Genomic DNA, 1,145,451 nt, shown 5'->3' with positions numbered 1-1,145,451 from the left:
ACCCAAAAGGGTGCTGAACACACAGAAACCTTGCTGACCTCTGCTGAATCACTGAATACCAGCAGTTTAACTTGGTATGTATGAAGCGGTTAAGAAAATTGAAGGTGATGTGCTCTGTCAGTCATATATGGTATCATCATAATAAATTCATGATTTCTGAAACTAAATCTGTCATGTTTGACTCTGACTGTATGTTTCTATTATAGTTTCAGTACTCACATTGACTCTTACAGCTTCATCCAGGACTCTATTTATCAGACTGTGAACAATAATTATAATATTATTAACTAGATTTTTCTTCTTTTTTTACTACTGGAATTTAACTGCAACTGCAATGTACAATTTCATTGATAATTGACTACTCTGCAAATATGATTCAATGTCAGCATTCACAACTGTTCAGTCTTTCACAGTTTGTTCAGTCTTTGTTGATTATTTTAAAGCAGACATAATTATTGTGGGAAACAAGTCATATGGAAGCTTGCTAGCTTGTTGCCGATGGTAAAACATCTGTAAAATGACTGAGGAGGAACGGAGCAAAACAGTAAAAACTCCTGACCCTTCAGGTTTACAAAAGGTGAAACATCAAGAATGTAAAACGGATGTTTGAGATGTACATAGTCATATATAGATATAACACAATATGCAGATACTATTTGTGGGAAGTCAAAATGTCTCAGTATGTGCCATGTCCACTGTGTTTTAATCACACTTCACACTGGCTGGTTTTAGAATTTAGACTTGACATCATTCCAGATTTTTTTTTTTTATCCTCTCAAAGTGTCTGGTAATGTTTTAATCAAGTTGTGCTGTTGTTCTTCTCAAAAGGGAAGTATTTAGGACTCTCATACACTGTTTAAAAAAAACAAGTAAAAATACGGTCAAAAATCTGGCAGCATGAGTTGCTAAACATTTACTGTAAATTCAAAAAAAGAATGCAAAAAACCATAACCTGAAATATGGTCAAAAGTTTGTAAGAAAAGGTTGACAAACATGAATCATAAATTTCAAGGAATTTAAAAAAAAAACATGAACTGGATTACAGTTGAAAGAATATCAAAACAAGTTTCCAGAAATTGACACTAATTTTGTGGCATTTAACTGCTGCTTTCCTCTAATAGAAAAAAAACATGATATCTGCCTTTTATTTTTGGTTAAAAAAATGTTGGTAATCTGCTGTTTCTCAATTTATTACAAGATGCTACTTTGGCAATTGTTAGCACAGCTTCAGGTGAACAACCGTATTATCTAAATGATGTGAATGTGAAGAATTAAGGTTCAGAAATAGAAGCAATACTTAATGTATGACTGTCACTTAAAGGTCTTTTCAGCCATCTTTACGTAGTTTTATCATCAAAACAAAAACACAAAATTCGACGAAAATTCTAGTTTTCACGCTATGTAATAATTATATGGATGCATTCATTTATCAGTTTTATTTAATCATAGATAGATACCCTTATGTAAGGAGTACCAGTGGATTTGTGTTTAAAGGTGTAAAGACAGCCAGCACACACACACTCATATAACATAGTCAGTTAGTCATGAATGTAAAGGCTGCATAGTGAGCAGAAGTGAACAGTGAATTGTCAGTGACATTCATTACATCTTGGTAATATGATACTGCTTCGTCAGTCAAGATGTATATTTGTCTTGAGAGACAAAGACTAAGTGATTAAAAATTAAATGGTTATTGGGAAAATCGGTGTTGTGAAATAAAAGCAGATTTTGGGGAAAAGGACATTTTGAAATAAAAACTACTGGAATTAAATAAAAAATGAACTGCAATGAATTCTGTTAAGCAAAGCAAGATGAAATAACATTTCATAACAATGAGCCAAATTGAAAAATCATTTGATTATTACCCAAAGTCATGGTGCTGTATTTTGTCTTTATTTATTTATATGATTATTTATTAATTTCATATTGAAGATTGTGTCTCACTACAATCCTTTTCCTAACAAACATGAAGAACAAAAGTCAGTCTGGAAGCTGAGATATTGTCATTGGATTTGATGATGTGCATGACAGCAGCTTTACTGAGGTTTTAAAATAGTACTAGACTGAATCAGTTATTATGGAATTCAAATAAATTCAAGTCTAATTTTAACAATTCCTCACACTTTATTAAGACGTTAAAAAGTAATGTAAGCAACAGTAATTATTTATGTTCACTTAGCTGCTTACTGGATGATACAATAAAATATAATAAAATAAAATATAAAATATTATTTTCAAACCCCAGGTTTGAAGTGTTTCCCCTACATGTTTTTAACAATTCATTTCCTCCAGCAGCTCATCATCACCATGATCCATTAAACCCCAAAATATTGCACAAAGGTATCCACAAATCTAATCAGTAATAACCTTCCTCTCAGTTTGCTTTTAAACCCGGCTGGTATTATTCCAGCCAGCAGGAATCAATGTGCCATTTGAAATGCTAATGCGCCTCGGTCACACACACATGCACCTGTCTGAATTTCCTCAGAGTGGTGTTAAATCAATGCAGCATCTGGTGCTTTGATATATGATTAATCAACATTATCCTCACTTATCACCACTAGGTAACTGCAGGCTGTAATTTATCCAGCATCAAGTAATTTACAAGAGAGACAAAAACCCTGAAATGTGCTGGATGGAATCATCTGGTATTTTAAAGGGTGTTACAAAATGTCCACTCATGCTGTGGGAGGCTAAACCTGCTAACATCATTAAAATGGACTGGATATTTAAACCACAGAACTGCCCTCAGCCTGTCCTCAGAGTGACTGTGCAAGATTCCAATCTATAACATTGATCCACTTACAAGAAATGACCTCTCCCTGAGTCATGCCCCTCATGACCCTTGAGCCCCTCCCTGCAGCTCCTCTCTGCTGTCACACCATCACTCAGAGGAATTCCCTAACACTCGTCCTCCCCCAACTCCCTCCTGTGTCCTCTCAAACCACAAGAACAATCCCATACTTTGATTTTATCAACTGGCTGCAACTGCTCATTTTTTTAAGCAATCAAAAAGATCTGATACCAATAATAATAATAATAATAATCATTATTATTATTAATATTATTATTATTATTGTTGTTGTTGTTGTTGTTGTTGTTGTTGTTGTTGTTATTATTATTATTAAAGGATGATGATGGTAATATTCTATATTTTTTTATTGTCAGTAGTTTCTATGGAAAAACTCAAACCAACATTGAACTGATCTTCTAACAAGTATTGTGTGTGTATCAAAGCTTGATATATTTTATGATATATCTTATTCCTCTGTGCCGTAGAGCTCCATTGTTGTCCAAAAACTATTGAAGACACATTAATGAGTCACACTGTTGCACTGGCTGACATGTTCTTTCATTACCATGAACACACACAATGTAGTTTATTTTGACTCAGTCACACACACACCGTCCTGCTGCCAGAAATACCTGAGCACCAAATGTGGATTAATCAGCTGCTAAAAATAGTCCCCAAAAAATGCATTATTTCACCCTAAAAACTACAATGTTTTAAACACACACACACACACACACACACACACACACACACACACACACACACATATAAATATATATATATATATATATACTTTTAAATCAATATTTGAAAAAAATGAACTATATAAACCTATATAAACTATAACTACTATTTCGGAAATCATTCACTATCGACTATATCCACCATCTGGCTGGTGTCTTGATTTCCCTTGTATTACTCTGGATGTGCAATGTGTGATAGTAGTGAGTTTTCCATTAGTGACCAGCAATTCATAGAGTATAGAGTATAATAATTCACACTTGACATATGGACAGTACTACAAAATGGCTATCACACTATACAGTATAGTGAATAGTGAATTATTTCAGACATAGCCTTGTTTTTTCATGGGATTTGTTCACAATAAGATAAATATAGAATAACACCATGCAGCCATATCATTCAATAATTATTCATAGAATTAAATTAAAGTATTGGTTGAATCTTTTTGTCCACTTGGGGTCAGCAAAAGAATATATAAAGACAAAATAGACATATTATCACTGTACAGTATAGATTGTCATGGTAAACGTGTTAGCCCATTCTGCAGATACAAAAGTGAACCAAAACATCTTCATTTCCCCCTGGTGGCTGGCTGCAGTATAGGTCATAAGTCCTGCCCCCTCCATGTCCATGAACCAAACTAAAATATCTAAAATATCAAAGTACATGTCAAATACATTTTTCCCAAAGATGGTTTCCATCATTTTAGGTAGTTGCTATCACACTGATGTATGTTCAAATTAGATATTTTGGCTTCACTTTTGCATCATGGTAGGAAGTGGAGACGCGTCATCCATATTTATATACAGTCAATGGTCTGAAGCAAGTGGCAACTACCACAGCTTGAGACTGAAGCCAATGTGGAAGTACCTTAAAGTGCCACCAACGGCCACTAGATGCTGGCTCCAACTGACTCCCGTTCAAAAAGTATCAACTTCACTCTAGAATTACTAAGTCAATCATTTTTTTCAACAAGTCATTATGGCCTCAATCTCTAAATGTATACCCTCTAATAAGTGTGCTGTTGGTCATTTTGGAAATTATTGCTCTGTTAATAAGATTTGAAGACTTATAGTACCCTTGATGTCTGTCGTGTGGGTGTTGATTGACAGCAGTGATTGACAGATGGCTCACCTGCTGCTCTCTCCAGCTCCAGGAGTGGAAGTGAGTCAGACTATTGTTGCACTATTTCACTAAGTTTAATGTTACTTTATTACAATACCCGCACTGTTAGCACAATTTAGCTAAAGTAACTAATGTTCACCCAGGTGTGCAGCACTCTGTGTTCCCAGTAAACTAGCGTTAGCTTCAGTCCCAAGCCCCCAGTAACAGTGCGGGGCTCTGAAGCCAATATGACATAGTGGCCAAACTGTGTAATTACAACTTCAAGGAAGTTAGCTGGCTCAGCTAGTGGAAGTCTCTAGTGAGCATGCTCAATGGGCCCAAAAATCAGGGAGCGTGAGCAATATCTGGGTTTCTTTACAGCGGGAAGACGACTTTTTTGGCCTAATGCGACACTGAGGAGCTTTCATAGTAATGAATGGGGCGCCATCTTTGAGTCCGGTATCCAGTTCTTGTTGATACATCCATGTTTGGTCCGAGGTAGCAGGGCGTGTTTCCAGAGTCCTTATTTGGAAGATCTGGGCTCCAAACTGGCACCGGTCATAAGCTGCAACTCTGGGCTTCAAACCGACTCCAGTGCAAACCAATGAGTGATGTCATACCTCGCCATGTCCATCTTTATATACATTTTTTTTTTTATCATTTCCTGTTACCGAAGAGTTTTAAGGCAAACTGATTCAGTCATTCACTCATGACTACAGTACATATACCACACAGTTGTGTACTGTGGCCAAATTTTCACCTAGATACAGAGGTGCTGTCTAATGGAATACAACCCATTTTAAAACAGTAATCTAGATGCATTTTACACCTGTTAAATTTGTCCACATCAGAATCATTTATCTGTATCTGGTTATAGCCCTTGTGTGGCTGTTTTCTCACTGCTTCACCCTACCCACTTCTTCCCTTGCCAGCAACAAAGTGTGCACACACACACGCACACACACACACACACACACACACACACACACAGTCACACTGGCTGCCCATTGTTCATGTAGACTTGTGCACTGCACCATTCAGGGCACAGACACACGCCCAGCCCATCCTCTCCCTCCCCCTCTCTCCGTCTTCCTCTTCTTCCCGTCTCTCTCTCTGACTCCTTCACATTCTCTCTTCTCCTCCATCCAGCAGCATCCTCCGGCTCTCTCCTCCACTGTCAGCAACAATGACCAGCACAGTATCAGGTAAGACGACATGTTACACCACCAGCTCGTCGGTTAGTTGAAATGGTGTGGATGTGTGTGTGTGTGGCAGGGGGAGGGGAGGAGGGTTGCATTGTTTTAAGTAGAATATCTAATATTGCCATGGGTGGAGAGGGTTTCTGTGTATCTGTGTAATTGTCATGGCAACTGGGATTTTCTTCTCTCATTTTGCTGGTGCTTTGATGTAGATATGGAGACCCTCCCACAGTCCCATCCGACATGTAAACGCAGTCAGATTCATCTAGAAAAGCAGGTGATTGATCATTCATGTGCAGTAATATGTGATATCCTTTGATTCAATGGCAGGTTGCCGCTGCAGATCTAAAACACAAAAAACTAAACACACTGACTCACGCTGAGAATGGCAGTGCTGCAGAAATTGTCATTCACTGCCATATGCTGGGGACTTTTTACTGCAGGTAGGGGAGGATAAAATAGACAAGATTAATACTGCAGGGATTATCACAGCTCAGTACTGATATGCTCTGATATTTGGCAAACTACAAAATATTACATGGTAAAAAGTTAAACTCATTGTATATATCTACTGTATGTTCTGTAAGTAGTATAATCATCATTCTAAAGTAAAACATATAATCTTAAATAAACCTGTGTGTCTACATTGTGTTCATCTCATGTGCGAACCCGTTAAACCCTGATGTTTGCTAACGAAGTACCACAAGGCAAACAAAAATGGAGATACATTTTCTCCCTCCGGTACTCCAGAATTACACACAAAATGCTTAGACACCTTACAACAACTTTAACAGGATTTTGCAGTTAAAATATGATTTAGTACATTTCCTTTCAAATCTGAGGCAATTACTGATGTGTAACCAGGTCAAAAGCCTTTTTTTAATAATCACACAAAGCCTTTTCCTCCTATGACGGTGCAAATCAGAGAGTGAATTCACAAAAATGGTTGAATATTATAAATCTTTCTGAATCTCTATCTTCCGAGCATTCTAGTTCTTCATGCATACTTTATTGTATCAGTGAAGAGCTAACTATACAACTAAGAAGAGGATGTCATGTCTGAGTCAAGCACTTTTATACAATGGTTTGATTAATCATATATGCAGCCTACCCCAGTCTGTTGGACTGTACCAGTAGTCAACACAAGTGATTCTACAGCAATACTGTGAGCTAAATGCTAATGGAAACACAGCATTCTGATGTTTAAAACGCACCACACATCTCCTGTCCAGTGAACTATAATTTATTCACCAAACACTTCTGCTATCTTGTTTTCACCACCACCTGGTATGGAGAAGAAGAGTTATGCCACATATTTTTTTTTCTTTTTTGATGGACTCACACTGATCTGCAACTTGCTGTGTGTTTGTTCTCAAAGTTAGAACACGATGATGTTTAGCAGGCATAATTTTTACCTTGATCACCATCTTAGTTTAGCATGTTAGATTTTGATAATTAGCTCTGAACACAAAGTACAACTGAGGCTGATTGGAATGTGGTCATAAACCAAAGAAATCTGTCCAATAGTTGTGAAGATATTTCATTCGAGACCTCAAATATCAACCTCATAATGGTGTGGGAGGAAAAGTCAGACGATCACCAAAGTCAGTGAGATTTATCCTCTTTGGACCACAAGTACAGTGGTGCACTGACCGAGCCCTGCTGCTAGCTTGCATATGTAAAGGACATATATATATATATATATATATGCATTTATTACATTATCTACATATGTTTTTGTTTTTTAGTCTCTTATCTGTATTTCTGCAACAGTATCAATTGACAATTTAGTGAATGGTTGATATCCTGTGGATCAAGTGTCTTTAAAATCTTCCACAAATGTTTTAACAGCAGTCTTTTCAAACTTTTCACTAATGACCATCTTTCAATTTTGATAAATATTTTTTTGCCATTAGATTTCTTAAAATCACATTGAGCATTTTGCTATAGGCCATAATATGGCCTGGAGTGTTACCGTATAGAGTGCTTATGATTTGTTGAAAACCTCTGTGTGCATTATTACATTCAGTTCCCTGTTGTTGATAGCTGAGGTCAGTGAGGATTCATGCCTGGCCAGCAAAGCCAGCAAAAATACAGTTTCCATCCCTTTGTCCACACACCATCCTACATTTGTCATCAGTTTATCTCATGAATGAATCATCCTCTTGATTTCACAACCAGCTGATTTTACACCTGAGTGAGCTGAAATCCTAATCAATGTAGATCTTTGTCTGTCTCTCAGCATTTCTCAAATGTGTTTTTATTTCTCATGAACTGGACTGTGGTTTCATCTCAAAAATTTATGATGGGGAACATATTCCTCAGTTCAGCCAGTGAATCAAAGTGGATCTGAGCCTGAAGACGTTGTGGGCCCTATTTTAACAATCCAAAGCGCACGGTCTGAAGCACATGGTGCAAGTGCATTTAGGGTGTGTCCAAGTCCGCTTTTGCTAGTTTAACAGCAGAAAAAATGGTTGCAGCATCATGCACATGGTTCAGAAGGGTTATCCTTAGTCTCTTAATTAATCATGGGTGTGTTTTGGGCGTAACATGCAATGAACCAATCATAGTGTCATCTCCCATTCCCTTTAAAAGCCAGGTATGCTTGCACCAGGGCTTATAATGGTTCATTTGCCAAGTAGTAAGACGGAACGCTTGTACGTAGCCGACCAATCAGGATGCTCCTACCCATTACGTGTGTCCCACACAGTATATAAGGCAGTATCTCGCTGCTGCTCGCATCCTTCTCACTTCAGTGATGGCGAATCTACTCACTGACCTTTCCTCTCCACGGATGAAGTCGCCACTCCAGCAAGCTGGTTCCTGTTCATCGTGCCCCAGCTTCGTCGCCACCACCGCCGGACATCTCTTCTGCTTCACCTTGGTCGGGACCACACAGAGAGTGGCATGATGCAGCCACCGCCCTACATTTACTGCCAAGGACTTCCTCCGTTTCAACACCAGCAACAGTGGGACCACTTTCAGCTGTGTAACATCTTGCTCTGACAATGTCTCTGCTGTGACAAGATAGATCTCCACATCCAAATGCCTATGACTGTCCCAGCAATTTTGCAGATAGACGGTGACATCATCCTCTTGTCTGTGTCTGCAACATCGCTGACCTTTGGATATCCACCTCCAACTTCAGTTCGCCATGATTTCCCGAAGATTTTGGCCATGGCGGCGGAGCGTGAAGGGCTCACACTGCCCCACACTAGCGAGGCACATAAAGGCTTTTACAACCCGTCTCATCTGGCTCAACCAGCCTTTGTTTCACCTTCTCTCGTGGACATTTGGCAGTGTGTCGAAGTGTCCAGGAAGGAGCTGCTGAAAACGAAGTCACCAGTCACAGGACAGATTTCCTTCCTGAGAGTGCAGACTTTTAATTTTAGAAAATTAAAGTATTACAATAAGTGTTCATGAATAAACTACCTGACGAAGGAGGTCCCCACACTGGGACGACTCTGCTGACTACTGAGCTAAAATGTTTTTCATTGCCTCACTGCAGACAGACCTCTACCTATTTATACACCCATAACACAGAGACAGCACACTGTGTAGCATGCAGGGAAGAACTTTAAAGGTGGTTCTTGCTTTGCACTCTTCATTTATTGCCTATTTTTTATGACCTAACTTTGTCGAAAGGAGTAGAGGACCAACAGGTTATGGAGAGTCCCTTGGGAGCATTTTGGGAGCCAAATAATGTATTTGTATTAATGGAGAGGTGTAGCTGATAAAACCCTATCCAAGAGGGGCCTAGCTAGTTGGCTTTGAGCTAGTTGGCTTTGTAAGTGCATCTCCCAAGCCTACAAGCATGATCCATGATGACTTGGGGATGAGGTGTGCAGGGTGTCTGTTGTATGATTTATGACCCTTGTGAGGTTAGGTCATGGTTACACTCAGTTTCATGTTCATGTAAGCTGGGCTGGGTTGAGCCCCCTACTGCTCTGCTGAAGCGGCTGTGGCAACTAACCTATAGCCGGGTGGGCTCAGTGAGGCAGTCTGATGACATGTTGCGGCAGTGCAAACATTCATCGGGCTCTGCCTACTGTACACATAGAATCCAGTAGAGGGTGGAACCTGTATGAGATAGAACGAAGGTTATGATATTGTAACCCTAATTCTATAATAACAGGCGGAGGCCTCTACCTATGGATACTGCCACTCCTATGGTATCTGCTGAAATGGTTTCTGGATGTGAGTAACGGCGTGACTCTGCTATATATACTATGTGGTACACACGTAATCAGTAGGCGTGTCCCAACTGGCCGGCTACGTACATGCAAATTTCAGTGAGCAATTGTGCGCGTGTGATCGGAGGAGAGTATTACCCATAGAGTCCACCTTTGCTTATAGAGGTAGGGTTACAATATCGTAACATTCATTTCTCACTGTATGCACTGTGGTAGCGCAGCAGATATTTGTAAATGATATAAAAGATTATAATTGCTGCTCAGAATTACTTAGCATGTTTATCACCCCAAAGAATTACCCAACAAAAGTATGAGAAATTCTCTCTTTACAGTTTCAATTTACTGTTTGAGCAAAACTGCTGGTATCCTCAGCAGGTTTAGAAATAAATGCAGTGATCCACAGTGACATCATGTAACCCACATTCTTGCTATGACAGCACTAAACACGACCATATTGCTGGCTTTATTGAAGTTACAGTAGTTTAGAGATGTCTAAATGATCAGTAATCTGCAGTTCTCAGGTGAACCAGGCCCAGCGTTGTTTTCATCAGTATTTAGAGTTCTTCCTTTTGCACCAAACTCTTGAATAATGTATCAAAAGCTGCATGCTCTCAGCCTAGCGAGTGAATCTCCGCCCTGTGCCTTGTCTCGCAGATGTCGCCTTTTGTGTACACACTTTGTGTTCCTCTCTTCTGCACGCACACAGCTCCTTACCCGCTGCTGTTTAGCCTCCACAGACAAAGCATAGCAGAAAGCTAGTTGTGTGGAAGGAGAAAAGAGAAGAGACAGAAATTCACAGCTGACACATCGTTATGCTGGCAGCTCACAGTGTGGAGTCTGAACATAAATAATGAACACATTTGCCTTTCCTCCTCTGAAATGAGATTTGATTGGATCCATAATACTACCTCCTGGTGCACAAGTCAGCCATTTTGAGGACTCTGTAGAGTAACCAAGGTGACTGTGCTAGTATCTCTCCCATGGAGCCTATCTAACAGTTACCTTGCCCTACTTTAGATAGACACTGATGAAATGTTGTACAATGATAGATCCAAACACTCCTGTGAGCTGCCTACCCACAATGTGACTCACTCTGCAGAGGGGGAGTATGAATGTTAACCATTAGCCATACATTCAATAGCTGAGTTTAATATATTCCACCAAAAAGAACAGTAAGAAGAAGGAGATGCATTAATGGATGCATTATGTTTGTTTCTCCAGGGCTGAAAACATGAGCATGAAAACATGAGATCTGTAGCGACACAATAGCCAAGTTTCCATCCAAATGTAACGCCACATTTTCAGAAAATAGTGCCATTACAGAAGAAGAGGGCGCAAATGATGTAATTAAAAGGGAGCCTGTCAAACCTCAAATAATGGAAAACCATCTAGATTCATATTTTCATCCAGTTTTCTAGAATCTAGAAAACTTTCTGTTTGTATTCATTTGAGGAACGTTACAGTCTCCTCATCGCTCCACACAGATCTGATGTTTTTGTCTCTTCAGTGGAAGCTTGAGTGAAGTTTAAGTCTGTTTCCATTTTCTTTTAAATAAAATAAATAAATAAGAATTATTATTATTTTATTAGTGTTACTGTTGTTTGTACTGCTGCTGCTGCTGGTGGTATTCTTATAAGTGAGAAAGTAATTTAACATCATGGTTAACAGTGTCTTTCAGTAACATAGTTGATAGGGACCGTTTTCCCTCTTCACCTTCTTTCTTTGTAGATAAATGAACAAGATGAAGTCTGTTCTTTATGGGTGATTAACTCTGCACTCACATCTTCAGATGAAGATCATTGCTTACCACTGCAGGCCAGCTGCATGGTTCTTGTGCTGGTCTTCTTAGTCTCACGTGTGCACCATGCAAACCTCTCCAAATATGTAATTGGGTACATGAATCCAGTGAGATACCTGCTGCCTATGTCACATGACACTGTGTGAGGGCTGAATTAAATTTAATTTAGCAAGCTAAATCCATGAAATAATTCATGATGAAAATGCAGTGGCTAAATTGATACACAGTATGTAAGTATACTAAGGTTATATCATATTCATATTCAACAAATATGATAAATGTTTAATACTCTTTAGTACTACATTACAGCCTATACCAACTGTGTAATGGAATATTTAATTCCACAAATGGAACATACATATATTGTATCATCTACATGTGTGCATCACATGTGAACGATGACAGTGCATCCAGACAAGATCCAATATCAAAGACGTTTCACCTACTAGGTCTTTTCCTCAAAAGTAAACTTTGCAATATGCAGAACAACAATGAAGTGCAATTAAAACTAGCACCCTCCCTTAAAGCTTCTTATTGTGCCCTGCGTATATACTGATGTATAATATAGATTTATCAGCTTGGGCTCATTAAACCTTATCACTCTTCCCTCCTCTGTTTGCTCATCTTCTTTTAATTAGCAATAAAAAACTAAGTAGCCTATAAGTAGCAGTTCCTCTGACTTCAGCTGGGTTTTAACGGAGCAGATGAGCCATTACTGTATATGGCCTGTACAAAATGATAATATAACACAGTATTTAGTGGTCTTCTATGGCTGCTTCACTTCTTATTCTGTGGGCAGAAATAAATAGGCTGCAGGAGATTTGCATTGTATTATTTGATTTGGAAGCATTTCAGTGAAGAAGAAAGTCTTCCTCTCTTTCATGATGCAGTGAGACTGGGACAGAGAGATTGCATAAGGAAACACGTGGTTTGGTTGCTGAGTGGGACTAATGCGTCCATCCTGATGAGCATCTCAATAATAAATGACCTTGTGGTGAATGCACAGATCCCACTTTTTCTGTCATGTCAGAAAGACCCAGGACATTGAACTAACGTTATATTTTTAGGAGGAAAGACCTTCACAACATCACATCATAACCTGTCTCTTTAGAGACAGCTTTCTAAATCTGTCCTGCAACTACACAACTCAAGGTTCTCTCAACGAAAACATCTCTCAGTGGAAAAACGTCCATCTTAGCGAATGAGTTCAGGTCATATCTTATTCAGCCTGCAGGACTTGGTTGCATAACGAAATACTCATAGAACGTTGTTTCAAACCAACCAAACTTCTTCTGCTATCATAGATATAGAGTATGTAGCACAATATATGTTTGATAGTTAAATTTTTTGTTTAAACCAGTTGTCGTCTGCCTTTTTGAACAGCAGAGGGCGTGTTTCAACATCAAATGTGGTGTAAATAAACCTGGAATCTGGGTCGATGTGTAATATATACTATAATGGATAATGCAGAAAGTGTTCATGGCTCGTTACCTCTAAACATATTGCATACTTCAGCCACACAGATTGCTCTCTGGGAAAATGTTTGGTGCAGAACTATCCTACAACTGTCCTAAAGCCGTTTCATTTTCTTCATTTTCTCATGGAGCTAATTTCCCATTAGAGTGAAATTATACTCATTCTTTACCAGGTATGGAATCATCCACATGGTCTCCAGGGTTGAACCTGCATTGAGAAACACTGAATCATTGTATTTAACTGCAGGTGTTTTGCTTGCGGTAGCCTATTCACTTATACAGCTGCCATAATGTCACCTTGGCAACAACTCCCATTTGGGGCAATGACTGGCTTTTATTTCAGGCTTATCAACAAGCACACACACACACACACACACACACACACAGGAGGAAACCTTCATGTGGGACTGGTTTGTTTTGCAGCCTTGATGCAGAGAGGGAAGGGTCACAAGCATCACTAAAAAAATACTTTACAGTGCATTTCAATGTCCTCATCTAACATCCAGTTTTGGTTTTGGTCTTAAAAACATATTTTCTCAATCAGCTTCTTAGAACAGTTTGGTTATTTCACTTAAAATAAAAATAATAATACATTTAATTTGTAACACACTCTTCATTCATAGTGAGCACTAGTGAAGGCAATAGTGAAACTCAAAGTGCTAAAGCATTAAAAGTATACAACACACAACTTAAAGAAAATAATAAGAGTTAAGATGAAAAAGCCTTTCTAAATAGAAAGGTTTTTAGGCCTTTTTTAAGAGACTAGGGTCTGTCAGATGGTTAAGAAGGCTGTTCCACATGCGTGATGCAGCAGAGCAGAAGGCTCGATCCGCCATGTATACACGATAGATCTCTTTATCTAGCTGTCTCTCTGTGCTCTTCTCTCTAGTTTGAAGTGGGCAGTACTCAAAAAGGTGATGTCTCAGGTTTTAGCAAATCAAAATGTAATGACAGTAGGTGGGTTGATCGGTCACTGTCAATCAAATATCAAACCACACCCACACAGTCCTGATGGAGCAGGTTAGATGAGTTTTTGACTGTTAAACTATTAATAGTAAGACCTAAATATTTTTTTATTTTTTTTTTACTGTGATTGTTCATTACTTAGTCTTATTTATTAGCCTTATTTATACATATGTATTGTGATATGTTTGATGTTATATAGAAATGATTAAGATTTAAAGCCAGGTTTTTAAGGGCTTTAATGATCTATGATCTCTGAGTGATTAATACCACCCACATGTCACCTTAAAGGTGCACTGTGGAGTTTTCATTGTTTCTCACCAAAGCACATTGTGGGTATCCTTGAGGTCTAACAAACATTTTAAATGCATTTCCTTTCTCATAAAACATTTTGTAACATTTTTTGAAGTTTTTAAACCCTGCATTCTTTGCATCCATGTTTGCTTGCTAGCAGTCTTAACACAATAGGGTGTAATGTCAGTTGCCCAAAAACGACATATAGTTACGTTTAAATAACAGTTGCCATCTAGTGGTCATAGTAATTATGACGCAGAGCTGTGGTGCAGATCAGATGATGTATATATAACAAATTTCCTCATTCACAGGTGGTGGGTTGGGTGTATAGCTTAGCCCAAACTTGCAAACAGTGGACTTTGCCACTTTCCCATTTCCAGCTGTGAGTGTCACATTTCCAGCTGCGAGTCAGGACAGTTTTAAACACTTTTTTAAAAGTTATTGTTGCCATGGCGACAAAGGTTTCCTTACTTTAAGGAAGTAACTTTAACCCATACCAAATGTTTCTCTAACCTTAACAAAGTGATAATTTTCCACCCAAACCATGATCTTTCCCTAAACCTAACCAAGTGGTTATTGTGCCTAAACCTAAGCAGACCGTGTTGTCACAAAAACATAATTATTTTTTAACAGTGATTTGTAATGTTTTTGGAAAGACACAGTTAACGTGTTTGGTCGTTTAATTTGGAGGACTTACTGTCTTCTTCCCTGCCTTTTGCTGGCACATTGTTCCTTAGGGTTAGGGTTATATTTGAAGTTAATTACGACACAATTGATATTCAAATTCATAGTCTCTCAAAATACACTGTCAATAATGAAATGTAATATATTCATTATATAGTCTAATTCAATATACCGTACAATATATAGTATATAATAGTTACAGTACAGTACATTGATGTTACTGAACTTTAAATGACGGAAATAAGATGTTTGAAGAGTTAACTGTCTCAGGTTAAACTTGAATAACTCCCCTGTGAACAGCTATGATATAAATGTGAGCACACAACAGATGGTTGGTGGTGTACACAGAAACCTTTCAATGCTGTTCTTCTGTATTTGTAATCAAAGAGTAAACAGGCTGGACCTGATATCATACTTGTGAGCTTTACCTCTTGTGTTATCTTAATTCTGTCAAATGACAGTGAGATATTTTTAAAATGCCACAGCCCTGTTGCTCACATGAACATGTTGTACTTTCTGACAATTAATGCACCAAATTCCTCAAGATGACTGAGCATGCTTTAAGTTATTGTGTTAACTGGGTGTACAGTTGACACCTGCAGAACTTAATTAAACCTTTTGTCTTTGAATATCTTAGATGTATTATCAGTCATAACACACTTGGCCTGTTCTTCTAATCTCAGAATATCTTGACACTGTTTGAATAGACCTGCTGTTGCTTTGTGATACAATAGAAGTATTTGTCTACATATTGTCTTCACACTTCTATTATGTTTACATTCCTTGAATCATTACAATAAATGTCCATACATATAGGTGACAAATGAGAGAAAAAACCAAGTGTCTCAATAAGATGTTGGCCCCTTGTGGGCCTCCAGCAAAAGCTTCAGTGCTCTTTAGCAGCAATGTGAACATTGGGGTATAAATGTGTGTGTGGGCCCCTTTTAACCCTCTATCTGTGCACTGTGCATGTACCCTGTCTTTAAATACCCTTCAAGCAGAGCATACAGCAGCACAAATACACATGGTGGCTTCATTATATTTTTTCTAGAACCCCTAAAACCTGCTTGGCCACTTGTCATGCTCCTTGTCATAGACTTTCCAAGTGTGTGGAACTCCACTGGATGGATGAACAGCATAAATCCTAATATAGATAGTTTTGCAAAATAGACATATACATATAGAGATGGTAGCTTGACATTATACCCCTACATTGACCCATGAGGGCAAGTCATGACACAACAATAAATATTCCAGATGGCAACAAAATGTTTGATTTAAATGGTAAGAAACCACAAATCTTGACATTTGGCAATGCTTTCATAGTAAACAGTTGGGTATACTTCTCTCTCTAGCTCTTAACTGTCAGTCATTGTTGTCAGATTTTCTTTCTTGTTGACAGATATTAAATGTGCCTTGGTGTGTTTGCTTCATATTTGTATTTGTGTGTGCTCAATCAGCTCACTACTATTTATTCCATCTCACTACAAGTTCATAGATCATGTTAGGGCAAACTCTGGGACACTGACTTGGTGCCCTTTTACACTACTTACATCGCCTAGGAGGAGGCACTGGCTTAAAGACTGAAGTCAGGGATCTAAAGTCCCTGTTGGCAGTTATCATCACAGATGTAAATAAAATGCAAAGCAGCCCAACCTGCGTAGCCAGTAACACTGAGTCCAAACAACAGGGGAGCCGCCTCATCCTCACAACTCTCATTATTGACTTTGAAGACTCTGGGTTGCATCCAAATCCATTTGGGAGGATTAGCTACTGCAAAGAGCAAAGTCACTCACTCAGAGGCACATACACACATCCACAGACAGCAGCAAGCACCACACAAATATCCCAGAAGGCTGTGAGGCCAGAAAGTGACTTTGAAGTACATGTTAATAATTCAGAATTTTTCTAAAAATAACAACTTTTCCTGAAATGTACTGTGCTGCACTTTAGTTTCAGTCACGCAATAAAAGCTTCCAGACAACATTATGGACATCAAAACTGATGGTCGCACTACTTTGTACTTGGCACTGTTACTTTGCAAGTGGCCTCAAATGACTTTGAAAAGTAGATGCTATCATCTTGGCTACAGACTAGCCCTCAGCATTATGAAACTTTGTTATGGCTGTGTTTAGACACTGGCAGCACTTGGTTTAGGTTAGGGAAAGATCATGGTCTTGGGTTGATACAAAAAAAGTCTGTAGTGACTTGAAACATGAGCACCGTGTTCATTAAGATTGAACTGAAACCATGATCTTTAACTAACCTTAACCAAGCACTTTGTTGTCTAAAACTAAACACACACAGGACTCAGGATGTGAACCTTGGTCTCCAATGTCAGAGTCCAGCGTGTTGAACGTCCACTTCCATCCAACTTCAGACCAGAATATAAATGTAGCGCTTCATTCATTTGAAAGAACATTGCTTTGTGTTTACAGTTGTCAGTGCAATTTTATTGGAAAAACAATTTAGTAGTACAGTATATAACCATCATTGCTAGAAGACAGAGTTGTTCATGGTATTCAGAAATGACACCTAGATGTTGCAAATGTGAAAAATTTCTGCTTGCACATTTATCTGTCTACAATGACATCAATGTTTTGATGTGATGTTATGAATATGATGTTTAAAGCAATAATGATGGATTTTCTTGGCTGCTCAGGGGCAACAAAATTAGCTTTAAATATAACGTTGACATTTTATCACCTTATAAAGTTGTTTTGGCTAACGTGTTAGCAGTTTTATTTACACATCCAGGTGACATAGAGCAACATTAGCATTCATTTGGAGTCGTGCCTCTGGCCATCCAAGTCTACTATGCTGGGCAGGTAGTGGACAGTGGATTTATCAGAGCTTTTTTGGAGGATTTAGATGTTGATGAGAGCAGTGAGACTGTGAGGCTGTAAAACCACAACAACTTAAAGATGCTAAAAAGCTCTGTAGAGCTGAGGAGAACTGCAGGGTTGGATGCAAATTTTCTGTGGATTACAGAAGGCCGTTTGCAAGTGCAGCCTGACATGTACTTATTAACTATTGTACTTATTAACTGATTTTATGTTGACACCTCTGGAATGCAGCTTCAGTGTCTTGTAAGGTGAGGGTAGGGAACAGGTTCAGCCATGAGATCGTTAGGATGACACATTGACGCTTTAAGAGGCAACTGATGGTGAAGATAAACAAGTACAATAAAAGAGTAGAGATTGGATTCAAGGTTCAAACCCAGGACTGTGTGGTTAACTTAGTACATACTGTACTGTAAATTTGAATTCATCACTACTTGTGGGTGAAGTACACATTTCATGTGGTGAAATAGTATGAATCTGCAGCATCTCCATTAATGAGGAGGAGACACTCTTCATTCACTTTTGGATGTGATCTGATAATGATTCACTATCAAAAACATTTGTTTTAGTCCAAATAAATGTGTATTTTATCATCTATTGCAGGAGTATGTGCCAGGATATGAGATAAGGTGGTAGCCTTGGATGGGTAACGAACCTCATTATTTTGAATTAGAGTTCACCCTGACTCAGAGATGCTCACATTTCTCCCCTCACAGGTGGCGTGATCTAAGCTACCCTATAAGAAATGACTGTTATACTGTATGTGTTTTGGTGTGACTATATCTATGTATACATTGTACCAAGGCTTCTCCGATAACAGATACCAGTGTTGTAATAAACCTCATATATTCAAGTAAGAATCAATTGGACGCTGTGGAGTTTTTTCATCTTTGTTAGACAGTTTGAAGCCACTATATGTAGGATTGAAAGTGTCAGACTTTGATGCCCTACAATGATAGCGTCATGATTATTATATTATTATATATTATTATAAAATACATACTTCTGCTTTATTTTGCTCTCAAGCTTGTATATCTGACAAGTGCTTCCCATTTTTAAAGCCTACTCTTCCACTCAGACTGCACTGCATGCTCTGTCAATGGAGAAGTACTGTATTTACCGAAGTACTGCACTGGTTTGGTTTACCAAGTGTCAAGGCTGAATTATTGACAAGGCACAATGGGCAACTGTGACCAAAGTACAAAGTGGTTTGGCAATGTACATGACTAAGTCAATTGCAATAATAACGCCCTGAAGGCAGTGATTACACTCTTATGGCCTTGTCTTGCAAAGGGACCATGTATCAAAATATAGCAGCTTACACACACAGAGAGAGGAAGGAGTTACGGTGTAGTTTTCCACTGTGTTATTTTTTCTTTCCCTTCCAATGTTTAGAAAACAAGGAAACTGAAGTACGTGAAAAGAGCAGTAAGCACAAGACCCAAACCCGCTACAATCCTGACAAGACAGACCTGTTACTCTGGTTCCATTACATTGCTGAGGTCATGCTGACATGTGATAAGAGTCTTTTCCTCATCATTTAGAATGGTGTCTTACATTTTTGGATCAGGTATTGCAAGTTGAGAGTTGTCTTTAGGCACTTGCTACTTTTTGCACCATTTGGTTAGGTGCTCAACTGCATTTTGTTGTAGTGGTAATTATTTTGTGTAATTAGCCCAAGAAAGGTTTTTGTTTTTTGGTATTCCATGTTGTTATGGCATCTCCCCAAGTCTCATTAGACAGACTGCAATAACTAATAACTAAAGGGTTTATTGACAATGGCAGCAAAGAAAAATATGGAGTTGGGAATAACTTCAGGGTGGGCAAGTCCAACATGACAAATGGAACAAATCAAACTAAAGGGGTTAAAAAAAAGGAGTTATAACATATAGAATATAACACAATTAAAGAAACCAAATTAAAATAAGTATTACTTAAATAAACAAACAGTACAAAGCAAGATCAATAAGTGGCAGCACTACAAGCTCCAAATACATATTTCCATCAGAATGGAAAAGTGAAGATCAGACAGATGAAAGCATAAACCATGCCAAGCATAGCTCATTGGGAGGAGAGGGAGACGCAGATTTGGCACCATCACCTATGGGTGCCCTGAAGACCAATCACTTCCTTTTGATTGCCACCTATTTGCTTACATTCCTACTCGCACGTGTCCATGTACACGTGTACATGGGTACACACACACACACGCATGCACACACACACACACACACATATTTGGAACAGAACAGAGAACAACCAGCCAGAATGTTTCCTGCAGTTTTTTGATAAAGTCTTAGCTGCAGCCAATTTAACAGAAACTGCCTGAACCCATACATTTATTTCACAATTGCAAACAAATTTGCTACACATATCAGCTCCAAACAATCCTGCAAATCTTCATTACATTTCACTATAGACTCAGAAATATTCTCAGTTTAAATGGCATTAGCTTGAACTCTTGCATAATTCTTCTTTGTACAAGCCCTAATGTTCCTAGACAGGATGGGTGTATTCTCCAAAAATTCTCCACCATTAGCCAAAAAACACAATTTGAGTACGTTCTACCTTGTTGCTTGTTGTTTTCTTTACCAAAAAATAGTGACCGCTGCTCTTCTCTATTTAGCTTATTTAGCATTGATGATGGCTCACATTATGAAGTCTGCTTTTTATGCCCATTTGCACTTTTTGAGCATTTCACACTTTAATATTATATGTAATCTAATATTTTTGATAAAATGTATGTCTTATAAAAACATTCTCTTGTCTTGTTGTTTTTATGACATTTATTGTCAACAAAAACAAGCCCGTTTTTTGTCATTTCTAAAAAGGTAACCATTTTTGTCGTTTTGGAGTCATGTGAGTTTCTACTTCAATAGAATGAGCATTGTTCAGATAGGATCAAGGACACAAGTGCAACATGTTATCTGGGAGGAGAGAAACTATAACATATTTTCAGGTTCCTCCACAGAGCTGATAAGCAGAGTCTGTGGAGGAACCTGTAGGGAAATCTGACTAAATGTGACACAGCCAGAGGCACTGACACACTACATACTCAGTCATGACATACTGTGACAAAACTTTTCCATAAAGCATGTAAGAATTTCTGATTCTGGTCAACAGTTTAACCACAACACTAAACAAGTGTGCAAGGTGTAATAAACTAATTGCAACAGTACTTCTGCTTTGTGCTAATGTTGAATATGACAGTGGATGTCTCTTTTTTCCTGTATTAAGTGGCCATGATTATGCATGGTGATACATTCCAGTAATATGGAGACATAAATGTGTGCAACCACTCATATTCCTCATATTTGTTGCATACATATTGTGTTATTTTAATCATTTTTCTGTGTAATTACAGTACTATTATTAGCAAAACCAGATTCCCCACAGAGGTTATTTGAGTTGTAACCTGGCCTATAAATCACGATTTCAGGTGTTTCTTGCCGATGTAACAATTTTTCTTTTGTCTCTCTACAACAGCCTACACAGACAAGATCAAGGAGATGTCCATGCTGTCTCTGCTCTGCTCCTGCTTCCACACACAGCCACATCCCAACAGCCTCTATCAGTATGGAGGTCAGTATGTCTGCCTGCCTGCCATTCAGACTGTGTCTCATGTCCCATGTGTTGATCCTCTCAGTTTGAGGCCTTATACTGCATGGCACGGACAGGGCAAGAATAGAAATATAATTTGACCGAATGTCCCTTCTGCCCTTCTTAATTTCCTTGTGTCCTTTTCCTTAATATTCAGTTTATAAACTTTCATACGCTCTGCTGGAAATAATTCACTTTGCTGCTTTATCTTTGTATCTTTGTCTATCTTCTCTGTTATGAATTGTTGTGAAAAATCCGTTTCAGGAAGCATAAACACCTTTTTCAGGACCTAAACAATTTCTGATTTGCATCACAGATCAACTACTGACTATAATTTACATTGCTGAAAGGCATAAACAGCAAACATCACACTTGTATTTTGCTCATCTGGGACAGAATTTTATTTATAAGCTTTTCTTAAAAATGTTAAATGTCAAGTAATGCAGTTTTATAAAAGGACTATTATTAAAAAGGTTAAATCACCACCAAGGCAACAGACAAACCATCCACCAAATATTACTATGTTTGTTCAGAGGACACACTATAGGATAGTTTTTATAGGAAGTTTTTTGAATGAGTCTGCAGACAGCTGCTTATTGAAACTAGCTAATGCTAACATACAGAACACTGTAAGAAAGGCATGACCTGTAAATTAGGCCATGTCTACACCGATCAGCCAAAATATTAAAAATACTGACAGGTGAAGTGAATAACATTGATTATCTCATTCGCACCTGTCAAGGGGTGGGGTATATTAAGCAGCAAGTGAACAGTCAGTTCTTGAAGTTGATGTGTTGAAAGCAGGAAAAGGATTATCGTTACAATTTACCTAAGTATCTGAGCAACTTTGACAGGGGCCAAATTTTGATGACTAGATGACTGGGTCAGAGCATCTCCAAGAGGTCTTGTGGGGTCTTCCCAGTATGCAGTGGTCAGTATCTACCAAAAGTGGTGCAAGGAAGGACGACCGGTGAACCAGCGACAGGATCATGTGGGAAATGAAGGTTAGCCCATCTGGTCTGATCCCTCAGAAGAGCTATTGTAGCACAAATTGCTGAAAGAGTTAATGCTGGCTATGATAGACAGGTGGAACAATGGATCACATTGTCCTTTACATCATGTGGATGGCTGGGTGCGTTTGCATCGTTTACCTGGGGAAAAGATGGCACCAGGATGCACTATGGGAAGAAGTTATGGTTATTTAATGTTATGGCTGATCAGTGTATAAATTGCAGTGAGTGAGTAAGACTATTCAATCCTACAGCTGGAATAAAGTATTCTGTGGGTTTTTCTGCACTCTTACAATCAGTTTTACAATACTATGAATATTCATATATAATATTTATCCACTGTCTCAGATTGTGGATCATCTGTAGATCAGATTGTCAATTATTTTTGACAGTATGACTGGATTTAGATGATGCAGTTGTTTGAGAGTTGAGAAATATCTGTATGAACTCTAAATTCTCAAACAACTGCATCATCTAAATCCAGTCAGATTTCAAAAAAATAATTGTGAACTTGAGACTTGTGTGTATATAGTGTATGTGTTTTGTTAGCATTTATAGATATAGGGAGAGAAAAAAGAAAAACATCATATATACAAATGCTCACACAAGGTTAATGAATGAGTAAGAGACCACACACAAAAAGAGCCTTTGTTGTCCTTGAACTTGTCTTTGCTCTTGTTCTGCACATTGTACAGAGTGTGTGGTCTATGTGGCTGTGTCACACTCTTATCAATTAGATACATATCTCACAAATTGTCAGTCTTTGTGTGACATAGTTTTACACCCTTTACCCCATCAACACAGCTCTGGATGTCTGGAGCACACGCTTATAGTAAGAGCTTTATTATCAAAAGCTCTTGCAGCTCTTTCCTTGTGACAAATTCTGTAAATTCTTTAAGGTTTTTTTTTTTGGAGGGCCATTTTTATGCCTTTATTTAATGGTTGAAAGTAGAGATGACAGGAAATGAGTGGAGAAAGAGTTGGGGAATGACAGCAAAGGCTGCAGCCTAGGCCAACTGATGGAAATATTATTAGTATTAGATGAGTAGGTATGATCATATGTATGTATATATTTGGCGGTAGGGCCTTGAGGGAAACAATATGATAGTCATATGGACATCATGGTTATCATGTGGAAGAGTGAGCTCAGTAAAGCTTTGTCTAGGTCTGTTAGAAGGAATCTATAAACAACCAAAGGGCCTCCCAAGGCCGTCAATATACCAGTGACTTTCCTTTGTTTCTTCAGAATTCTCCACGGAGACTCTGCAGACTCTCTGTGTCTGTAACATATGTTCTGTTTGAATTGAAGAGACGCTTGACTTCAACAAACCTCAGCCTATTGATAATTCTATCTATCACCAACAGGGCTCCTAAGAGTACTGTCTTTTTGGACACAATTATGAGACACAGTCATGAGCTGTATCCTTGTGATATGTGAGAAAGAAAACAGCAAGAAAAAAGAAAGAATGAATGAATGCACGAACTTGCACTTTATAGGCAGCTCGCTAACTTGTACTTTACCATTGGTGTGAACTGGCTTCTGGCTGTGTCAGACCTGGAGGTGAAGGGCTTCAACAAGCGAGCATCGGGCCAGGCCTTTGAGCTGATCCTGAAGGATCCCGATCAGTTCAGGGACAAACCCCAGACTCAGCCCCTGCCCTCACCCCCGAAGAAGGAGGTGTCCCTGGAAGAGCTCCAGAAGAGGCTGGAGGCCGCTGAGGAGAGGAGGAAGGTAAGCAGACCCTGTAGGTCATCGCATCATGGTCTCATGTTGGAGTATCACTGACCACTGATTGTAACTTTCTGTATATTGTTTTCCTACCCTACTGATTTAACTAAATGAAACTCTTAATTTTATATTCACACATTACACACAACTTATCACTTCTAAGAAGAAGCAATCAAAATCAGTCAGATTTCATTTTCTTTATTGCTAAGTCCCATGTGATGATCAAGTTGGAAACTGAAAAGTTGGTAAACTGAAGAATATCTCTTTAATAAACTCAAGCATACAGGCAGAGTAAAACAGAACAAAACTGAACAAGACAGAACAAACAGAACAGAAGATCCAACAAGACTGAACTGAAAACCAGGACTTAAATACAAATAATACTGATGAGGAGATGAGATGCAAGTGGAACAGGAAAGGAGTTGATTGGGTGAGGCAGACACAGGGAGTTAATGAGGACGATGCAGGGCAGGCGTTGAGGGAAAGCAGAACAGAGACACTGAACACATAATGAAGTTACCAAGTGTTCTGTACTACATGAATAGTTCGACATTTTAGGAATTATGCTTGTTGAGTATTAGGTGACACTGTAGCTTAGCTAAGGTCTTATTCAGACCAAATCAGGTGGTACGGTACACCGCCGCAGGGTTGAGCGGAGGTGTGTGGGGGCGTGGGCCTGTTCTGCTCTGGAGTGTAACTGCTGTGAAACAACCAGAAAATAAGATTTTAATGATCTGATTCACCAGCTTTCTTGCTACCAGCGTTCCCTCTCTTCATTCACTCTCTAGCTCACCCTACCACAGCTGTTCTCTCTCTCGCTCACTGATGCTCTCAGCTCTCTCCCTGTTTCTCTCGTCTTTTTTAAAATGAGTCGGGAAGTTATCAGCAAAATCTAACTTTATTTTTAACGTAATCAAATGAAGAGAAATGACCTCCCCTCCTCCTCGTTTGTACTTTGTACTTTGTACTCCCTCATGGCAGAGTTTTACAGCTCTGATCAGTCTGATTGCTGACTATGATTGGCCACTGCAGCGTGTCATCAGGTTGCAGGCTGCGGCGCCACTGTGGCCAAAACCCCCACTCGCCGTCTGATTTGGTCTGGATATGGCATGAAGACTGGGCCAAGAAGTTGTCAGGGAACATAAACCCCATAAAACTTATCTCTTTTACACATTTTTGTACAGATTAAACAAACAAATTATATACGTTAATTAGTGAGCTTTAGATATGTTGGTAGGAATGTTTTTTGACTTGGGACAGAGCCAGGCGAGTTATTTCCCCTTTTTCAGTCTTTATGCTAAGCTAGGCTAAGCACTTCCAGAGTCCAGCTCTATATGTGAAGTATTTTCCCAAATTCTCCGTTACTCCTTTAACTGTCAATGTTCAGTCACTTTGTCCTGCATTTGGAACCAAATAAAAATATTTACCAGATGTTGAACTATTCCTTTAAATTAACTGGCTAGTCTGTTGTACTGCAGTGCTGTAGAAAACACTGGATACAGTCGGTGAGTCTAAACATCTTCAACAGAGTTCACACACATGTGTTTTGCTTGCAGCAGCCTTCAGAACATAACATGCAGTCGTGTAACCTTGACAATGTCTGTCCCAGCCAAAACATCACTAATACCAAACTTCACAACTTCTTCTCCGAGCATTTCTAATTCCTTTGGTTGTTTTGGATACGTATGTTATATGACCCTTTATATTACCCTTTGTGATATTTCGACACTCAGATTGTACAATTACACAGGATGAAACTTGAGTCTTCCCAAACGATGTGTTAGGAAATAGCTTAAATAATGACTTGCCTTTCTCAATCCACAATAAGCCAGTTGTAAAGCAGCCCTGCACTTGTAGTACAGCCCTGCAGGTATGAAAGCACAAGTTGTGGCAGGCAATGACGCTAAACAGCTTTGCTGAACATACAGTAGTTGGATGAGTTACTGGACAATGATGTATAGTTCCACACACTGTAAAGACGTTTAAATGAGTGCCAGCAAAACTGCCACCTCCCCACCTCAAAGCACAAGGTAACCTCAAGATATATTTATGAAACAACTCAAAGCCTGCTGTAAAGAAATGAACGCTGAGGTACTTTGTGTATTTAGCTTTCCACAGAAATATCTGCCAAGATTGAGCGTCAACATAAAGCAAGATTGGAGACTTTCCAGCAGCCAGTACAACAAGAAATAAGCAAAAGACAGTTTAAACGCAACACAGCCTAGCTTACAACACCGGCACAAGGAAGTATTATGTAGAAATGATCTTGAAAATGAAAGGTGGGACACAAGTATTAGATGACAGTTATACAACAGAGAAACAAAGATCTAAATAAATAATAAAATCTATGATATTGTATTGTACTTATTAAAACCTCACCAAGTGAATAACAAATTGAAATGAACAAATTGTGCTGTTGTGCAAGCAGCACAACTAAAACCTGTTTGTTTGGGGTTTTTTTCGAAGTGACTTTCGAAATGTTTAAGTCATCAAGTCAGCCCCTGCATATATATCATGGCTATATATTTATGCTGTGCAGCAGCAAATATCTTACAGATGATACATTTAAAACTGTGAGAATATGGGATGATTATCACGCCATGTTTTGAAACTGAAAAAAAAGCTTTGAAAGGTTGAAACTCGGTGTTTGAAAGCCTAAAATCTAAAAAAGCAAAGGGCGAATCTTTATTTTGAAACACACAACAAGACCACAGACTGACTTACTTAAATGACTGCGCATCAGTCATTGGTGGAGCAGTCACTCCCACCTAACCCTGTAAATACCACTGCAACTGCCCCACCCGTTAGGAGACTAGGCAGGTCCTGAGTCTATTCAATCCAATGGGAAGTGTACATGAGGACAGATTATTACTGATTCTTTCTTCCCATACACACCGTAGTAAATACTGGACCCATTTTTCACAAGCCACATATCTTCTGAAAATGGCATTGAAATGGCGTTTTTCAGAAAATGAACTTTGTTCGAGACCTGTTTCTGTCTCAGCAACACACTCTCTCTATCAGGGCAACCTTCATTTAATTCACATGAAAAATAAAACTGAATGCCACAGTAATCCATGCAACTCTGTGTTTGTGTGGTTTGTGTGTTTTGTTTATCATTTTGTTGTCATGAACTTCTGTTTTACCCATTTCTCTTCAGGTGCTAATGCAACGTTAGATTAGCAGTGTATCTGCCTGCTTTAATCCCATCTCATATAATCAATATAATGAAATTTAAAGATTTAAAGATTAAACACATCAAGGTCGATTATGCTGTGAATGTGCTTGTTTTAAATAACTAAACTCCACCATGGCTGTGGTTGTAGCCTGGGTGCTTGCAGGTTGAGTTAGTTGGGCTGAAAAGGTGAAGCTAGCCCGTTAGCATGAGTCATGTCTAGATGGGATTAGGGGATGGGGGGGGAAGCGACTGTGCCCACGTAAAACACAGGATTGGTGCAGCTTGTAATACGTCATCTTTTTTCATACAGCATTGTCATGGAAAAACTCTTAAGATGGGCCTATGAAACTTCAGGTATCCCACAACATATTTGTTCCAAAAATCAAGATGGTTCAGCATTATATTTGTAAAGAGGAAGATGTAGAAATTAAAATTCGTTGGAGACAGGGTGAGACATGTCATCTGGGGGTCAGTTGGGCAGGATGGCTCCTGGACAGGAGAACTGAAAACAGACATCATGTTATCTATAAGTCTGTATTTGATAGATTAAGAAAAGAACCGTAACACCCACTTAAGGTGTATAAAACCCTGTTATAAGCGCTCCATTAGGAGCCCTGTATGTTGCATTGTGAAACGCGCCTTCTTGTACAAGAAAATAAATTCTGTTAAATTTTGATACTTCGGCTCCGGTCTCTATTGTTTTAAAAGTTATCACAGAAATTCATTTAACAGAGTTCAATGCAATAAGATTTACTGTGTATCAAATGCAATAAAAGTTAACCGAGGCTTTGTCCATGGAGCAATAACCTGAATGTAAGTCAAAAAGCACTGTCATATACTCTATTTAGCTCTTCCTATTGTGGAGCCTATCTTATGTGATTTTTTAGGGCTCCTCCTCATTTTATAAAATCCCAGAATTTCCCACCATTATTTTCAAGACTTCCTTTTAAGGCTCCTCCCTAAATGACATCATTAATGACCTTGACCTGTTGACAATTATCCAAATATGATTCTTTTTTTGAAACAATGATGTCTAAAACGTCCCTAAAACTAAAAATAAAAAGAGGGCTTGTGGCCTTTAATAATCAAATGTCATGAGCATTAATCTTTCCATTAATGCTTAATGATTAATTAATTAATGATTTAATGATATTACATTACATACATTAATGATTAACTACCCTGTATACTGTCCCTGAGATGATAGTCATGACTATTTATACAAGAAAATTATTCCACCACAGCATATTTGACTGTATGACTGTTTGTTTTCAGACCATCTGTTACATATGCGCACCAGTTTTCAAATCACCATTTACAAGGTTTTAAACCTGGAAAATAAACTAATACACCAGGAGAACAGTGACAAATTTGAAACTCTGAAAATGTGTTGGAGAAACCACTAAAAATAGTGTTGCAGTTGTGAAGAAGGAAAACTCAAATACAAAATGTTTGCAGAGATTTGATTTTTTTTTCAGCCTACAAAACATTATGCAAGCCTTCAAAACTTAGTTTCAATCTTGCAAAACCTTTTTTAATTAGATTTCAAGCTTTCAAATACTGAGTTTCAGTTTTGAAACATTGTGTGATATTCATCTCATATGAGAAAACTCAGCTAGTCTTGAGAAAAAAAATGGATGTTCATTCTTTTGTTTCTGTTTGATGAACTTGGTTTTTGGTTTTCATGAATCCCTGCCAACCTCCAACTGCCATCATCATGCTGACTCCACCCTCTTTGTCTGCTGTGCCCCATATGTCCTCCCCCCATCCTGCTGTAGTCCCAGGAGGCTCTGGTGCTGAAGCAGCTGGCAGAGAGGAGGGAGCATGAGCAGGAGGTTCTCTACAAGGTGCGTGAGGAGAACAACAACTTTAGCAAGAAGACGGAGGAGAAGCTCATCCAAAAGATGGAGGTCATCAAGGAGAACCGGGAGGCCCACCTCAATGCACTCAAACAGCGGCTGCGTGAGAAAGCAAGTCTTTGCATTATGTCATAATTTGTGAATTAATATTATTATTTTATCAATGCAAGGAGAGAACCATACTCTTTTGCAGCACTGTCCTGATTCAGTAAGTCACACAACCAACACAAACCAACACAAGCTTATATAACTTGTAAAATGGTGAAAATCTTACTCAAAACTTCAAATGTGGGTATAAAAAATATGTGACAGCAATATTTCCCCCCAAAATTAGAATGTTGTGACACCAGCACAAATTGGACACAATCCCCTTTTTAACATATAAATGATTATATATATAAAGTACATATAAAGTATTCACACTAATAATATATGGGAATATTATTTCAGTTGTGATGGTATGGCTGACTATTTTGGTTACATTCAGATCAAGGAGTGTACCTCAATGGCTAAACTTGGGCAACTAAAACTGCATAGGTTAAAGTTTGAATCCTTAAAGGAAAAGTTGGGCATTTTGAGATAAATGCTTATTTACTTTCTTGCTGAGCATTAGATGAGAAAATACCACTCACATGTCTGTATGCTAAATATGAAGCTACAGTGCTGTCAGCAGCTAGCTAACTTTTAACTTAACTAAATAAAGTTTAACTTAACTAGTACAGTGCCCATTCAAAACGTGCACGTTCGGAATGGGCCGAGAACCGCATATGTATGTATCAACTAACAAACATATCAATTTAAACGAGAAGGAATTAATAAATTAAATGGTTTTAATCCAGACAGAAACTTCACCAGTGAGACTAAACTGAGGTTGAACCACAGGAGCAACCACATATATATATATATATATATATATATATATATATATATATATATATATATATATATATATATATATCAATTGATAAAAGATCAATTAAAACAATAAAGAATTAATAAATTAAATGGTTTTAAATCCAGAGGTTTTAGTGATTTGATCATTGCCATCTTGGATTTGAATGTCACTATGTTTGATTTTTGGAGCCAAAAGTGACCATATTTGGACGAAAGGGTGGAGCTGACCATAGCGCTAGCTGCTAGCTTGGTTAGCACAGTGCATTTACAATCATGGTTAACGGTGATAATTCTAATGCTAATGCTAATTTCCGCTAGAGAAAAACAGGCCTAAAACCATTAAAATAAAATTTACTCTACACTATTTTCCTCTGCATTCCGTGAAATGTGCACATGACACAGCATTTGTTTTCCCAGTCACTTGCAGTACATGCATATATGTATGAATCCCTTGAGTCACATGTTGAATCCAGCACAGAAAAGGCTGCCTCCATCAGTAAAAGTAAAAACTATTATATAGAGAGGCAATTGCTTAATGTAACAGAATGAGTTGGCTATTGATTAAAATGCCTGCCATAATGAGCAACAAAAAGGGGTATGATATAATGAAAACCTTAAGGAATGAATGTAACTTTTAGGATTTTATGTAAAATCCAACGATACAGTACAAATTTACTGTCTGCTTACACTGAAATTCATTTTGTGTCCTTAGGCTTTGACACACAGATTAAACATACATTCACACATCTAACACCTCAAACAGTCATAACAATAACATATCACATCATATCCTCTAGATTCTGATCTCTATTAGCAAAAAAATGTTGAATAAGACAGTAAGAGTTAGATAAGACAGTTTTAGCAGAGGTTAGTGTAATGTTTTAGTCAACCAAATCCCCCCACACATGATCCTTTACTATGAAGAAGTATTTGATGTCAAAATGAGGTTACTTCCAGTTTCTGTTACACTAACTTGGACCCCGATTTCTTTCACTTTTCATGAAATGCAACAGACATTTTATTTTGAGACATTGCACTCATATCACAAAATTTCAGGAAGGCACGGTACACCGCCCTTTACTCTGGGCTTTGCAGCTGTAGCCAAGTCTTCCTCTGTTATCTACTTCTCTTGAACTTCAAACTTCAGCTAAACAGTAGTTGTTGAGGGAGGGAACTATAATCATCAGTGGCACCGACTATATTTGTCAGGCGATGGAGGGATTCACACTGACAATCTCCATGACTGCTCAGCTAGTTTTTTTTTCTTTTTCGGTTTCAAATGACAGTGCATGAAGTGTCATTTCATTCGAATGTAAAATATTTGCAACGTCCTTTTTTCAAAATCCCCAATTTTCACTCATTTCCAAATTAATTCTTTTATTCAAAAGTTCTTTTTCTTCATTCACTTTTTAGAGGGACACCATGATGATACGTTGTGATGGTAGTGAATGATCGGTCGTTCACACTGACTTTCTATGCAGACAACTAAACCAACAGTCAATTGCTTTGGCAGCACATAAAATGGGGCCAAAATGGACTTGATAAATTAAAAATCAGATTTGAATAAAAAGACATTTAAAATGACAGAACATCATATGAATTGGAAATATAGTTTTAAATGCATTTAAATATACAAATATATAAGTCAATGGCAATTTTTTTTTTAAACTTGCCATAAATGTAAGTTGCCATAGATGTCATTGTTACCAGACACAGGACCAAAAGACTAAAAACTAAACTGTGGTGGCCACAGAGAAGCAGAACAGCAACAGCAACAACAACAACAACAACAACAACAACAGACACATGTCTAGCAGCAACAAACAGCAACAGCTGCAGAAGGACAGAAGAAGGATGCCAACACATCAGCATGATCTATGCAGTTTCCTGCGCATGAGAAAGCACGGAGAACTATATGGAGTGTATTGGCTGAAAAACCTGTTGAAAAGAGCATCAAGGTTTCCTGTTTTCGTCTTGAATGTCTCTCAGGTTAAACAGTCTGTGTTTCTTAGGAAATACATGATGTGCTTCTAAGTTTCATGTTCCACAGAAGCCCCACCTCCCATCATTAAGTCTTTGAGTGTATCTAACAGTTTATTACTTTTGTACAGGAAATCCACGCTGCTGAGGTACGCAGGAACAAGGAGCTCAAGGCTGACCTCTCTGGCTGAGGATGTTTTCTACACTTAGGCAGCGGATGCTACTTTTGAAAATCTTGTGTGTCAAAGTTCTCCTGTTGTTCTGTATTCACCAATATCACCAGTGCACTTTTCAGGACTCAAACTAGTAGTTAATCAGCACCAAATAATGCTACTCATCTGTTTCATTTTTGGTAAATCACACACATTTGGAACTGCAGGTACATATTCTGATAGCAGAGGCAAGTACAGCTGAAATAAAGTCCAATTCTGAGCCAAACAAGGTCTTTGTTGCGTTTATCTTGTGGGTGAAAAGGGGTTTTGCTGAGCAATAATATTCTATGAACACAAAACAACTGTTTTAGAAAAAAGGTACACCTGAAAATTATTATTCTGATAAAGCTGATTTCTTTCCACATGTGTTTACTGTGAGTGAGCCAGGATTTCTCTGCCTTTTCTTACCTGTAGTGCATAGCAGCAGTTTGTCATGACCACATTGCTAGGGCTGTCCTAAGTGTTTTTGGGACCCTAGGTGGGATTTTGTTTTGAAGATCATCTTCTACTATGTATAGATATATAAAGATATAGCTAAATATATATATCAAATTCATTTATTTATTCCGTCAAGTTCAGTAGAACAGGTTTTTCTTAGCTTTTCTGGTTAAATGCTCACTAATAATTGCAGTGACAGTCTCCTGATTGTGCGCATTAAATGAAATTTCCTGTACTGTATGATGAAGTTTATTCTGGATCTGCTTGTTCTAACACTTCATTGAAGTTAAATGAGGCTTACAGAGTAAAATATTCAAAACAAAATATGTCAGACTAACACAGGTCACTACCATAATATCAACAGTGGTGAAAGAAGTATTCAAATCTTTTAATTAAGTAATAGTAGCAATACCACAGTGTAGAAATACTCTGTTACTAAAAGGAAAAGTATGTAAGTACCAGCAACTTAAGTAGCCTACCAAAAGTAAAAGTACTTATTTCAGATTGATATATATTTTATCACTGGATTATAATTATTGATGCACAAGCATCACTAGTGTCGCAGCTGGTAGTGGTAGAGCTAATTTGAACTACTTTATATACTGCCAGGTGGATTAATCCATAAAAAAAGGCTACATCAGAATTGATTATATTGTTTTACTAATCTGCTAAGTATAGTAAATAAAGTTGTCAGATACAAGTAGTGGAGTAAAAAGTACAATGTTTGCCTCCAAAATGTAGTGGAGTAGAAGTGTAAAGTAGCATAAAATGGAAATATTCAAGTGAAGTAGCCTATAGACACCTCAAATTGTACTTAAGTACAGTACTTGAGTAAATGCATTCCACCACAATCTTGCAATCTTGGTCTTAAAGGACAGGTTCACAGTCTTTCAAGTCTGTCTTAAAACAACGGTCAGGAGCCCAAATGAACACTGAAATTGTTTTTCCTTGCTGTAATCATTCCTCCTGTCCATGCTGACCATTAGAAGATCCCTTCATAATGCACTTACAATGTAAGTCCACTTGATATGACTGACTCAGGCTGCTGAAGCCTCATATAAGCTTCACATCAACTTTTAAATATTTTTGCACATAATGACTGCGACTGAACACCAACTTACACCTCAGCACAGTCGCTTTAAGTGGTTTTTTTAGCTACTGTTGTTGACGTGTTTTATGTGTTTACTTATGCTTTTAGGTGTTTATGTGTTTATGAACAGGAGGAATGATTGCAAAGAAGAGAACCTCTTTCAGTGTTCGTATGCCAGCTACAGGAAAAGGTTTTTAGTGGAGGGACTGTTTTGGCTGTGCAGGAGCATGCAGCATCACAATGAAGCTATTGTTAAAAAGAGGAAGTCCTATCATTCTTACCATGGATGTGTGTAAGACACAAGGGGGTGGGGGGGGGGGGGGGGGGGGGGGGGGGGGGGGGGGGGTAGGTGGAGAGCGCATGCCTATCACTTTAATCCGATGCTGACGCGAAATATGAGAAACGAAACTTAGGTTAAACCAGCTCTTCTGGTAATCATACGAGGGCGCGACTCATCATAAAGGTTCGTGATAGCCGAGAGACTCCAGCTGTGCTCCGGTGCAGGGAGGGGTTCTGTCTGCCTTCACTCCGAAACCTCAGAGCCGTGAGTCCACATGATGCTGCACGTTCACACTGTTGTTGATCAGCCAAATCTCACGTTAGCAGGACCTCAGTTATCCGCGATATTAAAGCCTCTGTAAACATCCGCATATCTGAATGTTTTGGAGCTACTGCTGAGCCGCTCAAACACTTTGACGGTAATTATTATTAAATTATTTATAAGTATTAATGCAATAATAATAATCATATTAATAATATCAAATGTATTGTTATCATTAGTAGTTGTTGTGGTATAAGTAGTAGATACTGGTACATGTACTTGCCCTAATAGGTCTACTAAACTTGATGGACAGTTATGGACATGGGTGTAGATTTTTTTTTTTAACAAGCAACAATCAGTTGTTTAATTTTTTTTATTGTTGTCTTGATTGTTGCTGAATTGTAGGGCGTGTATTTTACAATAGTAAAAACTAGTTTAAAACCTTGCTCTAATATCACACCCTGGTATTTTGAGCCATTTGTTCCACTGACTTCATTCTGAGTGTCTGTCCTGCAACCTGCTATTGTATTTAAAAAATGCACAACTGCGCCATCTAATGGACTTAAGATGCAAGCTCCAGGGAGCAGACAGTCCCGATTTGCTTCAAATATATTCTGTAGTCATTTAGGATTTCTAGGATTAACTCTGATGTGGCATTTTATGATTGTTCATATCATCGGACTTACTTTAAAATAACAACATTTTGTGACCTTGGAATTCAAGGTTCTATTTGACTTCTCTGTGAAAACTGAGTGAGTCACATAATCAAAAACACTTGATTGGGGCCCAGTGTGGAGTTCTTTTAATCTGTAGTTACTAAAAACAAAAGGCTTCCTCTCTATTAACCTCAATGGACATGAAAAACATCTAAAAGTAAACATGTCTAGGTAATTTTCAAAGCAAAAACAATTGTAACAGAGTATCTGGAGGTCTTGAAAAGTCTTTAAAAGCATTGTATTAACTGTGTAACAGTGGGATTGATTCGACAGTGGATTGTGCTGCAGGAGGCTGTTTTAAGTGGCTTTTCACTCAGCACCACCAGACCTGCAGCAAACACTGTCATTAGGAAGCTCATCAAGGGTCAGTTTTACTGCCTGAAAGTACTGAAATTGTGATACAATCATGAATAATTTTAGGTCATATTGTCCTTGCTGGTTTTCCATCATACCTTCATACATTGACCGGTATGATCGTGAAAGTTGCATTTTATGTGGTATTAAATAGGTCCTAAAAGTCTTAAATTCTTGGTCAACCCTGCAGGAACCCTGTGCAAGGTCACATGTCTGAAGTACCATATGACCTTAGCAACAAGTACACTTTGTGTCATTCCTGGCGGTCTATACCCTGAATGGTGATGTCATACTGCTTTTCTGCAGATAAATAATTATTTACCTAAAAAATGACCCTCTGTGATTTTCTGAATTAAATAACATTTTTGAGCACAATTCTTATTATACTTTTTTCTCTGCTGTTTTCTCTTTTAGACACATTCTGGACATTTCTCAGATTTTGGCCTTCAGTTTTTCATAGATAATGACAAGTTAATCCAAATTAGCATTGTCAGAGATTCCTTTGTTTATGCTTCATCTGAGTCTATGTTTGACTGTAACCAGAAAACATACCAAAAACTACTGAAGTTTTGAGCCTATATTGCTACTATCTGCAGGACCATACGTTTTCCTGCATTCAAGTGCTGACTTTAGCATTATGCATGTATCACAATGTCAGCCAGTGGGTCCAAACTGGCTCTTCTTTTATCAACACATGACCTCAAACTTGTATGCGCTAAATGCTCTGTCAGGGAGAAAGAAATTACATATTCCTTAAAATCAGTCCAGCACCAGTGTGCACGCAATATCCTGCTCTGCAGGGCAAAAGGTGGCAGCAAATGGAGGCCTGTTTCTAGACGGCCCGCATTTCCAAACCCTAGTCAGTATATGGGATGTTGGTTCTATGTGGAGGGCTCTGGTTGCACACAGCACAAAAACCGCTGCACCTTTGCCAGAAGTGATGAGGAAGCAGCAGTGTGGAACTTTGAAAAGCGTCAGGGATTAGACCACACTCTTCTCTGTAATCTTTTAGCTCAGTCTGAGAGAGGATATGATCAGTGTAACACATCTGAACCTCTGGGTGACATTTTGGATTTAGATTTGAAGGCTGTGTGTGATCTGTGCTCTTTTAAGGAGAATGAAATAACATACACAGTTAAGTCAGTTAGTCACAAGTGCAGTAGAAATCAGCTTTTAGTCAAAGCCAAAGCCTCTAACCAATGGAGGCCTGTCTCTCAGCGGCCTACATGTGGAAACTTTGGTCTAAATGTCCTTTACAAAGTGTGTAACTTCTATGTTGAGGGTTCTGGATGTACACAACACGGAGAAAAATGCACTTTTGCCAGAAGCTGTGAAGAGGCCACTGTATGGAACTATATTAGAGAAAAAAAAATAGATAAAGATGAGTTAATCAGACTTGTAACTGAGTCTGAGCATATTTTGGAAACACCAGAAAGTGCAGCTGAAAGCATACTCCAAGAGTTTTCAGGGGAATTCATTGAGCTCTGTAAAGACTGCTTTCATGATCGTCCACAAAAATTAACAACCAAAAGGTGGAACGCCACTTGCTCAGCAGATGAAGCACACACCTGGAACCCAGTCTTAGTTTATCACCTATCAGAGAATAGCAGAAAGCACATCTACAATCAGGTACGCCCACTTCCCAAAAACTGTCAGTTTAAGTACTGCAGTCATGTCAGGGAAGGCAAGCCCTGCTGGCATCAGGCCGGCCACTGTTCATCTGCCCAGAGCGAGGTGGAGATGGCTGTGTGGAAAGCGGAACAGAGCGGACTCACCGTCCGGCCTCATCTCCTTCAGTTGAGCCAGCGGGAGCAGACACAGCCCAGACAGGTCACCATGTACTGCAAAGTCTGCCTCTTGGCCCTGTCCTCCCCAGAGAGCTTCTTCAAGCACTGCTCCTCTTTGGAGCATGCCCAGTTACTCTCTGATGACACCACCACCAAGTGGAAAGGACGACAGCCTCCACACAACCGCCGAGCTGAGTTTTGGCTGTGTGACAGGTAAACAACACTAGTCACCCTTACATGTTTTACTGCCATACTGTAGATTCATGCAGGTTTTTTATAATGGCTATGGACATTTTGTCCTATTATGGGGCGTAATCCTAAAAAACCAAGAGCTTTATCCAGTTGCTTTACTAAAAATACCTTCCATTATCAAAATTGCATATACTTTTATGGGGCTCTCCCTCTTTCTCTGTTTTATCCTGTTTTAAGGAGGCTGGTGATATTCTATATTTTTGTTATTGTTAACAAATCCCATGAAAAGGCCAACAATAATAATGCGTTAGCTCATCTAACATTACTTTTTGACCTTTCCAGTCTGCCTGTGCTCCAAGCCCAACTTCCTATTCAAGACATATTTTTCTATGTTCAGTGGCAGATTCATACACATTTGGTGCTCTAGGGAGTAATTCTGGCAGAGGAAGCTTTATGGCACAGAGAAATAAGATATCAGACTTTGGATACACACAGAATATTTGTTAATGGGATCATTGCTTTGGTCTTTTTGTGTGATTTGCTGTTAAAAAAATAAACCTTTGTCAGACTTATCCTTTAAAGAGCAATGTTGTGTCCCACTTTCACACTACATAGTAATTTTACCTAAGTTTTGTGTATGTGGTTTAGGAGTATGTGGAGACCTTCAGGAACACCTCCAAAAATAGCAAAAAATTAGTAGTGTAATTCTAAATGAGTATAAATCTTCAGAATAGCATTTTGATGTCTTTTAAGTGTTTTTATTGTTCCAATGTTTGTTTTGTACTGAAATTGCCATTTCATCTTAGACCACAAACATGTGAGTATGGCAACAATTGTCCAAAAGCTCATTCTGTGGAAGAACTGCAGGAGTGGATGATGCGTGCTAAAGAAGAAGAGGAGATCAGACATAACATTGAAGCCCAAGGTTACATGAGCTATAATGAAAGACTTTTGGAAGAATACAAAAACAGCAGCAATGAAGTGTACATTGTGAGTACGAGGCTCAAATCTTTTGTTTTTTCATTTTCTAATTCTGTTGAATATTGTTTATTTGGCAGGCTTTCAGGGTGGTTCAATCAAATGAGGGGCACACCATGTTCTCAAAGAGTCTTTGAATCCAGGCTTCATCGCATACACATCCTCTCAGTCTTTCTAAAGGTCATAGCAAACTTAATCATCCACTTAAAGAGGTGTTGTCAGCCCTGAAACGACACACAGAAACAGGACCGTGCATACATCCTGTAGTACATTCGCATATCAGACAAAACACAATAGATAAAATGGAAAAATAACAAGAGCAGCTGTTTAAAATAATTATTACCTACTTTATAACCTCTATCATGTAACAAAGACAGTTGGTTAGTTGACCAAATACAATGTTATTTAAAGGATTACTATTACTAATATAATTATTGACAGTTTGATTAATTTACTCTTCAGTTCCTAACATAGACTGAATAAAAATAATGGACATAGCCACTGTGACGTCACCTATTGGTTTGTGGACTTGCGTTTTGAAGCCTCTAGTGGCATTTTGACCATCGCCATCTTGGATTTTTGGAGCCTGAAGTAATGAGAAGTGACCATATTTGGATGAGAGGGTGGAGCTGACCCTAACGATAGCTGCTGGCTTGGTGAACACATTATATTTACAGTCTATGGTTAACTGTGATCATGTAAATGCTAATTCTCGCTAGCGAAAAATGGGTGTAAAACCATTAAAACAAAATGAAAATTTCAGAAAAATTGAACGTATGACTCCTGAGATGGTCTCTTAGTACAACCAAATGCTGAACAAGACTATTTTAGGTGACCAAAATGTTTTTATGAACTGAAAACACACTGAAATAGTTATGTCTACAGCTATGTCTATACTCTGTGAATCTGGGGTTATCTGAGCTATGTTTACATTACCTAATGAGCATCTTGTCAATCACAACGTCGCCATGCCCTGACGCCTGGGACAGACAGCCTGTGTGAACCTCCGCAGTGCATGTGCTTTGCTGAACTGCTGCGTCTCACACGTTCGCAGCATCCACACAGACAGCGTTGCTGCTGATAATGGCCATCAATAATAGCATGTTTCATATCATTTAATTGTAAATTTTATTTATATTAAGTTTAGTCAGAAAACGATTGAGAAGCATTTGCTCAATTGTTAAAAATAAATAAACAATATGTGAGGTAAAAGCGGCTTTCTTTCTGATGGGCATGTCGGGGTTTGTATGGGGCTACTTCTGTCTGCCACATACACTCCTGAAAAGGGACATGTTTCTTTTTTTATTAATTATATTAATCATTTCACCAGTTAAACCCTGCTGTCACCACTCCAAATGAAGAAAATCCCTCCAGACGACACCAAGTTCCCCAAACTAGACAAAAACACTCCTACAAACAAACCTCCAAACTATAAGGAGGGAAACTGACAACAAATAAGGAAAATAACAACACCAAATCTCCACCTGGAAGCAGGTGAAACAACAGGCAGAAGCCCCGGTTTAAACTAATATCACAGAAAGAGATAGGAGTCGAGAAAAGAAGCTCTGTGTGTCACCAACTCTCCGTACTGGAGTTCCACACGAGAGAGGCTCCCTGCCCCGCCGTGCACCGCACAGGCAGACCTGCAGTGGTGACACTTCATGTCTGTGACATATTCTGCAGTTATAGAGATTGAAACTATAGTGAAAGGTGTGATGTTGCTGGTATGTTGTCATATGACTGTCAACAGATCGTTTTCCCTGTCTCTTTCTGCTGAGAACTGCACGCATCATGCAGAGAAAATAGACGAGACCTCGAATCTCTAGATGATGCGATGCAACAGCCTTGTGTGAGACACGCATCTCAGACAGCTGTGTTGCTGCTCTAACCTGTTAACATAGGCAGCGAAATGAAAAGCAAGAGGTTCCGCGACGCACACACGCTGCTCACGCAGGCTGTGTGTCCCAGGTGTAAAGCATACCCTGATTTATTTGCAAATTTAAATCAAATGGGACCATAATTTACAAAATGAACATGCTGCATTGAAGAAGACTTGGAACTAGACATTGAGACCATAAACTCATTAGGAAACTGTTTACCGAGGTAATAAATCAAGTGAGAAGTAGGGCCATTTTCTCATAGACGTCATACTTCTTTTTGGAAACAGTGGAGTCGCACCCTGCTGGCAATTAGAAAGAATGCAGGTTTAAGGCACTTCCGCATTGGCTTCACTTTTCAGACCTGGAAATACCCACTTGGTTCCTAACCATTCAAAGTATTTTAATTCACTATTTCATATTTTTAACAGATGTCAGAACACGTGGATGATGTCAGCATCTCTTGTGATAAAGATTTAACTGTGGAGTGTGAACAGATCAATGCAACATTGCAATGGAACTTCCAAGTTGAAACAGAGGTAAGATTTTTAAATTGTATTGTTGTAATAAGGCATGGACATTAGTTATGTCAAATGCCAGACAGTAAAAATGTGTGAAATGTCATAAACTGTTATGGCGTGTTCTATGTCATACAGTATAGTCAGCCAGATTCTAGCTGTGTGATCTAACGGGGATGCCAGTCACAGGATCTTTTAGAGAAGACCTGTGCCCCTGTAAAAGAAGCTAACCCTCAACACAAAGCAAAGAAGGAGTCTGCTGAATATCTAACTTCATACAGACACTACAGTGCTACCTGTGTTCTTGTACATGTGCCATTCCACACACATTTTCAGTAAATAAGTGATAATTGAGCCACTTGTCCCCAGAATTGTGTGACAGCAAACAAAAATCTGTCCCCCTGACACTTACCACTTGGGTTTTATTTCTGTTGCTCCAGTCATCAGTTCTATCAGTTAGAATAACACTGTACTCACCAAAGTAATGCTCAGAACATGGCGACATCCCTGAAAATAAATCCAAAATAAGGGAAAGAAACATGAGCAGTAATATGATTATACCAGCCAGAATGTATAGCTAGCTAATGTAAGCAGAGAACTAGCAGATGGAGGTGCAAGTTAACTAAAGCTTTTTGGCTGCACCAGAGAGGAGTTAGGAGGCTCCAAAGAAGTGGTATACACCTCAGAGGCACTGGAAGACACAAAGTAGGAATTGGAAGGCGCTTGGCTGACAGGAATAACCTGCCCAAGAGGCACCGAACACAGAGCTGACTTGGACAAAATGTTTGGCAGTCCTGTGAGCAATTTAGCAAGCCAGGATTTGGACGATACTAACCAAATTGCTTTCTGAGTCTAAAGACACAGCTGGTATGTTTAAAGGCAGTTGACTGAGTACGGAATAAACAGGTTTACAGTCATCAGCAGGCAGGCAATAAGAACAGCAAACTGATCCAAATGATCTGAGGCAGGATGGCAAGCAAGACACATAATATACCAAGGTAACAGGTATCAGCCAAGTAATGAGTAAACAGATAATACAGTTATATACAGTTTGACTGGGGTAGAAAGGCAAAGAGCATTACAGATACCAACCATAGACTGTATATAAAGTTGGATGTAGCGCGGTGTAACATCACCCATTGGTTTGCATTGGAGCTGGTATGAAATAACCTGACGTGCTAGATGGTTTGTTACACAGAACCATCTGAGAAGTCATCCTTGGAAACTGTTCTCCTCGAGGAGGAAAGGGCAGGCACTTTCAAAAAAAAACTTGGCAGGTGATTAAATGAACCATCTGTCTATCACTGTCTTACCTTACGAGGCTGCTGGATTTGCAAGACCACGCGAGAATCCTCTTAGGATGCGGATTTTTCCGTACCACCAGTGGTTCGGACACAAGCACATAACTTGAAGCCTGACAGGATGGATTCTCACATGAAATCATGTTCTTGCCAATCCAGCTGACTCGCAAGCAAAGGTTTGAAACCCAGAGTTGCTGCTCATGGTCAGCACCGTCTTTTCCGTTTGGAGCCAGGACCTTCCAAATAAGGAGTGCGGCGTTGGAACACTGAGTGTTGCACGCTTGGACTAACATTAGCTAACTAACAAGGCAGGTATTGTTATTAAGTAACATTAAACTTAGTGAAATATTGCGACCATAGTCTGACTCAGTACAAGTCCTGGAGCCGGGGAGAGCAGCAGATGAGCCAACTGCCAATCACAGCTGTCAATCAACGCCTACAAGACAGACATCAAAGCTGCTATAAGTCTTCAAATCTTCTTAACAATTTTCTGGGGCCAGCATCTAGTGACCATGAGTGGTACTGAATTTTAAGGTCCTTCTGCATTGCCTTCAATTTCAAGCTGGGGTTGTTGCCACTTGATACCAACAGCATTATATGTCGAACAGTTGACCTGCAATGGGCTGGCAGGAGTTAAATGCCACCTTTAAGCCTTAGCGTAGCTACTGTGCTTTGTTACTCTTCTGTGTCAGCTTGATGTTCACATAATCTTCAATCTTCAAATAATTTTATCATTAATGTCCTTGTCATTGTATGCTTAATTACCTCTTTTGTGTATGTACAGAGACAGCTTGTGCACGTGGCGCTGTTGAAGCAAGAACCAGGAGCATCATTTACACTTGATGACATCAGTTTAGCGCCCTGCAGCCACTCCCCGGGTGAACACTTTTTGAATGAAGACATGACCTATGACATAACTGTGTCTTTCACATGTATCAATCCAGGCCTGTATGAACAGTGGTTAGTGCTAGATTTTAACATGAGACCAGTGCTCTTGAAAAAACTCAGAGTAAGAGTGGGCCAGCCATCATTGGATGACACCGAACAGCCTTCTATGAACCCTAGAGCTGTCTTTCAAAGTGTTGAGCGTTGGCATCGCGGGAACAGGGTTATCATCCCATGTTCTACCAGGACAGAAGAACAGGAGGAGCTGTGTAAGGAGTACAAGCCTCCTCAGATTAACTTTCTGTTTAAATCCTCCTATAACAGCCAAACACCTCTGAATCATGAGAACTACAAAGAAAGTATGCACCACTTCCTTTACCAAGAGGAACGGGCAGAGGACCAGGTTGTTTCAAGGTAATATACTGTTCTGTATCTGTGTCCCTTTCCTTTTATGATGTTTGGAATTTGCACATATTTGCAAAACAATGACTATGTTTTTTTCTTATTTACTTTAGACTAAATGTTTGTGGAGAAATTAAAACATCGGATAAGCTGGACAGTACACAGTGTGGCATGATAAGTGCTCCTCGAGGAGAACTGTTCTGTTCCATCTCGATTCCCTGTAATCTCACACCGGACACCCCTGAGGGACGGGTACTGAAACGAAGCATCAAGTCTGGCCTGATAGCCCCTTTATCTTCAAGTGGTCGAAATTCCAAGGTCTATGAAGCCAACATCCTGCAAGACAAAACAAGTGAGAACAAAATGTATTTGCAACTGTCTAAAAAATGTTGCTCTGATCTTATGCTCAAAAGCAATGAATCGTATCAAATGGAAGTGCAGTTTCAGCTGGACCGCTACAGCTTCTGCACCATGCACAAGGCTGTAGACCTCCTTCATGATACAAAAAGAGTGCTACCAGACCTTAAAAACTGTGGTGTTCCTGTGAATGACATCCACCATGAGAAGTTGAATGTAAAACAACAGTCAGCAGTTGACTTTATCACTGGGAATTCCAGTGTCCAAAACTGTGTGGCACCACTCCTCATTTATGGACCATTTGGAACTGGGAAAACATTCACCCTTGCTACAGCAGCCAGACAACTTTGTAAGCAGCCTCACAACAAAGTGCTAATTTGCACCCACACCAACAGGTAATACATACTATTGAAGATGAATTGAAATATTGATTGATTGATTTATGTGGGCATATAATCCCCAAGTAAATTTTTAAATTCATGTGTTAATTTGAAATTGCTAATCTATGTTCAACTCTCTTAATACGCTCTAAACTGTTCTGTTGTAAAGAAGTTTTAATATAGCGACATGACTGTAGTTTTGTCTTTGTTATTTTTGTTCCCTTTCAGTTCTGCAGATCTGTATGTCAGAGATCACTTCCATCCATTCATTGACAAGAAAAATGATGGGATGAGGCCAATTCGAATAAAGGCAAACCAAAAAAGTGCTTTGTTTGCCACAGATGAGATCACTTTGAAATACTGCTTTCTTTCGGAAGACAGACAGTTTCTACCACCGACAAAAGCTATTCTAGATTGCCACAAAATAGTCATAACCACCACAACAATGGCAAGACATTTTCATGACCTGAAACTCCCAGAGGGCTACTTCACCCACATTCTAATCGATGAAGCCTCTCAGATGCTAGAATGTGAAGCCTTGATTCCCCTTGGTCTGGCTGGGCCAAACACGAGAGTTGTTTTAGCAGGAGATCATATGCAAATGGGGCCAAAGCTTTTCTCAGTGGATGATCATCACCGTTCAAACTACACACTCCTTAATCGCTTGTTCCACTACTATCAAGACCAAAAGTGTGATGCTGCCCAAAAAAGTAGAATCATTTTCAGTGAAAACTACCGCTCAACCAAAGAAATTGTGGAGTTTGTATCCACCCATTTCTACGTTGGTAAAAATGATGTTATCAAAGCTGCTGGAAATATTCCAGCTCCTGCCCATGGCCATGCCCTAAAGTTCCACCATGTTCGGGGAGAGTGTCTCTTGGACACTGTGTCTATGTCTTGGTATAACAAAGAAGAGGTTGCCACAGTGGTTGAAGTGGTAAAAGAGATTCTCGAACACTGGCCATCCACATGGGGAACCAACCAAAGCTCAATCTGTGTTCTATCAGAGGGATGTCAGGTAAATTAAAACAAATAAATTACATCAGTGATACAGGGAAAATTTCTACATGTATGTGTTGGCACACACTGTCAGATATGGTCAGAGTTGTAGGCTAATAGTTTAATTATCTTAATTGTTTATATGGTTCATAGGTTCGACGAATTCGGACAGCGCTTGCGAGAAAAAGCCCTGTGAAAGTCCATGTCGAGAATCTTTCAAATGTGCAAGGTAATTTTAATTTAGCTTTAAGAATACCAGTGTGATTATTCCATTATGTTATACATAAAGGATACCTGTCTGCATACATTGATATCACCTTTCATGTATCTTATTGTCATTTTATGTAATAACACTTCTCTTCGTGTGTCAACAGGCAGACAGTTCAGGGCAGTCATAATGACAGCTGTGCAAACACGTGACAGCCTAAGAACTTCTCACCTGCCTGGCCTGGAGCTGTTCAATGATGCCCGTGTGTTAAACACTGCAATGACTAGGGCTCAGTCCCAGGTGGTTGTGATTGGAGATGCTGCTGCCCTCTGTTGCTTTGGGAAATGCTCAGGAATCTGGAAGAGCTACATAGAACATTGCATCAACAGCAGCAGTGTTGCACCACAGCATTTCACCAAAGATTTCTTTGAAAAAGATGTTATGGAAACTGCAAGGTTTCAAAAGTCTGAACATGTGGATGAGAGCAGCACTCTCAGTGATTCAATTCTTCAAGAATTAAAAGATGAATATGAACAGCTGAGAACAGAATATAGTTCAGACGAAGACTGCTGTGAATTTCAAGACTTCAATCACCACAAGTCAAGCTCATCATACAACATCACTGCTGATGATGACACAGATGTTTTGGAGTTATGTAAAAAACATCCAGAGATGTACCAGCAAGGAAAGTTGGTCAGGGAGTCATATAACAGAGGTTATGTCATACCATATAATAGCCCCACTAGAAATGTAAGCCTAAAGGGAAGGAGAAACCTAGGCAAGGCCTTCTCTGGAGATGAGGTGGTTTTACAAACAGCAAGAGTGGTCAACATCACCAAGAAAGCTGAATCAGCCCGTGTACTAGTGTGCCTGCTTGAGGATGAAGATTACAGCAAACCAAGACAGAATTCTGACACATCTATAAAAAGATTGATGATGCCCATTACAAAAACTGCACCAAAAGTGTGCATACTGATCAGCAAGAAAAAACGTAACTTCATTCCAATATGGGAGCAAATTGATGGACAGTGGACGATTGCAGCATATGAACGTCTCAATGAAAAACTCAAACAGAACAATGTGTTTATGGTGCAGGTGATTGGCTGGAAAGAAAATTGTTTATTTCCATTGGGGAACGTGACAGATATTCTTCCAATTGGAAGATCTTTGGTTGATGGACTAAGGGTACTGAATGAAGAATTCAAAGTTGCACCCACTCCATGTGACTCAGACAAGAATTTCTCCTTGGCAGAAAAAGACAGGACACACAGACAGGACATACGTGAGGTAATCACTTTCACTGTGGATCCAGAAGAAGCAACAGACTTGGATGATGCCATTAGTGTCAGGGATATTGGAGACCAGTATGAGTTGGGAGTCCATATTGCAGATGTGGCAAGCTTTGTGAGTCCAGGAGATAAATTAGATGAGGATGCAAAACAACGGGGTGCTACATATTACCGCAGTCGGGAAGAACCCATTCATATGTTCCCCAAAGACTTAAGCACTGGACGCTTTAGTCTTCTGGCAGGTCAAGAACGCAGGGTGGTTTCATTAATGTTCAAAGTAAACAAGCAAACACATGAAGTCATTGGAAAGCCTGAATTCCAGCTGTCACTGATCAAGTCTGATAAGCAGATGTCTTATGAAGAGGCAGAGGGCATTATCTCTGAAAGATATGGACAGAGACCTAAATTTGATACAGTAGAGGATTGTGTCTCTGTGGCTTATTGTTTGGCAAAAGCTCAAAGGAAGTGTAGACTTGTGGACTGGGCTTATGCTCAACCTGATGATCATCGATTGCCGGGGAAGCGCAAAGCCCATCTGATGATTGAAGAGCTGAGTGTGTTATTCAACAAACATGCATCTGAGACTTTGATGAGTTCAGAAAAAACAATGAATTACACACCCCTTCGCTGTCAGGCAAAACCAGATCCCGAAAGAGTTAAAGATTTCAAGCAGAAATGTGGAGAATTCATACCACTGTCTCTACATATTCGGCACCAAGTTCCCCATGATGAACAAGTCCCAAACTGTGGAAACTTCCGTGTACTCTCAGAAGTGTGGAAAGATATCCAGTCAGCTGCCAGAACAGATGATATAGACCAAATGGTGGATCTCGTTGCAGCAGATGACATCCACCCACTGCTCCAGCCAGTCATAAATCAGTTCAGAAAGTGCCTTAGTAAAGCTTCCTGGAGCGTCATCCATTCCAACTCCTCCCCCGAGGCAGAAGTTGGGCACTATTCTCTTAATGTTAAGTATTACACACAAGCATCCTCACCGATACGGCGGTACATGGACATTGTCTTGCAAAGACTTTTGCACTCCATCATATGTAACACGGATGTCCAGTACACTCGAACAGAGATTATGTCTCTGTGCAATCAATCTGAGCACAACGTCAAGAATGCCAAGGAGTATGAACAGAAGGCTGAGAAAATCTCCTACGCAGTGAGCATGATAAAACAAAGTGCTACAAAGCTAGCATTTGTTGTTAGTGCAGATCCTAACAGAGAGGGTTTTGCAGTGTCATTTCCTTTCAACAAGAACATATTTGCAGAGAGTTTATCAGTTATGTACAAAGATTTACAGTTGGATGACCAACCATCTTTCGATGAAGCAAATCACTGCATCACTCTTAAATGGAAAAGGCGGATCTATGCAGCTGACACCATGCAAATCCACCATGAGTTGAAAATGCTACCAGACTGTACCCCCTGTGTTGAGCTTCCACTGACAATATGGAAAGCCCTGGTTGATGCAATTGCTGATGAAAAATGGGATCATGCAAAGTCATTCATAAACAACGCTAATACAAAGCAACTGGAAAAAGAGAAGACTCAGCCAGAATCTTCTCAGGTGCCTCAAGCCAAAACTCACACATATACCTCTGAGGAAGATCACTATGTTGACTTTGAGCTTCAGTTGCAGCTGGGGGACACCCTTCAGATCCAAATGACATCAGAGGTTAAAAGAGGTTATCCCATGCCTGCTGTTCAGTTGGTGCACATTAAGCCCAAGTTTGAAGTTTGTGTGGAACATGTCCACAGCCCTATCACATGCTTCTCCAGATGTGCAGATGATCCATCAAGGACTCATTATAGTGACACCAAGGAGTATGTCCGGATCTGGAAACCATTGTGTGAGATGGAATCTGCTGCCACTGCAGTAGACGAAAGTGACAGCATAATTATTGAGAACCTGGTGGTAAACTTCATCCAGGAGCAGGAAGGCACACTAACAGGAAGCTTCTTCTTACCCCTTGCATGGATCAATGAATGGGCGATTGAATGCAACCTTTCAAAGTGCTTACTGTGCATTCGGAAAAGAGGTTTGGAGTTGACTTCAACTCTGGAACATTCTGCGCTAGTGGACCCAAGAGAGTTCACATGGGTGGCGCATGCTGTCACGAACAAAATAGAACAATCTAAAAACTTCAGATCTCCTTCTTCTTCTTCTTCTTCAAATGATGGAACTACAGTGAAGTTCTATGTCAGTCACCTACCGATGGAGACCATTCCTGACTGTGTGTTTCAGAAAGACAAACGTTTCACAGTTGAAATAATCCCAAAGCTCCTCCCTGACATGTAGGTTCCAGTGTAGCTCACCTTTACCTAATCAATGTAACACTGCTTACAGTTTGATTTCATTAAATTATTAATTATTAAGTATTTTATTAAGTCTGACAGCATAGAACATGTATTTTTCATTTTTGAATTAAACTGTTTCATTAAAGTTTCATTATTTTTTGCAGACGGAAAGAAAATGCTGTGGTCAGCATTCTGTCTGCATGTGATCTTGTCAAGAGTATTGCACTTGGACAACACATTCCAAAAGAAGGTATGTCCATTAGTCGGCAAATAGTTGCCTAGATTTTAACTATTTGTATCCATCTGTCTCACTTACAATACAAAACACAGACAATACATTGCACTTTTTTTTAAATTTATTTTGTTTGCAGCAAAATAAATTATAAATTATATTATAAATTGTCAAGTCACTCAAAACCTCTCTCATTTTGTCTTTGCAGTAAAGACAAACTTCTACAACACAAGGAAGGAGCTACCATTCGGACTGCCAAATCTCAACCAGAGTCAGCATAAGGCTGTGGACAAAGCTCTACATGATACATTCACAGTTATACAGGGACCACCTGGTAAGAGCTACAAATGGTATTCACCTTGATGCTTCATGTTTTCTGCAATGGCTTAAGCCTTTTTCCCCACTTGTCTCTTAGGAACTGGGAAGACAGTAGTAGGTATACACATAGTGTACCATTTCTTTGAGCTGAACTCTAAGAAACAAAGGAATTTTGATGACCCAAAGGAGGAGAACAAGAAACAAGTTATTCTCTACTGTGGACCATCTAACAAGTCTGTTGATGTTGTTGCAGGCAAGTTACTTTGTGTCTTTGATGAATGTTGTTGTTGTTGTTGTGTGTGTGTGTGTGTGTGTGTGTGTGTGTGTGTGTGTGCGTGTGTGAGTAAGAATGTATGCAAATAAGTGGCAATAAAAAGGAAGTGATTGGTCCTCATGGCACCCATAGATAATTGGCTCCTGGTATACGTGTGTGTCTTTTGCTGTTGTAACACAGAGTACCTGTTGAGGTTTGGGGACAGCCTGAGGCCCCTCAGAGTCTACAGCCAACAAGTGGAGATGCTTGATTACCCTTATCCGGACTACATCCTTCAGTTTTCCTGTAGGACATCCCGCCAAGAACGCGCCAAACCAGAGCTTCGGTATTGTAATCACACCAGTTAATGACACTCAGTTTTTAAATGTGCTTTATTATTCATTTACACTGGCATATTTTACATGGTTTTTAGGAGTATCACTCTTCATCACCTCATGCGACAGAAACAAAACCCTCATTCAGGTCAAATAAGAGATTTTGACAGGCGCATTCAACTTGCCCTTGAGAAAAAAGGAGAACAGCTGACTTCTGAAGAGGTGAAAGAGTAAGTTCAAATGCACACATTATTGGAAATAATCAAAAGTTGTTGGTGAGTTTTTTGGTGAGTGTTACTCTGTGTGTATCCTTGAGGTCTAACAAACATGTCGAATGCATTTCCTTTCTCATGAAACTTTGCAAAGCTAATTTTAAAAACACTATAAATTCTGCATTGTTTGCAAGGGGGACGCAAAAATTCTGTCATTTAAATCTTTTAGTAGTACCTTTCTTATCCCCTTCAAAGTACTCCCCTTGAGAGGCAATATACTTGTCCCAGCACTTCTCCCATTACTGGAAATATTTCCTTTTGTCATCTTTTGTCACCATGTCAGGAGCCTCCTGCATTTCTTCTTGGATTTCTTCCACAGTGGCAAATCTTCTCCCTTTCAGTCCAAATTCATAGGCCTAGGCTACCTAGTGGGAAATCTGACACCCTACTCTTGTGCTTCCGTGGCTTCCAGGAATTTTTTGGTCCCCCCTCATACATCCCTGTTTACTATAAGCAATGATCTACAGCCACCTGTAGATCATTGGAATAGTGTTAAAAAACTCCACATGGTAACTTTAAAGTTTGGCCCAAACTGTATGAAGCTTCTTTCCTATCTAACCATTTGACCTGTGCATGGATCCATCCTTTTCTTCATTTTGTGGTGGAGGGTTTTTTTCTCTTCTCTAATAGAAAAATAAGTTATTGACAGTCCTCATTTTATGACATGCTCTTCATCATCACGCTTTGTCAAAGATCTAATGTCAGTCTATTTTATCTATGCAATGTTTAAAACCTTCTTCTTGTCAAGGGTTGTTGGAAAATGTCAAAATCTATTTGTTGGATTAGCTTTACTGTGTAATGAGTCAAGCTTTCATTAGCTGACCTTGCTGCATTGTCATCATTTACTCTGGCTGGTTCACAATAAAGGCCTACCACCGCCTTCACACTAAAACATGTTAATTGTGAAAGATAATCAGGAAGTGTTTTGTTAGTATCAACCGCAGCAATAAGCATTACCATTTGTTAATGGCAGCAAAGACCTGGGACAATTAAATAAGGCAATATTATGCACAGGGCATCAACATATAAATTAATGTAAGTAAACTATGGAAACGTATACAAGCATTCATACCCACACTCACAAGTCAGGTAGCTGATGAAACCCGTAGAAAAGTAAAATGAATACTGTATGTTGTAACTTATTGCTCTCTCACATCAGCAAAAAATCCCTCTCACACCTCCAGCTCATCCAAAACTCTGCTGCTAGGATTTTAACTCAGTCTAGGAAACTTGATCACATTTCACCAATCCTGGGTTCCCTTCACTGGCTACCTGTTGCTTTTAGAATAGATTTTAAGATTTTATTGATTACTTACAAAACCCTGAGAAGCCTCACCCCAAACTATTTATCAGATCTCCTTCCTGCTCCCTGAAATCATGGGATGCATTGCTTCTGGAAGCTTTGCGTCAGGGCTCCTAGACTTCGGAATGACATTCTGTTTTAATTGTAAAGAACTTTGTTACTGTGTTTTGAAAAGTGCTATATAAATAAAGTTATTATTATTATTAATCTACATTTTAAATTAATTAATCTTTTTTAGCTATGCAAATCTTTTGATCATTACAGCTTAGCTAAGATTTTAAAAGGGACCTATTATGCTTTTCTTTATTTTCAGTGATATGTATAATGTAACAATGTCGGATGTTCACACTAAAGTTGCTTAAGTGTCAAATAATGAGGTAAATGTATGTAGAAGTAATCCCAAGCCACTTTTACACAGCCTGTTCAAGGTGGGAATGCTGCACCTTTATTCCGCCCCACTATTCTGTATAAAAGGTATGGACACAGAGTGGGGGGTTGGCAGAGTTGCTCCACCAATAAGCTGGCTACAGAGGTAGTCACAGAGCCAGATTAACGTCTATGTAAAAGGGACAGCCGGCATGGCCGGACAGGAAGCTGATGCTGTTTAAATTTCATGCCTCTGAATCTCGAACACTGGTATGCTATGTAAAAGCACACATGGGTGCGGCATTATGCCGGCTTTGTTTGATTCAGTGTAAAAAAGCAAATGTGGCTAATGATGGATCTTCTTTACAGCTAGTAATGCAGGATCTCTGTACAAAAGAGCCTCTCGTGAGCAAAAAGCAGCGGCTTCACACTGCTCTGAACACTCAGTTTCCAATGTTTTTTCTTTTTTCAGTGCACCAGTTCACTGCTCCACTCTGCTAACATTATGACATTTTCCCATTTTTTGGGGGGTAGTCATGCTGAGCTATGACTTGAGTCGAGCTGGCACGCTGTGAGTGTTTTTCCATTACAGAGCAGGCAAAGTAAAATAAGTAGTTTACCTGTTGGAGGTGTGCTGGTTGCCTGTAGCTCTTCATCAAACATCATCATCACTGTGGTTGTTTCTGCTTGTACTATTACTCCCTGCATTATTTCTAACTGATCGCTCAACAAAGAGCTCCAAATATCTTCATATGTTATTGTGTCAACTGGTTTTTAGCACCGCTAACAAAGCTCTGCTAATTCAGTTTTCATTTCCTGTTAATTCTTCACAATAAAATCCTTAATCTGGAAAGCATCAACTCCAATGTGGCTTCAGAAATACACCTGATTTCATTTATGAAAAGTGTAAGACTTTGTTGTAAGAACTGAAATCTCAGACTAAATGTTAAAAATCTCAGGGCACTTTTAGTCAAAGTGAATGTATGAGTTTTTTCTAATGTCCTTTTGATCATTATTCTATGACAGAATAAGGATCCAGGTTCTAAAAGGGTTCTAAGAATGAGCTTGTCCATGTTAATCTACCATTACAAGACATGTTTTCGTATGTTTCATACCAAACATCCCATGAATAAAAATAATAGAAGAAAGGAAAAAGTAAGAATAGAAAAAAATAAGAAGGCAAAAAGACCAGACCAGATCAGTTTGAATTTAAGAAATTTATTTGCAACCCTAACTGTATGGATTGTTTTTCCTCCTAGATACAAAAAACTTCTCAGAGATGCTCGGACATATGAACTTGAGCGGCATGACATCATACTGTGCACATGTACACAGTCTTCCACTCCAAGCTTGACTAAGACAGTCAGTGCACGTCAGATCCTCATTGATGAATGTGCAATGGCCACTGAACCCCAGGCCCTGATTCCATTAGTCTGCAACAATCCAGAAAAGGTGTGTTTTTCATTTAATGATCAGTATCATGCTCCTGCTCTCTAGGAACACTTTTTTAATGTGTCTGTATGCTAATGATGCAAAATATTGCTTTCTCTGAGCCCTGATTCGTAAAAATACTGCCTGAAGTCTGAAATTACATTTTTAAAGCACAATGAGTCCATTTCTGCAGAATGAGTTAAAATTTGCAGAATCCCGTAAGACTGGTGTAAAAATATGGTAGTTGTGACAATATATATATAAATGAACAATGTTTTTTTAGTAAATGCATTTGTTGTAATCATCACCAGAATACAGTTCCATTAGAAGTATTTCATCCTGCATCCTTCTGCATTTTTTGCTAAGATGAAGAGGATGCTTTTTTGTTATAATTATATGCAGATTATTAGCTTTCATTGTTGTGTTTGTATATTCCTGTACAATGCATATAGATCACACTTAATTTCACTCAGATGTCTTACAATATCATTTTCAGATTGTTTTGATTGGTGACCACAAACAGTTACGACCTATTGTGAAGAATAAGCGTGTAAGGAAGCTGGGGATGGCCAAGTCTCTGTTTGAACGCTACTATACAATCCACAAGAAGAGGGCGGTGATGCTGGACACACAGTACAGAATGGTGAGAACATGAAATATACACTATGTTAACACATATAGCGTATAGTGTGTATCTCATACAGCGTATTCTATATATTAATGTGTATATGTACTGTGGCAATATTTTATGACTATATGTCTTTGTTTAGTGTTTTAAATTGTAATTATAAATGATGTGCCTTCATAGCATAAGGACATATGCGAGTTCCCATCAAATGAATATTACAATGGAGAGCTGAAAACTGGTGTGGAGCAGCCAAACAGTGTCCTGCGTGTTGACAACAGAACGATGCCAATCGTTTTTGGGCACATCCAAGGAGAGACCATCAGTCTGGTTGTGAACACAGCCAAGGGCAACGAGAACTCTAAAGCAAACCCGAAAGAGAGAGACAAAGTGGTACAGTATTAGGCACCCTTGCTTTTCTTTATTGATTTTAAACAGTAATAATAAAATATAGGGGTAAAAGTTACCATAGAGTCATTAAGCTAATAGTAATGATTTGGTTCTTTTGCAGATTGAGATAGCTGAAATGCTGGTGAAGAAAGCCAAAATCGAACAGAAAAGTATTGTGATCCTGTCGCCCTATAATGCCCAAGTATCAGAAATCAGAGATGAGCTGAAGAAGAAGAAAATGGATCAAATCACAATTACCACAATCACAAAAAGCCAAGGTGACAGTGTACCTTTCTTCTACCTCTGAACAACAGATCCTTTACTGAAAGTAAATACGATGGAAAAGTATCCAGAGTAAAACTACTCATTATGAAGAATTGTTCCTTTCAAATGATTAAATATGTTAACATGTAACCAGTATTTTCATGTTTGTACCAGTGGTGCTGAGTCTAACTACTCCCTGCACTGCTGCATAGTTGAAATTAGCAGTGTTTCATATTTTATAACCAGATCTCACATTTTGATTATAAAATTATAAAATAAAAATGTAATTAAATAAAAAGTACAATATTTCACTTCAAAATGTAGTTGAGTAAGTCTGACAAAATGGCAACACTTGAGAAAATGTGCCCGCCTGTTGCCCCTGCTGATGTAGTCATATTTTTTCATGACATATAAATGACAATCCCATGATTCATCTGGGATTTCAGTGCAGCACAGAAGAAACCAGAGAAAACCCTTGTATAGTGATGGCTCATCAAGAGCGTTTTGTCTTCTAGGAAGTGAATGGCGTTACGTCATCTTATCGACTGTGTGCTCTGTGCCAAGTGAAAAGATTGAGAGTGAACCAGACGGAGCCTGGCTGTCCAAAAATCTGGGATTTGTGGGCGATCCTAACCAGATCAATGTTGGAATCACCAGAGCCAAGGAGGGACTGTGCATCATTGGTGAGATACTGCAGCTAATCTCTTTTTTTCTGCCTATGCTCAAGGCTTGAGTGATCAAATGACTTGAAGAGATCAAATAATGCATTTACTTATCTGACCTCTGCTGTCACTTTGGCTTGGGTATTTTTTGCTATTTCATATCATGTTAGTAGGCTGAGGGATCTGGGGAACAGATATCTCCATACATAAAACTTACTATGTAGTTATAATAATACATAAAATGTACATCAAGTAGTATTTAAGAGTTACTGTATTCTGATTGCTGTTCCTGTGTAGCTTCATAACTCAAACGTGTCTGTCCTCTCAAAGGGAACCAAGAGTTGCTCAACTGCAGTGGAGCTTGGAAAAAGCTCCTGAAACACTACAGGCTTTGCAACGCAGTGACAGATGCAGACAAGATTTCAGTGCAAGATGCCAGATAGCTGATCTCCTTTATCCATGTTAAGAGACTTGATCTCTACAAGCCATAGATCAGAACTTTTACACTGACTCAACAGCATAACTTCATGATATATATATATTTCATGCTTTTTCTATGATGTCGCAATAACTTTGCAGATTTGGGGGTTTTGATATTGTATTTGACCATAGACTGTATATATAGACTGTACAGTTGTTTTTGTTCTGATTTATACACCCCTTTCTCTTTTTAAAAATATGTATGAATCTGTAAATAGGGAATCAATAGGGAACAACTACTATATCAACTGTATCTATATTTTTTGTTGGACATTTTAAATTCTAAACCTTCATGTTAAAAAGACTGAATAGTCTGTTCTTTCTTTTGTATTTTTCATTTTTGTTACTGTAAGTATAAATATTTCATTAAAGAATTTAAGAGTTTTATCACACAGTGCTGATATTAACTGTGGAGAACAGTTGATGAAAGACAAGAGTTCAGCTCTTATTGTTTGATTCTTTTAATTCATTTTTAGTTTTAGTTGAAATGTAGAGAATTACCAGTGTATGAAGTCACCTTCAGTGGGCCATCATTCCTGTATACTGATGAGTGAGCCAGCATTTATTTCCAGTGCAGGACAGCTGGTCTTAACTTTTCAGCTGCCTCACCACTCAGTGAGCTGAGTCTGCAGTTTTTTATGTTTAACCTTCTATAATATTGTTATTGATACATTTTAATGTCATATATTCAGGGAGTAGCTTTGGCTACAGAAATGTTTATAAAAACGTTTTGCATTGTGTTAAATTTTAATTGTTGAGCCATTTCTGCATCCAGTGAATTTTAATAAATGTGTGTAATTGTACAAAAACATTTAATTGTCTTGTGTTGGTTCTGTGTGAATGGAATTTATGGGATTTTCACGCATTTAGTTTCAGTAATTTAGTGTAGGTATGTGATTGGAGCCATAGATAGTAGATAGTCTATTGTCTTGTCTTTAGTTTTAATAAATGAAATGTCGAGCTGGGAACCTTATGACCAAACCACACATGCCCCTCCCTCCTGCTGGAGCCATGATCAGACTAAACACAAACTGAATTTTTGCCTTTATTAGCAACACTGACCACTTTGTTCTCCCCAAACTATGATGAAGTCAAGCCACTGGTGGAGAAAAAAAAGCTGAAATATTTAAAGAAAAAAAGTCCTGATGTTGTGAGACTAAAGTTGTAATTTTGAGGGAAAAAGATGAAAATGTAGTCTTCTATCAGTACTGTTAATGGAACCAGTCGCATGATTTCTGTGAGGGGTAACTGAATCACAGTGAGGACTGGTTTCCTCTGGACAGCTGTTGCCAAGAAAAGAAGAAGAAAAGAATCAAAACCCAACAGACCATTTTTCAAAATTAATTTCATTTTGACATGTCATAGCAGGTTAAGTACAGGTGTGTATTAATTAGCGATTCCATTGCATTTAGGTGAGCCAGTAAAGATGTCTGCAGCGAAAAAACGGTCTGTTGGGCATGAATGAAATTTTTTCATGCATGTTTTGTTCATATATTTTTCAAAATATAACCTTTTTCTCAAAAATGTCATCTTTATTCTCATCGTATATTTAAGAATGAGCTATCATTAATGGTATTAGTTACACCTGTGCTGCTGTGAAAAAGGTGGACAAATCACATGACACCTTCACCACTTCTAGCTCATCACTCTGGCCATGTGAACGCTTGTAAGCTAGCCAGTAGCTTGCTTGTTAGCAAACATTGTGTAACTAAGCAACCTACATCATTCTGCAGTAATTTACCAGATATTTTGTCAGGCAGCTCTTTGTTTTTGTTTGCATCTGTAATCTTGAAAGTAAGGGACATACAAAATCTAATTTCAAAAACTACAACAATGAATGAACTTCTCAGTTTACCACTGTAATAATTCTTCTTTGGAATACTTGTGTAATATGTTTTCAAAAATTCTCAGGTATTTCTAAATAGATTATATAAAATAAAACATTTCAAATGATAAAAAATGAAATCATTTTTAAAGAAATCATTTTCGTTTTTTAATTTTATCCCTTTTTTTTGCCTTTTAAACATCTCATATTAATAATGTGTCTTCCACGACTCTGTGTGCATATGAAGCGACTCCACAAGGGGTCCCAAACCCCAAAGATGAGAAACTTCTTCCCTCTGAAATAAATAGAATTCAGTGTAATCCCTGCACAATTTATGTAGTTCTGCTAATGAGCACAAGGGGGCATGTAGCACCTGTGAGAGAAACGTGTGGTTTTAGGTGTTGGACACAAACCATTATTGCAATTTGCTGTTTAACTATACCAAGTACCGTCTGGATCCTCATAGAATTTAAAAAATAAGCCCTGGAAAATATCAGGATAAAGAAGGAACTTAAAAAAATGCTGTACAAGACACCAAAAGCTTTTAGTGCTTCTGAGGACATGAAATTCATCTGGGAATGAAGTAATAAACATTACATCCCAGACATTCTTTCAACACGGACACAGCAGACAGATGAAGTCATTTGTGGACATCAAATATTTTGTTTCATAAGGAGTGATGTCAGCAGAGGAAATACAAAAGACTGCATTGTGTCACTACAGGAGACACAACGAAAGACTGGTCACTTGAACTCCAGCTGACTGGCAGCTACAATCCTATAAGAGGAAGGTTTTGGACTTGACTTAACTCAATATAACTGACAGACAAAGTGCAAGATTTTTCCACTCTCACAGCACAGAACTAATCAGTGATTACTTCCCACATGCTGGGATTTCTGGCTTTCCTGGCATTAGGCTGTGCTAAAGAGCTGTCCTCTGTTGATGAACTAAAGCAGTCCAGTTTAGAGCACTACAGTTTGTGTAGGGTTTTAATAAAACACTTAAATCAAAGATGGAGGTTGAGACAAGCTTGAGGCAGCATCAGGTTTAGTCTCTGTGGATAAAATAAAACATTAAACGCCATAAAACGTGGAGCTTTTATGCGCCCTAATGACAGGAACAGGATTAATACACTTGTTAAAGAGGTTGGGTCTATAATTGGTTTGACTCCTGATTCATTAGAAATGCTTTTGGAGGAAAGAACCAGGAGTTTGGTGTTTTTAGTTGTCTAAAAACTGAAGAATGACTTTTGTCCCACAGCTGTGAAACTTTTGAATGACGTGATACTTGCTTGATTCTCAAAATATTGTTGTTTAACTAATATTTATTAATTGATTAATTGTATCATATATTATCTATCTAATACAGTACATTGAACTATTGAGTTCATTTCCCAACTGTGTGTGGATCCACACCATCACAGTATATTTCCCTACAAATATTTTCTCATTGAATCACATATTTGTTCTCACCATACCTTATACCATATCTTCAGTTGTTGTGAATCATGACAAAATTGTAATCTCTTGTGATTTTAACATTCATGTCGACTTCTCATCAAATGTCAGAGCTACTGAATTACTGGGCATTATGGACTCTTTAACTATACAACTTTATACAGTTTGTCTCTGGCCCAACCCATAACCATGGTCACACTTTAGATTTAGTTTCTACACTTGGTCTGACCATTCCCTCACTGGCTGTGGAGGACTTGGGGATCTCGGATCATCTGTGCACCTGGTTTTCCATCATGTTCCATACTGTTCCCAAACCTCAATTACCTGCCTCTTATGCCCGCACAATCAACCCTTCTACTGCTAGAAAATTCTCCAACGCCTATATAGCCTCTTCCCTGTCCTGTGACTTCGAGACCTGTTCTTCCTCTACGAGTACGGAGGAGCTAATCATCCAGCTCAACTCTACTTGTACAGAGATGTCTGTACAAGTAGAGTTGCCCCTTTCAATATTAGAAAACCTAAAACTAAATCTCAACCATGGCTTAACGACAATACCCGTGCCCTTAGGCAATTATGCAGAAAAGCAGAAAGAAAATGGAAAAAAGACAGATTTCAAGTTTCATATGAAATGATGAGAAGCTCTCTTGCTACCTATCAACAATTTGCAATATACTTTGCAGACATCATCTCCAGAAATTCCTACTTTTTCATAAGTAAAATCAGTAACATCCGTTTCGCTATTTCACCTCCTGCCTACAACGCCTGTCTTCCCTCATTGTTCTGCTGTCCTTAGCAAGTTTGAGCCTGTGTCCCTTACTCATATCATAGACAAAGTCAAACACACTTGATTTGATTTTATGATTTGATACACAGAGAGCCATAGAGTACTTTATTAATCCCAAAGGGAATATAAAGTGTTACAGCCGCTACTTGACATGAATCAAAATACAAGAACAATGAGGTAGGTAAAAAAAAAAACATAATTAAAGGCTAAATTATATAAATAACTAAATAGACTAACTCAAATATAAAAATAAATAGAATCAATACACACAATGTATATACATATGGTATGTACAGTATATAGTGACAGTATAGTATATTAGCATCTCCACTGTTCAGTGCTTACCAGATCCAAGGTTTTTTTCTGGAACTGAGCCTAATTTTTGAATTTCCTCGCTTGCCAGGAGAGAATATTATTACTAAGTTAAGTAAGTTAAGTATTAGTTATAAACTGTGCGGAATGATGTATGTGCAGTTTGTTTCCAGATTCATCTGCAATTCTGGAATTTTTAATGAGGTTGAAGGTGTAGATGTAAATTTAAGGATTTTAAGATTTTTAAAAAATGTGGAAAAATCATATCAGACACAAATTATTATTCAAAGTAAGCTACAGTATTTTATATATACATCTTAAACAAAAAAAAAAATAAAATAAAAAATCCTCTCAAGATGTTTTAAGTTCTATATGAGTGAATATTGTAAACCGAGTCCTTTAATGCAAGTTCAGCCATAAACACAAGTGATATATAACTAGATAAGTAAAGAATGAATGTATTCACAGGTACACAAAATAAAATCTTATAGCTTTTTTTAATCAACAATGCACTTCAAAAACATTTTTTGTTATTTTTTTTTTGTCAACTCGGCGCGTTTGTGATTAAAGTCATGATTAAATGTGCCTTAAATGTGTAACGTCATCTTTCCCTGCCTCCGCGTGCTCCAACACGTGTTCTCATGGGGTAAGGACGCGCGCACGTGAAGTACCATGCTAAACAAGAGATGGAGGGAAGAAACCATCCATGTAAATCCGGTGGGGGAGCAAATGTAAACATACTACTGTAAAAGAGTTAAAATCGACGAATACATTTCTAATGACAATGAAGTGAGTGATAACCACATTACACCAAAATATTTAAACGGCCACTGTCCTTTGTTTAACGTCTAATTCAATCAGGTCTGTGGGACACTAACAGTACAGCGTAACGTGGACGAAATGAAATACATTTCTGTTATTTCTACAAACTGTTGTAAGTTACATTCATTTGTTGAAGATGAATGTTACAATCTATCGCATATTCACCGGTACACAACCAACAGCTTTTGTTTTTTTCCCCAAATGTATTTCGGTACCCCGTGTTCTTTGGAGATGGTACAACTGAACTCTGCAACCCCAGTTCCCGCAGCTGCGTCAAGCTGCACACAGAGCGGGAAAACAGCCGGAAAAGTCCATTATTTTTACATCCAAAAATAAAAGTACTACATTTGAATGAATAAAGAAATACGTCTTTATGTTTACAGGACAATACAATCATATTAAAAAATATGGTACAATAAGGAAAACGGGATTAGTAAAATTATGTTGTTAACTAAAAAGTCTGACTTTCGTGTTTGTCAGTTGACTTTAATTAAATGAATGAATGAAAATGAATTACATTTTTTAAAAATCCTGTCAAGTTACTCAGCCTGTCAACTAACCTTGAACAGCACCAGAAAAGCTGAATAATTTTGGAATAAATGTTGTGTAATGTAAGTCTTTGTATTATTAAATGTGTCACTGTTTTGAATTTTGCTGGTGAGGTGATACTTTTGTGTTTATTTCAATCAAGGACTGAGCCTTATCAGGCACCAATGTGGCTTTGAGTATTTCCATGGCTTATAGCATAAGCTTAAATATTAGAGTGTCAATGATTGATCCATTAATTGGGATAATCACATCAATTGGTAATCAACCCATCATCTGTGTCAAATTAAAACACATCAACCCAGCCAAAATAACAAACCAAAAATCAAATTCCAAGAGAATTTCCAACAAATTGTGTCAAAACTAAATAATAGCAGTTAAACTTAGCTTGTAAGGAAATACCTCAAGTCTAGCTCTTCATTCAGTCCATGTGGTGATAGTGTGTTTAATGTATGTATCCAAAATGCTTCATGCATCAAAAGCAAATAGATCCAGATTGCCACCTCGCTCATTGCAATGCTTTTACAATCATACCAACAATTCAACATTGCGGTTTTTATTTTGAGGGTCCTAGCCGGAAATAAGCTTGTATATTGTAGTGAGTTCTTGCTCTTGCTTTAGGTTCCCCTCCTCCCTCCCTGCTGAGCGGAGCGGTTTTCTTTCCTGGTTTTGTACATTCAAGAGCGTGAAGAACCGCAAGGACAACATGTGGACATATTTTTATATAGTGTTTTACTCGTGAAGGGTTCACGATGGATACAGGTGGTGGCGACAGCTGTCGGAGACGCACGAGGAACACGCGAGCCTGCAGCAGACAACAGACTAGGGCGCGAGCTGACGAGTCCAGTGTGCTGCGGTGTCTGAGCGTGGGAAACACGGGAGAGGACCATGACATGGAGGAGGACATTGGCCTCTTCAAGCAGGACAACCTGGAGCGGAGGGTCATGGCCCCCCGCTACAGCCTGCTGCGGGAGGTGGGAAGGGGCACCTACGGCGTGGTGTACGAGGCGGTGGCCCGGAGGTCCGGTGCTAAAGTTGCCGTGAAGAAACTAAGATGCGACGCGCCGGAAAACGTGGAACTCGCACTGCAGGAGTTCTGGGCGCTGGCGAGTCTGGAGAAGCGGCACCAAAATGTGGTCCAGCTGGAGGAATGTGTGCTGCAGAGGAACGGTATGGCCCAGAAGATGAGCCATGGGAACAAGAGGTCCAAACAGTACCTGCGTCTGGTGGAGACGTCACTAAAAGGTGAGGCTCGTTCAGGTCTCAAACCTTAGCTGTTTGAGCTGAGTCACTTTGAGATAAGAGTGAAGTAAGTGCTGCCTTTTTGTTAAAGCCGAATTAAAAATCAACTCTTAACACGTCTTAAACAGTTTTGTTGGAGCAAGGAGTTACTTATTCACCCCATATAATCAGTCTAACGTTAAATTGCAAGGTTGATGAATGCAGTTTTGAGTTCGTGTACAAATCAACAGCAGTCAGCAGTTTTGAGTTGTGGTTCCTCACATTTAGACGCTGATTTACTGTATGTGGTCACGCAGAGACCCCGTTTCAAATATTTGGCCATTAGAGCCGATCAGTTCAGTTTCGATGAGTCAACACTGATTATTTGAGTTGAATAACCCAGATGAGATGGTTCAATCTAGCTGGTTTAGCTTTTCTGTCTTGACAATGTCGTGTTGACCTGCAGCTAGGTTTCAGTGGCCTAAAAGAAATATGAATGCGTGTAATGTTTAGTTTGTAGTGTTAGCTTTAACCTTATGAAATGTCCTTTCTAGTAGAGTTGTTGTGGTCGCCATGACACAGACTCACTGGGGGATGGGTAGATTTTGTAAGGGAGCTCCCGAGGCTCAGACTCTCTAAAATGGAGTCTGCTGTGTTGGCTGTATTTACAGAGGAATTTGGCACATTCCAATGACAATTGTTACACTTTTTTCCAAATTGACCACATCAGCAGTTTTTGCTTTTGTCTTCATGTGCTGTGCTGGTTTCCAGGTGCTAATCTACTGCAGATTTTGTGGTCTCTATGCTAAAACACATTATTGTCATATTGTGAAAGGCAGAATGATATATTTCAACTATCACACCAAACCATCAATGATTTCTTACCACTAATCAGTGTTCAGATGTGTGTAGTTATACCTCACTGGCAGCAGGGATATTTGGTCATGTTAAAGTTATTTGAAATGTACATTTCTGTCAATGATTTGTATGGAGTTAACAGTATAAATGGACATTCTATAATGGATAGGTCTCTCAATTTTTCATTTACTTTTTGCTTACAGTAGTTAATTGATGATGTATTTTTAACTCTACTGGTCATTCTGACACATTGTTCTTGCTGGATATCAATAGTACATGCCAAAGCATGTTAGAGATGCTTTGAACTGGTTTCACCAAGGCTCAGCTCTTGTGCAATTTAGGTAAATACCACCCACATGCAGCCTTTTTAAGAAACGCCCTGATAGGCAAAGGTAGTATGCATCCAATGAGATTGGAGTAGAAACATCAACAGCACATTCACTGGGTTGTGATTTTGAAATTTTAATCAGTATAGCCTCACATACATATAGATTGCATGAAATGGCCATAAAACTACATCTAATAAACCAGCTGGTGTCCTAATGTCTTTTCTCAGTGACATGTTCAAAATCATTAATAAGATGTATTTTGGTCCTGGTGAAAAGTATATTTTCATATTTCCCTATGCTCCTTCTTGAAGTATTGTGTATTATTACATCACTGTGTGAATGACTGGTGTGGGTCTGTTGCAGGTGAGAGAGTGCTCAGTCCTCCAGAGGAGCCTTGTTACCTCTGGTTCGTCATGGAGTTCTGTGAAGGCGGTGACCTCAACCAGTTCATCCTGTCTCGGCGGCCCGACCCGCAAACGAACAACAGCTTTATGCTCCAGCTGACCAGCGCCGTTGCTTTCCTGCACGAAAACAACATTGTCCACAGGGACCTCAAACCTGACAACATTCTCATCTCAGAGAAGTCGGGGGCTCCTGTCCTCAAGGTGGCAGACTTTGGCCTGAGTAAAGTTTGCGCTGGTTTAGGAAACACCAGCGAGGGCAAAGAAGGCGAGGACAAGAACAAAAATGTCAACGTCAACAAGTTTTGGTTGTCGTCGGCGTGTGGCTCAGATTTCTTCATGGCTCCCGAGGTGTGGGAGGGTCACTACACAGCTAAGGCTGACATATTTGCCCTTGGGATCATCATTTGGGCCATGTTGGAGAGAATTACTTTCATTGACGCTGAGTCTAAGCGCGAGCTGCTGGGAACATATGTGAGACAAGGGACGGACATTGTGCCGGTGGGTGAGGCACTGCTAGAGAATCCAAAGATGGTTCTGAACATCCCACAGAAACGCAGGTCATGCATGTCTGACGGAGTGAGGAAGCTGCTGCAGGACATGCTCGCCGTCAACCCTCAGGACCGGCCCGACGCTTTTGAGCTGCAGGCCAGAATGGACCAGGTCATGTGTGCTGCATGACCCTCAACCAGGTTGTTATACAGGTAGTTATGACTTTATCTTCATATAATCACCCCATGACTGCTGTCATCTTTTTAATGTGCTGTCTGTCATGTTTATGAAACACAGTAGCTCCAGTTCTATCTGCCAGCACTGTATGTGAATATAGGGTGCTGTTCACACTGCAGCTGACAGTAGGGCTGAGCGATTAATCAAATTTTATTTTCAATTATTATTTTGGCTTCCAGTGATTATGGAAACAAGATAATGGAGATAAAGTGATAATTGTGCCGCATTCCGTTTCACAGTGATGCTCTGGTTTTGTCTTGTGTTATAAATCCAGCACATTGTGTGTCAGAGCAGCCAGACAGCACAGTGACAGACAGGAAGAGCAGAGCTCTTCCTCACAGCATGAATGTGTCTGAATTTAACAGTCAAATGCTGAGTGCTGGAAACAGACTTATTTAGACATCTACAGACTTTGTTTTGCTGATAAGCTGATTAGAAACCTGGTTACACTTACACATGGCAGAGAAATGGGTGTTCTCCAGGTAGTAAATCTACCTGTGGAAACCTGGTTTCTCTAATCCCAAACTTCCATCACAGAAAGCAGCTTTCTCCTTCATATGACAGTTAAGAAATCAACTTTCTGGAGAAAACTGACTGTATCCTGCTTACTCAGGTGCATGTAAACACACTGCAGGATAATACAAAGTACCATGATGAATGATCATTTTATTATTGATCACTCTCCGCACAACATGCATCTTAACAATCACTACAATAATATGATCTCAATTATTGTGGCTTCATTTATTTTAATTTATTATTTTTATAGATTGAATATATGTTTAGTAGTGTTTAGTAGGTTGTAGAAGTGCACTACAACGTTTTTATGTATTATTATATTATATTTTTCCTAAAGGAGCTACACTCCTCTTGTAACAGTAGCTTTCATGTAGATGTCCTTTGAAGAATGAAGGGAGGATTCTGAGATTTGATGCACTAGTCAATGACTCAAAACAACTCTACGATAACGTAGGCTGTTATTAAAATCATTAGCAGCTCACTGATATTAATGGTCGTGGGAAATTTTAGCAGCGGCGCTCATAATACTGAATGAACAAAGGGGAATTTTTAAAAAAGTTCAGTAAATGCAAGATGTTTCCAAAGTCAATGAGTAATCGTGTTAACTAATCACAATCTCAATATTGACCAAAACAATCATGATTATAATTTTTGCCATAATGGAGCAGCTCTAGCTGACCGTGTCCATCTCCTATGTGACATAAATGCTGTCTCATCAAAAAGCAAAGCTACTTGGAGTCACTTTCAAATGATGTGAAACACATGTAGTCATTGTCCACCATTGGAATCTGAAGCCTGCGACTTAGAGTGAATATAGAATGTACTAGAGTAGGAGTGCTTTGAAGAACGTAAATTAGATGAATTCAAAGTCAGCCCTCATCTTTTACTTCCTGTAGAAATTCAATACCAAGAAGAATATAACTGAGACAACAAAACCTCTTTACTTCAGTAACATGTATATTAGTAAGACTAGCTTCATTCTCCTGAGACATTTTCAATCATTTGGGAGCCACAACAACTCAGATTAGCTAGTGTAACTAAAATACTAATAGTGAGGAATTTGTACTCCTGCACCATCGAGAGCGTCCTCACAGGGAACATCCCTGCCTGGTACGGAAACAGCACTGAACACGACCATAAGACCCTGGAAAACATGGTTTGTTTGACTGAACATACAATAGGTGGTGCCTAAGGGATATTTACACCAGGCGCTGCAAGAATAAGGCTGAGAGAATCATTAAAGATCCCAAACGCCTGAATAACGGCCTTTTCTCTGTGCTGCGGTTGGGAAGAAGGTACCAGATACACCAGACTCATGAAGAGCTTCTACCCTCAGGCCACAAGGATCCTAAATGAGGTTACTGCTTAAGACTCTGAAGATCTGAATCTGTTTTTTGATTCAGGTCATGTTAATATTGCTATGTCATCACCTCTGGAACTCCAGATAAACTGTCAAAATACATGAGAATACATATGTGAGTAAACTGGCAGGTTAGCATCCTACTGTTTCAAGTCCACAACATCCACTGCAGTGAGTGAGTCCCTTAACATTATATAGGTGATATGTGCAATGTAAAACTTGTCCAACTCCGCCACTCTGGCCAGTGAAATAGAAGATGTATAAATAGCTGCAGTAATGTGGGTAAAACCTGCATATGTGGTTGACCTGGACACATAAACACACCGACATCCGACCTTTCTCTGTGACCCTCCTCCCCACTTTGGTTGAACACTGGTCAGACACTGAATGTAACTGACATAAAAGCGTCATGCGTGAACAGAACTGGCCTAACAATAAAAAAAAACTGGAGAGAGAGAGTAGAAGAGGATGAACAAAGTGGCGGAACCTCTTGCTTTTCGTTCCGGTGCCCGTGTTAACGGGTTAGAGCAACCACGCAGCGCATCATCCAGAGATTCAGCGACTCCCCTATTTTTTCTCATTTGAGGAACTTGGTGTCTCTTGGAGTGGTGACAGCAGGGTTCAAAGTGATGGAATAATCAATATAATCAATTTTTAAAAAAAAGCCGTCCTTTGTGAGGAGTGTATGTGGCTGACACTGAAGTAGCCCCCAGCCAGACCCCACCATGACTGTCACCTCACATATTATTCATTTTGCACAATTGAGCACATGCTTCTCAACTTTTTTTCTGTCTGAACTAAAAAATAAATGAAATGAATAATGAAATGATATGAAACATTCTATTATTGATGGCCATTATGCTCGGGTAGAGGTAGGCTGTGTGGCCCAGGCGTAAGGAATCATCTTTGTATGATGGCTTGAGTGACAGTCTGTTCAGGCCAATACTCTGATGGCTGTCAGTCAGGTGCAGTAAACGACACATGCAGTGTGAGGTGTTGTGACATGTTCCAGTTCCACGGGGGTGAATAGTAAATATGAAAGAGCAAGGGTAGGTGAGCTGTGTGTGTCCGGCCCAGGGCACATATTTAGAAACTGCTGTGGCCGTGCTGTCTTAAGTTTGTGCTGGAGCTAACCAGGACACCTCTTATGCAACTAAAGCCCCAGCCACCCCTGGCCCCTAGGGCACAGATCCATCAACACACAGATGCCTGTGTTTCAAAGAGGCTGAGTGAGCATTTACTGGCTCCGCCTGTTGTTTTGCACATAGATAGTTCACGTTAGCGCATATGAACTGCTTGTCGATTAACTAAACTTACCATTTTTTCATTGTTCTTTTCTGTATGAAAGACATTGTGCCATACATCTTTGCCTTTGTTTGTTCTTCCGTCATGTGCCTTGCTGTAGGGGGATGGGGAGGAGTGCATATTATGTGAGCAGGGCGGGGTTAGGAGAGAAGAAAGCCACTGGCAGCAAACATCCCAGCTGACCTTCCCTCTCCTGCTCTGCTTTCTGCCTGTCAGTCTGCTGCACCCCCCCCACCACCCCCCCATTCATCTTTTTCTCCATCCCCCAGTCAGCTCCCTGCACGTTCACCAAACACTCAAACTACATATTTGTCTGGTAATGCTAATAAAAGAGGTAGTCACACTTTCACCAAAAAATGAAACACGTCACATGGCAAAAGTGTCATAGAACAAGGGGTGACACCATAATTGTTTCAATGTGAGATAATGATGCATATTTTCAGACATTCATGGCAGAAAAAGTTAGTAAAGAATGACAAAAAAAAGAAGTGGAGAGTGAAGTTGAAACCCTGCTTACTTTCTCACCTATGCACAGCTGGCCTATCACAGCATGAAGTGGGTGTGGATGTTGGTCGGGTCGTCTGTTTCTGAAAGTCACAGAAATTGTTGGACAAAGTCCCCCAATTCTGACAATGGCAAGGTGTGGGTGGGAGGGGATTTCCGAAGCTATTGGACCACTCAACAAACAGCACTGATTGAGTGTACTGACGCCTTGAGTGAAGTTTTTTTTATGGTTCAGTGCTAAAGACTGCCTTATTTAACATTTTCTATCTGTTTTGTTGCCTTTACTGGACAGTTGATAGTATACGTTTAACCCACTCATCTACCAGCACGCCCCTCCTTCTTTACATTATAAAGAGCAGTGTATTAAACATTCAGATTATGTCACCAGGCTTCCAATTTTTTTTTGCCAATGTGTCAGTTACATGCGGTTGTGAGTAACAAATGGCTGAAATGAAACTATTAGCTGTTGTCTGGTTAGTGTGCTCTCTGCAGACTGTGCCACAGATTGTTCTTTTTTAGAGTAAGAAGCATTCTTAAAACAAAACCTGCCAAATATTCATTGATTTCAGCTTCTCCAACCAAAAAAATGTTGTGCTTTATTCTATTTTTATCATTGTTAGCTGAATCTCTTTGGGTCCTGGATTGTTGGTCAGACAAAACAAGACATTTGAAGATGTCGCCTTGGACTCTGGAGGAAAAACTGTGATGGACATGTTTCATTATTTTCTGATATTTTATAGACTAAGCAATCAATCAAAGAATTGAACCTATAATCGACAAATGAATGAAAAGAATCACTAGTTGCAGCCCTAAAAGGATGGAACGTACTCTTCTAAAGAACAAGATTCTAATGCGCTGAGTTATAGCACAAGTTCTCCATTGTATTGGACTGGTGACAGAAGTCTCATCAACAGACATGTCAGAACTCTAAGCACATACAACTGAAATTAAATCGCGTGTGTAAATACCTAAGTGGAAAATGTGTTTGTGATTTGCATGAGTTAAAGCTGTAAATATTAGTTTTATTAGATTATTAGATTTTTTTTAGTACTTCAAGCATTACTGTCAAAAGGAAAAAAAGAGAGAAATCCTCCTTCCAAAACATGACTGAATATTGAAGCTGTGTATCATAATGCAGCATCAGTAGTCCAGAGCATGTTGACGTGATTCGAACCCAATAGCCTTGTCGCCATCAACAGTGTTCTCCTCCAGACACACGAATCTGTCAGTTAAATTCCAGTGCTATAAAAGTGACAAGTCAGCACTGTCCATTAAAACATGTTGTCTTTGTGCTGCAGTATTAAGCTCCAAATCCCCGCTTGAAGCTCTTTTTAAATCCGTTATGTAACAGAGTACGTGAGGAAAATCTATGACAGCATAGCCAGAGCACAAACTGTATCTGTGACTGGCAAACCAAGCGACTGCACATCTCAAAAACAAACCAAGCCTCTTCACATGGTAGTGCAGGTTCTGTCAGAATGAACAAAGGACTGTCTGTGCTGCAGGATGCACCGGAGGCTGCAGCTCCTCTCTGCTGAACAATGGCTGAGGATAATCCTCAACACAACGCTTTACCAAATGACATGTAGTCAGACATATAAACAAGCTCTGGACCTCCCAGTCTATTTGAAAGTGTCTGTGGCCCCGGAGTCAGCTGCCCTGTCAGGGTGATTGACAGCAGGCCTGTGACCTCAGTAAAAAAACCTCCTGATGCTCTGTCCCCCCCCACAGCTCAGGCTTCAGTTACACCATGCTGCACGAGTGAATGACGGCACTGCTTTTTATCATTTCGGCTTTCCTCACTGTAGCGTCTGTTTACAGGATCTGTATTCAGCTGTTCTTTTCTCTATCCTCTAACATGCAACAAAATCAGAAAGGTGTCTGTGCTGCTCTGTTGATCCCGTGTCTCCCTGCATGCAGTTAACTGTGACCGCCTGTTAGCTTGTGTGTGTGTGTGTGTGAGCAGCAGGGAGGGCACACTGCAGTGGGCACTGCTGTAAAAGAGTCAGACATCATTTGCTGCAGCAGCGTGGCATTGCTGCACTGACTCAGCACATCTCTGCGTTTTAAAGGCTGCTGCAAATTTCACATCCCGACTGCTGTGCAGTAAGATTCAGTGGTTCAAATAAGGCTGGTAGAATGTTATTGAAGTCTCTGCATCTGTTTATTATGCCACACACAAACGGTTTTCAGGCTGTGTAAAGCAGATGGCTGTTAGGTGAAATCCTCCAGGGCTCCTTTAGTGTCTTCTCAAGGAAAACACAGTTTGTTTGTTATAGAGCTGCTGACAGATGTTCCGCTAGAAAATAAAGATCTATCAGGGGAGCAGCACTGTAGTATTTGAGCTTAAAGTCCCCTTCCACTCCAACATGTGGTGTTCTTCTGGTCCCTTCAGTTGGATGTTGTTCTCTGTGCAGAATGATGTATGTGCAGAGTTTGTCTTGCAGAAAGTGGAACGTTTCTCTGTGCTCACCTTAAATCTCAGTTTAAGACGTGTTTCTACAAGCGTGATTTGTGACATCACGACTAGTTTGGATCCAATCGTGGTCCAGTATTCACGTTACACAAGTGTGATGTGGAAACTTGAAGCCTCCAGTGTACAAACACTGAGAATGGACTTTACAGTGAAGTAGGAGACATGTTGTGTCCAGCAGGACAACTTGAAATGAAGAATATTTACATATTTATTGATTCTGGATTTTTCACTGAGAGAGAAGGAGAAGTTATTTTCAGGATTTTAATGAGGTAATTGAACTTTTTTTTTGTGGCAAAATAAAATAAGACACAAATTGTTATGTCTTATAACATGTCTGGAGTGGATCTTTTAAATGATTGATCATCCAAATAGTTGCTGATTAATTTTGTCAGAAGGCTACTCGATTGTATAACTCATAGTTTGATTTCTAAAGTATTAATTATATTTTCATTGCAATCTTTACATCAGATTTCACATGGACATTTTGGGCTGAAGTTAGTGTTTGAGGAAGCTCTGCCCAGTACGACCAGCTTGTCTTATTGACACAAGCTGTTTGCAGACGACAGACAGTATGTTTACAGGCACACAAGAAAGGTTATGTTCAGTAGTTGCTGTTGATCTGTGTATACTGTACATGTAGCGCCTCACTAATCCGATTTCTGTCATTCTTATTGTAACTACATTAGTGACGCAAGGTGCTGAAACCCTCCAGCCCCGAGCTTCCTCCTCTTGAGGGTTCCTACATGTGTAGTCAAACTTTAGTAATATCAGTTTGTGCCTGCTGCTGTCACTTGTAATGACTGTTGAATCTCCTCTGTTTCCCTGTAGATACGTGTGGTTCCCTGGTGCTGCTACATCAGAGAGAGTCTCCCTGTTTTTAATCTGAAGACTGTGAAGATAAAGGAGAAGCACGGAAAGCAGTTACTCCTGCAGTTTGGATGCTGAAATGGGATTTTAGTTTTTTTTTTTTGAACTTGTTTACAGTGAGGTCACCTGCCAATGGTGACAGAGAATGTTTGTCTTGCCCTGATTATTGTAACAAAGCGAGAAACCTTACATCTGCTGCTGTTAGCGGGGAAGCTTGATTAAAACTGACGTAGCCACACCTCCATCAAAGAATAGAGGTCTGGAGAAATTCCTATCAGAAAACACAAAGACACCACGCGGAACGAGGGACAGCGTTGTTGATTGGCTCCAAATTGGAATCTGTCTTCTTGTCGTGAGCTTATCTGTAGCTCTAGTTTGTTTTGTGTGTGTTCACAATTCCACGTGTCCTGCACTTTGATAATATTTAATGAAACACTGTGACATCAGATACACACTCCTACTGGAGTCATCTCGCTTCATGTGATTTGAGTTTCTGCTATTTTGTCCAAAATCTCAGTGAAGTCTGGTCCTTTTTAGATGTTTTCCTGTGCTGACAGTTGGGCTTGCATCCCACATGCTTACCTGTCCTGTGTTGGTGTATCTCCTGTCCATAGTGTGTTTCAGCAGAGCTCCAGTGAGCATCAGTGCCATGTGTTACCCCCAGTGAGTCTTGACCAGTCAGACAGAAATCAGCGTCACTGCCCCTTTTTCTGTCGTTGGGTTTACATTTCTCCAGACATCTGTTAGTTTACACTGAGGTACGCTACATAACAGTCATGGTTAGTCATCAGGAGTGGGTGATGTGTAAAAAAAAATCCTCCGTCATGGCATATGTAATGTCATACTGTCATATCAGTATATATGGTGATACAGTGCATTAGCCAAAAAACAGTTTCAACTGAATTTCTGGAATTTCTGTGTCACCATATATATTGATATCACAATCCTATATATTCAATATTGTTGTGAAGTAGTCCTGCTCATTGATTCACAGCATCACCCACAACATGCTGACACAACCAGATCTTTTAAAGGGACAATTACCTCGGTATGAACGGTAGAGCAGAATCATCTCACAGTAAAAAAACGGTCGTCTTCGCCTGTTAGTCACTGGATATTTCTAGATATTTTTAGCCTGGGTTTTGTTCCCCTGTTTTTACTGTCATACTGTGATCATTTTTTTTCATCAGTCTGTCAGCCTGCAGGCAGCGCTGCTCTTCAGTCCATAGGGATCAATGGAAACTCAGTCGCACCGCAAATCAATCCAGACCTCCCCTTTCCACACTGTGGCACCTTTTTTTTTTTTTATTTCCACATTTCCAAGGTTTACATCAGTGTTGCAAGCAGTTTGTCCGGATCACCGTAACACAGTCAGCAGAGCAGGTTTCACTGAACATGTAGTGGCTGAGTGATTTCAGTTCATCGTTGGACCTGCTCATGGATCTGTTGGATGTCATTTTTATTTGTTGGCATGAATGCAAAAGCTGGGACAGCAAAGCCCACCCTCCCTCCCCAACAGTCTTTACAAACAGAAATGTGAAATGTGAAAACAGCTCTGTTCATTAATACTGATTGGAAAAGCGAAGATGTGTTTAAAAAAAAAGCATAAACATGTCCCAAATTAGACACTCATCATAGAGTGAATGTTTTGATATGGATTATATCTGGAGACATAGAAGCTTTTAAACTGAAGTTTTTTGGCATGCCCTACGTTATTTTGCCCTACGTCCTTGCCTTTGACTAGAAACTGTGTGTTGAAAGCAGATTTATTTGATTATCTGTCATTTAAACTAGACTTCATGGTCAGTGTGCACCTTTCATTTCCACTCTAGTCTAATTCTTTATACCTTTGGTGCCTTGAAATCGCTAGTCAGATAAGATTTGGCTCAAGATTAGCTGGTGTATTTTTCTTTGATTTGGCACTCCCAATATGTTGTTCAGGGTGTATGGTCTTGATGATTTAGTGTCTTCAGTATTTAAAATGTAATTATGGATTTAATTTGCCCCCCAAGACGAAAATGTTTTCCAAAATTCCCACATGGTAATTTGAAATAATTTACATTATTTTACTGTTTTATTTTGTTTTACATATTTAAAGGGAACTGCGGATCTCCTGTTTGAACAGACGCCATTCATGTTCAAGGAGCGATTCTGTGATTATTCCATAATGTTTAGGACGCATTAGAGGTTATAAACTGTTAATCAGATTTATTTCTTCTTGGGGAATGATCGCCCTAAATGTAAGTGTTGTTTAAATTAATGGCAGGCCTTTGAGAGTTGTTATTGTGCCTGTGATCAAAATCAGAATGTGGAAGTGAAGAAGCATTTTTGAACATTTGTAGAATGAATGAAAAGCAGCTGAATATTTTGACCCAGTTGATATTTTTGCCCCGGAACCAAAGATTGGAAGACTGCAGAATCTGAATGAGAGGTTGTGCTGGAGTCTGTCACATGTTTTGCTGAAGTGAAACCCTGAATAACTCAGAAGAATCCTTTTTTCTTTTTTGATTGTACTACCTCGTGTTTCTGCACATTTTCTTTACTGAGCCATTGTTTAGGTTTTTTTTCCAACAAACACATTCCTCAGTTAGAGACAAAACCTGGCAGATTTCAAAGCTTTTAATTTCAAGTCATCACAGTATTTGTTGGGTGTGTACAGGTTTCCTTTTTGTGATAATGTGTTTAAAAAGTGTTGGATTGTAAATGCATCGCAGGGGTTCAGATTAAGTGACATTGCTCTTGACTTCTGTCAGTCACTTAATAGTTTCTGTTTTACAGATGCATTGTGAGATATGCGTTTACAACGATACAGATGTTTACACACCTTTAGCTCCACACAGGTCATGATGTACTTGGTTAATTTCTTCAACTTCTGTGAATAATGTACCTCAATTCCCAACTTTTGTTTCACTAATGTATGAATATTTTATTGCGCAGGGTAGAAATGATAATCTTGAGCTGGAGATGAGCTAATGGTGGAGTAGAGCTTGAGATGAACAGCTTACACAGATTTTTATTCTTAAGATTTTATTCTGATTTCTGAGGAATTGTTATTTTACTTTAATGTAGAGGAATGTATGTCATCAATATCAAAAGAGATTGAAGCAAACCCTTAAAATGTTTCCCTCCATGTCCATGTAGCTGCCTCTGGATAGTTTCCTTTGGTGTTGGGGACACTGGTATCCACCTGTTTGGGGATGTTTGTTCATAATGTAGCTGTTAATGTGTGCAGGAACACCATGTTTGACTAAACGCTATTTTACATGCAACACTCTTCTATGCAACTTTGCCTCCCTCATCCTGACAGGAGCTGTACTCGTTGGACTGGATGTTGTTGCGTTCAGGTGGATGTATGACCCTTTATTTCAATATATTTTCAGTCCTTGGTTGTACATGTTACTAAAGCCATTTGCTTGAATGAAAACATGTTTTTTTTATTGCTGACTTTGTACATATCAGAGCTCTGTTTCAATAAAGGTTGGAAATACCTCAAATCTGTGTGTTGTTGAGTTTGAATTCTTGAAGGATAAGTTCACAGTTTTTCAAGTGTGTGTTAAACCAACAGTCAGGTGTCCATATGAACAGTGAAAGAGGTTTTCCTCGCTGTAATCATTCCTCCTGTTCATACTGGATATTAAAAGATCCTTCAAATGTGCTTTCAATGTAAGTGATGGAGACCAAAATCCACAGTGTATCCACACAGTCATTTAAAAGTTGATGTGAAGCTTATATGAGGCTTCATCAGTATGAGTTAGTCATATCAAGTGAATATCTGCCACGTTTACAGTCTTTAGCATCAAATTCCCTCTTTGTGTTTCCTCAGACAGTGTTTCCCTGTTGAGCTGCAGTGGAAGTATAGTAACAAAAAGAGGAACTTTGGCACTAAAAAGACTAACGTTGAAAATTATCTACTTGATTTGATTCATTTGGATGGCTGGACCCATTTCAATGTTCATTTGGGCTCCTGACTGTTGTTTTAAGACACACTTGAAAAATTGTGAACCTATCCTTTAAAATTTTTCACCATGCTAACAGGGATGGCAATGATGGTTTATCAGTCCACCATTTAGATCCAGATTGAAATATCTTGACAACTAAATGGATTGTGATGAAATTTTGTACAGAATTTGGTGGTCCTTAGATACTGTAATCTCACCACGGCACTTTTCTCCAGCACCACCACAAGACCAACATTTTAGTTCTTAATAGAAAGGTCTCAACAACTATTGGATGAATTTTTTGTGAAATTTGGTTCACACACTCATGGTCCCCAGAGGATGAACTGTAATTACTTGGATCTCCTGACTTTTCATCTAGCTCCATCATCTGGTTAAAATTTCTTTTTGGCAATTATGACCATAATACCTTGCTAATTATGTTAGCATGCTAAACCAACATGATGAACATTCCTGCTAAACATCAGCATGGTAGCATTATCACTGTGAGCATGTGAGCCTGCTGATATTAGCATTTAGCTCACAGCCTCACAGAGCTGCTAGCATGACTGTAGACTTTTAGTCTTGTTATGACAGTGACTGAAGTGTGTAGGAGGCAAAGAAAGGAATTCAATACAGAAGTGAAGACATGAACATTTTTCCATGGCGGTTGGCAGGGTGTGCCTCCTTCACCCTTCCTTGTGCCCACAGGATAGGGGCAAGCTGATTCCTCACACTTGACATGTTTACTGATGCATGTAAATAATGATTTCACTGCTGCCTTACTGCTAAGAGCTGAAATGTGAAATCAAGGTGTCTGTTTGAAAACCTCTAAGATATATCTAAAATACAAAAAAATACAAGGATTTTAAGGAAAACTGTCCTAAGACACAAATCTATAAAAACAGCTCACAAGTATATATTTTCATTTTTTTTAAATGTTCAGTAAATTCATGAGCAGCTGGGCACTGCAGTTTGTTTTTTTTTAGCAAACATTACTCAAAGAGGAGGAAATAGTGCTACTATTGAATCACAATATATGGGGCAACATGAAGAGAAAAATTCAAGAATTTGAAATACTTTGAAATATTTTGACGGCATAGTTCTAAAGTTAATGCTTTCTAATGAAGATACATGGCAAATTTACATTGGTTCCTTTACAAATGGGTAACATACCTTGGTGTTATACTGACTGCTAATGGAAGTCGCCTGATCATCTTTTTAGCTGAAGAAAAAGAGGAAAGAAAATGGAAGTGTCTGAGTTGCCATCTCGTGAGACTTCACTGAAAATCCTCACCCTTTACAGCCTGCAGTATCCCACAATTCACTCTGTTCTGGTGGCATGTTTAGGTTTTGAGACTGGTGGCAGGAACTCATGATGATAATGATTATATGAACACAAACATAAAGTTGGACTCCTGACGTTTAAGTGTGCCTGCCTGACTGACAGAAACACAACACACAGGCTGAGTGTAGTGAATTCAAGGCTGAAAGCATGGACCAACCTGACAAGGAGGGTGACTAATCCCAGAGCCTTTGACGCCCTTGTGAAACCTTAAAGGCCCCAGGTTCACCAGGGGAGGCACTGCGTCATCACCTGATAGTGAAGCCCTTTATTGTGGAGGGGCCCTGTGTAGAAATCTAGTTTTAAAGGCTAAATTATTTCAGTTGATATTACACTGAAATGATCCATATTAATGAATAACGTTTCATGTTTTAAATCGTATTACCACAAACTAACTTTTGGTAAAGACAATTGAGTCACCCGTTGCTCAGGTAGGCCTCAGATTTCACAGAGTGGAAGGCGGAGAGAAGACACACACACAAAAATGACTGATGTAAGACTTGATGTAAATGTACTTTGACAGAAGATCATGTTTCTCCTTGTGAAACCAGTCAGTTGAGTTCAGTGCAAGTGATACACACTTCAGTACAAATAACACTCCTGACTAACAGACAAGCACAGCATGGTCCATTAAATCTGTCTTAAGTGTTTGTTTCATTAAACAGGTGATTTAAAGTGATGTGTAGAGACAAAGTGATCGTCTTGTTGATATCATACATGACCCCTGACCTCTGATATCTCTGTTCCACTTCAATGAGTCACACAATGGACTGTAAATAAATTAAATTGTCAGTCCATGAGATCAGTGGTGGATGCTGTGTATGGAGTCTGGAATGTGCCACAAAAATAATCCTAAACCTTTTCATTGTTGAATTATAATCAATTAATACATTTCTAAAAGCTGTTATCAATTGATGATATCAATCTGCAGTTATCATTTCATGATCCCTGTAGTTACAAGACATGTGTAAGCAACACAGAGAGCAGCAGGAGCTCTGATTGGCCAGCTGTAAATTGAGACAGATTAATGTGATATGTAATATGAGTGGAATAACAATTAAATGTAAAGATATATTTTCAAAGTTGAAGTTGAATTATTAATTCATAATTTATAAACAGAGTACAGAAGTAGAATAATTACCAAATTGAATTTTTTTTCTTATATTTTTTTATTATTTTAATTATTTTGAGTTTTTAAATGAATAAATTAAATTCAATGTAATTAATCTATTTGTATTTGGTTTATTAATTGATCACAGTTAAACACTGAAAAAGTCTATAATTATTCTGGTGGCACACCCCAGACTCCATACAGGTCTACACTACACTAAACACACTGTGCCCTCTACAGTATGTTACATTTAGTACATAATATTTACCACAATCTTGTAATTATGGAGTTAATTATTTGTTGAGTTTTTTGTTTCTGCAGGTATCGGAGCATCATACTGTCTGCAGATTGAGTGTGACCTCTGACTGGGCTCTGCTTTTCAGCTGAACAGAATCTGAAGTTGATGAGCCTTGATGTGTGTAATTAACCACCAACAATAGCACACCCATTCCCCCTTCAGAGTTTCTCAACACTGGAAGGATGCACAGTTGGAATGTGACAGTTTCAACATTGTCAGGCAGTCAGCGTGCAAAAGCTGGATCCCTCTGTTAGTGAATGTGCAGTGCAGATGTCATGTTATTGATATGTAGCACTACGTGCAGTGCATCCCCTGGGGCTGTAAAACCAGGAAGCAACGAATGAACCTACATCCTGAACAATTGTCCTTAGTCTGCTTCAGTTAGACCGACTTCTTTCTGCAGCCACTCAAAACAGGTCAGCCTAAATGTCACTGACCTGTTTAACCACTGAACAGAACAGAGTGTGTATTGTAAGTGAGAAAAAGATCATTTCCTTTGGCAATATTCTAAAACCCAAGTGCTATGACTGTTTGTTACATATTTGAATTCACACCAAGTAACATTCATCCTACCATAGCTTCCACTGGAGGACACAGTTTCCATTGGTGCAACTGAGTTAAATACTCCCTCTACCTAGTCATCTATCAAGTCTTGAGTTAATCAAGTGGTATAGTATCAGTTTGAGTGGATTATCTTAATTTCACCAAATAGTATTCAACTTGCTAAAATGAGATCACATTGAACACAGCTGGCTGTCTAAAAAACTCATAAACAATCAATCAACCACTGACTGAACTAGCCAATCAGTCATCATTGATAAGAAAAGCTGAGTCATTGTCTCAGTTTGTGAATGTGACTTCAAATCAGCTTTGATGAATTCCATACATAACGACACAAAAATATTATGATAACAAAAACATGAGAGGAAAATGCCTTGTGTAATAATAGTTAATATTATCATCGAATTCCTCATTTTAAAAAAAGTGAATGATACAATATCATTAAAAGATAAGGTTGGCAATATTCTATATATTTCTTATAGTCATCAAATCTCATGTGCAGAGTAAAACCAACAATGAACTGATCTACTAACATGTATTGTGTGTGTATCCAAAGCCTGATATATCTCATTTCTCTATTTCTCACATGTCAGCGAGCCACACTGCTGCACTGGATGACATTTCCTTTGCCACAAAGAGTTCAATCACAATAGTTTGTTTAAAAACGACTCCAAAGACTATTGTTCTTGTTTTTTGGAAAGTCCTAAACCAACAACACTAACTTTCTGTGTGACGTACTTATCCCCAAAACCACTGGTTCCTATTGAATTATAAGTCTTTTAAAAAAAAAACAGATCACAAATACAGTGTATAGTTTCATTTCCTTTCTTAGAAGGCTAATTTCATAAAACAGCTGGTCACAGCTGTGTTTTTTTGTAGCAAACCTCACTCAAACAGAAGGAAATTGTGTATTGTGTATTTTTACCTTATGCTTTAATCATTTCTACTGATTCAAAGGTTGTGTATTGACCAGCTGATTTTAGCCCACAATGTCCTACATTAGTTTGTGTTTATTTGGAGCTTGTGTCATGTATAAAAATCATGTCACCTGAGTTCAGGAGGGATTTTGGAGATTTATATAAAAGTGATGTCAGTTTAAAATCCTGGTCACTGAAGTGACTGAGTGTAGTGCAGTGCTGGTAAACAGAGACGGGCTAAGACAGGTTAACACAGAAATAGAGTGTCCAACACAGTTCCCTGAGAGTTCATCACTAAGGCTTGAAATACCAACAGGACAAAATGAAATGACCATTACACTACCCCACCCACACACACACACACACACACACACACACACACACACACATACACAACACAACACAAGACTCCAAAATCCAAATGATTCTTCAGTTGAATTTTGTTAAAGATGAAATGTGGTGACAGCTGCATTCACAATTTATGAAAAAAACAAGACTTTCAGAAGTAATGAAATGTTAGTATGTAAACATGTATAAAATATTTCTGAAGAGGTGATTTACAAGTTGATAGAGATGTAACAGCTTGATGATTTCTTGATTTATATTTCCCTGAAACTGATAAAAACATTCAGTGAGGAGAGATCCAGTCAATCAACCTTCTATTTACAGACATTTTCCTTTAAAGGTGAACAGTGTGGATTTTCTCAAACTCAAGTTTGACATTTATGAGAGGCAGGCCTTTCCTTATTGTCGACAGAAAATTGCTGGAATTAAATTCATCTCACAGTAAAAATGTCCTTTTCATTTCTTTAACTTCTTCCTGAATGGTTAAAGACAGAGGGCAGCCTGCTGTTGGTGTTGGAAAACAAAACATTCAACACTGCCCTCAAGTGGTGGAATATCAACACTACAGTACATTACTTTACGGTGGTCCAGTTTAGTTTATGCTTATCTTTGGTTTTGTTGACTGGATCCAAATAGGGAGTAATTTTGTCTTGAACAAGCTACAGTCATTTTTGAAGTGTTTGACAGCTTTGATGAGATCCAGCATTGGACCACACACACATCCTGATACTGTTTCCCACACTCCTTGCCTATAAAAGTATGTACACTTTGTAACTGACATCAGACTGCAATTACACTCTTTTGTGACTGTATGCTGATCCCTTGCAAGGTTTTTCATTAAAGACAGAAAGACAACTTGGTATTTGTCGGCTTTTTGTTTTCAGATTTCCACCACATCTGTATACACACAGACAAACACAGCACAAACATACAGGACAAAATAGAAAAAAGATGCCAATTTTGAATTAAATTAAATAACCAATAATGACATGTGCCAACAATAAAATAAATACATATGTATCGCATATGACACACATACTATACAACTGATAGACAATATACTAGGAGAACGAAAGAATTCCACAACATTAAATATAGTAGTTTGGCTCATCAAATAAGCCATACGCCTAAATTTAAAGTTGATCAGAGAGGAAGATTGTGCTGCAATATGTTGGCACTTATTGTTGCCATCAGGGACTTTGGAACGACCTGCCTGAGGAGATGAGGCTCGCAGAATCAGTAACTTCTTTTAAATCACTTCTTAAAACCCATTTCTACAGACCTGCTTTAATATAATGTTGTCTTTCGATCATCTTTCTATTGTCTTTTAATCTTTTCATCATCTCTTTATTGTTTTTCTTTGTCTTTCTTTGTCAGACCTGTTATTGTTTTCTGTGTCATGTCTTTGCTTTGCATTGTACTGCTTTTGCTTTGTCTGTCAAAGCACTTTGTAAACTCTGTTTTTAAAGGTGCTACATGAATAAAGATATTATTATTATTCCACAGCTGAGCTCCCCACAGCCTGTATCTGATAGAGAATTGACAGAGAGCTGTTGAGTTGAGCTCATAGGACTTGGTTTTACAATCCCATATTATAATCAGCAATCATTCCTTGAGTGGGGTTAGGGGTAAACGCCTAACTGGGGTCATCAGGTGGGCACCCTCATTTTTAGGTGTTTCGTTGATGGGCCCATAACACTTCCAGAGGGCTCAACAGTGACACCTGGCGTCCCAGGTGCACCCCCCTCTGCTTTTACCCCGCCTGCCTGCTGATGGTCATCTTGCTGTCCAGTTCTTGTCTTATAATTATTATATATGTAATATTAGTGAATATTATCATCAAATTCCTAAATATTTATTGGATTTTTAAATCAATGATACAATATCATTAAAAGATAAGGTTGGTGATATTCTATATGTTTCTTATTGTCAACAAATCTCATGTGCAGAGCAAAAGAAATAATCATTCTCATCCTACTAACAAGTATTATATGTGTATCAAAGCCTGATATATCTTATTCCTCTGTGCCGTAGAACTCCGTTGTCCAAAACTATTAAGAACACGTCAGTGACTGGTGATTTGAACTCCCTCTGTTCAAACTCTCCTATCTTTGTTGCAGCAAAACCCTTTGACATTTTAGCATATCATAGCAGGAAAAGCACAAGTGTAGTTAATAATCTGAATCATGGCTACATTCCATTTAGGTGTGCAGGCTTTATTCCCTCATATTGTAATGCTGGTTCACTGGCTTGACTTAATGGGACACCTAAATGGAACAGGGTCATCATTAATATTATTAGTTACACTTGTACTTTTCATGCTTTGACAAGTCACATGTCTGCTGTGGAAAAGGTCTATCAGAGGACTATAGGGCTTCCATTACTTAAAGGTATAATATGTAATTATTCCACATTAAAATGTCTAAAAACAACTAGACCTATGTTATATATTTTGCTGAGTTGTGTACTTATAATATCCCAAATGTTTCCAACAATTTTCAAACCTAGAGAAATCTGTAATTTAACCAAAGTAACAGACCGTTTCATTTGGTCGCATGTCAATGGCGTCATACCTCCTCTACCAAAGAGTAAACACGCACAAGATGCGTCAGCGCTGTGTTTGTCCACTACAATGGCGTCTACCAAAGAGTAACTTACACACATACAAGATAATACATCGGCGTTGTGGTTGTTTCACATAAACTGTTATAAATTGACTTTTATTCAGTTTTAGGCCACATTTTGATGATAAATTTAGGTCACTTTTAATTATATGTTTTAGACGGAAGAAGGATTTTAGTCACTGGACGTCTGGATCTTAAGTTATCAGAGAAATAAACTGGGCAAACGTTAGCAGCAGCTCGGCTAACAGCCCCTCCAGGAAGTCCGGTGGTCGCCGAACATCGTCAGAGAAATATTGATTTTTTGGGGGGTGAAACAGCTTTAATTAGTATTTTTAACGATTTTAATCTGCATGTACGTTTGTTTTTGGAGAGAAGGAGACCTCTGCGGATAATTTGATTCCCGGGAGAAACTGGCCGAACGTCTGGATCTTACATTATAAGAGAAATAAACTGAACAAGTGTTAGCAACAGCTCGGCTAACAGCCCGTACCGGACGTCCGGTGGTCACCGTACATCGTTGGAGAAACACTGATTTTTTTAGGTGAAACTGCTTTATTCAGTGTTTTTACCTGTAATCGCCGGGTCCGTTTATTCTGGAGAGGAGAAGACGTCTGCGGGTAATTCGGCTCCCGGTAAAAACATCTCGAATGATTAACACTTGAGTAATCTTATCCCGGTGAAGCTGGTTATTAAACAATGAAGACAACAACTCCCATGATCCCTTGGTACTTCACACCGTCATCACACTCCGTCTTTTGTTATTGTTTTGATTGAGACCCCTAGCGGCTGAAATTACATATTATGCGTTTAACAGTTCATTTGATGAGGATGTAAACTTCTACAAATTGATGCTGAGCGTCAGAATTTAACCTCACTGAAATACAGAGACAACAATATGTATAACACAAAATTAACTCATATTTCCTTGTTTAACTGTATGTTCTGACCACATTTTGCATTGTTAATACAGTGAGGATTCCAAAGTGAGCACAGGCCACTCAAACAGTAAAGCGTTTGCATTAACCTTTGGATTTAATGTGTCTTGTGCTATCATTTACGGTTAAACTCACATTAAAGTACAATATGTTACTCAGTAATGGAAAGAGTGCTTGTGTAAAGAATACAGTGCATTACCACAAGTGAATTTTAGAAAGTTGCTCACCAGGGTACCACTAGGTGGAGACAAATACCCATCCTGGTTTCTGCCAGTTTTGCTGTAGGTATGAACTTCACTCACATTATGTCATGTATTTGACCTTACAGGTAGACACACACATGCAAACATACACATACAGGGACATCTGTCTACTAGCAGTCAAGCAGCTTCTTCATTGGACCTGAATGAAATCTGCTGTAAATATTGTTGATATTAACACTGAATGAAATCATGTGGTTATATATAAGAGGTTACTCTGCTGTCCTGAGCTTTTTGTTTTCTTTAAAAGTGTGTTGTATATTTTGTAGCAGGCAGCAGAACAAGCTGTAAACACAACTTGGACATGTTATCACCTTGCATTTACACATCCAGCAGACACAGTGAAAAACTGGTATTCATTTTGAGTCGTGTTACTAGCCACCTGATAAGTCCAATATTCACTAAATGCTCACTAGCCAGACACTAACTTTATCTGCCAGCTGAGGGTTGAAGGTTGAAGGTTGATGAGAGCAGTGAGAGTCAACCAAAACAATAAAGTTGCGAGTCGTAAAATGAAAACAATGAGCTGAAAAAAAGGCTAGTCATAAAACTATTGATTGGTGCAGCTTTACTCTCATTGTCTCAGAGCTGATGAACTAACATGTTGACTATAAGACATGTATAAGCCCTGATATGTGGTGAGTGTGTATCTGTCAACTTCTTTTAATGTTTTTCTGCCCTCTAGTGTTCAAAAGTCATTTATCGCAGCTTTAAGCCATTTAGGCCTATTAGGTCCAACTGGAGATTTTGACAGAGAGAGATTATGTTAAACAAAGAAAAGCAAGAAAAAGAAAAAAGAAGTTAAAGAAATAAAGGCACAAAGATGTTGTGAATCAACAGAGGAAATATCAAACAGGTTCTTCATTTGTTCAACCACCCCAAATTACAACGTGCCCACAACTGTCGGCTAACTAAGCATATTGCAGGTAAAAAGTGTCCAGGGCACTATGTGGCAGTGGAAAAGATTCTCTGCAGGAATGTGGAGATAGGCCTGGGAGTTTTCATTCTTCTCCTGTAACTATTTACTTTGCAGTCCACTGCCTGTGACATCAGAACCCAGACTATATAAATGAATGGAGGTAGACAGCTTTAATAAATACATCTACACTCTCCTCTAGAGGAGGAGAAAAAGAAGAAGAGAAGGAGACTAGAAGAAAAAAAGAGCAAAGAGGACAGAGGTGATGAAGATGGACAGAAGAGACGTCCAGCTGGTTTGCTCTGTGCTGCTGTGTATCATCACCCAGGTGAGACAAAATGAATCTGTAAAATTATTTATGTTAATATTAAGAATAGTTATTCTGTCAGTTGCATCAGTAAGATATTATCATTGAATCTTTAAAGTGATGTGATGAACTGTGGTGAACGTGATATGTGCCTGCTTTTTGTATTTGTCTTGATGATGGCTGGGTTGGGTCATATATGATATTAAGATTATTGGAGGCAGCAATACAAAGACTTTAATCATCACACCATGAGGGAAATCACAAGTAATAATCTATTAGAGAGGATAGGATTTCTAGCCTAGTTGTCCTAAACTATGCATATTCTTATAGATACCAAGGCATCTATGTTGATGAATCATACACATCATCAATCGTGAATATGTGAATCAGTGCTAAACAGTGCTGTTAGAGATTTTCTAGTTGTGCACAAATAGGCACCAAAGTTAGCTTTACTGGGAACCATGTGAGGTTATAGCTTATGGAACCAGCTTCTTAATATGGAAGACAGCTGCCTGCTGCTGCTGAACAGGTTTTTTATTTGGGAGAAATAAATCAAGCAGCCCTGGTCAAAAGAAGCGAGCACTTTGTTTTACAATTATTGGTTCTGTGAATTTTGGGTTGTTGGGTTTACAATTAAAAGATTAACATTCGTCGGGCAAGAGAAGCTGTGTTTTCTGTTAACTGAGACTGTACATTTAGGATATAAAAACATTAAAATGATACAGAGAATCATGTTGTGTGTAATTGATATTAGAAGCATAGATCTTTATGTGCCCAGTTGAGATCTCAGTGTGGAAACTGGACAGTTTGTCAGTCTGGAAGAAGAAAAAGCAGATTTCTACAACGTGCCATTTTAATAATACAGAATAAGTGTTTAATTTTGTTTTCCATTGTCTTTTTTACCGGGGAACTGTATTTTGTTTATTTTATTTTTTTAATGACTTTGAAATGTTGCAAGTATATATAATGTTATAGTTGATGTTTTTCTTTTGCATTTTTGATTTGTAACTTCATGCTTGACATACAGCATAACATCGTCTTGTAATCTCACACGCGTTAGGCACTGTTGTTGCTGTGCAGGTAAATCCAGTCAGACAGAATAATCCCCTAAAGTACATTCCACAAAGCATATTTGTGAACGTGTCAGAGATGTGAATCATCTTTTCTCTGTAATGAGTGATGAATAAAAGCTCACTTCCCATACAAAGAACAATAGAAGTTCATCAGATCATATCCAAACCTTTGTGGTTGGAAATTTGAAATACTGGAAGTGTGATGAGGGGCAGCCCCTTGAAAACATTATGAGACCTGCCTCTCACTTATGTTATAATGTGATACTAGTAGCAGACTTCTTTTTTAAATTTTTCTCTGTTTTTGCGTGTGTTTGCTTGTTTTGTCGTGTTGCTTGTTTGACTACAGCTCTCAAATGCTGCAGCACAGTTTATGAAAGGGAAAAACTTGAAAGTATACAGTATAGTAGACTTTGCTCTATTACTATTAACACAGTATTAGTCAAAACACTAATACATGTGAGTGAATATGACACCATTTCTGCCTTATATTTGGTCATTTTTTAGTTATTTTATGATTTTACAAACTCTCAAATTCTCTTTCTTTTTTGGAATCATGTGACAACAACCGACACTACTGTCAAATGTATAAAAAATTGTGATTGTGATCGTGAAAAAGTAGTGTACCACGTCTTCACTGCATGTGTGAAACAGCTTTACCTGTAGTCAAGACAACAGGGCCTCTTCCTGTGGGTTCCATTTGTGTTGAAGAGTGCAAAGAGCGGATAGCAGGCAGTTTCAACAGTACAAAAATATCTTACCGTAATACTTGAGGTAGAGATAAGAAAAACAAAAACAAGTTGACTTACACTGACATCTGCCATCCGGTGTAAAAAAAAGCCCTGGAACATGCAGAGCATTGGAGATGTATAGTATTTCAGTTGTTTCTTGTGTTTGCCGCATTTAAAGGGCCAGTTCACCCTAATCACAATGAAACAATACTGTCACAAGTAGTTTGGCCAAGCAGACAGTCTCAGTGTTACATGCTGAGGTTTTAAGAATATCAAACTCTTAAAGCTTCCCCTGTACAATGGATGTGAGTTGAAAAGTGTGTGTGCTGCTCAAAGCATTTAAAAAAAAAGTCAACAGCATCATGTTTTCCAGAAACAATTACATGGTTAGTCAATGTAATTCACAGACCTTGTTGTGAACAGTTTTCTTCAGTAGAGAGTAGTTCCAGTGAAGATTGTTCACACTGAGGAGTGTGGATTATTTTTACATAATATCTCCTAGTGCCAAATCCACTCTAACTTACAACCTTGTTATAATACCAGAGGAGCTAGATAATTAGCTAATCAAACCGAAAGCACAACTATGTAACAGTATAAACAGCTGCAGTTATTTTGTAACTTTTACTTTAGGTGTGGTGTCAACTGTGTGCTGGACCATGTCAGTGTGCACACACCGTGCCACGCTGCCCTGCCGGGGTTCCTCTGACATTAGACAGCTGTGGGTGCTGCCGTGTGTGTGCCAGACAAGAGGGCGATGCCTGCACCGACCGGCTGCCCTGTGACACCCAACGAGGGCTGCAGTGTGACTACAGCGCCAGCTACCCTGGAGGGCCGGGACAGTGTGTCGGTGCGAACAGAATACAATTCTGTTTTTCAAATCCAAAACAGATTAGTTTGGATTAGAGCTGCAAATACTTGGGGAGTATTTTATATCTTTAGTTTTTCAGAAATTGGGGCAAATGAAAAATTTCAGGAAAATGTCAATGCAAGGCATTTATTTAAACACTGAAATCATGTGAATACTGATACAGTTGCCACTGTTAATTTTGCATCTGCTATACTACCTTTTGTGAAGTTTTTAGGCACATCTCACACTCTTTATCCAAGTATGGAGCTTGTTCTGTTTCATCACGTGATCTAAGTATGGAAGTTTCATAGAATAAATGCTGTGGTCCAAATTCTTTCATACCACTGCCGACTAAACACTGTCTATCTTTGGCTTGTAAAGATACAGTTAACAGTTTGCAGAAATAACTGCAAACTGGCAGCAGCTAACATTGAGGTTTGTGGTAGATCTGTTTGGCAAACATCCCATTTTGAGGCTCATTGCACAGAATGATGGTTACGTTGTGTGAAAGAGGATGAGTTTGTCAAGGTGTTGCATACACTGGATATGAAGTGTGGAGGTTACAGGGGTGACAAGGGTGAAAGTAAAGTTGAATAGCTAAATGCTATTATAATCCTAAATCTCCACGGCAACTGCGCAAAACTCATCCATTGATGAAGACCACAAAAAGAGCTTGAAAGTGAACGTTGAGTCGCTGAGTCAAATTTTATACAATTCCAGCAAGGAGATGTATCAAATCCCATAACCATCTTTGTTGGGACTATGAAATTGAATCTCAACGTGGTAAACTGATTAAGATTTTTTTTTTGTTGATGTGCTGCAGATGGAAAAAAGATTCAAATATATTCTGTCTGAAATCCTTTTACATCAATCTTCTAGATTTTTGTAGGGAGTAATTTTTCAGAAAAACATATTCTTAGCGCTGTGACTGAAATGTAATGATGAAATATGAAAGCCACAACCCATTGCTCCTACTACTATTAATACTACAACCACTGCTCATCACGACTACTGTATATTATTATGCTGCAAATACTATGACGGCTGCCTCAGCTACTACCATCATGCTACTGTGCTACCAGTCCACCACTGATACAAGTAGTGATGCTGCCTACTTATATGCAACTACTACAGCTACCACTGCTATCACAATTTTATTGCTACTGCCACTACCACTGTTACTAATATTGATATTGTCATTCACCATGATGAGAATAAGAAGCATGTCTTCTCTACGTAATACCTTCAGGCACACACACATAATCAGTCCCACTGTATCCTGTTCACCATTTCAGAAGTGAACATTACTGAGCAGCAGTTTTTTTGCTAAAATCCTAGTGCTGGCTGATAAAGACATCTCAGATTTCAGTGTTTTGATAAAACAGAACAATGACTACATTCACAACTTTACAGTACATTGGAATTTCTTGCTGGTGCTTCTCATTTTTCCGGGAAGTTATTTGTTCCCACATGTTTCATATGACTCACCTCATAATTGGCAGAGCAGTGTTATAGTGAGCCTATGATTTTTACCCTCTTTAACACTCCCTCCTCTCCCCCTTTTCCTCTCTATGCTACAATCAGATCGGAACGAGCTGGGCTGTGAGCTGAATGGCAGGCGTCTAGAGGAGGGGCAGGTATTTCAACCTTCCTGTGCCCAACTGTGCTACTGCCTGGGAGGAGGGGTGACCTGCGTGCCTCTGTGCAGTGATGACCTGCAGAGGCCTGCTGATAAGTGCCCCAACCCTCAGCTGGTCCGACTGCCGGGGCGCTGCTGCAAAGAGTGGGTGTGTGACGGCCTGGACAACAGTATTTCCTCAAATCCATCAGCAGGTAATGGGGTTGATGAACTGAAAGACCAAACAAAAATGGCTGGAAACACATTTCAACACATTAGTCTGTGGTTAAAGTATCTGAGTAATAAGTGCAACAAGTCAGGTCAAAAGAAAGAGTAGAAGGATCAAATATTGCTACTTTGAAGGAAGCAGAGGCACTTTTGTCTACACTACGCATTTGGATGATGTTAAGCTACTCCCGGTATGGCATTAAAAGCTGCTGTTAACCCTCCTGTTGTCTTCCCATCGACCATGCAACTTTTGTCCTCCCGGGTCAATTTTGACTCCAGAGGACAAAAGTCCACAGATGCTATAAATTTTAATAAAACATCTAAAATTCAATGAAAGTAATGTTACTTTTACATGCAAAGTGTGTGGTATGGAATCATCCATGTGATTTTCAGGCAATTAGATGAAAGAAATCCATATTTGTAATATAAAAACATTTGGAAATGGGTCAAATTTGACCCGAGGACAACAGGAGGGTTAAAGTCAGGTCAGCAGTCAACAACCAGAATGGTCTAAGTCGCTTTTGGCTTGTGAGGAGTAAACAGATTTCAAAGCAGAAGGGGTGTCAGGGGGATAAGACATCTGCGTTAAACATCTGTGAGTTCTATTCTTAGCAAATTGACCTCTCCCAGGCAGCCGTTTACAACATCTCAGACTGCATATGTGCTACTTGTTCTGCCTCATCAGCTCTCATCAAAGCCACCCACTTCAAACAACTCTCAGCCTTATGCATGCAGAAAATATTTTCCTCTCTGGTATTCCTTTCCAGCAGAGCAGGCACGTCAGGACTACGGGGGTGGGCTCTCTGTCCCGTCGCTTGGCCCCATCCCAAACTGCATCGAGTGGAGCACAGACTGGAGCCCCTGCTCCCACAGCTGTGGCCCAGGTGTCTCCTCCCGCAGCTCAAACAGGAACTGGGCTTGTCGGATGCAGACTGAGACCAGGCTGTGCCAGGTCAGGCCATGCCAGAATCTGCTGCCGGGGCTCCGAAGACTGCAGCCGGTCAGTGCACAGATGAGTCTGTCAATCAATATGCATTTATCAGTTCCAGTCACAGTCTCATTGATCCAACATATAAAAATATGAATACCACTTTTCGTACAAAATTATCGTACATATACGATAATTATCATACATTGCTGAATGCATACTTTTCTCTTGTGTTGTCCATGCCAGCATTTGGTTTTATTACGTGCAGCTAAAGCTACGCCACCTTCAGATCTTATGCATATGATACAAAAGTTCAAAAACATGTTTTTCAATATTATTTAACTCTCTCCTGCTCAGGACAAGAGGGTAATATACCGTAACTTTGAAAGGTGCTAAAGGAAGTAAACTATCTTGCAAACCTGAGGTCCCCAAGCATGAGGTCCGCAGTTAAACCTGCATGTTGATTGGCTTAAGAGTGAGGAAGGGTGAGACTTGGTACAGCGTCACAAAAAGTGACATAATGAAATATAGAGTTCTTACCGAAACATAATATTTATTTTTGCAAATGTAGTGCCATAATTCATGATAAGAATGGACCCATTTCAGATGATAAAAAATATACCAACCCACAAATGGTGACTACAGAGGCAACAAAAGTAAATACTTCATAACAATACATAATAATTTACCTGTCAATGTATATTTCAGGGGTCTGGGATGTGTGAGAGCAGCTACAGTTCACCTCTGTCCATTCAGCTTGAACACCAGGGCTGCTGGAGCACCAGGGCCTACCGTCCCAAGTTTTGTGCCTCAACCTGTCCGGAGGGACGCTGCTGCAGCCCCTCCCACACCAGGACGATGTGGATGGTTTTCCGCTGCCCCCAGGGCAAGATCACCCAGCAGAAGGTGATGATGATCGAGTCCTGCTCCTGCAGCATCTCCAACTGCCACCAGTACCCAGCCACAGCAGCCCGGAGCCCCCTGCCCTGGCTGTGAGGTGTGACCCCACTTGTGAGATAGATGGGCAGGTCCCATCTGTGAGGAAAACGGAGGATGAAAATTACCACATGTACACACACAAGAATGTGTCAGTGTAGAAAGTTGAGCCAGTGTTTCAAAATTATGGAAATACTATAATCAGGATGTGAAACTTGACTTTCGACCAAAGCTCTTGAGATTTGAGATTGTGTATTGTGTATAAATTTGCACTCATATTTGAAAATATGTACTAAGAGTTGTGCAGTAATCTGTATCCAGATTTTAAAACAACAACTTATTCACATTTCATATTAATATTTCAATGTTCCTACAAATTCTAATGTCACCATATCCAACCATAGGAATCCTGTCCACCTTTTGACAAACTCAGATTTATATGGAGATTTTAAAGGGGGCGTATCATGCACATTTCCAGCTCTCTTTTTATTCCAGGGCTTTACTTAAATGTCTTTGTGTGATTTACAGTTAAAAGAAATCCTATATATCTTATACTGTCCCCCTTACACAGCTCCTCAGTTCAGCCTCTGTCTGAAATGCGCCGTTTTAGCTCCTGTCTCTGTAAGGCCCCCCGCTTCCTTCTGGCAGTTCCAGAGGCAATGTAAACAAACAATAGTAGTAGAATTTCACTCCTGTCTCTCATTCATTCTCAAATTGGAACCTTCTCAAATACATTTGTATAAGTTCGAGCCCAAATGCTGGACAATGTGGACAACACATGAAACAACCTTAGCAACAACCTTAGCAACAAAGGTTATGGAACGGATGGCTGTTTGTGGGCATGCGCAAAACAATCTGATGTCATCACTAGGAGGAAGCAGGGGTAACATTGCAAATGAGGCATTCAGAGCAGGCTGAAGCCCTGGGTTTTGACTTGCACAAAACAATTTTACATACGTTTACCCCCAATTTTGGAACTTGGATTTGGATTATGTTTAACATAGACATCCAACATCATAACACTATAAAAATAACATAAAATCACATAAAGCATGATATATCCTCTTTAAAATATGGCTGGTGTCCACCCCTGGACTGGGGGGACACCAATAGTGCCAGTCATAGAAAAATATGGCCTCAGTGACTATGACAATACCCATAGGTTCCTGAATAAACGTTCTGGAGTCTGGAAGTAAATATGTTTGCCTGTCAATCCAGGCAAAAATACATATTTACCTCTCTTTAAAGCTGCGCTAATAAATATTTTCTTACTAACAATGGATCAAATATTTGTGTAGTGTGGAACGGGTCGCTTGTAGTGACAATCACAGAGAATCGTCACTAAATCTGAAGTTCCCAGAAGCTCTACAGAGAGTTTTAGTGTCTTCCAGCTCATTGCTTTGCTTTCATGGTCGCAAATTTACACTTTTGGTTCTGTCTCACCACTCCCATCAACCTTGTTTCCAGCAGCAGCAAGCAGCTGTTTTCAGTCAAAAGGCTTTGATAAATCCACTGTACACCACCTGCCCAGCACAAAACAACAGACAGAAGTCAGCAACTAGCTGATGAACATAGTGGAGCATTTAGCAGCTAGAGAGACAGATATTTTTATCAGGAGTTGGTGGAGACCAAAAGAGAGGTACTGTAAAAGGACAGTGAATATTGGACTTACATTCATCCACCTGAAGCATGACTCCAAATTAATGCTAATATTGCTGTGTCTGCTGAATGCGTAAATAACTGTTTACTATCATGTTAGCCACATCAACCTGTATAAGATGATAACTCAATGGTGTTAAATTAAAGTCCAACTGATATTAAATTGCATGTTTTGTTCTGCTACAGCATGCATGTTCTTTGTAAATTAGAGTGGAGAAATGTATATTTTATCATTTTTGGTTTTGTGACAGCAACGCTCAGTCTGTGCAATAAACAGATAGAATGCTGGTGTTTTCCTGTCTACATATACTGAAAAATAGTTTTCATATAGCAAATCAAAACATTTCATTTTACTTGCATAAAGCAGTAAAGTGTCAAAAAGAGCCCCCACCTACCTTATGTCTCCTTATCTACAAGTATAGTAACAAAAAGAGGGACTTTGGCACTAAAAAGACCGTAATGTTGAAAGATATCTACCTGATTTGACTCATTTGGACGCTGAGGCCTCATATTAGTTTCAGATAACCTTTTTAAAACATTTTTGCACAGAAGGAGGACTGTGGATTTTGTCCTCCATCACTTACACTGTAAGTGCATTATGAAGGGATCTTCTAATGGTCAGTATGAACAGGAGGAATGATTACAGCAAGAAAAACCTGTTCATTTGGGCTCCTGACTGTTGTTTTAAGACAGACTTGAAAAAATGTGAACCTGTCCTTTAACTTAACTGTAGCTTTCAGCTGTGGTGGTTGCTGCTGGGTGTCACTGTGCTCCCTGCAAATGCTTGGATAGTGGAGAGCATCCATGCGAAACCACAACCACTACTTTCCAAGAGAAAAGTCTCAACTGGTAGCGTATAGACTCACAGCGCCACATCCCAGATTCCAGTGCGAGTTGGAGTTTGCCAAAGACTAGACAAAATCTTTTAAACATCTGAACACTGCTTTGAGAGACATTGAAACGGAGTCATATGGAACTTATCACACAATTTATACAAAAAATATGACTTTTTCTATTATACAAATTCAAAAATCTTTGTGCACTTTTTCAAATATCTGTGTGAATTAGCCTTCTCAGTATTCCTTTACAAATATTTAGCATGCATGGTAACATGCATTTTTTACTCATCATCAGATGCAAACATTTAAATGTTGTAGGACCCAATGCTCTTAAGGTCAAATTTACAAACTATAGGGTGAAACATTTTCTTATCATCATATTTGTAATCATTAAGTAATGATTTGCAAATGAGTATTGCAACATGACCTTAATTGAGTGGGCGTAAGTAAGTAAGTCAGTAAGTAATGATGGTCTTATGTGTGAAGAAATGATTAATTCATGATGAACACTTTGTGTGTCTTACTTACAGTCAGTTTACTGGATCCTTTTGTTAAAGATCCCTTCCAGACATGTTTTAAATACTCTGCTATGAATAATCATTTGTGTCTAATATGGTTTTCATATGAACAAAAGTGACTTTGTTAAGATGTTCAAAATGACATCCCTCATGAAAAAATCCACAATCTATGTATATGCAAATATTTTTCATTTCAAAGGTTTAACTGCTGAACATGAAATGTTTCCTACTTCACTATAAAGTTCATCCACAGTGTATGTGCTGGCTTCAAGTTTCCGCATCACGCATGTGTACGTTGCATACTGGACCACGATTGGCTCCAAACTAGTTGTGATGTCACAAATCACTATGAGCCTTAAACTCAGATATAAGTTGAGCACAGAGAAACTTTTCGGGGGATTTGAATGCGAAAAAAAACTCTGCATAGAGAAGAGAACAACATCCAAATCAAGCAAGCAAAACACATTTTTTAGTGATAAGGAACTTCTTACATATCTGTGCATTCTCCTCTGATCTGTCTACTACACACTGAGCTCCTCTCTCCTCTTCCCCATCTGTATGAATTCTTTAACCATTAATGCATGTTACTAACTTGACTTCTTCCCCGGAGTTCTTTGTGCTTTCTCATCCGCAGGAGACCATGCTGACTTGTTGACGTCCCTCCTCTGCCCTTCACCAGCTATTCCTGCTGTGGTTGCTGTTTGTTGCTGCTAGTCATGTATGTTGTTGTTGTTGTTGTTGTTGTTGTTGTTGTTGTTGTTGTTGTTGTTGTTGTTGCTGCTGCTGCTGCTGCTGTTGCTGTTCTGCTTCTCTGTGCCCCACTCTCTTCTCTCTCTCTCAACCCAACGTGTCAGGGCAGATGGCCGTCCACCTAGAGTCGGGTTCTGCTTGAGGTTTCTTCCCGTTAAAGGGGAGTTTTTCCTTACCGCTGTCGCCAAATACTTGCTCATGGGGGAATAGTTGGGTTTCTCTCTCTGTAAATTGAAGAGTACAGTCTAGACCTGCTCTATCTGAAAAGTGCCTTGAGATGACTTCTGTTGTGATTTGGCGTTATATAAATAAAATTGAATTGAATTGAATTGAACCAAACACTCGCCAGATGTTTTTGGTTTTGGTGCACAGTTCTCTTACTACTTCTTTCAACAACACCTAATATGGCAAAATGATAATATGAATAATATGCATGGCATTTGGTTATCAGCATTTTGTTTAAATGTAACACAATCCACCCTGTTGAAAGAAGTTATTACATAACTCAATGTGACAGGGAGTGTGTGACTGTTTTAACATGCACGGCCAAATCCCGTCCTTTTATTGTCTTCATTTAAATAGCTTGCTATACCAGCTTTCAGTTTTAAAGTAGTTTGTACAGCGGTTTGCTGTGCGCGCAACGTGTCTCGTCAGGTAGGAATGGCGTAGCCAAGTATTTCACAGGAATAAATCCGTTGATTTGTAAATGTCTGGTGGCTGTTGATTTATTATTCATGCTTTCGATGTTCAAGCTTGTCTGCATAGCTCTTCACATGAACCACATCAACCTCAAAGGCTGGGAAGTGGGCGGGCATTTTCTTGGTTTCAAATTCACTTCAGCATTACTTTCACGACGCACAAGTGTTTCCCAGAGGAGATGTTTGGTCTGAGCGAGCGGGCCACTGGCTGCTGTTTTATTTTCCAGGAAAAAAATCAATCTGAACGAAAAAATAGTTTTAAACACAAGGGAACCCTAAGAGATGTCTGGAAATATCACACACGGAGCCAACGACACCGACTGCGGCACCATCAACCTGAATTTTACGCACGCCTTTCTGCCGCCTGTGTTCATCACTGTGTTCGTGGTCGGGATGATATCCAACATCTGTGGGCTTAGAAGCGTGTGCACCAGCTGGAAAAACATCGGGAGCATCAACATCTTCATGCTCAACCTCGGGGTGGCGGACTTACTGTACCTGTTCACCTTGCCGTTCCTCGTGTACTATTACTCGAGCAACAGCCACTGGCAGTTCGGCCAGCCTTTCTGCAAGGTGACCCGCTTCTGCTTCAACCTCAACCTTTACGGCAGCATCGGCTTCCTCACCTGCATCAGCATCTACAGGTACCTAGGCATCGTGCACCCCATGAGAGTAATGGGAAAAATCACCAGCCGCCACTCCCTGGCCATAAGCATCCTGGTCTGGCTTTTGGTCATTATTCAGATCATCCCTGACATGTTCTTTGAAAAGAATGATCTAAATTTACCATACTCGTGTTTTGACACAACCTCCAACGACCGGATCAGAGATTACTTGCCTTACAGCATTGGCTGGAGCGTCACAGGGTTTGCCATACCATTGGTTATCATTCTGCTCTGTTATGGACATGTTATTTTTGTTCTTGCCACAAAAGCCAACATTAACCCAGTGCTGAAGCAGCGATGTTTGAAACTGGTCGTGATTCTGGTGATACTGTTCTCCATCTGTTTCATCCCCTACCATGTGTTTAGAAATCTCAATTTGAAAACCAGGATTTCGAAACAAGACGGGATTTGCCACGCTGGCTTCCGCAATATCTATATTGCGCATCAGGTTGGCAGATGCCTCGCGTGTCTGAACAGCGCAATAAACCCGCTGATTTATATCGTTGGAAATGACGATTTCCTCATGAAGCTTCATGATCTCAGTAAGCGTACCCGCAAGTCTCTGGCCGGCCTGACAGGCACAGTACTTTATCGCAAACCAATTGAAGTGCATTCACCGACAGACACTTGCGTCAACTCCGATCTGATTAAATACTAATGTAAGGAGTACAACCTGTTCACCCGAAATACACTTCCGTGAGACCGGGTCCCTGCATATCATGCACTACCAGAACTTCCACATTTCCGGAAATAAAGTACTGTAATGACCGGTGACCGCTAAGTGTGTCCGGTGGTGTCATAAGTTATCAGATCACCCAGGTGTCAGCGCAGAGAGCTCTGATCGCATGTACTGTACTGCTGAGGATTTTCTCTGAATCTCTGCTGAACATTCATACAAAAGTCAACAAAGACTGACATGACTGAAGATATATCATTTCATCTGCTGCACTGATTCATGGCTTCAGGTAATTTGTACCAAGCTGCTGTTAATATTTTGCACTTTCTGTGTATTGTTGTAGTTGTGTGCTTCAAAGCTGATGCTTTAGCAATGCTTGTTGTTATGATTTGTGATATACTGCACTACCTTTGCACTGTTACAGGCGAAGTATTTGACATACTTGGTGAATGGTTTGTATTTTCCATGAAGTATGTCGGCCTAGCTCACAATAAATCTTCCAATTATTTGGAACAGTGGCATTTATCTTAACTTATCTGTTAGGCCATATACGTGTTGTTGCCATTCCACAACCCTTATATTTCAAGTGTGTTTAGAGAAAATACATATGGATTAATAAGTGGATACTGGAATATGTAGTCTGAAGTGGTGGTGGAAGAATTCAAAACTACACTGATAAAATACTTCAAGTAAAAGACCTTGATCAAAACTTTTACTGTAATAAAAGAAGTATTGATGGCAAAATGTACTTACGTATAACAAATGAATGTGCTCATTATGCAGAATACTTTCTTTCAGTGTATACGCTCTTTCAGTGTATATACACTACGTATTGTGTATTTTGATTTCAAACACTGTATCATAACCCTTACTGTCGCATGCAGGCCACAGCTACTTGCATTTATGTGACTCAAAGTATGTTATTGGTTTCAAATATGGATGCATTGCACTCTTTTTTTTTTAAATGAAGGCATATTTTATGTGAATAATTGCACTCAAGCTTTTTGAATATATATATATAAACATATATATGTACATGTGTCTCTGGAAAATGTCTCTTACAAAATGCATTTATTAGAATTCTGAATGTGACTGTCACTGCCAGCAACTATGGGTTTACAACCAATAGTTATAACCAATAAATAACAAAAAAAAGTACAACAACAATCACTTAAAGTAGCCTTTTTACTGGAGTCAAACCATAACACTTACCTTTCTGAATTCAAAGGGGTCAAAGGTCAAAATCTAGACTATTAATAGTTTACAAAGGCATCATAAGACAGGCGAGTGTTCAGTTAATTCTTTACAGTCTCTTCCACCATTAAGGAGAATGAGGCACCACCACACTTTGATGCTCACATGTCAGTTGGACCACTTTAACAACACATAAGGAAGGGTTACAACCAAGCATGTTCACACATTTTGCTCATACGGACCAGAACTATTGACTGCCAAAAAACCTATCTTAAACAGTGAGGATCATACATTTTGTGTATAAAGTCTTAATCTGCAAAGTAACTACAACTCATTTACATATAATGGAGGAAAAAGCACAACATTTTTCTCTGAAATGTAGTGAAGTAGAAGTGTAAAGTAGCGTGAAATGAAAATACTCAAGTAAAGTACAAGTACCTCATAGTTGTACACGAGTGCAGTGCTGGAGTAAATATGTTAGACCTACTGTCCACCACTGGTGTAAAAACAATGAATATGGAGAACTACACTCATAAACAAACACATAAATCCAAGCAGAGCATTACAGATGTAATCTGTGATCTGTCTGATGTAGAAAAAATGGTAAAAACATCCCACACTGCTGTTTCTACTGTATGACTGTCCCTTGTGGTATTAAAACAATGTAACCAGTAGGTATGACAACATCTATCCCACTGCAAAACAAAACCATTTGTCATTTATGAAATACTGATCACTATCATATATGTGATGACTAATTTCTAAAGGAAAGTACCGTAACTGAGCATTGGGAAAATCTCTTATGAATAAATGATCTGAAGTTCAGTTGCACTTGTGGTCCAGTGATTTGCAGTTTTGATTTCAATATATGCTCTGATACTTTCGTGTTTACGTCACAGATAACTGCAAGAATTCCAGGAAGCTGAAGCTTTCCTTTTGTACCCGTCTTCATGAACAATCTCTGTACTTCTGGTTTCATTTTGGCACTGATTCCATGTTCAAAGATGCGATGATATTCTGCCGTTTTAGTGAGAAGTTCAGATACGTGTCATACGCATGGCCTCCGGAAGGGTGTGCTTACCACAAACACGCTGACAGAGATCTACAGTTAAACCACCTCATTTCTCTGTAACTGTAACAGGCCAATACCTTCAGAATGGTATTTTAGAACAACCATCAAAACCTTACAACTTGCAAGGAAAATCATCTGTTATAACCAAATGAAAAATAATCCAGACAATGATATGGAGGCAGTCCTGTGCCCCACTGTGAATGAAAGTTGAAATGAGGACTGTTTTGATATGCTGTGTCATTACCGCAAATGACCCGAGCTATCGTCCACTGTAATGATTCTTTGGAACTGTGACAATGAAGACAAGCATCCTGTCCTCCCAACTTCAAAGTAAGCAGCACAATGAAGCAGGAAGTTCATGGATTTTGCTAGAATCTTAGGGAGCATTCAACTAAATAACTAATTAAATCTTTGACCCGCTCTGTCCCGGCAGCAAATCTGTGATTTCCAGGTTTGTTAGGAGTAATGTGTCATGTCACTTGCAACACGGCTTCCTCTGGCCTGCAAATAAGACAAGGATCATGCTATAAACAGGAACATACAACACAATAAGGACACACTTTCTGAGACCAACATTCCTGTGGCCCATTGATATAAACAAAAGCTAGAAGTTGTTGTAGTTGGACCGACGGCAAAGGGGTAATGAATCATGAACTATATCTTGATTCTGCACAGAGAAATGACATGTATAGTCCTGTTCCCACCGGAGCAAACTATTGTGTAAACAGTACTAGTCTGTAGTGAGTGATGTAATGATGTCAGGCAAAATGTCAGCAATTTTGTTGTTGTAGATTGCAGAAGTCTGAGTAATTGGTTGAAAAAAGTTCTCACTCCCTCATACTGCATCATTAAAACTTAACATTCCAGTCTTATACAACAGGAGCCGGTTGCAGCACCTAAGTTCAAACGTAGCCCAGTTATAACCTAAGTGTTTACAGAGTGCAGATTTACGCATCACTAAATTAAAACCACACAAACTAATCCTCCAGATTAAACTCCAAATAGGTGGTTTGACCATGTGACTCCAGGACGAGTCAACATAGGAGTGCGCCCCTATCGGCAGTAATCAGCAGGACAACATCATTTGTCTGTGCTTTCCAAAACCGTTACACATCACTCGTAAAAAATAATGATGTTTTATGACGTGACAATGTTGTGGTTAAGGTCTGGTTAAGTTTAAGCACAAATACCACTTGGTTAGGTTTAGGGAAAGATGATGGTTTGGGTTAAAATGGTCACTTTGTTAAGGTTAGAGAAACATGTGGTGTGAGTTAAAAGTTACTGCTTCCTTAAATTTAGGCCACCTAAGTCGTCATGGCAACAATAATAACCACCCCGTAATCATAAGAGAGATCACTCCATCTGTGTCCTTTGGTGTCTCAGCAGGATTTCAACACAAACAAAGGTTGTCTGTGCAGATAAATATTAACATCTCACTGATTTTCTTCCCCACTCTTTCTCTGATTCTCTAAACACAGTTTGGCAAGAAACAAAAACTAAAAGTTTGATGAATGAGTACAAGCACTTAGGAAGGAAATACCAGCACTGGGTTGCACCAGCTATGTGTAAGTTCTCTCCTAAGTTAAGGTGTAAAGTCGACACAAGTTTTTTAGTTTGTAACTAAATCAGCTACAAATATTGGGTGCACCATGATTATTTGGGGAATAACCTAACTTGTTTGGACATCATAGCTAAGGCAAGTGGCCAATCCGTGATCAAAGATTGAGTTCCATCGTCATGGTTACCATGGATTAGCTTGGCATGAGCCACTTGGCATCGTAGCCCATGGTAGTAAGCTATATCAATATTGAAATATCACATCAATAAATTAGGTCTCTACTGGATTACTGTGTTGCAAAATGACATGCAATTAAAGAAAAAATGATGCTGTGTGGCAGAAAAACTGCTGTTTCATCATAAGTGAGTATAATTCTGTGACATCACACTTACCCTAGGGGCATGTATGTAAATATTTAGTTCTTACTCAGAGTTATGTTGTAACTTATCCACACAACACACCACAACTTAGTAATAATTTATGTTATAACTAGGCTAAGTTTGAACCACACACAGCTGGTGCAACAGGCTGCAGGACCAGCAGCAGCCAGGAACCATGCAGTTATCCCAGTCTGTCAAGGAAAACAGAAGATCGGAGACATGTGTACTTTGAACCCCATTCACTGCACACTTCAAATTATCAGAACATTCTTGCCACAACAACATTTAAGGGCTGAATTGCCCCTAATCAGAAAAGAGTGATGTATCCATCCTACCTGAGTCATTTTAAGTTAACCAAGCTGCGTTAGTGATTGCTAGAAACAGTTTAGTTTCACAATGGTCAAAATAATATATCAATTTAAGAGTTATTTCAGTGAATTCACAACTTGTAAAGTACAGCTGCATCAATCTCATCCACATTTGTTGCCATTTTCAATTTATGCAACTAGGTAGCTAGCTAGCAACATATCAAGATGATGTGCCCATCTAGGGTTAGAGTTAGGGTTAGGATGGATATTATGAGTCATTTTGTTGATTTGAATTGTTTAGTTCAGTCCAGTTCAAAGACTCATATAGTCACTAACGCCCCCTCCACTCAAAAATATGTTTTTCATCTTGTTCCAATAGTTGGATGTTTGAGCTTCACTGTGAAAAAATATGTGTGAGCAGAGTTTGACACTAGAAGATCGTTTTAACATTCATCAGCTGAAAGTGGAAAGTTTCTCTGTGCTCATTGAAATTCCAATTTTAAAGAGCAACTTGCAGGTTGGCAACCCCAGCGAACTAATGTGTGGCGAAATGATATAGAACGGAATTTTCAAAAAAAAAAAAAAAAATGTAGAAATAAATGTAGAAATAAAAGGCTCAGTTATCAAAGAAATGTGCAGGTTAATTTGAAAATAAATAAATATGCATAGAAATATTAAAATAAATATATAATATTTATTTATTTTTGTATTCACTTATTTTCATAATTAGTTATTTCCTAACTTATTCTTTTCTGTTTATATTTATTTCCCTATTTATTTATTCCTGTATTTATTTATTCCTGTATTTGTTTATTCCTGTATTTGTTTATTCCTGTATTTGTTTATTCCTGTATTTCTTCACCCATATGATAATGAAGGGTGTGTGTCTTGACTATTCAGGCATTAGCCATCAAACCCACACATCACAGTACAGTACAGTCATGTGTGACTTCAATAAAAATAAAGCTTGTCCGTTGCATTCGATTTTTTTTTTTTTTACATTGTTGTCCTTAACACATACAGAACTTACTAAATTTATGAAAATCACGTCTGATTATGGCATGAAAAAACTATGCAGTTGACTGTCACATGAAAAGTCTTCAAACATAAGTGTAAGAAATAGGCCCGTAACTACATAAGAATAGAAAATGCAACAGACAGAATATGAGGACTGTGATGTCCACCCACACACAATCACACACAATCAGCTGATAGAATGCACCTATTTGCCATAGCTGCATTTCATCAGCTGATTATGTTTCTTTTTACATCACTATATAAGCTTCACAATACCTGTGCCTGAGTATTTGCCTGAGGAACACCTTCTCAGAGTTTGCAACATTGCAAATAAATGATACCTTCTAAGGGGCTTCAAAACTATTCAGTGTGCAGGTAATTATTTGTATTTATCCAGCACCTGACCCACTGCTTTGTTTGGATGTGTCACATTCTTCTGTTTTTAAACTAGACTTCTATCAGAGCAGCAAACAAAAGGCACTCTCCAAACCCTTCTCAGGCTCTGCTGCTGGGTGTAAGGCTCCTTAGTTATCTTCAAGTAGAAAATGAAAATACTCCTGCATACACAGGAATGGACTAAGCATAATTCTTTTTCAACGTTTCAGGCTGCTGACCTTTCTCAAGACATTGTCTTAAAATGTCTTGAGAAAGGTCAGAAGTATGAAATATTGTGTGGGAGTATTTTTATTTTCTCCTATAAAATGAAACTAGACTTCTATCTTTTGGCAAAAGAGTTGAGCATTAATGCTTAATGTTTTATCTGTATTGTATGATTTGAATGTAAAATCTAACATTTTCAGTCAATATTAAAGACAAAAGGAGTGCAAATATAAATAAAATTTATTGAAATGCAAACTAGAAGTTATCACTCTCAAATACATTTTTAAATAAAAGGGAATAAAACAAAAAATGTGGACAATATTTAAAACAAAAAAATAAACCCAACATTAGCGATGACAGTCAGGGCTATGTTTAGCGCTAACATAATGTGAAATGAACTCTAATGTGAGGGACATCTGGTTGCTTCCCATAGTCTCTGCATCTCTCAGGGAACCACACCAGACATAGCTGTCACCAATGATCCACACTGTGAATATGAGAGGGAAATAAAAGAATGTAATAAACGCTTCAGGTAATGAAAAATATGAAGTTAACTATAAAGGGTGGCTCAGTTTTTTATGTTGACGATACTATTACGTCATATCTGGATAAAATGGAACACAGGTGCAACATTTCAAAATACAGATGACAGTCTTTAAAAACACTTTTTTGTACTTCGAAGGCAGACAGTGTAATATCAGCTGTCTAAAGTCAAGTAGCCAAGACAGGCATTCACAGTTGATGCTGTGTGTAGCATGCGTGATGGAGGCATCACTGGTGGCCATGACCTCAACAAGGACCTATGTACTGAAAGAAATAAACATCTTGAAAGGAATATAAAAGAGCCTTTCTTTCTCAACAGTCATATTCAAGATAATAATTTTGCACAGTCCCCTGCAGACTTCTATCAGTCTCAAAACCATAAATATGCGTCCTGTTTGCAATAGCGGTGTGGGGAACTATAATCTTTAATGTAAGCCATTATGCACACTGAGAATCAAACTGCAGATTTTCACATTTCTTGTTTTGGTATAATTCCTTAATAGGCTAAAAAAAAAAAAAAAGCGGGAATAATAATATCAATAAAATATTTATTGTAAGGATATTAAATGACTACCATCACATGCAACTGAGCTTATTAACATTAACTTATTAAAAGTATAATCAAGAGACATCCAAATAAACTATCCGTAACTAAAGTAATGAGGAAATCTAAGTTAAGGTTAATTAATTTGCTTCAAATTGTTTATTAGATATGTATTAAATAAACATTACGCTGATTCACAGTAGCTAGCATTGCAAATTACCACAATTATATATTTAAGAAATGATGAAGCATTTTAATCTTGTGTGGTATAATCTCAATAACATAAATCATCAAGTTTTGTTGTATAGTCTCAGGTTAATTTACCTCAACTAGCGTAAGCTGCAACGGTACCAAGCAGGAGCAGGAAGACCACAAGGTTAGTCACATAACCTAGCTTGTTAGCCTCACTTGTTAGCCTTAGCTAGTTTGGCAGGTTCGAGCTAGGTGGGCATGTTTCAGGAACCAGGCTTCATTCGGCCTGCCTCATCTCCACCTCCTTGCCCATTTTGGATTAGTCAGGAGTTAGCATAGATGTATTATAAGACTTCTTATAATACATCTATGGGAATTAGACAGAGTCAGGCATTGCCAAGATGGCAACAACCAGAGCTACCCAACTTCAAAACCCCTCTTCAAGTACAATCGATCTGTGAACTCTCATATGGATTGACCAATGGCTTATAAATGACACCATCAAGGTACACCCTCTCATCAACTTATGGGTGAAGAAATACAGGAATAAATAAATACAGAAGGAAAGAAACAGGAAAATAAATAAATAGGAAAATAAATAAAAACAAATAAATGTAAACAGAAAAGAATAAATTAGGAAATAATTAATTATGAAAATAAATAAATACAAAAATAAGTAATTTGTCAAATAAAGAAAGAAATTTTATTTATTTATTGTTATTTTTCTGTGCACATTTATTTATTTTCAAATTAACCTGCACGTTTATTTGACAATTGAGCCTTTTATTTCTACATTTCTTTCTTTATTATTTCATTTATTTATTTAATGAGTCATTTATTTATTTCTTTATTTATCTTTGATTTTGGCAATTTCAGTCCCCCACAGTTGGGACACACAAAACATTTCTGAGGAAATAAACCATTCAGACCTGTCTATTCAGTTTGTTTTGGAATGTGAAGGGTTAAATGAAAGACGCCCCTTTTGTCAGCCTATCAGAATGTTGCGCCTCCACAGTCACTGGAAGGAAAATGCTGCTTTCAGTTCTGTGATTGGTGGTCAAGCAGAGGGCTAAGTAATTCAAATGACAGTAAAATTGACCAATCATAACCATATCTTCCTTCTAAATGGGCGGCTTTGTTAATGCTACTTCATGAGAAGTTCAGCCCACTGTGCACTGTGAATGGGTCTGCACCGAGTAGGCAGAGTCTGCACGCCATTTTACAGTTATTCTATATGGAAAGCCAAAGGTATCTCAGGATTTAAAAGCGCCACCAGGCATTTAATAAACTCCACCAGGCGTCACACATGTTTTAAATGCATGGTGGCTATCAGAATGGCGTTTAACAAACGCCTGGTGGCATATTAAATGCCAGGGAAATTGAGACGAAATATGATAACTTTGGCTCTCCATAATTGTAGCCTGCAGATACGCCAGATTCACTGCCAAATATCAGCAGCTATAGCAGCGTTTATGTTACCATGACCACATAGCCCATACAAACACAAACAAGTCAAAGGAGATTGATAAAACAGAGAACTGATTAGTATCATTCAGGCTTGCATAACATATTGTGAACATTACTGTCCATGATGGCAATTATTTGTCAGCTAGGAAAGCTATCATGGGTTTTGCCCCGTAGGTCGACATTGTTGTTTATTTTCTCAGCTGACAATTATGTGGTTGCTGCTGCTGTTTGACAGATTACACAGATTACAGGCAGAATACACTCCATTTAAACTCATAGTTTAAACAGTTTTCCCGGCCTTTGCTCTTATGTGTTGAGGGGTGCACTGGCGCACTGAAATGGAGCAGACCCAATCACAAACTAGTGGGAAAAAAACAGATAAACAAGCCAGGAGTAACCATGGCTAGTGAGGATTATCCATACCTTTTCAAGATGAACTTTTAATGAAAAATTGGAGTTAATCTGCAAAGGAAGAGTTTCACCAGAGCTAATTTGGTGCAGAAAACCAAGGCTTTTTTCAGCTTCAGGATTTTGTTTTCAAGTAACTTTCGTTAATGCGATCATCAAAGGGTAAGGTAATAAGGAAACAAATCTAAGGGAGAGCAGTCAAGCTAGGTCCAGTTTAACAACAAGAAATCTGGATCTCAGCACTAGTTTTGACACAGCTGAGGTTGAAAATATTCATATGAGCATGACTCATATGAGTATGACAAACTACAAACGCATATTTTTTTATCCTGCATAGTGTCCAAAGGATCAGAAACAAGTTAGGTCAGTTTTATGTTGCAGTTTCCAATTAAACTCCTCATTACATTTATGGTGCTACCACACAGCAGAGAGAGATATACACATATCTCTCTATATATAAAGAGATAAAGAGAGAGATATGTTTTTAATCTAAGTTTTTAATAGAGCAACAGAGGACATTACAAAGGGTTTCAGTGGCCTCATTTAGGTGACAATTAACAAAAGTTATCAAAGTATTTAGATGTATTAAAATGTTTTATGCAGTTAAGAACAGCTTCATAATTATCAATTAGATGCTGCATTACTGGCCTGCAGCTAATACTAATAAAAACCTATATAAATCAAAACTATTAGTGCTAATATTCTCCAACTGCATTAAGTAAACTAAAGCACATTATGTAATACAGATATAAACAACGTTTATTCCCACCATTAAAAATCAAAACACTTAGAAGTTACTCTCACCATCAAACTGATCAATAAGTGTTTTAACACATAGAGTAGCAGCATGTAACCACTAACCTATAAAACACTGGTATGAAATATACTATTTTATATATATCTATTTATGACTAGAATCGGGTAAAACATACATACAAACATACTGAATGTAAGTTTTTAAATGATGTATCTCAAACATATGTGGTCAAAAGAAAAATACCAATTTACCCTTTAAAACAACTAGAAAGCACAGAGTGGATACAACAAAGCTGCACAATGCTTAATGAGTTATTTCAAAATGTTTCAATCTGCGTCTGACTCTACATCAAAAAACACACACAGATAGACAATCATGGGACAGGTTTTTTTTTTTTAATTTAATAGCCATGAGTAAATAGGCAAAATGTTCAAAACTACCCCATCACTCAATCATTGGCCTATGATCTATTTTTTTCCCCAAATTTTATATAAATCTTTTACCGGATTTCAAATATAAATAGATAAACATAAAATAGTTGAGTCAGTCTGAAACTAATATGTAACCTCATGGTAAATATGAGTATGAACTGTAGAATTCATCTGACTTGTAACAATGTCAAACTGCAAACGCATAGCCACGACATCCGTGCTGAGTTTCAATTATGCTTTTTTGTGGAAAAATCATATCAGACACACATTATTGTTCCAAGTAGAGTATTTTTATATTCTAAAAATACTCTGAATACATGTCTGGAGGGGATCTTTAAACTAAGCAATTGCATCACCATTCAAATGCACTCCAGACAAAAAAAAAACAAAAAAGAAGACACATCTTTATCCCACATATAAAACAAACAGTTCATCCTCAATATCTTATCTGATCAACTTAAATCAAGTACGTAAAATGTAAATGCACATAAACATACATCATACATATGACTTTGACTACAATTTATCTCTAGCAGGTGCACTCATCTTTTATCCTTCACCAACTGAAACCTAAACAATGCCATCTGGGCCTTTAGATTCTGGTCACTTTATCATCATGTCCCAGGTGTCATTATGATCCACCTAGTCTACATCCTAAAACAAAACAACACAAAACAAAACTCAAACTAGGTTTAAATTTAACTTCCAACATTTTTTTATGTACTCATTGCTTGGAATACCTCTCCCCATGTGATTTCAAACTGAGTTCATTTCTTCTTTTCAATCACTATTGTCTTTTCCATTTTTGAATAATAAGACATTTCTTTTTCCAGAATATTAGTGTAGGAGGATATGTGTATGTCCAGTGTTTGAGTATACGTTTCTTGAATACAACTGATGAAAACAGAATGATCCAACTCTGTGGAAACCTAACTGTAATAACTATAATACAATTTTTTGTCTTGTTTTGCTTTGCTGTTAGAATTGTAGGTTTCTGTTTTGTTGATGAGGGAGGTGTAGATTGTATATATTTGGGAATTCTAAATAAAATCTTTTTTAAAAAAAAACATAAAAACTGAATGCACTTCAGAACCTACTGTACAACAGTAAGTGAATGCATCACTGTTCATTCCACTGTGATGTTTTGCCCTGATTCTGTCCTCAGTTCAGTACATTGCTACAATGCATTTTCTCACCTGGTTGCATCTGACACTGTAATATTACCTGCTATAATTACTTTTCCCTGCTGTTTCCATACCACATAACAATGGTAAAAATAAACCATTTCCAAGGTGTGTTTACTAATGCCTAAATAATTTAACTTTCCAAGCAGATACAATGTCTGCTTGGCTTTCTTATTTATTTAGTCATTTGTTTGTTTGCCCTTTAATGTTTTTTTTAATAAAAGGCTTGATAATATGATATGCACACAAAGATATTCACATACACTACCGGTCAAAAGTTTTAGAACACCCCCATCTTTCCAGTTTCTATTGAAATTTAAGCAGTTCAAGTCTAGTGAATTATCTTAAATGGTACAAAGGTAAGTGATAGAGGTTGAAAAAAAATGATGTAAACTTCAGTTATAAAAAAAAGCTTTTTTTCAGGGATCAAGTGGGTTAACAACTCACAGCTTCTCTGTAGCAATGGCAGTAATTTAAGTCTTGAAAGTTGATGCAAACAATTCCTACAGCTGTCCCAGCTTTAGCTGATTACTTCCAAACCCTCTGTCTGTATAAAAGCATGGAGGAGGAAGCATGATGGTTTGGGGCTCTTTTGCTGGATCCAGACTTTGTGACTTGTACAGAGTGACTGGCACTAGGGACCAAAAGGGCCACCACAGCATTCTGTAGTGCTGTGCAGTCCCTTCTGGTCTACACCTAGCTGGTCAGAGGTTTATAGTGTTGAGAAGAAATTTCCAAATAATATATGATTTCCATTGTAGAAAAAATGCAACAAGTGTGTTTGCCTGTTATATCTGCAAAAAGTGGCTATTTTGATGAGTCAAAAACTTTTAAATTTTGTAAAAAAAAATATTCTATGATATCTTTTTTAATCTCCAGCTGTTTATGTATTACCTGAATCCAGACCTTGAATCCTCCCCCTCCACCAAGATTTTTCAATTTTCAATATTTTATGTTTCTAGCTTCTAGCTGTGAGATTTTTTTCTTTCTTTTCATTGTCTAATTTTAAATTGAATATTTTGGGTTTTGTTGTGTTCGTAGGACAAACAAGGCATCTGATGACACCGTATCATCAAACTATTATTCCAAAAAAAAAAATCGTCAGCTTTATCGAAAACAGTCATTAGTTGCCCACCTAAAGTTTATTCACTCTTCATCCTTATTTGGGCAGCTCAGAAAGTAAGAAAGTAAACAATGTACCCGCCGTTCACTGTCGTCTTTGTGCACGCGGCACTGAGAGAGAGAGCGTGTATGTTTGCGCTCAAAACTGGCGTAACGGACAAACTGCACCTGCTGCACTGCAGTGTTTGATTTTCAAACTCAGGACACAGATATGGTTTTGTCTTCATCACAAGGTAACTTTGTTCCGTTATTTTATTACTGTTTGCATAAGTTATTGTTTGTCTTGCTGTTTGAATTATAGAAGTGCATTGTTAGCTTAACGTTAATTTTATTGAGTTGTGCAAACATTGGCCATAAGTTAGCTTACAAGAAGGCCAATTCATGCTTTAGTGGTTCAGAAATAAAAGTTTCATAATGTTAAGTTACATGATAGTCGCGGTCACTTGATAGCTGATGCTGAGTAACATTAGTTTGATAAAGTTCTATGTTAAAAGTGTAACTATTAGCTTGCTAGCTAATATGCCCACTAGGCTAGTGTACTTTTTTTCGAATTCATCATTGTAGGAATTCCTGATCTGGATAAAGAGCTTAGTATTGAGTAGTTTAATATGGTATGTCTGTTTGTCTGAAAATGTTTGAAAAATCCAGTTTTACTATCTCTCATTGCTTTTTTTTTCCATGCAACTCTACAGTCAATGTCACAGGATCACTACCATTAATCACAATCTACCATTCTTCTTCTTCGCTGAACTTGACAAATATACACCTCAACTGCTCTACAAAAAGAGGAAGACTGGAAGTTTTGGTAAGGGGAAGTTTTGACGGCATATGAGGAACAGATAAAAATATTTTTAATGCATTACGTCATTGTTGAATGTGAACAATGGACCCTAACATCCCTGAATGGATACCTTGTCTTTGTTTGTGCAACAAGACAAGAACATCAGTGCAGCTAGAACAGCAGTCTTGGCCGCCCTACCGCTGTAGGATTTATCAGAGGTCTCCAAAACTTGCAAGGCATGTTTGTGTTCTCCTTTTCCCATATCCATAGCTCAATACCTCACTGATGAGGTACATTCTACTGTGTACCCTGTTGACTGCCTTTAGAGCACTTCTGTACGTTACTTAATTTTTGCTGTGTAGTGGGTGTCACATTATCTGGCCTTGAAAATGTTGTATTCTCCCTTGTTTAACTGAATGTTGACTGTTAAATGTTGTAATATTGTTTTATTAATTGCAAGACTGGTGTGGAGAAGGTGCTTGTCTTTATTCAATAAGGCTGAGATGGGACAAAGGAAGGAATGAAATAGTTTGAGGTTTATATTGTGATGTAGCCCTCTAGTTGTATTGAGGGTAGTGTTAGTTCTTTTTCTTTAAGGCTGGTCGCTATTGTTCATCAAAACTATGTAATTTACAGTCAGGCAGAGATACACTCCTTCTATTTACTTTTCATTGTTGTATCAAATGTTACCAAGATATAAAACTACATTACAAATGAAGAGATACTCATTGAATAAATTACATTAAATTATATGTAAGAGCAAGTTACACCAAAATTAATGAAGAATTCTACCAAACAAAGAACAACTACAGTGATACTCAAGGACAACCACATCAGTACTTCTTGAGAGCACAACAGGAACAATATCAGTATGTCTTATAATATCTAGTTGTTCATCATCATTAAGTCTGATCATATGTTTTTATCCTCCTGTTACATGCTATCTTTTGATATCTAAAGGATATTAAAGACTAGTGCCTGTGGTGGGGAAAAAATAATTCCATTGCAACATAGATATTCATTAACTAAGAAATGAAGAAATCTCTGTTAATATGTAACAATATTTTCTCAGGTACTCAAAATGCCATGTAAAAATGTTTTACAAGAGACAATAATTTTCAAAAAAATGTCAGGTATTTCATTGTAGGCTGTATAAATCCATTACAGTACAATTTATTGTTCAGTCACCGACTTGCATGTTTTCAAGTCTATCTTACTGCATTTACTCACATATCCATATGTCCTAAGAAAGAGTTGTTGGTGTCTGTAATCATTCTTCATGGCAGTCACTTGTAGCTTTGTCATCAGTGTTTTGTCCAGACAATAAACCTATATGTGACTAGAAGGACAAGAAATTTTGTATTAAAAAGACAAACTTTGGAAGATATCCAGTTGATTAGTGTAATTCAGACTGCTGAAGCCTCAGATTTACTTTGGCTGAACTTTAGAAATCAATTTCACACAGAACGAGGACTGGATTTAGTTCTAGTTGTGTTATAAAGGGATCTCTTCACAGCCAGTATGAACAGAATGATCATACATAGGGATGCACAATATTGGATTTTTTGCCGATATCCGATATGCCGATATTTCCAACTCATTGTGGCCAATTGCTGATGCCAATACCGATATATGCACATATTTTTTTCCAGCTGGCTGAGGAGACTATTATGCATGCAAGCATAGCTTGTACTATGTATGATCAAGAAAGACAATATATGGAATATTTTGGAAGACTGGATTCAGGAGCTCAGAATTAAAACTTTAATGAACTTGCCAAGTGGGAGGAGCAGTAGAGTTTTCTTTGAGTTTATTAGGCAGACAGGATTAATGTGTAGGATTGAATCTTTCGTCCACACTCCGGAGCAGAAGGTGGCGATAATGCACCCAATACACTGGTTGCCAACCGCTGTTATAAACCAAAAAGAAGAGGATGAAGTTTTTTTATTTTTCAAACAGAGTGGTACATCCTGTCAGCCGAGGGATTTCTTATCTGTGCAGCTGAATACCACCGCACCTCGATGGACTGTTTCACCCTGACGGTCCCAGTGCTTCCTCCGCAGGCTCCACTTCACTCAGCTGCCCGACAGGCCTGCTGCTTCTCCCCACTTTAACCTGAATAACAAATCGGGGGTTGGTGGTCCAGTTTGATCCACATGGAGAGCCGGGGCTAACGTTAGCTGGGAGGCTAGCGGAGCGTTAGCGACCGGAGGAGCCAGCTAGGCTTCGCTAGCCTCCCAGCTAACGTTAACCCCTGCTCTCTATGTGGAGCACCGAGCCCCGGTTTGTTATTCGGGTTAAAGTGGGAAGAAGCAGCGGGTCTGACGGGCAGCTTGAGTGAAGTGGAGCCTGCAGAGGAAGCACCGGGACCATCAGGGTGACACAGTCCATCAAGGGAAGCGCAGTCAGACGGCGGAGGAGATGGTGACTTATCAGCCTCTCATAATCGGCAGAAATCGCCAATGCCGATATTTAATTTTATTGGCCAATACCAATGACTTGCCAATAATATCGTGCATCCCTTATTATACACACCAAAAATATTTACATGGACATATGGCCAGTGAGTCTTGTATCAGGGTTGGTTAAGATTTTTTCAAGGCTATCCTTTAAGCTTACACATTGCTTTGACTTGCATGTGAAAATCTGGAGGCAATGGCATTATGATGTTTTCTTTTTCATCACTAGCCTTTTTATAAACTTGATCATTTGTACAATAACAGTCACATACACTGAACATGTATTCCCTTTTCAGGATGAGTTGGTCTACTGAACTTTTAAGTTTCAACTTTAAAAGGGTGTTTTTTCTGAAAACTTTGTTAATAGGTTCAAGAAAAACAAAAGTAAGTGGAGAGGAGTAAACTACGTTTCGAGAGCTGTGAACACTGAAATGTTATGTGTTTAGTCATGAGTGTTCGGCATTCAGCTAAAGAAATTGTTTAAGTTGTGTCAGACATGTGTGTTTATATTGTGCTATTCCAACTAAAAAGGTTTAAGGCAATCGGTTTCCTCAAGTGAACTGAGTAGCTACAAAGTTGTCACAACTAGAATATAATAATTTGCTTTAGTGGAAGAAAACTGAGTAAAGGAAACTTAAGTGATAACATTTGTGTAAAGAAGATTCATTTAAGTTAGTCTTACTTAATTCAATTAAATTCTACTAAAAGTAGACTTCTACTAAAGTCTAAAATACTTCTTAGTTTTAATTCAATCAACTCAATGAAATTGGTACTATTAACTTTATTTACCAAAATTACCTTAACAATAAATACTTTAGTTACTTGTATGCAAATGATATCATTTTTCATGCTTAAATTGTTTGAGTTCATAAACTTAAATGGTTCAAGGCCATTGATTTCCTCAAACAGTTTGAGTTGAACCAAGTCATCAGGTTTTACAGTACTGACATTTCAACTGGAGATTGGTGATTGTCAAAGGCTGAAGTTTATTGAGAGTGTCTTGTTTGTTGCTGAATTAAATAAACTCTTAAGTTTCGCCTACGTTTATGTGAAGCACACTCACCTCACAGCATCACTCAGGAGAAACTAAACTAAATACAGTCTCTTTCAGTTTCCACCTCACACACAAGGCCAACAAGTACCAACAAGTACCATATCATCATGAGCTAATCTGCATCGTCGGGACTATGTTAGCCATGGTTGGTGTAAGATTTGAGATTGAGTGAAGTTGTAAGCAAACAACCCAGCAACTTTATAACAAACAAATATATAAAACTATATAGGAATATATATATAAACCAACATTATTCTAACTTTGGTTGCAATAATAATAAGAGAAAAGAATCTTACCCTAAAGTTCCATTTAGTAGCTGTTCTGGAGCTTACCATCATATCACATGATCTTCATCAGCAGATAGAGTTTGTAGTGTCATGGAGTTGTAGATGTTCCAATTTCCTGAGAATTTGAAGGACTTTGTCTATTATCATGCATTTTAATGTAGCTGATCATCCCTGCAACCTGTATTTATGTTTATTTTGTCAGACAAACTTTGTGCTGTAGATTAAATGGTTATTTGTTCATAGATGTGTTGGTACTATAAACTTAAGAGGGTAAAAGGTGCTGCTGGCCTCAGGTATGTACTGTATGGTTGAGTATAGTACTGCTAAATATACTTGTGCTACTTTTTTTCTTTTTGGTTGTATATTCATTGTATTTTGAAAGGAACAGCAGTACAGAGTCCAAGACAAATTTCCTCACAGGGACACTAAAGTATATTCTATTCTATCTTCAAATTGTGATTTCATAATCATCTCAGTGCAACAGTACAGTTACTGTTCTCCTGCTTAACAGATAGTATTTATGACCCGCAATCAAATCACTATTTTATCTATGTTTAATTGTATCCCTGTTCCTTGTTCAGAGAAACTGAAAAATATGAAAATATAAAATATATTTAATTTATTTCTATTTATATTTCATAAATTCATAACTAAATCATGAGTTTAGCTCTATCAAAACACAGTATAGGTGATCACAGAGAGCAGGAGCAGATGGAACAGGTTCTGTTGTTTGCTAACCAAAATAAGACAAAGAACAAGAGATGTAGCAGGACCTTTTCATCATTTCCTTGGTTAGCCGTGTTTGACTTGAGTAAAGGATGCCTGAATGCATCAGGTCATATCTGAAACGAATTAGACAATTTATCTGATCTAATCCAATCAGTAGTGCTTCTGTCTGACCTGATTAAGCTGGTAATTTAGAGGAAGGAAGTTAAACGTCTCCCAAGTAACAAAAAAATGAGATGGAAATGAAACACAAGATGATGATCAAGAACAAAATCCTCAAAGGATTCAAAATTTCAATCAAAAAAGTTTCTCTTGTGGTAGCCTAGATTGAAATCCCAGTATCCAGTGGATGTTGGACCTTACTAATGTATTTGTATAGATGATTTCTGCCTATAGGTTCCATAAAAGGTGACTGTGCAGTGTACAAACAATTCTTCATTTCTCAACTTCATTGTCCTCCAGTAAATGTTTTTTTTTTCCTAAAAGCACCTTTATTGAGAATAAAACAGGTCAAATATATTCCCCATAGTAAATATACACAGGCTGGGAATTCTCTTCATATTCAAAAAGCTCTCATTTGAAAACACTCACGGTCTTCAGGATGATAGTGTCAGTCCACAGTCCATAGACCAAGTTGACAGTATCAACTCTCTTGACAGAGAACTGATAGTACCTGTCAGGGGTAAGGTTGTTGAAGTGTATACTGTATGACTGACATGTAGATTTAATAAACTGGTCCTGGTCAGCAGTTGGGTGAAGGCTCTTCATGTGGATCTCAAACTCTTGGCAGGGCTCCTTAGACTGCTGACTGGCGACTCCCCAACACAGGTGTGCAGCGTTGGATGTCACACGCGACTCACACCGGTCAAACATCACCGGCATCTTGATGGCCAGAGACGCGCTGAGCTGCGGCATCGGGTACTGACCTGTGTTCAGGATGAGCTGGTTCTGCAGGTCCAGCGGGCCGAGATTTCGAGTCAACCTGCTCTCAAAGTCGTTCAGGTACTGGTGGGTTCGCTGGAGCTTCTCCTGCGTGGAAGCTGCCATGTCACTGTCCACCAAACCCTGGTCGTACTTAATGATGAAGACCTCAAGTTCCCGACAGCCACTGATAATCTCCTCGTAGAGCATTCCCAGCAGAGTGAGTAGGAGCTTCACCTGGGTGTTAGCCAGGGTCATGGCACGCCTCAGCTTCCGCTGGTCAATAAGAGACAACACTGTACTGTCAGACAAATTTAAAGTCTGCTGCTGCTGGTCTGCAGTTGGGAGCGAATCATCATGCTGGATTTCCAAGTAGTAAGAGCTTCTTTGCATGAGTTGCAGCTTTTCCTGTATCACCTTGGAAACACATCACATGAACTTATGAATCTACAGGCGCTGTCCTCATAAATACATGCCTTAGACACAGAGGTGGAAAGTAACAAAGTACATTTACCTAATTAATGTACCTATGTACAATTCTTAGGTACTTTTGCCACATGATACTTCCATTCCACTACATTTCAGAGGGAAATACAGTACTTCCTACTCCACTGCATTTATTTTACAGCTTTAGTTACTTGTTACTTTTGAGATTAAGACCTCTTACAAAAAAGCAGTGTCTGGTTGTGTCTCCTTGTCATAAATCAGATGTCTATGAGTTGTTACTTCTCAGATGGTTCCATTTAAATAACTGTTTGAGGCCCAGAGAATCCTATTTTGTGTATCAAACTGTTGCTTTTTTCTTCTTATACCTGAATAAACAACCCCTAGGTTGAGAAACTAGCTAACTGTATATAATGTAGTTCAAACTAGCTTGATCTCCAGCATCATCAACTGTAACATGCTGCTTACACACTGATGATTATCACTGTGATAACTTCAGTAGAGCTTAAACAATTAGTTGATTAATCAACTAATAGTTAAGCATCTATTTTGATAATCAATTAACTGTTTAAAGCAAAAATGCCAGACATTAGCTAGGTTCAGTTTCTTAAATGTGAGAAATTGCTACTTTTCTTTGTCTTGTGTGATAGTAAACTGAAATAACAGGGTTTTGGACTACTGATTGGACAAAACAATTTGAAGATATTATCTTAGACTCTGATCATCTGATATAATTGGTTATGAAAATAATCATTAGTTGCAGCCCTTTATGTCAGAGTTGTAAAAGCTTGTGTCATAGTATTATAAACCACAGTGCAGTGTTTTGGCATCTAATAAGCCCTCAAACTTTATCTTAGTTTATTGATCAAACTAGTCTATCTGTGGCAGCGTGTCCACAGTAGTTCCCAACCTTTAGCCCCTTGCGTTTTTGAATGCAGTGCCATTTTCAGTCAACATTTTAGTGATGGCCTTGAATGTACACATTCTGTATTCTAATCACTTGGACAAATGAGCAGAAATGGCACTGCAGAACAATGACAGACTGCCTCATATTTAAAAAAAACGTAGCTTCCATGCCTGTCATCTTCTCTTTGTTCACTCAGATGTAATTACAATGTTATACAAGCCTAATAACATATGATAACAAATAAATGGTATTGCATTATTACATAGCTTTACACAGCTTTACATTATGGTATACTGACCATGATGGAGTTCTCACTAAGTCTGGTGCAGAACAGATGTGCGATCTGGTTGTGGAGGTCGAGCAGGGTGTCTTTTTGACTGCTGGCCTCCTGGGCACCACACTCATTTGAGCTTGTACAGGCCAACTTGACTTCGTCCATGGTAACTGTAACATACATTCACAGCTGTAAGCATGATCATGTGCAGTATGTGGCTTATAGGTCACATGCAGACTATTTTGTGTCTATGTTAGCTTTGCATTACATCTGCAAATGTATTCTGTGGACATTTTCGAAGCTTATTGTGAATGACAAACAACTAATTGACTAGGGATTTATAATCAGGCCTCCATATACCAATACTCTCATAAGCATAAATAACTAATGGATAATTGGTACAAAACTCTAAAGAACCAAGGTTGTTTGCTCATAGCAGCATAACATTTGCTCATATTTTGGCGTCTTTATGAGTAAGACAAAACAAAATGCTGCGGGTGTTTATGTCTAAAAAGTTAGTTTATGTTTTCAAGTATGAGCAAGCAAGCAACATGGATCACTGGCTTTTCAAATTCCAAAAGTATTTCAGAAAAGTCTGCGACATGCCACATACCACATGAAGTGAAACTGACTGAAAATTAGCACACTAACTTTGCACTATTGCACGGTGTGACATGAAATATTATAAATGTTATATATTTCTATTTCACATTATACAGTAAATTAACAATAAAGGCAATGCATGATTAATTTTCTAGTATTGCACAATGCATATCAAAATCCCACTTCTTATTTCCTTGAATGGTGCATCATGAATGTTGACCAGCTGTGACAAATACCAACCAATAAAATCATCACAGATTGTCGGTGTGTCTAGAGTCCAGCTGCTATCCTGACCACAACCACTCCAAAGTCCAAACACATTCCTGAACCCAATCACCCAATCAGATCAGTAATCTGTCAGCACACCTGCCCTTGCAACTACGGCACTTTGAAGAGATCCATCCTTGCATTTTGTCTCTCCACGTTTTCTTACAGGAGGAAATACAACAAGCTCAACCAGACTGAACTGTCTGCAATTGTAGGTTACTGACAGTCAAATCTTGCTCTGCTGTGAAAATTTGATAAACATCTTACACATCCTAAGTTCTTTATTTGTCTTCTGTGGGAGTTTCAAAGGTACTTGTCTATTTAAAATCTCTTAAAACATTAAAAGCCAAAAGCTGCTTGCTCTGTATGAGCCTGCATAGGACTATTATGTATTACATGTATGTTTTAGTTGTTTCATACCATTTAATTCATTTTGGGAAAAGTTTGCATTGAGAAATTAACCATAGAAAGGTCATTGTAAATACACCAGAATTAGTTACACACTCTTGAGAGAGTCTGTAAATAACTGTATCTTACTGGAAACTTATTTTATTCACTCTAAAGAAGCACTTGTAGGCTACAAGTGTGCTATGCTAACAAACACATAATCCATCAAACATGGCTTGGCAAATGTTTTATGAAGAACATAAAACATTTGCATAAAACATCAGCAAAGCAAATTTTAGCTAGCTTGCTAACATTTAAATGGTTCTTAGTCATTAATCAGGGCAATGTAAATGGCATTAATAGAATTATGATCAATAAAATACTCAATTGACCTAGTTAGCAAGCTAGCTAGCATTTAAATGTTAGCAAGTTAGCTAGCTTGCTAACATTTAAATGGTTCTTAGTCATTAATCAGGGCAATGTAGATAGTATTAATAGAATTATGATCAATAAAACACTCACTTGACCTTATAAACATTGTGCTGTATGTTATGAGTCAAAGGATATTGTTACATGAATTCCTGAAGTGAACGCCTCAGGGTAAGTTTGATAGCTAGCTAACACTGGATGTTACCCATAAAATTGCCTATTAACCAAACACAAATCAGAAATAAGCAGGAACAAGCAGAATACTCAGCATTTAACTTATACACCTATAGCCTACCTATTTTCTTTTGTTTTTAGGTCCTGTTGTGTAGTTTTATGGCAACTCCTGTTTATAGTTCAATGGGTTTGTCTGCATGGTTACAGTTTAACTTCCATGGTTACAGAATGACAGAAGCAGCCTGCACTAACTTCAGGTTCCACTGTCAATATCACAGATAGTTATTTTTTGTTTGTTTGTTTGTTTTTTTCCTTTTTTTTATTGGTGCAAAGTGTATAAACACAGAACATAGGTAGAGACATCACACAATCTCACAAGTGAGAAAATATAGACGATAATCAACAAAACCTAACCTAACCTAAAATAAAAACAAACAAAAATATTTTTATTTATACTGTTGTTTTTTGTGAATATGAGAAGAGCCAGGGTATTAATGGTGAAGTTTCAGAATAGCTGTCCTTCACTGTAAAGTTTATCAACCACCAGAGATGTCCGTTTGGCCTTCTGTCTACTGTGCTTGAGGATGGATATAGTAGCTACTTTCCACTGTTAATTTATCTATCTGGGGAACTGGTCATTGATGCCGACTGTTGTTCCTTTCAGTTCATGTCCTTTGTTCTTAACAAGTTCTTTCTGCTGGAAATGTTTGAAATGTTTGGCTTGTTTTCCATGCAGCGTCCGAGTCAGTGCATGCAGTGGAATGTTATTTTGTTGGCGGTTTCTGACAGGAGTTTCAGAGCAGTGTGCAAGTTTTTGACCATGGTTTCTGGACAGTCAGTTGTGCTTTCAGGGATTCCAGAAAAAATTTGATTGTTGCATATTAATGTGCAGCATTTTTAAAGGAGTTTCCATCCTCAGATGGAACAGAGTCTTTAAAGCACAGAGTAACATTGACAAGTTTTCTGTTTCATTCACATCACATTCCATTTTAAACAGTGTTGTGCAACAGCCATCAATTTAGAATTAATGATGAAACTCACAAAATACTTTTCATCATAGACTGTATTGGATCTACACTTTTCACCTACTTTTCAATAGTCTAATCTGTTTGAATATACCTGTGATTCATGTGTTCAAAAGGAATTCATTGTGCTTTTAAGCCCTTAAACATAAATGTTATAAAATCTATAACAGCAGACATGTGGTGTCTGGTGAGTTTGCTTGAATGTGTTCATCATGTCACTCTGCCTATGAAAATCTCTAAATAATACACCTTCTGTTCTGAGACTACATGGTTGTTTCTTAAGGTAAACAATTCTTTTATGTCTTCACCATAGCACAGAGCTATTCATCTGATAACAGTGCAATCAAATTTCAAGAGAAACCAAAAGCTGAGCTCAGGAAGAAAAAGTGAAAGATGGTGCATGTACCTCTGCACGTATTAGCCCTTTCTTAGAAATCAGAACAATTATTACAGATGCATCTCACAGCGGATATGACAGGCTTATCAGCCACCATCAAATAAGTGTTCTGCATATTGCTTTGTGTGTGTGTGTGTGTGTGTACCAGGTATTTGTCATGTTATGGAGACTTACATTGGTTAACATAGTCACATGTGGGGACAATAAAAAGTCCCTATAATGTAAATCATTAATTTTAGGGTGAAGACTTGGTTTAAAGTTGAGGTAAGGTTAGGTTAAGGTTAGCTTTTCAAATTGCATTCATAGTTGTCATTATTTTTATGTCTTTTATTTTGAAGTGCCTGAGGACATGCTGGGTCAACCTTTACACTCACTTTTTGCCCATTCAACTTGGCAGCATAGTATCTATGGAGCTTTTTGTTATTGTGCAATAACAGAAAAGTGCCATGGTGAGGATATAAGCTGACAACCTATCACTATAATTGCAGTTCTATGTTGTTCTTGGCTTTACAAACTGTCTTGGGTGTATTCTGTTTTCCCTGCGGCTAGAGACTGTACATGACTGCTGCAACATTGTTTTTTTCACATCTCAATTGCAAGTTGAAAAGACAGAAAACTATCCTGCAGACTATGAGTTATTTTTATTACTTCCCTGACTACCATCTCTGGCACTGCTGTCTTAGTCACAGCTGCTCCATAGCTGTTGTAATGAATCGTAAAATAATAAATGGCACTATTACCAAAGGGTGATATGCATCTATGAACCTCGCTGTCCTTCAAGCATTCACCTGTGGCCTCTGTTTATTTGTGAGTCATCGTTAATTGCATTTAGTCTATTATTGCTGACTCTAAGTCTGCATAATATAACATGGCTTCCTGTCTGACTGTTAGACAGTGCTGTCAGTTTGTCTGATGTTTGTTTAGTAGTTCTGTGGATGATAGCATCATTCAGACACATCCTGAACTCTCCTCTTATTGAATATGAATCAGAGCCATAACACAAAAATAAAACCTGCATTTATTCCAGTAGAGTATAATTTTCCAATAAAGTTTCCATATGCAACACATTGCATAATGTGAATGAACAAGTATTCCAAAACACAGAGTAATACTAGACAACAATTAAATCCAGGTTCATGACATCTGATAGAGTAAAATGTTTGTTGGCAAAAACTTTGATGGTGATTTGTCTCCACCTAGAGGTTGAATCGGATTTACTAGACAGTCTAGTGACTAACTGCTCCACTTTCACTTGATGTACTTTGTCTGCACAAGTGCTTTCACACTTGATTCAAATTGAACTAATCCAGTCTGATTTAGACATGTACAACTATGTCTGGCTTAACAGCAAACAATAACAAAGGCTAAGTCCAAACCAAAGGTCTCATGCAGGGCAGGGGAGAACTGAATTACTTGAGACTTTAGACTTGAAAGCAAAAGTTTGGTCAGTTTTGTTCTGGTAAGATCCTAGAATTGTAGAAAATAGATAAGGAGGTGAGGCACTTGGTACTACTTAAAACATTTTTTGATGTGAGCCCTCTTCATCATCTCTGTATGAACAAAGGTGATTAAATCAGTGTTTGAGTATCAGGCATAGTGTGTAAACAGATAACAAGACTATTCCAAAGATCAGTGAAATAGTGTGATAGTGTGCGTACTTGTGCACTCGCATGACAACAAGCAAAACATGGACCCAAACATAAAAACATTGCTCCATAGCGCCACTAGTGGTCAAAAACATCACAAGGTACCTTTAAGTTGCATTAAAATGGACTGAAGATACTAAGGCCTTTAAGTCTATTTATCAAACTACCTAAAGTGAAGTTTTGGGCATAGATAAGATTAACTCTACTCACAAATTTAGGAATAAAAGTTATTTATTACATTTCTTTTGACCTAAAAGTACTCCAGAAGTCTCTTAAGTTAGTTAATAATAAATCCTACATCACACACAACTTCTGAGACATGCTTTGATATGATTGTACAAATAGCAATAATTCAGAAAAGAGTAGTTTAGATTCACTCTTTGCATTTGATTTGAACTTTTGATAGGATGTTAAACCTATTTTCCTTTTCTTTTCTTTTTGTATTTATCAGGAGTGAAAACAACAAGAACACTGGCTTTTTTTTTTTTTGCTATCACTTTCCATACATCTTCATTGTCTGCGCTTGTCAATGTAGTATTATTTTTCCCTTATTATATGATTTCTCTGATTTGTTTGTTTCCATTTCAGCCAATTTGTTATTACTTCATGTCTATTTATTGATCCCTATTTATGTATAATAAATACATTAGATTATTGTTAATGTCACATGTTAATTGATATTGGGGATACTAAGGATTTCACTGAATTTTTTTAAAGATTTAAATCACATATGTTTTCTATCCTTGTCTCTGATTGGCTGTTCCTGCTCAGGGCATATTGCATTATATGACCAGTAACTCCCCAGCCTTTTACTGTAAAGTTAGTTGGTAAATGTGTCTTATTCTTCTCTTTCAGTGAAAAACTTGTTTTGCCCTAAGTTAAGTCTCTTTGAGTATTATTCTGAAGTGTAATTCTTTATCATTACTGGCCCTGGTCTCGGCTACATATAACATAGGAGGGAAAATCTTCCACGGGACTCACTGTAATGGGTGAATGCAAACAATATTATTGAGGTTCTGGCCACTGCAACATTCATGCTGCATTCTCTCAATGAAAACAGCTTCTAATTATGACAAGACTGTTCTTTCAGTGACAGACTCTGTTAAGTTGGTTTATGATTGGTACCATTTTTTATTCTGAAGAGAAATTGTATAGTTTATTTGGTGCCTTTCAAGGTGGCTGCTTAATATAATATAATACTCTCAGATTCAACGATAAGTTAGATCAAACTGTACCTCAGGTCCTGTGTTCATACATTGACATGACAGCTAACATTCAATTTAACTGTATGTTCACCGTTATGCTGTGGAATAAAGTGTAGATAGGTAGAAAGCAGCCCATCACTGTCACTTTTCAGTTTAACAAAGTCGACTTCTGCACATCTGTCCACCAAAGACAGACCACCAGTGTTTTCACCTGGCTCTGAAAATAGCTGTTGCAGTGACTTAGCAAGAAGTGTGTAGACGTAAATGACTCATTTTGTCTAAAATACACTCAAACATCTGCTGATACAATAACAACAGCTCACTGGGCGAGACGGTAACCATGAGCTCCCTCTTTCTCACCACAGGTCACTTCAAATGAGATATCTCTCATGCTGGCTTTTTCACACACGCACCAAACCTGTGAAACCTGGCAGAATGTTTATACTTGTCTATATTTTGATTTAAAATTCTGCCTTCAGCTTGCCACAGCATGTTTATATGAATTTATAGATCAAGCATTGAAAATTTAAAATCTTTAAGAGGCTCATGGGAAAGGACATGCAGTAAGGTACTGTAGCCATCTGGCTGCCTACAGAGAGGGCCCATATTTGTAATTTCAGCCTCCTTCTCAGACAAACACACAACTTCACATTTATTATGATGAAGCTGTGTTTGTTTGGTTTCATTTTTATTTGTTTTAGGTATGTCAGAATTCAGACATTAGAGTCAATAATAATAATAATAATAAATGATTAGACTCTTCATTAGACTCTTCTGTCTGGCCAAAGACTGATTTTCTTCTATTTCAAACTGTTACAGCAGAATGACATTCAATACTGCCATGAACAAGACAAAGTGTCCCAAACACCCCAGGTTCAATTTGTGTCAATTGGTTGTGCTTTGTACCTTGTATTTTATTAATTGTAAATGTAATTAAGTTTAGAACTAAAGTACAATGTCAGCTAGGACAGGTTCTATATTATTACACAAAGGCTCTGGCTTGTCAAAATCTAGTTATATAGGACGGGTTGACAATTTTTCAAGTTTTTCTTAAAGCAGCAGTCAGGAGACCAAATGAACATTGAAACAGGTTTTTCTTGCTGTAATCATTCCTCCTGTTCATACTGACCATTAGAAGATCCCTTCATAATGCACTTACAATGTAAGTGACAGGGGGCAAAATCCACAATCCTCCTTCTGTGCAAAAATGTATTTAAAAGTTTATTTGAAGCTAATATGAAGCTTCAGCATCCAAATGAGTCCAATCAAGTAGATATCTTTCAACATTACAGTCTTTTTAGTGCCTCTTTTTGTTACTATACTTCCACCACAGCTCAACAGAGAAACACAAAGAGGGAATTTGATGCTAAAAAGACTGTAAATGTGTCAGATATCCACTTGATATGACTAACTCAGACTGCTGAGTGACTCCATCACTTACATTGAAAACAGAGAGGAATGATTACAGCAAGGATAACCTCTTTCAGTGTTACATATTCTTGGGCAGCTTTTTATTAAAACATACGTTTTATGCAATTTGAAATTGAGTTTTTTGTCTGCATGTTCACAGATTTTTGATATATGTATATGTTTGGATAGAGGAGAGTGTGAGTGTTTTGGGTATATAAGAACCAAGTCGGTAGCTATCAGTATCAGTGCTGTCAAAAACTGCACTGATACTGATAGCTAATATTAATGGATTTTGTCACTCCTAACATGCTCTAAGTTTTGGTACTGCAGTCTCCATCGTGTATGGGATAATGCATATAGGAGGTATAATGTTACCATAAAGTCAGTGAGTTAGCTGTGTGATCCACCTAAGCCCAGTTTTTTTTGTTAACCTGTGTTCTTTTCTATTTTGTTGAATCTGCTCTTAAAAGACCTAGTGCTTTAGCTACTAGTAGTTCCTGCTTGTACTATAACTGTGGATGTGCAGACAATGGATGAAGAACTGTCTAAACATAATGTCATAACATCTGAGGTTACAAGGAGCATGAAGAGAACAGTAGATCTGAGTGCCTGAGCAAATCATAAATCTGCTATGTGTAGTCTGCTGTGTGTACAGGACTTGAAAGAGACAGTATAGATAGAATGCACAGTGTGTGCAAGCTGATGCTGCTGCTGCTGCTGGTGATGAGGTCAACAACAAGTCTTTGCCCAGGTGCACACTAACAGGTTAATCATGGTCATACATCCCCATTACAAGAAAAGTTATTGTCAACTGCATGTCATAATTTCAGCTAATGTCATGGGGTCATATTGTTTGGCGTTATGTTGAATGTCTTGTGCTTCTTTATGTTTCTTTTAACATCTTGGAACCATGTTGGAAATAAGAGTTTTCATTTTAATATGTCATCCATTGGATTTTGATTTGTGTCTGTAATCCATAAATAAATCATATATCAGTATATTACAAATGCACTGTATATCAACTAGTCAACAATGTATGGATGTTCTCCTGCCTGTTTTATGACTTTACCATCATCAACCATGTTAGTGAGATCACTGAATATATATAATCTACATTTCTGTTCAGTCAGCCTATCATTTTCTTTGTGCATTGGCATAAACTACAACCTGAAGACTTTACTGTCAGGCAGAGAGGAGATCTGTGTCAGATCTCAGTGAGTTGATGCTCCTTATGAAACTCCTCCATCTGCTGACAGAAAGCAAGAATGACTGCAGGGAAACAATTAGATCTCAAGTTCAATTTTTTCTGTTAGTGTGTTAGTGATTATCTTTTTGGTTAAACAATGATCCAGTTAGTGTGGTTTACCACTAACATGACAGATAAGATGCAATTTGATCGATGCCATAATTTACTGTAAACTTTATAACAACTACTACCAAAATCACCATATGCAATTTACACAAATATACACATTCTTATTTACACTGCTTATATCGCTACTGAAAACAACATAATAACAAACAAAAATTCAATCTGTCAGTAATTCCATGAGGATAACATACCACCAAAATGGTCATGCGGTATAACACAAATTCACAGATTTACATATTTGTATTTACTTACAAAGTTAATATTAAAACAAAATAACAAATGAAACATTGATTGTCTATCTGTAAATCATGATATGGGGATAATTACAAGAAACACCAAAGATTATGTTATGGCATTTACACAAGCATACAAATTAACACATTCATACTCACACAGTTTACATTTGATCATAATAAAACACTGAATAGCCTACCTGAATAGGCTTCTTGTCTGCAAATCATTCTATGAGGATTCTACACATTCTTACATAGTTTATGACTCTACTCAAAACAACAAAATGATCATTGAAACTCATAAGATAAGAATAATTTCCACTAATTCTAGAACTTGATTGAGAAATTAAGCAATCTTACCACATGGTAAGCTTTCATTGGTCGATGTTGGTATTGTATCGCTTTACCCTGATCATTTTATTAAATTTAAAGTCCCCCTCCACTCAAAAATATCTTTTTCTTCTTGTTACTACAGTTGGATGTTTGATCTTCATGTGCAGAGTTAGCTTGTGTTTACTGAGAGGTAGGTCCCTGGTCGGAGTTTTACTAACACCAAGAGGCCACATGAGAGTGCTGTTCTCCAGATCACTGATGAGTGGATGAATATTCCCATCATGCTCCGCTCTCCCATTCAGTTTCAGGAGCATTTTGTTTTCTTTGGTCCAAAGGTAACCAACCTACATGCACTGAGGTGTTTCTTTGATTTAGCAACTGCTGTATACATGTTTACTCAGGTCCTTGCATGACCAATGACTGTATATAAATACATATAATAATCTTTATATATAGTCAGTGTGAGTGACAGACATAAGCTGGCAAGTGAGCTATTTCTTATCTGATAAAGCCAAATTAAAAGCATGAACATCAGGAAAGTAATTCTTTAAAAAATACTTCAGTTCTGATATACTAACCCATTCTCCACATAGCTCAGTACAGTCACACTGCACTAAGCTTGATATGAAAGCATATCATTTTCCCTCTAAAATCCTACATAAAAGTCAGCATACTTAGACTTGGGCAAAGGAACATATTCACTGACAGTGACATTGTGGCAAATGCAGTATTCACCACACTGACACTGGACACTGACATAGCCCATCATCAAACAATCATAACAGAAAAACAATTCAAAATCAATTAAAAAATACATTTTAAAAAACAAAGAAAAGAATATGTAACTGATTAGACAGACACAAGAGGAACATAAAAAGCTAAGAGAACAGGAAAAATAATCTACATGGATTTTTTGAATGGGATTTTCACCATTTCATGACATTTTGACATTTTAAAGACTAAAATGATTCATCATAAAAATAATTGACAATAATCAATAATGCCGGCCTAATTTATTAAGGCTAGCCTACATGCAGTGGTGGAAAGTAACTAAGTACATTTACTCAACTATTTTACTGTACAGTTTATGTACTTGTACTTTACTTCAGTATTTCCATTTATGCTACTTTATACTTCCACTCCACTACATTTCAGATGGAAACATTGTACTTTCTACTCCACTACATTTATTTGACAGTTTTAGTTTAGAAGATTTGACACAATGGATAATATAACAAGTTTTTAAAAGACAACACATTGTTAAGGATGAAACCAGTGGTTTCCAACCTTTTGGGCTTTTGACGTCTTACAAAAAGCAGTGTGTAGTCGGGGTCACATTTCACATGTCTATGAGCTCCACCAAATAGTGATTTTTCCCTCTAAACTTCTCACATGCTTTCATTTCAATAAATGTTGAAATGATCTAATATTTCACCAAAAATCAAAGATTAGAGAAAAAGTCCAAAAACTGAAAACAGATTTGTGTATCAGAACTTAGTTTTTCTTCTTTCCTCTCCGATGTATCATCTCACCGCCCCTAAGATTGATCTGATGACCCTTTGGAGGGGCCCGACCCCTAGGTCACTGGACTAAACTAGCTGGCTGTATATAAAGTAGTTGAAACTAGCTCCACCTCCAGCAGCTAGAATCAGAAACAGGGTTAAATACTAAATAGGTTTAAACATACAAGGAATTTGGTGCTGTGGTGCATAACAATTCAAGAAGAGAAAACACAAGAACCTAAATGTAAAATTACAAATAATTACATTACTGTAACGCATCATTGTTCAATGTAACAACAGTAACATGCCGCTTACACACTGATGCTACACTATTAATAATCTAATCATGTCATAGCCCATATAATAATATATCAGTCAGCGGGATGAAACAAGTAGCCTACTTTTACCTTGATACTTTAAGTACATTTTGCTGATGATACTTATGTGCTTAAGTAGGATTTTTCAAGCAGGACTTTTACTTGTAACTCAGTATTACATTGCTATCTTGGTACTTTTACTGAAGTAAAGGATCTGAATATTTCTTCCGCCACTGCCTACATGTACATACATATTATAGTGTATTTATTGTTAAATGTTATTAATAAGTACTCTGATTATTTAATGAGAAAGGTCAGTCTTGGCTTTATTGTCATGGCGCATATTTGGGTCAATGCACAGTTCATAAGTAGTCAACGCCGTAATGACGTAATTCAGCATGACATGACGCGCGCACAGACGCACTGAACGGAAAAAACATAACTGTACCACACAAGCCAACCAGAGAGCATTTGTAGTATTAAGGCTTCACATTGCACATTGAGCTGTGTTAACTGTTCCTGTTCCGTCCTGCCTACAGCTGCCTGACAATTAAACACTTAAGTTTCCTGGTTTAGTGTTTGAAATCCGCCCTGGAGGGTCAGAGGACAGGGAGCGGGAGGAAGAACACGGATTTACCGACTGTCCGCTCCTGGACTCAAACTTGACAGACATGGGAGCTGTTCTGGGGGCCTTTTCCTTCGCAAGCTGGGTAAGTTTTGATATTGCCAATATGAACTGTCTTATTTACAGCCACCTTGTTTTAAATTGATGTAAGATAGGGTGACGTCATGAAGGGTAATAAGCAACAGGTAATGTCTTTACAATACAGTATACTGCTCCCCTGTATAGAGACCGAAACGCCAAACTCCATCCAAATATCTGCTGCTTGTCCTCCTGTTCTCGCTTTTGGGCCGAGATATAACATAGAGTAACTTAGTGGCTTTATTGGTAAAAGCAGCACTCATTTTGGTTAAATTTCTGCCATCTGCAGTCGTTTCATTCTGTTCTCATCCGTCTTGTGTTTTTGTGGGATGAACTGAGAACCAAATCACCTTTTATTTAAATCGCGCTTTGCTCTTTTCCCAAGCTTTTTCATTGAAACGTTCAAACGTTGTTTACTTCCGACCACCAATAACAACAACGTAACTTACGGTGATAGAAAGTCATATCAGCCGAACCTCTCGTAATGGTTAAAATATTATTGAATAAGATGCGTAGGAGATATGTCGAAGTCTCTGTTGACACCTCACAAAGACATTTCAGATAAATGCCAACAAGCACATGGGCTAATTAAAATGCGCTTATTTCCATGAAGAGAACTGACATGTTATTCGTGGTGTCTTCCGGACTGAGTCACAGTAATATATTACAGTGTTACCTATAGTTAACCTGCTCAATGTTAGTGAAGATGATAAAATACTGCTAACACGAGGGACTATAGACAGAACTAGCAAAGGGTTAATCATAACAGTTGGTCATCTGCTTACACGTGATTAATTGGATTAACTCTGCTTTGTTGCCTTGTTGTAAGAGCACAACAAGCTTAATTTTCACAAATGCTGCCAACATAGGCTAATGGATGCAGATGGTGGCAACAGCGTGTATTTATGTGACATAAGAGCAAAGAACAGCATGTAATAACAGGCAGGGACAGGATTTCAGATAAATGATCAGGATTAGGACAAATACTACAAGAACATCTTGTATAAGGATGAAAGGCTTAAGGTGCCAGGTAACACAAATATTTAATAATTATTTTATCTATTTATCTATTAATTTTATTCTTTCACTATTTCAAAATGTCAAAAAAAAAAGACAAACATTTATCACAATTTGTCCAATTATCAAATAACACAGGTGTTGACTTTACAGTGATTTTGAAAGAGAGAAGCACCAAATTCTCACATTCCTCAGCAAATATTTGGGATACATACTTGATTATAGATTAAACGATTAGTAAATTATAAAAATTGTCATCAATTTGACAAATATATGAATCAACTAATCATTTCGGCAGTAAGTTTCTCTTGTCTGTCAAAGCTCCTGTGAAGTTCAAGCAGAATAAAGACCTTGCTTCTGGCAATTCTACGCTTATAAACAAATTTCCAGGGTGTATTTTGGTTCTGGTCAGGACAGAGCGTGGCTTGCTTGGTCATGTGCTAGCTGTGTGTTATCTGGCACACACTTGCATGGCCTAGTCTGTGGCTGTGGTAAGCTGACCTTGTCTGGCCGCAGGGGTATTAACTTGTTGACAATCTTCCGGGCCTCCATATCTGGACTCCTCTCAGTGGTTAGTATAGGAGATAGACAGACATTTAAAGCAGTGTAATCAGTGGTTGATTGTAAATGAATACACAGATGTTAATGTAGGTCAATGAGCCTGTTATTCATGAAGTGAAACTTACTGAATGTAGGCCACTAATAGCCTCAGATATAGCCCTTACTTTTACTGTTCATGTGTTATGTAGTTTAAAGGCCTGTTCCACAATCAGAATCAGTAGTTGTTGCACTTAAAAGGAAAATTCAATTTCTTTCCATTTGTGTCAGTTTTGGCCAACCCCCACTATAGAAACAGGGAACACAATCACAGTGGTGTAAGCAGCTTTACAACAGGGTCCAAAGAAACAGAGGAAATACAAGCCTCAAACAGCCTTTGAAGGACATAACAAGGACATAATATTTTTGTTATCGACCTTTTATAAGTCCAAAACCAACATTGATCCCACTAACAAGCATTGTGTGTGTATCTGAAGCCTGATATATCTTATTCCTGTGTGCCGTAGAGCTCCATTGTTGTCCAAAACATATTAAAAACACATTAATGAGTCACACTGTTGCACTGGGTGACATGTTTCCTCATTACCATGAACACACACACTGTAGTTTATTTTAACTCAATCCCACACACACCACCCTGCTGCTAGAAAAAAGAAGAAAAAAATAATGTATCATGCCTCATATTGCACTCTAATTTAACAATTTAGTTTTGAATATTTTAAATATTTTAAGATTTTATTTGAACATTGGACATCTTAAATGTTGTTTTCATTTAAGACCATGGGCAAAAGTTCCCCTGTTTAAGTGTTTTACATAATAAGTGGAAAGCAAAGTTTTATTTGCCCCCCCCCCCCTTTTTTTTTTTTTGCTGATCCAAAAAATGATCCAATCTGTGACTCAAAACCATGTTATGATCCGTTGCACCCCTATGGACGATGGTTTTGTTTCAGCAACTAAGAAAATGGTTCATTATTTATTTATTATGAATGTAAATATTCCACACATGGATGCCGGTGTAATTAGACGATAAAGTTGTTACATTGACATTACAAATAACCGTAACTGTAATCGGTGTCTCAATGTCTGTCTCTAGACTGATTTATACAACACGTTCTCCACCATAGCTTCATAATGGGAAGAATTTAATGCAATTTATTGCCATTGTTGGGCACTATAACAAAATATGTATCTTTAATTTCCACCTTCCCTTTTTAGGGTTTTGACAAATTATTATTTTCATCATCTATTAATCATTTGGTCTAAAAAATGTTGGAAAACTATGAAAAATATTGTCTTCACATTGTTTTTTCCAACCAACAATCTAGAACTCAAACACATTCACTTTACTGTCATAAAAGACAAAGAATAGCAGCAAATATTCACATTTGAGGAGCTGAAATCAGTGAATTTTGGCCATTTTTGCTTACAAAGTGACATAAATGTATGCTTTCACATTTAGTTTATATTGCCAAAACATATGTGTAAATGCTGTTTCTATTTCGTTATTATTATTTTTTTAACAGTGTTTCCATCATTTATTTGTTGTAACCCAGATGACTGGAAAAAATGCTTATTGGACTATGCATGGAAATAAGTTATTTATGTTAGGCGTAGTTCTTTTAAAATAAAAATAAATACTATAATAGTTTCGTTTTTTCACAGCGTATTTCTGTCAATTTACACTCCACTAAAGATTGGACAAGCAGTTTCAAGATTTATCACAAGTGAAAGACAAAACTGGCAGAACAATTTGTCCTCAGGTAGTACATGTTGTCCTACCCATCCACAGTCCTCTGAACATTTCATTCTCTGACCATGACTCCTACAGCTCACATGCAAGGTCAGTCTTCACTGAGATACTCCTTTCTGTGAGAGTCTCCCCCCCTACTACTGGAAAAATTATCCTTGCATTCCATTGTCAAGGTCTGCAAACTGACAATACACTGTTGGTAGATAAGTTCAGGAGTTGAACGGGGGCCTTTAGTTCAGCCAAAGGCCAGTGATCAGGTCAGTGATCATCAGATGATACTGTCTTGGCAGATGACTTTCAGATGATGCTTTAACAATGTCCTTTCTCTTGTGTCCAATCTGATATACCATTATTAACAGTCTGTGAAAAGCCATTGACTTTAGCCTCCTGCTAACCAAAAATACAACATGTTTTTTTATGCTCTGATATCTCTCTCACTGTTCAACCAACAAAGAATCTTTCCGACCTTCTCCTCCTTTCAGATGCTGAATGTCTGCTTTTGTTTGTCCCCAGGTGCCATGCCTGTGCAGCGGTGCTACATGTCTGATGTGCAGCTGCTGTCCGAACAGCAGGAACTCCACGGTGACTAGGATCATCTACGCCTCCATCTTGCTGCTGGGGACCATTGTTGCCTGCATCATGCTGTCGCCGGGTGTGGATCAGCAGCTTAAAAGGGTATGACAGGATCCTGGAAATACAGCAAATGAATAGAGAGAACGAACAGCTCTGTTCACTCTGGATGAAGTAACGCTCAGGATGAAGAAGCCATATGTGTGATGAATGACACTGATACACAGATGTTAAAGTAGCTAATGTCAGCTAATATATACACAGCTTTAATACTGCTGTAGCTGCTATATTGCTGCTTATTGTTCTCACTTAACAGCCAGTGCAAATAAATGAGCCAGAGAGAGGGCAGATGTGTTAGATGTAGCTTTCAAAAATATCCATCACAACAGGATCTGAGGCAGATAATGATGTCATTACTTTAGAGTTTCAAAAATCTGATGACATATTGTACATAAACACATAACATTCGTAAACATTTTTTGATAACAATCCCTTAAATTTGTTTTTTGTGGACATACTAGTGGCATGACCACTTTGGTCCAGACTATAAATCTCTCGACAGTTGTTCGATGGATTGCTATGACAAGACATTGATGATCCCCAGAGGATGAATCCTAATGACTATGGTGATCCTCTGTCTTTTCGTCTAGCACCACCATGAAGTTGACATATGTGGTTCAGAGTGAAATATCCCGATACCTATCAGATGGATAGCCATGAAATTTACAATAGATATTCAAAGTCCATAGAGGATAAATTCCTACCACTGTGGTGATCCTCTGACTCTTCCTCTTCCGCCACCTGAACCAGACGATGTATTCTAATTACTTTGGTCATCCTCTGACTGAGATTGAATTTATAGTTCTATTGAAATATCGTTACAGCTCTTCGATTGATTGCTTTGAAATTTGGTTCACACAGTCATGGTCTCCAGAGGATGAATTGACATCATCAGGTCAAAATTTGTCCAATACAAACCAGTGCACACCTTCAAGACTCATGACATTCCCATCAGCCTCAGCTGTACTTTGCGTTTAGTGAACATGGTAAACATTATATGTACAAAGCATTAAAATGCTAGCATTTTCATGGTGAGCATGTGTACATGGTGATTTGAGCATTTAGCTTAAGTACAGCCTCACAGAGCTGCTACTCTGTCTTGTGTTTTATGTACTGAGAAGGACATTTTACAGTGTAAAAATCAACTTGTCACTGCTCTTCTGGACAAACTACACAGTGGCCACACTGTCTCTAAATGATGTCTAACACATCTATAGCATTTCTGTCCTGCAATTTCTTGTTACTTATCTGCCAACATAAATCCTGATAGTCAATTATTTGTAATAGGTCTAGCTGAAAACAGTGTGCTCCAGCAGAGTAGCTGGCTGTGAACAGGATAAGATACGTATCTTGCCATTTCATCTCTGAGTTAAATCATAAAATGCTGCAGAGGATGTTAGCTAAGAGTGTTATATATTATTAGGTCACATTAGAATCTCACGTATCATCTCATGGGTAAAAGAATCAACCTGCACAAATACAAAATTGATTTAAACCCATCAGTGGTTCTACTCTAAAGACAATTAGTTGTGATCCATATCATGAGTAATTGTCAGTTCTCCCTCTATTCAATAAATGAAAATAAATCTTTTCAATATACCTGTGCATTAGATTCTCCCAGTAGACTTCACAGCGGACCTCTTCTTAACACTTTTTACTGAATAGTAAACAGAAAATCATGGATTATGTTACTGAGTAACATATATTTAACATACTCAGTAGGTAAGAAAGTATTCAGAATTTGTTTACTAAAAACGGAAATTGGGGCTCCAACTAACAATCACTTTCATTATTGCTTAATCTCTGTATTATTTTCTTGATTTGTGGATTTATCATTTAGAAAAAAGAACATTGTGAAAAATGCCCGTTACAAGTTCACCTTTTTTTGCCCAACAAACTGACCAAAGCTGAAAGATATTCATTGTACCATCATAAAGGACTAAGAAAACCAGAAAAAAAGCATTTGCATTTGCTGGGATCAGTGAATTTCTGCTACTTTTGCTTGAAGGGATTGTAAATGAGACGTTTTAGAGCAATTACTGACGTTAACCCGCTGCTTCATCTAACAGTGTCCATATCAAGTATACTTTTATGTCATTATGTTCTTATGCTCTCATCATGTTGTGTGACACAGTTGTGCAGGTGTTTGAACATGTTGTTTATGTTTCCTCGCAATGCCACAGCTATTTTCTGACAGCATTTACTTTTGGCTTTGTTCTGTTCTGTAACATTTTTACTGACACAAAAATGTGCCCACATGACCACATGCATCTTTTTTCTGTGTCAGATTAAGTTTCATTACCAGTTACTTTTGGTTAGATGTGACTTTTTATTTTAACTGAGTACAGACTGGACTTAAATTGGGTCAGTTAGAGATCTATAATGTTGAGTTCATAGATGTTTTGTAAAGTTCAAATGTGATTTGCTGTGATTTGCTGTAGATTCCAGGCTTCTGTGAAGACGGGGCAGACTCTTCTATCCCCGACTTTCAGGCTGATGTCAACTGTGAAATGTTTGTGGGCTACAAGGCAGTGTACCGTGTCTGCTTTGGCATGAGTATGTGGTTCCTGGGCTTTTCCATTCTTACGATTAACATCAAGAACAGCAGAGACCCCCGTGCCGCCATCCATAATGGGTAAGTAACACCAGCAATGCACACTGAATTACTTTCTTTCTTTGAAAACTATCAGCCTCCAGATTCACATTTTTGAAGTTTCAAGTAAGGAAAGTACAGAGACAAAAAGCAACCATACATCAATTGCATTTAAAGCAGCTTTTTAAGTGTTAATGAGCTGAAACAGAGGACAAAACACCCTTTAGAGCCCTGACTGACTCCTTTATTCTGACCTGACACAGTCAATCCTCACCGAAACAAAAAGAATTCTCCACTTGTGCGCTGTGACACTAGGTCAGAGGTGTTATGATAAGTTATATAATATGTTGTTCAGCAGGTGGCCTTTGTCCTGCACTTACCTTTGAAGTCTCGAGATTCTTTAGTGCGATTGCAACATTTATTTTCAGTATCAATCTACCGTACATCACTAGTCCATTGATTCTTTTATTATTTGATTACTCATTTAGTTCATGTAGTTATAAAAAATATAACAAATACCCATCACATTACCAGAGCTCAAAGTGAGGTTCTTTAGTTTCTCACTTGGTGACCAGCAGCCACAAAGGTATTTACATTACGATAATGTAAAACTATGATACAAGTAAACAGATCCTGAGTCAGCAAAAGTTTGGTGTTTTTGCTTGATAAGATTCAGATGCAGATTTTTTTATTTGCACACATATTCAACAAAAAATAGAAATAAAACATGTGACAGGAGAGGTCAAGAAGCCACAGGCTTTAACAACAGACCTCCTCTCAATTTAAGAAAAAACAGGAAAAAAACTAATAAATGGAACATGATTTAGCAAAATACAAAGAAAATAAATGACAATAAGAAACACATAAAATGAACAAGAGTTCACCAATCAGCAGACAGTAATCATATCAAAGGAAAAGAAATAAAATAAAATAAAGAATTAGAAATCATGATTTAAATGTGATGACAATTTAGTTTTTACATTTTTCAAAAGAATAGCAAGTTTTTGATAATGTGTGCTTTGGCATTTTATATCTGTGCAGCAGGATATTTGGCCATGCATCGATTTGTAAAAAGGAAGATGAAGATCAACCTCTCTGCTATTATGAGAGTTAATTTGAGAATTACATTTGAAGAAGTTGCTAAAAGAACAAGAGCAAGAACATACAGTATATTCTTAAATAAACCCATATATGTGATGAATATTCATGACATATACTGAAAGAATGTTTAGTTTTCTGAACAGGGGGACAGAGACCTACTTAGAGTTTGAGAAAATCATCAATCTTAAAAAAAATCTTTTCTGCAGCAGATGAAGGTCATGGAGATTAAAGGAGCATGTATTAGCCCAAACAATATTATCTATATCAATCCAATAAGGACAAATCATGGAATAATATAAAGTTAATAAACAAGACACACTGTTGTGAGGTACAAGCTAAATGATTAGCCAGTTATCAAGACTGTAATTATTTTAGTTTCAACACCTGATCAACTGATATTTCTTTTTTTTTTTTTACAAAAAGTCTCAGACCTGTTCCTTAAATAATACAACAGTAATGAACAATTCCAGCGTGATTTAAATGTTTATTCTTCATTGTTGCTTTTTTTTTGTTTGTTTGTTTTTTACATTTTCAATCCTTTTATGTTCATTATTTCAATACCCTTGATGACGTATCTTTAATGTTGATTTCTATGTGCATACACCATGACTGAATCATTTTAGTTTAGTGAGTTTTAGTACCAGTGAACATACAGGCCTTTATAGAAACTCTCCTTCTTTATAAGTGTAGTGCAGTGTGCAGGTGCTAGAGCGTCAAAACTGATAAATGATATTATTTAATGACATTAAACATCCCATTTAATTCCAAAGACAACATGTCTACTAATTCAGCTGGACCATCAGTGTGAATCAGAAGCCATCAGACACATCTTGCAAAGCTGCACCAGAATGCAGAATGAACCATCATTTCAGCGATCTGTAGAACAGTGAGACCAGACCAGACACAAAGCAGCGCTTCATATAAAGTTTGATCAGGATCATGTTTTTCTCTCCAATAAAACCTTCAACAGCAAAGATTCTGTGCAGTTATATTAAGACCTGTCTTCTGTTAGTCAGACTCCATCCAAGTCAACAGACAAACCACAAGAAGATGTTTCCTCAACAAAAGTGAAATGAAACAGAAATGAAAAGCAGATTTTACACAGATTGCTTTACTGCTGTGTTCTTGTCTGGGATTCTGTGTTTGGTTTACATCCTTCCTCTGCTGCCCACTGCTCTAACAGTTTGTCACACTTTAAACCTTGCAGTGTGTGATTCTGTTGTTTTTACTATATGACAGTCAAATTACCTTCTGAGTGTTACACTTAGAAGAAATGTTTTGACTATGAGGGTCACTGATTAAATATGCTCTTGTTACAACACTAAAAATAGAAAATATGTTATAATTGTGTGATTGAAGCTGTTTTTTATGACATGTTTGTTTATGTGTGTTCTACTGTGTAATCAGCCAGTAACTATTTGTTTCCAGATTTTGGTTCTTTAAGTTTGCTGCCTTGGTGGCAATTACAGTCGGTGCCTTTTACATTCCAGATGGGCCTTTTACCTACAGTAAGAACTCAGATCATGATATCCAACATACACAGAGTTTTGATAATATAGAGTATGATAGTGAGATGAGTCGTTTAATGACCCGTGTGCCTCTGTTGTTGCAGCGTGGTTTATCGTGGGCTGCGGTGGAGCTTTCTTTTTCATTCTGATCCAGCTGGTGCTGCTGGTGGACTTTGCCCACTCCTGGAACGAGTCCTGGGTGGACAGAATGGAGACCGGCAACTCCAGGGGCTGGTATGCAGGTCAGTGACTCAAGCTGTGGCCCAGTTACATGCTGTATACAACTTCTAACTCTAACTTTTAAATAACAAAATGAAATGCATTTAAAATGACGACATGCACACTAAAATAGCTTGATTTTTGAATGTAGTTTACAGTGTCATGATTGAAAAAAGAGGAACGACTGACAGCTGAAATAAGTGTAAAACAAACATTTCAAATCTGTGGAAACAGGGTGAACACTTAAGATTTGAAATATATAGATTTCTTTTATGCCTATTGATAATTTTTTGTGTATTTTTGTATCAGATATTTACCTTTTCCACCTTTTGCTTTCAGCTTTGCTGGGGGTCACAATCCTCAGCTACATGCTGTCATTTACTGCCGTGGTGCTGTTCTTCGTCTTCTACACTAAGCCTGATGGATGCTTCATTAACAAGTTCTTCATCAGCTTCAACATGTTGTTCTGCATCGTGGCCTCTGTTGTCTCTGTGCTGCCTAAAGTACAGGTACAGGACAGAGAGCAGTGCTTTAGTGCCGAACATTCAGTGAAGGATAAGCAGTCATTTGATGCAGCAATGCAGAAACATGAGATATAGGAGGTGGACGCATTATGTGGAACACCTGTAAAGTTTTATTTAGTAGGGAACACAATACAGTATAATAGTAATATGGTACATACGCTCTCAAAAATGAGTCACCTCTCTGACACAGTGTTAAAGCATCACAGGGGTTCACAAAGGAAGGATATGGTGCATGGTGATTGTCCAAGTGTTCGTGTTATTACATCCACCCTCCCACTATATCACTCAGGCTCCATTTATTCTCTTTACTTTGACTTTTATTCCTACCATTACTGTTTTTATGTGTGCTTTACCTGTGTGTTTGACTTACAGGCATCTTATTTTCGTTTTTATGTTAATCACTTTAACCCTCCCAATGTGTTAGAAAAAGGTTTACATCTTTAGTGTTCATGGGTCAAATTTGACCCATCTTTGAATTCATTAACAAGTGCTGAAAAAAACACTAATTATCATCCAGTAAAATATTTTACCTGCTAAGTGACTTATTATTCATCAATAACCATAATTTATATATACTTACTTTGGTATTTTCTGTACCTTAGACCACATTTAAACTTCCAATATACAAATCGTTTTTAGTTTAGAATAGGCACAATTTATCTGTTTTATTGCTTATGATGAACAGAACAGGCAAATAAGACCATGAGATGATCTGATAAACAAAATAATTCCCAAAATAACTTGTTTATATTTTCTTGCACGTTAAAAATGTGCATGCTGTGCCAGGTGTGCAGTGAGATGTGAGAAAAAAAAGCCCCAGCCCATATACTGCTATACAGCTGGGGAACAGGAGATGTGTGTCTGTGTCTGTGTGTGCGTGCATGTGTGTGTGTCTGTCTTAGGCTTCTTTTGGGGACAAATTTCAGACTAAAGACCAGTTAACTGCTGTATCCCCAAATGGGGGAAAAGCTGATTTTTGGGTCAGTGTTTAAGGTTATGGTTAGGGTTAGGGTAAGTCTCCAGAAAATGAATGTAAGTCTCTAGAAAAATGATCAAAATTTGTTTTATTGTATTCATTGTAGAGGATGTAATGAAGGCTTGTTTTAAAAATTAAATTTCACACATCTAAACTTGAAAATGGGTCAAATTTGACCCTTACACAATAGGAGGGTTAAATCCCAAAATATATTGCAATTATCATTTCAATGTTACATTGTTGGAATATCTTCTTTTGGACCAAAGATCTTCTCAAATGACCGTCTGCATTTCTGAACTTCACTCATGAGCTCACACTCACTCATTTTCAAATAGAGTGTTTGAAAAGGAAAATAAAGTAAACTAACAGCATATGGACACTGTTGGTTATCTCAAGCCATCAGAGTAAAGTTGAGAAACTTTAGAGGATCAAAAATTCAAAAATTAAACAATAAATTAAACATAATAACCTTCACTCAAGGTCCACTTACTGGCTTTTTCCCTACTGTCAACCACATCTTGCAATCTTCATCTGTGGAGATTGTTCAGTTGCCATGGAGTATTTCTATTTCCAAAATCTTTAATCATTGTTTTTCATGCTTCTTTTTGAGATAATACATATACATGACACCAGTTTAACATGCATGCACAAGTGTAGAGTGTTATTATAATGAATTTATAGATTTATGACTATCTTATCTGTGTGTGTGTGTCCCAGGAGTCTCAGCCACGTTCAGGTCTTCTGCAGTCCTCTATCATCACCCTGTACACCATGTTTCTGACCTGGTCTGCCATGAGCAATGAGCCTGGTGAGAATGTTTGTTGTTTGCTTAAAATGTTCCAGTAATGATAATAATGATGCAGTGATGGGCTCCAGAAATAACTGCAGCTATTACCCTCAGACAAGAAACAGGAAGATGTCTCAGTCTCTAGCATTTGTTTTTGTGCAATGTTGCTCTCATTTTAAAGAAATTGCAGCCTTTTTTATGTCATTTTACTGTGATTTATCGCTTTAGCTAGTTATGCTTTTGGTTGTTCTGTTCAAAATGCATGGTGCATGTTACGCTTTCAGCAGCATAACATGCTGTAGTTAATTGATTTCTTTGCAAAAGTATCTACACAAAGACTATAGCTATTGATTTGTAATGGTTTAAGTGTAATTTTCATGTAAGTTTCATGGATCTCATGTCCTATGCTTGCAATCATTTTTCCCAAGAACAACTATGAAGGCATGTGAAAGTCAGGAACATGCCTGCACATGAGATATATTTTCTATCAGGATGAATCACTGTACATCGAAAATATTTTCCTGTATTTTTCAGACCGAGAATGTAACCCCAGCCTGCTGAGTATCTTCCAGCAGATCGCGGCCCCCACACCGGCCCCTTTGGAGATGGAGAACCAGACAGCTGTGGTGATCATCACGACAAAGGAACCCGTCCTGACGTCCCCGTACCTGCAGTGGTGGGACGCCCAGAGCATTGTGGGGCTTGTTATATTTGTCCTGTGCATCCTCTACTCCAGGTAGGATTACTCCCCCTGGGTAAGATAGGAAACATTGGTATTCATGTTCAAAACTTCCTGTCAACTGCAAAGTTTTCACATGAAAATAATTTCAGGGAATGGTCCTGGTTCAGTTGTGGTTTTGCAATGTGCACGCATTGATAGGTGGAAACAGAGAATTTTTAACTGATTATTGATGGGCCTCTCACAGCTAACAGCCTTGTTGTTGCTCAGTCAGTGTGTTTCTCACTGAGCGAAGAAAGACATATTTCCTGATATACTTTGTAGAAAAATATGAACACAGTCCTTTCAATTCAGATCATAAAATCAGTATGGGCTCTCTAAAGGAAAAATGTTTTTGAACTCATGGGAGTCACAGGACCTGCACTTCACAGCTCAGCTCAGCACTGTTCCTGGAGGCTCAATTACATCACATGCAAGCCCTCTTCACTGTAATAACACATAAAATATATTATGTAATGACCGTTGTTAGTATTTACTGTAAGTAAAACAGAAGTAAATTCAGTGTCCATTTAGTATCAGTTTGATTTCATTATTGATAAATCTGACAATTATTTTCTCAATTAGTCATTTGGTCCATAAAATGTCAGAAAATGGTGAAGAATGTTGATCAATTTTTCCCAAAGTCCAAGATGAAGTCCTCAAATGTCTTCCTTTGTCCACAACCCAAAGATATTCAGTTTAATGGTTTATTGTCAAAGAGGACTAAAGAAACAAGAAAATACTCACATTTGAGAAGCTGGAATCAGAGAATTTGGACATTGCTTTCTTAAAAAATTAGTGAAAATAATTAATTGATTATCAAAATAGTTGCCAGTTAATTTAATAGTTGGCAAGTAAACAATTAATCGACTAATCATCTTCACCTGTCCACTGCTGTTTCCAAGTTCAAAAATGAACTTTGAAACTCAACTTTTAAGCCAACAACATGGACAAGAAGTCCTTAAAGTCCTCAGAAAAAAAATAAAATTTGAATATCTTCTAATCCATTGAACTGGATCATCTGCTAACAAAGATGATGTGATATGATCAAAAGTTCCAGAACAGCAACTAAATGGACCTTAAGGTGGAATTGTTTTGTCAGCCATACAAGTACAGTTCAGTTTATTAGAAGTAAAACAATTGCACCTTAGCCTACTCCTGTAGGTATGTGAAAGTGGTAGCATCCAATCAGAGCTAAGAATGAGATACGTGGATTTCAGTATGAGATGTGTAGATGCCTTTTCTGTTTGGTCAGTTTGTTTGTTTCACAGCATCCGTTTATCTGTGTTCTGCCCTCAGCATTAGTACGTCCAGCACCAGCCAGGTGAACAAGCTCACCATGGCCTCCAAAGACTCAGCCATCCTGGCTGAGGACAGCAGCAGCCCTGACCTATCAGAGGAGGTGACTGGACCCAGGCGGGTGCAGGACAATGAGCGGGACATGGTCCAGTACAGCTACTCCTTCTTCCACTTCATGCTCTTCCTGGCCTCACTCTACATCATGATGACCCTCACCAACTGGTACAGGTCAGTACCCCCCCCCCAACACAGTATGTCCTGTACATTTCCATCCAGCTGAATAAAACCCACCAGAATCTGGTGTTTGCATCGATTGGGTTGAAGAAAATATGTGTGATGCCTAAAAAGAAGGAAACAGTAAACAGCACAACACTGCAACAGAAAATGTACTATTGTATGTAATGTTGCACTGCATATCATCCACATGACATGCTGCTGCACCTAGCATCACATACAGCACTCACTGCAGACTGCTCTGTTATTTTGCCAGCTTTCAATCAGAAAACTCTTTTAAATGACACCATTGATTATCACAACCCTTGATAACATTTGTACATTGTATTGTGTATTGTATTTGTACATGTACAATTTTTTTTGGTTTTGCTTTGCAGGGTGGTCATGGCAGATGTTATTTTACAGATGTGTAACCTCATTTAACATTTCATGTCTACAGCAAGCTTTTAAAGAATTAAGCTGGTGTTATTCTTTATTTTGCTTACTGTTAAAAAGTCCCATGAAAAGACCAAAACCAACAATGTGTTAGTCCATCTCTCAATATTTCTGAATTCTCAAACCTGTCTGTGACTCTCAGCCCCAAGCATATTGGTTCGTACTGAGATATTGACATAATTTCCTAAGACAGCCACTGTAGTTTTTAGCAAACAACACTCAAACAGAAGGAAACTGCATTTTTCATTTGTTATTTGTTGGTCATGCTTGATACACAACTCAAAACAACATATCGAGACAAGCAAAGCTTTGCAAATCATTTTCAGTTTTACATAAATAATTTCAGCACTTGTCCCTGAGTCCAGCCGAAAGTAAATAGAAAAGTAGCCGTCTGGATTAGCCATTGCTGCTTACAGCTCAGGGATCTATTTAAAGGACAATCAGCCAGCTGAATGACCAAAATTATGAGAATGACCCAGGCTGAAAATTACCAGAATTTCACTTTAATGATTTGTCTTGCTCATTATACACCATCAAGTGTACAAAGAGAATGTTTGTACTGTCTGGCACCATATTTTAATGTAGATTAAATATGTTTTTTCCACCTTTAAATGTGACAAGTGAAGGATGATGACTGAAAGACCTTTTGTTTGCGTTGTCCTCCTGACAGCCCTGATGCAGACTACACCATAACCAGCAAGTGGCCGGCAGTGTGGGTGAAGATCACCTCCAGCTGGGTGTGTTTGGCCATGTACATCTGGACCCTGGTGGCCCCCATGATCCTCACCAACCGAGACTTCAGCTGATCAGCATCTCCATCTCTGACTCCATTTTGTCCTCCACAAACCTCCTTGTTTTTTGTGTAAACTCCAACCATATTGCCTACTTGTCTTACTGTCAAACTTAAAGTAGACTCACATTTTGTACATTTAGCTGGAGTTTCATTTCATTATTTCGTTGTATTTTCTTTCTATTAATGAACTGATTCAGAGGTGCCATAACAGCTGCTTCAGTTACAGGTATTAACTGTAGTGATTTCATACCAGTCAGTAGCAGTTGCTTGGGCATTCAAAGACAATCACACATTTTCTATTGAAGCACAATAACACTCTAAGATGAAAAGCATTCCATTTGATGTTTTTGTGAATAGTGAATCAACTACAAGGTCCAAAATCAAACAGTCTTGCATTTTGAGATGATGTGCTTGAAACTAGCTATTTTCTGCTGTTTTAACAACAAATATCTTTCAGATTAAACCAAACAATTCCTTCTTAATTCTTTGTATTACTTAAAAAATATGAATGTTTTAGAAATGTCAGTATTACAATCACCCCCATTGCAGCACTGAGGGCTGGTTTGTGACCTGCATACAGCAGTTAGTAGTAAGCTGATATAGTATGCTGCTATCTATGCCTTTTTATGCCTTATATGTTATAAGATATTTGAATATAGTATATATAGAATATTGTTGTAAACTGCTCATAAACATGACACATTACTGCAATATGACTTAAAGTCAATTTAAGTTTCTGCCAAATATTTATGGACCAGGTTATTCAATATAAAGGTGTCTTTGAGATGTGATAGTTTCAGGTTGTAAAATAAAATTCACAGAAGTGACATGATGACACAGATACAATCAAAATATTTGTTTAAAGCTGAACTGGGTGATGATTTTATTTTCTGTGCATCACTTTGACTCCATATAGTAGCTTTAATATTTAATATGATTTTACTTGTAAAGAATGTTGTCTTTTTTTAATCCTCAATACATTTATGTTTTGTAAGAAATGTCAGCATTATTTGAATGGCAAAATATGTTTAAGAATCAAACCAGATTTATGTGAGATACCAACACTGACCAAATGCCTTTACTGTAGTTACTATGTGGCATACTATGTGTGTGTGACTATAAGCAGACTGTGAGTTCTTGTAGTGCTTCCACGGTTTCTGTTTAAGTGTTCGGACTGATTCATAGTCTTTATGTTTGCTTTTGTCACAGCAGAGATGAATGTACAGAACAAACTGGACTCACTTTGAGCTCAGAAGTTCATACAGCTTACAAAATAAAAGTAATACATTATTTTTACCAGTGCATCACCATTCTCATTTAAATGTTTATTTTTTCCTTATTGTTTCCTCATGTTGAAAAATTGTTTTGAAAAAGATTTGAAACTTACACCAGTAAGTATTAATATGTAACATGACAGTTTGTATGAGCTGATTTGGTGATCTGTAGTGATAAGCACTTCCACATATGCTGATATGAAGAAACTGTGTTCTGAAAACTGGGCAGGGGATTTAGGGGTTTTGCACTTTTTTAATGTGGTCCCTGATGCGTTAAATATTCAAATTTATCAAAGTAGTCTGGCTCTTCACAGCAAATTCGGTGTTGTGAGTTAAAGCAACAGTGAAATTCTGGGAGAGAATAAAGGCGAGTTTGACACCAATTTTTGTCATGATTCCATCCTGTTTTTATACAGTAGAGACTTTAGTTGTTTCTGAGACAGACTTGAAAAATTGTGAACACTTTAACTAGGTAATAATTATAATTAACACCTGAAAAGTCAATAATTAATCCAGTAGCACAGTCCACATGATTTGGCCCACCGTGCCTGTATGCAGACCAGCAGAACACTTATAGGTCTTGTTACATGACAAGCAACATCTGTTGGCATCTGTCCAGTAAAACTTGTGCTCTTTAGAGGTGCACATAAACTCCTTATTTAAAGTCAATAAATACCAACTCCTGCTATTTAAGTTTACCAACATCAGCTAAATATCAGATAGATAAACTCTCAGCACACCTGGTTTAGTTGGTGGGACACTGAAACTAACCTAATTCGACCTAATTACAGTCTAAGAAATAGTAGAAACATTTGATGATACATACTAAAGTCTTCCTATAAAGAAGTGTATTGAAAAATCTGTAATCAGACAAACACAGCAGTGTTCACACTGAATCTCACAGCTTCCCAATAGCCAGTGCTAGGAGTAACAGGTGATTTACTCACATTGTGTAGTTTAAAAAATAGTTAAATGTTGAAATGATGTATCACAAAGGACTTGAGAACTCATGAGAACACACACTGAGCAGAGATGGTTTGAAAATGTTCAATATCTGCGCAAATAAAAGGTTCAGGAACGACACCAAAATGAGACTTTTTCAAAGCTCACTTTGCGCAAGATTAAGACATTTTTCTACAATTTTTTTTGATCTAAGAAAATAAAGCACAAAAACATAAAAACTGGAAACACTTTATTTTATGGGTCCAGAATTTGTTTTGTAATTTTTCTAATAAGAAAACAAAAGAATGACAACTACCTCTAGCAGATTTTATCAACAGTAACTAGCTAGTTAAGTTAATGTTAGTTCCATGAGTTAGGTAAAAACTCTGGCTGACTTTTTAATATTTCCAGCTGACTTGTTTTAAAATGACAATCTTGTAAAGAGGTCTTACATAGGCACTTGATGGCTATGTAATGCCAAACGACATGGAAATTAAGAAACAAGGCTTTCTTTTTTTTATTGTTTGTTAGGCTTTATTGTTGTTGCAAAGCTGTTCTGTCATTGTTTGTTTTTGCTTTGTTGAACCATAAATTGCTCTGATTTTATTGCTGCCCATGTCTGTGTTCTGTTACTGTAATTGACATGCCTTACATCAAAATTATTGTTCACACCTCATTCACACCTGGCCAGTACAGATGAAAACTAGCCTCTTGGCTAATGCTGACATATTTACAGTAACGATTATTCATATGCACTGTCCCTGAGAAATAAACAGAATAAATAAAAGTAAAAAGTATTACCAATATAATCCGATTTGACATAGCCTTATATTTGCTGTTTAGCTTACATATTGAAATTATGCTTTATTGTTTGTATTTAAACAGTATGTTTAATGTTACAAAGGAAAAGGCTTTTAAGATGAGGATTAATGTGTTTGATAAACCTATGTCAGTAAAGAGTTTGGCTGAGTTGCTGGAGTGTAAACCTCCCCAAATCTAATAAAGAGCAGACAGAACTGCTAACGTTAGCATACAGCTTGATACAGTAGCCTTTGGGTCCTCTACACAGTGGATGTGCTATCATTCACAGCGTTTTTTAATATCACCTGTAATCCCACTAAATGTAGTTTGCTAACAATATTCTTCTTGACCTTGGATGAAATCTTCAGTTACTACTGTAAGCTAATTAGCTGGGCGTGTTTTGTGTCTAGCTCACGCTACACCAGACACACACACTTTTTTACACTTTTGCTTTTGGTTTTCGAAAGGCAAAGTAAAAAAACACCATCCTCCAAACACCTCAGATGCCGACTATCTCTCTCACTAAAGTGCTATGGCATTTTTGGGAATCACGTCCCGGTCAAGTGTTTTTGGGCCTGTGTGACCTTTTGTTTTTTGGGGTCCCATGTAGTTAAAATTCCCTGAGGTGGCATAGTTGCTCTTGAGGTGGCTCTTGCCACATTAACATGCAAAAACATGAAATTTGTCTCCAAGTTTTCATAATAAATGAATAATGGATGAATGTTCACTGAGGTTTAAATGGAGTAGCTTTTAAATGAAATTCCTATTTTTTCCTATAATTAGTACCAAATGACATAGTTATTTCCAGAAAACTTCCAAGGAGGCTATTTGGACATTGGGAGGAAATTGTGGATCCATTAAGTAAGACAGTACCCAAAAAGTTTCTCTGAATAAAATACAAGTTTTACAAAATGATGATTTAAATCTGTAAATATATGATCAAAAAGAAGGTTTTTTTTTACAGTTTTTGATACTTGGTGCTACGGAAGCAATTAGTTTAAAACTATTGCGGATCCATACAGAGAAAAAAGAGTCACTCATCATGTCCATCATATCAGAGCTGGACAGCAATGACTGGACCAGATATGATTTTACTGAAAGGGCCCATCATCATCAGTCCCGTTTTAACGCCACTGATCTGCATTTCAACTTTCACCAGTCAAACTGTTGTAGATTTACATCAGCAGCTGTCTGTCAGGTGCAGGTTTGGCAGCATGAAGACTCTCTCCTCAGGCTCCCTCTGAGCACTGTGGACCACCCGGCACTTGAACTTGGAGTCTCGGTTGTCCATGTTGGGAGTAAGTTTGAGAAAACTGAACATGGAGTAGAGGCCATTGATGTTGAGGCTGGGGGGAGTGTTGAAGATGCCAGAGAGAACTGTCTCTCCATCTTTAGTCCAAGTCACTGTCACGTCTTCAGGACAGAAGTCTTTGATGCACAGGTGCAGCGTACACTCTTCATTCAACAGAGGGCAAAACGGTTCACAGTCGATGAACATCACATTGGGAGGAGTTCCTGTTTCAACAAATATCAGATACATATTTATGTGGAAGGTAAAAAAATCTCTTTCAGCGTGTTTATTCTCTTCAGAGAGTGGAATGGGATGAAGCTTATGGGAAATGTGGTTTTTATTTTGATCTCACTCCGATTCTAAACACTTCCATTAAATTACATATCATCTCTGAAAATGATGTTGAAGATGTCATTATTTCTAAGAACACCCCTGCAATGTTCTTAGAAATCCTAACATGTGGGCTGTAACAACATGAGTAAATGTTTTTTCATAAAACACTTTGATACAGAAGAAGAGCCCTGCAAAAGTAGTGTTTAAATCATACAAGAATGTCCTGTTGGAGAGTGTTATAAATGTTTTAAAATGTTAGTGTTAAAGTTCATTCTTGACTTTGGAAAGAGTAGTTTGACAAAAACAAATTAGCTCAATGTCAATTTACCAGCTTTTTCCTGAGCTTTCAACCTCATCTCAACATCCTCCTCAGAACATGGAGTTGCCCTGGAGATAGTGCAGTTGTCACTGTTATCATGTGACCAAAGTTTCATACTTGATGACAACTGAGCTATCTCAATGACAACTTGAGCATTTGCCGAAGACAACTGTGAGACGTGGTTGAAAATTCTGGGAAAAAGTAGTAAGTAAACCTTGGGATAAGATTTTCTTTTTCTTTTTTTTTTCATCAAACTAATGTTTTAAATGTTATAAGAATGTTCAAATGTTCAGTAGTTACATCAGCCACATTTTAGTTTTTAATGTCTTTTCTCTCTTTTTGATGTTATTATTATTATTATTATTATTATTATTATTATTCATTCAGTTTATTCAGTCATTTTCTTTATCTTCCCCTGGTTGAACTACTCCTCTGCAAGTATGCAAATTAATTCTAAAAATTACTTACTAAAAAACTTCAGCTAAGTTTCAGGATATTCTATGTTGTTGTGCTGTTACATCTTTTCATATTGTTTAATATGTACCCTATTATGGGGCCCCAGTGCCAAAAAATTGCTGTTGGGCCCCTATTTAGTTAGTTTGTAGTAATTTAATTTAACATAACTTTGTTAAGGAATATGCACCATGTGAGCACAATGTAAATTAAAATAATTCAGGTATCAAAACTACATTTTGTCACAGGTCCCTTCTACAAGACAGGGCCACAGTATGCATTATGTAATCATGCAGGACCCACTTCAGTTGATACTGAACTTGTTTTTGGATCCAAAATTTGCTCGTTTTGGAGAAACACTACCACAAACAGTGATGTTTGTTTCGAGGCTACAACGTGTTTTTACAATGGTCTCATGACATTTGGGAAACATCTATCTATCTAGTTACTTGTAGGAATCATTTCAGACTGCTACCTTGAGTGTTGATGTGGTACAGGATGTCTTTGTAGCCCGGAGAAGGGAAGCTGGAGTGATAAACACGGCAGGTGTAGACCATCTTCTCATCCTCTCTGGCCATGACCAGCTGGATCTCACTCCACACGCTGTAAAGGCGGTTGTGGTCGGAGAAAGGTCCAAAGTGTGTGACATTGTGGACCTGCTCTCCGTCATTCCTGGACCACTCCAGGTGGATGTCCTGTGGGTAAAAGTTCTCCACCCGACAGCAGAGAACCAGCAGGCTCTCCACCTTGGGGATCTGAGGGATGCTGGAGATCTGAAGGAAGGACGGCTCCACTGGATGTATGTGAGTGTGTGTTGAGAGGAGAGAGCAGTGGTGTTAAGTAATGTAAGAGTAGTTCACAGGAGATAATAATAATACAGAATACTGTTATTGAATTATTTGAGGTTGAAGTCTTCCCAGTCATAATTAGTGTAATGTTGGTCTATTGACTATTAAAGCCATAGAAAATGCAACTGATCTTAATATTCATAGAGTTTTGCCAGAATGTGGAGCTAAAACTGTAATGTTTGTTCTATGGGTTGTGTCAAATGGTCACTAAAAAACATGAGGATTCATCCTCTGAGGATCATGAATATCCACAGTAAATTTAATGGAAATCTGGACAAAGTCTTGAGACACCTTAAGACTGTGCATCAACAACGATGATGTAAGTTTATTGCATGTCACACTTTGCAAGACGGGTCTAATAAAATCTCGGTTGCAATCTGTGTCAGACTGTACGATATCAGTTTGAGGTCAGATTGTGAGATGAATGTGTGGTGAATGTGGTGTGAATAGAAAAAAGTGTATGAGAGCAGATGCACATCATCAGTTCTTATCATCCATCTGCAAATGCAGCAAAGCAAAGAAGGTTTTCTCCTTTGCCAGAGTCACACAAACTTGGTCATATTCTGATTGGTTGGTTTGTAGATGTTGTAGCGGCAGACACATTGTGAGAATTTGGTCTTACGTTTCTGACTCAGAGTATTGCCACAGACTATCTTTGGTTGCCAAAGCTTCAAATCGGCTGTTTGTGGACGTCTCACAGTGAGATCTTGGAGCACCATTTGACTTAACAACCAAAGATTTCACCACGCATCTCTCATGATTGTCAACATATTTCTCAGAGAGAATCGTACAGTGTAAAGGGGCCTATAGTTCAAAGGGAAATGTTGACCTGATGGTGACAATAGATGAAAGATCATGGTCATCTTCTGGGGACCATGAATATCCATAACACATTTAACATCAATCTGGCCTGCAGTTGTCAAATATCAGCTGCCAACGGACAGACTAACATCAAGTGATCTCTTTTAATCTAGAACACTCACCTTTGACCCTGACTGTGGTCTCTCTGCTGAAGGTCTTGCCTCTACACAGTACAACACAATGGTATTTGGTCTGGTCTTCAGTAACATTCAAACACACAGTCAGGACAGATGTATGGTGTCTGCCATTTGATGAGAAACAAGCCTTTTCGCTCAGATCCTCACTGAGCAACGGAGAAACAGACTCTGACTTGACCAGACTATCTGAGTCCGCACCACTTCTCAGTTTAAACCATTTCACTTTGAGCTCTCGCTGTCTAGCTCCTTGGATGGTACATATTAGATCGGTCGGCACCTCAGCATATATGATGTTGGGTTTGATGATTTCAGAAACACTTGGTGGAACTGCAGAGAGGGATAGGAATGGATGTTGTTTCACAGTTAAGACAGTAACAATTAAGCATTTTCTCTTCATTCTGATCATGAGTCAAATTTAAATGATACATTACAAAGATGAGAAATTCAAGACAAACTTAAATGAGTGGGAAAACATCAAGAATGCTTCCATACTGAGGGCCCCCAAAATGCTTTAAAGGGTAGGAAAATGATGTGAATTGTATGCTATGGTCTTCACAGTCACCAGATCTCAACTGTGCTCAGTATATTTTCTATATTTTTCTTACTGTCAACAAATCTCATGTGCAGAGCCAAACCGGCAATGAACTCATCCTACTACCAACTATTGTGTGTGTATCAAAGTCTGATATATCTTACTCATCTGTGTTGTAGACCTCTGTTGTTGTCCAAAAACTATTAAAAACACGTCAGTGAGCCAGACCACTGCACTGGGTGACATGTTCCTTTGTCCCCGAAGACAGTGGTTACTTTACTTTGTTTAGAAATGGCTCCAAAGAGTAATAACATGATTTGGAAGTACCTTAAACTGCCACCAACAACCACTAGATGCTCCAATTGACTCCCATTCAATACTAAGTCAATCATTTTTGTTTCAATGAGTCATCACGGTCTCCATCGCTAAATTCAGGCCCTCTAATAAGTGCACTGGTGGTCATTTTGGAAATTATTGCTCTGTTGATAAGATTTGAAGACTTATAGTAGCTTTGATGTCTGTCATGTGGGTGTTGATTGACAGCTGTGATTGACAGTTGGCTCACCTGCTGCTCTCCCCGGCTCCAGGACTCGCACTGAGTCAGACTATTGTCACAATATTTCACTAAGTGTTCATTTAATGTTACTTGATTATATCTGCCTTGTTAACACAGTTTAGCTAAAGTAGCTAATGTTAGCCCAAGTGTGTGAAATGTTAGCCCAAGTGAAAAGCGACACCCTGCATTCCTTATTTGGAAGCTCCTGTCTCCAAACAGAAAAGACGGTGTCAACCCTAAGCTGCAATTTATGCAAAAACGTGAAATTATTATTCAAAGTGGATTATTTTATATACATCGTAGAACATGTCTGGAGGGGATCTTTAAATAAAACATGCACTTTGATCAAGGTGAGACGTACCTTTGCAGAAATACCTGTAGAGAAGCAAAGTTCCTCCAATAACAGAGGTGACCAGCAGCAAACTGATGACACTGGTGACAGCTATCAGTGTGACAGCACTGTAAGGGGGTTGTGATGGAGCTAAAGAGACCCATATTACAGTAAGTCTATTATTCAGCATCGGTAATTATTTAAATATTTAAGAGTGAAAGAAAGAAATCCCACCTTGAACAGTCACTGTAACAGATCTGTTGTATGGCCGACTATTGGTCTGGTGCTCCACCTGGCAGATGATGTGTATCTCTCCACCTGTCACTGCTGAGGAGTGCAGTGTGATGCCACTGCGAATACTGTAGGTGCCGTCTGGATTGTGAACGGCCATTTCAGTGCAGACACGGAAAAGATGGTTTTCACCTGCATGGACCATGTGGGAGCCATTTTTGATGTGCCATGTCACGGACAGTTTCTCTGGGTAGAAACCTGTGATGTCGCACTGTATGGTTTTCTCTTCCCCTTCTGTCACTGCTGCTTTTTCTGGTAGTGACACCGAAGGCCGAGCTAGGGGGGAGAGGCCAAACACAAGATATGTTTTTTGGGTAGGGTGATACTCCCTGATGAATTCTGCAGCATGGCTGAACACACAAATCTCAGTTGAAAACTGCCTTAGATGTGACAAACTCAAAATTTCAAACCTAAGAACATCTTTTATAAATGTCTGCAGTTGAGCTCCTTGGCCTTGTGTCTTTCAGTCACTTGTAATTGAGTTGACTTGCTTTCAGTGGGCTGGGCTTAGAATAAAGAATAAAATACATTGTGTCTATCACTAGAGTATGGAGTCTAAAATGTGCCAATGGAATAATATTCTATGTATCATTTTATAGTGTATTTTTGTTTCATTAGAATCAATTAATAAATGTATACAAAAAAAAGCAAGTATAAATTGAGTGAATTGATTAAATTGGCATTTTAATTATCCATTAGAAGTTAATAAATCAATTTTAAAATTGACTCACAAAATAAATATTAAATAAAATAATAAATAAAATATTAAAAACATTTACTAATGTGTTTGCCCATCATTCCTCATCTCACAATTTCCATCTTGCTTTATCATTTAGTTTGTATTTTGTGATCATTTTCAGTGACAGACGGCTCTCTTTAAAGCTGCACTAATCAATATATTTATGTTAACGATGCATCAAATGACAATGTGTAAGGTGAGAGGAGTCACTCTTTCAGTGACGAACCCAGAGTTATCACCCAACTCTGGAGTTCTCCTCAGTTCTATAGTGTTTAGTGTCTTTAAAGCTCATTGTTTTGGTTTTCTGGCCCACACCTTTACTGTTTTGGTTCAATCTCATCACCTTCATTTCCAGGCAGCTGTTTTCAATGAAAAAGCTCAGATAAATTCACTGTTTGCTACCTGCCCAGCACCAAACAGCTTACAGACAAAATTAGCAACTAGCTAACCTTGGTGAACATAATAGAGCTTCCATCAGTTCAAGAACCAGACATTCATAAAAAGGAAAGTGAATATTGGACTTACATTCATGAGCTGTGAAGTTAATTTAAAGATATGAAAGCAGTGTGCAAATTAAAATTAAATTAAATTAAATATACCGTTGGCGCATTTCAGCCCCCATATCAGAAATCTGACATGCATCTAAAATGACTGAGTACAAAGGGAAAAACAACAATCAAATAAATCCAGACTGATGTTACACAGATTCCAGTAGAAACAAACGAGTCAATACCTTGTACTTCCAGGGAGGTGGACTGTGTGTAGACTACAGGTGTTATGATTCTGCAGGTGTAGAGCCCTTCATCTCCCACAGTCACATTACGAAGCTGCAGAGATGCATCGCTCTGTAGCAGCCCCATTCTATTCACCACAAACTTTCTTCTGCTCACATGAGCTCTCCCATCCTCAAAAGTGTACACAATGCTCTTCCCTGCATGTTTATCCACCATGTTCCACTCAACGGTGAGAGTGCTCCACTCTACCAGCCTGGACAGTTTGTCGAACAGGCAGCTGAGAGTCACATCCGTACCAACCAAGACACTGAGCTTTTTTGCAGTGTCAGCCGAGGAACCTGAAAACACAAGACAGGATCATCTGACAATAAACAGCGCAATCGACAAACACAAAGCTTTCCTTTAAAACTCAATACTAAAATAATGGAAATCAAAGATTGACAATTACCTCTACAGTGAAAAACAATGACCATAACATAAATCATCATTTTCATATTCCATCGGTGCTCCATTGGGATTCAGGCGTCACGTTGTCAGTACTTGCTAAAGTGATTATGAAAGAAACTTGTGACGCACCAGTTTTGAGTTTGTTCGCACAGTTCAAACAGATTCCTTGGACTGAAGGTCAAGTGGTGGTTGTGTCACTGAATACCTAAAGCAGGGATTGGCTGGTAAACATTCACCTGGCTGTTCACTGTTAATCATGTTGTATGTTGTATGCCAACTGCACTCTTGGATTTTGACCTGTAGCTGCAACCTCCTGCATGCCACCTTGCAGAAAGATGTGGTATATAGGTCAGGGGCATTACTAGAGATGTATGGTTAGGGCGGCTGAGCCTTTACCAAGGAGGACTGGGGGGAGAAATTTTTATGTTTTTTAAATGGCCCCAAAATGTCTGTTTGTCATGAATTTTTAGAGTAACAATAGGTGTAAAATCAACACAATAGATCTGTCTCTTCATAGTTTGTATTAGGCACAGATCAAATATGACTTAATGCTTTCCATCCACTTACAACAGGCACAGATCAAACAAAGGTATTGAAGTCAAGGAATGTTATCTCCACTCTCTTAGATAAGTTGCAGCTTAAACAACTCCCACTCGCTTTCTTTTTGATTACTAACCTCCATCAGACCTGCTCCTTCATCCCTGTCAGTCTCCTCCATCTTCCTCCTCTCCCTCTCCTCGCCTGTTTTCAGTAACATGTTATTTTATTAAACTCAGATTTACAAGAACTCAAGGCTTAATGAGTGATCAACCAGTTTAAATTTGTATTTGTCTGAACTGGCAAAATCCTCTCACCCGACTGGCCTTCAGCGGAGCTGCTGCCTTTTAGAAGAAATGTTGTATATACATCTACAGGTTGAGGAAATTATGATCAACACAATGTGACCTTTTCACTGACATTAACTAATTATAAAGAATAATCTATAACTACTTATATGATTGTTTCGAAATACTTAAGAGGCATATAAGAGCAAAGTATGTAAAGAGATGTCAATAACATTATTTGTATCTCATTCACTCGTTCACACTTTGGCTGGCTGGCCCGTCAGCTAGTTAGTACAGTGGAAACCACTTATAGTGCATATACGCCTGTCTGGGTCAAATTAATCACTATAAGCGGATAATTATTATAACCGATTTTTTTCTTTTTCTTTAAGTCTCATGCAGATAACCATATAATTGACATTTGTATATTTATTACATGATTTAAAAAGTAATGAAATGGCCAGCTTCGCTATATACTGTAGCTGTTTCAAAATACAGTACAGCTGTTTTAAAGACTTGTTCCCCTCCTGACTCATTTTAAGATGAGAGAGAGAGAAGCTGTGGTCAAGCGAGCTAGAGAGTGGATGAGGAGAGCGAGCAGCGGTAGCGTGAAAGCCAGTGAATGGGAGGAAGAAAACGTTATTTTCTGATTGTTTCACGTTGGTTACAAATAAACACCTCCGCACCCTTGATAATGGTGCCGCAGCCGCTAATTACTATCATATGTGTATCATGGGAGTAAGGTAAAAAATAAAGATAGTTACCGTAATTTTATTTTCCCCTCATGTTTTCATGTATGAAAAGACCCAAAATGAACACTGTAAGCGGACTATTGATTACTATAAGCAAATTATTTAAACAGCATTTGTATAGGACTGATTCTGTACTGAGCTTTTTGATCCATATAAGCGGTTTCCACTGTATAATGTTAGTGTTATATAGCCTATCCTCTGGTCTTTTCCTCACTTATACCTAGAGTTAGCTAACATTAAGCAGGTAAAAAAAAAACGAGTAACAGCTTGATAGCTCGCTACATTGACCATCATTTGCCAGTACTGTGGGCTCTGAGTGGGCAGCACAGCCAATGGAAACACTGGATTAGAACAGCAGCAGCCTCTCCCAGGTCCTAGTGCCCGGCATTTTAGGTACATTGTGAATTTGGAGACGCCATGGCACAGTTCGATCAACTTTAATGAAAAATGAATGAGAAAAAACTATTGATGATTTAAACTAATAATGTACATTTATTTTGGGGGGCTAAAGAAGATTTTAGGGGGGCTAAAGCCTAAACTGACAGTATAGGTCGTAAATTCAGTCACCAAAAACGACTTACAGTTACGTTTGAGCGACAGACGCCATCTAGCGGTCGTAGTAATTATGCTCCGCAGAAGTGACTCAGTTCAGATGACGACTGTATACGGTGACAAATTTCCATATTCGGAGGTGCACCTTCAATATTTCATCTTGGTACCATAACTGTACCACTAAACACAAAATCAAACTCTCCCACATCATCAATCAGGTCAGTAAAATAATTGGATCAACTCAAACACTGAGCTTTACACCTGCAGTGCAGCGTCTGGGGACCGACACTGCCTTGGTCATGGGTACTAACAGGAGTATTAACCTAACATACATGTCTTTGATCTATAAAATAAATCACACTAGGCACATACAGATACTGTATATTCAGACCTGAATTGTCTTTAACAGTATTGATGTTAGCATTCATGACTTATTTTACTGTTTTACTTTGATTTTACTGTATTACTGTTTCTACTTCATTATTGTTACATTTGTCTACCTTTGTCATTGATTGAGCTGTGTCAAAGAGGAATTTCTGTCACTATATGACACACAATTAAGTTTCTTGAATTGAATAAACTGATCCAGAATAAACTACAATGTTACAATAATTCCAAGTGCATCTCTCAGTCAAAGTTGATACTTTGAACAAAGTTAATGCATCCAATTACTGTTTTTAAGATGATTGTGTTCTTTACTGCAATTTAGAGGATATCAAAACATATTTAAATATGTCTTATAACTGACTGGCATTGAACAACATTGTGTCCAAAAGACGAAGCCTATTTTTATTATTATTATTCTTATTATTAAAATATCTGTCCATTAGAGCAAAAAAAGACATCTGTTTTATTACAAAATGTTTTATTATTTTTTGATGTTACTTTGCATTCAACAGTCTTTTCTGCATAATAACAGCTTTATAATTTTAACATGTTTTCAGAAACATTTCCACAGAAGCTTGTCCCAGTACACAGCAGTTTGTCTCATCCCACCATGGACCTCTTCCTCCCTCTCAACCGAACCTCGTCAAGCTTTTTAATGACAGCTGATGACTTCTTGGATGCTGCTGCATAGCTCTTCAACAGCTTCTCAAACAGCGCCTCTGTGTTGGGGTGTGTACTGAGGAAAGCCTTCTCCAGCACATATAAGTCTACTCCCTTATCCTCCGGCAGAGCCGAGATGTAACTCAGGCCAAAGTCGATGAGAATGAGGTCAGACTCTCCATCCTCTGGGCTGCGCCTCAGCAGCATGTTGGAGGTGGTCAGATCTCCGTGGATGACGTCCTCGTCATGCATTTTGGCCAGGATCTGACCCACCCTCTGAGCCAGGCGCTCCAGCTCCAGCTCAGGACAGGAATCAGACTTCTGGGTGGAAATGATGTGGTCACGCACAGTCAAGGAACCCATGATTTCCTCCAGGAAAATGCAATGGGAGGTGTAGTCTACAAAGTAGACTACAGGGGCAGATATGCCTGAGAGGAAGAGAGGTGGAAGGAGAGTCTGATTTGACAAACTGTATGGCTGTGATGCTGTGTAACTCATTAATGCTATAAATATGTGTTTCATCAGGTCTCAGTTTACAGGATAAGGCTGGAATTATTCTGAGTTTTCCTTATTGTCAATATATCCCATGAAAAGACCGTATGTTAATTCATTCCTCAATACTTTATGACTTCTCTATTCGGTCTGTGGCTCTCAGCTCCGAGTTCATTCCTAGTGAAAACGTAAAACTTTAAAAACAGCTCAAAAATATATAGTTTGGTTTAAAAATAAGCACAGTAATTTCCTAAAACAGCTGGTCATTGTAGTTTTTAGCAAACATTACTGACAGGAAGAAATTGTGCATTTGTTGGGGACAATTTGAAGCAGCGAATGAAAACACATTTGATGCTTTAGTGAGCAGCAGGACGCTGTGTGTGACAGATAAACTACTGTGTGTGTGTGTTCTTGGTAATGAAGGAACATGTCACTCAGTGCAACAGTGTGACTCAGTGATGTATTTTTAATAGTTTTTGGACGATGGAGTTCTGTGGCACAGAGGAACTAGATATATCAGGCTTTGATGCACACACAATACTTGTTAGTAGGTCAGTTAATTGTTGGTGTTGGTCTTTTCATGTGATATGTACTTATTCTCTAAAGATAAAGAGATACAGAAGGTGGAGGGTGTGCAGTTTTCTGGGCAAGTCAATGAGGGTGTGTATGTAGGAGTAACCCAATACCAAAACACAGTGTTAGGGTGTCCTGCCCTCTAGTGGCCTTACACATGCACAACACTTATTAGGAACAAAACTCCAAACTCAGAAAAACATTCATTTACAGGCCCCTAATTCTTTAGAAAAAACATTCAAACATCTAACACTGTATTCTGTGACCTGATTTAGAATTTCATTTTCCCACTTATTACCAAGTTTTCACCATTGTGACACTGCATTTCATGAGCTGTTACTCATACAGTGGGTGACTACCTGGTACAAAGAGTATTAAGCCACATTCTGATAGCTGTGATAGCAGGAACAGTGTGTTGTCACACTTTTATGAATTAAATATAAACAATCTAAAATGATTTACCTTATTTGTATGTTGACTACTGCTGAAACGATTAATCGATGTATGAAAATGGATTCATCAATTAGTTGATTAATTGCCAACAATTTTTGACATTTCCAGCTTCTCAGATGTGGGTTTGCTGCTTCTCTCTGTCTTCTATCATTGTAAACTGAATATCTCTGGTTTTAAGACTGCTCATCTGACAAAATAAGCAATATGAAGACGTCATCGTGGTCTCTGGGACTTTTTGTTGGGCGTTTTTTCACTATTTTCTCACATCTAATAATCGAAACGATGAATCACTCGTTAACTATCGACAGAATAATCAATACTGAAAATAATGTAGCTAAGTTGCAACCCTAGTGGCGATAGCTGGGCTGAGGTGAACATATGTAACCTAATGCATAGGAGAAATGTTTGTTTTTCTAACTAGAGCCACACTGCCATGCGGGTGTTTTTTTTTTATATTCTACAGTAGAGCAACACCACCGCACCTGCTCAACCAATCAGCCTCTAATGTCACAGAATGTCACAGGTCACAGATTTGGTTGTAACACCGGTCCGCAGCGTTACATTCTCGGGTTCAGGCTGGGTAGAGAGCTAAGTCCACGTAGCTACCTTCATTTAACCGTATTAATTTGTTATATCTAGCAGTTGCTTCCACTCATTGCTCTAAAGAAGGATATAAGGAGCTCCAGCCCGGGCTGTTAACTTGCCTGCTCTCCGGCAGCGCAGAATGGAGCGGACCTCCTGCACCGTCCTGCGATGTGTCAGCTTTTCGTCCAACACCGGATGTCTGTAGTGTTTCTGGAACCTTTCTTTCACAATAGTCGGCTTACCCAGAAACTCTGCCCGGTATACCCGGGCTTCTGCTCCTTGCTTTAATAACTCTGCTTTACCGAGGAACTCCGGGAGCGCCATGCTGCTCGCTTTGGCCATGTTTACTTCCGGTCCCTTGTACAGTCTGATCTACTGCTGCTTCCTCTGCTGTTTCCACATGCTGCCACCCAGCGGCCACCACAATAACTACACAGAGAAATATCACCGACATGGCCACAAGAATTTAAGTTTTACTAGTTATAAAATAAATCTTTAGCTTTTCACCTACAGTCCATTATTGGTAACTAAATAGGCTAAACATTTCAACTATCCCTAAATCAACTTATACACACATTTATATGGACTAAGGCTCCCATAAATTGCTTAATTTTACGCCTTAAAGATCCCCTCCAGACATGTATGAGGACATATAAAAAATACTCTGCTTGGAACTTTATGTGTGCCTGATATGGTTTTTCCAAGAAAAATCAATTAGTTAGTAATTCTTAAAATTATATGTAAATATATTTCATTTCAGAGGTTTAACTGCTGGACACAAGATGTCTCCTACTTCACTGTAAAGTCCATTCTCAGTGTTTCGAGATTCCACATCACACTTGTGTAAGATGAATATTGGACCAGGATTGGCTTCAAACTAGTTGTGATGTCACAAATCATGCTCGTAGGTGCAAACTTTAAACTCAGATTTTCGGTGAGCACAGAGAAACTTTCCTCTATAGTAGATACATGTGAAAACAGATTTCTATTGTCAAACCCTGCACAGACATCATTCTAGACAATGATGCTCAAACATCAACATAACATAAGTAAGCTCAACATAAGTGAAACACATTTTTGAGTGGAGATAGGCTTTAAACAATACTGAGAGGTTTGGGTGCAAAATGTAGAAAGTGAAAGAGGCTTACCTAAAACAAGCCCATATTTTCAACTTGAAACACACACTGTTACCTTTTCTGTAACTGAAACTCTTCAGTCACATGTGATTATAATCATGTGGTGGAAAAATAATCTAGTTAACTGATCCTTTAAGGGCGCTCATGCTGAGCTGTACGCGGCGAGTTAGGAATTTCCTTCCCGCGAAAGTTGGACGATTGTCGGCCTCTGGCGTCAAAACTCCGCCAAGAAGTTTCTCCTCTTGAAACTTGACACGGCTGCCACGTAGCTCAAACTTCCTGAAGAGCCAGCAGTTTTCCAGGAGCATCTCTGTATCATCCCCTCTCCTGCTTATGGTGAGTGCATTTTTCTTCCCTGGAAGTGTCCCATGTAAAGAGTTTCATTGTTAAAGTGGCTTCAGAGTTCACAACAGAGTCACACACAGCTGCATCTGTCTGTTTAATAACAGCTTCCGACATTCCAGGACGGAAAACTGATAACGGGTCTGTGCTTGTGCTCAACAGGAACTGTTTTTGCAGCTACAGACAGAGCTGTATAGAAGACTGTTACTGGTCAGCCCGAGAGTTTGCTCTTCTATTAAACTAAAGAAGAAAACTGGTGAGATAAAACCAGTGGTGGAATGAAACTGAAGACACGAGAAACGTGTACTTTACGTGACGCTATTTCTATTTTATTCTTATTATTCCACTGCAGTTCGGAGGGAAATATACGTTTGCTTCTCGCAATGTATCTGATTCTATTCGCAGATTGAGATTTTACATACAAAACCAGCGATGATCTTATAAATTATGATGCATACCTATAGATTAAACAACCCGTCAGTATATAAAGTAGTTCAGTAGCTCGCCCTTGACCTACCTTAATGCATCAATTATAATGATCCGACGATATAATGCATCAAAAATAAGATGAATCAGGCGTTGGATACACACAGTACTTGTAAGTAGATCAAGTCATTGGTGGTTTGGCTCCAAACATGAGATTTGTTGACAATAAGAAAAATATAGAAAATCGTTGGAGTGTTATATATCAATATAACTAGGCACAAGGTCCAGCAGAGCTTTAAAGTGATCACTTAAATTGTTAATGTAATCAGATGCCACTGTAGGGATGCAGCGATTAGTAAAATCTAATTATGTTTCTGTGTTCAGGGTAAAATTCTAGTAGCTGAATTTTGGACTATGAAGCTGAAATATTCCAAAGTTGTTTGGTTCTCAGTTATTTAAAGCCACTGCAGGTCAAGCGTGAAGGAGACACTTATAGTCCTTTTTGAATCTTTAAAGCCTCATAAATCAGTGACTAGAACAGAGGATGGTTTTGTTTAATGCACACACACTCTGCACAAAACCTGCAATTCAAGTGGACCAAAGAACCATGCTACGCACAGAACATGAACTACACTGAATGCCCCTCTAAGGTGATGCATTCTGATTGGACAGAAAAAACAGAAAACATAAAGAGCCATTTACATAAAATTATGCTTAAACTGCTGACAAATATTGATACATATGGAAATACTCTGCTTGGGACAATAATGTGTGTCTGATATGTTTTTTCAACAAAAAAGTATAATTATCACTTTAATATCCTTAAAATTACATCTACTCCTCCTTCATTAAAATTCCGGAATCAATGAAAATGCAGGTATTGTTCATTTCTAAAGTTTAACTGTTGGACACAAGATGTCTCTTACTTCACTGTAAAGTCCATTCTCAGTGTTTGTGCACTGGAGGCTTCAAGTTTTCACACTTGTGTAAGTTGAATATTGAACCAGGATTGGCTCCAAACTAGTTGTGATGTGACAAATCCTGCTCATAGGCCCGCAACTTAAAATCATTTTCAGTGAGCTCAGAGAAACTTTCTGCTTTCAGCAGATGAATGTGAAAACAAACTCTGCACATACATCATTCTGCACAGTGAAGCTCAAACATCCAACTGAAGGAACAAGAAGAAACACTTATTTTTGAGTGGAGTGGGACATTAAGTTCTTAAAGGGGCATGCTCATAATTTCCTAAGGGTGTTTTTTTAACAGAAAGCTCAGAAGAATCCTTTACATTGTGTCCATATAGGCTATTGTATTGAATTTTAAATACCAAAAATCCACTGTGATCTCCAGTCATTCCCAAAACAGAGAATATTGAATAAACGAGGAATGTCCTCTGTAATTTCCCAGCATGCTTCAAGTATTCACAGTTAATTTCTGTAGAGCAACGATTCTGTTGAAATCAGAGCTATGGAGGTGCTTTTTATCACAGTGGTGTAGATTCATCTTATTATTTCAGAGGCACACACCAAATTCCCCACCGCTCTGACACTGGCAGCTGATGGGATCTTCTGTTTTACTATAAGACTAAACAAGCTAACTGATTTTTACACAGCCGTGCATTTTGTTGAGCCCATCTCAAGTGGACTCCCTAATGAAATCATGGCAATCAACAAGAGGGTTGTCATGGCGACAGGGCTGCAACAGGCTCTTGTGGGTTCCCTTGTCTTTTCCATGAGCAGGACACAGGACTGCCTGTGGGTGCCAGACCAGAAGAGCGCTGCAGGAACTGGAAATTGTCCTTGTGTGTGTGTTTTTTTAATGTTTTGTTCATGTTTCACAGAGGATGTCCTCTAAGAAACGAATCTGGACCTGCACGACATGACTGAACTGTTCATATAACAGGACAGAAACAATGGGTAAGTTATTTGTATTTGTAAATTTGCTGTTTAGTTAGGAATGTTACTTTGCAATGTTTTTTTGTTTTTTTTTGCTTTTTTATACAATACATTTGTGTTCACCTGTTAAAAATCAATGCAGATCACAGTACTTTTGTGTTAAAGCTACATATAGCCAGCATTGTGTGCTAGAGCGACACTGAATGAATAAGAACATGTTAGTTTAATTTTGCCACATAAAAAGGGAGAAGACGTTATCATTAATAAGCACTGAGTTTCATTAGGCTTCATTTGGATTTCAGTTTGTTGAATTTGCATTGCTTTCAATAGATTGTGCACATCAAAGAGTCACAGGTTGATGTGAGGAGCAGCTGCAGAGCAGTCACAGTGACGAATGTGTGTCATTCATTTATAAACCTACAAAAAATATTATAGAAAACCATCAATAAACTGAGAAAAAAACCTTTGAGATGGGAGATAATACACAAAAATTGATTTATCATGTCAGTGTGAACTTTGACAAGACATTAAAATACAAAAGAAATCTAAAGACAATAAATTAGACAATAGTTTATAGACAATAATTTGCAAAGGCCTGTGTACAATATCGAACACAAATGCTGCCGTTTTATGCTCTGTGCTACTTTACATTTTCACCTCAGGACTAAATTGATTAACCTTGTGTTGTATATATGAATAAAATGTTCTTGCTTCTGACAGATGGAGATAGCATAAATTTTCTTTCAACATTATCTTAGTAGACTAAGTCTTTAATGTTTTGTCACTTCTTCAACATGCTGGCTACTTACAAGGAATGTCCCAGCCGAGTGAACTCAGCTGTGCGCGAGAAGCTACGACTTCCTTAAACCAAGCAAAAAGCTCTGAAATATGCTTCTCTTTAAGCCATGATGAAACTTTTTTTTTTAATATCACCAAGTAAAATCTGCTATTTAGATCATAATGTCTTGAAAAATATGAGTGATTGATTTTTTATCTTAATAGAGCAGTTGGCGTTTTCTGAATACAACTCAATGGAGATGCAGATTTTTTTGACATCAGCATCTTGTGGTCATGAATGGTACTGCATCTTAATGCAGTTCTGCCCTGGCTGAAGCCCTGACATAAAAATTCATAAATTCACCACCTACATGATTGCAGTATGTAAACTTTTGTCTTTTGGTAAGAGTGCACTTCCTCTAAAGGTAAATGTTTCCTTCCTCCTAGGTTGCTCCATCCTCCTGTTGGCCAGTGTGGTGTCCACTCTGGGCGGTCTGGTCTTTGGTTATGAGCTGGGCATCATCTCAGGTGCCTTGTTGCAGCTCAAGGCTGAGTTCAGGCTCTCGTGCATGCAGCAGGAGGCTCTGGTCAGCTCTTTGTTGATTGGAGCCCTGCTGGCCTCTGTGGTGGGAGGCAGCTTCATCGACCGTCATGGCCGCCGAAATTCCATCCTCCTCAGTAATGTCCTGATCCTGATTGGCAGCCTGGTCCTGCTCATCAGCTCCTACCCAGCACTAGTGGTTGGCAGGATCACAGTGGGCTTCGCAATGTGTTTATCCTCCATGTCCTGCTGCATCTTTGTCTCTGAGATGGTCACCCCCGACCGCAGGGGCTTCCTGGTAACACTGTATGAAGCTGGGATCACTGTGGGCATCCTGACAGCCTATGCCATGAACTATATCCTGTCTGACTCCAAGAGAGGGTGGAGGCAGATGTTTGGATTAGCTGTAGTACCAACACTGATTCAGCTTTCCTCTATATGGTTTCTTCCATCCAGCACTGAGGACTCTGTAAGCCATGACTGCTCTCAGGCCGAAAGAGACCTCATGTGCACCATTGAAAACCAAGAAGCAAATGACTCAAAAGTCAGCTCCAGCAAGGAACACAAGAAGGTGCAATACAACAGCATGTACCTTTTCCAGCATAAAGACAACATGAGGACTCGGACTGTCATTGGTCTGGGACTGGTGCTCTTTCAGCAGTTCACAGGCCAGCCGAGTCTTCTCTTCTACGCCTCCACCATCTTTCACTCAGTGGGGTTTCAGAGCAACGCCTCGGCAGTGCTGGCGTCTGTGGGCTTAGGGTTGGTCAAAGTGATCGCTACTTTGACCTCCATGGTGTTTTCAGACAGAGTGGGTAGGAGGCCTTTGCTAATCAGCGGATGCTCCGTCATGGCACTGTGTCTGATAACCATTGGACTTCTCAGTGGACATTCGTTGATGAATGCTAAGAGGCCTTGTAATTCTGAGGATGTTGTCACTAACAGAACAGCTCTCCCTCATTTAAATGTTGCTAATCTGTCAGTTTTTGATGCACCTCTTGTTGAGAACCACAGACTCTTCATTAACAGCACACAAGAGGGAGGTGAAGTTCTTGATATAGTTAGACAGAAGCCACTGGAACCTGCTCTAGGATCATCTCCAAACGACCATGCAACATTTGTGAACTGGATCATTCTCATGTGTATGATGGCTGTTGTGAGCGCATACTCCGTTGGATTTGGACCAAGTTTGTATATTCACTCAAAATGTGTCATTTTAGAGTTTAGAAAGCTAAAACTCTTATTCAGAGTTCAGACTAGGCAAGATTTTGAAAATACAACCATATTATCATCTTAAATTAACAAGCATTTTGAAGCTGCTACTACTCCATAATATGCAATAAAATATCATTATCCAACCCATAACCTCACCTTTTCTTGTAGGTTACTAAAGCTTGGAAATGAAGCTCTTTTTTCTTTGTTTTACCAGTGACCTGGCTTCTCCTCAGTGAGATATTTCCAGCTGCTGTCAGGGGAAGGGCATTCGCCTTCACCAACTGCTTCAACTGGGCTGCCAACCTTTTGGTCACATTCACTTTCTTGAATGTTATCGGTAAGGTCCCATACAACACATACAACATGCAACCTTTTCATGGTGGACCTTTTGACTGGTCACAGAAAGAAAAGCGCAGGTGTAACTGATGACATTAATGATGGTTCTGTTCCATTTACATTTCCCAGTAAGCAATGCCAGTGAGTCACTAATAATAATAATACGGGGGCCGTGGAAGCATAAAGCCTAATGGAGCACAGCCAAAGTAAATAATTACGCCTGTGCTTTTCATTGTCTGACAACTCAAAATGTCTGCTGTTTAAAAGGCCTATTGAACCTGTCTGATTACCTACTTCAACAGTTATGTTAGTCTTGTCTTTCAGATCAAAATATTCTGATCAATTGCCCAGGAAAAAGACAGAACTCTGAACAAGTCAAATGGCAGCCAGCAAAGAGTGAACCGTGTTTTTCATCAACAGATGCAATTGGTCTGTCAGGGACATTTCTTTTGTATGGGATGGCTGCCGTGGCAGCTGGAGTTTTCTTCTACTTCATGCTGCCAGAGACCAAAGGCAAGACTCTGGAGGAGATTGACAGAGAGCTGCGTTTAAACAGGTATGAAATATTTTTCTAATTTTTCCTCTGATGACATAAACATCATCACATCAGACACCACACTGAAACACTGATGTGTGTGTCTTCGGGTCTTGTTTTGTAGGTTTTACCACAGTGTGGAGTGCTGTGGTGTCATCAGCCGGAGAAACACTTCCCCTCAGTACCAGAGAGTGCACTGTCAGGTTAGCACCTCAGGGTGATCACTGTAATTATACCACACTGACCGAGGAAGAAACTGACTGACTTGAAAATGATGATAGCCTGACTTAAGGTAGACTTTATTGATGCACTTGATATTTAAATGTGTGGTATCTGTGTGAAACATGTTAATAAAGTGTGTTTTGTATATTTTGTGATGTGTTGTGATCATAGCAGCAAAGTGACACTCCTTTTGGCATTGAAACATTTTTTACAACATGGGTTTTAATTTCATAGTCATGGCCAATACTTGTTACATTTATTTGGCAACATTGCTCAACACAGCTTTATACTGCAAGTCCAGGGCCGTCCTAATGAGCCTACATGCTCTGGCTTCTTGTCACTCTCATGTGTCAACAATCACATACATAAATAACAGAAAAATAATCCTAAAAAATTATTACTAAAATGAGGTAAATGTGCATATATGTGATTTCGCAGACCTCACTGTTACAACTTTACTTTTTTAGGGTATCTGCAGGTCTTGAAAGGTCATTATCAGTTTCCTCAAAAAAGACCTTAAAAAGTTTTAAATTTAGTTTGCATACATCTAAAATATTTCCTCTTTCCTGCCAAAGTCAATAATTTCAGTTATAAAATGTTTTGCATGTGATCGCGGGCTTCCAGTAGACATTATACACCTATATACTAGAAGTAGGAGTGGTGCAACAGTCGATTGTGTGTCCTACGAGGCTGTTCAATCCTTCTTAGTGGAGTTGCAGTCAGCACCATCAGACCTGCAGCAAACAATGTCACTACTGCAGCTACAGTAGCTCAGACGCTCATCCACTCACAATGAGTAACTTGCAGATTTAGAAAAAAAGACAATTAATTCATATTTTTTAATTGTGCTATCTATCCATCTTATACCGCTTATCTGGCCCATGTTGCATTGATTAATTATATCATTATGTAGTGTATAGTATGATATATATGGTATTAAATTGCATTCTATGTGGTATTATAAAGGTCTTAAATAGTCTTGAATTAAACTTGGTGAACCTGCAGAACCACAGTAGTTACTGTAGTTTGACAGTTACATTCATTTCCCTTTCAAATCATTTAGTTAATATATAACAGTTTATGTGTGTATTTGTTTAGTCTTATCATTTGAGCACTCATGATGCTTGACAACTAAATGATCTGAGGGCATCATATTACAGGTCATGGTCACAAGGAGTACTGCTGTGAAAACAGTTGTATGAAGTAAAAGCTGATGATATCTCAGTTTGAGCTTGGAGGCAGCAAATTTATAACAGCCAGCCTGTGTTACAAACTGTGACGTGTGCATTTAGCAGGCAGGGAGGGTATGATGAAAAGATACTGGGAGGACAAAGTGTTTAATCCAGTGTTTCTGGAATACACCAGTAACAAGAGTCAAGATGTCTCTGCCTCTGCTGATACACTTTTTTTCTTGTGAATCCCAACTTTTTCAAAGAGCAATAATTAATTGCTGGAGTACTGAGTAATCCAATGTTGCTTCTTCACAAGACTGAGATGTGGTTGAAACGTTTTCATCAAACTATATAAAAGTTTTGTACATCTAGCTATAAAAATGTTCACTCTACTAAAAATAACTAATATTTTTGTCATAGCAAGAATAATACGTGCATGTACATCTTTTGGTTTTCAAATAGCAATGTAACTTCACTTTAGAAAAGCCATAATTTGCACATTGCAAGGTGTTGATGCAAGATAAGCAAGTGTGAGAAGAAGAGTGGTCTGTATGAAGATGACATAAAGCAGTCAGATGTACCTGATAAATAAAACACGTGTTTATTTACACAAATATTTTCAAATACTAGTCTTCTACATAAGGACATAAAAATATATACAGTGATGTAGGGACTCAAACTGCTCCGTTCTCAGGTCAATGTATACATGTTCTGATTTATTTGCATTTTCAGGTTTTGAAATGAAAAAAAAAAAAAAAAAAAAAAAAGATGCATATGTACAGCAGGGTCTAAAACTTACACTTTCAAACTCTGGCACTAAAACACTGGGGAATATTCTACCCTTCAAGTGCTATTCAACATTATAACTTCAAAACTTCCCTCAACATGTTGGTGAAAGCCAATAATCTGGATTACTCGTCACAAAGCTTACCCATGTCACTACACTTCACGGAACTGAACTTTCCTCCAAAACTAACAGCACTTCAGTCACCTGCAGAGAATTATTATATCACGTGATCGTATTCACTAGAACCCACATTGTCAACCTGCGTTACAGCAGCTCCATGAGTAACTCCCGTTAAAACAAAACTCGGTTTGGTCAGTCTCTTCTTCCAACCGACTGAGTAAACTTTGGTTATGTCTTGAAGTAATTCAAGAAAAGCCACTTGAAGTAATTCAAGGAACTGGAAAGCAGCACGTTTGAGAAACCATGTCTTTGAGAACCTGAATGAACCTTACCTGGCTTCTTAAGAGATTATAGTACAACACTAGAGTCGATCAAACCACTTGATGGTGAATGAACCTTATCCAGCAGTCCAGAACATTTCAGTACAAAACAAATAAATGGTAGGTGACGTGACGGGGGGGGGTCGCATATCAAAAGAAGACTGGTGATCTGGTTTGGTAAGAAAGGCAAGACAAAACTACTCAGGCAGAGAAAGTGTTGAAGTGTCATTGTGTTCACATACACCTGGAGCACAGAACAGCACCAAACACTTCCAAAATGCTGTGATCTGGAGGGTGTTTAGACTCAATCTGAGGGAAACTGATTTGTTTTTGACAATGCTGCAGTAGTAAACTATACAGGATCTGCTCCTTTTGGTCCTGATGGCCAACAGCTCTTTCTTTTGTCTTCTGCTGATGTACTTATTGACCAGTGCCTTCACAATCCAAACTAAAACACTAATTAGCCGTGCACACTCGCTCTCAGACTCGCCACACACAAACACGCACCCCTTTTGTATTCACTACGGCTTTTGTGGGAGAACGATAGGGAATACCTGTATATTTCAATTACACAGAACATTCATTTCAGATGTCAGGTTAACACGTTCATTCGAGGAGGAAAAGGAAAGAATGGAAAGAACAGAAAGAACATCTTTCTTTTCTTAGACAACGGCATCCTCCAGCCAGGAGGGTGGTGAGGCGCGGTCACACTGAGTTAGGTTGGATGTGGAGAGGGCTGGCAGAGTGGCACCTGTCTAGTTTCTCCCCCCCAGTGGTTGTGGTTGTGGGAGAGATTGGGGAGAGAGGGGGGCTGAGAGTGGATTTGGGTGGGGGTGGGGGTTGGGGGGGTGTCACTGCGGGGCACCAGCAGCAGCGGGCACCGGGGTGCTCAGGACATTGGTGGCAGCAGACAGGACTGGCGAGCCAGTGAGCGGGCCCAGGGCAGTGGAGGCTGGCAAGGCAGAGATACCTGGAGGAGTGGAGCCACACACGCTGTTAGACAACTAACACAAACCACATGTGCAAAGAGGAGGCAGTGAGCTTCATTATTCTCTAAAAGGAACATTTCATTTGAATTTTACAGCATGTTTTTGCATGACTGCTGAGCTCTGAGAATGAGGCTGAACTGTTTGTGAACCATGACAAACCAAGCTGTCAGAATTTGTCCACTGCATTGTGTAGGGGTGAAGTTCAATCAAGAGGCAGCACTGATACACATTTACAACAGACAATTTGGATTGCATCTCAATGCTGGCCTTTGTTCTCACTTCCAAACCAGTGGCTCAGATAATGTGGTTGAACTGTAGAGATACCTAAAACCTGTCTGATCACTCGTGCGTGTACTGTTTTACAGCTCTGCTCCAAGATCTCAGAAAGCTGCTGAGAAAATGATGTCATAGGTAGTAGTAATAACAATAGTGATAAAATCCTTTGTGCACCATTTGCAGCAACAGAGACATACTGGATTAAAAGTGATCTTGCCATAAATGTTTTATTTAGAACGTGGGTCAGTAGAATGACTTTATGGTATGACTGTGAATGCGTGCGTGCATGTTCTCACCAGTGATCATGCTGGCTGTGCTAACAGCTGTGTTCCCACTGGGCAGGTTAGCTGAACCGGCCACACGAGACTGATCCTTCACGATGGGAACTGTAGGAGCAACAAAAATACATACACTAAATTCTCATGTAAAAGCTGACATTCACATAGTGGAAGTCTCAAATAATAGCTGGGGGCAGGGCCAGTATGAGTAAAGACATGCTGGGTTAAAAAAAAATCCAACTAAGGGGCTGGAATCACCTTCTGCAACAGCTCACATGGTAAAAACATATAAAAACACTAGTTCCATCAGTACACCAACAGTCATGTTATACTCACTCTGCTCTCTCACTTCCCCTTCTTAAAACACTTGTTTCATCCACCTATTCATTACAGTTTTTCCACATTTCCATTTTTCCCCAATCGATGTTCCATCAATAAAACAGAATACTTCCTGTAGATTTTCCACATTAAAAACCTACCGGTAACGGGCAGGATGGAAGACTTTTAATGTGAAAGATCTGCTAGAAGTGAGTTGCCTTCACAGCAGCTTTACATCAGTCAGGAAAAAACAGAAAAGTGAAAGGAATGGAATTAACGGGTGAATGAAAACCATATTTCTATTAGAGAAGAGAAAGTGAGAACAGCAGAGTAACTGTTTCATTAATGGAATTAAGTGCTGTGGAACAACAACAGGGCAACATGGAGGTTGTGACTTTACATTAAATGGTGAACAGGGGAAATGAGTAATAAAAGCCTGTCTCTAGCATAAGCCTGTTCCAAATAAAGGCCCGGCTCTCTTCTGATTTTATTCTGTCTGTGAGGGCTTACAGAAGTAAGGGTGATCCATGGCCTCGCGGGCAGTCAGCCGGGCCTGGTGATCATAGCGCAGCAGCTTGTCCAGGAAATCCAGAGCCTCGGGGCTGACCAGGTGCTGGTTCTCACTGTGGACGAAGCGCTCCCACCTCTTACGAGAATGCCTGCAGGAAAATAACACAACGCTCAGCTCTGACATCGACTGACACTACTGTGATGATCACAACTAGAGCTGCATCAATTAGTCAATCCACAGAAAATCAAACAACTATTTTGATAATTAATGAATCGTTTCAATAATCTTTCAAGTAAAAATGCTAAACGTTTGATGGTTCCAGGTTTTCAAATGTAAGAATTTGCTGCTTTTCTTTCATAAGAGTAAACTGAATATCTTTTTTGTCTGACTGTTGGGTCAGACAAAAAGACATTTCAAGAGGTAACCTTGGGCTTTGAGAAATTGTGATGTTTTCCTGCTTCATAGAGAAAACAATTAATTGAGAAAATGATAATTAGTTGCAGCCCTAATCATGACCACAGAGCAGCATGTGATAAACATAATGATGCTCTGACCTACTAGTGCAGCGCCTATTGCTTGGCCTCTAGGTGCTGCTTCAACGCATAGAAAAATGAGTACTGTTGGTGTGAGGTGTGAATGAGTGTACACACCAATGACATGAAAGAAACACAGATGTTAGAAATAATAAGTACTCTAATAGTAAATAAATGTATGAGGGCTGCATTTAAAAATAAAATACATAACAGAGCTTTTGATAAAAATGTGCATCCTAAAATAAAGTGGATCGATCATATTGGATTGTATTGTTTATTTTCTGTGCCGCCTTCAGTTCAGATTTGAGTTTGTATGTTTGCTCAAAAGATTTGTGCTTTGCATGTAAAACATTATGATGTTGCTGTTTCTGTATAGAAACAATTGAGATCTGTTAAATGACTTCTTTTAATATCTTAAACATTTCTCATCCAAACAAATTCACAGTCGACACTGCACGTCCTTGGGTCCCCAGCAATACACCCACCGAGTGTAAAGTACATTGGATGATTCGTTCTCGAGATATGCAAAGGACATATATACTGACAGAGAGTCCTTACTTTATAGTTAGAGTTTAGATTCAGTGTTAATAGTGGTTAGTTCTTCTTTTCAAACGTAAGTGCTAAAGAAACCACAAAAGCGTAAGACAGCAGCCGATTTCGGTAGCAGCTCTCACCTTCCCAGAATGTCGTTGAAGCGAGGTTCCAGCTCAATGTTGTATTTGTCGATGTAGTCATAGAGGTCTTCTGTCCCCAAAACCTTGGCTATTCTCACCAACTACAGGAGAAAAAAACCAGGAACAGTTTGTCAGCTGTGTTGTGTGCAGTTTAAACAATATGGACTCAAGAGTCATGGGATAAAAATGGCCTTGAAGGAAAACAAGTCATAGCTTTTTGTTAATGTAGATGCTTGTCACAGTCACAGCCTTCCAACGAAGAGACGTGTGTGTGTAGCTGTGACTGTAAAGCTGCTGACGAAAGTCCATCCGTCAGCTATCAGCTGTTTGAACAGTGGCCACTAGGGAAATGTTATCCTGCCAACCCTGCTTTGTTTACCTGGTCATAGTTGTCATGGCCATGGAAGAAGGGCTCCTTCCTGAAGATCATGCTTGCCAGCATACAGCCCAAGCTCCACATGTCAAGACTGTAGTCATACATCTGAAACACACAGTCAAAGTCTCAAAGGGAGCACAGACAGGATGGGAGCATAATAATCTCATTATGAAATCTTAAAATCAAATCATAAAGCTTAGTAGGGTTGCCGTGGTGGTCGATGTTACACGGTGTTGGGAGCTACACCGATTACATTACTTGTCCACCGCCAATACCATAGTTTTACTTTTTTTCTATAGAAAAACCCATTTATTTCATTTTCGCGTATCAGCGCCCATGTTCATCAAATAAAAAAAAACTCCAATTTGTAAAGTATCAAGCGTTTTATCAATACTTAGTTGGACGACACTACACTTATAACCTGACAGAGTCTGCTCCGGGAGCGTCTGCAGCAGCAGCAGCAGCAGAGTCACAGCAAAAAGTAGCAGTGAGTGAGACGTCTGTTCTCCGTCCTGCTGCTGTAAACGCTAGCTGTTAGCGAGGAGCTGCCTTCAGGTCTCCCCGGGTGTCAGTGCTTGTTTTCAGCAGCAACTCTCCTGCTCTCTGGCTGCTTAGCCTGCTCTCGGTGCATCTTTCCGGATGGCAAGCGAGTTGCTCCGGTTCTGGTTCTAAGCGGCGGGCGTCCTCTGGCTCACCCCCGCGTCTGTGTGCACCACAGCCTGGCTGTACACCGAGGACGACCCGCTGGCAGCAGCCTGAAGCCTGCCGTCACTAACTCTTAAATAAGGAGAACATCTAAACCACAAATCTAACGTTGAAGATCAATGTAAGCGCTCTACAGATGAGCGTCATTGACGAATGTCTTTTTTTTTTTTTTAAATGTCCGGCGTAACCAGTAATACCAGTGTTGTCACGGTGGGAAAATTTCCTCACCATGGCAACCCTAAAGCTTAAGTCATATGGAGAACCAGGGGGACTGTTAAAAGTATAGTTAAAATAATTCAATGTTTTGAGATGTACCGACTGCATCACCCTACTCCCCTCTGAAACACTGAATCTGATAGGAGGGTCTGAGATTTGTGTATGATGGATAAATCAAGAGGAATGAAAAGCAAAGGGCTTTCCAGAAAGACTCTATTCACAAACTAGCAGCACTTCAAACATGCCAAATCCATCAAAAGCATAGCAGTCGTACCTGATAGTCCACCAGCAGCTCTGGTCCTTTAAAGTAGCGGGAGGCCACTCTGACGTTGTACTCCTGTCCTGGGTGGTAAAACTCTGCCAGACCCCAGTCAATAAGGCGTAACTACAGACAGAGACATTAAGCTGTTAGCAACCACAAATAGACCATGCATGTATTATTTCTGATTATATAATAAAATATATATAGACATTTACTTATTTGTCATGTTATTGTACGAATACGAGTCCAAGCATACAATGACGTAATAACAGCAATAATGATCCAACTTGAACTTTGAACTAGTTACATTTCATAATTCTAATATCTCCGGGTTAGGGTCAAGGTTGTGGATATGGTGATTGTGTTCTTCACTCACCTTGCGGTGTTCATGATCAATCATCACGTTATGAGGCTTCACATCTCTATGCATGATTCCCATGCTGTGGCAGTAGTCTAGAGCCTAAAAAAAAAAAAAGACAAGTGACCTTGTGATCCAATCCTCAAACTTTTTTCCACAATAATCCAAAACAGCAACAGATTACAAAAAGATTCTGCCTATCAGACAGCACACACAAACATGTTGATGGCCAAAACAGAGGCCTGTACCCAAGCATCTACACAAACCAAGAAACACAAGGACTTCTTTCAGAGGCATAAACCGTTGTGTTTAAGGACTAAATGCTCCAGCACCCTCAGGACGAGTAGAGGTTATAGGTTATGAGCTGAGAGGCATGTGTGAGACAGATGAACTCACCTTGAGGATCTCGTACATGTAGAATCGGATGTCATAGTCTGTCAGGGTCTGGTACAGTTGCTGGAGACCAAAACAAAGTCATTAATATGTTAATGTCCTACATTAAACAGACAGCACACGTTCATGGAGCAGTCACACATCAACCAGAGGGGATGTGCCAGTGATTGAGGATAGAACCAGAAGACGGTTGACTTTCTGGCACCGAAGACATAGCACTGGACTTTCATATTCCTCCATCACATACACACACGTGTACGGGAAAACAGCGAGTATGCCAAGAAAGGAGGTTTTCATAATCTGACATGACATTTTATAGAGTAAATAAAAAGTTCCGTTCATACCTTGAAGTCTGTGTTGTTAACATGTTCAAAGACCAAGGCGGGTGTCCGAGACTGAAAAAGACAAAAGTTTTGTATTTATTTTGCTGCTGTATCAACCTACAATACTAAGACCCAGTCAAACAGCAACACTGGCATAAGCTATGTCACTAATGCAAAGTCCATACTAACTAACCAGGCAGCCACACTGTGAGCAACACTTAAGGCAAAGTCCCCACATGTCCATTCATTTCCTGTAGAGATGAGTGAGCGTGGAAACTCTGCCTTGATCTGTGGACGGTCAACGAGCCACAGCTGTCAACAGCCACTCAAATTTCAACAATTCCACTTTCTCTTCTCTTCATCTCAAGCCTGCCAGCTTCACCACTGATGTGGTAGCATTCAGAGCTTCTATACTTGCTGCAGGGCTACAACTAATGATCATTTTTTTATTATCGATTAATCTGCTGATTAATCATTTGGTTTATAAAATGCCAGAAAACAGTGAAAAATTACAGTCACAGTTTCCTAAAGCCCATGGTGATGTCACCAAATTGCCTGTTTTGTTCAACCAACAGTCCAGTATCAAAACATGTTGAATTTACCATCACATTAGACTAAGACTGGTAGTAAATCTTTAAAAAAAAAAAATCACAGGCTGCAGATGGGGAATGTTTGGCTTTTTTTTCTCCTTCCTTTTCTTAAAAAAAAAAAAAAAAAAAAAAAAAAACATAACATTTTGTAAAAACAATTATTTTTCTGTATATTGACTAAATGATTAATTGATTAAGCTCTTACTAAAAAGGAATGGTTGCATCTATTGTTGGGTTGGTGTAAACATTAAGTCAATTTTTGTTTTTTCCCCTGCCATTAATTTCCATTTAATGCTCTATGATTAACACTGTCTAGCTAGCTACTTTATTTGAAACTTGTAAATAATAATCAACCCTTGAAAAATACTTGAATAGTCTGTTGAAAACTTCATTGCCGTCAATGATTCATGAGTCATGATCACTTGTTGCTTACAGTGTGAACCAAGGATGCAACTAATGATAATGTTCACTAATGATTAATCAATCGATTATATTTTAAGTTACTAGAGCCAAAATCATGTCTTAAAATTGCTTTGTTTCACTAAACATTAGAGACACTAGAAACAGAAGCTGTTTCTTAATTTTTTATTTTAGAAATAACTTAATTCATTTCTCAATTATCAGCTTGGTAAGCAATTAATTTGATATCAACATGATTGACTCATCATTTTTATCACTAATTTAAACTCCTGATAAGGGATGCTTACTAACACAACAGGGCTCTCCCCCGGATTGGGATGCACCGATTCCGAGAGTGATATTAAATATGGGCCCAATACTGACTCAAATAGTTCAATCAGGTATTGTAAAAATGGGGCCGATCTATTCAATTCAAGTCTATGTTTATGTCTATGTGTGTGCACTACATCACGCATCAGCAGCGCGCTGGTAGACCTGGCCATTTTGCTTGAAGGAAAAAGGAGGGAGCTAACAAAAATCGTGTTTTACAAAGTTAGGAGTTAGGAAAGCATTGTTTAAGTCAAGCCTGATGTTACCTTACATCCTGTCCTAACAGCAAGCGAGCATCCGACTATCGTGTCTCATCACGTAACATCGGATGCTCTCTGTCCACACTGATCCCATTAAATATGCACTACTACGTCCAAGTGGGTAGTTCCAGGTCTGAAAAGTGAAGCCAATGTGGAAGTGCCTAAAACCTGCCTTAGCCATCGCTAAGGCTAAGCCTTAGCTCACAAACTGGGGCTCAGTGCTCCGGTTGGATCCTCATGGAGAGCTGGGACTAACGTTAGCTGAGTGGCTAAAGTTAAGTCAGGTTAAAATGGGAAGAAGCAGCGGGTCTGACAAAACAGTCCGTCGAGGGAAGCGGCGGCGGAGAGGGAAAAATATCGGCCTCTCATAATCGGCAGAATTCGCTGATACCAATGTTTCATTTTAGAGCTTTTATCGGCCAATACCGATGACATGCCGATAATATCATGCATCCCTACCTGGAATGATTGAAAAACAATTTTTGTCCAGCAAATCTGTAATGCTACCCAGCCTGGTAACTCAGGAGCTGCTGCTGGTTCAGAGGACAGTGATGCTGTTGATGAGGTCGGAGTCAGTGTGGACTGAATGTGTGGACGCATCACTCTTGTTTATGGTGTGGATTCCTGGTAATTGTCATTATGAACAATGAAGGAAAAACGCCACACTGAATGTGTGAATGGATTTCTGCATTGTTTTTGTTTTTCAATGATTATGATGGCACTGCCATGTTATTATAATGGCACAGCACTGTTGTTCCATTCTTTAGAGAGAGCCCTGACACAAAATAGGAATACAAGACTGTATAGCTTTCTAGAAGCATCTATTTAACTTAAAGCCATAGCTGGCTGAGTACTTACAGACACATATTTCCCAAGCCCAAGAGAAACCGATAAGCTTACGCAGGTGGTGGGCTCACCACGCTAATGATACAGTAATGAGATTTCAGAACCCCAACGCACACTTGTGTGAAATGTAAATCATGTCAGCATGAAAACACAATTTCTACACAATCTATAATTTAAACATGGTCTCTGTTGTACTCACAAAGACTCAAGTACTCTTGCACATCAATATACTATACTTACTACAGGGTCTTTCACAATATCGATGAGGGAGATGATGTTAGGACCTCCACGTAGATTCTCCAAAATCTTGATCTCACGCTTGATTTTCTTTTTCTTCACGGGCTGATGGGAAAGGGATGAGATCAGAGTTAGTCAGATGGGACTGAAGCTAGAATGACATAAAGTAGGCCTGTGCCACTGTGAAGATTTACCTTCAGTATCTTCACCACCACCTTCTCATTATTGGTGATGTTGATAGCCTCAAAGACTTCACTGTACTTGCCACGGCCCAGCTTCCGCACCAACTGAAAATCATCCTGGTTTCTGTGAAGGCAAAGTGACAACCAAACATCAGCTGGGTTGCAGAGCTAAAAAAGCAACATGCTGCAAATGTTGTACGAGGGTCAACAAGGTATTTACCCCCATTCCACCACGTGGGACTCATAGTCCCAGTACTCCCTTGGCCGGTGAGTGTTGACCTCGGTGTACACTCGGGCCCGGCTCGGCACGGGTCCTGACATGTCCGACAGCTTGGCAGAGATGGTGGGGAGACCTTACTGCAGCAGAGGGCGGTTGGAATATGGGGAGGATGGGTGGGAAGGAGGGAGGAAGAGGAGGGAAGGTAGGGGGTGAGGGAGTTGATCCCAACAGGGCAAGGGGTTTGGGGGGGGGGGACTTAATCTGAGGATGGGGGGAGGGGCCACCAGGGGCACGGTGGGATAGCTAAAAAAAAAAAAAAAGAAAGAAAGAAAAACTGGTGTGAGAGAAGGTGAAAGATTACACAAATCTGATCCCTGGTTTATACATGTTGCAGTGGCTACATAACAGGTGGAGGTGGAGGGCTATACTGCAGCTTACAATATTTATATTGTGTGACATCTTAAGGCTTCAATTTATAATATGAAATGAAGAACAGCCACAAATCCTCACACTTGAGAAACTGAGCCAGCAAAATGTCCCTTGAAAAATGATAAAATAATCCAATCATATTTTCTGCTGATTAATTGTTTAATAGCCTTGTAGTTTCCGCACTGATCTACTCCACAATTTCTGCTGGTAAAGACAATACTGAGCGGGCTGTTGAAAGGCTAGCTAAAGCTAACAAACTCTCTAATTGCAACTATTTTTAGCTTATACAGTCAAACAATGTTAGCATGAATGCTTTAAATATAGCATGAGTGACCCTGAGACACTAAAGTATCTTAAGTTCTTGTTTATAGGGGAGGGTAAGAAGAGATCAGTAGGTGGATTGCTGGACAATCCACAGCTCTGTGGCACTGTACCAAACTGCCACGTTGAAGGGGGAGCTGCACCTGTGGGTAAGGCTCACAATCTGCGCTCAGACCGAAAACAGCCCTGCGTTAAAAAAACGCAAGAGGCTGTGTTGCTTCAGTTACCAGTGAGACATGAAATATGATCCAAACAGAATTTTACAACTCTGGAAAATTATCACAGTGGCAGTCATTTTATTTACAAAGTTAGAGCTATCCACTAGGAATGTGCGCTTACATGTATTTGACTGACCAGTGCGACGCCTTGCTGGACAACATTGCGTTGCAGTCTATCAAAGGTGGAGCCAGGTTCAACTCTTTTGTGTGACACAAATGAGGCCACTCCATTGACACAGTGGGGGTCCTGATGCGACGACTCAAAAAAAAAAAAAAAACGCAGGGTCGCCTGGCAAAAAGTTTAACCTGGCTCAATGTTTGCAGGACTGAAAACTGACGTCACCCAGCAACACACTGCGTAGACCAAATACTTGCAAGTCATATTTTTGGTAGATTGCTTTCTAATGAGAATAGCATATTTGTACTGTTTACCTGCAATTGTTGAAATGAAAGATAAAAAAACGGCAGCTGTGATACTTTCATAGAATATTAAGTTCTTGTCTTTGTGCCTTTGTGTTTGGGCTATTATGGACCCAAATAAATATAATAAATAGATGGAATTAATTAGTACATGACAATGCCATTTAATACCAAGACAGGTACCAGTGCAGAGCTTACATCAAACTATAACAAAATCTCAGTGCAGACCCATAAATCAAAACAAATTAACTATTCCACATTAAATGATCCACAATTTACATTTGGGCTTGGGTTGAGCATAAAGCTTCAATTGATGATTATTTTTACTGATTAACCTTGATTACTTATTGATTAATTATGTCTACAGACGTCCTTGTTTTGTAAATTAGCAAAACTGTGCGTAATTCATTTTCTATCGAATGACTGGATCAAGAAGAGTGTTCATTTTACACAGTTTTAAACATCACCGTTGACTCTCAAACGTATTGATAGCCTGTTGAATTACTAGGGCAGGGAGGGATTACTGGTCTCATTCAAATAGCTAAATCCATTCTTTAACTGTCACACTGCTGACAGAACCATCAGAGCAACTTAACACTTTAAACCCTTCCCAACCAGGTCAAGTATCATGCAGTATCTGGTCTGCCTTATGACAAATACAAACTATACCATATTTACCCTGCATTACTAGGGATAACAAATTAATCAATTGTTATTGTCCTGACTGTCCCGGTATGTGAGGCAAGTTTCAGTGTGAAGTACTGCTGCTTGACAAATACAGGAATTTACGCTATAATGTTGGCAATATAGATCTTCAGTAGAATGCTGCTTCCTTTCATTTGTCTTATACACTGAATTATTTCACAAGCAGTTACATTAGCTTAAACAATAATCTGCAGCTTGGCTAACACGACTGAAATTTCACAAGACAATGCAGCACCACACTGAAGTTAGCTTCCAATTCAGGGTTAAGGGGAAAGCTGAGGAGAAAGTTAAAGGTGCAGTGTGTAGAATTTAGTAGCATCTAGCAAAACGGACTTCGCAGAAATGGAATATAACATTTTTAAGTATGCTTTAATTAGTGTATAATCACTTGAAAATAAGAATCGTTGTGTTTTCTTTAGCTTAGAATGAGCCCTTTATATGTAAATAGGGAGCAGGTCCCCTTCCACAGAACCCGCCATGTTGCATCGCCATGTTTCTACAGTAGCCCAGAATGGACAAACCAAACACTCGCTCTAGAGACAGCCTTTTGCATTTTTTGCAGCCATCGTAGGTTCTCCTACATGCTTGGAAGGGGAGGGGTATTCAGTTGGTTGCAATCTGCAACCTCACCACTAGATGTCACTAAATCTTACACACTGGTCCTTTAAGGGAAATATAAATAATGATATTTGGTGGCTTATTCTCCATTTTTTACCACTTACACTTATGAAAAAGAGTGTTAGACATAGTAGCAAAAGCCTTAACACTGTTTAAACCCACTTTCAGATTTGCGAAACCTTTATTTTGCTAACGAAAACTGGAAAAAAAGGGTGACTGATGTTTATCCATATTGATTCTGCCAATTGATTGCACTTCTTCTCGATTCCCAGTTTTGATTCCAATACGGTAAAAAAAAAAAGTGGTCAAATATTAAGATAACAAAAATATCTTTATTCTTTTAAGCATTTACTCTGACTTTTGTTTCATTAAAAAAAGCACATTCAAAGTCTTTAACTGAACATTCTGCTTTTGTTTTGAATAATTTCTGTCTCATCTTTCCCTCAATAACAGCGTGCTGTCACTGAAAAGGCCAATTCATGGACATGCACGCAGTTCCATTCACCCTTTTTTCTGAGGTCTGTGGACACAGACATGTCACATGTACGCAAAGGGAAACAGGGTTACAGCATGATAACTGTCTCACAAGCACTTTACACAGCATATAAACACAGCCTCTTGTATTGTTTTACACAGTGCTGTTTTCAGTCTGAACGCAGCTGAGGAGTTCCTTTATTGAGCTTTACAACAAGAAAAAGTTGGAAAAGAAAGCAACACCTTAATGACGACAGGAAGCAGTAACTAACATACATACACAGTGTGTCACTGCTTGGTAGCCCTGACTCTACTAGAGGTGCTAGCGAGGTGCTTTCACAGGCTGATGACACGCTCGGGCTAGGAGACCGACGCCGTGCTGCCTTAAATGTTTGATCAGATTTGATGTGTAACCTGATTTATGGCTAATTAGCTTCTCACATGCCTTGCACTTTGCCTTGTCGTTTTCTTTAATAAAGTGACGCCACATTTTAGAGCGTTTTACTGCGGTCAATCTTTCTCTCAGCACTGTCGTGATGTTAGCGACGCATGCTCGTATGTAAACAAACTGACACGCCGTTGCATTGATGCATGACGGAGACAGGTCCTGGAGTTTACAGTGAAACTCTATCAGGTTTAACCAATACATAAACACATTGTCATCTCACCCTACCCGAAGATAGATCATAGTGAGAAAATACCCTGACATCTGTGCCAATCACATCTATGTCAGTAGAAAATGGATGCCACAATGATAGCAACCAGTTACTCATTTAAAGTATTTATGGTGAATACTAAATAATATGCCATACGTATGCCTAGTTAATGTTCCATGACGTGGAGTTTTATATGATGAAATGTTACAATCTGCTAATAACTTAAACATGCCAAAAATAATGTAAGTACTATTTGGTTGGTTGGCTCTAAATTTCTGTTATTGATTAGTCAGACTGGCTATGGTCGATAGCCATGTTAGCTAAGGATAGCTCCAATTTTAGCTTTGGGTGCATTGTCAGGGATATATGAAATTACTGTTATTTCAAAAGAATCGCACATATCCAACAGAATGGACGGGAGAAACTTATACATTCCTTTATTTTCAGCGCTACGTTGTGCTATACTGTCAATAAAGACAGAAAAATATATAATTTTTACACATCAGGGGGTGGTACTCGTGTGACAGTTTGACAGTGACCTGCCATTAGGAAACAGTATGTGCCAGTAAAACACGAGCAGCATACCATTCTAGGGATTGGCATATGCAGGTGTTCTGTCAAAATGTGCTACCTATCGAGATGTGCTACTTCTGCGCATTTACATGACCCACAATGTTGGGCTCTGTTTCTGCTCCCATTAATCTATGCAACCTTGCTGTCAGGCATGCTATCCAGACATCAGCTGATGGTGAGCAATAAATACAGATATTTTAATAGAGTATTTCAACATGATCTCCATGTTCTCACAGTATACATGGAGTGAGTAGTGGTGTAATATGAAATGATTCCGTAGTGGGAGCATTACTTTATAGAGGATATCGGTCTGTCAAAATACGCTATGCGTGGAATCTTAAATCATGATATTATGATAGAATATCAAAATATGCTCCCCATATCATATACTTACAGTACACTTACCCCTGTTTGTAATCAAAATACAAATAAAGAGGTCATAATATTGTGACAGTTATACTTTTATGTGATATACACAACTGGAAACGTAAAACACATAAGGTAGCATTTTTCGATAGGTATCGATTCGCGCAACGGTAGCATAAATCGTCAGAACAACGGCATATGCAGCTGAACCACTAGTGGCAGACCATCAGCCACTTCTCGATCTCGGCGTCAAGTAGCAAGATTCGCCAGTTAAGTTACAACTCCATGTGGCTCTATGACTGTGTCATATAATGAAAAATTCGCTATATGCTAACTAGAGTTATACAGCCAGGTTAGCAGCTTCATAGCCATCTTGTATAATTTAACGTGAAGCTCCGCGCTACGTGCGCATTGTTTGCAGGTCATTGGGTCGCTTGCGCAGTCGCTGTTAACAGCTGACTCACACTGTAGCTAATTTAATTGATTCAATATAATTAGCTATAATAAGTCCTTCACACAACCGGGGATAATAGCAGAGCAGTTTGCTACTTAACATTATAGAGTGAAATCTTTGGCTAGCCAACGTTGGCTAACGTGATAACATGATGCCGTAAATAAGCGTAATTCAGCGGATCATACAGAGTGCTTCGTTGTCTTTCTCTTCCTTTTCTTTCTCTTCCGAAACGTCAGGGCGAAGTTATTCACAAGTCTCCGTTAACATTAATAACTCGATGATTTATTGCTTTTAATCCGCAGACACACCGTCATAAAACAACCTTTTCCGGATCGACCGGATTCATCCAGGTTGGCTAACAGCTAACTTAGCGAGACCATTCAGCACTAAATAAGATCAGATTATAACTTATACAAAACGCTCCAACAGTAATCTGTCACTGAGAAGCTCAGTGATGGGTGTATAAATTTAGTGGACCAGTGTGAGTGTAACGTTAAAACTTACTAAGTTAGTAAATTAGGTACAATTTATAGCTGTTTCCGTTATCAGATATTCCGTCGACAATTCGCTTAATAACTGAAGATTTACAAGGTGTTGACAAATAATTTTCAGGCAGTGGTTAACTATTTTAGCTGTAATTTAATGTAACGAAAGCCCCAGCGTCAATTAGCTGGAGCACCTGGCTGGAAGGCTGTCGGTGAGCAGGTGTTGCTAACTTCTCGGCCTGCTAAGCTAAGCTAACGTGGCTAACAGAAGCACCACAGAGACGATGAGTCGGTTTTATCAACAATAGCAACACGTTGGGTTACATATTTACCCCCTTTGATCAATTCGACGACCGAAATGCTTTCCAATACGCTCAGTTTGGTCAACCCAGCGGTCCTCGCCTCCCTCCGTCGCCGGTGTGTGATTTCTGCTGTATCAGAGACAATATGGCTGACCGCCGCCACCTCCTCCGTCCCCGAGTACTGCAACGGAGCCCGCGGAGGGACACGCTTCTGCAAGGTCGCGGACCAACCAAAAAAAGTGAGAACAAACTTGTCACTGTCACGTTTGTTTTGACTCTGTACTCACTTACTTTAGTACACTGAATGTCTTTTGTGGCCAAACAGCGACATATTCTTAACTGGCCAAGTCAAGCTCTAAAGCCTGAAGAGCAGTCTGAAGGCGAGAGGCCCCAAAACTCGCAACAAGTGAAGATAATACATTTTAATGATAATAACGTTACGTTTAATTAGTACCGCACTTTTCTTTCATAGTGAAACTCAAAGTACTACAGTATTAATAACATAGAACGTACAGCATAAAGAAAATAAGCATAATAGGAGTTAAGATGAAGAAGCCTACCTGAATACAAAGGTCTTTAAGCCTTTTTTTTTTTTTTTTTTTAAAAAAAGAGAAAAAAAAGAGACTAGGATCTATGCTGCCCAGATGGTTAGGAAGGCTGTTACAAGTGTGGACTGTATATAAAGTGTATGAGATGCCTGCAGACCTCCAAGTGACTACAGAGGAAACATATCCAGTTACTTTACTTTGTTCTAAAATTGGGATACTATTAAAAAAAAATCCTGCAGTGATCAGCTGAGAATCACTTCTTTCATCTCAAAGTCACTGTTTCAATTAAAATACAACATGCTGGAGTGCAGAAACGATCACAGAAATGTGTCACTGTCCTAATGCTTTATGACTGCACTGTACCACAAAACAAGCAGCAACCACCACTATTGAACACTGAAGCCAGTGTTGGAGGGGAATTGAAGTGAACAGGAAAATTTGCAACCTCTCTCTGGGAATATAATGTCAATAGTTGTTCCATAGAATATTCGGCTCTCAGTAGCTCTTTTCATTTCTACATTTCTCCCCTCACAGTCAATATTACTAATTAATAAGTGAACATTTGAAAAACAGAAACCTTCACTTAAAAACTGAACTGACAGAGGTATACCAGGGGTGTGTTCCTCTTGATTGACAGGTATGTCAGGCTATCTCTCTCAGCTGTGGTGGTTACCACTTGTTCTTCTGGAAAGTTAAGGATGACATCACATCATAGACATCACACTGTATGTGCCTAGTTTTTACAGTCGATTGTGTAGGATGTTCTTCATGTCAAAACAGTAACTGGAGCCTTGGTAGGAGGGTCAGGACCCAGGTAAGTTGCCATAAGGTAATGTATGTAACACACCGTTAGGCAGGTTTTGGTCCATAGTTCAGAAAACACAGATTCAAAAAAATCAAAATCAAAAGACCCTTTAAATAAATGGTTTTATGTTGAGCAAACTCAGGGAAATGATACACTTTGTTACTGACTGGCACAAGGGATGGCTACATCATTCATAGGTGAGTGCATATTTACTGTTATAATAGTTTAACAAATCAAAATTGAGAATCAATATTTAGCTTTTTTTTTTTTTTTTTTTTTTAAAAAAAGAAATGTAAGTAATAAATCGGATGGAATCCCGGCTATGTCCAAAAGGGGGCGACTCTAACATTCAAAAACCATGCACACTGTACTACTCATGTCTGCTCATCTTTCACACTGTACTAGAACACATCATCTTACAACACTGCAACAAAAAGGGAGAATATTTGTAAGAGGTGATCAGGCTTTGCCATCAGGTTTCTAAGACTTGTTAGACCTGCTTTAGGAGTTCAGTGTTCATGATCTTACTTAATTTATAGACTTACTTTGACATCATGATGTTTTATTGTCATTTACTTCCCTTGTACATTTCCATAGATTTTCATTGTCTCATCTGACTTGCTCTTGTTCATCAGTTTCATGTTTTTTCTCTTTTAAGAAGTACCTTGTAATCGTATTTTTAAAAATTCTAAACAAATACCATGACTTCTGTACTACGACTGTTATGAGATGTTTTTGTAGTTTTTGTCATCATTATTATTATTAAATATGCACATACATAGATAACTATGCACATGCAGTATATGACCACATGTAGCCAAAATAAGGCTTTTTCTTTGAATAAAAAAGTATTTCCTCTTGCAGTATAAAACACCAGGGTGTATTCAAGGCTGGATTAATAACTGAGAAATGTGAGCAACTGCCTTAGAGCACCAGACCCCCAGGGGCTCAAAAAGCCCCACATTACATTTTTTGTCAGTTGGTTTATATAAATTAATTAACTGCTAATTAGTTTAAAAAAAAACATAAAAGTACAGTATGAACTAAGGTCCGGCATTAGTACATAATCTTGTGGCACTGTTTTGTAGAGGGGCCCTGTGTCAAATCTAGTTTTAAGATTTGAATTGTTGCAACTTTTATTGTGCTCACATGGTCCTTATTCCTAAATGATGTTATTTTATTTTTTACATTGCCCTTCCCCCTAGGAAGCGACAGGGTATTCCCACAGTGCACAGGGGGAGCGAGGGGGTCAAAAGGGGCCCATCAACAAATTTTTGCCCTTGGCTATCCCTACAGGTTAATCCGGCCATTGGTGTATAAATGTTTATAAAAACAGTAATTCCTCTCCCTTTTGTGCCAGTAACCATTAAGCCATAATCAGATGAGTGGCATGTAGGAAATGGCACGAGTCTCATTTTGGCATTGCTCAACGAGAAACAAAGTTCAGATGTCACTGTGGTGTTGTGTTTAGAGCGAGAGCCGTCACACTCATTCTTCTTCACCACGCAGCAGGCAGGTCGAAGAGGTTGTTGGGGGCAGCAGGTTTCTGTCAGCGAGACTATTCATTGTGCTCTTTGGGGCCTTGATTGAGGATATCCTCTAAACAATTGCTCTGGGTGCTGAAACTGGTTCAAAGTTTTCAGGCGTATATTCTTCCTCCCATCCATCTCCTAGTTACAGAAGGCTCCCAGCAGTGAACAATTGCATTTATTGGCCCCAAGATCATTTTTCATGTCTTGTTAAAATTCAGATCCACAAACTTCCTTACTCAAGGGAGTTTTTCCAATGCAGTGTCACAACTAAATTAATATATGTTGCTTTGTGTGGGGGGTTTTTGACAGAGGGGACAGCTATCGCCTAAAAATCTCTGCCAGATACAGGCTACCTGATTACTTGCAGTAAAGTCTAGGGTTGAAGGGAAGTGCACAGAGCAGTTTAATTATATGTTGGGGAAAAACACTGGATGTGGAATGTATTTGCCCTTTTCAGAACCAGCTTTATTGTTTGTAAAAGGGATTCAATTTGGTAGGTTGCTCATACAGCATGTGTGGAATGATATTAAAAGAATGTCAAAATAGGGAGCAGGTTTCGTTCAAAAGTAAAGTATGTCACTATGGCAAAGAAAAAATGGAGTTTCACACCCAAGAAAGCTTGGGATGATGGACATCGGCATGCTGCGGAAGTCTGCCTCTTTCCTCCTTCAGAGCAGTCTGTGCACACATAGTGTTGTATTATTTTAACAGGGGGAGAAATCGGGCCTCAGATTAGTCACCTTTCACCTCTTCATTAAGGACCACCGCCCTAAGACCGAGGCAGAGCGCAGGAGCAGGAGCCAAGGAGAGAGCAATCAGAGCCCTGCCCTGGTGGACTGATATTGTCTGTACTAATGTCTCAGGTCATTCCACCACTTCCTCCCACTGCATGTTGGGAGGGAAACAATAGTCCCGAGAGTGTCCGCTGCAGAGAGGAGAGTGTGTCAACACCATCGCCCATACAGAACACACGCCCACACACACTCATCTGCACTGTTAGACCGATATGTCTGTGTGGCGATACTGGCCTTTGATTTGAGTGTATCAGCAGGAAGGGTCCTTCACTTATGATATATGATAATGGACATTCCTCACTGACTGCAACTCGTAATGAAATGTTGCTTATTTTCCATATTATAAAGGTATTTTGTTGCTTTCAACTGCATCTGGACAAGTGTCAGCACATGATCTAAACGTTTTTAAATTTCACTGTGACTATAGGCTCATCTGAACTTGAACCCTTGTTCAACTATGACCTTGTTAAACTATGACTACGATGACATCTGCAGTTGCACCTGGAATTTTGCATAACACACTTTGGGCCCAGGGTGCGATCACCATAGTTCGATGCTGAGTTCAATGCTGAAGGTTCAAATCTGTCTTAAAACAGGTCTGGTGACCATGTGAACATTGAAAAGCGTGTTTTTTGCTTACTGTACTCATTCTTCCTGTTTGTATTGGCTGTGAAGAAATCAATTCCTAATGCGCTCCCAATGTCAGAGATGAGGGTCAAAATCCACAGTCGTCATTTGCTGCAAAAATATATTCCAAAGTTTGTCCAAAGTTAATATGAGGCTTCAGTAGAGTTATTTTGTATTACTACCCCTCCTCTGCAGCTCAACAGAGAAACATTGTCAGGGGAAACACTTGAACTAACAAGACTCTAACATTCGAAGATACTCACTTCATTTGCTGAAGCCTCATATTAACTTCAGATTATGTTTTTCATGGAACAAGGCAAGGCAAGTTTATTTGTATAGCACATTTCAACAACAAGGCAATTCAAAGTTCTTTACATAAAATATAAAAGGCAGACAGAATGTAAAAGCAACAAAAGGCAACATAAAAATACATTTAAATACAATTACAAAGTGTTAAATTGGAAATAAAAATAAACTAAAATAGAAAAAGACAGATAAAACGGGGGAGTAAAAGTTACAGTGCAGTGTAAGATATTAATGAAAAGCCTCAAGTCTGATGTAATAAAAGGCAGCAGCAAACAGAAAAGTCTTCAGCTATGCTTTAAAAGAACTGAGAGTTGCAGCAGACCTGCAGTTTTCTGGGAGTTTGTCCCAGATATGTGGAGCATAAAAACTGAATGCTGCTTATCCATATTTAGTTTTTACTCTGGGGACAGAAAGCAGACCTGTCCCAGACAACCTGAGAGGTCTAGATGGTCCATAATGTAGCAGAGATGTATTTTGGTCCTAAACCATTCAGTGCTTTATAAACCAACAGTAGTATTTTAAAATCAGTTCTTTGACAGACAGGAAGCCAGCATAAAGATCTGAGAACTGGAGTGTTATGATCCACTTCCTTGGTCTTAGTGAGGACTCAAGTAGCAGCGTTCTGAATCAGCTGCAGCTGTCTGATCGATTTTTAAGGGAGACATGTGAAGACAGCATTACAGTAGTCAAGTCTACTGAGGATAAATGCATGGACAAGTTTTTCCAAATTCTGCTAAGACATAAGTCCTTTAATTCTTGATATATTCTTAAGATGATAGGAAGCTGACTTAGGACTGGAGATTTTGACCACAATCACTTACATTAGAGCCATGTTAGGAAGGGATCTTGAAATGGCCAGTATGGACAGGAGGAATAATTACTAATGACTCTTTCAGTGACTCTTGTTTAAAGACAGACTTTAAAACATTGGAACGTTTCCTACTGCTGCAGCTCTGCATCCACATTCGTCATAGGTTGTTGGTGTTTTGGATTTCAATTTTGAAATGGCCTCTAACAGAGTTTTGTTCTACGGTGCATCCATTTTTACAAACTTCTTTTAAAGAAATTCCCATAGCTATGTGTTAGTATCAGCCTTCAAATATTAATATCAGTCAAACCCAAAGACTCATTCACAAGTACACACAGACACACACACACTACTGTGTCTGGCCCAGTTAGTGCCTGTTTGGCTGCTGTAGAGGATTAGGTTGCTCCCTGCTCTCCCACTCCACCCATCAATGGAAAACAATCATAAAAATCGGAAGCAGCCTATCCAAGGCCGCTGTCCCATGAAAGGGCCCGCAGTGCGTGTCCGATGGCGATTATCTCCTCTGACAGGCCGGCTGGCCTGGGGAACTATGGGGTTGAACAAGAGGCAGTGAGTGGGCGGAAGGTGTCTGCCCTGTCAAGCAGTTGAGCTACAGCACCATAAGGGTCTGTTTAGGGCTAAGTGTGGTGGAGGGGAACTGTATCGCAATCTTAGCCCTTCCTATTTGCCCCATGGTATCCTCTACTAATGCTTACCATATGGAGCTGAAGATCGGGAAAGCGCCGCTGAGGACTTTGACAGAATAATTTATGTTCAGATGGAACTTTATTCTGTCCTGTGCGGGGATATCTGTAACTTTAATGAGAAACCACAGCAGTCATAGGTGGTTGCTCAAACTTTTCTACATACTGCTTGTGTATATAAAGAATTCCAATAATATAGAGAAGATATGAACTTTTCTTCCTCTGTCTCACCACATGCGTTTTACTATCCTAATTTGATTACTTTTTTGTCTTTTTTTTTGTCAAAGGCACTTTTCTGCAGGTAGCACTCAGACCTTTTATCACATAGTCACTTATGTTAGTACTTATGCCTATTTATGCAGTGATTTAGCAGTTTATGCAGTTTCTTTTTCCACTCCATGGTGTCACAATTTTTGACATCCACACATTGTAATCAGTGAAATTATATATGTTATTTCTCATATTTTACTATACATATTTATTTACACTTACTTGTTACATGATAAAGAGATGTATTCCTTACATTTTCAATTGTTTTAGATTTTAATTTGAATGTTATCTTTAATGTAACCCACACACGCACATTCCCATTCAGTGAATTCTTTGTAAAACTGTTCAGTGACTCAGACTGAGAGTTTTGTTCAGCCATGTTTTCCCACCCAGGAATTAAAATAAGCATCAGCTGAGCACGGTGGGCCATCTGGGTCCCGATTGATGTCAAAGCTGGCACTGACCCAGGGCCCTGGGCCCCAGAGGGAGGGCCTCAACAGGGTCGAGCACTCAGGCCTTTTCCTTCCTGTTCCTCTATGACATCTTCCTGCCTGGGGGGGCCTCTGGGAGCCATTGAGCGGTGCTCCACCAGGCCCTCAGAGCTGCAGGATAAGCTCACACAGCAGCTTCTAATTAGGCTTTAGCACTGACAGGTGGAGAGAAACTGAAGGGTTGGGATGCTTTATGCAAGCGTGCAGTTATTTGTGCTGCCCCGGAGGACTGCGAGTGCAATAACTTTCTTCCAGAGGGTGTACCTCCAAACATCACTTCAGGGCTGATTTAAAGGATTCAGTTTAGTCATAACCGTGTTGTCAAATGTTTAAAATGTGCTATAAATCTCATGGTTGGTTGTGATTAGGGTGTTGCACTGCACAGTAATGAGTAACTTTTGAGTGCTTATGACAGACATACATAGGCCCAAGGTATCGTAAAGTTTTGCAGTGTACACAGATATGCTATTCTCAACATAAACACATACACACACAGACGTATCACATGCACCAATGATGGATTTCTATGAAAGCACAGCTTCTATAGAAACATATGAACACTTCAGGTATAGTGAAAAAAAATGGATTGATAGGAATGAATAATGCAGGAGTTCTAAGCAGATCAACCATTACAGCTTCTACTTTGAACAAAACCCCTCTATGATTCAGTCCCTGACATACTGTAGATATTACACTATATTACATTATTAATGATCATATAGATTTTGCACTTTTTGTCCATTTGAAATAGCTCATAGATCATTTTTGGTAATGCACTTATTAACTTTCTTAATAAAAGTTAGATGAGAAGATCGATAATGACTCATATTTGTATGATAAATATGAAGCTGCAGCTAGCAGCCAGTTAGTTTAGCTTAGCACAAAGACTGGAAACAGGGAGCCTTGAAAAAGTCCAGCACATAAACCAAAACTTGTCATTTTTATGTTTTGGCTTTTGTATGGATTAAACAAACAAGATGTAACGTGTTAATCAGTGAGTTTTAGAGGAGCTAGTAGGTGGATTTTGTTATCTTTGGACAGAGCCAGGCTAGCTGTTTCTACCTGTTCTCAGTCTTTGTGCTAAGCTAAGCTAACCAGCTGTTGGCTCTAGCTCCATATTTACCGTACAGACTTTAGAATGGTATTGAACTACTGATCTAACAAGAAAGCGTATTTCCATAAAAGTTGAACAATTCCTTCTACATTTTTCAGTTCATTTCACTCTGAAATCAACTTGCAGAGACTTCAGACTTGCTTGAGTGAGGTAATCTATCACAGTGGACATCTTGTCTACTTTTATTTTAACCACATTATTTGATTGTTGCAAGGTAATTGGGTGCAGATTTTTCATATCAATCTGCTGGCATTCGAGTTTTAAGTACCTCTTTAAATCCTCTGAGCACTTTTTGTTGCTTTTAGCACATCTAATTAAAAAGTTGGATTTCTATCTATCTCTGCGTGTACACGGATTCTCACACATCCCACAGTGCTGCTCTCCTGGTGTGATCTATAACATTAATTCATCAGCAGCTGTGTTTGTCTGGACACAGGGTGTTAGGTGATATTAGCTGTGACTGATCAACACCACATGTGGATCCCAACCCGGGAGATTTACTACCAGAGCACAGTCATGCCAAAGATCAGCCCTCAGATTTCTGTATTTTCCTAGATACTGGCTCCAAATATCCAAAATGAATGGAGAATTAGCTACCCCAGTTTCAGTTGGATTCAGGAGAACTAGGAAGTGCTTTTTCTGTTCCAAACATGAGAATGCACAGATTTATGAACTTACAAATATGTTTTGAAACACCAAGCTTTACACTCTGCTTCTTCCTTTCTGTGGTTGATCTTGTTGGCATGTGTCCAGCAATGTGCTACAGTCCCTGATGGTCCCCATGAGTAATCATCAGTCACCACAATAGATCCAACAAGAGTAATTTGTGTCTTTCCTGTTTTGCCTTTACCTTTTCCCAGAGTTGACTCTGATTCATGCCTTCCTAGCTGGCACTCTGCACCTACTACCACCCTGACAAGGCTCTGTACAGTCAGATACTGCTGGGATACAACAATTTTAGAGAGAACCCGCTGAGGAAAAGAATGATTACTTCCTCAGTTGAGATTCCGTGGCATTACTCAGACAGGGAAGGTAAACCTCTATTGGAATTCCCCGTAGGTTTCCTCTTCTGAACAGCTACAAGCAGAAGATTCCAACAACAGAAATAATATGAGGTGCGTATGGTTGCACAGATTGCTTTTTTCATCTTCACTTATCTACAAACTACAATCTACAAACTGTTTTACTAGTTTGTATGTAGCCAAGCAGTTAGATTCAGTTTGATTTGCTCAGGTTTGAGATTTCTGCCTCCACCTAAATACAATCTATCACAAAACACATTGTCAGGAGTTTTCATAGGGGCTCTTACTTTGTTAGGAAGTATTCCAGTGAAATTACACCTTCTCTGGGAAATGATGGTAATTTGTTGTTGTTGTTGTTGTTTTTTCAATGTAATTTTTCAATGCTGTGAGCAGCACAGACGAATCTTCCTCCCAAAACTCTCAGAGATGGATATCTAAAAACCCAGATGAATAAAACTATCTGCATGGTTAGATACCATGGCTCACAAAGCTTTATCCATTCAAACTAAAAAAGCACATCAACCTTTGAACAGCTTCAACACACAATACTTTTAGGAATATATTGACAACAAAATACTTGAAAACCATATGTATGTAAAAATAAATTTAATTTTAAAGTAGATTACAACATGTAATGAAAAATCAAAGTAGTGTCCCTTAAGCGGATGGAGCAGTCTTTTCCTCTCATATATTATTCCTGAAACTGCTCAGCTGTAGGAGTCTGTTTGTGAGCCAAGCTTCTCCAAAACATATTGGTTTAATCTTAAAGAACAACCCAAACATATGTGGCAGTTTGTTTCATCAGTATCTCGCCCAATACAGTATGTAATGAGGGGATAGGCACAAAAAGCATCTCTGTATCTCTAGTAGAGCCATCTGTCCTGTAGTCATGCTAATGTCTTAGCATGCAGTATTAGTAAGGTCCATTATTAGGCAATATAAATTAGCCTACTTGTAATTTCACATCACCTGTTAACTTGTTCCATATTAAAAAAAAAAAGTTTCAATCAATCTCAAAGTGATCATTGCTTCAACTTCTGTGTGTTGAATTTGGATCACAGATTGTGCCTTTAAGTAATCATAGGTGATAAGCCTGATCCAAAGTGCTGTATGATTATGAACCTTTTAGCAATCCAGACTTCATATTGTTTTATGTTCAATGGCTTATAGATTTTGTACTGCTGTCAACAATTTTTTTAGCATTCATCAATAGGTAAGTGCATATAAACAATGCAAAGACATGTCTGACGTTACTTACTTCCTGTGTAAACAAGAACATTAGGCTAGGAGAGTTGGGGGGGGGGGGTGTTCAGCTGCTAAAAGTTCATCCTTTGTGTAGAATGTGACTGTATATTTAAAATGTCTGTCAGGTTTGTCATTCCAATGAAAAGAACATCCAACCCTGTGGGTGCTTCAATCGCTACTTACTTGCTTTACAGTATCTCCTGATGATATTATAAAATAAAGCATTAGAATGCACTGTATCTGTATCTGCTGGTGAGACACGGCCTGTTTTGCTGCCATCATGTCTCATCTTGGGTGAAGTGACCAATGAGGCAAACTACCGAAAAACCTGAGTAGTCCTCTAAGACTGTTGCTGTGCAGAGATGTCTCTAGAGTCTATGGCTGCTGGAGGTTTCCCCCAAGCTCTGCTCTGAAGAGAAGTTCCAATCCTGCTCCAAGTCAGACAGTTTCATCTGCGACTTATTTGTCTCGCACCACCTCCGTGCATTTTCACACAATCTCGTCTGTCCTTCACCTGTGAACAAAGAAGGAAAATACTCTGTCAGTTCAAAGGCCACTTACCTATAGGAAATATCTTAGACCTTAACACAATTTCTAAGTTCCGATGTTTTGATGTACTTTCTTAAGAGCATATAAATAGGTTCTATGCAATTACATAGCTGCCTTGAATGATTAAAAACACTGTTTGTCCTTTAAAGGATATCTCCATGCACTGAATGATATGACACCTATAAATAAACTAAATCCCAACAGAGATATGTGAACACCAAGATGGATCACGTCCATTTCACTGAGATGCATGCAGCTCATTCGAACTCCATAATGTCACATGACCTCCCTCTAAACTGCAATTCATTCAAACAGTTGATGTACAGATAAACTGATGAAAAAGTCCAGTCAAGCTATTACTGGGTTACATTTTTTAAACAGTATATCTGTAAAATATAAGACAATTTTCGTATGAAATTCATAGCTGTCATGTCTAAATTCTGAAATACAATAGCATACAAATATGACAGCAGATGTCACACCAGAATTTCTGTCTTCTGCTGTCTTACAGTTCAGGTAGCCTGCACTACTTGAAACTAATGTTAATTAATATTTACATTTGTTTCCTAGTCTTCCTTTATTTTATATAACTGGTGATTTGAACACACTGACCAGACCTCATCCTTACACGAAGACAACAATTATAAATTTGCCACTTAAATGCTTCCTTGGTTATCAGGGCAGAAACACTGTAAAATATTCATGAACATGTATGGACTTCGACATGCTGAACCTCCATCGAATAGGTTTTGTCAAAATAATCCCACCGTCAATTTTGGAATTGGCAGCAGATTGATATGGAGCCTTAGTTGTGTATTGTGCAGGAGGGTGGTGCAGGAATAAGAGGTGAACTGTAGCCTTAAAAGTTGAAGCTGTGCTGTAATCATACCTACAACATTAAACGCTGAAAATTTAGAAAAAACTCTCAAATGTTGTATGTTTAATTTGAACGTTTGCCGATAAGAAATAAAGTTTTAAAATGTGTAATTTTGAGTGGGAGGTTTGTGTAAAATATGAGACAAGTGCCAGTGTGTTGTGCTGTGGGCGTTTAGGGGCCCGTGTACTTAATATTTTACCCCTTTCCGTTGGTTGCTGAGGCAAAATGTGCAGATAGTCCGAGGCTGTTTGCCGTCTCCACTGCCCTTCACCTCCTTGTACACGGCACTCAGGCACGGCTGACCGTCCTTCCTCCCGTCCCCGACCACCAGCACGTTGGCCAAGTGCGAAATATAGCTGGACGCCAGGCGCAGCGTTTCGATCTTGGAGAGTTTTCTGTCCACCGGTTCCGTTGGGATCAGTGTCCGCAGCGCCGTGAAGGCCGTGTTGACGTTCTGGGTCCGGTGTCTCTCCCTAGCGTTGGCGGCGTTCCGTTGCCGGACCACCACACCGCCGGACTCCCGCGGGTAACTCTCCACCGGATTACCGCAGCAGCCGTAGCCCTGGTCGGTGCTGCCGTCGCTCTCGCTGCGGTTCCCCTCCTCGTCGTCCGACACCAAGGTCAGGTCAGCGGGGTAAGAGAAGGGATGTGTCGACACCGGCCTCAGCATAGTGAAAGCCATCATGGGTAAGCAAGTGTTGCACAGGGGAAGACCAATCCCTTATTTTCAAGTAGATAACAGCTGCATGTAGGCTAGATAAGAGCCGTGCGTAAAAGTAACTCCAAGGTTTAACCAGCCCTGCAGAAGTCCCCAGTTTGTTTTGACACTTCCCCATAGGATGGTCTAGTGTGATAGTCATCACGACAGGGAGGGTTCTTATAGCAGCAACAGTCACCCCTCAGCTGTAAGGGGGAGGGGTCGAGCACATGTAGGGGCTCCCATCCTCCCAAATGTTTTGGTCCTAAAATCACAGACATGTGGGTATGACAAGGTGTAGACGCTTAGGCTATATCTTAACCCAAATGAGCCCTAATGTTAACCATTAGTTTTTATGAGTGGAGAGAAAAAAAACATGCACTGTAGACATTTATTGCATTTTTTGAAACAGAGACAAACATTCACTTTAAGCTGATTGTCCAGTGAAGAAACATAACAAATGCAGATGCTTCCATACAGATCTAAAATGTTTATTATATGATTTGAAATATGAGTATGAAAAATGCTGTGAACAGTGGTGGAATGTAACCAAGTACATGTAGCCTACTCAAGTAGCCTAGTCATTTTTAGCAGGCTATTTGTACAGTATTTCCATTTCATTCTCCTTTACTCTTATAATATTGTCCTTCATACTACTGTTGCTGTAATTTGCAGATAAAGATTTTACAGACAAAAAAAAATACACTCAGTTGCCATTTTTTATAGGGCTCTGGCTAAGACTAATGCACAAAGGTGTTTCATATTAATGAGGCTAACTAAATATAAGAAGTATTTCCCTGTATAAAGCAATACAACTCAATTGTGGCACAAATTAAACTTCAGCCTCCAACATGACCGTAAAGTTGAATCAACGCCTCTCTAGAACAGTTTAACAAAAACTATAACCTTCATGAAGGCAGGATTTCTTACAGGGCTGTTGCATTAGGGACTGAAAATTACTACGGTGGGGTCGGGGCTGAACCTTAAGGTGCACTTTGTAAAAAGGTCCTCCCTAGGAATATTAATATTTTCTTTGTATCCTTCCCTTGACTGAGAAGAAAATTGCATATAGAGTGGATCCTGTGTGCAGCATGTGCACTTATAATACTGCTAAATTCTGTTTTTGTGTGCAGCCAATTTAGTTTAACACACCACATAACATTTCTAATATCTGGCTGACTGAGGAAGAACAGCCGTTGAAGTGTTTGTTCAGATTACTTTGGCCTGAAGAACTCCTGCTGCATTAATGGACTGATTAAGGTTCTGAACTGTAAATAGCCATAGTCAACGTGTGTCATGTAAATTCACCCATTTGTAGAACAAATTGGCAAAGTGTGATGCTAAACTGTCATTACAAGTTAGTTTTATACACATTTAAATTTACTGTTATGTCTGCTGCAGATATATTGAAGATGGGAGCTTTCTGCACTTTCTGGAGAGGAACTGTTCAATCACTAGTAACTACAAATAAATATTCATGTCTGTTCTTTTTCTCAAAACTGAACCTATTAGCTTGAGGTTGACCATGTTGAAGAAAATAAAACCCTTATTAAAAGACAAGATTGTTGTCTTTCACATTATGGTAAAATGCACCTTTATTACTTTTGGCCCACACAAAAGCTATTTCTTTGATGTAACAAGTTTTTAAACTTATTTATTTCTTTCTACAATAAATCTCACAAGAAAAGAATGATATAGATTATAAATCTGTGATGAGAAAAAGTTAAAAGAGCCTCCAACTACCCGACCTTTAACAAAAAGAAAAAATGCACAACCTTCCTCCTTTTCATGCTCTTACTTGCTCATTTTTGCTTTGAACTGGCAACTGACTGTATGATCAGCATATAAATATATGATCCATTTTCTATATTACGTTTTTGTTTTGTTTTCTAGATTAAGCTGATAGTGTATAAAAGTTGAAATAGTGTTAATGAAACAGTAATAATAATCCACTATCATAATATAACACTGACAGGGGTCATTCTGCCTGCATAAATGAGCACTTTAGCTCACAATATTTCTGTATGTCCACATAAGTAAAATTTTGAAGGGAGGACTTTTACTTGTACCAGAGTATTTCTACACTGTAGTATTGCTAGTTTTACTCGAGTAAAGGATCTGAATACCGGCTGTGAGCAACATGTTTGATAGCACTCTCCACCACCATTGTCAAAACACCAACAGAGAGAATACATTTTGGAACAATGATGTCCATCCCTCCACTGTTTGGAGGGTTCCTGAAATTGTCTGTAATATACATGTATATGGTACTGGATGTACTGGATGGCTTTAGTGACTTGTGGTCATGTAACTTGCAAACACTTCATGCAGGTCAGCACTTTGGAATTTCCTCTCAAATTTTGAACTTCCTTCGGAAATCTGTTTCAATTATGTTTCTCCACCGTCTCTGGTCACTTTTTAGGTCCCAAAAATGAGGACACAGTAATTAGAGAGCTGACAAGTTGTGAATGTGAATTTGAATATTGTAGTTTGTTCTCAAGAACATAGAGGGAGCTCCAAATTATAAAATATTTCATGTACTAATTAAATGTATATCAATGAAATATCAATACATCAGTCTCAATCTGCATATTAACTGACCCAACATGTGGATTTTGTGCAGTACAAGCATGATGTTATCTTGGAAATCACAGATTAAAGCACACATTAAAATGCTAACCGCCCTTTCACCATTTGTATTTCTAGATTATGGAAACACACTCAGCCCCTGCATTGGCTCCTGTCCTCAGATGGCCAATATGATCAGTGGCTCTGCAGTTGCCCTGTGTCAGTTTGTCTAATGGGTTAAGTGCTGTGGGTAAATAAACACTCAGCAGATGCTGGAGGTGATCAAGCCTGAACTCTCTCTGTGGAAACCGAGCAAATGGCTTCCAGATTGACTGGTGCTGTTGGAGGGAGGGTGGGGCCGACTGCTGGAGAGCAGAGAGAGTGTCATCAAAGGGCCTGTTTTTACAAACACAACCCTTCGACACATCAAACCGGGGCACCAGTGCCCCTGGCCTCTGGCTCAGCTGCACCAACAACAGCGACCTGTGCGGAACCTGGTTCCACTCATAAAGCAGGACACCATGGTGTTTTACCACGCTCTGCCAGCCAGCAACACGACCCTACTGCACTCTCTCTTCCCCAGCACCACCACTGCTTCACAGTTTGGAACCGTAAATACTTAACCCGCCGCCCCCCACACACCCCCAATCCCTCAGCCCTCTGCATCAACTTAGAGGAATGCCATTAAAAGCCTGTTGAGGTGATTAAAGTACTAATGAAGTGTGTGGTGGGTGGGATGTGTGTGTCAGGGAAGATGTGAGAATGGCAGTCAATAAAAATGTCTTATTATAAGGTTTGACTAAATGTAGGTTTTTGAAGCTGATACCAATATCATGAAGATGAAGCTGCAAACACATCTCTAATGGCCTAACTATATGGGACACCAGGTCCTTAAGGGGGCAGGTCATCACTTGTTAATTGTTCAGTGTGTTCAGTGGATGACTCTTTTCTAAAGCATAGACCTGGAGAACTAAACCTTCAGTCAGTTTTGGCACCGGGATGTAGTCAAGTCAAGTCCATTTTTATTTTCATATCCCAATATCACAAATCACAAATTTTCCTAATGTAAAATCTATGAATAATAAATGGCAGTCCTATGAGGTTAAAAGCTGTACTGGTCAATATTGTTTACATTAAAGATCCCCTCCAGACATGTTTTAAGATATACAGTATAAAAATATTTTGCTTTGTGAATGTAATAATTTGTGAAAGTTCAGTTACCTTATTAAAACTCATTAAAGAAAGAGCAAAATCTGATATACCCATGTATAATATTAACTCTTGAAATATAGGTATTTGTTTGCTAACATATTAGCCAACTTTATATGGTTCTAATTTCCGGGCTGTGAGTTTTTGTACAGTTCTTCTGCTTCCAGGAGGCCAAAAAATCTATTAATACCACTTTAAATAGGCACTCATTTTTGTGATCATGTAATCATATCATGCATTTTTCTTTCTTGTCAAAAAAACCTGGTGCTTACATTACCCACAATGCAACTCAACCGCTGACAGCTGGATCAGATTCCAGTGTGTTCTGCTAGTAGCCTCGGGCTACAAGCCTCAAGCAGACTTAAGTGACATCACTTGAGGCAATTTATCAGATTTCACACAGCTCCCTCTGGAGACACAAAAGGCTTTACACTCCTTTTTACACAAATGCAGTAGTCCTCCCCAACACCTAGGAACAGGCCTGAACACTGAAGTTCACCTTCAAAACTGTCAAAATAAAGATAGTGCAGATTTTCACATCGGACATTATACCCCCTTCTGCTCCTCCTAACTGCCATACCCCCCACTGCACAGTCTGGAGTAACAAGATGATGAGCGTATGGCCCGACAGCGTTAATGCTGCGTTGTCTCCTGTGAGGGAAGCTGCTGGGAAAGACTGCGGTCAGATAACTTGACTCATCGGAAACAGCTGCACTGGAGAGAAAAGAGACTCCTCCTAACAGCCAGCTGCAGTCTGCTGCAAAGGGCCTTTTATGATTTATCTTTCTGTGTTTGTGTGTTGCTGCTTCATTAGATGGAGCATAGCAGGGATTGACAGTAGTGACAGGAGAGAGGGGGTGGGTGGGGAAGATATGTAGTGGCAGTTTGAATAGTTTAAACTTCAGCATTAAAATCAGCTTCTACCGATATCTTTCTAAAGAACTACTGTAACTGGAATAACACCAAAACAATAAAAATGTTTAGTCTTCGGTGTTGTGATGTTGCTGCACTGAACTTCCCTGCACTTTGCCTGAAATCATCTGCCAAACGGGGCTGTGATATCCTCATCTTTAGCTTTTCTGTGCTTTGAGTTTCTGTAGTCTCTGTCGCTGTCTCTTCAATCATAGTGGATATCACCACTCATCCTACTGTATACATATATATCAATATATATGTATACAGTAGTATAAAAAGTAAGGAAATTTGTGTTTGGTAGATTATTTCTTTGTTGTAACAATGCTTCTTGGCAATAAATCTTATACCGTTGGAAAGCCTGTTTATTTCCCTTAGAAATGGTGCCACATTTATAAGGAACGTGCATTTATGGGATGAGCAGCAGAGCTGAGTATGTCGGTTGCGCTCATGAAAAATTTGCCAAATCTTCTCTGCCAATGCCAAACAGCTTATTCTGCCATTTACTCTTGTGTGGTGTTTGGTGGATTGGATGATTGAAGTTTGAAGAGACAAGACATATTGGCAATTTAACAATTTATTCGTTTAACTAACAGGAGCCTCAGTAGCGTGTGGAAGAACCAAACACAGCCACAACAGCCTGGCACCTCCTCCTCATTCTGGTCACCAGCCTGGTCACACACTGCTGTGGGATGGCATCCCATTCTCCAACCAGCATTTGTCGCAAGTCAACCAACATGGTTGTGTTGGTCACTGGCACGAACAGCACACCCAAGCTGATCCCACAAGTGTTCAATGGGGTTGAGGTGAGGACTGCTGGCAGGCCATTCTATCCTCTCCACTCCCAAATTCTAGAGGTAGTCTCTGATAAACCCCGCTCTGTGAGGGCGAGCGTTGTCATCTTGGAGGATAGTTTGGTCCCAGACTGTGGAGATGTGGGATTGCCACTGGTTGCAGAATCTCAACTCAATATCTCTCTGCATTGAGATTGCCTCCAATGATGAAAAGCCTCGTTTTTCCAGTGAGGGAGATGCCGCCCCACACCATCACACTGCCTCCACCAAAAGATGTTACTCTATCAGTGCAGTAATCAGCATTGCGTTCTCTGCATCTTCTCCACACTTTGACCCTATGATCCAACTGCCGTAAGCAGAATCTGGAGTCATCGCTGAACATAACGTTCCTCCACATGTTCAGGTTCCAGTGCATGTGGGTGTTATGGGTGTTGTGACACCCGCACAAGCATAATTCCACCCCCCCCCCCCACCCCCCCCACCCCCCACCCCCACCCCCCCCCCCCCACTTTTTCCTGAGGTAGTCATTGATGAAACGAAACTGAGTTTCCCATACATGAAAAATCTATTGGTCAAGTTAGATTAATTGAATAGCCAGCTGTGGCAGTTAGCCTGTGAGAGCCAGTTGCTCACTCTCTGCACACACTAGCCTCAAATCAAATCACCTGCATGTAATATTCTCCTGTTAGCTTTGCGGTGGACTTCAGATGAAGAGGGACCGTTTCTTCCCTGTGGCTGTTGGAGAGGAACTGACAGCTGTTGATACAGAACCTCCTGGACAACTTAAGGTATTTAATTTCCCAATTAAAGACAATTAAAGGTCCCCTTTGGATTCCTACTAAAAGAGACACTTTTTTAAAAAAAAATTGAAGACAGTTTATATTGTACCAGTCCATGGACTCAGAAATGACTCTTTACATTTTAAGGGCAGCATAATACAGTTTCAGGTTGAACCTGTAATTGTTAATGTTATTAAGCCAATTATTTGAAGATACTGATTTGTTACCAGGGTTCAATTTGTTATGCATCTATAACTATCCATTTCATTTTAATGGAAGTGTAAGTTTCCTTTAATTTCATGTCTATAAGGTATGTAAGGAAGTAGGATAAAGATACTCTGTGATTATCTTATGTATAATAAGGATAGCTATGCTCCAGTATAGCAATTCATACAAATAACTGGATGAAAGTAGTAAACTGCTACCAGACCCTAAATAAATTCTGCTGAGTTGTTACACTCATATGGTCAGCTGTGGTTACAACTACAGTAGTAGAAAAAATTGTTTAAATGCATGGCATTCATTTTGATTTGGCATGTTGAAATTGGAACAGGGCTTGAAGGCGAGGGGTTGCCGTGCTCATTAAAATTGCTGCTCCACCCCTGCCAGTAACACTCTGTTACTTGGACAGTTTGGGGGTTGACTTTGCCATCTTACCGGTAGTTTGATGGAGGGTTGATATCTGTTTGGTGTCCTTGTGTTCAGTGGACAGACTGGTTCACTACGTGCCAGCTTGGTGCAGGAGCTGGAGGTGAGAAGATGCGGTTAGCGGCCACCAAAAGAGGAGAAATGTGGGAAACGGCTACATCGCTACAAGAAGTCTGATGGGACAAGAAACCATGAGCAGACAGCAGCTAAATCTATTTCTTGATGAACATTTTGTCAGTCCCCATAGTATTGTTTCCCCCTACTTCTAGGCTTTATGCTAAGCTAAGCTAATTGCAGCTAGCTTGATATTTAGGGTACAGATATGAGAGTGGTATCCATCTTCTTGTCTAATTCTAGGAAAGAAAGCAAAAAACTGTATTCCCTGTGATGTTAACTATTAATGAAGCAAAGGAACTGTTGTATTTCAAATATTTTGCTGTCTTCATAAAGACCCCTAGTTATTTAGACCCCCAGTTCACCCAGAAGATGACTAAATGATGTATTCATCAGTGCAGACGTCTCCTGTGATAAATTAGTCACTGCATTTCATGCAGAGCAAAGCTACTATAAACCCCAGTATGGAAGCAACAGTATTATCTTTCATTTGACCCTACATGTGACCGCAAGATAAGACTCAGCCCTCATCTGCTCTTCCTCCTCCCATCCTGCCAGCCTCCTCCACCTTCACCCCCGAGTTTTCCCCTCTTTTTCCTCCTGATGACGCTGATCGTCTTTCACAGCCCCTGACAGTTTGAGCAACCAAGACAGGTGGGGCGTTGTGTCAGTAAAAGTTCAGCAAATGGCCAAGGCCCCATCCGCCATCATTTTGAAGACGATATAAAACTCAACTTGACACACACTTCATTTGAAGATGCCAAGTTGTCTTTTCATTTGAAATGACATCACTGTCAGAGATTGGTCCCGAGTTCCATATTTGAAAATCCTGGTTTTATGGGTGAATTTTTCTTGTGTGACACTTAAGGTAACACCAGAGGTAAAATAAACACCCTGAAGCTACTTTATGGGGCTAATATCTAAAAGAGGCAGGTGTTTCTTGATCCTGGGGCTGATGAACAAGAGTGTCATAATCTCCCATGGGAACCCCAAAGGCCCCCCAAACAGGCAGAACATCAAGTCAACCCCCTGCGATACAGGAAGTTGACTCACACGCGATGATTCTTTTGGAGAAGCCCACCTTGGCCTTTAATGTCCACCGGGCCGGGGTCGACGCTCTTCCAGCCCACGTCTGTCGGCTTCCTCCAGAGTCACCTGGGACCTCTGAGCCAAGGCCTTCACGGGTCAACAAAGTTTATCGTACCAGAGAAATCTACAAGTTGGCTATAAAACTTTGTCTGACATGATGTAATAGACATGACTTGAGGTCTGATAAAGGAGGCTATAAAAAGACTCATCCGTTTTGGCCTTAAGGTCATTCTGCCTGTTCTAGACACGGCAGTCATATCCTCTGTGTTGATTGGCAAGCGGTGACCTGCAGTGGTGGTGCTCTGCTCCTTTGTTTGTGGTGGAAGTTTTATGTTTGCCGACATGTACAGTAGAGCATGATTGCTTGTTTTTATGACTGTATTCTTTTCAGGGTCTGGGAATAGGGCACAAAGGTTTCAAGCGAGCCACATTTTTCATTTTGTCATGTTGTCCTACTATGGAAAGATGGAAGGATCTGTATTTATTTTAAAGCTGCTTATTTTTCTATTGTTGATTTAACTGTTGAATGATTTTTTTTATATTAAATAATTCAATGTTTAGTCTATAAAATGTCAGAAAATTTTAAAAAAGCCAGTCTCAACTTCTGAGAATCCAAGGTGATTCAAATTGCTTGTTTTGTCTGGCCAGCAGTCCAAAGATGTTCAAGTCGCAATGACATAAAACAGAGAAAAATTTTGTGGATTAAATTTCTTTAGGCTGTCAACTAATCCATGAATTGACTAATTGTTTCAGCAATACATTGTATTAAGCATTCATTTTTAACACCTGCATCAATTGATTTTTTAATATTTGCACGTGTTTAAAAACCAAATACAGGGCCTGTGGGTGTGGAGCCTTTGGAGGTGTTTAAAAGGAACCTTTGAATAAGCTGAGCTGAGTAACAGAGTAATGTCATGAGTAATGTAACTAATTACTTTTTCTGATATATAATTAATAAAGTCATGTAAATACCTGTTCAGTGAATTTTGATGATTGATTATATTTTCAAGTAACTTGTCCAACATTTCTGCAAACTGAGTAAAATAAAAATGAGTTCAAGTTGAAGTTAAAAATGTTAAAGTCGGGGCCATAAAACCTAAACAATGAGCTGATAGATGCAAAAAAGTAGAGGGAAAAATGCAGTAACTAAAAGCGACTCCTTTCATTTACACATGGTCATTTGATCGATTGTTATTATGCAAATATTGTCTAGACTTGACTTGCAGCTTTACCTGATACCTGAATTTGGTTAAAAGTATACTTTTTTATTCCCATCTGGCCAAACTGATCCTGTTATCCCCTATAGAAGTGTATGTGTACGTGCACATGCGTACAAATATTAATATTTGTTTTCAGTGGTGGCCATTGTGTCTGAAAATAGCCATCTCCAGTCTGTGGTCTATTGAGACACATACTTGCATTTCCCATGAGGGGTCAGTGGCTGGGGGCCACCATGGGCTCAGTCCTGTCTGGTCTGGACCAGCAGCCCAGTTCTCATGACACCTGACCCAGAGTACATCCTGTGGTCAGGCTGTAGTACTGTGCAGTAGAGGGCCTGGATCTGCTCCTAAGGAATCTCCAAACATGGCCGGGTGGGAGGAGAGGTCTGACGCTGGGTACCACTGACACAACCTGCTGTGGATTTTCAGTTTTCTTTCTAATGTGTGGCAGTTTTGACTGTCCTGATGTCTGTAATCCTGACTATGCCATTACTATGGAAGTCAGCCCTTTAGCCACATTAGTGTTTATGTTTGCCCCCTCTGCTGTTCAGGAGAAGCACTGCAGTTGATGGTAGTGCTGAAAAGTTCTTTTTCTTTCCACACATGCTATGTTTCAATTCAGGGGCTGGGTCTTCTCTGGGACATGGCCCACAAAAGCCAGACTGAGCCATCCCATATGAGATGTCCTAACCCAGAGGCTCTCAACCTGGGGGTCAAGACCACCCAGAGGGGTCACAAGATGATCAGTGGGATATGGAAGAAGAAAAAAACACATTTGTGCCACACAAAATTTGGCTTACTTTTTCTGACTTTTCTCAGATTTTTGCTTTTTCATGAAATATTGGATAGTTGTACAGCTTGAGAGTACTAATCTAAAAGAACTAAAAGAGCACTAATCATACAAAAGAAACCACCTGAGAAGGTAAAATCACTCTCTGGTTAAACTGCCCGCAACTGATAGACTTATGCAATCTGTGAAAAGTGGTTGCAAGCTGACGTTGCTTTGTTTTATGAGGTTTTAAGCCAAAAAGGTTGCAAACCACTAGTCTAACATCATTTACATAAATACATCCCAGGTTCATCACCAGAAGTTGCCCTAAAATGGTCAAGAAAGTTCCACAAAACACTAAATTTACAGTCCAATCTGTGATGGACAACGAGCAAACCAGGTTCATGTTAAATATATGATTTTTTTACTGTGTGCAACATATCTTTACCAGTGACCAATGATCAGCTGCATTACACTTAATTTCTTTTCGAAATGGCAGGCTGAGGTCTGAAAAAGTCACCTTACCCACCAAAATATTTTATACCATACATCTGAAGCTCTCTGCAAAAAGAATGGTAGTGGTTATATTCACCCTGATGATCAGGTAGCAGTAGAGAGCTAAAACAAGAAGAAGAGTTGTGTGAAAACATTTGTTGCCCATTAGGGTCCCCACTTTTTATTCACATTTTGGACTACCATTTGAACATGGGATGAAAATAAATATTGAATTTGTAATGATTTGTTCAACTTCAATATTCACCATATATAAGCGCATCAGGCTGTTTGTCTGACCCATTGTAGCCCTATTTCCCTGTAAGTAGATTTGGCTATTGTTCTCTTTACTAACGAAAAATGGAAAATGAACTGGTGAGCCATCCTGGACAGATAATCATTAAACTAAATCATCTGTGAGGTAATGTGTGGAGGCATTTTGGATTTGACAGCATAGTTGGAAAAATTGCTAATAAAGGTAAGGCTGTTTAGGGACTTTCAAAATAACGTTAGCTTATTACTCATGTGAGGCAGTGGCAAGCAGATGAACAGAACAATGTTGATTCTACAAAGAAGTATAATTTTTAGTATAGCAAGTATAATTTTTGCATAGATTCACAGGCATGAGTAATGGGGAATTTCAGTAAGTATTCATTTTCATCATTTTTATTGTCATCACCAAATTGATCAGACAGAGAAATATAGCGCATCAGAATATATTTTGGCTTTTGTTCTCAACAAATCCAATTCATGGCTTTAATGAATCCATGTTAAATACATCAACCAATAATAAATAAATAATCTTTAAAATTGGCAAATAAATAGTTAAATAAATTAATAAATACACAAATACATTATTTATCGAATAAGAAAGGTTTGAGGTAAATTAAGAGCTAGTTGGCATATAAAATAATACTGACTACTAAATTATTGCAATTCAATTTATAAAAAACAATATAAAATATTTTCCATTTGTGATCAACACAGAGATTTTTTTTTTTGTGACGTTATCTTCATACAGAATTCCTGAATAATTTAAAGTGAGATTATTGCTTATATCAAAAGGCAGGATTAAGAGGATGCATGCATGTGATAAGCCTCAGAAGTGGCAAGCTGTTCTCTGGCTTTGTTGTCTTTGTTGTATGAATTATTACAAATTGTATAAATAGAAATGACAAAGATGAAGATTTTCCAATCAGTCCTCTGAGCTGCAGTCGTCCTCTGCTTGGTGCCCTTTGAAGCAGGCGGACTCGTAGTGCTTGTTCAGGTAGGACTTGAGTGCGAAGCTTTTGTGGCAGCGTTTGCAGGAGTAGTGCTTGAAGGCTGAATGTGTCTGCATGTGAGCACGCAGGTTGGAGCGGTCGGCGAAGGCTTTGCCGCAGTGGGCGCAGGCGAAGGGTTTCTCCCCAGTGTGGGACCTCATGTGGCCCTGCAGGAGCCAGGGCCGACTAAAGGCTTTACCACACACCGTGCACTCATGCTTCAGGTCATGGGTCAGCATGTGCATGGCCAGCGCCGGCATGGACACATACACCTTGTGGCAGGTGGGACACTTCCTGGCCTGCTGGCTGTCCAGGCTGCGATGAGTCTGCCTGTGTCTGCTCAGATTGGAGGACGTGGCGTAAGACTTGCCGCACTCTCCACACATATAGCGCCCTTTGGATTTCCCTTTGACCGGGCTGCAGTCTGCCGAGCCGATGCCCTCGCTGCTGTCCGATTGGCTGCCTCCCTTGCGGGGACACCTCTGGTTGGGCCTCCGGCGAGAGCGGCCGTCAGAGATGAGGAAGGCGTTGATAGTGCCCTCCTCCAACTCGGGGCCGCTACTGTCTGATTCAACTGTGGAGCTGGAAACCGGGCTGTCCGGATGCTCCATATCATGGTCGGAGAACTCCTCCCCACCGCTGCCACCTACACATCCTGGGGAGTACAGGGGCCCTGAGGAGAGCCCGGTCTGCTCACGACCTGGCTCCTTTGTGCTCTGCAATACTGAAGGGATGGTGTAATCATGGATGTAGCCTGGGAAAAGAAAAATACATTTAATAAAGAGAGGGAAAGACTTTTTTCTCTCTTTTTTCGTTTTCTTTTTACTTAATAATAAATGAATGGAGCATCTTCACAATCTCAGTAATCTCTGATGAAAAGTGCCCTCTTACCCAAATCTCTAATCAATATGAAACCTATACAGGAAGCTATTTGTAAGTGCCAGATTCAGCAAGCTTGGAGAATGAAACATTAATGAGTCTTTTGTGGACAGTTCTGCCTTGATCAATAGGCTCCCTCCTCTGGCTCCAACAAGTGCTATCATAAAAAAAAAAAAAATTCGAAAGGCCTTTGTGGGTGAATATAAGTCAAACACAATGTGCTGACATTGACAAAACAGTCACAGTGCAATAGTTTGACTCTCGATCGATCCACCTGTCGCCGCCTCCCAGCAGCAGCAGCAGCAGCGTCTAAATCTGTGACGGAAGGCAGAGGGCGGGGGTGTGTGATCAAAACAGAGCGTCTCAGCAGTGAAATCCCCTCAATCACTAAATCATTTTAATCAGATCATTCCCCATCTGTGGCGTTTTTGAGAGTGTTCATGAGTATGGTAATGGGGAGATTGAGTGACAGGTGGGGGCTGCGATTTGGCAAAGAGGGAAGGGGAGGGTGTGTGTGTGTGTGTGTGTGTCTGGGAGGGGGGTCTGATCTTGACAGCAGTCCATGGTACACTGAGCCCACTCGCCCCCCCCCCTCCAAACACACACACACACACTGCAACACAAAGGGAACCAGACAGCTGGCATCCTAAATCTGGAGGACAAATGATTCAACTCGAACACAAGATCTGTGATGCTGGTGGTAGAGAGTGATGGGGGGGGGGTCTGCTCAAAGCACACATTTCTTTGGATGTTTCTGAAAGCCAAACACACACACACACCCCATATTGTTTGTATCGCACGGTTGTTCTCACATCCAGCCTCAGTAGAAATCCCATGAATGTAAACCTACTGTCTGCCAGTGTACTGCTCATGTTGCACTTTATTGAATTACCTGCAGCACTCTCTATTTTCCAGTCAATACCCATCCTCTAAAAACCCTGTTCCATCACCTCTCGCTGCTCCACATATGGATTGTGTTGCTGCAATCCTACTCCCTGTGGCTATCTAACATCCTGCAGGATCAGATGGAGAGAGATGGAGAGATGAAGTGGGGGGTGGAAGGGGGAGGAGGGTGATAAGAGGAGAGACTCAAGGGCAACTGCACCATCTAAGGACAACACAGTCCCATGTGGCTATCTGCTTTCTCCTGAGTTTTTTTTTCCTTCTTTCTAGTTGGACCTGACAAAGGCTTGCATCAGATTTTGTGCCTAATGCCCACGTACACATATATCTCATCATTCATGTACACAATAGTATTAAAGCCAAAAGCTGCTGTGTGATCTGGTTTGAGTATTAAGCTGATTGAGCCAGCGTGACCTGAATACTATTTAGCATCCGCCGAGTTAGAAAACAAAAGTCCTGAGCTGTACGGAAGGGGGGCGAGCAATGCCTGTGGGGGGTTTTGGGGGTTTCCAAGAGCGATTAGACAGCGAAAACAACATCTCCTCTGTCTCTTTGGATGAATCCATTGTTTTAGATCTTTCTCTTCTTTCAATTTTAGAGCCAAACCACGTGGATCATCTCTCCGAATGAAGAAATCTACAGCTACTACAGCAGAAATAAACATATTTTTAAAAATGGAAAACACAATTCAGAGAGATGTGAACTCACCATTTTCACTCAAACGGACCGCCAAGTTAGTGGCCGACTCTGTGATGGCATGTGTCACAGCGTAAGAGTCGTCCCAGTGCTGCTGGTGTTGATGGTAGTAGTTGGAAGACGAGAAATCGTGAACCTTCGGCTGCTTCACCAAAAAGGAGCGTGGCATTTTTTTTTCCTTGATGAAAAACTGATGCTAGAGCCTCATAGAAAAGTGTGGAAAGACTGGTGATTTTTTTTTTAAAAAAAAGAAGAAAAGAGCAGAAATGCACTAAGATTCCAGGCGGCCTTCTTGAGCAGGCCAAACAAACCACAGCGGAGGATTGAAAAAATATCTGTCCTGAATGAGGTTTGATGCCAGAGGGGAAAGAAAAAAAGAAAATGTAGTGAAAGCAGCAGAGAGAGAGAGAGAGAGAGAAGGCAGAGGACAGGGAGGATGGAGAGGAAGACAGAAAGTGGCGAGGGAGAGACAGAGGCAGAGAAAGAAGAGAGAGAGAGAGAGAGAGAGAGAGAGAGAGAGATGGCTGGACTAGCTGAGCTCAGCACTACTGCAGCCTTTTATATGTGGGGCACGAGCCCCAAAGATCAGGTGGTGCTTTGGAAGAGGGAGCTGCTTAGCATTAATCCATCAAACATCCCCGGGGACACACATCAAATTACCACGAGCCGTCTGTGCTTCTCCCCGCACACACACACGCACACACACACACACAGCAGTCAACTAACCCCACCACCACCATCTCCTCCTCCTCCTCCCACATCCTCCTCCTTTCACCCCTCCGTCTCTCCTCTCCTAGGGAAGGCAAGCAGACAATAGTGGTGCAGGAGCACGTGGGTGACACTACACACAACATCTTGTCCTCCATTGTCTTTCAATGAAGTAGCTAACACAATTTATGCTGACCCAAACACACACCGCCTTCCTGCCAACCACCACCACCACCTCTGATATTTCATCATCATCATCATCATCTGCAGATCATTGTTGGAATCTTAAACTGCAGGAACACAGCCTCGGTATGTAAATCAGAAAGTGGATTTGGTTGTATGAATTTCAATCAAATTTAGGTCAGATCACTGTGAACTTACATGTGATGCATCTGCATTTAGATTCCTTCATATGTCCTAATCAGGGATGTGAACAGAGCCTCAGTACTTGTACAATAGCAGCCAGGAGTGTGTCAACAGCAGTCAGGATCAAAAACTGTCAAGTACTGAAAGCTGAGACCAAATGAATGCAACAAATTCATATTCATAACCTTGTTCTCTTCTTTTTTGATCAGATATTCCCTAATTTGAATAATACTTCTGTGCATTTTATACTGTATTTATTTAGTTCAAATCGTTATTTCACAATTTATTTATTACTGATTTGTTTAAAAATCTTCAATGTCTTACAATTTTATGTTTTTCAAATTTTATAGATAAGATACAGTTCAGTCTTCCAGGTTATTTCACACACTTTTCCTCAACCATACAGTCATCTAATCTTCATCCTCCTAAATATCACACCAGCAGTCAGTTTATAATAAGATATATGTCCCATCATTTTAGAAGTCTTTTCCCATTTCTCATTTTTCATCACCATGCACATTATTTTGCATCATGTATTGTTTTTAACTGTGACGACTTCATTAATGTCATCTATACAATCTAATGCATCCATTACAACAGCTCAGCCATAAATTCTACAGTTTAAGAAGCTTATGATGTTCAGTTTCAACCATACGTCTATTATTGGAGTCACACTTAGTAGTAGTGTTGTACTGGACTGTATGATATTGAAAGGTGTTTCTTCTGGAATTCTCATGTATGCACCTATATGTGTGGACAAAACATTAAAAATACCTATTGTCCAGTACAACAACACCACTAACTATGACCTCAATAATAAACATTAAGTGTTGAATTAACAGCTCTCTGACAGTGTCAACAGAAACTGGACAATATAAGTTTCATAAAGGTAGAATTTATGGCCGAGCTGTTTTATTGGATTGCAACAGTAGCCAGCAGTTCTTGTAAGGCTGTTTGTGTTTGTGTTTGGCAGAAATGCATTTTATTTTACAAAAAAATTACAACCAAGGTTTTATAAAAATATAATACAAATATAGAAATATAAAATATATTAATGTTATATGAAAACATGGAACATAAACATAAATAAATACATAAAAGAATAAAAATACTACTACAAGGAAAAGTCCTGTACTGAAAATGTCATTCATGTATTATTGTCAAAGTGTATTTAAAGTATCACAAATGAAAGTACTCATAATGCAGAAAAAATACCTCTGAGAGTGAAATATTTTTTTATTTTATTTCATGTTTCAAGTATATAACATGAACCACTGGCACATACTGCAGCATTTACAGTCTAATAGTTATAGATTGTATTATTAGATTCTCACTGATGCATTGTCTATGTAGTTCGTAATTGCTTGAGCTAATTGTGCCTATTTTATATACTATTGAGTGGTTTAATCAACAACAGTGCATCATATTTTATAAGATCATCATTTTGTATGTAAATTGTTAAATTGTGAAGCAACCAACAACTGTAACGACAAATAAATGTAGTGAGGTAAAAAGTACAATATTTCCCTCTGAATTGTAAAAATTGTAAAATAAATAAAATGATATGGAAATACGTGAGTGAAGTACAAATACCTCACATTTGTACTAAACTACAGTATTTGAATACATATAAGTGCAGACAGTGTTAAACTGGTACACTTGCTATTTAGTACGTGCACAGCGGTGTCAGTGGAACATGCAAAATGTTCCAATTTGTTTACAAGTAAGCTCACGATTCAACAAATATGTCTGAAAATAAATGAATATTTACTCGGATTTTAATAGATCTTATTTTAGTCACTAAGATTTTAACAGTTCTGTCAAGGAAATTCTTCTAGAAATCAACAACTGCTTATAGACTCATCTCAACTAAACTTAAATAACTTTCTCAGAACATTGTCTATACTTTTTTTTAATTGATACCAAATTGCATTGTTCCTTTCAAGAAACATAGGAAATTGCTAGGAAATAAGTGAAGTAAACTAAAGTTTTACTGTGAAAAGGTATAATTTTGCAATCAAAATCTGAGTTTTGGTACTGAAACCAAATTATACCTTTCCCATGATACCTAGCACAGTTTTTAATTGTGGTATTGCATTGACTATTACATGTCCTTCTCTTGTGTTGTTTGTTGACTTTCTGAAAATCTGATTATATAAATTATGTGAATTGATATAGATAATTTACACATTTAATTGTTAGATTCCCTACATTTCTGTGATGTCAGCATGCAGGTTTACCACATCTATTTGTCTCTTCAATCCTCTGTATGCTCCTAGAACTTTTATGTCTCTCTGAAGACCCCTCAACCCCCCATACAACCATATAACCCTCATCTGGATAATAAGGCCCCCACACTGACTTCCGGTCAGTCAGCCGTGACAGGCTGACCTCTGGGTTCCTGCAGGGTCACAGGGTCAAATTCTGGTTGGAGAGAGGGCAGTAGTTTATACACAGCCTGGACAGCTTACTCACAGATGGCTCTGCAAGGTACAGTTTAGCATGACTGGATAATAAAAAAATATTTAATCTTACAGACAGATGTCAATGGAGGATTTTCCTCTAGTACCTCATACAGTGACATGTTTACAGAGGAGATGATGGTGGAAAAGTATCTCTAAATGTGAGGCAATATTATTTATTTGTCTTATTGTCAACAAATTCCATGAAAAGACCAAAACCAATGATGAATTAATCTACGAACAAGTATGGTGTGTTTATACAAAGCCTGATATATCTTATTCCTCTGTCATAGAACTGTTGCACTGGGTAACATGTTCCTTCATTACAATGAACACACACACTGTAGTTTATTTTGACTCGGTCTCAGAAGCACTGTTCTGCTGCAAAAAATACTCAGTGCCAAATGTGTATTAATCCGCTGCTGAAAATAGTCCCCAAGAAATACACTATTTCCTCCTGTTTGAGTAATGTTTGCTAAAAACTACAGTACCCAGCTGTTTTAGGAAATTACTGAGCTTTTTAAGAGAAAAACTCAGTCAAAGTTGAAGTCCGTAAACAGTGATAAATGTTTAAAAGTTTGGGTAATAATTTTTGTTTGCCTTTGTTTTTTTCCAAATACTTTTAGCTAAGCTGAGGGTTTGTTTAAAACCCGTATGACTATCTGAATGATCTTGTTTCTTTTCCCACTCTAGCAATGATGGTGCATTCAGAAATATCAGCACTAACTTTGGTGAATACAGTGTTATCATAACTGATAGAGCCGATGGCCTGAGCTAAAAGCACAACATCCAAGTTGTTTTTAACTGTAGTCTTCCTTTAGAAATTAATTTCATATTTGTGGGTTGGTTTTGGTCTTTGGTCTTTAAAGAAAAAGAATCTAAAATAACACCAGCCTTTTTGCCTTGAGTTTGCCTTGAATTGTGTAATTTGTGTTTGCAATTGAGTCCTAAAAATGTTATTTTCTTAAATTGAGTGGAGAAAACCTGCCAGTGAAGTGAAGAAGCTTTATTCTCTTTCCACTGTTGTGTGTTTCAATCCTACATACAAAGGTGGATTTAGGCCCAAACCTTGTAATACAGCAATGATATCATCAATGAGCAGAGAGATTTCCCAGAGGATTGGTATGATCTCATCAAGCGCAGACACACTGAGTAACATGGAAAACAAAATAAAGTATATTTTGATACTAATTTTTGCAATAATGTCTGCTTTAATGAGAAATTACAGTCAGAAATTGAATATTTTAGCTAGAGAAATCTGGTCATTGCAGCCTTGTACAGAGTGTTGAGACTGATTAAATGCAGAGTGAGTAGATTTGCAGAGAATGCACCCAAAGACTGTCTATCCAAGCCTGTTGAGCAGTGATAACTGAGATAATTTGTGTTAATCACATCCAGTCATTAGAGAGCCATCTGAAAAACAAACGCAGGTCCTTTTCATTGAGGCGTCTTTTCAGCACTACCACAGAAATCTCCCACTCCGCCATCTGACAATGAGGCAGCTGCACGCCAGTGAATGAAAGTGATTGTCTCTTTTCTTTTAATCAGCACTTAGTGAATGAGAAAAAGGAGAATTTCCCCTCTTCACTTTGCATGTTTTTTCAAGGGTTGATTGTGGTTAGCTGTGGAGAGCGACTTGTGATTTATGTTCTAACACATTTCATACTTTTTCTCTTTTTTTCCAAGTAGCTTTGTGCAAATGGTGTTAAGAACGCTCCGCTGAGATTTGTCTCGCACACTTCTCTGCAGAGGCAAATAACAAAACACCTCAGTCAATTTGGAAGTGGCTGGTTAAAGTCTCGCACAATCGGCCACGTCCGCACCATGTCACCTCAAGTGGGGAGGTGGGATGAGAGGTCAGTGGAGGAGATGAGGAAAAAACTCCCAGCCGTCAGGTGAGGTGACTGACAGGGGATGGAGTGGGGATGCTGAGGAGGCCAACAGGGACGCCAAAAAGGGGGGAGGAGGCGTTGTACAACTGCATTTTAATCTAGTCAGACCTCAATCCTGATAAAAGGAATCTGTCCATCTCTCTCCTTTCCATTCTGGGGGTCATCAATCACACGTGTCACTGCCCTCTGCTCTGGTGGATGACAGAGTCTCAGGGGAGCAGCGGGCCGAGAGCTACAGATGCTGTCCGAAATGGAAAAACCAAAGCGATGAAGGGGAAATATGGTGGCTAGAGACAATGATGACGTGCCTGATGGCAGATGAAGCTATGGGATAGATAGTGAAACAACAAGTGTATTACATTCACTACACACATTTTATTTTTCAAAATAGTCAAGTTAATATGCTCGAAAGTTATCCTTAAAGGAAAAGCTCAATATTTTAAAAAAATCTTTTATTTGCTTCATAAGTACAATAGATAGTGATAAAAAAGAATGATATCAATCTCATGCCTGTGTGTCATGTATGGAGCTGGAGTCAGGACTTGGTTAGCCTAGCTTAGCAAGAAAGACTGGAAACGAGGAAATAGCCAGTCAGCTAGTCAAACACAAAGTGTTTGACATGTACATGAATTGAATTGAATTGAATTGAATAAACTTTATTTTGAACATTTAAAAAAAACAATAAAATATATAAGTAGAAATAAAACAAAAGTAACCAATAAAATTAACAATGAACATATACAGACTTTCAATAAGCAATATGAATAAACATTTCATGTCTGAAAAGGAGTAGGAAGAAGCAACACGCTTGTATAGTCCTACCCTTATTCTATACTAGTCTGTCCACTTAAAGATTCACATAGTCCAACTGTCTGCCCCAGTGTCCATCATACACAACTAAACCTCTATGTTCATCCTCCTCATATATAATCAACACTAACAAATCAAGACTGTGGAAAACCAGAAAACCAAAAACAACGTCACCAATAGCGAGCGTTTCTTTCAACTTCCTCGTTTCTGTGGGTTTTTTGTCATCTTTTTAAACTATGTGATATTTTTACTCTGTTACCCCACAAATTAAACTACACACACTTTTAAGATTGGTACAAACACAATGCTGTTTCAAATTAAATCATCTTCTTAAATCATGTCCCCCCTCTCTGTCTAAGAACATTTTTTTGTATGTTGCCAGGAAGTAAATTATTTCTTGCTTTGTACATTGTTTGTGCAGTCTTAAATGAATATAAATAGAAAAAACGGTTTGTGGTTTTAGAGGGAGTTTTGTGTTATGACTGTGTCTTGGCAAACAACAGCTGCATGCAGTGACTGTGTGCAGCTGAAGTCCTGATGTCGTTCAATAGCCTATACAGACACCTAAACCAAAATCTGAGCTTACAGACCATATCTGGCCACCTGTGAGGAAACGTTTCTATCACATACATGCCTTCCCTAAAATTACAAAGTGTCATTTTTACATCTCTGTTTAATTAAACAAACGAGATATCATGCATTAATTAGTTAGAGTTAGAGGTGTAGGGAGGCGTATTATTTAATTCCACCTGCCTCCAATCTTTATGCAAATCTAAGCTAACCACATCTTGACTCCAGCTCCATACTTGACGCAGACATAAGAGTTAAAGGAAAAACTTCTTTTACACTGTTTAATGTCAACAGTCTGTGATGCTTCCTGCATTTCACTGAGTTATTTTGTTATGAAAATGATTTTTTACATTGAAGTCAAGTCAATTTTATTTATATAGCACATTTCATACCTTCACACACACAAAATATGAACAAAATAAAATAAATCATGAGTACATATTTAAATAAATAAATAAATAAATAAATAAATATATATATATATATATATATATATATATATATATATATATATATATATATATATATATATAAACATAAACTCATAAAAATAATTCATACCTTGCCCACCCACCTACACAAACAAACCCACTCACACTGCTTTTAACAAGTGGCACATCTTATATCATCAGGCAGTTTCAGAGATTGGGCCCATAATGACTGAATGCACCCTCACCAGATGTACTTCTGATCATGGGTGCAGTTGGGAGACCAGTGTCTGATGATATGAGGGTTCTGGAGGGTTTGTAAGCAGTGAGCAGGTTAGAGATGTATTTAGGAGCTCAACCATTAAGTGAATGGTAAACAGTGAGCCGTAATTTGGAAATCAATTCTGTATTTTATTGGAAGCCAGTGAAGTGATCTAAGTATAGGAGTAATATGTTCACTTTTTCTTGTCCCAGTGAGTACTCTGGCTGCAGCATTTTGGATGGGCTGGAGCTGTCCCACAGCCTTTTTGGGAAGTCTGGCAAAAAGGGCATTAGAGTAGTCTAGCCTAGAGAAGAGGAATGCATGAACCAGTTTTTCAAGGTCTTACTGAGACAAGATGGATTTAACTTTGGAAATATTTTTTAGGTGGTAAAATGCTGTCCTAGTTATACTAGTACTGTGGCTTGTGAAGTTGAGTTACTAATTCAAGGTAACACCTAGATTTCTAACCTGCTCACTGAGTTTCAGAGACAGCAAGATCAGTTTGGAGTGGATCTCCTATCTCTGACCTCTAGTGCCTACCACAAAGATCTCAGTCTTGTTTTTGTTTAACTGCAGAACGTTTTGGGTCATCCAGTGTTTAATGTCACTGATACAGTTGAAAAGTTCATTTATAGGTCTGAGGTTATCATGGGAAAGTGAAATATACAATTGTGTATCATCAGCGTATGAATGGTAAGATACATTTTGCCTCTGTATGATGAAACCAAGTGGCAGCATATATAGATTAAAAAGTAATAGACCTCGAACAAAGTGACACACTCAACACAAAGACAACGGGAGGCTCCTTGCTTGCAAGAAATGAAAATGGAATGCCTCCATGTTAACAAATGTGCTTATAGAGCAAAAAGATGAATATCAAAGGGGCTAAAGCAATACATGCAGATAGGATTACAATGGGTTCCAAACTCATCGTGAAAATTGCATATCACCAAATAACAAAAAGGAGAAATTTAAAGTACACCAGCAATCATGGTATTTATAAGATGCCAGTTGTCACATCAAAGGGTTGGTTTACTCAAATTACAAAAACATATTCTCACTTTGGTGGTCTCTAGCCATGCAGACTTTTGGTCCGGGTTTTCAGATATCCATCTCAAATAAGATGCACTGTGTCTCCAAAGGTACTGATGGAGCACTCTGCATGTCAAATGCAATTGAATTTTGGCATTGGCATACACACTGCACATCACTCAAAAGTATAAAACTGTGTCATGTGTACGCCTTGGGATACAGAGTGAGTAGCCGTCTCTTAGATTGCTGTCTTCATCCCAATAAAATAGAGATGAATGGCATTTCATTTGTGAGAGTCAACAGTTTTCACTGTAGCAATTTCTTCAGTAAAAACTAGTTCTAATGAAAACTTTATATTGTGTGTTCTGTGGATTTTCCAGAGTAAAGGGGACAATGTTTCTGGATAGACATGTTTCTGTTGAAAATGTGAACATTGTCTGAATTTTTAAATCTTTTGAGCACTTTAAACGGGGCGGCTGTGGCTCAGGAGGTAGAGCGGGTTGTCCACTAACCAGAAGATCAGCGGTTTGATTCCCGGCTCCTCCAGTCCACATGCCGATATGTATGAATGTGTGTGAATGTGATTTGTAGTGTAAAAGCGCTTTGAGTGGTCGGAAGACTAAAAAGGTGCCATATAAGTACAGACCATTTAAATCAATACTATTCACCCTCACTGTACTTAACAACTGGACACATAAGTAGCTAGATACCAAGTGAGACATAGGTTTTGGTTCATGTGGTAAACCAATCATTTTTCTGTCATGTTTTTTCAGCTCAATCTGTGCAGAGGACCTTGTATTGGGATGTTGAGAACATTTCTGGAGAAAGTGTCTGTCCTCTGCTGCAGCCTGTAAAAAATGATCATGCAGCACACATTAGTGAAAAAGCCAGTTTATCACCTCACAGTCCCTGTCCTAGTGTCCTTGGCACCTGGTATTGACAGAGACCTCCACAGAGCTCATGTGAATTCACTTTTCCCCAGGACACTCGCCTTGGACTTCGCCCTGCCAATAGTGCTGCATATTTCTGGCCTGGGGCCTACATCACTCCTCCATTTCTGTTCAATACACAATCAACTGATGGTGTCAGTGGGGGTGACATTGTCTCTACAAGTGTCATTCGCCAGGCTGGAGAGCACTTACACTAAATGGCTCTTTGCCAAATAGCCCTTCAGCGCTGGCCAGTTCAATTGCACTGTCAAAAGGAGAATTACCTGCTGCGGGGCCCCAAATGGGAGCTCTCAGCTGATAAAGGACACCAGGAATCATTTAGGCTAATGTCTCCGCATTAAAGGAGCTCATTTTGCAACGAGTGAAAAATCAAGGCATAATCGCCACATCTGCATGAACAAGGGATGGTGAAGGCATTGTTAATTTCTCTTAAATGAGAGACACGTGGCAAGAAATTGTGTGTGTGTGTTGGTGGTGAGGGGGGGGTGAGAAAGAAGTTTGAGTGGGCTCCAGCTGTAATGTTACAGCAACAGACTGCCTGCTTCTTGCTGGACAAGGGGGGTTTGGGGGGGGGGGGCTCAATAGGAAAAGTGAGGTGTGGAGGGAGTGTTGGGGGAGGTGGGGGCCTCTCACCCTCACACATCCTTTGTCTCCTGGCCATCTGCTGGGGTTTCATAATGGCTGTGAGGGTGAGTGTGTGTGTGTGAGCAGGGGAGGGGGGGTCAGTGTAGGGTTGTAGGGCTAGATAAGGGGGGGTACATTCCGTCACCTTGCAACCATCCACACTGCAGAGCCATGTTGGGCCAGGCCAAGCCAGGCCAGGCCACAGGAGGCTGCAGACGCTCTGTCACACTGAGAGAGAAATTTACAGCCCCAGTGACCCCACTCAGATGACTCTCCATTTACCAAACAGTCACTCTGGTTTATTGCTCATTTTGTTAAGGAGTGGAGAGCTATGTCAGTTTATTAGTGTCAAAACTACAGAGTTAGCACAAAGCAAATTTAAAATCAACCTACAAGATTTCAAGGTGTGGAGGGACAGATTTTAAATTACAAGAGCGCAAAATCCTGACGTTGCACTCCGCGTGAAATGTGCTTTCTCCAGCAAATTCTGAATATGATAGCACACATGCTAACAGTTTTTGGCTAGCAGCCTTCAACAGGCAACCTTGTCTCCTACAAATTATGTTTATGGATGACTAAATGGTCTTGTCGATATGTTTTGGAGGAAATGTAATTGCTGGCTGGATTATGTTCACTTCAGTCTTGCCTGCCCAGCAACTGCTAGGTTCTTGTGCCACACAGATAGATAGATGGTAGTTGTACAACACACAGGGCTATGTATGCTTAGGTTAAGGCTACTAAAACACGTTCTTTCTACCTCAATGATGACTTTTTTATATTTGACCTAGGCTACTATCTTGAACTATGTGTTTCGTGTTGCCTAAACAGAACAATAAAAACTTAAATCACACTTTAGTTGCCATGAATGGACAATATAGGAAAACAAATGTTGACAGTGAACATATTGCAGATACATTCAGTATGAACATTTTCCAACTTTGCTGATATTGTCATTAAAATCATTTCCCCATTATGTTGATAACAAACGTAATCCTGGCTGCATTGCTTTTCTTTTCTAAATGTATTTGCTGTTGCAAATTAGCAGTATATAAACATAATTTTTATAAGACAGGACATGTAAATACCTGTTAGAGTCAATTTAAAGCTGGAATCTGTAGCTTTCTGCATGCTGTTATCCTCAGCAGCAGTGACGTGTAACTGATATAATGTTTCAAATAGTTTTTTGATCATTTGTTATTTGCTAAGGTGATGAAATTTCATACTAAAGTAGCATGAGATGTAAAAAAAAAGGTAATTTTGCAGTTTTTACATGTCTTGTGGAAGATTATGTTGAAGAATGCTGTTTATCTCAAAAGTGAAAATACATGCCAGCCACCAGTGTATTATTGCTACTGGTATTATATGATATGAATTACAAACACAGTGTACATCACACCAATTATTGAGTGACAACACTGGATTGAACAGTCTTTATTGACATTGGTGTACCAGAGAGTATAGTGAGCTGCTACAGAGAACAATAACACTGAATTAATATGTAATTCTGATAACACTCGACCTACACATGACATAAAATTATAATATTTCAGTCAAATAACTTTACAGATTTTAGCTCTCATTCAAGTGACACAATTCATCTTATGGGCAAATAACATCAATAAAAACAATAACATTCAGGACTGGCTCTCTTTCATGATTATGCTGTTATAAATCTAACCCTGCCTGCTGCCATATCTGGACTTGTGATAAAAGCACAGAGTTGTTTTGCACTCGCTCAACTGTTTTGTTGTTATGATCTTCAACAGCAGGGAGGAAATAGTTAAATCTTGATGAAACTGAAAGCAGCATCCAGCGTCACCAGCTTAGCTGGTCAGACTGGGTGAGCAGGCTGTCACAGTGCTGTCACACTTTTAGATCTATAGTTAAACTGGAGTTACTGGAGCATTTGTGAGGAAGCACACCTACACCAGTGTTTAGTTACTGAACTTAAAAAGTAAGCTACACTTGTTACTGTAGTAACTGTACAGCTTCTGTTCAGCTACAAACTGTCTTACTTATGATATAAAATTAATATGGACTTCAATAGAAATATATACCATATTATGTATATTACAACCAATAATAAAAGAGTAAATAAAAAATATAATTCTCTGTGGGCTACAGTGAATGAATCTCTATAAAGAAATTGTTTTTTGCTTAATTTATAACCAACATTTTTCATTTCATCCCATTAATGTGAGTATTAAAACCATGTGCTCACCATAAAAAATGCAAATCTACACAGAGCAAAAATCTGTCTCATTTAGCTAATTGGCACGCTCGGCATGAGTCTGTGTGTGTGTGTGTGTGTGTGTGTGTGTGTGTGTGTGTGTGTGTGTGTGTGTGTGTGTGTGAAAAGAGAAAGTGGTATTGACCCTGTGAGCAGATGGGCTCCTCCACACTGTGCTGCTAAGGCCTGAACACACCAGGTCGTGCAGGAGAATGGATGTGGGAGTGTGTGTGTCAGCAACCATCTGACACATCCCACAACTGGTCCTCACTCCCCCCGGTGCTTTACATGTGAATGTAACAAATGGAGTGCAATCAGACCAATGGAGTTAATTATCACGATGGTGTGTGAATGCAGATTTTCAAATGATAATCAGGAATGTGGTCTAACTGCGTGAATGAAATCTCAGCAAGTTGAAGGCAAAAGTTGGGCAAAGTAAAACATACAGGTAGTGTTAGTTTTATGTTTAAGGCATTCTTCTGATGGTCTTATATTGTGCGCAGCACTGAGTTCTGACCATTTGCTTGTCACCAAAAAAATCCTCCTTCGGATGTCTCAGTTTGTGAGGAAGCCCTACCAGAATGGCTGGAAAGGTGATAGGAGGCAGACTCAGAGACTTGTTAAAGAACTAAAAAAAAGTGATTTATTCTGTCCAGTGTAACAAAAAACAAATGTCTCAAAAAAGAAATGAATACAAACAAATCAAACTTAACTGGTTTAACTCAGGATAACTCAAACTTAAGCATGCTCATGTGCACACAGCTACATAGGCATCCTCTCATTTCTGTTCTGTTCCCTCTCTCAAACCAACAACTCTCCCCTTAAATTGGCCCTCCAATCTATATAGGCAGAATCATATTTCTTGCAGGCGTGTTTCAGTCTCCCACCTATAACAGGTACACATCAATGCCACTTGTATCAGTTACCATTGTTAACACAAAACATATCATCCACGGCATAATCCTCATCACAAGCCAAAATAAGTACAAATCATATGGATTCTAACTACTACTACTTAATCCTCTTCGTCCCTGGTGGGACATAATTCTTTTACGATCTGCCTCCATTGAGACCTGTCTTGTGCTGCATGCTGTGCCTCGCCCCATGTTAGGTCCATTTCCTTTAACTCAGCTGTCACAGTTCGCCACCAAGTTGTTTTGGGTTGGCCTTGCTTTTTTTCCCCTCATAGAATCCATCTTAGTGCAACCTTATGGATTTGATCCTGGGCCATTCTGAAGACATGACCTAGCCTTCAAATTCAGCAGTGTTTGATCTCTAGCACCACACTGTTGCACTTAGTTATCTTGTATAGCTGTTCATTTGAGATCTTCTCAGGCAAGAAAATGTAGCAGATTTTTCTGAGGCATCCATTATGGAAAGTGTCGATCTTTTTCATGTAACGTGTTGTCACTCACCAGCACTCTGAACCATATCACAGCACTGATTTTACATTGCTGTTGTACAGTTGAACCTTTGTTCTTAGGCTTTACTGCTTTGACTTCCAGATAGGCTGGAGCTTAGCAAAAGCATTGTGAGCCTTCCCACGCCATACTCTGATTCTTTAGTACTGCATTGTCCTTACTGACAAGACTTCCAAGGTAGGTAAACTCCTTGACATAGTCCAGAGTGTCCCAGTTCACTGTGATTGGTGCATCTGGAGTGGCATTAATGCGCATCCCTTGGGTTTTAGAGGTATTGATGTTCAGGCCTGTCTATTTGGCAAACTTGTTCAGTCTGTCAGTTTTCCCCTGCAGATGGATACGCTTTGAGGAGAGAACAGCAAGGTCATCAACAAAGTCTAGATCTTCAAGTTGGGTACTGCTGGCAGCTACTGCCTGCTGTTGTTACAGCAGGCAGACTTTTAAACAGTGGCGGATAAGGCCAAGATGGGCACTGGATGATCTTTTATGTAAGGGATGTTAATGAAAAGGGAATTTTCTGTTTTTTATTGTGTTTGTTTTCTTTGTTTGTCTAGGTACTTTTAGAACCATGTTGTGTTATTTATTTATGTTATTTATTAGCCCCTTTGTATATTTTCTGTATGTGAATTGTGGTTTTAGAACTTTGTTTGTTATTTATTAACTCATCTGTATTTTTTCTGTATATGAAATGTTGTCTTTTTATGGCTGCAGCATGGGTGAAGAGGCCAAGACAATTTTCCTGCTCTGTGGGACAATAAAGTTAACCTTGAATCTTGAATCTTGAGTCTCAAAATTTCATGATCGTGGGTGACATCAATGCCAAGGTTGAAGCTGATAATACTGACTGCAAGAGCACTATTAGAAGGCATGGATGTGGTGTGATGAACAACAATGGTGAACATCTTGTTGACTTTTGCTTGAACAACAACTGTGTCATTGGTAGCACTATCTTTCCACATAGAATATTCCATAAGCTAACATGGAAGTCACCTTATGTTTCCACTATCAATCAGATCAACCACATCTTGATCAATGGAAAGTGGCACAGGTCTCTTCAAGATGTTTGAGTTTGCTGTGGAGCTGATGTCAAAAGTAACTACCCTCTAACAGCCATCATCAAGTTGAAACTAAGAAAGTGGCGAAGCTGAGTCATCACAGGAAACTTCTCAAAGTAGCTAAGCTGAAATGCTTAAAGACCAACAACGAGTTTTGCTTGGAACTGAGGAACCGCCTCAGTGCTCTGGTTGACCCTACAGATGAAGACTGTAAAATGAATCCCCCCATACTTGGTGTAACCCATGACATCACCTATGATGTCAGTGAGAGCTTAAAAGCAGGAAGCCACTGGTTGACTCCCCCTTTGTCTCCTGGAAAGTATGGTATGTTTGGTAAGAAACACAAGCTAATCTTACACCAGAAATGCAGATGTAAATGAATGTAACAAAACAATGCTAAACACAAACAAAAGCTGGGATAGTATGTGAAAGCAATGCTTTACAATTGTCTAAATAAAACAAATGGCAAGTATAGAAAGAAATATTAAGTGTAATGGGGACAAATGGAGTGGTCTCACCCACTTTGTCACACAGTTTCACTTAACTTTTCTTGTGTACTTCTGCTTCACTTAGTTGATTCCATAAATTATCCTCTATTCTTCTATGGAAGGTATGTGAACCTGTTGTTCACAATCACAGTTGAGGATAGGGGCAGAGGGAAAAAAATAATAATGAAACCTGTCTTGTGGTTGCACTGCATTCTGGTTTAATGGAAAAACTGGTATATCTGCCTCTTGTATGATGGGCCTCACTCTGACTCATGGCTGAACTGTTGTACCCCAGGGCAAAACGGCGTCTTAGAAAAGCTTGTGATTCATTCATTCATTCATGGTCTGTATTAGTCTGTCTATCCATGAAAATAGGAAAATACATCACCAGTACACTTTTAAGGAGCTACCAAAGTCCCAAAACATGGTATTTATTATTGCTATCTCATGGGAACAAGCTCAATTAGACCTGTTGATTCTGATGACCTGTCTAGGGTGCTCCCCGCCTCTCATCTGAATGCATGAAGTATGAATGTATGTACATGTATAAACATTTATATGTGTAACAGATTGTTATGCTGAGTGAACAAGATATTATATTTTGGGAACAAGATCTATATACATGCATATGTGTTAACAGGTTGTTATCCGCAGGGAACAAGATAATATTTTGCTGGAACAAGATCCCTATACACAAATATGTGTAACTGTTTGCTATCCTCAGGGAATATTATATTGTGGGAGTAAGATCTATACATATACAGTATATGGTATATGTAAACAGACTCTAGGATTCTATTTGTGTAAACTGGCATTATAATTTTAATGTAGATTCATCATTGAATCTTCCTGAATAATCCTGAATATGTAATTTAACTTTAAAAAAAGTATAAGTGGTGTGTCCAAGGGAGGAATTGACCCACTGGTTGCTTAGCCTTTGTAAATCAACTTGTTAGTTAGACTGTGTCAGATGGGCCCAAGCATGAATGCCAGTTATTATACTGATTGAGTAGCACACCATGGTGTCTTCTCTTTCACTCTTTGATACAGTTGGGCTAATGGAGAGCTTGTCCATCACAACAGATAAGATTAGAGTGATTGAGGGCTTGTCCATGTTTTTTTTTTGACCAAGCTGTCTGACTGACATTAGGGCTGTTAGAAGGATTTCATGATGGCACTCTGACAGGGTTTACTTTAGAGAAGGTTCCAATCTGACAAAAATGGAAAAAAAGATTTCATATAAGGTTTTTGAGTGTCTGTCCTTGTGTAGCTCCATAATTTCATTAAACCTGATTTTAAAAGCTAATAGGGCCCGTCTAACTCTATCAAGCATTTATCTGTTGATCTTGAGTCAAATCCACATATCTAACTCATTTTAATAAGACACAATTCAATGTCAGATGAATTATTTTTCTTCTATGTGCATTCAGGCATAACGTTGTGTTACGTTGTACTGTACACAGCACAGCATCTAGCTGATTATTTCTCCCTGATTGGCCCTAAGAGCTTCTGTGTATGGTATATAAGAGAGTGAAGGGCACCCAGCTGTATCACCCACTGTGATTGATTCACCAGTCTTTCCTCCCCCAGGCTCAGGTCACGTGCCACTCTTTGTACTGTTTCCCTGCAGCACACAAGAGGCAAATAGAGGCAACAACAGCTGTTGAACGGGGATTCTGCATCTGGTTACCCTTGGAGAAGCATCTTGCTGTCAGCCGGGTAAGACGGACGAGAAGCGCTCTATGCTGGGTACACTGTCTTCTAGCTCAGCTCCACAGCTTACTCTTACCTCTCCAAGTGTGATGGATGGGACTGTATCATTCTGCAGGGTGTTCTGTTTTTCTCACCTAGGCTTGTAACATGAATGACTTTGCCAAATGCAATTCAGAAATATGTGCAGTGCATGAAGACTCAATATAGAAACCTTTCTGACATGATAGGGTTGTTACTGGATGTGTACTGAATGTGAAATAAACACTGACCAAAAACATCACTGCACAGCCCAGAGTTTAAGAAATGTGTCCTTGGGCAAGACACTTAACCCCAAATTGCTCCTGATGGCTGTGCCATCAGTGTATGAATGTGTGTGAATGGTTAGCTTCCTCTGATGGGTTTGGACCTTGCATGGTAGCCCCTGTATCCATTCAGCATATGAACGTGTGTGAATGGGTGAATGTGATTCGTAGTGTAAAAAGCGCTTTGAGTGGTTGGAAGACTAGAAAGGCGCTATACAAGTACAGTCCATTTACCATTTACCATTGTGGCCAAGGTTTGTCGACCACAGAAGGAACATACCAAGCACCTGTATGGACAGCAAACTAGTGAATTGTGATCCAGGAGTGGACTGAAACATTTCTGTGCCTTGATACTTTCTTTTTGCCGTGAAAGCCTGTCACAATTGCAATGCATTGTTACCAGTATGGCTTCAAAGTAGGCATAGCCACTGTTTTCTATCAAGAAAAAAAAACAGCCACTCTTAAGTCTACAGGGGGGGATATTTGAAACTGAAAATAGAGATTCTGGGTGGAAAAAAAAACTTTAAAATTACTTACTTTGTCTGACCAACAGCAAAATGCAGAAAATCTTCACTTTTGAGAAGCTGTCACTGGCAAATGTTTGATGTTTTTACTTGATAAATGACATGAATGATTATTGTATTGTAAAAAGTAAAGACTTAATACAAGTTAATAAACTGAACTTTTCAGCAGAATATTTGGAATCATTACACTGTTGAAGTTTGTCCTGGAGAATCATGACACAAACATGTGCAAAAGTAATAACGTTTAATTAAAATAAAACCATGCAACAGGTCACCATCACCCTGATTAGATACAACCCCTGTTATAAAATAAACATCCAAAGTCGTACATTGCGTTCAGTGGGCATTCACTGGATGAGAGAAGAGACGACTCCATGGAGTATACACAGGTCAGCCCAGAGACTAAAGAAACCAAAACAAGAACCCAAAAACAGCAACACAAAAAAAATAAAAAATAAAATCACAGCTCCTCCTGCTCCGCACAGGCCACAGTACAGTGGTGATCCTGAAAAGGTGCCAAGCACACAAACTCCATGTGCTCTGAAGAGAGAAAACACAAGGACCTGTAGTCGCCCCCCCAATCCTCCTCCCTCCCCACTCCCCCCTCCCCCCCAGCTGCTAATAATCAATCACTATCACAAAGCGCTATGAACCATATGGCACACAGAAGACAAGTCTGAGAACATGAGTGATGAGCCAGCAGTGCCCTGTTGATACATACGTCACTGAATGTCTAGTAGCAGTTTATTCCCATGTACCGGACATGTACTTGTTTAAAGATGCCCCGGCAAATTCACATCGTTGGGATCGCAGAAAACTGGGGAATTCATTTGAGACTAATGTGGCCCGGGAGACCAAGCAAAGCATTGTTTGGGGTACATTTTGTCTTAGTGAGAGGGATATGTGTCAGTATACTGCAAGATCGGGAGGTTTGTTGTTTAAAAAAAATTTAAACAACTCAGAATGAGCCGAACATTTAACATCCATATTTCAGTCGGGGTTACAGATGTTTCTTTTGCTAAATAGCAAGTTGGTTCAAATCCCTCAACGCAATACCCATATATAGCAGGGACTAACTGTCCAGCACACACACATAATTGGTACACTCAATCAGGTCATTTGTTATTTTACAATCTGGATGTAGAACACAAAGAGAATAAAAAAAACAAAACATCAGTAAGATGTACAGTATTTTGTAATGTTTGGTCTGCACCGTGAACTTTAATGGATGACTGGGCACTGGGTGAAGTCAGGTTCACCTGTGCATTCCTCTCTCTGTCCAATGGGAAGATCCGAGTCGAGTCTTGGAGATAACACAATGGTTGTGTAGTTTGAAAGTGGTAGAGTCAGTGTTAAAGCATTAAGAATGCTATGTATGTGTGTTTGTGTGTATATGTGTGTGTGTGTGTGTGTGTGTGTGTATAGCAGCAGGAGCCTCAGTTGTACACCTGGCCTTCAGGTGGCTGGGAAAGCCTGTTGTTCTCTTTTGTCGTCATGTGCTGTCTGAGCTCCTGCAGCACCGTCCGGATGTTGTAGGAGTTTTTCCACCTGCACAGTGATGTCACCGCCTTTATGTCCACCTGAAGGGAGAGGAGGTGGAGAGGGAGGGGGAGGTCTATTTATTATGGTCCCAATAAGAAACTTAATGTGCAGCCTGATCTTAAAGTTACAGTTGTAGAGTTCAATTAACTAAATGTCTACACATAGGATGTGTTCAGGGACAGTGCTGCTGTGTAGGTCAGTGCTCAGAGCCCAATACACAATGATAGTGTTTCAGTGTGTAAAACTAAAGACAAGTGTAAAAATATGCTTTAGTTTGCAGCTACGCAATTTGAAACATGACCTGTTGCACAGCATGTGTAGACAGTATGGAGACGGATGACTAAAAAACACTAGTTAAACACCTCTTGTCCAGACAAGCTTTTGAAGTTACATAAGAAATGTAAGACACAAGTAGGGATCATTCTGTTGGTTTTCTGTTTTCAGAGGACATTATCTGAAAGCAAGCAACTTCAGATCTTGAAAATACTTTAACTGCAGTTGGCCCCAAAAGTGTTATTTGAGTGATATTTGTCACATTTTGGCTTATTACTTTATGAGCACTCTCAGTGAACAGTACAGGTAAACATGCCAATGCCAGCTGGTGCACTTCTGTTGTGGTGATACATGAGAATGTATCATGATGATGTATGATCATGTTATCATAAGCGTGACCAAACAGAAAGAAAAAGTATAGAAACCAAAAACTGAGATGCATCAAGATGCACTGACAATCGTTTTGCAGAACAGAATCTTAAATTTATGATTAATTTAATGATGCTCTGAGGGGGAGCTGTCCAAAGATTGAGAAAATAACCCAGTTTATCTCAGTGTGAGCTTGAAACTTTCGATTTCTAACAGAAAGCCTGCATTAGGAGCAGGAGGTGTGGAGTTTGAAAGAAGCAGGCAGTGAGGAGGCAGGGAGGAGAGCTGCTCTCAGCCTCTGCTGCTTCACTCTAACGTTTTTAATCTGTCTGTTCTAAGTCCTCTAACTCTATGTAAATATAATAATAAAACACTAGAGAAGCCTTTAATTGAATTGTGATACAGCTTGAGGTTCCCATCACTAGTACTATCTATCCCTCTAACATTGGCTTGTATTAGACCATTGCGGGCAATCTTGCAAATCAATAAGCAGGAGTGCTTTATGGCGTATTTGATTTACAGAAGAGCTACTTCAATGTGATGAAGTCATTTGATTTCTTCTGTATTTAATCCAGCCTATTACAGATATTACCATCAGTTTCTTAACTGAATTTCCTGGTGATGTACTATATTATAATATTTCTAACACTAATTACTTACACTGACCCAAAGGTCTGTGAAGGAGTTCTAATCCTGTGTCCCTGCATTCATTATTTGCTCTTAATATGAAACCGCACTTGACTGTTAGCTTGTGAGTTGCTAGCACAGCAATATCTTAGTAGGAGGTGCATATTGAAAGCTACAACTGAGACTGAAGCACAAGTCAGCTTCTACATCCCACTGGCGGGAGGACACTGGGTTCAGGGAGTTAGATGTATACCGCAGTCCTCAACTTACCAATAACACTTGAGATCAATGATTCAACCAGGAGTGCGTGGAGAAATATGGATACTTACCACACCATTTGAATTGTGTACGCCGCTCAGGTTGATCTTGTTCACAAAGCGGACCAGAGGGGGATACTCTGGGTATCTGGATCCACATTCTATTTTCAGACTGTATATCCTGCCTTCATAGACAGTCTACGATTCAAAAAAGGGGCGACAGGTTAGCTCAAAGAGTGAGTGACCAGGAAATTCTGATAGCATGTGAGGTCCATTCATTTATAGACATTAATTAACTATATTTGTTGATTGAGCAGCTGACAAACCAAATGAAAATGATTAATGTGATTAATACATTTCATGACATGTTTAACAAAGCTGAAAGAGAAGCTCAGGAAGCTAGAACTAATGTTACATCTTATTAAATATGGTGAACTCTTAGCAACTGGAGTTTAAATAACGGCAGTGAGCTACTTGGTTTAGCAAATTGGTTTGAGTTTGCGAGAACTAAGATCCATGTAGAGGTGAAGAGATGCACAAACATGCCATGAAGCTGAGTGAAGCTGAAGGTGGTGATGTGTCTGTTGTTATGACGTTACAGCTTTGTAATTACGCAATTTCAGAAGCCTCAACAATACAATTAAAATGAGCCTCCAGACATGTTTAAGGACATACAAAAATCCTCTGCCGTTTGGAGGCATCAGCACAGAAGAGGTGAACATGTGACTGGTCCTTAAAAACAGCCACATATGCTCTTGACATCTAGGGAACATGCAACCGAACTTACACTACTTTCAACCAGCAACATGCATATGATGCAGGTCTACTCAACGTGGGTTCAACTCTTACTAGACCCATTCATGAGACAGCTGTCATTCTGCTTCTCACTGTTAGCAGAGACTGCAGTCAAGTTCAGAAACTTCACTGATGAACCTGAGAATTACATCCAGTAACTGCAAGATAAAAGTTAGCTTTCAGTTTTGCCTCCTCTGTCTGGTCCATATGCATGCTCCCTCTCTCTTCATCACCCACGCTTTCTATTTCTCGCTCTCTCTCCCTCACCTTTTCTTGGCGAGTCGGTCCGATAACATTTAAAAATCACTATCACTGAATTTATTTCTATTCCTGGTGGGAAGCTGAGCAGCCTCTGACCCATACAGATAGACCCCTGCAGTGGGTTTAAGCTGCACCACTGGGTCAGTGTGCAACCAGTCTACCACCATCCTTACATGCTGTCTATTTTGTTCCAGTACCACAGTGGTAAAGGAGCAAGGTCGCCACATGCAATATTGCAAAAATGCAAACTAACTAGTGCATGTATGCACTTCTCTTTACTTCTAAACCACACAAGGAAGTAGTACATCATCATAGCTCTCTAGAGGGTAGGCTGAACCATGTAAGTGCCACTAAAGGGAGCACACCCACCCACAATGTTCCCTCTTATTGAAACAAACAAAAAATCATGCATCTTTCACCTCAAAGCTTCTAGTGCACTGCATTGGAATCTACGCAAATTCAAACACATCCAGCTCCTCGGAGTACTTTCACACTATGTAAGCATCCTATTGGCTGCAGTAAGGACACACTCTTGTATGTGTGGGTGTTATGCAAAAAAAAAAAAAAAAGTTAAATGATACCACAGGCCCAACTAAGTCATAAACAAAACCATCACATCATATTGCTCCTCCTCATGTAAATCAACTTATGGCATGTTGCTGAAGAGTATTTACATTTATTAAAAATGTGTATCAGTCATTAAGCAGGAATTCAGAGCTTTGTCTTCATAGTTAAGTGACAGAGCTTTGGTTGCAAAATACCAAGAGATACCTGCACCATTCAAAACTGACTTCACCCAAACTGTAAAAAGCACCTGTCACCTGCTCCTCTTTTACTATTTTTCTCATGTGATATAAAAAAACATCCACTGACAAAAAAATGCAAAAATATTTATCTTGATGTTTTGAATTGATTAGTGAATTAGAACAGTTTCTAGGTACAATAAACTGAATTGCAGCTGCATAAGTTGTATACTCAGTGTCAAAGAACATTTATTAAAACGCTGCCCTTCCTGATATTTCCCTGTTTCTAGTTCACCTTATTAAAGCTGATCCTCAACAAAAGGTGTGTCATTAGCTGATAAAGATTCAGCGTCATACTTTCAGCCTCATGTAACACGTGCATTTAAAGGTTTCCCTGCCCTTGCTTCTCTGTTAGTGCAGCACACCCAATCAGCCAAATACAGCGCAGCCTCTGTTCACCATGTTTGCATTTTCTTTGCTTAATTAAACAGCTGTTGATTCAGGTCAGCACAAGCACTGTGTGCCCTTCATCTACTAGGTTTAAATGGAATGGGAGCTCTGCTCATTAAGCATAAACCTACACCACACCCATTCAGCTTTGAAGTACACTGAACATCTTCTATTATTCAATACTTGACTATCCTGTTTAGACTGTCCCTTCGTCTTACAGAGAGATTCGATCAAAAACGCATGTCAGTCCAGTGTGATGCTGGTAGTGTGTTGGTGGAGAGAAAAGCAGCATGACGTAGTAAAGCATTGCAGGCGCAGCTCACCTTGGCGGGGCCGATGATCATGCCATTCCAGTGAGTTAACGTCATGTCGTCATCATTTTCAAGGCCCCAGCTCACTGTACCATCTCCACCTCCCTTCTGACCTTCCTCCAGTTCCTCCAGCAGCCGAAAGCTGCGGGGAACCACGATGCCTTCACACACACACACACACACAATATGGATAATTCAATTAGCTTTGAATTAATCACACATTAGGAGAACATACACTCATATTATCCTGAATGACTTGTCTGAATGCTAGGCTAACCTAAAGGAAGGGATCAGTAAAGTCAGACATGTCTCTAGTATCACTGACCATTTTTACAACTGATAATATCAAATTATTTTCATATTCACAGGTAAACAATATCTGGCAGTGATTCCTGCTCAGACATAGAATCATCTATCAACCTCCTAACTGAGCCAAAGTGACACAGTTTGGTATAGTTGCAAATAATGATCATTTTCATTATTGATAAATCTGACGATTATTTTCTGATTGATCATTTTCTGATTGATTAATAGTTTTTCATTCTTTAACAGTGAAAATCATTGTCTTTACTGCTGGCAGAAAATGTACACAACAGCAAAAGTTAGGAGGTTAAGGGGATTTTCAGAGGTTTGTGAGACAACACTCAATTTATTTTAATGCAGCATCATCCCTGTTATCATTGTAGAACAATAAATTTGAACAGACTTTCTATTACAGCTGTGCAAAGCCAGAGATTCACTAAACATGTAAAACCAACCATCTAAAACTCAGATGCCACCATGTCTCTAGACAAATACATTATCAAGGGGGGGGGCGTCGGCTGTTACCTACACTGTGAGGTGACTTATGGATAGCTGTGACACCTCAACGGCCAAACACACATGCTGTGACACCCTGAAGAAGTTTGAACTGATCACATTTGATTTCAGGTTTAACAACTGGGACTACTGAATTGGGTTTACACTCTTATTTTATCAAATTGTTGTGAAAGCCTCAATAGGCTTAGCTATATAATGAGCCTTAATGCATGACAGCAGGGTTCCTCAGATAAACACCATTTTTCACAGTTTGACCACTGTGAGATGTTAAAGATCCTCTCTAGACCTGTTTTAAAATGTATATAAAATACTCTGCTTTGAAAAAGACATTGTTTGATATGATTTTTTCCACAAAAACAGTTAAATTATCTTGTTAAAATCCTTAAAAATTACATCTACTCCTTCTCTCTCATCAAAAATTCCAGAATCTATGAAAATGCAAATATTTTTCGTTTCAGAAGTTGAACAGCTGGACACAAGATGTCTCCTACTTCACTGTAAAGTCCATTTTTAGTGTACGGGCACTAGAGCTTCAAGTTTCCACATCACACTTGTGTGAGTTGAATACCAGACCAGGACTGGCTTCAAAACTAGTTATGATGCCACAAATCAAGATACACATCTTGAAATCAGATGTTAATGAGTACAGAGAAACTTTCCACTTTGAGCAGATGTATGTGAAAACAAACTGCACATGAAGCTCAAACTTCCAAACGTAGGAGCAAGAAGAAAAAGATGTTTTTGAGTGGAGGGGGACTTTAAATTTCTATCTATTAGAGGAGTTGCCTACTGAACTATTTAAAGTAAAAACATGTCGCTAAGGACAGGTTTCTACTTAAATAAGAAAAGACTGTGTTTTCAAATTGTCAAACATTGTGTTGAGTTAAATATCTTGGGTTTGGTTGTTATTGACGAGCCACTGTTGGATGCCTTGTCTCTCCAGTTGATGAACGGAGCTGTGCTGCCAGCTAATGTTATCTCAGGAAACTATTCATCTACCCAGCAGGCTGGTCCCGGCCGTCACCGCGGAGCTGACAGGAGGATACCGCTCACAAATGTGAACTGAGATAATAATGTCCTCTCTTCTCTGACCGGCAAGCTCCATAATGGCACATACAGATTGCTGCAGATGTGCGAGTGCTGCTCACACACTGGGCCAGCACTGCTAGCCACGGAGCTAGCGAGCAACGTTACGGCAGTATTTCTTAACATAGAGTGATGTTGCAGTCGAAACTGCACTACAGCTGATCTGCTGGAGTTTGTAAAACGAATATGTAGCTAACGCGCTATGTTTGAAATTGTGCCTCTTGAGCAAAATAAATGAAAAGATACAGTCTGAACTGTTGGTGAAGTCGGCTTACCTGATCCGGCGGCGGCCGCCATCTTTGTCACTGCTTTACGGAAGCGCGCACGCAATGCGCGTGCAAGCCAAAACACCCAGTTTATTTCATGTGACGTGCTTCGTGTTATTGGTATAGTTATACATTTAAGACTAGTTAGTTCATAATGTACTGTCCTCTCCATGTCTACTGTCACTTCAAACTTTATCACGACAAAGTGTTCCTGGATTTCTGAATGAGTATCAGCTGTGGTCAAGAAAGTTGGACCGCAGAAACTGAAATTATAATTAATATGGTCTCAGTAGCCTCTTACAATTCCTCAAAGTATGAACCAGCTCGGAGCGCCCGCTGATGGAGATGGATAATGCTGGATCGCCATCTACTGGACAAAAATGTTCTGGACTATGGACAGTGTTTAAAGGACAGGTTCACAATTTTTCAAGTTTGTCTTAAAACAACAGTCAGGAGCCCAAATGAACATTTCAACATGTTTTTCTTGCCATAATCATTCCTCCTGTTCATACTGACCATTAGAAGATCCCTTCATAATGCACTTACAATGGAAGTGATGGGGGGCAAAATCCACAGTCCTCCTTCTGTGCAAAAATGTATTTAAAAGTTTATCTGAAGCTAATATGAAGCTTCAGCGTCCAAATGAGTCAAATCAAGTAGATATCTTTCAATATCACAGTCTTTTTAGTGCCAAAGTTCCTCTTTTTGTTACTATACTTCCACCGCAGCTCAACAGGGAAACACTGTCCGAGGAAACACAAAGAAGGAATTTGTTGCTAAAAAGACTGTAAATGTGGCAGATATTCACTTGATATGACTAACTCAGACTGCTGAAGACTCATATAAGCTTCACATCAACTTATAAATGCATTTTTGCACAAAATGACTGTGTGGATTTTGGCCATCACTCACATTGAAAAAACATTTGAAAGGGATCTTTTAATAGCCAGTATGAACAGGAGGAATGATTACAGCGAGGATAACCTCTTTCACTGATCATATGTACACTTGACTTTTGTTTTAAGGCAGATTTTAAAAAGTGTGAACCTATCCTTTAAAACAACACTCAGGTGTCCATATGAACTTTGAAACAGGTTTTGCTTGCTGTAAAGTTCTCTGTTAATACTGACCATTCAGAGATTGATTGCACCTCAGCTTTAATGTGGAATAAAATCCACAGTCTATGTCTGAGTAAAAACATATTTCAGTTTAGCATTTAACTTAGAGTAACATGAGGCTTCAGCAGTCTTAATCAAATCAGTAACAAATTCTCTCTTTGTATTGCTATCCCTCCACTGCAACTCAGCAAGGAAACACTGTCATGCACTTTCAAACTAAAATGACTAACTTTGGAGGATACCCACTTGATTTAACTTAGACTGCTGAAGTTACATTTTTACACAGAAGAAGTACTGTATATTCTGTTCCCCATCACTCCCATTGGAAGCATCTGAAGAAGGGATGTTTTCATGGCCAGTATGAACAGGGGGAATGATTACAACAAGTAAAAACTGTCCAATGTACATACAGTATGTACTGTACATGGTCTATATGTTAAAACTCAAATACAAATACTATTTTAAAACACATAGAGGTGTATGACATTATTTTAAGACAACTTATTATCGCATGTGTCAGACACATTTTAAAAATGGATGGCTTACTTGTATTTACTGTCATGTGGGCTAATAAGTAAACACATTCTGCTTTATTAATGACTTGCAACATTTTCACATATTTCTACTTCTTTTTTATTGAAGAAATTAATATATTTGTTGAGATTCAAGATTAATTTTTGACCTTGGGATTTGACGACAAAACATGATCTTCATTGTTTCTTATTAATTGCTTTTCATTTTATTCATTTCAAAAATTAATTTTTAAATCAACATGGACAAATGTCCTTAAAGTGCTCTGAAAAAATGGAAAGTTGAACATCAATAATTCAATGACAACTGGAAAATTCCATCTGCTGATAAGCTGAAATTGTTTTGTCAATGAAATATTTTTTTTTTATCTTTTATTGACATATCACTGACTGTCACTACTGGTCATCATTTAGTTCGTGAACCATACTTGGGCTCATCACCTTCCCATGGAGCTCTCTCTCTCTCTCCCATCACAGCACGGCTGTTTTGTGATTACTGATTACTGACTTCCCCGTTTTATTTTTTGTAAATAAATATTCTTACTCACACTTGTAAATTAGTCTGGTCTCCCATTTTGTCGCAGTCTAGGAGCCGGGCTGTGACATGGACATGTTCATTCTTGTGGCCTACATTTTCTCCAAAAGCATATTAAAGCTGAGTTTTAAAATCATTGGTTGACATCAAGACAGGCAATTAGTGCACATGTGTGATCTACATGAAGAAATAATCATCCTCTGAGTAACCAAAGGAAATCATTTCTCCTATTTATAGAGAGCACTCAGGGGCTGCATATCTCTGCCAATCATAACCCTCTATACTTTTAATGGTAGAAAGTAGCCAGGATTTCAAGAGACTGTCTAAATTCTTTACTGAGCCCTATGGACCTTTTTCACAGCAGACATTTTGACTTGTCGTAGCCGGAAAGGCACAGGTGGAACTGATGGTTAATGGTTAATAATAAAAGTTCCATTCAAGCATCCCAGGAAGCCATACTGGTGAACCATCATGCACTATACCAGGGTCATGAATTTGGAAAAACTAAATGAGATTCAGTGGTCATTAATGTTATTAATTGCACCTGTGTTTTTCCTACTATGACAAGTCAAAACATCTGCTGTGAATACTAGACATTATGACTTGTCATACTGGGAAAAGAACAGGTGTAACTAAATCATTCACAATGTCTCTGTTCCATTTAGTTGTTCCAAAGCATCACAGTGTGCACAATAGCAGAACACCAGAACTGGGACACCCATCTGTAATGAAGTCTGTGCTACAGCAATTCTTTGAGTATGACAAGTTAAAATGTCTGCAGCAATAAAGGTATGTTCCAAAAAGCAGGTTTACTGGTTCATCTGGATGTCTTTGTTGAATAAAACCCTGATATATAAAAAGAAATGTGGGTTTTACTAAGTAAAGTTAGGACTAAGTAGACCTTGGAAGAAGCCAGGGAATATGAGGGCTTCATAAATGAATCATAGTCCATTTAATTGTGTTTGCACTGTTTTAACTGTGCAAAATTTCAAATGAGTCGCACTAAACTGATGATAGGCTATTGCACTGCATCATCTTGTTGTATGTCAAATAGGACATGCTTATAATAATTAGGCAACCAGTAGGCAACCAGGATATCAAAGACAAATGAGAAACCTTATGATGGGCCTGTTAATGTGCTTTGTCTCTAATTTGGTGAATATTGGATGAAAACTGAATGATGAAAATCTTTAAGGTCTTTTAGGAAATCTCTTGATTGTATAATTGGCTACATATATCTGTCTCAAATTAAAACAGGATTTAAGATTCAAAAATGTTTTGAATCCTGGATCAGACTTCCCTGTTCAAGAGTTTGTTTCATGTAAATCCACATGGTGGCACAGCTGGATCTGGATCCACAGCAAAAACTAACAAAGCCCAACTTCCACCAAACTTTTTTTTAAATTTTAGGAGATATGCAAAAGACTGTAAGAAATAGACAGAAATGGGACAGAGTTTCAAACAGGATATCTTTAACTTGTAAGTAGTATCCAATGAAAGATCTTTGTAAGGGAGGGCATTTTTGAACATTTTCTCAGGAACCACTGCACCTATTTTAATAATACAAAATATAATAGCATGATTATCCATCACTACATGAGTTTTAATGTGGACGTCAATACAAAGGAGATCAAACATTTCTAACCACTCGAAATAATGATCAATATAAGTAATTTAGAGCATTCTGTGCATCCAAATGTATGATGCCTTGAATGTTCTCCAGTTCAAGAGCATTCAGGACCATCTACTCATATTTTGAATATAAGACTATCATATATATGCATATGTGCTGTGCATGCTATGTGTTTCTCTTTAGGGTATTGTGACCATATCAAACACACAATTAAAAAATGAATAAATGGATACTGTCGACTGTTTAGTTGGCACTAGATTCAGTTTATCCTCCATTGTCAGGAGTCATGCAGACAGTTTTGTAAATCTGTAGCATTTTTCTTCTCAGGGGTGCTGCAATGAATTTTTTTTTTTCTTTCTGACTAAAACAGCCTTGGCATGATAAATATCTATACACCCTGCCATATATCAAGAACTCCTTGAATCAGTCATCCTCTCTCCGTAGAGACTAACCCTACATCTAATCCTAATGTCAGCCTTGGATGCCAAACTTGGATCATAAATGCATACCAGGCATTTTTTCTCCAAAATATCTCTCATGAACTGTCAGTGAATGAGGAAAAGTGAAAGCAAAACTTTTAAAAAGATATACAGCTGTGGCATCTTCTGAATTTATTCTCTTAAGTTAAATCACGAGAGCAAAATAATGAACATACTGGGATGGGGGAGGTTGCCCTCTGACCCACCTCGTCCAACACCTCCCCCAGCCACCCATCGCCAACCAGCCTGCTTCCCCACCCTCCATCCCCCATCCCAGCCAGCCTGCCCGCCCAGCTCCTCTATCCACTCTACAGACAAGTTGGTTTTCAGAGTTACCGCGAGTTGTGTGTGTGTGTGTGTGTGTGTGAACTTTGGGGATGAATGGCTCAGTGTTTTTCCTGGAGACATGAATGCAGTGTGTTGCTCCTGAGAGACAGGCATGCTCATTCACACTCTGCTTTTCCACTTTTCCAACTCACTTCTCTTTCACCCTGCCATGAATACAGGCCTGTGCTGAGAAACACACACACACAAATCCACACAAACAGCCACACAGATTGAGGGTACCCCTAAAATTCCTGGGTATGACGGTACAATCAGCTTCAAAAAAAGTGTATTGCCCACATATTTTTATATTTATTGTACATGTTATTATGCTTGTTATTGCTGCTGGTGAACACAGTTCTTTTCCTGAAGCTAATCTGTCAGGCAAACAGTGAATGAGTACATGCAGTCTGAGTTAGTCATATCAAGTGGATTTTGGCCTTTCTTTTATTGGATCCACTTATGTTCACTATCCAGCTTTTAGGTCAATTTTAAACAAACTGGAAGATGTTTCCAATGAAGGAACAACCAGACAGCAAGACAGAATAGAAAATATAATTGATGGTGTACTTGCTACACTTTGAGTCACTATTAGGCTAATAATCGGTGATTGGGAATAGCAGAACAGTTGCATGCAGTATATGAAAATCTCTTGGATTATTACTTTTATTGCATCATCTCTGCTCTGTTCGTAGATCATGGAGTCTTTACATGAACACCAATTATCCAGAAATATCTGGAATCTAGACTATTATATGAAATATTTCCATACCTGAGTTAACACTTGCCTTATTGGTAATATAGTTCAGATACATCAAATGTTTCATAAACAAGTGCCTGAATATATGAAGGTATACTGTATGATCTTATTATAGTGATGGTTCATTGACCTTATTACTTATATATACTCACACAATTCTGTTGCAATCTTAAGGACAAAAAAAGTTTCATATTTTGATTGCAATATCTTACTGATAAAACCTAATATATGAATATCTGAGCTGTGGTAGTACAGTGTATTGTAAGACTGGAGCAGACCCCAGTGTTGCTGTCTTGTCTTTGAACCCGGGGGGTTGGTTTTAAGAGGGGGGGCATGGTGGGTGGGGCTGAGTGATCTTTGAAGTGAGTGTGGCTTATCTAGCTTCAGTCCTCATTACAGGAGAATTAAGAGGGGGGAGATAAAAGGCTTCTTTTCACAAGAGGGGACAAGGATACAGAGGGAGAGAGAGCGGGAGAGAGACCCTCCTTAAAGATGACAAGTATGTGCAGCGGGTTTTGTGATCTCTGTGTGGTCTCTATTGATATGCATCGGATGTCTCAGAGCCTGACATGTCTGCTGTAAATGGATGAGCAGATGGGGATTGAACCCTGAACAATATCACCCAAAATGGAAAATATTTAGAGCTTCAGTTCCAGTTATATCATGCTTAGTTAATGCTTTTTGCATGGATAATTATAGTTGAAAACTGCTGCGGCTGCCTGTTCTTCCTTGTATGAACTGCTTATGCTATAGTACTTATTAAAGTAACTTAATAGCTGCCATTAAAGTGTGGTCCATGCATCTCCGGGCGTCAGAATTTAAACTTAAATGCATGTATTTTTATCACAGCATTCAACCAATCAACAAGACTTTGTTTCTCTGAATAGATGTTATTGTAGTTTAGGAGAAAACTGTATGTCTGTTTATCTATACTGGGGTCTGTAAAGTGACAAAGTTTAGGGATCAAACCATGACATTTTTTGGGGGATGCATATCCCCAGTTGGCCAGGAGGGGTCTGCCACTCACCAGTCTTTTCACTAGCAGCTAATGCTACCTTCACAAACAGTAGGGAATATTTGATTTACAAATGCAGCGAGCATAAACAACATAACGGTGGGAGCTTAGATATGCTGAAATGTGACTTCAGTAAAATTTAATGTTTATAAACCCTAAACAGACTGTGATCCTACACCAAATTATAGACTATCAAAGCAACATGAGAGTGAAAACAGCGATGATTGCAGCTCTCTGTAAAATGTTCACTTGCTGCTGTTCAGGATAAAGTTCATTTCTATCTCCTCTCTCCCTGCATTGTCTATATTCAACACTAGGAATATGCTCAATGTGAGAAAGATTTAAAGTGGTACAACAATAATGTCCCCTTTAAAGTGTGAAAATACAACTCAATAGTGGTGTTTAGAAACACTGGCAAAATGTGTTGGTTTTAAAGCTCTTTCCTCTGCATATTTAACATAATTTATAACCTTCGCCTAGTTGGTCTGTTGTGAAAAGTAGCTCTTGGTCTGTCAATTTTACAATTGAAACTGGGCACCACAAATGAAGAAAAAAAATCACATTGAAAGCATGTAGAGTATGCCTTCTACGTCACTTGCGCACTTGGTTTTGAAATAACTAGGAACCATTGAACGCAGCATGAAATATCCCCCTTTGCCAAACCCCTTTTCACTCCTGTGGAGATCTGTGCGCTGTGCGCAGCACCAAACTGTTCCCACCACCGTTTACCGGCTACATGTGGGGGGAGAAACCTGCAGAGTGAAACCAAGCTGAGCGTTACTTTCAGCTGCATGGAATACCTACACTGATTTTCCCACCGAGCCGTCAGGTGTGTAAACTAGTGAAAGTTGGATGACTGAGAGGAAAATTGCAAGTGTGGACTGAACGACAATGGAATTTGTGATCTCGTAACCTCGAGGAATAACGTTATCTGTGTCGGCTGATATGTCTGTATACAAGCAGCGGTTGTGGACGATGTGGATACTCTGAATGAAACCAGTGAAAACTTATTTCCTTCGCTGTAACGAGGAGTAAACCAGCATTTGGAGCAGCAAGTGACTGAGGAGAGTTTTACACGGGACAAGGTGAGTCTGTTTGGTCTACTGAACACAATCCACTTTTACTCGCAGTTAAAATCACAACTGCGTGTGTTTTCCATACTCGTTCCCGTTAGGTTAAATAACTCAGTCTCTGTCACTCACCTCGCAACGTTATTGGAACAACTTTTCACTGTGTTTGTGTGCGTAAGTTTGAATCTTAACCACTTTCTTTTCTTTCACTGTTTTCATTCACACCATTGCTTTGTTTATTAGAAATCGCTCAAAAGTTGAAACAGCAGGTTAATATTAGCAACGTTAGCTAACGCCAAGTTAGCCCACTGGAGCGCAGTAACTGGTCCACAGTGTGGTTCACTGCAGTTAGCTGACTTATCCCGTCACAGCCCCTACGTGTCGTCGCTTCAAGGCACCAGCCACTAAATTTCACCATTTGTTCTAAAAAAAAAAAGTGACCGCCATGCAATAATATTCAACACTGGCATGGACTGCAAAAGTCTGAAAATTGGGAGTCTGAGTCAGAGCTAATGTTAACTCACTCTGATAGACTGTGGGATGTATTTCAACACATTGTCTCCCGACCAAAGCAGGTTACATTTGACAATGTAGGTGAATGAACATTCTTCATTTAACAACAGGTCAACCAGGTCTAATTTTTTTTATTAACGTATGACCTTATTTTGTATAATAACATGTGTGCTGAATTCAAGGAAAAAGTCTCACATATTGTTGCATGTATTGTGTTTTTCTTGTCGATATAACAAAAACTTGCTGGTACTTTTGAATGGTCATTCCGTCCATATAGAGGGAAACACATGTATGTTCAGAAAAAAGCATCAGAAAAGCAAGGCTGAGGACCCTTATTACATTTTAAATATTTTTCATCCAGAAAGAGCTATCATACTGAATACTGTATTGCAATCAAACATAATTATCCTTCCAGTAAGAGATTAATTTATCAGTACAAACTGTAAATGAATGCAGTTAAAGTTAGTAGAAGCAAATCAGACATCCCCAGGTGAGATTCTTGTTGTGGCTGATAATGGTACTCTACAAGGTCAAAGGTCAGATCCAGGGCTTCATGTTTTAGTTACTTTTAACACAGTAACTTGTTAAGCATTTTATTGGGTTTATCAATATTTACTTGGTTACAAGTGTCGCGGATGACACTCCAACAGAGGGGCTGCTGAGAGTGTGACCTTTGTGTTTTTATGTCCCATGGGTGATGATCTCCTCTTACAGTGTAGTGCCTTCTTTAACTACAGCCATCTGCTCCTGTTGCCTCATAACTGGACTGATGGCTTAGTATAAGCCAGGAAATGAGATGGAATATCCCCTCCCGGTGATGATGATGATAATGATGATGATTGCTCATTTATTTGGGATCGTCAGTAGCATTGTGAAAATTAGGATGTGCCCAGATATTGTGCGTGCTAGCTCTTGTGTGCGTGCTCACATGAATGTGTGCTCATTTTAAAAGGAAAGTCATTTCCAAGTCATTGTAGATTTAGTTTCCAGTAAATAAAACACAACAATTAACACCATTTATCTAAAAAAACATATTTTTAATGGTTAATTCCAACATATTTCTGGGCTGAAGTTGTTTTTGTCAGCTGTATGGCCAGTGTAGCTGCACTAAAATAGAGGCAATGGAATATTGTAACATGGCTAATTGTGTGTTGGACCCAAATCAAATTAAATCTAGTTTTCAACTAAAGGAAAGATAGGCTGGAGCTACTGAAAATTGGTCAAGTTTGACAAGTATAAATAAGGCTTCCCATAGCTTCCTTGAGTTAAAGTTGTGGTTCATGTTAGTTTTAGAGTGTTTGCAATTAGAAAGGATGTTTAAGTGGAATCTCTGAGACTGAAGTGGAGCACATGTTTTCATTGGCCCTGAAGTGAATGGCTGTTTATTAGCAAAACTAGTAGCCAGCACGTTCTTGTACTTGTACCTGGATAAAGTCAGACACCAGAACCCCAGAGCTGTCTGGACTTGTAAAGTGACCTTTGGTCCTGTGTATAAATGCCGTCATTATGGTGTGCACATGTGACCTTTAAAGGCTTGACCCGGTCTGACCTGAGATGGAAAAAAATGGAATTTTAAAAGGGTCTCAGATCAATGAAGAAGACTTTTTCCTGTTTCCATCATTTTCAGTTTAAGAAACCTGCTGTAAAACTGCTTTTCAAGGAAAATGATGAAGTAGTGAAAAATCAGGGCCAGCTGATTCCTCAGTTGTTGTAGTATCAGTGGAATAAACTAGTAGTAATAAACAAATATTATTTATCTCTCAGTATGAAACTGCACAGGTTTATTGCAAGATGAAATACGTAATTTCCCCTAACCAATAATTAGAAACTGACTCTCTAGATGTCAGCCTTAACTGACAGGATTTGTGACAGCAGAGGTGGCAAAGTGCTCCTCCAATAAACAAGATTCACCTCACAAATTCTGTCACAGTGGAGGTGCCAAAGGTCAAAAGGTGAAAGGGGGGTTGGGTGTCAACAGCCCTTGTTTTCTGTGTCTGGCAGCTGGAGGGACTGCAGGGAGCATGTGGTGTCAAAACCTTTCATCATTACCCCTCTTCCAACCAAACAAATGTCCTTTTAACTGTTGTCTCATGCAGAAGTAAGTGTACAAGGATAAAGGAATACTCTGATGTTGTCTCTTTAGGACTGTTGCGGTGAAGGAATTTCCCCTGCGGTGAGTTAGGGTGGCTCAACAATATGGTATGCAGTCATATGCAGTATTAGCGCCTTTCTTTTTTTTTTTTTTTTTAGTGAAAATCAAGGTATGTTAGTCTGATTATGTGTCAGCTGAATGGAGCAGCAGTACCTGACAAACACAGAAAACACTTTAAATCCTGGCAGGAAACACAGCTGATTCCCTGTAAACCTGGGATATATGAATGGTGTCTGGCTGGACGCACCTTTGGATTGTATTATTTGGTGATTGATTTGAAAACTACTTTACCTTGCAGGTTAAATGGCAGCCTGCTTGGCCACACAGTGACCTGGGAGAGTTTAAACATATAACCGAGACAAAATATTCATATAGGTGTGTTTTTAACTACCAAGCATCAGCACTGACCCCCGGTCAGCTCACCCTGAGCCCAGCTCTGTCATGAGGGCTGGGCACCAGGTTAGCTTGTTAGCCTTGATGCTAGCTGCAGGAGCATCCGTGGAGCCCCATGAGCAAGAACTAGACACTGCGTGAGGCGGTCAGGACCCTCCGGAGTTGCCAGACCAGACCATTGAAGTGTAAAACAAGAAGGACCTAGCCTCATGAAAAAAAGAAAAAACGTGAACATAGCGTAGTTGTAGAAGTTGCTTGCCATCCACCACGGTTGGCTTGTCTATAGCGCGGTATTACACACTTGATGACAGCCCTGTTTGTCTCGCTTTGCATCAGCTGTGATATTTATGCTGTTGGTCTGGTGATGAACAGGTGGGGACACATCAAGGATGAACTGACTGATTGATAAACTGCGACTGGCCGGCAAGGACACTATATCATCAGCTCGGGTGTTGATGAAGTGTCTGTGAAGAGGGGTTGGGTACCATTTACATCGAACCCCTACCAGTACCTGGAATTCAGTACCGATACCCAATGGTACTTTATTCTCTCTGTAATAAAACAAAATGTAATGTTAGTTGTAAAAAATACATCCAAACTTCTCAGTTTCAACATCGTTATGTATTTAGAACATTTTGTTATTCAAGGTAAAATGCACTAAAAGCCTGTTGTCTGCAGCTCTTCATCAAACATCTCACTGTGGCTGTTTCTGCTTCTCCTCTTCCTCTCTGCAGTGTTTCTAACTGATCCGCTGAACAAAGAGCTCCAAATAACTCAAGATCTTGTTGTGTCAACTTGTTTTTGTTGAAGAATAGCACTGCTAACGAAGCTCCGCTAAAACAGAGATAAATGTATCTAATTTCCTACAAGTTCATCACAATAAAAGCCTTTCGTTAGTTGTTTTCAGCAGCAGTAACTTAAAGGACAACTCCATCTGTGTTTTTTCCGGGTTGTTCACATGGAAATGCCCTCTCAGTTGTTAGCAAAAAGCAGTGACGTGGGTTAGAGCACTAAGGACAAATAACACTTGCGAGTCACACTGGATTCTGCTCTGATCTGGAGCTCTTTGCTGGCGGGAGGAGAGCTCAGAGTTTATTTTTTAAACTCTGAGCAGCAGCAACAATGAGTGCTCTGTCTGTGTGTGTGTGTGTGTTAGCATGTTTAGCAGAGCAGTAGCAATAGTGAATCAGTGCCAGATTGCTGGATTTGGGCTGAATGCAGCCTTATAGGGTCTTGGGCCTTTCATAAAGAGCCAAAGTGAAACTAGAACTTCTGAGTTCTGTTCCAGACGTTAGAAAACCTCATTCAGAACACTGACATTTGTAACTAGGCTAATCGCTAAAAATCCAGCCTTGGGGGAGAACCTCCCTCAACAGAACATCGTATGGCTTGCTTCATATGCTTAGACAATGACTGTAGTTTTTTGAAAATCTAACATCCATATAATATTGTTGTTTATTAAATATTTATGTATTATAGCAGCTTTAAATGAACACCCCATGTGTTCTAGATGTTCAAGGGCTAAACATCTCCGCTCAACAGAAGAGGCGAGTCCATGAGCGAGTTGAGTGGTCGCAGCTAGCTCAGTCGTTAAAAGACGACTTGAGAAGAAGGTGTTGGAGTTTAATGGATATGGATGAATCCAAGTTACTGCACTGCTGCGGTTGTAGTCTTTTCATGGGACCTGTAGTTTTTTTCTGCACTCACAAAGTAATTGTTGTTTAACTTTAACTCCAGGAACATGATCATTTTTTCAGGAAGACAGATGAAAGAAATGCTGAATGAGAGATTGCAGAAGCTAGTGGAACAGAGGCTAGACTGTGACATCATGATTTATGCTCTCTATTGACAACTAGCTTTTCCCCAGCCTTTAAGTATGGATTTTTGTAACATCTATAGATACATTTGCCTGTAGAGATGGTCGGAGGGCACTTCATGTGAACTACCACCAGCCTTTACCCCTTAGTAGCTTTAGAATTCTGTATGCATCATTTTTCTGAATGGATTAATATGGACCAGAAACCATGAGATGAAGTCAGCCAACAGGAAATCTATGTGGCGGATATTATCTGCAACTGTCTTTTATCTTGCCCGTCGGAGAGGACAATCAACTCAAAGGGGATCAAAGTACAAGTAATTTGGAAGGACAACAGAGGTTCGACATGTGAACGCCGGCTTGCCCAGCAGGGGTCTGGGTCTCCTCTACTCCCATGGCCAGATTAAATACTCAATTTAATTATGTCACTGAGCATTAAGTCAGTAACCTTATCAGAAGGGTCTGGCTGTTTAATGGGGCTTTGTGAACCAACAGATGCACCAAGATTAGTGACAATATGCTGGTGGTGCAAACCCTGAGCAGAGGGATAAAAGACAGGCACGGAATCTGATACGATGTGCCCCTCCTGCTAGATACCACCACCACGCTGTAGGAGACCTCAAGATAGCAGACATTAAATATAGCCTCATCTGAGAACAGTACACTATATCTCTAAGTGCCTGGACACCGACAGGGCAGTGGGAAAATGATTTCAAGATCTTTTTAATGAATCATTAAGTAAAATCCTTTGACATACTGTACATGTGTTCTTTGCTGCATGACATATTCATGCACTGATGATGATGCAAATTTGTACATGAAAACTCAGAGTGGGTGTAGAATTTCAAGCTAATTAAAGAAATCCCCCGAAGTCATATCACCATGAATATCTGATGGTTTACCGTCTTTCCTGGCTTCTGTGTCGGCCCGTATGAGGAGTGCTGCTGTGCCCGGAGCCCGGACTTGACTGTTTGTCCTCTCCAGTAACTGCTAGTCACATTTGGATCCTCACAGATTTCCCTGCATATTGCTTACAGTGAACTTTATGACTCTAAGCCTTAAGCTGGACAGCTCCTGTCTTTCCGTGTCCATTATCTGAATCAGCAAAGCCTTAATTTTTTTTTTTTTTTGCAGCGGAGGATTTTCTTTGATAACAAGAATAGTGATAACACTCCCCAGGATTCTCCGAGGATTTAATTAGACAGGATAGCCTGTTAATTATTCAGATATGTAAATGGAGACCCAGATACATTCAGTGCCGTGGAATGTAAAATAGATTTGAGTGTTGAAATCTCTTTGAAGCAGCAAGCGAAGTGCTCTGTAAGAGTGTGAATTATTAACCCCTACAAGGTACGCTGCATGCTTCTACCGCATGCAGCTCATGGTGTGTGTGTGTGCGCTCACAATTGTTCCCTCATGAATGAAGCTGGTGTGTTTGCCTAAGGTCAGTGTTGAAGCACGAGTACACGTGATGTGTTTAGACAAGCAGTGCGCCACCTGGGCTTGGCAGCTCAAGCTCAGGTGGCTGAGAACTATTAAAAAAAAACCTCTTAATCATTAATATTAATTCAAGGTTTGGTGTATACTTTGGTTTTTGGGTCACAGTTCGATATGTTTTCAGTACAGGAGGAAAAAAACATTTTGGTCTTTTATTTTGAAAAATGTAAACATCCAACAATGTCTCATTACTGACACAGTTATTGTGTCACAGTTTAGTTGTGCTGCAGTGGAAACTATAACAGTTGTGCTAAAGTGGAAAAAGAAAACAAGCCCATAATAAGAGAACTTTAAAGAGTGCAATGGCAAATTGACAACTCCTTTGTAAGGTTTTCAAAATCAATATTTGAAATAAAAGTGCAAGAACTGTGTAGAGAAATAAATATCTAGATGAGTGGCTGTTTGAGTCAGGAGGGCAGTGGCGCGGCTCCCTCCAGCCACAACCACAGGCTCTGCTGTGGCCTGATGAAAATGCACCTTACCAGGCATGCCACCGATTCACGGGTGGGACACACTCTGTTTGCCTGCTATGAGTATCTGGATGAAACCGTTTGTGTGTCCCTGTGTGAGCTGGGACTGTGTTGTCTGGTGCGGTTCACTCTCAAAGTGGAAGTGCTTTCTAACGGTCGCTGTTGGACAGCTAGCTGGCCGGCTAATGTGTCAGCTAGCTGGTCAGTCACTCAGCCAGTGGATGCGCTGTAAACTGTCTCCATATTTAAAAGAAAAGTTGTCAATGTGTCAGGTTGACAGGTATTTCTGTTGTTGTTAGCTGTCCAGGTCCAGTCTGAATAGGTAGCTATTTAAATATTCCATGGTTAGCCTCCTGCTAGCGTCAGGTTCATAATACTTTAAGGACAATACTTCAAGCTAGGTAGCCACCTAGCATGAAGCTGTCATAGCTGAAGGCTGAATGAGCACCTCTACATAAAGGACATCAATTCTTCTTTCTCTGTGTTTTACTTTGTTAGTATGTGAAAAAACTACCAGGAATCACTGCTGTTTAGCAACTTTATACTGTTAACTCTACACCAGTGGTGGAAAGTAACTAAGTACATGTATTTAACATTGGACTATGGAATCTGGATCGGTACATGGATCGGTAACGTCAGTCTGATTATCTGATGAGTGAATTACGTCAGTATCAGCACCCGATACTGATATTGAATCGGATCAGTCCTAACTCTAGAGCCCTGTGATTTCCACGATGCGGAAAACAGAGACAGAATCGCAGAATTTGATAATAAAAGTGAAATCAACCGTAAAATGTGGAATATGCTTAAATTTGGATGCAATCTATAAAAATCAGGGTTTTCCCTACCCTTATAGGTGTTTATTCACAGCGCCTAAGCCAAATGAACAGAAAAAACTATTCAGAGATACAGTGTTTTGGTGTCATTTATGGGCACGCTGCTGCAGTTTCTGACCTCTGTCTGTGTGTCTGTGTTTCACACAGTTTCACACAGACACACAGTCATGTTGAACAGACCCTCTGAGACGGTTAAGTAAACCAAAAAACTGAGGAATTCAACACTAACAGCTAAATTTAGAGCAGAGCAATATCCAAACAACTACTATGAGTCAGGAGAACAACTATTCTGTAAGTTTTGCCAACATACGAATGTGAAGCTCAGATGTGAAACACTTAAAAGGAAAGAATGTTTTGTTTTATAACTGTATTGAAGCTCATTCTTTCATAAAAAATAGTGCAATGTTGTGTTCCATCAAATTCATTGATATTCATTAAATTTAGAATATTTTCTTATTGAATAGTTGAAATGTTATTCATCCACCACATGATTAGACTCTTTCTCATGACAAAATGTGCTTAAATTGTAAAACACAGAATTCCAAACAATTTTAATGGAAAACACGGAATCTGGAAATTCTTTAGGGTAATCGGCATTTAGAGCCACGTGCCTGAAAAAAAACATGATTTCTCAAAAAACAAAGTTGAAATCTTTAGTACTGATGGCCATAACAGAAGCCTATAGCATAGTGAAATTATACAGGAGACTCCTCGATGATATCATTAAAGGAAAACTTTGAAATTACAGTTGGGAAAAAATACTTCCAGAATCAGCTGATCCTTCCATGTTATTACTGTATCCTACCACAAGGCATTTATCATGATCTGATCTGTTTTCCAGCATATATTATCTCTCTCTCTCTCTCTCTCTCTCTCTCACTCACATCCCTCTACGCCCTCTATGCATCACTCTCTCTGGCAAACACCAAGCCATTTCATCCTTTCCTTTCCTTTGCACAATTCATCTTTTCTAACTCAACACTTGACACCTTCCGCAGCTCTCATTTTCTCAGTATTCCCTTGCGTCTGCATTCATGCCTAACCACGCTCCTGTATCATTTCCCATCTGTCTGTGGAGTTGAAGCAGCCGTTTGTAGAAGGCCCTCAGAGAAAGAGGCCCAGCTAGTGAGATAGGGTGACATGGATGAGAAGGGCTTTGTCACTGAGCTTGCAATGAGAAGATGAGACCTGAGGGTGGAGGGAGTACGGAACACACACACAAACATGCACACATCCTTGTTATCCTGTCCTTATGAGGTCCTTCACATGAAAACAGGAATTCCTTTACTCATAACCTGAGCTTTAATCCTCTCTACTGTCTTAAATCACAGCCTAATCTAAATCAAATCCAAATAGAGTCTAATTATAAACCTGGATGAATGTGGACGTGGAAATTTCTTAACAGGAAACTCTGTCTGGGAAGGGTTGGTAAATGATTTTGATATCTGTGCTGAACGACAACGGACTTTCTCCACATTATGGCAAAATGTATATGAAAAACAAGACAGGACACATCTGGTCAGAATAAATAAACAAGACCAAGACTCTATTGACACAGGTTGCTACTCATGAAAGGGGTTTTGATACTCAGTCTCATTGCTGTCCTGTTGTCAGTGTCACACTGCTGATATACTGTAGCTATCAACTTCACTATCTCCTACGTGTGTCCAGATAAAAACAACAGCTCCTCTGCAGCAGACTGCATCTTTGTTCTGACTCATAACTAAGCAAACTAACAGTGGGGAATATCCAGACACTAATAACAATTATTTCTGCAATTATACAAGAGAGATTGCTGGAGAAATGAATGCTACAATCTCATCAGGAGCAGAAACAGGACCGCAGCACACATAGTCGGCTACATCAGTATGAAACTGTATTGCAAAGGCACAGTTCACCATGGAAACGTTTGCAATTACTGAAAGAAGCAACTCTAATCTGTTAAGTAAATTGTTAAAGAAAAAACCTCATGCATCAACAGGGGTGGATTTAGTGATTTGGGGAAGTAAAGAAACAACGTTTTGATTTTGGGATGGTTTACATTCACTTCAGGATGGTCAAAATCGTTTTTTGGGACGGTGGTGAAAAAAGTTAGTGTGGTGCCCTGGGACCTGGACATCTTCATCTGTCCAACAAGTGTTCTCCGTTTTATAAAATAGTCCTTCTTGGTATGTCGTGACAACATATTACTGCTAGCAGCCCCTGAAGGTACCTGGAACTTGCATTTAGTATCACCTCCCAAGCAAGGATTGAAATTTAGTTCCAGGAACTCGTCCCTCAAAGCTGGTGGTGAGCAGAGGAAACAAAAGCAGAATCTGTGACAATGGTTTTATGTTACGTTATATTGCTTTAAGTTCCTGAAGTGGAAAAGGCCTGTTTGACAGCATGGCACAGCGCTGCACATGGGTCCATGTGAAAAGCTGCCAATAGAACCCCACCCCACAAAAACATCCTCCCTCCCAAGGTCTAAAACTCCCAACTAGTTCTCGCATATAGTCCATGAACACACCTCACACATGCACGCACACACACACATTTTCCATCCACTTTGGGGTGTACTGCGCATGTTCTAGCTTTCTGAAAACCAATCCAGAATGTGTAAACAACTTGGCAGTAGACAAAATAAACTGGGTTTTGTTGGTTGTTTGTTGGTGTTTTGCATTTTCTGTTACTGTCTGCACCTGCACATTCCTGTGCACGCTCCACAGAGATGCATGGAAATGCTAGAATGCTTTTTGCATGCAGTTTGCATTTTTTTTTTTGCATGTGTTGTTATAAGAATTTTGCTTGCAGACACTTTTTGGTCTTCTTGGGCTTTACAGCTTTGAAAAGGGTGGTCTGCAGGTCTTATACCCCCCTCCTCCTGCTCTCTGCATGGGGGAAAGAGGGAAAGTGGCCCTGCCTCCTTTGTTTCTTTTGTTGAAAAGGAGGCTGAAAAGACCAGCCAACCAGAGAGGGGCATTATGAGGAAAAAGTGGGGGTTAGAGAGGTGAAGGCGTACCTCCAGAAGAGAGGACAGAGGAGGAAAGGGGGAGGAGAAGGAGAGGAGGAGGAGGAGGTGTGTCTTCTCCCCTGTCTGTCAGTTAGAAAACAGCTGGTGTTGACTGTAGACTCCTTCTCTGTCTCCTTAGAGGAAGGACAGGTGAGTGGGTGTGGCTGAAGAGGGAGTGTCCACCATCTGGAGGATAACCTCAAGCGTCCAGGCTGTGGCATCCAAACAACTCTTCTGAAAATAAACTTTGTGAAGTTACCTTGACAGTCAATCAAGCATTTGTGGAAGCATGTAAATTGTGAAACTTGAAGATTTAAGGACTGGTAATCAGTGTGAAATCTCTTTTTTGTTCTTGCTGAATTGTTCTTTGCATCGCATGGCTGCAGTAAGACAGGTGGCCATTCATTCTGGCTTATGATTTGAAAAGAATGGACTTACAAGCGCGCTTGAAATTGAATATCAGCTACATGACGTCAGACGGCTAGCTTTGGCTTTTGACTCCAGAGGCAACAATACAAGAAGCATCTGCTGTGGTGACACTTGCCGGCTTTTCTTTCTCACTTCATGCGAGTGTGTGCGTGTGTGTGTGTGGCTTTTCGTAGCACACAGACAAGCGTGAAAAGCCGCATTTTCAAATACCGACAGCCGACTGTTGCCAAGTGGCAACCATGAAAGCTCTTGGAGAACAGTGAGTGCTCAGTTTCCCAAGAAACGCCCTTTTTGTCAAGACAGCTCCTCCTAAATCGACCCCCCCCCCCCCTCCGCCTTAACTCCCTTTAAACGCTCTGGGGGGAGGGACCCTCTGTCCTGGGAAAAGGGGGGTTGCTATGGAAAGCTAAAGGCAAATGTTGGATAGGCGTGTTAAAAGTTCAGGACCTTGGCCAACTGCTGGAGGACTCAAGTACAGAACAATGTTCCTGGGATGTCTGAAGCTACCTTACCTACTTGTAGGTATGCAAGTAGAATATCACTACTCCTGGCTGAAAAGAAGCCTTACCCTTTCAAATGATATAGTGGGCTTTAAAATGGTCTCATAAGCAGTGATCATAAATTTTTCTCAGCCCATAGTCAGCCATGTGAAGTTAAAAAAAAACAACATCAAAATTGTTAGTCAAGAAGATGTGAATACCCTCAATTTGGCATTACAACAGCATTTTTACATGCATCAGGTTTATTTAACTTTGTAATAATTTAAGTATCAGTCAATCTGTTGAATTGTGAGATGTGGCTAAAAGCTGCAGAAGAAGCTAGTAAGTAGACCTTGAGTTAAGATTATTTAGTCAAACTAAAGGTATTCAGTTTGCAGAGATATGAAACGGAGAAAAGCAGCAAGTCTTTACATGTTAGAAGCTGCAACCAGTAAATGTTTGGTATTCTCAACTTTGACAAATGGGTTAAAGAAGGATCAAAATCTGATCAACTAACAGACTAATAAGTTTACTATGTAATTGAATCATTGCTATTGTTATCATAAGTCTACTGGAGATACCGGTCACCTCCTTTTATTGCATTTCAATGTCACTCGTCATTTACAGAGCATTATTTTTACAACCTGCCTATCATGTGTCTTCTTACCGTGACACTTCCTGTTGGTTCACACTCCCACAGAGGTCAGGGGTCACGGGGCTCTGTTATCCTTGCACTGACACCATACTCCCTCAGTAGGGCTTTTTTTTTTTTTTTTTTCCTTCCCACTGAAGCTTTAAACAGCACTGAGGTACTCTTGAGTTGTGTTGAGATGTTTATATGAATATGTGACTGCGTCTGAACGCCCTGCCAGCCCGCTGCGTTCCCTGGCAACCTTTGCCACTCGCTGCTAAGCTGAGCTGTGGCACTCAGTGTGGCAGTATACAGGGTGCACTGTTGCCCTCACTGGGTTGGATTTACAAGGCTTTGATTTGGACATTCCTTAAGCTGATCTGAAATTTTGGTTCCTTTCCTCACTTACTATACTGTAATCCTGGTGAATAAAATGAGAAGCGCGCTGCGTGACTAATTCACAGTCCAGAACATGTGCCGTGTTGTCTGCACATGGAAAGCACTGGGCTGGTGGTTGTGTAAAAGTTGTAATCGTTTGGCTTACAACATACTAGACTTCTGTGTGTATACCGATGAGTCTCGAGGCAGCTTTCATAAATAACACTCTCTTCATGTTATTAATGGAGAGCTTAAGGGTTTTTTTTTCTTGCTTACCAGGAATAATCTTTTCCACCCGCTCCACCTCAGTCGCTTTAATCTGGCTGCAAATGAACTAGGCCTCTGTTTCCAGGGTTATGGAGCACTTTGAGAGGGGGGCGGGTGTGAGTGTGTGTGTGTTGTTTGCCCCACATCCTAGTTTCATGTAACTCAAACAGCAGTTCACTACTGACATTTGTAGTTGTTCCATGAGCGCAGATATGCAAGAAAATCTAGTTGCTGCATGTCCAGTCTGTCCATACCAAACTGTTTTAAAGGTCTCGTTGCTCCAAAAGACATGACGGCAACTGAGCTTTAAATAAAAGCTTTATAACACATCAGACACTGATAAGAGTGTAGTTTGGATCAAACAAAGACTAACTGATATGGCCGTCCTTATCTTTACCACCTGTTCTGCCTTCTTTAGTAAGCTCTTCCTCTCTATGCTATTTGGTTTCTGCCGTGTCTTTGTGTGTGGGACGTAGCTGAATTATTAGCATAGAGTAACATAGTCCGGAGTCATAAAAGTTGGGATATTTTCTACCGTTTAAATAATCTTTTTCACTTAAATTCTCTCTAATGTCTAATTCACTATATTTTGCTTTGTTGCTGCTGTTGCACCAAATGTCCCTAAAGACATGTGTTCCATCTCATGTCATGTTAGCATGCAGGATATGAATGTGCAGAGATCAAACCTATAAAGCCGAAATCCATTTCAGTTTCATTGGGATTTTCTGTCGTTTGATGTGCAACATTTGATGGAACTAGTGTAGTCGGGTTCAGTTTGAAATTTCAAATGTATGAACTTTAGTTTGAACATGGCGTCAGTCCAACCATCCAGACCAGTCACCCACCTAAGCATTTTTTCCAGTCTAGCTAATGGAAACAGTTCATCTTAAATGCGTTACTTTTATTTGTATTTATTTGTTTTGTTTAAAGTTGTTTTCTTCCTTTTCTTAATCGTTTCTGTCTTCCCGTGTTGTCCTGTTGGCAGATAGTCAGTATCACTCCGTCAGCCATTAACATTCCTTCTACTGAAACCTCAACACAAACCAAGTCCTCACACCTGTAGGTATCCTGCCCATAAAGCTGGAACCTCTAGGGCAGGTACAGATGCCCAGTGGACTGATATATTATAAAAACGTTATTTTATTGTCATTTATCTTAGACATAACAAGCTATTCTTATTTGAATGTGAAAGGTTTTCTGTTTTGAATGAATAATTTGTCTGTGCAGGTCAAAATACTTTAATGCATATAACGTAGAAAAGCAGCAGCATTTACAAAAACTTGTTTAAACCTGAGTCAACGCTTAACTCAACTTGCGCCTTGTTTCCACGGGGGAATGGCTGCGTCGTGTTCCATCTGTGACATGGTTTGGTTCCATCTTCCAGACCACTTCATACCCCACTGGGAGTGTTTCAGAAGCAGATCGTTTAGGTCCGACAGCAGCAGAGAGACTAGAGCCACCCTTCTCCCTTCTACCTGGAGAGGAAGCCAGGGAGCAAGGCAGTCATGGCAGCAGTGGTGTCATAAAATCTTGGGATTTTCCACTTCCAAGATGAACCTCTCGTTGTCCATGGTGAGAAATCAACTCTGACCGGTTGACTTCTGGCCTGGTGCCACTAGTTTTAATGTAATGTTGATGTAGCGATGTGATATACGATCAGGAATCTGCACAGGGTGTTTTATTTGGAAAACTGACCAGATGCTCTATGCCGTTCCTGTGTCTGACTGGATCTGCTCTGTGCAGATGCGTGATGCAGCTTCCATCAAAAATAGACTGGGCGCATATGTCGGAGCGTCTTCTGGGATGCTCCTAAAACACGCCGTAACGTGTCTGGTGGGATCACAAGCATTGACTAGAGTGGCTGTGATCAGCTCGTTGGCCGCATTGCAGCCGGGAATGCAGTGCAGACGTGCCCCAGTGGAATCAAGCTGTTACAGTAAAGATTTCAAGGACTGGCTGATGGGGGGAAAAAAAAAGCAAAAGTGAAAATGTTCAGCCAAAATATAACGGAATTTGATGGTATTTGTCTGAATTTCCTGGTTAGTGTTGCACAAATCCACAGAGGTAATAAAACAGTGTCTGCAGGCTAACAGGCACACACCAACAGCTGAGAACTAAACACATGCTACTGCAATAAAATAAAAAAAAAAATCATTACTGTTGGCTGAAATAAACTCTGTTTTGCATCCCTACAATCATTTAGTCTCTGAGTGTAGCAGGACTTTAAGTGTTGGTGGTTTCCCTCATGCTTTACTCAGCAGGAGCGATGATCAGCGAAGGGAGCCGTAAAAGTTTTGTAGCACAAACTGCCCCTCCTGTTCAAATATTACTGCTGTGTTTTACACAAACACATTAGACATTGTTTCCACAGGAGTAGCTCACACTGATTGTTCATGATGTGCTTTAACTTCTCACTTTTTTTTGTGAATGAGCTGTTGTTACAGTCACCGGCACATTGTCTACCATCGTTACCATGGTTTCATACAGGTCTGTTGTGTTTTGTCTTGGGGTGAGCAGTAGTAGAGGGTGGTCTTCTCTAATTTTGTAGCGTGTACTTATCTATCTATTTCTTACACTTTTTTACACATAGACCTTGTCTTTAAGGAAATGAGTGTAATGGGTCACCAAACATAGAACATAGTAGAACAGTAGAACATACCAGAACAGGTATGTAAGCTGTAAACTGCCCTTCTCACAAATTATAGCTTCTCCAACACCCCTAAAAACCCAGAATTGCATTGTTGCTCCTGTTAATCAAAACCTCCCTGACCGATTCATCCAAAACTCTTTTTACATTAAACAGGTCTTGTGATGTAATGCAACATGTTACTGAGAATGTAGTCGCACAAAAGCAGCACTCAAACCTCTCTGCTTCTTTTCTCTAAAATTCATTTAATGTCATGTTTTGGTTTTTTTTGACCCATGTGTTATCTAAATCACACACACGAGCCCTGGACAACACACTGCATTAGCACTCTTAAGTGTATTTGTTCAGCACAGATGTCCCGATGGGATCCAGCTGGAGTGGATTTTCGGTAGCAGAAACACAATGTCAGGAGCTTTTTTATATGCAACAACTCCCTCATATCAAAAACACACATGCTCCTACCATGTAGACACACAGTATGATGGTTTTTGCAGAGCTCATTCCCCCGCATTAGGGGTTAAACCGAAATATGTTAAGCCGTGAACCGAAAACAGAATGACACGTCATGCTGGGAGAGAGCATGACAGATGGACTGTAATGTGACTGAAATGTTTGTAAATCACTCCCATTCATATCATTTCATGTTTCATTTGAACATTATCATGATGATGAAATCAGACAGTATAAAACCAGTCGGGCCGGTGAAGGTGAAATCATGTGGAAAGTTCTACATCTTCATAATACTAATCCCTTGTTTTTGGCACGAGCCACAGTTTGTGTCAAAACTTGTGCTCTCGAGTGATAACTCAATCAAATCCGAACACACAGACATGACGCAAATATTTTGAGACTGAGTGCAACTTACAGCTCACGAGGATACCATCCTCTCTGATGTGCACTGCAAATAAATCTGCTTAGTGATGATAAGAAAAAAGATATTTCTCTGTACATCCATGAGTACCTTGCAAACAGGAACTATTAATAGTAATTTCACATATTTTTTAGTGCAGCCAATTTGACAAACTGTAAATAAATATTGACTAAAAAGAAGCAGAGCTCAAGTTGTGGCCCACAGCTAACTCACTGTATCCATGGCAACCTTATACTTCCTGTTTACATCACCTTATTGCATTATAGGAACTTAAGTTCCAAAACTGAGAGCATGTTTACCCCTGAAATCAAAGTAAGACAGGAAGAACAAAATCCATTAATATGAACTTTTCATGTTGTACTAATATTTTTATGGCATCACTATTGCTCAGAATCTTATATTCCTGGAACACTTTCCTCTGTGCATTCATACACATATATTTGCCCTGTGTTATAAATCAGTGAACACACAGACAAACAAACAGTAGATGGGAAGTGTTGGGGGATACAGTTGTAGGCCTGTATCGATTACACATGTTCAGTCTGCTGCTTATTGATCATAGACAACAAACTGATTACTATAATGACCTCATGACCTGCTGTCCTGCTTAGTAGAAGGCAATCAAAAGGCGATGGCCTCATTTAGATCTCATACTCTTTTAGTGTCACAGCTGCATTGTACAGACACTAATCTCTGGTACTTTTCATCCACAATTTTTTTTGCTTTTCAAATCTTTGAATAGAACTTGATGCAGAGATCCAGAGCTTCAAGAAGTCTTCAAGTCACTTTTGTCCAAATGCATTACTTTAAACCCAAATCATTTTCACAGTGAGAGAGGCAGCATTAGCAGCTCATGAAGCAATCACTTCCTGAGTGGATTTTATTTGACGGGAAAAGCTGATTACAGGTATGGACGGCTAAAGATGTGAGCAATCCTCTCAGGAAGTGGAGCGTAATCTCACCACGAGTCTGCTCATCCTGTTGGTGTTTTTGCATTAAGTGATCAAGTCTAGAACATCCTTTTACTCTGTAACTAAACTTTGTATTCTGCTCAAAATGAGCAAACATGCAGACACTTACAGATCAATTGCTACTTGGATGGTATTTGATAACACTGAAGGGGTGGGACATGATTTTTTTTTTTTGTTATGTCATTTGTTACATTTTATAAAAGAAAATGACACAATTACAAAAATATAAAGAAAAACTGGTTGTTAACTGTAGTTCTAAATAGTTAAAGGTTGAGGCTGGATTTATGTTATCATTCTCTTATTGTCAAAAACATCTCATCAAAACCAATCAGAGCTGCAAAAATGAGTTCATTAATCAATAAGTTGCCAACTATTAATTTAAACTATTTAGATAATTGATTAACCCATCTTAAAAAACAAGTCCCATAATGTCTTAAAAAGCGCAGTAGTTTCCTAAAACAACTGGGCACTGTAGTTGTCAGTAAATGTTACTCAAGCAGGAGGAAACGGTGAATTTGTCGGGAACTATTTTCAGCGGCGGATTAATACACATTTGCTGCTCTAGTGAGCATTCCTGGCAGCAGAACAGTGTGTGTCGAATTGTGTCAAAATAAACTACAAGTCTGTGGTTTCTGTGTCCACTGAAAAACCTGGCAGTGCTTTGGCTCCTAAACAATCTAGTATTTTTACCACTACGGACAGTGTGGAGCCGAACTTTAACACTGAATCCGAGTGGCTCTCTGTGTGACTGACATTTCATCAGAATTGGAGATGTTGAAATCCAACAGGAGTGTTGGTGGCTGTCTTGCAGTGGTTGCCTCTCCTGATTGAAAGTAGTGGAAACACTGCATGTACATGATGTGATTTTCTTCCCATAATTTGAAAGAAATGGAAATTAAACAACCATGCCCCGCAGTAAATTAGGCGTCCAGCCCAGCTTCATGTTTCCAAATCAGACAGATTAAGATGCAAGTCATCTATGGGTGAATTTACAGAACAGGAACAATTTTATATTTCCAGTTTAAAACACCTTATTGTTATGTGGTGATGGAGAATAGAAGAAATTTGAACCTTTGATCCTTTTGCAAGTGTTTTAAATTATAAAAATTATTGACAATGTTGCTCCGTGGAACTGATTTGTCCCAGTTTTGTGGAAAGGGTCTGGCCTGTGTTGAACAGCTGGTCTAAATACTGTAGGCTTCATTGGTTTGGCACAGTGGCAGAGGGGGGATATCCTCATTGATTGCCCTGGGCCTCTGCCGCTGTTGCTGCACATCCGATTTATCATCGAGCGCCATCTGATAGCAAAAGAACAAGTTCACACTTAATCGGCGCTCAATGTTGTGTGAAATTCAAGAAGAATTCCTGCAACACGGCTTCTGATGCTACAGGTGAAGATTCGTCTGGCTGCTTTTGACAATTTAAGCATGACATCATCATCATCAACAAATTGACTGTCAGTGGTTGCAGGCTACATGCCGACACAAACCTGCTGTCTGCCGCCTCTAAATCAGACTGACTCAGAGTACTGTTGTGGTCTTTGGCTTTCTGTGAGCTCCACAGATGTGTGTGGAAGTGCCTGACAGGCGTGGCAGGGACACACCAGACTATGAAGCCTGGGGAGAGAGGGAGAGAGAGAGAGTGAAAACATGAGCAGTGAGATGGAAGCAGAGGTTGTAGCCAGAGGGAGTGTGACTCTTTTCACTGATACAACCTTCATACAGGAGATAGGTGTCCAACATTTGAGTCATTCGTACACAGACTGAACCGTAACGACAAGAGGATTCACCTATGACAGCAGAGACTTCAGTCTGCAGCTGCAGTTATGCTGAAACATGCAATTAAATGAAATTAAATCATGTAATTAGTAAATGCAGTTAAGTTCGCCTCAGTTCTTGTCTCTGTGACCCGCACAAACGTCTCTTAAAAATCCCTTCACTGTCTTCCTGTTCCTTTTTAAACGTGTCAGGAAGTTTTTAAACCTCAGCAACAGTAATTCCCTTTTTATAATAGTAAAGCCTGACACGAGGATGGCCTGCTGTCCAGTGGGAGCAGGAGGAAGGGTCACAATGTCAGATGATGTGCATCGACCCATTCAGTTCAACCACCGGTGTGAGATTAACCTGTATCTCCGAGTCATTCTGACAGGACTATCAGAGCTACTGAGAAACACAACCCATGTATTTTACACATTATAAAATCTTAACCAATTAAGAAAGAAATGTCTGGAAAAGGGGACTTCAAAGCTTAATTCAATTCATAATTTATTACAACTTGGGTCATATTTTTGGAAGTTTAGGTCATCATTTCCATCAGTAATGATAACATTGCACAAAAGAGGTCCAAAGGGGCAAAGGCAGCTCTTGCTATGCAGCTTATTAGAGAGAATTTTTATGTCTATCCAAACAGTAGAAGTGCTCGAGCTGTGAGTCACTCGCCATTGTTTATGCAGAAAATGGATGAGACTTCTGGAACCATGAGCAGCCCAATAGCTTCACGTTTACTTTCAATTTGAACTCCAAATCAAGTGGTTTAGATATTCTATCTTACCCTGTCTGACTTCATTACAGTGATATCTCTGTGTTCCCACATCTGAAAAATTGGTTTTGTCAGTACAATATTATTATAACGGAGATAAATGATGGCAAAACCCCACAAAAAAATAAGATCCAAGTTGTAATAAAAGAATTATCCTTTAAAGTGGGAAACAAATTAAACCTCTATATTCCACTTGTACCCTCTGCCTGTTTTCATAGACGTTAATGATTCAAAGAATGAGTGAATTTAAGTTTTATTGAAGGAAACAGTGTTCTTGCAAAATGAAATGTGATTGAGGCATTAAATAAGAAGAAGTTTACTGTATATTATGGTATTAGAATGTATGTATAGAATATAAATAAGAGATAATTAACATATTTGAAGCTTTTTGTCTATGAGGAATGTTTGTCGCAAAGTAGTAAACTCATTTCTGGAGCGAGGCAGTGAGGATGAAAGGGGGGATTTCACTGAGAGTTAAAAAAGCGTTGGTAATTAAAGTAGGCAGATGAGGCGTAGCTGATGACCCTTGTGTGTGTGTTTTCCCCCCACTGACTTAAAAAAAAAATCAATCACAGCTAATACGAGTCTGGGGAACTGGCACACATGCCGTGTGTTGTTGTCAGATTACCATGATGAGTTTTATCCTTTTTTTTTTGCATGCCATTAGGAAACATGGTAGTGTAAATGAATGAATCGGTCGTAGAGACGGCGCGCTGCTCGTCATGTTCTGTGTGAGAATACAATTAGACTTAATGACCGAGCCGTCGCTGGAAAGTGCTCGTCCTCTATCTCATTAAGGCTTAGTGGGCGTTCAGACCGAAGTCAGACCTGCTTTAAAACAACACAAGTGGCTGCTGCATTGGTGGGAATGTGTTGCTTAGGTACTGGTGAGACAATGAAATACAATCCAGAAAGTCCAGTAACAGATCAATGTGTTTAAAGGTGTATCAGGCGCCAAAACACTGCAGATGGTTTATAATAGGCTACTCCCAGACAGGATCCTGCAATTCTGGAAAGTTATCACTGCAATACAGTGTTCATGTTACAAAGTAATCTTCCAGGAATGCGTTTTTTTTTTTTTTTTTGGTGGGGTAAAACTGATTTTGGAGTTGGCTGAATTTCTGCCAGATTGCTGGTCGTGTGATTGATGTGTGATTAATTGTCTGAATAATCAACAGTCTGGCTGTGGGACGATCGGTTGGATTGTTAGAAATGTTAGAAATTCTGATTGACTGTTTGCAGCTGTTCCACAATCTCATTCCCCATATACACTCTGTCAAAAGATGTGTTTTAAACTCCGCCGAGCTTGTTTTAATATTTAAGAGTGAATTTTACGTGTTGGGGTTAAAACTGTAGTCTGATTGAGGCTGTTGTGATAGATCATATTGTCTGCATCTTCCAGCCATCTGAGGTTCCATATTTTTCTTTTTCTTCTTACTTTTTGATCATAGTAGACATAGGCCATCTTCTTTGAATAACCTTTATTGGAAATATCACTGGACAAAACTGACCTGGGGTTGTATGCTTACACTCAGAGTGAGTAAAGTTTGAGTTAACACAACATACAAGACTAATAAATATGTACAGTGTCTGTCCAGCTTTAGAGGTATCAGTCGTCATTTGGATACATCTTCCCATTCCCTTGAATGAGAAAGTGTGTCTAAACCTTTGACTGGTACTGTAGATGCCTTTCATCAGTTCACTGTTAAGATTAATCCCTGTGCTTACACTTCCAATGAAAATTTCTGCTGTTTGGATCCAATGACACATTTATCCCTGGGTCTCAGGAATTCAACCATACTGTTTTTCAGTTTTGACACTGCTTTTTTTGTGGTGAGCTTTGTTGGCTTAACCTTTGTCCATTCTGAGGTGGAATGAGCAGATGTGGATTGAGGAATGAAGTAGGATGGCATCAGCTCTGTGCCAGCTAGCCTGAGAGGGCAGGGCAGGAGTTGTATTTAGACCCTGTATATATTTTCCAAGGAACAGTGAGGGGAAAAAAGCAGAAATCTCTGGTATTTAATTACAGAGCAGCTGTGGCCAAAGGCCCTGTGTCAATGGTAGTTTTAAGACCGACAGCTTAACAACCTCTGGAATGGGGGCACTGTTGGTTTTGGTGACGCTGTGTCATTTCCCTCTGTGAAAGTTTTTGATGTGTTTGGGGTATGTACATATCCCAGTTTCACTGAACAGTCAAAACTAAATGGTCAAAATAAAAAAAAATAAAAAAAAATGTGGTGCCATCATGTGAACCAGAATTCAGCACCATTGCCCAGTGGAGGGTGAAAGCTCTCACTAATTTTAGGACTTTATAATGCCTGGAAATGGCCTCTTTTTGAAGTCTGTTTTCTCACGAGAATCCCTTTTGTGAAAGTTTTAGTTGCTTTGAAGGACTCATCTGCTGTGCCTCCCTGCCTCCAGCTGTGGCACTGATATGTTTCTTTCCCAGGTTAATCTGGGCTGCTTTGGGTTGAGTCAGTCCCCTCTCTGTGCTGTCAAAAAGTTCTTGTGAATTTGGACCAGTGTACACATTTGAGAGGACTCCTGGGTGCCATGTCCCTCCCTGTAGAGTTTGTGAGGGGGTGGGTGGGGAGGGGGGGGGGGGGGGGGGGGGGGGGGATATTTGCCCGCCTTTTTTGGCGACTGACTCACTGGTTTTGGCAAGGTTGAACGAACACGCCATGTCACCAGTTGAGTCACTGTACATTTCCTAACAATGAGAAGCCTGGCTGAAATTGGCACAGTCCCATTTCATGGTCACAAAGGGAGCCATTAAGGCTTAAATGCATCCGGATTCAAGTCTCCCCCTTAACGTGAGAGAGTGCGCCTGGCTGTTGTTGTGTGAGTGCTCTTACATAAGGTTTCTTCATTTGGCCTGGCGTCAAAAGAGCCATTGGCAGAAGGACACAGCTTCACTGCCTACACTCTCCGAAAGCTGAACGTAACGACTATGTTCTCAGAGTAGATGGACTCCAGGCTCCTTGATAACTCATCTGCAGCCTGTTTGCTCAACCTGATCAACCATTGTGTCATACAGGTCAAGCTTTTATCCTTGAATAGGAAACTCACCGAGGGGAACAAACATCAGAGCAAAGACTTCAATCCTTCCTGTTCCTGTCACTTCAATCCCATCAGTCCATCAGTCTCACCCACAATTCCACCACACTGCTCTCTGCACCTTTCAACTTCAACTTGTCTTCATGCAGCTCAGCTCCAGGCCTCACCCTTTACAGTCAGGGTCAAAGATAAATGGGAACAATAAATGAGTTACTTAGTGCCAGCTTCTCACCTGAGGGAAAAGCCACAAAACAAGACGCAGCACATCCCGGCCGCAGGGCACAGGTAGGAGCTCCTGGATCAGTTGGCAGAGGGCTGTAGAGTTTAAAACCACTTGTTTTGTTTTTTTTTTACGACCTTGAGGGCGGATTGGAAAATCTCCAGGTTTGACCGAGCTTCGTCCAAGTTAGGGCGGCATTCCTAGACAATGACTGTCATTTGGATCTCCTGTGGGAAGGGAAGGATACTGCCTTTACAGCTTCAGGACACCTGTGGTGAAGGACAGGCATAAAATGAGAATTTAGCAGGGTTGCAAAGCCTGAGAAGGATTCGGGTTTCATTTCATTTCATCTCTTTCCCAAAATCAGGTCATGCAGCTTTGTAATATAGTTTAGTAAAATTCTGTCTCAGAGTGTCTGGCTGTACTATGATTAAAGCATTTAGATGATTAAATTTAAGTCTTTTTGTTCAGTTGTCCTAACTTTGAAATATTCATAAAGATAGTGGGGCGTGTATTCGTCTCTTATGTTGAATACACAGTCCAGGGCAAGAATGATTCATTTCAGCTGTAAATTAACATTTAGCCCAGATTTGATAATATTTCTACTTGTTCATGAATGGAAGTCTTTTGGGTTTTACGTCACTAAATTTATAAAAGCAAAACATTTCCTCAGTTTTAAGTTCAAGTTATCATCCATTTACATTGGTAGCCTGTTAACAATGCTATATAGATGCATGTCCTTGTATGTAAGAACACTTTGGGCTTCAGTAATTGGCTTCAACTGAGAGGAGTTAGGAACCAGGCTGCTTCGGAATAGAGATGCACTGATTGATCAGCCACCGATCAAAACCAGGGTTTTCAGCTGCTCGGCTGTAACCAGTGACTGATTGATCTATGTCACTCAGTAGCACAGACAGTACAGCCACACACACACACACACACACACACACACACACACACACACAGCATGTCATTGGTGTGGAAGTTCTTCAGCGAGAGTGAAGAAGACGTGAAGCTCACAATTGGTAATACCCGCAATAAGCTGTGGAGGAACAACCTTGAAAACCTTTGGAACAACTAATTTAATCAGACACTTAAACCATCACCCTGGTATACTTTTTATTTAGAGATTTGTTTGAGTGAGAGTGAGAGAAGGTCCTGTAACCTGGTGCTCTTTTTTATTTTGTTTATTTTGTTTTGGAGAAAATGTAAGTTATTTAAATAGTTCATGTTTTATATAAACATACAGTTGAATTTTCCATTAAAGAAGATTACAAAAATGTTTGTGTATGCTGTCAGTTATAGTTCTTAGAAAGAAAGAAAATATGTAAAGAAAGAAAAAAATCTTTCTTATTAAGTTCTTATAAAGACAAAAAATCAGAATCGGCCAAGAAAATTGCAATTGGTACATCTCTAGCTGCTAATGCTAGTGCTACCTGCCTGTGTTTCAATGCTACTGTTGCTAACTTCAACTGTTAGCGCCCACATCACCTTCTTAAATGAGTTGTGAGCATGTTATGATGACTCTGAATGCAGTGTAAAGATTTCAGGCATTTATTTCAGTGGATATCTGGGAGTTGGTAGTAAATTAGGTTAGCTAACATAGCCATCTAGCTGGAGAGGGGTGGTGTGAATGGGTGGCTGTGAATTTAACCATACCCTTGACTTCTGTATTGGGTTTCAAGTAGACATTAGTTCATTTTTGCATTCCTTTTCAGAACTTTCATTTCTTTTTAAATTCTGATGGTCTCCTAACATCCCTGGTTGTGGCTTTGAATATGTGTGGTGAAAGGGGTCATGTTTCATGTTATGCCAGGCTCTCTTCCTTGTGGCAGCCCTTTGTCAGGCTTTTAAAAGGTGACTTTTGTGGCTGCTCTTGTCTCGCCATGTTCAGCAAGGTCTTTGTTGTTTCACTGAACAAAAGCTGCCTTGTCTGTAGAACGCAGGCCCTCACCTGCGTAGCATGAATTAAGAAGTCATGGCAGGCTTTGCAAATGGTTTAAGCTCATTTTGTTGAGGAGAATTTTTCAGCCACTGGCTCCCGCTCTCATCATTTATTTCCACATTATGATTCCTCAAAGACCATTGATGTTGTACTTTGTCATTTATGCTTTTGGCTTTTAGGAGAGAAAGTTGTAAAAATGCACTTTGTGGCTTTTCTAACTGAATGTCCTCCTTCAGATTTCGACAAATCCTCGTGGGAGACATGGAGACATTGGAAATGGCAGGAAATAAGCAGTAGACTTCTACCGGTAAGTTGTCTCTATTTGTGCCAATGCTTGTACAAAAATGATTGTCATGTTCAATCATTATAAAGTGGATTTTCTTTTTTAAATATATTTTTTGGAGCATTTTATGCCTTTGTCATAGGGACAGTGGAGGGATGATAGGAGGCAAAGGGAGAGAGAGAGATGGGGGGGGTGACATGCAACAAAGGTCCGCTGCTGGATTCGAACCGCGGACGTTGCGGCCATATGAAGTGACATTGGGATCAAAAAACGGCCCTGACATTTGCAACAGACTGGCCCTATTATCAAAGCCAACACCAACCCCGCTCAAATGTTAACAGAAAAAGCTTGAGATAAAACCATACAGACTGACTAGAATGCAGAAATTTGCAACACACACTCAAACAACACACACTATAATTGCTACAGTCACTAACGTATGCCAACAGCCATTGAACACAGTCAGAGAGTGGCAGAGCGCCACAGCCACAGTATAACGTTATAATAAATATGTCTCGCCTTCATGTAGTTAACAAGCTAACTTACGAAGGAGTTTGCTTTTCTCTGCAACCTCGTCAATGACATCGTCATTCTCTGTCCGTCAGCTTGAAACTTGAAAAACAATTCCAGGTGTTTGAATTTTGGGCGCCTGAAAAAAGTCATATTGAGCAATTTCTGCCACAAGTCCAGTGTCCAAGTCTATTCTCTCTTGTTTGTTTCCCTCATTGTCTTGCTTGTCTCCTTGGTCTGGGTCTGCCACAAGTTCAATGTCTTGACTTTTCCATTGGCTACATGGAGGGGATCATGGGAGAATGTGTTTATTAAAAGGCACATTTAGGACGATCTAAAATGTTTTGAGCTGCATGTGTAAAATAACGTTTTGAATCAAAATCATCAAAGACTTATTTATTTATTTATTTCACTGCAATGACCCATTCTTAGCAGCCCATATTCAGGCGGCCCTTTTGGCATTTGCCCAATTTCCAGATGGCCAATCCGTCACCGGCCATATGGCGTGTGTCCCAGCCAGTAGGCTACCACGGCACGCCATGAAGTCGATGTTTTGGCCATTGCTTGATATTTTACACCAAAATAGCTAGAACTGTTTAGGGGGCAATCACTCAAGCTTTTATAATTATTTCCTTCAGTTCATCTGAATTACACAATGGCTCATAGGATTTGAGTTTCCTCCTCCTGCGGTGTCAAGTCCACTTCCCCCCAAACCGCATCCCACCACACTCTGCAGCTATTTAAAGTGTCAGCGGCTGCTCCCAATTACTCCTCCCCACGCCAAACCAGAAGCTCTGGCCATGCAAACGGACACCTCCCCACTGTGACTTTTATCTGTTTGTTTTCATATTTTCCTTCCCTCAGTCCGCCCTCCTCCCTTGTGCTCTTACTGTTTTTGCCTTCGCCAAGGATTATTGTGTTTTTTCTCCAGCTGACCTTGGTTACATAAACTAACGCCTGATCCCCCCCTTCCTTGATTCTCCTCCCTGTCCAAGTCCTCTTCCTCCTCTCTGTCCCACCGATCTGCCAGGATCTTAACCTTTTTTGCGCTCCCACAAAGCCCAGTGTTTTGATTACATTGTGAAATTGGAGCCAGGACTATTTATTCCCAGGCTGGAGTTGTGTGGAGGACCTGGTTGGAGGATAAGCCAGAGAGGGGGAAGCCAGGAAGCTGTTGTGGTTGAATCAGGCGGCTGGTGTCGGTGGGTGAACTGTTTGTCTTCTCATAACTTCTTTTCGTTGGACGAACATCCAGCCAGCTGTTTCAAATAAGCTGAACGCCCAGGGTCGCATCCCACTGTCAGCAGTTTCTACACATAACCCAAAACCCATCATTCAGCTCCGGCCGTTGCAGGGTGGCAGATTAGCCGCGTGGTTTGAGACGCCATCCAACTCTCAGCTGGAGGAAGGAGGCTCAGGCTCTGTTTTGGGAAGCATACACCCTGTTAAAGTGTCATTGAGACTGACACAATATCCTCTATTTCTGAGCTTTACAGCAGGAATACTGTGCAGTGGACTGTTCACCAAAATAAGTCTCGTTGAACTTTTCAACACACCCAAATACCCAGACAAATTGTATATATACACAGACAATTTGTCTTGACATTTGAACTCTGTGGAACAATACACAACAGGCCACCTTTTTAAAAATGAAGGTGTATATATTTGTGACTGCAATTTTCTCTAATCATCCAATTAAACCATCCAATTAAATGTTTACAGCCTCTTCAGGTATATTTCTGACCAGACTGGAGAGTGTGATTGGTGCTGAAACTGACTAACTCTGAGTCACATGTAGAAAACTGACCTCCAGTTCTCTTGTTGTCAGGCTGCTTTAACTTGCTCTCTTGTGTTGTTACCAGCATTTCTGTAAATGGACACGGACATATTTAGTCTCTCCACTACTCAGAGGTTATCATCGAGCCACCTCAAGCCCACATTAACTCTCCCTGTTTTCAACACTGAGCTGAGGCTGTGATTGAAGTGCAAACACTGGCTCAGTCTACAAGACTCCGGGGCACACGTTTCACTTATGGGCTGCTTCGGAGCAGGGTTAAGACTGTGTTTATTCAGTTTGTCAGCATACACACACACCCCTCTTCTCTTCCAGTAGCTCAACACTGTGTCACCTCTCTGTCTGTAACCAGCTGATCACACACACACACACACACACACACACACACACACACACACAGACACACACAAACACACACACACACACACACACAGTGTTCTCTAAACATTAACAGACCTCATTTGCTTCCTCAGGTCATACACTTCACCTTGTGTTAACTGCAAAACATTCGAATACACATCGCCTACACACACACACACACACACACACACACACACACTTACATTCACACGCATACCTCCATACTTGTGATTTTGAGTCAGGTTAGTTTTGACTTTTGTCCTCTCTAGTGAATCACTGGTTCACTATTGTTCTCATGGTCTGAAAATATAATTGTGACACATGCATGCATAGACACACACACACACACACATATATCTAAGGCCAAATGGAGATGAGCAGCCAAGCATTAGATTATAGGGAAATGATCAGCCAGGGTAGACAGGAAACACTGCAGCACAATGAAGTATGTGTTTGCACAAGTGTGTAGTGTGTGTGTGTGTGTGTGTTTGTGATCCTTTACCATAGACAAGTCTCATAGCAATAACAAGCAGACCGTGTGATGGTGTCATTTTAAAATCCATGTTTAGGTTTCACAGAACACAAAGTATGTCATTAACAATTTAGCTGCTTTCGCACACAGACAGAAGGATAGATTACAGCTTTAAAGACACGATGGAGGTGAAGATAAGGCTGCGTTCACAATCCCTGAAACCACACTGATCTGATTTAAGAGATGGATACACGAAGCAGAGGAGGACTTGCAGACGGATCTTCCGTTCGGCTTCATCCAGGCATGATTTTATTTTGGTTTGATTTGCAGTTTGGTTGCAGGCCAGCGTCCATTATCACAACTGTGCTGTTTGTGTCAGGCCTCTCACAGAGAATGCCTCTCATTCAAAGTAAGTTTCAGTACTTGTAGGCAACTTTTTTGCTGAACATGAACGCATTTTTATATAACAAAATCAGCTAAATTATTCTCAAATGCATCAGTTTCAATTGTTGTCTTAACAACAGTACAAATAAAATAAAATAATGCTGAAATAAAAACTGTTAAAATTGAAAAAATGTGTTTATCAGGAGATATCTGATGAAAATAAGTAACAGTTTGAACTAGAATTTGGTATTTGACAAAGTGGAATAATTGAAACATCTTTTAGTGATTTTATAGGAAATTCTAAAATAGCAAAGCAATCATTAGAAGTATGCGGAAACATCGATTCACTTAACAATTGCTTTTCTTATCTACAATTCTGAATGGATTCATAAATGCCCAGAGTTGATTTCTGTAATAACGTTAGTTAATAACATTATTTGGATGGAATGAAAAAAGTGGGATTCAACCATGAGGACAGTGCAGCATATGGACACACACACACACACACCAGGCTCCGTCTGCTACACTAAATGATTTGAGTCCTGATTGAAAAGTTCTGTCCAACATTCCCATACATGCTGTGTGAGTGCAATAAATACATGATGTAACAGCTGTTGCTAAGATAAATCTGGTTCGTGTGTGGTATGCTATGGCTGAAGAATGAGAATGCATTAAAACCACCCACCTCACATAGGCCAGTGCTGGGAGGGATAGATGGTGGTGGGGGGGGGGCTGCAGATTAGTGTGCCTTTAAGCGTATCAGACATCTTAATTCACATTAGGGGGTTTGGTAAAGAATCTGGAGTGATACCAAATAAACCTGCTTAAACAAGCCCATACTGTGTCCACGGATAAACTGAAGATTTGTCTCTTCTCCTTCATTCTGGCAGGTGGAGTACTCTGTGATTTGTTAGTTGGGTCACTCGCTGGTGTGTGTACGTACTCTTACCGTGTGTAGTCAGTGCTTGTCTACACAGAAGAAGGTAGGGTCTAGAAGTAAGATCAGCAACAGGCAGCTATTGGCTGTTCCATGAGGTGTGTCTGTGACTGTCTGGCTGCCGCTGCTCGAAATGAAACAAACAACAAAGTGAAAATGTTTTCTCAGACTGATGTTGAACAGCGCTGCCAGCAAATGTCAATGTACCGAGTGTGACTCAAGGAAGGGTGAGACTCGCTAATGACGACAGAGATGATGAAACCCCCCCACTCCCCCGTCTCATACGAGTGCAAGAGATGCTTGTAGTTAAAAGCAGCTTTTCCCCAAAAACTCATTTTTTCCCTGTTGTAAAAAAAGGTGTTGGTTCATGAGGCATGAGCTTTCTCCTTTTCTGAGGAGGATAAGCAAGACAGAGGTGATTATTTCTCATCTATCAATTGATCAGCCTTCCACTCCTTCTACATCTACTGTTGTCAGACTGAAGGCTTCATTAGAAATGACATTTGAATTGTGTATATAGTGAAATTCTGCGTTAAGAACCACGTTTACATCATTTAAGCCAAATTATAACAACCCATGTGTAAGACTGTGTATCTGGCCGTTAACATCAGTGGTCCTCTCAGTTGTTTGTGGATTAATGAATGCTGCTTTTCAGGCTTCCTGTGGAAATGTCTGCAGTTTCAGTTGTGAACATGACAGGATGTGGTGGCTACAGAATACGAACTGTTCTGTAGCCACATGAGCTGCTGACCCTGTCAAGTGATGGTTGAATGTGGTCATGTCAAGAAAAAAGACCATCCTTCGCCTTGTTTGAGTGTGAAGAGAAGAGGACTTGGCACTGTTTTTACAAACTGACACAATGTCACAAATGAGAAGCACCGGAGCTTGTAGAGCTGCAACCATCAGTCCATTAATCGATTCCTTTCAGTAATTGTTTGAACTTTATTATCTTAACTTTATCTGGTTACAGCATCTCAAATATGAGGATTTGCTGTTTTTCTTTCTCATACATGACAGTAAATTGTCATCTCTGTGAGGTCTAAACAAATGTGAATGGTATTTTCTAGACTAGAGAAGATAGTCAGCAGATGAATCAGTACTGAAAATAATCTTTAGGTGCAGCTTTAATTACTTAAAGGAGCGTCTGTTCAGCCCTTCAGGGAACTGAAAGCTCAAACATCAAATAGCAGTATTTTCCTCAAGAGGTGACCATGAGGGATGTAATGATGTTTGTAATCAGTGCTTTAATGACTTTAAGTCTGTCAGCAGTGAATCCATTATCACTTGGTGTGTGTGTGTGTGTGTGTGTGTGTGTATGCCAGGAGGATGTGGTCATCTCAGAAAGTGGCTGCTAATCATAAATCTATTCTCCTGGGGACTGTAAAACACTGGCAGACCATTTGTTCCTTGGGACCTAATGCTGCTGATGACAAAGATGCTACTTTTTATAAGAGCAGTGTGGAGCTGCAGCCTGTCAGCCCCACGCTGCTACAGCAGGTATCTCTACGCTTATCATTTTTCAGATTAAAAAAAAAACTCAACAGTTGTGCTGAGTCTCTTCACGATCCTGTGTGGCTGATCAGTAATACTGATTCAATCCTGTATGGACATAGTTTCTTATGAATTAAGCTTTGTGTGTAAACACAGCAGTCCAGTATATCATTTGGTGGTGTATTTTAGGGAAACAGCAGAATTTTCATACATGTTAATATAATGAATATAGATGAGTCAGTGTCAGTGATTATAATAAATTGTTGATTAATTGCTGTTAATAATTTATTCGATTAAAAATATATTAACCGATAATGCAGAAGATGAAGGAAGTCAGAAAATGTTCTGTAGTAGGGATGCACGACGTTGGATTTTTTGCCGATATCTGATATGCTGATATTTTCCATCTCATTTGTGCTGAGGTGATACCAATATATGTGCACATTTTTTTCTTCTTCTTCTTCTTCTTCTTCTTATTCTTCTTATTCTTCTTATTCTTCTTCTTCTTATTCTTCTTATTCTTATTCTTATTCTTCTTCTTATTCTTCTTCTTATTCTTATTCTTATTCTTATTCTTATTCTTATTCTTATTCTTATTCTTATTCTTATTCTTATTCTTATTCTTTAGAAAGACGATATATGAAGGAAGAACTTAGGAAGACTGGAGTTCAGGAGCTCAGCATTAAAACTTAAATGAAGCTGCCAAGTGGGTGGAGCAGTAGAGTTTTCTTTGAGTTTATCAGGCAGACAGGATTAATGTGTAGGATTTAATCTCTGGTCCACATGCTGAAGCAGAAGGTGGCGGTAATGCACCTAGGTTGCCAACCGCTGTTATAATCCAAAAAGAAGAAGTTTTTTTCCAACAGAGTGGTACATCCTGTCAGCTGAGGCGTTTCCTGTTATCTGTGCACACTTCACTCAGCTGCCTGACAGACCCTCTGTCCATCATGTAGTATGTAATATGCATTATATTTAATATAAAGTGAGGAGACTGGGGTAACCTGTTCTATTTATTTGATAACATTATAGTTTATTTACTGTTAAAGGCTGCAGCACCTTGGATTAATTGTTAGATAGAACACATAGTCTGATCTAATTAATGTCATTGAATAAAGCAGGAAGTTGTGCAGCTGTTTGCAGTTTAATGCTTTGGATTTGGTTGGAACAGGGACAGATGGGAGTGGCAGCTCCACAGTTTTAATGAAGTCATTATTTTGTCTTATTTAATTTATAATTCAAGTAACTGGCTGTTTACTTGATCTGTTCTTTACATCCCTAATATACTCTGATCTTGTTGTTGAACATAGTGGTTACAATGCTTTTATTATGAAAAAACCTCCAGCGTATTTCATAAATTATTAATGATTAACCGATTATTGATTGTTAACATGGGTGACTGTTGATTTAAGGACATTGTTTAAAATTTGCATTCCCATATGAATATAATAAATGTTATTTTTTTGTTGTTTATGCTAACGTTACTCGTGTTCAGGGGGGAGGGAGGAGCTGCTGGTCGATTGTTTGGGACACAGTAAAGCTAACGTCTGTGTTAGCGTTATTACTGCTCCTAGTTGCCATTTCCCACTGGAATATGTTTCATATGTTGGCTAGTCAGAGCTAACAGGTCTATCAACGGTGTTGTGTGGTTAAAAAAAGTTTTGAAAATGGAAGGATGAGTGTCACATACAGTCATTTTACTAGTTTCCAGCAAGTTGCTTTCTTTCTAAATACACAAAATGTCCATATTTAAGTTGTCATTTTTTCTCTTTCTGCTGCACAAGCATCCTCGTTTGCTTATAAATGGGAAACCCATCTATTGAGTGTTTTTAAATCATTTTCTGTGTTTATCTGTCTGTTTGACAGTACATGAAAGCATTAAACAAACAAATGATGTAATGCCGAGTGCAATCGACCCCGCTTATCTCTGCACCCTTAGCGGGACAAGGTGACTTTCCTGCAGCGAGGCGGCTCGCAGCAAGCAGAACAAAATAATCAAATCATGTCATTTAGTCGTCGTCTCGTCTTCTTTTCCTGACTCCATTTTCGTCTCAGGAGCCACATGAACTACGCCTGAACTTCATATGACTTCCACCATCGAGACAGAAGAATGAAGAGTAGAGGCCACTCACTCATTTCACTGATTGTGCCCTCTTTTTTTTTTTTTTTTTTTAATTTAAAGTCACCTACATTCGTCTTGTGCTTCCCGGATGAGCAGAGCAGGGTGCAGAATCTCAATCACTGCTTGACCATTTCCATGACATTCACTCACTGCCTTAAGCCTTTCAGGTACCTGCAGCTTTTTTTTTCCATTTACTTCCATATCCTCCTCTCTAATGCCCTCCTCTTCAAAGATGCTCCAGACCTGAAGGATATTAGACTCAGGCAGGGTTGAGTGCTTTTAGCAGGTGGTGTGTCGCTTAATGTTTGAATCCTGTGCTGTCAGAAGTAGAGGGAGGGGGTGGTGCTGTGAAAAGGTGAATAAAAGTGGGTCACTCATGGGTTTCCCTTCCATACCGTGATTTAGCTTTGAAAGCAAAATGCTGAAACAAGGTTTTTGTCTCTGTTAACATCTTCAACATGCTTCCATGATACAATATAACCCCCAAACTACAAAGAGCTTTTACTTTAATCTTTGTAATCCACATTTCAAATTTGTGGATGCAAATGTATCCAAACCCCTGAGAAAAAGGACAACAAAAACAACAGCAAACACTTCTGCAAGAAATGTGGTTGTGCATTTTAGATACAGTCCTAATTAGGTATTCTCAGTTGAACCGTGGCCTGCATCGCATTCTGCTTTTTTGCTATTCAGATGTATTGAAATGAGAGGATGTGCCATTTGCCGCTCTGCTGTGGTTTTGTTGTTTGGTTTTGATTATTTGCTTGTTGGTGGCTGAGGTTTTGGCGTAGCAGCTGTGTGGACTTGCTTCCCAATCTGTTCCAAGATTTTTTAAAAAAATGTTATGTAAAATGTAAAGGGTATATTAATTCAAAAGGTGCGCTGTGTCTTTTTCTAGTTGAGATAGCTTGATTGGATTTCCACAGGATGTGATGAAGTCATTCCAGACAATTCTTAACCAGGACAGGCATTTCTTATTTTTCTCTCAATCTCAATAATTCCCATCCTCCACGGTATCCCCATACCCTCACCTCTCTCATTTAACCAGCCGTTCTCTACCTCTGTTCTCCCTCCCCCTTTCCATTCATCCAAGACAGACTAAATTAATAGACAGACTGAGAAAGACCAAAGACTCAGAGAGACAGAAAGCTAAATTAGATGGCGAGAGAGACAAAAAAGAGGCAATACATGGGAGGGCGATGGGGAAATGGATGGAGCAGAGGCTGGTGGGGTAGAGTGATGAGATGAAGAAAACGAATAGATTGAAAGAGACAATGGACAGATTAGGGATAGAGGCCAGATGATACCCAGAGGTACAGTTAAACACACATGAGGCCGATCAATAAGGTATGCTCGACCTGAGGGAGGGGGCCTTACCCACTGACACACACACACACATACACACACACACATCTCAGGGGATGAAAGGACAATACACACCCAATTTTGCACCCATCCCATCCCCTCCCCTCCTCCACCACACTACACACACATTTACACACAGACACTATCACTGGTCTCTGGGGGTTTGAGCAGTTGACAAATTGGAGCTCACTCCTTGCTTTAAACCACCGACCAATTAAGCTTTGAACAGAGAAACCCAAGCATGGAAAAGCTGCAGTGTGGTCAAAATGACCACACACTCTGTACAGTATAGAACCTGACTGCTGAGATGAATCATGGCAGAGGTCCATCTAACTAAAATAGAAGGAGTCTCTGTTTGTATGTATGTATGTCCTTCGATTTCCTCAACAACCATTCATCTGATTGACTTCATACCTGGCAGGTGTATTGCCCAGGACCCAAGGAAGTGCAGTGTTGAGTGTGAAGTTGTTTGGATTAGCGGTTCTCGAGAAAGCTCCAAGCAGTAAAATTTTCAGCAAAGTTAGTAATTAACATTGAATCGCTGCTGCTGTCTCTTCACTTCCCGTGGCGTCAATGAGCGGAAACACAACCAGCGCCACTCTGCCATTGCAACCCACACTGTGTCTGGAGGGAGGATTACACCCATAATGATAAGAACTACCATCTAAAATGGAAGGAGTCTCTGTCTGTCTGTATGTATTCCTCAACTTCCAACCCCTAGTTTAAGAACCATTTATCTAAAATATTTGTAGTTGCTTCAAGTTAAGAGTTTTCATCACTGCTAAAAAGTTTCCTCAAGTTACAGATCATTTTGCATCGAGCAAAGCAAAGCTGCAGTGAATTAAAATATTAATTCATGTCAGTTGTTATCATATCGCCACCTTTAGCTGAAAATGTGGGTGAAGTGTTGCTTCATGTACTGGTGAGATGATAAACTACGCCCCAGGAAGTCCAGTTGGAGTAACAGAACATGAGTTTGAAGGCTTATCAGACAACAAAAGACTAAACATAGTTTTATGATTATATGAGGAAGGATTTTTACTGCTCTGGAAAGTAATCACAGAGGGAGTCTTATCTTTTATCACAACAATCAATACATGAGTAGAAATAAAGCTTTGATGTTGAGATGCACCGATCAATCGACCAGTGACCCAATCAGTGTCATATGTCTGATTTTGTACTGGTCAAATTTACACGTGCCGTACCATCGTTCAAGTTGTGCACACAGAAGCACAGACAGTAAACATAAACAGTAAGACAAAGGTCAGGACACACCGCCTACCTTTACCTGTGTGTGACGGCTGACTCACTGAACTGCTACTGCCAGCCCTGTCTTTCTATTTGCGTTTGCGGTGCACATATGAGGAGGAACAACCATGTAAACATTTGGAACAAACTTAATCTTAATCAGACGCTTAAAACACCAACCACCCAAGACAAGTTCCTGTGTCTTGCTTGCCATCTGCTGATTAAAGTGAAGGGGGTTAGCCCGGAAGTTATCGACAATGGGTTAGCCTATCCTGATGGACCAGGCTCACTTAAGCTGGACTGACCTTTGGACCAGCTATTCTCATTTTAGTGACAATTTCAGCCACTCCTAAGGAATGAACGGAGAAATGTTTGGCTGCTGAGTCTTGGGGGTTCATGCATTTATATTGAGATTTTAAGAAAACCAAATGTACCATGATATTTACTGTTACTGTCCATGCTTCAAATTATACTGTGATATAAAATTTTAGGCCATACCGCCCAGCACTAGTTCATACAATTGAATTTTCCATTTCAGAAAAGTCACAAAAATGTTTATGTATGCTGTCAATTATAGTTCTTAGAAAGAAAGAAAATCAGAATGGTCCAAAATCAGAATCGGCCAAGAAAATTGCAATCGGCGCGTCTCTACTATGATGTAACAGAATAAATGACCAGGAATGTAATTCCTTTCACATTTGATTCACCACTGCATTGTCTGGTCTGATAATATTAGTTAATGTGGGCTTGTAAAAGGTTCAACTGTTTGTCGGATGAGTCTGTGTTTTTTTACGGGAGCCAACTGCATGGCACCCCCACTGAGACCATGTCCTCAATAAACCATGGCCCCCGCTGCGTTTTTCTCCTCCAAAAACAAAGCTTTTCCAAAATGACTTTTAGAGTGTGTAAATGTGAAAATGCCAGCTTGGCATTGTAGTGTTTAAGGGGAAAATGGAGCTTTGAAGAAACATTGTCATATTGAAAACAAAACAGATGGTGGCAGTAGTGAGGCATTTCATTGGAAGAGGAAGACCAAACACAACGACAATAACAACGATGGTGGACGGCTTCATGCGAGCGTTGTTCTCTTCATTGTCTACTTTGACAGCTTGGTTAGAGTTAAATGTAGCTAGCCACCTTTCTCTGCTGAAACTGTTGTAATCTGCTCGCAATAAACAAAATGTCAGGAAGCCGCAGCGGAAATGGAAATAGTATACTGTTTCTTATTTGCTGGTTTTCTGTAGCTGACTTGCTCATCAGTCCTCCTCACATGCCCAGTAGGAGGACAATTACCCATTTTGGTGTTTTAATGTGGAGGTATTTGCAGAAACCAGTTGAAACGCCTGCTGTGGACGCATGTCGATTTTGCTTGAAAACAGCATTCTAGAATTTAGCCGGTTTAATGTAGATCTAGTCTGAATGTTGTCTAAATGGGGCCTTCAACTGCCAGGATGCATGTGTTGGGGACCTTTCTTATGTCAGATTACTGCATGGTAATTTCTGTATTGATGATGGCTAGAGTGGCTCGTTGGACCGCTCACAGTACAAGACTTTCAAGGAAACTATCAAACATGTTTTATAACAAATGGGACGTCCCAGACAAGGTTTGGAGCATGAAGGGGCAATTAAAAAGGGGTGTGTTGACCCTCACACAGCAGGGGTGTGCTGAGGCTCCATAACAGCCCTGCCAACATACTGATTGTGGAAGATCACAAGAGAATGAAACAGGAGATCGAACCGTGTGAGCACATGGCCTGAAGGAAGCTGATTAGCAAAGCAGATTGGTTGTAGAGTGACTCTTCTTTAGTTGTAGTTGTACAGAGTGCAGGGAGAGAACAGGCCCAACCAGAGAGGACTCACTGCTGGGAGGAAGAATTAATGAAGACATTTGGGAATTAGAAGCAGCACCGCAGTGTGACTGTACGTTTGTGCTAACATGCTGATTAGATGTTTGTGTGTGTGTGCGTGTCTGTGAATGTGTGTGTGTGTGTGTGTGTGTGTAAGAGTGTTTAATTACTGGTCTCTAGTTTACTGCCAGCTTGTGCATCTGTTACCTGACTCCTTCAAAGCCCACAGATCCAAAGGAGCGGTGAGCAGCAGCCTGTGAAACCGAATACACTTTGTATCCTCATCTGCTGTTTACTAGCTGTGCAGACACAAGGCGGAATGACGAGACACCGAAGCTGCAGCTCCACTACAGCTGTCAACTGCTGGAAATAGCCTCATTGTACAAAAAAAAGTATTGGAAGAAGTAGAATGGAGTTTAAACTCTCCATGAATTTACTGTGTAATGTGTAATTACATGTGTAGTGCTACACTGGTGTCAACATTTGTGTAACATCAGTCATGGTGATACACAGAGCTTCTGTGGCTCTATCTGAGCTGGCCAGCAGGGAGGACAGAGTAATGACTGGTATTTAGGCTGCTGTCAGGCCACTGTGCTGATAACAGTGTGTGGGAGAGACTGTGGAAATAGACTGTCAATCCTTCAATATGACTCCCATAACCACCACAGCACCCTGGACACATACACACACACTTGGAGCAGAGGAGGTATGATAAAGCACAGGGGAGTTGTGTTGGAGCTTTATACAAGCAATCCAAATATTTTCTACCCCTTGTGCGTTCCAGACAAAGAAGAAATAAACACTGTCTTTTAGTGGTGCAACGGATCATAGTTGATCCGTGATCTGTACAGATCGCCCCCCACAGTTCGGCACACATGTGAACCGTGGATTAATTGCAAAATTTAATGTCTCATTTAAGACAAAGTAAACAAACTGCTGTAAGTACAAGCTGCAGGACAAGATGTATGTTCATGTTTGTAAGTTATGAAGTTTTAATGATGTGGACACAGACTGTTGTTTCATGCACTACCATGTCTTAAGAGGAAGGTATAATACTTCATATTGCAATTTAATTTAACAATTGAACTTTGAATATTTTATATATTTTAAGATTTTATTTAAACATTGGACATCTTGAATGTTATTTTCATTTAAGATCATGGGCAAAGGTTCCATGCTGTAAGTGTTTTACAGAATATACGGAAAACAAAGTTTTATAAGTCTCTTTTTTTTTTCTTTTTTTTTTGCTGATCCGAAAAACGATCCGAGTTTTGTGATCTGTTGCACCCCTACTGTTTTTCTCTATGGTGCAGGACTGGACCACATCAACACAATGAAGTCCCACTGTCAGAAGCCAGGGAACCTCATTTTAATTAGGTCTTGCAGATTTGGATGCTGAGTTCTCCAGACCCAGTTGGGTATAGCAGTAGCACTTGTAAGTCTAAAGCCTTGACTAAAGTGGACAGTATATATATTCTATTATTACATAATATTACATTAGTGTTAGCATGGAGTAGGACTGGATAAGTCATTGAAAAGTAACCAAAACCAACATTACAACTCCCTTACCGACCTAATTTTAGTCACACTGATATGCTTTGGTTGGTAGGCTGTCTTCATACATGTAGGTTGTCCCTTGAAAGGGTCAGGTCCTAATAATCAGGATTTAAGCTTGCACCAGAGTCACGCTGGGTCCAAATTATATTCAGTCTAATCAAGTAGGGTAGGGTTCCCTTTTACTGCTGCTGGTTTTGGGTCTCTGTAAACATGTCTAATATGGATCTGAGTGGACTCTATCAGCTCTGACCAAGCGCTGTGTCATCATCATCGTCACAGGACAAAAATGTGTTTTTGACGCATAACAAGGTCCAAAATGTTGGTCCCATGTAGACCACGAATGCAGAGGAGATTACAGCAGAGCAGCTGGACCAACATAAACTAACAGAGAGGAATGAAACATATCCGTAGCAGATTATCTAACATGCTTATTTGAAAGAGTTCAACTTCCTGCTTCAACCTTTCTTACTGTTGTTGTACAGAAACACAGTTTTACTGCACAATAGACAATTCTTCCATACATTTGGGTTGTTTTCAATTTAATTTTCATTTCCATATAAGTGATTAAGATAACTGAATCAGGGGTTTGTCAGTCTGTCTGATAGTGGATGCTGTTTTGAAACTCAGTTTTTTAGTGTCGCCATGTCCCCAAATAAGAGAAATGAGATCATTAAAACGGATTATGAAATATCAACCAAACTACAAAAAAAACAGCTGAATTAAAGCTTTTCAGCATATGTATTATTGTGGTATATATAGGTAAATCCTATCCCAGGTCATGGAAGTCTAGTACCTGGTAGTGGAACTTTGCCTGAAAAAAATACAGTAAAGATGCAAAATTAAAAGCTACATTTTCCTTTAACTCAGACACTAACAAGGCTGAAATCTGATGGTTTATCAGTGTCAGTGTGTCATGAACTGTAACTTTAAGAGAGCAGACAGATTCTCCCCCTGCCACTGTAGACAAGAGCAAACAGAGATGTGTTTGTTGATAGTCCATGGCAGAGTCAGGGTGCGGTTGCGTTCGGCAGCTGGAGGTCTATTGTTGTCTGATTGTGTATTTGTAGGCCAGACACACCCGTACACACATAAATCTGCCTTGTGATTATCCTGCTGAAACCTGGAGGAGTGGGGGTGTCCGCTCTATGGGTAGAAGGTGTTCAGTGTAAGATGATGCTACAGCGAGGGCGTAGGTTTGGTTTTAACTTTGACTTTTTTTTGACGGACAGCCAAAATAATAGTGTATATGTACTTGTTCTCTATCACTCACAGATCAGTTGGACAGGCTAAGGCTAATTTAGCTAATAAATAATATTCATGTCTTGAAGACACATATGGAATAATAACTCTGCTCTTGATCCACTCATGGGAAAGGGGAGAGATGGCATTAAATAGTAAACATTTCACCCACTCATTTCATAGATTAATGTTTGGATTGATCACAGAACATTCTTATTAACTAAGCACTTTGGGCCTTCTTTAAAAAAGGACCTGATGTCTTAATTTGCTTTTGGGAGGAATTTTCACCAACAGTAATAAAGTTGTTTAATTTAACAGCATGTCTGATCAACCGTTGCTACCGTCCATACCCAAATCTACACCCATGTGCTACAGTGTGGGGAAGGGAGTGAGTTGGTGCGTGTCAGTCACTCTTCTTTATCGATCTTCTAACTAGGACCTCATCTGTGACACCACTGGGGACTACAGTAGCAGTGACACTACTGCTCATATTGATCACGTGTGTGTCAAAATTGTCCGAGGCACAGAGAGCTAAAAACCAGTCAGTCTCAAATCTGCTTTTTTTTTTTTTTTCCTCCACCTCAGATTCTGAGCCCTGGAGCAAGTGAAAACGTGGTCAACTTTTTTCAACTTCACCAGGACAGACCCATATCTACCTTTTAGCAGAGAAGGCAGAAAAGATTTGGCAAATTTTTCATGGGCGCAACCCATATCCTCAACACTGCTGCTCATCCCACAAATGCATGTTCCTTACAAATGTGGCACCATTTAAAAGGGAAATAAACAGGCTTTCCAACTGTATAAGATTTATTGCCAAGAAGCATTGTTACAAGAAAGAAATAATCTACCAAACACAAATTTCCTTACTTTTTGTGCTATGTTTAGATGCATCAGGACAACAGTATTTTTCAGATAGAAAGAAATCAATCATTGAAACAACACATATTAAACATTCACTTTTAAGAGAGTGGGATTTCTAAGAGAAACTATTTTAATGGCAGTAAATCCAGTCATTTATTAGCTTTAAAGCTTAGACAGAATGAGACATTTTGTACTTCCACCATTCAGTCCAAGCATGACCTCTTGACAGATCCCAGGGAAATCAGCTCAGAGTTGAGCAAATATTATACTAACCTTTTATTCTGTTGAGATTTCGCCTGACCCAGTTAGCTGTAACATGTTTTTTTGATAATATACAGCTTCCATCTTCACACAGGAGGCTTTACCACAGGAAGAGTCCAGTAAGTTAGAGGTTCCTTTCTCATCATCAGAACATCTAGAAGAAATTAAGAAAATAATAAAAGATAAATGACCGGTTGGGATGGTATCCCACGTGAGTATTATTAGAAATTCTGAGTTGAACTGGGGCAGCCTATTTAAGATATGATATTGTTTTCTGTGGAGAAAGGCTGTGTTGATAAAGGTGCTTTTCAAACTGTTGCACCCAAGTTATGGAATGCTCTCCCCTTATCGCTGCAATCCCTCGACTCTTGTGACATCTTTATGAAGCAGCTGAAAACATTTTTATTCAGACAGGCTCTCGGTTAGCCTGTCTGAATAGTGGCTCCACTTTGTTTTTTAGTATGGTTTATTTCCTCATCTGTGTTTTGGAACTTTTGTACTTGTTTTTGTGTCTCTGTCGTCATTTGTTTGTTGTTGCTGTGGTTTTAACTTGTCAGCCCTGCCCTGTTTGTTGTCATTGCTATTTTGAATAGAGTGTTGTCATCAATGTAAAACACTTTTTGATTTTGTATCTGTGAAAGGTGCTTTACAAATACTTACTTCCTTACTTGCTAATGTTGGAGTCCTTTAAGTCCTTCCTAAGCCGAGGTGGTAAGGGAATGTGGTGTTTGATGTGGGCTCACACAATATACTGTGCATGTTGATACATGTACGTGGATTTACCAAATTTTCTTGGTGCACCTGGGTTGGGCGTTCAACCGACGCCCAACCCCGGTTGTGGTAAAAGGGTTATCAAGCCATGATGAGTGATGAGTGTTGAGCCATTTAGATCATCAACCACAAACATGAGAAGCTATCCAGCTGCTCTCAGTTGGAGTTTCCATGTAAGAGTTAAAGACTGCCAAACCTGAGCAGCTTTAAAGACAGAAAACATAGGAAGCCCTCCTTCTTGCTTAAATCCTCAGACATATTTCCTCTTTAAAGTTATTTAGTGACAACATTTCTGAGTGAGTGCATGACAAATCTGAGTTCTGTTAGAGGACACTGAAGAAAAGAGTGTGCATCTCTGTGTTTGTGCATATCTTCCATCTTTACTGGATGTTCCCATTAGTCTTTGACATTTTTTCGGCGTCCACACAAACACATTACTAACAGCAAGCAGCAGGAGAGTGATGGGGGCTGGGAGGGTGCCTATTGTTTTCTAAATGTCGCCCTCCATCTCTTGTATTGGAACAGAAGGGGTGAGAGCTGCTCACCAACTAGCAACCAACCCCCATCACAAACACGCACACACACACACACACACACAAACACACATATAAATACACACACACTCTTGTTTTTCCCAGCCTCCCACTTCCTGCCACAGAGGGAGGAGGACATGGATGCAGAATGGGACCACTGGTGCGTTTTGATTGCTCCACAACAGTGGGGATGAGTCATAAATCAAACCCATGACCTGTCCCAGCTCCTAATCATCCCCCACATGCACTCTCCCACCTCCCCTCATTTTCCAAAAAATGCATCTTCTCATCTTTACCCAGGCTTGGTTTGGACTGGTCGCACTGGGAATTGATCGGGACCATCATTACATGCAGATGGAGGGGTGAGGTGCAGCAGTAGCTCCTCTATCTCTGTGAGATAAACACGTTATGGATTTTTCTCCCAGAGTGGAGAGAGAGAGAGCTGTAGGTTTTACCTCCTGTGGTTGGGAGGACGCTGCCTGTCATAACACTGAATGGGAAGTGTGTGTGTGTGTGTGTGTGTGTGTGTGTGTGTGTGTGTGTGTGTTGGAGGTGGTGACACACACACTCACCCCTCACCCAGCTTATCAGTGCCCGGGCAGCTGTGTACCTGATGCTGTGTAATCTCATTGATCCCATTACCAACATGATGAACCAGTGCTCAGGCTCCAGAGTCCTGTTCTGGTGTGAGAGGGGCAGCTGGATGCGATGCTGCATGTTGGACTGATCGCTTTTCACTTCAAAATGTAGACGTTTTAAAGGAACACCACAACATTTTGTCAAACATTTAGCTATGTATGTTGTTAAACCCATGAAGGACTTCTATTAGAGTTGTGTGTTGAGTAAGGGGAAACTTTGGGTCTGGGAACATGTTAGCCTAGCTTAGGGAAGAAAGCTGCTAGCCTAATTCCATCAAATGTGAAAACAAAAGTCTATTACCAAGTAGCAATAGAGAAGTTCAATATCAGCATGCTTACAATGACAATCTTAATAGGAAATTTCAATATTTTTCAGCCTGGCTTGCTCTGAGTAATGGGTTATGTGAATGTTGCATGCACCACCTCCATTGTAGAGAGCTGGCAGCTAATGTTAGCCAGCAACCATAAATAGACTCAAAAAAAAAAAAAAAAAAAGACTCAGACAAGCGTTTGGAATGTAAAACAGAAGTTAAATATGAAAAGCTTTTGGTGGATTGTGCTGTTTGCCCTGATATATGCTGTTCTGCTGAAGGAACATTTCCAGAATCTCTACAAAGGAGGTGGGAAGTGGAAGTTAACATGTGTTGTACTGTATGTATTAATATCCCATATATGATGCACCATCATCTACCCTCCTCCTTGAGTACTAGTTGTTGATTGGTTGCCGTGTAAATATCTGATCACCTTGCAAGATGCTAATTACCTTAAATGTTTTCACCTGTGTCTGTGCTATTTGACTGACATCTGTACTTAGCACACTTGAGGAAAATGTTTTGTCTTCCTGTCTTCTTTGTAGAAAGTGACCACTGAGTGTGACCCTCTCCTGTCATCACAAGTCAAACCTGGCAACCCCACTTCCAGGGACTATACACCCTCCTTTCACATGTGGACCACTGTGGAACAGGTCAGATTTTTAATAACTGGACAATATCTTTTCCATACATGAATCTACCTCTTTTTACAGATATACTCTATCATTGATTTCCTACTGTGATTGTTACGAAGACCAGAGGCAGCTGAAAATGTTGAGCTTTGATAAAAAGAATTTTCTGATGTATTGGGGTTGATATCAGTGGAATAGTTGTAGCAGAAGTCCTGGCTGCTCCTCCTGGCTGTGTGCTTTTGTGTACCTACCTGTATTTCTGCCTCCTGGCCAGATGAAAGCAGAGTGCTGGTTGCTGCCTGCCTTCCAAGGTCAGGTCACTCAGACCTTGTTTAGATGTGAATGATGCTATGGGTGAATTCAGAGCAGAGGCGGTGAGTGCTGTTATCCCCTGCCTTCCTGTATAATAAGGTGTGTGTGTGTGTGTGTGTGTGTGTTTAGAGAGTGGAAGGTTTGTGACCCTTGTGCTGTCTGGAGCACAATGATGAATGAGACTGTTAAGAGTGGAAGTGTGAGACTAGACTGTGGATTTCTTTACCATCAGACATGCATACACACACACACACACACACACACACACACACACTTTATACTACTCTCCTGCATGAATCCTTACATGCAGATATTGCTTTTCTTCTCCTCCTTGCAGCATCATCTACAGCTAATATATTATTTCTCTTCTTCCATTTATTCTTCATTGTGTCTGGGACTGTGTATCGCTTGAAAATGCTTCAATACCGATGCCTGTATGATACACGAGTTTCTTTATCAATGCTTAAAAAAACGCTTTTTCAATGTCTCTCTCTGTGAATAAACAACAAAAGCAAATGTTAGCATACTAACAGGCTAATCTAAGATGGTGAACATGGTAAACATTATCTTTGCTAAACATTAGCATGTTGTCATTGTCACTGCGAGCATGTTAGCGTACTGGCGTTAGCATTTAGCTCAAAGCACCACTGTGCCTAAGTGCATCCTCACACAGCTGCTAGCATGTTCTTGTTATGTTCATGTTTTAAAACATACAGCTTTATAAGTTATAGTTTAAAAGTGACAAAATGTGATTTTAGATTAGGGAAAATCTGATTGAAGAATAAGTAGACAAGATAAAACAACTATTGCAGTGCCAACTAAAAGAGGTCAACTAAACAGGTTTAGTAGGTATCAAACCTTGAAGTTACAGTGAAACAGTGTGTTAAGCCTCTGTGATGTCACGAACTTCCAAGGAAAGTAAATATGTGGGTGGTGTACAGTTACAAGAATAACAATCAAATCTTTCAGATTTAACTTCCTCCAACGGTGTTGTTCTGCTAGTTGCTACGACCCACAAACAGCCATCAAACATGAGCATGAAAAGTTCAAGGAAAGAAGGAAAAAAAAGGAGATATTGATTATAAAAATACTCAAAAATGATTGTTTTGACATACTGTATATTTGGAATATAACAGGAAGACAGGGACACAGGATTAGAATTTGGAATTTTTAAAAAAAAATTTTGCTGTGTTTTAAAGTTTGCCAATTTTATATCTATTTTATTTTTAGGTAATGTTTAGGCTGCTTGTGTTCAGGTATCATATTGTCACTAGTATTTCCGGAAACAGATCTGTGAACATTTCAAACACTAACCAGCTCTTAGTTTTCACTCTTCGGTGTTCCAGGTACAATTTGATCAGTACTCAAAAAACATTTGGGTTCCATATATCAGCCATACACAGCTCGGTTAGTAAGCCTGTCAACGTCACCAGCTGCTCTAGAAAGAGTGTGAAAGCCCCTTTCAAATGAAAGCCTTTCTGTTCCTGAAAGCTGTCATTTGATGAATACACAGGGAGCATGTCTTTTAGCAGCCATCACACAGCCCAAAATACTCCCTAAAATATGACTACATCTACCCAGCAACACTGCAAGAACCACCAAAATCCAAACAATATCACCATGCAACAAGCAGCAGCACACACACACTGACGTTATTGTGCATATATTCAACCGCAGCTAAAACAGCCTCCTCCTCCTCCTCCTCTGTGTGCTGCCCAGAAGGGGGGAAAAGCCATGCTCTTTTCAAACATAGATAAATTTGCAAGACCTTTTTAAATTTTTTACATTCCCCATTGTCTCGTGTAACGGAAATAATTTAAAGCCCTGTTCCTTCTGGTTCACCTTTTAAAAGCATGCTGTGCTGTGCAGACTTTTACTGTATATTCCTAGCAGGAGGTGAGGATGGAGCTGAGAGGGAAACATTCCCTGTGTGAGCATTTAACTCAGAATGCCAAGAGCTGCTGCCGAGATGCTGCACTATTTATGGTGAAGGAGTGAAGAAAGAGCATGGGGGTCGGATGGGTGAGGTATTTCTGCATCTTTACTGCCAGGTGTCCAGACTTGAATAAGGAGCAGAGTAAAAATGGGGCTTAGAGAGGTGAGTGAACATCCTGATTCCAGCCCCATTAGTCATTTGTTTGTTTTTCCTTGGTATTGGTAGATATTGTTAAGATGTACTCATATGCATGATTCATAAAATTGTGCAAGTTAGATTGTGTAATTATTTACAAGTAAATACAGTGGAAGCAGTGAATCAAGGTGTGGACATAGAACGAAAGTAAGGAGAGAGGTTAGTTACAGGAAAAAGTAAACCAGCGGTTCCCAAACATTTTTAGTCATGTCCTGCTCTGGAAGCTGTAAAAATGTCCGGAATTCATGTGAATTTAGTGTGTTATTATCAACCCCCAATAAAACTTGGGAAACTAATGACACTGGAGCAAAGTAGAATTTTATTATTACAACAACAACAATCTTTGTGAATGAAGACAGCAGCCGCAGAGAGCACATCAACCAGAGAACAACTAACTTTTCAATTTAGCTGTTATGAAATTAACGTTAATGAGCAACAGTTGATCTAATCTGCTACAGATGATGATGGTGATGTCTGTTATTGTAACCAGTGACAGTGCTGGTCTGTTTAAAAGTACGCCAGCTACCTATTTGTTTTCCATTCTGCTTTGCTAATGAAAGAGTGAGGAGAGATATACGGTTAGATAAGAGATTTGTTTGCATTGGAACTGAACAAATCCAGGTATTTTATCTGAACTCTTCCCTACTACTGAGTAGTAAATAGAGATTTGGGATCATCACTGACAGATGTGGTGTCGATCAGTGATAATTTCACATGTATAAAAGTGACGCATTGCATCGTGGGATTGTTAGCAGATAGAAATGAACATTATCATGGACACTGGTGTTACTGTTTTGGGCATCTTTGAGGGCACTATGCAGAGCGTAAATGTATCACTTAGAATTCAGACATTGAAAAAGGGTGGAGGGTAATGATAGAGCACTGCACAGTAAATAGGGAGTGGTTTTGGATACAATCAGGTCCAAAAGGTTGATTGTCCTCCTGGTTATGTCGCACCCTCCCCTGCATTGGCTCTGCCCCCTAGTTTGGGAACCATTGCTGTAAACTGATAGACAGACCAAGGTCTCTTTCACACCAGTATACATTGTTGCCTGACAGGTAACTCAAGTCATTCCTCATTATCAGGCTACATGGACCCATGTGGGGAATTTAATTCCACTGACTGACACCAGAAACATGATGGAAACGAAGCATCTTTTGCCATCATATTATGAGAGCAGGTAGTTACTGTGTGGTCGCTATGTTTCACTCACTTCTTAATGACTGATGACTAAAATACAAACTGTTTCTGATGTATCAGAGTAAATCCCAGCAAAGTGTTACCATGGTTACTAAATGATTGTGGATAAATGTAAACACCACTTATAGAAATCACTTTTAGGAGATTGCTTTCTTGACAATCAGCAGATGAATTTAATAGATGATAATATATACTAAAGTCACATATCCACTGTCATAAAGTCCTGTGGTTGGTTTACTTTACTTTCACACAAACTTAACTGCACCAGATTTCACTTTGAACCAGGACCTTTTTTCCCTGTCTGATTGTTTGTCTGCATCAGAGTTCAGTTGACTGTTTCACACCAGTCTAAACAAACTGAACCAAACCAGCTAAGAGGTGAAGTGTGAGGACACCAGGAGTAGAGTATAAATGATCACAAGTGTTCAGGTTGTGGAGAAAAACATGAGTAAAAAAAATCAGTGACAAGAGCACAGGGAAGCCAGATATTATATCTTTCTGACAGTGTGAGGCAGGATGAGGGACATGTGTTTTGAAGGGTGAGTGATAAGAAGAGGAGGCGTAGCCCCTCCCTCCATCTCTCCACACCTCCACACCTCTACCGCCTAATAACCAAACTGACGCTAGTGTCCCTCAACACCCTGTTGTAAACCCCTGGCTTGTAAAACATGCACAGGTGAGGCAGTCACAGGGACGATATCTCTCTCTGTCACTTACACACACACACACACACACACACACAAACACTGGACTGTCAGGGGGGAAGCAAACAACATCTATGTGATGTTGATTCAGACAGGAATGTGCAGAGTTCTTAACATTTTTTTCTTTTAAATGTGTATTTCCTTTCCATGATGTCCCTCTGTGTGTCAGTTCTGACGGACCAGCATGCTTTGCTGCAGCCAGAAGCAGCTTCATACGGGCATGCTCACCAAGGGTGGCCAAAACCACGATGGCAAATCCACCTTCAGGGTGGTCCACTGTGGCAGAGTAGATTTGTTGTAAGAGATTACTCATAGTTTCAGACAGTGTCATGCTTCTTAGGCTGTATTACACGGTGAGGTAACCCGCTGTAGTTGTCAGGGTGTTACATTAGATTATGTGACACATTATGGCCTAGACACACACACTCACGTGCACACACACACACATATCAGATCATGGTCACATTCGAGGACATTACATAGACTTACATTCATTTCCTGGAGACTTTTCCTAACCATCACCACTACTTGCCTAACCCCAACCTTAACCTAACCCTAACCTTAACCACTGAACCAAAAATCAGCTTTTTCCCAATTGGGGACATGGCTTTTGTCCAATTGGACAAGCTGTCCCTAATTAACTGCTCCTGAGTCTGAAATTTGTCTCCAAAATTAGCCTATGATAGACCACACACACCTCTACACAGCCAAACTACCCCCTTAGGCATTTTGTAACACTGTGAACTTGCACAGATACTTAGAAATGCATCCACTGAGACACACAAACAATCTTTCCCCTCCTCTCACACATACATACTCACTGTCTACCCTCCCCCATGACATACTCAGAAATATTGACTACATTTGCATTGTGAGCAGCTCATAAAATCCCCCTCCAGAGCTCCATAAGAGGCTGTTGGGCTGTGGTTTGTTCTTGCAGCCTGGAACACTAAAGCTGGGGTAAAGCAGCACCAGGTCCAGCACAGCGACGCTCACTTCCAAGAGGAATCCCTGGCATTTAACAGAGCCTGGTGAAGAGAGGTGGAAACAGCAATGTGATAGGACAAGCTTCATTCCCCAAGTGTTGTCTGTGAACGCTTGGTGGACTTGTACAGTGTAGTCCAGTCTGTGTGTAGGAATAAAAAGGAAACTTTTGAATGATTGTAATCAGTGTGTTGGTTATTTAGCAGGAAATGCAGAAGTATTACTCTGAGAACAAAGTCACATCAGTTCAGAAACAAGGAAGCACACAGATCTGATCATTACATGTGTAATCACTGCTAGATCTTACTGTCTGTTTCCACTTTCTAGAAAACAGACTTGCAGTTGTTTTTAGCCATGCTAACAACATGTTCTCTAGGGGTGAGTTCACCACTTTTGTCCTGACTGAAATATCTCAGTAACTTTTAGATGGGTTGCTATTAAATTTTGCACAGACATTCATGGTACCCAGAGGATGAATCCTAATGACTTTGATGATCTTCTGTCTTTTTATCTAGTGCCATCATTATCTAGTGTCAACATTTCAACTGTCCAGACACTTTGGTTTGTAACCAAATACCTGTAGAACTATTGACATTCCCATCAGCATCAGCTGCACTTTGTGTTTTGTGCTAATTAGCGAATGTTAGCATACTAACATGCTAAACTAAGATGGTGAACATGGTCCTCATTACCTGCGAACTATCAGCATTTTACTTGATAGGTTGCATAACTGTGTTGGCATTTCTGGTACAGCTTTAAACTGATAACTAATAGATATTTTAATGTTTGTATCAATAATCACGTGTCCTCCTCAGCTCCCCTGCTGTGTGGAGTCCCTCAGGGGTCGGTTCTTCGACCAGTCCTCTTCTCTTTATACATGCTCCCTCTGGGTCATTTGTTCAGCTGCTTTCAAGACGCGTCATATCACTGCTATACCGATGATACACAGATCTATTTCTCTGCCAAACCCAATAGCCTGACTCAACTGTCCTCCCTCCATGATTAGCTAGGCTGCCACCAAAGATAGGTTGTCTCTTAATTTCCTCCACCTAAACCCTGACAAAACAGAAGTTATTTTAATTGGACTTGATAACTTTGCCACTGCAGTAGATCAGTTCATTGGTCCTTTTCATTCAAATATCAGTTCTACAGCTAAGAATCTTGGTATCATCTTTGACTGGTATATGACTTTTGATCATCATGTTACTAAGCTCGTCCAGTCCTGTTTTCTTCAGCTAAGAAATATCGCAAAAATCAGATGTATCTTGTCTTCTGTGGATCTCAAACTATTAATTCACCCTTCATTTACTCCCGTCTAGATTATTGTAATTCCCCCCTACACGTGCCTCAGTCAAGCTGCCCCCATTCACATCTCTGATCTCCTCATTCCACTTCTTGACCAGTTCGTTCCTCAAATCTTGACCTTTTATCCACCCCCCCCCCTCCAACAGCAAGGCAAAAGGTGACCACACCTTTGCAGTTTTACTCTGGAATCATCATGGGGAATCATCTTCCCCATTCCGTCAGATTTGTTGAATCTTTGGACTGTTTTAAGCGGCTTCTGAAAACCCATCTTTATAGGCAAGCCTTTTTATAGATCTCCATCCATACCATATGTTTGAGCTTGTTTTAGTTTGGTCTGTTTCTATTTGTGCTGTGTCGTATGTTTTTGTTCGTTCTATTTTGTTCTGTTTCTCATCGTGCTGTGTTTTATATTGTAATACATATTGCTTTATTTATTTATTTGCTTATATTTTTCATTTTATATATATTTTTTTGTGTATGAAGCACTTTGTAACAGTGTGTTTTAAAAGTTTTAAAGTGCTATATAAATAAAGCTTCAATGACTGCCTGCAGCCTCACAGAGCTGCTAGCATGGCTGGAGACTCTAAAGGCACCGGTATGCTCTGTCCGAACTGCTTGTCAGTGATCAAATATCTTCAAAAATCCCCCTCCAAAGTCGTTATTAGGGGGCTGTGTCCAACTGAAACACCAACCCAACATTCACACTCACATCATGCTATGATTGGCCAGCTGTGTGGAGGTGAGAAAGGAGCCATGTTTTGAACTCGTTTCATTCTCAACACAACTATTTCTGTCACTTTTCTTGTGAACAACTGAGTGCAACACTATGACTGCATTCCAGGAGAGACTGTGTTATCCCCGCATTTAAACAATATCACATTTCCTTTGTCTCTATGACAACTGGCTTTTCACCCCTCCTTTGAGTGTGTTTTTTCAGACAGCCATAAACACTTTTGTCTTCCGACATGGTCAGACAGCACGTTGTATGAACCAGTTCTTTTCTAGCCCTCAGTCTTGTTTGATTGTGTTGCTTGTAGTAGCAAGAGCCGGCGGTTATTTTTTGCTGAACAGATTTGTTGACAAATGATTAGTTATATTTGGTCGAGCCCTCCGGCGACTCCAACTGTGTGAGAGCTTGATTCCATGTTTGTCCTGGATATAACCTGTGTATCATCCCATTATCTGACTCACAGCCATGGGAATGCCCAAGGCTCTTTATGGTTTTATGGCTTGTCAAAACTGTGGAGTGGCTGGCAGCACTGCTTCCCGACTTCAATAGGATAATGATTTTTTTATACCGATGCTGTGTGTGTGAAGCTCATTTACTTTTTACTGCACTCAAGACTCTCTTGCAGCCTGGCAAAAAGAGCTCCAGCAGTGGTCGTCATACTGTTTTACTGCTCATTCTCACCTCTGTATGTTATGCAACAAGCTTGCTACCCTGGCTCCATAAGCAACACACACCCTAATGTTTTATGAAGGCAACACTATGGAAAAACAGCATTAGCCGCATGGGACCACAAAGAGGCTCTTTGTGTAGCGGTGTGTTTTACACACACACACACACACACACACACACACACAGCATTCAGAGAGGAGCAGACAACACAGCAGTCACACTAACATTTACCCTTCACTCTCTCTGCACTGCCCTTGTTATTGCCCAGACAGGCACAGAAAGGAGTCTTTATATATGTGTGAGTGTGTGTGTGTGTGTTTTTGTGCAGGTTTGGCCGACCCCTTCATGAGCACATGCTATCCATGGTTTGCAGAATCACCTCTACCGCCCTTCCTTCAAGAGCACTGCCCTCAATATTGTCCTCAGGTTGCAACGGCTCCATCTTTAACTACTTCTCCGAAAAAGAGTAGTGTTCTGAGAAAAAGAGGATTATGGTACTGGTTTGTAGAGAGAGAGAGAGAGAGAGAGGGTGTATTGTGTGTGAGTGCTTGGAGGGGAGTACCATGTCAGTCGGAAATGAATTTTCAGAACAGTTGTTCAATGTTTCAGAAGGCTGTTGGGGGGCTAAGCCTTCACCAAGCTGTGCTTCATAGCAGTGCTGCTCATCTCGTTTCCATGTCCATATCACTTTTTCTTCATCGTGTCGAGCAAAAGAATCACGTCTGTGCACAAATTGATTTTTCCCGATTTCAAATGTACACTTACAGTCTAATTTATTGGTGCCTGATGTGGAGAAAGAAGTGATAACCTAGAAGTCTCATGTTATTTCACTACAATGATGGTCGTGTTTTGAGTGTAAGCACGAAGGCATTAGAAAAAACAGACCCCCTCTTCCCTCTAAATGAAGAATGTTTGTGCCTTATTGCTTTCTGTCTTCAGGTGTAATTAGTTCCCCAACTTGTGCATGCACGTGCACGAGATGAGTTCAGTATTAGGTGTTTCATGTTTTATTTCTTTCTCTTTTAACCCTTTTGATGAAATGCTTCCTCAGTGTCTTGGAGGTCCATAGTTTCTACACCTGAGCGGTAATGATGTCTGGAAATGTCTGTTAAACTTTAAGCTTTTAACTAAACGCTGTTAAAGTTTGTCAAGCACGGAGAAAAAGGGTTCCTAGTCCCAATGAAATCTTTAAGGAGATTGGTTTGCTGGTTTTACTTACTGAACGGCAAGAACAAACACTAAAATCATTCAACTGTCCCTCATATCCTGGCTCCAGTGCTTCATGATCAGAGCATACACTGTGTTGAGTGATTGTTTCTTATGTTTTTGGAGCGTAAGTACAGTGATTGGTTGTTGACCAGGTGATCTATGCACAATAATACTGTGCAGGTAGGTAAGTGTAAGTGGTTATGGGACAGAACTGTTGCTGATATTTGATTATTTTCATCATCAATTAATCTGCCAATTATTTTCTCCATTAATCAATTAATAATTTTGTCTATAAAATGTCTGAAAATAGTGCAAATGCTTGTTATGATTTCCAAGGTTATGTCTTTAAATGTCTTGTTTTGTCCAAGCAACAGTCCAAAACCCAGAGATACTCAGTTTACTAACATCCATGACCAATGAAGAGAATACAATCATCACATTTGAGAGGTTAAAAGCATACATGCTTAAAAAATGACTCAAATGATTATTTGATTATCTAAATAGTCGCCAATGAACTTTCTACTGATCAACTAATTGATTAATTGATACAGTTACGTAAACATGAGATACAGGATCAGATTTTGTCAAGCGCTGTCTTACTTCTCTTTGGTTGTCCTGCAAATACAGATGTTAGTAGTAAAATGGTGAATACTTGTTGTTGTTTTTTTGTTCTTCTCATGCTGACGTGATGACACATTTACTTGACCAATCACAATCAACAGCACTGCCAGCAAGCCCTCAAAGGACCTGAAGCTTCCAATTAGTATCACCCCCAGAGCAGAAATGTGGTTCCAGGAACTCATCCCCAAAGCGGGCAGAGAGCAGTGGAAACAAAAGCAGAGCCTGTGAAACTAGCCACGTGCTACATTACATTTCAGTGAGTTCCTGCAGTGGAAATGGGCTGTTTGACACTATTTATATTATTTGCATGTGGAGGAGAATCGGAGCTCATGATCTACCAGCGACAAATAAATGGTTTTTCGTATCAGCTGATCATCAGTACAGCCTCCTCCAAGCTCCTCGAACCACACGCTCGCAGCGTTGAGTGAAAAGTTAAGGAAATCAATAACAGATAAAAAGGTTCTCATGTTAATGTGTTTATGTTTTCTGGTCCATTGTGGGAAGTTCTTCCATATTGTCTTTGTTCAGCTTGCCCAAAATTTCCACATCTCCCTTGGGAGAGCCAGACCCCTTCCTCCCTCCATCTCTCATCCATCTGTCGGTCCGAGGCTGCCTGGCTGCTGTCCCTCTACTAATTCTAATAATAGCTTGTTTTTGTGCTCTGATGCTGCCAGTAATGATGTTTCTGCTCCAGGAGAGTCAAAATATTTGTATGCCCCCCCCCCGCCCCCCCTCCACCCTCCGACCCCACTTAGTTGACTCCAGTTTGAAGCTTAAACAGCTGGCTCGCTGCTTTCTCTATCTCTGCCATCAGTCTGTTCTCTCTGCCTCTCCCTTCAGTCACTTCTATGTTTTGTTTGTTTTAGCTCCTTTCTTCTCTCACTAATAGGCTTCATCCTCTGCATGTGTCAGGTAACAGTCTTGATGTGTGTGAAGGTCCTGTTCTCTGTTAGAGATCTGGACCAATATGTTTGAGAATAAAGCCGTTACATCAGTGCAGTGCTCACACACTGAAACAAGTTAGTGTGATCATTTATCACAAGTCATATTAAAAGCTGGAGGTCACCAAACCATTCCACATTTGAGTGGACTTTGGTTGTGAATGGTTTGAAAGCTTTCCTGATTAAACTTCTTTTTTAAAGGAAAGATTTGCAGTGTTCCCAGTGTAGCCAGATTTTGCTGCATCCGGGTGTTTGATTAAATGATTAATTTTATTCTAAGGCTATGGCATAAAAAATGATGATTTACTGATAATTTAGTCTAGAGGATGTTAGAAATGAGGACTTCCTATCACATATTACCAGAGCCGAAAAGGATGTCCTCAGATTGAATTTCTTTTTAGTAAAATCAGAAAAAAAACCCAAAAACCAAGCAGTGTTTCCCCTAGGATTTTTTTCAGCAGCGGTGCTGTAGTTTACAAGAATTTGTCAAATTTTAAGATGCTAAACAGTTAGGCTACATACAGACAGCTTTTGTTTTAGCTTGTTCATAACACTTCACTATTAGCCTAACCAGCAAACTATGGTTGTGTAAAACATGCCAGCGGTGGATGGAGACTGTGGGCAAAGCAGGTGGAAATATCACTTTTCTACATATTTATGGTTGTTGAACAGGTGGTTTGATAAAGTACTTATTGGCCTTTCACTCACAAAGGTTTTACTGCACTCACTGGAAGTAGAACGTTATCTTTCACTTCCCCTGCTTCACTGTGTCCACTGCGGCCTCTCTGCTGCTGTCTGCTCTGTGTGTGTGTGTGTGTGTGTGTGTGTGGAGGAGCTGAGCCCCGCCCTTGATCAAACACCGACACAGGGAGCAGAGGAGAGGCTGCAGCAATGACACCAATTCCCATTCTCTCCACAGTAGCTCCAGTCAGCTGCGTAAAGTGAAGAAAGTGCTTGTGGTTTGTGTTTGTTTTAATTATTATGCACAGTGTGAAGTTTCAGCAGTGGCGTTCATCATTTAGCAGCACTGCTGTTGAATGCAAATAGGGGAAACACTGCCCCAGAGCTAGCTGGCCAGTTTCTAATGACATGAAACAGTTTGAGATGCTAAAATCAGTAAATGTTTGTCATTCAAGACTGGATTGATCATCATCTGCAATTACTATCCTGTTGATTGAAGAATTGATTAGTAATCATTTTAACACTAGACCCTTGAACTGATGAGATGGTGAAGGGTCTCCATGCATCTTTCTGCTGACAGCATATTGTGTCTTGCACCTTAAATATTAATGCCACAGTGTATGCCGAATGATAAAAGGAGATTCTGAGGTGTCTGGAGATCAATGTCAGTGTTTCTGCCTGAAACAGACTTTAAAAAAAGAGGAACTGTTTTTTTTTATATATTTATGCTTTTTCAAGCAAATGAAAGACATGCCCAAATATGTAGTCATGACAATTAAGCCAACCTCTAGTAGCAGACAGTGGACAATCCCAGATAATTGACAGACTGAAATCTTCTTACTGTGGTGCAGCATTAAAATAACCATGATAATTAAACCACAGAATAAGTTAGTTTCAATGGGCCAGACCCCAATAATGCAGCCAGAAAAGATAATCCCAGACACACAGCCTTTTCTCTCTTTGACCTCACTCTCTCACATTCATCCATTTCGCTGCATTTGGACATATCTGTGATGTTAAGCTTTTCTTGTTACTGTAGAGAACAGAGTGATGTCTTGTTGGAAAATCCTAGAATTGTCATTTGGGAAGAAGACTAGACTGTGCATGTAAAGTTGTTATCCTAGAAAACAAAGAGGAAATGCAGTGATGATTCATTATGAAGCCCACTTTGCTTCACTTCCACATTATTCCTTAAGCTTCAGTGACATGTAAAACAATATAACTGGAAGCAGTACTTGGCAGAGTCTGAGCAAGCAGCATGGGAACTGGGATCAACTGTAGTGCCACATAATGGCCAAGTCTCAACATGTTTGGCAGTGATTAGTAGCAAACAAATAGATAAAAACCTCTATCATGGTTGTTTTTTGAAATCTACAAATGAAGGTTTTGCAGTGTATTTTTACATAGACTGCAATCTAAAGTCCCTTTCACACATGCACTGCAACCTGTAGTGGAGCGAGTGGGTGGGCAGAGGGGGCGGCTGCCCCGGGCCAACGGTTCTCTCCAGTTACGAAGGGGCCCACCTTGAGCCCGATCTGCCTGACCTAACAGGCATTTTTCTTGTTTAGTTGAATATTTTTTATAAAGTTTGTTTGTGTGTCTTGATTGCGTCAAGAAATAAAAAGTCAAAAATCATACTCAGACCACGTCTGTGCGTATGCAACTTTTTGCAGAGCAGAAACAAACCCCCACCACTGCCAAGGGGGTTGTCGTCTTATCGCCAGCGGAGGCACTGTGTCCTGTTTGTATTGCCGTTGATTCGTCCCTCTTAATATCCCTTTAATCAGGCCCCTGTCACTCTGAGTTGATTTGGCTGCTGGGACCGGGGACCGGGAGTTTTAATAGCTAATAAAAAAGAAAAAAGCTCATGTCTGCTGTATTTCTGTTTCCCTTGCTGTTTTTCGTAACAATAAGTGTAAAAAAAAAAACAAAAAAAGTCCAGATCAGAGAAATCAGTTTAAAATGTTGATGTGACATCATCATTACTGATGTCAAGCTCTCTCTCTCTCTCTGTGCATGTGTGTGTATGTGCATCATCTGACTTTGAAGTGCTGAGGAAGTGTGTAAGCTAGCTAACAGTATTCTGTCTGTGTTGACTAAAATGGGGGGAAAATACAAGTCTGGCGCACTAAAGTGTAAGGAACAAGAGCAGAGGAAGAATCTTGTGGCCTCATGTGTTCCACTCACAAACTTCTTCTCACTCTCAACAACTCAACCTTCCATGTCTGGCAAGTGTCCTGCTACTAGCTTCACTACTAGCCAAGCAAGTGAAAATGTTAGTGGAGCTAGCTCCATGCAGGTAGCTGTGGTCAATATGCAGGAAAGCAACCGTGATAATGATGATGATGGTGGTGAGGACCAGATAAATGAAGACACTGAGGACCAGGTAAATGAAGACACAGCTGTAGTTAGTGATGGAAGTGGAAATGATGATTTTGTTGATGATGATCATGATAATAATGGTAGGCCTATGAAAACTACTGCTGCTGAGCTGACGGCACAAGCACGCCCCCTCTCCTCCAATTACTCCCCTGAATCTCATCAATTTCCCTCAGTCTCAAGTAGTGCTACAGATGTGCACCCAACCTCTGTTTTTTTCTAACTTAATACTGAAGAACAGTACCTAACGGATCCCTTCTTTTTCCAAAAGAAACCTCTCACACCCGAACAGATCAGAGCACTGATAGAGCATGGCCCATGCCAGCCAGGGCTGAAAGACAGATATGAAGCATTTCCATATGATGAAGATAAAAGATTCTTCAGTCCTGTGTGGTTTAAGCGCACTATAGGTCAGTCATGCACAGTGGACAGACAATGGTTGGTGTATTCTCCAAAATGCAAGCCCCTCTATTGCTTTTGTTGCTGGATGTTTGGTACAGAACAGAATGAAAGGGAGGGCGGCAGTGGGTGGACCCTACACTCGGCGTCTCAAAATTTAAAAAGGGGATAGAAAAAATCAAGCAGCACGAGAAGTCTGCTGCGCAAAGAGAGGCAGAGAAAATGTTTTTGATGACCAAGTTTTGCATCTGCCAGGACAGCTCAGTGGTTGCAGAGCTAATCAGAGTCGAGACGGAGCAGATTGAGAGAAAGAGGAAGATTTTACCTAGGCTGAGTGACAGCACCCTGTTTTTAGCATGACAGGGCTTGGCATTTTGGGGACACAGGGAATTTGCTGGGTTGGGTGCCACATCCTCAAACGAGGGAAACTTCTTGGAGCCATAGAAGCTGTTGGCCCAGTATGATGCTCTCCTAGAAGAACACACAAGAAACCCAGCGGATGTGTGACCTAACTGAGCCATCAGTCTCAAAATGAGTTAATTTCAGCCCTTGCCAGCGAGACACTGAGTAACATCATAACAGAAGTTAAAGCAGCAAAGTTTTATTCTGTCATTGTCGACTCCACCATGGACATTACCAGGATAGATCAGTTCTCTCTGTCCCTCAGGTGAAACTGGCAACAGTATTGAGCGCTTTATTCAATTTGAAGAACTTCCAAGTAGCAATGCAGATACATTCTATAATGTACTTGTAAATGCACTCGAAACATTAGTCTGGATGTTAACCTTATCCGGGGCCAGGCATATGATGGGGCAAGAACAACGTCTGGTCATTTATCAGGGCTGCAGGCAAGGGTCAAACAACAGTGCTCCCAGAAGGCATTTTACGTGCACTGCTGTGCACACAATCTAAACCTCATCCTCCTGGATGCAAAAATATTTTTTGGTACACTGGAATTGCTCTACTGTTTTCCTCACTTCCAGCCTTCCATGATTTAAGATCCTAGAGGAGGAACAGGCCAACATGCAGCTGGAGGGAACTATACTAACATTGAAAAATCTGTGGGATACCAGGTGGGCATCCAGGAAGCAGGCCACCGAAGCCGTGATGCAAAGTCTACCTGCTGTGCTTGCGGCTTTGGAGAGGATAAAAGAACACAACCTCAGTTCACCAAAGACAGCCTCTGAAGCAGATGGTCTACTTCACAAGATAAGCACATTTGAATTCAAATGTATGCTGTGCTTTTGGAATGCCATACTGCAGAAGACATATTATCCAACTACCTCCAAAAAGAATGGCTAGATGTCAGCACGGCTGTCCAGCTTGTTGACACCTGTATGGCACAGCTCAAGGAAATGCGCACAGATGTGTCATTTGAAGAAATGATCGAAACAGGGTAAGACATTGCTAGGAGGTGCAACTCTTCCACCGAGTTTACGGGGGGGGAGGCCGGAGACGAAAACGCTTCCATGATGAGGTGGCAGAAGATGATGTAACCCAGGATCCCAAAACGCGTTTCAAAGTGGAATTTTTTTTCCATATCTCAGACATTCTTGTGCAACAGTTTGATACACGCTTTACAGATTTTTGCCAAATGGCAAAACTTTTCTCCATTCTGAACCTGAAAAACTTTTCCACAGATGATGCAACCAACAGGATCCAGGATCTAGCCAACTTCTATGCTGGAGACGTGTCCGCAGCTGAGCAGGTGTTGGATGAATTTCTTTCTTACTGTACTATGTGTAGCGAATTCATTATCTGCAAGGATATGGAAAGGGCATTACCCAACATCAGTGTTTTGTATCATATTTATAAAACACTACCAGTCACCAGTGCAAATGCGGAATGCAGTTTCAGCCGCCTCAAGTTAATTCAAAACTATCTCCAGGCATGCATGAAGGAGGCCAGACTCTCAAACCTCACCTTACTATCCATAGAGAGGGATATTGTCATTGATAAGAACAAGGTGGCTGAAATGAAAGCTGCTGGATGAAAACATCTTTGGTAAATTGTTTCACATTCATTATTTGTGATGACATAGGCTTGTCATAGATGCTGGCTATCAAGCCTTTTTCAAAAATAGTGTTGTTTGTTGCTGCTTTGGTTGTAGACCGCTGTGTCTGCTTGGTTATTGTATTAACAACAGGCCACACATTGCTTGCACACTTGTAGTTACTTATCGTGTGTGGGTTAATACTGTGTGGCTTGATTGTGTAGACTATATGGTTGTGTGGATGTATGGACATCAAACATCACTGAATGTCAAACTGTGTGTTCATTTGCCGGGTTTGAGCAAATTATTGGTAAAATCCATGGTGCCGACCATGACTCTGAAATAGCTTATCAGCAGTTGTGCTATTTAAATATCAGCAGTTCACTGTTTAATGATCGATCTATGGTTCTGTCCATGGTGCTGAAATAGCATACCTCGTTGTAATGTGCATTTCTCTCCGTTGCGCCTTCTATCTCCGCAACTTTCCCCTTGTCCTGTAGGCTGTATAAGGGCCCACTACAGGTCCTCGCCCTTTTGAATAGGTCGTGTATAGTGTTGTACACCACCGTGTGTATTTTATGTTTATTTTATTCTCGTGTAAGAAAGACATGTTACTGAGACAGTGCACCTGGCCTGTCTGCGTTCAATCGATGTATGTAGGGCACCACGTGCTGTCCTCGGTGCAGAAACATTTGAACGTGACTGGTAACCTGTTTCTTTTTATACTTCAGAACAAACTTGTCTAACAAAGTGGCTTCACTGTATGTTTTCTTAGACATAGGCTTGCTTGGTTCAATAAGTGAAGATTTGTGTTGTTGGATAGGATATAACAGCTATTTTACAGTTGTGAATTTTAAAATGACATGTCCCTCTGATGAGGTTCAGAAGGGCCCATTGAGAATGCTCCGCCCTTCCTGTGCTGAGGGTCTAGCTCCGCCCCTGACTGCACCCCTGAACTGAATCTAGACATTACCCGGAGGAGCTTTATGTGAGAACACACATGTCTGAATCAGTCACATTTAGAGAGGATTTCACCTTTGCTGGATTTTGTCACATAAATGCCTATTTGGTCTGTAGTGGTCAAGCAAGCCGCCATATTTGATATCTTGTAGAGAATCAGAATCCACAGAGGTTTTGTGCCAAATTTGCAAATAATTGGCTCAGTGGTCTTGGAGGAGTTCACAAAATAGTTTTTTTGCAAAATTGTGAAACAGCCAGGAATGTAACTTGATTGAGTAGCTGTTTGAGTGAGACTATAACACTGGGTGAGGGATGATCATTGAACATAAGGTGAGAGAGTTTGGCTTGCTGTTTGGGGTGTCTGCTGACTGGCTGACAGTTTGGCTCCTGAGATGCGCGCACACACACAGGAAGAGACAGGAAAGTGACGTTTTAATGCTGCTGTTACTGTCTTCCTCTCTGTTACTAGGAAACTTCGGCCAATCACACTTCATTTCACTGCTGCACTATTGTTTCGATTCTCAGAGTCAGCATTGTGCTGCCAGAATAAAATCCTGTACTGCAAGGCCAAGTAGCATTAACAAGCTGTCAAGGCCTGAGGGGTGTGTGTGTGTGTGTGTGTGTGTGTGTGTGTGTGTTTGTGTGTCTGGTCCCCTCTCCTGTGTCTTGAGTCATGAATATGGAGCAGCTTCTACTTTGTTCAGTCACTCACACACAGCATCAAACAAAAGATAAGACTGTGAGGGTGAGAGTCTGCCTTCAGAGCAGGATAAACCAGCTGAATTACACCCCCTGAACCAGCACTGCATCTGGTGAGGTGCAGAGAAGCATAGGTCGAGGTGAACTAGGGCTGGCTGGAGGACTGGTGAGATCAGGGTTTGGGTTTGAGGACAAACATTAGATCAGATTTATGTCACAGAAAAATGGCGGTTTTATTTTCATAGTTTCATTCCTTTCAGTTACAACATTTCACTACATTTTTCACCAAGTTATCTGCTGAGATCTTAGAACACAACATTGCTAGACATAGCGTGTTGACATGCACTTAAGAAACCAAGTCACCATCAGCTTTCAGCAACCCGATTTGTTAAACAAGACACATAGTTTACAGAATCGGGGTAAGGGATTAAGAAACCCAGTGTTAACAGCATTTTTCCAAGAGCCATTGTAAACATACTGAGTGACACGAAGTTCTACAAGGAGTCCAGCAGGGCAAGCAACATGACCAAATGATTAGACAGGTTGACAGTTGTACCATATTACTCAGACCACTTTTATGGTAGTAAAAGCACAAGTAATCATAAAAAATGTACCTTAACTGTCCGTCGTGCATTAGATTTCGTAGAGCTGATTCCTGTTTGTTTGTTCAATTACTAGACATTTTGTTTACAGTCACTAAGAGCTGGGTTTAGATAGAAGATCAGCATCTGTCTGCTAAAGGAAGGACTCTCTGTCTGTCTGTATGTCTTTCGTATATCTCTTGAACCATTCACCTGATCAACTCCACACTTGGCGGGTGTATGGCTGGGGACCCAAGGGAGTGTAGTGTAGAATTTGGTGCAATTCAGACATGTGATACATTTAATATTAATAAACTTTGAATAAACCAGCAATCAGTGAGCCGCTCCACTCTGTGCAGGGGCAGGGCGCAGGTACAGGTATAAACACTTGTGCTTTTAGAAGAGGTCAGGCGACACACCGCACCAACTAGTTTGTTTGACGCATACTGAGGCCTTTATACACTCTGTTGGAAAGCTGTAGCTGCCAATGTTGCTGCATCTACACATCAGCAATGAAGTGCTTCTCATTGAGGGCCTGATTCTGACTTTCTTCAATATGACTTCTGACATGAGTTCAGTTTCACTTTTGACACAGTGGAAGTGGTTTTGTTTGTGGCTATTTAGAAATACAGTTCTAGTGCGTAAAAATAGAAATGTGCATCAGGGAATCAGTAACTGAAATGACTTATTGAATAATCAAACGTTCTCATGCTTCAATTAAACATCAAAATTTTGGATTTCTTGTATCTGCTGTATTTCCAACAGTATGTTGAGGCAGCAGTAGGTCCCTGATGCAGCTGCCTGTAGGCCCATTACTGCTGTGCTGCCTAACTTGCTGATGAAAATGAGTGGACAGGAAAAAATAGCTCTTGTCCTTCCTACTTTTCCTCTCTGTCAGAGGAGTTTCTGCATTCCTTCTGATAATGTGTGCATAGTTCTCCCTGCCATAATCAGCATGTAAAAACACAAGCTATAATTTGCCTGTGAAGACATTGCCTCATGAAAACACAAATGTGCACCAACACGCGCACACACACACACACACACACACACACACACACTTTTTCCCCCCTTCCCAGCATATTAGTGCTAGACAGTGACTTCGTACTGTTTATATGAGCATGATTACAGCTGATATCACAGTCCAGTGGAGCAGAGACACACAGGCTGTAGCTTCTGTTTGCTTCTAAGAGCCATAAAGTCAAAACGATAATTTATTTTATCTTTTCACTGTGTTTGCTAACTGGCCACTGTGGGCTAAGATGTGTGTTGTTCCCCTGAATGGCCATGCACAGAGGGTAATATGTCAGGGATTGATTTTATATACAGTATGTGGCTGAAATGAACCTTATAATATCTGTAAGGCCTGTTGTTGTAGTTTTTTCCAAAAAAATACCCAGAGGAGTAAATCATTTTAACCAATTTTCACCAGGAATTTATATTGTTTCAGTGAATCAAATGTTTTATCAAGATCAGGCTTGGGGTCCTCTAGTGGTGAGGACATCTTACAATATATACAGTACATAATTCCACTGATAGACAATGAACAGAAGAATGGAAACAAAAACAACACAGAGCTGCTGAGCTGAGAGTGCACCAACCAACTAGTACTCAGTGTCCACTCTAAACACACAGCCTGTGGGCACAAGATGGCTGAAAGGCTGGAAACCCACCGGGCCCAACGAGGCCTGTAGCCACATGCTTGTGTCCATAACTGGCTGTGGATGTGCAGTGGGCAGGGCCAGAGCTCGTGGGACAGAGCACACCAGTGTCAAAGGTTGTGTTTTGGTAATTTGCCTCAGGATAACTGCTGCCCTGCCTGCTGGAGCTCCTGGTGGAACAGCGGAGCTATTCACTATAATGACTTCACTGCTTTTTATTCCATGACTGAGTCCTGAAAGCTGGTAACATGCTCAGTGCCTCCTGCTGGAGGTTTATTTCACTGGTATTGATGCGATGCATGTGTGTCCCCATCTCTATTACCTAATCATTCTACTCTTCCTCTTCTGACTTTTATGGTTCACTCACGAAAGCAAAGCCACACCTTGAGCCTAATAACCCCCTCTCTGTCGACCTGGTCAAGGGTCTCTTCCTGCGTCTGGTGGAGTGATGGTTGGTCTGTCCCGTTGAATCACTCAGACCGTTAAGCAGCTAAGTACAGTTAAAGGGTGTGTCTCAGTGTGTTAAGTTGGTAATGATAATGTGTGTGTATAGGTCTCTCTCTCTGTGTCCACACCCTTCTATTGCCTGTCAGTGTGAGGGTCCCATTGGCCATCCACAGTGACTGCCTTAAACAATGCAATTATACACTGGGACTCAGCTTGCTCTCTCTCTCTCTCTCTCTCTCTCTGTCTCTCACACACACACACAACTCTATACTTAACCTAACACACTGTGGTACCCACACGTGTACGACATGCACCTGCTGCTATGACCAGCACTCACAACACTGAACACATAGAAACACATCCAAACATATTAGTCTTATGTATATATGTATAATATTAACCTTAGAGCTGAAACGATCAGGCAATTAATCAACTATTAAATTAATCGTCAACTATTTTGATAATTAATTGTTTTGAGTCAATTTTTTAAGGAAATAAAGGTCAAATTCTCCAATTCCAGCTTGTCAAATGTGATTATTATCTTCTATTACAGTAAACAGAATATCTTTGGGTTGTGGACTGTTGTGGACAAAACAAGACATTTGAAGACCTCACCTTGGCCTTTGGGAAACAGTGATGGACATGTTTCACCATTTTCTGACATTTTGTGGACCAGACAACTAAGAAACCGAATGAAAGCCTCATTTAAAAAAAAAAAAAAAAAAAAGGAATAAAGGGATGTTTTTAATCAGATTTTATGGCTTGAGACAATAAAATGTTGTTTTTTTTCCCAGCAAAGTTCAGTGTTAAACTGGGTCTTGTTGTGGCAAGAACACATAAGTAGCTTTCAGCCATAAAAACTGAAGAGAAAAAGGAGACAACAATACTTAAAAGCTGCTCAACCAGATTTCCACCAAGTCATTTCAATCAATCAATCAGACTTTATTCAATAAAGGGCTCAATAATAACAGCGCTCTATAAAAACTGAGGAATTGGGGAAATGCTATCATAAATCTCATCAATTTGCTATGAGGAAACACCAGAGACAGGATTAAAAACCACCCAGTCTAGTGTCTCCCTGACCTGTTTTGATATTTCTGGGTTCTATAGGGGTATACAGTATATGAAGGCACCACAAATACTTTCTCTCAAAACCAAATAATACCAGAGTGGAAGACATGAGATACAACTTACCCTGAAGCATTATAACTTCTCCGCTTGAGTGCATTCAGAAGTTATTGCATGTGCCAGTGTAGATGCTTTATGATGTGTGTGCTGCCAGCCGCACCTGTCTGCATCTGAGTTACGATCCAGATAAACTCTAAAGACTTTTATAGCTTCCTGTCTGGCAGCTGTGGCTGTTTGTTTATGATAGCCCTGATGACTCGCTACTTGCTCTCATTTATGCCCCTTAACATCTAATTCCTCCACAGACATGCCCCTTCATCACGCTGACATTACTCAAAGGCCTACAGCAGCTTGATTTGAGTCGTTGCTCATTTCCTATCCGTCTGATTTATTTCTACTTCCTTGTTTTCCAAATGAGTATTTTGACACTGCTACCTATAAAACAGAAGGCACTAGTTTAAACTGTAATTGGTTGTAGTTGTTGTAGTTAAATTTTGAAGAGGAAGATGAAAAAAACCAACTATATTTACTGACTGAATTAAAAGTCTCCAGTCTTATCTTTTGTGCCGTTTTGAATGAAACTGTGTGACCCTGAGACCTTAGTCAGTCAGTGTCTTTCATAATGCCAAAATAATAAAAAAAAGAACTGTCACAGTCAACATGAAAAGAATGAAACGTTTAAAGAAAATCTCACATCATGCAGGAATTGTCCTCATGGTTGACCTCAGCTCACTGAATAGCAGCCTTTACATACAGAGCTACATTGATTCGTGGGGAGGAAGTAGGAAACGCATGCACACGTTCGGTCAAAGCCATTGAGCTCCACCCAAACGTAGAGGTGATCCCAGAGACCCGGATATCCGCCCTCTCTTATATCCAGCCTCATCCTCTGTCACCCCAGGGTGATTTCTCCAGGGCCATAAAGTTTAACAACCATGGGAACTTCCTTTACCCACCCAGCTCCTCTGCAGCGACAAGTGGCTCTCCTCTGACCACTGAAACATGTCCAGAAAAGCCTGCTGTCATGCCACTGAGGGACAGGACTTCATCCCTTAAAAGGGCTTGATCATGGAAACTTTTATGTCTTAATTTCTGGAAAGAGTTTTTCCGGAAGAGAGCACAGGGCGATGATTCCACTCCTCCTCCTCCTCCTTGTCCTCGTCCTCTCTCCCTGTGAAGTTCATCAGCCGAGGAGGAATGTGTTCTTTTAGATGGGCGGCAATTGTTGGGGGTTTCTCTATAAATAACTTTTTGTCAGCCAGCCAGCCGGGCTGTCCAGCTCCAGCGCCAGCGGGCAGACTAATGCAGCGACTGAGAGGGAATGCACCAACTGAAGTTTTGACACAGTATAGTTACCACTGCTACTCCTGCGCATTCATATTAAGAGAGTGAAAAACAGTCAGTATTTTAAAAGTAAAGACGGAAAATCTGTCCCATAAAACACAACAGTTTTGTGATTTACTGTCCGTGTGCATACGTGCCAGCAGTCTGGTTTCATTTTCACACTTGGATTTAGTGTTAATACCATATAAGAAATGGAAATATCCCACTCAACATAAACATAAACAGCTGCCCAGGTCCAGTGTGTAGCTAGAACATCTTCGGAAGCAATGTTGATGATATGCAGAAAGCCAAGCGATGCGGCCAGCCTTGATGTTATGGTTGAGTCTGTTATTAATAGTTCTTATAAAGAGCTACCAGCTGGGTGGGAGAAACGGTAGCAGACGACAGACAGCGCTACACCACTCACTGTCTGCCATGTCTGAGAAGAAGAAGATTGATTGCTATGGTCTTCAAGTAATGTGTTACTAATGTGTTACAAATCAGAATGAAATGGTGAGACTGAAATGTTACAAGTGTCACTGATAAACCGAAGAGTCCGGTTAAATTGTGGCACCGTGGTGCGTTTGAATGACATCCAGTAACATGAGAGAGTCCTATTTAAACCGTATATGTGAATATGCTGAGTGTCATTGTTTTCTATCTGGTTTCACTTGTTAACAATCAGCTAGAAATATGTAATACAATTTCTATGATGTGACTGTAAGACTAGCAAAGAGGGTAAGCAGCTGGCAGTAATGCTTGAATGCTTCCAATTTGAAATAACAGGAGGTTTTTCCCATTCAACCAGCATTGCCTGAATGCAGCATAAAGATTCTGCTTTGAATAAAACTAATAAAACTTTCAGCAGATTAAGTTAGTGCATTCAGATTCTGGGTACATTTTTGATGAATTGTTTTGTTCACAGTTCCAGCTTTGAAACATTGTGAATTTTCTACATTTTGATTGGTCCTGTCTGTAAGCTGTCCCACTAGCTTATGTAACTCAGTGCAGTCTCTCTTATTTGCATTACTGCAAATGTCAGTGGCTTTCCTACTTCTGGAACAAAACCCGGAAGTTCTGTCTTCATTCGATGAAACCGGATTCAATGATGGCTGAAGCTCATGGGAATAGTAGTATTTAGGGTCATCCGCCTATAGTGTTACATCATCCTGAAGAGACCCCTGTGTTAGAATGAACGTGTTCTCAACTTGTAAAACCTGATGTTCGGTATGATCAATCATTTGATGAAAGATCTGCTCTAAACTCTCATCAGGTATTGGTACATTCAGCTGGTCTTTTTTTCTTCTTCTGTGGTCTGTTTCATCCTGCCTCTGGATTCAAAGACAGTAAGTCCCTCTAAGTGTTACAAGGTAGCGCTGGTGGTTTACACAGCTCGTATATCACAGCAGTAGCAGTTGTGCTGTGGAGAAGCAGGAGGAGGAAAATGTTGACGGCTAGTGTTTGTGTAATTGAGCGCCGTGGGCTCTCGCAGACACTGAAGCATCCTTTGTAAACACTGTTTGTTGATGTAAAGGCTATGACTGATTGCAGATGGCTGCCCTCACTCAAGGCCTCGCTGAGTCCTCTATGTGTGTGTGTGTATGTGTGTGCGTGTGTGTGTGTGGGCATTTTGGAGTTTATTTGTTTTAAGTGTACAGAGGAGGACTTCTCATTATAGGCGTGTGTGTGTGTGCGCTCATGCACATTTGTGTGTTTACGCTCACAATCATGTCACTAATTAGAAACTTGCTTTAGTTCCCCTCCCCCTCATTCTGTGAATGAGTGGGTGTTGAATGGGGCATTATGGGTAGGCACTGTAATTAATGGCCACCTCATCCTCTCTCTCTCTCTCTCTCTCTTTCTCTCTCTCTGTCTGTCTCTCTCTCTCTCTCTCTCTCTCTCTCTCTCTCTCTCTCTCTCTCTCTCTCTCTCTCTCTCTCTCTCTCTCTCTCTCTGTCTCTCTCTCTCTCTCTCTCTCTTATTATCATTAGTCACATTCCATCAGTTCTCAGTGAGCACTGAGGCTTGCGAGCACTTGTTTCTGGCGATTTCCCTCGCTGTTTCCCCTCCTCTCTGGCTCTCCCCCCGTCTTCTCCTTTCACCATTGTCTTCCTGTAACCCCATTTCTGTCTGCTTATGTCACTCTGTAAGCTTTTTCGCTTCAAATATGCTCTGTCCCCCCCCTCCCCGCTGTTGTCCCTCTCTGTCTCCTCCAGAATGTAGGATAGCTGAATATCAAATGAATGAAAGGCTGGACTCAATGAAGCGGATGATGGCTCAATTGAATGTGCCTCTCAGGAATGCTCCGTTTTGTTGTGGAGTCTTTTGGCCCCAGCTCAGGCTCCAGTCTAGTCCATGTTATGGTGGGTAGACTTTGGTTTGTCCTGTGAGGATTCTACCCTGCTGGTCCTGTCTGTCTTCTACAGGCTCCACTGCTACATGTCATCTTAACAAGACGTTAGTACAAGTTAGTTAATCTCTCCTTTGTTAATAAAGTCGCCCATAATTCCACTGGAGCACCATCAACATCACCCAGACACATGATGAAAACAGTGTAATTTAGCCATGGCAGCTTAACGTATCACAACTAGAGCCTGACCAATGCATGGGCAATATATAGAGCTGAGGTGCTGATGTTACTTCTATAGCTGCTGGTCCTCTAGTTCTGTAACTCAATGCCATCTCTCATTGAGGATTTTTTATTTTAATTATTTGGCCACTTGGGGGCAGCGAAAACAAATAGTGAGCACAACATTGTCACATCACTTTTTAAGTTTATATATTGAACTTGTTAGCAAACAGTTGCTTATTTCCACATCCAGCAGTTACAGAGCAACATTATCTTTCATGTGGAGTCGTGTTTCTGTCCACCTGGTGAATGTAAGTCCAATATTCACTCTCTTTTAGCTCTGTTTTTGCTCTCCACCAACTCTTTAGCTGCTAAATGCTCCACTATGTTCACCAGCTAGTCTAAAGCTAACTGTGTCTGTTTGCTGTTTGATGCTGAGCAGGTAGTGATCAGTGGCTTTTTAGGGATTTCTTTGAAAACAGCTGCCTCCTGTAGCCGAAAACAACACTATGAGAGCTCTGAGAGTTAACCAAAACAGTAAAGTTGTAGCCGGACAGCTAAACAATGAGCTGAAAGTCGATATAAAGCTTTGTAAAGCTGAGCTGCAGAGTCACTGATGATTCTCTGTAGATTCATCACTATGAGTCACGACATCAGCTCTTTATTGTCTGCTGATTTTAGCTCATCAAAGAATATAGGCTGGGAAATTTCTCTCAGATTTATTTATTTATAATTTTTACATAGCCATGTCAGTAATGGCCTCAATAATCCTGGTAATCCTAGTTCACTTTCAAAGCTCAGTTGAAGCCATGCTACCATGATCCATCAGTTTGCCCTGGCCCTGCCTCCTTCAAGGTAAATTGGTGAGTCATTTGAATGACTGAGAGGGTTGTTAGCTGTCAGCTGAACTCTATCAAACACCTGGACTATTACTGATGTATGTATTCACCTTCTTTTTGACATCAGGTCCTCTGTGAGAATGTCCAGATGATTCAGCGCCGCCCCACCCATCACCAAAACAGTTCCAACACCACAACCCAACACCCAACCAGCCACAACACACACACACACACACACATGCACAGCTTTAGACCCAGCTAACAGAGGCTTTTCTTGCTATCTAGTAATTTACCACATGTTTTATCAGTCCTGTGTATTTTATAGGAGTACCTACTGTATATTCTATCATATGAACTGTGTTAAGTTACTGATTCTGCAGACAGCGCTGGAACAAGATTTAGTCCATTACCTAAAAGTAAGGGAACATTTAGATAAAGCAATTACTGCTACACATTTCCTCCTCTCCTCTCTCATCAAATTGATACCTTTTGGCTCGCTGAAGTCGCCAAAAAAAAAAAGAAGAGACTTCCACTCTGAGGCGAAATGTGATTTTTAACGTGAGAGAATTGAATCAGGAGTCCATTCTCCTGTTCTCATGTGTCTCAAACTCTGAATGAAGTTGAGTCTGATTGGATTATTCACTGCAGGAAAGGGAAACCTCTTCCAAATGAGATGGGCCTGGAGTGATGGCAGCCCAGTTTACTATAGTTTTTGGCTGTTTGATGTGCAGCTTTCAGCAAAAAGTGAATTAAGATAGATGAGGACCCAACTGGCCTGTTACTCTTGGATAAGTAACGACATCCTGCAAATGTTGAATTATTGGAGAAGACCACCCTGTGCTCAAATTTTATATAGCAACCCATGATGGAGTGTTATATATCCTGCTTGCAGAAACTGTCTGCTAGAGGAGGAAACAGGAGAAGCGCTGTATTTGTTGAACTAGCGCTTCTATGAGTTAACATGCCAGTCATTCCTGTCTTTGCCCCTTTAGGCTCTGAACCGGTGCTTTCTCAGGATTATATGCACAGGGCTGTAAAGCTTCTTCCACTGGGGAGACGTGACACGCTGACTACAAAGTTCACTTCCAGTCACAGAGCTGTAGCTTTTGACCAAGTAATGAAAACATGTTTCCCCCACCTCCAGGGGTCAAAGGAGAAAGTCATTTGCTTTAGATCGGATGATTTTGGGTTCGGTCACTGAGACATCAATCAGTCTGCTTGACCTCTGTGCCTCTGCTTGTACTGGAACTGTAGGTATGAGCATGCCTTCTAGTGGAAACACAAACATCTGCAAGGAAGGGTCTCATGAGGAGTTTTAGATTTAATTCAGATTGGGTTGTAATTGTATAGATAACAATGATAATAATGATTGTGCTCTAGTAAATAGATTCTTTTCGTTGCCTTTCTTTCCATCTTTGGCCTCTTGCCAGGCCTTTACCCTCATTCCCACATACAGGAGCTTGCCACCAACAAAGCAAGCTTTCTAATGCTCCTAGTGTGGCAGGGAAAGAGGTGTGTGTGTGTCTGTGTGTGTGTACACTGGGTGAGGATTGGTCTGTTCAGCGGGCTGAATAGTGTCTTTTTCAGCCTGTCTCTGTCTTTTTCCCAACCTCCCCTTTGGATAAGCTCACTGGAGATCCGCCTGAACTTGTAAGAGATAATCCTGCTTGTGTTCCAGTGATGGAGTGTTGGGAGGCGATGGAGGAGGAGAGGATAGAAAGAAGAGGGAGATAATGAGCAGGAGAGAGGAGAGTGTACTGTATATAGAGTGAAATAGGAGGATTAGGTGTAATTTAGCAATCATAACTGGAGGAGACATTACAGTATTTCACAAAGAAAGTGTCAAACCACAGACTTGGGTGCCCAAACAGGGGAACTCTACCCCTCTTAAGGTTCTCATGCCATCCTCTTTTACTTCACAGCAGCTTGTTTTTTCTGGCAGGGACTCTCAAACCAAAGGGTTTTGTACCTTGTATCCTAGCAATGAGGGAGGATTGTATACTGGGACAGAGTGTGTGTGGCACTCAAAGCCCTCTTGGACTGACACTACTTGACTTGGCCTCTGCTGAGGGCTTTTTACACACGAAAACGGATGTAGCCGGTCAGACATAGGTCTGACAGGAATTTCAATGGGAATGAGCTTCCCACGGCTTATAGTGGACTGCAGTGATGCCAAAAACACAAGGTGCTCCAACTTCAGAGTCTGTGTTTGTAGCAAACAAGCAGGCTTGTGGTTGGCCCACAGTCCTTTGGGGGGAGTTTTGTCATCTATGCTTTTGCTGTCCTACTAACTCACACTGGGTGTCTTAGTATCAGTAGAGTATACTGATGTGTCCTCTCTTTCCTCTGTGTTTCAGGTCGTGTCCAGAAGGATGTGTTTTTAAACCTGAGCTGCTGGGAGGTCAAGAGGTGACATGCCTCTGTAAAACACCACGGGAAACAAATGGTGAGGAGCCAATGTCTCAAAAACATTTTGTAGATTGACACTAAAATGAGAATTGCTGGTTCACCTTAAGTCAGCCCACCTTAAGTTAGCCTGGTCAGGTCACTACACACACACACACACACACACAAAAGTATCCATGTGGGTGTCTGAGACTAAATGTGTGATTATATGGTGATTAATGAAGTAATTTGTCTGTTTGGAGGTTTGTAGTATTCTTTCTAACAACCTGTCCTGTCGTCCTTCCCTCAGCTCTGCTGCCATGCCTCCGGGGATGGTACGTCGTCTTTCAGTGTCAGCAGTCCAAACACTGCTGTCTCTCCTGCTGCTAGCCATCGGCTGGCCTTTTGCCTCATTACCCAGTGGTGTTGTCCAAGGAAAAGACTCCTCCCCCTCCAGCCTTTACCCCACCTTTATCCGGAATGACACTCTATTTGAGCACATGGCCCTGCACCCGGACCCCAGCGTGGGTCGGGTCTACGTCGGGGCCAGAGATCACCTGTTCCAGTTGGATCAGTTCCTCCAACCTGAACTCCAGGACGACACCGGACCTGTCACAGACAGCCGGGAGTGCTTGCCTCCTGTAACCGAGAGCAACTGCCCTCAGGCAAGGGTAACCAGTAATCACAACAAGCTCTTGCTGGTCGACCCTTACTCCATGGAACTTATTACCTGTGGGAGTGTCAACCAAGGAATCTGCCAGAAACGTAGCCTGGACTCTGTGGATACAGTACTTTTCTCCACCGAGAGGCCAGTGGATACCCAATATGTAGCAGCCAACCACCCTAATGTTAGTACCGTTGGGCTTGTAGTTCGGTCTCATCCTGACAGGCAGCCAGTGCTGTTCGTTGGGCGAGGCTACACTAGCAGCCACCCACCCATCTCCACAAGAAACCTCGCCCAGGAACCTGTCTTTTCTTATGAGGAAACTGCTAAGTTGGCCGTGGCTGGCCGTCTGTCTGAGTATGACCATCATTTTGTAGCCTCATTTGCCCACCGTCAGCATGTATACTTCCTCTTCTACAGGCGGGACCTAAAGTCACAATCACGCGAGTACCGCACCTACATCTCCCGTGTATGTTTGGATGACCAAGCCTATTACTCGTACGTGGAAGTGCCCTTGACATGTCGTTCCAGGACAGGAAAAATTTACAACCTCCTGCAAGCTGTCCAGCTCGGACTCTCCAAGGATGGAGTAGTGAGTCAAGGTTCAGAGATTCTTCTTGGTGTCTTTTCCACTCGTTTGGCTTCATCAACTCGTCCCAGTGAGGACTCGGCCCTCTGCATGTTTAACCTGGAAGATGTGGACCGTAGGATTAACTCCACCAGAGACCTGTGCTACACACAGATGGGTAAAGAGACAGGAGTGGAGGCAGCCTACATCGAATATGAAGTAAAATCCAACTGTGCCAACCTGCCAGAGGTGAGTTCAACAGATCGAATCCCCTTGTTTCTTATTAGGGCTGTCACTAAACAAGTGCAAACGAATGAGCACTAACACTTAATTCATTCAAATGAATTTGAACACAACACATGTAGCAGAATCCTAAACTATGATGTAGAATTAACTTGAATGGAATTATAAAATCCAAAATGCTTCCACACATTAGTTCTCAGATACTTTGTTGTCATGGCTACAGAGTTTCTCTCAGATGTTTTGCAGAGGTGATAAGGCACAGAGATCTGGACATATCTTGGCTCATTTAATATATGGCAATTGCTGTGTAAAATCATAACGTTGCTCTTTACTCTGAAGGTTAAGACTTTATTTTGTAAAGTCATATGATGTAAGTGGAGGTGGTCTTTGTTTCAGGTTGTGTGGCCCACCTTCACTACAATTTCAGAGTGAAATATAAACAAATCCTCTTCCCTCTCTCAACAACTACCACTGAGGTACACATTAGTCAGGGAATTACCCAGCACTTTCTCCAGTGAAACCGCTGTGGCCAACATTCTGAACCAGTTAGCAGTTACACAACTCCCTCCCATGTGCCAGTGTGTGTAATTGTATGTTTTAGTCACAGGGTGTTACTGAAAAGCACACATGTCACAAACAATGTCTTGGAAGAATATGAATGGCCTTATATTGTATAAGAATGACATTTGCACACATATATTTCATTCTTCCCCCCTGTGCTGTTTTATATTAAGGTATTTTTTCTTATTCTGAGGGGAAAAGTTTACTTAGGCTGAGAGGCAGAGAGGAACACGGTGAACCAGTCACTATTAACGCAATAAACTTGACATTCTCCTCCTTGTTTTCATTGTTGTGTGTACAGAAGAACAGGCTGTCCAATTCTTTTTTTTATTTTTATTTTTAGAGAAGTGATTTATTTTTTCTTTGATGACTATACTGAATAAAAGCTTTCATCTGCCAAAGCTGGTGCCATGCATCTGAAACTGACCAGGGCCGTCCTCTTCCATCAAAGTGACCTCTGTATCAAGAGAGGATGAAATTTAATTTGACATTTTCGTAACAGACAAATGTAATCCTGTGGAGGAGGGATTGAATTAGATCAGCCCTCTCATAACACCGACTCTGGAAATCCTGACTTTATGTGGTGTGTTTGTGTGTGTGTGTATCTATAAGCATTGCATTTGGATAGACATTGTGGCCTAATTTGACATCCTCCTCTATTATCACATCCTCATGTGTTGAGGATGGAGAACAGGCTGACCCCTCAACCTGTGCAGCCGCACACAACAGATTAGCTGGAGGGGGAAAGGTAGCGTGGGCAGTGTAATTGAATAGAATTGCTGGTCAGAGAGGGATCGATCGGTGGCATTAGGCGTACTTAGAGGGGTGGGGTTGAGGGTAATGTTTTAACAAGGCCTGACAAGGACAGATGAAGACACACCAGGCAGAGACCAGGCTCTGAAGGAGAAAGAGAATAAGAGACTCAGGGATACAGATGCAGGAAATTGGAAGCAAAAAGTGTCCGTCCCAGTTCCACCCTGTTCAGGACTGAGCAGCAAGGCACAGGATGCAGGTGTTTTGTTTCAACTCAGCAGAACTGATCTCAACAAAGACAAAACTGACCTTACTAATGACCGGTCAAACCATCTAACAGACACGAGGGGTGGACAAATCACAATAACTAAATTAACTACAAATAAACACTTCACGGCTTCTGACTTAATATTAACTATGCAGAATATAAACAAAATAACTATGAATTAAACATAACTGAAAAAAAAGGCAAAACCAAAATGAAAGTGATGGTGAATGGAAACACTCACCATTCCTGGATAGGAAGTATAAGAAAAAAGAAAGCTGAAAGCAAGAGCGGGACAGTGTTGAGGGAGCTGGTGTAATTAAGATGTCAAATCTCAATCAGCCTTCATCCCTGTTCAGTCTTTTCGGCTGTGGCTTGTGGGTGGCTGTGGCTCAGAGGTAGAGCGGGTCATCTACTTATGAGAAGATTGGCGGTTCGATCCCTGGCTCCTCCAGTCCGCATGTCAAAGTGTCCTTGGGCAAGATGCTGAACCCCAAATTGCTCCTGAAAGCTGTGCCATCGGTGTGTCAGTGTGTGTGTGTGTGAATGAGCAGTAGAAACTCCTTCTAATCAGCAGGTTGGCACTTTACATGGCAGCCTCTGCCATCAGTGTATGAATGTGTGTGTGAATGGGTGAATGTTGGCATGAAGTATGGAGCACTATGTCAGAAGACTAGAAAGGCGCTATATAAATGCAGTTCATGTACCATTTACCATTTGCCAGGACAGTCCATCTGTAGCAGCAGACAAGGATGGAGTCTCAAGTGAAGTCTAAGCTGTCAGGGACACACTTTGTTATTGATGATCAAGATGCAGGACTCCTACCAAACATTAGTGGTCAAAATGCAACTTTAGCAATCTTTTCTTGTTATCCCCCCCCTTCATGGTTATTACTGGCCTCAGTATTTATGGCTAAATGTCCAGATGATTGCAGTTTGTACTGCGCTCGTCAGCATGTGTCATTACAGTGTAATCACAGGCTCACATCAGCCAGGGCTGTTAGCGACATGCCAGCCTTTAAGCTTCCAGGCCATGTTCCTAGACTGGACGTCATAACTTCATAACTATTTCAGAAGTCTTAATGTAGTTTGGGGCTATTCTTAGCATTCAGTCATCCCTGCTTGTTTTCCTCTAATGGTTGGGTTCCCATGATGTGGACAAAACAGGCTGTCTAAACTGTCCTTCACTCCCCATGGTTAACTTAATCAATACTCAGTGAGGCCTATATATAGTTGTTTGGACACAGTTTAGCTATGTTATTACAACTAAGTTTCAAGTTTGGTACAGTGGTGAAATCAGGGATATATTTAGGTCATACTGCAGTTGAGTTGTGTCTTTGTGATGAAAAAAAAAACCTCTCTATTTCTTAAGCGCTGGCCAAATAAGGAGTCCATTCATAACAACAAACCAGCCAATTGCATGCAATCCATCAAGACAAGTAGCCTTCAACAGGCAGAGCTCTCAGGTTCATTGCCTCCATTTCCTATTGTTCGGATTACCAATGATGAAGCAGTGACCCTGCTTTCAAATGTTCTCTTGGAAAAATAAATTGCCCGGAACAAAAAACAACAACCCTGCCGCCAGAGCAAAGACTTTCCACTGCCAAACTGTGGAAGCAAAAACAAACCTCCTGTAAGCTTTAACGCACAGAGCGTACAAGTCACTGGATTCCTGCAATGGTTTGTCCCAAAAACTCAACCCCTCTACGATAAATCCTGCTGGGATTTTACTAAGCACTATGGCAACACTGCTGTTGTATTTTTGATAACTTGCTGAGAAATGATCATAAATCATGCGAAGAGTTTATTTTTGCACAAAACAAGCAGTATAGTTTACATTTCATGAGCATTATAATGTGTGTTATTTATTATGTGTACCTAATCTTCATGTGAATTGAACATGACATGTTGCAGTCACCATACACTGATTTTCCTCTCTCCTCTATCCCCTTTGGTAGAACACTCTGGACGCCTACCCCTGTGGCTCTGACCACACTCCCAGCCCCATGGCCAGCCGGGTCGCCGTGGAAGCAGAGACGATATTGGACAGCCCGTCCGCCCGTCTCACTGCTGTGTCTGTCAGCATGAGGGCAGGACATACCATCGCCTTCCTGGGAGACTCCAAAGGCAACCTGCACAAGGTAACACACCGTCACAGATGTTAGGGCATGCACAGACAGGTTGTCAGTTTGCATTCTGGTGGGTTTGTCACACAGATGCACATGCACAGAAAAGCACTAACAAGGTGGGCTTTGTGTTTGCTGCTTGTGATATTATGCAGACATTGTGTTACTGCTGGAAATCTGATGTAATAGTCTGGCATACTCAACGACTTGTGTCATTACTTTGAGTTCAGACCCTATTTGGGTAACATGTGCTGGGTTTTTCTCACTGAACTGTAATATCTGTCCCTGCACAGGCGTGGTAGTCAATCCAGCAAACATTCAGTTCAACACTTTTTTCCATTCACCTCAAAACGCCGACTGCTCTCTATTCTCTTGCCAACTAGTGGAGGTTTAAAATAGTCTCACTCAGTGTGCGGAGGCAGGCAGGCTCAATTGAGCGCTCCAGAAATAATCTCAGGAGCAGAGAGTCCTTCCTCCTGCATCTGGAGTTGTTTCCATCTTGTTGTTAAAGGAATGCACTTGCATATGCAAGATTTTGATTGTCCCAGTATACTAACTTCACTTACCCAGTAAATGACGAGCACATACACAGCTGATAACATCAGTGTATCCCTGGAAAACCAGTGCCTCTGGTGCTCTGAGACCACTCAGCCATTGATATTAAAAAGATTTGAAAACAAGCATATATGGCACAAGTTTTAAAATCTGGTGTCATTAAGTCAGTGTAGCTAGTTACCCACTTTGCTTGGTTGGTAATCCAGTCTCAGCTGCTACTGATTTTTGCTTTCTCACATTTGAATTAATGCTCACGATAAACCAGATTTTAGTATGGACTTGATTTAACTGCAAGGAATTTACTGCAGAAACTGACCAGGGATCAGATTATCTGTCAAGCTGCTCAGAGTTACTGGAATCACAAAATGTCACGATGAGTAGCTCAAAAAGACTAAGCATGCTGTGTTAATACTGATTCTCTTTAAAATTATAGCATATAACATGAAAGGCCAGAGGACTGTAGTTTGATATAATTGTTGGTTATATTTTTCTTTTTCTTCTCATTCCTACACGTTTAAAAGATATTGAATGGTGTCTGCCCTCTATGTTTTATTCAAAGTGTTCCTTATCTTTTTCCAGAAATAGTGATGGAAAAGGGGAGGTCTTACAAGTGGTCTTACAATCAGGGTTGTCTTATAGTATATTCAGGTTAATATGGTAATTAATATGGTGATTAAGGAAATATACCTAGTTACATGCATCTCCCATCTGTCTTGGCATCTGAAAGCTGATATTACTGATATTACACATAATACTCTACATAGGCCAAAGTATCTGGACAAGCAAACATTACATCCATGTATTATAGTTGAACATATCATTCCAAAACCATGGGCATTAATCACCAGATGTTGGAACCTGGCTGCAGGGATTCGCTGCCACTCTACATTAGTGAGGTCCAACACTGATTTTTGGTTGATAAGATCTGGCTCACAGTCTGTGTTCCAGTTCATCCTGAAGGTGTTGGATGGAGTTGAGGTCAGGGCTCTGTACAAGCCAGTCAAGCTCATTCACACCAAATTAGCGAAACCATTTCTGTACGGGGTTGGCACACAGACTATTGTCTAAAATATAATTGTATGCTGTAGCATGAATACCTCCCTTCATTGTGCCTAAGGGGCCTAGTCCAAACCGGGAAAAACAGCTTCAGACGAAGAGGGGTGTCCACATAATTTTGGCCATATGGTGTTTATTCAGCTACATGGCTGCCAATAGTCAAGTCAATTTTATTTATATAGCGCCAAATCACAAAAGACGTTATCTCTGGGCACTTTTCACATAGAGCAGGTCAAGACTGTACTCTTGACTTTACAGAGACCCAACATTCCCCCGTGAGCAAGGAAAAACTCCCCTTTAACGGGAAGAAACCTTGAGCAGAACCAGATTCTAGGTGGGAGGCCATCTGCCTTGAGCGGTTGGGTTGAGAGAGAAAGACAGAGGAGGAGAGGGGAGAGAGAGGGACACAGAGAAGCACAGCAACAACAACAACAATAATAACAATAACAACAATAATAGAAATATGACTAATAATGATAGTGGTGTGCATCAAGCTGATCAGCAGTCGGTCCACAGCTGGACGAGAAAGCACAAAACTGTGGGGAAGATGCTAAGTTAGTAACGTGCATTAATGGTAAATGGACTGCATTTATATAGTGTCTTTCTAGTCTTCCACCCATTCAAAGCACTTTACACTACATTATACTACATTCACCCATTCACACACACATTCATATGCTGATGGAAGGGCTGCCATACAAAGTGCCTGCTCATCAGGAGGTATTTTTAATCATTCACACACACACACACACACACACACACACACACACACACACACACACACACACCGATAGCACAGCCTCCGGGAGCAATTTGGGGTTCAGTATCTTGCCCAAGGACACTTCTTCCACCCTCTCAAAGCGCTTTACACTACATTATACTACATTCACCCATTCACACACACATTCATATGCTGATGGCAGGGCTGCCATGCAAGGTGCCTGCTCATCAGGAGGAATATTTAATCATTCACACACACACATACACACACACACCCCCGATGGATCGAACCGCTGATCTTCCGAATAGTGGACAACACACTCTACCTCCTGAGCCACAGCTGCCACTAATGGTACATGAATGTGTACAGATGGAGAGGAGGAGGAGGAGGAGAGAGGAGCTCAATGCATCATGGGAAGTCCCCCGGCAGTCTAGGCCTATAGCAGCAGAACTAGGGGCTGGTCCAAGGCGAGCTTAGGCCGGCCCTGACTATAAGCTTTATCAAAAAGGAAAGTTTTAAGCCTACTCTTAAACATAGAGAGGGTGTCTGCACCCCAGACCCAAACTAGAAGATGGTTCCACAGGAGAGGAGCCTGATAGCTGAAGGCTCTGTCTCCCATTCTACTTTCGGAGACTCAAGGAACCACCAGTAAGCCTGCATTCTGGGAGCGCAGTGTTCTAGTGGGGTAATAGGGTACTATGAGCTCTTTAAGATATGATGGTGCCTGACCATTAAGGGCTTTGTAGGTGAGGAGAAGGATTTTAAATTCTATTCTGGATTTTACAGGAAGCCAGTGCAGAGAAGCTAAATTAGGAGAAATATGATATATTTTCCTAGCTTTTGTCAGTACACGTGCAGCTGCATTCAGGACCATTGGAGAGTCTTTAGAGACTTGTTAGGGCAGCCTGATAATAAGGAATTGCAATAATCCAGCCAAGAAGTAACAAATGCATGAACTAGTTTTTCTGCATCTTTTTGAGACAAGATGTGCCTGATTTTTGCAATATTACGTAGGTGAAAAGGGCAGTCCCTGAAACTTGTTTTATGTGGGAGTTAAAGGACATATCCTGATCAAAGATAACCAGATTCCTTACAGTTGTGCTGGAGGCCAGGGTAATACCATCCAGAGTAGCTATATCATTAGATAATGTGTTTCTAAGGTGTTTAGGGCCAAGCACAATAACTTCAGTTTTGTCTGAGTTAAGTTGCAGAAAATTGCAGGTCATCCAGGTCTTTATGTCCTTAAGGCATGCTTGGAGTTTAGTTAATGGATTGGTTTCATCTGGCTTCATTGATAAATATAGTTGAGTATCATCTGCACAACAATGAAAATTTATGGAGTGATCCTAATAATATTACCTAAAGGAAGCATATATAAGGTGAATAGTTTCGGTCCAAGCACAGAACCTTGTGGAGCACCATGTCTAACTTTTGCGTGCATGGAGGAACATTAACATGTACAACCTGAAATCGATCTGATAAATAGGATTTAGGCTCCTTTAATGCCAATTAAATGTTCCAGTTTCTGTAATAGAATGTGATGGTAAAAGGTGTCAAATGCAGCACTAAGATCTAACAAGACAAGTACAGAGAAAAGTCGTTTTTCCAATGCAGTTAGGAGATCATTTGTAACTTTCACCAGTGCTGTCTCTGTGCTATGATGAGCTCTAAATCCTGACTGAAAATCCTCAAATAAACTATTGTTATGTAGAAAGTCACATAACTGATTAGAGACAGCTTTCTCAAGGATCTTAGAGAGAAAGGGAAGATTAGATATAGAACTATAGTTGGCTAAAACACCTGAATCAAGAGTAGGCTTCTTAAGAAGAGGTTTAATTACAGCTACTTTAAAGGACCGTGGTACATAGCCTGTTACTAAAGACAGATTGATCATATCTAGTAAAGAAGTGCTAACTAAGGGCAAGGCTTCCTTAGGCAGCCTAGTTATGATGGGGTATAAGAGACAGGTTGTTGGTTTGGATGAAGAATCTGTTGAAGTTAGTTAGGGAAGGTCGATTGGAGAAAACGGTCTAAATATATATCAGGTTTTACAGCTGTGTCAGGGGTTCCTGTGTTTGGGGATAAATCGGTGCCTGTTGAGGGCAGGAGGTGATGAGTTTTGTCTCTAATAGTTAGAATTTCTTTGTCATGTTGGCCAAAGTGCTGAAAAGGAACCTGGGACTGATTTTATTCTCTTCTAGTAATAGGCGGCTCTGGCATTACAGAGGGCCTTCTTTTATGTTTCTTGTCAGACTAAGCGAGATTCTTCTAGTTTGTTGGAACACCAAATCCTTGCACGATGTTTGCTTTAATTTGCGGGTTTGGGAGTTATACCATGGAGATAACCTCTTACGTTTTATTATCTTCCTTTTTAAAGGGACGATGGAGTCGAGTGTCATTCGCAGTGACCCTGCGGCACTATCAACAAGATGATCAGCTTGGGAGGGACTAAAATTAGCATAAGAGTCCTCTGTGGTATTAAGACATGGCGTTGAATTAAATGCTGATAGAATCGCTTCCTTAAATTTAGCTTCAGCACTATCAAATAGAAATCTAGTGAATACATTTTGCCTAATGCCATGTAGTCCAGTAATAGGAATTCAAAAGTTATTAAGTAATGGTCTGATAAAATAGAATTTTGTGGAAAAACTATTAAATGTTCAATTTTGATGCCATATATCAGAACAAGATTGAGGGTGTGTTTAAGACAGTGAGTGGGTTTATTTACACTCTGAGAGAAGCCAGTTGAGTCAAATAATGAGATAAACACAGTGCTAAGGCTATCATTATCGATGCCCACATGAATATTAAAGTCACCTACTATAATTACTGTATCTGTACTAAGGACTAAGTTTGATTAAAACTCTGAGAATTCAGATAAAAATTCAGAGTCAGGACCAGTCAGGCCAGGAGGGTTGTTTTCAGGTTGGGTGTGAAAGACTAAGAACAAGGCTTTTGAATGAGTTATAATGAAGTTTAGATCTAGGGTTGATTATTAGGCTTGACTTGAGGCTTGAGTGGCTGCAACTCTTGAGGAATGTGACCCTGCGACATTGTTATTGCAAATTGTGGGAGAGATAGGCTTATGATGATGTTATTTTAATCCAATACCAAAGACCCACAAAATACTCTACATTTTTATGAAGCTTATCATATTCAATTTTTGTTGACACAGTGTTGATTCATTTTTTTGTCTCGGAGTCTGTAGTTTGTGGTGGTGTTGAATTAAATTGCTGTTATATATCCTTTTGTCAGTGCCAGGGTAGAGGATAGGAAGTAGTGAAATATAACGTCTTGTATAACAGAGACTCAGTCTGCTATGTATAAAGGAGATGTCCCTCCCTGCTGTCGGTGGGTGCCACTCAACAGAAGTGTTGGTCTCATTCAGCCACAGTAAACAGTAAGAAGTGCTGGGCCGGACAGCCGGATCATGTGAAACTCCTCTGAAATGACGTTACGCTCAGCAGGCTGTCAGTTTGATTAAGAAGGTGTAGTGCTTAAATGCAGGGATCCCAGTTGAGTCACGGTGGGGTCAAGTATGGAAGCGTTTCTGTTGGTTCAAATGGAGGTCAGGGTGAAGCTCGGTCAGACACAAGAAGACTCAAGGAATGGCCTGTTGTGGATAGAAAATGGGAGAAAAGGGACGGGGATAACAGGCATATGCGATTAGTAGGACATGTCAGTGGTTTATGTGTTGGGAAGTATGAAAGCAGTTTTTTTCATGCTGTTCGTCTTGTTAATCACAAAGCATAGTTTATGTGTTACATATATCTATTTAGGTTATTAATAACATGTAATACTGGACTAAGGACCAGTATCAGATAGAGGATCATTGGAGCACTGAGTTGTAAGGAGGCCCCTTGATATCAGGAGTTTACAGATCGTGAGCTCGCCTGCACACAGTTGGCTCTTTGTGTCATTTTTTTTCTCAATGGCTTGCGGTTGAGGCCCCCTGCACAAGCAGAATTAGCACAATGGCAGCCATTAACGTATTTTTACAAGGTTACGTCACACAGTGCCAGCTAAACCTCGAGCCATACATCACTGTGACCAGCTAACGGAGCTCCATAATTTATTTGTGCACAGTCATCTCTGACTGGTAGACACGTGCACTTCCTAACAGAGAGTCTCATTCAGAATGATGTGGAGTTATTGCTCAAAACAGCAGACAGTGTCAATGTCAGTGTCGTTAATGGACACATTGTCAGTCTATGTCCTCCTGACTGCAGCTACCAACGATGAACATTTCAATTCATGTTGGTAGCAGCCTTAATGATTTGGCTAATATACTGTACATACAGTATAACTGTGATTTAAATGCTACCAGCTTCATTCATTCTTCATTGTGTCCTGGTGGAGAAAGATCTTCCCAAACAAACTTCTCAAGAAACAAGAACACTTTTTTAAAATAACGTTTCTGAGATACAAGTAAGCCCATAAATCCTGTCAGTTCCTCTCTGAGGATAAGATATCAGCAGAGCACAGTTGTTCATTCATTCATTCTGTCACTCAATCATTCACTCACTCAAAGTTAAGCCATGCCCTCTAGTGGCTGTTATCATTACCGCCTGAACAATAAGAAGTATTTTTTTTAGCAAATTGATCAATTGGGACAAACAAATTCGATCATAGTCTTATTTTGAAATATACATGTTTCGCTGATCAATATTCAAACGCATCTGTGTTCACGTCAAGTAGTTTTCATGAATGAAAGAAAGTGACAAAGCACACACACAAAAACCTCAAAGAGGTTTATCTTAAGATGAACAATTTACTCACCACTCGAGGTGAAATCATCAATTGATTCATAGATCAACAAGTGAAAATACCGACTCTAGTTCCAGTCTCTCAAATGTGAGAAATGTTTGCTGCTTTTCTCTTTCTCATTGTAAAGTGAATTATCTTTTATATTTTATTCATAATGAAGGTAATTGCCTTTAACACCACAATGCAAAAGCATTATCTAAACAAGCTTTATTTTTCACTCTGGAGGATTCATGCTGATCATAGAAATGAATGTAACTGCTGTAAATGTGATTTTAATGGAGACATACAGTACTTGAATGTTTGGATATATGAATGGCATCTAGAACATCCACTCATTCATGAACAAACAGAGTAATTAAAAGCATTTATTTCCCTGCATTATGTGTAATTACTGACGATGGATGAGCAGTTCTAGCTGTGAGGCAGGACGGCGTCTATTAGAATCATTTATTTCCAGAACTGTGTTGATGCTTTACATCGTGTAACACACTGGCCTCTATACTTGTTGTTGTTCAGTCACTTCAGACACTCAGCAGTTCATTTCCCAGCTGATTAAACCAGCTCTGCGCTCAGAGTTTAGCTGTGATGTCTTGTTCTCATAATAAATCATGGAGCTTCCTGTCTGTTTTTCTCTGTCCGGTCAGCAACCGTTATTTCCTTTAGTGGGAAGTAAACTTACTTCTTTATCTTTAGCTTTATCTTCCATCCAAACTTTGGATAACAATCAGCCAACTGTCCTTTTTTTTTCACCTAACATCCCTTAGATGTTTTGTTGTTGTTACTGTGTCTAAGATACATACTGAGTGGGACATTTTACAGATGAAAAACCATCAGGAATGTACCAGCTGCTTGTTTTTACAGGTGAAAAATAAAGTTGTCACTACTCTCTGGTGGACAAACTATAAAATGGTGACATATTTTTGGCATTTCTTTACTTCAGTTTCTTGTTATTTATATGCTGACATACATGCTGATACTGACACCAGCTGACATACCAGCCTGGTGGGCTCTGATAGGTATGTGATGATGTTTTAGTCACTTTGGCATCACTGGGTTCATATCATGCTCCCTGACGTTTAATTGACCTTGTTGTGTGTATAGGTTTAGACAGGAGAATGTAATGTTATGTTTAGATAGCGACATATTGTTCCCCCCCTCCACTTCCTAGTGATGATGACCTCAGCCCCTTGGCAGATGAACATGGTGTGCAGTGATTGGTTAATTGTAGCTTCTGGGAAAAACAAGAGAGCTAAATGAAATTACACTTGCATCAAGACACAGGAGCCAGTGTGATTCCTGAAACCTCACCAGTCTTATAAAGATGTGCTGCTTAAAGACATGCTGCTGACCAGTTAAGATTCCATCTCTAAATGTTTGTTTTGTTGAGGTCAGCGCAGTGCGTAACATTAGAAGAAAGCAGTTTTGTGCAGCAGAAAGCATGCAATGGTTGTTAAGCACCGTTCAGTTGAACTTTCTGACATTTCCAACTCCTCCTGTCACATGTTTGTTATATTTTATTCAATGTTTTTGTGTAATTGTGTTCACTGAAAGAAGAAGCTTTGGGTGTGGATCTCCATCTCCTCTTGCTTTACTTCTTTGAAGAGAGGTATGTCATTTACTCTGTTGCTCCTTGTGTTGTGTAGCCTCATTAATGAAGTGAAGGCTGGATGGACAGTTGTTAAAGCTGGAACAGTCAGTCTTTGAGGAACTGTGGGATCAAAGAGTGTTGGATTGCATAGCTGAACTCAAATCCTCCACATACCTGGAGGATCGGATTATCCCGGCATCAGGGAGACATCCTGGCCTGTATCACTGTATCATATTCATCAGATCTTCCAGTGTCTACTACTACAACTACTACTACTACTACTACTACTACTACCACTACTACTACTACTACTACTACTACTACTACTACTACTACTACTACTACTACTATACACACACACACACTGGTATGAATTCACAGGGCAGATCAGAGAATCCACACTTCTCCTCCTGACCTGTGCTGGATTTTCCCATTAGCATGATTGCTGTCTTTGTTACTCTTGCAGTGAAACATCTCACTAATGATATTAGATGGAATGAAGCTGATTTTCATGCTCCTGTAAATAACATCCAAAGGCTGATGTGGAGCAGTCGGTCAGGCTGCCCTCTTATATTAACCCACACTACAGCAGCTCTGGACTTTTAACAGCCAGCCAGCAGAGTGCACAGCAAGGCCTCGTAATGTTGTCTAGCTATTTATTTTAATAGCTCCGACTATCCAGCTTGGATTTTTTTTGATGCTGTCAGACATCTCTTTGTCTCACCATCTGTGCTGCAGATTTTCTAATCTGGATATATTTCTTTATTTTATCACTTTATTCTTGTGTTGTTGTTTTTTTTGTGGTTGTGTGCATAAACACAGCATCTTTTAACAGCTGTTTGGTTGTACACATGCAGTATACAGCAACATGTTATAATCCTATAAGGTAACAGGATAACATTTCAATTATTCACATTGTTTGTTAGAGTTTCCTAGAACTACTTCCCTTTTTTTTCAAATACGAGTTCATCCGTAGCATTTTTAGGACATCTCAGTCTTGTTTGCTTAAAAGTTAAAGGTACCTTGTGGAGATTTTTTGACCACTAGTAGCACTATGGAGCAATGTTTTTATAGTGTGCTCCCACAGATGTAAACAATGCAGGTTTCAATCATTTTAAGTGTTTTATGAGGAAGGAAATGCTTTCAACATGTTTTTTAGACCTCAAGGATGCACACAGTGTGCTTCGGTGAGTGACACTGAATGTAAACAGAATTTATTTATTTATTTATTTATTTATTACAGGAAAACACGACAGGGTACCTTTAAGCATCAAAGTTTTTGATTTTGGACATAATAGCTACAATCCCTACACAAGGTTCTCTTACTAGATTATTCTAGAGCTGTCAATTGTATAACTAGTCAAATGAAATTCTTATTATAGCATGTGTGGGTAAATCCTTTTAAAATATGCCATAATGGTGTTATGTAATATGCAGGAAAGAAAAATAATGAATGGTCTATTTTTTACGTTGTGAATTAAAATGAAGGCTTAACAGAAGGACATTTTTAAAACATTTACATTTTCAGTTGTAGCACAGTGCGTATTTATTTTCAGCAGTCTGTTGATGTCTGTTGAATTGATACATAATAATACCATTTGTCTTTGTGTGTGTGTGTGTGTGTGTGTGTGTGTTGGTTTCCACAGGTGTTCCTGGGGCCAAATGGCGAGGTGGAGGAGTACTCCATCATCACCATACAGCAGAACACAGCCATCAGCTCAGACCTCATCCTGGACCAGAAAGAAGAGCATCTCTTCATCATGACGCCTAACATGGTATACACACATACACGCACACACATCAGACAGCAAGTACTCACTTTCAGCTTCTTTTCATGCTTTTTTCCCTCAACACCGCCTTCCTGTGTTGTAGAAATAAAGCAAAAGAGAAATTTTTTAGACACTCTTGTTCCTGTCCTCAATTCTCTGCCTTCCACTGAGGCAGTCTGTAGTTGGGATTATTCTAATGACCATATTTTCATTTTGCATTGTTCCACTTGGAAAAGTGGGCCATCTATTCTTTTTAATCAGATTTCTAGGAGCTTAGTGTGGATGGTTTGCACGACTGAACATTATTGTGTTGTCTGATTCCAGCTGCAGAAGAGGCCAGTGGCTGAATGCCAGCAACACCCAGACTGCCACTCCTGCCTGCTGGCCCACGACCCTTACTGTGGCTGGTGTGTCCTGGAGGGAAGGTGAGATACACACCAGCAGGAAACTCCAGTCTTAGAAATGCACTCATCTATTGTAGCAGGGGGATTACTTAGTCCATGAATCAAGTAGTTGATCAGCAAATGAATCTGTGACAATTCTCATAATTGAGTGTGATTGATAATTGATAAATGATCATTTATCAAGACCAAAATATGAAACATTGGCTGGTTACAGCAGTCATCTCAGTGTAATTTGAATATGTTTAGGTTCATTTGACAAAATGAACAATTTGAAGACATGACTTTTGGTACAGCTAAGCTCTCCTTCAGTTGAAACAAATGAAAAGTATCATTTCTGAGAGACACACTATCATGAATAAAGCTGCTAATACTGATAATAGTGAAATATTATTAAATTCCATTGTTACTGTTAACTGAGTACCTCGCAGAGGTTAGCATGGCACTCCCATAACATTACGATACAATATGATACAGAATACTTTATTAATCCTCCAGGAGGGAAACTGAGTAACATTGTCAGATTCTCAACTTTAAAAAAACTGTCCATGCATTCTTCCAAACCTGGCACCTATTGCCCACAATGCACCTTGACTGCAGACAGTTCAGTCAGGCATTTGGGTTTGTTATGCTAGTAGCGGCTAATGTAGCCTGGAGCTGCTAACCTCACTTCTTTCTAACTCCACACCCTCAGATTTGTTTCATTTTCAAACTTCAGCCCCAATTTACACTGACAATTGATCAGATTTCACACAGCTCCCTCTAGACACACAAAAGGCTTTGTACCACTTTTTATACATATGCAGTAGTCCTCCCCAACACCTGGAAACACACGCTGATGTGTAAAGTCTGTGGCGTTCCCCTTCAAGTGACAGATGCATTATGCCTGTATACTGAACACCACAGTGCAACACTTCATGTTAAAAGTGAGCCTGTTAAACCTCTGCTGAAGAGCAGCCGCTGTGGCCTCAAGTGACACTTACTGGATAATGGAAAATGCTAAAATGTACTGTAGCACAAGTAGAGTTGTAAAGTCAAAAAACTAAGTTTGTACATAGCAGTGTCTATAAGTTTTGCTACATGTAACATATTCTCATACTAAGTTTTACATGATGAGCTTTATTAAAACCAGTACTGACTGCTTCTTGTTCTGTTCTGCTCTGTTTATAAGAATTTTAAAGTACAAACCACCATAAATTTTACAAAAATGTTCAGTGCTGACATGTTGTGAAGTGTCAGTGGACGAGAAAGCTGCTGACACACTTGTTAGTTTTTTAAGTGTTTTTGCCAAGTCATGTTTGCTCTGGTGGGGTTGTGTTTGAGTGTGATGAAAGAAATCTACCCCTGCATCCCATCTGTGTCTCCTCCCCTCTCCTCTCTCCTCTACCTCACCACCTGGCCTCCCACCTCCCTCTCACCTGGATCTTTCCCCTCCTCTCTTTCCTTGTTTACTCCTCTGTTCATTTTCCTCCTGCTTACATTTCCTTGTCTCCTTGTTGCTTGTCTTTCTAAGTCCTGTTTTATTTTTTTGTTGAACTTCTGTTTCACACATTCCTTACATTAGGTTGTGTTGTTTTTAGTCCAACTGGAGTGGAAAGCAGACAAGTTAACAGTCCAGGAAGGAGTTGCTGTGCAGTTTTACAATCTCAGTATGATTTATGGACCAGCAGGATATCCTGAAAGTCATTTTCATAGTTTAATTTGATAGTAAACGTTATGTAGAGTGAGAGAGACAGAGATGGAGAGCCCGACTTCAGCTCATATTAAATACACTTTACATGATGTAACAGTGCAGCCTGGATGTTTCCCCTGCAGATGTGTGTTGCAGTCAGAGTGTGCTCGTGGGAAGCAACCCGGTCAGTGGCTGTGGAGCTTTGACATGGAGCAGCAGTGTCTGGTCATCCAAGACCTCAATCCCTCCAACGTCAGCAGGGAGGAGAGCAGGACGGTGAGTCTGCAGGACACTTACAGTATATACACTCTGTTCAAGGCCATGACATGTTTAGTTAACACATTTACACATTTGGTTATTGAGCAGCAGAGGAGTTTGACTTGAACAAAACAAAACTATCACACACACGTCTATGCACGTCTTGAAAGAGGATTTAAGGAAGATTGTCTTTGTAAACAGAATTTGTTGACAGAAAGACATCTAGTTTCTGTTGACTTCAGATTAAGATAACCATCCATCTAACCAGCTACAAGCTTTAAGCTTAAGAGTATCTTTCAAGTCATCGCTATGGGTACAGTATGTCCATGGTCATATTCTGTCTGTACATGTCCCCCCCCTATAATAACATTCTCCTCACATACCAAAAGCCATAAAGCTCAGGATCACTTCGCCATAACTCATCCCAGAATCCTTTATCAGCTGAGGTGGGAGATTTACTGTAACTTGGCTGTGTGTGTGTGTGTGTGTGTGCACGTGCATGTGTTGGATATGTGAGTTCAGGGTGTCAAGAGAAGATAGCGATCAGGGCCCAGTCCTGTCATGTACTGGTGCAGTATCAGTCGTCTGTGTGGAAGATGGTGCCTGTGGATAGCAGCAGAGACACAAAATATATACAGTTCACACACTTTGTTACATCATGCTGTTGGAGAGGACGACTCGAGAACGTATTGTCTTGTAATTCTAGGTGTATATAGTTGGGGTATGTTGTCATGGATCTAGTATTGAGGATCACCACATTGGTGATCAGAAAAACATGCTTTCATCTGTGCCACCGCCATAGGAATGCATTACTAATGTATGCTGAGGTAGCTAGTTTCTGGTCAGATTGTCTTACCCAAAAAAGTAGTACTTGCTCAGGGTTCAATTGAATCATTTATTTTGAAATGAGGGAAAGATTTGTGGACAACAGCATTTAAAAGGGCTGTGCTGGTGAATAAAACTGCAGAAGTTAAGATGCACACTATATTAATACAACATCTGTGGTTTGATTCCTATTAATTAAGGCAAAAATACTAAAAAAAAAAAAATTACTCTTGAAAATGGCTTACTATGCAGGATTTTCCTAAAAAACAATATATAGACTTGTACAAAAATAATCCCTCTCAATCATCATTTATGACCCACTAGAAGTGTGTGGCTGTGTATTTATCTGCAGAGACTCTGCCTATATTTCCTTATTATTTTGCTGTGTTCTGGATGCCTTTGGGCAGTGGGTGTGTAGCCGCCAGCCAATAACAGTGTGCAGGGTGTGAGGTCTGGACTTGTAGCGTAGCGACCAGGTTACATGGCTGTCTCTTCTCTGCTCTGCTTTGCTCTCTGTCTCATGGATGTATAAAGAGCTGCAGGTGTGTGTGTCTGCTTGACCGAGGGCAGGACTGAGCTACACACATGCAGAGCAGAGAGGCCACAGCGGACAGGATGAAGCTGCATTCACACAAAATCCAGCAAAGCGGCACCTTCCTGCAGGGTTTTGCGGAGGTGTGGGTGTGTTTTTTGTGTGCTTTAGAATGTAATCGCTGTGAAACAATCAGAAAATAACATTTTATTTATCGGATTAACGGCTTTGTTCTCGCCAGCGCCACTCACTCTCTAGCTCGCTCAACCATCGCTGCTCTCTCTCTCGCTCTCTGTCGCTCTGGTGTTGCTGAGGAAGAGGAGCCAACTTTGAATGCTGTGTTTGCAAACACCAACTGACAAATCCTGCATAGTATGCCTTCAACGCTGGAAGCCAAAGGAGTTCATAAGACCTTGCAGTGATCCATTTTTATAAAGAACGGCTTTTATATTTGAGAAGTTAACTCAAGATACAAAACATTTGGATTTATTGAAGGTGTAGTACAATGAGTTGTGAAACATAAGCTACTGATGAAGTTACTGATTGAATTAAGCACAATCAAAGACATCACAAAGACATCAGATCACTGAAAGACATCACTTTATTGGTCAGACATGATATCTTAGAATTGCAATACATAAACATCACATGAATGAGGAAAACAGGTGGAGCCAAAATAAAAAATGACAAAGAGTATAATCTTCAAAGAGTTTGATCAGTATGATTCATGATCCTGCAGCAGGGAAATCCAATTTCAAATCTAATTATTCCACATTGACATTTACAAGTGAGCAGATTAGATTTATGTTTTCCGACAGTTTAATCACTTACTGTCATTATGACCTTCACTGTCCTCTGCAGCAGCACAGGTGTGGACTTACTAATGCCGGGTTCTCAGTCTAACAAGCAGCAGCAGCAACAGCAGCAGTCTGGTGAAACGGGAGTTGGGAGTCACATGTGAAATCAAATTGTGTGGACGGAATGACAGAAAGAACTCCAGATATCAGAGTTACATTGTGTCATCAAGTGATTTCAATGTGTCTTAGAACTATGTTTTTGAAGTCTGTCACATTAAAAATGTTTTGAGATGATGTACCAGCAGTTTGATGACTTTTCCTCTGGTCTTCCCTCAGGTGTCTCTGTCAGTCCCAGGACTTCCAGTGTTAGAAAAAGGCGAATCCTACTCCTGCTTCTTCCAGGACAGCCACAGCCCTGCCACTGTCACCGAAACCGGGGTCACCTGCCACTCCCCCGACACCAGCCGGGTACCCATGGTGCCTCCAGGACAGGGTGAGTGCTTTTTAACCCTGGACTTGTGCGTTTGTTGTTTTGGAAGCCTGACTTTAATTACTGGTTTGAACTTTTCAACTTTATGATTGAAGGATTTGGTTGCATCCTGTAATGTGATGTATCTTTGCATGTGTGTTTCTGTATATATATATATATATATATGTGTGTATGTGTATATGTAACACACACACACACATACAGTTCAGTCCATGTTTCCATGAATCTAGGCTAACCCAATCCATTTTTTTCTAAACCAGCTTACACAGCAGGGAGTAATCTGTATTTTAAAGCATAAATCTGTAGGTTTGATATGTACTTTGGTTTATTTGGTTGGTTGATAGTTTATGAAGGAAGATTAAAGGGGCTTGTAAATAAAAAATTGAAGCGTCTACAGAGGTCACACTCACCCAAACATTCACATGATTTATGTCTCTCTGTGTGTCTCAAACACACACACACATATACTGGTTCCCATGCCTGCATTCCTGCTTAGAGAGAATCAGCCTGGGGGGGGGTTACTGAGAAATGGACACACAGGCTGTATTTAGGGATCTAGCTGTGGCTTACCTTTACTTAAAGAGGTTTAGTGCTAGCGTTCACTTAATGAAAGATGCAGCTGAAGGCCAGTAAATGCAGCTGTTTAAAGTCGGAGATCAGACTCTCACCTGACTGTCGAACAAAAGCCTCTTCAGTGCATGAACGAACAAAACTTTAACACTTAAATCCTCCAACTGAAAGTAGATTTTCACACTGAGGTGAAATCAGCATTGTCAGCTCAGCAGTGATTTATAGTACCTTTACTCAGTGGTTAAAAGCTTTCTGAAAGACCACAAAAGCCACAGAAACAATCATGATGTCATCACTTTGTGGCAGATAGATGGTTGCTAAGCTATTAACTTTATAAATCATGCTTATAGAGGCCTTGTTTGTACTAAACTGATGTGAAACTGAATGTCCCAGATTAAACTGAAGACACAGAGGCAGCAAAGTAACATCACTGTCAGATGGGACAGAAGATCCCCTTTAAATATGTTTTCAATGTAATTGATGAAGGCCAAAAAAGTGGATATCTGCCACATTTACAGTCTTTTTAGCATCAAATTCCCTCTTTGTGTTTCCTCGGACAGTGTTTCCCTGTTGAGCTGTGGTGGAAGTATAGTAACAAAAAGAGGGACTTTGGCACTAAAAAGACTGTAATGTTGAAAGATATCTACTTGATTTGACTCAAATGGACGCTGAAGCTTCATATTAGCTTCCATTTTTGCACAGAAGTGGATTTTATCCCCCATCACTTCCATTGTAAGTGCATTACTGTATGAAGGGATCTTCTAATGGTCAGTATGAATAGGAGGAATGATTATGGCAAAAAGTCTATTTCAATGTTCAGTTGGGCACCTGACTGTTGTTTTAAGACAGATTTGAAAAATTGTGAATGTGTCCTTTAAAGGTGTTGCAGACTGGCTGGGTAGTCGACATGAGTGTGCTGTACAGCTTCATACAACTTTGGTTTTATTTCTGTAGTTTTGTCCATCATTTCTATCGGTTAATTACTGAGATCTGGGAGCTCGGTGACATCACTAAAAACAAGTTTGACAAGGCAAGAAACATGAGCAGTCACATGACCAGACAGGTTGTAAACAGACACCAAAGTGAGATTAGTTTAATATGAAGAGAAACAAAATAAATTAGCAAAATGATTACCCCACCTGTCCTTAAACATCACATTTTATTATGACTGATTTTTTCATATCAAGCGTCACTGTGCATTGAAGCTCCATGCAGCTTGAAAACAGGGTAACATACTGTAGAGAGAAGTGCTGTTATACGTGTAGAGCATGTGTTTAAAAGGCCTTGAGCCCTGCTGTGTTTATGTCTGCTCTCACTGGGCTGAGGATGGAGGGCTGCACATGGGTTTTATTAGCCTCTGTGTTTTGGCTGTCTGGACCAAACCTTCTCCCACGTTCTCTCACTGTGTTTCTGAGGAACATCATACTCATCCCAGACTTTCTGAATCAGAGACGATAAGCCTAGCCAAATATTTTCAGAGCCCTGCTTGCTCCACTCTGTGCTGAGTATTGTTCTCAGCTCTTCCTCATGCTGTGTCCCCTCTTTGTCTGTGTCAATGTTCTCCTCAGACTTCGTCACAGTCACCTTGTCTCTCCGTTTTGGCGACGTCACCGTCACAGCGAGGGATTTCACCTTCTACGACTGCACGGCTGTTAAGCAGCTGTCTGGCAGCATGCCGTGAGTTACCGCTGATGAATTATCATCTCTGCTCTCCTGTCCGCTCTGCTTGACTCACTGTATAACTGCAGATATTATAATCAAGTCTTATTCTCTATCTGAGACTTTGACTCTCCATCAATTCACCCTACACTTGTCTCTAATGTCTTTTCTTCTCGCTCTCTTGCTTTAATTGTTCTCTCCAAACCTGTGAGCCTTGTACTTTAAATACTCTTATACTCCAGCTCTTTCATGTCCATATATCCCAACTTATATATCAACAACACATGTCTGTGAAGGCTGCAGGCACCTGACTCCTGCCCTTCACTCTCTCTCAGTAGTCTTTCCACCTCTGCATATGCTCATCACATGACTCAGCTGTGCTCCTGGTTTTAACCTGCCCCATAATCATACTGACTGGCTGTGGTCTGAAAAGATCTCCATCATATGAGTGAAGGAAAACATTCAATATTTGATGGGTGTCTTTTGTTTAAATAATTGTAATGTTGCTAAAAATGTCCAAAAATAATGTGTTCAGTGGGCTCAAAAGCAAGTGATGATAGGAATCTGTGACATGACATTCACAGAGCACTCAGTCACATATCATGTTTTTACTTCTGCTTTGAGGTTGAAAATATAAAAACACAATCACTTTATCACTAAGCCAAAGTGTTGCTCATGCCATTGAAGCTGAAGATCCAGGATCCATTTATACTTTAGTTGGCTGACTATACATTCATCACGCTATTACCAGTTCTCCTGCTCTGCAGTGCACAAAACTTTCTTTCTGATTTTAAGGTTTTTTCAGTACCTAATCTTTTCAGTTTTTTTTTTACCTCTGCTAATTAAAGACACTCAATTTGAGGCTTTTGTGCTCTCTGCAATTTTCATTATGAACCAATCTGTGTGCTGAAATATGAAGAAAAGGCTGAAACACTACAAACTGCTCTGCTCACTCAATCAGAAAACAACAAAACAAGGGCAAATCACACTCAGCTGTAAACTTCATGGGTTTGTTTGCGCCGTCATATCATTCATTAGCACAATATCTTTTGTGAATCGGACCTTAAGACGGGGCAGATAGCGGTTGCAAATGATGTGCAATTCATGGTGCCAGCAGTGGGTGCAATCCATTTGTGAATCCACCACTCAGTGTCAACAGTAAAACACATGAAAGTCAAAACTCAACGCTTAAAATGTATTATTTTGTTCATGAAGTCAACCATCTCCTATTAGGAAAAGGAAACACAGTGACTGTGTGTTATGTAACAGTGAGTAAATCATTATCCATTACATGCAGTATCTATGACATCTGTCTGTCTGATGATGATGTCAGATCCTTCTCCGTGGCTGCCTGCAGCTACACCAAACAAAACTTGTCTTTAGTTTAACTTTCAGGACAAACAGGACAGGATTCGGGATTTGGGACAACTGCTTGTAATTCGGAGCTGTCCCGAATTTTCAGGATGTCTGGTTTAAACCCATGTTCAACAGGATATTATGTTTCCGCTCCACTAAAAGTAGCAGTGTGCTACTGTCAGAGGACAGTTTACAATGATGTAAACTTATGATGAGGACAAATCATTGTATGATTCTAATGACAGAAATTAAAGATAAAAAAATCTGCTGATTATGCTGCAGATTTCTTTTGAACATAAAAAAATAATACTGAGCCCAGATGAAATTGGATGATTCACTGTCGGACGCATGTTCACTCTATCAGCCTCCCTCTCTGTCCTCTGCCCACTACAGATAAGAAACTGTGGTTCAATTCAATTAGACCACTGACCTTTCTTACCACTGGGGGCAGATTGGCAGCAATTGGATTATTCTGTGTGGTAGAAGCAACAGTAGCTGCATCGTGCTTCCTCTATACCATCCTGTTCTCTTTCTGTCTCCTACTTCTAGATAAAAAGCCCATACTACTACTATCAGACCTCTCTCCACTTTCCTCCTCACAGCTCCAATTCCTGACTCACTGTTTCCCTTCTGCTTGTTTCAAGTCCTTCCACACAGGCTATTATTTACTGTCTCTAATGTGTACATTCTGTTATATCTGCCTGCAGTTGCCGTGGTTGTGTTTTGAGCCGATGGGGCTGTAACTGGTGTGTTCACCAGCACTCGTGTACCCATAAGCCCACCTGTGAGGAGGGGGTCGTCATCTACAACCAACATGTAAGTGACAACATGACACCAAACAGCAGAGAGGTGTGAAATACCTAAAGTTGCATCCTTGAGTTTCACACAATCACCACTTTTCCAAACTTGAGCCAAAGAAGTACATTTACTGCTCATAAGAACATTGTTCATAGTGATACCTAAGAAGCTGGTAAGTAAATATGAACTATCAAATGTTTCCTCAAAAGAAATGCATTGTTACATACATTCATGAATGCCCATGAATGTTTTATTTGACCTCATATGTCAGTACAAGCATACATAACTTGGTCTTATAAAACATCATTGCTGTGCATGTGTCATAAGCAACAGTAACACAATAACAGCAGGTTATGTGTTCAACATCACATTTAGGTTCAGTCTGTGAGTCCGGTTATTTCCATTTTTCTTTTGGCCATTAGTTTTTTATTTTTATCTGTCTCACCCTCTCCTCATGTCCTCCCCTCCTCCTCCTCCTCCCCCCAGTTCAAACTCCCCACCTCAGCTCCTCCCACAACCAAAACTATCAAAGTCATCACTCCGCCCTCTACCACAACTGCTGCCCCGACAACCACCACCGTGACAACCACCACGACAACTCCCACAACGACAACTGTCGCCACGGCAGCAACAACCATAGCTCTCGTCACTGTAGCAACCACTCAGGAGCCAACCACCCCTCCCGCACCCACTACCCCACCCACAACCACAACCAGCCCTGAGCCGACGACCCCACCCACCACCCTGCCCCCTCAGCCTGCCAGCACCCTGGTTCCCACCACAGCAGCACCCAACACGCCTGCACCCCCCAAGGTCACCACCTGGAAGGAAGAGGAGACAGAGCTGGTCATCGTCACTCAAAGTGACACTGAAGGCACCGCAGTCACTCCCAGTGTCGTCATGGTGGCTGCAGAGCTGGTGCCTGTCACCACGGCTGATGGTCTGAGCGAGGATCTGGACCCTGTGGTGCCTCTCATGATCCCACCCCCTGACCCGGACTACTCCCCCCTAGAGGTGGTGACGGAGTTGCCCCCCAGCAACACCCAGGAAGCTGAGGGCACACTGAGTCCGGCAGAGCCTCCCACCCTAACTTCATCTGGCTTTCCTCTGCCCACGCCCTTCCCCATGGGTGAACCGGCTGACTCTGAGCCCTCCCTCTACCTGGACCTGCCCCCGACACCCACCTCACTGCCCCCGCGAGACTCCCACACTGAGGCAGGGAGCCAAGGTGCAGATCCTGAGGTGCTGCTCTTGCCAAAGGAGGAAGTGGACGACCACGCTGAGAGCGCTGTCCACACAGAAAATGACACAGCCACTTTCTCAGCTGCCACCGTGCTGTCAGGTGACGGTGAGGTCGACCACGCCCCCCCCGCCTACCCCCACCTCCTGGATACTGACTCAGAGCTGGATTACCAGTATGATCCAGCTGATGCCTTCCTCCCGGTGAGTTCCGCCGCCTCTGTACTACTTCTTCTACTTCTTCTTCTTCTCAAAGCTTCAGCAGCCTCCCAGCGCTCGCAGCTCCTGACTGGACTCTAAACGACTAAAGGAACAAAGCTCAAATCAGCTTCCCAGTCTTTCCTGTTTCCCTGCTCTTCCTTTACCATCTGACACCTGCGCTCTTTTTGTTCTTTTGCTTTATGGACTGATACCAAGAAAAATGGCTGCTGCAGCAGTTGTTTTTTTTGTGTGTAAATGCTTTCATGTTTGCTGATTTCCGCATTTACTGCACAGCTCAGTGTTACTTTTAAAAAAAACACTTTGAAAGTTAGTTTTTCTTTGAGAATTCTACGTATGTGTTTGTGTGTGAATGAAAGCGAGATGGTGGTTATTTCTCACACTGGGTCATATATCTGTCAGGATCATAAGGCTGAATGAATGAACTATGAATGAAACTACAGTGGTCTACATGGTATTTAATGGGGTATTATGTTGATCTTGTTTCTACATGAATAGAATCAGATCAAATAATGTAGCTGCTTGTTGTTTAGGACCTTTCAACCAGTCAGATACAGAACAGTCAGCTTCTAAGTAAACCTGCTTAGTGTTCAATAGACAAACTATAAAAACTTATTAGTGGTAACCTTGACATTACTCACTAATATTGAAATAATGGAGTTATATATATTGATAACAGCTGCAAAGCTGGCCAGTAATGGTAATGATGACAAGCTGCTGATAGTGAAGTAATACCTCTATTTACTGACACTGGATTATTGAGGCCAATACTGATATTTATATTTGAGAACTTAAAAAATCTAATAACAATATATTGGTTAAGGCAGGTCCATTTATCGGTCAAGCACTAATTTGTATAGCACATTTTATGACAATTGTAACAAGTGCTGTATGGTCATAAGTTAGAGTGTAAAAAAGGCATAAAATAACAAAATTATATATTTTTAAAAAGTATATATTGCAATTAAAGCACAAGAGCTGTTGTCAAGAATTAACCAACATAAAACACAGGTTTAAAAAGATCTTATTAAAGGGTAAAGTAAACATACCTAATGTGCCAGCTTTCAAAGCTTGGGAACAATAAAAAATGAGGTCACATGTAGGAAACAGCTTATGTATCCTCTGATAGTGGCGTAATAAGAGTATGACCTATAACCAATGGTATATCCTATAACACCGTCAGACTCATGATGGATAGTTTGTAGTAGAAACCAGAGATATTATTTTTTAAATTCCATTTCAAAACCAGGCAGCTACATTACCCACAATTCCACTTGATTCAATTCACTCAACTGTACAGATTTGGGTGTGTTATGCTAGTAGCGGCTAATGTAGCCTGGAGCTGCTAGCCTCCAGCAGAGATGAGGAGCTACAGAGGTCTGCTAACCTCACTTCTTTTTAACTCCACACCCTCAGATTTGTTTCATTTTCAAACTTGTAGTCTTCAGCTGCAACCAACACTGACCTCAGTCGAGTGACATCACTTGATGTAATTTATCAGATTTCACACAGCTCCCTCTGGAGACACAAAAAGCTTTATACTACTTTTTGTCACATATGCAGTAGTACTCCCCAACAGCTGGAAACACATACTGATAAAATGTGAAATTGCTGGAGTTCCCCTTTAAAGTAACCATCTCCAGCTTAGTGGTGTTAAACACCTGTTTATAATTTAAAGTTTCCAACTTCGTCGCCTCCAGTGGTAGTATCTAAAAAGACAGTGTGGCAGACAGCTGTGCACACCAGGATTGTCTTATTTTTCTACAAGTAAACTCATACCATCAAAATAATTATAAAGATGCTTTAATATTTACATAAAATCCCTTAAAAATGTGCACAAAGTGGTATTAATGTAAACTGCAAATGGTTAGTTTGATTGGCCATCCCACAGGATCATAAGGAAATGTTGTGTGTATGTGGATGTAGAAATTAACACAGAGTAAGAAAGAGAGAACTTGTGTGTTAATACTTGTGAATGTGTGTGTGTGTGTCTTTGTGTATTGGGCAACAGGGGGACGAGGGCTCCTATGTGAGCTGGGGATCCTCAGCTTGTCCCTGTGTGGAGAAGGTTCAGGGTTCATCACTGCTGCCTGTCAGAGTGGAGAGGAAGATCACTTTACTAGCCCGCAACCTGCACCTCTATCAGGTACAACACACACACACACACACACACACTCTTAGCCTCAACACATGACAAGGATGATTCTGTTTTCCTGGCTGGTGAACTGTTCACCAAAGACAGCCTTCTGTGTGTGTGTGTGTACAGGACACAGAGCTGGACTATGAGTGTGTGTTGGTCATTGAGGGGCAGACGGTGGTCGTGGACGCCTACGTAGAGACGGATGACATGAATCCATCGAACTTTGACATCACCTGTCAGCTACATCAGGTCTGATATTGTGCGCTCACTGATTACTTCATGTCACAGAATCATTGGATTTTGTTCAGACAGGAATTAACAGAATTTAACCATGAGGTCACTGTACAGAACATAGATCCTAACCTTGTAGGAATACTGATGTGTACATATTATTCCTCAGTTGAGAAATCCTATTAAAGCTGTTGGAGAGGAAAAACACAAACAAGCCAAATTCTAAAGAAGAAATGCGGAAAATTCCCACACACTTTAAACTTCTTAGTCATAGATTGTAAATCCTAAATGAAAGCTTGTTGTTTGTCCAGTACACATACTCTGCACCAGTGGAGGAATACAATGCCATGGTGTATGTGAAGAGGAGGGACACCTTCCATGTGGACAGCTCTCCTGATCTGTATGGTGAGGTCAAAGTACACTTCTGCTTTATTTTCAGTGGTACTGTATTAACTTTCATTATTCTCCTTTTCAAGGAATATATGCTTTTTTGCATTCAGTATTGAATAACATCCATATAGTCAACCACACATTAAGATGTCAACACTCGATAGCAAAACACTTGTCTGATGCTCTCGTGTGTCTGTCCTGCCCTCAGTGACGCTGTACAACTGCTCGGTGGGCCGGTCTGACTGTAGCCGCTGCCATACAGCCGACCATAAGTATGGTTGTGTGTGGTGTGGTGGTGCTCAGGCCAGATGTCTGTATTCAGACTCCTGCAGTGAACCCGTACAGCAGACATGCCCCGCGCCAGTCATCCACTCTGTGAGTACTGACCTTTGACCTCTTTGACACACGGTATGATTCATGATTTATCTTCATTAGCTTAGATCACAGCGAGTAACTTCTTTTTTTCTCTTTCCTCACCAAGACCATTGATTTTTTTTTCAGAGTTGAAAGAGAAAAAAAATGATTGATGTGAAAGATAACATTTCTATGATAAAGAAAGATTTCATAACTCCTCTCAGATTGAGCCACTCTCGGGACTGTTGGAAGGCGGCACCACAGTGACCATCTCAGGCTCCAACCTGGGTCAGAAGGCTGAAGACATCCTCCACTCTGTGTCTGTGGCCGGGGTGCCCTGCACTGTCATCCCCAGCCTCTATGAGGTCTCCTCCAGGTACGGACCAGCTGCTGCAGGGGCAAAGATGAGGGAGGGTTTTTTCTTTTTGTCTGTTTTCATGTTTTTAAAGGAATTTGAATCCTTGCCATGGTGGATTTAGTGAATCATCCCAGTGTGTCAGTTCCAGGGTACATGCTTGTCCTCACCGGTTTATAAAGAAACACCATGGTAAGTGTGATAAATGTCTTCCAGGATTGTGTGCAGGACCAAAGCCAGCGGAGGAGAGAAGGTGGGCCACGTGTCTGTTAAAGTGAGCGGAGGAGAGTTTGGCCTGTCCAGCCAGACATTCAGCTACCAGGTAATCCGTTTATATTAGATTAGATTACAGTAGATTAGATTAAACCTCTGTGTAAATCTGTGGTGTTGTTGCAGCAGCCAATAGTGAGGGAGTACAGTAAGAAGATACAATGAAAACAAAAAAAACATCAAAATATCTTTCATGTCCAGTAAAACAAATAAAAACTTCACTTGAGATTTGTGACTTTAACTCAATATTCAACAACATGGAACAAGGGGCGCAACTAATGATTATTTTATTTATCAATTAAGTTTTTATTGTTTCTCTTATTTCTTTATTATAGCCTTTAAAATGACAGAAAATAATAAAGAATTCCCATCACAGTTTCCTTCAAGTGTCTTATACTGTCTGACCAACAGTCCCAAACCCAAAGATACAGTACAGCTTATCTTGATAAATAACTTTTAACTGATTATGACAATTGCTGACAATCAAGTTTATGTGGATTACCTGCTTGATTACTCAGATAATCTTTTTTGTTCTTCATGGAACGTTATATCATTAGCAAATTGTTGCAAAGCCTATTTTACATCACTCACAGGTTGTTACATTTCAGCCATTAAGATAAGGGGACATACAGTATGTCCATATCCAGACATATTTACAGTAACTTCAGCAGTACAATGACCTGAAATTTGTAGATTGATAATATCACAAGCAGTCTTACAAATGTGTTTTAACATCTCGTTCCAGGAAGTAGAGGAAAATAAATTCATGGAATATGAACTGCACAGCCGTCCTTACAGCTGGTTAATGATCAGTTCCTCTGTAGGTTTGTGAGATTGATGCAAGTTCTAACCGCCTTCTTCCTCCATCGTCTCCACCCTCTCAGGACCCATTTGTGATGGGGGTATCACCTGAAAGGGGGCCCAAAGCTGGAGGAACATCTCTGACCATCACTGGCCGAAACCTGCTGACAGGTCGTTCTTCTGACCTCACCGTCACTGTGGGAGGGGTGCCCTGTAACATGTGAGACACACACACACACACACACACACACACACGCACGCACAAGGAAGTGGATATGTTTAATTTGTTGAATGATGACCAGTCTGTGGGTTCAAAGCCAGATTTACTATAGATGCTGCTGTCACCTAATTTCTTTCCTCTGACCTCCTTTTGTCAGAGGGCGGAGAGAGAAAAGATGGTTTCATTCTGGGGTCAATGACGTATCACGTTATTTATTTATCTGTCCTGTGTGCCTCCTCTTCCTCTTCAGTGTGTCGGAGGTGCAGAGCTCCAGTGTTCAGTGTGTGACAGGCGGCAGTAACAAGACAGGGGATCACCGGGTCACCCTGCATTACGGCAGCAGCCAGCGCCACCTCCACACTTCAGCTTACCGCTACACTCACAACCCCAACATCACCCACGCCACTCCAGCCAAGAGCTTTCTGGCGTAAGTGTGGGAATCTGACCTTCATCACTCAACCCTTACCTCTTCTTCTTCCATACTTAGAAAACTCTTAAGTACCGTAAATTTAATTTTGACACTTTCTCCGTTTAGTGGTGGTCGACTGATCTATGTGTCGGGCCACAACCTGGACGTGGTGCAGGAGCCCCGGATGGTGGTGACCGTCTCTCCCAAGGAGTCCACCAGCCAGAACAAGAAGAAGAAGAAGCGGAGGAGGAAGAGGAGGAGTGGAGAGCAGAGGGAGGACAGAGAGAGGACCATGGGAAGGCCACCTAGGATGGTTCCTGACCCTGTGTGTCCTGGAGACCCACTCTGCTCCGACAAACAGGTGTGTGTGTGTGTGTGTGTGTGTGTGTGTGTGTTTGTGTGAACATCAGTAACACATCAGTTTGCACTCCCTTTACCTAACTTACCGTATTCTACCTGTTTCATCAGTTCATGGAACGTTGCGAGGTGAACTCCTCCTCCCTGATCCTGTGCCGCTCTCCTATGGTTAACTCCTCTGTCAAGGGGTCAAAGGTCACAGTGGAGTTTCTGCTGGACAACCTGCGCTTTGACTTCCACAGTCTGAACTCCGAGCCCTTCAGCTACGAGCCCAACCCCATCCTGCGCCCCCTGAACCAGCAGGACCCTGTGAAGGCCTACCGCTACAACCCGGGCAGCTTCATCCAGCTAGAGGTCAGGCAGCTCTGGAAGCAGTAGTAATATTAAATAAAAACATAACCAGGCTTATCTATAACACATGTCAGTTATTAATTCTATCTGGCACTGTGGGCATCCAGGCAGCTATTTGTAGCAAAGGAAGCCAAAACCAAAAAGCAGCTTTGTTTGGTGTCATCAATCATCCGCTGACACACCAAAAAAAAGAAGCTGTTTTGGAGCAGCAGCAGCGTCCAGGCAGTTTGATATGTAATGATGCTTTTGGCCATTTAAAAACATGTGACAGTCACCTCCCATTTCAGAGTTTCACTTATCTTTGGACATACAAGGAAAAGAATTACTATTTTAAAATATGTAAAACGTTTTTGTAAATCTGTTCCAAAACATTTATAGTGCCACTGACATAGCTTAACTAATAATAGCCTAAAAATGACTTTTGAGGTGCCTAGCCAAGACATGGAGTGACAGTGGCATAAGCCTGTAAATAAAAGGATTGAAAGGAGTTGTTGTTGCATCTGCATCATATGCTACTACATAAGGGAGCTGCACAATGTGTAAGTAGTTTTATTAATGGCAATCTGCCACCATCAGTAGGAACTACCGCCAACTGTACACTCTCTGTCAAAGTGATAACTATCAAACAACTTTGCTGCCAGGTTATTATCTCTCCTACACTGTGACGGATTAACAACTAGATGATGTTAACATGCTGCTTTTCATGTGACATTAAGCGTTTTTGCATGTTATCATGCTAATATAAGCATTAATCTCAAAGTTCAAAGAGGCTAAAGAAAATTCAGTTTTGGAAATATTTCGTCATGAACTGAAATGTCAGGCAAGGGCAATTTCTGACCTGTCGCTGGTGTTTAGATGAAAAGTCAGAAGATTACCAAAGGGATTGGGTTCATCCTTTGGTGATTATGAATATCTGTGCCAGTTAATAGACGTCCTGATATTTCACCATGGACTGAAGTGTTGAAGTGTGAGATATCAGACTGACTAAAATTGCCAAAAATGGCCTTTGCATAGAAAAACAAAAACCGTTTAAAGGCCTTACACCAATGCAAATTTAATTAATTATTTTTTTAATTAACATATTTTTTGTCATTTCATACAAAGAAATAACTAGTTGAAGGGAAATTAGATACAAGATAAATTAGAATCTGTTCTGTCCTCATGTTTCTCGCAGGGGGAAAACCTGGACCTGGCCATCACTAAAGACGAGGTGGTGGTGTTGGTCGGGGACGGTGTGTGCGCTGTCAAGACCCTGACAAGAAACCATCTGTACTGCGAACCGCCACCTCAGCAGCCTGCATCGGGACTTAATGGCAAGAAGCGTGAGGGCTCTGACAATCTGCCTGAATTCACAGTGAGTCTACCACGCTTTGTTTGGACCTTTAAAACCACTGAAAAATGAAAATGTCTCTTGTAGCATACGACTGGACAAGCAGGGTGCGGATTATGTGAGCACCAGGCAGGGATATTTACTGCTGTTAGAAGCCTTTAACTGTTACTTAAGGATGTGTGTTTGTGTGTTTCAGGTCCAAATGGGAAACCTGAACCTCTCCCTGGGTAAAGTTCAGTACGACAACCTGAGCCTGTCCACCTTCCCCCTTGAGGCTCAGATTGGAGTCGGGGTTGGAGCATCCATTGTGGCCCTCATCGTCCTCATCATCGTGCTCATCTACAGGTTAGGGGGTGAACTTTGTGTCTGTGTGTGTTTAAATGTGCACTTAAGTATAGAAAAGAACAAGTGACAATTTTGGATCAATGAATAAGTAAGTTAAAAGTACTTATACATAAAAAAAAATTAAATTAAGGGCGCTATGGAGCAATTATTTTTACTATGAATTACAGTGTTAATATAGGAAACAGGCACAATACAAGAATGACACATGGAATCAGTTAAGTAATTTGCAATTTGGCACACGTCATCCCTGAACATAAACAGGGATGACAGACGTGATGAGCAGGCCTGAATTATTTGTATTCCAAGCACACATTCAAAGGATGCACGCTTACAAACACACAAGTGAAATACATTCCTGCCAGTGGTTTTATTCTATTCCACCAATGGACAGTTGGTGGCAGTAATGTACCAAGTCATGTAGCAATGTGTCAGTAAATGGCAGGAAAAAGCTAGTTTTCGCAATTGCCATTGCAGCCCTGTGGCCTGAAATAACAGTTGCTGGATAACTGTAAATGCTACAGTGTAGCATAACAGTAACACAAGAATAGAAGAGTCATAACTGACTCAGTAATGTCAGCAACACACCAGTGTCTATCTTAAGTTAGCTAACATTAGCCAACATAAGCTATTGGTCATACCAGACCAAGTAATGCAGTAGCAGAAAAACTGCATATGAATTGGGCATGGGCATGTTTTATTGCTCATGATTTCAAGTAATTTCTTCAAGTTATTATTTGTAAATGGAAGAATGTATTTTGTTTTACTCAGTTGAGTGTTACAGAACCTTTAGGCAACCAACAATATCAAACTGGGAGGGAAGAACATTGTTAGCTCATGTAGGCTCGTTGATGTTACACCCATGAAGGTTTAAAATCAAAGGACCACAGTGTGACCTGCAGGATCAGGATAGTCACCCTAGGGTGTTACCAAATCAAGCAGTGTTTCTACTCTGACCCAGCTCGACCCCTCTATTAACACTGATCCTTACTGGTGGGGGATTGTGGGGTCAAATTACTTGAGTCAACTGTTTCACAATTTCATTGGATTTCCACTAATCCAGCGTGAAACTATTACTTGTCCTCTCTCCTCTATCCTTGTGTGAACCTCTGCTCCTGTTCCTGACTGTGTCTGACAGGAGGAAGAGCAAGCAGGCTCTGAGGGACTACAAGAAGGTCCAGATCCAACTGGAGAACCTGGAAACCAGCGTCAGGGACCGCTGCAAGAAGGAGTTCACAGGTAAAAGAGCAAAGTTACATGAGAGAGGAGAAAGCAGGAAAGAGAGGACGGCAGTTGGGAGAGGAGATGGAAAAACAGGAAAGTTTGTTTTACTTTGAGGAGGCCAACAGATCCACTTTGTTTTTAGACCGGGCTCATGAAATGATCTATTACATCACACGTCCTGGATGAAATGTTCTTCACATCCCACATGTCTGCTGCTGAGGAATGAGTTTAATTTTAGTCTGCCATCACTGTCCAGTGTCAATATTTACCAGCTCTTGCCTCCCAAATTAGTTCCCAGCATGCACTTTGAATGTAATATATAGTGGAATCTGGAGATAAAAGAGCTTTTAGCTACACCTCCTGACCTTTCACCCCTCCTTCTTCACTCTGACCCAGACCTGATGACAGAGATGATGGACATGTCCAGTGACCTGGTTGGTTCCGGCATCCCTTTCCTCGACTACCGGATGTATGCAGAGCGCATTTTCTTCCCCGGCCACCGGGAGTCGCCGCTGAGGCGAGACCTGGACGTTCAGGAGTGTCGCAGGCAGACAGTGGAGCAGGGCCTGGTGCAGCTGTCCAACCTGCTCAACAGTAAACTCTTCCTCACCAAGGTACAGCTACATCATCACAATCTGTGACTTGAGCACAGTGAGGCTCATATTTTGAACAGAAGGATAATTAGCTTCTTTTCTTCCCCTCAGTTCATTCACACTCTGGAGAGCCAGCGGACTTTCTCACCCAGAGACCGAGCATACGTGGCCTCCCTGCTGACGGTAGCCCTGCACGGCAAACTGGAGTATTTCACCGACATCCTCAAAACCCTGCTGAATGACCTGGTGGAGCAGTACGTTGCCAAGAATCCCAAACTGATGCTGCGGCGGTAAGAAGAGGAAGGAGAATGAGAGTGTGGTTGTACATTCAAGCTGTTTTACAGATGTTTTTGCAGTGGCTCAGACTCTGTGTGGTCTCTCTGCAGAACAGAGACGGTGGTGGAGAAGCTGCTGACCAACTGGATGTCCATTTGCCTCTACGCTTTCCTCAGGGTCAGTCAACACATAACGCATGATCTGACACACAAGAAAATGTTATTCCAGTCATAAATGTTAGGACCTCCAAAAGTGACACTTGGGTTATAAATAAGCATCATTCTAGAGGATTTGATTTGTGCTTGATGAGAAGGTCACCAGCCTGAGCAGTAGTGGTAATGTGTGTATGGAAAGTCAATTAGAAAGACTTGTTAGTTCCCCAAATGTAATGATAGATGCCCACAAGAAAACACTTACTCCAGTGTTTTACACAGATTCTTTTTATGACCAACTTTTTATCAGATTAAATTTTTCACCATTCAGACAGAGTAGCAGTGGTAAGTGTATGTTCATACAGTGAACGGACACATAAGTGCACAATAGGCAAAATAAGTAAAAGTTCTTTTCCAACATCCCATTCATCACCCACACCCCAACCGCTGCTCTGGCCTCTGCAAATTCATATATACATATCAAATCTTACTTGACTATCTGTTCACAAACAGTAAGGTTACTCCACCTGTGTACATGTTAGTGTGAAATTAGATGGAACAGGTGACTTATTTGTATATTTCAGCTCTTGGAAAGTCATACTTAATATCATACAGTCATACATAATATCTGAAAGTTAATGTTTCCCTTGAGTAACATTTTAGGGTAACTTTAGTTTAACTTTTAAATAGCAGAGGAATGTACAGTCGGAAGGTAATGACATCTGTCAACTTGCAGAGGGAAGGGCCTCTGCAAGTTGACCTTACTCAACCAAGCTTACGTAAATAGTTAAAGAACTGTTGTTAAGTCCAGCTTTAAAGTCTGACTTTTCCTGAACAAACTACACTGCTTTGGTACAGTATGAATTTGAGAAGAATGACAAGTCTGTAAACTTTTTTGCCTCTTTGGCACAAAGTTGCAAGCCACTGATTTAAAAGACACAAAAGAACGTCCTTGTCATTTGAGCCTTTCACTCTCTGTGTGTGGTAGAGCGTTACTAATTGACTTCACTGAGTGTGTGTGTGTGTATCCAGGACTCAGCAGGGGAGTCTCTCTACATGCTGTTCAGAGCCATAAAGCACCAGGTAGATAAAGGACCGGTGGACGCTGTGACCGGCAAGGCCAAGTACACCCTCAATGACAACCGCCTGCTGCGAGAGGACGTGGAGTACAAGACCCTGGTGAGAACAACTCTAACTCTAAACCAAACCATCTAATTAAGTTTCCCAGACGTCCACCGCGACCTTCAGGAAGTTGGTGTTTTTCCAGCACTCCATCTACCGTTCTCTTACTCCTCTTTTCTCCTTCTTCTTCTGCAGACTCTGAATGTGTTGGTGCAGGGTGGAGGAGTGAACGAGTCCCAGCCGCTGCCCTCCAAAGTGCTGGACTGTGACACCATCACACAGGTGAAAGAGAAGCTGCTGGATCAGGTGTATAAGGGCACCTCCTTCTCCCACCGCCCGCACGCCGACTCACTGGACCTGGGTGAGAGTCCATACACACCTACCTCTATACATACCATATATATTATACACCATGGAAAGATATTATGAATTGTTACGCTTCACACTCTACATTTGTTGAGCTGTGGTGCCCCCTACAGCAAGACAAAGGTAATTACAGGAAAAGTCCATTGATTACTCAGTCTTTCACCCAAGTTATCATTGCATTAAGATGATTAATACCTATATAAAAAGAACCATGAATGACCAAAACACCACACACACTTTAAGGGTTCACAGACTGATTGTCTGGCTGTCATGGTGTGTGTGTTTTGCTCAGAGTGGAGGTCTGGTGTCGCCGGTCATCTCATCCTGTCAGACGAGGACTTGACATCTGTGGTGCAGGGCAACTGGAAACGCCTCAACACCCTGCAGCACTACAAGGTCAGAGTTCACGTTTCAACTAACACACTTCATCCTCAAAGAAAATACAGTATTTTTTAGTCAATAAAAGTAAGAATGTGGCTTGTGGTTATATAGAGCTAACTGTATATTTTGTTTTGTTCATCAAGGTCCCAGACGGTGCGACAGTAGCGCTGGTCCCTCGCCACAGCAAGCACATTCACCATGACAACCACGACTATGTAGCAGGAGAGAGTGAGTTCCTTTACAGTGATAACTCTGAAATAGTTTCTCCTCATTGTGACCTGAAATGAATCTGAACCAACCACCTACTTGCAGACCTTTCTATGTGTACAGCTGCAGCAGTCATGTCTGGTTTTGTCATATTAATCTCCCTTTATATATACAAAGTGAACGCAGGCAGCAGAAGTGATTGAGTGATTGAGCATGTGCTGCACACTGGAAAATGGGCATTTGGGTTGTATTGGACAGCTTCCAGTTGTTAATGTGTATAACAAAGCTTCATTGTTACTGGTCTATACCTGGGTTTTATATTCCCAGGCTTTAAGAAGTTGTACTGTTAGAGGACACACTCCATACTTATTAAAATAAACAAGGTCTTGTGGGGGTCACGTCCCAGAATATGCTTCTGGTTGTAGAAGGTTTCGTTTTTACATTTAAAAAGTGTTTTTTTGTAAATGTATTTGCACAAATAACAAAACACAAAAAACATAATGTATTAAAGGAGTAATTATGATTGTGCTGGTGAGATTTAACAAACCCAAAAGAGCTTCTAAAGACATCTCACTAAAAAAGGAAAAAAATGTTTTTAAAGAAGAAAAAAATACATTAGTACAACCTACAGAAGAAAACAGAAAAAGGTCAAAAATACATTAATGAAACTATGTGTTTATGCTGCAAATCATATTCTCAAAGTCTCATTTTCAGTCAGATTTTGACTTGGTTATCTGAAACTGATGAGCTCTCTGTATAGCTGAGGGTTACGCAGGTCTTTATCGGTCAGGTAGTGTATCAGACAGAACTAAGGGTTAAAACTGTTGAACTGTGCAGAGACGCCGATGCTGGAGGATGCAGATGAAGGAGGAGTGAGGCTGTGGCATCTGGTGAAGGCCAGCGAGGAGCCTGAGCTGCCCAAACACCGCAGAGGCAGCCTGAGGGAGAGAGAGAGGGCCAAGGCCATACCTGAGATCTACCTGACCCGCCTGCTGTCCATGAAGGTACACACACACAGGTTTCCACATAGATGTTAAGGTCATTTAAAATATTTTTTGAATAACTTTTGAATCTCTCCCTCCATGTTCTTCAGGGGACGCTGCAGAAGTTTGTAGACGACCTGTTCACAGTTATCCTCAGCACCAGTCGTCCTGTCCCGCTGGCCGTCAAATACTTCTTTGACCTGCTGGATGACCAGGCGGGACAACACGGTATCTCCGACCCAGAGACAATACACATTTGGAAGACAAACAGGTACAGTATAGACCCAGAGCCTGAAAGATATTAGATCTGTTTTATCCAATAACCAAACACTGTTTTATCACAATTGTGTTTAATGTTTAAAATAATGCATTCAAACCACTAAAAAGACTGATTGTGTGATTAATGCCTTCTGTTTCTCCAGTCTGCCTCTGCGTTTCTGGATCAACATTGTGAAGAACCCTCAGTTTATCTTTGATGTCCAAGCCTCGGACCACGTGGACGCAGTTCTGTCCGTCATTGCCCAGACTTTCATGGACTCCTGCACCATCGCTGAGCACAAACTGGGAAGGGTGAGCACAGGCAGCATGTAGAAGCTTCTTCCACATTAGAGTTTGTTTTTTTTAACATATAAATTTAAAATAGTTTTTGTGGTTTTCAATTGTAATTGAGATTTTAGATAAGCAAATGACGGAAAAGATGCTTAAAAACAAGGAAAAGCTGAGATTGTAAGTGCTGTTTCAGTTGCTGGCAAACAGTATTTGTTTTAGATCACATGGATTCACAGCAGTCACAAATGGAGTAGACATTCAGACAAGCCCTGAAGCAGCTTCTGTCCCTCCTCTCGCTTTAGTTCTCATTCCTTCTCTTTTAAAACAGGACTCTCCCATCAACAAGCTGCTGTATGCCAGAGACATCCCCCGCTACAAGCAGATGGTAGAACGGTGGGTTCAGATTGAATTAAAGCTGCTTAAAACTTCTTCTAAAACAGCTGCTTGGACAACATGACACCAGATATAATGTATGCATTTTGGAATAAAAATATCAAACATTCATTGGTTTGTAATATAAAAACAAATATGTAATGATTCCAGCAAAAACGCTGTTTGGTTAGAGGTTAATTTTCTTGACATTTATGAAAGCTCTCAGTTTTAAGTGTGAAAGCTGCTTTCATGATCTTGTTGAAGCAGCTGTTAGTCTGTGTTTTGCATGTGAAGCTGATCATACTTGCCGTTATTACAGGTACTATGCTGACATCCGGCAGACCATCTCAGCCAGTGACCAGGAGATGAACTCTGCTCTGGCTGAACTGTCCAGGGTGAGTGCAGACAGATGTGCTGCTGTTCACTCAGTGGAAACAGACACAGAGAGCACTGACATTTAACATGAATGCTTTGTGTTTCAGAACTACTCAGGAGAGCTGAACTACCTGGTCGCACTGCACGAGCTGTACAAGTACATCAACAAATACTACGACCAGGTGTGTTTAGTGCGCAGCCTGACACGGTGTTTGGGTGTATTATTAACAGAGGTGTAATAGTATATATTAGAAGAGTGTTTTGTCATACAGATATGTGATTATGTGCATTATGTTGAGAATATATCGAGTAAAAAGCAAAGAGTACTCAGTTTTGTGTGCACTAAATGCTGGAGGTCGATATTAAATGTCAAAGGCCACAACTTAAAACGTAGATTCCTGAATATGTAGATAAGGATCTGCATGTAAAACGAAAAGATTCTTCTGCAGTCATTTTCTTTTCTGACTTTGGCATCCCCTGGTGTTAGTATTATTTACTAGTGCTGCCAGTAGTTCAGTAACAGATTTAACACAAGATTCAAGAGACTTAATTGTCATTTGCACAGGCACAAGGTACATGTACATTGCAATTCTTGTGTGGTTCACGCAGTCAGGTTTAAAAAAAGATATATATATATATATATATATAGATATTTAAAAATATGAGTACTGTATATACAATTTGGGAGGACAGTGGACAGAGAAAATGAGGAAAACTGGTGGGAAAACAGGGAGAGTTAACAAGTAAACATGTTGGATGATATGAATGTTTATTCCCACCCTTCATTTACAGTAAATCTGACATGGAAAGTAGAATTAAAGCTTCAACTGATGGAGCAGTAAATAAATGGATGAATACACTGAAATGAATGATAGTTAGGTAATATGCAATACTGGCAAATTTATGCTTTATTCCTCAGAAGCTCTCATTATGTATAGGAGAAACTGATATGACTGATGTATACTACCACTCTCACTCTCACTCTCTCTCTTCATCCACCCCTGTGCCGTCCTCTTCTTCCCATCAGATCATTACAGCGCTGGAGGAGGACACCACAGCCCAGAAGATGCAGCTCGGCTACAGACTGCAGCAGATTGCTGCTGCTGTGGAGAATAAAGTCACAGACTTGTGACAGAAGAAACGCCCACCAGTTCTTGAACAAACAGAGTGGGGTGGGAGGCAGAGAAGAGACTTGCACCCTGTAGGTTGAACTGAAAGGCAGGAGAGCAACAGCTGGACTAATGGGAAGAGACACAGTCTCTTCTTTTCCAGGAGGAAGGTTGGCAATGAACCGTCACTTTTTTTCAGTGCGAAGGAGATGGAGGTTCAGGGTGACATTCAAGTTCACATCCCAGCACCTATTTGTCTTTTTTATTTTTTATTTTTGGTGTTCGCGAAGGATGCATCTGTGACTTTGGTGCGAACTCTGAGGCTCTGAGCCCTCTGAAGAAGCACATGGAGTCAGAGAGATGACACCTAGCAAAATGTGAACAAAGAAAGACGGGATGTGCCAAGGACACGATTGAGGCCTGCTGTTAAGCCGTTAACTTAATTAGCTTGTCGCTGCTGTATGGTCAAAAGTGATTTCTTGTGTTTGTATGGTGATTTGTGTGTGTGAACAGTTATTCATATTGCCCTGGTTGTCAATCTACATCTTGTACTCCCACATTTCTGATTTCTAGTGCAAAGTATTGGAGTAACTGATTATACTTTGGATGTTATAGTAAGAACTATTCTGAAAACAGTGAACTTTTTCTCTGAAATTCAAACATTTTACAACAAAATCTTGGTCACAGTGTTGTTCAGAGTCCCCTTTACCTACAGCAAATAACAGAGTTTCATAAGTTACTGCCGCTGTCTACCTCAGCCTACTGTGCTGCATCAAATGCTTTTTTTCCTGTGATGTTGCGCCACCAACACTACTGTGTACATTTCAACCGGCAACAACTACAAGTACAGCAGCACAGCACAGATCTGTCCTCGGTAACATCTGTAGACATTCTAATTTGCAGCGACACACACACACACACACACACTCACACACACATCAATACTCCAAGTCGATTCAACATTTCTACTTCCTTATTTTCTTTACTTTGTGAGAGATTTGAAAGTCAGAACCTGCTCATCAGGGCATTTTAAGGTACTTAAAACACGACTGAGTGACAGTTTACTCTGTTTTCGTTTCTTGCTTTTATACTTATTCATGTTGGTGTTTCTGTAGTGTACAAGTCACTGGAAAGATGTTAGAGGAAAAACAAAAATCCTTCCATAAAGAAACTCATATTAATGAAGTGGTGCGCACCACTAGCGTGCACCGCAGTGTTTTATCGTGTAATTCGTTCATATTTCTATTTTGTACATTTTTTAACATTCCTTTTAGGTTTTGAACAAGGAGCAATGTATTAAATCACATCACGGTTCACCTTGTTCTACTCCAAGCCGAGGCAGTGGTACGAGTTGAATTTTTTATGGGTATTGACATCATGATTGGCATGCAGTTCTTGTATTGGACACAAGGTGGCACTGCTGCATGTTCTGAAAGACTACCTGGCATTTTTCTGTCAAGTTGATACAGCTTACGTGTTGATTATACTACTACAGGTTCATTAGGTATAGTTTATCTTGTCACACTTTTCTGCTGTCATTTGGAGCACAGAGACATTTCATACACGAACAAATGTTTGCTGGTATTTTCTTATTTAAGTGACAAAGGCTTACTTGGTGGTTAATAGGGCTGGGTATGCTTGGACATTTGTCGGTGCTTGTCTTGTGTCAAACTCTGTTTCCCTTTCAAATAGTGTTCCCTCCATGGTTGAGTTAAGGGTTTAATTTAGGTAAAATTTCAGTTAAGGGAAGGTATCTCAGAGATAACAGGGTTCAGATTAAGGTGGAATTCAAGTAAAGGTAAGAGGGAACCCATATTGATGGAGGAAACAGACTTTGACACAACACGGATGACAATATGGTACCAGAATGAAAATGACATTTTTTGATACCTTACTTTGCAGAATATAAACATGTCGTTCAACAAAAAACCTTATAATGCACCGGTGTTTAATGTTGTCTTAACACAAACAGTGTCAATACTCAAGTCAATGCTATAGACACAGTTTAGTCACTCAAATGTAATGAGGTTTGATACCCAGCCCTTGTCAGACCAAACAGATGACCATAAAAAAAGGAGTCTTTTTTTTCAAAACTGTCTCATTTCTGTCCATGCTCCCTCTTAAAGAGTGCTGATGTGTGTCAGTGGAGCCTAAAGTGTGTCATTTCCACGCCCAGGCTCAGCATGTCGGAATGTAGCCCATAGGGTTATTACTACATTACTTAACACACACAAGTGACTAATGACTCCTATGAGCGGATGGTTTGTTGTGTCACACAGTCAGTTCACATGGGGGATGGGGGCTCAGTGATGATCAAGACAAGCCGTCTGAGGGAAAACTATAACTGTTGTTAGGCTGTATAAATTTGGCAATGTAGAGCAGGCTCTGCAAGGAGCAGTTTTAAGGATGTTTCTTATTTTGTGTGTTAATATCATTGTACATACTGATTTCAAATGTAACTGTAGTGATTTAACCTGTTTTAATAAGAGAATGTGCAAATTCTCACAGATGCTGATGTAATAAAGTATTCTTAAAATTGTTTGTTGTGTTTTTCTTTCAAATACATAACATTAATGTTGAATCCCTCAAGATGTTCATTTGTAAGCGGTGCATCAGGGCCTGGAAGCTGACAGATGTGTTGCCAATTGTAATTACGGACAGGGTGCTGTTGTGTAGATTGTCTGGTGCTACGCGCGTTCATGAGGCAGATGTTACCATGGAGATCAGGACGCTGAGATTTAGTCAACTGAGTCAATAACATCTGTTAATAAATATACCACATATCTATTTTATCTTGCTAATTAACTACCGACATTTACATATAATGTATCGTTCTAAGCTGCAACAGGATAACACGGGATATGAAAATAAAGTACATCATCAAATACTGGTTAAAAATATTTGAAGTGTTTAACATCGTTGTTTTGAGTCAACAGACGACATGATGAGATGACGTTTTTCTTAACATTTACGACAACGATGAGTAGCACGCGCATACCATCCCCTCATAATTCATGTCACCAGAAAATCCGTTACACCATCCTGGAGAAGAGGCAGCATCCCGTGCCAACATACACGAGGGTCCAAAATGGAGTAACGCCGAAGACAGTATAAGACGGGCATCCCACTGAATGTAATTCCAAATTCAAACTGACATTTTTCCGTCGCAGTTAAAAATTCTGAGTTCCAGAAGCCGCGGGGAAGTGGCAATCGTTGTTCCTGCTGTTGAGCTAGCTGCACAGAACAGGAAACTACAGGCAAGTATCTGGAAGGAGGGTAGCCCAGTTAGCAACAGTGACTGATGCTAACGTTAGCTAGCATTGTTATAATGTGGTTGAACCAGAAAAGTTAACTTAATTAACTGTCAAGCAGACATTTACGTGAAGCATTTACGTGCTATTTGTTGGAGATGAATATTATTACTGAAGTAGTTGGCGTTAAGTAGAGCAAAAGACACCCAACTGTGCTAACGTCTGCTGCATTTTTTTCCAAGCTGATTTGAATGGTGTGTATTAGGTGAGCTAACGTTAGCTAGCACTGTCACTGCGCAGAGTTAGCTTAACGTAGTCCTCCGACACATAACCTAGCGGTTCATTTATGGCTTGTCTTGTTGCACTTTGTGGCTATCTGCAAAGGTAACGTTATTTTTAGATTTAATATCCCATACGCTCATATGAAGAGAACGTCAAACCACTCTTCATTCATTTTTATTACGGCCCTGCTTGGAATAGTCAGATTGTAAAAGGGAATAGAACGAGTACGAATTATATAGTTTGGTTTACCGACCACTACAGTTGATTAAAGCTGTATTTCTACATAAATTAACTTTAATTTATGTAGAAATACAGCTTTAATTTGTGTAATTTTATACTTAAGGCGTATTTCAGTTTTTTTCTATTTGTTTGTCATGTTAGATGTTCATTTTGATTTGCTTTGTGCAAAGAAGCTATCCACCCATATATGCAGATTATCATACATGTGATCAAATATATTGTTTCTGTCTGTGTTCCATTCAGAGGCATGCAGAACACTGGGGTCTGTTTTACAAGACACGGGTCTGTTTTAAGAAAAAAACGGCACACAGCCAATCTTATTTCTCATTGTGGACCAGGTCATCTTTAATCTAATGTGGTAGATTTTGGTGTCGTATTTCATGGGCTGGTGCTGTGCAGGGTGTTCATTGTTTCTGTTTTCCTCATTGCAGTAAAGAATGGAGCCATCAGAGCAGTTGGGCCCAGACTCAGGTTCTCAGGATGTCAACCCTGTGTTTCTGCAGCAGCTCAGGGAGCTGGACATCCCTGAGGAGGCAGCCAAACAGGTGGGACAGTACACTCACTGATATGCTGTACATGTAAAGACCGTATGCTTAATATATTCAAAAAAGTATTCAACAATTTAGTCCAGTTTTAAAATATTAAAGTAATTTCAGCTGCTCCATAATAATGCTCACTGGGTAAGTTCAGCATTCAGGGATATTCATATAATCTCCAGTGTGATATGATAACTATGATAGGAATTTTCCTGCAGCGCAACTAATTATACTATGACTAATATGAGATGATTAATTGATCAGTGTCTTAAATGTCTTGTTTTTTCATTTAACCAAAGATTACCACAGTAATGTGCAATGTACAGGAGATCAGCTCTGATGACCTGACAAGTTGCCTTACTAATGTGCACAGTGTTATTAAAAAGAATGGCTTTCCTCTGAGTTGAGGGTGAGTCCATGGAGTGTAATATCTGAATGTAAGGGAGAGATCACTGTTCAAAGAAATGAGTGATTGCACTTAACGTCAGTAAAGACACAGCAATATGATATCTGACCGGGATTTTGATCTCTTTCTCTCCTGACGTAAATTTCCACAAATTGTCTGCTTCAGTATCAACTTGTGAAAACGAGCAGGTTAAGCTCATAGAAATGAAAAAATAGCACAGTAACAGACCCAAAATGAAAGTCATCTTGTTTTCTGAAACGATGGTGGTATTTCTGACTTGGTGGTAAATAATTCTCAAGTGTTTGAGAAACACAAAAACAAGGATTTCTCATGTCAGCTGAACTCCTTCAATGATGGTAGTTGAATCCTATCATATGCAGCATCGCTCCACCCACATCACCAATACTGCACTGTATTAATAAAGCATCTCTTATAACAGTTGCTCCATGCTAGATGACTGGTCATTCAGTGTGCTAATAGACCTTTTTTCCAGCAGATATTTTGACCGCAAAAGCACAGATGGAACTAATAACATTAATGACTCCATTCTAGCAACTACTGTAATGCAAGATAACAATTATGTAATGTTATCGGTTACATTTGTGTTTGTACAGCTCACAATGTCTGCTGTGATAAAGGCCTATTGTAAATGTAATGAGTAACATTGTGGATGCTTATATCACGGACCTTCAATGATCCATACTCTTATAATGTGAACACTGCATTACCAGACAGCTTTCATGCTAAAAACTCCAGTTCAGGATATTACCTCATTAGATCTCTCTCCAGTTAACTTTAATAGCAGAATATTAAGATGATTTTAAGCTTTATCAAACTCAGCCAGCACAGTGATAACTGGTGGTTTGTACAATTTCTAATACCCCTGCACTACAGCACCTCACTGATGAAATAGTTTATATCTCATGTCTGTGCAATAAAGGTCTAAGAAGCCTGCATGTTATTTGTGAAGTACTGCAATAAATGTACATATTATCAAATGTGCCTCAGTAAAATAAGTAATAAATGAACTGTCCGAAAAGCCTACAAATAAAATATTATTGTTGACAGGAAATATTAATGTACGTTATTGGTGAGATGGAGGTCCAGTGTTCACTGTGGGCTCATGTGTTTTTACCTTCATGGTCAATATTTATGTGACATTTTATGAGTTGCCATATAATGTGATGAGAGATTGAGATTTATTAAAATATTACCTTTATCAGCTTATTACTTTGTATTACAGGCGGAAATGTTCCGATGCTAGAGTATACTGCCATATTCATCATACCCCTCTCTTCATATACCACCGATGTGTGTATCATCTAAATGTTAACTGTGTCACACAAGTGTCACTTTCTGAAGCACCAGCACATTTAAAACTTGAACGTCATCAGTCACGTGCTATTGTTCATTTGACACAAACTCAAACACAACGTATTGAAACATTGTGCTTCACCGGAATGAAACAAGCTTCAGTATCATCCGCCTATCACTCTTTTCTAGCTCTCTACATGCTTATATCTTGTGTTTAGGAATGTGCAGCATTTAAATACCCAAAATAAGAATGCAGTTTTAATGGAGAAGTTTGAACGACTGTAAAAGCTGAAGTTTAATTGAACAAATGTCTTGCTTGCTTGTATCATTTGTCAGCCAAAATGATGGCAGGCATGGCCACACTATAATTCACTTCTTTGTTCTCTGACCTTTTTCCATTGTTTCTCTCGAACTCCAGGCACTCCTGCATACTCGGAACGTGTCTGCCGAGGAGGCGGCCATGTACTACTTCAACAAGCTGGAGAATGAGGTGCCCATAAGCTAGCCTTAGTCTCCACAGGTACACCTTGGTACATTAGACCTCCTGGAGTTTGTCCAAAGCCAAATCTCAGTGTCTCTTCTTGTCTGTTGTGATCCTCAGGAGGAGGGAGATGATGATCTCATGTTCAAGATGGTGTTTGTGGTGAACATGGACCTTGCCATGGGTGTTGGAAAGGTAAAAACGAGTGGGGCTGCTGTGGACTGTGTGGGTTATGTGCTGTCTTCCAAGTGCTTCTCTTAATATGTAATGATAGTTCAGTTATGGTTTGTCATAACATGAAAAAGCTCTCTCCTGAGTTTAGAGAAAAGAAAGCTAGGATTTCCTGCAAGACAAGTCTTGGAGCTACTGCACAGACAAAAATAGAGGAGGAACTTTTTATCTAAGCTAACTTTTGAAGCTCTTGCCCACACTGTAAATTGAATCACTCCTGTCTCTGGCTTTACAGTCACATGAAACCATAGGAGCTTTGAATTTGCCTGGAATTTTCCAGGTTCTTCCAATTATTGACTAACAGGTTCAGTGCTCTTTTGCTCTGAGTGGGAGTAGTTAATTCTCACATCAGTTGCACTGAAACAGTGGTTGTAGTTATTTCATGCAAATTTTGTTGAGTGCTGAGTTTGCATTCTAACAGTAAAAATGCAAAGTGCAAATTTATTTTTTCAAGTTCAATGTGAACCTTTTTATTCGAACTCGGTCAGAAAGAGCACATGGAGACCATCTATAGTATGTCTGAAAATGTGACAGATTGTCATGTCAGTGTGACCTCGGTGCTGTGTGTTTGTGTAGGTGGCAGCCCAGGTTGGGCATGCTGCTGTGGGTTTGTACCAGGCTCTGCAGGAGAAGAACAGCTGGAGGGAGATGGCCTGGAAGTGGGACCACAGTGGGTAAGACCTGAACAATATGTTGTTAGAGAGGAGATGCACGTGTTACGTATCAAAGTTAGTGTCCATATTTAAAGCTCTGCTACCTTCAACATCACAGTTTTTACTTCAGGAGGAGCAAGCTCGTTCTACTGCTGCTGTTTTACAGAAACCCAAAATGTTACCCCATTAATGCTCCACTTCCAGAAATGTTCCGCACTTTGTTGTACTTGAATTTATTTTAGAAGGTTTGCTTTGCCACTTGTCCTCCTTAGTCTCTTTATTTTTTTTTGAACATGTAATCCTGCAACTGTGTCAGATAGCTGTGCTACTTTTGCTTTTTTTTTTTTCTCCAATCATTGCTCACCATCTGTGTCTGTGTTCTAACATCGTTCTGGACTCTCCACACTTGGCTGTCATTATTTTATTAGAATAGCTGTATCAATTAGATGATTAGTTACTGACATTGTTGACTACCGAAATATCTTTAAATACCTCTTTTGCCAGAATGTATAATATTGTTGAATAATCAAGTCAATCCGTATTATATTATTGATGAAAAAGTTCATGTGCATGGTGTTGATACAGAGCTAAGAAGGTGGTGGTCCAGGGCACCAACGTGGCTCATCTACTGGAGCTGCAGGCCCTGGCCATGAGCCTCAGCCTGCCCACCTACCTGGTCCAGGATGCAGGGCTTACCCAGGTGAGGGAAACATGCCATTTTCAAAATTGGCTTTTGCGTCAGTGTTTTTTGGATGTCATTTCATTCACTTCACATCTCTTTATTAGTACTAATACATTTGGTCAAACATTAATTGATTTTGTCAGTGTCGGCTAGACATTCAAGTCTCAGCGCTAAACCGACCCCTCTTTGTCTTTGGCAGGTGGAGGCCGGGTCCCGCACCGTCCTGGCCATCATGGGTGAGGAGGAGATGGTGAACAATGTCACTGGGAGTCTGAAGCTGCTCTGAGGGGATCAAACCTACAGTGGGGAGGCATGGCTCTGTGGTGCCAAAGTGCAACCAGCAGAGGGCAGCATTTCCCAGCAGCAAGGAGAGTCTTGGCATGCAAGAGAGTAACAACCTTTAAAAAAAAAGACCTAAAGAAAGAGGGAAAACAAGACATGTCCCAACACCAGAAAACCAACACTCTTGGCCATTTGTTTCCCTTTCATTCTTTGTCTAAGCCGCTTAGTCGGCCGTTGCGAGCAGGAGGGGAGAGAGACAGGTTCCTCACAGGGGAACAAGTCCAGGGCAGTTGTGTGTTTTGTTTTTTTGTTTTGTTTTTTTTTTTTCTGGGAAACTTTTCTCTTTTTTAAACAGGCCACCAACTTAGCAGAGAGTCTTATTAGAATTTGAATCAATTTTCAAACACATTTAGTCTGTTATCCAGTTTCAGATATGGCTAAATGAAGTATTTTTGGTGGTTGACCAATATTGTAGTCATGCTTATTCCAGGGGTGGTGTACTGTAGACTAATGCATTATGTAATTATAATTATACCCATACGCATAGATGTAGTATTTCCCAGTTGAATTCACTACTCCCAAGTGAAGGGTAACTTAACTGATGATATGTGAACACTCATTTTTTGACGTTTAAATGATTTTGTCTGTATGCAACTACTCTCCCAAAGATCCCTATCCTATAGACTCAATAACATTACTTATTATTGATGAATGGCTCTATTTTATATTCATATGTCTCTTATGGCCATATACTGTATTAACTGTGGTGTGCCACCCTAAACAGTATGCACAGTTACTGGACTTTGTTGTATTGTTATTTCTTTATGCAGAAGGAAAGATTCTCTTAGGTTACAGGTTTTGGATTTATTGTCAGAATTTGATGGTGGCGGAGAAGTTCTATGGAAAAAATATTATGTTATGTCCGTTAAAGGCCTACGCTGGGCCTAACTTTATGCACTCTGACTGCCTGTTGGTGGATAGTTAAAATAGTGAATTTGATCAACTTGCAACTCGAGAGGTCACAGATGATCGTGTGTATGACATTTGTTAAGGACTCTATGAATAGTCTTGCACACTACTAATAATCTTAATATACAAAGAATTATTTGCAAGCTGTTGTTTGTCTATGTTCTCTCTAACAAATATTTGTGGGCATGAACTGCCACTCCCTTAATTCTTAAGTGTAATGTCAATGATTTTATTTGTGACAGAAATCTTGTCAAAACGGCAGTGTCATGCATGCAATATGAGCTGTATATATGAACAGACCATGGGAATCCCAAAGTCATGTCAATTTTAGTAACATGTCCACACTTTGATACCTCCTGTGTTATACCGTCATTTGTGTGAGTGTTTCAGACTATGGAGACAATTAAAATGCCTCCAAATGAAGTAACAAACCGCCTGAATCGTGTTTTTACCTAACACAGAGCCGACCATACAGACTATGCAGATAAAAGAGATTTGCTAGAGCTGTGGCAGTGAAAGCAGTGTGGGGGAGGGTTGAACACAGCCATGTTGCAGTGCGCGGTTTGGGCTGGCCATATGACATTGCTTTTTCACCGCAGTAACAATGGCAGCATTGTGAAATATGACCGTCGCTTACCACGGCAGTCCGGCTGGGAAATTTATAATCTGTCCTTCAGTTATTAACCTCATGACGTGTTCTCGGAAATTATTCTGGTGGTTGTGTTTATAAAGGGCAACAGCCAGACGAAGGACGGGAAGGCGGACAGTTACTTTCCAAAGGCCAACACATGTAGATATTTGTGAAATTAAAAGTAACATCAGATATAAAGATAACAGCCCACTCTTGCTCGTGTGTGTCGGCTGTTGTGGGGCGTGGGTGTTAGCTTATTTTATATAATTCACCGACTATTAAAGGGATGCATTTTGTTCTTGGTTTAGCTAAATTGTGTTGACACCTTTTTATTTTGATTTCATAGCAAAATTGTATGTGAGTGGACTGTTTCAGTATACCATATTAGTGTGTTGGTGAATACCGACATTAGTTTCCATGACATACTAGGGTTCAGCTAGTTTGTCAGCATATTAAATGTTAATTTGATGTCAAGCGTAGCCTGCAGCTGTGCTACTAATCGGAAATAAGTGACAATAGGAAGTGTCTACATTTATATCACTGCTTTGTTCGGCCTCTGCCTTCATTTAATTAAATGAATCCAATACTTAAGACAACATCATAATGTCTCCTGAATATCTGCTTTATGGAAGTCGGGGTCATAATCAATTTTATTGTGGAAGCCACTCAGCCGCAATGTAATAATTGTATTATTCTGCTGTCTAATCTTGTAGCTCGTCAGACCTCTGCAACAAATGACGTTGGCATTTATCTGCACAGCCAATCCGAAGTCGCCCCCAAGTCTCATGACATGACATGAAACCAATCGCGTCATTGTTACTATTTGTTTATAAATATCGCAGTCCCGACGCCAAAACTTGTATTATTTACTTGTACCTGTTGAAAATAACGTCTCCGTTTTACGCTTTGTTTGTAAATCCAGTGTGTGTGTGTGCGTGTGTCAGGCTAGGGCAATATACAATTCAAACACTAACATCACAGCAAAAATTATGCTGATTTTGTCCGCTCTAACCCTTCCTCTGCTGCAAATCCCACGAATACTTTGCTCTGTTGAGCCGCTGGTGAAAGGGATGTTTTTCGTTGTGTCGGGTATTTTTTCTGTGCAAGTGTGTGGAGAGACTGATTTCGGCAGCGGGAACTGAAGTAGGAGGGACCAGTGAATAAGTAGATGCAACCCAGGAGTACTGGTCAATTTCCCTGTCCAACCCCCTGACCAGATGCTACCGGAGCGCGACACCTCACTCTCTGCTCATCTGACAGGCTGGTAGGTGGGGCTGACCCAGTGGGCTGACCCTGGAACTGGGCCCCAGAGACCCCGTGTAGCTAACGCCTGCTACTATCTATTGGTATGAAAGCTCCTTCCACAGTAGATAGATGAATGTACCCCTCAGATAATGAAAAAACAATAATCCCACTAACGAATTAAAATTAAATCCACGGCATTTGAATTTAATAACAAGAATTCCCCAAAACTTTTGAAGATACAGATCCTTTGAAGGGTGTCAAATTGTCTTCCGACTCCAGCCACTCTCTATAGCTCTCCTTCTTGTACGCCACCAAGCACACATACACATATCATGAAGGGACTGAATTTTCGCACCCCTCCTCAAAGCAGTGCCCGCCCCGTTTTGCGTAGTTGACGGAAAAAAACAACCAACGCTCTCGTTCGCATCCAATCACATACATTTATGTCTGTTTGTAAGCATGACTGACACGATGATATCCAATCATTGGCAAGAGGCGGGATATCGCAGCCCATGGAGAGAGCCCCTGCACGGTCGCCAGGGAAACCCCGTGGCGTGGTTGTGTGTCAGTTTCGCTGGGACCCGCGGTCGGTGCCGGTGAGGAGGGGGATGGGCGCCTCTGCGACTGTAAGGATCCGAGACAGAGTCAGAGCCCCGTATCACATACAGCAGCATATACCCCATTATAAATAGCGACTGTAAATATTCAATACACTCAAATAAATGGATTTATCCACCGGGGATCTATCGTAGACACTCAATGGATGCACTGCACCTGAACAGGACAGGGAGTTTAACTTTCCTTCTATGTGTGGGAGACACTGAGAAGTTTGTTTCCTACCCCTGGAGAGGGAGCTACTTTTAAGGGCAAAGGATACAGGAGACTCCGAGGCCGACGTCAGGCCTACTGGTCTGGCTGGATTTGATGTTGGGATACTCTAAGGACTTCCTTCTGTACATGAATTTGCCTCGCTTGTACAAGTTTGGAATGCCTCTTTAGGTAAGTGTTTTAAATCTGTGTTAGTTGATAATATTAACCTTTATAAATGAAGACAGTAACATAAATACAACAGACACTAACCATGTTTTCAGTCAACCCAACATAGCTATGAAGCTAACCAACTTAGCTAGCTAACTAAACGTCCACTTAAGTTTATTAGAACAAGTTGGGTTGCCTCCACTATCTTTCCACTTTCAAGTGGCTTGCTTGGCTGGCCAGAAAGCTTCCCATATTGATGGTCTGCCTTGCAGGGCTGCTCTTGGCTGTGTCTGGACTGATCTTCCATGTTTTTTTTTATTAGCTCCTCGTGTTGTTTTTGATAGCTAGCTTGTTAGTTTGGGAATCCACCACATTACAAGTTTTATAATAGCCAGTGATATAACAGTAATTCAAACAACCGTGTCCACATAGCTCTCAACACCATCATGCAAGTTTTGATGAGTTTGACTCGTGTAACGTTGAGTCCATTAGGGGTACATCTAGTTCAGTTTTTACTGTTTTCATGTCGTTGATAAATCACACTTTGCTGTCGTTACAGCGTTAACTTACTAATTAGAGGGTTTATTTTTGCCTCAAGAGCATTAAACTAAATAAAAAACAGAAATCTTGGTCTGTTGAGCAACTTGTGTAATGTGTTGGCTAACATGACCTAACGTTACACTATATCAGCAGCACATTATACGGACTTTATTTGTGTTTATATTGTGTTTCTTTGCATATATATTGGTAGGTTATATTGAGAGATCTACTGGGGCAGTGAGTTCAGAATCAGATCGCATAAGGTAACAGGCAAACTTGTTTTGTTAGAACCAAAAACCAATTTGTTGCATTGCTCTTATGACAGCAATGTGTTAATTGTTGTTCTGGGACCACGAAACTGTCGAATTTTTTGAAAGTTAGCCATGATACTGCTTGCAATTTGATCATTATTGGCGGCTCGTGTTAGCTAAGCAACCAGCTGCTGTGTTGGTTAGCGTTAGCAGACACAGCCATAGGCAACAAATGCTATACTAGCCTTTTTAGCTAACTTTTTGGATGTTTTCCAGTTGATTGTGTCCTTGTTTTGAACCAGTACTTCACAGCACAGCCGCTCCAAGCCTTACGCTATGTATACACCTGAGGACTAACTCATTATTGCTGTGGATTTTTGGAAAATATGGTGTCTGCATCATGGTGGTGTTTGGCTACATCATGTTAGTGCATTTCTCTTTGGCAACAGTCCTAACTTCTCTCAGGCGTGTGAATCAAGCTGAAAGCTCGGCTGTGTCTTCTTTATTTGTGCTTGATATGTTTTTTCCCTACGTGTGGGATCCAGCAATCAGAAACCCAGATCTGTTGTTAGTGACTTGCTGTTCTTCACCTCCCCCCACCTACCAACCCCCAGCCTCGGTGGCGGTTAAGAGAAATGGGTGGTATTTTAGAGGGGAGCTCTTGTTTCCTTTTTTAGCCTCCATTTTTTATTTCAACGTGTGAGTAAGTGCGAGTGGCATCGCTGAGCCGGAATGTAGCAATCACAAGTTTTAATCAAGTTGGAGACCTCGTAGTTGTTCTGTTATTAAACACCATCGCGTTGTTTCATAATTATTACATTTTCTTGATTCTGAGAAAATGCTTTATTTTTATCTCCACCCTATTAGACTGGTTTCAGGGATCAAAGTCTGGTCACAGTATAAAGATATGCCTTGTCATTTTCACAGTATAGTTGATCATCATTTTTAGGTAAAATGCAACGCACCATGAGAACTATGCTCGCGGCAACCACAGCTGACAAGTGATACTGGGAAATGTATTAATGTTTAAATAGCGCCTTTCCTCTTTTGCAGTGTTTTTTGTGAGGTTTTAGTTTATTGGGACCCCGTGTTTTCCGAGCACAAATGGCTGCCCTAACCGTCGCCTGAGTGGCTTTGCTCCGCTCAGCTGCACCACGTAGACTCGCATTGTGCGGCGGCCGGAGTCCGGAGCAGTGGACACAGCAGGCGCAGAGAAAGGACATCTTATATTGCTCTATCGGACATGGTTAGGTCAATTAATGTGTCACCGGATGTGTGACTCTCCCTGCAGTGATATTTGTGTCTGACGTGTCGCAAATTCAACTGGTCATACTTCAGCCATATTACTCTTTCTACACAGCCCAAAAAAATCTCTTATTGAAACGATTAGATTGGATGCTTTAATATCAACAGAGGACATATTTGTCAGTGAGAATCCTTATCAGTCATATGTTTCTTGGTTGCTCTGTATTTGCACTTTAAGTACTGTGCTCATTAATATTTCATCCAAGCTCAGTAAGAAAATCCACCACACACAAACTGCTTTGAGATTGGAAAACGTATGTGAGAGGCCTTTTTTTTCCTGAGCAGTTGTCGACCTTGCTCCATGAGTACAAAGATTACACCCGTGCCCTGCTGGGGGTGTTCAGCCCTCGCCAAGTATTTGGATTGATCTTGATGCCTGTTGGAAGCCAGATTGCAGTGTGCTGAGCCTTGTTTTCATTGGTTGCGACTGACATTCTCTGAATATGTTTCACATCTTTTAATAGACTGTGTGGGCTGCAACATGCAAACCTGGCCACTCAGAACCATTGGAAACATGAGCCCCTCCAGCATTCCCCCTGACCTGATCCTCCTTGTTATCTTGAACAAACACCGCTCTCACTAACAGAGACAAAGACATGTACACAGCCGAGTAAGAAATGCAAGGAGAATATGGGACACAAGCAAGCACACAATGCCATGGCTTCTTAACTCAACCTGCCACCCTGGGAAAGCTAAGAATGTACAGCCTGGCTGCTTGTTGCTGCTCTGCCGCCATGTTGGTTTTCCAGGCCTCTCAAGCAGGTCCAGATTATGTTTTACAGTGAGATACACCTACTGTACTACGGGTGTTGAGTTACAACAATTGCTGATTGAGGGCTAACACGGAGAGCAGCACTGTACTTTTGTGTGTGTGTGTGTGTGTGTGTGGATCTGTCTGCAGGATGTGGACCCTTCTTTCCCAATATGGGCCTCTGAAACTTTGGAGATCTAAGGAATGTGCAGACATGCAAGGTTAGCCTGGCCCAGTTTTCTGTTTACTAAGGAAATGTAGTCTGTCTCCCTTTCACATTCAGAGCGGTTACAAGAAATGTAACTGTTGGGTGACATGCCCTTGAAATCACTGAAGCCCCTTGTTGTAATGGGTGAGTGCTGTGTTCTGGATGAGTCTGAATTTAAACCCTGGTTTGTGTGTATGTGTGTGTGCTTGTACAAGAGGGAGTGAAGCAGGATGTTGGCCCATTTCCAAAAGAAGAAGACAGGATTCTGTCTCGGTGCAGACGGTTGGAGACGGGAGAGAGAGGGAGCAGGGGGTGTTGCTGTGAGGAATAGGAAGAGGGGGGAAAAAACCCTGTCTTTTTTAGCTTGCCATTTGCATGCTGATGACACTCTGTATCATTACACGGAGGGCAGGTGTAGCTATTGATATGTTAATAAGGTTTCATGTGTGTTGTGTCTATGTGACCAAGTCAACTAACCCAGTGTTGTGGATCTACACCTGTATGGAAACAGAAAGGTTGCATTCACGTAAGTGGGAAGCAGACGTGTGCATTTTGTCTCTGAAGTGTAGTTTCACTGCACTGCATTTCATGAGTGTTTAGCAAATAGTACTGACTCTTCTCTTGTTTCTTGAGACACGTCCATTCTTGAGTGTTATATAGATAATGAAAAATATTAAGATGGTTACTCACACCTATACATATATCTTTTTATTTCTTAGCATGTAAAAAGTATTTATTTTTTTTACAATCATAACTTAACTATATTATGTAGATTGTTTTCCTGATTTCCTCGGTTGTAAGAGAGACTAACTTTAGATACCTTCTGCCCTTGCTTTTAATTTTAGCTACAGATATAGAACCAGTCCATCCACCTTCCTCTCTGTGTAGCTTCTCCTCTGCAGCTGCTGTGTGCTCTGTGGCTTGCCGTCTTGCACAACAGGGTTAAAAACAAGTCGCTCTGACGCCTGCCTCATCGGTGCATTCCTATTGGCGCAGGAGCTCTGGAGCTGCTCCAATGGGGCGCAGCATTTCCTCGGCACTGGGGGAGCAATGTTGCAGAGGGCTGTGCTGGTTAATTCTGTTTTGTGCCGAGAAGCAATGCTTCTTGGGAGAATAATGGAGAAGGAGGAGGAGGAGGCTGGGGGGAAAAAAAACAAGGCTGAAAGGGGGTGAGGCAGGCAATCTACGTAATCATCTCTCTCTCTCTCTCTCTCTCTCTCTCTCTCTCTCTGCTCTCTCTCTGCTCTCTCGCTCGCTCTCCTGTTCTTGTTTTATTGCACCCTTACGTTTTGTCTTTCATTTCCTTTTCTTTCTCTCACTGTCACGCTGCCTGTCTCGCTCTCTTGTGATACTTGGCTGAGCATACAGCAGGAACAAAACTCACCAATATTCCGAGTTTCTGTCTCTCCACCTTTTGAACTGCAGGCAGCCATTTTTGGCTCCACCACATTAATCCTCCTCTTTCTTTCCTTTTTCCACCCTTTCCCCTCGTCCTGTCGCTCTTTTTTTCTTTCATGTAACTAAGCGGGACAATAAAGGAGACCAAATAACAGTCGATTTAAAATGCCCAAATGCTTTTGTGTGTGGTGAAAGCAAGATTGCTAAATCTACAAGCACATTTCCAAGTGTGTTTGCTCAGAAGGTGTTGTCAGGCGGGAGAGAGAGAGCAAATAAGGAGCAGCACAGAAGAAAAGCAGCCAGGAGAGCTTTTGCACCAAAGTCAAGCCACTTGACACCAACCTGCTCGCAGCTGCCCTGTTTTGTAATGCACAGCAGCAGTGCTAAAAACAAAAGGGGAAACGAATGGCTGGTGCCAGGTTTTTCCTGTTCACAAGCGCCTTGCTCTGTCACCTTGAGCAAATGGTTCCTGTTGGGAAGAGTGAGGTGGGAGTTTTTGTCGTCTTTTCTGTAAACAGGCTTTATCCCCGGCTATTGACTCATGCTTTTAGAACAGGTTTGGACTTAAAATAGAGCACTGCCTCTGAACTCTTTGAACCCTAGATTTGTTCCTCGTGGAAGTGTGGCAGTTGTTTTATTCAAATACATCTCCTCACACACACTTTTCCCAGAATTTCGATGTCTTTCCTCAAGACATTTTAGGTTTGTTGTGTTCACTTCATGAACTCTGAACAGAATGGGACAGTTGAAGCCCTACAGCAATTCAAAATGGCTGCCAAGCCTCAGTGTTTTTTTTTTTTTTTCTTTGAGTGACACATTGTAATCTAGCATTGGCGAGTCTCACATATGTGTTGTGCTGTGAGTGTTGTTGCGAGGTGGAGCCAGGGCAAGCCCTCGTGTCACTCTGGATAAGACCGTCGGCCAAAAGAGGAAATGGAAATGTCATGTAAATGTGTTTGTCATGCAGTGAGATCACGTGGTGAGAGACAGAGGGTGTCTCTGGTTTATGTTATGCCAGAGCATGAGCTTATCTAACAAGATGGCTTTTTTGGGCTCCACGCCTCTACTAGACTACTACTTGGAAAACATCCTTCCCCACGTTCGGGAGTAGACATGCTTACAGGGAATACTGCCATTGTGAGGAGTGAGTGTCCTTCTCTCTAAAGCTCTGTAAATCTGTTGTAAAAATGTTACCTTTCCTTTGAAATTGGTTAGGTATTAATGATAAGAATGAATTGATTCCATAGAAGCAGCCTGCTTTTTTCCAGGAGGAAAAAGAAAACAGAAGCATATCAGAAAGAGGTAGTCAAGCCTAAACAGGCAGCAGTATTTTGCTTAGTCCTTTCTGTTTTTCCTCATTTAGGTTAGTGATCCTCAAACGGACAGTGGCTGGCTTGTTTGCCCTGAAACAGATGATTGATTTTGTGTCATGCTGGCCCTGCTGTCGACCGTTCTCTCCCCCACCCCTCTTATAGCACCCACTTGGCCTTTGTTCTCCATTGTGTGTCTCTCATCCCTGGTCTGGTCCCGGTCCATTCAGGCAGCTGGACATTGTTGTGTTAATGGCGGGCCACACTGCGCTCTCAGGACGCTCGACCGCTCAGCATGACAACAGCCACAACGCCGCTAGGGTTGGAAGTATATCCAGTGACGATATAACCCAGCCACAGGCCCTTTGAAATATAGTATCCACTTCTTTCTGTGGTGCCAGATGTTTGCATCATTTCTCCATATGTCATTCCTTTACCCCCACATCTCCAGCATGTTTATATTTGTATGCAGTTGCCTGAACAGTCAGCCAACTCCTCAGTCTGATCGCAATTTGCTCCAGGAGTGTTTTCAGCTGGCTGTGCAGCAGCCATATCTGTTTCAGGCAGCCCTTGTGCTTTGTAATTATGGTTGAGGCCTATGATTGTGCTGCTGTAGTGAGAAATGGTTTGTCCCAAGTAGCTGAATGCTGCATCCCATAATTGTTTTATTTAGCCTGGTTCAGAGAGTTTAAGGAAGACAACACCACAATTTGGATAAGATAGTGATGGAAATGCTGTGGTAATAGCACTATATTTTTGCTGTGTGAGTGCTTGTACTTCTTGTTATTTTGGCTCTCCTTGGTTGTGCTCAAACTGTCACCATGACAATGGAGACCATTGTGAATCATATTAGAATGTACACATTAATAATATAGATATATAAATACCTGGGCTAAAGACCACTTTTCTTCATTAAGGCACTACAAACTTGTTGGTGTGCTGTATGTTTTACATTTGTGACATATGACTACAGCCGTGACTGTATGGATTTTTTTCTTGCCACAGTGAAAAAGCAAAAAGATTTAATTTTAAAATTTCAAATTTTAATAGATAAAAGGGTCCACATTTGACTGCTAGAACCTCTGCTCATGCTGAGCAGTGTGCAGTGGGGCTGGATATCAGTACTCTATTACATTAAGGTATTTACCAGAATTAGTCAGTACCAAGTAGTACAGAAACTTCTCCAGTCAAATGATACCTGCATTCGATCCTCTTTGTACCCATATCTAGAAAAAAATGACTATTTGTATGGTTTTGCTCATAGCCAATCACCACAAGTGTTCTTTGATTTAATGCAACGTGTGATTGGCCCACTACTGCAGCAGCTACAACCTATATGGTCGATGGTGATAATACTTCATTGTACAGTTCTTTAATAAACATTTTAATAATTTGAACACTTTTGAAATGTATTCATGTAAAAATCATTTGGATGGGGAGGAGTGGTGGCATTTTATGAAGCAATCCTGTTTGAGCGGAGAGCAGTTAGCCTGGCTAGCTGGATAGTGGAGTCAGAGGCTGTCTTCATAACTGCCTACTAATGTATTATTTATACTTAGTATGACGTTAAGTATGTAGTGCGTTCCAACTGCATAGTATGTGGATTTTGTGTATGCGAGAAATGCTCGGATGTATACTAGATTAGCAAGAATTTCTGAGTATGTGGCATGAGCTTACTGGACATACTCAACTGCCCCACAATGCATTGCGTCTCTTCAGACTGGAGGAGATGAGCCAGACTAAACACCGTTGTAATTTTCATTTCTCGGCATGTTAGGAGCTGCCTATGGCAGCCGTTGGCTGAGACAAGCCAGTCATCTAAGCTGCTAGCAGCCCGATTCATGAGATGATCGACGGGTTAATGTCTGTCTTCATCCCGGGGAGAACAGGATCTGATGAAATGATCTGTACAGCTCTTTGGTAGTGCTGTCAATCTTCCTCTAAAATCCAATCAAATTTCATTCCTTATTGTTTTGAATATTCAAATTATAGTGGAATTTTTAATGCTTAAATTTGTCGTATTAATATTTACTATGTACTCATACACTGTATACACAGGCTTACGCATTGCTAATGACACTGTCAGCATGTGCTTGTTATACATTCTGTCCACTAGAGGGCGTTCCAACATTACTAATGAACAGGTGATAGCTTTTTTTGCTAAGTAATAATTATGCTTAGGCACAAAATTAATAACTAAAATATAAATATTAAATAAGCTTTCATCATACAGGATCATAGTAATTAAACTACGCACTTAATTGGAACATAAATACATCCACATCAGTATGCGCTTGTTTACATCAATATGTGACGTGTTATTTGGGTCGGGATGCACTGTGAGCCCAAATGATAGCGTGAGTTCTGTGTCCAAACCTCACACTGCAGCTGCAGCACTGATCACTCCGTCTTGTACTTTGGGCCTGCTTTCTTTTAAATGTTTCTGTTTGTTGACGGAAATCCAAATACTTTCCACATATAGCTTCTTAAATGGTCAGGAGTGGTGATCTCTGTGGGTGCATCACTTGTTACCATTACTGATATTGTAACGTTAGAGGTTAGAGTTAGCACATCGAATGTGAGAATGTGATTTAGTCAGACTCAGAAAACATTATTGTTCATCAGACTTGACAAAAACATTTCGTTTTCACATGTGAGTAGGCCAAGGCGAGATTCACTAACGTCACTAACGCCAACACATTTATGAAAAATACAAATACCCACTTTCAAATAGTTATTTCATCATTCGATTAGTATCTTTTTTTTTTATCATTCGAATCTCAAAATTCATTCCAACAGCCCTACGCTTTGGTAGGGATGGGTATCCAGAACCGATATTGAATTGGTAACTGGTCAGTACTGAAATATTGATAAGCTCCTTGACAAACAGTGCTGCTATCAGTATTTATGTAACATTAATTAATTCTAACATAACTAGCATAGGTGGCGGTAATGAACCTTAACACAGGTTGCCACCCATGCTGGTTTTTACTGGACAGAACAACAGCACTGCCTCTGGGGCTCTATATGCACAGATATTACCACATTTCAATTAATATTAATGTATTAAAGTGAACCGATCAGTCCGTATTAAATTTCATTTTATTTTATTGAGTGTCCTCCCATCCTCAGACATTTGCACTCCCAAGTCCTCAACACACCCACTTGAATGTACTGGGACAAAATAATCTCAACTCAGAGTTCCATTAACTTTTTTTTTTCTCAGGATAAAATAACCTCATTGACAGAGATGCAGTAAATGATGTTATTCAGTCTGTAATGTAGCTATAATAAAAATCTGAACAGTTATGTAGCTTAATAAAATAAAACAAAACTTAGTACAGACTGATGTGTTCATTTGAATACATTTATATTTATGTAAATGTGGTGATATCTGTATATATAGAGCCCCAGAGGCAGCACTGTTGTTCTGTCCAGTAAAAACATGAAGCTTCACTTTACATTCAGACAAACTAATGTGACAGTTACAATTGTCAGATTTCATCTGTGAGACCAACAATTATCTTTCAAAAGGAATAATATCATATATCAAAATGCTGTGGAGACATTAGAGTCAGCGGTAAATTACCAAAGAGCTGCAGATCAGTTCATCAGATCATGTTCTCCCAGGGATGACAGTGGACGTTGAGCGACGATCATCTCAGGACTCGGGCTGCTGCTGCTGCGAGACGATTGGCTGGTCACCCGGCCAACGGCTCCTCACCTGTCCGAAAACGTTGGAGCAGATTTAGAAACAGGTGTTATTTGGATAAATTGAGCACATTTTAGGAATCTACATGGTTACTGTCTCACCTGGAAAAAATAGTAAAACTTAATAAAGTGACATATTTAACAGTCCTACAGTGAAAATTACAACAGCGTTTTGCCTGCTTTAAAATCTCTATCGCTGGCGGTTGGTATGAGATGCATTCTGGGATACCTGGCTGTATACTTCAGTGTGAACAGTCTGCTGGTAATGGCATACTTAACTTTTCATTTAGTAGACAGTATGCAGTACATACTCATTGACTATGTAGCTGGCAGTACGTTAGGCAGTTCCGAACACAGACAGAGATACTCTCATGCAGTCACCTCTCAGCGAAGATGAGGGCACAGCAGTTTTAGTTAGTTTATTGTCAATGGAGCGGACGTTGGCGAGGAAGATTGATGGGAGAACTGGTCAACTGGGGTTAGCCTTTAGCTTAGCTTTGCTTTCGGCGTCCCTCTGGACGGTCATTCTCGTGGGGCAATGCCAAGGTCTTGCGGCCTGGTGCCTGGAGCAAGCCCAGGCAACGCAGGGCCTCTAACATATTTTCCATCTGGTTGTGTTTGGCATTTAAAATTTTTTTTTTGATTTTTGCGGTGATGACCCAACCCTGCAGAAGGCATCATATGACCACAGTATTGCGGTAATGCTGTTATCATCACAACCCTACATATGACAAGGCTTGTAGTGAGCGGCCAAAGGTTTATATATATATATCTGTTTGTCCGTTATTTGGTATGAAATCCATGATAGAATTCCTGACATTGTGCGTGTGTTTTTACCTCTTTGTGATATTGCAAATGTGTTTGGGTGAGTGTGAAATAAGATCTACAATGAGCCATGCTTTCTCCCTGGCCACATATCCCGTTTGTCTTAAAGCCAAGCCCTATTGATTTGCCTGTTCTTCATCTTCAATTTCCTCCTGCTGGAGCTTAGAGAGTGCAGCTCGACCTGCACTGTGCTGGGGAACGGCAGATATATTCATATCCTGCCTTGTACAGCAAGCATGTGTGCGGGGGCAGACTGAGGGGGCTGGTGTAATCTCACTCAACTGGATGTGTTGTGGAGGTTTCATGAGGCACAGGTGGACACTGTGCAAGTATGGACATGCTGTTCACACTATGTGTGTATGTCAATGGATGTATATGGATATATGACCCTCCTTGTGGTTTCCTTGAAGCCATATGTGGGAAAAGTCATTGTAAATAAATGATGAATGATTGACACCCTCCCATCAACCAATCATATTGGCCAACAGCCAGTCTATTCAATACATTGGTCAGTTTTGCAATGGCTGCTTACATGTATAATGCTGATATTTAGGTGAATATTTTTGTATAAATATTTATCCTATCTCTGTTTGATGCACGATGGCTTTTATTCTGTGTAATATACAAGGTTAAATAACCCGCAATAAGCTATACTCATTACTACAATGAGGAAGACAATACTGCCATGAGCATGAAGAAGCATGAAGGAAATAAATTGCTTACAGAGTTATTTACTCTACTAATCTAAATAGAGTTGAGTTCATACTCAAAATAACACTATAACATGCATATTAGTTACAGTGTCTCTTTTGGTCAGCAGATGCTGCTTACATGCTGTGTTCAACAGACAGTTCTTTCTCTTAAAACAAACCATTACATGGAGTTTTAGATTAGTTTATGGTTTTATAGCGAACAAAACGAAAGGATAAAGTCATGGAAATTCCCAAATGTATCAACTGAAAGTGAAATCAGTCTATTGTAGTCATTGATCCCTGATGTATTTTTGCAGTACCCAACCCAAACATGTCATTATTGTTTTAGCGTGTGAGTATTAGTGTTCTGTTCTCACATGTAGTAATGGAAAATCTTGAGCAGTATTTTTACCACGCCATGCTTAGGCCAGCAGTATACAGTAAACAAAATACCAGTATACATGCTGCACCGTCTGGTCAGCTAGTTTCATCACATCCATGCCAGGTGAAGAAGTTTCCAAGTTGCTGTTGAAGTGGAAATGCTTCTAAAACATGGATAGTTCGTGGCATTTTAACCACTGTCTGAGATATGTATCTGTCAGCTTTTATTGATGTCTTTCTGCCTCTTAATGGTAACGATTGCTTAATGTTGCTGTTAAGATGAATGTAGGAGCTAGATGCCCAGCAAGGTCATTGAGCCATTGATGGAAATCACTGAATGACAAGCTGCCTGAGGTGTTTTTCCCATCGATGAGTGTCTTTCCTTACTTTGAGGTTCTCAGTGTAGACAGAAGTGCCCTGTGAGTTTACAGTGAAAGGGTGTACTCTTGCATTCTCCCAAGAGAAGGTTTAGCTAAATTGCTGGCGTAAGTGTAAGCAAAGGGGTTGTTTGTGTGTGTGTGTGTGTGTGTGTGTGTGTGTGTGTGTGTGTGTGTGTCTTTTGCTATCATTTGACAACTTTGAAAGTCTTAATTGGGCCGATGTCTAGACATTGCCACTCCAGAACTTCAACATTGTTTGTTGTGAAGCCTTTCCTGTGTAGCTTTGGTGATGTTTTTGGGGTGTTTTCTCTTGGCCTGCCAGGGCCTGCTGCAGAGAAATATCCCCATAGCATGATGCTGCCATAGCCAGGCTTTATGATGGAGACGGTGTGTTTCTGCTGATGTGCAGAGTTTGTAGTTATCTAGTTCTAGTAATAATGACAAACTGCTCAGGTAAGTCATGTATGTGACTTGTAAAACTGATGTAAAAAGGCAGTAACTGACTGACAACCGAACTGGACAAGCTATCTCACACCCTCAAATCTCTGACTTTCCTCTTTAGAGTTATCAAGCATATAACCATGATGTTAATCTTAAAAGTTGAACTGGAAGATTATGTCTGGCTGGTCACATGTTGCCATGGTTACTAACTATTCATCTGAAAATGACACGACATGACTTACAGATTATTAATATTATTAAACAGCAAAACCAGACTCTACTTTTGCTTTTCAAAAATAAAATTAGTGATGTCTCTTTCTTGAGGGCGCCATCCCAGACACCAGACACCAGAGAGCAACTCACAGACATTAGCTATTTCTAAATGAGCCTGTTGCAGGTATCGTTTCATCAATAAGCTGTGGTGAATTCAAATTTCAGCTCTTGCAATTTTGAAAATCACTCGTTTTGAAATTCAAATATTAAGATCAAAATAAAAAACCCCATAAAAACTCCATAGGTAGTCTGAAGAGAGTTGTGAATTGAATTTTGTCACACTTATGAATCATTATCATCATTTTGTCTCATCACAGACATTGTTGTATAGCTGTTATTTTCACACCTGTCATCTCAGGAGCAAAGTATTGCATTGTGGTGTTTCTAGCCATAGTAGTTTACACTGTATTTTAACACATATACTTTAGACACTTGAGTAACCTGTGAGAAATGGTTAAGAAGTGATTTTAACACAGGTCAGATGTGTTGTGAGTTTTACAAAGGTAACAGTACAGTGCAATCAGCTATTTTTATATTTGTACTTAAATTGCATGAATTTGTAGAGATGTGTTTTCACCTAATTACATCCACTATGATTATTCAGTGTTGTAAATCATTAAATCTCTAACAAGTTCCTATAGGCTGCGCGTGTGTCTATTTTTGTTCCCTCAGTATGTTTAAAGCTTACAAAACTCCCTGTGCTGAGCTCTGTTCAGACGAGGTGTGGCGTTTTGTATGTTCATGTCTTTGAACTGCTGTGCATATGCTCTCATGTTTGGATTTGGAGAATGAGAATCGAATAGCATATTGTAGGACAGCACAATGCATGTCTACTAGTGCCTAAAGATGTCGGAACACTAGTGTGTTTAAAAAAAGAAGAGGACAGGGCAGAAAGAGTATGTAAGAGATAAGAGAGAGGAAGAGAGGGGTCTCCTGAGCTGTTCATTTTGTGTGTATGTCCCTCCCCCTTGGACTTGTCTCCAAAATGGCCTCTGTTCTAGTGGAAGTGAAAAGACTTTGTTGAGCCTGCTGGTAATTTGAGCCCGGTATTCATGGGCAGAGGAACGAACAAGGAAGGGGAGGGAGGTGGTGGTGAGGGAGGAGGAGGAGGAGGGAGTGAGGTAAAGAAAGGCTTTCCTTCTTCGTATGGAATTTACCTCCCCAGTTCACCGTCTGGTTCTTTTGGAAGAGGCCCAAATAGTGACTCCCTTTGTGAGTTAGGTAGGAGAGAGGTGGCTATTTTTGTGAGGCAGCCGTCATCCACGGCATAATAAACAGCCAGCGGTTTTCAAAAAAAAAGCTCTGGATGGGATACCATGGGATCCACTCCATGCCATCGTGTCTAAATATGTTATAAACTAGTGGTAACCCTTTGTGCACCCTTTTATATCATTCTACTCTTACTCAGGGCTCTCCACAAGGATATGGAGTAGCCAGCTAGGGGGGTTCAGGGGCATGCCCCACCAGAGAACATTTGGCACATTCTAATGCCACTTTTCCATCATACATACTGATCTTAATTATGTTTTAATGAGTTTGCCTTCCTGATTGTAAACATGTAGTGAATTATTGAAGGAGAATTAGGCTTCTTGTGCATTTTAGCTCTCACAGTCTGTAAATAGCTGTTAATATTAAAACCCACACCTACTCCTGACTGATCAGAGCTCATTTGTATTTATTTATCGACACCTTCACTGTAAGGTTTATCAAGACATGCCACAATGATGGTTAATGTATTGTTTTACTAGAAACATAAATGCACTGTTATTCAATGAAAATAAACAAGGTTATTTTAAGGGGGGACATGTTTTTAGTCCCATGTCTTATCTAGCCTCTGTATTTAAATTAAATTATTTATAAAATAAACCTATGCCAAAAATAACTCTAAAATAACAAAACATGTGAATCACTTGACTCACATCATGTGAATCTACTGAATCAACGCAACTTCTAGTCATCTTTGTCTTCATTTTCATCTTCACTATCATCCTGAGTGTCTACATTTTCCTCATATGACACAGGCCTGTTACTTTGACAACATTGCCTGTTATAGTGTGTGTTTATAATGCATCTGAGAGATGGCTCTGCTGTAAAAAGTGCAATGTAAATAAAGCTAATTCGTTCATTGATGAAGCCCATAAACTTCTGTGTGGCATATATGGAAAACGCAGCACTTTTGGACTTTGAATTACTTTGACTTACTGCACAATCGTCAAGTTGCTGCCACCGGTGTTTTCTGAAGTCTTGATGAAGTCTGAATTCTTAATGTGTTTTGTCATCAGTTATTTTGTCAAACACTGAAGACAACTCTCTGCTCTCTACACGGCAGGACTCAACCTCTCAGCTGACAGCGCTTGCATATGCCCCTAAAAGTAGATATAGGCGAATTGGAAAAATAATTTACAAGCACGATGTGAAAGTAAAGATTATAACCTACTGTAGTCTTTAGTTACAAACCATATCGGCCAAATACAAGACAACTGTGATTCTTAAACGTGAGCAGAATGTGAAGCGGTAATGTTACCTCAAGCCAGTGGTTGCAGACACACTGACCACCGCTCCACTAACAGAATAGCCCAAAATATCCGGTTGTTTAAAACTACTTATTTTTACTCACATGCAAACACATAACACTTCCTGTGGTTGCTTCACAATAAAAGCCTCCCGCTGGTTCACTGATGGAAAGCTTGAACTATGAATCTTCAGCCTTTGCGTCTAGTAGTCATGGGCCAATGAGTGATTTTGGTGGTATGTGCTATTGCATAGATGTGTGTCCCTTAGTACGCACAAACACAAACACACACACACACACATGCACAAAAACTGCAGGACCAATACATCTGTTAAAATGCAGTCAATATTTTAGATATTTTAGAAAGCTCTTGCAATGTTTGATTTTAAAAAGCTGTTTCAACATTTCAGTGTTTTTTAAAAAGTTGTGTCAATGTTTTAAAAGCTGTTTTCAATGCGTCAGATTTTCAAAAAATCAGTTTCAGTGTTTTAAAAAGCTTTGTCAATATTTTAATGCCCATGCCTTGTGTCTGGTAGACACCAGGGTCTCCCATTTCTATAGTCCTCTATTGGTTTTCACATCATAATTGCACACAAGAAGAAGATGCAAGCATGCACACATACGTAGTATTAATATGGATTTAATAAATTGTTAATAAATTCTGTGTTACTTGAACAATTTTCACTGTGCTCCTAAATTTCTTTGTGTGCACCTACATTTTTTCATTTAGGAGCACATGTACTCTTTTGGGGGAGGGGGGGGGGTTAGTGTGGAGCCGTGCTCAGACTGAGTGCACGCACACATTCATAAAGAGCATGTGGGGGTGAGACTGATACAGACAGATAGGCACGTTTCTCTATCATCATGCTCGCATTGGTTTGCAGCAGAGGTTAGTGGTCGGAAATGTTCACACACAGCGAATCGCAACTTGTTATTCAAAATTTTTTAATAAGAATAATTATAAGAAATGAATATATAAAGTAGCCATCTGGACTTCAATGAGTAGTCAGCTGTTTGGCTGGCAGACGGCACTTATAGAAAACTGTTACTAAGTATGTAATGAGTCATGACAAACAAAATAGTTCTTGATAAAACAAAATTGACATTATTTACTCTAGCCAAAATCTACCATCCAGTATTTGTCTGTATGTCTCTGTGCTAACTCGTTTGAGTTGTAGCAGAATGTGCTGCTTTTGTAACCAAACGCTAGCTGACATTTTTTCTTGCTACCTACCAGTGTGTGTCCAGCTGGATGGGGCTGACATTCTCTGACATTATTGGAAGTCCCCAGCCTTTCTGTAGTTGCCGTGGTGCTGGAGAGTGAGGGTAGCAGTCACTGTAGCCAGGGGAGCAGTACAGAAATGTCATGCATCCTGTTGCTGTAAATTCAGATGGCTCATTACTAGTAAACCAGTCCAGTGTTTGAATGTTACAGTTTTTGTTGTGTACGGGAGTTTTTTTTGTTTGTTTGTGTTTTTTTTGGAGCTTGTAGTGTGATCAGTCTGGTGTTTGTGAGGTAACGTATCTGCATGTGTTTGCCCGGCGGATGACCTTGCTGTAAGCCAAATCCTTTCCTCAGCGTGTGAACAGAGCACAGGGCCTGTTCCTCTTTCTGCAGCCGTGGCTGCCGCCGCTAGCTCTGCGTCTGCTCGGGCGGCTGAGATCGCCAGGCGGGGAGGACATGGAGAAGAGAGAGAGAGAGAGAGAGAGAGGGAGAGAGAGAGAGAGAGAGAGAGAGAGAGCAGAGCAGTGTGGGTCAGTGTTTCAGCAGAGTGTGGTCACATGACAGGAGGGCCGGGCTTCATGTTGGATGACTCACCCCTCCAGGCGTCTGGGAAGAAGGCGCCCCCCACTGGTCGTCTTTGTTAGTGCATCCTAACAGGGGGCTCGGTGTAAGCAGAGCTGTAAAGCCCCTGGTTGTTTTCTGCTCTTTGAATAGCCTCCCTCCCTCTCCTCCATGCTGGAAGCCTCTGCATGGATAAGAGACAGGCCTATCGCACCATGTCCATATCGAGTTATCATTTTCAACGTAGGCAGATGAAAGCTCTCCCCTGCTTCTCCCATAAAAAGCCACCTTTGTCAACATGAGTCAGCAAATTTGGTTCTTCATTTGGCGTGTAGGGATGGTTTCCCTGTGTATAGTGTTCTGACTTATGGGGTTATGTGGACAATCCTCTGTCAATGTTCAAGGGGGGCAGCTGTTGTGGCCTCTGATAAAGGAGCCCTGATTAGAAAGCTCCTGTTCTCATCAGTAACTGCATTGTGTCTCACTACTGACTTTCTGATGGGCAAAATAATGAAGTATTTGGAATTAATTAAATAATGGTCATAAATCATGACTGTTTGGAAGCTGTTAAAAAAATGGCCTGCTGTTTGACTTTCCTATTGTACCTGTCCTTAAGGTGGCCTGCTATTGTTGAATCTGCCTGCTGATTATGCCGCTTACACATTTCCATAGCAGTAATTTATGCCAACACATTATGCAGCCAAAGTAAGTAATTGTCACAATGAAAGTAGGATTAGTCTGGTTTGCCGGTGTAACAGACAGATATTCTGCTTTTTAGTATACATAAGAGGCAGACGTTTTGACGTGTCATAGCAGGAAAAGCACAGGTATAATTCATAACAGAACTAACAACTGCATTCCATGTAGGTGTTTCATTTCCAAGTCCTGTGTATTATGCATGCTCGCTCGTCTGAAAGGTTTACTGATGCAATGTGGTGAGGATCCCTCCCATACTGAGGCTACAAAGCAGGCTGTAGAACATAAAATGAAATGCTATCATATTAGTTCATGTATTTCATTGATATTTTTAAATTAAACAAAAACTGTTGCTGCATTGAAAGGCAGTATACCCTGTTCCCTCATTGGGTTATTGGTAGGAGAAGACAAGCTGCCTTAAAGCTCTCCTAACACTTTCATATGGATCCAATTGTTTTATGTGGTTGCTCATGCTTTGTCATGGTATATGTAATGGTTCATTTGTTTTTTTTCTAATGGTTGCCTTCTTCAAAATGTTAATTTAATCAGCTATTCACTAAATTCAATATGTAATGTAAGGAAAGATGACAGAATATCAGCTGTCAGAGGCATCAATCTATAATTAATCAATCACACCCTTAAAGACACAGTGGCCAGTGAAGTGCAGGTTTTTTCCATGATATCACATGACATGCTGACTCATGTAGCAGGCTTTTTTTTTTTTTTACTGTATCCATGCTCTGTGTGTGTTTGTTTAACCGACGGTCTCTCTGTCTGTTGCCCTCTCTCTCTTCAGGTCCCCCATGACCGTGAGCCGTGGGCTACGGCTCGGCGGCGCCCCACCTCTGGAGCGGTCTGTTGCTGTAGTTGGGACCCTGTGATTTCCCTCCCCATCTCTCCTCCTCCCCCCCGTCCCATCCTGTCCCTCCCCTCCCCCTCCCCCTCCTCCCCCCTCTTCCCCCACTCCCACGCGTCGCTGTGCTGGACGTCATGAGCATAGTAATCGCGCTGGGAGTCACCACACCTGAAACGTCTTACTCAGATATGGCTGCTGGATCAGAGTAAGTACTCTACCAGCGGGTCGGTACTCACAGTAGTTAAGCTTTCACCTTAAAGGAAAAGTCTGCTTTTTTTTTTTTTTTTTTTACTACCGGGGTCTTGTTTTTGTTGCTGATATCTGTGGACGCAGTAACATTGTTCAAATAGAGCATGTCACAGGTTGTAAACAAACTCGGCGGCGTTGATGATCAGGTTAAACAGGAAGTTTGTTTACAACCTATGACATGTTGGCAGATCCAAATAAATAAACAGAGAAACCTGACCTTCTAATGACCGTGCACACATAGTTTTTAAATGCAATGGGCCTTCATAATGAATGTCAGGTGTGTTCACTCATGTCCAAATAAGTGCTGGAGATAATTGGGTTAAACTGGAGGTTTGTACGTGACTAATGTTACTCATTCTGGTGATGTTGCCACATCCCCAGATCTCAGTAATTAGGTTAATGAAAAAAAATGTTATCGTCATCAACAGCCAAAAAAACCTCAATGGGCAGAGCTATGGAAATAAGTGGTAGGAATTTCCTTTCCTATTCCATCTCAGGTTTGGTGTCAGTAACCTCCAGGGGTTTTTGAGTGGGATCCAGGGATTCTTTTTTAGCAGTTTTTTCCCTTTTAGAAAATGTACAAGAATTATTATAGTGATAATAGGTTTCAACCCATTTTTACATTGTGAATACAGCGGTACAACTCTTTCGCCCAAAGCAACACGATATGTTCATGCAACGTTGCAGAACTCTCCCCTTTTTTGTTCACATTTCTCTACAACTGTAGCACCTTGGGTTGTGATAAATATGTTTCCTTCCAATATCCTGTCAGCAGTTTCTGTCCTCTCCACAAAGTATGCTGGAGAGACCCGAAGAGATGGGAAGTGCAGTCTACCAAAGACTAAACTTAACCAGACAAAAGTAAAGGAAATACAGTACGTAATGCTTCAGTCAAAACTGTCTAAAAGATGAAGCAATGTAACACTAACCACTATATAGGAGTAGAAGATGAACAAAAAATACCATTAGTGGCATTTTGTCACCAAAGCCACTTTGAAAATTCAGAAAGTTCTAAATGACATGTTCCACCCACTCAACATGGAGAGCAGAGCATCATTTACCAGAAGGCTGTAGTAACTTTATTTGAATTATCACTATCTGTTACATTGGAATAATCACACTGGGTGCATTGTGTAACTGGCCTGCACCAACTCCATATTATATTAATCATTTGCACATTTCTGTCAGGACAAACCACCCTCAGCAGCCTATTTATCATCTCTGTAATTGCTTTTTATTATGATTTTTTGTGATCAGTGTTTCCTCTGTATCGTCCAGCCCTCCCTCTGTGTAAGCGAGATAGATTTGTATCATATCTCCACATCAGACCGTAGCTGTGTTGAGTAGTGTCTGAGGACATGTCCACACAGACGGCCTCAGTAAGAACAGTTGCCATTTCTCTGTAGGTAAGCCTGCTTAAGTGACTGAGGTGATGTGGAATGCAGTTGGCCTCCCTCCCATCTACCCCTATTCACGGCCCCCTTTGGCTTCCTCCAAACCTCAGTCAGGGAGATTGATTCTGACACACAAGCAAATATACTGTTTCTGCAGAGAAATACAAAAATCCAGAGCTTTTAAATATAATATTTTATCATTTTGATTCTATTACATTTAAGTTTGGTCCACATTTTGAGGACCAGGGGGGGATAAGGCAAGGTTATTCACTGTCTGGCCAGACCTCAGCTAAAGGGCAAAAGGAGTTGCATAACATAATGGCGGCACACATTCCATTTCCTAAATTGCTGTTCTTCCAGGCTGGAGAGCAACTTCAGGGTCTCAGTGCCACCTAGTGACTGATTGATGCTCTTACTCAAACAGTTGTTTACATAACGGTTCTGGAAATGCATAGTGGAAACATGTGCTGTTTGAATTCTTGTTTTATTTTTTATTATTTAAAATAATCATTTAAAAAAAAATTTTCCAGCCCGGAGTCAGTTGAAGCAAGCCCTGCCGTGAATGAGAAAAACTACAACAACCACAGCTGTGGGAGCGCACAGAGTCATGGGTATCGGGGACTACCATATGCTGTGAGTTTAAACAGCTCTTTTCTAATCATCAATTCTAATCATAGCATGTCTTATCGTATAAAAACAGTTTTACTCTCTATTAATCACAGATAAGTTGGCTACGATTATGAACATTTTACAAGCTAAAATAATAACTCAGTTTAATCTATCCAATCTTTTCTTTTTTCTAATCTTTTCAAGTCCCTCGTTCTATTAAAATAGAACAGTAAGAGTAAGACTAAGGATTGGTGGTGCTTCTAGTTTGATTCAAAACATAAATGTCTATCCTACTATTGATCTTCTGTAACCACAAACTACTTCCGTTATTAACAGCTGTACTGTTTCACATACCTGTTTTTTTGCCCTCATTTTCATTCGTCTCCATTTTCCGTTTCCCTTTTTTTGCCTGAACACCCGTTGTTTGAAGATGCAACAGTCTTCCGTTGTGTGTTGTCAGGATCACAACTATGGCGCGCCCCCTCCCCCCACCCCACCCGCCTCCCCGCTCTCCCAAACCATCATTCCCCGCATGGATCTCAACGGCGTGGTACGCAGCTCCCGCTATCACGAAACCACAGAGGACAACTCAGCCGACAGCGACAGCTCCTCAGAGGAGGATGGGGCCGTGGCCAGCTGGTGTCACTGCAGCCTGACGCCGGACGGCCTGCTCATCAAATGTGACAATTGCAGGTGAGAAACCTGTCCGGTCTGGATGCTGGAGCATGAGTACTTTGTCACCAGACTGCCACAAGTTTCCCTGCTTTGGTGTCAGTTTGTCATGATAACGTTAATATTTAACAAATGTAAATTCAGCTTAATGATTGTATTGTTGACAAAATCTTCCTGCACTTTTTGCAGACTTTCCAATGCTTAATATACAAAAGATATGTTTCAATGAAGAAGGGCAACAGCTAACTTGATATAGTTACAAATAAACATGCAAACATTCCTTAAGTCATGACAACAGGGCTTTAATAGCCAAGACACCTTTCAAATGATACTCATGTTAAATTCTGGTAGAATCTGTTGCCGTTTTAGTATTTGACTGATGTGTTTTGTCATTTTGGTCGTAGGGGACTTGACAGGAGGAAAGGAGCAGAGGGCCAACACAGGAAAACAGAAAATGTCTCAGGTACATTCATTTGTTCTTTTACTAACCTGTGTAGGTAAATGTAATGGTTTTTAAAGATGTTACCCCCCCATGATATCCAGTGAATATACCTTTTTTTTTCTGGCAGCTGGAGAGAGCAGTGCCACAGAGAGTGGTGATGAGGAGGTATCGCCCTCCACCATCTCCTACACCGCCACCCAGCATACGCCCACCAGCATCAAACTCACTGTCAACCGGGTCAAAAGGAGCAAATCCAAAAAGAGGAAAAAGAGCACGGAGAAGGCCCGTGGAACGCCGAAGGGCAAGAAAGTCAAGGTGCGCAAAGTTTTGTACTGTATCAAATTTTATATTTGATTGTAGAATATTGACTACTTGACATGTACATGTATTGATATGGGTTGATTTTTCCTTCTTTCAGGCTTTCAGAGAGGGTTCTAGGAAGTCTATGAGGATGAAGGTAAGACTGGAGTTATCCTGACGTTTGGTTAAAGTTATGCTTCACTCACTGCTGTCAGCTTCATGCTTCTCTTCTGTAAAGACAAACCCCGCTCACAACTTGCTCCGTCTTTCCTTCCGTCTAGAACTCAACAACGGAGGCCAACGTGCTGGACGAGAACACAGCAGAGGGATGGGAGAGCAGGATCCGCCAGTGGACAGACCAGTATGAGGAGGCTTTAGCCAACCAATACAGCGCTGACGTCCAAACGCTGCTCCAGCTTCACCGTGCTGCCAGCACCACTGTCTCAAAGACAGAGAGCGACACCACAACACCTCCCGCCACCACACAGATCCACGCCTCAGTCGACGCCATGGACACCATCAACCGCACTGAGCTGGCCTGTAACAACACAGTGCTGGGCTCACAAATGCAGGTCCGCCCGAGTCCTGATCCAAACTCACTGTTGCACTTTTGGATCAAACCACGTATTGATTCAGCTTATATGTCAGTAGCAGTGTAATTAGCTAAACAAGGCTCATTAACATAATGTATAACACATTTTACTGGCTGATAGAAAATAGGAGCAAGTTATTTTTTCATGCCTAATGTTAAAGACAAACAATCTCATAAATAACTTAATTTAGCCTTAATAAAAATAAGCAACTGTGAAACCATGCCCTAATATAACGTGTTTAATATGTTCCTGCAGTTGCAAATAAATAACTTGTGATTTGTTTGTAGCTGCAGTTGGGGCGGGTCACACGGGTGCAGAAACACAGAAAGATCCTCCGAGCTGCCAAGAACCTAGAACCAGACACTCTCATCATTGAATATCGGGGAAAGGTCATGCTCAAACAACAGTTTGAGGTCAACGGACACTTCTTCAAAAAGTAAGAGTCACAATATATGAGTGATGGGTCACTACACTATATACATATAGTATTTGGGTTCAAAGACAGTTGGTTACATAACCTGTGTACTGCTTCTGACACCTTTGCCATTATTGTTTTCCAGACCCTACCCTTTTGTGCTGTTCTACTCAAAGTTTAACGATGTAGAGATGTGTGTCGATGCAAGGACCTTTGGAAATGATGCCCGCTTCATCAGGAGGTCCTGTACACCAAATGCTGAGGTCAGTCATTAAGCGTTTTTTGTTTTGGATTGGGTTTTTTTGTTTTGTTTTTTTTTGGTAACTAAGATAAATCATCCATCTGTTCCCTCCCACAGGTCCGGCATATGATTGCTGAGGGCATGATCCATCTGTGTATCTACGCTGTCAGTCAAATCACAAAGGACGCTGAGGTCACCATTGGATTTGACTACGAGTTCAATAGCTGGTAAGTTCTGTCTCCTCACCTCACACCTCTCTTAGAACCACTAACAAGTACCCATCCATAACAAGCAAAACAGCTCAAATCCATCCATCCATTGACGTCAAATATATATGAGTGATAATGATCCAGGTGTGAAGCGGGCATTGGTTATCTTTCGGTTTACATGATATTTTCTCCAGTGTTAACTTCTCCTCTCTCATAACAAACCACCAGTAATTACAAAGTGGACTGTGCCTGCCATAAGGGCAACCAGAACTGCCCGGTGCAGAAACACAACCTGAGCCCCAGGGAGAGCTTGCTGAGTCCCCCGTCCCTGCCGCCTCCCTCCCCTCTGGTTGGTGCTGAGACTCGACGGAGGAAGGCCCGTAGGAGAGAGCTGGAGGGCTGCCTGACCGGGGACGGCAGCCAGACCCTCGACCAGCACCAGGAGGCCAAAGATCTGCAGGGGACCAGTGATGCAGAGGTGTGTGTGAAGCTAAGATTGAAGGGATTTTCTAAATAAATTTGGTATTCTAAGGTTAAAGATATCAGTCCGATGATAGACTCCATCAAATATTAATGAGACCACAAAGAGACAATAAAGTTTTCTTAAAACTGGGCTTGTAATTAGCCAATCCTTGCTTTTACTTCCTGCTGGGTCAGATGTTTTCCTCATGTGCTGTCTGTCTGTGTAATTAGGAGAGACTGCTGGATGAGATGAAGGTGGAAGAGGGAGAGGAAGGAGAGGTGGATGAAAATGGGGTTGCCATCTCCAGTAAAAGAGTATGTCATTTAAACTATTTTCCAGTACAGCTATAATCTATCATATTCTTCCTATATATGCTAATGATGGATTGCAGTTCCAGTAACACATCAGTAATTCAAAAGACAAAATGTTTCAGTGAACTAAAGTGTCTTATGTCTCTGCCTGTTCATGTAGACATTTAACAGTCTGGAAAGGAGGCGGAGGAGAGTAGGAGGAGCAGATGTAAAGGAGGAGGGTGTGGAAACTGAGGACGGGGCAGGAAACCCCGCAGGGAACACACCCATACCCCACAACACAGGAGTGGGGGTCAGCACACGGCGCACCACCTATGTCATGGTCAGTGAGAGAAAACGAGTTGTTTCATCTGTATTTGTTTATCTTCTCTTGTATTTTTGTTTTTGTTGTTTAGGTAGTGCATCTATTTTAATCTATTCTACTGATACACTCTCTCACAGGAGGCGCCATCCATTGAAGATAAGACCTCATTACCCAACCTGCCCGCCCCAGTTGCTCCACCTAAACCTGCACGACCTACCAAGCCTCGGCCCAAAAGTCGAATCTCTCGCTACCGGTCCAGCTCATCCCAGCGTGCCCGGCGGCAGCGTCAAGCCCTCGCCCAACAGGCGGCGGCGGCTGCGGCCGCTGCAGCGGTCGCAGCGACACCATCGTCATCCGAGCAAGGTGCTGCTCTGGATGAGGAGGGATCTCAGGGCCCATACGGTGCTGAACTGGGCCACGGGGAGGGCGGTCTGGGGGCCAGTCATCTCCTAGAGGGGGATGGCCAGGGACTAAGCTGCATAAACAGAGGCAACTTGCGCTACCCCAAGACCAAGAAGGTTAGAGGAGATTAAACGTACAAATATGGGAGAGTTTGTCAGATTTTGGCTATTCTCTGGCTGAGTCACGTTTTCCTAATCAAATATATCATTGCAAATGTGGAGTTGATCATGAATGTTTCTCTGTGGTCCCAGTACCTGGTGACAGAGTGGTTAAACGACAAGGTTCCTGGAGGGGAGAAGGTCCACCAAGAGTTGCCCGTTGAGCGGCCGCTGCGGATAACCACTGACCCCACGGTGCTGGCCACCACCCTCAACATGTTGCCAGGCCTCTCACACTCATCGCTCATCTGCACCACACCCAGACACTACGTCCGCTTCGGCTCCCCCTTCAACCCCGAGAGACGCCGACCCCGCCCGCTCCAAATGGACGGCACTTATGGCTGCTTCAAAAAGGTAAAGAAGGCGGATGCACACTAGATGCTAGTATATATACAAAGTTTAACACTATAACAGATCTGAAATACAGTTAGATATAGCTTTTATTTGGTCTTGATTCACATTTTAAGCCTTTAAGTGTTGCAGTATTCAAATATGCTGTTTATGTACCTGTTTATTATACCTTAAATTTGTCATATGATTTAGTCTATCTGCCTAATGTGAAACCTGAACACATGAGACCTTCAACACCCCATATTATAAAAACTTGAACCCCTATAAAAGTAAATAAATGCCAGTGTTTGTTTTTGAACCAGACATGACTGTTGTTGTGTTTTAATGCAGAGATGGATCAAGCAAGTGGAGGATGAGAGTTATTCAGCCAGTGTGGAGGACGGCACTGAGTCCACCTCCTCCCAGCAAAGTACCAGCAGCAGATCCACCCCCAACCCACTGTCTAGCGGTACGTACATATCCACCTCCATTTGGATGACTCATTCACTGCTGCAACATCTTTCACTGCAATCACCAAAAGCTGGAAGAAAATCATTTAGCTGTTTTGCTTAGATTGAATTTAACCTCTAATGAGCTGCATACGGATGCTTTTTCTATTCCAGAAGAGTGTAAAACAAAGAACAAAGTATAGATCAGAGCTAAGCAGCTGAGTGTTATCCATACTAGAAGTAAATGAATAGAAAATGTATGTGAAATATTAATATGAAAGTTTTTTTTTCCAAACTTCATGTTTTAAAATCATAGAACTGAATGCACCGTTCAAGAAGCGCCGCGCCAAGTATATGACAGAGACAACACCAGCACCTTCAGACCACCTGCTACGCCCTCTGTCACCCATCACACCGCCCCTCCCAGAGGACCCCCTCCACCCGCTGCTCCACACCCCATGTGGCTCCCTGCTGCCCAACGGCCTGGCATACTCACCCATGCCCTCACTGCCTGCCAGCCGCTGCAACACGCCGCTGCAATTTGAAGTAAGAGCACAACCACATACACACCTAGATCCACAAATACAGTTCTTGTCAGCTTCAACCTCCCCTTCTGTATATTAAGTATGTTAATTATTCCAAATTATATCTGGGGAACATTGTTAATCAACTAGGATGAGCTACTGTTTGTAAGTAAATTAACCTCTGGTGCTTGATATAATTCAATCTTTGTTTTGGATTAAAAATAATGACAAGAACTGCTAGACTTCAACACCAACACAACAATAGAAGTTAATTTACTGTTAATGTACTTGGGTAGATCATCCAAATCTAATTAATATTTGAAACACATCATGCGTGTTTGACACTGAAGTTTCTAATAGCCTTTGCTTTTATCTCTAGAACATATCATCCCCTGAGGCATCTCCTGTTCACCGGCCAGAGTCCATCTCTCCTGAGGTACATTAGCATCTCTCTGCCGCTAACTCCTAATTGCTAATGCAAACAACATGCTACTAAGTGATGACTAATTACTCAAATGTGTCTAATTAATTTTCTCCCCTCTCTTTCCTTTTTCCACCTTCAGCCATGTCTTCAGACAGACTTTGACGTCCCTCGGCCCCAGTTCCCAGACCTGTCACTTCCCTCCAGCTTGGAGAGCCCCGTGGCCGTAACCTCAGATGACTTTTCCCTTCCTGGAGGTCCTTCAGGCCACGATTCCCAGGGCCCATCATCTGTAGGCACCAGTTCCCTAAACCCAGTGTCCTGTCCCACCTCAGACCTAACCCCCCAAAACAGGGAGCAGGCCTTCAGGACAGAGTTCAACCTCATATACACCTGCTCACCTCTCAACGCAAACCTGGGGAACCCCGTGGCCACTGACCGGCGCCTCTCCCAGTCGGAAGGAGGTTTCTCCCCAGCAGAGTCCTTCCATAGTTCCATAAGCGGCCAGGGTCTGCTGGGGGATGTAGGCCCTGGCTCAATGTCACCCTACGGTGAGCCTCATTATGGGGGAGGCTACCCAGATAGTGGCACACCTCCTCACACCAGCAACCCACCGCAAAAGAAGAAGGCAAGTTCTCCACATTTTAACGTCTTGAAAACATGTGCTTTTGACATTTTCGGTCACAGATAGTTTTTCAGGTAAATCTTAAGGAATTTCATCTGTTCTCCTCAAGCACGAATGACTTTGAGTGTGATATGTGCAAACTGAAAAACCAAACCTCATGATGTGCTTTTCCCCTTGCTCTGTGTTTGCCCGTTGACTTTGTCTTAAATAGATCAATTAGTCCCTTGTGTCAGGTGGTCAAATCCACAAACAACAGGCATTTAAAAACTTATTTGACCATTTTCTGTGTATATCTGCAATGATTACGACTCTGTAGCTTTGACCCTTCCTCCCCCTTCCCCTCCCCCCTCCTCTCCCTCAGTCCCCTCCCTCCCCCCTCGCTGCTCCTTGACACTTTTTGCCAAGTCTCTCTTCCACTTTTCTTCCAAGGCAGAGGGCCAACCAGCATACCATTAGTCTGCTGACAGGGAAGCCAGATTACCAGGCTATAGCTGTAAGAAGTGAATACAAGCCAGTACAAAATATGGTGAATATTCTCCCTACAACTACATCTTTAGAAGTGTGCATGTAAATATTGTTTTTTTGCATCTGCATACAACACCCACCCCATGCTCCGACAGCTCCGCCCCCTCCCCTCCTCCAAACCTACATTGAATTCTGACTCTAAAGCCATGAGCAGGAGTTTTGATTTATTATGCCATTTCAAGTCAAACTCATCGAAGCGTGTTAAAGGTTCATCCATCGCCTTTTCCCTCAACACAAGAGGCCGACGGTTCATGAATTGTCATGATGGTGTCGAGATGAAGCCCATGTGTCTTTGCTCCATCTCATCCATGGCTCTTTCCAAACTGTGAGCAGTGCTTCACTCCCCTCTGTACTGCAAGCAAGGCGGAATCTGTCAGTGTGGTTTACAGAAAAAAAAAAAAAAAACCAACATGCATTATCACAAGGCACCATGGGAAAGTCCTGGGGCTCAGGGTGAATTAAGGGTGAGACAAAGGGATGCCTCTTGGAGTTTTTTTTAGTTTTTGGTTCTCCCAGTAACATGACTCATCAGTCCTGACGCAACAAATGTAATGTTAAGCTGAACATTTCTGTGCGGTTGCTTGCAACAGTGTGTGTACAGTGTCCAGTAAAGACTGAGAGAAGAGATTGTACTTGAACATCACTGAAGTGATTTCTCAGGCCACATATTGAGAAAGAATACATTTAAAACATTTAAACAATAAGTCTTTCAGATCCTGCTCTCCTACAGACGATACCAATACCAGTCCTCCTAACAGTATTAAGATCCTCACCTGCCAAGATTTTAAGTAAACATAAATTACTGGCCCAGATTAATGTTCACCAGCCAAAATAATAGCTGTTATTTTCATAGCACCAGCCATTAGTCCTATCAGTTATGATAACATTGTATTTTAACCGTAGTAACAGCTGAGATCTCAAGACTAGAAACACAAGCAGTCACATGATCATGCAAGTTGTAAACAAGCCCACAGATAAACCAGATTAGCTTAACAACTTTATTTTGTGGTAAAACTCAAAGCGAGAACACATGAAATGTTGCACACAACACTGTGTACACAGCTACAGCAAGTACAGTAGGTCAAAGTTGAAGCAGAAAGTTCACCTTTGTTTTCACAAATCTGAATTTAAATAAATAAAATGTAATCAACCATAGTTCTACTTTAAAATGTTTTTTATGGGACTGGAAGAGGCGACCAATCACAGACCTTTTTGATACAAAACTATGGCTTTGGTTTTCACAGTCAAATATATAGATGTATATCTCTATGAAACCTGTGTTAATGTGCACACTGAAGAAAACATTGATATTGGTGCTTGGTGGTAATTTCAGACCCTGAATCCCAGTCCTCCTGACATCACAGCTGCCTTCTGTAGTCTCTCCTGTATGTAATCTTTACGCTAGCTTCAGGCAAGAGCCATCCATGTCAGTATCTGACCGTGTGCTCATCATCCCTGCTCCCCTGCCTCTTCCATATACCCCCCCTCTGTTCCCACAAGCCTTTTCTGTCATAACGACATTAAGCTGGGATGAGTGCTTCATTTCATTGTTAACAGTGGAGATGTGTATATGTTGTGTGTATGTGTGTGTGTGTATGCGTGTGTGTGCGCTTGAACCTTCTGTGGACATTGATATGAGTGTTTGTGTCGTTGTTGTTTCAGCGTGGTTGCATCATGGCGTGGTGCATTCAAAGTTGCCTGCTCTTTCGTCAAAGCTTTAGATGCTGTATGTGACTAACAGTGCATTCAGAACATAAAAAAAGTGATTTACAGTAAGTTGTAATTGAGCCTGTTTCATGACTAGAAGTATGTTAATGGAATGGAACAAAAACAGATGCATACAGTGTCATTTTCATGTAAACAGGTGATTTCCATGGTGATTTACGGTGTTTTCTTTTCGTCATATTGAATAGTTGTAAATACTGTTTCCAGGTGAGTCCTCTCTGGTGTGGTGCATGCGGTCTGCCCATCACTCAGTGCAGTTTTTGTTGAATGATGTGATTGAATCAGCAGCCCAGCATCAGTGTGAATGACATAAAGTTGTATGTTTTAAGCCTGCACATCAGACTTATCCGTCAGTCTTCAAGCAGCAGATACTAGATAGCGCTTCTCCCTCTGCTGCCTCAGGTGTCTTTGCTGGAGTACCGTAAGAGGAAGCAGGGCAGCAGTCGTGACTCAGAGCCAGCCGGCAGCAGCTCGTCCCTGGGCGGCACCCCCACTCGGCCTGGCTCCCACTACAGCCAGGACTCCCATCATCTCCTTCCCCATCCCCACTCACATCACCAGATGCAGCCACCGGCCTCCCCGCACAGCTCTTTCTCCTCTTCAGCACAAACCTCCTCCATCCCACAGATAGAGGAGGTCAGTCCTCCAGACCACCAGGGCTCGTCTGTGCAGTCCAGACGCCCGGAGAGCAACAACCAGTGGTGAGAGAATGACGGATGATTTAAGGAAATTTAAGACACTTGGCAGCTAATGTCAAATGACCTAGAAGTTTTGGTTTGTTTCTGATCAGAGTTGACTGGCCAATAACTAATGGATTTTTTTTTTTCTAGGATGGTTCCCACCAGTGTTGAACGTTTAAGGGAAGGTCAGGGGGTTCTGGAGCGAGTGCTCAGAAGCATCAAGATGGAGCGAATATACAAGAGGAGTGATGGCTCTACAGAGAAAGAATCTGGTATGAAGAGATTAGATCAGTGTTCCCCAAAGTGGGTTCCATGTGACCTTGCGAGGCAGCTGGATTCGTGATATCACGGCATCATGAGATCCGTCTTGTCAGGCTTTGAGTTATGCGCTTGTGTCCGAACCACCGGTGGTTTCCACCAATCAGCGTCCTGTGAGGATTCTCGCACAATCTTGTGATCTTGCGAATCCAGCTGCCTTGCAAGGTTAGATAGTGATAGACAGATGGTTCATCCAATCACCTGCCAAGTATTTTTTGAAAGCGTCTGCCCTTTCCAAACAGTTTCCAAGGATCACTTCTCTGGTTTTGTGTAAAAAACCATGTAGTGTGTCAGGATAGGTTCCATGGTCCCATTTTGGCAACATATTTAAATGTTTCAGCACATAAGAAATAAGAAACAAGCATTGAAATTCCCAGGGAAATCTGAACTACTATAAGCTTATCTAAATAAAGATGCACTAACGATGGAGCATTATGTCTTTTGCTTCAGCCTTAGATGCACTCAAATAAAAAGCTAATCATACATTACAATTACAAACACTTTTCTTTGGAATTTTCTCTTTTTTCAATATAAATCAAGTAAACAGAAGACTGAAAACATAAAGTATGTGACTGAGAATATATAAAAAAGATTATTATTGTTAAATGACATGAATGAAGTGCATATAATACATTTTCTTTTCATGTTTTCAGATGCAGATCGGTATGAGATGCAGGCCGTGTCCATGGCTTCCCCCATGAAGAGTCCACACAGATACAGTCCATCTGTGTACTCACACCAGGTACGCTGTAAAAAGCACAGAGAGCATGTTAACGCTTAGATCTCTTACCTTGATCAGCTTGCCATGATTACATGTTTAAATGTCTATTTTTGTTGTTACCCATGATGTCATCACAAGTCATTTAAGCTTAAAGAGGTCATATTATGCCCCCTTTCTACAAGTTAACACAGTTCCCTGGGGTCTTAATAAAATGTATCTGACATGCTTTGATCAAAAAACCGCAAGGATCAAGCAGCACAGCAGCCTTCTCATCCTGTCTAAACAGCCCTGTTCAGAATGGCCGGTTTGAGTGTAAATAAACTGTGTGTGATTTAATTGCAATAAACGGATCAAAAGGATGCCGAAACAACTACATCATGATGTTAATTTTTAAAAAGCCTGAATTCATGCTTTGTCAAGTGTCTCTGCAAGACGACAAGCAAACTGTTAAAATGCTTGTTTTTTGAATGGACTTTAGACTGATCAGAGCTATGCTAACATTGTAGCTGCTCTGTTCACTCTCAAAGTAATGTCATATAAAGGCATAAATACTGCAGCAATGTTACTGTTTATACATATAGATATCTACATACTACATATATTAAAATCATATAAACTGACCGACATTTAAGATGTTTATTATCAATGACAGCAGCTGAGGTGGTGTGTGACTCCAGTGTTAGCTCCAGCTAGGCTGAGAAGTGAGATTAAAGATAAATCCTCTTAATCCCAAAAGTTTAAAAAACAAAGTCCTCCAGCTGGTAAACTGCTCCGGATCAGAGCAGAATCAGGTGTTTATTCCTCCAGAAAACAAGGAAGCAGCTGCAGCAGCAGCGACGCAGGACTCTCCTGCTCTGCTCCTTGGCTGGCTGTCTCCTGCAGAGCTCACTGCTGCTCAGCAGCCATCTGTCAGCAAACAGTGGCTTAGCCTAGCCTAGCTTCACCCCATGTGACATAAGAAGGGGCAACAAATCTGAATGGCTTGTTGAATCACATGAGTACAGAGCAAGCCAGCCCACACCAAACTGACTGGGTGGTCTTATTTCACAGCTTGTGTGTTAGAAGTACATACACACAAGCACTGACAGAGTTTTTCATAATATGACCCCTTTAAAACACCCAATTTGATTGTTTTGATGATGAACACTGTTTTCAGTCCCAATCTGACAAACTCTTCCTATCATCCAAGTAGATCAACACTTGATAAAGTATTCATCCAGTTTGTAAATGAAACTTGTAACAATGGGATTTTTTTTCATCACTATCTTCTTTTCTACATGACATGAACGCAGCCTTAAGCAGGTGTGATTGTTGCCAAGTAGTAAGTAATGTTTTTGTCTGTGTTCAGTCATCAGAAAGTCACCGGCAGACCGACAGTCCATCATTCATCCAGCAAACCTCCAACTCTCCATTCCGGGGTTCCTACAGTCCCTCATCAGGCCAGAGCTTCTACCCACGCCTCTCCTCCTCCCACCCAGGCCTGTCCCAGGACCACCCTCCATCCTCCTACCCCATTCACACCACCACCCCCACCTCCTCGTCAGACTCCAGGTCGCCAGCGGGCTCTCTACACCAGCAGAGTGGCAGCAGTAACGTGGACGGAGGTCACAGCTACGGCAGCAGCCACTTAAAAGCGAGCCTTTTGAACAGCAGCGGCCTGGCGGGGACTCCTACCCCGGGACCCAGGGCCCACGGGCAGACTAAAACAGACTCGAGTGCCCAGGCCTCCAGAGGGAGCCAGCAGCAGGCGTCTCGCGGCCTGAAGTCTGGCAGCCCGGGCCAGCTGCAGGCCGGCTCCAGGCTGCTGTCGGCCTCCGGACCGACACACTATCCACAGAGAGGGACAAGCCTCAGTCAGTTCCAGCACTCCCCTCTCCAGGGACCGGGAGTAAGGACACAGTCAGGAAGCTTTTAGGACCTTGTTCAAGTATGTGTGAGCGTGTGTGTATGTGTGTGTGTATGAAGCTGCGTACCTCCTCAACCCCTAAACCTGTGGTGAAATGGGGCTCAGGGAGTTTGGGGAGGGGAAATGTACAGACCTAAGAGGAGCACGGACTTCTTTACGGATTTCTCCTTTTCTTATTTTCTGTCTTTTCTTTCTTTATTTTCAGAAAAAAAAACAAATGACCACATTCTGCACAAAGCTAATCATTGACTCGGGACATCATTATGGAATCAATGGAAAAAGCGATTTGGATAACACGTTCTGGAAAAAAAAAACAAGAAATCACATGTAACTTGAAATTGTCCCCAGTGTTTCGTCATGTGCCGGACTGTGCAAACAGGCTCTATAATGTGGGAAAGTTAAAAGTTCCACACAAATGTCTGTACAAAGTTATTAAAAAAAAAAACCCTACCTGTCGTCATGGTACCCAGGTTGGATAAATGCTGAGACGCATATGTAACTGAAAGCAAGAGTTGTTTTATTTTTAAACTTTTTTTTTTTTTTTTGTCAACGTTACTTTTTTGATTTGGCGAGTGGCCGAGTCTGTGCTGCAGTAAGTAAGTGTTTCATTTGGAAAGGGGAAATAATGCAAGGTCAACACGTCAATCATCCGTTCTAAAGATGCATTAGAGGGGAGGGGAGGGGGGGGTTCTCCCTGGATAGGATCATTCCACATGATTACCAGCTTCCGTGTTATCTCACTAAACATGAAAACAAGCCCCTTTTTTTTTTCCTCAAGGTTCTCCGTCTGTTCCAGTGTTCTTTTGTTTTTTTCCCTCCCTCCTCTGTTCGTTCATCCCCACTGGACTCTTTGATTTCACTCTAGTACTACTTCACTGTAGACTTCTGATATTGTACTTGAGACATACAGGTCTTATGATTCATGGTGCTGCATTATTGTTTTTTTTCCAATAAATTTGAAATCCAGTTATGTTCCCCACCTACGACTGCATTCATCTTGTCATTATATCAGTTTAAATCCGTTTTTATTTTTGTCCAAATGTCAACTAATCATATTTTATAGCGATGGAATGCAGGAACAGAATAAGAGGCAAATAATCCAACTTTATTTCTAAGCTAAAATGTTGGGTTTGACTGTTTTTTTATTCTGCAGGATTTCTTTAAATATATAAATATATATATGTATTTTTTTCTGACCAATCCTCGCATTCCGTGTGACACTGAGGAAAAACCAGGGGAGGGATCTCTGAGGAAGTGTTTGGATGATTTATAGAAACTAGATTTAAAAAAAAAAAAGCTGCTATGTTCTCCTGTGAGAGCTGCTTCCCTTTCCACAGAATGCTGTATTTTTATTTTTCCTTTTTAACTTTGATCCCCACAAACTGACTCGTAAGAAAGAGACGGTTCTCCAGACTGCCACAGTGGGAACTCAAACAGACGTTAAACTGACAGCTCGACAGCAGTGGGAGTCGCCCTCTCCTCCCTCTCTGAGACTTTGGTTTTGTCGTACCGGAGGGAACCGCCGTGTTTGTGTGGAAGACTTCAAGGACCGAGGGCCCGGTCATGATGTGACAGGACCCCACCCGCCACTACACCCACCAACCCTTCCCCAAGTCCACCAACACACAGAAGGGTACTCATGTTACATGAATGTTTGACAGACAGAAAAAAAAACAAAAAAAAAAAACAAGTTGTGACCCAAAATTAACCAGCACCTTAAAATGAAAGAGATACAACCTAAAAGACACAATAGGACAATATGTATGATTATGTGTACTTGTATAGAAAGAAATGTGATATAGACTTGTATGGAGAAAATATAGTACACTGAATTTATCGCATGATATTTGTTTTTAGGGTCTGAGTGACCAACTTTTGTCAGATGGTTGGAAGCTAATCATTGGGTCTGTTCCTGGGTTCCTCCAAACACCAGACGCTGCATTCTCTTTGTTTTGTAAAGATCATTCTGTTGGGTTTTTGTTTTATTTTTACACAGATCATAGTAGTAACTATTTCAATTGTTCCCCTTCAAAAAGATTTAAGAAGCAAGAGATGTAATGCATTTTGATAATAAAATAATCATGATGGTAATGTATTTTGGAAACTACCATTGTGATGTGTCATTTTAGGGTGTCACTTGTATGTTTTGCACACCTCACAGCTTTCCAAACTGAAAAAGTCATGGTATTTCATCCCTGACCTGACCTCATGCCTATGAGATATACAGGCTGACTGAAAACATGAATGGAGGAGCGCTTGGTTTATCTTCCAGGATGTATTTCAGGAGTTCACTGGACAGTTTTAGTGTTTCACAGTTGAGCTCTGCTTATTGCACCTCATGGGAAAACTGGTGGTTTGCAAATACCTGGTTTCATTCAGCAGGAACGAGTGCTGTTGGCCTCAGTAATGAGCCTCCTGCTTCTGCTTCTATTTGTTAGTTAGAAAAAACTAAAAGAAAGAAAAAAGATTTTAATGACATCCGGTGGATGGTTAGGTCAGTGGACCATGCAACTAGTGATTACTGCAGCTTTTTACCAATATGAGCCTATATTTCAAAATGTACTTAAAGGTGTGATGTAGTGTAATGGTCAGTTGTGATCATGTTAAAAAAGCTCAGCTCAATGAGCCTACAGTCAAGTTGAGAAAATCAAAACATCAGCACAACAACAGGAGCTGTAGTACCGTCTTCATCCACCAGAGGGAAGCATTGAACTACTCTGGTCAATAATGCAAAGAAGTGATTCCTCTTTTCAGATTGTAAGTGAAAGCATCATGGAAGAAATATTCATATTTTTTTGAAGATTAGTCTCTTCATTGTGTATTTATGTTGAGCACTTGCTGCGATGTACAGCAGTTTGCTCACCGTTACTACATAAAACACAAGTCTATATACTAAAACAGTATCATACTGATGTAGGAAATATAAAAATATATTCTTTTAAGGGGAAAACCCCTTTTCCTTAAAATGTTCACTAGATGTCATGTTTAACCTTCCTTCTGATTGTTTACTCATGCATTTGACCATGAGGCCACATATGTAATGACTTCTAGCTTAGAATACCAGCTGTTTCCAGAGGTACATGCACATGCAATGTCCAACATGGAAATTACAATCACCTTTTTTTGAGCATTTTATGCCTTTGTTAGACAGTTGGCTGTAGAGGGATGACAGGAAAAGAGGGAAAGAGAGATGGGAATGACATGCAACAAAGGTCCCCAGCCGGACACAAACCAGGGATGTTGCAATTACAACCCCTGGACCACCAGCTGCCCCACAATCACTTTCATCATTCAGTGGTTAATTTCTTAGAATGTTCCCTGCTTCTGAAATCAGCAAAGACATGTTGTTTCCTCTCTGTCACTTCCCTGAAAAAAAAGCATTTCCAAGGCCACTGACAGAGATTCTTCCACCCAGAGTCACATCAGTAGATGTGTGAGTAGACAAACAAATCACCTATCAACTTTAAACAATCATCTCTGAAGTATAAAGTTATATCTAAGACCCCCCCCCCCCCCCAGCTCCAGACACAGACCTAAATGAGTTCCAAAAAGCATGTGGAAAAACAAATTTCCGGTGCAAGGTCTCCCCACTCTGTCAGCTTCCTCCTGGCTGCAGGCGGCAGGCAGACAGACACTAATTGAAGCCAGTAAGTGAACAGGCCTGTTGGTGGGGAGCAGCGCCGGAGGCCGCTGTGACGACAGGTTGTCTAACTGAAGGAAAACGCAGAGAGCAGATGGCTGGTCTGAGGCCTGTCAGCATGTGGAAGTCTTCATTCTCAGTGCTCCAGATGGCCTTTACACACCGTCTACCAGCACAGCTCCGACACAGCCAAGAACCCACAAAGACAGAGAGTCTGCTAGTAAAACCTGAGCTTACTGGATCATTTCATGAAATTTCAGCTACTTTTCACCATTCACGTGTCAACTGGTGTTTCTGCTGCATTCGTCTTTACCTGATATTTCAACTCCTTTCAGTGTTTGCTGTTCCATTAAATCTTCAACTCTTCATCACTTAAACTTCACTCACACTTCAACCAAAACTTCCAACTTCTTTCAGCACTTCTAGTTAAACTGCTAATTTAACTTCAGTAACTGTATTTTGCTGCTACTTCAACTGTTTCAGAATACAACTATTTCATATTTTTCAACTGTAGCCAACTTCCATGTGGCATTAATTCTCAGTGGATGAGTGCTGTACTATCTTGCATGTATTAATGTTAAAATGCACTGACATTTGCATGTTTGATGAAAACATTTGCATGCACAGACAGTGTTTACTCCTCATGTTGGCTCTGCAAACACATGTGTGTGTTTTTTGCGTATGTATGTGCAGGGTATGAATATGACATGTTCCTGTTTTGCTTCCTTTTGCAGAGATACAGCTTGATGACAGTTGCTCAGTATTAGTGCTTTACTGTCACTTCTGAGGCTGATAAAGTCTAATAAGAAGAATGGAAATAAGCAGAAGGCAGTTCATTTGACTTCAGGGGTTATTTCTGTGATGTTTAAACATATTTAACATATTTTTCTGTTGTTTGTAGGAGGAACATAATTTAGTAGTGAGTTCAGCAGATTAAAATAAGACAGAAAAGGTGTTTGAATCCTCAAAAATGTGTCTGAAAATGAAAATTTTACCCTATAAACTTAGACAATGAGCAACATATTGCAGACTTTTTTCACATTGTCAGAATAAAACATCGGGAGCCGCACCTAGAAGGTGAAGACTCACTAGAATAACAGTAACACCTACACAACGTTTCTAATTAGTTTGTTAACAATAATGGTGCTTTTCTTTAGTGTTAGCTACTGGCAGGAGTAGACTGGGACGTTCAGTACAGGTGCCAAATCCACCAGTTAATCCAGTCCTCATCCTTAAGGATCTGGTATTCTGGTCTTTTCTGTCTGATGACCTGGGGCAGAGGCTCAGACAGGAAGCCCATATATGGACATGACTGACTGGAACTGATATCATCTTGAGGAGAAATAAAGAGCGTGATTCAAGCGAGTCCTTCAGAGCAGTGACAGCTGACTTTTTGGCTTACTGGGCTAAATTCTCCAGGAGTTCACCTCAAGTTTTGCAGCTTTTACAATGTTTAACGTGTGTTCAACGTCATAAAACTATAAATGAGGGACAGTCACAAAAAGCAAAATATGCCCCCTTTAAGTTTGAGCTAATAGCTGTGCTTCTGTTTCCCAAAGGTGAAGAAAACCAGTGCGGTGTGTTGCTGTCAGAGGACATTTGCATGATGGTGAACCTTTCTTCAGGTTGCGCTGCTGGAATTTAGTGTAGAATCACAGGATGAGGAGCCAGGAGAAAAGATTCCCCCCAGACATGTATGAAGACATATAGCACGTGTGTCTATTCACAATGAATGTCAGCCTGTCACGCCTCTATTGTTTGAGTCTATATATAATAATAATAATAATCATCTTTATTTATATAGCCTCCTTCCTAAATAATATTTACCTCCAACTGCTGACACAAATCTGGGAGGGCTGCTGCTGCTGCTGGGGGGCAGGAAGCCAGAATGACCAAGAGCTTATGAGAAGATCAACATGCAAAGTTGTTTTGTGCCTTAAACTGCACAAATCGCTGAAGTAATGGGTGGAAAAGGCTCATTATCCCAAGAAGGAAACCTCCCAGTTATCTCAAAGTGCAGAATTAGTTGTCTGATCTGGTCAGAGTCCTGGATTTTATTGAAGGTGGTGAATGATTTTACACAGAAACGGCAGGAAGAAATGCCTGTTATAAGTTAAGACAGCTCACTCTGTTTCTGTGTGTTTAGGCTGTTTAATGAAGAGTGTAAATGTTTGTCAGACTCTGTGACCAATACTTTGGTGATCAGTTCAACATGTGGTTTCAGTGTGTTGTGTTACATTCATCATTTTTCAGAGGAAAAAAATGCAACAGGTGTGCATTGTCTCCTCTGTACTGACTGTATACACCACAGCTCACTGTATAGTACATAATGAGGATTTTCAGAGTAATAATGTTACGGATAGATCTGCAGCTAACGCTTGTTGATTTCATTATCAATTAATCTGTTGATTCTTTTCTCAATTAATTGATTGGTCATTTGTGTCAGTATAATATTGTAAGGACTGTGTGTTCTATTCCAGGACTCTCCAGATGACAGGAGAGAGTAGGCAGAATATTCATGTCAGGCTCACACATGGTGGTGTGCAAAACAGAGAGCACACACTGTTATCGGTTGTTACCGTCAATTTACTGCCTTGAAACTAGAGGCCAGTGTGTGCTGATATAGTGCAGATGGTGTAGATGAACCATTTCTAAACACTGTTCATTACTATTATCTGTCTTGGCAGATGCCTGCACTTTTTAGTTACGAACAAGCTCACCAACACGCAACATCAGACATTGGATTCTAGTGGAACCGAATAACAGAGTTCATGATATAAATGAACTTGTATGCTCTCTCCCCACTAAAGGTAACCTGGATGAGCAGCTGCTGGTTTACAAGTTTTGTATCACAGATGAAAACTTTAATTACTACATCAGATTCCCCTAAAAGAAGGTTTTCACTCACTTTTGGGAGGCAATACATCTCTGTGACAAGGCTTGTGAACTGGTCCTTGACTCAGCTCATGGCTCATGAGACAGGTCTGGTGCCCATCAATGAATTCTTCATGTTTCTCTGCCACGTTGGAGCTGGACTTGAGGAGAAAATGTTGCCAACCATCTTTGAGTTCAGCTTGTGTTCTGTTATTAGCACCGTCTTAACATGGACCAGCTACCTTTACCAGCTCCTTGGCTCATTACCAACATGGATGACTAAACAGCAAGTAGAGGCCACCATACCTGAAAAGTTCAAGCTGTGCCGTCATGAGCTGAGAGTGATAGTAGACACCACAGAGATCCTGTGTGAAACAGCATCCCCCCCTCTCTCCAAACATAACAAGCATTCCACCTTCAAAAGCCTGCTAGGCATTGCACCATGTAGACTTATCACCTTCATATCTAAACTTTACCCAGGCTGCTTCTCAGATCAACAAATAATAAACAAATCAAACTGTTAGAGTTTCTCCAGCCTGGATGGAGTAATGGCCGATGAGGGCTTCTCCACTGAAAAGACTGTTTCAGATGTAGAAGCAAGATGCTAATGTAAAGGCTGTAGCAGCGCAAGGTTAAATACACAGAAAGAGATTATTAAACTATGAATGACACCTCAAGACATGTTTTGCAGCATAGAAAAACACTGCTGTGAATAATAATTTGTGTCTGATATGGTTTTGAAAATACGCACATACGTCATTCTACACAGAGAAGAGAATGACATCACACTTAATTAAATAATAAGCTTTCTACAGTCTGAGAAAATAATCGTGAACTGGTCTAAAACTCAAACTGAGATCATCTTCAGGATTATCTCAGTTTTCAATTTCTTTGACAGAAAGCTTGTGGTACAAACTGGGGGTGTGGAGTTTTAAAGTTGTGGATGTTTACCAGGCAGAGTGGGTCTGATAACAGACACTATCGAGTTGCATTATGGGGAATGTAGGATAACATATCTTTGGTGCTTGAGCTATAGGGACTAAAAACCAGGATATCTCGGCCTCTGTCTTTTGATTTTGACTGTTTTTTTTATTAACAATGCTTAACAAAAGCTTCTGTGACTCCTTTAAAATGAACAAGAATTGTGCTTTTCTTTATTGACACATTTGGTTATGAAGATGTAAAATCACACATAAGCCTTTTCCAAGAGTATCATTTCAAAACATAGGTTATCCAACTAACATGGATTCTGAAGACATCCATTTGTGTTAAATCCAGACCCTGTTGACTATTTCCCACCTTGACCTTTGACCTCCTACATACTGGCTCTGTGTGGTCCCACCTGGTCCAGCAGGCCCCTGTACACTCAGTGCAGCAGTTCTCTTTAGGCCATGGCTGTGAAGACAGACAGGCAGACAGACAAAAAGAGAGAGTGGGAGGCAGAGAGGACTGCGAGGCACATCACTGAGGATCTCTGTTATTATCCAGCCAGCAGTCTGGACACTCTGCTCTACAACAAAGAAAGCGCCAATCTCTTCTGACGCACCGTGCGGCCCGGCCGCTCTGTCACAGCTATAAATAGCGGCGGCTAGCGTCAACTCAGAGGGGTGGATAGATGTGTGTGGTGTGCCAGGAGATGTTTCCATGAGCTTGGGTTACATGTTATGTTTTCTGAAACAGCTTCTCGTCTTTCTGAGCTTGTGTTGTTGGGAGGAAGGTTGGTGATTGAAATGGATACTGTGTTGTGCAGCATATATTTATCAGTGTCATGGTTATGCAGTCATATACACTTGAATACATACTGCTTAACAGTCTGTAGCATCAGTTGAATCAGTCTTCTCAGGCTGCAACCACACTAAGCTGGCTTTTTCTCTTTATTCTGATCCTCTGTCCACACACTTTTCATAACTAATTCACCACGCCATTTGAACAGTATAAAAAGTAGATTTATTTGGATTGTTGAGAGGGTTCAGGATTGGATGAGGATAGTGTATGGTGGGCGATGGCATGGGGATGACCGGGGACCAAATGGAATCACAAAGAGACTGGAGCGTCTAGGAACCCGGGGGTCGAGACTCAGGGTGGGGGACATGTCTTGATGAGCTTTCTGCTTCAGAATGGAGTGGGTCCAGTAGAGGGAGCACCGTGGCTCGGTGCGACCGTGGCTGAGGTAACAGCAGGACCAGTGGTGGCTATGGGAGGAGAGAGAAGAAAAGAGCTGTGGGGGCGGGTGGAGCCGAAAGCGCTGAGGTAGCTGCAGCTGACGGAAGGGAAGAGGAAAGGATGCCGGGATGAGGGGATGTATGTGCAGGGGTTGATTGTGCAGCCTGTGGACACAGGGATGAGACGAAAACGAAAACAATATAAAATGGAGGGGGTTAGAAAGGAGGGAGCTCTGTGGCTTCCTTACAGATCAACTAGTGATGAGGAAAACCAGGCTCCCTGAAGCAATGAATCGATATAAAGCAATTGCAATGAAAATTGTTCACTGTGGCAAAGCAGTTGATACAGTCAGTCGATGTCACTGAAAATGAAGGCATGCCTCGTAAATAAAGGTTGAATGAATGAAAAGAAGCAGGCGAGTTGAGGGAGCTATAGTAGCTGTGACAGGAGGAAGCGAAAAGGTGTGCTGTAAACAAATAATATCAACGGAGGAGAACCAGGATGATTCATGAAGGACGGATCGAGGGAGGGATGAGGGGATGAGGGTCGAGGGATGAAGGTCGAAGGGTGAAGGATGAAGGGATGAGGGTCGAGGGGTGAGGGATGAGGGTCGAACGGTGAAGGATGAAGGGATGAGGGTCGAAGGGTGAGGGATGAAGGTCGAAGGGTGAAGGATGAAGGGATGAGGGTCGAAGGGTGAGGGATGAGGGTCGAGGGGTGAGGGATGAAGGGAGGAGGGTCGAGGGATGAAGGGATGAGGGGCGAGGGATGAGGGGACGAAGGGATGAGGGTCAAGGAGTGAGGGATGAAGGGGTGAGGGATGAAGGGATGAGGGTCGAGGAGTGAGGGATGAAGGGATGCGTGTGAAGTGGTAAGATGTGCAGCTCATAGACAGAGGGATGAAACAAAAACACAAGGCAATTAAGACGTAGGGAGCAGGCATGTGAGGAAATACAACCTGGCCCTAGCTAGGGCTGAAGCAGTCTGTTGCTGCATCATAGTGGCTGCAGGATGGAATCATTGGTGTGCCAGTGCGGGGTGCTGGGTAGGGAACCTGCAAGCAAGTGGTCGGCTGGAGCGGTGGTGGAGCTGGAGGCTGTGCAGAAACGGAAAGCCTGGCTTTATAGGCCGTGGAGGGGCAGAGTAGTGGAGGCCAGAGTGAAAGTGCTTGGGGCACAGAGTTAACGACTGGAGCGAGGGGATCGGCGACAGGGGGTGCTGAAGACACAGAAAAAAATACTTGGGTGTTGGGGAAAGGAGGGGGAAGAGAGGGGAACAGGGATAGAACAGTAGGAAATTGAGTGGGTCCATCAGAGGGAGCACCGTGGCTCAGTGCGACTGTTGCTGTGGTAATGGCAGGACTGAAGTGGCTGAGGGAAGAAACATGAAAGAAGGAGCCGCTGGAGCCGAAAGCGTAGAGGTAGCTGCAGCTGAAGGAAGGGAAGAGCAGAGGATGAGGGGTTGATTATGCAGCCTGCAGACACAGGGATGAGAGAAAAGACGAAAAACATGAGACAGTTCAGACAGGGAAGGAACAGGCACAGGGGAAGATACAACCTGGCCTTGTGAGAGGGCTGAAGCAGTTGGCTGCGTCATTACGTCATCGACGTGTGGCGTACGGGTGGCGCTGGGCGGGGAACCCGGAAGTGAGCGGCCATCCGGAGCGGTGGTGGAGGTGGAGGCAGAGAGGAGCAGGAAGAACCTGGCTTTGTTGTCGGTTCGGTGAAACGGGATTTGTATCTGGAGTTCAGCCTGGCCTTCAGCCGGGGCTGAAGAAGTTTGGGCTCTGTTGTTGTAGGCGGCGTTGTGACGTCATCAGTGTGCGGCGTGCGTCGGCCCGTCGGCGGGAAATGTACCCGGAAGAGCGGGAGGATTTGAGCTGCCGGCGACAGAGTTGATAGAAGTAGAGTCTGCATAGAGTTGGAAAGTTTTAATCATTGTTTCGTAGGAGTGGGACGATCGTCTCCTTGAGAGCTCGCTGGAGGCGAGCAAACATCCGGTTGAAGATGTTAATCGCTTGGAAAAGAGCCTCGTCCGAGTGGACCATTGCGTGGAGCGTCTGGATACCAGCTGATCAGAAGCGCGGCGTCTGGAGGAGAAGGGTTCCATGTGGATGTGGTGTTGAAGGAGATATCACGTTGGTACTGCTGGATCTAGTCGTGGGCGGTATGCTGCCGAGGAACGTGGATCACGGAGCACAGCGGGAGGTAAGCGAGACAAACGGGAGAGAACGGGGTTAGACACGTTTATATAGGTATGCACGGATGATTGAATTAGTGAGGCGCAGGTGATTGAATTTCGTGAGAGAAAGGGACGTGGTCTTCTTCCTGAACCTTTGTTATAATAATGACTCCATAGATGGAGCTTTGCAGCAGGAATTAATCTGAAACACCTGCCTGGCATTTTAGTGTGGACGAGGAAAACAATGACAGAAGCCTGGACTGGTTCAGTAAAGCTAACAGCGAAAAAACAACTCGGCAACAACTAAGCTGTCTAAATGGAAGAATCTTCTTTATTTCACCAACGCATTTTGGTGTAGGTGTAGTCTGTACAGACTCTACAACATGAGTCTCAATCTCACGGCCCTCGGGCTGATATTTTGTGGCCCCCACCTTGATATGAAAGTTTAATGTTAGTGCGGCCGCGAGTTTTATATGAATGGCACTTTACTGTGTTGTGTGTGGAAGGTCCCTTTATTGCTAAGCTGGAGCTGAACGAACCTGCCAATCACAGGAGTATATGGCTGTTTCACAACAACTATGCTGTTTATACAGGAAGAATGTGCGCACGTCGCGCTAGATTGTGTCGTTATTTTTGTTACACAGCCTTCAGTAAAATTCAAAGGTGAATTATTAAACCTTATAAAAGCATCATTCTGTTTATTTCAGCATCATCTCTCTGTTAACGATCACTTCATTTTGTTTTGAAGCACTTTGTAAAGTCCGTTTCAACACGAGCTCTATCAATAAATCATTTATCATTCTTCTGATGTTTAATAATAATAACTGACACTTTACGGTGGTGACGGTTTGCAGAAAAATATGATGAATTAAGGGTAAAGTCGTTTCAAATATCCACAGCAGCCGTGCGTAATGATCAGCTGTTGGAGAGCCTGTGCGTAATTTTCACTGAGGTCTGATGAGCGGAACGGACACAACTGTTGACGTACAAACGGAGGTTTAAAGACCTTTACATCCATTTTGGCGCACTGTGACAGCAAATGAGGCTCGTGCATGTGATTCCACAGTGTGTGACATTAAAAAAAAAACAGAACCAGGTGTATCTGCGTCTTTATAAGTCTGGCAGATAACAATGTATGTGCATATTTCTGTCACATAATGCCACGTTGTGAAGTGAATTAAAAGTTAATATATACGTTTTCATGAACACACTTATGTTTATCCGACAGAGATCATAAATACAGAGTGTAACAAAACACCGTACAGCTGATGCTGCTGTGCCACACGTCATATTTGATTTGACAACGCCGCTGCATCCATGGAGTTATTATAGAAAATGAAAGCCAATAAATAACGCCTCCATGGCTCCATCCCATGGTTTGCAGCCATGGAGGTGCAAACCATGGGATAATGGTGTCTCACTGTCCCAGCTTCATGTTCTCCACGTTTGCTCTGCAATGATGTGACATGAATGAAATGTACTGAATCATTTGCGGAAAGAGATTTATTCCTCAAAACATTTTACTCCATAGTAAATGCCTTGCACAATAAAACATTATAAAGATATTTCTTTATGATGCCATTTGTTTCACTTGTTTCTATGACGACGTTTACAACAACAAAAGCACGGCGGGTAATGAACATCCCGGTAGTAGTCGCCTTCTTTGCGCCTGCTAAGCTTTTTTTGTGGTATACCTGATGCGGCCCAGCCTCACCCAGACTCTGCCTCCAGCGGCCCCCAGGTCATTTAAGTTTGAGACCCCTGTTCTGCAAGAAGACTGAATCCTCATTAGTTATGTATAAATAAAAGAATACAACAAAATGAACCCAAAACTGCAAAAAGACCTCACAGTCAGTATTATGTTTTGTGACTGAGATGTTTCTTGCTGTTTGTGTACTTGGAGGTGCATCATCCTTTGGAGGTGAGTCATCAATGTGTCAAGCTCTCTATGGATAACCAATGAGACTTCAGCCTTCTTGTAGAGTATATACAGGCTGAGTTTTTTACACATTCTGTTGTTCACTTTGATAATAAAAATGATTCTTCCAGTTAGACAGCTTAATGTTGCCCAGTTGTTTTTCACTGTTAGCTTTACTGTCCCACCTCAGGCTCATGTCGTTGTCCCCCCCCCCCCGTCCACACTAAAATGCAAGGCAGGCATTTTCAGATGAATCCCTGCTGTGGAGTGTTTTCAAAAAGCTCCATCTTTAGGTGTAAAAATGTGTGGACAGAGGCTAGCTTAGCATGGCTGCAGCCTAGCCTTAGTTATCCGCTGATGTAACAACAGCACACTACAGTAAAGCTTATCATATAAGGAGGATGTAGTATCACACTGACAAGTGCAGACAATGAGGAGGCTGAGGAAGTGATTGCAAACAAAATCAATGTCAGATTTATTCTTGTTTGCACCCTGATAAATATAAATAAAAAATAAAAAGCTGTGTAATATTGTATCAAATAAGCTTTAAATATAACTTCTTTAATCTTAATTATACAGATTTCAGCTATTGTATTATTCATCATGGCCAATGATATTTAATACAATCAGACAGAAACAGAGGTGTGTTCTGTAGTTTAGAATAGTAAATTGTAAAGTTTGTGAGTAAAAGTGAAGGATTTTTACTTTTAGCACTTTGATAAATACAGTCGCTGGTGATGACTGTGATGCACACAAGAAGCTATTTTCCTACTGTTTTGGAGTTCGATGTAGATGTTCACAAAACATCCTGATTATTAGTGTATGAGCCGAGTCACACATCAAATCAAGCCCAAACATAATCATGAAGATTAAAAGATTATTAAAAGAAGGTAACAGAAAAAGTTACTGTAGTTTCTTTACGGCTTTATATCACTCAAAACAAGAATCAGTGAGATGTGTGTGTGTGTGTGTGTGTGTCCTGGGGCCGGGGATTGGTCAACACTGATAGTGCTGATCAGTAACAGTCCAGTGGTGTTCTTTAACGCCTCGCCGCCTCACAAACAGATGGGACCAGAGGAACATTCACAGATAAGTACACAAACTGTTCCTCACACACATATGTCCTTACAACTGTAAACTTGCAAACCACACATTCATACATCTACACATGCTGTCATATACACATACACACACACACACACACACACACAGAGTATCTGGGTGTGTTATCTCCCCCGGGGCTCCATGTTCCAGCAGTAATGTCTCCTGTAAAGACTGTGGGCAGAGCAGGAAGATGAGCTACGGGTCAGCTGCTTGCTTATATGATGACATAACGAGGATGCATGGAGGGAGCACGAGTAACAGCAGAGAAGGATGCATTTCTCTTACATACTGAGTGTGGTGGAGCTCTCTTCCCTAAAATCCACCAGATGAGGGACATTTCTCAGCTGTTATAGCAGATACCTGGTGATTCTTGACATCTTTCTGTTACATATTAAGAAAAATTTGTATTTGAAGTAGATGAAAAACCATGAACAGCTATTCAAGTTGAAATTAGAACAAAAATAATATGTTTATTATGTCCAGCCAGAGTATGTATGATAAGTGTATGGAGGTATTCTCCATACTCTGCTGTTGAGGAATGTTGATCCAGTTCATTGGGTCACACCTGCTCACTGTGGTGGTAATTAACTAAGTACATTTACTCAAGTACTGTACTTTAGTACTATTTTGAAGTACTTGCACTTTACTTGTGTATTTCCATTTTATGCTACTTCCACTCCACTATGTTTTGTAGGAAATATTGTACTTTTTAGTTACTTTTCAGATGTTTGTGTAAAGCAGACGATGTATTTTATATTTTTTGTAGATATATTTTTTATATTTATCATTAATTTAGACACTAAATCTACTTAGATCCAATGTCATAAAACAATAAAACATTGAAAGTTCTGAGAGGGGTGAATATTTTTAACATGCACTAGTTATAAAACACTGATTTGAGGAAATTTGCATCATGAATACTTTCACCTTTGGTGCACATTTACATTTTGCATCTAATATTTCTGTACTTTCACTTCAGTAAGATTTTGAATGCAGACTTCTGATAGAGTATTTTTATACTGTGGTATCTCCACTTTACTTAAGTAGAAGATCTCAATATTCACCCATCACTGCTCAGACGATGGTTCACTTCATCACTTCAGTATGTTCACGCTATTTGACATTGTCAATGACATTTTCACAGTGTTCCAATAACAACAAACGCAATGATAATCATTGCTGAAGTTTGAACATACACAAACGAGGCGGCTCTAGGGTTTTGAATCGAAGCTGCCAATATTTTTGATGATACTACAGGTAAATATCTTTAAATCTGATGGTTTTTATGCTAAAGATTTAGGTTGGGATTTAGTTTTTCCATGAGAAACACAGAATCTGTACTACTAATATTACAAATAGTAAGATATCTGTCAGCTTGGTAAGCTTACAAGCTGTGTATTTTATGATGAAGTATGCAATAAACATAGAATCAAACTCATTATTTAGATTAGAAATAGTAAATGGATCTTTTTTTAAAAATATCATTTTAACATAAAGTATTCCCATAGTTATATCTGCAACATCTGATGATTTTCATTCTTTCAAACAGGTTGGAGGATAATTTTTTCCATTATTTGATCTCCATAGGCTAATAAAACTCTTAGAACAGCTATAGATAATAGTCAGCTTCCAGATAACTCAGCGATGTTTGAATGAAGAACATTGTGTGTAATGAAAGATATGTCTGTCTTGATAAGGTAGGATAAAAAAAGTCAATTAAGTCAATCCGTTTATTCATCTTCTTGTTAAAACAACAACGCCAATGGTGATAGAGGTGTATGACACTGGCTGCCATGCTGAAAACTCTCCTGTGCACACTCCCGCACAAACATCACAGCATCCCATAACCATAGAAAATAACGTTACATCAAGTGCAGAGCAATGAACATAACACCATGTAAGAGAGAAACAAACAGAAAAGCACTGAAATAGAAATATATAATTCCATATCTGGATGTGGCACATTGAATAACAGTGGAAGGGGTGAAAATCATATTTTTGTGGGCAGATGTACAATAAAAAAAAGAGAGCCAGTGAGAGAGTAGACAACTTTTTTTCGTGTTGAGGCGTGCTCAGTGACCTCGACCCTGGCATATGATTCATTCAGAGGGACTAACTACTACTGATGAAGCTTAAATGTCATGCTTTGCACTAATGATTCCTCCACACCAAAAAACAACAACCTGCTGAGTCAGCGTGAGCCACAAATCATTCAAGAAAACAAATATTTCATACAAAACATATTTCATACAAAATTCCAATCTAATTCTGCACTGTGTGGATAATCAGTACAAAAGTAGAAGTGGTGTAAAATTCTACTAAACTAAATCCTTGTTACTAAAAACAGACTAGAGGAGATTCTAGCTGCAAAAAAACAGTCTGTTTGTGAAATGAGCAGACTGAAAGATGTGATAATAGAACAAGGGCATGAATTGGAAACTAAAGAGCATACAAACCACATTACCCATAACCACCTAAGCTGAATGTGTATCAGGCACTGTGTCACTGTGAATTTGACTTTTTGTCTCATAGTGATATATTTTTAAAAGATTGTGTTCATTTGACAAAATGCCTTGAGGCCAGACTGGTTAATTGAGAGAGATCTGTATTGGAAACTTTAGTACGAAGAAAATCTTCTCAGGTTGATGATACTGTCAGCTTGGCCAGTCCATACAAGCACTAGGTGGCAGATTTCCAACTGAAAGGACCTTCTTTGCTCATATATTGAAACACTACTTCTCAGTGACGTCATTCTTTTACCTTTTAATACATATTTTGATGGATCCAAGTGGAATCCTGTCCACTGCACTCCATCAGGTATTTGTTTAGCAAGACAGTGAGCAGCTCAAAGCAAAAGCAAGTGAACCCCAAACTACGTTGGTGTAAACCACACCAACCTATAGTTTATAAGTGTTTGGTATTTTTTTAAAAACATAAGTTTGAAATATATGATCATTTCTATGCCCCTTCATGCTTTTGAAAATAGAAAACAAAAGTATGTCATACTGACAATTCAAATGACAGCTGGTCAGTGGGGTCGTGGGATCATGGGTCAGAAAAGGTTGAGAAACCCTGACATAGATCTGAAATAATGGAAATATCTCTTTAGGGAAACTCAAAAGAACTATGTGTTATTATGTATCATCCTGAGAAAAAATGCCAGTCTGTGTTTATGCCTCAAGATATCAAAATGTCATTTGTGGAAACCAAAGCTTCCTCTGCTGTAATTGCTTCTATTGAGTTATACAGTTATACACATTTCCTCAGTGTTCCTGTCAGCTGGCTTCACCGTGTACCTCTGTGTGTGTCTACATGTATGACAGGTGTGGCAAATGTACAGAAACACAAGTGTCCACAGAGATTTAGTTTGTATTTCAGTGCTCTTAATGAACTACTTTATTCAAAAAATATTTCTTTTAAAAGAAGTGAACTCTAAAAAAGTAAAATTAGTTTAAAATCATATGATAAATATATTTTCAAATTCTTTCTCAGTTTAAATAAAAATAAAAAAACCCATTTAAAATTCAGCTTGCTCACTTCAGATTGAGTTTGTAAGACACATCTGTGGATGAGTCAACAGTAACATGTTTCCATCTTTATTTGTCAGTTGCTGATAGTTTTTGTTCTTACAAAACTGATTAAAATTGCTCCCCATACATACATAGTGTGATCTTGGAGAGGGTATGACTGAGGTGTGGAGACCTAAATGATACTCTTCCACTGGATTATCACATCCTCTAGATGTGCCACACTGCTCACCTATCCCATGGTTCATTCTTAGCATGAAGCTACAGCTCAGTGTTACTAGACTGATTACCAGATGTGTTTTTCAAAGCACAATCTGTATCGGAAAGTAAATTTAAAATTGTAGTTGAAGGTCATACTAAATAATAATCACACTTGGATCATTTTGTTTTCAGCCTTTGCGTTCAATCACGCCTTCCGTTCAGAATGAACATATCGACTTCAAGCACTAATCTGTCTCCATAGAGAGGGTCCTGTGTGGAATCAGAGCAGGGTAGCGGCACAGTGCGTGATGTCTGTTGTGTTGATGAAAGTCTGTGCTGGGTCTGTCCTCTCAACATGAAGGCTCAGCTCTGTGTTCTTCAGCTGGTGGGCCTGGATAGTGCAGCAGACTGCCTGTTGGACTGAACGGAGTCTGAGCCCTGCTGAGCATAGAGGACACCTCATCTTTGCTAGCCTGAGATAGATGCAGCATGCAGGGCCTTTCCTGGTGGCGGATGTACAAACAAAACCCATTTGACTAGAGCAGAACTGAACACAGCCAGAGTGGGAGGAGGAAACACAAAGAAAAAACAGAATGTAGTGAGATGCCAAAGATTGAAACAGCTGAGGACAGGAAGGACATTTCTCTGCCTCTCAGCTTGTTTGTTTCTCAGTGTAGTGTGGACTTAAGGATGGCGGGTGGCTAGAAATTACACACAGGGTTAAAAGACATGGAATCCACACTTTTTTTCACGATAGGACAATGAAACAGATTTTTACTATTCCACAGTTTACAGGAATGTTTCATGTATGGGGGCAAAAAAATGCTGAAAAAATGTCTTTTTACCCTGTTTCCATAGAAACATCTCATTTACATACATGGTTTATTTTTGTAGTTCCTGGGATCAGACCTTGTCATATACAAAGAGAAGTTGAAAAGTGGCCTGAAAAAGACTTGAAAATTACACTGTGGCTGTACAAAATCTTTTTTTTCTTGTTCTTATATTTTAAAATGTTTCATTTTTGTTATCTCAGAAGTAGCACCTGTCTGCTTTTACATACGCATTTTATAATATTACCTTTTAAAGCTGGAAATTCTTTTTCCACTCAATAAAAATATGAAGATTTTCATAGAACACTCCTACTGCAAGCATTATTATCATCATCATCAATAACTTCATAATCTTTGTTATAACAACGTGATGGGACAGTAAGACTGTATGTCATGACTGATTTTCCCAGAGTTTGATAAAGCTGATCAACATACTTCTTCTCTTCAAACAGACAGAGTTTTCCTTTGTTAGGTGATTCCACTTCTGTCCTATTTTACAAACTGCTGGGCTTCAGCCTCCAAGCCCAGATCAAGGGTTTAACTTGAAAAGCTTAGGACAGAGGAGCAGAAGGAGGAGGATGAAGGGAGGGTAGGAGCTGGAAAAGCTGGAAAAGAGGAAGTTTGGTTCTCAGTGGAACCGCTGGACGCCAAATCTTGGATCCTTGGTGTCTCGGATTTCAATCTGGAAGAGAAACAGAGAGAGAATAAGGAGAGGGTCAGGATGACAGCAGCAAGGATGATTTCTTATAGCTATAAACAGAAAATAAATAGACGTGCTACAGTGGTGAGAAGGGCAAATCTCAGAAACGTGCCTAGTGACGAGAGAGAAGAGGGGATGACGTAGGAGGGGAGGGTCAAGACTCATTCATGCCCTGTATACTTTACACTGTGCCATACTGACAGACACTGAGTTTTGTTTTATGACGCCCCGAAAGTGAACTACTGCCAAATCGACTACTATATCATCAATCTATCTGCAGTGACATCATGGACTGACAATGAGGTTCACACGTTGCTTTTCTGCATTTTCAATATCTTTTTCTATCTCTCTTGTTTCCAGAACTGATTTACAGCTCACAGTCACAAAACAGTATATAACAAAAGACAACACGAGGATTTCAGTCTCCTCCATGTTCATAGCATAGTGCTGCATGCAAAAATGTTTCCCAAAACCAAACTTTTCATTATGTTATCTTTTTGAGGTGTGGTGGAAACACAAATACAAATGTGCTGAAAGTTTTTTCCGAGTTTAGCTTCTGGGAATACTTGGCCAAAAGACCTATTAGACTCTACCCTAGCTATATGACTCTTTGTATATAGCTGCATTAATGAAGTTTGGCCACTAAGGGGCAGAAAAACACCAAAACAAACTGACGGATATCCAGCCTTATAAAGTTGTTATGGCTGACATGTTATGAAAAGTTGCTCACTTCAACATCCACATACAATAGCTAATCACTGTTCTGGTTTAATCAGAGATTGTCTGCTGAAAGCTGCTGTTGTAAACAGGGTTACTGAGTGCTGCTTAGACCAAAACGTACAGTAAAGTAAATGTGTGGTCCATAATATCAAAACAATTAGCTTGAAGCAGCTTCACAGAGTTGTAAAGATTTGGGCACTACAAGCAACCTATTTTATATCACAGAGACATTTGATTCCATTTTAATATCAAAATAGTGATGAATTCAAGTTTAACAGTTCCAAAAGAAGACAAATACAACTCCAGGTAACTCTAGAGTTGTCTTATTTGCATGTTGTGTGTTAGCTGACTTGCTAATGTTAGCACTGGTATGGCTACATTAAGGAATGGTTTAGTTCAGAGTTTGAGAGTGTGTCACTGTGGCTAACGTGAAGTTAGCTGCTGATGGTCAGTAAATACCTTCCTCCTTTACTTCTTCTACATGTTAAACATGGAAGAAGACTTTGAAGTTCTTTGAAAGGCACCTTTGACAGACTATATAACTAATTGCTTCTGCTGTTGAGTAATTAGTAAAGTAACATGATTACTATTTTAAGGAGTAATATGTAAGGTTTTATTTCATTTTCCAAGTAAGTTGCCCAGCACTGGTAATATATTCTTAAAAACTTTATGTCCAAATTGATTTCAAGGGTCTAATGATTGGAAACAGTCCATATGTTTTAATGTAGCTACCAACTCCCACCAAAGGGTTTATGAGTTAACTTCAACTCTTTGGTAGATAGGGATCCAGCTATATGGCATCCCACCATACACTATACAATGGAAACTGCTGTTAGACTTGCACCAACCATGTTATCACATCATCAGATTTTGTGGTTTGTGATTTTGGACAGTCATCTCTGCACTTCATCTCCTTCCTCTGTCTGCTGCTCTGCTCCATTTGGCTGCAAATGGAAGTAGGAGAGGCAGCATAAGGGCTCTCACATGAGTCAGTGCAAGCCGGCGAGATGTGGAAAATGAAAGGGACCAAAAACAAACATAAAGAAACAGACTAATGCAATGGGCTTGAAGGGTCACACCTTAATACAGTTTCTCTCACATATTCCACACTCCTTTAAAACAACACTTTTCCATTCATTTGAAATGTCTAACCTACTATGGGTAACAGGAGGGTCAAAATGACAGATTTTTATTTAATGTTGATTTCCGCAATCATAAAATCTTAAATATATCAAGAACTCAATGAGAAATGAATAAATAACCACTTGTCCTCTAACAGATAGAGAACAGCACACTCAGATGGGAGCTACTTACTGGCCTGTCAATGACGAGGTCATAACAACGACTATTTAACTCAGTAACTCAATTAAGCAAGCAGCAATCTGATTTGCTATCCTAACCCTCCATTATTACCTCAGTCAGAGCTGCCTCTGGATGAACCTCCTGTTTGTGACTGTGGGCTTGGTGGAAGGGGGGGGGGGGTTATGATGGCGGCCTCTAGAATGGATATTAATAGCTATAGCACTTTCTGATGATTCATCCTCCATGCAAGCCAATTTAATGAAAATCGGATTACAGCAAAAGTGAATCAGTAAGGATGAGGAAAGGAGTTGGGATGGGGGGGTGGGTTGGTGGAATGGTGAGGTGCAGAGGTTGGGGATTATTGTGCTATTAATCTGTTTAGGGTGACCCGTCACTCTGACTCCTTCACCCTGGCCTCGACACTTCAGACAGTGAACGCTGCACTCTTCACAAACGGATTCACGAAAGGATTTTGCAAAATCATCCAATATCAACATTCCTGTCTGCTTTTAGGATATCACCTCATCTCTGCAACCAATATGCCAATGTTGGGGAAAGACATCAAATCAAACTTGAAGTTTACCTAAACCACAAAAAACATACCACTTACACCACTTACTCCTATAGTGGTACAGAGCCATGCAGGTTCACTTTTATGTGCTGAGGGTTTGAGACATTGAAGCTATCCCAGTTTGTGATTTGGGTGAACCAGCCCTTTAATAAGAAAGTTTCAGATGCTAAGATTCCAGCGCTACCTTCAACACTCAGCTCAATACTTTCCATTTTTATCCATGAGGCAGATGTAAGAGCCCACGACACTCTGTATGCAGCAAACATATCCATCAACAGAAAATATGCACTCTGCGGTTGGGAGATGGAGTGAAAACACAAGCTATAGTCCAAATCTTGGTATCCAATGATACTTTACAGTTTAGGTTTTACATTTCAAGTTGTAAGAACCGAAAACATCTAAAGATTCACCAAGACCCTCACTTCCTCTTATGGGGTCAATAATTTACTGTAAAACACACAATCAGAGTAAACGGTACCCCCATTTCACTCATCTCAAGATACATGAGTTAATTCCTCAGATGCTTTTCATTTTGTACATTTGCATCCTTGTCTGTGAGATAGTAGAACCATACATACAAACAAAACATGACCCTCTCATGCTCACAAACTACAGGTTGAGTTTAATGTCCCACAAAAGTTAATGTTTCAAATTATACACAACATAGAGGTGTGTTTTTCATTCATTATTTCATTACTTTGGTCTATAGTCTAGCAGGACTTCAGGATCTCAGTCTTGCTTTCACTTTTACTCACAGGTTTCATTCATTTAATAGTAATGAAATAACAACATGGGTAAATTCAGATGTTCAGAGACAGACCTGAGATTACATAAGAACTTATATTATCTCATTCTTTAAAAAAAAGTAGTCACCTGCTGGTTCTGGCTTCATATTTACCGGAAAGAGAATGATATTGATCTTCTTGTCTATCCCTCGACAAGACAGCAAACATATTTCCTACAATGTCAATTTATTCCCATTAGTAACTACAAGCAGTCTGACCTAGATATTAGTAGTTCTGTTCTTTTTTTTTTTTTTTTTTTTTTTTTAACAAATCCTAAATAAAATTGAACTAACCAATATTTCATTCACACCATAGGTGTCACAGAACACAAAAAGCAAATTTTCTATACAAGAGAGCAAGTTCAACACAAACACCACATAAGGAGAGATAAAGGGGGTCCACAGTGCATTGTCCTGTACAAGACAGAGGAAAGCCTGAGTGCATGCAGGGGTCACATGCTCCAGAGTTGGATTTACAGGTCATATATACTAATGGGAGAAACTGGTTGGTCTTACTCCGTCCATTCGTAGAGAAGAGCCGAGATGAAGCTAAAGGGAGGAAGCAATTTTAAAATAAATTCATCATCATTTTTCTTTTTATTAACTTAGCATGTATCCTATTTAAAGCAACTCAGTTTTACACATTCATACCAGTGCAAACACACACACACTAGGAGCTTAGGGATGGGAATTGATAAGATTTTATCGATGCCGATGCCATTGTCGATTCTGCTTATCGGTCCGATTCTTTATTGATTCCCTTATTAATTCCTGATCAATTTTCTGTGTGGAAAAAAAGTAGTCTCACAGGTTTATCATTGAGTCTGAATACAGTATAGAAACAGAGTAGAAAAAGGCATGCATGTGGACTGAGGTGTGCAAAAACTCATTTTCCCTCCCTGTGCAGCAAGCGTGAAAGGGTTTTGCTGGCTGGGAGCTGATGGGCGAGTCGAGCTGGCTGTAGCCTAAGAGCTAGCTTTAGGAACAGTCTGTCATCATCTAAAATGGATGAAATGAGAGATTATTTGTACAGCAATTGTTTTCATTTAGGTTTTTCCGTCAAAGAAAAAATCTGCTAAGCCCTCGGTAACGGGCGAGCTCAGCTGGGAAGCAGCGGTTCAAAATCTCTGCCATTGCGCAATCTGAGGAGACCCAATGCATTTTGGTTTTGTTTGGTGAGAATAATCCTGCCCCTGGCCCCTGACATGAGCAGCTGTTGAAACACGACAAACTGCTTCGAGACGAGGTACCAGCCCTCGAACTACCTTGGTGAAAAAGGAGTATAAGTGCCTACGCCAGATAAGGCTTTCAGGTTTCCACATTTTTGAGCATGAACCAATCCCATGTTTACAACTTGCAAGTGTTGATGTCATCAAGACGTTTATATTAATATAGAGTTGGTCATGTGAAGATTAAAATGTTGTGCATCGACAGTATAACACCATATCCATTATATTTAGGTTTGGTTGATGTGAGGCATCCATTGTTGTCTGATTTTAAGGCATGTCAGTATTATTAAGAGCTAAGCTATATCAGACCATTTGTCCTGCTCGTAATCACGACTTGGACGATGACCTGTAAGCTATTTAAAATTCAGAAACTCGTAATTACAACTCTGATATGACATGTATGCAATTCCCTCTCTGGCTGAGTTGACTGACTTGCTGCCGACTCCCTGCACACATGAATGTTACAAAAATAATTTACTGATACAGCTTCTCAAGACTTTTGGACATAGCGGATCAAATTGTGATTAAACAAAGTTGAATGTTTGTGATGCTCAGAAAAAAAGCATTTATTGTGTCACTGCAGTTTCTTTTGTAATGATTACATATGGGAAAAAGTCTTTTTCAAACAATAACTGATTTGCTTGATGGGAAGTGTAGGATCCAGAATTTTTGTAGCTTGCCTCATTTGAGGGACTAGAACTGCATTCAAACCAATCCGGCAATTCCGGTTCTAAGGCGCTGGGAGCTGCGGTGGTGTGGGCGTGTTGTTTACACTACCGGTGAGCCAATGAAATACGCTTCAGGAAGTCGAATTGGAATTACAGATTAATCATTTAAAGACTTAAACCAAATTAAGCCAATTTAAGGATTTAAGCCAAAACACTGTGCAGTGCATACTCATAGACAGGATTTTACAACTCTGGAAAGTTTTCACGGTGGCAAATGTTTTATCTTTTGTCATGACGGTTCCAACAGTCGAATATGGCTTCACGTTACAAAGTAATCCACCAGGAATGTGCACTTGCATGTATGTGATTGGCCAATGCAGTGTGACATCAGGTTGCGTTCTGGCAAAAACCTTTTTGCTGGACAGCCACTGTGTTTTTTTGCTGAGCCCTATGCAGTCCTATTTAGTCTGAACACAGCCTAACAGTGAGGATATCTCAGCCCAAAAAATCAGTCTCTTGTGAGTCCTGTAATTTTGCTGAAGAACAAAGCTAAATTGCTGGACTACTCCTTTAAATCTGCTTTGTTCTGGGTGAAATAAATGTGACCTGTGATCCTCTTGATTATCTCGGTTTTGTTAAATGGAGTTAAATGGCAGTATCGGCATAAGAGCAGTTTGCTCAGACACAGCAGCAGCCCTGGTCTGGATACTGGATTCAGCCTGTTTGTACTGAATGTGTACCTGCTGTATGTAGACACACACCCAACTATTCCTCTTTCAACAGTGACAAACCTTTACCTTCTAACTTTCCATCTACTTCAGAACAATACAAGCACAATATGATACTGAACACTGCTCTAAAAATACCAGACATTACATAATATTACTAATATAATATTTAAGTAGTGACATATGTAAGAGGAGAAGGCAGAAAGACATTAAGGCACATTTAGAGAAACATCATCCCCTCCTCATGTAGAATACTAAGAGGTAGAGATGGTTTTCCTCGTGCTGGTGCTTTTAACAATTTATCTTTCATGCACCAAGGCACCCAGCTGCTCACGCCACATTTGTGTTTGTGGGATTTTTTTTTTTTTGTAGATCTGCTAGGCTTGTAATTAGGCTGTTTTTTCTCTGTCCTCTCTTTCTTTGATGCTGACGCACACGCACACACACACAGAGGCTGGAGGGCCTGGTGTACGCAGCAGACACACTCCTCAGTGAAAGGCCTTCCTCAACTTGACGTCTCCGCTCCTCTCACAGTAGGCCTAGCTCCTTTGGGAAAGCATTGTGCCTGGGGATGTTTCCTGCAACATGCTCCCACCTTTTATTTTCCCACTGATTCCTTCTCTTCTTCTACCCCTCTGCCACAGCAGAGCCTCCCCCGAAGAGAATATATCACTTTACCAAAGTCTCTAATGTGCCCAAACATCATCTGTCTCATGAGGACGAGTGCAAGAAATCTGACCTGACACCAGGTAGAGTCAGCTGAGGGGATCTGCACTCACTCGTACAGACTCAATAGGAAACAGATTACTGTGATGTTCTAGATGACGACATTTGGCAGCTACATGCAGGTTTACTCTCGTTACTCTGGTTACGTGTGATGGGACTGAGATTGAGGACAAAATCTGTGCAAGAATTTTAAAATATTGGTAGTTAAAAAACATGTAAATTCACAAATCTGACAAATTAACACTCTCCTTGCATCATTTAGAAAATATACACTAAAAATCATCACCGATGTGATGATGGGTGGATGAGAGCTGGACAAAGTCCCATTAAACATAATGTCAGCACACATCCAAACCATTTACACCTAAACCCTGTGAATGTTGGTGTGTTGAATATTTTTGCTAGCAGCTCCAGGCTACATTAGCCGCTGCTAGCATAACACACCCAAATCTTTGATTGAACTGTTGGCAGTCAAGTTGCATTGTGGGTAACGTATGCATCAGGTATTAGAATTTTTTTTTTTGACATTGAAATAAAACATCTATAAACAGTTGCTAACACTTCACCTTTTATGTGTTGCATACGAAAGGTGGAAATCTCAAAAATACGTGCACACTGCTAGGATTCAGAGAGGCTCATGTCATGTGTCATTCATTTCTAGTCGTTATGTGATAATACATATTGACATAAAACACACATGTAAATAGATTCTGTAGCTCTAAGTTAAGCTTCTTTTGGTGCTTTTTCCATTCAAAATGCAAAAACACTTCAAAGTCAAAAGAAATCAGTGTGTTTCTATCAAAATAACAGGTGACACTTCAGGCTATAAAACACATGATTCATTAATGCGTAACTAATGCCTGACTCATGATCATTTTATGCATGAATGGGGACATGAGGTTTTTTCAGATTTTATTTTTATATATTTTTTTTGTCGTTGAAAGAAGTGGAGTGTAGCATGGAAGAGACACTAAAACCAAAATCATCTAGTTGGTGCCAGTTAACACATTAAGGGAGAAAGAACCGACATATTTAACTCCACCAACTGTACACATCAGCGTGTGTTTCCATGTGTTGGGGAGTACTACTGTATATGTGTATAAAGCCTTTTGTGTCTCCGGAGGGAGCTGCGTAAAATCCATAGACTATAAAAATATGGACGTAGTTACTGTGACGTCACCCGTTGGTTTCTGAAGAGCGGTTTTGAAGCTCAAAGTGAGCCGCTCCGGCCGTCGCCATCTTGGCAGTGCGTGACACTGTCTAACTCCCAGCCAATCAAAAATGGACAAAGAGGCGGGCCAAATGGCTGAAACAAGCCACCTAGCGGCTGACGGACCTGTCACTCAAAGCAGCCATGTCCTTCGTTATGCATAACTTTACGGCTTAATAAAATTTAAACGGGTGAGTTGTAAAAAAATTCACCCCCCGTACAGTTGTCATGAAAGGGGAAATTAGCTATAGAAACCAAAACTGTTGTTTGTACCAGGCTGTAAACATGTTTATTTCTGCTGTAAAGTTGGGCATTTTAACATGGTGGTCTATGGGGATTGACTCGCTTTTGGAGCCACACTCAAGTGGCCATTCAAGGAACTGCAGTTTTTGGCACTTCCGCATTTGCTTCATTTTACAGCCCGGAGGTTACTGCTTGGTAAAATCTGATAAATTTCCTCAAGTGATGTCATTTGAGTCAGCGTCAGTTGTGGCTGAAGACTACAAGTTTGAAAATGAAACAAATCTGAGTGTGTGGAGTTAGACAGAAGTGAGGTTAGCAGACCTCTGTAGCTCATCAGCTCTGCTGGATGCTAGCAGCTCCAGGCTACATTAGCCGCTACTAGCATAACACACCCAAATCTTTGACTGAACTGTTGGCAGTCACGTTGCATTGTGGGTAATGTATGCATCAGGTTTTGACAAGGAGAAGAATGGTGATAAAAAGATGATATCTCTAGTCCTGCTTCATTGCCTTTGATACTTATACTATATAAAAAAAATAAAAAACTGTCCATCATGAGTCTGACGATGTTACAGGACTACAATGCTGGATCAGTAGAGAACTCTTTTAAGCATACCTCAACAGTTCACATTGTAATGAAGTGAGAGAGAAAAACTGGATATTATTGTGTCAGGAATATGATTATGACTTATCTACATTATTAGAGATATAGAGTTTCTGTTGACTGCTGTACATGTAGATCATCTTTCTATGACAGCAGGTGCTGTTCTGCTTTCACAGAGGCTGATTCTGTGTTATGGATATTTTCTATGTAACTGGATTCCAGCAAACTAATTACATAAACTGATAGTGACTTGATCATTTCTTAATAGTGAGCGACATGAATTCATGATACATCCTGCATTAAATCATTTTGTGTTGAAAACTGTTACCGAGTAACATAATCAAAAGAGAGAGGCAGTTCATGGCTGCTTCCTGCTGTAAGTGGCATTTATGTTATATTCATGAATAACTTTGTCTTCTCTGTCTGCACACATCATGTAGTGTTTTTGTCTCCTTGTTTTTTTTTTTAAAATGATACAGTATGTCAATGTTACATTTTCAGTGCAGGAGATAATCAAGAGGAAAAAGAAATGAAGCCATGTCCCACTACATCACCTTTAATTAAGAAAGTCTGTCTCCAAATTCTCTTTAACGCCAACTCTAAAGCCAACTTTTTACCTCAGCAAGGTGTGAACATGTTTTTTTTTTCAATATTTAGGCTTTAAAAAAAAAAAAAAAAATTCCATTTAGTTTTTTTTAACAAGCAGATGGAAAATTGATGGAATCAGGCTTCATATGAAGTCCACTGCCTCTTTGCTTGGGGCGTTACACAGTGTGGAAGTAAGTGCTGCCTGACAGACTCAGCTCAGGGACACAGAGAACACAACGCTTCCCTGAGTGCTTCTCTAATGTATTTTGCACGTAACACATGTATTATACAGTAGTGTACCCGTGGTTACAGTGTTAATGTGTTCAGATACATGTTAACATGTTTTATTCTACATGTCAGCATGTATATCATTCTACTTATGCTGTTCATTTATGTATAGGTATGATTTTTGAGGTTAGTTTCTGTGTTTACAATTCAGTGGATTATGTTTATGTATTACCATGAGCACACAGATCACTCACAACCACAAGACCACAGACTCAAACCACAACAACAACAACAACATAACTTACCCTAGACACAGCAAAATCTGTGGAACAGACAAAAAAAGAAGAATTAATCTTATTCCTGTATTTATGCAAAGATTCATTGTAATCAATACAAAGCCTATAATGCACATATACAGTAGTCTTCATTTTCTTCCTTCCTCCCTTCTTTCTTTCCTTCTTTCCTTCTCAGAACTGTCCTTGATTGACATCTCACTCTCTTTGTTTTGTCGTACCTGTAAAGGTGGACAGTTTACATCATCATTGTTCTTATTGGTGCTTGATTTCTAGCATGATTCACCTCACTTCAACCTGATCAGAGGTCTGATCAGACTGAATCATTGAGTGTGGGTGTGCAGAGCCTTTAAACAAAGACTCCCTGATTTCCCTCAGAGCTCAGAGTTTGTGTTTAACTTGGCTACGTTCACATTACATGCTGAAGTGGGCCAAATCCGATTTCTTTGCCTCCAAGTAACTCAGATATGATTTTTTTTCACAGAAGTGTGAACAAACCAAATCAGATTTTTTCATGCCAGATCTGGGCCACTTGCATATGTAGGTCTGTCTGATCTCTGCTTATGCAACCGCTGTCAGAACAATCAGATTGGAACTCATGTGTTTTTTTTTCTCACTTCTCTGCACATATCGTTGTCACATGTTGTCACCATTCAGTGTCAGTGTCTCCTCACTGCCCAATAAAAATAAACATGGAGAAGAGCAACAACAGTGACAGGAGTCAAGGCTTTTGCCTTTTGTGGCCTTCTCATCGTTCTCATCCTCATCATCTGTGCTGTCTGCCCACCTCCACAACAAAAGATCCTGGACATGTATGCTAGCACAGCCATGTCATCCATGGCAGTGGCAGTTTAGTCAGATAGCCTCCATGTCAAAGCAAACATGAATGCGACACAAAAAGATTGGATCCATCTAAAAAAATCAGAATTCAGCATTAAGGCCTGTAATGTGAACGTAGCCTTTGATCACTTCAGTGTTTTTGCAGTCAGTGATTTTAGACACAAACAACCAATAGGCATGCTCCTTGAACCACAACTCCAGCTCTTTACCTTCTTTTCTGTCACAGCATCTCTTTTTCCCTCCTGCCTCTGAACATTTATGAGATGCTGTCCTACAGCTCGGGATAACATTTTATTACTCAAGCTGAAACATTTTCAAGTTGAGCTAATCACATCTCTTTACCTCCGTTCATGTCATTTGAATGACTTCATATGCACTTGTGCCACTTCTACATTTTACTTTTTTTTGTGAATTCATGTTTTGCTTGCACTAGTTATGTAGGTCCTGTGTTAGTTTTCAAAACATCAACACACACTAGGGTGCAACAAAATCAGCGTTTATCTTTAATGTTACATGCAAGTATGTTGTCAGGCATTTGTACAATGTTTTATGACACCTGCTGCTCCTGTGCACAGACTGATGCAGAAGAATGTTTTACACAGAGAGAGAAATAAAAAAAAGAAGAGAGAGAGAGAGAAAAACACAGAAAGCGACACAGACAGAGAGAAGAAGAGAAAAACAAAAAAAAAAAAGAGCTTTAGAGAGACACTGTAACAAACAGAGAGAGACATATGCAGAGAGAGAGGAAAGCACAGTCTTATCCTCCTGGTATCTGACACGTAACCATGGAAACTTCCTCCATACACTCAGAGGAATTGGGGGAGTTTTATTCTTTACTTCTCTTAAGGCAGCTCACCACTTCCTCTGATGATGCTGCAATACTCTCATCATAACAGCAGCCATGCAGAGAAGAAAGCTGCAGCCAACAGTTACTGTAACGCAGCAAATATAAATATATCAACCGTACTGCTGAAGTTCAGCATCTTTCTCCTGCAGCTCACAGTGGAACTGCAGCCATGTTTCACTCTTCTTCCTACAACATGCTACAGTCGTGTGTACACTTAAATGTCTTCTTTGCATTAAAATTGATAAGATACAAACCATAGATATACACTTTATTTACCTTTTGAATATATATCTTTACTCTTTAGAGAATGACAGTATGTGTTTGTTGGCTGTGAGCACAAACAAACAAGTCACTAAGTGTCAACCATCTGAAGATCCTTCTCCTGATCAATTCAAAGTGCACAATATTCTCATTAATTCAGCTCATAACCTGTACAAACAAATGAATCATGCCTGCAAACCAATTAATTAACGTGGCTTCGATTAAACGTGTGTGCAAACATCAATAGTTTAACTTGTTCGGCCACTTTCAAACTTATTTCACTCTCTCGTGTCAATAAGCTGAATTGCTTTGACTTATTTAATTATAAAATCCAATTCTGTGTTGGAAAAAATAAACAAGCAAAAAGCCTTGATGAGCGAATGAGCTGAAGCTGGTTTCTGATCTGAGTTTACTATCGAGGGTGATTTCAGCTCTTATCAGGCTGGTTGAGGTGCTCCCCTGCTGATAAATGACCCTAAATGTAAACAGTGATGCTGCTACACCAGCAGTGGCTTCTGCAACACTGCTGAGCATTATGTGACACAATCTTGAATGCACACGTTTTCATTTAATACATTATTTTTGCTTTTATTGGCCCTTTCCCTCCCCTGTAATTTTAACAATCATCTAGAGCAGTTTCATACATTTTCCTCACCTTTGTTCTCGGCCTTCAGCTCCTCCTGCAGGAAGTCGCTCTGCCGGTTGCCGAGAACGAAGGCCAGGAAGGAGAGGATGAGGGCGTCCAGGATGCCGATGATAGCCAGTATGTAGGCCCAGCGCACTGAGCAGTTGCCCAGTGTGTACTTCCCCGTGTCCTCGCCACACATGTCCCGGATCACCTCAGAGTCCCAGCCGTTTGGGAAGATGATACAGCCGAGCACCAGACACACGGCTGGAGAGCAGAGAGAGAGAGAGGGAGAGAGGGATGGGAAGAACGGTGAGTTGACACATTGATGAATAAATGTTTGAATACAGCGGCGTGATGGATAAGGTGCTCACATACAGAGCAGTGTAATGGTATTTGGTTTGCGCAATATTGGATTTGTCGGGCAGCGTATGTAATAACGTGCAGAGCGATGGGGTCAAGGTGACGGGGTTTTATTCCATTGAAAAGCAGCACGGGAAAGAAAATCAATATGGGAAGAGGGTTGAGTTGTAGAACAAAGCAAGATTGAAAGTGAGGGCAATGAAACAGGCAGGTAGGGAGAGAAAATAGGGTTTAGGTGTAAAACAGCGGGCTGGGCACAGGGTCACATGACGTTAACAAGATGAAAGTGAGAGAAAAGAGGGGAGGCAGAGGAGAGAGGACAGAATATTATTTTTCTATTTCACTCCGGCTTGTGAGTCTGTGCGGTGGTATTGCCAGTATCTGCCTCATCACTCAATCTCTTCCCCTCTCTGTTCTTCTCTATTCTTCAGTAGAGGCCAGTCTTTGAACCGCCTGAATGAGAAATGGAGAGATTCAGCTTGCCAGCATGAAGGAGAAAGAAAAAGTGAAAGGAAAGTAATAAAGAAAACATGTGCAGCAGCTGGCAGGCTCTACAGCCAGGCGAGCTCTGACAGAGCAGAGGGTCAACATCGTACTGAGCTGTTGTCTCGCAATTTACACCAAAATGCTAATCATTAAAGTGAACTAATTCAAACTTAAAGGAGTAGTTAGAAGAATAGAATAGAAGTCATCCTCTGCTCAAAAATGTGTTTTTCTTCTTGTTCCTTCAGTTGGATGTTGTTCTCTTCTCTGTGCAGGATGTATGTGCAGAGCTTGTTTTCACATTCATCTGCAGAAGGAGGAAAGTTTCTCTGTGATCACCTTAAACCTCAGTTTAAGGCCTGTTCCAACAAGCATGATTTGTGACATCACAACTTAGTGTGGAGCAAATCATGAGCCAGTATTCAACTTACACAAGTTTGATGTGGAAACTTGAAGCCTCCAGTGTATGTACTGAGAACGGACTCTGAGGGAAGTAGGAGACATCTTGTGTCCAGCAGGAAAACTTCTGAGATGAAATATATTTTCGCATATTTAGAGATTGTGGAATTTTTAATGAGTAAGAAGGACTAGATGTAATTCTATGGATTTTAGCAATATCATTGAACTTTTTTGTCATACACAAATCGTTGTTCAAAGTAGAATATTTTATGTACATTTTATGTCTAGAGGGGATCTTTTAATATTCTGGGAAGAACAGAAATGATTACGTCTGCAATTCAGAATTACAACTCGTTGATGTGAATGAGTGTTCTGACTCATTTACTCATAATTCTCACTTAAACTACATGACATAAATGTGGCATTAAGTACACAGCTGGAGTCAAGACATGGTGAGCCTGGCTCAACTCCCCCTAAAACCAGCAGCTAGAGTTTTTACATGTCTGTTCATGGACAGGTTAATAAACAAGGAAGGTTCATGTAATTAAGACAGCTTTAGAGGTTTTCAGAGCCAAGCTAGCTGTCTCCCTTGCTTCCAGTCTGAAGTTAGGCTAATCATTTGCAGACTAAAGCCCTGTACTAAATGAAAACTACTGATTAATAATACTATTTTTTTAATCAAATATGTTAATAGGTTCATTCCTTTAAAACGTTAAAATGTTGTCTTCACAATGTCTCTGTTTAAAAAAACTAAAGACAAAATAACATCAAGTTACTTGTCTGTATAATGATGTGTTCATCAGCACTGAAACCCTCATCTACACCATGGAGGTAGAAGATACTTTAATCCTTCAATCAAACACACATGCAAACAATCAAACACAAGGCAGAGGATTTATTAATTACTGATAATGAAGAAATGTCAGAAGAGTCTTAGAGGGGAGAGAGAGAGAGAGAAAGAGAGAGAGAGAGAGAATCCAAAAAGAAGAAGCCACAAAACACTGACATGAAACTGGAGAGAGAACAGAAAAAAGAACAATGGTAAAATAAACAAGATTTCTAATTACAGTGAAAGTACTAAAATAATGACCCCTGAGCTAGGGGTGTGCCATTATTCAGCACAGCACAAATAGTGTTGTTTTATTTGTTTGTTTGTTTGTTTTTACTAATATTTGTTTCATACAAATACTTAAAAATTATTTGTTAGATAGAGGTCTGTCTGCAATGAAGCGATGAGTACAGTTTTATCTCAGTAGTCAGCACAGTGGTCTATGATCTGGGAGACTCCAGGTGAGACCCAGTGTGGGGACCTTCTTCATAAGGTAATTTATTCATGTGCACTTATTGTAACACTTTAATTTTCTAAAAATTAAAAGCATAATAAAAACAAAAAGAGGATTTCTAAGCCTCTTTCCACTTTTATTCAAATATAAATACAAATCATTTTGCTGCTTCAACAAATGTAGATACAAATACAAATACTGGACTCTCTGCACATCCCTACCCTGCACACACATGCACAGAGATCTTACCTTCACATCCACATGTCATGTGGAGCAATCAGTTTGATTTAATTGACTGATTGTACTTTTGACCTTTAACTTTTAGGTATGGAGTTGAAGACAGGAGGTGATAGCCTAGCTTAGCATAAAAACTGGAAACAGAGGGAACAGCTAGCCTAGTTCAATGCTCACTGCAAGTCAAATCCCAGGGATGCTGACATCGGCTTGTCACACATGTCCGTAAACGGCCATCTGTGCCTTAGCCTTGGTTGCTGAGGTTGTTGCTGAAGTTTTTCTATGTGTTGTTCACATTGTCCAAACCTGACTCAGCTTGAACATGAATGGATGGATTTGAAATGTTGACATTTCAAGTAAAGAATGAGAAAAAGTAGTGAAATCCTGTTAGTATAGTTTGTTCCATGATTTGTTGTTCCGACACCAATAAGAGAAACTTATGGGAACAAGTGTCTTGTAGAAACTACATTCATATGTTGTGCTTAGAAGTTTGCTCTTGTGTTATAGCTCTTGTGGGCACTACATGTGGGTCTAGAAACACACACACACACACACACACACACACACATTTTGATTTGTTTGCCTTTAAAATAAACTGTAATCACTGAAGACTTGATGCACCAAATTGAATATCTGGGCTCCTCCAGCTAATTATCAAACAAACAGCTCAGCTGCAATTAAACAGACAGTGGGAGAAATCCTGAAAAATCACACACACACAGCGCAGTAGCTCGGTTCCCTCTGATGCTCACATTAACTACAGCGCCCTGGGATACAACTTCCTCTGCACAGAGAGGCTTTCCACTTTGGAAAGTGTATTATACACACACCCACATTATATCAGAGGGCCTCAGTCTTTGTGTGTTTGTGCACATTTGGCACATAAAAGTTTTTTTTTCATTCTGTGCTTAAAAACTGTGTGTGTGTGTGTGTGTGCTCCCATAAGGCTTGAGTGGTCCCTTGCTGTCTAGAGGGTCCAGCTGAGGCCAGGCTGGCCCTGACAGATGGGTCCCTGAATGCCTCATTTACTGGACCACTAATACTGTTGAGAGCTGTACACACACCAGATGAAACTCAGCTGACGTATAGGGTCAGTGTGTAGGGACATACAGAATGGAAGATTTCAGCTGATGTAAATACAGAGAAAGGAAGGAAATCCCTCCAGTGTCTGAGCATGAGCAGCAGGGTTTACAGGAATTAAGGATGATGTCTGGCCTGAAACATAATTCACACACTATATGGCCCACGGTACTTTGTAGACTATGGAATACAGTAAATATGGAACAATAAGCAAAACACATTTTTGACTGGAATATTTTGACACCTCACAAGTCCATTTGAAATCTAAAAAATGTGTTTCTCCTACTTTATTTTGTATAATATGGTAAAATATCTTCACCATCACTTAATTGCACTACATTAACACTTTGGTTACTTGCAGCAGTGATATAAAATGATTAATCTGTTGATTAGAACTGCTGCATGTCTGAGATGTCCTGGTATACAGTTTCAGTGAGCAGCTGCCATCCAATCAGAAATGAATATTTCCTCTGGCCATGGTGCTGTTACTGTTTACACATCCAGCAGACATGAAGCAACATTAGCATTCATTCTGAGTGTCTGGCCATCTGATTGTAAGTCTCCTTTTAGCTCTGTTTTGGTCTCTTGAGGGAAAAACCAAAACAATGAGCTGAAAGGTGTTAAAATGTTGAGGAAAATCACAGAATTCGATGATAAATCTTTAATGGTTTATCACTATGAGCTACACCTTTCACATTATGATGAAAATATAATTTAGTACAGCTGTAAACTGGATGAAATACGATGAATGAAGGACAATGTAGTAAACACTGCACGTTATAACTGCTCTGCATTCAAAACGATCGTTGTAATCAGGTTCACAGATGGGAGATAAAGAAGCGATGATGGTGAAACAGGGTAAACAAAAATAGAGAGCAGGTACACTGGTGAGTGCATGTTTTGCTGTCTGTTCAGATTTCCAAACTCCCTGCAGCACTGACCCATGTGAGGTTTGGCTAAGTGTCACAAGCTGCTGAAAATGTTCCACCTTTTGATGCACATTATACAAGTCTGAACTGTGTTGTCTCTGTTTACTGGCACACTGAAAAAAATGATTCTGCACAGTGCTTTCTGAAACGGCCACAGCAGTTTTAATGTGGTGTGAAGAGTTTGTGTGTTCCCTGTGGTTTTCCTTTAGTCCTGCCTGGCTGACAGAAGTGAACAAGACTCACTCTTAATAATTCATTGAGCCTCATTTAAATCTGTGTCAGGGATGCTGGGAAGGTTACACTGCTCCCTGCATGCACGCACGTGGTTGTGTGTGTGTGTGTGTGTGTGGCTGTGTGTGCTCATGTACGCTAGAAAGAATCAATTAAGGATTGTCTGCAAGTTAGTTCATCCGTCTGAGAAGGAAATTCTGTGTGTGTGTGTGTTTGTGTGTGGCCTGGGTTTGTGGATCAGCAGTGACTTGATCCCATTTCTGAAGCACAATACTTTGAAGTAGTACTTAGTACTTAGGTTTTTTTTAAAGCCACTCAACCCTTCCCTCACACACTGGGGTTTATTACAGCCATTCTCTCTGCTGTGATAGATGACAGTAATAACACACAGACAAGCTTAGCATGATCTTTATTATCTCGACTAAAAGAAAGCCGTATAAAACTCTTCAATTGCCTCCATGTTCCATACAAAATCAGCATTATCAATCAGCATGAACAGACTCTTGTATCTTCAAGTGTGTAGCATTTTAGCTTTCAGTAAACAATGACCACATTCATATCACAAAATCATTTTGCTTCACATGACACAAAACAGGAATAGGACACAATTCCTCTCAAGCATTTAAATAAAACATTCAGAGTTCTAACATTCTCATTCCAATATGTGGAATGGGGGGGGGGGGGTCAGCTGCGTTTATGGTAAATGTAGTTTTCATTTTCACAAACTCCATCCCCAAAGTCAGTAGAATTCATCCTCCTGGGGACCATGAATTGGATGAATTGTACACAACATCATGGCTATTCATCCAGTAGTTCTGGATAGGGATATTTTAGTCTGGACCAAAGTGGTGGACCAACCGACAGACAGGTGGACATTGCCATCTACAGAGCCATGCTACCAGTGTATGTTAGAGGTTAGGGCAGATTTTCCTGCTTTAACCTGATAGCTGCAAATAACCTGGTTTCTTGTGTGCATGTAAACATATCATTCTAAAATAAAACCAGTTACATGAAGTCCTGCCTCCTGTCTGTCACAACCACAAACAAACCAAAGCAACATGCTTCCACCAACTGTAGTCTATGAAATTAAACAGATTTTTTTCCCTCACAATGTGTTTGTCATTTTCTTATATTATGACATCCCATCAAAGAAACATACAGTAACAATACAACAGTTTGAGACTAGAAATACATACATTACACAGACACACAAGCCCACATACACACACACATACTCAACTTGCACTGATATCGGATAGAATACAAATAAGACGAAATGTTTCCCTGTATTGTTCTGTATCCTTTCAGGTTAAGCCTACATTTCCATCTTTCATGATATTCATGTAAGGCTCCCAGAGCTGTACAACGTCTTTCTGCTTGCCCTTAGCAATCCAAGTTAGTCTTTTCAGACCCACTATAATCCGAAAGCTCCCTTATCCACACTCTCAGCGATGGAGCATACATACTCTTCCAGCATAGTGCAACAGCCCTCCTGGCTTGAAGAAGTCCAAAGTCAAGAAGTTTAGTCTGTTTTGATGTTTGTATAAACTGCTTTGGATATATTCCAAGCATACAAAGTTTGACATTTAAAGGGACTTCGGTATTAAACATCTCTGACAAACATTTTATAACATCCTTCCACAAATTTTGGATCTTTGGACATTTCCATAGATAGTAAATTGGAGTACCTTTCTCTTTCAGACATTTAGTACAAACGTCTGGAATATTAGCAGACATATGATGAAGCTTGACAGGAGTTATGTACATTCTCATTAACCACTTATATTGAAGTAATTTAAATCTTGTATTTATTGTCTGTTTTTGGGCTTTTAAACAAGCATCATGCCATTCTGTCTCATCAATGTCGTCTTGTATCCATTTTCCAAGCACTTACCAATATGCAGTAATATTTAGATATGTGGCCCTTCCTGCAAGTGTTATTTCCTCAAATTTGATAAAGGTGGTATCCACATTATCCGTTCATATTTTGATGACATCTAGCTTTTTAACTGTAAATATTTAATCAAGTGTTTTTTAGGGATTTGATATCTCTGACATAATTGATCAAAAGAAAGCAATACCCCGTCTACATAAAGATCCATCAGTTTCCATATACCTTTTATATTCCATCACCTAAATTCTTCATCCTTTTTGATCAGGCTCAGTTTAACAAATTACACAATTAGAATTAATGAGTGTCACAAGACAAGATTTCTAGCTTTGGGTGGTTTGAGCTGCAATGCTTTGGAAATTTTATTTGTGGTGCATGTGAGTCAGGAGCAATTAATGAACCATCTTAATGGAATCTGCAGTAGTGGTGATAAAGCTGAGACATGTTCTCATAAATGACAAACAAACCTCAGAGTGATTTGTAAGTTTAAGTTTTCTGCACCAATTGCAACAGAGCATAGGGATGGTGATGTCAGTCAACTGGTTCCAGTATTCCATGCATCCAATCCTCCAACACTCTGGTCTAGAGCCACTTCAAGCCAGACAACTACAGGCTGTTTCAACAGAGTTGAGCTATGCTCTCCTGAGCAGCTTGCACTGCCCTCCACTACCCACACATCCTGGCATCGACAAGAGGCAGAAGTCGTCACAAGGACATTTCTCTGTAAATAATGATGAAGAAGTTATTTTGTGCAGCTCATTTTTGATGATTGGCTACAGTTGTAATTGTCTGGTGGTCACACAGAACAATATTTTTTTGTCATCTTGAAGTCCGCTGTTTTAACTGTGGTAACAGTGTCTTTGTGTCATGCTATGACAATATGTGCAACCAACGTTTCATCAGTCCACAGCTAGAGGCTCTGTGAGGCACTGCAGTAATACACATTAGCTAAATGCTCACATTAGTTTAGCATGTTAGTTTAGCATGTTAGCAAGCTAACATGTAGTAATTAGCAGTAAATGCAAAGTAGAGCTGAGGCTGATGGCACTCTCATAAGTTTTGCAGGTATTTGGTCATAAACCAAAGTATTCGACAACTTCAAAAATTTTGACTTAAATGTTGCACTAAATGAAACATTAGAGGTGCAGTGTGTAGGATTCAGTGGCATCTAGCAGAATGGACTTGGCGGAAATGTTATATAATATTCATAAGTATGTTTTAATTAGTGTATAATCACCTGAAAATAAAAATCGTGTTTTCAGTACCTTAGAATGAGCCCTTTATATCTACATAGGGAGCTGGTCCTCTTTCACAGAGTCCACCATGTTGCACCACCATGTTTCTGCAGTAGCGCAGAACAGATAAATCAAACACTGGCTCTAGAGAGGGCCTTCGGTGTTTTTTGCGGCCACTGTAGGTTCTCCTACACACTTGGAAGAGGAGGAGGAGTTGGGTGCAATCTGCAACCTCACTGCTAGATGCCAGTAAACCTTCCACACTGCACCGTTAAGGGATCATCAAAGTTATTTTTTCCATGAGAGGGATGTGAATGTCTGTTCCAAATTTCATGGCAACATCCAACAGCTGTGGGGATATTTCAGCCTGAACCGAAGTGGTGGATCAACTGACAGAGTGACATTGTTATCCATTGAGCCATGCTAAAAAATAAAAACAAAACATTGTGGTGAACTTGAACTGTGGGTATACATGGTGTTACTTTAACCCTCTGGGGAGCTTTCCAGTCTGCTTGCTGTAGATTTGTTCACAGCACAAACTGCAGTGCCAGAGTGCAATGGCAACTCCTGTATGGATGAGAGTACGGGTATGTTCACATCAGTGTGCACACAACCACAGAGGATATGATGTGTAGATCGGCTCAGAAAGCATCATGAGCCCATCAGGCACCTGTGGCCTTTCCTCTCATGCTACCTTAAGTTCAAAATTAACATTTTTAGCCTCACCACAGTAAGCGTCTTATATTCTAAAAATCATCAGTGTGTTTTAACCTTCTAACACTGGTATTGTGGAGTGTAATGAACACTGCAACTACAAGGGGCCACTAGTGTTTTCCAGCTTCTAGTCTTCTACATTAAGAGTAAATTTCCCAGGATTTAGAAAATGATCACCTACACTGCATCGTTCGAGAAAGACTTATTAATGCCCCGATGCCCATGTTCCCCCCACCCCTCCCAAAGTTGATACTCCTCATAAGAAAATCCAATTGACTCACTGCACCACGCATAAACAAACATAATTCAATTAAGTCAAACCATTAGTGCTGAGCCATTCACAGTCTGTAATGGTGAAACCTGTAGCCAAGCTGAACACCTCGGGTGCTGGATACTATTGCTCAAAACAAGAAATACGCACTGTAAAGAAAAAGTAGGAAGAAGAAAAATCTCTGCCTTGACAACTGATGAGCGCTCTCTGACAGGCCTTCTTTTTGTCTCTCTGAGAGTTCTACAGCGCAGCTCCCTCCAAATATAATAATATAACACTCACAGTTGTGCTATTGATTTTTTCCTCTCCTTTCTCAGCTTTGAAAAGAACTGCATTTCCCAGATGCCCTTGAGGCTTTGGCATTTCAGAGGCATTAATTAAGGTTTGGTTGGACAGACTGTGAGGAGGTGGAGCAGATGACTTAACTGATTCTGTTAATTCAAGGCTAAACAACACAGCAGACAACAGACATGTTCCCACCATCTCGAACACAAACACAAAGAAATAAACAAGCAATTTATATTTTTGATAGCCAGTTATAGTGCGAGAACACATCTCTCAGAACTTTTACTTCTTGTTCCCTGAGATCCTTTGTGCCTTGATTACTTCTTTTTTTAAAAAACCCCAAAACTATCTTTCTGCAAAAAATCAGCTACCATTAATTAGTTGCTAACACACATACTGCTTAGCAAAAGGCTGACAAAGGCTAATTATGGAACATAATTTTATGGTTTTGTTTTGAGCGATCCTGCTAAAAATTACATTTATACACTACTAACTAGTTTTGCCTTTTTTTCCAGTCCACATAATTTTGGATACCACACAGACTTTGTAGATAGATAGTCATGTGTTTTTCTACTTGTATTTGTTAAAAACACCTATTATCTTGATAAAAAAAAATTAGCGAGTGAGTGAGTAAAGTGAGAGAGAGTGTGTGTCTGAGCGTCTGTGTGTATGCGGGTCAAATTGACCCGAACATTGTATGAAGGACATACATGTGTGAGGGATTGTTGCATATGTACTCAATGATTTTTTTCTTTTACAGGTTCTCCACAGAATATAAGTCAAGGCAATAAGTTATTATTAATGTTAATGTTAATTATTTTTCTTTTAGTAAAAATTTGAAATAGGTCAATTTGACCCGAGCACCATATAAAGGTTAAAATGGATGTTAAAGAAGCAGGTCAGCAGGCAGGAATATGTGCAAAAACAGGTTTTGTTTGTTAACAAAAATACTAATGAAACAGACAAAAATGAAACACAGGGTGAGCAAAGCTTCCAAAACATATAGAACACTGATGTAGAATGTCTTTGTTAGTGCTGACATTTCCTATGGACACACACACACACACACACACACACACACACACACACACACACAGCCAAGAGAGCACCAAATTATACAGAATGTCAGTTACTACAGAACAGTTTTATACTTCCTACCTCAACTTGACCGAGCCAATCGATTCACTAAGTGCAGCTAATTATGCACACCTGTTGTCACTATCACTGATTAACAGAGGATCTCCCGTACTATCACAAAACTCAAAAAAATCACAACAGGACTGAAGCCCTTCAACAAAATATAACGTTGTGAAACAAAATACTCAACTGAAACCTGTGCTCCATTATTTGTGAAACACGACTGATAAATTAACAAAAACATTGGACTGAAACTGGTGATCTAATACACAAAACACTAGCAATGTTGGGAACAAGGACCCAGTGAAAAGGGAGTGGAGCAACCTTTCCACATACCCACTCATAAAAACATTGCTAAATAGTGCTACTAGTGGTCAAAAACTACAGGGTACCTTTAAATCACAGCTGTCATCATGTCCTTATATTTCAATAACAAAATAAATTGTTAATCAGTGCCTTTCAAAATGATCTGTGATAATTACATTGTACTCATCAAGTTAATCCCTGTATTGATCTGTAGTGTACTGGTGTACATGTGTTATGTGTTTCTTGATCCTCAAAGATCTACAGTGCCAGACAGCACACACTTGTTTATTGTCTAACATCATCAAAAGTTGTAAATTATGATCATCTGTTAGTATTCTGCCAAATTTTTGCATACAGTTTTTGCTCTATGGACAGATTTGGACCACTCCATCTATTTTGTTAAAATCATCATAAAAATAAAAATAATGGATGAATTCCTGTCTGTTGTGTTTTTAGAAAACATCTGTGTAATTCTGTCTCATATGAAACACACTGGAGTTCTGCTATTATGATTAATGCCAGTATAAACATATGCTTGGTTGTGATTTTATTTGACTCTCCAACAGATGGTGCCAGATGGCGATATCAGCTCAACATATGGACCACTGTTCACCAGATGGAAGAGATATAGACAGATTCAAAACAGATTCAGGTATGTTGGATGTGTGAGTGTATGTGTGAGTGTGAGTGTGTGAGTGTTAGACCTGTGGAAAGAGAGAGGTGAGTTGGGGGGGAAGGGTTATGTACAGTAAGTGTGTGTGTGTCATTTGCATGCATGTCTGGCTTCTCAATTAGTGCAACTGTGACACATGCAGCTTTGGTCGATACAACCAATTATCCCTTGAGCAGTGCTCCTACAACTATCAGGACGACACGGCCTACAGATGAATGAGGGGAAAATATATAAAGAAAGATGAGCAGATAGTAGAGGAAGAGAGAGAGAAAAAGTAAGGAGAGAAGGAGAGAAAAACAGAGGACAAGGAATTCTGCTGGATGGAAAACCAGGCTGACAGAACTAGATGAGGGATAAATGGTGAAAGAGACAGAGAGAGGAGAAGGCAATGAGGATGAGAGGATGGAGGGATTCGGATGCAGGAAGGGGAGGGAGGTGGGGTTGCTGTGGCAACTGGATGGACTTGTTAGAGGGAGGGATGGCGATGTAGGGGGCTGGAGTGGCTAAAATATATATCTGCCTTCCAGTTCTCAGCCCCTGCTCTGACAGAAAGACACAGAGACAATAAACAGATATGAAGACACTGCACAGGGTGTTCAGTGTATGTGTATGTGTGTGTGTGTTTGTTGATGAGATGAGTCACATGAATGGGAGGAAGTCCAAGGAATACACAGCAGCAGTTTACATACTCACAGCCAAAACACAGCAAACACTCAGGACAAACACAGGCTTACACACACAGACAGTATGCCAACTGTGGCCCTGGTGTGTAGGAGAGAGCATGTAGAGCAGGTGCTCTGACACTTCTAATATCTGATCCCATATGGACAAAAATGATTTTACACACAGCCCAGATGTTTATAGTCATAATCTTTAAGATTTGAGTGCTGGTTGACTTGCCGACACATGTGGCTATTGGTTGCTTGAGTTTGAAATAACACACCTTGAAATGCAACTGAAGAACAACTCATGCATCTGTTTACAGCACAGTGAAACAAAATGTGAGCAGAGAGGATTCATTGTATCACATTTTAATAAAGAAGACAACAATGATGTCAGATATTGTCATACTGAACTCATGATCAAATTGCACCGCATCATTTCCAGCATGTCCATGCATCTTTTCCTGAATCCCATGTGCATGAGTGCGCATTTCAAATCTACATAGGACTGGCAGGGTCCACCAGTAATAATGAAAACTACTAAGCAGAGAGACAAATACAGAATGCAGATACACTGAATGGCTATTGCTTAACTAAAATAAAAATTATTTGAACATACTTGACATTTTCTAGCCCCCAAAAAATACACTGTTTAGGGGGACATGTTATGCTTTTTCTGATTTTCTGTCATTTATACTGTTATAATGTCTGATGTATATGTTTAACATGGTCAAAGTTCCAAAATTTGAGGTGAACGTATGTAAAAATGCTCCCTGAAAGTCAAATGTCAGGACTTCAGCCTTCTCTGAACACTCCCACAAATGTCCATCCGCTCTGTAGCCTTTGTTAAGGTTGTTCATAAGGGTTTTTCCATGTGTTGTTTGTGTTGTCCACTCTCATATTTTGGATCTGATTCTGGCTCGAACATGTATGGATATATTTGAGAAATTGACATTTCAGGTAAAAAAATGAGAAAATATAAGTCAAGTCCTACTAATGTTGTTTGTTTATGTAGGCAGAAGTCTGTCGAAGGGTAGCTTCCTTAAACTGGCCTGTCAGAACTGAGTGGGCTCAGTATAGGATAAATAAGGAGTCTTTTTTAAACTAGAAATCATGCAAAGATATTCCAGTAGAGCCCCAGAATATAAATATGGAGCGAGAAATGTGCTTGTTACATCCTGTTTAAAGAATATGTCTTACATTTTCCAAATCTGCTGTGATGTTTTGCTATTCTGAGTTTATATGACAAAATTAGGAAGATGAATTAACACACAGGTTGACATAGACTACTCTGGACACTTTAAATGCATTCTGCTCCTATATACTGTATATCTATCAGGCGTTCATTGACTAATTCAGTCAGTTCAATCAATCAAGCTCCAGCCAGATTATTATGCCAATGATTTGGTCTGAGTTTCCATCTAAGTTTTTGTTATTCTATACCCTTTGTGTTATTTTGTGTTATTCTATAACCTGCTTTAGAGAGAATTTCCCCACTAACTCCTTGTGAAGTGACTAAATGAAGAGCCTTCCGAAACAATTAAAAATCAACAGCAGATTTTTTTTCTTTGAAACTGCCTCTAACTTTCCCTCAAATAATTACCTACACACAGGTAGAAAATCCTATTGTCATCTCACAATGAATGTGTTCTCTGTCCCAACCCAGTGACGTATAGCATTTCACCATACACTACAATTCAATTGGGTGTAGTAAAGTGCAGCAGACCTGAAATATTCAGCCCACAGACATCAGTGCAACAATGCTTTTCCTCTTTTAAATGTGAGCATCAGTGAGTCCAAGGCAGTGGAGCTCTCCAAGGTGCTGATCCTGCAGCTGTTAGAGGCTGTCATGGAGCTATGCTTCTATGCTTTCTCCTGTCCAAACAAGAGGGATGGTTAACTCCATCAGGATCTTTCAGCTAATAGTTTATCATACCTGCATAATCATTGACTTAAGTCTGGTGGTATTGTGCATTTTTCTTACTGTCAATAAATCCCATAAAAATCTAAGAACAACAATGAAGCACCAAATGTAGCTTAATCCACTGTTGAAAATAGTACCCAACAACTGCATCATTTCCTCCTGTTTGAATAATGTTTGCTAGCCCTAAAGAAAGAAATTCTATATTTGTAGCCGAATTTTGGCTTGGGGGTGATGGTTACAAAATATTAAGAGACAGACAAACACTATGTTGGTTTTCTTTTTTCCTTTCATATGGAATTTGTTGACAAAAAAAAAAGAATGCCAGCATTATTATTTACGTTGATGTTCAGTCTCCTGCTTCTAACTGCACTTTTGTCCTCACTGCACTCCTACAAGGTGTAGGGAACCACTTGCCCCAAAGCTCTTTTAATATACAGTTCTCTTCAAATTATGACTTAAACTAAAGCAATGAGGCCTGGGGTTTGGAATCTGTTCACCCTATTAACTTAGTAATGACAACAGATGATAATTTTGCCTGAGGGAGAATCTAATTTGACATAAGAATAATATCTACCCAGGACCTTAAAGGTTATTCCAAATAAGTAGGTATTTACTACAGAGAGCCAAATATACATTTCAATGTTACCTTCTTTGTGAATAAACTTTTAACTTCTAAATCTAAAATAATTTAATTTAAACTAAATTTTGTATTGCTAATTGGTCTGAGTAAATGTTGCCACTTGATGCAAAACATTCATGGTTGAAATGAATGGTTACACACTCCTTCAGTGGAAGACCTTGTCCACTGATGCAGTCAGTGCTGTTGCATAGTTCTTGATGAAACTGTGCGTGCAAAGACACATTTTCCAGCTGACATGGAAACAGTGCCATGGCCTCAATGACTGAGTATTTCATCACTGGTGCACTATTTACTCTACTGGATGTCCACAGATCTACACTGAATAAAAATTGTGATTTAAAATGTGTCATATAAAATATGGAAGAGTGAGCCATGTTGGTCCAGCTAACACACTCCAACAAATGTCAAGCACTAGAGATGCTCTGAGTCTTCTGTGTCATGGAGGAGATAAACACAATGCTGCCTGGTGGATGGACCCGACAATACACATTCACACATGCACACACATACTGTATATTTGTATATGCAACCTTCCTTGCTGTGTCTTTATAGAACATGAATGGTATTATTCAGCATCATTATTTTTATGGGGGTCAGGACTGGACATGCAGTGGCAGCAAAAAACATCCAAAATGCTGTCAGAGTTGCAGGAGTCCCAAAATAGGCCATTACATTTGTATATACCGTCTTTATGTAATGTTTGGATTCAGTGGGTCCAGTGAACTGTGTCTAAGACTGCAGACAGACAGAGCAGCTCGCTCATGTATCATCATCTACCCTGGAGCAAACACCAGATTAGAATCAACAGTCAGCGTCACAAATGTCTCAGGTCACTTCAGAAAATAAACAGTGAAGGGCTCATTAGAGCAAAATAACTTGAGCCATTTCTAATGAGATTTCAGCTTGCATCATATCTGTTGTGCTATGTTGCTCTCTTGATTTTTGACTTCAGGGACAGTAAGCGGTTGCTTGAGCATTGCCATGTGTGGACACCAACGCTTTCCATTCAGTCATCTAGACAATGTTTGTTTTCCGTTTGTCTGAATAATTTTGTTTCAGTGTTGCTTGGTGTTTGGATAATATTTCTGCAGTGTTACCATGTACCCAGATACTCTTTTAACACTATTTTCATGTATCATTTAGTAGTTTAGTAATTTTCCAACAATATTAGTGTGTCAAGATAATGATTCTTCACTGTTCCCATGGATACAGTATATGAATTGTTACTTTATTGTTGCAATTATATTCCTGCTTTATTATTGCTAAACGTGTGGATAAGGTTGTCTCAATATTGCTATGAGTATAGCTAATGTTCCTGTCATATTACTGTATCTATGTGTGGGGTCATATTGCTAAGAATCTACATAGAATCTACATGTACATGTGACTTTCATATTGCTATATCTAGATTTCAGCTTGATATTGTTATGATATTGCTGCCTTCATGTTACTGTATGTCTAAATGTTGCTTCCACATTGCCGCAACTGTCTTATTTCAGAGGCATTTTTCAGAATATGTGGCCTATGGATGGGTAGCACACTCAGTAAACAAGCTAGCTAGTCACTATACTAAAATAACTAGTTTACCTTTTATAGAGTACCGTGTCTGAGACTGCTGTGGCAATTTAACTGTGGGACTGACCAGTATTAATGTTCTGTTCTTATCTAGACAATAAATGGAGCACAGAAATAGAGACAAGCTTCCCGTCCATCATTCCGCCACCCATCAAAACACTATACATCAAAACACCTAGCTAGTTTCAGTGGTGTGGCTGAGCTAAGTTATATCAAGTATGAAACCAATACAAGTGGTGCTCTGCCAGAACTAATTCTATGCCTCACAACTTCCATTTCTCTGTTCTATTTTTCCTGTCTGTGTACAAGATTTTTTATTATATCATAATATGATATATCATATCTCTCATATTGCTGAGTCATTAAAAAGGGGCACTGTTGTTTGTTATTTTATCTCTAGATGTGGATTTTGAAGGAGACTGAAGAGGCCCACAACTTAGTTGTTGCTTCTATATTACTATATGAGATGTGTGCAGATGTTGCATAAGCTACATATTACTGTGTAAGATTTGGAACAAAATACCAACCATCAGCAAGTCTTGGCCAGTAGTGGTAGATGTCAACTCTTGATGGACATCAATACTCAATACTACAAATTCTCTTACAGAAACCTGACTGTTTGCACTGAAGCAAAGTGTCCAGTTTAAAAAAGACATCAACTGCCCAAGGCCTCAACTAGCATACACATCTAACAAGCCCCAAAATCAATAGCCATATTTTAGCTGCTGATTGAGTTTGTCATTATACTCACTTACTTATTGCCCTTTATGCCTACTGGCATGTAGGATAGCAACAAAGGATCTCCAAACTTTTGGATGATACCCCAGGTCTGCTTCAGAGTTTTCAATTCTCTCTCCACTGTTCAACGCTAGGTTTCTTTGGGTCTTCGTCTCTTCTTCTGGTGGCCAGTGTAGGGTAATTCTTGGGATGTCATCCTGTTCTCTTCGCATGATGTGTCAGATCCATCTCCACCACCTTCTCATGATGATGGTGTCAGTGCTCTCTTGACTGGTAGTTTGGATTGGGATAGAGTTAGGCCAGAAGATACGCAGGAATTTTCTGAGGCTCCTTGTGTGGAATGTTGAAAGCTTGGAGAGGTCTCTCTCTGTCATTCTCCAGCCATATAGCAGGGTAGAAAGAATACAGCTCTGATACAGTTTTAGCTTGGTGTTCATGCTGTTGATAGGGGACTTCCACACATTGTTCAGCATTCTGAAGGTGTTTCAGGCCTTGCTTAGTCAGCGTTTAATGTCACTCCCTGCTTCTCCATCATATCTAACAGTGCTTCCAAGATATATATAAACTTGTGGGTAGGTTTGTTCCATCTACTTGTATCGGTGGGGGATTTTGTGTGTGTCATCACCTCCATTTTCTTCAAGCTAATTTTCAGTCCTATTTGTTGTGCAAAGGTGTTGAGACTGGATGTTTTTTCTTGCATATGGTGGTGGGTATGGGAGATCAGTGCCAAGTCGTCTGCAAAGTCGAGGTCTTCAAGTGTTGAAGAGAGTGTCCATCTGATGCCTCTAGGTTGGTCTTCAGTTGTTCTTTGCAATTTGTCCATTTGTCAATTTTTCACTGTATGCATGTGTCTGGCTGAGAGGAAATGCATCTCCACACATGCTGTAGAGAGAAGAAATATTTATTTTCTCTACCATGGACAGGAATTGAATTAAAAAGTCATAAGTGGTTATGATGACTTACAGGGAGATAGAATGAGGTAATGCAATTATTCTTGGCTTGGAATAACCATGCACAACTAATTTAGTGTAGTGTGTAAGTGCAGTGCAGTACATGGGGGAGACGAATCTACTAGAGTTTGTTGATATGCAGCTTTAAGCTGCATTAATGATTTTTTTGACCACTTGGGGGCAGCAGAACAAGCTGAAACGACAAAATAATGTGTTATCAAAAAATTGCCTATTTACAAATCCTACAGACACAGAGCAGCATTAGTATTCCTTTGGAGTTTGTTTCTGTCCACCTGATAAATTTAAGTCCAATACTCACTCCCCTTTTAACTCTGGTTTGGTCTCCAAAACCTGAAAATATAATATAATATCTTAAACTGCTAGATATTCAACTTCATTCACTAATGAGTACTTTGTTTATCTCATGTAGCTGGTAGCACACAAAAGTTTATCAAAACTTTTTTGATGAAATCTGCTGCCTGCTGCTGCTGGAGATGAGGTTGATGTTCTTGCTGGGCCAGAAGTAAGAATATGAGCTAAAAGACACTAAAACTCTCCACAGAGGTGTACAAAACTCCAAAATGAAGTGATTATTCTCTGTGCGTGCGTAACTATGAGTGACACCTTTCACATTACACATAGTCATTTGATCCTTTGTTGAAGGGGAACTCCAGCAATTTTACACATCCAAGCGTATTACGATCACAGTTGCATTTACGCATGATCATCCCCTGCATTTTGTTTCAGCTTATTGAGAAACCCCTGTTGTTGGTCTTTTTAAATAACCATTCATGGTCACAGCCAAACCCAGCTCACTTAAACAGCAACAAATCATTACTACCTAGGCCAAGTTCTGCTTAGAAGTTGGTGGCCAAAAGCACAATAACTATGAAAAGAAAAGAGAAAGACTGAGATCCTGAAGGATTGTATTCTCTGAATTCTCTGAATGTAGGCTAATTAGACACAAATAACTACAGCCTGCTTCAGGCGTTTCATTTTCCCCCTTTCTTTATCTTTCATTCTCTCATTACTCACTCACTATGGATTGGTGTGAGAACAACAAAGAAAGTAACCTCATGTGTTAACGTAAATGGTGCATGGTGCAGTGAATGTGGGTTCCTGCCTTGTCTCTCAAGGGAGATGTGTTTCGTTAACATTGTATTATATTCTATTCTATTAGGTATTCCCATAGCCAGCTCAGTGGTTCCTTAGGAAAACATAGAAAAGGAGGCATAAAGTGGGGGAACAAGGAAGGGACAGATGGAGGAAGACAGATATTATGGCATGTAGGCCACAATCTAAACAGGTTTTGGCAAAAGAGCTTCCATGATGGCACAAACTATTCTATGACAGTGAATGTCTAAATTCTTCTCTTAGTACAATGTAAAACCATATAATATGCAATGACATCAATGGCCAAAATCCACAGCAATAAAATATAATTTTTAAATGGAAGTTCCTTGTATTTTAAAGCTAAATGTATTGAAATAAGTGATTACCATTTTAGTTTAGGTAGGTTTAGATAGTTTAGGTGCTGGAATGGTCACTTGGTCCGATGTAGAGCAACAGTCCCTCTCATTTTTCTGACCAGCCAAGTGCCTGTTGGGCTAGCCTGTAGACCGCTGGCACACAGCATAGCACCATCAAAAGGCCCAATGGCCAGAAGAAGCCCCACTGTGGAGCTGCACCACAGAGCTGATTAAACTATCATCTGCACCCAGCCCGATAGCAGTAGGCACAGCTCCAATCCCATTAGACACCTTCCTCATCCATACACACACACAGAAACGCATGCATGCATACAGACATATTGTATATCCACTTTGGTCCCTGACACACATGTGATACTATTGTGCAAAGTAAATAATTATTTTTAAAAGAAGGTGCATTTCCTTTTTTAGCAAAACTAATTCTAGGGCCCACGGGTGGTGCAGGGGTAATTACACAACCAGGTTGACTGTATGTTCCAACTGACAACTGTTGTTGTTGCATGTGGGAAGCTGGTAAAGAATTGTCTTTGTGGCTTCACTAGTGGCACACCAACCGACCAACTCCCACTGGTTGGTTGGTGTGCCTGCGTAATGGAGATGAACCACCAACCTAGATGGGATCCTCAGAACAACTTTATATTGATTTGCAGTGACCCTTCCCTCTAAGGGGACAAGTGGACCCAAATCATTGCCAGCAAAATTCCCCCCACAGCATAACAGAGCCACCAGATCTCCTCAGACAAGTACCATTTTTTCCTTTAATTTGTCACCCATCTGTATGTATAACTTATAATTTTAAAAATTGGAATAAGTAAACAGTTGAGTCTGTGGCTGGTGATCACTGGTAGCCTCTTGCATATATCAGTTGGTATGTTGGATGGTTGGTTAGGTAAGTTACTTGAAAGATGTGCTCAATTACATCATTACTTATCACTATTTAAATAATTCATTACATACATATGAAAAGCAGTGAGTTACATTACTCATTGCGCTACTCTTCTTTACTCAGTCCAGTTTCATGCCTTCCAACAACCAGCTGATGGTTTGGAGGTATTTATTGCCATCAACAGTAGCTTAGCCCTGGAGACTGCACGCAACACCCCAGAAGACCTGTTCTCACAATGAAGCTGGGTTTACAGTATTCCAGCATCTCCTCACTACTTCCCTAACTTGTTTCCACTGCTCTCTGGGAGGTGAAGAGGTGTTGGGAGCCCTGATGGGCTGATCTATCAGCGATGATGGGCTTTGCATGGCATGGAGAATAATTGGTCGAGGCTTAACCTCTAGGGAGAATACTGAGGATTATGGGTACAGAGTGTAGGCTGCTGTGATGTGAAACCCCTGGCAGTCCCCCTCTGATTGGAGATTAGCTTTGCATTAGTAGGGTCTCAACAGGTGGCACACACATGAACGCACACACATGCACACACTGCTGCACATAGTAATGGATCTACCCACAAAAACTAATTTTAAATTCAACAAGTTCAAAAGTTCAAACAGCTTATTTTTAAGGTGTCAGTGTGCTTCAATAAAAGTGGTTATCAATTCATCCAACAGTGTCTGAACCCCATTTCAATTCTTGTAACTCTCTGAAACTGGCAATCTGACATTCATACTCACTATTCCAGTGACTGGTCAGGTGTGAAGCTCTCTCCCAAGATACTCTCCTCATGTGTGTACAAAGGTGTTGTCCAAAAGTGGACCTTTATCCTCATTTGTCCAAATTGTCCGATAATCCCATCTCAACATTTTTCTTTTCATTTTTTCAACATTGACAGGCTTTTTGTTTGTCTTCAAATGTGGCTAAATAAATAATATGTTTTAAGCATACCCCAGTCTTTACAGCCCTTGAGGGTCTTGCAGAAGGACCCTTATGTGCTCAGAATAAGAGGCAGCTAAGGTTCCCCGTTTTAGTCAAAATATGAAAAAAACCCACACAGATTATGATCCTAATGACTCTTTCTCTAGCACCACCATGAGGTTCTCATTTTGTGGTTTTGAGTGAAATGTCTCAACAATTGGGTGTATTGCTATGAAAGTGGTCAGGATGAATTGTAACAACTTTGGTAATCTCTTGACTTTTAATCTAGTGCCATAATCAGGTCAAAATTTGAATGTGTCAATGTGTCCAATAGTTATGACCACATACCTGCAAAACTAATAACATTCCCATCAGCCTCAGCAGTACTTTGAGTTTAGTGCTAATCAGCAAATGATAGCACAGATGTGCCACAGTACAGCCTTACAGAGCTGCTAGCATGGGTTTAGACTCTTGCAGTGTGTTCAGATAGAATGCGAAGTGAATTTTTTCTGTGCGGTGCGATTTCATACAAAGTCGATGCAAAGATGCAAGTAGGCATGAATTTGCGTCCGTGCAAGTTGAAAATGTGTCAGCTTGAGTGAACAGTTGAGTTCAGTCAGAGGCTGAGCAAACAAACACACAGAAACACTCCCACAGACACAGTTGGTGTTTCCTGTTGCTAGCTAGCTTACAGCTAATGTACAGTAACGTGTTTTGGCTGTTTGGGGCGAATAAACAAATGATCCAGTAGTCAAACTTGTGTGAGTTATGTCTGAACACAGCTTTAGGGGGATATTTGCTAAGGATTTGCAGCCTTTATCAGGCACTAAACAGTTAAATTGCATCAAGTTTGTCAAGCTCAATTTAACATAATCACAGATCAACTTTGATCAGTACAAGCTATAAAGGCTCAGGCGTACTTAGGCCCAGCTGTGCTTTGACCTGCATTGTGTCATTAAAAGTTCTGTTTTCCCATCTATCTATCTATCTATCTATCTATCTATCTATCTATCTATCTATCTATCTATCTATCTATCTATCTTTCCCATGTATCTATCCATAGAGATCATTTTGGTTTCATGTACTGAGGTTTTTATGTCCGCATATGAAATGTGTGCTCTTCACTTGAACGCAGTAAATTTTCATTTGAGGTGCTCACAGCAGTAAAACATGACTTTCCAGAAACAACATGCCTGTTGTTTACAGTAGGATCATTTGCATACTGTACCTGTGCACAATTTTCATGGGGATTATTTCCTATACACTCAATGACAATATTTTTTAACGTTTAATGCCCATGTCTTTTAAATTAGTTACATACCATGTAAGAGTTCCCCAGCAAGAAGTCAGACACATTACATCCTCATCCACCACCACCTCCATAGCCTTGCCTTTTGCCTGGCTACAAATCTTCATGACATTAAAAATCAGGGGATTCCCTGGTTGTTCAGATGTTTCCAGCAGAAGTCCAGAATGAATACAGGGAGAAGGTAAGGCAATGAATCAGTGAATCCAGCTCAGCACGCTCTGCTGCAGCCCTCCTCCTCTTTTGTCTCTCTAGCAGTAGATAGAATAGAAGCAATTTTACTGCGCTGTCTCTGTGTATCAATGGAGAGCTTTCTCTCCTACACAACACAGACACAAAAGCTGCACTGCTGCTCCCACAGGAACGTGACTCTGTAAGGCATTTTCCAATACTCAAAGAAAGAGCTGTGTCCTGGTCACATGTATTATTCTCACTGTGGAGCAGGCATACTGCCAGGGATTTATCATTCTATTCTATTCTATCTACTAATATGAACATCTTATTCTTATATGTGGATTAATGTATTTCCACATCAATATTTTCAAATTAACAATGCCTGTGATCAATTCATATCAGAGAATTTTCATTTTCATAGGCTTCCAAGTGTGAGATCAATGTAACATGTAACATACAGATCTCAATCACTTCCCAGCGTCAGATCCCAGCTTCACTCAACTCTCATTAAGTATTTACTGAGTTTGTCAAAAAGGCCAGGAAGTGTCAAGTGGCCCACACACTAAAAGTAATTCTCCAGCAAAGATCCACCTTACTGCAGAGAGGAGGGGAATTGTAAAATTAAGTAATTTTGCCTGGCTGCAACTAACAATTATTTTCATTATTGATTAATCTGTCGATTATTTTCTCAATTAATTGATTAGTTGTTTAGTCCATAAAATGTCATAAAATGTTGAAAAATGTTGATCACTGTTTCCCAAGATGACATCCTCAACTGTCTTGTTTTGTCCACAACAGTCCACAACCAAAGATATTCAGTCTTCCACCATAGAAACCAGAAAATATTCACATTGAGAGGCAGAACCAGAGAATTTTGACATGATTTTTTTTCTTAAAGAATGTCTCAAAATGATTAATCGATTATCAAAATAGTTGTTCATTTCATAGTTGGCAACAGATTGATTAATATAATCATCGCACCTCTAGTTCCCACAAAACATATATTGTGTTGTTATTTTCTGATTGTTTCACAGCGGTTACATTCTAAAGCACAAATAAACATACCCACACCTCTGCACAACCCTGCAGGAAGGTGCGGATTTTGTGTGAATGCAGAGCTTCCTCCTAGCAGCTGTGGCCTCTCTGCTCTGCGTGTGTGTAGCTCAGCCCCTCAGCAGACACACAGACCCGCAGCTCTTTATACATCCATGACACAGAGACAGAGAGCAGAGCGGAGCAGAGGAGAGAGACGGAGACAGCAATGTGCCCTGGTCGCTACACTATGAGTCCAGACCTCACACCCTGCGCACTGTTATTGGCTGGGGGCTACACACCTAATCCCCAAAGGCTGACACCCAGAAGCCTCCTGAACACAGCAAATAATAAGAAAATACAGGCAGAGGGCAGAGTCTCTGTAGATACATACACCGCTACACACTTCTAGTGGGTCATAAGTGATGATTGAGAAGGATTATTTTTGTATGAGTCGGTACATTGTTTTTTAGGAAAATCCTGCATAGTATACCTTCAAATGAGAGGATCGATACCCCTTCTGCTTTCAGTGTTAACTAGAGTGAAGAGGCTTAGCATAGCATAAAGACTGGAAACAGCCAGCCTGGCTTTCTCCAAACTTAAAAATACACCTACCACCACCTCTAAAGCTCACTTAATAGCATGTTGTATCTTGTTTATTTAATCCAAGTTGGAATCAGCAAATGTTTTGTCTTTTTGCTTAGAAAATGACTGAAATGATTAATCCATTATCAAAATAAATGCAGATTAATCTCTTTCGCTCAACTTATCGATTATTCGACAAAGTAGTGCAGCTCTAAACATGGGCATTCAAAAGTCAGAAGTCAGCATCTTGTGGCAGAGACCACAGTCTGGAGACTGGACTCACAATCAAAGCTGAAATGAATCACCCCTGTAAACATGATATAATAAACTAGCATGAAAAGATTTTCAATTTATCGAACATCATCTAGTCTTCAATGCTTGCACGCTACAGGATAATGAATGGAGTAATATTAGTGTAATGTAAAACACAGTCAGACTTCCTCTGTAGTCCCTCAGCATGACTCTGCACAGTGTGCTGTCCTTTTGGCAAAGACCATCCACTATCTGCTCAGCCTGCGCGCTACAAAAAGACTCAGTACAGCCTCTTTCAATTAGTCACTTCTGATGACCTGTCACACTCAGAGAACTTAAATTCTCAATCCTCAATACCTGAACAATCTGTTGCTGTGGAAATAAAGCTGTCTGTTGGAGCATTTTCTGGCACCTTTGGAGCAGACAGATGATTTTTCAGAGAACTTGTCTAAACTGCACTATTTTGCTCTGACCCAGCAAACCACCTATGGGGCCTATCTTTTATAGATCACTGAGCTTACAGCTGAGCTCATGCCAGCATTTAAAATAGTCACAAACATGACATGATTTGCTTGCCAGTTAAGGGAAAATACAAGACACACAAACACACACACACACACACACAAAGGAAAAATACCATTACTTTTGAATCATCTGAGCATGAAGGGATGCTTTCTGGAGCACTGAAGCCTGTTAAGATTATGTTTCCCAATGCTACCCAGGATAAGACAAAGAAATCAGCATGTGCTGTTTTGTCTTGTCGCTGATGTGTTTTATGTCAAATGCAAAAACAATGATCTTTTTACATAACAAGAGGAAAGCTGTTACGAATCATGAATAAATGTGACAACATGTAACAGAAGTGTAAAACTAATGCACTGTAAGCATGTTCTCAGTTTCACACCTCTGAAGCTACTGCTGATACCCAATGTGTTGATGGGAAACACCAGCAGCCTTGAGGAAGCTGGGGAGGATAGAATGGTTGAAGGAACAGAAATGGAGGAGAGAGAATTCTGTGAGTGACAGATTGATGTACATGGGGAAACACCAGTTTGAGGATAGAAGTGAAGGTGATGTAAAGGGGAATGGGGAAAGAGAGAAAAACTACTCCAAATATCAAATGGGAGGAATCCCATTTCAAATCTTCCTACATGTTACATTAACTTCCTCCAGAAAATGTCAAATATAACAATTGTGGCAGTCAGGAGAGAAAACTCAGTGGTGCTAAAAGGCATTAATAGTTGGGTAAGGACTAAGGGTGTGCCTGAATACAAATACGTTATTCGGCAAAGCACAAATAGTGGGTTTTTTACAAACATTTATTTTGTACAAATATTTTAAAAATCTCAGTGTCTCTCCTCTGCTCTGCTGTTACGTCTATCAGCAGGTCTAAACGAGGGGAGTCACATCCACCTGCTATGTGGCCCACATTTCCTAATTTGGACATCACTCCCAGAGTCGGAGGTGTTCCCCACAGATAAAGCTGAGCTACTGACACAAGCAAAGTGCTCCCAAGGGACTCTCCATAACTTGTTGTTCCCCTTCTCCTTTCCACAAAGTTAGGGTGTAAAAAATAGGCAATAAATGAGAAGTGCAAAGCGATGATCACCTTTGAAATTCTTCCCTACACATTACATACTGTGCTGTCTCTCTGTTTGGGTGTTCAAATAAGTAAAGGTCTGTCTGTGCAATTGCAATGCACTTTGTTTTAGCTCAGTAGTCAGTGCAGTCGTCTATGACCTGGGAGACTCGTGTTTGAGACCCAGAGTGGGGACCTCCTCCGTAAGAGGTATTCATAAACACTTTAACACTTTAATATCCTAAAATTAAAAGCATAATAAAAAGAAAAACTAGATTTTTACACCCATTTCCAATTTTATTCGAATACAAATACAAATATAAAAAAATTTGCTGCTTCAACAAATATAGATACAAACACAAATACTGGGCTCTCTGCACATCCCTATTCAGGACTCATGATGGAAAGGCCATGTAGCTCTTTTCTTTTTAGAGCTGTCATATGAGCACCTGGAAACTACAGTCAACACTGTGTCATTTGCCACTGCAAAAATGAATTCAGATGACAGGCAGGAAGATACAGGAGACAAGTTTTCTGTTTCAAAAAATGTTGGGTTTTTATATACCCACAAAAAGAGAAATAACAAAGAAAAAGTGATTAATTACTAAATTGGGACCTAAAAGAGGTCAAATAAACAAAACTGAACTAAAGATACAGCAAACTGAACTGCAACAGAACAGTGAGTGACTTAACTGACCTCAACCCAACTGACCTACTTAAAAGACTAAGTAGAGATTCAGACCTTAAAGAGCCCTGCATTAAAACAGCACAGGGGGCTGCAATAAAATACAACCCAGGGAGTCCCGTTTGAGTAACAATTGAACACATTCAAAGCCTTATCAGACACCAAAACACTGCACAACAGTTTGTAATACTCAGACAAGATTTTATGATTCTGGAAAGTTATCACAGAGGTCGTGAACTGTTTCATCTTTTGTCACAAAGATTGTGAAGTAAACTGTAAAAATACATTGTTCACGTTACAAAGTAATCCACCATGTGTGCATGCATGTATGTGATTGACCAACGCAGCACCTTGCCAGATGATGTCACGTTACAGCAAAAGTTGAACCTGGCTTTTTGTTGGATGATCCTGTGTTGTTTAACCATTTGACACCCCCACTATATCAACATACTGCCTCCATTCAAATGAATGAGAGGACTGTGTATTTAACATTGCTCACTGCATCAGTCTCATCTGTTAAATGGGAAGCCAGATGTCCTTCAGTTTGGATTTGAGTGTGTGTGTTTGCTCCAAAGATTTGTGCTTTGTCTGTAGTGGTGCTTCACAATCGCCACGGTCTCGGAACATATGAGACAAACTGGTTTTGAGCTGCCCGTGGAAGAATTTGCTCCATTTTATGGGTGTAACTACAGTCATTGTGTATTGGGCTCTGAGTGCTTCTAAAACACAGGTTGCCTACACTCAACAATATACCTAAATGCCTCCTGTGTAGTCACCCACCGCTGATGATGATCTGCTAAACGTGTTGCTAACGCTTTCTGTCTAGACGCGGGGTAAGAGTGTCCATTCTTGATTAAAAGTTCTGTTTTCACTGTCTACTCTTCTCTTTTTAGAGCACATTTCTTTGACTCATATCACGCCTCGTCTTCGGTCTCTCCATGACATGAAGGAGACAGTGGGCAGGGCCCTGAAGCTCCGCTGTGCCCCTGCACAGAGTGGAGAGGCTCACTGATTGCTGGTTTATTCAAAGTTTATGAATATTAAATGTACTGTGTGTCAAAATTGCACCAAACTGCACTCCCTTTGGTCACCAGCCACACACCTGCCAAGTGTGGTGTCGATCGGATGAATGGTTCAAGAGATACGCAAAGGACATACATACAGACATACATATATATACAGAGATTCTTTACTTTAGTAGATAGATGAAAAATTATTTGTAACTGAATGTAAACCTTAAAGTTATAATCTTGATGATTTTCATTTAAATAAATGTCTGTTAAGTCACTATCACTGAATGAGGTAACACAATGGTGATTGAGCCCATGGCCCACTGATGAAGCTCTTGCATTTGCAGTGTTATGATTATTACGAACAGGGTGTCAGTGGCAACTTTCCCGCCATGCCTTAAAATCACAAGTGACGCAGTTAGTGATGTGTTTTTCATCACACAGTGGTTGATCTGCCAGAGAGGGTAGGCAGACCTAACGCAACAGGCTCACTCTGCAGTTTGCTTATGCTAGCGTGACGTCTCACAGTGACTAGGAGTGGAGCCGTAGCGAGGTTACATCGCTGTTTCCATCTCTCTCCTCTGCTCTACTCTGTTTGTCTCTGTATCATGGATGTATAAATAGCTGCAGGTCTGTGTGTCTGGTGGAGCTGAGTTTTGGCTGAGTGCTCAGCGCAGTTGTCTGTGGTCTGGGAGATTGAGGTTTGAGACCTGGTGTGGGAATCCCACTTTGCAAAATAGTTTATTGAAGATCACTTATTTTAACACTTTAATATCCTAAAATTAGAATACAATCGAATACAATTACAAATACAAATAATTTTGCTGCCTCAACAAATACAAATACAAATACTTGGCTCTCTGCACATCCCTAACAGCAACACTGTTTGGATCTCTGGGAGCGAGGTCGAGTGAGGTCCAAAAACACACCTGCAATTACTGCTTAACGCCATATGGTGCTGCCAAAGAGAACAAAACAGAGGTATTCGAGATTGCCACTTTAATGACTTTAAAGGTCAAATTAAAATGAGAATATAAAGTGTGTGAACATGGTATCACTAAACCATCAGGAGCAATTGCGGTTCAGTTTCTTACTCAAAAAGACTTCAACATGTGTAGCCAAGGAACTGCAATCAATGGATGACTCTGCACAAAATCTTGTCATACAATGGGATCAAACCAGCAACCTAGTGAATGCAAAGTTGCCTCTCTGACCAATTTCCACCATATCAATATATATAGTATTTAATAGAGTTGTATATTCTTTACAAAGTTCAAATGCTCTGCTATGTTATGCTGTAAAGCTATCTGTCATCATGCTGTAAAGAAGACCAGCAGATACCTATTGAGTCATGTAGAGGCAGTCAGGCTAAATAAAAATCTGCTGGTCCTCTTTCAGCCCTGTCTCCCAGAAATTACGTTTATATGCTACTAATTCACTTTTATCAACATGTCTGCATAAAATGATCACATCTGCTTAGTGTTCACAACTTAAACCCTGCCAAACATAGGACCAAGCCAACCGAGCCTTCAACTGCAACTCCCTTGAGCCTTTGCAAATAGTCCACATTCATAGTCTCAGCATAGTCTTGGCTCCTTCATGGAGAGACGCTGAGTCAGTTGTTACTGATGAGACGGGCACCACTGAGCTTATTGAGAAACTCCCCGCACAGGAAGCTCTCCTTCATAGTGTTGCCTAATGGAGTGAGTCAAACATGAGATTAAGCTGCAGAACACAGGACCTCTGCTCTGTGGTACCTCTGAACCTGAATGCATTAAAGTCAACTGTGGTCAGAAGCACAGGGAGTGGATGATTAATATAATATTGAGATAAGATATGAAATATATGATTAATAATGAGGAATATAAGACAAACCAGTGTTTACTGCTTTACTGCGAGTTGCCCTATTATTGCCCTTTTTTGGTTGACCATTTTCACATTTAACAGTTCACATGAGGACAGCACTGCCAAATAGTACATCACTGTGGTAGAATAAAGTGTTCAAACAACAACCCTGTTTCCTAAACCTAAAAGACAAGGTTGGAAACAAGTTGATTAATCTATTAGTCAATTGACAGAAAATACATCATCAGTAATTTTCATAATTAATTGGTGTTTTGGATTGTTGGTCAGATGCAACAGTTGGAAGATGTCAACATTGGCTCCAGAAACTTATAATGGCCATTCTCCCATTTTTTTCTGACATTGTATATTAAATAGTTAATCAATTATTTAAAACAAATCTGTAGATTAATTGATGATGAAAACAACTGCCCCAGTAGAATATAAACAGTGAATCCCAGGGCAGCTAATGTTGGAAGTTGAATGGTCCTGACATACAAAAGCTCAGAACAGAAAGTGTAGATTTCTAAAGGGTTGTAAAGGGTTTCTCTGTTGGATAAGACAGGCATTTCTAATTTCATCCTTGATGGAACTGAATTATAGAAGATGTTCTTTTTTGTTCATTTATAATTTTACCACACAAAAATATAATTTTACATACTTAACATTACAGGTGGAGGAAAAAGAACATTAGGGACTGGACTGGTCAAGACAGATAATTCAATTTTATTTTCTGGGTATGTTATATGTACTAGTGGAGTGGTAGAGCAGAAGGTAAAAAAGAGAGGAGGAGTTTAAAATACTTGGTCCAGGGCCAAAATGAGTCATATTTTACCCAATTTTGATCCCACCTGTATTAGATGTAAGATTCAATCTGCTTCTTTATATCACCAATTTTGGGCCTGCCCTTTAGTGGCAAAACTTTGGGACAGTATATTTAAATGCCTCTCCAAAATACACCACACGAATATTCAAGCCTCTCCATGGGTCGTGTTATTTTTGAGCTTTGTCAGTAAACTCACCCCTGTCTGGACTTCACAGTGGCCCTGTCTGCACTTCTTGCAATAAGGGTCATTCTTTAAAATTGGAAATCATCTGACACTCCACCGTTCAGACACTGGATTAGAGATCTGTTGATGTCTTTGGGTTTAGAGAAGATGAGATACTCACTTAAGGGTAAATCCAACCTTTTTTCTAAGATCTGGGACCCCTATATGGCTTATCTTGGGAAGACTGATTTTTAACCAGTTTTTTCCTGTGGTTTTCACGTAAAAGACTGGTTCATCTTTTTTTCTCTCTCTCTCTCTTTAAATTATTATTATCATCATTAGTACAATTATTATCATTATTATTTCAACCAGTAATTTTGCTAGTCATGTATTTTCTATTTGTGTCCCCTGTGTGTGCGTACAGGAAATTATAACTCGGAGGCTGACTGGAACATTTTTCCCACTCTGCTGCTTGAGTTATTGCCTGAACTATATGACGTGAACACAGCATATAGTAGCCGTCAAAAGTTTGGACACACCTTTTCATTCTCTTGAATAAGAAAATGTGTCCACACTTTTGAGTGCTACTGTAAGTGCTACAACTTAAAATGTTCTATTACTAATCTTTTGCTGGCAGTATAGTTCCTCTTGTCATGTTGGGTTGAAAGTTGTTACACATATCCATTGTGCTCTTCTAAATTGCTGTTACCTATAACACAACAGTGTCAAAACCTGCTGTATTGTATGTTCATGAAGGCTTTTGTCATTGCTTTGTTGCTCAGTGGTACTCTCCTCTGGCACACAGGAAGTGATGTGTTTTATGTTTGTAGTTTGTTCTGAATAATTAGAAGAAAAACTGGATAGTTTACATGAGGAGTGATATGCGGAACAGCCAAAGATACAAATTCCACCTACAAAAAATCCTAATTATATCAACAGAGAATCCGAGGAAAAAATGTCACATGGACTTGATTGGTACATACTCTGGGGAGTGAAATGCAGAGACGTCCCATAGCACCAAAGATGCAAACAAGACTTAGGCCTAATTTCTCTCTAAGAAATGTCTGTTCTCTCTAAGGAGAGAGAACCAGAGAGTGCTGAAATAAGTCAGTGATTTCAAAAAGTCCTGAGTCCGTCGCCATCCACACAGCTGCCTTGTGGGAAGGAATAATCCAGCCATCAATACCTCCTCCCAGATAATGTTAGCCCTTCCAGATCAATGCACAATTAACCCTACTACCCCCTCCTTCACACACACACACACACACACACACACACACACACACACACACACACAAACACACACCATCACTGTGTATCCTTTCAGTGAAAAAACTGGAGTGATGATTTGTGAAATAATCTTGCTGAGTTCAGGGACAAAACCACATCAAACCACATCTTCAACACGGTGAAACCCATCTCCCACCTGCTGCGAACACTCGCGTGTTTGAGACCGGTTTCATCTGCATCACGTCTAGTTAATTAGCGGTTTGTGTAATTAGGAATCCGCCAGGGGATTCTTTGATGTGGAGTGAGCTTGCGGGAGACACTTGTAGGCTCCACCTGGACTGATAAAATCTGTTCAGCGCTCACTGATGGGAGAATACCAGAGACATGCACACACAGAGGTACAGTAACTGCTACTACATACATCTGTCACAGCTGAGCTTATACAGCTAGCTTCCAAAGCAAACTGACACTCTGAAAACAATGATCAACATCAGACAAAGACTGAAAAAAAATCCTCACTTTCATCCAGTTTAAAAACCACTGAGTCTTTTTTCTCCAATGTATCCCTCTCTAATCTGCTCAGCTGTATCTATCTGTCAGTTTATTGCACATCCTAATACAATTACATACACAATACAGCCTTTACATGGTGTTTGTTCCGGTTGTGCACCGATGAATGAATGCGCTGAGTGGGGATACATTACTGGAATGCATGTTTAGATCATGCATAATGTAGGCTAATCTGGCAGGCAGATATAGCAACAAAAATAGAAGCTGTGATCTTTGATGCAACGCCGCTGAAGGCACTTCATTATCATAATTCCATACAATTACACTCTGACACATTATTTTAACCAGCAATGAGAGAGAAGAGTCAGTGTCAGAGTGATGGAGTTTTTTGGGGAAGACCCAGGGTCTGCCAACAAAGTGTCACAGCCTCTTTATTTTGGCAAATGTCTGACGACACAGTGGATGACTAACAAGATGTTATTTAGTCAGTTTGCTAAAAACATGGAGTTCACGAAACTTTCAGATCCTGAATGCCTGCAGAGGCATTGCGTGGGGACGTTGATCTTTTTGCTCTCCATCAAGTGCAAGGTCAGATTTAAGCTATGGGGAGCACCCGTGCGCTTTGCTGTGCCTAACTGGCGCCCATAGGGAGAGAGGGAGGGTGCGCTACTGATGAGGAGCCAGTCCCCCATACAGTGTTCGTGCGCAGAATGAACGATGCGCTCCCGCTGCGCTCATCCTGAGGAGGATCTGGTGACATTTCTGCCAAAGACGTGAGATGTAGCCAGACACAAGATGAGATGAAGAGGAGGTGCTGATGCGTCTCACCTGGAGGTATTCCCCCCCTCTCCAAATAGGCTTGGAGGACCCTACATCCACCCCCCAAAACACGTCAAAGGGTCTTCCTTACCGCATAGCAGCTGCATCCAGGCGCACGTCTTGTAGACCGTGGCGGTGTTGCAGAAGAAGAAGAGGGCGAAGCAGGCGATGCAGCTGATGATGAGTACCATGGACATCAGCACGAAGAAGGAGGCCGCCTTGAAGGCTCCCGACGGGATGGAGCTGAAGTCGGAGAAGCTGCCCTGGCACAAGAGCTCCCGGTCGGAGTTCCCGTTGCCCACACAGTAGTGGAACAAGCCGAAGTAGCCGGCTTGGGGGGTGTTGACGCTGTCGCCGATCCAGTAGGGCTGGATGAACACCACCACGTTGATGATGGCCAAGCAGATGGTGAATATGGCCCACAGGACCCCGATGGCCCTGGAGTTGCGCATGTAGTTGTCATGGTAGATTTTGGAGGCTTCTTGCAAAGGCAGCATTTTTCTCTCCCACCAACCCACCCCCCCTCACATCAGCGGCAAACTGGTGTTCCCTCTTCTTGATCTCTACTCTTATCCTGCTTTATCCGTGGCTAGAAAAATATGCAATGAAATTATATTTAACAATAAAAAAGAAAAAAAGAGAAAAGAATACAGATAATTCCTCTGCAAGAAATGTCCAAAGGTCCAGAGTGTCCCCCCTCTCCTCCTGAACCTCAGTCAACCAGCAGATCCAGATCCTGCTCTTTTTTGAATTAGTCTCACATCCAAATACTCCCCCCTCCTCCCTCCCCCTCAGCTCAGTCAATCAATTCAGTAGCGATTGCGTGATTGAACTGACGGGAAAGCCTCCCCTCTCCCCCGCTCCTCTCAGCGCGTAAAGACACGGCAGAGCCGACAGCCGAGCTCAAGGAGCCAAACACAGCGGCCAAGGATGGACTGCACGAGGTGCATTGTTTTCTTTCAGCACGTCACCTCCGCCTTATAATCTAACGGTGTCCGCTCTGTTGTGCATTCAGACTCCAGAAAAGGCTTTAAAGATTCCCCGAGATGATGATGAATCCTCCGCCAATGAACAGAGATCTCAAAGAAATGAACGAAGACATTGATGCAGCCTTTGGCATGGTATACTCAATAATTAGACTTAACGAAAAACAGAAATTTGACACGACGAAAGTCCAAGTACGCATAAAAAATGTATAAAAATAGAAATCAGTCCTCCAACACTGCACACACCGACAACCCCATGACTGTGGTTTTGGATACTGTGGCTCCCACTCACTCTCCCCTCTGCGTGTCTCCCTTTGCCTCTCTCTCTCTCTCTCTCTCTCTCTCTCTCTCTCTCTCTCTCTCTCTCTCTCTCCTTCGTGCGCGCAACCGGGGAACGTCGACAGTTTGTGGATGACAGCGCGCACACATTTTGATATTGCAGAAATCCCCCCGCAGACACCCCTCTCTGTCTCCACAGTCACACACACACACGCGCACATTATTGAGTGCTGGCGTCAGTAACACTCAGGTCTGAGGACTTGCTATATTTAACTAAAGAGAGCAAAGTTCAAGAAAAACACTCACCAACCCACAATGAACTTCCTAAAACCTGCTCCATAACTTTCAGGACCTTTCCTTCAGGCTGGTTTACAATATCAAAGCAGTTCCACAGGACCTCTGGAGCACTGAAAGCCCCATGATTACTGTGTGTCAGCTGCTTTGTGGTAAACTGATTGGGACAGGGTGGTTTCTGTTTATTTTCTAATACTGAACCCATATTGTTAACAAAGGGACTTGGGTGAAAAACTAGTTTAAAACCTTCATTTCTACAGAATTGTGTTTTCATGTTGCACAGTCCTTACCTTAACCAGTTTATATAAAAAACACAATCTTTCACTCAATTTTTCAAGTCTGTTCTAAAACACTTTCATTTTATTTTATACTGTAATTGGAACTAGAACTTGAAGAAGCCACATTTCACTGCCTTCAATGTTGCCATCTGCTGTCTTGCTGTGTATGTGACAATAAAACCTCTTGAATCTTGGACACACACACTGTGGATTTTGGCCTCCATCACTTACATTGAAAGCACGTTTGAAGGGGATCTTTTAATATCCAGTATGAACAGGAGGAATGATTAAAGCGAGGAAAACCTCTTTCACTGATCATATGGACACCTGACTGTTTTAAGACACACTTGTACAATTGTGAACCCGTCCTTTAACAATAACATAGTTATGTACAGATATTGTAGAAAGCAAAATATGGGAAACATTGCATTGGATGTAAAAACAAAAATTGAAAATAATATGGGGTTTCCAGACGTTTTTGCAAGACGTTTATCACACTGATCAGATGAGTTATTATTGCATCAATTTGTTTCCCCTGATTTTGTAGCCTAATGAAAGGCTAAATTTAATGAATGTAATTATATGACATGCAGGACTGTTTCCTTATGTTGGTTAGTGAGCTGTTGTACTTGCATTTATTGTAAGTGGATAGGTCACAGCTCTGTAGATATTTATGTTAAAAAGACTACATCTCTTATTGGTCTTCCCCCCCTATCTCATATAACTCAGTATCTCACAAGTGCAACCCAAAAGTAAATGGCCCCCTGAGTATGTCTGACCCCCATGTAAAACAGAGTGAAGACATAGAGGCAGTTCATTAATTAAGCTAATTACACAATGATTGTAATTTTTTTTATAAATCATCTCTATTATAAAATGTTCATAAATGAATTTTTCAATCCAGTGTTTTCATCTCTCTACCATCCACAGTAATGATTCACTACATTACTACACTCTCTCTCTCTCATGCAGTTTTGATAAATGGGAAATTACTGTATTTCAGCACAATTGTTTACTCTATTGCTGGCTAGTTTTGGCTGCTATCAGTTCACTGCTGAAGAGTAATGCAGCATAAAAACAAACAGTGAATGCTGGCATGAACCTATCTAAATGAGCTGCTTGAGTTTACAGCTTTATTTTGATTGAGATCTGAAATGTGAAATGTTGGGATGTCAGGGTTTGGCTGTGTTATGTTTGATATGCCTCACTAATATGAGAATAGACTGTTTTTATTCTGTTCATTTCTGTGCGCAAAGGACTAATTCAAATAAACAAATGAAGTAATTTGAGGGTACAAGTTAGTAATTCCAGAGAGAAATAATTCATTTGAGATCAAATGATATGACATTTTGAAGTCAAAGTGGTCTTTGCGCTAGAATGGTGATGACTAAGAGCATCAACCTCAAATCACTTTGGCTAGTGTTCATGTCCTCCTGGCTCCATAAAAAGGTTTCACAAGTGTAATTTTTCATTTACTAAAAGTTATCAATAACAGGGTTCAAACAATAAAACAAGCTTTGTGGACTGATGTGGGGTTGTTTTAGGATCCCATGGTTGTAATTGGGCTAATGTCTTATTTCATTATATAATTGTTGAATATTTTGATTTATTTTTTATGAGAAGGGTGAGGATTATATTAGTTAACATGTTCAGTTCCTCACCATGGTTTTACATTTGTAGAACGTGATTACACTGAAGATTTAGTGAATAACATGTACTGAACATACAACACCACATGTGCTGATTGAGTTTACTCATGAAATCAGAGAGTTTATCATGAGGTAGATTCACACATGGCTGAACATGATGTGTTGTGAGCAGCACAGAGCGGTCATGATTACCATCAGAACAGCACAGTAAGTATTCAACAGCTGTGTGGCTGTTTGACCAATCTTAATACCAACAGCTGGCTTTGACTTTCACTCATGTAATAATTCATGTCACTGCAAGTAGACACTATGTTCCCCACTACATTAAAGCAGTCTTCTAAGACTCATGTGATAATTCCAAAATAACTCTCATGTGAATTCATCTAAACCAAACAGGGTTTGATGATGTTTTTTTCTGAAGTCATAGTGCTTTCTTTGTAACTTTTTTGTACTTAACAAGAAACACTGAAAAGAATAAATCCTGAAAGTTCTCGCGATTGTTGTCATTTGTTTCCTTAAACTTAAGTGTTTACATAGCACAGAAAAGTGTCATGCTACAACAGGCTAAGAGAAAAAAGATTTATTAATAAGATTTGCTATTTTTTTTATTGTATTTCCAATGGAGGTCATTTGTTGTCTATTTTTGTCATATTCCATTATCACCAGCATCAACAGCAACATTATCAATACAAGAATAACAAAAGTGATTGCAGTTTGCAGTCAATGCATATTTAAAGCTGCATGAGATAATCTGCACAATAGCACCCCCCAATGGCATGTTCAGAAAAATGTACACAGAGTAGCCTAATACATTTTACCAATTTATTTAGTGTAATATATGGAACTTATCTTTGGCCATGCTTCGTTCACTATACTTATTGTAATCAACCAGCTTTGACATCCAAGAGAGAGTCAGGCCCCACTACAATAAACCATATTCATTATCGTACTCATATGGCAAAACAACTGCTCAAACATTAAAGCAAGGATGAAAATAGTCTGAAAATAGTTGATTATTTTGCTTTTACAAGTGAGATATACTTTTTTAAAACCTTTATTTATTCAGGGAAATTTCACTGAGAGGAAGCCTCTCTTTTGCAGGAATGCCCTGATCACATTCACACAGTTACACACATTCACATCTAGAAGCTGCCCAGTATAACCACAGTCTGATCTGCTGGCCACTGAGCAGCTCCACTGTTGGGGTTAAGGGCCTTTTTCAAGGGCACCTCAGTGGTAATGAAGGAGGGACAAGCACTGCTTTTCACTTTCCCATCACAGATTTATCCTGCTGGTCCAAAGTCACATGCTTGCTTCTCTAACCTTTAGGCCACTACTGCCCAGTATCTCACAGCACTGATATGTATTCTCAGAGAATATCAGTTTTTTAGATTTGTGACTGTAATCATTAGCAACGGTTTATCCTGAGATTTTCTTTTAGGTATGAGACAGAGATGCCATTTATCACTGTTGGTGTTTACATTGGTAATTTAACTATTGCCTTCATGTGTAAGAGACATTATACTGATTAAAGTTTAAATATCAAAAATAACAAACATATAATATATTTTTATGCAGATGATATCATTTTATTTTCATCACAGCCAATAAATAAAATATGTATGTAACATAATGGAAAAATTCAGAAGATACACTTTATAAAATCATTGTTCCTTCAATAATAATAATGATAATTGGAGATGAGATGGTCTCAAATACACGTTAATTAATAATACACCAAGAAATGTATTCTCTTATTTTGGGTGGAATTTTCACCTCCAGTATTATTATTATTCCTTGATTTTACTATATATATATTTTTTCAAATAATAGAAATGAACCCTTAACAGGCTAAATTGTGGACATATATTTCTAGCCTCCTTTTCTTTCATATTTGGGAATGTAAGCTGTAAGGATTCTTTAAACATTACCACATGTTATATTGAACTTTGTTCGTTAGATCTGAGTTATATTATTATATTATAGTATTATTTTCAATAGACCACTGTTGTGGGAATTATTCCTCTAAATAAACGATGAATTCACAGAGAGCAGCGTCTTTTGGAGTAAATCAGAAGTCACATTTGCAAATGCATCTCCAGTTTGCTAGGCTGTGAGATGGCTGTGGTGAAGTTCAGTCATCATATTTCTAGTCTCCTGCGTCACAGAGCATTTCACATTCCTCAACCTAACAGTTGTCTTTTAATCAGTACACAGTATTTCTACTGTCCATTCATATCTGTCTTCCTTCCCAAGGGGGTTTCTTTCTCTGCCTGTCTGCTGAGAATTCAAAGTTGAAGGCCAAATCTCACAGCTTCACCTTTGATAACATTTCACACCTGCTGGTGTTGGGAACCGGCAGTAGAACATTTTCACACAAGAAGCAAAGTAACACACCGTGCACTCAGCCATTAAACAGTGCACATAAGACAAGAAAGATAAGACATTAAATATATATATATATATATATATATATATATATATATACATATATATATATATATATATATATATATATATATATACACACACACACACACACACACACACACACACACACACACACACATATATATATATATATATATATATATATATTCCCTTTAGAGAGCAGAAAAGGTTGGGGGACGGGGGAATGAGTGCTATTTCGTTATGTAAAGTTTATGGGTAAGTGACTTTCACTTCTTTGTTGCCTGGATATTTGTTTTTGAATATATGAAAGGCACATCCATAAGAAAAACAGATGTTCAGGCTTCAAGTGTGCTGTGCCCAACACTCTGAGATAAAGTAGATGGCGGTCGGGAGTAGGCCGTATTGAATATGCAGCACCAGGATTTGAGTAAACACAGCGTGGCTGAAGACAGTCCAAAACATCAGACCTCATCCTCTTCAGCAACAACAAACGTCATTTAAAGGGGGAGATGGCTGTCACATGGTTATGTCAGCTTCCTGTTTACCGCCAGTTGTACCTTCAGACTGGAGTACACAGATTGCAACACCGCGCTCCGCTGTTGTGGCGTTCATCCACAACAACATATGCAGCATTGAGATCCTGCAGCCACAGGGTTGACTGCTGTATAACTTTAATCCGTTTATCGTCATGGTCGTGGTTACTAAGGAGACATGAAGACGTGACATTGAGGAAACGTGAGCAGGCCGGGAAGGATCCTGGATATTTCCTGAGTCCAGCCGACCGGACTTCAGTTAGCTAGTGCTGGGTGTGTGGCTCCACTTCACCTTATGTCAGAAACGCAAACAAACCAGCGGTGATGTGGGAGACGACTTCGGAGGTCTGAAATCGCTTAAACAAACTATACGTGTATTTTGAGGTAGTGAAAACGACAAACATACGCCTGGGAAGCTGAACTAGCCTGTTAGCTGATTGTGCTAGCTCCGGTGGCCGCAGACGCCGCGGTGTGAGAGGCTGGCTGTACAGGCTGGCTGACGGCTTGTGTCTGGAGAGTGGAGCCGCTCGCCGGTGCCCTGAATTCAGGAAGAGTCCCCGGCTCCGGCCCCCTCAAGCGGGCAGTCAGGAAGAAGCTGGCTGGGAAGGGATGGCCTGGTCGGTCTTCCCGTTCCAAAGGACAAGGCGCTGCGGTGTTTGAAGGAGGTCGGGTCCGGTTAGAGGCCACCACCGCGGGTCGAGGCGCTATGATGGCCGCCTCCCCCTCCGTGGCCGCCGGCTTCAAGGCCTCCGGGCTGTCGGTCAGAAAGAGCGAGGAAATAGTGGATTTGATAGACGTGTTTTCGAAGACGCAGTACAGAGCAAAGGAAGTCACTCCTCGGGTAAGGTTTCTGGGTACAATATTCAGTGTGCTTTAGCTTATTTGACTACCTGTCATCCTATCATGTGTGAAAGATACATTGAATTGCATGGCAGAATCAAAGAATTTAAAGTGACTTTGTACACCGGCAAAGCCACATACATTGTAGGTAGTTATTTATAACCTTTAGGAACCACTGCTCAGTTCAGCATATACCTGATCCACCAAGCAGGACTTAACTTCCCTAAACTTACAATGTTTTTATTTATAGACTCTGCTCTCCACTTCACACCACTGCAGGTTATTTCGGTGCATGTTGATGTTGAGTTCACAGCCTTCATTCAGATCTGAAGTGAATGACATTTTGTTGAAAAACCGTGTTGCTTTGTGTATTGAATTCTCCCCGAATTGAAGCTATGACTCTATATAGTCATCATAATTATCATCGTACATTGTTGCACATGTGTCCTATAAATGACAGATGGTGTAGAAAATTAATGATTTTTTTAAATGAAAAGCCATTCAAGATTAAATCGCTAAATAGTTGTGAAACTGGCGTCTGTCAGGCAAGGGCCAGCTTGCTTCTTACAGTGCCAACATTCTCCAAATTGTTGTGCTCCTGAATGCCACACATGATAACTTGGATGGTGTTAATCACACTGCACAGTAACATTAATATCTTCAGTTCCTGTTGCTCCTTGAGCTTGAATGGGTCAGAGCTTTACTAACAGTAAAGTGAATTGATGGTAAATGTAAAATGTTATATATTGATTATCAAATGACAAGTTTGATGAAAAAATGGATTTTGATCTTAAATGCTGTTGATGACATTCTGGATATAACTTCCAAATAAATTTCTAGGTATTTGAGATTCATCAGTCTCCAAAATACAGGGATGACACAAATTGTAGGGCAGAATTTGGTTTAAGACAACCCTATTTTCATTGTGGTAGGTGTCCGCACAACCGAAACATTCTGATTTGCTTTCAAAATGATCCCCGATGGAAAAAATTAGTTTCCTTGCAAACCACTAACGAAAATTTTGTTTTGATTTCTTTTCAGATGGAGGTGATAGAGAAACGTTGTCTGGAGTTATTTGCAAGAGATTACAAATACAGTATCATCCATAACGCCAACGGAGAAGTGTGTGGCCATTACCCCCGGCAGATAGTTTTCCTGGAGTATGAATGCACAGATGTGGAGAGAGACAGGTACCGCTCCACTACTCAGCCAATCCATCATTTTCTGATACAAAGTCCAGACCACTCGGTTACCAATTACCCTTCTTGTTTGTTTGTGTCACTGCTCTCATCATGCACACCTTACTGTGGTGCAGGGAGCAAAGGTTAGCCTTCATCCCGAGCCCCCCCTCCCTCCCCGGTCACATCAAGGCAGCAGAGGGATGAAGTGACTGCTCTGTCACATGAGGTCACATTGTGGCCGGAAATAGGAAGCAATTTCCAGTGATTCAATAAATTGTCATTTCTTACTGCTGAATAATGCAGTTACAGTATTTTCCACTGTAGTTCTGGAAATAGAAGATGTTCTTCAATGCTGGAGCAAAACCGACATTCACAACATAGGCTTCATATACAATATTAAAAAAGGCCCCCGTTGTTTGGCAAAATCCCTCTTGTGCACTGAAACATTTTCCTTCCAGCATTATGTTTTCACTTCATAGTCTGTCCTGCAGTTACCCTCGCTGCAAACGAATAAGTTGGGGAAATAACATTTCAATTATTCATAGCAGCACCAGACACATTTGCAAAGGAGTTTCTAAGCAGGATTGCTGGTAGTATCATGTAGTGTGTAGTAGTGCTGAAACACTTAGTCAATCCAATGATTTTTGATTTAATCAACCAAAATTGAATCATTTATCAAATAAAAATACCAAACATTCGTTGGTTCCAGCTTCTCATATGTGCAGACTTTTTTCGCTGTATATTATTTTCAATTGAATATCTTTGGATGTTAGACAAAACAAGTCATTTGGAGACACCATCACTGTAATGAGCATTTTTCAAACACTGATGGGCATTTTTCACTATTTCATGACATTTTATTGACTAAACATTTTATCAAATAATCAAAGAAACAACTGACAGATTAATTCATTATCATTAGTTGAAGCCCCAGTTTGTTTGTTTTCTCACTAAAACTCACTTGATAAGCTCACATGAGGTAATGAATGAATGGATAAAATTGTAAAAAGCTTGCTGATTTGGCGATGATTGATTGATATGTGTCATTCATTAGTCATCCATCATTCAACAGGCCTTTCAAATGTTCACTGTAACTTATTTAACCTTTGAGATAATCATTCAAATGTTTGTGTTTATGTGATTGAAACAGCAACAGGCAGGCAGTTAACATATACTGATAATAGTAATGAAATAATCAATAGTTGTTAAAGCCTGATGTGTAGCCACGGCTGAATATCCCATGTAACTGTAACCTGCAATTCAGAAGATAAAAACAAGTTGACTGACTGCTGGATAACAAGTTGTGTGTGTGTGTGTGTGTGTGTGTGTGTGTGTGTGTGTGTGTGTGTGTGTGTGTGTGTGTGTGTGTGTGTGTGTGTGTGTGTGTGTGTGTGTGTGTGTGTGTGTGTGTGTGTAGGTTTGAGAGCACAGTGCAGATCAGTAAACTGCAGGACTTGGTGAACCGGAGTAAGTTGGCTCGTTGCAGAGGGAGGTTTGTGTGTCCTGTCATCCTCTACAATGGCAAGGTACTGCTGCACGACTGGAAACTCTACACTCTCTCCTCAGGGTTGTAATGTATATTGTATTTGTTATATTCAACTTTCTCTTGAAACAAGTTTTAAGACCTTAAAGGTCCAGTGTGTAGAATTTAGTGACTTGGCAGAAATGGAATGTAATATTCATGAGTATGTTTTAGTTAGTGTATAATCTCCTGAAAATAAGAATTGTTGTGTTTTCGTTACCTTAGAATGAGCCCTTTATATCTACATAGGGAGCGGATCCTCTTCCACAGAGCCCGCCATGTTGCACCGCCATGTTTCTACAGTAGCCCAGAACAGATAAACCAGCTCTAGAGGGCCTTTCACGTTTTTCACAAATGGGTAGCTCTGGGTCTGAAAAGTGAAGCCAATGCCGAAGTGCCTTAAACCTGCATTCTCTCTATTGGCCATCAGGGGGCAACTCCACTGGCTCCAAAAAGTCCGATTGTAGGGAAGTCTATGAGGAAATGACCCTACTTCTCACTTGATTTATTACCTCAGTGACCACTTTCCTAATGAGTTTATGGTCTCAATCACTAGTTTCAAGTCTTCTTCAATTCAGCATGATGTTCATTTTGTAAATTATGGTCCAATTTATAGTAAGACAGACTTAAAGCAGGGTATGCTTTCGAGTGTGGCTATGTTGTGATTGACAAGTCACTACCTCAGTGACAACGTTGATTACATAACGTAACCATGACGTAACCCCAGAATCACAGAGTATAGGTGTCACAGTGTGTTTTCAGCTCATGAAAGTTAATTGTAACATTTTGGTTGCCTAAAAAAAAGTCTTGTTCAGCGTTTGGTTGTACTAAAAGACTCGCTAAGTAGTCAGATGTTCAGTTTTTCCAGTAAGTACATTTAGTTTAAATGGTTTAAGCCTGTTTTTCGCTAGTGGAAATTAGCATTAGCATTAGCATTATCACAGTTAACTGTAGACTGTAAATGCGCCATGCTGACCAAGCTAGCAGCTAGCGCTAGGGTCAGCTCCACCCCCTCGTCCAAATATGGTCACTTCTGGCTCCCAAAATCAAAGATGGTGACGGTCAAATCAACGATGGCGACGGTCTAAATTGCCAAACTCAAGGCTTCAAAATGGCAGTCCACAAACCAATGGGTGATGTCACAGTGACTACGTCCATATGTTTTTTTTTTACAGTCTATGGTTTTTTGCGAGTTTCGTAGCCACTGTAGGTTCTCCTACATGCTTGGAAAGGGAGGGTGAAGGGAGGGGTATTCCATCACTAGATGCCACTAGATCCTACACACCTTTAAGACATTAGAACGACTAAAACCCCTGTATCAATAAAGGAACTTAGTTTTTTATTTCTTTTCTTTGTTGTTCTCCAACATCCCTGATTTCGGTAGATATTTAAAACTTACCACGATTGCTGCAGAAAATGTGTAATTAAAATAACAACATGTCCATCCTCTGAAAGAAAACATAGGCCAGTGAAGATTAGTTTATGAAACTGTATTCAAAGAAATCAGAATCATCTTTATTGGCCAAGTATGTTTACACATACAAGGACTTTGGTTTAATGGCTCTCAGTGTACTTACACAGAATATGAACACAACAAAAGAGTTAAAGCAAGAAAGTTAAAGCATTGCAGTTTGTACTAGAACACACTGTAACAGGGACAGTACTGCTTATGGAACTAAAATAAGAAATACCTCCAAGCGATTCTGCTTAGAATAAGATTTTCTGTGGTTACCACTACCTCTTTGTGGCTTTGTGGCTTGGCAGGTGACACAGCTATGAATTGTGGTAGCAGTCTGCTGGTGCTGTATGAGCACAGTATTGTTTGTTCCTCATTGCAGCATATTTGCCGATCGTCCACTCTGGCAGGCTGGGGGGAGCTGTACGGACGCACGGGCTACAACTATATCTTCTCAGGTACAACACACAAACACGGAAACTTAAATTTAGCTTAAAAAGGGAAGTTGTGGTTGAATTTTTTTTTTTCCGTGTGAGATTTCAGTTCCATGTGCGCTCTCAGACTCGAGAATAGTAGCAGCACTTGTCACACAGCTGTCAAACTTTTCCTATTGGGACTAGATGTTCCTCTGAATGACTGGAGGGGGGGGGGGGGTTCATTCAGAATCGCCAAGTCACCAAGAAATGTTGTTAATATCACTGTATTTTATCATGCTGTAGTACATTAGTAAAAATACAAAACCTCCACGTCCACTTTGATTGTTATATCTTAAGCAAGTCGATGAAAGTTGAGGTTTTTTTTTTAAATACTGTACCAAAATAAACTGACTGATCTGACTGGTATGCCTTTGAAGATGTTGGGTGTAGTTTCAAGTATTACTGGCGTTGTAGTAAATGAGCTAAAGTGAAAAATGGGCAGATCCACAAATGAAGAGTACATTATATTGTATTTTTTATTTTAGCGGTTCTGTATTTCATAATAATGATGATGATACATTTAAAACATTTCTGAACTGCAGAAAGGCAAATAAAATCAGACGATTACAAAATAATACAAAAATAAAATTGAATAAATTATCCAGCAATAATATAATAAAAAAAAAAAATCAGATAAGTCATGTTGGAAATAAAACAATACACCAACATTAATAAACGACTATATTAAAACAAAAGGAAGCTGCAATAAGCATCCAGTCGGGGGTTTTTTTGTTTCAAAATGCCCCAAATTCTGATTCTGTTTGAGTTAAACCTTAATTATCTACTTGCTGAGTGTAATTCTTGTTGCTCTACATCTTTGATCACTTTCAATCTGAATTCCAGCTCTTTGTTCTCAGGTTGCACAGGCCTGAAGCAGAGATGATCTGTTCCTGTCGCTCATGTAGTAATTAGCTCGCATCAAGCAGAGCAATGGCCAGAAGGGTACAAAACCTCTCCAGAAGTCCTCATTTCAAAAATACTTTTTACAAGATCTAAAAATGGATTTAGTGAGCTAAACCCGCAAATGAAGTTAGGAGGAGGAGGCTTTTACATTATATTCATTTTACAGACGCCTTTGTCCAATGCATGGACAGTAAATGCATTTAAACTCCAGAGGAAGAAGAGCTTGTGCATACCTCCTACACATAATCAAGAGAAGATTTTCTATATCAGCTACCTCGTCCTTATTTACTGTGACAAACATAAATTGTCCTTGCTGCAAATTAGTTGCTGCTGCCAGGTGAGAAATTGGTTATGCAGATTGACTTTACAGTATTACATTTTAATTGGTCAAAAGCTGAATTAGAGTAGAAGACAACACACACACCACCTGCTGTGTCTGTCCTGTGGTGCAGGGAATCAATTCCCCTGAACATCCAAAGAAAGTGGATTCCTACACACACTAATCACCTCTGCATGGATTTATTGATTTATGATTTTCAATTTTTGACAAATTTTGCTTTAAATATTTTCTCATTGTCTTCTTTTAAGACATATAAAAATACTCTGAATCATAAAGTGTGTGTGAGTTTAATTACCTAGTTAGAAATTTTTAAAGTGACATCATAATAAAGATATATCTTCACTTTTAGAATATAGAATACACTGCTGTCAACTTCTAGATGATAGTAGTATCTAATATTTAAGTTTGTACACATGCTTATAATAGACTTACTATGACATGGCAGTGACTGTGGATAATCTTCTTTACCAGACATGACCAAAATGTAATTATTTGAGTATAAAAGAGGAGGCCAAAATGACTAACAGCTGTAGTCTGTCATTTAGTGTTTTTCAGTGAACGACTGAACTTTCTGAGTCATTTTAATTATCCACAGTTTGTGGAGGCGTGCCTCATATTGCTCATTTAGTTCATCTTGTCTTCATCTTGTGTCTTTATAGGGGGCAGTGATGACACGTGGACAGAGTCAGAAGAGGTTCCAGAGGATGACAGTGCAGTCAGGTAATCAAATCCATTTAACTAGATTAGTGTACAGTGAACATCAGACAGCAGTCTCTCTGTGGGCTAAATCAGTATGTGAAACTAACTGCCTGTGACAACAATAAAACACAACAATCAATGACTTCACTGAAAGTGTTAAAAAGTTACACATTATTCATTACTTCTCCCTTATTTCAAAAGTGATATCATGACTGAAAGTCAATAATCAGACAGTAATCGTTTCTCCTCTCTCTCCTCCTCTGCAGGAATGGGGACTCCCAGCTCTTTGACAAGGTTCGAGGCCATGACATTAAGCTGCTACGTTACCTCTCGGTTCGCTACATCTGTGACCTGATGGTGGAGAACAAGAAGGTTAAGTTTGGCCTAAAGTAAGGAACACAATGGACTAGTTCATACACACTCTGACTGTTATGTAGGTCATTGTTTCCACTGGACTTTGTAGGAAGAAACCTTATGGAAAGCATCTGACTCTGCCTCAGATTTTAGCAAATGCTTCCATTTATTGAGTTAGGAGTGTGGGTGCATGCGGTTTATGTGATTATGTTGTTTGGGAGAAAGTTTTGGTGTGATTTTTTTTTTTAAATTGAGCTCTGTGTACAGGGCTTTGGTGATCATTGTCATCCTTTTGTTTTTTCTGTACATGTATTTAATCATCTACAGCTGTCGTTGTGACTGTTAATGTATACTGTAGGTAGAACAGATGATACAGGTACTGTTTAGGTATACTTAACTGCACTGAAAATGTACAGTGAACTATCAGAAGATGAGGTAACAAACTGATTAAGGAACAGCATGGAATAATGTTAGGTTAGAAAGGCGGGAAACAGGCAGTGAGCAATTATGCTATACAGCGTACTAAAGATGGCTGTTTCTCAAAATAACAGTAACATGTGTTACTTTTGCCAACATACAGTATATACTACACTGATATCTCTGATAAGCCTTTTTGCCCTGTGTTGTGTATTAAAATTCTGGTGCCTGAATTCTTACATTGCATCTCTGTATCTCTACAGTGTTACATCCTCTGAGAAGGCAGACAAGGCCCAACGCTATGCAGACTTCACCCTGCTCTCTGTGCCTTACCCAGGTAAACAACTGCTGTTAAGTCTTCCCAGTCATCCCGCTAGAGATAAACCGATAAATAAGCTGGGCTGGTGCTGTATACTAGCTGATATTAGCTTATTGCAGATACTGTGTAAAAGTATTTGTGTATCTGTTGACATATGAGTAAGAAGACACTGCAGCATAGAAATGCCCAAGATCCATTAGAGTTAACTAAGAAATAGTGTCACAGTTACATAATTTGTCCACCAGAGAGCACCAACAAATTTATTTTTGGCTGGACCAGCCACACATCAGCCCTATAACCCTGAATGTCAGTCACTGACTGACTGACTGACTGACTGAGTGATGAAGTTACATCATTGGTCAGCTGGCGCAGTGATGGAGTTTCCTCATTGGCCATTGCTCTTTCAAAATGAATTGGCATGAACAGTTTCAATTATGTCCTCAGGGAGTAAATAAGTTTTAAAAACACACATTTACTGACTGAAGCATCTCCTACGGAGGCTTTGACACTGACAGGAGCACCAACCCGCAGATACAAAGAGACACAACAGATCCATTTTTACCAGCCTGCACGGCGGCTACTGCTAGTGAGCATAGCCATGCTGTACTGTGTGTTGCCCATACACTGTATTAAAAATAAGGTGTTGCCGCAGTGTTTTTGGTTTAACAGCACCGTGCTGGGCAGGTGACAGGTGTGTTTACAGTGTTTGTGTGCTCTGAAAGACGTCATGGTTGGTATATAGTCACACAGCTGACGGACTGTTGACGGACTGTGGTCTGGCATGCTAATCCTATGTAAACATATGGATGAGACCATATGTTCACAGACATCTGCAGATAGAAACAGATGAAAGAGCAGCAGAGTTAACAGATAATTAGCATAGTTATAATTAAAATAAAAGTAAGTTCTTTTTCAAATCAAACATCAGAAGATATGAGTGGAAAGTATTGTTTGTGCAACATTTGTAAGCCTTTTTTTTGACTCAAACATAGCTTAACCATGTCATGTGATATGCTACTTCAGTACACTTTAACAACAAATATTATTGGGACCACCACAGAAAATTGCAGTAATCCAGGAATTCATATCATAGACCCTAACAACTGACTATCTCTTTAACAAATTGACCACAATTATGCACACTGACCATACACAGTCCAGCCTTATACTACCGTAAAATGTCCTGCTGTCCTTGACACAACTTTTCTAGGACACAAATTTAACAAATCCTTATAATAGAGTTGTTTATGTTTGTTGTTGCATTTATGGAAAAAATGACCATTAGCCAATATATCATTATCAGATTTTTTTTAAACACACCTCAAAAATCCAGTATCAGGCAGGCTATAATGTGGAGTTGTGCAATGATGTTGACATAGTGGCCACAGAATTGCAAATACACGATTCCTTGACTGAAATAAAGGGAAAAATTGCCTATTCGAGTAAAATCTGAAGCCCACTCAAATCTTTGGTGTTTGTTGCTGTAAAAAAAAGTTGTTTTCTGGTTTCACTCAGCAAAATGACCCATCATTCACAAACAAAAAGAGGGGAAGTCCATTTAAAAAAAACATAGCTGTGACTGTTTGGTACTAAAGATATCATAGAATGATAAATAAAAGAAACTTCAGATTGCCATTTATAAGAAAGTTATGCATCCATCACTGTTTCATCACTATTGAATTTAAAGTTATAAAGTCGTAACATTTTTTACTTAAATTTTTAAGACAAGGACCACATTCTGTATCGGCTTCAGCTAAAAACCAGGTGAAAACAAGGCTGACTAGAGGGTCACTGTGTTTGTCTTCTTTTCTTTGTTTAGGGTGTGAGTTTTTTAAGGACTACAAAGACAGAGACTACACAGCTGAAGGACTGGTGTTCAACTGGAATCAGGTACAGTGTGTGCTCACAGTCGGCTCACTTAATCATAGTAACCTGGTTCTGTTGTATTGATCTGATGCCACTGTCTCTCCTCTGACAGGACTATGTAGACGCTCCTTTGACAATCCCTGTGTGCTTCACCCAGAACTTGAACATTGACTGGACTCAATACCAGGTATCTGGTATCTCTACTCTACTTTTAACTTCTTTACTCTGTCCTCCACAACTGTGACTCAGTTTTGCTCTGTAATATTTTTGGTGTGTCAGTGCCATCTGTTGTCCAACCTGCAAAGTGCTTTGGTCATGATTCATAACCACTTGAACTGCACTTGTACAGTAATAGTTACAGTGTGGTTAAACCCCTCAAACCTCACTGACTCATTCTGTGCAGCCAGATGTTGTTCAAATCTTTTTTTATTTTAAGAGAGATACCAAAGTTTCCAAATATACCAAATATGTCAGCCACAAAAAAACGGAAGCATTTCTTTTGGTTCAGTGAGAGCTAGAACAAGCTGATACAGAATATATATGGTACTGTCATTAGTACAGTGTGGAATAAAGGTGTGTATGTTTTCAGTCATGGGACCTGGTGGAGCAGACCCAAAACTACCTGAAGCTGCTGCTCCACATCATCAACAGTGATGGTAGGTGGTGTGTGTTGCTTGTTTTGATGAGGTTTAATGTTAGCGAATGGTTGTGTCTTGGGTTGTGGGCTAAAAGTAGCATGTGGGAAACAGCTGCACGTATTTCTTTTCATTTTCATCATGTAGACAAAAAAGTAGGCTATAAGTTGGCTATGGAGCCATATCAGTAGTCAAAACATCCAAGGTTTTCAATTTATGATGATGGAAACAGAGATAACAACATAATGAATTTTCTATTTATCAACTAATACTAATATGATTTACTAATAATATAATAATATTACAGACTGCTATACAAATGTTTGTGTGAGGTCTGTATGTGTGGTGCTTGTTTCCCAAAAGTGGGCTGTTTAAGGCTCCAAATATGCTCCATGCAAGTAAGCAAATGCACGCTCTTCAAGCTATGTAAGATTGATTTCATGCATTGTTGCGTTTTGGAATGTGTCACCTGAAAATTCTTAACATTACGCAAGCGTGAGCTGTGTCGTAGCTCTGTCTGAGTGTTGTAGCCAGAGTCGGTCAAAACAATCATGGCGAGCAGTTGGATGAACTTTGTCTTTATTCAGACAGGAATTCTCCATCATTCCTCTGAATGATTCAGAAATCACACATCACATCTTCTGCGTTTCCTTTTTTTCTTTCTTCTGTGCACATTCCTCTACACACACCATATTTGATATTTGATGATTAGCTGATTAGCTCTATCTAGCCTATATCCCCTCCTTGAAGACTGATTCATCATCTCAGGAGCGCATGTTGAGTATATTCACTGTAGTTGCATGTTTGCAGCGGCTGGGCCAGGTGTTTGTGTTTGCATACTTGCGTGGGGAACCTATCTGTTTCTATAATGCTGCGGCCCAGAACAGATGCTACACTAATACCCTGAAGAGAATTTACATATTGCAGGATAAATAAATAATCAACTGCTCACTAAATTCTCTGACAAATGACTGTGGTGCATAAATCAGTGTGAATATATTATTAAATCTTATTTTACCTTTATTGAACCTGGTTAAGTAAAGGTGAAATCTTTTCTTCTTTTTTGTTGTTTTTTTTTTTTTTTTTACAGAATGCTCTGGCCACACTGGCAACATAGTTAATAATTACATAACATAATTACATTACGTAAGAAAGACAATAAAAGGCATTTACATATATAAAAGCACAACATTTCTCACTTGATGTCTGTAAAATCAGCAGCAAGTGTGTCAGTTTGTACACTTTTATGGATGAATAGTTATATGGGTCATAATAACATAATGTGGTCTAAAAACATAAACAACATAATAAATAGTAAAAAAAAAAAGTGATGAGTTCATGTTATTTGTCATCTTTAAGGAAACATTCAAACAAAACTGCGCATAAATTATTTTTTCTGAACTTTATACGGATAGTTCCAATATTAATATATATCACACTATGAAAAATACATGAAAACTTTACACATAAAATAATTAAACTGAAGTTCAAAGCAATGCACTGTGTTCTGGTGTTACTGTATGTGTCCAACAAAACGGATTTAAACAACCGCTAACTCAGAATCATTCATTTGAACAGCAGAAGTTTGAAGACGATAATATGCTGAGATCAAGTTATCACAATCTAATTTTACTGAACTTTGATAAATTATTGAATTATCACCAGCCCTGGGCAAACATTTTTTTCTTACCACTGCTACTCTGAACATGTTGTTTTGAGCAGTGTTGTACTACAGATTTATAATTCATTATTATATCATCTGATTTTCTCTTTTGTTTTGTTTGGTTCACAGTACATGCTTTTCTCTTGTGAACGATATTTGCTCTATCATTCTTAATGCACTTTTGATCCTTCAAGGTGCACTTGAAAGTGTTGATGTTAAAGGTGACTCCTGCTTTTGTTTCAGATGAGAGTGGCCTCCTGGTGCACTGCATATCAGGCTGGGACCGGACGCCTCTGTTTGTGTCCCTCCTCAGGCTCTCCCTGTGGGCAGTAAGTTCCTACGTTCTCCTCTCCTTCTGCTATCTCCTTTATTCTCTCCTGGTTTTCCCTACACATGATATCCCACTGCTCATTTGGCCCCTCCAACATTCATTAGTGACTTCGATAATCCCATGCTGAATCCATCTGCCGTGGCCCCAGACCCTCTACTCATAAGACTCATTTACCATTTCAAACACGCGTTCTAATTAGCCTCTTCTGTATTCTCTGCCTTTATTAAAAATAGAACCCGTATGTTATAAATATGTTATCTTTTTTTTTTCCTCAAGACATGGTCCAAACTGGAAACTTCTCATGACTGATTACACATATGTGTTTTCAAACAGAATAAAAAATCCAGTTTTGGTGTCTGGAGCTACATGACATCCTGTGCACAATGGGCCGACGGTGTTTTATTTAACACGGGATGTTTGAGATATTTGACTTGTTCTTGTCATGTATCTTTCACAGGATGGTGCGGTGCACGCCAGCCTGGAGCCGGCCGAGATCCTGTATCTGACCATTGCTTACGACTGGTTCCTCTTCGGGTAAAAATAATCATCAACATCATCACAGTCATGGTTTCATGACTTTGTGGCGAGCAGTAACTCAGCGCATTAGCTGACATCAATACTTTAGAAGTGCATTTGCAGCCTCTCTGTGCTGTCTGGCTGTGTTTATCTGCCACAAATAATTGAAAGTGACTGGTTAATGAAGCAGTGGGAGAGGCCGGGACAACATGAGACAACGACTGTGGCTTTGCTCTTGACCACGTCTTTTATCCTCCCACTCTCCATATTTCACTCTCTCTCACACATATGCACGCACACTCCCTCTTGGGGTTCTCCTTTTCATAATTACCAGCACGATCTCTCCAATTTGAGCTCATCGGAGGCAGTCTCGTAAAAAGCCCCTTAACTGCCAGCTAGCCCATGTAATTATACATCAGCAGGCCTGCCCAAACCCTTGGGACATCGGCCAAGCAGAAGAAGTGTGTGTAAGAGAGAGAGAGATGAGGGAAGAAGGAGCTTGATAGAGACAGAGAGACAGAGGGAGCACCCAGTGGTGCTGTAGCTGCTGTCCTTCCTCATTTTTGTCACAACTGAATCATATTTGGACTTCAGGTTCATTGTGGAGTAATCTATTGATTTCTTTTCTCTGTCATGGCCATAAACACTGTCAGGAGCACCTAAACAGATGTGATCACTGTTAAAGAATCACTCTCAAGAGACTACATTAGTTCCTACACCAGTGCTTGTGCACCTTCTGAATAATTTACTTTTGAAGTAGTCTTGATATGTTAAAAGGAAAAAAAACTAAAAAACATGATTCCCAATGAGGGTCTTCATTTATGCTTTGATTGAGTTAAAGGACCAGTTCACCCTAATGATGGAAAACCCAGAAAACAACTCTTCTTTTCTCACTTAGCCACAGCTAATCCATATCCATCCAGATAGTTTTGGTTTTATGTGCTGATATTTAAAGATATTTGTCTCTGAAATCTCAACTGCCACCTCAAAACAATGGAGGTGAATGAAATTTCAGCCATTCTCCTCAGCACACTGGAAAATGACATTTTTGGCTGACTCTCTGCCAACCACTTGAAGTAATAGTTTCAGTGAATATTGTCTACAATTTCTGGATCACACTTCACTAAGATGTTGTTTGTTAGTTTACTTGACATTTCATTTCATTCAATGTTGATATCAAAAGATTAATGTTAAAATCAGTAAGTAACATGCACTCTTAATAAGTAACATACTTGTTTCTCTATTTATTTCCAGTCACATGCTGCCAGATCGACTCTCCAAAGGGGAGGAGGTACGTTTGTCTAACAGAAGATTTTCTGTACATGATAATATAACTTTGAGGAGAAAGCATTAACTGACTAGCTGAATGAAGAAATTGATCTGAAATTAACAAACCACTGTTTGATAACAGCAACAAAAGCTACAGTGGCATGCATTCCTTGATCAATTTTGTTTTTAATGTATTTATTTTCTTGCTGTGTTACAAGTCAGAAATTGTATATGTTGTGTAAAGATATTTTCACTACAGGTACACAAAAGATCATTGGCAAAAAAGTGTCAGTGATCATCAACATAGAATGAGAGAGAGAGATGCTAGAAAGAAAAGATTTATACTCCTCCTGGGTAATTGTATGTAGTATTTTACTAACTTGTAAAACCCCAAATATCAGGTTTTTAGAACAGTATTGTAATTCAGACATTCAGAATGCAGGAGTTTGTTTTGTGCATTAAAACATACTTCCTGCACTAAAAGAAGTTGTATTTTTCTATTTTTGGATATCAAATCCTTCCTTTGTACTGCAGGCTTTGCAAAATTTCAATTTGGAGACTCTGAAGATTTCTTAACCTTTTGTAAATTTCTCAGGTTTTAACACCCAGATTGAGTGTTGTGAGTTTAATCCTCTGTGTAAATGGACTTTTGGTTCACAGGAGGGACACTTTCAGCAGAACTGGAACTTAAGTGCCGTTAAATATATATATATATATATATATATATATATATATATATATATATATTTTTTTTTAATACTTTTGGGGTGGCATTTTATGCCGTTATTATAGGGACAGTGGAGAGATGACAAGAATCGAAGGGAGGTGATGGGGGGTGACATGCAACAAGGGTCCACAGCTGGATTTGAACTGCAGACTTTGCAGTTATATGTGTCATAACCAGTAGGCTACTGGGACGCACCGTGTGCTGTTAAATATGTTTGATTGTTATGTTCTCTGATCAAAAATGTTTCTTCTCCCTCAGATTTTCTTTTTTTGCTTCAATTTTTTGAAGCACATTGTCTCAGAGAAGTTCTCTGCTGTTAGGAAACAGAGGTGTGTTCTTTATTTATGTTGTTTCATGTATTATGTTCATTTACGCTTGTCTTTCTTTTTCTTTCTTTCTTTCTTTCTTTCTTTCTTTCTGACACAAATATTTTAAAGCTACAGTTGCTCTCTATTGCCCAAGGTTTTTACTCATACAGTAAATATCTAACTCATACAGTGAATAACCTAATTCCTTAGGCAAATTCCCACTGTACGAATCTATCCAGTATTCTTTCTCTTCTTTTGATCTCTGATGTTATTTCATCATATCTTCTTTTTTTCTTTCAGAAGGAAGAACTCCCACTTCAAAGACAGTGATTTCACTGTGGAGGACCTCTGCCAGTTAAGTAAGTCAGTGATTCTCATATATTTTTCCCTCCTCACAGGCCTACGAGACAGCTCTGACACTTAAAACGCTAATGAATTGTATTTAGTTAGGGCCCGAGCACAAAAGTGCCAGGTGCCCAACGAAAATTGCAAAGTTGTGTAGTGATTGGGCTCAGGTGTGGCCAGCGGGCTCCATAGTGCCCCCAAATGCAGGGCCATGTCGGGATAAAGTTGCTTTGATATTCACTAAATTCTGTAGGTTTGTTCATTGTTCTCATTGTTCTGGACATAATACATTTTTTGGGAATTTTTTTCGCCTGACAGGAAGTCAGCCATTTTGGATTTTGTGCATCAGTTTTCATTTTATGAGCAGGTTCGAGGCCTTCAGGCTGTGTGAAAACTCACAAAACTTTGCACCCATGTTCAAACTAGTACGTATTTCAGTTTGATATGGCAATTGGGCTTGGGCATGACACGTTGGCTCTATAGCACCCTCCTAATTACATTTAGCATTTTTGAGGTGCTAGGGGTGCTCGAAAACTCACAAAACTTTGTACATGCATCAGAAGTAGTGTAACTTGATATCTAATATGTGTCTTGGGTTTGGGTGTGGCAAAGTGGCTCGAGGGCACCCCCTAGAAAATTTCAAAGTCAAAGGGCCCGCTGTTAAATTTGATATAGATGTATGAAACTTGGTAGGCAGATGTACCATTTCCAGACTTAGAAAAGCCATACCCTAAGTCCAACAGGAAGCAAAAGCCAAGCGACTTTGAATTTGGTAGATGATATTTAAAGACCTTTGCGACGCTAAATTGCGAAACTTTTGAGTTTCCATGGAACACTCTTGGTGTAGCGTGCCGGTCAATTTTGCCCAAAACATGAAATAGGAAGTTGTTGTAACTCCACTTTACATTGTCCAATCTGTCCCATATTTCTCATGCTTGATAAGAGTCCAGGCCTGAACACACCTACATGCCAATATTGAGTCATAGTCATAGCACCACTTGCTGACAACAGGAAGTCAACCTTATGTGACAAACATCATCCAATTTACATGACATTTACATGGTGTGGTCTACACATGATATACAGCACCACAATGTGTCAACATGTGACACATAGTGGACACAGGAAGTGATATTTAACTCCTTCATGCAATGTCTGATAATTATGAAAATGCATATGCATGTCAGACGACCTCCTCTAAATGTATTGCTGCATTAATATTTCACTTATGTATTATTGCCTACAGGCAACAGTCAGTGAAGCCTAAATGACAATTAGTTCATCAAAAATATACACAATTTCCAATATGTCATCTCCAGCGCCACATACTGCACACAGGAAACAATATTTTACCCATTCATACAGTGTCCTGACAATAAGACTAGACCAAAGAATCTCCTGCAAGAAGAAAAATCATTTGGACTTCCTATTTTGCAATGCTAAATAGAATTTAAAGAATTATCTAGGATACATAAGGATACACAAATATAATCATATGGTGTAAATAAAAAAAAAATGGAGTGTATTTCCCATGTTTTCCAATTGACCTTCATACATGTGTTAAAACAACACAAGTGTCAGACTTGAGGAGAAATGTATTTGTATCTCACTCTAGCTGGTGAAGATCGTCTTTAAAAGTCAGTTTTGATGATGTACTTGTGGCAGCAGTGGGAGCTCCTGCCACATGCCTCTGGTCTGATGCAATGAGGAATAACAAAGCTCCTGAATGCTGCGAGCGCAGAGAGTGTTGGGGCACAGACAAAGCAATGAGACTCTGGGTGATAACACAGCGCTTTCATCTCTTCAGCAAATTGCACTGCTTAAATCCAAAACATCTTGCATCACAAACTTTTATGTCTCCGGGCCTTTAACCTTCAGTAGAGTCTTACATATGCATCAGTATACTGTTTTATGTCACAGGTAATTGGTTTCCCAGGCATAAATGTCTGCTTATGAGTGTATGCTGTAGCGATGGGGGGCCAGTAGTTATTCATGATGCTTGACACATTATTGCCAGAGCAGTCCCAAAAAGATTCACTGATTGATGTTCTACCAGCTACTACTTCAATAGAGAAAACCCCCTTTTAAATCTCTGTTTTATAGCTTTTAAAGCAAGTGTAGAGCAAATGTAATTTTTGAAAAAAGAAATAACAATCTCCTTTTCACAACTGAAAAAAATAAGTTATAAGCAAGAAAATACATCCTTGTTCAATTCATTACACTCCTACTTGTTCTGGTATGACTAGCAGTTCATGGTGGCTAATGTTAGCTATTGTTAGCTAACTTTAGATAGATATTGCTGTGTAACTGACATTACCAAGTGAGTTTTCTGACTTGATGACTCTTGTTTACTTGTGCAGTTGCTACACCATGCTTCTACTCAGCAGAAGTGACAAAGTCTCACCTGAATACATTTTCTTGTTTGCCAGATAACTACTGATTCATAAAATTTAAATTTATAACTGCTTAAGAAAACTCCCACATGGTTTGAATTCATTTCTACTACGTTAAGCAGTAACATATTGTTATCATGATGAAGTTCTAATTTTAGCTATATTTTGGTTGGTGGTTTCAAATGGCAGTGAGGTAACTTGAGAATAACAGAGAAATACAGTCATTGTAAGAAAGATGAAACTGAAATTCATTCAAATTTTAGATTTGAAAGTAAATTTATTGACACATCCGGAAGAAGATAGCTGCTGAAAAACTAAATCCCAAATATGGCTAAAAGGTTTATAATACTGTACACAGGCTGCTGTGTTCTCTCCTGGTACAGTGTGAAATATTGAGTTAGGAACTGAAACTAACAGCTGTGTGTGTTTTTGGCTTCAGAGTCGAAGGATCGCGGCAGTGTGACCAGTCTGAGCAGCGAGTTTTCCCTCATCACTGAGGAGGTGGGCGCGGCCTCCAGCCTCACCAACGACACTGTGGACCTGTTCTCCAGCCAACCCCAGGCCTCCAGCTGGTCAGCACAGACACTCAAACTTGAAATGTTCAGGGATTAATTACTTTTTTATTTATTTTTATATTTTTTTATAGCAATTTTTGGTACTTTAAAAAAACACAAGGGACTGTGTTGGTGGGATTGTGTTACTTCTGGCACCTGTGAGATGATAAAATGCAATCCAGGAAATCTAATCTTTGGAAAGTTATCACGGTAGCAACCAATGGCCCACTTCCAATGTGCGCTCTAATGGACTCATAGACTTTGATGCACACTCTTACTGTGTCTGTGAGGATTCAGGGTTGTCCCACTGTGAAATCCCACACTTTCTGTAAGCTGGCATTCAGACCAAAAATAGCTCTGTGTTAAAACAGTGCAGGGGGCTGTGTTGGTGGAAGTGTGCTGTTTTAGGTTCTAGTGAAATACATGCAAGCACACATTCCTGGTGGATTACTTTGTAGCATGGATGCATTGTTTCTACTATTAACCTTGCAATCATGGCAACTAAAGATGAAAACCGCTGCTGTGCATTGTGGTGTTCAAATGGTGATGACAATGGAATTCCATACTGGAAAAAGTTAAATGAATCGAACATGGAAGGATTTGGCTACTAGAAATTTTCCATTCAAGTATACACAAGTTGTCGTCAACCAGCAATGTGTACTTGTTTGTCTCATAGTGACATGATGGTGTTCTTCCAAGTGTTCTCCTAGTGTATACTTCCAAATATGTTGATTTGGTCCAACAAAACTGTTTTACTTGTAAGCAGGGAGCAGATAACAAACTGCAGTTTATTAAAGTACGTTACAGTCAGCTTCATGTTTTGCTAACCACAGATATGTCCACATCACTCAGGCACTGACAGCGGTGACAAAGATGATGTCAAATAAAGACTCTGAGGGTTCAGGGCTTAGGGGACATAGTGAGTTGGCACTTTATCCTCAGTCTTGGTGATTGTGTGGTTAACGCCAGTAATTATGGGGTTAATTTTTTTTCTCAAAGAAAGAACATGAAAACTAGAAAAAGGCAAAGAAATGTGGGATAGCAAATCATCCAACAATAATGGAGCCCAAAATTATTATGACAAAGAGCTATGATGTGAAATGAAAAGAAAATGTGATTTGTATCATAAATCACAGCTTCAGCTGGCCTGTATTGCCTGTCTTTCAAATCGAGAAGAAAAACTAGGAATTACAAACCAAAAGACAAGCAATTCAGTCAAGCTGAAGGTGTGTAACAGTGTGCATTTCAAACTGTAGCTCTGTCAGATTTAGCTATGAAAATAATTTTGGGCTGCAGTTATTATTGGATGGTTTGCAATCCCACTTTTTTTTTTTGCATATTTATTAAAGTGAAACTTCGTCATGGACCCTGTTGTCCCATCTTTTTTGTGTCAAAGTGACTAATGGGGACAACAATTCTTGAAATTGGTCCTTTCCATAATGTTATCAGACACTTATAATAACAATCTGAGCCTGTCGGTGGCAACAACAAACACTTCTAGTGGACGTACATTGATGAGGTGCTATTGCCCCAAAGGATTACATTGCAGCCTGTTGTGCGGCTGCAGTGCTCTCGCTCAATACTGGACCAATTTCAAAATTGTTGTCCCCATTAGTCACTTAGACACAAAAAGATGGGAAAATCGGGTCCAGGTTAATGGACAAATGTGACCCCACAAGAAATACACTGTTTATGCTGCAAAATCTACCAGGAAAGAACTTGATTTTCCAACGTTGTGTTGCCATGTGATGCCTCACTGTGTTGCAGGATGTTTTTGCCAGAGCCCTCTTATATACACCCCCTCAGTGCCAGCGAAGTGCTAATGTTTGTCTTAGCAGGGATCAGAATTTGACTGATTTGGATCAATGACATAAAAATGAAACGACTGACTAATGATTGATATTTCAATTTCAGTCACTTTTCAGAAGGAATTGTTAATTTATGAAGATGTTTCAAGTCAATCCAAATAAACTGAAGTTCATTTAAAGCTGATTTTATTTCATCATCAACATCAGGCTAACATCAACCTTTTGGTAAATCTACATCACAAGCTTTTACTACTTGACTCTGAACTCCTCTGTATTGACTCTGATGAATTCTCCTCTCTCCTCAGGAGAAAAGGCACCACCTCTTCTCCTCAGATGGTCGTATGGAATAAACAAAACCCTCTGGAGGAACACCTTTCCCATCCACTCAGTGAAGCCAGGTCTTCCAGCTCCTCTTCATCCAACCATTCAGAACACGCCGTCACACGCACTGGCAGTAGCCCATTGGCTGTCCCCGGGAGAAGGTGAGTGAGTTGATACAACTTCATCAGCCAGTCCAAGTCTTATTTTTATACACACACTTAACAGAGTTGTGTAAATTTTGGATGATCACCAGACGCACAGTGCTTTCGCTCTGCTTCTCTCTTTTTTTTTCACACAAGCAGCTCAACTCCGTCCAGATACCAACAGAGACTGTGGCCTCAAATTGCAGCTCATGCATATGTTATAACATAATTCCATTTTTTGTGGTGCTACAGATACAGTGTGTGACTAAGCATGTGCTAGTATCAACATTTTCAAATCATTATTTGAATTTTTCTTAGTATAGATTATTCTTAATGACCAATGTAATGTGGCTGTTCATTTAAAGCTCAAACACATCCACACTGCTATTTTCAAAATATTACTTCCTGCGTCCGCTTGGCAAGAGTCGCTGCAATCTAAATTTCGTCATCTCACCATGTCAGCATACAGTGTAATTTATTCATTTTTCTTTCAAATAACCAGGTTTTACTTATTTATAAGCTTATATTTAATGCACGTTTCTTTTCCCGCTACTACTGTCCTTGTGGCTCATGTAAATCCATCTACACCGTGTTTAGCAAGAATTTTACCCGCAAAATTGACAGTGTGTGAATCGTGTGATGGTAGTAAATCCAGCGGAATACATTATCAGCCTCTTAACTTGTCTCTTATTATTTGCGCAATCCTCCCTTAAATGCATACACAATGAGGAGAGAGATGCACGCTGGAGCAGAATGTGTCACATCTGTCCCTAAATAAAAATAAAAAAAAAAAAACAGATGCAAAAGCTGCAGTGAATCAGTCCTTTAGCATATTTCATTGAGCCCATGAGCTGAATAGCATCATTTTAAGAAAAGGCAAAAACATTTTTTTGACATGAGTGATCTGTTTGGAATCACTGACTGTGAATGATAATTTAAAGCCAATAAAAAACAAGAGAGATGAGGGTCACACTCGCTGGCAGGCTTATTTTCATGTGGCTTAGAAATAAATCAGCAACCACAGATGTATGGCTTTTCTTTTTTTCAGAGCAGAGGGTTAGATCATAATTTATCAGTTTGTCAGAGACCAACAGTCAAATCATATAGATGAAAGTATGTGAGGAACACGTGTCATAACTGGATACTTGGTCTTCAGTTTGTATCTGACCGACAGTCTTGCTTTTTCTCTAGTATTTGTCTCTGTCATTGTGTCTTTAACTTCTTGACATCTTCTGTTTGTCTCTGTTATCTCTGTCTCTCAGGTTAGCAGCAGACTACACCCGGTCAGGGTCCTCGCTCTCTACAGAGTACGGGAGTTGGCAGATAGTTTCCGGTTGTGGAAGCATCCATGACCACGCTCACTTCCCTCCACCTCTGGCCTCAGCCTCCTCCAACTCGTCTGCTGTCGCTGCTGCCTATGACTCCCCCCTGCCCTTCAGCTTTCAGGACGAAGGACCCAGTGGACGAATGTAAGTAACACTTGGACCTCATCCACCATTTCCCCCCCAAACGTAGTCAAAAGATAAATTAACTCTACATAATAAACGCACAAAATGAAACATCCAGATGTAATGTTGATCTTCTGACTTGTTCAACTAATTTCTTCCACAAAATCAGAGAAGACAGAAAGCTGAGTACCAGTTATTTATTGATCACTTGATGGCAAAAGTAAAGTAGCATTGTCTTCCAATCACACAACAAGGAGGTTACTTTGCATATTAAATAATTCTGTTGCTAACAAATAAATTGTACTTTGCAGTGGTTTTGTGCATTTCTGTGTGTTTGGGTGACTACTCCTACCATGTGTTGTGAAGATGAATTCACATCTTTATCTGTACTCCAGTTAGAAGGTGTTAATGGGTCTTGCAGCAGCAGTAACAGAGAGGGTTTAGTTTAACGTGACTGAGATCTCAGTAAAGAAAATATCATTTGATACAGAAGCGCTTGTGTTGAAGTATTCTATCACCAGTGCTGCAACAAAGAGTCCATTATTTGATTAATGGACTGACAGAAAATTAACCAAAGAGTACTTTATAATCTATCAAGTAAGAATACCAAACACTGGCATTTCCCTCTCTGTTAAATGTGAGGGCTGCTGCTTTTCTCTCTGTCATTTTATAAACAGAGATTCATCAAAAAAAAAAAAAAAAAAGATTAATAGATTCATCGATAATGTAAAGAATCATTAGTTGCAGCCCTGTATGTAACAGATGGTTGAGTTTAGGTGTCATTATTCTGCTCAAATGAGGAAGTGTCACTGGTGGTTGTTTGCTCCCCATTGGGCACTGGTGAAGGCAGCAGCTGCTGCAGGTGATGATCTTTTAAGAATGTGTGGTAGTTTAATTACAAAGACTTTATCTTTGTCCAGCTCACTGTTGGCAGTGTGCACTCAGTATTTGATGTTCTTTTCTTTTTACTTTACGTGAAGGTTGGTCAATACACAGAGAATCATTCTTTAACTTGTTTTTCTTTTGCGTTTATCAGGTCAACATTCAGTCGTTTTTGACTCTGATCAAGACACAGTAGTGTTGAAACGTTAGTCTAGTTGCTCCAGTCTTTTATTTCTGAAGTTAACATTCATGATTGCGATTCTAAATCATCAATCAATCAAAATGAGCGTTTTATTTCAACCTTCAAAATCAGAAGTAGGATTGGCAATTCTCCGGTATTTTTTTCTCTCCACCCTCGCCTACTTGTGCGTGTCTGGAGGAGAAAAACAACATTTCAAAGATGACACAGTGTATCTTACCGGTAGCCTGCACCTGCTTTTCAAGACACCATGGCCACTGCTGGAATCAGAGCTGATGGAGAAACAACAGAACTGTAAAATCATCCTGCCTCCCTGAAGCCACAGGGGTGACAACATTTTGCCTTCCCTGTGAGCTGTGGAAACAAGGAACATGTCATTAACAGAAAAACTACAGTTTGTAGGCTATACTACACACCTCGGTAAAGTTTGAACTATATTGACAGATTCAATCACTAACTCCTAAGGGATACGTTGTTAAAACACAAATGTCGCCTCTTTCTTACCGTAGTAATGTAGAAAATGAGCTACAACCACCTCATTTTCACCACAATGATCCATCCTCCAAGCTGGACTAGTAACATCGGTCTCTATGTACAGCCGGCTGTGAGACGAGTGCGTAGAGACCGTTTAAAAAGTGCAACACTTAAACTTAATTTAGGAAGCTCAAGCTGTTGTTGTAAAGTACCCTTCTGCAATCTAGTGGCTCTTCTTTTTGTTTTTGTGACTGCTGAAATAAGTTATTGTTATTATATTTTAAATAGATTATTTACATTTGACCATATGGCTTTAGTGTTGTACATTCCAAAAACTATGGCAGTTATATCAAACTTGATACCATGTACTCAATAGTCTAACAAATAAGGACATAACTTCTCCTGTGAAGACATATATCATATTACAACTGTTTTTTACTATATTGTCATTCATTATCTGTTTATACAGCAGCCTCCTCTTATGACAAATACATTAATAAACACCAGTATCTGCTTCTAACTACATTAGTGTGTTAACCATTAATTAAACCTTTGTTTATTGCTTATAAATGATAAATAGTGAAACTTAAAGAAACTGTTACAAAAACTCCTCAAAGAAAAGTATTGAAAAACAGTATAATGTTAGTATCTATATTGAAACTTCTTTTACTTTACTAGTACTGGAGATGTTCAAACTATACCTGGCCATAGATAACACAGGCTTCTTAAAAAGCCCATGACTGCCTCTGTGCTGAGTTTCACTGATGGCAGCATGTGTGTGCATGAATCACAATGGTTTCATCACACAGCATGTCATGACACACTCAAGTGACCAATTAAACTTCCAATGCAGTAATTTTTTTTAATTTTTTATTTTAATTTTTTTAAAGGACTAATGCATACCATCTGTTTGGATCTGTAGTTCCAGCAGGATATTTCCAACCTCTATTCTCTGTCCCCCCACTCAACCAATTGATAGATGAGGAAGAGGAGAATCAAGGGAGATGAATTTTCCACCAGGTTCTCCCTCTGACTCATCCTCCTACTCTCTGCTTCCAGCAGGGGAAACATTTTAATTTCTGCTTGATCTCAGTGCCAAATTGAGTGTGTCCCACAAGCATCACTTGCAGTGGAAAAGGCAAATAACATCTATCCATCTTTACTGGGAGGGAACGAGAGAAACTGAGGACGGAAGTGAAGCAGAGGGATGGTGATCATGACTGTGTGAGCTCTGTGATGCTTAATTCAGAAGTACATTGTGGCCCAAGTGGGGTTGATCCAAACTCCCTCTGCTTGTGTCATTCTTTTCTTCTTCTCTCCTCATTTCTTGGCAGACTTCATCATCTTGCCTCAGCTCCTTATTATTTTTACAGTAGGATTTCCCTCCCTAATCTTTTTCTTCCCGTCTTCTCATCTTGCTCCCTCTTGTTTCCGCCCCCCTTCCACCCCACCCCTCCTCTCCAGGTGTCCTTTCCCCTCAGAGCGTCAAGCGCGTCTGGAAGCGGTGCGGGAAGTCTTCCTGGCAGCCTACAGCTCCACTGTGGGCCTCAAGTCCTCTGCACCCAGCCCCTCCGGTGCCATTTCCGGTCTGCTGGAGCAGTTTGCCCGCGGGGTTGGCCTCCGAGGCACCAATGCCATCGTCTGAACCCCCCCTCAATGTGACTTCAGACCCTCCTTCTGCTTCCATCCATCCACAGTTGATTCATGTCTGGACTCAGTACAATAAAGTGCCAAATATCTCTGTTCAATTCAGGGGTGAAGCATTAATTTTCCTTTTTATATTTTGTTTTTTTTCCTTGAATTTTCTTTGATTTTGTTTTCAAACCTTACACGCCCTGGATTTGATTTTTTTTTTTTTCTATGCTGCTCCAACTTTTCTTTGGACTTTTAATCTTCCATGTCGAGTCATGCATCTGTCACATTCAGGGAGGGAAATGCTCTCAGCCACCGTATCAAAAAGGGATAGTGAGAAGGCTTTCTAGCTGCTGAAATGTAAATGGCTGACAGTGTGGGGTCTGTACTTGTTACAGGCAGAATATAAAGAATTCTTCCTTCCTCTGCTCTTCCTTAATCTGTTCATATTTTTTTTCTCCCTTTGCAGTGACCGTCCCATGTACAGGAAGCAATATGTTTCTAGTTCTCTTATTTTGTGCTGCTATTCTTCACTGATCCAAGCAGAAGACATTGTTTAGTTGTTTAGTTCAGGTGGATGTTGAAGTTGAGATGAACTCAGCACTTAATGTGATCTGACAGAATTCAGCACCAAGCTTTTTTCTAATTTGGCACAGTAGATTGAAGTCTGAATATCTAATCAGTTTTCGACCTTACAGCTTTGGGTCTAGATGTAAAGGAGAAGTTTTTCGTCTTAATACAGTACTCACATGCCATTTGTATGCTGGAAGAGTCTTTGGTCGCTGTAATCATGTCTCCTGTCAGTACTTGGCAGGACAGGAATCCCTGCATAGTGCGACTACACTGTAAAGCCCTCTGAGACAAATTTGGGATTTTTGGATAAAATATGTCAAATTTTCTTGCCTTGACTTGACTGTAGGAGTTGGGGAGACAAAATCCACAGTCCGTGTTCCATGTAGAAATGCATTTTAACATTCCACTGAAGATTCTCACCTCAGCACACCTGGCCAATCACTGCATGAAGTGCGCGCGGCTGTCAGTTTAGTTAACATTGTTTCTGATGTATGAAAGCTGTGGGAGGAGGGGGTTTCATACACTGTTTGACAGTCCGACAAACAGTTAGCATAGTGAAGCATACTGAAACCTTAAAGCTTCAGTGTGCTTCAACCGAACTGGACATACTAGTTTGGACGACATGTCGTACGAAAGGAAAAGGTGTTTATAGGTGTTTCAGACAGCCATACTGGCTGAAGGCTGAGGTGTGGGAAATGGAATAAATAGGGATAATGAGTGTTTGACAATCCTACAAGCACTTTGTTTAAAGCATACTGAACCTTTTAGGTTATGGTTAGGTGTTGCAGAGATGACTCGTTCTAGGGGTTAGGAATAAGGAATCTGACAGAATACGGTGTAACCCTGCAACGAACCTACATGTGACTCCCAGGATATATTCCTCTGCTGTGTTTCAGGGAAGAAACACTTTACAGATAAACACGAGAGAATTTTGTATGTGGATTTTATACCCTATTTTTGTTGAGTTGTGCGATGAAGGGATTCCTTCATGGCCATTAGGAATGACTGAATACTGTGACCACTCTATTACCGTACAATTGAAACATGAGTATTCCATTAAGACAACCTTAAGAAAAAAAAAATCAGAACCTATCCTTAAATTAACTTCTGAGTTTTATGTGATATTTTCTTCATCTTTATAAAATTAGCTTTGATCATCAAACATCTACAGGACTCCTGAATAGCCTCACACAGTTTTCAGAAACCGTAAACCCTGGAGATGAAGCAATGAATATATCTTTTAACCTTGCTAGGCTAATGCCTCCACTTCCTCTACTTCAGTTCATATTCAGTCATCTCCTTCTTCTTCAGTAGCACTGACATGGTAGCACAAGAGGCATTGAGCATTGTGGTAGCAAATCTGTGAACTGAAGGCCTTTTCAATGTTGTTTCTTGTTGGACTTGTGACCAGTGAACCGAGGTCCACTTGATTCCTGCCAGTGCTGAGATTTCCGCCCAGCTATTACCACACACATACATGTTGTTCAAACAACATGTGTGCCTTCTTCCAGGTCACAGTTGAACAGACATTTTTACCTGGCCTACTCTTGGGTAGAATCACACTTTGAAGTAATTTTCTTGAGAGAATTCTGTTGAGAAAATTGATTTGAAACTAGCTTGTCGGTGTTGCCAAATGGTTTTTGATGGCTGCTGTACCTCAGGACCTTTTGTTGTGCCTTTTTTATCTTCAGTAACACTGGATCCGGTCTCTATGTCTCTGGTCCAGTTTCAGGTGTATTTCTGTTTCTTAAATGGTTTTAAGAGCTTGAGGGGTTTGCAGCGGATTGTTAATTGAGGTTTTGAGTGTAGAGCATTAGCAGTGTTAGCTTTGTAATAAAGCATTTTTTGGGGTTTCCCCTTTATCACTCACTTGGTTACAAGATTATCTTTGTCTTTGTTAGTGTACAGTAACATTGCTCTTGAGTCTTACGGACACCCCTGATAAGGCTTATGAGGTGGGGATTTTACTTAGCAGACACAAATACTGTATCATTCACACAAAGATGAGTGAGACGCAAGGAGATTTTGCTTTCAAAGATGACTGTAGCTGAAGAAGTTTGTGTTGATGAAAGAAAATAGTTTAGCATTTTGAGAAATGCAAAGATGAGAAGATAAATGTCAATCATGTCTGTGTGTTAAGCACAGACCTGGGGTTGGTACATGCTTAGCCTAGCTTAGCATTAAGACTGGAGACAGGGGGAAAAGTTAGCTTAGCTCTTGTTAAAGTGATAAAAAACCTTCCAAGACTTCTCTGACTTTTTTTTTTTTTTTTTACATTTCTGTTTAAGTATGGGCTAAACAAAGAAGATACCTGTTGTAGGTGTATTTTTTCACTTTTGAAGAAGCCATAGCTGTTTCTCCCCACTTCAAGTTTTTATGCTAAGCTAAGCTAACCATGTCCTGTCTCAGGCTTCTTACTTTACTTCAACACACAGACATTAGATTCATAAAGATCTTCTCACCTTACTCTTGGAGAGAAATAAGTGTACTTCCCATAACTATTCTTTTAAGCGGCAGAATTTGGTGTTCTGAGAGATTCTAAGCCACATAATGCTTTCTTTATACCACAAAAACACATTTGCTAGAATGCTAGAGCTGTTTTAAGCCATGTGAGTTTTAATTCAGTCTTTCCTCAGTGGAGTAAGGAATTTGGTTCATATAACCACGCATATCAGTTCTTCGCCTGGACTGTCAAGAAAGTGGTTCAATTTTGTACCTCCAAACAAACTGACAATAGAACAATCTGTCCAGCTTTCTTTGAGACTATTTGGTCATTTCAGGCATCGCCACACCTCATATCTTTTTCAGATATCCTTTCTGAAGAGTTCTAATTCAGTCAAGGTTTCTAATCATTTGTTTTATTTTGGCATACTGTCTGCCTGCAGCTGATAAGCAGCCAATCAAAGGACAACTGAGTTATGATTCATAAAGACATTAATGTCTCTTTAAAATGGCTGAAAATGGTCATTGGAAGAAAAATTCTTTGAGTTCCCTTCAAATACTCTTATTCAGTTTTCACTCACTGGTTTTGCATGACCTCCTCCAAGTTTATCTCAATTGTGAAATATAGTTTTATTTGTTTTACAAATTAATTTTTATTTTAAAATCTCTTATTAAAATGCTGCATTGCACTCATCCCGATGTTCTCTGTGTAAAGAGTTTTCGTCTTTGTACAGTTGATGCATTTTTAAGTAATTTTACCTTTTCTTTGGTTATAAATTGCTCTTAATTGTTGGCAGATGACAGGCTACACATAAAGGTGAACTGAGCAGCAGGTGGCAATTGTGAATAAAGAAAAACATGAGAATGTTTTTGTGACTTGCTTATTTTCAGCTTTATACTGATTTTTTTCATTCATTTAGCCATGGTGAAATGTATAACTATTTACACCACATAGTTTTCTTCCCTTAGCAGCTGAGCTGACGTGAAGTGTTTTTCCTTAACACAGGTAAGACATCTAACAGTTGGGCAAATGAGAATTCGGTGTCAAATGAAATGTGATTACATAAAGCAGTTATATAACTGCATATGGTTCTGATAAAATTTAAATCATTCAACTGTGTTTAGCTTAATGATTTGTCTTCACTTAATACCACAATTTACTACTTTCTGCAGTGAAATTCTTTTTGCTCCTTTAAATTTAGAGGTCGCAGGTTAAGTCCACTTTAACAGTGATAATTCAACAGGCCAGATGTTTGCTGGAACCTGGCCTGAACCCTAGGCAGCTTATGTTTTTCTTTTTAATCAGCTACTAATTCCCGCTGCCTCAGAGGTGTGGAAACTAAAATGTTTCAGTAACTAATTATTCATTTATAAAAAATATTTATCCTATTAAACGGCTGTTGAAAGGCTTAAAATACTCTTTACGCTTACTCTATGTTTATGGAATGTGGGTAAAATGTTCAGGTGTAATGTGCTTGGAAATGTAGGAGGGGTGATTAATGCCACCACGGAGAAGCATGACAGGCTTCCCACTTTCTCTGCATCCAGTTTCTCTGGCTGCTCATCCTTCTGCTTCTTCTTACCCTCTTTCTCCCTGGCTTTTACTTCTCCTATCCCCCCTTTTTCACCTAAAAGCTAAACTTTTCATGTGTAATAGTGTTGAGAAAGTCAACGATTTATATTTTTCACCTATATAGTATGACCGTATTCTTTATATATTTTTATTATTTTTGCACCTGCCGTGTAATTTAAATTCAAATAGGAAAAATAACAGAATTTGAGGCACATTTTGTTATATGTTTCATGCTTATAAGATTGGATTTGGATTTTTGACACTGTCAGAGTAATTGATTCACCTCCATAGTAATTCAGAGGCTGTAGTGAGTGATGTTTCTAATGTTCTATCCATCCTTATTGACATTTGACTGGTACTGTACATGAGGGGGACGACATATTCGCAGCAACTCTTAAATAATGCAATCTAATAAAAAAACAACATCACCATGCTGGAGCTGCCATGGGAGGATCATATGGTGGAGGCTTTTGAGCGCATCATAAGTGCAACGTTGGGACACAGAGGCGAGACAATATGAGCAGGAAAAGAGACAAATGTAATGCAGTGCAATCCTTTGCCATCAGTGTCAGTGCTGTTGTTTCTTATCCTTCTAAGTTCACAGAATGTTTACTGACAGAAAAATCAGTAGTAAAATTAAGCCATGATGAAAGGCGTTTTTCATTTATTTTACTGCAAGCCAATATACACATTTTGAAACTTGAGAAGTTAACACTATTATCACACAGTGATTGATACTATTCACTGTGATAGATTACACAACACAAGCAAGTTTTATATAGTGGTGGAAGAATTATTCTGTTCTTTTACTTAATATAACAATAACACCGCAACTCAAACAATGCTCCATTACGAGTAAAGATCATGAATTCAAAATCTTACCAGAATAAAAGTAAAAACGTATCATCAGGAAAATGCACTTGGTAAGTAAAAGTACAGAATGCTAATTGTTATATTATTATATAATTGTATCATTATTGATGCATTAACACATAAACATTTTAATGTTTATTTGTTAAGATGGAGCTCATTTGTATAATCTATAGTCATTTGTACAACGTTTAATCTGTAACAATGCATCATATTCTATAAGATAATCATATGTTCTGTATCCAAGATATCAAGTGGGAAAGTAGTAGTATGGGTACAATACAGTATTTCTTTCTGAAATGTAGTGGAGTAGAATGCTAAACTATAAAATGTTAATGATTAAGTACAAGTACCATAAAACTCATGCATTAACGTTACATTCGAGTCACAGAGGAAAGCATCCAATAAATAAATACTCAGCGATGTTTGCTCTGTGAATCGAATAAAGGCCCTCACATTCTGTATATGCGGGTGACATAAAGAAATACTTGAGTATAATACTCAAATACATACTGTCAGTAGACAATTTGAGGGGGGATGCCACCCCCCTCATTAACAAAATTCAAAAATGCATCCTCCTTTTTAACCTGCCATCCCCTCTCTCCATCACCTTGTAGGAGAGACAGTTTAGGGGCAGAGGTGTTTAGTTGAATATGTAAGTCTAGTCTGCCTCACTCATTAATCCTTCATCTGTCTGAGGTTTGTGCAAGTTAGAATCTATGGCCCCAACCATGGCTCTGAAATATTTATAAATCCATGGCACTGTCCTTGGTACTGAAGTAGCAAATGGATTTGTATTTGCGCCTTTTTCTCTGTCTAGCCCTTCTGTCGGTTTTGTCTTGGGTCCATAATATTCTCAAAACTATATACTATAAATACTCAGTACTATATAGTATCCTATGTACTCTATAGAGTATTGCCACCTTTATGATCAAAGTGACAAGTAACAATTTGAAGTTGTAGAAGAGCAAAAGGATCATAGACATGCTGATGGCTGTAGTATTCCTATAATATACCTATAACATTTCTATAAACACTCAGAAGCATCTGTGCCACTGAAATACATCTCTAGACCAAGCCACCTTTGTAACAAAATATTTTAGGTGAGACATGACTATAGATATAGTTTTTCTTATAGCTGCTTAGTGTAACCTGGGAGTGGAGCAAGTACTGTGATTGAGGAAATTAACCTGCACTGACCGCACCGCGCTCAGCTGCTACAGTTACATAATTCAAGGCTAAATTTATACCATCAAAATTATGGTGTGTTTTGAAAAATAACAAGTATTTAAATGCAAAATGTCCAAATCCAGTAAAAGAATAGCCCTACACATAATATGTATTTGGCCTAATAGCAGTTCTATTAAATTGAAATTATAATCACAATTATAATATCAAGAATTAGGCTAGGCCTGTATGATAATCCTGCAGTCCCGGGTTAACCCTAACCCTAACTCTCCCATTGGGCCATTACCCCTGTTAATTGACAATTCACCTACTGCATAGTGTATAGGCTACTTAGTTACAAGTTGATTTTTTGATTTTCATGAAAAAAAAAAACAGGAACCAACTGCTGAACTGCCTCAAAAGTAGGAAAAAATAGCTCAGTATTCTTTAGAGAAATTGATAGGCTACACATACAACACCCTCCCCTGCTGCTGTTGCTTCTCCTTCACCTACTGCTCAGTGGCACTAATTACCCCCCATACACAGACCACAAGTTGCGCCCAGACACAGCTAGAAGAAGTTGTGGAGGTCTCTGCCTCCACCTGGCGATGGATGTAGAGAAATAAGGAGCAGAGGAGCTTCTGGATCCGTGTCTGCGCTCCGGTGTATCTCTCTCTCTCCCCCATCTCGCCATGAATGAAAGCCTCATCTTCAGGTATGCCTCCTAACCCTCAACTGCGCTCCAGCGACCGTCAGCAGCAACAACTATACTACCGGAGCCCACCGATCTACTCTCCGTCTCTCATCCTCGGGTGGATGGAACAAACAAATTATAGCCACAGGGAAATTAGTGCTGTAATATAAGTGTGAACTTAAAGGATTGAGAAGAAGTTATTAAAAAAAAAACCTCAGCCATGGCGACAATAGGAGATTTCGACCCACTCAACTCCACCGTACCTGCGACCAAGATTGAAATCACCGTTTCCTGCAGGTAAGCACCGCAAACATGTTTCCCCAGTACTCACTTGTTAAGCATTTTTTAAAATCACATATTTTTACATTTGTGGATAACTCTGTCATGAAGTCAATTTTGTCGTCACAATTTTTTAAGGGGTTCTGATATTCTTGTGCGTAATTTCCTCCCGTTCTCTATTCATCTTATACTTTTCTTCCCGGTTTTAACCGGGGTTTGGGGTCTTTACGTGCGCGGACGAACTCTTTCTCTTCCTAAGGAGGAATTTGCATGTGCTGTGGGTGTAGAAGTGCGTGGGGGTGCAGTAACCAACAGTACCGGGATTTATTCTGAGTGTATTGGAGAGCTCCGGAGAGCGCAACTCTGAGATCACTTGAATGCGTGGATAGGCTATTAAATGCGCCAACTGATAATAAAGAAAAGACAGAGAAGCTTCTGGTTGGAGCAATGGTTATTTTAATAAGGCGTGAGGAGAAAAGAACGAATGGGAATAATGTAACAATACTATAACTCATCGTACAAGCACAATCTAATACATGGAAACTGCGCTCCAACAGGATTTTTAGAAAAGAGGACTAACATGAATAGAGCCAATTATAGGGCTGTTTTAGGGAAAACTTATAGGATTATCACATAGTGGACTGATTTAAAAATATATATATTCAAAGTCTATATGGAAGAATTTTTTCACTTAAGCAATAAATAAAGAGCTCAATATATGTTGATTATGCAGGTTTAATAACTACTACAACTAAAAATGTATGTATAATTTTATTTGGACATATCAAGTCTGAAAAGAAGAAATGAAAAGAGAGCTGAGATAGGGGAAAGCAGGTTGTACTGTCTGAATGTCTTGTTCCTGGTGTCAGATGTTGGTTGATTCCCTGATATGAAGTCAAAAGGCGAAGGAACTGTTTTATTTTGTGTTATTATTCTTTCTTCCTCCTGCTAATAGCTAAAGAAACTCTGACTCCCTTCTTGAAGGCCTATTAGAAGGCAAACAGTCACCAAAATGAATTAAAAGTATGTTTTCAGGACAGCACTCGTGTTTGCTCTTCTTCCTTGAAAGATGCTCTTGCTAAATTACACTAGTATTACAACAGTAATATAATTCATATACAACTACTTAATAAGTTGTATACTGCAGGGCTGGCCGAAGCCTTTTTGCGGTCCTAAGCAGCATTTAATGAGCCCCCACAGCTACATTAGGCAAACAGCTTTATGATTTTTTGCCTACAGTTTTTAAATCTTCAATTATGCAAATACGAAACCAAATCACTTTACCTGGTAAATTGTTTGTGATAAAGATCTGAATTTACATGCACAAAACCGAGACGGTAAATCCTTGTTTTTCTGCTGCTTCTTGCCAACCAGTCTCCTAGAAATTACGGTTGTATTTCATTTGTTTGTTCATGTTGTATGTTCACCGGCAATGTTTTTTCATGAATTAGGTGCTACATTTATGTATGTCACTGAAGACATTTTCTCTTTGTGTTGAAACAAACGTAATTCAGCCAGCATTATGTTTCCTTCTAAAAGTATTTGCTGTTGCAATTTAGTTGTATATAAATGTAATTTCTATGAGACAGGCTTCTTGTTGCACACTAAACGTGTAATTTTGTGCAATGGAAAAACTTTTTAAGCTGATTCTTCTGAATTTCCTCCTATACAACATAGATGTAATGTCCTTGTAAATTAATTTAAAACATTGTTATCCTACAGTCAGTGAAACTCACCATCCTCTTGTTGCCTTGCCAAGATTTAGTGAGCCCAGTACTTTCCTTAGCTTTTTTTTAAGCAGCATGAAAACCAACATGATGGATCCAGTGTGCAACAGCTTTAAAGTTGCACTAATATTTACCTATTAGACTATGTAAAATATGAAAGGGTGTTGCTTGTAGTGATGAACCACAGAGAATTATTATGGAACTCTGCAGTTTCCCTCAGCTCTACAAAGCATTTTAGCATTTCAGCTTGTTGTTTTGGGGTTTATGGCTCATAACTTTACTGTTTTGGTTCAGTCTCATGAACAAAATCTGTTAATGCTGCTTTAAGTACAAATATAAAAAGACAATTAGGGTCACAGTCACCAGGGACCCACTGGCACTGTGCCTGAGATGGTGTATTGGCAGACCTGGAAATAATGGCCATGGTGTGTCCCCTCTGACAAAAGCATTTCCATGTCCTGCGTCATGCCTATATGCTAAGAGAGCCTGAAGCTACTGATTGTGACAAGCTGTTCCTGGTCCCCTGTATCCCCTGGCCCCGCTAGTCCAGAGGGGTTACAGAGGGGCTGTTTCAGCTCCCTAACACTGACAGAATGGGGTTGGCTCAGTGAACCCCAGAAGAATCCTCACTGCAGATCACTCGAATGTCAGCTGTGAAAATAGGAGAGAGAGAGGTGTTATTAGTCAGTCCCAATGACTCAACAGGCTTTTCTCATGTTCTCAGACATGTTGACTTGCTGAACGCAGGTGTAATTAATAACATAAATATTGATCCAGATCCATGGTCCTGCTACGAACCTTCTTCAGAGCAGACATTTTATTATGCTTTATTTTTTCAAAATTATTTTCACATGTACAGTTCATGATAAGGAAAATTTATAATCAAAATGATAAATCACTGAAAAAGAAAAGAGCTGAACTAAAAACAAACAAACAACAAAACACACACAAGTTGGATACTGCTCACATTTATGTACATTCACATACATATATACATTTACCCATGCATATACATTCACACACAGTGTAAATATGTGTGTATGCATGCATTCATACTAATTACAGGAAGTAGTCAGATATTCAGTAACATGGTCACCCGCCTATTTGAAGAGAGGACAAGCTGGTAAATAACCTTCTGATACATTCTGATGATGTAGTTATAATTCCCCATCACTCAAAGTCCACCTTTTCTCAAACACATCTTCCATATTTCTTATTTTGTGAGTTACTGTCTCCATAAATTGTACTTCTTGAATTATACTTTCACATCTTATTAAATTGGAGTCTGGTCTTTTTCCACCTTTTGTAATTTGCTTCAGTGCTGTGATTCTTTGGCTTCTAAGTAAATAATTTCCATCTTGACTAAGTCCGGTTGGAGGTTTTCCAAGTTTGATACGCTCTGCTTTTGAATACAGATGTTGTTTTTTTTTAAAAATCTATAAACTTAAATCCTTCCAACCTAAATTTGTTTCAGAATTTGTATGAATAGAATATATGTAAATAATATGCATAACTTTCACCACAATTCCTCCAGCATTGAGAGCTTAAAATTCTTTTATATTTACAAATACTTTCCAGGGTCAAGAAATATCTCATATTTGTTGATTTTTATTATTACACAGCAGACATTTTGACATGTCAAAGTGGGAAAAGCACAGATGAAATTAATGCCATTAATGATGACTGAATCCCATTTAGTTTTTAATGATTCATGACCCTGGTATAGTACATGATGGTTCACCAGTATGGCTTCCTTGGACACTTGAGTGGAACAGAGCCATTGTTAATGTTATCAGTTCCACCTGGTGTGCTTCCTGCTATGACGAGTCAGAATGTCTGCTGTGAGAAAGGTCTACCTTGGCTCACTGCCATGACTTGCTGGGACACTGAAATGGAACGAGCCGTCATCAGCATTGTTGACACCTGTGCACTTCCTGCACTGTCAAAATGTCTGTCATGAGAAAGGCCTACTCTGCATGCTGCTGAGATTTCTGGGTTTTCATTATTTACTCTGTTCTGAAGAAAACACTGACAGCTAGAGGAGTTTCACTTCTCACCTCATTAGACTGAGCCTTGGAAGACATTGCCTATATAGTAAACATTAAATTTAAGTGGTCATGTGATGGCACTTCTTTCTGGGATACTGGATGACAACAACAAGGTGAGATATCTTAAAGATACCCTGTGGAATTTTCAACCCCTTGTAGTGCTACAGAGAAATGCTTTTAGGAGTGTGAGTTCATTCTGTTTGTATCATGCACACATACAGAATACACATTTCTGCACTGGGTATTCCACTGATCCGTAAGTGTTGGTAATGCACCAAGAAAAGCAGTAATGTGGCAAAAAGGCAGGGAAGATGAAGACTACTAGTTTCAAAATGATCAAAAAATTGGCTTTGTTTATTTTAGCTTTTGTCTCATTTGACTGTACACTGCTGCTGCATTATCACTGCATATTATTTGAGTGAATGTTCATCTTTTCATAGTTTTATTAAATTCCATATACAATAATTACATCCCCTTGGATAAAGCAGAAGTAAACCTGTGTGAGTGAATGCTGATTGTTACAGATCCTCTATTCAAAAACCTGCATAGGTCAAAGTATGAGCAACACTTTTAAAGTTAATTTTGAGGCACATTAATCACATTAATTTTGTAATGTGAAATGATGTTGTTTTGGTTTCAGTTCCCCTCAGCTTTCTTGAGACTTTTAGCATCTTTCAACTCATTGTTTTAGTATTACTGTTTGCATCAGTCTCACCGCTCATCAACCTTGTTTCCTGCAGCAGCAGGCAGCTGTTTTCAGTGATAAACCCACTGTACACTACCTGCTACATAGTGAAGCTTTTACTAAACATAGTGAAGCTTTTACAGTAGATGCTCAAGAGCAAGATATTCTTTTGCAGGAGTTGGCGGAGACCAAAACAAAGCTAAAAAGAGAGGGAATATTGAATGATAATGTTTTTTCTTATCTGCTGGATGTGTAAATATAAAATGGTTTTCTAACACATAAGCTATATCAACTTTGTACTCTGAAAATATGTCATTCTGCTGCACCCAACTGGCCAAAAAACAACAAAAAAATTAATGAATGCAGCTTTAATATTTTGTTTTGGATAATTGGGCTACTGCTGACAATGACAAGTTCATACTATTATAAAACATTGAAATGATATGTGTAATAACCATGGGAGGCCGCAAATACTCCTTGATCGGCTGATTTTATTTATTCATGAATTTCTTGTGTGTGGGTGCACCATTTGAATCATGGACAAGGAGGGCAGTAATACTGATATCATGAAAATGTTAAAGTTTATATATATTTAGAATAGGCCCATTTATATGAAATGGTTTATAGAACAAACAACTGCCATTGCTCCTAGCTTCTAATTGTTCTTGAAGTTTGGCTTTCTTTTCCTGTTGAGGTAATTGGTTCCTGATTAAATGTAAATTCATTAAATAATGTTGTCTAATCAATAGTACTGGCTGGCTAATTTTGTAAATTTTGTAATTGACTTTACAGACTGTAAGGAGTAAGTGGATATAAAACTGTTTTGCCTTTAATATGACATATAACTAGGCCGACAGCTCTCTAATGACATTGAAGATGATTTGAGATGAGAAGTATCACCAACTGAGTCAAACATCTCTGGTGACAGAAACCATCTGTATGATTTTGAAGGTGGACTCTAACTGTGATGTTGTGCTATTGCATTGTGATGATCTTGTTACTCCATCTCATCTTAAAGGGCTGGTATTGTGGGAAACAAGAAAACTGATGTTTGGGATGGATTAAGATGATGGTGGGGCCTCCTTTGCTGTAAAATTACTCAATTCTATCTCCTCAGTCTTTTTAAGTTATTTGAAATTTTGAAATTCGCTGCTCAAGAATGAGTGTTGTTGAGGCGGGACCTGTTACTACGTCACACCAGAAAGTCAAATCAAATATGCAGGAAGACAAGCTTTAGCTTGAGCCCAGCCCTGCTGTAACCTCTGTAGGGTTTGCATTGCAGTCGGATGAGGACCAAAACAGGACACTGGAAGTGTTGCTGGTTGTTCAGCCGCTAGAAAGTCTTTATAGCCTTCCAGAGGATGGAAATTTACCTCAGGAATGGCTGAAATTCATTTTTGGAAACAATCTTCCCTCCATTTTCAGGGAGTGGTTGTGTGTGTGTTCCACACATTTTATAGCTGACTGCTGAACAAGGATTGTTGCCGCAGGATTTTCTACTTTTTCATCTTCAGTCTTTGGATGAAGTTTCAAAACGTGTGCACTCGTAACTCCAGTACACAGACCGCTATATACGGACTTATATCTCCAGCTGAAAGGTGAGGGAACTTGCATTATTCATTGGGTAGTATTCCGATTGGCTGGGGCTGAAGGTGGGGGCCACACCTCCTGCCAATTGGAGTAGGTGGTCATTAAAAATGCAGATTTCATGTATATAGCTTCAGAAACATAGACTGTAAAAACTATGGTTGTAACCACCATGACATCACCCATTAGTTTCTGAAGAGCAGTTTTGAAACTCAAAGTGGGCGGCTCCGGCAGTCACCATCTTGGCAGTGCCTGACTCCGCCTAACTCCCAGTTAATCCAAAATGGGCAGAGAGGTGGAGCTAAAGAGGGTTTAATGAAGCCTGGTTACTGAAGCAAGCCACCTGGTTGCCAACGGTTGGCTTAATAAAATTTAAACAGGTGAATTATGCCTATGCAATTGTCATGAACGGGGAAATTAGCCATAGAGACCAAAACCATTTTTTTGTACCAGGCTGTAAACGTGTTTATTTCTGGGCATTTTAACATAGTTTATCTATGGGGAATGGCTCGCTTTTGGAGACAGCCTCATGTGGCCATTCAAGGAACTGCAGTTTTTGGCACTTCCACATTAGCTTCATTTTTCAGCCTTGGAGGTTGCTGCTTGTTGGAGGACAGAGGGGAATCTGGGCTGTAAGGAAAGATGGATTTAGAGAAATCTAAACTTTTGGTGAATAAAATGCCACAGATACGTTTAAAATAGACTCAGTATTTTTAAAAATGAATCAAAAAAGGCCATTATACCAGATCTTTAACAACTTCTACCTCTCTTCAAGAAACCAACCTCTGAACTCAGCCTGATCTGAGCTGCTGCATCCTCACCATCCTCCCAACTCAGCTTCTTTCATCACCCCCTGTCTTAGAAAACCCCTACCTGTCTGATGGTGCCTCATGTGTTTTGACAGATACTTGACACTTGGATGATTTAAAAAGCTTTCATGTAGCCACACTATCTCATTATTGCGTGGATGTCAGCGTACTGTCAGGGGAGGTTATCTGGAGGTGAATATGTGACTTTATTTCTAAAAGTCACCACTGCTGTGTGACTTTGCTGCTTCAACTTGCTTTTAAGATCTTGAAGTAAGTCAACTTGTTTTGTAATATGAGGAGGATTTGCCTGAGGGAAAAATAAATCAGTCTGTCTCTATGCACATGATGTCCCAGTAGATCTATTCTATCACGTCTCTTTTTTTTCCATTAGGGTTTCATTCTCAAACAGCCCAGATTTCGTGTTGTAGCTCAAAGCCACTGCGGGTGGTAATAAGGTGGATTGCTTTTCCCATTCAGTTTAAGATGCTTGACACAGAGGTTTCTGTTCAAATGGATAAGACACAAGTGGAAAAGGGAAATGAGAATCAGGCGAGACCTGGGAAGAGTCACGTCTGTATACAGAATGAGTATATCACTGTAAGACAGGCAGGCAGCTGCAAATGACCACTCAGATCTGGTTCAAGTGTGTGTTTTCTAGCACCACATACTGGACACAGGAAGTGATAGTTATTTCCTACCTACAATTCCAATATTCATGAAAATGTGTATCCACATAGGGCTGGGCAATAAAACAGTCAATAAAAGTTATGTCAATAATAATGATAAACTTCGGACATTTTTAACTCGATATGGGTAGATCTAACAGCCTATCACACAGCAGAAATAAACACAAAAACAGCCAGTCAGTCTGCAGTTTTTTGCCTGCACGTCAAAGTACACGCCCATTTCCTACTGCAAAGCATTGTTTGAGTTACTGGTGAAGAAAGTGGATATCCTCTGGAAAAGAGGAAAAAAATGAGTGGAATTGAGGGGCACAAAGCATCATGATGATACTGCGCCTACCCCTAACCCTCAGATTAGTCTCTATGTCGGAGTCTGTCCCTGGGTAAACCGTGAACCCAGGCTGGTGAAGAGGGACAAACTCTTGCATCTGCCGATGAGGCTACGCTAGTGCTAACATTAGCAGGCTACAGCTGGAATGCCTGTCACGTCTAAAGTAACCTTGACTCAAAAAAGTTGCTCTAACTCACGGACACTTCTCTCTAGTAGAGACATTCTGTCTGCAACTGCGGAACAGTCAACACACATCATCGTTTTAATGAGGCTTCTTTGACTGTGGACTCACAAAGCGAACTGCTAAACTATGCAGAAGTAGCAATGAAAGGCTAGTTACCCGTTGACACTAGAGTCGTTTCATAAAGAAAACTAGCGAATCTAGTGAAATGTGAACTAAATAACGTAGTCAGTAAAAATGAATAATAAAATGAATTAAAGCTGCAAGCAGCAATGATCAGGCCCTCGCTCCTTCGCACGTATGTCGGGGTGTGCCACAGCTGAACTATGCCGCAGGCGAACTGCTATTATTGCAGAGCAACACCATATAGGAATACATTTACCAGAGGGCACCTGACATGGATATACATTTTCATGAATATTGGACATTGCATGTAGGAGATAACTATCACTTCCTGTGTCCATTATATGGTGCTAGAGAATACCCACTAATTATATGTCATGTTGCTGTATATCATGACATTTGTCATGTAAGGCCAACTTCCTATTGTCAGTAGGTGGCACTAAGACTATGACTCAAAATTGACATGTAGATGTGTTCAAGCCTGGACTCTAATCAAACATGAGAAATTTGGGGTAGATTGGACAATGTACAGACGAGTTACAACAACTTCCTGTTTAATGCCCCATGTTTTGGGCAAAATTGTCTGACACCATGCCATGCCACACCAAGGGTGTTCCATGAAAACTAAAAAGCTTTGCAATTTAGCACCACAAAGTTGTTTAGATGTAACCTACCAAATTTGAAGTCACTTGAGTTAAATCTCCAGGAGGAGTTTGTTAAAATACAACACCTGTCAATGGGTTCACTTTGTGAAAAAAAATGCAAAGTAGATTCAAAATTGCTGACTTCCTGTTGGACTTAGGCTCCAAGAGACTTTTTTTTTTTTTGTAGAGTCTGGAGATGTTATATCTGCCTACTAAATTTTGTACATATATGTAAAATTTTATGAATAAATGAAGAGGTAAAACAAGTAAGAGGTAAGAGGAAAGATGTAGCATAATGGCTGGTTTACAACTTTGCACTTTTTACTCAGATTTCTACCTCTAAAACTGAGAGATGGCCAAAGGAATTTGATGTGATAGTAGTCACAGCTTTTAGTTTATTTACATTATTTCAAAAAGTTATGAGGCAAGCTAACTTGTTGGGCATATAAAGCATGTTTGCAAAGTTAAATGTTTACACATTATTCTATTTTTTTACGTTAATAAACTATTCTTAAGTTTAATTTATGAACCCTCTGGTTTCTTCAGGCTTCAGTCATTATCAGGATACTCTTCAATCTGGCAGCATTATCAAATTAAATTATGTCAACCAACCTCCGTAGTGATACCATGGCTGCCACTCCCTCTGACGTATGTGAGGTGCAAAGGCCCGTTCATCACTGTTTGCAGCTTTAATTATTATTATTACCTTTATTTATTATTCTCTCCACTTTGTATCTTTTCTCTTTTTTTTGTTACTTCTCATTTGTCTTCCCCTTTACAAACATACTTCACCCAACCCTACATGTCATGTCACAAAAACTACAGCTTGTCAAACTCAGCCTCCCAGTTCAATGTAAACTGTTTTGTTGCCTTGTATTTAATGTCTCTATGTTCTGACACTGTCCTACTGCCTTGTCTTATGTTTCTATGTCTTTTTGTTGTTATATTACACCAATATAAAAAGTAAAAAAATAACTACAAAACTACAAAGCATGGGGAGGAAAGCCTCCACTGACGCTCAACAATGTTCCAAGTTTAAATAAAAAGCTTTTTGCTCTGAAAAACTCACAAACTTGAATTAGGAAGTCAGTTTGTCTACATCAACTATCATCACTGTTGATGTTCTTTGAGTCCAACTGAAATTAGAGTTAGTCATCCCTTTTTGCAACCAAAAATAATATCAATGTGTTTTTGAATTTATTGTTAATAGCTTTTATTATTATTATTATTATTATTATTATTACATATAAGATTATATGTCTTTAGGGAAACATCAGCAATGATCCTTTTTGTCTCAGCCAACTGGAGGGGTGTGTCAGTGTCTGTGTTTGATTGACAGCAGCTGGCAGGCTGCCAGAGTGGTGGTGTTACACCATATGGAACAGAGACAAAGTAAACAAACTTATGCTGTAGCTACAAGTCATGTGCAGACAGTGTGTTGTTAGCAGTGGTACTGAAGAGTAAGGACCACACCAGCTAACAGGTCAGAACTGACATTTGCAGGTATGTTTACATGCTGTTTTGTTAGATAAGGAGAGTAAGTAGCGGGAAAGATAATGTGGGTTATTGTGTAGCAGGATGCTATCAGGCTCAGTGTGACTGATCAAACGCTGATGTTACTCCTTTGTACAAAGATTTGATTGGCTATGGAAAGAAGTTCTCCAACTATGTAGAGGAAGAAAAACAATATTCGGTTAGTTTTAGTTAATTGTTAATTCAATTCAATTAATAATTGAGGCAAAAATAGGGGGCACCATATAAAATATAAATTTCTCTCCTTTTGATTTCTGATTTTTTTTTTTCTCAATGTTGAGTACAGGACAAGTAGCAGGCAAAAATCATGCAATTTAATTTCAGTTGGACTTGATGTAACAAAATGACATATTTCTCTCAGGTGTGCATTGCTGTCTGCTGTAGTGGCTGTTTTTGATAGACCCAGTGGAGGATTCCTAAGTTAGAAATCTTTGATTTGGCTTTAAAAGAGTACCAGTACCTTTTCTATTTACATTTACATTTGACAGATGACAAAACAACATCAACTCAAGGTCCACTTTCACGCTGACATGCTACTGTTTTCCAAGGTCAGGTAAGCCAATATGGACAAGAAGTCTTAAAAGTGCTTAGAATAATAGTTTGAACGTCTACAAGTGAGCAAACCCTATCTGCTGGTGAAGGCCATGGCATTTGGTTGAAAGGTCCATTACTCAATAAGCGGTCCTTGATTTTAGATTGTTTGCTTTTTTACAAGGTCAAGAATGAACTGTCAACCTCAACATTCATGTTGTTTTTGTGAATTAATTTGTCTCCTGTCTACACACACACACACACAGTGGCATTTTTTAGATATCCTTTTCAATCAGCGCACAGGTGCTCCCACCCCGTAGGTTTTGCTATTTTAAATTTACGTAATAAAAGTGTATATTAAAAAAGAGATGGATAGTTACTGGCTCTTGAAGAACAGACGACTTTAGTTATTTACCTTTTTACTTGTGCTCTCTTGGAGCAAATGTGAGTATCAGACAGATAAAAGTAGGATTTTGCCTCACTATCAGACTGTCAGTGGTATATAAAAACAGTTTTAGCAACGTGAATATGTTGGGAAAATTGGATTGGTTACAGGCAGCATAAAAGACAGCAGTAAAACAGCTCTTACTTTCAGCTATTTGTCTTCATCAGAGCTCTCTGATGAAGACGATGTGTTTTCTGTGTATTTAACTAGCTTGTTGCTGTGTCCGAACCTGTCAGACAGTGTATTTTGCATTAAAAGAAATCAGCAATGACAGAAAATTATTCTGCTGTGTAAACACATAAATCTGATTTGATCACTTGTTAATGACAATATAGAGGCTCCACCTTAGAGACCATGTTTGAAAAATGACTCAGGTTTGTGTTAACAGCTCTGTCAGATGATATGTCAGCGTGTACGTGGGTTAGACAGGCAGTCAGATACTGTGGAAGGAATCAGTGTTCTTCTTCTGTCTTATATAAGTGGCAGAATGTCTGCCTGCCACCCAAACGCTGCTCCTCTAGATCCTATTAGACAAGCCGAGCGTGGCAGCCACCCTGGAGTCTGCAGTGATTACCACTGGCACACAATTGTTTAGATGAAACAGTAGGAAATAAATGACCTTCCATCTCTTGCAAGCAAAGCACCTATTAACCCCAACATCCCCCCTCCAACCATGCTCCTCTAACTGTTATGATGCCAGAAGTATGAAGCTAGCTCCTTAATGCCTGGCATTAACTAAAATAGATGTGTTAGCCAGGTAGTTTATAATTATAGGTCCATATGAGCATTTTCATTGCAGTGAATCACAAACAGAAGTGTTTGTGTTCGTCCTCAAGGGAGACCCCTAGTGGCAGGAAAATATGCACGACTATGAGATACAGGCTAAAGGAATTTAAAGCTGCATTAACTGATTTTTTGCGTAACTTGAGAGCAGTAGAACAAGCTGACATATTACAAACATCTGACATCTGGCATATCATTTGTTACAACAAATATTGCTTATTAACACATGCAGCAGACACAGAGCAACATTAGCATCCATTTAAAGTCATGTTAATGACCACCTGATAAAATACTGGTCCAATATTCTCTCTCCTTTTAGCTCTGTTTTGGTCTCCACCACGTCCGGTTGAAAATATTTGACTTTTAAGCTGCTTAATAATCCACTATGTTCACCAGGTAGTCGCTAACTTTATTCAGTGTTTGGTGCTGGGCAGGTAGTGTACAGTGGGTTTATCCTAACTTTTTCACTGAAAACAGCTGCCTGCTGCTGCTGGAAAACGAAATTGATATTAGAGGTGAGACTGAACCAAACAGTGAAGTTTCAGGCTGTAAAACAAAAACAATGAGTCGAATGATGCTAAGAGGTTCTGTAGAGCTGAGGAGCATTCCAGAGTTTAGTGATCATTCTCTGTGGGTCTGTCTTTACAAGTGACACCTTTCACAATTTGAACCATAATATAAAGATATTGATTAGTGCAGCTTTAATGATCTACTCCCTGATTGTGGTACAGTGCCCCAAATGTCCCTCTAGCTCACTGTTGATGATTTGAACCAAGTCTATTACCAGACAGAACACACAGATCTTGGATGATTCTGAAACTATGGATTACGTTCAAAGATAACATTTTTAACGTTCAATGGGATTATGTTCTTATATACCAGTTTATATTTCTACAATATCTGGGAGGGACAACTAGACAGTAGATTGTGGAAAGATCATGGTGATGGGTAAAAAAAAGACATATTGGTGTATGATAGAACACAAACTCCTCTCTCCTGCTTGAGAGTCTTTTGTATGCCCATCCACCACCCTGACCTCTACACCTTTATTGTCTGCCTTGCAACATAAGGGACACACCTATTAGATATGTAGAGGCATATTGTCATGCAAAGCCAATGGAAAAATGTGAATGGGAGAAAATTATACAGATATTCTGCAGGTAATGCAAACTTGGGGTGAACTGAAGTGAAATTAAGGTCTTCTTAGGGTGAAAAGGTTTCAGCTTCAGCATAAGAAATGCAGCTATCCCTATGACTCCACTTGATTAATGTACAGAGACAACAAAAGAAAAAAAATGGGGTCTGGCAGAAAATGAGAGACACAAACAGAGTTTGTGATTAAGCTGAAATTAGTCACACACATGAACTGAACCAGGGACGCTGCAGTCACAGTATATGGTATGCATTTTAATTATTAGGCCACCACAACAGCTTGTTTGAGTAGTTTGTTTAAGTATATAATTGCAAATAGTAACTGGTTGTAGCATCTCAGTTATATATTCTAATGTACATTCTGATTTTCTTTGTCTTCTATGATAGTAAATAAAATATCTTTTGGTGTTAAACTGTTGATAGGACAAAAATGTCATTTGAAGACACAGTCATGGGATCTGGGAACTTGCCATCATTTTATATATTAAATGTTTAATTTAGAAAATAATCAGTCGATTAATCGATGGAAGGAAATTTTGTGATTTGAGGGATCTGTCAGATGTCAATGTCAAGTACTGTAGCTTTCATTTGACCAAACAAGTCAGATGTCTTGCATTGAAATGACTGGGAATAGAACTGCCAACTTTTTAATTAATGCTGGTTTGTCTGGTGTTTTGAATTTTTCTTTAAGATACTTAAGAACCCAATATCATCTATTGCAAGCTTAAAAATGATCAAGATTAGCCTTTGAAGTATGAGTATAAGATCATAAGTGTAAGAGTATAAGCTCAGTTTCAGTAGTTTCTGGAGTTTTGTGCTGTGGTGCTGTGAAGGCATTTAAGAGCTGCATTGCTGCTGTGATGGCTGCACAGTGTGGGAGGGGGTCTGATGCTAAAAAGTGACATCGGCGGTGCTTTCAGAGTGAAATGCCAGGTAGGTCAGTGAGCACAGGGAGCCAGGACTTCTCAGTGGGAGAATGTCACTCACAGCAGGGGAGGGCTCTGATTGGATACCCAACTTCCCCCATATCATGTCCTGAAGGTCTCAAGCATAAGGCCACATTATATGCAAATAGCTTTGTCGCCTAAATAAGATTAGTGTCTCACAGAAGTTAAGCTTCAAAGATAAAGCAGATTCTCTCTTCTCTGAATAAAAGTGCAGCCACAAACAAAACCCTTCATAGTTTTCAGATGAAAGACGGCGGGCTTAGTCGTATGCAGATCTGATTATTTTGGTATTTCTGTAGAAAAGCTGCTTGTTCTCTCTAGTGGTTCATTGCTCCTTTTTTTAATAGACATGGGAGATGTCGCCTTACTCAAGTGGAGACCCTGCTAACAAGCAACTTTGTGGAAAATAATTGAAAAATGTATCTAGGAAATCAAAATTTGAGCCTGATAATTCCATAAATGCAGGAAGGGGTTACTTTTGAATTCCATTGTATGTTACAGATTACATCTTTAAACATATTCCCCTAGTGTCTTTCCAAATGGAAAGACACTAGGGGAGCAGCTTGATGGTTGAAGTATTGCAGTGTGAGCATACATTATATAAGACGTGTCTAACCTTGTAAATAAAAGTGACATTGCAACATGCAAAGGGGATGACGTGGTAAAGCATTAAAAGGAAAACAATTGGCAGCAAATCCCTCAGGAAATGTCTCCAGTTCCCTGCAGATACACTGTATGTACCAGCCAGCAGTCTGAGGCACACAGTAACACACACACACATCACACACACACACACGCGCGCTGTAAGGATATTTATAACAGCAATAAACAAATTGATAAGAGAAGGCGCTAAATACATACATACATACATACAAATACATTCATATATCTGGCTTAACCAGTAATCACCTGACAACAGTAATAAACAGACACAGTGATGCTGTATACCTAATATAGAACAAACACACGTCTTTTTGTAGGTCATTCTGTAAGTCAGCTCACAATCATCTTGGCAGATTTCCAGTGGAAGTTCTGTACTGTATTTTTGTCAATAAGAAAAAGCTCTGTTGTAAATGAAGAGAAATAATACATACACATTTTATTCATAAATCAGCACACTTTAATAACATGATGAATGATGCAGTGTCAGTTCACACAATACAAAGCACAAGATACCTAGCCGAGCAGTTCTTCTTCAATCTTCTGTAACTCAATGCAGTCTCTCATTCAGAATTTATTTCCTCTGTCTTTCTGAAAAAAGCTTTCTCCTGGGTTATATTCTAAGACAAATCCACTATAGCACTTACTTTTAAAAGCTGAAACAACATTGGTGATATTAACAAAGTTAAACAACTATTAATTTCTTACAAAAAACTACAACTCCCATGACAGCGTGGATCCTTATGTCATTGTAACTTAGTTTTGTTCATGTCAATAAAATTCATAAACTCCTGTCTAAAGTCAGTTTTCTACATCTTTAATTGTAATCTCTGCTGGCTAAAAACTTCAACACTGTTCAGTCCTCTTAGTCCTGCTGTTCTTACAGACATGTCTGAACCCACAGCGTCTCTCATCTAGCCAAAGGGCTCATCTTTTTTTGTTAAGCTCTGACCTTTGGGGTTTGTTAAAGGTTGCTAAAACAGAAATATCACATAAACAACTACACACATATCTAAACATATGACATGGTCTAACATGACATACTGTTGGGTTAGGAATTATTTGGAGTTATTTGTGCTGTTACAAATGTCAGTGGGATTTTAGATAATACATTGGAGGTGAATGTAATTTGATTTGTGCTGTCGAAATACCAGCTACTCTGAAGAATTCAGTAATATTACTGTCAATACAGCTCCCATGTAAATTGTCCAGCTTAGTAGTGTTCTTACTATACAGTACCAGTCAAAAGTTTGGACACACCTTCTCATTTCCTTGAATGAGAAATTGTGTGTGTATGTCATTACAACCTGTTTCTCTCTTATTCTTATTTATCTCTATCTTCTCCTCTTTCTATATTCTTAAAGGATCATCTTTAAAAAGTAAGAAGGTGTGCTATTGTTACAGCATGTCTGGACTATGGAGATTGACAAGGTTATTGTCATAGCTCGCCAGTTAGTATTTTTAGCCTGTCAAGCTAGTGACATTTCAACAGTGACGGATTTGGGCTTGTGGGAAATGGTGTTCATTAAAGGCTGCTAAAAATATAAATACAGAATAAACAACACTATTAAATTGCTTTGTAAAAGTGTATAATCCCTGTTAAGTAAAATGGAGTGAACAGCATACTTATGTTGCAACATGTCAGGAATGGATTTTTAGTAATAATAGTTTCATCACAGATTCAACGTGCTGTTAAATGAGGTTTTCTCATTGCTGGACAGAACCTGAAAACTTTGTCTCTCTAGGATCTGGTCCTTCTCGGTAGAAGGTGAAAACTGTTTACTAAAAAATAGTAAACCCTGTAGGATAAAAGCATTTGCGTGGGGAACCCATATGGCTCTACCACTCCTGGGTTTTAGCACTACAAACTGTCACCATATTGGCAGGCGAGGGCTACTTTACTGATGCCCACGCATGAATACGAACATACTGTAAATAGACACGAACAGACCAGCATGAACATGTGAAGATGCACATTCTGCTGCTCCCTGCAGACACTCTGACTCGGTTCTCATCACCTTGACAGCTACAAGCCTTCGAGAGGGAAATGTTTCAGTCTGTCAGTTACCTCTCCTCAGCTCTTTATTGAACACTGTGTTTGTTATCACAGTCAGTTCGCACTAATGTGTCAAGTTGTTAGGAGGAAATGGGGTCGTAATCCTAGCAATGATTTGATGCTTGTGTGTTATGCTGTTCTCTGTGTCTCTGTGTGTTTGTATGATTCATTTCCCTTGTTGCAGCTACCAAATGAAGAAACATGAAATGCTTTTATGTGTCAGCTTTAATATTACTGACCAGGGAGCAAGAGTTTGCACCTTAACACATGCATTTCAAGTTTTTTTTCTTTTTGTTGACAGCTGAGCTAATTAGGAAAAATCCAGTGACAAAAACACATGAAAATGGTGTCCACGTTATGCAATTTACACAGTGGACTGACTGACTGTGTAGTGTTTCATTGCACAGAGGGAAGGAAATGAAGCTGCTCTTGCAGGCTGGTGAAAGACAAACGCCTGTAGGTGAGGAGGGCTGCATGGCTTTCAGTGGCGTTTCTGTGTACTGTAGTCACAAAGCTGGAGGCTGTCATCTTTAAAGGAATACACCAGGTTTTTGATGAAATGCTGTGCTGTTTTCTAAAATGGCAGCATTAAGTGTCCTGATATAAGAAAATACTGGGTGAGGTATGAGCACCATGATGAGAACAGACTCTGCCTGGTCCATTATGCTCTATATGAGCGCACCTCAGAGTGCATTATCATGCTTATAGCACAGGCACTTACTCAAGGAAAAAAGTAAAACTGTTTCTGAAAGGTCTGCCATTGCTGTCAGTTTAACTAGCTCCCGTCTCATTAAGGCCCCTGTCCTGATGAGCCCACTCCGTTCAGATTGGTTGGCTTCTGGAAGTTGCGTCACGGCCTACTTCCAGACGTTTGGGAGGCTTCGTCAACAAACCATGAAATAAACTATAGTAGTAGGATTTCACTACTTTTTCTCATTCTTTACTCAAAATGTCAACTTGTCAAACACATCCGTACATGTTCAAGCCGGAATCCGATCCAAAATATGAGTGGACAACACAAACAACAGCAGGGTGAAGCCCTGGCTTTTGACTTGCAGGGAGCATTTCTACATACGTTAACCTCAAGTTTTGGAACGTTGACCATGTTTAACATCTGACATCAGAACAGGATATAAATAACAGAAAACCAGAAAAATCATAATAAATCCCCTTTAACCAGTGGAACAAAGCAAGAAGTTTTGTTACTAGAGCATAGCCTGAATAACCTGTCAGGGGCCCCTGTGGCACAAATGTGCTGCTGGCCTCCTATTGATAATTTTATTGACTGCCTGCAATTTCCTATTACATACAGTGCACCCAGCAAACCATACATGGCCCCAGGTTCCCTGTGTATCATTATGTGGTAAACACAACAAGGAATATGCGCATTGTGAGCACAATATAAACTGAAATAATAAAGATGTTAAAACTAGATTTTGACACAGGGCCCCTTCATAGGCGAGGGCCACAAGATTTGATAAAAATGCAGAACCAGTCTTGGTTGATATTACTTTCTGTATGATCTAAAGTAATTACTTTACTTTTCCCAAACAAATTTTCAGTTAATCAAATTACATAATTAGTATGTTGGATGATAGTTGTATTTATTGCAGCGAATCCACATGTTACCAGGAAGCTGAACTTAAGGTTGGAACTGTCTCATGTGTCCTGTGACATCTGGTCACCCCAGAGATAATGCTGATGTGTCGTATTACTTCACATGATGTGATGTGTTAACATGCATGAACGATGACATGCTGTGTTCCAATGCCATACGACACCCCAGTATATAATATGTACTATACAGCACACTACTCATCATAGTATATTGTTTTTACAGTGAGTGTACCAGAAACCAATGTTATACTAACAGGAAAAGATAAAATATGTGCACCATTGGACATTAATAAAATGTTTACTTTTGACATTTTGATAATACCTTACTTTAATTCCCCTTATTTATCATTTATAAGCAGTATAAAAACATTTAATAAGTGGTTTATAACACACTATATTGTAGTTATAAGCAGATGAAGACTTTGTTAGTATTTATTAATGTACAGTATTTGTCAATAATCATAACTTCTTATATTTTATATATCATCTATATTGTCATTAATTATATGTTTATACACCAGCTTCAGTTATGACAAATACATCAATAATACATCTGCTTACAACTACATTATTGTGTCTTATAAACCATTTATTATCTGTGTATATACTGTTTATAAATGCTAAATAAGGTGGCTTACAGTAAAGTTTTACCTGTATTTTTTGTTTTCTACAATCTTTGCAGAGCTGTTTCACCACTATTCACGATTTTTTGTAAAGTCTAGCGGCTGCCACCAGCTCTTTAGTAATGTTTCCATTTAGTCTGCATACTGATAATTTGACTATACTTTATTCAGTCACTTTTACAGTGTGAACACACTACATACTCACAACCTGCTTAGAATGTAGAATGGAGCTGGGACACATCTATGGACTTGACCTCTTTGCGACTTACATAAATGCTGTCATTATAATGTTGAAGTTAATAAATGGGCTAGTCCCGATAAAGGCGAGTGATTGTTTAACTGCATAGCTACATCCCAGTATAATTACAATACATTTAGAGTGACTGAAACTATATCAAAAATCATTCCAACCTCAAAGACAAAAGCATCTGCTCTAACTATCTCTGTCAACCTCTAACAATCTCTTTCTTTTGTTGCAGAAACCTGTTGGACATGGACACCTTTTCTAAGTCAGATCCAGGTAACTGCTGCTATGTTTACATTCATTCTTCTAATCAAATTCAACTCTCATGTTTGTAATCTCACTTTTGAAATGATTTCACACCCCTAGTGCCTCTTTTGCTGCGCAACACATAACTCAAAGTAAATGTTTTCAATTTCATGCAGCGATTATTAAATCACTACTTCATACACCTTATCAGTGCACAGCAAGCATCAGTGAGCAGTAACACAGCGAGTCTCCCAGAGCGTTCAGAGACACAATACAACAGCACAGTGAATGAAAAGCTGCGTCCCGGGGGGTCAACTGGCAAAGACTTTCAATCAAGTTTGTTCCCAATTAGGGCAACTAATCCCTGGTGCCTGACTGACACGAAATGATTGATGGCCCCACACACACACACACACACACACACACACACACACAAACAGAGTATGTGCGTGTTTGAAGCACAACTGACCAATGAGGTACAGTAACCTTTAGGAGCAGTGAGTGGTGAACAACAGAGAGTTACTGTGATTAGTGCAACACTTTGAGCTACTTGGAAGAAGAGACCAGAGACAAAGAGAGAGAGAGAGAACAGGGGATCCAGAGAAAAGAAAGAACAATGACAAAAGTTGATAGAAACTAAATAACACAGCTGTCAAGAAAGGTTTCTGCTTGATTAGCGAGTCTGAGACAGATTATCTTCCTCTGCAGGGATAAATGCAGTAGTTCATAAGTAGACAGATATCCCATGCTTATCATTTTATCATCCTAATCATCCTCATCTTCATCCTTATCATCATCCTCATCTTGCATGCTATTACATCACATGTGCTTGAGTTTTTCTTAAAATGTTATCATCATTCATATGAATGATATTTTATTTCATTATATAACAGTACTATATGCACAACATAAGTAGTTATGGCTATTACAAATACAACATCAACAGCTGATGAAAGGAGTAACACATGCTCACTCACTCCAAATTATATATTTATTTAAATAGACAACATCTGATCCCTGACAAAGATCATACGGGGATTGAAATGTTGTCTATTTAAATAAATGTGTTTCAAGGTGTTATGCTTTTCTTTGATTTATTATCAAGGGACCATACTGATGTTTTTGCATACTGTAGCCTATTTATTGTAAATTACATCCTGTTTGATTTACTGAAGATTACTGCTGACAATTTCCATAATCAAATAAAATCATCACAGATTTTTGAAGGTGTTCTCTTACCATCCAGGTAGGCAGCGGTTTGTATTTGTCTGAGACTTAAAAAACATCTTGCAGAGACTTGAAATGTGCTTAGATTACACAGTTAACACCATATCATTTTCAAATTAGAACAGCACATTGGATGTTCACTATCTAAATCTAAATCCAGTTTCAAATCTCTGTAAGTCGATAGTTTTATCTCTGTGAAATGAACAGGTATCAGCAGCTGTGTGGAAGGCATTCACATTCAAACACACAGACTGACAGACTGAGGAGATAAAAATAAATGAATGGAGAAACACAACAAATGCAGACTCTTCAGCACATGTCACGAGGGCTCACTGAATGGGTTGATATGTATGAAAATGATGTGAATTATACGCTGTAAGTTTCACAGTCATCAAATCTCAACTCAATTGAGCACCTGTGGGAGATTTTGACAGATGTGTTACACCTTGTTTGCACAGGCTGCGTTGCAAAAACAGCACGACAGCAGCTGCAGTCCTGCACCAGTGTTCACACTTCAAGCGTTTGCTGCTGTGTGCTAGAAGCATTTTGGCAGTGCTCACAGCCCTGCGTACAATCAGTGTGCAAGTAAGAAGAAAGTAGACTTGAAGTGTAACATGCTTCAGACTGTTATGCAGCTGGTAGACATTGTGTGTTGATTAAAATAGAAGTGTGTCAGATGCACATGAGACAGACAACTGAGAAACACGGCTGAAATGTGTCGGGTGTAGACAGTCTGTTAGACAGCTTTATCTGCCACCATCACCAAAACACCAAATGAGGGAAGAATGCTGTTCACAGACTTGGTGAATATATGCCAAGCAGCACTGAAGCTGATCTGGAGGCTCATGCTAACACACTGGCTCTCCCAATTTACTATGTAGCAGTGGTGGAAAGTGACTAAGTACATTTACTCAAGTACTGTACTAAAGTACAATTTTGAGGTACTTGTACTTTATTTGAGTATTTCCATGTGATGCTACTTTATACTTCCACTCACTACATTTCAGATATTGTACTTTCTACTCCACTACATTTATTTGACAACTTTAGTTACTTTTCAGATGAAGATTTGACACAATGAATAATATGACAAGCTTTTAAAATACAACACATTGTTAAAGATGAAACCCTCTAAACTTCTCACATGCTTTCATTTCAATAAATGTTCAAATGATCCAATATTTCACCAAAAATCAAAGATTAGAGAAAAAGTCCAAAAACTGAAAACAGATTTGTGTATCAGAACTTTGTTTTTTCTTCTTTCCTCTCCCATTAATCACCTCACGACCCCTTAGATTTATCTGCTGACCCTTTGGAGGGGCCGAACCCCTAGGTTGGGAACCACTGGACTAAACTAGCTAACTGTATATAAAGTAGTGTAAACTAGCTCCACCTCCAGCAGCTACAACAGTAACATGCTGCTCTAACACTGATGCTTCACTATTAATAATCTAATGATGTCATATATAATAATATAACAGCCACTACTTTTACTGCAATACTTTAACTACATCAAGCTCATAATATGTATGTACTTTTACTTAAGTAGAATTTATCATGCAGGACTTTTGCTTGTAGTGGAGTATTTTTGTATTGCTGTATTGGTACTTTTACTTAAATAAAGGATCTGAATACTTCTTCCACCACTGCTATATAGTGTATGATATTGACTCTCCATTTGGTTTGAGTTTCTGGATTGTGTAAATGTATCCACTATACACTGTTCTCACAAATAAACACACTAGAATGAAAAAGTAGTGCCCATTGGCATTGTTACTTTCTGCTAACAATCCCACAATGCAATGTGTCATATTTTATAGATGCAAAAAATACAGTCATGTAGCTCTACAGCTGTCAGGGATCATGAAAAATGATGATTCATAAGTGTTCAAAATTTAAATTTACTGCTCACAATATAGAAGCTATCTGTGGAGGAGTGAGTGTTAACACAGCCTTGATGTAGCAGTTTGCTGTCATTTGTCACCTGTCTGTATAAAGTCGTGTGCTTTAGAAAGAGATCAGTAGTAAAATCAGATATACTGTATGTGATTACGTGCAAACTATACTTTCTACATTGCCACTAGGTTGTATGTAAAGTATAGTTTGCGCTTCCAATATACAGTACAGTAACATGCCTTTCGGTGCTCATAGTGTCCTAATGGCTTTGAAGTTTGTGTGAGTGTTTGTCATTAGTGTGTCCATGCAGGCCTGTGTGGTCCTTGTTCAGATGTTTGATAGTAAGTGTGTGTGTAAGTGCTGTTGGGTGGTGTATTCCACAGTGACTGTGTTTCTCTGTAGCACAGATGAAGAAGACTCAGATCTCAGTGTCAGAGCACACGCAGTACTATCACCAAAAGATGAGAAATTCTCTTTGAACATTAGTCGTACACTACAACCTGACAAAAAAAAACAAAAAACAAACACACATGTGAGCTTGTGCTACTTTTTACTTGATACACCAAAAAGTCAAGTCAAAAAAAATTGGGTGTGAAGCAGGCACTCTAACTTTAAACCTCCCTTAGGTGTAATGTATGCTGTTGATGTATGCTGTTGTGTACCAGAGGGACTCGCACAGGGAAATTTGTTTGATCGCTTTCTGACACAAAAACCTTTTTCAAACCTTTTTCAAACCTTTTTTAAAAAGCTCTGACACAATGCTGTTTCAGAGTTCCTGGCAACAGATGGAAATGGGAGTGAAAGTGATTGAAAAATCACTTGTAACACATTTAGTCTAATAAGGGAGACAGGAAGCAAAGTGTGCCTGGGAAATGTAGTCTTAATGTTAAGCAACAGTGCCACTGGCACAAGATACCCAGCACCTCACGTGTTCTCATACTACATCACCAGCCTTACGACAGACATGGACAAATATTGAAGTGGATACTCATATAATCTTTTTAGCAATTTTTTTACACTTTTTGACCCATTTAATGCAAGTCATCCACACCGTACATTACTGCTGTTTAACGCACAGCATGCTGTATATCAGTGTTTAAATTGTGCTTGTCCTACATTTTGGCCAACCACTGGTTCTATCATAATATAGAACATTAATACCTGCTTTTATTGTTTTCAATTGCATTATATGAAGATTAACTTGAAATATCTGCACTGCCTCACCAAGCAGCAATAACAATACAACTTTTCTTTAAAGACTTTTTTTTTTTTTTGCATTTTTGGTTTTTATTGATCAGTCAGTAGTAAAGAGGCAGACAGGAAACAATGGGAGATAGAGAGGGGTATGCCATGCAACAAAGCTGCTGACACAGCACAACATGCTGATGTTTAGCAGCTATAATATTTACCATGTTCACCAGTTTAGCATATTACCATGCTAACATTTACTTATTAGTATTAATCACAAAGTACAGCTGAGGTTGATGGGAATGTCCTTAGTTTTGTATATATTTGGTCATAAACCAAATTAAATTTTTGACCAAATGACGGTGCTCATTTCCTGAATGAAAACTCAGAAGATCACCAGAGATATTCCAATTCATCCTGAGAGGAACATGTAAGTCTTTATTTAATTTCTTTCAGTACATTCAGTGGTTGTTGAGACATTTAATTTGAGACCAATGTGGTGGACCAACTGCCCAAGCAACCATCATTGCATACTAGCATAGCTAAAAACATCGTAATGGATTAACTATCTCAATAAAATTCAAATTCTTTACAAAATGAACAGAGGATCCCTACTGAGCAACCATTTTTCACACTGTGCATTTCTGTACGAATTAAGCACACACTTCTTTTCAGAATATGCACCATGTAAGTGCAATATAAACTGAAATAATAAAGTTCTTAAAACTTGATTTTCATTCAGGGCCCCTTTACAAAAAGATGATGTAATAATGCAGATATCACTTTAAGGGCCCTTTCATTTTGGTTTATTTGCTGTGCAGTGCTGGGGGTCCATCAGAATCAGTATTACAGTAAGAACCACTGCTCTGTTCCATGTGGAACTGGTCACTGATTATCACCTGAAACATGGACATAGCACTTTTAAATGAAAACAAGCATCTAGTTATTATTCTTTTTATGTGAGACTCTCCTTTGCAGCCTTTCAAACCAAACAACATTTGTTTGACGCACAAGATTTCACACCTCTGAAAACTGACAAGTGTGGTGTTTCTGTGTGCGATGACCTTACAGAACCTTAATCTTACGGCCCTGTAACAAACTCTCACAAGTACATCTTTGTGTTAGAAGCCTAATTATCTAATGCCAGTCTGCAGATTGGGATCTGCAGATTAGAGGCAAAGTTTTCTCATCTTGTTTAACAATCAGTAATTATGATAAAGCTCCTGTGGAACCAAAAGCCTCAAGTAAACTTTCTGATTTTGTAAAAGAGTGCCTCATATAAGAATGTAAAATGTAAAAATATAAAATGTAAAGAAGGTAAATGTCAACTGTTCTGAACATTTATTACAATCATTTTGGAGAGTTTTATGGAATTAGAAACAGTGACAGGCAGGCAGAAAGGAGATTCTTTACTGCCATCAGTGAGGATTAGGGATATCTTGTAATGTGCTGATGTTCATTCATGAACTAAATTTCAGTAACCATTAAATGAAAGATTCTGACACTTATCTGTTTTATGTCCTGCCACTTAATTCAGTTTAGGATTAACATCATCTTTGCACATCATTTTAAAGACATATTCAAAAACCCTTTGGTGTAGCCTACTGGGATGTTGTATCTCTGGACACTGTTAGATGCAAGGATGTATGTATATATACATAACAGTATGTGAGAAATTCAATATAATTATATTTAAATATAATAATCAGCTATAAAATCAGAATATTGAATATTATTGTAGAATTAGAAAGCAATTAGATACAGATGTTGGACAGATTGTGTTTGAGGGTTTACTAACAGTTAGGTAATGACAGTAGACACACTCTCCTACACACAGTCAGTCAGCAGGCCAGGGGTCCTTTATTGATGCATCCCATAGATTAGTCTTTCTTCCTGAGCTGGGTGGAGGCGGAGAGCCATCATGGAGGGTAATGATTGTGTCAGAGGGGTACTGAACTTCAAACTCTTCCTCCCTACCGGGGGAAAAGGGGAAACTGGACTCGCGGTGGCCACAATGCCCCCTAAGCTCTTTCATGTCCCTGGTTAGACCCCTCTATCTGACCCAGGTGTCAGGCCACAACAGGACGGGGTCGATACACACTGATAATGTCACACAGCACTGACAGCTACTGATAAACGTGTGAACCCGTTCACCAGGTAGGTCCATGCCTGTAGATAAGTGACTGGGTTTAGAGGCAGAGTCGATAAATGGTAATATTCTGTATTGATTCTCTACAGATTGACTGATTGCTAACTTGCTGGGGTCGTCACACAGGTCACATGCAGACCAACTTACTTAAATGGACAACTAGGTTTTTATTCATAATTTAGTACTCAATACATGTTACCCATCCAAAATAGGCTATTTGAGTTTGGAAGTGGTTCCAATTGTTATAACAAAGGATATGACTTTAATGGTGAAGCATTATAAATATGTAGAACTCATTAGCAGAAAAAATACACTGTATATCATCAGACAAACGTGAAAATTAATTTAATGTTTAATGTCATGTTATTAAATATACAGTTACCCCATGAATTGTTCAGTATCCTACCATTAACAATGTTAATCATATAATGCCAATTAATATGCACTCAAAGAATTAATGAAAATAATGAATTAAATGACTATGTGTAATGTGAAAAGTGTCACTCATAGTGAGAAACTCACAGAAAATAATGACACAACTCTGCAGCTCCCCTCAGCTCTACTGTGTTTTAGTGTCTTTCAGCTCATTGTTTTGGTTTTAAAGCCTGCAAAAGTATTTTTTGGTTCACTCTCAGCACTCTCATCTGAGCTTAGAGAAACCCACAGTACACTATACTACCCAGACCTAGCAGACAGAGAAAGTTATCAACTAGCTGGTGAACATAGTGAAGCATTTAGCAGCTAGAGAGGCAGACATTTTTCTCAGGAGTTGGTGGAGACCAAAACAGAGAGAATATTGGACTCAACCCGTCAGATGGCCAGAACCAGAACTTCGTATAAGTGATTAGTATTATACTAAGTATTAATAAATGTTGAATGCTGATATTAATTTTATACAACTACACTCTTACTGCTGGCCACAGAGCAGATCCACTGTCAAAGCCACATAAATTGCAGATAAATGGCCACAAAAAGGCCAGGGCAAGATTTAAAGGCTACACAGACTGTTTTAAATCAGCTTACAGAGGTAACAACTCTTAAATCTACATATTTCTTTGATTGAAGTCGAACATCTACCGCTGTGCCGACTGACAATGATTTTGGTAGGACTGTCCCTCACTTCTGATTGGCTAGGGCAAAATAACAAATCTTCCAAACAGAAATTAGCTAACATGAACACATTGTCAGACTGAAAAATTAGATAAAACCAAAATGGCAGTTCAGTTGGATTTTCCTTAAAATCAGCCTCAATGGCAGCTTTTCATTGGACATCTATATTCACTCTTTGTTTTAATACCCAGTGAGATTGTTTTTTACAAGATCGTTGCTTTCAGAAGCACTTCGTAAACCAACAGGGCGTTACTATGAGCTCAAATCTGTGATGAGTTTGTTTTAAATAAAGGTCAGAATACCTTCCCTCCTTTACAGACACGGATGTAAAAAATTATTTGCTGTTGCATACACATCCTGTTTGATAGTAACACCCTGATGACTCATTATGCATCCTTTTTCTGAGGATAGCCTCCTAATAATAATAATAATAATTATAATAATAATAATAATAATACATTCAGTTTCAAGTGCCTCTTTAAGTGCCTCTTCTCGTAAACCAAGGACACTTTACACACACACACACACACACACACACACACACACACACACACACACACACACACACACACATACACACACACAAAACTAAACTATTCCTACATTGACTGTATTTACAGTGTCTGCAGTGGGCTTCCTCTGTGCCTCCATCTCTGTGGAAATGCGTGTGAGATTAGATTTTTGATTCCAGCTATCATCTGCTCATATCCTTTAGGCGGGCGGCGTTGACCAGGCAAAGCTCCCCAAGATGGGTTTCTCCTCACATCGATAATCCATCGCACAAATCTTTGCTTCCACACTAAAACGACCAATCCACCCTTAAGCTACTGCTGCTTTGAAGTTTAGCACACAAATATAGAATCTCATCTTTACAAAATGCCCCTCCACGAGTTTTACACTGTTGTTTCTTTCAACTCTGGAGAGTCTTCATACCATCTGATCCAAGTGTAAGTGTCCACAAACAGCCACGACTATCCAGAGAGGGTTTATGTCACTTTACGTGATGTCTTCAGACTTTAGACAGTTTCCCCCTAGCGCCAACATGTAACATTCATTGACAACATACATCTCACACACTGTGTAAATGTTTTAGGAGTACTGGCCTCCATCAAGTAAAGAACATACATACTGCATAGGTTTGTAATCTTGATGGATGCTTGTCTCTCTCTCTCTCTCTCTCTCTCTCACACACACACACAGCTTACTCAGCCTGGCAGCCTGGTCATAAATGCTTCACTTTCTCTCTTTCTACCAAATGGAATCAGTTAGCCAACCGTCCCTAAACTCTCAGGCTCTTTCTCTCACTCTGTTTTGGTATTTATTAATTTAGTTTGACCCTGTTTTTCTTTCCTCTTCCTTCCTGTTACTTTTCCCCTTTGAAGAGAAGAGCAGAGACAATCGGGATGTACAGGTCCCAGTGGTGGCTGGGTTGTCGTGGTCGACTGGCCTCCTGTCCTACTGAAGTAGAAAACATGATGTTTTCTCTACACTGCCTGACATTACCATGCTCTGCTTTGATGTGTAGGAAAGAAGAGGAGGGACGAGGAGGAGGAGGAGGAGGAGAGGAGAGGTTGAAGGCTAGAGGAGAGGAGAGGAGAGGAGAGGAGAGGAGAGGAGAGGATGAAGACTAGAGGAGAGGAGAGAAATAAGGCTAGAGAAGACAAAGGAGAGGATGGAGACTAGAGGAGAGGAGAGGATGGAGAGGATGAAGGCTAGAAGAGAGGAGATGAGGGAGGAGGAGGAGGGAGAGTAGAAGATGAAGGCTAGAGAAGAGAGAGATAGAGGGGGGAGAGGAGAGCAGAGGAGGAATCATAGATGGGAGGAGATGAGATGTGAGGAATCAAGAAAAGAAAGATGTCTGTGGAGATCATCATCTAGGAGGGTTGAATCAAGGGCAACTGGACTTGGTTGTAGATTCTTGAAGATGTTTTGCCTCTTATCCAAGGGGTTTCTTCAGTTCTAACTGACTGACAGGGAGTCCCATGTATTTAACCTCTGTGGGGTCATTATCAAGGTCATTGATACCACTTGGTTCGTTAGTGCTCCTGGCTGGTGTAATGACCATTGTTAGAGTTGTTGGAGTCACCTGAGGCCAAGTGTAAATGGTTGTTAAGTCTCCTGGGAAGGGATGAAAGGACAGCATTGTAAGTGGAGTCATAGACCTCCTCCTCTTTTGAGGGATGGTTGCTCTACTTTAACATAGATAGCCTCCTTCACTCCTCTTTCAAACCATCCAAAATCCAAATCCTACCATCCAACCAACCATCCATCCAAAATATGTGCATTGTTGTCCTTGATAGAGTGTCCCTTATCTTTCAGGTGTAGGTAAACTGCTGAGTCTTGACCTGAGGACTTGGCCTTCCTGTGTTGAGCCATGCATTTATTTAATGGTTGTTTAGTTTCCCCAATATATAAGTCTGTGCATTCCTCATGGCACTGGACTGCATACACTACATAGCTTTTCCTGTTTTGGGGTGTGCGGTCTTTCAGATGGACCAGTTTCTGTCTTCATGTGGTACTGGGTTTTAAAAACACAGGGATGCAGTGTATCTTGAAAATCCTCCTGAGTTTCTCAGATACTCTGGACATGTATGGAATGACAATGTTGTTGCATTTATTCTTCTTTTCTTCACCACCTGCAGTGTTGTTGTTCTTCCTGGATCTTGTGGTTGTTTTCACAAAGTGCATCCTTCAGGTGTTTGTGCTCCTTCTCTTGGGCCTGGGCACTTGTTGGTACATTAGCAGCTCGATGGTGCAGGGTTCTGATAACTCATAGCTTATATTCCAGTGGGTGGTGAGAGTCAAAGAGTAAGTACTGGTCTGTGTGTGCTTCCTGTATACTGTAAAAGAAAACTGAATCACAGGTTATCATTTGATGTATTTCTTCAATATATCATACATGTTTCAGACAGTGTTTAAGTTCAGTTTAGTGTTAGTTAGTGTTTCACACATGTTCTAAATTCCTCTGTGCTATATCTATTCTAAACTTTGTTCTTTGCTGTGTAAGATGACGCAGTTGTGTGTTTAACAGTCAAGTCTATTCTGTTATACCCTTACCTGAGCCAGTGATAAGATAAACTGTAGTTATGTAGATGTTTATGTGTAAAACTGATAAGCTTTAGAGGATAGTGTGGTTTGTCCTTAATTTAATATAGTAGTGATGTTATTTTGTGATGCTACTTGGTGCATGCTTATGTACTGTCATATATGGTCGTGAAGAAAGACTGTTCCTAGGTTAGCTGAACTTTTGACTTATGTTTCTATCTGAGGGTTGGTTGCTGACCTGTAAGGTTAGTAAGTAGATGTCATAAATTCTGTACAAGTAGTATTTAAGGGACTGGTTAAGTGCCAACCTTTCAGACAAAGAAAAGATAGCTAGGTGGTATGTATCTTTGTCTCCAGAACTATGATGCATTATACTTCTGATTGTATTATTTGATTACATTATTTCATAACCTGACAATGCTCTCTTGTGTGTTTATTGAGTGATCAACAATTTCCCATTACAATACTCCAACGTGGAGGCTCCAGTCCTCTTCAATGTGTATGACACAGTCTAAAAAGTCCAAGCTGTTGTTCCTGGTGTCCTCTCTGTCCACTGAGTTAATGTGTTCTGTGAAGGTTTGCACTTCCTGGGTTTTAATTGTTACCCATGTGTCATCCACATATCTGAACCTGTGGCTCGGTGCTGTTTCTCTGAAGGAGTTCAGGGCTCTGCTTTCTACTTCTTCCATGTAGAGGTTGGCCACAATGGGAGATACTAGTGAGTCCATGGCACAGCCATGCTTTTGTCTGTAAGGTTGGTTCTATTGTTAAGGGTGTTGTCATGTAGCAGTTGTGTCCTTATGGTGTCCACTGCCTCCATAGTTGGGATGCATGTAAACAGTGAGGTCACATCATAGGACACCATGGTTTCATTTGGGTCCAGTTTCAATCCTCGAACCTTGCTCACAAAGTCCATGGAGTTTTGAATATGGCGTGGAGTGTTACCAACCGAGGGGGATAGGATGGTGTATATATGTTTGGCAGTGTTGTAAGTAACTGAGTAGATGCTGCTGATAATGGGCCTGATGGGGGCTTCTTCTTTGTGAGTCTTGGGGAGCCCATACATGCATGGGATGGCTTCTCTAGGATACAAGAGATGATGTTGTTCATGACTGATATTTTTTTTCCTACTGTAACTGTTTTAAAGTTTTCCTGACAGACCTGACAACAAAAACACAAAATATTTTCACAGAACTCATTTTGGTCTAGATGTGGAGCAGTGGGAGGGTGATAGGAGGATGAGGAGGAGGAAGGGGAGCAGTTTTTAATGGAAGTGCTGCACTGCTTTTAACCTTGAGGGGGCCTGAGGAGTGCCTGAGTGTTCAGCCAACTGAGCTGTCAGCTGAAACACAGTAGCCCGATGCTGAAAGCTCCTGCACTCTGTGTGTGTGTGTGTGTGTGTGTGTGTGTGTGTATGTGTTTACAAGCTGGAGCTGTGTGGTCCCCCACTCTGTTCAGAGTGGTAATCCTTGTTTTGTGTAATTCAGACTGCGTGGTGTTTCTGCACGGAACTTCCAAAAAAAATCACCCGTCAATCAGTCAGTGTGTATTTTCCACTGATTGCACAGTTTGAGTTTCTGTTTCTGTTATTTGAGGTTAGAGTGAGGTTAAGTTTCTTTTTTCAGAGTTTCACTTTAAGACCAAAAAAATCATCCTGGTTGTACCCACACTCCTTGATTTTTTGTATATAAAGAGGTGATTTTGTCTTCAGTGAATCATCAGTCAGTTTCCTGTGACAAACCACTGAATGTCTTGCTTTGTTGCAGGATGGCTGGAAATAAAAATATCTTTTTTTGCTTTTTTATCTGTTCAGTAGCAGAGTTTTCAAGGTATTTTTTCCCCTGCAATTATATTTTTAAATACCTCCATACATTATAATATAATGCAATAATATATTCAATTACTTTCTATTATTTCTTTACTGTAGCCTGTTATTCCTCAGCAGAGATGAGTCACCTTCCTCACAATCAAAATAAAAGTTTAATACTTTGTCTAGCAACTCTTATATCTCAAGGATACAGAATTTCATTTCTCTTATCAAATACATTTTATAAATATTTATGTTCTAAATCTTTTGTTGAAAGGTTGGTCATACTATTTATCGGAACACTGCTAGAAGAGAGCAGATGATCAGTTTCCTTGCTGATACCAGTGCTGGACCCTGTGGTTAAATGCACTCATGATTCATGATTTTGAGATTTTTATTTGCCTTGAAATTTACAAAGTGCTGAAGTGACTCTAAAATATGAATATATTTGTTTCTCTTCTCAGTGGTGGTGTTGTACGTTCAAGGCCTTGGGACCAAGGAGTGGAGGGAGGTGAGTTAAATGCCTTTAATTCTTAAGTCAAGGGTCTGTATCTATCCAGCTTCTGAGAATCCCTTCTAGGAATAACAGTAAAAGTTAACATAAGCCTAAAAACCCTTCAGAGTAGGACTGAGAGTCATTTATGAAGCTTCCTGCAATGACTTTTCAGCAATTCCCCCTTCAACTACACCCTTTGTTATCTTATGTGCCGTAGACGTGTAGTAAGTGTCAGGGGGAATGTGATTGTGTACCAGTAAGTTTTTGTCCACTCTCACTGAGGACCTTTGTCGCGTGCGTTATCTTTATGAGGCGCATGAACACAATTAAAGTTTTATTTAAGCTGCATCTTCCCCATTAAACACTACAGGGGCAGCATGAATTCTCTGCATGTGTTCTCTGCATCTCCCACAAGCTCAGTCTCACAAATCAAAACAATGTTGTGATAAGCTTATTGTCATTATGTTTTCCCAAAACATTCCGTCTCTCATGGATCGTCTCTGCCTGAACACCATCTCCTGACTAGTCCTTACAGGTTATAGACTTACAGGTCAGTCTCTAAACGCTTGCTCATAGAGACTGAGGACAATCTCCCAGGTTTTGTTGTTAAAACTAGGTGGAAAAAACCCCTGCATTGCAGAACCAATCCAAAGTCTTTAGGGCAACACCTCATAGTGGGGCGGTGACATGCAGTTCACTATGGAGGAGAATGGGGGGAGACCATCATCTCCATTAATACGTGTCCTTGACAAAATGTAAGGGGCGTAGGTTTTTTTAGCAGCTGTTCTCGCCTCCATTCAAGCAAATATAGTGCATTTAGAGATCCCCAGACTTCAGTAGGTGGAGATCTCTGATTGTCTGGTATCGCGAGACTAAACAAGTTAGGACTCCTCTTTAGCCCTGCCAAATATTGGCCAAGATAGGAGTCATTTTATAAGTTAAGAAAGTTAATAAAATGCTTTTACTCCTGTCCAGTTTTCAGAAAAATTTTTTTTGGATGGACCTTGTGCAGAATGCAAAAGAGCAACAGAAAATGCAGTTTTAAAACAATGATGGTTTGGGTCTGTCACAACCACAACCACAGTTTTCAGCAGTAACACATCAAACTTTGATTGATTGATTGAATATATTTGATGATCCAAAACATGCAGATTCAAAATAGTTACAGTCATTGAGGATTAAATCACAAAAAATAGAAAGATGCACAAAGATGCACAGATTCATCATATTGCTATACAATGTATTTTCCAACACTACATGATATTGCAAAATAAATCATTTTCCCCATGTGTATGGATACATAAGTTAACTGGAGGTGTAGTTAAAGAGCTTCAACTGAGAGGATTAAAAGCCTACAATTTATAACAACCTACGGCCTACTTAAGATCTCTAATAATACTTTACTGAAATTGTGGCATTAAATTTTATTTGAACTAGCACAGTTCTGCATTTTCAGTATGTCATTTTAGTGGATACCCTACCCAGTATCATATTGTATACATACCAACTGCCCACTCTCACACCAGCCTCTCTGTGTTGTCTCTAATTGGGAGATGAGGAAATGAGTTTTGGGCTGCAACAATATCCCCCACCTGCTGTCAGACGTATATCTGAGCAGCTAATGCCGCAGTGCCTGCAGTCTGACGTATTGAATTTAAAAAATCACTTTTATTCACAGTAATAGATTCAACTCTACTTGTGAGAAATGTGTTTTGTAGTTAATTTGGGGTTGATTTCACATTTACAAAGTGCTCTTATAATTGGGGTTTGACCTTTAGAGTGTGTACAGGAGAGCAGGAGAGGAACAAAAACCTTTAAACTGAAGTTACTGATGAAATGTTTTACACCATCACTCAGCAAAATGACAAAAACATCTACGAAAACAAGGCTGAGGTTGGAAATAACAGCAATCCTCTAAAATGTATTTGTGATAACCCGAACAGACTGACATTTTAAAAATGATCAGTGCTTTCCTCCAGCAAGGTCACAACTTAAGAGAGTGTAAGCAGGCATGGAGCAATATATCCTGTGACGGTCACACTGATTAGAGTGTTTTGAAGTAAACAAAACATAGTAAAAAAATAAGCCCTTCTGTGAAGCCTGAGTGGCCAAACATAGGAATTCACGAATCGGAAAACCATCGGAGATGCTTCGGAAGGTCGACCCTGGTACACTGTGGATGTGTAAATATATAAAAGACCTTGTATCTCTCTCTCTTCTCTCTGCCTTGGTCTCTCTCTCTCTGTGTCTTGCAGTAATTTGTGCTTTATGCCATCAAAGAAAATCAGTCTCACCTCAGTGGGGTTCCACACACACACACACAGATCTCAGTGAGCCTCAATCAGTCTCGCAGGGCGAGGACACTTTCAGTAGAGCTGTATACACTCTCTCTCTCTCTCTCTCTCTCACACACACACACATACACACACACGCACACATGCACACAGTGTAAAGCGGTGGTCGATGCAGGTAAACGGCTCTGCTGCATGGCTCTGTAATCACAGCTATCTGATGCCGAGCAGCAGCCAGCATCACAAATGAACGGGAGCATTGAGTTGTGTTAAACGTTTTTAAAAAGACTGATGAGGCTGCAGCTACGTGCAGCCCTCATGCAGCAGCGCAAAGGAGATGCAGCAGAGATAATAACAGATTTCTCTTGTATAGAGGTGAATCTATGTTTTTAGATACTGTGTCTGCTTTTTAAAAAATCTGACAAATGTGTGTGATGCAGTTTATTTTATTGCACAAGTGTTTACTTAAGAATTGAACACTATGCCGGTTCTTTTATGGAAAGACTTGAAACCTGAACTAATTCCTAATATCATTTTGACCAGACAAATTATTCTTGGTGTCAGAGGAGAGTTTTAGTGTCACATGACCCTAAAAATATAATATAGTTACATAGTTTCAGAAGCTGACAAGTATTGTAGTTGGGAGATATGTTTTTTCTTATTATCTTTATTGCGTATTCTCTCCTCACAACAATATTAAAGACAATAACATGAAGATAAATGACAAAATAAAGGACATATTGGCAGATGAGCCAGTTATTGGGGAGATAAATTCAGAAAAATCAATAATATATTGCCAATGTAAATCCAATTTCAATCTATATTTGATTTAAATATCCATCCAGCGAGCAATCCATTTTCTTAAACATTATTGAATGTAAAAATATATATGTTCAAAACTGAATGTAACATCATGATTGCAGAGTAATGTCTATATTCATTGATTCATGTATTAATACACATTTTACTTATTGAATCCACTCTTAGAATAGTTGACATTTAATTACTATGAGTCAACTCTATTGCAAAAAACCCATTATTGCAGCAGTGTATAATTCAATGACAGTTCAGTCAGAGACACTTGCACTGAAGAACTGACTATGTATAGCAACATGATTGGATATTACTAGTCAGCTAGTAGCCAAGCAGCCACTGATAGTGAATCATGAATAAATCAGTACATGCCAATCAACTAACACTAACACATCTTCAACTAAGGCAATGCTTCATTTTGACTGCAAAAAGGGATGACTGTGATTTCAGTTGGACTTAAAGAACAACTGGTGCAACTGGCTTCAGTTAATTAATGGTGACGCCTGCTGCTAAACTAAACGGAGTGAACCTAAAGTTGTAATGACAAGAAATGATGTTTGATAATTATTTCATGTGAAATGGTTTGTAACGCAGTATATAAGTTTATTGTATTGTTATACTATATATTGTAAGTATTTATCATCTGTTCATTATTACAGGCTCTTTAATCCTCTTTCACTATACGTAACTTTTGTTGTCCTTTCTATCAAATTTCCAGTTATTTTTCCTTATCACTCCTCTTCAATTCCCCAGTCTGTGTCCCAGGGTTTACTATTTGCAGCTTGACTGACAAAGATGGACTAAAATGTTTTTCTGCCAGGCTTATAAAGGCAATATACCTTTTTAAACTTCAGAGGGAGTTGCTGGGAAAATGTTAGGTTGCTTGAAGCGATAGAGCAGTAATCCTGTCACAGATTCAGAATCTGTGCAGGATAAACTCTCAAGCCCCCATCAGAGCAAAGACATCACAGTAGGAACATATCATAAAATGCCTCTTGCTTCTGTGAGAAGATAAAAGTTTATCTGGGAGTATCCTAAACTTTATTTTCCTCACTGCCTCTCTATCTCGGCAGTGAGCTAAAGCTTTTCTCCTCTTGTCATGGAATTTATGGGGCCTTTTGCTGTCGATTACAGCAGAACGGACACGCGTGGTTTGGCTGTGAATCTACTTTTTGCAGCTTTTTTATTTTTATAAATCAGAACTGACTGAAGAGCAAGGAGCTTTCTTTTAGCTTGGGTTGCCAGGTTGGAGTGAAGCCACAGTTGGAGATCTTCCATATGCTTCCCGATCCCACTCAGTAGCCCACTTCTTCCTCTTACAATCTCCTTGGACAGTAGTATAGCTGTCCGTCAACAGGCAAAAGGAAACAAACAGCCTCCCTGCAATGCATGTATTGTCAGCGACTTGTAGTGCGTGGGCTTTCTGAACACATTGGTAGATTTGGCTCTGGGCACTTTTTGATGCAATTAACAGAAATCTAATTCTCACACTAATGGGAGAAAGAAATAATTACAGCTCTGCCAAAAACAAACTCCGGATTTTTAGTGGGTGACAAAGTGTACGGAAAACAAACAAACTGTACAGAAAACTTACCAAACAAAAGGAGAAGCTGTCAAAAGCAGAGCTTATTAAAAGATACTTCTTATCAGTGTGTGTGTGTGTGTGTGTGTGTTTGAGAGAGAAACAGGGAGACAGCTCATATTCCATTATATGAAACCAGTCTCATACTCTACCTCTCGTCTCTGTCAATATTGGGCTTGTTACTGCAAAAAAACGTAATATACTCCTTTCTCTTTGGTCATTTCAGGACTAATGTTACTTATTTGTATGAGGGTGCAGTACTTTCTTAGAATTTCTTCTCAGTCACCTACACAACAGGCAACCTTTTCCACTTCTAAGATCAGGATCAGTCAGTTTCTTGTCCTGAGAATGATCAGGAAGCTAGGAGGCGTTGATGACCACAGATCTTTTTGATGCTATTAAATGAAATAGGAAGTCACCTTTTTGGCATTTGGCATATCGCATAGAGATTGGTGTATGACCACACCAACTGAAATTAATTTTTTATGCCACTTGTTACTTGAAGAGCAGAGCTGGCCTGAGGCATAAGCAAAAGCAGCTGCTTTGGTCCTCATAGCCAGCAGCCCCCTCCCCAAACACACTGAACATGTAAACTCTCTTAAGGTTTCTGTATTTACTCTTGCTCCACTAATCAATACATAATCAGTGCATCAAAGGACATGCTTGTGTTGACGAACCCACACCACACCCAACTCTACGCCTCCCTCAGCTCTAAGGTTAAATCAGGTTTAGGCACAAAAACAATGGTTAGGTAAGGATCATGGTTTAAAGAAACCCATATTGACTGTTTGTAGGAAACAGGATGTGATCAATGGTAACAGGCTTTGTTGACCCACCCTGACCTCCTCCCTGCAAGGTTTTGCAGCACTAACTGCAAAACTTAACAAAACATCCAACATCTAGCAGCTACAGACTGAGATATTTCCCTCAGAGATTGGTGGAGATCTAAACAGAGCTAAAAAACAGTGTGAATATTGGACTTACATTCATTAGTTTGCCAAAAACACAACATCAAATGAAAGCTAATGTTTCTCTATGTCGGTATTGGATGGATACAACTATTTGTTACCATGATAGCCAATAACTTAACAAGGGGTTCTTTCAGCTTGATGTGGAGTCTTTTGCCCCGGGTCACTAAACTTGAATTGATGCAGCTTTAAAGATACACTCAATGATTTTGATGATGTAGTATATTTTTGCCTTTCCCTTAATCACAGGAATTTAGCCACTGAAGCAGCTTTGCAGTTCGTGTTTAGTGTTAAGTTAGACGTTAGCTAGTGGCACATGCACAGACTGTGTGTTTCCATAGTGTGTTTGTGTGTGTTAATATGAAAGTTTAGCTTCTGCTGGTCTCAGAAATGACCAGGAACTCCAGTTTGTTATGATATTTTTCTCAGTCTCTCACCTTTTCCTTTTGTTGCTTTATGCTTATGAGATAAAGTCAAACAGTGTTGGGATAAGCGCAAATGTTTCACTGAAGTGTGGACATGTCTGCCTCAATTTGCATATCCACTTGCATCTGACCAGTATTTGTGACACTGTATCAAAGAGGTATTTAAGTGTTAAGGTGTTTAAGTGTTACCATGTTAATTCTTTTTATATTTGATTTTAAACATCATAAACTGTGCTTCATCGTTATTTTGTACATTTGAGGTGAGAAGTGACTTAGGGGCCACGAAAAGGCTTGGTCTGGCCCTGAAAAGTAGTAAGTTGTTATACTGTAACATGTTACTGAGTAAGGACCAGATACCGCTGCTTTTCTCACTCTCTCTTGCTTCATTAGCCCATTTCTGACCGTGCCTGACTGCCAGCCTAACCTGTTCCCCCAGGAGGCACAAGCAGCCATGCTAACCTACTTTTTCCAAGACCTTCTGGGGAATAACAATAATAATGATCCTTTCCCCATTTCAACTGACATATTGTGTCCACATTGTAAGTGTCACATGCATTTCTGGATTCCTGATCCTTTGGGAAAAACTCACTTTCCTTCTGTCTGTCTCTCTGTCCTCCTTTCTTTCCGTCTTTTCCACTTGTAGACAGTTCATTACAGGTGCAGCAGACTCAAATAGAAAAAAATGCTGCCCTGATTGCCTCGATGCTGCCAGGCTGTTTTTCTACTCTGCTATGATGCTGTTAGAAGGTGCACATGATATAATGGATTGCTTTGTGCCAGAAACCCCCAAGCATCACTTAACTCATCAGCCTCAGAGAGAATGGTTCTTCTTAAATCGGTAGATGCTCATCCACTACTGTGTTGCGTCACATCTGAATGGACATGACGCAACAAGGACAATGGGGACATATTCAGGGGCACTCAGTATATTTGTTGATTACTTTGCTGCAGTGTGGTGTTGGTTGCTCACAGTGTGATCCAGTTACCTACAGTGGACCACTGCGTTGAATGGGGGATGTCCTTCTTGCAGTGCTTTTAAATTAGAGACTGATAATGTAAAACATCTTTCTTGTTGCTTTTACATGGCTGTAGGGATTTAATCAACTGAAAAGGATCATGTTACCTTTCTTTTTCTGATGATAATCTTGATATGTCTGTTTGGGGAATGCATTAAAGGAATATGTAGGGGAGCTTTCTTCAGAGTGACTCGGTAGATAGTGATGGGTGGATGATAAAAAAACACCGAAGCTTGTTTCAATACTTTGTGTCAGAGCTCTTGTCAAATTAAGAATAGCACGTGACTGATGGTGTGTGAAGTTTTATATGTCACTGATGCTTCAGAAAGCATTTCTTTCAGTTTGACAGTTCTGAAACTGCTAAACTTTATGCTCCAGTGATGTGCACGTTGGTGGGACAGAAGAATGAGCAGGAAATATCTTAGTATGCTAACCTGACTGATGTTGTTTGGTCATTTGATCTAACATTATTTCTATAACATTCGGTTCAGGTATATTGTGTTTTGATTGATGCTGCTTTTTAATAGCCTTGCACCTACATGATGTAAGTACTCTCTTTCAACTAATGCACACTAGAACGACAAAATTTTAAGTATGGGAACATTTCCACTGAACACCAAGTAACAAAACTATAAAGGTAATATTTTAATGGACGCAAATCTCCAATCACATCACATCGGGCCAATAAGGTGTGATGTAGGCCCATTCATGTCAACAAAAATATTTTATTTGTAGGCTTTTTGGACACTTCATTTATTAGTTATTTTACTGTACTATATTGTTCAATAAAATGTGCATTTACAGATTTATTGCATTACATGTACATGTCTTGAACTTATAACGCATATATGAGCAATGACTATGATAATGACCCCACAGCGGTTAAATACCTTGGACTCCCCACCAGTCAGTTAGAACTGAAGATGCCCCTTGGATGAGAATCAAAATGTCTTCAAGTATTTACAACCAAGTTCAGTTGCCCTCAATTCAACCCTCCTTGGATAACCATGACCCGGATGACTGAGAATCTTCACAGACACAGATAGGAGATTGAAACAATAAGATCAGCAAGGTGTTGTGGTGCTTTGGTACACTTTGGCCTTGGTTTTGCTGAGTTTAAAGTCCTGAAGCTTCAACACATACTTGTCACTTATATCAGTACACATAATCAATACAAACAAGTCTTACTAGCCTCCATATGTCAAGGAAACTAATCATTACAAATATAGATACTAATCAAAAGAGAAGATTAAACCCAATACACCCCCCATACATGGTGCATCCTATGACATCACTGATTGTCACAAAGAGCATAAAAGCAGGGAGTGTTTGGTTGCCACCCTCTTAACCTCATGGAACTCATGGCAAGTATTGGTAAGTTAGGACAAAGAAATCTAATGTTAAACTCAAGAAACTCATGTTTAAATCAGTAACTGAACAATTCTTTTGAGTTTTGATTTAAACTTACATAAAATGCTAAACACAAACAAACCTGTGATAGAGTTTGCAATGCTGTAGATTAAAATGAAATACTGGGTAAACAACTGATCAGCTAGCATGGTTAGCAATATGTAAAGGTGCAAATGAGACAAATTGTGCATGCACCCACTTTATCATGGAATAATTCAACATTTGGGGAGACATGTTTTGCTTTCATTTCGAGAGTGGGAGAAAATTGATATCAATCTTACATGGTTGGAGTCAGGACATCCTTAGCCTAGCTTAGCATAAAGAGTGGAGGCAAGGGGAAACATTTGGCCTGGCTCTGTTCAAGTCTAGTCTTGCAACACTTCTAAGCCTGTCTAATTCTCCTTTATCCAAGCAGTACATCTTCAAAGTCTAAAACATCTGTGTTTAAGAAATAGACTAGTAAAGGACAGATTCACAATTTTTTAAGTGTGTCTTAAAACAGTCAGGTGTTCATATGAACAGTGAAAGAGGCTTTCCTCACTGTAATCCTTCCTCTGTCATTTTGTGCAAAAATGCATCTAAAAGTTGATGTGAATCTTATATGAAGCTTCAGTAGTCTGAGTTAGTCATATCAAGAGGATATCTACCACATTTACAGTCTTTTTAGCATCAAATTCCCTCTTTGTGTTTCCTCAGACAGTGTTTCCCTGTTGATCTGAAGTGGAAGAATAGTAAAAAGACTAACATTGAAAGATATCTACTTGAATTGATTCATTTGGACACTGAAGCTTCATAGTAGCTTCAGATAAACTTTTAAATACATTTTTACACAGAAGGACTGTGGATTTGGCCCCATCCTCTAATGGCCAGTGTGAACAGGAGGAATGATTACAGCAAGAAAACAGTTTAATATACATTTGGGTTCCTCACTATTTAAAGACAGACTTGAAAAATTATGAACCAATCCTTCATGGCAATCTCTCACATGTTTTACCTGTGTAAAACATGTGAGAGACTTATTGTAACATACAAGACTTATTGTAACATACCAACATGGTATCATATCAGCTTTTGGTTACACTTTTTACACTGATCTTGAATAAAAATGACCAGTATACAGGAAAAATTGATCTCTAAAAATGTACTGTAGATACTTAAAGAAAGAAGGTATGATCAAATCTGTACCAATGTTTGATTACAAGGTCCATGTTGTTGATCATTATTTTCCCTCCCAGATGTCAGGGCATCATTTATATTTGATGCTTCACAGAGTTGTAGAATGACAAACATTATAATAGAAGTGCATGGTTCATGGTTTAGCTGTATGTTGTGCTTGTTTTGTTGACTCTAAAAGTGTGTTCAGACATACGTGTCTCCATGAATGATACTTCATGCCAACAATTAATAAGCGTATGTACAGAGACAAAGGGGAGAGACTGGAGGTAATTTAGAGAACCAGAGTTCTTGCTGAGTTGTGAGATCAGTCAGGCTGAACTAGCACACTCCACACATAGTGGACACATTGCTCACTAGCTACAGCTACAGTCTGTATGGTTGGTACATTGCAATGAAAGTCCAGCTCTGATTCACTTCAGCTAATGTTTCAGTCTGTTCCATCTTCTGTCTTTAACATCTAGTGATACAATGACCTTTTTCCATTCACATTCTGACATCATGGAGTCGCATTTATAATGTCAAAGAACATAAGCTAACTATAGACAATTGAAACACTGAAATAGTCTGTCAAAGAGAGACAGGGATAGTCACAGAGAGAGAAATTAGACAATGTGGGCATTCATCAGTGATTCAGTAATGAAAACCACTTCAGTGACAGCAATGCAAAATATTGCAGCAAATGTGTGTAAAGTGCACTTCACATGAGCTCTCCACTCAGCTCCAAAGCCACAAGGTCAGCAATGCAATAATATTTTTCACAATAGTATGATCTATTTTCTGACCTAACAGCTGCCTTCTGCTTGAATTAGCATGATTCAGAGTCTTGTTTGCATCTTCTTTGTCCACTCTGGTGGTATAGTTGTCCCTTTGCATCAATTACAACATTTTCAGTCTTCTCTTGACAGTGCTTTTAGGTGAATAGTGAGGTGATCAGGTGTTATGTTGCTATGTTTCTGTCTGGCATGACACACTAGTCAATATCTCAATTTTGACTGTAAAAGAAGGGTAATAAAGGATACATGTGGTATTTAGCATTTTGATAATTCTAAAAAGCCTTCTGAGGTATTTTCATTTTACATTTACATTTCATTTTACAGAATCGCCATTAGCAGAATTCTTCCTTGGAGCCACACAACACAAAATATGTACTTTATATGACAAGATAAACTCAAAATCCAGCTGCACGCAGTTAATCTGCAGGCCATAGAAAGACCGTAGCCATGACTTAAATGACAATTAGATTGACCTTTATACACAGATGTGTGTATGAACGTCAATATGCTTGTTTGCTTTTTATAAGTAAGATGAAAAAATCAATCTCAATTTCAAGTCTGTGTATTAAGTACAAAAACTGCTCACCTGGCTTTGTCCAAAGTTAAATATACCTACCAACACCTCTAAAGCTCACTGTTGGATCCGTACTCAAACTGAAATATAAAAAACTATTTGAAATTTTAGTCAGTGTACAAACTATTTTGTGACGAATAAGGTAATCTTCTGTGCAGTATCTTCAGCTACAGGGTGGATTACCAGATATGTTTGGTGAGCATGCAGTGAGTACACAGCCATACAAGCACTATGGTACCAAACCTGACAACCTCACCATAGCTTGAAATACCTTGAAAAAGTTCCAGCACATAACTCCCTCTAAAACCACAAACTGACGTTTTTACATTGCAGTGAAACAAACTGCTTCTTGCAGGGAAAACACACCCGAGCTGCGGCGAATTGCGGTGTCTTTTGAAGGGAAAGACACTTGGTTGGAAGTGGGAAGCGAACAGTGGTCTCCTGCAGCAAAGGCCACTTTTTGCCTTTTTTGTCATCTTGCTAACTATCTATCCATCCTCCCTACCCGCCTCCTGATGCAGAATTCTGGTTCTAAAGCACTCATTATCTGAATTGACTGTGGAAAAGTTGGTTTTGTCCTTTAATGCTACAATTTCATATAATACCTGCTGCCTGTATTTCTGTCAAAATCCCCATGATGCAGGATGATGGAGACAAATGAGAACAGTAGCAGAGAAAACCTCTCTGCAGCTCCTACATTTCTCTTTATTCAATGATTCCTCAGGGGTCTTGTTGAATAGCCACACATCCAACAAAGGCCACAAGCTGTCAGCCTCTGTGCTGCTCTTGATTAAATCCCTCCTGCTCTTCTGAACAGATCTGTGCTAACTGTACATCTCCCCAATGCTTTAAAGAGCTCAACTTATCTTGCACAGATCAAAACTGACTGTATGCTCACATGGTAGCTTCAAAAGGGAGGACTCTGTCTTCAAGCGTAATTTATTGCTGCCTGGAGGTAAAAACCACAGACTGTACAGTTTAAGTGTCACAGAGGCTCAGAGGTTAGCTCTGTTACTGCACATCAAGAAGGTATGGAGTGTGAAACCTCAGCTTGGATTTCCACTGGGTGCTCCAGTTTCATCCCAAAGTCCAAAGACATGCATATCAGGAGAGCTGGAAACTCTTAAGCTGCTGGGATACGCTCCGGTCACCAGTGACCCTGTGTAAGAACACTGGAAGTAGGCATGAAACCTTCTCATGTGCAGTTTGAGCATTTCTCATTTTCCCTTTGAAATGACAGTTTACATGATCAGAAGAGGAGGAGGATTGTTGATGCACATTTAACACATTCATTTCTACATAAACGGCATATTTCACATTAGCTATTTTATACCATAGCATCAGTGTGTAAAATATCTTGTGCTGTGTGCGTTGCCTCCAAAACAGACTTGGCCTATATAATGATCACCTAACTGATCTAAATACTGTAGATATACAACATCAAGACACCACTGGACATCTTATATGCCATGAAAAAATAATAAATCATGCAGTAACATTTTAAAACGAGCTTACTAACATGAATCCTGAAATTAAATTGATGAGGACTTTTGTTTTGCAGATGGATTGGTTTATGTTTAATGTACATTTTATGTAAAGTCTTTTCAAAAATACAGAGGGGAGCTGAACTGCACAGGTCAAACTTATTAACTAGCTAAATGTATCGTCTTTGCATATATCGAGAAGATGATATTTGATAAATGTTTTTTCTTTGATAAAATGATAAAAGATAAATACCTGTATTGCAATTATGGCACTATGATGTACGTCAGATACTACTTTGTGCTTGCTTAGAAATGTAGCAACTCTTACCTTGCTGTGATATAAACTAGCCTACCTCCATATTTTTCACACTGCATGCACACACATTTTCATTTGTTTCCTCTTTCCTGTCATAGTAAACTCTAAAGAGCTTGCTTACGGCAGACATTTTGACTTGTCACAGCAGGAAAAGCACAGGTGTTTGTAATCAACCTTAATGATGACTTTGTCCATTTAAATGTTCCAGTGAGCCACGTCAGTGACCCAGTATACACGAACAATACACATACCCTGACCTGCCACATATAAATGAATTCCACTGTTATTAATTACATCTGTGTTTGACATGTCAAAATGTCTTCTTTGAGAGAGGAAAATTGCCACCACTGCTGTTATTTTCCCTTTTTATGTTGAAACTGTCCATCATATCGGCTTTCTGTTGCTGTTCGTGTTATTATTTGAGGTACAGTGAGTGTATTTTTTCCTATAAGGTACCTCTGAAGTTTAATTTAATACAAAGTCTAATCAGGGTGTAGATTTCATTCATCATCTCTTTTGTTTTCCTCTCTGTCTCAGTGAAGTAACAAACAAACCACTTCTGAAAAATGCACTCCCCGCAGGTGCTTGATTTGTTTTCTTATGGGCAGCAAGCTACATGGTCTTCCAGTGTGCCGCTGTCACTGCTGGATCAAAAGATCGTGATGCAACAGTGAGCAAAGAGATCTGCCCCCGCCACCCCCCCCCCTAAATCCAGCGGGAATGTAACCAGCCTTCCTTTGTCCCGTCCCTCAAGGCATGTCAGGGCTCTTCCACTATGAAGCCAGGGAGAATAGTTAACAACTAAATATAAAACAAAGGGCAGTGTTTTACAGATCAGTTGGGCTGTGGGTGCCACTGCTGGGTGTTTTGGCAGCTGTCAGCAGAGCAGCAGTGGCAGGGACTCTTTAAGTTTCTGTCCACGACAGCAACCTGCCGCTTCACCTCGCCCTAGTACTGCTACACTGTGGGAGGGAGGAGGCTCTCTGTGTCTGTACTGTATGTGTGTGTATGAATAGATAGTAGACAGTTTGTGTGTTTGATCCTCTTTCCACCTGGCATTACCATACAGGTATGTGTCATATCTGCAGAGCATTAAGGCATGACTCACCCAGATTACAAATACAACTGACATTAAAAAGCATCTCTAGCATACACATTAAAAGAAGATTTCTCCTTTTTATCACTCTTACTGAGAAAGGACATTTCAGTTTGTCTTGTAATGTTGTATATCCTGATTTCTGTCACTGAAATCAGAAGAAATGCAACATTTAGTAAAAAGATCATACTGTAAAAGTGGAATTTTTCCCAGGAAGCTTAGTGCTAGTACCAAGCTACCAGAGATCCATCGGCCCTGTGTAGGCAAACTGCTTGTACTATAGTGGTCCCTGGTCGGTCCTTTGTTGGCATGGAGCTCAGAATGTGGTCCAAATATTATGATTTCTTTCTGATTGATTTATGTAACTAAAATTAATTTTATAAAGCTTGTGGCTTTCACTTTCATCTTTTTCTTAAGTTCATTGCTGGAGCAGCTGATAACAGCACAGAACAGAAAAGACAGAACCATCTGTCGAAACTGGACCAGATTACATTGAAAATTTAAATTTTTGATGATGATATTTTTAACTCATGAGTGGGATAAGGATCTCCTGGATAGATATCTTGGTAAAAAACCTATAACTCAGATTTGTCTATAGCCAATCAGGTAATGAGACATTTCTATTTACAGTGAAGTGTGAGGCTCATATGTCAGACTGTAATTTAATGAAGTGGAATATTTGTTGTTTGCAGTTTAGCTCTGCTGGACTAAATCAACATATTTGAAGTGATCATACGACTACACATACATGGTGCTAGTTAACAACTTCTGTCACTGTAATTGTAAGGAAAATGTCAATCTTGCTGACTCCTTCCATAGTGTGTATAAAAGGCTAAAGCAATCTGTGACAGAGCTCTCAAACACTTTACAGATTTCAAGGGAGCACTTGCAAAGTCTGTGACTGTATAAGGGGGGGGCAATGGAACTGGGTCATGTAGTATACTGCAAATGTGATAATAAAGAACTGTATGATATTCAGATGTGTTGCCCCTTAAATCAGATAATGATCACGTTAATTTGACTCACGTGGCTGTCCTGTAATATACAACAATAACAGATCCCATCATGGACACACAATGATTGAAACACAAGGCTTGAAAAATTTATAATAACCTTTTTTTCATTTAAGACGTCAGTATGAAATTCACTTGTCTTCTGTGATGGTAGCTATTGACATCGTGACTTTGCCTCTTGTGACAATCTAAACTCATTACTCTTTAGGTTTCAGCAGCCGCTGACAAGCATTAAGACCTGTGTACCCTTACAGACCAAGATCCATCCAAAGAGATTAATACCTGATAGAAGATTCTCTTTACTCCTCCTGTGTGGAGTTTGACTGACCGAGGAGAGCAGTAACAAGACTGGAGAGAGGGGTGGGGGTTATAGGTATTTGTCAGATCGATAGCTCATCACTGTCACCTTCCAGAAAGTATGATGGGATTGTGTTGTAAGCTGAGGGATGAGTGTGATTGCACAGCGATCAACAGGGGATTCAGTTGTGTGAGAGGATGCTTCATGTGAAAGCACCCTGAGTTAGACAAAGTGTTTCTTCCCGAGTTACGGTCATATTAGTACCAAATTCCCACTTTGTGTTACTGACCCTCTGCAGTGTCACAGCAAGGGAACACTGTCTGGGGAAGCAAAGAGAGAATTTCATTCTAAAGACACTGTCACTTTGGTGTACTTACACACTACTGAAGCCTCATATTAGCTTCAGCTGAACATTAAAATGCATTTTTACACAGAACGAGGACTGTGGATTTTGTCCATCATCATTTATATTGAACTGCCTCTCTTTGAGGCCAGTGTGGACAGCAAGAACAATTACATCAACCAATACTCCTTTCACTTGGACATGTCAGTATTGTTGTTTGGGGCCTGGTGACGCCAACACTGGTTTCCAATTTTTGCTGATTCTACCTTTATTGAATAAATGCATTGATCAAGAATGTTTTATAGATTTCTAGCTCTGCCTTTGCCTTCAATCATGCTCCAAACAATCAGGCTTAATGGGCTCAGCAAAGCCATCCATTCGTTATCTTGAGATAATGAGATGATTAGATTGATTGTAAAAATCACTGGATTTTTAAATTGAGCAACCTGGCAGCTCTCCCCTGCATTTGATGTTGTGTTGCACTCCCCATCAGGTGGAAAAATTGAGCAGAAATGAAGGTAAACTAACTGGGTCAGTTTTTCTCCAAGTAAGACCGTTGTATCAGACACTCTCATGATTAATCTACTAGTTTGAGCACTGCCTTAATCAGGTTAAGACAGATTCATGGTGTGTCATGTTCAAATGTTTGATGGGTGAGAAGTTGTGTTGCTTCTTTTGCAGGTTTTCAACAGTAGTAGAATACCGTCTTACAGTATTTGCTTTTCCGTCTCACTAAATGTACAGATTGATCAGCATGGTGTTGACTTTCTCTTCACCTCTGTCTCTCTTGTCTGTGTCTTTCCTCCAGTTTGGTCGGACAGAAGTGATCGATAACACACTGAACCCCGACTTCGTGAGGAAATTTGTCCTTGATTTCTTCTTTGAAGAGAAGCAGAACCTTCGCTTTGATGTGTAAGTGGGAACATCTCCGCCTTTTCCCTCTACAGCACCACTGTTTCTTCCCTTTGTTATACCAGGGAATGACTTCAATCAAGCCTCTTCTTTTGGCCTGCTGACTCATACCCACAATATTGGAAGCCATAAAAGCATTTTGACTGGATGACTCTCATCAAATCCTTAGACGTTAAATCAGCAAACTGTATGTTACAAATTTCTGCATCTCTTTTGGTTTCCATCGGAGAACTCTGAAACCACAAGTTATATAAAAAATAGAGAAAATAAAGTAAATGCTGGAAAACTGTATACAGTGCAGTGTAAGATGCCAGCCTTCAACTTTTTCACATTTCTTTGCCAATTTTTTCTACCATCTTTTATTTTCTAGTATGGACATTTCTGGTACCAAGTAGAATTCCTAAAACTTTGGTCTCTACCCTTTGTAGAAATGTCTACTTCAGGCAGTTAAATGTACTCTTTATTTTACTGTGCCAGAAGCCTGCACTTGCATGTTGCAATTTTGAGTAAGTGCATTCTGTTTCTATGGCCTTAGGGCAAAAGGTTTTACAGGATTGGTACCTGTGGCTGTCTCACCAATCAGCCGCTTCTGACTTCAACCAGCCTGCTCTCTTCTTTGAGTTGGCAGTTCAGGTTTTATTTTACAGCTAAAAGGGTTGATGTCAAAGTTTCCCAAAAAAATCAAATCAAATGATTCACCCTTTCAGTACAGTCAACATATCCACCATTGCTCTCCTTTTGTCTCTGCAGGTAATTTTTAGGTGCTCTATATTAATGACAATGACTATTCACAGGTCCCCTCTGTGTGTGACATCAGTGCTAACCCTCCACTTTCTTCCCACATACACTAATAAAGCCCCAGTAACAATGCTGAGCTGTGAGGCGATTTTGTCATAGTGGCCATAGTCAGAATTGCAAGTCATGAGATGCCCACATAGCCCAAAAACACTTTTCACATACAATCGTTGAGTGAAATGGCTGTAAAATGGTGAAGATTTTGTGTTGTTCCCTGGGTGTCACAAACACCCATGTAACTCTTTTTGTAACGTCAGGATTTATTCCGTTTGGTCCACTAAAAATTAAGGGTCTAAATGAGGTAAATTCTACTGCATGGATCATACTGACAAATGTGTGAGTTTATGCAAGGCATCTGATACAGTGTAAACAGAACCAAGAGTGCCTGCATTCATTTTCAGCTACAGTAATGGTGTGGCTTTATGGATGGCAATGTTGGTTTATCTGTCTATCAGTCAGGTGGACTGTTGATCCCTGACATTCCTCTAGCGTCATCATCAGGTCAAAATTTCAATTTGTTCAATACTAACTGAAAAACTAATAATCCTATTAGCCTCAGCTGTACTTTGTGTTTAGTCCTCATTGCCAGCAAGTCATCTCAGCTGGTTTAACAGTCTTGGATAGAAAAGATAATTGCCTGGAAATCTGAATCATGGCTGAAATGTAAATAATAATTTCTTGATCTCAGGTCAAATGCTTCACCGGCTCCTCCCCTTTAATTCTGATTTTAAAGTACATCAACTTGCAGTGACAAAATGTAACCTTCTTGGTGTAGTTAGCATTCATTTATTATTAGATGATTTAGTTTTACTGTCATATCTTAGATGACCAGTTCATTAAAACACAGTATGTTTGTATTCCTTTTACGTTAGTGACAGTCCAATTTTCCTTCTGAATCTATTGTTGTGAGCTCATTATTCATTTGCAGGTTGTTTGTTTGGCTCAAGGCTTTAAAGTATATAAAGATGTTGTGGAGTATTTGTGAGCAGAATTAAAGAGAGATTTACTTTCACAGCCCGCAAATGAGCACACTGCATCTCTGCTGCCTGTTGATTCCCAAACCAATCCCAAAGGATTCAAAGAATAGAGAATAGTGTTGCTGTTGTATGTTGTTTGTTTACAGATCTGCATAGCCTTTATGTAGTTCCTGATCCATTTCAAACTTTGCCTTTAATGTGAGGCGGTCACAGAGCAGACTGCAGGTAGATAAAAGCAGACAAGAGGGGAAAACTTAGACTTTTACCACCTCCATTCTTTCCACAGAGGGGATCAATGTCTCTACAGGGAGTGAAGAGGAGAGACCCATCATGGGGTCAGGTAGAAGAAGCGCCCAAAGAGCCTATCACATCCCTTGTATTGATCAGAGCTACTCTTCACCCCTCTGTCCATCACGGTCAATAACAGTGAACATCAACAACACTAGGCTGCGGCATTGATTGAACCAATCCCAATTCTCAGTCATTAAGGAAAGAAGCTGCAGTCTAAACTGATAGGTGTATTAGAAATTTAAATATCAATTATAAAGCTACACATTTGACATTTATGTCCAGTGTAGACAGTGATGTGAGGTTAAATCAACAGTGTAGACAGTGATCTCCAATGTGTTCTCATCAGAAGGTAATTAAGCAACAGTGTAGACACAATCAGTTATATAAAAAACAAAGTTTTGATTTATGACTGTGACTTAAAAAGATGAACTGATTTGATACAATAATTTATACTATGAGTAAAGATCAATTTCAACCCTTAGTGGACATATTAAATGAAATGATAGGTTTGGGTTTTTTCAGGTCTGTCTTAATACAATACTGATGTGCTCTTATGTATGTGGAAATAGGTCACTGTAACAATTTCCTACTCTCCACACTGACCTTGAAGCCCAACCCCCCACCCACCCATCCTCCTCATATTCTACAGAGGCCCCATGGAGAGCGTAATAACCAGCCGCATCTCTATTTGGTATGGAGGCTGCAATGCCTCAGATTGGAAGTCCCTGCAGAGAGAGGTGAAGACAGCAGAAAAGAGACTTCCACTCATACAAGACATATTTCAGAAACACTGCTTGAACATGGCCAACACCATTGTAAAAGACACCACCCACCCCCGCATGGACTGTTTACCTTTTTACCCCCTGAGAGACAGTACTGTAGTTGCAAAAGGCATTAAACAACCCTGTACACATATGCAGTAGTACTCCTTAATACCTGTATTACAATCATTGCGTTCAGCTAGAGCTGCTGGTCGGCCCTCAGCTCTATTGCTGCTAGATCTGTAAGCTGCCTTTGAGACGGCTAACCACCAAATCCTCCTCTTCACACTCACTGAGCTTGGTATCTCAGGATCTGCCCTCTGCTGGTTCATGTCCTACCTCTCAGGGAGATCTTTTAGAGTATCTTGGAGGACAAACCACACAGCTTATCCACAGGAGTTCTTCAAGGGTCAGTACTCAGTCCCCTCCTCCTCTCAATATACACCATCTCACTTGGTGCAATCATTTGTTCCCATGGTTTCTTATACCATTGCCATCCTGACTATACCCAGCTCTTCCTATTGTTCCTGCTGAAAGACCACACAGTCTCAGCTTGTATCTCGTCATGCCTTGCCGATATCTCGGTATGGACGAAAGAATGCCATCTTCAACTTGATCTCTCTAAGACTGAGCTCCTTGTCATCCAAGCCAGTTCCTCTATACAACAACGGATCAGTATCCAGCTCGAATCAACCCAACTCATGCCCACAAAGTCTACATGAAACTTGGGTGTCATGATTGATGACAAACTAACCTTTAAACTTCATGTGGCCTCATTTGCTTGGTCATGTCGATGTGCCCTGTACAACATCAGGGACATCAAACCCTACCTGTCTGAGCATGCAGCACAACTCCTGGTACAGGCTCTCGTAATACCATGCATTGACTACTGCAACTCCTTACTGGCAGGCCTCCCCGCATGTACGTTCAAACCTCTGCAGATGATGATGACAGTTGACTCTGGATCAACTTTTTTGCCATAGGCCGCTGCGGCCAAACCCCTTGCAGCCTAAACACAAAACCCCTATTCAAATGAATGGGAGGACTGGCATTTTTGCTGCACTGCCTGATTTGATCTGAGTATGGCCTATGTCACTAGCCAGACTCTTCTGTAGTTCCCCGGTGGTGGCACGAGTTACCAAAGTTCATTCGATCCACAGAGTCCTTCTCAATCTTTAAGAAAAGACTAAAGACCCATCTCTCTCATGAACACCTCCACACTTGATGGACTGAAACAAAAAAATCTGCTTCTATGCATTCTATGCACTCTATGCATTGCCTCTGTGCACTGCCTGTTGGCACCTACATCTTATTGGACTCAAACTTATCTTTATGGCACTTACTCGTGTTGTTCTCTCCTGACTAGATCCTTGCTTGTGTTTTATCAAGTCTCAGATGTTCGTTGCTTTGGATAAAAGCATCTGCTGAATGAAATTGTAAAAATTGTAAATTTTAATACCTGTAAACACACATTGATGTGTAAAATCGGTGGAGTTCCACTTTAATATTTTCAGTACACAAAAATTAGGTCACAGCAGACAGTAGCATTACATGTTATTAACATTTTACTCAAACAAGTGCAGGTCCTTTAACCCTGAAACCCATTCACAATTTAACACACTTAACAATAAAAACATATTCTATGAAGTATAATATGCAGGAGCCATAGACTAATGGAATGCAAGTACATTAAGTAGCTTATGTACATTAAACTCAAAATACTGTCATGTCAGAATGACTTTATCGTTTAAATGAACCTTAGCTTTAAGAGATACTGTACAAGCCTAAATGACTCAAGTAAAGTTTAGCAGCAATGAAGACAAGAGGTGTTCATTTTCACTTCCTTAATGCATCTAAGGGGTGGAGCAGAAGCCCTCGTCCCCTTAAGGTCAATGGCCTGCTTTGCCGAGTGTTCCACCCGTCCTCTACAATATTTACTATTTCTCTCCACAATAAATTTGAAAAAAGACTGAAAGATCACCTATATTTCATGCATCATGCCAGGCAGCTCTCCAAAAATGTGCACTTAAATTTTAATAAACACAAAAATAATGACATAGTTTCAGTAGTATGCACAATTTGTTTAGTGCTATTCCTTGTTGATAGAACTTCAGCAAATCAGCACTGTTGGTACAATATTGCAGGGAGGAATGTTAGATAATGGTTGATAAATGAGTCATTATTAACATCCATAGTAATGAATGTGCATGTTTTTATGGCATCGCTGAGACATGCAATAATTCCATGGTAATCTAACATGTTCTCATTCAATATTATGTTGAGAAATATCATTTTTATTGGTCACTTTTACATCTTCTTGCACTGATATTGATTGAGGCAGGCACAGCCTCACTTTCCTACACAACAATGGTGAGAAAATGGTCCTAGAAACAGGAATAAATGAGTGTTGAGTCTGTTTGCAGCATGGCCCAGATATGGATTGTACCGAGTCCCAAGAGAGTTCTGTGGTCTCCCTGATATGGGGTCATGAGAGGGGATTCCAATAAAAGGGAGCATCCCAGTAGAGGGAATCAATTATTAAAGTCCCACCTCTTCACACAGGTTATTTTTAGCCCACTGAATCACAGAGGATAGATATGGAGCAAAGTGATGTATTATTTCCATAGGGAACGGGAGATGAATGGACCAAGCTGATGACTCGTGACAACAACAGCAATACATCATTTGAGGTATTGTCACTTGAAATCCTCAGTGATTTTTTTTTTCAAAAAGATATTATTTAAATGCCAAATTTAGCTGGTAGTTGTTGGTAGTACGTCTATTTTTTTTTGCGTTTTTCTAAGGCTATATTACATGCTTTGGTTTGACAGTAAAGGTTTGTAAAAAGGTTGCAGCACACACTAGATATTAAAGTGTTATTAAAGGATAATGCTGGTGTTTTTCTTTATTTTCTTTATTGCCAACAAATCCCATGACAAGACCAAAAGCAATAACGTGCTGGTCCACCTCTCCATACTTTCCAACAGTGTCAGTGGTACTCAGCCACAAGTCCATTGGTTCCTACTGAAGATGTAGATCTATAATATTGGGTCATAAATTTATTGGACCACAATGTTATAGTTTTATAAATTTGTTTCACAAATGTATAGTTTCATTTTTAAAGACAGCTGGGCATTTTTATTATTTTAGCAGACATTATTCAAACATGATGGTATGCATCCAATTATTAAAGTTACCAGTGTATGTTAGCTGTCCACATCTCAGATTTTTTCAGTGATTCATATATGTCAGGTATTGTGTCTATGGACTAGTTTTTTGTCACTTTAATCTTTATTGTCAAAAGATTTGCAGTGTTAAAAAATGACCATAAAAAAACTAAAAAACAAACAAACACAAAAACCACATTTTTTCCATCATCCATGCAATCCTGTTGGTGAATTTATTCGCAACAATGTTCCCATGTCACCATTTTGAGTCTTGTATAATGTCCATTTCTTTCTTTTTCCTACAGTTGTGCTTCTTGTAGTTTAAATATATGTTGTCAGTTTTTTTTCATGGAGAAGATATCCTCAACAATTTTTAGCCATTGATCCTTTGTCAGGGTGCTCCCTTTCCCCAATAACCAATGTTGTAATAGCCTTTTTACTTGCTATTAGCAGTATTTTAACCAAATATATGTTGTTTCCCATTACACTTCCTGAACTGAAATGGAAGTTCAGTCTAATTATCACACTAGGGGACTGAGTCAAAGTAAACAGCAGTGTGTGTGTTCATGGTAATGAAGGAAAATGTCACCCAGTGCAATGTGTGGCTCATTGATAGGTTTTTAATAATTTTTGGAAAACAATGGAGCTCTGCGGCACTGAGGAATAAGATATATCAGGCTTTGGATACACACAGAATACTTGTCACTAGATCAATTCGTTGTTGGATTGCTGATTAGTCTTTTTATGGGATTTGTTGACAGTAAGTATAGCCAGAATTTTTCTATAATCTGCATAATTTCAGACTTGTACTTTTGACTGAGCAACATACAGAATCAGAATATAATAGAAATATAGTTTTAACAAGAACTACAGTAGGTATTAAATGCAGCCAGAGCTGTGGTCAGTTCATTGATATATACAGAGTAAAACCTACTGAGTCTGTGAGAACAAAATAAGCCTTAGTGAGGGGATTTGTTTCCTAAAATTATAATGTTACTAGAGCAGGTTGCAAGGTCTTCACTTAAGTTAGAAAGTTCTTCAAATGCACATCCTGATTTTGCCAAGAGGTTGTTGTCGTGGGACCAACATTTTGTATGATAGCCCCAGGACAATAACTGCCTCAGCCAATCAACGTTTGTGATGTCATCACAGAGAGCCCTGCTGCCAATGCCTGCAAAATTTAAAAAAAAAAAAAAAAAAAAAAAGGTAAAGGGTAAAAACAGCTGTGCAAAGATGCACAAATTACAAGGTGAGACCAACATTTAAGTTTTCCAATTTACTTATTACCTCACACTAGTCTGCTACTATAGCTTTATTATTATGAGGATATTAAAATGCATATTCGCTTTTTACATTAGCATTTTGCCACGATAGAAGTAAGCTAACATTAGCTTGCAAAGGTGAGCTAACAAATAGCCAGGTTGCTACCAGCAAACAATGAAACAATCTGAAAGTAACAGAGATGTTAGATGTTGATATTTTTATAGCATGCCTAGCTAAAAAAGCTCAAATTTAGCTAGCTAGCAAACATGAGCAAGCTAGCAAGCCACAAAGCCAATACTAACAAACTTTTAATGTCTACTGTAAATATAAATATTTGACTCAAGAATACATTTGATTTATTTTCATATTTAAAGGGCACTAGTAAAATATCTAGCTTTAGCTAATAAACCATAAACTTCCCTCCGTTATTGATGTTGGTTGAGCTTAGGGTAGTGATACATTAAGCAGTTTTATGGGCAATGCTGCAGGCAACAAACAACTGTAAGAGCTAGGGTCAAAATCTATCCAATATGCTGAGGCAACTCCTAGGGTACTGTTTAACATCAGAAGTTGCCCATAATATTGCTTTGTCTATTGCTATCCTTGAATTAGGGATACTAGGCAATTTTTTGGCAATATTGCAAAAGGAGACATATTTTAATACTATCATAATGATAAAGCTGTAGGAGCAGACTAGTGTAAACTAATAAATTAATTTTAAAACTTCCATGTTGGACATTGAGGTCAATATTCATACTGTATGATTGTCTGAAGACAACATTATATAACAGAATAAAGCAATGTTGATTTGAGAACATACATTATGTAACTTTTTGGGCAACATACCTGGTAACAGGAATTAAAGTGAACTGTAGGGAAAATATATACCATATAATGTATCTGTACAACAAGAAATGGCCATATAATAAATGCTACAGTATTGAGATATCTGCTTTTGCAATATTGATCAAAAAATTGCCCAGAGTACCCCTAACTCAAGGATAGTTAGACATGCAATAAAAATATCAACATCTAAATATTACTCTTACATTGTTTCAATTTGAGCCAGAAATATAGCAATGCTCATCACTGTTGGCTGGCAGCAACCTGACTAACTGATAGCTCACCTCTGCAAGCTAATGTTACCTACTTCCATGGTGGAAAAAAATGCTAATGTAAAAAGCAAATATGCATTTTAATATCATCATAATGATAAGGCTGTAGTAGCAGACTAGTGTAAACTAACAAGTCGATTTTAAAACTTTCATGTTGGTCTCACCTTGTAATGTGTGCATCTTTGCACAGCCGTTTTTACTCCTTTTTAAAAAAAAAAAAAAAAAAAAAGTTTTCAGGCATCGGCAGCAGGGCTCTCTGTGATGACATCACAAACGTTGATTGGCTGAGGCAGTTGTTGTCCTAGTGCTATCATACAAAATGGTCTCAGGACAACAACCACCAGTCAAAATCAGGACGTGCTTCTTGAAATAGCTGTGAATAGGGACCAGGAGTACAGTAGATGATGGCTGAATTTAGATAGTTGTCTTCCAACAGATAAACTAGACACAATAAAATGTGAATGAAACATTAAATAAGAAGGAAGCTGCCTCAGCAACTGCACTGGTAGTAGTGTGAGCTTCTCAAAGATTCAGCAGATCTGTATGTTGTAAAAGAACATAAACGTAGCCATGAGTGCTACTGTAAATTCCAGCTCACTGAGAGCACAGGAGTTGCAATCATTGGTTATTGTAGAAAAATGTATTTAAGGCTGTTCTACATTTTGCTCTGCACCCAAAAGGAATGAATCAGACCTTAACTTAATGTAGCGTGCTGTGGTGTGTAATTAGGTTTTTACATCTATACTCTACCGTTTCCAGGCCTGGAGTGTGAATAAGAGAGGCCTTGATGCAAACTGAATATGTAAATCACATCATGACCACATTCACTTTCAATACACTCCTTCTTAAATTCATTTATGCTTCTTTCTTGGCAGTCCTGAAACGCACAAATGTACAATGTTTACCAGAGCATACTGAAAAATGCATCAAATACAGCATGAATTGCTGAAGTGGAAAAATGTTCAAATGAAGTTATGTGACTTTTGCAGTGCTGTTCATTGTCTTGAAACATTTCAAATGGCATTAAAAGCTAATGACTCTCAGTAATGAAACAATTAAAATGTATCTTGCCAGTAGTGACCTTTCTTTTCAAGTTCTTGAGGCCATATCAAAGTAGGCGGCACATTTGAGCTATACACATAAACTGTTCTTAAATGCAGTAAGTTTCACTATGCCCATTATGCCCAGAATTACTCAGAGATGTGGGTTCAGTCTCAGAGCAGAGCTGTCTTTTGTATTTCCATCCTTTTATCACAACCATGTCAGTGCATTGTGAAATAATCACAGCATGTTATGAGGAGACTCATGATTTGTTAAAAACATATTTCATATAAGATTTGATCCCTGAGGGGAAATTTACAGGGGATCAATAACATTCCTGTCCTGCCTTGGCTATTGTTGAACCCATGGAATGCCTACACGGGTGATTTTAATTATTTTGGCTGATTAGACTTCTCTCCACAGGACTGTGTGGGTGTGTACAAATTACACTTTTATTATTCTTGTCAGCCAGAGAAAATCAACACAGTGATGAAAGGTTACATATTTAACACCCATCATGATCCACCACGCATGGTGGCACAATAGCATTACCTTTTTCTACACCAACCTTTGCAAGGATACTAAACAGTCTTGTCCCCAAATAAACTTTGACTTGCTGTGGTCTGTCATTGATGGGCTGTGCCTCCACACATTGCAGATCATGATGGCTATCAAAAATTTAACCCTTCATTACCGTGTTGATTTCACTGCTGACACTTACACAACAGTAATGTGATTCCACTGTACTAATCACCACCACGATGACTATATGAATCAGCTTAAATTACCTTGCTGCATCATTTTCACGGTGTAATGCACTTACTGCTGAGTTTTATGAGTATGAGTAAACGTCTTGGCGTAAAGACATGAAGAGGAGGAAATCCAAATTTTTTAATAAACCAGGATCTCTGGAGTCTCTGCTACAATAGAAAAGGATGCCGAACTTTATAATCTCTCAAATGGATTCTGATGTGGTGCAGCTCAAATGGGTGCATCTCAATCCACAGCAGACCCATGTACTTACACATTGTCTGATCTGAATCCTACAGTATGTGCGTCTCACAAAAAACACAAAGGAAATGAAGGTAGGTGGGGGGGATATGAAGAAATATGAAGGTGACTTCCACTGTATCAAAACAAATTGTTTTCATTGTTCACCTTCATTTCTGATGTGAAGCCCTCCAGCTCCCCTGCCGCATGCCATGTAAATGAAGGTCATTACATTTTTTAGCAACTCTATTGCTTCTCCGCACTCAAATCTCATTTGGCCATTGCTCACAGGCTTATCCTACTGCATGGTAATTTCATTTGGTGAAGGAGAGTTTTGCAAAGCAAGAGTGGGGGGTGAGAGAGATTTCTGTTAGAATGGAGGAGAGGAGAGATTGAAGACTAGTGGTGATACACAGAGGATAAAGATATAAGTGTGTGTGTAGGGGCGTATGGAGTGACTGTTTTAAATGGCAGAGAGCACTGCATTTGGCACTTTTGGGCAAGCTGCAGAACCACAGTCTGTGTTATATGTAGCTGGTAGCTCTCTTACATTTCCTCTCAATTCCATTATTTCCATTATCACCAGCTTTTAGTTGCCTCTTCAAAGCCCTATAACTCGACACTTGGCGTATGCTGAACTTAAAAAAAATGAATTCCAGAAAACAGTAGACAATGAAAATGATGTTAGTGGGTACTGTAGTTCATTTCCCAACATAACTCCATCATTTTATGCCCTCTCGATCAGTGTAACTAGAGAAAAAGGTGGTGTGCACAGATTTTTTTTAAAATTGAAATTCTGAAACCAGCATTGCCACCTTTTCCTGATACAGGGTGGGTTGGTCAGTTCATCACACAGTTGTCAGTCCCGTCACGCTACAACTTTCCTGACCGTGCAGAACCCTCACCTATCCATCACAGTGCTACAGGACCCTCCTTGGTCTCTTAAGAAGTGCAGAGAGAGAAACACAGGGAAAACAGGAGAGAAGGATGAGGGGAAACATCGAGATAGAGGAGACAAAGAATAGCAAAAGAGGAAGTGTGGTTGAGAAAACCTGTCTCAGACAAAATACATTGATACACTACTAATTTTCTTTGCCAAATACATTTTGAGGGAAATGTAACTACCGTATTTTCTCTAATAGTGGCGGTATTCAATTAAAAGCCGGGTCTCCAATAATGACCGGGGCTGTGGTCAACACGAACAAATAAAGACCGACCCCAACAACAGGCTGGGAAGGGAAAAAACAAGGGTAGATTAAGGCCGTATTCAGACCAAATCAGGTGTTGCTGTGCACCACTGCAGGGTTGTGTGGTGGTGTGGGGTGTGTGGGTGTGTCTATTTGTGCTCTAGAAAGTAACCCCTGTGAAACAATTAGATTTTTTTTTTATTGATCTGGTTCACTGCTTTCTTACCAGCTCGATCTCTTCATTCACTATCTAGCCCCCTCTCAGTCTTTTTCTCTCGTCTTTTTTAAAAATGAGTCGGGAAACCGACAGCAAAGCCTAACTTTACTTTTAACGTTATCAAATGAAACGAAATGTCCGCCCCCCTCCTCTTGGTGCCTGTTATAATGTGACTGTTGTTTGTAGTAATGTACAAGTGCCACAAGATGGCAGTAGCTATAATTGAAGTACCATATAGGACCTGTGCAAGTGTCAGTGACAAAATTTTCCATAACACTGATGCCACAACACTCTAGAGAGCGACCATGGCACCCACCAGACGGAAGTTTGATGTCAAAGTCAAGGAGATAGTTTTGTAATTTGCGGAGGAAATTTAAGGAGCGAAAGCTGCAAGACATTTTGACACTGACCCGAAAAGAATCAGATACTGGTAAAAAACAGAAACGCGAGCTGCTGTTGACTGACAAGAGGAGAGCACGGCTAGCTGGAGGTGAGAGGAAGAAAGTTGGTCATATTTCTCCTCCGGTACTTGACCGGTTATAATTCACAGAAGTTATATTGAAATGTTTGTGTAATGTCTCACAATAAAAGTCGGGAAATGAAGGCTTTTAATATTATTAATAGCATAATGCAGTAACAAAAATTTAACAGAGCAAACAGAAGCAGATCAGAAAACAGGGAGGCTTCATACTAAAATATGAGCAAATATACTTATCAAACAAGGGAATTAGGTATAAAGGCCTCTCTCTAATATAAGCCTGCTTCCAATAAAGGCCTGGTACCCCCTGCAGTTGACGTAAATAAAGGTCCCGGCCACTAGTAGAGAAAATACAGTATTGCCTTGATTGTGTTCATTGACCGCATTTTTATCAATCCAGGATGTTTTTATATGGCAGTGAAGTCATAGGGAGGAGGTTGGAGTGGATGGTTAGGTATGCAAAGCACAGTGACACTGGACATTGATGTGTTCATGTCATATTTAGACCGTTACAGCCTAGTGTGAAAAAAAACACATTCACATCAGCCTACTAGTTGTAATTATCCAGAGATACCCGGAATTTTGCTTGGCGCTGCCCCTTTAATTACTAGTAACACCTGTCAAGCTTTACCAAACAAAATTCTAGGTAATTTTAAAAATTTTGAAAGAGTGGGTCCTTGATTTCATTCAGAAATAAAAAGAAAAAGGGAGCATATCATATCTACCCAGCAACCATCAGTTTTGCTGGCTAGCTGTAGTTAGCTAGCTATTTAGCATTAGCTCCGTGAGTTGGTTGAAAACACTATCTCCAGCTGACTTGTTTTAAATCAATAATCATGTAAAGGGGCCCTAAACATGCACTTGATGGTTATATAATACCATGCTACAGCTACATATCCCTGTGAGATATTTTACTTGATAATAAACTTTGTAAATCAAGTTGAAGTTGTAAATGATGGAAGAGTTAGAACCAGGCAGAGGATCCCAGGACATAAACACACTGTCTTCCCAAGTATCGTTTTTACAGACTCTTGTTTCACTTTGAAATGCAAAAATTGATTGCGAGTAAGAAGAAGCATCAGTAACTGGGAAAGTTTTCTTCCAACTGTTGAAAGTGTTCTAGACGTTTAAGTCTTTTCTGCTGAAATGTTATTGTCTTAGCTTTGCTTTAACCCCGGCTAACGGGAGCAGATGGTCTACAGGGCTTCACTCTAAAATACTCACACAATACAACACAGAGAATTTGTCACTCATCTTCTCCAAGACTGCCTGTCCTCTTGGGAACCTTACACTACTGAGATGTATAGTACGTCTTAAGAGTAACGTTGAAGTATTAGTGCTGTTCCTGCTCTGAGTCAATGAGGAAAGTGTCTTCAAACTCCCTTTTACAACCTCTTTATGAAGCTCCATCTGCTTTAGGCAGCTTCACAACTTCTGCAGGAGTGAGGATGTCAGGCTACTATCAGGTTTAATATGTGGCTCCCTAACTGAAGCAGAGACGGAGATCAGAAAACAGGTGAAAAGATAGGTTTCATCCTCCCTCCTCTCTGTAGACTTTAGAAAGATGCTGACAGCAAACAAACGGGGCAGAGAGGGAGACGGAGAGATCCAGAGAGAGATGAGGAGCTGAAGAATACATCTTGTCTGTGTAATGTTATTCGACACGCGAGTGGATTTCCTTTGTCAAACATGAGCAGAATTCTTTTCAAAGAAGCCTCTCGTGACAGCTCTTAAGAGGAAGTCCTCGGGGAGACAGTAGCCTTAAGAAGGAGAAAGAAGCAACTTGTCTGCCAGAGAGGAAGTGACTTCAATCTGCACATTGATCCCAGAGTTCATTATATTGCAGTGCTGTTCCAGATCCATATATTTATTTTATATCACTCTTGAGTCATCCCGCCTGTGAACACTGTATCTAATTATTTAATTGGCATACATGATTTTTATCTTTTCATTCCTAGGAGAGCCTGCTTGTCAGAGTGCCGTATACAAGAGGAGTTAGGAGGGCTTTAATTTTTTTCTTGAAGGCTGTACTCTCTGTTTTACCTCTCTGGATGTCTATTGCATTATGCATATAAGCAATTGCAGTGTGTATTTAAAAGGAAAACACTTAAAGTCTGCATTTTGTATTAAATTGCAGGTACAATGTGGATACCAGGAGCTCCAACCTTTCGAAACATGTAAGCAGTTTTTGACAAATCCTCTTATTATGTTCCACAATGACATGTTGAACTGGTATGGTGCTCTGAAACCAACACCAGACAGTAAAAGATTATCAGGTTAAGTCAGAAATATAACTGAATACATTAATAATACCATAAGCTAAATTATTAAAATGAATTGTAAAATTAAATAAAAAATTATTATGTTTCTCTTAACCTTTGGAAAAGTTGTTTTAAAACTTTACCTTGTAGTAGTTGATAAAATAAATGGGTTTAGCATGTCAGTGTGTGACATCAGTGTTGAAATGTGTAGAGGACTGTGTTGCTAGCTAGCTTACCTGAAAACACTGCTACCTGTAGCTAAACATGCTGAGCATCAGCCTTTTCAGCCAGCTAGCTGCAGTTAACTTTGACATAAAACAACAACAGTGAAGACAATGTTAATCATCCATACTGTGTACTACTGAAGTGACACTGTATAAAATCTGGTAGTAGCTAAGACATTTTAGTTGGCAAGCTAACACTAACAAAGTTGGCTAAACCGTGTGCAAAGACAAAACAAAGGGGTTAAAAATTCTGATTAATTTATCAACTGTTTAAAGGTAACAGAAAAAAATAGATTTTTCTCTTTTTTCAACAAACCAGAGGTTAAAGAAAATGATTTTATGTTTGAACCAGCTACTCTATTTAACTAATTATGTTTTGAACTTATTTGGCTCCACAAACTGGAGTACTCTTAATTTAATTTAATGTGAAATGTAAACAAACTTTGCCAGAGTACCTACAATGTAGAGTGTTTAAATTAAATCAAGAGTATACCTTGAGTTTTAATTTACATACAACATACAATGGCTGATTATGGTAATGATTTGTGATACAAGCATTAATAAATGAATAAACATTAATACAGAACAACTCACTGAGTAGTAAACACAGTGATTCCATCAAAAAAAAAGGAGAATATATTTTTCAGTATCAACTTGGAGTGTTTTCATTGTGTCTTTCCAGCTTTTCCTCTAACTTGTGTCTGCATTTCCTTACTGCCTCCCCAACTGGATGAGCAGAAGGTAGGCTGACATCACGTTGTGTCCCTTTATTTCATTTTTCCTTGTTATCTGCTGGACATTTCCCGAGCTGAGCCGAGGTCTTACCACTCTGTTAAACATGACCTTCCAGTGTGTTTCTGTGACTGCATAACTGATGTAAAAGTGAAGGAAGCCAGACTGTTCCACAGATAAAAGTCCGTCTGGGCGGCTGGATTGTAAGATCTGCTCATTTCCGAGACTATGACTGTAATGTCAAAATCCCTGAGCAGAATTTTTTGTCGTTTTGTTAGTCACCTGTTTTAAATGAGTGAAAGAACATGACAGTGTGAGAGTGAGCGGATGAATAAGATAGAACATGTATAAAACATACCACAAAATACACTGTTACATAATCGTGAGATTGCACTGTATTCACCTTTCAAGTAGACAAGTAGTGACTTAATGATAATTAGACCTTTTATAAATGTAAACTTACATATAATATTGGCTTTATCATGGGTTTCCTACACTGGTACTGTAATGAAGCACTGATATAAAGCTTCATGTGTACAGCAGGACTGTATTTTGCTTTATTAACTGTGTGCCGGTCTCCTCTCCTTTGTGAAGGACTTCCTGGGTCAGATGTTCTGTACATTGGGGGAGATCATCGGCTCGACTGGCAGCAGACTGGAGAGGACGCTCTCGTAAGTCCAGCATATAGTACACACACTGTGTTTAGATATCAGCAAAGCAGCCAGGGTTCTCTGTGAAGTTTGTGCAGAGAATCGATCCTAACATCCTAAAAGCTTGTTTAGTATCATCCACAAAATGCAAGAATAACAGCAAATCTTATGTTTTGATTGATTAAACACATATATGAAACAATCAGTTGTAGTAATTGCACCCTGATGAGAGAGGAGACTAAGCAGAGACAACTTTGGAGTTTCATGGGTACTTTTTGTGATTTTAGTAAATAAAGCATAGCAGTTTATTCATCGTCTGCAGATGTTAGAGATATCAGTCATGTAAGTGAGAGTCTAGGTCACTTGCTTCAAGGACTTACATCTCTCTTTAATATCTTTCATTTTCTTCAGCTTGGTGATTTTTACATTATCTTGTCTATGGCTGCCTGTCAGTATTGGTGATTAGAATGAAATGTGTGCTGATGTGCGAGTCAATATAGAAGTCATTATGGACACTGATGGCACTGCTTGCTGGATATCGTGCACTCTACCTGGTCCTTGACCTCATCACCTCGGCTCGCATCAGAAGGTCAGAGTGCTCTGGAATGCAGGCTGGTTGGGAAAATGTAAAGGCAGCCCCCAGTATCCCACTAGATATCATTAAGCTGTCCTTGAGCGAAGGCTTTTACCCTTCAATTGGAGCTTGGCAAGTGGTGGGCAGCTGTGGTTGTACTGGGAAGCTCCCATGTGTAAATGTAACCCACATACCAGACTACATACAGAAAGAAGCATCCCTGAGATATTAAATGTTTAAAACAACACTCCGCCACAATACCTAGTACTACCGTAACAATATAAAAAACATGATCCAATTCTGATGAAATTCTGTCACCTGTCTACCTTTGATCGATCTGTCATCATCACCTCAGCTGATGACAGCAGGTCTAACAAAGTGGCAGCACTTCCTTCCCATCTTGGAAAGAGCAGAGGAGTGAGCGGTGTGTTTGCCTGGGGCTGACAGCATGAAACAATTTGAAGCTACCATTTCGCTGAACCTCTTGTTTATGTGTAACAAGAGCCTGGAGGGCTTCCACATGTTCTTTCTATAATTAGACGGTCAGCGTGACGAGTCTGAGTGGCAAGATGTGTGTTTTCAAAGCATGATGATGCTTTTCAAGCATTATTTCACTGAAGACAGGTGGAAAGCAAAGAGAGAATCTCTTTTGCCAGGTATTTAGTTTTATTGGAGATGTGAATGATGACCAAAGTGGAATTAAATCGCCTGTCATACTGCGCGTGTCCTGAATGTTAATATTATTGATTGGTGAAAACCTAGTGCTTAAATGAAAACATAAACAACCTCAGCAGTGAAAGGAAAACTCCTCTACAGAGTCATAAAGCACACATTTAATGATCAACCACCTATAAATCATATTCCATTGACCCTCCTCTGTTTGTCAAAGCCTCTTTGGCTGCTACTCCCGCACTGTCATTTATTTTGTTGAAGCCTGAGGGAGCTTTTCCTAATTCAGACAGCTTGTCAATGAGAGTGAGAGGCTGTGATGCCCTTGGATGCCAGTGCTATATTTTAGTGACTTTGTTGTGTGCGTGTGTGCATGCGTGTGTGTGTGGTGTGGTGGTGGGGGGGTTAGTCAATCAACTGTCAATCACAGCTGTCAATTAATGCCCATACGGCAGACATCAAAGCTACTATGAATCTTCAAATCTTATTAACAATAATTTCTAAAATGACCACCAGCACACTTATTAGAGGGCCTAAATTTAGAGATTGAGACCATAATGACTTCTTGAAAAAAATGATTGACTTAGTATTTCTAGAGAGATGTTGAGGCTTTTTAAATGGGAGTCAGTTCAAGCATCTGGCGGTCGTCGGTGGCATTGCAGTTTAACGTACTTCTGCATTGGCTTCAGCCTCAAGTTGTGGTAATTGGCACTTTGATTTAATTTGCTTTATTTCCTCCTTCATTTGACACTTTGGAAGATGTTGATGTCAGCAACTAATATAACACTAGACTACAATATTGGTATGTGTAATAATGAAGTAAAAACCATTGGGCAATTCAGTCTGGTTATTTGGCTACTACATTGTTGGGAAGGATCTTAACTAATACTTACCAAATTAATATAATCAATAGAACAGATGGCCAGTGCTCCCAAAATAAAACCCATGTTGTATAAACCTTATGCTTCCTTTCACCACTTACGTTGACTACAATTAAATGGCTTTTGCTGTCAGCAGCTATCAGAAAGTAAGCTTGGCCCAAAGCTGTTTCCATAGAAATGCAAAACAGAGTAGCTAGATACTGATAAAACCTCTGTTGTGTCTGATCTTGGGGGTTGTTGTGGAGGACACAAATCTCTGTTTTTAACACCAAAATACATCTGTGACTCTGTCTTCCCTTCTCAACCAACTACCACAACAATGTAGAACATCAGTTTCTAAGGCCTAAATGTGAGATATGAGATAGCAGGACTTAATTAAGTCATAATTATGACTTAAGGAAGTCCTAATTTCGAGATAAGGTTTCTTCTGCATCTGTACATTACAAAATTGGGGTGTAGAGTCTGAAAGAGGTTGCGTAGTCTGGTTGTCAGATTGAACACTGTTGGACTCTTACTAATACTGTATTTGTAGCTAGTTTGCTAGCTAACAGGGTCCAACCTGTACGTATAGATGACAGCATAAAGTCCATTAAAAGGCTAATGTGTTAACTTTTGAAGAGGCCAGGCCAGGTGTTTCCTCTGTTTCGTGGCTAAATATCGTGGGCCTACAGAATCTCTGTATTAAACCACATGGATGTTGATCTTCTCATCTGACTGTCATAGCCAGATTAACCTCCAATGAGGCCCCAGGGCCAAAGTGTGTTCTTGGGCCCCAACTGACTCCCACTACACATGGTAATATGTTGGAGGTGAAATTATAAGTTGTTTAATTGATTAGTCGATTGACAGAAAATGTGAATATTTGCTAGTTTTTCATGATGGTAATCTTTTTGGATTTTGACTGTTCGTCAGACAAAACAAGTCATCTGAATATGTTAACTTGTGCCTCACTATTTTCTGGCATTTCATTTATAGGACAATCAATCGAATACTAAAGAAAATAATTGTCAGACTTATTGATAATTAAAATAATAGCTGGTTTCAGCCAAAGTACTCCTATGATGGAATAATACTACCTTGCCCTCAGTTTTCTGTGTGAAACTTGATAAAACACAACTTCATGAGAAATGAGCTCCATATAAATTTAAACAATGTCATAAAACCAGATTTAGTCCCTCTATAACACCTCTACAAGATGGAAGACCTGTTGTAGTTGATATTGTACTTCAGTGGTGTAGATTTCTAACAAATTTGCAATGAATCACCCAAATGATATGGCGTAAGCTTGCATGGGGCTTATGGGGCTCCAGGGCAGTTGCTGTTTTTCCTGATTGGTAATCCAGCTTTGCTGACTGTGAATTTGACAGAAAATATGCATATTTTGTTAAACCTTTTAGTAAGATATTCATGTCCTGATTTTAAAGACATGCAGACATCTCAGAATGGACAACAGCAGATTGTCTCAACTTTCATTTGTATTTACACAAGCTTTCGACAGAGCGCGCTGACTCATCAATATCTGTTTGCTGTACTCACTGTTCACAATGCACGCACAAACACAAACAACATCAGAGCACAGTTGCTATCAGAGATACTGACAGGAATTATAACCTAAGAGGACGGAAGAGCAGAATACCCATAGTGCATGATGTACTGGAAAAGTTTAAAGCATTGACGCATTCAGCTGAAAACAAACACTCACACACAGAGCACACAGAGAGGCACAGAAATTATAAAAGTATATTGATCCTCTTTTAATGACAGACGAGTTTCCAAGGCAACTGAGAGCATGAAGTGTACTTTATGCTCTGCACGGCTGAAAAATCCAGCTGGGTGAGCTATTTCCTCCATGCTGCCCTATTCTCCTGTGCTTAAGATGACATCAGAGCCATGGTGAGGATCTATTTTCAGATGTTGGGTGGGGGAGAGGAAGAGAGCCCTGTGGCATTTAACGCGTGGAGGACAGGATTACGAGGGAAACCCACCTCAAGCATCGAGTCACGACACTCTTTTCTGTTGAGGCAGCCTAAGCGCTTGCAGGCTGAAAAATGCGTCTGTAATAGCAATCACCCACCTGCCAGCCTAAACTGAATCGCCTCCTGTGCTTTGGTAATATACTCCACAGTCAAGTTCTACATTAAGTAGTGTGGCTGCTGAGACACTTGACACATTACCAAGACTCACTGGAAAAAAGCCCATTAAGTAAGGGAGTAAAGGTAGGCAGTAAGGAAGATATTTAGCATTTAATGTAACAACCAACACATAATGTACTGTATACTGTATCTACCTTTGGTTTGAATACCAATCACTGGAAAATTACTTGATCAGATGCTAAGGATTGCTGGATTTCAAAACTCAATTCTGAGAAACTTCCAGCCTGTTCTCTGTTTTGTAATGAAAATCTTCCCATACACTGAAATGCATGGATTCTGTGCACAGCAGGGAGATACAGTAGATAGAGTATAAAAGGTAAAGACATTTTCATTCGCCGCAGTGAACACAGGGGAGAAGTAATTAAAATATGGAGAAGTGTTTGTTGAAGCATGTGATGTGGAATTGCTCTGCGTGTTGCTTAAATATGCAGATCATAGGGAGAGATCAGGGTTTTGAAAGGAACACATCAGTTAAAACTGGATTTTATGTCCATATGCATCTAAAAGTTGGTGCTTCCAGAAGATAAGTGTAATTTACAATAATCATGCTCGTCATATGACACTGACAGCTCAGAAAATGCTTCCAGTAAAAGAAAGTGAAGAGGAAATGGGAAGAAAACGCACATAAGCTGATGGTCATGTGCCAGATGAAAAATCTGCAATGACTTTTGCGGCTATAAGGAATAGAATATGTTGAACAGTCCATCAGAGCTGGTAAGAATTTGAAAAAAACTGCTGCAGGAGGGAAAACTGCCAAATTTTCATATTTGATGCCTTAATATATCCAAATCTGAAGGAAGAAATAGATCATAAACCTTTTCTTTAATACCATTCCTTATTGCACCTATTGATGGGAATGCATTATACTTGATATGATCTGCATTTCTTCATTTTTTCCCCCCAGTGTATTGTCAATATAGAGTATCAGTCTGTTTTATTATTTCTGCCCTGATGAAGACCCTGTCAAGTCAAAAGCAGTCATCATTTCAAACCCTTATTTTAATATTTTAATATTTTAATATAACTTTTCTCCTTGTTCTACCTTAAGGCCTGGTCACACCAGGATTTACAAGCAGATGTCACTTTATGGTGTGACTGTCACTTAAAGGTGTGTTCAGACAGAGAGCAAAGCAAAGGTTTTCCCCATGTCATTAGCATGAATTTGGACCACTGGACCATTTATGTTTATTCACCCCAATTAGCCAATTTACCAACTGTTAGCTATAAGCCCGCTAGAAACAGACTTTAAAGATATTTTGACATAATGGCCAACCCGGGTGATTATAACTACCATCACCTAGCCCAAAAAGCTTTAAAATGGTTAATACATTTTTCCGACTCTTTATATTATCAGAATTTGATCCATTCAGTTCTATAACATTTGCACCAAAGTCCATGTCTAGAGGAGCCACATGATTAAATTGTTTTAATGCATTCATGTGTGAGGGGAGCTAACCTTGAGAGTCCAAAATTTTTCTGTGTGTGTTTGTGTTCAGCTCAGCATTGGCACGTCAATGCGCACCACTCTGAGCAAATTTGCATCTAATCGAGTCTTTCCATTGGCTACAGTTTCTCATTCAAGTGAATGGGAAGGTGTGTCCAAACTTTTGACTGGTACTGTATGTATGTATGCAATCACGCCGCCTCTAAAATTCACTTTGCGTGAAAACCTTGATTTCTGTTGTTTTTTTTTTTTCACTTTTTTCTGTTATTTTAATTCTGCATATTTTTGAGAAAGGATGTGCCTGATTTTTGCAATATTATGCAGGTGAAAAAAGGCAGTCTCTGAAATTTGTTTTATGTGGGAGTTAAAGGACACATCCTGATCAAAGATAACTCCCAGATTCCTTACAGTGATGCTGGAGGCCAGGGTAATACCATCCAGAGTAGCTATATCATGAGATAAAGTGTCTCTATGCTCGGTGTGTGTCTATTAGGGGTGTGCCCAAATACAAATATGTTATTTGGCAAAGCACAATTTTTTTTTTTTTTTTTTTTCCAAATATTTGTTTCATACAGATATTTTTAAAATTATTTGTTTTGGTTTTTTGGACACAGGTAGGCTACATCGCTATCTCGGTCCCTCTCTTCTGCTCCACTGTTACATCTATCAGCAGGTCTCAACAAGGGGAGTCACATCCACCTGCTACATGACACACATTTCTTTATTCGGACATCATTCCTGGAGTTGTGGTGTTCCCCAGAGATAAAGCTGAGCTACAGTAAGTAAGTTATGGACTCTCCATAACCCATTGTTCCCCTTCTCCTTTCCACAAATTTAGGTTGTAAAAAATAGGCAATAAATGAAAAGTGCAAAGCAATGATCGCCTTTGAAGATCTTCCCTACATGTTACATGGTGTGCTGTCACTGTGTTATGGGTGTATAAATAGGTAGAGGTCTGTCTGCACTGAGGTGATGAGCAAAGTTTTAGCTCAGTAGTCAGCGCAGTGGTCTATGATCTGGGAGACTCCAGTTGGAGACCCGGTGTGGGGACCTTCTTCATAAGGTAATTTATTCATGAACACTTATTGTAACACTTTAATTTTCTAAATTAAAAGTGTAATAAAAACAAAAACAGGATTTTTAAGCCTCTTTCCACTTTTATTCAAATACAAATACAAATAGTTTTGCTGCCTCAACAAATACAGATACAAATACTGGGCTCTCTGCACATCCTTAGTCTCTATGGCACACCGAGCAAGAGAGAGCAAGAGGGAGAGAGGGAAGCCATTGCTGACTGCTAAGCTAAGTTAGCTGCTAAGCTAACTGCTGAGCTAAAATAACTAACAACTGTGGGATTGGCAAGAAAAGACGCTAAAAGAAGGAGAGAGCTAAGAGTGCTTGAGCAGAACTAGCGTCAGTAATGCAGTTGGCAACCGGAAATGAGACAATAAGTGTACCACAGCATGTTAGCAGCACATCAACATGTTACAGATAAAGCCCTGAAATTTTCATTAAATAAACCCCTGATATAACAAGCCCTATGAATCAGCTGTCGTTCCACAAGTTTAATTTCACCTCAGTGATGTCTCAGACAGCCATGACCTGCAGTGATTGAATGGTATCCATAGCAATGAACATCATCAAGTCCACCAGCAAAGAAGGTGTCTGTGCACACAGAAGTAGGTGGCCTATGACTCATTTATACTATTTTATATACAGGGTCAGACAGGTTGCCAATCCATCAGTTTTATTATTCCAGTGTTTAGCATACTTAAGTTCTTCACCAAACACTTCTGAAGGCTTTCTTAATTATAAAACTGTGACTTTGACAGGGGTAGTTCTCAGGGTTTATCACTATGAAATATACACATTTATTTTCATTATTTCCCCAACTGCCTCTAACCTAGACATGAACAAGTAATTCCTCTTACGCCTTAAATGATCCTTCCTTGCTCTTTCTTTTCAATGACACAACGCACACATCTGTGTGTGGCTTCTCTGCTCTTCAACAATTTCTCCTCCACAGCCTCACGCATTATAAATTCAAACTGAATATGGTGAGGAGCAAGCTGAAGCTGTCCCTGTGGTAAGTTTTTAGAGTGCAGTGAGTCTGAAGTTTTCTCTGTGCTCAGATGTGAAGGAGCGGGAGGTCTTTAGTTCCCCAGAGCTGTAATTGATTTGCTCTCTGTCCTCCTGAGCTGTGGGATCTGGCTGTGTAGATATCTGTTGACACATGGCCTCTTGCTCAATTCTACTATTGTCTTCAAAAGCAGTCCCTGACAAAGTTGTGCCATTAATTAATCAATTAATTTTGTCATCTGAGGTTTTACAAAAGAATTAATGAACTTGGCACACATCAGCTGGCACACTTTATTAACTTTATGCACTTAATGAAGGCTCTGCCTCTCAGATGTGAAAATCTTTCTATTGGCAGTTCATCTGATTAAATATTAAAAAGCCATATGTAGATAGATGCTTGATGTTTCTGCCATCCAGTGTGCCACCGATACAGCAAACTGGCATGATTTCAGCTCTTTGATCAATCCCTATCACTCCTGCCTGTTAACAGACCCTTGCATTGATTTGTCATTTCACTCCATGGCACCACTATTTTTTCCCACCCAGTGTTTAGCATCAGCTCCATTCATCTGACATGAACCTGACTATTCCCAGCTCTCTGAATGCTTTTGATTTCAATCTGAAAGTAACATCAAAGCTGGTAGTTTTGCCTTTGATATATTGGATGAGTTTCGACAGAGCAGGAAGTTTGCGTTCTGATCTGACTGTCGTCTGCATGTCCTTGTGCCTGTCTGACTTGTATTTATTTTGAGATGCTTGGAGAGGAGGTTGCTATGGAAAGGAGACTTGACTTCCTGTGTGGGAGTCTTGGGGTGGTGAGGCTGTGGCTGCTGCTAAGCCCTCAGTCAAAGCTGCACTTTATGATGGAGCAACATTACAGTGACAGAGGTGAGATGAGCTTTGATTTAAGCACTTGGGAGCGGGGAGGGTGTTGTTGAACCATGACCAGGTTTCTCACCTCTCCACCATAGTCCATAGCTATTCAGTCTGCTACAGCTTCCTGCTGCTCTCTTTGACTAAAGTACAAGTTTAGGGATTAAACGCCCCTGACAGATCAAAAAATGGAGCTTTACAGTCAGGGCTGGATTAACAAGCAAGGCAGCCCCAGGGCAGAAATCAGTTATAGGCAGCTGTTAACCCCCCAACACATACATTCTCCCAAGAAACCAACCAGTATTCCTACACTGCAACACTACCTGCCCCATGTTTGTTGTGTGTCCATTTAGTTTGTGATAATTTGATTAAACATACAGTACCAGTAAAAAGTCTGGATAGTCTGGGAAGCTGTGTCCAAACTTTTAACTGGCACTGTAAATATGTTTAATTGAGTACTCCACTGATTTAGTATTGCACTCCTCTTGCACCAATCGGACTCATGATGGACAGTTTTTAAAAAATGAGTGTGCAACTTGACTTGATTCACTCGACTGTACAGACTGGGGTGTGTTATGCTAGTACCGGCTAATGTAGCCTGGAGCTGCTAGCCTCCAGCAGAGATGATGAGTGGGCTACAGAGGTCTGGTAACCTCACTTATTTCTATCTCCACACCAACAGATTTGTTTCATTTTCAAACTTGAAGTTTTCAGCCCCAGCAGACGCCGTGACATCACACAGAGGGGTTGTCTTATAATCGACTTCACTGGGCCAATACAGTATTTAAACTAGTTTTGTAAAAATGCAGAAGCCACCTGATAAGGTGATAAAACGACAACAATACCACTAATTAATTGCTACAATGACAGTTGTTCAGGGCCACTGATGGTGTGGGGCAATCATGAAATGACAGGTGTGAATGGAGACTCTGTCTGTACCTTTAATCGTGGAGGCAAGCATGATACTTGAGTGAGTATCTATTACACATGTAATTATCTTCTCCTCCACTGACATTTATAAATAATAATAAAATAACAGATAATATAAAATTTTACAACATGAATACAATAAAAAGTGAGTAAAATAAAATAAATAATGTCTATAAATCCTTCTTAATCAATAGCCAGGCTGAAGAGGTAGGTTTTAGGTTTTAAGTTTTTAAGATATCAACACTGCTTCCAACTGATGTCTTATTTATTTATTGGGACCATGTACAGTGTCAAACATAAATCTTACCATTTGATGTACTGTACCAGGGATAGTTTATAGCTAATAGCTAACATCTGAAGTCCCTTCAGCAGGTCACAATTAAAACATATAACAGAACAATAACAAACAGCACAAAGCAAAAAACATACAGAACACATAATACAAAATACAAAGCAACACATAGTAGTACATCACATACACCCACAATATCAACTAGAAATTAATAATGTAAGCTTGTTGAGTAGTTTTTAGCAGACTTTTTAATTTGGTTTTAAACATACTGATGGAACTGTGGTTCCTCAAATCGTCAAGTATGGCATTCCACTTAGTTGTGGCTTTTACAGAGAAAGCTGACTGCCCAAATGTAATGCGACAAAATTTTATGGTACAGTCTTGTATAGAGGATATTCTGGAAGATCTAATAGAACTTACTGAGGCAGTGTATACAAAGTCACGTGGAAGAGGGGCCAAACCATTTAAAACTTTATGAACTAGGCACAAATTTCAAAATAATCTTAAAATTCTCAAAGAGTTTTTAGAGTTTGTATAAGGACTCAAGAGGTCATATGGCTGTTTCTCCAGCCTGCCCCCAACATGTAATGCAATAAGATATATGGGAAAGAATCATAGCATGCATAAATATCTTGGCTGCATCCAAAGAGACAGTTTCTAATATGTCTAAAATTTGCTAAGTTGTATTTTATGGTTTGAACTGTTTTTAACACGTTCAAACCACAAAGTTCAAATTTGGATCCAGTGTCACACCATGATATTTAAAATCAGTGACTATGTCAATCCTTTCACCTTTGATGAGAATATCAGCGTTAGGAGGTTGTACCATGGTCTTAGATAAGAACATACCTTTTGTCTTGCTTACATTTAGACTCAGACATGACTGATGAAGCCAATGTGTGATGCTTTCCAAGCAATTGTTAGCTTAGCAGTTGCTAACTCAGCTGTTTTTGCATGTGTGTAAACAACAGTGTCATCTGTATACATTTGCAGTTCTACATCATGACACTGTTGAGGGAGATCATTAATATATAGGCTAAATAATAGGGGACCTAACACTGACCTCTGTGGAACACCCATTGTGCACCTCATGTAACTGGACTGGGTGTCACAAACTGTCAGATCCTCAGGCAGACTGTTCCAGCAGCTCAGAGGAAATAAAAGCTAAAAACTGCCTAACCAAAGATTTTAGTCCTCCACTTTGGAACAACTAACAGACTTGTGACAGAGGACCTGAGGGGCTGTACTGGTTCATACATTGTAAGCATGTGAGACATATAGGCTGGTGCAAGACCATGAAGTGCTTTGAAAACAAGTAAAATAATTTTAAAATCAATATAGAAACTGACAGGCAACCAGTTTAAGGACTTGAAAACAGGTGTAATGTGTTCTCTCCTGGTCCTGGTCAGTACTCAGGCCGCAGATTTCTGATTCAGCTGTAGATGATTTACAACTGTTTTTGGCAGACCAGATAGGAGATGCATAAGTCATTCTGTGTCATTCAGAAAGAGAAATGGCTGCACTTATGAGATATTTTTGAGATGATAAAAAGCAGGTTTGGTGATGTACCCCACATGAGCCTTAAAGTTCAAAAGTTCGTAAAGCAAGTCTGATAAGTGATGGCGGACAGAAAGACGTACAAGAACAAGAGATTTATTCCTCTTCTGTGGCAATAAACAGAGCACATGACCCCACCAATAACTGTGCTATATTCAGAGCTTCATTATATATGTAGGGCTGACAAACAGTAACTGCAATCAACAGCAGGGCTACGGCTATGTACAGACACTCCCCCCCACACACACACACTGGAGCGCCTCTTGTAGAAGAGCCACTATTCAGCTACAACACAATTTACCCACACAGAAATTCTCTCAAATGGCCATAAATGTGCATCTGGGGTGTTTTCAAATCTACATTGTTTAGTCCGGTTGAAAGGGATTCTGTTTTGTTTTCCTCTTCAGGACGATTGGTTTGGGCAGATGAACACAGCAATCATACTCTGGTGCAGACCAAAACAGCCGTCTAGTCACAAACAAATTCCGAAGTGGTTAGTTAGTGGCGGGAAAGTAATCTGATCCACGTACAAGGCATACTCTGCAATTTTCAGCTTAACGGCTCATGGCTACAGGAGCACTTTGCATACTGGGAGGGAGTTAACCTTTAAGAGTAAAACATAATTACCCCCCCCCCCCCCTCCTTTTAAATTCCCATGCCACCAGCTATCCCACAATACTTTGTGAAGCAATTCACTCACATCCAATAGAAAATAAATTTGGGTGGACTTCACCATTCCTAAATGCATTCCTTTTCAGCTCCAGAGACATCCTGGAGAGTTAATAGTGCACTGCCACTGAGCTGATACTTGCTCTGTTAGTTTCCATCATGGAGTAAAAGGATGTAAAAACACCATCCTCTGGCCATTTCCTTCCTTCCACTCCCTGTCCTCTCTCCCTCTCACTACATCCATTTCAATAACTGAGCCCATCCATAGGTCACTGTGCCACCATGAATTGCTACCCAGGCCTTCCTATTTATTTCATACATGCATAATTAAATCTCCTCCACTACAGAGGATAGAGTCACGTTCCCCAAATAAATTAAATCCAGGCAAACATCAATTTACAGGAGGAACAAGCTGTCAAGGTGCTTTATTGAGATATATGAGCTGGAGGGGCCAGGCTAAATCAGTGAAGGAGGGAGGTGACAGTACACCTACCACCACCATCACCCTATTCCCCCAACCTACCGCTTGCTGAAACACAAGCCTGGTGTTCTTAACAGTGCTTATAATAACTTTATTTAAACAATGAACACTGTGACGAAAAAAGATAGAGTGATTGTCATTGTTCAGCCCAGACACTGCCCGGCTGAATAAATTTATCCTTTTGGTCCTGTTCAGCCCTTTCATGCAGACTGTGGTTCAAAATTAAATGATGCAGTGCTTGACTGAAACCATTCAGGAAGTTATTAAACTGAGTCACTGTGACAGTTAAATCACCTCAGAATACAATAGTCTAACTCAAAATGTCTGGGATGTGTGTTGCCGACAGGTATTTTTATTAGCTGCTTTGTCCTTGTTCTCTCCCTCCTCATCCTTATAGACGTGCAGAGCAGCATCCTGGCAACTCACTTAAATCCCTGTAATTACGTTCCACATTGTGAGTGCGTTTTAGCCCTGATAAGATTAAGATTCAGATGAAAAATGTTATGGCAGGTTTCTTTGCTCCACTCATTTACATCTCCCTCCCTCTTAGCGTTTTCTACAGCTCATCAGTGACCACTGGATTTAACCCTCTTAATTAAACCGCACCCTCTCAGCAATTAGGAGAAGACCTTGGATATATCAATTTGGATGAAACTTTAATTTCTTGGTCTCTGGTCTCTCCAGCTCTGTAACAAATCTCAGTGGAAATTCTGATAACAGACTCAGACCTTACTAGTGTACTGTAGGTGTGGTAATACTAGCACAACATACTCTGCGACCCAAATACACTCAACTCTGGTGTGCACCACTTAAGACTCATTTACATTTTGAATGATGTCTTTGCACATAAATAATAAAATACAGGACGCAAGAGAGAAAAGTGAATACTAACTGTGGAGGTTAGAGAAGGACAACCAGCTGCTTTGTGATGACACTTTAAGCTTGACGTCGACTATAGTTGCTGATCACATTTATGACATTAACAACATGGATGCCTCAGAGAAGACAACAAATGAGGAGCCTGGTGGGGGGTCATTGCAGCAAACCAGTAGCGGTACACTAAATATGAAACCTATACCACTGTCACTTGTAAAGTATGCACATCCATTCTGAAATACAACAAAAGTTCAAGTGCCAGGCATCTGCTAATGCTAGCTGCTGAGGAATAAGGAATGATCCAAATCCTCTCAACAGCAGTCAATAAGCAACTTCATCAAATGCCCTGCTGTAATGCTGGTGAATTTCATTGTCAAAGATATTAGACCTTTACCTGCAGTACATGGAAAAGGCCTCAGAGACCTACTGCATTTTTTTTAACCTGGCTATGATGCCCCATTTTACAACATGCTGCAGAATACTATTAAACACCACTATATTCATGAACACTTAGGCAAGTGTTCAGGCTGTCAAACTACCTTAAAAAGGAGGTCCCCAGATCAGGTCTTGAACCGGAGTCTCCCAGATCATAGATAACTGTGCTGACTACTGAGCTAAAACTTTACTTATCACCTCATTGCAGACAGACCTCTACCTATTTATACACCCATAACACAGAGACAGCACACTGTGTGATGTGTAGGGAAGAATTTCAATGGCGATTATTGCTTTGTGCTTTTATTTATTGACTATTTTTTACAACCTAACTTTGTGTAAAGGAGAAGGGGAACAACAGGTTACAGATAGTCCCTTGGGAGTACTTTGCATGTGTCAGTAGCTCAGCTTTATTTCTGGCGAACACCCCCAACTCTGGGACTGATGTCCAAATTAGGAAATGTGCATCATGTAGCAGGTGGATGTGACTCCCCTCGTTGAGACCTGCTGATAGACATAACAGCGGAGCAGAGGAGAGAGACTGAGATAGTGATGTAACCGAAATGTAAGAAAAAAACCCACTATTTGTGCTTTGCCGAATGACATATTTGTATTCGGGCACACCCCTAGTTGTTATAGTGAACATGTTTGCAAACAGTTCCATCCTAAGGACATAGAGGAATATTGGTATTCATTTTGAGTTCTGTTTCTGGATGAATGTGAGTCTAATATTTACCCTCTTTTCAGCTCTGTTTTTGGTCTCCGGCAACTTGGAAAAAATATCTGACTCTTTAGCTGCTAGCCACTGCCAGCTAGTTGTTAATTTTGTCTGTGATTTGGTGCTTGGCAGGAATAGCAAAAAACAAGTGCTTGCTGTGGCTAGAGACAACACAGATGAAAGTGGTAAGACTGAAACAAATCAGTAAAACAAAAACAATGAGCTGAAAGATGAAAAAATGCTCTATAGAGCTGAGGGGAGCTGCTGCGATGGCTGATCATTCTCTCTGCGTTAGTCACAAAGAATGACTCACATTATGTATCATTTCATCCACTGTTGATAAAAAAAAAAACAATTAGAGCAGCTTTAATGTTACTTAGCAGTTGAGAAGAAACTTTAATTTATCATTTATCATCCTTCAGTCTCTGCAGGACTTCTCCCTTTTTTGGTGAGAGCAGCATGTTACTTTTTGTTCAGTTCAGTTCGTATATTTGTCAAGACAAGTAATGCAAGTCTGTAAATACGTTTTTTTATGCACTTCTCTGTGTCACTGAAAGTACTTTTAAACCTTTTTAATGCTTCTTCTTCTTTATTCCTTTTTCTCCTAGCCTTTCCATTTGCGGTACGCACACTTTTTGGCACACTGAGTGCTCAGACTTGCATAAGCATTGAACATAATTTCAGCAGTGGGGTGTTTGGTCTTTGTCCAAATAGATAATTAACTGGAGATGCCATAGCACGCCACCCACCGTCTCCCTGTCACAACCATGCTGTGAGGAGATGCAGGCAAAGAAAACTGATCCATTTCTACCGGCAGGCCCCGATCTGTCTGGCATTGGTGACGAGAGGGATCTTGAGGGGTTCTTGAGCGTTTTTGTCAGAAAGCTTTTTGCTGGCTCGAGTTATTTATAGCAGCAGTTACCTTGCAGTTGATCAGCATATTTTATTTATGCTCACTGACTGACTGAGTGGCACTCCTGTCATAGCTGTATCCTTGTATCTGCAGTTCGGGTAATAATCATGTTTTAATTTAGGACAGCGAAAACTTGGTCATAAAAGCTAAAAATTGGGCAGATTTATTGTGCAAGAATTAGTGAAATATTCTATGCTGCTGTCATGGACGGAGGCATGGCCAAAAGATGGATTGGCTCACCATTAATCCATCTTTCCTCCAGTGCAGCAGTCCAGTTGGCTAAGAAGAGTAGTTCACACATCCTTTCCCCTAGTCATGTCCATCAGCTCCTCCTGGGGGATCCTTAGGCGTTCCCAGGTCAGATGGGATGTATGTAATCCCCCCGACGTGTTCTTGGTTTGCCCCAGGGTGGTCCTGCCACTTTTATGTAGAATATCTCCACAGTGAGGCATCCATGAGGAAACCTAATAAGATGGCAAAACCACCAATCCATTATTTATAATACATGCAAAGACATCACAGAGAAGAGTGTAGCAGTGCTTATCTAAAAATATAGAATAACTCATTTTTAATCAAAACCAACAATTGTCAGTCTCTCAGTACTATTTCCCTAGCCTTTCTGTGACACACAGTCTCAAGCCCATTGGTTCCAACTGAAAGCATAAAACTTTAAAAACTTCTCACAAATATATAGTTCCATTTGAAAAAAGGCTCAGTAATTTCCTCAAACAGCTGAGCACTGTAGAGGAAATAACGCATTTGTTGGAGACTATTTTTTGCGGCTAGTTTCTCTTCCTGGCAAAACTACTAGACGCCGGCACACCCTTCTCTACTGCCGTGCAGTGTGTTCAGCCTCACAGGAGAGATGGTCAGTGGTGTGCTCAGATTTTATAACTGAATTATGACCAAGACACACCCTTTTTATTTTTTATGTAATGAAGGAACATGTCACCCAGTGCAAAAGTGTGGCTCACTGATGTGTTTTTAATAGTTTTTGGACAACAATGGAGCTCTATGGCACAGAGGAATAAGATATATCAGGCTATATCAGGCTATCAGGCTATCAGGCTACACAGATGATACTTGTTAGTAGATCATTAATTATTGGTTTTGGTCTTTCCATGACATTTGTTGACATTAAGAAAAAGTATAGAATGACCAGACTTCTCCAGAGTTTAGGCAATATCTTACTGTCATCACAAAATGCGTGACATTCTCATCATGCATCATCATCATCAGACCTTACAGTCAGAGATTTTTCCTCCTGTCAGTCATAGTGTATTCCCACCTCAGGCCTATTTCCATGTGGCATGTATGCCAGGCTCCCACAGTGCTGTAACAACTACACCTCCAGACCAAGCCAAGACTCCCTTCTGTGTGTGTGTGTGTGTGTGTGTAAGATATGTGCTGTAGGGCAGGTGCCACATCATAAATGAATGTTTTTATATCGATTTTTTAAATTTGTTCACATGAATACTCATTTACTCTTTCTCAGGAATCTTTCTCATTTCATTATTATTACTTTTCTTCTTACCCAGCAAACCATTCTTTCCCTACTCCTTTACACCATTTAGTTTAATGTATAATGCTTTGTATACATCTTGTTGGAATGCAATGATTAAAAGGTGTAGACCAAAATATGCGGACATCATCATGGTATTTGCTATCTAGACTGTGAGACAGAGGAGGCACTCCCTAAACAAGAAGAGGAGTTGAAGGCTCAAGTCCAAACTCATGAAGACAAGGACAAGGCGCTTGCTGCCAAGCTGGAGGACCAGAATAAAGAAATAGAGTCTCTTCACCAACAGGTGAAGGACACAGACAAGGCCCTCCAGAGTGCTAAGAGAGAGTGTGAGGCACTCCATCAAAGGATTAAGTACATGAATGGTATGGTGGCTCGAGAGGGTGCGATGAGATACCAGGATGAATCCATGAGAAAAGGGCTTTACCAACATCTGAGTGAGGTAAAAAGGCAGTTGGAGGAAGAGAGGAGTTTGAAGAACACGTTTATGGCAGCGGAGAAGAAAGCAAGGAACGAAGCAGAACGGTTGCAAGAGCTCCAGAATGTCTTCAGCAATGTAAAGCCTGCTCAAGATGAGCCTGAAAAATTGGAAGCAGTGAGAGTTGACTACAGCAACGGCAGAAAAAAGTTCACTGCACAGATCAAGGAGGAACAAGACAAGAACATGGGTCTGCAACAAGAACTTGAGCTGATAAAAGTTTTATACAATGAGATCAAGCTCAAGTATGAAACCGAGCTCAAGTTTGAGAAAGAAAAAAATAACACTCTACAGAAAGAGCTGCAACAGGAGAGAAGATGTCATGGAGAAAGGATTTCAGCCGATCTGGAGCTTGTTAAAAAGCTGAGGACCAACAAGGATCATCTGCATCAGCAGAAGGAGGAGGAAATCCGAATCCTGCAGGAAGAGAGGGAGAGGTCATTTGCCAAAGAGTTGGAGGATCTCAAATCACAACTCAAAGAGCTGACTTTAACCAACCTCAAACTCACTGCCAACATCAAGGCAGAGGATGAGGACTCTCAGGACCTTCAGCAGAAAAATGCTGAGCTACAGGTGGTGCAGCGGGAAAAGGTTCCCCTCTGTGATTCGCAGGCCCTCAAGCTCCTGGAGGAGGTTGATGTCTCAGCAGAAAATCTCCCAACAAAAAATAAGAAGCCCTCGTTATGGAAAAGATTCCGCCACTTCGTGGGATTGAAGAGGAGAAAGAGGAAGAATCCAGAGTGTAACTAACATAGTATAGTATAGTTCAATAAAATGTCAATAAAATACTGAAGAAATAAATGTTCTACTTGTTTGATTTTGTTTATGTCTAGAATTGTTAAGTGGTCTTACAGCCAACGCTGAAAGCTCCAAACCTCTGTTATGTATCATGGTGATGGGGCAACCAGTTGGTTTACATTTGAATCACATATTGTAAATTTCAGAGTGAAATGGTTATTCATTTCTGTGTGTCTATGGGAGTATTCCTGTGTATTGAGATGTGTGTCCTCATGTGAATGGGAATAGGTGCCAAATATATTTTTTCCTGAAGTTGGCTGAAACATGGATTAGTATACAAACCCTACAAACTGGACAAACACTGTAACACTATAACCAAACTACTGCAAATTAGGGCCAGATTAATCTGCTTTTGGGCCCCTATTAACCATTAATATCCGGTTCTCCCCAACCTACTTTGCCCAAGAAACTAACCAGTTTTCCTCCACTACATTCTATTTGCACAATAGTACCCTGACCCTGTGTTTTCTGTGTGTAATGTTAGTTGGTGATTACACACACATTTATTTTAGAGAATATTCACCATCAAGCATAATATCAACTGAAATTAAAAAGGTATTAAAACTAGGTTTTGACACAGGGTCCCTCTACAAGACAGAGACTCAAAATTAGGACCAGACTAGTATCCAGCTTTGCCTGGTTGGTAATCTAGCCTTGCCACCGACTTTTGCACTTCATAACCATCTGTACTGTATATACATAGTGTAAATTATTCATATATACATATACATGTACAGTAAATTCTGTTTAATATTCAATGACTGATTCTTTACAGTTTTTAGCACTATCTACTTGACATGCATTAATGTACATTAATTATTACAGTGTATTACTATCATTGCACAGTGTACATATTAGAGTTAAAGTTATGGTCCTATATTTTGTCTCCAGTCTCAGTTTTTTATTATATTCAATTTTTCTATTTTCACATTCCATTTTGTGTATTTTGGTTATTGTATATAATTGCATTTTAATTGTACTTTACTTGTACTTTCTCACCTAGCTCATTTGTTTTTAGTGATGTGAAGTAACTGCTGTAACATTGCAGTTTCCCTTTTGGGACTGAGAAGGTACTCTACCTACCTACACACTCTTGGATTTGTACATTAGAAACTATTTAATCAAGCAACAAAGAAGTGCAGTCGACCATAAAGCACATTTGATCTGGAGACAACTACCATTAACTCACCACAATGGTTCATTGACTGGTGTTTCTGATGATTGGTCGCTACAGCTTCTACCTGAATCTGTTTTACATTTTATTAAAAGTTTTAATCTTTTTCAAAAGTTTTGGTTGTTAATAGACAGGAAGTGTTCACTTTGCAGTGGTCTTGTCAGTTGGGTCAGATGGCTGGTTCACAGAGGCCATGCCAAGTGATGTATTTTGTGTCATTGTTTGAAATTACTCAGTGGTCCCAACCTATAAGGGACTGTTTCCTGCTCCAAGCTCTGATGCTCTCAGTTCCAGTGTTAAATGCAGCAAAGTCGGCTAAAGTTATTCATCATCAGGGGGGAAGTCAGAAATATACACAAATCTATACTGTAATGTATTCCCATGCATGCTGCTCAAAGTAATCTCAGTCAGCGGCTCTTCTGACAGTAGCACAGCATCTCTTCATCTCCTCTTGCGCCCATGTGCACGCAGGCACAAGTGAAAGTGAGTTACTATGGTTACGGGGGCTCTCTGTGTCTCTGTCGCCCTTAAACTTTCTCATGATTCCCAATAATACATTTTTAGGTAACTTACTACCATTTTAGGCTACAGATTTCAATTACTGACCTCACATATTTCAGTCATGTTAACTTGACAGGTCTGGTCATTTGCCTAATTTTATGAATTTGTCAGGTGTTACTCAGGATCTATTTGTGTAAAGTTGTAGTGCTGGCCTACATAGAGAAAGGTTAGTAAATTTATTGCAGCATTGCGACACTAAACAAGGCCACAGAGAGGTAGAGAGGGGTCAATTTACCACAAATAATACTAATTTATTATGAATAAAAATAAGTACTACTCATATACCCCCCTCCCATGGGAACAAATCTCACTCCAAGCTGAAGTTGAAAGTTGGCAGCCCTGTTATAACAGAGCTAATACCAGGATGCAAGCTTTTTATTTCTCTTTTCACATCACAAACAATAAACAACAGACATGAGCCTTGCAGGTAAAACATGGGACCCATGTAGCCGTTATATCAGTTTGGTGTGGGGGTGCTGCTCTGCAGGTGCGCTTGATTTGACTGTAACTGTGGTAACCAGGCAGAAATAAACCTCCTGAATTTGCACCCAAAATGCTGTCAAAACTTTCATTTACAATTTCCACTGCAGCCTCCATGATCATCGACCAGAAAAGAGGCAGAAAAAATAACCATCACTCTAACAAAACACTCACTTCGGAGTGAAAATCAAGGGACATCTGCAGAGTGAAACAGATGAAAGAGCACGAGGAATTAACAGATAGGTAATTAGATAGTTATAATTAGAATTAAAATAAGTTTTCTTTCAAATCAAACATCCCGATATATAAGTGGAAAGTATTGTTGCAACTGCATTTATTACCTTTTTTTTTAACTCTAATGTAGCTTACCCATGTCATGTGATATGCTACTTAAGTACACTTTAAAAACAAATATTACAGGGACCACTATAGAAAATTGTAGATGAACAATTAATATCCAGGAATTCTCATTATAGACACTACCACTGACTATCTCTGTAACAGATTGCACACAATTTCACACATTGACCACACACGGTCCAGCCATATACTAGGTTTTGACCTAGTCTTATCAATCAAAACTAAAGTATTTCCCTTACCCAAACCAGGTCATTTTTGTGCCTAATCCTAACCAGACACACAGGATAAAATGTATGTATTTTGTGATTTGTAATGATTTTGGAAGGAACAGATAAATTATGTTGATAACTGCTAATAGGGGCGTCACATCAGAAAACATTTCCTTGTGTCATTGTGAAGTACATTTACAAATTACACATTTTGTCATTTAATTTGGAGGACTTGTTGGGTCACCCACAGTATGGCCCAAGTGGCAACCTCCGGGGCTGAAAAATGAACCCAATGCGGAAGTGCCAAAAACCTGCATTCTATCTAAAGGCCATCAAGGGGCAACTCCACTGGCTGCAAAAAGAAGTCCGATTGTATGGAAGTCTATGAGAAAATGACCCTACTTCTGTCTTGATTTATTACTTCAGTAAACTGTTTCCTAATGAGTTTATGGTCTCAATTGCTAGTTTCAAGTCTTCTTCAATTCAGCATGATGTTCATTTTGTAAAAAATGGCCCCATTTAGAGTAAAATAGATGATGAAGCAGCGTATGCTTTAGGGTGTGGCTACGTTGTGATTGACAAGTCGCCACCATGGTGACAACGTTGCTTACATAATGTAACCATTGCATATAGGAGTAGCTGCTGCTATTTCACAGTGTGTTTCCAGTTCACTAAAGTTAATTGTAATATTGTGGTCACCTAAAAAAAGCCTTGTTCAGCGTTCGGTTGACTCATCAATGAGTCGGATGATCAGTTTTTTCCGGTGAGTACATTTTGTTTTAACAGTTTTAGGCCTGTTTTTCACTAGCGAAAATTAGCATTAGCATTATAATTATCACTTTTAACCATAGATTGTAATTGCACTGTGCTAACCAAGCTATGGTCAGCCGCATCCTCTCATCCAAATATGGTCACTTCTGGCTCCAAAAATCAAACATGGCGACGGCCAAATCCAAGATGGCAATGGTCAAATTGCTACACTCAAGGCTTCAGAACGGCAGTTTGCAAACCAATGGATGATGTCACGGTGACTACGTCCATACTTTTTACAGTCTATGGTATGGCCATACATTTGAGGTGTGATTTAAGACATTTTCATTTACACTTAGCCAAATATATGTGTAGCTGTTGGTCTGATTACAATCCGTTATTGCAATCCGTCTTGCATTTCCGGCAACATGCAAAAATGATCGGCCCTACTCCAGTCCAGAGGGTGATAGTAATGCACCTGAATCTGTTTGGTACCAGCCAAAAACACCAGAATAAAAATGACTGGTACACTATAGCAGTTTAATTACAACAATAACAGTTTAGCCAACAAACAACCTTCCATAAATTCATGGATGAATAATAATAATGGACTAAGAACAAGTTGAAAGTTTAATTGTTTTCACAGGCTCTCACTCACACTGCTCCCTCACCCATACAAATAAAATCTCCCTTACCCACAGATCATTCAGCAGTTGAATTGATGAGGGATCAGATAAATGCCAGCTCAGTGCGCCCTCTGTATGATTGCACGTGTTGAAATCCCTGGAGCCGCTTTTCTCCATGTCTCAAGCAACTGGGAGATGGACAGCTGATTTCAGTGTAATTTCAGCGTGACTTCAGCTGACATTATCACAGGTTCAGACCCTCTAGAGGCTTTGTCCACAGAGCACTTACTGACATATGAAGAGTAAAGATTACATTTGCGTCTTGGAAAGACAGAGGGATTTACACCTCATTAACATCTGGCTAGAATGCATCTTGGGATCGGATTTCAGTCCATCTTGAATGCTTCTTGGATACATTTAAACTTGGCTTTTTAGAGATAGAATTGTTATCTAATAAGTGATAGACTTTGTGAAAATGGGTAATATGATTTCCCCATGGGTGCTCACAATTACCTGTGGGTACCTTAGCTCCTGAACACCCAAGTAATCAGTGCCTATGCGTGTGGTTGTGTGGTCGTGCATATCTGTCCCCGAAACGTTAAGAGAACTGGGTCATCAGAAAAGAACAAAATAGCAGAGAAACGTTTTGAGTAATGAGTGAAGACGAGGAGGGATCAAAGAAAGTTCTGGAAAAGGAAATGAAAATCATTTTAAAGAGAAAAAGGAGAGTGCTGGAAGGCCTTCAAGTGTCTGCTTTGCCAAGTAAAGTAATATTTCTTTCCCTCAGGCTCTCTCTTACCTGCATCAGAAAAAAAGATACCTTGCCAAGTGAAAAGGTGTTTTTTTCTGATCACACAGACGTGGTTCGTGGGTTCATCTCTTCTTTCTGTTTTTATCTTTGATGTATTCCACGCCAAGGTCTGCTGTAAGGGGCAAAACAATTTCTTCCCTGTCACTATTCGTGACTAAGACCATATGCTGACTAGAAATAGCTTGTCATTCCCCACAGGTGCCAGGATCTTTTTGCAGTACTGGTTATGTCATTAAATTGATGTAGTCTTCATGTGTGTACTCTTTATCCAGCTGGCTGGAAGCAATGTGTTTTTTAAATGTCAGCTTACTTTAACTTTGCTTTACTGTAATCTTGTGCGTGTTCACACACACTATTGTTCTTGGCTGGTTATGTTATTTTGCCGAATGTCCCTAAATGGCTGGTTATAATTGATTCTGTTGTCTTTCAGAAGTTTTTCCCAGCAAACTTTAATTGAATATCGGTTTTTATCAGTCTCACTATCCCTGTGCATCAGGTAGAAAGTCACATAAGATATGTTTGCATATGTTTTCCTGGAAGATATATTTTAAAACCCCTAAAACACTACAGAATTATTTTGACAAACTACAAGACATTCTCATCACAACATGGATTATTACATAATGAATTGACATACAGATCAATCAAGCAAAACTGACAGCCGATGCAGGTGTACTGTCATCATCAGCCTGACGTCGCTTCAGATGAAAGGACCTAAAAAGTGGGACATTTTACAAAATAACCTTAAAATAATCTTCAGAAAGGACTGTAAAGAGGAGATAACAGCATTAATCAGCAAGAGGAGAAGAGGAAATAGCTAACTGTCAACTGCTAACTGGTACCAACATTCCAAAGGAGCAACTGCACTGGGGAAGAAGAAGAGTTATTCTGTGAAGACAAGAACAGAAATTAAGGGGTCCTTGTTGGTGGTAGTCTTTCTCTCTCCATGAGCAGGTTTGATGTCGGGGCGACTGATATTTGAGGTGGCCTCTCCTAGTTCCGACTATGCAATGTCTTTGTCCATGTCTATGCCTACATCTGAGTCATCGTGTGGAGTGCAAGGGAAATATGTCTATTATCATGAGAAATACTGGCTGGGAGCTAAATCAGCTGAGTGAACTTAGTCTGATACACTGAGTGGACCCAAATGAGATCATGGAGTTGTGCCAGAGAGGAAATGTTGAAAGCGGTGTGACAGGATGTGGAAGTGGGGCAAGCGCAGAGGAGTGCAAGCTAGGCTAACTGCTAACCCATACAAATCGGCAGTTCCAAAAATCATGCTGGCTAATGTTTGCTCTCTGGACAGCAAAATTGATTATATAACTGCTCAGTGCTCGTCAGTTGTTGACTTGCAAGGGCTGTCTACATCAAGCTCAGACATGTACTTTCTATCTAAATGCACTTTAACGCAGTGTGCTGTTATTAATTATTTGTTCTTTATTGTTTTGTTTTTTCTTTTGAGATTGTCTTGATGTTTTTACCATTTTTAAAGGAATTTTAAATATATATCTTTATACTTTCTCTTGTAGTTGCAATGCTGTGAGTTGGGAGGAACAGTATTTAATTTTGTTGTTTGCGCAAGTACACAAGAACATGACAATAATCTAAATCTTGAAATCTCATTCTACTTATTTTGCATTTGTCATTATAGTGTTCAGGTTTTGGTAATCAGTGAAAACAATACAATCGTATATATAAATTTAGATTTGTTTTGCTGTAATTGTAAACCAGTGGTACCATAAAGCAAACTAAAAAGACGAAAGTCATTAATGTTTGAGATTTTCTTAGAAATAAAGGACAGGTTGACAATTTTTCAGGTCTATCTTAAAATAATAGTCAGGTGTCCATATGAACATTGCTTGCTGTAAACATCCCTGCTATTCATACTTCCTTTCTAATGCACTTCAAATGTAAATGATGGGTAACAAATCCACAGAGCTTGTTCTGTGTAAAAATGTACTCCAAAGTGTATTTGATGCTAATATGAAGCTTCAGCAGGATGAATTAGAAAAATCAAGTGGATCTTCCAGAGTTACAGTCTTTTTAGTATGAAATATTGTTTGTTTATTGCTATATCCCTCTACTGCAGCTCAGCAAGGAAACACTGAGTTTGTTCCCCATCACTTACAGTACATTGAAAGTGCATTAGAATGGGATCTTTGTATGAACAGGAAGAATGTTTACAGCAGGCTAAACCTTTTTCAATGTTCATCGGGACACCTGACTATTGTTTTTCGACAGACTTCAAAAATTGTCAACATACCTTTTCATATAAAGTGCAAGAAGGCTGTTAGAATTAGATCTAGTGTGGCTCTGTTCTGGGTAAGCAGTGGGAAACCCTGTTCTGTATCTCCCTCCGTCACTCTTTCCATTACTACTCCCTATACTTCACAGTAGCCACAAAAGGAGGTCAAACTGCCATTAGAGATGTATTTCCATTTCCTCACATCCAGCCAACACCTCCAGAACAGCACCTCTCTAACCCTTCAGTTAGCATGTATACTATACAGTCCGTCAGTCATTTATTAATCAGTAAATCAATCTAATTAGCAAAAAGAACACAACTGTGATATTAGATTACAATCAAGAAGTCATGGCTAGTCTTTCTTAATTGACTCTATCCTAAAATAGCTGAGGTATGCAAGAAGCTGAGCCTGAGCCAAGTCTTCAAATTCTCACAAACAACACCAGCTTTCCATGTCAGGACATAAATTACAGCTCCTTGCTCCTTTTTATCCACCCTACACTTGATGCACCCAGCAAGTTGCCATTAGCTATTTCCTTGAGTGTAATGAGGGTAAAAAGCATGGCAGGGATTGCACCACTCACTGATGAGCGGGTTCCTCGGTATTTCACAGCCCCTCCTCGATGCTCAACCTCAGGCCTACCGGCCATTTATTATTAAAAGAAAGCTAATAGCTGCTCGCTGGGTTTTGGGTCTAACCTAGATAGGATGGTGTCTGAGCCAGTGCTCTGTCCAGACTGTTCACTTTGGATCTGAGATGACACCATGCATATTATATAAGACAATAGCAATGTGGATGCTGCTCTGAAAACAGATTGTAATGTGTCCCTGTCTGATAAAATCCAGACTCAATATCTGACCTTAAAATGTACCATTGTAGAGTTCAAGTAATTGTATTTTAATTGTAATTTACGCAGATTCGTGTGCCATATGAGTCCATGGGAAAGCCAGCAATTGACTAATGGTGTGCCAGTCAGTTTTAAAAATCAATAAAATAATAACCATAGTGAAAAAAACTGATGGTAATAACACTACCAACAATTATTATCATTACCGTCACTGCCTTTTCAAGCGGGTACTGTGGACACAGCGCTCTTGTCTTATTAGCTCTTTCAGTTTGCTACAGGAGGGCACCCCTTTACTGACAAACAGAAGCAGAGAGACTACAGCAGGAGCAGTGAAGCAAGCTTGTGGATAGAATATTACCAGCTCAAATACAGGTTGCCTGTAGCTATCATGACCACGGCTCGCTATGCTAACATTAAATAAGCAACCTTCTGAAGTGCAGTTTGCAGGTGCTGAGATGTATCGTTGAGTGAGGAGGGAGCATGCATTTTATGTAACAGAGGAAGATGAAAAGCTGCTGCCTTAACATTATGCACATTGCGTAGGTGTTATTCCTTGTGGGTCAGCTTGAGCTCTATCTGTGTTAAAGGGGTTCATTTCAGCAATTCTAGCATCACCCAACTAATGGAAAAGAACAAGAACAAGAAGGTATTTATTGTAGTTGACTAGTAGTAGTGGTGGTAGTGGTGTGCAGATGGGGAATTAGTGTACACCACTGTTAGGTACTTTGCACATTTACTAATGTTTCTTTTAAGAAGTCTAGAGTGCACCACTAACACACAACAGTGCCTACTTTGACTACTTGCAGTACTTAATGTGAGCAATGACAATGTTAACATGCTGATAGCGGGTATATTTACCATGATTACTGTCTTATTTTAGGGTATTAGCATGCTAACGTTTGCTAACTAGCACTAAGCATAAAGTACAGCTGAGGTGAAAATTTTGACACAATGATAGTGTTATGAAAAAACAGGTGATCACCAAAGTCAGTTAAATCAGGAAAGACACAAATTAACATGAATGCAGAAGTTTTATTTGATAGACATTGGTATTGACCCTGTCGACTAGATATATGTATTGAGATAGAGCCCTATAAAGAGCAGCCAATCACAGATCCCCCTAGGGGGCTGTAGATGGGCTCTTGAGTTGGAGGGACGTAGGGGCGAAGCAGCACAGACTGCAATGACAGCAGAAAGTAACAAAATAGCCAAGGTGGTTCAAATATTCTTCAGCTAAGAACCCATTTAAATCATTGGATAATAGTCGAGAGGTGGAGCCTCAGTGTGTTGACAGTTGTCTTCCTGTTTCATAAGGATTCATCGTTATTGTCTGAATGTCTGTACCAAATTTTGTGTCAATCCATTGCGTAGACTTTGAGATATTTCCCTGGATAATTAAAAACTTTGAACTGCTGGGGGTGCTAAATCACAGGTAAGCGGATTCCTAAAGTCATTAAGATTCATCCTCTGGAGGCCAAGAATGTCTGTACCAAATTTAATTGGAATCCATCCGATATGTATGGAGATATTTCACTCTGTACCAAAGTGGTGGACCGGCTGGCCATCCCTAGAGACCAACTGCCACTGTCGCTACAGTAACTAATGAGTTGAACCATTAATACCCAAAGAAATCAAAACATGTAAAGTAAGCATTGACATTATGCTGCATTCAAAGTCAGTCCCAGCCAGCTGGCCTTAATGTTTTACAACTAACCTTCTTGTATTTGTGGTGCTTTTAGTTATATTTCCTTTTACAGAGTCCAATAAAAGTTGAAATGTACAGATCGCTGCTGAAGCACTTGAAGTAACTATATTTTAGTACTAATAGTAGTATTTCAGGAAAATTTTATTGTTCATGATAATTCCATGAGTGTCATGATCACAATAATCAAAGTATGAAAATTCGATCCTGACCCTTCCCTACACCTGACTGCAAAAGATACAGTACAAGTTAGAGTCAGTGAGCATCCAGTGGAAGGATTGTACACAGTAGTTCAATCTACATGCATGATTACTGAATTGTCAAGTGCCTGACTCTAACCTGGTTTCTTTTAAAACATTATTTTGCCAGTGTTGTCTTTGGAGTGTTTTCCTCTCATGGAAGGCTCTGTGTTTTCTTCTATGTAGGCCAAACTAGCACAAAACTGGAAAGCTTCCAGAAAGACAACAACATCAACATTTTTTCACTGCCTTGTCTCGTTCACTTCCTGTGCTTTCTGCTCTAAAACTCCTCAATAATCCACTTAAGTACCAGTGAAAAGAGAATTACCCACAATGCACCCTCACTGCCAATTAAAAAGCTCTCCTCTCATCCTGCGTGAAATTTCTCGTCGTATTTCACAGGAGGGTGAGTGCGAAGCAAGGAACACAAACATGCATAATGAATTGTCCTCCTTTTTATGAAAAAGGCCAATGGACGTGTTTTATCTTTCATTATTGGCTCCAGGGGGACGCTGGAGAAGGGCACACATCTTCTTCTTATTCTCATGTGCTGTCTCTCCCTCTCCTTCTTACTCACATCTTCAAGAATTAAAAGATTTTTCAAAAGAGTTTTCTTTAACATGATATACAGTGTCCCCTCTTTTGAGTTACACTGTCTGCTTGACACACATGTGTTAAATTATACATTCAAAAAAAGAAAAAAAAGGAAGAAAAACAACTGTCCCTACATGCAATGTCCTTTTTGTGATTACATTTATATTTTAGCTGCTCTCTCTTCCGACTGGGTCAGTTCTTTGCTTTGCTTTGGCTTGTAGAACTGTCAAGCTATTCCACACTGCCTGATGATTAACTTAATAAACTTGTAGCAGCAGCTTCTTGATTCTCAGTAACCAAGAACTGACCCAGGACCCAAAGGTCAAAACTATAATTCATCTAATAAGGTCTGTGTTTGTTTGTTTGTTTGTTTCTGAGAAGATCTGACTGTCCTCTGGTCCCTGTCAGTTCTGACCTCTTTTTTTTTTTTTTGGAAATGAATGTAAAAGTCTTCAGTTTCAAAGTTTTGCATCCGTGAAGAGCACAAGACTCTACTATCACTTCATTTATTCCTTCATTCATAGGATTGAGGAGAGTCAATGCTGTCTTGCCTTCACACACACACATGCACACACAGATGAATAAATAGATTTTTTTTTAGTTTGGTAGCGGGTGGCTGCGCATTATCTAATTACCATCAGGGAGAGTGATGGAACAAAAGAGACAGGGAGGTACTGTAGAGATGTCTGTGTCAAGTGCAGGTTTTAATTGGAGTGGAAGAAAGAAAGAGGACAGAGGAAGCACTGATATAACCTCCTTTAATCCCTTAATCCCTTTCTCCCTTTCTTTCTTTTTCTGTCTTGTCTCCATTCACTGGAACTTCACAACAGAGCAGATATTGCCAGTACAATTAACAAAATGATGTGATTAAAGTGGTAATACGCATATCCCTATTTTTTGACTTTGATAGCAGAGTTTTAGTTTTAGTTACTGTTGTTTTCTTGGTTTGTTCAGTAATGATGCCTGACGCTGCTTATGCTCAATCCCCCGTACTTCTTCTGTAACATCAAATGAACTGAAAGTAAGCTTTGCATTGTGCCAGAGAAATGTGTGCTAGAGACTCCACGGACAACATGGGCTCAAGTGTATAACTGATGTGTTCGTGCAAAACCGATGTAACCATGCATTTCAAATGCAAACTGCTACTAAACAAAAAGCATGCTTGAGAATGTGGGTTCGTCACGGATATTTCAGAATGCGTGTACAGACCCTTTTGTAGCTTGAGCTGACTGTGATACGGTGGAGAGAAAAATGAGTTGAATATGCAGCATTTCAGCCACTTAAACTGTGCATGTGTGATTTTAAACACTACAAAATTATTTTAGTCAAGACTGAAAAACAGCTGGAAGTAACACATGAACTGCATCGATTTTTTTCAACAAACTTAAACTTATGTCATCAGAATAACTATAAAATAGCTACAATCACATAAAAATTCTACACATAGTGGTTTTAAAGCATCCTTTCCCAACCTCAGACACATTTTTGGATAAGTAACTATTACTTACACTTGCACTAACTGACATTCAGCACACAAAGCAACAGTTTCACCTTTTTGGAATCATATATTCATCCACCTGATGAATGTAAGTTCATTCACTTTCCTTTTAGCTCTGTTTTGCTAAAGGTGCTTTCAGACAGTGAATGGTTGTCACTGTGTCTGCTGCCCGGTAACCTCCGATCCTACAAACAACCTTGGGTCTGTTTCATGAAAGCAATTTGCAAACACTGCTTATCACACTGTTCCTGTTTCACAAATGATTCACTCTCAATTCTCTCTCTCATTTGGGAGTCCTGCAGTCCTCTTACATGTGCATTACACAAGTTGCAAGTAAGCAATATGACATAATTAATATAGCAGGTTTTGCTTAATAATCATGCCTAAACCTTATGAACCAACCTTACTAAGACTGCACAATATTTAGTTTTTCAGTTTTTTCAGTATCGAATAGTGTAAGGTATTTGAAATTCAGGAATTATATTACAGTTAATAATCCCAGTAATGCTCCGTTACTTCAACAGTTGACTCACTGGTAGTTTGAGGGAGGGTTAATCTCAGTTTGGTCTCTATGCGTCCAGTAGATAGACTGGTTCGGTATGTGCTAGCTTGGTGTGGAGGCTGGAGGTGTGGGGACACGGTTAGCCACCACCAGATGAGGAGAAATGAGACCTCAGGTAACTCCAAAGTTGTGTTATTTTCATGCTGTCTTCTTAGTGGACTTGCTAACATTACACTGGTAAGGCTACATTCAGGCATCAGCAGGCTGGAGGGCTTGGACCAACAGTGTTTTTTAATTCCCATTTAATTTGAAGCAGCTGTTGATTTGTTCAGAACAGGCTGATACAGTATTTAGTGTGAACATGCCTTTATTGTATCACATATTTTGTGTGTGTACACATTTGGTCTCAGTTTGTCTCACACACTAACTGTTTCTTACTCCAGTTCCACTCTGTGCTTCCCACTTATCGTCAGCCCGACTCACATCACCCGCTCTACCTATTCCCAAACGCAGACCACTTCCCTCCTCTCCTCCCTCTATCCCTCCATCCTCTGCTCTCTCTGGAGGACATGAAAGCTTTTCATCAGAGAGCTGTGTAATTGAATGAGCTGCTCATGCTGTCAGTCGTCCTGTTGCCCTGTCATCCCCATCAGTGGGTGACAGGAGAGAGAGGGATGGAGGGTGTGTGTGTGTGTGTGTGTGTGTGTGTGGCAGAGGCCAGCATTACCTCCATCTTCCCCTATTCCCTCCCTTATAATCAAAATGAATACCAGCCTCCCCATGCAGAAAGCCCCATGGGGAGAGACACTTTGACACAGGGGCAACCTCACATGTTAGGAATGGACACACAGGTGATGGCTGTACACACATAGCATGCATGCATATTTATGTTCACACACACACAAATATTCTCTTGCCTCTCCTTGTCCATGTCCACATCTGCATGATAGGGAGGCTGAGCAGCAGAGAATCAGTGTTGCGGGTAGAATTGGTAACGTCTTACCTTCTTCCTGCAGGATGCTGGTTTAAGCACACAGGCAGTAGCTGAAACTTCCTCTGCTTCCTGCAAGAGTTTTAAAATCATATCTATTGTTTCACATTGTGTGAGGAGAAAACTGACACAATGTCAAAATTATATGGAAATCCTGAAGTGCAAAGAAAAACCTCCTGCAGCTCCAACACCTTCCAATTAGAGCCTGAGGCTACTGCAGCCAAGCAAACACTGAGGTTCAAGGAAGATTTTCAGATGACTGCAGACACTGAGCAGAAATTCTAAAAGGTCACATCGGTAGTCATAAGTCATTTAACACAGAAGCCTTGACCTTGACAACCCAATTCAGTGTGGAGGGTTTGATGTTTTCGCACAAATTCAACCTGTTCTCACTCTAATAATGTCCACTTAAAGAGTGAAAACTTGTGACCACATATAAGCGGGAGGAAAGTGAATAGTCTGTGGATGTGGAGAACAGCACATTGTTGAACAGGTCAAATGTCCAACAAGCGTCTTTAAAACTGTGTTTCGTTGGTTGGGAAATTAAAATTGTGAGGAGAGGATGTGCAATAAGCCTGTCAGTTCAGATTTGAACTCAGGTTGTATTCCATTGTATAATGTGTATATATATATATATATATTAATCTTTATAATAAAAACATGTTTATATGCAGTAATGTAGAATAACCAATTATATATAATGTCACAGCTACCCAACTGAAGTCAACAGTTTTGTATTTCCAGCTGATAGCTAAATACCTTTATGTGGTTTAAATGTATAACTGTGACATGTTTACATATCCCTCAATTACTCCCAACAAGCATCCAATTCCATACCATTTCATAATGCTCAACTAGATGAGAAGTGGGCTACAGAGGTCTGCTAACCATCTGCTAACCTCACTTCTTTCTAACTGCTATACTACTTTTTTCATACAGTAGTACCCCCCAACACCTTTAAACATAACTTAAATGTGTAAAATTGGTTGAGTTCCCCTTTAACATCATCCAACATTTATTGTACATGTATCAAAAAACCTAGAAATAAACCCTATTTTATCATCAAACTTCTTAAATGAGAGATCTGTATTTTCTTTTTATAAAGTTTCTGGGTTTCTACTGCATGTGTTTTAAGTAGTAATGTGACTTCCAATAAAATACTGACAGAAGATTTCACATGTGATGAATTCAGCGCACAGTGTTGCCATGGATATGTTTTGTGCAAACAACAGTTTGGAAGAAGTGCCTACGGTGTCATAAATGTGATCTTTCCAACAAGCTATACCTGTTGCCATAAGCACATATTATAGAAAGCAAAGATGTTGTTCATAATCTATGGTTTTGCAGAATCATCCAATATTCACATTCTTCTTTGGCTCTAGGGTTGCTTGTTTTAGCAGAACATGCATATACATTAGGTAGTTATGGGCCAGGTGTAGCACCAATAAAAAGAAACATCAAATAGCAGGTAAGAGAATATTCCAAATCTGTTGTTGCATAAACTGCTTATCGGATTGTAATATCACCAAAAAAACAAAAATAACAGGTACAGTTATAAAGTGTGAAATTCACTTGAGTACATACCATAAAGAGATGTTTCTGAATATTCTCTTTCTAATCCTACAAGGAATGATTCATGCAGTCCTAACAGTGGAACTCTCTGCTTCATTAGAAACAGAATGTTAACCACAAGGTATGTATACTGTATATACAGTAACATCTGCTCTGTATGTGTCCCTCACTCACTGAAGCTTCATCCCTCTGGAATTCTCTGCAGTCTGGCTATTATTATTACCTATCACAGGTCACCATGGCAACAATTCACACACACAGTGAAGACACGGTCACTGATGTGGCACTGCTCCCAGAGCCGTCACACTGACCACACAGGACATCTCTCTTTCTCTGCTGAGTGGATATGATTAGGACTGGCCTATATGGGACAAACTGCTGGAGGCCATCACTGCAGCCTAATGATGGGCTGAGAGGAGAGTGCTCCATTTTCTCTATTTAGAATGGCTTTAAAGGTGGAAATTACACTGTAAAGTGATATATTTCCCGTTTCTGCTGCAGCATTTTTGGCAGTGGAATACTGGTTACTCATCGCAGCTATAGTACATGATGTCAGGAAACAGTTAAAAATGTACGTGTGTAATGTTGAATTATCAAAAAACGATATCTTGAAACTCTCATGTGAGTTTTTTCCCCCCCTAATCAGTTTCTTTAAAGTAGTTCAGATGAGAAATGGTACAAAAGACAACTATTATCTGGATGGAAATATGTCCAATCACGTAATGTCATTCTAGTGATCAACAAGCTGTTTGGTTTCCAGAAAATTCATCAGAGACAGGACACTGATAAAATAATATTACTTTTGAATGAAATATGTTGCACATTATTTATCTTGACTAGTAAACTCCACGCTTATGAAAATTTAAGGTTGCATGAAATGACCTAAACTGCCATACACACCTAATCAAATGGTACCACTTATGCTGATACCATTGTTTAACTGCTTGCTGCTAACATTATTAAACTCTCAAGTAGTGTTCAACAGTGACACAAACATGGTGTGCACACTATGCCTTTATTTTCAGAAGCCTGCAGTGGCACAAGTGTAAGCATCATTGTCAAGCACATGGCTAATGGACTGTAGCTAATGACATTAGCTAATGCTTTTTAGCTAACTAAAGACGAAAACAAACTCACCATCCTGAAGCAGTTTAATAGTAATCTCTGTTGGTGGAACAAAGTGATCAGAAAGAACAGACAGAACAAACTTTTCCCTCTTTTTACTTATGTACAACAGATCATATCTGGAGGTGTTCAGAAGATGTATGAACAAATCTAAATCAACCAACTGACTATACTGAATCCCAATTGTCACTGACTGAATTTTTCAGCAGTGGACCTCCCCACTGGTGACAGAGCGGTAAACATATTAAAAGACTGCAGAGGCTACAAAAACCATAATCTGTCATAAATAGCTGTCATAAATAACAGGCTGCTGAGATTTATGTGCAGTGCTTGTATAGGCGAGTGTACTGGACTGAACAGACAGCTGGAACTAACAACAGACTGAACTTAAGACAGTCAGAATCAGTGCTGGACGTCGGGCTAAAAGAACAATGATGCATTCACTTACTTGTTGTATGTACTGAAGTGCATTTGAACAGTGATGCGACTACTTAGCATAGGAAAAAGTGAACAAAGTGATTAAAATCAGCAGTGATTTATGAATTCTAGACGTGTATTTTCAATGGATGTTGATATAGAACATTTTTTTCTAATTACAGGTGAACATTTCTCAGACTTTTGGTGCTCACGTCCTTTCTCCAAAAATCCTAAGATACACCAGTGGATAAATGTAAGGTGCCAAAATCCCAGAGGCATTGAAATGCAAACTAACAGAAACAGCCGACAAAGATGCATCACACTGCTAAAAGAGAGAAAAAAGTGACCTGTGTGAACAGTGTCAAGCAAAAGCCCTAATATATTCAGTTTCTTCTTCATAATATGACTTTAAAATGACTTATGACCAATATAGCTGGTCTCTCTTGGTAATGATGATGATGTAGCAGACAGGTTAGGCCTGTGATTCTTCCGGCTTGTTAATGAACCTCTTGGAGTGTTTATATGGAGACAGTTTCACTCTGCCTTCCATATCACTTTGACCTCATTCTGCTTTTTACATTGTTGTATTTTGGTGTTCTTCAACATTAATATTTATTGTGAAGCTGCTGTCTTGGCCTGGTTTTTCTTGAAAAAAAAAATACTTCTTTAAATCTCAGTGGGACTAACCTGGTTAAAATAAAGGTAAAAAAAAAGATTGAAATAAATCTCAACCCCCCTCATAAGGTATTTCATTTGCATTTAATTAATAATAGAATTGAGAATATATTAGCTTATATAGAGCAAAGTTCAACTCAAATGTGAGCAACAGAAATATAATTATGTCAGTAGAAAAAGTGTCATAAAAAATGTAGAAAACCTCAGAAGAAGAAGAGCTAGACTGTGCTAATGATGTCAAAGCCAAAGTCTAAGATATCTTTTTACACATTATGACCTTTTCTCTTTCAGAAAAAATAAAACTCCCAAGTTGTACATCATTCAATTAGACGAAACTCTAAAGTTACTCTGCAATATTGGCTGAGAAATGTTATTGGTAGCATTTGAAGTCCTGTTTAATCTTTCCTCATGAATACTAGATGACCATTGTTAATGATCTGCTGTCTGAATATCACTGTTAAAGCACATCTGAAGGAGCTGTCCCTATTTCTCTGCTTTACAATCGGACATTTGTTGCTAGAAGATTAAAGTCTGCAAAAACCTTCAGATTTTAGACTAGGTCACCTTGATTTGAATAAAATAGTTTATAAAGCTTTATGTGTATTGATAGCATGATTTGCAAACATATCAAGGTATATTTTCCAAAGGCCTTTCAAGATATAATTGACATTCTTTGTGTGACTGTTAATAAATCTTTAACTGATCTGGAAATTTAAAAAGCCTCTAAGGGAAACTGTGGTTTATGAGAACATATGATCAAATGTAGTAATTCCTGACATCTTCAAATGTGTTGGACAAAGTTAAAAATGGGTCCAATGGGTCAAGGACTCACAGTTAGTACAGTATGTCAAAGTTGAATCAGGAAGGTGTCTGTGAACTGTGGTGGATGTTTACAACAGGGCAGCTGTGGCTCAGGAGGGAGAGCAGGAAGATCGACGGTTCGATCCCTGGCTCCTCCAGTCTGCATGTCCGATGGCTCCCGATGGATGTGCCAGCAGTGTGTGTGAGTGTGTGTGAATGTGCATTAGATTAGATCTTGATGAGCAGGTTGGCACCCTGCATGGCAGCCTCTGTCATCAGTGTATGAATGTGTGTGTGAATGTTGACATGTATTGTAAAGCGCTTTGAGTGGTCGAAAGACTAGAAAGGCACCATATAAATGCAATATATTTACCAGTTACACTTTATGTAATAATTATAATTTGCTTTTGGTGAATTTTAGAGGTGGTGTGGTTGCATACAAAGTCAAGTTGCTAACATCTTACAGCTAACCGTACAGTTGTTGGTACATTGGCTGTTTGGGGCAAATCAAATTCACACGTATGATGCAAGGTGAAAATTCAGTTTGCTTTCTACACCTTAAGGGAACGCAGGTTGAGTGCTGCATAGGCGTGTAGTTAAGTTGTATTTAAGTATATGTACCTTGTGACTTTACACATGCATGAATATATGCTTCTTCAAACATCTTACACAGCAGTCACACACCCCCACATCAAAGACAACTGTACACCATCATCTTTTACAGGCAGCGGTGGAAGCCATCCAGCTGCTGCACTGATTCACAGTGCTTTGAAAGCATCGCGTTTATATTTATAGCTGTGATAGGGATCCCCTGCTCTGTACATGCAGTCAGGAGGCCGAGGGCTTGCTGCCCACATCCGCTGGTGAGAGCTCTGATTAATCATGTTGTGTACTTCACACAAGTACATGATGTCCTTATGTGGCCACAGAGATGTTGTATAATCTGCATGTCATCTTGAGAAACTGCTTTACATAACTTGCCATCATTTTCCAATATTGCTTCTGTTTACTCTCATTTGATTGAGTTACCGGCAGTGTGAGGTGAGCAAGGTGCAGTGTCAGAGGAGATTTGTGCTGATGTAGATTTCAATGTACTTCAGAGCATGAGAGGTTGAAAAAGTAATCAAATCCTTTTTCTTCAGTAAAAGTAGCAATTTCAACCTGTAAGCAGTAGCTAGTATGACAGCACCATCATGTTGTTGGACAGTACAGCAGTGTGTCATGTTGTCACTGTGAAAACATCTTTTCTCCAATCTTTGGGATTTTCCTCCCTTCAGCTTTGAAGAATTACTGTCTCCTCAACTATTTCCCAACCCGTTTCCCTTTATAAAAAATATATCAATGAGGATCTTTTTCAGAGTTCCTGAAAACTTAATGTCCCCCCCGCCACTCAAAAATATGTTTTCTTCTTGTTTTGTTTTCTTCTTCCTTCAGTTGGACGTTTGAGCTTCACTGCGCAGAATAATGTATGTGCAGAGTTTGACACTAGAAGGCTGTTTTCAAATCCGTCTGCTGAAAGTGAAAAGTTTCTCTTTGCTCATTGAAAATCTGATTTGTGACATCACAACTGATTTGGAAGCCAGTCGTGGTCCAGTATTCAATTATTATTATTACACAAGTGTGATGTGGGAACTTGAGTATTTTTATGTCTTAATACATGTCTAACTTTAAAGTTAATGTACTAAATGACTGCTTACCTCTGGCATCTAATCATTTATAATCTTGATAGATCATTTTATTTTCAATCTGTCAATTTGGCAAATAGTCTTGACTCAAGGTCTATACTTACTAGCTTTTTCGTGGCCTTTCAACTGAATCTCTATCATTCTGTCAAGATTATTTAGTCAAGTGTGAAGATTCTCAGTCATCCAGGCCTTGTTTTATCCACAAGTGTTGAGTCAAGAGTAACTGGATTTGTTGTAGATTCTTGAAGACGTTTGTTCTCTCATCCAAAAGGCTTCTTCAGCTCTGACTGACTGTTAGGGAGTCAGATATTTAGATGTCTACAATAATCCGGCTAAATGTATAAACGTATCTTTTTCTTTTAAAACAGCATTTTCCTCCCTTCAAAACGGAGCCTTTCCAACAACAGATGGTGGCAGTAGTAGTCTTTAATGACTACTTTGATAGCTTGTTTAGAGTTCAATCTAAATCTAATCTGCTTGAAATAAACAAAATGTCAAGAAGCTACCGTGGAAATGGAAATAGCATACTGTTTCCTCTTGGCTGGTTTTCTGTGCTCATCGGTCCTCTGCACATGCCCAGTAGGAGGACGATTACCTGTTTTGGCATTTCAATGTGGACAGAGGTATTTGCAAAAACAAGATGAACCTCCTGGTGTGAGCACATGTCAGTTTTGCATAAAAAACAGTGTCTTAGAATTTAGCCGGCGTAATGTAAACGTAGTCTTAACCTCTGCTGGGTCGTTTACACCTTCAGGGTCATTGAGGTCACGTGCGGTTCCTTCGTCCTCTTGTCATTAGAGTCACGAGTCCAGGTGTGAACGGATGTTAAACTGTCTCATGATTCCCCAAACTTTATATAAGTGTGATTCTAAATTGCTAGAGAACTTTAAGAAACAACATTTAATAAACAAATGAGGAGAGAGTTTGAGGACTTTTGTGCACAGTTTTCGTGCATCGCTTTCTCTGTTTAGAGTTGTGTAACTGTGAGTATATGTGTGCTTGTATAACATGTGTGGGAGTGGGGACCCACATCAGGCAGTGGAAGTGGTGGGAGGACAACAAGAAATGAGTGGGAAAACTCCTGCTGAAACACTTGGCACACACACACACACACTCACACTTTCTTTGATGACTTCCATCTTTCAGTTATTTTCTTCATCTTTTCTGTATCGATTCCTTCTTATCCCACTGTGCTTTTGCTCAAGTCACGTAGACGCAGCTTTGCCACCGCTGAGCTTTTAGCAGCAGTGTTGAGGCAGGTGTGGGAATAAGACCCTCTATGATAAGTGGTGGCATTGCGTGAGTGTTTAAAATGTAGCTCTGCTGCAGGTATCCCCACTCCTCCACGTGACCGCGCAAAAGTCATTATCAGAGCAACTGCAGCCTGCAGACACTCGTACATCACTGTTACCGTTCTTTGTTAAAGTGGGAGGGTCAGCAGAGATTGATTAAAAAGAAAAGCACACTGAGAGGAAATTGGAAGTACAGGAATTAATTATTGTTTCAAGCAAAGGTGTTTGAGTTTTACCTGCCCTCATTCAGCTGGGTTACGTGACTGGTGTTCACAAAAGAAGCAGGGGAAGGGACAATAGACTGACTGAGGTGAAACCACAGTTCAAGGGCACAGGAAACAGCCTCTCAAGGTGGATATATCATGTGTGTGTGTGCGTGTGCAAAATTATCATCTGTGGTTCCCTCCAGCATAATGGATTGTGTGCATGTGTTCAGATGTGTGTGTGTGTGTGTGCCTATATATGTGTCACAGATGTTTACAGCAACATCCTTGAATCTCAGCCGGCATTTTAATCACACGCACGCCTTCAAGTGGATGGAACAAATTGGTGTGTCGTGTTGTTAGGTGGAGTGTGACTCGCAGCCAGAGGGAATTATCAAGCGGATGATAAAGGTTTTCCAACTTTTTCTGGGTTTGACTTGACGGAAAAAACTTTTAATTATGCAGCTTTTTTTTTCCTGTCAGCGTGTAATCTCCTCACACACACAGAGCGCGAGATATTCTAGACCATGCAGTGGGAAATTGGCCAAATACTTGACAGGTGTGGTATTACTAGATACGATCAGCTTTTAGATCTGTGTAGATCAAAGAGCAGAGCAATGCATAAATGGTGATGATTAGATTTAAATGTATTTATATATTGTTTACACGGAAGTGAAAAACCTCACATATTAAAGTTTAGACAGAATCGAACTAAAGAAGCTATATAGCTGCTGGTTGGTGTGAAATGCAGTCTGGGATACGTTGGGCCACAGAGGATCAATCTGTTGGATCCTCTAAATTTGGGAAAAGAAGGCCGTGTTTCTCAGCCACATTTGAAGGAGACTTCGAAATGGGACAGCTATGCTTTAATCTAAATGCTAACATCAGCGTGCTAACATGCTCACATTCACTGGCTAATTAGACATTCACATTTGCTAATTAGCCCTAAACACAAAGTACAGCTATGACTGATAATTTTGCAGGTATTTGGTCATAAACAAAAGTATTGGACAAATAGAAATTTTGACCTGATGGCGGTGCTAGAGTAAGGTCAATAGATCACTGTAGGGATGGCTGTGGCTCAGGAGGTAGAGTGGGTCGTCCACTCGATTCCCGGCTCTGATAGGCTACATGCCGATGTGTCCTTGGGCAAGAAACTTAACCCCAAATTGCTCCTGATGGCTGTGCCATGTGTATGAATGTGAATGTGTGTGAATGGTTAGCTTCCTCTGATGGGCAGGTTGGGACCTTGCATGGTAGCCCCTGTACCATTCAGCGTATGAATGTGTGTGAATGGGTGAATGTGATTTGTAGTGTAAAAGCGCTTTGAGTGGTCGGAAGACTAGAAAGGCGCTATACAAGTACAGTCCATTTATAGGGACTATGAATATCCACCATGTTTTCATCCCAGGTCGTCAAATACTAACACTTTGTCAATGCCCCTCGGCGTCTGATACTGACACAAGGTACCCTTTGGCATCTGTATGAGATGTGCTGGGCTTTCAACTAAATCCAATGTAGACCCATCTGCAGCAATATTACACACTCAGAGCTGGTTGGCTGGTTAGGGTTAGGGAAAGATCATGGTTTAGAATAAAATGATCACTTGAAATGTCATCATGGCACCAGTAAACAGTAAAACACTTGGGATGCCAAATACCATATGTTGCTGTTGCAGACTTGAAAGTTTGTGAGTGATTGACAAGTCCCTAGTTGCACCTTTCTAGTTAATGGACCAAATATGGTGTCACCCATGTCCCTTCTTGGACACTCCCCTTGCCTCTGTTAATCTTGGACAATGATTGGCCTGAAACCACATGACCATATATCCAACCCATCTTTGTAGATGTCCCATTGGCTGATATGTGTCTATTTGTATATGATTGGTTGTCTTTTTTTTTTTTTTTTTTTTTTAACTTTTCTTACCTTTTTTCATACCCAACTTACTTTATTTAAATGGTGTTTGTAATGTGTTTTATGATGACCCTGATGAAGGCCTCAAGCTGAAACGCGTCGGTCAACTAATAAAGTTTATTCACCACAAACAGCTGTAAGGCCGACTTTACAGACATCAGCTGTAGCTACATGTGACAACATGTAATAACCGTGTGTGCGTGACAGGTCAGACTGACCTTAAAACTTGGGCAAAGAAGAAACAAACCAGAGGAAAATAACAGACAGGTTCCTGTGCAACAAGGCAAAAATTAATTTTGTGCTTTGTGTTAAATTTCCTGTCCTCCAATTATGTCTGACATCTGTTCATTAGTTTCTCTCCTTTTTCTTCTTGTCACTGTAGAGACATAAAATAGTGTCATACGGCTGCGGTAAGCACAAATAAACATTTTCCTATTTGTAGGAATGCGTTTTCGCCACATATCGCACCACTAGAGTGAATCTGTGTCGAGCATCTCTATGTTGCCTGTGTATGATCAATCTGATTCTACAATCTGCTTTGTGTTCAGCCTGAACACATCTTTAGAGGAGCTCAGAAGAGGTGGTAAATTCTTGAAAGTTTTTCTGTCAGCGGCAGCAAAGCATCATTTCCAGCAGCAGAGAAGACAGCACCTGCTGTACCCGGGGATTCCCCCCTCTGAGAAATGACTTCAGACCTCACTTTCTAATCCAGATCCAATTTCAATACAATTACCAAGATTGTTCAGTAATTCATCGCTGAATGAGAAGTACAATCCCCCCTCAGAGAAATTAGAAGGCAGCAGTCAAGCTGTGATCAGATAGAAGATTGGTGGCCTGTCTCCGGAGTAGAAAGTCTTAATTTTCTTCTTATATATAATTGTGAGCAATCTGAGGATCCGCTCTGGGGTCAGTACCTCTGTCACTGCTGCTGTGATTAATCATGTAAGTGGCAGACAGCAGTGGGATTAGCAGATGGAGGGTTACTGTCTGATTGTGTGATTTTCAGGAAAGGACCACCTCCATAACTTTACAGTATGTGGTGTTCTACTGTTAATATTAATAAGAAACCAGCTGGCTACACTTACTGGCTTGTTCTGCTTTTTTTGAGCATATCACACAGCAGTGAGTATCTAATTTTCACTGGGATTGAAGATGAATTTGGTCCATAATTTGAATTGAAGAAGTCTTTTGGATGAGAGGCGAAACATCTTCAAGAATCTACAACAAGTCCAGTTGCTCTTGACTTTTGAATTTTCAAAACTTGGCATTTTCAAATTAATTTTCATTTTTGGACACAGATTTTTTTTTTAAGAAACACACAAAACGATCTGAATCTTGATATATAGATCTTTACAAATGGCGTTTAATTAGTCTCAAAATCTGTGCACATAAAAATCTGGCACATGCACGTGATATGAGTGCACAGAACAGTATCCGCGAGCAGAAAAGCGCCCTTGTGAGAGAGCATATCTGCTCCATGTGCGCAAATGCGGTCCCATGAGCACGGGGCTGTGACGGGGGAGGGGGGGTTGACCCTCCCTATGCGCGTGCAACTGCTCAACACTCGCTCACTTGTCAGGTTGATGCTTGAGACTTTGGAAGCATGGATGGAATAGACAGTCGGCTCCTTTGATTGGTCACTTTGAATATTGACCATGGCCTTTGTTTGGCTGTTTGGTTTGATCACTGACACAGTCAAGGACAGACAATTGCCTGAGAGAAGAAGAAGGGAAACATAAATAATGATATTTTGCGGCTGATTCTCTCTTTTTTTACCACTTACACTTATGAAAAAGTGTTATACATCATAGAGAAAGCCTGTTTAAACCCTCTTTCAGATTTGTGAAACCTTTATTTCGCTTATGAAAACAGAAAAAAGGGCGATTTCACTGATATTTCTCCATCCAGACCACATTAGACCAGGTCTAGATCAAAAACCACTATATTTAGACTTATCAAATCTGGACTAGATTACCAAGAAGACTCCAGGGAGTCATTAAAACACAGTTTCAGATTTGTGAAACCTTTATTCTATTTGTGAAACACAAAAAAGGGCTATTTCACTGATCTTGCAGCTAGAAATTCACAGCACGATTACCAATGAAATGTCATACTGCTGATAGTGGTATCAGATCAGAAAACCTTTCTATGTATTGTTCTGGCAGTTACAAACAATGTATTTTGTTGTTTAATTTGGAGGAATTTTTGGTCTTTTTATATTTTTGTGTCATTTCCATCAAAAATATTTTTGGTCATAGATTTCATAGACAAAAAGAACACTGCTGAGTACTGTTTTTTTCATAGAGGCTTTCATCTTGAATATGGGAGCAAGAAGTTGTAGCTTATTTGTGTTTATAAGTTTTAGAGTATTATTATGTTTCTTTATTGCAATACTCTGGTATACACCATACTTGTTTTAAGACAGAAAATTACCATTATGAATTCATGTGGCAGCCAATACAACTATAACCGCAGGACGAGTCTTTATTGCTTTGGTAGTCCTCCATTGTTCCTCATCCTCTCTCTCTCTCTCTCTCTCTCCCTCAGTGGGATTCCTGGGAAGAAGTGCGGAACCATCATCTTCACAGCCGAGGAGCTCAGTAACTGCCGGGTTAGTATCAGATCATACTTAGGATTTTGCAAGCACACACACACACTTACTTACCAAACTCAGCAGGGCCCACTCCTAGTTTGCACAGCTATCCTTGTTAGGACATCACATTGACTTCCATTCATTGTGGACAACCTCATCCAAACCCTAACTCTAAACATAGTGGGGACCTCAGAATTGAAGTCTTGCCTCATTAGGACTGGGCTTTGATCCTTATGAGGACTACTGGTACCGACAAGGTCGGTGTTTATACTGCAAAAGGTCCCAATGAGGTAACAAAACGCACACAAACACACACACACACACACACAGTAGGTATAAAAAGTCCGAGACAGGGGTCAGAAAGTTAAGTACTGCAGTCTGAATTTATGACAGTCACGTTCTGTGTTTCCATTTTTAACTTTGCCAAGTGAATTTAAATGACCAAACAGACTTGAGAATAATTTTGTCATCTACATCAAGTGGAAGGAAAGTGACTTTTTACGTTTCCTTCAAAGTGATGATGAGAGCTGCTCATGAATTATTTATCCAGTTCACTTTTCTTGCCACGGTGGGTAAATAATTAGACACTCCAATCAAAGCATACACTCACCACACACACACACACACAAACATATTCACCATGGTATTATAGTATGTGGTTGCGCATGCAAACATATGCAATTACATCCATGCTGGTAATGATGTGAATACTGTGGAAGCGGTTTGCTGTAATGTATATACAGAATTAAGTGAAACTTCCTCACATCCATATGCATAATATGAATACGAAGAAGGTTCTTCTCACACTGCAGGCCACAGGGCAGGGTTGACAGTATACTCCAGAGTCCTTGAGGGTGTCAGAACTCAAAGCTTACATTTATTTATTAGTTATGGTTTATTTTTTACTTTTTTTTATTACATACCTGCCTCTGGAAAAAGCCTCTCTGGTTAGTTTTGTTTCATGGATAAAATATCAGTTCTAAGGTTTGAAGTATAATACATATAACAACCAACTGCATCTTTACCTTTTGTACCAGATTTATCTGTCAGAAGTCACTACACCTTCGCTGTTCATTGCACTTGAGGTGGACACTAGATATCTGCCAGATTTCTTAAATTAGTACAAAAACTCATATGCCTTCAGTGCATCCAGGCAAAACTTCACTCATAAGAATCTCTGTCATTATAGGATTTTATTAAGTATTTATCAGCAAAAGGGGATCATAAAAAGACACTCTGTACACCTGCTTGTGGTTTGTTGTTTTTCTGAATAAATTCAGAGATGTACCAAGTAGTATTACTGGGGGCTGATTTAGGCATATTTTAATAGATCAGTATCAGCTAAAATAAATCAGATCAAATGCAGATCCTTTCATTCTTCGACTGTGTTTTGTCCACCTTAGCCTGCTAGTACTGCAGCGCGGCTCTCCTTCACAATAACCTACCGTGCAGTATTTCACTGTATATACGAGTGAAAATTGGAATGTGTGTATGTGGGAACTTATTTGGCTGCACCAGTGTGACTGACTCTGAGTTTTGACACCTGGAACAGCTCTTCATGTTGATCTCCCAATAAGAACTAACTCATTCACACCAACTCATTCTGGTTGGTTAGAAAACCTGCCTGAATGCAGTTTATTCATTCATTTATGCTGCAGAACAAGGTGACCTCAATACGAGAATAATAGTAAAGCCAACTATTATCTCTGGAGACACTTCAAAATGCATTATTACACTTTTCGACTAGTTTTAAAGGGAAACTTAACCAATTTTACACATTGATTTTCTGAACATTGGGAGTGTAAAAAGCAGGTGCTAAACTATTTCTTGGCTGTGAGCAGTAAAGGCTGATTTATGGCAGGTCGCCTGACAAATATGACGCATTTTCCACAGAAAAAAGTGTCACTCGACACTTTCCTGTCACGTCGCACACCTGGAAAATTTTGTTATGTCGCAGACACTGTCATATTTTGTCGCATAATGATTTGGTAGTGTTACTAACCTTGCCATGGAGATTGTAGTTTTCACTGAACTTCCTTAATGATATTTTGGTCTGTAACTTTAGATAACTTGTAACTTCCTTGTTTAATTAGTCCTGTTTGGGATGATATAATGTAACTAAATGACCTGGCTGGATGATGGTGGTTACCATGGAGACGACCAAAACCTTTTGCTGAAGCCTGAATTGAAAACGTTGTGTGACTCTTTAATTTCTGTTGAGCAACACTTATTAAAAGTGTAGAGCGACCTTCCATACCTCAGCCTTAACTTCCTTTGCTGTCTTTGCTGGTTACCCGGCAACTGCTCCCAGCCAAGAAAGAAACAGCAAACTTGGAGTCCTAGCATATTAATTCATGAATTTTAGGCATGCTGGTAGGCAAATGTTTTTATCTTTGGACATAGCCAGGATAGCTTTTCACCCGTGGAGTCTTTATGCTAAGCTAAGCTAACACACTGCTAGCAGTAATTTCATATTTATCTCATTGACATGAGAGTGGTAAGAATATAAGTTCCAAGCCCAGTTGCAAGTTGAAGTAAAATTAGAAAAAAAAAATCAGTTGAGGGTGTAAAAATAAACGGTTGTTGTTCTCTCAGGACATAGCCACCATGCAGTTCTGTGCCAACAAGCTGGACAAAAAGGATTTCTTTGGCAAGTCTGACCCTTTCCTGGTCTTCTACCGCAGCAACGAGGATGGGACGTGAGTGTGTGTTTTTGTTAAATGTGTGTGAAAGCAAATCCTCTACAGTGCAGTCCATCTGTTAGTCCATCACCCCGAGGCAAATGTGCCTCTCCTCTGTCGCCGCTGTTTCCTTGTTACCGACAGCAACTGAAAATCTGCCAGCAGATTTCTCTGTTGGATCCAGTCCCATGAGGAGTCTGAAAGCTTTTTGCCTGTCAGATGGAAGAAGGGCTAATAGATTTTCTTGACACTGAGACAGAACGTTCTAATCTGTACGTACTGTAGCCTTCAATATTTCAGACATACAGTTTGGCATCAAAACCCTTTTTGAGCTTGTTCTGTTTCCGCTGTCTCATGCAGCAAATTTTATTCAATTGAAACGTACTTCAAGAGATTGTCTGTATCTCGGTATGAGCTACCCTATCCTGTCCTTGCTCCCACCACGTGAACTCTCTGATCAGAAATGTTTAGACTTGTCATCTTCACCATCTTCAGCTGCCTCTTTGTTTTTCCAGGTTCACCATCTGCCACAAGACCGAGGTGATCAAGAACAATCTGAACCCTGTTTGGCAGTCATTTACAATCCCTGTTCGAGCGCTTTGCAATGGAGACTACGACAGGTGAGGTGACAGCGCAGGAGTCAGAGGTTTAGAATTAATAACCACAAATCCCTGCAGAGTATCGGAGGACTTTTCAGTGGTCTGGCTGCTGATAGGTGATGATTTAATGTACCCTGTCCTCATCCCGGTGGTTGTAAATTCCCATTACAAATGGTAAGACATATTAAGCTGGTTCAACTTCAAATTTCCCTTCTTCCTTAAACGTGAGTTAACGAAATTCAAGTATAAAGTAATTAAAGAATAATCAGTTAAAAATCATCTACTTGTGGAAAATGCAAAAGAGTTGTAAAAATGTAAGTTAAATTACCTCAACTCGAGATAACAAGGTAACTACATGTAAGATAAGAATAAGAGATCTTTATTGTCACTATATTTGCATATAACGCAATTTAGGCTGTATTCAGACCAAATCAGGTGGTGCAGCAAATACACCAGTCCTCCCATTCATTTGAATGGGGGTAGTGCATTTCAGCTGTTGCTGTTTTGGCCGTTTTGGCCGTTGCAGCAGCACACCGGACTGCGGCCGGAAACTTGAGCCAGAGTCAACTTTTGAAGAGACGCAACCCGATGTCACTGTGGCTGAAGGCTGCGGTGGCCAATCACAGCTGGAGATCAGACTGATCAGAGCAGTAAACTCTGCCATGAGGGAGTACAAAGTTACTAAGCGAGGGGAGGACATTTCTCTTCGTTTGATAACGTTAAAAGTAAAGTTAGACTTTGCTGTCGCCTTCCCAACTCATTTTAAAAAAGACTAGAGAAAGAGAGAGAGAGAGGGCAGTGGTCGAGTGAGCTAGAAAGTGAATGAAGAGAGGGAGCGCTGGTATTGAGAAAGCCAGTGAATCAGATCAATAAAACGTTATTTTTTGATTGTTTCACAGCGGTTACACTCTAGAGCACAAATAAACACACCCACAACCCCACATACCTCCCCTCAACCCTAAGGGGAACCTTAGTATGGTATCTATCTCAAAGCAACAAATATGTGCAATAGTATATGTGGTGAACAATATAATACAGTATATACACTCAAGGTATTAGGTTGAAGCAACAACTGTTTATTCACAATGACAAACGTCAGGCAGATTTGCTTTCCATTCACATGCTCTCAGTTTGAAGAGTCTCTTCTTCAGTTGTGACAAAGAACTTACAGTTGTAGCTGCTGCCGGTGGTCAGTCAATACAAAGACTTCATGTGACACTGCTGCACTGACCTTGTTAGTGTACAAGGGTTTCAACTTAATTCAATACTAACCTTCATCATGGTTTGCATTGTTGTGCATTATTATGTAAATAAATAAACATAACTTAACATATAAGATAAGAAAAGACTTTATTGTCCCAGAGGACACACAATGCTGCTGCTGTACAGTACCAAATAACTCAACAGTACGACACATCATACATCTCATAAATACCTAGATAAAAAGTAGTTGTACAATAAGATTACTCAGGATAAAGACTAAAAATCAATAAATACTCAGAATTCTGAAATACTCAGAATAAAAAGGTAAAACAGTGAAGAATCTCATCTAGCCCCTGACAATATTACACATTCCCAAGACAAACTCTGTGGTGGTCAGAATAATGCCAGCAGTCGGCCGTGTTGTCAGTCTCAGGCCAGTGCTGGTGTTATTGAGACCAACATGGAGGCAAAGCAGCAACAAACACATAAATATCTGTAGCATTGTACTTCCACTTACCATAAACTATTGATCCAAGTTTTAAGATTTAGCCTAAACTAAACCTAAACTAAAATAAGAATTTACTGTAGTTAACGAAGTGGGGGAGGGGTGCCTTTCAGGCAGACAGATGTACTTTGTATGCTTGTTGCTTTCCTCTGAGGCATTTCCTCCCCAACCTATGGAGGCTGATAGGGCTCAAGCATAGACTGTAAAAAATATGGACCTAGTCACCTTGACGTCACTCATTGGTTTGTGGACTGCCGTTTTGAAGCCCTGAGTTTAGCGATTTGACCATTGCCATCTTGGATTTGACCATCACCTTTGATTTTTGGAGCCAGAAGTGACCATAGTTGGACGAGAGGGTGGAGCTGACCCTAGCACTAGCTGCTAGCTTGGTTAGTATGGTGTAGTACAGTTGACTCCTTAGAGGGTCATTTATCACAATCAAACGCTGAAATGTTACAATTAACATGAACTGAAAAGACACTGAAATAGTGACAGCTACGCCCATACCATCTGGGGTTACATTGTGGTTACATAACGTAAACAACGTTGTCGCTGTGGTAATGACTTGTCAATCACAACGTAGCCACGCCCTAAAGCATACCCTGCTTTATTGTCTATTTTACTCTAAATGGGGCCATAATTTACAAAATGAACATCATCCTGTAGCCTATTGAAGAAGACTTGAAACTAGCGATTGAGACCATAAACTCATTAGGAAACTGTTTACTGGAGTAATAAATAAAGTGAGAAGTAGGGTCATTTTCTCATAGACTTCCATACATTGGACTTCACTTTGCAGCCAGTGGAGTTGCCCCCTGCTGGCCATTAGAGAGACTGCAGGTTTAAGGCACTTCCGCATTGCCCTCACTTTTTAGACCAAGAGCTACTCACTTAGGCTCAAGGTGGAGTTTTCTTTTGGACCAAAACATATCTTTACATTCAGTGTCTCTCACCAGAAAGCATTGTGTGCATCCTTAAAGTGTAACAAACGTGTTAAGTTAATTTCTTAGCGTATAAAACAATAGCAAAGCTGATTTTTAATCATTTTGAAACCTGCATTGTTTACTAGCTAGCAGTCTTCTTCTCTGCCCTTTGCTGGAACATTACTTTGTTGCCGCGTCACTGCCACCTGTAGATCAGTGGAGTAGTGTGACCCACTTGTAAAACATTGCTTCATAGTGCTACTGGTGATGAAAAACTCCTCGAGGTACCTTTGAGAAAAACACAAGTCGCTGGACAAAACAAAAGCAAATAAGGAAAAGATCTTCACCACTTTGGCAATACAAATGTTGCATTCAGAAAAAAAGCTGAAAATCTTGTAAATAAAACACAAGTGGTCACATTTCACCAGTTACAAAAACAGAATTGAGTTACACATGCAGCTACACAAAAGTTCTCTGGGGACACTAAAAACTGATGACCATGTTAGTAAATAATGTTGGATTCACACAATCACAATGTTAAAACTGAAATAAACATTGTTAGCTCATTTTCCAAAACTCAAATCATGCATCCTGCCATGTTCCTCAGTTTTGTGTCCCATGGAAACGTCTACTGTGCTGTTGACTGCAGTGTTTCTTTTTTTGCTTCTGTTTTCTGTATTTGTAGTGATTTTCAGCTCTATATAATTTCTGTACGTTGTCAAATATTTCTTAATTTCCTTGAGTTTTATTTATTTGCAGCTATTGGCCTCCCTGGACAAACCTTTGAATTCACTTCCCGTCCACCTCATGATTGTGTTACTGCTCACTTCTCCTCCATGCTGCTTCTTTAGCATATGACACTGAGAATACTTGTAATATAATTTAGTTTTGTGGAGGACAATAGTAAACTTAACGAAAAAGAATTAACAAAAAACATTGTTTTTAACTAGCAGGCAAAACGTTTCCCTTTGCAATAAAAAGGGAATGCGTTGGTGAATCAAACATTCTCAACAATAAACAAGCAAAGCGTGCTACAGCGTACTGAGTGAATATGAATTTTTAAATTCATGTATCCACATGCCATATAATAATGAAGAAATAATAAATATATAAATATCCTTAACCCTATCAATCTTAGTGACCACCACACTGCTTGGTCCATTAATACAAACGTATGTATGACCTTAGTTCACACCCACTGACAGTTATGTTAAAGGATGAGTCTGGTGATACCCAAACAATAATGAATGTATCCTACCAACAAGTACTGTGTGTGCATCTGAAGCCTGATATATCTAATTTCTCTGTGCCATAGAGCTCTATTGTTGTCTAAAAACAATTGAAAACACATTAATGAACCCGCACTGTTGCATTGGGTGACATGTTCCTTCATTACCATGTACACACAGATGTAGTTTATCCGTCCCACACACTGCTGCCAGAAATACTCACTAGAGCACTAAATGTGGATTCATCCGCCGCTTAAAATAGTCCTCAATGAAAGCACTATTTCCTCCAGTTTGAGTAACATTTAGTAAAAACTACAGTGCTCAGCTGTTTGGGCATTTTTAAAGAGCTTCTACTATATGTCAAATAGTTTGTGATAATTTTATTAAATGCCAATTTTGTTTCTGGATATGCCCCATCAAAGAGTAACAACTGTGTACACCCAAATGATAAGGACCCTCAGGCAGGTCCTGCATTATTACCTAATTCAGAGGACCTGTCTTGTAGAGGGACCAACATATAGTTCTATGAAAATCTAGTCTTGACTGGTTTATAGCCAATACAGGAGCGCTGGTTGGTATCTGGGACTCAAGGCAAAATATGATAAACACACACAACTGCACTGAACTTGAGGGACCCTTAATGAGAGAATGGGAGTCAGTAGGGGCCCACAGTTTATTTCTGACAAAGGGCTTCCTATCAGGTTCATCTTGTTATACCTTTTTATGACAAGAGACTAGTCATTTAATTATGCTGGCCTACTATCACAAAGTAATTTCATGGAGTGTATTTAGTGTGTGCTGTGGAGCAAAAGAGTCAATGATGTATGTATACCACACAGGGATATATATGGAATATTACAAGTGTTTGTGTTTTCATTGCATATAAAAATCAGTACCAAAACAGTCTTATATTCCTTTAAGTGAAGATTAATCTGTTGTAATCTTAACATGTATTATGTAATAAGTCTCATTTTCACTGGTTTGTACAGTAGTTATTTTAAAATGTGAAGCATTCTGTGAAGTTAAGGCCAAGAAAAGTTTACTTCCTGACTTACTTTCCTGCTTTTAATCTCTCTCCTGTCTCTCTATCATTTCTCTTTCCCACCCTCACTCTCTCTCTTCTCTGTGAATCTCACCTCTGTCTGTCTTTCCTCCACTCCCTCATCTCACCTCCTTCCAGGACAGTCAAGGTGGACGTTTACGACTGGGACCGAGACGGGAGGTAAGCTTCTTCTTCTTATCCTTTATTCATTTTCAGCTCCGCACTGAATCATTCAAATGTCACACCTTGTTCTGTCTGACCCAAGGGAGGGGTACAGGTCTTTCAGTCTTATTATTACATTATTACGACAAATGGAAGGCTCCACCCTTGTGGCACATGCTCGGTGACAAATCAAAAGCATCTGGCAGGTGAAAGGTGGGTTTTTCAGGCTGTCTGGCCCTGCGTTAAGGTGGCCCATACATTTCAGTCAGGATTCATTTGAAATTCTTGTGGTAATTTTACAATCCCCAATCCCAGATTTCCAAATCCCTGTCCCCACAGCCTGCAAGACATGAGGAAACTAAAGGTAAAAGTTTTTCTTGCAGATTTCCAGCAAAATTTATCCAACTGACACAAAATCAGGCTGTAATTATGTTGCATGTCAGTTGCTTTTTCAGGGTTTGACAGACAAGTCTGTTTTGTCTTCTTAGGGCATCATGGCAAGGAATGTTTATTTTGACAACAAGCCATTATCAGAGATTTTAGGCTGAATCGTGACAAAAAGAACTCCTCTGTAATCATTCTGCCAGGGAGCGCAGGATGTGTGCTGCAGAGTAAACCCTCCACATGTGAATGTAATGGTCCATATACAGTCTATTCTCACTGAACTGTTACATATATAAAGCAGTGTTTTCCCTACATAGAGCCATATATAGCACACCCCAAAAACACAAAAAAAGAAAATTCCATTATGAAATGTGAAATGGATTAATATACTGTAGTTAGACCAAGTGGGACACATGTGGACTAAAGGACTGTTTTCACAGATATTGAAGGAGTTTTTCACTGATTCAGCATTGCACTCAATGCACTGTCTGATTCACAATGGACAGTTTTTAAAAAAGGGTCAAAATTGATGCAAAAGAACCAGAGATTACATTTTGTTTATACCGTGCATTCTTCTTCCTTGTCAAAACCTGACGTCTACATTACCCAAAATGTAACTTGACCGCAGACAGGTCAGTCCAAGATTCACTTGTGTTATGCTAGTAGCGGTTAATGTAGCCTGGAGCTGCTAGCCTCCTGCAGAGATGAGGAGCTACAGAGGTCTGCTAACCTCACTTTTTTCTAAGTGCTCCTCCACATCCACAGATTTGTTTCATTTTCAAACCGGCACTGACTCAAGTGACATTAGTTGAGGCAAAGTTTAGTTTCAGAAGTGTTTTTCACTGGTATATGACCACAGATGACATCATGTTAAAACCATTTGGGTGGGATTAATTAATGGACCGGATTAATTGGGAAGAGTTTCATTGTTAACTACACTCATTGTTTTTGTACAGTGCAAAATGAAAGCAATTCAGTTGTAATCGACAATGAACTCTTTAGTCCATCTAATCCGTTATAAGAAGGCAACTTACCCCAAAGCGTGGAAACAAATTACAGTCCATTTACCTTGTGATGTCTGACTCTTGTAACTGCCTTTGTCTCGAAACATTTCATTTTTTTCTTTGTGCATACGGACTTCTAATTAGGAAGTCTGTGTGGTCTAAATGGGTTCCTATCTTTCTGGTTAACTATAGCATCTTTCTGGCCCATCATTACACCCACATAAACTGCACAGAGCTGATGAAATTCAGTAAATTAAATTGGTAAACAAAGAGATGTTTGGGGCTGTAATGAAAACCTGGGGAGGGCTGAGAAATTAGACTTGTGTAATCTGAACAGAACTGAATTCACTGAAATGCATGGATTGCTTTAAATGTCCTGCACACCCTGCAACACCATGCCAATACAACGTTGTTGCATCTGTAGTAGATCCTTTTCACAGCACTGGTGGAACTAATCATGTTAACAATGGTTCAGTTCCATTTAAGTATCCCAGTGCAGTAAGTAACTGTCAACTATATGATACAATATGTTTTCATTTGTACATCTTTTCCTTTTGATTTCATACAGTCACAGCTAAAATATTGTTACAATTTGAAAAAACCCGCTTGACCTCCCCAGATGACCTTCACACCTATAGAGAAACACTGTACATTACACCTCAAAATTACACACAACTCCAGACACCCAATGGAATAATACAAGACATGGTTGTGGTATACTACTTTTCTGATTTTTAAAATTTTTTTTTTTTATATAATTAGCACATTTAACTGTTTATTGCAGGTTTTCAAAGACAGAGGTTAAAAAGTGAATATGAATGTGAATGAACTATCCCAGCCCTCAGACAGTCATTTCAACTTTTCAGTTACCACTTTCATATACATTATTATTAACAATAAACCTGAAGTACATCCACTAAAAATATCTTATCATGAAGTAGGTAGTTCTTCTATAATGTTTTTATCGTAATATATATATATATACATATAAGTTCAGGGAACATATTATATATGACACAGTCTACATAAGATAACAGGGAAGAGTAAGGCAGATAACTTTGACAGGACAGTGCATCATCCATCATCCTTTATGCCTTCATAAAAACACTGAAAATAAACCAAAAACTACATCAACAAACATCAACACCTGCTGTATTCTGTCAGAATTTAATTCTCTTTCTCCTTTTGTCTCTCCTACTCGTCACTTTTTTTTCCTCAAAGTTTCATTTCCCTGTCTCTCTCTTTACCTAAACCTCTAGTGTGTTACTGCTTTGTTTCTGTTTCCCCTCCTCCCCCTCTTCTTATATTTCATCTCCCTCCCCGCTGCCTATGGGGAGATGAACTCGTTGCTCGCTCCTTGAGGATTCCCCTCTAAATACCAGCATTACACAGGCAGCAGCAGTGTCACACACAGCTTCAGGTGGTGATATATTGAGATGCAGAGATGATCTGAGGGCATGCAGGGAGTTGATATTTACCAATCTGATGACGCTGGAGGGGGATTTTTCATGTTCAGATGAAAAATAATGTGTTGAAGTCATGAAAGCCTTCCCTCTCCAAGAGATCCTCTCAAGAGGAGAATATTCAGGGGCAGTATATTCATTCCAAGACAGAGTGCAGTGACCGTGCATTGGGGAAACAGTGAAATCACATGCATATTAAAATGCTAGTTGATTACAAGTTAGGCAGTCTCTGCTACCCCGTGTCTAGACAGCGAGTGTGTCAGACGCGCTTTTTACACACATGTCACATGCAACAGATACGCTTTTAATCGACGCAGCTGTCTGCACCTTCTCGGTGCAGGCTTCCAACATGAGGATGACCTACGCTCAACACTGCACCTGAACACCTCGAGTGTAGACACACAGACGGAGCACTCACTGCTGCTGCTGCTCTGCTGACGTGCTACTCACGCTACGCTTGCTGTCTAGACATGGGGCAATTGATTCATAGATGATCCTTACCAGTATCAGTATTAGTATTAACAACTTTAGGCATTTCCCCTCAGATGATCAAGTCACCATTTAGGGGGATCCTCTTTTAAAAGTTCTGTACACCTTATTTAACACCTTAAAACACAAGTCGTTACATGTAGACAGCTGAATTGAAATAGAAGCAAGTCTGTTAGTCAGATGTGCGAGACAGACAACTCAAAAACACTGCAGAAACAGATTCTGTGTAGACACAGTGTTGGTCCCGTCTGTGATTTATTTGAGTGCTCCCTAAAGTATTATCATGATCATTCAGGAGTTCATTCCTGAATGTTTTGAACATAGCCCTGAATATTTCTGATCTTCATCAAGTGGCATGAGAGACATCTTAATGTAGCCGAGTGAAACTTTACTTGTACTGTTAGAAGGAGGGGGAGTAAAAGAGTGCTGCACATTACAAAATGTAGGTAGGCAGAGAGGTAAAGGTGCAGTCAAAGGGTTTCCACCTCTGCCTCCACTGTTCCCAGTGTAAACACAGCAGCAGGCATGCTGCCCCACCGGGAGGCTCCATGTGGGATGAACAATACACTGAGTGTGCAGGAGCTGCTGATGACCTAGCAGTTGTTGAAATAAAATGACTAAAAAAGTGACGTGGGCATGCCACGGTAGCCTACTGGTTAAGAGGTATGCTATATAACTGCAATGTCTGTGGTTCCAATTTGGCTGTAGATCCTTGTTGCATGTCACCCCTATAAAAAAAGGCATAAAATGCCCCCCTGCCCAAAAGAATGTGACGTGTAGTGGGAATCAGTGCTATTGTGCTAATTAGCTTCCACTCTGAAAGTGGCCAGAGATATACTTGCTTTTATATAATAAAAAGAATTTTAAAAGCAAAATAAAATGTTGACTGCCATGTAAATTAAAAAATGATCAAATTAATCACACGGTAATTTATCAATGTTACCTTTATAAATGTGCCTTTGATTGGCGATTTACAAATCTCTGTGTAAATGCAAAAAAAAACACACAGTCAGTGCAGCTGGTTATCAACCAAGACAAACAATGTTTCACTAAGATTCTGTCACTTACCTTATATTTCATCTTCACCTCATCACATCAACCTCAGATCGCTTTAGAAAAACATGTGTACACCTGGTGTAAAGAATGCGTGAGGTGCGCACATTCTCACTGCAAATTCTGCTTTTATAAATACCAGTTAATGTGCAGGAAATGGCGTATGCATGGTTTTTGTGCATATGCATTGTTTATGCATGTAGCCCCAGGTTGCCAGAGTACAATATTCCCATTTGTCCTCTCTATATTTTTAACTTTTCCATCTTGTGTTTGGATGCATTTGCTTTGGAGTCTGTCTTAGGTTACAGATGACACAGAGCACTTGCAAGCTCAGCTGAATGCTTTGAGGACTTCAGTGGAGAAGTATTGTGTATTGGGGAATATCATGATAGACTGTGTGGTAACAATGTGTTAGCATATATGGTGTACATACTGTATACATACATAGTTTGACAGAGATGATTTGGTGTGTAAAGAAGGAAATGTTAAAAATAGGATAAAAAGGGAACTGCACTGATGGATAAAAGGTTTGAGAGTAAGAAAGAGAGAAAGTGCAGAATAAAGTGTGTCAACTGAGGAGGATATAACTGAACTAACTGATATCAGCTTTGTTCTGTGTGAGGAATGCCAGGGCCATATGACTGTCCAGGTTCGACTTCTACTAACGCTTCATCATTGACAATAATGTAGACATATGGTGAAGAGTAACTTTACCAGCTTTCAACCACATCTCATGGTTGTCCTCAGCAGATGGAGTTTGTTCAGTTGTCATGGAGACACCATCACTGTCACATACTATAACAAGGTTTGAATCTCTAGAAAAAGCTAGTAGGAGGACCTTAGATTCTTACTGTTTCCAAAGTCAATAATGAAATTTGATGGTCATTTAATATTTCATATTATTTAAACTGCTAATGAGAAGCGGCTCTTTATTTCCATTGTAGAATATTTTATAGGGAATAATAGAAACCACAAACAGCTCTGGCTTTGTTAACAATCTGAACAAGTAATTGTCTTTGCTTGTTTTCGTCAGTTTGATCATATTAACGCTGTTACTGTGTTTCATTTTGAGATTTCGAAGTATGCGAGTTTTTCAGTAAATGGTCGAAATAAAGAACACAAACTACTGAGTTTGATTGAAGCACACGTCACCTACATGTTTGGATTGTACAGCTTAAGTGCACATTTTCAAGATTTAGAAGTAGCCACACTGACGAACTTTCAGGCACATAATGGAAACATGTTTTTTCATACTTTTATTACATACTCACTGTGTGGATCATGAAAGTATCTCTAGAATTCAACTAAAAAAGGGTCATCTTCTTCCCATGGTGTTGCACATTTGGACTCTTTTTGAATACAGATTCATACATTTTAACTCTGCAGCTCCTGGACTAAAAAAATCCTCATGGGAAACATTGGTCAGGACTCTTCTCTTCATTATGAAATTATACACCATGATGTTGAACATATTGCCTTTTAAAGGACTAGTGTGTAGAATTTAGTGGCATCTTGCGAACAGACTTGGCAGAAATGGAATATAATATTCATAAGTATGTTTTAATTAGTGTATAATCACCTGAAAATAAGAATTGTTGTGTTTTCATTACCTTAGAATGAGCCCTCTATATCTACATAGACTGTAAAAAAATATGGACATAGTCACCGGAACGTCACCCATTGGTTTGAGAACTGCCGTTTTGAAGCCTCAAGTATAGCGATTTGACCATTGCCATCTTGGATTTGGCCGTTGCCATGTTTGATTTTTGGAGCCAGAAGTGACCATATTTGGACGAGAGGGTGGAGCTGACCATAGCGCTAGCTGCTAGCCTTTTGTTTCACAGCCACTGTTGGTTCTCCTGCATGCTTGGAAGGGGAGGATAGGGGAGGGGAGGGGTATTCAGTTTGTTGCAATCTGCAGCCTCACCGCTAGATGCCAATAAATTCTACACACTGGACCTTTAAGGGGTTGACAAGAGCTGAAAAGACTATTTCTAATTCTTGTTGAACAAACTCTTTCACAACTCTTTCACCAACATCCAACACCACAGGTCAAAAAGTTACCCAAAATGCCCATCAGTAGGTGTACCTTGATTTAGAAAAGTAGTGAATCAAAAATTAAGTGTCAGGACCCACAATGATACATTGAGGGAATTGGTGTAATGTTTTTGATTTTCTACTGAAAGTAGTCACAGACCTTTATCTGGTGCGTACCCATTTGGCAAAAATGTGTTTTAAACCTGGGGCTCAGAGTGAGAGTCACATTTTATTTAAAATTTCATCCTGGGCTAAAATAGTTTTTTAAAGTGAAATAGGTTTTGATTATTTATAACCAGTGTGGGACTGGAAATGCTGCTGCAGCTTAGCCAAGTCTAAAGTTCTGCTCCTGTGTTATTGATCTGCTGGACCACACAGTGTCTGTCAGGTTATCCACTACCGTTGAGTATTATTCCTTTCAAAGTTAAAACTGCACTAATCATTTTTTTTATATACACAATGACTCAAATATGTGTATTCTGAAAGATATAGAGAATTATCACCCAACTCTGCAAGTCCCTCCAGCGCTACAGAGAGTTTTGGTTTACCCCAAGCCACAATGTTTTCCCCCGCAGATGGCATTGTTTTCAGCAAAAACGCTTTGCTTTTATATGCCCAGCAGCAAATGGCAGACAGACAAAGTTAGCAACAACAATAAATCATTTAGCAGTTAAGGAGCCAGATCTTTCCTTCAGGAGTTGGTTGAGCCTGGAAGAGAGCTAAAATGAGAGGGAATATTGAACTTAGATTCCTCAGGTGGACAGAAACATGACTTAAAATGAAAGCAAATGTTGCTTCATGTTTGCTAACATGTCATGTGATAACAATTAATGCAGCTTTAATATTGTGATTTGCTCATGTTTGTGTTAGTATCTGGTGTTCTTAAGGCCAGTGTATTCCACCCATAGACACCTCAACTTTCCAACTATTTCACAGCAAAACTGCAGCTGCCAACACAGTAACACCAACACTGCTGACAACAGAAATATCATTCTTGGTCAAAGCAGACAGAAAATAACATTGCAGATGAAGACGTCACAGTTTTTCATTATTTTTGTGTCTCCCTGTCTTTCTTCCAGTCATGACTTTATCGGAGAGTTCACCACCAGCTACAGAGAGCTGTCCAGAGGCCAGAGTCAGTTCAATGTCTACGAGGTAAACTGCAAGAAAAGGAAAGAATGACGAGAGTAACTTGGATCAGCAAGTAGTTAAAATGGAACCCCTGACTTTCTCCAAAACTTTATTTTCCCGAACGTGTAAAGGATATCAAAAGTGTAACAATGTTTTGGGAACTTGCAACAACATTAATAGATTCTTGACAGAGTTATATATTATTCATTTAAGTGATATTTCTCATATAATGAATTCCAGTCCTCATCTGAGAACGATATATTATCCACCCACTGGGGCTCAAACATGCTCTGAATAACTAAACATTTCTGCTGAGACGAATTTGTTAAAAAAAAACTAATTTCTTGTTTTTCTGTCTCGTGGTCAAGGTTTTGAATCCTAAAAAGAAAGGCAAGAAGAAGAAATACGTCAATTCAGGGACGGTAAGACCTGCCGCACTGTGTTTCATCAGCAGCTGTCACGTTTCATGGACATGACTCACAGCAGCCGGGTCATGTCAGAGCAGTAAACGGATGGTGTTTGCTATGAGCCTCTCAGAGATCTTCTCTCTTTGTCCTCACTCTGCTACTTTCCTTTTTTTTTCTCCCTCACTCTTATTTCTAACCTTTTACTCTCCATCTTCAAGGTGACTCTGTTGTCTTTCAAAGTGGAGTCAGAATACACATTTGTCGACTTCATCAGAGGAGGGTAAGAGCTCAGTCTCTAATATTTTATCAGTAGGATCTTGAAATCAGAGTACAGTCAATGTTTGCATATATATATATATATATATATATATATATATATATATATATATATTGTTTATAATAGAAAATCATTATCCTTCAATGACTTGCTTATTGTAGCCTATATCCTGAAAGTTATTATTCGTAGGAAGGATTCCTCATGTGTCCAGGCTTCTGGATGTAAAAGTCCTTGGAAAATGGCAAAATGCACAGAGGCTGATCTTTGTCAAACCAAACTATGCCGTAACTCTTCTCAATAGCATTGTTTTTCAACCTACCAAATGGTAAAATTCATGATTTAAGAAAATTATGAATATAAGAAAAACATTTATTTAAAAAAATAGCCATAAGTATACCATAGTAATTTATAGAGAGCTGAAGTGAAACTGAGACATCCAAGTTCTGTTCCGGAAGTAAAAAAAACTCCAAAAAATAGCCATTGACATATTTGTAACAATGCTATGACCTAAAAATCCAGCCTTGGAACAGAACCTTTCTCAACCATATGACATGTGGCTTACATATGGACAGTAGTTTCTTGAAAAATGATAGTTCTGTTTTTTATTGGCCTTTAAGGAACACCATTACACATAAGCCCAAGACCTCTGTGGGCTAAATGTCACAGCTCTAGAAGAGGCGAGCTTGAGTTAAGCTCAGACATGTCTGTAATAACAGCAGCACAAAGAGGACGGTCCTGCATTGGTGTAGAAGTTTTTATACAGCAGAGATTACAGCTACAAAATTGTGAAAATTACTTAAGAAGAGAAATTTGGTAAATTTATGGATATAGACGAAACCAAGTTGCCATGACGCAAGAAACCAAGTTGCTACGCTTGTTTTTTCATTGGGGTTGTAGTTTTTTTCTGTGCTGAAAGTAATAATTGTTTAACTTCAAAATCGCTGAGGTTTAAACCTCTAAAAAGCAACTGCTGTGGTGGAGCCGAGTTGTCTTAGAATACGGAAAGTTAACTCCAGGAACACACTTCATTTTTTCATAAAGACTAAACAAAGTTGGGAAATCAATGTTTAAATTAAGCCTGATTTTGCTTTACTCATAAAAGAATGATCCCAGTCTCTTCAACACAGTGAGGCATACAGCTTATTAATTAAGCACTGGTATCAGATCGGTACTCGCTATCAGCCGATACTGAAAGCCCAGGTAGCAGGACTGAAAAAGTTGGATTGGTGCATCCCTAGTTATTATGCTAAATAACACTGAAGTAATCATTAAAATAAAACTTCCCCTTCTGATATAAACGCTGTTTTCCCCCTGGATATAAATAGTACTCAAGGAGAAACAGTCTTCAGCATGAAAACAGTCAAATGTAAAAATGTTGAATATCAGCATAAGCCAGTGGTAATCAGCACTTCAATTTCAAAGCATGGTTACAGGACTTCAGAAGCCTGTATTGTTTGAATCACAGTTCAGATCCCCTGCCTGGTGCTCATAGGTGACAGCAGTGAGCCACTGATGAGCTCAGTTCAGCCTGAACAGCTGTACACGGGCCTCCATCTGGACATACTGGCACAGTCCTAACATTTCTGTTTTGATGATTTGCCGATGTGCTCAATCTCCCAACAGGACACAACTCAATTTCACAGTGGCCATAGACTTCACAGCATCCAACGGTAGGACAGCATTACATCTTTGTGCATGCAGAAAATATCCACGTGTGTTGTCTGGTGAAAACGTTTGAACTACAACGTTTGTGATTGTTACTTTTTATTGTAATTGAAGGAATGTATTCTCCTCTGTAGGTTGAGGAAAGAAAATACATCATCATATTTCTGCAACGTATGAATCGTTATACGTTATATAACGTTATATTGTTATATCGTTATTATGAATCGTATCAATATACATATGACTGATGAACACCATTGTCAAATTATTTGTGATGCAGTAGTTGTCTGTCTAACACCAGAGGTAATATTTTACAGAACCCCTGAAGGGTCATTTCTTTTAATTGTTTAATTATCAAGCACAATGCATGACACATTATTGCAGCAGATATATTTAACAGCTCATTTACATCTGTGGTCCCTCGGCAGAGGCTGGCAGTGATGTGCAGGTTGACACAATAAAAGATTTCTGAGTAACAGACAGTTGCAATAAATTTACTAATGAATTAATTTTAATTAAAAATCTGAACTATAATTAAAATCAAACATTTCAGTTGAATGAGAATTCATATTATCAGTGTAGAACATGCAAAACATTTGTATTTTCTTGTACCTCTGGGTAATTTGGCCAAAAGGAACTGAAAAGAAAAATGTAGTGATAAGGCTAGGTGATATTACCTAAAATTAATATTTTAATTGCCACATTTACCACAGTAATGATTAATTAGATATTTATTAAATACACCTGAGCACAAGATTCTCCGTCCCCACAGTGAAGCTCTTATTAATTATTTGTACTGAACAATAAACAGAAAATGATGGATTATGACTCTGAGTAACATTTATTTGCTGAAACAGGAAATTCAAAGTAAAATATGACTGTTTCACATATCTTGCAACTATCAAAATAAATGATATTATAAATAGATTTGAATAACAATTTTATGGCTTCTGTTATTTCATCTCATCTGTTAGTTTATCTCATTAGTAGGATGTTTTAGGGCACACATGGGCAGCATACGGCCCTAGGGCCAGAACCGGCCTGTGGACCATCTCTGCACCCCGCAGCATCCTCAAATAAACAAAACAACCCCCCAAAAATCAATAAAAGGCAGCATGATGTTAATAAATTTAAAATGAGTCTCTACTGCTATTTAACTCAATTCCAACGGAGGGCCCTGTCAGTTCAAAGGCAGTATGTTTGATATACCAAGAGAGTATCGCGGTGTTCAAGGAATACAACATCAAGAGACATTTTTCAACCAAGCATGCCAGCTATGCCACAAACATGTCATCGTTGGAATGAGAAGAAAAAACCCTGAAATTTTCTTCCAACTTAATCGCCAGGCAGAATATTTTTACAAAGCAGTCGACCATCCAAGAATCGGCAATGAAAGTTAGCTACATGCTGTCACACAAGCCTGCGAAACAGAGCAGGCCTTTCTCTGATGGTGAATTTTTGAATGACTGCATGGTAGAGGCAGTTAGCATACTGTGTCCTGACAACAAAGCTCAGTTCGAAAAACAGAAGTCTATCTGGTCGCATAGTAACTCATCGTGTGGAAGTGATTGATAAAGAGTTGTAAGCTGAATTATCAAAAAGGGCAGAGGAATTTCTTGGCAGGGAGTCGATGTGCGGGACAAGGGAATTGGACCTCTGTGACAGGGTGTCAGGATGTTTGGAGAGACTAAACCTGCCATGGACTAAATTGCTGAATGTGACCTCTGATGGATCTCCGGACCTCACCAGGAAGAACATCAGGGTCCTGTGGAGGATATAGGGCCGAGCAAAAGAGGACAACCCCAACTCAGATTTGATCTGCCTACACTGCATCATTCACCAGGAATCCCTGTGTAAAACTGTGTTGCAACTTGATCATGTCATGTGCATAGACCGTAATAAAATATGGACGTAGTCACTGTGACGTCACCATTTGGTTTGTGGACTGCCGTTTTGAAGCCTCAAGTTTAGCAATTTGACCCAAGTCGCCATCTTGGATTTGACCATCACCATCTTGGAATTTTGGAGCCAGAAGTGACCATATTTGGACGAGAGCGTGGAGCTAATCCTAGCGCTTGCTGCTAGCTTGGTTAGCATAGTGTATTTATGGTCTATGGTTAACTGTGATAATGCTAATGCTAAAGCTAATTTTCACAAGTGAAAAACAGGCCTAAAGCCATTAAAGGTTCTATATGTAGAATTATGGAGCAATTTACATGTATTAATGTTTTTTTATTGCCAATGAGTGAACGGGTTGTAATGTAACATAAAAAATGAGACCCTCCCCAACTTTCTTGGCTGTCTGTAACAGCCTGTGAACTGATTTCTATGTGAAGGACCGGGGCCTGAAAGTCTAACGGAAGCGACGTTTTTGCGTGCTCCCAAGTGCCTTGCCTCTCCCTCGCTAATGTCAACCAACAACTAGAATAACGACACAACAACACAACAGACATGGTGCAATCTGACTGGAAACACCATGCAGATATTAGGTGGTGGTTAGGGTAGTGATTGAGATGCTTTGCTGAAACACGGTGCACGACACAACGTTAATTATGTAATTATGAGAAGTGTAAGCCAGGAAAAAGACATCACCTGCAATAGTCTCACGCCGCAAGCACCAGGATGTTGACTGCACCTCATTTAACGGCCACAGATGTCACCAATGAGTAGAAATTTCTGATTCCTACATACAGAACCTTTAAAACAAAATGTACTTACCAGAAAAACTGACTCTTTAGAGGGTCTTTTAGTACAACCAAATGCTGAACAAGACTTTTTTAGGCGACCAAAATGTTACAATTAACTTTGATGAACTGAAAACATACTGTGAAATAGCAATGGCTACAGCCATGCCTATACTCATGAATCTAGGGTTACGCCATGGTTAAATTACGAAATCAACATTGTCACCCATGGATGTATAATGAGAGCTGGATAGGGCACCGCTGCTCAGCAAACGAGAAGTAGTGTTTGACTTGGCATTTGAGGTGGATTTAATGGGCCATGTGAACAACCTCAATCTGAAGTTGCAGGGGAAGAATATGTTCATGCATGAGTTGTATTCATACATGCGAGCGCTCAAAGCCAACAAGTGCTTCATACATTTCCCAACACTGGCTACCATGGATGTGCCACCCTGCCACACCGACAGATACACCTCAACTCTCATAGACCTCCACACCGAGTTCAACTTGCCTTTCTCCGACTTTGCTAAGACTGAACAAGAACTAGAGCTGGTGTCCTCTCTCTTTTCATTTGACTGCAAGAAAGCACCCCAGGATGTGCAACTTGAACTAACTGACATCCAGTGGGACCAGGCTCTCAATCAAAAGTTCACTCCATCCACACTGGACAACTTCTGTGGCTCACTGAAGGAACCACAGTTTCGGAACATGCGCAGGCAGGCACAGAGGATGCTTATTTTGTTTGGCTCCACTTATGTGTGCGAACAAAATATGCTTTTCATAATACACAGTGTCAAATATTTTACAGTTATAATTCATTGGTTAGTTACAGTTACACAAGTAAAACAGAAAAGAAAATGAATTAATGTATTCATGTATAAGACAATGTGTTTGTTCATAAATAGTAAATATAAGCCTAATCTTTTCTTCATTCAGTGATACAGGTATGTACTGCAATTTTATTAAAGTTTGACTTAGCTACACAAGTAAAAACAGTCTCACACAGTTACATAAGTAATAACAGAACATTTGAGATTTGAGTAAAGTGAATCCATGTATATATTCATGAGTATGACCTTGTATTTATTCATAATGAGTGTCTGTGAATATTAATATTTTCTTCATTCATTGATGCAGGTATATACTATAATGGTAAATATTAAATTTTGATAACTGTAAAACAGTCTGCCTTGAGTCTATATTTATAACATAATTCAATGTGTTTCATCAGTGACATGTAGGCTAATTTAAAAATTGATACTGCTTTTAAGTGGGTTGTTTTATTTAAGTAATCTTTTCATTATAACTTCAGAGTACACCAGATCGACATAGCCTACAGATGTAAAAAAAAAAAAAAAAAAAAAGTCAACATTTTCTCGCAGCAAGTTCTTGTTTTTTGAAACAAGAACCCAGGGCTGGCAAATATCCTATTGTAAAGCAATCTGTCATGTCTACCAAATTCATATAGTTTAACATAATTCAGCTTCGTGTTTCAAATCAATTGTCCAATGAGTGACACTTTACTTATTTTATCTAAGTCAGTATGGCCCTCTGGGAAAAAAAGTTGCCCACCACTGTTTTAGGGGTTGGAGTGATTTTATTGTAACAAACACTTTAAACAACGTGTGTCAGGCTTCAGACTGTGGTCGGGAATGCTTCACTGCTCCAGGGCTGAGGTCATAGCTGACCTCAGGGTTAACTCCTGTCACTTCACAGCATCTCAGCTGCTGGTAAACAAAAATCAGGAACTCTGTTTGGTTCTTGAGGAGCTGTAGCGTTTATTTTCTGACAAGCTGTAGCTGATACTGAACATTCACATATATTCATGGTTTACTGCTACAGTGAGTCCGCTCCGACAGCCATCTCATTGGCAACAACTGCCTATCCTGGGATGCAACTATACCATCTCTCTGTCTCCACTATTTTGCAAAAGTATTTACATTTAGATTTGTTTTGTCCCGGATACACTGATACCTAAGTGTACTTATACAACCAACATGGCCTCTTTTTTTCTGTATCGGCTCTTTCTCATCTGCACACACACTCAGTGGACATCTCTGACATTTACATCTGAGTCATTTTTTTCTATCCGAGTTAGACTGGAGCCCACACAGCAAACTCTAACTGGTTGTGCACTCAGGCTTATAGGGTTAAATTGGTTGTTGTACTTTTAGGTGGATTAAAGCAGTCGGCGACAGCCTGTACGATGGAATAAATGTATCGAACATATCAATGTGACTGAAATTAGGTCAGTTAGAAAGTCATAATGTCAGTTTTGGTAACTTTTCCATTACTTGCCAAGCCCTGCTAAAAAGTGCTTGGTTATGTCAGTGTTGCTGCATGCTTCATAACCTATCTAGCTTTTTAAAATCCTTCTTTGAATTGTATGTGTGTGTGTGTGTGTGTTTGTGTCTGATGGTGTTTTCTCTCCAGGTAACCCCTCGCAGCCCACCTCTCTGCACTACATGAGTCCCTACCAGATGAATGCGTACGCCATGGCGCTGAAGGCTGTGGGGGAGATCATCCAGGACTACGACAGTGACAAACTCTTCCCAGCCTACGGCTTTGGAGCCAAACTTCCCCCCGACGGCAAGATCTCCCATGCCTTCCCACTGGTAAGAGACACTGATGGAGAGACAGAGAGAAAGGAGAGTAGTTTTGTTGTCTCTGTGTGAATACTGACTAACAGAGACTTTAGTTAACTTTAGTTCTGTTTTTACATGTTCAGCATGTTTTTGCAATAGCTTCGAAAGTTTGCCAACTTGACTTTGTTTTTTGCGTAAGGTTTTATTTATGGCTCACATGTGTCAGCTCTGATTAAATCACTGCCAGGATGTGAAATGTGTCCATCTGTCGGATGTAACGTCTTGCTGGCCACCCATGTGGAGCCCACTTCCTTTTTGGACTTTCTTCAAGGTTGACTGGGCAAATAAAAATGCAATCAAATATTTTGTCAAGGCAAAAGGAGCATCAAGCAAAACAAACAAAAAAAAAAACTCTAACACCACCTTTAGTTTGGATTAGCTGGAGATGAATTGGATATAAGCGAAATGACAAGCCAGATCTTATTTTTGTAGTTTCGACTATCAAATCTATTAGTGATAAATATTAAAATCACTATTTACTGTAGTTGAACACACACACACACACACACACACACACAGTTTTTCCTATGCAATAAGAGATTAGTAATGACATTTCAGGCAGGCTCACTTTCAGTTTTACTCCAAATGCAGAAGTTTGGATCATTTGATAAACTGTCAGCTTAATTACAACCTGTCTGATTGTTTGACTGCACATTTATTGCCCTGTCTAACTTTGTTGTTGTGATGTCACCACATTCCCTTTTATTACAAAAACGAATTATGGCCAAAACTACAAAAATAAGATCCAAGTTGTAATTAATCGGAATTATCCTTTAACTTTGCCCACAGCTGTTGTTAGCAAATACAGCTGAGTGAACAGACTGTAAATATCATTATTATTACATATTATTGTTATTGTTATTACATAACATGCTGCAATATAATGCACTTTGTAAGGAGATAAATGGCTAGCTAGTATGAACTTTAAAAGGATTCTACCGGAGGAAGTCCAGACCTGCCCTGCAGTCTCTGCAGGACGTAATTGCTACCTGGCGTACTCCAATAGAAACCAGGATACTGTGGCAAATAAGTGCTTGATTCTGGTTTCTTAACATTCTCTGTTGGTAGAGAAATAAGAGATGTTGCTGAGATGTTGAGGAACAACTGGCAACAATTGGACAGAGAGGATCAGAAACCTGGATACTGTTAGAGTCATGCCATATCCAGAATAAGATCAAAAGCAGGATACTTGTGCGCATGTAAACGCACTCATTAACATGCACGACTAGCTCAAATTTGTTATTTAGGTTTGTTCATGTTACTGATTCAAATTAGCAAGATGCTCTGCCTGTCTAACCCAATTTAGCTTTGTGAAAGTACGCCTTGCAATGTACCGAACAACATGCACCAATTCAGCTGAGCACAGCTTGTTAAGTCAATGAAAGGAAAGGTTGCACAATCCCACAAGCTGTAAGCACTGTGGAGTAGTGTTGTGAAGTGGATGACTGAGGCAGAGGAAAGGAACAAAAGGTGGGAGGAAGAAAACACTGTGAATCATGCTGCACGCAGAGAGAATAGAAGTTCTTCTGTTTGATGGAGTGGTGGAGAAAGAATAGAGAGCAGACACACAGACATTTTGATGGTGCACTGCTTAGCTTAGCATTGCCAGTCAATAGGACGGCAACAATAGCAATTACCAGAGCAGCAAAATGAAAAAATAATGATTTACCCTTGGATTCCAAACAACTGCCTCCCTGGACAGTTACTTAAGAAGAAACAAGAGAAAAGTGAAGAGAGAAGATAAAAAGAGGAGAGTTTGATATGTATTTGCTGTTCCAAGGCTGCAGGATAAGATTAAATTAAATTGATTTTTTTTTAAGAAGATGGTGATGCAGCCAGATGTTTTTATAAGGGTGTAAACACCTCAATGACACGCCTCAGATCTTTCATTAGAGACATTTCTTATCCAAGTTTCTCTGACCTGAAACTGTCATTTTCAATCATGTTTGTCAAATCCCATGATCCTCCGGGCCCCCTCCCAGTCAGAAGTCAGTGGTGGACGAGACCATCAGCATCTGGCTTGTCTGGAGTCATCACTTTGTGTAACTTTCCTCTTTTCCACGTGAGCGACGGCTCCATCAGCTTTCTCAATTAGAGTTCACCTCAGCGTGACAAATCCCTGTGCTGCGCCATGCTAAGGCAACTTTAATTATGAATGTATTGTTTGGAAATTGCTAGAAGCACATTGAGCAATCTAGAGTTCATCAAATGTAAAGGTTTAGTGTTTTGTCTCATGATGTATGGCTCACATAGGACAGATCATGAGTACAGTAAGATAACAACTTGTGCAGATATAATGTTTATATTTGAAATGAGAAAGTGAGGCTGGCTCCTTTAATTAGACACATCCCATGTTCATATTAGGGTCAGAATAACTAATTAACCAACAACTCTTGTATATATTATCTCCTAATAACGAACATATGAGAATATGGCATTTTATATAGCTCACTTTCACAATAAATGAAGAGTCAGTGTACCTTGAAGCCTTCACAAGGACATTAGATAAAATATTTGTCTTTCAGGAGCATTATTTGACACTGCATAGCCCCTCTGTGTTAGAGCTTAATTAACACCGTCTTCTGAATCTGTTTTTGATACTTTAAAGAAATACATATTATTAAACAAAAACTTCAGTCTCAGAGGAAATAATTAAAAAGTATTCTTGGAGGGAGATTGAGGAAAAGCCCAGAGGGTGTGTGTGTGTATGTGCCTGTGTGTGTGTGTTTGTGTGTGTGTGTGTGGGTCTGTCATAGGTGACTTTTTAAAACTTTTTTACAAACTAAAGACCAGTTAATTGGGGACAAAAGCCTTGTCCCCAATTTGGAAAAAGCAGATTTTTGGGTCAGTGATTAGGGTTAGGCAAGTAATGGTTATGGTAAGTCTCAAGGAAATTAATGTAAGTCTATGTAGTGATCTATGTAGTGACCCAGGACAATGTGTGTGTGTGTGTGTGTGTGTGTGTGTGTGTGTGTGTGTGTGTGTGTGTGTGTGTGTGTGTGTGTGAACCTGAAGGAGAAAAAAGAGAAGATGATTAGCTGTTCTCAGCTTCTGTCATTCTGTCATCTTCAGGTCATTGCAAAATAAACATCAGTATCCAGTATTTTAATAATGTGTCGCTATCATTTGGTCTTCTGCAAACGCTGTGGCAAATCCATGTTGGATGATTCTACTCCTATCAGCACAGAGATGCTTCGCTACAGTATGAATATGAGTGATACTATGCAAACAAAATCAGCCTTTATCATAACAGAGCCGCCAGGAACCTTTAGATAGGAAGTTTGTTTCAGTGCACAGACGATATTCTGATTCAGAATATCTCATGCGTGTTTAGCTGCCTTGTTATGCACTTGTTAGTATAAACTGTAGATTGTATGTAGTGTTTGGGAGTATATTACTATCTTAATTACAATCCCCAGTAATGTTTCAGTAGCATTTTCAATATCATGTAAGAAGCAATTTTTTCTACTAGCAGTGGAACAGCACAACCAAACACTACATGGCTATATTTTATTTTCTCTTAAATAAAATAATCGCATCATATCCATCAGTCAGTTCTTGACCAGATTCCTCACTGTCAAATCTCCATCATCAGATTGAGGAAAGAATCGAGGAGCAGCCTGGCTTGTTCAGTTCTGATCTGTTTTATGAAACTTCTACTGCAGGTAGAGCTCTTCTAATGATTTAACCCTCCTACCGTGTTTGGGTCAAATTTGACCCATTTCAAGTTAAAATATTTCATAAATATTATCCAGTTAATTGCTGCATGCCATACTATTAAAAACCAATGTTCTGTGTGGTTCAGATTTTACCCTATTTTTGATGATTTGATGATTTGGTTTGATGAGATTTTCACCAGCAAGGGACATGTAGCCATTGGACCACAAAATAATAAAAAGTAAATGTAGATTTTGTGGTTATGAATTGATAACAAGTTAATTATGATGTAAAACAGTATATTGGGTAAAAAGAATAGTTTTTTGAGTGTTTTGTGGTGAATTTAAAAAAATGGTCATATTTGACCCACAAATGCAAAAGTTACCTGCCCCTTACTAGCACAATACAAGGGTGAACAATATTGACATTCAAATGTAAAAGAAAATCTATATAAGCGCCACTAACATGAGGTTTTGCCTTTTCAGTGACATATATCTGAAATGTTCTGGTTTAAAACCTAGACCTTACAGATTCTTACAAATTCAGGTTAGGGGAAGCTCCAGGTTATAGGTGTTAAATTCCTGTCGTGGAAAAGAGATAGTGTGTACTCCATAGTACAGTACACTCTATACAGAAGTGGGACACATTGTTGGACTTTTAGTCTTCCTGACAATAACCTCTGTAGTTCTTCATTAATGTGAAACAGACACCAGCTGAAACCAATGGACAAACATCAGTTTTGTTCATATCTCCACAGCTCACAACAGGCCTCGTGCAAGAAGCAACCGTACAAACAGATTCACCGTCAAATGGTACATACGAATGATTTAAGAGACATTCATCAATTTCCTCGTACTTTGGAATTTTGGCCTCTAACTTCATTTACATACTTGTGTGCAGGTGGCAGTCAAGTTGAAACAAGCTATTTACAAGTTTGTGCAGTTATAAAGGTTTGCTGAATCTGACTTGGAACACTTGTACACAAGTAAGCCTCACAGAAAAATGAGAAGTTTTTGATATAAAGAGGAAAATGTTCTTGCATGAGGCCCATTGTCTTTCAGTCAGATTTCCACACCAGCTTCAACTTCAACATATTAAGATAATACGTTAGAAACTATCTAGGAGGTAATGTACAAAAACACAAGAATATTCATTCGGATCAAGGAGATTTCTTTATTTTTAAAGAAGAGAGACTGAAGTGTGTCTCCAAACAAGCAAACAGCTTTTCAAAGCAGTGATGAGGAACGGCTGTGATGAACTGTGATGAACTGCACATTTATAACAGTGACACAGGGACAGTATTTCAAGGAGGGACAAAGAAAGTGAAGACACTACTTGTGTGTCAGGGGATTTTTCAGAAACATGAGGGTTAAGATGTCAATTATTCTTCAGTTTTTAACCTGAGAAATGTGATCTTTCTCATCTCGCAGTTTATCTTTCTTTCCACTAGAGGAAGAGATGAAGGAGCTTCTCACAGGTTTGACACATGCTTGTCTAAATCATACAGGCGTAAGAGCTGACGAGCTCAGGCAGAACAAAGCGCAAGAGTGATTCAGACAAGTGTGACTTCTATCAGATACAGAGGTGTCATGTGAAAATCCAATTGTCGGAATTCAAAGCACGTGTTCTGTGGACAGTTATGTGAAAAATATCGGCTGTGTTTTATTCTGCATACGAGCATGTCAGAGATGTGGCTCTAGCGATGGAGATATTTGTCTGTCTGGGACACTTGAAGAGGACAGAGCCATCATTTATGTTATCAGTAACACCTGTGCTTTTCCTACTGCAACAAGTCAAAATGTCTGCAGTGAAAATCATCATACACACTCAATGGCCAATCCATTAGGTGCACCTGTACAGCTGCTTGTTAATGCAAATATCTGAACAACCAATTGTGTGGCAGCGAGTCAATGCTTAAAAGCATGGAGACATGGTAAAGAGGTTCAGGTGTTGTTGGGATGGGTTCTACTTTGGATCCACCTCCTGATCAGCAACATCCCAGGACTCTCTTATCAAACCTATCATTTATCCTCACTCTTTACTAGCAAAGAGTAGTGTGCGAAACATTTAGGTTGCAACTTCTTATTTTTAGCACACACTGACTGTTGATGATGCTGGTTAAAATGACCGAGGCAGTCAGTGAAGTCAGTCAGTCAGTGTCAGTGGTGGCAGATTAGATCAGCTGTAGTTATTAATGTTAATCCTGTAACGGCTAAAATAAAAAGTTCTCTGGTTAATGTGCTCTCTGCAGCTGCTGTCTGTATTCACACAAAGATAGTTTATGAGAAGATACATCACTCTGTAATAGCACTGTACCACCGCCAGTGAACTGTGTGTTCCGTCAGTTTAAGAATCTCTCAGTTAAACTTTGATTCATGTGACATTGACATTGTAATCTGATCAGCTTCATAGATGTGAAACAGCAAGTACAGCAGGCTGCAGCTGTTTACTGAATGTGTCAGATACATATAATTAATATTTCATATATAAGGCTGCGCATCTCATTTTCAGGTTGTACGTACAGATTGAGAACATTAAAGGCACCCTGTGGAGTTCTCCTGTAAATAAATTCAGTTTTTGTTTACATCAGTGTTGCTCACCAAAACTCATTGTGTGTATCCTTTGAGGTCAAGAAACATTTGCAAAGCTGATTTTGCAGGAATTAAGTATTTTAAATCTGAAACCTGATAACATTTGCTAAGAGGTTCGATACTGGAATTTAATTTAATAAAACGCTATTAAACCCCGTCCCTAGGTGTTGTTTTGACCAAACATCAGAATGGGGAAAAAGTTTGACAGTGGAATGATTGTTGGTGTCCAGTCAGGGTGGTTTGAGTGTCTCAGAAATCACTGATCTACTGAGATTTTACTGAGAATGGTGCAAAACACTGTAGCTCCAGCCAGCAGCTCTGGCAAATAACCAGATATTACAACAGTGCCATGCAGGAGAACATCTTTGAAAGCACTAAACATTGAGTGGATGAGCTACAGCAGCAAGAGACCACAGCAGTTCTTCTTCAAATTTACTTCTGTACTTTTTACCTGGACAAGCTGCAGGGTCATCACTATCAGTGTCTGTACTCTGAATGTGTCTGTCTTTATTATGTCTGCAGCAGTACATGGATTATAAACAGACATAGGCCCTGTTATGTACTCTTTATTTTACAGAGACCCAACATTCCCCCATGAGCAAGGAAAAACTCCCCTTTAATGGGAAGAAACCTCAAGCAGAACCAGACTCTAGGTGGGAGGCCATCTGCCTTGACCAGTTTAGCTGAGAGAGAAAGAGGGAGGAGAGAGAGACATAGAGAAGCACAGCAACAACAACAACAATAATAATGAGCATGTTAGAGTTAGCACTAGGTCACTGAAATGTTGCAACCAGAAGCTAGAAAGCTGTGTGTCTCTCTGATTTCTTCATATTAACAGTTTGGCTTTCATTGCTGTCATCTCTGAAGTAGTCACAGTAACTTTCTAGAGTTTATAATAATTGCATACATTTTTGCTAACAGCAGCATTAACGTTAGCAATGTCGGTCCCTCTGTGTACATTCTTAGCTCTGATTGGTGTCATATAGAAAAAAATTGAGAAAGACTTTGGAGACAGAACCTTTTTCTTTTTTCATATTTTAGGGCCATTAAGGTATAAAAGTCAACGAAATGTCACAAAAAGATAATGAGCAAAATGTATCAAGACAAAACCCATACAGTAAAAAATAAATCTTTATTGGTTTCCTTCCAATATGTTAAATGTTTTCTCACAGACTGAGTTTTCTCTCTTGCAGAACTCAAATATAGAAAACCCAAACTGTGTGGGGATCGAAGGTGTACTTGAATCTTACTTCCAGAGCCTGCGAAGTGTTCAGCTGTACGGCCCAACCAACTTTGCTCCTGTCATCCAGCAGGTGGCTCGGTGAGACACGCGCACACACACACACACACACACACACACACACACACACACACACACACAGACAAATGTGTACTATATGTGTTCAAACTCACACAATTATGCATGTGCACACACACTATTTCACACACACACTCATACATAATGTCTCTCATACATAAAATCTGCAAATTTCCATATGCTTCATATGCATATGTCACCATCATGGGACGCCAGCTGTTTGTGTATGCATATCATGGATACGAATAGAAAATATCTGAGGTGGCAGGAAGCAGGAGGTGTGATAAGCATATCATGGAAACTGTCTGTCATTCAATCCCGTCCATTCCTCTTGTATTTGAGAAACTGCTGTTTACACTTTCTTTAACATTTTCCATATTTAACATGTGTGGGTGTGTATTGCATCGGGTTGGAACAGAATTACATCACCACTTACTCGCCGTATAAAAATCTAATTGGTTGCAGTTATTAACAAGGTGTCTGTACTATAACTGACAGCTGAGGTTGTCTGACTTCAAGTAACAACATAGTAGAGTTTGAACCCTTAAACTTCTGACTAAGGTGCTTGTTAGTGTTCATTAAGATAAATTTATTATATGTGAGGATAAGCCAATTCAGATGTAACTGTCTCATTTGGGGGGAGTCGTGTAAGTTAAATAGATACCTCTACTGAGCTTACATTTGGAGCTGTCTGAGGTGTCTAAGCTCTCTGACATGCATTACAATGTCTTTCAACTAAAGCAAGCATGTGCAAATTTCTTCAGGAAACTTTTTTTTTTCTTTCTACTCCCAACACACACATACACACTCATATCATTTCAGGGGACTACTGTAAATTCTCATACAAAAGCCAGTATTCAAATAAGTGCAAAGTCTTAAATAACAGCCTGGGGCATGGCAGCGCTAATGAATAAAGGATGGTTGCTAATAAATGGTGGCAAAGCGCAGGCATGCCCATTGGGACCAACTTGGGGTTCAGTGTTTGCTCAAGGACACTTTGGCATGCAGACAGGAAGAGCCTCAAGTGAATTTGGGTTTTTTTTTAAACTGCACTAATTAATGTTTTTTTATATCAAAGACTATGAGTAATGTGAATAATGTGTTGTTTGTTGTGACGAACCCACAGAGAATTATCACCTGACTGTGCAGTACCCCTCAGCTCTGCGATGAATTTTAGTGTCTAGAGTTCATTGTTGTGGTTTACCAGCTGCAAATTTACTGTTTTTGGTTCATCATCAACCTCGTTTGAGTTTCAGTTTTCAATTGAAGCTCTAAAAACCCACTGTACATTACCTGCCCTGCACCAAACAGCTGATGGATAAAATCAAAGACTAGCTGGTGAACATAGTGGAGCATTTAGCAGCTAAAGATGTAACTATATTTCTCATGTTTCTCTATAGTTCATGGAGACTAAAAGTACAAGACTGAATATTGTATTTTTGTCTTTGAGCATGAAAAAAGCTGAACCAGGGAAGACAGCAACCAGTGCTGCTGTGTCTTACATTTAACAGCATGCATCACACGTTGAGTGCACTTCATTATTTTGATGATGATGATCATGATGATTATAGAAGTAAACCATTTATCCCAACACAGTCGTGGTTTTCTGTATTTCAATTCTAGAAGAGAGAAAACTCAGTCTGTGACAAAATTGCAACCTATTGCAAAAAATTATTCTTTTTTGAACATCCAATGTCAGTGCTTCAGTGAACACATGAATAGGAAGGAACAAGCTAACAAACTTTGTCTACCTGCTGAACTCTGCAGCACACATCATCCTGCAAGCTCTTTTAAAAAACAAATTCAATTTCACCAATGAAACTTTGTTCTGGAGTACAGCTGGTGTTAAGTTCTTTGACTTATTTTGGCTGCTTATTACCTGTTATTGTATTTTTAGTCCCCATATGAAGCAACAATATCCTGTCTTAGTTAAGCATGATCGTGGTTGCATAATCAAGTGTAGCTGTGAGCTCCGTCCATTCAGAGAGAAAGCAACGGTCTTTACTGTAAATTGTGACTGTAAATGGCATTTATATAGAAACATAAAGCCAGAATGACTCAGTTAAGTCAATAGCATTTTGTGTTTCATCATAACTGAAACTGTCACTGTTAGTGATTATTGCTATGAACACTTTTTAATGGTGATATATAAATTGTGTAGTGTTAGTCACTATATTGAAAGATCTATCACTCATTTTATAGCAGCTTTCTTGTGTTTTTAATCTTCTTATTGAGGCTGTCCTTTAACAAGCACTCAATCTACCGGAACTCTGTAACTACTAGAATGGCCACAGCAGCCATTCTGACCATTCATACATTATTTGCATGTAATTTCAATAATCAATATCAAATCTAAGAATAAATGGGATCTTAGGACACAATAACTTATAAAAACATCACCAATATGCATTTCGGTGTATAATAAAAACCTTTATGGACACATATGAAACACATAACAGTTAATCTGACTAAGCTAAACTGTGGGAAAATAAACTGATTTGTAAACCAATATTTGTTTTAGTGAGCCAAAGATATCATGCTGTAAAATTATAATGAAAATATCAAGCTATAAAATCATAATGAAAGTATTCTCCTCTAAGCGGGCTCACTTGAACAAGGTATCAGGTTGTTTTGGGGCCAAAACCACACATCAATTTCACCGATGCTTGTGGATCAATTACTCACAGTCAACACAGGTAATCTCTAACCTCCATGTGCAGCTCCCACACACTACGTTGTGACATTTGAAACAAGTGTCCTATGTTTTGTTTCTCCACACTTGGCACTGCCTTCTCCTCTCCTGCCTGCTGCTCCTGCCTGGGTCCTGGCTCTCGCACCATCAGCTGTGTGGCTTTTGCTCTCGTGGTCGGAGCAAAGTTAATTTGCGAGTCGCATTATGAAGTTCTTCCCGTGACATCCTGTCATTGGTGCATTTCTTGAACAGGATTGAAGTATTTATTGCGGCCAGGTCCAGGATATTATAAAACACAGCAACTGGCCATCTACGTGTGGGTGCTTTCTCTGAGTATTTTCTCACAATTTGATCTAGAACATCTACTCTGACCTTGGTTCTGTTGTAGTATGTGACTGTCTCTGCTTTAGCCTTATGGCCGCTTGTGATGGCAACACCTGTGTGATGAGTGCTGAGAATGCAGACGTTTTTATTTGCTTTGCATTAATAGACTGTTAGTGCTGCATTGTTACTTTTCAGCACCTCCTTTGCTCCTTTACGCACGGGGAAGCTCCTGTCTGCTCTTATTTACTGTGCCAACCAGGCTGGTTTTCTTGGCCTGTTGTGCCTTGACCAGATCACGGAAGTAAAAAAGCTTTTGGTGGTGATGTTCCTCCCCTTCCCCAGGTAAGGCTCAACCATTTTCAACACCATACTGTCTCCTAGTTGCTGACCTGGCCTCTGCGTCTTGTCTTTACCCAGATATGGCACACCGTTCACCACATATTTGGATGGAAATCAGCAGCGAGCTAAAACTTTATACCAAATTTATCGGGTTTGCTTGCTATATACTGGATGAAGCTGCAACCTTGCTTTTGTCGGAAAGAGCTGCTCATCCACAGTTATGTTGGCACCAGGCTTGTAGCAAACAATGCTGTTTTGGACAAATCTCTCCTGAACCTCGGTCGCCAGGGCAAACTTATTCTCTTGCAGGTGTGTGTGTCTGGACTCCTTTTTGTCAAAACGCAGGAATCACATGATTTCTTGGAATATGTTTCAGGACATGGTCTCCTTGAAAAATGCATAGCCCCAGTCGGCTGACCAAAAGCTCACCAATCTTCAAGTGTTTCAATTTGGTTTTAGGCTGGAAAGCTTTCTTCTTCCTTGGTTTTATCTCGAAGCAAAGGCTGGGCTTTAGCATTGCAATAGCATAAAACAACAACTTAAACAATGGTTGCTTGGCAATAGTGACACGCATCTTCAAGAGCGAGAAAAGGGAAAGGTAATGTCCTCTCTCCTCATCCCTTCTTTCAATCTGGAAATCTAAAAATCCTCGATTTTAAAAATCTGACAGTTCATGAAGCAGCACTCAAAATTGTGTTGAATTTGGGAGGTGGATGGGTTTACCCCCCACTACAGGCCTGGAGTTAAAATAAAATACATTTGCCATTAGGTTGACTGCTGTCATGAATCCAGCAAAGTTTGATTTCAATGGTCAAGTTGCGCACAGCCAGGTATCGCTTATTACATCCAGGTACAGCCAGGGACAACCAGGGACAACTGGGTACAGCCAGGTACAGCAGCGGATGAGTCAGAGCTCAACTCTGTAGAATACACTACTCTTCCCTCACTCTTTTATCTTCTTTTTGACGTCCTCTCCAAACCTTCACCTCTTCCTCTGACTTTCTATCCCTTTACACCTTTTCCTCCTCCGCATCCTTGTCTTTCTAATCTTCCCATTTCTTGTAACCTCCCTGCATCTTCGCCTACTCTGCTTCTTCCTCCCTTCTTGCTTTTCACTGCTATCTTCTTAATTAAACTCCCGTCCTTCTCTTATTCCTCCTCTCGATCCAGCACTCCCTCTTACTGCTCCTCATACTGGTCCTCATCCACCTCTTCATCCTCCACTTCTTTGTTGTTGTCATCCATGTGGGAGGTTTAGAGTAGTGATGAAGACAAGGAGAGAGGGGGAGGAGGATGATGCATGGTATAATCCATATATAAATAAATATACACAGGCACAACTTACTGTTTGCTTTAATTTAGTGGAACAATTATATTATCACAGCCAATTAAAAACACATTGATTCTTTCCAACAGTTAGTGTGTATTTACATCTATTGTATTGTCTTGCTTCTTTTGTTCATCTTTTGTCTCATCCACTGTCTCTGCTGTTATTGTCTGATGCCATGTTGTGTGTGTGTGTGTGGGCAGACTAGCTGTTTATCTGTGACATTCCATGATTATGTTTTTATTGGGAGTAGTTAATCAGCCTACATGAACACACACATTTGAACACAGAGCCAGCAAAGTGAGACCCTTGTGAGTATGATTTGTCCAGTGGAACTAGACATTTAGTTGCTTGTGAGCTTTTTGTTGTTGTTGTTGTCTTTGAAGTGTGTGAATCCACAGCCTTTAATTTATGGTACAGATCTTGTAGAAGCCCCTCTGGGAACATCACAGCTTGTTGTGCGTGGCAGCTTCATGCTGTGATACACCAGAGGATTAGGGAAGGTTGTGAAAAAACAAACCTTGCCTTAGCAGAAATGTCCCCCTTACAGGGTAAGCAGCGGCCGAAAATGGATGGATGGGTTGTAAAATATTCATAGTTCAATTCAATAGCCTTATCAATTTTTGATATATTCTTGTTGTTTACAGAGTTCAAGCCAAGTCTCTGTATTTTAAAGATGAGTAAAGTTGGTCTAAAGTTGATTTATTAGTTGGATTTATTATTATTGGATTTATGTGACACGAGTGTGAAAACTCAAGTGACTAGCCCTGTTGCTCTCCAAATGCTTTATAGATGTAGAATAAATTAGACGCCAATAGGTGACTGTGTAGCATGCGACAGTCAATTAATCTACACTTTTTGTACAGGTCGATCGTGTGACTCTAGGGACTCCGTGTGCACTCTATGGTTGTAGCACATTTTGACATCCTGATCCTGTTTTCTCTTCCCCAATCCCAGTTCTGTAATATTGTGTATCCACTGCTATTGAATCCTGATTTACTGAATACTTTTATTTATCTAAATGTTGATTAAAGGGGACCTATTATGCTTTTCCTTATTTTCAGTCATATATGTAATGTCACAATGTTGTACATGTTAAAAGTGGCTGACATGTTAAACAATGAGGTAAACTTATGTAGCAGTAATCCTTGTGAGAAAAAAGCACCGGCTTCAGACTGCTCTGACCGCTAAGTTTCCAACTGTTTTTTCAACTTTCAGCCTGAGCTGATGTCAGCTCATGACAGATTTCTTTATATGGACATCTGCTCCACACATAGTGCGCAAGTTCACTGCTCCGCTCTGCTAACATTATGACATTTTTCCATTGTTTTGGGGTAGTCACACTGAGCCATGACTCCATTACACAGCAGGGCAAAGTAAAATTAGTTAATGTTGGTTAGGGCAAAGTAGTTGACCTCTTGGAGGTGTGCTGGTCATCTGCAGCTCTTCATCAAACTGATCCACTGAACAAAGAGCTCCAAATATCTCCATATGTTGTTGTGTCGACCATTTTTTAGCGTCCATAACGAAGCTCTGCTAATTTAGTGAGGAATACATAAACATAATTCTTCACAATAAAAGCCTGCCATTATGTAGTTATTTAAAAGCTTTTAATTTGATGCAGTAAAGCAGGAAATGTTGTGTTTGCATCGGCGGTGACTTAACACAACTCTGATACATAAAGCTGGCCAGTTAGAACAGAATGGTAAATTTGGCACAGCTTATTTTTCACTAGCTTCTTGATTCAAATACTGGAGGTTCCAGTTGAAAACTATTAAGTTTATAATCTTAAATTATTGATATGAAAAGAATAAAAGTTTTACTAAAGAATGCAAACCCTGAAATTTAGATCAACTAGAGAGAGGATGCATCACTCTATTGGAGTTGTTGGATCTACAGAAACACTCAGTCCAGTTGGGATTGTACAGCAGTGTTACTGAGTGGAGGTTCCTCACTCACATAATGATCTCAGGCTGAGCACAGACAACTGACAACATTTGATCAGCTTTATTTTATCCAATGTCTATCCATTAAAACATGCTCGGATCTCTAATTGTGACACTACAAATGACATTGTTATTTTTGTGATGTATTTTAGAGGCTACTTGTGGAGACTCTGAAACTCTACCAACGTGAAAAGTTTTAAAAATTTGAATACGTGTTAGGGTTTAAGGGCTGACAAAGATACTACACTGTAGAGGTCTTCACCAAGATTCAAGTTTGGCTGAGTCCAAATTATGTTAAGCCTTATCAAGCAGGGTAGGGCCCCTTTGTATTGCCGCAGGTCCCGGGTCTATATGTGAATGTCATATTGAAGTGGAATTCGCTATCAGCTGAAATCATGTGGCACATCTCCATCAGAGGAGAAAATGTTTTGAGGCGAGATGGAGAGTGAAAACTGTGAAGGTAAAATGATGTTGTTGCTCTTGCTGCTCTTTCCATCAGCCACTGGTTGTTTGTGTCCTGTCTTGCCTCTATTGTTGTTGTCTCTCTGTTTTGATTGACACTCTTTTTGGATCAGGTCTACTCAGATTGGGAAAATTATGTTAGGTACAAAATGTTGGGCCCCATGAAGACCTCTACAGCACTTAGACCAGAGGAAGTGTGTTAGGACAGATTAAACTGCTTGTGTTTCCTCCTACTTGTACCAGTACTGGTTTCCGATGCCGGCAGAGAAGACTGTAAGATCATATTCTCTACTGAGAAGACAATATGATGCAAGTTGAAGAAAGGCTCTCCTCTCTCCTCTTTAGCAGTAAAGCTTGACAAATCTATTTTTGAAATATATTTCAAACCTTCAAATATAATTACTTTGAGTTTTTAAAAAATCCTCATCCTGGCCTGATAATGTATGATACATCTATCTAGTGTTGCAGTGGTGTCATACTCAACAGGTTGAATCCTACGCTGACCTCATTACTTCCTGTGATACTGTGCCAAGTAACATTAGATATAAAAGCAGGTGACATGGATCTGTTCATTAGAATTATGTGTTATGAACATGCATATCTTCCTAACTTGCATTGCTTACTCCCATAATGAAAAAGAAGACATAAAAGGGGAAAAAGGCGAAAGCTCCTAAAGGATAAGTGAATTGACAGACAAGATGATTGCAGCTCTTGCGGACTTTAGTTTGAGAGGTAACAGCACAATTTGTTCCAATGTTCCACTGTTTCACCTGTTGATACATTTCCCCATTATTCTGCAGAGACAGAGAGTGAGAGAGCGGGGGATGAGAAAGGTAGACGTGTATGTGATGAGAGAGAATGGGAAATAGATGGAGAAAACAAGAGGGATGGACATTGAGACAGGCAGGAGGACAGACGGAGAGGATTCCAGCAGACAGGAAGTCAGATAGACAGAGAGAGAGACAATTTGCCATTTTGCCTCCTCTCACCCTCAGGCCAGACTGAGAGTGTGAGCCAATCAAACAGTGAGTCAGACAGCAGGTCTTCCTTCTCCCTGCTGGGATTCTAGCATTACCTGCAAAACACACACGCACACACACACCATCCAGTGCAGAACAAAAACACTCTATTATACAACACTGTTTTATGTGGACTATTTTATAAGAAGACTGTGCTGGCAGGGAAGGACTCATTGCATGCATTGGCTATTTAGTGTACATCACTATCCATATACTGAACAACCTGCAGAGAACTATCAGAGTACTATATTATACTATATTATTGTATTTAAAGTATTTGCAAATGTGTGTGGAGAGTTGTACAACTGTATCTCAATCTGTGTGTGTGTAATCAGATTTGTGAATGTGTAAAAGTATCTCTAAATGCGTACTTTGCAAGATTTGTGGATGTGTACAGAAATCTGCACATGTGTACTCGGGAATCCGTGTGTATGTAATCCGATTTGTAAATGTGCAAAAATCATGTGTATAAAGACAGCCAATTGAGAGGCGTGCCTGAGTTGTAACTGATGACTTGTCTGTACTTCCAGCTTTTGGAGCAAAATGCTTTTTTACTACTTTTCAGCCATTAATATCTGGTTACAGATTTGGAGATTTTTTTTTACACGTTTACAAATCGGATTACGTACACTTGGATTCTGAGTACACATTTGCAGATTCCTGTACACATTCACAAATCTCAGTACACATTTAGAGATACTTTTACACATTCACAAATCTGATTATGCACCCACGGATTGAGATACAGTTACACAACTCTCCACACAAATTTGAAAATAATTTAGCTACAATAATATCCCCATATACAGAGCATGCTCAAGCTGATCTGAATGATAACTCATTTGTGAATTAGTAGTTAACATCTTCAGAGTAAAGAACCATTGCAAGGTATGATTCAAAGAAGGAAAAAAGCTCCCTTTAAACATAGGTACAGTAACATTGTGCTCAGACCGACAAGAGTAGTGCGTGATCAAAGGCAGCCCGCTCTTTTTGATGGTACTGCATTGTTTCTGCAGGGGTGCTGACACAGAAGTCAGTAAAGTTGAACCTGGCAAAACTTGGCAGCAACATAATGCAGTATCATTCAGTACTGTGTTCACCAATCAACATGCACACATTCCTCATTGCAGAGGTTGATCCACAGTGAACCAATGCGACATTGACTCCCTTAAAATATAAAATGTCTCATCACTATTTACCTTACCTCCCACTTTTTCGTCTGTTCCATTTCTTATTTTGAACACACAGGATTTCAGACGCTGGTCAGTGGTTTTATACTGGCAGCTTTACTCTAAACCTCTTGGTTACACACGCAGGGGTTAAGATCAGTTAACTTAACCCCTGTGTGTATGTGTTTGTGTCTTTGTGTGTGTTATAATGTTAGATGTGCTGAAGAGGTGACTGACGGCTCCCAGTACTTTGTGCTGCTGATGATCACAGACGGCGTCATCTCAGACATGGCTCAGACCAAAGAGGCTGTGGTCAATGTGAGTATCCACAACACTGCACACAAAACTAAATTGTGTGTATTGAAACCACAGGAACTGAAGTCGCATGAACTTAAGTTGTAAACTTTAATGAAAAAAGAACAGTTATAGAAAGCTACGTTATGTAACATTTTTATGCTAAACATTGCAGGGCTATAACAGAGGACTCTCCCAACCCCAGATTTCAATTTATTTGCCCAAACAAAATTTTAGCATGGCAACTAGTAGATAGAAATTTCCTCTTGCAGATGGAACCTTTTATGGTTATCCTTAATGATCCCCTCCATATATGTTTTAATGACTCCACATGAATGCTAATATTGCTCTGTGTCTGTTGGATCTGTAAACAGGCAACTGTTTGCTAACATGTTAGTCATGAGGTGATAAGGTGATAATATGTCAATGTTGTGTTTACAATTTGTTATGCTGTCTCCAAATGGCAAAAAGCAAAAAAAAACCCTCAACACTGCTGCTTTAAACTATCAGTTGAAGAGCAAAGGATTGACAGGGAATCTCTACCCTGAGTAAAACGTTTGAGATAATTTTTTTTTTTTTTTTTTAGATTGAACATTAACTGACAAGTCTGAATCAGGAGAGAGGTTCACCAAAAAATTTGGTATATGAGTGCTTTTTCCAAACCTAGATATGATCCAAGAAACCACACCTGAGTCCACATATAAGAGGTGGTCTTGGATCAGATCCAGGTTAATTGTGGTATCAGTTTGTGCCTTGTCAGAACTAAATCTATGCCTGCATAGGCAGAAAATTTGTGTGTGCATTGTCAGACAACAGGAGAGATAAGATGCCACACTGATGTATGAGCAGAGAATAAGATTCATGGTTGATAGAAGAGGTGAGCTTGTTTTCCACTTCTTTGCAGTCTGATTGGATGCATTCAGTCATGCTCATAGAGTTTCACCCACTCATACCTGTATATATTTCTTCGACGGCTGCAAACACCTATGACACTATGACTAGACTATGAAAGCAGACAGTGGATTACAATAACAAAGATTCAGAGGTTTCATTTGTAACATGCATATTCAGTATGTGCAGTGAAATGCAAGGTGACATACTCTTAAGGGCTGTGCTAGAAAGCTAGTGTGCAATAAAGAATAACAATTACAGTAAGAATAAAAATAAGCAATAAACAATTGAAAGGAGGGCATTGAACTATGGACTCATTGGAAACGGTTTAAATGCATTTTATTCTAATTGGAGCCAAATATACTCTGGCATGTATACATACAGTATGATCATACATGTTATGCACAGTATGTGCTTTTGAGTAGGGGAATAGTAGCCTGCCTCACACCCCTCCTCTCTCCACAGGCAGCGGCCCTGCCCATGTCCATCATCATAGTAGGAGTGGGCCCTGCTGAATTTGATGGTAAGTGTGCGTGTGTGCGTCTGTATGCTCGTGCACGTGGTCATGTTGGTCAGGTTAGAGCTGAGGGATACATTTCAGAGATGTCATCTGTTCAGTAAATGCAGTCGAGGAGAGAAGCAGTTTCTTTGTTGTCATCCATGATGCTCCGTTGTGAAAATGATTTATATATACAGGAAGATTGTAAATTTCAGCCCATTTAATGCCTCTCGAAGCTTCCATGGCATACATATGTAAATCCTCTATTTATCCTGCTCACCCACTCCCACTTACATGCCTGTAACATAAGTCAGAAGAGACTGAAAATGTCAGTCACAGTAATGCAAAATAGAAAAACATCTCAGTGGAAAACCCAACCTGTTATTACTGAATAGCAAATAGGAACCAGCTTGAACAGTCCAGATTACATTAAAGTCATATCAGAAAATTAAAATCCAAATGGAAACCACAGTAAGTTGTTTCTTTGTCAATGTTTTTTAAATGTCTTGCTGATAGTTTTACTCAAGAAGAAAATGGGGATATATCAGAAGTGCTCCTTTTCGTCTTAGCCGGCTGAAGGGGTGCGTCAGTGTGTGTGTTTGATTGACTACAGCTAGAATGGCATGTTGGTGTGTGTGTTTGCTTGACAGTTGCTGGCGTGGCGTGTCAGTGTGTGTGTTTGATTGACAGTAAATAGAGTTGCGTGTCGGTGTGTGTGTTTGATTGACGGTAGCTGGAGGGGCGTGTCGGTGTGTATGTTTGATTGACAGTAGCTGGAGGGGCGTGTCAGTGTGTGTGTTTGATTGTTGGTAGCTGGAGGGGTGTGTCGGTGTGTGTTTGATTGACAGTAGCTGGAGGGGCGTGTCGGTGTGTGTGTTTGATTGACAGTAGCTGGAGGGGCGTGTCAGTGTGTATGTTTGATTGACAGTAGCTGGAGAGGTGTGTTGTTGTGTGTTTGATTGACAGTAGCTGGAGGGGCGTGTCAGTGTGTATGTTTGATTGACAGTAGCTGGAGGGGCGTGTCAGTGTGTATGTTTGATTGACAGTAGCTGGAGAGGTGTGTCAGTGTGTATGTTTGATTGACAGTAGCTGGAGAGGTGTGTCGGTGTGTATTTGATTGACAGTAGCTGGAGGGGCGTGTCAGTGTGTATGTTTGATTGACAGTAGCTGGAGAGGTGTGTTGTTGTGTGTTTGATTGACAGTAGCTAGAGGGGTGTGTTGTTGTGTGTTTGATTGACAGTAGCTGGAGAGGTGTGTCGGTGTGTGTGTTTGATTGACAGTAGCTGGAGGGGCGTGTCGGTGTGTGTGTTTGATTGACAGTGGCTGGAGGGGGCGTGTCGGTGTGTGTTTGATTGACAGTAGCTGGAGGGGCGTGTTGTTGTGTGTTTGATTGACAGTAGCTGGAAGGGCGTGTCGGTGTGTGTGTTTGATTGACGGTAGCTGGAGGGGCGTGTTGTTGTGTGTTTGATTGACAGTAGCTGGAGGGGTGTGTTGTTGTGTGTTTGATTGACAGTAGCTGGAGGGGCGTGTCAGTGTGTATGTTTGATTGACAGTAGCTGGAGGGGCGTGTCAGTGTGTATGTTTGATTGACAGTAGCTGGAGAGGTGTGTCGGTGTGTATTTGATTGACAGTAGCTGGAGGGGCGTGTCAGTGTGTATGTTTGATTGACAGTAGCTGGAGAGGTGTGTCGGTGTGTGTTTGATTGACAGTAGCTAGAGGGGTGTGTTGTTGTGTGTTTGATTGACAGTAGCTAGAGGGGTGTGTTGTTGTGTGTTTGATTGACAGTAGCTGGAGAGGTGTGTTGTTGTGTGTTTGATTGACAGTAGCTAGAGGGGTGTGTTGTTGTGTGTTTGATTGACAGTAGCTGGAGAGGTGTGTTGTTGTGTGTTTGATTGACAGTAGCTAGAGGGGTGTGTTGTTGTGTGTTTGATTGACAGTAGCTGGAGGGGTGTGTTGTTGTGTGTTTGATTAACAGTAGCTGGAGGAGTGTGTCAGTGTGTATGTTTGATTGACAGTAGCTGGAGAGGTGTGTCGGTGTGTGTTTGATTGACAGTAGCTTGAGGGGCGTGTCAGTGTGTATGTTTAATTGACAGTAGCTGGAGAGGTGTGTTGTTGTGTGTTTGATTGACAGTAGCTAGAGGGGTGTGTTGTTGTGTGTTTGATTGACAGTAGCTGGAGAGGTGTGTTGTTGTGTGTTTGATTGACAGTAGCTAGAGGGGTGTGTTGTTGTGTGTTTGATTGACAGTAGCTGGAGGGGTGTGTTGTTGTGTGTTTGATTAACAGTAGCTGGAGGAGTGTGTCAGTGTGTATGTTTGATTGACAGTAGCTGGAGAGGTGTGTCGGTGTGTGTTTGATTGACAGTAGCTTGAGGGGCGTTTCAGTGTGTATGTTTAATTGACAGTAGCTGAAGAGGTGTGTCGGTGTGTGTTTGATTGACAGTAGCTGGAGGGGCGTGTCAGTGTGTATGTTTGATTGACAGTAGCTGGAGGGGCGTGTCAGTGTGTATGTTTGATTGACAGTAGCTGGAGGGGCGTGTCAGTGTGTGTGTTTGATTGACAGTAGCTGGAGAGGTGTGTCGGTGTGTGTGTTTGATTGACAGTAGCTGGAGGGGCGTGTCAGTGTGTATGTTTGATTGACAGTAGCTGGAGGGGCGTGTCAGTGTGTATGTTTGATTGACAGTAGCTGGAGGGGCGTGTCAGTGTGTGTGTTTGATTAACAGTAGCTGGAGGGGCGTGTCGGTGTGTGTGTTTGATTGACAGTAGCTGGAGGGGGCGTGTCAGTGTGTGTGTTTGATTGACGGTAGCTGGAGGGGCGTGTCGGTGTGTATGTTTGATTGACAGTAGCTGGAGGGGCGTGTCAGTGTGTGTGTTTGATTGTTGGTAGCTGGAGAGGTGTGTCGGTGTATGTTTGATTGACAGTAGCTGGAGGGGCGTGTCGGTGTGTGTGTTTGATTGACAGTAGCTGGAGGGGCGTGTCGGTGTGTGTGTTTGATTGACGGTAGCTGGAGGGGTGTGTTGTTGTGTGTTTGATTGACAGTAGCTGGAGGGGCGTGTCAGTGTGTATGTTTGATTGACAGTAGCTGGAGAGGTGTGTCAGTGTGTATGTTTGATTGACAGTAGCTGGAGAGGTGTGTCGTTGTGTATTTGATTGACAGTAGCTGGAGGGGCGTGTTGTTGTGTGTTTGATTAACAGTAGCTGGAGGAGTGTGTCAGTGTGTATGTTTGATTGACAGTAGCTGGAGAGGTGTGTCGGTGTGTGTTTGATTGACAGTAGCTTGAGGGGCGTTTCAGTGTGTATGTTTAATTGACAGTAGCTGAAGAGGTGTGTCGGTGTGTGTTTGATTGACAGTAGCTGGAGGGGCGTGTCAGTGTGTATGTTTGATTGACAGTAGCTGGAGGGGCGTGTCAGTGTGTATGTTTGATTGACAGTAGCTGGAGGGGCGTGTCAGTGTGTGTGTTTGATTAACAGTAGCTGGAGGGACGTGTCAGTGTGTGTGTTTGATTGACAGTAGCTGGAAGGGCGTGTCGGTGTGTGTGTTTGATTGACGGTAGCTGGAGGGGCGTGTTGTTGTGTGTTTGATTGACAGTAGCTGGAGGGGCGTGTCAGTGTGTGTGTTTGATTGACGGTAGCTGGAGGGGCGTGTCGGTGTGTATGTTTGATTGACAGTAGCTGGAGGGGCGTGTCAGTGTGTGTGTTTGATTGTTGGTAGCTGGAGAGGTGTGTCGGTGTATGTTTGATTGACAGTAGCTGGAGGGGCGTGTCGGTGTGTGTGTTTGATTGACAGTAGCTGGAGGGGCGTGTCGGTGTGTGTGTTTGATTGACGGTAGCTGGAGGGGTGTGTTGTTGTGTGTTTGATTGACAGTAGCTGGAGGGGCGTGTCAGTGTGTATGTTTGATTGACAGTAGCTGGAGAGGTGTGTCAGTGTGTGTGTTTGATTAACAGTAGCTGGAGGGACGTGTCAGTGTGTGTGTTTGATTGACAGTAGCTAGAGTTGCGTGTCGGTGTGTGTGTTTGATTGACGGTAGCTGGAGGGGCGTGTCGGTGTGTGTGTTTGATTGACAGTAGCTGGAGGGGCGTGTCAGTGTGTGTGTTTGATTGACGGTAGCTGGAGGGGCGTGTCGGTGTGTATGTTTGATTGACAGTAGCTGGAGGGGCGTGTCAGTGTGTGTGTTTGATTGTTGGTAGCTGGAGAGGTGTGTCGGTGTATGTTTGATTGACAGTAGCTGGAGGGGCGTGTCGGTGTGTGTGTTTGATTGACAGTAGCTGGAGGGGCGTGTCGGTGTGTGTGTTTGATTGACGGTAGCTGGAGGGGTGTGTTGTTGTGTGTTTGATTGACAGTAGCTGGAGGGGCGTGTCAGTGTGTATGTTTGATTGACAGTAGCTGGAGAGGTGTGTCAGTGTGTATGTTTGATTGACAGTAGCTGGAGAGGTGTGTCGTTGTGTATTTGATTGACAGTAGCTGGAGGGGCGTGTCAGTGTGTATGTTTGATTGACAGTAGCTGGAGAGGTGTGTTGTTGTGTGTTTGATTGACAGTAGCTAGAGGGGTGTGTTGTTGTGTGTTTGATTGACAGTAGCTGGAGAGGTGTGTCGGTGTGTGTGTTTGATTGACAGTAGCTGGAGGGGCGTGTCGGTGTGTGTGTTTGATTGACAGTAGCTGGAGGGGCGTGTCGGTGTGTGTGTTTGATTGACAGTAGCTGGAGGGGGCGTGTCGGTGTGTGTTTGATTGACAGTAGCTGGAGGGGCATGTTGTTGTGTGTTTGATTGACAGTAGCTGGAGTTGCGTGTCGGTGTGTGTGTTTGATTGACGGTAGCTGGAGGGGCGTGTTGTTGTGTGTTTGATTGACAGTAGCTGGAGGGGTGTGTTGTTGTGTGTTTGATTGACAGTAGCTGGAGGGGCGTGTCAGTGTGTATGTTTGATTTACAGTAGCTGGAGGGGCGTGTCAGTGTGTATGTTTGATTGACAGTAGCTGGAGGGGCGTGCCAGTGTGTATGTTTGATTGACAGTAGCTGGAGAGGTGTGTTGTTGTGTGTTTGATTGACAGTAGCTAGAGGGGTGTGTTGTTGTGTGTTTGATTGACAGTAGCTGGAGAGGTGTGTTGTTGTGTGTTTGATTGACAGTAGCTAGAGGGGTGTGTTGTTGTGTGTTTGATTGACAGTAGCTGGAGGGGTGTGTTGTTGTGTGTTTGATTAACAGTAGCTGGAGGGGTGTGTCAGTGTGTATGTTTGATTGACAGTAGCTGGAGAGGTGTGTCGGTGTGTGTTTGATTGACAGTAGCTGGAGGGGCGTGTAAGTGTGTATGTTTGATTGACAGTAGCTGGAGGGGCGTGTCAGTGTGTATGTTTGATTGACAGTAGCTGGAGGGGCGTGTCAGTGTGTGTGTTTGATTAACAGTAGCTGGAGGGGCGTGTTGTTGTGTGTTTGATTGACAGTAGCTGGAGAGGTGTGTTGTTGTGTATTTGATTGACAGTAGCTAGAGGGGTGTGTTGTTGTGTGTTTGATTGACAGTAGCTGGAGGGGTGTGTTGTTGTGTGTTTGATTAACAGTAGCTGGAGGGGTGTGTCAGTGTGTATGTTTAATTGACAGTAGCTGAAGAGGTGTGTCGGTGTGTGTTTGATTGACAGTAGCTGGAGGGGCGTGTCAGTGTGTATGTTTGATTGACAGTAGCTGGAGGGGCGTGTCAGTGTGTATGTTTGATTGACAGTAGCTGGAGGGGCGTGTCAGTGTGTGTGTTTGATTGACAGTAGCTAGAGTTGCGTGTCGGTGTGTGTGTTTGATTGACGGTAGCTGGAGGGGCGTGTCGGTGTGTGTGTTTGATTGACAGTAGCTGGAGGGGCGTGTCAGTGTGTGTGTTTGATTGTAGGTAGCTGGAGGGGTGTGTCGGTGTGTGTTTGATTGACAGTAGCTGGAGGGGTGTGTCGGTGTGTGTTTGATTGACAGTAGCTGGAGGGGCGTGTCGGTGTGTGTGTTTGATTGACGGTAGCTGGAGGGGTGTGTCGGTGTGTGTTTGATTGACAGTAGCTGGAGGGGTGTGTCGGTGTGTGTGATTGACAGTAGCTGGAGGGGCGTGTCAGTGTGTGTGTTTGATTGACGGTAGCTGGAGGGGCGTGTTGTTGTGTGTTTGATTGACAGTAGCTGGAGGGGTGTGTTGTTGTGTGTTTGATTGACAGTAGCTGGAGAGGTGTGTCGGTAGGTATTTGATTGACATTAGCTGGAGGGGCGTGTCAGTGTGTATGTTTGATTGACAGTAGCTGGAGGGGTGTGTTGTTGTGTGTTTGATTGACAGTAGCTGGAGGGGCGTGTCAGTGTGTATGTTTGATTGACGGTAGCTGGAGGGGCGTGTCAGTGTGTATGTTTGATTGACGGTAGCTGGAGGGGCGTGTCAGTGTGTGTTTGATTGTTGGTAGCTGGAGGGGTGTGTCAGTGTGTGTGTTTGATTGACAGTAGCTGGAGAGGTGTGTCAGTGTGTGTTTGATTGATGGTAGCTGGAGGGGCGTGTCAGTGTGTATGTTTGATTGACAGTAGCTGGAGAGGTGTGTCAGTGTGTGTTTGATTGATGATAGCTGGAGGGGCGTGTCAGTGTGTATGTTTGATTGACAGTAGCTGGAGAGGTGTGTCAGTGTGTGTTTGCTTGATGGTAGCTGGAGGGGCGTGTCAGTGTGTATGTTTGATTGACAGTAGCTGGAGGGGCGTGTCAGTGTGTATGTTTGATTGACGGTAACTGGAGGGGCATGTCGGTGTGTATGTTTGATTGACAGTAGCTGGAGGGGCGTGTCGGTGTGTGTGTTTGATTGACAGTAGCTGGAGGGGCGTGTCGGTGTGTGTGTTTGATTGACAGTAGCTGGAGGGGGCGTGTCGGTGTGTGTTTGATTGACAGTAGCTGGAGGGGCGTGTTGTTGTGTGTTTGATTGACAGTAGCTGGAGTTGCGTGTCGGTGTGTGTGTTTGATTGACGGTAGCTGGAGGGGCGTGTTGTTGTGTGTTTGATTGACAGTAGCTGGAGGGGTGTGTTGTTGTGTGTTTGATTGACAGTAGCTGGAGGGGCGTGTCAGTGTGTATGTTTGATTGACAGTAGCTGGAGGGGCGTGTCAGTGTGTATGTTTGATTGACAGTAGCTGGAGAGGTGTGTTGTTGTGTGTTTGATTGACAGTAGCTAGAGGGGTGTGTTGTTGTGTGTTTGATTGACAGTAGCTAGAGGGGTGTGTTGTTGTGTGTTTGATTGACAGTAGCTGGAGGGGTGTGTTGTTGTGTGTTTGATTAACAGTAGCTGGAGGGGTGTGTCAGTGTGTATGTTTGATTGACAGTAGCTGGAGAGGTGTGTCGGTGTGTGTTTGATTGACAGTAGCTTGAGGGGCGTGTCAGTGTGTATGTTTAATTGACAGTAGCTGAAGAGGTGTGTCGGTGTGTGTTTGATTGACAGTAGCTGGAGGGGCGTGTCAGTGTGTATGTTTGATTGACAGTAGCTGGAGGGGCGTGTCAGTGTGTATGTTTGATTGACAGTAGCTGGAGGGGCGTGTCAGTGTGTGTGTTTGATTAACAGTAGCTGGAGGGGCGTGTTGTTGTGTGTTTGATTGACAGTAGCTGGAGGGACGTGTCAGTGTGTGTGTTTGATTGACAGTAGCTAGAGTTGCGTGTCGGTGTGTGTGTTTGATTGACGGTAGCTGGAGGGGCGTGTCGGTGTGTGTGTTTGATTGACAGTAGCTGGAGGGGCGTGTCAGTGTGTGTGTTTGATTGTTGGTAGCTGGAGGGGTGTGTTGGTGTGTGTTTGATTGACAGTAGCTGGAGGGGTGTGTCGGTGTGTGTTTGATTGACAGTAGCTGGAGGGGCGTGTCGGTGTGTGTGTTTGATTGACGGTAGCTGGAGAGGTGTGTCAGTGTGTATGTTTGATTGACAGTAGCTGGAGGGGTGTGTCGGTGTGTGTGATTGACAGTAGCTGGAGGGGCGTGTCAGTGTGTGTGTTTGATTGACGGTAGCTGGAGGGGCGTGTTGTTGTGTGTTTGATTGACAGTAGCTGGAGGGGTGTGTTGTTGTGTGTTTGATTGACAGTAGCTGGAGAGGTGTGTCGGTGTGTATTTGATTGACAGTAGCTGGAGGGGCGTGTCAGTGTGTATGTTTGATTGACAGTAGCTGGAGGGGTGTGTTGTTGTGTGTTTGATTGACAGTAGCTGGAGGGGCGTGTCAGTGTGTATGTTTGATTTACAGTAGCTGGAGGGGTGTGTCAGTGTGTATGTTTGATTGACGGTAGCTGGAGGGGCGTGTCAGTGTGTATGTTTGATTGACGGTAGCTGGAGGGGCGTGTCAGTGTGTGTTTGATTGTTGGTAGCTGGAGGGGTGTGTCAGTGTGTGTGTTTGATTGACAGTAGCTGGAGAGGTGTGTCAGTGTGTGTTTGATTGATGGTAGCTGGAGGGGCGTGTCAGTGTGTATGTTTGATTGACAGTAGCTGGAGAGGTGTGTCAGTGTGTGTTTGATTGATGGTAGCTGGAGGGGCGTGTCAGTGTGTATGTTTGATTGACAGTAGCTGGAGAGGTGTGTCAGTGTGTGTTTGCTTGATGGTAGCTGGAGGGGCGTGTCAGTGTGTATGTTTGATTGACAGTAGCTGGAGGGGCGTGTCAGTGTGTATGTTTGATTGACGGTAACTGGAGGGGCATGTCGGTGTGTATGTTTGATTGACAGTAACTGGAGGGGTGTGTCAGTGTGTATGTTTGATTGACGGTAACTGGAGGGGCGTGTCAGTGTGTATGTTTGATTGACAGTAGCTGGAGAGGTGTGTCAGTGTGTTTGTTTGATTGACGGTAGCTGGAGGGGTGTGTTGGTGAATGTGTTTGATTGATGACAGATGGCAGGTGTCAGAGTGCTGGTGTTACACCATAAAGAACAATGCAAGATTTGATTTGCTGTGTCGAAATAAGGTCTCAATCCATGTAGAAGGAAAACTAACAGTGGACTGTCAAATTAATGCAAAAAACAAAAAATATCAAATATGAATTTCTCCCTTTTGGTTTCTGATTTTTTCTCTAGGAGAATACAGGACAAGTGGTTTACAGATCTGATACGTATGCTGTAGCAGGAAAAAACAAACAAACATGCTAATTAATTTAAGTTGGACTTTAAAGAGAACTCATGATACATTTTGTAATTTTATAAGGAATTTTTCCTTGTACAAGCAATATTTTAATAACTAATAGCTTAATAACAGTTGATTGAAGTGTTTAATGGTGAGAACATTGACATTTGAATGGAGTTTGTGCTGCATAAAGATGCTGAGTTATAAATACAATGGAACTGAATGGACGTCCATAGACTTGTATTATGTAACTTGTAATAACTTAATGAAGGATTATTACCACCATTTCAGGTGCGTTAAGTTTTGGTTGTTACCTACAAATAATGATAATCTCTGCAATTACTTTAGTCACTACAGTGTTATCATAAGCAATAGAAATTATGATAAAATTATGAAAATAAGACCAAAGTTGTTTTAAAGCAGAATTATCCTTTAATGTTACCTTTTCTCTTTTGGAATTACAACACAGCAAAGGTGATTTTAGTCTTAATGGACAACATCTGCTTTACTTACTTGGGAATCCTATACAAGCAAGTAAAATGAAAATGCGTGCACATACTGTGTCTATCTGATACTCAAACCTATTTACTAAATCAGTTTCCATGGTGACATGAAAGGCATTGCTTTTTAAAGAGAAAGTCTGGCTTGCTCCTTTTTGGCTTTATATAGAACAAATATTTTAACATGCCCTCTTTCACAGTAATCAGAAGTACTGTTTGTCGTTAAAAGCGAAAAATCACATTTGCAAAGGATGCGCTGCTCCAGAAAGAGACTTTCAGATTTCCTGCGCTGAACAGTGTCTGTGGCAGAGAAATAACCTGATGTGAAAAGAATATTGATTCCCACATGATGGTGTTTAATGATTCCCATGACATTTAAACTTTCAATGAAACTGATTTATTTCACACAGCAGATTTGCAGGGTCAGGACAACCTGTTGTACAAAGTTGAGAGGTTTGTTATAAAATACTTTTAGATGTGTCTGAATTGTGCAGACAGACAAAATGCCTGTTTTCCATCCTCATTTTGATGATAATTTGCCAAACTGTGTTCATTTGTGGCTTCAGCTGTGGCTTTATGGATGTTTTTGTATTTCCCCAAAGCTCCAGACAGTATCTTCTGTGTTTTCCGACCTTTACACCCAACTGCCAACATGTAGAGAACAGAGAACATTGCTGCAAGAAGAATGTGTAATTAACCACCAGACAACTTTTGAATGGATTTCTAGGAAGTTTATATGATCTCTTTAGGATGAAGCCTACTGACTTTGTACCATGAGTTTGATGTTTAGCTTTGAAATATCTACTGTATGGACTTCCATGAAAATTAGTGGTGCTTAGAGAATAAATCCTAGTGACTGGTGATTCCCTGACTTCTTCACACAGCTGAATATGTGTACCTGACCTCTAATGGCTTTGGTGCCACCGTGAGGCTCACATTTGTGGGTTTCATCTCCACAACTGTTGGGTGGATTACCATGGAATTTGGTGCAGACATTTATGTTCTCATGGCAAGGCAAGTTTATTTGCATAGCACATTTCAACAACAAGGCAATTCAAAGTGCTTTACATAAAACATTTTATTTTATTCTGCTATTTTATTACATTCCTGATGCTGTAATCAATGTTCTACCCTGAATTAAATTCATACAACTCAATCCTCTTTTGCACCTATTTACAGGTGCAATATGTAGGATTTAGCTACCTGCCCCAAACATTTATTTTACTGTATTCATCCATTTCTTGCTACTGAATCCAACCCCAATAAGGAGGCTAAAAGAAGATTGTTTCATAGGAACTGATGTCTGGATCTGGATCTCTGATCTCTGGATCCTCCTAGTAGGGCAGTTTGATCTGTGCATGCTGAGACAAGTTTTTCTCCTACAGTGAGCAGCTAAATGAAAAGAGAGACTCTTCATCGTGTGCTAAGTGCTGGAATGCATAGGTGTCTTTCTGGAAGCTAATTAGCAAAATGATTTGAATTAAATTACAGATGAAGAGTGGTAAAGCAGGAAATGATTCTAGCTGAATGAATGGAGAGGCCTCGCTGGGACCTATTATTCAGTGCGCAGAGCTGAGGCTGGGGGTCAGGGGTGAATGCTTGTGTTTGACAGAGAAGAAGAAATTAGAGAGCTGACGATGGAGCTGAAAGAGGATGACGGGGAGAGGCAGAGAATGGAGAGTAGAGAGTTAGAGAACAAGATGGTACATGTGTGGTGAACTTATTTATAGATTCATCCACCTCAGTAACCAAATGATCCACTGAATTCTGTGTAGAAAGAAGTTCACTTGAATCAAAAGGGAAATAAAAGTGACAAGCTTCACTGCTGTGTTTGTTGAATCATCTTTGATGTTCCTTTTACCCGCCTTCCATCAGTGCCAGTCTGGGCTCAACAAAACATTTTGCAGATTCTGTCATTCAAGTCCATATTTGATACAGAACTTGTTGATGTGTGCCTGATTTACCCTCTGTGATGCTTGAAAAGCTTCAAAAGCAGACACATTGCATACAGAAGAGGATAAATCAAGCGTTCCTCTTGTGATTTGAAATGTATTCAGTCACTGTTACGCCCAGGTCTGCTTCCTGGTTGAGTAGACCTCCTCACATCAGTCACCCCCAGTCAGAGCCAAGCCCCTCAGTGAGCGCCATGTGGGGATCAGCCTTTTGAAATCAAAATTTATTATAACCCATTCTGTTTTACTTGTTTCATCCCCCGTCGCATCTTCTATTTTCTCTGCTCCCTCAAGCCCACGCTGTTAAAAATACATTTCACATATATTTTAGGATAATGTGCAAAAATGGTAGAAAATGTGTTTGAGTATGTGTAGCTTTCATTCAGAAAATGTTGAAAGATAACAGAAGATGAGATTAACTTTTGTTGAGCCCTGTGGGGAAGGTAAGTAGTTGAACTGAGGAATATTAAACATCAGACATCAAATTACAGCACACAGATGTATTACTTAGAACTATTAAAATGAAAAGTATTAGATGTGTGAATAACATCAAGACACTTCGTCTGACAGCATGTATCTGCAGACACAAGTTAATATCAATGTATCAATATGAAATGTAGCACTAAACATATTCTAATGTTTACAGTATGTCACATGTTTATTCTGTGGGATTTAGCAGTGCTATGATCTATTCAAGCTTATTTAAATTACCAATGAGGTATTTTTTTCTTAATCAGGTAATATGTTATTGAAATAAATAAATTACATCACTGGATACAGCTGGTAATATTATATAGCAGCAAATGTGGACTATCTGCTACTGTAAATAGTCATTTGCTAAAAACTACAGTGCTCAGCTGTTTTAGGAAATTACCAAGCCTTTTTCAAAGCTGGATGTGTATATTTGTGACCTGTTTTTAAAGATTAATTTCTTCAATAGGAATGAATGCGCTTGGGCCTGAGCGCTATAGCTATATATGTAAACAGACCATCTCAGACTGGAAGCCTTTGCAGGTGTCTACACAAGTTACATTACATCTGGATCTGTGAGATCTAGATCCAGATGTATCTGCAGCCTATATAGCATATCCAAATGGGACGGCCTTAACTCCAAATGGGCAGTGATTGGTTGTGCTCTGTCTGTAGCTTGTACAGACGCTCCCTCTGCCTTTGTGCTCATGCATGTGGACCCCCCTCTGTCAGGGACTTGTTACAGTGTACTTCACCTTTGTGTAATCTTCTACCTTAATACTGTCCCACTTAGAGGTCTGCACCTACTACTTATTGAATTTATAATTATATTTTATCAATATATCAAATTTCACTATATGAAAAAGCACAGTAAAACATATTGTGTCTTCAGAGGGAGCTGTGTGAATTCTGATAAATGGCCTCAAGTGATGTCACTTGAGTCAGCATCAGTTGGGGCTGAAGACTACAATAATAATAATAATAATGATAATAATAATAATAATAATTATAATAATAACTTAATTTGTATAACACCTTTCATACAAAAAATGTAGCTCAAAGTGCTTTACAACAAAAGAAATTACAGGCACCAAATGCTTCACATCAAAAAAGATATGAAATGAACATAAAAACATATAAATGTACATAATATGGAAAATAAAACTCTTTCGATAATGTTAATAGCATAAGATAAATAAAGTGAAAATAGAACACACAGAATGCCTGTACCACCATACTTCAGTGGTGGTGTTATGAGACTTAATAAGTGAAAAAACACAAAGTATTTTGCCACGTGTACACAATCTGTAAATCAGCTCCTAGGTCTCTGAAGCCATAAGCATAACATAATCTTCCTTTTCCCAACGGACACAGACTCACCACCATCTTGATTAACCGAAATAAGCCTATTTCAGCTTACCCCAGAACATCTTCCCATGAGTTCAACCTCACTGTGAGTCTTATCTGTGTCGGGCGCAACCCAAAGCTACCCCGGAAAAAAGTTTGAAAAGTAAAAAAAATGTTGGGGTGTGGAGTTAGAAAGAAGTGAGGTTAGCAGACGTCTGTAGCTCCTCATCTCTGCTGGAGGCTAGCAGCTCCATGCTACATTAGCGGCTACTAGCATAACACACCCAAATATCCGGCCAAACTGTCAGTGGCTGAGTTGCATTGTTGGTAATGAAGGCACCGAGGTTTTGACATGAAGGAAGAATGTGTGGAATGAAAAAAAAATATCTGTGGTTCTGCTGCACCAATTTTGATCCTTTTTGTCCATCAGTAGTATAACAATGTTATAGGAGTGCAATGTTAACTGTCATTGGAGTGCCCGTTTAATACAAAGAGACAGTCCAGTTTTAATGTACGCCTATTACATAATGGCTACCACTCATCCCCACCATGGTCTCATTTGTTAATGCTGATGATACTAAACTATCACTATTAATCTGAGAACTATAGGCTGATAATTAAAAATCAGTCAATACAGTTCATTGTCTATATCATCTTCTCTCTTCTCATTTTATCATTAACCATCCTTAGTCACTCTATATCGTCTCCAAACCATCTGATGTAGGTTTCCATGGATGTTTGTACTGTACACTTGTGAGTGTGGGAATGGGAATCAGAGCCAGAAGTTTGAATGTTATTTCCATATCAGTGCCTCTGAGAGTGAGTGTGTAGGCATAGTGGAGAGTTTACACACACACAAACACACACACTTGCCATGTGTTATTCAGGGCAGCAGGAGGTTTTCTATCAGGCCCTGTGTCTCAGTGGACTCCCCCCACATGTCAGGGTTTATCCATGACACCTGAATCCAGCATCACTTCATCACATTTTTTCACTTTTTTTTTTTTACCACCTTCTCCCTCCATTTTTTTTTATATTCTATATCTTTCCCCCCTCTTCTCTGTCCAGCCTCTTTTGATCTCCCTCTGTCCCCTCTTTCACCATCTCCTCTCTTACACAGGCATGTCAATTTATTCTTTCCCCCACTTCTCCTCTTTTCCCCTGCTGCTCCAAACCACCATCTGTCATCTCTGTGTGCCATGTGGAGCCTCACCAGTCTCCTATCAGCATCCCTTCCTAAGCATCCTTTCCTTTCCTTTCCTTTCCTTTCCTGTCCTGTCCTGTCCTGTCCTTTCCTGTCCTGTCATTTCTTTTCCTTTCCTTTCCTTTCCTTTCCTGTCCTGTCCTGTCCTGTCCTTTCCTTTCCTGTCCTGTCATTTCTTTTCCTTTCCTTTCCTTTCCTTTCCTGTCCTGTCCTGCCCTGTCCTGTCCTTTCCTGTCCTGTCATTTCTTTTCCTTTCCTTTCCTTTCCTTTCCTTTCCTGTCCTGTCCTGTCCTGTCCTTTCCTGTCATTTCTTTTCCTTTCCTTTCCTTTCCTTTCCTTTCCTTTCTTTTCCTTTCCTTTCCTGTCCTGTCCTGTCCTGTCCTGTCCTGTCATTTCTTTTCCTTTCCTTTCCTGTCCTGTCCTGTCCTGTCCTGTCCTGTCCTGTCCTGCCCTGTCCTGTCCTTTCCTTTCCTTTCCTTTCCTTTCCTGTCCTGTCCTGTCCTGTCCTGTCCTGTCCTGTCCTGTCCTGTCCTGCCCTGTCCTGTCCTGTCCTGTCCTTCCCTTCCCTTCCCTTCCCTTCCCTTCCCTTCCCTTCCCTTCCCTTCCCTTCCTTTTCCTTTTCCTTTTCCTTTTCCTTTCCTTTCTTTTCCTTACCTTTCCTTTCAAATATGAACATGGTCCTTCTTGGGAAGGCCACAGATTGTCCTGTCCTGTACTGATTTGCTTTGTTGACAAGACTGATGCAGAACTACGATGTTTTGCTGCTCCTGTAGGATCTTTATCTTCCCTTCCTTCCTGTGGCCTTTTTAAGCACTAATGAGACTGGTTTAGAGAATAAGTTATTGTGTCTCCCTCCACTTGGAGAGCAACAGAGAACAGCTGTGGTACTGAAGGACGACAAGCCTGTCTTTGGTCTGAACTTTTTGTTGGACTGCTGTGGGCTTGTAAGCAGCTGTACTTGTATGTTCTCCGGTCTTTTTTTGTCGATGTTGTTTTTCATGGACATTGTGTAGAGGCTTGACTATGAAGAGGAATGTCTATTATTCATGTTGATTACTTTTTTTGTTAAAAAGCTGCGTGGACATGTAGCCCATTTGACTCTTTGGTCTGACACAAATTCAGCCTTGTGCAATAATAAAAATGGAGACCTTGTAGCATCTATAAGTGAGGATGGTCATGGTGGCTGAAGTTTCCTCTGTTTTCCTGTGAGACATAATTAATTTTGTTTACACTGGAAGTGAGTCCACTTAGCCACACAGATAAAGTTTTTGTGTTGTTGATTTATAATGAATTCCACTAATGATAAATAGATGGTATAGAATATGAACCAAACTAACAGTGGACTGGTAGATGGCTAGATGATTACAATAACATACAATATAGGTCAGTATAGTCAGTTGTCTATGCACAAAAATACCATTTAAAATGTTTTTAAATGTATATTTATTTAGTATCACTTTATAGGCAGGAACATCCACTCTGTAAGTGCCCAATAAATGCTGTAATGGTGTATCTAAATTGTTCATGTAGTATTACATGTAAGATGTAAATCATGTCTCCAACCAAGACTTTAGTCCAGTTGTTTGTTGTCTGCAGCTATGGAGGAGCTGGACGGGGATGAGGTCAGAGTGTCCTCCAGGGGACGCTTTGCTGAGAGAGACATCGTCCAGGTATGTATTCTACATACACATTGCTCTTTAATTCTCATTAGTCACAGATTTGATGTTTATCAGTGTGACCATTAAAAATCTGCATGGAGTTGATTTTGTTAATGGTTATTAATACACGGTAAAATGTGCCAAAAGCTGGGTGAACATTGCTATAGACAGCCCAGTATTCATGTTAAATTAGTGTTACATTTTTTCCCCACTGGCCCACTTGGCCAGTAGATGAGATTTTTACTGGTTTACTGGTATTTTCACTGGCCCTGCGGCCAAAAAATGAAAATAACTTTTTTCCATAATTTTGGTGATGTATTCATTGTGTACATAATATGTAAAACAGTGAAGTTACCTTTAGATTTGGTTGTTTTTCTTTAGTTATGGATATGTAATGTTGATATATTACACAAATATCCACACAAATATAAAATGAGGTAGATATTGGATCAGTTAATGAATGGTGTATAAATGTAGGTTTCTCCATTCTTTATGTAAAGCCAGAGAGTATGGCGTCTATATGAAGAAGAAAAGAGAATTTATGATAATAACATTTCAGTGAGTGTGGATGACCTTCATAATAAAGAGAGATAAAGAGATAAAGTGTCAAGAAGTGAGACAATGCTGAGAGATCTGCAGGATGTTCTCCTTAAGATAGAACAGTGAGAGAAAGAACATGATGACATTTGTTTGTGTGCGTGTGTTCACTCCAAGCTCCTTCTGTCTGTTTCTGCCACCTGTCTGCTACAGACATGGAGTTGAACTGTAATGAATGAATGAAAAGGAGAAACGCAGAGGAGGAAAACGAAACACAAACTAAGAGCATCTCCACAGTAAATCATCTGTTGAGTGTTTGATGGTTATTTATTTGTTCTATTGAACATAACTGCTGTGAAACAATCAGAAAATAACATTTTATTTCTCTCATTCACTGCTTTGTTCTCTCTACCGCCACTTCCTCCACTCACTCTCTTTTAAAATGAGTCGGGAAGCCGACAGCAAAGCTTTACTTTTAACGTTATCAAATGAAGAGAAATGTCCTCCCCTCGTCCTAAACTGTATACATGATTCTGATAGGCCAATCAACTTGCCCTGCATAAACTTTTACTGGCCTCAGGCCATCAGTTATGTCAGACCCTAACCTGTGATATCATAAATTTACTGAGCCCTCTAAGAGGTGACACCCTTCTCTAACCCTGACCGAACATACATTTAAGCTGCCTTTAAATCCTACTCTCAACCAAGTAAAGAGCAGAACTGCTGTGGCTGGCCACACTGGCTTTATAGACAGTTTCATCTTAATGCCATGGCCCACTCAGTAGTCATGTCATCATCTCTACTTATCTAGCTCCAATAGCCTCACAAATCAGAAAACCTTTCCACAACATTCTCTGACCTAACGCAATTTTAAAGTGTTCTTGAATCCAATCCTCACCTAAGCAAAGAGCAGATTCTCAGCAGCATGACCCGGCTTTACATCTATATCGTTTCTGCTCAGGCTAAACTGCAGTGACTAGACCAACTAGCTTGCCAGGCAGCTTCATGTCAGTGCCATTCCCCACTCAGTTGTCCAAAGAAAAAGGAAAGGCTCTCCGCACACTGAAACGTTGTGATCTCCAAGGTCTTCGAAAGGCGAACATCCATGTGAACAAAAACCAGCTTTTTAATAACACGTACATGTAGACAATGGCTGCGTCGCCAGCGTCATTGTTCACACATTTGCTTGCATACTTTGTGCATACCAGGAGGATTACAAAGTATGTCCACTAGGGGGCAGGTTAGAAGTTAATCATCTCTGGCTGACATTGGAGTATCCTCCTTGAGAAGTTCTGCTTTTGTGCAACATAATCAGAAACAAAATATTCAGAGGTTATGATATTGTTGACATTGAGATCAGGACAGAAAAAGCAGCAGGGGAAACATACAACATAGGCATGAAATCAACATTTTGGCAGGTATGACTGTGGAGTCATCATATAAATGTGGGTAGTTGTGGACAAGCTCCATGAGTTTCTCTTCAAATCTTTCATTGTTGTGTTGATCCAAGTCTGCCACTGATCTTACTTTATGATACTGTCCACACCAGTCATACGCTGAATTGTATCTTGCAGATGCAAAGCATTAATTTCTGATGATGTGCAAAACTAACACTCATAGGAACACAGGGTTTGTGAGGTACCCATGATGCACAGGTGGAAGCTTAGATAAGAGCAAGCATATCAGTGGCCTTAAGCACATTCTGTAGATCGCCATACCGTGATCTATACACATGCAGCGATGTAGATTCTGCAAGTGTAAAAGCTGAACTGAACTCATTTCCAATTAAGCCATTGCTGCTATTATTTACTGCATATCAACAACTAAACCTGTTTCATAAATGCCAAATTTATGCAAATCTCTACGTTCTCATCATAATCCAGTTTTCTTTGTACCTTCCCCTCCAGTTTGTTCCTTTCCGGGACTACATAGACCGATCAGGGAATCAGGTATTGAGCATGGCGCGGCTGGCCAAGGACGTCCTGGCGGAGATCCCCGACCAGCTTCTGTCCTTTATGAAGAGCCGAGGGATCGAACCTCGGCCCCCCCTGCCCGCCACCTCCAACTCCCCTTTAATGGGCACCACCAACACAACCACTACTGCTGCCCTTAAGGAACGCAACGTGCATGCCTGAAATGAGGGCAGCGACTGGTGCAGTACGGCAGTCGCATATTTGAGCAAAGGAAGATGCGTGTTTGTGTCTGTGTGTGTACGTGTGTGTGTGTGTGTTGCATGGTTTCAGGGTTGATTGACAGGAACCGAGTCAGGATTTTGAAAACTTAAAGATTGTTTCCACAGTAAACTAAAAGGGACACCAGAAGAAAATACATTCCTTTAAAAGTGTTAATGGTGAGGATTCCTCCAACAGACTGGAAGTGTAGAAAAATACACTTTGGATCCTTTTAATGTTTCTGGCTCTGACTTTTGTCAGCAATTATCACTACGCACCCTCTGCAGGTATAACACACTACTCTGAAATGACACACAAACTGAATTTAAATCGAAGGCTTCATATGTGGTTTACCACTTTTTCTTCAGTCATTAATTCTAACATTTCGAATGACTAACTAAAGCCACTAAGGACTTTTTTTGCCACAGCTTCTCATGCAGAAGTCGAGTCTGTTGCTCCCTCCATCCCATTTCAGTTTCTGTGACACTGTTCCTGCTGTTGATAAAGAGTGTCTGCTGAAATAGAGTAATATATCCTGAAGTAGCTGGGCAATTTGATTTCTATCAGTTTAAAGAAGGACGGCACTGAGGCTGATGTCCTTTCCTTGTTTGTTTATTCTCAGGGTATTTTAAAGGTTCGACAGTAACGCAGGGATCTGAAAATAGAGAAGCAGAAATGAAATCCTGTCCAGGGCGTGGCATCTGACTGACAAGGGACACCAGTCCTTTTTTTATTGCTTCATGAAAATGTATGCTGTATATTACTGTGTGCTGAACATGAAATTCAAATATGTTTTCTCATAAAGGCTGGTGAACACTCTACATTTCAAGGTCAACATTCAGAGACGGAGTGCCTGCGAGTCTTTACTAATCCCACTTGGACATGAAGGGAGGCGCTTGCAAGCACCCCCCGAAAACAGGAAATGCAAGGCTCTGAAATTTGGGTCGGGATGGAGAACATATTGAAATATCCTCCACTCCAGCGCCTTCACTTCCTACAGACACTGTACAATTTAACAATATCAGGAGGTACATATTATTTCAGTCCCAGTTGCAAAGCTGAACATAACAATGTCTGTGTGCTCTGCTGTCCCCCTCTTCCTCTAAATTGTAACTCTCTGTGCTGGGGCTATCATTTGGAATGAATCATTCATGAGGTGGGTGCCTCTCGTTCTCGAGCTGTCTGAAGCATGTACCTGTTTAAAATGAATAGAGCTGGTCACTGTGCAGGCCAGAATAGTTCATATGTAGCAGAGAATGTGTGAAAGCGTAAGGGTCACTTTAACTTTTCTTCATTTTTTTACTGGAAAAGACACAGAGAAAGAGAGAGTAAAGTTTTGGTATGTTGTTCTCTGTCAAAGTCTCTCAGGCTGTTGTCAGGGAGTTGTAATGTGCTGATTTCTTTTTGAAATGTATGCACAGTTTTCCCTCATCAGTTCTGGAGTTTGATATATAGCTGCATATTTCCTGTGGTTATCAGCCAGGACTCATCAGATACAGTGTAAAGAGGCTGATTTGCAATGATTTTTTTCCCCCCCGGACATATCCTTTTTCCCCCCGATCTCATTTGTTTTGACTCTGTTGTGTTCACGAGTGATTCACGCAAAAGTGAGTTTGTGCTTGACTAGGAACCTGTTGTGCTCTCTTTCTCTCACGTACAATCCTAACATATACTGTGCAATTTGGTTCAAACTTTGCATCTCTGACCTCTGACACTTGTTTTATGTTTAGAAAACAACGGTTTCTAAAGGGGAGTGCTTCAGCCTGACAGCAACACAAATTCAATCCAGTTTCATAAAGTTGGAAAGGTTTCAAAAACCAATAATTATAATAATCATAATGAATGGATTCATCAGGATTTGTCTGGATTATTAAACATGTGTCATATTGTATCAGAAAGGAAATGGATATGTGGCCTTATTTCTGTCATAATCCTATAAGTATGTTCAAGGGAGGACTGTTTTTATATGACAACACAAGATATCCGTGTTATTTTGCATGCTAATTTGGCTGATATGCTGCCAATGATTGTACTTGTTCAGAAAAGTTATCTGTATCTTTATTCATATCTGAAAATGACTTCAATCAACATTCCTACGTGTTAACTTGTGTACTGTGCAGCAGTGTTCTTTCTACTTCTACTGTTATTGTGTACAGTATACTTGAAGGAACTGCCAATATAATGATCCAAAACATATAGGAGATACATAAATAGTAGGGTAGATTTGTATCACAGTGTTTAAAAACATGCATGCATGTGCGTGTTATGATTAACAAGTACACCAACCCAAAGTCACATAACTTATTGGATATTTTTGTATGAAGCATGTTGAGCTTTCTATACAGTGTGTACAGTATTAGATAACTACACTGACAAACAACATACTGCTCAGTATTTCTCCCCAGTCTAGTGTGTTCCTTACAGACTACATGTAGGTAAAATGTAAATACATCTAAAGTGATGTACAGAATATTTTGTGACCAGTCTTCCTTCCATTTTGTTCCTCTCTGATACTCTGAATGTGTCTCTGTTATTTTTGTCTCCATTTGTGTTGTTCAGAATTTATTTTGGAGTTTGTCAATGTTTTCTAGCTTTTGCTTAGGAACAAAATAAAGATATTATTGAAGGCTCATCATTAGTCTGTACCTAGCTGGTTAGTCGGTTACTATTTTTAGTAACTATTAGGTTACTTATAAGGGACAGTTCAAAAATGATTGAGGGTGGAGGGGAGGTCAGAAAAGGGGCAGCGATATATATTTTTTTCTTTTGATGGAGAGAGTGTAGTCTTTTTTTGGGGAGAGCAGAGAAGGGTTTTATAATTTTCAGTCACCCCAATTTCATATTTTAGCCTTCCCTTGCAGGATTAATTTTAAAAAAAGGGATAAAATACTTGCAAATTATGGCTTTAGTGTGTGCAATGGGTCATAAAAGTACTCTTTGCCATATGCAGAGGACAAAAATCCTGTCTGTGTTCTAGGGCTAATTTTTTCCCCCTCATTTTTACTTTTATCTCCACCATAATAGAAAGTAGAAGAAAGGTTACGTTTCATATAAAGTAGACCTATACCATCATTCAAGTTCAGCCTTTTACTTAGTATCTCTTCATTAAAAATAGATAGTGGCTGGAATATTCATCATTTTGTTGTGTTTGCCAAAAATTTGGAAATTGCAAATTCTATTTGTAATGTCTGTCTACAATTACACTAATATACATATTAATATTTAAATTAGATTACACCACCTTAAATTCCATATTCTTTGTCTCTTTTGGTTAATAGTGGTGAAATGATGCCGGGGAGGGCCTTGCTTTTTTAACAAGGTGAATTGATTATTCCCACCCCCCTCCAATAATTTTTGTACAATACCTTAGTGTCAATAACAAGTAATATAAAGTTTTCAAACTCTGTAATGTTATATCTCTGAGTAGAGTGAACTGATTTTACGAGATAGTTGTTGTTTTTTTTTTAAATTACATATCCTTTATTTTATTTTCGAATACATGCTATTTTCTGCCATCAAAACACCACTATGAAAAGTTAAATTGTAATATCAAAGGCAGTCATAAATGCATTGTCTAAACTCTGAATGTTCCGCGCTCTTTAAATATTGGTTAATCACAAAGAAGTCTATATGAAGTTTCTAAGGATTAATATTTGATGTATTATAGTACTACACTGCCACTCAGTGGAAGATTGAAAAAACACAAAGTCATACTAGAAATACAATGCAGCTTAACAAGAGTTTTGGTTTCGCATTGCAAATTATAAAATAAATTATTATTAGTTAAATGGATCCTTAAAAAATGTCGCAATTTTACTTAATTAAAGAAAAACCCACCCGGATCCACTGCTATTAAATCCACTCCACAGTTTCCCAAAACTAAAGGCTACTACTGCTGCTTTTAGGTACTCCTCGTACCTCCTACTCCCTCCTATTCTTCCTAGCTCCTAAATTCGAAGCTACATAGGCCTTCATATGCACAGCCTTTCTAAAAAAAATCATTTTACAAAATATTATAGCTGTCGTCATGTTGAAGTAGTTATACTACTTTTTGTTGAAATGGCAAAGTGGAGCAGAGAATGTGTTTTTGGACATGACTGATGTTCAAATGTACCTCAGTTCCTGCATTAGCTTTAGCGTGGTGTGTATGCTCTTACTATCCTAAACATCAAACATAGTTAGTCGATAAATGATAAATGGTTTCAAACGACTCGGGCATTTTAGAAATAATCGACGTTATTTGAAACAAGAAAGTTAGACCCTCCGACATTTTCTTGCTGGCCATGAAGGCAGCAGCTGGCCTGCTGTAAACTGTGTGACGGCTCCGTGGATCCGCTCCGTCTACCAGGGCGGGCCTTTTCTCTGTCGCTGCTACAGGGATACCAAGATGGAAATCCAGGGGCTTTCTGATGCCCAAAACATTCACTCGCAACATGGCGCCCTACACTGTACCACTTCGTCTCCACTTCGATCAGCAACAGGGTCGATACCTCGGTTTATTTCCACCGAAAATGAAGCGGATAGACTACTGGAGTCGCCTGAACCTCAAAGGGACAACAACAACAACACCAGGCCGAGGACATCTCCGTTTCGCCTACTGGCGGAAAATGGTAGCGGGGCGGACTGCTCGACTGTCAGCAAACCGCAACCAACCGATAAGAAACATTTGCTGGACGACAGACCCAGTCCTGCACTTCGTAACGTGAACACAGAGAAAGAAAATGAGCTAAACGCACTGTTTGCTCCGCAGGAGTTTGTTAGGACTGCCTGGAAGTACGGGGTAGAAAGCGGGGATACTGTAATGCAAATGGCGCTGCCTCTGTTTGAAGGGGAAGAGGAACCGATGCCGCAGCGGCAGCAAACGTTTCCAGTTTTACGGCAGCAGCGTGAGGACGGCGCCTCCAAGCAGCCTTCACTGGCCAGCCACAGCGCTGCTGCGCCGGGGAGCTCCAACACCGCACACAGGGCGGACAGAAACACCCAGGAACTATATGTTGTTTTTAATGTCGTACAAGATGATGGCAACGGGGAGGCAAACAAACACCGAGCGGATGTATCATGTAAGGATGGCGATAAAATGAAAGGTAAAACGCCAGAGTGCTCTAAAGCAAGTTCCTGTGGCCCCATGGAGGTTGGAAACAGCAGTAACGTTATTCTGCGTGAATCTAATGACAACTTGAACTGTCTTGAAGCTCAGGCCTTGAAAAAAACTGAGCATGTTTATAATTTACTAAACGACAATTGTACCGCGGTTAATGCTAAACAGACGGACTATTATCACACTGTCGAAGACGTTGTTTTGACAAACAAATATGGCGATAAGATCTGTGGCCAGATTTGTACCGAAAACAATGAAGGCAAACTGGCCCGGGAGCTGTCGTCGCAGTCCCGTATTGACGAGAGCAGTGCCTTGATTTCAGGGAACTCGAGCATTGTGGAAGCCATGGACACTTCTGACTTCATTTCAGACCCAGTGGGGCTGCAGGACAGTGTAAACCCGGTCACGGCCTCCACAAGTCCGCCTGCTAGCGAGACATTTTCCGGTACTATCACGATAAACAACCAAAGCATCATAGTGACCATAGAGAACGGGATACTGACTCTTGCTGCCCCGCCAGAGGGCTATGTTCACAAGGAGGATGACATGGTCAGCTTGAAGGAGCATCTAGGTATGAAAGACCATGAGGATATTGTTCTTCTCAACTATGACAGTGGCACTAAATCCATCGGTAAGATCAGCACGTTGGCAGTGTCCAGCTCCAGCCAGCAGGAAGAACCCAGGCCTGGGGTGTCTGTGAGTGACTCTGAGCTGGCTCTGGTGGATGACTGTTCCCTGTCTGAGCTGGGCACCTCTCTGGACTCCTGTCCCATCGTCAAGCAGGAGGCAGGGGTGCTGTGTGCTGTAACAGAGGCTGATCTGGTCACACCATCCCCTAAAGCCACTGTCACAGACTGTGACAACGAGGACTTCCAGTCTGTCCAGCTATTCAGGTCCAAGAAAGAGACTGTAGCCTCTTTTGGCTGTCCAGAAGCCGGCTGCTCCTTTACTTTTGACACCCGACAGAAACTCAAGGTTCACCTCCTGAACCACGCAGAGGACCCACGCCCCTACCAGTGCACTGTGGAGGGCTGCGGCTGGGCTTTTGCCACCTCCTACAAGCTTAAGCGGCATCTTCAGTCCCATGACAAGCAGCGGCCACACACCTGTCAGTTTGAAGGCTGCGGACGACGTTTCACCACGGTCTACAACCTGAAGGCTCATGTCAAAGTCCATGAGCAGGATAATGCCTTCATCTGTGAGATCTGCAGCGAGAGGTTTCGCAGTGCTACACGACTCACCAATCACCAGAGGGTCCACTTTGAGCCCCAGAGGCCCCACAAGTGTGAATTCCCAGGTAACGCACCACAGCTGGACTTCTGAGTTTTAATTAGGGCTGCACCTAACGGTTATTGATTTAATCTGCTATTTCTCAATGTTGCAGTTTATTCTTGTTCCATTTTTTTTGCATGTGCTGTCGGGTGACCTCAAAGATTGACCTATTTAAGCTAAACAAGCAAGGTTTGCAAATTGTCAGCTGCAAACTGTAGCTAGCAGTAAACAAACACTCACTTCACTACCCAGATACCACAAAGTCTCACCAGGAAACGGAACACAGCAGTCATGTTTACCAAATACATCAGACCAAGATGAGCACTCAGTAGCTGCTGCTGGGGAGCTGATTTTGCTTTCACGTTGAAGCCTTTTCCAGAATGTCATTTAATTTCAAAGTGAATCTTTAAAATGCATTGTTACAGTAAGTTTAGGATATATAAATGTGACCGTTTAGGTGTTAGTGTATTCCTGGACTTTACAGTTTAGGGCTGCAAATAAGGATTATTTTCATGATTGACCAGTCTGTCAGTTATTTTCGCGATTCATTAATTAGTTGTTTGGTCTATAAAATATTGGAAAAAGGTGAAAAATGTTGATGACTGTTTCCCAAAGCCCAAGATGACATCTTCAAATGTCTTGTTTTGTCCACAACAGTCCACAACCCAAATATTTATTTAGCTAACTGTCATAGAAGACTAAAGAAACCAGAAAATATTCACATTTAAGAAGCTGGAATCTGAGAATTTTGACTTTTTTTTCTTTAAAAAATGACTGAAAACAATTAATCAATTATCAAAATAGCGGACAGTTAATCGAATAGATTACAGCTAATCGATGAATTGTTGCAGCTCTATTACAGTGTACTATCCTCTCTCTCTGTTCAGGCTGTGAGAAAACATTCATCACCTTCAGTGCCCTCTTCTCCCACAATCGCACTCACTTCAGAGAAACTGGCCACTTCACCTGCACCTACCCAGGCTGCGACAAGACGTACGACAAGGCCTGTCGCCTCAAGATTCATTTGAGAAGTCACACCGGTAAGCTGACGCTAGATTAGAAAGTCAGAAGTGCTCCGACTTCCTCTACATGGTTCAGAAGGGGAGGCCCTGATGGTCTCCTAACAGGACCTAAAGGCACAGAGTCAGTGAACTGTGGCTTATAAATTTCAGTGTGATTATTCAGGCATTAGAGATGTTTGAGGCTGTTTCCTCAAAGAATAAGTCATTCCTTAATCACATGATGTTGTGAATGCGTTGCCCTCAGCTGAAGAGAGCAGCTGCACACTTACAAAACATTGCAAAACGAGTCACTAGAAACTCTGAACATGTCACTGAACCATCTGGAGTACGTTACACCAGTTCTATGACAGGCAGCTTTGTGATGCAGAAAGTCTGGGTTAAGACCACAGTTATCTGGATACTAATCTTTCTTTGTGATGCAGTAATCTGTGCACTAGTAAATAAACCTTTATTCTCTGTTTCCAGGTGAGAGGCCGTTTGTCTGTGACTCCGAGGGCTGTGGTTGGTCCTTTACTAGTATGTCAAAGCTGCTCCGACACAAACGGTAAGTGTTTATAAAAGATGCTTTCACCTCAGTGTGACTGAAGTGGTAACTCTAATAGCTAAGGTCAATTAGTGTCAATAACAAAAAAAGGAGCAGAACTACCATGGAATGAGACTTTTTCCCCTTTTGTCAGATTTTGTTCTTCATACTATAGGTTCTGTGTTTGTCATGGATGGAAGAAGTTTTGTAAAACAGAGCTTCATCATGCACATCAGTCAGCTGAGCTTTAAGGCCCAAATGCACTGAAAGCGATAATTGATGCACCTCATTTGACACGGATCATATGATGCTCCTACGGTGCACTGCAGGCATCAGATTTGAAATGCCAACACCACAGAACCAACACAGATTTGTCCTGTTCTTTGTATTTGCTGCTGCATTAGCTGGAAAGGAAAGGAGAAATACAGAGGAGGAAAATGAAACTAAGAGCATCTGTCTCCTCAGTAAATCATCTGAGTGTTTGGTGGATATTTATTTGTACTTTATAATGTAACCACTGTGTGTGAAAATCAGAAAATAAGGTTTTATTTCAGTGATTCACCACTCCCTCTCCTCACTCAACCACCACCACGCTTTGTCTCTCTCTCTCTCGCGCGCGCGCTTTCAGACTCATGCTATCTCTCTCTTTTTTGGCTGCATAAAAAAACAGCTTTGATCACCGAGTCCTCATTTGACACGCCAAAATGGAAACAAGGAGTAGCAGCATCAAGGCAGTTTGTCACGCCTCCTAACGCTTTTGGGTGTACTTCAAAACGTGTGCATCAGACGCTTTCAGTGCGTTCCGGCCTTTAGATTAGCATCACTGTTTATGAGGTCTTGATGCAGCACCTTTGTGCTGTTCAGTAACATTCCTGTTACATGTCTGTGTTTGTTTTTTCACTTTGCTAGTGCAGTTTGTCTTTGCTGAGGCAAATTATTTGCCTCTGAACACCAGTATGTTGTCAGGATTTTACAGTATTTGGTTCCCTTTGCCAAATCAAGGGGGTTTTCAGTAGGGATTTACTTGAATCAGAGGTTCTTTTTCCCCATGTTGTCTCTCTGTTCTAGTCCACCTGTTGTACCTTTTTAATCATGTTTGGGTCTGTTAAAAGAGCTCTTCACCTCACCACATCCTTCTTCTCTATGTTTGTTTAATAGGAAACATGATGATGATCGCCGTTTCGTCTGCACAGAGGAAGGTTGTGGGAAGTCATTCACCCGGGCAGAGCATCTCAAGGGTCACAGTATCACCCATCTGGGCACCAAACCCTTCCAGTGCCATGCAGAAGGTAGGTGCAGACTGAAAGCAAAAGGGAGATACACCTCATCAAAGTTTAACAAAAGATATTCATTTAAACAAATTAACCAAATATTTACAACATGGGGTGTGGACATCAGTAGGTCAGTGTGAGGTTGGTAATGCATGAATGGAGAGTGTGTTAGTGTGTTGTCAGGTGCATAAAAACTAAGTAAATAATTAAAGCAACATAACTAAACCCAGATCAAAACAGGTAAGGGGAGGGGAGAGCAGAGAGCTGCCCACAGCAGCAGCCGTAAGCAGTCAGAGGAGAGTGATACAGCCTGCTAGCTGTAGTCAGGCTTTACACCAACTGGGAACACTGGTGCCAGGTGTTCCCATTTGGGGTAACGAGCCACCTGTGGAGCAGAACAGACAGGTGAATAAGCAGTAAACCCCAAGATGACAGGGGTCATCACAATCTCAACAACTGGAAAGATTGCCATTAAATTTGGTCCAGATATCCGTGAACATGTTTATTTATAACCGCCGTGAAAAAATCAGAAAATAACGTTTTATTCCTGCCATTCACCAGCTTTCCCGCTACCACTGCTCGCTCTCCTCATCCACTCTCTAGCTCGCTCAGCCGCTGCTTCTCTTTCTCTCTCGCTCTCTCTCTCTCGTCTTTTTTTTTTAAACGAGTTAGGAAGCCAACGGCGAAGCCTAACTTTACTTTTAACGTTATCAACCGAAGAGAAATGTCCTCCCCTCTTCCTAGTAATGTTTTTGTCCTCCCTCATAGCAGGATTACAGCTCTACTCAGTCTGATTGCCAGCGGTAATATTTAAATGTCAATTAGATGGTAATCTGCATGAGAAATAAAGAAAAAGAAAACAACTGGTTATAATAATCATCTGTTTTATAGTGATCACTATAAGCAGTTTCCACTGTACCTACCAAACACCTGCATGTTAACATTATCATTGTGTGCATGTTAGCATGCAGATGTTAGCATTTAGCTGAAAGTCCAGCCTCACCAACATGGCTGTAGAGTCATAGCCTTGTGGAATCATGTGATAGTATTTGATCAGTTGTGAATTAAAATGACTGTTGACTACAGTACACTTCAACAATCAGTTAAACACATTGTTATAACTCAGTTGCATTGTTAAATGTCCTGACTGGTATCATAAGACTTGACATTTGTCTTTTGTATGTTGTTCAGGTTGTAATGCCAAGTTCTCAGCTCGCAGCAGCCTGTACATCCACTCCAAGAAACATAAGCAGGACGCCAGCACCCTGAGGACCCGCTGTCCCGTGGCCAACTGCTCCAAGCACTTCTCCTCCCGCAGCAGCCTTAAGAGCCACATGCTCAAACACCACCACCTCAGTCCTGGTTAGTAACTATCACACATGATCGAAACCATAATACATGACTCATACTAGAGGCTAAAAGTTTGGATATCTCATCAATTTTGACTATTCTTTTTTATTTTTATTTTATTTTTTTTCCCTGGTCTGCATATACAAATTCATTTTTCTACACACATAAACACGTGGAAAAAAAGATACTTAAATAGAGCAGCTCAAAACAGCACAATAATTCAACTCAAAGTTTTTTCTGCAGTCTGAAAAAAGGTGTAGGCTGAAGCTGTAGCTTATAAAGCCTACCCTAACACACGATATGTTTGATCTCCAAAGGTAAATGAGTTAAAGCATGAGCTCCAACCATAGTGTTATGTTGTATGTAATGATATATCTTGATCTCATAAACATTCAGTAGTAGCACTAAGTTCACCATTGGCTCACTGTTAGACTGCATAGACAGGACACATTGCTCTCTAAAAGCAGTCACTTGTTCCTCTATTCTAATGTTTTCCTTTTACACGTTCAAAGATGGCCACTGCACCACCCTGTCCTACATAAAACAATATTACTGTTTATGATGGTTTAATATAATGACACACAATCAACAGTTCATTATTATACTACTACTACTACTACTACTACTACTACTACTACTACTACTACTACTACTACTACTTCTACTACTACTAATAATAATAATAATAATAATAATAATAATAATAATAATGATGATAAACTTTATTTGTATAGCACCTTTTCATATAAAAAAGACAGAAAATGAACATAAAAACATGTTAAAAAACATTCAAGTAACATGAGATGGAAAATAAAACCTACTTGATGATAATAATAAAAATAAGATAAAGTAAAGTGGAAATGGAATACATAGAATGCATAACATAAGATGGAAGATACAACCCACTGAATAATAATAGTAAGAAAATGAAAACAAAGTTAAAAAATAGAATACATGGAATATCTAAAATCAAGGGTTGGTAGGTCAAAGGTAGGTTTTTAGCTTTCTTTTTAAAATATTTAGCGAGCTGGTTTCCCTGATATCTATCACTAGTGTGTTCCATAGTTTTGAGGCGTAATTGACAAAGGCTGCATCCCTGATTTTCTTTCGGCTGTTGCAGGGAAGCTCCAATAAACCAGCAGCACTGTTCTTGAAGGCAAATAGTTAATAATAATAATAAAAGCAAAAAAAAAAAGAAGCATTTAGATCATTGAACTTCATTCTTATATTTGAAGGTAAATTAAAAATGTGTATGAAATTGAAATGATAATTCTCCTCCATCCCAGATGTTCTGAGTCAGATGGAGACCACACCCACTCTGACCCCCAGCAGCGAGCTCATCAGCTCCACCCCAACAACAGTTGCTGGGCCTGGTATTGCCGGAGGGGACCAGCTGACTAACTTGGACCTGAGTTCTCTTTTCTCCAGCGTGCCCGGAGGCACTGCGCCCACCGCTGGTATCGGAGTGGGAATTCCCGTGGGTGGGAGCAGCTCTAATGGCACTTTCACCATGGACCTGTCCCTGGTGAGCTCAGGCATCCTTACCATCGACCCCTCCTCAGTTGGCACCGCACTCAGCGCCAGCACCAACACCACGTTGGCCAAGGCTGTGGACCCTCTCATCCTCGCAGCCAGTGCTGACATGGGTCCCCACCACGGTCTGGAGGGAACGGTGGGTGACGTCCTGCCACCACAGGGCACCCTCAATCTGGATGATGTGCAGACTGTCACCCCTGAGGCCCTGGGAACACTCACGGCTCTCACCATGCAGGGCCCCGGTGCCTCTGTGGACCCCACCCTGCAGCACCCACTTAGCTCCTCCAGTGCTCTGAGCGTGGAGCCCACAGCCTCCCTGGCTGTGGCCCCTGTCGCCGAGCTGCTAGCCTCTCCCTCTAAGGTGGTGGAGGTGGGTGGCCAGGGAGGAGCAGGGCCTCTGCTGGGCTGTGTGGAGGTGCTGGGACCTCAGGAGGGAGCAAAAGTCCTCACACAGTTTGTTTTCCCCGGTCACAGCAGCAGCTTCAGTCCACAGAAAGACCCGGAGCTCAGCGCAGTGTCACCAAGCAGCTTCCTGGTGAGCAGAGCTGCCGTCATGCAGCACAGTTTAAGATAAATGAGAGCGATATTAGTTTAATAGTTTGTTTTCATGTAATTATTAGATTCTAAGGTAAAAACAAAGGTTATACCCATAAAAAGCCAGTGTAACAGCAGTAGTTTTGAGTGTGCTGTGATGATGTGTGTTTTGTGTGTCAGGAGAGTGGAGGCTCAGCCAGGACTGACTACAGAGCCATCCAGCTGGCCAAGAAAAAGAAGCAGATAGGCCCCTCAGCCTCCTCTGGTAACACACATACACACACCCACACATTCACCATCTTCAAGCTTGTATTGGATGTTCATCATTCTGGATTCAGGATACAGAGACTGCAGACTAAAGTGACTGTTCTCTGATGTTCTCTTTGATTAAATCCAGGGGGTTCAGGATCGAGTCAGAGAAAAACTAAAGGAGTGAAGTCTTCCTCTGCTTCAGCACCGCTGGCTTCCTCTGGTGCTCGTTATGGTGAGGGAGCTGCAGCAGCCAATGGGGGCCTGACTCTGCGCGACCCCGTCACTGGGGCCCAGTATGTCCAGATTCAGCTGCTGCAGGTGAGATACAGTTCATTACCCAACCACACTGGTGGATATCTACGAAAGATTTGCATCCCAAACAGTCAGTCCTTGTTTGCTGAAGGGACACACTGAGAATTTGTGCAGGTGAAACAGAAGAAAAGCAGCCCTGCTGAAAACTGTTTGCATGTTTGATCTCATACAGATCTGTATTTTCTGGTGTTCCTGTTAAGAGGTGCAAATTGTGGGAGGAGGGAATGGTATTTCAAACAAACATTCGCTACACCAAATTTATCAGCGCAGATACACCACTGCAGCCGAGGACACTACATCTGTGAAAGCAGGTGTACAATCTGCAGGAAACTGTTTCATCAGACACAGAAAGGGAGGAACTAAAGCAGGTCTCAAGAATGAATGAGAGAGACACACAGAGAAAGAGGGGGGGGTGGGGGTATTGGGGATTCAGACTGAAAACAGCCCAGCATTTAAACAGCATAGGGTGCTGCACTGGTGGGGGCGTGTTGTTTAAGGTACCATTGAAATAAAATAAAAAAAAGTGAAAAGTGATCTGTTTTTATAGTTTAGACTATTGAACAAAATAACCATAACTGTTTGATCATGGTCTCAGATTTATGCCATCCATACATACATATGTAATACCAGGTGTTGCTCAGCAGATGTCGCCATTTAGACAAATGCATCAAAACAGTGAACTATTTTCAACACATGCTTAAATTGATTCAGTGCTTCAGAAGGCTTCATTTCCCCCATTACTAATGGTCAATAATCTGTTGCTGATCTTTTTATTGAACTGACATCAGGCTATTATATTTCTTCACGTATAGTTCTCCTCTTCCAGAATGAATGCACATGTGCACACAAAAGTATTTTCTCCCAAGTATTTTAAGTTCAGCTGCAGAAAATGCTTTTGTATTTCATTCCTTTCCACATACGCACAGCAAGAGTTTGTAGCGTCTGTAGGTTTAGTTAAAACCCTGCTAAAATAAAACATGTGATGACTAGTTGCAACAGGTTTAGTAAATATCCCCCATTGTGTGTAGCAGTGATGTAGCTGGACTATGTTGCCACCTTTCATTAAAGTGAGTCTTCAGCCTTCAGTGTCATTTTACAAAGGGGACATTACCAACTGCATAGCCTGGTCCTAATGAGGCAAATGTCATTTTTGAGGTCCTGGTCAAGGTCAGGGGGGTAAGGTTAGGGTTAGGCATGAATTGGTTAGGTTTTAGGTCAGCCTGTCCACAATGAATGGAAATTAATGCAATGTCCGAACAAGGATAGCTGCATAAACTTGTGTGTGTGTGTGTGTGTGCAGGATGACCCAGCCAGTGATGGAGACCTGGCCTTCCAGCTGAGCTCTCAGCCCTCCAGCTCCCACTCCCAGCTCACTGTCGACCTGCCTGTCAACATTTTACAAGTAAATACATTTTTCAATGACAATTTCTGATGTATTGTATTTATGGTAACGCTGCCTGCAGCTGTAGTGACACAACTCCATGTAGTGATGCAGTGAGGTTATATTTTACAATAAATCAAACATGACCACATCTAGAATCTGAAAGCTGATGTGAGCAGATGTATTTGTCATTTTTCCATGTAATGTCAATGCAGAGTTCAGTCCACTTTGATATGAAAGAACTGATCTCTGATGCTGTTTCCTCACAGGAACCTTCAGTGATGACAGAGGACGACAACGGCTCCGACAACTCGCAGTTCACAGGAAGCACAATCAACCTCCAGGACTTGGAATGACCCCCCCACAGTGCTGCGGGGTTCAGTGATGGGCCTCACTGGCTCTGTCCTCGTCACTGTCCACAGTTTACATCAATAAACATGCGCTGAGATGTTTGACTCCATTAAGCGGTTGCCTCGACTTTACCCAGGACTTTGAAAGCCTTTCTGGACATGTGGTTAATATGGATTGGGAGGAGGGTGGGGGGGTCAGGGTTCTGGGATGGACATGATCCCATTGATAATGCACCTTGAGACAAGGAGATGAGGATTTTTTGTTTTGAAGAATATCATGTGTTTATTTCTAAAGTCCTGTTTGTACCAAAATCAAACCTGAGAGCACTCACATGTCAAAGAGACTCCAGCCTTGCACACACGTGAGAGGCTCCTCATGTTCCTCTGTGTCCTCTGGGTGTCTATTCCATGGTGCCACATTGCCACTCGTGCACACACAGTGGGCTGTCTACGCTCCAGTTGCCTTACAGACACCTCACACTGTGCACACCTCCACCGGCAGGTTATCTGCTTTATTTGTTGCAATTTTGATTTCTTACATTTTGTTAGATTTATTTTTCTATGGCAGCAGTAAGTTCATGTTGAAAACATGCCTGTCCATGTGTTTATATATTCATATATATGTGTAATGGGTTACTACCTTCTTAAAATAATTTCATCTGTTTATTTATTATTTAGCTGAGGGTTTACAGAATGGCAGAGCCAAACACAAATGAATTAAAGCACAATCAGAACAGTTTGTCTCAGAGACTTTTATTTCTCATTTCTTCATTTGTTTTAATTTTGGTCAGTTAAATATTTGAGGATCATAATAGAAGAGAAAAGTTTGAATAAAGTAAGAGGAAAAGAAGAGAAGCCAGCAATTTGGCCACTCAATCAGTGGAATCCTTACTTGGTCACCAGTGGGTCAATCTCCCAAAACACTCTGATACTACATTTCCCATAATGCAATTAGCTCCTTTTCCTGCCTTGCTTGGCAACACAAACAACTTTCATTCTCCACACTCCCAGTTTGTAACACAGGCTTTTTTTCGTCATGAATGTACAGGCCAAACCAATACAACTGATGACATCAGGGTTGGATGTTTAGAAAGTTCCTCCAGCTCTGTCACAAGTCTGCAATAAACCTGCAATAACTGCTCCGTAAATACAGCTTTGCAAGCTGTTTATATGTATTTTCCTCGGTAACATTGGCGGTAGCAGGTGCTGACAGGCTAAATTAACAGTGGGTCAGTGGCATTTGCAGCAGTCCAGACAGAGGAGCTGCTAACCAGCCTAAGAAAACAATAACGGTGGTCCCAAAAACAAGTAGAACTACAACTGTGGGTCCGTGTAATGTGTATCATTTAATTTTACATGTAAAAAATATAGTTCAAGCGACCATCTCGCCATTCTTGCACAGGTTTTACTTGACAGCTTCCCACCCTGAAGCGTTAGCTGTCAAAATCAACACTTGCATTGTTTCACACGAGCATGGATGCCTGGCCAATCCTAGCACTTGAATGCTACGCAGGGCATGTCTTGCCAAGAAAAGCAGTTGCATCCATAATAACGTGTCACTGCCTGATCTGAGTAGGGTAAATACTAACCTAACCTAACCCTCTAGGTTAGGGTTAGGTTAAGGTTAGCGTACATATTTCGTGAGAGTTTCACAAATCGTCCCTCTGGCCCATCCAATCTAGCACCAACCTCTGAGTAGCATGGATGTATAAGAACAGGATACAGCATCAGAGGTGGGGCCCCTTCATTCCTATGAAAGTTGCTCAGGTGTATAAACCCCAAAAAGTTTGATTTCTTTCGCATAGCATCTGCATCTGGGGGGTCCATAGAGGAAAGCAATAGCGATCTCCACCGGCCAAGCTGGCTACTTCCGGTTTAGCCCTCCATCTAACTTAAATGGGGATAAAATGATTCAATTGTGTGGCTCTTCTAAACTTTCCAAATGTGATTGAACCGAATGGATCAAATTCTGATAGTGAAACAAGTCATTTCATGGGGGTTTTGATGCTCAAAAAATGCATCCACTGGTTTACAGACATCTCTTTCACAATGTAAGTCTATGGGGAAAAGTCTTTTTGGGGCCGATAGCGTCATGTGACGTTGTAATTACACGGTATGGCAGCTGTGTCAAATTGGCTTCAAAGTCCGGTACTGTTCCTAGGGGCTTGCCATGGATTGATTGTAAGAGCTGGATACCCCAGCTCTTACAATCAATCCCCATAGACCCCCATGTTAAAATTCCCAACTTTACAGCAGATATAAACATGTTTACAGCCTGGTACAAAGAACGGTTTTGGTTTCTATAGCTAATTTCCCCTTTCATGACAACTGTATGGGGGTGAATTTTTTTTATAACTCACCCATTTAAATTTTATTAAGCCGTAAAGTTATGCACAATGAAGGACATGGCTGCTTTGAGTGACAGGTCCGCCAGCCGCTAGGTGGCTTGTTTCAGCCATTCGGCCGCCTCTTTGCCTATTTTTGATTGGCTGGGAGTTAGGCCGTCTGCCAAGATGGCGATGGCCAGAGCGGCTCACTTTGAGCTTCAAAACCGCTCTTCAGAAACCAACGGGTGACGTCCATATTTTTATATGAGGTGGAGTGGGGGACAGAGGAGGACGGGTGCCTGCTGACCTCCGCAGGGCGGGATCTCTTACTTTGGACTTAATGTATTTCATTTTCATGCTAATCTGTGATTGGCCATGACACGTAAAATGACGCTCTAAGGGAGGATGTCCTTCCTCACCAATCAATAACCAGAATGCAATATTGACATGAAGTTGGTCCAATGATAGTTTCCAGATTTCATCTTCAATTCTCTCCACTGTTAGGCAGAGTAGCAGCAGTAGATAACTCCTTGCATTAGCCAATGCAACAGCCTGAAGGACTCTTTCTAAATCCATGGAAGGACTATTAAGGACTATTGTTAAGCTAATGGGAGAAATTATCTGGATTGTGCGGTGCAGCAGCAGCAAGACGCTGCCGGGGAGGCTGGAAAGAGAAGCCACCGGAGAAACAACCGGGAGAGTTAGCTTGTTTGTTATTGTTGCTACTGGTATCAGACTGGTTAATCAGCAGCCACAAAGGTCTGTTAACTAACATACAAGATGACCAACAGCTACAGATGGACGTTATGACATGAATACTTCATCTCCATGAAAGAAAGAAGACGACGTCAGATAACGTGAGTCAGATATAGCTTCTCTCTCTGTGTCTCTTTGGTCGCTAATTTCATCTCTGATGGTTAAATGTCTCTGTGTGGCTTTTTTTGTGTTTTTTATCTCCTTAACAAGAATGCAGCAGAGATCATATAATGTGTTGTGGGTAACGTTAGTTTGCTTGTTGAAGTCACAGTGAGCTGTCTGGACTCATTCATTTGTTTTTAATTGAGTGGTTGTTAAGTCACCTGTTGATGTTGTATGATTAGTGTGCAGGAGGTCTGGCTGCTTGCTTCTGACAGTTTCTTTAGTTCGTTTTTAAGTTGAGCCGTATATTGAGTAATAATCTTAAAGTAACTAGAATAACAAGTGATAACTAGTGGTGTAACGGATTGTAGTTGATCCGTGATCCGTATGGATCGCCCCCCCACGGTTCGGCAGGTTTATGAACTGCGGATTAGTTGCAAACATTTAATGTGTCATTTAAGACAAAGTCAACAAATTGCTGTAAGTACAAGTCATGGGCAGACAGCGTGTCGCTAACAGGGATCTTGAAGAGCAACGATCAAACCAGCATCTAAGGGGTCCGATGTGACATTTGAGTTATGTTTACCTGCTGTTTAATGTGCTGCAGCTGAGCAGTTAATTAGCATCTAGCTGCTAACTGACGTCAGCGGTGAATGTTTGTTATCATCAAGTTTTGATGATGTGGACAGAGGCTGTGTCATTCACTGTTTAAAAGAGGAAGGTATCATGCCTCATGTTGCAATAACTGAGCATTAAATATTTTATTTTATTTTATTTTATTTTATTTTATTTTATTAACATTGGACATCTTAAATGTTGTTTTCATTTAAGACCATGGGCAAAAGTTCCTTGCTGTTTCTGGCTGTCAGTGTGTTACAGAATAACTGGGAAACAAAGTTGTCCCCCCCCTTTTCTTTTCGCTGATCCTAATTATGATCTGATCCGTGACTCAAATCCGTGATACAATCCGAACCGTGAGTTTTATGTTCATGGTAATACCCCTAGTGTTAACATGTCAGCTTTGCAGACTATATTTTGTATATCGTACACATAGATAAGAGTGGGTAAGTCATGTATTTGATACATGCATTAATACTTTCTGATGTGAACCTACACTTTTAGATCTGTGAATGTTTTTAGTGTTTAATCTTTCTAGTATTCAGCACTGATCTGTACCTGTATCACATTACAAGCTTTGTGCTACTTTATATATTTCTGTATACTAAGGATCATGTGATATGTTGTCTGTTTTTGATGAGAACATAAATTTGTTGTCACAAGAGAACAGTACTAAAAATTTGAATTTCATTATATTAGTAAAATGACACATTTGAACCATTCCATGGCTAAAATGAGCACTTCTTTGTTTAGAGACATTATGTATATGCTAAATGTCTTTAAAGAAGCAGCCTTTTCACCACTCAGTTTTTGTTTTTGAAAGCAAATTGTTTTATTGGCATATAAAATTGCCCCCCACCCTTCCGATATTATCAGGTGGGGGACAATGATATAGTTTGATGCGGTTTGTCGTAAGATTACATGTTGGTTTTCCTCCTGTCCTCCCCAATTTTTTGAGTCACCCCAACACTTAGTCTGTTTTTAAATAGCCAGTGGAATTCTGTTGAAAATGTTAGCAGAGTTTTTTGGTGATTATTTCTCTTTGCACAAATGCCAGCATTAACATGTGGCTCTCCAGAGCAGCAGGGTTGAAACAGGGCATGAGCTTTCTTCAACCCCAATGGAGAAAAGACTGCTGTTTTAGCTCTATTTCTTACCATAAACTTACTGTAAAGTTAATGAAGAATTGCAGAGGAGACACTGACCAGTTATTGTTTAACATCATTTTAAGCTTGCAGTTGAATTAAGATAGGCCTACTGTGACATCTCATATATTAACAGGGGATATAGCATTATAAATACTCCTGACAAGTATACCTTTATATATTTAGAGTGTGATCACTGTTATATCACACCAGTAGTCTTGTTAGTGCTAGTGTATCTCAGTGCGCTCTGCAGCCCAAAATGAAAGGAGCATGCAGTCATTCTCCATGTTACAGTACTGTTCTTACACCAGCAGATGGCGTCCAAGTCATATAGAGCATCCCTAGTGGCTTCCATACAGAGGGCAGCAGTCAGCTAACATGAGGCTTAAGATGTACTATTAGCATGTATTGACACTTAACAATTAACAAACTCAGATCTTAAGTGATACAGACACTTCATTTTAGGAATATTATAACATTACATCATTTGTTCTCCTTGTTGCCTGTTGAGTGTCAGCCAGCCACCTACCTTTTTGACCTCTTCACCCCTCTGCATGCACTGGGGTACAAAAGCTTTGGTAACAACAGCATTTGGAGTTGCAGGCTCTCACACACAGTCACACACACCCACACACACACATACAGTTTAATAAGGCTTATCATTAACTTGTGCTGGATCCAAGAAGAAGATCAGAATGAGGTATTTGACACAACAGCTAAAAAAAAAAGCTTACAGACCACATTCTTTTCATGCACACACTTTATTTATGGTCACCCATTCAAATATCTAATCATTTACATGGTTTTTATTTTCAGATATAGTGAATCTGTGAGACAGATGCTTGTTTTATGACCATATAGATGACAATGAAAAGAACATTTATGGAGATAGATTTGTTCAGACTGCTGTGAACTGGAATTCTTGTGTTACTAATTTTGTGTGTGAATGTGAACCACACGCCCAAAACCACCTGTGATGTCATCTGGACTGTCCCCATAGATAATGAATGGAAGACTGATATTGTACAGTCACACAGGGTTTACTTCTCTAAAGGTTTTAATATAGGAGTTTTTATTCTAAGAAAGTCATGTCAGAATACAATTTCTCTCCAGCTGTTCTTCCTGTTCATTGCTAAGTAGCAGATTTTAGTACAATAAAACAAAAAAACTGAGGTATTTAAACCCTAGTTTCCTGGTTTTGGACTTCTGGCGGAAGTTGATAGATGCTTGACTACATCAAATTGTTTTGTTTTGTTTTTGTCTCATTAGAAATGATGGCAACCTTCAGGTCTTTTTTTTTAAAATTTTATCCTCTCTTTTTCCGGAGCACCCAGTTCACAATCCCATATCCACATATACACACCTAAAAACTGTCTGGTTCAACCACTGTTTGATTTGATGGTCACTGAGTAGCTTGACTGGAGTACTCGGGGGTTAATGAGGAATTCAAGAGAAGTCAATTTTATTTATACCCTGTATCGCAAATCAGAAATTTCTCTTAAGGGGCTTTACAATCTGCACAGCAATACAACATACTCTATCCTAGACCCTCCATTCGGATAAGGAACCCCATCCCCTTAAAAAACCTTTTTAAAAAATGGAGGAAAACTTTCTATATTGTCAGTAAAATGACAATATTGAATATCAGGATGGCAAAAGTTATATTATAGTTATAGTTGAACTGAAAACATGTATGAAGTATTTGATCAGGAGGACACTGAGCAATTTCCAGATGCGGCCAAACATATAGGACCTGATCCCCAAAGAAGGGGCAAGCACTGCTGTTTCACTTTCCTTTGTGACTGGTTCTCCAACCTTTAGGACACCATCACCCCATGATGATACTGGCCCACTTGAGAATTGAATGGTACTAAAGGTGAGTGTGTCTGTGGGTGCACCAGAGGGAATTTTCTGAAGATAAGACTACATCTCCTTGGTCAGAAGTGACACTAGGATTTCCACACAGCTTAGTCTTTATGGCTGTATTTCATCTTTTTTATCTCTTGGCCCATTTCTAGATATATCTATGTTGACACAGAGTGAGGAAAGAGCACTCTTTCTCTGCCTGGCTGTACCCTTCCCCTCTCTTATTTGACCAAAGACAAATCTTTGGCTTGTGACAAAATGTCGACCGTTTGAAGTTTAAGATAAGTGTTTGAACTCGGCACTGAACCAATCAGTAAATTACATCATACAGTATGTTGCGTTGCTATTTACAAAGACCTACTGTATCTTACTGAGGCATTAAGAAATTTATGAACCTCTGTTGGTGAGCAGCAGGAATTGCAGCATTGCTGAAAGGTCTGTGAACAAGCTAAAAGAGGCCAGAGGCTGACAAAACTACTAAAGTCACATCTACACAGTATAGATAATTGAGCTATATCCTAGAACCTTGTAGCTCCTACAGAGATCCAACAGGAACATTGAGTAAAGCAGCATGGGCTTCTGCTGTTGTGGTGATGTATTAATCATGACAGGGCTGTACACTAGCTCAGCAACATTATTGTCAAGTGTACAGTATTTGGTGCACCTGTATGATTTGTTAGACAACAATTGTTTAAGATGCTAGTACCTTCCTCACCAAATGTGTTATCTCCTCACAAGCTACATTAATCTCAGGTGTTGTGTGTGTTGGGATTCTGCACCTCAGGAGGATACCAGTTCCTCTGGCTTGTTGTCTCCACCATATATCACAGTAAAAAGGCAAGAAAACCGATGCTTTGATTGGTATTTTTCTCATATTAGAATATGAGCATAATATGGCCCTTCTGACTAATGGTTCATGCCTATTTCTTCAGGAGGTGATCCAAGATTTGCAGAGTTTAGTTTGGTTGGTTTGGTTAGCTAGTAAGTTGCCCTGTATCATCCATGTGTGTTTCCTTTAGTTTGGACTCAGAAGCCAAATTGAAGTTTATTGGAACATATAGGTGGAAATCACAAATCACTTTGCTGATTCAAATCAGTTTAGTTCAAATATTCATAGTCACTGACTGTGTAGTTTGGTCACTTTTTCCCCAAAACTTAGCAGCCGTATCATTGTTCAAATGTACAGCAGCACATACATCAGTAAGTGAACTCATCCCCATTCATATGGCCCAACGACCAGCGCTGACTGACTGTCTTCAGTTCAGTAGTACGTTCAGTCTGTCACTAATTCAAGCTGTCACGTCCAGTTCAGTACAAAACCAGCCTATACAAGCACTGCGCATAATTTTAATAGCTCAGCAGCCTTGTATACGCTTGCTTAAAAAGTGACAACAAGCCATAATATACAGTATATGCATGTTTCCAAAGGACAACAAACAGCCTAATTTTCATTGGAGTATGTTGCGTCCACCTGAAATAATAATTTCATCTTCACCCACACCCTCTCACAGGTGTTTTTGCAGCATTACTCTCTTGGATTGGTTGCTATCCTGTGGGAGCATGTATATACATGTATCTGAGAGCTTGTTGTCATGTTATGTGAAATACCTGACAAAACTCCCTGGACTCAAACATAGCTGTTCATTCTCCTGGAATTTCTACAGTTTATCGTAAGTGTCAACAGTGTGCTGAAACTCATTTTTGTTACTGTGACTCATCACTTCTTCTCCTACTTATCTGTCTGTTTAAAGGTGTGCAAAGATCTTCTTTTACTTGGAGATACTGAAATCCCTAATCTTAGTGGAAAGAATGTAACTTCTTGCACTGCCATGCAACTTGGTCTTACACCAAAATATTTAAAAATGTCTTTAATAAAAGAAGGAAAAAGTGTGATTGAAGGTCTTTTTTAAAAAAAAGCTATGTACAGTCGGTTGTGATCAAAAAAGGTCAAGTTGCTCTGCGTCCACCTGGTGTTCCTGAAGAAAAAAGTACTATTTTATAGTCTGGGCTCTTCTACATTTGTCATTGGGTAAATATATGAAATGATGACAAATCCTCTGTCATGAAATCTCCCATGCTGCATCTATTTAGAATAAATCACCTTGCTTATTTTCATTTACAGTCAGATGTCTTTTCCAGCACTGATGTGGCCTCCTCAGGCTTGTAGCATCTCTGGAGGGGAACAGTAACCAGATTTCAACATCTACCATCTGAAAATTAGAGCCTGTACACATCCCTGAGGAGACAGAGACCGAGAGGAAAGAAGTAGGGCAAAGGCAAGCGACTAATCCTCGAATCAGCAACGATTCCATCCTTCCAGACCGAGCCAGTAATCTGTGGGCACAGGCAGAGCCACCCTGCAGGGACGGTCTCATGGCTTTTGGCTCCAGCTGTTTGATGGCTGGATTAAGAGGTCAAGTGGGATCAGTCAGACATGCCGCTCTGCCTGTCGCATAACGTGGTAGGCCTAATAACATCCAGTTACTGTAATGCAGTCTGTATAGGCCCCCCGTGCAGAGCCTGGTCAAGCCCTTTACTTTCTACTTCACTGGAGACACTGTGGGGTCAGAGGGGTGAGACAGGAAGTAGCTGTATGAGGAGGGGACAATGCTAAGAGATTTATTTTAATTTTAAGGATGGTTTGTGATATACTATATTTATCTTATTGTTAACAAATTCCATGAAAAGACCAAAACCAACAATGAATCCACTAACAAGCCTGATACATCTTATTCCTCTGTGTCATAGAACTCAGTTGTTGTCCAAAAACTATTAAAAACACATCAATGAGATACAACGATGCAGTGGGCGACATGTTCCTTCATTACCATGAACACACACTTTGTAATTTATTTTGACTCAATCCCACAAACATCGTCCTGCTGCCACAAATACTCACTAGAGAACCAAATGTGTATTCATCTGTAGCTGGAAATAGTTCCCACCAAATGCACTATTTCCTCCTGTTTGAGTAACATTTGCTAAAAACTACAGCGCCCAGCTGTTTTATGAAATTACTGAGCCTTTTTAAAAAATAAAACTATATATTTTTGAGGCTTTTAAAAACATGAGTGTCACAGACAGGGTGGAGAATTCAGAAAGTATTGAGATGGACCACATTGTTGATTTTGGTCTTTTCATAAGATTTGTTGAGAAAAATAAAATATATAATAACACCAGCCTAACTTGAAGGGCATCATTTGTGTCATTGCCTTGAGCCACATTTGACTGATCGGAGGAAGGGGAACTGCAACGCTGGTAGTTTTTTGGTTAAAATGGTTTTACATCTTCATATGTTGTAAGCAAATCTCAAAGGACTGAGGTACCCCAGCACCCTCTGAGCATACTGTCCAAGAACAGAAAGACTTTGTAGGAAAATATGATTGAGTTTGTTAGATAGTAGAAGTGAAATTGTGGTGAGCAGTAGAACAATTAGATTCCACAACTAGTTTCAGTTTTTAGATATAATCTTATAACATTTAAAATTAGAGCTAAATATGTATGAGTTTTTTTTTGTTAGTGGGTAAACAGTGGTAGATGGATATAGATCCTTTACTTCAAGCTGCAATAATCAAAATGTTAATATTCATAGTTCATCAAATGACCTGACTCCGCAGTTCCTTCGGCTCTACAGACTGTTTTAGTGTCTTTCAGCATGTTTTGGTTGTCAGCCACACAACTTCGCTTCATTTTCACTGCTCATCAACCTTGTTTCCAGCAGCAGCAAGCAGCCGTTTTCAGCAAAAAGAGCCCTAATGAACTCACTGTACACTACCTGCTCAGCACCAAACAACAGACAGACACAGTTAGCGACTACCTAGTGAACATAGTGGAGCATTTAGCAACTAAAGAGACTTTTTTTTTTTTTTTGAGGAGTTGGTGGACACCAACCAAAACAGAGCCAGGGACTCCGAATGAATAACAATATTGCTTCATGTCTACAGAATGTGTAATTAGGCAACTGTTTTCTAACATGTTTGCTAACATAATAAGTTAAAAATATGTCAATGTTGTGTTTACAGCTTGTTTTGCTGGACCTGTGTGGCCAAAAAAGAAATGAATGCCTCTATAATTAGCAACGCCAATGAAAAAATAGTTCCTCATTCAAAATCTTATTTAAGTTACTGTGTTAAAGTATCAGCTAAATAGAAGTATTCAAAGTAAAGTTGCTCATAATGCAGAATTCTGTGTTATATCATTATAATGTATATTTCATGTAATAGATTATTGACACCGATGTATGTATAAACATTTAAGCAGCATTTTAAAGTTGAATTGGTGGAGATGGAGCTATACTATTTATAATTATTTTGTATAGTGTTGCATATTTTAATATAACAATGCATCATATCTAAGTAGCTGAATCTGAAAAGTAAAGCTGAAAGATTGATGTTGAATTGGTGTAAAAATATTTCCTTCTGAAATACCAATTCTATACAATACTGTAAATGTTCCACTTGTCTTGCTGTCTTGTATGTATATGGTTTATTGTACTCCATTGAAAACTCTAACATGTTTCAGCACTTATTTCCATGTGTACGACCACTCACAGTAAGTTAAAGTCTTAAAGTAGCTGGTTACTGTAAGTGTTTATTTACCCCAATCACCACTTGCCACTCTCCCTTTAACAGGAAAAGAAGAACAAAGGCCTATCAGGACAGATAGACCCCCTCTAATCACTACCACCATCATCACAAAGAGAAAAGAATTAAAAACATGCCGTTGCTGTCAGAGTCTATTTTCAGCTCCTTCCTCCAGGCTGTAAAATGTGGAAATGTGGGGTAGAAAAAGTCTGCCACCTCCGTAGTCAATTATGTGGATACACCTAATTGCAGCTGCCATTCCCAGAATAACTCTCTCTCTCTCTCTCTCTCTCTCTCTCTCAGTGATCATGTGTCTTTCAGAACCTTGAACTGACTGAACTGACTTATGTTAAAGAACAACCTAATGCTTTTGAAACACTTCCTGTCAAGCTTGACTGGTTTGCCCGCATTGTTTCTGAGAGAGTGAGTTCCTCTCTGTGTGAGGAAGTATTGATGTTGCTGTGAGGCCAGTTACTGATAGGCAACAGTGACCCATACTTACCCCTGACAGGCCTCTGATAGACCACCTGACAGCTAGTAACTGAGCTGATGTTGCTGTCATTGTCTTCATGCTAAGCTGTAAGTAGCAAGATAAATAAATGCCAGATAAACTAATGAGGTTCATTACATGTTTATAATTACATGCATTTCGTTTGTTGTTGATCTTCCTGTTGCATTTGAGCACAACTCATCCGGTGATATAGTGATAAATAAATATGACGCAAAATTCCAGCTGATGACTACTTGTTGTTTACAGTGTTTTTGTTGCTGTCATATGTACAGTATGTTTCTCCTATGTTTTTTATGCTGCACAAGAATTGCCCTCCGGGGACAATAAAGATATGCTATATATATATGCATGTCTTGGTAAGAACATGCAAAGTAATTTTTCATGATGTACAGATTGTGTAATTGGTGACAGTTTTCAACCAGAGACTTTGAATCAATCGGTATCACTTTAATTCCCACAATTTAGCGTTTATGAGCAATATATAACCATTAATAAATGATTTATAACACACTTAAATGTAATTGATATAAGTAAGTAATTTCTCAAAGAACTAGAGGTTGTGATATAGCACAACAAGCTAGTGATGCTCTGTAAACGCAACTGTGTTCCTCCATCTGCCTTACACAGAACTACTCTCCGGAGACTGAAGATGTAATCGCTGTTATTAGTGTTTGGAGCCGTTTCTAAGCAGACTGCAGTAACCACTGTGTTTGGGGTGAAGGAACATGTCACCCAGTGCAGCAGTGTGGCTCATTGACATATTTTTTTTTTTTTATAGTTTTTGGATGGAGATCTACGGCACAGAGCAATAAGATATATCAGACTTTGGATACACACACAATACTTGTTAGTAGATCAGTTCATTGTTAGTTTAGCTCTGCACATGAGATTTGAGTTGAACTGACAATAATAAAAATAGAGAAAATTGCCAGCCTTACCCTTTAATGTCAAATAAACTATACGAGAAAAGAAAATGTTCAGTAGTCATTTAAACTGCATTCAGAGACATGAAAGCCACAGTGTTTTACATTATTTAAATAGAGGAAGTGAATAAGTCCCATCTTGGTGTTTCCTCTCCCTGCAGAAGATACTCCATTGCAATCATTTTCACCTGTCAAATGAATACAACTCAAACCTGACTTGGTATCGCCCGAAATACAAATCAGCTCTGCTTAAATCGGTCAAATCAATCTAATAATTCAGTAGAAACATACACGATTCTGATCTTATGTAATGTTTTAGACTGTATAGGCCTGATTAATGTTTAAAACAGTTGTTAAACTGTATTTCTGCTGATGAAAAGATGACAGCTTCACTGACCCGCGTCTTATTCACCCCTCTGATTATTATTGACTATGTTGCCAGTTTACAACTCTGCTTCCTTCCTTCACTGAGGTGTCCCACATGTTGTTCCACGCAGCAGAACCCCTGACTGACAGACCGGACGACCCGCCTCCAGCCCACCACAACCGACCAATGAGGCTGCAGAGCGGGGACGAGCCTTCAGCGGCAGCCTTTTATTCCTCACTACAGTAACCCACACACTGGCAGTCATGTGACGGTCATATAGTACAACTCAGTCAGCGCTCAGTCCAGTCTGAACCAACGCTGCTGCTGCTGCTGCTGCTGCTGCACGGCGAGTCTCAAGGGCAAATCCTGACAGACAGACAGCCACGTCCGATGCAACGGATAAAAAAAATACTCCCCGCGCTTTTTGCATTGGGATTATAGGCTATTTGCTTTGAGTGAACAAGGTAAGACTGGAGGATTTTTTATTTTCTGTGTTGGTGTGTTCACGGGTGCAGCGTGCGCGTGTATCCGGTTGGTGCCATATGCTGCAGCAGGCTGGACGAAAACATGTTTACGTTGAGAGCGGAGACGCGCGTCTACTCATGCGTTATGCACCGCCAGGAAAACAGTCCTGGGTGTTATTATGAGGGTTTGGATTTTGGTGTGCCGCAGTTTAACTACAGAATATAAATGAATGAATTTTGGACTCCGTGTTCGCAGCTGCGCATGTGACAGGATTTACAAGTTTTCTGATCCACGCTGCCTGCACAAATCTGATGATGTGCGATTATTATTATTATTATAATAATAATTATTATTATTATTGTTATTATTATTATTATTATGCAAATAAAGTATGAAATCGTGTTGAGCTGTGATTAGACATGTAAGGCGCTGGCTGTATGTGAATGCACAACTTAGTCATTAAGAGATAACACTGTAGTGTTCCTGTTCATGAACATGTGAAATGAATCAAAATGTGCCCCGCAGAATAAAGCATTAAATGCTGCATTGTAGCCTGCACCGCTGTATTGTGTGATCGTAAATCTGATGACTGATATGTAAAACGTTCATCTTCCCAACTTCAGAGGCAGCGATGTGACTGATTTACTGCTCTTAATTGTCCCGTAAACAAGCAGGGCAGGTGATTTACGCAGCGGTGGAGCGCACGCTGCTCCCGCCTGCCCCATGCGGTGTTTTCTGATAATATTGTTGACAGTTTTTTTGCTCTGGCCGGGTTTACTCTCGGTCACTCTGACCATGCAGGGGGCCCTGGAAAGGGTGGAAGGATGGAGGCGGGAGGGGGGATGAGGAGGGAGTGAGTACAGGACCGACGCGCCCTGTTCCAGGAAAATAACGTATTTATAGTATTGTCCTATAGTAGGACAATATAAAAATATTATAAAGTGGAACTATATACTCCCAAGGTTGTTTAACCTCATGGAAGGCAACTATAGACATTAGTCATTAACTTAAAGCCTGATACTAAAATAGACTACCATAAAAAGTGATGAGGTTATTAAATAGTTTTATATTCCTATAGAATCAATGGAGATGAAAAAAAACATGCAGTAAAATAATAAAAAAGAAGCCATAAAGAAATGATAAAAATCACAGAAATAGCATAGGAGATAAAAACTAAGTAAATTAAACCAAAAAAAATATGCAAGAGTATGAAATTAAAAAATCCAAATTAATTGATTTGATATTTTATTTCTGAAGGTTGTTTTTCAGTAAGATGCCATTGCTGCACCGCAAACATAAAACAGTCTATACAGAGTCCCTATAAATACTGCGTTTTAGTGATACTATATAAGTACAGTAATGACTTCTAATATTGCACTGATTCTTTTTTAGGGAATTATTTTTGTACAGAATTTAGTGCATATATTATTTACATGTGTTTTACAAAAAATGTACAAATGTAAACAAGGTTTTGAAGTGAAAAAACTATACACTTGCATTTGGATATTTTCTACCCATAATGATTGTGTGATTCTGCACAGCTAAATAGTATACAATATAAAGTAAGGCAGTTACAAGGGGTTGCAGGATAAATCTGAAGGGGTCACAAGATGATTAGCAAGACAGAAAATAAGACACACTAAATTAAGCCACTTACTAGATTTATTTCTGAGCTTTCAGATGCATCTCATTATGCATGGCACTCCAATTCTTAAGGTCAAGAATGAACTTTCAAGCTCAAATTATGCTTTTTTTCAAATCTTTGCTTTTTTGACATATACAAGAGTCTTTATGAGAAGGGAACATCACTGGTTGAAGTGTTCATATCTCATACAGACATCTGTATGATGTGATAAGGGGTCTGAGTAGGAAATGCTTAGGTGTAAAGGGTCAAGCAAAGAGGTTACAAAGCAGGCCTTCTACAGCATTTTAGAATTAGCATACACAGAATGACTAGCATCTCATATAGGTTGACAGATAGATTAAAGGATATGATACATTATACATTTCTCAACAAGTATGTAATCACCTAACACTTCCTTTCAAAGTCAGGCTATGTCCTTTTGAATTGAAACAGTAGGTCCATGAGGGATTAAGATTAATGGACTTCTCACTCTCTCTGTTTATTTCCATTTAGACATACTGTATCCTGGCTGGAGACCTTGGACTGTAAGATTGTTTTCCTGACACTTACTTTTTCTACCCCGGGAGAGAACACCAGGTGTTTCACTATCTCACCCCAGTGAGAGGCACTGGCCTTGGTGACCTGGGTTTATTTGGCCTAACTTTCCCAGCAAGAAGGAATCATTTTCTTACAAATCTTCCTAAACACAAACTCTAAGTCCAACAAGAGACAGCAGTTTGGCACTAGCCAGGGATGGTGGATAACTCCCCAGTGAGTGAGGAGACTTTTCTTCCTTACAGTGGCTCTCCACCGGCCTACCGGCTGTCTGACATGGTAACAGACCTGAACTCCTACCAGGTGATGCCGTCACCGTTTTCGGAGGACGATCTTAGTGAGTCGTCCAGCCCTCGTTCCTGCTCCAGCCCGGACTCCCAGGTGCTCAGCTCCAGCTACGGCAGCAACTCTAGTGCTGAGAGCCAGGACAGCATCCTGGACCACCTGCTGTCCCAGGCCTCTTTAGGCAGTGCTGCGGTAGGATCTGTAGCACCTATACCATTATCTTCTTTCCTCTGGGACTCAAGGAGAGATGAGCCCGCTAAACGTGAACCTATAAAGGAGGAAAATTTTGACTTCCTCGCCTGGTCCAATGCAGAAGCAGAGGAACAACTTGGAGGGTCCTTCCAACCCACACTGGAAGAGATTGAAGAATTCCTGGAGGAGAATATGGAGGTGGTGACGATGAAGCAGGAAATCCGAGAGAGTTGCCCAGGGTTGGGAGTGGGACTGGAGGAGACTCTTGGTCTAGAAGTTGGCCTGGAGTGGTGCAGGGATACATCCCCTGAGCCTAAGCTGGAGCCAGAGGCCAAGTACTCAGATCAAACTGTCCCCACCGCCTGCACTGCTGGCCTGGCCTCTGCTGCCTCCCACGAGACCAAAACCACATCAGTTAACCCCACACATGAATCCAGCACAGTAGACAAGAAGGCATCAGCCAACAAACCTTCATCAGCAGACAGTGACACTAATGGTGGTGGGATGCCGGTCATCCTACAGATTCAGCCTCTTCAGATCAAGCAGGAGCCCACTGCGGTGCCTCTTACCCCAGTAGCCCAGCCCCCCCAACCTGCCCCAGCCTCAGACATCAAAATTGCGCAGTTACTGGTCAACATCCAAGGTCAGACGTTTGCCCTGGTGCCCCACATCCTGCCCTCCCCCACCCTGAACATGTCTTCGAAGTTTGTACGTATTGCTCCTGTCCCCATTGCAGCCAAGCCTCTTGGGCTCGGGGACAGCTCAGTCAGTCAGGGATCAGGGATTCTTGTCGGAGATCAGAAGTTCCAGAAGAACCCAGTGGCGGATCTTATCAAAATGCACAAATGCACTTTTCCTGGCTGCACCAAGATGTACACCAAGAGCAGCCACCTGAAGGCCCATTTGAGGAGGCACACAGGGGAAAAGCCTTTCGCCTGCAACTGGCAGGGCTGTGGATGGAGGTAGGTACTGGATTGGAGTGTGAACTGAATGAATGAATGTGTTTTCTAGCACATTTACAGTCCATTGGCTGACAACATCAAACATTCACCGTACAGAGTGAATGATCTCTGCTCATGCAAAATCACTGTAATTGCACAGTTCAGCTTTTTATGTTTATGCGTTTGTTATCTTACCAGATTAGACTCAGAGATTGAGTCATATTTATGACTGGTTATATAAAGCCTGTTTATTCACAGGACTGAGCAATAACAGCAGACTCTAGTGTGCATCTGCATGATTTAAAAGGGCTTAACCCCCATTTGTTAGTGTGGCCTATTTGGAAGCAGCAGTAATTGTATGTCAAAGGGAAATGTCCATGTGCTGTGCATGGTGTCATGTTGCTCAATGGAACCAAGTCTGGTGCAGATTTTAACTGACATTTGAACTGACCTGTCACTTTGGGGGGTCATCTATTAGCACTGGCTAGTGGGACTTAGAGGGTCTGGAGAGCCAAACCCCCCACACCCTCCCACAGCTCCAAGCAAGTAAAAATGGGATAACAGCTACAGCATGAATTTCATTACTGGTAGTATGTTTAATTATTCTGGAAGCGAAGCATTACTGGGTTACTGTTGTTGGAATACCAGAAATATGCTTCAGCAACGAGACAGGAAGCCCACAGTTATTCAAGGATTCATAATAGAAAAGCAAGGCAAAAACCATCATCCTGTTTACTTTACTCATACTGCCTCCAATGTGTTAATTGGAATGATGTGAGGTGGTGGCAATATAAATGGGTTCGCTTGCACAATCACACTTCTTGTCAGGTAGTGAAATATCTGGGATATGCAAGAATAGCTGGGGTGTCTCTTTTTGCAGATGTAAACTAAATTTGGGACTGAGCATGTGGGCTGGAGTCACATGGGCACAACATGGGCAACTCCTGTTGAGTCTCGACAGCTGTGCAGTTGCTGGGGCAGTATGTGTGTATGTGTGTGTGTGTGTGTTTGTGTGTGTGTGTGTGTGTGTGTGTGTGTGTATTTGAGTATGCTAGGTATAAAGAAGCAAGATCTAATTCGGAACCTGCTGTGTGTAACAGAGAAAGACACAGAGCGAGAATTTGGATGTCTTCCTCAGCGAGGCAATTTCTTTGCTCATTAAAGTGAAGCATCTTTTTACATTAATCAGTCTGACAGTGTGTGTTTATTTGTGTGTGATGGAGTGTGACCTGAGCACAGAGTTGCCCAGATTTTAGCTGGCTGTTCTCCTGAGGACATCAGGTCAGCCAGTGAGACTGATACAAATTGTTCAGAGCATGCAACCACTGACTTCCTCAGCCATGTTCCAGCAGTTTCCAGCCTATGAGTTCTCAGATAAAGGCAATGAAAGGACTGGGAAAGGATTTTGTGTGTTGTAGTCATCTTAGTCAAATACAATTATTTTTTTTAAAGAAGTGAATGTACAGCCCTACATTTTTATTAGCATTACTGTTAACCACCACTTACTACTAACATCAAGTTAGAACACATAAGAACTAACAGGTAATTTGTTGGAGTTAATTGAAATGCAGTCCACATGACTTAATCCTAAATTCTGCTGCCTCACTTGAGTGACAAGCTAGCAGGTGACTTTAGATAAGTTGTCGTGTAAATGTTACTTTATGGAATAGAATCCACAATGCTTCTCAGTTGGTTTGTGCCATGATTATCTGTTCAGTGCAGTTCGCTAGTTTCACTAGCAGTGGGTCTGATGAATAGTGCAAGACAAAGTTTTTTTTGAGATTTTACACTGAATTTTTAATTCAAACATTTCAGATTTAATTTTCAGATTGAATATTTATTTTTTTCCACTGGTAGTTCGAATTTCAAATTCAAACTGACAGTCTTACTGCAGACTGACTGGTGGATGTCAGCTAGTAACAGAGAAGGAGAGGAAGTTAGCTAGCTTCACAACATGGCCAAACGCAAGCACAACATGGAATATATTAAACTTGTCTGAGTAAGCCTGCATTAGTTCTAATAGCTATTGTCTATATGTAGTTGGCTGATAGTTGGGACACTTCCAAGGTTTGGGTAGGCATGAAACTCTCCTGGCTGATTCATCACTGCAAAGGATGACCAACTGTATTAGAAACAATGAGTATGTACATAAAAATTGTGAAGACAGAAGTCAACTACTACTCCCAAGCACAGTTTCAGTAAAAGCTTGTCTACACAGGCCTGATAGCTCACTTTGCACTTGTGCTATACGCACATAGGCACAAGCCTAAAGTGTATTTGTGTGCTTCAAGTCTACATTCATACATGTAACTACAGTGATAGTTAAGGAGGTGACCTACATGCTGTACTGTGCCTGAACACAGCCTGTATAGATGAAGACAGAGTACTGAAACTGATGCTGCTTCTCTGCTGCTGTTGACAAGCTGAACCACAATGCTGTGTTATGTAATCAATTTCAATGACAAAGTTCTAAATTTGCTAAAAATTTGATTTGCGCTTCTGACTGGCTTCTTCTCGACAGTAGTCACCAACCAACTAATGCAAGAAACACGATTACTCAGTGACCAAATTGACATACAGTTTTTCAAATTTTTGGCCATACCACCAGTTTAAAATGGATAGAAAGGTATAATTAAACGAACCAGGACATTTTATGTTTTTGTTTTAAGGAACATTATTTAAAGAAAACTGTCAAATGGGACTTTTTGTGGACTCAGTGGTCACTCCCACTTTGCAAGGTTATGCTTTTTATTTTATTGCACTTTATTTTTATTTTTCTTCTTACTTGATGAAATGAAATTGAATGACAGTTCAGCTATCCAGTGTTTGACCCTTGACTTAGTGTGAACATTAATATTAGACCATTAGGGCCATTGCTCCGAACACTCCACACACACTCACTATATCTACTTGTTACTCTACTGTGTACCAGTGGCAAGTACTGACACGGTGGGTGTGTTTTTCATGTTCCTTGCATCTGTGCATATGGTATGCTTACCTTTACTTATGCATTAATACGTTAGTCTAAAACTATCCCAACCAGAGGGCCGTTATGTTATGTAATTTGCCCTCTACCTGCCACAGCTTGCAGAGATCAGTCTTGGAGGAGCCGGGTCTTTAAACATTCAATCATTTATAAACTGTGCTTTAGCATGCACATACTGAGAGATCAACAATAACCCTGAAAAGCTTTGTGTTGGTCTGTTTGACTTTAGTACCAAACTGGCAACCTGCCACCAGTCATGTACTGTATTTGTAATGCTGCACAAGTGTGTGCTAATACATGAGGAGAGCAGCAGAAATGTGTGCTGTAGTAATCCAGGCTGTGTTCCGACTAACAAAGAGCTCTTGTCTGTACACAAAAGGCAGGATCTAGTTTGGATGGAAGTTGTGTGTTTGTGTGGTCTGTCATAGGCTACTTTTGAGGACAAATTTCAGACTTAGGAGTAGTTAATTGGGGACGGCTTGGGGAAAGCCATGTCCCCAATTGGGAAAAAGCAGATTTTTGGGGCAGTGGTTAAGATTAGGGTTAGGTTAAGGTTAAAGTTAAGGTTAGGGTTAGGGCTAGGGTTAGGGTTATGCAAGTAATGGTGATGGTTAGGGTTAGGGTAAGTCTCCAGGAAAAGAATGCAAGTCTATGCAATGTCCCCAAAAGTGACCATGGTCTGAAACGTGTGTGTATGTGTGTGTGTGTGTGTGTGTGTGTGTGTGTGTTTAACCCACTGTATGTGATGGGGTTAATGAGGGGGCTGACCAAAGGGGAAAAAAAGTTGGGAAAAGTGTGAGAGAAGCAGCAGAATAGAGTAAGGAGCAGAGACTAACTCAGTTTTTTGTTGTTTTTTTTTAAAGACAAAAGAAGAAAAAATGTTGGTGGTGGGATAGGGGTGTCGAGAGAGGCAGATAGAGTGGGAGAAAAAGGCCTGTTTCAGTTTTGCACACAATCACTTAAAGGGAGCAGCAGTGAGGAAGTGGAGCGAACAAAGACAAAGTGTTGAATAGTTACCATGACTGTGGGCTAGGAACGTCCAGGCTGCCACGCTGCATGAAAGAGAAGAGAGGGATCAGTCAAGGTTCCTCACATAGACTAGGAGGAACAGGGAGGGAACGGCTGGATATAAAGATGCACAGAGTGTGGTACTGTATATTTAAATATATAATAATGTCAATCAAGATGCAACAAAATTTACAGTGCAAAGAGAGTCTCTTCCAGGTAGATTAATCTCCCAAAATCTTTTCAGGTTCTTAGTGGATTGTTTTGGCCAACTTAGCCTTTGATATTGTAAGAGCATAGTGGCTCTGATGCTCCATGCTAACACTAAGTACTTTGTTGAGTGCTAACAGGACACTAGCATCTCCCATCTAACTGCTGGTAACCAGTGGAATTTGTACTTATATGGCATAAAGATCCAAAAACTGAATTATTGTAACTCAACACAGTCATGGCTGTATTTAACCTGCTGGGGCCCCTGGGGGAAAAATTTGCTTTTGCTCCCACTAAACCCCATCCCCCCACAAACTTATTCTGGAATGTGCACTGTGTGTGCAGCACAATATAAACTAAAATAATGAAGGTGTTAAAACTACATTTTGACACAGGGACCCTTTACTAATGATTAAAAACCAAGTAAACCTGCAACTCTGGGGCCATTTTTTCTTGTTCATTCAGCAGCATTCATTCTTGTTCTGTGAGGTGATTTTTAGTTTTAAAGCTCTATATGTTAGCACAGTAGAGGCATCCTGGTGAGATGGTAAGAATCTGCAGTTGCAATCTGATACCTACAGTGGCCTTGAAAGCTCAACACACTGCAACTTAGGAAAACAGATGGAATTAGATAAAACACGAGCAAATGAAGAAAAACGTCTTCATCAACTTGACAACACATGCACAGTATTTAGGAAAAAAATGCTTCAACGAGTGAAAACACAACCAAAGAATATTTCTGTATTTGTTTCCAGAAACATGATGCTGTAAACATTTCTGTATTTGGTATGCACTGAGCTTTCAGGGCCACTGTAGTTACTCTTGTAGCAGTTGTGATGATGTTGGGTTAGACAGCAATGTTTTGCAGGTGCTGGCAAATCATAGTGGCTCATGAAAGAGAATTGGGATGTTAAGACCACTGATTTCATCTTTGCTGATTATTTTAAATGACCAGTTAAAAGTTACCATTATGGTCAGGATTGCCTCTACCAAGGTTAGTCATGTAAATGTATCACTTCCTACGCTGCACCAAAATTTTGCGCCAACATACTATACTACATTTCGGAAGGGAAGCTAAATATTTCTTTACATCTTGCTGTTGCCTTTGGAGCACAGAGTTTTAAACAGTCTCCCATCATCCACTAATCCTAAGGGAGCAAGGAAAGTAGTCCCTGATATTCAAAACAATCATATCTTGTGTCAGTTTGACTAATAATCTACAACAACATGGCAGACTTTAGCTCTAGATGTTAGCTTCTTGTTGTGTTGATCAATGAGACAATTTTCTTTCTTTATTCTTTTCAATTTCAATCACACAAGCACATGCTGAAACGTTGAGATGCCAAGTTCCCTTGGATGCTTCAAAGGGAGCATGATATCGTCAGGCCCAGGCAGTGTTACTCAACTCTTTCAGGCTGTTGGAGGAATGAAGTTGGGAACTCCAACTGTGCCCACACACGAGGGGAATGCTTAACTGGAAAAAAGAAACTTAAATACACTCCAAACTTACACTCATGCTGGATGCAGTGCAACCTTTTCTTTCAAGGTCAGAAGAAGGTCTGCACAGGGTTGACTGTTTTTCATTCCTGCACCAACATTCATTCCTGTCAACCAAAGCCAACACTGGTTTTTAATGAAAATCAGTGTGCAATGTAGCATTTATAGATGTTTTTTGATCTGAAGAAATGCGAACCGGTTATTCAACTGTTTCATAAAAAACAGTTTTAGCTAACATGATATGAAAACAAATCCCTTTAACAGAGAGAAAACAGCTTCAAATTGATGCAGTAGATAATGCAGTGGAAAAGTAGACAAAACATTATACATCCTGTAACTGTGCCTCTGATAGTTTATGTCATTTCACATAGCGACAGATCCAAACCAGACTTCAGAATGGCGGCGATAGTGTTACTGTTTAAAGAATGAAACCACCTATGTATCCATGCTTCATATATAACAGTTAACAGTTTGTTGATCAGATATGACTGCACACAGTTTACTGGAAAACATTGCATTATGTACAACATTTAGTTAAGATATTGGCCTCTTTCATTTTCAAGTATGAAATTTCACTCCACATCCATGCTGCAATTATGATGCTGACTGTTCCACATTAGAGTAAATATACCCTGCGCCTACGACCACAGGTGTTGATTCTCGGGTGCTTTAGAGCTCTGGCACCCACAGGGCTGTCATACTGTGAGGTGACCATATCGGGAGAATATAGCATTTTTAGGAGTTTTTAAGAGTTTAAACTGAGCTAAACCTGTGTTCATCCCTACATTACACTTTCTTGGTGTCCTGACAGACTTCTTTAGGTTTTGACCACTCAGTACTTTCTGATAGTGCATTGATATAAAAGTGCGGAATTCTGCATCACCCTGTGAACTGCACAGGTGCCGGAGGAAGGCTATTGTTGCAAGATTTTTTCTTCTGTTGGGTTGTACTCCATCTTTCTTTATACCAGTGACCAGCAATATTTTTTCTTCTAAATTTAATTATTGCAAGCAGCATGAGCTTTCCTTATGGTTTCTTATGATGCTTTGTACAGCGTCCCATAGCGTTTTGTCTGTATTGCTCTGTTGTGCCAGGAAGGTTTGGACAAGATCCAGACAGTCTCTCCAGCAATAACTAATGCAGTTTTCAAATTCATATTTAAAGGGCTACATTGGCATGAGCATAATCAGATAGAGTATTGCCAAAGCATTATATGAATACTGACATTAATTTACAGTGCATTTCAGTGAAGGAAAAATGGAAAAAAAAAGAATATGCACATAGTCCTTCATATACAGGACAAATCAAAAGTTGGGAAACACTTCAACGAGAAAGTGTCCAAACTTTTGACTGGTATTGCATGTCATAATAAACAATTAAAAAAATTGAACACACACTGTTTCAATCATAACTGTAACAGTGGGTCTTTTTTAAAGTATTAATGAAAATTAGACAAAGTTTGCAAAAAAATTACAAAAAGAACTAATAAATAAATAAACATATGTGTTTATTGCATGTGTGTGTGAGTTACCAATGAATTCAAATAATAAGAATGATGAGGATAGAGCCATTACATGAACACTTTTTTCATATTAAAATGAAAAGAAATGTGAAGCTCAATGTAGAACCAGCAGGTCGGTCTGATTCCCTCATGTTGTGGCTGGCAGAGACAAACTGTCCTACCACAACTTATAGTTTACTTACAATTACAATTTGTAGTTTTTCATCATCTGTTCCTGGACAGAAAAACTGATTTTGTTTTAGCATTTTTTACGAGTGGAGACTTGCTGTCAAAGTGTTAACTGTGATCACTAAAGTACCCAGAAAGTGACTCAACCGATCCAATTACACAAGTCGCTGTGTAAACTTAATCTACTTGTTTCAAAGGATTTTTTACTAGCAGGTATGGGCTAGATTTTGGGTGTTATTGGAATGGTTTTATTGGCAGCGTCTCCCTGTGTAAACTGCTGTCAGATGTTGCAAGTAACTTCATCATGTCTATTACTGCAGCAGCATTACTTTAGCTTCTAGCTGTAAGCTTGATGGAGTGTACAGCGGGTTTTTTCCTGCTGCTTAATCACAGGGTGCGATTGTATCGATTCATCATCCTGTCAGGTCAGCAGAGCAACATCTGGGATGCAGAGCCTGACTGGGGACAGTCAGTTTCAGAGAAGTAGGTTGCTGGAAGAAGCCCCGGAGCTGTCATCCCCGTGGCTCTAGCCAAGTAGCGTTTGCCTCGCATGCTAACCCTCTGCGATGTTTTGCTTTTCCAAATGAGTTACAGGCAAATGAGTTGTAGCATCAATATGTGAGGAAATTTTGCTCATGATAGATAATTACACTGTTGAATCTGTTGGGCTCCATGGAAACATTTCTGGCCTCAGCAGCCATTGTATACATGTTGGGAATAACAGGCAGGTTGCCAGAACTGAGTACAAAATAACAATGAAAAAGCAGTGGAAAAATCAAGGTTTTCGTCCCTGATTGCATCATGTGGTATAGGCACTTGTCAAGTTTGATGCTCGTTAACACACACATAGAAATGTTTACTTTAAAAATGAATGTTGTCATTTGTTTGTTCCGAGGACCCAAGACAAACAGTTTCCTCATGAACAGAACAACAGTTTCTGGTTTTACACAAGTGGAGTATGCTGACCAAACCCCTAAATTAGGACTTTTCATTCACTTTCTCCAGAGGTGGGACAAAGCCTTTTTTTCAAGTCACAAGTAAGTCACAAATCTTGGCTATGAAGTCCTAAGTCCAGTCCCAAATCAAGTCCAACAAGTCCCAAGTCAGTCTAACAAGTCCTGTGTCTCCTCTTCACCTGACAAAGAAATCTCTGATCTTACTTTTTGCCATTGCTGTTCCTCCTCTGTAGTATTTTCTGTCATTCATGCCTGAAACTGATAAGGTGCTGGTGTGTGCTTTCCCTCCTGCTTGTGGTTGGTTGCTGTCAAACTGAGTATTGACCTTATGTAGTATTGACCTTATGCGTTTCAGCAACAAGGAAGTGCTCTGACTCAGTTTGACTCAGTTGACTTTTAACTTCCTGTCTATTCCGGAAACGTGGGTTGTGTATGTGGCCATCTGCTGCTTGTGACTTCTGCTTGCAAAAGCTACTGCCAAAACACAAAGAAAGCTAGTTGAGCTAATTGTAAGATGACATTAGTTAATGTTCTACGTAACTTCGTGCCAAAGATGGTCTTTTTAGTCTGATGTCTGTGGCGGATGTGGTCGTGTCAAGCCATATGACCTCAAATATGTAGACATGTGTTCCCTACTTTGAGAAATGTACAGCAGGCTGTATGAACTGATCTGGAGTCTCATTTATAAAACAGTGCGTAGGATCCATACTAAAAGTTTATGTGTGCACAAAAGCCGAAATTGGCGTGCGCCAAAAAATAATCAGATTTATGAAACCGTGTACGCATGAGTGCACGTATTTTTCCCTAAATCACAGCCTGCCTGGAAATGTAAATGGTCAATGCAAAAGTATTCAAGAATATTGATGTACATGTGTTTCTTTCGCTGGACCAATCAGTGTCTATCTTGAGACGCCTGACCAATCAGTGTCAAAAGTCCGCGTATCGGGCCCCTAGCTCGTCACTTGCGCTCGAGCAGCCACAGAGGAAGGACTGCAACAGCCATGAAGACTTTAACTGTTTTATTTCCCCACTTTCGAACTTCTTAAAGTTATGTGTGTAACCCAAAACAACCATATACAACTTCCTGTGGATCGTACAGTCAGACATCTCTGGTTAAGTTTCTTACCCTGCAGTGGGCAAGTTCCCAGTTAACCAGTTTTAAGTGGTTTTTACTCAATATCTACGACACAATAAACACTGTATTCATTTATATTTACTCCAAAATTCAGCATACAGGTGTTTCTCTAATTTTGACAGTCCATATGTGAGTGCTGGTGGTGAAGATGTGTCGGTGGGGTGAGTGGAGAAGGCAGAGTGTTTGTGGCAGCCACCACAGTGCCTCCAATACAGTCATGTTTCACTGCAGCGATTTTACACACAAAAACTATATGAACACTAAAATCATACCCGCTAATGTCTGCACAGTATTAGAATATATTATTAAAAATCTGCTGCAATTATTTTTAAGTTACGTTTGTTTAAGTTATTTGATGTCACTTTGGATTTCTACAACCGATGATGATATATTCATCAGTTACTTAACGTGGCTGAGGTGAAAAGCAATCAGTGTAGTCACGCTTAATATTGGGGAAAGGCAAACCAGACTTTCCTGAATCCTGCCACCTGCCACATCCTGACATCATCCTGACATTATTCATTTCAGCAGCTGCTGTGCACACCTCAACTGACCCTCTCCTCTGTGCTCCAGATGAGACAGCGCTGATGAAATGTTGAGTGGACTTTGATTTAAGATTTGAGTTGGCTTATATCTTTTCAAATTGAAAGGTGCTCATGGAATAGTTATGGCTCACTGTAAGCGCAAGTACAGATAACACTGCTGGTTTGAATGTTTATGATGATGTGCTTCTATAATTAACTTTTGATATGAAATGACATCAAATGTGTGAGAAGAATCATTATACAATCTGACTTCACTTTACCACCTCACCATCTGTGTTGCCAGTTTCCCCTGTCTCCAAAATGTTGTACATTTGTGCACATTCTCTCGTCGAGTTTGTTTTCATAGATCACAACTGTTGTTTAGGAAGTGGCGCACACCTCTTTAAAGCCCCATTTTGTGAGTATGCAACAGTTATAATTGAGACAGAAATGTAAAACATATCTCTTCTTTCTCCTCCCAGGTTCTCCCGGTCAGATGAGCTGTCGCGACACCGGCGGTCCCACTCAGGGGTCAAGCCCTACCAGTGTCCCGTATGTGAGAAGAAGTTTGCCCGCAGTGACCACCTTTCAAAACACATCAAAGTCCACCGTTTTCCTAGAAGCAGCCGGACAGTTCGCTCAGCAAACTGACGCCCCACTCAGATCACTGGGAATGCTGGGATCACTCTCATACAGACATAGGCCAAGGGAGCAAGGTGTGAGTTTGTGCATACAAGTGTGTATGCAAATATTTGTGCCATCATCAAGTCAATATGAATATGTGAGTGGAAGCACGCCTTGCTTTTTGTTTCAGCAGTCTGTGATTGTTCTAATTTATTGTACAGAAGTAAACCAACACAGTTACCATCTTGTCTGTAATCAGCTAAAGGTTGTTGTTGCTGTTGGTGCTTTTGTATGTTGTACTCCTTATGTTTGTTCTGCCCTTATCTCCGCAGAAGATAAGATAAACTTATTTTCATTCAGTCTGTGATTGCTTTGGTAATAGCCTTGTGTGTCCATTCTACCTAGAGAACAACAACTGCCTTTTAGCTTCCTGAAAACTGCCAATGTCTTGGACATTCCTCATTTTATGCAAAGTTAAGGAAGTCAGGTTGAAGTTCATTTGGATCTCCACTTGCTACTACTGGAGTAGTAGTTACTCTTCCTGGGGTCAACAGAGGTTTCTCCCATGTGGTTCCTCTGATAGCTTTGTCCTAGTTTTTGCAGCATTGCACCACAGGTCATTGACAGAATGGATGAACAACACCTTTGTCAGCTTGGTGTTGATGCACAGGGAGAGAATATTATACTATGTGGACATGAACTACTGATGGCATAATCTCGATAAGCTACCGGGACTCCTCTTACATTTTACAGCAACTTTGTAAACTTGGTGAGACGCAAGGAGGAGGAGAAAGACAGAGCAACTCAAGAAATGCAAAAGTGAACCAGTGATTGTTAAATCAGCCTTCTGTTCAGTGTTAAATGTTCTCTTTGTTGTTGTTTTATTAAGCTAAGTCATGTGTACCTACTTGCTCATCTTCTATTTGTATCACTTTTCTGGCCTTACTGTACCACAAAATCCTTACCAGAGAGCCAAATGGTTTTGGAAATCATGCTTTTCAGTGATCCATATTTTAATGGGATGTTAAGTGACTGTTTCAAGTCAAATAATCAAAATATGGCCCATGTCCATCAGTGCACAGCCACAAAATAGAATGTCTCAGTCTGCTATTACTATTTGAGCTGTTATATTGCTGAGAACTTGACACAAAAGCTGCCTCAACTCTGCTTTATCTGTTATTGGAAACACCCTGAGAAGCCTTTGGTCTCAACTGCCGATTATGATACGTTGTGGTGACATCAATGGACACACTACACACTATGGTGCTGAACTACCAGGAGGATGAGCTTCTGGGTAATGTAGTCACAACATCCCTTTTGAGGCCATGCCACAGGTGTTGTCACTTTCTAAAGCCCTAATTGCTCAGTCATTGATTGCTCTGTTTATCACCCCGCTGTGAATATGTAGGGGTAGCAATGCCGTCCATGCGTCATTCATGTATGTAGAATGACAAGCAGGGGTACACAACATTGTACATCATTCCTTTTATTCAATTTTTGAATTTTTAATGCTTGTGTGAACACAGGTGTTTTATCGCATCCTATGAATGTATGTAAATATGCAGGAGTGTACATCGCTGCAACCAGGAAACACACAGAGACTATTCTGATACCATATCTTAAAAAAACAAATCAGTGGTTGTGAAGATTTCTAGTGCAAACCCTAAATGTGTACATAACTTAACGTTTCAGTACATATGAATATATTATATATATTTTTTCTTTGTTCTATCCAAGATGCATTTACAAATAAAATTTAAAAGAACCAATCATGTCTGTGTTGTCTTGAGTTCCACTATTCTGTATTTAATACTTTCAGACCAAGAGGATATTGAATGCTACTGCTACTCTCACTTGACATACTCTCCTCACTGCAACCAATGATTAACACACCCTTTGCATTATCCAGTTCAGGAATGTGATTGTCATGTGCATTAAAATGCCACCAGTGTGTTTCCATACAATGAAAAACTTTCTCCCTGAACAGCATAATCATTCACACATATTCTTACAAACATAATCAGCAATATACATAATAAATATCAAAAATCAATAAATAAACAAGAAATAACAAACAAGGTCATGCCAGTAATGAATAAGTAGTCATGACCAAATAGAACAGACTGCACGGAGGGTTAGTGGCTACTTGCCCCTGTGGCTTACTGCCTGTAGACAAGTCTTATTGCCTGATGATAAAAGCTGTCTTTAAAACAAGTGTTGTGTGCCTTGATGCTGCGGTAGTGTTAAGTAGATGGTAGCAACGAAAATAAATGTTAGCCTGTTTATTTCTGCTAGTGATTGGACACTGCAGCTGATCAGACTGCTCCAGCATTCAACACAACACCATAGTTTGATGCAGATTAAACTCAGGTAGTGTAGGGTTTTAGATTTAGTTTTAGACTGTAGGTCAGCTTCATTCATCATTTGTCCATTTAATCTGTACCATGGATAATAGTATTGTCAGAGGGAGCAGCAGAGTCTGTTGTCTTTCTACAATAAACACATTTGAATTATCTGTTGACATAATTTGCATTCAGTCATGTGATGCTGAAAATCCCTGTGCATCAGTTAGATAGTATATATTTTGATGTGACATATTTACATGGTGTTCTTTCTCCTGAAAACTAATAATAACCTGGATTATAGGATAATGTGTTTAGAAACAGAATATCTATAAATGTATATGCAATTAATTAATTAATTAAAAACATTGCCAACAGTTAAATGTCTCATATGTATTTAGTGTTACAGTATAAATATAGAATACAGTTTTTAATACATGTGTGGATTTTTGTGCAGCAGTTCATTTAAAAATGAAATATGCAGAGACTAATATTTCATGTTCGGCCTTGTTATGTGGGAGGATATGAATTATGAAAGAAATAAAAACTAATGGTGCTGGCAGTAGTAATTGTGCACCCTCATTATTATTCGGACAGAACATTCATGTGGCAATACAAACTCCAAGGAATCAAAAAACACTGCAGAGCAGACAGAGCTGACTGACAGCTGATCCATCTATGCTGCCGCCTTCAGAAATGGACATTGCTTCATATGACAGTTCAGAGGAAGGGTTGTCTCATTTCACTAAAACATGTTTTCTTGAGCCTTCTCTCGTCTTTTCCTGCATCTCTCCTCAAGTCTTCAGTGGGAGGGACTAAAGGAAAGGTAAGTAGGATAAGGAAATTGAGATGCACCCAAAATTAGTATTTTCTCTCTGAAATCTCTGTTATTGGCAGCTTGGTGTATCTTTGTGGGGAGTGACAATGTCAGAGCCTATAGAGGCCAAATATCAACTTAACAATATCAGCTATATATATTCTACATTCACATAATAATCCATTCAGTGTGAGTTGCCTGACTGAAATGTATTTGTTGCCTGAGCATGAAAGTTCATTATCACTTGGCTTTGGAAATAGCAGTTCGACAAGCAGATTCTATTCACTGATGAAGACTGTGTGATATGGTTCAAAGGTCTAAACTACTGAGTGGATTAAGCTGTGAATTTTTCTGTCAAAGTATTCGGTCCTGCTATTATAAGTTTACCTTATTTTGAGTAAATAAGAGTTAGCTTGCTAGCAAGATATCATTAATTAACAAAAACAAAATCACTGCTCAATAAATAATTTCAGAGCTTTCTATCTCTGAAAGAGAATCTATTCTGATTCTGAAATGGGCCTGTGGTGTCTGATTGATCATGTTCCTTACAGTATAAATTCATTAACGAAGACCATGCCATTGGAACAGTATAAAAAGTAGATTTATTTGGATTGTCGAGAGGGTTCAGGATTGGATGAGGATAGTGTATGGTGGGCTGGATGGGGGTCGAGGAGAGGGATGAAGGGGGTCAATTGCTGGGGGATGACCGCGGACCAAATGGAATCACAAAGAGGCTGGAGCGTCTAGGAACCTGGGGGTCGAGACTCAGGGTGGGGGACATGTCTTGATGAGCTTTCTGCTTCGTCATCCCCCAAAGTTAACTTCACTGGACTAAGTGAGAACAGGCTCTTTGAATTTCGCTGAGGTAGATATGGAATCTTGGGAAAACTAGCAGTCAAGAATTTTATTTATTTAATTTTAACAGGTGGTCTGGGATTTCTTATTTAGAAGCGGTGGAATCGGCTCCAGTGTGGAAGAATTGGCCAGAGTATGGTTAGGAATGTGGGCTGACTTTGTCGATGTGGGGAGACAGGTTGCCTGTGCGGAGAGTTTGGTTGTGGGCCAGGAAATGTGAAGTGAGGGGCGAACGTTTGGCTTAAGATGTGGTTCGGACTTACAGATAACATGCCGAAGTGTGCGTGAAACAAGGCTAGGTATGTAACGGGTATAGGATGGACCCAATAGCAGCACAAACGACACTGGTATAAACTTTGCAGTCTTTATTTCACACGATGTCAAGGCAATATTAGCACGGTCGGAGAAACACAGTTCTAATGAGTATGACTCCACCGGAAATTGAATCCCGATCTTCCACTCCCACAGCGGACAAAGACCAGGGAACAGGCAGGCAGAACTCAGAGTCAGGGACAGAAGGCTGGTGGGTTTACCGGGGCAGAGATGAGGAGCGATGGTCGAAGACAAACTGATCAGGAACCAGGAAGGCAGTCCAGTGAAGAAAGCAAGATGACTTAGCATAGTAGCGTAGACAATCTGACAAGGAGGGAGTGGGCCGAGGCAGCTTATATACTGGCTTGATTGCAGATGATGAGCAGGTGGGGGCGCCAGGTGAAGGTGGTTGAACTAATGAGGGGTGTGGCAGAGCAGAGAGTGAGACTGAATGATTGGATAATTCCCACAGCAACAGGTGAGGGGGAGAGCAGACTCTGACAAGGTATGGTGCCCCTTAGGACAGTTTTATGGAGACATTTGTTGGGCTGGCGTAGACGTGTATTGTGGAAGATTTAATCTTGAGAATGGAACGGGTGACGGTGGTGAAGCAGGAGAGGGTCAGGAGAGGGTCAGGACCCAGAAGTGAGTGGCCGTCCGGAGCGGTGGTGGAAGTGGAGGCAGAGAGGAGCAGGAAGAATCTGGCTTTGTTGTCAGTTCGGCGAAACAGGATTTGTATCCGGAGTTCAGCCTGGCCTTCAGTCAGGACTGAAGAAGTCTGGGCTCTGTTGCAGTAGGCGGCGTTGCGACATCATCGATGTGCAACGTGCGTTGACCCGGCGGCGGGAAATAAACCCGGAGGAGTGGGAGGATTTGAGCTGCTGGCGAGAGAGTTGATGGAAGTAGAGTCTGCATAGAGTTGGAAAGTTTGTCTTTATCATCGTTTCGTAGGAGTGGGACGACTGTCTCCTTGAGAGCTCGCCGGAGGTGAGCGAACATCCAGTTGAAGATGTTAATCGCTTTGAAAAGAGCCGCGTCCAAGTGGGCCATTGCGTGGATGCGTGTGGAGCATCTGGATACCAGCTGATCGGAAAAGTAGTGCCTGGAGGAGAAGGGTTCCATGTGGATGTGGTGGTGAAGGAGATATCACGTTGGTACTGCTGGATCTAGTCGTGGGCGGTATGCTGCCGAGGAACATGGATCACGGAACCAGGCGGGAGGTAAGCGTTTGCGATGCAAGCGTGTCGTAGGTCGTGTGAGAACTGAAACGAACGGGAGAGAAAGGGGTTAGACACGATTATATAGGTATGCACGGATGATTGAATTAGTGAGAGAGAGGGACGTGGTCTTGTTCCTGAACCTTTGTTATGATTTTGGCATGATGATTGTCCTGATATTAATGTGACTTCATACATGGTGAAATGAAAAGCACATCCTGACCTCTGCATAAGATCAACTCAAATTTAGACAAAAGATGTGTCTGCCATGGCTTTTGATGAGTACTGCACTGCTTAGCTGCTATAACTGCCTGCACAAAGTCCCTACAGGTGGCCAGCATAGGTTAGCCAGTATAATTACAGCTAATAACCAGTATAGTTACAGCATATTGGCCTCCTTTTAGGTTCACATCAGTTTACATGATTTCACTGTGACCTCCAGCCCGGTTGAACCTCCGCGGACACATATGTGAGGACTAGACTTTCACCGCGTCTGAAGTTGCATGTACAAAAAGTTGCTGACTCACCGTCCATAGGGATACTGTCAAAGTATTGCAGTTGATGAAGGGGATGATGGGTTCTGGTTCAGAGATCTGGTCTGGAGATTGTATTGATGTGTAGTATGTAGAAGGCAAACATCCACATGTGGGTGTATGTATTACTTTGGGGAGAGGGGTTATTGAGAGCACAGAGAGCTGGGAGGTGGGGGAAGTGACAGTTAATTTATTCCATATGATCCATCCCACTGTGAACGCATTTACCTTGACAACTGCTCACAGACATAAACATAATGTACAGGAGGCCGCACCTGGTTTGGGTCATTGTTACATTTTCCTGCGTAAAATACACATTACACACAGCAGGCACAGTTGTCATTAACCTTTATATAATCAAGAAAGCTTGATTTTCTTAGTGGAATATGCCTGTTCGGCTTTATTTCATACATTCTTACTGAAAGCTGCCTGGTAAAACTAAAGGCTTTTGGTGGCTACTGAGTAGCTGAAGATTAGCAAATGTTACTTGAAACATTGCAGTCAAGTAAGTGATCATGCAAGACTGTCCTCCCAAGAACAACTAAGGCATCAGTTGTTTCAGAAATAGACCAAAAATGCCATGCCTTCTAGCAGATCTAATAATTATGATTCTTGTTCACAGGGAGCAAAGTAGTGTGACCCCTAACCATGTTGTATTTGTGTCTAAACCTAACAAAACCTTAACCATTGTGTTAAAAAAAATTAGAAAGTAATTTTACTTTTGAAACAGCAATGTTGTCAGGTCAGTAGTGACCAGATCAAAAAACACTTATGTGTCGTTCTGGAGGGCATGGACCAACAACATATTTTCTCATTTACTTTGTAGGATTTGTGGGATCATGCATGACACAATGTCCCAGAATAAGAAAATAACAAATGAGGTAGAGTGATCCCATCATTGAGGCTGTTATTTATTTGTGTTCATAAGACAAAAATGTAGCTTCAAGCCTCACTCAGCTTCAAGCCCATCCATTCCCACAAAATCTATAACATCTGTGCACTATAGTTTTTCACAAACATTACCCAAACAGGAGTCAAACAGTGCATTTCTTGCGGACTATTTTCAGCTGCGGATTGATACACATTTGGTTCCATAGTGAGTATTTGCAGAAGCAGAGTAGTGTGTGAGGGATCGAGCTGGCAGGCATGGGGAGACACAGGTGGATTTTCAAAAAAAGAGGGTTCTATTTACCTAAAAAAGAAAACAATATACAAATATGAAACAAAATAAACATAACATAACAAAAGATAAAACAAAAGTTCTGGGCCCATAAATGAGGTCACGAAACAGAACTAAACTCAGGCTATGACAACTTAACATGAACTGATTAGAACTGAACAGATCTAACACACTGATCAGACCACTGTAAAAATAAAGAAAAACATGAGTCACTGAACTACAATTACAACAACACAGTACAATTTAAAGCATTAAGAGTCAACAAAAAAATACCAAAAAACTAATTTAGTCTAAAGAAATAAACAAAAACTAGGAATCACATTTCCCCCCATTATGTGAAGGGAGCTCGGTATAGTCTGATTGGCCACTTCCTGTATTTAACAGCTCTGCATTTTTGCTCAGGCCTGACAACACGTCGCTCCAGCAGTGGCAACCAGCAGCAACTGGTAACTCAAAAGAAATAGATTTTTAAAACAAATTAAGACAAACTTATCTAAAGACAAAATAAAGTTTGGACTGTACAAAACTCAACTAAATGTGAATGATACAGATATGTGATGTGCATGAGGTCAAAAGGTACAAATAAACAAAATTAAAGACAAACTATAGAGAAAACTGGATGTGTGAGCGCAGGAGGGCCACTGACATCCAGATCAGTTGTGTGGTGGCAGGTGCAGCCATCACATGTTGTACGTAGGGTTAACTTGAAATAACCTACAGTGGCTGTGTTCATGGTAATGAAGGAGCATGTAACCAGTGTGGCTCAGTACTTGTTAGCAGGATCAGTTAATTGATGATCTGAGTGTTTCCATTTCCATAAAATTTCAAGAAATTTAGCCGATGTAGCAATTAATAAATAAAAATCAAATTAATAATGTTTTAAAGCTGAACAATATTTTCTTATGCTTCTTAGATATGATGTAACAGCTGCACTAGATACAGACAGCTTAGATAGGCTTCACCAGTGGTTCTCAAAGTGGGGTTCAGGAACCCCTAGGCATCCTTGAGGGGGTTCCAGGAGGTCCCAGGAAAAAGGGGAATCATTTATTTTCACCATAATTCCATCCATAAGTAACACAATGACAGAATGTGTAACTATTTTGGTCATGGGTTTCATACACTTTCTGTAATAAAAAAAACATCTAAAAGCAAAAATCTTATCAGATAGGGGTCTGTGGTCTAATTTGTGTCAGTTTAGGGGTCCTTGACATGAAAAAGTTTGAGAACCACTGGGCTACACTGTGGCCTATTCTAGCATCACATCTTTTGACTAACAATGCAAGCTAATGTACATCATACTTTGCCTCAAAACTTCAAATACATCTGTCAGGGGAAAAATTTTGTACTATCACAGACACACACATGGTAGAATCAAACATTATGTGAAACCCTGAATTAAGAAGCCAACACATTTGACATTACAGCAGCAACAATAGCAGTGAGAATAGCTCAAGGCTAATGCTAACGTTTAACAACACTGAGCTGTCTGGGTGTGTTTACTGGGGGCATTTTAAGTCTGATTAAGTTATGTTACAAGACAAGGTTTTACTTAATTTATTTGCCAGTTGTATGTGTCTTAGTACCTGTCTGTTAGACCTCAGAAATTAACATTGAAACATGTTGCCATATTCTTGCCATAATCAGTCCTCCTGTTCATACTGACTGATTAGAAGATCCCCTCATAATGCACTTTAAATATAAGAGATGGGGGACAAACTCTACTACAGTCCTCCTTCTGTGCAAAATGTATTTAAAAGTTTATCTGAAACTAATATGAAGCTTCGGTGACTAAATGAGTCAAATCAAGTAGATATCTTTCAACATTACAGTCTTTTTAGTGCCAAAGTCCCTCTTTTTGTTACTATTCTTCCACTGCAACTCAACAGGGAAACACTGTCCGAGGAAACACAAAGAGGGAATTTGATGCTAAAAAGACTGTAAATGTGTCAGATATCCACTTGATATGACTAACTCAGACTGATGAAGCCTCATATAAGCTTCACATCAACTTTTAAATGCATTTTGCACAAAATGACTGTGTGAACACATTGAGGATTTTGGCTCCCACCACTTACATTGAAAACATATTTGAAAGGGATCTTTTAATAGCCAGTATGAACAGGAGGAATGATTACAGCGAGGAAAACCTCTCACAGTTCATATGGAAACCTGACTGTTGTTTTAAGACACACTTGAAAAATTGTGAACTCGTCCTCTACATTGAAATTCTGTTATATTCCTCTCCTGTGTTGGCCACAAAATACATAAACAAACTAATCACGTGCTTGTTCTGTTGTGTCCCAAAGACACCAATGTTTTAGTGACCCCATTTAGAATCACTGTGTTCTATAACATCAAGTTCCGTGCACAGGAAACTGTGTATTATACTTACACATGCAGTATCTTATCAGTGTTCCCACTGGCTTTATGGTGTTAAGAGAGGCTCAAGATTACACGCTGATGGCTGGACAGGAGGTGCTTTATATCTGAATTGAGTGAGCCAGGACTGAGCAGATTGTCGGGACTGATTAATTGGGTTTGGGGTCTGCAGTAAGCTGTGGTTGTCAGGAGCTGTGTAGAATCTCTGTTATCTATCATTTATGTAGACATGATGATAGATACAGCATGGGGTGATGAGTGTGTGCTCTGCATTATGTATGTCCAAGGGAAGACTGTTTATCTTGGACCTGTGTGTGTGTGTGACTGAATATGTGTGTGTGCCCACATGTTCTACTTCTATCTACAGTATTTGCTTGCCAAGCAAATTGAGGCACCTCAGCCTGCACAGGCACACCAGTCTTCCACAGGGAAAACACTTTTCCTGTTAGAAGGGAAACAGCGAGACAATGTGCTGCTCATACTCCTCCCTACTCATTTGCTTTGAACACATCGCCTCATGCACATCTGCATAATGCATCCACAGTTTATGGAAACTACAACTCCTTAACTGACCACTGTGCAGGAGCAGGAAATGATAAAAGGTTGCTTCCAGATTTGTGGAGCAAATGCAAAACAAAAGCTTTGGGAAATGAATATATTCAGTACTGTATAAATAGGATAGAGGGACCATGGGCCTTAAATCTGAAAATATGCATGTAAGCTGTATTAATAAATCATACCAAAGGCAATATTTCTGTAAACCAGCTGCAAAATGGCTCTACAATTGTATGATATAAATTAGCAATAGAGAGAAGCCAAATTCTGGATGAAATAGTAGGGAACCTGCACTTTTCCATCAAAACATCATGAATTTAAGGGTGTGGTTAGCTTATTGTAGCATACATATTGGAAGCAGGGGGAGGGAGTGAGGCTGGCTCTCTCTATAGTGAAAAAATATGCCTCCTAAAAGGTCAAAAACTCACTTGTTAACATGTTGTCTCATTTGTTTAATACATATGCACAGAAATGTAAAAACAACAATTTGTTCCAAACTGTACGCAGAACTCCCCCAACAACCACAAATTGTCATTTTTAAGTTTTTTTGTGAAGAGATTAAACAAACAATATACATTAATAACATGTTAATTAGTGAGCTTTGAAGATGTTGGTAGGTGAGCCAAGCTAGCTGTTTCCAGTCTTTATGCTAGGCTAAGCTAGGCTAATCGCCTCCAGCTCTGTACTTAATGCACAAACATGAGAGTGGTATCAGTTTTCTCATACTTTCCAAAATGTTAATATAATTCTTTAAGTAAATATTCATCCCAGACCCTGGTTCATCTTATATTGCTAAGTTTTAAAGAGGTTTTTTTTTTTTATATATATAACTGAAATATTAGCGCTAGCAGTGTGTATGTTTACTTACTCTGTGCCAGCAGTATCTTTATTGTGGCTGAGTAATTTGCATTATTCTTCATTTGGTATTTAAAATACAGACATGGTTGCAAAGAGGGTAGAAGTTGCTTATCAAACATGAGCAAATACTCTTCTGTTCATTATTTTGCACAATGAACTGTAGTGACTATTTTTTCTACCTGCTAATCCAGGGAACACTTTGAACCATGGCTTGTTAGACACAAAAATAATGTATAATATTTAGCTCACAAACAACTTTTAGAAGACCTTGTGGGAAAAGTAAAAGTAAAAATGTTAAAAAGTCATTGTGTTGTATGACTGCCATAATGTTTAAGGCAAGTCCAAGGTAGCTCCTACATGCATGCAGATGTTCCCTCCTGGATTGTACTCTGCTATATATCAGCACTTAACACAATGTACAGTACAGTATGTTGGCTCCACTAGAGACATGTCCAAATTCATTGTATGGATAATTGTCACATAGGTTCAAGAAAAAAAACAAACTTTAAATGTGAACAATGTTCTCATCTGCACCTTGTCTCTGCATTGTCTCTTTTTGTTGTGTTTCTGTGAAGATTTGGCAGCTCTACCAGGCGGTCATCAGGATATCCTCTTCAGAGAGCCAAGGCCTGAGAACACATCTGTGGGCCATTATATACCACGTGGTTGGTTGTGTATGTGTGTGTGTGTGTGTGTGTGTGTGACTGTAAGACTTCCCCCTAACTACCAGTAAGACAAGTTTGAAACAAAGCTAACAGTATTCTCCATCTCTTGCTCTCATTACACCTCTTTATAAATGTACTTTGTGTTAGATTATAGCAACATGTAAGAGGAAATCATTTATAACACAGGGCGAGGAATTTCCCACAACAGCTTAACTTTCTGTTGTAAATGTCATAAAGCTGCTATTCAGCAAAGCCTTCTGACTTTAATTCAAAACTCATGGGATCATCAGTCAAACAATCTATCGTTATGTAAGTGTAGCATTTAAACATGTACAAATAATAAATGCATTGTTTTTGATTCATTATTACTATTATTATTATTACAGTGAACAAATGAGGCTGTGACTGAGATGTTTGTCAGGATTTAGTGGAAAATCTTGCAGATTGCTTTATAGCACAAAACCGCAAGACATGTCTTGCAGCAGATGTAAGAACAGTTTTATCTTCTCTCATCTAAACATTTGCCCATTGCAATTTAACAGATCTAGTAAGTGACTTTTTTAACTCTTATTTTTATTGAGTCAAAAGCCAGCTTTAATATGAAACGTTCACTAGTGCTGCAGATTCAACTGAGAATCAACAGCGAACTCACTTTCAAGCCTTTTCTATCTCTGTAGTTCATTGGAGTGTATAGCTGACTCTTCACAGCTCTTGCTAAACCCCCCATATAGAAATGTAACTAGCTGTTCCTGGAATGCGAGACCTCCAACACCAGTTATATGTTTCAGCCAAGGGCGTAGGTTTGGTTTCAGAAAGGGGGCCACAATGAAGTTATGAAATATGCTATTTCTGCTTTAAGATTACTAGTGATACTACACTATATACTATAGCTAGTAGTATAGTACTGATATTTGCATTTTTCTACAAAGAGCACAGGACTTTACTGCCTTACTGCATGATTGATGCTCAGTTCTAGCATCTTTTTAGTAGAATATAACCTGGTATTAAATATCCATCCATCCATTTTCTATATTGCTTATCCTCTAGAAGGTCACGGGAGAGCTGAAGCCAAACCCAGCTGACACTGGACACTCACACCTATAGGCAATTTAGAGTCATCTATTAACCTAAACGATAGTATTAAAAGATATAGCCCATGAGATACTGCACCACTCGCTGCTGCTTGTTAAGTTTCTTGCTGTATAATAATTGAAGAGGACTCAGATCAGCATAATAACATTTTTATCAACTTTCATCTGGATTTTCCTGGCTGGACAGTGAGAGGACACTGTTTAGAGATATTTTAAGAAGATAAATAAACCTGAAACTATAAAACAAAGAGGGACAGGTTTTGAAATGTGTCCTGCCCTCATCCCCAGTGGAAATTATGTCCTTGTGTTCAGCGGCTGGTGAAGAAAGTCAAACATCTCCTAAGCTTTTTCTCAGGAGTTGGTGGAGACCAAACTAATGAATACTAGACTCAACAAAAAGAGAGTAGGTTTCCTTGTTTTTGTTCATTGTCTTGAATAGAGTTGTGAGACTGTTACCTACCACAGACCTAAATGAAAGAAAGAAAAAACAGCTAAATGAGTCACCAGATCTCAATCCAACTGAGCAGCTTTGAGAAATTTTAGATGTTAGACAGCGCTCTCCACCACCATCATCACAACACCAAATGATGGAATATCTTCTGGAGGAATGCTGTTCATACCTCCAGCAGAGCTCAGAGACTTGACGATGGTATCTTGACTTTCACCTATCAACATTTCTTGTCAGTGACATTTTATCATTCCACTGCCAAAGTATCTGTTCAGCTGTGATATCCAATGAAACAGCAGCCTAGTTTAGTTAACACATTTTATTTTAATCATAGATTATTAGATAGATAATATTATCAATCATATAGTCCAGTTGATCTACTCATCCACTTCTATTATGAGTGCTTTTACGTACTTGGTCTTTCAAGTAAGGAAAATTGTGTGTCTTTATTTGTATGAATAGTTTGTATTTTAATTCAGGGCAAAGGTAGATTGTAGTATGTTCTAATTGCATCATAAAGTTGTTATAAAATTCATAGCTGCATGACATCAAAACACTGTATGTAAAAGATGGAAAATAAGGTTACAACCACTGACAATGTGCCATTATTTGAAAACATAGATTGGAAAATAATGAGGTGTAAAGTTTTTGCCAGCGTCATAACTGAGGTATATTTGTATCCTATTTTCACTGAAATGATCCTATATTAACTGATATCAATATTTTGTGGCAGAAAAAAGTACATAACTCAACATTAAAGTTATATGGTTTTAGCCCACCAGGTATGTGTACCCTTTATAAAAACCTCCTGGCATCAGTGCTTGGTAGGCTGAAAAAAACAGCTGCCTTCTGGCCAGCTAGTCTGAGTAAGATCCTATTTACAGCGGTTTACTGTTGAAATCTTCTCTTCCTGTGTGGTTTCAGGAGGAGAGAATATGGCCTCCAATGGCAGCCTCTGCACACGACGAGACAGAGAATTACAGTGAAAATAGACACTGCAGACGTCTCAGTGGACACACAATTGCTAAAGAGTAGAGGCTGCATATCTGCGTAGGAGGAGTCTGGATATAGAGAAAGAGAAAAAGGAGTAGAAAGTTAAAGCAAGAGAAATATGTTAAAAGATAAAAATAAGACCTGAAAAAAGTAGTGAACATACAGAGATGAGAGCAGGGTGTCAGGAAAAGAGAAGAGATGGATAGACTAAGAACTTTTAGGAATAAATCTTTGTGGTTAAAAAACAAATGGAAAAAGCACAGACTCATTTCAAATATTGCTTAAGAGTACAGTAATATCACAGAGGCCAACTCTGTGACACAGTTATTAAAAATAAATGTCCAGTGTTGAAATGCTTGTTAACTCCTCAGATATTTTGGAATAAATCCTATTGGGTTTCTTGTTAGGGAGGTCAACTGTCCAATGTGGTTTAGTGGTTATAATTTTTGATGGTAACCAGGAATCCCACTTTGAACTGCTATTTGGAAGCAGACTCAGAAAACATTTGTTTCTGGTGGACTAGAAAGACTGTCCCTTAAATAGAATTAGATTGTTGGATCCAAACAACAGCTTCTTTTCCTGCTGGACGGCCTTCAGGCCAAGATGTGCCCCAAACTAAACAACAAAAGAGTTAATCCAAAGTAATCCAAGACATATTCGGATCTGATGTTCCTACCTGCAGGACTACTTTAAGTCACTTTAAGTGACTTTAAGAGTGTTTTTTGATCTGCCATTAATATGGATAAGGTTTGGTAAGGTTTAGTTGGAAAAACTACTTGGTTCAATTTAGGCAACAATGGTTGAAAGACACCACTGATAGGAAACAGGATATGAACAGCGATCCCTGGTGTCAAAGTCACACATTTTGTATACTGTCACTGTCCTGTGAAAATATAAGCTGAGAAAAGCAGCTATGCTTTCAGTTTGGGACAATGCATTTTCCATATAATCCAAATAGTTTGAAATTGTTTATTTAGCTTAAGAAGCATGAGAATGAGAAACACTTGGTCCTTAAGTTTTCCAGAAAAATCCAAAATTACGTAAACATAGGTCTTATTGAATCCCACAAAAAATCTTACTCCCAAAGTCCACTTACTAGCTTTTTCTGTAGCTTTTAACCACATCTCACAGTGTTCTGCAGCAAATGTAAATGCGTGTGGTGTTAACAGTATATTTTAGTGATTTTTTTTCTTCACTGTATTCACTGCTCTGTGGATTATCTAACAGCAATCAGAAGAAGAAGCAATCTTTTTTTTTTTATATATGATGATCTTTGTAAATAAGTCTGGTTCATAGTTTAAAGATGACAAAAAGCCAACTATATATATGTATATATATATATATATATATATGTGTGTGTGTGTATGTATATATATATATATATATATATATATATATATATATATATACCTGAGGCTCCCCTTCACTAATACAAGCATTTGGCAGGCTCAGGCTTTCTGCTTACATTGCAATTATACATCTGCTTCCCTGGGACCAGTCTGAGGACTGAGGAGGAGCTGTGTGCCTCAGGTATATACATTAAAATCACTTTGAAAACACAGCTTTTAAAAAGAAGATGGTAATATATTGTATATGGAGCTTCTGAAAAGGTTACAAATGCAAAATGAAAAATCATATTTTTCCATGTGCCAGGTTTACATCGTTGTGTTTTTAATAAATCTATTAAAGGTACAAAATAATAGTTACATGTCAGTACAGCCACCACCTGCACTATGTGTGGGCCTGATCGTCTATGATATAATGTATCTGAGCATTTGTGGCAAGCCAAGGTTAGCAGGTCAGGTGAACTGAGCCCTCTGATATCACACTGACTGTTATGTAATGAAGCTTCAAATAAAGGAGCTCTGAGGGGACAATTGCAAAACATGGTGACACTGAATTTAGCATGCTGTGAAATATTGACATGCAGTGTCAGCTGTCTGTGTAGGGATTTCTCAAGGGTGAAGGTGTGTATGTGTATGTGTGTGTGTGTGTGTGTGTGTGTGTTTGCATGAGTCAGACTTTTGATATCCCTGCTGGCTGGATTGAATTGACCTCTATACAACCCCCTTCAACAACTTAAACTCTATTGCAATCTAAACTACTAATCAGTTTTCAGAAACGTCTGTTTTCTTACTCTTTATTGTTGGTTAATACAATACAGATACAGAAGCAATTTGGGGTTTAGTATCTTGCCCAAGGACACTTTGACATGTGGACTGGAGGATTGAACTGCTGATCTTCCAATTAGTGGACGACCCACTCTACCTCTGAACCACAGCCACCCCCGAAAGAAAAGCTTGAGAAAAAGCTCAAACGTCATACATATACATACATCCTTCAGTTAATTTAATAATACTGATGTTTAAAAAAGCATTTAACAGACTTCACAGAGAGATAGAAAGAGGTCGTAAAGACAGAAAAAGTGAAGTGAAAGTGGAACTTCATTTTACTAGTGTTGTGTAATTTATCTATCAGTGAAAAATATGGAACTACATTCTTTCACAAGCACATTCATTCAATTTGTGGTGTAATAAATAACACCAATAATGGCTGCATTTGTTTATTATATTAATTAATAGTAGATGTTTTTTGATGTTAAACAGATTCCATGTGTTCAGCTACTTTTTGTGTAGCTTGCTTTTAATAAACTGTAAATACTTTCAGTGAAGAGCAGCTTGTAGCCTAACCAGCTACAGTTTCAGGGTAGTTTCCCCAGCACTGGCCTCTGGTTGAGAATGTATTGTTTTTTTCTTGGTGCTTCACTGAACACAACAGGCAGTGTTCTTGGGTGGGAAGCTGATAATCACATCTCTGTCGTTAACTGGTGACTTCTATAAAATCTTACAATCAACCCTAAAGTGGAAGTTGGTGCAAGGAAATAGGAGAAATGTGCTCCCAAGTTCCACAAGTTTGTCATATATAGTACGTTTGTGAATACACACAGTTACATTTATCAGTGCTGCAAGTTTGGAGGTCATCCTTTTACAGACAGAATCCAATGAGAAAGATGCCATTGTGATTCAGTTCTTAAAGAGCAACTTGCAGCTTGGCAACCCCAATAATCTTATGTGTGGCAAAATGATATAGAAACAGGATTTTCAAAAAAAATATATCTAAACATTGCACAAAAAGTAAGGAAATTTGTGTTTGGTAGATTATTTCTTTGTTGTAACAATGCTTCTTGGCAATAAATCTTATACCGTTGGAAAGCCTGTTTATTTCCCTTTTAAATGGTGCCACATTTGTAAGGAACATGCATTTGTGGGATGAGCAGCAGAGCGGAGTATGTGGGTTGTGCTCATGAAAAATATGCCAAATCTTCTCTGCCAATGCCAAACAGCTTATTTTGCTGTTGCTATTGACTCTTGTTTTGAGCTTCTTGTACCCCCAGGTACTGCCAATCAGCTGTGTAACATCTTTTGGTGGAGGCAGTGTGATGGTGTGGGGCGGCATCTCCCTCACTGGAAAAACAAGGCTTGTCATCATTGGAGGCAATCTCAATGCAGAGAGATATCAAGATGAGATTTTGCAACCGGTGGCAATCCCATAACTCCACAGTCTGGGACCGAACTCTGTCCTCCAAGATGACAACGCTCGCCCCCACAGAGCAGGGTTTATCAAAGACTACCTCCAGAATTTGGGAGTGGAGAGGATGGAATGGCCCGCCAGCAGTCCAGCATGACCAGCATGAGGAGGAGGTGCCAGGCTGTTGTGGCTGTGTATGGTTCTTCCACACGCTACTGAGGCTCCTGTTTGTTAAATGAATAAATTGTTAAATTGCCAATATGTCTTGTGTCTTCAAACTTCAATCATCCAATCCACCAAACTCCAAACAAGAGTCAATGGCAGAATAAGCTGTTTGGCATTGGCAGAGAAGATTTGGCTAATTTTTCATGAGCGCAACCCACATACTCAGTTCTGCTGCTCATCCCACAAATGCATGTTCCTTACAAATGTGGCACCATTTAAAAGGGAACTAAACAAGCTTTCCAACGGTATAAGATTTATTGCCAAGAAGCATTGTTACAACAAAGAAATAATCTACCAAACATAAATTTCCTTACTTTTTGTGCTATGTTTATATATCTGCTACAGTGACATCTGGAGTCAATTTTATATGATTGTTTTCACTTCCGCCTCAAAGATATTGGACATAACATCACATAAGGGAGAGTGGTTAAGCTAGGTCCAGTTTACAAGAAGAAATCTGGATCTCAGCACTAATTTTGACACTGCTGAGCTTGAAAATGTATATTCATATAAATATGTCAGACTACAAACACATAATTTTGATTCTGCTAAGTGACCAAAGGATCAGAAATAACATAACATTATGGCCATTGGCCAGAATAACAAATAACATAACATTATGGCCATTGGCCAGAAATTCAGTTACGGTGTGAGAACCAGGAAGATGTGCTGTTAGCACCACATAACCCAGTGTTGTTTCACTTCACAATGTTAACGTCTGCTATCACCTATCAGGCAGTACCAGCATTAGTAGTGATTGTCTACTGGCAAGATACTTATCCACAACAGAAACTAAGGCGCAAAGATCAGTTTGTCTGGTCTGTTTTATGTCACAGTGTCTGTTTTAACAACTCACTATGTTTACAGTGCTACCACACAGCAGACAGAGAGAGAGAGACGGAGAGAGAGAGAGATGTTTCTTATCTTTTTAATGGGACGATAGAGGAAGTTACAAGGGATTTCAGTGGCCTCATTTAGGTGACAATTAACAAAAGTTATCAAAGTATTTAGATGTATTAAAATGTTTTATGCAGTTAAGAACAGCTTCATAATTATCAATTAGATGCTGCATTACTGGCCTGCAGCTAATACTAATAAAAACCTATATAAATCAAAACTATTAGTGCTAATATTCTCCAACTGCATTAACTAAACTAAAGCACATTATGTAATACAGATATAAACAACGTTTATTCCCACCACTAAAAATCAAAACCCTAACTTAGAAGTTACTCTCACCATCAAACTGATCAATAAGTGTTTTAACACATAGAGTAGCAGCATGTAACCACTAACCTATTAAACACTGGTATGAAATATACTATTTTATATATATCTATTTATGACTAGAATCGGGTAAAACATACATACAAACATACTGAATGTAAGTTTTTAAATGATGTATCTCAAACATATGTGGTCAAAAGAAAAATACCAATTTACCCTTTAAAACAACTAGAAAGCACAGAGCGGATACAACAAAGCTGCACAATGCTTAATGAGTTATTTCAAAATGTTTCAATCTGAGTCTGACTCTACATCAAAAAACACACACAGATAGACAATCATGGGACAGGTTTTTTTTTTTATTTAATAGCCATGAGTAAATAGTCAAAATGTTCAAAACTACCCCATCACTCAATCATTGGCCCATGATCTATTTTTTTCCCCAAATTTTATATAAATCTTTTACCGGATTTCAAATATAAATAGATAAACATAAAATAGTTGAGTCAGTCTGAAACTAAAATGTAACTTCATGGTAAATATGAGTATGAACTGTAGAATTAATCTGACTTGTAATAATGTCAAACTGCAAACGCATAGCCACGACATCCGTGCTGAGTTTCACACTGAAGTCTGTGTCAAACCGTGAAGACTGAGCAGGTTTACAGGTTGGCAGGATCTGGAGAAGGACCTGGACTAGTCCTCCGTCAGAGATTCCATCAGGGCTGATGCATATGCTGGGGGAGATAAAAATATTTAGATCACTTTCAGCAATATATTATTTAATACATGCACTGATCAAATGATGAATTATATTAAATGACTGACTGAAACTGCTAACTACAATGGCTTCTCCTTGATGGGACGAACTACCCATGATCCTTTGCTGAACCTTGTGTAGTGAAGTGCAGAACATACCTCACCTTCACTGGTGCTAGTTACCTCTCAGCTACCTTTATGGGTGTGATGCAGTGCTGCCAGGAGAAGCCTGTAGAAGAAGCAGATGATGCAGCTCATAAGTTGTAGATATATTGTAAAACCTAATTTTTCATGTGCTGTGTAGAGTGTTGAGGCCCTGTCACCCTGTCACTAAAATGTACATTTTGGACCTTGTCAGAAAGGAATATATTAATACACTCAGTTGCCAGTTTATTAGTTACACCAAGCCAAAGCTAATGCAGTCTCATCCAACAGCCCTGCAATAAATCTTACATTCATGAAGGCTCTAATGTTTAGTTTTTATTGTAACTGTTCAGCAGTGAAGTCTGTCCCTTCACCTGCATGAAAACTAGCTGCTGCTTTTCCTGCTAGGAGAGTGAACTTCAGGCCCTGCCAGGCTGGAATTTGTGCAGCCTGCACAAACACAATTATTCAAGATGACAAAAAATGATATAATGCAAAACTAGTGAAAAAAAATCCGAAGTCACTAAATGACGACTGCTCAGACTCGTTAGTACCACACAGTGTACTGCAGCTGGGATGGGAAAGCAACTCCCTTCTGTGACGTAGTATGACGAGTTGTTGAAAATAAGGGGCGCTGCTCAGAATTCAAACTTTTCAGTCTTAATTTCTGCCTTTATGTCTTGTTAAACTAATAAAATCACACATTAACCTTTCACAGGACAATTTCCATGATACATAAACTATAAATCCAGTAAAAAAAAATTCAACCTGTTTGTGTGTGTGTGTGTGTGTGTGCATGTGTGTATGTTTGTTTTGGGGGAGTTGGAAGAGGGATTTAATGCTGCAAAACAGCAACATATGTTTCTGATAGGAAAGCTCCTGCTTTAAATGAACCCCTTGTCCACATAAGAACTCAGTGAACAGAACAACAGTTTATGTCTTCAATTACATTTTTTAAAAAATACATCAAGGGCCAAAATGATGATAAAGATTTCCATATGAGGAATGTGCATTAGGAACATACTGCACGTATGTTCTTTTGGGAGGATACAGGCTGAAATATTGCTTGGATACATTTCCAGTCATTCTAATCAGCCAAAGGTTATGCAATAACACAATGAAACAGTGTTTGATGAAAAAGTAAAGTTTGATCATGAAACAATGCCTCATGATGACATATATGAGCCAGAGAGACATTACACTTAAGTATAAATGATTACATAGAAACCAGTGTTTTGGCACTATGTTTATTCAAGCTGTAAACCAATGAAAGCAGAAATGTATGCTGATTTTCCTTTAATGATGTGCCTGGAATGAAAAAAAAGTATTTAAAACAACAATGATTAACTTTCAGCAGAACCATTAGAGTGCTATTTATCAGGCAGATATCAGAATTGTATTTAAAATCTCTAATTGAGCCTGTTTTCACTGCTCAGTTCCAAGTCATTAAACTTGCAGTCATTGGAAAGATCAGTGCCCCCTGATGATATAAAGGCTGTTTCAGCTTTTATATGGTGATATCCTTAAAATACAAAAACGTTTGTTACGAACTGTTAAAATGAATGATATTGAAAAATAGTGGCAGTTTGGACACACATGCCTAGCTTATTTACTGGATTTCTGTGTGATCAAGTAGCAGCTCTGCTCAGAAGAAGGGAAATACAGCGCTTCTCCCAATATTATTCTAGTCTTAACTCTTTTTCACTGCAGTGCTTACATCCATGAAGTCAGCTGAACCACTGTTTACAATGGTTCAACATATTGTACTCTCACACCGCATACAGAGACATAAAAGCAGTGTGTGTTTGCTTCAATCATGTTAAAGAGAAAAAACAGTCAGGGGAAATGTATTAGATTGGTTTTCATCATACGTGTCTTTGTTTTATACAATTGTAGATGTAGCCCATTAATATACAGCTGCATTATACCTTGCACACTAACAAACAGGGGCACTCCTAGGGGGTGGGGACTCTGAATGAAGGGGGGGCCCAGAGCAGGATATTGGGCCATGAGACATGTCAGAGATTATAGATATTTACTGTCAGATGCAACTTAGACTGCAAACCCTCATCACTCAGTGCAAAGAGCATATCAGCAGTGTTGGAATAAGTATTCAGGCCCTTATATGTACTTGAGTAAAAGTAGAAATACCACAATGTAAAAACATGTAATTACAAGTAATTGTTCTGAATTACAATTACTTGAAAATGCTCACAGGTTTAGTTAGACACTTTTATCGCGGTATAGACCATTCAAAGCAAGTGGTTACACAGTTAAATTTGGTGGAGGAGGCTCTTTGAGGGAGCTCTCAAAGAATCTGAGCAGTAACAGGAATTTTGCTGGCAGAAATAACCTATAATAAATGCAACAGTTACTTTCCTCCACTGGTTATCAGCGTGTAAACACACACACATGTTGCAACACACTGTATGCCACACTCGAGGCTCTCCTCAGCGAACCTCGTGCCGCTGACCTGCTCGCAGCTGATGACGATAGCAGCTGTGCGCTCTGGTCAATATTTGTGCAGGCAGACGGTGTTCCAGAGGGTCCCCTCAGGACCCCAAGTCTCACTGTTTATCGATAACCATGGCCAAAACAAACACAGGTAAACAGCTGATGACGACAGTAGAGATGATACCAGCCTGTCTATCAGTAATCCTTCAAAAATTGGCAGCTGTTGTTCGGAACAACGTCTCGTCAACCTGTCAATGTTTAATATCTCAAATTTTGATTTGCTGCTGAGCTTCGCCAACTTGAAAGGTTAAAGTAGTCTGCGCACATGACTTCCTACAGGCAAGTATTATGAGAGGATTACACTCTCCAACAATATGACAAGAACAAGAAATCATTATTTTCACCTGTTCCCCATGTTACAATTTGGAAATTTTCCTATTTATACTGACAACACAACTTTAGTTTTACTGTCTATGTGATTTTGGTCAGGGATAGGCTTTTAGTCAAGGTCAAACAAGATTACATTTAACTATAAATCAAAATGTGTAGAGAACACGAGCTTGGTGTTGAACCTGGATCAGTTACTTAGCCAGAGTTAACGGGAACTTGTGTGTGTCAGTCCAGCCACCCCTCTGAACTATTTCGATGTCAAACTACTACCAGTTTCTAGTCATGTCTCCTCCTATTTATCTCTTCCTGGTAAAGAAACATATTATTTTTCTTTCACATTTTGAGCTCAAAGCATTGTATTTCCATTTAAAGCTCTGTGCTCAGATGTTTGATGAAAGAAATCAGTGTTTTCAACTTTTGCAGCAAGCTTTTGAATGTCAGAACTATAAAATATATCAGTGACGGGCATGTTCTCCCAGAATACTTCATCCTCTGATAGGCAGACCTCCATGCAGGAGTGCAGTCTTTGCATTTTTCTTTATCACACCTCCTCCTCCCTAAACACATGCTCAGTGATCTCAGTGCTCTGGCCTCCCTGCTGCTCACACCTGGCTGGAAGCCTGAACCTCTCTGATTCCTTCTCCACAAGGTCAGTATTAACAAACACAGTACAACCAACAGTCCCTAGCCTTACAGAGTAATTAGACATGAACACTATATAATACAGAGCTCCAGCTGGTAAGAACAGTGTGAGATATGTCGCCCTGAGATACTACTTCCTATTTTTAAGGACCCTCAGAGATCATTTAGAGTGTTCCCAGTAGGCTAAAATTTGTTAAAGAAGTAGTTTTATATCAAAAATTTTATTATAATGAAATTATATTATAAGTTTATTATCATGAAAATCTTTTTGTCATGGCACCCTCAGCCACTCAACCCCCAATATAACACAAAGAAGTTTATTGGTTTTGACAATTTCATATTATACTATATCATATTATGCTATATATAGTATATCGATATTAAGTTCAATAATATAGACTCATTCTCAGTCACTCAGGAGAAGAGCCAACAGGTGCTGTGCAGATTTATTCACTGTTTATATTAAATATAAACAGTAAATACTAATAAATAAGTTAATATGTTAAATGTATTTATTTCATTTTCTTAAAGTAAAATGCTTAAAAAAAAGCTTAAAAATGCTTAAAAAGCTTATATTGAAGATGTACAAGGAAAAACAAACAAGCAAAACCCCCAAAAAAGGTTTTAGGCAATTTAATAGGACATGTGAGCTGCTGTTGACGTGGAGAGAGAACAACCTGCAGGTCTGACTCCACTGACAGGACGTCTCTTGTCTTGTTTTCATGCTTATCAGAGATGAGAAAGCCACATAACACAGATGTGAATTTGGGAATGTGTAAAGGTCTACCACAGTGACAAAGGTCTACCATCCTCAACAAGCAGCCAAAACCAGTCCGTTAAGCCGAGTAGAAGTTTTGTCAGTCAACTCAGATTCAGTCGTCTCTGTGTTGAGAGCTGAGATGTTTTAGCTTTTCTTTGAGCTGTTTTTTTTGTCTCAAATCTTTCCTTCTTTTCCATCACTGCTTTGACGCCAGCGTTGCCAGATGGGAAATATTAAAGTATCATACCAGAGGCTTAAAAATATCATATTTTGAGGAAAATTATCACATATGAGTCATAACCCAGAGAGCAAATAGGTGTAAATGTGTAATTTCAGAAAACACATATTTATTGAGACGAACGACTTTTTGACACGCCTACAAATGTAGCCCATTGTTTAAAAAACATAAAAATTGCTTACATAATTATATGATGCATGGAAGAGGGTAGCCTTTCAGGACTCACTCAAATAAAAAGGTCGCAACATTGAAAACAAAAGCATAGTTGTTCAATAAATAAATAACTCATTTTCTTTGTTTTTTTCATATGGATGCAGCAGTAAGCTTCTCTATCTCTCATGAAAACTCTTGCATAGGCTGGAAAGATGTCACATGACAAGAGATGTGTAAACACAGAAATAGGATCCATATTTTAATATCCTGATCGTGTCAGTAAATGAATTAAAATGAGATTGGCTAGGCTGATTACAAATACTAATACCAAGTGTCACAATTTGGGACTTTTGGCATTATTGATCGTACATCGTACAGAGGGCAAAATTATCGTACATATACAATAATTATCTGGCAACGCTGTTTGACGCTCACTTTTTGTCTGACTGTTGAATTCCTGCACGCCTGAGCTGGAAAGTGCCTTGTGTTACTATGACAACCAGCAACAGTGAGTTGAGTTGAGCATGTCAGGTACAACTAACAGCTACCCGCAAGTGGTATCTTTTATGTTGCAAGTGGTCTGTGTGAGAGGGATTTTTGCACCCTGTGGATTTTATGATTACATCAACCTTTGCATGAACACAGGTGTCTAGAAGCAGCAGCTTACCATTCTCTTCCTGTTCACACATGAACTCTTTGTAAAAATGTGTTTTGTCCATGAAATAGGTGGTGTTAACATAAAACTCTAGAAGTTTGATGATCTAATCCAATTTATGGGTCGCTTCTGTCTTGCCAGCTGAGGTCCTTTGATAGCTGTTGTGATAAAGTTGTAATAAACTGTTTTGTTACAACGAAATTGTAATAAACCACCATTTTTCTTTAAGAATTTTGAAGACATAGTAAATGAAAGTTCTAATCCTATGTTTGTGTTAATATTTCATTTATCTCCTGTTACCTGCAATGTGTTAAAAAAAAAATATTAGTGAGTATTTTATATCAAAATCCCTCCAAAATATCTCTTTTCTCTCCCTGTGTTTTCATATGTTTGATGATTAATCTTGAACACAGGGGCAGATACATAAATATATTTAATCAAATGTGATTTGGGGTGACTTACTACCCACCCATCATAGAAAACCACAGGGAGACTGTCAGACCACTATGACCTGCAAGGCAAGAGTCATGTGACTGATGAACACAGCCAAAGGGTGTCAGTAGAATACTTTGACAGCTTTGCTAGCTTACTTGTACTTTCCACAGCAAAGAAAACAAGACAAAGTCAAACCTTGTAAATGTCTTTACTGTGTATGAAATGCTAGAGGGCTTTTAATTTGTATGTCGCCTGGTTACCATCAGACATGGACATCACAGCCTTTTTAAGATGTTTGTTTTATGTAAGTTTAGGTTTATTTATTTGTATAACACTTTTCATACAGTAGTTGTAAGTCAAGGTTCTGTACACATAAGGAAAACATTAAAACATACGTACAATGCATTATGCCAAATAAAAACTCATAAAACGTCACGTTTATAATAGCTCACACAGCCAATAACCACTAAACATGCTAGCAGATAAACTTGCTAGCTGTAGTGCAAGTTTAGTTAGCTCCGTCAGTCATGTGACCATTGCCTTACAGGTCGTATTGGTCTGTCAAGAGTCTCCTTTAAACCTTGACCATTAGCTGGATAGTCAGCAGAGCAATATCTTTGTAGAAGGTGTTTGTTTGTATTTAAACTGTAAAAACTTTTTTTTACGTGTCCACACAATGTGGTTGAAGTCTAATTTATTCATTTAGATTTTTTCCTTCTTCTTCTGGTCTAACGACATGGGTGATGGAGGTGTTGATGGAAGCCAACAGTCCTCAACAGCTCCATATTTCGCTGTATTGACTAAGCCATGTCCAATTTTGAGTGATCCAATCAAATCTATAGGATTTGATTAAAATCCATCTCGTAACTAAACCCTGGCCCTATTCCATGTCACTCTGAATGTATGAAATAACAGTCCGGAAATTAGTGTGTCTTTAGTTCAGTATGTATTTCAAAGTTAAAATGGTGAGACAGGGACATACATGAGGAATGTCTCATTGGATAAAAGGCTGTACTTGCAATGCACACTTTGATCTCCTCACAGTATAAGCAGTTGTCAGGCTCATGCTGGACATCATAATCATTTGGGCGTTTCATGGGCTGTAGCTTCACGTGGATGTTTTGATAATCTGAGAATGAAAATATGTTGGATATTGCTGCAGTAAGGGTGTGTTCACACCCAGCAAGTTTAGAGCAGCTTTCCCAGACTCTGGATTGTTTCCTCCTTTAGTTTGATTTGTTTGGCAAGATGCAAACACTATCATTTAAACCAGACATCATTTTTAACTTCAGGACAAGTTTATGGTGTATTCAGAGTGAGAATCTAATCCAAACCAAATACGGGAATCAGCCCCAAAAGACAATGGTTTATATGTTGACATCTGATAGCAGCAGTTCCTCATGCTTGGAAGGACAACTATAAAAAACAACCTGCAGTCTGGCCTAGAGCTTGTATTCAGCTAGTATTTCCTGTGTTCTCCACCAGTTTAACACCAGAGAAAATACATGGAGCAAAAATCTAAGAGAAGCCTGTCATGCTTTGCTAAAATTACAGGGCATGAAATTGAATTTGTTTTGCATCATCACTGCAATGCACACAACACCTCCGTCATGTTCAAGTGGGGGATGTAACACATTTTCTATCCTTCAACAAATGACACTAGAGCTTTACAGGACCGTGGTTCACACTGTGAAACTCTATGCCAGCCAAAGTATGTACAGTATCTGTCATCCATGAGAGCAGCTGCTCTATCTAGGGATACCGTCTAGTACACATGTTGATGTTGCAGATATAAGAAAGCATGCATATACAATATGAATATTTCAGTCCCCCCTGAGAGAGTGTAGTAAACACATTACATAACACTGCATCAACAGGCTCTTATTTCAGTGGTGGTGATAAATACTCTTTTCCATTACTAGCTTTAGAAGCTGTCATGTGTTAACAGGCCATGAACTAACCATTGACAGCAGCGAGGCAGAAGGCCGTCTGCTTTATGTCCAAACACAGGACACATATTTTAAAGCACAGAACATGTTTGTTAATTAAGCGCAGTTCATTAGGCCCAACTGAAGCGCTGTTACTGCTAATTCAAGACTCAATACTTTATTGCTTAGGTAATTGCTTAAGCCTTAATTGTTAGGAATTTGCCTCTGTGTGCTCATGACAGAACAACAAAAAAATATGGCATAATGGTCAAGACACATAATAAAAACACATGACACATAACCCACACCTCATAGAACATTACATACCTTCTTTAAAATAGAGCAGCAGTCAGGGCTTTGCTTTCACATCTTTAGAAAATTAGTGTTGCACATTAGTCATAAAGGTGTAAATAAGCAATTGTTTGCTATCAAGTCCGCCATATCAATTAAGTAAGGTGATAATAGGTCAATTTTGTGTTACAGCTTTCTGCTGCTCTCAAGTGAAGAAAAAATGAGTTAATGCAGGTTTGAATCAGTGAGTAATGTTAGCTAACGTTACCAGTTCTTGGAAGGACAAAAGTAACAGATTTGTGGACTTAATTCATCTACAATGTCAGAGAAAATAAGACAAGAAACAGCAACACAAGTGGTACAATATGCAACAACAGCTGGGAAAACAGGCAGGCTGGCACATCAACATTTGTAAAAACCTAAGCTAACGTTAACGTAACTTTATCAAGGGCTGTCAATGTCATGTTAATGTTATTTTCAGTTGGCTATCTTTCGTGTTTGTAAGTGTGTGATTAATGTAGGCTGTCAACATAATGTTTTATGTCATATATTACGCTATGTAATATTACAGCATCAAATGATGTTTTAACTGCTCATCATCTTAAGCTAAACCCAGAGAGTGAACAGTGTTTTAGTGAAAAAATGAGTGAATCCAGCTTCTCCTGCACAGTGACAATAACTGTATTTATTGAGGAGAGTCAGTCTATTTCTGCAGAGAAGGACAAGGGCACTGTGTGTGTGTGTGTGTGTGTGTGTGTGTGAACTATTACAGTCTGGTATTGACAGGCAAAAGCAGCGACTTTTCCGCTAACCTTGCAAGAGAAGAAGAACAGTACAACACCTGTAACCATGGTAACAACACACAACAAAAATGGAGACAGCTGAATAGTTGAGAGAAGAGATAAAAGTTTCCAACAAAAGTTCACTCCTACTTTTGACTAAAACAATAATCAAATGACTGAAAGGTGACTAAAACTAATATACATTTTCTGCTACTTTCTTTAAGACAAACTAAATCAAAATCATTAACACTGTCTATCTCACTGTCATAGCCATGTACAAATATGACATCTTTGAGTGTTATTTTCAATTATTTATCAGAATATTTTCATTTTTATCGCTTTAATTGCTTTCCTTTTTTCCTTACATTTTCTTTCCTTTCCCCCATGACCTGTTACATGTTTGAGCCATATACTGTCTATATTATGAATGGCAGTAAAAAAAATTCGTAACATTTTTCTGCTGATTTAAATGGTCAAAATAATCGTGCCTTGGCAAAGTATAGACTTTATACTACTTGTAATAGATTAATAGATACTTAGATTTTTTTAATTTAGCTTTGAATGTTATGGATCCTTGTGAAATAAGTTTTCCACACAGGAGGCTGTTGGACTTCAATCGGTGTTGGCGTTTCTCTTTGAAAGAGGCACTGTGTACTTTGAGTAAAGGCTGAGTGTATGTGCATGTGTAAATTTTTCCCTTGTAGCTCTCCTTAGTCCCTCAGGGTTATTCCTAGAACCAGGTTTGTTTTAAGCACACAGAGCTCAGAGCCAAGTTACGGGCCTGTACACACACGCACACACACAAACACACACACCAAGGCAGGAAATTATCCCCCCCCCCCCCTTTTCCTTACATAACTGGTGGTGTGGGTTACAGCACAAATTGTTAACAAATCTGCCAAAGCACCGCAGATCAATTTAAGGATTAGTGGGGTACAGCATTAAAAAAATGTTAGAACTACTACTACTACTACTACGACAACTGCTACTATAATAATAATGATAATAATAATAATAATAATAATAATACAGTGGAAACCGCTTATAGTGATCACTTCCATCTGGCTCAAATTGATCATTATAAGCGGATGATTATCATAACTGATTTTTTTCTTTCTCATAATTTCTAATGCGGATTACCATCTAATTGACATTTGTATATTTATTACATGAATATAAAGTAATGAAACACGCAACTTCGCTATTTACTGAATTTTATTGACTGTTTCAAAATACAGAACAGCTGTTTCAAATGCTTGTTGTTTCGCTGCTGCACCTCGTAGGCTCGTTTTTGGCAGTTTGTCATAAGCTTCAAGGAGACTATGTTTTTCATTGAGAGAAAATTACTTTTTCCTTTTTCCCGTCATGATTTCAATGTTTACGCGTCACCAGCCTCAGGTCACTAGCTGGCAGCAGAGGGGTTATGCGTTGTGCATAAGTGCTATAAAAAGTTGAACCAGAATCAACTTTTGGAGAAATGCAACCTGTAACGCTGTCCAACCCTGTCATGAGGGAGGACAAAAACATTACTAGGAAGAGGGGAGGACATTTGTCTTCGTTTGATAACGTTAAAAGTAAAGTTAGGCTTCGCTGACGGCTTCCTAACTCGTTTTAAAAAAGATGAGAGAGAGAGAGAGAGAAGCAGTGGTCGAGCAAGCTAGAGAGTGGATGAGGAGAGTGAGCAGTGGTAGTGGGAAAGCCGGTGAATGTGAGGAATAAAATGTTATTTTCTGATTGTTTCAGGGCGGTTACAAATAAACACCCCCACCCTGCACCTCCACACAAACCAGCAGAGGTGCGCTGCAATGCCTGATAATGATGCTGCAGCTGCTAAGTACATATACGTGTATCATGGGAGCAAGTTGAAAAGAAAATAGAATTACAGTGGCTTAAAATGTTTTTTTCCATATGTTTTCATGTATGAAAAGACCCAAAATGAACACTGTAAGTGGACTACTTGATTACTATAAGCAAATTATTTATATATTTAAACATCATTTGTATTGGAATGATTGTCCCGAGCTTTTTGATCTATATAAGCAGTTGATCACTGTAACCGTGATCACTACAAGCGGTTTTCACTGTAATAATGGTAATAATAATAATGATTAATGTGGAGGACACATATATCATAAATCATGATCATAATTAGAAGAAACAAATGGCTTATTTGCATAATGAAGTCTGCATAGTATAGCTCCAAGTGCAGTGACCTTTATACAGTCTGACCAGAGATGAGGCATTGAAAGCGTCAGCGGTGCTGGAAGCACTGGGATCTGATTACTGCTTGTGTCTGTGCTCCAGGATATCATGGTACGTTTACTTGCTGTTGACCGAGCTATACAATTTCACTGCAGTGCGTTCTGACACTGTAAAGGCACACTGGCTATCATATTCAGTGTGCCTACATGGAAATAGAGACAAATGGAAAAAAAGTCACTACTGCTTTTGGAACAATCGCTTCTCTCTTCAGGACAAGCTACTTATTAAGCAGAGAAAGTGGCATACTGGGACCTTCTACTGTTCTTTATTGAGTATATCAAGTGATTCTTACACGTCTTTTGATTTCTGATCTCCCCACAGTGCTCACTGACACGGAACCAGAACCTTGTTTTATATCCCAGAGTGCCCTATTTTTCCCCTAACCCACTTAATGTGTTGCTCGTCAGTGCTGGAAACCCAGACAGCCCAGTCGGACAGTAGCAGAGAGTTTCATATACCATGAAAAAGTCTATCAGAGTATGAAAGCTTGTTACTGGGACTGTACCCCTGAAAGGGCACCATATGGCACCCTGTTAATCAATGATGTAAGTACATTTTAATTTTATATTTTTGTCATTTGGCAGATGCTTTTATCTAAAGAAAAGATTTTTATTTGTATCTTTTAGATGTTAGTGGTGTCCTCGATCGCCCTGACCCCAGAATTATGATCCACTGTCTTGGAAAGTAAGCAGACCTCTCAGATCACTGATTTTCACTTTTATATGTTTCTGTGCTGTGTAGCCTGGTTTCAGGCCCATAAATTACAGCAAAACTCACACTGCAGTCATTCAAATAATCTGGTGTTTTGCTCGTTGAAGGCTTTTTTCCAGGTTGGAAAAACAACCAAGCCAAGCAGAGTTTTGAAGGTAGGCTTAAGAATAGATGAATTGTCCTGTGCCACAGCTTGAAAAATGGCCACAGAAGAAAATTGATGCAGCAGAATGTTGTAAAATGACTTGCAGAAATAACAACTCTTGAATCTGCAAATTTCTTCAATCTATCCGAAAAATGTTCCGGCATATTTCAACCTGGCTAATTTCCCATAAATATGGCCAATGTAACTCTATGAAGCATGCTAACTTTGCACCGCCTCCGCTATAGAGATTTGGGGGAAACAAGGACTCACCTAAAGCAATGTTTTTTGGGGCAAACTATACTATGCCTGGAATGGCCATTATGGCTAGCTGCATATAACAGGTTGAAATGTGGTGGAATTTTTTTCAACTGCTCATACTGTACCAACAGCTGTGACAGCTTTCCTGTCAGCTGACACTTACTACTGACAGGTTAGGGCAAAATAACAATCCCTCTCAAACATAAACTGGCCAACGTGAAAATGATGTCTGACTGAATAATGAAGTGAAGCAAAATGGCAATTCAGTCTGAGCATCAGGCCACATAACATTTGCTCACAGTGTTGCTAACTCAGCAACTTTCTCACTAGATTTGGTTACTTTTAAGACCCCGTTATCAACTATTTTCCAAAGAATTGCCTAGCGACAAATCAAGCAACTTTTTGGGCAAACACTACCTCCTCCTTGTAAAGGACTCACCATTATTTCTCAGTGGATGAGTGCTATTGTGGTTGTGGCTCTGTGGACTGACTGTTCAGTGGATGGGACAGAGCAGCAGCATCTTCAGTTGACCAAGCAACAGCCAGACAGAGACGTGAATGAGCTGTTATGAGTGCAGAGCTGTGTGTACCTATATGAATTATAGGTACACACAGCTTATTTCAGTGTATTTTTTCCAGTTTGGCTTCATTTTCTTTACTTTCATTTTTTTAAATCTTTAATATATGTGGTTACGTCATGACGTCACTGATGACGTGACGTCATCTAGCAACTTTTCGAGCAGGCTTTAGTTACTTTCCACTGAAAATAGTTGGCAGCACTGTTTGCTTATTCTCATTCATAGTCATTTTGTTGAGTACTTTGGTCATGTTTGAAAGACTGACAAATGACAATCAAACAGGTTAGAAAAGATTTAGCTATTTCTCAGCTATTGTTGCCAAGGGCTGTGTACTATTATTATGACAACCAGAGGCTGTGTTATCTGAAAGCCCTCTAGACCCATCTTCCATCAAGGTGTGTCTTCCATGATAATGTGGTGATAAAGAGAGTTCACACTCAGGATAGATGACCTTCACATGGTGCTGATGCTATTGTTCTTCATTGTCATTCTTTCAAGTAGGCCTCTTGGTAACTAATTTGCAACTCAATTTTTCGTACTTCTAGCATTTGTAGAATCAAAAGTACAGTTTTTTACAGCCAAAATGTACCTTTGAACAAAACGCTGCACATTGGGAGGTGAAAATCAGAGGAGTTTGAATGCTCAAAGTGTCAAAGTATCTTCCGCACCTTCTTTCTGCACAAGTGCCTCACAACCAACAGGAGTCACTTGTGCAGTGACAAGAATGTGATTCCTCACTGGCTTCCCATCAACAAACACTAATAATTGTGTTTGGTGGAGCACTGCTGACCAGAAATAAACTCTGACCTCTGTGGCTTTCGACATGTGCCTAATCTGACAGCACCCCACATAGTGTGCTATTTTGGTTACTGCAGATGCAATGAAAATTCTATTTATAGTTTACATTTTAAAATTGGTTTGGCTAATGTAACACACAAGAGAAATGTGATTTGCACAAAACATTCATGGCAGATTCTTTAGGAGATAAATGCCAACAATGCATCACATTACCAAAATGCGATTCAGTGCTAAATAGTCCTCTTTAACAGTTATCCAACTGAATGGTAGAACACTACTGTATCAGACTGAATTGGTACACTTTTGAAACGTCTTTATTAGTGGATCAAATGGTTCACATCTGCTCTCATGAAGGCCCATTATGTGCCTGTTCTGATCTGTGAAAAATGAAGTTTACTATAAAACTGTTCCTCTATTTTTGAGTGTGTTATCTGGCTGCCAAATTCCCAGGCCCAGTGGACCAGGAATATTTGGCATGAGGATTGTTGTGACAGGGTCGGCGTTTGAAGGATGAACACTGACACAGTGAGTGGGAGCAAAGCAGGAATCGGACAATGGGCCTTTATTCTTGGGACAGTTCTTTCTCAGCCTGCCTGAGGTGGTGGCGTAATCCAGTGTACAAAGCGAGAGCCCCATTCTGTCCCATCAGCACGACAGCGAGGGTCTTAATGAGATCTCATGGGAGGTGTAGTGTTTTTATTAATGTGATGGCATGTCAGGCTGCAGAGATATGCTGTCAGCCAAGGTTGGCTCTTGTATGCTCTGACTTTGTACTTCTGATGTAAGGGAGATAGAAGGATATGAGATGAACATTATTCAAGAAAAGTGAATGAACCGTCTGGGGATCTTCTCCAGTTTGAGAGATGTGTCTGTGTGAATGTGTTTGTATGCATGGATGAACTCTGACATCTGTTGACATTCTTGTCTGTAGCCCTGATGTCAGAATGAGGGACTAAAATAATTTAGTTCCAGAAAAAGTTAGATGAAAATAGCTAAGCGAGGCACTAAAGGTGCCACCTCCATTGTTTTCAGTGTAAACATGATGGCAGCCATGCCGCTGAGGTCGGCAGCAACGGCAAGGAGAGGTCGGGGGCAGCTTTCGCTCTCATGGACACACATAACTCTTTGCCGCTTCTGTCACGATGGTTCAACTTTTTCAACTTGCCACCGTGACTCGCTGTGTGACCATGCCAACCACACAGAAACTACAGCAAGGGAAATGCATTTGGGAAATGATACAGGAGCTGATTTTACTGGTCTCTGAGTTTACTGAATGATATATGTAGGCTACCTCCTCACCAGCAGAGAACAGACATTAATGAAGAGAAATGGTATTTAAAGTCTGATTATCCTTTTTGAGACAATAAACAACATTTTTGATACTAGTTAGCAAAACATACTATGCATTGCTCCCCATTTTCTCTATTTTAAGTCACAACCTGCTCTATTTAGCAGTGTGTTTTGACTGTACTAGGTGTGGATAGCAACAGCCTGTGGTGTAGCCTACAGGCTGGAAGGATCGGAGGTGACGGCCATAACGACAACAACTTGCTGTCTGAAAGGATCCTAAAACTGAGTGTCAAATAATGGAAAATGTAAATAGTTACATGTAAATAATGATTCAGTCCAAAATAATATCATAGGCTAGAAGTTGGGGCTGGTTTATTGGCCACTGTCAGTGGTCAATCGGGGATAGTGTTGAGGTGAGCAAGAGAGATGGAAAGGCAGGGACACACACAGGAAATTCTCAGGTTGGAGAATGTTCTGATACAAATGGAGGAAAAAATAGTAGCATCAGAGGCTGTTTTCAAAGAGCTCCCATCCACCTCACTGCAAGACTTTAGATTTTTAGTTTAGTTTTCTTAGATATTCATTTTGTAGAGTTTTATCCATTTTGATTAAAATGCAAACAATACAAATAAAAGACGACACTTTATATTTCTCAGTATTACTGTGGACATTAATTAAACCATTGTTACCAGCTGCTGAGTACCATTGATATGGCCAGCAGAGGGAGTGTTACAACATTTGAAAGCTCTTTGTGTCTCGAGATCACCTTCCATCAGAACATTGAAGGTGTAAGACAAAGCGTGTCTTCCATGATGATGTGATAATAGAAAGTTCACAGTCAGGACAGCTGTAATCGTGTGTGATCCTACATTACACTGTGCGAGAAGCCTGGCAGCTATACTTACAAACAGACCGGCACATTGTGCTGATGCTATTGTTCTCCGTTCTAGTTCTTTCCAGCTGGCCTCTTGGGAAAAGTGTGCTGTCGTACAGCTGGCCCCCTTTTTCTTGGGTCAATATTTTACTGTCATAAAACCAAACAGTGGTTTTGCCAGGCAGGAGAAGGTGGAGCGAGGGGGAATAAGAGTTTAAAGACATGCAAAGAGAAAAGAGAAGAAAGAAAGAAGAAAATCCAGATAAAGAAGAAATATTTAAGCTGCACTGTATAAGGTGTTATGAATGGAGCAGAGTGGAGTGAATCCAATAGGAAACAAGAATTTCACAGGAGCATACAGAATGTATTTTGGAATGCATTTTGGTAAGGAATGGAAAACTCCATTCCTCCTATGTGCTGGAGGAATGGAGTTTTCCAAGATGCTGTACTTTTTCAAGTCATGAAAAATGACATCACTTGGCCTAGTTGTGTGAGGGTCAACTTTCTGTTGTAAGATGTGATAAACTCTGTCTTTTGTGTGACTAAATTGTGACTGATACCTGAGGTTTACTTCTTTGTTCTACGTTTCCTGTCCTCAGGTCTTAAATTAGAGAGGGGATAGATTACGCTACACAATACCTCAGTGTGAAGAATGAAAGCTCAAATTGCAACTTCAGTGTTTCATTTGGCTGGCCTTAGCTCCTTCACTCAAACATAACTTGGTCTTACTCTCCAAACTCTCTTTCTGAGAAATGTTTATCAGCAGTGTGTTTACCTTTCTGGAATAACCTGATTTCACAAGTGTCTTGTAAATAAGAATTTGATTTATCTTTGGCATGTAATGATAGTGATGGTGAGGCATCCTGGAAACATTTGACTCTTGAGATGTTGCATCGTGAAAATTTTTGATTGCCTCATCCACTATTTTCCTCCCTCAGGAGAATGTTGTCATGTGTTATCACCTATTTAATTATCATCTTTGCCACTTCAAAACCTATTCATAATAAGAACTTTTTCATAAGGTTTTGCATAAGCATCATATATCTGCAGTGTTGACTGCAATTTTCTGTAAAATTGCTTAACTTATGCTGTACACTGGGTAATACAGCATTAGTGTCACCAGATTGTTAAACAAACACAATGCCTCACTGGATAATGGAGCAGTGACCAAATGGCCATTCAGTCTGAATATCTGAGTACCTAAACTGAGATAGTGAAGCATATAATGATAATGCACGTTCATTCATCCAGTCTGTGACCTCCTGTTGGCAGTGGGTTTTTTTTTCATGGGGCTGCAAAGGTCCTTTCACCCCTGCTGCTCTGAAAGTTCCACGCCATCCACACCCGTTCATGGTTGGTTTGGTCAAAACAGAGCCCCAAATGGAAACCAGACACTGCCACATATACACACTCGTAGAAATCTGGGACATGTTTACAATGGTTGCCACATGTCTGATGGAGCATCAAGAAGATTTTCCTCATGAATGTAAATGTATAGACACTGCTTTGTTTTCCAATATGAGAGACAAACATACTTTCACACACACACGCACACACACACACACACACACACACACACACACACACACACAAACACAAACATCCATCCATATTTATGTGCATAGATTTGAATGGGCACACGTGTACATATTCAAACACTCAACAGCGTACACTCAAACAAAACAAATCTGGAAGCCCTAAACGAATTTCGTTTTGTGTGTGTGTGCATGCTAATGTGCACATTCATGCACCGAGAGCACACATACACACACACACACACACACACACACACACACACACACACACACTGACAAAAACCACACACAAAAGAGAAGGAAGGAAGAGAAGTAGGGCATGAAATCTGCCTGTGTGAAAATGAATTTATTAATATTTCAAAATAAAAGCAGGTCACTGTGCAGCAGTGTACTGCTACTGGGAAACATCTCATTAATGAACTTCATAGATCTTTCTGTATGCTTCCATGTGACTCTGCTTATGTAAAAATACTGGACACTAGGAGTTAATGTCAAATACTAATTAACAGTAAGTATTAATAATTAAATGCGAGCAGTTGTTAGTAGGATAGTTTCATAATTCATTTTCTCTGGTGGTTCCCTCCCTTGGCATCATAATCTGATATTTATGCTGATACAAAGTTTTTGGTGTTTTGGAGGTTATAATGTTTCTGCCTTGTGATATATTTTTAAATTGTGAACTGTAAAAGCAATCAGGATATTGTGACTGTAGCTGAGAGTGTTCAAAGCCAAGCCATTAAGGGCTGTCATTGCCAGAGTCCTGGCCTTGTGCAGTAGTGATTTTGTAACATCTGATATTCACTGTGGGGCAAAATAGGACACAACTGAAGCTAAAGGACAACTCCATCTACATTTTTTTCCGGGTTGTTCAAATGGAAACGTCCACTCAGCCATTAGCAAAAAACAGTGACGTGGGGTAGAGCGCTGATGAAAATAATGGACCTGCCCTTTAAAGGGTTGGTTCATCCAAATAATAATAAGGGAAAATTATACTCCTTCTATTAGTACATTTGAGTGTGTAGACTATAGATTTTGTACTTCCTGTCAGATCCAAAGAAGTTAAGACAGGAAGTGATGTTTTCTGTTGTTTTTCAGATCAAGATCAAGATCGCATCAAATTCATGAAGCCTAAACAATCCACTGCCATCCTTTTGTGTTTGTCTATTGAATGTATAGCAGCTAATACAGCTAATACTTACCTTTCATACTTATTTCTTCTTACTTGATGATTACTTGATGATAGGTCGATGATATATATATACACTTCATACTAGATGATAGATTATAATACTTACCGTGGTTAACCAGTGAAGTTTTACCTGTATATTACCCTGGTATCTGAAATGGAAGAATACATTTTACTTACCAACTTACATTTTTACTTGTTACTTACCTGCTTACCTGTAAATGACCTTATACCTGATGTCATATTGCAATTGTATTTTCAATTTCACACTTTGCCATCTAAAAGCCTGCCAGCTACAGCACTCAACTGTTCCTTGGAGGAAACAGTATGGTCAAGAGTTTAGCTGATCTGCTTCTGTTGGGGTTCATTAGGCAGCTGTTTTTTTGTTACTGCATACTGATAATTACAGTAATCCACAACGGCATGCTTCAGAGACTTCTGCCGGCCAAACGCGCTAACTTCCAAACTTGAACAGGGATAAAATAATTTAATAGTGTGGCTCTTCTGGAGTTTAATGTTAAATTTTTGTTATTGCATTATGGTGTTCATAAAATTCAAAAGCCCATGGAGATAATCCCTTAATTTCTTGACTTTTTTTGTGAAACATAACACAAACATTTCAATACAACTTGTGTGAAGTATGACCAGTCACGTCCAGGATACGCCCAGTGTCACATAAAAACGAAACAAATCTGAGGTGCTCTGGATATAAACATTAATAGCCAGTTTACAACACAAACGATCAAACGATTCATAACGATCAGATTCAGCTGCAAGCAAAATCCAAAGTCAAAAAATAGGATATTGCCTAGATATTAACATCATTGCAGCTTACCTTGATAAATGAAACAGTGCAATTACAGGTGGTCACTATCCTCCTCCTCATTGTTAAATAGCCTCTCTTCATCTTCCTCATCCTGGGCTACTTGGCACCTGTTCTCCTGGCCCTGCTGTCAGAGCTGGGTAAGAGCCTCCCATCCAGCAGTGCAGGGCTGTCCCTGCCTGAAGCAGAGGATGAGGTTGTCTTTACTCCCATCAGACACCAGGAGTTTAACAGTATCCACCATTGTTTTTTCCTTTGTTTTTTTTCTCGGCCTGTATTTGGGGCTGGCCTTTATTTGTTCATGTTGACCACGCCCCCGGCCATTATCAGAGACCCAGCTTTTAATTGACTACTGGCCACTATTAGAGGAAATACAATATATTTTAGAAATGACATTTGAAAAACTCAACAGTGTGTCTTTCCAGATCTCTCAGTTACTCAGGATAATCCAAGCACCTCGCTGTCAACCACATTCATTGGAAGTACTTTCTATAGAAGAAATAGTCCCTGTTGACATAGACGTTTGAGTGCAGAGCCACAGCTCAGCTTTCTCAGGAGTTTGCAGTCTGTGTGGTCACATCTCTCCCTCCAACATTTCAGCATCTATTGTGTTTTTTCCCTCAGTGACTTTTCTACACATTGCAGCAGAAATGAGCAAGGAAAATTGTTTACTGACGGATGTGAGTAAATCAGAGTTCCTGTGGGATTTTTGGGGTTGACTGTTGACAGTTGTATTCATAGTCCCCAGTAAACCTTGACGATGTGCTTTTTGTCAAGAAAGCTCTGTGCTTTGGTGGAAGTCAGTCTTTTTGCAGAGTTTTCTAGTCTTTGTTGGTTAGTGGTCGTCATGTCTCAACAGACAGAACATTAATATTCTGCTAAATGACCCGATTACATTCAAAAACTCACTGCTTCCAGCTTCTCAAATGTGACTATTTGCTGTGCTGCGTGAGCTACATGCAGCCTTCAGCAGGTATCACAATATGTTCATCTCAAATAATAATTAAAAAAAATTAAATGACCACAATCTTTCACTACAAGACTTTCACATTCTACAGTTTAAAACACAAGATGATGTGAGGGTGGCTAAGACAGGCTGCCTTTGTGAGGCCATTGAGTCAAGAGCCAAGAGAAACCTGTGAAAGGCGATTGAACTTGCTCTCCCACTTGGATTGGGAGAGCAAGATGAGGGACACAAAAGAGTGCACACTTGGTAACTTCATGGTTAGGCTATGGTTAATGTTTATAGTTGGAAAAAAAAGCCAACATTAACATTAAATCTGAGACAGCACATTAACTCAAGTCTCCTGCATGAAATTCAGACGTGCTATTCACTCATACATCTCCTCAACCTCCACACCCTTATGGTTCACTACACTACATGAGGGGCACACTACTTCCTGTTCTGGCATTTGACATCTGGCCTTCCCGCGTTGGCATTTGAAATAATCAGCTGTATAATCAGAATTAAAGCGCTTCGGGAGACTGGACTGCAGTTTTTACCAAGCTTAATTTCTCCAAGACGATAAACAGCTCAGGATTGTACTTCTTTTTTTTCTAGAGATCCAAGAGTGAACAATGACAATGACAACCTTACCCAACCTTAGCCTGATCTGCAATTCATTCAGCAGTTCAAATAGGTCTAGTGTTATGCTTACTGTAGGCTCAACCAATTATATCTTTGTAGCGAGAATTGAGACTTGTCAACTTCCTGCATAGCTTGCTAGCTATGTAGCTATGAAGCTACGTACATCCATGTAACTATGTAGCTACAGCCATGAAAAATAGTGATAGTGACAGCCCAGAAAAATGGCAACAAGCGTGGATAAGATTGACACTACTGCACTGCTTGTTGTAAGTCAATTAACAGAAATAACAAGTCTAAGATGACTTTGATTGTCATGAAAAACGTTACATTAAAACATTAAAACAGCCAATGGCAACCGCTATCACAGATTCCATGTCAACCGAAAGTGACACTGAAAGTGACACTCTCTACTGATTGTTTAGGGGGGGGGGGGAAACAAAATATTCAGCCCCTTCAAACAAGAAATTGGCTAACTGCAGTTGTCTAAATTTTGTCTGAGCCCACAGTTTCAGACTTTGAAAACCCCTGGGCTACCCCAATCTGGCAATGTTGTAGAATCATATGCAAAAGTACGTAAAAGAAAACTTTGTTTAAAACTTGAATTTTTAATCACAAAACTATTCTTGATCTTATTATGATCTGGGAACACAACAACAATCACTGGAACAGATTCCATTGTGTCACCCTCAGCAAAACTGCTGCTTCTGCAAATATCTGCAATAAAATTGGTGAGTAAAATGTGATCATGATCAAGACAAATGTGGCCAAAACTATCAAAATAAAGCTTGAGGTTGTAAAAAATTAATCTTTTTAAGTGCAGCATTATTCCATGATTATCCACTGTACATTGTTAGGCTTACTGTTGTGTTATGATGTGGTGGATGTAATGCAGTGTATATGTAGTGTGTGTGTGTGTGTGTGTATGCATGTGTGTGTGTGCAACTTAATTCACTTTCAGACTAGATGACTGGGGACGGCTTGTGCAATTGGGTACAAAAGCCATGTCCCCACTTGGTAAAACGCGGATTTCTGGGTCAGTGATTAAAGCCCCTCTCTAGTGTTTTTTGGCATTTTTCAGATATTTCATATTTTTCTGAGTCATTTCCTGACAATGTTGATTAGCCACACTGTTTGCCAAATAGGTTTTGACATATAACTTAATTTTGCACTCAATGTTAAAAAATTTAAGCTGTTGCTAAAACAGAACAATGATGTATGACTATAGTAGAAGGCTGCAGTCATACATCATCCTCATAAAATCCCTTTGTTTTAGTGAGTGTCACATAGGCTACTGATACAGTGTCAGGCGCCTGTGTTTCAAACTAAATACTTGCTGCAGACATGCTGCAATAACAGATTAATGCTTAAAATATAAATAATTTATTTCAACTAAACACTCTCCAACCAAAATCAGCTCAGAAAACCACATTTATTTTGGTTAAAGCAGAAAAGTCAGTAAATCAGTCTGCATTTGATCTATAAAGGACTGTGGGTGATTTTTACAGTATCTATTGTCCACAGCTGCTTTATACTGTATGAAAAGCTTCTCCTTCAGTTCATTAAATCTTTGCAGCATCTGGGAAGTGCTGTGTCAGAGCGCAGTGTTGTTATGCACGGCCATTGTGCTAAACTGTGTTTACCATCTGATGACACCAGGCTGCTACAGTATAACCACACACACCTCTACACACATCAGGCTTGTTTGTTATATGTCAATATTCTGCTTTTTATGAAGGAGATGTTGGGTTAGCAGCTCATAAACCTCTTTTCCAACTATCTTTCTAGCAGAAGTAACGTCTCATGTTTTATCCTTGCAACACACTGCAGTGCAAATGCTGTTGTGTAACATTAATTACTAAACTATGTGACTGTGTATGAGCTGAGATGCATTACAGTTATTGCTGAAATAGCATTGGTCCAATATAATCATTTAAACGGCTTCATCAAATCAATTTCTTTATTTTTGTATTTCTATCGTTATAGTAACTTATTGATGAAAAAAACCACTCCATCTGTTTTTGGCTGCAGATTTGTGATGTGTGTTCATGTTGTGACGCTCTGAACCATCCAGACATTTCCTGAAGAAAAGCTGTCCGTTTGTTGAACTGTGGTTATCACGTTTAACTGTGATTGGCTCAGCTGTTTCAGAGCTATGAGGCTAGTGATGTGACTGGCTGAGAGAGTATTTAATAATCACCACACCCGCTTTTGCATGTTGCGCTGCTGCACATACATGAACCCCAATAGCAGGTGCGCGTGGAGACGCCCACACAGTCCATGCAACTCTGCGCTTGGCATTTATTATTCAAATTTCAACTGAGGGTGCAAAATATTAAACTGATCGTGTAATGCATGGTTTTTGCATTCTCGTAGAACCGAGCCTGGCCAATGAGGAGGAAAATTTACAGACATTTACTATAAAATAAAGCAGGATGTCATTGCTTAAGATAGATGATCCATCAATAAAGCAGCCATCATCTGATTTCACCTATGGATCTCACATATCTTCGTTACTGACAAGTAACATACTCTATAGAGCTAATGCTGTAGTAAGGTGATGGTTTAGGCTATAATATCACTACCATTCCGACGCATCACCAGTGCTAGAATGGTTGCTAGGGATGTGCAGAGCCCAGTATTTGTATTTGTATCTGTATTTGTTGAGGCAGCAAAATTATTTGTATTTGTATTCGAATTAAAGTGGAAAGAGGCTTAAAAATCCTGTTTTTGATTTTTATTACGCTTTTAATTTTAGAAAATTAAAGTGTTACAATAAGTGTTCATGAATAAACAACCTTATGAAGAAGGTCCCCACACCGGGTCTTGAACTGGAATCTCCCAGATCATAGACAACTGCGCTGACTACTGCGCTAAAACTTTACTCATCACCTCATTGCAGACAGACCTCTACCTATTTATACACCCATAACACAGAGACAGCACACCGTGTAACGTGTATGGAGGAACTTCAAAGGCGATTATTGCTTTGCACTTTTCATTTATTGCCTGTTTTTTTACATCATATCTTTGTGAAAAGAAGAAAGGGAACAACAGGTTATGGAGAGTCCCTTGAGAGCACTTTGCATGTCAGTAGCTCAGCTTTATCTCTGGCGAACACCCTAAACTCTGGGACTGATGTCCAAATTAGGAAATGCGCATCATGTAGCAGGTGGATGTGACTCCCCTCATTGAGACCTGCTGATAGATGTAACAGCAGCGCAGAGGAGAGAGACTGAGATAGCGATGTAACCGACCTGCACGCTGGTATTTGACATGTGTTTTTCTTCTTCCTGAAAACAAATAATTTTCAAAAAATTTTCTATGAAACAAATATTCGTAAAAACAAAAACCACTATTTGTGCTTTGCCGAATAACATATTTGCATTCAGGCACACCCCTAATGGTTGCCATGGTAATGGATCATGTCTGACTATTAATCACATCCCCATTCTCTGTTTGAGAAAGAACGTTAACTGTTAAACAGGAAGTAACACTGGCAGGAGTAGGGCTTTAAGGTAAGGGTTAGGGTAAGTCTCCAAGAAATGAATGTAAGTCTATGTAAATGCTCCAAAAGTGACTTAAATAAACGTGTGTGTGTGTGTGTGTGTGTGTGTGTGTGTGTGTGTGTGTGAGACTCCAGCTGAGATTATAGGATTTGTTTACACGCTCACACTAAGCTATAAACACTTTCATCTCTCCTCTCTTCTGTCAAATGGCAAACTGCTCAACAACTTTGGCAAACAAAAGGTTCTCTCTAGTTACACTGTGTGTCAGAAAGTGTGTAAGTGTGACTCATTTGTGATCCAGCTATGTGTATGGAGTGGTGCTGAGTGTTGCTTCACATTCTGGCAGTGCTGTTTTGGAGCTTTGGTTGTTTATCATGATGTGTTTTGCTGAGGCACTTTATGGTGCGAATCTGTTTGTGTGTGAGGTGGCGAGGTGCCTCAAGGCTCTGCTTGTGGTCACGCTCAATTTGTATTGGTGAGTTACTGCCCAACAATATTCCAAACTGGTCTCCCTGAAGGAAATGGCCGATTTCCTGGAAAACAAAGCTGTTGTACTAGTTGTATATTTATGTATGAAGAACACTCACACTGAGCTTAAGCTGTCATTGAAGTCATTTTATGCATTGATATTCATGTGAGCCATGTTAACATCAAATGCATAAACAAAACCAGATAGATCATATTGCACACACATTTATACCATTTTGTGGAGATGTTGGGAACACACACTATAGGACTTCTTTATACATCTTTTATCTACCGTGGTTTTGACCACATGCTGATTTCTGCCCTGGAAAACTAAGATACATACTACCTACTCCCCACCTTATACCTGTACATTCCATTAAAAATGCATATAATGTCCACTGCTATGTGAAGTCAAGGTTAAAGGGGAAGTAAAGAAGCTGTTTATATACACACATTACAACATAAAACTGATTCTGTCCCAAATTTGGACATTATGACTGATCAGATAGATGGTCTGTGCCAGTTATAGGGTTGGCTTCTGACAGTTGGCTCTGTTTTGGATCTGATTCAAGGTTGAAATAGCTAGATTTGCTGCAGCAGGTGCTAATGAATCTTTTATTTTTATCTGTCCACTATCTTTTTTTATTAGCAAAGAGAACGTTCCAAACATTCATTTAGCTGGCGTTAGCAGGATTCTAAAGTGATGACTTTTGGTACAGTCCTGTGCAAGAGGTGGTGTCTGTGAAGGTTGAATTGAAGGCATTTTTGCCTGTATTTTACTGTTGGAAGTGCAGAGAGACAGGAAACACGGATAGAGAGAACGGTATGACATTCAACAACAGTCCATGGCCGGAATTGAACTCTGATGTTGTTACCGGGGCGCCCTGAGGACTGAATTTTGATTGAGAACCTATCTGTTTTTCAGATCTTACCACCTGGATGATCAAGAATCAAAGACCAACCTACACAGACATGTCAGGATTTGTGCTCTCACAGGATTTGGAGGGGCTGTTTAGATAAAACTGCTAGAAGTTTTATCATTGTCTACCTGTCTTTCAGTGTGTTTGAATGTAATTTACTGGAGACATACTGAAGATTTTGGTGTTTGTTTTCTCATCACTTACTGAATAGGTTAAGCAGTTGTGCTCCAGACCTCTACCTTGACAAGAATAAGAATAAGAAAATTCTAAATTATATACCGTTCAGTTGTTGCATGGAAATTGTGAGTTTTAAATGTACTCCACATTATCACTCATGACAGCCTGAATGTGTATCGCTCTCCAGTCTACAGCAGCACATATTTCCCATGAAGAAGAATGCAAGAAAAGACATAAACATATGTAGGCTTGGAGACTAAAGATAGGATTCCGATGTCTGCTTCCTGTGAAGGATCCAGGCGTCACGGCTAAAACATCACAGAGGCTGTTTTGGGAGGTCACCTCTTCATCACATTCTCCATGTCAGCCCACACCATGGCCTGGTAGATAGGGTGCCGTGTTGTTTATGGCTGAGCACTGGATTCCTCTGAGTGTGTGGGGAGAGAGCGAGAGATAGAAAGAGGAAGAGAGACGGCATGTGTTAGTCATGTGCCTGTGTGTTTGCTATGTACTGTATGTGCCTGTGTGTGAGTCATATGCGAGCATTTTGTATGCGTACGCTCCTGTGTGTATTTTGATTCGGCTGCTACAAAGAGAGGAGTGACACATCTGAACATGGCCAAGGTGAGATTCCTGTTTGGTGGTGCGATGCCGACAGCTGATGCACGTGTCACAATGGGAGGGACACATGGTTTATATTCATACACAGCAATACAGTCTTGACCTATTAGGAGTCTTGGGGATACACTCTGGATCATCCATCTGTCCCTCTCTCTGCCTCTGATGCCACTGGCCAGGTTTTGATGACACTTTGGGTAATAGTGCATACAACTGCACTATTACCCAACTGTCCCTCCTTCAAGCACAATGTCCAAAATGCCACTTTACTTTGAGGATACTTCACTCACATATGGTAATGTGAGGTCTGGAATGTGGCTAGTGAAATAATGCTTATCATTGTTCTGTTGTGACATTTTCAAACTTACACTTTACCTGATACACTCTTGGCACAAAGGATGCCCGCTTCATTAGGGGGCAACATCTGTTCTTTTGAGAAATAGAACATAAAACATGAGAATTATCACCCAACTCTGCAGGTTCCCTTTGCTCTATTCAGCTTTTTAACAGCTAAAATTGTAATTAATTTCTGATCATTACTCATTTTAAAAGTAATTACATTATTTTAGTCATTACTCAGCAGCAAAAGTAACACGTTACATTACTCATTACTTTACTCTTGTTACTCAACCGTCAGCTCTATCAAAGTTTCCTGTAAACTAATCAGCATCCTCCACACACACATGCTGCATCTTTTGTATTCAACAAAAGTAGAAATAGAAAATAAGACAGTGTTAGCATAGCCTCAGTGACTGCAGAAGTCCCGACTTCAGCTGCACGACTTACACACCCTCCAACTCTGAACTAAACTAGCATTAGGAGACTCCTGAAAGTACATGTACCGGTGGCTAACATTAGCAAGCTGGCTAAGAACACACAACATATGAATAAGACAACTTTGGAATTACTGCAAGTTGCATTTCTCCTCCGCCGGAGCATCTGTCACGCTAACCCCCAAGTGTAATGGAGCGTTACTGGGATTAGTAACTATAATATAATTACTGAATTTCAAATTGTAATCCTTTACACTTCTTGTTACTGAAAAAAGTAATTCAATTACCATAATTCATTACTGCCCAACACCGCTTGTTACCCTGCAGTGCCCCCTGCTATGGGCAGAGGGGAGGAGGGGCCCCCTTTCAATCCAAACCTCAGTTAGCTACACTGTCCCTCACAACATGCTTAAAATAGCTCCAGTCTGGACTGGGCAACACAAAGAGGTTTTCTTTGGAGGCCCTGTCCCATTTGCATGCAATATAAAAAGAATGATTGCTTCTAAAACAAACTGTGATACAGCAAGAGTTGAGAAAATGATGTGCCAAAGAAACTGACACAACACGTACAAGTAAAGAAGAAATGGCCTTTGCTTTTCCCAGACATATAAGTCAAATATTGCACAGCAACCCTCTGACACATTTTACATCTGAAAATTCTGCTTTCATTCAGTTCTGCTGCAATTATGCAGAGATGGGCAGATAGGATCTTTTTACCTCCAGAGTCTATGACTTCTTTGAAATTGTCTCCTTGCAATGAATACTGATCAGCCCATAACTGACATGAGACTTCCAAAGCACAGCAGTCTTGATCAACACCTAGCTGCTTCACCAATGACCTGCTATCTAAATGGTAATGTCCATTCATGCATACCATATAAGCATCTGCAGGATGCCACATTAAACTCATCTGTGTCTCCTGGTGTGTGTGTTTCTCCCTCTGATGACTTTCTGACATGTCAGAATGTCTCTGCTTTTGTCTGTCATGGCCTAGTTTTGTTCCTGAAGAGAGAAAGGACATTGTCGGCTGTTAGTTCAAAGACTTAAGATGACATACAGTAGGTCTACATTGTCTTGACAGCTGACCTCTAGTGGTTGTGCGAATAATGACTGTTGTCTCTCAGAAACAAAGTAGAATAAAGCATTCTGTTGTTATATTGTGGTAAAATCTCTCAGGGAGGAGGACGGTTGGATAGTTGGGTGCACAAAGTGTCTTACTTTGACAGCTCACATCCTGTCAATGTTGGTTTTGTTTAACCATAATTACATCTTTCCGTGATATTAACCAAATAGTTTTAGTTGCCTAAACTTAAACCTGCAGTAAATGTACTTGGGTGCAGCACAATAAACTTTTTCACTGAGAACAGCTGCCTGCTGCTGCTTTTGGTTGATGAGAGCAGTGAGACTGAACAAAAACAGTAAAGTTGTGAGCCATAAATCCAAAACAATGAGCTGTGAGACTCTATGTTCTGTAAATTTCCTGTTTGAGTGCTCTTGTTTCTCTGTCTATATTTGAGAGAAATTATTTTCATATAGCCAAACAAATGATTTAATTTTAAACTGAAATTGTATGAAGCAGTAACGTTGTTCTGTCAGTGACACTGACTAACAGCTGGACAACAGTGCCGACAAAAGCCATAGAACTGAGCTTGAACTGCAGCCCACATTAGTTTTCTAACAAATGTCTCTCATCATGTGTTGCACCTCAGCTTGCTAAATGAACTACCAAACGAACATCCACATGGAAAAGCATGCAGCGCTAACATTAGTTGGCAAGCTACTGTAGGTAGTTAATTAGCTAGTCAGCTGTTGCACGTTTAAAACCTAAAAGCGTCAACATCAGTTAGTTTGAATGCTAAATGTGGTAGTCCTTAATCAAAACACTGTCTTTTCTTAGCTTTGTAAGCTATTTTTACACTGGCGTACCTGTTGGCTCAGCTGTCAGTCAGATACATGTACTGGCCTTCCTGCTCAGGAACATTTCTGATAAACCTCCAAAGACCTTCTATTCTTCCTTTGAATAATAGAAAACACAAAATATTTTAAATACAGTTTAAAAAAAATACTTCAACAATGATTTTTCACTGCGAAAAGGGATGACTTTTTGGGCTTAAAGGTGGTTGGTCAGAAAATGTTTATATGAACAGTTACTCTAAGGGGTGTAGGTGACATTTTTGAGAGCAGTGACAAATGATATTCTCTTGTATGACTTGCTGTTTTCACATATTGATAATAGTGAAAGATATAAACCTAATTTTCAGCTTTTTAAACAGTTTTGAATTGATATCAGAACATATTTTGCAGCATCACAAAGTTCACTGAATGCACACATACACTTACACACACAGTACAGGGTGACATTGGTAGCTGTAGATATAAGGCATTGTTGGGCTTTCACAAATCAGTCACCAAGCACACACACACACACACACACACACACACACACAAACACACACACATTACTACCATATGCCTCTTCTTATTCTACGTGCCTTTCACATTCCTGTGCTTGAAAATATGTTTGCAGCTCATATAAAAGACCAAAATAGAGGTTGCCGGGTGAATGTTGATCATGCTGAAATGTGTTTATGTGTGTATTTGTGTGTGTCTCTGAGAGACTTGTCATTGTTGTTGTCATTCCCTCCACTTCACACACACAAGGACATTTGGAGAGCAAAACAGCCTCAACATGTGATGTTAGGAAATCCAGGTCACTGAAATACAACATTGGGAAAGAGAGAGGGAGAGGAATGGCAGGGGTTGGAGGGGGAGAGAGGGACTATTGCACAGCATATTCATATGCCAGTCTACATCTGTGTGTTTGTGTGCATGTGGTGTGTGTGTGTGTGTGTGAGCTGAGTGAAGTGTGTAAAGAAAGCACATAATCCTGTGTCTTCTTTCCAGGAAGATGTGCAGGAAAGCTCTCTGCTGGGAAAGAGGGACCCCCCTAGCTTTAGAAACGAGCGTGTGATAATGGGGCTCTGGTTATGTAACAGAAAGAAGAGAATGTGTGTATGTGTGTGTGTGTGTGTGTGTGTGTGTGTGTGGTGGGGGTTGGGGTTGTATGGAGACTCGAGGGGAACAAGCAGGGGTTTCTTCTCCACAGTGCGTGAAGGAATGCTCATAAATCCATTGCCATTAGAGTCCAGCCCTGTTAACACACTGTAAAATGCTGCCTTATACTCCCATATGTTATCATCATTTCATCATATCACCTCTGGCTATTAATTACATTTTCATTATTCATAATTTACACTGAGCCACCCAAAGTTCTACCCTGACAAAGCCTTAAATCTATAGCAACTTGTAAAAATTTTCCTGTTTTTACCAAAGTGAGAAAAATCTGCAGGTGGAGCTACAGACTGTTTCACTTTATTTTTCTATTTTTTCTAATCTCTTGATGATGAATAGCAAATATTACATAATTTCTATACTAAACACTAAGAACTTTCACACAAAATTAAAGCCACTATGTGTAGATTTTTCAAATATCTGACTTTAGCACCCCCAGTGGTAGTGTGAAAGAAGAACACTGTGGCAGACAGCAGTGCATATCTTTCCCCCGTCACACCACAGATCAAGCCCACACTGAGATGAAAGGACACAACGCAACACCTAGACTGCACCAATTATTTGCGAGATTGTCTGTTATTTTTCAAACAACAATATATGCCTTCAGAATTAACTATATTAATTAAAGGATACATTCACATTAAAATTCTACAAATAGTGGATTTACATAGCACTGCCATATGGGGAAGGTCGAAATAAAATATGGTGCAAAATATACTGTATGTCAACTTGCCAGGAAAAGCTTAAAAGTGGACTTATTGACCACTAGTAGCATTAAGATGAATATTTTTGTGAGTAGGTCCCCCTTTTCTTGGTATCTTGTGCAAGTACACAAAAAATGGCCATGACATGATACAAAGCCCACGGTAGCAGCAACACGCCAAGAAATGTAGCAAATCTTCAACAAAGGTAGTGAAGAAGTAAAGTGCTGGCAAGTAAACAAGTTTCAAGGTTTAACTTGGATTGCACAATGGAATGCATGTTATCTATGTAAGTTCCAAATTCTTTCAACAATCAGTTTTGCAAATGTTTCATGAGGAAAGAAATGCATTCAATGTGCTTGTCAGGCCTCGAGGATACACACAATGAGCCCTATTTTATGGAGGTGCATCGCAATGTGAACACACAGCACCATACATCTGCAGCCAGATGCTGATGTATTTAAGGAATAAAATATAAAACATATATTTCATTAAAAGTAAAGTCAAGAAGAAGGCTATGATGTACAGGATTGGTGAGTCCTGGCAATCTTATGTCTCACATGTAAAAAAAAATGTCTCTTGTTGATAAAATCACCACATTAGCATAAGAGTCAGGTTGCCTGGTAAAATGTAGTAGGACATCTACTTTCAGCACAATTTCTAAGTCCTGATTTTCATCAAAATACAAGCAACTTGCTTCACACTGCTTCATCTAAATGAGCCTCCCGTCTGTGCACTGTGAGTTGAGTTATACCACACAGATGGGCAAAGTGAACGAAATAGGGCCCAATGAGTTTTGGTGAGAAAAGACTGAATGTAAACAGAACTTTTATTTACAAAAAAAACTGCACAGGGTACCGTTAACATAATCAAATTATGTTTCCATGAGAGTCCACAGGGGTTCACATGACGAAAATGTAATCTTCTGCCCATGTCTGCAAAGATTGCAGATCAAACTTGACAGCACCCAGTGTAGTATAAACGTAACCAAGTGTGGGTCCACTCTCCACCCTGCTGTCCATGTCTGTACATATTTTGGAATATATTAGGGCCTTTAGGAGAACATTTAGCCAAGCGTTCAGACTAAGGGGTTGCGTGGTGGAGGTTAATGTTGCCTCAGGTACTGGTGAGACGATGAAATATAATCCAGGAAGATTGTTTGAGTAATCCATGTGTTTGAAGGATTTTCAGATGCCAGAGCAGCAGGATAAAGATATTTACAAGGCCTTTGATTAGCTGGTGAATTGACCTTTGCAAAGTAAAATGATACAATGTCAATGCTGAGACAGAACCTGGTCGCTGTTTGGTGTGTATATGATGATGGTTTGTCAGGTTCAAAGTTCAGCAAGTTCAGACTCTGCACAGCTCACCTCTTGCAAGCGCAAGATCACTTCAAGAAAGAAAAACACACCACATACACAATAATTGCAGAAGCACACACAAGAACAATTTTTCCAAGATGATGTGAATGCCACTTTATACCTGCCAAACAGATCCTGCGGCTGAACCCACGATGGATGGTTTACATTGAGCTGCTGTCAGTACAACTTAGAGAGCTGCTTTGTTCAGCCGGGAAGATTTTCTCCAGGAGACACAGACTGAGTGAGAGAAATCAAAAGAGTGTGTGTGTGTGTGTGTGTTTGTGTGTACCTGTAATGTGAGTGGGAGTGGGTCTGGAGGCCTAGACCTTTCTAATAGTAACCAGCTGTGGTCAGACAGTGCACTGTTATCGTATCCAAGGCTCACTACAACTTCTCAAAGTACAGTAGTTATGGTATTTATGTCAGAAATTATGATGCAAGTTAAAGCTGCCACCGCATTAATTTTAACCATACTGTAAATAAAGGAGTGACTGGTAGCCTCTACTGAGCAGTCAGGTCAGTTTTAGTATGAATTATCTGGATTATGTAATGGCACAAGTCAAGGTGCTATTCATCAGAGCAAACATAGGTAAAGCTTTCAGAGTTTCTCGCAACAGCAGCTGAAATATAACTCTCATCATGCTGGTCCTCTTCAGTTAAAGTCACTGGAAACCCGAATCCACAAGAATCCTCTAACTATGTAATTTAGGGTCTTATGTACATAGTAAGCATCTAAAAAGTATTAGAAATTACTTTCAATCCAAATTCAAAATACTGTCATTTAAGTTTTTGTGAACTTTCCTGACACTGGGTTTGAATTGAGCTTGTTTATGTTCAGACATTTATTACATAAATGCTGCAATAAATTCTATGAACCAATCATAAACGACGTGACATGCTGTGGTAACAGTATTGTATCATTTCTGGTTGCTGGAGTTTCTGTGTTATTGGCAGCGTTTGTGCATCACACCCCAGTTAATTTTGCTATATTTTTAGTTACTGCGGCTAATTACCCTCTTAGCGCTCTCCTTCTGTTAGCGACTTTTCCAAAAATCACACAGTTGTTCTCATTCTTTTCAGATCTGAGAGTTACTTCAGCTTAGCAGTTAGCGATGGCTTCCCTCTCTCCCTCTTGCTCTCCTGCTCTGCTCGGTGTGTCTTATGTTTAGTTGTTCCTCTGCCTCCTTTAGTGATAACGGTACATGTAACAGTGTATTTATCGCATTGGAAGTGAGGCTCAGTGAGTTAGAGGAGCGGCTCCGCACCATGGAAACCCAGTCGTTAGCTGCTGCAGTTAGCCAGCACCCAGGAGCCGGTGCAGGTGTCAATCAAAACATGATCTGCCACACCTACACAGTCTTGAGAAATGGTCTAAATGGCACAATGAGCTGTTTTTGAACTAGTTATTCTAATAGTTATGAACATTTTTGTTCACTCAGATTTTTGTGGATGTTTCATGAGACACTCAACTTTAATATCATATATGCATTTTTGCTATGTAAAGCCAAATTTCCAGAGGCTTTAAAATAAAAATGGCAGGGAGGACAGGAGGGAAAGGTTTGTTGGCAGGAATTAAACTGGGAGCTCTCATGTTTGGAGGCTGGGAGTATCAGAAACAATTTGTAGTTTCCACCAGTGCTTGAGCTGGAATAAAATAATACATGAATCATGCACAAGAATTATTAATTTGAGGTACAAATTACTACTCTGTAATATAAAATACTAATAGTAATACATGCTAGGGTCTGAGCAGATCATTTGTGGACAGAGAATTTTGCAGGTGTGAGCAGAAATCAGATGTATTCACAAGCAACTTTTGCACTGAACTAGCCCATAATTAGACTCTCCTCACAACAGCTGCACATTTTTTCTCGTCTTGTGACTTGTTTCAGCAGGAAATTGGCCTATTTTGGCCAACACTTAAATAACTACACAATACAAATAACTACATCATGTGTAGCTTAGAAAGAGGCCATACAGAGTCAATAGTAACAGTACTCAGTTGGACAGAAATCTAACGTGCTTATTCTCAGTATTTGTGCATACTGGCCCAATTCAAGCAATAGTTTCTAGGGTTGGGCGGTATCACAGTATCAAGGTATATTATAAGGATATTTACCCTTTTTTTAAAGTTTTTTTTTTACAAATACGTCCTATAACTTATACCCCAGTGAAATGTTAAGAAGACATTAAGGTATGAAGAAATAGATACTGCCCAAGCCTGGTAGACACTTTGTAATCATATAGCTTAATTACTTAATCTTAGCCTTATAAGCCTTATTCATCAGAAACAAAAATATGTACACACACTCTTACAGAATTGGAAGGCAGAGCTGTAAAATTCTTTTTGAAGAAAGGGTCTGTCTTACTCCAACAAAACTTTCAATATCTCATCAGGGTACTTAGGCCCTGACTGATGAGGTCATTTAGAGGGTTAAGTCCACACTAAAAATATCCATGTCCCAGTCATCACAATATTGTTTTTCAGTTTTTGCCAATTTAAAGGTTTTTTTAGTGATTCTAAATTCTGCTTCCTGCATTAGCTTGTCCAGTCTTTGCCATGGAGCAAATTAGACTTTGTCCTCTTCTGTTTCTACTGTTTTCTTCTTCTAAAACTACAATTATTCTCTGTAGGCAAAAAGAACTGAAAGGCTAAAACTCACTGAGAGGCAGCTGGATATGCGTCATAATCTAAACACATGCTGTTGTTTTCAATTCACATTTTTTCATTGAGCAGTCATGTTGGCAGTGTTTGATGGCACATCAGAACACCTGTCCATTCTGAAAATAGTTTTATTTTGAGACAGAGCAGCCAGATCTGAGCTGCTGTTCCTCCAAAGTAAACAGACCTGATCACAGACCTGAGACTGATGATAGGCCAGCAATTCTGTTTCCTTTTTAGAAGATTTTGATGCATCAACTCAGTCTGTGATGCACTCATGCGCTTGAATTTGACTTCAAGAACATTGTGACATTGAGTCAGTGTCAAAGCTGTACTGATCAGTTACCACCTGACTCCACAGTTCCCCTCGGCTCTACAGAGCATTTTAGGGCATTTTCACATATACAGTTCATTTGCTTTGGTTTGGATGAGTGGATGAGTAGCCACTTTGTTGCATTTTCCGTTTGGTTTGGTTTGGCAAAATTTCAAGTGAACCAAAATGTATCAACAAATACCACATGGGAGCTGTCACACCAGATAGGCTACAACATTTGTAAAGGACTTTATTTTCCTTCTTGTCTTTGTGAAACAGAATATAAAACTAATGTATGAACCATAGCACTCAGGAATACGAAGGTGTAATTGTTCCATACAGGAGGGTGGATTAGTAAAATGGTCTTTGAACATATTTTCTATCAGCAATAAAATGCACTACTGTTATTATTGAAATAAAGAGCATCTCTCTCTCCTCTCTCTCTCTCTCCACACCTCCGTGGTGCTGAAAGACGCACAGCAGCAGCTACTTTTCAACTGTTTTCTTATTATTCATATTCTTAAATAAATGATGTATCTGCTGTGTCTGACCATGAAAAGTATTTATGTTTTTCATTTTTTTCTGAATTTGCTTACATGGAATATTACATTCAAGAGATATAGCAGTTAATAAGTAGTGTGGTGGGGTTTTATTAATGACCACACAAGGTGAGGCTATTGGTGTTATGCTTCAATATGGCACACACATTCTCATGGAGAACGTGTGTACCAAGTTTAATTTTATTAAAAACAACATAATTGTAGAAATATCATGTTATAATATTACATTTGCACCCCGTGTGGGTAGAATTGTGTCAAATGTTACACACTTGTGCAGCGTGGCTGTATGTACAACATTGCCAAATTCAGTTGCAATCTAATTTAGCATTGAAGAGTAATGGCCAATTAAGTGCATCACGCCATGCCTTCAACATTTTGGTAACCAATTACAGACAAACGGTGAGTGATGCCCAAAAACAAACTCTTAAAGTTTATTTGGGGTCATCTAAATACAGTATGTACCAAGTTTAGTGAAGATTACATGAAATAAAAAAAATGTGTTTACCAATAAATGTAAAATGGCGGAAGATTTTTCCAGGCGCAAATGGGAGTGGCCTTTATCATTCAAATCGGCATCATCCAAGGAACACACTGTGCAAATACAGTGGAAACTGCTTATAGTGATCACATCCGTCCAGGTCAAATTGATCACTATAAGTGGATGATTATTATAACCGATTTTTTTTCTTTTTCTTTATTTCTTATGCGGATTACCATCTAATTGACATTTGTATATTTATTACATTAACATAAAGTAATGAAACAGGCAACTTCGCTATTTACTGAATTTTATTGACTGTTTCAGAATACAGAACAGCTGTTTCATATGCTTGTTGTTTCACTGCATCTCGTTCGCTCGTTTTTGGCAGTTTGTCATAAGCTTCACGGAGACTATGTTTTTCATTGAGAGAAAATGACTTTCTTTTTCCTGTCATGATTTAAATGAGCACCCAGCAACTGCTTCAGGTAGCCAGCTGGCAGGCTGATGGCTTATGTGTTTAGATTGCGGGGATGGGGGCCGCAGGGGTGCCACAGTGAGAAAGTTGAACCAGAATCAACTTTTGGAGAAACGCAACCTGTGACGCTGTACAACCCTGCCATGAGGGAGGACAAAAACATTACTAGGAAGAGGGGAGGACATTTCTCTTTGTTTGATACCGTTCAAAGTAAAGTTAGGCTTTGCCGTCAGCTTCGCGACTCATTTTAAAAATGACGAGAGAGAGAGAGCGAGAAGTAGTGGTCGAGCAAGCTAGAGAGTGGATGAGGAGAGCAAGGAGTGGTAGCAAGTAGGGCTGTAGTCTGCTGGTTGACTGGTCGATCAGTTGGTCAATATGCTCTCGTCCAACTAAATTCTCATTGGTCGAATAATCTCCGTGTTATTTTCATAAAGAGAACAGTGCTACATCAATAGCTTTCCAGGATGAATCCATTATTTCCTGCGGCAGGAGGGACAGACTAACAAATTACCTGTGAAAACGGGGGTGTATTCAAAACAACCCCGTTGTTTTCATAACTTTGAAGTCGCCCAACCTGATGGAGACTGCTCGATCTCACTGTACTTAACATTTACTGAACGTATTGAACGTTTACTGAATCTGTGTTTCTCCATAGTGACACAACGAGAATCCCCGCCAGACCAAAAAAAATATTTTTTACTATTTGATATCCGAATGAATATCCATTCATTTGGAAATCGATAGCGCTTGGGAGTCTCTATGCAGCGCTGTTCCGGCATGTGAGTCAACCTTGTCTTTGCCTGGGAAACTATTGGTAGTTTGGCTCAGTTAAGGAGTATGTTTGCGTAGCGAGCGGGAAAGAGCGAGTGGCAGAGAAGTGACAGTGGATGCGAGCGGGGCAGAGGAAAAGGTTAGTAGTAAGTTGTCAGTCTGGCAGTAAGTATACCGAACAGACTACAGCGTGTCAGTTAATAAATGCTAAAAAGTCATGTCTGTTGTTTCTCAAAATGCTGGAAAAGTAAAGGGGGTTAGCTCCAAAGTTAACAACAATGGGTTAACCTAACCTGAAGACACAAAACAGAGAAATATAGAACAGAGAAATGTGTGGCTGCAGAGTTAACTGTGCACTCTGTCCTGTTACATCCCCCCCCCCAATCCCCTAATCGATTAGTTGAAGATTATGTACGATTTTAGTCGACCAAGATTTTCTTTGGTTGACTACAGCCCTAGTGGCAAGAAAGCTGGTGAATGAGAGGAAGAAAACATTATTTTCTGATTGTTTCACAGCGGTTACAAATAAACACCCCCACCCTGCACCTCCACACAAACCTGTGGAGGTACGCTGCTGCACTGATAATGGTGCTATAGCTACTGAATACACATCATACGTGTACTATGGGAGCAAGGTAAAAAGAAAATAGAATTACCATAGTTTTAAACATTTTCCCATATGTTTTCACATATGAAAAGACCCAAAATGAACACTTTAAGTGGACTACTTATTTACCATAAGCAAATAATTTAAACAGCATTTGTATATGAATCATTCTGTCCCAAGCTTCTTGATTTATATAAGCTGTTGATCACTGTAACCGTGATTACTATAAACGGTTTCCGCTATTTTGTTTTGCTATATCTCAGTTCATGAGTTATTAGCTAAAATGTAAAACACTTAATAACTGACTACATGGTCGTGCTCTTGGTCCCGTATTTTAATATGTTAAGCATTTCCACGTGGGACACTTGTCCATGAAGTATGAATACTTTAGCACTTTTAGTTTTTGTTTAGTTTAGATTTATATTTAGATTAGAAATTGAAAAACGTACAGAAAAATAATAAATAAAGCTTTGAAGAACAATAGTGTGAATGCTTGTCAGTATTCACACTAATAAAGCTTTGAAGAAGCATTCACACCAAGGACTTACATTCATCGAGTGGCCAGAAATACATCTTCAAAGGATTTTTATGCTGCTCCATGTCTGCTGGGTGTGTAGATAGGCAACTGTTTGCCAACATGTTAGCCATATCAACGTTATATTATCATAATATGCCAATGTTGTATTTACAGCTAATTCTCCTTCCCCTAATGGTTACAAAAATTGTTTTAAATCACATGTTCAGTTTCTTTTTTAATCAATTTGTATTCCTCCACATAATACTGGACCATCAGCATATCCACTAAATGACAAAGGCGTACTAAGGCCTCTTTCTCAGAGCATACAGCTCTATTAGCTCTGCTCTAACAGTTTTTCACATTTGCAAGTTTTATAACCTTATTTTTATAAAACAACCCAACTAAAGGTCCACTTTTTGGCTTTTTCTGGCATTTTCAAGCATATCACATGGTCTTCACCAGTGGATGAAGTTTTCTCAGTACTGTTGTTACTGAGATGGATAATGTGATCAGTAGCTGCTCTGTATCTCCATGGTAACTGAGCAAATCTAGAAAGTGGACCTTGACTTGACATTGTTTGGTCAGACCAAGGTCAAGAATGAACTTTGATGCTTCATTTAAACCTTCACTGTGATTAGTTATGTTTCATTACTGTGTATTTATTGGTTTCATTTGATTTATGCTGAAATGTTATGTTACCATGCAGGTAAAACATTCTGAAGTGAATGAAGTCATCTTGTAGAGAGGACAACTCAAAAGATACACACAACAATGGATTTAGAAAAAGTGGGGGAAAATTTAAATAAGCTGTTGTTTTTTCTATTATAATCCACAATTAACGAGTCCCAAATGTGTTTTTTATTATTTGTCAGTATCCTCACCTACAGTGCGACTTTGTACTCTCACTTTTTTCCTTACATTGTCCTCTCTGTCTCTCTCTTTCTCTTTCTTTCACACACAAGCTTCTCCCTTCTGCTAAGTCTGTCATTACACAGAGGAACTAACCATGGCCTCCTACAACCCTCTCAGTTTACACAGGGCACAGGGAGAACTTGGGATCTTTTTTTAAAGAGAAAGAAAAACAACAATTAGACGCTGTTTGACAGCCACCAGCGATGGTGTTTGCTGTGAAGAAAATGAGATGCCAGCTCCAACTCAGCCAAGTATGAGCTTATATGATTTTGATAACATTATGTAACTTCAGTATGGTTCAAATGCACACAAGCAAAGAAGACGGAACAGAAGATGTGGTCACCCATTCTCTACCGCTGAGTTTGCCTGAGAGATACATGAAACCATGAGCATGGACTAATCCTTCAACTGTTATAAAGTACCTTTTGCCTCAAAACCTGTCCCTTTCAAACAACTGGGAACAATGTGGAGTAATAAGTGACATTGATCTAAGTGAATAATTACTGAAACTATCTAGCAGAGTTTCAGGAGCAGGACCACACCTCAGCATTCCTATAAATACCCACCTAACCCTCTCCTCTTTTGCTCTCATATTCTGCGCCAGAACCCAGATGACAACAACATCACAACATTGCCTCGATCACGCTCAGAAAAGTGAGCTACTCCTTCATCCTACAGGCAACATTATCCATCCACTCAACTCACCTTGAGTATGACGAGACGATGACCTATTCGGACGAAATCAGGATGACCATGTCCAAAGTTTCCATCAGCTCATGCCAGCAGGCCCGGTTACAGAAGCCAAAAACTGCTCATCCGCCTCTGTGCCTGAGGCACCACTTTCTGTAACCCAAAAGCTGCCCAGGAAGTTTGAGTCCAGCAAGCCTCAACACAATATCTTCCATGGTCCATATCCCACCTGGTTCATCTCTCCTCAACATAAGAGACAACTATAATTCACCTGAAAATTCCTCCATGTCTCCAAGCCCACCTCCCTCATCAGAAAAGAGAGGACGAGGCAATTCAAGGACAGTCCATTGCCATCGTCACCGTTCTCTGACACCATCACCCCCAAGGACAACTCAAGCCTCCTGCCATCATCCTAACTACTCCAGCTTCACAGCACATAGCTGCTCACAGCGTCACCATGCTCCAGTGAGGACCCCTGATAACCAGCCATCATCTTCAGCAATTCAATGAGGGCAAATACTGGGGCACACTCGACAATGAAATTTAGTGATGCATCTCCACTGCCCGTACAGCCCTATTATGCTCCCTATGTGGTACCCCGTCTCATCCAGCCTCTTCCTGCTCCATTCCTGCCCACGCTAAGTGACGTCAAACCCAAATAAGAGATTCAGCTTTCTCTCGCTTGTTGTCAGCGGCCCCACTAGCACCCATACTCCCAAAGCCAGCATTGTCAGCCCCATCTGTTACATTTCCTGTAACTAACAGCATGTATAAAAAGGGCAGGCCCATCATGTACCAAGTAGGTCGCACCATAGGCAATAACTTCAACAATGCCAAGTGCAACATGTCCCAATGCCGCTTCCTCCATGTCTGCTCCTTCTGTAGTGGAGGCCATACCCGCCCTCTGTGCCCTCACTACCCCACTTTGCAGAAGCTAAGTAAGCATCTGTCAGTGCCCGTTAACATTCCAGCCTTAGCAGCAGCACTTTGAAACCACTTTGATCCAGCTTTTGTTCCTCATCAAGGGATTTAAAGATGGTTTCCAACCTGGCATTTACACACAACCATCCATCTCTCTTCAATGCAAAACTGTCAGTCGACTGCCTGCTCACCAAGGAGTTCAAAGAAGGCTTCATGATCGGCTCATTTGCTCATCCTCCATTTCCCAACTTCTGCATCAGCCCCCTTGGTATTGCAACCAGGAAATACTCCAGGAAGAAATGCATTATCATCGAGCTTTCAGTACCCCACTGCAGTACCATCCCCAGCATTAATAGCTTGATTCACTACGCTGCCATCAACCATGCCATTGCCCTCATCAAACTCGCCGGGAAAGGGATGTGGCTCTAAAAAGCGGACATCACCAACGCCTTCAAAGTTATTCCTATCCACCCTGACTTCTGGCAATTCTTTGGTGTCTGCTGGCGAAGTGCATATTACTTCACCGTTAGGCTCACCTTTTGTTGCAAAAGCAGCCTAAACTCTTCGACATCCTGTCGGAATCCCTCTGCTGGATCCTGTCTAACAACCATAAGATTCCATTCCTTATCCATCTCTTGGAAAATTTCCTCATCATTTCTCCTCCCTCTTCACCACCCACTTCTGGTCTGGTCAATCTGACTTTAGTTTTCTCTGACTTCAGGGTTCCACTGACTGCAGAGAAAACAGTGGGCCCCTCCACATCCCTTGAGTTCCTTGGAATCACTCTTGACACAAATCTGTTTCAGGCTTCACTCCCAGTTGAAAAGCTCAACCATATCAGCCTTCTGATCTCCAACTTCTTCCCCCAGCCCCATGCTGCACCAAACACCAGCTTCTCTCCCTCCTAGACCACCTCAACTTTGCCCTACACATCATTCCCCAAGGGTGAGCCTTTATATCTCACCTGCTATCAATGCTTCTTACATCCCATCACTCTTGAACTCCATCTCCCTTGACAGTTCAAGCCATGCCAAACTCCATCAGTGGCCCAACCTTTTCACTAACTGGAATGGGATCACCTTCTAGGACAACCAACTGACTCCACACTGACCCACACAACATCCCTCTGTACACAGCAGAATAGCCCCTGGAGCTCACAAGTGAATGCCAGGTTGCTTCCTGCGCTCTTTTTGAAATCTACCCCATAATAGCCACAGCCATTCTGCAATTGCTGACTTTTTCCTGTTTCTCATTCCATAAGTTCAGAAGTTTGGCCCCTCATGGAGATACCCCCGATTGTTGACTCCCAGAACTGCATCATCAACAGCCTCCCAACCGCAACCGCAAACAGCTTGGAAGAGTTTCTGTTACTTTCACGACCAGTAAAAGATAACTTTGTCGCCATTGGATCTCATCACCATGACCTGTTTCGTTACCTACACCCATTCCATGATGGCCATCAAAACACAACCTTAGTGGCATCAGCTTCTTCTCTAAAGTCCTAACTGGCAGTCCGGGCCTGGCCTCCAGCCATCCACAGATAACTTCACTCCTCAGAGGACTTCTACACAAAGAGCCCACTCAAAATCCTTGCTGCCTTCCAATTACTGCCATCTTTCTGTCAGTCTGCATCCACACCATCCACTCTGGATACAGCATTCCTCAGATTGCTCAAACTTTAGAAGCCATGTTCTTACTTGCATTTTTTGGTTTCCCCAGATGCTACAAATTCTCCGCCTCAAACCCTTCACTTCGACCCATGATCTCCACGTCTGCATTTCAGACTTGTCTTATTTCTCCGATGACACCATGGTAAAGAAAACAAATCAATCAGGTCAGTCTACACCCATCTTTTACTTCATAGTCCAATCACCACTGAATCCTTTAGAGACCATTTCAGATTACTTGCAATTCCAGAAACCCCAGGAGCATAACATTGACAGATCTTCTCTTCATCTCTGAATCCTAACAACTGGCTACTCAATTCTGGTTCCACCAGCACTTTTGCCACGTACTTTCCTTGTCTGGCATTCCTCCTGTTCATAACTCAAGATACTCCTTCAGGATCGGAGCATCAGCCTCAGCCTCCCGCAGTGGCATCCCAGAACACTTGATACAACTCAGGGGCGTATGGTCCTCCCAAGCATATCACCACTCTATCTTTTCAGATCTCAAAGATCTCAGATCCCCTCAATCTTGTCTTAAGTAGCTGAAGGTTTTGGGGGTCTGTCATGCCGACACCATGTCACCCCACAACACAGACAGCAAGTGGAAGAACTACCAGCAAGTTTCAAGCCTTGCACACCAACCATTAATAAATTGTTTAAACACCTTGTGTTGATGGTGTGGTTCTTGCTAGTGAACTGAAGGTATCTAGCAGAGTTTCAGGAGCAGGACCACACCTCAACTGCGCCTCTTCTGGCAATCCTATAAATACCCACCTAAATCTCTCCTCCTCTTTCACTCTCATATTCTGTGCCCCTCCTGTCTGCCCTGTTTCTCTTTTCCTGTTTCTTCCTCTCCTTCCCCCTCTGCTTCCCAGGGTCCTGAGGGGGGTCCATCATGCCTACGGCAGATTACTGACTGAAGCCTCAAAGACAAGACAATGAAGACAGCAAGGGGAAGAACATTCACACACCAATCATTTTTCATTAATGAATTGCTCATTAATAAATAGTTGATGGCTCTTATTGATGGTTTGGTCCTTGCTAGTGAATTATATAATCAAGGTTAGAGGGGACATTAGTGATGATTTTCTTCACTAAAGTGAGGAGTTTTAATATAGCCTTAAAACAGATTTATTGTTATAATTATTCTTTTCCTCCATATTCTACAGTGGCTGAGAGATGCACTACAAATAAATAAAACATGAGCAAATCACCAATTTGACTTCACATACATGGCATCAAGTATGTGTTGTTAAACATCAAGCCAGGAGTGTTCCACCAGAATAATTTTAGATTTTTACAATTCTTAATTTTAATGAAATCATTTTGAAAAACTTTTAAATGTATTAATAAGATTTTTAATTGTGTATTCATAAACTCAAATAGAAAAAAAATAAACAGCTAGTTAAATTAACCTGTTGAAATTCTATTTCTTTCAGTCAATTCATAATAAGAAATTGAATTTAAAAATGGATTTGCAAAATTGTTTTACCATTTACAGGGGAAACTCTAAATGTTAGACGTAGTACTACTTTAATTGGCTGGTTTGCCTTTGTATAGCTTGCAGCATTATTATTTCCATGTGAAAGCTAACTTCTCTAGCTGTAGTAGTGGGGGGGTCGTTAGAAGAGAGGGTCTAAGTCGTTTTTACACTACATGGTACTGGCTTGGCTCAACTCTACGACAGTATATTGCTGCCACACCAGGAAAAGAAAAACAGATCAGTATCATGTTATAACATGAAAAGTTTACTGTTATAACAAGATGTTTTTCAAGTTTTCAAGTTTCAAGTTTTCAAGTCAAGATATTCACGTTATTACGACATAAAAATCACGTTATAACAAGAAAATTTTCTTGATATAACACTATACAATTTATCTTGTTATAACGTTAACATAAAACGTTTCACATTATAACAAGACAAATTGGTCCAGGGCTGAGGTGGACTCCCTGTGATATACTCCGTTTGTAAACTGGCACTTGGCCTTTTGCAATGAAGCTACAACACAGTTTGATCCTACACTTTCTCCATCTACTATGGCCTTTTATGCACAAAATGGTCAGCTTTTCAGTGCTGGTGTGTGGAGAGGGGCACACATCATGCCCTCTATCTCATGTGTTAATTTTCCTCCAGCTGTTAGATAGAGAAGTGTGGCTCTATCTACGGTTAAAAAATGCTGCGGCCATTTTGTCCTGATATGAAGACTATGGAGAGAGATCTGTCTTTGCTCACTCCCTGGTTAAGTGCTCATGACCTGTCATGTGCTCCTTGGCACCGCAGTGGGATTTACCCCTGGTGATATGTGCTCTGGGGGGACCCCCTTTCGAACCACTAACGCAAATCTGGGGGAATACGAGTATTTGTGCCCACTCTACGAGGACTTCACAGTTCTCAGAGGAATGGCACACACATCACTGTAGAGAGCTGATACACACGCTGCAAGCTGTTATATGCTTAGGCTCTCTTCTAACTTATTTATTTGAGGTTTTGGGACCATCCCTGCCTGTTCTTCCAACATAAATTCACTGCGTGTGAAGTGTGTACTTGTGCTTGCTGTGTGCACTTGCACGCCATGTGATATCTTCCTGGCTCAGTGAGTTATTTTTCCCCCTCGTCCCTGTTCTGCCTGCATTTTGGGACTTTTACAGTGCGTAATTATCGTCCATGCTCTCTCATAGCAGCAGGTGTGTTACATGAGTGGAGTGTAATGCTTTCACTCTGACCATTCAGACAGGGCCTGGAGCAGAAGAGGGCCGTGTTGCAGATTACGTTATTTTATTTTTATTGTGCACTGCGTGCTTATGGTGGTTGTGAACTGGTGTGTGTTAGGTCTTGTGGACTCGTGGCTGAATAATAATGCCCCTCCAGCTGATCAATGAGAAATGACACTACTTCCATAGGGTAGGACTCATTCGTTCTTCTTTACGGTCCCATGCATTTTAAGATCCTTTTTGGTATATGCATACTTATAATAATATCATCCACCATACTCAGTAACTGCAGAATCTTGCCATGTCTCAACCCAAGCATGAAGTAGAACTTAAAACCATTTGTGTAAATGAACCATATTCCTCAATTTATCTGCTCTCTGAGCGACTTTCATAAGGCCCCGACTCCAACACTGTATCCAGTTCTCTTTATACATCCATGGTTTGGACTCTGAATATATAATATAACTCTGAATATTGAGAAAATCAAATCAGCTTTCTTTCAGCTTCTGGGGGAATCTGATGTCCAGTCAATTACAAATATTGTAATTCCATGTTTTATATATTGAGGTCTAAACTGTGTCGACAGATGATTGGTTTAAATATCATAACATTATGAAATTAAGACTGTGTAGTGTGTAAGTATACTGTACAGGCCCGGCATAAAATATAACGGTGTGCTGTGACTAATTCTCAAACAGTTTCACGACATTTCCCCCATTGCATCCGCTTGCCGAGCACGATCGCCATTTTGCATTGACTACCCTACAGAGAGACAGACAGACACTGCAACTGGACTGCTCACATGTGCCACCTGGTGTTTGTCGGCGCACACAGCAGCTACTCCTGGATAAATTATTTCACCCCGCTTCAATGCCGCCGCTGCATTACCGTGATATTACCACAGTAATCATGTCAGTTGAAATGAGTGATATCTGTACATGCATGCCAAACAAATACAATACAGAAAAAAAATATCCATTAAGCTAGCAATTTCTGCTCTGATTTCCAGTCCACAGTATTTATCTGACTCTCATTTGGTTGATATTGTTTTTGTAAAACAGAATATTCTCTGATGGCAGTATCATATTTTCTACCAAGTCTGCGTCTTTCATGCCACTCCAGAGAAGACTTGAATGAGGGCCTGTGGGCCTGTGCGTGTGTGTGTGTGTGTATTGTATATGTGTATGTGTATGTGTTATGGTATTTGGGGTATTAAATTGGTTCTTTTGACATGTCAATCCCATGACGTTTTTAGATTGGCGGCCAGGGGTGGTTTTGGCCATATTATGTGTGACGCCCAGTAACATTTGTGCATGTATGTAGGTATGTACAATATACTGTATGTTGTTATTATTATTTGTCTCAATAAAAAAAAGATGATTTAGAGTTTTTGTGGTTGTTTTTTTCTGTCCATCTGACAAAGTTACAAGTTATATGCCTATTACTTTTTAACTAGTGCCACCATGGGCGTCAAACTTCCTGTTTGTCCACTACTCTGGTTTATGACCAAACACCTGCAGAACTAATGACATTCCCATCAGCCTCTACTGTACTTTGTGTTTAGTTCTAATTAGCAAATGTTACCAGGCTACCATGCTAAACTAAGATGGTGAACATAGTCAACATTAATATATCAGCGCAACATCAGCAATGTCATCGCAAGCATGTTAGAATGCTGAAATTACAATTTAGATCAAAGTACTGCTAAGTATGTCCTCACAGAGCCGCTACAATGGCTGTAGACTCTTAGTCTGGTTTTTAATCTGATGGATACATTTTAAGGCCAACCTATCTACCTGTTTTCACATAAATGTGGTAAAAGTGTAATGCTTTCATTTTTGATAGTGTTACTTCCATATCTTCTACATGCTCGCGTTTAGTAAGTATAAACAACACAAAGTTTGACTGTTTATTAGGCATGTGCAGAGAGCCCAGTATTTTTATTTGTATCTGTATTTGTTGAGGCAGCAAAATTATTTGTATTTGTATTCGAATTAAAATGGAAAGAGGCTTAAAAATCCTGTTTTTGTTTTTATTACACTTTTAATTTTAGAAAATTAAAGTGTTACAATAAGTGTTCATGAATAAACTACCTGGAGAGTCCCTTGAGAGCACTTTGCTTCTGTCAGTAGCTCAGCTTTATCTCTGGGGAACACCCCCAATTCTGGGAGTGATGTCCAAATTAGGAAATGTGCATCATGTAGTGGGTGGATGTGACCCCTCATTGAGACCTGCTGATAGATGCAATACCTGCACGCTGGTATTTGATATGTTTTTTTTTTTCTTCCTGAAAAGAAATAATTTTAAAAATATTTGTATGAAACAAATATTTCTAAAAAAAAACCCACTATTTGTGCTTTGCCAAATAACATATTTGTATTCGGGCATATCTCTACCGTTTAGTGCATAAAGATGGGGATGCAAATCCTTTATGAATATCCCCCCACATTGATTAAGGAGATGTCAAAATGGTTTAGTTTCCAAAATGGAAAGTGGTCAAAGTAAATAATATACACACTCCTGTATTTCAGATCGGACATTAATAATCATAGAACAACTCTTAAATATTGTAAAAGTGAATTGTTCCTAATCTCTAATCCCTTCCTCTCTGTTCTTTTGAGGGTGGCTGAGTCCACTGTGTCAGCTTCCAGAGTAGCTCCATAACATCTCATAAATATCTTCTCTCAAAACATACTGTCTGGATTCATAATACGTCCACAGTCATGCAGGATCTGTAAAAATGCTGCGGAAAGCACACGCCTACATACACTGAAGACAATGTGCCAGAGACTACGTCAGCATGAGCCTGTGGTTTGAGACAACAGACTGTAGAAATTCGCTCAAAGCAACTCCAGTCATGGTCAAGGTTTAATTCAGTCACTCCTGTTATATTTGATTTAGAGAATCAAAGTAAACTTACACTTTGTTTCGTGGGACAGAGGAGAGAAACACTGACAGTGTAAAACACAACACGCAGGCTGCTCCACCACAGCCTCAATTTACAGTGTCAGTGTAAACAATGGACTTTAGGTGATTCATGAGTAACGATAATTGTACTCATATGGCCTCAAAAGTTATTCAGAAACATTCCTCACATAACTGCCAGGCCTCAATGACACACAGCCTCTTCCATGCCAGATGTTTAGGCAGAGAAACAAAATCACACTAAAAGTACTCTTTATCCACATTTTTTTTTTGCCATGCAGTGAAAAAATATATACTGCACTACAATATACAGTATCTCTACCATCACCCACCATATTTACTGCTGTAAAAAGTTAAAAAAAAAAAAAAAAATAGCACTGCATTGTATGTGTACTGTGTATCCTTTCATGCTTATTCCTCTGTGCCATAGAGCTCAATTGTTGACCAAAAACTTCAATCAACACATCAATGAGTCACACTGTTGCACTGGGTGACATGTTCCTTCATTACCATGAACACACACACTAGTTTATTTTGACTCAATCCCACACACACACTGTCCTGCTGCCAGAAATACACACTAGAACATAAAATGTGTGTTAATCTGCCACTGAAAATAGTCCCCAACAAATGCACTATTTCCTTCTGTTTGAGTAACATTTGCTAAAAACTATTAAAACTGTTTTAGGGAAATTAATGAACCTTTTTTAAAAAATGAAACTATGTATTTGTGGGCCATTTTTAAAGATTTAGGTCTTCAGTATACCAGCAGGCTTGGGGCTGAGAGCCACATAAAGGATACGGAAATCAGAAAGTACTGAGACAGATTTACACATTGTTGATTTTGATCTTGGGATCTGTTGATAGTAAAAAACATCAAGAACAAGAACGGCCAGTCTTATTCTTGATGTGATTGGCTTTCTACAGTATCAATGACAAAGCATTATTGTAGGTTTTTCAAATCCACGAGAAAACAATTTTATCCTTTAAATAAGCATGATACTTGGTAGTTGCTAAAATATCACTACAAGCCGTTGAAGCTGTGAAGACTTGCTGGTAGTAACATTTCAGAAAAAATTGCCTGCAGCTAGACTAGTCTAAAAAGTCAGATCAACAACCTTCTCCAGTCAAATAGGCAACTCTTGAACATATTACAAAACACTGTGGGCTGACCTCTCTGATAGTCAAAAGGCTATGTAAAATTAGCATGTGGTATACAGGTGATTTACTAAGGAGACAGATGCTCTTTTGGACACGTGACACATTTAATATTCATAAACTTTGAGTAAACAAGTGAACAGCGAGCCACTTAGTCTGAGTGCAGCAGGGGTTGTGTGATATAAACACTGTTACATCACAGCGGGGAGGGGCTTCTGGGCTCTGCTGAGTGGGAAGTGGGTAGCTCCCAGTCTGAAAAGTGAAGCTGATGTGGAAGTGCCTTAAACCTGCACTCTCTCTAATGGCCAGCAAGGGGCGACTCCACTTGATGCAAAAAGAAGTCTAATTGTATGGAAGTCTATGAGAAAATGACCCTACTTCTTATTACCTCAGTAAACACTTTTCTAATGAGTTTATCGTCTCTTTCGCTAGTGTCAAGTCTTCAATACAGCATGATGTTCATTTTGTAAATTATGCTCCCATTTAGAGTAAAGAGCAGGGTTTGCTTTAGGGTATGGCTATCTTGTGATTGATAAGTCACTACCACAGTGACAATGTTGATAATGTAGTATAGGCGATGCTGCTGCTATTTCACAGTGTGTTTCCAGCTCAGGAAAGTTAATTGTAACATTTTGGTAGCCTAAAAAAAGTCTTGTTCAGCATTTGGTTGTATTAAAAGACCCTCTAAGGAGTCGGCTGTTCAGTTTTTGCGGCGAGTACATTTAGTTTTAATGGCTTTAGGTCCGTTTTTCACTGGCAGGAAATTAGCATTAGCATTACCACAGTCAACCATAGACTGTAAATGCACTGTGCTAACCAAGCTAGCAGCTAGTGCTAGGGTCAGTGCCACCCTCTCGTCTAAATATGGTCACTTCTGGCTCCAAAAATCAAAGATGCCAATGGTCAGTTTGCTAAACTTGAAGATTCAAAATGGCAGTCCACAAGCCAATGGCTAATGTCACAGTGACTATGTCCATATTTTTTTTACAGTCTATGAGCGGGACAAAGGCTAATGCCCCGCTCAGTTAAATTGCCAAAGAGGAAAGAAAGAGTGCACACAGGAGAAAAAAACAGGCGGAGGCTGTAGAACTAGCCAATAGGAGCGCAGACAGGTTTGACTGGCAGCAGAATCAACCAATGGAAGGCTGTAAACTGCTTCTATGGTTAAACCTCTGTTTAGTCACACTAGCAAAGTTTCTGTCTGGATTAAAACCATTTAATTTATTAATTCCTTATTATTTTAATTGATACATTTGTCAGTTGATACATACATATGCAGTTCTCGAGAAATAATAAGCAATCGGCCTGTTCTGAACAGGCACGTTTTGAATGAGCACCGCACTAGTAAATACAATTTGCCAATAACTGAAACCCTAAAACTTAACCTTAAACTAACAGAAAGTCTTGACTTTGGAGTAATTTTTGGTCTTGTTTGGACATATAATAACATATTACATACACACACACACACACACACACCGACAAAAATACTGTAGTCATAGTGAACATTCACAGCAGTGCAGCAGAAAACAAGGACATTGAAAGTGAAAGGAATAACAAGGTTATGTAACACAGTGAAAGAGGTGCAGGCTGAAGGAGCAGAGAAGGGAGGCTGGCTGCTGCCCTGAGAGAAGAACAAGGGCATAACACTTAACAGAGAGGGGGTGAGGGTTGTTAAACTCAGAGTCAGGGTCAGAGGTTGAAGACTGCTGGACTGAGGCTGTGGGGTATAAACAGTCTCGCTGGTCAACATTCACATGGTGACCTCTCAGGGTCAGTAGCCATAAGGGAGCAATAGATCGGGGCAGGTAACGGCTGGAAGTATTTCAGTTACACTGTCCTTTTCATAAAGCAAGAGTTCCTTGGTGAACTTTACATATACAGTATGTGAACTGTTGAGATATAGCCTGAGACACACAATTGTTAGAGGAAATTCATAATGAAAATTGGAAATTTTAAGTCACCCTCCACTCAAAAATGTGTTTTTCTTTTTGTTCATTCATGTGAATGTCTTCTGAAAGTGGAAAGTTTCTTTTATATATATTTTTTTGTCCCCTCCATAATTAGAACACATTGCTAGCTGTGAGCATGTATAATACCAACCATCTGGTAGAAAAATGTAAAAAAAAAAAAAATCCCAATTGACTGCACCACAAAACAAAGAAAAACTTAAAATGATGATCCAAAGAAGACCTCTGGATATATCTTTTTCTTTCTTCGTGATTTCTTTCTTTGTGATATTGACGAGATTTCCATGGCTTCCAAATAGTGTTACTTTACTTCATTTGAAGGTATTCCTACCCCACAGTGTTTAAAGAAGTTGTTTTTAAGCACATAGATGTTGTTGATGCATCACTGTTTTGTGCTCTGTGTTATATCACAGCAGTGTGTATCCATATTTTATACAATTTTTAAAAAGTTTCATTTTCTTTTGCACACATATTGAATTTTTGTTATGTTTAAATGTGTCTCTCTCTTGTACAGTGGCATGTACTATGTAAGTGGGTACTGCAGTCAGTGAGGTACAGCGTTAAATATTTGGGTCAGATGTACTAAGGACATTCTTCAGAGATGTAGCCAGGATCATGTCTGTGGAGAAACAGAATCGTTCTGTGTAATGATAAAATCTGGCAGAAGCTAATGTGTGACCTTTAACTCATTTGAGAGAATACATTAAAAGCGCTCCAGAAGCACAGCATTATTTACAGTAAAGTCAAAGAAGTTTCTGTGAAACTGGCTCAAAAGCCAAATATGTTAATTCATCCTTACCACATTTTAGAGGCAAACAACTTCTCCCCTCTAGTAAATCAAAGCAGACAGCACTTAGAGAGCATACCACAGCCAAGGCCACACGATCCTTTCATTTTAATAACTGAAAGTATAGAGTCATTTTAAATCTGGATCTGAATAATATAGTGACAGACAATTGTGCAGACTGGTTAATGGTTTCCATAATTTCTGAAAATACCTAATTCCTGTCTAGTATTTTAATGGATGAGTATGTAGGATTTAGTAGCATCTAGCGGTGAGGTTGCAGATTGTAACCAACTGAAAACCCCCCCTCCCCTTACAAGAATGTAGGAGAACCTACAGTGGCCGCGAAAAACACAAAAGGTCCTCTGTAGAGCCAGTATTTGGTTTGTCTGTTCTGGGCTACTGTAGAAACATGGTGGTGCAACATGGCAGGCTCCATGGAAGAGGACCCGCTCCCTATATAGATATGAAGGGCTCATTCTAAGCTAACGAAAACACAACGATTCTCATTGTCATGGGATTATACACTGACTAAAATATACTTATGAATGTTATATTCCATTTCTGCCAAGTCCATTCTGCTAAATGCCACTAAATTCTACACACTGCACCTTTAAGGCTTTCCACACGATTCAGTGCATTTACATGAATTTAAGTAACTCAGTTACAGTCAGCTTTCTGCAGTAAGAGTCATGTAAACAAGAAATCTGGCTTCTATAATGACAACTTTTGGTTTGGGTTTCTAATCAGCTTTTTACAATCATGCATGTGCAGGAAAAACACTTCAGACCAAGCGTGTCATCATAAGTTTTGGCTCCATTCTGTATCCTCTGCACATGCACATGTATCTGTATACGTATACACAAGTTGATCACTCGCATGTCTACACAAGTGAAACACATTCTGTTTAAATCACACCATCACAGTTGTTAAATATAAACCAGTGCATTACTGATGTTGTTAATTAGACACATCTGGATGGGTGGTTTTCAGTGTAATGGTGGAGGATTATCTGAGTTTCACTCAGTTACGTGTCTTTTGAAAACTGTTGTTAGTCACACACAATTGTGGCAATTCTGAAAAAAGCATTGTCTCTGGCACATGGAGCTTATCGCTCCATATACTGAGTGTGCTCTGTGTTTTACTGTACATCAAACAGCTACTGGTTAAAGAGTTTATACTGAAAACACAAGGAAATAATTACAACAAACTGATATACAAATTGGAAGCTGACATACCTGTGAGGCAACTGGTTAATTCAAATTGTGCCAGGCAGAGTACATACAATAAGCCGCCCTGCTGATGCTGGTGTGGCAGTTTACCTCAGAGTCTATGAGTACAGGTGCCTTCATTTCCCAGACACAGGTCTGTTGACACCGCTCTGCTAACTTATTGTGCTATGTCTTGACTTTGTACTAAACTCCGAGAAATGTACAGTGTCTGATCAATAGAAGCATGAAAAAAAAGGCAATCATTTACTGTAAAGAGAACTGCTTACTCGCGAATGTGCGGTGTCCTCTTCTTGACACAGAAACACTTTCCAGAGAGTGAAAACTTGATGCTGTTATTGCTCTTTGGAGCCGTTTCTAAAGTAAACTAAAGTAACCACGCTCTTTGGGGACAAAAGAACATGTCACCCAGCGCAGCAGTGTGACTCACTGACGCGTTTTTAATATTTTTTAGAAGCCACAGCCTTTAACCTTAAAAAATTAGATAGGTTTATTATATATATCATTTCTGAAAAATATATAATTAGCCTAAATTGCCCCCTTCCATCCTCCAATCCACTAGGTTACTCTATTTCTATAATAGGTATAACTGATAAGTAACAACAAATTAATAATAATTTTATTTTTATTAAATCAAAAAAAGCTCTTCTATTCATTAGAAACAGGAACTAGTACATAGATAAGTGATTTGTGTGTGAAAATAGGCAATATGCTGGATATTTAGAGGGGACACTACTGAGCTATTTAGTCATATGGATATAGGATATGTATATATATATGTATAAATGAAAGGTTCATTCTTCTCATCTGAGTTTGAAGTTTTCTTCATTTTATTCTGGTGCAAGCAGCAACGGCACCTACAAATGTGAATTCGATTACAGAAACATTGCACGCATCGCTGTTATGTTGTTAATTATTCATGACAGTTTGGCAGTGCTGCAAAAGGCAAACTACACATGGCACAGCAGTTTTCAATATTTATGAGTCATCGAGTCATCTCTTGTCTCCTCAGCTTTTTGCCTTCAAGTCTCAAGTCACAGACAGCTCCTCAATTGGAGACAGCTCCAATTGGGGGTCACAAAGTCCCGAAATTGTCAATAGGCAGTTGCAGGAAGTGGTACCAACCATCGTCACTTCCCCCTACTCCTTCGAGTAGATTTGTCCATCCATGTAATGTCAGAGGTCAAGCATGAAATAATCAAATGAAACCAAGATAGAGAGAGCTGAGTTTAAATCAAAATACAAATGAAATGCATAAAGGTCTAGAAAAGCAAAAAGGTGGAGCGGAAAAAGTCTGACAGAAAAATTTAAAAAATCTTGAGGCTGATGCTGCAACACATTTAACACATTTATTGTTCAAAAATAACATTACCGATGCCAGTGCTAGTGCCACGCAAAATCCTGCTCGCTGCAGTGATGACATTAACAGTCCACTTGCGTCAAATGAAGAGGAGCAAAGAAGAGGACATGAGAAGGAAAGAGTCTGGACAGATGAGCAGCAGGCTGATTCCAGTGGGGAGCAGGGACAAGAAGAGGAGGCCGCTGCCGAGGACAAGTGAAAGGTGCATGACAACCTCCCAGCAGGTGATGCTGTTAATGTTAGGGAAGGACATAAAATAGCATGTCCTGAGGTAGGACATGCTTAAGGCCACTGCTGTTTTTTTAAATGATGCCAAGGTGAGAGTGTATTTATGGCTCGACTGATTATCACTCTGGGTCATAATAACAGCATTACATTTTGTCATAGACTACATTAATGACATATGATTATGTCATATTCGTTTTTTTTTTTGTGTGAAGTTACAAATTGTAGCATAAATGCGCAGAGAGTTGGGTCGCCCATATCAATTGTCAAACGAATAAAATCCTAAGTGGGCCTCTTGGGGTGCTCTGTTTCTTAGCTATTTATTTATTTATTACATTATTTTATGAAACACGTTAATTACACCTATTGTCAGGGTGCCAACTTGATATCTATTGCCTAGCCGATATGCCATAAATAGCCTGATATTGCTTTATGCAACTCATAAGTGTGTATGTTGGGGAATAATAGAGCTGGTCCAGATGAAAATTTCCAGGGCCAAATTTTGTTTCCAGTCTGATCCTGATTCCTCTTGTTCATACTGACCATTAGGAGATACCTGCATAATGCACTTACAATGTAACTGATGGGGACAAAATCCACAAGCCTCCTTTTGTGCAAAAATGTATTTAAAAGTTTATCTGAAGGTAATATGAATCTTCAAATCAAGTAGATATCTTTCAACATTACAGTCTTTTTAGTGCCAAAGTCCCTCTTTTTGTTACTATACTTCCACTGCAGCTCAACAGGGAAACACTGTCTGAGGAAACACAAAGAGGGAATTTGATGCTAAAAAGACGGTTAATTAGAGATGTGCGGAGAGCCAAGTATTATTATTTATATTTGTTGAGGCAGCAAAATGATTTATATATGTATTTGTATTCGAATAAAAGTGGAAATGGATGTAAAAATACAGCTTTTGTTTTATTACACTTTTAATTTTAGGATATTAAAGTGTTAAAGTGTAACCTTAAGAAGGAGGTCCTCACACTGGGTCTCAACTGTGCAGACAAATCTCTACTTATTTATACACCCATAACACAGAGACAGCACAGCTTGTAACATGTAGAGAAGAACTTCAAAGGCGATTATTTCTTTGCACTTTTCATTTATTGCCCATTTTTTACAACCTAACTTTGTGGAAAGGAGAAGTGGAACAACAGGTTATAGAGAGTCTCTTGAAAGCACTTTGCTTGTGTTAGTAGCTCAGCTGTATCTCTGGGGAACACCCACAACTCTGGGAGTGATGTCCAAATAAGGAAATGTGCGTCGTGTAGCAGGTGGATGTGATCCCCCTTGTTGAGACCTGTTGATAGACGTGACAACGGAGTAGAGGAAAGATACTGAGATAGCGATGTACCTGATCTACGCACTGGTAGTTGACATGTTTTGGGTTTTTTTCTTCCCAAAAACAAATAATTTATATTTGCATGAAATAATTATTTGTAAAAAACTAGGGGTTGAGAATGCTGACCATGTAATTGCAACATCACCAGTTTGAGTCTAGCCAAGAACCATTGTTGCATGTCATCCTTTCTCTCCCCACATTTAGAGTCAGCTTTCTACTGTATGTTGTTTAATAAAGGTAAGGAATACTTAGAACAAGACTGCTACCTAATAGGCAAAAAACTAACATGCAAGACTGAAAACATAACTTCCTTAGAGGTAATGAAATCTTCATTGCTCACTCTGCCATCATCACATTCCCCCCTTCATGAGGCCCAGCAGGACATTGGTGCCACTATATTCTGAGGTGCAAAGCCTCCGTTTCCCAGGTTGCCTGGTGCCACATCTTTAAATGTCCCCGCAGATTAATCAATCACTCAGCAGAAAGGAGCTCTTTTTCCTCAGAGTTCACTCCAGGACTCGGACCATCATGGTAAAGATGTTTGTGTTCTCCTCTTGAGGCCTCAGACTGACTCCCTGAAGGAGGCCACAGGTCAAATGGAGGGAGAAATGCACCAGTGAAAATGAGCGGGACTACAATCCCATGATCACACTTAGTTTTAATGGGAAACAAATTGTGCAGACAGGTGGAATGAGTAGGAAATGCCACATAAGGCTGAAATGTGTTGGTTTAGTGCCTCGAAGTGGTGCTGGGGAATGTGACTCTGATTTATGAGCGCCATTTAATTTGTGTGTTCCCGCTGCAGTTCCTTCAGAGTCTCTGTGTGTTTGTATATCCATAAAAGATCATTTCGAGCTGGAAAAACCGGAACAGAGTCCAGATACTAATACATTCTGTGTTAAGACTGTGATACAGGCCATTCAATTCTGCTGTGTTACTGTGTATCCCAGCCCCTGTGAGAACGCCAACAAAAGAATTCGTTTTCCTCAGAGGGAGGTTTTTGCTCAACTTGTTGTATGTAGCAGGGAATTAAAACTGGGCCTGGGAGGTTTTTCATCTCCCGTTAGACATTAGACAGACACATGTTGAGGTTTCCAGGCTATAAAATTGAGACAGGGAGAGAAAATAAGGCAAGCATTCCACATGCTTTATGCAAAGTTTTGCCTCTCTATCATTGTTATGATTACCATTTGTGCTGCTTTCCTGGAAGGGAGGGCATTTTAATGGAATGGTATTTCAAGAATATTCTGTGCAGAGATGGGATGCACACCAGTGTCTAAATATGACATTTGCACACATGAACACACACACATACACACACACACATACCTTAAATGTCCTCAGTCTATTTCAAAAGAGCTCTTGGATAGGCCACAAGTATCAAAGTAAACAGACGTAAACAGCACAGTACAAAAAGCAATTTGGCCCAGTGTATTTCGCCTGTGTGTGTATATGTGCAGCTGTGGGCGTTTTGAGAGTAAACGTCCATTTTCTTCGCAAACCTACAAACATATATAGGTCTGAGGAAATAAGAGGCAGTAACTGTGTGTTTACATTCAAAGTTTGACAAATGAGGTCTGAAATTAGGGAGTAATATAAATAAATGTTGTATTTGTGTATGCCCTGCATGCTGTGTGCTGAGTGGACAGTTTATTTCCTGTATCATTCACAGCCACTAAAATAGGTGCATAATGTAGCTGTACGTTGAAGACCTTTAGTATACTTTGGTCCTTTTTCACCCCTCATGCTTAAAGGGGCCATATTATGCTTTTTCTGGTTTTCTGTTCAAAAGTTAAAAAACTTGAGGTTAATGTATGTAGAAATGCTCCCTGCAAGTCAAAACCCAGGACTTCCATCTGCCTAAATGCTTAATTTGCAATGGTTCTTTGTACCTTGCTGACGAGCTGACGTTGGTTCATTGCGCATTTCTATAAATGACCGTCCGTTCCATAAGCCTTGGTTGCTAAGGTTGTTGCGAAGGTTTTTCCGTGTGTTGCTTGCATTGTCCAGTCTCATATTTCAGAACGGATTCCCGCTTGAACATTTTCCGAATTTTACCAGTTAACAGGATAGCCTGAAAATTTTGAATATGACTGTATGATCTCCATCAAGGGTGGCAGAGAGGTCAGTGGATCCGTCACAAATGTCAAAATGTCATCTGCATAGAGCAGTAGTTTATGTTCTTTATTCCCTCCCTCAACACCTTTAAAGGGATAGTTCTGATTTTTTGAAGTTGGGTTGTATGAGGTACTTATCCATAGTCAGTGTATTACCTGCAGTAGATTTGGGTCGGCACGTCCCCAGCAGGCAGGAGTAACATCACAGAAGCTATGCACTGTACTGCTGTGGACGGGGCCAGCAGCGAAATGTATTTGAGCCACCTAAAAAAGGCCCACCTAACAAAATCAATATCAGTTTAAGTTTACACTATATTTGGAAAATTTTCACCACTTTACCATACCGCCAGACAGCCTTTTCCTTTGGCACTACATTTTCTCAACCAATGAACTTCTGTATTCCTACACATACCACAGCTTATCTGAGGTGTAATACACTGCACTCCTGATATGCCTCACATAGAATTGGAGTAATAATATCTATGTATTCTTTATAATACTCTGTGGGAAATCCATCATAACCAAACAATTTCAGATTTGTTATAAGTGACACAGCCTTTCTTATCTCTGCCTCAGACTTAGCTCTCTACCTGATCAGGGTAGAACAGAACAAAAAACAGTCCAATAGAACAACCAAAACATAAAAATAAACAAAAATATTCCTGGCTGCAGTCACCATAAACAAATTAAAGAGTTATTGAAACAGTTTAGTTGTGCTGTAGTGGGTTGGTCATTATTTGGCATTGGTGGAAAATGACTGGTGGGCTCTTTGAATTTTGAACTTCCTGTCAGAGTTAATACTGAGTCCCTTGGTCCAGATCCTCCAGACACAGTCCAACATTGTTCCATTAGTCCCATATACTTCCTTCAAGCCCACCAACCTCACATTGTTTTGTTTACTTTGGTTTTCAAGACTTGAATTCTCTCCCACATAGCATCCACTTGCTTGCTCTTACCCCACTCTCACTCAAAAGTTGCTCTGAAGTTTCCTCCAGGCAGGCATGGTGAACTTCTCCCAAGCCTCTCCCACATAACCGCCACTGTAGCCTTCAGCTCCGCAGTCTTTTCTTTAATAGTTGATACATCTGTTGCAACACTCTGCAGCATGGTATTCATTTCAGTGATTTCAATAAACAACTTTTCCAAAGTTGGAGACGGCTGTGTGGGGTCTCTTGAGAGTTGTCTCTGCAGCGTTGCCATCTTCATATGTGGGACTATTCCTTGCTGCCATGTGGCTGGTATTTTTGAAGTTCTTCGGGGTCAACAATGCCATTAGTTCAAAAGGTCAAAACTTGTCAGAACCATGCCCAGTTTATATTGAGAGTGGTGACAGATTGCCACAAAAAGAGTCTCTTATGGTAATGTTTTAGAATACAGCCTGCAATGTACAGTGTAATTACTCCGTAGTTATGGTGTAATCTTTTGTACTAAGGGTGTACCAGTACAGTATGTACCAATACATATATGTAGGTACAGGGGAACAAGATGTGACCTTATGGAGTAAGGGGGTAACAATTTAGGAACTTACAAATTACTTATACTGTAGTTATTGTTTGACTACTAGGTACCTATTCTATTATTATAGAGTATGTATGAACTACTGAGCAATAATATGGCTTTGCAGTTGTTTGGCCAACAGTTTGATTCTTATGGCTTCTTACCAAGTGGGAGACATCATAACTGTCAGAAATCCAGATATCTCACACTATATTTACAGTCAAGAGAGTAAAACTAACAGTTTTTCTCTATAGGGTCAACATATGGCCACGGTGCAGCAGCTTCTTTCCTCTCATCTCAACCTCAACCCTATCATCTTTATCAGGAGTGGAAAGGAAGATGAAAGAGAAGAATGAAGAAGCAATTCAAGAAAAAACAAAGAAATCAAGAATTAAATGCTATTTTTTCCTCAAAAGTTTTTTAAAATTTATTTTAAAGAAGAATTATGTTCAATTAAGTATTAAGTTAGGGATGTAAGATTTTGCATACCCATTCAACTTTGATGACGCTGATATGAAAGGTTATAAGTTATTACCAACAAACAGGTAATATTGATGCAATATAGGCATAGTAGATAGCTCCTTGTGTTAGCTAATGCAGAAGTTAGCTTGTTGTGGCAGTCTGAAGGACTTTACACATCCATGGAACGACTGTTAAGGACTGTTGTTAAGCTAATGGGAAAACGGATCTGGACTGTACAGCGCAGCAGTGGCAGGACGCCGCTGGAGAGGGTGGAGAGAGAAGTAACCAGAGAAACAACCAGGAGAGTTAGCTGTTAGTTGTTTGTCATTGTTGCTAATAATATTAGACTGGTTAACCAGCAGCCACAAAGTTCTGTTAATTAACAAACAAGATGACCAACTGCCATAAATAGATGTTATGACATGGATACTTCATCTTCATGACAAAAAGAAGAAGATGTCAGATAACATGAGTCAGATACAGCTTCTCTCTCTCTGTCTCTTTGGTCGCTAATTTCTTCTCTGATGGTTAAATGTCTCTGTGTTTGTTGTGTGCATTTATCCTCCTTAACAAGAATGCAGCAGAGACCATATAATGTGCAGTAGGTAGTTTGCTTGTTAAAGTTACAGTGAGCTGTCTGGACTCACTCATTCATTTGGAATTGATCCCGTTTTTAACTGAGTGGTTGTTCAGTCACCTGTTGATGTTGTGTGATTTGTGAATGAGTGTTCAGGAGGTCTAGCTGCACAAAAAAATATTGGTAGACAATCCAGCAACACCTGTCCATATCGTCTGTACCCAAATCTACGCCCATGCAACACACTTATTACAGGTCGGTGTAATGCTATTTTGAAAACCTTATAAACCAACCTGGTGTAAAAATGAATGTCCTCGTCCGAACCTGCCAAGCATTATATACCAAAACGGGTTCACAACTGTAGCATTTCCAGTTGATTTTGAAGCTCCTTTATCCTCCGATGCAAGGCTTCATTTTCGTTGGCCATCTCATTTGCCATGACTGCCATCGCTATAGTCATGCAGTAATCATGATCAGCTGTCGCTGTTGTTGAACGAGCCACCAAACAAACATTCGCTGGTGAAAAGTGCACTGCTAACGTCAGTTAGCAGCTACGTAGCTAATTAGCTGCTTAGCTGCAGCACATCAAACAGTGTATAAACATAGCTGCAGATGTCACTACAGACCCATTAAATGCTAGTTTGGTTGTTGCTCTTCAAAATCCCTGTTAGCGACGCGCTGTCTGTCTATGACTTGTACTTACAGCAGTTTGTTTACTTTATTTTAAATGAGATATTAAATTTTGCAATTAATCCATGGTTCACGTGTGCTGAACCGTGGGGGGCAATCCGTACGGATCATGGCTCAACTATGATCAGTTGCACCCCTACTAGCTAGCTCTTTCTGCTCAAACCGGAAGTACTCATACGTACATTCACATCCCAGAAGTTGATAGACGCCATCTTGTGCACAGAGCCTATTTCACTCTGAGCAACAAATGTTTTCATGGCAATCCATCTGGTAGCTCTTGCCATTTCAGTCTAGATCAAAACATTGGAATAACAGAGAGACAGACAAGCATTACCAAAATTGGACTACAACCACATTTGGGCACTTTTGGGGGAGGGTTTAGATAAGTTTAAGTTTAGATCATTTTTAGAGCAGCCAGTGTTTTGTTTCTTTTTTCTGTTTTTTTTCTTCTGCAACTTCAGGGGGGAATTCCACAACAAACTTAACATCACACACATTTGTTATACTATGGCCATACACACACACACACACACACACACACACACACACACACACACACACATATATATATATATATATATATATATATATATATATATATATATATATATATATATATATATGCTCTCTATAGTCATTATGGCTGAAATATTAGACAACAGATGCCTTGTTACACCTAAGCATGGCAATTAAGAAACACTATGGTTAATTCATGCCTAGCAGTTTAACAAAACAGTTGGTTCAAGAATTATTTTATCACATTATTGTTGAGTAGTATTGTCCAACACAACAGAAAGTAATTTAAACATGTTACAGGTAGCACAGAACAAAGCAGCTCACATGGCACTTCACTGCACAGATAGAACAAGGATGGCTACAATAAATAACTTTTTTGTCTTAGTTAAGTGTAAAGAACAGGGTGCATTAATCTTTACTTCATTTTATACAAAATACCATCACAGCTAAATCATTCTTTTCAGACAGACATCATTATTTTACAAGGCTGAGGGTGATTTTTTTTTTTGACCCAATGTAAAACTGGTTTAAGAATAGTAGTAAAGAGAGAATAGTAAAACAGGCTCTTATAAAATGTTAGATTGTTTATTTATACGAGAAATGTAGGAAGCAAATATAGTACTGGTTTTGCTCCTAAAGATGCAATATTGATAGATATTGACCCAGTGAATATAAGTCCAATATTCACTCCCCCTTTAGCTCTGTTTGCACTCCACAAATATCTGGTTCTTTAGCTGCTAAATGCTCCACTATGTCCACCAGCTAGTTGCTAACTGTCTGTCTGCTGTCTGGTGCTGAGCAGATACTGAACAGTGCACTTATCAGATATTTTTCACTGGAAACAGCTGCCTGATGTGCCTGGTGATGAGAGCATTGAGTCTGAGCTAAAACATTAAAGTTGTGGTTTGTAAAACCAAAAACTGAAAAACTGAATGGAAGGACGCTTGGTTGCAGGTACGCTGCTTTTTGGGTGAACCCCTCACCTCCAACACATCCAGGTAAATGTCACATTATTCTGTCATGCAGTCTGTGCCATCTTTATGTCACAGGTTCTCATTACGTAACAGCACAACATGGATCCCACTTTCCTATGAACTCTATCTTTTAACCTGTGACACATGTTTTAGTGTCCTCCTGGCCTCTCATAGCCATGAAATGAAAATCTTTTTACAGGTGTAGTGCTCATCTCCATATTTCCATTCAAGTTGTTTTGACAGGTGTAATCCTGACATGATGGAAATTCAACATGTGAAAAGACTCACGGGCAGAGTTTGTCTAGGACCCCTACTTAACCTTAATCTCAGAGCGGGAGTTTTTCCTGGTTACATCATTTGATCTTGGGTCAGGGAAGCATCAGCATGGGAGCTACAAAAGATGAAAACCCCCAGTTTGTGGTCACTGAAAATATTAGACCTCCACTAATCTGAAGCAGTGTGATCACTTCAGAAAAATAAAATCCTATGAGTTATATCTCCATCTCCTATTTCAGAATCATTCATCATATACAGAGCTTCATTCACTCTTTTAGCTTACATCTGGCCTCATATCACATAACCGCAGCTCGGAACATAAAAACACTACATATTGAGATAGAGTGATGATTTGCCAGATTATCACCATCCCCAGCTCACCCTTTCCCCAACCCTGTGTTTGGAGAAAATCCAATCCCTTTCTAACAGATGTTTGTTAAATCAATTCAAAGAAAATTGCAAGAGGTCTGCGTATGGCCTGCTAGAAGTGGACTTGGATCAAAGGAAGAAGCCGTGTGTGTTTGTATCAGCTCTCCATCTGTGATGGATGAGGTGAGTCAGCCTAGCTCAGCGCAACATAAAAACTTTTTCTTCAAAAAGCCTGACATCCTTAAATGAAAGGCTGTCTGTAAAATAAGCCATAATATCCACTCACGTACACAGAGTATTAGTCTGTGGGTCTCGCTTCTCTTACGTAATGTTGGCTGGACTTTGGTGGGATATAATAAGTGATGTATTATGAGATCACCCTCCTGTTCTTAGAGTCCATAGTTTGCATCGGAAATTCATATTCAGGTGAAAACTAGGAAAATCTCAAAACAATGAATTAAACATTGATTTGGATGAAAAGTTAAAGATCAGCTTAGTGGAACAGTCCAGCCAGCCGACTGCAGAGTCCTGACCAAAGTCAGCCAAGAGATCTTGAAAACAAGAGGCCAGGCCTTTGGCTTAATGATAGTTTTGGTTAGTTCTCTCTTTAATGCCTCATTGATAATTGCAATGTCGCCCTGCCTGCAGATTAAATGCTATTAAACTTAAAGTCTTTTTCCTTCTCTGTGGGTTTTGTTAGAGAAAATGCAGGACACTAAAGATAAATTTCAGCTTGATAAACAGCTTTCTGCTTGGTAATGTGAATATAGTGCAACAAAATTTCCAGAGTGGATCTCTATGGTGCCCCTGAGAGCAAGTACTAGCCGAATGAGGACAAAAGCTGTCATCAGAAAAACACAAAGCTGGATCAGTTTTAATAGTGTTCTGTGCAAGTTGTAGAGTTTGTGCATTTGATTGTGTTTTCTGTTTTTGCAGCACATTTCTGTATTCTTCTGTGGTTTCTCACTTTGCAGCATTACTTTCTAAATGCTGCTGTTTGTGTTGTCAAATTGATGAAGATGCTTTTTTAATTTGCTTTTGTTTTGTTTTTTCACATGTGTCAGGTTCAGCATGTTCAGGGCCACTGTAGATTTGAGTCCTGAAGTTGAACTTTAAACAAGATGAATGCACACACCTTGGCCAAATGAGCCACAGGGGAAGCACATCAGTTTGGCTTTAACAGAAAGTGTTTATTCCTGACAGATGGTTTAGTTATTAAATGACAGTAGCATACTGTTTAGTGTTTGACCCAAACCAGTAAAATCTTCAGTAAATCTGTCAATCATCTGTGTCCAAGGTGGATGGATACACACTAAACTTGCATAGCACACATACATTGAGCTTAAGTCCCCCTCCACTAAAAAATGTTTTCTTCTTGTTGTAACTGAATGTTTGAGCTTCACTGTGCAGAATGATGTATGTGCAGAGTTTGACACTAGAAGACTGTTTTCACATTAATCTGCTGAAAGTAGAAAGTTTCTCTGTGCTCACTGAAAATGATTTTAAAGGGCCTATTAGCATGATTTGTGACATCACAACTAGTTTGGAAGCCAATTCTGGTCTAATATTCAACTTATACACGTGTGATGTGGAAACTTGAAGCCTCCAGCACAGATAGTGTGAGAACAGACTTTACATTTAAGTAGGAGACATCTTGTGTCCAGTTGTTCAACTTCTGAACTGAAATATATTTGCATATTCATAGATTCTGGAATTTTCAATGAGGGAGAAGTAGTAGACGTTATTTAAAGGATGTTACACTGTGTCCTAACAGCAAGTGAGCATCCGACTATCATGTTGCATCGCATAACTTCGGATGCTCTCTGTCCACATTGAATCTGTTAAATATGCACTTCTGTTACGTTGTGTAAACAAACCACACACCTATCAGCTTTGCACTCAAGATCAGACTGGAGATGTAACCACTCAAGTAAAAGATTGTGTACTCGCTATCCTACCTTTGTACTTTTTAAACAGAAAACATACATTTTATATTGTGATATTTAGCTCTTTCCTTACTGGAAATGACATAGTAGTGGTAAGTTTGTATGAATAGCAAAGTTGTCTCTATTTTTCAGGCATCAAACAGTTTTGTTTGTGGGTGTGGTGTTGATGCATGACCAATGACTTTTTGTCGTCTTTAACTAACAATGGCAAATAGTTAAGAAAAGCTGTGGTACAGTGTGCATTACCTAATAAAAGCCATTTTTATTCATTTGCTTAAGAACTGAGTGCAGTGCATTGCAGTGAGAGAGCAGACTTTAAATCTGAAAGGTGTTGAAACTGTCACAGTGTCATGGTTTATGGATAAATTACCTTACGTTATACAGCAGTGAGTGAATTTAGTGTTATTTGGGGGAAAATATTGTGTTCCTACACTGTAATCATATAATAATCTCCTTTCCTTTTGTTTCAACTGCAGTTTAATGTTTCCATAAGAATTTGGGAGTTTGCTGTAAATGGTAGATTTTCCCCCCAGTTTGACTTGTTGTATTGGAAACAGGTCTGTGACTTTCTTTGATGTAATGTGAATTTATGTGAAACTTGAGAATAATGTTTAAATCAACTTCTGTAAAAACTCTTCTGAGCAGGCCGCCTAGAAAAGGGTGTATATGTAAAACATACTTATCGCTGTTTTTATACATAAATCAAACAATAGTATAGTAATTTTGTATATTTACGACAACCCCTTCTCTAGACATTTATTTTCACTTGCAAAACACACATGCACACACACACACAAAAACACACACACATACAAATAAGGGTTGTCAACAGAGACTTCACAAATGTTAAGCTATTAAAAGGCATTTTGTAAAGAAGCTCGATCCCATCTGGATGTTTTACACACTTGTGATTACTTGTGATTAAAATGAACAGGAATCAGTCTTACGAGGCAAACATATTGGATGCCTTTTTGGAAATCAGATGCACATTTTCCCATTTGTTTGTAATGAGCTTAAAGTGTACTGCACAGTGCTTATGTGCCCCATGGATCACACTTTTTATCTGCTTAGTGTGCCTTTTATTGAGCAAAGTGAGCACCTCAGTTGAAAATTGGTTAGCACTGAAATGCCTTCCATCACTGAAAAGAGAGTCAAGCCTTTCTTCAATCATGGCTTTTGTAAGTTGGAAAAAATTAAAAGTTGTTGCTGCATTCCAGCCTGCTTCAAGTTTTTTTTTTTCTTTTTAGTCAGCTAATGTCATTAGTTAAGCTAGCTTAGTGACTGACCACAGTTGTGGTTGCCTAGCAACACCCAAAGGATGCCTCCGGAGCTTCTGCCAGTGCCATGGATGTATTAAGGGAGCTGGATACGATGTGGCACAGTGAGTTTTGTTGCCAATTTGTTCCAGTGGCCAACCGCAGTACTTCAACTAACAGATCCCCTGCAGAGGAGCAGACACAACACAACACAAGGTCAGTTACTCTTCTTATTATCCCTACATTTGTTATTCATTTAGATTTAAAGGAACGGTTTCACTTTTTGGGAAAAACACGTATTAACTTTTTTGTCAAGAGTTAGATGAGAAGATGTCCATTAAGTCCTATGGATCTGTAGGAGTCAGAGGGTGATTTTCTTAGCATAAAAACTGGAAGCAAAGGGAAACAGTTAGGCTTGCTTTGGTTACAAAATATGGCTACACTCACCAAGTAACACCTTGTACCTGATTTGTTTAATCCGAACACGAACAGACACATAAAAATGTTAAATTAAGCTGCTTCGTTCTCACAGCCTCCATCTCTGAACTAAACCATCTGATCCTGAATGTAGCCTTACTAGTGACTGATGTTAGCAAGCCAGCTAAGAAGATACAATGTGAACATAAGACAACTTTGGAGTTACCTGGAGTCCCATTTCTCCTCTTTTGGTGGCCACTAACCACGTCCTCACATCTCCAGCCCCCACACCAAGCTAGCACGTAGCGGACCAGTCTGTCACTAAATGCACGGACACCAAACAGATGTCAACCCTCCATCAAACTACCGGTAAGATACCAAAGACAGGTACTGAGATTAGTAACTGTAATGTAATTACTGAAGTTCAACCTGTAATTCCTTATACTACCAGTTACTGAAAAAAGAAATCACATTACTGTAATGCGTTACAGTAAGTAACACTACTGCCCAACACTGTATGAGAGTGGTATTGTTCTTCTCATCTAACTCTGCAAGACAGAGAATAACTATATTTTACGAAATGTCGAACCATTCCTTTAATATTTATAAAACTTTGTGAGAGCCTAATAACATTTCTTGTGTGTGCGTTGTCATCTCAGTGTAAGCTCTACAATACGGGCCCAGACCAAGATACACTAATAAGTCTTTTCCAAGGAACTTAACGTCACACAAGTTAAGGTGCAGCCATTGTCACAGGTTCTGTTTTTGTTTCCACTGTACTCACCCAGCTTTGAGCATGAGTTCCTCAACCTACATTTCGGCACTGCTCAAGAAGTGGAACTAAATCCAAATTCCAGGTACTCTCAGGGGAAAGAAATGCAACAGCTCATTTGTCACATGGTAAACACAGCATTTAATAACAGGAAATGTATTTCGATAAGCACTGCAAGGAAGTTTGTTTCAATATACAAGCGATATGCTAATTCAGAATATCCAACATGTGTGTTTGATTGCCTTGTTTATTTGTAAGTGTAAACAGTAGATTGAGTGCATAGTTGCATTGTGGAATATATTACAAGTTAAATTACATTTCCCACAAACATTTGGGAAAGAGATATTCTCAGAATCTTGTAACGTTTCTTGTAATGAGTTATTTTTTCCACTAAGTAGCAACCAAACACTTCATAGCTATACTATGGTTGTAGCGTCCTGAAGGATGCACCCAGCTCTGGAGAAAAAACTAGTTTGAAAGAAGGGGTGACATCTTGGAACACAGTAACCAGTTTTTATAATAAATCCATGGTTTATGCAGGTTCTCAAAATAAATCACTTTGCAGCCAAGACACAGTGTCTTGGCTGCACTCAGCCCCATGTCACACACCATTTAAGTTTGTACAGCAAACACAGAGGGTGTTATTCCTCCGACAGTGTAATCATTACGCTACAGTACATATGAATTGGTATGTAAGGTCTTTTGAGAGATTAATGGACATTTTATGGCTTTTGTCAGAGCTGTAAACATATGGCCCCATTAACTTACATAGTTAGTGAGAAGGTTAAGCTGGAGCTGGGGGGCACTCACATCCACCCACAGAAAGTCAAGTTTTTACCCATCACATTTTTAGATTAGAAAAATGTTCCTGCCAGTAATGATCCCCAGTAGTCAAGTCTGGATAAAAATATTGTACACTGGTCAAACCTTTCTCAAAGTAGATGTACAATACACATATGTATATGCATATGGACAGACCTGTGGCTTTTCTGTTACACACAAACAAACATACTATACAGTCACATATTTGGCTTAAATGCACAGATGCCTTTTCAGGAAACAGATGGAGGTTTGTTATGCAACTCCAAGATCAACCCAATGTTTGTTTGAGCCTGAGCGGTGGAATCGTCACTGCTACCACTGATATCAAACCCTACGGGGCCGTCCTCCACCAGACTGGACTCTCTGTCCCAGCAGAGAACCACTCTCCTGTTCCCCCTTTATTCATCCAGTCAGCCCTGCAACTGGGGACCGCTTACCCAACATAACCTGTGACCAGGATGAATCGTTCCTTTAAAAACTACAACTAAATTGGGTTTACGTTGGTCTGTGGTGATGTTGCACATTGGAGACAGACAGGCCGGCTTGTCAAAGTCTGTTTGGTAGAAAACACTGTGCGTTCTGTCTGCTGTGTGTATGGGATAGTGTGTCGGCCTGTGTATGTTTCACCATGGAAACCTTAGTTATGATGTCATGTCTTGTCGCAGGACATTTGTCAGGGAAAGGCTGTTTTTAATGTGTGATTGACAGGGCTGAGATGAGAACTGTGTGTCTGCAGAGTGTCTTAGCTGTTGCATTTTGCCAAGGCTGGAAACAACAAGTTTAAGAGTAACAGCATTTTATTTCAGTTAAGTTGGTGCTATTGGTGTTCAGATGCCCTTCTTTCCATCTCCTTCTCTCCATTCTCTTTTATTCTTGTGTCTGTACAGCCTAGCTGGAAGGATAAGAAATGGTTTTCCCCCTTCAGAAGAATCCATTAGCATTCATTCTACTATGAAACATCACCACCAAATGAAGCCAATGTGGAAGTGCCAAAAACTGCAGTTCCTTGAATGGCCACTTGAGGCTGGCTCCAAAAGCGAATCATTCCCCATAGACCCCCATGTTAAAATGCCCAACTTTACAGCAGAAATAAACATGTTTACAGCCTAGTACAAAAAACGGTTTTGGTTTCTATAGCTAATTTCCCCTTTCATGACAACTGTACAGGGGGTGAATTTTTTTATAACTCACCCGTTTAAAATTTTATTAAGCCATAAAGTTACTTCTTACCAAGTAAATCGCTGTTATCTTAGAAAGCTTCAACATCGCTAAAAAGAAGACTGAAAGGGCGAGAAACATGAGCTGTCAGCCGACCAGACAAGTGCTAAACAAACCGCCATCTTTCCAAAAATTATTTGTGAAGGAAAGCAAACATGAACTGAGACAAAGGTGAGGTAAACATTCATCACAGTTAACAATTTGAAATGCTATTTTGCCCTGTTGGACTACGTTGTAGCAATATAGCTTTGCTCCCATATCTCAGGAATTAAATTAATCGTTATTAGTGGTTATTATTACTGATATGTGTGGTGGCCAGTATTACACAAATAAGGTTGAAGTTGTAATACACCAGAATTATCCTGTAAGCCTGCACAGACAGAGTTTGGGGAGTGACAGTAACAACCCTTAAAATCAGAGCATATAGAAGAAAATTGGTGACCAAAAGTACATAAATAAGACTCAAATTGTATTAAAATGAAAAAAATATCCTTTATGCTGCAGGGAGTGACAAGGTCAGAGCATGGATGTCAAACATTAACTGTACTGCTCTTTATCTATTTACATTATGAATGAACTGTGTTATGAGAGGCTGACTGAACTCACATGTAGTACTTTGCTATACAATCTACTGCAGAGTAATATGAGTGATATTAGGACTTGAGTGTCCTTTCTTTATGATCAGAGATTGAATAGTGACGTGAATGTCTTAGTATTATTTTTAACATTCAAACCCTGTAAGAATATACTATGTCCAGTATCAAGGACTGAAGTCCCTTATTCATTGTAGATTGCTTGAGAGAGAACTTAGCATTTACTTTACATTTGTGGTTTTCTTTTGTATTTGAGTTGAAACTTACTCTGACCCCTCACAACAGTGAAAAGGCTAATACACAGTAATCACCATGAACCTCAGCTTCTCCACAGACCTGACCATCTGCAAATATCACCTTATGGTTATTACTTAATTTCCTATAACCTCCTGTGTGCCAAGCTGCTGTTTGTGATTGAGAAAAGTCCAAGGTGGACTTGATGGGACTGTGACAAACAGGTAAAATCACAGTGGGTGGGGGGGGCGGGGGTACAAATGCTTGAAGCAGGCAAAATGTCCGACAGTTGGCACAGGAGCCAGGAAAAGGAAAAGCACTGAGGCTTTAAATGCAAACATATGTGGAACAATGCATGCTGATACACCACAGATGTGTGCATATGTGTGTGTGTGCGCATCTTGAATGAGCCTTAATGCATGAGAGAAAACTCGAAGGACAAAATGTCAGTGATACAGTGCAGTGTCTTGGATCCTGGTGAACTTCTTACAGGCCAGAATGCAATTTTGGATTTTCATTGTTGTGCGCTGCTGCTTGTGAGTGATTACAGGCTTGATTGAAATGAACACGGGCCCCTGGCTTCGTCTCAGCTTGAGGTCCGCTGACATCTGAGCACTGGCCATTTTAAACATTCACATAAAGCCTCCAATGTACCAAAAATGCACTGAGTCATTATCTTAAATGCAGCAAACACTTTAAACATGGGCTCAAGGCTACAGATATAGCAGATCTGTGGTACGAACATACACACACGAGCATGGTCTGCTCACACAACTACATAATCAGGTTATGCAAGAGAGAGATTTCCAAAGTTATACATCCAATTCAAACCACTTTGTGGATTATTGTGAGAGTTCCACAGTTTGGACAGAAATGTGGTATCTGGAGAACAAAAAAACAGAACATTTTGTTTTGTGATTAGTCACTGATCCTTTAATTGCAACAATTTAAAGTTTCTTACTTCCTGCCACATTCAGTGTGTATCATCTTCACTATGTACTGAAATTATATGCTTTGGGAATTATTATGTAGGCCTTTGCTGCTATCTGGCTGGATGATTGGAGTATCTGTATATCTAGCTTGATAGCTTAACAACGGAAAGGCTAACTGTAATAGAACTTGCCATTCTCTGTAGAGTCCACTGAATACACAGAGCCCAAACTGATATCAACCCCCCATCAAACTACCAGTAAGACAGCAAAATCAATCCCTAAACTGTTGAAGTAACAGCGCATCACTGGAATTTCTAACTCTAAAATGCTGGATCATATTCAGTTTTTTATGCTGAACAATTATGAAAGATTATGGTTATGGCAAATATAATATGATTAAGGTATGGTTAAGATTGGGAAACTAAAACAGGGTTAGGGAGAGATCATGATCACAGATATGGACATAAGTAATTCTTAGAGATACTGGGGTGGTGATGTGCCAGCATATTCAGCATCGGCTGGCCTTTTTTGATGCTCAGCCCAGAAAGACTTATGCATACAAGACATGCAGCAGCTTTACATCCTGTACCCCCAGACATATTGTCAACTTAATATGTATGTCCTACCATGGTCCAAACAACATCATGGTCTGAGCTGAACAGATGCAAGCTGTTTTAACAAAATATTACATTGTCCTACACATTTAGATTGATAAACTATACAATTACCAGACGAACAAGATGGATGCTAGCTTCCATACAGAAACACAAAAATGATACAATATGTCATTAGACAAAACATAAGATTTGAGATAATTTAATTAAGTCACATTCACTCATAGCTCTTTAGTTTCATCCAGATGCTCTTTGCTTCAGCTTCCATTGCACTAACTCCTGAATGCCAAACAGCAACAGATAAACTTCATTTGGAGGCTCTTAAATGTTTTCATGATCATGCTCATAGATCATGCATATTACTTTGGGCTAACCTAATGGAAACTGCTGGGTCTAACTGTACTCAGCATTGACTGAGCGTTTACTGAACGTTTACTGAATCAGTGTTTCGCCTATAATTATAACAACAAGAACCCCTGCCAGGCCAAAAAAATATTTTTTAATGCCAAAAATAACGCCAAATATCCATTCATTTGGAAATCAATAGCGTTTGGGGGTCTCTGTGCAGCGCTGTTCTGTAACGTGAGTCAACTTCTATGTCATTACCTGGGAAACTCTTGGTAGCGTAGCTCCATTCAGGAATAGGGCATTGTGTAATATGTTTGCGTAGCGGGTGGGAAAGTGCAAGAAAGCAGAAAAGTGATGGTGAACGTGAGCGGAGCAGAGGAAAAGGTTAGTCTGGCAGTTGTCAGTCTGGCAGTAAATGTACAGTACAGACTACAATGTGTCAGTTAATAAATGCTGCAACTTCTCAAGACCAAGAAAAGTAATGTCTGTTATTCCCCCAAGTGCTGGAAAAGTAAAGGGAGTTGGCTCCAAAATTAGCAACAATGGGTTAGCCTAATCTTGCTAGACAGAGAAATAGAGAACGGATAAATGTGCGGCTGCTGAGTTCACTCTGTCCCGTAACATCCAACAATATTCCCCCCCCCCCCGCAACTAATCGATTAGTTGAAGATTATGTACAATTTCAGTTGACCAAGATTTTCTTTGGTTGGCAGCCCTAACATTAACAGTCATCAACACTTTCATAGTAATAGTGCTGAATAGAATTTAAAATCCTTCTCCTAACTTACAAAGCCCTTAATGGTCAGGCACCATCATATCTTAAAGAGCTCATAGTACCGTATTATCCCACTAGAACACTGCGCTCCCAGTATGCAGGCTTACTGGTGGTCCCTACAGTCTTTAAAAGTAGAAAAGTAGAACAGGAGGCAGAGCCTTTAGCTATCAGGCTCCTCTTCTATGGAACCATCTACCAGATTCAGTCCGGGGTGCAAACACCCTCTCTATGTTTAAGAGTAGGCTTAAAACTTACCTTTTTGATAAAGCTTATAGTTTGGGCCGACCTAGGCTCGCCTTGGACCAGCCCCTAGTTATGCTGCTATAGGCCTAGACTGCTGGGGGACTTCCCATGATGCACTGAGCTCCTCTCTCCTCCTCCTCCTCCTCTCCATCTGTATGCATTCATGTAACATCAATGCATGTCACTAACTTTGCCTCTTCCCCGGAGTTTTTTGTGCTTTCTCATCTCACAGGAAACCCTGGGTTCTGGGCCGAGCCTTCGCGGTCCTTCACGGTCCTGATGGCATCCTTCCCTGGCTATTGACACTTATACTTATTGTTATTGTTCTGATTGTTGTTCTTCTGTCCCCCCTCCCCCTTTCCCTCTCTCTTTCTCTCTCTCTCAACCCAACCGGTCAAAGCAGATGGCCGCCCACCAAGAGCCGGGTTCTGCTTGAGGTTTCTACCCGTTAAAGGGGAGTTTTTCCTTACCGCTGTCGCCAAGTGCTTGCTCATGGGGGTATTGTTGGGTCTCTGTAAATTAAAGAGTACGGTCTTGACCTGCTCAATGTGAAAAGTGCCTTGAGATGACTTCTGTTGTGATATGGCGCTATATAAATAAAAATTGATTGATTGATTGATAGTAATATTATTATTATAAAAAATAGTATTCACTATGTAGTATGGAATGAAAAATGTCTTACCTTACCTTGTTTTATCTCTGACTGACTTAACTGTAGCATGCTGGCTCAGTGGCTTCTGATTAATAAGACTAAAGTGAGGAAGGCAAGATCAAGAAAAAAGCAAAGGGTTTGATCTTGGATGTGTGACAAATTAAACTTTTGCCAGTTATCTCCTGTCAACTCTGTCTGCATGCTTCTTTGAAGAATGTTCACATTTTCACTATAAATCATAAATCATGACGTAACCTGCATAGTTTGGTTGCAACCATCTTTAAATGGATTCACAGACTTTCTACTGAAGCAGAGACGAGCATTGAATGAGTCTCCCTGATGACACATCAGACTGGGAGAGGCAAGTGGGTCAGACTGAACAGAGCACAGGTAACTTGTAGCAGAGCCGCACTCAATGCACAGCTTAAATATGTGAAATAGGAAGCCGTGGCAGTGAAAGCCTGCTCAGTATTCACATCCACATGATGCAGCATACCTCCAGCACATGGCTGCCCAGGCTGAGGTGCCATAAATCCACCGGGCTACTTTCATCTGAGAGCAGAGCTAAATTGACAACAAATGTCCCTCTCTGCCTTGGCCTCCTCGAAGTTCTGACAAAGTACTTCCAGAGGAAGGCTGCAAATGGCTTCATGTCCTAAAGGCTCATATTTATGTGTAGGGATGTTAAATGAACTTGTGCCTGCTTGGACCCACCAGTCCCTGTTTCACTCTTCATGCTGGACTGTGCAGGCTGAGCGGTTGAGGGTTTGAATCCCTGCCCAGCAACTAATGTTCTGGTGTTGATTTACAGCTCAGCCCTGCATACTTCTCTCAAACAAACACACAGGTAACCCACGTCTGCACAATGTACTGTATTCTTCCCCACTTCAAACTACATTCTTCATCATCTGAGACCCATTTTAGATCCACAAACAGACAGGAATCATGATACATTCTATTTCAATAATAAACACGTGCTAAGAGTGTGGTGGAGTTCTAGGTCAGAAAACAAGTCCCAGGTGAGTTGGAGAAACATCTCTGGTCAAATCTGAAGCATGGAAAGTGTGGTTGGTTTCATGGGCTCTGCCGAGCAAATAAACAGCAAGAACACATCACAGCAGCAAGGCTCAGTTCAGTGCATTTTTCAGACCTGTTCCCAGTCCAAAAACTGCTCTAAGCAAAGCCTGTGTCCACAGATATGTGGACTGAAATCATCCAGCAGCTGACCACAATCCAACTGTGTTATTTAAGGCTTTGTACACTCACAGCTTCTAGCTAGGCATGTGGTACATCATTTATTAAGCTGTTTTCTCACCGTGTGTCAACACCCAAACTGGACGGGCATTTATGATAACATGATGGATGGCACTGCAATTAAATCGCATAGAAACACACCTCAGCCCATGATATACTAAGAATATAGATACGAAACAGATACTGGGCCCTATAGACAGAAGAATACATGTTGAACACTTTAGCATGTCTACGTAGCAGGCGTAGCATGAGCAGCAGGTTAGCAGAGCAGCAGCAGTGGCTAGTGCTGTAGGTGTAATCTGTATGTTTACACAGGATGCGTTCAGGCCCAGTTATTGAGTGAACAGTAGGTCACCTGCGTTTTAGAAGAGGTCAGAGCTCAAAACACAATCACTGTAGTTAAACGTATATGTATAGCACGAGTGAAATGCGAGCCGTTATGTGGCCTGTGTAGACAGCTGCACTGATCAAAGCATATCTTTTCCTTCAAACATGGACAGAAGACTGGTAAACTTAGCTGAAATGTTTCTGTGTAGATACAGCATTAGCATAAAGAGATAAGATAAGCTAAACTAAGCAAAGATATGATAAGATACAATACGATGTGAAACTGTCGAATTTCAAACCAATTAAGAAACCAAAACCAAATAAAGCTTTGGGAGCTAGCAGCCTTCCGCTAACATGTTCCTGGCTAGCTAGCATGTTGCGAAGACCTCGCCAGCAGCAGTAGCTCACTGCCTAGACTTGCAAATACATTACCAAGCTTCTAGCACCACCTATTTTATGCGATCGCTGGTGTGAACAGGGCTTTATTCTGTTGTTTCTCTTATTTGAATATGCTATTTCTCACTTCTATGAAATTCCTGTAATAAGGAAAAATGCACCACGAGAACTTCAAAACAGATGTTTTCTGCAGCATGCTGGAATATAGGGACACACACACACGCACACGCACACACACACAAAAACACAAGCACAATACTGATTTGGAGAGACCCCCAGGTCAGTCAATGGCACTGCAGCCAAAGTCTAAACACACACACACACGCACGCGCACACACAGATATACCTCATAGGGGCCTTCATTTTCCACCAAAACAGTGTTCTCCTGCCAGACAGTGAGAGTAGCAGCGGGAGCAGAAAAAAGCCAGAACACTTTGTCCTGCTACACTACATTGCTTCAGCAGAGAAACAAGTCAGCAGCTGGTTTGGCTGAGCTGTTGGTGGCACACTGTCCTGCTCCTGCTTGGGTTTACTACTGCTGGACACCTCATCTGTCAGTGAGGTGTAGATTCATTTAGTATGTTATTTGAGAAAATTCTGGTTTATTACAACTTGGATCTTATTTCAGTAGTTGGGGGCCATCATTTCTATACATTATGATAACATTCTAGCCTAATCGCAGTAATTCCTGAAATCTGGACAGAAAGTCCTTCAGGTGAAGAAACACAAGCAATCAGACAGGTTGTAAACAAACCAATAGTTAAGCTGGAATAGCTAAAGCACTTTATTTGAAGGAGAAACAAAAAGCGATTGCACCTCAAATGTTGGTAATAATCCCTCACAGCACAGAAAGACTGTGCAACAACTATGACAAGTGCGGTAGGTCAGACGCTGGACCAGGCAGTGGGTCTATAAACTGTGATGGATGTTATAACAAACACTGAAAAATAATTTCGCTGCCTTTTCACTACAAATAAGTTTGGCTAACCTGGGGGTTTGTTTAAAACCTGTATGATTGTTGACTGCTCGTGTTTCTTTATCTTTCTGACTTAGCATTGTTGCTGCATTCTCACAAGTTTCTAACTTGTGAGAACAATCTTATTATTACTGATAGAAATGATGGCCTAAATAACTAAAAATACATCCAAGTGGAATTCAAATGGAATTTGACAGAGATTCTAAAATCTGAGCCTACAGGTGGAAGTTAAAACCTACAATAACTAACTCTTTGGCCCTTGTTACTAAGGCAGCAGAAACAAGTTATGAACACAACATTGACATTTCCCAATAAGCACACATACGTTGGCGCAACATATAGGCGATGTAATCAAAATGTGCCGGGAAGATGTAGTATTTGGATCATTTGTTCAATGCCCCAATATCATAGAGATGTCGCTGCTCGCTGTTTCAACGACATCTAGCCGCCCTCTCCGTGACTTAAATAAACAATGGCAGCCTGTATACATGCGCATTGTATGATATTTATACATCGTTTATACTCCTGCAGATGTCAGTACGACCCTCATCCTCTGTCCTACATTTTGCAGGTGCCAACAAAACTCTCTTCTGCTGGTCACAGTCTGTTTATTATGATTTCTGACATCCAGTGCAAGATGCACAAGATTGTGCAAGTTGTACAGTACAACAGATGCTTATTTAGCACCATAAAGCTTTCCCAAGTGCTTGACAAATAGAATGGATATATCATCTGCAAAGTCCAGGTAGTCATCAACCAGGGCTTTGCTGGACAAATGCAGATTCCAATGAAAAGCAACAGAAAGTTTTGGTATAGAGTGTGACTAGTTCAAAAGTAATGCCAGCTGATGTAGGGTGCTTTTTCCATACTGCATGTCAAATTAGACCATACTCTACTCACTGCACACCAAAAATGACAGGGTGCCCAACCAAGAAACCTGTCTAACCTATTTGACTGCATGTATTAATGATAGAATTTGTTTTTCATCAAAATGAATTATTTTAATGGGTTTCAATGAGTCATTTTTGTCCACCAGAAGTAAAAGAGGCACAAAATGAATAAAAATAAATTAAGTTATGTTGAAATTAAATCACTGATGGGAAATTACAGTTTGGGACAAGTTGGTGAAATTTCGTGTAATATGGATAAGCACAGCCTGAAATATATATAATTTTTAAAAAAAAACTTGGGGAGAAAAACAGACACACATGTCCTTAAGAATTCTCTTTCTGCTCCTATTTTAACATTTTATTAAACTTACCACAGATGATCTTGCAAAGCAGAGACTGGGAAAATGGCAGATCCCACATTACAACTCATCTTGGTCATCATGGCATTTGAGAGAGTTCTGGAAAACACAAACATATTTAAGTTTAAAATATTGAATGTAATATTTTGGATAGGAAATACAAATATAGCCTACATACAACTTCATACAAAAGGTTCAAAATATTTACTGTTGTCAGGGGACACTTTGTACAAGGGTGACAGATTTGAGTGTACTATTTGTAAAACACCTATGTGGGTGAAATAATCCTTTTGAATGATTATGTTGTTGTTGATAAAATGGACTGTTATCTGAAGCATACTGAAGTAGGAGCATTTACATTCAAACTATACTGTAACTGCACAGTCAAAAAAAACTTGCAAATTCATTCAGTAAATCCTTACTTGTATTCAAAGCACAAGACACTTATAGGTCTCCTTAAGTTTAGCAACCTCTCTGGACCTCCTCAGCCGTGTCAAGAGCTGGATCTCACGCATCAGTTTCTGGTACTCCAGGTATGATTATCATTCCTGCAGAGAGAGAGGGAGATTTAAAAAAAAAAAAAAAAAAGAAACCCAAAATGAATAATCACATAGAATTGACCACAGGAAAATGTATTTTTTTTGTTGTCATATTTCAGACCTTTGAATGAAATGTGTGAGTGAATTTCACAGTCAATCTACTCCAGTTTCAGCATGGTTTGCTCTCTTTTTTGGTCTTCCCATCTGCATACACACAAACACACATATCCCAAACATTGATACAAAATGTATAATGTAAGGAATGGCAGCTGTCATTTCTACAGGCAGAGTTTGGCCAGCTATGCTTCAGTCATTTTGGGCCTGGACAGAAAGGAGGACAGAGACAAAATAAGATATATTAACTCTGTTAAATCTATATTAAGATTATCACAATTATAATGACAGAGAGCATAAATGTCAAGTCAAGTCAAGTCAATCAATTTTATTTATATAGTGCCACATCACAACAAAAGTTATCTCAGGGCACTTTTCACATAGAGCAGGTCTAGACTGTACTCTTTAATTTACAGATACCCAACAATCCCCCATGAGCAACTTCAAAAGTGCAAGTTGACATAGTGCCAGAAATGTCGAAACGGGGACTGTCGTTTGGTCCGAAGGCCCATTATTATGAAACCCCAATAAGCCCGTTGCTCTGAAAATACACTCTCTGGAGTTGGAGTTCAGTGTCTGCTGGCCTTACTACTTTCCACTCCGTTAATATAAATACATAAATCACAACGTATGACTTTGTATGACTCGTACAGAAAGTATTTTCATTGCGGCTGATATTTAATTTCAACAGCTCTAAAGTAAGATGTGTAACATTACTGTTTGACATTCTTAAACACCACCACTCAGGCAGCACAACCACACAATTTTTATAACATGTGATTTCAATAAATCAGAGTTCTGCTTTGTGAAACATGATGACAAATTTATCAGAAGAACTGAGTAAAATGTGAAAAGTCTGTTTGATAAGTTAATTTACATTAAATGAATGACGATGAGGCAAATAAAGTCTTCAAGTGCTTTCTACTGTCAGAGCAAACCCTCTGTTAACATATTGTTAAATTTAATGGAGGCAAGCTTACCGGGAAATTAAGGTAAACTAACTAGGGTTTTAAGGGGTTGTTGTTGGCATTTGCTGTTCACCAACGAGTCTACAGGTAACTGTGTCTGTTTGCTGTTTGGTGCTGAGCAGGTAGTTTTTCTCTGAAAACAGCTGTTTGCTGTGGTTGAAAATAATACTATGAGAGTGAACCTAAACAGTAACACCTGCCACATAGATAAACAATGAATTCCATAAAGCTGAGGAGAGCTGTAGAGTCGGGTGTCTCTGTAGGTTCATCACTGTGAGTGCCAACTGTTCTGGCTAACACGCTCAAGATAAGAAGACGTGATTGTGACATTTGTGAGGCCGTATGTTGTTCTTTTTGCTTGTTTGGTTTTTTTTTGTTGGTTTTTTTTGTATTTTGTTTTATCTCCTCTTGCCCTGTGTTATAATGCCTTATAATTATGATAGCCAAAATGACAAGGATAAAATCCAAGTTGTAATAAAATTAAATAATCCTTTAACACTGTAGAAAGTAAAACTTCTGTGGTTGATGGTTTTTATTTTTAGATCTAAAATATCATCCACCTCCTCTACAAGGCAGTGTTGAGATTTTTACCTGCAGGAATAACTACATTTAGCTTTTTTTAGACCTCCAAACCTGCACTAGCTTTATTTGCTGTCAGTTTGACTAATCATGTTTGGATTGCACACAGTGGTGAACGTGTATTTGCCCTCTCACACAACGTGGCTTTACACAGGTCACAAATAGAAACAAATAATTTGTACAGTAAATTTAGCTCCATCAAGTGAGCTACAGAAGTTGTTTGAGAAGCCCTGCTCTCTGATTCCTGACATGAACCATGTTGATGGGACACAATGAAAGCTCACTTCACAGAGAGGGCTCCACTTTCAGTCAAGAGGAGGTTTTATTGCAACATGCACAGAGGGGAAAGGAGGAGTGATGATGGGATGGGAAGTATTTTTATCGCTGTCCCTAAGCAGCACAAAGGCCGAGCGTTTCATCAGCAGTTATCATGCAAGCCAGGAATGCTTGGCTGCTGTTTCTTCAGCAGCCGTCTGGAGAGCCACGCAGGGCCAGGCTCTGGCTCAGGCTGACAGCTCAATGTCCTCCTCACAGTCTCAGCAGAAAGGAGGAGAGAAAAGAGGATACACGTAGGAGACACAAGGCAGACTAAAAGGATTTTAGAAAGAAAAGCTGATAATGTCTGCGGACTGAGAGGACCCAGTGTAATCCATCCTAGGAAGTGACTTTAAGTAATCCACTGAAAACCTGATTTGAGTATTAAACACTGCCTGTTAACATAAAAGGTGAAGCTGAAAAGTTTGCAGCTTGCCTTTTCACAAAAAGTTTACAATAGATTTCAATGAAAAGCCCATGATCACCTCCAAAGTCCTCCAAATTAAATGACACAATGTGCTATTGGTCCATGCACCACAGATGCCCCTATCAGCAGAACATCATTTCAAAAATAAAACTGCTTTCTGAACTTACAACACTATGGTTAAGGTTTGGTTAGCCTTAGGGAAATGTCATGGTTTGGGGTAGAATTACTATTGTTAAAGTTAGGGGAGCTTCATCATCATGGTTACAATAATAAATACTTGGTTACAGTTAGGAAATGATGGTGATCATGTTTTAAAGAAAGACTTGACATAGCAAGAGAAGGCAAATTGCCTATATGACTTACTCCCTATAATGCTACCAATGATTGAAACATGGCAATCATAGCTTCTAATATCTGGCAGCATTCAAAACTGAATGAGCTACCGAAGACTGTCATATCAAGGCTATAAAACCTCACAAAGGGGTGTGGGGTGGCCCAAGAGGCAGCGGCAGACACATCCTCCATTGAGACCTCTTGTAACTAAGGTGATAGCCTCCACTATCCAGTTTAACAGACGCTCTTTAGACAGGGCTTTGCCTGCTGTCTGAGATCCATAACAAACAAACAGTTGATTAGAGTGCTGTAACGCCCTGGTGCGCTCCACATAGATTGAGAGGGTGCGAACTGGACACAAAGTACGTAACCTCTCATCTTCCTTTTACTTAAAGAGAGTAGGGCAAAATGCAGACAGATCGATGACGAGGACTTGAACCTGGCCTTAATAACCTTAGGTTGAAATGCCAGATTAGGGCTCAGAGACACTCTCCTGTTGTCATGGGAGAATGTAAGGCAAGACTGACGTACAGACCAAACTACCAAATTTCCCACCTATTCCACTGAAACTATTGCCACTAATAGGGCTGATTTTAGCGACAAACATTTTAGTCCCAGGTCTTGGAGAGGCTCAAATGGGGCCTTTGTCATAGCATCCAGGACTGTAGTTAAGTCCCAAGAAGGAGTTAGAGAGTGGTCAGAAGTGTGCAACTGATGGACACCCTGCACAAACCATGAAGCTAGAACATGGCTGCCTGATAGCTTGCCATTTATCCCGACATGGCAAGCTACACCTTGAGTGTAGAGGGTGAAAGACAATTTTGTTGTAGACTGTGCAGGAAGCACAGCATAACACTGATATTGCCGTGAAATGAGTAATCACCCAGCTCAGCACACCAGTGCTCAAATACTTTCCACTTGTATAAGTAGAGAGTCCTGGTGGAGGGAGCTCTGGCATTTTGGATTACCTCTGCAACCTCTAGAGGCAACCCTTTTCCCAACAAACGTTCCCGCTCAGGGGCCAAGCAACTAGCTTCCATCGTCAAGGGGCTGGATAGAAGATTTCTCCTCTGGCCTGTCTCAGCAGGTCGGGTCGCAGTGGCAGTGGCAATGGCCATGGCGTCCCTGACACAAGAGACTTCAGGTCCGCAAACCATGTTTACGTTGGCCAGTTTGGGGCTACCAGGATTACCTGTGCCTTTTCCTCCCTCACTTTATCCAACAGAGGAAAAGGAAGGAACGCATATAGCTGACTCTTTGGACAGTGGTGTGCTAGAGTATTGTGACCCATAGAGGGGTTGTCATTCTGACTGGTGAACCACAGTGGACAGTGAGCTGTGTCTTGTAAAGCGAACAAGTCTACTTCCGCCCATCCGAAATGAGCCCAAATACTCTCCACAACCTGTGGGTGGAGTTCAGCCTGCCCTGAATATGATAGGCAGACAGAGATCACAGTCCACTGTGAACCTATCACAAAATTTGTGATGCCACCTGGTGCATGGCCTGAGAGCAAACCCCTCCCTGATGACTGATATATGCAATCGTTGGGGTGTTGTCGGACTGTATGCGACCCGCAAAATGTTTCAGAGCCAGCCAGACTGTCTCCAGTCCTACCCTCGCAGAACGCCCCCCAACTATATAAGGAGGCGTCAGTCTTTATCACCACACAGAGTGTAATCAGGCCCATCCAAACACCCGATGAAAGGTTGGGGGGGTGCAGCCAGAACTGCAGTGTCTCTCAACAGCGTGCTGTGATTTTTAACACCTGAGAGAGGTCCCTCACAGGGTGGACTCGCTGGCTGATAAACCAGCGCTGCAGTGGTTTCATGTTGAGCAGACCCAAAGGGACCACAATTGATGCCACTGCCATCAGACCGAGTTAAACCATAAACTGCTGTGCTCTGGTTGTGCATCTCTGCAACATCCCCCAAGCAGCTGTGATGATTTTTACAAGTCTCTCTTGGGTCAAACGTGTGTGCATGGATGCTGAATTCAGCTCAAGACCCAAAAACACTGTGTTTTGGGAGGGAGACAACTTACTCTGTTCCCAGTTCACAAGAAACCCCAGACTGTGAAGGTGATTGACTAGTATCTGGGTATGAGACACAGCCAGCTCCCTTGAGCTCGCTATCAGTAGTAAGTCGTCGGGATATGACAAAATCCTTATGCCTTGAGCATGTAGAGGGGCTATTGCCACGTCTACAACTACAGATAATATTTTTGGGGCAAGAGAGAGGCCAAAAGGGAAAACACAAAACTCGTAACTCTTGTCCTGGAAGGCAAACCTCAGATATTTCCTGTGTCTCTCCACTATTGGTATGTGAAAGTAAGCATCTTTCAAATCTACTGATGCGAACCAATCCCACCTCCGCACAGACCTGAACAGGCGACAGTGTGTCAACATTCAAAGTGAAATTTTCCGTAATGCTTTGTTTACTGTCCTCAGATCCAACATTGGACGTAGAGCACAGCTGTCTTTCTTGGGACCCAGGAAGTACGTGGAATAAAAGCTGCAATACATATCCCAACCTACCACCTAACGGATGGTGCCCTTCTCCAACAGACATGATCTGCTGTGTGAGAGCTGGGACTGCCTCATCTGAAACTGTCATTTGTGTGAGACCAGCAAACCCTGGTGACGGCCAATTGAACTGCAAGGCTTACCCCTTTTTTCAAGGTCCGTTCCAGCCAGGGGGACAGTGTGCATGCGCTCTTCCAATGGCTGAGACGTGTGGGAAAGCATGGCACTGTATTTACAGAATCACCTGTGCTGTCGGTAGAGACAGCTGTGTGAGAGACACAGTTTGATAAAAAAAAAAAAGTCCTGGCCTCATTTGAGGCTCCAGGCTCATGTTTTCGTTTTTGGCTCTGACGGTCATTTGTGGGACTGGGCAGGGAGCCATAGTAGCTAAATTTACTGACTTGTGAGTGTGTGTTTGTTGTGTGTGAAAATGTCCTGGCTCCACACAGAGCTTGGGGCTCATTTTGTTCAAAGCCATGGAACTCGTATCGACAAGTGGCAAAGGAGCATGATGACACACAGTGGAGAATAACTTTGAGGGGAGACAGTGGTTTGTGTATGTGTGTGTGATGAACTAGCCATGCGCCTTTTGCTGGCACAAAGCTGATAATGTCCAATTTTCTTTTCCCTGTTATTGAAGGTCAATGTGACAGTCCAACGACGTGGGGCCCCCCTCCCGGAGAAGCCAGGTCCTCCACTGTTTCTTGCTCCTCACCACTGAGGCATAGTTTTGCTGAGGTGGTTGAAAAGGCTGTCTATTCCGCCCTCTCATTCCACTGTTAGACGGCGGTGCAGATCCCTCTGCAGCCAGGGGTACTCTGTCTTGGGGCCATGGAGCACTGGAGTGGTGTTTTTGAGAAGGTTACTCAGCACGCCTGACTCCCTCTGCTGCTGTTCAAACTTGTGGGTTATTGAATCCACGACAGGACCAAATAAGCCCAAGGTTTTAACCGGCGGGTCAAGTAACCAGTTCTTCCATAGATGCCAATGAATGACTACCGAAAAACCCATCACCCATCCCACGTTTTGGGCCACTCCCTTAGCCATAGAGAGGCAGAAGTCCGTTGCTTTGCGGAGCTCCACATACGTCTCCTGTGTGGCATTTTCCTCCAGTTCGCAGAGGAGGTTAGCCTGATAGGCTTGCAGCAAAAATATATTGTTTAGCAGAGCGGCAGCCTGTCCCACACAGGCCAAGCTAGCCATTAGCCTACACAGCTTTGACGCAGCATGTCCATGGTAAGGGAGGGGCACAGGTGAGCAGTGACTGACTCTTCCAGTGGTGGCATGGAGAAGTAGCCTATCTCTGGCTCCATGTCGAGTGTGGACCATGCATTAAACACCTGGATGGGGGAGCAAGTCTTGTGAGAAGAGCCCCAGGAAAACCTCATCCCCTTCATCAGGTCATTTAGCACAGGGAGAGGGCGAGGCAGGGTCGGAGTGGTGACCATCTCAATGAAATATGCCTGGGCTAACACGGAGGGAGTGGGAGGTATGGGAATTAGCCACGAAATTCCTAGCTTTTCAATGGCTCTTTCGAGGAGACACATCAGTTCCTGATGGTAGGGATCCTTAGTTGAAGCAGGGTTGGTCCTCTCCACCAGCTCATCAGGTACATTTCTTTCCTCATCCCATCATATTCTTCCTTGTCTGAACCCCACTGAACTGCATGAAAGTCCCACAGTTCTGTCTACTGGGCACACGGTAATTCTTCCTGCTCGCCCTGGCCCGAAAGCTGAGAAAGCCGAAAGTTGGTGGGGTGTGGGTGTTAAAGCGGCTCTCTCCTCTCCTGTATTGTCCCAGTCACTTGTAGGCTTTTCAGCAGTACAAGAAGGTCCAGGAGCCTGGCTAAATAAATCTGCCCGATGATGGATAACTCTGAGCGGGAGTTTTGCGGTAACGTAGGCCGGGGGGCCCAATCACAACTTGTCACGGCCAAGTGCAGACACTTGGTTGGGTGAAAAGGCCTATTGCTTTATTCAGTGGTGCTGTCTGAAAACAGCATAAGGCATTAGTACGAACTCGAGTTTGAAATGAAGTAAAGCCATCCGTTACTATGGCCGCTAGAGGGCACTGTCACTTCAACATACACATATGATTTTTGTGCATTATCCACTGTTCTCTACTGTTGATCCAAATCCTCACTATGTTCCAAATCATAATAAACTGGTTTGCTGTTGGAATCCACTGTAATTGCTGTGAACACAACAGCTGCCGTCCTCTGCAAGAAAGCAACAATTACCACTTTCCCGAGCCACCCTTCAAGACTACAGGCTAGAGGTCAGGTTCAAATTTGGTCCGAAAAACTGTGTAAAACCTTCTCCACTACATTACTGAGGGACATACTGGAGCTTCGTTTAATTTATTGTAGCTTTATTTCAGTACTACAATGAATGAATTACAACAAAATGTTTTATTTGTTTTAATGTTTTAAAATGTATTCATAATAATCACACGATAATTTACAACGTTTTAGAAGGCTAATCCTAAAAATGAATTCTTTTACTTTTGATTAGATTATACTGATAATACAGTTGTACTTTAACTGAAGTAAAAATCTGAATGCAGGACTTTTTATTTTTAAAAGGTATTTTTACATTGTGGTATTGCTACTTGAAACTTTCTACCAGCGGTGTTCAATGCTATGGTCTATGCAGCAGGTTTCTGCTGAAAATGGCTGACATCCTGCTGCTTCTCGTTGTCCATAGCTGCATTGCACTACATTGTCACAGTTTCATTTTATTTATTAATCTTCCTTCTGAAAGCCACCAATTAAATATTAAAGAGAAGCTTATTTCCTCATGCTTGTTCCAACAGATATTCTGAGAAGTTCATGAAATGAAATCCCTGTTGCCTTAACTGGTGACAGTAATTTAATTCAAGATGTATTCACAGTACATAAAGCTATGAAAACATATTTACACTATATGAATATTTACAACATACACATACTAATCTTGTCATAACAATTACCATTAACAGTTTGGCTCTGAGAGCAGGTCTAGCCTCGGGTTACATCATTTGAACACTGTTTTCCATTCACTGATACAGAGCCGTTGAAAGAGAAAAGAATACATCTGCAGCCCAGAAGAGCTGCTCTCTGGAGTTAGAAGTGTGTGCTTAATTAGAAGACATAGCTTCAATAAAAAGTACAAAATACACACAGGATGATAAATCAGTTGTGAGCTTTATGTGTTTAAGTAAAATGTGAAACAGTACAGTGGATATTGAAATACACTACACTTTCTATTTTCTGTCTTGCCAAAATACTATTACAACATATTTATAACATTTGGTCAGAGACACTTTCCCAATGCTGTGCGTGGTGTAATGCCTGCCTGCTCGTCTACTCACAATATCTAAGAGTGTGGTATAAATCAGAAACATCTTGCTTTGACTGTTCTTTTGGGGGGAAAGGATAGCCATGCCAGAGACAATTCACTTATCGCTACAGAACCGAGCCAAAGAAAACCATTAGTCACTGAATCTGATGTGGAAAAATGTATTGGAGGAACATTTGCATGCAGAGTAGTACTGCTGCTCCAGAGACTTAGGGTAACCTTGTTTTCATTGACTGTCTCTCCACAGACTCTGCAGAGCTTCAGATTATGTAACTGGCTACTACCTTCATACTTGCAGGTAAGTATGAAGGTAAGATCTCCTCTGAATTTAGCACTTGTATAACCCATTTCTTTAATCTTAAGCACCTGCATGGTGTGACAGGGGGGATTTATAGTGTGGAAGAGACTAACGCGACCAAACAGCTGGGAAGGCTTTTCACAATGACACAAACACTGGGAGGGGAAACACCTGCTCTGTAATGGAGGGGAGACTTTGGATCAGTCATGTTAAAACCAGGCTGATGTGTACAATGTGCCTGAATGTCTAGCCCTCAGTAATTGGTTTAGGCTGCCTGTGGGAATAAAGTGTGTGAACTGGGAATATGGCCTCAGTAGTAAAGGTACTGTGTGTAGTGTTTTCATGTCAATAACTTATTATGAGGTAAACCAAGGCCTTGGTTTAACATCATAGAGAAATTAGACTGTTTCCACAGAGGGGAGTGGAATAGGGAAATGACAATGTTCTTTTAGAAGAAAGGGAGCAAAAGCCTTGAGAGTTTCTTAGCAGATGGTGAAGTCCGGAGTCCAGCAGAAAAGTGTAGGGTGAACATGAAGCGACAGGGTTTAAAGAAAATCTGGCGTTCATTTTGAAAATCACTAACAATACACTATAGTCTCATTTTTAACACTTAAGTCAACCGTGTGTCCTACCAATTACTTTCATCTGCAACTAACTTCTTGTGTGCATTAATTTCAAATTGTTTTACTGTTTGTTGGTCTGTCTTATTACCGGTATATCAGCCATCTATAAAGCCTGTTGAATTACACAAACCTCTACAAAATTTGCTATACATTAAAGCTTGATTGAATGATTGATCGATTGAAAAGAAAAGGGCCAAAAAAATTTTCCCAAGGGGTCTCAAAAGACACATTACAACAGCCCATTTGATGAGCTTTCATGGGGTCCTGCTCTCCTGTTTTATTATTTTCTGTCATCATATTGGTTCCCAAATAGGCCAGTGTGTTGGTGAATGCAGCCATTTGTCTTTGTTTCTTAGAGCCATGAACAGAAGAAACAACCTCCAAACACCTGGTCAGATTGAACAACACCACACCTGAGCAGAGCACAAATCACCACAGACCACCAGCTGGAGGGTCTCCCTGCCATGACTGCAGCCATCTGCAGCATTCTCTTGCAGATGCATGCAGGGTGATTGCTAGCTGGAACCAGTGGCATGAATCTATGAATCCGTTTGTGGCCAGCACAAAGGCTGAAAAAGTGAGTTTTAACCGCAAGTTACACAACACAAAAGTAAAACTGAAAAAGCTGGAGGCAGATCTAGCGACCAAAGAGAGGGAGTTCACAGAGGAACTCGAAAAGAGCAACATCATCTTAAAGAGAAATTCAGAGATTGCCTTCCTCAGGATATGTCTCTAAAAGAATGCCCTGGAGACCACCAAAATGGAGCACTTCTGGAAGGAGAGGGCACTTCCATGACAACAAGATGTGAGGCAGACAAAGTAGCTGCCTCCGAGCTGAAACAGGAAACGCTCCAGGCGAAGCTGCAGATTCAGGATGAGTGGCAGAAAAAGGTGAAGCAGCTGGAAGAGCAGCACAGTCAGAGAGATGCTGAAATTCTGACACTCAGGAAGGAGAAGGAGGATCTCTCTGAGAGATCTCTCCAACCGGCTGAGCAGCAAAGAAACTGAACTTCTCCAGAGCCAGAAAACTTGGCCGAACAAGTGTGACACTCCAGAGGAGAAACTCACAAAGGAGCTGGCTGAGAGTGAAGAAACCTGGGAGGCCAGAGTTAAACAGATGAAGGAGAAGAAGACACTGAAGGAACTCCTAAAAAAAAGAAGAAGATGATGTTCAGATATTTCTGGTCTCGCAAGAGGAAGGTGAGGACCAAAACCTGTCTGGATGAAGCCGGACAGACAGAGTAAAAAACAAAGATGGAAAAGAAAGAAAAGAAACAGAAAGAAAGGGAGGACAAGATGGAGAAAAAACAGACAGAAAAAGAGGAGAAGACTGAGAAGAAAAAAAGGTTTTTGGAGCTGAGTGTGACAGTGACAGTAAGGTGGAGGAAGCTGCTGGTTCTTTGGCACAGGCCAGACAGCAGTAGCTCCCTCTTCCTTCCTTCCTTCCTTCACCTGTCCACCCTCCCTCCATCTCCATCTCTCTATCCTCCCTCCATTCCTCCAACTCTCTCACCCCCACCTTCTCTCAATTCCTCCTTTTCCCTTACCCCACCCGCTCTCCTTTCCTTCTTTCCTCCCTCTGCCCCACCCTCTCTCCTCTCCCACCTCTATCTTTCCTAACCTCCTTCATTTCTTCAGGGTGGCACACTGGCTCAGTGATCAGAGCTGCAGCCTCACAGAAACACCTCCACTCCACCTGCCCAGCTGGTTGTTTCTTTGTGGAGTTTTCATGTTCTCTTCGTGCCTGTGTAGGTTTTCTTCTGGCAATCTGGTTTCCTCCTACAACACAAATACATGCAGGTTAGGCTGATTGGAAACTCTAAATTGCTCCTGAATCAAACACAAATACCTGATTAAAATTCAAATAAAAAAAATAAAAAAGTGTCTGCCTCTCTTATCAAATATTGTGTTCCTACGTTATGATTTAAACAAGATTAAATCTCCATTCAGATAGAATAAACATCACAGGAGGAAGTGAGGAATGAAATATTTTCTGTGCTTCTCTTTAATTGAGCTAATAGTTCCTGACGGCATTTTAACTGTGGGGAAATGACGGGATTTGATCTGTAATAGACATGGACATTCAATAGGACAAAGCCAAAAGCCATGAATATCAGTTCATGTTCATGTTTCAGACATAAACGTGTATTGATATCATTCAGTGTGATTTCTTCTGCCCTCACTATGCCTGTAGGTGCTAGGGATGTGTAGAGGGCCCAGTATTTGTATTTGTATTTGTATTTGAATAAAAGTGGAGAGAGGCTTAAAATCCTGTCTTTGTTTTTATTAAGCTTTTAATTTTAGAAAATGAAAAGCATTATAATAAGTGTTCATGAATAAACTACCTTACGAAAAAGGTCCCCACACCGGATCTCAAACTCAAGTCTCCCAGATCATGCGCTGACTACTGAGGTAAAACTTTACTCATCACCTCATTGCAGACAGACCTCTACCTATTTATACACCTATAACACAGAGACAGCACATCATGTAGGGAAGAACTTCAAAAGCAATTCTTCCTTTGCACTTTTCATTTATTTCCTATTTTTTACAACCTAAGCTAAGTTATGGAGAGTCCCTTGGGAGCACTTTCACGTTTGTCAGTATCTCAGCTTTATCTCTGGGGAACACCTCCAATTCCGGGAGTGGGATGTGCGTCATGTAGCAGGTGGATGTGACTCCTCTCATTGAGACCTGCTGATAGATGTAACAGCGGAGCAGAGAAGAGAGACTGAGATACTGATGTAATGGACCTGCGTGCTGGTAATTTAATTTTTTATGGGGTTTTTTTCTTCCCAAAAACAAATAATTGTATAAAACTAATATTCGTAAAAAAAAATAAAAAAAAAAACACGATTTGTGCTGTGTTGAATAAGCCTCTAGTAGGTGCACAGCTCTGCAGCGAGTTAAACACAATACAGGTTGAATACAGCAAATTGTGGCAGATACCCACTTGATATGACTAACTCAGACTCATATAAGCTTCACATCAACTTTCAAATGCATTTTTGCACAAAATTACGGTGTGGACACACTGTAGATTTTGGCCTCCATCACTTACACTGAAAGCACATTTTAAGGGGATATTTTAATAGCCAGTATGAACAGGGGGAATGATTACAGTGAGGAAAACCTCTTTCACTGTTCATATGGAGACCTGACTGTTAAGACACACTTGAAAAATTGTGAACCTGTCCTTTAATATTGTGTTCACAGTTTGTTCTGCTGCCCCCAAAGGGCCAAAAAAATGAATGCAGATTTAAGTTGACTCTTGTAGTAATTACAGTGAATTAGAATACAATTAAATCAGCTATTCAGTACAAGTTTAGTTACCTCACAACTTTAAGGTAGCCAGGTCAGTTACATTTTGATGTTCAAATAACATCATGTATTTTACCAATGTACCTTAACCGTAATGTAGTTGCTACACACGGATAGTAAAGGAACAGATACCTTCCCATTAAAATCTTTTGGTTTTGCTGTTAAATAGTTGCATATGAAGGTAATTTAAAGTTGAATTAAGTGATTATAAAAATAAATAAATAAAAATGTTCCAGTACACGTTGCAACCTTAACGTGCAAGTACTGTACACACAGAGCACATTCATTAAAAATTGAAACAAAGAATTTCCCGTTAAAAATGACACAATCCTTTAAACAGACCAGGTTGTTTGTGGATGGTGGCTGTGATGCATCTTCAACATCAATGTGCCACTGTATATATACATAGAGCAGAAGTGAAAATACAGCCAGTGTGAATAACACCTGTGATTCATCTGCATCCAGACAGGGTGGGACCAGTCTGAGGGCTGCTGCACAATCTCAATGTGAACACACTAACATGTTTTAAGAGCTGGATGTACATAGTCTTGCCTCCACTTCTCTCTGTGCTCACAGTTCTCTGTGTGACCACAAGAGGGTTGAGGATTGGGAAAAGCTACAGTGCTTGGTAAGAGAAGGTTCAATGGCTGAAAGCAGCAACAGGCGCTCTGAATGGGAAGTTCAAGAAAATATCAAAAGCCAGAAATCACTCTTTTGGGATAGGAAAAATTCAAACTATATCTCTAGATTGACACCCTTAAAATTAAAACCCACATTCTAAAACCAAATGGACCTTAGAGGCAAAAGAGTGCGTGTTTCTCCGGATCTCTTGCTTGCTTACCTGGATTTCACTCTGCTCCCAGTCTAATAATCCTGCATGCACTACCAACTAGAGGTGACTACATGCTCTGTCCACACACTGTGTAGCAGCCACACCTGAGCAGCCCTACATGTTATCATGGATGTGGTCAAAGGTTCAACATACATTTCACCCCATACAGGTAATTGCTGTAATGATGCAAAATATAGTGTCAAGTTAAATTTTAAGCTTTATCACTTCCTGGATGGAGAGGATACCTGAGCATTAACTAACAGTTGAATGAGTTTGGGCAAACAGAGTTCAAACTGATATTTCATTATATAAACGTTAGCTTGTGCAGCATTAACCAAGTCAGCAGTTTTTAACCTGGACTAAGCTGAAGTGACACCTATGATACACATAACTGTTGAAAAGCATTGCAGTTATATTTCAATAAACAGGTCGAAACTACTACCGAAATAGTTATCAAAAGGTTGGTAAACCAGGATAATATGTCATCTAAATGTCAAAGTTGGAGGACTTCCAAGAGACCGATTAAAATTCCTCATATGGGTCAACAGTGAAACCTACACATTTCATAATGCACGAAAGCATCTTTTGCTAGATATTCCCTCTCTGGTAAATGTTGTGCTTTCAAACTCCATGCTGTTAGTGTATAAAGCAGGATTTCAGTTAAAAATGTATTCTGCATGCCCAAGCTGAAATAACCTCTGATGACATTATCGGGATTGTTTTCTCAGACTTGAGAAGCTCCTCTGTAACCACACACATATTACAACTGTGTTCATAGGCTCAGTAGTGCTCCTTATGACTAATAAACTGATCTTCCAACTATGAAGGAAGTGTGTGTGTGTGTGTGTGTGTGTGTGTATGTGTGTGTGTGTGTGTGTGTGTGTGTGTGTGTGTGCGTGCGTCTGTTCTTCGCTTTTCTTGACGACTGTTCATCTGATCAACGTCACACCTAGTGGGTGTATTGCTGAGGACCCAAGGAAGTGCAGTCTTGGGTGCAAACTCATTATTCTCATTATAACTGATAAATTATTGAGAATTATTACATTTTGATGGAGCGTTTCTAGGCGCAGCTTTTCTAGCCTTTACGGTACTGGTTTAGCAGCTAATCACAGCCAGCGATCAGACTGATCAGCAATGGCACGGTCAAGGGGTGGCCAGGGTGGCTATGGCCACCCTGACACAATCGCTGGCCCCCCTTTTCTCGAGTGGCACATGCATATTAGGCTTCTAGACTGTAAGATACTTTCAATTTAATTAATTCATTAATTAATGCAGTTAACTTTTAGCTGTGGACCATTTATCTTATCTGCTAATTATGTTTCATATATTCATCAGCATGCAAAGTTATTGATTAATACCATGCTGTACCAAAAACAAAAAAAAGAAGGGTGCGACCAAATCATGTACTGGTGCGACCAACTGAGAAAGTTAGTAGCACCAGTGCTACTAGTGACAAGCTAGTCTGGAGCCCTGCTGTGCTGGCATCATCAGAAGCTAGCCTAGCTGGCAGTTGCCTGCAGAGTTGAGTTGAGACCACCAGACTGCTAACGGGTAAGTAAGTCATACAATACTTACTTATCATTAAAAAAAATGTTTTGATTGAATAGGCTGCTTCCCAGTAAATGTTTTGTTCTTTAAAATCAATGTATTCCTTCAAATTAAATCTGTATACTTGTCTTTTTAAGGAAAAGGACAACTAGCCTATTTGAAGAACAATGAATCACCTAACACATGTATATACAGATACATAACACATTAAAACAGGACTGTTGTGAAACTCATAATGTTAACTGTACTGGTATTAATCTATGCACATCAGATAATTAGTATCATTAACTGTAAAATAAGAAACCAAAGTATATCAGTATGTGATCCCTTGACTCTCATATTGACATATTTTTCAACTAGCCTACATACTACAACAGCATAAAAGAATTTCTGAAACTCAGTTATGGCTTTTGATTTTGGTGTTCCCCCCCAAGATTTTCAGTGGCCCCATCTGGCCACACCTATGAAAAATAGCCGTGGGTGCCACTGCTGATCAGAGCTGTACAACTCTGCCATGAGGGAGTACAAAGACGTTATTAGGACAAGGGGAAGACATCTCCTCATTTGATAATGTTAAAAGTAAAGTAGGCTTTGCTGTTGGAAAAACAGAAAGCTGAGAGTGTAAGCGAGAGAGAAAGAGAGAGCAACAGTGGTTGCGCAAGCTAGAGAGTGAATGAAGAGAGTGAGTGGCAGTAGCTGGTGAATAAAAGAAATAAAACGTTATTTTCTGATTGTTTCATGGCAGTTACAAATAAAAAACGCCCACACCCCCTCACACCTCTGCACAACCCTGCGGGAAGGTGCCGTCATACCTCATTTGGTGTGAATGGGGCCTTACTTTCCACACACAGTTCAAAACCAGTATGTCTCATATGTTCACCACTAAGAGACCAAGCACAAATCTTTTTAGCAGACATACTCACTGAAATCTGAACTAAGTGCACAGAAAATAAACAATCTAAGAGCCCAACATCATCGATCCACTTTATTTTAGGATAACCATTTTATCAAAAGCTGTCTATTATGTATTTTATTTTTAAATGCAGCCCTTATTATACTTGAAATGAGAAAATAACATTTATTTACTATTAGAGTACTTATTATTTATAACATCTGTGTATAATAGTTTCTTTCATGTTGTTGGTTTATATACTCTTTCACACCTCACATCAACAGTATTAATTTTTCTATGCATTGAAGCAGCAATACCAGAGTCCAAGCAATTAGCCCATTCTGAACAGGCATGTTTTGAACAGGCACTGCACTAGTTATGTGTAAAATTGGCGGAGTGCACCTTTAAGCTGCAACTTGCAAAGGGTCTTGCTCAGAAGTTTTAATTCAGGAAGTTTTCACCATCTCATCCAATTTAAGTAAAAGTTGAGTTCTCATGTCTTGCTCTTTCAAAGTCCTTGTCACCCCCTCACCCCTCCTGCCCTGCCTCCTCTCTCCCTGGCTCTCCAACTGGATGGGATTACGTAAGCCATTGGTTTGAACCCTTGGCAGCAGCCTGGGATTTTTATTAACTGGCTGTATATTATTTTTATACCTCCTGGTGCTGCCAGCCCTGCCATCCCAGTGCCCGGTGCCAAGGTGAACATGGCCGGCCTGCACGAGGCTCTAGATGGACTGAGGGGCAAAGTAACAGGATGCCAACACATTAACACGTTAGACACGCACAAAGACACAAAATGGCTCCCTCTTTCACTCACGCATGTAAACTTGCTGTGGCATGTGCACCTATCGTCATCCTCATCATCTTTTTCCCAAGCTAGTGCAGTGACTTTCACAGTTTAGCTGTGTGAGAGCCATTCACATGCTGCAATTAACAACCTGCTTCACCTGCTGTGAAGAAGAAGACAAAAAAGAAAATGGGTTATTTGACAGAATTTTCTCTCTGGCTCATTTTAAATGAGACAGATTGTCAACTAGACTACAGACTGAAAAATATGCCTTTATTTATCTTGGTTGACTGAAGCTTTCCTTTTTAAAGCTGTAGATAATTAATTTAAGTCAGGACAGACAAAGTGTGTGTGTGTGTGTGTGCGCACGTGTGTGTGTGCATGCGTGTGTGTGTTTGTTGGGTTGTTGGGCAGGTGTTTCAGTTTATTCCAGGAAAGCTGATGGAGGACACAGTGTGCACAGTGTGTATTTATAGCCAGTGAATCTCTAGCAGCGTGGAGCCTGAGTTTGGTGTGAAAATACACTCAGATGCCTGGATACACAACAGCGACACCACTGGAGAGCTCTCAGCCAATCAGGACAGACACGCATGCACAAGTTATAATTATAATCTGCATGATGGATATGTGGAGTGTCTGGCCACACTGCAGAGTACAGAGCATCCTCCTCAACATGCTGTATGCACAGCAAACACATTTAAATGTATATATAGTCAACTCAAAGAGATGGAGGGGAAACACAAGCAATACTCCAATGTCTGTGCAGTTTTACATTTGTTCAAGTTGTTAAAACCTGAAGAAGTTACTTTTTACATCAAGATCATCTGAATATTTGTATTGGACCTCCTTTAATGTAGTTAAATATTTACTGTAAAATACACATTATGGCTAATTTTAGCCTAGTGCGGTTAGTTAGCATGGATAAGATTACTTTTAATTCATTTCTCAGAAATGTTAATTATTTTTTACCATAATTTGTGAAGGTGCATAGCAGCCTGGCAAGTGGAAGACATCTAAAAGAAATGTGATGGTGATTTCCCACTTAAAGGTGCACTCCACTGATTTTGTGTTGCACTTCCGTACAGTTAGGGGACTCATGAGACAGACTTCTGAAAAAAAGTCAAAATCAAACTCTACTCCCTGAGATTTTAACACTTCAGTTACAAATTTCTCCAAGCCCAAGGTTGGTGGCATCATCAAGGTTTTTTCCTTAGATTTGACAAAAGACATACAAGCTTTTGTAAAAACCTTTTTTTTTTATAGCTTTCAACCATATCCTACAGTCCTCATCAGCAGATGGAGTTTGCTTAGCTGTAATGGAATGAATCTGTTGACAGTGTTATTAGATTGGGCAGTTTTCCATGTATTATGATTGAGACTGACAGACCACTGAGTTCATTAAGCTCAAAAGCCAAAGTCAAATGTAATTTCAGTCCATTAAAACAACACTGGAACCTCTTTCATATTCATATTATTAGCTCTGTGAATAAAAGCCTTGTAAAAGCTTACATCTGTTTGTATTGGATAAGTGATGTTACGTTTTTACTTTACGTGTAATGTAAAAAGGAAACCGGGGACCAGAGGTGCGCCTGACGCTTCATTTTCCATCTTGCATTACATTCAGTCACATAACAAGGAGGCTCTGAGGGGCCATATTCCATATGTTATAAAGGTGAAATAGTTGTAGACAGTATATGACCCATTCTACATGCGCCCTCATTTCTTCCTCTACTCACTCAATATGAAAGCAGAAGGTATATACAAAAATGTAAACAATATGAAACAGCTGTCACCATGCAGAAATCTTGCTTGCCCAGCTGTTATGTGTTCTTTGCAGTGACAAACATCACAAAACAATGAGTATGTGTAATAAAATAGATGACATACTGGCTACTACACTCTGGTTTGGTCTTAACACACCATGTAAAGGTGAGGTGCAGGGAAAATGTTTATGTTTATGACCAAAATAATCAGGGTTGGTCTTATGGCATTTCAGGACCCTGGACGACATTTTGCTGTGTGGGAACTCTTTTATATTGGAAGTACTGTCCATTTATGCTTTTCTATGGATCAACAGGTGGAAACATAGTCTGAAAATCAATATGCGAGGTCAGATATGTGAACAACCTGGGAAAACTAAACCTAAACTATCAGCATGCTTCAGTACCATTACAGTTAAGTAAGAATCTGTTTTTTGCACTTTAACTAGTTCTTGGACATGTGCACAAGTGCTCTCCTTGACACAGTAGCTTGAATCTGAGTGGCTGTTTTGTGGTGGATGCTGCCCCCTTGTGTATGACAAACAAATGATAGAAATCTAGTAACCTTCTCCTCCCAACCTTTAAAAGTATGATACAGTTTGAGAAAATTCACCCAACTGACACTTTTTATAAATTTATTAGTTGTATTTTTCTTTATGTAGGCAATGCACATAGAACAGAGACACAAGTCTTTGTGTGTCCAACCACAGCGTCTACAGAGCTGGTCTGATGGTCAGGTTACTGTGTGCTGAGTTGATCATTAACCTGAGTGATTACTGAAGACCAGAACCAACCAGTTCAGATTAAACTAAGGTACAAACATGTACACACACAAACACACACAGAGACACAAGTGACACAAGTGACACAAGCACAGGAAAGAGGAAACGCTCCAGGTGAAGCTCCAGATTCAGGATGAGTGGCAGCAAAAGGTGAAGAAGAGCAGCTCAGTCAGAGAGATGCTGAAACCCTGATGTTCAAGAAGGAGAAGAAGTATCTCTCCGAGAGGCTGACAGTGACCTCCAACCAGCTGAGCAGCAAAGAGACTGAACTTCTCCAGAGCCAGAAAACTTGGCAGAATCATTCCTCCAACTCTCTCACCCCCACCTGCTCTCCTTTCTTTCTTTCCTCCCTCTGCCCCACCCTCTCTCCTCTCCCACCTCTATCTTTCCTAACCTCCTTCCTTTCTTCAGGGTGGCACACTGGCTCAGTGATCAGAGCTGCAGCCTCACAGAAACACCTCCACTCCACCTGCCCGGCTGCTTGTTTCTGTGTGGAGTTTTCATGCTCTCTTCGTGCCTGTGTAGGTTTTCTTCTGGCAATCTGGTTTCCTCCTACAACACAAACACATGCAGGTTAGGCTGATTGGAAACTCTAAATTGCCCCTGGATCAAACACAAATACCTGATTAAAATTCAAATAAAAAAAACAAAAAAGTGTCTGCCTCTCTTGTCAAATTTTAAAAATTAAATCTCCATTCAGACAGAATAAACATCACAGGAGGAAGAGAGGAATGAAATATTCTCTGTGCTTCTCTTTAATTGAGTTAATAGTTCCTGACGGCATTTCAACTGTGGGGAAATGACAGGATTTGATCTGTAATCGACATGGACATTCAATAGGACAAAGCCAAAAGCCATGAATATCACTGTAACCGTAATGTAGTTGCTATACACAGATAGTAAAGGAACAGATACCTTTCCCCTTAAAATCTTTTGGTTTTGCTGTTAAATAGTTGCATATGAAGGTAATTTAAAGTTGAATTAAGTGATTATAAAAATAAATAAATAAAAATGTTCCAGTACACGTAGCAACCTTAACGTGCAAGTACTGTACACACAGAGCACATTCATTAAAAATTGAAACAAAGCATTTCCCGTTAAAAATGACACAATCCTTTAAACAGACCAGGTTGTTTGTGGATGGTGGCTGTGATGCATCTTCAACATCAATGTGCCACTGTATATATACATAGAGCAGAAGTGAAAATACAGCCAGTGTGAATAACACCTGTGATTCATCTGCATCCAGACAGGGTGGGACCAGTCTGAGGGCTGCTGCACAATCTCAATGTGAACACACTAACATGTTTTAAGAGCTGGATGTACATAGTCTTGCCTCCACTTCACTCTGTGCTCACAGTTCTCTGTGTGACCACAAGAGGGTTGAGGATTGGGAAAAGCTACAGTGCTTGGTAAGAGAAGGTTCAATGGCTGAAAGCAGCAACAGGCGCTCTGAATGGGAAGTTCAAGAAAATATCAAAAGCCAGAAATCACTCTTTTGGGATAGGAAAAATTCAAACTATATCTCTAGATTGACACCCTTAAAATTAAAACCCACATTCTAAAACCAAATGGACCTTAGAGGTAAAAGAGTGCGTGTTTCTCTGGATCTCTTGCTTGCTTACCTGGATTTCACTCTGCTCCCAGTCTAATAATCCTGCATGCACTACCAACTAGAGGTGACTACATGCTCTGTCCACACACTGTGTAGCAGCCACACCTGACCAGCCCTACATGTTATCATGGATGTGGTCAAAGGTTCAACATACATTTCACCCCATACAGGTAATTGCTGTACTGACGCAAGATATAGTGTCAAGTTAAATTTTAAGCTTTATCACTTCCTGGATGGAGAGGATACCTGAGTATTAACTAACAGTTGAATGAGTTTGGGCAAACAGAGTTCAAACTGATATTTCATTATATAAACGTTAGCTTGTGCAGCATTAACCAAGTCAGCAGTTTTTAACCTGGACTAAGCTGAAGTGACACCTATGATACACATAACTGTTGAAAAGCATTGCAGTTATATTTCAATAAACAGGTTGAAACTACTACCGAAATAGTTATCAAAAGGTTGGTAAACCAGGATAATATGTCATTTAAATGTCAGTTTTCAACCAAATTTTGTAGTTTTAATCTCAATGTCTAGATGTCTTTTTATCTGCATATCATTAAAACTGAGCTTAGAGGGAACTTGTAAAGATAGTTTTGCTCTCAAAACTCATTTGGATCATATTTAGCTTTTAATACGAGCAAAAGTGTTTATGCATGTTAGGGTTAGACAATTAATAAAATAGACACATTGTACAGAGCAGGGTACTTAAAATGTGTCTACTGGTCACATTGGGATGTAAATAACAGAATTACAAACCACTTTATTATTTTATGTGCCTTAAGCCCTGACACCAGCGGGCTAGCTAATGTAGTAATATGAAACTCCAAAGCCCGCAAAATTATGTAAAAACTTAAACCTGTAATTACATGCCTCATTAAGCACAATTGTGAATTACATCTAGAGCAAAAACAGCATCTGTAAAAACTATTTCTATCAATAAATACTCACCTTTAGGTAATTCTTTTTGAGGGGATGCCAGGGATGTTTAAAGAGAACCGGATACAGCGTTGGAGGCGGGGCCCCGTTCATTCCTATGAAAGTTGCTCAGTGGCGCATGAAGCCAAAAATGCCACATCCTGAAAACATAATGCACACGCTCTATGGGCCTAATGCACCCATGGAGCATGTTCACTAGAGACTTCGGTCGGCTTAGACTGCTAACTTCAGATTTAGCCCTCTGGCTAACTTGAAGTAGGATAAAATTATTCAATCATGCAGCTCTTCTAGACTTTCAAAATGACCGAATGGATCAAATTCTGATAGTGAAACGAGTCATTTCACGGGGGTTGTGACACTTGATGATGTTAGTCCCCATAGTAGCCATTTCATTGCATTGAGACCATAATTTGAAACTTGACCTCACTGTATAAAATGACTCATGAAACTTCACAACCACAAACTAGCTGGCTTTCCTAGGTATATTGACAATAAGGGGGTTTCTGAGTAATTTCCAGAACAGAAGTGCTCACCATCCAATCATTGAAAAATGCAGTTCTTACAGAAATCTCCAAACGTCAAAAGGTTTCAATCAATTCTCGAGTGGTCAAAAATGGTCAAATTTTGCACCAAGTGCAAGTGGTATCATCCCAAAAATTGCTGTAACAACTAATGAGACATAATTGAGCATGAGAATGGTCATTATATACTTCCATCATGATGTTCTAAGCTCTTATACTCTCTAAACTTTCAAAATTTGAATAGGCGCCTAATCAAAACACAATGTTTGTTATAGATTTATGACTAGAAAAGCTTGCTGAGCTGCATTTCAAATAAATCTTCAGGTTACCAGCTTTCAGATGATGTACACCACTTCTATGTGGCATGTACTATTGACCTGCTATGTGCCCCTAAACATCCCCTGCATGTGTAATAAAATAGATGACATACTGGATACTACACTCTTGAAATTGATGTGTACACATACAATGTGATGTTTAGCCTTTTAATTTAACTTAAGAACATACTGTATTCTCTGGTTTGGTCTAAACACACCATGTAAAGGTGAGGTGCAGGGAAAATGTTAATGTTTATGACCAAAATAATCAGAGTTGGTATAATGGTCTTTCAGGGCCCTGGATGACATTTTGCTGTGTGGGAACTCTTTCACATTGGAAGTACTGTCCATTTATGCTTTTCTGTGGATCAACAGGTGGAAACATGGTTTGAAACAGTATGTAGTACCTTGAATCTGAGTGGCTGTTTTGTGGTGGATGCTGCCCCCTTGTGTATGACAAACAAATGATAGAAATCTAGTAACCTTCTCCTCCTAACCTTTAAAAGTATGATACAGCTTGAGAAAATTCACCCAACTGACACTTTTTATAAATTTATTAGTGGTCTTTTTCTTTATGTAGACAGTGCACATAGAACAGAGACACAAGTTTTTGTGTGTCCAACCACAGCGTCTGCAGAGCTGGTCTGATGGTCAGGTTACTGTGTGCAGAGTGGATCATTAACCTCAGTGATTACTGAAGACCAGAACCAACCAGTTCAGATTAAACTAAGGTACAAACATGAACACACACAAACACACACAGAGACACAAGTGACACAAACACAGGAAACAGCAGTTAAAGTTAAAGTAGTCCTGCCAAGGAAACTGAGTGGATCACTTGGGTCTTGCATGTTTGGAATAATTACATGATGTTTTATACTTGGTCACAACCACACAAAGTCATCTAAAATCAGTCAATAATTCTGTTTTATGACACAGATACATATCAGAGGTTGGTGTACTCCAATCACTTCAGAGCAAAGTTCTCAATGCAGGCTTGTATAAAGACTGTGTGAACATCTATGCATGTAATCTGAAAAGATGCATTTTAATGCAGCAGCTGTGTCTAATAGTCAGTGTTCTGTTTTCTCACACTGAAAATAAAAATAAATAAATAAATAAATAAATCAAATAAATTATTGATGTTAGGCTAGGATTAAGGATACAGTAAAAAACAAAAATGTATGATCAATAAAATCAACTCTAAAACTGATTTGCAGATGATAAAATGCTCTTTTCTGTTACACTGAATTTCTGCAAGTCATTTCATTGCCGTTTCATTGTTTTGTTGGCCTTTTTCAACATACAGACTTTGACTTTGCTGTTCTCTGACCTCTCTGACCTTTCTTAACAGGAGTAACGAAATCAACCTTATCAGCTCCAAAGTCACTGAGTGTGTCTTTATTATTTCTCTTTATCTTAATCAGTGAAAGACAAATGGCAAATATGAGCCTGTGTCTCTCACTGGTTGCAGTTATGGATCATATTTTCTGCTCTGATCGGTTTGAGTGTGTTTACATGGTCATAATGTAAGAGAAGCAGATTTCTCTGAGCACATGAGTGATTAGTCACTTGCTGTGTCATGCTGCAACTTTTGTTGTGCAATGATTGTCATGGATGGGGAGGTTTTGACACAATTTAAACTTTAAAAATTAACCTGTTTAGAGTTTATGGCAAGTATACAGATTAACATAAATGAAAAATAAAGTTTTAAATAAGTAAATGATGAATCATTGTGCTTACCTATAATAAGAACCAAATTCTAGAGTTATTCCTAGGACACTTACAAAAGGGTAATAGAAAATTAGCAGGAACTATAACGGACCTACAGAAAATTGTGTGTGTTGCATTTTTTGCACTTACACTTTTGGTTTCTTGGAAACCAAATTTGGATTTTTGTACTTGAAAAAACACTGCAGGTTGGTGCTGTGTAGTATTGTGTACTGCTTATTGTTGTATAGTTTTATCTCTGCCTGTGTGGTATGGCACAATATACACTGTATTTTTATGTGTATATTCAATTTTGCAACCACACTACAAACCAGTTGCTGGTAGAATAAAGTTAATCAATCAATCAGTCACAGGTTTTCTGTAAGTCATAAATTCAGTCTTTCTTCTCTCCATTTATTGATTTAATTTGTTTTTGGAAAGTTGGCAAGTGCTTTAAGCTGCATTTGGACTTTAAGAAGTTCATTAATTGATTGACTAATTGGTTAGTTTATTAGTTCAAACATTCAAACATCTTAGAAATGACTAAGGATCCATTAGGATCCATAATAATAAGCCTTGAGTTTATATGATTTTGTTGCACAACTAGAATTCATAAGTTATTTCTTAACAAAATTTCTTTTTCTTTATGGAAATGTAGTGATTTATCAAAGTTGACATTTCTCAGTTTCCATGTGACTGGGCTCATTCAAAGACACAAGCGGGCCTCCCCGCGCCCCCTCCCCCTTTGCAGCCTCATGGCCTGTCCTGACCAATCACTCTGCTTTATCTGTGTGTTATGTAATTGGGCCGCCTGCATGTGTGGCTGAGGGGAGGAAATTAAAAGCAACGGTCTCCGTCCGATCGCTCTTTTCAGGCAAGTAGGGGAGTGCTGGATCTGCAGAGGGGGTAAGAACACATGCTCATGTTTTTCTTCTGTTTCAGTATTCTGTGCATGATGCATAATGCTTACCGATGTGAGTGCAGTCTGAGAATTGCACTCAAACACTCCAAAGATTGTTATGTGTTTGCAGCCACAGTTAAGATTTATTACAATTCCACAGTATGACTGCATGACTACATAAAGCGTGGTGGAATAATATGCGTTGTTATTATCATTCTTCTTCTTCTTCTTCCTCTTCTTCTTCTTCTTCTTCTTCTTATTATTATTAAACTTGAACTTTATGTGAATGTTGCCCCTCAGTGGGCTGTCAAACGCCTTCAACTTCTCTCTGCATTTGATTGGTCAACATCGGAGGCAGGTGCAGAGCTAGGCGATGTGATTGGTTAGAGTAAGTTGGCATGAGAGCAGGCCCCGCCCCTCTCTGTCCAGGGTCAATAACCTGTCAGAAACAGAGTCATGATTACTGAGCATCTTTAGGCTGTGATTCATCTAGAATATAGAATATAGATTAGGGTTTTTATACAGAGTATATCTATATGAATTTATACGAACATTAAAGAAAATAATAGCAATCACAACAAGAATGCTGCAGGCAATATATACTCCTGAATATGTCTAAAAACAATCTATTCACAATATTGGACATATAAATACACTCTTGTATGTGCTTTTCACAGAGCATCCACACCATCTAAAATACATAAAACCTTTTCTGAAAATAGATTTGGAATGCTTGTCATCTACATGTACAGATATATTCTGCCTGCGTAACATGTGCACACATGACTCATGATAGAGTCATACATGGTGAAAACATGCTCTTTGGACCCAGTTATACAATAAAAACCTTGACATGTTTGCATAAAGACAGAGTGTATTGTTACCTCCTCTAAAAACAAGTGAATGCCACAGAGGTTTATTATGAAATGCCTGCACACACACAGACCTGACAGAAGCACAGCCACGTTCTGACTTGTCTGAACTTTGCTGAACATATTCTGATGTCAGTCTGTTAATAAAATGAAGTCAATGGTTTCTCAGAACTTTACCTGCACTTTAGCCAAAGAAGGCTGGAGCAAATGGATATTTTTCAGTTATTTTACAGTTGCAAAGTATTAAAAAACTGATGCACAATATGCAAACCAAAGCAAAAGACTTCCTTCTTCTCTAAATAAAATGTATTTTTTCCCCTCATATGTACATAATCTCAAAACAATTCAATACGTCACTGATTATTTCCTGTGTTGCTTCCCCTCCAGAACACTGTGAGGTGTGAGGATGAAGATTGCAGTGATTGGTCAGAGTCTGTTCGGCCAAGAGGTCTACAAGGAGCTGAGAAAGGAAGGCCACACCATTGTTGGAGTCTTCACCATCCCTGACAAGGATGGCAAGGCAGACCCACTGGGTGAGAACATCACTGACTGCAACTTCAGAGTGTGTTATCATCAGCTTTTAGCACAGCTGTCAAACCAGTTAGTTAAAAATAATGAAAATACTGTCTCTCCACTGCAACTAAAGCCATAATGAGTGGTAGACGCAGGCAAAACAAGCCCCATTTTTGGGCCATTAAATAGACTCATGATGGTGCAGACTGAAATTTGGACTCTTCACACCACCAGTTTTATTACTTTACTACTTTAAAGTCAGTATATATCAATATATCTGTCTAATCTAGGTTGCATCATCAGGAGCTTTTGTGTCCAAGACCAACAATAAAATGTTTGTATTTTGATTTACAGCACAGTAGAAGGATGAGCAGGAACTACAGATTAATTCAAACAGGAGAGACTCCATTTCCTATGAAGTAAATGATATTTATTGAACAAGCATGACAGATGAAGGTGGAAAAGTCTTTGGCGATTAGATATGAAAGGGGGAGATGAATGCGAGCGTAGAATAAGATAACCCCCCGATGGAGTCTAGACACTGGTGGTGGTGATGGATAGGCGTAGATCCTGGCGGTGTAGGTAGCGGCTTCTTGTGAACTCGGGCCTGGTGCTGATGTAACGGAGTGGAGAAGGCGAGATGGTGATCTGGGATGAAGAAGAGATGAGTGAGCTTCCAGGACACGGCCATGGAAGTGGATGGGGAGGAGGAGGGTCGCGGTGATTGCTCTGGAATGACAGTTGACAGCGACTGAGAGGGAAACAGATTATAAAGTTTGACAGCTGAGCTGTGATTGGCGGTTAGAGATTGTAGTGGAATCTGATTTGATAACTAGGAGTGACACCCCTAAACAGCTGATGTGAGAGTGGGAGGAGCAGGGGAGAGAGAGAGCGAGGAGTGGGAAATGAATGAATGGTTAAAGATAGTCTTCCTGCCTGAATTCATGCTAAGCTCCATTTGTTGTCACTGTAACTGTAAAGAGCTACAAACCCAAACTTTTTCCTTGAAGGTAGAAAGTTTGCTGTAACTCCCCCTTAACGGTCATCTAGCATCGGGCAACAGTGTCTGTAAAGCCCTTCGCAGTCTTTGAAGAAGCAAAGTGCAGATCAGAGGCTGAAAATCCAACTTTGGGGGATTTGGGGCTGCTGAATGCTGAACTGTCCCATTATCTTTCAAATCGACAGCAGTACTCGTTCAAGCTACTGGCTAGGCGTGAGTCATCGCTGAAGAGGGGGCAGTCAGTTTATAGCTGGTTAACTGTCTGAGGCTCTTCCAAACAGAGGCCGAGTTGTTTTCTGAGAACTGCTGTTGAATTTTCTCAGAGTACAGACGTTTATCATCTCTTGTCTCCTTGCTAAACCTGTATTTCGACTCTTCAAACCGGTCTTTGTCCCCACTCCTAAACCCTTGTGAGTGATTGTACACAGCTGTCCTCACAGAAGCTGATGTATGATGTCACAGCCTCTGTGTACTCATCCAGACTGTTGGTAGCAGTCCTAAAAACATCCCAGTCTGTGCAGTCCAAGTATGCTCAAAGATCCTCCATAGCTTCACCGGTCCACATCTTAGATGTCCTCACAACAGGTTTAGAGAGTTTTAATTTCTGCCTGTATGCAGGAATCAGGTGGACCTGGCATGGTCAGAGTGACCCAGCGGAGTGTAGGGGACGGCGTGATAGGTACTGTTAATGGTAGTGTAACAGTGGTCTTAAGTGTTCTACTCTCTGGTCAACAACAAAGGAGTCCAGTAGGTATGGGTGGACCGATACTGTGGGATTGATACTTTGATACTCTCAAGCTACTTTTACATTTGGTATTGATTCCTTTAAAAAATATCAATGATAAAATTATAAAAATAAAAAATGTGGGTGGCTGCATCACTACCAAACGTTTTCAGTACTTTTGTATAATGTTTGTGCCAATAAACAGCCCTGACATATTTAACTGGCCTGTGTCACAACTGTGGAAACCTTTGTTAAATGACAACCGAGCGCACAGCCATGCACAGTGGCACACTTCACATCAAACTTGTGAGAGAATGACAGGGACAAGAGGGAAACTTAGCGTGGTGTGGTGCTACTTTTTACTTATAGATAAAAATCCAGCAAGATGCACTATTTGATGCAGTTAATCACAACAGTTTCCAGAACAGGAGAAGAGTGCTGCAGGATCACTGTCATGTCTTTGCACCATGAAAAAACAGATACCTCCACCTTTCGCCTTTCTGGAAGGCTCTGTGTGGCGGTCCTCTCTGATCAGCTGAAAGCCTGTCAGCTGCAGCTCAGTGTAGATCCACATAGCCAAGTTTCTGTGAGGCACAAAATAAAAGCTGAAGAAAAGTCTCTGTTTTTCCTCACCAGTAGTTGGAGTTCAAAAAGTATTTCTGTATTATTGTGACTAAACCCCTTTTTATATGACAGAGTTTGAGAGTTGCATGATTCTTTTTTCCCTCAGCCGCGGAGGCAGAGAAGGATGGCGTGGCCGTCTTCAAGTTCCCCCGCTGGCGTGTGAAGGGCCAGGCCATTCCGGAGGTGGTGGCCCAGTATAAAGCCACAGGTGCTGAGCTCAACGTCCTGCCCTTCTGCTCCCAGTTCATCCCCATGGAGGTCATCGACCACCCCAAACATGGCTCCATCATCTACCACCCCTCCCTGCTGCCTCGCCACAGGGGAGCCTCCGCTATCAACTGGTGAGCCATGTTCATGTTCTCAAGGTGGGGGGGGGGGGTAGCATGCTGACAAGTCCAATGTTTTATCCACTGTCTCTGACTTCACAGGACCTTGATCCATGGTGACAAAAAGGGCGGGTTCACAGTGTTCTGGGCTGATGACGGACTGGACACTGGACCAATCCTGCTGCAGAGGGAGTGTGATGTTGAACCCAATGACACTGTCAACACAATCTACAAGAGATTTCTCTTCCCAGAGGGAGTCAAAGGCACTGTAAGTGTTGTGAGGGGGTGAGGCAGAAACAGGCTGTTTGTTATGTACACAGAAACACTTGTGCGAGTTTAAAGCTGCATTCGCTTGTTTTGGCTTGTTTAGTTTGACACATTATTGACATTGGTGCTGGGCAGGTAGTGTACAGTGGGTTTATCAGAGCATTTTTACTAAAAACAGCTGCCTGCTGTTGAAAAACTAGTTCAGTGACAGTGGTGAAAGTGATACAAAACGAGGTGTGGGCTGTAAAACCAAAACAGTGAGCTTAAAGATGTTAAAACGCTCTGTAGAGGTGAGGATTGCAGAGTCTATGACTGACATCTTTCACATTACACATAGTCATTTGATCCATTGTGTAAAGTCTCAGTAAATACTGAATTGGACCCATAAGCACGACTCACAGATGTGACAGGTAAGATAAAAGATTGAGCTTTTAATATTAGTCAGTCAGGCAAGGGAACAGACTGGCAGGATAAAAATGGCAGGACTGCTAATAGCTGAGACACAAAAGACAATCTTGCAGAGAATGAATTAGAGTGGACCACTATAAATACTGCTGGGCTAATTTGGGAAGTGGGGGAAAGGTCAGGTGAGGGGGAATGGTGGGAACAGGAGTAACTGCAGGACAGGTGGGTGTGGCAGGCTCTGAAATGACAGGGAGCAGAAACAAGCACGCATGAATGTTGAACTAGGAATGAACAGATGTTGTGACATATTGTTCATATAAAAATGTGGATAAATGCAGCTTTAAAAGATCATACTACTGCTCTGCTCTGCAAGCTCCTTAAATACAAATCAAAATCAAATGAAGTTGTGTAATTCATCACAGTAAATAGGTAAGTATGCTTTTTTTAGTTATATTCTTTACATTACTAAGTGTCAAGAATCTGCTAGATTTTCACACCATATGGATACAAATGTAAGCCAGTAGCTGCCTGGAACACAAAGAGAGAAAAACACCAAGAGCAAAGTGTGTAGTTGGGATGTGAATCAGATGTGATCTGTAGAAAATGGACTAAGACATTCAAAAGCACCAGTGTGGTTCTTTGAGTAGCAAGATGAAGAAAAACTTTATAGCCATTTACCACTTTGGTTTGACGATGAAGTGAAAGTGCTACATATAAGGAGCTCTCTCTCTTTTCATCAACAACAATATAGGTAATATGAGTAAAAGCCATTACCAGTTCCCTTCTAAAATACTTACCAGTCACAAAACAAACAAGTAAATAAATCAGTGTGTCGTGTTTTGGATCCTGCTGCTTGTCTACCTTTTGTTACCCACAATCAGTTTATGTCCCCAGTTTCCCAACAGAAGAAACACTGTGTTCTGATGGCAAAGTCCATTAAGAGAGCACAGATGTTTTGCTTCAGTGACTTGAATTGCTTTGTTCTGGTTCCAGGTGGAGGCAGTGAGACTGATTGCAGAAGGGAAGGCCCCAAGGATCACGCAGCCACAGGAGGGAGCCACGTATGAGTGCATCCAGAAGAAAGACAATGTTAAGGTAAAACACAAGGACATCCAGACAAGGACTGATCAGATCACTGATCAGCTCCCTCTGGAACTAATCAGTGATCTGATCAGAATGAGTTTGCATAGACCTTCATTCATCACTGTACCACAATGGTGTGGAGGGTTTCTGAGCAGACAGGGAATTGATTTTAAGGGAACTACAAAGACAGAACTGATAAAAACTAACAATCGTAACATTAAAGATTTAAGGTTATATTTGGTCATATGATACGTTTTAAATATGCGGGATAAAAAACTCAAGAATGTTCCACGGTTATAAGTTCATGTTTGCAGCAGAGTTTCTCCATAAGTAAATGATCTGACACTTTACTGTGTAAATGAGCATATTCTTGAAACGACCTTTCTTTTACCGATTAATGCTTTAAGGCTACCTCCAAACTGCCTGGAGAAAGTGACTTCTCATTTGTTTAAAATGATATGTTGTACCAATAAGAAGGAAGAAGACAAGGAGGAATTAAAAAGTAAGATATTACTGCTCCTTTGCACACAGAGGTGTTTAACAGGGGAATATCAGTTTTTAAATGATTCAAGACTAAAATGAGGAATAAAAAGAAAACAGCTCCAAACATGAGAAGGGTTATGGAGTGAAAAGTCAAACATAAGGGCATCTAAAACCATGTAATTAAGATATACAACTAAATAAAAGGCAAGACAAATGTGAAACACAATTAAAAAAAGTCAAAAAACACTAAAACTGAAGTATTTTTAAGGAGCATACAGTAGAGAGCTGATAGGAAATGGGGGGATGACACTATACTAAAGTCTGACCTGGTTACACAGTCAGTGTATCAGACCGCTGGGCCACCAGGACTCCTCACAAGATGATGTGATTTGAAATATATCACTGAATATTTAGGCAGGATGTTCCAGAGCAGAAGGATCCTGACAGTAAAAGCCTGCTGACCTCAAATGATGAACTGGGATTTAAAAACCTGATACAGTATAAGGAGTCAGATGTGCTTATGAAACTTTCTTTGTCTTTCCCTGATTAAAAAAAATCTAAACTGACTAAATGAATGTATGGCCTACTTATGAGAAGAAGTTATGTCAGTTAGCTATGGTTATGTTGAACATTTCTCTTGTAGCGATTGTTTTCCAACGCTAACAACAGCTTTCTGTAAAATGTTTAACAGAGCATGATTTTGTATGAATGGTCACTGAAACATGAGGAACAAAGTCTGTGTGGATTCAGATTTCTGTATGTCACATCTGAAGAGGGAATGATAACGTTTCCTCTGTCTGTTGGCAGATTGACTGGAACCAGTCTGCTGAGGCTCTCCACAACTGGATCAGAGGAAATGACAAAGTGCCCGGTGCCTGGTCAGAGGTTGATGGACAGGTAACATGATACATCATTAATCTAGCATTCAGTTCCTGCACAGTTAAGTAAATGAAAAACATGAATAATAAGTTTTTCATAATTATGAATACTCTAGATGAATGATCTTGTGTGATGTCATTAAGTCACACACTTTTATAGCTGCTCAGATAATAATAAAGACTGACTTTGTAGACTCAGTGAATGAGTTTCTGCACCCAAAGTTTAACGTAAACTGAATAATAAACTGAGTTGTGACTGATTCATATTCCTGGACAACTGTCTTCTGTCAGGACAACACTCTTGTTAAATGACTCCTTAATGTAAACCCATGCAATGCCTCAAAAATTAATCTCATCAACACTTATAAGCAGTGACAGTTTTTGCAACTGTAGATTTTGTATCAGCATCACAGATACAATATTTGTGTTCATAGATTCTAGTTATTGGTCTTTTTCTGTTTTGCCAACTTAAAGATTCCCTCCAGACATGTTTGAAGATATACAAAAATACAAAAATAATGACATTTACTCTTTAATCCAGTTAAAAACCAAGTTAATTATCCACAAAGGTGGTGTGTCATGTAACTTTAGCCTGGATGATGTTGGCAGTTAGGAAATTGGTGCCCAGTTTTAGTTAAACAGTGACACTGGACTGTAGTGAAGAAAACAGTTTGGCAGCATAGAAGTCGTCAGTCTGTTAAACCAAACGCCCTCTTGTGGCAGATTCTAGGTGGGAACTCAAATGTCCTGCATACAAAATCAAAGCAACGGTATATTCATGTACTGAATAAGTTAAAATGTCCTTAGTTATAGGTGTTGATGAGAAGAACTTCTTAAAACTGCACACAATGCCTGTAGCTGTGAGTTATTGTTCAGCATAGCAGATAAGAAAAAGAGAGTAAAGTGAGGATTTTGGCTTCTCTTAAAGTTCTGTTGTTCAAGGATTTAAGAGGTTGTACCAGTTCTTTAGTTTACCCACGACCTGAAATGAATAGTAATGCACACACTAGTAAGTGCTATAAGTAGGTTTTGCCCTTGTGTTCATCAACAGTCTCTGTGCTGATATTGTGTTTATAGTGTGGTACATTTGATGGCTACATTGTTTCACTTTATTAATATTATAAAATACACTTTTATGCCCTCGAATGAAGAACTCTGCCTGAAACATCTGTGCGTTCATTATATATTTAATTTTTTATTCAAGGCACAAATATTTCCAAAGACAGTAACAACTGTTGAGTTCTAGGCTACTTGATTTTATCTTCACCAAAGCTGTGCTGTTTTGTGTCTTATTTCCTGTAGAAAGTGACTTTCTATGGCTCCACTCTGATGGGTAACAGCACCGCAGCTAACGGTCAGCCCCTGGAGATCCCCGGAGCCAGTCGGCCAGGCATTGTCACCAAGGCAGGTCTGGTGCTGTTTGGCAATGACGGCAAAGCGGTAAGTCAACTTAATGAGGACCCTTGTGTCAAATATCTACCAAAATCTACCAGTTTTGGCTCTTAATTCTTGGAAAAATCTTAGAGTATTGTTTGGGAGTGATATTTGGCAAAGGTTATCTGCAAAAGTACTAACAGTCCTAATTCACCCAAGCTGCCCTGATAAAAATTGTATATAGTGTATTCTTGCATTTATTGTGAGCTTTGTGACTCCATGTTTTGCTTTCATTGATAGGAGTGTATCTACTGCTGAGAGTGAAAAAAAGTCTGTAGGATTGTTGGGCTTTTGTATCGTATTTCAAATCGTGCAGCTCACGTTTATCTTGAATGAATTAGTAATCATGAGAATTTTACATCTCAGGTTCACTTTTGTAATGCTGACTGCACCTCTACAGATTAGCGAGTGACCATAAATGCCACAATTTTCCAAAACACTGAAGAACTTTTTTACTTTGCTTTGTGTCTGTCTGAAATGGAAAAATTATACTGCATTGATGGGTATATTGTTATGTAACATGATATCCCAAGTGGTTTTCTTTAGATACCCTCTGTTAAAACATCAGACATTCACAGTCTAGTCCCCACAGTGGATAGAGTGGAACACTTGGTCAGTTTGTGTTTGCAGATATTTTCCTTCTGCTGTTGAATTACTAATGTAGAATTTATGTAATTATATAATGCACTGAACAGTGTTAGATGCTCTTGAAGTTAAGCTCCAAGTGAGGCATCGACATTACTGAGAGACATCTTCCTCAACTGACAGACAACCCAAATCGAATGATTGAGTACAAAACTTTAATCAATAATCTTATCATTGTGTAATTAATATCATAAGGCTGTGGCAGTTTAATCGTTCCAGTAGTCAGTGATGTTGCTATTTTACTAATTACTAACACAACAACCATTCATCCTAACATTGTAGGATTGAAGGGTGAAAACACGTATTTGTCTTTCTTTTCTGTGTTAATTGTGACATATTCCTTTATGTGAGATGTTGGAATTTCATTTACGGTCTTTTGGGGGGAAATATTATATTTCTGGTATGTGACTGAAGCATATTAATGTATTTATTCAAACTTTAATACCAACACAGTGGCACACTGTTGCACTCTAAAACTTGCAAAAGGTAAACATTTCTGTACAAACACCTGGGGTTCTTATCAGCTGAGCGCCCCATTCCTATCAAGTGAGAAGTCATAGATGAAGCCTGTGTTCCCAAATTACTTATTATTATTCTGCTGTCTGACAGTACAGCTGTCAAATCTTTCTTGAGCACAACAAGTCACTAATTAAAACTTGACCTCAGAGAAAACTGGGCTTAGTAACAATGGCAACTGAACCTCTTTATCACCTCCACCACCAGACACAAGAATACATGGTCTTGGTCATCATATTGGAATGTAACCCGCAGCTCTTGCACTTTCTCCATCTGTTGTCCCTCTTGTTGCTTAGAGACAGTTGATGCAGCCAAGGAGACACTCTTCAATAAGTCTACTTAAATAAGTCTACACTATAAGTGTTTTACTGTTTCTCAAAATGTAAAACCTTCCTGAAAACCCCTGCAGTGTTACATTACACAAATGTGTAATACAGTGTGATACAAAATATCAAATACGACAGTGATGCATTTTTGCCAATAATTTCTTCTTTATATTGAGGTCCACATAACTGATTTACAACACCATAATATGACTGAACTATGCAAAAGAAAAAAATACAACATACAATTTATATATAAATATATAAAACAATTTTACAGTGCATATAGGAGTCACTGGGTGTCAAATATGTACCACTGATGTATGTTATTATGGTTCTGTTTAAAATCAGATTGAACCTCTAAGATTGATGGTTACCAAATGAACATACTGTAAACATGTGTTTTAGCTTTATAAACTAGTGTTTTTTATGCTGCACAGTAAAATTCTGATGGTTCATATTTATGGCCACCAGATGTTATAAACACAGAGGAAATGGTAGTTACAGTACATAATCTAAAAACCCAGCACATCTGGAGTGAAGACTCCTCCAGCCTGCAACTGTTCCTACAGCACTGTGTAGCACAGAGAGTCACATGACTGTGTGACTTCTGTGTTTGTAGAGAAGAGCTAGTAATCAATTTTTTTTTTCAAATTTTTTTTGTATGTTTTATTTACCGAGTCTCCATGAGGCCTGAAAGTCAGATTGTCTGGTCAGAGTAATTTATTTTCTTATTCTTCAGTCAGATAATTCCTGATTTAAAGAAATAGTTTGACATTTGGGAAACACGTTTATTGGCTTTCTTGTCGAGAGTTAGATGAGAATATTGATATCACTCTCTATTCTGTGTGTTAAATATGGAGCTACAGCCAAGAAGCAATTAGCCTAGGTTAGCATTAAGACGGGTAGCAGGGGGAAACAGCTAGCCTTGTTATCTCCAAAGTTAAAAAAAAAACACTATCAGCACCTCTAAAGCTCACTAATTAACTATTGTACTGTTGTTTCCATTATCTTGACAAGCAGTTTATTCTTTGAGAAGACTCCAGGAAGTGACTGTGTGTGGCTATAGTTCACCCAAGAAAGAGTTACAACACGTCACTCCCCATAAAACCACAATTTGTGATTTTTTTAACATTTATGTAGAGATTAAACAAACAAGGTACACCATTTTAATTAGTGAGCTTTAGAGGTGTTGATACGCATATTTTTTAACTTTAAACAGAGTGAGACTAGCTGTCAGTCACTTCCAGTCTTTATGCTAAGCTAAGCTAATCACCTCCTGGCTCCGGTCCATACTTAAAGCCCAATCAGTATCAATCGTCTCATCTAACTCTCAGCAAGAGTGAATAAGCATATTTCCTGCAATATCAAACTTTTCCTTTAAATGACAAACATGCCAATTTTAGACAGTATTTTATTTAAGCAAAGTTCTGCCATTTGTTTAGACAACATTAACATTTGATATGTTTGTTTGATTAAAACACTAAAAGCAAGGTTTCAATAAAGGTTATTGGTTTGTCGCTGAAACTAGCATTGTAACATTTCAAAAGATACGTATTCTCTACTCAGACTATATGCAACATGCTTCATTAATGACGTCTGTTCCAAAGCTCTTTTAGGCCGGACTTTGACTTGTGGACAGTTTGACGCCGTGAACTTTTCGCATGTGCCTCTTCATCAGCAGCCTTTCAGTAAATAACTCATCACAATCCCCACATTTGTACGGCCTTTCCTCTTTATGTTTGGCTAAAACATGTTTCCTCAGCGTGGATCCTCTGTTGAATGATTTGTCGCAGATGTGGCAGCTGAAAGGCTTCTCTCCTGTGTGAGTTCTTATATGTTCCGTCATATGTCCTTTCAGTTTAAAACACTTGCCGCAGAAGTGGCAGCTGTAAGGTCTCTCTCCTGTATGTACTCTCATGTGGTTCTGCAGATTGCTCTGACAGGGTATATGTTTGCCACATATGTGACAGTCAAAGTTTGCCTTGTTGTCAAGCGACTTGCTTTCATGTGTCTTGAGGTGCCATGTAAGCACAGTTTTTTTGGTGAATATGTAGTTGCATATGTGGCAGCGATATAGGGTGGTGCTGGTCTTCTCTTCAGACTGCTTTGGATCCTCCTCAGGGGATTCCTTTGCCTCTTGGCTCTCCTCTGCTGCTCTACAGTCTTCTAACTGCTGTACTGTCTTGATGAGTTCTTTCGTCAGGGCGTCTCCGTCATCGCTGTCCTCTGCTGAAGGTTGCTCCTCACTCCCGTTGATCCACAGCTCCTCCTTCTGCTCCTCCTGCTCCTCTTTTATCTGGGAGGGTCCCGGCTCATCTTGGTCCACATTTGGGCTCCATTCCTGCTCTTTATGGGGACTCTCTTCTGTGGGTGGAGGCGCAGTTGGTTGCTTGGCATCTGCAAGAAAATAGAAATGCATTTAACTTCCAGAACAAACTTTCCAGAGCAAAATCATAAGCAGCAAAACAGTGCTGCCATCAGTTCACACTCATCAGGAATTTTACCTTTGAGATAGTTTTGATCAGCCTCAGAGCCACGTCAACGTCATGAAGGGACAAACAGTCAAGACTGAAAAACTGGTGTACGCAACTCAGATGAGCCTCAAACTAGGAACTATTTTATCTTGTATGTGTTTCACCAAAACATAACAATGATAATCAATTTGAATTCAATTTTAAGGAGTAAATTTAAGGAACAAGTATTGTATCTGGATGCTTAAAGGTGTGTTGCCTTGTAAACACCTTCTAACTTTTGAATGATTTGAATGCTGGATTGTTTTTGCAGTCAAGCGTTTATTCCCTCCAAACAGCCAAGCTACCAACTGTACAGACATTAGCTGTTGTTAGCTATCATTGTACACATTTGTATCTGTTTCAGCCGCTTGCAGCTTACTATTGCCTCTTGAACACAACTTTACTTTAAAGTATCTCGGAAAACTATGTACATACAAATTGGTATTGACATATGTTGGCTGATAAGTAAGAAAACATAGATAAGAAATGCCAAAAAGATGTTTGCCAATTTGTGGCAATGGGCAATGACAAACTGTCAGCTGTAAAATGTTGAGCTCAGTATCTATCATGGTCACAATTCTTCAAGAATCACTTTATACTGTTTCACTGACCTCTCTGGTTGAAAGTTGGAAGTCAGTTGCACCTTTGACTACACTCAGCATCCCTGATAAATGTGGTTATAAATGTGCTCTATTGCACCTGTAACCACACCCAACAGTGATGTCACAGTGTACTGACACAGCCCGGAGTACACTTGAACATCACTACAGCGAGGTTAGAAGCTAAGCTACTAGAGGAAAACCAGATATTCAGTTGCCATTAATATTTAGCTGGCTGTGGAGTTTGACTGTTTTCTTTTGTAACTGAGATTTATTTACACCTCCACTCATTTCCACCTACACTATATTGCTCACAAACACACAATGGAAGCACTGCAGCAGTAATTAAATGTACTGAAACTTTATTGGTATTAGAACATTACAGGCAATAAGTTGCAGAACAAAAGTAACATATGAATTAAAGGCAGAATTTAGGGAATTGAAACTGTCAACAACAAACTAATGAAATGGAGATAGAGATGCATTTTATTTGCATGTTTAGTTCAACCTATCTGTCATGGTCCAACAGTTGGTTTATTACTTGCTTTGTGCATTGAGTGTTTCTGTATATTGTTTCTGAGCTTGTTACATGTTACATTTGTAGCCTCACAATCATAAAAGACACACCTACAGAGAGGAAACCATCTCTACATTTGATTCAGCAGACGAGGTTTGCTGATTTAAGCGTCAGCATTGCTACGGTAACAGTAAGTCATACAGAGAAGGTGATGTCGTGGACCATCTTCATGTGCTGTTTGAACATCACAAGCAGTGGAAAGCGCTGGCTGCACTGCATGCACTTGTATGGCAGGTTCTCCTTGTGTTTGACCCTGGCGTGTTTACTCATGGTCGTGGATCTGTTGAAGCTTTTCCCGCAGATGTAGCAGGTGTAAGGTCTCTCCCCAGTGTGAGTCCTTATATGTTCTTTCATATGACCCTTCAGTTTGTATCTGTTACCACAAATGGGGCAGATGAATGGTTTCTCGCCGGTGTGTGTTCTCATGTGGTAGATCATATGACTCCTGGTCTCTGTTACTCTCCCACAGATATAGCAGGTGAACAGGTGTGAACCTTTTGTTGAATGAGCTGCAAGGTGCAATTTCAACTCATCTTTTTTCAGAAAAGGCTGATTGCAAATATTACAAAAAAAACTGTTTTTCTTCTTTGTGTAAGTTGGAACTGCTCCAAAGGATGGTAATGGTTTGACGTCTTGTGATGGTATCTCGTATTCTGTTTGCTCTCCAACTGTCACAATTCTGGTATGGTGGTCTGTGACGCTGCTGTACTCTGGTGGTACAGGTGTCTCCACAGAACTGGTCCAGGGTTCGGCCTGTTCCTCTTTAACGGCCAGGATGACTGGATCCTCCTTGGCCACACTGGGAATACATTCCTTCTCTATCTGCTGCTCCTGAGCAGAGACCTCCTGTGTCGGTGTGGGCAAATCGATCTGCCTTGAATCTGTAACAGTGGATAGGAAAATGTTTTTGGTAGCAGCTAGAAAAGTCACTTCTCTGATAACACATGAGTTAGATGTTGGGAAACGTGAATGATCCCCGTCGGTGACGCTCGTCCTAACAGCAGCAGAGAAATCAAACGCAGGTTATGGTTTGACAACAGTGAGTACAGACTTGAATAAAAATGCACTGAAAGTAAACCAAATATTAGAAGACACAATCACACAAGGTAGTAATCACATAGCAAGGTAGCAATGTACCTGAGCTAATGGCTTCTAATTATGCCTGAGTAAAATGCCTCTAAACGCAACACAACACCCACATTCAAAGGGCCTTGAAACCCCAGTCTGTACACAATACTGCAGTCACATTATTGACTGACTAATAAATCGCCCAGGCTGTATCAGCCAACACCAGCTCATCGCAGATATATTGGTATCATCACCTATGTCACCCGATAAATGACAAGAAATTGAAGTGCAAAAATGCCAAAGACATTTTCTGAAACAGTCTCATCATTCTATACTGTAGTTATCCAGAGAGATGTGACAAGTTTATTTGTAGTTTTCACTTGTAAAACATCCTGCACAGTACATTTCTTAATTGCAATTGTGTTAAAAAAACAAACAAAAACAAAGCTGTTTATGTTATAAGCTGTGTAAAGAAAATTAATATTGGCCGAAATATCATTATCAGGTTTTAAACTGTCAAACTCTACTGTATTGAAAGTAACTGTATTGGTTGAGCTTTCTTTAGTCCTACTGGTTTTAAGGCTGAATTTTGCTTCTCAAAGTTTTTCCCAACACTAGCAAAAAATGTAGAATTTAGTGCAGGATTCAGTGCCACAAGTGACTGATGGTCATAATAGTGATAAGGGGAGGGTTTGCACTGGAAATTACTTTCCAGGATCACAAGATGTTAATTCATGTAGGTAGTGCATACTACATGCCTATTAACTGTGATAAATTCAAATTTTCTCTGCTATTTTTGGAACATTTTTCACTTGTGGGCTGCATTTGTCTCTATTTAAACATATTATCCTTATTTATGCCATGTCTTACTAGGGTTTATATTTTGGAAAAAAAAGACTTCATGAATGTATTATCCTCATCACGAGGTTAATCAAATAAATGTTTCAATAGTTACTCTCTTATAGTACAGTCTAGTATAGCCAGGCCAAACACAGCCGAGCCACCAGGTGAAATAGGTTGTCTAATCTGAGCTACATTTAATACACAATGATGTCAAGTGTGATTAGATAACGTGCAGCTTTGTTTCGCCCCTTCCAAGTACATGATTTGACTTTCTCCCATCATGCTGTCACTAGTCACTGGGACTGACTACTGGCAGTGGATGGACCTAACTAATGTCCACATTCACATTCTGCTCTGTCTGAAATTGCACCCTATTTACTATATACTGTCGATTGTGAAATGTATCCACTATACACTGCCCTCCAAAATTCAACAATGAAACCAAAAAAGTACGGTCCATGACATGTACACTACTTTCTGCTAACAATCCCACAATCAATGTGTCACAGTGTTTACGGCTGCAAACATTACAGTCATTTGACTCGACACCTGTCAGTGATGATTAGTATGTATGAAGAAATAATCTGAAGATTGACACTGAAAAAAACATCATAATGCCAAAAATATCTAAATAAAATAAGAAAATAAGATTGTAATTTTATAATGTCAGTGTTTTATTTTTCAGTGTAACTTGTTTCAGTGCCAATACAATTTTTTACAATACAAGTGTTTCAATGCCAATGTTTCCTTTCACTACTGAGTGAACTCTAGAGTGTCTATTATGTAGGAAGTAGTGAATGAGGGAACGACGGAGTCATTTTGGACATGATCACAGGTTATAATTACAAAACAAAAAAGATCCAAAATACAGTTACAGTGTGTGTGGCATCATATTAACATAGTATTTGCACAAATTCATCAACAGATGCTCACCACTGAATAAAATGTGTACACTCCTTTAAAGTATTTTAAGTTAATTTACGCCATATTCAAGCTATGCTGGACGGATGGGAAGGATAGTAAAAATTCCCACCATGTTAAGGACTTGTGAGTGTTCACGTCATCTAACAGCTCAGGTAGGTTGTATGTGAGTCGTATGAGGGTTTAAAATACTGTGCATAGAGAAAATTACATTATATCCATTAAATTTGGGTTTATTTAAATTGAACATCAGTCTTTGGCTGATGTGAGGTGTCCATGTTAACTTGGTTTTCAAGCACTTATGTATTATTAAGTGCCAAGTTGGATTTCAGAAAAATTTGAACATCTAACTAAAATGGAAGCAGTCTGTCTGTCTGTCTGTATGTATGTCTGTCCTTCGAATTTCTCGACAACCGTTCATCTGATCGACTTCACACTTGGCAGGTGTATTGCTAAGAACCCAAGGAAGTGCAGTGTTGAGTGTTAAGTTGTTTGGATGAGTGGTTCTCAAGAAAGCTGCAAGCAGCAATACCAGAGGCCAAGCTATCAGCCTGTTCTGAACAGGCACTTTTTGAAGGGGCACTGCACTGGTTATTTACAAATTAGAAAGTCATATTTACGATAACTGTGACATATACTCTGATGATAATAGTCACTCAAGGTCATTCAGGGCAAAGATGGTCCTGGTTACTCCTGTATCATAGACCTAACTCTGTTTTTCATGCTTACCACTACCATGTATCATTTCCAAATTAGCCTAATATCCACGGTTTCTCACATGACATACATCTGAACATAGCTATAAATCAAGCATTTAGGTATATTCAATAAGTCCATATGTGTACATTTTGTATGTACATATTTGTGTACATTTTTTAAATCTAACCTACACAAATTTATCTTTTTTAATGTACAAAAATGAGTGGTTGTGTTTCAGTAGTGAGACTGTGCTTTCTTCTACCAAAATGATTGTAAGAGTGGGACTATTCATATATCAATAAAAGTATATTTAATAAAATTGGGTACTTTTAGGTGGATGAAACCTATGCTGAGTTTCTGTGTATCCTCCAAATTCATGGAAGGTCTTTAGATTTGTTCTGCAAGTTGACACCTATTGTGATTAATAAACTCAAAGTTCATTGACATTGTTTCCGTCTAAACAAAAGAAGATGTTGGGACCGGAGACTGTGTAGCTTCAGTACACCCTCACTGAACAAGCCTAAAACGTGTCTATTGAAAAGGAAGCAAGTTATTTAAATGTGCTGAATTAAACAAGCAACACATACTCACATGTCGTCATGCTTTCATCACATTTAGTAAACACAAACGCTTATGAGGGCCTCATTTCGAAAACTGACCGGAAATAAAATTGTCGTTTATGGTCATGTATTTGTTAGATACCGCCGCCGCCCCCCTCCTCACCCCACCATTAGCTAATATGGCTTGCTAACGCATCGCTCATATTAACTACATAGTGTTATCTGACGTGGTATAGCTAGTTAATGGTTTATTATAGCGTTGACTGACCAGGGCTACGGTGTAGTGTAACGTTACGAACCTGCCCTGTGCAGTCTTATCTCTGGCCTGTAGACCAAATCCAGCAGCCGCTGCAGCCTCTGGTTCTCCAGCTTCGCTCTGTTCACCTCCTCCTGGTAGTCTAGTATTGTCCTTTCAACGAATCCATAGATGTCTACAGCAGCTGCGGTTAATCTGTCCGTCAGAAAGACGTTGAATGACTGAAGCGTAGCGGTGGCCATCCTGCCAGCTGCCTGTTAGCTCTGCCGCGTTGGACAAGTGTACAATATCTGAAATGTGTCGTGTCGCCACCTGGTGGACTGGACTGTGAATTACATTTCTGTTAAAGATGCTCGGGCAGAAACAGAAGTCTAGACTGCATACATCAGTGCTTCTCAAACTTCTTCATGTCAAGGACCCCTAAACTGACACATATTAGACCAAGGACCCCCATCTGATAAGATTTTTGCTTTTAGATGTTTTATTACAGAAAGTGTATGAGACCCATGACCATTATACATTCTGTCATCATGTTACTTATGGATGGAATTATAGTGAAAATAAATTATTCCCCTTTTTGCTGGGGACCCCTTGGAACCCACTCAAGGTCCCCTGGGGGTCCTCGGAGACCACATGACATCTACTGGCATACACTGACATACAGGGACAGATTTAGTGATTTGGGGGCCAAGACAAACTCTAGTCTTGCTTTATTTTCACCCTTTCTCTAACTGGGAATGTTGGTATTGGTGGTGGAAGAAGAAATAGTCAAAACTTTTAAGTAAAACTATTAATACTGGGCAGAAAAATACTGTAAAAGCCCTGCTTTCAAATTTTCACTTAAACATGAAGAGTGAAAGAGAGGAATTATCGGCACATGTACTTAAATTTCCTTAACGTCTGTTCAAGGTGGAGCTTTTAATTCTAACCATGTTATATAATGCTGAATAGTTTAAGCAATAATAATTCATTGTTTTTTATTTGTTATATTTTGTGAGTAAAATCTGAATCTGCAACGTAACGAGTAAAACGAATGTCAGGTAAATGTAGTAGTACAATGTTTTCCTTTATAACTAGATAGTTGCATATATTTTAAGTGCTTTGGGGGCCTTTACATGAGCAAGTTAATTCGGGTACAATGAGTTAGAATAGCAACATAAGTCAATGTTTTTCATATCAAAACATCATAATAAAGGCATAATATAACAAGGCAGTTGCCTACCTTGCCTAATGATAAAGTCCATATATTCATATAATTCATAGTTCATATATTTGTTCATGTATTCTTTAAATTTTACCTTATGGTGCTTTTTGTTGCAAAACACCATTATCTTTTTCTATTACAAATACTTCATTGTAAATGTGTAAGCTTGGACAGGATAGTAATAGATCAACCAACCTAAAGTTTATTTGGATTTTCAGACATCCATAGCGTATAATTCAAATTACCATGTCTAGTCAGCACAGATGACTCAGTGTGCACATTCCCTTCAGGTCCTAATAATGTATTTAAAATGAACCTAAACAAATATAAGAATATTTCCATACAGTCCATCCAATACAGTTATGGTCTACTAACTCCATTTACATACTTTTTTTCACAGAATGAGATTGTAACACTGCTAATCTAATGTTTCTCTTAAAATTTTGTGCGAGGTGAAACATTGTATTGAGTGGTAATGATCATTCCATGCTCTCTTTTTGTCTCTCTTTCTCTGCAGCTGTTGGTGAAGAATCTGCAGTTTGAGGATGGAAAAATGATTGCTGCATCTCAGTACTTCCGCTCAGGAGGCAGTGCTGCTGTGGAGCTCACTGAGGAGGAGAAAACCTTCGCAGAACAGATGAGGGTAGGGCTTCCTCTTCAACTAATTCTGAGGAAGAGGAAGAAAATCTAACAGAGAGGTTGCAAGCCTGTCCTGTGCTCACTTTTGGCAATGTTTCCTCACAGGCAGTGTGGCAGAGCATCCTGACTAATGTCAGTCAGATTGAAGACTCAACTGATTTCTTTAAGTCTGGTGCTGCTTCCATGGATGTGGTCAGGTAATGAAAAAGGGTGAAAGATAAAATCATCTCCTTAAGGATAATTAATTTAATATATGAGATACACTATGGGCATTTAGCTGATTCTGCAATCAGAAGCTAAAATAACAATAATTTCTACATTATCACAATTACAAGCATCCAAATGTAATGAAAGCAAATGTTTAAGTCTTAGTGCTGCTGACAACTCCAAATGTGCAGTAAAGATTATTACTATGATTAATAAAAACTGAGTAATGACTGTAGGTTTCCAATTCTCACTGTTTTGAAAGGTTAAATATTTGCACAGTAGTTTCCCTCGCAGCTGTAGTCAGCTTGAATTCTTGTCAGTTACAGTTACAGTGTGTTTCACAAATTTTCACTGCTGAAAAGAAGTATGAAAATTTAAAGACATCTGTAACATCATCCACACCTACAGATCCATTTTCATTATCATAAACATGTTTTTTTCTTTGCCAAAATTGAGCTGTATACACTGCGACAATAACACACATAGAGTACCACTGATATGCAATAGAGGCTAATAACTAGTTGCATTTATTTAGGGTCATTATACCAAGATAGACACTTTCTTTCTCCCCTTAAGCATTTTAGAGTAGGAATTCATTCCCAGTTGGCCAAAAATTCTCAAAGTGGTGCACAATTTGTCCTACTTTTATGCCTAGAAGTTAAAGCATTGTGGCAGGAGATGGTGTACAGAGACCAGTAGGCACATTTAGTGGGAGAAGAGATGTTCATTGATCACCATGAGTTTATTAAAAGATGCTGTTTTGGAAAAAACAACAACAAAAAAAGAATTGACAGTCTTGTGCAGAATGCAAAGGAGAGCAGTAAGAGGTTGTCACAACCTCACAGAGAAAAAGAATCTCCCCTCTATTCGGCGTCAAGTTATGGAAAAACAAGCACGTAAATCCTGGGTTTATTTAGCCTATTTAATAACTCATTGGCAGTGTTTTACAGCCTAATGCAAATGGCTTATTGGTAAATATCATTATAAGATTTAAGTAATGTATTAATTTTGGCATCATATTATTGGTAAATATCTGGTATGCATATAGAACTACAGAAGTCATAATTTCCAGTAGCAGTAATCCTCCTTGCTGGAAGTCAGAATAGAAAGTGTCATACATGTCCTACTCTGAGGCAGGAGGGTTTTTAGTCTTGGATTAACTTTCAACGTAATTTCTGGGTGACTCTGAGTCGCTTGATAAATACAGGCCCTGATTTCTTCCCCTCTCCTCCTTCCTCATCATCCCTCCCTTTGTCACTGTCTTTAGGCTTGTGGAGGAGGTGAAGCTTCGGGCCAGCAGCTGCCAGTTGCAGAATGAGGATGTCTATATGAATACCACCTTCCAGGATTTCATCCAGATGTGTGTCAGGAAGCTGCGAGGGGAGGATGATGAAGAAGAGCTGGTCGTCGACTATGTAAGTGTTTGTTGCCATGTTAAAACTCACAGAGACCAGCTATCAGCAACTGTCTGTAACTGATTTGGCCATGTGTTGATTGTTGTCGTGAACACTGCACATCCTCAGGTAGAGAAGGACATCAATAACATGACCATAAAGATGCCTCATCAGCTGTTCGTCAATGGAGAGTTTGTTGACGCAGATGGAGGAAAGACCTACAAGACCATCAACCCCACTGACGGCACAGTAAGGGACATACTCACTACTAGAGAATTGGCTTTACAGTATACATTCTATCACAAGAGCTCATTATGCATAATGTCAACCGTGTGTCTTTTATCATATGCTGTCTTTATTTTTTCATAGCCAATAGATCTAAAAATAAGTCATAATTTATTTTTGGCCAGTAACAACCAATGATGGCTGTTAGTGTGTGTAGCCTTGTAGCTTGCAGATGTTGCTGGACTGCAGATATTAAAAGGTAAATGAGGTAGAATAACAGGATAGAGGGTGCTCGGTACTTTGAAGAAAAATCTTTACCCAGTACATCAGTGTAACCCTACCTAACTGATACCTCATGGAGAGAAATTCTCTTGCCTGGTTGAGGTGCTGCGGTGTAAAATGTGCACTGTTCTCTCTGCTAGCACTGTGATTGTATGTCCTGTATCTGTCTGTCCTGCAGGCCATCTGTGACGTGTCTCTGGCCCAGATCAGTGATGTGGACAAGGCTGTGGCTGCTGCTAAGGAGGCCTTTGAAGAGGGAGAATGGGGCAAAATGAACCCAAGAGACAGAGGCAGACTCATCTACAAGTCAGTGCACTTTTCATTACAAAACTTAACTCTGCAGCTTTGACACCCACATTGCTTTCTATGTAAGCCCACACACCAGGCATTTGTTGACGCCACCGACAGATGTGAGGCACTGTGATGCAGCTGGTGTGGGTTGCACTTCAGATTATTAGATTTTCAGTGACTTCTAAATGTAGTTTATTGGGTAATCTCATCCAACTTGTGTTGGACAGTTTAAAAAAAAAAAAAAAAAAAAGATCAAAATCGATTCATCAAGAACCACAAATATCTTTTTTTATTCCACGCATTCTTCTTCCTTGCAAAAAAAACCTGCTACCTTCATTACCCACAATGGAACTCAACTTGCAAACTTGTCAAAGACAAATTAAAATAAATTTGGATATTGGTCTATAGTTATAGTGGATCACTCCTTTCTCCAACCTTATACAGGGGCACAACATGAGCAGTTTTCCAAACTGTGAGTTACTTGCTCAGCAATTAGCGAAGTAGAAAGATGGAGTAAAAAAAGCATCCAAATTGTCTTCACCAGTAGATTTCTTAGGATAAATGGTTTGAAGAACCTCCATAACTATGCTGAGAGGGACGGGATCTAGGATAAACTGAGAGATATGGAGTAGGTACATAATCATGATTAATAAAAAGATGGTCAATGTTAGTAGGAGGGGATCCTGTATCCTCATCCTCAAAAATGTGGACAGCTGCTGACATGAGTAGGTAGGGAGGCAGCAGAATTGCTATTATTAGATTTTACCACATTCCAAAATTTTGCAGGGTTTGGATAAGAGCTAGAGACCAAGTTCAAATAATAATCAGATTTAGCAAGGGACGTGCATTTATTCCTAGTCTTCCTAAATGAGACCCAATGGGATGCCTCTTTTGTATGTCTAGCAAGGGACCAACCTTTGTTTCTTGCAATGAATAAGGTTGATAGCTCAGGGGTATTATTATGTTTCAAAATAAAACATGTAAAAGAAGTTTGGATTTGGCAAATTACTTTGGCCATGTTGCTGTAGTTTAGCTAGCTACATTTCTCTGGGGGATAGCTTCAGTGTAGTGGAGCTTCATTCATGAAGCCCTTTTTTATTTTTTTAAATTCTTTTTTATGTTCTTTTACAACTTCCGTGGCCTTATAGGGTTAACTGATAGTAACCACAAAGGGCTCTATGTGCTTAAAAGAACATTTCTTTGTGGTGTTGTAGCAAAGTATCTTTTTAAATTTTAACTATTTAGCAGGAGTTTTACTTTGCGTATACAGTATATTCACTGCCAGCAACAATGTAATCAGCTGCATATTGTGGTTGTCTGTGCCACTGCAGACAGAAGAACCTTAACTACCACATTATCAAGCATGGTCTATGATCTGAGTGACTCTGCATCTCCTCTACCTCTCTGTCCACAGGCTGGCTGACCTGATGGAACAACATCAGGAGGAGCTGGCTACCATCGAAGCCATCGACTCCGGAGCAGTTTACACTCTGGCCCTCAAGACTCACGTGGGCATGTCCATCCAGACCTTCCGCTACTTTGCCGGCTGGTGTGACAAGATCCAAGTAAGAAAGTCGCTTTCAAAACCTGGAAGTTTCACTCCTAAAATTACATGAACCTTCGGTGATCAACACCACCAAATGATACTGACACACAAAGAAAAGAAACAACAGAATATGGATACATACATGGAATAAAGTGACGTCCTCTGTTTACAGGGCAGCACCATTCCCATCAACCAGGCCAGGCCCAATCGTAACCTCACCTTTACCAAGAAGGAACCAATAGGGTGAGAAATAAAACATTTGGAGCATTTACACTTGTGTGATCGACACATACTGTATGTGTAATCTTCCTATATTAAATGTGTGCATGAATAAGGGCGGTTAAAAAGAGGCAGTGATGTCAGAAGTATGCCAACACTTCTCTTTCTTTCTTCTCAGAGTATGTGCCATCGTGATTCCCTGGAACTACCCTCTGATGATGCTGGCCTGGAAGACAGCAGCTTGCCTGGCAGCTGGAAACACTGTAGTCCTCAAACCTGCTCAGGTCAGTCTCCATATCGGCAGTCAGGTTCCATCCATACATGACTACAAGAAAGAGGCTGTGCAGTCTGCAGTAATACTGTTGAGTGGATTTAAAAAAACAAGTCACTTATGTTTGTTTCCAGGTGACTCCGCTGACAGCACTGAAGTTTGCTGAGTTGGCGGCAAGGGCGGGACTGCCCAAAGGAGTGATTAATATTCTGCCTGGATCAGGTAGGAACACACACACAGGACATTAACAATAGTCCACAGCCATGCTAACAGCTCTGTGAGGCTGCATTCAAGCTAAATGCTAACATCAGCATGTTAACGTGTTAACAATGCTAGCGTGTTGATGTTTAGCAGGTACCATTTTTACCATGGTCACCGTGTCATTTTGGCATGCTATTATGCAAACATTTGATAATTAGCTCTATGTCATGAGTTTTCAGGTATAAACCAATCAGCAAAAGCCAACACATTAAAATTTTGACCAGATGGAACTAAATGAAAAGTCAGGAGATCAAGGTTATTAAAGTTCATCCTCTGGAGACCATTAATATGTGAACTAAATGCCACAGCAATCATTCCAGTAGCTGTCAAGATATTTCTTGCAACTGCAAAGTCAACTTCATGGTGACGTTAGAGAAAAGTCAGAGAAGGGAGCTAAAGTCAGCAGAATATATCCTCTGGGAACCATAAATGTCTCTAACAAATTTTACAACAATCTAGTAGATCAAGTAGATGTTGAGATATATTACTGCATAGATGATCAAACTTTGACCTGCTGGTGGTGCTAGAAGAAAAGTCAGAGGATCACCAGAGTCAGACAGATTCATTCTCTGGGGACCATGGATGTGCAAAATTTCATAGTAATCCATCAAATCATTTTCAAGATATTTCAGTTTGGACTAGAATGGTGGACCAACTGGCTATGGACTGCCATCCATAGAATGGATGCTAAAAATCCTCTCCGGATTAAGCATACACTTTGAAGCAGCATGAAAACCACTAGCGTCCTTGTCAATCATCACATGAGTCTGAGATGGACTACTGAAGCCACTGGAGATGTTATTAAACTCATACTTTTCTTGCAGGTGCTCTGGTGGGTCAGCGTCTGTCTGACCATCCTGATGTCCGTAAACTCGGCTTCACAGGTTCCACTGAAATCGGTAAACACATCATGAAGAGGTGAGAGGCACACCACATTAACAAAACTCTATCTAAACAGAAGTGAACATTACAACTCATCTTTGTGTATCTCGGTTCTCCTCCATCTAAAGCTGTGCGGTCAGTAACGTGAAGAAAGTTTCTCTGGAGCTCGGAGGAAAATCCCCTCTCATCATCTTCGGTGACTGTGACATGGACAAGGCTGTGCGCATGGTATGTTCACTCTGGGCAGCATGTGTGTTTGTCATTTTGCACATATTTAAAAAGTTTAAGTGGTTCCACCACTGTGTTATTGTCTGTGTATTTCAGGGCATGAGTTCAGTGTTCTTCAACAAGGGAGAGAACTGCATCGCAGCTGGCAGACTGTTTGTGGAAGACAGCATTCATGACCAGTTTGTGAAAAGAGTGGTATGTCTTTTTCTCTTTGGCCACAGTCACTCACACTGCTGATGTTTTAAAGTTCAGATTTGTTTCACATCTCTGAACAGCAAAACGCTGCTAGAGAAATGTAATTAATTCACAATCTGGATCTCAGTGCTTGTGTAAATCCTCTGAGGTGATTTTTGGTGAGTTTGGAGGCACAGCAGCTTCACTGCAGCTCTGGAAACCATCCCACAATATTTGCTTCTTTCACACTTCTGACAAGTTCTTGCAAGACCGTAATACCTGGAAAAATTGAACAAACAACTCTTTTGGTAAATACTGTGGTCCAGATGATGCGTATACACAAAAACCATTTATAAACTGGTATTTATAATGTGCAGAATGTTCTGTGGGACAAGAAGTTTTTAGAACGATCTGAGGGTGATATGATGAGATGGACCTGAAAAATTAGGTGTAAGACTGCTAATAAAGTATTGGTGGTTTAGATTGTTAGCCTATTTCACTTTTGTGTGAAATGTGTGAAATGCCCATTAAAGGCACGTATATAAACTTAATTTTGATTCATTACTTTTGAGTGATCAATTCTTATTATTCTGTTTATTTAGAAGGAAGGCATCATTTTATTTTCCTTTGTGTATGATCTTTTCATTTTTATCCTTTCTAGTGAAGCACTTTGTACAGTCTGTTTGGATCAAACAGCAACTACCACAACTTGAGGTTGAAGCCAATGATGCTGGCTCCAACTGACTCCCATTGAAAAAGCATTAACTTCTCTCTAGAATTACTAAGTCAATCATTTTTTTCAAGGAGTCATTATGGTCTCAATCTCTAAATTCAGGCCCTCTAATAAGTGTGCTGATGGTCATTTTGGAAATGATTACTCCATTAATAAGATTTGAAGACTTACAGTAGTTTTGATGTCTGCCGTGTGGACGTTGATTGACAGCTAGTCTGACTCACACCGAGTCAGACTATCGTTGCAATATTTCACCAAAGTTCAATGTTACTTGATTATGATACCTGCCCTGTTAGCACAGTTTAGCTAACACATCTCGCTACATCCACCTCTGTATACAGTGATTGAGATTACTGGTACAGGTTCTTGTGATTAATTACTGACACTGGTGCTACAAATAGCCCCAGTTGTGCATAATGCTCACATGTAGTGACAACTGCTACGGTTTTGTTGTACCACCCAGAAATGCAACACAATCAACGTGCAACACAGTTCTAGTAGAACTGACAATGACACTTTAATTTAACCCCTCTATTTAGCATTCATAAGCAGTAAACAGTTAATAAATGGTTTATAACATACTATAATGTAGTTGTAAGCAGATAAAGGGGCTTAAGTAAAGTGTTTTTGAAAGTCATATTATGAATTGATTGTCAAGTGGTTATTCCAAGACTTCTCAGCATTAAGTGAGGTACAGAGATGGAGAGCAACAGTACAAGGCTTGCTTCATTGGACCAGCAGTAGCTTGGAGAACAAGAGGCCACAACACTGGACAGAAAGCCAAATATATTGAAATTCTGAGATGCTTCACTTCAGTGAAAACTCAAACTCACGTACTGATGAGAGATTTTGAAACCAAAGAGAATCTTTTGCATCTAGAATTTGCTGAAGTTTTTGAGGCCACAGTATGTACTGCATCTCTGGTTCTGTGGTTGCCTTAAAGACTGTTTGGATTTCTTTTCTCTCAGATTGAGGAGGTCAAGAAGATGAAGATCGGAGATCCACTGGACCGCTCCACAGATCACGGCCCTCAGAACCACAAAGCCCACCTGGACAAACTGGTGGAGTATTGTCAGACTGGTGTCAAGGAGGGGGCCACCCTGGTCTGTGGTGGCAAACAGATCCAGCGACCAGGTATGGCAATGCTATCAACCAATCAGTGGGGTCCTCCTCTGATGGAAGATGCAGATTGACTGATTATGTATTCACTTCTCATGTACAGTAGATTTATAATGTGCTGTCTTATTATGTGACTGCTGCCAGGTTTCTTCTTTGAACCCACGGTGTTCACTGATGTGCAAGACCACATGTACATCGCTAAAGAGGAGTCGTTCGGCCCTGTCATGATCCTTTCCAGGTTCAAGAGTGGGTATGTTGTAATTTAACATTACTTTGTGCCTTTAAATTACTCATATCCACATTTTCCTTTATTTACAACAGCATGCTGTCACAAAATTTGCACATCACAAGATTAACCATGTGTCTCTTCTTCTCTTTGCTGTTGTTTCTCCCTCCCACCTGCCTCGTCTCTGTCTCCCTACCTCAGTGATGTGGACGATGTCCTGAGAAGGGCCAACGCCACAGAGTATGGCCTGGCATCAGGTGTTTTCACACGGGACATCAGCAAAGCTCTGTACGTCAGTGAAAGGCTCAATGCAGGCACTGTTTTTGTCAACACCTACAACAAGACTGATGTGGCCTCGCCTTTTGGAGGCTTCAAACAGTCTGGCTTTGGCAAAGATCTGGGTAAGAAAAACTGTTACTGTGTAGTTGTAACTCTTTTATTAATGTGTTTGAATAGAATTAGCCTGCAATTTAAGTAAAGGAAATCAAGAAAGCCACACAGTTAGAGATATCACCAAAAACAGGACAAATAAGGTTATAGAAATGGAGGTTTCTACATTTAATATTTTACAGAGAACTGAAGTTAAAATTGCAGGTGGTAGATGATATGATGATGATGAGATGCTAGCTGTATGAATTAGCCAGATGCTTGTCACCGAGCTAACAAGGCAATTTTCTGAATTTTTGTTTTATTATGTTGATGTTTCTGCTCCACAATGTACAACTAAATGTTTACTTAGGTTTTGTTTGTAATGTTAAAAACTTTTTCCTTTACAGTATTTTAGCCATGCTAGATGCATTGCTCTAAGGGTGGTCCAAAACTCATGACAGTCCCATCAGCCTCAGCTGTACTTTTTGTTTAATGCCAATTAACCAATGTTAGAATGGAAGCACATTGCATTCACCAATGAAAAAAAATCTGAGGCATTATCTCATAATTATGACTTGCTTTCTCAATATTACAAGAAAAGATCTAAATAATAATTATAAACTAACCAGCAGCTGACTAATGAACTGTTATGAGTTGCTGTAATTTAGCTTGTAGCACCCAATAGCTCCACCAAATCCCCAAATTTCATTCCATCTCAATGGTGATGTTTTGAAACTAAGCCATTCGCTGTCTTGAGCTTTAAAACATAAACCTTTTACATGTGTGCATGGTGGCAAGAAACTCAACAGTGCCAAAACTGCTGGCAGCATGTGGACAATACACAATCCTGCCTTCATTAATGTGTACAATTCTGTCACTCCAACAGGACAAGAGGCACTCAACGAATACCTGAAGACAAAGGCAGTCACCATCGAGTATTAAGTCAAATCACAGGAGGCATCAGCTCCTCATGGCAGTGATGTGTGTGGACACTGACAGAGAACAGACATGCAGAGACAAACACAGGGATCATGTGGATCATGGAGTGATGTCATCTCAGTGAAATCAACCCAAACCCACGGTCATGTCACGTGACTACTAACTAGAATACTTGTGCCTTAACATGCTTATTGATCATATTAACATGTTCAATTTGTCAGTTTGTGATAACAAACCTCTGAGCCATGCTGTGATGAATTCAATATTGTCCTAAACTATGCAAATGAAGTATGTTACTAGGTAGCCCAGGTGACCTCTGAGACTGTTTTGTAATTAGTGTGATTGAGTTAGTGGATAGGAATACTTTTTAAAAATTGCATTATTTCTAATATGGCTTACATTAGGTCAGGAAAGTCTTAAGAAATGTAACATTTCTGATAACAATGAAAACTACTGAGCACACCACTGTTTTGGACCTCATTATTCCTGTTGTGTTGACACATCTTTGATTTAGTTCATGTAGATTAACAGCACTAACAACAGTGCAATAAGTAATGTTAATGAATTTTTAAGTTAGTAACTGCTATACTCATTGACTGAAAAGTGCCTAAACTGACCAGTGCCAGCATTTGTTAATGAAAAAAATCTTCAAAGACAAACTTAAACCCAAATGCATCCATGTTTAATACACAGATGAGCAATACAACAAACAATAATACAGTGCAAAATGATCTTTCAAATCAGAGAATATCATTAAATAATGTAAACAAGACTCATAACCTCACCAAACACTCAGTGTCAAACAGTTTTCAATACTCACTACTCTACATACACTCTAAACTGTGTACTTCAAATATAGTGATCCTGTGGGTCCTGACACTGACACACAAATGTTGTGGGCACTGGGTGTATTTATTCTAAGGCGAGGGAGGCAGGAGGTTGGCATCATGACTGCAGGATAATATTAAATACACATCATGTATGGAAATATGAAAGTATGTTAACCAGGCATGTAAATGCTTTGTCTTACAGTAAAACCAATGCCTCTAAATACAGTTGAATAGACAGTTAAGTTTGTATCTTTGTCCTCAGCTTGTAGACTAATAGTGTAGCAGTCATTAAGATACATTTTCACACACCATCTGCTGTTGTCCTCTGTAGCTCTGAAGTGCTTTTTCATAATAGTTGCAGTTATCCATTTGTTTCCCAAACTCACTCTAAACTCTGCAAACTCTTAGCATGAGGAAAATGTAGAATATATAAGGCCTTTATTATAATTTACACACTTACAGTCTTTGCATTAATATTTAGATATTTTCTACTAATTAAATTCAGTTCCTTTCTTTTCTATAGTTGTGTAATTATGTTGTACATCTTTTACATTGCTGAATATTTCTGCCACCATTTAATTTCCCCAGAGGTTGGTTGATGCTGCTGTTGCATGTGATGCTGTCTATAATTAAAAAGTCTGCCTTTCTCCTGTCAATGCACTCATGGCTGAATTGGAAAAGACAGTGTTGATAAATTTAATTTAATGATACCAGTATCTGTTGCTATAGAAAAAAAGCTTATAGCAGACAGAGGTTCAACAGAGAACACTGCTGCATGTGGTAATGACTGACCAGAATCTCCTCAGAAATGTGCTGATGGGATGGTGAGGGAGCACGGCCTTAACCTTATGTGCAGTGCTTGTATAGGCTAGTCTTGTACTGAACTGACTGTGACTGAACTAGCGACAGACTGAGCTGAAGACAGTCAGAATCAGCGCTGAATGTCGGGTCATATGAATCATGATGTGCTCATTTACTGATCTATGTACTGAAGTGCATTTGAACAGTGATGTGACTGCCTAGCTTAGGAAAGAATTGAACAAACTACAGTCACTGACTACGAGTCTTTGAACTCAACAAAGTGATTTGTGATTTCCGTCTCTAGCGTAAAGTGAAAAACATTTGAAATATTTCAGCCGTGGATCAGTCATATCTTAACAGACAACTAATGAGTGACCCGAGAAAATCAGAACTTAGTGTTTTCAATTGATGCAGAAATGCTTCATGTTTTGTTCTAAAATGCTACATTTACCCAGAATGTCTTAAGAAAATGAATTCAACTTTAAGTGAGTAAAATGTTCTACTGAAATCTGATGTAGCTGCATTGAAAATATCCAGATATGTCACATTGTATACATCTGTCCAGTGGGATTTCACGTCTTCTTTGCGTGAACTTGCATGTGTCTCAACATGTCCTTCTTATATGCAAATGGTCTGGAGCAGATGACACAGCGATGGGGTTTCTCCCCTGTGTGAGTTCTGATGTGACAGATCATGTTGCCCCTCTGCCTGAACCCTTTCCCACACACTTCACATGTGTATGGCTTCTCCACTGTGTGGATCCTCATGTGTATTCTCAGACACTCACCTCGTGCAAATCTTTTGCCACATACTTTACAACAGTGTGGTTTCTGACCTGTGTGAACCAGCAGGTGCCTTTTTAAATGTGTTCTTGTGGTGAATGTTTTGCCACAGATGTAACAAAGATTGTTCTCTCTGTGTGTTTCCAAGGCTTCAATCCCATTGTCTGCTAATGCTGCATGTTTTGGAGGACAGAGAGTGGCTGTATTGTTTGCATGTGATTTGACATGCATCATTAATGAACTCCTGCTATGGAAGGATTCTCCACACAGCTTACAAGACCAAGTTCTCTGATTGTTCCTTTGCTTTGTGCTCAAGCTAGGACTGTTTAGTCTTTGTTTTGTCCTTTTCTTTGACTTCACTGTCTTCGAACATGAGTTAGATCCTCCTCTCTGTGTACTTTGAGCATCACTGGTATCATTTTCATCCATGCTATCTGAGGAGAGCGGTTGCCAGAAATTGGCTGTTTCTGATCCTCCATAGCCATCTTCTTCCTCCTCTGTTTTCAACCACTCAGCTGAAGAGATGGGAAGAAGCTCTTCTTCTCTGCTGGTCTCAGTTTGGGTTTGACAGCAAGAGGATGGCTGCATGCTCTGTTCATACTTAAAACAAGCAACAGCATCACGTTGTGACAGGTCCTGCAGTTTCTCTTGGTCCCGGCTGGCCCGGTGTTCCTGAGGCTCTGGAAATGCATCTGCACTGTGTGTTGGCTGGGTGGAGGCCTCTGCTTCAGACACGCTGACCTCCTGGGAGACTGGGGAGAAAGTGTTCAATAGAATATTATTTTTAACACTTTCAGTTTTCCCTTACCTCTCATCCATACCATGTATTGTAACTTTGTGAGATACCAATGAAAAAAAATCAGCAGAAACATCTATATAACATATGACACATGTACAAGTGTGTTCTAATGCAAGGATTAGATGATGATGATATGTTATACTGTATATCTTTATTAATAATACCACTTACATAGTGTAAGTTTGTCATTGTCACAATTACCAATATACACAAGACTGAGGTCCTCTTCCACTACACAGTTATGGATAAACACAGCAACATCCAGGTAAATGCAGTTATCATGGCAGAAGGTGGATAAAGAAATATTTTCTACAAAATCAGGGAAGAGGACAACACTTTTGTTCAAGGTAATCAAATTAATATATCCTTTTAGAGCTGCAACGATTAGTTAATTAATCAATTATGCTATAATAAAAATATGCTATTATACGGTGAAAACATGTTTCGTCTTTTTTATTTGTCACTTTTTCATTGTCCCACTTTAGAAAAAGTGGTTTGAAAAGTGGGACAGCTGGTTTTAATAATGTGGGACAGTCATGTATGATCTTAAATTGGTGAAATATGCATTCCAGCACATTAAATGTGCAATACCAATAGTTATTCAGTTGTCTTGAGATGCTCATTTTTTGTTATTTTTGGGCAGATGGCAAATTATAGTATTACCAATAGGCTACTAATACAGGATATAATACATTACTATACTATTTGTAGCAGCATTGTACAAAACATTACAAAACATTGTAATTACTGAAATGACCAAACATGAGCATGCACTTCAGCCCTGAGTGTTACTGACCAGACAAGTTTTTATTGTATGAATTAAGGTGATTTAGACCTTTCAGCCTCCCAGTGAGTGTCCCATATTTCAGCCTCAACTGTCCCACATTAGGAAAGGCACATCATTTGGGACAATTTGGCACATGAACACTTTTATATTTGCCATTTTTTCTCTGAGTCCTATGCATTCTGATATGAGTAGAAAACACCTCGGGGATTTCAGAATGGTAATGTGTGTGGATATTATGTATTGGCTTCATGAAGAAACATATTGCTGAAGTGCTACTTGCAAAAATTGTCCCACAGTACTCTAATTCACCCTAGCTGGCCACACGTTGAATAAAGCATCACAAGCTCTGTGTTCGTAGTGACAGCCTCTTAAGACCACAGTAGACTCATTTCCACAACAGAGCAGACTAACCTGCAGTGAACACCTCCACCTGCACCTGCCGGTTCAAACCTTCAGCTAGTAGCAGCAGCCCGCTGTGTTTCACATCCTCCTTGGACAGATAAATGTCATTTCGATACTCTAAAATCGTCCTTTCCACAGCACTGAAGATTTCCTCCGCCGCAGCTGTCAGTCGCTCGTTAACAAACACTCTCAGCTGCTGTAACTTATTTGCCATTTTGGAGGACGAGAAGATGCACCTGTGGATTCACAAAGCTAACTGCTAAGCTAGGCTAAGCTCGAAGCTAGTGAACAGAGTGACAACGAAAGGCTAACGTTAGCCACTAACGCCAATGTCGTTTCAGAAAGAAAACTAGCGAATCTAGCGGAATAATAACGTAGCCAGACCGAGTGTAGACCATGGTGTCAACAGAGAGTGTAAACAGCAGTTATCGATTTGTAGGAAGTCTTCTTCTTGTAAGATTTTGGCGGTGTATTACTGCCCTCCGCAGGACAAAATTTAACAGACACAATCACACTTATTTTCATATATAACACTGAATCATGCAGGAACTGTAAAACTGCTTTTGTGATCAGCTGGTGGTTCTCATTTTGGCCGCAGAAAGACTTAATAGAATATGACAAGACTCCTAAGTCTGACAATCTGATAGTTTTCCTTTCTGTATTATATTTGCTACATTTCAGGAAAACATGCTTGACTGTTTCAGAACGTTCACATTCACATAATCCAGTAGGACGTTTTCCCAAAATGTGCAAGTACTGATTTATCCCGCAGTGTCCGAACCTCAGTCTGCAGGTTTTAACAGAATCTCTTCGGTTCTGAAGTACATTCTCAATGTATGTACACTGTAGGCTTCAAGTTTCCACATCACACTTGTGTAAGTGTAATACTCAACCACAATTGGCTCCAAAACTAATTGTAATGTTACAAATCCTGCTCACTGGTACACTTGTTAAACAGATGTGAGGTGTGCACATGTAGGGAAGCCTTCCTTCTTCAACAGATGAAAGGAAAAAAAACTGCACACACATCATTCTGCACAGAGAAGAAAACAAATCCGAGTCAAGTAATATTAAGTAAAACAATTTTTTAATGGAGGCGGACTTTAAAATCAAACAACATGGAAATAAAAATGGAAAATAACTAAACTGTCCTAATATGTATTTATAAATATACACCGATCAGCCATAACATTAAAACCACCTGCCTAGTATTGTGTAGGTCTCCTTTGTCCCACCAAAACAGCTCTGACCCGTCAATGCATGGACTCCACAAGACCTCTGAAGGTGACTTCTGGTATGGCACCAAGACGTTAGCAGCAAATCCTTTAAGTCCTGTAAGTTGCGAGGTGAGGCCTCCATGGGTCGGACTTGTTCTTCCAACTCATCCCACAGATGCTCCATGAGATTGAGATCCGGGGAATTTGGAGGCCAAGGCAACACCTTGAACTCTTTGTCATGTTCCTCAAACCATTCCTGAACAGTTTTTGCAGTGTGGCAGGGTGCATTATCCTGCTGAAAGACGCCACTGCTATCAGGGAATACCGTTGCCATGAAGGGGTGTACCTGGTCTGCAACAATGTGTAAGTAGGTGGTACATGTCAAAGTAACATCCACATGAAAGCCAGAACCCAAGGTTTCCCAGCAGAACATTGCTCAGAGCATCACACTGCCTCCACCAGTTTGTCTTCTTCCTATAGTGCATCCTGGTGCCATCTCTTCCTCATGCACCCGACCGCCCACATGATGTAAAGGAAAACCTGATTTTTCCTGCTTCAAACACATCAACTTCAAGAACTGACTGTTTACTTGCTGCCTAATATACCCCACCCCTTGACAGGTGCCATTTTAACGAGATAATCAATGTTATTCACTTCGCCTATCAGTGGTTATAATGTTTTGGCTGATCAGTGTATATAATTACTTTGATATTTTATGAACCTTGGACCACAATGTAACTTACAATGTACACATCGTTTTCAGTTTAAAATAGGCACAATTTATTTTATTGCTTATGATGAACAGAACAGGCAAATATATTACAGGACCTTGAGAGGCTGATGATAAACTAAATAATTCCCCAAATAACCTGTTTGTATTTTCTTATACGTTAAAATGAGCAATTATTGTTACAGCTGTTGTGTTATGGGTTAAAACTGACTGCATATACTTTCCTATGAAAGGAGGAGAAAAGTCAGTTTAATTTCCAAAAACAACAGTGCCTCAAACACATATTTAACACCAGTGAACAACATGGCCTCACCATAGAGGAGCTTGTCAGTGTTTTTAACAGCTCCTGTACAAATATATTAGATTCTGCAGCTCCAGTCAGATATAAACAGCTGAAACCTTCTTTTCTGCCATGGTTGAATGAATAATTAAAGATCTTAAAGAGCCAGTGCAGGAAGACAAAGCAGAAATGGAAAATGGATAAATTCAGTCTTTCCCTTGCTTCTCTAAAAGATTTAATGTTCACTTATCAGTGTACAATCAAAGAAGCAAGGAACGCCTCTTTTTCTGAACTGCTAAACAGGGTCAAAATCCCAGAATCCCTTTTTAAAACTGCTAATTCTGTGATTGGTCCCCTCACCTTAGCCGGTCAGTTGAATCTTCCCCTAAGATGTGAAGAATTTCTTGATTAGTTTGTAACAAAGTAGTGGAGATTCACCAACACTTTAACAACGAATTCAGAGAGGTTGATGTTGACTCCTGCCCACCTTCAACGTCAACCCATGAACGCACTGTTGCACTTGGAAAATCATCCACCTACCCTACAGACTGCATTCTCACTTGGTTTTTAAAAGCTGTTTAGCCATTATTGACTACTCTCTGTCTACTGCTATTTCCCCCCTCCTATTTTAAACCTACCAGTGTTTACCCCCTCTTAAAGAAGCCCTCTCTAAATCCATTTTAAGTCATTTTAGACCCATCACGAAGCTGCCATTTATTATTATTGAAGATTTTAGAAAAATCTGTCTCCACTCAATTGATTTCTTTTAGGAACAATCAAATTTTCTGAAAACTTAAATCTGGTTTCCGCTCCCTACAGCGCACTGAGACTGCTCTGGTCAAGGTCACCAGTGACTTACTCCTTGCAGCTGACACAGGCCTGTACTCAATTTTAATTCTCCTTGACCTCAGCTCAGCCTTTGACACAGTCGACCATAATGTCTTAATCAGCTGTCTAAAGAGCTACGTTGGCTTCAGTGATGAATGGTGTTCCTTATATTTTGTCCACTCCATTAACATACATGTAGCGGCCAAAATATAAGGAACACTTTTCAATATAATGCACTCTAGTACACCACCACCACCCACGATGACCTCAATAATAAACACAAGTAGAATTATCACCTTTCTGACAATGTCAACAAAAACTGAAAATGTATAAACTTCGTAAATGTAGCATTTATGGCGGAGCTGTTGTATTGGATTGCATTAGGTTGCGCAGGTGTTCCTAATAAAGTGGCCGCCGACAGTATATTTGGCATAAAAAAAGAGATAAATTAACAATTAACACAGGGACACAGGATTAAAACTGGGAAAATGTATTTTTTATTTCATGGGGCCTTTAAGGCCTTGAATGTTCAGGCTCCTGCCTGTATCTGTGATCTGCTAACTCCCTATGAGCCTGATCACTGCTTCAGATCCTCCAGCAGAGCCCTACTAATGGTTCCAAAATCTTGACTTGTCAATAAAGGTGACCGGGCCTTTGCTGTTCAGGCCCCTCAGCTGTGGAACTCAGTGTCATCTTTTAATTTCCTTCTTAAGACTCACTTTTAATCTTATGGCTTTTTCTTAACTGATGGTATTTGTTGTAACTATTGTGAAGCACTTTGTGACTTTGTTTTTGAAAGGTGCTATATATATATAAAAGTTATATTTATTATGTTTATATGCATGATGGGCAGAATTTGAATGCTTGGGTGTGTGCCTTGCAAATGTATTTTTGACATTTGATGCAAACGGTGCTGGTCTTGGTGTCCTTTTTGTTAGGGCAGCACTGGCATCTCTTCCTCTTCTTTCCAGTAAGCAAAGCTGGATGCATAGGTAAGGTTGCAGCCTTGGCTTGAATCTGCATCATCACGTTAGCAGAGACAGGGGTTCGAAGTAGACATTGCTGTTGTTCGATATGAGGGCTCACCAGAGCTTTTCCCAAAAGTCTTTGCTTTGCCCTTTTCTTTGACTTCACTGTCTTTGAACATGAGTTAGATCCTCCTCTCTGTGTAAATTCAGCATCACTGGTATCATTTTCATCCATGCTATCTGAGGAGAGCGGTTGCCAGAAATTGGCTGTTTCTGATCCTCCATAGCCATCTTCTTCCTCCTCTGTTTTCAACCACTCAGCTGAAGAGATGGGAAGAAGCTCTTCTTCTCTGCTGGTCTCAGTTTGGGTTTGACAGCAAGAGGATGGCTGCATGCTCTGTTCATACTTAAAACAAGCAACAGCATCACGTTGTGACAGGTCCTGCAGTTTCTCTTGGTCCCGGCTGGCCCGGTGTTCCTGAGGCTCTGGAAATGCATCTGCACTGTGTGTTGGCTGGGTGGAGGCCTCTGCTTCAGACACGCTGACCTCCTGGGAGACTGGGGAGAAAGTGTTCAATAGAATATTATTTTTAACACTTTCAGTTTTCCCTTACCTCTCATCCATACCATGTATTGTAACTTTGTGAGATACCAATGAAAAAAATCAGCAGAAACATCTATATAACATATGACACATGTACAAGTGTGTTCTAATGCAAGGATTAGATGATGATGATATGTTATACTGTATATCTTTATTAATAATACCACTTACATAGTGTAAGTTTGTCATTGTCACAATTACCAATATACACAAGACTGAGGTCCTCTTCCACTACACAGTTATGGCTAAACACAGCAACATCCAGGTGAATGCAGTTATCATGGCAGAAGGTGGATAAAGAAATATTTTCTGCAAAATCAGGGAAGAGGACAACACTTTTGTTCAAGGTAATCAATATTCTTCTACTTCCTTTTAGAGCTGCAATGAATAGCTGATTAATCTATTAGTTGCCAACTGTTAAATTAAAGGTTGTGAGTCTTTTTTTTTTTTAGAAAAATATGTCCAATTTCTGTGATTCCAGCTTCTCAAATGTAAATATTTTCTGGTTTCTTTAGTCTTCTATGAGAGTAAACTGAATATCTTTGGGTTGTGGACAAAAGATATTCGAGGATGTCACCCTTTGGGAAACAGTGATTAACATTTTTCACCATTTTCTAACATTTTATGGACCAAACTACTAATCGAACAGATTAATTGTTAATGAAAATAATCATTAACTGCAGCCCTATTTTCTTTATATTTTCTGTCAAGTAAACAGGATCATTATTGGGAGCTGTTAGTTTATGCAATCATGTAAAAAACTGGAGAAAAAAGAAAAGTGGGACTTTAAGGAAATCTATCATAAATGAAGCAATGTTTAAGATTGTGTTTATGATATATTCATGCATCAAAATATACTATAATATGGTGAAAACATGTTTCATATTTTTTGTCACTTATTTCATTGTCCCACTTTAGAAAATGTGGTTTAAATGTGGTTTGAAATGTGGGACAGTTGGTTTTACTAATGTAGGACAGTCATGTACTCTCTTAAATTGGTGAAATATGCATTCCAGCACATTAAATGTGCAATAGCAATAGTTATTCAGAGGTCTTTGACTTGTAATGCTTAATTTTTGTAATTTGTGTAATATGCCACCTGCCTAAAAATAAGGCAGGTGGCGAACAGTATTACTAATACATGATATAATACATTACTATACTGTTTGTAACAGCTAAAACATTGTAATTACTGAAATGACCAAACATGAGCATGCACTTCAGCCCTGAGTGTTACTGACCAGACAAGTTTTTATTGTATGAATTAAGGTGATTTAGACCTTTCAGCCTCCCAGTGAGTGTCCCATATTTCAGCCTCTACTGTCCCACATTAGGAAAGGCACATCATTTGGGACAATTTGACACATGAACACTTTTATATTTGCCATTTCTTCTCTGAGTCCTATGCATTCTGATATGAGTAGAAAACACCTCGGGGATTTCAGAATGGTAATGTGTGTGGATATTATGTATTGGCTTCATGAAGAAACATATTGCTGAAGTGCTACTTGCAAAAATTGTCCCACAGTACTCTAATTCACCCTAGCTGGCCACACGTCGAATAAAGCATCACAAGCTCTGTGTTCGTAGTGACAGCCTCTTAAGACCACAGTAGACTCATTTCCACAACAGAGCAGACTAACCTGCAGTGAACACCTCCACCTGCACCTGCCGGTTCAAACCTTCAGCTAGTAGCAGCAGCCCGCTGTGTTTCACATCCTCCTTGGACAGATAAATGTCATTTCGATACTCTAAAATCGTCCTTTCCACAGCACTGAAGATTTCCTCCGCCGCAGCTGTCAGTCGCTCGTTAACAAACACTCTCAGCTGCTGTAACTTATTTGCCATTTTGGAGGACGAGAAGATGCACCTGTGGATTCACAAAGCTAACTGCTAAGCTAGGCTAAGCTCGAAGCTAGTGAACAGAGTGACAACGAAAGGCTAACGTTAGCCACTAACGCCAATGTCGTTTCAGAAAGAAAACTACCGAATCTAGTTTTATGTGAACTAAGCGTGGAATAATAACATAGCCAGACAGATAAATGAAGAGGTTAGAGCAGAATGTAGAGGAGAGCGTAGACGAAGAGTGTAAACACATGTGTAAACAACAGTTCAATCTCACGGAAGTCGGAAGCAGCGTCATGGCGTCATCCAAAGAAGCGACCACAAGTTATGTTATGTTATGTTATGTTATGTTATGTTATGTTATGTTATGTTATGTTATGTTATGTTATGTTATGTCTTTCTATTTGGAACACTCAGAATTTGTAAATCTGAACCCGTGATTTGAAAGTTTTTGTTGTTTAATAGCTAAATAAAAATTTCAATGAATGTTTTACAAATTTCTGCTTTTACTCTGTCATAAATGTAACAAATACATAATTAAGTATAAGTAAATAGTTATAACAGTGTACATATTGATCATATTTTAACATTGTTCAACACAGGCCATTTATGTGGAGGCATTTAATATTAATAGAATAGAAAGAATTTTATTGTACTTTTGTATGGCACTCTGTAGGCAGGACGTTGTACTGGCGTCATTAAGGTCTTTGATAATAAGGTAATCGCCTTTAGTCCAAAATGGCGGAGGCGTGGATCTGCTGCTAGCGTTCACTTCTTGTCAAAGTAAGTTCTTTGGTTGCATTACTCCCTCTGTATTTAATTACCCACTGTTGTCCAAATCTATTACCACTTGTAATGTGTCCAGTTTCTCTCAAAAATCTAAATATCAGGTGTTTTTTCCCCTCCACCGTGTCCCCACACTCAAGTAGATCTTTAACCCTGACCTCCACTGGTCTTTACCTCTGTAGCCCTGTAAGCACTGCCCTTCTTCTTTTTCCTGACACTGATGACGATGGCCGGTCTGGTGTTTTCCTGTGATAAAGTCTACTATTCAGGTTGCTGTGACCAATTCTTAATCTACTTATAATAACTTGCTCTTTCCTGTTGATTTCACTATTTCTCACCACTCCTACCTTATTTTGTATTTAATATAAGTGTCTTCCTTTTGTTGCATTACCCCAATGCTGCTGCCAGTTTGATTATTTCCCTCCAAGCTATGCTTTTCCCCTCTGAATTTGGAAGTTTAATATTAATATCCACATAATCTCTCCTGACTGCCTCCTTTACTAGCAGCTCATATGATGTATCTTTGTGATTACTGCCTGATCCTGATTTAATGCTTGACAGTGCTGACACCAAGTCACCACAGATGAGTATCTTGCTTGCTGTCACTTCTTCTGCCAAAACTAATGTAAAAGTACTGCAATTAGCTCAACAGCACACACACTCAAATAATGTGATGTTATCTTACTGATTCCCAGTCTGATGACTGGGAGTCACCACTGCTGCCCCTGTTGCCTCTGTTAGTGGATGTTAGTGGATCCTTTGACCCGTCTGTAAAATCACTGTGGCTCCTGTCCCTACATCTGTAATAATTTCGAAACATGTTAAAATAACAAAATAAAATACATAGGCAGCGAAAAAAAACAAAAACAAATAAAAATAACAGCAAACTTTCAGTAAACAACATAAATAATAACCATTCAATGTTTGAAAAGGGTGTAGAATGATGTGTGTAAAGAACTTTTCTTGTCCTACCCCTTTTTTATATACTTTATCAATCAAATCAAGGCCAAAAACATTTAAAACAACACAAGAGAAACAATAACAACAAATAAATACAACATAAGTTAAAAAGACACATGGTACCAAAATCATATTATTCCAGTCAACCTCTTTGTTCATCCGTTCTGTGTCTGTTCAATGTTATTTTTAATTATTTGTTAAAACTTACTTAATGTTCTACATGTTTTCATTTCTTTATTACAGTTGCTCCATAGATTAACTCCCTTTATTGTGATACAATGAAGTTTTGCATTTGTCCTCACTATCTAACCTTACCCGTCTCACCTGAACTTTGCACTACATGTCCCAGCTCCCCCTGCTGAAGTAAAAACACATTTAAAAGTTGATGTGAAGCTTATATGAGGCTTCAGCAGTCTGAGTTAGTCATATCATGTGGATATCTGACATATTTACAGTGTTTTTAGCATCAAATTCCCTCTTTGTGTTTCCTCAGACAGTGTTTCCTTGTTGAGCTGCACCTGACTGTTGTTTTAAGACACACTTGAAAAATTGTGAACCTGTCCTTTAACACAGGAAGAACAGGTTGAGCCTATGGGAGCATCACATACAGTGCACTGCCCTCTGCTGGACGGCAGCTGAATCCTTCACCAGGCTCAATAATTTAATCAAAGAAGAGGATGCGTCTCGTGCATTCTGGTCCCCACTCATTATGATCACACCATCGTGTTTCGCGTGAACAGCCCGCTCGCCCATTTCATTGGTGCCCGTCGGAGGCTGGGATGGGCACAATCCTTCAGGAGCGGATGCCACAACAATGTCTGGAGAGGCTCTCCATCACAGAGAGGGAATGGAAGAAAAAGGTGCAGTGGAGCAACAGCAGGCCTAATGTGGCCAGGTAACGTGAAATATATGATTATTCAGTAGGATAATATATGTTGGAGACAGGGACGCTCTGTGTATGCGTGTAACGCTCTCTTCATTTCCCCTGTCGCATCACCGGCGACGCGGAGATGTTTGTTCTTGTATCAATGCGCTTTGATCTCTAAACGCTGTTTTTGTGCTTCGTGTGTGCAGATAGATTACTAAACAGAACCCCAATATTGGACCAACAATTCACGGGATATATTACTGTTTCTGTATTTCATTTGTGTTATTGTATGCGGTGATATTTAGGTCATTGCTTGTGTTTAATATTTAATCTTTTATATTTTTCTGAAGCAATAAAATGGGTAGACGGCAGTCACAGAGGAAGTCACTGCAGCCACAGCACACGCGCCCAAGTCAAGAGAATAATCATGAGAAAGTAAGTGTGATGTAGAACTGCGACGATCAGTTCATTAATGGATTAGTGGATCAGCAGAAAATAAGTTGGCATCTACTGTATTTTGCTGATTGATTAGTCATTTTTCAAGCAGAAATGCCAAATATTGCTGATAACAGCTTCTCAAATGTGAGTATTGTATGTTTTTTTTCTGTATTCACTGTAAATTGAATAACTTTAGGAGTCAAAGGAGAATGAAATAATAATAAAAAAGTGTTTTGAAGACCTCACCTTGAGCGTTGGGAAATAGTGACAGGCATTTTTCATTATTTTCTGTCAATTCATAGACTAAAAAAATGATTAATCAAAGAAATAATGGTCAGATTCATTTACAATGAAAATAATCCTTTTTGTTGTTGCCTTAGCTTGCAGTAATGATGTAGCCTATTTACATAATGAACACGTATTAGTTAAAGCAGCAACTATTAATTGATTAGTTGCCAACTATTAAATAAATCAACAACTATTTTGATAAATGATTATTCATTTTCAGTCATTTTTTTTGTCAAGAAAAGCGTCTCAAAAGTGAAAATGGTTTCTTTAGTCTTCTACGATAATAAATGACATATTTCTGGGTTGTGGACAGTTGGTCGGGACAAAACAAGACATTTGAGGGCGTCACCTGGGGCTCTGGGAAACAGTGATCGAAATTTTTCACCATTTTCTGACATCTTGTGGCCCAAACAACTAATCGATTAATCGAGAAAATAATCAACAGATTAATCTACAGTATAATGAAAATAATTGGTAGTTGCAGCCCTGGTGTTGGTAGAAAATGTGTGCAGGTGTAATAGTGTCTCTCTGTAATCACAGAGGGTGCAGCAAAGAAGAAAGCACAAGCCGAACACCACCTCGAGCAAGTGCAATATTTCACAACACAGGTGAGAATGGCTGTTTGTGCAACTTTTACGTCATTCTGTGCAGCCTGGATGCTAAGATAATAAAATGTACTTTTCCCTTCAGTGCTCAGGGAACCTCAGAGTCAAAGTCCCATCCCTTGTGCCCTCCTGCAGAGGACAAGATGAAGCAGAAGGTCCAGCAGGCTGCTCAGCGCTGCGGCCACCGAGAACAGAAGCACAGAGGGAGCAGACGCACAGCAGCCTTTCCCCACCGCCGCCTGTGTGACTCCAGTCCTGATCTGCTGGAGAGACGCTCACCAAACCAGGAGGCAGGATGTCTGAGTGGCCATGGAGAAGGCGACAGTGACACTGACTTGTCAGACTCAGAGAGACTTCCTGTGTTGCCCTCTGTTCAGGTTCCTCCACAGCTCGAGCTGCGGCCAGAGGTCATCGAAGCTGAAGACTCTCCCTCTTGCAGCCGAAGACCCAGGAGACACGGCCATGGTGGGTTTGACTTCCCAGACTTCCTGCCTCCACCTTTTAATTCCTGGAGCCTCAGTCAGCTGGCTGTTTTCTATAACATGGAGGGCCGCGGGGCTCCTCGACCCAGGCCTGTGGGCCCTTTGGAAAGGTACTTGGAGAGGCTACTGCAGCTAGAGTGGCGCCAGATCCAGACTGTCCAGGAGGAGAGTGGGAAGTCAGCTGTATCAGAGGTTTTATCCAGCTGCCACAGGTCACCTGCCGCTGCCTCGTCACGCCTCAGCTCTCCAAAGTGTATCCTCCAGTGTCAGCGTGCCTTCCCCCTCACCTTCCTCTCTTCTCTGGCCAGTCACTCTGCCCTGCTCTCTGGCTGTGCCTGCACCCTGTGCCGGATACGCTACACCACCTGTGGCGTGTCCTGCGGCCGCTCCACCCACAGCCACACCCTTCAGTCAAGACTGAGCCCAATGCTGGAGCGCAGGGGTCCCGTGTCGCTCCCTAAAAGGAGCTACAGTGAGAGCCGGGTGCACTCCTCAGACAGGGGCTCAGCATACCGGGCTCCTAGGTTCAGCAGCCCCGTGAGGGCCAACAGCCACATGAGACGGATGCAAGCCCTGGGCAACATTCGCAATCCTGTTCAAGGTGCTAACACCAAGCCTCATTCTGCCAGGGACTTGAGTGTCGGGGCTGGGAGGGACCAGCTGGGAACACGGGGGGAGGTTTTGGACTACAGGACAGGGGGGGTTAGGAAAAGGAGTGGCTCAGAGCAGAGAAAAAGTGCGGCAGAAAGACAAGATGTATCGGAGAGGCGCCGGAGTGGCTCTGAGTGTAGAAGAGGAGGGGGTGAGCGGAGGAGAGCAGCTGAGCTCAAGGAACGGGAGATAAAACCAGATGCTGTGACGGCAATAATGGACAATTTACCAGGGTCCAAATATTCTCCTGTAAACAGACCAAACAGGCCAAAACAGGTCGACTTTGGTACATAACAGCAACTTGAGTACTGTTAGTGTAACTGTAAGCCACAGCCACAATCATCAAACTAAATAATTCATTATGAATGTATATTATTATGTTTTTCCTCACTCAAACAGGTTGACAATAGGTGTAGCAGGTATTTTTCATGTATTTTTCACTAGTGGATGATTGTTTTTTTCTTATCTTATTATTGTCATATTATCACGTTTAATCCAATGCTGTGATTGCAGACAAATAAGCTAATGTTCCAGGCAGTGTATGTCCTAAACATGCACTATTGATCATAGTTGTTATGAGCATGCAGATATTTATATAAAAAGTCTTTTTTTAAGTTAAGTTAACCCAGTAAGCCTATGTAAATATTTGTATGCAGGAGTTTTCAGCACTTTGCCAGTTTTACAAGTGATGCGAATAAAGAAGCCACTTCTGATTTGGTCTGTCAGTAAAATAACTGCTTAACAAAAGTTAATAAAAGTTATCAAACAATTCATGATTGACAAGTGTAATTCTTCAAAGTTGTGATGTAGGCTGAATCCTCGCCTGCTTCATAAGTGTTTTGTGGCTGATTTGTTGACTGGTTATCTGCAGTCTTGAAGTCTTCAAAAGTATTGAATTCATTGCTCCCCAAAAAGGCCTTAGAATATATTAAAAATCTTAAATTTAAATTTACTAATTTGTCTTTCCTGCCGTAGACCGTAACATTAGTTTTTTTGGGAAAAGTTTTACATCTAGAAACTACAAGTGAGACTGGTGTGACAGTGGATTATGCTGCAGGCAGTTGTTTCATCCTTTTATGTTTCTGATCTAGAAAATGTGTGTAGGTCTGATGTAGAATAAAGTATGAAGCATGATGGCACATGTGAAACAAATGACCCTCATGCAGTTCTTTGTTCAACAACTGTGGAACAAACAGACCAGTGATCACTGCCACCCCGGCCGGCTGTCACCTCCAGCCTCACCACAGAGGCAACAGGACTCTGTTTAAGAGGAGCAGATGAGCCACAGCCCAGGAGCTCTTTATGTAGATATATAACTGACAACATAACTGATGAACCGATTCATATATCATACATATTACATCATCCTTCGATAATGTGTCCTCCTGCTTTCAAATGTGTCTACACTTTAGAGACACTTCTGTTTCATTTCAAAACATGCAGAAATCAGTTTCACTGCTTTAGTATGGTGTGTGAAAACTGACTTGTGTGTGAATGTAGAGGCAAACACCAACAGCTGGCCTCCGAAATCCTCAAACAGCCATCGTTAGCTCATGATGTGCGTCTCAACATGGGACAGATAAAAAGATATTAGAATGAAATACTCCACATACACAGGGCTTTGTTATTGTGGATAAATGCCTCCTCCATACAGGCCATTTTCCCCTCATTTACTATAAAAATGCACATTTTTCATAGTCTTAATGATTATATTGACTGTGGTACATTTATTAAACATCAATGGAATTCTTAAAATGTGTTAAAAATACATACTCTGCGGTGGAAGTATATTTACTCAAGTCAATTTTATTTATATAGCCCAGTATCACAAATCACAAATTTCCTGAAGGGGATTTAAAGGTATACTATGCAGGATTTTCCATAAAAAACAATGTATAGACTCATACAAAAACAATCCCTTTCAATCATCACTTATGACCCACTAGAAGTGTGTGGTGGTGTATTTAGAGAGATCCTTGCTACATCCACACAAATATGTTTTCATTTTAAAATGCATTACTTTTGACAGATTTACTCCTAGCATCCACACTACTCCAGCTTTTTTGAACCTCTAAAATGGAGACTTTGAAAATGCTGCTGACCCCATTTTAGTTTGAAAACTCCAGGACTGCATTTAAGTCTGGACAGACGGAAACTGAGACTTTTGAAAACGATTATACAGGCATCCACGTTCACTTCCTGATTGGGTCTTATCACTCATGACTCATATTCATGTTACTTTCAGTAAGAGTTCCACCTCATTGTCGGTCCAAGCAAAGAAATCTCTGGTCTTACTTTTCACTATTGTTGTTCTTCCACTGTAGTATTTTCTGCAATTAAGCGACCAACCGCAGCGTAGACAATCTGCTTCCTGTCTACACCGGCATGCGCATGCCCAGTGTACATGAACAGTAATGTGATATGCATTTTCAGGCATGATAGTATGGATGGAGATTATTTCTGAAGCAGTGCTAAAACGCTCATGTGGACGGAGAATGGTGAATGGAGAAATGTATGAATATGGACGTATCCCCTGCCCTCTGCCTGTATTTTCCTTTGGTCAGTGGGTGTGTAGCCCCCAGCCAATAACAGCATGGATGTGAGGTCAGAACTCTACGAAAACATAGCAACCAGGTTACATCGCTGTCTCCGTCTCTCTCCTCTGCTCTCTGTCCATGTCATGGATGCATAAAGAGAGCAGGTCTGTGTCTGTTTGATCGAGGATGGGGCTGAAATACTCACACACAGAGCAGAGAGGCCACAGCAGACAGGATGAAGTGTGTGCTTTGGCTGCATTCACATTAAATCTGGCTATGCTGGACATTTCTGCAGGGTTGTGCAGAGGTGTGGGTGTGTTTTTTTGTGCTTTAGAGTATAAGTGCCGTGAAACAATCAGAAAATAATGTTTTACTGATCTGATTCACTGCTTTATTCTCACTACAGCCACTCCCTCTCTTCATTCACTCTTTAACTCACTCAACCACCACTGCTCTCCCTCTTTCTCTTGCTTGTACTCTCAGCTTGCTCTGGTGTCATTAAGCCAGGGAAGAGGGACAAACTTTCAATGTTGTGTTTACAAACAGCAACTGACAAATCCTGCATAGTATGCCTTTAAAACCTGTGCAGCATACAATATCCTAACCTTGGACCCTTGATTTGAATAAGGAAAAACTCCCCAAGGGGAGTTTGAAAAAAACTACAGGTACAAGGGCCTGAAGTAACTAAATAATACGCAACTAATTGAAGGTTACTGAAGGTTAAGGCAAATGATTAGTTTAGTTTATTCAAACCACTCAACAGAATCACACTGTCTGATATCAGCAGGATTATCCAGACAATGGGGGCCAGTAGGAAAAGGCCCTACAGCCTGATGACTTCTTTTGGACTCTGGGGACACACAGGAGGTATGAAGGTACCCATTTAGGATTTTGTAAGTCGTCAGTAGAACGTCAGAGTCTGATCTAACATAGGTAGGGAGCCAATTAAGGGAGGCTAGAATTTGTTTTCACATGTAAAATATGTTTTCAAAAACCACATGTGCCTACGTGAATTTTACAAATGAAATGTACTTTATGATACATTTAAACATTTTGTTGTTTTTGTATGTTTGTTTGTCGAAAGGGAAATCTGAGGGGTGGAGGTGAACATATCGTAGTGTATATTTCTTACAAAAAAATGGATGGCCAGAGGGCAGTCAGTGTGTTAGTGATGGACAACAGTAACACAGCCCAGACAAAGAATGAAAGTTTCTGTCTCCTTTATGCAGTTTTGAAAATCTCACAGAGCTTTGTGTGCACACTTGTTAATCTTAAACAGATGCATAGTATAGATGTTCACATCACAAAATGTTCGTGTAAATAAGTGGCAGAGAAATGAAACTGCTAAAATACAGACAACTTCCCACACTTGATAGGTGTATTATTGCTATTTTTGTTGATAACAAATAAGTATCCTTGTCTTACTCTTGTACCTTCACATGGTAGTGTTCTAATATTATACTTAAATGGTAAGTTTCAACAACATAAATCCACGTGATGGGGCGTGTTTGCTGTAATTAACGGGGAAGACAGAACGGAGGATATTTGATGCGACTCCATCGCGGTCCTTTCTGTTTCATGTTGTTTCAGCCCGAACATATTTTTATAGTAACACAAGCATCATGGACGCTGAATCACAGCGTGTTTTGGAATATTTGTCAGAAGTCGAGGAGGCAGCTGAGGATGTTCTCACCTCTAAACAACAGGTAGCTGCTTATGTGGTAACGACACGCTGTTAATAACGAGCAGAACATGGCGTCCCGGGAGGACGGGTATAAATAACGTGACGGAAGTGAAATTGTGAATGTTAGCAGCTAAGCTAATTAGCGAGATTGTCTCCTGGCTCAGAGACAGAATATTTACTGTTTTCCATTTTCAATCTTTATTTTCTTTGTTTGAACATATTCTCACCTACCCTGGGGAAGGGTATGTTAGCTCTGTGGCCAGTCTCCAAGTAACCTGCTAGTCGGATAGAAACCCGGTCATATCTCATCATTATAGTTACAGAAAGAAAAAAACGTTACGTATTATCCAGAGGTGGAAGAAGTATTGAGATCTTTTGTTTGAGTGAAACTACAGCATAAACAACGTAACTCCATTACAAGTAAAAGTCATGCATTAAAAATATTGCTTACTTAACGTATAAAAGTATTATTGTAGTTGCAAAATTTAGTAGCTTACTATGCAAAATGGCCCTACTCAGTGTTATATTATTATACTGTATACAGATATACAGTAGTGATGAGGAAACGAAGCTTTCTGAAGCACTGAATCAATATGAAACAATTGCATTGAAAATGCTTCAATGTTTTTTGACTGGGCAACTACTGGTACTGCACATGTATGGCTGAATTAAAGGTCATCTGAGACTGAAATGAGTCAGTCAGATTATAAGTGGTCTTACTGCTTTCTTTATTGTTATTTTGTTCAATAAAATCTATATTATTAAAATGGATCACTGAATTTTTTACTACAGCATTAAAATGCTCTTACATGTATTTGTTAGTGATAAAAACAAACAATAAAACATATTGTAATAATATGACACTGGAAGAAGTCAGTCTGCATAATGAACACTCTCAGTTTTGATACTTTAAGTACATTAGCTGATAATGCTCTTGCACTTTTACTTAAGTAACACTTTGAATTCAGGACTTTTAGTTGTAATGGAGTATTTTTAGACAACAGTATTTCTACTTTTACTTAAGTAAAGGATGTGCATACTTCTTCCACCACTGGCCCTGTGTCAAAATCTAGTTTACACACCTTTAGTACTTCAGTCTAAAATTGTGCTCACATTGTGTATTTTCCTAAATAAAGTTGTGTTTCATTAAATAACCACAAATTACCAGACATACAGAAAACCTGGGTCAGCTAGACATGCATACAGTTATACACGTGTTAAATAGAGAAATAATAACATTCCACATCAATTACAGCAAAAAAAGTGAATTATGTTTTGTACTAAAATGAGTGTACTTTGAATAAATAATATGGTGTCGCTTTATTGTGAAGTATTCAAACACAGTTATTCCCCAGTGTGTGTAGAGTGGTGGGTATTGTTTGTTTATGCAAGATTGATTTATTGTTTAAAATACAGTTAAGAGGCTTTATCAGAGGGATGTGGTGAGAGAAGGCACTCAGTGTGTTCGTGATGGACAACACTAACATATTTAAAATACCATAAACTTAAAGATCACAGTATTACATAGATTTGTCTTCATAATATATCTCCAACTGTGATATACGGATGGAGCAGGTCAGAGATGTACACAGGTGACTGACCTTGCAGGGCTTTATGTGTGAAAACCTTAAAATGAACCTGAACCTGATGGGAAGCCAATGTAAAGATAAGATAGGTGTGATGTGAGTCGTCCTGCTGGACCTGATCAACAGCCTTGCAGCAGCATTTTGGACCATTTGGAGACAGTCCAGGGACGACTTGCTGAGGCAGGTGAAAAGGGAATCGCAGCTGGGATGATATAAAAGTGTGAATAATCATCTCTAGCTCAGGTTGTGATACAACAGACCTGAGTTTGGCAATATTTCTTAAATGAAAGAGACATGAACAGGTTAACAATTTTATATGTTGATCGAAGTGCATAACCTGATCAAATATAACAAAATATAAGGACCTCAGTCTTTAAGCATAAATCCAGACAATTAAAAACATATATTGCTTGTTTTAATTTTTCCACATTCTGAAATGAGTAATCTAGTGTACTGTATTGTTGTGAAAACTAATGTTCTCTGTTGATTTGTGTTGGTATTTCAGATTGTGGACCTGGACTCAAAGAGAAACAGGAACAGAGAGGCATTGAACGCACTGAAGAATGAGCTGTCAGATTCAGGTGAGTGAGCAATCATGACAGGATGCTGTAATATGGATGTTTCAGTCTGTCACTCATGGCTTAGGTTGTGAGAACAATCATTACAGTGATTTCACGGTGGAAACAACAGTGTAGTATCATGATGTGAGTCAGGTGTGGAGTTGTATATTGATTGTAGATGTCGCTGTATGTGAAATGATACTGAAAAGTAAATTCCAGCGATTTTACACATCAATATGTGTTCCTAGGTGTTGGACAGTACTAATGCATATGTGAGAGAGAATTCCATAAAGCCTTTTGTCACTGGAGTCAGTGTTTGTTGAGGCAGAAGACTACAAGTTAGACAATGACAAAAGTCTGGTGGTGTGAAGTTAGAAAGCAGTGAGGTTAGCAGACCTCTGTAGCTGCTCATCTCTGCTGGAGGCTAGCAGCTCCAGGCTACATTAGCTTCTACTTGCATAATACATCTGACACACAACTGTAGGTGGGTGAGTTGCATAGTGGGTAATGTAGGCACTAGGTTTTGATATGGAAGAAGAAATGTGTTAGGAGTGCAATGCTGAATTGGTGGAGAACTGTTTTAACACTGCTGTCATTTGCAGAGAAAGTGAAGGTTTGCTTTGGAAACATGTTCATCAAATTCCCCAAATCCAAGACAAGAGAGATGATTCAGAAAGGTAAAAGTGTTCATATCTAAGTACTGTATATTAGATAGATTTCCAGTATACATCTGAATATAAAGTGATATGTTTTACATGTCGTGGCTGAATGTGAGGTCATTCTAAACTCTTGTGATCTTTGTGTTTCATCTGTAGACCAGGAGCAGCTGGACAAGGAGATCAATGACCTTCGCAAAGGACTGAAAGCAAAAGTCAATCGTCTCAATGAGATGCAAGGTATGAGGAGCATTTTGACTGCAGTAGAGTTCAGTTGGTCACGCTGTCCTGTTTCCATCACAATTATGTATTTAGGTCATTTAGAGACTTTGTAGAAGTTTACAGCCTGTCATTCTGTCACTTTGCATTACTCTGTGTATAAAGACGAGTCTAAAAAAAACAACAGTTCAGCTGAAAAAATGCGAGTCGACTCAGGGACTTCTCGACTGATGTATGGACTTTTAGGGGGCAGACCTAATCAATACCCCTCTCAGGTCTGTATGTTAAACATGGAGCTGGAGCCAGGAGGCAATTAGCTTAGCATCAAGGCGGGAAACAGAGAGACACAGCTCGACTGGTTCTGTCCAGGTTCAGAAACACACCTACCAACATCTCTAAAGCTCACAATAATAAGCAAGTTGAGCTCAATAATGTGACACTGTCATTAGTCATGTGTCCCTACAGCCTTGTGATAAGTGCTTCCTTTTTGAAAATGTTGAGGTTTTTGTTGAGTGTGTCAGAGAGGTTTTGAATCAGCTCAGTGTTGACTTGTGAGCTTGTAGTTGTGGTGTTATATTGTCCAGATGTTTCTGTTGAGCAACTGTAATCATGAGTTGATTAAACTTTATTCCGATTACAACAAAAGTTGGTGAGCTCATAGTGCAACAGGATGAATGATAAATATCGTAGCATCTCATTAGATAAACTCAGGCAGGATGATCAAATAAGTGCCTCAACAGACAGGATATTGAGATGATATCTGGAGTCTTGACCTTTGACCCTTAGTGTTTGGAGAAGAAAAACAACTGTTTTCCCATATGGAATATTTCTGCAGTCTTTTTTCCTGTAACTTGTGTTTGTAGAGAAAATAGTTTTCTGATAGATCTCCGATTGAAGCTGATGTGTCGTTAAACTCCAAACATCTCCCAGTGGTTCAGTTGTTGGAAGAGGAAGTGATAAGTGAGTCCAGTCTGCATTCAGTTAGATATATATAGACTTGGAGGAATAAACAGGGAGGGGTTGCAGCTCAGTACTAACTCCGCTGGTAAACCAGTTGTTATGCAAGTGGAAACATTTCAGCTGCTACTATTTCATGATCGATACCTCCTCAGGACAAGTCAAACTCTGAACATTCTCCCAGCAGTCTACTGTAAGGTGACCATGATGTTTGTCTTTCTGTTTCTGCTTGCAGGAAAACCAGAGCTGAGAGGCTACAATCTGTCTCCTATGTCCACTGATGAAGTCAAAGCTATCAACAGTCTTTTAAAGAGGTGACATAAAGTGCCAGCCTCTGGAGGACACAGTAAATGATCACTTTGGACAATCAACAACATGCTTGCAGTTGTATTTTCTTAACCTGAGAACAGTCAAACATTGTACTCTTAGTATATAAAAGTACAAAAAGCAGGAAAGGAAGTTGTTCCCTCCTTCCTGTGATTTGGTGAAGTTTCACTCCAACTAGTGATGGATGAAACTGTGTCATTTTCTACAACAATGTTGATATCTGTATATATTGTATTGTGATATAAAGTTTCAGCATAAATAATGTAGAAATTGTAAAGGGATAAAGTATTCAGACAGGAATGCCTTATTTTGGTTCATCAACTAAGGAAATACTTGAAAAAGAACTTCATAACATTGATGCCAATGAATCCAATTAAACAGTCCTGATCAATGATTTACACCACTGCTCTAATGGTCTAGTTCACCCAGAGATTTTAGGATTGTTGTAAATCCATGATAGTAGACAAATTTATATCAACTGACAGATTATGTTGTCATATTCACCACCCCAACTCCAACTCTGTTTAGCCATCTTGATAAGCTGTCTGCTTTGAAACCAGAGCCAGAGGAAACCTGCATCTGTAGAAGCCGAGTGTGAGCACAGCTACTCTGTGTGTTCAAAGCAGTGCTGATGTTATTTTGGAATCTTGTCTTCTGTGTTTAATCTTGCAGGTTTTTTTGTTTCTTTTAGTCATAGCTGGTGCTGTGGCTGCTGTTCTCTGTAGCCACTGGCCTCACCTTTGCAGCTAGCGTTCTAGTTAGCTTACTGCTAGCCACATCCACAGCAGCTGCTGTTCCAAAATAATGAGAATTATTCCAGTAATGTAATTGAACAGCACATTTTTATGGAAGCCCATTGCATTCACCAAAGAAAGCAAAATTGACTGTATGTCATAATTATGACTGGTATTATTATTGGTATTTCATGATTATGACTCACTATCTCATAATTACAAGATATCAGCTGTTAAATTGCATTTTGTGATCCATCAGATTCTGTGACCTGATGAGGAGGTTCAGATGTAAATGTCTTTATGAAACTTTATTGAATGCTTTATATTGATGGTTGTTATCAAATGGCACCATAGTATGTAGTTAGACTAACACATTATGATATATTGGATGCATTTCAGATCCATGACTTTGTATCCATGAAGCATCTACTACTGAACGACTGAGCAGGTCTGAGAGCTTCCTGTCTGAACAAGGACTTTAGATGTTTAGATTTTGATTTATGAATTGTTCTGCTTATTATTTTTCTCTCAGTGTTTCATACATAAACCCTCATGCAGGATACTGATGCTTTATTTCATGTTCATCAATATATCAGCCTCACGTACATAACAGCATTACATCTGGACATGTGATTGATTATTCACTCAAGGCACAGAATACTTCACAGAATGATACCATCTGCTCATCCACATTAATATCTCCCACTGTCTCAAGTCTAGAAGAAATAAAAGCTAATTCAGTCTCTTTACATTTGACATTTCTCATAATTACAAGATCAAGATGTCACAATTATGAGATACCTTTCCCGTAATTACAAGATCTTTTCTTGTAATTATGAGATAATAAGTCATAATTATGAGATACTGAAATCATCATTATGAGATTTAAGGTCTCCAATATTTTTTCTGCAGTGAGTGCAGTGGGCTTCTGTACATATCAGGGGAACTGGGTACATTTGTGAAAAGAAAGCTATGGTTTATTACTATTTGGGTTTTATTTTTGTAGCTTTGGATATTTACATGTTTTACTCACCAAAGTGATCTGGGAGCATCGCCTACAAAAGGTTCAGTAGGGAAACAAGCTGAGCAGTCAGTGATCTTGCAGCTTCTAAACAAGCCAAAGCTTTATCCAAATTATATGAACCAATTTATTTAGAGGTCAAACTGAAAGTGAGAGCAGCCCTGATGTTGCTAATAATCTGTCTTTGCTCAGGAAAATGTGAGTGTACACATTAGTTCAAAGTTGAACCTATTTTTAGCAATACTATCATGACCAACACAACCGAGGACCAGAGCCCTGAAGATCAAACCCAGGTTGTAATAAACTATAGTGTTCCTTTAAGCAATTTTAATAACATAGAAGCTTCTTGCTCTGCGGGATTGGACAAGAAACGATCTGACATGACCTGACATCCTGTCTAGTTTGGGGTCCAGTAAAAATCAAGTCAGGTGATGTAAAAGGCCACAAGATGGCAGCACAGTGCAGGTGTATAGCAGAGAGACTGATATGATTCACTCACTGCTTCCATCCACAGTCTCTACTAGTCATCAAATGCTCTGGGATTACTACTGCATTGCTTTGTAGACAGACTTGTAATGCACACCAGCATTGTTGTTGTAAAGTTAATAAAATCCATAATAACCTCCAGTGTCTTTGCAAGATGTGAATGTTTTCATTATGTTTGGAAATGAATAACTTGAGTAAATGTTCTTACTTTCATGTTTTTTCCTCAAGCTATGGAGGATATTTTTGGTCATAATTAAAATTAAAAGTCCAAATAGAAAATTAAAAGAGATTAAAAGAAAAGAATTTAAAACGATTACTGTGAATAATCAGGGCATAATGAAACTTAAAAAGAAAAAGGAAAATTGAAAAAGCAAATTTAAAATGTAAAATGACAATTTGATCATGTAAAGTGACAATAAAAAAGTGACATTTTAAATGCAAAAGCTTAAATGGAATTGCTCAAATTGAAAGCTTAGATTGTAAAGATAAATTTGAAAATGGCAATGGAAATTAAAAAAGGAAAAAAGGGAAACATCAAATATGATACTCAGAAAAGCTTAAATAGAAAATAACTAAATTAAGATGAGATTGGTAATAGATACATAACAGACAGACATAAACACACACCAATGGCATGGAATCTTACAACATACCGCATCAAACTATATCACTGTCCCCCACCTGATGAAATCGGAGGGGTGGGGGGCAATTTTATATACCAATAAAACAATTTGCTTTCGAAAACAAAATTCCCTGAGTGGTGAAAAGGCCAGTGCATTCATTAATGGATCAGTACAGATGCTTTAACCACATTAAATGTTGTTTTTCATGCTGATTTTGGTTGGAGAATGTTTAATTGAAATAACTTATTTATATTTGAAGCATTCAGTTATTGCAGCACATTTAGCAAGTATTTAGTTTGCTCTTGTTGATAAAATCACCAGGTGGCGACAGAGTGACTTTACTCCAGAAACAGACGTGGTTCTGAGACATCTAAGACCCATTTCCACAAAAACACCAACAACTTGCTTTGCGCTGCCTATTTGTTTGTCTCCTCCCGCAGTTCACTGTTCATGTAGCGCTGGGCACCAAAATACCACACAGACTGGCAAAGCAAATTTCAAACAAAATACCAAAATGTCTGTGTGCTGGCCCGATGTTGTATTTGGTAGTCAAATTATTTAAACAAGTCTGAACTGGCAGCCATAGGCTACTCACCTTTGTCTTCTGCCCAGGGTGTTATGAAGAACTGTGGTGGAAATCCTGTTCTAAAACCAAGCTTCACACAGAAATTACACTACAGTAGATATATATAACTAAGTTGAGAAAAGAGGGCTGACATATGCTGAGATTTCAGATAGTTCAGACTTACTTAAATGTATTATAAACACTGATTACCCTAAAAACTACTGCATACGATCTGTTAACTTGTTGATTCCTATATGCTTGACAGTGGATGTAGCCAGGGGAAGAGCCACTTCCCCTACAGCATGCGTCAGCGCTGTTAGATGATCGTGATAAGCATGGGCGATAGATTTGCTTATGGCCTGTCATTATTGCTGACCTACCAATATTTTTATCTCTCAGGTGAGATTTGAAAACGTCACAGCAGATAGCTGCTTTAAACACATTACCTACAGGCTTTTACACATTTATTTTTGTATTTTTTATTGTGACGGTCTATGAAGTATCAATTTAAAATAATGATTTTGGCCTCAGGTTTATATCAGGGTGATTCTTCAATTCGGGGCACTTTTGACTTTTGGAATTTTGAAAAAATAATGTTCTCTAATCTCTGTTTTTTCTATTCCAAAAGGTTTATCAATTGGTCTGGAACAAAGATCTTAGCATAGCTTTGATTGTACTTCATGATAATTTTGATATTATGATGCTTTTTTCAAAGTTGTCACAGCAAAATGTCATTACCATCACAAAAACAAAACAGTGATTTTAATACAAAATGATTTGTCAAGCAAAGTTTTCACAATCATTCCAGTAAGTACAAAACATGCTCTTTAAGAATTATGTTCTAAATATTTGTAAGTACATTTAAAATACATTTTAACAACATGTTCTCACAAACTTTTTAATATATTGCCTTGTCTCAACAATGAAATATTGCGTAATAATCAGAATATTTGAATTGCAATGTATATTTTTTCAGAAAATGCAAATTTAGACTTTTAAACATTACCACAATGATTGAGGTAAAACCCAAGTTAACAAAAAAGTAACATTTTCTATAAAAAAATGTCTTGTGACGGTAATGACAATGTATTCCGGTAATGACAACATGTTTTGGTAATGACATAAAAATTAACACTGGTGTTTTTTGTTGTTTTTACAACTAATGAAAGATAAAGAAAATACTACTTTTTAAAAAGAACACCTTTTGAACACTTAACCTTCCATTAAAATGAATCACTTGGTAAACTACCACAGCATTGCTTATGTAATATCTTCTTTGGGCCGGCTGGCTCATTTCTGACATAAAAAAGGATCAAACAAGAGAATTGGCAAGCTCAACTCAAATGTCCCATATGATGGGTGCCAATCCAAAAATGATAAAATGGAAAATAAAGTTTTCAGCACTCTCAAATAAGTGTGTAGCATTTTAATTCATGCACAGCAACAGTGGCGTGACCCATTTTAAACAACAGTCAGGGACCTGCCGGTGATTATCAACCAGCTTATACAAATCATCAGAACAATGTCATTGAAAGACAAATACTAGTACGAAATACAGTAGAGTAAGAAAAATAGTATTTAAGTCAGTAAAAAACATATATCACATTCTGTGACTGCAACAACCACATAAGTAACCAATTGATTTTACACACTAGCAATAAGAAAATGCACTTAACAATATAAAAACTCATCATGTGCAGAACCTCAATAGCAGAATTAAAGTGTCTGGCTTTATTTTTTAGCACTTTTTTTAATTAACAGCACTCAAATATCACTTTGTAAAAAGCTATTTTGACAGTTTAGAGTGTGCTACCAATATAAACCTTAGACACAAGTTTGTTTCATTCTCTGAGGGAGCACAACATCTCCCACACATTCTCTGGTAGCCTCATGTGCCTTTTTGTGACAGGCTGGGGCTCTGGGACAAGACCAAGCAGATCATGTGGCTGATACCACAGGACATCATCTTTCATAGGCCAAAAGAAACGGTTCTTGCCAATGATGCTCATTGTTTTCACAAGGGTACAACCTGCTGCATCTACATCCTGAATGATGCCTGGATACACATCTTGGTCATATTGAATGGCACACCATTGTCCTATCAGTTGATCTGTGATCTCCGAAATGGGGACAAGTGTTGATGGCTGTATGTCCATCTCAGGTGGCTGCAGATCCAGGGGTGATCCTTCCTGGCTTGTAGTTGGCTCATCTCGCTGAATGGCCACTGTCTGTGGGCCATAGCACTTGCACTCCTCTGGAGCTGAACAGAAACAGCTGAGTACTCGCCACTTGATGTGACCTGGATTGTTGGTGAAAATCTGTACAAAAATTAAAACAATTGGGTGTTACTGAATATGCTACATTCACAGAGTACATAAAGACTAATTTAATAAATAAATATTATAATATAATATATAAAATACTCCACCTGATGTATTTTCATTGTTCCATGAACTGTTTCCAGTTGATTTGGTAGCAAGGCATCCTTTGCTGAAATGTCTTCTTCAGTGACATGGAAGAGCTTGATCTTTGATTGCTCCTTCGACAGGACATCAAAGAGGATCTCACCACTTGGTATATCTATTCCACGGGCAACAATAGCATCAGCATTTCGTTTTATTGCTGCCCCAACTCCATCCGCAGGCCCTTTGCCATGCCCGGCCTCCAAAAAGTTCCAGGCCACCCTGTTGAACCCAAACCTAAAGGGCATTGTGGAGCGTAAATAAAAATTCTTCTTGGATCGGTACTGGGTTGTAGGGCCGTCACTTATGACATGCAGGGTTGTTGCAGAGGGGTTCTGTTCCTTCAAGTGGGAGAGCACAGGAGAGAGATGTGCCCATATAGCTGACGGATCATGCCTCATTGATGAGGAAACCGAACACAATGACGATATCCCTTTTCCTGTGTAGGCAACTCCAGTGTGAAGGGATGCTTGCTTGTGTGAGTCGCCAAAATGTACGGCTTGAATGTCAGATGCATATTTGCAAAGATAATTCTCAGCAAAATCCACTTGAAGAATAATCTCACTCTGCCCAACATTTTCTTTCAGACGACTCAGCGTGGAGTACTGATGGCGGATGTTGAAGACATGTCTTGCAAACCTCTCTTTTAAAGCAGTTGTGTAGTCTTCCAAAAGAGATTGAAGGGTACCATATATCCGCTCCTTTGTTGTTAAGTGTACATTCACGTTCTTCAACTTTATTTTTCCAGTTAAACCAATAGGTCTGTAAGCCAGGATCAAATTCACCAGTTTGCAGCTCTTTTGCTTTGCAGAGGTTACACTCTCTGTATGCACATTCTTTTGTTGGCTTTTCACAGAATAAGGTCTCCATCATTCTGTCAGGGTTTTTGCTTTGTATCACTCTATGATACGCTAGCTTGTCAGCCATAAACTGCACATTGGCATGTATTTTGCATAAGCAGGTATCTCTGTCGCGTGAAGTAGGTGTCACAACCCAAAAAGGTCGGTTTTTGCAAAACTCTGTATATGACAGCTTCAACAGTGGACTTTCCATTTTGAACTTCAGATAAAGGTTGTGAAGTGTGTCATTTAGAAAACGCTTCTGCTTTTTCACCTTCTGTCGGGTGAGTGTCTCCCTTTTCCCTGTTGTTGCTCTGCTGTTATCGTCTCGTTCCAAGAATATCTTAATTCTCTCAGTGGTATCCACACTGATTATGTTTTTGTAGGGTTTCCTATGAAAGTGAAGACCAGCAGGCCGTTCGCTGTTTTTCCGCATCATCTTGGCTGAGAAACCAAGTTGGTTTTGCACTTCTTTCACCAAGTGGTACTTCTTTAGAATCTTCAAAGCCAGAATCTTTGACACTACTTGTTTTTCTTTTGTGCCAGAATCCTTATATTTTTTTCTCAGCTGAGAAAGCACTACATTCTGAAACAGTAGTGTTCTTCGAAGGGCCTTACGTTTTAGCTGCATTTGTTGCTTTAATTTCATTTTGGGGGATTCTGAAATTTTCAGCTTCTCGGAGAGCCTTTGATATCTCTTTTTATACTTCTCAACCTTTCTCAGAGCATGTTCAAGCTTCAGATGGTGCTCAGCAAGGTCACGGTAAGCTTTTGCCCTATTTGCTCTCACTTTTTTCTGTCCTCTCATATGACTTGGGGTTTTATGATGAGAACTGTCAGAAACATCAGGTGAAGCTTCAAGAATGGGCACTTCATTCTCATGTTCTTCCTGACCTATAGGAGATATGGGGGGGGGGGTGTTTTCAGTTATATAACTTTGTATCTTCTCTCTGTTCTTATCACTGGCCCTTTTGTTTCTTTGGTTAACTTTCCACTGACGTCTCCTGCATCTTTGTTCCCACTTTGATAATTGTGATATGGCTTTCAATTTTCCTGTCTCTTTTCTTTTTTTGTATCTCTCTTTTTCTCTTTCAAGATATTGCTGATATTTCTCAGGATCTTCCTTGATTTTGTCTCTGTATTTTTTTGACCGTTGAGCTGGTTTAGCTGGGGCCATGTTGACATCCTCAAACAAAAATGTAAATTATGGTTGGTCACTGTTCAATTATGTATCATAGTAAAGTAGTAAATAGTAAATTAAGCTAATATATTCTAGTTATAAAGTAATAAACAGATAAATTGTCATTACCATCACTGATTGTCATTATCATCACAGTCACTTGTGTGATGGTAATGACACGTGATGGTAATGACAATTTTCACTCTTTGCAGAAAATGTTAGCTAAGTTTTAGACTTGCTAAGCTAACTGGTTAGCTAGCATACAATGTACACTGAATATATGTATTTTATTGATCAATAAAATGAAATGTAAAAAATAGGGCAAAAAACATTTAAAACAAATTATACAAGTTATACAAGTAGTTTCAGGCAAGTCAGAAAATACATATTCAATAAAATAAACATTTGGCCGAGTTAGATATAACCAAACATATGCCCTTGGTGATAAGCCAATAATGAAAACAAGAAGGACCATTCCTTTCGTTTTCCTGTAGACCTACGCAAATGCCAGCTGGGTGTGGTTGTACCCGCTGGGGTAGGCTTGTGGCATCTGGTCATCAGTGTATCACCTGACTGATAAGACATATGTCGCTGGTACTATAGAGAGGATCAAGGTCATTTCTTCGTGCAGATGACCTGCGAGGTAAAGACGGGAGAAAAAGTTGGTAAACCCTGCTGCTGAGACTGACGTTCAAAAAGAGGAACTCTGATGAGATCGCCTGCACACTGGATCAGTGAGTGCAAATAAATAATCTCAACATATCATTTGTAATAGCTTCATGTGAACTTATGGTGGCACAGGCGTTTTTAGGTTTTGAACTCTGTAGTGAGAATTTGGGAAGTGGGGGGTGTGGGGGCGTGGGGTGTATGGGGCTCAAGTAAAGGTAAAAATTACTTGGTCAATAAGCTACTTACTTTCTGTTTTAATATTGCTTAATGTGTGTGGACCAGAGATCTTCACATCATTTTATGCAAGTCCAAGTCAAGTCTCAAGTCTTTGAACTTAAGTCCAGATCAAGTCTCAAGCGGTCTCAAGCCATTGAATGAGAGTCTAATTAAAAGACGGGCGCTGGAAGTAGGGGTGCTGAGGGGTCTGCAGTACCCCCTGCTGGCGGTGGGCTGTAACTGCAACGCAAAAAATTTAACTGAACACATCAATAAAACATTTATTTTTTGAGAGTAGCATTTAAGCATAAGCAGTCTATAAAACATGGTTGTTTGTTAAATAGTCGAAATACTCCCTTTGTTATTTTTTATGATATTTTTTATTTTTATGATGTTTTATTTCATTTTAGAACATTCAATGTATTTTTCTCAAACAAACGCAGAGCAGGTAGCAGTGCTGGTAATGGTGAGTTACGTATCACTGCCGCACTTCGCCAAGTCCCAGCGAACTACTCCGTTGGTGAAGAAATGTGTTTTTATTGTGTTTCCTGCCGCCGTGCAGGCTCACTTTGGTCTTGATTACAATATTTATATTATGTTCGCTGTAGTCATGTAGCTCGCTCCCCGTCTCTCAATTTCTTCTCTTACCATACAGGGCGTATGAATTCATTATATCATTAAGTTGTGTGTTTCTTGTTCCTGTCACAGATCTGGTAGTGCGACATGCTTCGAATGAGAGCAAGATGACGTTTCTGTAGTGCGGAGCTGCGTTTTGGAGTGTGGTCAAAGAATTCAACGAATAGTTATCATTAATGTTTTAATGGTTCCCCTCTCTCTCTTTTTCTTTCACACACACACACACACACACACATACACACACACACACACACACACACAGAGAGAGAGAGAGAGAGAGAGAGAGAGAGAGAGAAAGGGAACAGAACAGATTAGAATTTAAACGAACAGAACAGAATAGAATAGAACAAAACAAAATACAGGACAAGAATGAGAACAGTGAGTTCAAAGTTTCAAAATGAGAAGTTCATGGTGGCGTTTCTGTTGTAGGGTGAATAAACGAATTGGAAATTGTTATATCATCATGACAGGAGACATATTGTTTCTGATGCAAATGAGCTCTTGACTCTGGAAAAGCAGAGTCGCCCACAATGAAGCACGGCAGCACGAAGCAGCAAACCATTTGCTTTCGCAGCATGTTTGATCCACAATCTCATGCCAATAAAGCATAGGCCTACTGAATTGAATTGAATTGAATATTGAATTGAGAGAGAGAGGGGGAGAGAGAGAGAGAGAGAGAGAGGAGTGCAGTCTTCAATGAAAGCCTGTTTGCGAAGCAAGTTACTTGTTGATGTAATGTTGATGATGAAATGTTTTCCGTTGCAGTGTGTGCATGTGTTTGTATGTGTGTGTTATAAACACTCTAACAAATTTCCCTGTAAAATTACAGTAAACTACTGGCAGCTGTAGCCTAGTTGCCAGCATTTTACCACTTTTTTTTTTTTTTACAGTGTCACTACCGTAATTTACTTTAAAAGTCAAGTGCTGTAAATTTATTACAGTACTCTGCCGTAGAATGTGAGGTTTACAGTTTGATACTGTAGCTAGACCTGCAGTAATATACTGTATTTTTACAGTGTTGCTTTTCTTCTTATTCATATTAATAAAAACTACTATAAATTGCGGACATATACTGTAAATAACAATGTGCTTTCAATCTTAATGGTCCCGTTATAGGATCAACTCAGTTTTACATTTAAAATGCATAACCTTTAAAATCTATTACATAAGAGGATGAGACAACTTAACAGACAGACAACTTTATGGAACTGAACATTTAATCAAAAACTTTCAAATATGCCAAGTATATTCAAGTATGTTTGAAAAAATAATTCTTATAATTCATGCCCTTCCAAAGGGGGTCAATGTTAATTGTTAATTGCAATATCCTGAGCTGCCAGCATAACTAAGTCATGAGTCTTAACAGCAACTGCTTATTGTTTACAAATATAAAAGCACAAATAAACAGACTGCAGGATAACACAATTTGTAATGCCTTTAAATGTCCTCTGTTATAATTAGCAGAAGGTTGGCACCCAGGCTTCCAGGCTCACAGCTCACTGAGTGAGAAAGAAACAAGAATGAAAATCAAGCAGAGTGAGAGGAAGAGAAATCAAACAATGGAATAAACATTTTAAACAAGAAGGACACCTAACTTACCTTTATGAAGTGACGTCAAGTTCTTCAAAAGAGAGGTGATGAGGATTCACTGTGAACTTGTTTGTCTTCTTAGGTATTACTTTCCCAAACTGGCCTCTGTTCCCCTCTCAGGGTTAATCACAGTACCTGAAAACAACATGTAACAAATCACCTATTATGTTTTACTATAGCTTGGCAACAAACAGTAGTTGCAGCAACCTAGCCATAGCTTAGCAAAACACTTGAGTTGAGCTAAGATAACCAATATAATCATTCCGTCTTTTGGGGCTCAGCAGCAAACATATCTTAACGCAGCCTGGCCGCCAGAATAAAACATTGGCAGTTTACGTTTCTGCAAACCACAGAAACGTTGAATATCTACGTTTCAACACGCGTAATACGTAGCATATTAACATTTCAACAAAACGTATCATATCAACATTTCTACAAAACGTGTTTTTAGTGAGACATCGGCGGTTATTTTATTGTTTATTTTATTTTAACCCAAACCATGATATTTCCCTAACCCTAACCAAGTGGTCTTTGTGCCTAAACCTAACCAGACCTTAACCACAGCTTTGTCACACCAAAACATCATTATTCAATGGATAGAAATGTTAATATGATACGTATTACATGTGTATTACACATATCGCCTTAATGTCTGCCTCTGTGTTTTTGTGTATCCCTCTGGATACTGACCAAAAGTAAGAACATTTCTTACTTGGTCATACTCTCCTCCATGTTCACCTGTACTGGAATATGAGTATGATTAAAACAATGTACTAGTAAACATAAAATATAGACGGCGGTCTACAACACTAAGTTACAAGGCTTATTCAAATACAAAGTGGACAGTCTACAACACCACAGGTAGTGACACAGACAGGTACTGAGATGCGGAAAGCATGGAGTTAAACAACAGATGAATCTAATATTCTGACTTATTACTTCATAACCAACATTTAAGTTAATAAAGACTAATTATGGATGTTTCACTCACCAGTTGTCCCTGCTTAGACTGCTGTAGTTTAGTGTAACGTTAGTCCATTTGTGTATTTCTCCATCCTCCATAGAACAAAATAATCCGAACAGTCTCACAACTTTGTACATACCACGGTCCCCTTTTAAAACTTCATCCTCCTCTCCTTCACTTTGTCCTTATCACTGTTTGTGTCCCGCTCAACACACAGCAAAGTGAGGTTTCACGCACAAACGCAAACAGCTCTTAGTGAGCCTCAAACGGCTGAATCTTTGTCTGGCAAGTTTCATTCACCATAAACATAAAAAAACGCGAATATTTCATATTTTGGATTAGGTTAATAAACTTCGAATCGCTGCTTCTGCACTCTTCAATTCTCGCAGAGTCAATAAGCAGAAATACGTTTAACATAAGTTTAGTAAGAAAAAGAAACAACTAAATTATTTAATTAGAATGAATGACTATAAAATTTAACCTTTATTTAGATAAGAGCAACTTGATTCGACTTCTAAGAGGGAAACAGCAGATGGCAGAATTTGACCGGTGATGTGTGGATCAACGATGACCACGTATTTTTCATCATTGAGTTGAAATTTGAATTGATTTAATTTAATTTTAATCTAATGATTGATTATTCTACAAGCAAGACAAGAAATGAGACCAACTAAGATCCACACACACACACACACAGACACACACACACACACACACACACACACACACACACACACACACACACACACACACACACTCAAACACACAAAATGAGAGGAACCGATTCACTTGGAGAGAGAGAGAAAGAGAGAGATTTTGATTTTGATTTTTAAACTTTAAATTTATTAACCACTATGTACACTGTAAAAAAACGTAATACACTACATTAACACATACATAATATAATTACATATCAGGTATCAAAGTTACATCAGCACATGTCCAAAACTCAACTGTCCATCTATTACAGAGCAGAGCACCCCCCCATAACCCCAAATGAGCTGGAAACTCTCCAGGTCATGAGCAGCTCTGTAAAAACTAAACTCTACCAGCAGTCTGGACTTCACCATTCTGACAAAAACAGGAACCACATCAACATTCAGCTCTTCCTCCACTTTCCTCCTGCGGCTCACATACACCGCCATCTTTGCCTGTCCCAAAACAAAGTTCAATATCTGACACTTGTTCTTCTGTTGGCGAGTGTATTTAAAACCACAAATAAAAACCTGCTTCATAAAAATTTCTCCATATCTTCTAAAAATGGTTTCTAACAACACAAACAGAGCCGTCAGATGAGAGCACTCTGAGAAACAGTGAAACACCGTCTCTCTTTGGCTGCAGAAGGGGCATTTCTCCTCCACAGCAGCATTAATAACAGAGATAAAAGAGTTCACTGCTACAATGCCATGTAGGATCCTCCACTGCAGGTCCACATGTTTCTTTGTTAAAGGAGGTTTATACAAAGACCTCCATGCTGGTTTGACGTCAGGGTCTAAGTCCAGATAAGTCCTCCACGGGGTGTCACTGCGTCCATTCAGTTTGTTCTGGTTCAAGGTTTTAACCATCAACTTATACAGCGTCTTTCCTGAGGCGTCCTCCAAAGAAACTCCCACAGGGTCGACAGGCTCAAGTAAAGGACCAGAACAGTTTTTGAAATCCGGAAACAGTCCAATAGTGGGATAGGGGTCCGTACAGTTTGGCAGCAGCGCGCCATCACAAAAGTCAGTTAACAGAAAGCATTGATGTCCTGTCAGCTTCTGTTTCCAATGTTTCAGTAACTGGTTTATGACTCGTGTAGATCTCACTCCCAGCCGAGCAGCCAGTCCAACAGGATCATCCAACCGAAGTCCCGCCAGCCCCACCACCTGCCCCAGAGTAGAAACTCCTGCAGTGTGAAGGAGTCTGGATAGAGTAGGTCCACCCCAGCTGGGACAATCCAAAAGTCCTCCAAACAGTACAGGTTCCTGTAGGAGCCAGGACAGAGAGTCATCCTGCTCCTGCCTCTGCTTCCTCAGCAAAGTCCACACTGAGAAGACACTTCTATAAAAGGCCGGCAGGGACGAAGCGTCCAACTTCTTGGAGTCCATTAGAAACAGAAACAAACCCAGTCCCAGACCACCAAACCGCTGCAGGATGCAGCAGGATAAAGTCCTCCACACCAGGTCTGTGGGCCCAGTGAGCAGTCTCTGAATGAACTGAAGGCAGAAGGCAGCGCCCCTGCTGGCCAGATGGACCAGACCTTGTCCACCCTCCTCCTTAGGAAGAAACAGCACACTCTGAGGTACCCAGTGCAACCTGTCCCAAAAAAAATCAACCAAAACCCTTTGGATCTGTGATAAAAGAGAAGCTGGAGGATCAACACAGGCCAACCGGTGCCACAGAGCAGAAGAGACCAGATTGTTAATCACAAGAACACGACCTGTGTAGGACATTTTAGGTAGAAGCCATTTCCATTTCATGAGCCGACCTTTGACCTTTTCTAAGACATTGTCCCAGTTTTTCCGTAAGAACATTTCATTGCCCAGAAAACTCCCAGGTATTTTAGCCCTCCTTTTTTCCAGACCAGACCTCCAGGTAACCTGAGTTGATCAGAGCAGAGAAACAGGTCTGCAGTTCTTCAGCTCCTGCAGGTCTCCCTTCTTGGGCAGCAAAGTGATGACTGCCCTCCTGCAGCTCAGAGGCAGCCGTCCTCTCTCCAGGCTGCTTATGACAACCTCCAACAGGTCTTCACCCAACACAGACCAGAAGGATTTATAGAAGTCAACAGGCAGACCGTCTATACCTGGAGCTTTTCCACTCTGTAAGCTCATCAGAGCAGTATACAGTTCATTAATGGATACCGGAGCCTCCAGCTTTGCATTGGCTACAGCATCAGGACAGGAAGACCAGTGAAGAAGCTGCTGCACACATCTGGATTGTTTGTTAGTTCACTCTTGTACAGATCTTTATAAAAACTGACTGCAAATTTCCTAATCTCAGAAGGATCTGAGATTGCAGAGCCGCTGCTGGATCGCAGAGAGTGAACAATCTTTCTCTGTCCATTTTTCCTCTCCAGACCAAAGAAGAAGTGAGAGGGGGCGTTCATCTGTGTGATGTCAAGGAACCATGACCTGACCAGAGCTCCCTGTGCTGCGATGCCCAGCAGGTTGGCCAAAGCCGACTTTTTAGACTTGAGGGAATCTAAAAGCCCTTGGTCTCCTGTAGAACCTGCTAAACTCTGCAGTTCCACCACCTGAGTCTCCAGGTCCCTCATAGATCTGGTTATGTCTCTAGTGACATTACGAGTGAACTGCTGACACAGCTGTTTAATCTGTGATTTCCCAAAATCCCACCACTGTTGAACACAGGCAAAGTCAGACTTACATTTTCTGTGAGTAAACCAAAAACATTCAAAAGCTGCTCTAAAAGCCTTGTCATGAAGCAGGGCAGTGTTAAAATGCCAGTAAGCACTCTGTAAACGCACATTTTTTATAAAAACACAGCAAAAAACCAGACAGTGATCAGAGAAGCCCACTGGGTTAATGTGACAACTTTTAAAAAGGTTCATGTGATGTTTAAAAGAATACAGACGGTCCAGCCTGGCCAGAGATAACACATTGTCTTTAGAGTGACTCCAGGTGTACTGCCTGTGACTTTTATAAAACATCCTCCACACATCTGACAACTCATGAGCTTCAGTCAACTGTCTGAACCTGCGTGATGAAGCAGGATGAGGCTCTTGGTGGTTTCTATCCAGCTTTGGATTTTCAGTACAGTTAAAATCACTTCCTAAAAACAAATACTCATCACTACTGCAGTTCCTGATAGTGTCACATAAAACATCTAGTACCACTAGTCTATCCACCCCTTTGGTTGGTGCATAAACATTGACGAAAACTACAGTAATATTTTCAAATTGAGCTTTGACCTTCAATAAACAGCCTTTAATAATTTCCTCAACTTCACAGGAAAAAGGCAAGAAGCTCCTGGAAAAGACAATCCCCACTCCTCCACTACAGCTGGACTTATGGCTCAGAATGACTTCCCCATTACATCCTCTCCTCCAGTCACTTTCATTATCTGCACTACTGTGTGTTTCCTGAAGCAGCATTACATCTATGTTCTTCAGCTCCATCAGCTTAAAGAACGCAGCTCTTTTACTATCTTCCCTGGCTCCATTCAAGTTTAAAGTGCCTATTTTGAATTCACACATGGAGAGAGAGAAGCTTAAAAGAAACATAACAGTAGGAAAACATAACAGGAAGAGAGAAAAACACGAGAACCTTCGTCTAAACATCATCATCAGCAATGATTTGTGCTTTTACTTTAAGCAGCAGTTTCTTCAAACGATAAATTTCCTGATCTGTCAGGACATCATCTCCAAAGTTTCCTGATCTTTTTGTCAGAGGCTTCGCTGACTCTGCAAACAGCTTCAGGTCTGCAAAGTGATCCTCTACCTTCACAAGCCTGGATCCCTTCGTTTCCTGCAGAAAACTCTTTATACCAGCAGGAGAGTCAGTGTCAAATCACTTTCTGACTCTGCTGCGGATTTTCCAGTTTTTGTCCCTTTGGTGACTTTGATGGCTTTTGCACTACTCTGTTTGCACTACTCTGTTCACATGAAGACGGGATTGTCTTCTCCACTTTAGTGCCCTTCTCTGGGTTGATGGAGAAAAAACACCTTGGAAAATAGAAGAATAACAGATGACTATTAATAACAAGATAGCTTCATTAACAACAAAATTTTTTACCCCTCCATCATTTTTTATTCAATATATTATTTTAAAGCCACTTACAATGGTAAAAAGGTAAAATGACAAGTCCCATAACCACCAAGTTACTGCAGCAGCTACTTTAGATTTGTTTCAGTTCTATAAAGTTAAAATGTTGCATGAAGTCAATCCAAAAAGACACACCTCTGTAGAAACTCCAGGGTTGATGCCAGCTCTGATGGGTAATGGATGTTGAAGCAATAATAGCTCCCAAACATCATGCACAGGGCCGAAATGAAGGAGGGGATGTTATCATGGACAATGTTTTGATCCACACTCAGCATGAACCGTCTTGAAGAATAGCAGGATCGTCCTAAAAAGAAAAACAACAAAAACATAATTCAAACTAAATTAAAAAAGACTTGTGCACCTGAAATATTTCACAAAGAAATTGAGCATTTATGTTGTTCATTTTTTAAAGGTCAGTTGAGTTGCTTCCTATCAATACAGATATCAGTTTAAGTACAGAGAGAGAATTTTAAGGCTTTTTAGGGTCATTTAACTAACTTTAATGGCTTACAGTAACAACAAACATTGTGTAACATGAGTTTGTGTCCAAATAGACAGAAAATAGAAAACAATGAAGAAAAAATAAAGAAATAGCCTACAAAAGAGAAAATGAAAGAAAGACCAAGAGAGAAAAAGAAAGTTAACTTACCACACACAACAATGGTGGGCACCCGCTCCGGAGGCCGCGGCTCCCCGGCAGGGACCGGAGCCGGTACCCGCTCCGGAGGCCGCGGCTCCCCGGCAGGGACCGGAGCCGGCACCCGCTCCGGAGGCCGCGGCTCCCCGGCAGCAGCCCGCCGCTGCTCCCCCATTCTCTCTGGGCAGGAGCGGATTAAATGCCCCTCCACGCCACAACCAAAACACTTCATGGTCTCCGACGTGGCGAAAACCATGTAGTTGAACCCGTCTACTTTAAAGTTAAAGGACAGATTTAGATCGTCAGTTTTATCTTTCAGGACAATGAAAACCTGCCTACGGTGATACACACACACATGTTTGAGCAGCGGGGATCTGCAGCCCAGAGAAACCATCTTTATCGGGGAGACTAGTTGTCCGTACCGTGCCAGTTCTTTAGCTAACATTTCATTTTTAATGAACGGGGGAGCATTAGAGATGGTTATCTTTCTAGCTGGACTAACCAGCGGGAGATACACATAAAAATGATAATAATGATTTTCTTTCAATTTCAATATGATGTGACAGGCAGGCAAAATAACTTTTTGTCAATGTCCTAAAATTTATGGACCTAACTGTAAATTCGTCTGTCCACAATATTTACAAATGTTCACCTCAATTACCTATACTTAGCTATGCAAAGCACATTTTATTTTGTTCGTGAGCATAAATAGGAATAAAAAGTAACACTCAAATGTTGATATCCATTGGTTATTAGCTACACATGCTCATGAGTTATTTTATCAGGAGGATATAAAAATGATTGATATGTACCCTATTATAGTTTTACTACTAGTCTATTGATATGTTGTTGAATACAGGTCTACTAAATTCTAAACAGACACAACACATGTTTTTTACCCTTCATGTTTATAATTATAATTTTACTGTATTTGTACATATTCTTATCTGTAAAGTAGTACACATTTCTAAAATGTAACACGGTTTTTTATGTCTAAAAAAATCTACTGGACAAAAAACATTATTTTAACACTAACATGTTGTAATTTTAACTGTATTTTATTGTTTTCTATATTACAGGTTTTCTGTGTTTAAACTACAGTAATTTGTCAATTATACCAAGAAATATGATTCTTTTAACATATTCTTACTTTAAAAATAACAGTTATGCTTGGTTAAGGATTTTACAAAATATAACTGCGAATCAACCACTGCTTCATTGTTTTTCTATTTACACTTTTTTTATGTCGTGATTTTACAGCACTTCACTGTTAATTTCACGGACATTTTTTTTTACAGTGGATCGGACACATAGCAGCGCAGCAGCAGTGCAGAAAAAATAGGCTATAAGGCATTATTAATCAAATTTTAAGAGGTTACACATATAATATTGTTTTTTCTTTTTATTCTCTGTCTGTCTAGTTAATTTGTCTTTCCTCCCTCTCTCTCTCTCTAGGCTGTTATCTGTGCCTTCGGTGAACGGTCACATTCAGATGGTTAATTTCCATATGTGGTTTAAACGCCTTACACGCCTGTACTTTCCCTTGACAACATAATGTTTCTATCCCGATCCACTCTTATCTCCAGGAAAATGAGAACTTTCTTTTGATTTGTCAAAAGCAGAGCATACAGAGTCGGGGATGGACCCGTGAGGCAGCTCACAGTTCTCATTGCAAAGACAAACAAAGACAGTCGCCCACGCAGCAAACTAGCATTGATGACGTCATGCATTTGCACTTGAAAAGGCGTTGAGGTTAAAATACAGTAATTTTAAAAATTGTAGACATCTATTTGTATCTTGGCTCAACAGCATTCAGTGACTTTATTTCAACTACTTCAACAAATATAGTAAATTTAAACATTGTCACTGAAATGCTGTTAAAACAGGTTAAGACTATTCACACCAATAAAAAAACTCACTTTCAAACTACATTCTGCAGCTGCACCACAATACTGCTCACTCAGAAATATTAAATAAACGTATAATATCCAGTATTATAGGAATGATGTTCCATCGGTTCGACCAGTTACATCATAAGTGATAGAGACAACTTAATTATTCATTGATCTCATGTGTCTAAAGCTTCATACCGATTTCATAAATTTAAACTGAGATTACGCATTATGTGCATAAACATTTCAGTGCAGGAGTTGCTCTAAATAAGCTGAAATCTGTATTGTATGAATCACAGTGTTATAAGGTTAACAACCCCTCCCGTCCATACATTTGGACATAACTCAAGTTGTTATTTGTTGTTGTTGTTATTTTGACCTAATTATCCTGACCAACCCGAAGAATACTCACATGTAATTGAGTTTTTAAAAACTCTCATGAATGAAAAGAAATGACGCTACACAGATGATGTAGTTTAAATACATTTTTAATAAAATGTTTAAAAATTAAAGAAGTCCTTCCTCTGCGTCGCTGTCTGTCTTGTTGGACAGTTAGGATCACAGTCAGACCCTCCGGTGTTCTCTGTAGAGCGGCTCCATTTGGTGGCCTGCAGGTCGAGCTTTCGTCTCTTCCTGTCAGGGTTTTTGTGCAGAGGAAAATGTGTTTAATCCTCTGAAATCTTAAATGCTTAGTCTGTGTAAATAATCTTTAGCAAGTGTTGTCACACCTACCTGTTGCCGTGCTCTGAAGCAACAGCTTCCAACTTCCTTTTGTTCTGGCGCTCTCTCTGGGCCACAGTTTGACTCACTGCCAAGACCTCGCTGCGGGCCTTCACCTCTCTCTGGAGACTCTCACTGATGGAGAGATCTGCCAGGAGAGCTGTTATCTCCTTCACGGATTTATCGTCCGACTGTAACACAGAATATTTGGATACTGATTAGGAATATCATTTGAACATTGAACATTAAATAAGGACCACATATATGAAATATAAAGCTTCAAGACAATAAAAACTCACTGAAAGCCAGAAACAAATGTAACAAATCGTAATAACACGGTAAAGAGAGCGATTTGATTTGAAATGGAGAAGTGAGCTTTTCTTAATTTTACTTAAGTATTCCTGATCACAACTGATCAAATGTCACAGTTTGTTTTGCTTTTCTTGCTAAAATAATCCACTCAGTGGGCTTTACATTACATTAGGCTACATCTGTTCAAACACATTTTGAGAAGAGACTGGATTGATTTTTGCTGCAACACAAATGAAAAAATATATATGCTGAACTTACTTCGACTTTCTGTGTCATCTTGTGACCAGTTACAGCGAATCTCCTCTAATGATGAGAGCATGCGGTTTCTGAGCTCCCCCCCCCCCCCCCCCCCCCCCCCCCCCTCAGCCATATGGGTGGGACCACAAAAATGTGTAGCCTATCATGTCGTGTGTCCGGTACAGCATGTGACATCACTGTCTTGAGAGATATAAGAGATTAAACTCAAGCGAATCACTCCCATGTTTTATATTTGTTTTCTGATTCACCATCTAGTTAAACATCTGTGTTAATTGTCGGTCTGAACAATAAAGAACCATAAACAACTTTCTTCATTTATTTGAAAGAACTTTCATCTCATGATCTGTTATTTCCCCCTTTAACTTTTAATGTGGGTAAAATTAAAGTCAGGGAGAGTCTGTCTGTCAGCAAGAAACATTTTAAACACATTTATATTATTTATATTTCACATCATTTATCGTCATTTCCATTCAGTCACATGTGAGGCTGAAATTTCCTGAGCGTCTGGTTTGATATGAGTTACATAATTTCATTTTCCCTGAAACATTTAGCCCAATAAATCATTTCCAGTATTCAAAAGACAGGCTGCAGGTATTTCAGGTCTTTGAAATAAACTGGTTAACAACCCCTCCCGTCCATACATTTGACCATCATTCAAGTTATTATTTGTTGTTTGTGTTGTCACACCTACCTGTTGCCGTGCTCTGAAGCAACAGCTTCCAACTTCCTTTTGTTCTGGCGCTCTCTCTGGGCCACAGTTTGACTCACTGCCAAGACCTCGCTGCGGGCCTTCACCTCTCTCTGGAGACTCTCACTGATGGAGAGATCTGCCAGGAGAGCTGTTATCTCCTTCACGGATTTATCGTCCGACTGTAACACAGAATATTTGGATACTGATTAGGAATATCATTTGAACATTGAACATTAAATAAGGACCACATATATGAAATATAAAGCTTCAAGACAATAAAAACTCACTGAAAGCCAGAAACAAATGTAACAAATCGTAATAACACGGTAAAGAGAGCGATTTGATTTGAAATGGAGAAGTGAGCTTTTCTTAATTTTACTTAAGTATTCCTGATCACAACTGATCAAATGTCACAGTTTGTTTTGCTTTTCTTGCTAAAATAATCCACTCAGTGGGCTCTACATTACATTAGGCTACATCTGTTCAAACACATTTTGAGAAGAGACTGGATTGATTTTTGCTGCAACACAAATGAAAAAATATATATGCTGAACTTACTTCGACTTTCTGTGTCATCTTGTGACCAGTTACAGCGAATCTCCTCTAATGATGAGAGCATGCGGTTTCTGAGCTCCCCCCCCCCCCCCCCCCCCCTCAGCCATATGGGTGGGACCACAAAAATGTGTAGCCTATCATGTCGTGTGTCCGGTACAGCATGTGACATCACTGTCTTGAGAGATATAAGAGATTAAACTCAAGCGAATCACTCCCATGTTTTATATTTGTTTTCTGATTCACCATCTAGTTAAACATCTGTGTTAATTGTCGGTCTGAACAATAAAGAACCATAAACAACTTTCTTCATTTATCAGAAAGAACTTTCATCTCATGATCTGTTATTTCCCCCTTTAACTTTTAATGTGGGTAAAATTAAAGTCAGGGAGAGTCTGTCTGTCAGCAAGAAACATTTTAAACACATTTATATTATTTATATTTCACATCATTTATCATCATTTCCATTCAGTCACATGTGAGGCTGAAATTTCCTGAGCGTCTGGTTTGATATGAGTTACATAATTTCATTTTCCCTGAAACATTTAGCCCAATAAATCATTTCCAGTATTCAAAAGACAGGCTGCAGGTATTTCAGGTCTTTGAAATAAACTGGTTAACAACCCCTCCCGTCCATACATTTGGACATAACTCAAGTTGTTATTTGTTGTTGTTATTTTGACCTACATGTAATTGAGTTTTTAAAAACTCTCATGAATGAAAAGAAATGACGCTACACAGATGATGTAGTTTAAATACATTTTTAATAAAATGTTGAAAAATTAAAGAAGTCCTTCCTCTGCGTCGCTGTCTGTCTTGTGGGACAGTTAGGATCACAGTCAGACCCTCCGGTTTTCTCTGTAGAGCGGCTCCATTTGGTGGCCTGCAGGTCGAGCTTTCGTCTCTTCCTGTCAGGGTTTTTGTGCAGAGGAAAATGTGTTTAATCCTCTGAAATCTTAAATGCTTAGTCTGTGTAAATAATCTTTAGCAAGTGTTGTCACACCTACCTGTTGTCGTGCTCTGAAGCAACAGCGTCCAACTTTCTTTTGTTCTGAGGCTTCATCTGGGCTACAGGATGATCACTGATGGAGAGATTCTCCATGAGAGCTATGAGCTCGTTCATGGACTTAAGACAGAACACAGAATATTTAGATACTGATTAGGAATATCATTTGAACATTAAATAAGGTCCACAAATATGAAATATAAAGCTTCAAGACAATAAAACTCACCGAAAGCCAGAAACAAATGTAACAAATTGCAATAACACGGTAAAGAGAGCAGTTTGATTTGAAATGGAGAAGTGAGCTTTTTTTAATATTACTTGTATTCCTGATCACAACTGTTCAATTGTCACAGTTTGTTTTGCTTTTCTTGCTAAAATAATCCACTCAGTGGGCTCCACATTACATTACAAGTGTTCAAACAAATATTTGATATTCACACTTTAACCGACAATGAAGCTGGAGCATAAATAAATCAACAAATTTGCTGAACTTACTTGTATACTCTGCATCTTCTGTAAGTCCATACTGTCAGACAGTGAGGTTCCTGAAGTTATGGTGCTCTTTATATGACTCATGATGGGTGAGACCAGAGGGATCAGAGGGATCAGAGGGATCAGAGAAAACGCTACTGTATTGTTGTGTCAAGTGCGGGCGTTGAAACCACCAGTCAAACAACGTCTTTTCGATGCGACGCACACTTGTAAATGCCTGACAATGACTTTGACCCTACCAGACGAAGATCTCTTTCAGATCGAAACGTTGCTCCATTAAAATTGCTGGAAGCTATAGTACAGTGTGCAGATCTTTGGTCTGATTGTTGCCTTTAGTTTTTGATTTTGATTCAGCACCTGTAGGCTAGATGTTTTATGGATGTGCGTACACTGTTGATCTGCATACATCACAACATCACTGAGTGGAGACACATAACAGATAAAACTCAAAAACTTTATTTGTTTTCTGATTCACCATCTAGTTAAACATCTGTGTTAATTGTCAGTCTGAACAATAAAAAAAACCATAATCAACTTTCTTCATTTATTAGAAAGATTTTTCTTTTTATGATCTGTTATTTTCCCCATTAACTTTAATTATAGGTAAAATTAAAGTCAGGGATGGTCTATCTGTCAGCAAGAAACATTTTAAACACATTTATATTATTTATATTTCACATCATTTATCGTCATTTCCATTCAGTCACATGTGAGGCTGAAAAATCCTGAGCATCTGGTTTGATGAGTTACATAATTTCCATTTTCCCTGAAACATTTAGCCTAATAAATCATTTCCAGTGTTCAAAAGACATTCTAATCATACCCTGTTATTAAATAATGAATTCACAATCAGAATATCAATAAATACAGATGCAAATAATTCATAAATAATATAAACGCATTCTGCCAGTAGAAATGGTTCATGTGTCTGACCAGGACACAGTATAAATACTGAATGCAGGTTTTTATTCATGTGCAGGTGTTTGTCAAACAGGTAACAGGCTGCAGAGAGAAAACAGCTGCTCTGGCAGTCATAACTGTGTCGTTATTAGTATTAGCACAGTGCACATGTGTGCAGACACAAACCATCAAAAGTCTCTACAGCTGTTAAGCCGTCGCTTCACACGACGCTTCATTTGCGTTGTGTAGTTATTTGTGTTGTTTTGTATGATGTTCTTTCAATAAAAACCTAGATTTTAGAGCGCCCCGGGGATGAAGTGAATTTGAAATCCAAAATTTGAAGCTTTGCGATCGGCTGATTTCTTGAAGCAATGCAGTTTGGGACTCAGGTTCGTTGATTAACGAACCTGAATTATTTCAACGCAGTTTATTACTAAACAAACATGTGGAGGCCACAAACATCCTTAATCGCTCTTTGAAAGGCTGCATAACTCCCGCCGACACTGAACACGACTGGAAAACTCATTTCTACAGTAGGCCTATCAGCTAAACTATCCCAGATGAACTGACATCCTCGTGATTTTTTTTCACCCTGATCGTCTAGATGCAGTATTATGTATGTTTCGGCTGTTGTAGATTGCTGATATATTTAATAAAGATGCATTTTTATAACCATAATTACAACCCTGTTCTGGAAATCGGTAGAACTACAACTATGCCGGCTGATTTGTATGCTTTTTAACAAGTTCTACGGCGCTTCTCTGATGGGAATTGTAGTTTTTAAATACATTGATATATTCCTCATAATTAAGGGAAATTGCTTTTCTTCATATTTGACAGCACCCCCAGTTGGTGCCCAACAGCGACCATACCCACATGACAACTGAGGTCAAGATCTTCTGAAATAGCTGGTCCTGTGTCTGTAGCCCCTCCTGTTGCTGAATGATAAGAAATCAAACATGTCCTGGTTCAAGGCTCAGAGATCAATATTTCCTCATCTTCAGACTGACATGATGTTACTCTTCAGGTTGAGACATTTCCAACAATGTATTTGGTTTAGTCCTATGACAAAGTTTTAATTTTCACTTTTCATGGACACGACTTTGCCCAGACATAGCTTCACAGAGCCCTTTGAAAGTTCAGTGGGCAACATAATTCATTTTATTTTATTATTTACTCATTTAAACAGCGACAAAAATCCATCAAGGTAAAATTGTTTGATTTGGCTACTTTAACTTTATTTTCATGATGAAATCACTAGCAGCATCAAGACCACCTCTAAGAATCTTGATGTTCTTTGTGAACCAACATTTGAACCTCATACTACTAAGCTCATTCAGTCTTGTTTCTTTCAGTTTAGAAATATTGCAAAAGTCAAACCTATACAATCAGACAAAAATATGGAACTTCTAGTGCACACCTTAATCTTTCCAGACTGCTACTACTCACTAGTTTCAATCTGAAGTCTGATTCCTGAAGTTGGACTTCAAGACTGTGGAGGCCTTGCTGGGCGTTTAGTGGCAGGAGACCCTCGTCACTTTTAAATCGAGACTCATCTTGTGTTCTTGTTTGTAGAACCTGTAGAATGTGTGTTTGTTGCTCGAGAATCATCCCCTGTCTAGTGAGCATTTCATGCATTGATGCTGAAAAACAAAGAAAGATGACGGCTTTTAGATGCAAAGCATCTCATAAACCTGACATGTATCTCCCGCATTGAAACAGGGTTTTCTGTGCATCTTCCAGCAAAATGCAGCTGAATCAAGTGCTTCTCAGTTTGAGGAGCACAAACTTCCAGAGACCAGAAGGGACTGGAGCGCACCGATTAATTCACACCATTGAATCAATCAATCAATCAATCAATTTTTATTTATATAGCGCCATATCACAACAAAAGTCATCTCAAGGCACTTTTCACATTGAGCAGGTCAAGACCGTACTCTTTAATTTACAGAGACCCAACAATTCCCCCATGAGCAAGCACTTGGCAACAGCGGTAAGGAAAAACTCCCCTTTAACGGGTAGAAACCTCAAGCAGAACCCGGCTCTTGGTGGGCGGCCATCTGCTTTGACCGGTTGGGTTGAGAGAGAGAAAGAGAGAGGGAAAGGGGGAGGGAGGACAGGAGAGCAACAATCACAACAACAACAACAAGCATAAGCATCAATAGACAGGGAAGGATGCCATCAGGACTGTGAAGGACCGTGAAGGCTCGGCCCAGAATCCAGGGTTTCCTGTGAGATGAGAAAGCACAAAAAACTCCGGGGAAGAAGCAAAGTTAGTGACATGCATTGATGTTACATGAATGCATACAGATGGAGAGGAGGAGGAGGAGAGAGGAGCTCAGTGCATCATGGGAAGTCCCCCAGCAGTCTAGGCCTATAGCAGCATAACTAAGGGCTGATCCAAGGCGAGCCTGGTTGGCCCTAACTATAAGCTTTATCAAAAAGGAAAGTTTTAAGCCTACTCTTAAACATAGAGAGGGTGTTTGCACCCCGGACTGAATCTGGTAGATGGTTCCATAGAAGAGGAGCCTGATAGCTGAAGGCTCTGCCTCCCATTCTACTTTTAAAGACTGTAGGGACCACCAGTAAGCCTGCATACTGGGAGCGCAGTGTTCTAGTGGGATAATACGGTATTATGAGCTCTTCTAGATATGATGGTGCCTGACCATTAAGGGCTTTGTAAGTTAGGAGAAGGATTTTAAATTCTATTCTAGATTTTACAGGAATGTAGCGAAGCTAAAATGGGAGAAATGTGGTCTCTTTTTCTAGTTTTAGTCAGAACACGTGCAGCTGCATTCTGGACCAGCTGGAGAGTCTTTAGAGACTTGTTAGGGCAGCCTGATAATAAGGAATTGCAATAATCCAGCCTAGAAGTAACAAATGCATGAACTAGTTTTTCTGCATCTTTTTTCTGCATCTGAAGCTATATCAATTTTTAATGTGTTTCTAAGGTGTTTAGGGCCAAGCACAATAACTTCAGTTTTATCTGAATTTAGTAGTAGAAAATTGCAGGTCATCCAGGTCTTTATGTCCTTAAGGCATGCTTGGAGTTTGTTTAACTGATTGGTTTCATCTGGCTTCACTGATAAATATAATTGGGTATCATCTGTGTAACAATGAAAATTTATGGAGTGTTTCCTAATAATATTACCTAAAGGAAGCATATATAAGGTGAATAGAATTGGTCCAAGTACAGAACCTTGTGGAACTCGGTGTCTAACTTTTGCCTTCACGGAGGATTCATCATTAACATGTACAAACTGAAATCGGTCTGATAAATAGGACTTAAACCAGCTTAATGCAGTTCCTTTAATGCCAATTAAATGTTCCAGTCTCTGCAAAAGGATTTGATGGTCAATTGTGTCGAATGCAGCACTAAGATCTAACAGGACAAGTATAGAGACAAATCCTTTGTCTGATGCAGTTAGGAGGTCATTTGTGACTTTCACCAGTGCTGTCTCTGTGCTATGATGAGCTCTAAATCCTGACTGAAAATCCTCAAATAAACTATTGTCATGTAGAAAGTCACATAACTGATTAGAGACTGCTTTCTCAAGGATCTTAGATAGAAAGGGAAGGTTAGATATAGGTCTATAATTGGCTAAAACACCTGAATCAAGAGTAGGCTTCTTAAGAAGAGGTTTAATTACAGCTACTTTAAAAGACTGTGGTACATAGCCTGTTACTAAAGACAGATTGATCATATCTAGTAGAGAAGTGCTCACTAAGGGTAAGGCTTCCTTAAGCAGCCTAGTTGGGATGGGATCTAAGAGACAGGTTGATGGTTTAGCTGAACAAATCATTGAAGTTAGTTCAGACAAGTCTACTGGAGAAAAACAGTCCAAATATATGTCAGGATTTACAGCTGTTTCTAAGGTGCCTGTGTTTGGGGACAAATCGGTGCCTGTTGAGGGCAGGAGGTGGTTAATTTTGTCTCTAATAGTTAGAATTTTATCATTAAAGAAGCTCATAAAGTCATTACTACTGGGAGCTATAGGAATACATGGATCAATAGAGTTATGACTCTTTGTCAGCCTGGCCAAAGTGCTGAAAAGGAACCTAGGGCTGTTTTTATTCTCTTCTATTAATGCTGAGTAATAGACTATCTTGCCAGACTAAGGGAGATTCTTCTACTTTGGTGGAACGCCAAATCCTTTCCAATTTTCACGATGTTTGCTTTAATTTGTGGGTTTGGGAGTTATACCAAGGAGCTAACCTCTTATGTTTTATTATCTTCTTTTTTAAGGGGGCAATGGAGTCGAGTGTTTTTCTTAATGAGCCTGCAGCACTATCAACAAGATTATGAATTTGGGAGGGACTAAAGTTAACATAAGAGTCCTCTGTAGTATTGAGACATGGCAGTGAATTCAGTACTGATGGAATTGCTTCCTTAAATTTATCTACAACACTATCAGATAGACATCTAGTGAGGACATTTTTGTCTAATGGTGTGTAATCCAGCAAAAGGAATTAAAAAGTTATTAAAAAATGATCTGATAAAATAGGATTTTGTGGAAAAATTATTAAATGTTCAATTTCAATCCCATAAGTCAGAACAAGGTCTAGGGTGTGGTTAAGATGGTGAGTGGGATTATTTACAGACTGAGAGAAGCCAATTGAGTCTAATAATGAGATAAATGCAGTGCTGAGACTGTCATTATCAACGTCCACATGAATATTAAAATCACCTACTATAATTACTTTATCTGTACTAAGGACTAAATACGACAAAAACTCTGAGAATTCAGATAGGAATTCAGAGTACGGGCCAGGAGGACGATACACTATAACAAATAGAACTGGCTGTAAAGTTTTCCAGGTTGGCTGAGAGAGACTAAGAACAAGGCTTTCGAATGAGTTATAATTAAATTTAGGTCTAGGGTTGATGATTAGGCTTGAGTTGAAAATGGCTGCAACTCCTCCTCCTTGGCCAGTGTCTCGAGGAATGTGAGTATTAATATGACTGGGGGGAGTGGATTCATTTAGGCTGACATATTCTTCATGACACAGCCAGGTTTCAGTAAGACAAAATAAATCAATATGATGATCTGAAATTAAATCGTTTACTAAAACGGCTTTAGATGAAAGAGATCTAATGTTCAAGAGTCCACATTTAATTATCTTATTTTGTTGTACTATTGCAGTAGTGGTTTTAATTTTTACTAGATTTTCATGAATGACTCTTCTTTTGTTTACTTTGGATTTAATTGATTTAAGTGGTCGGGGGACAGACACAGTCTCTATGTGGTTTTGGGTGGGTAACTGCTCTAATGGAAGCGCAGAGAAGCATGTAGGACTGCAGCTCTGCCTCCTGGTCTCAACTCTGGGTTGTATAATGACTAATGTTTGCACAGTGTCGAAACGTTATTGTGCTCCAGTCCCTTTTGCTCTCTGAATGTATCTCCCTCACTTCCTATTTTTTTGAGCTTCATTGTATGAATTTGATACCAGTAATAAAGCAGAATGAAGCTATTTGATAATAAGGTGACTCTGACTATTTGTTTGATGCTGCCTGAGTTTTAGGGAGCTTTAGGTTTTTTTTACACACCTACCCTGTTTGGTTCCATTCAAAAGTGTACACTTGACAGTGTTCAAACCAGCCTTAACTAACTGAACTACTTGCAAAAAAAAAACATGGTGTTGACTAAACAACAGGACCGAGACCATCTGAACATTGGTTCAGTTTGATCCAGTTCCAAGTGGAATCAAACTGAAAACAAAACAGACCAGGATTTTGTGGTAGTATATTTTAGCATGGTTTTGTTTTAATCCATTGCTAATTCACATCTATTCTGTTTCTCAAAACTGACAATCCTCCTATTATTAAAAAAAAAGACTGTCTGTTGGCATCTACGTCCGATCAGACTCATACCTAGCTTTATGGCACTTACTCGTGTTGTTCTCTCCTGACTAGAACCCTGCTTATGTTGTATCAACTCTCAGATGATTTGCGTAGAAGTGTCTGCTAAATGAAATTGTAAATGGTAGTTGATAACGATAAGGAAAATAAGGTCCTGATGTGGAGACAGGATTGTTGTCCTCTGCATATGTCAAAGCGCACCTTTATGAACCATGGCATAGAAAAAAGCCATCTTGTTGATTAAAAGATTCCCTCCAGCTATGTGAATGATTGATGAGAGGTCTTACACTGGAGAGTTGTAAGTGTTTTTGGTGGGCTGAATGGTGGAGCACTGGGTAAACCATTGTTGCGCTGCTGTAGTGCTGTTTCATCCTGACTGTCCGTCAGATAAGTGTTAGAAACTTGTAGAAGTCAAACTACTTAGTCTAAAAAGATATTATATTGAAATCTGTACTTAAGTATAGTTGCATAAAAAAAACTTAAAATATTAAATCAGTTACTTCCATCTTATAGAAAGCCACTGTAAGACTATTTGCTGGGCTGATGTTTTCTTCTGAGTTTCAAACTACAAAAGTATTGCAGCTGTTAAGAAAGTATTGTCAAATTTCTCGTCAACTATACACCAACTATACACTTCTGAATACATTTATAATACAATCTTCACGGTTTACAGATTGGCTGGGTATTAAAAGAATATAAATTGGTCTTTACATCTTTAAATTAAAGATCCATACAGTCTCTATTCATTTGTACAGTTTTACACATCTCAGCAGTTCTTTTGCAAATTCATCTATTTACACAACAACTGGAATTTGTTACAAAAAGCATTAAAAGAGGTGAAAAGGTGGAGTTTCCACATGGCTCAAGGCTGGCAACAAGAAGGGAGGCCACACACAGACATATCAGTCAAAAAGTAATTTATTCAACTCAAACAAATAAACATATTCACTAACTAGTGGGTTGTGTAGGTAGGAGAGACATCAGTTGTGTTAGCAATGTGTGAGATGAGTGAAAATATGGTGTAAAGTGTGTTGGCAGCCCAGCCCCGCCCAGAAACAAACCCCTCACCTGACAGCACAAACTACAAGAACACAACAAATACATATAAATAACAAGAACCACCCGCACCAAGGACTACAGCCCTCAAAAGTCATCATGTCTGCAGTTCTAAATGTTACTAAGTCATTCATATTGAGTCTTGGGTTTCTCAGTTTCTAAAAAGACATCAGACATTTTCAATGTCAATATATTCTTATTAGTTTTAAATATGGATTACTACTAGTATTCCATCAACTCTTCAGTTGTTTATGAATAGATTTTGGTCCAGATTTCCTGCCGATCTTAGAAGATGGATGGTCCAACAGTTCATAATGATAAGATGAGAAAGATAGGCGTGGAAACACGCACAGTGGAAAATCACTGAGTACCTCCCTCTCTCTGCGCTGGGCTCTTCTTTTGGACCATGTGAGAAACTGCAGCTCAGGAAGCTGGTGCAGGTGGGGTGTGTCAAATGACTCAGTGCAAATGAAATTGTTAGTATTTTGGTAGAAAATGGGTTGCTGGCTCCTGAAAACAGACGTGTCGGAACCATATATGTTTGCGGTGATTTTATCGACAATATCAAACTTAACATAACAATTGAATAAAGGTTCAAATATAGATAAACTATTTTAATCAAACGTCATAACAAAAGAGGGAAGTTGGCATTAAAAAGTCTGGAGGCCTAACTTTTGCACAGAGGGAAGACTGTGGATTTTGGCCCCATCACTTGAGATTCTATAAGGCCAACAACATGTTTCAGTGTTTTGGCTCCGACTGATGAAACCTACAGAAGTGCCTCTTATACCCGACTATGGGATCTGTTCTCATCGTCCACATTATCAGCGAGTAAAGACTCTTCTATCACGGTTCTTTTCACACCTTTATACCATAAAATAACTTGACCCAAAGTCATCCTTTTACATCATTGTACACCTCCATTATTTAGCCTGCCATGGTTTTAACAAGTATCCTAACTGCACAAAGTGTTGAAGAAACAAATATATGTACATGAATAAAATATGTCCTATAATATGTCATCAATTATGCTTCTTTAGGGATTCATGTTTGCATTTCTTCCCTCAAGTCATCTTGATTGAAAGGTGTCAAATAGTCAAAATAATATTACTCTTCTCTGGCGCTGTGCCACATTTCCACCCAGAAGTGGAAATGTGGCACAGCGCCACGTCCTTGTCTGATTAACCAGAAACACGTTATACAATGTGTAGAAAATGCGGAGGTTGTTCAGTTCAAATAGACTTTGTTTCTTCAGGGAAAAAAAGAAAACAGACATTTTCAATGTAAGATTATTTTATTCGTTTTAAATATGGATTACTACTAATGGTAATCCATCAACTCTGCAGTTTATAAATTCTGGTCCAGATGTCGTGCCGATCTTAGAAGATGGATGGTCCAAGAGTCCATTGGGGGAAATCCCCTGTTCAATTAAAGACCTCATAAGATGAAAGAAAGTTTGTATTAGTAAATGATTTAGGAGTGGCAGCATGAAATAGATAACACAGTAACCATGGTGATAACCGTAACCGCAGAAAGGAAGCAGCGATTATAAAATGTTGGTTGCACTAATAAATGAGAGAGACAGTTAATAAAATCTAATAACAGGCAAAACACTTAATCCATGCACTGAACCCTGACACATAATTCATTTTATTTTATTATTTACTCATTTAAACAGCGACAAAAATCCATCAAGGTAAAATTGTTTGATTTGGCTACTTTAACTTTATTTTCATGATGAAATCACTAGCAGCATCAAGACCACCTCTAAGAATCTTGATGTTCTTTGTGAACCAACATTTGAACCTCATACTACTAAGCTCATTCAGTCTTGTTTCTTTCAGTTTAGAAATATTGCAAAAGTCAAACCTATACAATCAGACAAAAATATGGAACTTCTAGTGCACACCTTAATCTTTTCTCATTTAGACTACTGTAACTCCCTCTTTACTTGCATCACTCAGTCCTCTCTAGCTCATCTTTAGTTAATGCAAAATGCAGCTGCAAGACTGTTAACAAAAACTAGTCCTCAGTCAAACATCATCTCAATTCTTGCTCCCTTCACTGGCTTCCAGTAAAACACAGAATTGACAATTGACTCCAAAATTTTACTAATTATGTAGAAGGCCTTGCACGGCCTGCACCCTGCACATACAGCAGAGATGTTGAGTCCCCACTTTAGCTGTTGGTCTGCACTCCGATCATCTGATGAAGGTCTTTTATCTGTTCTCCGTTCCTATATTAGATCCAGAGGTAACTGTGCTTTTGTAGGTGTTGCTCTTAAAGTTTGGAACAGCCTTCCCCATTCAGTCAGATCTACTGAATCTGTGCTTTGTTTTAAGTGGCTGCTGAAAACTCATTTCTATAGATTAGCCTTTTTATAAATGTGTTTGCCTGTAGTTTTAGCTCCATGAACATTTACAAAATCTCAGTTACATAAAATATCACAAATCACATAACAGAAAATGTTGCATTACAAAAATTTACTGGCGGGACCTGAAACAACCTTCGTAATAACTGACAAACTAAACATCATTCATTCACTGAACAAAGATTATAAAATCAAAATGCGCATTTCTCACTAGAAATGTTATCAAAATGCATTTTACTGCCGAAATTATATTAAAATATTGCATTTTCTACTGAGGATACCCAGATAGCAAAATTAATCTGGCCATACTTGGACCATATGTTTTAAAATTGTATTGTATTTAATGGGACCATGTCCTGCATGGAACATAAATGTTGACATTTGATGTACTGCACCAAATTTAGCTAATTTTCATCCACAGTCCCTTACAATTAAAACATATAACAGCACAATAACAGACAGTATAAAGCAAAAACCACACAGGACACATTATACAAAATACAAAGCTACACACATTAGCACATCACATACACCCACAATTTCAACTAGAAATTCATAATATAAGATTGTCAAATTAAAAGCAAGATTATTTGAGATTATATGAAAAGACCATGAGATGAAATTTAGATTCATAATGATAAGATAAGAAAGATAGGCATGGAAACACGTGGAGAGTGCTGTCAATTGGGTTGAGATCTGGTGACTGTGAAGGTCATAGCGTATGATTCACATCATTTTCATACTCATCAAACCATTCAGTGAACCCTCGTGTCCTGTGAACTGTGGCATTGTCATCCTGGAAGAGACCACTCCCATCAGGATAGAAATGTTTCATCATAGGATAAAGGTGATCACTCACAACAACTTTGTATTGATTAGCAGTGACCCTTCCCTCTAAGGGGACAAGTGGACCCAAACCATGCCAGCAAAATGCCCCCCACAGCATAACAGAGCCACCAGATCCCCTCACTGTAGGGGTCAAGGTCATTCAGACCTGGACCACTGGTCTGTATACACAAAAGCACATTTGCACACACAAAGATCACAGTTTAATCTTTACTGAAAATGTTTAGGTAACATGTTGAACAACAAGACACAAACATATGGTTTTACTGAAAATCACAAGTTTTTGCCTTTGTTAAATTGATGGCATTAATAAAGTTCAACATTATTTTTAATTTTATAATTAATTTGTTTGATTTTGTGTCATTTTTATATCAGTATTTAATGGTAGCACTATTTGCCCGTAGAGCGCTCAATTTACCCCATCCCCATGCTCATTTTACCCCTATCTTGGGGCAAAGTGTGCCATAGGACTAACTTCTAAACTTCTAAAACTTCTAAATCCATAATAATTAGATAGCTTGTTTTAATTTCCATGGGTACACAACAACCTGAGGTATATATAGAAACTATTGAACGAATGTGACTTATAATTTAGGCTTGGACACACGGTGTTCACAGTGGAAAATTACTGAGTGACTCTCAATCTCTGTGCAGGGTGCTTCTTTTGGAACTTGTGCCAAAAAGAAAAAAAAGAAAGTAAAGCTGCAAGCAACGTTGACCGGGCCTTCGCGCCCTTGCGCACGTCGGGCCGTGGCGCAATCGAAGGGCTTCTGTGACGGGCATGTAGATGTCTTCAGACCCGGGTTGTTTTCAGACAGTGCAAGAAGGAGATAAACATCACTTCCTTTGTCCACTGTTTTGCCCGCTGTTGGGGCTGCTTTACTGAAATTTCGTGGGGAGCGCTATTCAGCCAGTTTGCATCACTGATGGAATATTCAGGCCGGGAGTCATAGTCATATCAAACATGTAAAGTTTGGTGCAGAATGGAGCATTTACAATAAAATTATAGCAACTTCCTCTGTCATGGTGAAACATCAAATCTCAACAGTGTGAGGATGAGAATTTTCTGCAGGGTGAGACATGGCTGCCCTGCTCACACCTGTGTCATAAAAATCATGCAAGTTTTGCACCCATTCACTTGAATTTCAATTAGTAAATTGAAAACCCTTGATGAGTTTGTGTGTAAAACAAATTAATTTCCTAATTTTCATCAAGTCTGTTTTTAGGGATGTAAAGACTTTTAACTTGGGATGCACGACATTGGATTTTTGCCGATATCCGATATGCTGATATTTCCAACTCATTGTGGCCGATTGCCGATGCCGATATATGCACATATTTTTACCAGCTGGCTGAGGAGGCGATTATGTACGTAAGCATAGATTATACTATGATCAAGAAAGACAATATATGAAGGAAGAACTTAGGAAGACTGGAGTTCAGTAGCTCAGCATTCAAGTTCTTCCCTCATATAGGCTATAGTCTTTCTTGATCATCAGTACAATATACGTACAATATATATGTGTAATAGTCTCCTCAGCCAAGTGGAAAAAATATGTGCATATATGAACATCAGCAATTGGCAAAAACGACTCAAAAAGTAATCGTGTTAAATAATTGTGATCCAATATTGAACAAGATAATCGTGATTATGATTTTTGCCATAATCGAGCACCCCTAAAAACATAAATTGTGACTTACATACACACACACACACACACACACACAAAGAGTTTAAATATGTATGTGATAAATTGTAAATATGTATGTAATGAATTGTTTTCTTTAAGAAACTGTTACTTGAACATTTTTTAGTGTGCTCCTAACGTTATATGTATGCTCCTAATTTTTTTCATTTAGGAGCACATGTACTCCTTGAAAAAACACACCCTTTGGGCTCAGGCCCTAAAAAAACTAAACAAAACTACAGCACAGGAAGCTTTCCATTGAAGACTGGTGCCAACGCCCAAGGCACAAACAGGCGGGGGGAGTGAGTCATTCAAATGATTCCGTACAAGGCGGAAGGGCAATACTCGGACTAGACAGAAAAGAAAACCCCCAAAACAAACAAACAAACAAATGATTCAAATAATCCCACAGCAAGAGCAGCTAATGGACCACTGATTGCAGTGTGCACTGGTGTGTCTTAGTGAAACTCAGTTAGTGATAGCTGGGAAGTTAACTATTTAACTGGTTAAGGTGGGCGAATGTAAAATCTCAATCTGACTTTCTGTAATAAAAATTTTTATTTTACTCATTTTATTGTCATTCCTTAGTGACTTGCAGTGGGTGTTACATGTGCAATAAACATTTCAGTGCAGGAGCTGCTCGAAAAAAGCTGATCTGTCTTTTGTGCAGAGTCACAGTGTTATAACAGAAGGACTTGCAGAGGTTTTATTCTGAGATAAGGCTGAATTCACACTGTGTAATATTTAAACTCGCTTTCTGTAACACAACCCTGAACTCCTTATTGACGATACCCTTAGAATAGCTTTTCCTAATACAAAACTCCTCAAAATATATGTTACATTGCCAGTGACAACTGCATCAGTCGACCAATTATTCTCCAAACTGAAGGTGATCAAGACCCAGCTTAGAAACAGATGTGGAGAAGGAAGGCTCTTAGATCTTCTGTTGTCCATTGAGAGGGACATCTTATTTGACCATAACAAGGTCATTAACATTTACAAACTCATGGTGAAAATAATTCTCCTTTGATTTTACCGATCTTGCTTCTAGCTCCCCTGACAAGACTGCTCAGCTAATTCTCAAACTATTAATAGTTTTTTGTTTTTAATAGTGGTTGAGAAATAAACATTTAAAATGTTACACATTCCCTGTAAGTTATTATAGAGATGTTTGCAAAATAAATGTTAAAAAAGTAAACTCTTTTTAATACAGACGTGTTGTTTTTTTTATATTCTGAATCACCTTATAAAATGTTAATCTTAATTGAGGATGTAGCCTTTTTAACCAAACATGTGTCATTGTCCTCTGCTGATGGAGGCCCATTGAATGTATCAGGTGCCCTTTATATTTTTTCAGCCCTGCCCCTCTGACAGCCTGAGTCCACCACTGTCAACATCCTCTTGTTGTGGGACAGTCAGTGTCTTTTGAGTTAAAGTATCTGGTGCCTCAATGAAATCATTCGTATCCATACCAGACACTTCAAGACCTAACAATGTATGAGTGTTTACAGTCTTCTTTTGGACAATTTTTCTTAACAGAATACTTTTTTTTACTTTTCTTGCCAAGTTTTCTGTAAAGAATATGCCTGAACTATCTGGATTGAAATAGGCATACGTCTGCAGAGTTTTGTTACTCCTCTGACTTGTGACTTTGACTGCAACGATAGAAAAGATGGAATCACCTTCACAACTGGCCCCAAATGGTCGCAGGTCTGAGACATTGCAATGGAAACACTCTAAAGGCTCAGACTGTTGGGCTTGTTCTGAGGATATGTGTTTATCCTGCTGCTTTACACTGTACGAAGGACTCCTGGATGCTTTTGGTGACAGACATTGTAATCAAAATGACTCCTGCAGTCTTTGCTTGTGTCGTCTATTTTAGGCAACCAAAACAAATTCCTTTTTCCTTGATGAAATGAATCTTGTCCCAGTGTTCACTTTATATTTAAATCTATCCAGTCAGTGACTACTTTGTGAACAAAGCAGACAGTTGTGAGTAGAGGAGGACTTGGTCTTGTTTCCTGTTCATTATTTATCTAATAGGAGGGTTCCAGGAGTTAAACTATCGTGATGGGCATCACTCAGGATGTGTATGAAGGAGACCATGAAAACTTGAATTCACTCTCAATATATTTATTTGATAATGTGGATTGTAGAAGTGTATGGGGAAAAGCAAGGGGGGAAAAAAGACACACATGGGTCTATATCTGAAAGAAAAGAAATAAGATTAAATGAACACAGAAAATTATTCTCATATCTTTAAAAAGGAAATATTGTTTCAACAAAACTAAGGATGAATTGAGGTGCAAAATAAACTTCTTACCAATTCTGCCACCCTGTGTAGAAGTGAAAGAATGAATGACAGTGAGGGATGTGTTTAAATAGGACTAGAGTGCACAGGTGAAATGAATCAAGATAATGAAGTGTGAACCAGCCAACCAATTAGTGAGAAGAAAAAGGGACGGCAAGAAGTCAGTTGATGGAAAAGGAAGTTGAAAAAATAAGGCAAAATTAGTGAATCTTTACAACATTATTATTAAAGGAAGGAGTTATGACTCCTCCCTTAACTGCAGTGACATGGTGTCAAAACTGCTTCCCTCTTTCCTTTGCTTTATGTTAATAGCATTGGAGGCCTTAGAGCAAGTGTGTTGTGAGTCTTGAATGGTGCCACAAAGTGGATCTCAGGCAATTTTGACTTGTTTTTGGATGAAGGCTAAAAGGTCAGTAAACACTGCTCTCTGACCACGGCGCTCTTGCAGATCACAAGCAACATTTCTCCATTTTTTTCCTTAATTTGTAAGAAAGTTTCGAGATAATGCTCCTCATGTTAGATAGTAAGTCTAGTCCCAGAAACAGGGAGAATGATTGCAACACTTTAATGTCCTCACTTTTAACAGCTGAGAAACTTTTCCATATAAGCAGATGCAATATTGTGTTTTCAGTGTTCTGCAAGAAGACTTTGCTCTGTGGTATCCCTGCTCTGAAGGCCTTAACTAGTTCACTACGTCTCTTGGCTGCCCCCTGGTGTAATGTTTGAGGAAGAGCAAACAGTCACTTCAATTAGTTGTCTTCTCCTTCACTCCATTTTAAAAGCTTTGATGAAAGACATGTAATGAAAAGGGTCTTCATCCATCATCCATCCAAAATCCAAGTGAATGTAATAAGTCTAGTGATGAGGGGTCCTTCCTTTGAGTCCAAGGGTGTTTTTTACCTTATGTCGTGGCCATTTGTCATGAATCAAATTCAAATTTAAATGAAATGCCACTGCCACCGACACACATGGCATGTGATGTACGCAGGCAAAAGAAGTCCATTGTCTATGTAAAGTTTTGCATTTCTGAAGGCTTATTTCTTAAAAACAAGCAAGCAAACAAAAGAATAGATATATACAGTATATAACCTTAGATGCCCATAGTGTTATGTAATTCACAAAACAAAATAAAAATAACAAAATACTACTTAAAACTAAATACATTAAACAAACAGATAATTAAACTAAACAAATAATTAGCAAAAAAGGAAAACTATCAAAATTGGATCTATATAAAGCAAATTTCTAGAATAATCAAACAATACTAAACATCATTAGTAAAAAAGACCAAACTAGCTCCTACTTTGTTATTGTGGATAAATGTCTCCTCCATACAGGTAATTTTACCTTCATTTACTACAAAAATGTACATTTTACACAATCTTAATGATAATATTGGCTGTGGTACATTTATTAAACATATTATTTATTTGATTCTGTTTCATATCAGTCCATTTCTTAAGATGTGTCAAAATATACCTACTCTGCAGTGGAAGTACATTTATTCAAGAACTGTACTTAATTATAATTTTCAGTTACTTTATAGTACTTTATTATTGTACTGTGCTACATGTCGGGGGGGAATATGAGTTGTTATAAGTTCCACCAAAGAGACATTTCCCCTCTAAACTTCTCTTAAAAGACAAAGAGGTCAAATGATCAGTATTTTGATACTTTAAGTGTATGTGCTGCAGGGCATTTACTTGTAATGGAGTATTTTCATATTATTGTATTTGTACTTTTACTTAAGTAAAGAATCTGAGTACTTCTACCACTGTAGTGTATAATCCAAGGACATGTTTCTACTTTCTTCTTGAAGAAACACATTTCTATTAACACACATTTCTGTCACGCACATTCACACATTCAAGCACACAGTGTGTGCACAACAGACAGTGGTGGGAAACAGGAGGATGACATTCAACAAAGGCTTGGATTCAAACTATGGACCTTGTTGTTCATGGTCAGCACCATAACCTCACGACTACCAGGACTGTTGGTAAAAAATTGTGAACCTATCCTTCAATTCATTTTGCAAATTTTAAAATTTTAAAAGACAGAGTGAAGGACCTTGTAATTGACCATGGGTTATAGTGAAGCAGTTTCCTCACATTTAAGATGTGTTTCAATAAGCCTGAACTGTCAGGAACCTTCTGGTGACCTCTCTGAAGTTTTCAAACTCTTAACTTAACTATTATTATTATTATTATTATTATTATTATTATTATTATTATTAACTCCACCAATTTTCATCAGTGACAGTCAGATTCCAAGTGACGACTTGCACATAAAACTAGATCATGTCCTTTAAATTTCAGGGAAAAAAGTCTTTTATGAGATATAAAGTCTTTTAAAGCTTGTGGCGCCATCTTGAGGCAGAACATGTCCCTAGATTTTTGCAGCAAACATAGAGCTTGCTTGTGAGCACACCTCAAAAAACTCCAAATGTGGTGTAAAACAAAGAATTACAAAAGACATTATAAAAGGTCACGTGAAATTTGTGTTTTCACGTGTTGAATATATTTCCGTAAACACTATGTAAATTTTAAATGTGAAACGTACTTCAGATATGATAACTTTACACTGTTTGCTGTTTTTGTTGGTGTGTTTTATCTAAGGGGTGGAGGTGAACACGTAAGCCTACTGTATATGTTATTTATTTCTTTTATAAGAAAAGTTGACTTTGGGTTACACATCCCAGACAAAGAATGAAAGTTTCTTTCTCCTTTAATGCAGTTTTGAGAATCTCACAGAGCTTTGTGTGCACACTTATTAATCATAAACAGATGCATAGTATAGATGTTCACATCACAAAATGTTCGTGTAAATAAGTGGCAGAGAAATGAAACTGCTAAAATACAGACAACTTCCCACACTTGATAGGTGTATTATTGCTATTTTTGTTTATGACGAAGAAGTATCCTAGTCCTACTGTTGTATCTTCCCATGCTATATATGGTATGATATAATGTTATGTTTAAATGGTAAGTTTCAACAACATAAATCCACGTGATGGGGCGTGTTTGCTGTAATTAACGGGGAAGACAGAATGGAGGATATTTTATGCAGCTCCATCGCGGTCCTTTCTGTTTCATGTTGTTGTTTCAGCCCGAACGTATTTTTAGAGCAACACAAGCATCATGGACGCTGAATCACAGCGTGTTTTGGAATATTTATCAGAAGTTGAGGAGGCAGCTGAGGATGTTCTCACCTCTAAACAACAGGTAGCTGCTTATGTGGTAACGACACGCTGTTAATAACGAGCAGAACATGGCTTTCTTTATTGTTATTTTGTTCAATAAAATCTATATTATTAAAATGGATCACTGAATTTTTTACTACAGCATTAAAATGCTCTTACATGTATTTGTTAGTGATAAAAACAAACAATAAAACATATTGTAATAATATGACACTCTGGAAGAAGTCAGTCTGCATAATGAACACTCTCAGTTTTGATACTTTAAGTACATTAGCTGATAATGCTCTTGTACTTTTACTTAAGTAACACTTTGAATTCAGGACTTTTACTTGTAATGGAGTATTTTTAGACAACAGTATTTCTACTTTTACTTAAGTAAAGGATGTGAATACTTCTTCCACCACTGGCCCTGTGTCAAAATCTAGTCTACACACCTTTAGTACTTCAGTCTAAAATTGTGCTCACATTGTGTATTTTCCTAAATAAAGTTGTGTTTCATCAAATAACCACAAATTACCAGACATACAGAAAACCTGGGTCAGCTAGACATGCATACAGTTATACACGTGTTAAATAGAGAAATAATAATATTCCACATCAATTACAGCAAAAAAAGTGAATTATGTTTTGTACTAAAATGAGTGTACTTTGAATAAATAATATGGTGTCGCTTTATTGTGAAGTATTCAAACACAGTTATTCCCCAGTGTGTGTAGAGTGGTGGGTATTGTTTGTTTATGCAAGATTGATTTATTGTTTAAAATACAGTTAAGAGGCTTTATCAGAGGGATGTGGTGAGAGAAGGCACTCAGTGTGTTCGTGATTGACAACGCTAACATATTTAAAATACCATAAACTTAAAGATCACAGTATTACATAGATTTGTCTTCATAATATAAACCTCCAACTGTTAGATATGACTGTTGTCTATGACTCTGTGATCGTGTTTTAAGTAAGTAAAGTTAATTTAATGTAACACCTTTCACAGAGCAGGTCACAAAGTGCTTCACAAGAGTAAAATTGTTTAAGAAATAAGACCATAAAAATAATACATAATATATAAGATACAATGAAAGAAACAAATAATAAAACATAAACAACAACTTACTTAAAAACACACTAAAAACAAACACTAGACACTATAAGGCAGTTTGAATAAATGAGTCTTCAGCTGTTTTAAAGGCATCATCAGAGAGTGCAGATCATGTGTCTGTTGGAAGAGTGTTCCACAGTGTTGGAGCCACCACTTCAAAGGCACCATCACCTCTTGTTTTCAGTTGAGCGTGTAGGACAACCAGTAAGCCCTGGTCAGAAGACCTAAGTGACCTACTGGTGATATAAGGACAGAGCAGGTCAGAGATGTACACAGGTGACTGACCTTGCAGGGCTTTATGTGTGAAAACCTTAAAATGAATCCTGAACCTGATGGGAAGCCAATGTAAAGATAAGATGGGTGTGATGTGAGTCGTCTTGCTGGACCTGATCAACAGCCTTGCAGCAGCATTTTGGAACATTTGTAGACAGTCCAGGGACGACTTGCTGAGGCAGGTATATATATATAAAAGCGTGAATAATCATCTCTAGCTCAGGTTGTGATACAACAGACCTGAGTTTGGTAATGTTTCTTAAATGAAAGAAACATGAACAGGTTAACAATTGTATATGTTGATCGTAGTGCATAACCTGATCAAATATAACAAAATATAAGGACCTTAGTCTTTAAGCATAAATCCAGACAGTTAAAAACATATATTGCTTGTTTTAATTTTTCTACATTCTGAAATGAGTAATCTAGTGTACTGTATTGTTGTGAAAACTAATGTTCTCTGTTGATTTGTGTTGGTATTTCAGATTGTGGACCTGGACTCAAAGAGAAACAGGAACAGAGAGGCATTGAACGCACTGAAGAATGAGCTGTCAGATTCAGGTGAGTGAGCAATCATGACAGGATGCTGTAATATGGATGTTTCAGTCTGTCACTCATGGCTTAACTTGTGAGAACAATCATTACAGTGATTTCACAGTGGAAACAACAGTGTAGTATCATGATGTGAGTCAGGTGTGGAGTTGTATATTGATTGTAGATGTCGCTGTATGTGAAATGATACTGAAAAGTAAACTCCAGCGATTTTACACATCAATATGTGTTCCTAGGTGTTGGACAGTACTACTGCATATGTGAGAGAGAGTTGCATAAAGCCTTTTGTCACTGGAGTCAGTGTTTGTTGAGGCAGAAGACTACAAGTTAGACAATGACAAAAGTCTGGTGGTGTGAAGTTAGAAAGCAGTGAGGTTAGCAGACCTCTGTAGCTGCTCATCTCTGCTGGAGGCTAGCAGCTCCAGGCTACATTAGCTTCTACTTGCATAATACATCTGACACACAACTGTGGGTGGTTGAGTTGCATAGTGGGTAATGTAGGCACTAGGTTTTGATATGGAAGAAGAAATGTGTTAGGAGTGCAATGCTGAATTGGTGGAGAACTGTTTTAACACTGCTGTCATTTGCAGAGAAAGTGAAGGTTTGCTTTGGAAACATCAAATTTCCCAAATCCAAGACAAGAGAGATGATTCAGAAAGGTAAAAGTGTTCATATCTAAGTACTGTATATTGGATAGATTTCCAGTATACATCTGAATATAAATTGATATGTTTTACATGTCGTGGCTGAATGTGAGGTCATTCTAAACTCTTGTGATCTTTGTGTTTCATCTGTAGACCAGGAGCAGCTGGACAAGGAGATCAATGACCTTCGCAAAGGACTGAAAGCAAAAGTCAATCGTCTTAATGAGATGCAAGGTATGAGGAGCATTTTGACTGCAGTAGAGTTCAGTTGGTCACGCTGTCCTGTTTCCATTACAATTATGTATTTAGGTCATTTAGAGACTTTGTAGAAGTTTACAGCCTGTCATGCTGTCACTTTGCATTACTCTGTGTATAAAGACGTGGCTAAAAAAACCAATGGTTCAGCTGACAAAATGCGAGTCGACTCAGGGACTTCTCGACTGATGTATGGACTTTTAGGGGGCAGACCTAATCAATACCTCTCTCAGGTCTGTATGTTAAACATGGAGCTGGAGCCAGGAGGCAATTAGCTTAGCATCAAGGCGGGAAACAGAGAGACACAGCTCGACTGGTTCTGTCCAGGTTCAGAAACACACCTACCAACATCTCTAAAGCTCACAATAATAAGCAAGTTGAGCTCAATAATGTGACACTGTCATTAGTCATGTGTCCCTGCAGCCTTTTGAAAGTGTTGAGGTTTTTGTTGAGTGTGTCAGAGAGGTTTTGAATCAGCTCAGTGTTGACTTGTGAGCTTGTAGTTGTGGTGTTATATTGTCCAGATGTTTCTGTTGAGCAACTGTTATCATGAGTTGATTAAACTTTATTCCGATTACAACAAAAGTTGGTGAGCTCATAGTGCAACAGGATGAATGATAAATATCGTAGCAATGACATTTGTTTTTATTATATGTCAAAAGAGATTAAACTTCCAGTTACTGGAGATGCAGATTTCACTCGTTAGATAAACTCAGGCAGGATGATCAAATAAGTGCCTCAACAGACAGGATATTGAGATGATATCTGGAGTCTTGACCTTTAAACCTTAGTGTTTGGAGAAGAAAAACAACTGTTATCCCATATGGAATATTTCTGCAGTCTTTTTTCCTGTAACTTGTGTTTATAGAGAAAATAGTTTTCTGATAGATCTCCGATTGAAGCTGATGTGTCGTTAAACTCCAAACATCTCCCAGTGGTTCAGTTGTTGGAAGAGGAAGTGATAAGTGAGTCCAGTCTGCATTCAGTTAGATATATATAGACTTGGAGGAATAAACAGGGAGGGGTTGCAGCTCAGTACTAACTCCGCTGGTAAACCAGTTGTTATGCAAGTGGAAACATTTCAGCTGCTATTATTTCGTGATCGATACCTCCTCAGGACAAGTCAAACTCTGAACATTCTCCCAGCAGTCTACTGTAAGGTGACCATGATGTTTGTCTTTCTGTTTCTGCTTGCAGGAAAACCAGAGCTGAGAGGCTACAACCTGTCTCCTCTGTCCACTGATGAAGTCAAAGCTATCAACAGTCTTTTAAAGAGGTGACATAAAGTGCCAGCCTCTGGAGGACACAGTAAATGATCACTTTGGACAATCAACAACATGCTTGCAGTTGTATTTTCTTAACCTGAGAACAGTCAAACATTGTATTATGAGTGTATAAAAGTACAAAAAGCAGGAAAGGAAGTTGTTCCCTCCTTCCTGTGATTTGGTGAAGTTTCACTCCAACTAGTGATGGATGAAACTGTGTCATTTTCTACAACAATGTTGATATCTGTATATATTGTATTGTGATATAAAGTTTCAGCATAATCAATGTAGAAATTGTAAAGGGATAAAGTATTAAGACAGGAATGCCTTATTTTGGTTCATCAACTAAGGAAATACTTGAAAAAGAACTTCATAACATTGACGCCAATGAATCCAATTAAACAGTCCTGATCAATGATTTACGCCACTGCTCTAATGGTCTAGTTCACCCAGAGATTTTAGGATTGTTGTAAATCCATGATAGTAGACAAATTTATATCAACTGACAGATTATGTTGTCATATTCACCACCCCAACTCCAACTCTGTTTAGCCATCTTGATAAGCTGTCTGCTTTGAAACCAGAGCCAGAGGAAACCTGCATCTGTAGAAGCCGAGTGTGAGCACAGCTACTCTGTGTGTTCAAAGCAGTGCTGATGTTATTTTGGAGTCTTGTCTTCTGTGTTTAATCTTGCAGTTTTATTTTTGTTTCTTTTAGTCATAGCTGGTGCTGTGGCTGCTGTGCTCTGTAGCCACTGGCCTCACCTTTGCAGCTAGCGTTCTAGTTAGCTTACTGCTAGCCACATCCACAGCAGGTGCTGTTCCAAAATAATGAGAATTATTCCAGTAATGTAATTGAACAGCACATTTTTATGGAAGCCCATTGCATTCACCAAAGAAAGCAAAATTGACTGTATGTCATAATTATGACTTTGGTATTTCATGATTATGACTTACTATCCCATAATTACAAGATATCAGCTGTTAAATTGCATTCTGTGATCCATCAGATTCTGTGACCTGATGAGGAGTTTCAGCTGCAAATGTCTTTATCAAACTTTATTGAATGCTTTATATAGATGGATGGTTGTTAGACTAACACATTCTGATATATTGGATGCATTTCAGATCCATGACTTTGTATCCATGAAGCATCTACAACTGAACGACTCTGAACAGGTCTGAGAGCTTCCTGTCCGAACAAGGACTTCAGATGTTTAGATGTTGACTTATGAATTGTTCTGCTTATTATTTTGTCTCTCTTAATGTTTCATACATAAACTCTTGTGCAGGATACTGCTGCTTTATTTCATGTTCATCAATACATCAGCCTCACATACATAACAGCATTACATCTGGACATGTGATTGGTTATTCACTCAAGACACAGAATACTTCACAGAATGATACCATCTGAATGATACCATAATTCAGTCTTTTTACATTTGACATTTCTCATAATTACAAGATCAAGATGACACAATTACGAGATACCTTTCCCGTAATTACGAGATCTTTTCTTGTAATTATGAGATAATAAGTCATAATTATGATACTGAAATCATCATTATGAGATTTAAGGTCTCCAGTATTTTTCCTGCGGTGAGTGTAGTGGGCTTCTGTACATTTCAGGGGAACTGGGTACATTTGTTAAAGGAAAGCTACGGTTTTTACTATTTGGGTTTTATTTTTGTAGCTTTGGATATTTACATGTTTTACTCACCAAAGTGATCTGAGAGCATCGCCCAAAAATGGTTCAGTAGGGAAACAAGCTGAGCAGTCAGTGATCTTGCAGCTTTTAAACAAGCCAAAGCTTTATCCAAATTATATGAACCAATTTATTTAGAGGTCAAACTGAAAGTGAGAGCAGCCCTGATGTTGCTAATCTGTCTTTGCTCAGGCAAATGTGAGTGTACACATTAGTTCAAAGTTGAACCTATTTTTAGCAATACTATCATGACCAACACAACCGAGGACCAGAGCTCTGAAGATCAAACCCAGGTTGTAATAAACTATAGTGTTCCTTTAAGCAATGTTAATAACATAGAAGCTTCTTGCTCTGCGGGATTGGACAAGAAACGATCTGACATGACCTGACATCCTGTCTAGTTTGGGGTCCAGTGAAAATCAAGTCAGGTGATGTAAAAGGCCACAAGATGGCAGCACAGTGCAGGTGTACAGCAGAGAGACTGATATGATTCACTCACTGCTTCCATCCACAGTCTCTACTAGTCATCAAATGCTCTGGGATTACTACTGCATTGCTCTGCAGACAGACTTGTAATGCACACCAGCATTGTTGTTGTAAAGTTAATAAAATCCTTAATAACCTCCAATGTCTTCTCAAGATGTGAATGTTTTCATTATGTTTGGAAATGAATGACTTGAGTAAATGTTCTTACGTCTATGTTTCGTCCCCAAGTTTATGTAGCATCTAACCTTTAAATAAATGTATGAAATATGTTTATTATTTTTTATACAGCCAGAGAATGCATTCAGTATGTGTCTTTGTTGCCTCTGTGTTTTTTTTTTATTTTTTATTTTTTTTAGATGAGACATACCATACATCTGTAGTCACTATCTGAGTGATAAACAACCGGTGTGCTGCCCTTAGGGGAAATAAACTGTAAATAGGTGTATTGTGGTTTAGTTTCCTCAGTCTGACATACCATAGAGCATGAGAAGACATGAATAGCCTCAGGCAACGAGAGAAAGGGAGGGACAATGACTGTCACAGAGTAGGATTGTTTGTGTGTGTGTGTGTGTGTGTGTGTGTGTGTGGAGGTGTTGGTGGTTTCGCTTCACTGTCTCCTCAGACTATGCTTGCGTGCAACCCCTCTCAGACCTGGAACAAGCTCTGAATGATGAATTTATGAGTCAAAGGATGGGAACCTGCTGATTGTCTCAAATGTTGGACAATTATCACAAACAAGACACGCAACACTGCTGCTATGTTAAGAAAAGTGACACTCAGCATTTGTCCTCCACTTGTGAAACTACAAATCAAGACATAAATTGATGATTGATGATACAATGAGCTACTTTGCCTCCACTAGACTACAAGAGCAGAATTATTCACGCCCAAGAGGAATGAAAATAAACCCATAAAATATGTGTAATTGTCGTGGGTTTGACAGTGTGAAGATGTATCAGTGGCTAATATGGCTCTCATTGTGCTTTAGCTGTATTGACATATTAATCTCAGTTTGAAGGTCAGATGCCCTTATATGTGCCAGAAAGCAGGGATATTGCTGCAACAGTTGGATTAACAAGCTGTGTAATAAACACATCCAACAGCTGTCACTCTTTATATGCTATTCATTTCAAAAATACAGACTCTAAACTACCCGTATAGAGAGTTTTGGAGTTTTCCTTGGCATGTTATCAGTATATATGTGTGTGTGTGTGTGTGTGTGTGTGTGTGTGGCTATGGTTCCTTCCAGCTGCAAGACTGAATTGTTTAATGACCTTCTAGAGAAAAGACCTCATTTATCTGTCAGTCATCTCAATATGCAGAGATGGAGTAATGATTTACTGTAAGTTATAGGCGGTTTATGAGAGTAGAAACCTCAGAGTATGCACTGTTGCAGAGCTGCAGAGGAAAAGTATTAAGAAGACAAATCTTTAGGAAATAAGTAGAGGGTCCGATTTCACATGTGTGCAAGTTGAGTGGAGGAGACTTCAGTACTCATTAGTCATTGAGAGGGTGTAAAGTAAGAAGTAGAGAGTGTTATATATCTTGCTGTTCCCATTAATGTCAGTCCAAATTTGTTCCTGCATAAGGTATGAACGGTCTGTACACCCAAACCAGAAAAAAGCATATTTTCCCTCTCACACCCAGTGGCATCTCTGCTAATGACACTTCTGCTTGGGGCTGGTATTTACTTTTAAGATGCCTACAGAAATGAGTGTTGAGCTGTCAAGAACTGAATTCTGGCATCTGATCAGATTCAGACAGTAGGTGCATTTCCACTCACAGGTTTATGTGCATTTCAATTTGCACATAAACCACCCAAGTGGAAATGCCAAAAATGTAAAAGAATCTTGAAATATTGTATTTTTACACTTATTGATAAATGTAACATAACAGACTTAACAAACAATGATGACGTAGGTCTACATGAAGCATTAAAGATCCCCTCCAGACATGTATTAAGACATTTAAAAATACTCTGCTTGGAACAATAATATGTGTCTGATATGGTCTTTCTAGAAAAAAAGAATAATTGCCACTGTAAAATCCTTAAAGTTACATCTAGTCCTTCTCCAAATTGATACATGAAACATGCATACATACAAACAACATAAATACATACATTTTAATTACATCTTCTTGTTTTGCCCTCTTCTTCTGCAATGGTTTCATGACCGCTTGGCTGGAATATTGGCACCACCAGCTGTTTATCTTGACGACCAAACTATAATATAACAGCAGTGGATGGAAACCTTAAGCCTGCTAGTGTTCAGACAACATTTGTATTGGAAAAAAAAATGTTGTTTTGATATTAGAACCAGAACAAATGAACTTGTATTAGCACTTGTATCCACAAATGCACACCACACATCCTTCTGCCAACATGTCAGTACAAAGGAGGTGAATGGAATTTAGAGTTTGTTGTGCTCACAACAACAAAGAATTACTTTTGTAAAATCAACCGCAATGTTCTCAATGTTAAACAGTTACTTCTGATAATCCAGTTAGTGTATTGACTTAAATATCACAATACAATTATATAAAATAACCTTACATGATCAAATAAAAACATTAGGTCCAAACAATATTCCATATACAATACAAATCTGTCATCACATTGATTAAAATAAAATCACCCAACACCATATTCACATTCAAATATTTAGAGACAAGATTGCAACATAACCAAGACTCTGTTATCTGTTCCTATAAACACTGAACCAAGATTATTTGAGTCTCAGCTGAGCTCATAAGTGACTGTAGACACTATTTTCTACCTATACAACCTCATATTGTCATAGCTCTTGAGAGGAAATCCAAGTTCTTGTCATTGTGATGTGGGTGAATTGACTGATATTATTTCTAAATGAGTAGTGAAGACTAACCAAGGTACAAGAAACAGAGTTGTAAGTCAGTGTTACCTGATGCAGTGAAGTTTAATATAGTAACTAATGAGAAGTAATTTGATCTGCATTTAAAGCCACCTGAGTCTGCAGGGCTTCTTGTTTACAGGCCAGTGTTGTGTGCGAGTGTGTGTGTGTGTGTGTGTATGCGGTACGTTCTTCAGATTCTCTGGCATTCCTGCAGCCTTTTGACAGCTGAAATAAAACCACACTGCTCGTGTGACATTTAAATCAAAAACAGTCCCATAACAACCCGTCACTCGTACTGTTTGCTACTTTTTTTAGTGTCTTTTACTGATGTCCTCATTTTGTAGGTGGCCTTTAGGAGCAGTCTCCTTCTGACTAACCTTCTGACCTTTTCAGCAGTTTCCAGCACAGTTACACAAACAACCTGTCCAGCTCCAAGCTAAAATAGGATGATGAAAAGCTGTGTAATACAACACCTTCTGCTTAAACAACCCAGGTCTCTAGTCAGGAAGATGCTGATACCTGCACTGTCTGTTGCTAAAGCTCTGAACGTATCTACAGGACAGGAATCACTCAGTCCAATATTTGTCCTGTTATTATGCGTTACATACAGCATATTCCCTTTACAGTTCATGCCATACAAAGTGTACAATATTTTATGGGATAACTCCAAATCTCCTTATGTAACCTTGGTATATTTTTCTTGTAATACGTACAAGTACATTGATTTATGGCTGTTGTTTTGGTTAAGTCTAAAATTTCACTTCTCTCTTATTTCCAATCTTTGCTTCACCATTTGCTGTTGCAACAACCAAACTGCCTCATAGGGATAATTCATTCATTTTATCTTATCTTCTAATAACATATATCATTGACTAAACGTTCAAATAACCTGTAATTGTATCCTGTTATTTTTTTGCGTACCCCTTCCGGCCAAGTTTGGCATGAAGCTTCGGCTCCATTGCTCTGATGGAATGTCTGATGTTGGGGCGAGTAATGCTCTCTAATAATGTTTGTAGTCCTTGCAAAGAAACCGTATTATTTCTCCTGAGAGGCAGTAAGACAGGTCTTACTCTGAAAACCTCTCTCAGCTATCGTTACCTTCCCCCTGTTTTTCATTTCCTCCCTTCAAACAGACCTTGAAATTTTTGAGATTAAACCATATATGGACACAAGGGAGGAACAAGGAGTCTGGTTAATAATAATAATAATAATAATAATAATAATAATAATAATAATAATAATAATAATAATAATAATAATAATAATAATAATAACAATAATAATAATAATATCTGCAAAGATATGTTGCTGTTGAGTCCTGTGATGAAATCATTTGTTTTTAGGCAGCATAAATTAAATTCCATTCACCTCCATTGTGCTGGGTTGGACATCACAAAATATCAACACATAAAACTGAATAACAGTTGTGTATGTGGACACCACTTTGTAATCAGTGGGTTCAGCTGCTGCAGCCTCACACATTTATCAGCAACTGTCTAAAATCCAGCATGCAACCTCCATGACAAACTATGGATTATGTTCAATGCCAATGTTTTTTTATGTCCAATGACAATGTTTTTTTATGTCCAATGACAATGTTTTCTCAAATTCTCGCTTTCTCCAATATCTGCACATGGAACTAGGGTATGGTTAGGATTAGGCAACCAAAACACTCTGTTAAGGTTCAGGAGAAATCGTGGCTCTAATTGCAAGTCTGTGAAAGGGTGTGAACTGTGGGCTCCTGCATGAAAGTCAGATATGCTACATTCCCATCCACCACCACGACCTCCACACCCTTACTATCTGCCGTGCTACCTAAAGGAATCACTAATTCCTGCATTGGATTTAAATTGTGAGGTGCGGAACCGTCCAAAAGTACCAGTCAAAAGTTTGGACATATTTTCTCATTCCCTTGAATAGAGAACAGAACAGAAAATCATTTGCCTTCAGTGTCTACTTTCACTTCCAAACTACCTCAGAAAGAAACTTCAGCACAAGAACTGTTCATTCAGGTCTTTGTGGCATCAGTTTCTAGTGCCAAGCAGTGGCACAGAAACCTAAGATGACCTAGCACGATGTCAGGCATTGGCTGGGGTGTTGGGTTTGGCAGATGCCAGGAGAAGGCTACTAGCCTGAATTTGTAGTGCCAACTGTTGGTAGAGGAGAAATGATGCTCTGAGACAGATGATTTTAGACAATAGTTGGCTTCTAATTTTGTAGCAACAGTTTGAGGAGGACACTTTCCTGTTTCAACATGACATGTTCTCATGCACAAAGCCAGCTCCATACAGAAATGGTTTCCTCACTTTGGTGTGGAATTACATTACTGGCCTGCACCGAGTCCTGACCTCAACCCCATCCAGCACCTCTGAGATGAACCACAAGCAAGGTGTTATCTGAGCCTGTAACCCTTGTAACCATGTTAGAAAAAAGAGACAGGGGTGTCAAAGTGTGTGGAAAGTAACTAAGTACATTTACTCAACCATAGAATTTAAATACAATTTTGAGGTACTTGTACTTGAGTATTTCTATTTTATGCTACTTACTGTTTCTACTCTACTACATTTCAGAGGGAAATATTGTTCTTTTTACTGAATTTGTTTTAGTTACTAGTTACAGATTGCAAAATATAATCAATAAATACATTCTGATGTATTATTATAGATTAACCTACCCAGCAGCATTTAAAGTTGTTAAAATTAGCCCCACCTTTATCATAAGTACATATACTTTTACATCTACTGGAGTAAAATTTTGAATGCAGGATTTTTACTTGCAACAGAGTATTTCTACACTGTTGTATTGGACTTTTTAGTAAAAGTAAAACATCTGAGCACTTCTTCCGCCACTCACATAACTCAGGCAAGTTTATTTGTATAGCACCCAAGGGCAATTCAAGGTGCTTTATATAATATATTAAACACATTAAATTGAAAAAGAACAGAATTTTTTTTTTAAAGGAAATACAAAAAGTTAAGAACCAACATAAATACAGGATAGGTAAACATGTAAGGGCAAGATTCAGGGATTAACTTGTCTGTTACTACACTTTAAATGTACCCACACTACAGGTTTTAGTCGTCAGTTACTGGACCCCCTGGACTTTTTAAATGGTAAATGGTAAATGGGCTGTACTTGTATAGCGCCTTTCTGGTCTTCCGACCTCTCAAAGCACTTTTACACTACGAATCACATTCACTCGTTCACACACATTCATACACTGAATGGTACAGGGGCTACTATACAAGGTCCCAACCTGCCCATCGGTGGAAATCTAATCATTCATACACATCCACACACTGATGGCACAGCCATCAGGAGCAACTCGAGGTTAAGTATCTTTCCCAAGGACACATTGACATGCGGACTGGAGGGGCCGGGAATCGAACTGCCGATCTTCTGATTAGTGGACGACCCGCTCTACCTCCTGAACCACAGCCGCAAAATTTCAATATGTCAAATTCTTTAGTTTATGACCAAATACCTGCAAAACTAATCACACTCCGAGGCACCCTGTAGGCCATTTGGTTGAGATGCATACCATATAAACGCACCATCCCTGGTGTTAAACTGTGTTGCATGTCATACCTGTCTCTCACATTTTCACAACAAACTCAGTGAGGCGCTAACATTGCTGTGGACTTCACATGATGAACAGCAGATACAATGTTCTGTGTGGCAAGTTTATGAATATGTCGGGCTTTACCTCCTCCCACATGTGTGTAAAGCAACCTGAAGATCAACCCAGGCCAAATACTCCCAAAATCTCTGTAAAGCTGTCAAATCCAGTTCCAGCTGCTGTGGTTTAACTCCTGCTCACATCAAAGTTGTGTTCTCTCTGCATTAAGATAGAGGCTTTAAAAGTTTTACATCATACAAGCAACTGCCTTTAACTATGTTGGTATGACAGGTGATGACTGATGACCGTCATGAAACAGACCACCTACAAGACAAGATGAGATGGTGACAAATTCGACCCCAGCACGGAGTGTGTTTTGTTCATATTGACTAAACACTGGAGGAATTAAGCTATTTTGATGTTGCCAGCAGACTACGCCAAATGTCATGACTTTTCGGCAAGAATGAATACAAACTTTTCAATCTCTGGACACTAGCAGTCTCCTCTTGGCCTGCGTGCTGTCCTGTGTTGGGTGGGAAATGTTTCCGCTGAGAAAGCTTCTCCCTCAGCGTCCAGTCAGGTCAGAGAGGGAAGCTGGTCCTCGCTCCTACTGTTCACCTCCAGCCTGCATCCCTTGACAGGGTGAACAAGGTGCGACATCTGCAATCACTTTCCACTTGTGAAAACAAAACTTTGAATGGTTTACAGTGTCCTTATGCAACTCCTCCCTGAAATATACTTATGGAAATTTCCCGTGTGTGCATAGTCTGTATTTTGTAACTGTTTGTCTGACACATGCCTAATTTACTAGTAGCAGGCTTATTGATGTATATCCCAGGCTCACAATATACATAAGGGTTGACATGTTTATTTTATTTTATTTTTTTGAGTGAATTCTTTTTATTTATTTATTTTTTTAGTTTGTCTTATTATTTCAAATCAGGTTGAGTGTAGTTTTCTTATGTTAAGTAATGTTCTGCCACTATGTTTAGAAAGTACGAGCCATACAATGCAACATATTTAAAGTCCCTCCAGTCACAAATGTGTTTTGCGTATTGTTCTCTTGAATGTTTGAGCTTCACTGTGCAGAACATGTGCAGAGTTTGTTTCCGCATTCATCTGCTGAAAGGGGAAAAGTTTCTCTGTGCTCACCTTTAATCTCAGTTTAACTCAGTTTAACAACTTGATGAGAAAAGTTGAAGTCTCCAGTGCACAGACACTGAGAATGGACTTTTCAGTGAAGTAGGAGACATCTTTCATTCAGCACTTAAACTGACAAATGTTTACATATTCATATGTTCATAGATTCTGTATTTTTCAATGAGGAAGGAGTAGATGTAAATTTAGGAATTTTTGAAAAGTAATTTAACTTTTTTTGTGGAAAAAACACGAGGCACAGGTTATTATTCAAAGTGGAGTATATTTATATGTCTTAAAACATTACTGGAGGGGATGAATAAAATTGTCTTTCTCATATAAAAAGACAGATTGCAAAGTCAGCATTTCTTGTTTAAAGTGTCCAGCATATGAACATACCCGCTTATCATGTTATTACAAGAAAGTTTCTTGTTTTAATAAGATAAGTCAGTATGTTATTGTAATGAGAATCATGTCATGTTTCCAGTTTTTCAAATGAGATATACTGATTTTTTGTAATAACGAGAACATTTTGTGATGTAACAACATAAATTAATGTTGTTCTAACAATTATTTATTATTTATTATTATTTATTTTTCATTTCTAAGCTTTTGAAACTTTATTGTAGCTTATATTACATATGTATGCAGATACACAGATATGCTGCGGTACATATACTGTATACAGTATACAGTATATGTACACAGTATATGTACTACTGTATACTGTATGTATAAGCTGCAAACATACACGTGTTGTCGGCTACACCAATTTTAAAATGCAGATTTTTGAAATCTGGCAATTTTGAAATATCTTGGTGTGTCATCAGGCTGTAACAGGCTGGTGTGGCTTCAAGTAGACAAAGTAAAAATATGCATTTCTGATCTTTAGAAGATATTAGATTTGATTAGGCATTTGATACACAAGTGCAAATATGTATTAGCAGCAAAATGTATTTAAAGCAAGACCAATGAATAACACATTACAAAGGCTGAATTCTTAAGCAGCAAAACACACCTTTACTTTACTTTACCTTTAAACATTTGGTCTGATATGATTTGTAGCTTATAGTGGCTAATGTTATCTAATGTAACTGACATTACTTTACAAGCTGGAACTATGCAGCTGCTGTAGGCTGCATATGGGTGAACGTGCACCAACTTGCTCCGATATGTAAGTTAAACATGTATCTCCACAGAAGCTTTAGTCAGTTTTCTGGCTTTAGGACTCTTCTTTTAAAAAGCAGAAAAATGTTTTTTGTGACGGTGACTACTTCATGTAGGCTGCAGCTGGTAGTTTAAAGCAGCATTAATTCATTATTACAGCTATCAGATAAATGCAGTGGAGTAAAATTCTAAATTACCTAGGATTTTAAATTATCTTCTAAAATGGAAATACTTAAAGTACCAGTAACCTATGTAAAGTGGTTACTACCCACCACTGTTGTCTGACAATAGTGACAAATAACAATTTATTCTGTAGAGAGAGGAGACAACCGACAAGCAGCCAGAGAGATGAAATCACATTCATAATGTATTAGGCCTACATATCCACTATATGAAGAGGCTGTGGGATATATTGTATGTGCAGCTGTTTAAAGGTAAGACTGTTCAAAAATAAGAGTTTTGAGAGTTCACGTGGTTCTGATGAGTAGCTGTCAAAAGCCTGTGTGATTCCACTGGGGTGTGAGTCCATATAATGTTTTTCTCTGGCAGAAAAGCACTGGCACTGCTGCGGTAAGAGCACTTGGATTTTGTTTCTACAACATCTTGACAATTTCTATGACAACACTCACCAGCACCTCCATTTTCTTGGTCAGCAGGTTGATGAGCCTCGCCTCATCTAATATATGATTGGTTGCCTGAAAACGAGCAACAGTGACGACACCAGCACCTTTCTGAAAAGTTCAGAAATTTTCAACTAGAAGCCTTCTGACAAATGACACTGGGTGTGGCACTTTTCTTTAGGTGGCCACATGCTTACACATACACTCTCTCCTCATTGGTAACAACTGAAAAAAGCAGATGGCGCTCAGAAAAAAACACAAACTCTTACACAGCATACACCTTTTTGACCTTTTTATTACTATGACTAAGGGCCCTTTCACACGTACCTCATTTGGTCTGGACTTTCTGACTTTTCAGTTTGATCTGAACCAAAACTACAGGTGTGAAACCTCCCCGAGACCACCATCTGGACCAAATAGCCAAACCTTGGTCCGACGAAAAGAGGTGGTCTTGGTCAGGATCAAACTGAACCATAGTTCAGTTTGTTTCTAGTGTGAAAACAATTTTTGGATGGTTCGGACATTTGGACCAATTACAGGAAGTTCTGGCTAGCTATCGTCAGAACCGGAAAAAGGAAAAATGAGCCACAGAAGCACAGGTTGAGAGGAGGAGACCAAGTTTTTAATTGAAATAAGGTCTGATGACATTATAAAAAGTCAACAGGAAAAAAATGCCAACACTTTCAATCTATGTTTGGAGAAGATGAGAAAAAAGATATGATAGGATGGGTGAGCAATGCCACCTGAAGATAAAGCAACTGTAGTTTGTATAGTATAATAATATAATAGAATGGCAACGAAATGAACCTGTTTGCTCATTTTTCTCCATTAATTCAAACAGTGATATGAAACCAAAACTAACCAGATCAGATGTATACAATGTAACAAAACCATGAACCTTGGTTCGGACAGTCAGGTGTCAAAAGGCTGTAAAATACTCCTTTGTGCTTAGTTTCAACAATTTATGTGATGTACAGTATGTCATGACGTTTTCCCCAGTATGTTAAGCTAACATTAAGCATTCTGAGCACCTGTATGGGAGGATAAATTCATTAATCCAGCACATGCTACACATTGACCTTTTGGTGCTGAACTATGTCTGACCCTCCCTTGTGGAAACATACACTGTTTAAGTCTTAAATGTAAAGAAAAAGAAATACATTGACATCAAGAGCTCAGAGAACACATACTTAACACTTTGCTCAGGAGACCGCAGCTTCCTGCATTCTGCCTCACATATGATGATTGTCTTTGACAGACAAATGAGTTCCTTTGGAGACACGGCAGTCTGGTCTGGTCTCTATGCACTCTTCAACTTCAAACATGACTTACAAAACAATGACCATGAGATCTTGTGCGCCTGACATCTTTGCATTAGTCAAACGAAGAAGGTCATAGAAAGCTCTCACTGGGCCCCATATACAGATAGACCTGTAGTTTACATTGAGATCCCACTGTGTATGGCATACCAAAGTGAAGGAGCTAGAATATGACAAAGAAGAATGGGAAACATGGATTAGTGAAGGAAATTGCGTTTTTGCAATGAATCAAACCTGCAGGAATATATAGCTTATCTACAGGAATGTTTGTAGCGGCAATCCTACCAAAGTCACAGCTAAAGAGAACATCTGAGAATATGATACACAATTTATGAAGCTATCATCAGGGTGGAGGACACATAGTCCAAATGCCCTTCATCCCAGGACTTTCATAAGAATGAAAGATCTCAAGGATCTTGGGGGACATATTGTTAAGTCACAATTAGGCAACACGATCAAAGATTTTTAAATGCTTTTTCAATACTGTGACGGCACAAGTGAAAATTCATTCACTTCCATCATATTGGGGTAGAGGCAGAAATCTCAGAGACACCATGAAGAGATACCTCTAGAATTTTTTGTTTATAATAATTGGTTTGAACTGACCTTTTAAATACCCCAGTGTATTTTTTTCAGAAAAAAGGTTCACAAGTACTGTTAAGTACCATAATGCAATTATACACCTCAAATTTTACACCATTAATATGCTATTAATGGCAGAGAATATCTTTTTAGTAGCTGAATTAATGATTTAGATCAAGATTTATTCCTGTCTGTGTGCAGTATTCTGGCCCATCTGAGCAATAAGACAAAACAAAGCAACTAAGGGTACTGTAAAATGTGTTAGCATTATTACTATCTGTTGCTATATTTTTGATTATTTGATTTAATGATTAAAGAGGGTGCATTCAGTGTAAAGCCACAAATATTGCTGCAAATATTATGCAACAATGCATTTAAGCATCAAAACTGAAAACTCCCTGTAATAATAAACTTGACAGGACAGAAAAAAAAGCATTTTAATTGTCTAGAGGAAACAAAATGTTCTCATTGCTCAGATGGTGGTCAGGACTCATCCTAAGGATGGCTGCTTTATTCGAAATCATTTCACTGGATAAAGTTGGAATCTGTTTGTAATATCTTACAGGTCTGATGTGAAAAAAAAGAATATTAGTTATCATTATATCCTCCCTACACAAAAATGCTGTGCCATGTGCATAAAGCACACAGCGTGCATTCGAAATTGTATACGTTTATATCAGTCTGGCTGGATGACTTCCTAACAGTTTAGGAAGTCTTGTCTTGTGTTGGAAGGCACATGTGACAGAGCTGGACCGAATAACATACAGTAATGCCACTCAATACAATATTCAGCTCAAATGTTGTGAGAGATAAGTGGGTATCTCTGCCTGCCTCTGACTTCCCTTCTTGTCTCTCCACCAGTTAGAGGCTTGTATTGTAAAGACCATCGTGGGGTCATATTTCTGAGGCCAACGTCATTTGAAAGCTGTGTGCAGAGTGAGGGGAGCTGCAGTCTCCTGTGAGGTCTTCACCTCACAGGCTGCTGTGCAGAGCTTGAAGCAAAAAATAAAAATACAAAGAAGAAGAATGGGTCACAGACTTTGGTTTCAATCTTTCTTGTATTAATATTGTTTCAACTCATGCCAGCTGCAGTGATTTGCGGCACTTTAACTCAACACAGAAATGCTGACTCCTCGGAAGGAATGAATAATAAATTGGTTGTGTATCTTCTGGCACAACAAGAATGCCATGGTGATTCTGTGCAAATGTAAAACAAGCAACGGGTCATGAAATCTAACCAGCAGTGTCTTTCAAACATCACTAAGCGACATTACACAGACACTGACCTCCTCTGTCAGACTTTGCTCTGCAAAATGCGGTATAAATAACAAGATAATAACCAGAACAAATCAGAGAGAAATACACAAGACAGCATGAGGTCTATTGAATTCACCTTTCATGCACATTTTCACTCTCTCAGGAGTTGCCTGGATAGGAAAGAGCAGCTGGTTATTTTTCCTTAGAGCAATCTGATTAAGTATTTTTTGGTTGTTGTTCAAGGTTTATGAATCTAATAGAGATTCTCTTAGTCTCACGGGATACATACTAAATGAAATTAGCTGACACCCGTGTCAGGTAACCAAGCCAATAAACTCAAACTCTCCTGCAAATTATCCACTGAAACTGAAGATGGTACAAGTCCCACCATGTTCTTGGAACTCAGCTTAGCTTTCCTTTCATTGATCAGTACATAACATGAACTGTAGTAATGTGGTTACTGTAAAATCTGCATATACGATATGCAACAGATCAGTCGAAATCTGTCTTATCAGGTTTTTCTTACGGTGTGTGTTCAGATATGGAAAGTGGCTTATTTACACTTACAAAGGCCAATTAATGTCTGTTTTACTCTGACTTTAATTAGAATTTAATGTTAGGTTTACACTTTATCTTGTCTGTCTTGAATACTTACATTACCATACGTACATCGAAAAACAATTTTTTGTCACAGTACTCATTTCTTCAGTCCATACTCAGTGTGAAGTCATCCCTTCCTAAATAAGTCTATTTTCATAGCTGTGCAGTTTACCATTTAAAATAGTCAAATTTCTTGTGTGCATGTCAACATACTGATCGAGGAGAGTTTTGCTGAATTTCAAGAGCAGGGTGAGACTATAACCATACTCAGATTCAATAGGTAATTTGCAAGGATATTTGAGTTTATTGGCTTGATTAAATGACACCAGACATGAAAGTCTTGTTTTAAGATGAGACCACAGACTCTATATAAAGATGGATATAGCGAGGTGTGACAGTTTGAAGCCCAGAGTTGCGGCTTATGGTCGGCACCATCTTTTCCGTTTGTAGCCAGGAGCTTCCAAATAAGGAGTGCAGGCTGTTGCCTTTCATGCTCTGGAATCACGCCCTGCTACCTCGGACCCAAGCAAACTGGGGCTAACGTTAGCTACTTTAGTTAAATTATGCTAACACTGCAGGTATTGTTATCAAGTAACATTAAACTTACCAAAATATTACAACAATAGTCTGACTCAGTATGAATCCTGGAGCCGGGGAGAGCAGCAGGTGAGCCAACTGTCAATCACATCAAAGCTACTATAAGTCTTCAAATCTTATTAATTGAGCAATCATTTCCAAAATGACCAACAGCACACTTATTAGAGGGCCTGAATTTAGCAGCTGAGACCATAATGACTCATTGAAAAAAATAACTGATATTATTTCTTGAGAGAAGTTGATGCTTTTTGAATGGGAATCAGTTGGAGCATCTAGTGGCTGTTGGTGGCACTTTGAGGTACTTCCATATTGGCTTCAGTCTCAAGACGTGGTAGTTGCCGCTTGGATGAGACTTAAAAATGTCAACCTACTCTTTCAATTATTTTGAGTATAAGAATACATCTATGTGTGATAATCTCTTCTTTCATCGCGCCTCACTGCTGCAATACTTCCCCTGAAATCTGTGTCGTGCACATGTTGGAAACCTTGTTATGTGGATACATAGACGAGAAGTCTACTTTTATCCAGGAGAGATGAGGGAGCTGGGAAAACTACGGAATTTCTCTAATCCCCTACCACACTTGTGGAAACCAGGTTTCAGTTTTACATGATGGTAGTATCAGGTTAAGGCAGAAAGCCAACAATAACCTGCTTACTTACTTGATTTGGAAACGAAGAAGACCAATTTTGACAGCATCTGAAAGTTGAATCCTCAACTCCAGGCTCAAGGCAGCAGAATCTTTGGAAAAGTGCTGAAATGTGCTCCATGCACAAAAAAGGTGAATAGGAGAGGATTATATGGGGCAGGAAGGACTTTTGACACTGACATACCAATGTGGAACATGAGGGTACAGAGGTCAGGATGGTGAGTCGGGATATACACTTCAAAGACGGTGTTTACTGCCCGTGAAATTTTAACTTTCAGCCAGATGCTTTCTTATTTAACTATTTCAAAATCCTCTCCCTGAGTTTCATAAAATGATTTGGATGCCTGACAGCAACCAGACTTTTCATTGTGTAAAGTTTCCATTGAACAAAGCTATCATTTCTGTCCTTAACTTGTCATCTGCTCCTCTGTTTTTACACTTTTACAGTTCATCTGTCCAAAACAAAGGCTACTGGTGTTGATTATAATGCACCAACTGACTGATGTCTGTATGTTATAAGAGAGCAGTGCAGAGATTTATTACAAACCCAGAGATTTGTAAAAGATCTCTCGCTCACCTCTCTTTGCTCTGTGAGAGTCATCACTCATCATGACGGCAGAGCCACAACCTCAAGTGTTTGGATGTCATACAAGATGGTGTGATGATACCAGGCTGTGGTCCCTTGGGGCTAGTGTTCTGCTCGGGGAATGATAATGATGTATTGACGGTGATATACCACACAAGTCAAAATAAATTACCATCATCTTTTCTGACTGCAGATTTGAGTGTTTTCAGCACTAAAAGCACACAAGAGAAAAACAACCTTTTCATTATATTTGTGCGTGTTCCATTGTGGTGGCAGGACTGCCAAGGCTTCTTAACTTTTCTTGGAAGGTGAATCTTTATTGAGGGTGAGAAAATTCTTGTGGGTGTATTTTTTTTTAAACAAACAAAAACATGTGTTCACAATTTCTCACGCAATTTCTCGGAATTCCTCACTATAAATGTAAATAAATATGTTATACACTTTATGGGCAGAAATATGTATCAGTAGAAACTGAATTTGAACCATTTATATTTGAATTTGAATTGCCCAACTTGAATAATTGCATTAAAAAACTGATTTTGAATCACATAATTTGAATTTGTATTTAACTTGAATAATTGCATTGAAAACTGAATCTGAATAGCATCATTTGAAATTGAATTTATTAGTTTGGAACTCAATTCAAATTAGCTTGAAACTGAATGTAAAATTATGAAATTGAATTCAGTTGCTCTGAAACTGTATTTGATCCTCAGTGAAAATTCAACTCTGCCTCTGGAGACACAAAAGCCTTTATACTACTTTTTTCAGATATGCAGTAGTATTCCCCAACTCCTGGAAACACACTTCAATGTGTAAAATCAGTGGAGTTCCTCTATATACATTATATGTAGTATATATATTGTACATATAAAATGAAACTTTTACCAGATGCAATCTTACAATAGTCCCATTTTAACAATATTCTAATGTCTTGCTTCATTCAGTAAGTTGTCCTGCTTTAAACTGGTATAAAAGTTACAGAAACATGAGGGTGGATTTTGTGGTTGAGACAGCAAACATTCTCTGCACTATGAGAGGTAAGACTTCTCCCATCCAACTCTATGAAATAGGTTCTGTTGAACTCGAGGACCTAAATTGAAACTGACATTGAAAAGTAGGTTTGGAAACAGGTATGGTATTTTTCAGGCTATTGTATAGAGGGTGTTTCCAATCTTCCATATAATCTGTAAGAAACTTATTTTTTGAACTCCCTTTGTGATTGTGAACACCTGTTCCCAAACCTATGTACATCCTAACATTTTTCTCTCTGTTATGCCTTGATGGAAACATTGTGGCCAAAAGACATTAGAGGGATAAAATCATTTTCACATTGGGATCAAGAGTGTGCAACCCTATTTTTTCTTTACAGTTAAAACTTCTACAAGTGATACCTCTCTGGAGTTTTGTCTACATGCATTTGGTAATGTTGTTGATTAGCTGGTTCCTTAAAATAGACCAGCCTAGACCCGAAGCTGTCAGGTCCATCCTGCTGCTGACACCAGGCAACAGACATAAAACTACTTGGACATAAAACCAGTCTGTATTCTGTCATAAAACAGGGTGAGCCCTGACACGCTTAGCAAAGTGATAAAGAGTATTTTCAGACTTGCTAAAAAAAAGTTATAACCAAGACAAGTTCTTTAACCAATAACCACAAATGTTCTTTCTTTCTTTCTTTCTTTCTTTCTTTTTCAATCTACAAAGCCTTTGTTGGAAAATCTTATATCTCATCTTTGCTGCTCTGGAACTAGATTTAGGAAAGACCATCATAATGGATAATCATTCTGAATAATTGCCATTTACCTGCCTGCAAATACTTTTTATAAGGTTGGTTCACTCCTGTTACCACAAAACATTTTCCCACTTACTATTAGCACAGATATTTTTTGGTTTTATGTGACTTTTTGAGATTTCTGCCTACCCATAACAATATTGATGAATGGAATTTCTTTTGTGTTACACACAGCATTGACTAGTTAGATAAGAAAACCAACCAGAAACAGCAGAGTCAGTTGATGCTTTTTGTGGAAATAAACATCACATACAAAACTCTGTTCATTTTTATTGTATTGTGGTAGAGGTAGAAATCTCATCTCAAAACCCCTAACTAAAACTATATACATGTCTATTAATCAAATGAGCATGTTGTATTGTGAAAGGTGGTGAACCCACAGAGTCTTATCCCCAACTGTGTTTGGTTAAGTCCACTTTCCAGTAGCAGCTGTTTTCAGCAAAAAAAACCCCAACAGCTGTTAAACCCGTTGTGCACTCCCTATCCAGCCTGGTGAAGAAATTTTAAAAAGCCAGATATTTTTCATAGGAACTGATGTAGAGCAAACCAGAGCTGAAAGGAGAATGAATATTGGACTGGCATTCAATATGTTACCAGAAACATGACTCCATATTAATGCTAACGTTGTTCCACATCCACTGGATGTGTAAATGGACAATAATTTGATAATGTTAGCCATGACATTTAGATGATAACAGTCACCTTGTTTCGGAGTTCCTCTGTCCCCAAGTGGCCAAAAGAAACAATTAATGCAGCTTTAAGGGAGTACTGTGACATGTTGAAAACACGCTTGGTTGCTTTCTTGTTGGTAGTTGGATGAAAAAAGAAACAATATCAAGTACAGAGATAGCTTTTCTTTCCCATTTCCAACATTTGTAAGCTAAATAGCAAGTTCACAATGATGGTGCTATATGAAAAGTTATGGGATCACCAAAGGGATCACAATTCATGCTGAGGAGGACCGGAATGTGTGTAGCAAAATTCATGACAGTCCATCCAATAGTTGTTACCACATTTCACTCAAAACCACAAACGTCAAAGTAATGGTGGTGCTAGAGGAGCACAGCAGGACTCATTCTGTGGGAACCATCAATGTCAGTTGCCATTTCATGGCAATCAACCGAACAGATGTTGAGATACTTTAGTCTGGACCAAAGTGGTGCTCTGACCAGCTGATCGACATGCTGCTAGCATGGCTAAAAACTAGAACAGACAATATCCAGAGCTAAAAGTTTAAGTTGTGGGAGAAGTTTCAGTTTGTTTGATTTTTGATTTCTTCCAGACATTTCCAGACTGCTTCTTCTGAGCCTTCAGGGTAGAATTATATGTTCCTTGTTTAGACAAAACAGTGTAAGTCTGATGTGAAATGTTGTCATATATCTGGAATGATTCCCAGTGTCTCTTTCCCTACAGCTGTCACAGACTGTATCCCACTCACCTGATAATTTATATCATCAAGTACAGATAGTTCAGACTGCGGTCACAAGGAAAATGATCACATATATGTCAGATTTCTTTGTGGGGAATTTTTAAGTTCACTCAGCACTATAAACAGATCTATGACAGACAGGAGGAAAAAAATAGAACTCAGACATGTGCAGCTGGAAACACAAAGACATTATATTATAGACATCACTGAATGCCATTGAAATGATATAGGCACCTCTGCAGAAATGGAAAATAAAGGTGGGCTGTGTGAATAAATATCACACTCCGTTCTCTTTTCCTCTGATGTGTGTTAATGAATGAAAAATACAAAAAGGAACATTTAAAAAACTCTTGACGCCTAACACACTATCAGAAATCTCACTCTGAATTTCAAAAGTGCATATTTTTCCTTTTCAATTTTGGCAATGGCCAAACACATTTTGTTCCCTCCAGTTATGTAACATGTACATGTTCAATTCCTTCATTGGTATCCAGTCTTCCACATTAATCGTTAGCTCTGAATTCACTAATTTTGTAATCAGAAAACGATTTACTACTTCAGCTTTGTCCTCCAGATGGATTTTCAAACATTTTTGGCTGAGACCCATAAATGTCCAAGTTTAGCCCTGCCATGCATGGGACTTATTTAAATGTACCCATGTCATGTGGAAACCCACTAGAAATACAGAAATAGTCTTGACACATGTTAGGCTTGGATTCCTTATTTAATCATGTACACATTTAAACAAGTCGTGTCCTTACCATGTTATTTTTATTTTTGTACATTCAGTAAAACCAACTGCCAGGTATGCTATTTACATCTTTACAGCTTACAGCTGTTTTTTTCTTGTTTCTATTTTATTTATTTTAATTTACATTTTCAGAGATGCCAGACAAAAGCAGTGGACACAGATAGTACCAGGGACCATGACACACCCAAGGATGAGACAGGATCAGAGTGTAGACTTCCATGTTTTCTGTTACAGACATTCCAGATGTGACATTTTTTTTGTAGTTCAGTTATTTGTTCAGCACATTTCATAACAGAGGCCTGGTTCAAAAATCAAATGTGAAGAAAATGATTTCCATTTCTTGGTGTGCCTGTTGAATATCACTGACACATCAGTAATGCATGTTTATGTTTGTATGTCCTGTCGTTTTTCCTGGTGATGCATTTTCTTCCTTCAACTTTGATGAAGTGCACCGCTAAAATCCCTCAACTTCTTCCATGAGATTCATTCATTCTCATGGTAGAAATTGTTTCTCTTGCCAAAAACAACAGCATGCACAGATATACATACTGTACTGCAGCTGCAATGCAAAGTAATCTGAGGGGTATTCCATCAACGCAGCTAAAGAAAGCTGCACTTACTTGAAAAAGCCTGGCTAGAATTAACATTAACTTTCACTTGAAGCTCAAGCCGTTCCACTAACACAATTCAGCCGTGTCTAGTCAACGTTAACTCTAGCCAGGCTTGAATAAGCTTGCAGTGTGCACGTGCACGGAGTATATAAGCAGCCCAGGACAGTCCATTGTTGAAAAGAAGATACTATGTGACAAAAAGAAGAGAAAACTAGAGCATTGTTCTCCTCAGCAGTGGAACAAACCTGCTGATGGCAGCCAACAAGGTGAGGGAGATGGCTTGACAAACAAATGGTTGGTAGTGATGGCCTAAAGGTTAGACGAGCGAATTTGTAACCAGAAGGTTGACAGTTTAAACCCTGGACTATTTATGGTTTTATCTTTATTTGTTAATAAATGAACATTCAGATCACTGACTAGGGCTATATTATCAGTAGGCTAGATAGTATCGGATGTATGTTTAAAATGATGGTGTAGACAACTTAGGAGAACCAACTTACCAGTTTACCATTACCAGCTACATAATCATCTACTCTTTGACACATTTTCTCTTTCGCAGGATGTCTGTTCGATTTACAAGGGTCATTGAAAGTTAAAATGAAGAAGTTGCAGTTGGAGATGAAGAAACTGGAGAAGGATATAAGTACAGTAGTGATTACGTCTGTCTGGGTCAAATATCACTATAAGTGGATGATTATTATAATTGATTTTTTTTCTTTATTTCTCATGCAGAATACCATCTAATTGACATTTGTATAGCCAATTTATCAGCCTACATGAATATAAAGTAATGAAACGGACAGCTTCAGTATTTACTGAATTTTATTGGCTGTTTCAAAATACAACACAGCTGTTTCAAATACAGAGTGCACACATTTTTGAAGTAGTGGTTTCTGACTTTTGCCAGTGACAAGTTCCTTCTTTTCCCCGGCAGCAGAACAAGTGAACAGAGTGGTGATCCTTTCCTTAGATTTCTTTCCCCCCTTTTATTGTCATGAGCTTTGAGAGACTAAGTTTTTCTGGTTAACCGGTTACTACTGGTTACTACGAGGCAATAATGGTGCCACTTATCATGGGAATGAAGTACAAAACATAGAATTACTGTTTTAATTTTTTTTTCCATATGTTGTCATATATGAAAAAACTCTAAATGAACACTGTAAGTGGACTACCTGATTACTATAAGCAAATTATTTAAACAGCATGAATTTTGTATAGGAATGATTCCGTCCTGAGCTTTTTGATCCATATCCATAGCGATTTCCACTGTATACGTTTAAACACAGCAGAGGGTCATGGTTTGGACTTTAATTTTCTTTTTGTCTTCACAGCTTGAACAAAATGAGTGAATAAACAAATAAATAAATAACTTCAAAACAACATTGGCACAATTTTATTTCTTGAATTAAGTATTAAATGCTAAGCTTTAAACTAAAAGGGTTCACTCCAAAACAAAAGTGACCATGAATAAAATGGGGATTAACTGAAATATGTTTTTTTGTAAAAGTCCCTCACAGTTCTTCCATCTTATGTTTCTGAACACGGACAAGTGATGTGAGCACCAAAAGACACTTGATGGAAATGTCTTTTGGGAGTCTGTTTCCATCATCACTGTCATATCTCTGTTATTATTATCATTATTGTTATTATTGTTACTATTATGCTTCTCTGTGTGTCTCTCTCCCCTCTCCTCCTCCCCCTTTCTCCCTCAACCCAACCAGTCAAGACAGATGGTCGCCCACCTAGAACCTGGTTCTGCTTGAGGTTTCTTCCTGTTAAAGAGAAGTTTTTCCTTGCTCATGGGGGACTGTTGGGTCTCTGTAAAATAAAGAGTACAGTCTAGACCTGCTCTATATGAAAAGTACCCTGCCTCTGTTGTAATTTGGTGCAAATTGAATTGAATGGAATGGAATGTTAGCCTGCCATGGAGCAGGCTAGTTCTGCTGTATAAGTTGCCTTGGTTACTGAACAGGCAATCATAAGCCGCAGTAATGGAACGGAACTCTCACTTAAATTAGCAAAGCTTATCAAAACAAGCCAGGCTTTTCTCTACCTAGCTTGATGGAATACCGCTCTGGTGCATCACTTCGGGCTGGGTGTCTGAAACTGGAACCAATGACATATTTTCCAATACAATGCATTGCACAGAATAAACTTGTTTTTCTACAAAAAGTACTTGAAACAAAGTTAGCCAAACTTGAATGCATTAAAGGTAGAGTCAGTCATTCTGGAGAGAGATTATTGATATTTGAACTAAACCCCCAAACAAACACACAACTCCCTTCATACTAGTTCACAAGCTCCGCCCCCCAAATTCATGAACATGCATTGCCAAGGCAACGGAATCCAAAGCGATACATCAGCTGTAGAGTCACTGCTGTTCCTCTCACACTTTATCATGAGCGGGAAAAAAAATTCGTCTCATGTGAGCACAACAGTCCATCCACACTCTCCGCCTCTCTGCTCCTGGCGTTCAGCGTCTGTGTCCACAGAAGCAATCATCTGTCAGCTGCAGCTCCTGGAGAGCTGAGAGGACAGCGGCCAGACAAACTGCTTCACCAGGCTGACTGACAGCTGAAATTTACTGAACCCAAATAGTTTAGATGTCAGCTCCACGGGAAAAAATCAACAGTGTTTGATTTATTGATTCATTGATACAGTTAATAAATTCAAAATACATATACAGCAGGATATTTGTGTGATTTAAACAGCTGTCTGCTCAGATTACGCTTCACTAAACACAACAGAAACAGACCTGGGGCGTAAAAAAATGTGAGGGATCTTGTGAGACTGTCTTGGATTCAGTGTGGATTTATACATTTAATAAAATGGAAGCATAACTGTACCCAACACTTTAATGTGAATTGGCCACGGCCTCTCTCTCTCTCCAGTTCGCCAGCCCTCCCACCATTCAATGGGTGCTGGAGATGGGAGACTGTCATGTCCTCACACAGATAGCTGCTAATGGATGTATTATAAGAGCTAAATACCGGACTGAAAATGGCGACCATTCAGTCCAATAGGAATTGCTTGGCTCAGCCAGAAAAAAAAGTTTCTAGCTTCCTGATCTGCTTCTGCATTGTGCAGTCCACTGAATATGTGCAGTAGTGTTTCCCCTGCTCGGCCCATAGACTTTACATTGCAGTGATGTAACAGATTTTTTTAATTGCTTTTCTTGGCTTGAGGAGTGTTTTACAAATAAAACCTACATGATATTCATAATAGAAAGAATTATAACTGACCTCGTTTGCAATTTGAGGGGTCCTGTCAACAGTTTTACAGACGTTTCTTTTACAATGGTGGTCTATGGGGAAAATGCTTTTTAGGCCGCATGGGAATTTTTTGCTGCAATACCGTGAGTGACCACTGGGAAAAAGTGGCTGCAAGGCTGAGCGACGGTGCCGCATCCAGCTCTTATTATACATCCTTGCAGCTGTTCCGATGACTTCTCCTGTCCTGTGCATGAGCACGAACACCGGTGCTGATTAGCTGGAGTAGTGCTGTGTGGCTCACTCCGAGCCTCTATGTTTACATGCCCATTTACAGAGCCAGTGCTGTGTATGAACACCAGATTCTTTCAGCACATACACAGAACAAACAGCTAGAGGACTGTGAGGAGATATTCAGTGAATTTGACAAAAAGTGTATTGGATTAGAATCACTGACTCTACCTTTAATGTCAAGAACTATAAAATAATTTTGCAGGTATACATTATAAAATGATTAAAGTCAGGCGATATCTAATCAAAGAATAAATTATATAGCTAAAAATCTGACCGAGCATTAAGTAACAACTTTCAGTCCCTAGATAGCACTTAGCTGGTTTTCAATATTGTAAAAACTGCAAATACAATACGGTTGGTACTAAAAACATAGATTAGCAAGTTTCTTGAAGAGTACTACATATGTTTGTATCATGGTGGGTTTTTTTTCCCAGTGCATTCCTCAAAACAAACAATCCCACTTTTATTATACCGTCACAAGCAAGGCTCATACCAAGTGTTATTAGAGGATGAAAAGATAATAAAAAAGCTCAAGAATACACAACTTGATTAAATTTCATCCAGCATTGATTCTTGCATTTTCCCAGGTGTCTTAGCATGTTATTTGGTATAAGACTGCTCTCAATAAATATCAGGAACAAACACAAAGAATAGTAAAGTTGATTTTTCTTTTTTTTTTAATTTTTTATTCACATAATGATTTCATTTATCATCTTTATTCGAACATTTCTGGTGTGTCATTACAACCACTTGTGGTCAAAGTGGGTACTTGAGAATTTATGTGGAACATTCTTGAATCAGTTTTGTTGGCCACCATCCCAGAACGATCACTGACAGAAAATGAGAAGGAATCGCCCGATATTTGCACAATCCCTTGCCATGCTGTACCTAACACCTTTAACAAAGCTTACATCAACCCTATCAGACAGAGTATTGATATTGGATGACTCTGCAAAATCCTGGATTATATTTGAGGTTTTCATTCAACGTCAAGTGTTGACCTCTTTGAAATTATTATTTTTTCTCCCAAAACATCAGCACATGGCAAGCACTGTGGATTATAGTGCGGTTTTTTAAGGTATAAAAAAACAAACATTTGTTGTTGGACTGTGACAGAACACAATCTTCGGTCTTAGGCTGCATTCTCACTCATTCATTTCAATGAGGGCAGTGTGTTGATGCAGCAGGGATGCCAACGCAGAGAGCTCTGGCAAAACAACACAGGGTTGTCCAACAAAAAGTTGAACCAGGTTCAACTTTTGCCACAACGCAATGCAACGTCATCCAGGAAGGTGCTACGGTGGCCAATCACACACATGTAAAATCCTGTCTGTATTATGAACTGCTGTGCAGTGTTTTGTATTTTTTCATTGTCTCACCAGTATCTTAAACAAAACACCCTCATCAGCCCAGCCCCCTGCGTTAAGACAATGCTGATTTCAGTCTGAATTCCTGCTCACTCATGAAAGTTGGATGCACTACACACCTGTTCACCACTCCAAGTTACTGCTTTTCCCAGTCCCCCCAGTTACTGCTGGGATCTACAATGGCCTGTTGGTTGAAGATGTCAAGCCCTTTGTACATGTAGCCTTCCTACAGTTTATATATGCATATTATATTATTATAATGTTAACTTGGCCAGGAGGCACGAATATATGCAACGCATGCATAAATTATAGTTTTAAAAGATAGTTTGATCTTTGTATAGTGTAGACATAAGTTAATAAGCAGATACAATATATAAACATCTGTAGATCATCAGCACCATCCTGCATACCTAGGTCTGCCAAATACTGACATGCAGGATAACATTATGGATAAAGTGTGTCTGGCAGCAGTGTGCATTGCAATAAACATAATGTGCTGACACTTTGGCTTCAATCAGAACAAATATAGGCTAGTGCTAGCCTAATTCAGTGTCTTGTGATATGAATTTTACATTGAATGTAAAAGAAGCTTCTGATAAAAAACACCAATTATGACATCCGTCTTGCATGCAAAAAAGAGATTCTTTACCATTTTCATATCACATTAAATGGGTAACATTTTCATTTTAAATATGCTTACATAAAGCCAGATATGCATCAGAATATTTCAAATATAAAGCAAGGAATCCGTGTCTTCCTTTTGTTGGAGACTGAAACTGAAATACAGTGGGGAAACCTTCAATAGACAGTTTGTAGATGCCCAACTTACAACAAACTGCTAGTTCTAGCTGTCATTCTTAACATCATCCCTGTAGATGGTCACTTGATTGAGGCCCAGTCATCAAAGAAAAGAAAAACAGAAGATAAATAAATTGCACCATATATTTACATATGGTACACTGTACTTTTTTATTGGACTGGGTTCTTTACCACCTACTGTTGATTAGCATGATCACATATATAATTTTATATACAACATCTTATTATAAATCTTTATTGTACATATAGGTATTGTACGAAAATATAATTTATAGCCTATATATATATTGAAACACATTTCATATACACAAGACTTATAATAGCTTAATAGAAGAAATATTGTAAAATTAGAAAAGTAAGGATTTGCTGATTTTTGCTTCCAGTTCCTTTAACCTCCAAAAATACCAGGAAAAAGTAATGTAATTCACTGAAATGTTGAGATTTTCATGCTTTAAACAATTGCTGAAACTAGCTCCATTTATGAGGGAACAACCTAATAACCAAAATAATAACTTCTGTGACAAATTCAGAATTTTTTCAAATAATGCTGAGTTATAGGCCGTGATGGCTTGCTGACGTAGAGAGGCAGGTTACATGTTTTCCCTGTGGAGAACACACGGCTACGTGATACGTTTCTTGTGATGATGTTTTAACGATATGGGTTGAGGTTATGGAGTCGAATGGCAGCAGCTCTTGCAGTGGCCTCAATATCACGCGGCATGGACATGTGTGAGGAACTCGCTCTGCCAAAGTCTTTCATGGTTGACACAAACTGGCCGTGTTAACCGTCCTCAGAGAGGTGGCAGGATAATGAAAAACATAGTCCACACCTGCCAAACAGACACAGGCAGAGAGTGCTGAGGAGGGGTGGGGAGTGGAGGGTGGCACGCACTCCTTTAGCATCCCAACTGGTACTCCACGGTCTCAGTTTTTGTGCAAGCAGCTTGGCGGTTAATCATCCATCAGTCTGATGAAAAGGCACTGAGCACACTAAAAACACATGTCCATCTACACGAATGTAGATATAATGTTCATGCTTCTTTTCCAAATAAGGGGATGCCTTCCAACGTTTGTCCACCTTTCAGATTATGAGCATGTCACTATAATGTATGTTCATTTCATAGCAGGTCCACTGTGCAGAGTTGCTGTCCTCTTATATTTTAGGCGTTGCCAGGGGCGGTCTCCTCTGCCTGCTGAGAAAAAAAAGCCACAGAGGTGTTTAAGACCACATCTAATCGATGTTGCTGATTTAGCCATAATTCACAACGAGGTTAAGACCATCACTAACTGGCTGCTACTCCAATACTTTACACTCTTTTATAGGTAACACTTTACTTTAACACCCCTATTTAGCATTTATAGGCTGTATCGTGTATAAAAACACTTAAAGTCCACTTCCACTCAAACATGTGTTTTGCTTCTTGTTACTTCAGTTGGATGTTTGAGTTTCACTGTGCAGAATGATGTATGTGCAGAATTTGACACTAGGAGGCTGTTTTTCAGTTTAACTCCTGGTTAGGTAAGTTTTATGAGAGAATGTAACTTGTGATGTAGCATGAACAATAAATATTGCTGCTATGGTTACCTGCAGGTCAGTAGGCAGTGATTTAAAACTGTGTTTTAAACTGATTTCATTTTAATGGAAATCTGCTGATCCATTGCATACGTTTGTTTTGAGTGGCTACAGTATAGCAATGTTGACACATTCTCTGTTGGTATCTCCTATCTCTTGTGATATTTACTATATATATATATATATATATATGTTTGTGAATTAATGGTAAATATTGCATGTGTTACAGTTACCTGTCAATGCAGAAGCTGCTGCAGGCAGAGTCAGTCTGCAGTGCACACACACAACGCCGGGCCTCCGCCCCCCTCCTGTCCCGCTTAGTCCCAGCGGAACGCGTCATACGCAGGGAACCCTGGTAACTGGACATACCATATGGTACAGTGTGCCTATAAAAAGAAACGCACATATACAGTGCAATGAGTGACCAGACAGATGGGAACCCTGTACATTCAGCTGACATTAACTACACCTGTACAACTTTGACGCACTCACAGAAGTATACTGTAATATTTATTTTTGACACTTTGTCAGATGGCAATCAGCCAAACACTATGGTGATTTTAGAGAAAATAATGAGTTTCCATGCGCTGGTGTTGAAGCTTTACTGGATTGCATTATACTGAGGGGTGTTTCTAATATTTTGTCCTACCCCATCTGGATACAAGATGGGGACAGAATATAAGAGACATATTTCAGTGTAATGCAGTCCAGTGCAACACCATCACTGACTGCAGCCCTCAGAAAGACCATATGTAACCTTTCTAAAAATAGTGTCAACAACAGCAAAACATAGGCTTTGCAACGGTGCTGTTTATTACAGGACCACTGTTAGCTTGTTAAGATTGTATAGGTGTAGTCAGACTATCTAAAATTCATTGCTTAAGTAGATCTAAAATAGTCAAATGTAGGTACCTTTTGCAGACTGAGATGGCAGGAAAATGTAAAGGTAAAAGGTTTAAGAAATCCTTTCAAACCAATGTTCTTGTTAGAAGATGTCAGTAAACTTGGACTAGTCAGTGAAGGGCAGGCTGTTTCTTTTACTGTCCCACTTTGTGATTTCTAATCTAATAACCTAATAATCTAATAACCCAGGGGATTTTCACAAAAACAACCATTAAAACATAAGCATGGAAGGCAATGATTGTTTGTATATGAGCAAACCTTTGGCACAGTATATTTAAGTTATGGAGGATATGTAGAGTATAATACCAATGTCACCAGATAATCATGAAAGCTTCAATGAAGAGTGAACAGGGCACTCTTGGAAATACTGAACTTGGTCCATCACTGCCACTGAACCAAACTCCACATGAACTAACTATAATTATAGCATAAAAAGTACATTTTGTTGCATTTTGAGAGAATGCATTACCACTCAAGACCCCAGCTCCAGTCATCAGGCATATTCACACACTGCATGCTGCTTGGCTATAAAAATCCTTCTGTCAACAGCTGGGCTGCCTCATCTGCATGGAATTCACATTTCTTTGCACCTCTCCTCACACTTTTGCACCATGCGCACTGTGCAGGATGTGAAAATACCAAACCAAAGGACATGTCAAGGTCAGGGCAAATAACCTCACAATGTCACAGTACTGCTTGTGTCACTATTTGTGCTGCCAATAATTATGTTAGTCAGTGCCAGCAAAAATAAAAAAATATCTGTTCTCTAAACCAGCCTGAACAAGCAGCCTCCATGCACGCAAAGACTGATATGACGTTTAGTAAGAATCCTCTCTGGTAGCTACAGCTTTGAGAGACAACAGATTCACAGGTTAAATGACAACTTTGTTTCATTACAACATGACTCTTATGTTAGTTGTTTTGGTCATTATGTCTATTGGTTATGATAACATTACACTCACCGAGTCTGATCAGAGCTCAGTCTGAGTCAGTAACTGTGTGTGCACAACTATGGTAAGCATGGTAGGCCAAAGTCGAACTACTGGGTCTGTACAGTTTGATGGATGTTTACAACCAACAGTTTGGAATTATTTTACTGTTTGCCTTTTTTTTCTCTTCCAAATAAGTTTGATCATCTGACTGCTTGTGCTTCTTTCCCCGGCAAACTTCTTTTAGATGATGTTGCTGTGTTCCCAGATCTCCCATGGCTTTACAGACTTTATAGCTCGTTGTTTCAGCTCATTGTTTAACTGTTTGGCTGCAACTTTACTGTTGGTTCACTGTCAGCGCTCTCATAGCGTAGTTGTGTAAGCAGCTGTTCAGAGAAAAAGCTCTAAAACCCCACCGTACAGTTACAACTAGCTGGTGAAGATAGTGGAGCATTTAGCAGCTAAAGAGCTGGTGGAGACCAAAATAAAGCTAAAAGGAGAGTGATTATTGGACTTATATTCACCAGGTAGACAGAAACACAACTCCAAATGAATGATAATATTACTGTATCAACTTAAAAGGTAATGATATATTAATGTTCTATTCACAACTTGTTTCTGCTCCCCCAAAGTGGACAAAACTCAGTCCTCACAGAAACTCAAGAGCAAGTTAACCAACATGCAAAAATCTTTACAGACTTAAAAGTGACCTAAAAACCATGAGTACCACCTGTTCTCTTGAACAAAGTGGGCACAATACACCTTGATGGTGTTGGAGGATCTCCAGGTTGACCTTGAACCTAACAGACTCAGGAGGGCAGTGACCATTTCCTCGTTCAAATCTTTGATCCTCTGATCCCAGACTTCCTGAGCAGCTGGGGACAGATTAGCATCTAGGCCCCCAAAGGCCTATGTTTTCTTTCCAGAGTTGATCTCACCATGCCACACCACACTCATTGCACCTCAGATGAATCTTCTCAAGGTCAACTGAGGTCATTTCAGGTGATCTCCACACCAATGGCGGTGTGACCACCCATCAGTGAGGAAGACTACCTGGCATGAGAGCAGCATGAAGGTGGAAGTGTATTACACACTTGACAACTCAAAGTGATGATACACTAACTTTTACTCTTCGCCAATAACACTGAGTAGGAATAAGCAGATATAGAGATGGATGGATCACATTGTTTTACCATGTGTTCTCAGGGACCAAACTGAATAAAGTGAAAGAATGCAATGTGCTCTCTTTTGAGCGCACCACAAAAAAAGTCTTCTCCTTTGAGGAGATCAAAGGATTGTGAGGCAGATTCAAACAGGATCTGGATGTACTTTGTTTGGTCAGTATCTGTTTAAGCATGGCAGCTGATCCTGCTGAACTCCCAGTGGACAACAACCTTTGGCATATGGATACAGAGATTTCTGACTCTGCACCAGTGTTGGGCAGGTTATTTGAAAATTGTAATTAATTACTGATTACACATTATTCATTGTAAAGTAATTACATTACCTTACTCATTACTCAGCAGCAAAAGTAACACATTACATTAACACATTATATTACTCGTTTTTACTTAACATTCGTTACTTAGCTGTCAGCTCCATCAAAGTTGCCTTTAAACAACTCAAAATCCCCCACACCCACACATTGCAGTTTTTCTATTTAACAGGTACACTTTACACTGCCTTATTTATTTATTTAACAGCCACTTTATTAGGAATACCTGTGCAATCTAATGCAATCCAATACAACAGCTCTGCCATAAATTCTACTTTTATTAAACTTAGTTTTTGTTAGACATTGTCAGAAAGGTGATAATTCTACTTTATGTTTATTATTGAGGTTGTAGTGGGTGGTGTGGTGTACTGGAGTGCATTATATTGAAATGTGTTTCTAATATTTTGCCACTCTCATATATATGTTATATTCATATATGTTAATGGAGTGGACAAAATATTAGGAACACTTTTCAATATATTTATATTATTTATTTATTCTACCCATGTCTAGAATTTCATTTGGCCAAAGAGGTAATAATCTATAGTATCACCGTTAAAGGTGCGCTGTGGAGTTTACTTTCAGTGTTTCTCACCAAAACACTTGCACACGTGTGATAGATAAAAACACTGCTCCATATTGCTACTAGTAGTAAAAAAAAAAAACTCCACAGGGTTCCTTTAAGGAGAATGAGATTTATTCATCTGTAGCAGCTCGACTTTATGACTTACAGTAGCCTGGTATGACAGGTGAGGATTTATATATCTATATATAAAACCCTGCACTGTTCCAGGAGGGTTTACTGACAGTTAAACCCTTCACAAAGTGTTACAGAAATTACTCATATATCTACAGACACTACTTATCTTGCACAAGTAATATACACAAGGCATTATGTCAAGCCATTTTTTAACCTCCACTAAACAGTAAATGGTTTCAGGTTCACATTCCAGAAGACTATCTATCCCAAAGGTGTTTCAATCAATACTGTAAATGAGGAGATGACACAGGGTGAAACAGTTTTTGACAATCTACAGTATATGTCACTATATATACAGCATATGTCAGTATATGTACAGGTGATTCATTTAAATGACTGGTACTGTCTTGAGCGCAGCAAATCAAAGCCTTTTTAAAATTAAACTTCTACTAACAATAGCATCAATCATATCTAAAGATTTGCAATCACTAGCTGCTGGTAAGATAAGCATGTCTGCACCTGACTCTTACGTTTGAATTTTTGATTTGATCTGTATCTGACATGACTTTGGCCTATGAAGAATGTGAAGATCATGAAACTTCCTTCTTGCTTGCATTGTTTTCATCATTTCTTAGTGTCCAGTTTTTAAGCAACATTGGTAACAAATCTAAAGCCAGTAATGTGGCACAACCTGCATTTTTTTTTTACCAGTTTCACAAGAATGTGTCACTGACAACTGACAGTGTTGACATAAGGTTTTTACACTGTGCTAGGGAAAACGAAAACATTTTTATAAGTCATGAAAATGTCAATAGTCAGAGGAGTAAAGTCAAAAGGTCAGGTTACTGTACTGTAACAGCTGCAGGTACTTAGGCTGTCCTATATAACACCTCAGGTACTTAATTTTAGTCTTACCAAATATTTTACACATGCTCCCATGTGAACCGTCAGTCACTACATACAGCTGTTCCATAAGATCCATGGTGAACTTTAAGATATAGGTTGCATACAATTGTCAGCGATATATTTGAAAAGAAAGCCTAAATCCTGTCCACAGAATGACTTTTGAGGCCATATGTTTTGATGAAACTGTTCAAATTAAGCAATAAAGCAAGCAGTATTGCGAGCAGTAACTATGGAATTATACTTCAGAAGAAAGTTCAGAACTAAAATAAGTTCAAAGGTGAACATGAACATGTGCAGTGTATAGCAGTGCTTAGTACTATATACTATATTATTGCTTAGATGGTGGACAGGGTCCTTCTGTGCTAACAAGTAGCTTTTCAACAACAAGACTAGGTCAAAACCTAGTATATGGCTGGACTGTGTATGGTCAGTGTGTGTAATTGTGGTCAGTTTGTTACAGGGATAGTAAGTGGTAGTGTCTATAATATGAATTCCTGGATATTAAATGTTCATCTGCAATTTTCTGTAGTGTACTGAAGTAGTATATCACATGACACTGTTAAGCAACCTTTTTGTTAAGCAATTGTTAAGTTATTTTATTTTATTTTTATTTTTATTATAAATATGCTAATTATCTGTTAACTCTGCTGCTCTTTCATCTGTTTCTATCTGCAGATGTCTGTAAAGATATGGTCTCATCCATATGTTTACATAGGATTAGCATGCTAGGCTAGCAGTCCGTCAGCTGTGTGTTTCAGAGCACACAAACACAGTAAACATCTGTCACCTGCAAGCACGGTGCTGTTAAATTGGAAATACCACAGCTACATCTTATTTTATACAGTCTATGGGCTACACACAGCATGGCTCAGCTATGCTAATGATGCTAGCCATGCAAACTAGCTGCTATCTAGTTGTGCAGGCTGGTAAAACGGATCTATTGTGTCTCTTTGTATCTGCAGGTTGGTGCTCCTGTCAGTGCCAGAGCCTCCTGTGAGATGCTTCAGTGGGTAAATGTGTGTTTTTAAAACTTATTTTGGGGCCCCGCTGTGAGCACCTCTGAGAACGTAATTGAAACTGTTCATGTCAATTCATTTTGAAAGAGCAATGGCCAATGGGGAAACTCCATCACTGGGCCGGCTGACCAATGGTGTAACTTCATCACTCAGTGAGTCAGTCAGTCAGTGACTGACATTCAGAGTTATAGGGCTGGTGTGTGGCCGGTCCAGCCAAAAATGTACTAATTTGGTTTCACGCAAAGTCTAAGCAGGTGCTGTCGACCTTCTACGACCCCTTCGCGGAGGAAAGGCTTTCCAGCTGCACCTTGATTTTCACCACATGGTATTACTCCTGCATACCAAACTAGATGATATATCTAGAAGGTTGTGCCCAGCCAATTTTCAGCTTCATCTGTAAGGCGTTACTGCGGAAAAGGCCCTATCAGGATCAGTGTCTTTGATCTCATCACACTAAGGTTTGCTGTTGGTCAGATGGTATAAGCTGCATGGGTTTGTAAAAAGTGAATCAGCACTATAGCATGCTTCCTACGCCATAAACTTGTTTAAATGGCTTCAAAAAGTGAGTGGCACTTAACTTCAACATTTTTCAAATGAAGTTCTGCATCTGCTTGTAGAAGCAGAAAACAGCTGCTGCACTGCTCTCTGCAGGCTGAAAACTTTAACTCTGCTCTTGTGGCCACACCTCAAAGGACACTTTGTAATCAAAGAACTGATAAAGAAGAACTGAAGATCAAAGAGCTGACCTGATATCAACTCAACCCCCTACTCCAACTTTCTCACACCTTCCTAAATTGAGACTGGCTGAAAGGTGTGTTTACATACTCTATGAGAATCCAATTAAACTAGAGCCACCCTGAGACCTCTTGTTTGGAGTCACCAAGGAGCAGGTAAAACTGTCTACTAATCTGCTTGATACTGTAGACAGGCATCAGCTGGCATCTTCTAATGCAGGTGAATAGTTTTTGTTGTTGTCCTTTTTTGTACCAGGTCAATAAGAAATTGAAAGAGAATTGAAGTTTCCAACCCGTGGCAAGTCCAGTGCAATATTTTTTTTTTTTGTGAAGCTGATTAAAAAAAAAAAAAAAAAGTATGTGCAAAACAATGTTGGATGGTTAAATAACAGGAAAATAGTGGTCTTGGCCACTCAAACCCACCTGAGAGGTGTTGGCTTTGGTATAATAGCATGTTAAGCTGCCGTTTCATTGCCTAGGGTTAATCAAAACATCTTAGATGGCCAAGAAGTAGGAACCCTCCCACACACACACACACACACACACACACACACACACACACACACACACACACACACACACACACACACACACACACACCCTCCTGTTAGCCACTGTCAGAAATCCTCAGAGGAATTAAAATACCTGAGAGCTGCAGAGTCTAGATTACATCAAATCTGTACTGTTCTTGAAGTCAAGGGAAATACTGAGCCTAGTTTAAGTTTCTCTGAAACCCTTATCACAGCTTAAAAAATGAAGAGTATTCCTTTAATGCAGAGTTTAAGACTTCTTTTCCACATAAGTCACATATTAGGACCTTCTGTGGTATACCTGTACTAATGTGATGATGGCTCTCCAGCACATAAGTGTTTCAAATAAGACTTCATATGAAGGGTCTCAATTGCAAAGTCTGATTAAAAAAAACAGGACAACAGCAAACCACTGCCAGATCATGACACAACACCGCCTGCACAGATAGTTTTAAGAAAAATAACTGTGGTAAATTTTGAAATGGTACTAATGTGATTGTATAAGTAACACAATAGGAGTTCTAGAATACCATGATGATGTCACTATAAAGCCTGGAACGAAGGTTACGATATTGTAACCCTAGTTCTATAAGCACAGGCGGCATCCTCTACTGGCCTCTACGGGTAATACTCTCCTTCAATAACGTGCAAACAATCGCCCACTGAAATTTGCATGTACGTAGCCGGCCAATCAGGACGCACCTACTGATTATGTGTGTCTCACACAGTATAAAAAGAGGCGTCTTGCTGTAGCTCTCATCCCGAAACCACTTAAGCAGACGGCATAGGAGTGGCAGGGTCCATAGGTAGACTCTATGGGTACAGTAGGCAGAGCCCGATGAATGTTTGCCCTGCTGCAACATGTCATCGGATTGCTTCACTGAGCCATACCGGCTATAGGTTAGTCGCCGTGGGCCTCCAACTACTTTATAATCCCAGCCACTAAAACGGAGCAGTAGTGGGCCCAAGCCAGCCCAGTTAACATGAACATGAACCAGGTGTAACCAGTACAGCTCTGCCCTGCCTGTGCGCTCTCCTCCTCACCGTGGCACTGCAGCGATGCACCTCGTCTCCTCTTTGGCTCAAAGAAGGCGCAAATGGCAGATGATGGCTCAGCTGTGCCTTCTCCTCTTCCAGCCTCTTGAAGCGCTGAGTTACAGAGGAAATGGACCTAAAAAGCCTATCAGAGCTATGGGAGCTCCCAGAAGGTCCTCTCTGTCTTTCCTCTGTAGGGCAGTGAGTCCCGGTCACACGTGATGTGAGCCCACTGTGGCAAGTGACATCACCTGCCTTGTGGCAGAAACAACACCCAGAATCAGGTTATTAATCCGGCTGGAATGGTGCAGCCCAGAAAATCTACCAAATCATGTATTAGCCACAGCGATGCCCAACACTCCTAGATCGTTAGCTGCCGCGGCCAGCTGCACGGCCAGCCAGAATATTATTTCAAAATATTCCAGCGTGTCCCTATCCCGCATCAGTGGAGGCTGTGGCTTCTTGCAAGCCACTCAGCCAGCTGGGTGAGGAATCAGGAGGGCTGCAAAAGCCTCTTCCTGGGAACGCACACCAGGACAGCCTGTCTCTGTGTGGCCCTGCACTCTCAAGAAGGAAACCAGTCCCGCCACTGGTGACTTTGTTGTCAGTGGCTCCTTCCAGGACACTTCGACACACTGCAAAATGACTGGGAGAGGAGGTGAAACAAAGGCAGGTTGAGCCGGATGAGCCAGGCTGTAAAAGCCTTCACGACGTTGGCTGACTGGTTTGGGCGGATGTGGGGGGGGGGGGCAGAAAGAGCCCTACATGCTCCGCCACCATGGCCACAGCCTTCAGGAAATCGTGGCAAACTGAAGTCGGTGGTGGATTTCTGAAAGTCAGCGATGTTGCATACACAGACCAGAGGTTGTCGTCACCAACCATCAGTGAAGTCACTCGGAGAGTCTCAGCCGAGGCGTCTGGCAGCAGCAGCGGAGGGCCAGATGAAGCGGTGAACTCATTTTCGTCATGGAGATCAATCTTGAACTCCGGTTCGCTCTTGTCGCAGTGGAGTGAGACATCATACAGCCAAAAATGGTCCCACTGTTGCTGGCAGGAACGAGCTTAGAGTGACTTAGGCGACTCCATCCGTGGAGAAGTAAGATCAATGAGCTGACTTTGTCGTCGCTGAAGTTAGAAGGATGAGAACTGCGGCAAGACCCTGCATTTTATACTGTGTGAGACACACATAATCGGTAGGTGTGTCCTGATTGGCTGGCTACGTACATGCAAATTATAGTGGATGATTGCGTGCGTGTGATTGGAGAATATTACCCATAAAGTCCAGCCGAGGGCGGAGCCTGTGTGAGATAAAACAGCGCACACACACTATAAGTGTAAGGAGCATCATAGTAATGTTATAGTACGGCAGCCATGTTGAATCCACTAAAATACTGAGGTAAACTGAAGATGATTGGAAAATGACTCTTACTCTGGTGTGTTGATCCAGATGATGTCCAGGTGGCAGTAATACACACACTCCTTGTCTTTGTAAGTGTAACACGTGCATCTCTTCACACGCCTCCGGGCCCCTGGCGGGTCACATGTAGAGCAGGGCTTCACCTCACTCTCAGAAGCACCGCCGCCAAGGTCATCCATACCACCGGGCAGGAGCGTGCTAAGCTTGACCGCTTCCATCTCCAGCCTCTGGCTCACATCTTTGCTAGATGAGAAACCTGCAGGATCACAGCAATTTGAGAAGCGTTTGAGAACTTCCTTTCATATCCTTGGCCTTAAATAGCACCACCAAATGTAAACTTGCTCGTCCTATAATATTCCCATAGGGACATGGGACATGCTGTATAGTGTGTCTGTGTATGCCAAGTTCATACCATACCATACTTGATGATATTTTTACCTCTTTCTCTGTATTACTATAATAGTCCCTATACGTAATATTGCTGGATGAAGAACCTGCAGGATCACAGCAATTTGAGAAGCGTTTGAAAACTTCCTTTCATATCTTGGGCCTGAAATAGCATTACTGAATGTAAACTTGCCAGGTCTAGACCCCTGTGGGGACATATAGTCACTGTGTGATTTGCCGGCAGGGGATGGTGGGGAGTTCCCCCTCCCCCCCCTCTGGTCTATATATCCCTGCCTCTGCTGAGTTATTTTTGTGGGGACAAAAATGTATCCCTCTAATCGTGATTTATGCTGCTTCACCCATAGACCATATAAAATATCTAAAATAAAAATAGGCTCAAAAAACTAAGTAAATTTTACAATATGAGAACAGTCATTAGCGTAAACAACAATAAAATCAGAAATGGACTTTCACTGTCAGCGCTCATGTGACAATAGAGATGACACAGTGTCTAGGCAACGTCATGACGCAGTAAATGGACCAGGGGTCACCTCCTTCCCTGCTCACAGATTTGCAGAGATGTGGGTAAAAGAGGGGCGACACACCGCGGATGACCCCTCCACAGGAAAGCATAAAAAGAAGGCAGAAGTCAGTCATCAAAGCAGACTGTTTTCTTAGTCTAACAAGTAGGCATATACTGAAGCCATTTTATTTTATGATGAAAGCACATTGTGCTATTGCATGTTGTGATTATTTTCTATTCAGTACTGAAGTTTGCTGCGCGCTGCACTTAGAGCTGAATTAAACAATGACTTACAAGAATGACATTAAGTGTATTGGCACATCTGGCCGAGTGGCGCTATCCACAGTACTGAAAGGAGTGTTGGGTTGCGGGATTTATTTCTAGCATGTTAAATTAGCTTTTTTTTTTGTTGTACAGTATATGATCATATCTCCTGAGAACTTGATATCACATCCCTAAGAGTGAAAATATCGCACTACTTGATGATTTTTTTTTTTTTTTTTTTTTAAATGGGTTAAAATATTCCTGCAAATGCAGTGGTCAAGATCAAGTTTTGTAATTGTTCTTATAAAAGTTCATAATTATCTTATAAATGTTACTGTAACACCTGCAAGAAATAGCCTAATAGACTTCATAATCTATATATGACCACTGTGGTTCTGATTTATTTTCATGAATAAAAACGTTTGAAAAACATCCCCCCTCTGACTTTTCCACAAATTGCACCCTACATATAGTGTGTCTGTGAAGTCAGTGGGTTCAGATGACCATCCCATGCGTTATGATATTTACATATGGAGGTGTAGGTGGCGCAGAGGAATAGGAGATCTAAACCAGCCTATGCGACCTGCATCGCCTTTTCCAGTAATGACAAAATCTTCATTATAATGAGATTATTTCACATAAATTATTTTTGTCGTTGCTGTTTAAATTAAGATTATAAGAGGAAATCGATGACTATGACATCAACATTGGCTGCAGTTTTCCTACAAGCAGAGTGCTGTTTTGATTAGTTGGCATTTAATTGTCTGATGACAAATCTGATGACACTTTCAATTATGGATTAATTGTTTAAAGTCATTTAACCAGTGAAGTCCCCAAACATTTGTGGGTCACAGCCTCTCCAATGTGATGATTTGCTCATATTATCTGATTATTGTAAACTGGTTACCTGTGGGTTTCTGATCTACTCCAAGACATCACTTTTGGCTCTGGTTACCTGAGATGGGCATTTGTCATTACTTTTACATTGTCTGGACTGAATGATTAATCAATTATGAGGAAAAAACAATGGCTTGATCAATGCATAATAAAAAATAAAAGTCAATTACTGCCCTAATTCTGACTTCCAAAATAATTTCACAATTTTACTGTAGTGTGGGTTTTATATTGTGTCTGTAAAATGATAAAGAATGAATTGACCTTATAGCACTTATCATTTCAGCTCCTAAGGCATTATTATTTGCACTGTATCCTCCTGAGTTGTATTATAGATTTGCAACTGTGTTTTTCTTAAATTGCACACAGTGAACTTATAGATAACAGGCTAAGTGCATGTGTTAATCCATCTATTTGGCTTCTCCATCACTAATTTGCCAATCACTTGTAGAGTATTTTAGCCATCATTATGCACAACAACTGATCTCTGTGCACACTATTTCTGCTGTAAAGCCCTACAATAAGAAGACCACCCACTGACCTAACAGTAGCCTATTACTCACCGTTTGCCAAAGATGCTGTCACCACGATGAGAAACAAAACTCCCACATCAACCGATGACACACTAGCCATCACACATTAAACATTAAAAAATAAAATTAAAAATTTGGGGAAAAAAGAAAAAAAAAAGTTGAAATGTGAAAATAGGAGGATAACACCTTCCAAAAGTCCAAAGCGTCCGTCTGCGTTTGTGAAGTTAGAGATCCTGATAAAATATCATATATCTTATTTTACAAATAGCTGCTGACAGCCTGTACAGCAGCGCTGCTGAGACTCTGCGTTTGCTTCCCTCAGTCAGACTCTGGTTTATTATGAGCTGACAGCTCAGCGACAAGCTTACTGCAGTGTCACGCATGCTTCCTGGTGTGCTTTTCAAAATAAAAGCTTCCCAGTCAAACTCCAATGGGAAACTTGAGACACCTGGGAGGACCTGTCCCAGTCTGCTTCTGGCTGCTAACTACTGGTTCACTGGAGCAGTTGGAGGATCACTGCGTGTAGTGCTGAATGAGTTGTGCCACTGGCACTGCTACATTGCCAAAATGGAATGTTTTCGTTGATTTAATGAGAAGTCTTGTTCTGAAATCTTGCGAGAGTTGACTTGTTGAAATCAGCTAAATATTCAGCCATGTCTTTGAAAATCTTTTAGATAACACTAAGCTACACTTTCCGTACTCAAACACAACAAACTCTCCCAGCACTTCTCTCTCCAACTCTGTCATCAACAAAAAGATGGGAAAATAGTTAGTAGTCATTGTTGATGAGAGCAGCTTGTGAAACTGTGGCTCATGTAGTTACAGTACAGAGACAAATTACACCAGTCTCACTAATGCACATCCAAATACAGACACAATATTTGAGTACAGTTTGGTAGGGTAAACATTATTTATATTGTCTCCTCACAGACCTGCAAATCACACACTCCAGTACACACAGTGCAGTAACAGTAACACATCAATACAGCTAATACAATTAATACAAAGTACCAAAGTGTAATCAAAGGTTGCAAAGATAATTAATACAGAATTTGAAAAAAAAAAAAATCTGTTCACTGCAAACAGTCATACTTTTTGTTCTGTTTAGTAGTAGTGTTTTTTTGTTTGTTTGTTTTTTTTTAAATCAGGGATTTTTTTTCCAGTAATGTTATTATAATTAAAGACAAACCCTCTATAATTAATTTATTGACAAAACCACCCTGTACCTTGATCAGTAATTGTTATCTCAGGCTGACATGACAATGGCTGATCACATCTTTGTTTGTTTGTTTGTTTTTTAGTTTATGTGACAAATTCATTCTTACTTGTATAATGCTTTTATTTTGAAGGCAAAATCATTCCACGTCTAATTTTGCTCTGGTTATTTGTAGGCGGTTTGACTGCTGCTCAGCCTGCAGAGCACCACCCGCTGGATGCAGTACTTCAGTGATGCCAGAGAGCAGAGCACCTCTACAGGGATGCAGTCTATCACAATGGTTCCCAAGCCGTGGTTCAGCTCTCCAAAGAGTTCCGCAACCAAATGACAAACAGACCAGCATCACTGTTATTTTATTTATTAGAAGTTTGTGGCCATTTGATTACCAGCAAATTACACTGTATTGTGTTGTTTGTGCATGTGCAACAAATAAAGCACAATATTAACTTACATGATAAGACCCTGATGACGGCTCCTGCATGTTATCTAGCCTTGAGGCACTGTATTGTAGATGGGCCCTCAGTCAGTCATAAGAGTTTTACTGTTTCAGTTGATATTGTGCTCCCATGATTCTTATTCCTAAATAATACATAGTACACATTGTAGACCGGTGGGCTCTGAACTCCCTGAATGTTTCACTTTTCCTGAGACCTGGTCCAATCACAACTGAGAGACAAAAACCAGACACAATGAACACAAGAAATCACATCAGCCTGAAGAAAACACACATGCAGGTGTAAGTTCATGTCCATATGCTCACAGAGCACCTACACATGCACATAATTGCATAAAAGTGTGTAAATCACAAATTCAACCACCCAGCCACATTCACGCACACATGAGGGTGTCTAAGAAAACAGGCTGACAATACACCCCATTCACTGGATGGCACATTGCCACACTGAATCAGCCTCCTGCTATGCAGTTTATTTGCCCAATGCTTACTGTATGTCAGTCTTCACTGAGGGTCTAATAAAGTCACAGAGTTTAGAGGTACCACAGGAAACATGGGGTGATGAAAGACAGGTGGAAGGAATACTATTTTTCTTTCATGTGACAGAGCTGTGTGAGGTTATCTTCAAAGAGAACTAAGATTGCTTTGCATTTGATCATGTTCAAATACTGTAGTATCATAAAATTTATTTAATCAATTAATATTCCACATTTCCAGCACTGCCTCATTTGTTTTTTTCTGTAAAGTTTAGGAAGGTCTACTGTTATTCAAATGAACCATGTCAGCATCAAATGTAGTAAAGTAAATCCAGAACTGTGTTTGTCTTTGTTTTAAGCCTCAAATCACAGAGGGGGAAACTCAGCTGCTTTATGTTCCAAGCCTGGAGTGAAAATCTGTCTGTGTGTGTGTCTGTCATGGACAATGATGTCCCAGAGAAACTGTGAGTAATAGGAACCAGAATTGCAATTTTTGTGATTTTTTTTTTCTGAAGAAGCCAGAAAAACATTTCCTCCTTTTGGCATTCATGTGGTGTTTTCTAACAATAAGAGAAATTACACCAGGGAGTGCTCAGCTATACTCTCTTTGCTGTGGATGCTTTGATTTCAGTCTTGGAGCCTGAATGTGTGTTCGAACTGGGAGAGTGTAAATATCATTGTATGAAAACAGGTCAAGAGATGTTCAATTCTAACCTCAACCGAATATGCAACATGTGACAGCTGCACTTCCAAGGTCAGTCATCAATTAAGAGCTGCATTTTCACTAATGGAGGATTTGTAGATCTTATCTTAGGTGGTATTTTGACAGAAAACACACGGGCATATGGATGTCTGGAGTGCAGTGCTGGTTGGGTGGTAGAGGAATGCCTTTCACAAGTTACCTTGACAAGTATGGGAATGCGTGGATGGGAATGCATGGCCTGCAATTAAAGCCCTCATTCCACATAGATCCATAGGGAAAATAATCTTAACAAAACACTCAATATGGGGCCCACCAGACCACCAGACCTTCCCAGCACTTGTCCATTGTTTGACTCAGTGGTCAGTAGCTAGAAGCTGTGTGGTCTTGACCACAGTGATCATTCCTTGACTTGTTCAGACTATACTGTAAGGTCAGTTATAATAGATATAGAGGCAAATAGTATATTTAGAAATAATAAGTAGTCATACTAACATCCACACAGACACACTAATAGATTACTGAGTGTCACAATGTTCTGTGTCAAAGAATTGTTGATTCAACTCTATAGAATTGTGATATGTAAGGTGTTAAGTGTGTTGATATACAATGTGAAATGACATTAACAGGTGGTACTAGAGCATAAAATATTCACCTGCAAAAACTCTGTTTCTGTAGCACATAGAGTAGATCAGCTATACTCAAGTCAGTACTGTTTGAGTCTAAATTTAGCTCTTGCTGTGTTCTTAACAGTGGATCAAATGACTGTGTGTAATGTGACATGGGTCGCTCTCGCTCATGCTGACGAGCCCACAGAGCATTTACCAACAACTTTATAGAAAGCCAAAGCCCTGACACCACTTCCTGTCTAGCTGCCGTTCCACTAGCTTCTGCAACTCAATTCAATCTCTCACTGAGGGTTTCTTTCATCTGCTTTTCTGAAAAAGTGAAATTTATTTATTTGGTTTAATTTCCATATTCAATAGATAGATTAGTATCTATAATGACACTTGCTATTTATTGGTGAAATCAAACTTAAATCACAAAACCCTTTAGAAAGCCAGTCAGGTAGTATGTTTTGACTCGTATTCCAAAATTCAGCAATACTCCTGTTCTGTAACTAATAACTCACAGATCCAAAGAAGAGTGGAGATCTGGGACTGTATTTTTTTAAGCTTCTCAGGGTAGGAAATCACTCCTAATGCATTTTTGGTCCTACTTTTAGGACTAGGAGTAAACACATTTTATCAACTTACTCAACTTAGGAAATCACTCCTATCTCTGCCAATACCTAGGAGCTGCAGAGGTGTCCTAACCTGTTGAGAGTTTCCAGGAGATGGCATTCAGGTAGAGATATTCCGTGAGAGGAATGAATTATGAAAGATAGATGAGATAAGCGTATTGAAAGATTGTTTTTACCAGAAAAGTTATAAAAAAAAGTGTTGTATTTTATATTTGTTGGTTTTGGACATCCATATCCAATCAAGTTTTTTTTAATTTTCATCTGCACAGTTAATCCCACCAATCTTTTCTCCAAAAAGGATCATTTGTATTTATATGTTATGATATAAGTTACACCTTTAAAAAGCTGTTTTCACATTTCATTTGTTAGCATACTCAAACCTACAGCTTGTAAGTTCCATATCCATGATATCCACCAGTGTTAAAGTAATTTTTTCAACTTTTAGCTGTAATATCTGCAATCTAAAATTTCTACACCATTCAACCCCCTGTGTCTGGCTGTTAAAGCCATGTCTGGACTAAACATGACCATCCGACTCTTTTAAGTTAGTGGTATTGATGCTGTGAGGTCCAGCAAGACCACTTAAATGACCAGTAGGATTTAGTGGCATCTAGCAGTGGGTTTGCAGATTGCAACCAACTGAATACCCCTCCCCTCCCCTTTCCAACTGTAGAAACATGGCGGTTCAACATGGCAGTTCAGTGGAAGGAGACCCGCTCCCTATGTAGATATAAAGGGCTCATTCTAAGGTATTGAAAACACAATGATTGTTATTTTCAGGTGATTGTACACTGATTCAAACCTACTTATGAATCTGCTAGATGCCACTTAATTCCACACACTGCACCTTTAAAACAGGAAAATTTACAAATCAACACTATTTTATTTTTTAAAAGATCACCAGTGCTGTCTAGACAAATGGAGTAAACTGCCCAATACGGTCTTGAGTAAGTTTATGTTGTAGGTCTGAATTTTTTTTGCAATCTGCATTGTTACAAATGTCAGTGTGATTTTGAAGGAGGTTTTCTTACTTGTGGTACAGGACCTGGAAGTTCAGTTTGGCTCTCTACAGAGACACATTATGTCAATGTGGTGTTTTCAGCTTGTTCCGTCCAAGAGACCCATGAAAAAAACAAACTCTGCAGCTTTACACTGTATTCTGCTTCCATCACCTCATTTTATATACTTTTGATGTACTTTAAAAAATAAATTATTTACTGTACCGAGAGGCCCTGAGCATGACTGCTTTTTCTAGCAACACCTCACATTCATATCTCACCTGTCCAATACACCCACTCATCAGGCATTATCATGGGGTCATCCCACCCAAATTTTTCCTACTGTTCCTGGGGTAAGAACCAGCAACATTCATCATACTGTAACCTGACTCTTCTCACACATGTGTCCTAATCTTTCCTCAAAGGACATTTTGAAAATGAATGACTTTAAAAGTTCAAAATGTTCAAAAAGTCTGTGAATTTGGAATATAATTTTTTTTTAATTCCCATCTCAAGATGGTTAAACCTAGGTGAAACATTTGATTCTGTTGCTTGGAGTCTCAGATTTGGACTTCACATTTTTATCTTTATCTCATAATTTCAAACTAAATTACAAGGTTGGATCTCATAATTACAAAATGTTTATCTTGTCCTTCTGAGATTTTCTTCATAATTACAAGATGCAAGGGTAAAATTACAAGATACAGAGGTAATTACTAGAAAATCTCTCAATTTTTTTCTGTGGTAAAGGAATGCCTTTCATGTCTCATTAGACAGTAACAAGCAAGCAGAAACTAAGTAATCTTCTTGAGTAAATAATGTCACTGATCCCATCTCAGTATGGCATCTACAGTATAGTAATAGGTTTTGGTATTTTATCCAGACTCTTGCACTGTGATTCTTCCTGAGTCAGATCCTGCCTACAGACACCTCACTGTGCGATGAATAACATAAGAGTTATTTTAACCTTTTTGTCTTTGCTGAGCAGCAGTTAGTGCTTACTCACTGTGAGGAATGAAGTGATTGCAGCAGAGGCATTCATCACACTCTGACTTCAAGCCACAATCAACAACTATTCAACAAATGATCAGAACATGTATCACGTGGACTTTTATAGTGTTGTCTTTTTAGCGTGTTGTCTCTTGGCTTTTATGTCACCTTGTGATCTTGTCAAGTTGTTTTGCACAAATAAAAAAAAAAAAAAAAAAGGTGTGATTAAGTAACTAACTTTTATGGTAACACTACAATAATGTGCACACATTTGGGAGTGCTAAATCAGTAAGGTAGAAATCAGAAGCTATTCTCTGTCTCCTAGTTCCCAATGACTCATTTTGAGAGCTTGGGAACAGACTGCTAGACACTGTTCAGTATCTAATGAATATTTCCTGTGAATCAGCACACCGAACACTTATGAAACGTTCCTGATGGCACAAACCCAAAAAACAATCCTATTTTTGTGTCCCTTCAAGAGTTGCATCATACTGAGCTGTTATGTGACTTCTCATTTACCTCACCCAGTGGTTCTCAAACTGGGGGGTGGGCCCCTCGTGAAAACTGTAGGGACAGTGAAGGGGAGTTGCGCCCATGGGTTCAAGGTAGCAGGGTTAAAACTTGTAACATAAGTCAATGGAGAATATATCATAATCTCAATATAAACTGATTTGTTTTAAAGAGGTCCATCTATAGTTAAAGCTGGTGGCCATCTAGAAACGTGTGCCATTAGTAGAACATTATTTACGTGCCACCTGTGTCCCAAATTAAGAGCGATAGTAAGAGTAGTAAAAGTAGAATAGATGCAAAAAAAATGGAAGCACACATGAAATTTCACATCGACTGCATTGCATTTTAAAGGTACGTAAATGAGAAATGTCATTAAAGATTAAAGTTGAGGGTGAATTTAAACTGTTGTGTACCTATACCATAAAAAATGTCTTTCTGTCTCTTCAAAAGATAATCGTTTAATATTTAGGGCCTTCTATAAACAGCAGTGACCATTTGCTTCTATTTCTTTGGCTACCTGTGATGTGAAGATGCACACTGTTTTGATTTAATTACTGTGACTTTAAATAAGTATGTGAACAATTAAGTTTGTAGTCTAGGTCTGTTCAGACCACAGGAGGCTCATCCATAGAGGCAGAGGAGGTTGCACCTCCTCAATTTTTGAGAGGCAAGAAGGAGATGATCAAAATATAAAAAAGGGTAGTTGGTTGAAATAAACCATTACCAAGTCTTAGTATCATTTATAAAATAATTTTCTCTCTTCTTTGGAAAAAATCCATTGATGAAATTCTGAATAGAATGCTTCAACAGTGACACCCGCAGGTCAGGCAAGAGGGGAAAGAGCAGTCTGTGTGAAGGAGAGCAGAGGAGAGGCCTTTTCCAAATCTGACCCTCCCCACTCCAACTTTGTCAGAGTGCATTCTGTAGTCACACTCACAGCTGAATGAAGTTCCCTTCATTAAGGTGTAGGGTATAAATACAGCTGCAAGCTTTGGGACAAACTTCCCTCTCTCCAGTGGAAACAGGAAATTACGTAACTTTCGTAACCATGGTGTCTTATCAGCATCTTTCAAGAGTGGCAACTGTTGCCATGATCCACCAGCTGTTGGAAGATGAGAGGAAGAGAGCATCCAGAAGGCGTAGATGTTTAAAGCGCCTTTTAGCGTTGATGCACCAGAGAAAGGTACTTGCGTCTTTTTTGTTGCTAATGCATTTTGTAACAGTTGTATATTCATACCTAATCTTTATGTATATTCTTATTCTTCACCTATCACCTAAGTGTCCAAAGAAAATTGAATGTGTTGAAGGTATTAAAGTAACATTTTGTCTGTTATTCTTTTTTTCCCAGGACAGAGGGCTGTACAAGCAGTTAAATGCTGCCACCCCTATCATGCTGTTGTTGAGGTGTGCCTCAAGAAGGACTTTCGTCTAACAAGAACAACTGTGGCATACTTGATGTGGTTAATTACCTCACCAAGAGGCCATGGTTGGGGCCAGGAGATGGAGGTTCTTGTTTTTTTGTATAGCTTGGCCCATGGACTTTCACTCTCTGTGGTCAGCTCTGCCTTTGGAATTCCAATAACCACAATATGAGGTGCACAGTATGATCCACAGAGTTAGCAGGGAGATAAAGGCCAAGCTCTCTACTGTAATTCCACTGCCATCGCCACAGGAGTTTCCTATGATTGCCCAAGGCTTCAATGAACTTGCACAGAGTCCTGCTTTGGCCCATGCTGCTGGTGCCATATGGATGGATGCCACATTCGGATTAGAGCTCCAGGGAACCTGCACCATGCTGAATACATCAACTCCAAGCTTTTTCCATCTATGCAAATGCAGGCCATCTGTGATGCAAGAGGCAGATTCCTAGATGTGTTTGTGGGGTATCCAGGCTCTGTACATGATGCCAGGGTTCTGCGCAACAGTCCTATCTTCTTCCAGGCCCTATACCCTCCAGCTGGCTATTATATCCTGGGGGATGGTGTCTATCCTTGCCTGGAAAAGCCAAGTGGCTTTTTTTCCGCTGTTGGCTCTTGAACCTTGAATCTTGAATCTCTCCCTCTTGAACACCATGCACCCTCTGCAAGGCTGGATCCAGTAGAGGTATGATGTGCATCACTGCAAGGCTTGTTCTGTTGTTGAACAAGCTTTTGGAATGATGAAAACATGCTGGCGAGCCACGCTCTCAAAGGCCCTTGCGGTCCATCCAAATTTTGCACCGGGCATCATTGCTTGCTGTGCATTCTTACACAATCTTTGCATTAACATGAACGATGTTCTGGAAGAGATGGAGGCCTCACTGCCTCAGCTGTCTGGGCTGGACCCATGGTGGGTTAACCAGACTGGTTAACCAGCACAGACAAAGTTCTATTAACAGACAAGATGACCAACAGCAACGAATGCTTTGGGACGTTATGGCATGGATACTTCATCTCAAAGAAATAAAGAAGACATAAGATAACATGAGTCAGATACAGCTCCTCTCTCTCTCTGTCTCTTTGGTCACTAATTTCTTCTCTGATGGTTAAATGTCTCTCTGTGTCTGTTTTGCGAATTTATCTCCTAAACAAGAATGCAGCGATCATATAATGTGCTGTGAGTAGTTTGCCTGTTGAAAAGTTACAGTGAGCTGTCTGGACTCACATGGAAAGAACCTGATTCATTTGGAATTTATCCAGTTTTTAATTGAGTGGTTGTTCAGTCACCTGTTGATTTGTGATTTGTGAATGAGTGTGCAGGAGGTCTGGCTGCTTGCTTGTGACAATTTCTTCATTGTTCATTTATAAACTGAGCTGTATATTGTGTAATAAGCTTAAAGTAACTAGAATTAAGATTTTTTAAATACTAAAAGTAATTAGAATAACAACAGTGTTAACACTGTCAGCTTTGTAGGCCATTTTTTGTATGTTGTGCATACAGATAAGAGTGTGTAAGTCATGTATTTGATACATGCATTAATACTTTTTGATGTGTGGTACTTTATATATTTCTGTATACTAAGAAAATACATAGGAAACACATATAAATCATGTGATATGTTGTTTGTTTTTGATGAGAGCATAAATCTGTTGTCACAAAAGAACAATACTATAAATTTGAAGTTAACTTTGTGCAACTTTGTTGGTAAAATGACACATCTGAATCACTCCAGGGCTAAAATGAGCGTTTCTTTGTTTAGAAACAATATGTATATGCTAAATGTCTTTAAATAAGCAGCCTTTGATGCAGTTTGTTGTAAGATTCCATGTTACATTCTGTTTGAATATGGGTTGCTATAATTCAACAGGTTATGCTATAAATTATGTTGGTGTATGGTGTTTAACTTTGAGCACCTGCCCCTCTAAAGGTCTCTGCACAGCCCTGCATTTGAACATAAGTAGAGATAAGTAGCCCAACTAGTATAAAATAACATGACACCATGGGTTGGTTTTCCTCCTGTCCTCCCCAATTTATTCAGTTACCAGCTGCCACTGGTTTAGACAGAACGTGAAACGAATTTTTCACATGACATGATTACATACAAAGTCCATGCAAAGACACAAGTAGGCACAAATTTGCCCCAGGCAACGTGAATAGATGTCAATACATCTGCTGGAGCTTAGAATGTTTCAACTTGAGCAAAAAAATCATGCGAAAGCCTATCAGTATTGAGATTCTCCTGATGTTACTGGAAATCAGAAATGGAGGACAAACTCATTGGTGCCATCTGTGGGCACCTGGAGCTCTATGATTCAACATTGACCCTTTGCAGTGACAGAACAATAAAGGAGAGGGCTTAGAGAAAAGTGAGCGAGACCACAGGACTTGATATGTTACTAATGGTAAGTTCTGAAAATATGTATCTGTTATTTGATTCTAGCTATCAGTTGTAACTTTACTATGAACAAAGTTAACACTAGCATTACCTGGCTTCCCCAGTTAGGTAACACACCCGTTTGCCCAGCTGGCTTTCCCGGCAGGCTTGTCTGGCTTACTATCGATCTAGATTCAACAGTTCATGTTTACCTTTGTTTCTTGTCAGAGGCTGCCCAATCTACTATGAATCCTCCATTCAATGGAAAGAAAAATAAACAAAAAAATATAAAATTATTAAAGCTAGCTAGCTTCTACCATAGGATAGCATGCACCATTAAAGGTGAACTTATCAATATTTTACATTAACACTAGATTATATTACTTGTATAATGTGAAAGGGTCAAAATACCTCCAATCTTTGTAGTTGCCTCCGGTTTATAAGGGTCTTTCAGCTTCTTGTTTTGCTTTTACAGCCGCATACCGCATAGAGACTGGGGGACTGGTCAGGGTTGAAGGAAAGCTGAACGGGGAAAAGTACAGAGAGATCCTTAATGAAAACCTGGTCCAGAAAGGGTCTGACTGACCTCAGACTGGGCCAAAGGTTCACCTTCCAACAGGGCAATGACCCTATAAGCACACAGCCAAGACAACGCAGGAGCGGCTTAGGGGCAACTCTATGAATGTCCTTGACTGAACCCAGTCAAACATCTCAGGAGAGACCTGAAAACGGCTGTTCACTGATGGTCCACATCCAACCTGATGGAGCCTGAGAGGACCAGCAGAGAAAATTCCCAAATCCAGGTGTGCAAAGCTTGTCGCATAGTACCCAAGAAGACTCAAGGCTGTAATCGCTGCCAAAGGTGCTACAACTGAGTACTGAGTAAAGGGTCTTAATACTTATACCAGTGTGATATTTCAGTTTTTCCTTTTTAATACATTTGCAAAAATTTCTAAAATCCTGTTTTTGCTTTGTCATTATGGGGTATTGAGTGTAGATTGATCAGGGAAAAAATGAATTCAAACAATTTTGGCATAAAGCTGTAACATTACAAAATGTGAAAAAAGTGAAGGGCTCTGAATATTTTCTGAATGCAAGGTTTTGCAGAGGTTTTGACTTATAAATGATCCATTAGTAGGCTGGAGTATATCCCAGCATGCAGTGAGCAAGAGGCCTGCACAGGTTGTCTATCACAGGCTAACACATACAGGGCAACAAACAACTTCACACTCACACCTCTACAGGCAATGTTGAATTTCCAGTTCAAGTAACTTGCATGTCTTTAAGCTGTGGGAGAAAACTACAGCACCCACACATGGAACAAATCCCAGACTGTTCTTGCTGTAAGGCAACAGTGCTAACCACTGAGCCACCCATTTACAAATCAGATAGCTGTAGGTAGTTGTTGCAAAATTTCCCAATCTCACTGGCTTTATTGTACATTGATGACACACTAAAGGTTGAGTTATGACTGTTTTCCATGGCATTGATCATCAGTGTGCTGCCTAACTTGTTTGTCTCTCCTCTCATGTGCCACATGAAAAGTAAACACTTTTCAAAGGTGCAGTGACTATGGTAACATATCACTTTGAGAGTCTGCGAATATCATTAATGTTTGGTGTCACCATTAGTTTGCACACAAGCCGGTTCACCTTGCTTAATGGAATATATTTTATGATCCACCTGCTGCCGGCAAACAGGAAGCAAACACACCTGTAGTTGTAAAGAGTTTATATGAGATGATGAATGATCTTATAAATGCTGTTTGTCAGTTTTTGTTGAGAGATGATTCAGTTCAGTCTGCCTCTCATGTCTGGACATGAAACTGTTTTGCTTTTGTCCCAACATTTAGTGAACTTTTTTAAAGGATCCATACAAAGAAATGCAAAGGTCCATAAAAATGTCAGGACTGCAACTGTAATTTAAGAATCTAATGTTAATCTGTATAATCTATAAATTTACAATGTGCCCAAAGGTTGGATTACCTACCAGGAAAAGTGGGCAGCTGTCTAGAGCCTCAGTCCCACTGGGGGCCCAAAACCTTCAGATTCCCTTTCTGTCAGCTGGTTTGTGGAAATTTCATTAACAGGAAATTTGTTTGGAAATATGCACTAATATCCACAACATGTTTACACAGCAAGCCTGAGGCCAGATATGGGTGACAGGATACACCCATGATTGTAATCAGGAACTTACACTCTTTTTTTCCAATTCATTTTTATTTATATAGCAACAAATCACAATAGAAGTCATCTCAGGTCACTGTTCACTTCCAGAGCAGGTCTAGACTGTACTCTTTATACACCCTCTGTGTATACTGCTTATAAAGGCCTCACAACTCGTTTTTGCCCTTAGGTCCCCTAGTGGGATAATGCAGCCATGATGTGCCTGTGTGAAAGTGCAAGTATTTCTGCAATACAATAATGGTAAGCTGAACCACATGTGCTGCTTAAGTATAGGAATTTACATAACCAATATATATATATATATATATATATATATATATATATATATATATACACACACACACACACATACACACACACACACACACACACACACATAACCACATAATGCACACTCCGTGTACTTTAGAAATCAACTTATATGCTCTGTGTTTAGGTTTTGGACAAGTAGTGCTGATATAAAGTCACATGTAGAGCTGGCAAGGCTTGGAAACCCTTTCAGCGGGTTGCCAACACACAGAGACGTTTCTTTGTATTCTTTAAGAGGAAGTGTACATAAAGACTGAGCTTTCCAGCTCAGTGGAGGACTGACAGGCAGAGACATATATGCATGTTTAGGTTGAAACAAATGCCATAATGGCGATTACATAACACTGCAACACATATTTTTCTGAACTTTGCTGCCAACTTTTTAACTCTATATACTGCTTATAAATATTAAATAAACAGTTTATATAACACTATAATGTAGCTGTTAGCAGATATGAGTGTTTATTAATGTACACCAGCAACTTAAAAATTCCATATATCTGCTTATAACTACATTAGCAATTAACCATTTATTAACTGTTTATATACAGCTTATAAATGATAAATAGGCGGACTTAAAGGAAGTTTTACTGTTTGTCTAGTTTTTGTCATGTTTCCTTAGTGTGAATGTACACATTATGGTACATGTTTGTAAGCCTTGTCTGTGTATTTCTGCGTATTCTATGTCTGTGTCTATGTACTGTCACTTTGCAGCAATACAAACTAAACAATATAGCACTAACATAAACATCAATTTTAACAAGTCATGAGGTGATATGGACTGGCAACTCATTGATCAGCTTCACATGCAACCCTAGAGAAAACAAACCAAAACAAATTTTATTCTGGCGACTTCACTACGCCTTACATGTACAGCTTGGATTATCCTGTCTGGTGTCAGAAAAATAAATTATGAACATTAATAGTCAGAACTCCATCTTTAAACCAAAGCTTCTTGTATAGTGATAACAACTACCCCCTTATGATGAGGTTTTACTCACTTTTTAAAGAGGAAATGCCAAACACAGAGGTCATTGGTGGTGAGGGTAGATGCTGCAAGTATAAAGTGCAGGACAGAGCAGGATTCACAGCCATATTTCCAGTGTGTGGTTAGGTTTAGGCAACTAAAACATTATGGTTAAGGTGAAGGAAAAATCATGGTTTGGTAAAATAATGAAAAAATGAACATGTCCTCTCTTGTGCTTCAAGTCAGCGATCACTTTTTCAGTATTCAACCAAGACCTGCGTCTCGCCCTACCATCACACCGTCGGCATTACTTTTCTTTCAAAATGTTTTCACTGTTCCAGATTAGTAGTATATAAACATCATTTTTAGGAGCCAGGGTTTGACCTGCAGCTGTCACAGAGGCTGCTGTGACTCCTAGTGAGCCAGGCTGAACGAGAACAAGTGGCAATTCAGCTGTCCAATTAAATGCTCATATCTGAAGCAGTTCAAGGGTGGTCTTTAAAGCAATTATCAACTTAGAGGGCAATATGAGTGATGCAGCGTCCAAGAAAGAGACATTTTAAGGGGCTTAATTGTGTGCACTACCATGATTAAATGATGATGAAAAATGGTCTTTTAAGTTAAGCATGCACATATTTTAAAGCACATCAGATGCTACAACTGCTGTATGTGTTGCACCACATTTTCTTTAATTCACTGGGATAACTTAATGTGGATAGATAGTGACTCCAGGTGAACTGCTTTTTAAAAAGGAGGCCATATCTTGTGCACCTTGTGGCCATTATTCTTTATTTTGGTGTAGAAAGATGATTAGTCATATCACATAATTTCCATCAGTAGCTGGGTTTTGCCCAGTTGTGACATTGTAGATGTTCAATTTTTCTGAACACTTAAAAAAATTTTCATCCATGTAAGCTTAAAAGCTGAGGTTCATAGTTAATTCTTGACTTTGTAAACACTGTTAAAGCACTAAAGATTTTGTCTTTTTCTTGTGTTGCATGAAGTTGTACTTATAGGCACAGTGGTGCTTGGAGCAAAATGCTACTGTCAACATGCTAACATGCTCATAATGACAATGCTAACATTTTGATGCAGATATGTTTACTATGTTCACCATCTTTAGCATGTTAGCCAAGCAGTGACCTCCAGGGCTGAAAAATGAAACCAATGCAGAAGTGCCAAAAACTGCAGTTCTTCAAATGGCCACTTGAGGCTGGCTCCAAAAGCGAGTCAATCCCCATAGACCCCCATGTTAAAATCCCTTACTTTATAGTAGAAATAAACATGTTTACAGCCTAGTACAAAAAATAGTTGTGGTCTCTATAGCTAATTTCCCCTTTCATGACAACTGTAAGGGGGGTGATTTTTTTTTTTATAACTCACCCATTTAAATTTTATTCAGCTGTAGATTTATTCATAATTAAGGATGGCTGCCTTGAGTGACAGGTGCTAGCCACTAGGTGGCTTGTTTCAGCAACCAGGCTTCATTCAGCCCGCCTCAGCTCACCTCTTTGCCATTTTGGATTAGCCGGGGGTGAGGCAGAGTCAGGCATTTCCAAGATGGCGACAGCCAGAGCTGCCCACTTTGAGCTTCAAAACGGCTCTTCAGAAAAAAAAACACTTGGTATCGTCACGGCTACGTCCATATTTTTTAGTCTATGGCGTTAGCCTGCTAACATTTTCCATTAGCACTAAACACAGCTGAGGCTGATGGGACTGTCATTAGTTTTGCAGGTATTTGATCATAAACCAAAGTATTGAAAGAATTTTTTGACCTGATGATGGTGCTAGATGTAAAATAAACAATCACCAGAGCTATTACAATTCATCCTGATGGGAATATCAATAGTTGTTGAGATATTTAGTCTGTATTAAAGAAATGGACCTAAAGCCAAAACTCAATGCACTTGGTGTTTACAATATCCTCTGTCGTAACATTACCGAGGACCTTGGGCCAGTGATTGACTGATTGTTACTTGCCATTGTGAGCTGTCCAGAGATTCAAGATCAAATAACATAAGTACATTGCCCATTACATAAAGTCAAGAGAGAGTTTAAATGTCATCCAGCTCTACACTACATTGATCATATATAGAAGAAACAAGCAACAGTTTGTTGTATTTGGTTGTTCATGCAACAAGGTCTGAGTCATTTAAGATGAGAGTTTATGTGGTCACCCACTAGGGATACAGAGAACTCTACAGGAGTTTTCTGTCAAAACAACTGTTAATGAATGAGGCAGACACTACAGAAGTATACCTCTCTTTGTCCAGTATTCCATCAAGGACATAAAGTGATTCACTCATGTAGAGTGGGCTGCATGTAGCTCCTCTGGGGCCCCTGTCAGATTTAAAAAAAAAAACAAAACTCTCTTCTCAAAGTAACACAAAGGTTAAGAAAACAGCTGTAAGAAGTTACACTTTCCGTGTAGAGTACTATTATCATCTGTCAAATCTATGTAATACTTAACTACACAGGATCTGGATCTGGGACTTTGTTTTCAACCTATTCATAGATTCATGAAAGACAGAGGCAATAGTCATCTCTCATACAGCTCTCACACATTCTTACAATAATATGTTTCCTAGTGTATTACTGTAATACTATACATGTCCTTTTGGAAACATTCCAGCGGTGTCATGTGTAGACCTACAGCAGATGTCCTTACAAATGAACCATGCATCAGTTTAAGTAGGAGGTCTAACACACAATGTGCTGACCTAATAAGTAAAAGATGCTACAATTCCAACAGTGAGTCACAGCATCAGTTTCTGGCTGTGTTGTTTACAGTTTACAAGAGACCATGTATGGTCAATGTGTGAAGACTGGCCAATTTGTTACAGAGATAGTCAGTGGTAGTGTCTAGAATGAGAATTCCAGGATATTTAATGTTGTTCTGCAATTTTCTGGTGTGGTCCCAGCAATATTCGTTGTTAAAGTGTACTGAAGTAACATATCACATGACATGGCTAAGCTATGTTTGAGTCAAAAAAAATAAAGTTAGAAATGCAGTTGCAACAATACTTTCTACTAATATGTTTGGATGTTTGATTTGAAAGAGAACTTATTTTAATTCATATTATAACCATTCTAATTATCTATCTGTAAACTTCCCCTGCTCTTCCATCTGTTTCACTCTGCAGATGTCTCTCAATTTTCACTCTGCATTGAGTGTTTTGTCAGAGTGATGGTTATTTGGGGTGTTTTAACTGTAAGCTTTTCCTCATGCCTCTATGCACCTTTTTTATGCCTCAGTCCCTGTCCATGATCATGGAGGCTATGGTGGAAATTGTAAATGAAAGTTTTGACAGCATTTTTGGTGCAAATTCAGGAGGGAGTTATCGCAGTTACAGTCAAATCAAGTGCACCTGCAGAGCAGCCGCCCCACACTAAACTAATATAACAGCCTACATGAGTAGGCTAGGTATAAATACACCAGAAAACTCGTTGGAACCAAAATACAATGTGTGTGATGTATGCATGACAATATCAAATGTGTGTCTGAGGTAGAGTAACTTATTACTCATCCTTTTGAAATAACCACACAGAACTCACATTTTTAGGTATGTGGAGTTTCCTCCATGTCAGACACAAAAGGTGCTGCACTTTCAGAGGAGTAATATAAGCCAGTATTCAAAGTAGACTCGGTGGTGGAGGGCTTTATAACCCACTCAAACATAACACTAATTGGTTCAGAATGGCACTTATTGTGGCAGACCCTCCGCATGAATGCACAAACGGAGTCATGCGGGACCCATTGCAAATTTTGCTGGAGCAGGCAGTTTTAACTTTGCTGCAGGTGGGAGCAGGCGGCCAAAAAATATACTGCGGAGCCCAGGATTTAGCCAGCACTGCAGGCTGACTCTCACAGAGCCGGGCTGAGTGCTCAGTCAGCGCTCCTCCTGATGCTCCCTGACACTGCTACCTGCTGCTGCTGCTCCTCCTCACACACACACACACTCATGAGTGCGCACCACCTCCTGCAGCAACCTGCCAACTTCACCTGAACGAGCAAAGAACAGAAACACCAAACAATGCGTAGATGTTGTCTTAACTTGTCTTACCACAAGTTATTACTACTGAGGAATTGTAAGCTTGCATCAAGTTGCATGCCATCATCATTAGGAGCGCTACCCCTGATCAGTGTGTTAAGAATCAGGGAAATGAAACAAAATAAAACAACCTCAGCAAAACAAACAACCACAGCCAACACCACATGTTCTAAAATAATAAGTAGGCTAAAATAAATAAATACAACGTAATTTGCCCTAGAACAGGTGTACTTATTGCACTAGAATAACTGTAGTTATTGCACTAGTATTAATGTATATGCACGAGAAAAGAATTTCACTACGTTATTACCGTCTTCCCTGCAGGATGGGAGAAAACACAAAATCAATGCAACTCTATCTAGAATGTTTGCGGGTGCGGGTGGGAGTGTAACACACACATTGCGGGAGCCGGTGGTAAAGGTCAGAAATCCATCAGGAGCAGAGGGGAATTAAAAAAACAGGGCGTGTGTATGTGTGAGTAGGGCGGGGGGAAGGGGTGTTATGTTACTCACAGTTTGAGCACTTCTACGGCTCGGATTGGCACGAAACTCTCCTGGTTAAATCATCAGTACAAAGGATGAGCAACTGTGTTACAAAATATCTGTTCTTTGGTAAAAAAGTTGAGGGTACAAGAATGTGTACATATAAATTTTGGGGTAGAAGTTAACTACAACTCCCATGGGCCATTTCAGCAAGAAACAGCCAATCACCGAGTTTAAAATTCAGTCATGTGCATCACTAATGGCAGGCAGAAGCTAAAGATTATGGTGTTGAGAAAACTGATTTTACAATCTTCAGCGACAAAGCATTTTGAGTTCGTCACGCTCTGATTCACACCCATTGCTTCTTCTCCACAGCAACAATGGCCGAGGCTCATGGGTTTTATAGTATGTAGTTTTTATAGTATTCTTAGCCATCCGCCATGCCAAAATCATGGATTGATTTCTGATTTCTCAGAAATGAAGTTGAAATATAATGTGAACCTATAGAATTGTTACATTATCAAAGTCCTGAGTTTCTATGTTCAGTAACATTGAGGAGGTCATTTAAAGAACATTTTAAATGGGAATCCAGAAAGGGAAAAAACACTTCCGAAACCAGTAGCCCCTCCTGCTTCACAACTCAATATGGCAGTGCCACAACTGGCCACAAAAGTTTAATTAATACAGGTGAAAGAACTATGTAGTGCTCATCAAATCATTTTTAAAAAGTTACATAAATTAATGTAATCTTGTTGTTAAGGCAGGAGGCAGTGAATAAAGTAAAAGACATTTTATTGTAGGGCTGGTAATGTGAACTTGGGAGATGGACTGGGCTGGGGGAAGAAGGCTGGAGAGGAGCTAGTCTGGCAGCTGGGAAACTGGGGCTAGGGTTTGGCCAGGGAGTTGGACCAAGCAGAGCAGGGGGAATGCTGAGGAAAGCTGGGCACAGCGGGTTCCAAGGAACGGAGAGCTAAACTGAGCCAATGTAGGAGACACACAAGGTAGGAGGTCTGGAGACAGAGGCTGGAGTCAGGCTGAGGTTAATGCATGAACTGAGCGTATGATCTGGCAACATGGTGGTCTGAAGTGAATATTTATGGCAGGGCTAATCATGATGCATGGCAGCTGGTTGCTTGACTCCCGCACACCTGTCTCCACTCCTGCAATTAGACACACACGCACTCACACAGGGTACCTTTCAAGTCTCTTAATTGCATCCACATTTTCATCACTTGTGTCTCTTCCTTGCATCTTCCACCAAGGATGCATGGAGACACACAAGGAAACCATGTGAGGAGAGAGAAAATGAGGAAATATGTTTTTAGAGACATGAGACGTCCTTTCCTCTAAACCGTCATGTGAAGCGATGTCCGTTTCTGATGACAGCAGCTGCTGATGACAGCTGGATCAGCTGTTTGTATTATTTATTCATTATTTGTGTCTGTATTTATTGATATTCTAATTGTGAATTCATTATTTAATAACCCAGGATATGATTAGGGTGTCTTTTGAACACTGGAAATGATTTATTAGGCTAAATGTTTCAGGGAAAAAGGAAATTACGTAGTTCATAACAAACGCGACACTCAGGAATTTTCAGCTTCACAGGTGACTGAATGGAAATGATGTGAAATGATGTGAAATATAAAGGTGTTTAAAATGTGTTTCTTGATGACAAACTCTCCCTGACTTTTTTACCCATAAGAAAAGTTACTGGAGGAAATAACAGATCATCTTTCTAATAAATTAAGTTGTTTATGGTCTTTTGTTGATCAGACCTACAGTTAAAAACACAGGTTTTTAACTAGAGTTAATCAGAAAACAAATAAAAACTTGGGATGTATCAGATCAGCTGCAACGTCCAATCAATAACTGCTTTCCAATCCAAGGAAGCATGTCAGCTGGTAAAAGACTTCCGTGAAGGCTGCTGTCATGTATCCTCGCTCACGGCACCTCAGAGATCCTCCTCACTCCTCAGAGCAAAAACAAGAAACTTGAGACGGTGTTCGTGATGGTGGACTTGAACAACTTCCGGCTCAAGCGAAGAGCGAGGAAATATCAAGTAAGAGACTGGAGATGTACCCACAGACACAGGAGGGGGAGAGGGAGAGAGTGGAGGCAGGCTAGGTGGAGGAGGAGGCGGAAGGGGAGGGTGTGACAGTTGTAAAATAGTTCATATAATCTGGAAGACTTCCTTCATTCAATTCCATCTTGTAAATAAATTATCATAAATTACAAGAATTAAGAGTAAGCGTTTGAATGAGTCATAATTGTAAAATGTTTTTGCTTTATGTAAATGTAAAGGTGTGGCTCATATACAGTATATGTTTTAATATTTTGTGGAAAACTACTGTTCAGTGGCACAGAAGCATAAACTATATCAGGCCTTCATGAGCCGTCGAGTTGAAAAACTCATGTTGACACAAAATGTTGATAACAAGATAAATTCAAAGCCAAATTATTGTTTTTTCTCTTCGGGGGAATTGTTGATGATAACAAAGAGATAAAACACAGCCAACTTTATCCTTTAACAGAGCAGTGACAAATCCATCAGTGCGGTGAGATTCCACAGATTATCCAAAGATTGAAACCAGACTCGTCGAGCAAACAGCAGCAGCAGGAAGCAGGAAATGGCCATGACAGAATAATATTGTGCTGCAGAGCAACCAATCTGAGCACCTCTCTGCTGATATATCGGCTCAACATTTCAACTCAGTCAACATTAGTAGCTTTGGCATGTCCACCTGTTTTTTTCCACTATGAACAATCTTAAAAGGCTCAAATAACTTTCAGGTGATACGTTGGGATTTGTTTGTGTAGCCTTCATGTGCTGGTTTTATCAGATTTAGAGATGGTAACAAGAGTGGAGAAAAAGTTTCAAAAAACATAGTGACATAAATCACTGCCTGATTTGCAGTTTCTTTTCTTTCTTTCGTTGACATATGTCTTCAGTTAGGTTATTTGCTTTCCACAATTCACAGAAATCTCTGGACCTTCATCTGTCTTGCAGGACAAGGTTAGAGCCTAAACAGTGTAACCAAATTCAGATCATAGAGGGGTTGAAAACTTTCTAACTTAAGGCAAAGTCCTATTTTTGGTGTCCGTGATAGTGAGGTGTTGGTGACCTGGGGTTTAAAAAGTGATGGGTTTATCATGTAATTATGATTATATCTGATCAGTGTTTGCAGATACAAGTGTAGATGATGAATAAATCATGATGAAGTGTATGTCTTCATATGGAGGCTGTGTACAACTGGACTACAGAAAACTTTGTCTATAAAACTTAAAGCCCCATTAATCAATAATTTTTATATTAAAAAGAAATCAAATGACTATGTAATGTGAAAGCGAGTGACAAACTGAACTCTGCAGATCTATGAAGCTTTATAACCTTTTTTAGCTCAGTTTTGGTTTTACAGCACATTAGCTGTATGGTTCAGTCTTAGTGCTCTCATTAACCTTGTTTCCTTGTTTCTAGCTGCAGCTTTTTTAATCCAATACACTTCCAGTAAACCCACTGTACACTACCTGTCCAGCACCAAACAGCACAGAGATAGTTTAGTGCTTGGGTGGTGAGGAGAGTATAACTATTTGTTTTTGGAGTTGGATGAGATCAAAACTAAACTAAAAGGAGAATGAATATGGTTGCAAAGTGAGAAGAGCTTTTTCCAGTGTCCCTGGCTCTGGAAGTAAAAATTCCATTAATTTTTCCAACAGATGTGACTCACACCTAAAAAATCCAATTACCAAGCTTAAAATTCAGTTACATGCACTGTTAACGTTGGGTGGAAGTTAAAGATTAATGTTTTGAGGAAACTGAAATTACAATCTGTAATTAATATCAATTAACTTTTGAATTCTGGGTCAATGTTGGATTGTTGGAAGTACTGTAAGTAATATGGTTAGCTACCTCTCTATTTAGAGCTCTCTGCCATGCCATACTTTGGGAATAAACATGATTTCTCAGAAACAAAGTTGAAATACTTTTTTGGGATTTTATTTATTTACTGTCATGATGTCAGATATCTATATTAAACATCGTCACAGTTCCAAAACTTGAGGTTATTGTGTGTAGAAATGCTCCCTGTAAGTCAAAAGCCAGGGCTTCAACCTGCCCTGAACGCTTTGTGACGGTTATTTCTGTCTTGCTGATGACTTGACACTGGTTCGTCAATTCTCATATTTTGGATCTGATTCTGACTCAAACAAACAAAAGTAGTGAAATCCTAATGTTTGTTTCATGGTTTGTTGACCAGCCTGAGGGGCAGCTTCCAAGAGACAAAGAGACACAAGCTAAAACAGCTGGTTTCAGACAAAGGCTGAATTGAGGGGCAGTGTAAAGGGTCAGTATGAGTTTAATAAGGAGTTTTTTGAACTGTAAATCATGCAAAGATATTCCAGTAGAGCCCCAGATTAAATATATAGCTCTGTAAATGTGCAGAGTATATCCCTTTTAAAACTTGTGGTCATAACATAAATCTGTATGATAATTACATTATCCAAGAGAGTCCTATATTTCTATGTTAAAGGCCCAATATATAACTTTTCTGGATTAAAATGTCTAAAATTGATTAGACCCAAGTTATGTATTTTTGTGAGTTGTGTACGTACATTATCCCAAATGTTTCCAACAATGTTCAAACCCAGAGAAATCCATAATTTTAATCAGGTAACAGTCCATGTCAATGGTGTCATATCCTCTTTGTGCATGCATCAACATTGTGGTTGTCCACCAGTCATAAATGGACTTTTATCTAGTTTTAAGCCACATGTTTACAATACACTTTTTATATCTTGGTCATTTTTGGCTATATCTTTTACTGGATGGAGGATTTTAGTCATCAGATGTCTGGATCTTAAGAGAAACAGAGAAACAAGCTGAGCAAACATTAGCGGCAGCTCGGCTCATAGCCCCTCTGGACGTCCTGTGTCCACCGAACAGCGTCAGAGAAACACTGATTTTTAATGTGAAACTGCTTCATTCAGTGTTTTTACCGGTTTTAATCACCAGGTCCGTTTGTTTTGGAGAGGAGACCTCTGTGGATATTTCTGCTTTAGTAAAAACCTCCTGAATGATGAACACTGAAGGAATCCTAACCAGGAGAAGCTGACTTCAATGACGGCAATGATGGTTGTTTAACAATGAAGACAGCGACTCCCATAATCCCATGGTACGTCACGATGTCATCAAACTCCGTCTTTTGTTATTGTTTTAATTGAGAGACCCCTAGCAGAGCAAAATGTATAGGTTTAACTGAATAGACCCACACAATCAGCAGGGGAAAACATTTTTGGTACAGTTTAATTTACTTCTTCTTTTGACAAAATGGCTAAAGACACAAAATGATGTGCATTAAATTTGTAACAAGAATATAAAATTAGAAAATGAAAACAAAACAAATATTAATATTTGTATCACAATAATAAATCTGCTTTTAACTTGACCAAGTAAACTCTGTTGCACATTTTTGCACACTTGCATTTCCTGTGTCTCAAACAGCTCTATAAACTCACCTAACACATCAAACCAAACAGGCCTGAACAGAGATAAAGCTGAGATTAAGCTCATTCAGCACTATTTTCACACATACAACTGTCAAGTCCAAAATGTTTTATGAAGACTAATAGGCTGAGGATTGGCAAGCAAGTCAGCATGAGCTATAGCTGTGGATTTATGTACAGAAATGTTCACATCCACCCATTTCCTGTTCCCCTGAGCTCCAGTGCTTTGTCATAGCTCCTGACTCATTGCAAAACCCAGACTGAGAAAAGGGTCATACCCCTCCAGCCAAAGCCTGCTTCACCAGGTTGATCTGATTTGCAGCAGTGATTGACTTAATGGGTATCTGGCAGCATATGAGTAACACACAGGTGTTGCCTATAAAGGTTACAGAGTGCAATTTATGAGAGAGTGAGTGTGGGAAGGTAAACACAAATTATGACCAATTATGTGTGTGTGTAAGCGTGTGTGAGAGGATCGGAAGCTGCACATTTCTTTGAGGCAGAGGTAATCTCATTGCTTAGATTAAAAAAGCAGAAGTAGCAACAATTATTCTGTCAACAGTCAACTGAAGCCAAAAAAGGCAAGGAGTGAGAGAGGATGGATACTGCACTGTTAATCTGCAAAAACTCAAGTTTCTGTTAGCCTTATTTTGTTAGTGATTCAGAGTTGGGGGAACTACAGACCAATGGGTATTAGTTTCATTTCTGGTATTTACATGTATTACTATAAATTAATAGACAATGAGTACAGGAAACCTTGGTGAACAAGTTTTTTTTAAATCATACTTATATAAGTGTCAATAAAACATTAGCTAGGTTACCTACGTTAGCTAACCTAGCTAGCTGACGGTGGTCATAAATGAAAGAACACAACATGTCATTGCCTTTCTTCATTTATTTTCATTTTCCTGAGCTTTTGGGCTTTTTGTGGGCATTACAGGAATGGGCATGTCCACACAGGCCCTACATGTCTCATACTGCATTCATGCTACTTTAGTTTAATGGAAATGTCACATCCACATCATATTGTTCAGACAGCAATTAAGAGTTGTAATTCTGAGTCTGAGATATCAGGGATTTCTTACAGCTACAATATCCTCAACTTGGTGAAAATAACTACTATAGAACCGATTACTGGCAAAATGGCTGCAAAGCCACATTTGCTGGCAGTTAGATCAAAATAAAGTCCAATGTTACCACCATTACAATTTATATCATTTTAAATGAGTTTAAAATTGTATCTTATTTCACTGCTTTCACTTCTAATTAATAAACCACATTGCATTAACACAGCAAAAGTAGCTAATTTAGGCTATTTATCCAGTGTGACTACAAGGATAGCTGTGAGTGTGCCCCCTAAGTCTAATGGAAGGTTTTCCTAGTTTTCCCATTCAAATGACACTACATGAATGAAACAGAAGAATGTGAAAAATCACTCCAACTTGGGAGTTTTCACACATTAATCCAAGACACCCCCATGCCAGCTTTGTAGTCACACCATTGAAATGGAAATTAAGACTAAATTATCTAGCCAGATATAAACAAACAGTGTATGGCTCCCACTGTTATTACCTTTATGGATTTTATTAAGCTCTTTTGGCATGGGATCTCATGGGATGGGGACTTCATGTGATTTAGACCCCCCCCCCCCCCCCCCCCCCCCCCCCACTCCCAGGACTGTTTCTGTTTCGATTTTATTTGGATTTACTGACATTATCTCCCAGATATGATTGAAAATGTCAAGGCTCTTAGCACTAAAGGCGTTTGTATGGAGCCTGTTGAAAGATAAAAAAAATAGTCCTTACCGCATGCTGCCATGTATGTCATCCATCTCATCATCTTTTGAGATTTGACTCATCTGGATTTGAAGTTGCTCTTTCTGTGAATGGGTCTCCTTGCTGTGTAGCAAGATGATAAGCCTCCTGAATTTGCACCCCAAATGTTGTCAAATCTTTCATTTATAATTTCCACCACAGCTTCCATAATTCTCCATTGGGAAAGATGCAGAAAAAAGGCACGGAGAAAACAAAAAATCTTACTAAAAAAAAAAAAAATGACCCCAAATCACAGAGATGCTGATTTGCACAGGACTAATATTATCACATGACCTCTGTGTTTGGTGAAATATGGTAGTTAATTTGTCGTGGAATTTTTACTTTACAAATTAAAGACATTGCAGATTTGCACGGGATTAAGATCACAGACAACCTCCGCAATTATTGCAAATTACTAGAGGAGAGGTCCCCAGTTAAAACTAGTCCCATGCCAATAGAGATTTAGTCTTCATTTTACCACAGGTCTGTTTGGTAGTTCTTTTTACCAATTGGAGATATTGTAGCTCTCATAAATTCACAATATCTCATACTTGCAATCACAACTAGGAGTTTCATCTGAACAGTTTTTCTACTTGGCTGCTGGTAATTACATTAGGCATATGATGTGAACATTAGCCCAAACATAACCTACATCATTCTTTAAGAGCTGCTTGTTGCCTTATCATAATGAAAAACATAAATAATTAAGTTTTTATTATTTTTTATTCATATTTTTGACTTATTTTGAGTTTCCAGCAAATGAATGCAGTTCATTCACTCTCCTCTCATTAACTCAGTCAATGATATTATTTCTGCCTCTGGATCAGCAGCTTTGCCTCTGAAAAATACATATCTACAGCAGGTAAAGTTATAAGAAGAATGTAGGCATGTGCACTTCCCCCCTAAAGCTCAATGATAAGCTTTCCCTCATCATCACTACTGCTGGTGTCCTCTGTGTAGTCCTGACAGCTTTGCACAGGCCTCACTCCACTGGTCAGACAGTCAACTGGTTGATAGCTGTGAAGCTGACCAGCCAAGAAAAAAGCCTGGTATTTGTTGGTTATGTCACCTCTCTCAGAGTTACTGCTCTGACTTGTGTAGTCATGTGGTGCCTGGTCCTTGGTTTCGTGCTTATTATCAGGCTCTGTGTTCATAAAAGTCTGTGTTGGCCGCACAGTATTATTATCCAGCACCTTGCTCTTTGTTGCTTGGGTGTCTCCTGTCAAACCAGCAACTCTACTGACTTGAACAGGATGAGAAACTTGGCTGGGGTGTGTGGAAGATGATATTTTGACATCAGATGAGAGACTTGGACTTTTATGGCTTTCTAATGTTGATTTATTACAACAGCATTCTGCAGCACTATTGTTTCCTGCAGTAGTATTTCCTTGCTGAGCAGACAGGGTCAGCTTTTGGTCTTGCTTTTGGTCCTGATGTGTAAATGTTTGAGTTTGTGAAAAAGTATTTTGTGTTTCCGCTAACAGGTCCTGAGCTGTATGTTGACTTGAATTTGGTTCAATCAAGATCTGTGTCTGTTTATTATGAGTGATGCTGCTGTTCCAGTGTTGCTGTTGTGAGAAATAAAAGTTCATTTCCAATGGGGGCTGTGGAGAATTGAAAAGGCCGGTCTGACTGCCGCTGGCAGGTAAATTAAGGTTATTTGATGTGCTTGGAGCTTGCTGAGGGCTCTGTGGAGGGTATTCAGACATTCCAGGATGCGTCTGGGAAAGATGCTGAAGATGTTGCTCAGATAGCCAAGACGAATCTGCCTTGACCCCTCTGTCTTCTCCCTGTTAATAACAGAACATGAGGAAAATTACCGTCATACCCCCATAATAATACAGCCATTGTCCTCCCTCCGTTAAACCTTCTCATTAGCTTTCCGCATTACTCAAATACCACAAAGCTTTTCATGCCCAGTGAATTATGATAAAATCATCTCAGCAAGCAAACATATCAAATTGATTCAGTTGTGGCAAACACTGCTCTTCAACTATTCATTATACATCTTTGTTTTTGTTCTTTTAATCTTTTATCCTTTTGTAAAGCACATTGTAACCTAGGTTTTGAAAGGTGCTATATAAATAAAATTTTACTTATTTACATTTTCAAGTTTCAAACCATATGAAAGAAACTGGCATGAAAACAAACTTCCGCCAGTGTAACTGCTTTCAGCTGCCTAGTTCCAGTATTATTATGATGGATTTATGGTTTAAAAGGCTCATAAATCCTCATAATTTATATCTCACTTGCCGCTGTGTGTGGCTTTGTAGTATACTTTTTGGTTTAGTATATTTGCCATGTTTTGTAAATCTTTTTTTTTTTTCGTCTCTGTTCAATTCATCATGGGGATCATATATTTATTGTGCTGTGAATATTTCACGAGAAAAGCACATATTTTGGCTTGCATGCTTCTCTTTTCTTGGTAAATGGCTTACAAAAGTGAAAAACAATTCTGGGATGTAACAACCCATTATGCCTGAAACCTGCTTCCACACGATCCCCATATCAGGACAGTCTGAATATATTGGGCTGTGAGGGATTTGTGGAAAGCTTTAGCAGAGTTTAAGACTAATTAAAGCAATAAAAGGGATTCAGAAAGAATGCTGGATTGGAAAAAACTCCTGTACATGGGTCAGGTAGATGAAAGGGTGTGTTGAATTATAATAAGGTTCCTAGTATTTATTGTCTCATATTTCGTTCTTGATGTATTTAGTTGTAATGTCTGCAGGGGCTGTACAGTCATGTATTTGGACTTTGTTAACCATACCAATACATGCAAGGTAAACACTGAAACAGCAGAAAAAAAGAAAGAGAATTTCTTGAAAACATTCACCCAATGAGCATTTGCTTTAGCCAGCAAATTCACTTCATTCAACTCACCTCTGGCGTTACCAGATCTGGTGAAACTGTGTATCTGCAATTAGACTCGACCTTCCCCCAATGTCCTGGCACCTCGTCTGCCTTGATACTACTCATTCCTCCGTTCTTATTCTCTTCCATCACTCCACTCCCCTGCTCCTCCATGCATTGTATCATTGTGTTTGTCTCCTCAGCCTCTTGGGTCTGCTTTGGCCTCCAGTCTGGCTGTCCAGGGGTCCCTCCATGTCCTTGTGTCTGCGGCTCCTTCTGGGCTGCACATCCTGCCAGGGAGGCTCCCTCCATAACCCCTAGGGGAAGAAAAACTAATGAAAAGCAGTTGTTTTCTTTGAATCCACAATGTTAATGCTTATCAGTCAGTTTTCACTCACTGGAAAACTAAGGTGGAGATTATACAATTTATTGTGAGACCCTGAATGTAGAAACCAGTGCTGGTGGTTAAATTTACATTTGGATAATAGTATAATAAAAAATAAATGACTGTAACAATAACTTCAACAAGACAATAACAATAACTTAAATTATGCACATCATATGAACAGTACACCACCAATCCATCAACTAAATTTAAGGAAATAATGTGACCATTTTTTCTGATGGGATGGGTATTAGACAATACTTAGACAAATGTGGTCAGATATAATATACAGCAGAGGATATAACAGTGCTTCTTCATGAAAAGCAAATGGATTCATAGACTTTCTAGCATTAGAATTTCTTTGGTCTGGCAAACTCATTGTGCTCTGAGAAAACACACAGGGACCAGCACCACCTCTTCCTCCTCCAACCCCATCCACTCCCCAAGTTTTCCAGCTTTTCCATCAATGACCTCAACAATGCTACTGTGGTAAGAGAACGACCTCTATCCTTGACCTGGCATAGATAATAATAATCTTCAGGAAAATTACATTACATCAAACAAAACCACCATGCTCCTATATTCAGTTCCAAGTCTCTCCAGGACAACTAGAAACTTATTTTGCTAGGAGGCGGTGGATGGAGGTCAGAGAATGGCAGCTCTTTTGTTTATAATGTGCTCCCCTTTAGCTGGCCCTTTAACTTTGTTATTGTCTGTAACACTCAGCTCCTTTACCTAAAAGAGTGGGTGGATTGGTGTCTTGTGCTTTAATGGGGATTGAATGACACTTTCAAATACTGCAGGACCCTGCAGTTCTGTGGGAAATCCTCAAGGACAGCTCAAATGTCAGTTATAAGGACAACAATGGCCAAAATTAAAGCCACATGGACCTTGAGATAGGCTTTTTTATTTCATCATGGAGAGATTTTTAAGCAAACCGCCATTTGATTATATTTGCCTATAATTAAAATTCCTCATAGTGCAGTTAATTTCTTTGACAAAGACCAAAAAAGACCTCCACATCAATTATGGGTTTATGTGATTTTGTAGTGAACAAAACCAGGTTCAGACATGGCCTCCATTCTGAAAGCCTGTGATCATTTACTGCCACCTTGTGGTAAAAATATGGTAACTATTAGTTTCTAACCTGAAAAATGCTCAGACTTAACTTGTCTGTAAAAGCAAATACAGTACAGTCTGCACATAATACTGTAGTACAGTGACAGTGATTGTTCTGTTGTTTCTGTACTCCAGCACACTGGACACTTGCTGACTTTCAAGTTTAATTTGACACCTGATGAACAGTAATTGTAGCTATTTTATACATTCATACTGTATACAAATATGTTGTACAAATGAAGATAAACTTTATTAAATCATATTTTAGCAAAGACTTTGCATTCAACAACTGCCTGAGGCCCTCAAACCACAGATATCAGAAAACACTTCTTCCCCAGTGATGCTCTGACGACCCTATACTATACTAACTAGCTTCATCTCTGGCCCCTGTCATCAAGGCTGGGTTAACCCACTTGTGCGCCCGTGAGCTCCTGATGACACTCCCACCACCAACACCACCATCTCTCTGTGCATCCTGTATATATCTTTTCACTTTCAAGTAAATAAATGAAACAAATTTAATGCTCCATGATGTGAGTAGCTAACCCATAAATTTTCTGAAAACTTTAGAAATAGTTTTTGACACTGGGCCCTTCTGCATTACCAGGGTTGTGTACAAAATCACTCCCTCATTCACTCATTCACTATTTTCTTATATAACAGACACAGTTTATCCAATAGTGAGCAGAATATTGAGATTTTGGACACTTACAGTACTATTCACGACAGTAATTTTCACATATACTGTGAAAGTGGTCATATATGCCATGGATGCTACTTTTGTCCTTCTATTGTGGAAATTTTTGAGGGTATTTTATAGTAAATAAATGTACACCCTCAGAATTCAGACACTTAGATAAATTGTTGGGGGGTAAATATAGTGCACTATAAGGAGTGATCACAGAGACAGCCTTAAGATTAGGTAATAATGCAGCAACCTGTTTAAAGACCTTTGTCAATATATTGATTTCGGTAGATATGGCAATTTATGATGTCACAAACTAATAAATAAATAATAAATAATAATAAATGACTACAAATATGTAGTGAACCTGAGGATTTCAGGCCTCTGAGGTAGTAATTCCGCCTTGTATTTCGGGGGCTTTTTGCCTTTGGTCTGGCCTTAAACAGTGATATACATAATCAGTTTGGGTGAAGTCAGGTTTAATAAGTCTAGGACATTTCACTGATTAGCCCTAAAACCATGTTTGTGCTATATGTTAAATCTACGATCCTGGACTGTTCACCCAATATGGATGTGAACTCCATTAAACACCCTAAAGTCAGCTATTTATCTTCATAGCCATGGTTTAATTTTAAATCCAGTGTGCTTGAGTACAGAGGTAAACAATGACAAATTTACACGCTGCACTGCTCAGCTTTCAGATCCTATACAACACATATAATCAATATTAACAAAAAAGTCATATGTACCTGCAGTAGGGCTCTGTATACTTGTAAGCACAGCTGGGATGTCTTTGGCTTTTTCCACCTGGATGTCAGAAGACATTGAAGTAAACGGACCCATGTGTTTATCTGAGTGGGCTGAACTGATTACACCCTGTGATTCACTGAGAGTCATTTCCTGTGAAGGAGCAGCATTGTCCGAAGATCCCACCCTGTCGCATCCCATGTTTGCATGTTTAGATGAATTTAGAGTCTCTGATAATGTAGATTCCACATTTCTGCAGCAGATGGATACTTGTGGATTTGATTGTCTTGGGGATTTGCATTTATCCATGGAAAATGTAGAAACTGTACCAGAGAGTTCATCAGCACACAGTGTACTGGAGGCCCGACCTAGCCCGACCTGCAGGGGAGGGCAGGTCTCTCCACTTTCTAACCTGCTACTTTCATATGTAAAGTCTTCACCCTTGGCTTGAATTACGCCTACATTACATGAGCCTCCTATGTTTTTAAGTTTGTGTTGGCTTTCTTTGCCCAGTAATTCACTCCTTGTGCACTTCTGATTTACTGCACCAGGAGAAGGAGCAGTCATATTGAGCTTGTGTTGGCCAGAGAGTGTTTGAGAGACCAGTCCACCTTGGCTGACCCGCCTGTCTGGCAAATGTTGTTCTTCAGCACAATGGTTCAGAGAAAGTGCATGTTCCTCGTCTGAAGTTTGGTTCCTTCCTGATTTTACACCTTTGAGTGAAGCAGCAGTTAACATAACATCGCCCATACAGCTCTGAGTCTCTGTGACCGTGTTTATATGACCTTGTTTGTGTGGGCGTTGCAGCAAGCCTAGAGCTTCAGGAGGTTTAAATTCAGCTGATACTGTAGCCTGAGTAGAATCACTATGTTCAGTCATGTGGAGATTCGGCTGTGCCTTCCCAAACTGGACAGACAGGGGAGGTTTTATGCTCTCCATGTTAAGGGAAGGTAAAGACTTACTTTGGTCCAACTCCTTTTGATTTCCAGACTGCTCATGATCACTTTTCTCATGACTATTTTCCATGAGGACAGAGTTTTGAGCTTTAGTCTGAATCATTTCCAGGGCCACCGCGTCCATGTCACGTCTCTGTGAGAGGCTGCTAACTGCCTGCCGCTCAATCTGGGGTTCAATGAGAGCCAGTTGCTCATCGGATATAATCTGCAAGCAGATCTGGAGGTCCGCTGTATGAACATGAAAGACGTTCTGTCCTGCTGGCTGCACTGAGTCAAATGGTGCAATGTGACACGGTACAATCGGGGTATTTGAAGCAGCGTTTGCTCCGTTTGCAGGATTCAACTGGCCTGATGCTGGTGAGGCATGTGTGTGTGACAAAGGTGGGGGTTGTCCTTGTGAGAAAGCTGTAATGGTAGCAGCAGATGGCTGATTGTTTTCTGTGGTTATGATATGTGTAGCAGGGATGTTCTCAACCACAGCTGCAACAGGTCTGGGTAGATGCATAGATGCTGAACTCACACATGGTTTTGGAGGCAAGCTCTCAATTGAAGTGCTGCATAATCCTGCCTGATAAGATTGTAGGCAGGTTGTGGTTATCGTGGTTCCTGCAAATGGCCTGTGCACTATGGCAAGATTAGATGACACGTTTTGATTGAGTCTTAAAGATTCAGGCGAGAGTAGCTGGCCTTGAAAGGAGCTAAAACCATTTGTCTTTTTGATATCACATGTCTGCACCAATGGCGAGGTGACAGGATCACAACATTTATTTTCAGAAGTTGTGACTGAGCTTGAGGTTTGCTCAGTGTGAGAAGATGACAGAGCAGAGGAGAAAATGCGGCCATCAGTTCCTGTCGGTTTATCCACAACAGGCAGCGTAGGATTTGAATCATGTTCAGCAGTGTTCGGTAACTTTAGCTGGTACTTGGGCAAGAAGCTTGTCTTGGCAGAGGAGGGGATGGAAGTGGCTGGTGAGGTGCTAATAGACGGTGCATTTGCATTGATTATGCAAGGAGGAAAGAGAGCTCCTTTGAGCTGAGAATGTTTTTGATTTGTTTGAAGGTTGACATAATTGAGATTTGTATCCTGCTGAGGCACACTGCCAGTGACAGAGGGAGGGGGATGAGTCAGTGTGTTTGGGTCAGTCTCCATCTCCACAGGGCAAATTATTTTGTCATCAGTTCTCTGCTTTTTCCTGTCGGAGGGAATATGGGCCCTGCAGAACTGGGAGGTGGAGTCGGTATGTTTTTCTTCATTAATCAATTTCCCTGCATCTGCTCTGCTCATGCTGTCTGTTTTGTGAGTAACTAGTGATCCAATAGAAGGTAATGGCAATGTAGACAAAGACAGGTTTCTCCCGAGTGGAGTCTTAAGAGAGCTGCATGATGAATGAAGCTGGCCAGTTTTTAGATTCAAATCTACACCAGAGAGCTTTGCAGGAGGGCAACCTGGATGACACACTGTTGAACTGCTGCTTATGAAGTTTATAGTTGAGCTTGTTGTCTTTACTGTCTCTTTACAAACTGCTGACAACCTTTTTTGCAGGCCCTGAACAACCTCATGCTCTGGGTTTGTAGAAGATTTCCTGCCTTTGATAACACTATTATCACCAACTTTCTCAGCATTGTAGAGCTTCTTAAATGTCCCTCCCCCATACATGTACCACTTGTTGTAAGCAAACTTCTGTGCTTTCTTCCTCCGGAACTTTCTGTTGCTTGGCTCTCCACAAATGTCACCGCCATCCCCATCACAGCTGAAACTGCCGGCGCACACCTCCTCCACAGATGAATTCATGAAGAGAGCATCTGTTGCGTGGTTGCAGTCTACGGCTGTCTGCCGGACTAGTGGGCGGTGGGTGGATGACTGCTGGTTCAGAGGCTTGATTGCGAAACCTGTTGGATTGATCTGGCCAGAGCTTCCCCTCCGAATGAGTGTTACATAATCGTTCTGATAGGAGGCAGTTGGGCTGCTCCCCTCGGGCTGCAGAAGGGTAACACTAAAGGGGAGGGAGTTGCTGCGGGTTAAGGGTGCATGATCCATGGTGGAGGAGCGCTGAGTTGGCACTGAGCTGTACAATCCGGGATTCCTGTTTCTTTGTATCCCAACATTCGGAGTTTTACTGATTCTCATGTCAAAGTGAAAGGAGTCCTTGTATGTGTATGGCATTGGGAGGTCAATGCTACCCTGTTTAGAAAGAACTGTCTTCCGTGGCCTTACATTCTCCAGCTGTTTGTCCTCCACAACAGCTGTATTCTCCGAAATCAGTTTAGATATGCGCTCCTCCAGTGTCCTCTGCTCCTGCTCCCTTGCAGTGTCTTTGGTCTCCTGTCCTCCTTGGCCTGGTTCAGAAGGCACACATGTGCTGGTGGATTCTTCAAGATGCTCCTTGGTGGATTTGGCGAGGGAATCCATGCTGTGGTCCGGTATAATGCTGCTGGGGCTTAAGTAGTGATCACTGCTCTCACTGTAGCCTGAGTCAGTGCTCTCATGGCTCTGTGACTTCCCTCTGGATACGGAGCTCTCCCACTGCTTGGAGAACAGAGTGGCCTCTTGTCTTTGAAGGGGAAGATGTCGACTAACGGTCAGAGGAAGCTTTTCGCTTTCCATCCTCTGTTTCTCCTCTTCTTTTGTTACCTCTGCACATTCATTTGGCTCTGTCTTATGACCTGTAGGGGTCAGCTCGTTCTTTTCACTGACAGGCGCTTGCATCTTTACAGAGTAGACCTTTGATGTACTGGCTGGACAGGTGATCTCAGCAGTAGGTATTGTGGTATCCTTCTCCAGGCTTCCCGACTCCTCACTGCGCTCATCTAGAGACAAACTGGAGGTACAAGTCTCCCTAGAGCTGGACATGCTGTCCAGGCTGCCCAGGCTGCTCTGCTCTGATTCAGATGAGAGGCGGGCATGAGCCTGAGTACGCTTATGTTTGTAGAGGTTGCTCTGAGTCTTAAAAGAAACTCCACAAGTGTTGCAGGGGTAAGGCCGTTCCCCAGTGTGGCAGCGGAGATGCTTCTCCAGCACGCTGGGCTTCATGCAGTCCCGTCCACAGTGAGGACACACATGCTTTCCTGCTGACTTGGGTCTGGCTGCAGGAGCAGCAGCCACCAGACTCAATCCTGGCTGAGACTGCAGCCCACCAGCAATATGGAGTGTCAGAAAGGGAAGCGTCTCCTTGGAGTAGAGCGGTGGCATGGCCAGATGGAGTGCGGCAGGCTCCCGGGCCGCTGCAGGAGGCTGGGGGTAAGGCTGTGCTGGTAGAGCAGGCACTGTGTGGATGTAAACAGCTGTCAGTGGGGCCTGTATGTCCATCCTTTTCTCTGTCTGTGCTGCAACGGAGCTGATGTGCACTGGAGCACTCGCCAATCCTGGCTTGCCAGTCTCCATGGTAACACTGCTGCTGTCGTGATGTACCAGTGCCAGGTCTCTAATTACCTGTAAGATAAGAACAGTTTGCATTAGACCTCTGTTTTGCCTCAGATCAAAGGGGCAGATTTGCTTATTTGAGCAGGGATGTTTCTAAGTCTAGCTCTTAAAGAGGAAAATGAGGCTTCATTCCTGGAGAATATTTTATTATTGCACCAGGGGAAGAGAGAAAATAAGCGTGGCAATGAGGAAGTACACTGAAGCAGCTAATGATGACAGATACGCTGTACCCTTTAGGACAGATGGCTAAAAAAAGCAATTAATCCAGTCTGGATTTTGCATGTTGATAAAATCCAGGGAGATGTGTTTTGCAATGATGTCAACAATTATACCGCTCCAACATAAAGGCATATCTACAGTTTATCTGAGTGATATCATTGTTGTGATGAGCAATAATACCCATGGTTACAGAGAAAAGTAGAGGCGTTTCAAATTCTGCTGTTTAATTTTACCTCAAGAGCTAGTGATGCAAAAATATGTGTTGTATGCAGGCAATGGGAATATATGGAAAAAAAACAGAGAAATGTTTATATACAGTTGAGAGAAGCAGGGAATGATGTAGGAGAGTGACTCACATCAGCAGAGGGACTGAGGGAGTGAGATCAGATACTCATACAGTACAAAAGGCTTTTATCTCTCCAAATGAAATGTGTCTGCTGACATTATCTGTTGCTTCTGTCACCAGTCATCACCAATTAAATGGCATACCCTTGATCACAGTAGCATGTGGTGGCTTTGTCTCATGACAGACTGTCATATTTGTGCAGTAATCTAATCACAGCACAAAGCCACCTTCATGAAAAGATTAATAGCCTCGCATTAGGGCAAGCAAATTGCATTTCCTGTTGCCGTGGTACTGTTTCTACATGTATCGGGATTTTGCATATGGGTGACTTCACCCACAGAGGTACAGTTGGCATGGAGCACATCTTTGTTAGTTGTACAGCATAAGCACACCCACGTCAAATACTTTTTGTGGTGCTGTTAACTGACGAAAGTTTGTTTGTGTTCCTGTTCGAGTGAGTTCTCCACAAAAACAAGAAACGCTGTTAGTTTGTTTTAATTTTAACATTATTAACTTGGGAACTTACATCTACCCTCTTACTGGTCTGCGTTTCACTTCCTTACAGCTATGTAAATATGTGATATTGTTATATATGCCGCAACTCCATGCAAAAATATAACTGCAGTGTGGGCCTTTGAATTATTAACTGGGATGTTTTGTTCAACATGCGTTTTCAAATTAGACTTCCATGTAGGCAGTTTAATAGTTACAAGTGTGCTCAGGATGGAATGAGTTTAAAAATTTGGTCAAACTGTACTGAAAAATATCTTCTGCTTGTTGTAAAAACAAACATCAGCAAAAATGAGGCACATCAAAATGTAAACAAGAAGGAAGTCTTTCTAGATTTTTCTTAGATTTCTCTTGTCATTATAGGAAATGAAATTTTCTTGCTTAATCTTGTCTACTCTGCTAATCTCATTTCCAACCACTGTTATGGCTTTATAAAGGGAACATTTGAAAAGAGGAAATATCTGATGGTGTTGCCATCACACAGTGTAGGTAAGAATAACACTACAAGAAACCAGAACATACTGTAACTAGGCCAAAAGTCTGTTTAACAGTCAAGAAAAAACTGAAACTGTAAAAAAAAAAATCAAGCTGGAGTCACTTACCGTCTTGCTTTACACTCCAATCAGTAACAATTATCCAGCCTGGTAAATCTTCTACACTCAACAGCCCCATCCTCAGTGTACCTGCTCATTTAAATCTGTTCTGTCATCCGGGCCATGTGTTCTCCCATTCGATTTTCTCTGGCAGCTCTTTGACATGTACTGTTTCTTGTCACGAGGAAGCGGAACAAATGCAAATGAGAGAGAAGATGCACTATGAAAGTGGTGAGGCAGAGAGGAGGAGAGTGAGAAAAGGAGAAGGGCTGGCTGGGTGGCTGAGTGGGTGTGTGGCTGTCAAACAAAGACTTCCGGAGAACAAGTTGAAAACATAGATTATAGAGCGTGATCAGCAGGAGTGAAAGAGACGAGAGGCCCTGAGCACAGATGAACGAATATAAGGCTAATATATAGTGTTGTGAAGAAGTGAAAGCAACTGCCTGGTAGAGGAAGTGCAGCGGCAGAGGAGAGCTTACCTTCAACAGTCACGTTGGTTGACTGACTGACTTTAGCATCAGTTTGAGGCAGTACCTGACTTCTGGCTCACTTATGTATTCGCTCCCCCACCTACCTACTTCCTCCCACACACAGTATTTCATACACCCACACAGACAAGGGTGCAGGAAAGCGAATGTTGATGTGGCTGCTTGGCTGCACGTGCTTTGCTCTCACTCTCTCAGGCAGAGAACAAATGGATGAGTTCAGTGAATTACCCATCTCCAAACACAGCCCCCATTACAGTATGTATCATTTTGCAATTGTACACCAGGTTACACATGCTTATACAATAGTCAGTGCTCTGCTGGCCTCTTTTTGAAATCACAATATCTCATTTTTACTCATGTTCATTTGCTGTATTTACTGTTGCTGATTTTGACAATTCTGACAATTGTGGATTTAGGTAACAAAATTCACATGTATTGTATTGATCTGTTTCAAGCCAAGGAAGCTGTAGAATCCTGAAAAAATGTTTTGTTACTTTTGGCAGCCATTTTCTTCAACTTGTGCAACAGTAAGCCAGTGTACAAAAAACATAAACTGTGTGCTGATTAGCTCACATAGCTATTTGGTTCATCATTATGTACCCTTCTTGACAGAGTCCAGACAGAGTTGTCTGAATGGAACTTAATACATTTCAGATGTATGACCTGTTGCAAGATAATAAGTAAAAATTATGATGTGGGCATAACTACACAATGACTGTAATCTGTAACTTGTAAACACATCACTGACATATTATTGTTATCATGGCTAACATATTAGCAAACAGTTGCCATTTTTAAACATATTTACACATTGAGCAGATATGGAGAGCATTAGCATTCATTTGAAGTTGTGTTTCGGTCCAGATAATGAATGTAAGTCCGATATTCACTCTCTTTTCTAGCTCAGTTTTGGTCTCCTCCAACTCCTGCAGGAAATATCTGGCTCTTTAGCTGCTAAAGGCTAGTCTCTAACTTTTCCTGTCTGCCATTTGGTATTGGGCAAGTAGTATACAGTGGGTTTATCTGAGCTTTTTCTCTGAAAACAGCTGCCTGCGTCTGGAGATTGGACTGATGAGAGCCTCGAGACTGAACCAAAACAGTAAAGTTGCAAGCTGTAAAACCAAAACAATGAGCTAAAAGACCCTAAAACAGAATCAGGTGATAATTCTCTGTGGGTTTGTCATTACAAGTGACACATTACACTTAGTCATTTGATCCATTGTTAGTACAAAAAATATTGATTATAGCAACTTTAAGTTTATTCTGTTTTATTTTTAAATGTGATTAAATGAAAAACTTAAATATTTCTACTCTCAATCCCTCCGATGTAAGTATGTCATTGTGTGGGATCAACCATGCAATTATCAGATGGCATCTGCTGAAAGAAAATAAAGTTTTTATATCATTTCTCTGCAACAGACTCTTGCTGGTCTCCAAGGCAACTGCAGGCTGGTCCACTGAGAGCATGCTTTGTGTTGACATGGTAACAAGACATCTCCTGACACGCATGTTTTCTACTGTCTTTACACAGATCCCAGTCCTGCAGGATGGAAGCATGGTTTCAGGCATATTTGCATGTATTTAAAGACCGAGTCAGATGAAATGCTTTTAAATCACAGTGTGTGGATAGTCTGTTTGTACTGATTTGTACTGATGTCTTCTCTAAAACAGTCAGCAGGCGTTAAGTGCAGTTGATGGATAATATTTTGGCAATGTTACTTAGGTTACTAGGATACAAGGTTGAGTCAAGGTTTTCAGCTGACGGTCAGCAGTGACAAGAGACCAACAAAATGTGTTTCTGTTACTACACCAGGTCTCACAGCTGCTGAACCTCTGCATTGTTTCAGGGACTTTGTTTTGTTGCTGATTTTTTACATATTATTCCACGTGGATGCAGCTGATCATCTGTTATCAGCAAAAGCTAAGAAGTAGGACACATGTTAAAGAGTAATACCACTGAAGTTTACCTACAGTATGATCCTAATAGTTACAAATAGATCTTAATACAATGCTCAAAAGGCTGTAATGCAAGAGCTACAACTGAAGTACACCCCCAATCACTTGAGGTATAAAATTGTTTCTCACCCTTCACTGTCAAATGTTATCTAATTTTGTGAGTCTGCCTCTGCACACTGCAACAGATACGCTCTACTGAAGTTATGGCTCTACTGAAGGTACCCAGGGGAAATATCCAACTTACTTCATTAGTGTCTGAGTGGGTCCCTTCTTGCTGAATTTTTGCACAGCATGAGATATGTATCATTTGAATTGGTCTATCTCTCCAACAGGCTAAGCTACTGTCATCTATCTGCACATATATTACACTACATTTCTGTCTTTCTTGGCGAGCATTTGAACAGATGAGCCACATTACAGGAAGTGGCAAGTGATAGACCGTGTGTTGATGGGTGCTGAAATGCTGGAGGCCTACATCCACTTACATTCATCCCTTTTCAGTGGCTAAAGACAAGCTGTCTCATGCCCCGGTTTTATCTTCACCACCACGACCACAACCACTAGCACAAGCCGCCAAACACAATGTGTGTACCTGACAGTGTGAAAGTGTAAACCATCATTATCATCTGTTTTACTCTATAACAGTCTAAACAGCTGTTCAGCATGAAGCTCAGTAAAAGGCATTTTCATTCTTGCAAATAAAAAACCAAGATTGCTATTACATCAACAAAACAAAGATCAAAACCAGCAGCTGTCAGCTTTTCTTTCCATCCTTGAGGTGCTGTACTTGTGCACCCTCTGCTGGGTCATGAGTGCAGTAACTTACACTCACATGCATAAAAAGTATTTGCATGCAATTGGGTTAGTGAAATACAACAAACAACATATCAATGTATCTAGAATGTTCATCATTTATTGTTCTGTCAATTGCCTTTTTTTCAATATTTGTTTACTTGTTTAGTCAATAAAATCTAAGGTAGAAGAGAGACGTTCACATTACATTTATCCAAGTTTTTTGGGGCATTCTTGCTGATTAATTGTCTTTTTATTGACCACTTGATTGGCTAATAATTGTATGGCTATTAATTTTGTATGGACAATTAAATAATTAAACTAGAACAGTGCACTCAGTAGTGCAGATCTCTGCCACGTGTATACAATCAAGATGGCGGCAAAAACGGGGATATATTGATTGATTGATTGATTAATTAATTGATTTTATTTGACAATTTAATTTTAAAAACACCAGCTCTGCCATGGCATTGAGGGCTTATATAAAAGGAAAAGTCAGGATAATACAATGAAGCCCCGCGGCTTATCTCAATTGTGGTCCCTTTGGAGATGGGGAGTGTCCAGGGAAGGGGTCAAGACGGCAGATCTGACAAGGCAAGAATGATAAAGCACATTAATCAAAACAATGATACAATACACTCAGCAAATTTTTCACAATATTAACAACATCAATCACTACCTCAGTGTTTCTTTGGACCATGCCACACCCTACTCGCCACTCAATTAATAAATTTAATTAAAAACTCAGTACATCTGAGATAAATACATCAATATATCAACATTACTTCACAGCCCCTTCAGCACATTATACACAGTCTAGATCTGTCCATAATAATTAAAATAAATAAGCTACATCAAAAACTAACCCAGAAAATAAAATATGAATAACCCTGGAGCCAATTCTTAAGTACCAGCTTGAAACGTCCTAAACTGCTTATGACTTTAAGATTTCCTGGCAATCTATTCCACAGATTTACTGCCATGTACAAAAAGTTTCCTTCCCCAGGGTACTCTTAAACCTGGGAGGAACAATGTCAGTGGAACTGCCCCTAGAGGAATAGCTGTGAACATACCTCACCTGGATGAAATAATTTTTTAGGTATTGTGGGACAGCACCATGCACAATCTGATGCGCCATACACAACTCGATCTGGGAGACTCTTTCCTGCACTTTCAATCACCCAAGGCTCTCAAAATGAGAAGGGTCAACATGAGTTCTCATGGGGAGTTTCAGAATAACCCTAACTACCTTGTTTTGAGAAGTCTGAAGCCCGTTTTTAAGGTATGAAGTTCAGCCATTGCACCCATTTGTAACCAAGTGGGTGTGTCATGTGGTAAAGTGGGTGTGTCGTGTAGATACTGCCAGTCCGCAAATAGACCTACTTGTATGCGCCAGGCAAGCTATTCTTAATGAACTGAATAGGCGCCATTTTTGGCCCGGTATCCAGCTCTTATAGCCATGCTACCGACAGGTTAAGAGGAGTAAAGGGTCAGCAGTCAGTGGCGGTATAAAATAACTTTTTCAAAAATTGTGAATCATTGCAATCATGAGAGGTCCTTGTGCATACAGTCATAAATGTGCACAAAAAATATTAGGCTGATGGGTAGGTAGTAGTATGCGGATTAGCTGCGGACAGATACACACACAATCAAAAGCACAATGCCCTCCACACTTACGCCTGTCTGAGATAATACAACATTCGAAATATTTATGCCTACGTGAATATTTTGGCCTCCAAAATAGCCTGTGGATACAGACGTGTTGCATTCACGTGCCGTGTGTGTTCTAAATATTGAGATAGACAATTGCTTTTACTTTGTTTTAGATTACAAGAAGCACATCGCTACTTTGTGTCACATAGTAAAACAAAGAAGACAAGAAGTAGCGCTCTATATTGGATTTTTATATATATATATTGTTTAATATATTGTTTAAATACACATTTTGCGGCTACCTTGTGCCCCCCCTAAACGTCACATTTTGGAGCTTGGGTGTTACAGCAAAATACCAGCTTCCTACTCCCATTAACAATGAAGGTATAACCGTAGTCTATATAAAGATTATATGGTCTATATTTATAACACTGCAGCTTATTTATTTACCGTATGATGAACTATAATGTTGAAAAATCTGTTTACCATGAAGGCAACTTCACTCTTTACGCTCTTTCAGTGTTGTGACGTAGGACGCACAGTACGTATAGCGTAACGCACGTTTAGGTCCAGAAGCGCCATCGGAACTTTGGAGAGGGTTAGATATTTGTATATTTTTAAACTAAAAACGAAAAATAACATTCAGCCCCTGTCGTTAAGTAGCACATAATGCGGTTGAGGCAGAGAGCACATGCTCAACCAGTTGTTTAGTTTATTGTTGCTAAAACGTACTGTTTTTGTACTGTCTGAACTGTAGCAACAAAGCTAACGTTGTTAGCAGCTCTGCTAAGCACAAGTTCCATTCATTCGTAGCTGGCGGTGACATTAGTACAGACATAGCTCACGGTGTGTGTTGTGAAATTTGCAGCCCAGAAGACTAGTTAACTGTTGACATTGTGTGTTTTGTTACAGTCAGATAAGTTGTCGCTTTTGACGGCCCGGTTTTGGTCACACTGACCCCAACATGTATCGTCCAAAACCAACTCTGAAGGACCGGCAGCATCTGTACAAGCTCATCATCAGCCAGCTGCTCTATGATGGATATACCAACATCGCAAACAGTCTCATCAGTGAGGTTAAACCACAGACTGTTGTTTCGCCCTCTGAGCAGCTGATGCAGCTGGCAAAGATTGGTAAGAGCTGTTTTCACCATGTCTGCATTGTTGTGCTGTGTGTATATAGAGCACCAATCAAAAGTTTGGACACACCTACTCATTCAAGGGTTTTTCTTTCTTTATGTATTTATTTGACCAATTTCTACATTGTAGAACAATACTGAAAACATTGAAACTATGAAATAAGACATATGGAATTAAGTTTCACTAATTGAACAATTTTACAATCTCTGTCAGGGATGGAGAATGATGACAGTGCAGTTCAGTATGCCATTGGACGCTCAGATACAGTGGCACCTGGTGTGGGTATCGATCTGGAATTCGATGCCGATGTCCAGACCATGTCTCCGGAGGCATCAGAGTACGAGACCTGCTACGTCACATCCCATAAAGGTCCATGCCGCGTCGCCACTTACAGTCGTGATGGCCAGCTGATCGCTACTGGGTCTGCTGACGCTTCCATCAAGATCCTGGATACTGAGCGTATGCTGGCCAAGAGCGCCATGCCCATTGAGGTGAGGCGGGTTTGAGAACCTGAATAGGTTTTTGGCCAGTAGGTCCATGTATACTATTTCTTCTGTTTCTTTGTTTTTCAGGTAATGATGAACGAGACAGCACAGCAAAACATGGAGAATCACCCTGTGATTCGGACACTGTACGACCACGTTGATGAAGTCACCTGCCTGGCCTTCCACCCGACTGAACAGATCCTAGCCTCTGGCTCCAGAGATTACACCCTCAAACTGTTTGACTACTCAAAGCCCTCTGCAAAAAGAGCTTTTAAATATATACAGGTTAGAATTAGTCGAATTTTCTACAGAAATTTTCCATTTTTCATGTGTTTAGTCAAAGTGCTGTATTGAAAAATGTAGGTGCCCCTTTACGAAGACACGGCCAATGTAAACAAGGCGGAAATCTAAAACTTTGCTGACAAAAAAAAACATTTCTCAGCTTTTATTTGAATTCTGTTGTAATCCAGTCTTCATCTTTTTTTCTTACAGGAAGCAGAAATGTTGCGATCCATCTCCTTCCACCCATCAGGCGACTTCCTGCTGGTTGGAACTCAGCACCCCACCTTGCGTCTCTACGACGTCAACACCTTCCAGTGCTTCGTGTCCTGCAACCCGCTGGACCAACACACCGATACCATCAGCGGCGTCAGCTACAACCCCAGCGCCAACAGCTACGTCACCTGCAGCAAGGATGGCAGCATCAAACTGTGGGATGGCGTCTCCAACCGCTGTGTGACCACCTTCGAGAAGGCCCATGACGGAGCTGAGGTGTGCTCTGCCATCTTCTCAAAGAACTCCAAGTACATCCTGTCCAGTGGCAAAGACTCCGTGGTCAAACTGTGGGAAATCTCAACAGGCCGGACGCTGGTCAAATACACAGGTGAAGATGATGTTTATTTTACTAGAGCTAGAGACATGCTGGTAGACTAGATCTATCATTTTCAATAACTATGATTAGGCACAAGGGGGCATCGTTTGACCTGCCAAACAGAGGCAGATGGACCAAAGCAGGCCAGTAAACTAGGCTCCTTATCTGTTAAGCTCTAGCTACTGTGGTCATGACTTGCTATGCTGACATTAGCTAGTCAACCTAATGAAACACCGCTAGTTTATGGATGCTGAGTTGTTGCGTTCAGCGAGAGAGAGAGCATACATTTATGTGACAGACAAAGAGGGAATTTGCTACCTCAAAATTGTACGCATCACTTTCTTTCTCACGGTTCAGCTTTAAATCTGGCTGAGGTATTCATCAGCAGTAATGTGGAGATCGTGTGGAGACAGGTAATAGGTGTTAGTGGCTTGTAAGAGCCCAGTACAACTGTGCTGCAGTTCTTTGCCATTATGTCTTGCACACTTCTGCAAAACGTTCCGGCTTTTTAAAATGAATTTATCTGTGAAGACCCAGCAGGTAACACTTACTACAAAGTCCTGGCACTGACTTTCATCAGGAAAAATTCCTGAACGTTGAAAACACAAAGAGGTGTATAGAATTTAAGAGAAACAGACACTGTGTTGTTGTAGGTAAAATAATTTCCTGTCAACTGTCTTAAACTTTTAACAACCAACCTGCTTTTGTTTAAGTATATTTGACGTTTGTTGGATGCAGAGTCCAACAAGGCTGCAATGCACTGTGGTGTGAAGTAATTTCATTACATTTTGCACTAATAGTAGTTTTTCAGGAAAGTTTGATAAACATTTTGATACTTTTTACAGTGATATATACGGGTCATATGTTATGAATTGACCTGAATATATCATGTTTTATATTTCATAAGTGACAGACTTTAAAAGGGGGCCTATCTATTAAGGATGTCCCAATCAAGTTTTTTCTGGCCCCAATCCTGATCTGAGTTCTTTAATATTAGGTATCTGCTGTTACCAATTCATTTATATTTACACAGCAGCAGAAGACATGCAATGTTGATGTAATGTGTATGTAACACATTAAACCGACAGGTGTGGCCTTCTGACTTTGGCACACAGTTTCACAAGCTAATCCAAAAATACCAATCTGCTAGAGAGAAGATGTATCACTCTGTTGGAAGCACAGAAACACTCAGTCCACTCACAGTTGAACGGCAGAGTGGAGGTTCTTCACTCATAAATGATCTTTGGCAACAGCAACATTTAATTTTCATCTGCCATCAAGTTTTTCACAGAATTAACTTTAAGTAGTGACATCTGATATGATCTGTCACTATTGATGTTTGTCATTTTAACAGCTGAAAGTGATGGTCAGTGCTAAAAGTGAGAAGCTGCTCTTTGCCAATGAGAAAGAACTGGAGGCTGAGTTTGATCAAATCTGTGTATTTTGCCATCCAGGACATTCTTCTTAAGAGTCACTCGCCCCAGTTAGCCACTATAACTTTCACACACATATGCAAGTGAAATGCTGCTTTATAGGCTGTTGTAAAGAAGAGCAGCACTGCATTGCAAGTGGTGGTAGTAGTAGTAGCAGTGGAGTAATGATCGGCATTAGATCTGCTTCTTTTTATAGATACTGACTCTTTAAAATATGCCCAGACAGATGTCAATCCTTTGAATCATCTTGACACATCTCCTAATACCTGTATAATTCAATATGTCAATTTGTTTCTGATACATGATCCACGATCAATATACAATTAGAGATGCATTTTAAAGATCTGATACTGTGATTTAAAGATTTTAATACATATTATTCACTCAGAGCCAGTAAGAATGTCATCCACCAATCCATGTCCTTGTAACAACTTACAGCTTCAGATATGATAAGAAAGAAGATGCTCAGTATCAAAAACATTTTGTTGTTTTAAAACAGAACGTCAGATAAGAAACTTTACTGAACCCTCTCAGGGAAATGTAAGTGTCACAACAGCAGAATGAAGTACAAGAACAAATGCGTAGTATAAATAAGTCATCAATACAAACCATAGTAATATACAGTATGAGTATCTACTATATACAAATGACATAAAAATAAAATACGGCATAAATAACAAGATGGGTAATTCTGTATACTCTATACATGAATAGTAACCACAGTAGTAGTTCATTGAAACCAAAATATTCACAAATGAAGTGAAGAGGTAAGAATGTTGCAAAAACAACTAGATACAAAACTTTCACTTGAGGAAATGAAATCAGGTTGTGAAATCAGGTTGTGTGTAAAGCAGAGTTTTCCTGGATTTTTTTGAGACAAAGGAGGCTCAGGCTGGAGAATGAACTTGGTGCAGCGTACAGTCTACGCGTGCAGTGGTGCACCTTTAGAGTGTCGTGCACTTAAGTGAAAAAAAATCAGGATTTGACAGAAGTGTCCAGCAGTGGAGAGCAGCCTCTCTGCTGCACTGTCAGCTCTGGGGAAAGACGTCGCTGTGTAAGACGCTGAGCGGCTGCAGGGTTATTGAAGTGAAACAGACTGAGCACACAGTTATTTTCTTCACCTCAGAGTTGGGTTAAGTTGTTTAATGCTGCCGTCTGTGATGGTCAGCAGGTCTTGTTTCTTACTGCTGGAGTTCGCTGCTCCGTTCCGCAAACGTTAGTCTCTGAGTGAGGGTGTGAAAAAAATATATATTTCATGTTCGTCTCGCAAACGTAATTATTTACTCATTAAATCAAAACATGATTGCAACTGCTGCATTTTTTGAAGATGAACTATGAGATAACTAGCGTGTCTGCGCTGTAGACTGTCCAGGTGTTGTACCGGCTGTTGAGTTCTGCCTTTTTCGTTCCGTCAACATCACATGCCGGAATTTTCAACAAAGGCGGCGGCCAGTAATACAAAGGCAGCCCACCTTTGAGTTAGATAGGCAGGGAGAAGTATCTTCAGGTGGCACTATCAGCAGTCTGATGTGCAGTTATTGCACCTCACAGCAGCTTAATTAAAGTAACTGAAAGTCTCACAATGCAGAGAAATGTCATTAATGACAGTACCAGTCAAAGGTTTGGACACACCTTCCCAATCTCTTTTGACTGCTACTGTATGACATATAATTGGCCTGTGAAGATTAAATTAGACAGCAGCGGCTCCTAGCAAAGCAGTTAATAAATGCTTTTATTTGAAGTCTGTTTGTATTATAGTAAGATAATGATGGAAATAGAGTTATGCTTGAACTAGAAATGCTGTGTTATTGTTATTCAGTATAACAACTGGCTCATTGTCTTGTCACATATATTTGTTTTCAGTAATAGATCATCAGCCAATATTTACATCCATTGTAATAAACACCAATCTGAACAGTAATAACATTTATGGAGCAGAAAAAGTGTCAAAATATTCAAATGAACAACAGGTTTCAATGTAGCTAGAATATGTACAGGATGATACCCGACAAGTTGTATGTTCATGATTGTAACGGATGATGCGGGGGCTAAGTGGGTGGTTAGCCTCTGCTGAATCCATTACAGTAATGGAATGTACAGTCTTGTTGGGTATTATCCAACTAAACTAAAGCTAAAGTAAGAATATCAGTTGTTGACTTACACATATAAAACATTTTGATCTTGCTTCTCTGTTTTAAACATCATAAAATATAGTTCCTGAGCCTCAGAAGGTCTGTGATTTGCATTGCTAGGCAACATCTAGCAGTGCACAAGGCTGAGTTTTGAAACTGTGAGAGAAAGAGAGGTTTACTGACTGCTTTTAATCTCATGTATATAGAATAACGATGTGTTCTGATACACGATATCATTCAAACTCTCTCTCACTCCCTCAATCTAGTGACTTCTCCACACCTCTTTATTTTCTGTGCAGTATCAGTTGCATTTTCTCTCCAATCATCTCTTCTTTCCTCTACAGCTGCCCCTCACACTCAGGCTACCAGCTTCACCATGGCTAATGTTATTTAGGTCTCTATTTCAGTCCTCTTCCCGCCGTTAGTTGATTTGGACTTATCTATCATCATCATCTTCAGTGTTTCTGGCAGTGACACTTCTTAACTTCTATATGTGTGAAGGAACACAGTGTATGTTTTTCTTTGGCTATATATGGGTAAGAAGACAGTGATGCCATCATGTGTTGAACCCTGTAGGTTGCCCTGTAATAATAGTTAAGAGGTGGTCGGAATGATGTGGCTGTGACCTTGTAATGTGTTATCAGACTGGTAGTCATTTCCTTCATTGTAGAATTTTTTAAGAACTAGCGATTGATTGCAGACTATGGAAACCGCTTACTTCTGATTTCATCATTGCAACATCACAATGATGTGGCATACATCTCAATCAGGCCATTAGTTTTTGACTGAATGAGAAATTTTACACATTGTGCATGAACACATTTTGAAAGTTTAGAGCGTATAAGAGCTTAGAACATCATGATGGAAGTATATGATGACCATTCTCATGCTCAATTATGTCTCATAAGTGGTTGCAGCAATTTTTGGGTTGATACCATTTGCTACACAGGTTTGATGCAAAATTTAACCATTTTTGACCACTCAGGAATTGATATAAATGGTCAAAAATCCCCCCAATTCATGTTGCGAGTTGGCATCAACACCCTTTGACATTTCAAGCACTTCTGTTCTGGAAATAGCTCAGAAACCCCCCTGTTGTCATTATACGTAGGAAAGCCATACATCCTCTGAACGCCCTCGGTCTCTAGTTTGTGGTTAAGTTTCATGAGGTGGTGATTATCCTCACAGAGATCATGATAATTCATTTTATACAGTGAGGTTAAGTTTTAAATAATGGTCTTACTACAATGAAATGGCTACTATGGGGATGAACATCATCAGACATGAATATAGTTGGGCTCATTTAATCCACAACAGTCTCAGCTTTCCAGTCATATCAAATTTATTCAATTTTAAGACTGTTTAGGGACCCCAGTATTCAGAAATATTCAATACACCGTTTTTAGAAAAGGTGAAATAACACATTTATACTGCATGCAAAAAACTGCACAGATTAGCATAAAGTGGGCATATATGTAAAGAGCAGACTCGTGGGTAACCATAGAACACATTTTCATCCAGATATCTTGAGGTGAGAGGTCAAGGGACTCCTTGGAAAATGGCCATGCCAGTTTTCCCTTCGCCAAAATTTAGCCTAAATTGGAGTGTTATTTAGCCCATTTCTCAACAAGTTACCATGACATGTTTGGTATCAATGGATCCCTTAGGTTGCCTAGTTTCATATGATGAATGAATGAATCTTCTCTGTAGCTTTAAAACTGAGCCCACTGCAGCCTCTGAAAGACTGTAATCTTGGCGGAGGACGCCATGTCCTTGTGGAGTTTAAGAGGTTAAAGATGTCGTTTTAGGCTTTCCTAAATGCACATGAGAATGTCATTAGTATTTCATCAGCTGAAAACATGTGAAATCATCTATTCCGATAAAGACTGGCCCTGCACTTGTCATGTAGTTTGACATGATTACGTTTCAGGCGATGGAATCTCTTGTGTTTCCCCTTTTTTTTTTAAATTCTGTTGTAGTTTCACTGTTGTCAAAGTGTGCACTCAAGCCCCTCGCTGACATTTCTCTGACATTTGAGACGTTTTCTCTATTTGACGTAGACTGAGAACCGGGAACGGTTAGACATCATTTATAACTCCTCTGACCTTCACAGCACGCTGACCGACAGTGATTGATTATTACTTTGTATAAGAGTTTGGCCATGTCAGTATTATATAGATTATATTAGATTATTGTAGATATTGTATCAGTCAGCTGATAAATAAACACAATTGCATTGTTTGTCCACCAGAGGGCACTGAGAAGTTTATTTTTACACTGTAAAACATTTGCTCAGTACATATCAGAGCATCTGCAGGTCTTCAGACGTCTTATAAAGCATTGACTTCAGTTCCCTTACAGAAAGGTCTTAGAAGGTATTATTTTAATTTTTATTGGAGTTTCAGTCGCTGTCACTGCTGCAGCTACAGGAGCGAAGAACATCGTCCACTCACTGTGTCTTTAAGAAAACTTAAATTAATTCATCATTTTGTAATTAGTTAATCCATCCATCAGTTTTCTGCCACTTATGTGGGTCCAGGTCACCTTAATTGATTTATTACATTACTAGGAATGATTGTTGAGAAGCTGAGAAGTACAGACACAATATGATATAAATATCAATAAATTCATGTATTTAATAAATAATTGTTGGCCTTATTGTACCAACTGGTTTTTCATCATTCTTTGAGCAGTACGACAGTGAAACCAGTATTAAATTCTGTGTGGTATTAACCCTCCTGTTGTCTTCCCGTCGACCATGCAACTTTGTTCCTCCCGGGTCAATTTTGTCCACAGATGCTATAAATTTCAATAAAACACCCAAAATTCAATGAAAGTAGTGATCATTACTTTTATATGCAAAGTGTGTGGTATGGAACTATCCATGTGATTTCCATGGAATTAGATGAAAGAAATCCATATTTCTGATATAAAAACATTTGAAAACGGGTCAAATTTGACCCGAGGACAACAGGAGGGTTAAAAATGTCTTTAAAAGCCTTCAATTAAATTAGACTGTGGAAAACATGCAGATTTGAGTCACAAGTTTTTAATGAACAAATTTAAGTGATCCTTATAAAAAAATGTGTGTATATATTTATGAGACTGTTATTGATGTTTGCCTCAACAATCTGATAATGTCAGTTTTGATACATTTTTCACTTATCGCTCAGCCTTAATTAATTAAATGAAAACTGAAATAAAACGAATATAAAATGAATATTGTGACATTGAGGTGAAGTGAAGCCACCCAGTGACATGCTGACTGTCTGCTGTTGTAGGCGCGGGTCTGAGCGGCCGTCAGATGCATCGCACACAGGGCGTGTTCAACCACACGGAGGACTACGTGCTGCTGCCAGACGAGCGCACCATCAGCCTGTGCTGCTGGGACTCGCGCACGGCCGAGAGGAAAAACCTGCTGTCTCTGGGTCACAACAACATCGTCCGCTGCATCGTCCACTCACCCACCAACCCGGGCTTCATGACCTGCAGCGACGACTTCAGGGCCCGCTTCTGGTACCGCCGCACCACCACAGACTGAGACACGTCCCGCCTCGACATCTCTCTCTCTCTCTCTCATCCTTCCCACCCCCACCTGAACTGCTGGACAGCCTTCCATGACCTCACCGAACTCGTCACTGTCTGATCTGTGGCGGTCTTCGTTTCTGCTTAATTTGAAATCGTGCGGTGGAGTTTGTGGGACTTTCCATTGCACCATTTTAAGAGTAAAGGTGTGTGAGGACAGTGTTTCTCTAGATGTCCTCTCTTTCTAAGAACACTCTGTGAATGATATGCTGAATTTTTTGTCTGTTTAAACTAAAAGTCTGATCCTTAAAATTCTTGGAAACTTGAGTTATAACACACACATTTCCCATATGTTGTAATTGACCACAGTCGGTTTGTTGTGTTTTCCACTTTTATATTTTGTGTGTCATTTGTTGTAATTCAGATTTTTATTAAACAAAGAAAAGGAACAATCATTTTTATGAATTTGAAGATGAAAATCCCCCTCACAGCTCATAACCCACAGCTCTGCTTATATCCTGTAGATATTTTAAGATAGTGTTGCTGCAAAGAATCAGCAGCCCGCTCACTCTTTGCAGCAACACTATCAGCACACAAATGGTATGATATACCACAACACACACTCACACACACACACATGCACTCCTGTGGTCACGCATGTCAACTTATTGTGATTTGTTTTTCTGTTTGTGGCTCTTCTTTAAGGTCAAATTCACAAACCAGATCCACAAAAGACCTCCAAACTTGAAATGTGGGATTAGTTTTCTGTTAAACATTCTAATCTTTTCTTGTATTCAGTGACCTTCTCAAAAAAAAATGTAAAAGATGAAAGAAAAAGAGGACAGAAAAGCTCCTGATTTTTCTTCTCGACTCCGGCCCGCACCCTCAGACTGGAAGGTCACTGCGCCCCATCACCCCTCTGCATTCCCCAACCCCCACCCCGACTCTCCCAGACGCTGCTGTGTGTGTGTCGTCCAGACAACAACGAGCAGAGCCACAAGAATTTCTGCTTCAAACAAACTTACCCCCCCGCCACCCCACCACCCCAAACCTGCCTTATAAATCTGTCACACGTACGGAGGAATTAGTCAAATTTATAAGAAGGAGGAAGCAAAATAAAACACACACAAAAAAAATCCCTCACTTAGTCAGAAAAGTAAACTAGCGAATGATGTACTTCTGCTTTATCAGGAAGATGAAGGGGGGAACGACGGTACAAAATTCTGTGAGGTGGGGGAAAAAAAATAGAATGGTGGGGTGGGGCAGCTGCAGAGAGAGAGGGAGGGGGGGGGTCTCTTCTGGCCAATGGGGCTGCAGGATGGCAGCTCTGTCAATGACATGGAGCTGGATTACCCCGCCCAGAGTGTAAAACTCTCTGCCTCTCAGTGACAGCTCAGACAATATGCCTGTGAGACACACAGGAGGACTAAATCCCCTTTTCACACACACTCACAGTTGAGATGGTTCACTGAAAACCGACCCTCTGTGGACGAACTCTACGTGGACACTGAAGACAACTTTAAAAAAAAACCCAAACATGGTGAGTAATCCAGCTGCTCTGACTTCAATATTACACATTTACTTTTGTTATAACTCAGTTAATTTTTGTTTTAAAATAGTCTATAACTCAGTTTTGTACATATGCAGTGATGTCTTTTGTATCTTCTGTTGTCTCCTGTTGCTCATGCAGAGGAATTTCTCTGTAGACCACCTGCTGGGATTTCACTTTAACTTGCGGTGTCAGCTACCACCTATTTCTACACACAGCCCCTCTGACCTGCTCTACTGTAGGCTGTAACCTGAGAGGGCTGATCCTCACACTGAGCAGAGAGGGAAACTTTATGAGCCTCATTAACACACAAACTTGAGCAGTCAGATTATCAAGTCAGCTTTCTCAGAAACAGATCAGTTGGAGATAAAGCAGATGTTTAATGTCCTAAATGTTGCACATGAGGTTGTGGGTCTTTAATATCTTTGCTTCTGTGTTGTTGTTTTTTTTTACACGCACCAAACATGTCACTCACACATCTTAATCGGCTCTTAACATTTAAACACAGCTGATCTGTGTGGTTTTTTTTTTTCTTTGAGGGAGCTGCTGACAGAACATTTTGTGGCTGGTTCGGTTCCCGTACTCGCCTCACGGTCTTTGTCCAACTCGATGTCTCTTTAACTTCAGCTCGCTAACGGGACTGGATGTTGTGTTAATAACCACTGATGCATTTTGTTTCTTAATCTGTGTGCAACATGACTAAGAAATGATCAGTGGATGTGTTTGCACCATTTTCTCTTTAAAAGTCAGACTTTGGGTATACATGTTGGACCCCCAGAGTGACTAAATGGAAATGCAAGGTAGACAAGAGCAGATGGAGAAAAGATGAAAGTGTGCACAATAAGAACGTCTGGACACAGTTGCTCTAAACTTTTGTTAAGTCAAGTCAGACTTTAGTGAATTTTCTGTGAGATTAGAAGCCAACATTTGGTTTGAGGGAAGTGTCCAGAAGAGTCGGGAGGAGGAGAGGAGGGGGGGGGTGTTTTATGGAAAATGTTTTAAAAGCCTCAACATGATTAATGTAATAGAAAAGCATAATCTTCACAGGTCCTATCTGCAGCACACAGCTGAGGGAAAGGATATGCATCATCCTGACATTTTCCAATGCAAAGCAGTTATGAGACCGGTCTCATCTTATTCATCACGTCTTCAAAAAAAATGACTGGTTTAGTCGATGACTAACTGGCAGTTTAAGCAATCTCATTTCCCTTCTATTAGTTTGTTTCGCACTGGAATTTATTTCTTTTTTAGTTCGTCGTGTGCTATTTCGGGATGCCTCGTGTGCTGCGTTGCTGTTGTGTCTGCTTTTATCATCAGTAGACAGTCATGAGAGCGCACGCAGCAGGAGGCTGGCATGGAAAAGTGGCAGCATCCTCCTCACATCCCACTTGAGGAAACTGAAATGTTGTTTTTTTTTGTTTAATTCATCATTTGTCCTTTATGTTATCCTGTCGCTGTTCATATGTTTAACTGCTGAGGATTATTAATCTACCTCAGATGTGAGAGGCCTTCATCACTCATCCTGTCAGCCAAATATTTTCAGGATATATTCCAAGTGGGCAATAGGCTCCTGAATAAACTCTTTTACAGAGTATGAAAACAAAATCAATTCAGTCAACAGAGCTGCCACATGGAGCAAGCAGTTTGTAAAGTAAAAATAAATTAATGAATAAATATTACATAATAATAGCGTGCAACAGCAGTGGGGGCTTTCCACAACCACTTCTCTGAAAAACCATTCAGACATTGAGTGCATGAGGTTTGGTTTTAGTGGGAGGTTCACTAACAGTCTGCTTTTTAAAGCTGTTCTACTTTATATTTTAAATTAAGAATGGATCAAATAATTATGTATAATGTGTGTCACTTGTGGTGAGAATGATCACTTGACTCTGCAGTTCCCTTCAGCTCTACTGAGCTTTTTACTGTCTTTAAGCTCATTGTTTTGGTTTTACAGCCTTACATATATATTGGACTTCCATTCATCAGGTGGCCAAAAACATGACTCCAGATGTGTCTGCTGGATGTGTAAATAAGCGGCTGTTAGCTAACACATTCTAGGAAATAATATGTCAGTGTTGTAATTACAGCGCAGCCCCCAAATGGTCAAAAAAAGACAATGTTGCTGCTTTAAATGTGATGTTTTGTGCTATAAAGCAAACACCATTACATAAATGTGAGCTCGCTAGCAGTCTTCTTCACTTAAGCATAAAAACTGATTCTTAACCTTGAAGAGAGAAGTTTGTAATTAAAAAAAAAACCTTAACTCAAGGTCAGGATCCACTTACTAACTTTTACTAGTCTTCTTCTCAGGATCTTGTGCAGTCTTCATCGTCATGTGTCTTCACTGACTGCTCTCACTTTACTAAGTTTCTTTGTGGATTACTGCAATCAGCGTAATGACGTGAAACTGCAGGAAAGTATGTTGTTGCACCAGCATGCTTGTGCGTGTACATGTGTGGCCCTGTGATCATGCTAGTAGAGCACACAACATACCAACAAAACAGGGATCCATTGATCAAAACATTGCTAGCATTCAGAAATTCCACAGGATACCATTAAATAATCCATCTGGTTTCCTCTCCTATTTGTTTAACGTATCGTCTCAGAAATCTTCATATGTTTAATGTAGCACTTCACACTCCCCATGTGTATGTGCAGGACACTGATCTGCACTGAAACAAACCAGTGGCTACACTGACTACAAGTCAAAATGAATTCATAAACAATCTCAAGCATGCAATATGCTGTTTAACACTGTAACTGTTAAAAGCTACAAGTAAAGTAACACAGTGACCACATAATGAATATGTGCACTGTAGGCAGAAGATGAGACTGAGGAAGTGTGAGTATAAATAAATCAAGAGTGTGAGCAGAAAGATAAGTTCCTGCCACTGAGCAGTGAACCCGCAGCCCACTTGTTATCTGCTGTTCCTCACATTGTCTTCTCCGTCATCCACTGTTACTGTCACACCTCTGTGAACAACTCACTAAAGTGCATCTTCAAGTATTTCTGCCGGTTCAGTTAATAGCTGGCTGAACCAGCACACACTGCCTGTTTAAAACCTGCTGCCAAGTTACATTTTTGTTCTAAATTGCATTATTAGTCAATACAAGTGAACCCTGAAGCCTAAATTGTACTATGTGACACATTTAGGAGTATAATATAGCTGAAGTTGAAATGAAAACACCATTTAGCCCCATCTCGCTCTTAAGTACAATAAATGACTTATTGTACTCACACAATTTTTTCATATTTAAAAAAATAATCCAACCTTAAAGGTCCACTTGATCTTGAGCTCTTCAGGTGATGTGTGTAGTCTTTACATTTAGTTTGACTTGTTTTACTGATAAAACAATGGAAGTGTTTTTTTTTTATTATGTTTCCCGTGTTAAATGTAGTGTAACAATAGCCCTACTATAGTGAAACGTTCAGTAAAATGACTCTTCTAAATATTAGCTAACATTAGCCACCATAAACTAGTGGTCTGAGTGTATTGAGCAAGGCTGCGTTCTATTTATTATGAATCCAACTTTTTATTTGTAACAGGATGATTTTGTTATTTCTTTTTGCAAAAGTTGGATATTTTTTGCTTTAAGGCTCACTGACTAACTGATTAAAAACAGATCATAGCAGTTTCCTTGAAAAACTCATGCTGTCCCTTGTACTATAAAAAGTCCTGGACCTCATCTCCTTCGTGCCATATATTCACTTCCTCTCAAGGCAAACGGACTTGTCAAAAATGCAAAGCAGATCTTGAGAACTGCACCTCTAGAGAGCACAAATAATCTTTTGAATATTTTATCAGTGTGCTCATCATTAAAAGGCTATTTTTGTTTAGTTTTGACACATATGAAGTGTATTTACTGTTTCTTTTGTGTTACGTTATAAGTTATCTATCTATGTGGAATGTTGATTGTGCAATCCTAGGAAGTTTTCGTCAGTTGTTTGCGTTTGTGTATGAGATTTTGACATAGTTCTCACCAGTTCCCATACAGGAAATACCAGGGCAGCTGTAGCGAGTCAATGTCACTGCCACAGAGCCTGAATTAGTCTCCACAGCCTCCTCTTGGATTTGTTTGGGTTGGAAAGAGGATTGACAAAGGTGATTTTCCATGGAGCACATCTGAGGATCATTTAAGATGATAAAATTGATCGACCAGCAACGAATTCCCAACGTGTCAAAAGATGATTTACCAGGATATCAAATCTCTCTCTCAATCCAGCTCTCTCTGTCTGTCTGTCTGTCTGTCCCTGTCTCTCCTCCTCGTCTCCCCCCGCTCCCATTTTTGTTACAAAGATGCTGTGGGAAAGTCTAATATGTCATATTTACAGGCTGACTTCCTGTCCAAATTTAAGAAACGACATTATCTCAGCTATGCGCTCTGCCTCATCTCGATCACCCTGCTCCCGCCACTCTGTCTGGGAAAATTAACATTCTTCTAAATTTTAGTGAACTCTCAGTCCTGTGTGACAGATTTGTTCAGCACCACCATGGGTGTTGTACAGGGCCTGGCTTGTGTCTGAACGTATAATGGATGAGGTGCTGACCTGACCTGGGGGTCGTGCCCAGGCTGTCAAGGGGCAAAAGGTCAGAATGAACCAAGAGGGTGTCATTCCCACACTGGGAATCACTTCCTGGACTGGTTCAGAGTTAAATGCTAAAACATCTTAGTTTAAAATGCCCTAATTTGCTAATTAGTAATAAACATAAACTACAGCTGGTGATCATGGGAATGTGATTACTTTTGCAAGTATTTGGTCATAAACCAAAGTGTTTAATTTAATGTTTGACCTGATGATGGCACCACATGAAGTCAGGAGATCACCGAAGTCATTAGAATTCATCTTCTGGGGACTTTGAATGTCAGTACCTATTTTTTTGGTAAACCGTCCAATAGTTGTCTCAAAAACATGTCAAAAACCAAAAATATCAACCTCATGGTGATACTAAAGGAAAAGTCAGGGGATCACTAAAGGTAGTTGGATTCATTCTCTGGGGGCCATGAATGTCACTACAACATTTCATCTTAATCCATCCAGTAATGGTATAATTCAGTCTGGACTGGTGGACCAGTATCAGTATGGTACCAGCCACACTGCAAGCATGGCTAAAATGCCAAACATTCATTGGTTCCAGCTTCTCAAACTTGAGGATTTGCATTTTTTTCTTTTATATCATTGTGAATGGAATATTTCTAATTTGGAGATGTCACCTTGGGCTCTGGGAAGCTATAAAAGCACCTTTTTCACAATTTTCTGATAATTTATAGAGTAAACAATCAGTTCTTTAAAACAATAATTAAATAATTTAATCAGTAATGTAAACAAAAAATGATATATATATATATGTATATATATGTGTGTGTGTATGTGTATATATATATATACATACATACATACATATGCAGGTTAAAAATAGAATTGTCTTCTTTCTGCTTTTAACACAAACAATGAAAGATCTGATCCACTCCACATGCTGCTTTGTCTTAATTTGAAATAGCTCAGATGTTTTTGAAATATCTTAGTTTGCTCTGACGTGTTTTACTGCCTAAACAGAAGCTTCTATCCCAAGAGTTTTAAAAGCTTTTCTTGCGTTGCGTCTGAAGGGGCCGATGTTAATTTGTGAACAGGATGGAGCGGAGAGACGGGAGAGGCAAGAGAGAGAGGCAGAGACAGCTGTGCAGTTAAAGTGCTGAAGCCAGCTGTCAGTGGGGCTGATCTGCACAAGCAGGCGTGTGCAGGAATCCAAGAGTCACAGCTGAATCTGACTTTGTTACTGTACTTATCAGACACAGAAACAGGGACACGAGCAAACACAGCACGAGGTGAGGCGGGGGCTTCTGCTCAGGACAAGTGACCTTGATTCTGATGGTTTAGTGGGTTTAACTGTGGTTTGAAAATAATGAGTGTATGAAATCTGAAATAAGTTCAGTGCCTCCGATAATCAGGTCACTTAAAAGGTTGTGGCTTTAATGGCATTATGGTCACAGAAGAAACAGGACTGAAACGCTGCAATACTTTATATACATATAGTATATATACATATAATCATCCAGGTGTTATCATGACCCATGATTGAGATATATCGTGAGTGTGACACAGAGCAGAGTGTGTATTGATGGGGATAGTATACGCTGATGTTTCCAGGGAGAAAGTACAACAATGTAATTCTTGGTGGTATGGTCGCTGACTGTCATCTGACCCTACGTATTTTACTTGCATGTCTGTTGCATGACCCAGAGGATTAGGCAGGGAGTTTGCTGAGGCTTGGTGTGTGTGTGTGTGTGTGTGTGTGTGTGTTTGGGGGGGGGGGGCATGGTCTGCTGTGGTCAGTGTGCTCCACAGGGCTGACAGGCCTGCATCCCAACAGGTGCTGAGCGTGTTGGGCTCTGATGGTGAAAGGGCTCTTTGTTGCAGAAGATTCACCGTCAGAGAGAGGCAGAGCCAACAGAGCCCCCCCCCCCCCCCCAACATACACACTCTTATCAGCTGAGGGTGGTGTGTGTGTGTCTGTGGGAGGGTGTATGGGGGGGTGGTGTATTTGTTTTGTTGAGGGTCTATACCATACTCAGTCTATACCATACTCCTTATAGTTTGTTGCACTTTTATTTATGAATGTAACCAAGTATGTTTACTCAGGAACTTTACTTAAGTGCAATTAGAGGTACTTGTACTATACTTGATGACTTCCATTTTATACTTCTATATATTTATAATCCACTACGTTTAAGAGGGAAATGTCTTTACCACTACTACACTACACTACATTACTAGTTACTTTGTAGATTAAGATTTTACATACATTTTGCTGATAATGCTATAAAATGCAGGACTTTTACTTCTAATAGTTTTTCTACATCATTGGTATTGCTAATTTTAGAGGCTAAAAGTGAAAGATACTTTTTCCACTACTGATATGTATCAGCATTATAGATACCACAAGAGGTAGATCATTATATCAAGGCAAGGTATTGTGTAACAGTGTTAATTGCTAATTAGCACTTAACACAATGTAGAGCTGAGGCTGATGGGAATGTCATTAGTTCTGTAGGTATTTGGTCAACAACCAAAGTATTTGATAAATTGAAATCGCAGGATCACCAAAGTTATTACAATTAAACCTGTGGAAAACAAAGCTGTCTGTGCAGTCATGAAGTCATGAAGATTTATCATCTAGGAGGAATGAATGTAGCTAGTTTTGTGCCATGCAATCTTGCAGATCTCCAGATATTTCAGTGTGGACCAAAGTGATGGACAGACCAACCAGAGGACACTTTTTTTTTCATTTTATTAGTTTATTTAACAGGGACCATACAGATAAACACTGTTACATACAGATAAGCACTGCAGCAGATGGAATGGGGCATCTGAGCTAATGCTGTTTACAGCTCCTGTCCCTGGTTAAGCTTTTAAAACTAGATTCAAACTATCAAACAAATTTACTGATAAAACAGAATCAGGATAAAAACAACAGGACAGATAAATTGCCAACAGACAAGTTAAATTAAAATCTAATGAACTATCATTATGAGCTTTTGTTGATAAAAGTGATATTGTCAAGAAGGCATTTTATGTAGATAACATAAACATTGTAAAATAGATTTTTTTGTTTGTTTGTTTGAAATTTTCACACAACAGAAAATGTTTAATGTTGAAATGTTTAATCCATTAACATCCTGTTTTCCCTTAAGGTTGAAAAAGTCATAGTATTCCACTCCGATGATGATGTTCAGTTAAACATACAAACTTGAGACTGTGTTTCTGATGTCTGTATCATTCCATCCAATGGAAATATTCTACATGTCTTATGCATCATTGTATACACATTTCCTCCAAAATCCAGCCTAACAACGTTCTTAGGGCTTGAACAATGTTTGGCTGCACAGCATGAGTTTACAATGACTTAACCAGAGGCAGGCCAGTGAGCTGTAAGAGCCTAAATTCTTCAATGAAAACATTTTTGTACATTTGTAAGGAGGAAATTCATAAATAAAAATTCTCTAGTCAAAGTTTGTTTGCATTAAAGGGTAAACCCTGTTTTTATCACACTGAATTGTAAGCTGACTGTAAGATTGTGCCAAAACTGACAAAGTCAACATCACTGGCATCATAACACACTAATAGCATAGTTATATTTAATTGGTGTGAACATGTTTCTCAGAGGAGCTGAAGCGATATGGTGACATATGTGTGTGAACTCCTTTTTTTTCTCTGTAGCTGCACAGTGAGTCAAACCACAGGCTGCTGCTTCTTGTGTACTCACCTCTGCCAAGTGGTTTTGGTTTAGTGGCATGTTTCATTATTCACAGCTTGTTTCGCGAAATGACAGCCTGCACAACAAGAGCCACCACACCAAATCTTTCACATGTCAGTGGTCATTGTATGTTGCTCAATATTACTAAGATTTGGTACAAACAGAGAAGTGCAGGGCAGCTGGGTTACATGATCACTGACAGTGAAGAACATCTCAACACATGGCACATGTACTCATGCATAAAAAGCAACAATCATTCTTAAATGGCAGAGTTCAAATGGGATTTAAAATATGTTGAGTGAAATGAGGTTTCATTTGCACATTTCAGAGTATTTTTGGAGTGGTGAGATAGGACGCTCTCGAGTCTGCAAAAGGGAAGTTTTGAAGAAACTTGTTTTCCATTTATCTCTCTGTAGGGCACACAAATAGGAAGTGAAAATACAGAGCAGAGAAGATGTCATTCAAAACATGAAATAGCTCTACTTGTTTTTTGTTTCACAATCTATCTAACAATAATGATATAATATAACAAAAATGACTTTGCCACAGTCAGCTGTGCTCATTCCAATTTATAAAAAGACTTATGACATTATGACATATGGCATTATGAATCTGATGACAACTGCATCTTGCAACTTGAACTAACATTTTGCAAGAGGAAATGTCATCAGGCCTACAGCAGCAAAAAAGAGACATTGCCATATTCAGAAAAGTATGATGCTCAGGGCATGTGGAATAGATGGTATCTCATATTTTAAAAAATCAATTCAAAACATTCATCTTAATCTGAATCTGTACACGCAAATGACAACATAGAAACTTACCAGGTAACTTTTTTACCTGCTAATCTTTATTTTCATTGTCTCTGTTCTTATTTCAGAACAAACTTGCAAAGGCTCTGTATGACAACACTGCAGAGTGTGCAGATGAGCTGGCCTTCAGGAGGGGAGATATCGTCACGGTGATGGATCAAAATGTGGCTGGCACCAGTGGATGGTGGATGTGCTCTTTGTATGGGCGGCAAGGCCTGGCCCCTGCAAACAGACTGCAGCTCTTACCACAAACTGTAACCACTGCAGGCTCCTTAAGCCATGTCATGGAAAAACACAAATTAACTGATGCTAAAACCGATGACAGTGTGCAGAATATCTACCAGATCCCCAGTGTACCCCGACCCTCCAGCAACCCTGCTTATGAACGTATGGACATGATCTACAAGGTCCCGTCTACTCCCTCATCAGCTTCAAAAAGTCCAATTCCCTTAGCACTTAAGCATAGCACAGAAGGTCCTGAAGGAAACAAGGTACAAATTATTTTTTCTACATGTATGATTCTGTGTTCATGTAAGAACAAAAACCTGAATGTAGATGTCAGTCTGGCTGGTGCTCCAAGGTCAAAGTTGGTCCTCTTCCTTGGGAAGTGTTAACTCTCATGATTAGAGAGGTAGGCTGTTGCAGAAATGCAACGCTGGGAAACCCCTGCTGGCAAAAGAGCTTACAGATGGGGACCAGGGGCCTCTCCATGGGGACAGGCATGCAGCACTGGGGTCTTTATGGGCCTGTAAAAGACAAACAGACACAGACTTCAGACAGTTTTAACTGCAAACAGCAGCTCATGCCGCCAGGGACCCCAGAAAGACAGAAGTGTCTGTACGGGTGCTTGTGCGGCAGAAGGTGGGGAGAAATATACCCACATGTTCACCATTTCCTCTCCTGCTCCAGGGGAGTCCTGTTCCACTCTGCAGTAGCCACCTAATATTCAATGAGCAGCATGGTTTCTATTATAGAGTTGTGTTAATTGGCAAAGTGCATGCATAATGGGGTTCTCCGGAGCGCTCAACAGCTTCTGAGCAAACACCGTCCCCATAAATGTGTTGATGCAGAGGTCATTGGGGTAGATGCAGCTTTGATCAAAGCAGTGCAAGTGTTGCCAGTCGAAACCAATATTATAGCCTGTCTGTTGTTTGCAGCCTTCACTGCTCAGCCCGGCATCCAGTCCTAAAGGAGATGTTTACGATGTCCCGAGCCAAGCGAGACGAGCCTCTCTTTTCAATGTGAGCTTCTGCAAATATTCACTACAAAATATACACCAAAAGTAGATATTATTTGTAGATATACTTCCACTTGAGAGGGTTTTGGTCTGTGTCAAAGATATCTTCACTGTTATTGTAATATTCCCATTGCAGGCATCAACAACTCCAAAATATACAGCCCGAAAACACTCACTGATTCCAATTTCAGAGCTGGAGAAGAGATTTGACTCTCCGGGGAGTTTAAGGTGTAGCAGTCCAGGAGACTCTTATGTAAGTATCAGATTTTGGGGGGATAAATGAAGCAAGGAGACTGTGATGTGCTCACTTTAAAATGCAGTCTTTTTTTCAACATTTTTTTAATCCAATCCTTCACTTTAGTTTAGTGTTTAGTGTATGCCTGAAATGAACTAGTTCATATGATGTGTTGCCCAACCACATATAATGATAAAAAATGTTTATACCTGTTCCAAATGGCCACACTCAAAAGTGGGGTGAAGCCTGCCGTCATAGTCTCCTCCTGGCTGCATTACATTGCCTCCCTGATCCATCTCCAAGAACTTGCAGTCTTTGTAGCCTTAACACAATGAATCATGCAAATAATCGTGGAGATAATGGTGCTCACTTTGGGACAGTCTCTTCTCAAAAGCATTCATGGTGTTGCACTAGGTTGTAGACATGGAAAATGATGGTAGTTGTTTTGTTAAAGAATGAAAAAAGAACTCGAAGAGAAACTCAAATATTGAATTGCTTTAACACCTCTGTAGACACCAATTCTTGGGAAAGACAAAACCCCCCAAATTCTGACTTCAGACAGGTGTGGAGGAGGGTGTTTCAGACAGTGTAAAACAATCTAACAAGCACATCATTTGAAGCAAACTGAGACACTTACTTTCCACTAAGTATAAATTATATTGACAACTTTTGTCTTTTGCACAGACATATGCAGTTCCGCCACCTCTGCTTCAGGACCCAAACTATGACATCCCTATTCCTTCGGCCACAGAGGCCCAACAGAAAATAGTCAGTGGTTACAGCACCCTTCCCAACCCCTGCAAGCCTGAATGGATCTATGATGTTCCAATGAGTTCTGAGAAACAAAAAAGTAAACCCCAAGGCACCTACGACACCATGCCCTCCAACGCCATCTGCAGGCAGCTCTATGACACTCTTCCGTCACGTGCACGGCCAATTCAAAGAAGCAGTCCAACTCCCTCACTTTATGATATACCAAAACCAAGTTCTCTTGACATCTCAAGTCCGCCCAAAGTGCTGCCAAGGGTCCCAATTTATGACAAGCCCCCAACTCAAAAGCTTACAGAGGAGTCAGTATACGCTGTCCCACCCAAGGAGGAACCCCTCACCCAAGTTCTCAGTGATCCCCCTGGTGATCATATACCTCTAGAGTGCAGGGGTGACTCAATCAGTGCTCATGAACTCACAAGGGTGCGTCTGCATCGGATGAGGAACTTCCTGTCCTGTACATCTTTCCGTGACCTTCCAGGGAGTGGGGAGTCACTGGTGCAGGAGGATGATGAACGAGGCAGGACCCAGCGTCTCTCTGCAGTAGACAGTCAAAGAATCAGCACAGCCTCCAGCTCCTCCACCAGCTCCTGTGACTCTCTGGCTCTGAGCTCGTCTTCTCCGGAGCCTCTGCGAGAAGTGACACTTAGCCAGGATGAGGCTTGCCGCAGACTTCTAGACCTACAGGAGTCCATTTGCAGGACCGTACCCCAGCTCATGGAATTCGTAAGCAGTCGCTGGAGGAGCAAAGAACATCTGGAGAAACACCTGGAGGAGATCAAAGAAGCAGCAGAGGGGATTGCATGTTCTGTGACATGCTTTCTAAACTTTGCCCTGGACATTAAGGGCAATGCCCGACGTTTGACTGATGCCAACCTTCAGACCAGACTCTATAAACAGCTGTCCATTGTGGAGGACTCAGGTGTGATCCTACAACAAACTGTGAGTGCTCTGAACATGGCCGGCTGGCCCCTCAACACGCTTTGTCAGGACCCTGGGCAAGTGCAGACGCCTGACCAACTGGAGCGCTTTGTTATGGTTGCCCGCACTGTGCCAGAGGACGTCAAGCGCCTGGTGTCCATCATTAATGCCAATGGCAAGCTTCTGTTCAGAGCTCCTCAGAAGGATCCAGAGCCCCTTAACACCACAGGTCAGCCAGAAGCAAAGAAAATTCCAGACAGGAGTCAACAAGGAGGGGACATAGTGGAGGATGACAACGACTATGTAGAGCTACAGGTGAAAGCTTTTAATGATCTTCATCATCATAAATCATATATAGTATGTATTGTGGTAAACGAATGATTAGCTATTAACTAAGGAAAATCAAACTGTACTGGTGATGTCATGTTTTTGCCTTTGACTTTTCCTCAGACAAAGAATGATTTTGAAAAGCAGGAAAAGGAAGTGCAGAAGGAACCAAGAGAAAATGTGACACCAGTCTCTAACAAGGCACAGGTGAGTATCTCCTGTTAAAACAGAGGACTTGTTCCTACTTAAAGGAACAAATCCTAAAATCAATTTTTGCCTCTTTGAATACGAGATTTTTATAGTCTCTTCTACAGTTTAGCTATCCAGACTTTCCTTGTAGTCCGAATAGACAGGAGAAACTGTTGTCCAGAAGGCATGATATGTGGCCTTCTTCACTTTCTTTATTCTTTTTATCCACTGCTCAGGCTGATAACAAGCAGCATTCCTCTGAGTCTTCTGGTGGCCCAGAAGAACATCGACCACCTTCCCTGTCAGAGCACTGCCGGCTTTACTTTGGCGCTCTCCATAAGGCCATTGGGGGATTTGTTGGCAGCCTTCAGGATGGCCAGCCACCGGAAAAATTCATCTCACAAAGTAAGCTGGTGATCATGGTGGGCCAGAGACTGGTGGACACCCTGTGCAGGGAGGCCCAACGTGTAAAGTCCAGCCAGGGCCTTCTGTGTAAGAGCAACCACCTGTGTGCTCTCCTGAAGCAGCTGGCTGTGGCCACCAAGAAGGCCGCACTGCACTTCCCAGATAAGCAAGCTCTGCATGAAGCTCAAGAGTTTGCAAAGGAACTGGCCCAGAGAGCACAGCACTTTCGGATATCGCTTGATATTTGAGAGCACAAATATCAAGCATACTGATTTGTTTGTACAGCAAAAGACATTGGTTTATTCATCAGTTCATCTGTTTCCTTGTTCATTAATTTCATATTCAACAACTTTCAAGCTTCACTTGCCAAAAAGGTCATTGCATTACTGAATGTTGTTATAATGAATCACCTTGCTGGTTAAAATGTTAATAATGTTAGAAATAGCTGCTGGGACAAGCAGAACAATTGAAATATGGAGTTGTATTTGTACTAAAATAAAAGACTTCAACTCAGCGGAGTTCCAAAATAAATTGCACATTCAGGATACTGTACTCAAGCCAATTTTTAAAATGCAATTTAAGTATAAACTATAAAATAAATATGTATTATATAATTTACAACAATTTTATATTTTCTGAATATTGTTTGTTATGTGAATGTTTTATGTATTTTATCACTTTATTGTGTAAGAGGTATATTCTCCAGGGTAGCAGTTTGACACAGACTACTTTTTGTGAATATCTATGTAAATATTCTAAAAAATGTGTTATGCATTCCCACACTTTCCTCGACAAAAGACTGAATACAACACATGTTGGATTTTCATTTCTATTAAAATAAAAAAAACTTAAAACCCTTTATGTTGTTTTGTTAATGTCTGTTTGAAGCATCTACATATAAACTGTAGTGATCTCTGTAGAAACAGTCTTTATTTAACCTTCTCTCTGTTCAAAATAATGAAAAATAAAGTTAAGTTTATACATATCGGTCAGTTTACGAGTCATTGACTGTGGAAACATTTTTATAATGTCTCTTAACCCTGATGATGTCATCAGGGTTAGGAGACATTAGAAGACGAGCCTACAGATGTATGACAGAAAGGTCTGTGGTCCCAACTGGGGCCGTGAAGTTGGAAGTACATGCAAAAAAAATGTGTATTTACCAGGAAGGGAAAGCTATTGTGGATTGCATTATGGGAAATGTAGGATCTTATGTTTTTGGTGCGTGATTCATACTGGGGACAAAAGGTCAGGATATCTCGGCCTCTGTTGTTTCGATTTTTACCATTCTTTTTCAAATCTGTGTCTTGTGACTTCCCCAACTTTATGGAAGTGCAATACTATATCGCTGGAGTACCACTTTTACTACATGATAGGTCATTGCTCATTGAATTGAAATGATCAGAGGTTAGTGTCATTACACAAGAGGAACACTGTAGTTGGTAGTGCTTCAGTGTCTTGCTTAACCTTATACACAAAAATTTAGTTAAAGTTAACTTCTTACCCCACTGTTGCACCCTCAGTTACTGTACAGAACATATGTGATATGTAGCAAGAGATTAGACTCTCATCTTTTTGGTTATTGTGGGCATTTAAAAAAGAACACCCTGTCATGGGTGGGGTTTTTTTTGTTTTTGTTTTTATTTTCATCATTCAAAAGGTTTCAGTTTCTCTGATAATATTTCCATCATTAAACATTTCAATCTGTATCCTCTAATTAAGGTTTGTTTATTGGTAACCTTAGGCAACATTGTGTAATATAGAATTTTTTCCCTAGGTGATTTATCTAATAAATTGTAATTTTATAAAACACAGAATTAGTATTGGGGCTTTATATTATTATCGACAGTCACATCATTATAATATTTGTACAATGTGCCAGGAGAATTATAAAAAGCAAGATTCAATCACTCTATAAATTCATCTTGCCCTTTGCTGTGGGCTTGCACTCACATGGCTCTGCTTCATTTAAGAATGAAGTACTATAATGGGAAGGCAGGGGCCTTCCCATTAGTATTAGTACCTCATTTCAAAGTCACAGACATGTGATTGTGCATTTTGAAAGTGTAGGGATGGAAAAAAATATGTTATGGGTCTGAGAGTAAAAAAAGGTTGCTATAGTAGCAGTGTTGTGCAGTATGTACACTTCAGCAGGTTGGACACTTGAATCTGATTCATTGGTTGAAGGATGGTTGATCCACGGCCTGTGTCTCAACTAAACCATCTTACTGGCTGACAAATTCAGATAACAAAGTTTGGTAAAAGTAAAGGACAACTTGACAACTGAATGACTGCTGCACACACACAGTTTATTCATGCTGCCCTCTAGCAGTACTGAAGGGATATGACTCCATTTGTCTTTTCAGGTTGAAGGATATTCTGATTCTCTACATGAGACATTTAGAATTTACATCATGACTGGTTGGTCATTCAGTGAAGTATACTTTTTTTTCCCTTATTTTAACATCAAAGTAACATATTTATCAGCATGAAATTTAGCTATTTACTTCTCTTAACTTTAAATTTTTATTAAATTGTAGTTATAAAACCAAAATGTAAATATTCTGGGCTGACATCATTAGGAGAAAATTCTGGACTTTTATTAACATGTTGATGGCAAACGCTGTTGCACTGCTTATAATTACAGTCTCCAGTGACAAAAGACACATTACTTTATTTACTCATAAAAACAGTATATCCTCATAGTCTGCTGAGAAGGCTTATACTGAAAATCTATTGAACCATACTGCAATGCTATTTGCTGCAATGGTTGGGTAGAACTTACTATTCTTCCTCGCATACAGTAAGTATGGTGAGCTTTTGAATAGACAGTCGTTTTTAGGTCTGTTGTTAGGTGACATCCAATTCACTTTAAACTCTTTGCTACAACAGTTGGGAAACGACCAGCTTGCTGATTGGTTGGTTTGCACTGGTCTGGAGATAAAACTGTGTATCCACTTTGACCCCACCACAAATCAGGAAACAAAACCTAAAGATTCAAACCTCTCAAGATAGTTCACATCCAGCCTTTGGGTCTTAGTTGTGCTAGCATACATCAGCCTATCAAATGTAATGTGTGAAAGAGTTACAACTTATGAACTGCATATCATATGCCAAGGGCAAGACACTTGCTATGACATTAGTGAATGTAAACTCCTGAACTTAAGAGGTGTTAAGGTCTGCGAGTTTATTATTTTTTTTTACTATTTTGCTTCAGTCTCATTGCTCTAATGATACTTGTTTTCTGCAGCAGCTGTTTTCAGCAAAAAACTTGGATAAACCCACTGTGCACTAACTGCTCAGCACCAAGCATCACACATCAGACAAAATTAGAGACTATCTGGTGAACATAGTGAAGCATTTAGCAGCTACAGTACCAGTCGAAAGTTTGGACAAACTGTCCCATTTCCTGGAATGAGAAAGTATGTCCAATCTTTTGACTGGTAGTGCAGATGTCCCACAGGAGATGATGGAGACCAAAACAGAGCTAAAAGCAGAGCGATTATTGAACTTAAATTCATTGGGTGCCCAGAAACATGACTTGAAATGAATGTTGCTGTATATGTAACGCCATTGTTTGCTGACTGTAACAACTTTAGGAGATAATATGTTTACAGCTTGTTGCACTGTCCCCAAGTGGTAAAAAAATCAATTAATGCAGGTTTAAGTTTTCCAAAACATGTATGTCTATAAAAACAGTGTTTTAATTCCCAACTTTTGTTGTAAATCTGTTAATCCAGCTATGTTTATTATGCTGCTTTTGCTCTGTATTGTGTTGGTTTAGGGTGTTGTGCTTATCTCTTCTGCATGATTGTCCCTTTTGCTAAGATGTATAGTACTATACAATGTGCTTGATAAAAAAATGAAAAGAAAATGAATTAAACTCCATCAAGGTGCTGTTGTTTAGATCGCAGACAGACTAATATAACACAATGACCTCTTTGACAAATCAACTGAAATGAATCACAGAATTTCTCTTAGTGCAGAAACGTAATATTGTAGAACTACTGTCTATCAGTTAACAGAGTGGTGGTCTGTTAAGCGAAGGTTTGGGCTTTATCGCTTTTGAAATAAAGCAAACGCGGAAGTAAGTATCAGTGAACCCTCTCAGTTCCTTCGTGTGCCTTTGAACGTGCCTGTGCGTCATGTCGTCATGTGCCCACCCGCTCCCCCGCCTCTCTCCTTCTCCCCGCGGACAGACTCAACCTCAGACATGGCTCCGTGACCCGACACATGGCAGCTAACAGCCATGAACCAAAAACAACTCACCAAAATCTGACGATGTCTAAATAGCAGCCTTATTCCGGTTTCTTTCGAAATTATTCCACCTCCTGCAGTATCCACGGCTACCAGCCGGCTGTCAGTCTCTGTCAGCGGGAGAGGCGGACTGCTCCCCCCGGTTTACTTTCCTCTAATATTCGCTTTTTTAACAGTCAACATTAAGTTTCCGTCTCTTCTGACATAAGCTCAGCATGGGTGTTCAGGGTTTCCTAGAGTACATTGAGAAGCATTGCGCCAGCGCCGTGGTGCCAGTGGAGCTCCAGAAGCTGGCCCGGGGGAGTATGGTTGGAGGTGGCCGGCAAAGACCCCCTCAGAGCCCCCTGCGGCTGCTGGTGGACGCGGAGAACTGCCTCCACCGGCTCTACGGAGGCTTCTACACCGACTGGGTCAGCGGGGGCCAGTGGAACCACATGCTCGGCTACCTGGCCGCCCTCTCCAAGGCCTGCTTCAGCGGCAACATTGAGCTCCTGGTATGCTTCAATGGCGCCCTGGAGAAAGGCCGTCTTCACGAGTGGGTCAAGCGGCAGGTGAACGACAGGCAGACCGCCCAGCAGATCATGAGCCACGTCCAGAACAAGGGCACCCCACCGCCCAAAGTCTGGTTCCTGCCTCCCGTGTGCATGGCCCACTGTATCCGACTGGCGCTCCTCAGGTTCCGCGTCGGGGTGAGTGAAACCTCGGCCTGGCAGTGCCTGTTGAGCGGAGCCTCTTTGGACTACAGCCCGCAGACATGAGCAGGCTCTGTGGTTAGCCTGCTAGCTGCCCACCATGTCATCACTGCCAACTTCACCCATCAGAAAAGCTGTTTCCACACTGGGCCAAGTTAACCAGGCGGCCTTTATGAGTGTTAGCAGTGGGGTCAGTGGCCTGCTTTGCAAAGCTTAACTCATTCTGTTTCTTGTGAAATGACCTCACAGTATGAATACATGTACTCAACATTATAATTATAATAGTTTGATCATTAATTAAAGGCCAGGTGTTGGCATAGTAGTAACAGACTCATTTAACTGGAGAACTAGAAAGAGAAAGTAGATGTCAGTCACTCTGGAGTCCATCAATAGAAAAAAGATTGGAAACTATTCAGATAATCAGTTCATCGTTTAGATATTTTTTTTAACTGAAAATGCAAAAACAATCACTGCTTCCAGCCTGTCAGATGTGAATATTTGCTGTCTTTCTTAGTCTTCTGTGATAGTAAACTGTATATCTTTGGGTTTGTACTGTTGGCTGGGCAAAACCAGATATAGAAGATGTCAAAATGATAAGACAATTGGCTCTTGAAAATGTAAAGAATTGCTAGTTGCAGACCTATATATTACTTCTATAGGTATTCTTCGAAGCACAGACATTCATACATAGGTAACAATTTATTATTACAGCTGTGTTTTACTATATTGTCATTCATTGTCTGTTTATACAGCAGCTCACAGGAGGAGTTATAGTCGTGTTCTGCTTATAGATGCTAAGTGGACGAGGACAGCAGTAAAGTGTTGTTTTGTTTTTTTACCCGAGTATGTACAGTAGTCAAGGATGAAATCACAGTTTGGTGAAATCTCATTCTGCATGCAGTTTAGTTTCTTGACTTGCAGCATTGCAGCTCTATTACCAAACATTGTTGAATGTAAAATCTATGGATGCATGGATCCTCTGTATTGGTATCAGATACCTGATCCACAAACAGGCATCGACTGATTCACATTAAATACAGCTTATTCGTCGATATCTTTAATGAAATAGAGTTTTTGTGCTGTCGGTTACATTCTTTAAATCAGGGTGGTATACAGATTTTAGATCTGGGGAAAAAGAGACCACTGGTGTTGGACGGAGAATCAGGATTGGCAGATGCCCTCAGCTGAAGTATCAGGGAAGTGGAATTGGTGCATCCCTGCAAAAGAATCTATCATTTAGCTCACAGTTACAAGGTATTATTGTCTTGACCATGCAGTGACATGTAATGTGGTAAATTCTGCATATGGTGTCAGTAATAAATGTATATATTGCAGTATATAGCCTATTATTTGTGTCTCTGTCTCTGAGTATCTAATCAGCTGTGTGAAGTTTACTCAAGCAGAGCAGCTTTATAATCCTGTTTCTGTAGTCTTTGCTGGAGTGTCGATATAAGAGGTTTATTATGAGGCTTTAGCATAAAGTCTAATTCACGTCTTCTCTTCTCAGGTTGTCCAGAGCATCGAGGACCACCACCTGGAAGTGATAGCCTTATGCAGGGAGAACGGCTTCCACGGCCTGGTGGCCTACGACTCGGACTACGCTCTGTGCAACATCCCGTACTACTTCAGCGCCCACGCACTCAAGCTGAGCCGCAACGGCAAAAGCCTCACCACCAGCCAGTACCTGATGCACGAAGTAGCTCGGCAGCTTGATCTCAACCCAAATCGTTTTGTCATTTTTGCGTCACTTTTAGGTGGGTGCGGCTCTGTGGACATGATGTAAATAGTACTGAGAGTTCAGAGGAGGCTGATCTGACCCAACTGTGTTTTCATGTATGTGCTTTACAGGAAATCACATACTGCCTGATGAAGACTTGGCTGCCTTTCACTGGAGCTTACTCGGTCCAGAGCATCCATTAGCATCTTTGAAGGTAAAAAGTTTCTATGTTGATTTCTTTAAAATCACAGGACTGTTAATTAAAAGTAACAAAAGTACCGTTAGTGAACATCGTTGGTGCATTAGAATGTGTCTCCACATGCGTCTTGAGTGACCACCTGTGATGGGATCTCACTTCCCTGCTCTGTGTGCAAATAAACACGTACATCATTTCCATTTGCAAAGACCAAATGTGTTGTTTTTAACTGGCGGGAGGCAGCAATGCACTTCCTGTGCGTAGTCGGCCAGAAATTAAAAGACCTTTACGTGTGGGCAAAATCAAAACTGTTTTGTTTGGTTGTTGTGGCTTCTTGTTGTTTCGCATTGTAATATGACGCTGTCGGTGCTAGAATGAGTAGTTGGGCTTTTGCAGAAGATGTCACTTGAGTAGGCGGTCCTTCAGTGTGGCCCAGGACACATTCACGTACACACTGCTAAAAAGAATGTGGCCACATGAGGCCCAGACCACCTCCGAATGTGGTCTGAGTGATCGGATCTTAGTGCGTCTTGGGTGCGTTCACACTTGTGTTTAGAGCCGTCCACAGAACCACAGGTCAGTGCGTTGTTCGTCAAGTGTATCTCCTGCTAGTGTTTTTATAGGGGAACTACACTGATTTTACACATGAAGGTCAGTTTTCTTATCATGAGCAGTACTACTCAGCCCCTGAAAACAGCTGTGCACTGTCTGTTGTTGCTCTGGAGAGGTTTTGTCAACCAAATTGCCCCTGAGTGATGATGCTTTTGAGTTGCATTATGGGAAATGTAGAATACAGGGTTTTGGCCAGTACAGTACTAAATCATCGAGTATCCTTTTAATGAACACTTGACTGCAGGAACACATCCATGCAACAGCAAATCCATAGATCAGACTATAATCTCTAATCTGTAGTGACGTGTACCGCTTTAAAGCCCCTGAAAACTAAAGTTCAGGGGAAAAAACATAATTATTATTTATACAGATTTAACTTTCAAAAACTAGTTAATCTGCTTCCTCATGCCTGTGTGTGTGTGTGTGTGTGTGTGTGTGTGTGTGTGTGTGTGTGATTGTGTGTGTGTGTGTGTGTGTGTGTGTGTGAGATCAGATTTGATTGACAGTGCTGGCAACATAAACATACAACACCCCAACTGTCAACAGATTCTGATTCAAATATAATTACTAAATCCTGATTGGTGCATGGAAGTATGTGACATCATCTTTTAACCAACTGAGCCCGCCCACTTCAAATGAGTGACAAGTGCACAGAGAAAAACAAAAATACAGAAATGTGAAATAACCTAAACATACTGAACCTTGGCAGAAATGTGTGTTTCCATGTAGGACAGCTGACTAACAAAATATCTTTTCAGGACCTTTTTAAAAGCTGATTTCATCCCTTCCAGTCTTTACACCAACAGAGGAGGCTTGTTTTGGCATAAAATTTGTCATCGCTTTCATATTTAAGTCTGTGTTGGTTATTACCGAGCTTCAGTCACACAGTTGACATCAGTTATGACCGCAGTAGTAGACAGTTTGAGGAAACAGTGTGTAAACTGTTCAGCTGTTAGTTTTCAAATGACTAGCTGTGATTAAACAGAAAGCCTGACTGAAGCTGAACTACCCACCACACTGACACATTACATTCCACTGCTGAATGACTCACACACACACACACACACAAACTACTCACTACTCTTCACCGGTTTCTACTGGTCTTTTTGCTCACATCAGTGCCACCCGATCAGCCTTTAAACAAATGAAAACAACCAGTAAAATTATGCTCATCATTCTGCCAAATTATCAGGTTTTATACATTCATTTTAACTGATGGATGTGATGGAATTTAAGAACTGAGTAGCCAGAGGACTGTGGCAATCTAAATAAAGCTATAAAAGCTCAAATTTCAAGGCGCTCTGCTCTGCAGAAACGGTCTCATTCTGCAGCTGCTGTCCCGTGTTGTTTACTTATTAATCTCTCTCAGTGGGTAAGAACTAAAGCAATTAATTTATTCATCCAACCACACCTGCTAAGCCTGGTGTAGCTTTGGTCAGGATGCTCAGTAATATCTGGAAAGCAACAACAGGGCCTGAAAGTAATGAGAGGGCCGCAGAGATTATTTATCCTTGAGGTCCAATAAATGTATTGAATTCTTTTCCCTTCTCAGAGAACATTTGCAAAAGCAATTTTTAAAAATATGTAGAATCTGCATTGTTCACATCCTTGTGTATTGGCTAGCAGTTTCTTCTACTTTTGTCGGTGTCTTTACCGCCGCTGACTGAATAGCATGAAACCAATAGCAGGATGTAAATCACGCTGTCGTGTGTGTGATAGAACCAAAACAGAGACCTATAGCATAAAAATATTGCTTTATAGCATTAGTAGTGTTCAAAAACTCCACAAGGTACCTTTGAGGATCTGTTGTAGCAGGTGGAATATAAATCCAGGGTGTGCCAATCACAGGAGAGCATGACAAATAAAGTACTGGCGATTTCTCCTAGGAGATTTTTTTATTGTTGGCTGTTACGTGTCCGGATATCTGTCCTGACCTTCAGCTGTAGGGGGGAAGCTCTCATACGGTGATAAAGTAATAAAAGCAGATGACAGATCCTAATAAGAATCTTAAATTCATTACAGAGGCTTTCCTGATGTTTTAGTAGTAAAATTCAAATTGTGTTTCTGATGACGGGACAAAATCAAAAAGCCAGTTTTCACTAGAATACCAGGCTTGCTTTGTACTGTGTTGTCAGCTTCAAAGTGGGAAAGAAAATTAAAATATATTTAATAATCTGGAAATTAGAAGAGAAAACCATAGAATCCTGCACATAGTCCATCTCTTTAATAAAACAATGTTCGTTTGTCAAAGGTTTGTCTGTATCAAGCGTGTAGGATATGTTTGGTTTTCTTTTCAAGTCAAGAGTTGTTGATCCTTCACACCTGTCACTCAGACCTTCTGGTGTGTAGAAACTTCGAGAAGAAAGAAATTTCGACAGTGAATAATCTGGAAATTACCAACACATTAACTCTCCTTGTACTGCAATTAAAAACCTCTCTCGTCTCCTCAGCTCATTGATTTTTCTCTGATTTTGACGTGTGGGATACACCCATAGATCAGTCTTAATTGGCTGATAGATTTTCATTATAAATGGGTCATCGGTGATTGGCCGTGCTCTCAGAAGCTGAGGGATGTGTGATGGGGATGTAGAGATAAGTTTTCAGGAAGATAAAACAGTCTAATGCATGTTTCATGGTTCAAACATCCTCAAGAAAAACATGATAAATGTATTGATCCAATCTGTGACATATTGGCACCTGGTTGGAACAGCACTGACATGTGACTCTCTGCTAAAAACAGAACGGCGCTGGAGATTTACGGTGCAAACGCAGCGTTGTAAACAGCAGCAGGACCTTGCTGTTCACACTATTTATACTATTTGAAATCATCCCAATAAACTCGGCAGCTGTGACCTCAGGGTATTATCATTCCTCAGGTGCGTGCCCACCAGCTTGTGCTCCCACCATGTGATGTTGTAATCAAGGCCGTGGCTGACTACGTCCGCAACATCCAAGACATCACTGACCTGGAGGCCATCGCTAAAGACATCTTCAAGCATTCACAGGTATGAGGAGCAACAGCTGGACTGATGTGTCAGGGTGACTTTGGCTCTTTATTAAAACGTGGACAGTCACTGTTGTTGTTGTCTTGGAGAGATGATGGATATTATGCAGGTTGTTTTGATCACATATTTTTTGTCTAAATAATCAGTAACAGGCTGCTAGTGTGCAGCTGATTTTCACACTTTTACCAGCTGACCTATTTTCAGGTTGTTAAACATTTCAGTGAATTGAATGAATGTGTGACAGTGGTGCAGCAGTAAAACAACTTGAAGGGAAAAAAACATAATTATTATTTATAATGATCTTTGTTGAAAAGCAGGAATTACATTTGTAGCAGCTGTTTTACTGGACTGTAGTCAATATTTGACCACATTTTCATGATACAATCACAAGTAGCTTTTAAACACTGACAAACCAGTTCTATCAGCTAATACACATCAATGATAAGTGAAGAATGGTTTTGCATGGATATTGAATCATTTTCATGCTATATTTTGTTGAACCAACTATTGATCCATTGAACAATTATTGGATGGATTGCCATGAACTGATGCAAAGACTTTCATGATCCCCAGAGGATGAACCCTAATGACTTTGATGATCCCCTGAGCTTCCTCTAGCGCCACTGTGATGTTCACATTTGTGGTTTGAAGTGAAATGTAGATGGGTTGCCATTCATGTTCCCCACAGGATGAATTGTAATAACTTCCATAAGTCCTTAACTTTTTATCTAGTGTCATGTTTTGGTCAAAATTTCAATTTGTCCAATTTGTGTTCATGACTAAACACCTGCAAAGCTAATGATATTCCCATCAGCCTCAGATGATAGCATGCTAACATGCTAAACTAAATGGTAAACATTAGAATCAGCGTGTTAGCATTGTCAGTGTGAGCATGTTAGCATAATGAATGCAGTTAGCAACCACCAGTTCTAAAAAACCAAAAATCCTGTGATAGACCAGTGGTTGGAAACCAAAGGGATTTATTTTTATTCACAGAACTTTCTGGAAAAGGACATTTTATAAATGTAGTGCTTTAAAAGTGTCGTTAGCTTCATTTCTAGCTAACATCAAGCTTTTAGGCAATCGCAGCATTTTGCAGAAAATGCAAAACACTGAGCAGAATCCAACTGAAATCTTTGATTCTACAATGTGAATGAACACAATCGTATCATGAAGCAGTTATGACATTAGTGGAGAACACAAAATATACAAATGAACATGTACAGCAGTGTAGGATCAATGTAAACAGTGAAAAAGTGAACAAGATGAAAGAAATAATACCAATATACAAAGTTTTTACTTGCCGTTTGTTTGAAGCTGCATTTTTGCTCCTTTGGCCGTTTTGTTGACGTCACCAAATATAAAGTCATGGAAGTGAAGACTATGGCCTCAGACTCAACAGAGGATCATGAGTCATGAAGGTGTTGCTCTGAATAGGAGAAAAGCTGATAACGTGGCCTCAACACACTTTTCAGTGTATATTCATGAATTATACTGTGTCAGAGTCAACATTTCCTCTTCTCATTTCTAATTTAACTGTATATTGTTTTATCAGTCAAAGAATAGCATCCTAAAAATAGTTTGAAGAAGAAAACAGTGTGTACTGGAACAGAATAATACTGGCGGAAAAGTTCATTACCAGCATAAAGCACATAAAGTGAGGATGGAAAGGTTATATTTGAGTATGTACACTACTGAGTCATTATCTAGTTATTCATTATCTAACCACCATGTTTAACTCAAGTGTTCTTTTCTATTGTGGACAAATAGTGAACCTATTCTCTGACTGTACTGTTGTTATTTCTTCTCTCAGTCTTGCACTGATGACAAAGTCATTCGCTTCAAGAAGGCAGTGGAGTTCTACTCAGCCGCCAGCAGACCCCTTCACTTCCCTCCACACTTAGGTGGGTGTGTCTCGAATGACGCTGCACAGTAGGTGTGGTGTTGAATACTGTTGGTCAGAGTTTATCTGCAGCAGGTGGAACAGTTGGTATGTAAAACATGCAAAAAAAAAAAGGTTAAGAGGAACAGATGATATGAAAAAAGGACCTGCAGGGCTCCAGTCCAGCTAGGGAACCACGTCGCATGTCCCTCTTCATACCTTTGGCGCCAAAAACGCCACATGGTATGAATGGATCAGAGGAGAACACTCATTCTAAACCCACATACATGTTTTCACTTATTTTACCTGATTAGACCTTTTCTGCGACTGTGTGGGCTCTTCACATCTTTATCTGTCTTAAGCTCCTTTGGGACAGGATTACTATCACAAGGTGAGGTGGGGAAAGAAATATACACCGTACTCCTCAGTAATTTACCACATTTCTGGACGATATCTTAACCTTGAGGGCATGACAGGACATTCAGCAAGACAAAGCCTCCCCAGGGCGGGCGCAGGAGAGTTGATGGTTAAGCAAAGATACTGTGTGAGGTCAAAAATCATGCTCCTTCTCTGAGTCATACCTCAGTCAAACCTGAACACACAGATATGAAACACATAGATATCATTCAGTGTGACTTACACTTACCGAGGATATCAGTATCTCCGATGTCCATCACCAGTAAACCTTCATGAATCCACTTAGAGAAGGAAAGAGGCTTCAGAACTTGCCTGAGAATCATCATATTTGTACATTTTCTTCAGTATCAAAGTCATCAGTGATACTTGTCTGTACATCGACAGCTACACCGCAAACAGGAACTGTTAATAGGTAACTTGGCAGACTTTTAATAGCATCAATATGCTAACATTTAAACAAATATCAGCTAAAAATGGGAGTCATACAAGAGTAGCAGTATCTACGTGTAGCTGACATTACAACAGCACATTTATGTTTTTATGGGGTTTTGCTTTCCTGAGGTTTTTTTCACACAAAAAATAATGAACTTTATCTGTTTTTGTTTCTTTTTTGTGTGTGTCACAGTCAGACCAAAACACATGCGAGTGCCTGCTGCAGTGCCACAACACGCATCCCCAAAAACGCTCAACATTCCACAGGTGCCGTCGCCTGGAAAACCCGGGGTAAGACCGCGATATACGCTCTGTCCAACCGCGATCTACCATAGGCGCTTCAGTAGAACTTCACACGTTTGCGTTTTTTTTTCCCCCCTTCCCTCTCCCTCAGGTCCAGCACTCGTACCCGGAGCCACTGGCGGAGCGCAGTCTGGCTCTGGACTCAGCAGCGAAAAGCGTCCCAGAACAGAACAGCTTCAGCAACATTCCTCACGAAGGGAAGCACACACCGCTCTACGAGAGGTCCTCTCCTATCAACCCGGGCCAGGCCGGCAGCCCCGACCATACAGAGGCCGCTTTCTTCGCCTCCTCCGCATCCTCCTCCTCAGAGAACGAGGAGAGCTCAGCCACAACTGCCAAGTGAGCACAGCACAGCCTATTCTCTCTGTTACTGTCTCCATTCATGGAGAAGCTCCGTATCTGGGAGATCAGTCTGTCATTTCCTTTTCTCTCAGCCTCTCTCAGCCTGCACTCTCTCTTACTGGTTGTATTTTGTCTCAAGATATAACCACGTGTGAGGGGACTTGTTGCAATAAACATGTAGCTAGTCAGTCACATAGATGATGATCAGTGAGGCATGTTGACCCTGCCAAAAGTGATTGATATGTATGTTGTTCTAGTCATGTTAGTGACTGTAAGGGAGGATGGGAACAAAACGGAAACACCGCTCATTCTGAAAACACACCAGAGGACCTGGAGGACCAAACAAAAGTGAGTCCCATCATCAGGAACAGCACACATCAGACCTGATCAGAATCCGAGCAGGTCACTAACCCTCTCTCTGTCCTCAGGCTGACCTCTGCGTGACGTCTGCTGTGAGCCCAGCATCACAAGCTGGAGGTCTCCACAGCCTGAATACCCACATCCCCTCCCTGCTCTCCATGCCCACCAGGAACCACATGGACATCACCATCCCACCTTTGCCTGACGTGGCCCCAGAGGTCCTGCGGGTGGCAGAGCACAGACACAAGAAGGGCCTTATGTACCCGTACATCTACCACGTTCTCACCAAGGTCAGGCAGTCGCTTTCACACATAGTTCAGTGTCTTTCTGCTCATACGTTAACATTTGTACCAATGTCACTATCATTAAAAATTCATTCCAAGAAAGCACAAACATTCACATGTGTAGGTAAAGGTGATGCAGGGCGTACACAGTCACCATACGTGTGTGTGTGTGTGTGTGGAATCTGTGGTGAGTTGTTTGTGGCGTTGTTTAGGTAACAGTGTGTCTTTGCAGGGAGAGATTAAGCTTTCTGTCACCATTGAAGATGAAGCTAACAAAGACCTGCCTTCAGCAGTGCAGCTGTTTCGGCCTATCCGTCAATATGTTTACGGAGTTCTCTTCAGCTTGGCCGAGGCCAGGAAGAAGGCTGAGAGACTCGCCATGAGGAAGAACTGCCTCCCTGAATGTGAGTCATGTGGTCAGAAAGCTCCTTTACGTCTCTGTGTCACCTGTAGGAAATCACAAGTAGGAAATAACAAGCCCAAAAGTCTCATTGGTGCATCTTTTTGGTCCTACTTTTAGACCTAGAGGTAAAGGCATTTTACCAATTTTCTTAACTTAAATGACTAACTATGTAAGATGAATCCATCATAATTAACACTAAACGATGGTCACACACAGACACTAAACACTGAACAATCACAGATATTTTGAAAAATATCTCTAAAGTCTTTAAAGTCCTTCAGAGGACTGAGGGTCTCGAACTTTATCACAGCTTCATTTTTCCACATATGGTCTTTTTTTTTTTGACTGACCTTTTTTGGGATGCAAAAGAAAGCACATGCTCTCTGCAAAAACTGCAGATCACACAGCGAGAGGGAAAATGCAGCTGATGCATCTATCACAAGCAGCTACTTTCTGCAGTAATAAATCAAACTTTCCTCGCACAGAAAATGTGGAGATTAATTTATTTTCATACCAAAAAATATTTTTTATGGACTGAAGAATCTCCACAGCAACTTAAGATCATCTCTTTCACAATACATATGTGATCGTAGAAGGCGGAAGAAGACGCACACTTAATCTCTCTGCATGTTTAACTGATGGTGCTGCAGCTAACATCATTCAGATCAGTGCTGTGCCGTGTTGAAGGTGATACTGGAACGTTACGGGTCCGACTTAGTTAGATCGCTGTCGTGACTAAATGACTTGGACTCTTATTCAGAAATGAACCCCAAATGTTAAAGACGTTGGGGAGTAATACTGCATATGTGAAAAAAGTAGTATGTCTCCAGAGGGAGCTGTGTGATATCAGATAAATTGCCTCAAGTGATGTCACTTGAGTCAGCACCGGTTGCTGCACTACAAGTTTGAAAATGATCCTTTTTTTTTTTTTTTTTTACTGTCCATCATGAGTCTGACATTGTTGTATCAGTGCAATGCTAAATCAGTGGACTAGTCCTTTAAATTACCATCACATTTACTTAATGCATGCCTGAAACGGGCTCTAGATGATTGACTATACACATAAAACCTACACATACAAAATAATACTATATTATGCATTTCAAATGTTATTACTGTTTAATATTTCAAACAGCAAATATCAGAAAAACTGCAATACGTCATCATTAATTTTATTTTTAGTCTTATATAAATACTAACATTGATGTGTTTGAATCCTTTATTCCTCCCTCAGACACACATGTCATGGTCAAAGAGTGGGCCGCCTACAAAGGCAAGTCTCCCCACACTCCAGAGCTGGTGGAGGCTCTGCCCTTCAGGGAGTGGACCTGCCCCAACCTGAAGAAGCTGTGGTTGGGGAAGGCTGTGGAGGACAAGAACCGCAGGATGAGGGCTTTTCTGGCCTGCATGCGCTCCGACACTCCGGCTATGCTGAACCCTGCCAACGTCCCCACGCCCCTCCTGGTGCTGTGCTGTGTGCTGCGGTGAGTAAAGAACTGCCCGAACTACACAGCACAGACTGTAACCTGACACGCAGATGATGTAGATTCCACTGTTTCATGAAGTGAGTCCAGTGTGAAAAGTGTGAACTAGAAAGGGAGTGAGGATTTCTTTTAAAGACAGTGTCGATCAGTCTCTGATATCTGTAACACTGTTAACCTTCTGTGTTTTGCTTCAGGTTTATGTTACATTGGCCAGGACTAAGAATATTGCGTCGTAACGAACTTGACGCTTTCCTAGCCCAAGCACTTTCTCCTAAACTTTATGAGCCTGACCAGCTGCAGGAACTGAAGGTGACTTTGTAGTGATTTTTTGTATGAGGAGTGTCCAAGAAACGCACACAAGTCATGAATGTCCCGACCAGAATCCTCAACCCTGTCATTGAACTGCTCCTAATGAGAGAATTGGCTGAGCGTCGCTAGATTCCATGCTGTCATGTTTCTGTGGACACTCGTCATATCCTGAAGACAAAAAACAACCTGCTTGACAAAACAACAGTTTTGTACGAGCATGTTGTTACTGAAGCCGTAGCTTTGCTACTAAAAGATGGATTTTTTTTTTTTGTAGAGCTTTGGAGTGACTTTGAGGGGTTCTCGTGTCCACGTGTGGATGGTTTATCAACTCCATGTCTCGCACCGAGTTGTAAAGACACTGGAGATCTTGTTTAGACTCAGTGGAAGGTGAAGAGGAGAGAGAGAGAGAGAGTGTAAACCATCCACACGAGCTGTGCGCTTTGGTCCTTGTGTTGTGTCTGTGTGTAGCTCTGTCAGCCTGTCTGCTCTCCGCTGTGCCAGAACATCCAGGTTGTGTCTGCTGGCTTTCTGTGTTGGCTGGATTAGGATGTGTACTGCTGTATTTGGGCAGCCGGGAGTGAATGGGGCTGCTTACGCTTGCTCTGTGCTTAGCTTTGCACTTCATTAATCTGAATGCTCAGTGGGGCTGTTAGAGGAACACGGTGTTGTTGTTTTTTTGTTTTTTTTTTCTTTCTTTTAACAAGATCATTTTCTAAATCTGGATATTTCTCTCCGACAGATCGACAACCTGGACTCTCGAGGAGTCCAGCTCGCCGCTCTGTTCATGAGCGGAGTGGACATGGCTCTGTTTGCCAACGACGCGTGCGGACAGCCGATTCCCTGGGAGCACTGCTGCCCGTGGATGTTCTTCGACGGCAAGCTGCTCCAGAGTAAACTCATCAGGGCCAACAGGGAGAAGGCCCAGCTCATTGACCTCTGTGATGGTCAGGTAGCCTCATCGTCAACACCCACCAGTCTGAAAAGCACAACCCTCAGTATGCTTCAAACAAACCATGTCGTCCAACAGCATCAGAAGGCCAAAGTGTTAATAGTTTTTCTTGAACGGCCTCACGTCAAGGCTGGGGGGGGGGGAAAGCTTTCTTTCCTCAAAGACTTTAATGTCGTTGCACACAGAAAGTGAAGCTGAGAAAAGAATGAAAAAAAGAGGCCAAGAGAGAAGAAGTTGTTAGACAATCTGACAAGCACTTAGTTTGAAGCATACTGAGGCCTTCTCATCTGATTTCACATGAATCATATTGAACAGATGGTTATTCACCACTTCAACAGTCCAACTAGCTGCAGGTCTTGAAAAGTCGTAAAACACACAGAGTTCAGATCTTTCAAAAAAAGGCGCTAGAAGGTTAAAAAGTCTTAAGTTTCATTGACAGAGGTCTTGACTGGTATTATTAGTTTGTCAGTGAGGCTGGTGTGACAGTTGACTGTGCTGCAGGAAGCTGCTTTTAACCGTTTTTAGCGAAGTTGCAGTCAGACAGTCACTGCTGCTGCTACAGTAGCTCGCACCACTCATCAGGCTCCAGGTCACAGTAATTAATGAAATGACTAGGTGAGTGATATAAATTCATGCACTTGATAATAATTGTAGGCCTTATCGTCATACGTTGGCCTGTATGGTGTTAAATAGCATTCAGAGTGGTAAAAAGTCTAACGTTTCATTAGTTGAACACTCCGGAAACCCTGCTCCTGTTATTCATTCACACACTCTCACATATTTTTCATTGATCGACATTGTTGCTGAAAAACTTAATGGATTCATTGAGTAGTCATCAACAAAAAATTAATGGATAAATATTTTGATTATTAGCTGTTTAAGTAATTTATTAAGCAAAAAAGTCAAACAGTAATTGACTCATTTCAGACTTCTCATGAGCATTTTTACTATTTCTTATACTTTAGATTGAACAATCAATCCATTAATTATATCGTAAGATATACAATAATAAATAAATATAGTACACATTAATTACAGTTTCTTCATTAGTGCTATTATAAAAAGAAAAAAAAAAAGAAAAAAAGATTCCAGCTTCTCAAATGTGATATTTTCTGCTTTCTTTAGTCTCTATGACAGTAAACTGACTGTGTCTTTGGGTTTTGGACAAAACAAGACATTTGAGGACATCATCTTGGGCTTTGGGAAACAGTGGTCGACACGTTTCACCATTTTCTGACATGTTATAGACTAAACAAGTAATTGATTAATCAACAAAATATTCAACAGATTAATCGATAATGAAAATAATGGTTAGTTGCAGACCTAAAATTCATTAATTAAGTCAGGGGGGCAGCTGGCTCAGTTTTTGGCGCCACAGTTATGCCTAGCCCTCCATAGAGATGACTCCTTTTTTTAAAATTTAAATTAAATTAAATTAGTTTTTATCATTTACCACAGGTGGATAACATAAGTATGCCAAAAGTATTTGCTGAATAACAACACAAACAGCACAATAACTAAATAAGAGTGTGTGTGTGTGTGTGTGTGTGTGTAGGGGGGGAGGGGAAGGATACCAGTCATGATAGGCAGTGTTGAGCAAGCACATTGTGGGTTATTTTGAGTTGTCATACTGGGGCTGAGAAGATCTGAGTGAGGAGAGAGAGAGAGAGAGAGAGAGAGCTCTGGATGAACTGCAGGAAAGGAGAGCAGGTGTTATGGGATCAGATTGTCCTTTGGTGTTGATGTGAGCTTTTCTAGGTTTGAGTGGTCTAATAACAGATTGAGCTAATAGTTGATTAATAATTTCATTGTCTTTCCAATTGAGTGATATGGTTTTCTTGGCCACGGTTAATGCTATTAAGATGAAAGTTTGGAGATGTTGTGGTAATCTAAGTGAGGAGAGATCTCCTAACAGAGAGATGGAAGGGAAGAGGGGGGATGCTGAGGTTGAGGATCTCAGACAGCTCTCCCATGACCTCTGACCAAAACCACCTAACTGGTATGCAGAGCCACCATGCGTGGAAGTGGTTGTCTAATGCAGTTAAACAGTGTGTGCAGGTGTTGCTGTCTGTGAAGCCCATCAGTTACATTTTGCGAGTGGTGATGTGTACTCTCTGCAGGACCTTGTATTGTATTAGCTGCAACAATAATAGAAATATGACTAATAGTAATAGCAGGCGTGAGCGTCAAGCAGGACCACAGTAACACAGGATCCTCAACCAAGACCCATAGAAGCTTGCAATCCATAAAAAGGGGGGTCCAGGACCATGATCCATTGGGACTGTCCGTCACTGAAAAGGTGCCCCAGGCTGGTTTCTCCTCTCCGTTTGGGTGCAGGGAAGTTTATGGGTTCCTTATTGATTTTAAACACAGGGTTATTCCAGATAACGGTGAGAGCAGAAGGAGATGGTTTAAAGTTAAGTATGTCATTTGCTTTCCACCGGGCACTGAAAGTGATATTTATGGTGTTAAATTTGAAGCAGTTGTGGGTTTGACTGGTTTCTCTATGAATGCAATATGCTGAATGGGGAGATTCTTACAGATGGTCTGTTCAGTATCAAGCCAGGCAGAATTAGAGTTGTTTGTCCAGTGTTGGATATACTGAAGCTGGTGGCAGAGGAAGTAGTGGTAAAAATTTGGTGCATCAAGGCCCGCCATATTGTTTGGGTTTTTTGAGTACGGTTATTTTGATCCTGGGCCTTTTGCCTTTCCAGTAAAATGCACTGACTATTGAATTTAGGGAGGAGAACCAGCCCAGGGGTGGATGAACAAGGGTCATGGCAAGTAGTTTATTTTGGAAGTGGTGTTGGAAATGTGGCCAATTAAAGAGGGTGGGAGTTTATTCCATCTATCTATCCAAGTCTTTTTTGATGCCCTGTAGTAACGGGGTAAAACTGAGTTTGAATATATCATTTGGGTGTGTTGAGACATGTATCCCAAGGTATTTAATGGGTTGAGTTGTGTGGTTACAGGGTAGGTCGCCAACCTCCGCACCCCAGTCTAAATGGTTTAGAGGCAGAATCTCGGACTTAGACCAGTTCATGGAGTAGCCAGAAACCCTGTCAGAGCTGTTCATCAGACTGTGGATTGACGGGAGGGCGGTTGAGGGCTTTGTTAGATAGACAAGATGTCATTGGCATATAGACAGATTTTACGAAGGTGTGAATGGGTTTTAATGTATGAAATGCTGTTATTCCAAGTGGCGAGTGGTTCTATGAAAAGTGCAAAAAGTAATGGTGTTACATCTACTAGTATCTCTGTTTAGGTTGAACGATCTAGATAATTGTCAATTGGTGATTACAGATGCTGAAGGTCTTATATAGAATCTTAATCCAGTTGATGAAGTAGGAGCCAAAGTCAAAATGGTTTAAGGAGGTGGAGAGAAAAGGCCAGCCTACCCTGTCAAACACCTTCTTCAGCATCTAGAGTTCAAGTAATGGCAGGATGTTTAATCTCTGTATCAGTTTTGGTTTTATCTAGATAAATTATGTTGAATAGTCTTCTCATATTTTCTGAGGAATGTCTCCCTTTGATGAAACCAGTCTGATCCAGGTGCACAAGTGATGAAATTCCAGTCTTAATGCCAAAGCTTTGCTTATAATTTTAACATCAGTGTTTATTAAAGATATAGAGCTGTAGTTGGAGCACTGTGTAGGGTCTTGTTTTGTTTAAGGATAAGTGTAATCAGGGCAGTATTCATATGGTGGGGAATTTTAAAACTATGGAGGATATCGGAGATCATTTTGAAAAATAAGGCTGAGATAAGGGACCAGAGATGTTTATAAAATTCCATAGAGATGATTCCACTGAGGCATGCTGAGTTCAGGTATCAAAGAGTAACAGTCTGATTGGTGCAGACCTAAGCAGGAGCGCGCAGCCTGGATGATACTGATCTATATCCACAGCCGCTGTAAAATGTGACAGGAATATGTAAGTGAATAGAACAGGCTGACCCGAAGATTACATTTACACCCGGCCGAGAACAATCCAGATGTGGTCTGGATGATCCAATGACATTCTGATTAAAATGCATTTGTCTGCATTTACACCTGCATCACCAGGCATTATTATCCAGATAAGACATCCTGATGCACATATTAAAACCTGCCGTAAATGAGGTCTTTATCAGACAAATACATTAACCGATGAAGCACACTGGGTTATACCTCATTTAAAAACTCTTCCTGCATTTTCTGTTAATCTTTTGTATCTCAGCTAATGAATCATGTTTCCACCAGTATTTAGCTTTCAAATGTCAACAAGTAGAACTAAGGCAAGGTGAATAATGGTTTAATTCCATAAAAATATGATCAAACAACTCTTATTATTATTATGCTGGAACATTTCCTTGTCTACCAGGGCCTTGCCCACAGCTGAGCAAATGTACCAGTCTGTTCAATAAATAAGAAACACTTAAACGCTGCCGATAGTCTGATATTGATCAGACGTCTTCTAACTGCTGATTTTAGATTGATAACAGCACTGACTTAACTTGAGTTTTTTGTGTTGAGCCACAATTGTAAAGATCAAATACAGTGATGTTTCCTCTCACACTGAGACAGATAAACATTAGAGATAGGCAGAATTAAAAGATCGCACCTGTTCCATCTGAAAAATAGCAGAAATGGTGTCCAGTCTTAAAGTAGCGTTAGCTGTTAACCTGCAGTGGTTTTGATCAGTTTCTCTCTGTTTAGGCTGAGCTGGTCGCCAAGGTGGAGAAGATGCGTCAGAGCATCCTGGAAGGTCTCAACTTTGTTCGTCCACCTCATCCTCCTCCATTCCCACCGCCGCCGCCTCCACCCCCTCACGGGATGCCTTTCTACCCCCCTACGGGCTCCTTTTACCCGCCCCCGCCCCCTATGATGCCACCTCAGGGGAGAACCAGGGTGATGCCGGGTGAGTACAGCTGCAAATGGTACTAGACCATTTAATTTTATATGTGATCTTAAAATAATTTGTCTTAAAATCATTTCATACATTCCACTAGTTTAAAATTTGACATTTCTAACCAAACCCTGCATAAATTGGTGGGAAAGGTTTTGTATTTGTGTCTTAGATCAGGTACCAAGATGTGAACATGGGGTGTTCTCAAACTTGTTAAGTCTGGTTCAATCAGGTTTGTTTTAGGCAGATCTGAACACAGCCATTGTACTCAGTGCAGACCAAAACAAGCTCATAGGCACCCTTTAGATGGAGTGATCTTGGTCGGCTCACAGATGAATTCTGGAGTAATTAATTTTTGGTGGGAACATGATCCGACCTTCATCTGCCCTGACCACAAACCTGCCAGTTTAAGCTCAACTTCTCCAGTAGCCAGGTGCACTTTGCATGCTGGGATGCAGATGAAAGAACTAAGTTCAGTTCCCTTAATGAAAGTCCTTTAATAGGTATAAAAAATGTAATTTACAAATGTCTTGAATGCCTTTTCTTGCCTGCTATAGACAGTCACATTAGTTCAGTTTTTTTGTACGTGGTTGTCAGGAGACGTTCTACATCTACTACAAGTGAGACTGGTGCTGCAGGAAGCTGTTTAATTGTTTTTTGTGGAGTTTCAGTCAGCACCATTAGGAATTATTGGTACAGCTGAGTGATCTAAATTCATGTACTTAATATATAACTGAAGTCCAGTTGTCCCTACTGTTTGTTATTCTGTGACCAGTATGACTGTGAATCAGGTATTAAATAGTACTCTATGTGGTACTAAAAAGGTCTTAAAAAGCAAACCGAATATAGGTTTGAAAACACCTTATATCACCTTGTATTATGTATGATTATATATGATAAGAGAGTGGTGTAATACCATAGATGCACAGTCACTGATTATCATTTGTAACTGTTTGCTCTTCCTCTTTTTATGAGGTCTCCAAGGAATCCCATCACAGGGCGGAAAGCTGGAGATTGCTGGCACTGTGGTGGGTCAGTGGGCCGGTACCCGACGCAGCCGAGGAAGAGGAGGCTTCCCTGTCCAGGTGGTGTCTGTCGGTGGACCAAATAGAGGGTGAGTACAGAAAGAAGATATGATGTACTTTATCTGTTTATATCTATTACTGTTTATTTGTACGTGTAACGTGGACTTGCTTCCGTTTCCCACAGTCGTCCGAGAGGAGTGATCTCCACGCCCGTCATTCGAACGTTTGGTCGGGGAGGCAGGTACCATGCACGGGTCTTCAAGAGTCAGGGAGTGTACCTGGTAAGTTTGCGATGAATCATTCTTTACATGAGGGGAAAAAAAGTAGGACTTCACAATACAGATATAATGATTCATACTTTCAGTTCATTACACACAGATTGTGTGTGCAAATTTGACCTGATTTTCATGTTACTAAATCTGCCAACGTCTATATTTAAAAGCTACAGAAACAGAAATCTGAAGGGGAAAATGTGTGTACATTTGCCTTTTTAAATCTGTTTGAAATTGTGTGCATATTGAATACTCCTACACATGTACTCCGTCAGTGAACTATTTTTGAACCCCTCCTCTGAGTATCGGTACGTGAGGAAATGTTATGTGTCGTGTGTGAGTACAAATGTCAAATGCTGCAGTTATGACTGGGCTGCAGTGTTTGTCACCTGATCAGTAATTTTCTAGATTTTTCCCTGAAGGTGGTGCTCATAGAAAGATAACAGGGTCACCCAAAACATAAGGATTCATGTATTAGGGACCAGGAATATCCACAAGTGATTTCATGTCATGTACAGATGGAGGAGGAGGAAGTGCACGTATAGTAGCGCTGAAGCCTTCTTGTATTTCTTTCAACAATACAGAATAATCATATCAGTTGTTGTTATGCTTCAACATAGACTGAATGTCCTTTACAAAGATCAAAATACATCTGTTGCTCTTTTCACTGTGTAATTACAGTGCAACAACAGTATACACAACCATTGTTTGAACTTTCAGCATGGGATGAGACGGAGCTAAACAGCCTCTCAGCAGGTCTTTGTGCTGGTTAAAACCCCCGCTAATTAACTTCTACATTGCCCTTCGGTATTTCTGTTTGTCACCAGGACTTTCAGCCCACATCTGTCTTTTGTCCGTGTTGCGCATGATTTTTTAAGAAGAATCCACACAGTCACTGTTGCAGTGTAATTGTGTTATTTGGCAACACTTTCAAATCCTTTTTTGTCTCCTTTTGTACCAGAATAAGCCTGCTTATAAACCTGCTCATACATCTGGACACGATGCAGTGAAGGAGAGAAAGAAGCCCAAGCCGGAAGAGAAGAAATCCTCCCCCGCGCCGTGCGACGGCTCAGCCGCCGAGAACGGCGTAGAGGACAAAGAGCCAGACCAGCTGAACGGAGATAAAGAGGAACACACGGCTCTCATCCAACCTGAAAGTGCCTTTAGCTGTGACTCCAAGACGTGCAATACTAATCCTCACTTAAATGCACTAAATGTAGACAGCGGCTGCCATAGAGATGAAGGTCTGGAGGCCGCTGTCTCAAAAGAAGAGTAAGCCTATTTTTCTAGAGAGGGTGAAGGATGAAAGATGGAACAGGATTAGGAATATCTGGAAATTTGGAAAGCCTACAGTAAATGTACATTTTTCCTCTCAGACAGAGAAAGGAGATGAAATTCGGATCCCTCTCAGCAAACACAAGCGTATGAGATATATGACACATGCTAGTTTAAGGAGTCGCTCGCTCCCTCGTCACCGAGATTTCTACATGTTTATGAAATGGTACTTTTCCTTCCATCAGAATATTAAAGCTTCATGAAATATTTTAGTTGTTATAGGTTGATACTCTTCAAGTAGTTGGCATCATGTATTAGCCATAGTACGGTTATCAGTTTTGTGTTGTCACGGTAACTGCTTGACGAAAACCAAACTTTATAAAGAGAAAAGTCAAAACGCAAATTTTCCACCTCAAGTCATCAATCTCTGTTTGGTTCATATTCAAGCAGCTATTTCATTAGTTCAGCCACATTAGTTCAGACGAGCTCCAGACAATTTCAGTCATTTAGCTGTAAGTAACATTTCAAGAAAATCAGACTCGAAAACATCTCGTCAAATCCCGATACTCCTGGGTTTCTTGAATCAAACGGAGAGGCTGTAGTATTACCGCTTCAACAAAAACCTTCTGCATGGTTCGCAGTTGAACAGGTGTGTAATTATTATGCATGTTGTCCTTTTTCTTTCATCCTTACGAGTACTGTGCCCATTTGCAAATTTTAAGAAATTGCTAATATCAGTGATAGCCCATAAAAGGTGTTAACTGTTAGTAACAGATTTGTTCTGACCTTGAAATTTTTTGTGATATTGACCTCTGTTGCATTTAATTAAAAAAAAAAAACATGTTATCTAGCCACTTTGAAATAGTGTATTCATACTATATTGTTCTCTGTTGCTGTTTTCTGCATTAGTCAAATATCTGAAGAAGAAAAAAAAAAAACATAAAAAGCTTTAATCAGATTCACCCCCTTTTTTTTCGTGCTCCACCTTCCAATTAAGACTTTAGCCGTCACACAGTGATCAGTTTTGAGATTTTACTTCTGTGTTGTTTTTACACTCATTCTACTTCTACACCATCATTTAACATTTCCACATAATTCTCCTGAAGCTTTTCATCTTTCATTAGTGATCAGAAAAATGGTGTATTCCCCCCCCAGTCCCCCCCCCTGCAAAAGCTAAATAGGTTACTTTCTATGTAAGTTGATCAGAGTTTTCTTCCTAACTCGTGGATTGTAAAAGAATGAACTGCTGTTGGGTTTGGTTGAATGTTGACGGATTGTGGTGTGGTGTATTTGAAGGCAACTTGGCTACAATGCTTAATAAAACTATATTCTTTTAGTACAAGTTATTGGTTGTTTGTTTATTTATCCCGTCATTCAGTAACAGCATGTAGGCATTAATATTTCACATTTTTCCCGCTCACTGACATATTGCATATTTAAATCCCTGCATGCATTTTTAAAGGCAGCAGAGTGATTAAATCTGCTCTAAATGCAAACAGGCAAAATTAGGAAATTATGACTTTTAAGGTTTCGATTCAATTGAGTTTGCTCTGTTGTCATGGAGATGGACCTGCTGGGGAAAAAAAAGGTGCTACGGATTAAATAATGATTACTAAAATTGCATGTGACCATCCATCAGCATCATAATTGGGAAAACTGATGAAGACTGATATGGTTGAAAGCTAGTAAGTGGACCTTGAGTTGGGATTGTATTGTCAACCAGCTACAGCTACCAGCTATAAATCTTTACACACGTTAATTGACACAGTGGTCTGTAATATTAAACTAATATAAATTAAATGACATTTTATTAAAGGAAAAATCATTTCTGAAAAGTTAATGTCATTTTTAGGTCATTTTTATTTTTAATTTACAGGACTCAACAATGCGGTATAATATGTATGATATGGACAAAGCATAAAGTAATAGTTTGTTTACATGGCGATTCATCTCAAAATGATGATCCAGGTCATAGTTTACCCACCTCTAAATTACCATGACATCACTGCATATGTGAATAAAAGATACTTGATGTTATAAACTGATGGGTGTAAGTAAACTTTGACCTGCAGACCTATTATCAACACAAACACAGTTAATTCCATTTTCTTCAAAGCCGTCTTTCCACATTTCTCCAGATGAGCCACAAGTTTTCTTCAACTAATTAATTAGCTGATTGAAAAATCTGTCAAATTCTTTCTGCTGTATTATTGTGTCTCTGCGAATGAACGCAGTCACGCAGAAGGATCTTTTGAAATCTAGAGCTCTTTAAAGACCAAAGCGTGTTTGTGAATATCATTGTGAAGCTACAGGTGTGAGAGATCAGTTTTCAGTAATGAATAATACTCAATCCTCTATACAGGGCTGTAGCCAGGATTTTAGAAACAGTGAGGTGATGAGTGCACCGGCAGCACCCCTCCCACCTAAGACATTTTTGACTAGACTTTAAAAAAAAAAAACAAGACAACACAAAAGTCTTGTGTTTTATTCATTAAAGTAACTGCAGAATTATATTTTATGTATATATTATCTCCCTGCATCATGGTCTAAAAGGTGTTTTAGAGACTTCCCAGCACTGCCAGGTGTCCTATGCCATCCTATCTGATTTACATTTATTTAGTTGTTTCCTTTTTTTGTCAGACATAAACAGTAAACATGTAATTAATCAGAATCTTAAAAAACCCAACATATGTATAATTGTATAATAAGCCCCTAAATGTTCATGAACTGTTCCCGGTGTCACCCTGTCCCTATAAAAAGATCATTAAAAAACGACAAAGACTGTCTCATAATATTTGACAAAAATGAATTGCTTCTGTAATTACATATTGTAAGTAATTGTTTCTTAATGTAATAAATAATGCTATGCCTGGTTATATAATATATTATTGTATTGTATTATTTTGTTGCACTTTTTTAAAATCTCAATTTGGTTATATATTATGAATTATAACAAGTAAGAATTATATAATAGCTAAAGAATTACGTACATCTGCACTTAGCTGATGGTAAGTTGTTGTTTTTTTTCATTTTATTTTTCATCAGCTAATAATAGAAAGCTTGTGTTTGGTGACATTACGTGTTGGATGGAGTCTGCTGCATTCAAATGTGCAGTGAGAAAAAACACAATCCTGATAGCTGTAAATATTGATCCGGACACTCATTCATCTGATTGAGCTTGGCTCATTTAAACCTTGCTCCCTGACGTAACTTTCATCTTTATTTATTTAATGTATTTATTTACGTGTTTATACATTTTTTATTATCTATTTTTTAATTATTTATTTATTTGATGTATTATATTATTTGTTTATGTATTTATTTATTTGATGTATTATATGATTATTTATTTATTTTTATTATTTATTTATCTATTTTTTATTTATTTATTTATTTGTTTATTTATTTATTTCGCAGTGACATCGAGGCTACATCTTCTCGTGGCTGCTAACATGAGCGCCTCGGTGCCGTACAGTCACCAGGGGGCATGCACATAGTAATAATAATAATAATGCATTTCAGGAAAGCCTGCTACGACGAGCCTCCATCGTTTCCACCGCTCCGTATGAACGCCAGCACGGCCGTGGTGTGATGGAGATGTGCGTTTAGGTTCATGTGTCCGGCGGGACTGCCCCTGGCTTTTTTTCTGGGGAAGATCATATTGGAGCATATTGTTTGCAGGACGTTGTTCCTCCTGCAGCCCCCCCAGTCTATCCCGACGTAGTTGTGAATTGAACATGGCGACTGTACCAGTATATTGCATCTGCAGATTACCTTACGACGTGACCCAGTTTATGATCGAGTGCGATGCTTGCAAGGACTGGTTCCACGGCAGGTAAGGCCAGATTGTTCACCGAGGTGTTTTTTGTGGCGGTTTGCATTTGTGGAAAACAAACAAAAATGGCGAGGTCTCGGTGCGTTTGACAGCTTTGTGGCTCTCCGTCGCCCGTCTACATCTGAAGAGAGGCCGCTTGGAGAAGAAGAAGAAGGCGGAGTTAAATATAGCCGACCGGGGTTGTGACATTTTTTCGCGAATAACACAAAACAGATTCCCCTTTTAAATATGTTTATAGAGTGATTTCGGTGCGGACTTCGTCTATTAATTGTAATGAACGGGCATTTAACATCCCGCATAGCCCCAAACTAACCCCTTACCGCTTAACGAGCGGCGGCAGCGGGGGAAGCCTCGGCACACTCGCTGCTCATTTGTCTCTCATTCCCCCTCTTCCTAGCCGCGGTCTGGCTGATATTTCGCGTATATTGTCAGTAAATGTCTTCACATCGTAACCGTTCTCGTGGCTTTCACCGGGTGTTTTTTTACACAGCACGGTTGAAAATCACGACCCGAGTCTGAGCTCAGCCCCGCTCAGCCTTCCTGCCAGGCAGCAGCTATGGCTGACAATAGCCCGTGTTGGATGTCCTTAAGCTGTAGCGGGGAAAGAATACAATTATTAACATTCAGTGAGCTGGTTTGTGTTGTACTTTCAGCTATAGCTAATGGCTGTTTTGTTTAACCGGGATTAAACGTAGACGTTATCGTCCACCGGCGCTCATCACTTTCCCCGCCGTACATAAGCTGTAATGATCTCCGCCAAATCCCCGTTATCATCATGTTACATTTCCCTCCTGTTATCATCATGTTACATTTCCCTCCTGTTGTTATCATCATGTTATATTTCCTGTTATCATCATGTTATATTTCCCTCCTGTAGTTATCATCATGTTATATTTCCTGTTATCATCGTATTTCCCTCCTGTTGTTGGAGTTGTCCCTGCACTCGTCTTTGTTTTTGGCATGTTTCACGCTGTTCGGCTGCACTCTGGATGTCTTCTTGGGGACAGATCATTTTGTTAATCGTGTTTGGTTTGGTGAACAAGCCCTTCAGAGCAACCAACAGTATTTACGCGCCTGAACGTTAACCCTTTAATGCTCCCCCCCCTGGTTGCCTGGGCTGTATGGAGCCTCATCACATTATGTAGTGCTGAATTAAATGCTGGGGATAAGCCATGACCTCCAGTCACGCATCAGCTTAAACCAAACAACCGACAATATGTAAAAAAAGAACCGTCATATATTCTCTTCTTCTCTAACATCGGCTTGATGCTCCTTACTGTGTCGTACAATAGGAAATTCTATGAATTTAAATCTTAAAGGTTTGCCCCCTTTTAAAAATTGAGAAACTATGTTGTAAAGAAAGTATGTTAAAGTGGATTTGCTCATAAGTTCCTGCTTAAAACAAAATACAATGTTTCAGGCCCCTGAGCTGGACCACCATAAAGGGACTAATAGTGTGGATTAAATCAAATTGCAAATTTTAACTAATTACAGGAGCAAGTTAAGTGAGACTCGGTGTGAAATTTGACATCAGAATTAGCTGATAAAGAAATAACAGATAAATAACAGCATTATTAAAGCTGTGTGTAATATTTGAATGCACCAACATTATATTATGTTATCGCGGGAACAATATCTACCATACTCAATACAGAGATGTAGCCAGCTCACAGTATGTTATGGTACTATTGGTCCTATATGTCATTAGCTTACTTATGATAACTTACATTGTGTCATCAGATGATGTTGTGTAGTGGCAACATGAAAAGCAAGAATTGAACTCTGGGTAATCCTTCATACAGTATGATGTACATGAGATCAGCTATCCTCTGCTGTCATGAGCTGGAGATATTTGTCTTGGAAGTGGCAAAGGGTTGCACTTTATGGTACACTGTTATCTGTAATACACATCCATTTGGCAAGAGGAAGTAATTACTGGAAATTATATTGCCAAGCTGTAAACTACCAGGTGGATAATCTTGTGTGTTGTATGGAACCAGAGCGGGTATGTTGATGATTAGATTAGCTACTTATAATGAGGTGTAATAACACTAGTGGTAACACCACATGTGTGTTGTATGGTTAGTGAGTGTGTAGCACTCATGTTAAGTCAATTCACAGTTAAAGTAAAAGATATTTTGGGAAATACGATTATTTGCTGTCATAGAGAGCCAGATGAGAACACTGGTATCACTTTCTGTGTGCGTCCAGTGTAAACATAGTTAGACGTGTTCACAAAAATGGGGAAACACCTAACCCAGCTCCATCATAACTGAAAAACTACACTTTTTTACTTACACCTCACAACATGATAGCTAGCAGGCTACTCGCCAATACAGCCAAGAGTCACCTTGGCCTTGTTCGAGTGTTCAGGAGAGGGCTTCTGAGACGCTGCCTGCAGTTATTGCGCCCAGCTGTTGTTGATCAGGAAATAGTTCAAACACTAACTTCTCCTAAAACCACAATATCTTGTTTTTACTGTACATTTCTGCTTCCCATGTTGAATGAATAAGGCCCAACATGGATGTAAGTCAGTGGTAGGCAAACAGTGGCCCGTAGGCCAAATCTGGCCCTCCAACTAAAGCTGAAGTTTTCCCTTTTATAGATGACATCAAATCTTTTACATGACTCTTTATAAATCTACAGAATATAATGATGTAAACACAAGGCTCATCTTAATCCCAATGAATATGACCTTGTAACATCTTATAAACTTACTAGATGAATAATAATAACAGGTAAATAACATAATTTGACCGATCGGAGCCGAACAGATTTGTGTCAGTAACAGCACTTTGAAGTGATGAAGTGGCCCACTGTTTATTGTGTGTGGATAAGTTATCAATTATATTTCTATTCTCATAGTGTAACACAGAGGATATGTTTATGAGTCATTTTTTGCCAGATGAGTATTAAATTAACATAAGCTGCTGTCACTCTATTAGCCCTCACTTACAGTTGCTCTCAGATACAACCAACGACAAACTGTTTTATAGACCAATTCTATTCTTGAAATGACATAAAGAGATAAAGAAACAAAATATAATAACCACTTGTCTCTGTTTGACCCTTTTTGATAGAAGCCAGCAGCTGTTTTCAGCAAACATGCTATATGTACTGTATGCTAACTGCACAGCACAACATGCAGTTAGGGGCTAAGCTAGCTGGTGAAGGCAGTCAAACATATAGCAGCTAAAGACAGATAATTGTTTCCTCAGGGGTTGGTGGAGACCAAACCAGAGCTAAAAGGAGAACGAATATTGGACTTAAAATAATATTTAAAACTTACAATAATAATAATGATAATAATGCAGCTAGCAGTTTCCTGCTGCTTTTTGGTATTAAGCTAGGCTAAAATAATTACCTGGCAATTAGCTGACATGATTATCTTCTACATAGCAAGTATTTACTGTACTGAAAGATAAAAACCTTAGCTTCAGCTGAACCCGCTGCTTCTCATCTTGATCATTTGCCATCAGTGTCACACTTCACTCTTGACAGATCACCAGTTCCTTTCAAATCAGTCTTTCCGTCTTGAGTTTTGTCAACGACATTTATTAACCAGTTCCAGGGGTGAAAGCAGGTCTTACCACTGAATTTTGTCTTTGCCTAAATATCTTGCATGCCCTACAGCGGTCTGCTCTCTGTTAGACAGCATTCACTGTCACTTATTGTTAAAAGCAAGAAGGAAGAATTTGCCCTGCCCACCAGGTAATGTCATATCATGTCTAAGTACACTTTCAGACATATTCAAAAGTCTGAAAGTGTACTTAGTACTTTACATTTATGCATTCAGAAATAGTGGACTGTAACTGTGTCTACTAATATTTGATTGACTCCAAACCTTTTGTTCTGCTCTACCTGCTGTGCTATGTATACTGAATGAACTATAAATAAACGTATGACAGCAGAAATTGCAGTTAAAAATTTGGAAAGATGACATTAGAAAAGAGCGTGGGTGGATACCATGGAAAAGGGAGAAACAGCAATGATGACATACAGTATAATATGCATGCTGGAAAAACCTTATGGGAGCTGCAGTTGCTTGCAAATTAATTGCGGACTAACTTTGTCATAATCAAAAAAAGTTTCAACTTCTAATACTGCTGTTGTAGATGATGATCACTTAGATTATGGGTAATAAACCCCAGGAACATGTTCCATGCTTTTAGAAAGACAGATGAAAGAAACCCTTAAAGAGAGATTATGTTGAGTTACAGAAGCCAGTAGACCAACAGCTAGCATAGAAGTGACCTCAGCACTTCAGCTCTCTATGTTTTCACCTTTTAAAGTTGTAGTGGCCAATGTGTTAGCAAAGAGTTGTCTACTTACACCTCCAGCAGCAAAGCAAGATTACCATCCTATTAAAGTTGTGTCTCTGACCATCAGACTAGTGGAATTTCATTATTCACAAGTCTTTTATGTGTGCTTTGGTCTCTAGTAGGGATCCAGGGATTGTCTCATCTACTGTGTAAGAGACAGTATCAGATGTATGCCATTGTCCAAGTTTATTTTGTAGTGCAGCATCTGCTTCAGCGGATTGGACTCATTACTGCCCCCAATGGCTGATTTAGGAACACACATACTGCAACTACTGTTGGCTCTGGTAATTAAGCAATTGCAATGGGCAATGGTAATTTCCATACACGTGTGGTCAAAATAGTGTACAGTGGGTTTATTAGAGCTTGCTTGCTGAAAACAGCTGCCTTCTTTTGGTGAGGGCAATTACGCTGAACCAAAATCGTAAATGTGCTGTTAAACCAAAACAATGAGCTAAAAAGGCTAAAAAGCTCTGTAGAGTTGGATGACTATTGTCTGTGGGTTTGTCACTATTAAATGCCAATATGGCGTTGCAGATTTGGCTTATCTACCTTATTACCAGCAATGAGAGAAAAGAGTGATTGGAAATATTAAACATGTCCTCCACTTTTACCAGTGTTTTGATGCTTTCTCCCATCTAAACTGCCAAGCGAATTTAATTCTTTCATCACCGAAAGACAAAACTCCATTTCTTCATTGCTTCAGAAGTGGGACGCTCTCGTTGCAGCCATTGTTTGTGTTTCTGTTACATCACTTGACTGAAGCTGCACCTGGCAGGTAGTCAGCAGCAGTCAGAAACCGATATAAGATACACATGCAACAGTATCCCGGTTTCTGTCGGAGTACTCCAGCTAGCATAATCAGGTTTCTTAAAACCGGGATAAGGGCTTATCCAGATTTCTGAAATTAAGATATGATGTTTACATGTGTAAACACAAAAATGGGATACTTCAAAAACCTGATAATAACCGGGATGCTCAAGTCCATGTAAAAGCAGTCAATGAATCCATCAAGACATCAACACAGCTTTTTTTAGAGCAAGTACCCTGGCCTTGGTTGGCCAAACAGTGAGGGTGCCTGTAAAACAAAATTCTGTCATATACTTCCAACTACTTATTCAGAAATATCAACATTTTATTAAAACCCCAACAGTCTTCTCATGTTGGCCCACTAGCTTTTTGTGAAATCCTATTTCCTTTGCAATTCTATTCTAAAAGAAAACAGTAACTTCCAGGGACAGACCAAAATAAAACTTGAAAGATGACCAAAGAGCTGTAACAGACACATTAAATAGGCTCAAATGGAAGAGTGATTGGTTCACACCTGGCATTAACATGCGTCTTGGGTGATCTAATCACAATTGGACAGTTCTAAGTACAGGTGTGAACGCACCCAAGATGCACTGAGGATGCATTGAGATCTGATCCTTCAGACCACATTCGGAGGTGGTCTGGGCTGCATGTGGCTACATTCTTTTAGCAGTGTGAACGCAGTGTGTCCTGGGCCACATTGAAGGACCGCCTTCTCAATTGACGTCCTCTATTCTCTGGCAGACTAGGCACAGGAAGGGTATTACTGACTCCCTCCATCCAAAGCTTCAACTTGTTTAATAGCAGGATAAATACATCATTTTGTTTTTCTGTTTTTCATGTGAATTAAAAAAACAAAACAATATCCACTTCCCATTTTTCTGACCCGTTTTCGTCTTCAAATCAGCAATTGGAATAGAAATTAAACTAAAACCAGAAAAGAACTTGTTTTTCGCTCTGTCTAAAAAAAATATTTCCAAGGCTAAACGTTAAGTTTTGTTTCCCCTGGATAGTTTCCTCTATCCTGTCAAGTTAACTACAGTTTTTAGTTTTGCAGTGCTGCTCGACATAATGAGCTCAGGATTTATCAGGAGGATGGCTGCTTTATTCCAAACAATTTCACAGTATGAACCTGGACTGTGTGTGTGTAACAGCTGACCTTTTGGATGTGTAGAAGAACACAGAACATTAATTAATATTAGATCCTGAATTAAATGTATGAAGAATCAGTGAAGTTCTGCTGCTGTGTCTGGTGCGTAAATGCAGTGTCTCTCTCACAGTATGGAGAGGCAGTAGCGGGGGGATCGCTGCATGTAACTCTATATTTGTTATATATATATGTTCAGATGTGGCACTAGAGCAAATCAATAGGAGGAGCATTTGATTTTCGTGAGGGGGCACAATGCATTGTATATTCGTTTATCCTGTTAGCAAACAAGTTGAACACAGCTTTGGACTTAGGTTACACAGACGCCTGGTTCTCTCACCAGTTAAAAACAACAATGAATTTGGCCTTTGCAAATGGAAATGATGCAAGAGTTTATTTGCATATTTATTAGCGGGTAAGTGAGATCAGATCACAAGTGGTCACCCAAGACACATGTGGAGACGAATGCATCAGGTACAGGGCCATTGTTTACAGTGTTTTACTGATTTTTACTAGAGAATACCCAAATATTTTACAATAAGCAGACTGATTTATTCAAATGGATTTTTATCCAATATTTATGTCCCTAAATGTTCTTCCCATGCAGCCAAACATTCCTGCTGTAAGATGTTAAATTAAAAAAATCAAATTTCACTCATCTTTAATAAAAAAAACAACCCCCCATAAATTCCCTAATTTTTATGAAGTAAACTGAAACTAAAACAATGAACCCTAATTACATCACCATCACTTATGTAATACTAGGCACAAGTCAATATGAATATGACACGGTACAAATCATGAGGAACTGTTGATATAAACATGGCCCGCTATAAATGTCGATGTGTGTCAAGGATAGAAAATATGATGTTTTTCACTTTTCACTTCTGACAGTCAGTGGAGACACTGTTCTTCTTGGCCTTGAACTATCACACTCACTGGACACAGCATCAATTTCTAAATATAGAAAACACCATAAATGGAGGTGCACATTTATTTTATCTCAATTTTAATTTGGTTGATCATATCCAAGATTATCGTGGTACAATGTTGGACCCTTCCTGTTGCAGAAAGCTTCATACTATATGGCAGTACTTGATTCCAGAAGTAATATGCTTATACAGCCATTTCCTTCCATTTTCTGTTTCTCTGCAGTCTACGATTCACCTCTATGGACTATCCTGGTGACAGATAGATATATAGCCACTTTAGTTACACAGATACATATTTGCACAATACACACAGCACATATAAGGCAACATTTGGCACGGACACTGAACGGGGTATAAAATATAATTAACATGTAAATTGTTTGCACAACTTCATGTAATCAAGAGATTTATAGCACGGAATATTACAAATAACATGCAGGTTGTTCCTGTTTGTCAAAAGTACTTATGAATCTGTCTTGACTTGAAGTCCATAAAGCAGTGGACTTCAAGTGGATTAGCTGGAGACAGACTGTGTGTGTGTTTGGGGGGGATGTGGCACATACTGTGCAATAATCAAATAAATTATAGCCTTACACTATAAATTATAAATTACAGCCTTACACTATAAAAATGAAATTGCTTATATGTTGTTAACTTTCTTCAAACTTGCTGTTATTAATTAATTATGTCTTTATCACATTTCGCTATCATAAGGTTGTTATTCTAATTAATTATTATGCTATTGAGAGACAAAGGCAAAATTGTACTTCAAGGTATTTCCTTTTTATTGAAATAAATTGAAATAAATAAATCAAAGTGAAATTGGTTGCTCATGAAAAGAAAAAAGAAATAAGGCCTTTGTCATTGTCGACCTTTACATGAAGTCTTAAGTAATTAACTGCATTGCTTGTGTTGCCTTAGGATTAACATGAACAAAAAGAATGTAGGCCTAGCAATAAAGAAAATCAAACCTTCACTTTCAGTGCGCATGATCAAACTAAATAAAGAACCATATCCGGTCAAAGCAAAAGCATTAATTAGAACCTAACAAAAATAGCATCTGTGGTCTAACCTTTAACACAAACTAGCATACCTGGAGCTTTGACTGATATGAGCATATTAGTGCTGAACCCACTTTAGGTTGTGTGACAGAAAGACCAACGTGTCCAAATTCTTTGGCAACAAGGAATTTCTTGATTTGCTTACAATAAATCCAGCTTTCAAAAAAATGCGCTCCAAACGGGTTGAAGTGGTAGGGATGCAAAGGAAACAGTTGCCAGCTGTGGATAATGGTCCGTATATCGTCTCCACCGCTCAAGAGGGCTGGAATCTGTCTCTGACCTGTCTTTTAAAAAGTCCTCCAGTTCCTTCTTTGCAGTGACAGTCGCTTCTCTGTCAGATGCTTCTCCATTGTCATCCATGGACAGGAGGAACTCTATTTCTCGCTCTTTGTAAGTTTTAGCCCTCTTTTTTGGTGCAGCTGATGCAATACCTCCTTCATCCTCATCAAATTGATGCTCCCTCTTGCTCATATATGACCAAGTGTTCAGTCAATGTAGTCACCTCCATGTACACCAGTTCCTTTCCCTCGTCGGATAGCCAATTTAATTCCTTGAAGCAGGAGTGAATGGCTGCGCTGAGGATACTAGCTTCATTCATGTCTGACACTCGCCACCTCCTTTCAATTTCCTCTGCCAGTTTACTTTTCAGAGCTTTGGTGGTGCTGCTGTCATCCTCTTGCGCTCTAAGATTCCTTCTTTTGACATTTGTTAGCACTGACTGCTGCAAGGACACATTTTCTTCTTGTGACAAGAGTTCAGTCAGGGTGATAAAAGGCTTAAGGATGGCAAAAGTTTCCTCTGCTATGGCCCACTGGGCTGTTGTCAGGTCCAGTGTAAGATCAGCTCCTCTGGTGACATTTGGGTCAGACAGGACAGCTGAAATGGGCCACCTTTGCTTACAAAGACACTAAACACAGCATAAAGCAGTTCCAATGTGTTGGGACATCTTGAATGAGTTTGTGCTCTGAGACTTGCTGTATTTTCTGCTTTTCTTTTAATGCAGCAGTTGCTTTGGCACTTTTTCACAGTAAGGCATACAGGATTGTGTTTTAAGTGTCGCTTTGATGCAAAGCTGGAGTGTGTGTCCAGCACAGTGCATGACTGTTCCCCACGACTCCTCTTGCTGCAGCATCTCGGCGCACAGGACCATGTTCGCTGCATTGCCGTGCAGAATATGTCCCAGCCACCTCTCTGAGTCTTTATGCAATATTCTCTGCTGTGTGAGTTTTCTCCATGGACTTGGTGTCCAACACATAGCTCTTAATTTCTCAGTTGCTGTTTATCCAATGAGCTGTCACCGTCATGTACTCTTTCATTTGTTGACCGGTCCACATGTCTGTTAAACGGAGTGCGGAACACTTCTTGATGTCGCTACATATTTTGTCCTGCATGTCATTATGCCAAGCTGTCAGGGCACAGGTGATAATCTCTAAGGCAAAGTGTTCCCTGGCTCCAGCGTATTCATAAACTGTCCTTCCCCTTCCACAATATTGATAGGCCTCATGTCTTCAGCAATGGATGAGACTACAGCATCAGTTAAGGCTTGCTTTCGGTTATCTGTAATGGGCTTCTTCATCATTGAATCAAGTGTCTTTTGTGAGGTGCCAGTGGTTTCAGTCGATGCACCTACAATAACAGATAACAATTAGCCATGGTTGGTAACATTAAGCTAGGTTGTTAGCAAGTCGTGCCAACATTAGCCATAATTGGAAAACAAATAATACGTGGCGTGTACAACTGAGAAGCTACTTGAGGTATTCAGGTGATTTGACAAACTCATAAATTTGTGATATGCCAGTTTCTTTTGGCATATCTGGCACTCAGCTATTTAGGGGTCATCTTCACAAATTTTGAAATTATTCCAGATGCTTGACTTTTTGGACATCTTGCCAAACTAGCTGTAAGTCACATGCTATGATGTTGCATTGGGCACTCAAGTTTTCACAGGTTTCACAAGAGCTAGTATTAAATTGGAAGATACATCTGAAAGTTTTAAATATCCTTGTTTGAGAAGAGCTGATGAATAGTTATTCATAATGATTCATGTTGGGTTATTTCAATAAGCTAATTCTTATTCACTGGGCTAATTCTTATTTTTCAAGGGGTTAAAAGGGGAAAAAAAAGTATTCGAATACTGATTTTGCTGTCTATTACCATGGCAACGATCAATGCATTGAAGCGTTTTGGTCAGCCCCACCTGGCAGCAATGACTGAGAAACAACCTTGTAATCGGTTAGTATAGACATGTGTAATGTATCTGCTGTTTCTGACCAGCAACTAGGGCTGGGTACCAAACTTCAATACTGTTACCAAATTTCGATACCTAGTGGGCGCGGAGTTGTCCGTAACATCTGGCTGTTGCCTCCCAACATAAATGGCAATGGCGGAGGCAGCAGTGGAGGCAGTAGCAGTGTCTACAGCAGCTACATTAGTAACAGGAGGTTGGACCAAAACATGTAACCTGTAGGTAAGCAAGATGAAGCTGTATTAAAATATTGAAGATGATGATTGTTTGACATCAGAACAGTGGTGGTTCGGCGACTGACGAATGGCTGACAACAGCGTCTTGTGAGTCTCAGCTAACGTTAGCTAACATTAGCTGTGTTACATTAAGCATTGGTCACACAGAGACTGCTTTGCTACGTTAGCAGCTGTTCGCAAGCCACTGAACCACCACTGTTTTCATGTCAAACGATAGGCAATATCATCATCTTCGATATTTTAATATATTTTCGCCTTGTCTTAATGGATTTTATAAAATTGGTATCAAAAAAAGTATTGTTCAGGAACTGGTATGGAAGTCAAGGTATCAGTACCGGTACTGGTATAAAAATTTTTTGAATGATACCTAGCCCTACTAGCAACAAACAATTTCCCTGACATACCTGATAGATTTTATTTCCAGGCAGTAGCTTGTTCTTTTCCACACCACTATTGTGTGCACAATAGTTGACATTACCTGGTGTGTACCAGGTAACAAATTGTTACATATCACTCCTAACTGTCTTTGCGTGCTAGCTAGTTGTATTAGCTATTTGCTAGCACTACTACAGCTTACTCTTCTCAAATTACTATACAGTGGCTGAAGGGCTTAAGAGTATCCTTATTTTGAAATCTCCTTTATTCATCATTCCTCATTCACTTTTAACTAAATCATTACTACACAGATTCATCCCCCAAGATATGAGTTGTTGATTTTTTGTTTTATTTTCTTTTTAATTTGTCTCTGCTTTTATAGACCAATCAGCTAATATTAGCCCACTTTCCAAAACGGCACAGAGGAAGTTTAGGCTCCACTTTGGCTTGCGAGGCAAGGGTCAAGTGATTGATATAAACGCAAACATCACTTTAATTAGTTGGAATTTGTCTCCACCTCTGGTTGGATTTTATATTTAATTTTTACTCATTTGGAAATGCTATAAAACCAGGAGGAAATGTAGCCCCCAATTTAATATATATTGCATTTAGCCAAACATATAGCTGTGATGATGGAGGTTGCTGTGCTAGCACTGCCACTTGCAAGGTAGGCTACACTGTGCTAACTGTTTGGCTGTTTGAGCTATTTCACACTGTTTATTTTTATCACCACTGGCTGTGAGTTTAGCTGAACTTACTGAAAGTGTCGTCTTTTTACTGATTGTCATTGTGAACACAGTTGGGTGGAAGCTTTGTTGGGCCAGTAGCAAAGATAAAACTGTGAAAAGTTTCTAACACCCAAAACTATATTGTAGTAATGAGAACCGCATATGCAGAGGTTATGTTTGCATTTTGGAGAGAGGTAGCTATCAGTCTTTACTGAGCCCTGTGGACCACATTTAAATTAAAGTTATAGTATGGCTTTGTGTAAAATCTTAAATCTGCAATTATCAGTCTTTCTGTTTGGGGGACAGAATTCCATAATAAGATAAAAATCACACACGTTTGACCTTGTATAGTTGATATGGCTAATGTGTTAGCAAAGCTTTTAACCAAAACTCGAAAGTTGCAATACGTCAAACTAAAACAATGAGTTAAAAGACACTAATGCACTCTGTAGAGCTGAATGTAACTGAACTGGTAATGATTTTGTTACTACAAGTGAGCACTTTCATGTTACATCTTGTTAACAGGAAACTATTGACATTGCAGTATCATTGGAGGTGAAAGAACACAAAAGTTTCAGGGTATTTAACAGACTAGTTTTACCTTTGTTGTAAAAAGTAGTTAATGTTTTACTAAATAATAAGAGAGATCACGACATCATGAGATCACACGAGAATCCATCTTGTCAGGCTTCAGGTTTCGCGCTTGTGTCCAAACCACCGATGGTTCGGACCAATCAGTGTCATGAATCCAGCTGCCTTGCATGGTAAGATGGTCACAGACTGTGATAGACAGATGGCTCATCCAGTCACATGCCAAGTATGTTTTGAAAGAGCCTGCCCTCTTGCAAACATTTTCCAAGGACGACCTCTCTGATGGTTCTGGCACATGAGATTAAGCCAAGTTAGGAAGTCTATCAAAAACTCTCACCCTGACCCTCACCTCTTGCATCGTAGCAGTCCTTCTATCGTCTTCCAAAAAGTTCCATCGTTTGTTGTTGTTTGAACTTCTGTGTTATTTTTAGTGTTATAATGTGTTATAATGACCATGCTGGTCCACAGATACTGTATGTGGTTGCACACAAGCCACCTGAATCCAGAAAACTATTTGTTTACAGAGTTGGTATCAATACATACTTGAATATTTGTTTTATGATGTTTATAGCCAGTCATATTTCATTGCATTTATTATTTATCAGTATTAATTCTTAACTCCTTGCTCAGCTTGACCAGAAGGCAAAAATCTGGGACTGAGTCAAATCAAGTGCTTTAATCTAGGAATTATGTGAGATGCTCAGGAGTGTAATTTTATCCTTTATTTTTATTAGAAATTCATTGGATAGTTGATTGTAGACAAGCAGGAATTACAGTACAGCAAGGTGCAGGATTGTGCTTGCGTATTTGAAAATAGAATCAACTGTACATGAATATATACTATATGTGTTGCTGGTAGAGGTATGTTATGTAACAACCCAGAGATATGAGATAACACCATAGTGACATAGATGCATGCACAATAGATAGCAGAAAAGCAGAAGAGCTTGAGATATCCTCAGTAATGGTCACGTTCCAAACCTGCTGGATCCTACACTTCCTATAATGCAAGTCACTTGTGTCTTGTGCCGCAAGTGTTGCAACCTAACCTGAGATGACCCTGATGACATCACTATGTTACATATGTGGAAGGAAAAAAATGTAATTATCAGTTTGAACTCAAAATTCCAAGTATGTTGAACATGCTGTTGTCCTCTCAGCTAACACAAAATGGAGAACATTAGTGAGCTAGTTTGAATGGATTATCATGACACCTAATCATTTATAAATTCAACTGCTTTGTGTTAACGTTAGCTAAGTTAAGAATATGTTGGCTATGTGGGTGCATTTGAATCAATGTGAACAGATTACATGATAGTACAAATTTGTTTGAATGAGATTTTCTAACAATGTAGTAGTGACAGTCTTAATATACACGTTTCTAAACTGTGTTACAGAGTGTATGACAAAGCCTATACATTTAGATCTTTAATAATATAATAGTGATGGACATACATTTCTATGTATTATGTCATAAAATGTTGAAAAGTTATTGTATGATATTTTATCAGTCTCTGTAGAGGAGTAGTCAGTTTCACAACCGCTCGAGGAAGACGTTGCACTGCAGCTCATAACAAGATGAAAGAACTCAGATGTGTTCAGGGTTTAGACCTGGCTCAGGTTTTCAAAAAAAATGCTGATAAAATCAGTTCTGAAGCCAACAAGACAGTGTCGAGAAGATAATGTCAGTAATCTGATCCTGTGTTGTTTGTTAAGTCTCAGACAGAAATTTGTTAGCAGGATTAGCGTGGAGTTGTGTCACAGCTTCACTGTACTCAAGATGAAATGTTTGTATAATTCTCAGTATTCCTGAAAAAGAACTAACTCCTACGTAAAAACCTGTCTCAACCATGTACGTACATCTACTGTGACATTTAACGGCAGAACACCCGGAGAACACAATTTATCTCAACTTTAACACTTCTCATCTGAAATGTTCTGCTACCTTAAAATTCTTCTTTTGTACAGCAAAAATCTTTCAGTAAGAATGTCTTCACTGTCCTCACATTACATATTTAGTACGAATTTAGTTCTCCTCCAAGCCACCAAGTCAAGGATGTCATCAACAGGCATTTTCACTATGTCCGCACACACCCACCCGCTCTTGTGTTTGCCTCCAGTGAAAGCGAGTAGGTTGTGTAGTAAAGCTGTGGAGTTCCCTGGGGAAAAAAATAAAACATTCTGGGAAACTCCCAGTTCATTGAGTTTGGGAGCAGCGGCTCCAAATGGGAGGAATTTGCTTGTGCAAGAGACCATGACAGCTGCTGTTTGAAACAGTGGAACGAGCTGCACGTTCACTGTCATCATGTCGAACAAGGCAAAAGCGTTGTTTTCACATCAGTCAGCTTGATTGTTTTTGTGTTATCACTTGTCCACAATGCTGCTGCTTTGTTTTTTGCTTCTTTTTTTAAAAAATTTTATGTTTCTTTTGTCACTACAAATAGTCAAATGTTGAAATCATTACACCATGAAAGGCCCAAACTGAGTCAAACTGCCTCGTGTTAATTCAACCAGCACTTCCTTTCTCAGCAGCAGCACTGTAAACCTCAGTGTGTAGAGTGGTATTTATAGTCTACTGTCTGTTGTACTTCTTGTGCTGTCCTCCTCTGTCCCTTTGTCCGGTACTCTATGCCCTTTAGCTGTCTTTTAGTATGGACCGTGAATCGCTTTTAAAGGACTATTTCAGTGTTTTTTGCGCACTTACTACAATTAACAAACTGTTAAATTGCTCCAGTCTATGCTTGGTTGTAGATTTTTTAACGTGTTTTATCTTCTAGACAGCCACTGTTTTTTAATTTTGTCACCCTGGTACAAAAAAAATCAATTGATAGAGATATTTGATGTTTTTTTGGAGTAATTACAAATGTATGACCTTCCCATGATCATTTTTGTAACTGCGACAAAAACGAAAGCAGACATGATGTCACCGTGATTACAGATTAAGAAACTCAGTCAAGTTTCAAGTCTCTTTCGGGAAAGTTGACTTTTACACTGCAGTTAAACACACCAAAGGCTGACTGGAAGAAAGAAAAATACACATTCAAAAATCTAACCTGCTATTGTGCATGCTTTGGAAAATAGGTTGTTTAAGGTGGCATTCCTGTACATTAAACGGTGTTGTTGTGTTGTTTCAGCTGTGTTGAAGTGGATGAAGATGACGCTCCAGATATTGATATATATCACTGTCCAAACTGCGAGAAGACCCACGGCAAATCCACATGTACGTAGTACCCTTGCACTTGCACTGACCTTTGTACTATCACTTGTCTTAACAAACAAAAGATCGGAAGTGAAACATCCTCTCAACTTCTGTGACCTGATATTAAGTTTTCAAAACAGATGAAACTGTCAAGGAAATCAACATTTAAGTCTGAATATGGGTTAAAATTGTTTGTTAAAGTACTTTCTTGCAGTGTGAGGAAATGTTGACTCCCTTTTTTTTTTTGCTCTTCAGTGAAAAAGAAAAAGAACTGGAGCAAACATGATATGGGACAAAGCACAGATATCAAAGCTGTTCAGAATGGCAGTCAGGTTTTCATAAAGGAGCTTCGCAGTAGGACATTTCCAAGGTAAACACGCATTTTACTATCTTTGAAGAACTCATTATTGAACTGCACAACTGTCTACACCACAAATTGGGTAATAATGTGAGATAAAATGAGAGTACAATCTTCTGTATAATTAAAATAGTTACTTGACACACTCTAATATGCATCACATCTATTAAATTAAGTTTTTAATAAATTATAATTATAATACAAAATAAGTTATAATAAAAATTATTCATATTGATTGTGTCACATGGAATTTCATTAAGGACTCTTGAATATTACCCTTTTGTCAGTATTACTCCACATTTAAATAATCCCACTAGGGGGCACTGTCTAATAACTTTTCAAGATTTGATCACAGATAGTTTCAAAAGTCATGTAATTTCCTCATTTTATGTAAAGCCAGTTAATTGCTTTTCATTTATCACAGAGCCCTGTCATTCACTGTTGTGTGTGTGTGTGTGTGTGTGTGTGTGTGTGTGTTCCAGTGCGGATGATGTTGTGGTGAAACTAAGCGGCAGTCAGCTGTCCATGGATTACCTGGAGGAGAACGGCTTCAACGAGCCCATCCTGGTGCAGAAGAAAGACGGTTTGGGCATGTCCATGCCGGCTCCCACCTTCTACATCAGTGATGTGGAGAACTACGTTGGTAAGAGCTGTAATGATCTCACTATTACTGCAATATCTAGTACTACTGCTACTGCACTACTGCTATGACTTATACGACAGTTACTACTACTACTACTGGTACTACATCCATTACTGCTATAAAGTTATAAAATCACTGCTACTGTTACTTCTACTGTAACTACTACCAAAAACAAAAGTTACTACTTAAGTTACTACAATTACTGCAACTACTTCTACAACCGCTACTATTACTTTCACTAATGTGACTACTACTGCTATTACTGCTGCAACTACTCACATAACCACTATCCCTAATACTACTCTGAATATTCCTAGTTTTGTTAGTATTACTGCTATATGTATTACTCCTGCTGCCAGTGGAGTACTGCAATGTTTGCTTCTACCACCTGTACTACTATCACAACCACTATAACTGCTGGTACTATTAGTATTACTGGAATTAGCGAGATGTATAAAACTATGGCTACTAATACTAGTGACAGTACTACTAACACTTACCTCTATAACAGCTACTACTACTGTTTCTAATACTACTACTACTGCCACTTTAATTATTACTAACGCAACTGTTTCCATAACTACAGCCACTACTGCTGGTACTACCTCTATTAGTCCTGTAATAACTAGTACTGCCACTTCTCCTATAACTACCACCCAGATACTACTTTAAATACTATTTGTACTTTTACTATTACAACCACACCTAATTCTTCTGCTGCTGTTAGTGCACTACTGCAACTCCACTACCACTACTATTACTACTGTTACTAAAACTATTACTGCAATTATCATCACTAATACTACTGCTACTGCTACTATTGTACTACAGTACTAGTGTTACCACTGTCTTATTACTTTCACTTATACTATCACCACCTCTACTGCAATTACTGCTGTAACTACTACTATCAAGTGGAAGTTTATGGCTGCAACTAATGATTATTTTCATTATCAATTAATCTGCTGTTTATTTCCCCGATCAATCGATTAATAGTTTGGTCTATATAATGAGAGAAATTAGTGAAACCTGACCGTTACAATTTCCCAGATGTCTTGTTATGTCCAACAGTCCAAATCCCAAAGATAATCAGTTTACAATCATGCTTGACAAAGAAAAGCATGAAGACATCACATTGGAGAAGTCGAAAACAGCAAGCTTTTTGCATTTTTGCTGAAAAAATGACTAAAACAAATTCATTAGTAGTTGCCTGTCAATTGACTAATCAACTAATCATTGCAGCTCTCTAAAACTATCATTACTTCAGCTAATGCTGCTGATACAACCACTAAAAATACTACTAGTACTGTTTCTAGAACTCTAGTACTCCTGTATTATTACAGTAAATCTTTGCAACTTTTACCATTGAGTTCCAGCAGTGGTGAAATGTAGCCAAGTACATTTACTCAAGCACTGTTGATACTTTATTTGAGGATTTCCATGCCACTTTATTTCACTTTACACTCTGCTATATTTGTTTCACAGCTATAATTACTATTTACTTTTCAAAATGAGATCTTCTACATGTCATGGAGTATTTTTAGTGTGGTATTTCTAATTTTCTTTCCGTAATGGATCTGAATGCTTGTAGCACCACTGTACTCAAGTGCATCTATCACTGCTATAAATACACAACTACTAATTCTAATGCTGCTACTATGCTAATGCTATTCATAACAAAATGAATATATCTTTAACTACAAAGCACATCATAGGTAGATTGGGCAGTGTTTAAATAATAAGAGCATGAGCAATACGAGGGGGGACAACAAATCAAGATGAAATAATACAATAATTTTGAGTAAATGCAAACAAGTCAACTTTGTATGCAGTGTGTATGCACATCCTTAGTGTACACTGTATTTGATGTATGTGTTTTAGTTGGTGGCCAGCAATACACTTTCATTTCTGTCCTTCAAAGAATCTCAGGGATATTATATGGTAGTGTATGAATTTCAATAGGGGGCGCATCTGTTCTATATTTCCCCTGTGACCTGGTGCTCTGTGATGAGATCAGCTGTATACTGCAACAGACATATTTTATCTGTTGTTAACTAGTTTCCTGTCGAAACAAAATGTTTTGCTTGTAGGTGGTTATTTTTTCCTCCGCTGGTTTTATCATATCTTCTATGTCCTCTGTTTTATCTCAGGTCCTGATGTTGGCGTGGACGTCGTTGATGTCACCAAACAGACTGACAGCAAGATGAAGCTCAAAGAGTTTGTCGATTATTACTACAGCACAAACAGAAAGAAAGTGTTAAACGTCATCAACCTGGAATTCTCTGATGCAAGGTACGCGCTCTGCATCTGACGGCGAAGTTTGAAATGCAGTTTCGAAAAAAGAAAAAGAGATCTGGCTTATAAAGCTGCCAGTCTGGAAAATCCATGGTACTCATTTCTTTTTCTGTTTTTCTGGGACAGGATGAACAGTATTGTGGAGAGTCCCCAGATTGTGCGGCGGTTGTCTTGGGTAGAAAACTACTGGCCTGATGACGCTCTGCTGGGGAAGCCAAAAGTCACCAAATACTGTCTCATCTGTGTCAAAGACAGCTACACAGACTTCCACATCGAGTGCGGTGGCGCCTCCGTCTGGTACCACGTCCTAAAGGTCTGTCACAGTTCTGGTTAGAACAGTATGTTGGGCCAGAAGTGTCTTCGTAATAAAAATATGTATCAGCCAGTCAGTGTGATCTACCTCTGATAGGATGAGAATTCAGTTTATTCTGTACTCATTTTCTTTGGGAAGATTTTATTCTGAATTTTTAAGGGGTCCTCAAGAGGAAATGTGGAATACATTACACTTCCATCTCTCATGTGATGATGGTGCCAGAAAATCTGATTGCCTTGTATTTGCAGGGAGAAAAGATCTTCTTCCTCATCAAGCCCACCTCTGCCAACCTGTCTCTATACGAGCGCTGGAGGTCATCGTCCAATCACAGCGAAATGTTCTTTGCAGACCAGGTGGACAAGTGTTACAAATGCACTCTGAAGCAAGGCCAGACTCTGTTCATCCCATCAGGTCAGAACTGCACTCATGTCATCATGAAGATACCTCAATGTGATCTAAGAGAAAAGACGGATCCATTATGTCAAACACATGTTTAATTTCTAGTGGAGATCCGAGAGTTTCCAAAGATACCAAAAGTGTATAAAATGATCGAAAAAACACATTTCAATTGGAACCGATGTAACGTTCAGTGCTGAAAAGATGAGTCAATGATTCAATTAGCTAAATATCAGAAAAGTAATTGAAAAAAAAAGATTCATAGTTGAACATTTAACATTTTCTGGTTCTAGCCTCTCAAATGTAAAGATTTGCTGCTTTTTGCTTTTTTATATCATTGGAAATAAAACATATTTAAGTTTTGGACTGTCATTTAGGCTAAAAAAGGTATTTGAAGATTATTTTTTGAGAAACACTGATGTGTATCACAACTTTTTTCTGACATGCTATTCTAAAGTATTAATCAATTATTTTAAAAAGATTGACAGATATTTTTTTTTCTAAAGGAATGATCAGGGTTCAATCAATTGAAACATTTCACAACTGCAGCTTTTTGTGATGTTCCTTCGTATTTTTTCTAGTTTCTAGTTTGATGGTGTGATTTTCTTATTTCCATGGATAATTAACAAAATGTGGGTCGCATGAAGTCAGCAGTTATAATAATGTCTGATGATAGAACATTAGAGGGAGCATAATTATGTACTCTACGTGTACAGTGAAAGGCTATTTGAAAATAGCACATTGACTACAAATCACAACTTTATTGGGATCATACAATGTTTAATACTACATTCAGGTGAAAATCACTGAAGCTAGAAAATTCCTGATAACTGGGACATCTGTGTTATGTAAATAGGGTATTTAGAATTTGTTTTGCTTTTTGTATTTGTGGAATTGTCCATCAGTGTTAGGTGATCGTCTTGGTTGTTGTGGTTATCTACAGGCTTGTAAGCCCATACAGACTGAGCAACATGTAGTTAAGAACATCTACATCAGTCAATCAACAAACAAAATAAAACCGTTTCAGAATTGTACAGAATGGTAATAATGGCACAAAGGGTAAATAAGTAAACAAGGAGATAAAATAATGTAAATGATTAGGGAAGGAGGGTTACAATTAACAAATAAATTGCAACAATTAATAATGATTTTTTTCCCCTCATAGAATATATTGAATTAATGAACATCATCTTAGTTATTAGTAATGATATAGTTTTGTCCTTGGCTGACATGTGATCGTCTCCTCAGGTTGGATCAATGCAATACTGACTCCAGTCGACTGCCTGGCGTTCTCTGGACACTTCGTCCACAACCTGAGTGTGGAGATGCAGATGAGGTTTGGACACCTGTCTTATTACACACACATTCATCCTTTATGCTGCCTTGTTATCGTTGTGTTTGGTAATTAGTTTTTTTTTTTGGTTTTAATCGCTGTGAGCCACTATGGCTCCTGCAGACGTTCATTTTTAATTCGGGGGGATTTAGTGAGGCTGTTCTTACATAGTAGTTTCCACTACGTCCTCATTTAGGCCTTGTTTTTTACTCCCAAATTCCATCTGTTTATGAATTCTTGACGTTTGGAAATACCTTGTGAATTGCATAGTTTGTTGCAATAAACCTGTTGGCAACGCATGACAATGTTTAGCTGAAGCAGCTTGGTTTATTCTCCACAGAGCGTATGAAATCGAGAAGCGGCTAAAGGTCAAATCTCTCACCCCCTTCCCCAACTTCGAGACAGCGTGCTGGTATGTGGGACGACATCTCCTCGAGCGATTCAAAGGTGAACCATTAAATTAGTCTTAAGTATTTATAGATTGAATTTTTCGCTGTAGTATGTGGTATTTTTATGTAAACTTACATCCTCATTTAACTCGCCATTTTTCCAGAAGAACGCATGGAAGCAGAGAAAACACAAACAGCGTCAGAACTGCCTCGTGCACATTCACTGCAGTGTATGTCTGCTGCACAGATGAGGAGCTGGATGCCCTTATATTATTTCAGTCATTAAATCAGTGAATCGCAGAGTTCACAGATGATTAGCTTCAAAAGGTTTGGCCGAGCTAGAATCACTTGCTCCATTACGAGCCTGTGTTTAAACTCCCCTCAGCTGGCTTGGGCCAATTGTTTATGTTTCCACCATTTTCTCTATGTGTGTGTGTGCGTGTGTTACAGCCAGATAGCTATTGTGTGTGGTGTGCGCACTACTTCCAATCCACAAGTCCTTTCCATTAATATACCATTATTCTTTTTAACTTCAAGGTCAGCATTTTGAGTGCAGGAAAAAGACTCACTTCACTGCTGCTGCTATTTTGCCTTCATCTTATTAATTCTTTCCTGTTTTGGTGTGTATCTACTTCAGTGTAATCAGTATTGAGACAAACACTCAACCCCCTGAAAGGACTTTGGCTTAAAGGAAATGTCTCAGGAGGACAGAACTACTTAGACATTGTTTTCTGCTGTTAAACTGAAATTAAAGAGGAAATCCACATTTATGCTGCCCTTGAATAATTTCACATAAATCAGGGTTGTAACAGTTCAATCTAGACCGGTGAGTCTTTGCCAAAAGTAGAGCTAAAATAGTCAAACTGCAAAAAAAGTCATTGAGAGATGTAATTTGGAGTTGTCACTGACTAAATCCAGTGTTGTGTTTGGTTTACACTAACAGTATAGAGCATGTGGGGGGGGGGTTTTGGATGCAGTTTGATGTATTTTTCATTTCCCTCCAGACAGCCTAACAGTAAATTTCCTTTCATTTATAGATGGCATGAACAGAAAATGCAGACTCTTGAAAGTTGCTTCAGTAGTGTGATCTGTCACAGCTAACATCAAGTCTGCATTGATTTTATTCAGAGTCGCATTATTGCATTAAAAAATGCATAACTCACATCTGAACACAGACGTCACACACATCCTGCTGGAATCAGCGCACAGTCATTATGTTAGGAGGTTTTCTTCAGTATCAAAATCCAGTCATAGTTGTCTGTACATCTATGGTCACAGTGCAGACAGGAACTGCTATCAACTAATGCAGCTGGACTCTTCATGATGCAGATGTAACTAATTATAGATATATAGACTAAACAAAAGCTTACTGTGCCCGCTGTCTGCACAACAACGTTATGCTTCCTGCTTACATCACACAAAGTGACATTTTTAAATATCTTAGTTCTGTATGAGAGGAAGAGTTCGGAATTTAGAGTTCAAAATAGGGCAAGGTGGACTATTTAATTAACATGCTGTGTAGTGACAATATCATGAGCCTCTAAATAATGGGAGTAACCGAGCAAAAAGGCCAAAGGTTCAGAGGTTTAAAAAGTTTACTCAGCACTGCTTTACCTGAAGATAATGAATCTTTGAGAGACAAGACTTTGGTACAGACTTTTTGTAGGGAATTGAACTGTACTGAAACCAGTAAATACCTGGAACAGATAGGGATGGGTTCCGATAGCTGGTTTCACTTTGGATCTGGCTACCAGTCAGTAAAATACCCAGATTCATTAAGTTCAGATGCTAACAAATGTCTCATCAAACCTTTTCTCTGTCCTCATTAGCAAAGCAATAGAAAACATACAGTATAGTTAACAGCTTCTTGTTTTTAGTTAACTGCTGCTGTATCTGGTTAAAATGACAGACACAGGCATCAGATTAGATCTGAAATAAAATAATAAAAAATAGTCTGTTCTCTGGTTAATGTGCTCATTACAGCATCTGTCTGTATTCACACAAAGTGTTAGTTAGTGAAAAGACACATCACTCTATAACATCAATGTACGAGTGCCAGTGTTTTTGTAGTTCAACAGAGACCAACAGAGAAATGATCAGCTGATCACCTCTCCTCCTAAACTCTGATTCATATCAGATCAACATTTGAATCTGATCAGCTTCATAGTTGTGAATCAGGACCTTCGGCGTGCTATTATGTTATGCTGCTCATCGTATTTTCAGGTTGTTGCTACAGGTTGTGAAAAGTTCCCACTAAAAATGTTATGTTTCTGCCAACAAAAGATGAGTAGACATCTTTGAGTTGAGTTATTTCAGCCTTTAATTACTTGCAAATGTTGAAATGTAAACCTAATTAGATTTGATGAGTGGACTTGATACTGGATTCAAATTCAATAAAATGCTATTTAACCCAAGTGGGTAGCTCCCGGCCTGAAAAGTGAGGCCACTGCTCAAGTGCCCTAAACCTGCATTCTTTCTAATGGCCAGCAGGGGGAAACTCTGATTGAAAGTCTGATTGTATGGAAGTCTATGAGAAAATGACGCCAATTCTCACTTGATTTACCAAATATGGTCACTTCTGGCTCCAAAAATCAAAGATCGCGATGTTTGAATCCAAAATAGCGACAGTAAAATTGCTACACTCGAGGCTTCAAAACGCGAGTCCACAAACCAATGGGTGATGTCACAGTGACTACGTCCATATTTTTTACAGTCTATGATTGGACCCCAAAGAACAGTAGAAAAAAAACATCAAAATTTCTAAAAGACACTGGGGGGTGCTTGTGAGCAGGCAATGGAGTAGGCTGTGTTCATGACAAGCTCTGCTGAAATTTGATTTAAAAGTTTTGTTTAGGCACTTTACATCCACAAAAGGCTTCAAAACACTGCTCTAAGTTCGTTATTTTCAATTTTCATTTGTTAAGTTTTGGTTTTGCCGCACCAATGGCCAACAATTTGCGAAAGAATACTTTTTCTGAAGGAACCTCCACTGCTGGGCCTAAAGCCGCAAGCTTGAGTGTTTTATCAGCAGTGACTCCCCCCAACCAGATAACCAAAAGGAGGCGGCGGACCTGAAACTCGAAATCCTCACCTCGTTGAAAAAAGACATTGTTATACTGCTTTGGTTGAAGACTGTGCTGGCTAAGGAATTTGAGGCTGTCAAATCCGAAATACAAGCAGTAAAAACAGAAGTGGCAAATGATACTGCAACGATTTGGAGACAATGAAAACAACCAGCACCCCAGTGGCAGTCTCTAAACTACTGAAAGAAGTTTCGAACATTGACAAAGATGTTCTGATCAATAGATCACACAGGAGTCTCCAGGCAAAGAAACCAGATGGTAAGCCTTGTGTCACTGTGGCGAAAGTACATCAATTATCATCATTATCAAGACTGTGTCGAAGTCCTTTGCCATGCGAGGGTGTCTGGTCCTCTCCAGTTCAAAGGAACCACCATATTCCTTGTGATTACCCCGCAAGTGTTGTACAAACCAGATCTGCATTCAGTGAAGTCAAGTGACTGCTGCGTGGATGAGATGGCGGTATGGCCTTTCTTATCCAGCACAACTCTGCATCACACATAATGGAACTGAGAGACAGTTTCAAAGCCCAGAGGATAGAGGACAAAGTTTATGTGAAAATGAAAATCATAAAAGATGTACCAAAGGACAAACCATGACTTAAGTAAGAGTGATTTAATCTCACATCAGTTATGTTGATACTGTCCTCTCTTGTGAGTAAACAATGTACACTGTGACTACAAAAGTTGTAAATGCCGCCCATTCAATTAATTAATTATGTTAAAGGAAGTAAGATAAAGTTGGACGACTGGCTGCTTTGCAATTTTTTATTTTTTTTGTGTTCTCATTATGTTTACAATTGTTTAAACGCATTACTTTGGCTGACATACACTATGGCTACAAAGCTATGAATACTGCACATCTATGCCAGAGGAAGGAAGATAAATGTGGAGAGCACTTATTAGGCTACTGGTTGCTCTTTATTTATTTGTATTTTTTTTCTTCTCCTTCTTTTTCCTATGTTTATACATGTATGTTGTTCAGACATATCACTATGGTTGGTCAGAGTATGTCACCTTACCCTTTTTTATGAATAGCAAATGGTGTAATTGGGTGTTTTATTTTTTAACCATTTTTTCTTATTTGACCTTCAAATGAATGCGAACACTGCCTTTCTATGATTTGACCCTAATATTAAGGAGATGGCAAACTGCTGATTTATGCTTGACATGCTTATCCATGATCAAGTGTTCAGTAAATTGATACTGGTATTGGGGTGTTATCACTGGACTGATTCCAATATATCTAAAGACATACAATAAAGACAAAAAAATTAGTTTTGGTTTGAGATTTATCTCTTGGATAATCTATCCAAATGAACAGCCATCTCTCCTCCTATTTCCACTTCCACCAGGCAGGGCTGCCCCTTGTGGCCCCTTTTATTTGCTATTGCAGTCAAACTGTTAGCGATCATGCTGTATGGTGAAGCTGGCATTAAGGGAATACAGAGAAAGGGTTCAGAGCATGAAGTATCCATTTATGCTGATGACATGCTTTTATATCTATCTGAACTCTTAATTAGTTTACCAGAAACACAAACACTTAGTCTACTAGAAGACCTCTGCAAAATATTGGGATATAAAGATCATTTACAAAAGAGTGAGATCATGCTGGTGAATACTGCAACCAAGTAGACTGCATTTAATCCATTCCCCCTTAACGAAAGCACACAAATTTAAGCACTTAGGAATTTGGGGGTACACATTACATTAAAGACTTCTTTAAAGCTAATTACCCCCACTGCTACTTTTTCTGAAACCAGATTTTGAACGTTGGAGCTTACTACCTTTATCATTAGGAGGAAGAATCAATACAAACAAAATGAACGTGCCGCCCAAATTTTTAGATGTATATCAATGTATCCCTGTCTTTTTATCAAAATCATTTTTTGTCCATAGACAAGTTGATATCTGGATTTATTTGGAATAAGAAAAACCCTTGAATACTTAAGGGCATGTTACAGTGGCACTGTCAACACAGCACTGCTGGGCTGTTAACATAAAGATTATGTTATATTGGAGTTTCCATCCCATGGCACTGCCCCCAAATGGTTACAATTGGAGAATTTATCCTTTGGCCGCACTTCCTCATATGCCCTGCTCTGCTCAAAACTCCTTATCTGAACCTATATCCATGAACACTTCAAATCCGTGACGCATTCTTTTAAGATCTCGTCACAGTTCAGACAATCCTTTACACTCAATTTGCTATTCTGCAAGAGGGTGTGCAAAATCGATGCTATATGGCAACCGTTTTTAACCTTTATAGAAAAAACGGACACCACTGATATAGCAGTTTTGTAGTATTGACTCCTTATTGTATGTAGTTTACTTATTTATTATTTCCAAGTTTTATTTTATTTTTTGTATGTTTTCCTTATCACTCATTATTTACTATTATTTATTTTTATCGTTTATTGTATCTTTACTTTAATTTATTTTATTTTTTGTTTCTCACCTACGATTTTTGTCACATTGAATTTATTTATGTACATGCAATTGTTTATGAAAGCTATTCTGTGTGATTACTAAATTATACAGTAATACTATAATAGGGATGGGGCTTTGTTTGAGCAGAAAAGAGGGGGAGGGGGTATATTGTGTTTATTTATTGCATTTTGTATGACTTTAAATACCAATGAAAAGACCTTGAGCAAAATTTAAAAAAAAAAAAAAAACATTTCTAAAAGACTATCACATGGTTTGCACAAATATTTGCTGTGATGTAAAGTATACATGTAAAATCCTTTCAGAAGGCTGTATTTCATTGTACTATTAACATCTGAGACAGAAGATCGAGCTTTTCATCAAAATCACAGTGGGATCCAGCTACATGTTGTACATACAGTAGTTATGTTTGACATTTTAGTGATTTACCGATGCACAGTGATCCAGAGTGAGTAAGCAGGGAGGTATTGATTGTCTTGCTTGAGAATGTTAACGCATCACTTGGCTATCTTATTCTCAGGTCTGGTAAATTGAAGTAACAGGGACAGTTTGTCCAAACACACAGTCACCCTGCTGACAGTCGCTCTCCTGTGCACTTCTCATGGTGTCTCTCTATAACAACACAGACTGGAGTGTCAGTTCATTTGTTCTGATGTTTGTGAGAGGCTTACTCTCTCACATCCTCTAAATCTCTGCTAAGCTGGACATGTACTCTGTATTTTGACTTATTTTTCTCAAGTTAATGGCCTAGACTTTTTAAACTTTAAAAGTCAGGATTCATTCAGTAATAACATTTGCATTTCTTCTTCTGCAGGTTTACATAAAGCAAATAAGCAACCAGCTCCATACCTGATACACGGTGCCAAAATCATCAATGGAGCCTTCAGAGCTTGGACTAAAAAGCAGGTATGGACACATCAGGATGTATGTTAACAGTGAGATGGCCATCTACAATGATATAAAAGTAATGAGAGTTTGGTTTGTTTCCTCGACAGGCCCTCTTGGAACATGAAGATGAGCTTCCAGAGAACATGAAACCCTCGCAGCTCATTAAGGATCTTGCCAGAGAGATTAGACTGTCAGAGGTGCGTCTCTATTCTTTGGGTATAAACATCATATGATGAAGACCTAATTGATCATATTATGTTTACTAGATCCTGTCCAAACATATTTTACCATGAAGCTGTTACTGATATTCATGGTCATCTAAGGATGATTCCTAATGATTTTTGTGACCAGTGTCACTGGTACCAGTGTCAAGTCAAAATCTTGACCATGGAAAGGTGTCTCGAAAACTGATGTCCAGATTTCCATGAGATTTGCTACAGATGGAGATTATTGTCAGAGCATGAGCTTTCTCTATTTAAACACTAAACCTTGTTGTCAAAATGTCAGTTTTGCACAAAATACTCTTTTGTGAGAACATTCCTGCTCTCCAAGAGATGAACTCATTTCATTTTAATGACCCAACAGCGTTTCCTCCAGTGCCACAAACTCTCTATTATAGCAAGATTGTATGGCCTTCCTACCATCTAACATTGTCATTGGGGCCTAAAGTGATGTCTTAACTGTTAATTTTGTTTGACAAGCAGCCCTCAAATCTAAAGATATTCAATTTAAAATGAGGTGAAATGAAGAGTTGTCTTTTATTTTATGTTAGAGAGGCTGAGACAAGCAAGTACTGTATATGGTATGGTCATTGACTTGTACAATCAACATTTATCAAAATAGTTTATTCAGCCCAGTGTCAGTACGGTTTTAATCAAAGGTTGCTAAATTACAGAAATTCCTGTCTTTCATCTCTAGAATGCAACAAAAGCCATTAAGAGTGAGCCCAACATCAAGGTGCCAGTGGAGGAGCCACCATCCACCCACTCCGAGCCTGAAGAGCCCATTTCCCCAGCCCATGTCCCCTCACCCAGCAGAGAGAAAGCCAAAAAGAAAGCCTCCAAACCCCCCAAACCTCCGAAGCCTCCCAAACCCCCAAAGATGCCCAAGGCCCCAAAGCCTCCGAAGGTGCCGAAGGTCAAGGAGGGAGGGAAGAAGAAAGCGAAGAAGGCAAAAGAGTCTTCGCCGCCTCCCAAACCCTCCAGCTTCGCAGCTTTGGAGTCCCATGCAAAGGACATCTTGAGTAAGATGGACCAGCCGAAGAAGACCAAGGTAAGCAGATGGGACATTGCTGAAACGATGAAGTTAGTATCAACAGAAATGATGCTTATTTTGTGGAATAATTATTTGTACCGGTTACTTTATGTGAGCCATTTTGCATCCCTTCCAACAGAAAGATAGCAAGCTATAATGACTAGAAATATTGTGGATGAATGTTTATGTAAATGTTGTGTCTTTCTTCATGTATTTCCGTTTTCAGGCTGTTAAGAATGTCCTCAGCATGTCAGAGAAGGAAATATCAAAGCAGAACAACGTAGAGAAGTTTGAAATGAGAGAGCAGAATAAAAACAAGACTGAAGCAAAATGGAAGTATAAGGTAAGATCATTTCAGTTGTCATGAATGTAAAACTAATGGCTGCTTGTTACAGGCCAAAATAAACAGTATCACAGTCCTTCCAACATTCAAATAAACTGAAGGCTCAGTGTCCTTTAGAAAAGAAGACTCTAGCAGTTGTGAAGGTTACAAGTTGAGCAGCTGAGCAAAAAAAAAAAAAAAAAACTCAGGATCATCCAAAAGTGATTTGCACACTTCACTTCAAAGCAATCAGCAAAAATAATGATGTGGCCCAAGTCGCACATTTGAGGCCTGCAGCTCATCAGAGCTGCTCCAGAAACATCCACCCTCCCAGAGTTTACCTAATGGAATTACGCCACGTTCATATCCACCGCGTTCCATCTAAGTATTTACATATGCCCTCATCTTTAAAAAAAAGTTTTTTGTATCGTTTTTGCTGAACAACAGGGGGAGGCTTTTTCAGAGCAAAAGTGTAATTTTGTTGAACGGAAGACATTAGAGGGCTTTAGTTTCATGGAAAATTCAATGCCAAACTGCTGTGGAATGTTTGCAGTCCCTCCAAGGATCTCCATCCAACTGCTCCTCCATATCAGGCCAAACATTTGCAGATGGAGTGGAGACCCTGTCAGATGTTCACCAAGGTCACTGGAGACCGCATCTTCACTCGTGATTACTGTTAAATCATGTAAAAGTTCACAGCTCCTCTGTGTACAGCGTGCAGGGCGATTAGGCCTGTATGTTAGTATTAAAAAGATCCACGAGACAATGAGAAATTTCAGTTTCAAGTTACACCATGTTGTCACATGCCTTTAATTTGGTAGAGAAAATTGTTGAGGAGTGAATATTTGAAAATGTATATTCTTGGATTTCAGTTAATTACACAGTCTGCTTGGTGGTGATGTTTATGGCAGCCACTTTGCATTCCTCTTTAGTTTAAATTGGGTCAGAAAAGGTCTTAAGTGAACATGATCCATGGAGATTGCCATCAAGATGAGTTCAGTCATTCACCAGTACTTTTTCTATTTAAATCGAATCATTCCCTTATGCTGTTATACAGAATAGTGATTTTGTTTAAAACAAGTGTTGATTAGACAAATATTAATAGTACTTTTATTGCTTTGGTAGTTTAATTTTAGAGTCACAAAACAGGCTTGTAAATCCAAACAAAATAACTGTGTGCTTGGATTAAATTTAATTGCAGTAGTCATTTGATGACAGATATTTAACCTCATTTCTCGTTAGAGTTTTTATTGTTCAATTAGGTCTGCTAAAATGATATAAGTGGAAGAGATCCATAGCATTGAAGAGATGAGAGACTGTAGTTTACTTAAAGTACATTTTGGGAGTCAAGATTCTCAAACAGGAAGGAAATGCACTGAAATTTATTGTGCTGATTCATCCTTATGTAATCCAAACAGATTCTAACTGTTGGTTAAATGTACATGGTTGGAAAAAAACATAAATATTCAAAAATACAGAGGGGTGAATTCACTAACAACAACTTTTGTGGCAGCTAAACTGTGCAAATGAGACAAAAAGAAACCGTGTAATCCACAAAGCACCAGCATAGGGTGAAATGCACCCCAAACTGCGCTCCCAAGCAAACAGCATCCCGGTGGTCCTTTGCTATTTGCACATATGTAAATTAGATAAGATGCATACATTTGGCCAAAATTAGCTCCTTTCTATGCAAATGAGCCTCATTGCAAAAACAGTCTAATTCATAAAGACCAGGTCCAGCTCTAATGGCCACATGCAATTAGAGTGAAATTATTAGCTTCTTCAGAGAGTTAATGGTAACTGAAGCCACTCACTCACTCACTCACTCCCCCCCCCCCTCTCTCTCTCTATCTCTCTCTTCAAATCTTCATGCTTTTGAGGCCTTGAATGATATTGAATTGATATTGAATGATATCGGGGGGGGGGATCAAGTGGGTATGGGGTGGTAGGTTTATCTTGCACTTTCAGCTACTTTTAAATAAAATTGTCTTGACATCGCTGATGGAGCTTCAATCATACAGTAAGGGGCTGCTTTATTACAAACAATTCCACTGCATAAAGCTGGAATCTGTGTGTAACAGCTGACCTGTAGATGTGTAGCAGAACATTAATTACCATTAGTTCCTGACCGATCCGATGTTAATGAAGTTACTGCTGCTGTGCCACGTGTGTAAATGCGCACAGCCAGTTTCAAAGGTTTGGAGAGGCACTTATCGTGTCAGCTGCTGTGTCATGCTGCAGCCAGCTGTGACACACAGCCAGCTGTGGACAACAAACAGAACATCAATACTGATGTTTCTGTGAAATCCCGGATACATTCAGTGACACCTAAACAACATTATTGTAAGATTCAGACATTAATCTAACATGTTTCAGACCTGCCTGAGTCACATTAATAGCTTTGTTTGGTAGATAATGTTATAGAAGTGAAATACTAGGGAAGTAAAAGATGCAAAACACATAAAAGTTGGTTTGTGATTGTGGAGAGCTCTGTGTGTGCACAGCTCTGCTAATTAAAGACACACAATTTGAGGCTTTTGTGCTCTCTGCAGTTTTCATTATGAACCAATCTGTGTAGTGAAATATGGAGAAAAGCCTTAAACACTGGAAACAGCTCTGCTTACTCAATCAAATGCAAAACAAGGGCAAATTGCACTCAGCTGCAAAACTTTATGGGTGTGTTTGCACCATCATATCATTAGCACAATATCGTTTGTGAATTGGACCTTGAGATGGGGTAGTTAGCAATTCATGGTGCTATCAGAGGCCCCAATCCATTCTTTGTGAGTTTGCCCAGAGACTTGAAGGAAAAGGAGACCAAATTTTATTATTCATTTGGTGAAAAATATTGATTGTTACGAAAGAGAAAGAAAGCACATAAAGTTGATACAAGGTTGGAATATTTAAACCTGCACAGATGAAAGGTCAAAGGTTGAAGCCACATTGTGAAACATTGTGTTATCCTTGCTAATATTAATATCAATATTTGAGAGTGTAAAAAGATTCAATATAACATTAATAGGACATAACTTAAACATATGTGCTTACACTTTTAATAAGGATCCCTTAAATTTGGTCATTAAATTGTTTAGACCCAGATATGTACGAAACACAACACAGGAGAACAAGCTTTAAACACAACACATACGACATATCATCACCTTATAAAGTTGTTATGGTTAGCATGTTAGCTAACACCTGCCCATGTAAACATTCAGCGGATATAGAGTGACATTAGTATTCATTAGAAGTTGTGTTTCTATAGTGTCTGCTAAACACTCCACTGTGTTCACCAGCTACTCGCTGACTTTGTTGCTGGGTAGGCAGGTAGTAGGCAGGTAGTGTATGGCTGGATGGTTGGTTGGTGGTTAATCACTACAAATGACTCTTTTTACATTACACTTAGTCATTTGAGACATGTTAAATATAAAAAATATTGAATAGTGCAGCTTTAATTGAATTTTTAAACTTTCATCTTTCATTACTTTTGCTAAAAACCATATATCTGTGATAAGATAAAATTGGTTGATAATGTTATTGTGTCTGTCATGTCACACCCATGGTGATTTTATTTTCTTATGTGCTTATTTGACATTATTTCCTTTTTAACCTTACAGAATAGTAAACCAGATTCCCTGCTGAAAATGGAGGAGGAGTGCAAATTTGACAGAACACCGCTGTCAGGCAATAAAGACAAATTCAGCTTTACTACGTCTCACAAGAAAATGCTCGGGTATGTATGGAATGGCTGTGATTGCCATATAAACGTTTCATGAAAGGTCTCTAGAGAGGAGAGCGTATTAACCTTCTCATGTGGTGTATTATGGTGATTATAGAGCTATGTGGCTATCAGCACCATATCCATTAGAGCTAATTCAAGGACTTCTGCCTGGCTGAGCCTCGTATCGCTCCCTTATTGTCCTGCGGTTTCCTCTCCAGCTCCAAGATGCTGAAACCTCAGACCAACTCAAGTGTTTTTGGATCATTACAAAACCTAAAAGAGGACAAAAGCAAGCCAGTGAGAGACGAGTATGAGTATGTCTCAGATGAGGGGGAGCTGAAGATTGACGAATTCCCCATAAGGAGGAAAAAGAACACCGTTAAGAGAGATCTTTCCTGTGAGTATTGTGTTGTAAAGTCTTGTTTCATTTTTTTTCAGTCTACTCAAACTGTCAACTAGGGCTGGGTATTAAACCTCAACATTTAATGAACATAGACTTCAATGTGTTGAGTATCGAAAATCGAAATCGCATTAAATGCTTGGTGAGATTCTGAGGTTTACTTATTCTTTGATCAGATATCTCTAAACTTTTTAACTTTAGAGTTTATTTAACATTTGCAAAGCTCTTTAGTTGATACTGTTGCAGCAAGAAGTCAGTCAACCAGAAAAAGGTTTAAAATAGTCTGATTTAAGACCTTTGACTCACCGCTCACCACAGATCTGAATCACAGCTTTGATTTGTTTAGTGATTCAGATAGGTCTGGTGTTGTTCTGATCGATGGCAGTTTGCCCAGGTTGGAGAAACAATCAACCAATCACTGCTTTGTAGGCAGAATTTAGAGTTGGGACGAAAATAGCCACAGAAAAAAGGCCACTAAAATGGGTAGGCTAGAAAAATGCTTATCTTCTAAACTAAGGTATTGAAAACTATTATTTTGGTAATGGCACCAAAACATACCTATGTATCCTGATACTGATACTAATTTTCAGAAGATACCCAGTCCTGCTATCAACAATGAAAAAACATTTAGTGAAAAACTTTTGTGTGAACTGTTACTCAATGACAACTTCATTTTTGTGCAGTTTTGTCAGACATCAGAGAACCCATTCACCCAGCCAAAAAACCAAAGTTCCAACCCTTGGTGACCAAGGTAAGTATCTACATCTACATTATCTCTGACTAGTGAACTTGACAAACATTATCATATATTGTGACTCCTCTACTAAGCAACTAATAATTGAACAATCTGACCTGATTGCACTGTATTGTATTGATTGATGAAACATTGGATCCAACAAACCGCTACATTCTTGGCTGGACAAACCAGCCCTAAAACCCTGAACGTCTGTCCGTCACTGACTGACTGATGAAGGTACACCTTTGGTCGGCTGGCCCAGTGTTGGAGTTTCCCTATCCGCCATTGCGCTTTCAAAAATAATCGGCGCAAACAGTCTTCTCTTACATCCTCAGGGGGCGTATACAGCAGTCCCACTATACCCCATTGACTGCAGCTCATTCCAAATTTATCAGCCGAGCCAGCAGATGCCCTACCTCAGTCTGCACCTGGACTCCCAGGAGCGTATGGAGGTGTTATTGTGGCCGACCCGGTCCGTGGCCTTGTTGTCGGCGGGGAGCGTCGTGTCGCTCCTCGTGATGATGTCAGCAGTCCAGCCGGTGGTGCGCCTGGGGCTGCGCTGCTGCACAAGAGAAACCTCCAACATTGGTTTGCGCAGCTTCGGCTGCATCCAAGCTGGAACAAACAGCGCAAGCTTGCAGAGTAGGAGAGAAAACAGCTCTCCATGCGCCGAAAGGCATGAGGGAGAGCAAACAGTTAAAGCACCCCAAATAACAATCACACTGACAAAACACTCAATACACAGTGAGTCATAGAAAAACCAGACATCTGCAGATAGAAACAGATGAAAGAGAAGCCGAGTTAACAGATAATTAGAATAGTTATAATTAGATTTAAAATAAGTTCTCTATCAAATCGAACCACCTAAGATATGAGTGGAAAGTATGTTTGTGCCTTTATAACTTTTTTTTTTTGACTCTAGCTTAACTATGTCATGTGATATGTTACTTCAGTACACTTCAACAACAAATATTATTGCGACCACTACAGAAAATTGCAGATATATCCAGGTATTCACATTATAGAATCTACCAATGACTATCCCTGTAAGACATTGGCCACAATGGCGCACATTGACCACACATGGTCCAGCCATATACTGGGTTTTGACCTAATCTTGTTTATTGACATTTAATACTTTTCATCTGATTGGATTTTCAAAAACGATCCTGTACCACGAGATTTCACATGAGCCAGAACATTCTGCAATGAACTTTAAAGCTTGGAATTTAAAAAAAAAACAAAACGATGCATTCTGGATGAATGAAACACTCTCTGAGCTGTGGACCACCACAGGCTGATGAGGGAAATAGCTGTGGTGTGAAGAGAGGAAGAGGAAGAAACAGACTAATACCAGATGCTCTCCTGTTTACTAATGAGAGGTCACTGGAAACCATATCATAACCTTGATCTGCTGTTTCACTGGCTATTCTCACTCAGCTTTAACTCCACTTCCAAGCTACAGTCACTTAACTCCAGTCAGATCCAAGGCTGGATTACTGCCCCGAAGGCCTGTCTGTTGGTTTATGGTCATTTATCAGAAATATGTTTGGAAATGCACAAAAGTATAATATAAATTGATGATATGGTTCATATTCCCAAATTAACATGTTTAACCAAATTACTGCAAAGAGGGGGTCAGTAGGTGCCCACAGCTCATTCTACTTCTACTGGGATCATTCAGATATGCTCATTATCAATGAAACAGCAGCAAAAAGTCATTAGAAATTTTTTTTAAAAAAAAAAAAGCTAAAATCATATTAAAAACAATTATCAGGATGTGTCACAATTTTGAAGCAGTGCCATACTCCGCTGCAGAATCCAACATTTTTCCCCACTGGCCCACTTGGCCAGTAGATGAGATTTTTACTGGTTTACTGGTATTTTCACTGGCCCTGCGGCCAAAAAATGAAAATAACTTTTTTCCATAATTTTGGTGATGTATTAATTTTGGACATAATATGTAAAACAGTGAAGTTACCTTTAGATTTGGTTGTTTTCCTTTAGTTATGGATATGTAATGTTGATATATTACACAAATATGCACACAAATATAAAATTAGGTAGATATTGGATCAGTAAATGAATGGTGTATAAATGTAGGTTTCTCAATTCTTTATGTAAAGCCAGAGAGTATGGCGTCCATATGAAGAAGAAAAGAGAATTTATGATAATAACATTTCAGTGAGTGTGGATGACCTTCATAATAAAGAGAGATAAAGAGATAAAGTGTCACGAAGTGAGACAATGCTGAGAGATCTGCAGGATGTTCTCGTTAAGATAGAACAGTGAGAGAAAGAACATGATGACATTTGTTTGTGTGCGTGTGTTCACTCCAAGCTCCTTCTGTCTGTTTCTGCCACCTGTCTGCTACAGACATGGAGTTGAACTGTAATGAATGAATGAAAAGGAGAAATGCAGAGGAGGAAAACCAAACACAAACTAAGAGCATCTCCACAGTAAATCATCTGTTGAGTGTTTGATGGTTATTTATTTGTTCTATTGAACATAACTGCTGTGAAACAATCAGAAAATAACTTTTTATTTCTCTCATTCACTGCTTTGTTCTCTCTACCGCCACTTCCTCCACTCACTCGAGCACCCCTCTCTCTCTGTTTTTTTCTCGTCTCTTTTAAAATGAGTCGGGAAGCCGACAGCAAAGCCTAACTTTACTTTTAACATTATCAAACAAAGAGAAATGTCCTCCCTTCGTCCTAAACTGTACACATGATTCTGATTGGCCAACCAACTTGCCCTGCACAAACTTCTACTGGCCCCAGGTCATCGGTTATGTCAAACCCAGCTCTGTAACTGACACTTTGTTCACTTTCTCCACAATCAGAGTGTGGACTCCTCAGATGAAGAGACTCTGCACATAGACACAGAGGCCAAGCCCGAGGTCAAAAGTCGCAACTCTAAGGTCAAGAAAAAGGGCGGCAGCGCTGCGGGGATCCTGGACCTGCTGCAGGCGAGCAAGCAAGTGGGTGGGATTGACTACAGCACCAACAGGTAGAATGACCTCCCCTGACGTCATTACTTTCTGCTTCTTCACTCAGTTTCTTTCAACAGCAGTGGAACTTTCACATCTAACCACACTTGGATTACAGCACATGCACAGCATTACTCCCTAAATGGCTCCCACTGGACCCTTTTTTCCCCCTCTCAGTAAATGAATTTTAGGTCTTACACTCCTTAATGGGGCGACCCACTGACAAACAAACGACCCACTCAATGACTGATATAATTGGATGAAAAAGCTGAATTTTATAACTTCGCTTAGAGCTGAAAAATCCACCAGCGACTAAAGCAAAAATTTACGCAGATCCTGTCAGCAGTTTGTGTTAAGTCAATGTTTGTTTCATCCTGCGTTAATTCATCAAATGCTGCATGGCTTGAGGCTCTTCCCTTTGCCTTTTGCTGTTTGCTGTTTAGTTCAGCTCTTGATGGTCTATTTCCACCACATTGAAAGCTACAAATGAGCAACGAAAGAAAGAAAGAAAACATCGGCTGAAATATGTTAATTTCTCAAATTGTTTTGGTCCTTTGAAAGGGAGCTCGGTGAGAGCGGGGAATGAAGCGACCACGGGTCATTATAGTAGAGTTTGATCATCACTTTGCTTGTTGTTGCAGCTCAGCGGCTAATAGTTTAATAGGTGGTAACGTTGACAGTGTGAATTTATTTTTGTAGCTGCTTCTTAAAGTAATCACAAGTCCGTGGAGGATATTTAGATTTGACAGTGTTTTGCTTTGCTCTTCCAGATTTTGGTACAATTTTTTTTTTTTTAACATTTTGCAGGTGTCAAATGATTCTTAATAGCACAACTGGTGACGTTTACATCCACTTCAAAACCTTTTTTCAAATATTTCTCTCAGTCACTCTTCACCCCTGCCAGCGTGTTGACTGCTGTGTAATGGCTGTGTTGTTGTGTATTTCTTATTGACGTACTTACAGTCAGCCACCTGCATCTCCCAGCACACAGGAGGCCATTCAGGGCATGCTGTCCATGGCCAACCTGTCGTCTTCAGACAGCTTGCAGCAGCCGTGGAGCAACAACCAGTCCAAAAACAATAGCCAGTCGAAGAGCAACTCGCACAGCTCACAGGCCAGCAAGAAGGCCGGAGGCGGAGGAGTCGGAGGCAGCAACAACGGCAAGCGGCCCACCAAACGCCTCCCGAAGAAGCCCCGGAAAAGCAGCAGTATTGAGAGTTTGGATTACGATGACGACCAGGATCACATGGACGCATGCTTCAAGGACTCAGATTATGGTAAACACTGAAAGCCAACTCATTCCTGTTTGATTGAAATTTCATTGCAAAAACACGTACTGGAGCTCACCGAGGTCATTACAGTGTCACGAGGTTATTTTTCGAGTAAACAAATGAGAAAATAATTATCTGCCATGCCTGATTCGCACTGCTGCTAACAGGTGCTGTTAAAAACAGATTGACCCCTGATGGATCAACATGTGGGTCTTTAATTCTAAATTGGTTGTGGAATTTTTCATTAGAAATAGATGATAGGGTTTATGTTTATTTTTCGTGCCTCCTTTCCAAATCCGCCCTTTCGTGTTGCTCCAATTTGTGATCTTTTTCCTCGGAAACTTTCTCTTTGTGAACTCTGTCCAAACACAGCTGTTTGGACCCTCCCAGCTTGTTAATAAGCCATTAACACAAGTTCTGAATTGCTATTTTACATGCTTTTCGAACTTCTAATTAGTGTCTAATTAGTTGTTCATAGCACGAACATTCTCGCTCTGAAATCCTCAGGCCAGCGTGAGGCTTTTCTCTCAGGCTGGCACTCTTTTTCTTCTCTTGTAAACAGGCCATTTTTTATCTTGATCATCCAATTATCAGATATTAAAAGGACTAGATTGGAATGGTTGTGCTGCAAGCAGGCGGAGAGGAGAGGGCAGTCAACAGCTGTCTCACAGCTGTCCTCTGCATGCTGTCACTGGAAACTTCCACCATTTTAGATGCAAGGAAAGCAGAAAAGAAATAAGTGCACCTAATTCACATTTCATGCTTTACACATGTGACAATAATTGGCAGTTAATGTTTAGTTTTGTACATCCTCTCTTTGAAAACCTTACACGCATGATTTGGAAGTAATATGTTTCATTTTTTTTGACGATAGTTTACCCCTCGTTGGAGTCGGAAGAGGATAATCCTGTTTTCAAATCCAGATCGAAAAAACGGAAAAGCAGTGACGACACTCCATACAGCCCAACAGGTAAATACTGTAAGATGATAAATTACAAATTAATGTTCTGTACTTGAAAGTTTTATGATTTAAACTCAATCAATCTCATCGTAGCCCGTGTAGGACCCTCGGTTCCTCGACAGGAAAGGCCTGCGAGAGAAGGAGCCCGAGTGGCCTCCATAGAAACAGGCCTCGCTGCTGCTGCAGCAAAACTTTCTCATCAGGTAAGTCAGTTAACAATAGTTTTTAATATTAATAGTTAGTATTCCGATGCTCAACTAAAGAGAATAATGTGTCAATAGGAGGAGCAGCAGAAAACCAAGAAGAAGAAGAAAAGCACCAAAAAGAAGGCAATAATGATTGAAGAACCCCCGAAAATCTCTCAGGACAGTAGCTCGCCGGAGCATAATCTGGATTCCCAAGACGGCAGCCTGACAGACCATGAGTTCAACACTGGAACAGTCAAGTCGCCGGGGGGTCCACAGCCCATGGCGCCGGGGGTTTTCCTCAGCCAGAGGCGACCGTCCATGTCCTCTCCCAACAACAGCACCAACTCCACGAGCACCAACAGCAGCAGCCTGGCAAAGGGAGAACGTGGCGGTTCAGCAGACGCCAAAGGTGAGTGGTACTGACAACATGGGCAGGCCAAACTGGCTTCAAACTGCTAAACTCAGTGCCCATTCAAACCAGAAAGTGATACAACAACATTTTCTCGCAAAAAAGCTGGTGCTATAAAACATAGTGACTGATTGTTGGGCTCATTGGTGAGCCACTATAGCTGGTGAGCTACCTTGCTAGCTAGTAGGTCACATGCTAACAGTAGCAAACTCAGGAGAGCAGGAAAGCTAACTGTTTACCTCACAAAATTTCACTGTTAGAAATGTTGGTTTAACAGAAAGATTTTTAAATTTTTTTTTACTTGATTTAACCTTTATTAACCTTGATTTGTCCCATTTATATCTTGTTAAGATATAGAAAATGCAGTGGCACTCTGATGTGTCTTCAGATTATTATGAAACAGTTCAGTTGCTCCGTTTTTCACACATATACTTTTCACCAAAACGTGTAGATAGAACTGTAGACTTATGTTGTCATGCTTTGATAAAAAAGCATCATCACAGTGTTTTAAAGGTTTTTGAAGTACTCTGAAGCCTCTGTGTGTTAGCGAACATGTTGGGTTCATTGTAGTTAAAGATTTGTTATGTGCTTTGATGCAGTAAGTACATGAATTCATGTTATATGTCATTATCAGTTCTTATAATGGGAAATCATTTTCATCACATTATCATTTATTTTTTGTAGCAACAGCCAGGAGTTACAACATAACCCATTGTTGGTTTTAGTCTTGCTTGAAAAAACATTTTCAAGCAAGACTAAAAACAATCATGTCCTCCATTTTTTTAAGCAGCTCAAAATACCACTATATGTTTGTAAAAGGTAGGAATGTTATAGTTGTTTTGTTTTACAGGGGAGTAAAAAATCTTGTCTATCGAACTGATATTGAAACAAATTCATGTGAAGCTGTTACAGCAGCAGGAACACACTAGCTGACTTATCTCCTGTCTCTTCTTGTTCTTTTCACAGCTAAGCGGCTAAAGAAAGGCATGGCAACAGCCAAACAGAGACTTGGAAAGATTTTAAAGATCCATCGAAACGGAAAGCTCCTCCTGTAGCATGCAGCAGACTATTGTAGGACTGGGAATTCATGAGCTGGGTCCCATCCCAACCTCACCCCCTGTTCACTGATTAAAGCCAACAATGGAAAGGAAAAAAAAAAAAAAACTGAAACAAGATGGGAGACGAAGAAAATCATGCATTTTTCAATTTCTAAGAAGAACATCACGCAAATAGGTTTTTGCCTCTACTTATACTTTATAACTTTCAGATATTAAAGTGTACAGAACCTACTATAAATATTTTTTAAGAGAACATGTCTCATTTTACTACAGCTGTCAGTTTATCAGGGGTTGCTAAAACATGAAGTAGAAGTACATTGCAGTCATTCCAAGATTTCTGAAAGTATCCCTTGCATGTATTCAGTTGCATGTGCGCTTGGGTCAGGGTTTGGGGATTTTACAGATTAATTCCTATATATGGATGTAGCTTATCATTGCCACACTGATGATTGACGAGTTGAAATGGAAAAAAAAAAATCTTTTCCTTCCTTCCTTCCCAGCCAAGATTCTCTGTTTATCATACAGCACAGTTTTTGATTGGAGTCAACTCAAGCATTTACCTCTTTATGTTAACACTTAAGTTTTGCAAAGCACTATCAGCGATGATATTTATTTATTCATGTTGAGTCATAGATAGGAAGTGGGACGTCACGGAACGACTGTAAAGCACAAAGTGATTCACGAGTTAACGCTGTGTATTAAACAGCAGCAGTGTCTGAGCGTTCCTCGCAATTAAACATAGGACAACATAGGACGGAGGGTTTTGGTATGTTACGACGTGAAAAGGCGTAGGATCTGTGACACTACGTGGAAACTTGTAGCTAATGATAAGCCTCATCCATGTCAGGTCTGCAGTTACATGGAGATACTTTCTCTCTTCTTTTGCTTTCACAGGCAGCACCGACAAACCGGCTTCACACAGTACAGTATATAGAATGTAGCTTGTACATAGCCTTTTAAATTACTACTTTTTGTATCCTTTCCCCTTAAGGCTTAATTCTACATTTTTACTGGTTTTGCTAATTATGAATAAATGAATAAAATATATATATGGATATACAGTATAGTCCTAATTTTTAAACCTTTATTTTATTTTGGGTTTTTTTTATAGCAGAGGTTCATTTTTAACATTTTTTTTTTCGTTACATTTTAAGGTGTTGCCTGGAAAACAACTGAAGAAATAATACATTTTATTGTCATATGGCCTTACATACACAAAGCTAATTGTATTGTGATTCTGTTTGAATAAGAGACGAAGCTTTGAGGAAAAATGATATCAATGGAGAAAAAAAAACAACCACCCATCACTTAAAGTTTCTATGACCAGCCTCTTGTTCGAGTTCTAGTATCCTGAAGGTTTCGGAATTATTTTACTAGCACCTTGTGAAGTGTTTATGTGTCAGTGATGTAATTTATTAATGTTTGTAGCTTTTTTATACTTGTACAATTCTTAAGAGTTTTTTGTTTTTGAATATTTCATCAACTTGTGAAATTTACCCTTAGCAGACAATTTTTGTTTCTTCTTCTTTTTTTTTCTTTTTTTTTTTTTTTTTTTTTGGGATGTGTGTGTGTTTTTGGGGGGGGGCATCACGAAAATTTTACACACTAGAAATTACGTTAGCAAACTTTTCTTTTTTTTTTTTTTTTTTTTTTAATCTCCATCCTGTCTTCACTCAATGTCAACGTCATCATGGTGTCATGGTAAACATTTCCAATTTGACATTATTATTATTATTGTTAATATTCTAGTTATAAGCAGCTGCGTCAGCGCCTCCATCACGCCGTTTTCTTTTGGTCAGGACATTTTTAACACGGTTTCAAGTGCTATACTGTATAGCAGCAGTGTTTTAGTCACAGATGTACACTATGCGTCCACTTCTCGGAAAGAGAGAAACGCGCTCCGATCAAACTCTGTCAGTGGGACATATTTTCAGGTTTTTATTTGTACAATATGTGTGTTGCTTTGTTGTGGGTTATTTTTGTATGTCCGACCTATTAAATGCATCCACTGTGCCAGGACAGTGAATGATACCTGTTGTAGCTGTCTTCCCTTACTGTTATTTACAGTACTAGTAAGTATTTACAATCCTTTTTGACCTGAATCTATATTTTTCTGTATTTAGACGATTCTGTTTGAGATCATGGCTCACTTTTTTAAGACGTCGAGAAATGGCAAATTCCGAGGAACAAACATATTGTTGAATGATATGATTGTCCGCCTTGTTTACTTTTGCAATACAGTTACTGTGGAAAACCTACTTTGTAATGTGTTCCTCTCCCACTTGCAATGTTACGGCTTCTGTGGTGACGACTAAAAAATGTTTTTCCTGCTTCACATTGTCATGCTTTTGCAGTTGCGTCAAACTCAGCACCACACTGATCACAAACTGATCTGGCACTGCTTGTTTTAATGGAGAATCAGCCCGAGTTTTCAGCTTCTGGACTCAGTTTGAGATCTCGCCTCCCGGAGCTTTAGCAGCTGCTTTAGCTGAGCCATTAATTAAAACTCAGCCAAAGTCAACACCATTAAAACTGTATTAACGTAAAAGTAGTCAGACTCTTTTTACTTGAGGACGCCCTTTCACCGTCCTGAGCAGGTGTTGCAATGTTTGAATATAATGTAGACAGAAATTTATACAGGATCTGCTCAGTTAAGGAAAAACATTTCCTCATATTTACTTTGACTGCTTCACAAGATTTGAGTTGGTTCTCAAATCTGTGGTCAAACAGGCAGTATTAGAATGTAAAACTCTTGAGCAACAGCCAGTCTACACCACTAGATGGAGTCAAAAATTATATGAACATAACAACTGATGCATGTTTTTAAATCAGCTTAATGTAATAATGTTCAAGCAGACCACAGATGCAGGATTCAGCTTCTCTAGAGCTGTTGTGATTTAAATGATCTGCATATTTAGCCTATTTTACCGAGAAGTTTGACCACTCAGTAAGCTTTAAATATGCATTTAGATTCTGTCCAAGACTTTTTCATGTCAATAACATCCTGATTTTATCAGCGTAACGACAGAAATGAAAGGAAAACTAGTTTTGAAGATGAAGGGATGTGAACGCTGCTGAGGAGATTATAAGAAAATTAGTTACAGCACATTTAAATCAGTGGCTCCAACAAAAATAAGTCAATTAACTCTCACCTCATGTAATGAATGACTGATTACTTAAATAGGGAAGTTATGTGAGGCCTTTATACTGTACATTATGTGGCTGGTTTCCCATTGTTATAATCTTGGCCTAATAACACATCTGGACACAATTGATTTCCCCGAAAATGAAGCTGGTGCAGTGATCTTCATGGGAATCTGACTTTTCCCTACGTTGATGTTTTATTTCATTTTTTGATCAGATCTGTGTGTATGCGTGTGTGCGTATGTGTGTGTGTATGCGTGTGTGTGTGTGAGATCTATGGGTGGAGTGAAGCCGTGCGGCTGTTAAAGGTCACGACCCCGTTTCCACCCTGGTTAGCAACAAAGTGAGTTGTTATTGTTAGCTAATTGTTAACACAAGAACCTGAAGTGCTCCGACATCAGCGAATGAAACAATCACATAATTTGTCCTCTCAGGATCATTTTCTCACACTGACATGAAAGCAAATTCACGCAACCAGGAAAGTGGACACTGAACACCCAGTTAGATGGATTTACTATCTTAAGTTCAAAACTGAATATAAAGTTGTCAGGAAGCTAAACTATAGAAAGATGTACGTCAAGAACAACAAATCATTTTCACTTAATATATATGTTTGCAGGCTGTAACAAATTTGAAGAGTAATTGATGTTTTTAATTTAGATTTTTCACCATCATTACTGATCCTCATCTATGATTTTGTGTATATTTCATGGCTTATATAAGCCCGTACTAATATTGTTTGAACAAAATGTGAATAGAATATAAAAATGAAAACTCAAAGTTAATTTACAGAGAAAAGAAATTATGTCTTTTCCAGTAAGTTCTGTTTATAACTTATTAAAAAAAAAAAAAAAACAAGTGAATAAATCTGAGTGCAGGAAGAATATTTACATTTAAGTTTCATACAATTCAACTTCAAGAATTTTCTAGGAATGAGTGCATCTTTAAAATAAAAAAATAATAATAATTGCAAGTTGATTATTAGAAAATACCTGATTCAAGTTGATTTACACTGGGAATTAGGCTGAAGATTTTTTCACTTGTTAAAAGGTAAGATTTCTTTCGCAGTGTAGCTGCCTCAAAGTGGAAAATATTTAGAAGCTGAAAAGCAGAAAAAGTAGAAAAATGCGGTTCATGTCTTGTTAGCTTATCAAAGTGTTGGTCCCTGAACATTTTCTACCCTCCTCTCTTGTTTCTTTGTCAGTTCCACCAGTGCAGTTGGTCCCCTCGAAAGGGCAAGTGGGATCACAATTTAAATGTCAGTGTATTAAAAACAATGCCTGCAGAGTGTTACAGTCTAACTGCATTCATGGCCATGCTGCACTCGCTTAGTGATCACAGATGTGAATGGGCTGCCCTCGTTGCTTTGAAAAACCCTCCGGTCCTGTATGGGAGTCCCAAGTGGTCAAGAGAAACGTGCCATGTGAGAGATGTCTTAATTACACAGGAATGTCAGGTTAAGCTTTGCATTTGTGTGGCCGTGCAAAGATGCAAGTTGCTAAAATAGCTTTTTTTCCCCCCCTCCCCTGGTTGCTCTACCTTTTATTCATCCCATTCTTCCAAGTTCAGAGCTGTCATTAGTAATAATGTGCTGTGATTCCTCTGCCAACAGATTGGTAAAGCTATAGAGAGCTGCAACTGTATAGTGGCCCGGAGCGATCTCCTCACAAAGAGTCTTAGGTTGACTGTTTTTGTGGCAGTGATGAAAAGTGACAGACTTCAAGCTTGTGTTTCTCTGCAGTTGTTTGGAAGTGCTTCCCTCCGCGTGGATTAACTGCTCTGTCAGCCAACAGGAACTCCTCTGCTGGTGTTTCACTGGTGCAGAGAGACGTTTGGCTTCTGCCGACACACACACACACACACACACACACACACACTTTTTCCTGTGTGTGTTGGTTTGCATCCTAAAAAGTATCAATGAAATGACTCTTAAAAGGATTTCTAATACTTTTTGACAGGTGATTATCAGGGTGCAGATCTGCATTTGAGTGAGCAGGTAGAACTTAAACGTCTTGCTCAAGGACACTTCTGATTGGACACATGACCTCTGCTGGGATCAATCCTGAGACGTTTCTGAAAATGTTTTCTATTTGAGAGCTTCGGTAATGGCACGAGAGGAAGCTTAAACTTAAAAACCGTTGTCAAACAAAACACGGTGTTGTCTCAGCATAAAAACGAACGTCCGACAGCTTGAGAAGCGCAAGTAAACGCTGCCCCGTTTCAAGACAAACACAGAGCCTCTGTTTTATGGTGGCGTGTTTCCTTAACCTTTGGCAGGCCTGAAGTTTTGGAACTGGAAAACAACACTTCATCGTTAACTTTTGACGCCCATCAAGGAAACGACTGTCACGAGTGAAGTGAGCGCCCACCCAAATGAGAGTATTATTAATGTGAGCGTGATCAAGGCCTTAGTGGAAAGCTTGTTTTATTCACTGACTGCTCGCACAGACAGCTGCAGTCACAGTAGGGCAGACATTCAAGTATTTGATTTACTTTCATTTAATTTTTGATTTATTTATCAGTAGCACAACAGAGTTTTGTTATGTATTCATACTGTATATCATTAGACATTCACCATAATAAGGAATAAAAACTATTCTGCTCTTTAAAGCCAAAATACAGTAACTACACGTTTGTTCAAAAACAACCAGAATCAAACTTTTTGACATTAACACATTTATATATAAGAAAAAATACATTTTCAGTAACTACAAAATAGAGCTAAAACACAGCCAGTATGTACTCTGGCTTGTTAACCTCCAGGTTCCAATTCTGTATTTAAGCGATGTTAGCTGTTCCCATTTGGAAGTGTTCATGAATTATTGCGAGATGGTTAATGCTATATAGGCTAATTGTTCATTAACAAGTGAAACCAGCTACAAATAAATAGAGTTTAGCTCCTTTTTAATTAGCTGAGACGTCTGAATGAGAGTTCATTTTGGATTTTAAATGTAACTGCCAGTGATGGAGGCTTTGCGGCTATTTTGCCACAAGTTTACTGACACTTCTGTAGTTCTTTGCATCAAATGGGAAAATAATGTTTCTTAGCTGTCAGAAATTCTTGATACTTCTGACTTGGCATTGCAATTAGGAGGCTGACATGCACAGTTTTTTTCCATTTGGCTGCTCCTAAGTACGGTCTGGATGACATGACATGAACGAGGCATAGACCCGGTGGAAAGACAGCCAACTAGTCAGCTGAAACGCCATCAAGGTTGTGAGATAGCCACCACTAGCCTTAGCTAAAGCTAAAGGTATTTAATGGTTTTTTTCTCCCCAGTTGCTTCCTGTAATTGAAAAATATGAATTTTATGAACTAACACCATAATAATAGTGATAATTTAGTTTGGTATTCCACATAAATATGGCAGTAATACCAATCATCATGATGGAGAATAACCACAATGACCTATAGAATTCATGCAATTTGCTGTGGTTAACCTTTAAATTGCATGTTTCAATGTATTAACTTGTAGATTAAATTATTATTTGAATATATATATATTACCATGATAAATGGGAGATGGACAGACATCAATATACTGAAACAAATTAATTCAAAGGAAAAGCGAGCACAAAGAACACATTTAGAGCATTGCATTCTCATTTTTCTAGCTTTCCGCATGTGTTTTGTTAGTCATATTTTCATAGCTGCAGCACATTAACATCTTTCCACAGAACCTTGAATGTAAATGACTCTTTTTCAGTTCCTTTCCTTTACTAATTAACAGACCTCCTGCATCTTTTTCATTTCATGTTATTTGTATTTTAGTGTCCAACTCCAACCGCTGGCTCAACCTCAGGACACATGTAGCCGCACACGGTAAGTCATGTGATCACTGCAGAGCTGAACACAGTTTCTGAGAGAGAGAGAGAGTATTACTTGGGGGGAAAAGAGAAAATGAGTGAGTGTTTTACACTGTCATTGCATCAAGGCCCCCTGACATAAACATCTATGATCTGCACTTTGTGATAGATTTCTGTAAACAGAGAAGCCAAACAACAGATGCAACATATTTAACTCTGCAACACACAAATGCAAACATCTGTTAGAATAGCTGAGCAGTTATTTTTAGAGGATTTGTGTTTATAAGAACCAGCTCCAGCAGAATACAGTAGATTAGTAACAGTGGATCTGTTAGTACTGACATTATTATTATTATCCTTATAGTAATAGTTTGACTTGTATCAGTAGTAACAATAGGAAGATAGTTATAATAGTGTTATGGTGACATGAGAGTTTGGACTTGTTATTATTAAGAAATAGTCGTGGTTAATCATTGCAGTATTGTTGTGTGTGCTGACTGATGAGTGATGGAAAATGTTTGGGGGGTTTTTGTGTTGGAGTTCAATATGTTGACATGAGTTATGAGCTTCATTTCATGTTTTAATAGTTCACTACAGTTTACTACAGTTCAACTTTCTAAAGTGTTTTTTTTTTTTTTTAATTTTTGCTTTAATATATTTTTGTATCCAGTGAACTTTACTACTCAGTATCTTGGTCATCACTAATAACTGAATTTCATGGATCCTTATCAAAATGTTGGTTGATGTGATGTGTTTATGAGTAATATATTAAAAGAATATCTATATAAATCCAGCATGGGCGGGTGCTCTTGATGATAGCACTGGCTGTAGCAGTGATAATAGTGAGTTATTATTATTGTTGGAGAATGTTACAAGCATTGCTGTCATAACAGTTATCACTGTGGCTCTGATTTCATTGTGGATGACTTGGAAATAAATTACACTCAGCTGGCAATGGGAGTCTCCCAAGTACAATTACTCTGTTTACATGCAGTAGTAAGGGAGGGAAATTGCTTTTGAAAGCACCCTTTAAGGTCATGGGTTTGTTGCTGTGCATAAGCCCAATGTTTACCCGAGTATTTTAAGGAAACTCAAAGCCATGCCACGCATCAACAAGTGTCTTAAATGGCTGCACGAAGGGCCCTGTTTGTAGCCTAACTGAAGCAAATGCTCACCTAATCCTCTGGAGAGGCTCCTGTGGCGGGCCCCGCCGTCAAAGGCTGTGTGAGGCCTCTTTAACAAGGTGCTGAAGTCACTTAAGCACAGAGTAAACAAACAAACAATCCAAATCATTCGCTGCATTTCCTGGACTCGGTTCCCTAAACAACTGCACGCATAATGCATCTACCGGTGGTGCGTCCAAGGCTGCTGTGTGGTCATCTGTGTGTAATTATTCATCATTCTGGATGGGAATTCCAATGACGTGCTGCGCTGATGAAGCAGCGTTACCCCTCTCTGAAACAAGTGGGGGTTTATTTTCAACTCTCTGCTTTTTCTCCACGGCCAGATTGTCTGGAGAGATTGGCTTTCTCCGGGCTGTGTAACAGATACCATCTAAATCATTAGGGCTCATTCATTGCCATGTGCCACTCTGCGGCTCAGGTTCCTGCGACCCCAAGGTCAAGCGGCTGAGAGCTCCCTGACCTCCAGCACTTCCTCTGAATATTAACAGGGTAGTTATGTAGTCAAAAGCCCTGATATAGAACATTGGTTCATTTAGATAATAACCAATCAGGCGGAGCGGCGAGGAGTGCAGTGATCTCCACAGGATGGCTGGGCCTTTATGTGGCTTACTGAGGGCATAATGACAGCAAACAGAGGAAGCGTAGGCCTCTCTGGCTGAAATTATGTGGTCACATGCCTGCTGGCTGTAATGCTTTCCTTTAACCCAGCTAAGTTGGGCTCCTTACGGGGGACAAATCCAGCCAGGCTCTATTATGAAGATGAATGTTGTGCAGTTATCTTGCAGACATTGGGCTTTAATAAAAGACAGAGGGGAGTTTAAAGGCCACCATGGTGAAAGAGGCATTTACCATGCAACCTCTGCACATGATGCTAATCCAAATCATCAGTGATAAAATATTCAAATGATTTTTAAAGAAAGGTCGCATTTACCCGCTGAATTTAAACTGGAAATGATTAGACGTGTGATGTGAGACTTTTTCTCTTTTTTGAGAATGTGAGTTTGTGTATTTTATCAGCCTTCTTTTAGCAGCTGCGTATCGGTCCCGTGTGATCTCCGAGCAGAAATGATCTAAACTGGGGAACATGCCAAAATCACTGATGACAACTTACAACTAGCCAGTGTCGAATCACTTTGACACGCCTGCCTTTTAAAAGAAAATTGCGGCTTTGAAACGGCAGTAAACGGCAATCAGCGAAGCGTCTTTTAATATTTTTGATTATGGCAATCACTTTGAGTTATCTCATTGGAGCAGTCTTGGCCTCATCTTGCCTTCATGACTCCCACAGTATCAGTGACCCTGTTTGACTGCCGAGCAGCCGCTGTTCATCCCAGCCACGCTATCAGGCCTTTAATCAGGAAAACATTGCTGTGTGTTTGTGGAGCTGAAATGGAGCGTGGCCACTGCTGGAGGCTCTCGGGAGATGGACAGCAGCCACATTGTCACCCCTTTGTGTGCTTAATTGTGCTGGAGGAGTGGAGATGTGAGGGATGGGGATGCAGTTATCGTCACTGGTGGGCCAACGCTTGATGAGAAGTGGCGGAGAACAGACAAAGGAAAAAAAGCAGTTTTTTGTTTTTGTCATTCTGCTGCTGAATATTTTTTCCTAACAAGTCTGTTTGTTGAGATTCAGTCTTTTTTACTCCGCTGGTGTTGTTCACAGTGCAGCTTCTCCTGGTTTAGGAATTATCTAGACATTTGAGTCAGTGTCTTGAAACAAGGAAAAACAGGGCAGTAATAAGAAAATCACAAAAATGTGTGAAACAACTTTTGTTTTGAATGAAAACTGATAAGATAGTCTCACCCTGTTAACACATCTTCTCTCTTCTTATAGGAACTTTTGGGCACAGTTATTGACTAAATCAGTATTTCCCACATGGAGTCACAATTAACATGGTGACAAACAAGAAATAATGTTCATTGGACTTTTCATTCACCTTTGCTTTTGTTCTTACGGAAGAATGTAAAACAGTTTAAAACGCCTTTAAAATGTATTCAAATTCTTTTGGAATTAAACCAGCTCAAAAGGGAGAATAGCTCTTGATTTGTATTTATTTTTTTACTCGGGGACACCAGAACAAGCTGAAACATAATACTGACATATCAACCCCTTATAAACCTGTTCTGGACGTGTTGGCAGGTATTCACCCTCTTTTAGATCTGTTTTGGTCTCCACTATCTCCTGAGAATATTGAGAGGTTCTCTTTAGCTGCTAAATGCTTCACTATGTTGCTAACTCTGTCTTCTGATGCTGGGCAGGTAGCATAAAGTCAGTTTGTCAGAACTTTTTCACTGAAAACAGCTTGCCTGCTGCTGCTAGAAGCAAGTTTGATGAGAACGCTGAGAATGAACCAAAACAGTAAAGTTGCAGGCAGCAAAACCAAAACAATGACCCCTTTCACATAACACATAGTCATTTGATCCATTGTTAATATGAAAGTATTGATTAGTGCAGCTTCGACTGAACTGCCCACAACTCATAATCATGCAACCTGTGACAGGGATCATTTCTCTGTTTTAAGGGCTTACGAGAAAAAAAAAGAATGAAAACAAACAAGCTGTTAACAGTGAGATATTTCTACAGTGTGAAGTTGTTCTGAGGTTCCAGAAATGTTCTTTCCATGAGGCTACATCTTGATGCTGTTTGTCACTACTCAGTGGTTAAAGGGATATTTTGGAATTTTTGAAGTGGGGTTGTATGAGGTAGTTATCCATAGTCAGTGTATTACCTGCAGTAGATTTGGGTCATCACCCGCCCGGGTTGGAGAAGCAGACAGAAGTACCTGCTGTGGACGGGGCCAGCAGCAAAACGTATTTTAGCCACTTAAATAAAGGCCCAATAAAAAAATCAATTCAAGTCTACACTATATTTAGAATATTTTCACCACTTTAACATACTGTCAGACAGCCTTTTCCTTTGGCACTACATTTTCTCAACCGTAGAACGTCCATATTCCTACGCATTCTGCGCACTGTATTATTCCACAGCAGCACATACTGACCAAAACAGCTCTGAATACATTTTGCAGTATAGTGCTTTGCTTCCGTGCCGGTACTCCTGTCTGGAACTGGAAGCGTGCCGACCCAAATCTACTGCAGGTGATACACTAGCTATGGATAAGTAAGTCATACAACCTTCTGCATCTGAAATGTTCCACTAGTTTGAGGTCATTCACCAGCTCCCACAAACCTGCTCACTTCAGACATCAAACCAGAGCAGAGAACAATGGGAAACAATCATTCTGCATAGAACACCGGTTTCTTAGATAATGAGCCGTCCTGGCTGCTGTCAGACACTCCCATGCAGATCCTGAGGAATGCCATCCTAAGCTTGAATGCATGTCAATTACATCCACATTCTCCTGGACCTCAGTGAGTAAATAAACACCCTGAAACCAGTGGATAATCATCACAGCCACTTTTGTCTTATTGCAGAATCTAGATGACACATGGAATCTGCATGCAGGCAGCCCTCCACTATAAATAGTCGGCAGCAATCAAACAAAATAAATGAACTGTCAGAGCACAAGTATTTACAAGCACGACAAAATTTTAAGTAATTATAAGTAAATTTGTTGCATTTCTGAGTAAGTGGTAGCAGATAGGCCTCTGACAGGGAGGCAGTGGTGTGTGACGGGCTGATTTAAAACGCTAAGGCTGCCTGGCTCTGTGTAAACCCTCAACCCCAGAAACAAAAAAAGCCCACTCCACATCCCACACTGACCACATCTCAATGGGGAGGAACGCTAAAGACATCTGCAGGGCCATTACACACACTTAGCCGCACATCAAGGAACACTTGGCCGCTGTGCCACTTCTGCTAAACTTCACTCCAAACGGCTATTTGTTTGTCTGTTAATTATGTTTTTTTTCCCCCTCTGGATGATTTCAGACATCTTTTTTTTTTTTTTTTTTTTCTCTTGTCTCCACTGACCTCCTGAATGCTTTAAAGTTGTTTACGGAAACAAGCAAATTGTGACTGACGTGAAAAAATAAAACACGTAATGGAAAATTGATAAGCATAACATTTTACCATGCTCGCTAGAGAGGTCTGAAGAAAATTGAGCATTTCGGTGACTCGAGATGTTCACCGCATTACCATATTTGTGCACCATATGACATGATTTATAGACAATCATGTGATAATTCACATCTTGATGGCCTCATTCATGTGGCTTACTGAGGAGGATTTGCAGAGCCTGCCTTGCTGATTACAGAGAGAGAGTTGTGCTGCTAAAACAATGTGCGCTGCAGTCAGCATGAGTAGAAGCAAACTCTTTATAATCAAAGGCTATTTTTAGGCATTTTGAATCTTTCATTTAGAATAACTGTGGCACTTATTCTAAATCTCTCTTTGTTGGAAATCTTAAACAAGGCAGATAAACAAAAAGCCAGAGCGAGTAGAGCAGGGAACACATCATGCAGGCACTTGGATGGATGGATGTGTTACCTGCACAAAGTTGGACTGTTTAACTGAAGAGCGTAAAAGGTGGGAATTTCCGGGGCCATGTGGCAGCAACCTCCTCCCCACAAGCCCTTTTTTGGAGCGACTCAATGGGACAATAAGCAAATGACAGATAAGGAATGATTTGCTAAAAGCAAAACCTCAAAAATAAACAAACCATTACGCCGTGCCGCGGGAGAGCTGGGTTAGCGCTTCTAATTCAGGTGAATTGCAGACAAATTTCCCCTGGCTGGCACACTTACAGCTGTAATAATACAGAGAGGGCCACAGACCGGCCTGCATAGTGTCCACACATGGCCCGAGTCTCGCTGCAACACCTCACATGGCAGACCAGAGAAAATAGTGCATGTTAGTTACACATGTTTTACAAGATTTATAAATGCGAATGAGGTGTTACGAAGTGAAAAAAAATGGAATAATTATTAGTTTGTTGCGCGCAAATATTCAGATTTTTTACATTTGTTAATCTTGTAAAATACGTGTAAATAATAAGCACATGTTTTTCTCCCTGTGTATGACCTGTGTGTGTGTGTGTGCGTGTGTGTGTGTGTGTGTGTGTGACTGGCGTGTTTCTGCGGGGGGAAAACATGGGACAAACCCAGACAGAAAGACAAAGCGGAGTAAATTTGTGTGTGTTTTCTTTACCAGGAGCGCCATGTTTATTTTCTGTTTCTTCGGTTTCAAAGCGTGGGCACCAAACTGCAAAGGAAACACGAATGATTAAAATTAAAGTGCCTTGATTGAACGCTTTTTCCAGCCTGTGGCACAAACATTTGCAGTTTTGTCCTTTTATAGGGATTTTAATGACCTGTTGGGAACACTTGGCCCTAAATGATGTGTTACAGGAAATAAACTTCAGAGAGATACGCCTCACCGTTGGCCTGAGTCGGATTATGTAAAGCAGATTTAATGGGTTTGATGTTTACAACAGTTAGCATTTTAAAGCTTTGAACTCTCGAAAAAAGCAATATCCAGCAGCTCTCAGTTATGATTAAGCTGAATGTGAACAGTATGCAAAGTGGGAGTTCTGCAAAGAGGCCAAAAAGCATCCAGGAATAGAATAAGGACATTTTCACTTTGAATCCCCATCACTGAGGCCACACACTCTCGTATATTTTCGACGAGTCCACACTGAAGGAAACCTCGCTCATCGGCGGGCTCGAACCGGCCTGTGTGCGAGCAATGACACGGTCCTGAGCGCCTGATTGCAGGCATCTTGAAAAGATCTGGTTGGCTCGAGCTCACCACAGGTCTCCTTTCAGTGGGCTGTCATTACCGCCGAGGTGAGCTCTCACACGCCGACCCACACACACACTGACACACACACACACACACACACATGCTCGAGGGGTGGGGAGGGGTTGGCGGGATGAATGAGTGCACTGAGGCCTGGGCCTGATCAAGTGAGCGGCGGCCGGGAGTTGGTGTAAGGAAATCCTCTGGTGGGACTATCAGAGCACATTAGACTGAGCAGGCCCCGGCTCTGGGACACGCAGCTGCAGGGAGAGCACACTGAGGCAGTATTTCAGCAGCCGCTAAACGCTGCCGCTTTAATCCTAATATAAATATGTTAGCCAAATTGGAAAAAGAGGCCTCATTTACCTATTTCACAAATATTCTATGTAACGAGGATTAATTACTTATGCAGACGTTAATCATCAAATAGCAATGTGAGGCAGGGGTAAATAAGGTGCGGAAAAGACCCACCGCCTTCATCTAGGGGCCGACGGAGCGGATAAAGTCGTCTTTCTGTGAGCTTCCACCGCTCATGGAAGTTCTCTGCAGCTGCTTTTGATTCACTGTCACACAGCTACATGTTCTGTCATTCAGATGATAGAGGATTTATCAAAGTCATTTCAGACGTGTGTGTGTGTGTGTGTGTGTGTGTGTGTGTGTGTGTGCTCGAGCTGTCTGACAGGTGTGTTGCTCCTCTCTCTCGCAGACTAACACATGCAATCAGAGACTGTTTGTAAACAGTCTGTCCTTTCTCAAAAGTGCCTCGGAGATTTGCTCAAGGAAGTGAAATTGCTGCAAAACGACCTCATTTGGCACTGAGTTTCAACTCGTATGCTTGAGTGAGTGTAATTGCTGGAGGGGAGGGCCGCGGCGGTGGCGGTGGGGGGAAACCCAGCTTTAAGTTTGCTATCTCTGGGCATACCTTCCTCTAATAACAACTAGCGACTGAAATCAAACCTGCTCTGTGTTTGCTCCGAGAGGTGATTAGCCAGAGAAGTTAGGATTTCAAATTGCCTTAATTGGGCTGCTCTATTTACGTTAGCTTGAGATTTATCATTGAATTTGTGATTCATTTTAAATGGATTAGCCCCACGCATTCTGTTTCAGAGTAATTGTGCTTAAGTGGAGCATGCACAGCAACAGATTGGTTTGGAAAATTGGTTTCATAAGCAACAGTGTAATCTCTCTCTCTCTCTTCTTGTTGTCAGTGGAGAAAATGAGGATGTTACCGTTGGCCTGCTGTCAAGTATGATGCATGTGCTGCAGCTAATACCAACCTCACTGCACAGGCTGAAGACTGAGCTTTTGTGTTGGTGCTGAGTGCGTGAAGAGGTGACCTGTTGTGAGTTGTACCCAGCTAGTATCTCTCATGTCAATGGAGTGGTTTGATCTGTTAGGTGTGTGTGTCTTGTGTCTTTGTGTGTGTGTGTGTGTTAGCAGACATGACCCGGCCAGGCGCAGAGCTTCATGTTGGGTGTCAGGCGGACCAAGCCGTAGCTGTCAACAGCAATGCTTTATGGGGGCATTTCCTTCGCTGTTCTGACATGTGCTGTCACCTTAGTGTGGTACACACTTCCATCTGCCCCGCTAACAGCCACTGCTGTCAGCACACACACATACACACAACCACACGCATGTTTGTTTTACTCTTCAGCAAGGGCACACACAGAGGAGAACACCCACTATCAGATATCCCTCAACACACACCCCTGTTGTCTGCCAAGAAGATGATCAGGATGGACCGGATTAGAAATATCTCAGTCGCTGACAGCTTTTCACCGGAATAACTTAACAACTTGGCTCTGAAGTCTGAGACATTTTTCATCACATAACAGTTATCACTTTAAAGTGGTAAGTGTGTGTTGTCTTTGCTGCCGTGCACAGCACATTTGGCTTTCACTGATATGAGTATTTGAAGGCCAGTTCGGATGTTATTAGATATAAATTGCCAATTCCTGACATGTTGGGCTTAAATCTCTATGTTACCATTTACAACCTAAACAAGTCCACAAATCCAATGTTTTACTCTGAATTTTGTTCTTATCAATGTGGAAAACACAAAAAACAATGTTTAGTGACTATTTTAGTCACTAGACTAAAGGCAACGCTCTAGGAAAGATGATGTCTTTCTTCTGGTTTGTCGTCTGTCTGGCCACTGTGTTCCAGAGTGAAATATCTCAGCAGCTATTAGATGGGTTGTGAAATTTGGTAAACACATATGATCCCCAGTGGATGATTCCTATTGACTGATAATTCCTTGACTTTTCATCTATCATCACCAATTTAACAGGAAAAACATGACTAAATCCTGATGAGCCTGCAGCTATGAAATGAATGCTCAGAAAGCTAACTAGCATGGCAGACATCAGCATGCCAAGTTTCACATTTGAACTACAGTTAAAATGAAGTAATATATTTTCAGGACCAAAGTATAAAAATTACAAAATGTCAGACGATGTCTTCAAGACAAAAACATAAAACATCCAGAGTGTATGAGTGCATCAAAACCTGAGTGCAAGAAAAGATCTGAGTATATTCCAAAAAGCACATACGGTTGAGAAACATTTGTATGTTAATATTAATACACCATTCCAACATGTTAACGTAGCCATGTGCTAAATGTCACTTTCTGAATGTTTAACATTCTGACAAGCTAAAATACTAAATATTACTCTAACCTGCCAGACGGTACATTAACATGTTAGCATGATAACCATGTTTAAATGCTAAAATGCTAAATGTTATCTAGTAAACATCAACATAAAACATGGCCTCTGGTAGTGGCTAACCTATTGACCTGCTAGCTGCTGGCGAGGTTACAGGCTTTTAGACTTTGGATAAAAGCTTTTCCAACATCTTTTAACCCATGAAATTATAGTTAACTCAAGATAACAAAGTTTCCAAAGATC

The 1,145,451-nt window shown here is 39.8% G+C and overlaps 33 protein-coding genes, 6 long non-coding RNA genes, 1 other non-coding gene and 1 gene segment (V, D, J or C); 26 read left to right on the top strand and 15 right to left on the bottom strand.

Annotated features, from left to right (window-relative positions):
* The first annotated feature begins 5,665 nt into the window (after positions 1-5,665).
* stmn3 (stathmin-like 3) lies at positions 5,666-32,782 on the top strand. The gene is made up of 5 exons (XM_067588472.1): positions 5,666-5,847; positions 21,578-21,673; positions 24,255-24,433; positions 29,387-29,578; positions 32,473-32,782. Exons 1-5 carry the CDS (start codon positions 5,829-5,831, stop codon positions 32,530-32,532), a joined length of 546 nt encoding a protein of 181 aa, XP_067444573.1. The 5' UTR covers positions 5,666-5,828; the 3' UTR covers positions 32,533-32,782.
* Positions 32,783-34,483: 1,701 nt separating this feature from the next.
* Positions 34,484-56,911, top strand: LOC137182160 (3'-5' exoribonuclease HELZ2-like). 2 transcript variants are annotated; one of them, XM_067588469.1, is made up of 20 exons: positions 34,484-34,779; positions 36,107-37,692; positions 38,478-38,661; positions 40,958-41,065; positions 43,130-43,644; positions 43,746-44,384; positions 44,598-45,387; positions 45,522-45,597; positions 45,743-49,166; positions 49,334-49,419; positions 49,610-49,735; positions 49,817-49,972; positions 50,174-50,318; positions 50,406-50,537; positions 53,508-53,700; positions 54,176-54,322; positions 54,488-54,697; positions 54,816-54,972; positions 55,474-55,641; positions 55,951-56,911. In XM_067588469.1, exons 2-20 carry the CDS (start codon positions 36,344-36,346, stop codon positions 56,061-56,063), a joined length of 8,718 nt encoding a protein of 2,905 aa, XP_067444570.1. In that variant the 5' UTR covers positions 34,484-34,779; positions 36,107-36,343; the 3' UTR covers positions 56,064-56,911. The 2 variants fall into 2 exon arrangements, with proteins under 2 accessions (XP_067444570.1, XP_067444572.1); XM_067588471.1 differs by having other exon boundaries at positions 34,490-34,625.
* Positions 56,912-62,439: 5,528 nt separating this feature from the next.
* LOC137182159 (serine/threonine-protein kinase 35-like) lies at positions 62,440-75,909 on the top strand. Its single transcript, XM_067588468.1, has 3 exons — positions 62,440-63,091; positions 64,618-65,359; positions 72,377-75,909. The coding sequence occupies exons 1-2, from the start codon at positions 62,599-62,601 to the stop codon at positions 65,334-65,336; spliced, it is 1,212 nt and encodes a 403-aa protein (XP_067444569.1). The 5' UTR covers positions 62,440-62,598; the 3' UTR covers positions 65,337-65,359; positions 72,377-75,909.
* Positions 75,910-85,889: 9,980 nt separating this feature from the next.
* Positions 85,890-94,237, top strand: LOC137182158 (CCN family member 1-like). The gene is made up of 4 exons (XM_067588467.1): positions 85,890-85,990; positions 88,401-90,450; positions 91,231-91,463; positions 92,100-94,237. The coding sequence occupies exons 2-4, from the start codon at positions 90,189-90,191 to the stop codon at positions 92,385-92,387; spliced, it is 783 nt and encodes a 260-aa protein (XP_067444568.1). The 5' UTR covers positions 85,890-85,990; positions 88,401-90,188; the 3' UTR covers positions 92,388-94,237.
* A 2,517-nt stretch (positions 94,238-96,754) lies between these two features.
* LOC137182157 (P2Y purinoceptor 1-like) lies at positions 96,755-100,151 on the top strand. Its single transcript, XM_067588466.1, has one exon. The coding sequence runs from the start codon at positions 97,074-97,076 to the stop codon at positions 98,112-98,114; it is 1,041 nt and encodes a 346-aa protein (XP_067444567.1). The 5' UTR covers positions 96,755-97,073; the 3' UTR covers positions 98,115-100,151.
* Positions 100,152-116,682: 16,531 nt separating this feature from the next.
* Positions 116,683-120,875, bottom strand: LOC137182156 (fibronectin type III domain-containing protein 11-like). Of its 3 annotated transcripts, none has more exons than XM_067588464.1 (3): positions 120,744-120,875; positions 118,787-118,932; positions 116,683-117,554 (listed from the first exon to the last, which is right to left on the bottom strand). In XM_067588464.1, exons 2-3 carry the CDS (start codon positions 118,925-118,927, stop codon positions 116,790-116,792), a joined length of 906 nt encoding a protein of 301 aa, XP_067444565.1. In that variant the 5' UTR covers positions 118,928-118,932; positions 120,744-120,875; the 3' UTR covers positions 116,683-116,789. The 3 variants fall into 3 exon arrangements, with proteins under 3 accessions (XP_067444565.1, XP_067444566.1, XP_067444564.1); XM_067588465.1 differs by lacking the exon at positions 120,744-120,875 and adding an exon at positions 120,542-120,718 and having other exon boundaries at positions 116,683-117,413; XM_067588463.1 differs by lacking the exon at positions 120,744-120,875 and adding an exon at positions 120,542-120,714.
* Positions 120,876-130,492: 9,617 nt separating this feature from the next.
* si:ch73-267c23.10 (serine incorporator 3) lies at positions 130,493-147,564 on the top strand. Its single transcript, XM_067588462.1, has 10 exons — positions 130,493-130,772; positions 134,604-134,765; positions 137,162-137,355; positions 139,843-139,922; positions 140,027-140,164; positions 140,481-140,650; positions 142,359-142,449; positions 142,963-143,164; positions 144,446-144,673; positions 145,785-147,564. The coding sequence occupies exons 1-10, from the start codon at positions 130,734-130,736 to the stop codon at positions 145,918-145,920; spliced, it is 1,440 nt and encodes a 479-aa protein (XP_067444563.1). The 5' UTR covers positions 130,493-130,733; the 3' UTR covers positions 145,921-147,564.
* Positions 147,565-149,578: 2,014 nt separating this feature from the next.
* LOC137182154 (Ig mu chain C region-like) lies at positions 149,579-159,540 on the bottom strand. The segment is given in 7 exon segments: positions 149,579-150,439; positions 151,796-152,113; positions 153,152-153,493; positions 154,616-154,735; positions 154,820-155,152; positions 156,349-156,687; positions 157,473-159,540. Coding segments are annotated over 6 exon segments (1,665 nt in total).
* A 232-nt stretch (positions 159,541-159,772) lies between these two features.
* Positions 159,773-162,458, bottom strand: tp53rk (TP53 regulating kinase). The gene is made up of 2 exons (XM_067588460.1): positions 162,194-162,458; positions 159,773-160,399 (listed from the first exon to the last, which is right to left on the bottom strand). Exons 1-2 carry the CDS (start codon positions 162,414-162,416, stop codon positions 159,912-159,914), a joined length of 711 nt encoding a protein of 236 aa, XP_067444561.1. The 5' UTR covers positions 162,417-162,458; the 3' UTR covers positions 159,773-159,911.
* Positions 162,459-163,446: 988 nt separating this feature from the next.
* Positions 163,447-169,649, top strand: slc2a10 (solute carrier family 2 member 10). Its single transcript, XM_067588458.1, has 6 exons — positions 163,447-163,546; positions 165,819-165,894; positions 167,098-168,378; positions 168,621-168,743; positions 169,163-169,298; positions 169,402-169,649. The coding sequence occupies exons 2-6, from the start codon at positions 165,891-165,893 to the stop codon at positions 169,496-169,498; spliced, it is 1,641 nt and encodes a 546-aa protein (XP_067444559.1). The 5' UTR covers positions 163,447-163,546; positions 165,819-165,890; the 3' UTR covers positions 169,499-169,649.
* A 1,737-nt stretch (positions 169,650-171,386) lies between these two features.
* On the bottom strand, positions 171,387-187,384 carry LOC137182152 (casein kinase II subunit alpha). The gene is made up of 13 exons (XM_067588459.1): positions 187,226-187,384; positions 181,175-181,477; positions 180,967-181,078; positions 180,776-180,877; positions 178,132-178,182; positions 177,791-177,850; positions 177,413-177,496; positions 177,049-177,159; positions 175,857-175,958; positions 175,478-175,578; positions 174,270-174,418; positions 173,460-173,549; positions 171,387-172,868 (listed from the first exon to the last, which is right to left on the bottom strand). Exons 2-13 carry the CDS (start codon positions 181,273-181,275, stop codon positions 172,750-172,752), a joined length of 1,182 nt encoding a protein of 393 aa, XP_067444560.1. The 5' UTR covers positions 181,276-181,477; positions 187,226-187,384; the 3' UTR covers positions 171,387-172,749.
* LOC137182322 (small nucleolar RNA SNORA57) lies at positions 177,941-178,077 on the bottom strand. Its single transcript, XR_010928323.1, has one exon. It is a non-coding gene; the product is annotated as a small nucleolar RNA SNORA57 (small nucleolar RNA).
* A 9,421-nt stretch (positions 187,385-196,805) lies between the features above and the next one.
* LOC137182149 (transcription factor 15-like) lies at positions 196,806-199,751 on the bottom strand. Its single transcript, XM_067588456.1, has 2 exons — positions 199,087-199,751; positions 196,806-197,975 (listed from the first exon to the last, which is right to left on the bottom strand). The coding sequence occupies exons 1-2, from the start codon at positions 199,570-199,572 to the stop codon at positions 197,910-197,912; spliced, it is 552 nt and encodes a 183-aa protein (XP_067444557.1). The 5' UTR covers positions 199,573-199,751; the 3' UTR covers positions 196,806-197,909.
* LOC137182150 (uncharacterized) lies at positions 199,423-203,409 on the top strand. Its single transcript, XR_010928260.1, has 2 exons — positions 199,423-199,574; positions 202,291-203,409. It is a non-coding gene; the product is annotated as an uncharacterized lncRNA (long non-coding RNA).
* A 7,408-nt stretch (positions 203,410-210,817) lies between these two features.
* LOC137182301 (transcriptional repressor scratch 1-like) lies at positions 210,818-215,225 on the bottom strand. Its single transcript, XM_067588619.1, has 2 exons — positions 213,931-215,225; positions 210,818-212,194 (listed from the first exon to the last, which is right to left on the bottom strand). Exons 1-2 carry the CDS (start codon positions 214,085-214,087, stop codon positions 211,374-211,376), a joined length of 978 nt encoding a protein of 325 aa, XP_067444720.1. The 5' UTR covers positions 214,088-215,225; the 3' UTR covers positions 210,818-211,373.
* A 17,240-nt stretch (positions 215,226-232,465) lies between these two features.
* On the bottom strand, positions 232,466-239,607 carry ube2v1 (ubiquitin-conjugating enzyme E2 variant 1). 2 transcript variants are annotated; one of them, XM_067588455.1, is made up of 4 exons: positions 239,564-239,607; positions 237,396-237,544; positions 234,896-235,021; positions 232,466-233,335 (listed from the first exon to the last, which is right to left on the bottom strand). In XM_067588455.1, the coding sequence occupies exons 1-4, from the start codon at positions 239,583-239,585 to the stop codon at positions 233,192-233,194; spliced, it is 441 nt and encodes a 146-aa protein (XP_067444556.1). In that variant the 5' UTR covers positions 239,586-239,607; the 3' UTR covers positions 232,466-233,191. The 2 variants fall into 2 exon arrangements, with proteins under 2 accessions (XP_067444556.1, XP_067444555.1); XM_067588454.1 differs by lacking the exons at positions 237,396-237,544; positions 239,564-239,607 and adding an exon at positions 236,980-237,057.
* A 7,007-nt stretch (positions 239,608-246,614) lies between these two features.
* plxnb1b (plexin b1b) lies at positions 246,615-363,224 on the top strand. 3 transcript variants are annotated; one of them, XM_067588447.1, is made up of 41 exons: positions 246,616-246,777; positions 246,912-247,033; positions 272,357-272,427; positions 291,648-291,755; positions 320,558-320,646; positions 320,896-322,066; positions 325,597-325,779; positions 336,098-336,226; positions 336,545-336,645; positions 338,437-338,569; positions 341,042-341,198; positions 343,334-343,442; positions 345,488-345,596; positions 346,065-347,021; positions 349,048-349,182; positions 349,303-349,425; positions 349,719-349,812; positions 350,006-350,172; positions 350,376-350,527; positions 350,723-350,828; positions 351,661-351,797; positions 352,048-352,224; positions 352,333-352,567; positions 352,675-352,917; positions 354,089-354,268; positions 354,441-354,589; positions 355,725-355,825; positions 356,207-356,424; positions 356,515-356,693; positions 356,790-356,856; positions 357,864-358,010; positions 358,149-358,314; positions 358,612-358,715; positions 358,844-358,928; positions 359,745-359,911; positions 360,001-360,161; positions 360,313-360,460; positions 360,768-360,832; positions 361,131-361,206; positions 361,294-361,368; positions 362,214-363,224. In XM_067588447.1, exons 6-41 carry the CDS (start codon positions 320,906-320,908, stop codon positions 362,316-362,318), a joined length of 6,801 nt encoding a protein of 2,266 aa, XP_067444548.1. In that variant the 5' UTR covers positions 246,616-246,777; positions 246,912-247,033; positions 272,357-272,427; positions 291,648-291,755; positions 320,558-320,646; positions 320,896-320,905; the 3' UTR covers positions 362,319-363,224. The 3 variants fall into 3 exon arrangements, with proteins under 3 accessions (XP_067444547.1, XP_067444549.1, XP_067444548.1); XM_067588446.1 differs by having other exon boundaries at positions 246,615-247,033; XM_067588448.1 differs by lacking the exon at positions 291,648-291,755 and having other exon boundaries at positions 246,615-247,033.
* Positions 363,225-365,297: 2,073 nt separating this feature from the next.
* si:dkey-19e4.5 (UBA_like_SF and PTH2 domain-containing protein) lies at positions 365,298-372,045 on the top strand. Its single transcript, XM_067588453.1, has 7 exons — positions 365,298-365,552; positions 366,500-366,613; positions 368,743-368,814; positions 368,926-369,000; positions 369,613-369,710; positions 370,275-370,389; positions 370,571-372,045. The coding sequence occupies exons 2-7, from the start codon at positions 366,506-366,508 to the stop codon at positions 370,655-370,657; spliced, it is 555 nt and encodes a 184-aa protein (XP_067444554.1). The 5' UTR covers positions 365,298-365,552; positions 366,500-366,505; the 3' UTR covers positions 370,658-372,045.
* A 2,017-nt stretch (positions 372,046-374,062) lies between these two features.
* On the top strand, positions 374,063-409,468 carry setd5 (SET domain containing 5). 4 transcript variants are annotated; one of them, XM_067588450.1, is made up of 25 exons: positions 374,063-374,497; positions 392,733-392,997; positions 394,966-395,068; positions 395,505-395,737; positions 396,121-396,179; positions 396,286-396,473; positions 396,577-396,615; positions 396,740-397,030; positions 397,339-397,487; positions 397,612-397,729; positions 397,825-397,934; positions 398,145-398,394; positions 398,610-398,693; positions 398,851-399,012; positions 399,132-399,512; positions 399,648-399,908; positions 400,236-400,353; positions 400,650-400,879; positions 401,237-401,293; positions 401,421-401,906; positions 402,337-402,429; positions 404,556-404,854; positions 404,984-405,105; positions 405,805-405,893; positions 407,221-409,468. In XM_067588450.1, exons 2-25 carry the CDS (start codon positions 392,927-392,929, stop codon positions 407,785-407,787), a joined length of 4,560 nt encoding a protein of 1,519 aa, XP_067444551.1. In that variant the 5' UTR covers positions 374,063-374,497; positions 392,733-392,926; the 3' UTR covers positions 407,788-409,468. The 4 variants fall into 4 exon arrangements, with proteins under 4 accessions (XP_067444551.1, XP_067444550.1, XP_067444553.1 ...); XM_067588449.1 differs by having other exon boundaries at positions 395,475-395,737; XM_067588452.1 differs by lacking the exon at positions 402,337-402,429 and having other exon boundaries at positions 374,064-374,497.
* Positions 409,469-419,239: 9,771 nt separating this feature from the next.
* On the bottom strand, positions 419,240-474,461 carry lhfpl4a (LHFPL tetraspan subfamily member 4a). Of its 2 annotated transcripts, none has more exons than XM_067588444.1 (4): positions 472,782-474,461; positions 439,414-439,650; positions 436,823-436,839; positions 419,240-426,898 (listed from the first exon to the last, which is right to left on the bottom strand). In XM_067588444.1, the coding sequence occupies exons 1-4, from the start codon at positions 473,185-473,187 to the stop codon at positions 426,845-426,847; spliced, it is 714 nt and encodes a 237-aa protein (XP_067444545.1). In that variant the 5' UTR covers positions 473,188-474,461; the 3' UTR covers positions 419,240-426,844. The 2 variants fall into 2 exon arrangements, with proteins under 2 accessions (XP_067444545.1, XP_067444544.1); XM_067588443.1 differs by lacking the exon at positions 419,240-426,898 and adding an exon at positions 429,318-430,842.
* Positions 439,558-445,027, top strand: LOC137182143 (uncharacterized). The gene is made up of 3 exons (XR_010928259.1): positions 439,558-439,695; positions 440,178-441,162; positions 441,620-445,027. It is a non-coding gene; the product is annotated as an uncharacterized lncRNA (long non-coding RNA).
* Positions 474,462-479,133: 4,672 nt separating the features above from the next.
* Positions 479,134-509,026, top strand: mtmr14 (myotubularin related protein 14). Its single transcript, XM_067588439.1, has 19 exons — positions 479,134-479,962; positions 481,003-481,151; positions 482,560-482,668; positions 484,503-484,578; positions 486,499-486,559; positions 486,805-486,927; positions 487,573-487,646; positions 489,448-489,518; positions 489,607-489,681; positions 490,084-490,150; positions 492,036-492,121; positions 492,581-492,657; positions 493,894-493,930; positions 494,894-494,964; positions 495,244-495,302; positions 498,121-498,253; positions 500,349-500,525; positions 501,770-501,976; positions 504,975-509,026. Exons 1-19 carry the CDS (start codon positions 479,828-479,830, stop codon positions 505,153-505,155), a joined length of 1,968 nt encoding a protein of 655 aa, XP_067444540.1. The 5' UTR covers positions 479,134-479,827; the 3' UTR covers positions 505,156-509,026.
* Positions 509,027-512,338: 3,312 nt separating this feature from the next.
* Positions 512,339-685,807, top strand: LOC137182141 (copine-9-like). 2 transcript variants are annotated; one of them, XM_067588442.1, is made up of 21 exons: positions 512,339-512,758; positions 532,385-532,425; positions 545,282-545,328; positions 561,700-561,803; positions 576,223-576,262; positions 577,309-577,311; positions 577,897-577,973; positions 622,116-622,179; positions 624,757-624,860; positions 625,358-625,462; positions 630,482-630,523; positions 638,015-638,090; positions 638,435-638,488; positions 638,692-638,753; positions 640,374-640,420; positions 645,533-645,714; positions 653,186-653,313; positions 662,804-662,906; positions 664,239-664,296; positions 680,406-680,479; positions 682,912-685,807. In XM_067588442.1, the coding sequence occupies exons 1-21, from the start codon at positions 512,682-512,684 to the stop codon at positions 683,137-683,139; spliced, it is 1,716 nt and encodes a 571-aa protein (XP_067444543.1). In that variant the 5' UTR covers positions 512,339-512,681; the 3' UTR covers positions 683,140-685,807. The 2 variants fall into 2 exon arrangements, with proteins under 2 accessions (XP_067444543.1, XP_067444542.1); XM_067588441.1 differs by lacking the exons at positions 512,339-512,758; positions 532,385-532,425; positions 545,282-545,328; positions 561,700-561,803 and having other exon boundaries at positions 576,229-576,262; positions 577,253-577,311.
* A 1,708-nt stretch (positions 685,808-687,515) lies between these two features.
* Positions 687,516-698,812, top strand: si:dkey-156n14.3 (zinc finger protein ZXDC). The gene is made up of 10 exons (XM_067588438.1): positions 687,516-689,570; positions 690,433-690,585; positions 691,033-691,111; positions 692,249-692,379; positions 693,553-693,723; positions 694,998-695,782; positions 695,962-696,046; positions 696,179-696,351; positions 697,646-697,747; positions 697,996-698,812. Exons 1-10 carry the CDS (start codon positions 687,563-687,565, stop codon positions 698,080-698,082), a joined length of 3,774 nt encoding a protein of 1,257 aa, XP_067444539.1. The 5' UTR covers positions 687,516-687,562; the 3' UTR covers positions 698,083-698,812.
* A 1,391-nt stretch (positions 698,813-700,203) lies between these two features.
* Positions 700,204-708,683, top strand: LOC137182138 (uncharacterized). The gene is made up of 2 exons (XR_010928258.1): positions 700,204-701,260; positions 707,013-708,683. It is a non-coding gene; the product is annotated as an uncharacterized lncRNA (long non-coding RNA).
* Positions 708,684-710,938: 2,255 nt separating this feature from the next.
* On the top strand, positions 710,939-727,732 carry LOC137182137 (Krueppel-like factor 15). The gene is made up of 3 exons (XM_067588437.1): positions 710,939-711,738; positions 713,877-715,357; positions 725,822-727,732. The coding sequence occupies exons 2-3, from the start codon at positions 714,117-714,119 to the stop codon at positions 725,988-725,990; spliced, it is 1,410 nt and encodes a 469-aa protein (XP_067444538.1). The 5' UTR covers positions 710,939-711,738; positions 713,877-714,116; the 3' UTR covers positions 725,991-727,732.
* A 1,863-nt stretch (positions 727,733-729,595) lies between these two features.
* Positions 729,596-738,041, top strand: LOC137182136 (uncharacterized). Its single transcript, XR_010928257.1, has 2 exons — positions 729,596-731,509; positions 737,587-738,041. It is a non-coding gene; the product is annotated as an uncharacterized lncRNA (long non-coding RNA).
* A 113,073-nt stretch (positions 738,042-851,114) lies between these two features.
* Positions 851,115-881,032, top strand: aldh1l1 (aldehyde dehydrogenase 1 family, member L1). The gene is made up of 23 exons (XM_067588434.1): positions 851,115-851,234; positions 852,489-852,634; positions 855,069-855,303; positions 855,391-855,556; positions 856,954-857,055; positions 858,334-858,423; positions 859,707-859,844; positions 871,083-871,208; positions 871,310-871,401; positions 872,679-872,826; positions 872,935-873,054; positions 873,491-873,618; positions 875,018-875,168; positions 875,322-875,392; positions 875,547-875,652; positions 875,774-875,861; positions 876,725-876,818; positions 876,911-877,010; positions 877,107-877,205; positions 878,886-879,051; positions 879,181-879,286; positions 879,464-879,663; positions 880,518-881,032. Exons 2-23 carry the CDS (start codon positions 852,508-852,510, stop codon positions 880,571-880,573), a joined length of 2,709 nt encoding a protein of 902 aa, XP_067444535.1. The 5' UTR covers positions 851,115-851,234; positions 852,489-852,507; the 3' UTR covers positions 880,574-881,032.
* LOC137182132 (zinc finger protein ZFP2-like) lies at positions 860,934-870,125 on the bottom strand. Of its 2 annotated transcripts, none has more exons than XM_067588432.1 (2): positions 869,405-870,125; positions 860,934-863,722 (listed from the first exon to the last, which is right to left on the bottom strand). In XM_067588432.1, the coding sequence occupies exons 1-2, from the start codon at positions 869,601-869,603 to the stop codon at positions 862,938-862,940; spliced, it is 984 nt and encodes a 327-aa protein (XP_067444533.1). In that variant the 5' UTR covers positions 869,604-870,125; the 3' UTR covers positions 860,934-862,937. The 2 variants fall into 2 exon arrangements, with proteins under 2 accessions (XP_067444533.1, XP_067444534.1); XM_067588433.1 differs by lacking the exon at positions 860,934-863,722 and adding an exon at positions 864,783-865,895 and having other exon boundaries at positions 869,405-869,673.
* Positions 881,033-881,230: 198 nt separating the features above from the next.
* Positions 881,231-885,493, bottom strand: LOC137182134 (zinc finger protein 771-like). 2 transcript variants are annotated; one of them, XR_010928255.1, is made up of 3 exons: positions 884,981-885,493; positions 882,084-883,735; positions 881,231-882,046 (listed from the first exon to the last, which is right to left on the bottom strand). XR_010928255.1 is itself a non-coding variant. In XM_067588435.1 (2 exons), exons 1-2 carry the CDS (start codon positions 885,183-885,185, stop codon positions 882,774-882,776), a joined length of 1,167 nt encoding a protein of 388 aa, XP_067444536.1. In that variant the 5' UTR covers positions 885,186-885,493; the 3' UTR covers positions 881,231-882,773. The 2 variants fall into 2 exon arrangements, 1 of the variants encoding a protein (XP_067444536.1); XM_067588435.1 differs by having other exon boundaries at positions 881,231-883,735.
* A 3,007-nt stretch (positions 885,494-888,500) lies between these two features.
* On the bottom strand, positions 888,501-891,899 carry LOC137182135 (uncharacterized). The gene is made up of 2 exons (XR_010928256.1): positions 891,242-891,899; positions 888,501-889,552 (listed from the first exon to the last, which is right to left on the bottom strand). It is a non-coding gene; the product is annotated as an uncharacterized lncRNA (long non-coding RNA).
* Positions 891,900-892,146: 247 nt separating this feature from the next.
* Positions 892,147-897,292, top strand: LOC137182131 (serine/arginine repetitive matrix protein 4-like). Of its 3 annotated transcripts, none has more exons than XM_067588429.1 (5): positions 892,147-892,226; positions 893,767-894,084; positions 894,408-894,492; positions 895,324-895,391; positions 895,474-897,292. In XM_067588429.1, the coding sequence occupies exons 2-5, from the start codon at positions 893,969-893,971 to the stop codon at positions 896,813-896,815; spliced, it is 1,611 nt and encodes a 536-aa protein (XP_067444530.1). In that variant the 5' UTR covers positions 892,147-892,226; positions 893,767-893,968; the 3' UTR covers positions 896,816-897,292. The 3 variants fall into 3 exon arrangements, with proteins under 3 accessions (XP_067444530.1, XP_067444529.1, XP_067444532.1); XM_067588428.1 differs by having other exon boundaries at positions 893,683-894,084; XM_067588431.1 differs by lacking the exons at positions 892,147-892,226; positions 893,767-894,084; positions 894,408-894,492 and adding an exon at positions 894,524-894,639.
* A 3,332-nt stretch (positions 897,293-900,624) lies between these two features.
* Positions 900,625-906,278, top strand: pdrg1 (p53 and DNA-damage regulated 1). Its single transcript, XM_067588427.1, has 5 exons — positions 900,625-900,764; positions 902,834-902,909; positions 903,491-903,565; positions 903,704-903,784; positions 904,956-906,278. Exons 1-5 carry the CDS (start codon positions 900,681-900,683, stop codon positions 905,036-905,038), a joined length of 399 nt encoding a protein of 132 aa, XP_067444528.1. The 5' UTR covers positions 900,625-900,680; the 3' UTR covers positions 905,039-906,278.
* A 37,354-nt stretch (positions 906,279-943,632) lies between these two features.
* LOC137182128 (p53 and DNA damage-regulated protein 1-like) lies at positions 943,633-953,003 on the top strand. 2 transcript variants are annotated; one of them, XM_067588426.1, is made up of 6 exons: positions 943,633-943,793; positions 946,493-946,608; positions 948,438-948,513; positions 949,095-949,163; positions 949,302-949,382; positions 950,601-953,003. In XM_067588426.1, the coding sequence occupies exons 2-6, from the start codon at positions 946,525-946,527 to the stop codon at positions 950,681-950,683; spliced, it is 393 nt and encodes a 130-aa protein (XP_067444527.1). In that variant the 5' UTR covers positions 943,633-943,793; positions 946,493-946,524; the 3' UTR covers positions 950,684-953,003. The 2 variants fall into 2 exon arrangements, with proteins under 2 accessions (XP_067444527.1, XP_067444526.1); XM_067588425.1 differs by lacking the exon at positions 943,633-943,793 and having other exon boundaries at positions 946,452-946,608.
* A 23,559-nt stretch (positions 953,004-976,562) lies between these two features.
* LOC137182127 (endothelin-3) lies at positions 976,563-992,295 on the bottom strand. The gene is made up of 4 exons (XM_067588424.1): positions 992,010-992,295; positions 989,391-989,634; positions 979,947-980,099; positions 976,563-979,333 (listed from the first exon to the last, which is right to left on the bottom strand). The coding sequence occupies exons 1-4, from the start codon at positions 992,077-992,079 to the stop codon at positions 979,294-979,296; spliced, it is 507 nt and encodes a 168-aa protein (XP_067444525.1). The 5' UTR covers positions 992,080-992,295; the 3' UTR covers positions 976,563-979,293.
* Positions 992,296-1,014,450: 22,155 nt separating this feature from the next.
* Positions 1,014,451-1,030,090, bottom strand: znf831 (zinc finger protein 831). Of its 3 annotated transcripts, none has more exons than XM_067588422.1 (4): positions 1,029,985-1,030,090; positions 1,023,463-1,027,846; positions 1,020,555-1,020,856; positions 1,014,451-1,019,461 (listed from the first exon to the last, which is right to left on the bottom strand). In XM_067588422.1, the coding sequence occupies exons 2-4, from the start codon at positions 1,027,796-1,027,798 to the stop codon at positions 1,018,574-1,018,576; spliced, it is 5,526 nt and encodes a 1,841-aa protein (XP_067444523.1). In that variant the 5' UTR covers positions 1,027,799-1,027,846; positions 1,029,985-1,030,090; the 3' UTR covers positions 1,014,451-1,018,573. The 3 variants fall into 3 exon arrangements, with proteins under 3 accessions (XP_067444523.1, XP_067444522.1, XP_067444524.1); XM_067588421.1 differs by lacking the exon at positions 1,029,985-1,030,090 and adding an exon at positions 1,029,515-1,029,956; XM_067588423.1 differs by lacking the exon at positions 1,029,985-1,030,090 and adding an exon at positions 1,029,515-1,029,955 and having other exon boundaries at positions 1,014,452-1,019,461; positions 1,020,555-1,020,841.
* Positions 1,030,091-1,034,890: 4,800 nt separating this feature from the next.
* cstf1 (cleavage stimulation factor, 3' pre-RNA, subunit 1) lies at positions 1,034,891-1,044,434 on the top strand. The gene is made up of 6 exons (XM_067588420.1): positions 1,034,891-1,034,992; positions 1,035,307-1,035,527; positions 1,035,747-1,036,024; positions 1,036,106-1,036,303; positions 1,036,511-1,036,901; positions 1,043,736-1,044,434. Exons 2-6 carry the CDS (start codon positions 1,035,359-1,035,361, stop codon positions 1,043,993-1,043,995), a joined length of 1,296 nt encoding a protein of 431 aa, XP_067444521.1. The 5' UTR covers positions 1,034,891-1,034,992; positions 1,035,307-1,035,358; the 3' UTR covers positions 1,043,996-1,044,434.
* A 903-nt stretch (positions 1,044,435-1,045,337) lies between these two features.
* cass4 (Cas scaffold protein family member 4) lies at positions 1,045,338-1,058,952 on the top strand. Its single transcript, XM_067588419.1, has 7 exons — positions 1,045,338-1,045,519; positions 1,054,664-1,055,086; positions 1,055,753-1,055,836; positions 1,055,969-1,056,085; positions 1,056,752-1,058,071; positions 1,058,207-1,058,290; positions 1,058,509-1,058,952. Exons 1-7 carry the CDS (start codon positions 1,045,517-1,045,519, stop codon positions 1,058,923-1,058,925), a joined length of 2,448 nt encoding a protein of 815 aa, XP_067444520.1. The 5' UTR covers positions 1,045,338-1,045,516; the 3' UTR covers positions 1,058,926-1,058,952.
* LOC137182124 (uncharacterized) lies at positions 1,054,731-1,055,801 on the bottom strand. The gene is made up of 3 exons (XR_010928254.1): positions 1,055,477-1,055,801; positions 1,055,141-1,055,341; positions 1,054,731-1,054,817 (listed from the first exon to the last, which is right to left on the bottom strand). It is a non-coding gene; the product is annotated as an uncharacterized lncRNA (long non-coding RNA).
* Positions 1,058,953-1,062,838: 3,886 nt separating the features above from the next.
* Positions 1,062,839-1,085,119, top strand: LOC137182122 (constitutive coactivator of PPAR-gamma-like protein 1). Of its 3 annotated transcripts, none has more exons than XM_067588415.1 (17): positions 1,062,840-1,063,623; positions 1,065,134-1,065,380; positions 1,065,475-1,065,557; positions 1,069,028-1,069,156; positions 1,070,970-1,071,060; positions 1,072,081-1,072,178; positions 1,072,282-1,072,529; positions 1,072,790-1,072,880; positions 1,072,961-1,073,182; positions 1,073,409-1,073,580; positions 1,074,814-1,075,063; positions 1,075,258-1,075,372; positions 1,076,112-1,076,321; positions 1,081,016-1,081,217; positions 1,082,181-1,082,319; positions 1,082,415-1,082,511; positions 1,083,464-1,085,119. In XM_067588415.1, exons 1-17 carry the CDS (start codon positions 1,063,150-1,063,152, stop codon positions 1,083,776-1,083,778), a joined length of 3,183 nt encoding a protein of 1,060 aa, XP_067444516.1. In that variant the 5' UTR covers positions 1,062,840-1,063,149; the 3' UTR covers positions 1,083,779-1,085,119. The 3 variants fall into 3 exon arrangements, with proteins under 3 accessions (XP_067444518.1, XP_067444516.1, XP_067444517.1); XM_067588416.1 differs by lacking the exon at positions 1,062,840-1,063,623 and adding an exon at positions 1,063,639-1,063,816; XM_067588417.1 differs by lacking the exons at positions 1,075,258-1,075,372; positions 1,081,016-1,081,217; positions 1,082,181-1,082,319; positions 1,082,415-1,082,511; positions 1,083,464-1,085,119 and having other exon boundaries at positions 1,062,839-1,063,623; positions 1,076,112-1,076,294.
* A 2,131-nt stretch (positions 1,085,120-1,087,250) lies between these two features.
* phf2 (PHD finger protein 2) lies at positions 1,087,251-1,130,960 on the top strand. 2 transcript variants are annotated; one of them, XM_067588414.1, is made up of 22 exons: positions 1,087,251-1,087,612; positions 1,103,191-1,103,276; positions 1,103,511-1,103,625; positions 1,104,096-1,104,256; positions 1,106,407-1,106,548; positions 1,106,678-1,106,864; positions 1,107,113-1,107,275; positions 1,108,509-1,108,596; positions 1,108,934-1,109,040; positions 1,115,324-1,115,415; positions 1,115,505-1,115,594; positions 1,116,316-1,116,669; positions 1,116,878-1,116,994; positions 1,120,591-1,120,706; positions 1,120,913-1,121,091; positions 1,121,778-1,121,845; positions 1,124,673-1,124,839; positions 1,125,804-1,126,096; positions 1,126,965-1,127,060; positions 1,127,145-1,127,254; positions 1,127,333-1,127,648; positions 1,128,615-1,130,960. In XM_067588414.1, exons 1-22 carry the CDS (start codon positions 1,087,515-1,087,517, stop codon positions 1,128,701-1,128,703), a joined length of 3,234 nt encoding a protein of 1,077 aa, XP_067444515.1. In that variant the 5' UTR covers positions 1,087,251-1,087,514; the 3' UTR covers positions 1,128,704-1,130,960. The 2 variants fall into 2 exon arrangements, with proteins under 2 accessions (XP_067444515.1, XP_067444514.1); XM_067588413.1 differs by having other exon boundaries at positions 1,087,252-1,087,612; positions 1,125,783-1,126,096.
* Positions 1,130,961-1,145,451: the final 14,491 nt, after the last annotated feature.

The sequence above is a fragment of the Thunnus thynnus genome, chromosome 4, assembly GCF_963924715.1.
Source record: "Thunnus thynnus chromosome 4, fThuThy2.1, whole genome shotgun sequence".
Classification (NCBI taxonomy): domain Eukaryota; kingdom Metazoa; phylum Chordata; class Actinopteri; order Scombriformes; family Scombridae; genus Thunnus; species Thunnus thynnus.
This window is presented reverse-complemented; position numbering and strand designations above follow the sequence as displayed.

What these genes read in the sequence shown, in the direction of transcription:
- stmn3 (XM_067588472.1), top strand. An exon ending in CAGCCTCTATCAGTATGGAG is followed by an intron (nt 21,674 to 24,254) that starts GTCAGTATGTCT and finishes TGGCTGTGTCAG; the next exon opens with ACCTGGAGGTGAAGGGCTTC. An exon ending in AACAGCGGCTGCGTGAGAAA is followed by an intron (nt 29,579 to 32,472) that starts GCAAGTCTTTGC and finishes ACTTTTGTACAG; the next exon opens with GAAATCCACGCTGCTGAGGT.
- LOC137182160 (XM_067588469.1), top strand. Translation starts at nt 36,344, where the DNA reads ATGTCAGCCAGTGGGTCCAAACTGGCTCTTCTTTTATCAACACATGAC. An exon ending in GAGGACCAGGTTGTTTCAAG is followed by an intron (nt 43,645 to 43,745) that starts GTAATATACTGT and finishes TATTTACTTTAG; the next exon opens with ACTAAATGTTTGTGGAGAAA. An exon ending in CGAAAGAGAGAGACAAAGTG is followed by an intron (nt 54,698 to 54,815) that starts GTACAGTATTAG and finishes GTTCTTTTGCAG; the next exon opens with ATTGAGATAGCTGAAATGCT.
- LOC137182159 (XM_067588468.1), top strand. Translation starts at nt 62,599, where the DNA reads ATGGATACAGGTGGTGGCGACAGCTGTCGGAGACGCACGAGGAACACG. An exon ending in GGTGGAGACGTCACTAAAAG is followed by an intron (nt 63,092 to 64,617) that starts GTGAGGCTCGTT and finishes GGTCTGTTGCAG; the next exon opens with GTGAGAGAGTGCTCAGTCCT.
- LOC137182158 (XM_067588467.1), top strand. Translation starts at nt 90,189, where the DNA reads ATGCTACAATCAGATCGGAACGAGCTGGGCTGTGAGCTGAATGGCAGG. An exon ending in TTCCTCAAATCCATCAGCAG is followed by an intron (nt 90,451 to 91,230) that starts GTAATGGGGTTG and finishes ATTCCTTTCCAG; the next exon opens with CAGAGCAGGCACGTCAGGAC. An exon ending in GGCTCCGAAGACTGCAGCCG is followed by an intron (nt 91,464 to 92,099) that starts GTCAGTGCACAG and finishes TGTATATTTCAG; the next exon opens with GGGTCTGGGATGTGTGAGAG.
- LOC137182157 (XM_067588466.1), top strand. Translation starts at nt 97,074, where the DNA reads ATGTCTGGAAATATCACACACGGAGCCAACGACACCGACTGCGGCACC.
- LOC137182156 (XM_067588463.1), bottom strand. An exon ending in TTAGTGAGAACTCCATCATG is followed by an intron (nt 117,555 to 118,786) that starts GTCAGTATACCA and finishes TGTGTTTCCAAG; the next exon opens with GTGATACAGGAAAAGCTGCA.
- si:ch73-267c23.10 (XM_067588462.1), top strand. Translation starts at nt 130,734, where the DNA reads ATGGGAGCTGTTCTGGGGGCCTTTTCCTTCGCAAGCTGG. An exon ending in AGATGGGCCTTTTACCTACA is followed by an intron (nt 139,923 to 140,026) that starts GTAAGAACTCAG and finishes CTGTTGTTGCAG; the next exon opens with CGTGGTTTATCGTGGGCTGC. An exon ending in TGCCATGAGCAATGAGCCTG is followed by an intron (nt 142,450 to 142,962) that starts GTGAGAATGTTT and finishes TGTATTTTTCAG; the next exon opens with ACCGAGAATGTAACCCCAGC.
- tp53rk (XM_067588460.1), bottom strand. Translation starts at nt 162,416, where the DNA reads ATGGCCAAAGCGAGCAGCATGGCGCTCCCGGAGTTCCTCGGTAAAGCA. An exon ending in TCTGCGCTGCCGGAGAGCAG is followed by an intron (nt 160,400 to 162,193) that starts GCAAGTTAACAG and finishes TCTTCCTCTCAG; the next exon opens with GCATATCTGCCCCTGTAGTC.
- slc2a10 (XM_067588458.1), top strand. An exon ending in CTCCGTTGGATTTGGACCAA is followed by an intron (nt 168,379 to 168,620) that starts GTTTGTATATTC and finishes TTGTTTTACCAG; the next exon opens with TGACCTGGCTTCTCCTCAGT. An exon ending in CACTTTCTTGAATGTTATCG is followed by an intron (nt 168,744 to 169,162) that starts GTAAGGTCCCAT and finishes TTTCATCAACAG; the next exon opens with ATGCAATTGGTCTGTCAGGG.
- LOC137182152 (XM_067588459.1), bottom strand. Translation starts at nt 181,275, where the DNA reads ATGTCAGGACCCGTGCCGAGCCGGGCCCGAGTGTACACCGAGGTCAAC. An exon ending in AGCTGCTGGTGGACTATCAG is followed by an intron (nt 175,959 to 177,048) that starts GTACGACTGCTA and finishes TGTGTGTTTCAG; the next exon opens with ATGTATGACTACAGTCTTGA. An exon ending in CATGGATCACCCTTACTTCT is followed by an intron (nt 173,550 to 174,269) that starts GTAAGCCCTCAC and finishes TTGCTCCTACAG; the next exon opens with TTCCCATCGTGAAGGATCAG.
- LOC137182149 (XM_067588456.1), bottom strand. Translation starts at nt 199,572, where the DNA reads ATGATGGCTTTCACTATGCTGAGGCCGGTGTCGACACATCCCTTCTCT. An exon ending in TCAGCAACCAACGGAAAGGG is followed by an intron (nt 197,976 to 199,086) that starts GTAAAATATTAA and finishes CTTTGTTCACAG; the next exon opens with GTGAAGGACAGACGAGATTG.
- LOC137182301 (XM_067588619.1), bottom strand. Translation starts at nt 214,087, where the DNA reads ATGCCACGCTCCTTTTTGGTGAAGCAGCCGAAGGTTCACGATTTCTCG. An exon ending in GGTCCGTTTGAGTGAAAATG is followed by an intron (nt 212,195 to 213,930) that starts GTGAGTTCACAT and finishes TTCTTTTCCCAG; the next exon opens with GCTACATCCATGATTACACC.
- ube2v1 (XM_067588455.1), bottom strand. Translation starts at nt 239,585, where the DNA reads ATGGCGGCCGCCGCCGGATCAG. An exon ending in GGCGGCCGCCGCCGGATCAG is followed by an intron (nt 237,545 to 239,563) that starts GTAAGCCGACTT and finishes GTGTGTGTGAAG; the next exon opens with GCATCGTGGTTCCCCGCAGC. An exon ending in TGATCATCGGCCCCGCCAAG is followed by an intron (nt 235,022 to 237,395) that starts GTGAGCTGCGCC and finishes TTTGAATCGTAG; the next exon opens with ACTGTCTATGAAGGCAGGAT.
- plxnb1b (XM_067588448.1), top strand. Translation starts at nt 320,906, where the DNA reads ATGCCTCCGGGGATGGTACGTCGTCTTTCAGTGTCAGCAGTCCAAACA. An exon ending in CCCAAACTGATGCTGCGGCG is followed by an intron (nt 356,694 to 356,789) that starts GTAAGAAGAGGA and finishes GTCTCTCTGCAG; the next exon opens with AACAGAGACGGTGGTGGAGA. An exon ending in TACAAGCAGATGGTAGAACG is followed by an intron (nt 360,833 to 361,130) that starts GTGGGTTCAGAT and finishes CCGTTATTACAG; the next exon opens with GTACTATGCTGACATCCGGC.
- si:dkey-19e4.5 (XM_067588453.1), top strand. Translation starts at nt 366,506, where the DNA reads ATGGAGCCATCAGAGCAGTTGGGCCCAGACTCAGGTTCTCAGGATGTC. An exon ending in CTGAGGAGGCAGCCAAACAG is followed by an intron (nt 366,614 to 368,742) that starts GTGGGACAGTAC and finishes CTCGAACTCCAG; the next exon opens with GCACTCCTGCATACTCGGAA. An exon ending in TTGCCATGGGTGTTGGAAAG is followed by an intron (nt 369,001 to 369,612) that starts GTAAAAACGAGT and finishes GTGTTTGTGTAG; the next exon opens with GTGGCAGCCCAGGTTGGGCA.
- setd5 (XM_067588449.1), top strand. Translation starts at nt 392,927, where the DNA reads ATGAGCATAGTAATCGCGCTGGGAGTCACCACACCTGAAACGTCTTAC. An exon ending in GATATGGCTGCTGGATCAGA is followed by an intron (nt 392,998 to 394,965) that starts GTAAGTACTCTA and finishes AAAATTTTCCAG; the next exon opens with CCCGGAGTCAGTTGAAGCAA. An exon ending in GACTACGAGTTCAATAGCTG is followed by an intron (nt 397,935 to 398,144) that starts GTAAGTTCTGTC and finishes ACAAACCACCAG; the next exon opens with TAATTACAAAGTGGACTGTG.
- lhfpl4a (XM_067588443.1), bottom strand. Translation starts at nt 473,187, where the DNA reads ATGCTGCCTTTGCAAGAAGCCTCCAAAATCTACCATGACAACTACATG. An exon ending in CTGGATGCAGCTGCTATGCG is followed by an intron (nt 439,651 to 472,781) that starts GTAAGGAAGACC and finishes TCTGCTCTCCAG; the next exon opens with CCGTGTGTCTGGTGCTCGGC.
- mtmr14 (XM_067588439.1), top strand. Translation starts at nt 479,828, where the DNA reads ATGATGGCCGCCTCCCCCTCCGTGGCCGCCGGCTTCAAGGCCTCCGGG. An exon ending in AAGGTTAAGTTTGGCCTAAA is followed by an intron (nt 486,928 to 487,572) that starts GTAAGGAACACA and finishes GTATCTCTACAG; the next exon opens with TGTTACATCCTCTGAGAAGG. An exon ending in GACTCTCCAAAGGGGAGGAG is followed by an intron (nt 493,931 to 494,893) that starts GTACGTTTGTCT and finishes CTTCTCCCTCAG; the next exon opens with ATTTTCTTTTTTTGCTTCAA.
- LOC137182141 (XM_067588442.1), top strand. Translation starts at nt 512,682, where the DNA reads ATGGCGACAATAGGAGATTTCGACCCACTCAACTCCACCGTACCTGCG. An exon ending in GTCGACTTCATCAGAGGAGG is followed by an intron (nt 638,754 to 640,373) that starts GTAAGAGCTCAG and finishes ATCTCCCAACAG; the next exon opens with GACACAACTCAATTTCACAG. An exon ending in CCAAAGAGGCTGTGGTCAAT is followed by an intron (nt 662,907 to 664,238) that starts GTGAGTATCCAC and finishes CTCTCTCCACAG; the next exon opens with GCAGCGGCCCTGCCCATGTC.
- si:dkey-156n14.3 (XM_067588438.1), top strand. Translation starts at nt 687,563, where the DNA reads ATGGAAATCCAGGGGCTTTCTGATGCCCAAAACATTCACTCGCAACAT. An exon ending in CTTCCAGTGCCATGCAGAAG is followed by an intron (nt 692,380 to 693,552) that starts GTAGGTGCAGAC and finishes TATGTTGTTCAG; the next exon opens with GTTGTAATGCCAAGTTCTCA. An exon ending in ACACCACCACCTCAGTCCTG is followed by an intron (nt 693,724 to 694,997) that starts GTTAGTAACTAT and finishes CCTCCATCCCAG; the next exon opens with ATGTTCTGAGTCAGATGGAG.
- LOC137182137 (XM_067588437.1), top strand. Translation starts at nt 714,117, where the DNA reads ATGGTGGATAACTCCCCAGTGAGTGAGGAGACTTTTCTTCCTTACAGT. An exon ending in TGGCAGGGCTGTGGATGGAG is followed by an intron (nt 715,358 to 725,821) that starts GTAGGTACTGGA and finishes TTCTCCTCCCAG; the next exon opens with GTTCTCCCGGTCAGATGAGC.
- aldh1l1 (XM_067588434.1), top strand. Translation starts at nt 852,508, where the DNA reads ATGAAGATTGCAGTGATTGGTCAGAGTCTGTTCGGCCAAGAGGTCTAC. An exon ending in TTGGCAATGACGGCAAAGCG is followed by an intron (nt 859,845 to 871,082) that starts GTAAGTCAACTT and finishes CTTTCTCTGCAG; the next exon opens with CTGTTGGTGAAGAATCTGCA. An exon ending in GCTGGTGTGACAAGATCCAA is followed by an intron (nt 875,169 to 875,321) that starts GTAAGAAAGTCG and finishes CTCTGTTTACAG; the next exon opens with GGCAGCACCATTCCCATCAA.
- LOC137182132 (XM_067588432.1), bottom strand. Translation starts at nt 869,603, where the DNA reads ATGGCCACCGCTACGCTTCAGTCATTCAACGTCTTTCTGACGGACAGA. An exon ending in GATAAGACTGCACAGGGCAG is followed by an intron (nt 863,723 to 869,404) that starts GTTCGTAACGTT and finishes ATTTTCTTGCAG; the next exon opens with ATGCCAAGCAACCAACTGCG.
- LOC137182134 (XM_067588435.1), bottom strand. Translation starts at nt 885,185, where the DNA reads ATGGCAAATAAGTTACAGCAGCTGAGAGTGTTTGTTAACGAGCGACTG. An exon ending in GGTGGAGGTGTTCACTGCAG is followed by an intron (nt 883,736 to 884,980) that starts GTTAGTCTGCTC and finishes CTTTCTCCCCAG; the next exon opens with TCTCCCAGGAGGTCAGCGTG.
- LOC137182131 (XM_067588429.1), top strand. Translation starts at nt 893,969, where the DNA reads ATGGGCACAATCCTTCAGGAGCGGATGCCACAACAATGTCTGGAGAGG. An exon ending in AGCAGGCCTAATGTGGCCAG is followed by an intron (nt 894,085 to 894,407) that starts GTAACGTGAAAT and finishes ATTTTTCTGAAG; the next exon opens with CAATAAAATGGGTAGACGGC. An exon ending in AAGAGAATAATCATGAGAAA is followed by an intron (nt 894,493 to 895,323) that starts GTAAGTGTGATG and finishes CTGTAATCACAG; the next exon opens with AGGGTGCAGCAAAGAAGAAA.
- pdrg1 (XM_067588427.1), top strand. Translation starts at nt 900,681, where the DNA reads ATGGACGCTGAATCACAGCGTGTTTTGGAATATTTGTCAGAAGTCGAG. An exon ending in GAATGAGCTGTCAGATTCAG is followed by an intron (nt 902,910 to 903,490) that starts GTGAGTGAGCAA and finishes TGTCATTTGCAG; the next exon opens with AGAAAGTGAAGGTTTGCTTT. An exon ending in TCGTCTCAATGAGATGCAAG is followed by an intron (nt 903,785 to 904,955) that starts GTATGAGGAGCA and finishes TTCTGCTTGCAG; the next exon opens with GAAAACCAGAGCTGAGAGGC.
- LOC137182128 (XM_067588426.1), top strand. Translation starts at nt 946,525, where the DNA reads ATGGACGCTGAATCACAGCGTGTTTTGGAATATTTATCAGAAGTTGAG. An exon ending in GAATGAGCTGTCAGATTCAG is followed by an intron (nt 948,514 to 949,094) that starts GTGAGTGAGCAA and finishes TGTCATTTGCAG; the next exon opens with AGAAAGTGAAGGTTTGCTTT. An exon ending in AAGAGAGATGATTCAGAAAG is followed by an intron (nt 949,164 to 949,301) that starts GTAAAAGTGTTC and finishes TTTCATCTGTAG; the next exon opens with ACCAGGAGCAGCTGGACAAG.
- LOC137182127 (XM_067588424.1), bottom strand. Translation starts at nt 992,079, where the DNA reads ATGGCTAGTGTGTCATCGGTTGATGTGGGAGTTTTGTTTCTCATCGTG. An exon ending in GACAGCATCTTTGGCAAACG is followed by an intron (nt 989,635 to 992,009) that starts GTGAGTAATAGG and finishes GTGATCCTGCAG; the next exon opens with GTTTCTCATCTAGCAAAGAT. An exon ending in AGCAGCTTCTGCATTGACAG is followed by an intron (nt 979,334 to 979,946) that starts GTAACTGTAACA and finishes TTTTTTTCTCAG; the next exon opens with CAGGCAGAGGAGACCGCCCC.
- znf831 (XM_067588422.1), bottom strand. Translation starts at nt 1,027,798, where the DNA reads ATGGAGACTGGCAAGCCAGGATTGGCGAGTGCTCCAGTGCACATCAGC. An exon ending in TATACAGAGCCCTACTGCAG is followed by an intron (nt 1,020,857 to 1,023,462) that starts GTACATATGACT and finishes GCTTTTCATTAG; the next exon opens with TTTTTCTTCCCCTAGGGGTT. An exon ending in CAGATCTGGTAACGCCAGAG is followed by an intron (nt 1,019,462 to 1,020,554) that starts GTGAGTTGAATG and finishes TGTTATTAACAG; the next exon opens with GGAGAAGACAGAGGGGTCAA.
- cstf1 (XM_067588420.1), top strand. Translation starts at nt 1,035,359, where the DNA reads ATGTATCGTCCAAAACCAACTCTGAAGGACCGGCAGCATCTGTACAAG. An exon ending in AGAGCGCCATGCCCATTGAG is followed by an intron (nt 1,036,025 to 1,036,105) that starts GTGAGGCGGGTT and finishes TTTGTTTTTCAG; the next exon opens with GTAATGATGAACGAGACAGC. An exon ending in GAGCTTTTAAATATATACAG is followed by an intron (nt 1,036,304 to 1,036,510) that starts GTTAGAATTAGT and finishes TTTTTCTTACAG; the next exon opens with GAAGCAGAAATGTTGCGATC.
- cass4 (XM_067588419.1), top strand. An exon ending in AAGGTCCTGAAGGAAACAAG is followed by an intron (nt 1,055,087 to 1,055,752) that starts GTACAAATTATT and finishes TGTTGTTTGCAG; the next exon opens with CCTTCACTGCTCAGCCCGGC. An exon ending in GCAGTCCAGGAGACTCTTAT is followed by an intron (nt 1,056,086 to 1,056,751) that starts GTAAGTATCAGA and finishes TCTTTTGCACAG; the next exon opens with ACATATGCAGTTCCGCCACC.
- LOC137182122 (XM_067588415.1), top strand. Translation starts at nt 1,063,150, where the DNA reads ATGGGTGTTCAGGGTTTCCTAGAGTACATTGAGAAGCATTGCGCCAGC. An exon ending in ACCAGCTGCAGGAACTGAAG is followed by an intron (nt 1,075,373 to 1,076,111) that starts GTGACTTTGTAG and finishes TCTCTCCGACAG; the next exon opens with ATCGACAACCTGGACTCTCG. An exon ending in AGAGTCAGGGAGTGTACCTG is followed by an intron (nt 1,082,512 to 1,083,463) that starts GTAAGTTTGCGA and finishes CTTTTGTACCAG; the next exon opens with AATAAGCCTGCTTATAAACC.
- phf2 (XM_067588413.1), top strand. Translation starts at nt 1,087,515, where the DNA reads ATGGCGACTGTACCAGTATATTGCATCTGCAGATTACCTTACGACGTG. An exon ending in TCCAACCCTTGGTGACCAAG is followed by an intron (nt 1,121,846 to 1,124,672) that starts GTAAGTATCTAC and finishes CTCCACAATCAG; the next exon opens with AGTGTGGACTCCTCAGATGA. An exon ending in ATTGACTACAGCACCAACAG is followed by an intron (nt 1,124,840 to 1,125,782) that starts GTAGAATGACCT and finishes ACGTACTTACAG; the next exon opens with TCAGCCACCTGCATCTCCCA.